Here is a 1,000,000-nt window from a genome sequence, read left to right as displayed (position 1 = left end):
GCATTTCTCATCATAAGAATGCTCCGAAGCAGGTTAGGCCGCATTGGCACTTTTGCATGAAAAGTCCAAAATCCAACCTGAAAATGTTGAAATCGCTTGAAAAATGCTTTTCTGAGCTGGAAATGCCTTTTAAACGACATATCTCATCATAAGAATGCTCCTGAAGGCATTTTAGGCCGAATTGGGCACTTTTGCATGAAAAGTCAAAATCCAACCTGAAATGTTGAAATCGCTTGAAAAAATGCTTTTCTGAGCTGGGAAATGCCTTACAACGACATATCTCATCATAAGAATGCTCTGAAGGCATTTTAGGCCGAATTGGGCACTTTTGCATGAAATAGTCAAAATCCCAACCTGAAATGCTGAAATCGCTTGAAAAATGCTTTTCTGAGCTGGAAATGCCTTTAAACGACATTTCTCATCATAAGAATGCTTCTGAAGGCATTTTAGGCCGAATTGGGCACTTTTGCAGGAAAAGTCAAAATCCAACCTGAAATGCTGAAATCGGCTTGAAAAATGCTTTTCTGAGCTGGAAATGCCTTTAAACGACATTTCTCATCATAAGAATGCTCCTGAAGGCATTTTAGGCCGAATTGGGCACTTTTGCATGAAAAGTCAAAATCCAACCTGAAATGTTGAAATCGCTTGAAAAATGCTTTTCTGAGCTGGAAATGCCTTTAAACGACATTTCTCATCATAAGAATGCTCCTGAAGGCATTTTAGGCCGAATTGGGCACTTTTGCAGAAATAGTCAAAAGCCAACCTGAAATGCTGAAATCGCTTGAAAAATGCTTTTCTGAGCTGGAAATGCCTTTAAACGACATTTCTCATCATAAGAATTCTCCTGAAGGCATTTTAGGCCGAATTGGGCACTTTTGCAGAAATAGTCAAAATCCAACCTGAAATGCTGAAATCGCTTGAAAAATGCTTTTCTGAGCTGGAAATGCCTTTAAACGACATTTCTCATCATAAGAATGCTCCTGAAGGCATTTTAGGTCGAATTGGGCACATTTGCATGAAAAGTCAAAATCCAACCTGAAATGTTGAAATCGCTTGAAAAATGCTTTTCTGAGCTGGAAATGCCTTTAAACGACATTTCTCATCATAAGAATGCTCCTGAAGGCATTTTAGGCCAAATTGGGCACTTTTGCATGAAAAGTCAAAATCCAACCTGAAATGCTGAAATCGCTTGAAAAATGCTTTTCTGAGCTGGAAATGCCTTTAAACGACATTTCTCATCATAAGAATGCTTCTGAAGGCATTTTAGGCCGAATTGGGCACTTTTGCATGAAAAGTCAAAATCCAACCTGAAATGTTGAAATCGCTTGAAAAATGCTTTTCTGAGCTGGAAATGCCTTTAAACGACATTTCTCATCATAAGAATGCTTCTGAAGGCATTTTAGGCCGAATTGGGCACTTTTGCATGAAAAGTCACAATCCAACATGAAATGCTGAAATCGCTTGAAAAATGCTTTTCTGAGCTGGAAATGCCTTTAAACGACATTTCTTATCATAAGAATGCTCCTGAAGGCATTTTAGGCCGAATTGGGCACTTTTGCATGAAAAGTCAAAATCCAACCTGAAGTGTTGAAATCGCTTGAAAAATGCTTTTCTGAGCTGGAAATGCCTTTAAACGACATTTCTCATCATAAGAATGCTCCTGAAGGCATTTTAGGCCGAATTGGGCACTTTTGCATGAAAAGTCAAAATCCAACCTGAAGTGTTGAAATCGATTGAAAAATGCTTTTCTGAGCTGGAAATGCCTTTAAACGACATTTCTCATCATAAGAATGCTCCTGAAGGCATTTTAGGCCGAATTGGGCACTTTTGCATGAAAAGTCAAAATCCAACCTGAAATGCTGAAATCGCTTGAAAAATGCTTTTCTGAGCTGGAAATACCTTTAAACGACATTTCTCATCATAAGAATGCTTCTGAAGGCATTTTAGGCCGAATTGGGCACTTTTGCATGAAAAGTCAAAATCCAACCTGAAATGTTGAAATCGCTTGAAAAATGCTTTTCTGAGCTGGAAATGCCTTTAAACGACATTTCTCATCATAAGAATGCTTCTGAAGGCATTTTAGGCCGAATTGGGCACTTTTGCATGAAAAGTCACAATCCAACCTGAAATGTTGAAATCGCTTGAAAAATGCTTTTCTGAGCTGGAAATGCCTTTAAACGACATTTCTCATCATAAGAATGCTCCTGAAGGCATTTTAGGCCGAATTGGGCACTTTTGCAGAAATAGTCAAAAGCCAACCTGAAATGCTGAAATCGCTTGAAAAATGCTTTTCTGAGCTGGAAATGCCTTTAAACGACATTTCTCATCATAAGAATGCTCCTGAAGGCATTTTAGGCCGAATTGGGCACTTTTGCATGAAAAGTCAAAATCCAACCTGAAGTGTTGAAATCGATTGAAAAATGCTTTTCTGAGCTGGAAATGCCTTTAAACGACATTTCTCATCATAAGAATGCTCCTGAAGGCATTTTAGGCCGAATTGGGCACTTTTGCAGAAATAGTCAAAAGCCAACCTGAAATGCTGAAATCGCTTGAAAAATGCTTTTCTGAGCTGGAAATGCCTTTAAACGACATTTCTCATCATAAGAATGCTCCTGAAGGCATTTTAGGCCGAATTGGGCACTTTTGCATGAAAAGTCAAAATCCAACCTGAAATGCTGAAATCGCTTGAAAAATGCTTTTCTGAGCTGGAAATGCCTTTAAACGACATTTCTCATCATAAGAATGCTTCTGAAGGCATTTTAGGCCGAATTGGGCACTTTTGCATGAAAAGTCAAAATCCAACCTGAAATGTTGAAATCGCTTGAAAAATGCTTTTCTGAGCTGGAAATGCCTTTAAACGACATTTCTCATCATAAGAATGCTTCTGAAGGCATTTTAGGCCGAATTGGGCACTTTTGCATGAAAAGTCACAATCCAACCTGAAATGTTGAAATCGCTTGAAAAATGCTTTTCTGAGCTGGAAATGCCTTTAAACGACATTTCTCATCATAAGAATGCTCCTGAAGGCATTTTAGGCAGAATTGGGCACTTTTGCAGAAATAGTCAAAAGCCAACCTGAAATGCTGAAATCGCTTGAAAAATGCTTTTCTGAGCTGGAAATGCCTTTAAACGACATTTCTCATCATAAGAATGCTCCTGAAGGCATTTTAGGCCGAATTGGGCACTTTTGCATGAAAAGTCAAAATCCAACCTGAAATGCTGAAATCGCTTGAAAAATGCTTTTCTGAGCTGGAAATGCCTTTAAACGACATTTCTCATCATAAGAATGCTCCTGAAGGCATTTTAGGCCGAATTGGGCACTTTTGCATGAAAAGTCAAAATCCAACCTGAAATGTTGAAATCGCTTGAAAAATGCTTTTCTGAGCTGGAAATACCTTTAAACGACATTTCTTATCATAAGAATGCTTCTGAAGGCATTTTAGGCCGAATTGGGCACTTTTGCATGAAAAGTCAAAATCCAACCTGAAATGTTGAAATCGCTTGAAAAATGCTTTTCTGAGCTGGAAATGCCTTTAAACGACATTTCTCATCATAAGAATGCTTCTGAAGGCATTTTAGGCCGAATTGGGCACTTTTGCATGAAAAGTCAAAATCCAACCTGAAATGTTGAAATCGCTTGAAAAATGCTTTTCTGAGCTGGAAATGCCTTTAAACGACATTTCTCATCATAAGAATGCTTCTGAAGGCATTTTAGGCCGAATTGGGCACTTTTGCATGAAAAGTCACAATCCAACATGAAATGCTGAAATCGCTTGAAAAATGCTTTTCTGAGCTGGAAATGCCTTTAAACGACATTTCTCATCATAAGAATGCTTCTGAAGGCATTTTAGGCCGAATTGGGCACTTTTGCATGAAAAGTCAAAATCCAACCTGAAATGTTGAAATCGCTTGAAAAATGCTTTTCTGAGCTGGAAATGCCTTTAAACGACATTTCTCATCATAAGAATGCTTCTGAAGGCATTTTAGGCCGAATTGGGCACTTTTGCATGAAAAGTCAAAATCCAACCTGAAATGTTGAAATCGCTTGAAAAATGCTTTTCTGAGCTGGAAATGCCTTTAAACGACATTTCTCATCATAAGAATGCTCCTGAAGGCATTTTAGGCCGAATTGGGCACTTTTGCATGAAAAGTCAAAATCCAACCTGAAATGTTGAAATCGATTGAAAAATCCTTTTCTGAGCTGGAAATGCCTTTAAACGACATTTCTCATCATAAGAATGCGTCTGAAGGCATTTTAGGCCGAATTGGGCACTTTTGCATGAAAAGTCAAAATCCAACCTGAAATGTTGAAATCGCTTGAAAAATGCTTTTCTGAGCTGGAAATGCCTTTAAACGACATTTCTCATCATAAGAATGCTCCTGAAGGCATTTTAGGCCGAATTGGGCACTTTTGCATGAAAAGTCAAAATCCAACCTGAAATGTTGAAATCGCTTGAAAAATGCTTTTCTGAGCTGGAAATGCCTTTAAACGACATTTCTCATCATAAGAATGCTTCTGAAGGCATTTTAGGCCGAATTGGGCACTTTTGCATGAAAAGTCAAAATCCAACCTGAAATGTTGAAATCGCTTGAAAAATGCTTTTCTGAGCTGGAAATGCCTTTAAACGACATTTCTCATCATAAGAATGCTCCTGAAGGCATTTTAGGCCGAATTGGGCACTTTTGCATGAAAAGTCACAATCCAACATGAAATGCTGAAATCGCTTGAAAATTCTTTTCTGAGCTGGAAATGCCTTTAAACGACATTTCTCATCATAAGAATGCTCCTGAAGGCATTCTAGGCCAAATTGGGCACTTTTGCATGAAAAGTCAAAATCCAACCTGAAATGTTGAAATAGCTTGAAAAATGCTTTTCTGAGCTGGAAATGCCTTTAAACGACATTTCTCATCATAAGAATGCTCCTGAAGGCATTTTAGGCCGAATTGGGCACTTTTGCAGAAATAGTCAAAAGCCAACCTGAAATGCTGAAATCGCTTGAAAAATGCTTTTCTAAGCTGGAAATGCCTTTAAACGACATTTCTCATCATAAGAATGCTCCTGAAGGCATTTTAGGCCGAATTGGGCACTTTTGCATGAAAAGTCAAAATCCAACCTGAAATGCTGAAATCGCTTGAAAAATGCTTTTCTGAGCTTGAAATGCCTTTAAACGACATTTCTCATCATAAGAATGCTCCTGAAGGCATTTTAGGCCGAATTGGGCACTTTTGCATGAAAAGTCAAAATCCAACCTGAAATGTTGAAATCGCTTGAAAAATGCTTTTCTGAGCTGGAAATGCCTTTAAACGACATTTCTTATCATAAGAATGCTTCTGAAGGCATTTTAGGCCGAATTGGGCACTTTTGCATGAAAAGTCAAAATCCAACCTGAAATGCTGAAATCGCTTGAAAAATGCTTTTCTGAGCTGGAAATGCCTTTTAACGACATTTCTCATCATAAGAATGCTCCTGAAGGCATTTTAGGCCGAATTGGGCACTTTTGCATGAAAAGTCAAAATCCAACCTGAAATGTTGAAATCGCTTGAAAAATGCTTTTCTGAGCTGGAAATGCCTTTAAACGACATATCTCATCATAAGAATGCTTCTGAAGGCATTTTAGGCCGAATTGGGCACTTTTGCATGAAAAGTCAAAATCCAACCTGAAATGTTGAAATCGCTTAAAAAATGCTTTTCTGAGCTGGAAATGCCTTTAAACGACATTTCTCATCATAAGAATGCTCCTGAAGGCATTTTAGGCCGAATTGGGCACTTTTGCAGAAATAGTCAAAATCCAACCTGAAATGCTGAAATCGCTTGAAAAATGCTTTTCTGAGCTGGAAATGCCTTTAAACGACATTTCTCATCATAAGAATGCTCCTGAAGGCATTTTAGGTCGAATTGGGCACATTTGCATGAAAAGTCAAAATCCAACCTGAAATGTTGAAATCGCTTGAAAAATGCTTTTCTGAGCTGGAAATGCCTTTAAACGACATTTCTCATCATAAGAATGCTCCTGAAGGCATTTTAGGCCAAATTGGGCACTTTTGCATGAAAAGTCAAAATCCAACCTGAAATGCTGAAATCGCTTGAAAAATGCTTTTCTGAGCTGGAAATGCCTTTAAACGACATTTCTCATCATAAGAATGCTTCTGAAGGCATTTTAGGCCGAATTGGGCACTTTTGCATGAAAAGTCAAAATCCAACCTGAAATGTTGAAATCGCTTGAAAAATGCTTTTCTGAGCTGGAAATGCCTTTAAACGACATTTCTCATCATAAGAATGCTTCTGAAGGCATTTTAGGCCGAATTGGGCACTTTTGCATGAAAAGTCACAATCCAACATGAAATGCTGAAATCGCTTGAAAAATGCTTTTCTGAGCTGGAAATGCCTTTAAACGACATTTCTTATCATAAGAATGCTCCTGAAGGCATTTTAGGCCGAATTGGGCACTTTTGCATGAAAAGTCAAAATCCAACCTGAAGTGTTGAAATCGCTTGAAAAATGCTTTTCTGAGCTGGAAATGCCTTTAAACGACATTTCTCATCATAAGAATGCTCCTGAAGGCATTTTAGGCCGAATTGGGCACTTTTGCAGAAATAGTCAAAAGCCAACCTGAAATGCTGAAATCGCTTGAAAAATGCTTTTCTGAGCTGGAAATGCCTTTAAACGACATTTCTCATCATAAGAATGCTCCTGAAGGCATTTTAGGCCGAATTGGGCACTTTTGCATGAAAAGTCAAAATCCAACCTGAAATGCTGAAATCGCTTGAAAAATGCTTTTCTGAGCTGGAAATACCTTTAAACGACATTTCTCATCATAAGAATGCTTCTGAAGGCATTTTAGGCCGAATTGGGCACTTTTGCATGAAAAGTCAAAATCCAACCTGAAATGTTGAAATCGCTTGAAAAATGCTTTTCTGAGCTGGAAATACCTTTAAACGACATTTCTCATCATAAGAATGCTTCTGAAGGCATTTTAGGCCGAATTGGGCACTTTTGCATGAAAAGTCACAATCCAACCTGAAATGTTGAAATCGCTTGAAAAATGCTTTTCTGAGCTGGAAATGCCTTTAAACGACATTTCTCATCATAAGAATGCTCCTGAAGGCATTTTAGGCCGAATTGGGCACTTTTGCAGAAATAGTCAAAAGCCAACCTGAAATGCTGAAATCGCTTGAAAAATGCTTTTCTGAGCTGGAAATGCCTTTAAACGACATTTCTCATCATAAGAATGCTCCTGAAGGCATTTTAGGCCGAATTGGGCACTTTTGCATGAAAAGTCAAAATCCAACCTGAAATGCTGAAATCGCTTGAAAAATGCTTTTCTGAGCTGGAAATGCCTTTAAACGACATTTCTCATCATAAGAATGCTCCTGAAGGCATTTTAGGCCGAATTGGGCACTTTTGCATGAAAAGTCAAAATCCAACCTGAAATGTTGAAATCGCTTGAAAAATGCTTTTCTGAGCTGGAAATACCTTTAAACGACATTTCTTATCATAAGAATGCTTCTGAAGGCATTTTAGGCCGAATTGGGCACTTTTGCATGAAAAGTCAAAATCCAACCTGAAATGTTGAAATCGCTTGAAAAATGCTTTTCTGAGCTGGAAATGCCTTTAAACGACATTTCTCATCATAAGAATGCTTCTGAAGGCATTTTAGGCCGAATTGGGCACTTTTGCATGAAAAGTCAAAATCCAACCTGAAATGTTGAAATCGCTTGAAAAATGCTTTTCTGAGCTGGAAATGCCTTTAAACGACATTTCTCATCATAAGAATGCTTCTGAAGGCATTTTAGGCCGAATTGGGCACTTTTGCATGAAAAGTCACAATCCAACATGAAATGCTGAAATCGCTTGAAAAATGCTTTTCTGAGCTGGAAATGCCTTTAAACGACATTTCTCATCATAAGAATGCTTCTGAAGGCATTTTAGGCCGAATTGGGCACTTTTGCATGAAAAGTCAAAATCCAACCTGAAATGTTGAAATCGCTTGAAAAATGCTTTTCTGAGCTGGAAATGCCTTTAAACGACATTTCTCATCATAAGAATGCTTCTGAAGGCATTTTAGGCCGAATTGGGCACTTTTGCATGAAAAGTCAAAATCCAACCTAAAATGTTTAAATCGCTTGAAAAATGCTTTTCTGAGCTGGAAATGCCTTTAAACGACATTTCTCATCATAAGAATGCGCCTGAAGGCATTTTAGGCCGAATTGGGCACTTTTGCATGAAAAGTCAAAATCCAACCTGAAATGTTGAAATCGCTTGAAAAATGCTTTTCTGAGCTGGAAATGCCTTTAAACGACATTTCTCATCATAAGAATGCGTCTGAAGGCATTTTAGGCCGAATTGGGCACTTTTGCATGAAAAGTCAAAATCCAACCTGAAATGTTGAAATCGCTTGAAAAATGCTTTTCTGAGCTGGAAATGCCTTTAAACGACATTTCTCATCATAAGAATGCTCCTGAAGGCATTTTAGGCCGAATTGGGCACTTTTGCATGAAAAGTCAAAATCCAACCTGAAATGTTGAAATCGCTTGAAAAATGCTTTTCTGAGCTGGAAATGCCTTTAAACGACATTTCTCATCATAAGAATGCTTCTGAAGGCATTTTAGGCCGAATTGGGCACTTTTGCATGAAAAGTCAAAATCCAACCTGAAATGTTGAAATCGCTTGAAAAATGCTTTTCTGAGCTGGAAATGCCTTTAAACGACATTTCTCATCATAAGAATGCTCCTGAAGGCATTTTAGGCCGAATTGGGCACTTTTGCATGAAAAGTCACAATCCAACATGAAATGCTGAAATCGCTTGAAAATTCTTTTCTGAGCTGGAAATGCCTTTAAACGACATTTCTCATCATAAGAATGCTCCTGAAGGCATTCTAGGCCGAATTGGGCACTTTTGCATGAAAAGTCAAAATCCAACCTGAAATGTTGAAATCGCTTGAAAAATGCTTTTCTGAGCTGGAAATGCCTTTAAACGACATTTCTCATCATAAGAATGCTCCTGAAGGCATTTTAGGCCGAATTGGGCACTTTTGCAGAAATAGTCAAAAGCCAACCTGAAATGCTGAAATCGCTTGAAAAATGCTTTTCTGAGCTGGAAATGCCTTTAAACGACATTTCTCATCATAAGAATGCTCCTGAAGGCATTTTAGGCCGAATTGGGCACTTTTGCATGAAAAGTCAAAATCCAACCTGAAATGCTGAAATCGCTTGAAAAATGCTTTTCTGAGCTGGAAATGCCTTTAAACGACATTTCTCATCATAAGAATGCTCCTGAAGGCATTTTAGGCCGAATTGGGCACTTTTGCATGAAAAGTCAAAATCCAACCTGAAATGTTGAAATCGCTTGAAAAATGCTTTTCTGAGCTGGAAATGCCTTTAAACGACATTTCTTATCATAAGAATGCTTCTGAAGGCATTTTAGGCCGAATTGGGCACTTTTGCATGAAAAGTCAAAATCCAACCTGAAATGCTGAAATCGCTTGAAAAATGCTTTTCTGAGCTGGAAATGCCTTTTAACGACATTTCTCATCATAAGAATGCTCCTGAAGGCATTTTAGGCCGAATTGGGCACTTTTGCATGAAAAGTCAAAATCCAACCTGAAATGTTGAAATCGCTTGAAAAATGCTTTTCTGAGCTGGAAATGCCTTTAAACGACATATCTCATCATAAGAATGCTTCTGAAGGCATTTTAGGCCGAATTGGGCACTTTTGCATGAAAAGTCAAAATCCAACCTGAAATGTTGAAATCGCTTAAAAAATGCTTTTCTGAGCTGGAAATGCCTTTAAACGACATTTCTCATCATAAGAATGCTCCTGAAGGCATTTTAGGCAGAATTGGGCACTTTTGCAGAAATAGTCAAAATCCAACCTGAAATGCTGAAATCCCTTGAAAAATGCTTTTCTGAGCTGGAAATGCCTTTAAACGACATTTCTCATCATAAGAATGCTTCTGAAGGCATTTTAGGCCGAATTGGGCACTTTTGCATGAAAAGTCAAAATCCAACATGAAATGCTGAAATCGCTTGAAAAATGCTTTTCTGAGCTGGAAATGCCTTTAAACGACATTTCTCATCATAAGAATGCTCCTGAAGGCATTTTAGGCCGAATTGGGCACTTTTGCATGAAAAGTCAAAATCCAACCTGAAATGTTGAAATCGCTTGAAAAATGCTTTTCTGAGCTGGAAATGCCTTTAAACGACATTTCTCATCATAAGAATGCTCCTGAAGGCATTTTAGGCCGAATTGGGCACTTTTGCAGAAATAGTCAAAAGCCAACCTGAAATGCTGAAATCGCTTGAAAAATGCTTTTCTGAGCTGGAAATGCCTTTAAACGACATTTCTCATCATAAGAATGCTCCTGAAGGCATTTTAGGCCGAATTGGGCACTTTTGCAGAAATAGTCAAAATCCAACCTGAAATGCTGAAATCGCTTGAAAAATGCTTTTCTGAGCTGGAAATGCCTTTAAACGACATTTCTCATCATAAGAATGCTCCTGAAGGCATTTTAGGTCGAATTGGGCACATTTGCATGAAAAGTCAAAATCCAACCTGAAATGTTGAAATCGCTTGAAAAATGCTTTTCTGAGCTGGAAATGCCTTTAAACGACATTTCTCATCATAAGAATGCTCCTGAAGGCATTTTAGGCCAAATTGGGCACTTTTGCATGAAAAGTCAAAATCCAACCTGAAATGCTGAAATCGCTTGAAAAATGCTTTTCTGAGCTGGAAATGCCTTTAAACGACATTTCTCATCATAAGAATGCTTCTGAAGGCATTTTAGGCCGAATTGGGCACTTTTGCATGAAAAGTCAAAATCCAACCTGAAATGTTGAAATCGCTTGAAAAATGCTTTTCTGAGCTGGAAATGCCTTTAAACGACATTTCTCATCATAAGAATGCTTCTGAAGGCATTTTAGGCCGAATTGGGCACTTTTGCATGAAAAGTCACAATCCAACATGAAATGCTGAAATCGCTTGAAAAATGCTTTTCTGAGCTGGAAATGCCTTTAAACGACATTTCTTATCATAAGAATGCTCCTGAAGGCATTTTAGGCCGAATTGGGCACTTTTGCATGAAAAGTCAAAATCCAACCTGAAGTGTTGAAATCGCTTGAAAAATGCTTTTCTGAGCTGGAAATGCCTTTAAACGACATTTCTCATCATAAGAATGCTCCTGAAGGCATTTTAGGCCGAATTGGGCACTTTTGCAGAAATAGTCAAAAGCCAACCTGAAATGCTGAAATCGCTTGAAAAATGCTTTTCTGAGCTGGAAATGCCTTTAAACGACATTTCTCATCATAAGAATGCTCCTGAAGGCATTTTAGGCCGAATTGGGCACTTTTGCATGAAAAGTCAAAATCCAACCTGAAATGCTGAAATCGCTTGAAAAATGCTTTTCTGAGCTGGAAATGCCTTTAAACGACATTTCTCATCATAAGAATGCTCCTGAAGGCATTTTAGGCCGAATTGGGCACTTTTGCATGAAAAGTCAAAATCCAACCTGAAATGTTGAAATCGCTTGAAAAATGCTTTTCTGAGCTGGAAATACCTTTAAACGACATTTCTTATCATAAGAATGCTTCTGAAGGCATTTTAGGCCGAATTGGGCACTTTTGCATGAAAAGTCAAAATCCAACCTGAAATGTTGAAATCGCTTGAAAAATGCTTTTCTGAGCTGGAAATGCCTTTAAACGACATTTCTCATCATAAGAATGCTTCTGAAGGCATTTTAGGCCGAATTGGGCACTTTTGCATGAAAAGTCAAAATCCAACCTGAAATGTTGAAATCGCTTGAAAAATGCTTTTCTGAGCTGGAAATGCCTTTAAACGACATTTCTCATCATAAGAATGCTTCTGAAGGCATTTTAGGCCGAATTGGGCACTTTTGCATGAAAAGTCACAATCCAACATGAAATGCTGAAATCGCTTGAAAAATGCTTTTCTGAGCTGGAAATGCCTTTAAACGACATTTCTCATCATAAGAATGCTTCTGAAGGCATTTTAGGCCGAATTGGGCACTTTTGCATGAAAAGTCAAAATCCAACCTGAAATGTTGAAATCGCTTGAAAAATGCTTTTCTGAGCTGGAAATGCCTTTAAACGACATTTCTCATCATAAGAATGCTCCTGAAGGCATTTTAGGCCAAATTGGGCACTTTTGCATGAAAAGTCAAAATCCAACCTGAAATGCTGAAATCGCTTGAAAAATGCTTTTCTGAGCTGGAAATGCCTTTAAACGACATTTCTCATCATAAGAATGCTTCTGAAGGCATTTTAGGCCGAATTGGGCACTTTTGCATGAAAAGTCAAAATCCAACCTGAAATGTTGAAATCGCTTGAAAAATGCTTTTCTGAGCTGGAAATGCCTTTAAACGACATTTCTCATCATAAGAATGCTTCTGAAGGCATTTTAGGCCGAATTGGGCACTTTTGCATGAAAAGTCACAATCCAACATGAAATGCTGAAATCGCTTGAAAAATGCTTTTCTGAGCTGGAAATGCCTTTAAACGACATTTCTCATCATAAGAATGCTCCTGAAGGCATTTTAGGCCGAATTGGGCACTTTTGCATGAAAAGTCAAAATCCAACCTGAAGTGTTGAAATCGCTTGAAAAATGCTTTTCTGAGCTGGAAATGCCTTTAAACGACATTTCTCATCATAAGAATGCTCCTGAAAGCATTTTAGGCCGAATTGGGCACTTTTGCAGAAATAGTCAAAAGCCAACCTGAAATGCTGAAATCGCTTGAAAAATGCTTTTCTGAGCTGGAAATGCCTTTAAACGACATTTCTCATCATAAGAATGCTCCTGAAGGCATTTTAGGCCGAATTGGGCACTTTTGCATGAAAAGTCAAAATCCAACCTGAAATGCTGAAATCGCTTGAAAAATGCTTTTCTGAGCTGGAAATGCCTTTAAACGACATTTCTCATCATAAGAATGCTCCTGAAGGCATTTTAGGTCGAATTGGGCACATTTGCATGAAAAGTCAAAATCCAACCTGAAATGTTGAAATCGCTTGAAAAATGCTTTTCTGAGCTGGAAATGCCTTTAAACGACATTTCTCATCATAAGAATGCTCCTGAAGGCATTTTAGGCCAAATGCGGCACTTTTGCATGAAAAGTCAAAATCCAACCTGAAATGCTGAAATCGCTTGAAAAATGCTTTTCTGAGCTGGAAATGCCTTTAAACGACATTTCTCATCATAAGAATGCTTCTGAAGGCATTTTAGGCCGAATTGGGCACTTTTGCATGAAAAGTCACAATCCAACATGAAATGCTGAAATCGCTTGAAAAATGCTTTTCTGAGCTGGAAATGCCTTTAAACGACATTTCTCATCATAAGAATGCTCCTGAAGGCATTTTAGGCCGAATTGGGCACTTTTGCAGAAATAGTCAAAAGCCAATCTGAAATGCTGAAATCGCTTGAAAAATGCTTTTCTGAGCTGGAAATGCCTTTAAACGACATTTCTCATCATAAGAATGCTCCTGAAGGCATTTTAGGCCGAATTGGGCACTTTTGCATGAAAAGTCAAAATCCAACCTGAAATGCTGAAATCGCTTGAAAAATGCTTTTCTGAGCTGGAAATGCCTTTAAACGACATTTCTCATCATAAGAATGCTCCTGAAGGCATTTTAGGTCGAATTGGGCACATTTGCATGAAAAGTCCAAATCCAACCTGAAATGTTGAAATCGCTTGAAAAATGCTTTTCTGAGCTGGAAATGCCTTTAAACGACATTTCTCATCATAAGAATGCTCCTGAAGGCATTTTAGGCCAAATTGGGCACTTTTGCATGAAAAGTCAAAATCCAACCTGAAATGCTGAAATCGCTTGAAAAATGCTTTTCTGAGCTGGAAATGCCTTTAAACGACATTTCTCATCATAAGAATGCTCCTGAAGGCATTTTAGGCCGAATTGGGCACTTTTGCATGAAATGCTGAAATCGCTTGAAAAATGCTTTTCTGAGCTGGAAATGCCTTTAAACGACATTTCTCATCATAAGAATGCTCCTGAAGGCATTTTAGGCCGAATTGGGCACTTTTGCAGAAATAGTCAAAATCCAACCTGAAATGCTGAAATCGCTTGAAAAATGCTTTTCTGAGCTGGAAATGCCTTTAAACGACATTTCTCATCATAAGAATGCTCCTGAAGGCATTTTAGGTCGAATTGGGCACATTTGCATGAAAAGTCAAAATCCAACCTGAAATGTTGAAATCGCTTGAAAAATGCTTTTCTGAGCTTGAAATGCCTTTAAACGACATTTCTCATCATAAGAATGCTCCTGAAGGCATTTTAGGCCAAATTGGGCACTTTTGCATGAAAAGTCAAAATCCAACCTGAAATGCTGAAATCGCTTGAAAAATGCTTTTCTGAGCTGGAAATGCCTTTAAACGACATTTCTCATCATAAGAATGCTTCTGAAGGCATTTTAGGCCGAATTGGGCACTTTTGCATGAAAAGTCAAAATCCAACCTGAAATGTTGAAATCGCTTGAAAAATGCTTTTCTGAGCTGGAAATGCCTTTAAACGACATTTCTCATCATAAGAATGCTTCTGAAGGCATTTTAGGCCGAATTGGGCACTTTTGCATGAAAAGTCACAATCCAACATGAAATGCTGAAATCGCTTGAAAAATGCTTTTCTGAGCTGGAAATGCCTTTTAAACGACATTTCTCATCATAAGAATGCTCCTGAAGGCATTTTAGGCCGAATTGGGCACTTTTGCATGAAAAGTCAAAATCCAACCTGAAGTGTTGAAATCGCTTGAAAAATGCTTTTCTGAGCTGGAAATGCCTTTAAACGACATTTCTCATCATAAGAATGCTCCTGAAGGCATTTTAGGCCGAATTGGGCACTTTTGCAGAAATAGTCAAAAGCCAACCTGAAATGCTGAAATCGCTTGAAAAATGCTTTTCTGAGCTGGAAATGCCTTTAAACGACATTTCTCATCATAAGAATGCTCCTGAAGGCATTTTAGGCCGAATTGGGCACTTTTGCATGAAAAGTCAAAATCCAACCTGAAATGCTGAAATCGCTTGAAAAATGCTTTTCTGAGCTGGAAATGCCTTTAAACGACATTTCTCATCATAAGAATGCTCCTGAAGGCATTTTAGGCCGAATTGGGCACTTTTGCATGAAAAGTCAAAATCCAACCTGAAATGTTGAAATCGCTTGAAAAATGCTTTTCTGAGCTGGAAATACCTTTAAACGACATTTCTTATCATAAGAATGCTTCTGAAGGCATTTTAGGCCGAATTGGGCACTTTTGCATGAAAAGTCAAAATCCAACCTGAAATGTTGAAATCGCTTGAAAAATGCTTTTCTGAGCTGGAAATGCCTTTAAACGACATTTCTCATCATAAGAATGCTTCTGAAGGCATTTTAGGCCGAATTGGGCACTTTTGCATGAAAAGTCAAAATCCAACCTGAAATGTTGAAATCGCTTGAAAAATGCTTTTCTGAGCTGGAAATGCCTTTAAACGACATTTCTCATCATAAGAATGCTTCTGAAGGCATTTTAGGCCGAATTGGGCACTTTTGCATGAAAAGTCAAAATCCAACCTGAAATGTTGAAATCGCTTGAAAAATGCTTTTCTGAGCTGGAAATGCCTTTAAACGACATTTCTCATCATAAGAATGCTCCTGAAGGCATTTTAGGCCAAATTGGGCACTTTTGCATGAAAAGTCAAAATCCAACCTGAAATGCTGAAATCGCTTGAAAAATGCTTTTCTGAGCTGGAAATGCCTTTAAACGACATTTCTCATCATAAGAATGCTTCTGAAGGCATTTTAGGCCGAATTGGGCACTTTTGCATGAAAAGTCAAAATCCAACCTGAAATGTTGAAATCGCTTGAAAAATGCTTTTCTGAGCTGGAAATGCCTTTAAACGACATTTCTCATCATAAGAATGCTTCTGAAGGCATTTTAGGCCGAATTGGGCACTTTTGCATGAAAAGTCACAATCCAACATGAAATGCTGAAATCGCTTGAAAAATGCTTTTCTGAGCTGGAAATGCCTTTAAACGACATTTCTCATCATAAGAATGCTCCTGAAGGCATTTTAGGCCGAATTGGGCACTTTTGCATGAAAAGTCAAAATCCAACCTGAAGTGTTGAAATCGCTTGAAAAATGCTTTTCTGAGCTGGAAATGCCTTTAAACGACATTTCTCATCATAAGAATGCTCCTGAAGGCATTTTAGGCCGAATTGGGCACTTTTGCAGAAATAGTCAAAAGCCAACCTGAAATGCTGAAATCGCTTGAAAAATGCTTTTCTGAGCTGGAAATGCCTTTAAACGACATTTCTCATCATAAGAATGCTCCTGAAGGCATTTTAGGCCGAATTGGGCACTTTTGCATGAAAAGTCAAAATCCAACCTGAAATGCTGAAATCGCTTGAAAAATGCTTTTCTGAGCTGGAAATGCCTTTAAACGACATTTCTCATCATAAGAATGCTTCTGAAGGCATTTTAGGCCGAATTGGGCACTTTTGCATGAAAAGTCAAAATCCAACCTGAAATGTTGAAATCGCTTGAAAAATGCTTTTCTGAGCTGGAAATGCCTTTAAACGACATTTCTCATCATAAGAATGGGCATTTTTCAAGCGATAAGAATGGGCATTTTTCAAGCGATAAGAATGGGCATAAGAATGGGCATTTTTCAAGCGATTTCAACACTTCAGGTTGGATTTTGACTTTTCATGCAAAAGTGCCCAATTCGGCCTAAAATGAAGGCATTTTAGGCCGAATTGGGCACTTTTGCATGAAAAGTCAAAATCCAACCTGAAATGTTGAAATCGCTTGAAAAATGCTTTTCTGAGCTGGAAATGCCTTTAAACGACATTTCTCATCATAAGAATGCTTCTGAAGGCATTTTAGGCCGAATTGGGCACTTTTGCATGAAAAGTCAAAATCCAACCTGAAATGTTGAAATCGCTTGAAAAATGCTTTTCTGAGCTGGAAATGCCTTTAAACGACATTTCTCATCATAAGAATGCTTCTGAAGGCATTTTAGGCCGAATTGGGCACTTTTGCATGAAAAGTCACAATCCAACATGAAATGCTGAAATCGCTTGAAAAATGCTTTTCTGAGCTGGAAATGCCTTTAAACGACATTTCTCATCATAAGAATGCTTCTGAAGGCATTTTAGGCCGAATTGGGCACTTTTGCATGAAAAGTCAAAATCCAACCTGAAATGTTGAAATCGCTTGAAAAATGCTTTTCTGAGCTGGAAATGCCTTTAAACGACATTTCTCATCATAAGAATGCTCCTGAAGGCATTTTAGGCCAAATTGGGCACTTTTGCATGAAAAGTCAAAATCCAACCTGAAATGCTGAAATCGCTTGAAAAATGCTTTTCTGAGCTGGAAATGCCTTTAAACGACATTTCTCATCATAAGAATGCTTCTGAAGGCATTTTAGGCCGAATTGGGCACTTTTGCATGAAAAGTCAAAATCCAACCTGAAATGTTGAAATCGCTTGAAAAATGCTTTTCTGAGCTGGAAATGCCTTTAAACGACATTTCTCATCATAAGAATGCTTCTGAAGGCATTTTAGGCCGAATTGGGCACTTTTGCATGAAAAGTCACAATCCAACATGAAATGCTGAAATCGCTTGAAAAATGCTTTTCTGAGCTGGAAATGCCTTTAAACGACATTTCTCATCATAAGAATGCTCCTGAAGGCATTTTAGGCCGAATTGGGCACTTTTGCATGAAAAGTCAAAATCCAACCTGAAGTGTTGAAATCGCTTGAAAAATGCTTTTCTGAGCTGGAAATGCCTTTAAACGACATTTCTCATCATAAGAATGCTCCTGAAGGCATTTTAGGCCGAATTGGGCACTTTTGCAGAAATAGTCAAAAGCCAACCTGAAATGCTGAAATCGCTTGAAAAATGCTTTTCTGAGCTGGAAATGCCTATGCTCCTGAAGGCATTTTAGGCCGAATTGGGCACTTTTGCATGAAAAGTCAAAATCCAACCTGAAATGCTGAAATCGCTTGAAAAATGCTTTTCTGAGCTGGAAATGCCTTTAAACGACATTTCTCATCATAAGAATGCTTCTGAAGGCATTTTAGGCCGAATTGGGCACTTTTGCATGAAAAGTCAAAATCCAACCTGAAATGTTGAAATCGCTTGAAAAATGCTTTTCTGAGCTGGAAATGCCTTTAAACGACATTTCTCATCATAAGAATGCTTCTGAAGGCATTTTAGGCCGAATTGGGCACTTTTGCATGAAAAGTCACAATCCAACCTGAAATGTTGAAATCGCTTGAAAAATGCTTTTCTGAGCTGGAAATGCCTTTAAACGACATTTCTCATCATAAGAATGCTCCTGAAGGCATTTTAGGCCGAATTGGGCACTTTTGCAGAAATAGTCAAAATCCAACCTGAAATGCTGAAATCGCTTGAAAAATGCTTTTCTGAGCTGGAAATGCCTTTAAACGACATTTCTCATCATAAGAATGCTCCTGAAGGCATTTTAGGTCGAATTGGGCACATTTGCATGAAAAGTCAAAATCCAACCTGAAATGTTGAAATCGCTTGAAAAATGCTTTTCTGAGCTGGAAATGCCTTTAAACGACATTTCTCATCATAAGAATGCTCCTGAAGGCATTTTAGGCCAAATTGGGCACTTTTGCATGAAAAGTCAAAATCCAACCTGAAATGCTGAAATCGCTTGAAAAATGCTTTTCTGAGCTGGAAATGCCTTTAAACGACATTTCTCATCATAAGAATGCTTCTGAAGGCATTTTAGGCCGAATTGGGCACTTTTGCATGAAAAGTCAAAATCCAACCTGAAATGTTGAAATCGCTTGAAAAATGCTTTTCTGAGCTGGAAATGCCTTTAAACGACATTTCTCATCATAAGAATGCTTCTGAAGGCATTTTAGGCCGAATTGGGCACTTTTGCATGAAAAGTCACAATCCAACATGAAATGCTGAAATCGCTTGAAAAATGCTTTTCTGAGCTGGAAATGCCTTTAAACGACATTTCTTATCATAAGAATGCTCCTGAAGGCATTTTAGGCCGAATTGGGCACTTTTGCATGAAAAGTCAAAATCCAACCTGAAGTGTTGAAATCGCTTGAAAAATGCTTTTCTGAGCTGGAAATGCCTTTAAACGACATTTCTCATCATAAGAATGCTCCTGAAGGCATTTTAGGCCGAATTGGGCACTTTTGCAGAAATAGTCAAAAGCCAACCTGAAATGCTGAAATCGCTTGAAAAATGCTTTTCTGAGCTGGAAATGCCTTTAAACGACATTTCTCATCATAAGAATGCTCCTGAAGGCATTTTAGGCCGAATTGGGCACTTTTGCATGAAAAGTCAAAATCCAACCTGAAATGCTGAAATCGCTTGAAAAATGCTTTTCTGAGCTGGAAATGCCTTTAAACGACATTTCTCATCATAAGAATGCTCCTGAAGGCATTTTAGGCCGAATTGGGCACTTTTGCATGAAAAGTCAAAATCCAACCTGAAATGTTGAAATCTCTTGAAAAATGCTTTTCTGAGCTGGAAATACCTTTAAACGACATTTCTTATCATAAGAATGCTTCTGAAGGCATTTTAGGCCGAATTGGGCACTTTTGCATGAAAAGTCAAAATCCAACCTGAAATGTTGAAATCGCTTGAAAAATGCTTTTCTGAGCTGGAAATGCCTTTAAACGACATTTCTCATCATAAGAATGCTTCTGAAGGCATTTTAGGTCGAATTGGGCACATTTGAATGAAAAGTCAAAATCCAACCTGAAATGTTGAAATCGCTTGAAAAATGCTTTTCTGAGCTGGAAATGCCTTTAAACGACATTTCTCATCATAAGAATGCTTCTGAAGGCATTTTAGGTCGAATTGGGCACTTTTGCATGAAAAGTCACAATCCAACCTGAAATGCTGAAATCGCTTGAAAAATGCTTTTCTGAGCTGGAAATGCCTTTAAACGACATTTCTCATCATAAGAATGCTCCTGAAGGCATTTTAGGCCGAATTGGGCACTTTTGAATGAAAAGTCAAAATCCAACCTGAAATGTTGAAATCGCTTGAAAAATGCTTTTCTGAGCTGGAAATGCCTTTAAACGACATTTCTCATCATAAGAATGCTTCTGAAGGCATTTTAGGTCGAATTGGGCACTTTTGCATGAAAAGTCACAATCCAACCTGAAATGCTGAAATCGCTTGAAAAATGCTTTTCTGAGCTGGAAATGCCTTTAAACGACATTTCTCATCATAAGAATGCTCCTGAAGGCATTTTAGGCCGAATTGGGCACTTTTGCATGAAAAGTCACAATCCAACATAAAATGCTGAAATCGCTTGAAAAATGCTTTTCTGAGCTGGAAATGCCTTTAAACGACATTTCTCATCATAAGAATGCTTCTGAAGGCATTTTAGGTCGAATTGGGCACTTTTGCATGAAAAGTCACAATCCAACCTGAAATGCTGAAATCGCTTGAAAAATGCTTTTCTGAGCTGGAAATGCCTTTAAACGACATTTCTCATCATAAGAATGCTCCTGAAGGCATTTTAGGCCGAATTGGGCACTTTTGCATGAAAAGTCAAAATCCAACCTGAAATGTTGAAATCGCTTGAAAAATGCTTTTCTGAGCTGGAAATGCCTTTAAACGACATTTCTCATCATAAGAATGCTTCTGAAGGCATTTTAGGTCGAATTGGGCACATTTGAATGAAAAGTCAAAATCCAACCTGAAATGTTGAAATCGCTTGAAAAATGCTTTTCTGAGCTGGACAAGCCTTTAAACGACATTTCTCATCATAAGAATGCTCCTGAAGGCATTTTAGGCCGAATTGGGCACTTTTGCAGAAATAGTCAAAATCCAACCTGAAATGCTAAAATCGCTTGAAAAATGCTTTTCTGAGCTGGAAATGCCTTTTAAACGACATTTCTCATCATAAGAATGCTCCTGAAGGCATTTTAGGCCGAATTGGGCACTTTTGCAGAAATAGTCAAAATCCAACCTGAAATGCTGAAATCGCTTGAAAAATTCTTTTCTGAGCTGGAAATGCCTTTAAACGACATTTCTCATCATAAGAATGCTCCTGAAGGCATTTTAGGTCGAATTGGGCACATTTGCATGAAAAGTCAAAATCCAACCTGAAATGTTGAAATCGCTTGAAAAATGCTTTTCTGAGCTGGAAATGCCTTTAAACGACATATCTCATCATAAGAATTGCTCCTGAAGGCATTTTAGGCCAAATTGGGCACTTTTGCATGAAAAGTCAAAATCCAACCTGAAATGTTGAAATCGCTTGAAAAATGCTTTTCTGAGCTGGAAATGCCTTTAAACGACATTTCTCATCATAAGAATGCTCCTGAAGGCATTTTAGGCCGAATTGGGCACTTTTGCAGAAATAGTCAAAATCCAACCTGAAATGCTGAAATCGCTTGAAAAATGCTTTTCTGAGCTGGAAATGCCTTTTTAAACGACATTTCTCATCATAAGAATGCTTCTGAAGGCATTTTAGGCCGAATTGGGCACTTTTGCATGAAAAAGTCAAAATCCAACCTGAAATGTTGAAATCGCTTGAAAAATGCTTTTCTGAGCTGGAAATGCCTTTAAAACGACATTTCTCATCATAAGAATGCTTCTGAAGGCATTTTAGGGCCGAATTGGGCACTTTTGCATGAAAAGTCACAATCCAACCTGAAATGTTTGAAATCGCTTGAAAAATGATTTTCTGAGCTGGAAATGCCTTTAAACGACATTTCTCATCATAAGAATGCTCCTGAAGGCATTTTAGGCCGAATTGGGCACTTTTGCAGAAATAGTCAAAATCCAACCTGAAATGCTGAAATCGCTTGAAAAATGCTTTTCTGAGCTGGAAATGCCTTTAAACGACATTTCTCATCATAAGAATGCTCCTGAAGGCATTTTAGGTCGAATTGGGCACATTTGCATGAAAAGTCAAAATCCAACCTGAAATGTTGAAATCGCTTGAAAAATGCTTTTCTGAGCTGGAAATGCCTTTTAAACGACATTTCTCATCATAAGAATGCTCCTGAAGGCATTTTAGGCCAAATTGGGCACTTTTGCATGAAAAGTCAAAATCCAACCTGAAATGCTGAAATCGCTTGAAAAATGCTTTTCTGAGCTGGAAATGCTTTAAACGACATTTCTCATCATAAGAATGCTCCTGAAGGCATTTTAGGCCGAATTGGGCACTTTTGCATGAAAAGTCAAAATCCAACCTGAAATGTTGAAAATCGCTTTGAAAAATGCTTTTTCTGAGCTGGAAATGCCTTTAAACGACATTTCTCATCATAAGAATGCTCCTGAAGGCATTTTAGGCAGAATTGGGCACTTTTGCATGAAAAGTCAAACTCCAACCTGAAATGCTGAAATCGCTTGAAAAATGCTTTTCTGAGCTGGAAATGCCTTTAAACGACATTTCTCATCATAAGAATGCTCCTGAAGGCATTTTAGGCCGAATTGGGCACTTTTGCATGAAAAGTCAAAATCCAACCTGAAATGTTGAAATCGCTTGAAAAATGCTTTTCTGAGCTGGAAATGCCTTTAAACGACATTTCTCATCATAAGAATGCTTCTGAAGGCATTTTAGGCCGAATTGGGCACTTTTTGCATGAAAAGTCAAAATCCAACCTGAAATGTTGAAATCGCTTGAAAAATGCTTTTCTGAGCTGGAAATGCCTTTTAAACGACATTTCTCATCATAAGAATGCTTCTGAAGGCATTTTTAGGCCGAATTGGGCACTTTTGCATGAAAAGTCACAATCCAACATGAAATGCTGAAATCGCTTGAAAAATGCTTTTCTGAGCTGGAAATGCCTTTAAACGACATTTTCTCATCATAAGAATGCTCCTGAAGGCATTTTAGGCCGAATTGGGCACTTTTGCATGAAAAGTCAAAATCCAACCTGAAATGTTGAAATCGCTTGAAAAAATGCTTTTCTAAACTTGAAATGCCTTTAAACGACATTTCTCATCATAAGAATGCTCCTGAAGGCATTTTAGGCCGAATTGGGCACTTTTGCATGAAAAGTCAAAATCAACCTGAAATGCTGAAATCGCTTGAAAAATGCTTTTCTGAGCTGGAAATGCCTTTTAACGACATTTCTCATCATAAGAATGCTCCTGAAGGCATTTTAGGCCGAATTGGGCACTTTTGCATGAAAAGTCAAAATCCAACCTGAAATGTTGAAATCGCTTGAAAAATGCTTTTCTGAGCTGGAAATGCCTTTAAACGACATATCTCATCATAAGAATGCTTCTGAAGGCATTTTAGGCCGAATTGGGCACTTTTGCATGAAAAAGTCAAAATCCAACCTGAAATGTTGAAATCGCTTAAAAAATGCTTTTCTGAGCTGGAAATGCCTTTAAACGACATTTCTCATCATAAGAATGCTCCTGAAGGCATTTTTAGGCAGAATTGGGCACTTTTGCAGAAATAGTCAAAATCCAACCTGAAATGCTGAAATCGCTTGAAAAATGCTTTTCTGAGCTGGAAATGCCTTTAAACGACATTTCTCATCATCAGAATGCTTCTGAAGGCATTTTAGGCCGAATTGGGCACTTTTGCATGAAAAGTCAAAATCCAAACCTGAAATGTTGAAATCGCTTGAAAAATGCTTTTCTGAGCTGGAAAATGCCTTTAAACGACATTTCTCATCATAAGAATGCTCCTGAAGGCATTTTAGGCCAAATTGGGCACTTTTGCATGAAAAGTCAAAATCCAACCTGAAATGCTGAAATCGCTTGAAAAATGCTTTTCTGAGCTGGAAATGCCTTTAAACGACATTTCTCATCAAAAGAATGCGCCTGAAGGCATTTTTTGGCCGAATTGGGCACTTTTGCATGAAAAGTCAAAATCCAACCTGAAATGCTGAAATCGCTTGAAAAATGCTTTTCTGAGCTGGAAATGCCTTTAAACGACATTTCTCATCATAAGAATGCTCCTGAAGGCATTTTAGGCCGAATTGGGCACTTTTGCAGAAAAAGTCACAATCCAACCTGAAATGCTGAAATCGCTTGAAAAATGCTTTTCTGAGCTGGAAATGCCTTTTAAACGACATTTCTCATCATAAGAATGCTCCTGAAGGCATTTTAGGCCGAATTGGGCACTTTTGCATGAAAAGTCAAAATCCAACCTGAAATGTTGAAATCGCTTGAAAAATGCTTTTCTGAGCTGGAAATGCCTTTAAACGACATTTCTCATCATAAGAATGCTCCTGAAGTCATTTTAGGCCGAATTGGGCACTTTTGCATGAAAAGTCAAAATCCAACCTGAAATGCTGAAATCGCTTGAAAAATGCTTTTCTGAGCTGGAAATGCCTTTAAACGACATTTCTCATAATAAGAATGCTCCTGAAGGCATTTTAGGCCGAATTGGGCACTTTTGCAGAAATAGTCACAATCCAACCTGAAATTGCTGAAATCGCTTGAAAAATGCTTTTCTGAGCTGGAAATGCCTTTAAACGACATTTCTCATCATAAGAATGCTCCTGAAGGCATTTTAGGCCGAATTGGGCACTTTTTGCATGAAAAGTCAAAATCCAACCTGAAATGTTGAAATCGCTTGAAAAATGCTTTTTTGAGCTGGAAATGCCTTTTAAACGACATTTCTCATCATAAGAATGCTTCTGAAGGCATTTTAGGCCGAATTGGGCACTTTTGCATGAAAAGTCACAATCCAACCTGAAATGTTGAAATCTGTTTGAAAAATGCTTTTCTGAGCTGGAAATGCCTTTTTAACGACATTTCTCATCATAAGAATGCTCCTGAAGGCACTTTAGGCAGAATTGGGGCACTTTTGCATGAAAAGTCACAATCAACCTGAAATGTTGAAATCACTTTGAAAAATGCTTTTCTGAGCTGGAAATGCCTTTTAAACGACATTTCTCATCATAAGAATGCCCCTGAAGGCATTTTAGGCCGAATTGGGCACTTTTGCATGAAAAGTCACAATCCAACCTGAAATGTTGAAATCTGTGTTTGAAAAATGCTTTTCTGAGCTGGAAATGCCTTTAAACGACATTTCTCTTCATAAGAATGCTCCTGAAGGCACTTTAGGCAGAATTGGGCACTTTTGCATGAAAAGTCACAATCAACCTGAAATGTTGAAATCACTTTGAAAAATGCTTTTCTGAGCTGAAAATGCCTTTAAACGACATTTCTCATCATAAGAATGCTCCTGAAGGCATTTTAGGCCGAATTGGGCACTTTTGCATGAAAAGTCACAATCAACCTGAAATGTTGAAATCACTTTGAAAAATGCTTTTCTGAGCTGAAAATGCCTTTAAACGACATTTCTCATCATAAGAATGCTCCTGAAGGCATTTTAGGCCGAATTGGGCACTTTTGCATGAAAAGTCACAATCAACCTGAAATGTTGAAATCACTTTGAAAAATGCTTTTCTGAACTGGAAATGCCTTTAAACGACATTTCTCATCATAAGAATGCTCCTGAAGGCACTTTAGGCAGAATTGGGCACTTTTGCATGAAAAGTCACAACCCAGCAAGCAATTTTGCGGCTAATAGACGTCTAGTAGCCGTCTAAACACCCCCCTGACGTCTAGGCTAAAACAAGGCTAATTTTGGGCTGTCAGTGAAAATCTAGTAGACGTCTATCATAGCCCAAGAAATAGACTAGTCATCAAATAGACGGCTATTAAACGTCTACATATATACGTCTAATAGACGGTGAATGTGGGTCTAGGCTAAAACAAGGCTAATTTTGGGCTGTCAGTGAAAATCTAGTAGACGTCTATCATAGCCCAAGAATAGACTAGCCGTTAAATAGACGGCTATTAAACGACTACACGTGTGTGTCTAATAAAGAACAAAAGAATGGCTAAAGAATTATTTTTAATCCAGTAAAAAGGTTCTCATAAACATGCAATCATGCAATTTATTACAAAAAATATTGTTAATACAATAGAAATTCAGATAAGACAAAATGAAGAAAAACTACTTTTAACAAAAAGAATAAAAACAGTAACAAAATAAAAGCATATATAACAAAATACAATTTCAAAAATGAAATAACATCTAAACATTAACAAACTATCTTCAGTTCACGTCAACTTATTAATTGTACTAATTTCTATACCCCCCCCCCCCGTGCTCCCTGGTGCCTGTTTGAAATGCCCCCCATTGCATCCTTCACTTCCAGTTCTGTTGCTGCCGGGAAGTTGTTCAACACAGCATCTGCCAAATATGATATGAAAAGAATGCATGAGACAAGTATTTCTGCTTTATTTTAAATGTGATAGTCATTCTCTTTTGAAAAAGTCATATATAAATATTGACAGGCAACAGTAATCATACCGTTCTCATTACTAACAGAAGTGCATGTTTCTCTGCGTGTGTTTAATGACATTTTTGGAACTAGCAAAAGAGTCTTAAAGGCAGGGTATCTGATTTTGATCCAGAATTTTTTTTTTTGTTATGCTGGTTGAAAGTCTCCTCAAATATTGATAGCTCTCACTATGTTAAGTTAAGTTGTCTAAATGTTTATTTTTATATATTTGTGTCATCTATAAAAGGCGTAGGACCAAAAAACGTTCAACAAATCATTGAACCCTGACCGAATGCAATAATTGGACGTGGGCATGGGCCAGTTACCGGTTTGAAGGTATACTGAGATTTTCAGAGTCAAGGTTTTTAAAAAACCACAAAAATTTTCTGTGATACCGTTTTCAATGTATGAACTGTGTTTACACAAAGTGAATTAAATCATGTAATTGAATTCATGTTTACATTTACAATTGAAAGAATATTATCATTTAAAGGCTTTATTTTTACCTGGCATAAACGTTGTTTGTTGCTTAAAAATAAAATGTATTGTGTCCAGTTGAAAAGTTGATGTTTTAATATGCAGACATTTGAAAATAACACATTTTAGTGTCACAATGGCAATACCACAACACCGTGGTATTTTTGCTTACGGTTATCATACTGCCAGAATCTCATTCCGGCCCATAATTGGGCGCATTAAATATTTGCCCCTCTTCTGTGAATGTGTTTTGCATGCCACTTCACAACCTGTTCACACTCTGTAAAAATAGGGAGAATCAAATAAACCTTCCTGCTGAATTGACACAGGAGCTACAAAACGAAAGACATTTTGAAACAACAAAAAAAAAAAAAACATCTGGATGAGCAAAGAGGAAAAACCCAAATTAACATTGGTAAGTTCACTGCTTTTCTGCAAGATGGAAACAGCTACAGGTCTGAAAGGGTCGTTGCAGTGTTTCTTTTGGAAAGGTAGGTATGCAGTGTGATTCTATTTTGATGGATTCAGATTGTATTTTAATGAAACTTGTTGCTTATGTAGTTTGTTTACGAATAAGTGTAATGATATTTATCTTTTCAAATTTCTTAACGTGCTGTATTTATTTCGGATTAAAAACAGTTGTTTATGTTGGTTATTTTGGTAATGTTATTCACTTTGTCAGTCTTACTGGTTAATGAGATAGGAGTGTGCTTCTGGTTGGTGCGTGTAGGCTAAAGTTAGTATTTTTCAAAATCAAATACCCTGCCCTTTAAGATGCCAAGCATAAAATATTCACAATACAATCTTATTGACATAAAACCTGTCAAATGTCTAAAAATAAAACATCTAAACAATATTGTATGGATAAGTAAACTGTTGTATCGGCAAAGAGTCATTTAATCTGGGGCTTTTAATATTTAGAAAATATTAAGGCAGTATCGGACTGTCGTCAATTACTCCTCACATAACCTAATGTCATATTAAAACTACTATTTTGTGAAACACCATGTAGCCTAAAACTACATACAAACACACTTACCTTTAATAACTGAGAACTGATGGTTTTTCAAATGCTTGCTTCTGCAGTGGACCACCACCATTCATGTTGAACTTTGAAATTAATGAATTTTAGTGAACTCTAAAATACAAAAGACAATGTCGTTAACAGTTGCAGACTGAAATATTTTCAGATTTTTTGTGACCACATGAAAGACTGTGTTGACAACACAATGTCTGATTAATATTGCATGTTTAGAGAATTTACCTGTCCAGCATTCTTCCGGCACGGTCTCTCAAGTTTCTCCCTCCAGTTTCGCACAGCTTTGACACCTGAATAGCACATGCCTATGTCAGTAATTGTACAGTATTGTATGCTTCAGTGTACAAATGTTTACCAACCTTAAAGGTTAATGCCCACTGACCTGCAAGTTTTCCCTCACTAACACAATAAAACTCTTTTTTCCAACAGACTGAAGGCCTGTCAGTTAAATCCATTATGGAAAATAGCTTTCCCCCACAATCTATCTCTGCATGCATAATTGTAAAGCACCACATTGCCTACATTACTGTAAGCAACACAGTAATAACTTAGCTAAGTTACTGCTGTTACTAAAAAGCAGCCTACAAATCACTCATGTAAATCTTCAGTGTAACGTTACATAGACTCATTTAACTCCACTATTTTATTACATTGCAGGTTGTACTGTTTAGGTTTTATAAAACATGGGTTACTTTACTACGTTATACTGTTAAGTTACCCGCAAGAATGTCGCGATTCCAACAACAAATAAAGTAAATCAATTTTAAACACATGTAAAATAAAATAATAAAAAAACTTACAAGACCAAACAAGTGTGGTACATACTTTCCTCGTGGCTGCTCGCTGATGTTGTTGCTTTTCAAAAAGCGGAAATCTTTCTCGTGAGATTTGGCCCCGTGTTTGTGTACTGCTGCCATCTAGCGGTTCGGAGTTGTAACTGGATTTTGTTTATCTTTGAAATACGGTCAAATAATGAATGTTATGCGTGACAGCAGATATTCAGATAAGATAAATAAAACCAAACATCTTATTTCACTGGTGTCTTTGCATGCCTGATAAAATATCATAATTCTTGCAAGTTATTTTGGCAAAAACAAAATTTTATTAAATTCAAGGTTATTTTGGGCTAAACATGGTTTGTTCGTAGTCGGTCTATTTATGAGCTAAATAGTGGTTATGTATGACGGTGCATAAAACACTTAAAGAAATTAAACATTGTAATCGCTGTTAACTTTGCTTACAATGACATACCATACATCTCACAAGTTATTTTGGCAAAAACCACATGTAATTAAATTAATGGTTATTTCTGGGCTAAACGTGGGTTATTCGTAGTCGGTCTATTTGTAAGCTAAATAGTGGCTAGTACAGACGGTGTATAAAACACTTTAAAGAAATGAAACAAAATACCTTAATCGCTTTGAACTTTGTTTACATGATTAAATATCATACATCTCACAAATCATTTTGGCAAAACAACATGTAATTAAATTAATGGTTATTTCTGGGCTAAACGTGGGTTATTCGTAGTCGGTCTATTTGTAAGCTAAATAGTGGCTAGTACAGACGGTGCATGAAACACTTTAAATAAATGAAACAAAATACATTAATTGCTTTGAACTTTGTTTACATTATTAAATATCATACATCTCACAAATAATTTTGGCAAAACAACATGTAATTAAATTCATGGTTATTTCTGGGCTAAACGTGGTTTATTCGTAGTCGGTCTATTTATGAGCTAAATTATGACTACGTACAGACGATGCATAAAACACTTTAAAGAAATGAAAAGAAATACCTTGTAATCGCTGTTAACTTTGCTTACATGATAAAATAGCATCCATCTCACAAATTATTTTGTCAAAAACCAAATGTAACCAAATTAAAGTTTAATTGGGCTAGAAGTGGGCTAGGCACAGCCCGGCTATATCGGGTCTATACTGAAACGAGACGTTGAAATGACGGCTATTGCTTGCTGGGAATCAACCTGAAATGTTGAAATCACTTTGAAAAATGCTTTTCTGAGCTGAAAATGCCTTTAAACGACATTTCTCATCATAAGAATGCTCCTGAAGGCATTTTAGGCCGAATTGGGCCATTTTGCATGAAAAGTCACAATCAACCTGAAATGTTGAAATCACTTTGAAAAATGCTTTTCTGAGCTGAAAATGCCTTTAAACGACATTTCTCATCATAAGAATGCTCCTGAAAGCATTTTTAGGCCGAATTGGGCACTTTTGCATGAAAAGTCACAATCAACCTGAAATGTTGAAATCGCTTGAAAAATGCTTTTCTGAGCTGGAAATGCCTTTAAACGACATTTCTCATCATAAGAATGCTCCTGAAGGCATTTTAGGCCGAATTGGGCACTTTTGCAGAAATAGTCAAAATCCAACCTGAAATGCTGAAATCGCTTGAAAAATGCTTTTCTGAGCTGGAAATGCCTTTAAACGACATTTCTCATCATAAGAATGCTCCTGAAGGCATTTTAGGCCGAATTGGGCACTTTTGCATGAAAAGTCAAAATCCAACCTGAAATGTTGAAATCGCTTGAAAAATGCTTTTCTGAGCTGGAAATGCCTTTAAACGACATTTCTCATCATAAGAATGCTTCTGAAGGCATTTTAGGCCGAATTGGGCACTTTTGCATGAAAAGTCAAAATCCAACCTGAAATGCTGAAATCGCTTGAAAAATGCTTTTCTGAGCTGGAAATGCCTTTAAACGACATTTCTCATCAAAAGAATGCGCCTGAAGGCATTTTTGGCCGAATTGGGCACTTTTGCATGAAAAGTCAAAATCCAACCTGAAATGCTGAAATCGCTTGAAAAATGCTTTTCTGAGCTGGAAATGCCTTTAAACGACATTTCTCATCATAAGAATGCTCCTGAAGGCATTTTAGGCCGAATTGGGCACTTTTGCAGAAAAAGTCACAATCCAACCTGAAATGCTGAAATCGCTTGAAAAATGCTTTTCTGAGCTGGAAATGCCTTTAAACGACATTTCTCATCATAAGAATGCTCCTGAAGGCATTTTAGGCCGAATTGGGCACTTTTGCATGAAAAGTCAAAATCCAACCTGAAATGTTGAAATCGCTTGAAAAATGCTTTTCTGAGCTGGAAATGCCTTTAAACGACATTTCTCATCATAAGAATGCTCCTGAAGTCATTTTAGGCCGAATTGGGCACTTTTGCATGAAAAGTCAAAATCCAACCTGAAATGCTGAAATCGCTTGAAAAATGCTTTTCTGAGCTGGAAATGCCTTTAAACGACATTTCTCATAATAAGAATGCTCCTGAAGGCATTTTAGGCCGAATTGGGCACTTTTGCAGAAATAGTCACAATCCAACCTGAAATGCTGAAATCGCTTGAAAAATGCTTTTCTGAGCTGGAAATGCCTTTAAACGACATTTCTCATCATAAGAATGCTCCTGAAGGCATTTTAGGCCGAATTGGGCACTTTTGCATGAAAAGTCAAAATCCAACCTGAAATGTTGAAATCGCTTGAAAAATGCTTTTTTGAGCTGGAAATGCCTTTAAACGACATTTCTCATCATAAGAATGCTTCTGAAGGCATTTTAGGCCGAATTGGGCACTTTTGCATGAAAAGTCACAATCCAACCTGAAATGTTGAAATCTGTTTGAAAAATGCTTTTCTGAGCTGGAAATGCCTTTAAACGACATTTCTCATCATAAGAATGCTCCTGAAGGCACTTTAGGCAGAATTGGGCACTTTTGCATGAAAAGTCACAATCAACCTGAAATGTTGAAATCACTTTGAAAAATGCTTTTCTGAGCTGGAAATGCCTTTAAACGACATTTCTCATCATAAGAATGCCCCTGAAGGCATTTTAGGCCGAATTGGGCACTTTTGCATGAAAAGTCACAATCCAACCTGAAATGTTGAAATCTGTTTGAAAAATGCTTTTCTGAGCTGGAAATGCCTTTAAACGACATTTCTCTTCATAAGAATGCTCCTGAAGGCACTTTAGGCAGAATTGGGCACTTTTGCATGAAAAGTCACAATCAACCTGAAATGTTGAAATCACTTTGAAAAATGCTTTTCTGAGCTGAAAATGCCTTTAAACGACATTTCTCATCATAAGAATGCTCCTGAAGGCATTTTAGGCCGAATTGGGCACTTTTGCATGAAAAGTCACAATCAACCTGAAATGTTGAAATCACTTTGAAAAATGCTTTTCTGAGCTGAAAATGCCTTTAAACGACATTTCTCATCATAAGAATGCTCCTGAAGGCATTTTAGGCCGAATTGGGCACTTTTGCATGAAAAGTCACAATCAACCTGAAATGTTGAAATCACTTTGAAAAATGCTTTTCTGAACTGGAAATGCCTTTAAACGACATTTCTCATCATAAGAATGCTCCTGAAGGCACTTTAGGCAGAATTGGGCACTTTTGCATGAAAAGTCACAATCAACCTGAAATGTTGAAATCACTTTGAAAAATGCTTTTCTGAGCTGAAAATGCCTTTAAACGACATTTCTCATCATAAGAATGCTCCTGAAGGCATTTTAGGCCGAATTGGGCCATTTTGCATGAAAAGTCACAATCAACCTGAAATGTTGAAATCACTTTGAAAAATGCTTTTCTGAGCTGAAAATGCCTTTAAACGACATTTCTCATCATAAGAATGCTCCTGAAAGCATTTTTAGGCCGAATTGGGCACTTTTGCATGAAAAGTCACAATCAACCTGAAATGTTGAAATCACTTTGAAAAATGCTTTTCTGAGCTGAAAATGCCTTTAAACGACATTTCTCATCATAAGAATGCTCCTGAAGGCATTTTAGGCCGAATTGGGCACTTTTGCATGAAAAGTCACAGTCCAACCTGAAATGTTGAAATCGCTTGAAAAATGCTTTTCTGAGCTGGAAATGCCTTTAAACGACATTTCTCATCATAAATATGCCCCTGAAGGCATTTTAGGCCGAATTGGGCACTTGTGCATGAAAAGTCACAATCCAACCTGAAATGTTGAAATCGCTTGAAAAATGCTTTTCTGAGCTGAAAATGCCTTTACAGTTTTTTTCAATCGCTAACAAGCGCTTACCCATACTTCAGATACTTTTTCTAAACACTTAACACAGAGTTCTACCTACAAAACACAATTGGCCAAATGGATAATTTTCTTCTCAAAAACACATTTTGTTAAATAAATACTAACTCTTCATTTCAAAATGGAACAAATCTTTCTCTGCACACAATAACTTTACCAAAACACTGGAAATCTGACTCAAAATGAAATTATTCTTTCAAAGAATAACACTTCTTTTAGCTCACAAGGTACATGCAGTCAATCAAAGTACACCAGGTTTCTAAATATTGGCTATTGTTGACATTACAAAAACTGCATAGACTTTTATGTTTCAGTTTTACAGGTATTTGCATGCAAAACATGCAATCCACCGTTTTTACGCTAAATGTCTTGGTTGGGAACTGTATGTCCACATGTACAGCAATGTTCACAATTCAAATGCAATCTAGTAAAAAGCAGTTTTCCCCTTACTCTTGACTACAGGAGGTAAAGTAGAAACACAATATAATAGAACAGAAAAAGTTTTACAGTATTGATCTTGTCATTTTTGACAAGAGGGTGGAAGACGTTGCATTCTTTAGAGGGACAATTTTTTTACATATGCATTACTGTATGACCTTATTGACATGTCAAGTGAGAAACAATCCATGTAAAATGCAATACTTACCTGTTGGTTTGTTGAAAGATGCGTATAATGTAGGCAACCTCCTAAAATTGGGCTGAACTCTTTCACCAGCCTTTCTTACTGATATCAGTGAATTTCATCACTGATTACTGTTCTTGCAGCCCTTGGAATGCCACCACCACGCATTCTTACACCTCTACATTGCGCTCTCTCTGGGCCTGCTCTTCTCCCTGACCCTTCTCCTCTCACTGTCCTGCACCTCTCACTGCACCTCTCACTGTCCTGCACCTCTCACTGCATCTCTCACTGCATCTCACACTGCTCCTGCACCTCTCACTGCAACTCTCATTGCACCTCTCACTGCATCTCTCACTGCCCTGCACCTTTCACTGCTCCTCTCACTGCTCCTGTACACCTCAACACTCCTGAACCTCTCAATGTACCTCTCACTGCTCCTGCATCTTTCACTGCACCTCTCACTGCACCTGCATCTCTCACTGCACCTCTCACTGGGCCAGCTCTTCTCCATGTGCCCCTTGCTTTTACGCTTCCTTGTCCAGACATTACAGTGTTTGTCTGTTTCTGTTTTCAAAAACATCACTCCTCAAAGTCCTTCTTTTACTGTATGAGTATCAATGTAATAGAAAAAATAACCTAAGCCAGACTGGAATCAGCTGTGGTTGGCCCAATTTACCCAACATAAAGGTTTTTATATTGTATCTAAGGTTTGGAATATTGTTTTTGCTATTGTGGGATGTTGTGTGTTAACATTTGTAAATACTACAAAAACAATCCATAATTTTGTTGGGAGGTATAGCTTGTCGGTTAAGAAAATTTAAGCATTGTGGAAATGTGTTTACTGACTGCATATTGTGTGAAAACGACATGAAATGAATGAATTGTATGGCCACAAAAGACCGATGCTGTGCTAATTGTGTTTAGAGTTTTGAAAATGTGACAACTGATTGGACAAAAGCTTTTTAGCGACTGAAAAAAACTGTAATGGAGGCAACCTCCTAAAATTGGGCTGCACTCTTTCACCAGCCTCTCTTAGTGAAATCAGTGATTTTCATCACTGACTACTGTTTTTGCAGCCATCGGAATGCCACCACCATGCATTCTTACACCTCTACACTGCCCTCTCCTTGGGCCTGCTCTTCTCCCTGACCCTCCTCCTCTCACTGCTCCTGCACCTCTCACTGCTCCTGCATCTCTCACTGCTCCTGCACCTCTCACTGCTCCTGCATCTCTCACTGCTCCTGCACCTCTCACTGCTCCTGCATCTCTCACTGCTCCTGCATCTCTCACTGCTCCTGCATCTCTCACTGCTCCTGCATCTCTCACTGCTACTCTCACTGCTCCTGCATCTCTCACTGCTCCTGCACCTCTCACTGCTCCTGCATCTCTCACTGCTCCTGCATCTCTCACTGCACCTCTCACTGCATCTCTCACTGCACCTGCATCTCTCACTGGGCCTGCTCTTCTCCATGTGCCCCTTGCTTTTATGCTTCCTCGTCCAGACATTACAGTGTTTGTCTGTTTCTGTTTTCAAAAACATCACTCCTCAAAGTCTTCCTTTTACTGTATACTGTAAGTATCAATGTAAAAGAAAAAATAACCTAAGCCAGACTGGAATCAGCTGTGGTTGGCCCAATTTACCCAATAAAGGTTTTTATTAGGGATGCACCGAATCCAGGATTCGGATTCGGATTCGAATTCGGCCGAATACTGGGCTTTTTGACGGGGTTCGGATTCGGCCGAATCCTAGATTTTTTTTCCACCGAACCGAACCCTAGGCTTGCGCTACGCTGGTCGACGTAACGCGGCCGTTGATTACACACATCGGGTGCTGACGTGGAGATGAGCTTTTTCTTTCGGTGAGCCTTAGGGGCTGGACACACCAAAACTTTTAAACACGGCTGAAATGCCTTGAGGACGCCAAATTCCAGCAGTTTTTCAGCCGAGCGCTTGGTAGCTGTGATGCTTCAGCTGTGAGCCGGTTGGTTGCTGTGGTAATCTCCCGCCCCTCCTCCACTGTATTTGGACGGCCGTGTGAAACCTGACATTGACGAGCGGAGCTTCTCACTCAAAGTTAAAGTTTTCAGCGCGGAGCTGCTTGCTTATTGTAAAAACGAGCGTGTCGCAACGCATCGCTTTCATTATGCATAGGCTTATGGTAATTGTCAAAATAGTTTTTCCAACTTGTCATCCTGGCATAATGTACAGTTAAAATTAAATAAAATGAAAAATACACTGCTGTGGACGTTGTTTACTTCATTAATGTGTTTTACTGTGTTAATGGAATAAGGATGCGAGTAGGATTCGGTATTCGGTTTCGGATTCGGCCGAATCTTAAACGGTGGATTCGGGATTCGGCCGAACCTAAAAAATCTGGATTCGGTGCATCCCTAGTTTTTATACTGTATCTATGGTTTGGAAGATTGTTTTTGCTATTTTGGGATGTTGTGTGTAAGCATTTGTAAATACTACAAAAACAATCCATAATTTTGGTGGGAGGTATAGCTTGTCTGTTAGGAAAATGTAAGCATTGTGGAAATGTGTTCACTGACTGCATATTGTGTGAAAACGACATGAAATGAATGAATTGTATGGCCACAAAAGACCGATGCTGTACTAATTGTGTTTAGAGTTTTGAAAATGTAACAACGGATTGGACAAATGCTTGTTAGCGACCGAAAAAAACTGTATTGTTCTCAGAACGTTTTTTTAACATTTGTAATAGGTTATAAAAACATTGTTTAAACGCTCTTAGAACGTTAAAAGTGTCCCGTTTTTTAGACGTTGTATGAACGTTATTGTTTAGTTATAAGAACGTTATTCAAAACGTTTTTAGAAAGGTTCAGTCTGTTGTTATATTAATGTCCTAAGAATGTTTTCCTAACATGTATAATGGGTTTTAAAAACGTTATGTTTTAAATGTTCTTAGAATGTTAAAAACTAAAATCTTTATTGTTTGGTTATGATAACGTTATTAGAACATTTTTAGAAAGTTCCAGTCTTGTTATAAAAATTTCCATAGAACTTTATTTAAAACATTTTACAATGTTCCATCCCCATTATCTTAACGTTTCCCTAATGTTTGTATTACAGTTTTTTTCAATTGTTTACACGCAATTTTGACAGTGCCGGTCTTTCCTATACGCAAATTACGCAATTTGCATAGGGCCCCGCACCACTAGGGGGCCCCCTTGATCTCAGATTTATTTAAAACCATTATACCAAAGAAAAATTATTATTATGTTTAATGAAAAAAGACGCTATAATTTAAATAATTTGCAAACTTCCGAATTTATGCGGGTTTTTAACAGAGGTGTAAAGTACTTGAGTAATTTTACTTGATTACTGTACTTAAGTATTATTTTTGGGGATTTTTACTTTACTTGAGTACAATTTAAAATCAGTACTTTTACTTTTACTTAATTACATTTTTTAAGAAAAAAAGTACTTTTTACTCCTTACAATTTTATTTACAGTCAAAAAGTACTTATTTTTTAGAGATCACTTTATTCTATTTTCCCTTACTCTTACCAAACCAATTGAATTGTGCTGACCGCCAGTTTAATTTAAATCTTATTTATTTTCCTTGGCCGAGATACAGCGTGCCACTCCCTGAAATTCATACGGTCATAGCTCAGGCACCTTAAGTCCGGGGTGTTCGCCCTTCGGGTCCCTTATCCTACCCGAGAGGGCCTTTTCAACGAGCCAACCCCCGACTCTCTAACCCTTTTCTGTGGCCGACGGTCTCCTGAATTTCAAACGTCCGTGGCTCAGGCGCTTTAAGTCCTAGGCATTCGCTCTTGGCGTCCCTTATCCTACCTAAGAGGGCCTTTCCAACGAGCCAACCCTGACGCTCTAACCCTTTCCCCGGCTGAGATACAGCAGTCATTCCCCTGATTTTCCCACGACCTTAGCTTGGATGCCTTTGGGTCGCTTATACCCAAGGGGACTTAAGGTGTCCGAGCTACAGTCGTGGAAAAAATCGGGGAAAGGACCACAGTATCTCGGCCGGGGAAAGGGCTGCAATTTTCTGGATTATCTACACTGTTTCTATGGCAATGACATCACACTGGCACAACAATCGTGTTTACATTGTACATGACGCCACAGCATGACGTAACTAAAAAGCTACAAAAATACAATCAGAGCGGTCAGACTTAAATGTATTTCTGGAAATGTGATTTGAAAAGTATTTCAAACCACCTCTGGATATAGCTTGAAACAGAAATCAGATTTAGACTGACAGTGTTTACTTTTACTCAAGTATGATTCTGGACAGATACTTTTACTTTTAATTGAGTAAAATGTACACTAAGTACTTGTACTTTCACTTGAGTAACATTTTTGAGTACTTTTTACACCTCTGGTTTTTAAAAATACTTAATGATTTCTTAAATCACTGATATGTACTCGGACAACATGCAGGCAGTTTCTCAATCCGAAGGCTGCAGCCTTCAGAGGTCACATTTGTAGGCTGCATATGCGTCATAAAAAAATTATAATGTTGACTTATTATTAATCTTAGTTAATGGTTAATTGTCATATTATGCTTATGACTTGCAAATGAAATAATGAAAAGTGATATTTTTAATACATGGTCTCTGTCTGCAGACGAAGCAAAGGTCTTAAAGTCGTATTACGACCGCTTTACAGCATATGTAGAACCCAAAGCAAACGTCATATTTGCTCGTTATAAATTTCACGAGAAAATACAGGGAGATCGCGAGCCCTTCGAGCACTTTGTGACTGACCTGCGTCTGCTTGCTAAAGACTGCAATTATGCAAATAGCGACGAGATGATCCGCGATCGCATTGTTTTTGGGATACACTCACCGAAAGTGAGAGAGAAATTTTTGAATGCAGGCTCTGAATTAACACTTGAAAAAGCGATAGATATCGCTAGATCTCACGAGTTAGCTCAAGCACAGCTGAAAACCATCTCAAATAGTATGAGTACTTCACGTGAACATGCAGTGCACTCAGTTTTTCGTAACATGCCACAAGGGGCTGTTTCAAAGCAACACAAAGCTAAACACACAAGGAAATACAGTGAGAATCTGCAACACAGAAATACAACTTCAGGACACCCAAAAGGATGCAGTTACTGTGGAAACAATTTTCATGCTAATCGATCTCAATGTCCTGCAAGAGGAAAAGTATGCAAAATATGTGGCAAACTAAATCATTTTGCAAAAGTATGTCGTTCTAACAGTGAGAAAACTGTGCATGCAATAAGCAAAGGAATCTCAGACCAGACTGAGGAGAGGGATGATGAGCTGTTTATTGACTCAGTCACACAGGGCGAACAAAGCTCAGAGACAGAACAGGCTTTTGTAAACATTAAAGTAGGCCCTAAACAACTCGAAATCAGGTTCAAACTGGACACTGGATCCGCTGCCAACGTCATTCCCATACATGAGTATGCCAAGTTGAGTACCCATTGCACTTTACAACAGACATCTCGCCTTCTGATTGGATACGGTGGAGAACGCTTGTTGGTAAAAGGCAAATGTGACCTGAAATGCAAACACAGAGACATTGAAATGATCATGACTTTTTATGTGGTTGACACAGTTGCACCTCCTGTCATAGGTCTAAAAGGCTGCATAGATTTTGGCCTAATTAAGCTTGTACTATCGGTAACACAAACGCAGATGGAAACGCCAGTTTTGAAGGAATTCTCAGATGTTTTCAAAGGAATTGGACTGTTTCCCGGCGAGTGTACCATACACTTGGACCCAGACGCAACCCCAGTAGTCCACCCACCTAGACGCATTCCTCTCGCACTACGCAGCCGTCTTAAAGATGAGCTTGATAGCATGGAACAGCAGGATGTTATCATTAAAATCACAGAGCCAACTGAATGGGTTAATTCAATGGTTGTAGCGGAAAAGCCACGCACAGGACGATTACGCGTGTGCCTAGACCCGAGGGATCTCAACAAAGCTATTAAGCGACCTCATTACCCATTACCCACTCTTGAAGACTTAACATGCAAGCTAGCTGGTGCTCGATTCTTTAGTGTTCTCGATGCCAGATCGGGCTACTGGGCTATTAAGCTCACTGAGGAGTCGTCAAAACTGACTACGTTTAACACAGTCTTTGGACGTTACCGTTTCCGACGCCTACCCTTTGGATTAATTTCAGCCCAAGACGAGTTCCAGCGAAAAATTGATGAAACATATGAGGGTCTAAATGGGGTCATGGCCATTGTTGATGATGTTCTCATTTTTGGATAGACAAAAGCAGAGCATGATGAGAACCTACTTGCAATGCTCCAGCGTTCCAGACAGAGAGGAGTCAAGCTCAACCCAGAAAAAAGCATCATCTGTGCGACAGAGGTGAGCTACTTCGGACATCTACTCACTGCTGATGGGATAAAGCCAGACCCTAAAAAAGTCGCTGCTGTAAGAGACATGGAGCCCCCAAAAGACAAAGGAGAACTCGAGACGGTGCTGGGTATGATCAATTATCTCTCTAAATTTGCACCTGGCCTTGCTGATGTCAACGCACCACTACCTCAGCTCCTGAAGGAGTCTAGTGAGTTTGTTTGGGATGCCCAACATGAAAAAGCCTTCAAGAAAATAAAAGATTTGCTCACAAGTGAACCAGGCCCAGTCTTAGCATATTTTGACCCTGTCAAAGAGCTCAGGTTACAGGTCGACGCCTCCAAGTATGGGCTTGGGGCAGTTTTGCTGCAAGATGAAAGGCCGATTGCGTATGCATCGAAGTCCCTCTCTGGGAGTGAAATCAATTATGCTCAAATTGAAAAGGAGCTTTTTGCAGTGCTATTTGGCTGTAAACGTTTCCATCAGTACATCTATGGCCGCCACATCATTATCGAGAGTGACCACAAGCCCCTGGAGTCAATCATGAGGAAACCCCTGGCATCAGTTCCTCCAAGGCTACAGAGAATGATCCTTCAGCTGCAGAAGTACAACTTCACCATCGTACATCGACCAGGCAAGGACATCCCTGTGGCTGACACGCTCTCAAGAAAGTCACTTTCTGACCAAGACATGAGCCTTACTGAAGGCATGGACATCCAAGTACACACTGTGTACAGCAGCCTTCCTGTCAGTGACTCAAAGCTGGAGGAAATAAGAGTTGAAACAGAAAAGGACCCTCAGTTTCAGAAACTACAGGAAGTCATACAAAATGGATGGCCTGAGGAAAAGAAAAAATGCCCCATGATTGTGTCAGAATTCTGGAATCACCGCGATGAGCTTTCATATCTGCATGGAATCATCTTCAAAGGTGAAAAGATTGTAATGCCCACAAGTCTTCGGTCAGACATGTTATCACGTATACATGCCAGTCACCTAGGCATTGAGAAATGTAAGCAGAGAGCCCGTGACATCATGTTTTGGCCTGGGATGGGAAAAGAAATAGAGAGCATCATTAGCAAATGTTCAATCTGCCTCACATATCGCCCTTCCAACACCAAAGAGCCCATGATCAGTCACAAAATCCCAGATAGGCCATGGCAAGTAGTGGCTACCGATTTGTTTACCTGGAACAATGAGGACTATGTGGTGACAGTTGATTACTACAGCAGATATTTTGAGCTGGACAGACTCCACAGCACAACTTCTGCTGCTGTTATACACAAGCTAAAAGCTGCCTTCGCACGACATGGGATCCCAGAGACCGTCATCTCAGACAACGGCTTTCAGTATAGTTCGGGTGAGTTTGCATTTTTTGTTAAAGCATGGGAATTCACACATACCACCACAAGCCCATACTATCCGCAAAGTAACGGATTGGCAGAGAAATCTGTGCACACTGCAAAAATGTTGTTGGAAAAGGCAAAGGCTGATAGAGGTGACCCGTACCTCAGTCTCCTGGAATATCGAAACTGCCCAGTTGATGGTTTTAAGTCCCCGGCTCAGCTGTTAATGAGTCGCCGTCTCCGATGAAATTTCAGATACACCTGAGCACACCGATGTTTTTCCCAAACCCACTGTTTACAGAACCAGATACGGACGACAGATAAAACCCAGAGATATTCTGGATTTGTGAATGTACAAGGGTGTAGGCGGATCGCTGCCCTTTCAATTGAAGAATGTATACTGTTCATTATAGTTGTATATGTAAATGCCTTCAATATGTTAGCGCTGAAAGTAATTGTTCACACTGTTATTTTGAATACATAATAATTTAATTTTTCTTCCTGTGATGTGAACAATGTTTTGTCTCATTTAGAAAAAGGGGGATGTAGTATTCTTAGGCTTTGCTAGGAGCCAATTATATGTTACTGTTTTGAGATACTGTGTTCCTATTGGTTATGTACCGTGGCCTGGAAAGGCAAAAATAAATTACAATGGTAAATTACTTATTTACAATATTAAAAACAAATTTACAAGTTTTTTTAACAAATTTACAAGTTTTTTTTTAACAAATTTACAAGTTTTTTTAACACATTTACAATGAGTGAATAAATGTACAAGTTTTCTAAACAAATTTACAATGATTGAACAAATTTACAAGTTTTTTAAACAAATTTACATGTTTTTTAACATATTTACAATGAGTGAACAAATGTACATGTTTTTTAACAAATTTACAATGAGTGAACAAATTTACACGTTTTTTTAAAAAATTTACAAGTGTTCAAACAAATTTACAATGAGCGAACAAAATTACAAGTTTTAAAACAAATTTACGTTTATTACGGAAAGGGTAGGTACAATACGCTGACGTCACGCATCTGAGCCTCCGGTGGGAGGAAACCCGGAAGTATCGCCGTGAATCACATGAGAGTTGTGAATGCGATGTTGTGTATTAGGCTGTACATAATATTAACGGAAAGAGAGTGATGATATATAACCTTTCATCGCTTCCGAAGTGACTAAAAGGGATATTGGACCTTATTTTCAGGTAAGTGAAATAGTTTTAGTTAGCTAACGCTAGCTTTCCAAGTTGCACACGTTTTGGATGGCAGTTATCAAAATAATTCACTGACTTTCTCATTAGATTACAGACAACACGAGAGGGTGCTTCAAACTTTTTGGACTGCATTGTTCGTTCGCTCCCGGGGTTACATAGACTGAAACGGGGAAGCGTGACGAGTTTGTTTACATGGTGCTGTAAACTCCAACCCAGGAGGACACTATCAGAGGAATCACAGGGATAACATGGTGTGATTTTTTTTGTCAAAACCAGAACTGACTTCCGAATCCACCTGGAACGCATTTACTTTGATGGAGATGTGGGCGGAGGCTAAACCCTCCAAATAGTATATTTAGAGAAATGGAAGTCAGTAAAAATTAAGTTGGACTCGTTTTTTAACTACTGGCTGCTTAACACATGCTTATAAACCCAGGAATAGCACACACACTTCTAACAGACATGCAATGCACACATTAGATACGTGTTAAGTAAATAACTGTACAGTTTTAGAACAACTCATTTCTACATTAAAGAAACTTAATTTCACTCATTGTTCAAAATATAGTTTTATTTATAAATGAACTTCAATGTATATTGTCTCAAGTATGAAAAAATATATATGTACATTTTTAGAACCAAACATATTTACATTAAAAGCCAGTGGGTACTAACACACTTTTTTACACAGGGCCATGTAGTTTTGATTTTTTTCCCTTAATAATAAAAACCTTCATTTAAAAAATGCATGTTGTGTTCACTTGGGTTTTATTTTTTGACTAATATTTGAATTTGTTTGATGATCTGAAACATTAAAGTGTGACAAATATGCAATAATAACATGGGAAATCTGGATGGGGGCTAACACCTTTTCACACCACTGTATATACATTTGTTCCAATGTATATTTTCTATCTACTGTACAAATTGTAACAATAAAGCAAAGTAAAAACATTTTAATGAAAAACGTTTGTTTTTGGGATTAAAGTAATTTTTCACCCAAGATATAGATGGTTTGTTTTTTCACTGGAACAGATTTGGAGAAATTAAGCATTACATTGCTTACAATGGGATCCTCTGCAGTGAATGGGTGCCGTGAGAATGAGAGTATTTAACACAAACTATGATTGTGTTTATGGTGTAGTCCAAACTGGCCGTTTGCTATAGAGGGGTTGCAAGTTTACAAACATTGCAGGGTGCGCGCGCAACCAAGGGGCAGAAAGACCGATTGGTGAGCTGATCTGCTACTGCAACAACCTTAATTATTGAAGCGTTCTTTAATGTTTGTACATAAATAAGACTTGATTTTAGTTGTATTTGTTTTTCTGTCTTTATTTTTGCAGTGTTACTGTGATACATGTATGAATTATAATTTTATAATTATAATGCTAGTAACGTAATAGTCGCATCTACTGGTATGTTAACATCAGGCACCCAGCACTGACTCTGTTGGTACTATTTTCCACGCAAAAATTCCTTGGCATTTTGACTTACAGACACCGCTACTAGCATACAACACAATGCACGTCTCTTCTTTCTGCCCCTCGGTTGCGCGCGCAACCAGTTAGTGACGTCGCCGTGCAACCCGTCTAAAGGCTTTGAAAGGGAAATTCTATTAAAGAAAATATATCGCTTGGTATAGAATTTTGAGCTTTATAATTTTACAGATATTATTTATGCTCTAACAGCAACATTACACACCAACTAAAGTTTAAAAAATGGGATCAGGATAAATGGGACCTTTAAACCTTACAGCTAAATCTGTGGCAGAGAAACAAGAAAAAATGATCCAAGACACAAATGTTGCGATAATCTTCCATAATAGGAGATGTTTCCAGGTAACCATAGTCTTGCAATGCCCCAGAACCACTGTTAGATCTGTGTATTGAGAAAGAGGAGAAAATTACATGTAAAAAAAGAAAGATCAATGAAGTCATGAGATTTATTTGTTCTAATTTTCATCAATGAATTACATGCTTAATTTTTTTTCTGCTCAGGAAACGAATGGTGGTCCTCCTCTTCTTCCTTTAGTGTTTCAATATCACAGACACTGGAAATTAACATAATCATGATTTCAGTCTTGGCAGTCTATCTATCTATCTATCTATCTATCTATCTATCTATCTATCTATCTATCTATCTATCTATCTATCTATCTATCTATCTATCTATCTATCTATCTATCTATCTATCTATCTATCTGACATAAATGACAGTTTGCTTAGGCAACATTAGAGTTTTTGTAATATGATAAAACATTACAATACTGTCACACTCAGAGAGGTTTAAATGATTAAATGAAAATATAATTTATAGTATAAATATAGGTAATTTTAACAAATCGTCTCATTAGTCACTACATAAAATCCTAATCTTTTAAAGATTATTCAGATTATATCATCGAACAAGTTAACGCACCCTTGATTCCTTTGAAGTGTCCTCCTGGGTTGAAGTTTACAGCACCATGTAAACAAACTCGTCACACTTCCTCGTTTCAGTCTATGTAACCCCGGGAGCGAACAAACAATGCAGTCCTGATTAAAAAGTTTGAAGCACCCTCTCGTGTTGTCTGTAATCTAATGAGAAAGTCAGTGAATTATTTTGATAACTGCCATCCAAAACGTGTGCAACTTGGACAGCTAACGTTAGCTAACTAAAACTATTTCACTTACCTGAAAATAAGGTCCAATATCCCTTTTAGTCACTTCGGAAGCGATGAAAGGTTATATATTATCACTCTCTTTCCGTTAATATTATGTACAGCCTAATACACAACATCGCATTCACAACTCTCATGTGATTCACGGCGATACTTCCGGGTTTCCTCCCACCGGAGGCTCAGATGCGTGACGTCAGCGTATTGTACCTACCCTTTCCGTAATAAACGTAAATTTGTTTTAAAACTTGTAATTTTGTTCGCTCATTGTAAATTTGTTTGAACACTTGTAAATTAAAAAAAAAAACGTGTAAATTTGTTCACTCATTGTAAATTTGTTAAAAAACATGTACATTTGTTCACTCATTGTAAATATGTTAAAAAACATGTAAATTTGTTTAAAAAACTTGTAAATTTGTTCAATCATTGTAAATTTGTTTAGAAAACTTGTACATTTATTCACTCATTGTAAATGTGTTAAAAAAACTTGTAAATTTGTTAAAAAAATTATAAATTTGTTTAAAAAGTTGTAAATTTGTTTTTAATCTTGTAAATAAGTAATTTACCATTGTAATTTATTTTTGCACCCCGAGGCCACCGTAGTTATGGCATATGTCAATCACTTGACGTAAGACGGTGTTTAGGAAGTCTAGTGTGTGCACTGATGCTGAAGAGTACCGGCAATATTGTATCCTGTAAGAAGTTAATAAAATCCTCATCTAGATAATATACTGTGTGTCGGATCATCAATATATAAAGAATAACGCAACAGGCAGAATAAAGGGGAAAAAACGTGAAGCAAGGGAACAAGATAAAGGATTTGCGCGAGCAGATTACATACAAAGTCAATGCAAAGAGGCATCCACACATCCTAGCATGGGGCGATGCAATTGCCGCGAAAACACGTGCTTTTCCCTTTGAACTTCAAGAACGCGCTCTCGCAGGATAATTTGACTTGAGAGAGAGAGAGAGAGATCCGTTGAGGTAGCAGCAACAAAATGAGCTCCTGATTTTTTCATTATTTTTGGCCAGATAATGTATGTTTTTTTGACTCAAACTTAAAGTACATGATTGGCTACTAAATTACGAACAAAAGAGGCAGAAGATTTTTTATGGTAAGACCTCTAATTATATTTTTGGAAGCACCTAAAGTTTATAGTAATTATACAAAGCTCAATGGCAGTTAAAACTGTTAGAGCAGAAGCATCTTTTAAAAGTGAAGAGGAGCTGGATATAATATATCCACCAGATATTAAATCTATTAAAGACAAGAAAAGGATAAAAGAGAAGATCTTAAAAGACAATCCAGAGATACTACTGTCTGACTACAATGGATCAGAAGATAAGAGAGTTCGGTGTAATCTGCTCTTCTTCACTGAAAATCCTTCAGCATGGCACACAGTCCTCTGCTCTAATATGGCCTGTGGCAGAAGAGGTGGGATCAGTAAAGGCAGACAACTCACTCTGGAAGGAGACAATGACACAAAGATGATTGTGAACCTTTATCACAACGGCACAGTTATGGTACAAGGACCAGAAGCCAGTCTTGATGAATTCCAGAAGAATTTTAGACACTATAAAACAGAGGTTCATCATCTTAAGAAAGAGAATGAACGGAAGAACTCCACAGAAGATGTGTCCTGCAAACCATCAGTTAACATCACTGATCCCAGCTCAACAACACCTCAAACATACAGACACATCAACAGTCCTGCATCTCCTAAAATAAAGGCCTTAAGAGACAACATCGCTGAACTGGAGCAGGACTACTGTCTGTTCAAAGAAGAAATAACCAACAGTCTATGCCAACTACAGCGTCAGATCAACCACCCGGGCATACAACAAATACAGCAGCTCTGCTCTACTGTCAGACAGCTGGAAGAGTCCAACGAGGAGCTGAGACGAGAACTAAAGATTGTTAAAGAGGAGCTGGTCAGGAGAGAACAACATAGCGACACACTGGAGAAACTGCTGGAGGAAACCAGAAACAAGATAAACACCAACACAACACAACATCAGCAGTGTGTCAGTACACAAACATACAACACCTCCACTCCTGACTGCGTCACATCCACAGCTCAACAACAGCAGTGTATCAGCACACAGTCACAGAGCTCCATCACTCCAGCAACACCACAGTCTCCTCAAACATCTCAGAACCTCAGGACGAAAAACAGCAGCGACATCAGACAGCATCCTCCATCAGCTACAATATCACTTAAGAGCACAAACACAGAACAAAAGAAGAAAGACAGCATTGTCATCCTCTGTGACTCCAACGGACATCATCTTAACCACAGACGTCTGTTTCCAGGAAGATCTGTGAAGAAGTTCTGGTGTCCTACAAAGTCATCGTCTCAACCCTTCTACCTCGCAAAGATGTGCCACAAAGGATCATCAATAAAATTAATGAAGATTTAGCTAATGCCTGTGCTTCAATGACCAATGTCCAGATAGCAAAACACCAGCGTATCACCCATGAGCATCTATATGACCATATCCACATTCATCAAGAGGGAATGAAACTGTTTGCAAAAACACTGAAGGAAACAACACTGACAAACCCTCAAAGAGCTCATTCTGGAGAACACGAGAAGATGATCAGTCAGACGAAGAGCTACGCCGCTGTAGTGGCAGGTAGAAATAACACAGACAACAGTGACCTCAACCAGATCAAGAACATGCTGAAAATTATATGTAATAATCTCTTAACTTAATTACCATACAATGCAATTATGATAGGAAAATAACCATTACTTTGAAATCAATTATTTTTTAATGTGTTTAACATTGTATATTTTGAGGCACTATGTTTTCTTTTTCACTTATTTATGTAATTCACTTAACTTACTTGATCTTCTTTAAAAACATGATTGATTCATAAATTCATACATTATTCTGGTAAATATACTAATGCCATCATTTAAAATAGCATGCTATAATATTCAGGGAATGTGCTCCTCTGTATTTGGGGACAAAAGTACTTACCCTGATCTTCTTAATATTGTACATAGTTCAGATATAATTATTTTAATTGAGACTTGGAGTCGTTCAAACCCTAAAAGCCACACTCCTCCAAATTATAGAGAGTTTAGTATACCATCAGTCAAACACAAGGATGTTAAACATGGAAGAGATTCAGGAGGAATCATAATCTGGTTTAAAGAGCATCTTTGGCATTACATTCAGCCTGTGAAAAAAGGAAAAACACACATTTGGATCAAACTACAAAAAGAGCTTTTGTGTTTAGATGAAGATATGTACCTGTGTGCCACATACATCCCTCCACATGAATCACCCTATCATGATGAAGACATCTTTTCAACCCTACAGTCAGAGATCCTCTACTTTCAATCTCTGGGCTCAGTTCTGTTGATGGGAGACCTGAATGCCAGAACTGGGAAGGAACCTGACCATATCACTTCAGCTGGAGATAAATATATAACAGTTTTTTACAATCACTTTGCTACTATTTTCAGAACCTTGATGTCATTTTTCACAACTCTAGATACAAAACTCAAAACGGTAATCACTTGTAACACAGGCTGTCTAGTGTTCAAAACATTGCATTGTGCATTCACATCTTTAAAGACATTTTGCACTTGCACAATCATTGTTTCAAAACACAAATTTACTGTGAAATACCATGGAAACATAACTATAGATCACCCACACACAAGCAACTGATAGTTTCACTAAGTCATTGTTTGTACAATCATTAAGTATTGTAGAACAAAATTGGTGATACAGATTTCATTATGGTACATGTAGAGCAAATACATATCTGTAAAAGTTCTGCAGTAGTAGAGAGAATACGACAGACACATTGGAATCATTGAACAAAGTTTGTAATGTATTGATGAAAACACTACAGTACAATCACAACATAGGTCACATCATTTCACAATCTGCACTCAATCATCAGTACAGTTTTTTTTTATTCGCTTTGGTACTATTTTCACAAGTATGTGGTAAAACTTCAAAACTGTTAGTACAAAACTCAAGGCAGATCATCAAATAGTCAGTTTTTTCAAACATTTAATTACATGTTCAATTGACTTAGTACAACACACAAAATTATACATTCACTTTTTCACCACACTTAATCATTGTGTCATCAAAGAAATACTTTTCATATGAAGTAACTGTCTTTCACAATGCAATGCTCACAATTCTTTTGATATGCTTCTCATCTCATTTGTGTAAATACATTTGACCAGCACTAAATCCAACTGATCTTAATGGTTAATCACTGAACCATTTGGTAAACCTATATATTTTCATTTCAGCAATATACAGTATATGGATTTTGAGAACTACAGAAATAAAATGTGTGTTTGTACAAACATATAAATTATGTGTAACCACACATGATAAAATACTCTTTATTGCTAATTGATTTTACATAGTGGTAACCAAAGTTGGTCATTACAGTAGATACAGTTTACTGTAAAAGTGGGGGTGAAACACTGGCAATTTATTTCAACATGAAGCAGGACAGACAGCAAGGAATAAGAAGATCTTGTGGACAAGGGATCCGTCAGAGAGGTGGGCATGGGCACCCACAGAGAGGTCAAAGAGGTGAACGAAAATCTACGGCCAAATGCTCAAGACAGGCTTGATCCAAATTACTGTAATGTAATTTGTGCACTAAATTTTATGTTTTCATTCAGTTACATTATAGAAAGTATAGCTATGTTACAATTATATCTGAAAAATAAAAACTACTGTATTTTGCTCAAATGACTGTAGAGGATGTCTTCATTGATCCTTCACTTGATTACACATAGGATGGATATTTTGGAAATTATAGATTATGTAAATGTTGGGTAATGTAAGTGTATTGCCTAATGTGAAACTGTGTAATATGTATTTTATAGTACTGTAGCATATTAATTTCACCACTTTTAAGGCTGATTTGAAACATGTATCTTGCATTGTTTGCTGTTGGATGAACTGATTGTTACAGTAACAAGTTGGCAGAATTGGACAAGCAATTACAAGGGCCTGCATCTATACAGTACAGTGATAATTGGTTCATGCTCCATGCTTATTGGTTACAATGAACCTCATTATCTTGAAACTTTCATGATTTTCAGTAAACATGGAAGATTCTTTGTCTGTTTCCATACAACTATTACGAATAATGCAACAGTTACTTATCATTTTGGGCAGTTGTATTGATTGATAGTTAGATCATTGTAAGAAAATGAATAGACACTTATTTAAAATGTGATGTGTGAATAGCCTTTTGAAACAGTAGTACTTTGATGTTAAGTTGTGTCATATTGAACATGTGATTTTGGTTGAATGAACAAATGATCCAAGTTTTATGTGTATTGTATCCAAGCAATTGAGAAAAGAGTTAAGAGTTTTGAAAAATGTGCATTTTGATCTTTGGTTGTGAGTTTTGTGTCTAGAGTTGTGAAAAATGACATCAAGGTTCTGAAAATAGTAGCAAAGTGATTGTAAAAAACTGTAGTTTTCATTTTAACCAACACAGTCCTCAATGATCAGACACTATTGCAGCCAGTTTCACACTGCTGTGATAAATAAAAAACACATTTGTAAAAAAATAATTTTAGGCAATAGCATGTGCTAGATTTTTGTCCAGACATTGTTATGTAAGGGATCATTTAGATTTAAAAAAATGTGACAAACCGAAAACAATCTTCATGATTAGTTTTAAATATGGGAAGAAAGTACCAAATATGCCTACTATAAACTTACCAAGCACTGCACAACACTGTTGCTGCAGACTGATTATTTCAAGTAATTATGTCAATACTTACAGTATTTCTTACCATAATCAGTAATCAACCAACAGTAATCATTGAAACAAATAACATCTATAGAGAAATAAAAAATAATGCATGAAGTACATACACTTTGCCTATGAAGAAAAACTACTGTAAAAGCAACAAGTATACTGTAACTACTCATCATCTGTCAGTCTGGCTGCATCAGGCCATAAGATTTCATCCACATCACAGGCTATGTCTTTATTGGGAAGGCACCTTTGGAAGAATCGCCTCATGTGACGAATCCACCCCTGCACAGAAGCTGCTTCTTATATATGATCACAGGCCTCCTTCATGGCCTGAATGAAGGGCACACGGTAATAGGGCCACAGGTCATATACCTTCCACGCCATGCTGAAAAAAATCTCTTTTATTGGATTCAGGAAGGGGGAGTATGGGGGAAGGTATAAAGGGCGATTTATAGTCGTGCGTAGGTGCTACGCCGTAGCTACGGCGTAGGCTATCCGTAGCCTGTGCGTAGCTCTGCGTAGCCTGACGCGCACCTCACAAAATTCCTAACAGCGCGTCGGCTCTACGCGGACCGCAAGCTCTGTGATTGGTCCACCAGAACCCCTCCCGTCAGGTAAAAAAACTGCGTCATAGGTATTTCCGGTTGAGACGGTGAAAACAAAGATGAGCCAAGTTGAGGAGTGATTTAACTCAAACTGCAACATAAGTCGCTGTTTATTTACTTCCATCATTGCTGGTCTTCTCAAATTATACACAACAAGTTGCTATTTCTTCTTCGTTTGTGGGTTAACTTGCTTAGCTTCTTCTTCTCTGACGACTTCTGCTGCTACTGTGGTTACACGCGTGATTACTGCCAACCAGCGGTTTCGCGTGTGTTTGCACGTCGACGCGGACGGCGACGCGGACGGCGACGCACAAGTATAAATGAAAACCGACGCGGAACCTACGCCGTAGCTGCTACGCCGTAGGACCTACGCACGACTATAAATCGCCCTTTAGACATCAAATTCAGGGTGCTCATGGAACCAATTATGGACCAGAGCAGCCCGATGTTCCAAATGACAATGTACCGCATCTGGTCCACTTGGTTTACAGTTTTTTACGATTGCTATGACACTTTTTTCAATACTTTTAACAAATTTTCTAAACTCTTAACGCACCAACACACCTACAACACACAACTGGCATAACAGTTAATTTTATCCTCAAAATCACACATTGTAAACTAAACTCTCACACTCTTTACAAAAACACTGTAAACATGTCTCAGAATCAACATGTTATATCAAATCACCAACACATGCTCTCTTCCAACAGAAACATTTAGTCAATCATAACACAATGTCATGAAAAACACAAACATAAGATGGAAAAACAAAAACTGCATAAGTTTATGTGTAAGTGTGTCCTTATACAATAGACAGTAGTAAATTATAGACTGAGTTTTGCACTGCAGTTTCTTTTGAAAACTTGTTTATATTTTTGTTTAGTTGGGTTTAGTAAATGCATGCATTATGTATGGGGGTAATTTGATGCCAATATTATTGAAAATGGACAGAGTAAAAGTCACAAATAGATATTACAACTTGTAAACACAAAACGCAATCTACAAATAGATTAAAAATCCACAAACACAGTCCTCGTGATCCGCAAATGTAAAACAAGATCTACGAATCGTCTTTTTGATCCACAAATATAAAACATGATTTACAAAAAGAAATCAGTGACTTGTACTTGAAAACCAGAATTTGAATGAATGTAAAGTGACTTCTTTGCAGATGAATATCATTTTCTATTTGTAGATTGTGTCACATTTGTTTTCAGAATTCTGACACTATTGTTTCGCTTTGGTGACAAAATAATGCCATAATCGTTGAAAATGAAGAGACTACAATTTGTAAACACGAAACAAATCTGCAAATAGGTTCCAAATCTGCAAACAAACTCCTCATGATCCGCAAATGTAAAACGAGATCTACAAATATATAAAAATCCACGAACAGGCTCTTCATGACATACAAATATAAAATGCGATTTACAAATAGATTTAAAATCTGCAAACCAACTCTTTATGATTCACAAATAGAAATCATCGACTTGTACTTGACAAACAGAATTTAAATGAATGCAAAGTGATTTGTCTGCGCATGAGGGTCATTATTTGTTTGTAGATTGTGTTGCATTTGTTTTCAGAATTTTGGCACAACTGTTTCGCTGTTTTCCATTAAAAAAATCTACAAATGCCCTCCTCACAATTTGCAAACAAACACAGTCTAACTTGTATTTTCCAACCATTGTAAAAAGACATTCTTACACATTCTGTGCAAAGTTCAGCATGCAAGTGTTGAATCTGTGTTTGCAAATCACAGGGCATTCACGAATCCTTCTGCACAAGTCTACAGATCTTTTTGGCACTATCTTTCCGCAGAGTTTGTCACTACGATCCACGCGTGTAGTCAGCCAATCAGGGGTATTGCTTCAAAGTAATGCCACGCCCCCTCAATAAGCTCTTTTCAAAATAAAAGCTGGGCTCACTGCCATTTACCGTTGCCGGTGTTACAGCGCTGAAAGGCGGCCAGACCGCGTTATCGATATTATATTAATGATATTAAAGCATTTATGTATAGCATGGCAAATATGTAGCATTAACGTGAACTAGAACAACCCCTCGTTTAAGTTATTATCAGTGCCTGACAATTCAGCCGAGGTCATTAAATCGTTAAAAACACTGCATGAAGCGGTTTTATCCTTAAAACATCAGTGTCTCTTCAACGAACATTTGCCGAGCGTCAGCGAGCCAGCTGGATGGAGTGGAGCTGCTAAGGTGACGCAGCTATAAAGCAAGCGGGTGCAACGATACTATTGGATGTAACTTGCCGTAATTAACAAAAACATGAGCCTTATTTGACAGCAGCACTAATTGAACTATTTGACCATATGCATTTGATATACATACCGTGACCGGAATGCACTTACAAATCGCGCTGTTATTAGAAACATTTAACTGTTTCCAGACTGAGCATGGAGACAAACAAGCACAAGCCGTTTATAGAAGCAGCTGCCTGTCAGCATGTACGGAATGAAGTCAAAACGGTCTCGGTTTTTAGACCGGCAGTCTGCCTGTGCCATTCCACCCTAATCCGGACTGCAAATTACATGTTAATATTATATCCACCATTTACAATCCTTCCTTTAAGGTCTGTTTTGCTTTTAACAGCTCAAAGCTATTACTCTCTGTAGCTTTCGAGTCCGTTGTAGGCTACAGGTAAATTTTGCAGTTGTTTTAGTTAACTTTGCAGAGCATTTTATTGTCGGAAATGGTCCTGGGCTGGGTTTTCCTATAACGATTGAATTTAGCACTCAAGAGCGCTTTCTACAAGGTAAAACGATCGCTCGCAGCTGGGTTTTAAGTGCTACTAACGAGTCGCTATCCCTTTGTCAAGTGCTGAAATGTCCCTTACTGAATGACTCGTAATTGTAGCAGAAGCTTGTTTAGGCTAATGATCTTCAGCCGATGTGCACTAATATTTTTTAAAATATTATTAATTATTTTTCAATGACTTATTAAATGTTTTAATAATTTGTGCATCATGAAATATTCTTTATTCATATTTAGTTAGGACTCGTCCCACTGCGCAATGCCTTCTGCATTTTATAATATAGTTTAGATTTTTCTTTTTATTTGTTGTTTATTATCTATGTTTATTTATTATTAAGGATTATTGCATTACCCAGGTGCGAGCGATCGTTATACGTGCATCTTTGGGAAACGCACGTAAATGAACAACGAATGTTCGTTAAGTAGCTCGTAGAAAGCGCTCTTAAGTGCTAAATTTAATCGTTATCGGGAAACCCAGCCCTGTTCGTTTGGAATGTGACTGGCACACAGCTCTAGTCAGGACTGATTAGGCTATCCATTTATCAAGTATTGATTAATTATTTTCACTTAATCCCTTTTGCATTTCACAAAAAGTAGAATAGGCAGGCATATTCTGAATTTAATCAAAATTATGACTGTGGCATTGAAGGAACCTTCCTTTAGTGATAAATAAATTAGTTATTTTGCTATTATTATCTAGCAAATATGACAGTTTTAAACAAACTAAGTAGCCTATTTATTTATTTATTGGCAAATGCAGAACAACAAGGAACATGTAGAACATAAGCGACACGCCTCTACCTTGCGATGAGAAGATTAATCATGGGGAACATAAGCTAAATGTAATTTTAAAATGTATTTAATTTAAAAACAAATTTAAACCGAAAGCTGACTGTTTATGCTTGTCAAATTTATGCTGGCTCGGTCACAAAATTTCGTCAGGCAGTATTTGATATATGTATTTGTGTTCATGGAAAACAATATAGGCTATAGAAATTCGTGCTGAGTGACAGGAAAAAGACAATCGTGATAATTGGCACAAGAAAAAAAGGGTCAATGAATACGAACAAATAAATCGAAAAAAAAAATTAAGATATTGTTGATTCTGCATTTATCCAGCCAGCATAAATTTGACAAGCATGTGCTTTCGTTTTAAAAATGACATTTAAGCCTTTAATCATATAAGGGAGAAAGGCGTGTAGCCTACCTTTGCTTTCTCCTCATTGTTCTGCATTTGCCAATGAATAAATCAGTCATATTTGTTATAAAAAAAATCAATGTATGCTACATAATAATAGAACTTGTTAATTTTTTACCAAAATAAGAAAAAGAAAGTCGGTAAAAATGTGCACCCTGCTAGACACTCAAAATCAGGGCCGGAGTGGGACTCGCTGACTATTAAAATAATATAATTAAATCCTTAGTAGCCATATCTGCTATACTGTTCTCTGCAGCCTTGAAAATTCATTGTATTTTTCTAATATATCATTTCCAATTCAGTGCAAATACAGTAGCCTAAACAATTATGATTTTGCCATAATTGTGCAGCCCTATATTTTAATATTATTTAAGTAAACTTGTTAAAAAACTACTAAAAGGGAACAAATGTGTTTTCCCCTATATTTCTATAAAAAAATGTAGGTCTTGTAAATACGTATGGGGTTGCAATAGTTTGGAACCTACTGATATACAAAACTGGCTAATATGTCCTGACTGGAGCTGTGCGCGTCTGCGAAAAAAAAAAAAACGAAATAGGCGTCAGCTCATTTAATGTCATTGTGCTTTCAGTTAACCTGTTTAGAACTAGAAGTGTGCGCCCTGCCCTCGACTTTAGGCGGTGCATTCAAGTTCATATACAGCGTGCAGACAGCGTGCCCGAGGGGAAAAAGTCCGCGGGAGAAACTCTACAGCTTTAATGTACAAAAACCTTACGACAAACGAGAAACGGTCTAACGGAAGCCTTCAGTTAAGCAGGATTAAAAAGAGGATGAGAAACGTGCAAAATATACATGTACAGTATATGCAGTTAACTACTGCTTTTAAAAAGACTTTTAAGTTATTGTTTTTGTTTCATTTTCAAAGTTTGATACATTGTGCATAATGACATACTTGGAAAAAGGGATAATTCAACAATAATTCATAATTGCATATCTTTTATTAATTTTATGAAATACATTCAACTATATTTCAATGCACATTTAGGCCCTGAACAAAAAACAACTCGCGAGGGGAGGACTAGGGATTAACCCTTAATTAACTTTAAGGAATTAACTTTAGTGTTTAGAATTCCGTTAAAAACCAAAAAAAGAATTCTGTGTGCTTTTTGTTTAAAGTGCTTGTTTTTAGGGCCCGAGCACACCGGGGTGTGAGGACCCTATTGTTCTTCAAGGAGTTATTAGGGCCCGAGCACACCAGGGTGTGAGGACCCTATTGTTTTTGCTCCGTTTATTAGGGCCCGAGCACACCAGGGTGTGAGGACCCTATTGTTTTTGCTCCGTTTATTAGGGCCCGAGCACACCAGGGTGTGAGGACCCTATTGTTTTTGCTCCGTTTATTATTATTATTAGGGCCCGAGCACACCAGGGTGTGAGGACCCTATTGTTTTTGCTCCGTTTATTATTCTTCTTCTTCTTCTTCTTCTTCTTCTTCTTCTTCTTCTTCTCCGAAATGGATCGCATTTTTGAGGGCCTAAACATACCCGAAAACTCATGAAAATTTGCACACGCGTCCGAAGTGGCGAAAATTTACATGTAGTATAGGCGTCAGAAGTGGGCGTGTAGAAATGGCTCAATAGCGCCACCTGCAAAATTTCAAGAGAACAGCCCCCCTACTACGAAAAACGTACAGACACGAAATTTGGTAGGGTCATCTATTACTCCAAGACCTACAAAAAAGTCTCTCGGAGCTAAGCTCTAAACCCCACAGGAAGTCAGCCATTTTGAATTTTCTCTGTCATTTTTTGACATTTCCAAGCGTCTTACTTTAACGAACTCCTCCTAGAGATTTAATCCGATCATCATCATATTTGGTCAGTATCATCTAAAGGCCTTTGCGATGCTAAATTGCGGAGCTTTTGACTTTTCATTGGAGGGCGTGTCCGTGGCGGCCTGGCAAAGTGTAATGTTTCGCCATGAAACAGGAAGCTGATGTAATTCAGGCATACATTGTCCGATCCGCCCCTGACTTCACACGTTTGATAAGGGTCCAGGCCTGAACACATCAACATGGCATAATTCAGTAACACTCATAGCGCCACCTAGAGGCAGCAGGAAATACCATGTTTGATGCTGTGACTTACTGCTCTTAGGTATTTAACCATATCAACATCATATTTCACCAGTGTAATCTCAAGACCTTGTGTGATGATAAAAAGCAACGACCTTGACTTTTCATTAAAGGGCGTGTCCGTGGCGGCCTGGCAAAGTATCGCTAAATGAATCGCATTTTGACAGGCTAAACAAGCTCAAAAAGTCATAAAACGTTGCACACACGTCAGAAGTGGCAAAAATGTACATGTGGCATAGGCGCCAGAAGTGGGCGTGCAGGAATGGCTCGATAGCGCCACCTGCAAAATTTCAAGAGAACAGCCCCGCCGCTACGAAAATCCTACAGATACGAAATTTGGTAGGGTCATATGTCACCCCAAGACCTACAAAAAAGTCTCTTGGAGCGAAGCTCTAAACCTCACAGGAAGTCAGCCATTTTGAATTTTTGCTGTGATTTCTGTGCAAATTTTGTCATTTCCAGGCTTCGTACTTTAACGAACTCCTCCTAGAGATTTTGTCAGATCGTCATCATATTTGGTCAATCTCATCTAAAGGCATTTGCGATGTTAAATTGCGGAGCTTTTGACTTTTCGTTGGAAGGTGTGTCCGTGGCGGCCTGACAAAGTTCAGCGTTTTCGCCATGAAACAGGAAGTTGTTATAACTAAGGCATACAATGTCCAATCTGCCCCACACTTCACATGTTTGATAAGAGTCTTGGCCTGAACACATTTCAATGCCAATATTCAGATTCAGTCCTAGCGCCACCTAGAGGTAGCAGGAAATGCCTTGTTTTACGCTGTGATTCACTGTTCTCATAGATTTAATCAGATCATTATCATATCAGGTGAGACTGATCTTAAGCCCTTTGCGATGATAAATTGCGAAGATCTTGACTTTTCGTTGAAGGGCGTGTCCGTGGCGGCCTCGCAAAGAGTGATGTTTCGCCATGAGAAAGCTGTTGTAACTTAGGCATGCAATGTCCGACCTGTCACAGACATCATACGTTTGACAAGGGTCCTGGCCTCAACACATCAATGTTACAACAATCAATCACAATCATAGCGCCATCTGCTGCACAAAGGAGGTGTGGAACTTCAAAGTTCCTTTAAATATCCGCCTATATTTACCCACTGAAATTTCAATCCCCCTGGTTCATTGCTTTACTAAGGCCATAGAGTGGTGGTGCACATGCGTGCGAGGGCCCTTCCATCACTGCTTGCAGTTTTAATTAGGGCCCGAGCACACCAGGGTGTGAGGACCCTATTGTTTTTGCTCCGTTTATTATTATTATTCTTCTTCTTCTTCTTCTTCTTCTTCTCCGAAATGGATCGCATTTTTGAGGGCCTAAACATACCCGAAAACTCATGAAAATTTGCACACGCGTCAGAAGTGGCGAAAATTTACATGTAGTATAGGCGTCAGAAGTGGGCGTGTAAAAATGGCTCGATAGCGCCACCTGCAAAATTTCAAGAGAACAGCCCCCCCACTACGAAAAACTTACAGATACGAAATTTGGTAGGATCATCTATTACTCCAAGACCTACAAAAAAGTCTCTTGGAGCTAAGCTCTAAACCCCACAGGAAGTCAGCCATTTTGAATTTTCTCTGTCATTTTTTGACATTTCCAAGCGTCGTACTTTAACGAACTCCTCCTAGAGATTTAATCCGATCATCATCATATTTGGTCAGTATCATCTAAAGGCCTTTGCGATGCTAAATTGCGGAGCTTTTGACTTTTCATTGGAGGGCGTGTCCGTGGCGGCCTGGCAAAGTGTAATGTTTCGCCATGAAACAGGAAGCTGATGTAATTCAGGCATACATTGTCCGATCTGCCCCTGACTTCACACGTTTGATAAGGGTCCAGGCCTGAACACATCAACATGGCATAATTCAGTAACAAACATAGCGCCACCTAGAGGCAGCAGGAAATACCATGTTTGAAGCTGTGACTTACTGCTCTTAGGTATTTAATCATATCAACATCATATTTCACCAGTGTAATCTCAAGACCTTGTGTGATGATAAAAAGTAACGACCTTGACTTTTCATTAAAGGGCGTGTCCGTGGCGGCCTGGCAAAGTATCGCTAAATGAATCGCATTTTGACAGGCTAAACAAGCTCAAAAAGTCATAAAACGTTGCACACACGTCAGAAGTAGCAAAAATTTACATGTGGCATAGGCGCCAGAAGTGGGCGTGCAGAAATGGCTCGATAGCGCCACCTGCAAAATTTCAAGAGAACAGCCCTGCCGCTACGAAAATCCTACAGAAACGAAATTTGGTAGGGTCATATATCACCCCAAGACCTACAAAAAAGTCTCTTGGAGCGAAGCTCTAAACCTCACAGGAAGTCAGCCATTTTGAATTTTTGCTGTGATTTCTGTGCAAATTTTGTCATTTCCAGGCTTCGTACTTTAACGAACTCCTCTTAGAGATTTTGTCAGATCGTCATCATATTTGGTCAATCTCATCTAAAGGCCTTTGCGATGCTAAATTGCGGAGCTTTTGACTTTTCGTTGGAAGGTGTGTCCGTGGCGGCCTGACAAATTTCAGCGTTTTCGCCATGAAACAGGAAGTTGTTATAACTAAGGCATACAATGTCCAATCTGCCCCACACTTCACATGTTTGATAAGAGTCTTGGCCTGAACACATTTCAATGCCAATATTCAGCTTTAGTCCTAGCGCCACCTAGAGGTAGCAGGAAATGCCTTGTTTTACGCTGTGATTCACTGTTCTCAGAGATTTAATCAAATCATTATCATATCAGGTGAGACTGATCTTAAGCCCTTTGCGATGATAAATTGCGAAGATCTTGACTTTTCGTTGAAGGGCGTGTCCGTGGCGGCCTCGCAAAGAGTGATGTTTCGCCATGAGAAAGCTGTTGTAACTCAGGCATGCAATGTCCGACCTGTCACAGACATCATACGTTTGACAAGGGTCCTGGCCTCAACACATCAATGTTACAACAATCAAATACAATCATAGCGCCACCTGCTGCACAAAGGAGGTGTGGCACTTCAAAGTTCCTTTGAATATCCGCCTATATTTACCCACTGAAATTTCAATCCCCCTGGTTCATTGCTTTACTTAGGCCATAGAGTGGCGGTGCACATGCGTGCGAGGGCCCTTCCATCACTGCTTGCAGTTTTAATTAGGGCCCGAGCACACCAGGGTGTGAGGACCCTATTGTTTTTGCTCCGTTTATTATTATTCTTCTTCTTCTTCTTCTTCTTCTTCTTCTCCGAAATGGATCGCATTTTTGAGGGCCTAAACATACCCGAAAACTCATGAAAATTTGCACACGCGTCAGAAGTGGCGAAAATTTACATGTAGTATAGGCGTCAGAAGTGGGCGTGTAAAAATGGCTCGATAGCGCCACCTGCAAAATTTCAATAGAACAGCCCCCCCACTACGAAAAACTTACAGATACGAAATTTGGTAGGATCATCTATTACTCCAAGACCTACAAAAAAGTCTCTTGGAGCTAAGCTCTAAACCCCACAGGAAGTCAGCCATTTTGAATTTTCTCTGTCATTTTTTGACATTTCCAAGCGTCGTACTTTAACGAACTCCTCCTAGAGATTTAATCCGATCATCATCATATTTGGTCAATATCATCTAAAGGCCTTTGCGATGCTAAATTGCGGAGCTTTTGACTTTTCATTGGAGGGCGTGTCCGTGGCGGCCTGGCAAAGTGTAATGTTTCGCCATGAAACAGGAAGTTGATGTAATTCAGGCATACATTGTCCGATCTGCCCCTGACTTCACACGTTTGATAAGGGTCCAGGCCTGAACACATCAACATGGCATAATTCAGTAACACTCATAGCGCCACCTAGAGGCAGCAGGAAATACCATGTTTGACGCTGTGACTTACTGCTCCTAGGTATTTAACCATATCAACATCATATTTCACCAGTGTAATCTCAAGACCTTGTGTGATGATAAAAAGTAACGACCTTGACTTTTCATTAAAGGGCGTGTCCGTGGCGGCCTGGCAAAGTATCGCTAATTGAATCACATTTTGACAGGCTAAACAACCTCAAAAAGTCATAAAACGTTGCACACACGTCAGAAGTGGCAAAGTTTACATGTGGCATAGGCGCCAGAAGTGGGCGTGCAGAAATGGCTCGATAGCGCCACCTGCAAAATTTCAAGAGAACAGCCCCGCCGCTACGAAAATCCTACAGAAACGAAATTTGGTAGGGTCATATATCACCCCAAGACCTACAAAAAAGTCTCTTGGAGTGAAGCTCTAACCCTCACAGGAAGTCAGCCATTTTGAATTTTTGCTGTGATTTCTGTGCAAATTTTGTCATTTCCAGGCTTCGTACTTTAACGAACTCCTCCTAGAGATTTTGTCAGATCGTCATCATATTTGGTCAATCTCATCTAAAGGCCTTTGCGATGTTAAATTGCGGAGCTTTTGACTTTTTGTTGGAAGGTGTGTCCGTGGCGGCCTGACAAATTTCAGCGTTTTCGCCATGAAACAGGAAGTTGTTATAACTAAGGCATACAATGTCCAATCTGCCCCACACTTCACATGTTTGATAAGAGACTTGGCCTGAACACATTTCAATGCCAATATTCAGCTTCAGTCCTAGCGCCACCTAGAGGTAGCAGGAAATGCATTGTTTTACGCTGTGATTCACTGTTCTCAGAGATTTAATCAAATCATTATCATATCAGGTGAGACTGATCTTAAGCCCTTTGCGATGATAAATTGCGAAGATCTTGACTTTTCGTTGAAGGGCGTGTCCGTGGCGGCCTCGCAAAGAGTGATGTTTCGCCATGAGAAAGCTGTTGTAACTCAGGCATGCAATGTCCGACCTGTCACAGACATCATACGTTTGACAACGGTCCTGGCCTCAACACATCAATGTTACAACAATCAAATACAATCATAGCGCCACCTGCTGCACAAAGGAGGTGTGGCACTTCAAAGTTCCTTTGAATATCCGCCTATATTTACCCACTGAAATTTCAATCCCCCTGGTTCATTGCTTTACTAAGGCCATAGAGTGGCGGTGCACATGCGTGCGAGGGCCCTTCCATCACTGCTTGCAGTTTTAATTATTATTCTTATTCTTATTCTCCGAAATGGATCGCATTTTTGAGGGGCTAAACATACTCGAAAACTCATGAAAATTTGCACACGCGTCAGAAGTGGCGAAAATTTACATGTAGTATAGGCGTCAGAAGTGGGCGTCTAAAAATGGCTCGATAGCGCCACCTGCATAATTTCAAGAGAACAGCCCCCCCACTACGATAAACATACAGATACGAAATTTGGTAGGGTCATATATTACCCAAAGACCTTCAAAAAAGTCTCTTGGGGCGAAGCTCTAAACCTCACAGGAAGTCAGCCATTTTTAATTTTTGCTGTGATTTCTGTGCAAATTTTGTCATTTCCAGGCTTCGTACTTTAACGAACTCCTCCTAGAGATTTTGTCAGATCGTCATCATATTTGGTCAATCTCATCTAAAGGCCTTTGCGATGTTAAATTGCGGAGCTTTTGACTTTTCGTTGGAAGGTGTGTCCGTGGCGGCCTGACAAAGTTCAGCGTTTTCGCCATGAAACAGGAAGTTGTTATAACTAAGGCATACAATGTCCAATCTGCCCCACACTTAACACGTTTGATAAGAGTCTTGGCCTGAACACATTTTTATGCCAATATTCAGCTTCAGTCCTAGCGCCACCTAGAGGTAGCAGGAAATGCCTTGTTTTACGCTGTGATTCACTGTTCTCAGAGATTTTATCAAATCATTATCATATCAGGTGAGACTGATCTTAAGCCCTTTGCGATGATAAATTGCGAAGATCTTGACTTTTCGTTGAAGGGCGTGTCCGTGGCGGCCTCGCAAAAAGTGATGTTTCGCCATTAGAAAGCTGTTGTAACTCAGGCATGCAATGTCCGACCTGTCACAGACATCATACGTTTGACAAGGGTCCTGGCCTCAACACATCAATGTTACAACAATCAATCACAATCATAGCGCCATCTGCTGCACAAAGGAGGTGTGGCACTTCAAAGTTCCTTTGAATATCCGCCTATATCTACCCACTGAAATTTCAATCCCCCTGGTTCATTGCTTTACTAAGGCCATAGAGTGGCGGTGCACATGCGTGCGAGGGCCCTTCCATCACTGCTTGCAGTTTTAATTAGGGCCCGAGCACACCAGGGTGTGAGGACCCTATTGTTTTTGCTCCGTTTATTAGGGCTCGAGCACCGAGGAGCAGGCCAGAATGGCCTGCACCGTAGGTGCGAAGCCCTATTGTTTTTGCTCGGATTATTATTTTTATTTTTTATTTTTTTTTTTTTTAACACTTTTGGACTTTTTGGGGGCCTTAACATACTCGAAAACTCTTGAAAATTGGCACAGACGTCAGAGTCGTCCGTCATCGCAGAAATCCAAAGGCTGGAACACGGGCGTGGCACGGGGGCTCTATAGCGCCCCCTGTAATGCAAAAAAAAACATTGATGCACAGATCGGGCAAAAATTTACGCACATGTACGAGAGTTGGTACGCATATAGATCTCATCGACCCGAACAACTTTCGCCCTCTAACATTTAAGCTCCGCCCAACAGGAAGTCGGCTATTTTGGATTGTTTAAAAAATGCATTCGTTGAACTTTTAAATACTCCTCCTAGTGGATTCATGGGATTGACACCAAACGTGGTGATCATGATGCCGAGACATTGTACTTGCTAAATTGCGAAGGGATTTTTGATATCTCGAACGGTTCTGCCATGGCGAGGCGACGAATTTATGGCGAATTCAGAGAAACAGGAAGTGTCTAATATCTAAGGCAAAAAATATCTTATTGTGAAGCCATGCGGGGTGTTTGTTCGTCTGAAGATTCCGATCGCATCGATGTGCCTATTGTGACTCCCGGGTATAGCGCCACCACCAGGCGCCAGGAAGTGCGTCACTAACAAAGCTGGATTTTTTTTGACAGTTCCATGCTATGTTCTTTTAAATACTCCTTCTAGAAAAATCATGCAATTGACACCAAAAGTGGTCAACATGAAGCCGAGAGATTGTAGATGATAAATTGCGAAGGGATTTTTGATATCTCAAACGCTGTTCCCATGGCAACGCGTAAAATTTTACTTTCATTTTAAAGGCATATTTAAGCCTTTCAGTTGACGCCGATGTTCCTTTAAATACTCCTTCTAGGATATTCATGCGATTGACACCAAAAGTGGTCAACATGATGCTGAGGCATAGTAGATGATAAATTGCGAAGGGATTTTTGATATCTCGAACGCTGTTCCCATGGCAACGTGTCAAACTTTACTTTCATTTTTAAGGCATATTTAAGCCTTTCAGTTGACGCCGATGTTCCTTTAAATACTCCTTCTAGGATATTCATGCGATTGACACCAAAAGTGGTCAACATGATGCCGAGGCATAGTAGATGATAAATTGCGAAGGGATTTTTTATATCTCGAACGCTGTTCCCATGGCAACGTGTCAAACTTTACTTTCATTTTTAAGGCATATTTAAGCCTTTCAGTTGACGCCGATGTTCCTTTAAATACTCCTTCTAGGAAATTCAATGCGATTAACACCAGAAGTGGTCAACATGATGCTGAGACATTGTAGATGATAAATTGCAAAGGGATTTTTGATATCTCGAACGTTGTTCCCATGGCAACGCCACAAACTTTCCTTTTATTTCAGGCATATTTAAAGCTCTTGGCGTGAGTAGATTAACCTTAAAGTTGGCACACACATCAGAGTTGTCGGCTGTTAAGTGTGCACAAAAATGTCAGACATAGGCGTGTCTCTTAAGTGGCTCACTAGTGCCCCCGTTTGTCTAAAATGTGGGGTTTCTTTTACCTACAGTCCCCAAATGGCTCTGTAACAACATTAAATAGCCCACTGATATTCACCCACTTGATGCGCTTGCCCACCGTGCATCGTTTTCTCGGACGCACCGTGTAGCGGTAAAAAAACGTGCGAGGGCCCGCCATTGCTGCTTGCAGCTATATTTAGGGCCCGAGCACACCAGGGTGTGAGGACCCTATTGTTTTTGCTCCGTTTATTATTATTATTATTTATTCTTCTTCTTCTCCAAAGTGAATCGCATTTTTGAGGGGCGAAACATGCTCGAAAACTCATGAAATTTTGCACACATGTCAGAAGTGGCGAAAATTTACATGTGGTATAGGCGCCAGAAGTGGGCGTGTAAAAATGGCTCGATAGCGCCACCTGCAAAATTTCAAGAGAACAGCCCCCCCGCTACGAAAAACGTACAGATACGAAATTTGGTAGGATCATCTATCACCCCAAGACCTACAAAAAAGTCTCTTGGAGCGAAGCTCTAAACCCAACAGGAAGTCCGCCATTTTGATTTTTTGCCTTGATTTTTGTGCAAATTTGGTCATTTCCAGGCTTCATACTTTAACGAACTCCTACTACAGATTTAATCCGATCATCGTCATATTTGGTCAATCTCTTGTAAAGGCCTTTGCGATGTTAAATTGCGGAGATCTTGACTTTTCGTTGGAGGGTGTGTCCGTGGTGGCCTGACAAATTTCTGCATTTTCGCCATGAAACAGGAAGTGGCTCTAACTCAGGCATACAATGTCCAATCTGCCCCACGCTTCACATGTTTGATAAGAGTCTTGGCCTGAACACATTTCAATGCCAATATTCAACTTCACTCATAGCGCCACCTAGAGGTAGGAGGAAATACCATGTTTTACGCTGTGATTTACTGCTCTTAGAGATTTAATCAAATCATCATCATATTCGGTCTGACTGATGTTAAGCCCTTTGCGATGATAAATTGCGAAGATCTTGACTTTTTGTTGAAGGGCGTGTCCGTGGCGGCCTGGCAAAGTGTGATGTTTCACCATGAAACAGGAAGCTGTTGTAATTCAGACATACATAGTCCGATCTGCCCCCAACTTCACACGTTTCATAAGGGTCCCGGCCTGAACACATCAACATGGCATAATTCAGTATCAGTCATAGCGCCACCTAGAGGCAGCAGGAAATACCACCTTTTATGCTGTGACTTACTGCTCTTAGAGATTTAACCATATCAACATCATATTTCATCAGTCTAATCTCAAGACCTTGTGTGATGATAAATAGCAACGACCTTGACTTTTCGTTAAAGGGCGTGTCCGTCGCGGCCTCGCAAAATATCGCTAAATGAATCCCATTTTTGACAGCCTAAACGAGCTCAAAAAGTCATGAAACCTTGCACACGTGTCAAAAGTGGCGAATATTTTCATGTGATATAGGCTTCAGAACTTGGGGTGTTAAAATGGCTCTATAGCGCCACCTACAAAAATTCAATAGAGCAGCCCCCCCCGCTACGTTAATCGCACAGATACGAAATGCGGTAGGATCATGTATCACCCCAAGACCTACAAAAAAGTCTCTTGGAGCAAAGCTCTAAACCCCACAGGAAGTCAGCCATTTTGAATTTTCTCTGTAATTTGAGTGCAAATCTTGCCATTTCTGGCCTTCGTATTTTAACAAACTCCTCCTATAAATTTAATCAGATAATCATCATATTTGGTGAGTGTCATCTAAAGGGCTTTGCAATGCTAAATTGCGGAGATCTTGACATTTCAATTGAGGGTGTGTATGTGGCGGCTTGCCAAATTTCTGTTTCTCAATGAAACAGGAAGTTGTTCTAACTCAGGTTTAAAATGTCCAATCTGACCCACGCTTCACAAGTTTGATAATTGTCCTGTCCTGAACACATCAACATGGCAATATTCAGTAAAAGTTATAGCGCCACCTGCTGGAAGCAGGAAATGACATGTTTTACACTGTGATTTACTGCTCATTGAAATGTATTCAGATCATCATCATATTTGGTCAGTCTGAACTTAGGGACTTCACAATGATAAATTGTGAAGATCTTGACATTTCGTTAAAGGGGCGTGTCCGTTGTGGCCTATCAAAGTTTGACTTTTCGCCATGAGAAAGCTGTTGTAACTCTGACATGCAATGTCCGACCTGTCACAGACATCATACATTTGACAAGGGTCCTGGCCTCAAAACATCAATGTTACAACAATCAATTACAATCATAGCGCCACCTGCTGCATAAAGAAGTAGTGGCACTTCAAAGTTCCTTTGAATATCCACCTATATTTATCCACGGAAATTTCAATCCCCCTGGTTTATTGCTTTACTAAGGCCATAGAGTGGCGGTGCACATGAGTGTGAGGGCCCTTCCATCACTGCTTGCAGTTTTAATTATTATTAGGGCCCGAGCACACCAGGGTGTGAGGACCCTATTGTTTTTGCTCCGTTTATTATTATTATTCTTCTTCTTCTTCTTCTTCTTCTCCGAAATGGATCGCATTTTTGAGGGCCTAAACATACCCGAAAACTCATGAAAATTTGCACACGCGTCAGAAGTGGCGAAAATTTACATGTAGTATAGGCGTCAGAAGTGGGCGTGTAGAAATGGCTCAATAGCGCCACCTGCAAAATTTCAAGAGAACAGCCCCCCTACTACGAAAAACGTACAGACACGAAATTTGGTAGGGTCATCTATTACTCCAAGACCTACAAAAAAGTCTCTTGGAGCTAAGCTCTAAACCCCACAGGAAGTCAGCCATTTTGAATTTTCTCTGTCATTTTTTGACATTTCCAAGCGTCGTACTTTAACGAACTCCTCCTAGAGATTTAATCCGATCATCATCATATTTGGTCAGTATCATCTAAAGGCCTTTGCGATGCTAAATTGCGAAGCTTTTGACTTTTCATTGGAGGGCGTGTCCGTGGCGGCCTGGCAAAGTGTAATGTTTCGCCATGAAACAGGAAGCTGATGTAATTCAGGCATACATTGTCCGATCCGCCCCTGACTTCACACGTTTGATAAGGGTCCAGGCCTGAACACATCAACATGGCATAATTCAGTAACACTCATAGCGCCACCTAGAGGCAGCAGAAATACCATGTTTGATGCTGTGACTTACTGCTCTTAGGTATTTAACCATATCAACATCATATTTCACCAGTGTAATCTCAAGACCTTGTGTGATGATAAAAAGCAACGACCTTGACTTTTCATTAAAGGGCGTGTCCGTGGCGGCCTGGCAAAGTATCGCTAAATGAATCGCATTTTGACAGGCTAAACAAGCTCAAAAAGTCATAAAACGTTGCACACACGTCAGAAGTGGCAAAAATTTACATGTGGCATAGGCGCCAGAAGTGGGCGTGCAGAAATGGCTCGATAGCGCCACCTGCTAAATTTCAAGAGAACAGCCCCGCCGCTACGAAAATCCTACAGAAACGAAATTTGGTAGGGTCATATATCACCCCAAGACCTACAAAAAAGTCTCTTGGAGCGAAGCTCTAAACCTCACAGGAAGTCAGCCATTTTGAATTTTTGCTGTGATTTCTGTGCAAATTTTGTCATTTCCAGGCTTCGTACTTTAACGAACTCCTCCTAGAGATTTTGTCAGATCGTCATCATATTTGGTCAATCTCATCTAAAGGCCTTTGCGATGTTAAATTGCGGAGCTTTTGACTTTTCGTTGGAAGGTGTGTCCGTGGCGGCCTGACAAATTTCAGCGTTTTCGCCATGAAACAGGAAGTTGTTATAACTAAGGCATACAATGTCCAAACTGCCCCACACTTCACATGTTTGATAAGAGTCTTGGCCTGAACACATTTCAATGCCAATATTCAGCTTCAGTCCTAGCGCCACCTAGAGGTAGCAGGAAATGCCTTGTTTTACGCTGTGATTCACTGTTCTCAGAGATTTAATCAAATCATTATCATATCAGGTGAGACTGATCTTAAGCCCTTTGCGATGATAAATTGCGAAGATCTTGACTTTTCGCTGAAGGGCGTGTCCGTGGCGGCCTCGCAAAGAGTGATGTTTCGCCATGAGAAAGCTGTTGTAACTCAGGCATGTAATGTCCGACCTGTCACAGACATCATACGTTTGACAAGGGTCCTGGCCTCAACACAATGTTACAACAATCAAATACAATCATAGCGCCACCTGCTGCACAAAGGAGGTGTGGCACTTCAAAGTTCCTTTGAATATCCGCCTATATTTACCCACTGAAATTTCAATCCCCCTGGTTCATTGCTATACTAAGGCCATAGAGTGGCGGTGCACATGCGTGCGAGGGCCCTTACATCACTGCTTGCAGTTTTAATTCTTCTTCTTCTTCTTCTTCTCCGAAATGGATCGCATTTTTGAGGGCCTAAACATACCCGAAAACTCATGAAAATTTGCACACGCGTCAGAAGTGGCGAAAATTTACATGTAGTATAGGCGTCAGAAGTGGGCGTGTAGAAATGGCTCAATAGCGCCACCTGCAAAATTTCAAGAGAACAGCCCCCCTACTACGAAAAACGTACAGACACGAAATTTGGTAGGGTCATCTATTACTCCAAGACCTACAAAAAAGTCTCTTGGAGCTAAGCTCTAAACCCCACAGGAAGTCAGCCATTTTGAATTTTCTCTGTCATTTTTTGACATTTCCAAGCGTCGTACTTTAACGAACTCCTCCTAGAGATTTAATCCGATCATCATCATATTTGGTCAGTATCATCTAAAGGCCTTTGCGATGCTAAATTGCGAAGCTTTTGACTTTTCATTGGAGGGCGTGTCCGTGGCGGCCTGGCAAAGTGTAATGTTTCGCCATGAAACAGGAAGCTGATGTAATTCAGGCATACATTGTCCGATCCGCCCCTGACTTCACACGTTTGATAAGGGTCCAAGCCTGAACACATCAACATGGCATAATTTAGTAACACTCATAGCGCCACCTAGAGGCAGCAGAAATACCATGTTTGATGCTGTGACTTACTGCTCTTAGGTATTTAACCATATCAACATCATATTTCACCAGTGTAATCTCAAGACCTTGTGTGATGATAAAAAGCAACGACCTTGACTTTTCATTAAAGGGCGTGTCCGTGGCGGCCTGGCAAAGTTCCGCTAAATGAATCACATTTTGACAGGCTAAACAAGCTCAAAAAGTCATAAAACGTTGCACACACGTCAGAAGTGGCAAAAATTTACATGTGGCATAGGCGCCAGAAGTGGGCGTGCAGAATTGGCTCGATAGCGCCACCTGCAAAATTTCAAGAGAACAGCCCCGCCGCTACGAAAATCCTACAGATACGAAATTTGGTAGGGTCATATGTCACCCCAAGACCTACAAAAAAGTCTCTTGGAGCGAAGCTCTAAACCTCACAGGAAGTCAGCCATTTTGAATTTTTGCTGTGATTTCTGTGCAAATTTTGTCATTTCCAGGCTTCGTACTTTAACGAACTCCTCCTAGAGATTTTGTTAGATCGTCATCATATTTGGTCAATCTCATCTAAAGGCCTTTGCGATGTTAAATTGCGGAGCTTTTGACTTTTCGTTGGAAGGTGTGTCCGTGGCGGCCTGACAAAGTTCAGCGTTTTCGCCATGAAACAGGAAGTTGTTATAACTAAGGCATACAATGTCCAATCTACCCCACACTTCACATGTTTGATAAGGGTCTTGGCCTAAACACATTTCAATGCCAATATTCAGCTTCAGTCCTAGCGCCACCTAGAGGTAGCAGGAAATGCCTTGTTTTACGCTGTGATTCACTGTTCTCAGAGATTTAATCAAATCATTATCATATCAAGTGAGACTGATCTTAAGCCCTTTGCGATGATAAATTGCGAAGATCTTGACTTTTCGTTGAAGGGCGTGTCCGTGGCGGCCTCGCAAAGAGTGATGTTTCGCCATGAGAAAGCTGTTGTAACTCAGGCATGCAATGTCCGACCTGTCACAGACATCATACATTTGACAAAGGTCCTGGCCTCAACACATCAATGTTACAACAATCAAATACAATCATAGCGCCACCTGCTGCACAAAGGAGGTGTGGCACTTCAAAGTTCCTTTGAATACCCGCCTATATTTACCCACTGAAATTTCAATCCCCCTGGTTCATTGCTTTACTAAGGCCATAGAGTGGCGGTGCACATGCGTGCGAGGGCCCTTCCATCACTGCTTGCAGTTTTAATTAGGGCCCGAGCACACCAGGGTGTGAGGACCCTATTGTTTTTGCTCCGTTTATTCTTCTTCTTCTTCTTCTTCTTCTTCTTCTTCTTCTTCTCCGAAATGGATCGCATTTTTGAGGGCCTAAACATACCCGAAAACTCATGAAAATTTGCACACGCGTCAGAAGTGGCGAAAATTTACATGTAGTATAGGCATCAGAAGTGGGCGTGTAAAAATGGCTCGATAGCGCCACCTGCAAAATTTCAAGAGAACAGCCCCCCCACTACGAAAAACTTACAGATACGAAATTTGGTAGGATCATCTATTACTCCAAGACCTACAAAAAAGTTTCTTGGAGCTAAGCTCTAAACCCCACAGGAAGTCAGCCATTTTGAATTTTCTCTGTCATTTTTTGACATTTCCAAGCGTCGTACTTTAACGAACTCCTCCTAGAGATTTAATCCGATCATCATCATATTTGGTCAGTATCATCTAAAGGCCTTTGCGATGCTAAATTGCGAAGCTTTTGACTTTTCATTGGAGGGCGTGTCCGTGGCGGCCTGGCAAAGTGTAATGTTTCGCCATGAAACAGGAAGCTGATGTAATTCAGGCATACATTGTCCGATCTGCCCCAGACTTCACACGTTTGATAAGGGTCCAGGCCTGAACACATCAACATGGCATAATTCAGTAACACTCATAGCGCCACCTAGAGGCAGCAGGAAATACCATGTTTGACGCTGTGACTTACTGCTCCTAGGTATTTAACCATATCAACATCATATTTCACCAGTGTAATCTCCAGACCTTGTGTGATGATAAAAAGCAACGACCTTGACTTTTCATTAAAGGGCGTGTCCGTGGCGGCCTGGCAAAGTATCGCTAATTGAATCGCATTTTGACAGGCTAAACAAGCTCAAAAAGTCATAAAACGTTGCACACACGTCAGAAGTGGCAAAAATTTACATGTGGCATAGGCGCCAGAAGTGGGCGTGCAGAAATGGCTCGATAGCGCCACCTGCAAAATTTCAAGAGAACAGCCCCGCCGCTACGAAAATCCTACAGATACGAAATTTGGTAGGGTCATATATCACCCAAAGACCTACAAAAAAGTCTCTTGGAGCGAAGCTCTAAACCTCACAGGAAGTCAGCCATTTTGAATTTTTGCTGTGATTTCTGTGCAAATTTTGTCATTTCCAGGCTTCGTACTTTAACGAACTCCTCCTAGAGATTTTGTCAGATCGTCATCATATTTGGTCAATCTCATCTAAACGCCTTTGCGATGTTAAATTGCGGAGCTTTTGACTTTTCGTTGGAAGGTGTGTCCGTGGCGGCCTGACAAAGTTCAGCGTTTTCGCCATGAAACCGGAAGTTGTTATAACTAAGGCATACAATGTCCAATCTGCCCCACACTTCACATGTTTGATAAGAGTCTTGGCCTGAACACATTTCAATGCTAATATTCAGCTTCAGTCCTAGCGCCACCTAGAGGTAGCAGGAAATGCCTTGTTTTACGCTGTGATTCACTGTTCTCAGAGATTTAATCAAATCATTATCATATCAGGTGAGACTGATCTTAAGCCCTTTGCGATGATAAATTGCGAAGATCTTGACTTTTCGTTGAAGGGCGTGTCCGTGGCGGCCTCGCAAAGAGTGATGTTTCGCCATGAGAAAGCTGTTGTAACTCAGGCATGCAATGTCCGACCTGTCACAGACATGATACGTTTGACAAGGGTCCTGGCCTCAACACATCAATGTTACAACAATCAATTACAATCATAGCGCCACCTGCTGCACAAAGGAGGTGTGGCACTTCAAAGTTCCTTTGAATATCCGCCTATATTTACCCACTGAAATTTCAATCCCCCTGGTTCATTGCTTTACTAAGGCCATAGAGTGGCGGTGCACATGCGTGCGAGGGCCCTTCCATCACTGCTTGCAGTTTTAATTATTATTTATTCTTCTTCTTCTCCAAAGTGAATCGCATTTTTGAGGGGCGAAACATGCTCGAAAACTCATGAAATTTTGCACACATGTCAGAAGTGGCGAAAATTTACATGTGGTATAGGCGCCAGAAGTGGGCGTGTAAAAATGGCTCGATAGCGCCACCTGCAAAATTTCAAGAGAACAGCCCCCCCCCCCGCTACGAAAAACGTACAGATACGAAATTTGGTAGGATCATCTATCACCCCAAGACCTACAAAAAAGTCTCTTGGAGCGAAGCTCTAAACCCAACAGGAAGTCCGCCATTTTGATTTTTTGCCTTGATTTTTGTGCAAATTTTGTCATTTCCAGGCTTCATACTTTAACGAACTCCTACTACAGATTTAATCCGATCATCGTCATATTTGGTCAATCTCTTGTAAAGGCCTTTGCGATGTTAAATTGCGGAGATCTTGACTTTTCGTTGGAGGGTGTGTCCGTGGCGGCCTGACAAATTTCTGCATTTTCGCCATGAAACAGGAAGTGGCTCTAACTCAGGCATACAATGTCCAATCTGCCCCACGCTTCACATGTTTGATAAGAGTCTTGGCCTGAACACATTTCAATGCCAATATTCAACTTCACTCATAGCGCCACCTAGAGGTAGGAGGAAATACCATGTTTTACGCTGTGATTTACTGCTCTTAGAGATTTAATCAAATCATCATCATATTCGGTCTGACTGATGTTAAGCCCTTTGCGATGATAAATTGCGAAGATCTTGACTTTTCGTTAAAGGGCGTGTCCGTCGCGGCCTCGCAAAATATTGCTAAATGAATCCCATTTTTGACAGCCTAAACGAGCTCAAAAAGTCATGAAACCTTGCACACGTGTCAAAAGTGGCGAATATTTTCATGTGATATAGGCTTCAAAACTTGGGGTGTTAAAATGGCTCTATAGCGCCACCTACAAAAATTCAATAGAGCAGCCCCCCCCCGCTACGTTAATCGCACAGATACGAAATGCGGTAGGATCATGTATCACCCCAAGACCTACAAAAAAGTCTCTTGGAGCAAAGCTCTAAACCCCACAGGAAGTTAGCCATTTTGAATTTTCTCTGTAATTTGAGTGCAAATTTTGCCATTTCTGGCCTTCGTATTTTAACAAACTCCTCCTATAAATTTAATCAGATAATCATCATATTTGGTGAGTGTCATCTAAAGGGCTTTGCAATGCTAAATTGCGGAGATCTTGACATTTCAATGGAGGGTGTGTATGTGGCGGCTTGCCAAATTTCTGTTTCTCAATGAAACAGGAAGTTGTTCTAACTCAGGTTTAAAATGTCCAATCTGACCCACGCTTCACAAGTTTGATAATTGTCCTGTCCTGAACACATCAACATGGCAATATTCAGTAAAAGTTATAGCGCCACCTGCTGGAAGCAGGAAATGACATGTTTTACACTGTGATTTACTGCTCATTGAAATGTATTCAGATCATCATCATATTTGGTCAGTCTGAACTTAGGGACTTCACAATGATAAATTGTGAAGATCTTGACATTTCGTTAAAGGGGCGTGTCCGTTGTGGCCTATCAAAGTTTGATTTTTCGCCATGAGAAAGCTGTTGTAACTCAGACATGCAATGTCCGACCTGTCACAGACATCATACATTTGACAAGGGTCCTGGCCTCAACACATCAATGTTACAACAATCAATTACAATCATAGCGCCACCTGCTGCATAAAGAAGTAGTGGCACTTCAAAGTTCCTTTGAATATCCGCCTATATTTATCCACGGAAATTTCAATCCCCCTGGTTTATTGCTTTACTAAGGCCATAGAGTGGCGGTGCACATGAGTGCGAGGGCCCTTCCATCACTGCTTGCAGTTTTAATTATAATTTTTTTTCTTTTTCTCCGACTTCAGCGGGACTTTAGAGGGCCTAAACATACTCGAAAACTCATGAAATTTTGCACAGATGTCAAGAGTGATGAAAATTTACATGTGGTGTATGCTTTAGAATTAGGCGTGAGAAAATGGCTCTATAGCGCCACCTACAAATTTTCAACGAAGCAGCCCTCGGACTGTGTTTGACGTACAATTACGAAATTCGGTACGCGTCTGTAGCATGACAAGACCTACAAAAAAGTCTCTTGGAGCGAAGCCGTAAACGAAACAGGAAGTCAGCTATTCTGAGTTATTTTTGTGATTTGGGCGCAGTTTTTGTCATTTCCAGGCGTCATACTTTAACTAACTCCTCCTACAGTTTTCGTCGGATCATCTTCATATTTGGTGAGTGTCATCTTAAGGCCTTTGTGATGCTAAATTGCAAAGGATTTGACTCTACGTAAAAATTTGTGTCGGTTCTGGCCCGACAAATTTGATGTTTTCCAATGAAACAGGAAGTTGCTGGAACTCATGCATACAGTGTCCGATCTGTCCCAAATTTCACATGATTGCTAAGAGTCCTGACCTGAACACATCTACATAACAATTTTCATTTATAGCCATAGCGCCACCAGCTGGCAACCTGAAGGAACATGTTTTAGCGCCACTTTCAAATATTGAATGAAGCAGCCCTTGGACTGTGTTTAACTTACATGTACGAATTTCGGTATGCTCATGTATTATTACAAGCCCTACAAAAAAGTCTCTTGGAGCAACGCCCTAAACCAAACAGGAAGTCAGCTATTTTGAATTATTTCTCAGATTTTGGCTCAGTTTTTCTCATTTCCAGCAGTCATACTTTAACTAACTCCTCCTACAGTTTTCGTCGGATCATCATCATATTTGGCGAGTGTCATCTTAAGGCCTTTGTGATGCTAAATTGCGAAGGATTTGATTCTATATTAAAATTTGTGTCTGTTTCGGCCAGCCAAAGTTTGATGTTTCGCTATGAAACAGGTTGCTGGAACTCAGGCATACAGTGTCCGATCTGTCCCAAACTTCACATGATTGCTAAGAGTCATGACCTGAACACATCTACATGTCAATAGTCACTTATGGTTATAGCGCCACCAGCTGGCAACAGGAAGTGACATGTTTACAATGATTATCCAATGTCTGATCTGTCCCAAACTTCACATGATTAATAAGAGTCCTGGACTGAACACATCTACATGTCAATAGTCACTTATGGTTATAGCGCCACCAGCTGGCAACAGGAAGTGACATGTTTACAATGATTATCCAATGTCTGATCTGTCCCAAACTTCACATGATTAATAAGAGTCCTGGAGTGAACACATCTACATGTCATTAGTCACTTATGGTTATAGCGCCACCAGCTGACAACAGGAAGTGACATGTTTACACTGATTATGCAATGTCCGATCTTTCCCTAACTTCACATGATTAATAAGAGTCCTGGACTGAACACATCTACATGTCAATAGTCACCAGTGTTGGGCAAGTTACTAAAAAATTAGTAATTAGTTACAGTTACTAATTACTTCTTTTAAAAGTAACTGAATTACTCTACCGGTTACTGTATATCAAAAGTAATTAGTTACTTAGAAAAGTAACTTTTAAGTTACTTTTATGTCTGCTTTTTAAATGTAAATATGAACAGTACTGAACAGTCAAACAGTAAAATGATATGGATGGGCTATTTTACACATAAGACTCTAATACAGGGGTTCTCAAAGTTTACATTCAAAGGTCCAAATCTGAATCTCATCATTTTCATAGGTCCGGAAAAACTGGTTATTACAAAAAATTGTCAAGCATGGTAATAACTTTATGTAAATCATTTGTTTATATAACAAATCAACACAAATAGTTTGTGAAAAACATAACAAGTGTATTTTGCATTAAAAGTAAAAACATTTTTTTAAACATAAACACAAGAAATATGCCAAAAGTAACCAGGTGCAAAATACAGAGCAACCTAATAAGAGAAATGGCACAGTTTGTTTTCCATCACATGCATAAACCATGGCAAAAAAATGTGTGGTTGGTAGGCAGAGACACTGACCAAAATTAGGGGTGTGCCTATAAATTGGCTGATGATGCTTGCTATGCATCTCAATGAATTACGCTGAAATGCCGCTACATCCAAAAGCTAGGGGGCGCTCTCGTGCAGAAACTCAATATGCGCTGCAGACGAAGAACCAGACACACGGCAGCTCCAGGAAATGTCTTAAGGATATATTTATATTGCTGTTCTTCAAACCTTTTCAGGTATTTTCATGATAATAAAGAATATGTATAAAGATTATGTTTGACGAGTGTTGCTTTTTCAAATGCATGTTATAAACGACTCAAACCAACAGTGATTTCAGATTGATAAGGACTTACTGATCAAAAGCCGTAGTACATGAAGTAGGTGTGCATAATATCTGGGTGTGATGGCTACAGCGTGACATAGGAAATTTTTAAATAACGCGTTTTATTTTCGGACCAGGAATAATCTTAAATCCAAAAAGTAAAGAAAACTAAACGAATGGTTTACAATTTTAATATGCGTTTGTAAAGTAGCAAATGCACACATTTAATCAATCACATAGAAATTAATGCACTTGTACTATGAAGTGGACGCGGGTCCGGATCAAGTTCCCGTCGGGTCCGGATCCGGACCGGAGTCCGGACTTTGAGAACCCCTGCTTTAATATATCACATACTGTAGGAGCCTATTTTGCTTTAGATTCAACCTTTGAATATTTTTGTTAGAAATTATCTTAATATTTAAACTTAGTTTATTTATGTATATCATTTAGACCATTTAGACAAATATTCTGCATGTTTACAAAAATATAAAATGTGTTAAAATTCTGTAGTGTCTCTTTAAAAATTTGGAGACAATTGTGTCAACATGTCAAATTTTCTAAAATAAATTATAATTTTTCTGATTTCATATTTATTTTAATAAGTTAGAAACGTCTCCGCTGTGTCCTGCTGACAGGCACGATGCGTGTGCAGCAGATGAGGCAAATTATGGGTCCTCCGAAGGTTAGACCGTCTCATTTCAGTTCTCTTCGCGAACTTCTGAGCGCCTTGAATGGGCAAGTGCTCACCTTTTATTGCATGCTTAGTAGGGTGCAGCACTTGAATTGGAACACAGCTTGTGAAGCTTGCCACAGGGACTGCGCTCTTTGGTCATATATTGTTTGTTTTCTGTTGGATTTAAATGATACACAGGATTAAAGGAAGATATTTATTCAGAAAACGGAGTAGGCTACGTGGATTGTTTTGTCGGACGGACACAGAGCGAGTGGATTGTTTTGTCAGATGGACACAGAGCGAGTGGATTTTTTGTTCGGATACGGAGAGACTGAAACTAAAACTAAAAGCGAGCTCACACATACTATGGAGTTTTAACACGGGTGTACACCGCAGTGTGAATATTTTAGTGGAAACAACAATCGCGGATCGTTCTCTTCCATGAAGCCGATGTAAACATCTAAGAATATATGATCATTTCTTAGATTTATTACCTTTGTGGACTACAAATGCAAGTTGATGTCATACTGTGATTGCTTGGTGAAGATAATTTACAAACATGAGACCGGATGGATTATGACTTGCGCACAATTTTTAAACAAATGTATGTTGTCCCGTTTAGATTTTTCATGTTCATTCTATATGCACTGTCAGCTATGATGAAGTGTAATGAATCATTGCGCCGCCAACTACAGTCCTGCGACGTCAGATATGTCTTGTCTATTTTTTACAAAATAGAGTAACGCGCGTAACGAACTCATTTAAATTTCAGTAATTGTAATTGCGTTACTTGATTTAAAAAAATAGTGGAGTTACAGTAACGCGTTACTCCCATCACTGATAGTCACTTATGATGCCAATAGTCAGTTACGGTCATAGCGCCACCAGCTGGTAACAGGAAGTAACATGTTTACAATGATAATGCAATGTCAGATTTGTCCCAAACTTCACATGATTGATAAGAGTCCTGGACAGAACACATCTACGTGCCAATATTTACATGTAGTCACTCATACACACACACACTCGCTCACTCACTCTCTCTCTCTCTCTCATGCTATCTTACACGATGCTACCTCGCTGTCATTTGTAATTAGCAACAGGAAATGTGGCACATTATACTACACTTTTAAATGGTTCACCTATGTTTACATGCTTAAATGCCTATTTACTACTGTTCCCTTTAATTCTTCTCATGCCACGGCGTGGTGGTGTCAGGTGTGCGAGGGCCCTTCCATCACTGTTGCAGTTTTAATTATTTAATGTATTTGTTTATTCACTGGTGGTAGGGTTGGGGGACAATGAAGGGGAGGGGGGGGGTTCGGCACATATGCTTGAACCACTACTGATTTGATGTAACGGGTGGAATAATTTTAACATGTCACCTGCAGTCCGGGTTAGGGTGGATTGCAGACTGCGGGTCTAAAAGCCAAGACTGTTTTGACTCGATTTGAGTGCCTAGCTCAATTTGAGTGTCTAGCTGGGTATGCGATTTTACCTACTTCGTTTTTCTTATTTTACACTGTAAAAAATGTTTTGTGGCTTAGTAAATTTAACTAAATAAAATTAGTCAATTATATAAAAAAATAGGTTAAAACAAAAACTATTTTTGAGTACAAATAATGCAAAAATGTGAGTAATTCTAGATTAACACATTATTTAGTTAATTCCTAAATTTTATCATGTAAAATTTGTGAGAAGGAAATTAAATAATTATAAAAAAAGAATAGGCTGTATTAACTTAAAAATATAGTGCATCATTTTTGCATCCACTTTTTAAAGTAAATTTTACATGGAATTTTTAGTAGGCCTAATTGTTTCTCCATGTAAAACTTACTTAAACATTGCAATTGCTTAAATTGCAAAGGCTTAAATTCAATGTAAAACTTACTTTAAAAAAGTGTATGTAAAAATGATGCACTGTATTTTTTTTTTTAGTAAATCCAGCGTATACTTTTTTTCATATTATTTTTATCAGTGTACTTAGTTTGTTTAAAACGGTCATATTTGTTATTAAAAATCATCAATATATGCTACATAATAATAGCAAAAGAACTTATTTATTTTTCACTAAAATAGGAAAGTTTCTTCATGCCACAGTCATAATTTTGGCTAAATGCAGAATATGCGTGCCTATTCTACTTTTTGTAAAAAGCAAAAAGGATTAAGTGAAAATAATGAATCGATACTTGATAAATGGGTGACTTGTTTGTAATATAAAGAAATGCATTACATTTTTTAAAAACAAAGCCCGCCTTTTAATCTTTCTGACTAGAGCTGTGCGCCAGGCAAATTCCAAACGAGCAGGGCCGGGTTTCCCAAAAGCATCGTAACAAGGCTAAGTAGATCGTAAAAACAATCGTATTATTCATCTTAGAATTACGGGCCGTTTCACAAAAGCTTTGTAGCTTAAGTAGCACTCGAAAATCATCGTAGATCTACGAGTGCTCTGGAGTAATCGTTAATTTATAAGTGCATCGTAAGACAGCAGTGTTACAAGGTCACCTGCAGGACAACCAGCAAATTGCACTCCTGCAATAACGATAATGTAATGTTTTAAATGTAGGCTATATTTATTTATTGGTTTTTTTTCTTTGTTTATTTGTTTAAATTACTTTAATATAATATATTTAAAATTCAAACGAGAAATAAAATTTAAATGACTAAACATAAATTAATTAAGAAGGAAAACGTATTTGGTACAATTTTGGTAAAAGTTGGTACTAGCAAATTGATAAATGGTTCCTACCAATTGCTGCTATAATTCATCTAGGCTACAGTAAAAAAATATTTTTTTGAAGGGTATGGCATCTGATTAAAGAAACCAAATAAATATTTACGGTAATGCAATAATCCTTAATAATAAATAAACAAAGATAATAAACAACAAATAAAAAGAAAAATCTAAACTATATTATAAAATGCAGAAGGCATTGTGCAGTGGGACGAGTCCTAACTAAATATGAATAAAGAATATTTCATGGTGCACAAATTATTAAAACATTTAATAAGTCATTGAAAAATAATTAATAATATTTTAAAAAATATTAGTGCACATCGGCTGAAGATCATTAGCCTAAACAAGCTTCTGCTACAATTACGAGTCATTCAGTAAGTGACATTTCAGCACTTGACAAAGGGATAGCGACTCGTTAGTAGCACTTAAAACCCAGCTGCGAGCGATCGTTTTACCTTGTAGAAAGCGCTCTTGAGTGCTAAATTCAATCGTTATAGGAAAACCCAGCCCAGGACCATTTCCGACAATAAAATGCTCCGCAAAGTTAACTAAAACAACTGCAAAATTTACCTGTAGCCTACAACGGACTCGAAAGCTACAGAGAGTAATAGCTTTGAGCTGTTAAAAGCAGAACAGACTTAAAGGAAGGATTGTAAATGGTGGATATAATATTAACATGTAATTTGCAGTCCGGATTAGGGTGGAATGGCACAGGCAGACTGCCGGTCTAAAAACCGAGACCGTTTTGACTTCATTCCGTACACGCTGACAGGCAGCTGCTTCTATAAACGGCTTGTGCTTGTTTGTCTCCATGCTCAGTCTGGAAACAGTTAAATGTTTCTAATAACAGCGCGATTTGTAAGTGCATTCCGGTCACGGTATGTATATCAAATGCATATGGTCAAATAGTTCAATTAGTGCTGCTGTCAAATAAGGCTCATGTTTTTGTTAATTACGGCAAGTTACATCCAATAGTATCGTTGCACCCGCTTGCTTTATAGCTGCGTCACCTTAGCAGCTCCACTCCATCCAGCTGGCTCGCTGACGCTCGGCAAATGTTCGTTGAAGAGACACTGATGTTTTAAGGATAAAACCACTTCATGCAGTGTTTTTAACGATTTAATGACCTCGGCTGAATTGTCAGGCACTGATAATAACTTAAACGAGGGGTTGTTCTAGTTCACATTAATGCTACATATTTGCCATGCTATACATAAATGCTTTAATATCATTAATATAATATCGATAACGCGGTCTGGCCGCCTTTCAGCGCTGTAACACCGGCAACGGTAAATGGCAGTGAGCCCAGCTTTTATTTTGAAAAGAGCTTATTGAGGGGGCGTGGCATTACTTTGAAGCAATACCCCTGATTGGCTGACTACGCGCGTGGATCGTAGTGACAAACTCTGCAGAAAGATAGTGCCAAAAAGATCTGTAGACTTGTGCAGAAGGATTCGTGAATGCCCTGTGATTTGCAAACACAGATTCAACACTTGCATGCTGAACTTTGCACAGAATGTGTAAGAATGTCATTTTACAATGGTTGGAAAATACAAGTTAGACTGTGTTTGTTTGCAAATTGTGAGGAGGGCATTTGTAGATTTTTTTAATGGAAAACAGCGAAACAGTTGTGCCAAAATTCTGAAAACAAATGCAACACAATCTACAAACAAATAATGACCCTCATGCGCAGACAAATCACTTTGCATTCATTTAAATTCTGTTTGTCAAGTACAAGTCGATGATTTCTATTTGTGAATCATAAAGAGTTGGTTTGCGGATTTTAAATCTATTTGTAAATCCATTTATATTTGTATGTCATGAAGAGCCTGTTCGTGGATTTTTATATATTTGTAGATCTCGTTTTACATTTGCGGATCATGAGGAGTTTGTTTGCAGATTTGGAACCTATTTGCAGATTTGTTTCGTGTTTACAAATTGTAGTCTCTTCATTTTCAACGATTATGGCATTATTTTGTCACCAAAGCGAAACAATAGTGTCAGAATTCTGAAAACAAATGTGACACAATCTACAAATAGAAAATGATATTCATCTGCAAAGAAGTCACTTTACATTCATTCAAATTCTGGTTTTCAAGTACAAGTCACTGATTTCTTTTTGTAAATCATGTTTTATATTTGTGGATCACAAAGACGATTCGTAGATCTTGTTTTACATTTGCGGATCACGAGGACTGTGTTTGTGGATTTTTAATCTATTTGTAGATTGCGTTTTGTGTTTACAAGTTGTTATATCTATTTGTGACTTTTACTCTGTCCATTTTCAATAATATTGGTATCAAATTACCCCCATAATTATGTTTGTTTTGCTGCAGAAATTCAAGACAAAAATGAATCATCTATCTTAGAGTATGGTTTATGAAAAAAGTAGACAGAATTGCTGCAGTAAAGACTTACAGTATTTATAACAGGACATTACTGCAAGATAACAAACATATTCAATATTACTTCCATTTACAGTAAAAAAGTAAAAAAAAAACATACAAACAGAAAAAGCCACTGAATAATAAAGTAAAAGAAAAATCTCATAATCTAATCTATTGCGTTTCTATTTGGCCACATGTTCTCATTCACATCACACATGATATCTTCTCTGGCAAGGCATCTTGGAAATAATCTTTTGCCATGTCTTATCCACCCCTGACAGTGTTCAGGTGTGATGTCTGTGAATGCACCATCTATTGCATCCAGGTGGGACTGGAGGAAAACCTTCCCCTTGTCCTGGTGGTCTTCCATTGACTTGTACAGCCATATATCTTACAGTTTTTTTCAATCGCTAACAAGCGCTTACCCATACTTCAGATACTTTTTCTAAACACTTAACACAGAGTTCCACCTACAAAACACAATTGGCCAAATGGATAATTTTCTTCTCAAAAACACATTTTGTTAAATAAATACTAACTCTTCATTTCAAAATGGAACAAATCTTTCTCTGCACACAATAACTTTACCAAAACACTGGAAATCTGACTCAAAATGAAATTCTTCTTTCAAAGAATAACACTTCTTTTCACTTCACAAGGTACATGCAAGTCAATCAAAGTACACCAGGTTTCTAAATATTGGCTATTGTTGACATTACAAAAACTGCATAGACTTTTATGTTTCAGTTTTACAGGTATTTGCATGCAAAACATGCAATCCAACGTTTTTACGCTAAATGTCTTGGTTGGGAACTGTATGTCCACATGTACAGCAATGTTCACAATTCAAAAGCAATCTAGTAAAAAGCAGTTTTCCCCTTACTCTTGACTACAGGAGGTAAAGTAGAAACACAATATAATAGAACAGAAAAAGTTTTACAGTATTGATCTTGTCATTTTTGACAAGAGGGTGGAAGACGTTGCATTCTTTAGAGGGACAATTTTTTTACATATGCATTACTGTATGACCTTATTGACATGTCAAGTGAGAAACAATCCATGTAAAATGCAATACTTACCTGTTGGTTTGTTGAAAGATGCGTATAATGTAGGCAACCTCCTAAAATTGGGCTGAACTCTTTCTCCAGCCTTTCTTACTGATATCAGTGAATTTCATCACTGATTACTGTTCTTGCAGCCCTTGGAATGCCACCACCACGCATTCTTACACCTCTACATTGCGCTCTCCTTGGGCCTGCTCTTCTCCCTGACCCTCCTCCTCTCACTGTCCTGCACCTCTCACTGCACCTCTCACTGTCCTGCACCTCTCACTGCATCTATCACTGCATCTCACACTGCTCCTGCACCTCTCACTGCAACTCTCATTGCACCTCTCACTGCATCTCTCACTGCCCTGCACCTTTCACTGCTCCTCTCACTGCTCCTGTACACCTCAACACTTCTGAACCTCTCAATGTACCTCTCACTGCTCCTGCATCTTTCACTGCACCTCTCACTGCACCTGCATCTCTCACTGCACCTCTCACTGGGCCAGCTCTTCTCCATGTGCCCCTTGCTTTTACGCTTCCTTGTCCAGACATTACAGTGTTTGTCTGTTTCTGTTTTCAAAAACATCACTCCTCAAGGTCCTTCTTTTACTGTATGAGTATCAATGTAATAGAAAAAATAACCTAAGCCAGACTGGAATCAGCTGTGGTTGGCCCAATTTACCCAACATAAAGGTTTTTATATTGTATCTAAGGTTTGGAATATTGTTTTTGCTATTGTGGGATGTTGTGTGTTAACATTTGTAAATACTACAAAAACAATCCATAATTTTGTTGGGAGGTATAGCTTGTCGGTTAAGAAAATTTAAGCATTGTGGAAATGTGTTTACTGACTGCATATTATGTGAAAACGACATGAAATGAATGAATTGTATGGCTACAAAAGACCGATGCTGTGCTAATTGTGTTTAGAGTTTTGAAAATGTGACAACTGATTGGACAAACGCTTTTTAGCGACTGAAAAAAACTGTAACAACAACAAGCATGAGGAGAGCAATCACGTGTACTAAGTAGAATTTTCATAGATCAAGCAGATCAGCAGTTATAACCATTTGAACATTGAATTTTTGCACTGCTGGTGGCGCTATTGAGTTACAGTTTTTTACGATTGCTATGACAGATTTTTCAATACTTTTAACAAGTTTTCAAAACTCTTAACACAGTTAGCACTACATCCACCTGTGTAAGCTATACTATTAACATATTTCTTGTTGGTTTAACACAAAATGCATATAATTAACACAAATTTAAAATGCTTGAACTTCTTTTACAAACAAGCTCAAACAAGACCAAAACAATAGATTTTTAAAGTCAAATTTCCAAATGCTTTCACACAGCATGTCAAAACAGATAACATCATGTGCTAAACCTCACTTATAGTCAAAGTAAACAGCTGTTTATGACTTGAAACATAAATATATCCCCTGTATTTTATTCCATTGGGATTGAAAAACAATTGATTGTACCAATGCAAATATATAAATCACAGCTGATTCCCACCTAGGAAACACACTCAGGTTATTTCAATTGCATGACTATTATACAATAGAGTAAAGGAGGGCCTCTTTAGGTCGATCTTGTGTGGAAAATCAACAATATGAGCAACACAAAAAATAAGATATATGTCTGCACAAGTCAACGGAAGACCACCAGGACAGTTTTCCTCCAGTCCCACCTGGATGCAATAGATGGTGCATTCCCAGACATTACACCTGAACACTGTCGGGGTGGATAAGACATGGCAAAAGATTATTTCCAAGATGCCTTGCCAGAGAAGATATCAGGTGTGATGTGAATGAGAACATGTGGCCAAATAGAAACGCAATAGATTAGATTATGAGATTTTCCTTTTACTTTATTTTTTCAGTGGCTTTTTCTGTTTGTATGTTTTTATTTTTACTTTTTTACTGTAAAAGGAAGCAATATTGAATATGTTTGTTATCTTGCAGTAATGTCCTGTTGTAAATACTGTAAAGTCTTTACTGCAGCAATTCTGTCTACTTTTTTTCATAAACCGTACTCTAAGATAGATTATTCATTTTTGTCTTGAATTTCTGCAACAAAACAAACATAAGGCATGCATTTACTAAACCCAACTAAACAAAAATATTTTCAAAAAAGTTTTCAATAGAAACTGTAGTGCAAAACTCAGTCTATAATCAATACAATCTACTGTTTATTGTATAAGGACAGACTTACACATAAACTTATGCAGTTTTTATTTTTCCATCTTATGTTTGTGTTTTTCATGACATTGTGTTATGATTGACTAAATGTTTCTGTTAGAAGAGAGCATGTGTTGGTGATCTGGTATATCTAGTTGAATCTGAAACATGTTTACAGTGTTTTTGTTTAGTTTACAATGTGTGATAAAGAGTTTAGTTTACAATGTGTGATTTTGAGGATAAAATTAATTGTTTTGCCAGTTGTGTGTTTTAGGTGTGTTGGTGCGTTAAGAGTTTAGAAAATTTGTTAAAAGTATTGAAAAAGGTGTCATAGCAATCGTAAAAAACTGTAGTACTAGAGACCCCATTTTTGGTCACATGACTTTTTTTTAAGACCACCACTGCAACTGTGCCAAATTTCATCATTTTCCTATGTACGGTTCATAGGGCTGCCATAGACGCCTATGGCTAAGAAGAAGAAGAAGCAGAATAATAATAATACTAACAATTCCAATAGGTGTCACAGCACCTTTGGTGCTTGACCCCTAATTCCAGTAGGTGTCTCAGCACCTTCGGTGCTTGACCCCTAAATATAGCTGCAAGCAGCAATTGCGTGGCCAAGCACCTTCAGCGCAATGAGCACCCAAAGCAAAGCAAACACCACATGACGCAGCAAATGCGCAAAGCGCAGAAAGCGTGCAATACAGAGCCCGAAGCAAAGCAAATGCAGAGCAGGACCACTGCAGTGCGGAAACGACAACAGTATAGATGGCAAAAATATAACACGTGTGGAAAACCAGACAGGTCGAGAAGAACGTTTTAAAGTGAACACAAAAGGAAATCTCAATAAGTGAAAGTAAGAGCTGGGATTCGAACCCACAACCTCAGGTTCCCAAAGCATGGCACTTACTGCATGCACCACTGAGTAAACGATAAAACCACTGAGTTGGTGTGTCCAAGCTATAGAAACGAGCTTTAGAGCTATAAACATTGATATCCAGCAAATACCAAAAGTGCCAAAAATGACAACAGAGAGCACAAATAACTGAAATACAAAACTTAAGAGAGAAAAAAAGTTAAGACAAAATATCACTTCACATGGGATTCGAACCCATGACCTCATGTTCCCAAAGCATGGCACTTACCACATACGCCACTGAGTAAACGATGAAACAATTAAACCACTGAGTTGGTGTGTCCAAGCTATAGAAACGAGCTTTAGAGCTATAAACAATGATATCCAGCAATTACCAAAAGTGCAGAAATGACAACAGAGAGCACAAATAACTGAAATTCAATGTATAGTGTGAAAATCACAAAACTTAAGAGAGAAAAAAAGTTAAGACAAAATATCACTGCACATGGGTTTCGAACCCATGACCTTAGGTTCCCAAAGCATGGCATTTACCGCATGCACCACTGAGTAAACGATTAAACCACTGAGTTGGTGTGTCCAAGCTTTAGAAACGAGCTTTAGAGCTATAAACAATGATATCCAGCAATTACCAAAAGTGCAGAAATGACAACAGAGAGCACAAATAACTGAAATACAATGTATAGTGTGAAAATCACAAAACTTAAGAGAGAAAAAAAGTTAAGACAAAATATCACTGCGCATGGGTTTCGAACCCATGACCTTAGGTTCCCAAAGCATGGCATTTACCGCATGCACCACTGAGTAAACAATTAAACCACTGAGTTGGTGTGTCCAAGCTTTAGAAACTAGCTTTAGAGCTATAAACAATGATATCCAGCAATTACCAAAAGTGCAGAAATGACAAGAGAGAACAAATAACTGAAATACAATGTATAGTATGAAAATCACAAAACTTAAGGGAGAAAAAAGTTAAGACAAAATATCACTGAACATGGGATTCGAACCCATGGCCTCAGAATCTCATGGCATGTGATTTACTAGATGCGCAACTCAGTTAACACAGCTCAAGGGGCAGCAAAAAAACAGCTTAGGTGCTGCAAGGATTTACATGTGCCAATCAACACAGATGCAGAACTGACAGTGCAGAGCAGAACTAACAGAAATACAATGTATATGAGAATCAAAAAGCTCAAGTGAGATTGAAGACAAGAAGATCATTCTGTATAGTAATGCTATACAATGTAATATACAGTCACATTAATTTACTATGACAAATAGACAACGTCACAGGCACGGTCAACTTTGGAGTGGTATTTCTAAGAAAGAGAACAGAATATCAAAAATCTGCTCCATACATTATACGAGCAGTACCTGGCATAAAATAAACAAAATTTGTAAAAGGAGTAGAGAAAAAATCATCTACCATATGCTTTACAATAACACATGAACAGAATGTTGGAAAATGACAAACGAGGTATCGTTGCAATCGGCATAAACCAGTGAATACAATTTCACAAAGAAATTAATATCAGACAAAGTATTCAGAAGTTATAATCAGTTCCATAAGAACTGTTATAGTTTCTAACCCCTAGGTGGCGCTGTACTCTGACTTCCCAGGTACCTTCAGGACATCATGTCGAAGCTCCTTACTAATTTTTGCACGGATATGTCCAATAGTTAAAAAAATATAACAAATTATGTGTAATTTCAAAATGGCGGAAAGGCGGTTCGGTCAAACCCGGCATAATACACATCGTTCCATCGGCATGAGCCAAGGAATCCGCAGACACCAAGATCATAATTTTCTGACAAACATTTCAGTAGTTATGGGCAAAAATAGCCTTTTTTTCATATCCCATGACCCATAGGTGGCGCTCTTACCAAATTAGGCATGGACCCCCAGTTCATGGTCTACATGAAGTGTACCAAATGTCATTTCGATTGATCAAAGAATGACCGAGATACAGCCTCAGAACGATTTTTGTGTCAACCTCGTTAAGTTTGCGCATTTATTACTTTTCAAGAAAGATAAAAATAAAAATTCTGTTCAGTCATTTCTATGCGGCTCACTCCAATGATCATCTGTGCCAAAATTCATAACAATTGAACCAAATTTGAAGGAGGAGTAGCGAAAAAACGAATTACTGTACATTTCAAAATGGCCGCTACTGTAATGGGTGGAGTTTTACTGTAAGGCATCAAAAACAATAAGCATGAGGAGAGCATTGGGGCAGACTCCCATTGGGGAAGAAGATGCAGAATAATAATACTGACAATTCCAATAGGTGCCTCGGCACCTTCGGTGCTTGGCCCCTAATAATACTGACAATTCCAATAGGTGCCTCAGCACCTTTGGTGCTTGGCCCCTAAAGAGGAAGAAGAAGCATACATTAATTTTTTTTAAGAAAAAGCATAAATGAATTTTTTTTTTTTTTAGTTTATTATCTCATTTTAACAGTGTTTTTGTTCTCATCTCTTATTTATTTATTTTTTGTTTCTTTTAAGTTTGCTTTCATTTTTATTGGCACAAAAATTCCATAGTATGGTCAAAGAGTATAGAAGCCCAAGAGGCGAAACTCTGTTATGTTATGGGTAACAGTCTGTAGATGGCGCTGCGGAGCTACGGCCGCCATTATGGACTGAAAGCTGCTGAAATCGTTAGCGCGCCTCACAACTCCATTCTATGTCACTGCCTCTTCTCTCACAAAAAGAAAAAAATACAACAAAACTTCTCATACACAAATGCTCACACAATAGATGGTGGTGTCTGATTAAATACTGAGATCTTATGGCTCCATTTTAAGACTGTTTATAGTTCATGTGTGCACTTGCTAGATTGCACATCTTTTTTGTACCTTTCCGCCTGTAATAGTTCACAGATTGTTTTTGTTCTTCCCATTGAAACGTTCACTGTGTGCACTTTCACTGAAGATGTTGAAAAAACTTGTTAATATTTTTGTGATATTCTATGTAAAAGATTAACTCTTAAGAAATGTTCATTTATAATTTTATTTATTTATTTATTTTTCCAAATCATATATATGGTGATGTTCACTCATTTCAAAATCAACATTTGTATAAATATCTTATTACTGTGTGTCTGCCTATATATTATTTCATGAATTTCTGTTATTCATATAACAAGGAAAATGCATAATAGAACATAAATATTGATAGATTAAAGGTTTGCAGTAATTTTATAATTGTATCTTTGCAAACCGTAAGTGTTAGGCTAATGAAGCCGATTCGGTGGGGGACATACCCTTACGAAAAAGTATTATAGGAATCTTATAGTATTTTGGGACATAGAAGTACGATAAGACTACTATAGAAATACTAAAATATTATAGTGGTATTAGAACATCACAGAAGTATGTAATGTTCTGTAATACCTCTATAATATCCAGAGCCGCTATAGTATTTCTATAGTAGTCTTATCGTACTTTTAAAGTAATATTTCGTCCCAAAATACTATTTTCCTAAGGATAATTAGGCCATGCATAACCACGTTGTTTTCGTATTTAGATATGACGACCAGAAAAAAAAATAAGTTATGCCAAGTTTTTGTTATGTTAAGTTGGTTCAGTGCCATTGACTCTCATTCCGTGTGTCTCAATTCGTTCCCTAGCTCCCGAGGTCGTGAATCAGTATATCGTGTACACAGGTTCGGGCACTGGTAAGGACCCTAGCTAGTTCACTTCACATTGGGACAATGTTCACTTATTTTTCTGTCACGTGGCTGCTTAAGCGCGTTGTAATCACAGCTGTTACTCATCAACAACCGGCAAAACCAACATCTCTCTGACTTAATTTTAAAAACAGTAAATTGTGAAAAATGCTGTCATTATTCTCTTACATATCTGTGCATAAAATTGGAGGCATATAATTACATTTTAAATGTAATAAATATATTTACAATTTTAAATAAATATTATTATTTTAAATATTGAGTAGATTGTGGTCCCTTACTGTGTAGCAATGTGTGTTTATATTTACAACTAAAACAAACGTTTGTCTTTATAAAAGTTCTGTAACATTTCATAAAGTTTATTGAGTTGGATCACGTGATGTTCGGTTGGCGAGCTTCAGAAAAGGTCATGTGATTTCCGGTTAGGGAACATAGGGACTATCGATGCTCACTGGTTTTTGCGTTGCATTGTGGGGATTTTTAGGGAACGAATGTTCCAGTGCACTGAACGGATTTTGCGATTGAGACAGCCCTTAAAATGGCCGACTCCCTGATCAGTGCCCTGACTACTGAACAAGGGAGCTGATTGAGACACACACATTATTTTTCGGCGTTTTCCTTCAGTTTTCAGGCCATAATGGCGGCCGCGCCGTCACGTCATGGGGGCAACTGTTGCTATGGAGCGTTCTATTGAGTTTCGCCTCTTGGGCTTCTATACTCTTTGGTATGGTTAAATACCCCGGAACTATTGTTTGTCACCTACGTGGTGCCGTCAGGAAGAATTTATCTTGGGACCACAACAGACATTATAAACGCTTTAATAATGTCACACATTGTCATTGTTGCACAACAAAGAGAGCGTAGTTGCTGTATTTTTCGATATAGAGAAGGCCTATGATATGATGTGGAAGGAGGGTTTGCTAATCAAGTTAAATAGGTTGGAGGTAGAAGGGAGGGTGTTTAACTGGATTAAAGATTTTTTGTTTGAAAGGAAAATTCAGGTGAAAATTGGGGTAGAGATGTCAAGTCAGTATACGATTGAAAATGGTACGCCTCAAGGTAGTGTTATAAGTCCATTGTTGTTTATCATAATGATTAATGATGTATTTGTACAGGGACAAGAAGATATTGGTAGATCTCTATTTGCTGATGATGGGGCAGTGTGGAAAAGGGGAAGGAATGTAGAATATGTTATAAGAAAGGTGCAGGGTGAGATTGATAAAGTTGCAGAGTGGGGATATGATTGGGGGTTTAGATTTTCAATAGATAAGACAAAAACAGTCTTTTTCACCAGGAAAAGAATACAAGAAGATAAGAAGTTACGGTTATATGGTAGAGAGATAGAACGGTTAAGCTCATTTAAATTTTTGGGGGTGACATTTGATTCAAGATTAACATTTGCGGAGCACATTAGGAGAGTGGAGGGAAAGTGCAAGAAGGTAGTAAACGTGATGAGATGTTTAACAGGAAGAGAATGGGGAGCTAGTTGCTCTTCTCTTAAAAGTATTTATGTGGCTTTAATAAGATCAGTATTGGACTATGGTAGTATAGTAGTGGGATCAGCGGCCAAATCCCCGATCAAGAAATTGGAGGTGGTACAGACTCAAGCACTGAGAGTATGTTGCGGAGCTTTCAAGACATCACCAGCTCCAGCCTTACAAGTAGAAATGGGTGAAATGCCGTTGGATTTAAGAAGGGTACATTTGATGGCTAATTATTGGGTTAGTCTGAACGGGCACAATGACACCCATCCCACAAAAGCAGTATTGAAGGAGTGCTGGGAGAATGATCGAAATGTAAGGGAAAACTTTGGGAGGATTGGAAATAAAATAGCTGAAGATTTAGGTATACTCAATGTGAGACTAAGTCCTACAGTAGTTTTCCCAGAATTAGCTCCATGGAAGATGATGTGGCCAGAGGTAGATTGGTTTGTTTTAGAAGAAAAAAGGAAAGCGAGGGAGGAAATTAATTTAGTGAGTGTATTTAAGAATCGAGTAGGAGAAGAATATGGTAATTTTATTCAGATCTATACAGATGGGGCAAAGGATCCTGAGACAGGAGTTACAGGATTTGGAGTAGCAATACCAGGGCAACAGATGGAAATCAGTAGAAGAACATCGGACAAGTCAGGGGTTTACACTGTAGAAATGTTGGCAATATTGGAGGCATTAAGGTGGATGGAGAAGAAGGGACCGGTAAAGGCGTTGATTTGCTCGGACTCGTCTTCAGTTTTAGGAAGCTTAAGATCGTTTCTATCAAAAAGTAGACAAGATATTCTGTATGATGTTTTGCAGCTAAGCACAAATATTGTCAGTAAGGGCAGTCAGGTCAAGTTTATGTGGGTTCCAGCTCATGTGGGTATCAGGGGTAATGAGAGGGCAAATAAACTAGCAAAAATGGCATTATTGAAAGAAACCATAGAAATGCAAATTAGCCTTAGTAAATCAGAGGTTAAGAGCATAGTATGGGAGAAAATAAATCAAATGTGGCAGGTAAGGTGGGATAGAGAGGAGAGGGGGAGACAGTTATATCAAATTCAGAATAGTGTCAAAGGAAATAGGTTGGTAGGTGGTAATCGAAGAGAGGAAATAGTGATAACAAGGTTAAGGTTGGGTCATTGGATGTTAAATAAAACTCTTAAGATGATAGGCAAACATCAAACAGGATTGTGTGAAGTATGTCGAGTGGAGGAATCAGTAGAACATGTATTATTAGACTGTCCGAGTTATATAGAACAAAGAGACAAAATGAGTAGTGACTTTAGGGAGATAGGAGAACAGGAGTTCACTTTAAAAAGTTTGCTGGGTGATAATGATAGGGCACAGTTTAGGGTATTGATGACTTTTCTGAAGGAGACAGGGCTATATAATAGGATTTGAGATAGATATAGGGGAAAGGAGGGAGGTAATGTAGGATTAGAATTGTGTTTATTAATTTTTTTTTGTGTGTGAATATAAAAAGTAGAGAGTAGACCTATTATCAGGTCCATATTCCGGAACAGAGGGGGCGGTAATGCTCCATTAAGCTGGTTGCCAACCGCCGGAAAAAAGAAAGAAGAAGAAGAAGAATTGTTGCACAACGTGTTTATTTGTAGATCATAGTCGAATAGTTTTGGTTTGAAAATGAAAGACGAGAGCGATAAGAGGCAGGTAAGTGATGTTTTATCCATGAGACGTTATGCGGAAAACTGAATTGGAGTCATGTTCAAATAAAAAGTCGTACGAACTTTAATTTTGCTGACCGGAATCATTGCTTCCATAGGATTATATATATATGCATAGGATTTAGGAAATTATTAGTAACGTAGTGCTTGCAAACACGTCCCATACAGTTCTTAGACCCGCGAATTATGGGTCAAATCGGCTTACTGAGGAGTGATGTGTTATGACTTACGATGTTCAAATAGCGGCTATTACGCTCTTTCTTTCTTTTTTGTTTTTATGAGTCTTTTGGCTGGTTACTATTAGCTATGGTCGCCAGCTGTCACGCATTTGGCGACAGATTCACGCTTTTAGGCTCCATTTCTCACGATCCATATTCTGCCCAAATGAAATGAATATCATGTCATAACAAGCCTACGAGACAGCCGTAAAATTGTTTGACGGTTTCACTTTAGACCTATTTTAGGCTGTGAATCTGAGGCGCGCTGCCTTTGGCATGTAAAAACATCACGTTCTATTAATTATAATTTTTGAATTCATGTATCGCCGGTCCCAATGCCAAATAGTTAAGTACGTTATTATTATTTATTATTATTTCCCTTTTACGTTAATCCGCGTATAATCCCAAGGCTGCTGAACACGTACAAAACTGAAACTACTGTCGTTTTGTCCTGCTTGATTTGTGATTTTTTTTTCACAGTAGGGGAGAGTGGGGTAAAGTGAGACATCGGGTAAAGTGAGACACCCCCTGTATCTAGGCAACGGAACACATTTGTGGTCCTGTGACCCATAGATATGTATATAAAGGCTAGATCATAGATATGTATATAAAGGCTAGATGGCTCAAGGCGGAGTCAGCTGTGTCGTCACTTGGCGGCCATCTTAGGTCAGTGCTGCCATAGTGCTGCTCCCTGCTGCTGTGGACGGAAGGTGAGTGACATACGCCAACTAAAATGCTCGTAACTTGCTGAATTCTTGACGGATTTACAAACGGTTTGGTTTTTTACAAACGTTATTAACGTGGCTATAATTCTGGATGCTTTAACATGTTTCATGAATTTTTTATTTATTTTTAGTATACGTATTCAGTGTCATAGGTACATCTTTGACGTTTATAACAAACCAATCCGTTTGAAAATCGGTAAAACATTAAGCAAGTTATGGTCATTTAAAAGTACCTGAATCATTAAAACTCAATGCTACGAGTGAGCGAGCGCCCTGTCCTAAGATGGCCGCCAAAATGCGGACGTTCCACTCAATTGGCCATCAGCGCGGACGAGCCATCTAGCCTTTATATACATATCTATGCTGTGACCATTATGTTTTTAAGCCCCTAAAATTTCCCCTTGGCCATGAAGGACAGGACCTCATGCTGCTGTGGTTAGCATGTTTTTTTCACAAAAATATATTTTTTGCTTGTAAAAGTAAATTTTCTTGCTGTCAACTTAATCAACTGTTGTGCCTAAGCAAATTGATTCAGGTAGAAAAACTTATATCACACATGTTTATGAACTACCAACATATAAAACCTTGTGTTGATGCTAGCTGAAGATTAGTCTGAATTTCCAAGAGAGATAGTTTTTTTCTAAATGGTGGCGGTGGGGTAAAGTGAGACAAATGCTGTGGGGTAAAGTGAGACACGAGGCACAAGTTCAGTTTAGTATAAAACATATTTTAATATAATATTACATTACATATGTTTTATTTTTAATGTTATAAACATTGCAGAAAAACCATTATGCCTAGTCAATACACCAGAAAGACATTCTGGGGAAAAAACACCCCTTGAGGAGATGGAGAGGGCAGCCGCTTAGGTCAAGGAAGGAAAGAAGTCTCTAATGCTACGTATACACACCAAACGCGAGGCATCATGGCATCATGGTACTGTGGGTTCACACCAGACACAAGTTCAACAATTTGCGCAAGTAGATTACATAAAAAGTCAATGCAAAGACGCGATCAGACACGTCCTCGCGTGTGGCGATGCGAATGACGTGAAATGGGTGGCGCGCTTGCCACGAAAACACGCGCTATTCGCCTCAAACGCGTCTTCGCCCAGTTTGAAAATATTCAACTTGAGCGAAAAATTTGCATGACACAATGTTAAATCCTGCGAGTACTCTAGAGTGAGTAACGCGATGCCCCGCATTTGGTGTGTACGTAGCATTATTCACTCTAGATTACTCACGGGATTTAGCATTGTGTCATGCAAATTTTTCCCTCGAGATAAATATTTTCAACTTGGGCGAAGACATGTTTGCGGCGAATAGCGCGTGTTTTCACGGCAAATGCTCCGCTCATATGGCGTCATTCGCATCGCCCCAGGCGAGGCTGCATCTGATCGTGCCTTTGCATTAACTTTGAATGTAATCTACTTGCACAAATCGTTGAACTCGCGTCTGGTGTGAACCCACAGTAAGAGCAGCTGCAAGGGATAGAAATATTGATAGATGGTTCTGATTGTCTTTTGCGCTGACCCCCAGACACTAGCTGGCTCTAAGGGTCCTTTGTTCTGACCCCCAGACTGCGTTCTAATCTAACTGGTTATATCTGCCATTTGAATGTTAATTAAAACATTTTGAATTGTCGAAGCCAATGGTGTAGTGGGCAGTGCTCCGACATGTGGTGCTTTCACACTTTCTGCGACCCTAGTTCGATTCACGGCTCGTGGTCATTTGCCGATCCAATACCCTTCGCTCCTCCCTGTACTTTCCTGTCCTCTCCGAAACTCACTGTGAAATAAAGGCAAAAACTGGCCAAAAAAATATAACTTTGAATTATATTATGTTGTATTTGATTTTGGTTCAGAGTTACTGTACTTTCAAGTGTTTAGAAAAATAACGTTCTTAATTGACCAATCCCCTTGATTCTGTTACTAGTCCAACATTAGTTCTGGAATGTGTGGTTGTCAAGCTAGCTGTCAGGATTTTATCTGTTACAATATGTGCTGTTATGGTAGTTTCAGAGTGGAAAAAGTAAGTGGATCAGTTTACCCCGAGCTGGTTCACTTTACCCCCTTGATTTTTCTGGTCTGTCTCAGTTTACCCCTAAGCTGGGGTAAAGTGAGACACAAGACCACTTTTTTTAAAACAATCATATTTTCACTGCTCTTTGTCCTGAATACATTCAAGTAATTTCCATAGCTAGGAAACATCCTGAATTAATGGGAAATGTGTAAATTTGACTGATATATCATTTTAGCTCGTTTAGAGGGGAGCAAATGTAAAAAATGTCTCACTTTACCCCACTCTCCCCTACAGTGTTTCACAGTAAAGCCAATGCGGCGTTTAATGCGGAAGATGACACATACACACTTTTTTTTTACAGTTAACGGCTATTTTAAAACAACACTCAAAGATCATGTCAATTTGCCTGTTTAAGAAAGAGCCTGATTTGTAAAAACGTTCACAAACAAATTTGTCAGAAACTGACGGTATTTTTTAAACTGAATTGTTTGTTTGTTGCAATGCGGTAAATCAAACTAGCAGGGACGTGCATAGACATTTTGAGGGGCAGGGGCTCAAGTGAAATAAAGGGCACTTCTCATAATTATGTATATATTTTTCTTTTCTTTTTAAACAAAAAGTATATATTAACGCAATTCTGACTTCCTTTTTAAAAAAAGTTAATTAATTTTATCTTCCTCAAACTCACGCGTTGTTTAATTTTTTAAAATATGTCTACAAAATAATCAGTTCACACAGACACCATGGTCTCCTTAGTAGTCTAGGTTTATAGAGCAGCAAAGGAAGCCAATGTGCATGTTTTGAAAACATTAAATTACACATTAATTACAAATTTGTTAAAATGCTAAAAACAAAATTACACATTAATTACAAATTTGTTAAATCGCTAAAAACAAAGTTGTGACTGCTGAGTTAGCGCTACATTCCAATAAATGCTATATCATTTGCTAGCGTTTAGCTGATTAGTTGTTAGTTGTTACTCAAAATGTATTTTTTGTCATACATACCTTCTATGTAATTGTCAAAGAACAATTTAACATATTATGACAACACATCCTATGGCACCTTTAATCTGAGGTTTCATATTTATTAGGGTTACACATGTCAGAAACAACAAATATAGATTAGGCCTATTTTATTTGTATTTTATATTTTACTTTTTTGTGATGTCAGTGAAAATTCAGACTGGGCAAGTAAAATACTGAACCATCAGATTTCTTCCCAATCTACTACAGCACTCCACTATATAACACATTATACTTATTTAACAGCCCTTACAAAAAACGCAAACAAAAAAAGCTTACTACTGCAGTTAGCAATTATTTTATTGTTTGTGCTTTATTATTTTATGAGCAGTCTGTTTAAACTACATACACTATATGGATACAAGTTTGCAACTCTTCAGGTTAATATGGGATTGCCATGGAAAACAATGTCCCTGAATCGTTATGTGTAACAACTTGTCCCATATTTTGTGCATAAAACTGTTAATATAAGAATGCTTTCTTCCTCACACACTTACAGGTAGCTGCCTGCATAATCAAGCACATGATCGCGTCTCGTTCAGGCTGAGCTTTGGCGCTTGAAGCGCGAATGATGCAGCACGAGTGTAGAAAAACCAATCATAAAGCGAAATAAGTTAGAGAGGCGGGACTAAGGAAAGGTAAAGCCAATCATATTAGCCATGTGAATTTTGGAGACGGGACTCATCTGTTAACCGTTTGTGTGCCACAAATAGCGCTATTTTTCTTTATATAAGAGTTTAAATCTCATTTAAATGATTCCTGAATAAATTCATGTTAAATTAAATAAGCAACAAGTAAAAAACACAAGAAACAGACAGACATCAGTTGTTATATGAATAAAGATCATATTATTATTATTTTTTTTTTAAAACGCACCCCAGAAAAAAGGGCACTTTCTCTCCAGGAATAAAAAGGGCAGGGGCTCAAGCCCCCTTTGATGTCTATGTGTGCACGTGCCTGCAAACTAGTCATATTGGACTTTAAATATTATTTAGGATCTGTGAAACATTTCACAGATACTATTTGCAGGGCTCTCAAGTTTTACCAAAAGTTTGAAGTGAGATTACATATCTTAGGGGAGGGGGTATTTGTGACAGCGACCCCTCGGCCCCACCAAATTCTCAAGTTTTTGCTAATAGAAATACTGAGTACAGATGTCGGACTGGTTGCATAAAGCACCTTAAGTGTAGTTTCCCCTTAAGTTCACCCTTATGTTTCCCGTAAACTAAAGGGTGTTGCAGAAAAAACCCTTACGTTTTTTTCTGTTGCGTCTCCATGGCAACAATAGTATTTTATAACAACAAACCTGGTTCGCTGTCATGAAACATCTAACGATTACCTTTACCTAAGAGAATTGTTTAACCCTAATAAGACCCTTGGGGTCAATCCGACCCCAAGCCATTTTCTTTAGTTTAAAAACATGGTTCCCTTCATCTCAGTGGAATAAGATTTTGCGACTTTTCCAGATAATCTGTCAATATTCATATAAAAAAACTGGGCTTGATTTGGTCGTTCTAAAGAGGCGTTTATTTTGTTTACTTAATTTGTCCCTTTGGGGGTAAAAATGACCAAAATTTAAATGAATGGGAAATGCAAAAAAAAAATCCTTTTTCTTTTTATTTGTCAAAAAAATCAATGCATCCAGAATAAATCTGAAAATTTCAACACAGAAAGGTTGGTGTATGTGGTTTACGGGGACACTTCCATAGACGCAATGCATTTTATACTGAACAAACTGTTATATTCTATTCCCCTTACCTACCCCAGTCCCTAAAAAACGATTGCCAGTCTTTAATCTATGATAACTACCATTTAGTATGTTTTTTGCTTTTCCGTTTATGGGGACATGTCCTTGTAAACCACACACACACACACACACACACACACACACACACACACACACACTTACATTCACATTCAGTCAAATTTCTGTGGCATTTTGTAAAAACAGACATCTCAAAATGCATCAAAAATTCTATTTAAAATAAGATTTATTTTTAATGTTCTTTCTAATGTTTATATAAACATAAATTCACAAAATGTTTCACTAAAGTACTGCTCTCTGCTGGTGATTTATTTCCTAAACTGTAATTCTTTTTATGTTTTTTTTCTAAACACCAAATGGCTGAATTACAACACATAACATCTAGATCAATATCTAAAAACAATTTAAATCAAATTTAATTAAAAAATAAATCATAATTTATGTGATTTTTCATAAAAAATTGATATTTTTCAGGCAAGCTAATGGTGTAGTTGAGGAATTGAGTGGTAAACTGGTATAAAAGTACTTCATATCTCCCAAAACACAGCATTAATGTATAGATGGGAAGTAAATAGGGGTGGCACAGTTCACAAAACCCTCGGTTCGGTTCGTATCACTGTTTTATGGTCACGGTTCTTGGTTATGTACAGTTCTTGTTATTTTTTTTCTTTTAATTTTTTTTAACACTCCAGAAATGTATTAATTATTCATAATTTAGAATACAGTATTAAAAAAGTTATCATGTAATCATGCACAAACTGAATTTGACTAAGCACATTATTGTGACCATCTCTGAGGAAAGCCATGTGAGATTTTGATACAGCAAGAGGGAAGACATTGATTATTTCAACATGCTTTTCATTTATTTGGCAAAAAAGAGAATGTGTATTGCCATCTACTAGGGGTGTATTTGTACCGGACCATTTCGGTACAGGGCTTTTGGCACGGTGCACATGTGAACTGAATGGCCGAATGCAATCTTTTGTGTGCGGAACAAAGATGGAACATAATATGATGTGTGCGTCTCCGCGTTCAGCACAAGTCTTCTGTCAAACATATAACATAACTCGGCCCGCAGAAAGATTTTTATTTACTTAGTTGTATTTTCATTTGATTATTGATGTAAACGTTTACGGGGCCGCTTACGTGATGCGGCTAAAAGCGCGGGTTAAATGCTCACTTAAAACAGTTGGGTAAAAAATAACCCAATAAATAACCCAATGGTGGGTTACTATAGCACCGACCCTTTGTTGGGTTATTTTAACCCAATATGCATTGGGTAGAAAGTTTTACCCAATTAGTTGGGTTATGAAATAACCAATTTGTTGGGTTATTTTTCCAATGCTGTTTTAACCCCATTATTATTATTATTATTATTATTATTATTATTATTATTATTATTTATTACTATTGTTTGCTTTATAAATAAATTATACAAAACTTACAAATACATTTATAATGCTTTATTTCCATTTAGTCATTTGCACCTGCACTTAAATGTATAAATACATGTATAGAAGCATAAATACATACACACACACACATACATGTATACATACATAAATAAACAAAAACACATAAGAACAGAACAAATCTACTCAATCTTATCCAACTAAAAACTGCTTAAAAGGATAGTTCACACATTTGTCATCATTTTCATCCTCTCATGTTGTTATAAACCTGTATAAAAGTCTTTATTTTGATGACCACAAAGGAAGATATTTCAAAGAATGTTTGAAATCAAACCGATCATGAGCCCCATTCACTTTCATAGTATTCTTTTTTCCTACTATGACAGTCAATGGGGCTCATGATCTGTTTGGTTTCAAACATTCCTCAAAATATCTTCCTTTGTGGTCATCAGAACAAAGAAATGTATACAGGTTTGTAACAATAGGAGAAGAAGAAAATTATGACATACATTTTATTTTTGGGGGAACTATCCCTTTAAGCAGGTGACAGTGTGTTAAGGAAACATCACATGGTACAAAATGTATTGTGTGTTACAGAAACTACCTAACAGTTAGGGGTGGGCGGAATGACCAAAAATCTATTTCACGGAACGGAATATTTCACGGTATAAATGTTTTTCAGTTTATATTGTTTTTTGATGATAAAAATGTACAGAAATACACCACTCACTATAGCTTTTCACCACAGTTTTAAAATATGAGCAATTTAAAGTTAATAATGTTAAAGTGAAAATGCCCAGAAGATAACAACAGATAAGTCTTGACTCTTGATTAGACAGAATCTCGTTTTTAACTCTTTCACCGCCAGCATTTTTTTTAAAAAGTTGCCAGCCAGCGCCAGCGTTTTTCATGATTTTCACCAAAGTTTAATGCCTTCCAGAAAATGTTCTTCTTTAAATATATAAACATACAATATACCAAATGAAAGAACAGACCCTCTGCTTTCAAACAAAAAAAACCGTTTCATCCTACCTTAAGTGGTTCTTTTGCAATCAGCTTTTGAATATGGGTAGGTTTTTGCAAAAACACCATATTTTGAGCAAAAAGCAGAGATAATTCCATTTTTATGACGGATTTTTCATAGAGATCATATTCAGAGCGATCTTTAAAACAGACACGGACATGCAGCAGCTTGCCATAGGGCAATACTTCCGGTTTTAAAAAGTTGCGGAAGGGCGCCACCTGGTGGATAATAGCGGTATTGCGGAAAGACGGAAAATCTCGTCATTGGCGGGGAAGCGTTTTCTCTTAATTGACGAGATATCTCGTCAATGGCGAGGAAAGAGTTAATTGAGTTATTTTATAGACTATTGAAGCTATAGTATGGCTTCATTGTATTTTGTATTTATGCATACATTACATTAAACATGCAATATGTAAAATGAACAGGTATAAAATATATGCAAAAACCTACAGACAGGATAAATACCTGTATATGAGAAAAGACGCTCTAGATATAAATGTGACAGGTGCTATGATGTGATGATCATAAAGTTTGTTTTAAGGTCTTGACGCCCTTTACTTTCTATAATACCTTAACATTTGCATCTCTTTCTCGTCTTTCCGATCAAATATGTTTGTATAAGCAAATGGCGCGTCAAACTACATCGCTCCAGCAGCGCACGTGTCACTGATATAAACGCGAGTTTTGTCTTAGCTTGCTTAAAGTTCAGAAAACTTTACAACTATTAGCATTATGTGCGAGAAGAACTCTTTATTTGGCGTCGCAGCTCCTTGCGCTTGCCTAGAGAGACCTCTGCACGGCACGCGAGAGACCGGCCGGCTGCTGCATGAGGAGAGAGAGAGAGCGCGCGAGAGAGCAAGACAAGAGTCTCGCTGCGTGACCCGCGGTGGATTCACTGGCACTTATTATAAAAATTACACAAATAACTCGTTCATCTTTTATAAGTGAACTATAACAAAATGTCACACTCAGTCTAACATGCTGGAGGACAGAGTTAGCCACGCCCACGGAATAGACGGAATAGAAAAATCTGTTACGTCTGACATTTTATTCCGTAGTAACAGAATATACCGTCATACCGCCCAGCCCTACTAACAGTAGTGAAAGGCATGTGTCAACTGCTGGTGTTGCTCCAGGGCCAAGCCTCCCCACGATAACAGGCTTGTGATTAGTCGAATTCATCCCATAGCAGGACATGGGGTCTTCGTCGCACCTCCTCCTCCAAATCCTGAATTATGTTTGTTTTCTGACCTTAAGACAGAATTTTCACAATGTAAATATTAGGGGTGTAACGATTAATCGTGCAAATGCGTGTTTTCTCAATGAATGAATTTGAATGAATTACGGTGAAATCCCGGCACATCCGAACGCCAGGGGGCGCTCTCATGCAGAAACTCCCTTTGTGCCACACAAGAAGTAGCATTACAAACGCTATTCCAGGAAATGTCTACACAGGAATATTTATACACTGTTCTTCAAATTGTTTCAGGTATTTTCATGATAATAAAGAATATTTTGAATGATTTTTATTTAACAAGTGTTGCTTTTTTAAATGCACGTTATAAACGACTCTACTCTACTCTAACATCCTACTGACAAAATGTCGTAATACAGGCACAAGCTGTGCATAAAACAAAGAATCGCAGCCTTGCGATTTAGAATCGATTTCAGACAGGCATTTTTAATGAGGACCGCGATTGAATCGTTACATCCCTAGTTAATATGCACACATAAACAGAATAAAAAACCAAGTGTCATAAATGATACTTACAGGTTGAAAATTACTAAATGTTTGCTTTGGCTCTTGGTACTGTAGGAAGGCTGAACCATCTTGCTGGCCATTTTGTTGGGTTTTTAAGCAACATCTCCAAGAATGTCTATATTTAAAGAAAATAATAATGTATTAAATCTCAAAGAGCTGGAGCTGAATTGCAAATTCAACCGTTACCGGGTTACCGTAAACAGTAGTAGACATGCAGGATTAAACAGAGCTTTATCAGAGATTATACTGAAGTAAGACAACAATAAAATGCCATCGAGTCATTTCTTAAGACATTTCCATTCAGAAGCACATTTATATTACAGCTCTGTGTCTATAACACAGACCGGCTAAAAAAATATTTGGAGCAAAAAACAGCCGGTTGCATCCCTTACAAAAGTTAAAAAACGGTTTTTACTACACTTTAAACCAAAAAACATTGTCTGTTACAGAAACCATGGTTAAAGCAATATGGCAATCAATACGCCATGAAACTAACGTTATACTACTAAAAGAAGAAAGGATTCATTTTCGTAAGGGGTGCTGTTTAGTATTAAAATAAAGTGCAATGTTTTTCTACGTTTATGATGACATCGGTAACAGTTAATCAATGGAACAGGTGTAACGGACAAAATTAGACAACAGCGTTTTTGTACACGTATTTGTAGAAAACATGGCTGATAGTTTACTGTGTGTTAGAGCTTAAAGACACTTTGTAGCAAAATAAAACATTACACAGAGATATATATTTTTAAAAGTACCTCTCGTCTCTGTCCGCACTCAGCAGTGGCACCGGTCGACCATTGAAATTCAAAATGCGTGACGTGAGCCCGATTTTAACCCAACTGTTTGGGTTCTTATAGAAATAACCCAATACAAGCTAGGAATAACCCAACAGAACAACCCAATATGTTTAACCCACCTGTTTGGTAAAACAAATAACCCAACGGTTTTTAGAGTGTAAATACATTTTTTAAAAGACTTTTTATTCATGCCCAAGCAATAATAGGGACAAAATTAAAATGTAAAGTTCAGTTTTAATTTTATGTTCTGTTTTTCATTTTCGTTTGAATTTTCGTGTTCATTTTTATTTTCAACTTGTATGCAAATTCAATGTTTATCAGTGGGTGGGGCTTACTTGCTTAAAAAAAGGGTAATTGGCTGAAGCAGTGTTGCCAACTCAGTGACTGTGTTGCTTGCCAACTTAGCGACTTTATTCTAGCGACTTTTAGACCCTTTTAGCCAAACTTAGCAACTGTTTGGATGAATCTTAGCTTCACATCTGTACAGATAGGCTACTGTGTCGATTGTACTGGCCAACGAGTGCCGGGTGGCACTGTCACGGTGAAATGTGCGTCTACCCTCTGTGCATGGAGCTGGGCAGTGAGCAACATTTAGACTGTATATTTTATTTTTAAACTACACTAGTCAACATTTCAAGTGGATCAAAACCTTTCCTAAAAGTCGTCTAAAATTTTAAACAATACATGTTATTGTCTTGAGACAAATTTGAAGAACTTTTTTGATCCAGTTGAAATGTTGACTAGTATATATCAATCAATATTTTTAAAGGCTAAAAATATTGCTGTTCACTGTGTGTTCCCGGCAGAAGTCAGAAAAGACATAAAACAGTGTGTTCAGTACCTCAAATTAGATAAATGGGCGGAGAGAAGGCGGTCTCCTGTGGCTGTTCGAACACATTCAACCCATAGACTGCAGTTCTATTTATTGTTTTATTTCTGCTGTCATCATAGGTAACATGAAATAAAAAAAATTCCACACACCAAACTTATACGATGCTGGCGCTAGGGCTGTGACGGTCATTATATAACCGTGAGACCGACGGTTATAGTTGAACACCGTCAATAGAACTCTATAACCGGCAAAACCGTGTTATTAAAATATTTAAAAAAACATTTTTATCATAAAGAATTTTTAAATACTATTTAAAACAATTGTTAACAGTCTGTGTTATACGCCCCACCATGTTCTCACGCAGTGAAAAATACAGAGCGGAGCAGACACTGACAACGCGCTGACATACAGGACAGACCAGGTTACTTTTCGGTTACTTTTTGAGATTAAACCTATTAAACAAAGTCTCACCTTTCAAATCAGTTAATTCCTTCTAGTTAATTTATAGCATCAAATAAACATGAATGACCATAAGAAGGAATGTTGATTTAACTGCGGAAAGGCGTCAGTACACTCCTCTTTTCAAGTTCAAATCCTCCCATGCTAATCTACTAACTGTCCTGAAAGCAGATTCACTGCTTGTCTTGCTGTTATTTTTAAATAAACGTAGAGTAAGTAGCTAATCAGTGTCTTGTTTATTCAAACCCCGGTTTACTTGGCAAGTGTGAGCACTGAACAGCGCGTACTGTATGTGGAGAGCGTTTGCCGCGCGTGGCCATTGTCGGCTGCGTTTGCAGCGCATACTGTGCAGTTTAATAACAGTATAAAAATCTCAAGTTCATATTACTTTACATGCATTTATGAGCAAAACCTCTTCAAGATGCTTTTTAACCCACATTCTGGTCCATGTAATGATAGATATAGACACAATTAAATCTGTTTCTCTGAAGATTATTAAAATAGATGAGAGAGGATTCATTTATGCTGAGCAGAGAGTGACAGCGCAGTCTTCTGTAAACAGTGTGTTTTTAAATATTTCATTGCTTTCTGTTAAATTGCTTAAAGTCATTACTGTTTAAAACACACTTTGCATCACATTCATGATTTTATGGTAAAATGACACTTTCGCGTCAATCCACAAGCATTTAAACGAGCAAAACGCCCCCCACAGACGGTTATGTTACGAACCGTCACATTTGACTCACGTCATAACCGTCATCACCAATTCTGAAACCGTCACACCCCTAGCTGGCGCATCCTCCAACTCCGGGCAGACTTCCTTCCCACTTGCCATTTCTACATGTAACATGATCTGCAGCACTCACTCTCTACACCAGTCACCTTTTCTTTTCGCTATCTGAGGTCACATATAGGGTACGAGGCTACATACATTGCACATGCCATGAACCGCCGAACCGTGCAACGCACACACGCTCCGAACCGAGACAAGCGAACTAAACAGATTTTTTTCAGATTTTTTTCATGAACCGTGCTAGAAGTAAATGAAAAAAATTATATATTATTTGTATCATTAAGAATGTATATATTTTTTGTAATCACTCTTTAAATCTCTGGGGTAATTTTTACCCCTGCCAAACTATAACGTATACAGGAAAATCGGGTCTTATGGGGGTTAAGAAAGTGTTCTTCATTGCACGGCTCGCGAGCAGCATGCGGCTCGGCAAGCTTTAACTTGTGGCTCGCATGGCAGTAAATAATACAGTGATATGATCATGCAGGCATGCGCTTTTTCTGTCTTTTCTGCTCCCGACGCTAACTTTGTTAGAAAACCATACCTATTAGATCAAGATGCACGTCGATAGGTGTGTTCAATCGCATGCAGCGCTTGCATAGAGCGATCGTCTTATGACATCAAAGTACCGTGAGATAAGACTGCTTGTTATGCTTTCGAATTGCTCTGGCGGCACAGTAATGTCACTCGCCAAACGATTTGTGTAATTAAAATACATTCAGGGGTGTGATTCTTCTGGATAAATCCGGAATTCCGGCTTTTCTGACCTGAAAATGAGGCTTTCGTGAATCATGCAAATCCAATTTTTTGTGCGTGCATGTGGGGGGGGGGGGTTGCAAGGCACCGTTATAAATAACTGCATATCACTCCGAAATAGTCTATTTATTTGTCACGATGGAACTTCATTCACCAAAGAACCTGCAGTCTGATCTCCGGCGTGTGGTGTTGGCTGCGAATAAAAAAATCATGCGTTCGCCTACAAATAGTATGAGAGAAACACATCTTTCACTCTCAACCAAACTAACAAACTAGCCAATCAGAAGTAGAATAGGGAGGGGTCTTTGAGGTGTGGCTGAGATCCAGCCACAGATGCCACGCAGCTGCGGAGAAGTCATAACAAGTTAACGTTGTCAGCAGGATGAAGAGTAAGTAAATGAAGCCTAGCCTAGGTAAGACGACTTAATTGATAAAGGACTTAAATCAGTGGCGCTGGGCATGGATAGAAGGAATAGGCAGAGACAAACAGCATTTTAGTAGTAAGAAATTAAAAGAACCAGCCAGGTGTTTGCTGCTTTGACAAAACTGTCCGTTTCAAATCAGGCTATGCCAGTAATGTAAATAACAGATTTCTTGTCGAGGTGAAATGCGGACTCGCGATATCAATATAAAGTTGCGTTTGTGTCAAAAAGTTTGCTTGCATTATATTATACTGTAATCACATACGTTAACGCACGAATATATGCTAATCAGATCCAAAGTCATCCTGACGAACACACGCATACGTTTGCTCCTCTTAAAGGGGAATTCCGCCTTGAAATGATCCTAGGGTTAATAACAAACGTGTACCGAGTTCGACCGTTCACTGGAGTTTGTTTTCATGTTAGTCTAACGTGACCAGTGTTATTGCTAAACGCAAATTAGCATGTTATGGTAGCCTTCGGGGCATCAGTGCATTAAAAACGAAATCGCTATGTCTATACTACTAATAATGCTCAAAATAACCCCACACTTACACTGTAGCACAATGAGGGTCTCTATATGTAAACCGAAGCATTGAGAACTTTGCAAGTGTACAGGCAGTTTATTAAAAATAAACACTTACCGTTCACGTCTGGATCACATATCCATGCGGGCGCCATCTTGGGAAAACTAAACTCTCGCGTGAAACGTTGTTGCCCGTTGTTGTGGAACAGGTGTTGTGCTTTCACGCGAGAGTTCAGTTTTCCCAAGATGGCGCCCGCATGGATATGTGATCCAGACGTGAACGGTAAGTGTTTATTTTTAATAACACTGGTCACGTTAGACTAACATGAAAACAAACTCCAGTGAACGGTCGAACTCGGTACACGTTTGTTATTAACCCTAGGATCATTTCAAGGCGGAATTCCCCTTTAATGGTTTGTGAATCTGGCAGTAACGCTTGAGATTACAGAATAATATAATGACAAACACACACATTCATGGATCGGGTTTGTGAAACGCGTAGCTCTTGACTGTTAGATGCTTTACCAAAAGAACTATGCAAAAGACAAATGCTCTTGACTGCCTTTCCAGAAAGTCACAACATTTGAATAAAGTAACAAATGTTGTAATCAATAATTAATCTGTATTAAATGGATTAAATGTTTTGACCAATAGCGAATCTCATTTATCAAATGTGTATGTGGCTTGTGTGCCTTATAATTATTATTATTATTACAATATGCAACCAAAGATTTTACTAAAAGGGCATACATTTGTTTAGAAGAACATAAAAATCCTCATAGATGTAGTCACTTATTTTTACTCTCAAAATGGACCACACTGATATATTTACCTTTAAATGCACAAAATGATTTTGTTCAATCTGATGCAGTGGCAAGGCTACATAATGGTCAACTGTATTTCATTTTATATATGTGTGCGTGTGTGCATGTGTGCGTATGTATGTCGCCACGTCATGGTAGGTGTGCCATATATTTTCCTGCTTTTTTGTCCTTTGCCAATCACACCTATGTACATTATTTTATTAAACTATACAATGAGTTATATCCAGTGTTATCCAGTTAACATACTGTAATTAGATGAGTGACGTACATACTTTAGTCCTTAACACGTTTCTAGTCTTCTATTAAGTTTTCTCGACATGGGCACCATTCTTTCCTCTCTCTCTCTCTCTCTCTCTCTCTCTCTCTCTCTCTCGTGTTTTCACTGCAATGGCACCGCCCAATTCGAGTTAATTGCGAGGACGCGTCTGATTGCATCTTTGCATTGACTTTGTATGTAATCTACTCGCGCAAATTGTTGAAATTGCGTTTAGTGAGTATGACCCATAATGAATGGAAACACATTATTCCCTTTGCGTCAGTGTGTGTGTATGTGTGAGAGAGAGAGAGAAAAAGAGAGCGAGAGCAGGAAAAGTAAATGCAGCTGAATGAATACACTGTGTTTTAAAGTAAAAATAAATAAATAAAGAACTAAACGCAATATGTGGAGGCCGGTGTTGAATCTGTCTAACTAGAATTAACTTATGTGTGGGAAAACACTGTATGAAATGAAAATGATCTTACGTGAGCCTGTGGCTAAAGTATAAAAGTGGAACTCTTTAACAAATGTCATAATACCATAAATTCAAATATTATAAGTCACTTACTGTCAGCAAAAATGAGCCTTGGTTTGTGCTCTCTGGAAGAGAAAAGCCCACTTGCATGTCGTTGTTCAGCTCGTCTTTTTGGTCTGTACAGCTTTCGGCGGGGGCAAAAGCTTACGTTTCTGTGCACGAAACAGCATCATGAATGCACAACAAAAGTTACCAGTGCCTTTGTAAGTGACGACAACGATGTGTTAACGATTGTTGCATCGCGTGCTGTACGAAAACGGTGCTGTACTAAAAGGTTTCTTCATTGCACGGCTCGCGAACAGCATGCGGCTCGGCAAGCTTTAATTTGTGGCTGTACTAAAAGGTACATTATAGTTCGCCTCAAAGTTTTTTATTTGTGTATTTATTTAATGTGTATTATTTCTTCCCCAAGCTCATAAAATAAATTTGGGTCGCACATAAATTAACAGGGTCGGTCGTAAACTGGAACCAAAAATTTTTTTTAATGGCTAAGCAGACATGCTATTTATGACTGGATGTAACTTTTGATACTTTGCGGTAAAGGCGGCTCTCCTATTGACCCTGACCTATCAGTGTGGATTAGATGCAGCCCCCTAAATTATTATCTTAAAGTAGTTAGTGTCATATTTAAGGGAAACACTTAAGGTGCTTTATGCAAACGGGCCGTGGCCTTGAAAAATGCACGTCTCACAGAGCAGAATGCCACAAGCACTTCCGAAATTTCCGGGACACAGGATGTACTAAAACCTGCAGATGGCAGTCATGTTTCATGTAGGCCTTGGCCATACTGACGGCAATATGTGTGCTCGACTCCATGCTGAGCATACTGTATGTTATTGAAGTAACATGACACAGATTCTTGGTGCTTTGGCAGTAATTTGATGTCATACACATGCACGCTTTTTGGCAAACATTTTGTTGGCGAAGTTTTCTAATGCCAGTTACATAAACAGTCACATATTCTTCATAAAAATCTGACTCAAACACGCATCATTAGGGCCAGAGCACCGAGGCTGTGGGTGCAAAGCCCTATTGTTTTTGTTCAGTTTCTACTTTTTTTTTTTTTCTCAAATGAATCACATTTTTGAGGGCCTTAATATGCACGAAAACTCATGAAACTTTCCACACACATCAGAAGTGACGGAAATGTACGTGTGGTATAGGCATCAGAAGTGGGCATGCAGAAATGACTCCATACCAAAATTTCAAGAGAACAGCCTTTCCGCTACGAAAATTTACAGATATGAAATTTGGTAAGATCATGTATCACCCCAAACCTACAAAAAGTCCCTTGGAACCAAGCTCTAAACCCCACAGGAAGACAGCTATTTAACATTTTCGCTGTGATTTCTGTGCAAATTTTAGCATTTCCAGGCTTCATACTTTAAAGGCAGTGCGAATTGAAGCGTTTTAGACCATAAAACATTTTTTGTTACATACCGGAAACATCTCCTCACTATCTGCTTGCTGCCTGTCCGCTGATCAAACTGTAAAAAAACGCGATCTCTGTAGACAGCCCAGGCTTCACAAATGGCAATATCAACAAGTGGCCAAACCTAGCATCACAAAACAAAACAAAGTATTCCAGCCAATAAACAACAAAAAGGATTTGGGGGTGGGGGTTGGACGCGTTCATGAAAGTGCGGAAGGGAGGGGGAGGGGTTAGCTACGCTCCGTCTGTTTGAAAACAGTTTCAAACGTCAACAATAAATAACGTCTCGCAGATTCGCTTAGAGAGCCTTTAAAGGTCACATTCTTTCTGATCCCATTTTTTTTAAACCCTAGTTAGTGTGTAATGTTGCTGTAATGACGTCACTAGAACAGTTTTTTGACTAACCTCTGCCCACAGAAATACCTAAATTGCCAGCTAAGCTAACAACAAGCTAAGCTGCTATTTAATCACCACACACTAAACAAGCTACACAATCAGAACTTGATACGTATTTCTGAAGGAGGGACTTCATAGAACAAGGAAGACATCAGCCCGTTTTGAGGACAGTGAAAACAGAGCTATACAGATAAGTAAATTATGTGAAAAATACCGTGTTTTTTTACACGTGAAACATGAACACATGTTATATTGCGCACTGTAAACCCAATCAAAGCTTCAAAAACACGGAAACGGGAGCTTTAACAAACTCCTCCCAGATATTTAATCAGATCATCATCATATTTGGTCAGTCTCATCTAAAGGCCTTTGTGGTGCTAAATTGCGGAGATCTTGACATTTCAATGGAGGGTGTGTCCGTGGGGGCCTGGCAAATTTCTTTGTTTTGCAATGAAACAGGAAGTTGTTCTAACTCATGTTTAAAATGGCCAAGCTTACCCCCGCTTCACATGTTTGATAAGTGTCCTGGCCTGAACACATTAACATGGTAATATTCAGTAAAAGTTATAGCGCCACCTGCTGGCAGCAGGAAATGCCATGTTTTACACAGTGATTTACTTCTCATTGAAATCCAAATCCACTTTATTTCTATAGCACATTTTACATACACAGTTTCCAAAGTGCTGCACAAAAGTCTAAGAACATACGAAACAATTAATACATATAAAATACAGAAGATAAAAATACCACAAAAGGACCACACAACTCAAGCGCAGTTAAAAGCTTAAGAATAAAAGTGTGTCTTTAGACGAGACTTAAAACACTCAACTGTAGAAGCAGTTCGAAATGGAGGAGCAGAGCATTCCATAGTTAAGGTCCTACGACAGGAAATGCCCTATCCCCCCAAGTTTTAAGTCTTGACTGACCTCAGGTCCGAGATCTACGTTGGGGCAAGTCCATGTATAGCTTTAAAAACAAACAATAAAATCTTAAAATCAATCCTAAAACGAACAGGAAGCCAGTGCAATGAAGCAACTATTGGAGTTATATGGGCACGCTTTTTAGTTCCTGTTAAAAGACTACTGCAGAATTTTGGACTAACTGTTAGCGTGAAAATGCGTTTTGATTTATACCAGTATGAATTGCATACAGTAGTCTAAATGAGAAGAAATAAAAGCATGTGTAACTTGTTCAAAATTGTTAAAAGACAAAAACGGTTTAACTTTGGCTAAAAGGCGAAGACGATAAAAACTAGATTTCACTACTGCATTTATTTGTTTGTTTAGTTTGAAATCACTGTCTATTTTTACCCCAAGGTTAGTTACAAGAGGATGCACAAAATCATTTAGGGAGCTCAAATCTATCATGGGGTTAGTGGGGTCAAACTGCATAATCTCTGTTTTACTATCATTTAGTTTTAAAATTTTTAGGGCCAACCATGCTTTGACATAATTTAAACATTCAAGAAGGGGTGTCAGGGTGCTGCCTTCATGCTTTCTGATTGGCATGTAAATTTGACAATAATCAGCATACAAATGATAGGAGATGCCATGTGGAAGGAGGTACAATTAAAAGAGAATAGGACCAAGAGTTGATCCCTGGGGGACCCCACAATTTAAAGGCACAGTTGATAATGTATAGTGCCCCATTTTAACAAAAAAAGCATCTCCCTGAAAGATATGACTGAAACCACTTTGGGGCAGCCCCCCTGACTCCCACACAGTTTTCCAGACGATATAAAAGAATGTAGTGGTCAACTGTGTCAAAAGCAGCAGTGAGATCTAAAAGCACTAAAATGGCTGAATCACCAGAATCTGTCATTAAAAACAAGTCATTAAAACCATTAAAAGTGCAGACGCAGTCCTATGATATACTTTAAAACCTGACTGAAAAATATCTTGGATGCCATGTAAATCCAGAAAAAAACTGTAACTGCAAAAATACACATTTTTCCAGAATTTTCTATAAAAAAGGAAGCTTTGAAATAGGACGATAATTTGAAACATTTGTGGAGTCAAGTCAATCACTGCTTTCTTACAAAAAAACAGTCACAACTCCATAAGACAGGCTACTATCTATAATTTCGTCAACACGAGAGCCAATCGTGTCCCATAGATCCTTTAAGTGTGGAGGGACAGGGTCCGTAGAGGATGTAGAGGGATTAATTTGATTGATAATTGTTAAGGAGAAAGAACCGCAGGCACTTAGGAGGCTATAGTTCTCGCCCTGGGACGTCGGTCAGAACGCATGACAGGAGGCAGTTATCAATTTGACTAATTTACTGAAAGTCTTCAACAGCACAGACATACATTAGACTTCCAATTGTACAGTGTAATAGCAGCTCAGCTTAGTATTATGTAGTTTAGTAGTTTAGAGGCATGAATGTGTGTGGCTGCAATAAACAAAACAACAGTTTACTTGTACTATAAACAACAAACAAGATTACAGGTTAACTAAAGCACGGATCCTTATAAAGGCATATAAACTTAGCATTATGTCTGTCTCAATACAAATAAACCAAGTATAACTCGTAAATACAATGCTCTTAAGTATAAAGTGTACAAACAAATAGCCAATAACCGTTTAAATAATAAAACAATGTCTGAATAGCAAGCATAGGAACTCAGCAATAGCGTTAATAATCTACTAATGCCACAGGATTATGCATGACATTATACACATTTCCTATAAATGAATTTCCTAATGAAATACTGATTTGTTCCTAGATATACACATATGTCATCAACATTAAACATAAACGGAACAATAATAAACTCACTTTTCTCAAATGGATGCACACAATTCGTAAAAAGCACCACAAACTCTGTACAGAAACTTTCCGACGATCTTTCCTGTCAGAGTGCCTCAGTTAATGAGATGCGGATTTCTCACGTGCACAATCAATGCTGGCAAGTCCGTCAAAGACAGCTAGAGGGCGCCAAAGCCATACCTTTGTAACAATAATCTTTGTAAGCGATAACAATGAAAGTGGCTGAAATTGACAAAAAATAGTGGAACATTGCATGTTTAAGGAAAAGTTTAAAGAAAGGGGCAATATATTGTCTCTAATATTCAAAAATTTACTGTTAAAAAGGCCAAAAAAATCTCGGGTAAAGATTCAATAGAAATGGAATGTGGAGGGTTCAACACAGACCCAATAGTTTTAAAAAGAACACATGGATTTTTAACATTTTTGTAAAAGAATGTATTTGTTGAACTTTAACAATTTTTTGATAGTTTCTCCAGCTGTTCTGAAAAATCTGATAGAACACCTGCAGCCCTTCCTTTTTCCACCGACGCTCTGCCCTTCTACACTCTCGCCTGGCTGCGCGCGTGACTTCACAGTGCCATGGCTTAGGCTTTGGTCTAGAGCTGATTGCTCTTATTGGAGCTACAGTGTCCAGGACCTCAGAACAGGTTGACGAAAAAACATTTGTTAATTGCTCTGTATCATAGGCAGCGGAACTGTTGTTTGCTTGCACATGAGCAGCAAAAGAGGAAGAAAAGCATAAGAAAGTGTCAGGCTTAAAAATGCGGCCATGACGCACAGGAGCAGGTGGTTTTGCTAAATCGTTTAAAACCAAATCAAACATGACAGGATAGTGATCCGAAAAAAATCATCAGACACTAATACTTTATCAATAGGCAACCCATAGGACAATACAAGATCCAATAAATGGCCATGTATTTGTGTAGATCCTGCAACATGTCCAGGGTTTCCCGCAGCACATTTCAGTTCGGGCGGCCCGCCTAAGCTTGGAAAGCCTACCGCCTTAACTAAGTCATCCAAAAAAAAATTGCTGCACAAAAGGCTGTCAAGTGCATCTCGGAGAGTAACGCGTACGCGATTCACATCGACCACACGGCCGAAATGAGAAAGACGTGTTCCGGACCGTCACTGTCTGGAGAATAACTAGCCAGATGATAAAACATCTCAGAGAGTAGCGCGGACGCGCTTCACACCGCGAGCGTGCACGCACGCCACACGGCCGAAATGAGATAAAGATGCGGTCCGTCATGTCCGTCATAGCCAGTTAATAAAACGCGTGTCCGTGAGAACTGTAAGTGGACTTATGTTTTGGGGTTCTTTAAGCCTGTTATGGTATTTGTCAATAGTTCTTGCAAATTTAAAGTAAGTTAGCTAGTGATTTTGTTGTTTGAGCAAACTGCTAGCTAGGTTTCACGTGCCTGTTGATTAGATATAATTGTTTACTTTTTACTAGCATTATTTACTTGCTACAGTAGTTACACTCCTTTAAGATAATGTAATTAATAATGGGAAATAATCAGTGTTTACAATTTATCTAATTATCTAATAATCTATCATCGTTTGCCAGACGTTCTACAACAACTGCTTCAGTTTGTGTTTATTAACCCTTTAGTTTCACCTCATCATGCAGCTATTCCCATTAGTTATGTTAAAAACATTTAATTCATTAATAATCTAGTATGTGTTCATTTTTTGTCATAGTTTCTTCAAAATTAAGTTTTATTTGAGTGTTTTAAATATATTCAGATCATCATCATATTTGGTCAGTTTGAACTTAAGGACTTCACAATGATAAATTGTGAATATCTTGAATTTTCTTTAAATATAGTTACCCACTTAAATTCATATCCCCCTGGTTCATTGTTTTACTAAGGCCATAGGGTGGCGGTACCCATGTGTGTATTATTAAATGCATATAAATAAAAATATTTAAAACTAAATAAAGAAGATTCAATTCAATTCAATTTTATTTATATAGCGCTTTTCACAAAAGTCAATTGTTTCAAAGCAGCTTTACATAAATAGAAGCAGTCATCGATTACGTCGACTATGAAAATATGTCGACATGCGTAAAATGCGTCGACGCGTAGCTGTTAACATTCATTTTGCGTAATGGCGGCTTCTGCTCCTGGCAGTGTTATCCATACATTGATTTGTTTGTGTGCGCCACAAAATCAACAATGGCCGCAACATTTAACGTTACATTTTTATTTTAATTTAAAACGGCTTCATTTATTGTTGTGCGCGCTCGGTGGTGCCTCTCTTGTGCACGCGCGCTCTCTCTGTTTCTCTGCGTGAAGCCCCTATACAGCGCCTCTCATACATGACACTGAATGAAAGAATTAAAAGTTGGCTGTGTTTTGTACTTGCATTTTCACGTAAACGTCAGATGTTACTGGCAGAGAAGACGACTGATTCGAGTTTAATATGAAAGGTTAACTTAGCAGTGTTTTCCCACACACACAGGTTCTCTATGTGCTTGTGCGCGAGCTCTCTCTCTCCTATGCCCGCGCATACCTTCTGTAGTAACTCTGTGTAATGGCGATTTTTTTTTAATTTGCGCCGAATTGTGAGTTGTCATGCCACCGGGTTGAAGGTTGCTGCTGCCAGCACTTATTCAGCCCCATTCGTTTAAAAATGTTAGCGCAAGACGCACGGGTTGCTTTTCAAAGTGCTCGCCTGTGAACACGAGTTTAGATTCAGAAGCGTCTGTATTTGAGGGCGTTTGCCGCGCATCTAGATGCGCGACTTGATACGAACGGCCACTTAAATGAAAATGAGACTAATCGTAATTTTAAAAAATCTAAGTCATAGATGCAATAATGAATGATCTATGAATAGTCATTATTATTCATGATGGCTACCAGCTCTATGGCCCTCTGCTACAAGCTCCCAGCCACCAGCTCAGACAACCAGTGTCAGTCAGATAGTCAGCGAGTTACTCTGACAGTGAACGACATTACAAAGATCAACAGGGAGTTAAATGGACTTACCGATGAAGATAATGGAGAGACTACACTGCTTTCTTCCGTCGCTATCGCCGACATTAAAACTGAGCTGCGATCTATTGCAAGTCTCATGAATGACCTGACTCGCCGTCAGATCGAGCTTAACTCCCAGCTCCTCCGTCTGGAGAATGTTAATTTATGTGAGAAGCCAGCCCTCTGTACTCCCTTTGAGGTTTGCAACATTAACACTACAGCTCGGGGACAGGTACCGGAGAAGAGAAAAATCTCCCTTCCACTCTATGATCCATCGACCAAAGATGATGGGGTATTGCAGCTGTTTAATCGGTTTGCCCCCCTTGCTGGTCAAGATTTTGAGGAAAGCCTGGAGATGGTTGCAACTCCAACATCTGAGAAAGATTTCTGTCCTAGGCCTAGGAGACCGAGGAAGCGTTCCTCCCGCTACATTAGCTCCCCGCATCGCGGTTCCCCTGTCGACGAGCCTTATATTTCCAGTGGCCCATGGAAAAAGCGACCTCGGCTGTCAGCTCTGTTGCCCTCGCCCCCGGACTTTTCCCAAACTGCTGCCGTACCACAGGGATCTCCACTAGTTGGTGAGTGTTTACAAACGGCTAGGTCAGTGTACCTGGCCGCCTGCACTGCTACAGCGCCGAGTTCCTCCAACGGCGATACAGAGCCCGGAGCTACTAATGTAAACACTAACGTTACTGCTAATGCTAATTTGCAAAAGCTCCTCTCAAGTTACTCACCGATAATCACAAGTTACGGCGGTGAAGCCCCGGAAATCCTTTGTATCGGAGATTCCATTGTTAGGTTTGTTAACCTTCCTAATGCTATAGTATACAGTTTCTCCGGCGGTAAAGTCAAAAATTGTATAGATTTCCTTCCATTATTATGTGAGCGTCATTCCTCCGTGCATACTGTGATCGTCCACGTGGGTACGTGTGACGTAATGACTAGACAATCTATGAAACTGCAACAGGAATTTGAGTGTATGACCTCTCTCGTTGAAAGCCTGGGCAAAACTTGCATTCTGTCGGGCCCTCTACCAACGTTCAGGCGTGGAAACGAACGTTTCAGCAGACTATTTAGCCTTGACCAATGGCTTAGCAATTTTTGTAGAGCAACGGGCCCTGCCTACATAAGTAACTTTGATACATTTTTTGCCAGGCCACAGCTATTCAGATTTGATGGGCTTCATCCCAACAGAAAAGGGTCTAAACAATTAAGTTTTAATTTGACGAATTTTATTGCTGACAACTTTTCATCTCGATTTGATTGACTAGTTACATGTCAAAATGTAGGTCTTTTATCCGGCTCACATTCTACTTCTCTGACATTTTGCCCCTCACTTTCAGCTACACAGTCCCTATTAAGTCCTTCAGTGTCCAAAAATAACTCCATCAGCTTACAAAACTCCTATTTAATTCCAGTTCAAATAAATAATAGATTATATGATGAAATGAATCTGCGACATAATAAAAAGAGACAATCAAACGCATTTAACTTAGTATCTATTCCCTGCAAATCACATCCTGTTGTAATAAATGCTGCTGATGATTCAACTAACACACTAAAAATAGCCTTATTGAATCTTAGATCTTTGGCTGGAAAATCTTTTTTAATTAATGATCTTATTATCCAATATAAACTTGATTTTATGTTATTAACTGAAACTTGGTTGGACTATAATAATAATGCAGCTGTTCTCATCGAATCAGCTCCCCCCAACTTCAGTTTTGTGAGTGAGAACAGACTAAATAAAAAAGGTGGTGGTGTTGCTATTTTATATAAAGACTCATTTCAATGTACAAAATTATCATTTGGAAATTTTTCTTCATTTGAATATGTAGCTCTTTTGCTAAAGTCTTCCCCTCGAGTCATACTTTTAAATATCTACAGGCCACCTAGATACTGTGCGGATTTCTATGATAACCTCTCTGAATTGCTGTCTGTGATTTGTATTGATTTTGACTGTATGATTGTCACAGGTGATTTTAACATTCATGTTGACAAACTTGAGGATAAAGAGACCAAAGAACTATATTATGTTTTTGATAACTTTGGGCTGATTCAGCATGTGACGGATCCCACTCACATTAAAGGTCACACCCTTGATCTGATTGCATCCAGAGGTTTATACACTTCCAAAGTTGAAGTGACAGATGTTGCACTATCTGATCATTTTTGTGTTTTCTTTAACGCTGCTATTTCTGTCTGTAACACTGCTCAAATCAAGACAATAAGGAAACGATACATCACTGATAGCACAAGTGAATTATTCACTGACCTTTTTTCCTCCACTCAAACCGTTTCTGGGTCCTCGATCAATGAACTTGTGAACAATTTCAATTCTAAAGTCACAACTGTTATTGACAAAATTGCGCCCATTAGGGTTAAAGTTGTCTCCAGTAAAAAAAGATCTCCATGGAGAAATGACCCACTTGTAAGATCCGGAAAACAAGAGTGTAGGATAGCTGAACGCAAATGGCGGAAAACAAATCTCCAAGCACATTATAGTGCCTATAAAGAGAGACTTCGCATTTATAATTTGGTACTTAGGAATGCAAGACGCTCTTTCTTCTCTGGCGTTATTGCTAAAAACGTTAACAATGCACGGGCTCTATTCACTACTGTCGATAGACTAACAAACCCCCCCGTAGAAGTAGCACCTGAATTACTATCCAACAACACCTGTAATGACTTTGCCTCATTCTTCAGTGAAAAAATTAAGAAAATCAGAAGTTCAGTTAGACAACCAGTTAATGCCTCTTTACCATCTATAGAGTATTCCCTACCGAATCATTATGGTAAAATCAATTTCCATTTGACAGAATTTGAAATAGTTAATAAAAATAACCTGGAGGATATTATAAAACATCTTAATACTTCCTCCTGCTGCCTTGATATCTTACCGACAGTTTTTTTTAAAGATGTCTCAAATTGTTTGATCTCAGACCTCTTGCAGATTGTAAATACATCTATTCAAGCAGGGGTTTTTCCACATGATCTAAAAACTGCAGTAATCAGGCCACTTTTAAAAAAGAACAATTTAGATAAGTCAATAATGGATAACTACAGACCCATCTCAAACCTTCCATTTTTAAGTAAAATAATTGAAAAGGTGGTTTTTAAACAACTAAACTCCTTTTTATCTCAAAACAATATTTTTGATGACTTCCAGTCAGGTTTCCGACCACACCACAGCACTGAGACAGCTCTTGTTAAGGTCTTTAACGACATCCACCTAAATACAGACAATGGCAAAACTACAGTACTAGTATTGTTAGATCTCAGTGCCGCTTTTGATACGGTCGACCACGATATACTTTTAAACCGATTGGAAAACTGGATAGGGCTTTCTGGTACAGTTTTAAAGTGGTTCGAATCGTACTTAAAAAACAGAACCTACTATGTGTCTTTAGGTAGTTTTACGTCTGAGCATTTGAATATGACATGTGGAGTTCCCCAAGGCTCCATCCTGGGACCTCTGCTGTTCAATATTTACATGCTTCCTCTAGCTAAAATTATGGAAAGCAATAACATTAGCTATCACAGTTATGCGGACGACACGCAAATCTATTTAACTGTGTCTCATGGCGATTATAGGCCAATACAGGAACTGGTCAGGTGCATTGAAGAAATTAATTATTGGATGTGTCAAAACTTTTTAAAATTAAATGGGGATAAAACTGAGGTGATTGTTTTTGGATCAAAAGAAGAACGCCTAGTCAGCACTCATTTACAAAAAACTACAATGCTAAAAACGACCGATAAAGCCAGAAATCTTGGTGTAGTTATGGATCCAGATCTGAATTTTAATAATCAAACTAAGACTGCCTATTACCACTAGGGGTGTGCATTGGCACTGCCCTCACAATTCAATTCAATTACGATTCGCCAGGTAACGATTCAATTCAATTCGATTCTACGATGCATTGCGATGCATCAGAATTCTACTGTACACAACAAGGCAAATTTTTAATAAGTCAAGTAGTAAACTCAAGTGCAACTATTCTCAACAAAAACGAAAGCTGACCAGGGCTCGCAAAATTTTAAAATCCCTGGTAGCCCTTCGGGCAGACACTCTTTAATTTTTGGTAGCCCGAAATGAATATAAGTAGCCAGAATAAAAAATAGTTTAATGTAGAATATTGATAAATCCTGGATTTCCATGTAAGCCAAATATTCCTGCCCATCCCAGCTAACAATTTGGTTCCCAAAACGTTCCCCTATTTTCCAAGGTTTTTGGTTAGCCAGGAATGTTTTCTTTAAGAAAATAAACATTCCCCTAATGTTATTTTTAGGTTATTTTAACGTTCCCCTAATGTTAGAATAATTTAATTGTTATATTACTGAAATAATATATGAATGTATTATAACACAGGTTATTTTTTATAAAAAATACCTCAACACATCACACATTGTATTTAGATAACATGGTATTTTATCAAATATATAAACAACCAGTGACTTTAACAAAATATAGAAGACATAAAGCAGATATTTATTAAAAAGGAATAAACATAATTCCCTTTATGTTCCCCTAATGTTAGACTCTGAGGTAAAACGAAATGACAAACACACATTCTATTCGCTTTAGGTAAACATATTACCACTGCTTTTTAGTCACCTATCAGCTTGTAACATCATACTCTCAATAGCCTAGACGTAAATCACTCAAACATATTTTCCTTCTCACATATTTAAGTTACTAACTGAAGAAAGAAAAAAAATACGATAAAAAAAATGTTAGTCTATGAGGTAAAAATGAAATGACGTTATTTTATTAAATGACTTGAGTTCGCGCAAGCAGGTGCTCGTGAAGAATCTAGCCGGTAGAAGCGCGTGCAGAGGGTTGCGCGCATATATCAGACGTGCACATTAGAGGATGAGTTTATTTATGCTTTCACTTCATTTCCTGACAGTTTCACTTGGTACGTGAGGATAATGACTGACAAGAGGACACCGAAATACATACACTATAATTACCTAACTAAATCTGAGACAAAGCAAAAACATTAAAATATTATTTCCTCCCCAAGATAGCCCGACAGGCAAGGGTGGAGATACATTTTGGTAATTCACAATAGAAACGAGACGTGGGGCTAGCGATTTTGCGAGCCCTGCCCGAGATGAGAATTTTACACACAGCGTAAGTCTTGTTCCCCATTAACTTCATAGAATCCGAAATGTGCCCATATGTCCACTTTCCATGGAAAAGGGTGCGTTTTTATTTACCCGTCTATCACGGTCATCTCCAGAAAATAAACAGTGACATAATCGATTATGGCATTTGCTGCATCGATGCTGAATCGTGCATGTGCGCATTGCGATGCATTGCCGAATCGATTATTGTTGACACCCCTAATTACCACCTTAAAAATATAGCAAGGTTTAAAAGCTTTATGCACCAACAGGACTTGGAAAAACTTGTTCATGCTTTTATTTTCAGTAGATTAGACTACTGTAATAGTGTTTTAACAGGCCTCCCGAAAAAATCTGTTAGACAGTTGCAGCTGGTGCAAAATGCTGCTGCTAGAGTCCTCACAGGGACCAGGAGAGTGGATCACATTACTCCAGTTTTAAGATCGTTATACTGGCTTCCTGTGTTGCAAAGAATTGATTTTAAAGTACTCCTGCTGGTTTACAAATCATTAAATGGCTTAGGGCCTAGTTATATTTCGGACCTGTTGGTAAACTACGAACCTTTTAGACCTCTTAGATCATCTGGGACAGGCCTGCTTACTGTCCCCAGAATCAGAACAAAGAAGGGGGAGGCAGCGTTTAGTTTTTATGTGCCACATATCTGGAATAAACTTCCTGACAATTGTAAGCTCGCTACTACTCTCAATTCTTTTAAATCAAGGTTGAAGACTTATCTTTTTAATGTTGCTTATTTTTAATCTATTTAATCATTGTACTGTATTGTAAATTTTATTCTTGTATTTTGTATTAGATCTGTATTGATTTTGGTTTTGTAAATTTTTTTTTTTTTTCTTCTTTTAAATGTTGCTTTTATATTTTATGTTTGCACCTTGTAAAGCACCTTGAATCGCACCACTGCCGAAACGTGCTATATAAATAAAATTGCCTTGCCTTCATCGTCTTTTGATAACAAAAACTTGTTTGGTGCAAAACTCATCAGTTTATTTAAAACGTTTCATATGAATATAATGTTTTCTTAAGTAAAACAAGTCCATTTAATATTTGTTCTTTTATGACACAAGGTATTTGGCAATGAACATGATCCAAGTACTAAAAATTAAGATAAGGATTTTTTATTTTTCCTCCTGTTCCTCTGCATACTTGATAAATCTTGCTTGTGTATTGTATATCAGGAGTTTCTAAACTTTTTCAACCCAACAGGTAATCTCAAGACCCACCATTTTTTTTTAAATAGAAATATAGGGAAAAAAACACAAACACATTTGTTCCCTTTTAGTAGCTTTTGAATATGTTTAATTGAATAATATAAAATACCTTATCATAGGGCTGCAAGATTAGAGCAAAAATCATAATTGTTTACTGTATTTGCATTGATTTGGAAATTATCTATTTAAAAAAATACAATGAATTGCAAGGATGCAGAAAACAGTTCACTATTTCACACTTATGTATAGGCTACTGAGGATTTAACTGTATTATTTTAATATAGTCAGTCATGAACTAAAGTGGGCCGGTCTAAGTCATGAAACTCCAGGGCTGAAAATGAGTCCCACTCCGGCCCTGGGTGGTTTCCCAGAGATTAGCTTAAGCCAGGACTAGACCTTAGTTTAATTAGGAAATATAATTAGTTTAAACAAGCATGCCTTACTAAAAACATTACTTGTGTGCATTTTGAGGCCAAACTAAGGGCACTGGTGTATTTTAAGATATGGCAGTGCAAGATGTTTTCAGTTTGGACAGCTCTTATATTTATTTTAGTCTAGGACTAGTCTAATCCCTGTCTGGGAAACTGCCCCTATATGTCTGACAACAGAACAGATAATATGTGAAAATAGCATTCAGTTGTGTTAAAATACAATAAAACAAACAATAACTGTCAGATCAGACAGAGAGTAGAAAACAGATTATCCAACAGATTAAATAGCTAATCAAAAAAAGAACACTGTATTAATAATAAAAAATAGTCGTTAGAGTAGTGGACTAATCAGAAAAATAATCGCTTGATTAGTCGACAGAAGAAATAGTCGTTAGTTGCAGCTCTACTCAAAAATGATGTCGAATATTAGAGCCCAAACTATATGGATTTTTGGGGTGTATGTATGTAATAGGGCTGTACAGTATGTAATAGGGCTGTCAAAATTGCTCAAAATGATGTCGAATATTAGAGCCCAACCGATATGGATTTTTGGGGGCCGATGCCGATATTAACTCGAAAAAAGCCGATTTATAATCTGATATTTTGATGTTGAAAATAAACTGGCTATTAGACCCATTTCCTATAAACGGCACTTACACATCATTCAATAGCAAAATATCTGCCTGTTCTATGTATGTAGGCTGTATAAACCATTATACAGAAGCCTTAGATAGATTACAGTCTCAATGACTAAACAATTGCACATCAAAAGTATATATTTTTTAATGATCAAAGTCAAAATTTGCATATTGCATATGCAACCAAAACAGTCGCAATTTCGAGCCCTGTGGGAGATCATTTTGTATGTATGTGCCCTGTCAAGAACAGAAAGATTTGATGTTGGCTTACTTTTTTAACATGTCTCTCCGTATGTGCCCTACTGAGGACACTTAAACGCGTGCACACACACCAGAGGGCGAATTCCAAACGGCGCTTCAGGAAGGAGATGCGGCATAAACAGTCACTTCAAATAAAATGTTACGTTGTTTTTCATTGCTCTATTGAACAAATGTATGTTAATGGACTACAGTATGAGACAGCAACTCTCTCTATAGTTCACACATGAGGAGTTCTGATCTTTGAAGGGAATTAAGTCTGACTGGAGCTGGAACGGACACATTTAACCACACGTTTGCACAGAAATCTGCTCACTTAGCCCCTTTTTGCGGTTAAATTGTTTTAAATCACTTAGAGCCTTAGAAACACGTGCAAATGATACACTTTCCCTATTTAAATTTGCATAATAATCCGCGAATCGCATGCGAGCCGAACCTCGGATCACGGATCAACTGCGTCACAGCACTATATGAACTAAATTTACAATTATTTCACATGACGAACGACAGACTCACCGTCAAAACAGTTAATCTCATGCCGCCCGGGTGTAACGCTCTGCCACTGGCTGATATCTTCTGTAGTGAATTTCTGGCGCTGTTGTCAACTGGGGAGTTGCACACCTCCCTCTGGTGGGCAAACTATGCAACACTCATACAGTGTTTCCGCTATACATTCAACCGTGGCGGCCCGCCACTCATAAAACATCCCCGCCACGCCTGCGGTTGTGGATAGAAGGGATACAGCAAACGAAATCTCGTTGGATGAGCACTGTTTTATCCTAATCCTTTAACCAAACCCAACTCTAAACACAAAATTTCACACGATTGTAGGATGTATTTGTATCTAATTTAGCCAGAACCGCTGTTTTCATCCTAATAATCCTACCTCCAAATCTAATCCGTAACTTTTCGGCATTTGCTGTATCCCTTCTAGACAAAACCCACAGCGGGAGCTCGCAAAAAAGCTACTGCGAGACTGGCTGTCTTGAAATAAATTCCTTTCTGGATTTGCGTTGTTCACTCATTTATAAATAAATCTCCTAAAATATCATAATTTCCTCCATGGGTTTAGTTTCATGCACAAATAGATTTAAATCAACAGAGGATTATTAAGCTACGTTTCTGTTTTGAGAAATAAAAATAAAATAAATAAGCCTATACGAAATATGTTGCACTTAAATAATTATTAAATTGACAAAACGAATAAAAAAGTATTTGAGTTTCTGTTCTTTTTTTGTGACGCGCTCTAAAACCAAACCAGCAGAAAGCACGTCATGTTTTTAATGATTATAAATAAGCACAAGGTTTTCTCCTTATTGTGAGTTTACAAAAATAAAAATACATCATTTGAAGTTGCGAATGTTGTTTTACTTTTATCTTTATGACTATAAATTTAGGGTAATTTAAGCTGCAAGGTCATCACGCATATGATGTTCACCGGCGCATATCTACACCAACACAGCGCAGGGCTGCGAGAAAAGACATTATTAAACTTTTGATTTAACATATTACGAGTTTTTTGGACATTTATTTGGAATCACTGTACTCAGCCATTAGTTATTTATGAAGGCGCAGCGCGCTGCTAACCGCTCAGCTGTCAGTCAATCGTCTGTGCTTTAGATCGACACTCACCAAGTTTCACATTAAATAAGATATTTGTCCAAAAACAAAAGGCTAAATACTGAATACTACTTATATGCGACTGCAAGAGATTAATAGTCGAATCTGTTTGTAAGGAAACTTACATTATTCCCGTGGAAGAGAAGAACGTTGGTAATAGAAACTTGAGGCAGACGGTGAGACTGTTTTATCTGTTTTCAGACGAAACAGCAGGGTCGGGGTACCCGCGGGTGAACCGCATAATATTTGATCTAACGGGTGTAATAGGCTATTTGCGTGTCATTTGTGTTGTAGATGCAGGTCGGGACTCAATAGACAAGATTAAATGCGGGTCTAACATCCAAGACCAAAATTCGACTCGTTTTTAAATGACTCGTGCTTATTTGTGTTTAAGATCTGTCTGAAGACCGTTAAAGGTTTATATTTAACTGCGCGATTTGCGTTGTGAACGGCTCGGGGTCACAGTCTTTATGTCAAATGGTACGGGTGTGAAATAAAATTGCTGCTGATGTCGGATAACTGGTCGGTTGTTCTGTCAATCACAGCGGTGCGGATTATCAAACAGGACTGCATGACTTTGTAACAGCTCTGTACGCTAAACACGAGGACGAACTTGCAATGCACACTACATTAAAACTACAATGAAATATCCGAACTACGTACGTAGCTGTGTAACGTTTTTTTAAGAAAATACAGTTTAGATCAAACATAGAAAAGCAATATGCTATAAATATAAGGAAAAGTAAATGACAGCGTGAAAATTATAAAAAAAATACATGTTAGTTTACTGTAGCCTATATTCTACATTAATTTTTTTTACATTTATAATCATCATGGGCGCCCCCTGCCGCCACAGCTGAAAAAAATCCTAGAGGAAACACTGCTCATAACATGAGTGAAGCATGAAACTGTTTCTCATGTTTATCGGCCGTTACAAACGCAGATGCCAATTTAACTGCAACTAGCTTATATTGGCCGATAAAATTGGCCGGCAGATATATCGGTCGGGCTCTATCGAATACCCCCCCCCAAAAAAAACTATTTGAATATCTTGTTGCACATTTTTTTCAATGATCAAAATGTGATGATTGACACGGAGATAACCATAGCAACGTTCTGCTGTCTCACGTGCTTATCACTCACAGCTTTGACCAAAATAATGCTTCCATAAATGTGCAGTAGTAAGTATTACACACAGAGTTGTGTGGGAAACCTCTGATAAAAGAGCACTTCCCCAAACCTTTTTGCCAAGCCACCATATACACAGATTAGACGAAGAATCATAAAAGACCCAAATCAGGATTTGGTTGGTTGTCATTACCTGAAGGTTTACAAAATTGTTAACCATCTGTGATCTAGATCCCCTCAGGAGGAAACACATCTATCAGGAGCAGAGGCGATTCTAGGGTCTATGGGGGCCCCAAGCAGAAAATTCCCTGTGTGCAAGAAGTGTGCAAAACTTCTATACAATGTCCTTTGCTTAACCCACTATTCTACAGTGCAACAGTTATTGCAAAAGATACATATATACAAGTGTAATCTTCATCATACCTAACATTATTAACATGTTTGGATGCATAAATTGCATAACATGTTTGGAAATAATGACAGCAGAGAACTATTTTCTACATTATACAATGATAGCAATGATTAATAACTTATTTTTACAAGAATGTTTTAAGAAACCAGTCATTTTATGACTGCTATATTAAATAATCTCAGTAAAGTTACTGCTAACTCTTATGTAAGTTAGTGTCCTAGAGTTAAATATTAGTGAACTAAATATTAATTTCATATCTGAAAATACAGAACAGTATAACACATACATCTGTTGATTTTCTCAGCAACAATGCAATTCTATAGACTTGACATAAGGTTTTCCTGAGATTTGTTTGATAATGTTTGAGACCTGACAGGGTGAGGATGTAGTTTGTCTTACCTCCCTTAAACTCATCATCTCTCCTTTCTTCTTCCCTTTCCCTGCTTTGCACAAAACATTTCTGATGTCCATCTACAGAAGCCAATAATGATCGAGTCAAAATAGGATTTGCATTGTTATTTAGAAACTTCCTTTAGTCCGGTCATGTTTTCATAAGCTAACTCACTCGCGTGGCGTCTTTTGAATGCGGTTGTGCGCGAATGAACGCAAAGACGCGCGCGTACATGAATATGTGCGTGTACGCGTCATTGCGACTGCTTCGTTGCTTTTACAAGCGTAAATTGGTAACTACATTGCATATAGATCCGTTTTTGCCGCAATTGTCTTTGTAAAGGATTGCACTAGTTAACTGCTTAAATTTAAACTTGAGATTTGAACCGGGGCACAAAAGATTTACACTTGGGCACGTGCCTGACTGGGGCTGGACCGGACACATTAAACCACATACGAGGCTGCTCACTTTAGCGCCTTTTTGCGGTTAAATTGTTTTAAATCACTTGAGTGTTAGCATTTGCAAGCCTTTGAAACACGTGCAAATGATAAACTTTTCCTACTTAAATTTGCGTATTAATCTGGCAATCGCAAGCCAAACCGTGGGTCGTGATCCGTACGGATCAACTGCGACAGCACGACTGAACGATACAACGTCACCCATTCGCTACGTTCATTTTCAAAACTGGCAAGTTATCCACCTGGGTTGGATTTTGACTGGGCTAAGCCAATGTCAATCAACATTCCATCCAATCGGAATGAAACAAACTCGGGGGCCCTCTAGTGGCTCGGGGCTCCAAGCAGTTGCCTGCCTTGCCTGTTGACAAGGTGCGCCTCTGATCAGGAGTGCAGATTATGCCTTAGGTTTTACACTTTGGTACACTTTATCTTAGAGTAATAGAAATTAAAAAATTTTCCCATTGCACATGACCTCTAAAATGATACCACACATAAATATACAATTGCCATCACAGAACAATATAGGCTACACAAGATCATGTTTTTTTTAGCAGATACCCAATTATGTGAGCCTGAAGGCTAGGAGGAAGGTTTAGGGTGAAAGAATTTGTGATTAAGAGATAAAAGGGGTCTACCCCTTTTATCTCTTAATCAAAAATTTTTTCACCCTAAACCTTCCTTCGTCTAATGCATTTGACCCTCAGGTGGGGCTGTTTACATTAATTCAAATTAATGTAAGCATATAAACATGTGTGGCAATGCAACTTCTTTACATTAGGGGGTAGAGGATTAAAGAAAATGCATCCTGGTTAAAAATTATGCAAGAGGTTTGTATCTTCTGCAGTTTGAGTTTCCATTTAAGAGAGACATGTGCCATGTCCCGTAAATGTTTTATTACGCCACCTCAATAACAACAAACAAGGCTTGATACAGTAGGTTTGTCTACCTGTTATGAACAGTGTTGGGCAAGTTACTGGAAATTTGTAATTAGTTACAGTTACTAGTTACTTCTTCTAAAAGTAATTTAATTACTCTACCAGTTACTGTATATCAAAAGTAATTAGTTACTCGGGAAAGTAACTTTTAAGTTACTTTTATGTCTGCTTTTTAAATGTAAATATGAACAGTACTGAACAGTCAAACAATAAAATGATATGGGTGGCCTATTTTACATACTGTAGGAGCCTATTCTGCTTTAGATTCAGAATGTTTTTTAGGGATGCACCGAATATTCGGCCACCGAAACTTTTCGGCCGAAAATGGCCCAAAAGAGCATTTTCGGCTTTCGGCCGAAAGACTTTTATCACCGAAACAATACGGCCGAAATGTTCTGATGACGCAAACAGAAACCGCGACCTGCACGTGCTTGTCTGAAGCAAGATGTATTTAACCGCAAAAGGCGCTAAAGTACGCACAGAGGCACATGCAGTTGTGTCCGGTCCAGACGTGATCATCACAGTGAGTACGCCCTTCAAAGATCAGAACTCTTGATGTGTAAATTTTAGAGAGAGTCGCGCAAATGTCTCATACTGTATAGTCCATTAACATACGTGTGCTGAATAAAGCAATGACAAACAACGTAACGTTTTTATGCTGCGCTGTTTGGAATTCGCCTTCGTTCTCTGTGTGCGCGCGCGTTTAAGTGCCCTCAATAGTGCACACACGAGTGAGACGCAAACAAGAAAACATCAGGGGCCCTATTTTAACGATCTGAAACGCAAGTGCGAAGCGCAACGCGCAAGTGAGTTTGTGGGCGGATCTTGGGCGCTGTTGCTATTTTCCCGGCGTGAGAAATAACTCTTGCGCCGGGCGCAAATCAATAAGGGGTTGGTCTGAAGTAGGTTCATTATTCATAGGTGTGGTTTGGGCGTAACGTCAAATAAACCAGTCAGAACGCTAGCCAACATTCCCTTTAAACGCTAGGGCGCAAGTTCCATGGCGGGTTGCTATTATTATGACGGATTTACCAGGCGCACGCCAGGAGCGGTTCACAGCCGAGGAGACCGACGTCCTTGTACGGGGGAATCCCACGCTTGCCAGCATAAATCGGGCACGCCGTGTAACGGGATGTGGATCTGCCTCAGGACTTGACGCCAGCAGAGGACATCGCTGCGTCCACCCTCACCGCTGAAAGGGTTTGGGGGCTTTGAAATCGGACCCAAGAAACGCAAGCAAGGTCCAACCCCAAAGTACTCTTACAAATCAAGTTCATATACATTAAGGTTTCTTATGAAAACATTTTAATTATTATTTACATAAAATAAACGTAATACAGCCACACAACAAAGTTACGAAAATATTTTAATCGTTATTTGCATGAGAATAAATAAAAACTATCACCACAATGCTCACCACTATGATTCCCCTTATCTCGTGTATTAATATTTTTAAGTGTAACAATTTATGATTTGCAAAAATAACTGTTGCATCTGTGTAGATTAGATAAGCAAAGTGTATGCGCGTTGTGCACGCTATACATTATGGTCAAGCATGCGCCCTTAAAATAGCATAATGAACAACGCGCAACGCGCCACTGACTTTAAACTTTTTTTTTCTGGTCAGTGGCGCAATTGTTTTTTAAAACTGCAAAATAGCATCAGGGATGGTTTGCGCCGGAACACGCCTCTTTTTTTGCGCTGAACCACCCAGGGAGCGCAAGTTCATTCCCTAGTTTGTCGACGTGCTTCTGTGACGGGAAAAACCCGCTGTGCGCCGGGGCAAAATACGAATGATACATGCGTCACGGACAAAGTCAATTGCGCTGGGTGCAAGATAGAGCCCAAAATCTTTCTGTTATTGACAGGGCACATATAAACAAAATTATCTCCAAAGTATTCTTTTTCTAATAAAAACATTTGTTTATGTCTTAAGTGTATGTATAGATTACAGTCATAAACCAGTCTCTGCTTATTTAAAGAGACAGTAACCTCAATTAACCTACTTAAGTCTAACAAAGAGACAAATAGCTCTAAAAATAATAATATATTTAATTTATACAATAAAGACAGTGTTATGACTCATTTAATTCAATTTCTGTACCTAAGGCTAATGTTAGCCCTTATTAATGTGCAGCTTTGTTCTTTTTTATAAATCTTTGTAATTTCTTTATTTGTTATTAGATTTTCCCCACCCCCTTTTTGCTGATCTGAAAAATAATCTGATCCGTGCTTCAAAAACTGTAATGTGATCTGAACCGTGAGTTTTGTGATCTGTCACACACCTCTAGTAAAGTTAGTACACAGTGATAGCCATTAATGCATTTGTACTAATAATTGGCATAATCATTTATTTCGGTTTTCGGTTTTTCGGCCTTGTTTTCCTCATTTTCGGTTTTCGGTTTCGGCCAAGAATTTTCATTTCGGTGCATCCCTAATGTTTTTGTTAGAAATTATCTTCATATGTAAGCTTAGTTTATTTATGTATATTAGGGATGAACCGAATATTTGGCCGAAAGACTTTTATCACCGAAAAAATAAGGCCGAAATAATGTGATGAAGCAAACAGAAACTGCGACCTGCACGTGCTTGTCTGAAGTAACATATCTGCGGTGTGGACTAGATTTTTCTCACTTCTAACTTTTTAAACCCGGAAGTATTGCCCTATGGAATTATGGAATTATCTCTGCTTTTTGCTCAAAATGTGGTGTTTTTGCAGAAACCTACCCATATTCAAAAGCTGATTACAAAAAAACTACTGAAGGTAGGATGAAACGTTTTTTTTGTTTGAAAGCAGAGGGTATGTTCTTTTATTTGGTATATTGTAGGGATGTAACGGTATCAAAAATTCACGTTACGGTAGTATTCCGGTAGGATGCCCACGGTACGGTAATTATTGAAACATTTACAGGAAGGAAAAAACATATGAAGACTTGGAAAAACTGCCATAAGTGTTCATTAAACAAGACTGAACATTACGATGTACAAAGTGTATCGTAGTGTAGTGTTTACAATTTTCATAAAAAGGACAAAAATAATAAGACCATGTAATAAAATAAAAAATAAAGTTTCAGTTTAGTTTGTCAACTTTAAACAACTCCCAATCAGTCAGGTTTTAAGAATTGAGTCACTCCCTCAATTGACCTAGTTTTTATTATTATTAAAGCTAATGCTTGATACTCCTATGAAAGCAACAGTTGTGATTGTAGAATCAAGAAAAGATGATGGGTTTTAAGATCAATAAGGTCAATTTCTGAAAACGAAAACAACCCAGTAAAAATGAAAATAGCAGCTTACTTATTGTAGCTGGACCTAGAGCTGAGGTCAGCTCACTCAATACAGGGGTGCATTTCCCAATCGGAAGACTGCAGCCTCCATAGGTCGCATTTGTAGGCTGCATACGTCATGAAGACCGTCTTATTTCAGAATATTAAAATTTTTCAAGTTGACTATTATTCTTATTTAATCGTATATTGTTGTAACACGCTTATGACTTGCAAATTTAATACTCCGTTAACTTAAATACACCAGGCGTGTTATGACGGATGCAGCCTGCATATGCGACCTAATGAGGCTGCTTTCTAACTGCGAAACGGCACACACTCTCCTCATTCACGGATTTACTCACACTCGTTTTTTGTATGTCTATCACATTTTGTCCTTTCTCGTTTCTTGTCACAGCGAACGCGAACTTTTTCCACACATCCGATTTAAAATCTGCGTTTCTTTTGCTTCCGCCATTGTCGCTCCACTTGAAGAGAGGCATCAGAGTGGCACGCATGGGATTATGGGAATTGTAGTTCCCGCTTCCCTCCACTCGCTGCACTTAGCCGGAAAAAAAACACGTGTTGCCCGGAAGAACAAATGTTTTACCAAATCACGTGACCACGGTTGTATCGGGGAAATTTTATACCACAATACCACAAAAAGCAGGCTAAAGCACGCCCATCAATTTAAATAGGGTGCTCGACAAAAAAAGCGTAGTAGTAATGATGCAAAGTCGGCAACACCAAAGCTCCAAAAATATCAAAAATGTTTATTAATTAAAAACAGTGCTAGGCATCAGGTAACGTTTCGAGCACGCAGGCTGATGTCTGATGAAGAGCCTGCGTGCTCGAAACGTTACCTGATGCCTAGCACTGTTTTTAATTAATAAACATTTTTGATATTTTTGGAGCTTTGGTGTTGCCGACTTTGCATCATTACTATACCACAATACCACGAAATTTATAATACCGTTACATCCCTAGTATATTGATGTTTATATATTTGAAGAAGAACATTTTCTGGAAGACATTAAACTTTTCTGAAAATCATGAAAAACGCTGGAGCTGGCTGGCAACTTTTTTTAAAAACGCTGGTGGTGAAAGAGTTAACATTTCTCAGATTTTTTGCTTTTGTGGACTACAAATGCAAGTTGATATACTGGGATTGCTTGGCAAAGATAATTACAAACTGGATGGATTATAATTTGCGCACAATTTTTAAACAAAGGTATGTTGTCCCGTTTAGACTGTTCATGTTCATTCTATATGCACTGTCAGCCATGATGAAGTTTAATGAGTCATTGCACCGCCTACCACGGTCCTGCAACGTTAGATCAGAAATGTCTTGTCTGCAAGTGTCATTTTACAAATGAGTAACAAACTCATTTACATTTCAGTAATTGTAATTGCATTACTTGATTTAAAAAAATTGTTACATGCTCGTTACTGCTAAAAAGTACTGGAATTACTCCCATCACTGGTTATGAATTTTCTGAATTGCCAATAATCAATCCAAATGTCATTACATCAGGGATGTGATTTTTCCGGATTAATCCGGAATTCCGGATTTTCCGACCTGAAAATGTGACCTACGTGAATCATGCAGATATGTAAAAAAAATAAAATAAGGGGGGAGGGGGGTCTCTCACAGCCGTCGCCATGGTAACCCGGGACGGAACCACAATCGCCGTCCCCGCGCAACAGGGCTACACCGGTGGCAGATCATTTTCCTTCCTTTCCAAGTATCAACAAGGACGTGTTTCTGACCGTTCGCAAATGGCGGATGGCGAAGTATGATTGTATTCACCAATCAGACCCGATCGTTTCTCTCCTCTCTTCTCCTCATTTGCGACGTTTGGCTGTCACTCGCGTGACGCGAAACAAAGCGGCAAACATATACACGTCGGTTTACTTGGTGAATTTGGAGCAGCAATTTTCACAGAAATGAGAGGAAAAACGAGCGCCATTGCAGAAAATCCTGGTGGCGACTGAGAGAGGGACGATGCAACAATATTGGTTCCAAAAAAAGGCAAGGAAATAAGTTACCTCATCGAGCCTGGTTTAACCTAACTGAGCATTACATTCGTGCATGAAACCTGATCCACGAACACGGAGGGGCGGGAATCGCGGGACGGAGTGGAGTCTAGAGTGATGTTTCTTCAGGCTCCGGCGTGAATATAAATTTCTCTTCTAAAGTTCGGTAAAAACACATAAATGGCTTAAAATCTTGTTTAAGAATCTGTTTTATAATGAGAATCTCTCTTTCAGCGCGCCTACGTGTGTTTGCGCCGCGTGACAGCCGATTTGAATCTGACAGAGTTCGTCACTGTACATTAAAAAATCCCACACAGACATTACAGCGTAAATGCTAGGATTAAGATTGATTTGATATATAACAGATAATCTAGGTACATTTACCCTAATAAGTTTACTCTAATAATAAACATGGTAATGTTTTAATGTTTTGCTTTAGTGTTTTAATGTCAGACAATCATTGAAATGAGGGAAAAATGAAGAGAAAGGCAGCAGATATAGCATCCTTCTTCAGAAAGAGTAGCAAGAAGCAGCCAAACAAATCTTAGTAAAATACATTAAAGTAGCCTTCAAAATTCACATGATTTTCTGGTCTCTAGTTTTTTCAGCAATGGGAGATATAAATCCTGGTTTCAAAGTAAATTTCAAAAGTTTTATTTGATTAAATAGTTTAAAAAACATGGAGGTTGAATTATGACTATAAATTGTATGTTAATCTCAATTCATTTTAATAAAAATTAAATTATTGTAGCAATTGTATGTTATACATTATTCTGATTAACACACTATAATACTTAAAAGTATTTTAAGATTGGATGATAGAGATTTTATATGCCACCCCAGAGTAACTGCTGGCCCCTGTCTGGCCACCCCTATGAAAAATCCCTGGCTCCGCCACTGATTAGCAAAACACAAAAAATAAATTATATTATAAATCTTTACCCGGACAAGTGACTTTTGTGCATGGACAAGTGAAACATAAATTTACTTGTCCGAAGGACAAGTTCCTCAAAAAGTTAATGTCAAGCCCTGATAAACATATTACAACAATTTACGATTAACTAAGAATAATAGTAAACTTCATTATTGTTAATATTGTGACTCTTGATGAGTCTTGATGACGTATGCAGCTTAGAAATGCGACCTCCGGATGGCTGCAGCCTAGGATTGAGAAACGTCCTCTGTATCATCGTTTGTTTCAAAGGTTTCGTGTTTAAAGTTTTAAGGTTGACCAGTTTGATTAAAATAAATAGCACCTGCACTTTTTTGTACAATTACTTCTATTTATTAGTGTCAACCTTCTATTGTTCATGTTTAACAGCTAACAAAGTTACTCATCTACAGGGGTCTAAAATTAGAAAAAGAGACCTTTAAGACACTTTATTATAACTAATGGTCCTGTGTAGCACATTTTATAGATATTTGTATTAAAAAAATACTCTGATAAAAATAGAAGTACTGATTTAACTTCTTTACTCAAGTAAAAGTATCAAAGTACAGGCTTGGAAATGTATTTAAAGTATAAAATTAAAAGTAGCCATGCCTTTAGTTCTTTATAAGCCATTGTCTACATTTTATTTGGATGTCGGCAAAATAGGCCTTCTTTTGACATGAACATTTGCATGTGGCACATTTAGCTGTTAAAGTTGTGTAAAAATGCAAAACAAAAACAAGTTAAAACATTTTTTTTTCATGGTTGTTGATATAGAGAGAGGTGGTGAAGGAGCGGTGGACAAGACACTTGCTTTTGATTCCCACTTTTACACATCCACCAAATAAGTTGTTATGTGTCATACTGTACAAAAAAGTTGCATGTTGCACATCTAGGTGTAAAATAAATTAAAATGTGTTTTTTTGTTCAAATAAGTTGTTATGGGTCCTACTTTACTATCCGTATAGATCCGCCACCAGTTTGATTGGCGTGTGTGTGTGTGTGTGTGGGGGGGGGGTCTCAATATATTTTCCTGCTTTTTTGTCCTTAGCCAATCACATGCCTGTTACATGAGATTAATGAATAAGAAATATTATACAAAGTCTTTATATGCGTCTTTATGCTAACTGATTAGCCAGATATGCTAACATTTACGAAGCCAGTTACTAAACCATCAATATCACTTTAAATAGTATAACACATTGTATTACCATGTAAACTCTGATTGGATGGTTGAGTGGTAATCATGTTTATGTAATGATCTGTTTAAATCAAGATATCTCCAAACAGCTTCTTACTAGTTCCTTTTGAGGTTGAAGATATCTCCAAATAAATAAGTACTAGTAGCTATTCTGTTTTTGATATCAACTAATCATTTCTGATTTCTGACAAGTATCTTTTTTAATATTACTAGTAACTAATCATAAGTAGGGCTGGGCGATATGGCCAAAAAATGTATCATGAAAAGGTTTTCCATATCAGTCGATATCGACAATTATCATGATAAATAACAAATCTTTATTCCTGTCAAATTTAAAGGCAGATTTTTGCTCCTGAATGAAAATTGTAAACACCAGACAGTTAATAATGGTTTTTAACTACTTTTATATTCAGAACATGACAAATACTAAAATCTTGTTTTAATGTTCAGATTTGGTCTTCGATTAATTGTCGATAAGAATTAAATCGATAAAACTTAACGATTGTCGAAAAAGCAAGCACATGTCTGGCGCCTGTGCAAAGCACATACACAGCTGGTGAAAAAACTAACCAAGCGCAAAAAAGTTAAACTAGCCACCATGATCACAACGATGCTCGATGCCAAACACACTTGGGCTTTTTGTCCTCATTCGAGACGAGGCTGGCTGCTAACGCAACAAAATGGCATCCGCAGAGGATCTGAGAGGGTCCGATGCCGAAAATCTAAACACAGTTAGGATACTGAAAGCAAAGACCCTCTTCAGGGAAGCCTGCAAGATTAGCATAGCAACGCTGCTAACGCTGCTTTACACAGGGAAGGCGTCCAGAAGCCGTTTTTAATAAACCGATTAAAATGAAAAACTAAAATTCTGGCAAGAAACTGTTAAATGTAAACTGTAACTGACTGTCGTTACACTCTGAACGCCCGCAACATATATCATCGATCATCATCATGACTGGCTGAGGTGCTACACGCTAAACACTGTTGTGGGTTTTCTAATGGAAGGTTGAAGTCTTCATAACATAAGCATCTTTGCTGAAAGTACCCCGCAGGTCTAAAGCTGAGGTAACGACGGGAAAAGTGCCCTTTCGTGTGCTTCTTGGATATAATTACAACAAGTGGTGTATCGACGACTCTGAAAGTGAGGTGAACAACTAGAAAAATAACACTTGATGATAATGAAACTTTTATTTTGTCATGGATGCATGCGACTGTGCGGAGTGCCCGTTATGAGGCGGAGTTTACTGTGTCTATTAGTCATTATATTTCGTTACTAGATTAAATTGATGATTTTTATCAAAACACCAACTAAATTGACTCATTTTACAATCCCACTAGCATATTATTTAGACAAAATAAAATCTTTTAATTTGCGTGAGGAAGCTGGCGTTTTTACGCACACTTTTATGTCATTGGCTATATGCCACTGCTGTAATGGCTTATTGCACTATTACTGTTAACGATTATTCGATTGATTGATCGTTAATTTAAATGATCATCGAATATGGGAAAATGCATAATTTGACATCCCTAGTTCAGATATCTGTATTAAATGTTAAATATATTTGTTATGAAATAAACATTTCTGACACAGAAAGCAGCATGCTACTGTCACTTTTAAGACCCAAGACAGACTGCTTTGAGTTTCAGTATACTGATAAACATCCAGCTCTGTATGTTCACTTAAACAAGAAGGAAAACTTAGTTCAGTGATCACGCGTGTGTTACAAGCTATACAAGCTGATAAATGGATGTCAAGAGCGTCACGTTGCTATGGCGCACAATCATGCAATCAATACTCAATACTGTATATTCACTGCTGTGGTGGATATACTGTTTTTCCTCAGTTTCCTGAATTTGTGAATGTGCTGTAAAAATACATTTAAAGCACACGTCCGCAAGGCGGATGCTGAAAGAAAGTACAGTATACTGTACCTATTTTGTCTGCTGTGTTCCGGGCTTTGACGAACCCTGTTTGCGCGTCCAACATTACATGAAAGGAAACTGTTTACGCACATTTAGATTCCGTGATTCCGTCCGCGTTATCCGCATCTAAATCGTAGGGCTCTACTAATAAATGAATAACTTGCCTCATCTTCCACTCCTTCAAGTCTAACCAAGGGCGTAGGTTTGATTCTGGCATTGGTGGGGACATAAATGAAATGGTCGCATTGCAAAAACTGTTTATCACCGATTACTTGACATAAACAACAGACAACTCAGAATGCACTTTACTCAGTGACATCTGACTCGCCACCCCCGGTGCCATCCCAAATTTAATGTACTATCATAAACAATTCGTTATGTCCTAGAGCCTAATAAACACTAACTGTATAAGTCTTTGTCAAAAAAAAAGAAAATCACATTGTAACATATGAATCCATATTTACTTTATAACATTGAAGAATATGCTATTAATATTTAATTCTTAATTTAATTTTGCCAGAAAAAATCCCAGTGTTGAAGTAGGTATGCACATCATGCTGTTTCCTGAACAACGTTTATTAATGTTTCTGTAGTTCACATTAAATCTTATTTTCATTAACAGACAGTTAATCAGTGTGAAAAAAATTGTTTAAGTTTAAAATGCAACCTTACATTATGTCTACATCTGTGCAAGTAATGACCACAGTGCAGTAATGTAAAGTATTCAGCAATCGTGACATGAATTCATGTTTTTACCATGTTGATGTTATTTTCTTTCATGGATTAGGGGCCCCCTAAATAACCTTGCCACCCCATTTATAAAAGGTTGACACAAGTTTGCAGCTCCTCAGGTTAACATGGGATTGTCGTGTATTGGTGAAAACACTGTCCTTGAATCATTACAGATGTGGCCCTTAAAAACGCGCGTTTTCTCCCGCGGCATTCGCCAAATCGTCTCGCGGAGTCACGCAGAATTCTGCAAGTGTTTTCGGGGGGGCTACTTTCCCTTTTCCCTTAATGTGTTTCGCTTCACAGAAAATCCACCAGGTGGCGCATAAAAAACTAAATTTTTATATGCGTTGTCATTGCGGTTGTTTCCAGAAGTTAATAAGGGCATTGCTGAATATTTAACATTTCTATTAAAACAGCAAAGTGACGTCAACCCCTTCTTGCCAGCATAACATCACATACATATTTTAAGATGACTATACGTGCAATGGGCATTTATACTAAGTGCAACAAAGAATTTAGTGTGAGCCTAATACACTTAACTCTATTTACAATGAATATCTTAATTATTTGTGTTGTCGAATTTTGACACCGTTTCATTGTTTGTTCATAATATTAATAATTATGTCAGTTTTTCTAAAAGTATTAATATTTTAAAGAGATTCATGTGGTATAAAAATACATGTTTTAAAGTTATAAATGTTGTAAATATATAAGTATTATTGTTCTTAATATATTAAGAACAATAATATGACACATGTATATTGCGCTAAATTGCTTTACATATGGAAAGAGGAATTCTTCTCAACCACCACCAATAAAGTTTAAAAAATATTCTTTAGAAAAACGGCGTTTAAACCCACGCAGAGCGAACAAGAAAACATGGGCCTATGCTTACATACTGTACAGTGGGCATATGATATCTTTATTTAGTTTTACATATTTAAAACTTTATAATACCTTTCTTGCGCATATAGGCAGTCAGTGTTATGATTTTTTTAATCCTTTCAGCCGTTATTCATAACAGTAAAAATATTCAGTGGCTTTGTAAATATACTACTAAAATAATGGATTAAAGTAACTTTATAAAATCTCTTAATGTCACTTATGTATTTTTTAGTTGGTCAAAACAAAATAAATGGCTAGAAATAGAACAGACATTTTAATTTAAAATGTACATATATTATAGGCGTATATTATAGGTCCTTCCAGATATCTTATCTCAGACGTTCGCAGTCAACACTTTTAAAACTTATTTATATAAAATCTAATTTATAAATAAAGAAACAAAGTTTTAAGTTAAGACAATAATAAATATGTTTATTTTTATTGAAAGAAAAACGTAGATTGTTATTATGGGTATAGTTGATGCCAATAAAGTGTGCAGTATACAAAAAATGCAAACAAATTATTTCTAAAAGTGGCAAGATTTAAAAAAAAAAATAAAGGTGGTATAAAGAAAGACATGAGAAAAGTAGAGGTATGCAAAAGAGCACAGTTTAGTTATTGTTAATTAAAGCGGTTTTATACACCTTTGTTTGAATTGACAAGCATTTTATTCGCCACTTTCAACACATTTTGTGATTGATTTACTGATTTATTACAGAAAATTGTTGTCAGAAGCAAAGCTATTGTACAAAGCATCTTTATATGTATGTTTTAAAGTTAAAAATGTTGTAAAAATATATTAGTATTCTTTTATATTAAGAATATAAAATTATTCTGCAATATAAATTATTCTCAACCACCACCAATAAAGTTTAAACATTATTCTTTAGAAAAAAAAACGCGTTTAAACCCGTATTGCGTGGAGCGAACAAGAAAACATATGCTTACATGCTCAATCGGCATATGATATCTTTTTATTTAGTTTTACAGTTTTAAAAGTGGCAAAAAAGTTCTTAAAATCTAATGAATACTGGTTTTGTATAATGTATATAACTGCAGATGCGTGCGTGGGATCCGGGCAGGTATCCTTTTCCTCCAGACCTTGACGCATGGTCGCGGGAAGGCGAGAAATATATTTTTTTTAAGTAAAAATATTTTGCACAATTGATATATTACTTATGAATATTTTAGGAAATTATTTTTGACACACGTAGATTATTACGTGTATTTTGGATTTTAATTTTTATTACTGTCTGTGCCTATCCGTGGCCTCAGTCAACCGAGCGCACTATCTTTGCCTTGCGTCTTTTGAAGACATTGGTACGCAGCACCATGACCCAGAAAAGACTCACACACCTTTCCCTGATGCATGCCCACACAGAAATACTGAACTCCCTGGACATTCGTCCCCTAGCTCATGAGAGACTTTGGAATCTCTATTATACAACCGGCGCAATGCGCGACGCGAGTTTTTTCTGCTCGAGTAAAGAGCGTGTTGATAATATGCGTATTAACGGAATGACAACGCGGGTTTGTTTATTACATACATGGATGCGCAGCAGCACAAAAACGCTTTTTAATATGAAAAATGGATTATGTAACAGATTATTATTGAGTCTCTTGGACATAAATGATGACCAATTATGAGACGTTAGAAGGCTTAAAGAGCTGCTTCATCTGTAGCTAAGTAAATAAATGCTTTGCTTTAAACAAATGCATCTACTTTTAAATGTTTTTTTTTTTTAAATGCTACCCAACGGATTTATTGTATATAATGACTCTGCACCTGTAGATATGGTGAGATGAGAAAACATTTTAAGTAATTCTTTTAAAAAAAACATTTTGCTGTCCAAGTGCTGAAATGGCTCTCCACACGTTTGTAAATTCTTTATCTTTTGTTTGTAACAAATAAAGTATTTTTACAGTACAAACCTTATATAAAGCCTATTCTAAAAATGTAATTATACACCATGTATTTCTTTATAAAAGTATACAATATCAGAACTAAACCCATCATTATTTTTGTTCAAATTATGAATTATTAATAAGTTTTAAAAAGACAGTAATAGTACTATTTAGTAAAAAAAAAGATCTATATAAAAATATACTAGGTATGTTAATGTGAGAATATTTTACATCTGTTAATCGACGTGTGATCCTAACTTAAAAACGAAAGTAAAATATGTTCGTCCGCATGGACATTGAAAATTGTGAAGTTTAATTAATATTATATGTCAGGGGTTCTCAAAGTTTACATTCAAAGGTCCAAATCTGAATCTCATCATTTTCATAGGTCCGGAAAAACTGGTTATTACAAAAAATTGTCAAGCATGGTAATAACTTTATGTAAATCATTTGTTTATATAACAAATCAACACAAATAGTTTGTGAAAAACATAACAAGTGTATTTTGCATTAAAAGTAAAAACATTTTTTTAAACATAAACACAAGAAATATGCCAAAAGTAACCAGGTGCAAAATACAGAGCAACCTAATAAGAGAAATGGCACAGTTTGTTTTCCATCACATGCATAAACCATGGCAAAAAAATGTGTGGTTGGTAGGCAGAGACACTGACCAAAATTAGGGGTGTGCCTATAAATTGGCTGATGATGCTTGCTATGCATCTCAATGAATTACGCTGAAATGCCGCTACATCCAAAAGCTAGGGGGCGCTCTCGTGCAGAAACTCAATATGCGCTGCAGACGAAGAACCAGACACACGGCAGCTCCAGGAAATGTCTTAAGGATATATTTATATTGCTGTTCTTCAAACCTTTTCAGGTATTTTCATGATAATAAAGAATATGTATAAAGATTATGTTTGACGAGTGTTGCTTTTTCAAATGCATGTTATAAACGACTCAAACCAACAGTGATTTCAGATTGATAAGGACTTACTGATCAAAAGCCGTAGTACATGAAGTAGGTGTGCATAATATCTGGGTGTGATGGCTACAGCGTGACATAGGAAATTTTTAAATAACGCGTTTTATTTTCGGACCAGGAATAATCTTAAAACCAAAAAGTAAAGAAAACTAAACGAATGGTTTACAATTTTAATATGCGTTTGTAAAGTAGCAAATGCACACATTTAATCAATCACATAGAAATTAATGCACTTGTACTATGAAGTGGACGCGGGTCCGGATCAAGTTCCCGTCGGGTCCGGATCCGGACCGGAGTCCGGACTTTGAGAACCCCTGTTATATGTTGTTATAATATTATATGTTGTATGTAAATTGTAACGAAAGTAATTCCCCCTGGTATAAGTATTTTTGCTTCTGATTAATAGCGCATATTCATCTGAGAACTGATGATGTCTGTGTGTTTCAGACCCTGGCTGTGTGCCCTGAAGTGTATATGACAATAAAGTAGTAAATCTCAATGTATTTATTTTTATTATTGTATTTTAAATAGGCCTATAGGCTCATAGGTTTTTTGGGTTAAAAAAATTCACAGCACCCCCTGTTCAAAATGACTTCCAGCGGCCCTGCCTTGACGCTTTGTGTGTTCGACTTTAAATGGTGCGGCGCTGACTGGTCGGCGTATGACATCAGAGTACCGCAAGAGCAAAGGTAAAGTCGGACCATTTGTAACATTTCGACTTGCTCTCGCGGTACTTTGATGTCTTCGTTGCTGAACTGTCTGCGCAGCGCCACATAGAAACGCCCTTTGACTCTTTAAGGCAAAGTACCAGCAACATGAGAAGTGGTGGCACGCAAAAGAAAGTGAAGGTACACAGTACGCTAAAATATAAAGTGTCTGTACTGCGAGCACTGGTTTAGTTATTTACATCGTGAGTTGCTCTTTCACCATTGTGCACCCGCGCACTCGCTCTGTAGTTTGTAGCTCGCGCTCCGGCTTCGATAAACAATGCCCGTTTCTCAATACCAAGTAGGGGAGAGTGGGGCAAAGTGAGCCAGTGGGTAAGTTGACCCACCCCCTTTATCTAGGCAACCATACAGATTTGTAGCCGTGTGACCACAAATACAGGTAGCAACCATAATTTATATTTGGCTATGTTAAAGAGAAGGACAAATAAAGAGAGTTATTATTAAAGTATGATTTTTTTAACAAAACAAAAAAAACAGTTTTTATCCTATCAAAGTAAAATTTATACATACCAGGTATAAAGGCTGTTATGTTAAAGTAGATTTATCCAGGTCTAAATATTCATACCATAAATATTGGTGATAGGCTAATGTATAAAACCATGTGAATGATTTAGCTAAAGATTAGCCTGAATTACTAAGCTAGGCAGTTTCCCAGAACGGTGGCTGTGGGGCAAAGTGAACCAGATGGGGTAAACTGAACCAGGGGTTCAACCCCACCATGAGGCACTGTAACCATTGAATATATTTCATTAAAAAAAAAATCTGTGTAGTTTCGCACAACTGATTTGTTCATTTTTAAACATTTTAGAAAACATATCATGCTAAGACATTACAATATTAATTAATTTTTATGCATTTGGCGTTTTGCAGGTCCACACTGAAAAAACAAACATATACCACTCAGAAACGTCCATTGACAATCTCCAAACAATAAGTTGCTCCTCAAAATCTGTATTTTCATCTGATACAGACTCAAACATGAGTGGATGACATCAGAGTACCGCGAGAGCGATTTAAAACCAACCTCCTCCGCTTTATTTCTCGCGGTACTCTGATGTCATCTGCTTGTCGGTTCTTGTGGCGCTGCGTAAAGTTGACCACACCTAAAAAATGTACTGCTAAACTCGACAGAAATGCTCTGTATACCAGCACCTCCTTTATTAATTGTATAGCAGGAAAAGTTCTATTTTACTTCTCAGCGTGATAAATAGCTTACAAGGTTTGGTGTGTGAGCGTGTGAACTGACAGAAATGCGTGTGTCTCATGGTGGGACTTGAGAGCCTAGGTTATATCAACTTATAAATTAAGTGGATATCAGGTAACTTAATTTGACATAAGTTATAAACATTCATTTAAAATAATATACAGCGTATGTATTAGGCCTATTTGCTTAAATTGCATTTTAACAAAGAAACTGCAAGGGTTGGAATTAAAACCCAACACGCTGGTGAAAACTGGATTAACCGGTTTTCTTTTGATTCCCTGATGATGAGGTGATCGATTAGCATTGGGGGTTGGCAAAGAATTGGCAGACCTAGGGGTGGGTGGTTTTTAATTTCTTGACTCTGTGTCACTGGTAGCTGCTAAAACAAGCAGCTAAACCATGTACAATTAATTACATTTTGGAATTAACTTCCTTCATGTCTTTTTATTTATACACTGTAAAAAATATTTTCTGAATTTTTAAGTAAAGTTAGCCTTAAATATGTTTTACAAACAATTGGTTTACAAACTCTGGGATGTTTGTGATTATCATCATTCAGAAAAGTGGTGCTTGTGTTTAGACTTGTGTTTAACGTGATTAAATCAGGAAGATTACATTAGTTTCTTTTCGGTGTAGAACAGTTTGTAATCAAAATGCAGAAATATAGTATATTTATAAACATCGCTGAAACAAAGAGTGAATTAAAATTGAAAAAGTAATAAAGTTAAAGCTGCTGATAATTTTGTTTATATTTACTAGCATTTTCTGAGTGAAAAATGTTTAGATTTTGTTAAGTAGCCTAAATCCTACTCCAATTTATTTCAGTGTAGGTTTCTCATTTTTATCAGCTTTCTTTTGCTTTTCAAAGGGCCGTCTACCTTTGCTACCGCCAGTGCTTTAATGTGGGCCGGTAGGCGCCAGTACTCAGTACCGCCACTTCCAAATATAGCTCTTGAGCGTACCACCATCTCTCCCTGCGCCCAGAACGTACTGTTAGCGTACCAGTCCAGAACGCTCATTTGCACATCTGTTTAAATCAGAGGCTTAATTTAATCCTTTGGCTGCGCTGCCGCTTTTCAAAGCGCCCTTCACAATGCAAGCTACCTAATTCGTCCCACCGAGAGCAGAGACTACATTACCCATACACCTTTGAGTTTTACAAGTTAAAAGCGCATGCGTAGCTTTTGCTGCTGTCAATAGGCTAGTTCGACTTCATGCGGCGCCCCGACAGCCGCAAGACGTCACAGTATCGCGAGAGCGAGGCGAAATATGATTTCTTGAATCATTCTCGCGGTACTCTGACGTCATCCGGCTGTCGGTTCTTGCGGCGCCTTATGAAGTCGAACAAGCATAGTGTTAACAACGTGGTTCGGAGAGGTGTGTGAAACGCGCAACCAGCTGCTCTGTTAAAATGAAAATACAATGAATACTTAATATGCCCTCCTGGTTTTAGACTCTGAGGAGTAAAAGAACAAGGTCAGAATCAGAGGACTCTCGCTGGCTGACATCCCACCAAGCCAGAATGATATCGCTGCAGGTACCCTTTTGTAGGTACGTGACAATCTCTGCTGTCGCGGCTGTCAGCTTGGTTCCCCTCGACGCAACTTCGGATTTCCTCAGACGATGTGCAGTGTAAAAACATTATTGAAAATGTATTATACGTACTTGCTAAACTACAAGTGAACGAAATTTCAATGAATTTGAACGACGCGCACAGGAGTTTTATCACCCGCAAAATGGAAAACAATGGGACAAAATAAAGTGATGACTTTCGAGTTTCAAATGGCCAATATTTTGTTATTCTTGAACCCATAGACATGGTCTTGGTGTCCAGAGAGTATCTTTGCCCGACAGCGACAATATGTTATTAAAAAATAAATTACATCATTATGGATAAATGAGTGCTTGCAGAATATATATATATATATTTGAGAATGCTTATCAGTACTTTTTTGTTTCTTAAACTTTAAAGATGAATATTCTCCTTTAGAGATGGGCAATTTTCAGCAATAGCACATTATATTCAAAATTTTGAGCTCATAAAAAAGATTTTTCGCTTATTTAAATGACTTTTTTTATGTTTTTATGCACGTTTAGTTTTGGTGCAATTTCATCAAAAGCTTGTAATTAAGAAATACACACAACATGCTTAACGTATATTTTCTATATGTTAAAAATGTTGTAAAAATTGCGTATTCTTATATAATAAAAATAACAATATGATATATTTATATTGCGCTCAAAATTATTTAAAAATGGAAAAAGGAATTCTTCTCAACTACCACCAATAAAGTTTTAAAATTCTTCTTTAGAAAAACGGCGTTTAAACCCACGTGCACCGAACAAGAAAACGTATGCTTACATACAGTCCGTGTATGATATCTTTTTTATTTAGTTTTACATATTTTTATTTATATGCATTTAATAATAGTCTACCATAAGGTCATAATGTACACACTGTTAAAAATTATTCAGTGGCTTTGTAAATATCTCTAAAATAAATGATTAAAGTAACTTAATAAAATCTCTTAATGCAGTTATGCGATTTTTTTAGTTGGAAAATAAATTACTAAAAATAGAACAGATATTTTGTGTAAAATGTACATATATTATTTGATGTATACGCCTTAATAATATAAGTATTACATTTACAGATTATTTTAGTCAATATATTTAAAAAGGTCAGAGTAATATATTTAAGTTTTTAAAACTGTAATAATTGCATATTTCAAATTATTATTATTTCTATTTGACATCAAAAATGTGTAAGTTTTACGCCTAACTTGAAGTATGATTTACTTATATTTTCACATTGATATTATTTGAGTAAATGTAGGCAAAAAATAAATTAATAATAAGTAGAAAAAATGTCAATTTTAAACAATCACATAGCCAACGGTTTTTAATTAGCAACAAAGAAACTGCGCATTTTGCCGATGACAAACACCTCAGAAACTCCTCGAATTTATGAATATTTACACTCACAATATGATTTTATTTCCTTAGTACAAAAGTATAACATATTATACAAATTCTCAGTGAAATGTATTAAACACCATTGCATACTTTTTATCGTGTTTCATACCATGTAAAGGGAAACATGATAATATAAAAAGTAGCCTACTGTTCAGTAATGCAGAAAAGCGCAACATGTTAAAGCTATTAAAACGTTCAGATGCAAAAATGAACTAAATGTAAAATTAGATAAACTAGTTAATGATATTGCGTAAATGCGCTCGGTCTCTTAAAAGGTCTTCGCAAATTATTTTGTTATAAGACTCGATTATCATACATCACGTCTCTTCTACTGTAAGTACACGGAAAAAATAAGACAAATGATGCGCGTTTGAGTCAGATTTTTATGAAGAATATGTGACTGTTTATGTAACTGGCAAAAGAAAACTTCGCCAACAAAATGTTTGCCAAAAAGCATGCATTTGTAAGACATCAAAGTCTATCGCCTATACATCGATAATCCGTGTCATGTTACTTCAATATCATACAGTATACGCTCAGCATGAAGTCGAGCACACACATTGTCGTCAGTATGGCCTACATGAAACACGCCTGCCCTCTACAGGTTTTTATATTTCCTGCGTCCCCCACCGACCCCCCTTCTGCGGGATCTCGCAGAATTTCGGAAGTCTCCGCGGCATTCTGCTCTCAGAGACGCGCATTTTTAAAGGCCACATCTGTATGTGACACAACTTTTTTTGTGCATGAAACAGTTACAGTGGGTATAATAATACTTTCTTCCTCACTTACCTGTAGCCCGAATAATCATGCGTGTCTTGTTGACTGAACTTTGGCGCGTTGTACAAAGTGAAACCATCCTATCACACGTAGCGCGTAAAGACAAGCCCACCATAAAGTGATGTGAGTTAGAGAGGCGGGACTAAAGAAATGCTAATCCAATCATATTAGCAATGTGAGTTAGAGAGGCGGGACTAAAGAAATGCAAAGCCAATCATATTAGCGATGTGAGTTATGGAGGTGGGCATTGCAGAGAACGAAAGCTGTTAACCGTTTGTGTACCACATAGAGCATTATTTTTACAGAACGGGATTGCAAAAGATTTCTAATCTCATTTAAATGATTCCTGAAAAAAATATAATAAGTAAAAAATAGAAAACACAAGAATAAGACGGACACCAGTGGTTATATATAAATACAGATTAATTGTTTGGTCAAAATTATTGCTAGGGACAATTCAGACTTCCCTGAATATTGGTAGGGACATGTCCCTAGCATCCCACCCTAAATCTACGCCCATGAGTCTAACTGACACTGTGATTGTAAACCAAGAGCGCCTGCCACATCCGGAAGTGCTTGCGCAACATTACGCACAGTGCGTAAACATTACCGATCACTTATCGAACTGACGTTATTGTTTTATCGAGGAAATTTATATAGACAAAATTACCGTTACGAATTATCGCCCAGCACTAATCATTAGATACTAGTACCTATTTATAGACACTAGTAGTTATTCATTAAGTACTAGTACTTATATATTAGACAATACTTTTACAATAGTTACTACAACCCCAAAACAGAAAAAGTTGGGACATAGTAGAAATTGTGAGTAAAAAAGGAATGGAATAATTTACAAATCTCATAAACTTATATTTTATTCACAGTAGAATATAGATAACATATCAAATGTTGAAAGTAAAATATTTTGAAATGTCATGCCAAATATTGGCTCATTTTGGATTTCATGAGAGCTACACATTCCAAAAAAAGTTGGGACAGGTAGCAATAAGAGGCCAGAAAAGTTAAATGTGCATATAAAGGAACAGCTGGAGGAGGACCAATGTTTAGGAATAGGAATGTTGTCCTATTCTTGTCTAATACAGACTTCTAGTTGCTCAACTGTCTTAGGTCTTCTTTGTCGCATCTTCCTCTTTATGATGCACCAAATCTTTTCTTTGGGTGAAAGATCTGGACTGCAGGCTGGCCATTTCAGTACTCAGATCCTTCTTCTATGCAGTCTTGATGTTGTAATTGATGCAGTATGTGATCTGGCATTGTCATGTTGGAAAATGCAAGGTCTTCCCTGAAAGAGACGACGTCTGAATGTGATCATATGTATCTAGAACTTGGATAAACCTTTCAGCATTGATGGTGCCTTTCCAGATGTGTAAGCTGACCATGCCACAACTTGGGTTGTCATTGTCCTCTTTAGTCTGGATGAAATGGCATCCCAGTTTTTCAAAAAGAACTTCAAGTTTGGATTCGTTGGACCACAGAACAGTTTTCCACTTTGCCAAAGTCCATTTTAAATGAGCCTTGCCAAGGGAAAACGCCTGTGCTTCTGGATCATGTTTAGATATGGCTTCTTTTTTGACCTACAGAGTTTTAGCTGGCAACAGCGAATGACACGGTGGATTGTGTTCACTGACGATGTGTTCTGGAAGTATTCCAGAGCCCATGTTGTGATTTCCATTACAGTAGCATTCCTGTATGTGATGCAGTGCCGTCTAAGAGCCCGAAGATCACGGGCATCAAGTATGGTTTTCCAGCCTTGACCCTTACGCACAGAGATTGTTCCAGATTCTCTGAATCTTTGAATGGTATTATGCACTGTAGATGATGATAACTTCAATCTCATTGCAATTTTTCTCTTAGAAACTCAGAAAACTATTTTTCGCTGCAGCATTGGGGGAATTGGTGATTCTCTGCCCATCTTGACCTCTTAGAGACACTGCCACTCTGAAAGGCTCTTTTTATACTCAATCATGTTGCCAATTGACCTAATAAGTTGCAAATTGGTCTTTCAACTGTTCCTTATATGTACATTTACATTTTCTGGCCTCTTATTGCTACCTGTCCCAACTTTTTTTGGAATGTGTAGCTCTCATGAAATCCAAAATGAGCCAATATTTGGCATGAGATTTCAAAATATCTTACTTTCAACATTTGATATGTTATCTATATTCTACTGTGAATAAAATATAAGTTTATGAGATTTGTAAATTGTTCCATTCCTTTTTTACTTACAATTTCTACAGTGTCCCAACTTTTTCTGTTTTGGGGTTGTAGTAAAATTTTTAATCTTACTAGTCACAATTGTTTTTTTACCTGTCATATGTAATGACAAGTCAAAATGGCCACTGTAGAGTAAAATTAAAAATCTTACTAGTAAAATAAATTATCTTACTAGTTTCTATTAAAAAAGTACTAGTATCTAATGCATAAGTACTAGTATTTATTGAATAAGTACTAGTAGCTAATAAATAAATACCAGTATCTAATAAATAAGAACTAGTATCTATTTAAGTTACTAGTATCTTACAAATAAGTACTAATATTTGTTTAATAGGCACTAGTATTTAATAAATAAGTACCAGTATCTAATGAAAAAGAACTAGTAGCTAATGAATAAATACTAGTTTTTATTAAATAAGCAATAGTATATAATGAATAAGTACTAGTATCTACTAAAGAAGCATTAGGATCTAATGTTTAGGTACTAGTGACTATTGGAATACATACTAGTCAGAATTGAATAGTTGATATCTGAATGATTGATCTTCTATGGCAAGCCTTTTTAGCATTTTTTCATTTACATTTACTGGTATCTATTTTTTAGGTACTAGTTCTTATTTTTTAGTTACTAGTATCTATTCGATTAGATACTAGTTCTTAATCATCAGATACTAGTACCTAAAAAATAAATACTAGTGCTTTTTTCGATACTAGTAACTAAAAATTAGATACTAGTGCTTATTTATTAGATACTAATACTTATTAATTAGATACAAGTACTTATTCATTATATACTAGTACTTATTTATTAGATACTAGTAACTAAAAATTAGATACTAGTGCTTATTTATTAGATACTAATACTTATTAATTAGATACAAGTACTTATTCATTAGATACTAGTACTTATTGGAATAGTGACTAGTAATTATTCAATTGTTACTAGTAACAAATTTCAAAATATTCCCATTGATTTCTATGAAGATCGGTCATTCAGATATCAACTATTCAATTCTGACTAGTATGTATTCCAATAGTCACTAGTACCTAAACATTAGATACTTAGATACTAGTACTTATTTATTATACTAGTACTTATTTAATAAATACTAGTATCTATTCATTAAATACTAGTTCTTTTTCATTAGATACTAGTAATTATTTATTAGATACTAGTGTCTATTAAACAAATATTAGTACTTATTCGTAAGATACTAGTACCTTTTAAATAGATACTAGTTCTTATTTATTAGATACTAGTATTTATTAATAAGTTACTAGTACTTATTAAATAAATACTAGTACTTATTCATTAGACACTAGTACTTTTTTATTAGAAACTAGTAAGAGAATTTTATTTTACTAGTAAAAATGGCAAAAAATCTTACTAGTCATTACATATGACAGGTACAAAAACAATTGTGACTAGTAAGATTAAAAATGTTACTAGTGCCTATTGTAAAAGACACTAGTGTCTAATATATAAGTACTAGTACTTAATGAATAACTACTAGTGTCTATAAATAGGTACTAGTATCTAATGATTAACCACCAGTGTTAAATACTTACTAGTATCTAATGATTAGTTACTAGTAATATTTATAAAGATACTTGTCACTGTTGGAATAGATACTATCAGAAATGATTAGTTGATATCAAAAACAGATTAACTACTGTACTAGTACTTATTTATTTGGAGATATCTTCAACCTCAAAAGGAACTGGTAAGAAGCTGTTTGGAGATTTCTTGATTCAAACAGATCATTACATAAACATGAGTACCCCTCAACCATCCAATCAGAGTTTACATGGTAAAACAATGTATTATACTATTTAAAGTGATATTGATGGTTTAGTAACTGGCTTTGTAAATGTGAGCATATCTGGCTAATCGGTTAGCATAAAGACGCAAATAAAGACTTTGTTTAATATTTATTGCTTTGTGTGAACAATATTATGTAAAAAAATGTCTTCATCATGGTAGAGAGTTGAATTAATCTCATGTAATGACATTTGGATTGATTATTGGCAGTTCAGAAGAACAGGTAGACAAACCTACTGTAGGGTCTGTTCTGTTCACACGACAGTTTACAGTCACAGCTCTAATACAGTATGTATGAATATTGTAAAGCAGCAGGTTAAACAATAACAATGTAAAGCAATATAATCTGCATTTTACCCTCATGTGGGGCTGTTTACATTCATTCAACCCCTTTTATCTCTTCATCAAAAATTATTTCACCCTAAGCCTTCCTCCTATCCTTCAGGCTCACATAATTGGGTATCTGCAAAAAAAAAAAAACATTTCGGCTGTGGTGGGTAAGACAGCCAATCCCACTAGCCACTTTGGCTATTTGAATATACTTTTTTTTTTTTAAGTTATGCGAAATTATAAACAATGCGAACTGATACTGGGAAACTAAAACTTCCATGAGCACTCCCTGCACCCAGCGCAATGTACTGAGACCGTCTGTTGAGACAGGGCTCAAAATTAACTTTTTTATTTGGTACCACTGGTGCTCCCAACTCTAAAGAGTTAGGAGCACCAGCAAAAATTTGGGCGCATCCATCCAAAAATTTAAAAAGCACCACAACTGCAATGTATATGTTAATAGATTTATTTTATTAAAAATAAAACGCCACCATCGGGCTTTACACATCCTATGGCCAGCATTTAAAATTTGGTCTTCTATTTTATTTATTTATTTTGCTGCATAGATTCCTAAATTAATACCCAAATGCTGTTGAAATAGTATAGCAGCATTAATAATTTAACAATAACAGGTAACATGATTAAGATTACAATAGAAAATCTAGCAAACACGTAAAACACTGATTAATAGTGACTTTACAAAAGTGACCTTAATTTAAAAGGCTAATATATATTTGTATTGATAACTGCATTACCAGGATGCTATTACTACTAAATAGGCATTGTTTTAAAACTTACAACAAAAACATACCATCAGCATTGTCGTGTTCCACATCAACATGGACCACAAGGATGTTTGTCGGATGTCTATTCACCAGCGCATGCGCACATACACTATCAAACACTCTGACAGACAGGTCGGTGTCTCCATCAATAATGAACACATTTGTCATGACACGTCTTGTGTTTTTGGCACTTTCGCTATGTTTAAGAAAGGTCTTCCGCTTAAAATGATATGATTCTGTCACCAACGCCGTTTTACAGGATTTACAGTAAACACAGTAAGTTACACCGAGGCATAGCGGAGACACTCGAAATCTTTTGAATCCGGATCGTCGTCATTAAATACAGTAATAACATTGGCTGTAATCGGCTCGTTCTCGTCATGCTTGGGGTTCGTCTTTTCACATTTTCGCGCTTCACGTACCAACGTAGCACGGCACCAAGGAATGATTGAAGTTCATATTAGCCAATCTGCGGTCTTCATCAAACGCAAGAACTTAATGGTGAAATTTGATTGGTTATGTAACGTTGGAAAGAACACTGAACCTGGGACAGCAGCACGCAGCATCACAATCTAAATCATGTCGCACCACAACAAAATGGGTAGTCGCACAAATGCTCCCAAATATATTTTAAGGTTGCACAGATTAAATTTCGGTCGCATATGCGACCAAAATAGTCGCAATTTCGAGCCCTGTGAGAGGCGCGTGCGATCAGCGGAGCATTGCGAACCAAAGCACCGCCTTAAGCTACCAGAGAGAGTGCGAGAGCTAATGGGTTTGCAAATGCACGGGACGCAGTATGAGCGCACAAACGTACACTTCGGGAAAGATAAAACATTGCATGGAAGTGATTGAAGAGATTTAAAGTGCGTGCACACTCTCTGGGCAAGAATGCACACATCCTAGTTTTGTCCGAAATCAAAGGAAACCAACCAGTGGAGAGGTTTATAAATGTTATAAAATATTAAATTATATAAAATATTAATGTTTATATTTTTGATTGATGAATTTGAATAACAGAATGGTTGATTTAAGTGTAACCTGCCTGGCAAAATAAATTGTTAATGTTTCTTAGTTTAAAAACGTGTAAAATAATTTCTATTATGTTTTAAGTGTTTAAAATAAAGATACTGGAGGGGGTGTTAGATTAAGAGTAATCTACTGAAAACACAGATGGAGTAATGTCCCCTGTTTTAGGTTGGATTGAGTATTGCCTCAACCTAAAACTTTCAAGTTATTCAAAACAGTTTTCAGTGTGTTTGGAAAATACATCTGACTTTACTTTAGGTTAGGAGAATGCCTCAACACCCAGCTGTATTACCTTAGCACCTCCAGAATTACATCTTATTCTCTATGAATGTTTTTGTTATGGTAGGCAGATGGGATTGACACAGATGTAAAAGCAACAGGTAGTTTATTAAACATACAACACGTATCCAACACAGTGATGGTAAATGGTGATATGAACTGGGTAAGATGAACAGAACAAGCAACTGCAAACACAAACACTTCTTGACAGTCACAGTATAACAAAATACACTTTCCTAAAGTAAACAATGGACGATAGAGGACAATGATGATGATGATTATGATGATGAAAAGAGTTCAGAAGAAGCCGATAAAGTTCAAGATTTTTTTCAGTGGCAAATTGTTTTTCACGCAGCTAAATATATGATATGATCTATATACCAGCTAATATATGTAATTTTAGCATGCAAAAGTCAATTTTAATAATATAAAATATATTTTTCCAACAACAAAATTGTGGCCAGCGAACATGATGAGTGGCTAACTTTTGGAAAACCACTGGCCCTGTTTACATGCAAAAAAATGTGTCAATTAGCACAAAAATTGGTAAATTTGGTTATAGCAGGCAAATTTTAATAGTTGTAAATACTGCAGTTAGTGCATTTGTTGAGACGATATTTTTATAGGTGTTTTATTTGTATTTTGTACTGTGAGTGGACTTATTGGTAGAAATGTTTATTGTACACTGTATTAACTTGTTGTCACTTTGCCGCTGTCCAGGGACTACAGATGAAAATTAGCTTGAAGCTATTTCTGGTCTGTGCAACACATTTGTTGTGCAACGTCCCTGTCAAATAAACAATAAATAAAAATAAATAAATACAAATTAATTTAATGATTTAGGTTAAGACAGTACAGTTTACATGTACCTTAAACATTGCAATCTAATTAAAATGTTTTTTACATTATATATAATACGATCTAAATGATGTCAGCTCAATCCCAAAACCAGTGTTGCCAGATTCGCTTATCAAACCAGCCCAATGAACATTAAAAACTATCCAAAAAGCATCCAAAAAGTATCTATTTAATAAGTACTAGTATCTATTGAATGAGTAATAGTATCTAATTAATAAGTACTAGTATCTAATAAATAAGCACAAGTATCTAATTTTTAGTTACTAGTATCTAATGTTTAGGCACTAGTATCTAATGATTAAGAACTAGTAGCTAATGAATAGATACTAGTATCTATTGAATAAGTACTAGTATCTAATGAATAAGCACTAGTATCTAATAAACAAGCACTAGTATCTAATGTTTAGGTACTAGTATCTAATGATTAAGAACTAGTATGTAATGGAATAGATACTAGTAACTAAAAAATAAGAACTAGTACCTAAAAATAGATACTAGTAAATGGAAATTAATTTTTTTTTTAAACTGCTTGCCATACCCCCTGTAAAACTAATCCCATCCAAATAGGGCTTATGACTTAAAGGAATAGTCTACTAATTTTCAATATTAAAATATGTACTCCCAAAAGTGCTATTACGCCATACAATATAGTTCCTCTTTTAAATCCGCTTAGAAAAGCGCTATGTTTTATTTTGTACCACCAAACTTGCTCGTATAACTACTCGTCTTAAATAGGAAAAACGTTGATGTGTTTGGTCACTTCTAACTTTATCTCTAAATGGTACCATTGAATGAATGGGGCTAAGCTAAATGCTATCATAGCGTCGCAGCGCGCTCCAGCGCTTACGTGCACACACACAGATGACAGAGGGATGATTCAACAGTTCTTAGTTAAGGTAATAACATATTTTAATATTGAAAATGAGTAGACTATTCCTTTAAATATGTAAAAAGTCAGCTTTTTATGATATGTCCCCTTTAATATCAGGTAGTGCTTGGGCGTTAATAAGATAAGGATAATTTTCTCAATATAAATTTTCACGATAATGACAGTTTGATAAGTGATCGATAACGTTTATGCACTGTGCGTAATGCTGCGCAAGCACTTCTTGATGCCGCACATTCACAAATTCAGGAAAGTTGAGGAAAATCAGCATATCCAAACTGCAGTGAATATACTGAATGAGCGTGCAACTGTCCATTCCCACAGCTATGGGACACTCTTGACCTGTATTTATCAGCCTGTATAGCTTGTTTATGTATAACACACGTATGATCACTGAACTAAGTTTTTTTTCTTGTAATGTGAACATAAACAGCTGTATGTTTATCAGTATATTAAAACTTAAAGCAGTCTACCTTGCGTCTTAAAGTGACAGTAGCCTGCTGCTTTCTGTGTCAGAAATTTTCATTTCATAACAAATATATTTACATTTAATACAGATGCCTGAAATGTAAAGCAAGATATTAGTATATGTATTTTTTCATGTTCTGAATAAAAAGTAGTTTAAAATCATAATTAACTGTCTGTTTTGTACAACTTTCATTCAGGAGCAAAAATCTGCCTTTAAATTTGATAGGAATAAAGATTTGTCAGTTATCATGATACTTATCAATATCGACTGCTATGGAAAACATTTTTGTGAAATTTTTTTTTGGCCATATCATTGATTTGATATAAATTCCTCATCCAGATCTTTTTAATACACAAGTCATTGATTGCATGTGGGAGAGTATTGCTCGAACCATTAAACCATTTTGGAAGCATTAAACATTTTACTTCTGTTTTTATTGAAAAAAAAAATCCATATAAAATTCATAATTGGCTTGTTTTATTTTTTTTTTTTTTACTTTTCTTAAAAACGAAGCCTTAAAGACTTGATCTACCATATCTTTTAGTTTTTATTAGTTAAAATGATTAGTTTTCAATAAATGGACTTCTACTCTATTAAAACAAATACTATAAATGTAACAATTTAATAGAAAAAAGAATGTTACAGTTTTTAATGCAAGGGTGCTGCCATCCTGCATTACCGCAGCCTGTGATGTCATAGGGTTGGTTTTCCAGTTTGAGTTCAATAGATACAGTGGTAAAGAGATGGATAAAAACAGGCAATGGAGGACAAAAAACAAAAACTAAAGCAAAATATAGCTGCAAGCAGCAATTACCGGGGTCAAGCCAAAAAGTGCACAAAAGAAAGTAAAGTTGAGTTCAGATGAGCAGTTTAAAGAACCTAGGAAAATAACTTGATATTAGACAACATAATATAACATTTATTAGCAAAAAAGCTTTGTTCTCATTTAGTGAAATCTCTCCCTCTCTTTTCAAGGAGCATTGACAACTAGAACCAAAGAGCCAAAGAGGGCGCACGTCACTCCTCTCTTTGTCAAGTTACACTGGCTTCCTATAGCAGCCCGCATCAAATTTAAGGCTCTGCTCCTGGCCTTTAAAACCACCACTGGGTCAGCACCCCCTTACCTTCGCTTGCTTATAGAGCCTTATGTACCCTCTCGATCACTGCGCTCTGCCACCGAGCGACGACTTGTGGTACCATCTCAAAAAGGGAAGAAAACACTAACGCGTACCTTCTCAGGAACTGTCCCACAACTGTGGAATGATCTGCCGGTCGTGACACGATCAGCTGACACTGTAGCTGTCTTTAAGACTCGGCTAAAAACCCATCTCTTCCACCATTACCTAACTTCCTAATTACAGATTTACTATCTTTATTTAGTTACCCTTTTCTTTATCTCTTTCTCTATCTACCTTCCTCTTTATCTAAAAAAAAAAAAAAAAAAACTACTAACATACCCTTGGCTATGTATATTGTGTTGGACTTGATGAGACTATTTCCAGTGCACTTATGTATTGCTGTCTTATGTTGCCATAATTGCTTCTATTGTTTACCTCACTTGTAAGTCGCTTTGGACAAAAGCGTCTGCTAAATGACTAAATGTAAATGTAAATGTAGAACACTGAAGGAAATGTGAGTGGTGCTTGCAGTGGCAATACTCAGCTCACAAAATGTTACAGTGGTGTTAATGAGTCAAAGGAGCCCCCCCATGTCTCTACAATGTTCTGATGCAGAGATATAGCTTTTGCAAAAACGGTTGATGAGGTATTCTCATTGGTTGCTAGGGAGTGAATTGGCAACCACCAATGATTATACTCCCAAGCCATGGAGTGTAATCATTGAACCTTGATGACTCATGGTTTTAGATGTTACTGTTGTAGTAGTTTTAGGCAAAAAATACCATATTCTTTCTCAAAACCAGTAGATGGCGCAATGACAAAATTGTGCATGCAACATCAGGTCATGATTGTGTTACATCTAGCTAGTTTTATGACTATACACTTTAGTTTAGTGAAGAAACCGATGTATGAACATAGAGGTTGCTTGATATCAAAGGTTTTGTTCAATTATGAGGCCAACTAGTGGTGCAAGTATAAAAAAAATTTTGTGTGGCCTCATACTCTGATCATACATCAGGGTATAAAATCTGGTGTAAAAATCCCATTTGGTTGCGGAGTTATAACCATTTATGTGAAAAAAAACACAAAATTTAAAGGTAATTTTTTGTTTTTTGCAATTTTCTGCCATTTCTGATGGAAATTTTAATACAACGCCAATAGAGTTTTTTGTTCAGAAGGTAATGTCATGTTCTTCCAGTGTTTCCCATACATAGGCTCTACTTGGGCGCTGCGCCCAGGTAAATTGCGACCCGCCCAGGTAAAAAAAATCACTTTACGAATTTCCGTATTTTCTGAACTCGACTGGATGACCCGTGTTTTGGAGAGAGAGAGAGAGAGAGAGAGCGCGCGAAAGATAGAGCGCGAGAGAGAGAGCGCGAGAGAGAGGTGGGGGTCGGGTGACCGTGAAGATGATGCACGCGTCATAAACTCATCATCCAGCGCGGCAAACTGGATCAACTGCAGCAGCACATACGGAGCAGCCAGGGAACACACTGCGACCAAAATGGTCGCATATGCTTATGTGCATGTGTGTTTATAGCATCTAAGTTGGCTTCATTTTGCGTGCAAGCACGTTGTGTCTCTCCGGTTGAGTGTCCGTTCACGTGCTCTCTGTTTCTCAATGAATTGGGCGCGACGCGAAGCAACCTCAGTGTCACATTGTATCCTTTCATGTTTCTGAACTTGAGCAGAGTTTTACCATTAGAGGTCTTTCTTCACTGAGGACGCGGGACCCGTACGGTTCCGGGTTTATATTTTAAATGGTCAGATGGGTCCGGGTCGGTCCTAGTTCATTACTTCGGGTCCCAAGTCTGATTAATATTGTGTGTAAAACCCGAGTCGATCGGAGAACGGCCGTGAGCGCTACCGCGCTAAAGCTCGAGTGCTGTTTTAGCGTGCCTCCGGTTTCTATGGCGATAGCAACTGGCTCTTGTCACGACCACGCGCCGCTTCATTTTCTTTATCCCATTTTTTAATCTTACTATTAATAGACAATATCTTTACTAAAATCTAAACAGTTAGCACAGAGATTGTAGCAAAAAGCAGTGCTAATACTGAATGAGCAAAGCTCTAGCTGACTCAGGATATAAAAAACGCAAAGCTGTAATGTAAAGTCTGTCATCGGGACAGCAAGTAGACTTTTAAATCTGAAATAATTAGTGGATTAAGCTTTTTTTAATTGGCAAAAGAGAAATAGAAAGCAGAAGCAGTAAAAGTGCCTATATAGAAGTTATTAACATTATAACATCAGTCACATTTATAATCTATAGACCTGCACTGTCTATTAATATACTGTACATAGTATTGTATATAATTGAGTTTGATAAAAGGGGTCATCAAATTGCTTCATATATCAGTGCAAAAACATAAAGTGTTTTCGTGGTGCTTTGACAAACAGTGTCAGCTTTGTTTATGGCAAAAAAAGTTTGGGGTGGTTAGATTAATGAACTATAATGTGAAATTAATATGAATGTTTTATAAATCAAAGTATTGTGTTGTGTCACACATTATTAGTTCTTTGTTACATGTATAGTAGACTATTTTTTGTCGGTGGATAATAATGATCGCCCTTTTCACCAGCTACCACCACAAGTAAATTTCAGATCTGTGGGAAACACTGTCTTCCTATGGTGTTTTTGAGTCGATCAGAATACCGCTCGCGGAGATATTCGCGCATGTTTTTTAAGTGCTATTTTGCTGTGCAGGGCTAACCGTAAGGCGAATTCTGGCATGTTTGGTATCGTTGGATTCGGTGACTACTCAGGACTCCAAGAAAACAAGTCCCGTCAAAATATGTCAATCACAGCCAAAGTTATAAGTGTATAAAACATTTGTCTTTCCACTAGGTGGCACTGCAACGAAACTGGGCATGCCCCCTCAGTTCCTAACTGGCATCACAAGTACCAAGCGTCGTGTTAATAGGCTTACGTTTGGCGAAGATACAGCCTCAAATCCGTTTTTTTAGTGCTCTACGTAGAATCTGTTGACGCAGTTTACGGAACTGGATTTACGAATCAACATTTATTCCATAACTTTTTGCCTTGAGGGTCTGTAGATGCTACATACCGATTTTCGTGGCAATCGGGCAAAAGCTCTAGGACGGATTCGCAAAAGTAGGTTTTACGAATAATTCAAAATGGTGGAAAAGTTTTCATGACGGAAAATGACCAATGAGCCAAGGAATAAAAGGAAACCAGAATTTCGTTTCTAGGACTTATGGTTCAGAAGTTATAAGCAAAAACGTAAGTGCAACTTTGGAGTGTTGGTGGCGCTAGCGGGTTTGAGATAGAAACTCCAAATTCGCTGTGAATATTATTTGGACTATCCTCTATCAGTGTGCCAAATTTCATAACTTTCCTACGTACGGTTCTATGAGCTGCCATAGACCGCAAGGGAATAGGAATAATAATAATAGGAAAACTAACAGATACAATAGGGGTCTTCGCCCATTCTGGGCTTGACCCCTAATTAACATCAAAATGGAGGACATTATTGCATTGCAGTCACAAGTTTCTATGGGGCTGTTTACACTTGGTATTAAGATGTGTTTTCATCGATCGGATCACAAGTGGATGAGAGAGACAGGTTTCGTTTACACCTGGTATTTAAATCCGTCTCTTTTGTTCACTTTCGACCGCTTCTGTCCTGAATACTATGAGGGGGTGGTCTGTGAGACGGTTGGGCGAGTCTCTCTGCTGTCATTCAAATGCGAGCGGGAGTAATTATGAGTTCATAAGGATGCAAACTAATATTCACTGCATGAAAAGAGGTGTATCCGTACTAGGAAACTCCTGTAAACACCACTGATTTTCGGATGTACCTACTAGTTCCACTGAGGGTAAACTTCTAATTCCACCAAGTTAGGAAACTCCCGTAATGATACCAATTCGGATGTATCTTGCTGATGGGATATTCCTGTGGTACATGCAGCCATTTGTTGCCATGGCAAATAATCCCATTGAAGATTTTGTCAGGGGACATTTTCACACCTGCAGAGGTACTGGGATTTCACACCTTTGCACAATTCTAGTGTCTCCATTGGTGTTTAATCTCAACACTGATTGGTTGCTTTTAAAACCCCCTCCCAAAACTCTGACAACTATTGGGACACAACTTTGAAACTTTCCAGTTGAGATCATTTGATTGGTTACACTTTGTATTAAGCCCAACCCAAGCCCTCATAGCTTAGTGACTTGATTGGTTATTTGCCTGCTATGCAGATAGACTACAAACCCCCCCACTATATATATATATATATATATATATATATATATATATATACATATATATACATATACACCCCAAAACCCTTATGTTCAATTTCAATTCAATTTTATTTATATAGCGCTTTTCACAATTGTTAATTGTTGCAAAGCAGCTTTACATGAGTAGATGTAGAGGAGAACATTGAAAATCAATACATAGTATAAGAAGTAGAATATAGCGGCTAAGGATAAAAAACCGTGTAAGCGAGCATATTAATAATGTAACGTATACAGTAAAGTGCTAAGTTAAGCCAAAGTTGGCTGACTCTCCCTGGGACTAAAAAACCCCCTAGGAGAAAACCCAATGGGAAAAAATCCTAGAAGGACAAAAAACCCTAGGGAGAAATTAATATTTATATTTATAATATATAGACACGGTAGGGATAGGAAGCGTGTAAGCGGATTAAACTGGTTCAGCCGGTGGCCGTTGGTCGCGCATCGGTTGGGCGTCACGTTGAAGGACAGCCAGTTGATTAGTGGTGCGATGACCTTCACAGCAACAGGAACTGGGTCTGTTTGTCTCATTGTCCTCAGAGTCGAGGACGAGACAGGGAGACAAAAACAGAATTCTATTAGCGTAGGGGCCGTTCGCATGTAATGCAAGTGTCATACATTATAGTGGTTTAATTCAGCTCGGTTCCAGACAGGCTAACTATTGCGGCAAGAGTAAATTACCCGTATGAGGTATGTAAAATAAAAATTATGTAAAATAAAAAACTTGAATTGAGTTTGAAATGTTTATTTAATAAAAAACTGAACAATTCACAATTGTCACAATAACAAAATAATATTATACACAAATATTAAAAGTTGAATACATAAACAATACTATTTAAACTCATAAATATACAGACAGAGAAAGCAATATTAGAGTAAAATAAAACAAAATAAAAGCAACAATAAAAATTACATTCAAAGCAGTACAATGTAATGTAGCAGTGGCGGCTCGTGACTGCTCATCCGAGGGGTGCAAATTCAAAATAAGTGTTCGGAGTGTCATGTGTGTTGCTTGTGTTTTTAAAATGTGTTTGTTGCTTCATGTAAACCATGTGCATCACGGGTTTAGTCAAAACACGTGATGCACATACACGCAGAACACATATTTTGAACCACACAAATGACTGGCTATATACATGTTGTGACAAACTTTGCATCGAGTGCTCACAAAAAAAGAAGTCACCAGCTGCCACTGTAATGTAGTAAATATCTAAATAAAATAAAGCAAGATCAATATAGTTGTTGTTCAAGAAATCAGTCCTACACTGCAAAATAATGACTTTCTTACATAGTATTTTTGTCTCGTTTTCAGTAGAAATATTATTTAAATAAAATGCTTTTTCTTGATGAACAAAATGACCTAAGAAAATAAGTCTAGTTTTAGACAAAATAAATAAATGCACACAATTTAAGTGAATTTGTGCTTAAAACAAGCTAAAATATCTGAAAAAATCTTAAGTTTTCTTTTTTCTTAAAAACTTAATTCAAGCACAATTTTCTCACCCCATTGTTAGATATTTTTGCTTGTTTAGGCACAAATTTACTTAAATTGTATATTTTTGTCTAAAAACTAGACATTTTCTTAGGTAATATTGCTCATCAAGAAAATACATCTTGATTTAAGAATTTTTAGTTTTTCTACTAAAAACAAGATAAAAATCCTAAGTTAGAAACTGATTTTTTGCAGTGTAGATACAATTGCAGAGCTCTGTCTTGGAATTATTCAAGAATTTCTCACTGTAAAACCTAAAAGTTAACTAAACTCAAACCATTTAAGAAAACCGGTTGCATTAAACCATTTAAGTTTTAAAACACATAGATTTGAGTACTGTGAACTTAAACAAATTGAGTCACATGCAGTTATGCACTTATATTTAAGTTCACACTAACTAAATATAAGTGCATTATTGCACAAGACTTAAGTTCACAGTACTCAAATGTATGTTTTTTTTTTAAACTTAATGGGTTAAGGCAACCGATTTCCTTAAATGGTTTGAGTTAAGTTAACTGTTAGGTTTTACATTGTAAAGCATATACTTGTCAGCAAAGGTAACGTTGATGCACCCTCATCTGGACAGACATCTCTTTGGAGCCCTTTGGAAATATAAAAGTACATATAAGTATTTGGCATAATACTAATACACATACACATACACACGACAAATCAAATGACATAGAATTAAAGTTGTACATTTTAGAAAGTTAACATTAACCCATTTGCGCCGGATGCTGCGCGCCGAAACATTAAATCTACTGCCGGTTACTGCATTGTGCAACTCTGAACCTCCTGCCGGCTGCTGCGTAGCGCAGCATTTTGTATTCGTCATCCTTTTCATGACACGTGCAGCATATAAGGCATTGTCATTGGTTCAAATACACATGTGGTGGGTCTAGTTTATTTTTTAAATAACATGTTATTCCCAAATTGTATTCTGATTCGCCGAAAATCGCGTCAATCATTTGGAAATACACGTGCAGTTGCTTTGGTTTTTTTAAAACGCGTGCGAGAAAATGACAACGACCGAGGAAGATTTTGACAGCGAGGGCAGCGACATTGAGTTGGATGAGAGTGAGGAGTGTGAGAGAGAGGAGGTGGTAGAACATAATGATGAAAACGGGCTAGATGATCCTTTGGATAGAGCACAGGAGTGGGATTTTTTGGACACAGACGGAGAGGACGAGGATGGGTTTTACGGGTTCCAGGTAGACTGGACAACCGAAAATTATCAGCCGCGCAAGGCAAAGCAGTTCACCCGCAAACCGGGGGTGAAACAGCCGATCCACGCGGATGCTAGCCCCATGGATGTATTTTCTCACATTTTTACTGAGGAGCTTTGGGACATGTTGGTATTGGAAACAAATCGGTACGCCGAACAAACGCGCGGTCAGACCCCTCCCAACTCAAACGGGAAATCTGTTTCCAAAACGGAGATGAAGACATTTGTCGGGCTGTGTCTCGCGTTTGGTATTTTAAAGCTGCCAGCACGCAGGGATTTCTGGAGGCAGACAAAATGGTTATATCAGACCAACGTCTCCAAGGCCATAGCAAGGGACCGCTTCGACGTGATCTGGAGGTAATGATTTGTGTTTTATTTTCTTTTTATAATGAATAACTAGCATAATACCCAGGTAAAAAGTAGTATACTTTAGTGTATTAGAAATATGATTGAAGTACATAAAATATAAAACAAGTATGCTTCTACTTGTTGTGCTTTATTTAAAGAGTATTTAATATGTACTTTTTACAAGTATACTTTTAGTGTATGCATAAAATATACTTAAACATAACTATAATTTGCGCTGCAATGCCTTTTTTTGTGTATTTCCATTAAAATGGCGATACAATGCAATTGTATTTTAGTGCACAAAAAGTTTAAAAAAAGTATTTCCATTTTAGTATATTTTTACACTGGAAGTTTGTACACTTTTTTAAAGTATATTTTTAATATAATTATTTTTCACCTGGGTCACTAGTTATACAATAATGACATAATTAATAAATAGCATAATAACTAGTAATACAATAATGACAAAATGAATAAATAGCATAATAAATTATATAATTATGGTGATGATGGTTGAAAACGATGATAATAATAAATACAATAATGTTAATATATAAATACTGGCATAATGAATAAATAGCATAATAAATTATATAATAATGGTGATGATGGTTGAAAATGATGATAATAATAAATACAATAATGTTAAAATATAAATACTGGCATAATGAATAAATAACAATAACAATATATATAAATAAACAAATAAAAACAATGATGGCAATACATTTTATGTTATAAATTAATCTTATCATTTGCATTTTCAGATACCTCCATCTCCAAGACAACATGGATCCTTCTGTGGACAAAACGGACAAGCTCTGGAAGATCCGGAAATGGCTAGACCTCCTCCTGGCTAGGTTCCAGGCGCTCTATGAGGTCAATGGCTTTGTGACTGTAGATGAGTCCATGGTGAAGTACAAGGGACGCCTGGGCTTCCGGCAGTACCTCCCCATGAAACCGGTGAAGTGGGGAATAAAGGTGTGGGTCATGGCAGAGAGCAAAACAGGCTACGTCACCAATTTTCAGGTGTACACGGGTGCCATTCAGGGTAAGGCGGAGAAAGACCTGTCTCACCGGATAGTGTCAGACCTGGTGACCCCTTATTACGGGTCCAACCTGACCGTATACATGGACAACTTTTACACCAGTGTGAAGTTGATGGAGGACCTCAAGGTCAGGGGAGTGCAAGCATGTGGAACGGTACGTGCCAACAGGAAGGACCTCCCCAAGATTAAGCAGCTTACAAAGAAGGCTGAGTTGAACAAGCATGAGTTCAATGTGGCGCAGCGGGATGACTTGACTTTCTGTGTCTGGCAAGACACCAAGGCTGTAATGGTCCTCTCCAACTACCATGACCCAACAGCTTATGGATTAGTGAGGAGAAAGGCTAACGGTCAGCGCCAGACGGAGGTTCGGGTGCCAGCATGCCTTGCTGACTATCAGCAACATATGAAAGGAGTCGATCTTCTGGACCAGATGGTGGGCTACTACCAGATAAATCATCGTTCTACGAAGTGGTGGAGGAGGCTGTTTTTTTACTTTGTTACGGTGGCGTGCTACAATGCCTTTGTGGCTGCCAAGTCTGCAGGAGGAGCAGAGTGGAAGTACAGGAGGGGTGGCTACAAGGAGTGGCTGGAGGATCTGACCCAGGAGCTGATCGTCCCTGTCACTGCAAGAAGTGCTCCTAATGTGCTCCCCACCAGCCCAATTGGAGCTACTGCTGAGCATGACCTGGTCCAGATCAACCAAAAGAGGAAGACCTGCAGGGAGTGTTCTCTGATGCACTATGGCACTGACGTGCGTGCTGGGTCAACTCTGATGGGGTGCAGGCAGTGTAAACTTCCCCTGCACAGAGAGTGCTTCATGTACCATGTCAATCGCTACAAGTAATTTGTCTGTCGGTGTTCAGAAGCCAAAGAGGAGAGATGTGAGCCATGGAGCTCAGAGACTGAGACTGTTCCAAGTTCCACCTTAGCACTTATCTACCTCTCTTATAGTTAGATGCCTTGTTGAGTGTGTTGGCATGTTTAAATGTCATTTGTTATATTTTATAAAATGAATTTATATTAATTTTTTCTTACTTATATGAATTTGAGAATGTTTTAAAAAATGTGGTGCTATGTTAGTGCCAAGGAAGCATGTTTTAATAAAAGCTGAGATTCTTACCTTTAAAATGCTTTTTATTTCATGTTTCTAAGTGCTCCAGAGGCTTAGATATTAAGTTTTTGGTAGACGTTGACAATTCTTAGTATTTTTTCTGAAAACCCTCAGGAGATAAGGGTATTTATCCTAGAATAACATAGGTTTTTATAGGCGTTTTTAGCAGGCGTTTTAGGAGTAAATGGGTTAAACCAGTGGTTCTTAACGTAATTCCTGGAGGCCCACTGCCCTGCATGTTTTGTATCTCTCTTTTATCTGACAGACGTAGTTCAGTTCATGGAGATCCCTTCTAATGAGCTGATGATTTGAATCAGGTGTGTTAAATAAGGGAGACATACAAAATGTGCAGAGCAGTGGGTCTCCAGGAATAAAGTTAAGAACCACTGCATTAAACTGTACAAAGATACAACAATATATGATCAAAGAACTTATTAATATACATCTTCTTACTTCATTTTCTGTGTTGATGTCCTCAAGAGTCTCTGTGTTGTTCTGCAGCTTCATTACAGTAGGCTACTTCAATATAGTTGTCTATCAAACACAGAATAAAAAAATAGAATCACATACATCATAACACATCTATTTACGATTTAACCTCTTTAATTTAATAATTTAATTATTAAACTTACATCATTTTGGCCAGATTGCAGTGACATCAATTTCTTCAGTGTCTGGATCAGTCTGATGTTTTAGCTTTCACTGTTACTTCATTATATTTCTCTGGCAAACACAGAATTAAAAATCAAAATCACATATCACAATACATCCGTTTACTATTTAACATGTTTGATTTTAATTTAATGTAATCATTGAATGATTAAACATACATCAGCTTTACCCAGACACCTCTTCATCGTCCACAAAGTTGACCACAGTGTACATGACCTCTGTGAACACAAACATGAATAGACTTCATATTTAAAAAGATGAAGAACAGCAAACATATAACGTTTAAATATATTATGACTCCAAGCTTCTTTACAATTAGCATCTAGGTTCTCTTAAAGTGAAGCTGGCTTTGTTACAAATCAATATAAAGCTATTAAAACAGTCTTGAAAAATAAGCAGCATCTACCAGAACTGAATGAGCTTTTAAAACAACAAAAGATCGTCAGTACCATTTAAAATAGCAGAGAGACACTTGCTAGCTGCTAACATTTCAAACACACGAGTTACTGTTGTTTTGTTTGTTTTAAGCAAATAACGTCTCATCTTGGCTTCTTTAAAGTTTTGTTTTTAAAAATTTAAACATCGAATTGATTCTTTTAACAGCCCGGTTTGAATGTTACTTCGCGTATTTTTAACCTCATGTTTACCGCTGTGTACCACGTATAACCTTAATGTTTTACTGTTTGTGGTTTAAATTCAAACAGTTCTAGTATAAAGACAAAAACGAATCATAGTTAATAACATAATATGAACAAATAGGCAACCGATCAGCGCGATGCAGACAAATGAATTAAATCAAACTTACCTTACTGTTGATGAGCAAACAAACAAATAAGAGACGGATTAGTCCAGGCAGTAACGGTTCGCGATTTTGAATTTTCCCGTCAAGCCCATAGGTTGAGCAGTCGCACCTGAAGGGTGGGGGCAGATGAGTAGGTGCAGGTGCATTCTGGGAAATGTAGTCCTTTTCTTTAATATACTTTTTATAATCCGCGTTTTCACACTATGCATTGTTCTTTATACTTGATTATTAATAAAAAATAAAAAATATTTTTATAAAGTTTATTACGTTTACAAAACATGTTTAGTTGACAAACATGTTAACAGTTATTTGGAATGATGCTCAGATTTTCTTAAATATAAAATCTTTGTGAATCAGCAGCACCTTCTTGATGAAATACAAAACTCTTTAAACATGCCTCAGGAATTATCTCTGGGTTTAGTGGATTAACTGCTCATCATTGGAAACATTGAACGTATACCTAAATGAATTCTTACTTAAATATTAGTAAATATAAACTAATGCTGAGTTAAGACATGTAACTTACTGAACTTACTTAACTACAACATGAACTCAAATTAATTTATTGTAAATGACTGCATTAACTAACAATGAAAAACATGTCATGTTGTAGTTAATGATGACTCTTCAATATATGATATGCTGTAACTCAGCATTAGTTCATGTTAAAGTAAAAATACATGTATGTCTTTTTTCACTGTGATATATGGACCCTTATTATATTATAAAGTCCCCATCTCTTTTGTTTAAATTGATTGATTGAAGACAAACATTATAATATGTGGTCTGACTTTGTGCAAGCATGCATTATCAAATGCTAAAAGTTACCTCCTCAGATAGACTAGAACATTCATTGGTGCCCGAACATTTTCCTTACAAGGGCCAAACCTGACTGAGGGCTGTGGGCCAAAAGTAAATGTTGTTGTGTTATATTAAAATTAAAGTTGCCCTGATAACCCCTAATTTATAATTTTCTAATATTTTAAAAATAAATAAGCAAACATTACTCTGTTTATGCATAACTAATGCAGTTTTATTTTCCAAGGCTTTTTGTAGAAAAAAGAAATCGTTTTGCCAATCAATTTTAAATATCCTTTTCTCTGTGTGCCACTGCCGCAACCTCTTCATTTTTAGCCTATAGTACCCGAGTTCATTAGGTTTCGTGATGCATTTTATACACCTTCAAGTATGCATGAAACATAAAAAAATTAAAGGTCTTTTGTGGGCCAACTTTGGGCACCTCTGGACTAGAAGTACAGTAGCTGACAGGTATCTGCAGATATGTTTACCCGAGTTTGTCAGTCTGTTTCACCCAACATGTTTTGCATCCACATGTGAAAGACTGTCTTTTAGATTATGGACCTGTCTATTGATATTTTTGTTTCTATTTTAAAAGATTTAATGAAATGTTGGGGTAGAATTATAATAACAATAGAAACAATGAACTTCAAATCATGAGACATCAGCAAAAATAAGCAGCTTTACATTTCACTGACTAATTTATCAACATCCTAGCTAGCAAAAATTAGTTACATGATGTCATTTGAACGGCTTCTTTTAAACGATGTATGCAGCATTGAGACATACGTGCACAATATTCTGACCTAGGGCAGTTGGAGACATGTTTTCAAAGTGTTGGAAATATATATTCTGAAATAACATTTGTTGCATTTCTCTTGAGTCAGAGACATAATTTTCACACATTAAAATGGTAATTGTGTCCATTGAATTTTAGTTATTTTGAATGATGCTTAGTTTCTTAAATAGACTAATTAAATTATATTAATAATAAACATATTTAGAAAACACAGTTTTTATGTACCACAATACTGTATGTGCTGTCTTAAAGAGACATGGTTAACCCCCCACCCCACCCCACTCAGCTCTGAAAACAAAGAAGACACCTCTACCTGTGGGTCATTAACATATAAAAAGCCGTTCACACCTCACACCCACCGCTCCTCACAACCAGCTGTAAGGATTCCTGGAAACTTCCACCAGTTCCTTTATACATCCACAAACGTAAGGTTTCTGGATGTTTCACGGGTTTACTTTGGTGTATTACCTTTCCAAGCACTCTGCCTCAAAAATCTGGCAAACCTAAAGTTTAGCAGGGATTTCCCATTCCGTATTTATCCGTATACAGCTCTTTTCATGCAGTGATTATGTCGGAGTCCACTGCTTGTTTAGCAAGTAAACATGCTGCACAGAGTTTTGTATGTGTGTATGTAAGAGCTTTCTCTGAATTTTTTGCGCAATTGATGAAATAGGATCGCGCAACTTTCACACGCTTTCAAAACGAAACTACGGAGATCAGCCGCTTTAGTTTATCAATGAAAGGCTAAAAATAGCGCTGTTCACCATATGTTCACGCCAGAAGTAAAAAAAAAGGACGTAAAACTTGTGTTTAATACCTCAGATTAGATAAATGGGCGGAGAGAAGGTGGTCGCGTGTGGCTGTTCGAACACATTCAACCACATCTGCGTTCCGCAACTCCAAATCGATCCGTTTGAAAGTGGTTTCGACTACCTCTGGATGTGGTTGAAAGTGGTCCAAAGTGGACGAGCTCAAAACGTTTTGAACACCGTTTACAGCTGGCATTAACGTTGTCCACTTGTAATCCGATCGACGAAAACGCTTGTAATGCCAAGTGTAAACAGCCTCAAAGTGTTAAAGGACAAAAGAGTGCAGTTAAATTGCCCCCCCCCCCCCCGTGAGAATGGAGCTGGCAGCCATCTTATTGCATGTTTTTCAGTGCATTTAAGATGTAAATTTTTCCATGCATTTCCAGGGAATCAAACCTTTTTTTCTATGTTCTAGCAACTGTTCTAAGAATACTTTTGTTATTGTTCTTATTTTAAAATGTTCATTCTTTTGTTTTGTTCTTGCCAGTGTTATTTATTATTTAAAATGTTTACACAGGGAATGAAATTCTTGGGAATTCTTGATATTCAGAATACTCCATGTGCTCGAGAATCTATTTTACATGGTGCAGGGGGATCAGTAGTGGCAGGATTGATCCACTTTTTGGCAACAAGTAAGTTTTAATTTACTTGCATGTTAATGACACACTAAAAATGTCTTGAAATGCACAGCAGCTTTGTTCAAAGCATTGATGAAATTTCCTCTGAAAATAAAGTTGGGCATGTTGAATGGCTCCTGCCCCTTTTAACCCTTGTGTGGTGTTCGGGTCTGTGGGACCTGTTTTGAATGTTTACTGAAAGAAAAATTATGCAATTAATTGTTGTTTCAACCTCAGATTCATTGGCCTTGGCTCATTTTCTATGAAGAACATAAAAATAAACAACTTTATAATTAATGTACACTGTACACCCCCCCTACACATTTATATTACATATGTGGTGTTCGGGTCCACTGGACTCGGGGTTAAAGCTAGGATAGGTAATGTTTGAGAGCTAGCAAAATTAGAAAATGGCACCTCTTCTAAGCTACACCCCCTCTCGTTAGCACTCCGTCCAAAGCTACGCCCCCACAAACATGAACGCGCATCCACAGTCGGAGTCAGCTGCAGGTCACAGGAAAACCGAGTATTTCAACACATTATGGGCATCAACCAAACGACTTCATGTCTCATTCACCTGTAACTCAACTGATTTACACCGACAGAGAATCTAATGTTAGCATTGGGCTAATACTAGCTACAAAAATAGCTACGTTGCCTAACGTAACATTTATCATGGAAATAACAAATCCCCCCGAAGCAAAACAAATTATTACCTGTTCAGCAGAAAGACCGCAACCTCGGCATCGCTTTTCAGGCCCTTCAGCTCCCTCAGTTGTCTCCACCGTTCAAATGCTCCACCGATGTTTACGCGAGTTTGTCCTCTGGCTTTATCCAGTACCTGTTTAGTTGCAGCCTTTTCTGCCTCAGATTTTCTTTTTCTAGGTTTTTTATTAGGGCGAGCAGTTACCAGCAAAGCTGGCAGTGGTAGTTTTGGCTGCTTTTTATCTTCCATTGTGCCGGTGCCGCAAACTCCTGCTTACTCGGTGTAGTGTTCAGGGTGACGATGACGTGATTAGTGCACGCAGGGCAGCGCGCGCAGTGGGGCTGGGCCACGAGACATGAAGGCATCTGATTGGTTCTTTACACACGCACCGAATGGCAGTGATTGGTCGGAGTTTTTACTGTCCTGCAGCTGCTACAGAGGTCTGATTGTTTTCATTCCGTTTTCTGAACACATAATGTATTGACTACTCTCAGGATAGAAGGACCATTTCACCCAGTATAATAAAAAATGTATCTGAACAGGATTACCTACGCTAGCTTTAATAAAAGTGTAAAAATTGAATGTGCTATGTAACTTCACTCTGTTTTTCTCCTACCTGGGACTCCTGTGAGTGCATGAGTGTGTTTGTATTTATGTCTGTACATATGTGATGGATGCATGTCAGAGTTTTCTCCTTCTGCTTTTGCTGTAATGCCGCAAGGATACAACATGTTATATGCCGTGCATGAACATTTGTCTGTACCTACTGTCCCAAACACTTTACCTTCTGTCTAACAGGAACCATTCTACATTTTACCATTATAAAAATCCATAGTTTTATTGTAGTAAAAGAGTAGTAATCATGGTTATTTGGTATATTGATTACCATTTCTAAAACCATGGGTTTACCACAAAACCTATGGTGTGTGTACCTGCTATTTATCACGTTGTGGGGACCAAATGTCCCATAAAGATGTGTGTGTGAGAGAGAGAGAGAGTGAATAATAGAGAAAGTTAAATATTATCCATGTATTTTCATCATTCTAAGTTGTGGCCAATAGCAACACATTGTACTTCAATGTGTGTGGACCAGATGGACACAGTATATGTGTACAAAAAGCAAGAAATGCATACACAACACAGCTACACATTAAAAATTTGCTTCTTAGGTGTTGTGTTGGCTGGCATGAACAGGTTATGTGTTTAGTGTGGATGATGTCTTATGATACGGCATCTGTCCAGTTTGGGGCCTGTGCTGTGTAAACTGACACAAATGTGTACAATTTCAAAAAGTTCAAATAATTAAATATCAACAGTGATGAAAAACTTTGTTTCATTTATACTTATTTAAGATAAATATGATTTTCCCCCCAATATCTGGATCAGAATAGAATTTTCTTCTTTTATTTCATATTACCACAAAAACGAATGGCACTTTAGTTTATAAATAGTCCTCTACCAGTGGTAAATGACCAATATTAACCATAAATTCTGTCTATATTACTTGCAATAAGGCTAAAGTTAACATCTGGAAACAATATTACATAAATTTGTATGAATGCATTGGTTTAAGATACTAATAATGCTCTGGGTCCACCAGACCCACAAACATCGTCTAAGTAACAAAAATACGAACACCACACAAGGGTTAAAATAGCCAGTAGGCTTTAGTTAAAGGCAGGGTATCTGATTTTGAATTATGTTAACTTTAGCCTACCAATTTTGCAGTACAAAGTGAATAACATTATCAATATAATGAACATAAACAAACGTTTTTAAATCTGAATTAGATTTTCGGTTGTGTAGAAGTAGTAGTTTCCTTGTAATTTTGAAAACATAAATATTGTTACGCTAATTTGTAAAGGTACACAAACTAGATAAGCAACACAATGTTTCATCCAAATATAATTCATCCAAATACCATGAACCTACCTTTCCAAAAGAAACACTGCAACCCTTTTCAGACCCTTTGCTACCTGCAGCTGTTTCCATCTTGTGGAAAAGAGTTAAAGTTAAAGTTGCATTCAAAACACGTTTACAGAGGGGGAGCAAAAATTGCATCCGTCTAATTACTGCGTTCGTTACGAGTTCAATGATTTACATTTAGTCATTTAGCAGACACTTTTGTCCAAATCGACTTACAAATGAGGGAAACATTAGAAGCAATTATAGCAACACAAGAACACTAATACATAAATGCACTGGAAATAGTCTCATCAAGTCTAACACCATATACATAGCCAAGGGTTGGTTAGTTGTGACCGGCAGATTAATCCACAGTTGTGAAACAGCTCCAGAGAAGGTACGCGACAATTGAAAATTTTTTGGTCCTACGCCTTTCACAGATGACATGTATTTATAAAAATACATTTAGACAACTTAACATGGTGATTGCTATCAGGATGTGAGAAGACTTTCTACCAGCATAACTAAAAATGTTTCTGGATCAAAACAGATACCCTGCCTTTAAAGTGCACCTATTGTACGATTCACGTTTTTACATTTCCTTTGGTGTTTAAATGTGTATAAGTACATGTTAACGATATGCAAAAGGTACATACCCCAAATTAAACGATGATGGGAGTTATGGTCTCCAACGTAAATCTCTTTTCTTGGACTACAACAAACACGGATTGTAGGCAACAGTTTACTTCCTGGGATTGATGATGTAGAGAAGACCGACATTATCATAATTCCTCCCACTTGGACTCACAGCCTGCAAGTTAACTCTTGTTAGCATTGCATTGTGCGCAAATCTTTCAAACATGTCAAAGAGCGTTACATCCAGCCATGGGCTGACGTCAGAGGTATTCAGGCCAATCACAACTGACAGATTAGCTGGCCAATCAGGGAGACAGAGCTTTTCAAATCAGTGCATTTCAGGAAGAGTGTGAAATCTGGAGCTACAAAAACGTACGATATGTGGAAAATAATGTGTTTTTAACCATAAACCACGCTAACACATTTTACTATACCAAATCCACAAAATAATGTTTTTTTATTTAAAGTTTTTTAGCTATTTTTTTAAATAAAGGTGAACACTGCATGCTTACTCGTTTTGTTATAATATACATATAGGGGCAGTTTCCCAAACAGGTTTTATTTGTATATTTTGACATTTAAGTTGTTCTTACACACATACCTTACAGAAACATCAATGGTGTGCATCTTGAGACAAAACAGCGGCATTGATACGTTTTTAAATTAAGTCCGCTCAAACATGCATTTTAGTCTGGGACCAACTACACTGTAAAAAATAATATGCCCCATCTACTCTATAAAATTGTTGCAATATCATTAATTACATTCAACAAATAAAAATTGAGATAGATTTACTCAATAAACTCCTTAATATTAACCTATTTAAAAAGTCAATATGCAATTTGCAATTAAAAAATTTATTAAAGAGCACCAATTATGCTAATAAATTGGCACGTTAGCACGTTATTGCAATATCCCATAGTACATACATGTTATTAAAACTTGAACTAATGCATTGTGAGTCTTATAAATTGCTTACATACCTCACCGATTTCCCACTGTCTGGAAAACGCTCGGTTTAGTTCCTGTCTCCGCCTCCCAAAATGTCTAGTGTAATCGGATTGGTCAGATGACTACTCAACTGTTATTGGTCAGCTGGGTTCGGCGTGTGTTTGAAAGGTTACGCCCCTGACTACGCGTGGGTTGACACAGATTCTGACTGAGAGTCACAGCCTCAGAGGCAACGTAAACAAGCGTTATATTTCTCTATAAACGATGGTGTCTGTACTGCCTTACCACTTCAAGCTCGATCCAGAGAGTTCAGAAGGCCGTTACGATATAAACGATCTCCGTCAATGAATGCGATTGGATTTAACTTTTTTAGGTGTCCTTAGCTCTGCCAGAATGCTAAACGAAGACGAAAATGTGTTGCAAAGACATCCAAAAGGTAATTATAACGTACTACATAACTATATGGAAACACCAAATGTAGCACATAGAAAGTATTTGTTGAAATGATTATAAAACGATTTCACTTGGTAATTTCTACATTATTTTACTCTAGTAAAATTTATTATAAAAGACTGCTTACATACTGTATTACTGTGCAAACTATATGGAAACACCAAATGTAGCACATATAAAGTATTTGTTGAAATGATTATAAAACGATTTCACTTGGTAATTTCTACATTATTTTACTATAGTAAACTTAATTATAAAATACTGCTTACATACTATTTTACTGTGCAAACTATATGGAAACACCAAATGTAGCACATATAAAGTATTTGTTGAAATGATTATAAAACGATTTCACTTGGTAATTTCTACATTATTTTACTATAGTAAACTTAATTATAAAATACTGCTTACATACTATTTTACTGTGCAAACTATATGGAAACACCAAATGTAGCACAAAGAAAGTATTAATTGGAATGAATGTTAGTTCTACATTATTTTACTATGGTAAACTTTATTATGAAAGACTGTGCTATGTTTTTACTTACTAGGTTTTAAGGAGAATGCAACATGTTCCAGGGCCTCTTACCTGCGTGATTCATCATCCAGGTTTTGCACAAATTGTCTAAATCCCTACACACAGAACATTTATTGTACCGACTATAAGCCTTTGAGGCGCAGGACTAGATTAAGTTTTATTACATTTTTAAACCAATAACACTAAAGTATTATTATAGTAACAAAGTACCCAAAAGAACAAAAGATGTAACTTTAAAGAAAATATAGTAGTCAGTCAAAAGTTTATTTATTACAAATATATATTTAAATGTTAAACAATATACAAATAAACATACTTTAGTAACCATATTGTGCTCTTGTTTCAAAAATTGTTCAATTCACTTCTTACAGCTATCTATTCAGATAAATGGCATATCAAAGCTTTGTCAGCTAGTGCTATCTAAGATGACACTTTAGGGTTATCATCCTGTCGTGTGTTGTTCTCCAGATATGCTTGGAGCTTCCTGATTGGAATGTTGGCTTCCGACGACCCCTGCACTGAAGATGGCATGCAATCACGTCCTCCTTTGAAGGTTTCTCAAACTGTGATGCCAGGTCCATTGGAATCGGGGTTTCCTTCAGCTTATCTTCAAATACCTCATCAAACACAAGCCTGATCACATCATCCACATAACTGTAGAAATATTGCAGTCAATAAATCTTTTGTTTTGATCATTTATTTCCCTGCTTCATACATTAAGTTTTTAATTATGAATGTATTTGAAATAAAACATTACTGCTTACGGTATGTCATTTGTGTGTTTTGGGAACATAGCCTTGTACTTTCCCTCTCCTGCTTTTGTTACGGCTTGGTGACATTGTAATGGATGGCTGCAAGGTACAACTTGTAAAAATATAAGCAAGCATAAATTTATTGTAAAAGTAAATACTACTTTATTTAACACAGTTACTAAAATACTTAAATACCTGCATAGCATTCCAATAAATGAGAAAATCAAATTTTTTTGCTGCAAATCTGAAATCTCAGTCTACGGACGGCAAAGGCAGCCACTGATGATGGTGATGGAAACATTGTGAAACGATGCTACTGTCTGGGTTCCTATGATTATGCAGAGAAAAAAAACTTTGTCATCATCAGTTATACATTTAAGACTGGTAGTGGTTTCACTAGCTAAATACATCATTTGTGTTACACACCTTTGCTCCTCATATGCCAGTCTGACTCCTTGTACTGTGTGTAATGATGTTGCATGTTTGCATACAGTGTAGAAGGATGTGTCCAGCTGTGAATCTAAGGTTGTTTTCACATATGTTGGTGCGCACCGTGGTGCGGCCTCGGAGCGCACCAAAATACATAGTATCATTTTTCAGTTAGTGCGGTCCGTGTTCACATATATATATTTTTTACTTTATTCGAAATGCCGCACCGTACACCATGTGACAACGGTCAGCGCTATCATTGGTCTCTGACAGCTCTTACCGTCTCATGACCACCCCCACGTTTCCACGACAACCAGCTTGACAGGGAGAGCGCAGCTATCAAGATGTGGAGATAAACGATGCACGTCTTTGCGAGTTTCTTTGCTTTAACGCGAAATTGCGTAGCTGTTCTATTAAAGCCTTTCTCACGGAGCCGTTTGCTAAAAGCCCGTAATGTCACTATTTGTGTGTGGAGGACAGCTATGCATTTATAAAATCATCAGCTCAAACGTGAAGGAGACAGCGAATCTCTATGCAACGGACCAGGATTGGCTTGTTTGTTGTTAACCCACAATATAACACCCGGCTCACGTCACAACGAAAGCCCAGTGGCTCAAACATGTGGAGAACTTCCTGTATTTGGTTCGGCCCGAGGTCCAGCAGTGTTCACACCACAGGTGGGTCGCCCCAGAGTTCGGCAACAGCCGCTCCGAGACCACCTGTTTAGAGCGGTCTCGGAGCGGTCGTTTAGTGCGCACCCGAGTGCGGCTGTTGTGTTCACACTGACCCAAACGCACCGTACTCGGAGCGACACGTCATTTGGGTCGACCTAAACAGTGTATATGTGAAAACACCCTAAGATATAGACAAATAAAACAAACATGTATTCAGTCAAAAAGACATATTATAACAATAGAGTACCATGACTATAAATCGTTAGACTATTCATTAAAACGTTAATGTATTACATATTACATGGCCCAACATTAGCAACACACATTACGTGTTTACTTCGTTTCAAAATCTAAGAAAGCTTCAAGTAAATACAACAGTAAAATACATATAACTTTAAACAAATCATCTGTACTTAGAGTTTCTTGAGTTTGATCATGAGAACAAATTTTACCGGTAACAGTTAAGCTGGTAACTTAGCAAGTTTGTAAACATGTCTTAACCAACATCGATAAAAAAAACGATAGTCTGCATAATTCAACATACACGTGTGTAAATATGGTACGTTGTTTATGAAATACAGTATTACAACACAAAACAGTTCGCTTGCAAGCTTAGCTCTACACGCACATTATGTTAATCTCCGGTTACCGGTTACGTAATGTACAGTAAAAGGCAAATAATAAACGTGAATACTTACAGCCTGTGATCCAGAAGTGCACAGTAATCCAACTTTCAGGAGGAGACGTCGCGCAAATCCAGCTTCGGTTCATGAGAAGCAGTTATTGTGAAAACTCCGTGAACAACTTCTGACTGGATTTTTCCGGAACCGTATTAAACATGATGTCCTCTGTGGAAGTCCATAAAGTGCTATTTTGCCCTTGCATCTAAAGAGACAGCGTCTACTCGAGAGATTTAATCGCTTAAACGATGAAACAAGAGTTTGCAAACAGAGTAAAAGCAGGGACTCCCAACCTCCGCCATTTTAGCTCTCTTCTGACTCGGCGCTCCCCACCCTCGTCTTTGAGGGCGTACCCAAGCAAAGCAGAGAGGGCTGAACTATGATAATGTTGGTCTTATCTACGTCACTAATCCCAGGAAGTAAACTGTTGCCTACAATCCGAGTGTTTTTTGTAGTCCTCGAACGTTAGAGACGATAACTCGCGTCATCGTTTTCTTTGAGGTATGTACTTTTTGAATATCGTTAGCATGTACTAATACACACTTACACACAAAATGATGTTTAAAAACGTGTATCCCATAATAGGTGCTCTTTAAATTATTATTATTTTTTTTATTATGAAAAGCATCACAGGCACAGTACAAGTGTGAGAATATTATAAAATGAAATGAAGGGGAAAAAACAAGAATTAAACACGCATAATAGATACTCGTATACAAATAAACATAAGCATAGTAACATATGCATATACATATAAACAACTAAATAAATCATAGAAAGAGAGAAAAAAAACAAAGGGTTTTATCCAGAGTTTGTCTCCTTGAAATAATCTAAAAAAGGGCTCCAAGACTTAAAGAAAAGATCGGGTTTCATTCTAACTCCAAATTTAATCTTTTCCAGTTTGAGGGCAAAAAGTAGGTCAAAAACCCAGTGACGATAGGTTGGTGGAGATGGCAGCTTCCAATTAATTAGTATAAGTCTTCTAGCCAGCAGTGTGCAAAGTGCAATATTATCGCTCTCTAAAGCTGTAAGTTTAACATTATCCGGAAGGACCCCAAATAAAGCTGTCAATGGGTTGGGATCTATTACTGTGGTAAGAATTTCTGAGATACAACTAAAAATTCTTCCCCAAAACCTTAATAATTTAGGACAGGACCAGAAAGAATGAAAAAGAGAGGCTGGCTCAGCAACACACCGAGGGCAGGTGGGGTCTAAATCAGGAAATATCTTGCCAAGTTGCACCCTAGACCAATGAATACGATGCACTACCTTAAATTGAATAAGCCTATGCCTAGAGCTAATTGAAGAAGAATGTATCCTTTTTAAGATAGTGTGCCAGGTTTCATCTTCTAACGCAATACTCAAGTCTTGTTCCCAGAGAGATTTTAATGCCCTGCTAGATGGGGTTTGATTGTCATTTATTGTACTGTAAATCTTTGATATGGAACCTCTTATACATTTATGCTGGTCTAATATACACTCCAAAATACCTCTTGGAGGGGCAGAGGGGAACTCCAAAAAATTTTTACGGGCAAAGCTCCGAACTTGAAAATACCGGAATAAATGTGAGTTGGACAAAGAAAATGTATCTTTAAGTTGGTCAAATGAGGCAAAGGTGTTATCGATAAATAGCTGATCAATTGTAACTAGACTGAGACTTCCAAATATTAAAAGCCCCATCAAAAAATGAGGGTGGAAAGGAAGCGTTACTGGTAATGGGTGCAGCTGAAGAGAGACCCTTAAGCTCTAGAGCTCTGCGGAACTGTGTCCAAATCCTCAGAGAGTGTTTAACAATTGGATTATTAATTGAGATACTATGAGTAGAGGGGATAGAAGAACAGAGCAGAGATGTCAACGTGACTGGGGAACAACAAACAGCCTCCATTTGCACCCAGTAAGGTTTACACAGTTGCAGATCATGCTGGTGCCAGTACAGAAGGCTTCTAAAGTTAGCTGCCCAGTAATACGTTTGAAAGTTAGGCAAAGCCAAACCTCCCACCTCTTTTGGCTTAACAAGGTGCTTTAGACTTATTCGCCTTGGCTTGTTATTCCAGATAAATGATGAGATAGATTTTTCCAAACATAAGAAAAATGGCTTGGGAACAAATATGGGCAGACATTGAAATAGATATAAAAACTTGGGAAGAATGTTCATTTTAATCACATTTACCCTTCCCATCAGTGAGAGAGGAAGGGGTTTCCATGATAAAAGCTTAGATTTTGTGAGATCAAATATAGGACTAAAATTAGTTTTAAACAAATCAGCATGTTTACGAGTCACTTGGACACCCAAGTATCTAAATTGGTTGTTAACAACTCTGAATTGGAAATTTGAATATGATAGACTTAATGCAGCAGAGTTTACTGGGAATAACTCGCTCTTGGAAAAATTCAATTTATATCCTGAAAAAGTACTAAATGAGTCCAATATTGAAAGGACTCGAGGGATTGAGACTAGGGGATTGGATAAAAATAAAATAAGATCATCAGCATATAAAGAAACCTTCTGCTCTAGCCCAGCACGAAAAATACCTTGCACCTCTGGGTCAGCACGTAAAGCAATTGCCAAAGGTTCAATAGCAATAGCAAATAGAAGAGGAGAGAGGGGACAGCCCTGCCTTGTGCCTCGATACAGTGAAAAAGGATCTGAAACAATATTGTTTGACCGTACAGATGCTTTGGGGGTGGCATAAAGTAGCTTTATCCAAGATATTAATTTTAAACCAAAGCCAAACCTCTCCAAAACATTTATAAGATTCAATTCAATTTTATTTATATAGCGCTTTTCACAAAAGTCAATTGTTTCAAAGCAGCTTTACATAAATAGAAGCAGTGAAAAGCACAGAAAACGACAGATAGCACAACAAAATACATGATAGCATGAGCAGTTAAATTTGCTGCGGCTATGACTCAATATTATAATTGCACGTATTACTAAAGCAACGTATAGAGGAGGAAGCTAGGTAAAGCCCAAAAAGGCTGCCTCCCCGGGGTGAAAAAACCCCCTAGGAGAAAAAAAAACCCCGGGCTTTTATCCGAGGAAAAATAAGTCCTAGGAGGGAAAAATAAGTCCTAGGAGGGAAAAACCCTTGGGAGAACGGAAATGGAGATTTAGCGGAGATTAAGCGGTTCTGCCGGTGATCGTTGGTCAGGTATCAGCTGGGCATAACGTTGAAGGACAGCCAGTAGATCAGAGGTGTGCCGGCTTTCACATCTACCGGGACTGGGTCTGTTTGTCTCGTCCTCGGGTCGAGGACGAGACAGGGAGAGAAAAACAAAATCGTATTAGCTTAGCGGCCGTTCATATGTATTGAAGTGTCACACAGTGATGTGGTTTAACTCAGCTTAGTTCCAGACAGACTAAATATTGCGGCATAATTATGTTATCCACAGTTGAGGATTTAGCAAATTGGGGGCCCAATGCGAGGGTATATATGGTAAATAAGGGTCACCTTCCGATCTTTAAGAGAAAATGAAACCTGACGACCCGTTTGACTAAGGCCTAAAGCCCCACTGTCGTCGTTAATGCAGGTTCAGTGGCAAACGGGTCTATATTGTATACCATTTACAGGACCAGGAGAAAACGCCAAAAAAAAACATCGCAACCTGACCATACGTGTTAACCCGTTTGACTAAGGCCGGAAGCCCCACTGTCGTCGTTAATGCAGGTTCAGTGGCAAACGGGTCTGTATGGCATACTATTCATAAGACTTACGATAGCGCCAAAATCGCAACCCGACCATACGTGCCAACCCGTTTGACTAAGGCTGGAGGCCCCACTGTCGTCGTTAATGCAGGTTCAGTGGCAAACGGGTCTGTATGGCATACTATTCACAAGACACACGAAAGCGCGAAAAACGCAACCCGACCATACATACCAACCCGTTTGACTAAGGCTGGAGGCCCCACTGTCGTCGTTAATGCAGGTTCAGTGGCAAACGGGTCTGTATGGCATACTATTCACAAGACACACGAAAGCACCAAAATCGCAACCCGACCATACGTGCCAAACCGTTTGACTAAGGCCGGAAGCCCCACTGTCGTCGTTAATGCAGGTTCAGTGGCAAACGGTGGCAAACTATTTAATGCAATTCATTTTAAGTGTTCATGCAGAAAAGGTTTTTATTTATTTATTTGGTTGGTCTGTGTTATGACCGTGAGTGCTTTGTTCCGTGAAAATAACTATTGCGAGTTAAGAACCTTTACTAGACAAATTATGCGAAATGCTTTGTTGAAGAGAAAAGTTTTAAGTCTAGATTTAAAATGATCGACTGTGTCTGATTCTCGGACATCGGTTGGTAAATCATTCCAGAGCTTAGGGGCTAGGTAGGAAAAGGATCTTCCACTTTTAGACACTTTTGATAGTCTAGGGATAATCAATAGGCCCGAATTTTGCGACCGTAGTGTGCGTGATGGATTGTATTCTGATAGTAATTCTCTAAGATATGAGGGTGCTAAGCCATTTAAAGCTTTGTAGGTGATTAGTGATATTTTAAATTGGATGCGATATTTAACTGGTAGCCAGTGTAAAGATGCCAGAATTGGGCTTAAGATAACCCCACTCAATGCGGTCAAATGCTTTTTCAGCATCTATGAGACCACAACTTCAGCATTGTTGGAATGAGGTGAGTACAAAACGTTAAAAAGACGCCTAATATTAAAAAAAGACTGTCTGTCACGAACAAAACCGGTTTGATCAGGTGAAATGACTTCATGTAAAGTTTTTTCGACCCGAAAGGCTAATACTTTAGCTAGTATCTTGTAATCACAATTTAAAATTGAAATGGGACGATAAGAACCGCAATCTAGGGGGGGTTTATCTTTCTTAAGAATTAGTGAAATAGTAGCTTGATAGAGGGTTGGGGGCAATTTGGAATTTTGTAGACTCTCTAAAAAAACCAAGAGCAATACAGGGCATAGTAATTTAGAAAAAGCTTTATAAAAATCAGACGGGAAACCATCGGGTTCAGGGGTCTTGCCTGTTTTTAAGGACGCAATCGCATCAGCTATTTCTTCAATTGTAATATCTTCATCTAAAGAATCACACAAACTTTTCTCTACAGTGGGGAAATCTAATTTATCTAAGAACGTTTTCATGACAGATACATCTTGAGGAGATTCCGAGGTGTACAAATTTCCATAATATTGTTTAAATTGAGAGTTTATTTCTTTATAGTCAGTGGTAATAAGTCCTGAAGGTAGCTTAAGTTGGGGTATCAAGCGTGACGTTTGCGATTTACGAATTTGATAAGCTAACAATTTACCGGTCTTATCACCAAACTCATAGACCCTATGTTGAGCTCGTAAAAACAAATTCTCAGCCTCTTCCGTCGATAACAGATCATATTTTGTCTGCAAAATCTGGCGCTCTTTATAAAGGTTGGGAGACGGTTTCAGTGAGTACTGACTGTCAATAGCTGATATAGAACTAGACAATTCATCTAGTTGCCTTTTTCGATCTCTGTTTTTAGAAGACGAGTATGAAATTATGCAACCACGCAGATAACATTTTAAGGTCTCCCAAATGGTAGAATAAGCCATACCCTGAGTACTATTAAGTTCAAGAAAAGAAGATATATGTGAAGAAATGAATTTTACAAATTCTTTATCCCTTAATAGTCCAGTGTTAAAGGACCACTGACGATGCTTTGGGGGTGCTTTTGGAAAGCTAAGTTCCAGAACAGCTGGTGCATGATCAGATATTACTATGCTTTCATATGAACAATTCTGCAGATATGGAAGAAGTTTGTTGTCTAAAAAGAAATAATCAATTCGTGGATAAGAATGGTGTACATGCGAAAAAAATGAATATTTCCTTGCGGAAGGATTTATAAAGCGAAATGGATCACGAATACCATAGCTATGTAGAAACGATTGAATTATCGCTGCACATTTTGAAAGAGGTATAGCTTTTTTCGAGGACCTATCAAGTTGTGGACACATCACACAATTAAAATCACTGCCTAGGACTAATGAATGAGAGTGAAGGTCAGGTATACATGATAAAAAGGTCGTCATAAAGGAAACATCATCATAATTTGGGGCATAAACATTAGCAAGAATTAGGGGGGTTGAAAACAATGTTCCTGTTACAATGACATATCTGCCCTTATGATCTGCAATTACTTGTGATCCGGCAAATGGCGTGGATTTATGTACCAGAATTGCACAGCCCCTAGATTTGAACTGAAAATGTGAATGATAGACTTGACCCACCCAGTCTTTTTTTTATCTAAAATGGTCTGATGAACAGAGGTGAGTTTCTTGAAGAAACACAAAACTGGCTTTCAGTTTCCTAAGATGAGTTAGAACCTTATTACGTTTGACTGGATTATTCAAACCTTTACAGTTCCAGCTGACCCATCTCACCGAACCATCTTCATTAGCCCTACCACCATCATTTAAAAAAGGAAAAAAAAGAGGAGACCAATAAAGTATTATGTAAAACCCAAATAATTATGCAAGGATCAGCAAGTCCAGAAAAGTATGAAACCATACAAAGGATCAATGGCCCAGTCGTGTGCTTATGAGATGAACAAGGAAACGCAAACATATTTACAAACTTTAAGAACCCTGGCGCAAAGACCCGCCCCCCGCCCTCACTGCCACCCTCCACCCAGCGCCCTTGACCTAAGCTAACACTCCCCCAACTGGAGCGTACGCTACCCTGAGGAAAAACCCCAATGTGCGTGCGAGTTATTGTGATTCTTACCTCGTACGCATCTCCGCAAACAAATAACAAATACAGCAAATGTATTCTGATACATATAAAATAAGACTTATAATCCTCTATATTTGTATAAAAGATAACTAATCAAAGAATAAATTCTAACATGTTAAATCACACATCTGAATAAAGTGCTTTCAATTGTCTCTGACCGAGAGAAAATGAGACATTATAGCTCCAGCACGTTTGAAGGAAGGTGTTCAACCAGGTGATAGGTGTTGTTTCACAAAAGCCAGCGCCGCGGCTGGAGTATCAAACGAATGTTCAGCGCTGTTCTTTGTAATTCTGAAACCGGTAAGGCCCTTTAGACCGTACTTAATATCTGGCATGGACCTCAGCAGACGTTTAACCTCGTACAACCCCAAAACAGAAAAAGTTGGGACACTGTAGAAATTGTGAGTAAAAAAGGAATGGAATAATTTACAAATCTCATAAACTTATATTTTATTCACAGTAGAATATAGATAACATATCAAATGTTGAAAGTAAGATATTTTGAAATGTCATGCCAAATATTGGCTCATTTTGGATTTCATGAGAGCTACACATTCCAAAAAAAGTTGGGACAGGTAGCAATAAGAGGCCAGAAAAGTTAAATGTGCATATAAAGGAACAGCTGGAGGAGGACCAATGTTTAGGAATGGGAATGTTGTCCTATTCTTGTCTAATACAGACTTCTAGTTGCTCAACTGTCTTAGGTCTTCTTTGTCGCATCTTCCTCTTTATGATGCACCAAATCTTTTCTTTGGGTGAAAGATCTGGACTGCAGGCTGGCCATTTCAGTACTCAGATCCTTCTTCTATGCAGTCTTGATGTTGTAATTGATGCACTGTGGTCTGGCATTGTCATGTTGGAAAATGCAAGGTCTTCCCTGAAAGAGACGACGTCTGAATGGGATCATATGTATCTAGAACTTTGATAAACCTTTCAGCATTGATGGTGCCTTTCCAGATGTGTAAGCTGCCCATGCCACACGCACTCATGCAACCCCAAACCATCAGAGATGCAGGCTTCTGAAAAGAGCGCTAATAACAACTTGGGTTGTCCTTGTCCTCTTTAGTCCGGATGAAATGGCATCCCAGTTTTTCAAAAAGAACTTCAAATTTTGATTCGTTGGACCACAGAACAGTTTTCCACTTTGCCAAAGTCCATTTCAAATGAGCATTGTCCAGGGAAAACGCCTGTGCTTCTGGATCATGTTTAGATATGGCTTCTTTTTTGACCTACAGAGTTTTAGCTGGCAGCAGCGAATGACACGGTGGATTGTGTTCACTGACAATGTTTTCTGGACGTATTCCTGAGCCCATGTTGTGATTTCCATTACAGTAGCATTCCTGTATGTGATGCAGTGCCATCTAAGAGCCCGAAGATCACAGGCATCCGGTATGGTTTTCCGGTCTTGACCCTTACGCACAGAGATTGTTCCAGATTCTCTGAATCTTTGGATGATATTATGCACTGTAGATGATGATAACTTCAATCTCATTGCAATTTTTCTCTGAGAAACTCAGAAAACTATTTTTCGCCGCAGCATTGGGAGAATTGGTGATTCTCTGCCCATCTTGACCTCTGAGAGACACTGCCAATCTGAGAGGCTTTTTTATACCCAATCATGTTGCCAATTGACCTAATAAGTTGCAAATTGGTCTTTCAACTGTTCCTTATTTGTACATTTAAATTTTCTGGCCTCTTATTGCTACCTGTCCCAACTTTTTTTGGAATGTGTAGCTCTCATGAAATCCAAAATGAGCCAATATTTGGCATGACATTTCAAAATATCTCACTTTCAACATTTGATACGTTATCTATATTCTACTGTGAATAAAATATAAGTTTATGAGATTTGTAAATTATTCCATTCCTTTTTTACTCACAATTTCTACAGTGTCCCAACTTTTTCTGTTTTGGGGTTGTAGTATGCAGCCCGTTTCTTAGCAATCTCAGGCGGAAAGTCCGGGAAGATGAACACAGTTTTGTCTCGGAACTTAAGCTGCCCACCACGGCTCGCCTTTCGCCAAATATCCTCCTTGACGTTGTAACGATGGAAGCAAATTACGAAGGCTCGCGGTCGGCTACCCTCCGCAGGTTTCGGTGCAAGTGTACGATGTGCGCGAGCAAGAAGTGGAGGTTCAGAAAGACCAAATATCTCCGCCAAAGCATCCGCCACGAATTTCGTAGGTTGTGGGCCTTCCAAACCTTCCGGAATTCCCACCAAACAAAGATTGGATCTGCGGGAACGACACTCTAAATCAATGCACTTAGCTTGGAGTGAGGCGACCTCTTTTTGGAGAGAGACGACCGTAGGCTCGAGAGAGTGAAGGCTTGTCGTCCATTCCGAGGTAGCTGTCTCCAGGTTAGTTAAGCGCTCATTCTGGGTTTTGAGGTCCGCTTTGAAAGATGAAATTGTGTTATGCATTTATTCTCGTATCAGAGAAATTTCACCTCGAATTTCAGCAGCGTGCGCATCAAATTTGGCATAAATTCCACTTTCGAGCCTGTTGATGGCACCCATGATCGCTGCGCCCTCAGGGGTGGAAAGTTCCACAGTTTCCAAAGGCGAGCCGCCGCCGGCAACAGACGAATCGGCCTTCTTTTGTCGTTGCGTCTTAGACATCGCTGGAACTCATACGTCTGATTTAAACACTATTGCTAGAGGTGAAGTAATCAAAAATAAACTAGATGTAAAAGAAAAAAGGATATATATAGTGCTGTATCAAAGTATAAAACAAAATTTAAAAGTTGGTTTGTGGAGCTCCCGACTTATGCTCCCTCACATGGCAGATGCTAAACCGGAAGTCCCAAAATTTATTAAAATTTAAACAAAATATTAGGTATACTAGACAAAGAACTAGCACTATACAATAAAAAAATTATGCCATATCTACTCAATAAAAGTGTGGCAACAGATTACAAGCAATATCATTAATTAAATTCAACAAATAAAAATTGAGTTAGAATTACTCCATAAACTCCTTAATAGAAACCCATTCAAAAAGGTCAACTGCAATTTGCAATTAGAAATTAATTTAAATTTAAACAAAATATTGGGTATACAGGACAAAGACCTAGCACTATACAAAAATACTATTCAATTATACTATTTTAATTTAACATCATGATTTAAAATGTATCCATTAATATTATTATTAGTAATGAGTATTATATCTGATTTCAGAATGACAGACAAAGATTAATCAATTCTTATTTTATTGCAGTCAAAAAAGCAGGAAAGCATCTAATTTTTAATGGTGTATTTGTAACAGTGTAAACTTCAAAAAGTATTTTACAGTCTTTAAAGAAAACCGTCCACATTTCCCTGAATACGAAAGGTTCCATGTTTGTGTTCTGCTACATTGATTCACACCCAGAACATCAGACAGCAGTTTAGACTTACTGTATTGTAATCAGTTTATAAACTTTGAAGAATCCAGCTCCAAGAAAAGTTTCTGAAACACCTGAAAAGATGCCTGGGATACTGGAGATTCAATGCATAGATCCAATCCAAGGAGGATAAAGCATGCCCTGGGAACACCTTTAAGGCCTCGATAACAATTCCAGCATCCCTTGTGCTGCCACTCCTAGAAGATCCATTCTTTACAATTACAGCCATCACAAGCTGCTCAAGTCCCGCCTCTTCATCATTCTCCTGCAACATTAAACAGCAATTATGTCTTAAAACCTTTATAAATTTATACAGCTTGAATACTGAAATAATCAACACATTAAACTTGTACATTAAAATGTTTTAAAGAAAACTAATAATAAATTCCCATTAGAATACAAATAATATAAAAAAATGTTTGAAAAGATATATAATCTATATAATTAGGGCAAATCTTTTCCCTACATTTTTTTCTGTAACACCATAGGATCCAGTCACATATTTATTTGTTAACCAATTTACTCACATGTGTATATACAAACACATACACTATATACACAATTTAATATATACAATATATTTATTTAATAATATTCCTCACCTTTTGTTGTGAATAAAGTTCTCCCTCAACAATGTTTCACGTTGCCTGCAGGAAATTGCAGTACAGGCCTTCATGAACACACAATTTAGTTAACAGGTCGCAAAATAAATAATAATAATAATGTTAATTTTACATTATGTAGAAAGCTTAAACATTTTAAAAAGATAATGTATACATTTAATATCTTCCTCACCTTTTGTGGAATTAAATGAATAACGTTACATTTCCCTTCAGTTTTGCTTCAAGTTTCGGTGGGCAGCAGAAAACTCCAGTAAGATGCCTTTGTCAAACAATTCAGTCAGCCACGCAGGGATTCACAATTGAACACACAATTAATTTACAGTGGAGAATAGTTTAACATTACCATTTTAATCGAATACTTTGTGTATTTAGTTAACACAAAACTAAATAAACTGAAAAAGACCGCAGTAAAGTCACACTTATCTTTAAAATACGAACCTCAGAGCGAGTGAGCGGATTAAGAGAACCCACCTATTCAGATGAACAATATGATTGGTCAGTTTTTCTGTCTCTTAAAATGAGTTTCAGCTGGACCACCAATTGCAGGCCGTTTCTGAGTCCGAAGGTTGCAGACTGCGGAGTTGACATATGCAGACTGCATACGCCATTAAGCCTGGTTTAAGTTAACCAAGTATTACATTCGCAAGTCATACGCATATTACAACAATTTACGATTAACTAAGAATAAAAGTCAACCTGTTAATATTGTGAAATAAGACAGTCTTAATGACGAATGGATCCTAGAAATGCGACCTCCTAAGGTCCTAAAGCTGAAGTTACGTCCAAACCCAGTTCATATTACAGTTTTTTTTTTCAATCGCTAACAAGCGCTTAGCCATACTTCAGATACTTTTTCTAAACACTTAACACAGACTTCCACCTACAAAACACAATTGGCCAAATGGATAATTTTCTTCTCAAAAACACATTTTGTTAAATAAATACTAACTCTTCATTTCAAAATGGAACAAATCTTTCTCTGCACACAATAACTTTACCAAAACACTGGAAATCTGACTCAAAATGAAATTATTCTTTCAAAGAATAACACTTCTTTTCACTTCACAAGGTACATGCAGTCAATCAAAGTACACCAGGTTTATAAATATTGGCTATTGTTGACATTACAAAAACTGCATAGACTTTTATGTTTCAGTTTTACAGGTATTTGCATGCAAAACATGCAATCCAACGTTTTTACGCTAAATGTCTTGGTTGGGAACTGTATGTCCACATGTACAGCAATGTTCACAATTCAAAAGCAATCTAGTAAAAAGCAGTTTTCCCCTTACTCTTGACTACAGGAGGTAAAGTAGAAACACAATATAATAGAACAGAAAAAGTTTTACAGTATTGATCTTGTCATTTTTGACAAGAGGGTGGAAGACGTTGCATTCTTTAGAGGGACAAATTTTTTACATATGCATTACTGTATGACCTTATTGACATGTCAAGTGAGAAACAATCCATGTAAAATGCAATACTTACCTGTTGGTTTGTTGAAAGATGTGTATAATGTAGGCAACCTCCTAAAATTGGGCTGCACTCTTTCACCAGCCTCTCTTACTGATATCAGTGAATTTCATCACTGATTACTGTTCTTGCAGCCCTTGGAATGCCACCACCACGCATTCTTACACCTCTACATTGCCCTCTCCTTGGGCCTGCTCTTCTCCCTGACCCTACTCCTCTCACTGTCCTGCACCTCTCACTGCACCTCTCACTGTCCTGCACCTCTCACTGCATCTCACACTGCTCCTGCACCTCTCACTGCATCTCTCACTGCCCTGCACCTCTCACTGCTCCTCTCACTGCTACTGTACACCTCACTGCTCCTGAACCTCTCACTGCTCCTGCATCTTTCACTGCACCTCTCACTGCACCTGCATCTCTCACTGCACCTCTCACTGGGCCAGCTCTTCTCCATGTGCCCCTTGCTTTTATGCTTCCTTGTCCAGACATTACAGTGTTTGTCTGTTTCTGTTTTCAAAAACATCACTCCTCAAAGTCCTTCTTTTACTGTATGAGTATCAATGTAATAGAAAAAATAACCTAAGCCGGACTAAAATTGGGCTGCACTCTTTCACCAGCCTCTCTTACTGATATCAGTGAATTTCATCACTGATTACTGTTCTTGCAGCCCTTGGAATGCCACCACCACGCATTCTTACACCTCTACATTGCCCTCTCCTTGGGCCTGCTCTTCTCACTGTCCCTCCTCCTCTCACTGTCCTGCACCTCTCACTGCACCTCTCACTGTCCTGCATCTCTCACTGCATCTCTCACTGCATCTCTCACTGCATCTCACACTGCTCCTGCACCTCTCATTGCACCTCTCACTGCATCTCTCACTGCCCTGCACCTCTCACTGCTCCTCTCACTGCTCCTGTACACCTCACTGCTCCTGAACCTCTCACTGCTCCTGCATCTTTCACTGCACCTCTCACTGCACCTGCATCTCTCACTGCACCTCTCACTGGGCCAGCTCTTCTCCATGTGCCCCTTGCTTTTACGCTTCCTTGTCCAGACATTACAGTGTTTGTCTGTTTCTGTTTTCAAAAACATCACTCCTCAAAGTCCTTCTTTTACTGTATGAGTATCAATGTAATAGAAAAAATAACCTAAGCTGGGTTGGCCCAATTTACCCAACATAAAGGTTTTTATATTGTATCTAAGGTTTGGAATATTGTTTTTGCTATTGTGGAATGTTGTGTGTTAACATTTGTAAATACTACAAAAACAATCCATAATTTTGTTGGGAGGTACCCTATAGCTTGTCTGTTAAGAAAATTTAAGCATTGTGGAAATGTGTTTATGACTGCATATTGTGTGAAAACGACATGAAATGAATAAATTGTATGGCCACAAAAGACCGATGCTGTGCTAATTGTGTTTAGAGTTTTGAAAATGTGACAACTGATTGGACAAACGCTTTTTAGCGACTGAAAAAAAACTGTAATCCTTATTGTAATTAATATTTACGAATTACAAACTAATTATACAAAGAAACACTGCGTATAGACTTATAAGGCCAAAGATTGCCCGTTAAATTTACCCAAAATGAATTTTATCCACAGTTTATAAACACTACATTGACGTCTCAGCCAGTGATGATTTTCATCAAGACTGGCCGAGGTGAGGCGCTGTTGTCCGGTGTATGAGCGCTGAGTGCCCGCTGATTATCTGGAGCTCCCATCGCCAAAAATTTGAAGGAAATGTTTAAATAGACGATATCTTTATGAACCTACTGCAGATTCTTGTTTAAAAAACATACTGTGCCACAATTCAAAGTTTTGAAAGCATTTCAGTCAAGAATGTATAAGTTATATTTCCTAAATCCGTCTGCTCAGCGCTCACAACCTACATATCAACCTGAAATGGTTTTAATTTAAAACAACTAATTTGTATTACGTTGGATTTATTCGGTATTCGCTACATGATACACCATAAGAATAGGCTAGCTAAATCCTTCAGAAAAACAAGTAGTTTTAATTCCAGTCATTTTTAAGTAATTTTAACACAACAAAATGACCAAACTACATGAAATTAATTGTATTAAATAAAGTTTACATATTCAATTTCATCAAATCTACAAGCCTACAGAATGACTTTTTACAGTGTAGGACAAGCCTTGTTCGGGAAACCACCCCATACTGTTTTATATAAAGGAGATTGTTTTGTTATTTTGTTTTTCATTAAGAATAATAAAAAACCCATCAGGAGGGGAAGAGCCAGTTGCTCAGCTTGGGACTGGCGGGCTTCCATCAGAACACACACTAAAGCAAAACATTTTTTGCTGTCACATTGGATGCATATTCATAAGCGATTTAACGCAGCTTACACAAGCACTGCATTTAAACAATTTTAAGTGAAATCACCAGGTTTGTCACATGCTGATTAACTGGTTGGAAAATTCCGTCACCGCAACATTAATATTATGCTTTTTTGTAATTTATCTGTAGCATTTCTTTCATCTACACTTTTCTTGTAATTCACAGGCCGTGTAAAGAGGTCATTTGATGTTGGTGTTGCAGGATTCATGCTTTCAACATTGGGATCATGGTATGTAATCTCAAACAGATTAATGAAACAGCATTTTACCAAGCTATGGCAACATTTCTAGTTTTCTTTACTAATAAGTCCATGCTCCATATTGTTCTTTAAAATTCAAAACCAAGAAATCAGAAAATAAATCACGACCAAAATCACTAATTAAAAGGAAAACTTATTTAAAAATATTGACAGTGGCAGCTTCATCACCACCTTGTGGCTACAATGAAACAACATGATGATTTATAGTCTTCCAATGTGTGTTGTTTCATTGTAGAAGCTGTCACTGTCAATATTTTTTGTCAATATTTTTAAATAAGTTTTCCTTTTAATTTTAGAGTAAAGTATGACCTGACAGGTTTTGAGACTTAACCATTTATTTAATTATTTCCTTTTTACAGGCTCTACTGCAGATATGATAATGCCAAGCTACGAGTTCAACAGAGGGTCATTCAGGATGGCATAAAGAATAAAGTAATTTATGAAGGGACAACTTTAGATCCCACACGTAAAACAAGAGGAGATGCATAATTTGATTGTCTCAACTGTCCATATAAATATTTATAGTCATATATTGTCTGTAAAGTGAATGCTGATTTTATTAATTCTCTGATTATATGACTGTTTTATGTAAATAGACCATTTATTTGATTGTCTTTTTGTGGGTGTATTTTGTGAGGATGAAATGTTTTTGGAACAGTACTTCAAAAGTTTTCTTTTAATATTTTTCCCACATTTTAAAATAAAAGAAAACTCATGTAACACATGTATTTAAGAAAATTATGTTTTGCCAAAAAAAAAAATGAATCAAACCAGTTAAACAGTTCTAACATTTTCAAACTATCACCCTTGCCTAGAATTCGCAAGCATTAACTCTTGGCATTTTAACAGTAAAATTATTGGGATGCGTAAATTATTTGGAAATTATTTGGAAATAACGTATCCAAAAAAGTTTCAGTGGTTCATCCACTCAAAACAGTGTGAATGGCACTTTCACATTCGCTTTGCAGCCCTCTATCGGCCAAAACCGCACTAAAGAAGTTTCCAACCGTCGGGTAGTGGTCCTGTAGTTCGAGTGAAAACTACAAAAATTTGCTTTACGGCAGACCTACAATCCAATCAGAGCTAGCTATGCTGCAGTATTTACGACAGTGGTAATGAACAATTACACTTCTTACCTGTAGGGGGAGCAAAGAGCAATAAGTCTTTAGTGTTGCTTTAAGCATATACCTTTAGATAAAAAATAAGATCATGAGAAACAAGTGAAATGTCTTAAAATTTAAACTGTAGTGAACAGTGTTGTATTCGAGACCAGCTCATTCGAGTCCGAGTCAAGACCGAGTCCAGAGAGCGTTGAGTCCGAGTCAAGGCAGAGACCAGAAGAGGTCGAGTCGGAGTCAAGACCGAGTCCACATAAAGTTGGGTCTGAGAAAAGACCTGAGGTCATAGTCTGTGCTACGGCATTTCTGATCTCACTCAATTCATGTTTTGTTAAAAATGTCAAAGTCACCCTCAGTTTAATGATTTTGAAATCTCCACTCTATAATATTAGGTCCTACAATATACACAGGTCCACTGTAACACAAACCACAGCATACCAGTTTACAAAATAAATGTATTATTTATGAAACAAAATAATTTAGTTAAATAAAGATAATTGCTCATAAGCTATACTGTGCAAAAGACTTAGGCCACCACCACCAGACTTGTTGTTTTAGAAGTTTTAATGTCCATCCATATTTATTTTTTAATCTATTTTATTAAGATACAAACAGAAAATACATTAAATATGTAAAAAAAAACTGGTGGCCTAAGGTGTGGTGTAGTGCCACTCTGTGTTTAAGCGCTGCCGTCTTATTATTTTGGTTAACAGCAGCTTATCTAATGCTTAAACGTGTGAGCGGGATGGATGCGTTTTATTGCACTGCCATGACCTCCTCAGGTCTGACCTTGCGCCAGTCTGATGCCTGAAAAAAAATCACCAATAACTGTTCACGTCAATCTTACATCAGTTTAAAGAAACCGTAATATATATTTTAAAAGGAACTTGGGTGGACTCGAGAATAAGTCTGATTCCAAATGTATTCGAGTACGAGTCGAGACCGAGTCAAAATGCTCACGAGTCCATGACAAGACCAAGACCATTAAAATATGGTCTCGAGACCGAGTCCAAGACCGAGTCCGAGTCTCGAGTACTACAACACTGGCAGTGAAGAAAAGTGTAATCAAGCTGATTGCAGTTTACAGTTGGGTATCGGGTGCTTTTCAATATGCTTCCTCATTTCCTCGCTTCTACAGCCTACGACCAGGAAACTGATCGAGCTCTGCCGTCTTGTAGGATGCTAAAGTTTTTAAATTGCACTGTGAGGAGGCACAGAACGAGGAGTCATGGCAAGGAGACACAAGTGTATCCTATGTCGCGTTTGCGATGTACTGCATTTTCAAAAAAGTTATCCTAAGATGTTTTTTCCAGAGAGACCGGCCCATGAGACACCTAATCAGCAGTCCATTGGTTCTTTTTTATTTAACATTTGGTTAGCCCAATTTGGCTTTTTTAGGGAGCATGCAGCATTGTGTGTCTGTAAGAGACGAGGAAGAAGTGTGGGGACCTGCGGTACACTGTAAACCCCAAAGTTGTCCCTACTTATTAAATCAAGTTATCACAACTTGATATTACTTAAAATAACGTTAATGGGGTCACGCGCTGTATGCTCTGCAGCGTTTATGTGTACTTTTTCTTTAAAACATTAGGCTACTTTAAGTAATAATTAGTGTTGTGCCTTTTGAAAATTGTGTTTCCATTACCTACATAACATCTTTCTCCAACTCAGCTTTGACTTCAATCCAGAGATAAAGCGTAAAAACTTAACCAGAGATGCTGTCCGCACGTAGCGTTGCCAAGTCCTCTGCCTTTTTCCGTTTTAACCAGTTGTTTTTTTCTGCATGTTAAATATAAATAAATATAAATAAGATGGGACGACTCTGCAGCCCCTTGACAGTCTGCATTTGTCTACTATACCCCATGGTAAAGTAATTGAAGGGAAAATTGTGACAATCTATGTTACCTTCCTGAAGCAATGTGCCTTCTGTTCGGATTGTTTATGCTTTACATCTGAAATACCCAAAGTCATTTGAACTTATTCAGTGCATTCTACTTTCCATGGGACAAGAAGACCTGCACCCTAAAATACAAACCTTGGCAAACCAGCTGTTTGGTTAAATTGAATTTAACAGACAGATTCACATGTTAAAGATTGTTAATATGTCTTTCTAAATGTGACCATTGAAAATACGAGCTTACTGTAGTGAGCATGGTTTCTGTTCAAATTAAAGTGATAGTTCACTGAGAAATGAAAATTCTGTCATCATTTACTGACTCTCATATTGTTACAAACCTGTATACATTTCTTTGTTATGAATAACACAAAGAAAGAGATTTTAAGGAATGATTGTAATCAAACCGTTCATGAGCCCTATTTACTTCCATAGTATTTTTTTTCTACTGTTGAAGTGAATGGGGCTCATAAACGATTTGGTTACAAACATTTCTCAAGATATCTTCCTTCATGTTCATCAAAACAATATATACAGGCTTGTAACAACATAAGAGCAAGTAAATGATGACAGAACTTTAAAGCCACACAGATCCAAAATAAAATCGAAACTGACCTGTATTGCAGTGAGTCATGTAGCTGTCCATCAATGTAAACAATGTGCAAAGTAGTTGAACCAAAAAGTGCACAATTAATAAAGTTATTGGCTTCTAAAGTAAGGAGTCGACTCTGAATCGCTGAAATGAGTAGTCATATGGATTGAATCTTCTGCCTGACTTTATTCACGTCACACTTTACAACATTTTGCGTAATAATCTCCGCCTACAGCCAGCGTTGCTTGCGGGAGAAACGAAAACTATGACCTGCCCACAGCTAGTTAGTGTGTAAACATTGTATCACGCTGTGTTTTCAGTTTGTGTTGTTTTCACTACCAAAGGATGAAGATATGAAGAATCAGGGGTTAAAATTTATTTTTAACGTTTGACAGTGAAAGATGGTTAAGTACCCACTTTATTTTGAACAACATGCGTCTCCTAACCACAACCTGTATGTCTGATTATAGCTACATACTTGCTTAAATGAGTGTAAAAATTTAAATGTCTATCGTTGTTTTTATTGCTTGGATTAATGATGAATGATATTGTTGTTTAAACTCTTAGGAGAGTCACGTTAGCAAGCGGCTAGCGCATGCTGCACTTACGGTTTTGCTATGACCCGGTTAGTCAATACATGTTGCACTATTGTTGGTCTGTGCAACTGATCTGTGGTCTGTGTGCAGACTCTGTCAGTTGACCAATCAGAGCAGAGTAGGCTACTGAAAGGTGGGGTTTAGGCAGACTGAGTCATTGAATGGCTTCACATGAATCGTTTGGGGATCTCTGAGAAATGGAGTAACTATCGCTTTAATTTAGATAAGAAATGTCTTGTTGTTTATGTGTCTTTTGAAAATGTGAGACATATGAGTTTATTTTTTGTTATTGTAGACGACAAACATGTTTGTGTTTAATTCCAACATGTACAGCATTTCTATTCTCCATACAGATTCACATTTTGGTGACTTTAATGAGTGTATCTGTTGAAAATGTGACAAACATATGAGTTATGGGGCGGTTTTCCGGTCCCAGACTAAAATGTATGTTTTAGTTACTTTAATTTCAACACCTTGTACTGACAAATTTTAACATATATCAGTGCGATTTCTTTGTCTCAAGATGCACACCAGTATAGTTTTTTGTAAGGTTTGTTTGTAAAAAGTACTTGAATGTCCTTAAATAACTAAGGCCTAGTCCTGGATTAATCTAAACCCTGTCCAGGAAACCGCCCCATAGAGGCCTAAGCACTGTTGCATGACAAACATGTCTGTTGTTCCTTATGGAGTTCTTCTGTAATTCTTATAGAATTGTTATTATATGGTTAATTTCACTTTTTTAAATGGCAAATTTCTAAAGAAATGCATTTGGTTGTTTTAATGAAAGTAATATTCTTGCATTTTATAATTGAATGAAATGTTAATATATGTTTTAATGATGTTAATATACACAAATAAAGCTGCTGAAGTGAAAAACATCTTGTTTAAATTATTTTTTTAAATGTTAACTTTTAAGAAAATAACTAAACAAATAAGAAATTTAGCTTTTAGCTAATTTAGCTGTACGCTAATGTTTAAGTTAAGGAAATGAAAGACCACATAAGGACATCTCAATCAAATTGAGTTATTTTCCCCATTACTCAAATAAACTGAGAGAATCACTTTCCTCAAATCATTTAGTCTCACTTATCGGGGTTTACAGTGTAGCAGAACTGCTTTTAAAAAATGTCATAAGATATTATGGTATACAATTATGGTGGTAAAATACAGTGTGGGCAGACTTATTTCTGTCAGGTCCATTAAGTCAAGAACATACGGACAATAAAATGATTTAGAAATGTTTATTTAGTAGATGAAGACAGATTAAATTTGGCGGTATGGCTCCGTTCAGGGAGTCCTCTGACCTTTCATGAGCACCATGAAATAGCAGAGAGTCAGAGGACAGCAGCAGCCGCATTAAGGAACGCTCACGCAGTTTAGGACTGTGAGAGCTAAATATTCCCCCGTGAACAGAGCAGGCAACATGACAAAACAAATGCCACGTTATATGAAAGGAGCTGGGGAGGTGGCGGGCATCTGAAACGAGCAGCAAGCATGTAGGAGCAAACAGAATAAGCTTTAAATAAGGTGCCTTGTTTGAGCTTGGCCATTGGCAGCGAGGGGAGTCACCCTCCTAATGAAGCTCAGCTGGAGCAGATCAGCTGACGAGAAGGCGTCTTGACTACCTGGCTTGCCAGAACTGACGCTCAATTAGGTAGTTAAACTGTAAAACCTGATAACTCAACTTAAACCGTTTGAGGAAATTGATTTCTTTACTCAAATATATTAAGTTTGCTTAAGTTCATACCACTCAAATGGTTTAAGTTCACTTAATAAATTTGATTTAGTTCACACAACTATATAGCTACTCAAATGGTTTGAGGAAACCGATTGCCTTAAATGGTTTAAGTTGATTTAACTCAAATGAATTAAGTCACATAACATCAGAAAAAAACATTAGTATAAACAATGATGACAGGAAAGGATAAAATTATTAGTTTATTGAAGAATAAACTAATTGAAAATTATTTTACAAACATTGTTTTAGACAAAAAACAAAAGTGTGCTGTTCAGTCCAAATTCACATTTAAACCCATATTAGATAACATTACTTATGAAATATATCAAGTATTCCTTTATGACTTGAATAGACTGTCCAAACAGGAATATTCAAAAACAAAATCAGTGTACACAGCAAAATCCCTGGTGTTAAATTAACACCAGCTCGGTGTTTATATGGGAACCACCAGCAGGGTGTTAAAAGTAACACCGAAGCAGTGTTAGAGTTAATTAGATACTTTAGCAATCATTTGAGTGATTATTTGATTATTGAAGACACCTGGTGATAATGAGCTGAACTACAACTACAACTTCCAGTCACTGCCTTAGATAAAATCACCTGAAAAGACATCTCTCTTATTACAAACCAGACTGACTTTTGTCTACTTTGAAATTGTTTGGTCACCATTATGGTGATCAGTGGTTCCTTTAGTTGGGTGGGTTGACTCTTGTTTCTGCGTTAGAGGTCTTTGCAACAGTGTTTATTAAACACATTATATGTTTCAAAGGATGTTAAAACAAAGTTTATGTAGTTTTTATAACAGTGATTATAGATTTATTAGTAAGTTATTAGTATTAGTATTAATAGTAAGTTATTTACATGGTCAAAAAATTCAGTGTTCATAGAAAATTAGATGTTGATCATATGTATATTATTCTCTATTGGACTTCAGTAACACAGCTTTCCTTGGAAATTTTTTTCAAATTTTATTGTTAAATACTTGCTGGAAATACTTCTTTGCCTCACATGCAGATATCATGAATCACCCCACTAATCGGAATCATGGTGACAAACATCATGAATCACCCCACTAATCGGAATCATGGTGACAAACATCATGTTGCAAAGCATGCTGGGATCCACCATAGTATAAAACTCATGACTCCCATCATGCATTGCAACATAAATTATGTCACCCTTGTTGCGATTAATGGGGTTATTCATGATATCTGCACGTGAGGAAAAAATTTTACTTTCCAGCAAGTATTTTTAACAATAAAATTTGAAAAGCTCCAAGTTAAAACCAATAGAGTAAAAAAATTTGATCAACATTTTATTTTCCATGAATACTGATTTTTTGACTGTGTAAACAATTTACTTAAATCTACAATCTCTGTTATAAAAACTTTATAAACTTTGCTTTACGACCTTTAGAACAATTAATGTGTTCAGTAAACACTGTTGCAAAGACCTCAAAAGGAAAATAAGAGTCAAACTGCCCAACTAAAGGAATCACTGATCACCATAATGGTGACCAAACAATTTCAAAGTAGACAAAAGTCCGTCTGGTTTGTAATAAGAGAGATGTCTTTTCAGGTGATTTTATCAAAGGCAGTGACTGGAAGTTGTAGATGTAGTTCTGCTCATTATCACCAGGTGTCTTCAATAATCAAATAATCACTCAAATGATTGCTAAAGTATCTAATTAACTCTAATTAACTCTTCGGTGTTACTTTTAACACCCTGCTGGTGGTACCCATATAAACACCGAGCCGGTGTTAATTTAAAGTGCCCGTATTATGAAAAACTCACTTTTTCTGGGTTTTGGGGTGTTATTTTGTGTCTCTGATGCTCCCACACGCATACAAACTTGGAAAAAAATCCATCCATGCTGTTTTGAGTGAGATACAGGTTTCTGAATGTCCTCTGCCTTGAGTCTCAGATTGCGCGAGTTAAAACTCAGCTCCGTTGTGACGTAACAAAAAGTTTCGTCACATTCAGTTTGAATTTTCCCGCCCACCACCCCACTCGCAGGTCTCCACCCACCAGGTAGCTAGAGAGCATAGAGCAGTCACTTGAATGAGACCCTCTGTGCTGTTATCATGTCTCACGGAAATAAGAGCGCTATTTGGATATTATGGATTATACTCCCACCTACTTTTAAAAACAAAGTTTTAACGCGTGGCTATTGGAACCCGGAGTAATCTTATATACACTTTGTTACGACGCAAACAGTCCTCAGATTGTCGGCGATAAGACCTTCATGCGAAATCTGATGTAAACAACAGACTATGTATCTATATTTCACGGATTATAAGCATGTGTGGACAAAAATGGTAATTGGATGTATTTTATTGGACTTTCATGGATCATTCACACATCTGAAACAGACTGGATTCGATTCGCGATCGCGTTGTTTCATCACAAAGGTAAGAAGTCACGTTATATTTTGCATGTTGTCATCTTCTGTCACAAAATACTACATTTATGATGCTAGAGCTAAAAGCTTTTTGCCAAACTAACCGAGACCGTACGCCCCGGCTTTTCTGACGAGGCGAGCCTCTAATAACTTTACGGTCCGCATAGATATATAAGTTACACGGTCCGGACCTCCCGCTAGCTTCTAGCAATTAGCACGCAGTCCACAAGCAGTATACATCCCCCGCCGGGTCTTAATTTCTGTAATTTGCGAAAATAATGCGCTTGAAAATGTTTATAACGGGAATATGTTAGTATTGTCCAGGGAAAACGAGTGTATTGTTCAGACTGCTACATCACAATTTACGCTGGAATCTTTGTGTCATGATGAGTTTGACACACCGAGACCGGGCCTTACAGCCCCGGCTTTTCTGACGATGCTAACCCCCGAGCCTCTTAAAACTTTACGGTCCGGACCTCCCGCTAGCTTCTAGCAATTAGCACGTGGCCCACAAGCAGTATACATCCCCTGCCGGGTCTTAATTTCTGTAATTTGCGAAAATAATGCGCTTGAAAATGTTTTATAATGGGAATATGTTAGCATTGTCCAGGGAAAACGAGTTTATTGTTGTGACTGCTAACGTAACATCACAATTTACTCAGGAATCATTGTGTGTCATGAGTTTCTTCTCCTGTAGTGTACTTATTAGTGATACTTTTCTGCATGATTTGTCTGTTGGCAACATAAACCGTTAATAATAATAATATATAAAATAATAACACCGTATGGTCTGTACTGCTCACGATACCACTGAGCACGCGCACGGGGACATGACGTTAGTAGTGGGGCGTGATCAAAGGAGCAGCAGCTCATAAATATGTAAGACTAGCTCAAAACGGCACAATCTGAACTGCCCTGAAACAGAGGCTACTAGAGATGGGTAACAATCTTTTCCTACAAGCTATTTCGAGCAAACAACTTTTGAAACATGCTTTATGGAACTCATACACCTATATAACTTGTGGAAAAGCAGTCATAAGATGGGCACTTTAACACCGGGGATTTTGCTGTGTACTGTTCCTTAATTCAAACGACATTTAAACATTTTAAGATATACACTTTTCCCATGAAATTTCCAAATTACACAAGGTCACATTCGTCTACGCCAAGCAGTGAGAAAACTCAGATATTATTGTTTCACTGATAAAACTGCAGCATAATGAGTAAATGAATAGCTCCACTCCAGAGATGTATAAAGTACTAGGGACCCAGACTTGAGTAAAAGTACAAGTGCTCTATCAAAAAAGTTACTTGAGTAGAAGTTGAAGTGCTCTTTAAGCTCCACACTTAAGTGGAAGTACTAAAGTATTAAACATGTTTTGTACTTAAGTATTGCGAGTAGTTTATTTATAAAAAAAGAAAGAAACTGAGGAATACTATATATATTTCATAAGTAATGTAATCTAATATGGGTTTAAATGTGAATTTGCACTGAACAGCACACTTTTGTTTTGTCTAAAACAATGTTTGTAAAATAATTGTTCAATAAACTGTAATAATTGTATCCTTTTCTGTCATCATTTTTTATACTAATGTTTTTTTTAATGTTATGTAACTTAATCTGAGAGAGATTCAAACTTGCGCAGAAAACGTTTGTGCTAAACAGTAAGAAAACACACACAAATATGAATTCATTTTCCACTTACAGAACTGTAAGTGGACTGTAAGTCGCCTACCCAGAATCCAACAGAAGTTTGTTTTTACCAAGACCATGGATCTAGCAGATGTATTAATTCAAGTACTGAAAGTAAAAGTACAAGTATTGTGTAATGTAGTTATTAAAGAAAATAGTCAAAAGTTTGAATATAATATTGTTTATATTATTTCAAATGATTAAGCTAAAGACACTCACAATTCCTTTGGTTCTAGCAGCAGTACAAGGACAGGAATTTTCAGATTAATTCTGATTCATTTAACTGATATGGCGATAGAGAATTCAGAATTAATGAAATATTAGTCGATATAATGGTAATGGGTAAAAGTACAAAGTGATTCAATGTAATTAGGTTTCTTTCTTTTGCGCACACTCGCCCTTTCTCGCGCATTCTCTCTCAGTCTTTCTCGCGCGCGCGCACAACATTTTGGCTCTCCTCCTCTCTAGTGCGCACAGACTCGGCCTCTTTTGTGCATTTTGTCTCTCTCTTCGCTTCACATTTGTCCACAACCGCAGCTCATATTTGTAAGTGAGAGGGAGGGAGGGGTCTGCCCTTCACTATCTCTGATTGGTTTAGACCACAATGTGTGTGTTTCTATGTGTATCACCTCTCTGGCAGTGATGGTGTGGGTTTGGAATGATTCGTAAAAAAAATTTAACGAGTAACGATGCAGCGCATAAAAACTTTATTGGAGTGAAAGTATTAAACTCATATGTACTGAAGTAAAAGTGGAAGTAGGAGAAAAAAATGTATACTTCAGTAGAGTACAAATACGGCCCTTTAGTACTAAAGTAGAGTAGTGAAGTAGTTCTACTTCGTTACTATACATCTCTGGTCCACTCGTAGTAACATTTCATTAGTTTTTGTTGTGTTAATGACGGTTGGTAGATGATAGTCAGTCAGCCTCCTCAATTGTAAAGATCGAAAACTGTTCTAGATGTGTTCGTACTCACCTGTGAGAAAACACAAAAATATGAATAAATGTTCTACTAACAGTACTGTGGAATACTAACAACATAATAAATAAATGTGGTACCTTTAAAAGTTTTTGCTTGTGAATAATGGTTGGTCGAGAACAGTCAGCCATTCTCCTCAATGGTAAAGATCCAAAATTATGCTGGACGCATTCATGCTAACCTGGGAGAAAACACACAAATATGTATTACTTTTCCACTTACAGAACTGTATTATACAAAAGGTTTTATGAGTGAATGTCTGTCCGTCAGTCCTTTCAAACTTGCGTGGGAAACGCTTGTGCTCAACAGTAAAAAAACGCACACAAATATGAATACATTTTCCATTGGAAAAAACTGTGGTGTACTCACAACGTAATAAATAAATGTGGTAACATTACCTTTAAAAGGTTTTATGAGTGAAGAGCTGTCTGTCAGTACTCACTGAGAGAAATTCAAACTTCTGTGGGAAACGTTTGTACTAAACAGTGAGAAAACACAAATATGAATTAATTTTCCAGTATAGAACTGTGGTGTACTCACAACATAATGAATGAATGAATTAATAAATGTGGTAACGTTAACTTAAAAAGGTTTTATGAGTGAAGGGCCTTCCATCACTACTCACTGAGAGAGATTCAAACTTGTGCAGGAAACGTTTGTGCTAAACAGTAAGAAAACACACACAAATATAGAGATCGACCGATATATCTGTTTTCACGATATTTCCCCGATATTTGAGCATTTTCCGATGATCGGATATTGGTTTGGTAATATCGGATTGTTACTCACTGAGAGAGATTCAAACTTGTGCAGGAAACGTTTGTGCTAAACAGTAAGAAAACACACACAAATATAGAGATCGACCGATATATCTGTTTTCACGATATTTCCCCGATATTTGAGCATTTTCCGATGATCGGATATTGGTTTGGTAATATCGGATTGACCGATAAACGAGAGAATTGAGAATTGCTTGCTGAACGCATCTGAGGAGAGGAGCTCACAGCAGCAGCAGCATGCACAGTAAATATGACGGCGGAGTGACGCGACTTCATTAAAAGGTCTTTGAGTATACTTACTTTGCATATGAGGCATTTATAACACATCTTATTTGTGCATTAATGCATGTTAGGTTAAATAAGTTGATATATTAAAAGCAATGTATGCAGCTTGTCTAAGAATAGAGACGAACTCACAGAGTCACGCTGATCCATAAAATCCGGTCCCAATAACGACGTAGCTTTGCATGAATAAAATAACCATGAATTAATGCTTTGTGGAATTAAAAACGCTAAATTAAATTTGTTTTTCTTTTATTTATGCTTATCATTAGCATCGTAAAATCACGTTCATATTGCTGTTCACTTAAGTTACCGGGGTTGAAGGCTGAAGCACAGCCACCACATGTAGCTAACTTTTAACAAGATTTACCCTAACTTATATTAACATTTCCCAGATAAACATTATTTAGCTAAAATATCTAAATAAATGTCTGTGGATATTACTTAATTATTTATTACCTCCGCAAGCGGTCACAGTTTGATAGAGTTAATGCGCAAGTAAATGCATCAGATAAACAGCGCTGTCAACAGCCATTTCATAAGCTATAACAACAAAATATTCATTATTCTGACATCAAATAACATTACCAGTTTAGAAATTAAATGATACATAAGCCGTTTTGTTTGTTACTTTCCTGAATGTATTATTCCAGTCAGTGATATTATTTGTAAAATCTCTTTGCTAACTATTGGTTGGATTGCTGAAGGCTACAGGTTGCTGGTCAAGACAAATATATTATATCCCAAAAAGGCACTTAATCCACCTGTTTTACTCTATAAACTATGTACTATGTTAAACTATGTAATTAACAAAGATATGGAAAATAAAAAAAGAAATATATTAAGTATATCATAATGAAAACATTTGGCTAAATTATCAACTTATTAAAAAAAAAAAATTCAAAATTGCAGCCAACTCCGCTATACTTTTCTCTCTCTCCCGCTCCGTTACCTGGCAACCTTAGCGTGAACTTTGGATCAGTCCATTTCTGACGATAGGGGTGTTCGGAATTGTCCATTTATTGGGAATATAGTCTACATTATTCATTAAATTAATATTATTCTTCACTCTTCCAGACCCCTCTATTTATGACTTTGTATGCAAAGAGAGTGATTATGATGATTATTATTATAAGGGTTTGTTCAGTTCAGTAGTGTTGTAGTAATTATGTCAAAATCAGAAGTATAACAGTAAATACAAATCGGTTCAGCATATCGGTTATCGGGCACATAAGCATCCAAATATTTGTTATCGGTATCGGTTTAAAAAAATTAGTATCGGTCGATCTCTACACAAATATGAATTAATGTTCCACTTACAGAACTGTGGTGTATTCACAACATAATAAATGAATGAATAAATGTGGTAACACTAACATTACTTCAAAAGGTCTTGAATGACCGTTTGGTTGAGAACAGACTGACAGACCGTTTGGTGAAGAATAGACCGACAGACAGTCAGTTAATGTTAGTCCCTACTGAGAGAGAAAACACATAAATATGAATGAATTTTACACTTACAGAACTGTGTCATACTCAATGCACATTAATCTGACCATTCATCATACCACCAGGTGGCACCCTTTCCACCATGGACATTCACTCTGTTTCTGCTTTTATTTCCTGTTCTCTGTGCATATAACCATGCCACTTAGTCATTCACTTTGCGAAGTATTGTCAGTTTTAACCTGCACTACCAAGCCTTGCCATTGTTTCATGTTGCCTTGTCTTTGTTATGACCTGTTTGCCTGTATATTGGATTACCCTTTTGTCTTGTTTGCTTTGCTTTATTAATAAACATCTCCATTTGGATTCTACCATTAGTCTCAACATGTTACAGAATACTTCGCCTACCCAGAATCCAACGGAAATATGTTTTTACCAAGACCATGGATCTAGCAGATGCATTAATTTCTATGCGTCAAGGTAATGGACCTATTCAAGATAACACTGCTAGGTTTTGGGGTTTGGCGTCCCAGACTGATTACCCGGAACGATGCCTTCGGGCATCGTCGGGCACAGCCTATGTCTCCTGGCGTCAAGCCTGTATCTGTTCCTTAGATGGCCGCTGCTATTGTCTATGGCTGTGTCCCAATTCAAAGGCTGCGACCTTCTAAGGACGTATTTTAAGACCGATTGTGTCACAGCAGCGCAACTTGAGGCTGGTAAGGACGTCCCAATTCAAAGGATGCTTAGAATGAAGCCTCAAAATGCATCCTCATTTCTCCGCGCTGTTAAGGATAGAACAAATGGATCCTTAACAGCCGAGGATATCCCAAGATTCGTTGCGCGCCTGCAATGGCTGCATATAACGGCTGGATATTCTAAAAATAAATAATTAAAACCTTCATAATATAAAAGTGTGTATTTATCAAAAAATTTTCTTGTCACTGTTTTAGTATTATAAGTTATGTTTTGTGTTAATATGATTATTTTTATGATGCATATATTTCTAAGGTTGAGTAATTTAATATACTGTTGAATAGTTTAATCTACATCAACGTGTCATATTTTCTAAACTAAATGAATATTTTTCTAATTTCTTATTTATTTTAATATGTCAGAAACGTTTCCGCTATGTCCTGCAGACAGGCGCGTTCAGCAGGTGACACCAATTATGGGTCGTCCGAAGGTTAGACAGTCTCATTTCAGTTCTCTTCGCGAACTTCTGAGGCTGCCACCTTGAAAGACAGAGTGCCCATCTTTAAGGTCCAATGCTTATAAGGTCGCAGCCCTTGAATTGGGACACAGCTTATGTCTGTATCTAAGATGGCCGCCACCATGCCTGTCCCTGTACCTAAGATGGCTGTGTTCCACTCCAGGGGCCTCATTTATAAAATGCTGCGTAAAAACCATCCTACATTTGATCTTACGATCATTTATCAAAAATGCGTACGTGTGATTCATAAACCGAACGTACGCGCAAAAAACGCGCGTAACCCTTTCAAATCTATAAATCGCAAATGAACTTGAACTTGTGCGCAGCCGTGCAGTTTCAGATCTCCGCCTTTAAACGATGCCTAATTAATGTCACAGACATATAAAAGAGCGCTTCTCAATGTTTAAACCAAAATTCGAGCAGCAAGATTGGCTTATATTTCCAAAAACCTGCAGCAATCAGACAAGCAAAAGTGCGTACGTCTGCTCAGACCCTGACGTGGCGCTAAGCACTTTTCCACGTCAAAGACAGCTTTTATAAATATGCACTTTGCCGTGGATTTTTGCGTACGCAAACTTTACGATCAAATCTGTGCGTACGCACGCTTTATAAATGAGGCCCCAGTTTTAGACACGCACTCGCAAACTTCTCTTAACAAATTCCCTCAGGGGAATCCCTGTCGCCATTTTGAAGTGCGTTCCACTTCGTTAAGTGGACAAGGGAAGTTTATATGGACAGACTCTCGCTCGCTTGATTTTGCCCAAGGGAGCGAGTCTACTTCATATGTACACTTCAGGCAGCTCTATATCCCACAATGCAACACAATTGTGACGTAACTTCAGCAGCTCACACTTTGCACAGTTCAAATGATGGAGGGGGCAGTCTCCTCTTTCCATGGCTAAGGGCGATCCATTTGAACCTACTTCAAGTGTTCTAGCAGTAGTGGGCACTTGTACAACGTAAGCAATGACGTTACTTCCGAGTGAACAAGACTGAGGGAAGTTAGTGAGGGAAGGTCATAAAAAAATTAACTGGAATGCAGGACTTGTCTGCTCCTGTTTTTAAGATGGCTAACGCCATACCGGCACCTGTTGTTAAGTGGTCTGTTGCCATGACTACACCTGTTCTTCAGAGAGCCTTTATCATACCTGCACCTAGCCAGGTGCACCACACCCGAGCCTGTACACAAATTGTCCGCCGCACCACAGCCACTTCACAAGATGGCTGCCTCTCTAGTTCATACCAAGACCAAACAGTTGATGTCAAGTCTGCTGGATACCCAGATGATGTCTGTACGGTCAGCTAGGATTCCAAGTCAAGTTATGTCCAGTTCTATGCTCCCTATGGCTACAGATTGTGTGTTTGTGTGTGTGAGAGCAGTACACTTGCTGTGCGTGAGGAAGAGTGAGACCCCAGTCAGACTAGTTGCTTCATTGCAGTTTGGTAGGGCAGAAACAGGGCCGTGCACAGACATTTTGAGGGGCAGTTGCCCAAACCAAAAAGGGGGCACTGGGGGAGGGCACAATTTATATGGTTTTAACAATATGATGTGTTATAGATTAGTATCAGAAAAAGAGAAGTGATAATAATGGAAAATATACTTTAACAAGAATTAAAGTGTGACAAAACTGCTTAATATTCTACATGATTTACGTGCTGAAGCTTTAAATCCATGTTACCAATTTTAAAGAGATTTTGCCGCCTTCCTTTGCAGTCTTCTTTTTTTTGTGAAAACATTGTTTTTTATTTTTTTGTCTACAAAGGGTGCCAACAACAGCAAATTTGGTGTTATTTATATTAGACAATCACTGTAATTCTAAGAATGTTTACTTGCCAAGTTGTTAGCACTTTTAGAAGACCAAGAGCAAATCATTACCCACAGAAATACAAAAACATATGAAAGCCAAGAGAGGTCATCCACATTTTTATTTTTGCTGCTTGTTTTCTCATGATCTCGAGATAACAAAAGTTGTTTTCATGTTATCCTGACATGATAATCCAAATGCCATAATGTAATTTCCTGTCCATAATATTTGTTTATTTTGAAGTGGACTGCTGATGCATTTATGAGTTGGGTTACCACGCGTAGCTCATTTTCGATAGACTTAATAAATAAATAAATAAATAAAGTTTGATGTTTGTGAATTTAGGGACCATCTCTAAAGGAACAATATACACGTTTCTATCTTCAATAGTATTTAACAGTTTATTTGAATACAAATAAAAAATCTAAAAAAGTGTGCATAGTTGACAACCACATGAACACTTTAAAGTTGGTTTTGTGACTGTTTGTTGACTTTAAGTAACTCCATTTTAATGCTGTTTAAGTAGAAACGTATATGTAGATAGTTTATAGACGGTCCCTAAATTCACAGCGCTATCAAATGGTCAATTATTGGCAAATAGGTTTCATCTTGAGCGAATCCCTGATCCAAGTAAAATCTAATTTGTTCATTCATGTTAATTTAGCTAAATATGCTTTTGCTGTCTAAAAATTATGTTCTTTTGTAAGCTTTAATCACATCACAAGAATACAACTGTTATCTCGAGATAAGGAGAAAATTAAGTCGTGATCACGAGAAAACAACCAAGCAAAAATAAATATAGTGCACGACTTCTCTCGGCTTCAAACTACCAAATTACTAATTGAGCAGCTTAACAACTGAGGTAATGTAATGAATCTACCTGTTAATACAACAAACTGTCATCTTCGCCCTTCAAAGAGTGGACACAGAATGTGAGAGATGCTGCGTAGCGGGCGGGAAATCACGAAGTGGATTACCAGAAAAGGTGGATCTTTAGACGAGCGGTAACAAGCACTTTGACCCGGGTTGGCGGTTGGTGAGAGGGGCACCTCAGCTGATTAGGGCAGAGGGGCAGTTGCTCTAGCCACCGGGCCACCCCCCTGTGCACGGCCCTGGGCAGAAATATATACATTCATTTTCAATAGAACGCTGCATTTGGCTTGCATCACTTGCATTGTGCGGTGCATTTTAGGTGAATCATCCGTTCGAAAAATCGTGTCACAGCATCATGTCCTGGTGTATACAGTGAATGCATGCTGAAATTATTGTTGCGTGGCTACATAAAACTTAAAACTTTTGTTTAGAAAGGCCGAATGCGAGAAGGATTGATTAACACTCAAGGAAACAAAAGACTAGCATAATGAGCTGCATAATGAGCTGCATAATAGCATATTGTCAACAGAGCTACCACATAAGCTTACATAACTGATGGGTAAATATCACTGATAACACTACATTCAGATAAACTATCATATACATAAACTAAATTCAGAACATCTCAGATAATCATCTGCAATGAGGCAGTATTTGTTTACAATTATAATTAGTTTGTTTTAAAGCAGACATTTCAAACTTTCTTTAGATATGTGTATCATATTTGTGTGACATGTATTCGCAGAGTTTCAATCGATTTTTGTTACATGTTTTAAGAGACAGCTGGCAGAGACAGAGATGTCTGAATGCACACCCTGTTTATTTTCTTTATTTGACAAAAACAAAGATTTGTTGTTATTGTAAATTTACAGGTGAAGGATTAAAGAAGACCCTTCACAGTTTCAAATGATGTATAACACACGTAAGTGCAGTGTTGTATAAACAGTGTTGGGAGTAACGCATTACAAAATATAATATATTACAGTAATATATTAGTTTTTGCTGTAACGCAGTAATATAACGCATTACTAATAAAATTTTGGTAATATTTTACTCGTTACAGTCTTAGTAACGAGCGCGTTACAACAATGCATTTCAAAAATAGACGTGTTATTTTAATTTTTTTATTTTTGACCAATGCGCGTGACCAGCATCCACACAGGAAAAAGCTGCGGGTAAAATAGTAATGGCTGCGTCCCAAACAGCATACTTCCATACTATATAGTAGGCGAAAAGCCCTACTTCTCGTACTCTTTGCCTACTATATAGTATGGAAGTAGGCGGTTTGGGACGCAGCGTATGTCTGTTTCCAGGTGCTGTATGCAGCATGTTCATTTTTACTTTAATTTTGTATTTGACGCGTTTCTTAAAGAGCCGAATCTGGGAAGTCCGCGGCTGTATAAGCATTGACTAAAGTGGTCGCAATCAGGTCCGGTAGCGCCGCACACGCAAAATTCTGCGAATGAGAGCACTAAGTAAAAGCAACAGAAAGAATCTATCGGTCTCCTGTGCTGCTTGAACCTCAGAAGTAAAGAGACTTTTAAAAATCTTGCCAGTAAAATCCATTTCACCACACCAGCAATGACAAGGTAAGCTAACGTTGCTATGGTTACAGTCCATATGCATAATAGATTGCTAGGCTATTCTTATGCTATCTACAGTTTTATTACAAACAGCAACCTAAACTACAACATTCAATTCAATTCAATTCAATTTTATTTATATAGCGCTTTTCACAAAAGTCAATTGTTTCAAAGCAGCTTTACATAAATAGAAGCAGTGAAAAGCACAGAAAACGACAGATAGCACAACAAAATACATGATAGCATGAGCAGTTAAATTTGCTGCGGCTATGACTCAATATTATAATTGCAAAAAGCAGTGTTCCTCTGTTTGTCTATGTTTTATATGTTAGTCTACATGTAATCCTTATATTGTACTGAAATGAGCTGTTTTCCTTGAGGCCTGATCCTCCAATAGCACTTTTTGATAACTTGTGTTGACCCAATGCATGCCAGGTTTGTGCTGTGAATCTGAATTAAAAGTGAATTAAAGAATAGAAATGAAAAGAGGCTGGGTGTCTTGCAATGTAATTAGTCTATAGTTTGCGTTATAGTGGGCTCTAGTTTTATTGTGTTTGGTATGTGTACCATAATTTACCAGACTTTTACCAGATCATTTGTCTATGTTTATGACTCTGACAGTCATTGTTACTGTTTTTTTGCCATAAGTCTTCACTGTGCCTATTCAAAGCTCGAGGGCCAACACATAACTTCTAGATTTATAAGCATCAATAAACTGCATTTTAACATTTTATAATGCCTAGTCATACTTCTGTTATTTTGATGAAAGTAACGCAAAAGTAGTGTAACTCATTACAGTTCAGAGTCAGTAATATTTTAATGTAACTAATTACTTTCAAATGACAGTAATTTGTAATATATAATGTATTACACTTTGGAAGTAACTTGCCCAACACTGTGTATAAAGTACTAGAAAGCAATACTTGAGTAAAAGTACAAGTATTGTAGTAGAAAAAGATTTTGGTAGAAGTGAAACTTATCTTTTAAAATATTACTCAAGTAAAAGTCTTAAAGTATCTGATACTGTACTTAAGTATCAAAAGTAATTTTCTGATATTTAATGTACTTAAGTATTTGAAGTAAAAGTAAAAAGTTTTTTTTTTAAAGCAAGTGGTTAGAGCTTAGATTGTGAACTTTATTGTGGCTTTCTTATAGTAAAGCATATTCAGGTCTTTTCCAGGACTTTTCAGGCACAATTCTCTTAAGTTCAAAGAGCAAACAGCAGATATTTAGAGCATATTTTTGAAAAAAGTGGAGTATCCCTTTAAGTTAGCTGCTCAACTAAGAAAAAAACACCAACTGAACAATGCAAACGTACATTCACAATGTATAACATTAGCACAACATTATCCTATAACCACTGAGTTTTGAGTTAATTAACAAAAAAGGAAATCTCAAGTTTGACAAAACGTATGATGCTTTTGAAGACGTGAATACAGTCCTTAACACTTTCCTTCTAACCTGCCACTGATTAACATAGCAGTTTTTAAAAAATATTTCTCAATCTAACATTAGCCTACCTGAGAGAATATTCGGCCGGCAGTTATGCTATAACACTACCATAAATAGTTAAGCGTGTTTCAGTTGAGAGTTCTCTGTGAATTAAATAAAATCAGCGGTGTAACAGTAACGTTGACGTTTATTAAACCATCACATTAGACAGATAATTATCTGATATGGCTTATGATAACTAATGTTGAATCACATTGACATTGTGGCTTTACTTAATAACTATTATTTTAACTTACCTTGATGTGATTCTTCAGGTTGGACGGGGAGTTTTTAAATGACAAAATGTAAGTGATTTTCGGTAGGCATAAGAGGCACTTTATTCGGTAGTAAGAATCTTTAATTCCAATGTACAAAAACATTTCTTACAAATACGGCCACGGGTGTATAACGTTAGCTTTCTCACCCTGTTCATCGTTGGGGTGGTCGATTACGATAAGTCCTCCAGTAGGTGCTTTCATTGCGGTTTCAGTTGTGCTTCCTCCTCCTTTGGCAACACTACGCTAAAATAGAGTGTGCGTGAAATAGAGTGTGTGGAGCGTGCATAATGCAATCTAGAAGCACTGATTCGCCAAAAACTCCCTTATTGAGGTCGCACACATTTCTTCTGATTTTATTTTGTAGTAACGAGTAACGAAAATGCTTAGTGGAAATGTATCGGAGTAAAAGTATACATTTTATCTAGAAAATGTAGTGGAGTAAAAGTGAAAGTTGACATAAATTTAAATAGCGAAGTAAAGTACAGATACGTGAAATTTCTACTTAAAGGAATAGTCTTCTCATTTTCAATATTAAACTATGTTATTACCTTAACTAAGAAGAGTTGATACATCCCTCTATCATCTTAGTGCGTGCACGTAAGCACTGGAGCGCGCTGCGACACTTCGATAGCATTTAGCTTAGCCCCATTCATTCAATGGTACCACTCAGAGATAAAGTTAGAAGTGACCAAACACATCAACCTTTTTTCTATTTAAGACAAGTAGTTATACGAGCAAGTTTGGTGGTACAAAATAAAACGTATTTTTACTTCATTACATTACAACACTGCGTAAGTGTATGATTAGTTTTGATGGAGTATTTTACGTTGATTCTGCTTTGATGAGAAGAAAACAAGCCAAATGTGGCGCCGGGTTTTTGGACCCCAGACCCCTGCCTAAGAACAGAGCCAGAGTTTTGAGTTCTAATGGAGTCTGGTGTCAGAGAGTCATCTCTGAGTTTCATCTCAGTCTTTCTCGATACATTTGAGTCTTCTCAGGACTCTCATCATAATAAGGATGCGAAACTAGAATTTTCAGCATACCTGTAAGCATAGCTGCCAACTCTCACGCATTCGCCGTGAGACTCACGCAATTGACCCCATTCTCACGCTCTCACGCCACACATCCATTTTCTCACGCAGGCTCGTGCCCACCATTTAGATTCCCATTGAGTTTAATAAAAGACATTAAATAATTTTATAAAAATACCTAACTGTAAATACTGTAAAACGCCTATCTCTATCTGTCGTGCCTCAAACAGCATAAAGCGCTCGTCAAAGTCAAAATGATGCGAAGGCGAATCAAATCAAAGAAGGTGGAGTTATTGTCTACAAATGCCGAAGCGCCAGCTACAAACTACAGAGAGCGAGTGCGCGGCTGCGCGATGGTGAAAGAGCAACGCACGATGTAAGTAGCTAAAGCAGTGCTCACATTATTGACACTTTTATATTTTAGCGTACCTTCACTGTCTTATGTGCCACCACTTCTCATGTTGCTGGTACTTTGCTGCAAAGAGTCAAAGAGCATTTCACTTTATGTGGCGCTGCGCAGGAAGTTCGGCAGCGAGGACATCAGAGTACCGCGAGAGCAAGTCGAAATGTTACAAAAGGGTCCGCCTTTACCTTTGCTATCGCGTGACTCTGATGTCATACGCCGATCAGTCAGCTCCGCACCAGTCGAACACACAAAGCGTCAAGGTCTGGATGAAAAGCAGAGAATTGCCCGGATTCCACGCACGCAGATACCCTCAGAAAACAGCAATTTTAATCAACCATCACTCGCGTCACGTGTGTATGTTTGCAAGCAGTACAAGCCTGCGTGATGTTTGCTGTGACAGGTTTTAATAAAAGAGAAAAAGGTCAATTTATATTTGACATCTATAAACAATAATATATACGAAATATAATTATATGGTCTTGACGTACACATTATCTCTTGCTTTAGTTTAATATAAACTACTAATTTGGTTTATTTGATTGTGACAGTCCTCTATCACCAATCACAAATCATCACTTTACGCTTCTCTTTCTCACTGGATAAACTGAATCAAAGCTGCTGTCATCTGCAGTTATACATTTTACAGAGACCAGTATTCATTAGATTTTAAGAACTTTTTTGGCACTTTTATCAGAAGGAAAGCATAAGTGTATAAAACAATAGTAAAGACTCTAATCTCAGGCATTTAAACTCAGTAAAAGCTTTTATTTCAATTTAATTTCTAAAATATGATTCGATTTGTATTGAACCATTTTAACGCAGTCTTTTCCAACTATTTAACACAGAAATAGCTAAAATCCACACTATTATCAATTGGCAAATGGTTAGGACTTATATAAAAAATTATTACCACAACCCCCCCCCCCCCCCCAAAAAAAAAATCTCACTCCAAGCTGAACTCAGAAGTTGGCAGCTCTGTGTAAGTTTGTGCCAGGCCTTGGCCTTGTCTTTCTATTTACCAAGAATAATTTCCATTAGCTTCTCGCTAATCAATCCTTTCAACCAAGATCAACTGAAGCCTCAACAAACTACATCAGGAGACTTTCTTTTAATGGGCAAGACATGCAAGTATCATACTTAGTCTTATTCACTAATGCATCATGGATCATTAAACCCTTTTAACTAAGGTGCATTCAAATTAAGTAACTGATGGTTATGGAAGAACCTATATGTGGATATATGTGCATATATGAAACCTATATGCAGCTTATATGCACATATATGCTGCATATATACAGCATATATGCACACATATAGTAATATATAAGCGCATATATGAAACCTATATGCAGCTAATATGCACATATATGCTGCACATATACAGGATATATGTGTATGCTGCATATATGCAAAATTGAGGTGCATATATGTAACTGTCACGGAAACCAGTGACACAAGTCGGCAGCACAAGTTTCGAGAAAATGAGAAACAACGTTTTTTTTTTTCAGAATTTGTGATTTTCATTTTATTGCAGAATCTGTTAGTTGAGATCACAAAGAAGCCTCTCCATGTTTGAGATAGCAGTTTTTGTATATTAAAAGCGTACATTTTGCGGTTGAAATAGGCTTGTTTTTCCGGAGATTCTAGAGTGCAGCGGGGGGCGTCAATGTCTGTGTATATTTACATACTGTATTAGCTTGTGTCGAGACGCTATGCGTCGGTTCTGACACTCACTTGTCACACAGAAGAAGGGAGCCAGTATTTACACTCGCGTGTAGTCAATAACCATTCATACGATTTTTGGTTAATGGGCAAGCAAACAAACATGGATCTTTTAATTAGCAGTTCGAGCTCCAGCAGCAGCTCGAGCTCCAGCAGCTTCATCCATAGTGATGAAGAAGTTATTCTTCTTCTGTTGAATACTCATAGGTGTCATTTACACTGGGGACGCTGGGGACATGTCCCCACCACTTTTTGAAATGGCTGATTTTAAAATTTCCTGAAAATTAGGGATGCATCGATAGGATTTTTTTAGACAACTTCTGATTTAAACAGACAACTTCTGGCCGATACCGATATTAAACACTTGTACTATACAGTTGGTCTATTACCTAGTTTATTTCTGCATCAAATTATTTTTACTGAACATGGATTGGATCTAATTAACATTCAACTGACCAACATAATAAGAGAGGCACAAATTAAGCTAAAACAAATATAAGACAGCATGCCAACCTTCAAAGGTGGTTTTAACTATTCAATATTTATTTCATTAACAACATCAACTCATTTTTACAAAATGGATTTCTTTATGCAGTTAATTAATAAAAAAAAATCGGTATCGGCCTTTCTCGTGCTATTGCCAATATGTCGATGGTTTCAAATTCATCAAAAATCGGCCGATAAATATCGGTGGCCGATACATCGGTGCATCACTATTGAAAATGTAATCTGTACAAGTAGTTTCAAACTATTATGATTTATAGAATATGTAATGAAAATGTATCTGACATAAACTGTAAAGATTCATTTTTCACACTTCACTTACTGTTTAATATGTATATTACAGTTTTTCTCAGTCACTTTGGTACATTTCTCAGATCAGAATTGAAATTCTCAAAACTACATGTTCAATTCTCACGTCATTGGGTCACTTGTGCACATCAAAAAAGCAGTTCCTCATTTCTTTGAACAAGTTGCAAATGCTTTGGTACATCCATGCAAATGATTATGTATCTCTGTTGTTTCCTACATTATCGATTGCTTATGTCATGTTGATCAAAATGTATTATAATGGGTCACTTGTGATTAGTCTCAGCCCCCACAACATTTAGGCACAAGTTCATAGCATAAGTCTTTACATGCAAAATGGTTGAACAAGTTTCATAATATGTCAAGCATATTTCTATACTTTCTATATTTCCATTAGACTTTTTTCTAAATCTGTCCTGAATTGGTAAATTGCTCCCAGGTGAAACTTGACTTTCTCTAACGAAGGTGCTTCTCATGAAGCATCAACTAGCAGGTATATATATAGCCGGAGCAACAGAATGTTACAATGTTTGAAAACAGCCAGAGAGAAGACGAAGAAGAGGAGTGAGGCTGCGTGGTGGAGGAGTTGGAAGGCAAAACCAAGGAAAGGACATATGCTCATAATCCTGATGAGATTAGAGCCACACTCGTAGACCACCCTCTCAATCATGGTCTTACAATGGCCGAGGCTGGTCGAAGGGTGCAGCCAAATGTTGGAAGAACAACTGTGTCCTCAATTATTCAGACTTTTCGTCGACATAATAGGTATGTAATCTAACAAAAGGCATTGTACACTGTACTTTCATTACTAATTTTTTTTCCCACATAGAACTGCAAGACAAGTTCACAAGGGTGGCAGAGTGCCCCTTTTCACACGTGAACAGGAGGAGGCCATTTGCACCATGGTAATAGAAAACAATGCAATAAGACTACGGGGGATAAAAAGTGCCATTATAGAGGACAACAACATCTTTCAAAACATCCAAACAGTCAGCATCTCAACCATTGATAGGGTGCTGAAAAGACACCAAATGAATATGAAGCAGCTCTACGCTGTTCCGTTTTAAAGAAATGGTGAAAGAGTGAAGGAGCTGCGTTACCAATATGTACAGGTAAAAAATGTATGAGCGTGCAAGCAACTGTACCTCAGAGTAAACAGTACAACATTGTATAGTGATATAGAGTACAGTAAGTGTGAACTTTACACATTGCATCTTCTTTTCTAGCAAATATGTGCTGTATACATTTGATGTAACTGTATCTTGGCCAAAATGAAAATGCATGTAATTCATAAAACTAATTTTGTGTCTTCTGGATATAGCGTATAATGGAACTTGAAGCAAGTGAGCCATCGCACATCTTCATCTACATGGATGAAGCTGGCTTCAACTTAACGAAACGTAGAAGGCGTGGTCGAAATATCATCGGCCACAGAGCTACAGTTGATGTACCAGGCCAATGGGGCGGGAACATAACCATGGGTTCTGCTAACACATATTTCCATTATTGGGCCATACAATACAGAGTGTCTTGTCACCTTTTTAGACACTCTCTACAGGGATCTCATCCCTGAACAAGAGAGGGATCAGATTAGAGATGACCTGCCAAAGTATGTGATCGTTTGGGACAATGTCAGTTTCCATCGTTCCAACATCATCAGGCAAGGGTTTGCTGCCCATGACAGGATGCTGATGGAGTTCCTCCCACCCTACTCTCCATTCCTTTAACCCATTGAGGAATTTTTCAGCATGGAGATGGGAAGTATACGATCGTCAACCACATACACAAATGACCCTTCTGGCTGCCATGGATGCAGCATGTGACGACATCACAGCAAATGCCTGCAGAGGCTGGATTAAGCACTCAAAAAGATTGTTTCCACGCTGTATTGCAAGAGAAGATGTTCGTTGTGATGTGGATGAGAATTTGTGGCCCAACAGACAGGATCGTCAAGAGGTGTAGGAAGATTGTAATTCCTTAATGTAATTTCTACAGCACAGCATGTACAGTTTGTCCTATGTTCATCTTTAGGTTTTTTTGTGTGCTATTCAGTGCTGTCTTTTCATTTCTGTATCTCAATGACATGTTCTATCAATAAAATACAGTACAAACATTAAGAGTGTAAATTTGAATCTTGTCCATTCTCTTGCAATTACACTCACACATACACGAAGATGTAACCTACAATTAGAGCTTAGATCGGGCCCAACAAATCAAGCCCGACCCTGCCCAAGCACATTGTGTCCAAGCCCAGCCCGGCCCGATACGTTCACTGTAATTATAAAGCCTGAGTCCAATTTAAACCTGACCATTTTTAATATGTGGGCAGTTATATATCGGGCGGCGTCAGATTTTTTTTAACGCAGGTGCTGCTGATTATTTAGGCTACAGGAGAGCTGCACAGTTTTATATATATATATATAAATACTATTAAGTGAGCAAAAAACTGGTCACTCAATATTAAATATTAAATAATTTTTATTATCATAATTAAAGTTTTAATTGTATTAAATTTAACAAGCACAACATTCAGCATTCAATCAAATATTCTTAAAGATTAATTATTATTAATAATTTTATTTCAACATAATATGTGTATGAGCAACAAGCAAGATGTGCATTTGTAAATTCGGTGACAGCGTGTGTTGCGAGTGTAATGTGACTGCGGCGCGCCAGCGCTCATGTCATTATTATATTGTCTGCTATATTGCATTTTATGTATTAAATCCAGTTGATTGGTTAATGAAAATTTTTTTTAAATTAAGATACAATTAATATTAAACGAAATTTACTTTAAAGATAAACTTCAAAACTTAAAACGAAATGTGCTTATTTAATGGCTTAAACACTAGCCTACTACAAGCTCTCTTTTTGTACAAATTGCAGAAAATTCATTTAATTCTGAATTTTGCACATGTTGAAATACATTTTTCTGTGTCTAGATGCTGGGGGGCCCTAAGCAAAGCTTTGTGAGGTCAGTGCATTCAGACCCTGATAGCACACATACATCTCTGAGACGTCTATTTGATGTCTGCGTTTACATCTGCAAGATGTCTTATTTAGATTGTTTTTCTCATCTGCAATACGTCTGTGAGATGTCTCCTAAAAGATGTCATATAAACATATTGAAGATGTCTGCAAGATGTTTTTGATTTAGAATGTATGTAAAGCAGCTCTTTTCCTTTATAAGTTGTTTTTACACACCAGATGTATTTCAGATCTCCAGATCTTTACCAGACATCTTACAGACGTACCTGTGCTATCTGGGTAAAACCCAGTCAAAGTTGCTGTTAGTTAGTTGTTAACTAACCACATAGTGTATTATCTTATAGCTGTATATTATTCCCATATGCACATTACTTTGAAACCCTGACTGATAAACTTGCTGATTATAACATGAAACATGTATTTGCTGTAAAGTTGTTTTGATTGCACTAAAAAATTAACTTGATCTAAATTAATGTAATGAATCAAATAAAATTAAATACAAATACATACTGTTAATACACAGGGGTTAAATTGGGATTTGTTATTTGGGGGGGGGGGGCTCTGTGGGGAGGGGTACTTCGAGGGGTAAATTGTTTCATACTGATGACAGCAAAGCCACTGGTGTGTTTCAATGACATTCTGGACCTCTGATAGGATTTGATAAGTTTCAGCTTTAAAGGAGCATTTCACCCGTAGAAACATTAATCTTTATTGAAAGTGTGTTGTAGTCGAAATGTAACATACATTTAGAATTTGGTGCCTATTTGACAGAGAAAAGGGGTGTTTGTAGTCTCACTCCCTCAACAAAGACATTGCACTTCTGTCATGACTGCTGGGTGATCGATGGCTGTGTGTGGGGTATGTGTGTGTGTGTTGTTTACCTGTGGTGCCGGTTCCTCGTGTGTTCACTAACTCCGCCCCCTTGTTTCGGTAATTGTTCACCGGTGGTGTCTCGTTTACCTTTTCCTTTATATTGCACGTAGTCTTGTCTTTCGTTGTGCGCTCATTTGTTTGATCACAGTCTTGCTACTCTGCCTTGTCTTGTCGGACGCTTTCTGTCTCCTCCTCTAGTTACGCCAGGTTTGGATTTCGGCATCCGGAGGCTCGTCTTCGCCTGGACCGCTCGCTTGTGGATTACTGGAACTCATTGACTTTATTTGTCTCTCGGAACAGCTGGTTCGCTTCGTTTTTAGGCGGTACACCAGCTGTCTCTGTTTCACATCGGCTTGCATCATCACCCATGAGTGGATTACACTATTTCACCATTGTGGATTAAATTGACTCTATTGACTGTTTGTCTCTCGGGACAGCTGGTTCGCTTCGTCATTAGGCGGTTACCAGTTACTTCCGGGTGGCTCTCTCTCTCTTCGGATCTGTACTGGACTATCTTGTAGCGCCGACTCACTCTCTCCTACTGTTGGGAGTGCATCATTCCCACAGTAGTGTTATCATCCAGAGTGAGTCGAGGGTGTGTGCCGTGTGTGGATCTTACCAGTGACTTTGCTCTCCTGGGGGCGTATTACAGAAACTTTCTATCTTAGGTCTTAACTTAAGATATGATGTGTTAAGTTAAGATTTTTCACAAATTCATATTACAGAAGCAAATCTTAAATTGATTTAGGATTCTCATCTTATCTCACCAAATCTTATCTCATCTCTAGTTAGGAAATCCCAAATCGCTTAATCCTGTTCGGCTATCAACTGTCATGTCTGTTACCAAGCAACCAGCAATGCGTGAGCTGCTGCTACAGTAAACAAAAGAATTGTCCTTTCAATGGGCCAGAAAAATACATTTTATTAAATTCATAGTAATCATAGTCTGAGTTTTTTGTATTAGTGTTTTAGCACATCATCTATCAGTTACCATTCAATTTAAACATTTAGCAAATGTGACTTACAAAAATTAAAAAAATTATTCTTCCTAAGTGCTAGGATACTATTGTACATTTCAACATTTGATAGAGACATGACAAGAAATAGATGCTGAGTCATGTGTGTACTGTATTCACTATAATCCCATCAAGTGTTCACGGATAAGATAACTGTTTTTTAATAATGAGGGATGACAGAAATTGAAAGATCACTCCACTAGTGAGAAACATTGTGATTATGTGAATGTGTGAAGATAAAAAACATTCAAAGAGTAATCCAAAAACAAACATTGATGTTTTTCATCCTCCACTTGGTTAAAAATGTAATGCAGCGCTATCATAATGTGATTGTTTCAGCTGGCTCTCATTAAAGTTTTAAGTTAGGACACCTGTGAGGTTACCCTAAAGTTAAGACCGTTTTTAGGATGCTTTGTCAAGTTAGGATGCTTCTGTAATACCACTTTCCTATCTGCAGTTAAGATAAGATAATGCATTTAGGAACATCATTCAGTAATAGCTTTTGTCTTAAATGAGGTCCTAACTGAAATTACCATGGTTACCAAACAGTTAAGATATGATTTTAAAGTTAGGACTTTTCTGTAATACGCCCCCAGATCTCTAATTCTTTATTTTTCTCAATAAATATTGTTAACTTGCACTTGACTCCGAAGTTTTTCCTGACAACTTCCTTCTTTCAATGATGCAAAATTATGATTTTTACATCATTGAAAGAAGGAAGTGCAACACTGAAATCTGTATTTCTCCTGTCTCAGCGGCAACTGAGAAAATTGTGCATGACCATTCAAAAACATGACTGGGGTTCTAACTATACAAAGCTTAATGCAAATGGGTGAAGTGTCCTTTTAAAGCTGTCCCAGAGGTTGACCCCAAATATTTTAAAAAGAGTGTCTGATTTTAAATATGGCAAATCTATGAGTTGATCTATGAGAACAATACACAGTACTGTATCAGCAACATGTCTTATAAATTAGCCATAGAGATTCCCTATGCTGGACAGCAGCTAAAAAAATCATATAGTTAGGTTTGATTTGTGTAATCAAAATACATCATTTTATTAAACTATACAATGAGTTATATCCAGTGTTATCCAGTTAACATACTGTAATTAAACGAGTGACATATTCGTTAATCCTTTACAAATTCCAAGTCTTCTATTAAGTTTTCTCGACGTGGGCACCATTCTTACCTCTCTCTCTCACTCTCTCTCTTCGCGTCATTTGCATCGCCCCATGCTAGGACGTGTGTGGATGCGTCTTTGCATTGACTTTGTATGTAATCTGCTCGCGCAAATCCTTTATCTTGTTCCCTCGCTTCACGTTTTTTCCCCTTTATTCTGCCCCAGACGGATAGCTTCGTTTTAAAGCAATGGTGGGCATATAATATGCTCATCGTTACCACATCATTCTTCTGCATCATGCACGCGGCCGTTTCTAAATTTGAAGGCTGCAACCACCGGATGTCGCATATGCGCGCTGCATACGTCATCAAGCCTGATTTATTTAGGTTAAATAAGCATTTCATTTGCAAGTCATAAGCATAATATAACAATTAACCATTAACTAAGAATAATAGTCAACATTATTATTGTTAATATTCTGAAATACGTTTTTATGATGCATATGCAGCCAACAAATGTGACCTCTGAAGGCTGCAGCCTTCGGATTGAGAAACTGCCTGCATGTTGTCCGAGTACATATCAGTGATTTAAGAAATCATTAAGTATTTTTAAAAACCCGCATAAATTCGGAAGTTTGCAAATTATTTAAATTATAGCGTCTTGTTTTCATTAAACATAATAATAATAATTTTTATTTAGTATAATGGTTTTAAATAATTCTGAGATCAAGGGGGCCCCCTAGTGGTGCGGGGCCCTATGCAAATTGCGTAATTTGCGTATAGGAAAGACCGGCACTGATAGTAAAACATATCTATAACATTTATCAAATTCATAATTGTGCGTGCATTAATTATTATCTTGATGAATAATACGACCAAACTGCGTTGGTTGTTTATTAAGAAACAACTGAATGGATCGTAAATAGATTGAAATTTCGAATTAAGAAACATCAAAAAATTTAATACACCGTGAACAATGATGGACACAGAAAATAATGGCCTAAGATTATAGGCCTACTACTTTAATAAAATTAAACAATGTCTAAGAGCACATAATATTTTATAATATATTTTTAAACAAAATAAATATTTGCAAAGCCTATTATAAAATGTAGGCATATAGTGCAAAAACGCTGCTCTATTCTGGTAGCCTCCTGCCTGTGTATGAGCCTGTAGATTAAGAGAAATTGATTGGGTCAAGTAAGCCATCTGCATATATGTAATAATTATATAATGCCATATTCATCCCAAAGCTATAGCTACTTACATGGTTCTACATGTTGTCATGCAAGAACAAGATTGTGTCGACAGTTTCTGGTTTCAGAGCGGTCCTCCTCTGCTCTTCCGTTCGGCCAGCTGCGCTGCACACCCGTTCGCTGCTGCTTGCTGGAACGCAGAGGACGGATCTTGCCAACCTGGCTAGCTTTGGCTACACCAATCCGTTCACTTTCCACCATTTCAGTAGGTCCCGGTCGTCATCCATGGCATGCTTCTGTGAATTGTACATAGCTACTTCATTCTCATTTGGTTCGTTATCATCGTCTTGGTTCTCCCACTCAGCAAATTCTGAGTCTCTCCTGGGCCTGGCTGCTGGTGGTGTGAAGCCAGTAATGCTCGTTGCACTGTGAGCTCAAGCCAGAGGCAGACCAGGTTTATGGTTGCATATTTGTCGCCCTCCAACTCTCTCTGGGCATTATAGAATGGCTCCAGAAAGCTCAATAGTTCAGATGCAATATTTTCTATGTGCTCAACCTCAACGCGGGTCTCCAGTTTCTCTCGTAGCTCTGCGTATATGTCTTATATGAGTGTGAGGTACACTATGCTGAATCGCGTCTCCCCCATCTGTAGCACTGTCTTTGACAATTGCGCAACCAGTCCAAATTGTTTTAGATATCTTACAAGTCTTTTCGCAGCAGATATGGTCTCTCCTATATGCGGCACGTTTTCGGACAGTGCGTGGGCATGCAGATCGTGCCGCAGGACAGTATTAATTAGGTGGTCGAGACAAAAAAGCCTCTTATATGGTTCTAGGGCTTTGATTATGTTGCTGCCTTCATCTGTTACCCACACTATTCGGTGGAGGGAGCTAGGGTCGAGGCCAAATTTGTTAACCAGCAAGCTCATGTCACAGGGTGACTTAGGGCGGAACCAAAAATGGAGAGGAGAGGTTCCGCCCGGAGCAAATTTTTTAAACACAAGTTTACTTTCTGGTTTTCCATGGCGACGAAATCAGGCTTAATTCGCTGCAGGTGTGGGAATGAGGCAGCGATCATTTATTGTGCGGGTCATATGATTACGGCAGACTTAAAAAGACGGGCTGAAGAGGCAGAAGGGAGTCGATTTCAGGCGAGTGAACTTCCGCCTTGGGCAACACAACAAAGACCAGCCTCCGAAGAGTCCGCAGGCTCCGCTGATCCAGCGACCGCTAGAAAGCGGGCGGAAAGAGTGCGGGGCTGGTCCGGGCGAAAGGATGGCGTGGTCGTGTGAAGGAAGTTGCAGTCTTTTTGGGGTTGATTATTGGAGCTGCGGTGGCCATGTGGTGTAAACAAACCGTTTCGGTGATAAAGAGGAAGGACCTGGACACAGTCACGCTGGAAACAGTAAGGAGCTTGTTTACTGGGAATAAAGCAGAAGAGGAAAATAGAGCCAGCAGCTAAGTAAGTGATAACCCTGAAGAGTTTGGTTACGAATGGATTTATGTGCATTACTGTTGTGTTTGGAGCATTGAAGAGGAATGACTTACCGCAAGAGTTGCTGATGAAGATCCGAGTGGTGTATTTGAATACGGGTGAAGAGGATCCCATCGGTCTGTAGGAGAAAGAAACAAAGGAGGTCATTATTAAACCATTGTGAGTACTCAGTGTTTGATACAGTGTGTATTGTGGAGCCGTCTTGTCCAACGTGTGTTGTGAGCTCTCAGTATTCAGGTTGACCGCCCTGCCACGGAGCAGAGTGGTGGGAGAGCCGGGGAATAACGATCCTGGAAGGAACACGGGGCGCCACAGCGACGTCTATCTGGTTGGTTTTCACTTCCAACGCCAACCGGTCCTAGGTGAAACTCGAGGAAGACGGGGTTGTGACCTTAATGTGCACATAGAATGGTGTGGGTGAGTTTGTGATTTTGCTGTGAGAATACACTTTGAATTAGTGCAGTGGCGTGCTGTGTTTGAATTGTCTGTAACCCCCCTCCCTTTGCTGAACCCGCCGTGGGAGAACGAGAGGCTGTGGAGACCGGTTAAATAACCCATTGTATATGCTGTGTGTGTAACCCTGTATTGAAGCTTCAGTTGTGACGTTTGTTCTGGTCATCCCTTGGATTCGGCCTGGCTCAGTGAAATGGTGGTGAAGGACATCGACTGCGTAGACTGCTGTGAGTAAAATCCACATTAACAAGTGTTCGTGTGTATGGAGAAATTCGTACTGTCATAGGAACGGTGGCGAAGATCAGATCTCACCTGTCACGGAGCCTATTCAAAGGTGCGCTCCTGTCCAGTTCTCTGTAGCTGAAGTGGAAGAGAGGAGAGGGCAGCGTTCGGCTCGGCGTGACAGTGTTGGATTTCCCCCTTTGCAGTACCAGAGGCATTTGGGGAAGGCGAGATCACGACGACTTACCTTCTTAAGGGTTGGAGCATAATTACCCACCGTGAAGTGCAGTCACCGTAAGTTCACTATTCATGAGCCGTATCCAATGTTGCTAGTATCTGTTGAATGACCGAGAGTAACGAAAACTTCGAAGGAAGGTTGGAGAAATGCAGTAGCTAAAGCTAACTCGCCTCTGCTTTATGTAAGGAGCTGCCCGACTAACCGGTGTGAGTTCCTGGATCTGTAACTGTAATTCCTTTGTAACACAGCTAAAAGCCTGCAGAGAGAAAGAGAACCTGAATATCATACCTGTGAGCTACGAGCCTGTGGAAGGAAAGAACCTGAATACCATACCTGTGAGGTACTTACCTGTACGTCGTCACGGTGAAAGTGAAAGTCCCAGTGTCTATTACATAATCCTCTGTGTTACAGCTATAAGTTTGCAGAAGGAGAGAACCTGAATATCATACCTGTGAAGTACTTACCGGACACCACCCTAGTAAAGCGTCAAGTGGATATACCAGCCTGTCGCCGGAAAGACCCCCAGGGTTACACAACACTGAACCCAACACTTACCCTGTTTTAATCTGCCTCCAGGAGGAAAAGGAGGGCCCTACGGGATCAAGAAGACAAGGCGTAGGAGCCTCGCCCTGCTGCCCCCCCCCTTCTTCCCGGCTCACCTGTAGAGCAGACGGAGAGGCCCTTAATTTTAACTTACCCTTGCCCCTTCCCCCATCTATTTTAAATAAATTAAATAAAGTGTCTTTTAAATTTTACTTACGCTTGTGTTTGTCTGGTCATTGGGTTGACTTTGGGACCTCCTCGGGGTGGAAACTAGGAAGGGGCGTGGCTTGTCTACATCTGTGGTCCGCCCCGACCTGTGACAGATTTTGGCGTAGTCGGCAGGATTCCACCTCGAGTTGAGTGACCAAGGTCTCCCAATGGCCGACAACGAAGCCCCTGAGGCCCATCCCGTTTTTAAAAAGAGACCCCACACCATTTTACCCGTCCCTATGAAGAGCCCGTTCTAGGGACTAGAACGGATTGGCGGGGGAAGATGTCACAGGGTGACTTAGGGCGAAACCAAAAATGGAGAGGAGAGGTTCCGCCTGGAACGAATTTTTTAAACACAAGTTTACTTCCTGGTTCTCCATGGTGACGAAATCAGGCTTAATTCGCTGCAGGTGTGGGAATGAGGCAGCGATCATTTATTGGGCGGGTCATATGATTACGGCAGACTTAAAAAGACGGGCTGAAGAAGCAGAAGGGAGTCGATTTCGGGCGAGTGAACTTCCGCCTTGGGCAACACAACAAAGACCAGCCTCCGAAGAGTCCGCAGGCCCCGCTGATCTGGCGACCGCTAGAAAGCGGGCTGATTCGGGCGAAAGGACGGCGTGGTCGTGTGAAGGAAGTTGCAGTCTTTTGTGGGGTTGATTATTGAAGCTGCGGTGGCCGTGTGGTGTAAACAAACCATTTCGGTGATAGAGAGGAAGGACCTGGGCACAGTCACGCTAGAAACAGTAAGGAGCTTGTTTACTGGGAATAAAGCAGAAGAGGAAAATAGAGCCAGCGGCTAAGTAAGTGATAACCCTGAAGAGTTTGGTTACGAATGGATTTATGTGCATTACTGTTGTGTTTGGAGCATTGAGGAGGAATGACTTACCGCAAGATTTGCTGATGAAGATCCGAGTGGTGTATTTGAATACGGGTGAAGAGGATCCCATCGGTCTGTAGGAGAAAGAAACAAAGGAGGTCATTATTAAACCATTGTGAGTACTCAGTGTTTGATACAGTGTGTATTGTGGAGCTGTCTTGTCCAACGTGTGTTGTGAGCTCTCAGTATTCAGGTTGACGGCCCTGCCACGGAGCAGAGTGGTGGGAGAGCCGGGGAATAACGATCCTGGGAGGAACACGGGGCGCCACAGCGACGTCGATCTTGCTGGTTTACACTTCCAACGCCAACCGGTCCCAGGTGAAACTCGAGGAAGACGGGGTTGTGACCTTAATGTGCACATAGAATGCTGTGGGTGAGTTTGTGCTTTTGCTGTGAGAATTCACTTTGAATTAGTGTATTGGCGTGCTGTGTTTGAATTGTCTGTAACCCCCCTCCCTTTGCTGAACCCGCCGTGGGAGAACGAGAGGCTATGGAGACCGGTTAAATAACCCATTGTATATGCTGTGTGTGTAACCCTGTATTGAAGCTTCAGTTGTGACTTCTGTTCTGGTCATCCCTTGGATTCGGCCTGGCTCAGTGAAACGGTGGTGAAGGACATCGACTGCGTAGACTGCTGTGAGTAAAATCCACTTTAACAAGTGTTTGTGTGTATGGAGAAATTCGTACTGTCATAGGAACGGTGGCGAAGATCAGATCTCACCTGTCACGGAGCCTCTTCAAAGGTGCGCCCCTGTCCAGTTCTGCAGCGTTCGGCTCAGCGTGACTGTGTTGGATTTCCCCCTTTGCAGTACCAGAGGCATTTGGGGAAGGCGAGATCACGACGACTTACCTTCTTAAGGTTTGGAGCATAATTACCCACCGTGAAGTGCAGTCACCGTAAGTTCACTATTCATGAGCCGTATCCAATGTTGCTAGTATCTGTTGAATGACCGAGAGTTACGAAAACTTCGAAGGAAGGTTGGAGAAATGCAGTAGCTAAAGCTAACTCGCCTCTGCTTTATGTAAGGAGCTGCCCGTCTAACCGGTGTGAGTTCCTGGATCTGTAACTGTAATTCCTTTGTACCACAGCTAAAAGCCTGCAGAGAGAAAGAGAACCTGAATATCATACCTGTGAGCTACGAGCCTGTGGAAGGAAAGAACCTGAATACCATACCTGTGAGGTACTTACCTTTACGTCGTCACGGTGAGAGTGAAAGTCCCAGTGTCTGTTACGTAATCATCTGTGTTACAGCTATAAGTCTGCAGAAGGAGAGAACCTGAAAATCATACCTGTGAAGTATTTACCGGACACCACCCTAGTAAAGCGTCAAGTGGATATACCAGCCTGTCGCCGGAAAGACCCCCAGGGTTACACAACACTGAACCAACACTTACCCTGTTTTAATCTGCCTCCAGGAGGAAAAGGAGGGCGCTACGGGATCAAGAAGACAAGACGTAGGAGCCTCGCCCTGCTGTCCCCCCCTTCTTCCCGGCTTACCTGGAGAGCAGACCGAGAGGCCCTTAATTTTAACTTACCCTTGCCCCTTCCCCCATCTATTTTAAATAAATTAAATAAAGTGTCTTTTTAAATTTTACTTACGCTTGTGTTTGTCTGGTCATTGGGTTGACTTTGGGACCTCCTCGAGGTGGAAACTAGGAAGGGGCGTGGCTTGTCTACATCTGTGGTCCGCCCCGACCTGTGACACTCACTTTCTTGCATCTGATATTTTTTCCTTTTTTAGCATCTTCCACGGGAAGATGCTAAAAAGTGGTGAGAGTTTTACCAACTAAATCGTAATCGTCGGTGATGTAATGGCACCTTATTGCGATGCAACTTATTTTTCTGTAATCATCAGTCCACATATCCGTGCTCATCGCTACATCTCCATTCTTTAGAGCATCTTTAAGCGTCTGTGCCAGAACGGTGCTATAGTGAGGCAGAATGGACTGGGTCGAAACACGACCATATGTAGCACCAACATTGATTTTGGGCCAATCCCAATTCTACCCCTTACCCCTTTCCCTTACTGCTTCCCCTTTGTTTCGCGCGTTCACATGAAGGGGTAGGGGTGTCTCAATTCTCTTTTGGCTGGAGGGAAGGGTAGGGGGAAGGGCCAGGTAGCCCTTCAAACAAAGATTTTTCGGGAGCACACTTCAGACGAAGGGTTATAATCAATTTCCAACATGGCCGAACGAGCGAACAGAGAGACATTTTTGACATTAAAACGTATTTTAATAACAAATAATCACTTGTTTTATGTTGCCTTTAATCTTGTGTTAATCATGTATACGGTTATGTTCTCCGAAAAAAGATTTGTAAAAATCGCTATGAAAAAGTTCGCTAATGTTATTGACTTTGTGATAGTCACATAACATAATTTTAATATTTTATTAATACCTGCGTTGATTTGACAACATAAGTCCAGTGGCAGGTAACTTGTTTTTGCAGCATGCCTTATTAATGCATTGTTTAAATGTGGTTACGTCCATAAATATGTGTACATAATATAAACAAAAGTGCATTTAGTTTTTGTGCTCATTCATCAGTACTTATGTTCTGTATCAACCAGGGATGCCTGAAGAAATACGAAGGCTCATACGTTTTTGTGCTGAAAACGAGCAGCGCTTCTTGCGATCGGAATACACTGCAAAACAACTTTGGGAGTGAGTTATCTGTTAAACGTTTATGTTGCTTGTGCCTGATCAATGTTACTGTGATGTATGTGCACTTCATTACTGTTCATTTTGGTTAAATGACCCAGCATAATAACCCAGCAGTTTTAACCCAACAACCAGAAAACTGAAACTACCCAAAAGTGTTTAAAATGTTAAAAAATAACCCAGCAAAACAACCCAACAGACTCAACCCAGCATATAGGGTTAAAAAATAACCCAGTCATTTTTAGAGTATATTATAAAAAACATTTATGATATTTATTGCAAACAAAACACATTTAATTGTCAAAATTACATATACTATAATACAACAACTACTATAAAAACAGTTTTAAAATAAGCAACTTTACATATATATTATAAAAAGAACTGTATGAAACAAATGTATAAACTGTATGAAAAGTACAACTGTATTTCTGGATGTTCACAGGGCTCACACAATGCCTGAAACTAGGGCAGCCAGTCTGTCCCTTGTTGCATTTCCAGATGTTTCATTGGGTGCCAGGTATTCGCGGGGAGGGTGGCAGTCCAAATTGTCCCTTGAAATGTCAACATCAGGTTCAAGCATGTCTCCATTATCTAAACATACATTATGCAAAAATGCACAGGATGTAATGACCTGGGGAGCATATGTAGGTTTGACTTTGAGGGCTCTGAAAAGTGTTGACCTCCATCTTGTCTTCATCATGCCAAAAGCCCTTTCAATTATGCTGTGGGCCCTTGACTGGAAGTAATTGAAGCGGCCCTGGACTTGTCCATTTACAGGCTCTTTGTATGGTGTGATCAAGCAGATTGGGGTTCTAAACAGGGATAGCTGCCATCACCCAGAATAATGTACCCTGAAGGTGGATAACGTTGGGCCCTATAAAAATAACTGTTTTTCAATATCCGTGTGTCGTGAACTGACCCCGGATAGCCAACAAAAATGTCCAGAAAACGTCCACTGGAGTCACACATTGCTTGCATGTTAATAGAGTAGAAGCCCTTTAAATAGTCAATTTGGTGCCGCTTTGGGGGTTTGATTCTTATGTGGGTGCCATCTATTGCTCCAACGACGTCTTTAAAGGCATGGGTTTCTGACAGTTGGACGAATCCTTGCCCCACTGCCTGTAGTTCTTCTGCTTGTGGGAAAGCGATGGCTTTCTTCAGGTTTTCCCATATATTCTGTGCCACTCTGTGGATAACGCGGTGGACTGTGGCTTTTGGCACATTGAAAACACTTGCGACTACCCAAAATGACAGTCCATGTGCGAGCCAGTAAACATAGATAAGAGTTTCCAACTGATGACCCCAGCCATGGTCCTGTTCTCTTTGTAAGAGCCTTTGCAAAGCATTCATTGCTGTTCTGCTCAGGCGGAAATCCTGCTTGAGCTCTAACTAGACATCAAACCACAACTGCAAGATGGGCACGTTATGGTTTACCACTGGACTACCAGCCTAGGGAAAAAAAGTTCACATCATTATTCTGAATAGTAAAAACATTTATTACATCTGGTGACATGTCCTATTACCCAAAACAAAGGTCACAGCCCTTAAGAAAACTTCCTATGGTTTTATTATATCCTAGCTTTTAACTGTTGATTAACATTACCACACAAATACCATAGTTTAACTATTGTTTAATACAGTGGTTTTCAACCTTTTTTAGGAGCGACCCTAATTTAAAAAAATAAAAATTATGCGACCCACACTCTACCCCCCCCTCTTAGTTGCATGATGCAGGGCGGGGCCGAAAGCCGTCAGAGTGAAGTGAGCCCGGTGAAACGTGCACGTGCGCATCTGTATGTACATATAACTTACCTAATGAGCAGACCCGACGCCAGACACAAATTCACGGACCGGCATTTCATTTTTTCAGGGGGCGCAAATGAGATCGACCTCACTGCAATTCATAATATCATTAATTATGATAATGGACGAAAAACGAGGAAGAACTGACATACGCAACACAACGGAGGAGTCATAAAGGTTGGACCTAACCTACTGAAGCAGTCTAAAAACACGTCGCAGGGCTCTACATCAACACTTGTCCGCTTATCAGGGACAAGTAACGTTAGATTAAAACGCAAATAACAATCACCAAAACACGATCATGATTCTGCATCCTTTAGTCTCAATGGCAACCGAAAGTGCATAATGAAATAACGCTAAGTTAAACAAATAAGCGCAGCAAACACAAAGTGAGCTAACAGTGGGTTAAACATACTGCTGTAAAAATGTGGAGTTTTTAAAAAAATGATACAGTTAAGCAGCATCACATCACAGTTAAAATTTTACAGATTTCATATGACAGTTCACTAAACAAGTAATTAATATTAGGCACTTACATTTTAGACGCAATGTTGACTGTTTTTGTTGTTTCAGCAGCGAAAATAGTTCAAAGATAACAGCAGAATCATAACGTGTCAGTCTTACTGCAAAACTCAACCGTGTCTTAACGGTGGCGCTATGCTTAGCAAACAACTAAACATTTCCGCGATCACTATCGACAAACCAATAAAATACCTTTAATATATATATATTTTTAAATCAGACCAAACACATTTTTATTTTTATTTAGGAGTTTTTATTTCCCCCTTGCATCATTTAAAAAATGGCTGTGACCCCGCAAACAATTTAATACAGTAAGCTGCGCACGCACATGGGTCATGTGACACAGAGGTGGAGTATTTTTTTATTTCGTGTATTTCAAATATATTTTTTACTGTGCTTTTATTCAATTGTGTTGTAATTATTATAGTTTTTATAATAAAATTGAATAAATTAATTTAGGAACATTTCCGCGACCCTCTGGGTTTGAAAACCACTGGTTTAATAGGAAAAAACATTTGTTTTAATGTTTAACATGGCATAACAACAATAACCTTGCAATTTTTTTAATAGATTTTTTGCATTCGTTGTAATATCATGCCAAATTCTAATGAGGTAAGCTATGCTGCAAACAATAGACATTCGTGCATGATCACGTAACATCAAAAGGTCATTCTGTCGGATAAACACATATATAAATACCAACATTGGTAACTCCAACGGGTTCATACAACACCATAAATTACAAGACCACAAGTTTTATCTGACCAGCTTTTACCATTACCGAGTTGTGCAGTTAGCTAACGTTATGTTAAATAAAACAAAACGTCTGTGCAGCCATCAACATGATGCAGTTAATCAACATGTCATGAGTTCGGTCTTACCGGCCGCCCTGTCTTTGTTTCACTATGTGTTGTGTTTTGTTTTGACAGCTCCACACGTGCGCGCCTCCCAGCTGGTGATCTCATTATCTCTGACTTTTCTCACCGGTGTCACACACCTGATCTCAATTATGCCCATTCTGGTTTGATTTAAATTTTCCTAGTTTCCTCTGTTCCTTGCAAGTTCGTCTTTGTATGTTCATGCCGCACTAGCGTTGTCTAGTTCTTGTCTAGTCGTGCCTTGTTATTTGCTAATTATAATCTGTGCTCTCTGCTGCCTTTAATATCCAGATCCATTGTTCAGCTGTATTTACCCGAGGAGTTATTTCCTGTCTTCGCCCACAGTCTGCTGGATTCCCTCATTTCCCCTCTCCCGCTTGCACTCGACTGGAGTGGCAACAGCCGAGTGTGCGAGTCTCCAGTTAAAGGGTCTCCCTGAGCACTGTCCATTTCTGAGCGCTGTCCAGCGTCTCCACCTGCTGAAGCACCATCTACATTTACCTCTCTCTCTCTCTGTGTACTCGCCAGGATTCCTATTCAAGAGGCTTTCGGTTGATTATGTGGATGTCCTACGGCTTGTGCTGTGTTTCCCACTACTGACTTTCCCGAATGATTCAGCAGTGGACTGCCGCTCTTGTGTTGTCTCATTATACATTTTGGATCTAGTGTTTTCTCCTCTTCACACCTCTTGACACACGGACATTGAGTGTTTTCTCCTCTACATACTTCAAGTGTCTTCTCCATAACTTTTGATTACATTGAGTGTTGTCTACTATACATTTATTGAATAAATACCTCTGCGCTGGGATTCCTGTGTTTGTCTTCTCTAACAGGACGAACTTGCCAAGACATGGATCCCGCGGAGGTTGACGCACTCCGATCGGCGCTCGCCCAGCAGGGGTCTTGGTTAGGCCAACATTCTGCCCGTCTCTCCTCCATGTCTCAGGAAGTCGAGGATTTATCCTCCCGTGTGGCTGACCTCTCCTCACGTGTCATCAGGTCTGTCTAGAAGCCACTCCACCTGGTCAGTTGTCCGAGACGGAACTCCATGCCACAGCCCCACCACCGTATGATGGCAATCCCACTTCCTGTCGGCGTTCCTCTCACAATGCTCCTTGGTTTTCGCCCTCCAGCCCGTCGCTATTCCTCCGAGCGCACCCGGGTTGCGTATGTGATTACACTGCTGGTACCCAACTCCCTGTCACGTTGTCCTTCGCTGGCCGTGATCATCCGTCCACTGCCCTTCTCGATTCTGGTGCGGAGGGCAACTTTATTGATGAGGCTCTGGTTCGCGCCTGGGGTGTCCCGGTTGTCCCTCTCCAGTCCCCCTTGGATGTCTGGTCCCTTAAGGGGCAGCAGATGGCGCGGATTTCACATTGCACCCCTCCTGTGAGTCTTTCTGTGTCTGGTAATCATCGTGAAGAGATTGTGTTGCACATCCTTCATGCCTCTCTATCTCCTATTATTTTGGGGCATGCATGGTTGGCGCATTGTTGATTGGCAACGTATTATCATTCTGTCTTGGTCTCAGTCATGTGTCTTGTCTTGGTTCTGCTGTTTCTGGTTCTGTTCTCTCTCATCCTCAGGTTCCGGCAGTCGATTTGACCGGGGTCCCAGCAGAGTATGCGGATATCGCTCAGGTGTTTAGTAAAGCCCAGGCCACCTCCCTTCCTTCTCATCGGCCATGAATTGAATTGAATTGAATACGATTGTGCTATCGATCTCCTCCCCGGCACTTCTTTGCCCAAGGGTAGACTTTATTCTTTATCGGGTCCTGAGAGAGAGGCTATGGACCAGTATATTAATGATGCCCTGCGTGCCGGTCTCATCCGTCCCTCCACCTCGCCCGCAGGGGCGGGGTTTTTCTTTGTTGAGAAGAAAGACGGCTCCCTGCATCCTTGTATTGATTATAGGGGTATGAATGACATTACTGTTAAGAATAGGTACCCCCTTCCTTTAATGTCTACTGCTTTTAAGCTCCTGCAGGGAGCGCAGGTCTTTACTAAGCTAGATTAACGCAATGCCTATCATCTTGTGCATGTAAGAGAGGGAGATGAGTGGAAGACAGCATTTAACACCCCTACTGGACACTTTGAGTACTGCGTTTTGCCGTTCGGCCTTTTTAACGCTCCCTCTGTCTTCCAAACTCTGGTCAATGATGTGCTGAGAGACATGATTAACAAATTTGTCTTTGTGTACATAGATGATATTCTCATCTTTTCTCTCTCTATGCAGGAACACACTCAGCATGTCCGCCGAGTCTTACGCCGGTTGTTAGAGAATAAGCTTTATGTCAAGGCGGAGAAGTGCGAATTCCATCGTAATTCAGTTTCGTTCTTGGGTTTTGTTGTTGGCGCAGGTGAGATACGTCCTGACCCAGCCAAGATTAAAGCGGTTGCCGAATGGCCAGTCCCCGAGTCCCGTAAAGATTTATTAAGGTTTCTGGTTTTCGCCAATTTTTACCGGCGATTTATCAGAAATTACGGTCAGGTTGCTCAGCCTCTTACTGCTCTCACTTCCACTAAGGAGAGGTTTGTCTGGAATTCTAGTGCTCAGGAGCCTTTGATAATTTAAAGTCCCGGTTTATCTCTGCTCCTGTTCTCTCTATTCCAGATCCTGCTGCTCTATTTATTGTGGAGGTGGATGCTTCGGATGTCGGGGTAGGTGCCGTTTTGTCTCAGCGGTCTGCTAAGGATGGCAAGGTGCATCCCTTTGCCTTTTTCTCCCATCGGTTAAACCCAGCATACAAAAATTATGACAATGGTAATCGGGAGCTGCTGGCGGTTAGACTGGCTTTTGGTGAGTGGCGTCACTGGTTAGAGGAGACCTTGGAGCCCTTCCTGGTCTGGATGGATCATAAAAATCTTGAATACATCCGTTCAGCCAGGAGGTCATCTTCTCGTCAGGCTCGTAGGGCACTTTTCTTTGACAGATTTATCTTCACCCTCTCGTACCGTCCCGGTTCTAAGAATGCTAAGCCCGATGCTCTCTCTCGTTTGTTCGAAAGTCCTGGCTCCGCTGGGGACGAAACCATCCTCCCGGAGGGGCGGGTGGTGGGTGCCCTGCGCTGGGGAATAGAACAACGGGTGAGAGGGGCCGGCCGGGAGGGGGAAGTGCCAGATGGGTGCCCAGCTGGTCGATTGTGAGTTCCGGATTCGCTTCGCTCCGAGGTCATCCGGTGGGGTCACGATTCCAAGTTTGTTTGCCATCCAGGGGTTCAGAGAACGTTGGCTACCGTGCGTCAGCGGTTCTGGTGGCCCTCTATGGGTCCCAATGTCAGACAGTTTGTGTTAGCCTGTCAGGTTTGTGCCCGTAATAAGGCCTCTCAACAAGCCCCTATTAGTCTGCTTAAACCGTTACCCATCCCCTCTCGCCCTTGGTCTCATATCGCCATTGATTTTGTGACCAATTTGCCTAGTTCTAAGGGAAACACTGTTGTTTTGACCATTGTTGACCGCTTCTCCAAGGCGGCTCACTTTGTCCCTTTGCCCAAGCTTCCCACTGCCAAGGAAACTGCCCAGGTTTTCTCTTACATGGTCTGCCCACAGACGTTGTTTCAGATAGGGGTCCTCAGTTTATTTATTGTTTTTGGGAGGAATTCTGTAGACAAATTGGCTCCACAGCCAGCTTGTCTTCGGGGTATCACCCTCAGACCAACGGGCAATGTGAACGGGCTAACCAAGATTTAGGTAGAGCTCTCCGCTGTCTGACATCGCAATATCCGAGCTCCTGGTGCCAACAGCTACCCTGGGTCCAATACGCCCATAATTCTCTCCATGTTTCTTCTCTTAATATGTCCCCTTTTGAGGCGTTCATGGGGTTTCAGCTTCCTTTATTCCCGTCCCAAGAACCTGATGCAGTGGTTCCGTCTGCGCTGGCTTTCATCTGTCGTTGCAAACGCACCTGGAGGAAAGCTAGATTTACATTACGCCAGGTTTCCAGACGAACCAAAGCCGGGGCCGACCGTCACCGTAGACTCGCGCCCGTTTTATCTGTGGGCAGAAAGTATAGCTTTCGTCCAAGGATCTGCCTCTCCGTGAGCCTTCTCGCAAGCTGGCTCCATGATTCCTTGGGCCATACAGCATAGTTAAGGTTATTAATCCTGTGACGGTCAGACTCAGATTGCCCCCAGCACTCGGTCGGTTTCACCCTGTATTCCATGTGTCCAAGCTTAAACCTGTTTATTTTTCCCACCTTAACCCTGTTCCCTCTGCCCCCACCCCTCAGCTTGTAGATGGCGCTCCCGTTTATACGGTTAAGTCCATGGGCGCGGGAAGTGGGGGTGCTGCAGGTGCTGCAGCAACCCCTGGTGGCAAAGATTTAAAACTGCGATGAAAATAAAATTATAGCTTATAAATATCTCTGATTGTTTGTTTCTGTTCCAAGACATTTTGTATGTCATGCTTGGGGTGTGTGATGAAGAGAGGGATAATTTTAGTAATTTTAAAATTATTTAATTTAATTCAGTGTTTATTAGCCAATTAGATTTGTTTTGACGACGTGATTGCGATGCAGCCCTGCGAATACGTATAAGCATAACAGACAAGCATGGACACTCACAGCCACAATGACGAATGCATTTACTAGGCTATCTGTATCTATCAGCTTCGCAATGTCTCAGAAGAGAATATTTTTCAATCACACAGCCCAAAGGTCGCTAAGTCCGAGGACTAGCGTTATTTCTCCAACTGACTCCTCATCCTGCATATCAGAAAAAGGTCATCTTTTCAAAAACTATTTAACCGACAAGCTATACCTCCCAACAAAATTATGGATTGTTTTTGTAGTATTTACAAATGTTAACACACAACATCCCACAATAGCAAAAACAATATTCCAAACCTTAGATACAATATAAAAACCTTTATGTTGGGTAAATTGGGCCAACCACAGCTGATTCCAGTCTGGCTTAGGTTATTTTTTCTATTACATTGATACTCATACAGTAAAAGAAGGACTTTGAGGAGTGATGTTTTTGAAAACAGAAACAGACAAACACTGTAATGTCTGGACAAGGAAGTGTTAAAGCAAGGGGCACATGGAGAAGAGCTGGCCCAGTGAGAGGTGCAGTGAGAGATGCAGGTGCAGTGAGAGGTGCAGTGAAAGATGCAGGAGCAGTGAGAGGTACATTGAGAGGTTCAGGAGCAGTGAGGTGTACAGGAGCAGTGAGAGGTGCAGGGCCGTGAGAGATGCAGTGAGAGGTGCAGGAGCAGTGTGAGATGCAGTGAGAGATGCAGTGAGAGGTGCAGGACAGTGAGAGGTGCAGTGAGAGGTGCAGGACAGTGAGAGGAGCAGGGTCAGGGAGAAGAGCAGGCCCAAGGAGAGCGCAATGTAGAGGTGTAAGAATGTGTGGTGGTGGCATTCCAAGGGCTGCAAGAACAGTAATCAGTGATGAAATTCACTGATATCAGTAAGAGAGGCGGATGAAAGAGTTCAGCCCAATTTTAGGAGGTTGCCTACATCAGGGGTCCCCAACCTTTTTTCACCACGGACCGGTTTCAGCTTTAAAAAAATTTCGCGGACCGGGGGGTGAGATTGTGGGGGGGGGGGGGGGGGGTCGTTGAGTTGCTGTTCAAACGTGCTGAAAATCCTCCTTTTCGAAATTTACGTTTTAAACGGAAGTAAAGTAAACCATGCATTAGGAAAATTAATAATTGCTTTATTTAGGCTATAGTATATTTTCTATAGACGTGTAAAACCATATTTTGGCGGATTGTTTTTTACTTTCATTGTTTTTACTAGTTTGCCTGCCCATTTAGTCTTAATATTTAATGGAACCTAAACGAAATTGGCTTGTGTTCTCGAAGGCAGCTCGAATCATCTTGGTCGGGCTCGAGACCCAATTCCAAGTAACGGAAGAGAAGAAAAATGCAGTGAAGGAGGAGAGATGCCAGAAGAACTGCGGCTGGGCGCAGAGGCACGGAGACTCACGTTTACCATGATTAATGATGATTGACAAGTTTAGGTTCCTTTCAAATTTACGTTAAAAGTGTAGCCGTTAAAATATTATTAGCCTAATAGTTTATTTTGATCATGGTGCTACGATCGATGGATAATTCTGAAGTTGTTTTAAAGAAGAATAAAATAATTACTTTTCAGTCATTTGCGCTGTCACACATTTGAACGTCTCCGCATATGTACATCATTGCGACGTGCCTTTGCAAATGATTCATAAAGTCATACCTCCAAAATTCTTTGATCGATTGTGTTTTAGAAATACTGTATGCTCAAACTCTAATGACAGCAATGTGATCGCTGATGCGCTGGTAGAGAGAGAGAGGCGGAGAAAAAGAGAGAGAGTGCGGCTCTGTTCAAAAGTGGAAATGATTGATATTATTTAAAGTCGGCTCTTACAGTACAAAATACCGGATTAAGCTATTAAGTGGCTATTATACACATTTTTTCGGGACGTTCTTGCGACCCGGTGGCAACTTGTCCACGACCCAGTACTGGGTCGCGACCCGTTGGTTGGGGACCTCTGGCCTACATTATACGCATCTTTCAACAAACCAACAGGTAAGTATTGCATTTTACATGGATTGTTTCTCACTTGACATGTCAATAAGGTCATACAGTAATATGTAAAAAAATTGTCCCTCTAAAGCAGAGGTCCCCAACCACCAGGTCGCGACCCAGTACTGGGTCGTGGACAAGTTGCCACCGGGTCGCAAGAACGTCCCGAAAAAATGTGTATAATAGCCACTTAATAGCTTAATCGGGTATTTTGTACTGTAAGAGCCGACTTTAAATAATATCAATCATTTCCACTTTTGAACAGAGCCGCGCTCTCTCTCTTTTTCTCCGCCTCTCTCTCTCTACCAGCGCATCAGCGATCACATTGCTGTCATTAGAGTTTGAGCATACAGTACTTCTAAAACACAATCGATCAAAGAATTTTGGAGGTATGACTTTATGAATCATTTGCAAAGGCACGTCGCAATGATGTACATATGCGGAGACGTTCAAATGTGTGACAGCGCAAATGACTGAAAAGTAATTATTTTATTCTTCTTTAAAACAACTTCAGAATTATCCATCGATCGTAGCACCATGATCAAAATAAACTATTAGGCTAATAATATTTTAACGGCTACACTTTTAACGTAAATTTGAAAGGAACCTAAACTTGTCAATCATCATTAATCATGGTAAACGTGAGTCTCCGTGCCTCTGCGCCCAGCCGCAGTTCTTCTGGCATCTCTCCTCCTTCACTGCATTTTTCTTCTCTTCCGTTACTTGGAATTGGGTCTCGAGCCCGACCAAGATGATTCGAGCTGCCTTCGAGAACAAAGGCCAAGTTCGTTTAGGTTCCATTAAATATTAAGACTAAATGGGCAGGCAAACTAGTAAAAACAATGAAAGTAAAAAACAATCCGCCAAAATATGGTTTTACACGTCTATAGAAAATATACTATAGCCTAAATAAAGCAATTATTAATTTTCCTAATGCATGGTTTACTTTACTTCCGTTTAAAACGTAAATTTCGAAGAGGAGGATTTTCAGCACGTTTGAACAGCAACTCAACGACCCCCCCCCCCCCCCCACAATCTCACCCCCCGGTCCGCGAAATTTTTTTAAAGCTGAAACCGGTCCGTGGTGAAAAAAAGGTTGGGGACCCCTGCTCTAAAGAATGCAACGTCTTCCACCCTCTTGTCAAAAATGACAAGATCAATACTGTAAAACTTTTTCTGTTCTATTATATTGTGTTTCTACTTTACCTCCTGTAGTCAAGAGTAAGGGGAAAACTGCTTTTTACTAGATTGCTTTTGAATTGTGAACATTGCTGTACATGTGGACATACAGTTCCCAACCAAGACATTTAGCGTAAAAACGTTGGATTGCATGTTTTGCATGCAAATACCTGTAAAACTGAAACATAAAAGTCTATGCCGTTTTTGTAATGTCAACAATAGCCAATATTTAGATTGACTGCATGTACCTTGTGAAGTGAAAAGAAGTGTTATTCTTTGAAAGAATAATTTCATTTTGAGTCAGATTTCCAGTGTTTTGGTAAAGTTATTGTGTGCAGAGAAAGATTTGTTCCATTTTGAAATGAAGAGTTAGTATTTATTTAACAAAATGTGTTTTTGAGAAGAAAATTATCAATTTGGCCAATTGTGTTGTACGTGGAACTTAAGTGTTTAGAAAAAGTATCTGAAGTATGGGTAAGCGCTTGTTAGCGATTGAAAAAAACTGTAATACATATGAAAAGTTCCAATCAGGATTCAGGCCCCACTATAGCACAGAGACAGCGCTGCTTAGAGGTACAAATGACCTCCTTTTAACATCTGATCGTGGTGAAATCTCAATCCCTATATTACTAGACCTTAGTGCAGCCTTTGACACAATAGATCACAGAATCTTACTCGATAGACTTGAAAACTATGTTGGCATCAGTGGTCAGGCTTTAGCCTGGTTTAGATCGTATCTAACCAATCGATATCACTTTGTTTATGTAAATGAGGAAGAGTCATATCACTCCGCCGTTAAATACGGCGTACCACAAGGGTCAGTTTTAGGGATGCTAATCCCAACTTTACATCTTGTCACATCCTAGCGAAACCCACCAGTTTGCTAAGCTAACAGACTGCATTAGTGATATTAGGGACTGGATGGCACATAATTTTCTTATGCTTAACTCCAATAAGACTGAGATACTTATTATTGAACAAAATCTCTCCAAACATAATATGTCAGATTACAAGTTGCTCATAGAAGGCGGTGGTGCCATCTCCCACGGTTAAGAACTTAGGCCTGATGTTCGACAGCAATCTATCTTTCGATAGTCATATCTCCAACGTCTGCCACACAGCATTCTTCCATCTTAGAAATATCTTAAAAATACACCAAATGCTGTCTGCATCACATGCAGAAAAGCTTATCCACACTTTTATGACCTCTAGAATGGACTATTGTAACTCGTTACTCGGGGGATGTCACGCAAATCAGGTAAACAAGTTACAGCTGGTTCAAAACGCTGCCGCATGAATGACTCCTTGATCTAAAAAGTATGACCACATAAGTCCAATTCTGGCATCTTTACACTGGCTACCAGTTAAATATTGCATACAATTTAAAATATAACTAATCACCTACAAAGCCTTAACTGGCCTAGTACCCTCGTATATTAAAGAATTTCTATCAGAATACAATCCATCAACGTACACAGCGATTACAAAATTCTGGCCACTTAATTATCCCTAGAATAACAAAAGTGTCTAAAGTGGTAGATCCTTCTCCTACTTAGCCCCTAAGCTCTGGAATGATTCACCAAATTATGTTCGAGTATCCGACACAGTCGATCAATTTAAATCTAATTCTTCTTTAACAAAGCATTCACATAAAATGTTTAGTTAATGTACTTATCCCGCAATAGTTAGGTTGTCTAGAACAAACCACTCACATAACTCATCTGGGTAATATACTTATGCCGCAATAGTTAGCATGTCTGGAACAGAGCTGACTTAAACCACAATAATGTATGAAACTTGCATTACATGTGAACGGCCCCTACGCTAATAGGATTCTGTTTCTCTCTCCCTGTCTCGTCCTTGACCCTGAGGACAATGAGACAAACAGACCCAGTTCCTGCAGCTGTGAAAGTCATCACACCACTGATCTACTGACCGTTCTTCAACGAGATGCCCAGCCGATGCCTGACCAGTGACCACCAGCAGAACCAGTTTAATTCGCTTACCCGTTCACATACATACATATATATGTATCGCTTTCAAGGGTTTTTTCCTTCCTAAGAGTTTTCCCCCTGGACTAGCCTGGAGGGTTTTTCTCCTAGAGGGTTTTTTCATCCCCTGGAGAGTCCGCCACCTTTGGCTTAACTTACTACTTTACTGTATAAGTTACATTATTACTACGCTCGCTTTTTGAATTGAATTTACAGATGCAAAGTATGTGGTGATTCTAAACAAAATACTGTTATTAATGGTGTGGAAGTTTTGGGTGCTTTCATTGTTTAGGTTTAATATAGCCTCAGGAAAAAACTGTTGTTGTGTTTGGCTGTTCAAGTGTTCAGTGCTCTGTAGCACCAGCCAGAGGGCAAAGTAAAAAAAGTGTTGGCTGGGTGTGTGGGGTTGACTGAGTAAAATCATGTCAAATATTGAAATTAATGTGAAATTAATGAAAATAACACGTTGATGCTCACTGTCAAGCCAGACAACAGGAGCCTTTCTCTGAAAGATGCTTCACAACATAATGAAAAAGCTGGCATGTCTGAGACAGTCTGAGGAAAGCCACATCTCCTTCTATTAAGTAAGGCCATCTTGCCAAATCCAGTCAAATCTACAAAAAAAGTCAAATCTCATTAAGTTCACCTTTTCAAATATAAATGCAAAGGACAGTGAGCCTTCTCGCACAAACACTGTGCAAAGTCAGGGAGGACGAGGAGCGCATTCTCTTAGTCACGCCATATTGGGCGACCACGAATTGGTTTCCAGAACTCACACTCCTCGCGACAGCCCCTCCCTGGAAAATTCCCCTGAGAAAGGACCTTCTTTCTCAAAAAGACGGCATGTTATGGCAGACTACTAGACAAATTTAGTTATTGATGAGAAGACTCCCGAGAATGCTCGATCAGTGTTGTGCTTTTATATCTCCAGCATCGCTTGGAGAAGAGGTTGTCACCATCTACTATTAAAGTAGATATCGCAGCGATATCCGCCCACCACACGCTGATAAACGGTAGATCAGTGGGTCAGCACGAACTGGTCATTAGATTTTTAAGAGGTGCACAAAGGCTAAATTCTTCGCGCCCTCCATCTATTCCTCCTTGGAACCTGTCCTTGGTGCTGAAGCCCTGCTGGACGTCCCCTTCATGCCTCTGCATTCTGTTTGTATTAAATTTCTCACAATGAAAACTTTAACATTACTCGCATTGACTTCCATTAAGAGGATAGGGGACCTCCATGTCTTGACTGCAGTTGAACACTGAGACTCAGGCCTGTCTACATGACTAAAGTTTCCAGCTCTCCTTTCAGAGATCAGGTGGTGAACTTGCAAGCGCTGCCTTTGGAGCAGGCAGACCCAGCCATGGCTTTGTTATGTCCTGTGCACTTACTGCGTAGGTATGTGGATCAAACTCAAAATTTTAGGACCTCAGAGCAGCACTTTTGTCTGTTACGGTGGTCAGCAGAAAGCTGTCACCAAGCAGAGAATGTCTCATTGATTTGTAGACACAATCGCCCTTGCTTACGAAAAGCAAATTTTAATTTGAGAGCACATTCTACTAGAAGTGTGGCATCATCTTGGGCATTGGCTCATGGTTCCTCGTTTACAGACATTTGTAGAGCTGCTGGCTGGGCGACACATTCACTAGATTTTACAGTGTTCGCATTAAGCCTGTTTCCTCTCCTGTTCTCTCCTCAAATGGTAGAAACACTTAGAGTCAGCTCCTGTGTCGGCTTGCAGCCTTCATTTTGGTGCAGCATTTTGGTGTCTGCATGCTAATTTCTTTGGAGTTTTTTAATAGTTTCTCGAAGTAGATGGGTCTGTTTTTTTCTGTTAAAACGAGGTAATATAAACAAAGTGGCATGTAAAGGGTTAAAATTTCCACAAATGTAATTTATATTTGATATGTATGTTTCAGGCAGAAGTAGTTTAAAAAGATTGAATCGTTTAAAGTGAAAAATATATTGATGAATGATATTTTAGAGCAGTTTGTGGGAAGGTGTCATTTTGTGACAAGTGTGTTTTTTTATAAAATCTGACCTTGTTCAAAAAATAACAAAGCATCAAAATGTGTTGCTACTAATCTTTGACACATCCCAGGGTCTAATAATAATCATAGTTCAAATGTTTTTGGAATATATTTAGTTTTTTTCTGTGTGAAAACATGGGTTAATGTAAACAAACTGGCATATAAAGGGTTAAAATTTCAGACATGGGGACTTGTGACTTGGTGACTTGGACTCGAGTCGACTCGAGTCGCTATTTTTGTGACTTGTGACTTGACTTGACAAAAAATAAAATACTTGAGACTCGACTCGGACTTGGAAGTTAAAGAATCGGGACTTGACTTGACTTGAGACACGATGACTTGAATGACTTGAGTGTTAATCACATCATGTTTTCAGTTTAAATATAAAATATATAAATTATTTAAAAAAATAAAGTTGACCCAGCTGGAGCGCAGGCTGAGAATGGCGTTGTCATGACTGAATCACGACACTATCATTCATGCCCTCTCGTACCTTACGCACACCACGCCCACTTAGATTAGATATCAACATGTCAGCCGGAGGGGTACGGAGGGTAATCGCTTTTGGCTTCAACAAGATTGCAAAAGACGAACAGTGCTTTGCAAGACATGCAACATTAAAATCACAAGCAGCCAGAAGGCAACTTCCAATTTTGGTCGTCATTTAAAGAGCCATTATGCCCAGTAAGTGCTTGTCAATTTGTTAATATCTGGTTAGTTGGTAGTTAGCTAATGTAATAATCAGTGTTGGGAGTAACGCATTACAAAATATAATATATTACAGTAATATATTAGTTTTTGCTGTAACGCAGTAATATAACGCATTACTAATAAAATTTTGGTAATATTTTACTCGTTACAGTCTTATGCTGCGTTCCAGGCAACCTGTAACCCGTAACTCACGACTTCAAAACCACGACTCACGACTTTGAACTGGGAGTACATCGATCTAGTACGAGTTCACGGGTGGGAAGTCACGGGTTTGACTGCCGTTCCAGAGCACTTTCACCGGTAGAAGGTTGTAAAAACACGAGTTACAGGCTGCCTGGAACCCATAAGGTCGTGAGTCGTGGTTTTGAAGTCGTAACTCACGGGTTTAAAAACCTGCCTGGAACGCACCATTAGTAACGAGCGCGTTACAACAATGCATTTCAAAAATAGACGTGTTATTTTAATTTTTTTATTTTTGACCATGCGCGTGACCAGCATCCACACTTGAAAAAGCTGCGGGTAAAATAGTAATGGCTGCGTCCCAAACAGCATACTTCCATACTATATAGTAGGCGAAAAGCCCTACTTCTCGTACTCTTTGCCTATATAGTATGGAAGTAGGCGGTTTGGGACGCAGCGTATGTCTGTTTCCAGGTGCTGTATGCAGCATGTTCATTTTTACTTTAATTTTGTATTTGACGCGAGCCGAATCTGGGAAGTCCGCGGCTGTATAAGCATTGACTAAAGTGGTCGCAATCAGGTCCGGTAGCGCCGCACACGCAAAATTCTGCGAATGAGAGCACTAAGTAAAAGCAACAGAAAGAATCTATCGGTCTCCTGTGCTGCTTGAACCTCAGAAGTAAAGAGACTTTTAAAAATCTTGCCAGTAAAATCCATTTCACCACACCAGCAATGACAAGGTAAGCTAACGTTGCTATGGTTACAGTCCATATGCATAATAGATTGCTAGGCTATTCTTATGCTATCTACAGTTTTATTACAAACAGCAACCTAAACTACAACATAACATTAATGTAGACTTAAACATGGTTATTTAAATAGTATATTTAAACATCACTGTTTAAAGTTTTTACCAGCCTTTGTATGGGAGCCTATATGCAATGTTTGGCAAAAAGCAGTGTTCCTCTGTTTGTCTATGTTTTATATGTTACTCTACATGTAATCCTTATATTGTACTGAAATGAGCTGTTTTCCTTGAGGCCTGATCCTCCAATAGCACTTTTTGATAAGTTGTGTCGACCCAATGCATGCCAGGTTTGTGCTGTGAATCTGAATTAAAAGTGAATTAAAGAATAGAAATGAAAAGAGGTTGGGAGTCTTGCAATGTAATTAGTCTATAGTTTGCATTATAGTGGGCTCTAGCTTTATTGTGTTTGGTATGTGTACCATAATTTACCAGACTTTTACCAGATCATTTGTCTATGTTTATGACTCTGACAGTCATTGTTACTGTTTTTTTGCCATAAGTCTTCACTGTGCCTATTCAAAGCTCGAGGGCCAACACATAACTTCTAGATTTATAAGCATCAATAAACTGCATTTTAACATTTTATAATGCCTAGTCATACTTCTGTTATTTTGATGAAAGTAACGCAAAAGTAGTGTAACTCATTACAGTTCAGAGTCAGTAATATTTTAATGTAACTAATTACTTTCAAATGACAGTAATTTGTAATATATAATGTATTACACTTTGGAAGTAACTTGCCCAACACTGGTAATAATAGCTAATGTAGCCCTGTGTAACGTAGCATACTGTGTTGGGGACAAATGTGGGCAAAATAATTTTGATTTATTTTTTTAAATACTTATTTTTGAATACTTCTTTTTCAAGTTTGCCACCTGAACACACACACAGAGAAAAATTACTTGATTCTACAATTTTAGGGGCGGTTCACATGTCGCGTCTTTTGTGCGCTCAAGTTCGTTATTTCAAATTTAGGCGCGCGAACGGAAGAGGTGCGACATGCTCGTTTTTTCTGGGCACATGTTTGAGAGAGAGAGAGAGAGAGAGAGAAAGAGAGAGAGAGAGAGAGAGAGAGAGAGGAGAAATGTAACAAAGTTTAATGTTGTACGTGAACTGTGTTTGAGAGAGAGGGAGGTGTTCAGAGAGGGGTCTGTTGGATGTTAAGCTGTTATTTGTTTTATTTGTTAAATAATTTATGAAGTTACAATTTTGTTTGATTCCAAGATGTATTTTACTGAACATGAGTATTTACAATGCAAATCTAAATTATTGTAATTTACTGATAGTTACTTACTGTATATCTTGTCACTTTATTAAGATCAGATTCTGCAGGTAAAATTACAATAATAAGGTGACTTGACTTGGACTTGACTTGACCTACTACAGAACTTGACTTGACTTGACTTGACTTGACATAGCCTGTGACTCGACTTGACTTGACTTGCCCAAGAAAAAAATACTTGGGACTTACTTGAGACTTGAAGGTTCAGACTTGAGACTTACTTGAGACTTGCACATGTGTGACTTGGTCCCATCTCTGTAAAATTTCCACAAATGTAATTTATATTTGATATGTATGTTTCAGGCAGAAGTAGTTTTTACAAGACTGAATCGTTTAAACTGAAAAAAAATGATGTATGATATTTTTAGAGCAGTTTTGGGGAATGTGTCCTTTTTCTCTTGAGAGTTAAAAGCATAACTCAAGTTGGCAAAATGCTTTGAAATTAAACAGCACTATAAAACATAAAAAACAAGTAAAAATCATAGTCACAATTTAAAACACGATTAAACATTGTTCAAATGATGACAATAAGGTTACTCACGTAACCCTGGTTCCCTGAAATAACGGGAACTAGCATTGCGTCAGTAGCTGATGGTATGGGGGGAACTCCTGTTTACTCCGCGATTGAAGCCTATTGGTTAACGTCTGTAAATATTACAGACAAATGGCGTTTGAGCCCGCGAAAGGGGCAGGGTTTATGCCCTTTATAAGTCTGGGTCGAATGCAGAAACTCCCCATTATTCGACTGAAGCGTGCAGTCAAATAAATCTCGCTGCGTGACGTTTTAAACACGGCCAGCTACGTGATGCTCATTCACGTTATTTCAGGGAACCATGGTGTAAGCACCATATGAACACAATAATGCGGACACTGCTCGTTAAGGGAGGCGTAAGCCAATGCGATGGCTTCGACGATCCATTTAGATAGCCTCTGCTAAGTGATGGGTATACCCATCAGCGAAGCTTACGAACAGCTGATCTGACTTTCGATATGCGGAAAAGCCGTTCGTGTAAGTTCTCAAAGCTCTGACAGGGCAGAGCCGGTTTGGTGGTTGTTTACCGTCCGTTGTGGGAAGGGCGAGCAGAGAGACCACCAGAACAGAAACAGCATAGACAAAACTTTAGGAACGTATCCCGCTCTCGGTCTGAGGACCAAATTCTAGACACGAGGGGTCAATGGAAAACGCATTTAAATAGCCCACTCATTTGACCGACGCCAACACCAAGAGGAGGGCGGTTTTAAACGAGAGAGCTCAGAAGTCTGCCTGTTCGAGAGACTCAAAGGGAGGACTGCGTAGCGCTTTCAGGACCATGGATGGATCCCATGGTGGAACAGTGCGCGGTTGTGGCGGGTTGAGTCTACGTGCGCCTCTAATGAATTTAATGACAAGATCATGCTTTCCAATAGAATGACTGGCTATAGGAGTGTGTTTCCCTGCAATCGCCGTTACGTATACTTTAAGCGTCGAGGGTGCCCGACCATCGTCTATTAAAGGAGAGAATGTGTTCCACGTCACAGTTCTTCGGGTTTAAGCTTTTCATAAAGGCACCTAGTAAACGGGGGCCCGAGCCTCTGCTACATTGTTTAGCTCTTGTCCTAAAAAGGCGTGAAGGCCGCCGTTCAGAGATAATATGTGTAGGTTCCATAACTCCGGCTGTGGATGCCATATTGTACCTCCTCAGCGGTATCGGCCACGGTGCTGATGTTGTCAGCCGCCATAGGTCGGGGAGCCACTGTTGATCAAAAGCACTGTGCATCTCTCCTCTCTGATCCTCTGAAGGATCTGTGGCAGCAAAACCACGGGGCAAAAGGCGTACAGTAGACACGCTGGCCATGCTATTGACAGGGCATCGCTGTGTTAGAGAAGATTGTCGGGCAGTGTGTGTTCTCCTCTGAAGCAAACAGATCTATTTTCACTCGGCCGAAGACGGTCTATATTTTCTCGACCATCTGAGGGTGCAAGCCTCCATTCTCCCGACGGCAGGCCGTTGCGCGCAAAAATGTTAGCACTAAGGGTGTACTCTATGATATTACAAACCGTACTGACCGATCGCGATACACCACCCACAATACGAATCGCGGAACTCTTGTGGCATTCTCCAGAACAAAAGTAAAATTGTAACAAGAAGTCGCCCTATTGTTCCTTAGCATTGCTGGTAAAATGACATGAACCCGACCCCCACAGCAAACCGAATCGGACCAAACCATAGCTCCAAAACCGTAAACTGTTCCGAACCGTGCCATTTTTGTATCGTTACACCCCTAGTCTGCACCCGTGTTGGCTATGCCCGGTACGAGAGTCACACACGTACGTTCTCTTGAGCCTATAACAGGAGATGTCTCGCCAGCATGGAGACCGTAACCCTCCTTGGTGATTTATAAATGAAACCTCAGTCGGACGGCTGCACTAAAACGTGATGATGTTGGAGTTTCGGTTGAAAATATTGTAGCGCCAGAACTACCCACATCTCAAGGTGGTTGATGTGTAGCTGAGATAACCGGCTGTTCCACGGACCGAAGGCAGGCTCGCCGTCGCAGTGCGCACCCCAGCCCACCATAGACGCATCCGTCATCACCACTTTCCTTCTGCAAACCGAGCCAAGTTCTGTGCCAGAGAGGAAAAGGTGAGGGGATGTCCAGCTCGATAGTGCTTTTACACAGCTGTGCGTGACTTTGATTGTTAAGCAGCCCAATGAACAGCATGCCCAACAGTATGAGTGGAGATGCTGCTGCCATGAGACCCAGCATTGTTTGAAATCTTTTGAGGGGGAAGCATGCGCCCACTCAGAACATTATCGCTGCGCGTCTGACCGCAAGTGCACGCTCCGGCGTCAGCCACGCTCGCGCTTTCATATAATCGCACATAATGCCTAAAAATTTAATCCGTTGTGTCGGGGTAAGCAAACTCTTTTTGAGGTTGATTTTGAACCCTAAATTCTCCAAATGCTGGAGTATGACGGATCTGTGCACAAGAATTTCCCTCTCTGATTGGGCTAAGACGAGCCAATCGTTGAGGTAATTCAATATGCAGACTCTCTTCAGGGAGGCGGCAGCGCCGCTGGGTCCTGCGTGATCCTGGGACAGGACCGTGATGCCTCGGGGGGCCGGCATGCCATGCTGGACCTTGACGGTTGACGTCAAGCCCAGGTCTTTGTTTTGAGGTTGCGCCAGCTGTACTTTGGGCGTTGTGCTGGCGGCGGTTTTGGATGGCCGACATCAGACGCAGAGGTCCATTTAGACAGGATGTGCCGCATTGCCTGTGAAGACTTCTGAGCCTCAGTGAAGCACTGGGTAAAGCCCTCTAGACACTCAATGGAAACAAGAGAGTCCAGGAGAGCCACGCAATCACCATCCTTAATCTCCGTCAGTTTAAGCCACAAGTGTCGTTCAAGCACAACGAGACTTCCCATAGCTCTGCCCACTGCCTGGGTGGCGATTTTGGTAGTGCGTAGAGCCAGGATTGGCGCTGCGTAGGTGTTTAAATGATGCTGGGTCTGGGCCCGACTCATCCATGTCACGGAGGAGCTTTGCTTGGTATACCTGCAGCACTAACATCATATGGAGGGCAGAAGCGGTGGTGTCATCAGCGGCATAAGACTTGGCCGCCAGTGAGGATGTAAGCTTCGAAGGGTGGTTTAGCTTGGATCTCCAGCTGCTGGCCGATGAAGGGCAGAGGTGGGCAGCCACAGAATCTTAGAGCGGCAGTAGTTTCGAATAGCCGCGTTCATCTGTGCTGTCAACCACTGACAACACCTGGGTGATAGAGCTCTGGGAACGAGTGGAATGCGAGGCACTCCATGAATGCGTGAGCCTGATGGACCTCCAGGAAGAACAGATCTTGTCTCTGAAAAGCCAGATGCCGGTGCCTTATGTGGTTGAGCTAGCGCGTTGGATACAGCGGTACGGAAACAATTTCAAGTTTAATAGCATAATTTAGCCTATGTACCGTGTTTTGCAGCTTCTTCAGACCCTCCTGAATGATCCAGCTTCCAATATTCATGTGTTGGGTTAATGAAGAAAAGTAAGTGACTGTTTGTTGCGTTGTGTTCATGTTTCTATGTTATAAAATTTCCATGCATTAACATGTGCTCAGCATGATGAGTGAGATTATAGCAACAGAACAATGTTTATGCTGTAAAACACTGTAGGAAATAATAGGCTAACTGATATGAGTCTTCTGATGTATAATTTATTAGTTAATTATTAGTTAGTAACATTCATAATATTGAGTTAAAAAGAGTTAATATCATGCTGAGGAGACCATGTGCGAGCTGCTGGTGTAGTAGCCTTGTCTGGCCAGAGGATGTCGCTTTTTTTTCTTTTGTAAACCATTTTAATACAGTTTCATGCATACTGGTCAGTAAGATAGGTGAAGTTTCTTATATTTCTCAAAAGGGTAATATCCCTGTTTATGTAATTGTAGATTATGTTTAAAGGGGCATATTAATGTTTATTGAGATATTTATGTGTGATGATCCTGATTTGTATTATATGTGTGGATTTTTTATTTACGTTGCATAGCAGTTTAAGTACTGTAACTGTTTAATTGGTAGTACCTAATGGTGATTTATTTGCTTTTTTATCAGACTATAATGACATGATATTGCTATTTGAATGTTCTGATGGGTACTGCTGAAACTTAATACAGTTAAGAGAAGAAATACATCTCCTCGTCTTTATTCCTGTGTCCTGACCGATACACCATCCTGTTTACTAGCTAAAAACTTTGAAGAACTAGCCCTATCAGATTACCTCAGTAACACCGCTTATACCATGGTTACAAAAAACATTGCTCTGGTGCCTATTTTAAAGACATTTGACAGGTTAGGTGCGCGGTTTACAGAAAAACATTCAACACCTGTGGAACATTTCTCAGCCAATCAGAATAAAGCATTCAACAGCCCTGTGGTTTAAATATTAATATTTAAATCTGCAGACGATTAAAGACAGCGCCTATTTGAACATTTGCTCAAAAAGATTCGGACATGAGATCCAGACGCAGGGCACCACCTGATTTCGGACACTAATTTCCCACTGGCTCTGGTGTATCCATGTTTGATTATCAAAAATGAGATCTTGTTTTGGGTTGATCAAACCCGCAGTGTTTGGTCTCATGAATCTATTACTTGTCACATTTATTCAAATGTAGTCTTTATGTTATTGTTTTGGTGTGAGGTTAAAGTTAATAAAACTTAACTATTGAGTTTCCATTTAATCTCAACCTGGTATGACCACTCGCTTTATTACTGGACTTTTTTCTTGTCAGTACTACATAAAAAGAATAATTATAAGAATAATTTAATTGTTTATTATAAACTACTATTATTATAAACACGTTCCTCGTCTAAAAGGGAGAGAGCATGGTGTAGCTATAATATACAACAAAATATTTAAAGTAAACCATAAATCCGATCAAAAATTTTATTCGTTTGAAATAATACTGTTAAATATGGAAATAACTGATCGTAACAACAAACAGCTTTTGTTCATTTTAGCTACCATATATAGGCCACCAGGCCACCACACAGATTTTCTTAAAGAAATAGCAGATTTCCTATCTGAGCTTACAGTCACTGTAGATAAAGCTCTTATCGTTGGTGATTTTAATATACATGTGGATAACCCAAAAGATGCATTAGGACGAGCGTTTATGGATGTTCTAAATTCTCTCGGTATTAGACAGAACGTGTCAGGGCCCACGCATACTCGTAATCACACATTAGACTTAATTCTGTCACTTTGACTTAATATTAATGACATCGAAATATCACCCCAGAGCGATGCAGTTTCAGACCATTGCCTTGTTTCATACACTGTACTGCTAGATAGGATCACTCAGTCTACAACATGCTACAGATTAGCCAGAACAATAATTTCCACCACTAAAGATAGCTTTATTACCACTCTTCAAGACCTTTCTCAAATGAAACATGTAGCAGATAACAGTGAAGATCTGGATATTATAATAGAAATCCTGAACAATGTCTGTTCTAGGACATTGGATGCCATTGCTCCCATTCGAAAAAAGAGAATCAAAGAAAAAACGCCAGGTCCATGGTATGACCATAATACTGCAGCCCTTAAAAAAGTAGCTAGAAAAATGGAAAGAAACTACCGAAGCACAAAGTTAGAGGTAATGGCGTTCAGCATGGAAAGAGAGTGTCCAACACTACAGACAGGCTATAAAAAATGCCAGATCTACCTATCTCAGTACGCTAATTAAAGAAAATCATAACAACCCTCGTTTCCTCTTTAGCACAGTTCCGAAACTGACTAGAAACAAAGAACAAACAGAAACCAATACCAAACTCCAACACAATAGTAATGACTTCATGAACTTCTTTACTAAAAAAATTATGGTTATTAGGGAAAACATAGAAACTACGCAAGGAGCCAACTCTTTACCCAATAGTACATTTAACACTAGATTACCATACGAACATCTTGAATCATTTAAACCTACTACAATAGAAGAGCTCTCTAAATTAGTAACGTCATCCAAATCATCGTCCTGTATATAAGACCTCGTTCCCACAAAATTACTTAAAGAGGTATCTCATGTAGTGTCAGACACAGTACTAAATATCTTTAACTCATCTTTGACTAGTTTAGAACGTATCTAACCAATCGATATCACTTTGTTTATGTAAATGAGGAAGAGTCATATCACTCCCCCGTTAAATATGGTGTACCACAGGGATCAGTTTTAGGCCCTGTCCTATTCTCGTTATATATGTTACCTCTAGGAGACATTATCAGGAAACATAACATAAGTTTTCACTGCTATGTGGATGATACCCAGCTTTACATCTCGTAACATCCTAGCAAAACCCACCAGTTTGCTAAGCTAACAGACTGCATTAGTGATATAAGGGACTGGATGGCACATAACTTTCTTATGCTAAACTCCAATAAGACTGAGATTCTTATTATTGAACCAAATTGCTCCAAACATAATATGTCAGATTACAAGTTGCTCATAGATGGCTGCACGGTGGTGCCATCTTCCACGGTTAAGAACTTAGGCGTAATGTTCGACAGAAATCTATCTTTCGATAGTCATATCTTCAACGTCTGTCGCACAGCATTCTTCCATCTTAGAAATATCTCAAAAATACACCATATGCTGTCTGCATCAGATGCAGAAAAGCTTATCCATGCTTTTATGACCTCTAGAATAGACTATTGTAACTCGTTACTCAGGGGATGCCATGCAAATCAGGTAAACAAGCTACAGCTGGTTCAAAACGCCGCCGCCGCAAGAGTGCTTACTCGATCTAAAAAGTATGACCACATTAGTCCAATTCTGGTATCTTTACACTGGCTACCATTTAAATATTGCATACAATTTAAAATATTACTAATCACCTAAAAAGCCTTAAATGGCCTAGCGCCCTCGTATATTAAAGAATTACTATCAGAATACAATCCACCACGTAAAACTGCGATCACAAAATTCTGGTCACTTAATTATCCATAGAATATCAAAATTTTCTAAAGGTGGTAGATCCTTTTCCTACTTAGCCCCTAAGCTCTGGAATGATTTACCAAATAATGTTTGAGTATCAGACACAGTCAATCAATTAAAATCTAAACTTAAGACATTCCTTTTTAACAAAGCATTCACATAAAATGTCCAGTAATAGTACTTATCCCGCAATAGTTATTTTGTCTAGAACAAAGCACTCACATACCTCATATGGGTAATATACTAGTGCCGCAATAGGTATCCCAGGTCAAAAAGACGTAGTATTTAATGTATTAAAAATATACTTAAAATACAAATAGTATGTTTATAATACATTTGTATTTCCAACATACTTATTTGAAGTGTATTAAAAATACGTTAAATTGCATTTAAACGTATTTTTTAAAGTATACTAGAAGTACACTGGTAATAAATAATTACATTACTTAATTACATTTTTAAGAAATATGCTAAACTTAAGAATATTTCTAATGTATTTATATTAAGTGTACTAGAAGTACATTGGTAATAAATATATACTTAATTACATTTTTAAGAAATATGCTATATTTTTAATGTATTTATATTAAGTGTACTAGAAGTACATTGTAATAAATATATACTTAATTACATTTTAAAGAAATATGCTAAACTTAAGAATATTATTAATGTATTTGTATTAAGTGTACTAGAAGTATGCTGGTAATAAATATATGCATAATTACACTTTTAAGAAATATGCTAAACACAAATGAACTTCTAGTGAAGTTTTAGTATATTTGGATAAAACATAATTTTTTCAAAACATGATTCATTAATTGTAATAAGCTAACATTGAACTTTGCTCAAGCATTTCAAAATTATATCATTGCGATTGCATTCAAAGATTTGCTTAAAATCTTACGTTTGCTAGTGTTTATTTTCAAACAACACACGTGACACAGGTGACTAAACCTGATTGGTTGTTGTCATAGTAACACGTCACGGTGCTATTTGAAAGCTGTTGTTCAGTTCAGTTCACGAGGTGCACGCGGTTGCTTGCATTAAACGTATAAACTGTTAAATTAGATGGCGACTCTGCATTAAACGTATTTATTTAATTAATCGGCGATAATATTTCACCAGAGGACTAAGATAAAACAACTCGATTTAAAATGTGAGCAGTTTTAGTGGATCTTACGTTGAGGGAAAAAGTATTTCGCTTTTTGTTTGGAGATGAACGAGACAACACGAGGGTAAGTGATGACAGATTTTCACATTTCTTTATTTAGTTAACTATTAAATAAGTAAAACATTACATTACATTTAACCCAGCTTCTTTATGTAACGTTATGTCTGTGTTGCGTGTGGTAATTGGAACATCTTTATTTTCTGACAAACGTTAGGCATTTTTCTTAAGCATTTCAGAAATCATTAAAACCTTTCATTTTTTTTACCACAGCGACATAAATATGACCAACCAGATCCCAAGTAGTCAGGAACAAATGAAGATATAGCGCATAGAAAGACTTATTCTTGGTGGTAAGTTTGTTGTTGCTATTTGTTTTCACGTTTAAGTTTTTCTAATGTTTCTCTTGCAACGCGTTAGTTTAAAATGAATGTTTGAGCTGTCTTACCTGAAAATACCATGGTATGACCACCATATGGTTATTATAACTCCAGTAATGTTCAATGGCTAATGTTTATATCAGTTCAATCTTGACAACCTTATTGTCTTTTTCTATATTTTTAAATGTATTTCTAATTACATATGGACACAAAAATGACATTGTAAGAAGGGATACTTTTATGAGAGATTGTAAAACTGCAGAGGCTGGGTTTGATTATATTATATTGTCTTAATATATTGTACTCGGGGTAAGTAAATCTTAAAACGAAAACAAATCATTATCATTTACCTGCCTGTTGTTTTTCAGATCAACTGCTATTGACATTTTTGAATCGGGACAAATGTGGAGTGATTCGGAAGAAAAACGTTTGCAACACATCCATTCCAGGTGGCTAATTTCTGTCCTTTTGAATTATTCTTGTAAAAACCGTTTTTTTTTATTGTAAAGCTGTAAGGGACTTGGCCTAGTCATCCTTGCATATACCATTTGGCAGGGCACCAGACTAACTTTTTTTACTAGGAGCACAGTGGCCCCCAACTGAAAATTTTAGGGGCGCAACCAGAAAATTTAGGGGCACACACGGTAAAACAACATGCTAACCAAATATTCACTGTCTACTAATTTATACTGTATTACTAATAAATACTTTAATTATAGATTCAGAAAGTACAATGTGCTGTTTCAAATTCAGTGTCATATCACAAAAAAAAGGTCAAATTTGCTGGTCCCACATGTGCTACCAGATGTAAAATTCAGTGGCACACTCTCAAATTTAGGTGGCAAAATGCCACCATTTGATAGCAGTCTGGAGCCCTGTTTGGCATCATTTCTGATTTCCTTAAATCTCCTTAAACAGAGGTGAACCTTAAGTTTGCAAGACCACAATAGACAAACAATGGAAAATGATCTAGGTTCAAATAAAACACAATTATCAATGTAAAACATATCCTGTAATACACACAGGTTGCTTTATTTCATGAGCCTGTTCTATTCCCACTTGTAGAGTGCTGTGACACATAAACTGACACGCTTGATGAGGACACAGTCAAAGCTTTAAAAGGTAAACTGAGAAGTTAACAAAACTTCCATACATGCATATCTATGCCAATTTATTTTAAACATGGATAGCCAAATGTTCATTCATTATTGTTTAATTGGTCCTGTTTCCTTTTCACAGACCGTGTGATAAAGCAGTCTTCAATTACTACGGTGTCTGAATTGCAAGAAGAAGTGACCCTCCACTTAAACATGTGACATCTAAACTGTTTTGTGTTTTAGTTCAGCTTTGTATAGGTTTATCTTAAGTTGGTTAAAGGCGGAGTGCACTATTTTTGAAAGCCAATGTTAACATTTGAAATTACCTAAACAAACATGCCTCTACCCCAATAGAATCTGGACCTTCTTTTGATAGAGCCACCACACACATACGCAACCCCGGCAAGGATGTCGGTTAGTAGACACACCCCTTACTGCTGGTTGGCTACAAGTGTGTTTTGGTAGTCGGCCCAATTTCCTTTTCCAAAGCGTTTTTCAAACATTGTGCACTCCGCCTTTAAATTGCACTTAAACATTTTTTTCCCAGTAACTTTTTATGCAGAGAATTACATTATGATTATTATATAATCATTGCTTATGAATATTTAGTGATTGCATATTCATAGTGTACTTTTCATTAATACATTTAATGTTAATGTTGTACAATTTGATAGAAGTAGCTCTGTAATTGCATTTCTCTGATATTTGTTTTATATTGTTTCTCTTTGGTCAAGAGATTATGTATGTCTCTTTGCTTGATTAATTTACTTTAGATATTTTTGTAATGTACACAACATGTATTCAAAATCTGTGTATGTGTCTTAATATTTAATGATTTTAATATAACATTTTAAATATTAAAAACAGCTTTATAATAAAATAGTAGTGTAATGCTAATACATTTCTATTAATGTAATGCTAGTATATTTCTAATATGCTGAAGTACTATTAAAGTGTTCTTAAAGCACAGTTAAGCTTTAAGGGGCGGTTTCCCGGACAGGGATTAGACTAGTCCTAGACTTAAACACTTTTAAGAGCTCTCCAAACTGAAAACAACTTGCACTGACATATCTTAAAATACATCACTGCTGTTTGTTTTACCTCAAAATGCACACAGGTAATGTTTTTAGTAAGGCATGTTTGTTAAAACTAGTTATATTTACTAATTAAACTAAGGCCTAGTCCTGGATTAAGCTAATCCTGGTCCGGGAAACCACCCCTATATGTATTCTAACTGTATTTTTAAGTGTATGAGAAGTGCATTTCAAATGAATTTTAAAGAAGTACACTTAAATTGCACTAAATACATTTGAAGTTTTTCCAATTTAACACAATTTCAATATATTAAATATAATGCAAATAGATTAAAATTGACTTTAAATATATCTTGAAATGCATTTAATATATTTGAAGTGGTTTCAATATAATACATTTAATATGCATTTAGTATAGTAGCATTTAAATATATTAAGTATGTCCCAAAAAATACTATTTAAAAACATTTCTTTTTCACCTGGGTAGCCTGTCTGGAACCAAGGGTTTTTAACCCTTTAGGCACCAGAGGTTTTTTCCTAAAACGTTTAATTTTGACATGTTACTTTCAAAAGGCTATATCTTAAACGTGATAAGAGAGAGACTTTCTTTAAATTAGAGAAATATTAAGGATGACACACTTTATGGAGGGGAATAAAATGTCCCATTAAATTTGCATATTATGACGTCATATGTGGCAGCCATCTTTAATTTTCATGAAAAGTCACATGTTTGAATGATAAAATGCAGCACTTATTTCCCCCCAAAATGTCCCTAACCTTCTGTATGCTATATTGCACAATATTGAATGCTCAGGTAAATAGTAAACAAACTGATCTGCGCGTTGATAGACTAACGTTATGCATAATAGCTCCTCTGCCCCGTGTAACACCGCCTCTGCTCCTGCTACGAGCCGCATGGCCAGATCTGCCTCGCATGCACCCCGAGTGGAGAGAATTTGCACAGCTGGGACTATTGCCTTTACTGTCGCCGTGATTGTGATGAGGTGCACGGGACGGAGCACTGGAAGTCGGCCGCTCGCCCGACAGACTCCCAGGGCCCGCTCGGGTATGGCAAGCCAGAAGGTTCATATTTACGCAATAAATGAATCGCGTTTGCATCCAAACGCCGTGTTAAACGGCGTTTAAAACAGAATTTGCGCCGCTAAATACGCCGTCGGGATTCCAAACGCCGTAAAAAACGCGCGAAAATCGGCAACAACGCCGTTATTTACGGCGTTTTATAATCCGATCCACGACGCCGTTTTGTGACGCCGTTTGTCTTGCCATATGACGCCGTAAATAACGGCGTTATCTTCTCCCAAAGACGGCGTAAAAAGCGGCGTTTGCTAGTGGTATAATGAGCCCCTCCTTTTTCTAAAAGTCCAGCCCTAGCAATGATGTCTAGATGGAAAGGCATGTGTAGTAGAATGTCGATCTAATGTGTGATGCCTCTCAGGGATCGACGAATGCTTGGACTTTCGTAATGTGAAATGTTTATTTTTCATTACGAACGTGTGTCCTTGTCCTCCATTTTCTTTATTATATTATATCCCGTGTTCTTTATTAAATCGTAAGACTTTTAAGCATCGGTTTAGGGGTATTTGTAGCTGTATTGAACGTTTCATTTAAAGTAAAGTTGTGTGGCCGAGTGGGCTGAGTGTTCCACATTAGCAGTGTTTTAATGTACTGTAGCTGGCATGAGTTCGAATCCGAGCTCCGATCATACTTTTCCTTTCTTTTGTGTTATTATGTATTATTATTACTATTATTGTTAATAGTATTATATTTTGCTGCTGACAACTGATTAAGTAAAAGGAAATGCATATTCAAATGGCTTTAGTACATGCAACAGCTGAGCTAAGCCCTTGCTGTACTGTGGCCACTGTGGATCTGTTTTTGATTGTTGTTTGCCCATACGAACACGATTGTTATTCATACTGTATAAGCCTGCGCTTGCATAGTAGCCTAGACTATTTAATTAAAAAAATGCGGACCTTATTCTTCTTTTAACCAAAGAAAGGAATGCTTATGTTCCTTTGTCAGATAGATAGATAGATAGATAGATAGATAGATAGATAGATAGATAGATAGATAGATAGATAGATAGATAGATAGATAGATAGATAGATAGATAGAAATTTTATATATAGTACTGTATACCGGTGGTGTCATCTAATATCCAATTACATAATAAAATCTTGTGTTATTTAGAGGCATGCGCTTGCATTATTTTGGAATTGTTTTTTGTCAGAATTTGTTCTAATTAGCATCACAAACATTTAAAATTAAAGCAAACAAAACAATCAAACTTTCTATGATCAAAAAGGGAGGCATATACTATAGACAAAAAATGTATGCAGTATACGAGGCAGAAGTTTGTACAGTATAAGGAGATGAGAGGCTGTATAAAGAATTTTTTGTGGTAGAGAAAATATATGTTTCCTCTAAAACAGTGAAATAATAGAGGAGTAAGAAACATAAAGCAAAACTGATGTTATGTTAACGTACACGATATTTCATCTTACATGATAGCCTAATGATGAGCCGAACTATTTACATTCTGTTCGGATTTCGGCTCTTAAGTGCTAAGTTAAATTTTATCGGGAGACACAGCCCAGACCGCCCGTCCCTACCTCCTGAAAATGCGTATAAATAGCACGAAGTGTAAAACTCGTGCAATACATACGCCAAATTCCACTTTGGCGTGCATATGATACGCAAGTCCTTCCCATTCACTTAAACGGGGCATCTTTTTTTGTCGTTTTATTTATTGGTTTTTCAAATTTTTTCTGTTTTTTAAACCATTTTCGCTTGGGTTTAGGGTTAGATTTTAGATTTGCTTAATAAGGTTATTTAATATACAGGTTTCTCCATGTTTTTGTCCATATTTAAGCCATGGTCGCTTGGAGTTGGGGTTAGAGTTGGGGTTTGGGTTAGGATGTCATTTTTATATAACAAAAAGTTGTTCTAACCCTAAACCCAAGCGAAAATGGTAAAAAATAGCAAAAAAATTGAAAAACCAATAAATAAAACGACAAAAAAAGATGCCCCGTTTAAGTGAATGGGAAGGACTTGCGTATCATATGCACGCCAAAGTGGAATTTGGCGTATGTATTGCACGAGTTTTACACTTCGTGCTATTTATACGCATTTTCAGGAGGTAGGGACGGGCGGTCTGGGCTGTGTCTCCCGATAAAATTTAACTTAGCACTTAAGAGCCGAAATCCGAACAGAATGTAAATAGTTCGGCTCATCATTAGGCTATCATGTAAGATGAAATATCGTGTACGTTAACATAACATCAGTTTTGCTTTATGTTTCTTACTCCTCTATTATTTCACTGTTTTAGAGGAAACATATATTTTCTCTACCACAAAAAATTCTTTATACAGCCTCTCATCTCCTTATACTGTACAAACTTCTGCCTCGTATACTGCATACATTTTTTGTCTATAGTATATGCCTCCCTTTTTGATCATAGAAAGTTTGATTGTTTTGTTTGCTTTAATTTTAAATGTATGTGATGCTAATTAGAACAAATTCTGACAAAAAACAATTCCAAAATAATGCAAGCGCATGCCTCTAAATAACACAAGATTTTATTATGTAATTGGATATTAGATGACACCACCGGTATACAGTACTATATATAAAATTTCTATCTATCTATCTATCTATCTATCTATCTATCTATCTATCTATCTATCTATCTATCTGACAAAGGAACATAAGCATTCCTTTCTTTGGTTAAAAGAAGAATAAGGTCCGCATTTTTTTAATTAAATAGTCTAGGCTACTATGCAAGCGCAGGCTTATACAGTATGAATAACAATCGTGTTCGTATGGGCAAACAACAATCAAAAACGGATCCACAGTGGCCACAGTACAGCAAGGGTTTAGCTCAGCTGTTGCATGTACTAAAGCCATTTGAATATGCATTTCCTTTTACTTAATCAGTTGTCAGCAGCAAAATATAATACTATTAACAATAATAGTAATAATAATACATAATAACACAAAAGAAAGGAAAAGTATGATCGGAGCTCGGATTCGAACTCATGCCAGCTACATTAAAACACTGCTAATGTGGAACACTCAGCCCACTCGGCCACACAACTTTACTTTAAATGAAACGTTCAATACAGCTACAAATACCCCTAAACCGATGCTTAAAAGTCTTACGATTTAATAAAGAACACGCTATATAATATAATAAAGAAAATGGAGGACAAGGACACACGTTCGTAATGAAAAATAAACATTTCACATTACGAAAGTCCAAGCATTCGTCGATCCCTGAGAGGCATCACACATTAGATCGACATTCTACTACACATGCCTTTCCATCTAGACATCATTGCTAGGGCTGGACTTTTAGAAAAAGGAGGGGCTCATTATACCACTAGCAAACGCCGCTTTTTACGCCGTCTTTGGGAGAAGATAACGCCGTTATTTACGGCGTCATATGGCAAGACAAACGGCGTCACAAAACGGCGTCGTGGATCGGATTATAAAACGCCGTAAATAACGGCGTTGTTGCCGATTTTCGCGCGTTTTTTACGGCGTTTGGAATCCCGACGGCGTATTTAGCGGCGCAAATTCTGTTTTAAACGCCGTTAAACACGGCGTTTGGATGCAAACGCGATTCATTTATTGCGTAAATATGAACCTTCTGGCTTGCCATACTCGGGAAGACGCAGCTCGCTCTACATTGCTTGCACGGTAAAAAGACTGGACGCGCATATTACCTCCAGCCTCATTCCCCACACCTGTAACACGCCTGCTAAACCGATGAAGGCAGATATTCCCCTTCAGAATCATTATCAGCGAATATAAGACCCAACACTTCATTAGTGATGTTACCAGTGACACCGAAGCTCCGAAGCGTGTGTCAAAAAAACGAACCGATTTTCATTGAAGCTTTGTATCGAAGCTTGATTCGTTCTGGCAAAATCACGTGACCAATGACGTCCGAAGCTTCGTTTCACACACACCTACGTGACTGCTTCGTTATCTGATTCAAAGGTTTAGAATTGTGCAATGCGCGGCGCGCCCTCATGGGTTGTATTGGAGTATTGCATTACACGGAATCGATTACTAGTGAGTTTATGAGATATATATATAGTAGTAAAAAGACTTTTCTGCACCACTTAAAACCATGATATAATTTTTAATTGGTTCACACTTTATACTTTTGAGACAAGTTCTATCCTTAATTTGTTATTTTTGTTTGGAGTACCATTCGCATGAAATGGAACATGATTTGGTCATGTATTTAATATATTGTAACATTTATTTATGAATCTATCCTTAATTTGTCAATCCATTAAGTTTTCCTTTTATAATTAAATTAATACGTTGTTTGGTTGTGGAACATGTTGTGAAACAGCACTTTCACCAGCAGAGGTCCTCATTGAGCTCTGATTTGAAAAGCTTCGAGTAATGAACCTTTTTCTGATACAATTGGGTTGAAAGCTTCACTGCTTCAAGAAAGCTTCACTTCGCCATCACTACACTTCATTGCAGGTAAGCTTTTTTGATGCCATTATATGATCATGTATTGAAAAAACTCGCTGAGGTTATCGCTCTGATAAAATGACTCACTTGCATACTAGCTATGCTGTTGTGCACTTCAATGCGCGCTTGCTCTAAAAGTTTGTATATAAGCATGATGTTTTTCTGAGTCGGGTATAAAGTATGACATGTCTGCCATCTAGTGGATGGGGCGGATGAACGAAATTTGACACCCTATGTGACAAAATCGGCAGTTACATTCAGTGACGCATCTTGTCGACAAAAGTCGACCGTGGCGCCTAGAGGGTTAAACCACAGTACTGTATGACACTTGCGTTACATGCGAACGGCCCCTACGCTAATAGAATTCTGTTTTTATCTCCCTGTCTCGTACTCGACCTCGAGGACAATGAGACAAACAGACCCAATTCCTGTTAAGGTCATCACACCAGTGATCTACTGGCTGTCCTTCAACGTGATGCCCAGCCAATGCGCGACCAACGACCACCGGCTGAACCAGTTTAATCCGCTTACCCGCTTCCTATCTCTACCGTGTTTATATATATATATATATATATATAAATATATATTAATTTCTGCCAAGGGTTTTTGTCCATCTAGGAGTTTTCCCACTGGGTTTTCTCCTAGGGTTTTTTTCGTCCCCAGGAGAGTCAGCCAACTTTGGCTTAACTTAGCACTTTATTGTGTACGTTACATTATTAATACGCTCGCTTGTACGGTTTATGCTTAGCCACTATATTCTACATCTTATATTATCTATTGATTTCTGTGTTCTCCCCTACATTTACTCATGTAAAGCTGCTTTGCAACAATTAATAATTGTGAAAAGCGCTTTATAAATAAAATTGAATTTATATTGTAACAATTTTTTTAAGTCAGTTTCTGCATGCTGCTTTTAAATTTCAGTGGCGATATCTCACAACCTGTTTTAATAGTCCCCTCACGTGAAAATAAATGATCAAGTATGTAAGAGCCAGTATCTTTACCTGCAGTTCGAAACTGTGTTTTTGCATACTTTTACTGGGAGAAGTGTAAACAGACACTCCAGATAAAGAGAAAAATATTGTTTATATTGTTTTATTCATCAAGTGTATTTCAATCATCCACACAATGTGACATTTTTGCATTAAAGCCCTTAAAGTTTACATCTTCGAAGAGATTTGGGCATAGGGATAATCATCGGATTTCACAGACTGAATCACAAGCTAGGGAACTTATCAAGACACACGGAAAGTGTTTAAAACCGTTTGAGCCCGTGGATGTGATGACCATCCACTCTGGTGGCAGCTTTTCCACTCAGCAATATCTCATGCGAGCGAATGGTTCAAATGTTTAAAGAAGCCTCCCTCACCAATTGTAAAATGACCAGTAGGTGGTGGAATGATACAAACGGTGAAGCAATACTGTGATGTTATCAGTAGAATATCTCATGGCTGGGAAGGGCTCTTAGCAAATTAGATTTGAGAACCAGAAAAAAACTGTTGTGCAAAACATTTATAATATAAGTGTTTCTAAAGTGTTGTTTATTTATTATGTAAAAGGTTTATCACCAACAAAAATTTGTAACAAACTAAATCAACAACACATTATGGTTGCACTTTTTTATTGTTTTACACTGGGAAATACATAATAAAAAGATATCAGATGATTCGTATCTATTGAAAAGGTTAAGACATCTATTCTAGGAGCAGTTCTACCTTGTCCTAACCTATGAAAAACATATTCAGGCAATACTAACGTAAAAACAATAATACTAACAATTATGCAGAAGATAAACAACATTGAATTCATCTACCTGGAAAAAAAATCTAAAATAAACACCAACCACAGGCCTTCACAGAAAAAAAAAAACATTCATCACAACACTTAGACTAAAATAATATACTGAAAAAAAAAAACAATGAATAAGCAAGTATTTTACTAAATGCTTGTTTTCATATATTTGGAAAAGGGAGTAAAAATGCTAAAAACATAATTATAGTGAGATTAAAGAAATAAATGGCAGGACAACACTTGACTTATGACCGAGACCGTGAGCGAGAGCGGGAGTAAGACTGCGAGTGTGAACGGGAGCCAGACTTGGATCTGGATCTAGATTTCCTATGCAGTTCAGCAGCCGGAGGCGACCTTTCTGCCACTCTGCCTTCACCATCACTCTCGGCTGCTTCACGACTCTTGTTCCTGGAGAGATCCCAGTTACTGCCTGATTTGGACCGAGATTTGGATCGAGATCTGGAGTGAGACTGAGAATGTGCCCTCTTGCTATTATTCTTCAAGCTTTCACCTCCTCTCCCATCTCTGCTTCTGTGAGCTCCACTGCTGCTCTCCTCCACCCTAGAGCTCCTGTCCTTTGCCTTCCTGCTGACTGACCTGCTGCGTGATCTTGAGCCTGAAGGCCTGGAAAGGATGGAGAACAATACAATAAAAATCAACAGCACATCAATATATACTAAACACAACATAAAAACATAAGGGTTTATGACGGAGCAATAATTGCCCTCTGATAGACTCTCTGAAATTCTACTCATTGTTAATATGTAACTGAGGCAGTAGAATAATGAGCCTACAAAACACAGATAAACAAAAAAGGTCATAAACTGCAAAACATGAACTAAACTTAGCAAAATCTTGCTAATAATTGCAAGGTTCTTTTGTCTTTCTAGAATTTGTATATTACATTACTAAAGTGACATTAAAGTTGGGCAAAAAAAATAAATAAATTGGCTGCACGAGGCGCAATGATAGTACAATCCCAAGCAGACATCCAAGTCTCCCGGAAGTTCCGGGAGTCTCCAGCATACAGTATTGATAGCGGCTCCCTGATGCCCATAAATAGAGTTAAAATCTCCCGAAATCTAGAGCGCGTCAGCAAGAGCATGCATGCGAGACTGTGCTCCAAACAGTGGACCGTGCGCAAATTCCCAACAAAAAAGTGATCTACTTATTTTAATAAAATTAAAAAATAATTGGGAAACACTACAATAAGGTTCTTATGTTTACATTAGTTTACTGCATTAATTAACATGAACAAATAATGAATTGCACTTATAAAGCATTTTTATCCCTGTTAATTTAAACATTTAGTAATACATTAATTAAATATTGTTAACATTAGTTAATGCACTGTGAACTAACATGGACAAACAATGGACACTTGGAGAGCTGTATTTTTATTAACTAATGTTTACAAAAAAAATACAGTTACAAAATGTACAGCTCATGGGGTCCGTGTACTTTTTCATTCATTATTCTATTTCGGAATGAAAGATGAAATTTAAAAAAGGGTGCAGCTTGGTTTTTTGTTTAAAAGAAAAAAGCAGAAATGGCTGTTTTTTGGTTTTCAAATGTATTGTTATCATTAAATAATAGTATTAGAAAAATGGACGACATTTCGGTAAGGATCAGGGTATGTTTTACTAATTTGATATCCTATCTGAAATCAAGTAAAGAGAAATTGGAAATCAGCTCGTTTTTTGTTTTGTTTTTCCGTTTATTTTTTTTTTCATTTAGTTTAACAAATAGAAAATGAGATTGCGGCTCGATTTTTCATTTGTGGTTTACAAATCAGTTCATGAGTTTTATATTTCATTTAAGCCTCTGGTCATCACTAAAACGCCCCCTCCATCTGATTGGCCAAATCGCACCCTGGGTTTCTTGTGTCAGGCAGAATAAGAGTCCATCAAGTAACTCCCCATGATATTTGATGCAGAAATATATTTTGGAACTAATAACTTATGTTGCTGTAAAGCTTTGCCTCTAATAACCAACACTTGAGAGAACAGTATACTGACACAGAGTTTGAGATTGTATACTACTTTATTTCTGTGAGGATCATTTTTGTAGTAGCTCTTTACATATCCCAGTGATAAATGCAAAAGTAAAACGTACTGAAGCCTATTACCCACTGGATGGAAAGTTATTTGACTTAAAAATTGTTGTAATATTAATATTAAATATGTTAAAATGTTGATTTTTATGTCAAGTACAAGCGTAAAATATTACAATATATCACACTTGTACCTAATAGCCTACACAACCTCGGTGTGCATGTCACAACTGAATAATAATAATAATAATAATAATAAAGTTAAAAGTCGGACTGTAAGCTTGTGTACTTTTTTACAGTCTTTTCGTTTACACGGGAAAAAAAAGGCTTCGTATGTTTGTAATATTCCTGCAGTAATTTTGGTCGCTATATAAGCAAGGCGTGTAACCAATCTAGAAATCACAAAGGGGGTTGACAATGACGTGTAGAACATTTTTCTCTAATTCCTGCAGTATGTTGTTCAGTAAGTAAAGTTCAAACAGGGTATGAGCACTAATAAACACTTTTGTGAACATATCTTAATTCTCAAAACAAGCCTATTTGCATCTTTGTGAAATTTAAATCAAATGTTTGCACATCATTTTCTATTGCATTGACTGACATGCATCTGTCTGCACCTATGCATCTTATTTAATTGTTCTGCACTTGTTAAAGGAATAAAATTATCATGAAAATGGATAAATAGATAAAACACATCTGAACATTCTAATAAAAACACAATTTATTTAATATTTTATTTATTTATTTAATATTTTTAATGCGTTTATAAGTTTTTTAACGACAGTCTCCCTTTGAAATCTTGCACTGTAAAAAAAATCATTCAGTTGCTTTGTAAACATAACAAAAATAAATTAATAATGTTTCTTAATAAAATGACTAAAAACTGAACAGATATGTTTGTGTAAAATGTATATTATTGTGGTGTCATCAAATAAAATAACAGATTATTTCTAATAGATATCCATAATATTTCTTGTACATTTTAATCAATATATTTGAGAATATCACACTTATATATTTAAGTTTTTAAAACTGTAATAATTGCGCATTTCAAATTAATATTATTTGTATTTAACATCAACTTAAAAAATTTAGTACGTTTCACTCCTAACTTTAACTATGATTTACTTGATATTTTTGGTGAAACATTTTAACTCCCATGCCAGGCGTTTTAGCGACGACCAGAGGCTTAAATGAAATATAGAACTCAAGAAATGATTTGTAAACCACAAATGAAAAATCGAGCCGTAATCTAATTTTCCATTTGTTAAACTAACTAGAAAAACGAAAAAACGAGCAGATTTCCAATTTCTCTTTAACATGATTTCAGATAGGATATCAAATTAGTAAAACATACCCTGAATCTTACAGAAATGTCGTCCGATTTTTTAATACTATTATTTGATGAAAACAATACATTTGGAAAACAAAATACAGCCATTTCTGTTTTTTCCTTTAAACAAAAAACCAAGCTGCACCCTTCTTTAAATTTCATCTTTCATTCCTAAATATAATAATGAATGAATGGAAAAGTACACGGACCTCATGGTTAGTTCATGTTATTTAATACATTATTATATTGTAATATAGAAATATTATGCTTTTATATCTTTTAGGGACCACGACATGTTAGGGAGGCTAAGCGCAGGGAAGGCTGCTCCAATACATCTCAGTTCCTCCATTCAGATAGGCAAAGTCTCACTGAGAAGGTGACTACAGATGAGGTGTATTTCACATCTTTTATTGTGGAACATAACCTGCCATTCCATGTGTGTAGGCACACAGGTAAGTTATTTATTTATTTTTTATTTATTCATTTAGCTGACGCTTTTATCCAAAGCGACTTACAATTGCTATATATGTCAGAGGTCGAACACCTCTGGAGCAACTAGGGGTTAAGTGTCTTGCTCAGTGGTGTGTCACAGTGGATTCGAACCCGGGTCTCTCACACCAAAGGCGTGTGTCTTATCCAACTGCGTCATCACCACCAAAGTCATTTAGGAAAATGTTTCCAGACTTGAGACTGCAAAAAAATTATGCCTGCTCTTCCACTAAGATGACAGCTATGATAAACTTGGCACTGGAACCTGAACGTTCAGAGGATTTGAACAAGTTAATCCAGACAGAAAAAAAGCCATACAAGTATTATGGTTGATAAAGGCAATGACATCATGTTTGAGAAGGAGTGTGCCATTTTAGTCAGGTACAACAGTGAAGCACAGGATAAGGGGACAGTTGGATTTGTCAGACATGCCAGTATGCAATGATGCCAAAGCTGCCAACATATTCTACTGCATTGCATCATCCATGCATGAAAAAGGCCTTGAATTGCGTAGGATTCAGCCGTGACAAATGCAATGTCATGATTGGTAAAAACAACTTGTTGTTAACTTGTGGACCTATTTTTAACTTGTGGACCCGTACATTCTTCCGCTTAGAGCTTGAATAATAGACACTCCAGTCCAGGTGGTGGCGCTAATCCGTTATTGCCAATTGCAAGAATAGAAACAAAGTTCCCGGCGCGGAGTAATACCGTACCTCACAGCACAACTAATACAAGTCAATGGAGTTGGCAAAAACTACGATAAAACCTGTTGGAATGCGTATTTTGCAGCGATTTTTGTGTGAGCATACCAGTGAACACCCCTGACCACTCGGTGAGTTTCACGTGTTTGTAAACGAAAGTTTAATGCATTTTAGGAAGGATTGTTCCAGTGCACCATTAAACCCATTGTAAAGGTAGGAGCTGAAACACAAACACCCATAAATTGTCGGGGCAGCCGCATTTGTCGAAATTTTAGTCAAAACCGTTCTATTTCATCATAAACAATCTGAAAACAGGGATTTAAGTGTAAAATGCCGAACTTGTCCTTTAACATCTACTACTACTTTGAGAAAAGTTCAAAAAGAAGACAGTTTCAGGACTTTTGCAATTTAGCCTAGCAGAGAGTACAAAAGCACTGTCCAACATCTTGTTTTTTTTGGGAAAAGGTTTGGACCATCTGCTCAACCAATGGCCAGCCTTTAGTTCTTATTTTGAGTCACATAGTGAGAATCAGAAGTCCTGTGACATTCAGAAGAGGTTGACAGACGGCACTATAAAACTTTAAACTTGTTTTCTCCACAATGTCACACATACATTTAATTGGGATTTTCAAAACAAGACACCAGTTCTTTTCAAGTAAAATGACAGAGTGGAAGAACTCCTCCGTGACATAGCAAGCAGATTTATTGTGGCAAGGGTATTGAGAGAACAGAAATTGCAGAGGAATAGATGTGAGCAACCCTGAAATTCAATTCAATTCAATTTTATTTATATAGCGCTTTTCACAATTGTTAATTGTTGCAAAGCAGCTTTACATGAGTAGATGTAGAGGAGAACACTGAAAATCAATACATAGTATAAGTAGAAGAATATAGCGGCTAAGGATAAAAAACCGTGTAAGCGAGCATATTAATAATGTAACGTATACTGTAAAGTGCTAAGTTAAGCCAAAGTTGGCTGACTCTCCCTGGGACTAAAAAACCCCCTAGGAGAAAACCCGGTGGGAAAAACTCCTAGAAGGACAAAAAACCTTAGGGAGAAATTAATATTTATATTTATAATATATAGACACGGTAGGGATAGGAAGCGTGTAAGCGGATTAAACTGGTTCAGCCGGTGGCTGAAATTCACTGTCCAGATGAAGAACTTTTTGTTGGGTTCTTGACAAGGAGGCATTTGCTAAGTGAGGAAGCACTCTCCACCCACAAGATGAAGCAATTCTTCAAAGATGCCAGAGCATTGTCAGGAACTTTCAAAAAGTAAAGGAAAAGTTCCCAATGAGAGACCAAATCTTGACAAATCTTTCAGTGGTCAATCCAGAGAACCAAGATGATGTGAAACCAGAGCAAATTTTGACTTTGGCAGAGAGATTTCCAAATGTGATGAAGGCAGATGCCAGAGAACAACTCCATTTAGAAATCCTGGACTATGTCTCAACTAACCTGGAAGCACTGGTGCCAAATTAAAGGACTCTACCAACGAACACATGTTGGGTTATAAATAAACCTATGCTGGGTTGTTTCGATGCAAGCTGGATTGTTTCAACTCATGTTTGGGTTAACAACAACAAGCATATGTTTATTTATAACCAAACATGTATATTTATATATGTTTATTATATTTTCCCAGCATAAATAACCCAACAGAATTTAGATTGTTGGTTGGTGTGGTATGGTATGTGTCCTGCCCTTCCTCCACTTTGATTGCAGGACTAATAAATCCTCTTATTCTCCTCTTATTTTAAACATTTCCAGATTTGGCAAGGTGTATGTACACTTTTGACCACCACAACCATGCCATCACAATGCGCACCTCGATACAGCACCTTCGGTATCAATTCGAATGCACTTTTAAAGGTAATGTGACAAATTGCAGTTAATCCGTATGAAAAGGTGTGTGACCCCGCAAAGTACAAAAGGAGTACGTAGAGAATACTTGACTTTCCGTATCAATCTCTCGCATGTACTCTCGCTGTTTCTCTTATAGTAGTTATAGAAGTTATAGTAGCGTTGCACAAAAAAGACTGAACATTCTCATAAGCAATCCACAAATAAAGCTATTGCACGCATTTTTACCCTCTCTCTTATACTACAGGTACGCATTTGGAAAGAAACACGACTAAGAGCTGCAGGTGTAAATGGTGTGTCTAGAACAGGGGTTCTCAACCTTTTACAAGCTGGGCCCCCCCAAAGCAGGTTCATTGCAGTTGGGCCCCCCCACACTGATAGATAGATAAAGGTTCGTGTGTGTGGCTATGTTGAGAGACGGATCGGGGGACAGGGTCTAATCAGCGGGACTTAGGCACAATCTTTAATAAAACCAACAAAATAATTATTTTGCAGACAAATCAGATTCTATTTTAATACATAATGATTGTAGTCTCTCGTGTAGCAGTTTAAAAAAAATACTTGGGCTGAGATTTGATCTAATCTTAAAAAAATGTGGGATTAGTCTTTAAAAAGACTGTTGGGGTTTTGTTGTAAAGGACGGGAACGGCGGCGGCCATTAGTGATTGAAGAAATGAAGCTTTTCGAAGCTTCAAATCAATTGCTTCGAAAATTGATTCAGTTTTTCGAAGCAGTTCGAAACACCACAAACGCTGGCGACCCCTGCTGGTCAAAATAGTGTAAAAGCAGATATGTCCAAACATTTTACACTTTTAACAAAATAATAGCAAGATTTGTATTAAAATGTTAAAAAAATTATTTAACTTAAGACATAGTTAAAAGTCTATTATATCTTTTTGGTTTTATTTAGGGCAAACAAATCATTAAAACTAACTACCCTTTTAATTTTGCACATTTTTGTCATTAAATCTGTCTATAAACAAAAAGTAGACAAAATGGCAGTGTTATTAGTCAGAAGGATAAATGTTTTATGAACTTTCATAATAAAACTGACCTGAGTTCACCTAAACATATTAGACACTGGTCATGTGATCAACTCCCCCAGTGGTGAACCATCGGATTTTCGAAACGTTTCGAAACAGTTATGACGTAATGAAGCCTCGTTTGCTAAAATCACGTGACTTGGGTCAGTTTGAAACAAGCTCCGAACCACTAATTCGAGTCCGTGCAGCTGTCCAAGTATACTCCCCGCGGCTACACGCGGATGGGCGCGTTCGACAATATACGCAATACAAATGATTTCTTTTTCAAATTATTAGTCTAACAGGCTTGTCAGGGCAGCACTGGTTTGGCGACATTTACAGTACATTGAGAAACTGACGCGGCCGCCTGCGAGTTTTGGACGGGAGGGGCTCACGGCACTCGCTGCTCGTCTAACTGCAGAGTGATTCGTGCTTTCGAGTCTCCAAACACCACAAAGGTCTCAAAAACACCAGTAAAAGTCGCTGGATTTGTCGCTTTTGACAAAAAAAAAGTTATGTTTGTGTTATAATCAGTGCTTGAAATGGAGGAAAAAGGTGGCAGTACTCTCTTTGCATTGTCAAATCATGACATTTTTACAGTGAAAAACAAAACTTGGAGATATTGCTGTTACAACAACAATTTATTGTTATTAATTAACAATATAAATTTAAAAATGTTTGTGTGAGCAAGGCTGGGTGCGTATTCTTTACAAAGACAACATTTTCTTTTTAGAAGTTGGTCATTAATAAACTTAATAGTCTTGAAGTTTGTTAAGATGGTGTACAACAATTGCATCTTGATGTTAAACAACCAAGAAAACAGCCCTGATCTTGTCTTCTCAGTCATATTTCGATATGCTTACAAGACAGCAAACATAGTAAATAACTTCATAAGAAGTAGGCCTACACTTTGGTTTTACAGTTCAAATCACTTACATTTTAGAAAAAATATTGACTGTTTTGGTCTATTTTAGCAGCGAAAATAGGTCTGATGAATCCAAAAAAAAAAAAATATTACCGCATAGCGTGTCTCACATCAACACTCAATAGTGGTTTGAATGATTCAGTGATTTTAACGAATCGGTTGAGTCAAAGATTCAATGACCCATTCACAAACATCCGTCTCATTCTTGATGAATCGGCCGTTTGAACGAATCGCTTGAATGAACGAATCGCTTGAATGAACAATTCGTTTAATAAAACCGCTTATCACCTGTATTTCCGCGCTCACCAGTCCAAACACATTTTAATTTTTTTCAGGAGTTATGTATATAAAAAAGGACAACTTTTGATGACAGTAGTTTAGTGATAAAAATTTAAAAAAAATTCAGATTTCATTTTTTTCCCCTCCCATCCTGTAGTCACTCGCGCAACATATAACAACATATAATATTAATTAAACTTTACAATTTTCAATGTCTGTACAGACGAACATATTTTACTTTTGTTTTTAAAGGTATTGCGGAGGATTTTCTTTTTCCGGGTGGATCATCAAGACTATTGGTCCTTCTAGTTGTCAATCAGGAGTGTTGAACAATTGCATTATTTAAAAAAGTGGAGAAGGCGGTTCTTTTCTAAACTTTGAGAAAATCCTCCGCTACACCTTTAAGTTAGCGATCACACGTCGATTAACAGTGGTAAAATATTCTCACAGTAACATACCTAGTATATTTGTATAAAGATCTATATTTATATTTTTACTAAATAGCACTATTACTGTTGTATACTTTTATAAAGGAATGAATGATGAATGAGTGGCCAGATCAACAATTTGGTACATTCTGACTAAAGAACACCACACTGGTGAGCTCAGCAACATAAAAATCCTGTATGTCTATAAAATGATGTATTTTGATTATACAAATCAATTACGACCTTACTAGTGATTGTTTAACTAACTGCTGACCAGCTTAGGGAATCTCTATGGCTAATTAATAAGACATAGCCTATTGCTGAATGTTACCTGTGCAACAAATACATATAGGGTGTCAGATAGTGTTGTTTTTGGCGCCCTGTTTTAATTTTAGTTTTAGTCTAGTCTTTGTGTCAAGCTGACATTTTAGTTTTTATTAGTTTTAGTCAGTTCATACTCTTTTTAGTCTAGTCAAGTTTTAGTCGAATAAAAGTCTTGGCATTTTAGTCTTATTTTAGTCAGAATTATCCTTGACAATTTGTGTCTAGTTTTAGTCGACGAAAACTGGTGACATTTTTAGTCTAGTTTTAGTCAATGAAAATTGTATTTTAGTCTCTTTTTAGTAATGCAATTCTATTTAACCCAGTCAATATAGTATATGTACCTAGCAGTAGTATAGACAAAACCAAAACTTTCTTTTAGCCAAACCCATTAAAAAAAGTTATCTTGTTATATTATACCTTATAGATATAGGAATACATCAATTTCAGACATGGAAGATGCTCTGATTGGAATTTACTTGATTTGAAGATATATATTTTACTTAATTTTATTTAACCTCTGAGTGAGTGACTTGACTGTAGGTAAAGAGTCTACATTAAAGTCTACATAATCAAAACAGAGTAGTCTAAGCAGAAACACACACACAGGGCCACTGCTGGTCAGATGGGTGCCATAAGCTGACTTTTACGGTGGTGCCACCTTTATTTAAAAAACAACAACAAAATCACAACTATAGTAGGCTATGTGTGAGAATAGCACTTTATTCAAATGCTATTGTAATCATTTATAATTGTATTTTGACAGAAACACAAACTACAATTATACAAATATGCAATATAGTATATCTGTATTTGTGTAGCTAATGGCACTATAATGTGACAAAGCTAATTTTACGTGTCAGTATAAATCCAAGCAATTTTGGAGAATTACTAAATATCTTTCTTGGAAGTAAATTGTTATGTTCTTAATAATACAGCTGTTTGATTGATTTAACACTCAAGCATTCAGTTAAGCAAGTTTAGTTAATTCATTTGGGGTTTCCGGTTTGTGACGTCACGCTGAACAGATCGTGCATCGTAGCTCCGTCGAGTTCATCATCTAAAAGCTTTTTTTTTTTACCATCTTATTCCTATTTATATAATATAACTTATTAGTTTTACATAGGAATACTTTACCGTGACGATTATTGAGCAGTACTACCACGTGAAACTATTTATCACTAATAAACACCCAGTGTTGTTAGCATATAGCCCGCTAGCATCCACACGGTGGAGGCTGAAGCTAGCATTTTCCGATCTAATGGCGGATTCATCTGATATATGCTTTTCTGACCTATCCTCACCTGAGCGGGAAGCTGTGGAGGAGTTGTTTCCCGGTTTTAGCAGATCCAAGGCGAGGTACAGCGCCCACTTCACCCTGCCTTCCGACGTCCACAAGCGAGCAACAAACATGCATTCCACGCGATGCAGCTTCACGGACCGTGAACGACATGAAAGCGATCGGGAAGCTGTGGAGGAACCGCTGCCCGGCCTTCGCAGATTCGGCAAGCCAAACATCACCCTGGCCCCAGACGTTCGCAGGCGACCGAGGCGTGTCTCAACCGAAGACGCCATCGCCCAGCATGAAAGCGGTAAGACTCCGCTAGTTATTGTAACATGTACTACTTGCCACATGTATAGTTTAGCTTCTGCTGTTAGCATAGAGGGGTTTACATGCACTAAGTGTATTGAAGTATTAAGGTTAACTGAGAAGGTTGCTGAACTAGAATCGCGCATCCGAACGCTAGTTGAGGATAGCAAAACCGCTAATGTTACTGTCGCAAATAATCTATCGAGCGAAAAGACTAATGGCTCGGTTCCGACATCAGATGCTAATATAAATATTACAAATACTGTATCGAGCGCGCATAGTGTTTATCAAAATACACATGGCTCGGTTCCGTCATCAGAGTCAAGTCGGCGGTCAAACTGGGTGACTGTTAGGCGGCATAGTCATAAACGGCGTCCTTCTAAGACCCATAACGTAACGACAATTTCTAACAGATTCGATCCCCTAAGGAGTATACCAGCTGAAACACCTTTTAAAAGTGCCCTGGTCATTGGAGATTCTATACTCAGGAACACTAACATTGAGGCTCCAAACACCATAGTCGACTGTATACCGGGAGCCAGAACGTCTGACATTAGATCCAAACTCAAAGTGCTGGCTAATGCTAAGCGGAAGTTTTCTAAGATTGTTATTCACGCCGGCACGAATGACACAAGGCTCCGCCAGTCGGAAATCACCAAAGATAATATTAAGGAGATGTGTGAAATTGCAAAAACAATGTCAGACAATGTAATATGCTCTGGTCCCCTCCCCGCCTACCGGGGAGATGAAACACATAGTAGATTAGTGTCTCTCAATGGATGGATGTCAAAGTGGTGCCCTCAGCATAACCTAGGGTTTATAGACAATTGGAAGCATTTCTGGGGAAGACCATCTCTCCTAACCCGAGATGGCCTTCATCCGTCATCGGAAGGAAGTGCTATACTCACTAAAAATCTGATCAATAGTCTTAATTCTGATATAGTATGACTATCCAGGGCCCAGGTCAGGAAACAGACAGATCGGCTTAACCGTCCATCTGTTAGCTGCCGTGATATGTCAAGACCACTTATATCCCAGCACTTCGAGTCAATCTTACCGAAATATCAGCACATTTCAACTGTATCTGTTCCCCGAAAAAATAAATACAGGGCACCGCTTGTTACATCTGGTACAAATCTGATTCAAATAAAATTAGAAAACAATACATTAACAGATGAATCTCGAATCTTAAAATTCGGCCTTCTTAACATTAGATCGCTTACCAATAAAGAACCTATTGTCAATGAAATAATTACAGACCAAAACTTAGATGTACTCTGTTTAACAGAAACCTGGCTTAAAGCAGACGACTACATTAGTTTAAATGAATCCACCCCACAAGACTATTATTATAAACACGAACCTCGATTAAAGGGGAGAGGGGGTGGTGTAGCTACAATATACAACACAATGTTTAAAGTAAACCAAAAATCTGAGCTAAAATTTAAATCATTTGAAGTAATGTTGTTAAATATGGAAATAACTGATCGTAACCACAAACAGCTTTCTATTGCTTTAGCGACAATCTATAGACCACCGGGCCACCATGCAGATTTCCTTAATGAAATAGCAGATTTCCTATCTGAGCTTGTAGTCACTGTAGATAAAGCTCTTATTGTTGGTGATTTTAATGTCCATGTGGACAACCCAAAAGACGCATTAGGACGTGCGTTTATAGATGTTCTAAATTCTCTCAATATTAGACAAAACGTGACCGGGCCAACACATACTCGTAAGCACACATTAGACTTAATTCTGTCACTCGGACTCAATATTAATGACGTCGAAATATCACCTCAGAGTGATGCAGTTTCTGACCATTACCTTGTGTCATACACTGTACTTCTAGATAGGATCACTCAATCTACAACATGCTACCGACTAGCCAGAACAATAATTTCCACCACTAAAGATAGCTTTATTAGCACTCTTCCAGACCTGTCCCAAATGAAACATGTAGCAGATAACTGTGACGATCTAGATATTGAAATAGAAAACCTAAATAATGTCTGTTCTAACACATTGGATGCCGTTGCTCCCATTCGAAAAAAGAGATTCAAAGAAAAACCGCCAGCTCCATGGTATGACCATCACACAGCAGCCCTTAAAAAGGCAGCTAGAAAAATGGAAAGAAATTATAGAAGCACAAAGTTAGAAGTATGGCGCGCAGCATGGAAACAGAGTGTTAAACACTACAGACAGGCTATTAAAACCGCCAGATCTACATATCTCAGTACGCTTATTAAAGAAAATCATAATAACCCTCGTTTCCTCTTTAGCACAGTTGCGAAACTGACTAGAAACAAAGAACAAACAGAAACCAATAGTAAACTTCAACACAATAGTAACGACTTCATGAACTTCTTTTCTAACAAAATTTCGGCTATTAGGGAAAACATCGTAGCTACCCAGGCAGCCACCACTCTACCCATTAGTTCACTTAACACTAGACTACCATACGAACATCTTGATTCATTTAAACCTACTACAATAGATGAGCTCTCTAAACTAGTCACATCATCCAAATCATCGTCCTGTATATTAGACCCCGTTCCCACAAAACTACTTAAAGAAGTATTCCCTGTAGTGTCAACCCCGGTTCTAAATATCTTTAACTCATCGCTAGAAATAGGATACGTTCCAACAGCTTTCAAACTAGCAGTTATTAAACCGCTGATTAAAAAACCACAGCTTGACCATGGAGAACTTAATAACTTTAGACCAATCTCAAATCTCCCTTTTCTTTCGAAAATATTAGAAAAGGTAGTGGCAAGCCAGTTACGCACATTCTTGACAAATAATAGTACATATGAAAAGCTCCAATCAGGATTCAGGCCCCACCATAGCACAGAGACAGCGTTGCTTAGAGTTACAAATGACCTCCTATTAACATCAAATCGTGGTGAAATCTCAATTCTTATATTACTAGACCTTAGTGCAGCATTTGACACAATAGACCACAGAATCCTACTCAATAGACTAGAAAACTATGTTGGTATCAGTGGTCAGGCGCTAGCCTGGTTTAGGTCATATCTAACCAATCGCTATCACTTTGTTTATGTAAATGAGGAAAAGTCATATCACTCCCTGGTTAAATACGGTGTACCGCAGGGATCAGTTTTAGGTCCTATCCTGTTCTCGTTATACATGTTACCCCTAGGAGACATTATCAGGAAACACAACATAAGTTTTCACTGCTATGCGGATGATACCCAGCTTTACATCTCCTCGCATCCCAGCGAAACACACACGTTTTCTAAGCTAAAAGACTGCATTAGCGATGTTAGTGACTGGATGGCACATAACTTTCTTAAGCTCAACTCCAATAAGACAGAGGTACTTATTATTGAACCAAATCGCTACAAACATAATATGTCAGATTACAAATTGCACATAGATGGCTGTACTGTGGTGCCATCTTCCACGGTTAGGAACTTAGGTGTGATGTTCGACAGCAACTTATCCTTTGATAGTCATATCGCCAACGTCTGCCGCACAGCATTCTTCCATCTTAGAAATATCTCAAAAATACGCCATATACTGTCTACATCTGACGCAGAGAAGCTTATTCATGCTTTTATGACCTCTAGAATAGACTATTGTAACTCGCTACTCGGGGGATGCCATTCAAATCAGGTCAACAAGCTTCAGCTAGTTCAAAACGCTTCTGCAAGGGTACTTACTCGATCTAAGAAGTATGACCACATAAGCCCAATTCTGGCATCTTTACACTGGCTACCAGTTAAATATCGCATCCAATTTAAAATATCACTAATCACCTACAAAGCTTTAAATGGCTTAGCACCCTCATATCTTAGAGAATTACTATCAGAATACAATCCATCACGCACACTACGGTCGCAAAATTCTGGCCTATTGATTATCCCTAGACTATCAAAAGTGTCTAAAAGTGGAAGATCCTTTTCCTACTTAGCCCCTAAGCTCTGGAATGATTTACCAACCGATGTCCGAGAATCAGACACAGTCGATCATTTTAAATCTAGACTTAAAACTTTTCTCTTCAACAAAGCATTCGCATAATTTGTCTAGTAAAGGTTCTTAACTCGCAATAGTTATTTTCACGGAACAAAGCACTCACGGTCATAACACAGACCAACCAAATAAATAAATAAAAACCTTTTCTACATGAACACTTAAAATGAATTGCATTAAATAGTTTGCCACCGTTTGCCACTGAACCTGCATTAACGACGACAGTGGGGCTTCCGGCCTTAGTCAAACGGTTTGGCACGTATGGTCGGGTTGCGATTTTGGTGCTTTCGTGTGTCTTGTGAATAGTATGCCATACAGACCCGTTTGCCACTGAACCTGCATTAACGACGACAGTGGGGCCTCCAGCCTTAGTCAAACGGGTTGGTATGTATGGTCGGGTTGCGTTTTTCGCGCTTTCGTGTGTCTTGTGAATAGTATGCCATACATACCCGTTTGCCACTGAACCTGCATTAACGACGACAGTGGGGCCTCCAGCCTTAGTCAAACGGGTTGGCACGTATGGTCGGGTTGCGATTTTGGCGCTATTGTAAGTCTTATGAATAGTAGGCCATACAGACCCGTTTGCCACTGAACCTGCATTAACGACGACAGTGGGGCCTCCAGCCTTAGTCAAACGGGTTGGTATGTATGGTCGGGTTGCGTTTTTCGCGCTTTCGTGTGTCTTGTGAATAGTATGCCATACAGACCCGTTTGCCACTGAACCTGCATTAACGACGACAGTGGGGCCTCCAGCCTTAGTCAAACGGGTTGGCACGTATGGTCGGGTTGCGATTTTGGCGCTATCGTAAGTCTTATGAATAGTATGCCATACATACCCGTTTGCCACTGAACCTGCATTAACGACGACAGTGGGGCCTCCAGCCTTAGTCAAACGGGTTGGTATGTATGGTCGGGTTGCGTCTTTCGCGCTTTCGTGTGTCTTGTGAATAGTATGCCATACATACCCGTTTGCCACTGAACCTGCATTAACGACGACAGTGGGGCCTCCAGCCTTAGTCAAACGGGTTGGCACGTATGGTCGGGTTGCGATTTTGGCGCTATTGTAAGTCTTATGAATAGTATGCCATACAGACCCGTTTGCCACTGAACCTGCATTAACGACGACAGTGGGGCCTCCAGCCTTAGTCAAACGGGTTGGTATGTATGGTCGGGTTACGTTTTTCGTGCTTTCGTGTGTCTTGTGAATAGTATGCCATACAGACCCGTTTGCCACTGAACCTGCATTAACGACGACAGTGGGGCCTCCAGCCTTAGTCAAACGGGTTGGCACGTATGGTCGGGTTGCGATTTTGGCGCTATCGTAAGTCTTATGAATAGTATGCCATACAGACCCGTTTGCCACTGAACCTGCATTAACGACGACAGTGGGGCTTTAGGCCTTAGTCAAACGGGTCGTCAGGTTTCATTTTCTCTTAAAGATCGGAAGGTGACCCTTATTTACCATATATACCCTCGCATTGGGCCCCCAATTTGCTAAATCCTCAACTGTGGATAACATAATTATGCCGCAATATTTAGTCTGTCTGGAACTAAGCTGAGTTAAACCACATCACTGTGTGACACTTCAATACATATGAACGGCCGCTACGCTAATACGATTTTGTTTTTCTCTCCCTGTCTCGTCCTCGACCCGAGGACGAGACAAACAGACCCAGTCCCGGCAGATGTGAAAGTCGGCACACCTCTGATCTACTGGCTGTCCTTCAACGTTATGCCCAGCTGATACCTGACCAACGATCACCGGCAGAACCGCTTAATCTCCGCTAAATCTCCATTTCCGTTCTCCCAAGGGTTTTTCCCTCCTAGGACTTATTTTTCCTCGGATAAAAGCCCGGGGTTTTTTTTTCTCCTAGGGGGTTTTTCACCCCGGGGAGGCAGCCTTTTTGGGCTTTACCTAGCTTCCTCTTCTATACGTTGCTTTAGTAATACGTGCAATTATAATATTGAGTCATAGCCGCAGCAAATTTAACTGCTCATGCTATCATGTATTCTGTTGTGCTATCTGTCGTTTTCTGTGCTTTTCACTGCTTCTATTTATGTAAAGCTGCTTTGAAACAATTGACTTTTGTGAAAAGCGCTATATAAATAAAATTGAATTGAATTGAATTGAAATAATAAATAAGGACACAGACCCTTGTTGTTAGCATATAAGTTATAAAACAACGTCTTTAGCATACATATATTTACCATGCTTCAAAACACAACGCAACACATGTCATTTAAATGATTGAAGATGCACACTGGTACATTGTACCATTTATGTAAAGCTGCTTTGAAACAATTGACTTTTGTGAAAAGCGCTATATAAATAAAACTGAATTGAATTGAATTGAATTGTTATATTATTTAAAATCACACAGATGAGTTTGTGATGCCAGCAGTCAACGCTATACACATTAACAGGCTTGTGAACCCACCTGAAAACGATGCATGCGGGTTTAATTTTGGACTTTTCGTTTCCATTTGAAGACTTGATGTGGCGGTGTATTCGTGGGCGCAGCTGGCCAACAAACATGACGTGTCGCGTGTTACTGCGCAAATGGATTGCATATGATATCAAAGCATCGCGAGAACAGACTGCTCTGCATGCTTTCTAATCGTTTCGCGGTACGTTTACGTATTTTTGCGGATCGATTTGCAGAGCGCCATTGAACACACATGATAATTTGCAGTCAGGTGGCGGGGTGCCAGGAGATGGCTAGACGAAATAACGTTATAACATTTCGTCTCGTCTCGTTTTGGTCAACGAAAATGAAGACACATTTTAGCATAGTTTTTATTTAGTAAACCACTTTAGTCTCGTTTTTATTCGTCAACAATATTGTATTATACATTTTATCATAGTTTTCGTCACATGACCAGCATTTACGTTGCGTCTCGTCTCGTTTTCGTCACGTGATAAAGGTTCGTTGACGAGGATATTTCGTCATACTTTTCGTTGACGAAAGCAACACTAGTGTCAGACTCATAGATGTGCATAATTTAAAGTTCAGGTTTTAAAGTTTGGGTCAACATGTGGCACAGCTTTAAAGCTGAAAGTTATAAAATCCTGTCAGAGGTCCAAAATGTCATTGAAACACACCAGTGGCTTTGCTGTCATCAGGATTAAACATGTTACCCCTCGAACCCTCCCTCCTAACAGAGCATCCCCACAAAACAAATCCCAATTTAACCCCCTGTACATATATACTATATATATATATATATATATATATTCACATTATTTTTTAACACATCAATAGTTATGCGCTGGCACAGAGCACATACCCTTTTTACTCCACACAGAAACAGCAATGTGTGCGGCATGGATCCTGGATCTGTTTTTTCGCTCTTCTTTATTCTTTTTTTTATGTATTATAGAAGTATCGGATCAGGACTCAGTATCCCCAGATACTCAAAATCAAATGACTCCGACTAGAGGGCAAAAAAACCTGATCGTCATCCCTAATTGCCACACTTAAAATCAACTCCACACCTTTAACATCTGTCATTCATGAGGAAATTATTTAACAAATAGACAATACCCGTCCATAAAACAGCTTTTAAACCAACTGTCCCATTACTTTTGACCCCTTTAAAAAGGGGGAGCTACATATTAAACGGCTGTAATTCCTAAATCCTTCAGCTAATTTGGATGTGAATACCATCAAAATAAAGCTGAGAGTGTGCACTGTAAGCCAATAGTCAAAATATGACTATAACTGGAAAACATTTTGGAAAACAGCTAAAACAACACAAAATGTGCCTCTGTCCCCAATATTTATGGACCTGACTGTAGCAGCCGCCCACGTAGCAACTTGAAGTTAACCAGAAACCCAGTGAACTGGAGTCGGTGCTGCGTTTACACAAACCACGTTTCAGCCGTCAAAATCGCGTCTACCGCGCCTAGTTTGCCGTTTGAACAGTTTGAATGCATTCGCGCGTGTAGAGCGAGGTAGACACGCGGAAAAAGCAAGCATTTGACGCGTGTCAGAGGCAAACTTCGCTTCTTGTGGGAGGAGCAAGTGGTAGTCTGTTTGCAAGATGACTGATGTTGATTTACATGGATTAAAGTGAAAAAAATTCTTCTGACTGAAATTTTTTTAGGCCATTTCATATTCCTTGTAAAAAGGCGAGACCAATAGCCAGGGCCGCCTTAACCTAATGTGAGGCCCTGGGGCTGAGAGGTTTTGGAGGCCCCCCATACCCTCAATTTATAGTCTCATTTTGAAAAAAAAAAAGTGTAATATCTATGTAATCTACATCACAAAATGTAGTTTTCCCTCTTTGACCCAGAAAACACCATATTATCATTAATAACATATCACTGAGCCCACTTGAGCATAAACACAAGACACTTTATTTAACAACCACACACAGCAACTTGTGGTGAAAATAAAACCAAAAGTATATATGTTTATAAGCTTTATGTTTATATAGTTTTTGGAATATACAAATTTGCAGAAAATTGCCACTCACTCACTAAATGCTCACCACAGTTGTAAAAATATAAGAAGTTAAAGTTAATTTTAAAGTGAAAATGCATTAATGTTAACAAAGATAAGTCTTTATAGACAGAATCTTGTTTTTTAATCAGTTATTTATTTTGTAGGCTATTGAAGATATAGTAGGCTATGCATTGTATTTAGTATTTATGCATACTACGCATGTAAAACGAACACGTATGAATATGCACAAAACAGACAGGGAACATACCTGTATATAAGATCTTTAGATAAGGAGATTATAAATATGAATGGTGCGATCAGGGGATGATCATTTGAGATGGTCTTGTCACGCTTTGACTTGCACATTTACCGTTGCGTCGTCTTTCTAAACCAGATGTGTGTACTGTGAGCTAACATCGCGTCATACTACATCGCTCCAGCTGCGCACGCGTCACTGATATAAACGCGAGTAAACTTAAACTTTATAACAACGAACAGCATTAATGTTCGGGAACTCCTTTTTTTATTTGGCGGCACAGTTTCTTGCGCACGGTTGGAGAGACTTCTGCATGCCAGAGACTCAGACAGCTGCACGAGCACAGAGAGAGCGAGCGCGCGCGCGAAAGAGAGAGAGAGACCTGCACCTCGCTTATTATGAAATTTCAGAAATTACTCTTTCATTTGTTGGTGGATTATTTCCCGTTTCTCTGTCACACTCAGTCTAACATGCAGGAATGCCAAGTTGACAACGCGCACTTAATTACATTACACGGAATAGAAAAATCTGTTACGTCTGATATTTTATTTCACAGTAAGTTACCACGGACCAATCAGCAGCCATGTAACGTGCAGTTAGAGTGATTGACAGAGAACCTGACAAGTTAAAAAACAACATGAACGTGAACTTGGGAGGCCCCTGAACTTGGGAGGCCCCTGGGCTTCAGCCCAGGTAAGCCCGTGCATTAAGGCGGCCTTGCCAATAGCATTCTAAGGGGAGATGTTTTTTGCCATTAATGCCATATTAAAGTCTACTGTGGCATTTATAGGGTTGCCAACTGCTATGAAATACAGCAGCAGTGCGAGTATGTTTTTTGTGAATAAACAGTGTTAACACTTAATTACAACATATGATAGCTTTATTAATAGTTTGTTAATTTACAGCTTTACTTTTAACACAGTCCTTTAATTGAAGCATTACCTTTAATATCTGTCTAAAACAAAACACTTGTGACTCCTGCACTAAGGGTTAAAAACGTTATCCCTTCATGTTAATCAACTTGTTGTGACAAACAAAACAAAAATTTATTCTGTAAAATGTAGTTTGCAGGGCATTTCAGATTAAGGTGAAACAGCTAAATAACTCCCTATATAAAAAGAAATATGAATATCACCACCTTTAATGAACCTTAATTATTTATTAATTGTAAATCTTATTAATGTTGGCATTTACTTATAAATTTTTTTAAATCAAGGTTGAAACTGTTAACATTAGTTAATGCACCATGAACTAACATCAATTACTTTAATGACATAAACATGAATTAATAAATGCTTATACACAGCAAAAACTGGAGAGTTAAAATTTCAGTGTTAAACATTTCTGAGTTGAATTCAACACCCAAAGAGTAAATTTATCATATTTAGAGTAAATTGTTGTTCAGAGTTGGAGTTAATCTACAGAGTTAATCATGCCGGTGTTAAACTAACTCCTTGGAGATGTAATTACACTCCGCCCACACATTTTAGTCTTCCAATTCCATGTGTCCTGCAGATTGAATTGTAAGTAAAACTAAATTGTTTACACTATTTTTTGTAATGCTCCTCTGTAACTTTATCTTCTCTATCACCATCTCTGTTTGAAACCTAAAAGTGCATTTTACATCTAACTTGTAAAGTTTGTTGGCTGTTTTATTTAAAGTCACCATCATTGTGATCAGTGTTTCCATTTCATTAGCTCATTTGCATTTTAATGTTCACAGCTAAAGATGGCACACTTTTGCCTGCACCTACAAAGTGGTAATTATAACAGTAAATTACATGTGGGGTATTTTGAGCTAAAACTTCACATTTGCACTCTGGGAACACCAAAGAGTTATTTTACATGTTAGAAATCTCATAATATGAGCCCTTTAACACTTTTTTGAGTCAAAGAAACTCTGGCCTAGTGTTAAAATATTAACTCTGACCTAGTGTTAAAAAATTAACTAACACTTATTTGAGTCAAAGAAACTCTGACCTCGTGTTAAAATTTTAACTCTGACCTAGTGTTAAAAAATTAACTCTCTTGAAAGTGTTCATTTAACTCTGATAAGTGTGGAGCTATATAAACTCTGAAAAAGTGTTGAAATCAACTCTGTGAGTTAATTTAACACTGGAGTTTTTGCTGTGTATACTCTATATTTTCTATAGTTTGTTCATGTTATATAATGCATTTAAAAATGTGAACAAATACAACTTTTTCATATCATATTATTCAGTACACAAACGAATAATCCAGGGTCTGTTCTGCTCACACAACAGTTTACAGTCACAGCTCTAATACAGTAACGTTATGTATGAATATAAACCCTGAACGAGCAACTCGAATTAAACTCGTGTACAATTCGCACAGGATGCCTGTAATCATAGTGACAGTTGTACACTGAATGACTGTACCTTTATCAACAAATTATTATTTTACAATAGAGGCAGAGCTGAGGTGCTATTTTATGTGCAATGTTATGCACTTAAAACAACGCATTGTGCGCAACGTGCGTATATTACACAAGAACAAAATTCAAGCTCACGTATAAACAGTCAGTGATGAAATAAGGATAATAAACAATAATCTATATATCTTAGTAAAGGTATAAATTGCTTTAGTCAAGAGCAGTGAGAGATTAATTGTTTAATTAACATTAGTGATAGATACGCAAAAAAGTTAACTTTTTTTTGCTGTTTACTTTCTCCTAAGCTCTAAATGGTCGTGTTTGAGGATACTTGCAAATACTGGATTTTTGACGAATTACCTTAAGTAAATAAAGCGGCAAAAATACTCACAAGCTCAAAGAGAAGCGAATGCGCGACTTGCTTATTCCCCTCATACAGACAGGTGGATGACATCCAAGTACTGCGAGAGCATTTCGGAAGCAGTCTCGTCTAATGAGTTCTCGGTTCGCTCTCACGGGATTTTGATGTCATCTGACTGCCTCTTGGTTCTTGTGGCGCCAAGTGAAGTTTACCCATGAGTTTAACAACTCGTTGTATCAGCCTCTGGTTAGATCAGCGTAGCGGTCAAAAACGATCACGTACGAGACAAACCAATACAGGACCCTAGGCTTCCTGTGCAAAGACACGTAAATTACCTGGCTGTTTGATTTTCTTAGCCCACGAACTGAAAGGCTTGCCAATCTTCCTCATTTCGCTAAGTCAAGTTAATCTCCATTGGTCTTATACACCTTTATCGATGTCCAAAACATCGGATCCTTCCTGCATTACAAGTATATGTCCATGCTAGCAGAAATAAAGTTTTACCTCAGCTTAACGTGAGATACAGACAGAAAACCCGGAGTGGATCAGGTGCGTATGATTACAGAACGCTTACAGTGGAGAGAGGAACGTGATTTCGCTCCACTCCAGGCTTTGATCACATTCCACTTAACAAGGTGAATACACCGCGTCTTTATGAAAAGTTAATTTAATAATTTTGCAACTGACGGAAATCCGTCGTAGACTCGCTGCAATCGACGGAAATCCGTCGCTACAATGGAGAACTTTAAGCCATGTGATTTATCGAGAGAGTAACCAGTTTGTATTGGGTAACCTACTATAGGGGGAAATTAAATGGCACGGGTCGATAAACGTCACGTGACTCAAAAGTGAAATGTGTATCGGATGCACCGATAGGATTTTTTTGGGCCGATACCGATATTAAACACTTGTATAGAATACTATACAGCTGGTCTATAAGCTAGTTCATTTCTGCATCAAATTATTTTTACTGAACATGGATTGGATCTAATTAACATTTAACTGACCAACATAATAAGAGAGGCACAAATTAAGCTAAAACTATTATAATAAGACAGCATGACAACCTTAAAAGGTGGTTTTTGCTATTCAGCATTTACAACCCCAAATCAGAAAAAGTTGGGACACTGTAGAAATTGTGAGTAAAAAAGGAATAGAATCATTTACAAATCTCATAAACTTATATTTTATTTAAAATAGAATATAGATAACATATCAAATGTTGAAAGTGAGACATTTTGAAATAGCATGCAAAATATTGGCTCATTTTGGATTTCATGAGAGCTACACATTCCAAAAAAAGTTGGGACAGGTAGCAATAAGAGGCCGGAAAATTTAAATGTACATATAAGGAACAGCTTAAGGACAAATTTGCAACTTATTAGGTCAATTGGCAACATGATTGGGTATAAAAAAGCCCGTCAGAGTGGCAGTGTCTGTCGGAAGTCAAGATGGGCAGATAATCACCAATTCCCCCAATGTTGCGGCGAAAAATTGTTTTCCGAGTTTCTCAGAGAAAAATTGCAAAGCGATTGAAGTTATCATCATCTACAGTGCATAATATCATGCAAAGATTCAGAAAATCTGGAAAAATCTCTGTGCGTAAGGGTCAAGGCTGGAAAACCATACTTAATGCCTGTGATCTTCAGGCCCTTAGACGGCACTGCATCACATACAGGAATGCTACTGTAATGGAAATCATAACATGGGCTCTGGAATACTTCCAGAAAACATTGTCAGTGAACACAATCCACCGTTGGATTGCTAAAACTCTATAGGTTTAAAAAGAAGCCATATCTAAACATGACCCAGAAGCGCAGGTGTTTTCTCTGGGCCAAGGCTCATTTAAAAATGGACTTTGGCAAAGTGGAAAACTGTTCTGTGGTCAGACGAATCAAAATTTGAAGTTCTTTTTGGAAAACTGGGACGCCATTTCATCCGGACTAAAGAGGACAAGGACATCCCAAGTTGTTATTAGCGCTCATTTTAGAAACCTGCATCTCTGATGGTATGAGGCTGCATGAGTGCGTGTGGCATGGGCAGCTTACACATCTGAAAAGGCACCATCAATCCTGAAAGGTTATCCAAGTTTTAGAGCAACATATGCTCCCATTCAGACGTTGTCTCTTTCAGGGAAGACCTTGCATTTTCCAACATGACAATGTCAGACCACATACTGCATCAATTACAATGTCATGACTGCGTAGAAGAAGGATCTAAGTACTGAAATGGCGCACAAAAACGGGTGAAATGAGAAATGGCGACACTGTCGGCAGATGGAAGAAACACGTGAAAGTGACAACACTGCCTCTCATAAATAACATGAAGACTTCACAAAGCAAGTCTTACAATTACCAGCCTTACACGAACACCCGTTTGATCGATCAGCAGTGAAACAAAAAAATAAAGAAATCGAAAATTATTCAAATGAACACATATTTGCTAAAAGAAAAGTGAAATATGTTCTGCAATAATATTGGCATGTTGTGCAATTCATCCTCATAAAGAATATAGTTCACAGAACGAAATAATGTACAAAACTGATATTCTGGCGGAGCAGATATAGATGCAATTACATAGACAGATAGATAGATAGATAATTAAGGAGATATATAGATAGATAGATAAATAAATAGATAGATGTATTAATTGTCCACTGGGGAAAGTTGTTTTCATAATAAACCATATCTTCATAATCTACCGAATTATGGTATTCATACATATGCCTTTAGTGTGTTTTATTTTTGATAAAACAATGTATAGCGTACACTCTAAAAACAAACGGTGCTATATAGCACCAAAAGTGGTTCTTTGCTCGTAATCATAGAAGAACCATTTTTAGTGCCATATAGCACCGGTGAAGCACCTGTGTAGAACCATATAGTGCTATGTAGAACCAAATGTGGTGCTATAGTGGTGCTATATGGCCCCTATATGGTTCTACACAGGTGCTTCACCAGTGCTATATGGCACTAAAAACGGTTCTTCTGTGTTTGCCATGATTTCGCAATCAATGCATATTAAATTGTGGGCGTTTCACGGACTATTTATGGACAACTATGGGCGTGTCATGAAGCCGCAAAAGCTGCGCTACATTTAGAATTGATTGTGATTTATTAAGGGAAAAATGCGTAGGATGTGCGTGCGCACGGTTTTATAAATCCGATTATTTCTGTGCGTACGCGCGTCCTATGTTTCATCCGTACGCCACTTCTGACGCAAATCCTACGCAAAGTTTTATAAATGAGGCCCCAGATCTGTCACCCACAGAAAACATTTGGCGCATCATAAAAAGGAAGATGCGACAAAGAAGACCTAAGACAGTTGAGCAACTAGAAGCCTGTTTTAGACAAGAATGGGACAACATTCTAGTGTTGTCAAAATGATCGATATTTCGATACTGAAATTTTAAAATGATTCGAATACTCGTGTCCCGCGGAATCGATACTCCGAGACAAGCTGCGAGTTGTTTTTTATGTAACTCTGCAAACACCAGCTGCGCATTCTCGCTCTCTCTCTCTTTTTCTTTTAAACGGCGCCGCACACACAGTGCACGTGAATGCATTGCTCAGCCTCCTCTCCTCATCTCGTTCGCTCTGGTTTAACAGTAGTACAAGAAAGCCAAGCAGCATTGCTATGTGGAGGTTTTTTCGGATGCGAGTCAAATAAACATGCGAACCCGAAGGACACAAGTGAAGTAAGCCAAATATGCGTTGCTACAGAACCGCGTGCTAACAGCGCTAGCAAAGCACTGAAGGACGGATACGCCGACGAGAGATTGATAATCATCCCAAAGTATTAATTCTAGACTTACCAAATTGTTGTTGATATGCGTGTTGTCACGTTTTGCCTGTAATGATCCAAGTTAATACAATCGCCTCACAGTTATCAGACTTAGGAAATTAGACAGCATTTTAGCTGACAAGAAAATACTTTTACTGTGGTAAAAAGTAAATGAACCCAGATACTGTTGTGCTTAAAGTTCACAAAAACACGTCATTTATTAACCCTCATGTCGTTCAGTGAGGTATATTTTCACATTTACACTATAATCTGTTTATCATATAAATGTTAATGTATTAACATTAACAAACAAAAAGCAATGCATTTGTTTAAGTACTTGTTTATCTTTTTTTACTATGCTAATGCTCACTAGAGAAAAACTATGATAATGCTGCTAAAATTATTCTTTTTTTTACCTTGAATGCCATTGCTCGAATTATTTTTTTTAATTTTGATATATTTTACAATTTGCTTAAATGTTTAATATATCTGCTGTTCATATGTTCATTTATTAGTGTGTTATGATTAGAATGTTGTCCCATATAAAGCACAGCAATGAGATTTGAGAGTGTTTCTTCCTTTTCAGAAAAAGTATCGGAATCGAAACCATTGACATAGTATCGGTATCGAACCAATAATTTTGGTATCGTGACAACACTACAACATTCCTATTCCTAAACATTCAAATTTTCTGGCCTCTTATTGCTACTTGTCCCAACTTTTTTTGGAATGTGTAGCTCTCATGAAATCCAAAAAGAGACAATATTTGGCATGACATTTCAAAATGTCTCACTTTCTACATTTGATATGTTATTTATATTCAATTGTGAATAAAATATAAGTTTATGAGATTTGTAAATTATTCCATTCCTTTTTTACTCACAATTTCTACAGTGTCCCAACTTTTTCTGATTTGGGGTAGTATTTAATTAACAACATTAACTCATTTTTTTTTTTACATGTAATGGATTTCTTTATGCAGTTAATTAATAAACAATTGGTATCGGCCTTTCTCGTGCTATTGCCGATATGCCGATAGTTTCAAATTCATCAAAAATCGGTCGATAAATATCGGCAGCCAATACATCAGTGCATCACTAGTATTTACAACTTACCAGGTTGCCCAATGTCCTCATTGACACTCTTCCAAGCGAGGTCCTTTTTATTCCTGTTTCTATAGAAATAAGAACTTGTGTCGTATAGCTCCAGGTGACTGCTTACGGACAATATCAAGCCTTCATACTGAATAAGTGACTCCGGGCGGGGCTGCCACCACAGCAGCAAGCAGGCTCCTGATTGGTTAACGCGGTGCGAAATTCCTCCAAAGTTAAAATTTTTCTTACATCCAAGACCATTTCGACTCGATTCTGATAGGCAGGAGTTTTTAAATGGCCCTGTGCTTATTTGTGTTTAAGATCGGTCTGAAGACCGTTAAAGGTTTCAATACGGCACGATTTGCGGTGTGACCGGGTCAGAGTCACAGTCTTTGTGTCAAACGTGCTGGGTGTGGAATAAATTGCTGCTGATGTCGGATAACTAGTTATAAATAGGCTATAAATATAAGAAAAACTAAATGACAGCATGAAAATTATAAAAAAAATACATGTTAGTTTACAGTAGCCTATATTCTACATAAAAAAATATTATGTACATTTAATTACTATGGGCGCCCACTGCCACCACAGCTGGAAAAAATTCTAGAGGGAACACTGCACAGGGCTTAAAGTGAAAAAAAATCCTGAGCCTGAACTTTCTGTGGCTCAACCAGGACTTTTACCAAGCCCGTTTTTTCTATTAAAGGTAGGGTAACACATTTTGAAAAATGCTAACGGTAGCCGCCTAGCAGTGAAATCCCGATCCCACCCTCAAGTCAAATCGCCATCCAAAGTCACGCCTCTTTCAACCACATGAACACGCACAGATCAGACGGTCACATCTCATGTCTCATTCACCCGTGAGAAAACTTTGCATTACAAAGTGAATAACACTTCCAAAATAACCAACATAAACAACTGGTTTACATCAGAATTAGTTTAAGCACATGTTCGGTTGTGTAGACGTAGTAACTATATCGTTATGCTAATCCGTAAACGAACACAAATTTCATAAGCAACACAATGTTTCAAAGTAGAATATATGAATCCATCTCAATACAAACATATCGCGTACCTACCTTACCAAAATAAACAGTGCAACGACCCTTTCAGACCCTCTGCCTCCTGCAGCTGTTTGCATCTCGTGGTAAAGCAGTAAAGTTACCGATGTTAATTTGGGTTTTTGCTCTTGCTGATCCAGGCGGTTTTTGCTGTTGTTGTTATAAAAGATGCCTTTCGTTTTGTGGCTCCTGTGTAGGTTGTCAATTCAGCAGAAAAGTTTGCTGTTCTCGTAGTTTACAGGAGGTGAGCGTACGTGAACGCGCCGATGACGTATGGTGTCTGCGTGGACTCGCTGCGCGGTGGGAATTCAAATTACGCTTACGTATGACGGACAAAAAAGGAAACGTCCGTTCGGACCGAAATCTATGATTTGTTGAAAATTTTTTGGTCCTACGCCTTTCACAGATGACATAAATTTCTACAAATACATTTAAACAACTTAACACAGTGATTGCTATCAGGATGTGAGGAGACTTTTAACCAGCATAACTAAAAATGTTTCAGGATCAAATCTGTTACCCTACCTTTAACCAATTCTATGTGCCAAAAAAACTGAAAAAACAAGCTCCAGGTTTTGGAAGTTTACTGCACCAAGTGCCTAAAGCAGGGGTCTCAAACTGGCTGTGGGCCATTTCTGAGATGGACATCTTGTTGGAGGGCCGTAGAGCTATTTTAACATAAAACCACAATATTTCTGTATATGTACTGCATTTAGGGCTGGACCAGAATATTCGAATATTCGCTCCGTGGGTTGACATTCGATTTTCAGTTTTGAGATTCGAATATTTATATAAATATTTTACAGCGTTAATGCAGAGCTTTTGCTAGGCAGGAAGTGCGCTTCACGCTCCCGCTCTATAGGTGGCGCAGAGAGACCAAAAACCATAGCCAACAGCCACCAAATGCCACCAGTGGAAGAGATCGCCTCGAACGGAAAGCACGCCTCCTACTTCGGCATTCACGCTAATAGTGTTGTAAATAACGTTCAGTTTCTTGCAAAAACTGATTGATTTGCTTCACAAGACGTCAATATGTCACTCGGAGTTATGGGGGATTACTTTTTTATTGGAGATATATATATATATATATACTAGTCAACATTTCAAGTGGATCAAAACCTTTCATAAAAGTTGTCTTAAAATATTGGACAATATGCGTTCTTGTCTTAGGACACCTTTGATAAACTTTTTTGATCCACTTCGAATGTTGACTAGTGTATATATATATATATATATATATATATATATATATATATATATATATATATATATATATATATATATATATATATATATATATATATATATATATGCTTTAGCTCTTAAAGTGTGCGGATCGGTTGACTTGCATGACGGAGCACGGGGGTTTCTGCAAAATATCTTCTTTATTGTTCTACTGATGAAAAAACATATTGGATGGTGTAAGTGTAATAATTAAACTTGATTTTGAAAGTATGCTACAGTTTTATTATAGTTTGTTGAACTTCGTTCATTTATTTTCGTTGTTTTATTTAAATAGCCTACCCTTTACGTTGTCAGTAATTACTGTGCTGCTAATTTCTAATACGGTAATGTTTGTTTGTTAGAAAAATGTTAGGCTTCCTTATTAAAAGTATTGCTCGTGTTTTGTTTCACTAATGCTGTTCTCGCAGAACGCATGACAGGTACGCCGCTTCCGGCTTGCGCTGTTCTGTAGTTTATTAATATTTAATAAAGTTTATTAATTCTAAACGTGTCACATGTCCATATTGCACGAAAAAAAGGCACTACACTCCCTTGGGTCCGCAGCAACACATCCGCCACATAATAAAACTGTAGACAGACAAACAGACAGACACACACACACACACACACACACACAGAGATTCCTGCCTTTATTAAAGAGAAAAATATGTTCAGCCCCTCCTTCCGAAGCTTCGAATATTCGATTTCATTTCTACTAGAGCTTCGAAGCTCAAAAAAATGGTATTCAGAACAGCCCTAACTGCATTTAAATTTTATTATTAAACATATAATAATACATAAAACAGTGCTTTCAATCTATTTTATACTTTATAAGAGTAAGTAAATCTTTTCTAAGCCTTATCTTAAATTAATAAATATAAAAATAATACAAACTTTTTATTATTTTTAAACTTTTCTATTAAAACCTTGCACTAAACTAACAAATTAAATTCCTGAATACATTTATGAACAATTATAGCCTATAGATTTATTTTGGACTTGAATATGTTCGATCTCTGTAAAAATTTATATTGCTGCTCCATGTGTAACTGCATAGCAAAGCAACATAATGATATATTAGATATACTTTATTATTCACTTATATTGAGTTGAGTGAGCTTCATGAGACTACTATAGGCTACTTTTATCTTTTGCACGTTTCTCCTCATCTTTCCTCTCTTCATAACCTGGGCACTTGGCTTTTTCCTCATCCGTAGTTTAATATGCGTTGCATTACATCTCCCGCTCGCAATGCTTATGAGGTGTTGCCAATAAAAGCTGTGACTTGAACTAACAAACCCCACGCAGCTTTTCTCTGAGTAACAGAGTAACCCCGAGTTACAGTACAGCTCTTCTTTGTACGAACACTTCAAGTCCCGACCAGATTAACTGATCGCATGGTGACAATGATATGATTGAAGTGAGGTACAGATGAGCAATAAAATCTGATCACGTATTCCGTTATCCTCGCTGGTCAGAGTGAGAGCTGCTCATGGTTGCGTAGCAATGGAGGACGCCCAACCTCTCACGCACATGAAAAAAAGAGTTGCATTTACTCGCGTTTAACACGCGTTTTTAGACCCGACATGTGAACAGCCCCTTAAAAGTTTACATCAATAATTAAACAAATATAAAACAAAGTAAATGAAAATCTTTCTGCTGGGCAGATTATATTATATTTTTGAAAGCAGACACAGGCCGCATAGAAGGGGAGGAATGGTCGCGGGCTGGGAGTTTGAGACCACTGGCCTAAAGCCTTACCATGTCTTGTCCTTTTTCTTCAAGCAATGTCCAGCGCCACTTGTTTTTACTTTCTTCTCCAAAGCAGATGTATTTTCTTCTGGTTTAAGAAAGTTCATTCTCCATAGCGTGCGTAGCCTACAAACTAACTGCGAACTGGTTCACTTTCTGCACTAGACCCGCCCTACTCTCTAGCAATTGGCTAAGACAACCTAATATCATGCCCCTATTGGCTGTGCCCGCTGACTCGTGAATCAAGGTGGTAGGTTGAAGGGGACCGGTTATTATTAGTTTGTTAATTCAAATGTAGCCGCTCGGTATGCGCGCTCAAAATGGAAGTGACGCGCTCGTTTTTTTCCGTGCCGAAAGTGCCGCCGAGTGTAATTTGCAAGTTTTGCCTGCACTGGAGTCCGGACCTTCCCACAAGCCGGAAATCCGTCCCCCGGCCGGAATACTTTAAGCCCTGCACTGCAAATGCTATTTTGACTTGACATTTTTTGTTTTCTTCATTTTACTTTTTAAACAAAACAGCTAGATGCAGACATTTCAGGGACTAAAAACAAATTGTGCAGAGCTGAGTAACATGTTTTAGTCTTGCGCAATATGCCCCAAAGTGAGATCACCCTATTGTCAGCCTGTAAGATCGCTGATACACAACAGTATCGGGGGGGGGGTGGTACTATGGAAGTGAATGGGGCTCACGAAGGGTTTGGGATTAAACATTCTTCAAAAAATCTTCCTTCGTGTTCATCAAGAACAAAAAAAATTTACAGGCTTGTAACAACATAAGAGTGAGTAAATGAAGACTGATTTTTAATTTTTGGATGAACTATCCTTTTAAGCAGAAAGCAGCAGCCGAAGGGGGTTGGTTTTAACCTAAAAGCGACTTTAGTGTAACATCCCATATTTTTCAATTTTCAAAAGTAATCAAATATTAACTATAAATCACTTGTCTTCTCTTCAAATAAAGTTTATACAATTGAAATCTTTAACTACTACACATTTCATGTGGGTTTCAGTTGTTTACCTTGAGCGGCTGCTGGTTCGACTATGGCTTCTGCTCTTGCGAGACCTTCGGCTCCTGGAGCGAGACCTGTGGAATGCGTTAAGGCAGATATGTTAGACATGACCTCTAGGAAATGTGGACAGCTGTTATTACAAACTTAGTTAACTGCAATTACCCAACATCAGAATTCAAATTTAAAAATATGAATAATAGCTTTTTTGTGTACCTGGAGCTGCTGCGGGAGTAGGAGCGCCGGCGCCTGGCACCAGGCCTGTCCTCGATGAGACGAATCTTTCTTCCATTGACCTCAGTGCCGTCAAGTTTTTTCAGGGCTCTTTTCATATCCGCATACTGTCTGAACTCTATAACACCCTCATTCTTGCGGCCTGTATTAGCATCTGCATAAGTCACTTCACCAGCCTGTCGCATGTAGTCCTTATATAAAGCAATGAAATATTAGTGACCCTCAAGATAGAGAAAGGGTGTAAGCATAGCAAATTACTTATAACCAGGCTTCTTAAGACTCCATAAAACTGCTTTTCATTTCAATGACATATTTTCAATTAAAACATAAGCAAAGAACCTTGGGTACTTGGGACTGCCAGGCAGAGGCAGGATGTATTGGCCAAGGCATTATCCTTCTAGAAAACATTTTATTAGATAAATATTTTGTAGTGCAATCAGCATACAGATGGCCTTTAAAGAGCACCAATTATCCGACTTACAACTGTAGGTGTTTATGGCCCTATTCGGATGGTAACTGTTTCTCATGAGGATGGCTGTAAAAATATATTTGCATGCCCCCTGCGAAATAAAACTCATGCATTCGGATGATACATTTGTGGTGGATGTGTGAATTTATTATTCGAAACACCTGAAAATGCACTGCCCGTGTGGTTAATTACAAGATAATTTAAATGAACCGGATACTTTATTATATGTATTGAATACTGTCGTGTCATTTTAAAATTTTATTTAGCACGTGTTGCTTCTAATAGACATTTTAACAGTTTTACTCGGGTGGTTGGAGAAAACGGACTATAAAATGACAATAACATCACTGACCACCCCCGGAAATTATGAAAATACCATACATCCCCATGAGAAACTATTACTGTCCGAACAGGGCTTAAGTTTTACTATCTTTTACTATCTACGTGTCATTCTTCCCGGACGCGTCCTGGCCAGGATTTCGGTGCGTCTTCCGGAAGTCGTATTTATTCAGTTAAAAACATAAGACATGCAATCGTAGTTTCAATCTTCCCTTAAAATGTAACTGTTGCTTTTCTGTAATAATAATCCTCTATGACGTATGCGGTCGATAAATTAGACTTCCGGAAGACGCATCCGAAATCCTGGCCAGGACACGTCCGGGAAGAATGGCACGTATTGTCACCCTAATATATATATTAGGTCTGAAGCTCTTTTCCCTGCTTCTTCCCCGGCTCTGCCATTTGCAACAATCACTAGCCGTGTTTAGCTCGCCTGCCTCTGTGTTGTTGCCATAAAGTGATCCTGCTTCTCGCGATATCTGAGACTTTGCGAGAATGAAGGATGCCGGGTCAGATCCAGCGAACTTGCAAGTGGGGTATTCTTCCTACAGGTGGTAGGGGCGGGCGAGAGAGTCTAAATTCGTCCGGTAATGAGTCATTTAACCATATACCGACTTACGAAGATGATTTATTAACAAAAATGCTGCCGAGTGAACGGCCCTTTACAGGCACTAATATTTTCATCATCACGGCACCGGAAATACGTCTTAAATACGTCTATAACAACGTGTTTGTCATTTAACTTAAGTAAATTAAAACAGTGGACAACATATAAGAGTTCATCATTTGTGCTCTGCATTGGGTTATGTGTGAATAATCCGAAAATAAAAACTGCATGTAATCAGGAGTGAAGATGAACGTCATGCAGTGAACAACATCCAGTCATGTAAACGTCTTAATGCGATTACGTCCTTACTCTGTTTATTGGAAATAATCACATTATTGGTGTACATGTAAACATACTCATTGATTCAGCCAGAGGTCGAGCAGCTTTCACACCACAGATGGACCGCGCCAGAGTCAGGCATGAAAACGGGTCAGGGGTGAAAAAGGTGAGAAGGGTACTCGAGGGGCGATGTGGCCTGTGATGGGGCCGCGAGGTGGGGGGGATTAATAAAATAAATTTTATGGCCTCATTAGGGGACATGCTGTAACTTGTTTATTCTTAAGGCATGTGATTGGCCAAAAAAAGAAGGATGGAACCCAACATCCCAGCAGAAACAAAAAAAAGCAAAAAAATACATTATGACCATTATTTAAATTATTTAATTTTGATTGTAAATTTCAAATGTAAACATTTGACTAGTAAGTTAACAGAAACCATGTTTAATTAAATGGGTTGATAAATCTGGAAAGCTGTAACAAGTAGCATTCCCTTACTATTTTACATCTGCAATAATTTTATTTTGCATCTGATCTGACCATCAGTCACAAGGCCATACAATTTTAAGTTGGCCTTGGAATAGGGTGGACCTAAAGGCCTACATGTAACACCCTGTTTATTTTAAGTATTTGACAAAAACAAAGATCTGTTGTTATTGTGAATGTACACATATTAAAGAAGACCCTTTACAGTTTCAAATGTGACCCGATCTGGCGAAATGAGTCGGAAGTCGCAACGTTCTATTTTAAGATATGAGCCGATAATGTGGAAAAACAATGAAATTATCAAAAAAAATATTTTTAGCTAATTTCAAAGAACAGACATTAAAACATAATCTCCCAAAGTTTCGTAGTCCAAATAATTGAGTAAAGGTGTTTAAATGACTATTAAAGTTGAAACAGTTTTACTTAATCCGCTGGAAATTGCTTTTCTCAAATACTCTCGTCACCTCCGAGCATTCCGGGGATCCCCTGAAACGTCACTATCTCTCCAAATATGGTGTTACACGTTGTTTTAGAGCCAATCAGAAATCTTCATAAACGCTGATCGTTTGTCAATGGGAAACCCCGGGGCACCTGATTGGTTCAGCCATCCTCTTGTCAGTCTCGCAGCACACTACTCTCCTATTTAACTCATTTTTGAATTGTTTACACTGTTATTGTTAACTAGCCTACACAAAGATATGATTGCATAGGCAAGCATTATTTGTTTTCTTTTTGCTTGTCTCTCTGTTTCTCTCATTTTCTCTCACACGCGCGCGCACACGCGAACACGCACGCGCACACACACACGCGCACACGCACACGCGCACACGCACACGCGCACACGCGCACACGCACACGCACACGCGAACACGCACACGCGAACACGCACACGCGAACACGCACACGCGAACACGCACACGCGAACACGCACACGCGAACACGCACACGCGAACACGCACACGCGAACACGCACACGCGAACACGCACACGCGAACACGCACACGCACACGCACACACACGCACACACACACTGGTTTCCATGTTCTATTCCCTTCCCCTAACTCAAACCCCAACCATCACAAAAACCTTTCTGTTACTTCACATTTTCAATAAACATCATTCTGTTTGATTTATAAGCTTGTTTCTTGGTTTACTGAAATAGCATTTATATTAATGTCTTTGGTCAAATTAAGCTGTAAAATAAATTGTTTATCCCTTTAAAAATGCAATGGATTTTGAAAGATATCTACAAAAAAGGGGCAAAAAACTTTAAAGGCGTTTTTCTCAGGTTTTCAGTTGGAAAAAGAAGACAGACAACCTTAATTCAAATGTCTATATCTTTAAAACCATTCAAGGTATGACTTTGACTAGGATATCATTTGAAAGCTTATTATCTCCTCTTTCCACTGATACCAAAATCTCAATTTTGAAATTTGGGTCACTGTGACTCATTTTGCTGGATCAGGTCACAAATGATGTCAAACACGTAAGTGTATGATTATTAATTAGAGATGCTCCGATCAGCATTTTTGGGGCCGATCACCGATCACCAAGATCATGATCAGCCGATCAGTGCCGATCACAGAATGGCAGTGGAATGGGAATCTTTTATCTATAATCTAGCAGAGTTTACACCATTTGTAGAAATGAAACTAACTATAAATTAGGTATATTATTGTTTTAATAGAGAATCAAATAAATAAGCACAACAAAAATTTCTTCTTGCAAAGAGAAATGTAATATGCCTTTAAAAAGGTTTATGTCTGTTAAAAGTATTTAAAATTAAACACTTCACAGTCTTTACTGTATGAATTAAATATACACGCATTTGTATGAAGTACAACAGTTTTTCACTGATGAGCAGAGAGTAATTTTATTGAGAGATGAATTAGGATACTGTAGCTTTAAGACATGGGAGCGATCATTCTCTTCACATGCACTGATGACCGGCTGCTGTGTATGCGTGCGGCGGGTGTCAGCAAACAAGAGCAGCTGTGAGGAAAATGGAAGTTTAAACCTTAAAAACTTTAAAACGAATGCAAGTAATAAACTTTCGGCATGAGGATGCAATTGTCCGCGATAGATATGTGTTGTCTACGCCAGTGGTTTTCAATCTTGTCCTAGGGGACCCACTGCCCTGCACATTTTGCATGTCTCCCTTATCTAACACACCTGATTCAGATCATCAGCTCATTAAGGGACAGATCCATGAACAGAACTGGGTGTGTCAGTTAAGGGAGACATACAAAATATGCAGAGCTGTGGGTCCCCTAGGACAAGATTGAAAACCACTGGTCTACGCTGTTTGATAGGAATGTGAAGACGCATCGCGCTGAGGACCGGAGCACGTCCTCATAGAAAATATGCATATCTCTGTAAAGGCAGAGATCCAAATCTGCACGTCACACATGAGCAACGGGTTACAAAATGCTTGCACTGTCTAAAATGGTCTCTAATTGCAGCCGCATCAGGAACGCTATGATGACAAAAGTAAACAGAAAGATCGGCTCATGAGATCGGCAAATTTAGCGAGTGCCGAGAGCGTCATTTAATGCCGTAATCGGCCGATTACGATCGGCGACCGATCGATCGGAGCATCCCTATTATTAATGATGAAGTATTTTAAGTTGATTCTGCTATGATTAGGAGAAAACAAGTTGCCGCGTTTTTGGACCCCTGGGGGTTAAAATTACTTAATTTTACAATATAGTACTGGTTAAATTGATTACATTATGGCTTTTGAGTTTGTGTTTGTATGCACACCAAAAACAGTTCACTTTAGGATCTTTGTCGCTCAAATAGTGTAAAATCACTTAAATGTTACTGTAAACAATAAACTTTCTTATATTACAGTATTCGTAGCAGTATGTTCTTATTAACAGCATTTCATGCAACATTTTGCAGTTTTACCATATTTACATTTACGTATTTACAGCAGTAGGCTACTAACATTAGACCATGTGACTTACAAGCGAGGAGTATGTCCATCATTCGTTCTAATCCATTCCAATAAAAAAATCTTGCAGGTCACTTTCCAGTGTCAGTATTAGGGGTGTAACGATACACCAATTGTACGGTTCTGATCGGTTTACGGTTTTGGAGCCACAGTTCGGTTCGGTCCGATTCGGTTCGGTTTGCTGTGGATGTAGGGTTCCTGTCATTTTACCAGCAATGCTAAGTAAGGGATAATGTAGAGGCATCCGGTAGTTATCGAGAAATAAGCCCCGACAGTGAAGGGGCTTATTTCCCCGATAACTACCGGCTGCCTCTACATTATTCCGCTTATTACACGACTACTTGCCACATAAGAAAAAAAACTGGACATGAATTTGAAACATTTTATTGGCATATTTGTTTTAAACTTAACATTTTTATCCTTCCGCGAAACTTTGCACAGATGCATAAAATGATCGTAATACCTTATTAAGATCCTCTGCTTCATACTTGTCTGTCTCCATTTTTTTCTCTTTTAGCCAGTCTTTGAGAAGTTTTAATGCCCATTCTGTATTTTTCTGTGTGTTGGCTTCGTAGCTGTCATGCTCTATTTTGTCAAGTTCAGTCTCAGTAAGCTCTCTGTGTCTTGTCATTGTTCGTTCTTCTATCCACTGTTTAAATGTTTTGTTTTTTCCGTACATGTTAAAATTAATGTCAAAATGTTGTGGTTGTCCAGTGTTTGTCACAAGATGGCGCCAAACAGTAATCTTTATTGGCGCGGAGCGATTTTAATCGTACAAGTAGTACCGGCTATGCGTTATTACTTTGGAGCGGTTATTATTTGAAAAGAACGAACCTGCAAATGTCTCAACTGACCAATCAGAATCAAGCATTCCAGAGAGCCGTGTAATAAGGAACAATAGATTAACTTAACTTAATAACAACAACAAAAATAACTTGAAGTTTTCTTTATTAACTTTGGCAAACAAACTTAAAATCAATTAAACTTTAACTTTAGTAATGCAGGACTGTAATTAGCTGTTTATCAGGTGATGATATCATTCCTTAGCTAAAATGCTGAAAATGTTACTGTTGAAGTCAATTAATGCATGAAATAAATGTACTATGAATCTGTAAATCTGAGTATAATGTGGGTTTATTATCAGTAATGAACTAATCAAGGTAATCATCACACACACGCACGCAGGCGCACACACACACAGCAGAGGTCGCGTTAGACTTTCACTTTTGAAAATTCTGCCATCACTTATTATTCGTCATTTCATGCTTTAATTATAAAAATTGTTTTTGTTTACATGTTCATTTTTAATCATGGACTTACAAAAAAGGCATTCAAGTTAAAATGTGTTTATTTGTGAAGAAGAGAACAGATAAAGACACCATGCATCACTTTACATGTTTAACATCATGAAACAGATGAATTAATGTTTTTTTTTCTCACAGTGACAGCGGAGGCGATTAAACACGCGAACTTGTGCTGAACAGGCAAAAATAAACAAATCAAATCTCTGTTGCGATTAAAATAGCAACAAACGTGTAAACCCCGTGTTTTACCCCAGACAGACGACGTCTTGTTACATTTTTACTTTTGTTCTGGAGAATGATCTCACGCTCTTCTATTTCACTTCGGTTAACCCGATCTGACACGCAAGCACACACACGCGCGAACGCAAGCACACGCACACAGTTACGACAGATTGTGTGTGATTTGTCTACGACACGAATTCCATTCCTGTACTCCACTGGAAACCCAAAATGTTCCCACCCAATAGGTGTGTGACGGTCGTTATATAACCGTGAGACCGACGGTTATAGTTGAACACCGTCATTAGAACTCTATAACCGCCAAAACCGTGTTATTAAAATATTTTTTTAAACATTTTTTATCATAAAGAATTTTTAAATACTAATTAAACACAAATGTTAACAGTCTGTGTTATACGCCCCCTCACGTTCTCATGCAGTGAAAAATACAGAGCGGAGCAGACAATGACAACGCGCCGACATACAGGACAGACCAGGTTACTTTTCGGTTACTTTTGAGATTAAACATATTAAACAAAGTCTCGCCTTTCAAATCATCTCTTCCTTCTAGTTAATTTATAGCATCAAATAAACATGAATGACCATGAGAAGGAATGTTGTTTTAACCGCGGAAAGGCGTCAGTACACTTCGCTTTTCAAGTTCAAATCCTCCCATGCTAATCTACTAACTCTCTTGAACGCACATTCACTGCTAGTTGTCTTGCTGTTAATTTTAAAGAAACGTAGAGCAAGTAGCTAATCAGTGTCTAGTTTATTCAAACGCCGGGTGAGCACTGTGCAGCGCGTCTGCGGAGAGCGTTTGCTGCGCATGGCCATTTTGCTTTTACACCGGCTGCGTTTAATAACAATCTCAAGTTCACATTACTTTCTTTTACCTGCATTTATGAGCAAAACCTCTTCAATACGCTTTTAATCCACATTGTTTTCGTGCTGTTCTGGTCCGTGTAATGACAGATATAGACACAATTACAGACATAAAAAGCCCAATGCACAAATCTGTTTCTCTGAAGATTATTAAGATAGATGATAGATAGAGGATTAATTTATGCTGGGCAGAGAGTGACAGCGCAGTCTTCTGGCAACAGTGTGTTTTTTAAATATTTCATTGCTTTCTGTTAAATTGTTCAAAGTTATTACTGTTTAAAACACACTTGGCATCACATTCATGATTTATGGTAAAATGACACTTTCCCGTCAATCCACGAGCATTTAAACGAGCAAAACGCCCTCCACCGACGGTTATGTGACGAACCGTCACATTTGACTCACGTCATAACCGTCATCACCAATTCTGAAACCGGCACACCCCTACCACCCAAGAGACTTAAATGTGTCCGGGGGATCTGCAATATCAGGCGGAGCAGCCATCCTGTGACCTGCGCTCACTCCCAAGTCACGTGACATGACATGACATGCACTTGGAAAACAGTAACTTTGGAATATACTATTTAGAACAGCATTTAAAAAGCTCGTATTAGTCGTTACTAATACTAATATAAGTTAATCAAATATATGCAAATATTTTTTTAAATAAATAGATTAGTTAGTCAGAGATAAGTGACATTAACCTCAACAATTGGCAGCAGGAGGCGTGAGAGTACCGCGACACGACACGGGAGGTTCGCGATTCGTATCGTGGGTGGTGGTGTTGTTGTTTTAATTGATTGACACCTCAGAATTCTGCAGTTATAGTTAAAAAGTGTTTTGTGTCATACACTTGACTTTCCCGAAGGCAGTCGCTCCACGCATCTTCAACAAGCATGTGAAGCATATGACAAAGTACACAGAAAAGACGGATGATATCATGGTAGCGCGAGAGCGGTTCTAAAGCAGAGTCCTTATGACTTCTCAATTCACTCTCTTGGTACTTTGATGTCACCTGATTGTCGGTTGTTGCAGCGCGGCATAAACTCAAACAAATCTAATGTCTGGGATACATGTTGGATGATGGTGAACGGAGCGTCAACATACAACGCGCGCACCCACGCACACCCCCTAATTTTTTTCTCATCGAATCTACACGATTCACGTGGGTCACATGTTTTGGCTTCAAAACGGTGAATTTCGCCGAAAGGTGAAGGATTTTCATGCCTGCAGAGTGCGGCTGTTGTATTCAAGCTGACCCAAACAAACCGTACTCAGACCAAAAGCTCATTTGGGCCGACCTAAACAGTGTCAGTGTGAAAACACCCTTAGATACACCATTAACATTACATGGTCTGTACCTTCAGATCCTGCCAACTGCAGCGACTAGAAAGATTTTCCACAATCAGCCTGTAATCTGTGCGTGTAGGTGGGCCATATCTGTCCCCTCCTCCGCGACCATACCGGTTACCTTTAAAGTTACAAATTACAAAATGTTATTTTTAAAAATCAAATTGTACCCGCTAACTTAATATTATCTTCATAAAATCATTCTTGATAAACTGAAAATATTTCAACAAGTAACATACTTACGCTGCACTTAATGATTTAATAGAGGAAAAGGAAAAAAACAGAAGAAATAAAACCAAATGCAAAAAACAGCCACCTAAAAGAGCTTAACCCACATTTCCTAAACCTTTTGGCATCCTCACCACCTGGCTTAATGTGAAAAGTGGTCCTCATTCAACCTGGCTCTCTTTAATGGTCTGCCCAGGGGCCCAGTATGGTCAAAGAGGCACACGCATGGAAAGGGGAGACACCATGGCCAGCAAAAGGGGCAGGCAGTCAGACACTTTTAATAAAACATGAAGCGTTACTTTTCTACCTTAATATAATTTCTAAAAGATTAACTTTTAAATTATAAGCAGAATTTGCATTATTAGAATCATTTCATGTTTCATATAGAAAGAAAGTCAAAATCATGAGAGTAATTCTTCAGTTAGAGGTGCGTAACATATTGCCAAAATTTACTTAACTACCATATCTTAAATCTTTTACCTATGGTATAATCTTATCACACGTCCTGAAGAAATATCCAACCGTGATCTTGATCAACCTTCAAATGGATTTGTTATATAGTGTGGGGGTGTTATTTAGAGCAAAACATCTAACATTAATCTCAACCTACATGATATAGTCTTACATGAATCTCTAGCACATGATATAAAAACAATAGTTTCTAAATTAAATAAAAGCTAACACTTAAAAGCATACAACTAGCTAACACAAATACGTAACCGTTAAATAACGTCAACGTAATATGACGACCAAACTTACGTCACACCAAACTTACGTAACTTCACATAATCTGCCTGTCGAGGTCACGTCGTGACAACGTAATGGATTAAAGGGATAGTTCACCCAAAAATGAAAAATTCTGTCATCATTTGCTCACCCTCATTTTGTTACAAACCCACATACATTTCTTTGTTCTGATGAACACAAAGGAAAACATATTGAGAAATGTTTATAACCAAACCATTTGTGGACCCCATTCACTTCCATAGTAGGAAAAAGTATACTATGTAAGTAAATAGGGTCCATGAATGGTTTGCTTACAAACATTTCTCAAAATATCTTCCTTTGTGTTCATCAGAACAAAGACATTTAAACAGGTTTGTAACAACATGAAAGTGAGTAAATGATGACAGAATTTTCATTTTTGGGTGAACTATCCCTTTAAAAGTTTTAAGTTTGGTTAGATGTGTGTTTGGGTCTCAGTTCAGAGAAACAACCGGTCCCTGTCAGACGCCGAGCTTTTTTGTTTCCCCATGTAAAAAGCAGCTCGCAAGGTGGTTAAATCTCTGTTCTATTTTGACTTATTTAAGGGAAACTTTGAGACTAAAAAAGTTTTACTTGCTAACTCAAAAAGAAAATGAAATTAATGTTTATATAACTGTAATGGTAATGAAATTACCTCCCTGGGACATAATAGTTACATTGCCAGAAAGTTATGAAATTACCAAAATAGTACGAATGTATTACGTAGCTGGAACGTACTTGGTTATCTCGCAACGTCCTCTCTAGGACGTAACAGTTACATTGCCAGCTGGTAAGTCATGAAACTACAAAAAATTACCAATAAATTACGGAACTAGGACGTTGTGTGTTAGCTGGCTATTCTGTAATATATAACACATAAGGAAAATAAATGATCCCAAATGGGCAAAAATTCCCCTAACTGAAGAATCATCCATCAAATTAAATTCTGGAGACTAAAAATGAATTTTTAGAACATTGTGAATAACTTACCTCTTCCAGATCTAGTGCCTCCATCACGCCTCTGTCCGATGGTGTGCTCCACTATCACTCTCTTCCCACAAAGCTCTTTGCCATTAAGATCATACACAGCATCATCAGCATCACGGGGATCATCAAACTCCACAAAACCATAACTAAACAAAAATACAGGATTTATTTAAACTTTATTTTAAAAAACACATAACAAACTAGTTAATTCATTAAATGAATTTACCTATTTTTGGTATTCATGTGATGCAATGTTTGCAACTTAACCATTAACTTGCACACTGCACTTCAATTTGTAAAGTACACGTAAGTTACTTGTTTAATTAACCGATTGGTTTATTTAAAAAAGCATATAAAATAAACATTTGGATAAAAAGCCGTTTACATTAAAATAAAATACATAAACCTAAATAAAAAAAAAACACTGTTGCTGTGTATGCACATAATCAATGTCATATCCTTTGAATCTTTGAACAGAACTGAATCTCGGTCACTGAAAACAATGTCTGCTTGCATGCAATAACGCTTACCCGTTGCATATAAGAAAGGATTTCATTATTTAAGATCAATGATAAAGGTTAAGTTTAATAAGACGATTACATTGCAAACGTATGTTTAATCCTATCCCTGAGCTTTAATTTAATGCATAATGAGAGCCATCTTTAAATTTGTATGCCTCAAGAAGAAACAGTTTACCGCTTTGGCTCAGTTGTGCATACAATTTCCTTATATCAGAAACACATGTACCCATTTTTGAGGTCGACTTCCAGTATCTTCCCATAACCTTTGAAAAACCTTTCCACGTCTTTCTCTTTAGCACGATAGCTCAGTTTTCCCACGTAAACTCTAGACATCTTCTCGGTGCGGTAGGTCAGCGTGGAAGAGCAGCAATAGCGTCTGTTACTTTCAAAATAAGAGTCCTCTTCTTCTTCTTCCTTCCTTTCTTTTTTGGTGGCTCGCATACTTAAACGTGACATAACCGCCATCTACTGGGTATAATTCAGAATGAAATGACAATAAATATCATTTAAATACTAGACAGTAACAATATTGTAACGAAATTTTTATTTTGCAATAAAATATTAAATAAAATAAAGTACATATTATCAAAGTTTTCATTGCCTTTTGTTTTAAAGAGAATCTTAAAACAAAACATCTTAAAACATCTTTTTTTTCCAAGAAATTTACATTTGTGAATATGAAATTTTGCTAACAGAAGCAAACATCCCAAGTCTCCCGGAAGTCCCGGGAGTCTCTCGCATATTGATAGCGGCTCCCTAATGCCCGCAAATTATGCTGCGTTTCAGCTTACGAAAATTAACCATGGTTTTATTGTGGTAAAAGTGTAGTAACCATGGTTTTTTGGTGAATTGATTACTATGAGCAAAACCATGGTTTTACTACACTAACCATGGTATAACTATGGTTTTTGAAAACCATGGTTGTCAAAACCATGGTTATTTTGTGGTTACCATGGTTTTACTACAGTAACCATGGTTTTTTGGTTTTAACTGTAGTAAAACCATGGTTAATTTTCGTAAGGGAGGTTTTTGAGCCCGTAAATCACGACTTCAAAACCAGGACTCATGACTCGGAACTGTGAGTACATTGATCTAGTTCGAGTTCACAGGTTTACAGGTTGCCTGTATCGCGTAACATTACTCCCAGTTCAGATTTATGAGTCGTGGTTTTGAAGTCGTGATTTACGGGCTCAAACCTGCCTGAAACGCAGCATTACAGTATGCGTCCCACCCATGAATTCGTACTAGAGCGATGTACTCCTAGTTCAGAGTCGTGAGTCGTGGTTTTGAAGTCGTGATTTACGGGTTCGTTGCCCGGAAGTCGCGTTAGTCGACCGCATACGTCATCAAGGTTTAATATTTTGGGTTTAATTTCAGAAAAGCAACCGTTACATTTCAAGGTAAGAATGAAACTACAATGATTGTATGTCTTAAAATAAATAAATATTAATTTTCTAATCTATTTTAACTGAAATGTTAGAACCTCGATGACGTATGCGGTCGAGCAACGCGACTTCCGGAGAACGAACCCAAAAACATGTTTGGGGCGTGTCCAGCGGAACTGGCACGAATGGCCACCCTAGTGTTAGGTCAATGATTACAATGAAAAAACACCAATCCATCAAAGACAGCATAAGCTGAAAGCTGGTTTTAGCTAGTTTAAGGTGGCAGTAGCTGGTCTAAGCTGGTCCTCCCAGCCTGGCAAAGCTGGTCAAGCTGGTGGGTCAGCTGGTCTTCCAGCATGACCAGCTATGTCTAGCTTAAAAAGTGATCAAAACACAGCTAGACCAGCTTGCTAAACAAAGAATACCAGCTAAAACCAAGCTAAGAGACTAGCTAAAACCAACTTATTCAGGTCTTAGCTGGATTTTTCAGTAGGGCATAAGCATACAACGCAACATATGTTACCCTGGACCACAAAACCAGTCTTAAGTCGCATGGGTATATTTTTAGCAATAGCCAACAATTGAGGTAAGTGGTCTCTTCAGTTAAGTTGAGGCACTTCTGCGTTTTGTTGCTCGTTGTTCCTGCCTCATCTGCTGAAGCAGAGAGACGCTTCAGTGCCTTGAGACACCTAAAGACCTGTGCCCGGTTGCATGAAACTCCTTAAGTGAGGGTTTCCCTGAGGGGGAAAAAAACCCTGAGGTAAGGGATTTATTTAAGAGCGTTGCAACAAAGGTCTTAACTGTCACCCTTACCTAAGTGTTTATACTAAGTATTTTACGGTAGTCTCTGCCAAAACACGGCAGCGGAGAAGCGGTTGCTATAGTTACAAAATCTCACAGCGTAAACAAATCAACGCACGCAGCTCAACAGACGGCGGATTTGTGTACAATTAAACATAACAGACTGTAAAGTGCCGGATATATAAAACCTGAAAGTAATTTAAACTTGAAGCACTTTATATTGACGGACGATCAAACCGCTATTCTCCTAATAAATGCGCATCACTTTTCTCTAAGGGATTATTTAGATCGTTAGAAATGCGCGTTGGTACTTCATTTTCTTAAATAACCATAAAATCAGCCATCGCGTGTGACGTTAAGGGACCTGTTATAGTCCCTTAAGTTTTTAAGGGAAAATGGGACTTAAGGACTTTGTAGCAACGCATAGCAGAACTTAAGGTAATACTTTAGCATTTAAGGGTGAATACTTATTGACAGCCTTAAGGTTCACTTAAGGGTTTTTCTTGCAACCCATTTTTTATTAAGGGCACCCTTAACCTTATATTTAAGGGATTTCTTAGCTTAAGGACTTTCATGCAACCGGGCACTGGTTGCATAAAGCACCTTCAGTTTTTCCCTTAAGTATGACACTTAAGGGGTAAATTCCCCTCCCTGCTGAAAAAACCAGCATCAAACCAGCATGGACCAGCATGGGAATTATGCTGGTGCTAATGCTGGTTTAGCTGGTGCTAATGCTGGTTTGTTGCTGGTTTAGCTGGTGCTTATGCTGGTTTGATGCTGGTTTAGCTGGTGTTCACTAGCAAACCAGCACCAAAACACAACATATGCTGGTCTTGCTGGTATGCTGGTTTTTTCAGCAGGGCTTACCTACTGTAAGAGAATAATTTAAGGATGTTGCATATAATCCCTTAAATGGTTCTCTTAGGTAAGGGTAATCGTTAAATGTTTCACGACAGTGACCCAGGTTTGTTGTTATAAAATACTATTGTTGCCATGGAGATGCAACAGAAAAAACATAAGTGTTTTTTTGCAACACCCTTAAGTTTAAGGGAAACATAAGGGTGAACTTTATACTTAAATATACATAAGGGAAAATTATACTTAAGGTGCTTTATGCAACCGGGCCCTGCCCTGGTTGCGCTCTTCAACTCAACAGTGTGGCTGTTTGTCATGTTCACAGAGAGAGAATGTATAAATTGGACAAGAAGAAACTGTGTCAAGAATGTGTTAAAGTTACTGATTGGCGCATGCATGTTTTTGGGTCATTTTAGAATCTGTAATAGTTTATTTTGTTTAAGTTACTTTTTTAGACAATATGCATTTTTTAGATTGTATTTAGATATTTTGTGTAAATAAACCTTAAATATTTCTTGGTTCTTATATTTTATAATATATTTTTAATATTTCTTTAGTTTAAGGGTGTGCACACTTATGCAACCTGGTTATTGTACAACTTTACTTGCCATTTTTTCACCACAAAAGTTTTCTTATTGTTATTTACTTTAATATATAGGTTGGAAGTACGGAATCAAGTTGGAACAGGTTCCAAAATGATTAATCTTGTTTTCATTTTTTAAATCACAAAAACCTGCAATTTTAACAGGGGTGTGTAGACTTTCTATATCCACTGTATACTGTGTGTATATACACACATAATTATTATTATGTTTTGCTTTGTTTTTATTTTGTGCAAGACATTTTTAGATGAAAATTATGTCCTTGTTTATTTTAATGTGTTCTTTCCCCTGGTGGCACAATATGTTTCCTTTTTGAATAATAAAAATACATTTCTTCATCTAACCCTGTCTTTTGTTCACCAAAGTTATACATTGTAGACTTGTGGAGGCGCAATGATTACTGTTACTGTGATTTAGCTGTCATTACTTACTTTACAAAATCATTTGGGTTAAAAATAAGCCAAATATTATGTGTGTTACACAATTTAGACCTAAACTTTAAAAAAAGAATGCTTTCCTCAAATTGCAGTCACTGTTTCTTATAAACTCTAATGTAGCAACAATAAGGACTATAATGTCACAGGTCGGGGCGGACCACAGATGTAAACAAGCCACGCCCCTTCCTAGTTTCCACCTCGAGGAGGTCCCAAAGTCAACCCAATGACCAGACAAACACAAGCGTAGGTAAAATTTAAAAGTCTCTTTATTTAATTTATTTAAAATAGGAAGGGAAAGGGGCAGGGGTAAGTTAAAATAAGGGTCTCTCCGTCTGTCCTCCAGGTGAGCCGGGTGAATGGGGGGAGGGGACAACGAGGCCAGACTCCTACTTCTGGTTTCTTTGATCTCGTGGCGCCCTCCTCTTCCTCCTGGAGGCAGATTAAAACAAAAAGGGTAAGTGTTGGTTCGCGTTAAGTATACCTGGGGGTGTTCCCGGTGGCAGGCTGATCTTAACCCTTGACGTTCCGCTCAGGTATATCATGTACGGTATTCAGATCCTCTCTCTCTCTCCCTTTCTCTGCAGGCTGGTGGCTAGTCCACTCGTGACGACATCCAGGTAAGTACTTCCCAGGTATGGTATGCAGGTTCTCTCTCCTTCTGCAGGCTTTTAGCTGTAACACAGAGGATTTCGTAGTGGACACTGAGATTCTCACTCTCACCTAGTCAACTCGTGACGACGTACGGGTAGGTACTTCACAGGTATGGTATGCAGGTTCTCTCTCCTTCTGCAGGCTTTTAGCTGTAACACAGAGGATTTCGTAGTGGACACTGAGACTTTCACTCTCACCTGGTCAACTCGTGACGACATACAGGTAGGTACTTCACAGGTATGGTATGCAGGTTCTCTCTCCTTCTGCAGGCTTTTAGCTGTAACACAGAGGATTTCGTAGTGGACACTGAGACTTTCACTCTCACCTAGTCAACTCGTGACAACATACAGGTAGGTACTTCACAGGTATGGTATGCAGGTTCTCTCTCCTTCTGCAGGCTTTTAGCTGTAACACAGAGGATTTCGTAGTGGACACTGAGACTTTCACTCTCACCTAGTCAACTCGTGACGACATACAAGTAATCACAACCAGAGTTGGGTATAACGCGTTACTGTGTAACGCATTACTGTACTCTAATTACTTTTCCTAATAACGCAGTAACGTAACGCTTTACATTTTAAATGTATGTAATTAGATTACAGTTACCAATGACAACAAAATTACGTTACTAGCGTTACAAATTAAGTGTTGAAAAATTAATTAAAATGTATTTTAAAATGACGTTTTGCCATTGCACGGCAACGTCTGTTAACGAGCATGCACGCAGCGTCATGTGCTTTACTCACTCGTCGGAGACGCAAGCAAATGGATGCTATGTGAGCCGTGGTTGATTCTTCAAGTGGAATACAGACAATACATGTCCAAAACCTTGGCATTTCAGAGTGGGCTTTGCGCGATGACATCTGGTCTGCCAGAAGCGATCGTACAGGTGTGTTTTTAAATCACTAATCTACAATAAGGTTTTATTTGTTAACATTATTTAACTATGTTTTTTTATCATGAGCTCAATCCGTGCACTGCATTACAGTTTTTCTCAGTCGCTTTGGTACATTTCTCAGATCAGAATTGAAATTCTCAAAACTGCTTGTTCAATTCTCACATCATTGTGTCACTTGTGCACATCAAAAAAGCAGTTTCTCATTTCTTTGAACAAGTTGCAAATGCTTTGGTACATCCATGCAAATGATTATGTACAATTCTCTGCTTTTTCCTACATTATCAGTTGCTTATATCATGTAGATCAAAATGTATTATAATGATTCTCTGTTGAATAGTCTCACCCCCCACAACATGTAGGCATTAGTTCATAGTATAAGTCTTTACATGCAAAATGGTTGAACATGTTGTCAAAATACAGGGTATCATCAAACATATTTCTATACATTTCCATTAGACATTTTTTCTAAATCTGTCCTGAATTGGTAAATTGCTCCCAGGTGAATCTTGACTTTCTCTAACAGACAGAAACGTCCCCAGCAAGCAAAAACCAAGACGTTGAAATGACTGCTAACTATTGACCCAATATAGTCCGGCTATGAGTAACCCACTTCTACCCTAAATAACCTTGAATTTGGTTACATGCAATTTTTGCCAAAATAACTTGAAGATATGATATTCCAACATGTAAGCAAAGTGTGTTCAATGTGTTTGCTTTCATTTCTTTTACATGTTCTTATTGTTCTAAAAGTAACGTTATATGCATCATCTATTCTTGGGCTATGGTTAGACATCTTTTAGACATCCGTCATGTTCACATTTCTACTTTTGTTTTTTTTTCTCTTTATGCTATGCAGTGCTTGCAGTGCTGTCTTTATCTTTCTTTATGGGAATGACATGGTCTTTCAACGAATTACAGTACAAACAGTAAAAGCGTAAATGTAAATTTTGTCCAGTCTCTTGCAATCAAACTCACACATAACTTATAGTAAGTGTAACTTACAATTTACAATACTTGTCGTCAAAACTTTAGCCATAGTTTACATCAGAACATCACTTCAGAGTAAACTGTTATATTGACAACATGACAAAACAATTTGACTGTCTTATCCGTACACAATGACACAATGACTTGTTATTCTGATGGCACTGACATGTTCATTGACACAGATATTTAATTTTGAGAGATGAACTAAGTATTTTGAGTAAAAGAGTGGCTTTTGCAGGTTATCCATGATGTTTTGCTATTTGTACAAATTGTTCTGAGAAATGCACTTACTGTTTTGCAAATTGTGAGTATGATTCGAGAAATGTACCAAAGCGACTGAGAAAAACTGTAAGTAATCATATGTTTATTTAAACAATTACCAAAACAACTTTTAATTGTTATATTTAACAAACTAACATGAATATTAACATTCTTTAACTTGACCAAAAAGCCCTCGCAAATGCGACGACGTGTTGTAACTCTAGTTTCTGTCTCAGCGACCGCAAATTAATGTAGATAGATAGATAGATAGATAGATAGATAGATAGATAGATAGATAGATAGATAGATAGATAGATAGATAGATAGATAGATAGATGTTAATGAATGTAGAATGTTTAATGAGAAATGTTAAACATCTGTAACTTATTATAAAAGCTACAAATATTTCTGGATTACTATATGACCAGTTTTCCTGTTTTCAAATGTTACAAGAAACATTTTCACATTAACACTGCGTTTGGGTTTATCAGTCCTTGTTTCTGACAGTTTCACTTTGTAGTTTTTTACATTTGATGTTGTCAAAGTAACTTAAAAGTAATAATTAGTAATTAGATTACTTTTTGCATGTAGTAATCAGTAATGTAATCAAATTACAATTTTAAAGTAGTAATTAGTAATTTGTAGTGGATTACTTTTTTTGAGTAACTTACCCAACACTGATCACAACATCAAATGCTGTTCGGGAATGGTGAACTTACGGTGGCTTCACTTCAAGTAGATAGTAATTATGCTCCAGACCTTGAGGTGGTACGGCGTCGTGATACAGCCTTCCCAGAAGCCTCTGGCACTGCAAAGGGGGAAATCTAGCACCGTCACCCCGAGCCGAACGCTGCCCTCTCCTCTCTTCACTTCGGCTACAGAGAACTGGACAGGGGTGCACCTTTGAAGAGGCTCCGTGACAGGTGAGATATGTTCTTCGCCACCCTTCCTACAACAGTACGAGGTTTTTCATACACACCACACTGGTTAATATTGGTATTACTCACAGCAATCTAAGAAGTCAATGTCCTTCACCACCGTTTCACCGAGTCAGGCCGGATCCAAGAAATGGCCACAACAGGTATTACACGTGAAACTTTAATACAGGGACGCATACACAGCATGTAAAAAGGGTTGCTTAACCGGCTTCCTCAGCCTCTCGTTCTCCAACGGTGAATTCAGTGAAGGGGAAAAAGGCTATCGACAATACAAACACAGCATACCACTGCACTAATTCAAAGTGTATTCTCACAGCAAAAGCACAGACTCACCCACAGCACTCTATGTGCACATTAAGATCACAGCACCGTCTTCGTTGAACTTCACCTGAGACCGGTGGGCATTGGAAGTGTAAGCCAGCAAGATAGACGTCGCTGATGCGGCCCGTGCTTCTCGCAAGATCGTCACTACTGGCTCTCCCACCACTCTGCTCCGTGGCAGGGCCGTCAGCCTAAATACTGAAAGCTCACAACACACGTTGGACACGTTAGCTCCACAATACACACTTTATCAGACACTGAGTACTCACAATGGTTTACAATGGGCTCCTTTGCTTCCTTCTCCTATAGACCAATGAGATCCTCTTCACCCGGATTCAAGTCCACCACTCTTATCTTCCTCAGCGGCTCTTACGGTGAGTAGTTCCTCCTCAATACTCCAAACACAATAGTAGTGCACATAAATCCATTCGTATCCAAAGTCTTCAAAAAAATCATACCCAGCCTTTGACTCTGTTTTCCTCTTCAGCTTCGTTTCCAGTAACAATGGCTCTTACTGTTTCCAGCGTGACTGTGCCCAGGTCCTTCCTCTTCAACACCGAAATGGTTTGTCGAACACTACACTGCTATCGCCGCTTCCACACACGAGCTCCTACCAACACTACTGCACCCAACTTTGTGTTCAAAGCTGTCTTTTATACCTCTCTTCTTTACAGCGTCCAATGCAACATGATCTCACAAAGTTCCGTGGGATAGTCACGGAATTTTTTGCTCATTTTTCCGTGGCATTCTCACGGATCTCCGCATATTTCCGTGGCCCTGCCACGGACTTTCTTTTCCGTGGCATTCTCACGGATTGGTTACTCAACTGCTTTTTCCTATTTTCAAACCATTGTCGCTTCGGTTTAGGGTTAGATTTGGTGTTTGCGTTAGTTTGTCACTTTAAGTATTGGTTTATACTATTTTTTCTGATGTATTCTTTTATATTTTCTAAACTTTAATCAATTGTTGCCTGGTGTTGGGGTTAGAGTTGGGTTTGGGTAGGGATGTCATTTTATGTAAATCTAACCCTAAACCGAAGCGACAATGGTAAGAAAATAGGACAAAACAGTTGAATTACCAATCCGTGAGAATGCCACGGAAAAGAAAGTCCGTGGCAGGGCCACGGAAATATGCGGAGATCCGTGAGAATGCCACGGAAAAATGAGCAAAAAATTCCGTGACTATGCCACGGAAATTCGTGAGATCAGGTTGGTCCAATGCCCAGCCGCTACGTTTATTATCCACACCTGTGTTCAATCCGCTTGATTTCGCCTCGCAGCATTTTCTGGAAGTTCCGGTGTTCCTACTCTCCCGTCCGGGCGGAAACGCTTCCGGGCGGAACCAATCTTCCCCATCTTTTGGTTCCGCCCCCTTGGAAATCATGACCGTGTGACAATAACACGAACCACAACAAATGTGAGTTTTAACTTTTTATTAAAAAACATAAACAACTCCCACTCATAGCTGATCCAGAGCTTCATCCGTTTCTTTATAGCCGCTATAATGTACGTGAGGAGCTGGATATCTACGTCTGATGTCCTGAACAACGAACACAGGCAGGTAAAACAAGTCGATGTCGCCTTGCAAAACCCATTCCATGAAATGACGAGGATGTAAGGAAAAACAGTAAGCACGACGTTAGCAATGCAAGCTATTTTCACATGCATGAGGCTAACATAAGTGTAAATATAACAACCATAGCTCAGCTGACGGACGTGAAAAACAAAATACTCACTTTATACCCATGCCTCCGTTTCTCCCTGCAGACTTCAAGAAGAAAATGCTATCGCTGAAATTCGCGACAGCAATATGACTCTCTTTCGGTGTCCATAGGCGCACAGCGAGAGCACGTAAACCACCAGACCGGCCCCACCTCGGCTACAGCAGCCGCGGTTGCAGCCTCTTGTTCCTCGATCATCCGTAATTGTTGCTCGTTGTATTGCGGCTCGTACAGGTACCAGGACCATCAGATTCGAGCAACAGCGAGGCGCACAGCGAGAGCACGTAAACCACCAGACCGGCCCCATCTCGGCTACAGCAGCCGCGGTGGCAGCCTCTTGTTCCTCGATCATCCGTAACTGTTGCTCGTTGTATTGCGGCTCGTACAGGTACCACGACCATCAGATTCAAGCAACAGGTCATCAAAATCCCCTTCTGCCATCCATTTTCAAAACTACACTCTGCCGTCATGGTTTGTTTACTCGGCTTTCTCCACAAGGCAAGACCCAGGCTAGCTTAGCTTAGCGAAGATTAAAGATGGCTGACTCTCGTTTTGGTTTGGGCTTTTCCGAATGGACTCGCAGTCCAACCCCTATGGGCGGGGAGAAAACATGCGGAAGTAGCTCCTAATACTGGCTGTAGTCTTTGCCTCTGGCCAAAAACTCCTCCAATGACGCAAAAATCGTCATTTTGCGTCATCGGAGGACTTTTTTGGACAACCAGAATACAGATATCTCTCCTCTCATGGGGACATGAGGGAGGGAAACACGTTCATTCAGAAATACTGCCAGGTTTCTACTGATACAAAGCTGAATGCTAAATTGGTGAAGTATTCCTTTAAAGAAGTTGGATAACATACAGGCTAGGGCACTCAGAATCTGCAGTGGAGGAATATATGTAAGAGTGCTAAAGGACAATATCTATTTCTCCCTTCATCATCCTTCATCAGTGTGTGCCAATCCACTGAACCTGAATGGCACACATACACCTGGACAGAGCATGAATGACCACAGGACTTCTTTTTAGCACCTGAATGGACATGACATCGACATATCCCACAAGGACAGAGATAACACCACGCAGCCACAACAACCACTGCTCATGGACACAATCTCAGCTGAGTCCTGCCCACAGAGCTCACCACAGTCAGACTGTGTCAGATTAGAACTGCTCCAAGATTCAGCACCCAAGGACGACTTTCTGGAAAACAGCCAGGGAAGCCAGGGAAACCAGGACAACATATCACAGCCTCCGGTCACATCAGAGCAACAGGACTCCTCCTCACTAGATGTGTCATTCCTCTCTCCAGCACCCCCGCTTTTGACCTTCTTCGGAAAAATGGAGGAACTGGTTTATGCTGGAACTAAACTATCCCACTCTATTGCTGCGAGCCCCCAGCTTTCGACCAGAAAACGGCAAGCCCCACAACCACCAAAGCCAGTGGGCCCAGTTCCCCCTCCTCGTCCTGTGAGAGCTCTTCGGTCTCAGACACGACGTCAAGACACACACCCTCCTCCATCTGCTGTAGGTGAACCTAAAACAACGGATAACGGCTCTCAGTGATGTGTGTCGAGTTTCTGCTATGAAAATACTAATACTTTCAATTGTATACATAAAAAGCAGGAACTCAGTGTGCCTATATCTTTTTCTATTTCTGTTTTAGTACATGATAGAAAGCCTAAGGCTGCATCAAACCGTTTGGCAAATCAATCTAATCTGCTGCCTGTGACATATCAAACTAAGATCTATGTTAGGGAAAAATTAGTACTGTTAAGTAAGCACTTTTAAACATCTGTTCACCTAAAAATAAATCACTTCTAGTCAGCGACTTAATAACCACAAACAACCTGGATTTTATATTTCTAAATGAAACATGGCTAGAAGAAAGCTACAGTGCAACAGTCCTTAATGAAACAGCCCCTCCTAACTTTACTTTTATGAGTGTCTGCAGAACTGCTAGGAGAGGTGGAGGTGTAGCTGCTCTTTTTAAAGATGTCTATGAATGTAAGCAAGTGTCATTTGGGAATTACCCGTCTTTTGAATATCTAGGTATTGTGTTGAAAGGTACCCCACGCATTCTACTTATTATTATTTACCGGCCCCCAAAATACTCTCCAGCATTTGTTGAGGACTTTACAGAACTGTTATCAATGATTTCCTCAGAGTTTGACTGTTTTGCTATTGCTGGAGATTTTAACATTCACATAGATAAGCCAGACAGTATTATGGCAAAAGATGTCACAGCTGTTTAAATACTTTTGATCTGACTCAACATGTACAGTCTTGTTCAAAATAATAGCAGTACAATGTGACTAACCAGAATAATCAAGGTTTTTAGTATATTTTTTATTGCTACGTGGCAAACAAGTTACCAGTAGGTTCAGTAGATTCTCAGAAAACAAACAAGACCCAGCATTCATGATATGCACGCTCTTAAGGCTGTGCAATGGGGTATTAGTTGGAAGGGGTGTGTTCAAAAAAATAGCAGTGTCTACCTTTGACTGTACAAACTCAAAACTATTTTGTACAAAAAAAATTTTTTCTGGGATTCAGCAATCCTGTGAATCACTAAAATAATATTTAGTTGTATGACCACAGTTTTTTAAAACTGCTTGACATCTGTGTGGCATGGAGTCAACCAAGTTGTGGCACCTCTCAGCTGTTATTCCACTCCATGATTCTTTAACAATTCATTCACATTTCTTGGTTTTGCTTCAGAAACAGCATTTTTGATATCACCCCACAAGTTCTCAATTGGATTAAGGTCTGGAGATTGGGCTGGCCACTCCATAACATTAATTTTGTTGGTTTGGAACCAAGACTTTGCCCGTTTACTAGTGTGTTTTGGGTCATTGTCTTGTTGAAACAACCATTTCAAGGGCATGTCCTCTTCAGCATAGGGCAACATGACCTCTTCAAGTATTTTAACATATGCAAACTGATCCGTGATCCCTGGTATGCGATAAATAGGCCCAACACCATAGTAGGAGAAACATGCCCATATCATGCTCCATGCTTCACTGTCTTCACTGTGTACTGTGGCTTGAATTCAGAGTTTGGGGGTCGTCTCACAAACTGCCTGTGGCCCTTGGACCCAAAAATAACAATTTTACTCTCATCAGTCCACAAAATGTTCCTCCATTTCTCTTTAGGCCAGTTGATGTGTTCTTTGGCAAATTGTAACCTCTTCTGCACATGCCTTTTTTTAACAGAGGGACTTTGCGGGGGATTCTTGAAAATAGATTAGCTTCACACAGACGTCTTCTAACTGTCACAGTACTTACAGGTAACTCCAGACTGTCTTTGATCATCCTGGAGGTGATCATTGGCTGAGCCTTTGCCATTCTGGTTATTCTTCTATCCATTTTGATGGTTGTCTTCCGTTTTCTTCCACGTCTCTCTGGTTTTGCTCTCCATTTTAAGGCATTGGAGATCATTTTAGCTGAACAGCCTATCATTTTTTGCACCTCTTTATAGGTTTTCCCCTCTCCAATCAACTTTTTAATCAAAGTACGCTGTTCTTCTGAACAATGTCTTGAACGACCCATTTTCCTCAGCTTTCAAATGCATGTTCAACAAGTGTTGGCTTCATCCTTAAATAGGGGCCACCTGATTCACACCTGTTTCTTCACAAAATTGATGACCTCAGTGATTAAATGCCACACTGCTATTTTTTTGAATACACCCCTTTCAACTAGTGATGGGTCGTTCGCGAACGCCGGCTCTAAGAGCTGATTCTTTGTAGCGAACGAGCAGAGCCGATTCTTCAGACGCATGCAAGGGAGCCGGCTCTTCTAAGGGAGCCGAGCCAGAAGAGCCGAATCTATGAAAAGAGCCGGACTGCCATCACTAAAATGTAGAGCCGGAGCTTGAGCCGAAAGAGCCGTACCAATGGAAAGAGCCGGACTGCCCATCACTACTTTCAACTAATTCAACTAATTGCCCAATTGCACAGCCTTAAGAGCGTGCATATCATGAATGCTGGGTCTCATTTGTTTTCTGAGAATCTACTGAACCTACTGGTAACTTGTTTGCCACGTAGCAATAAAAAAATATACTAAAAACCTTGATTATTGTGGTTAGTCACATTGTACTGCTATTATTTTGAACAAGACTGTACATGGACCCACACACAATCGTAGACACACTCTTGATTTAATTATCAGTAAGGGTGCAAACATTTATTAAGGATGTAGCACTGTCTGATCATTTCTGTATTTTTTTTGATATATTAATCTCCCCTACTATTGAAACTAAATCTGTGTCTGTCAAAAAGAGATGCTTAAATGAGAACACCAGTGTGCTATTTATGAAGGCTATATCTTTAACACCAAGCATATCTGCAGACTCTGTTGATTCTTTCCTTGATTCCTTTAATTCGAAAGTTAAGAGTGCAATCGATGATATTGCTCCTGTAAAAGTCAGGAAGAAGAATGGCAGGCAAAAATCACCTTGGAGAAACTCAAGAATATGAAGAGACAATGCAGAAAAGCTGAGCGCATGTGGCGGAAGACAAAACTTGTAGTCCATTATAATATCTATAAAGACAGCCTTCGTGCTTTCAGTGTGGAACTAGGCAAAGCTAGACAGACTTTCTTTTCAAATATTATAAACAGCAACATAAATAACACACGCACTCTTTTTGCTACTATAGAGAAGCTAATAACCCCCCCAAGTCACATTCCTAATGAAATGCTTTCAGACAGCAAATGCAGTGAGTTTGCTAATTTCTTCTCTGAGAAAATCAATAATATCAGAAAGGTGATCAGTACATCCTTGAGCTGCGCCGGGGTCAAACAAGTCAGACCACAACATCAGAAAGTAGTCATGATGTCTTATTTCGAAGCAGTTGATGGTAAAATTCTGGAAGAAACAGTACAGCATCTTAAAACATTAACCTGCGCCCTTGACACACTCCCAACATCTTTTTTCAAAAGTGTCTTTAACTGTTTAGAAGCAGATCTCTTAGAAGTGGTAAATTCATCCTTTATCTCTGGGACTTTTCCAAAGTCCTTTAAAACTGCAGTTGTTAAGCCCCTCCTGAAAAAGAGCAACCTGGATAACACTGTGTTGAGCAACTACAGACCAATCTCAAATCTTCCTTTCATAGGCAAGATCATTGAAAAAGTTGTTTTCAATCAGCTGAACAAATTCTTAATTTCTAATGGTTACTTTGACATTTTTCAATCTGGTTTCCGACCGCACCACAGTACAGAGATAGCGCTCATAAAGATAATAAATGATATTCGCCTCAATACAGACACAGGCAAACTATCAGTGCTGGTGCTTCTCGACCTCAGTGCTGCTTTTGACACTGTCGATCACAACATACTTCTTGACCGGCTGGAAAACTTGGTCAGGCTTTCTGGGATGGTCCTAAATTGGTTCAGGTCATACTTAGAAGGGAGAGGTTATTATGTAAGTATAGGTGGCCATAAATCTGAGTGGACATCCATGACATGCGGAGTCCCGCAAGGCTCAATTCTAGCGCCACTCCTGTTCAACCTGTATATGCTCCCACTGAGCCAAATAATGAGAGAGAACCAAATTGCCTATCACAGTTATGCAGATGACACTCAGATCTACTTAGCTCTATCCCCTAACGACTACAGCCCCATTGACTCCCTGTGCAAATGCCTGTCAGCTATTTTGAAATTTCACATAATTTGTTATATTTTTTGAACTATTGGACATATCCCCGCAAAAATTAGTAAGGAGCTTCGACATGATGTTCTGAAGGTACCTGGGAAGTCAGAGTACAGCGCCACGTAGGGGTTATAAACTATAACAGTTCTTATGGAACTGCTTATAACTTCTGAATACTTTGTCTGATATTAATTTCTTTGTGAAATTGTATTCACTGGTTTATGCCGATTGCAACGATACCTCGTTTATCATTTCCCAACATTCTGTTCATGTGTTATTGTAAAGCAAATGGTAGATGATTTTTTCGCTACTCCTTTTACAAATTTTGCTTATTTTATGCCAGGTGCTGCTCGTATAATGTTTGGAGCAATCCACACAGAAATGACCAAACAGATTTTTGATATTCTGTTCTCTTTCTTAGAAATACCACTCCAAAGTTGACCGTGCCTGTGACGTTGTCTATTTGTCATAGTAAATTAATGTGACTGTATATTACATTGTATAGCATTACTATACAGAATGATCTTCTTGTCTTCAATCTCACTTGAGCTTTTTGATTCTCATATAAATTGTATTTCTTTTAGTTCTGCTCTGCACTGTCAGTTCTGCATCTGTGTTGATTGCATATGTCAATCCTTGCAGCACCTAAGCTGTTTTTTTGCTGCCCCTTGAGCTGTGTTAACTGTGTTGCGCATCTAGTTAACCACATGCCATGAGATTCTGAGGTCATGGGTTCGAATCCCATGTGCAGTGATATTTTGTCTTAACTTTTTTTCTCACTTAAGTTTTGTGATTTTCATACTATACATTGTATTTCAATTATTTGTGCTCTCTGTTGTCATTTCTGCACTTTTGGTAATTGCTGGATATCAATGTTTACAGCTCTAAATCTCTATTCTATAGCTTGGACACACCAACTCAGTGGTTTATTGTTTACTCAGTGGCGCATGCGGTAAGTGCTGTGCTTTGGGAACCTCAGTTCATGGGGTCGAATCCCATGTGCAGTGGTTTTTGTCTTAACTTTTTTTCTCACTTAAGTTTTGTGATTTTCATACTATACATTGTATTTCAGTTATTTGTGCTCTCTGTTGTCATTTCTGCACTTTTGGTAATTGCTAGATATCAATGTTTACAGCTCTAAATCTCAATTCTATAGCTTGGACACACCAACTCAGTGGTTTAATCGTTTACTCAGTGGCGCATACGGTAAGCTCCGTGCTTTGGGAACCTGAGGTCATGGGTTTGAATCCCAGCTCTTACTTTCACTTATTGAGATTTCCTTTTGTGTTCTCTTTAACACGTTCTTCTCGACCTGTCTGGTTTTCCACACGTGTTATATTTTTGCCATCTTTACATTTGTTGCTCCACACTGCAGTGGTTCTGCTCTGCGTTTGCTTTGCTTCAGGTTCGGGCTCTGTATTGCGCGCTTTCTGCGCTTTGCGCATTTGCTGCGTTGTGTGGTTTTTGCTGTGCTTTGGGTGCTCATTGCGCTGAAGGTGCTTGACCCCGCAATTGCTGCTTGCAGCTATATTTTTAATTGATATTTTAAATTCATGTATCTTTGATTTTTTGTTTTCTCATTTCAATGTAAAGCACTTTGAATGACCTCTGTGTATGAAATGTGCTATACAAATAAACTTGCCTTGCCTTGCAATAAGGTCAACCCCTCTAGATGCCATTAGGGTTGAAATGGGGGAGATGCCACTAGACTTGAGAAGGGAAAAACTTGCAATGAGTTACTGGGTTAATTTGCAGGGTTGTAATACGAGTCATCACACACAAGTAATTTTAAATGATTGTTGGGAATATAAAAAGAATAATGGAAATAGTTTTGGATGGAAGAATAAACAATGGGTTAAAGAATGTGGTCTGGAAAATATGTCTATTTGTTCCAATATACCATTAAATGGGGTATCAGAATGGAATATTTCTGAACCTGATGTTGAAATGGGATTGCTGGAGGATCGGGAAAAAGCAGAAGGAAGATATACTAATAGTTATGAAATCAATGGTTTTAAGAGAGAGCATTTTTATTCTTTTATACAGATCTATACAGATGGATCTAAAGACCCAGTCGAACAAAAAGTGGGAGTAGGAGAATTCATTCCAAAATTTGAGAAAGAAATAAGTCTAAGGGCAAGTGACAAACTATCTGTATATTCAACAGAACTAGCTGCTATAATAGTAGCGTTGCAGTGGTTAGAGCAGACTAAGCCAAATAGGATGCCGACTGTGGTCTGCTCAGACTCCGCATCAGCACTTAAAAGTATATTATCGACAAAAACTGACAGAGAAGACCTGCTAGTAGAAATTTATACATTATTATATAGGCTGGACATAGAGGGTATAATTGTGTAGCTACTTTTGTTAGGTACTGGCACATATTGGGATAATAGGAAAGGAAACAGCAGATAAATTAACAAAAGAAGCGTTAGGAAAAGAACTGATAGATATTAAGATACCTTTAGGAAGAAATTAAGTCAGTAATGATTTCTAGACTAAGGATGGGTCATACAGGGTTAAATTCAACACTGGCATTAATGGGAAAGCATGGAAATGGTATGTGTGATGAATGTGGTGTTGCTGAAACAGTAGAACATGTGCTTTTTAAATGTAGCAAATATAAAGAACAACGTAGCGGTCTTTTTAGTACAACCCCAAATCAGAAAAAGTTGGGACACTGTAGAAATTGTGAGTAAAAAAGGAATGGAATAATTTACTAATCTCATAAATTTATATTTTATTTACAATAGAATATAGATAACATATCAAATGTTGAAAGTGAGATATTTTGAAATGTCATGCCAAATATTGGCTCATTTTGGATTTCATGAGAGCTACACATTCCAAAAAAAGTTAAGATAGGTAGCAATAAGAGGCCAGAAAATTTTTATGTACATATAAGGAACAGCTTAAGGACTAATTTGGGTAACACTTTATTTTACGACCCGCAAAGTACCGCGTAATTAAACCGAATTTACAGCGTACCTATTTGTAACAACAGAGTACCTCTACAGTACGTACTTGTAGTTATAAGGGAAAAATATTTTAAGTTTGGGGTAATAAGGGGGTAAGAATATATGGAAAATTATTCTCTAAGTTTTTATTTTTATTTATTTATTTTACCTTTATTTAACCAGGTGAATCGGTTGAGAACAAGTTCTCATTTGCAACCGCGACCTGGCCAAGACAGGCACAAAGTACAAGGCGACATAAAACTACACATGACATACCGACATTCAAGAACAAAATCATATAAAACATACAGATACAATTAAATGATAATGCAATAAAATAAAATAATATCAACATGTACATCGGTCCGTCAGTAAATTTGAAAGCAAAACTTTAAAAGTGCTGATCGAAACCAAGGATTCTAATTTAAGAGACTTTTGTAAATTGTTCCAATCATTGACAGCAGAAAATTTGAAAGAAAAACGGCCAAAGGAAGTACGTACTTTTGTAGGAACCAAAAAGATGTATTTACTCGAGCGCAAGTTAATTCCCGGCACTGATATGGTTATTAAAGTACTTAGATAAGATGGTGTTTTGTTAAGTATGGATTTATAAATTAACTGATACCAGTGAGTTAGGCGTCGATTATATAACGAAGGCCATCCAACTAATGAGTAAAGAGTGCAGTGGTGTGTATTATGTGGAGCTTTAGTAATAAAGCGAATAGCACTATGATAGACAACATCCAATTTCTTAAGAAAGGAGTTAGAAGCATTCCTATAGACAACGTCGCTAAAATCTAGCATTGGGATGATAGTCATTTTAACAAGGGCCTGTTTTGCAGAAAAGGTAAATGAAGATTTATTTCGAAATAGAAACCCAATCCTGGACTTGATCTTTGACTGGAGATGGTTTATGTGGGTTTTAAAGGAGACCGAGGTGTCTAACCAAACCCCTAGATATTTGTATGTATCCACGTATTCCAGCTTAGACCCACTCAAAGTAGTAATATTTATTGGGCACTTAGATATAAAATGTGTCTGATTAAAAATCATGCATTTTGTTTTACTGGAGTTTAGAGACAATTGAAGATCACGGAAAGTTAATTGAATATCATCAAAACTCTTTTGAAGTTTCGCTAAGACACTTTCCAATGTTGGACCAGATGTGTACAAAACCGTGTCATCTGCATAAAAATGAATAGAAGAGTTGCCCGCAACTCGAGCCACATCATTAATATAAACAGAAAATAAAATCGGGCCAAGAATCGAGCCCTGGGGCAAACCCTTAGATACAACAAGAGGATCAGAAAGCAGGCCTTCAGACTTAACACGTTGAAATCTATCAGTGAAATAATTAGAAAACCAGGAAAGGCAAGTACTTGAGAAACCCAGAGCCTTAAGTTTTTCAATAAGAATGTTGTGATTAACAGAATCAAACGCTTTTGCCAAGTCAATAAAAACAGCAGCACACTGATGTTTTTGGTCAAGAGCTGTAATAACATCATTTAGGACCTTTAGTGTTGCTGAGGTACACCCATGACCTGCTCTAAAACCAGACTGCATATCTGAGAGGAGATGATGTGATTCAAGATAGCACGTTATCTGTTTGTTGACTTGGCTTTCAAAAACTTTTGCCAAGCAGGGCAAAACAGAAATGGGTCGGTAACAGTTTGGGTCTGTAGTGTTCCCCCCTTTAAATAGGGGGACAACTGCAGCAGCTTTCCAGTCTTTAGGAATCTCTGACGAAACAAATGAAAGGTTAAAAATACTAGTTATAGGTGAAGCAATAATTGCAGCTGACATCTTCAAGAAGAAGGGGTCTAAATTGTCAAGTCCAGCAGATTTATATGAATTGAGATTTTGTAACTCTCTTAAAACATCTACAGCTTGAATTTCAGCAAAAGAAAACTGTGGGAGAGATGCAAATGTAGGTGCTATATAATTGGGCCTGGAAGAAGCAGCCGGCTGGAGTGCATGACCCCTCATTGTAAAATGCTTATTGAGTCCCTTTAATATAGTGGACTTATTAGTGGTGATAATGTCTCCAAGCTTTAGAGCCGTGGGCAATTGGGCGGAGTTGGTTCTTATTCTCCATTTGTTTGACTGTATCCCAAAATTTTTTAGAATTGGTACTGCAAGAGGCAAATTTATGTTTATAGAAACTGGACTTGGCTTCCCTCACTGCCTGTGTGTACTGATTTCTGGATTCCTTAAAAAGCTGCATATCGTGAGGGTTACTTGAAGTGAGTGCAGTCCGCCATAAAATATTTTTGTGCTTGCTGAGGGCAGTCAATTCCGGAGTGAACCAGGGACTGTATCTGTTTTTAGTTCTAAACTTTTTAAATGGAGCATGTTTATTCAGAACTGAAATAAAAGCATCTTTAAAAAAGAACCAGGCATCTTCCACAAATGGAATCAAATCGATGTCATTCCAAGATACCTGGGCAAGATCTGTTAAAAAAGCTTGTTCACTAAAATGCTTTAAAGAGCGTTTAATGGTAATGAGGGGAGGTCTTTTTACTGCAGACCTGTTACGAACACATGCGATTAGACAGTGGTCACTTAAATCCTGACTAAAGACTGCTGAAGTATATTTTGAAGGCATATTTGTCAGGGCTATATCAATTAAAGTGCCTTTGTTTGCAGATTTTAAATTGTATCTAGTGGGTTCATTTATTATTTGTGTAAGATTAATAGCATCCAGCTTAGATTGTATATTATTTGGAACATTTAACATGTCCAAATTTAAATCTCCTAATAATAAAAACTCAGAAGACAAGTATGGTGCAATCAATTCACATAATGTATCTATAGCAGAACTGGGGCTGAAGGAGGTCTATAACAAACAGCTACTGTAAGTGATTTATCTCTAGAAAAAATAATTTTTAAAATTAGGATCTCAAACTTTTTTGAGGCAGACTTAGATAAAACAATAGAACATTGTAAGTTGTCTCTACAGTAGAATACAACTCCACCCCCTTTTATAGGTCTGTCTTGTCGAAAGATATTGTACTTTGGTATAGAAATTTCTGAATTGTTTATGGATTTCTTAAGCCAAGATTCAGACATAGCTAAAATATCAGGATTAGCTGAGTGTATCAGTGCCGTGACTAAATCAATTTTAGGAAGAAGGCTTCTAATGTTTATATGCATAAAGCCAAAACTTTGACTATTACAAAAATCATCAAATGAAAGTGTTTGAAGCATTGAATTTTTAGCAGAGAATACAGGGCCAGGATTTAGCTGAACATCACCTGACAAAAATAAAAAGAGAAGGATGAGGGCCCGGCTAATGACTGTAAAAACTGGCCGTTTAATGCCCTTAGGGAAATAAAATAAAGAAATAGGATTATGAACATAATACAATGAATACAAAGGTTTGGGAACAGGCAATAAATTCACATTCTGAGTATAAAAAGTAGGTGAACCTAGGCATTGTGTGACGATAAGTACAATTGTATCTCTAGAGTGTCCAGTTAAATCAGATGAAGTTATAGTAAATAAAAAATTTGGCACAACAGATGCTCTTGTATCATGATGAGTGGGTAATTTACAATGAAATAATGCAATAATAAAAACCAAAAACAGTAATGAACGAGGCATGCTGATATTGTAAACAGCAAACAGTCAGTCAGTGTGATCACCTGGCTAATCGTCGCGTATACGCTTAAAGTCCCACAACAGTACCGACGCACTACAAGCGTGTTTATCCTGACACAGCACTGATGTAATGGAGCAAATATAGTCCAATAAATAATCCAAGAAGTCCCTAAAAATATAAGTAGTCCAATCACAGAAATTCCAAAGGAACAGCCGGGAACCAAAGCATTTACCTTGTTGTATTTGATATCCCGCCTGTATTCCCTAAAATACCCCACCTCAATATAATTCAGCAATTCATCATCCGCATCACTCTACAAATGTACATTCGGATAAACCAAACCAACACTGCAAAATGATTGACTTTATCTCACCTCTCAATTGAGTGCGTTGTTAGGTATTTAGTAACCTTGGGCGGTGTCCGGGCCGGGCTCAGCTGGATCCGGCTCTAGGGCGCTGGTCTATGATTTGTCCAAAAGCAAACTATCTCGTTTCAATAAATAAACTCACTCAGAGACTTATTTAAAAGAAAGTTTACGAATCGCCATAGACAGATGGCTTCGGTTTAATGAACAAAGTTTTTCAGAAAAAACAATATCAGCTACAGAAATAAAATACGAGTAGTCTTCACCACGAGGAACGGCCCAGATCTAACTGTGCCTCCCACATTTATAGTGCTCAAACCCCCCATGATGACACCAGGGGACTTTCAGCCTCTTTCCATATCTGGACACAAATCCGTTCACTTCTTCTTTTAATCATGCACAGACTTCCTTTCTTAAGCAAGTAAAACGTTCGTAACATGAAGCAACCCAAAAACATACTATCACATAAAAAGAAAAATCAACTTAATGTCAGAATCCTGCCAGATCCTTGTTTGTATTTAGATCTAGTTTAGCATGGCAGGGTTCTGACAGTACATATGTTCTATGTGGGAGATGCGTGGTTTAGTATTGGTTTATTCTGACCACGCATTTCCCGGGTCTCGTCACTTTTTCCCCGATCCCTTACTTGTGATTATTTTCCAGGTGTATGTAATTTACTTTGTCCCTATTTATTGTCCTTGTGTTTGCTGTTCTGTGCACGTTCGTCTTGTCACATTTCCTGTTGGTTTGCTGTAAGTATAGAGTGTAGTCTTAGTCATTGCCTGTTTTGAAAAGTTTAATGTTTGATTTGTTAAGTTTAGTGTTAGTTTGCGTCGTGTTTTCCCTTGTCTTGTTTTGCCCCCTCGTGGGTTTTGTTTTTCCTGTTTTTCCTCGTTGTTTAATAAATTCCTTTGTTGTTAACATCTGCATTTGGGTTTGTGTGTTGAGTGTTCTAAATCCTTGACAGAACGAACGTGCCAGAACAGAACCCAGCAGACTATGGCCGAGGATCATATTTGGTGGAATGCCCTAACCGCCGAGTCACGTTCCGGATTAGGGTTCTTTCCACCGCAAAAGGGACTTGATCTGCGGATCTATGCCCGGAAGGTCCTGGACAGAAGGGCATGCTTCTCGGATCGGATGGTTAACCGATACCTCCTGGCTGGTCTCGATAATCCTCCTCCCATCTCCGAACGAGCAGCTCTCATCTCTCTGCCGTTTTGGGAGATGGTGGACCGTCTTGATTCACAGCAACAACCCCAGGATGATGATTCGGCAGTCGGTCCGCAGCTATCGATCCCTAGGGGTTTCATCATGGGGTCAGTAAGGCTGGTGAGTTCGGTTTCCGCCCCTTCGACCCCGGGGGCCTCTCCCACATCTACCTCACCCACGCCTACTCCTGTTAACTCCTCTGCACCTTCCGCACCCCGAAGCAGAAAGAAGAAGAGGAGGAAAGAAGTGGTGGGGTCTCCACCACATTCTTCATTCGTCCAGCCACAGCCAGCGCGTCCAGAGCCGCCGACGCAGCCGCCAGCGCGTCCAGAGCCGCCGACGCAGCCGCCAGCGCGTCCAGAGCCGCCGACGCAGCCGCCAGCGCGTCCAGAGCCGCCGACGCAGCCGCCAGCGCGTCCAGAGCCGCCGACGCAGCCGCCAGCGCGTCCAGAGCCGCCGACGCAGCCGCCAGCGCGTCCAGAGCCGCCGACGCAGCCGCCAGCGCGTCCAGAGCCGCCGACGCAGCCGCCAGCGCGTCCAGAGCCGCCGACGCAGCCGCCAGCGCGTCCCCAGTCGTGTGCGCACACAGCGCAACCCCAGTCTGAGTTTGCATCGTCCTGCCATGCCTTTCCCAGGAATCACCCGAAGTTCACCCAGACTCCTTCCCCAGACTCCCACCCTGGACCACCCCCTATGAACTTTTGTGTTCCCCCACCCCCCCCTCCCTTGTTTGTTATTTTTATTATCCCATCCCAACCCATTTGTTATTATTGCTTGTCTACCTTTGTTGTTAATTGTAGTGTTTTCTTGGGTCTTGTCGGTTTGTCAATCTGTTATGTACCATGTTTAGTGTTCCCCCTTGAGGGCGTCTAGTAGCCGCTTTTTGAGGGGGGCGTACTGTCAGAATCCTGCCAGATCCTTGTTTGTATTTAGATCTAGTTTAGCATGGCAGGGTTCTGACAGTACATATGTTCTATGTGGGAGATGCGTGGTTTAGTATTGGTTTATTCTGACCACGCATTTCCCGGGTCTCGTCACTTTTTCCCCGATCCCTTACTTGTGATTATTTTCCAGGTGTATGTAATTTACTTTGTCCCTATTTATTGTCCTTGTGTTTGCTGTTCTGTGCACGTTCGTCTTGTCACATTTCCTGTTGGTTTGCTGTAAGTATAGAGTGTAGTCTTAGTCATTGCCTGTTTTGAAAAGTTTAATGTTTGATTTGTTAAGTTTAGTGTTAGTTTGCGTCGTGTTTTCCCTTGTCTTGTTTTGCCCCCTCGTGGGTTTTGTTTTTCCTGTTTTTCCTCGTTGTTTAATAAATTCCTTTGTTGTTAACGTCTGCATTTGGGTTTGTGTCTTGAGTGTTCTAAATCCTTGACACTTAATTCCTTTTAGAACAGATTTGTTACCTTTTCTCTTTAACAAGGAAAACATATACTTATATCTATGGCCACCCTATAGAATAGGTGGCCTTCATTTCTCTATATATTAACAAAGAAAGAAAAATCACAAGTTGCTCAGGCACGGTGTTGCAAAACCACCTGGTACCTCTTTCTGCATGCACGCGAGCTTTGCGTGACACAGGTTACAAAACATATCAAGAATTATACACATAGTTGGACGGCGCTGAATCCTCAAATGATTAAAGATTCAACCTCTTCCATCACATTTCTTAAATTTGCCCCTTTATCGGGTTCAGTTGCGGCCCTTTCCATTTCTCGTATTAATTTTATTAACATCTTATTCGTCCGTTCTTGGTCCTTAATTATTTCGATCATTACTGTTGTAGTTCTGATGAGCTCTTCTTTGCTTATGTGAGCATTTCTGCCGTCTTCCCTTTTGCTCCTCCTTCGTCTCTTTGCCTGTTTCCTTCTGTATACCTTGATTAATTGAATCATTGTGATTAACTTTAATTCACTGAGGCGTGTATATTGCATTTCATCTCTTTGGCCATCTGGCCCATCTGACACAACCTTTTTGACCCAACACTTGTGCTTCCACTTCCTCTTTTCCCAACTTGTGGTCGCACGCTATCTCTTGCAAAAATCGTGAAACTTTGGTTGAATAGTAGATTGCACCTAATATCTCTGGGTCATATGGCACATCTGACACAACACCCTCTCTTGCAATCATACTATCAACTCCTTCAGTTATATTTCAATTTATACTTTTACAATTTCATCAATGCACACATCAAATACATTTCACTTGTTCTTTTCCAATATGGCTTCCCGGTACTTCTTTGCTTTTAATTAGCCCCATTGAGCTTTCATTTCTATGATATTCATGAGTTGTGGCAAACTGTGGTTCGATTCATGGCTACAAAGATCTTAATGAGTCTCAGAAAAGCTAACACCTTTTCGATCTCTTCTAGGTGGAGTTTAAGCCAACCGAGAAACCGTCTGAGTGTTTTTCCGACTGGGTTGTCAGTGCCTTCCGATTCCCGCGACCATTTGTCACACATATCCGAACTCTTAATGGTTGCCATTCTCATAATATCTTGTACCTTTAGCCGTTTTTTCTTTTCTTATACTCATTGTTCCAAATTGTATTCTTGTTCCTACACAATTTCATCGTTCTTTGGAAAACAAACGTATTTTCAGTAGTGCATTGTGTTATTCGCTTTGGCTTAACACTAGCAGCTTAATTGGGTATTATTCACTCTTCCCCAACCTCTTATATTGGTCTGTTTTAGTCATATTTAATCTTTCCAAAATTATACATACATATACCTTCATCGATTTAAACATTCATGTTCTTATGACTGATTGTCCCAAAATACATACAAATAAACAAAATGAAAAACCAAAAATTTGTTCACTTCTTGATTAATTATAACAGCCTGGTTTACATTCTTTAGTTTTCTTCTTAAATCGATCCCACCTGCTCATTAATATCAAAATTGCTAATAGAACAATGTTTCCGTTGTTCATTAAAAATCCTAACACGAAAATTCCCATAGTCATAATTCCTATAACAATCCAGAGGCTTGCATATTCTTTGTATCTTGATATCATTACCCCTGTGAGACTTAGTGTCTCAATTATCATTAATGCCACTTCACACCAGTACATTATATCCTCAATCTTGAATATTTTCCATGTTACATCTATAGCAAATTTACACAAACTTGTGGAAATCAAAACCATTTTGCCTCCAGTTCCCAGTATATTGCTCCATCCATCAGACACGATCATTATACTACATACTAATATCGTTTTGCTTATTTTTCCAATAATCAATACTCTTACAATTTGAACAAATCCCAAAAACAAGTGCCAACAGAGGTTTTTTGTAAAAAGCTGAATCATCATCCAAATAATAAAAACCCCAATTTCACTGACCTGTTCGGAATTGATTATTTCAATCCCAGAACCTCCAGCATCAGCCGTGGTCGTATTAGCATCTGTATTATTGGTTTCCCCGATGGATGACATTCTACTCCTTATTACTATTTCTTTTGGACCTCTGTTGGTCTTATCCGGAACAATTGGTTTCTGTTGTTGTCTCTTTTTTTTTTTCAATTTTCTTGCTTGTTAATTCTCCCCATTAATTCTTTGTGAGCTTTTCAGTCCTAGTCGGTCTTTTTTTATCTCATATCTTTCTGGTTTAGGCACTCCTGCCTTCCATAGCTCCACCCACTCGAACACCTTTTTATCTTAAATTTTTAACAATGGTCTCTCATTGGCGTTCTGTCCCTTCCTGTTTCTATAGCGTTTACGCCCCTTTTCTTGCACATCTATTATCTTTTCTATCAGGCTCAATTCGTCTGCTGGTTCTTCTCTCTTTGAACAAATGCGCCTTCCTGCTTCTCTGCACAGAAATTTGATTGTGATAAACAATAGTACTAGTCCTAGTACCGTTAGGGCCGCATATAGAACGTACCATCCTACATTAATGAAAAAATTTACTAATCCATGCCATATGTCTTTAGTAATGAAATTTCCAACCGCTATGGCCGCTGTCTTGACATGCTTTACCCCATGCTCGAGGAACTTCACAGGTTCATTATACCATCTGGGCCCCCCTTCATTATCTCCTTTTAGTTCAATACTTGTATTACAGGTTATACTTCTCATCCATCCTAGGCCCAAATAGTAAGTTTCATCTTTTCCCATACACCAATTTACCTTCCAGTTTCTTCTTTCTATGGTGTCACTTAAATCGTCGATAGCGATCGCATCTAAGTTAGGCAATATTCCTGCTTCTCCCGCATAAGTGAAATTATACCTCACTCTACTGTTATCCCCGATACGTGCTGGTCCGTGGAATAACTTCCATTGTTGGTTCTTATCTATTATTCTCACTACTCCCCCGGGACCGTAAGTCATCTCATACCTATGTGGTAACTTACTCTCCCTGAATGTCCAGGGTAACGGGACTATTCCCTTACTCCAGTAACATAACACTGCAGACATTTGATTAATCGTCACGTAATCTTGCTCTTCCGAGCACTCTTTTATCAATTCTCCGCATTCTTTCCCGTTCAATCCGTATACTATATCTTCATGAAAAATAAACTTCGTCTGTACACTCCGTCGTTTTCTTTCTGCTGCCTTGAACTTACCCGTTTAAAACGCAGCCTCCTTTTTACACTTAATGTTTCCTCTGTTTGATTTCCTGTTAAAGGATCCGTACCATTTACAAGGTCACTGCAATCCATTTTTTCTTCATTTTTATCACATAGGTTAGTATACGAAAAATCATTATAATCATTCTTTATGTACCAATATCTCTTTTCATGCCTTTTGCCAATCTGCTCTCTCACGCATTGATCCATTTCCTTAACTTTTCCCTCATAATAGCTTCGAAATTCTGACTCTGTGTTCAAGGTCTCGTTTAATTTCATTTTGATTAGATATACATCTGCGTCCTTTTTATTTTCATCTATTTCCCAGAATCCGATTTTATGGTTAAATTTTACTCTGGGTAATTCCAGCCTTTCTCTCCATATCCATGGTATTGTTTTGTTCAACTCTAAACTTATCGAGGTAGCAAAATATCTCTCATACTCTTTATATTCCCACCCGTCGAATCCTAGATATCGATCTCTAGCGGTGGTTAATAATACAAAATCCCCTTCCGGATTTAAAATACTGCTGGACTTAATCCACTTGTCTATATTTCTACGCAAATCTCCTGCGTGTTTTTGTCTTCTTTCATACTCGCTTCTTTTATGTCTTTTAATACCATTTTTATTTTCACACCCTTCTATCTCCCACGGGTTGAACTTCTTACTTGATCTGAATATCCAACAGCCTTCTACTTCTTCGTTCACCCCTATACGGTAAGTCTTCCCTATGAAGAAATTTTCGGTCTTGTTTTTGTTAGTTCCCTTGATATAACTGTTGCTCTCATATATCTCAATTTTTTTGCTATGCCAGTGTCTGATTGATACTTTCTTTCTCAATTTCACCCTTGGCTCTTTTACCAAATAATACATCACATTATGGTTTCTATCTCTACTTGTGGTGTTAACTTTTAACCACTTCCAGAAATTTGTGGTATTGTTTTCTACTTCCGCTTTTCTCTCTTTAGCTGTAGCCCATACCGTTACATCATAACCTGACACGTTTTCTTTTTCTACGTGTATTTTTGCTAATACTATTTCTCCGGTCATTATTTCCCATTCTAGTTCATAGTTCAATCTCACAGTTGTCAATAACATCATTATTATTCCAAATAAACACCATAAACTTATACTCATCCATTTGGTGCATCGCCTCTGTTTTTTCAGCTTCTGGATTTTTGTTTTGGCTGTCTCTAGCTCTTCCGAGAGGCTTTCCATGGATGCTGATTTCCTCATGTCTGTAATCAGAGGTTAGTCTTAGGCCCTTCTACGAGCCTTGTTTTTCTTTTCAAAAACCCATGCTTTATCATTTTCATCTCAGATTTCTTATCATGTAACTGAACCTCCATTCCCCCGATCCAACTGAAATCAGGATGTGCACATTCTAACACATTCAATTTGATATGCATTATTACTTCAAAGTGTGTCTCTGGTTCCTCAGTTATCTGTTCGTCATGATAAGGCATCCCTTTTATGTACTTCTCGTCCGCTGGGGACCAGACTTTGTGTTCGCCAGCTTGGTTAGCCTTTGACACCAAAAGTTCAATGAACTTTTCTTTTCGTTCCGACTTCCGCTTCTCTTTTGTCACATTTGACCTTTGTTGATTTCCCCGGAAATCGTTATCATATCCTGGCATGTCTACCCACTAGCCTTCTTGGGCTAACTCTAATGCCAGTGAACCCCAGCTCCTTACCTGCCATTTTTTGTCTCGTTTCACATAAATCCACGCTAGACTTCCCTTATGGCTTAGCTTCGGGTTCACTTCAGGAAAGCATCTCAATATCGGCTCGTGCCACAAATTGAGGTTCCATAACATGCTTTCATACTCAGTTAACGTCAGATCGCTGTCTCGATCCTGACGGTCAATTTCTCGGACCCTGTTCTCCCTCTCTCGGAGGACTTCGTCCCTACCTTCTCTTCTGTCACTTGGAAAAATAGGTATTCTTGCGTCCAAGAATGCCTTTTTCTCATGTTCTCTCATCCCTATGTATGGATGCCTCGAGAACCCGATCAGTATTCCCTCTTGGAATAGGCCTATGGGTTTCATAACTCTTATGCTCTCCCAAACTGATCTAGATGACATTAAGGTTCTATTTTTGCTTTCACACACTGCGCACTGCCACATTTTTCCACCGTCCCATGTACAACTACATTTATCACACCCATTTCCAGACACTCTGTATGAGTCTATCCGTACTTTAGGATGATTTGATCTACAACCTCCACATATTAGAACGCCACCAATTTCAATGTGACTCTGTTCTTTCACTAGCCATTCAGCACCCATGTCTTTTTCCTCGAATGGGCTAATATTGGGCATAGCACGGGCCTCATTGCATATTATGCAATGATACGGCCGTACTAGGACCATTATAGGTGTAGTTGGGTCTCCTTTTAGGCCCATAACTCGTTCCAGTTCTGGGCCTAACCAAAGCATTGCTCTCGATCCGTGCTTACCGTGTTCCACCCTGATCAAACCCCTCTTATTACAAATGTCAATGATCTCCTGCATTGTTTACACTTTAATTAGGTCTTTGTTGCTATATATTCCGTTGTTTTCTAACTCGACGGTATTAGATCCTGTTACTGTCTTGACCGTATCTACGGTGCCTAACCCTTCGCAGAATCTCCCTACCTTCCTCCTCCTAGTGATAATCACTTCATCACCTGGTTGGAACTTCGAGTTGTCTTTTACTTCTTTTTCTCTTGGTTCCACCTTATTGCACCTGTTAAGATTTAAAAGACACTTATCAATGATCGTATCCCATTCGCCTAATCTTTCGTTCTTTTTAAACCATTCTTTCGCTTCGCGGATCGCTCTTTCTGCAATACCATTAGTTTCGGGCCTGTATGCAATACTCTTTGTCAGTATTATTTTATTTTCCTTACAGAATTCCTCAACTAATTTACCGCTTACGTTATGTGCTCCGTCTGCTCTCAGGCTCTGCATTTTTCCTTGCCATTTTATCCACTCTTTTAAACAATTAACCACATTTGTTTCTAATGCTGTGGGCATTGCCCAAATCATTTTCATGCGCGTACAATTGTCTATTGCTAATAAAAAGTAGCAATTCTTGAGTTTTGTTTGTGGACGCAGGGGGCCAGCGAAATCAATGCTTACTTCCTGCCCTTTGTACTCCTTTGGCAACTCACTCTCTGCAGCTGCCTTTGCTGTCATGAACTTCCTGCAAATTTCACATTTGATTTTCACTTCCCTGTATCTTGTCCTCCAGTTTGGTACTTTCATACCTCTTAACCTTAATTCCATCTGAATCATATTAAAACTCGGATGGTTCAGGTCATCATGCATTCTTTTGAACAATTCGGTCACTTCGGTTCGTTTTACACTGCCTATCAGCTTGTCTACCTCTCTGTTTCCTGTAGCAGCTTCATTGTTTTGTTTTGTGTGGCTGACTTGGTGATAACAATGTGTTTTCACCTTTGTTAAGAGCTCTGCAATCTTTCTCCACTGCTCGCCGTGTGCCATTGGCTTACCATGTGCTGTGTGGAAACCATTAACTTTCCACGTCTCTAACTTTTTGTTTATACCGTCTGCCACATATTCTGAATCACATGTCAAAACTATCTCTTCGTGGCCCAATTCGAGGGCTTTTTCTAAAGCTTTCTCGGCTGCCACTACTTCTGCTAACTGAGACGTTCCGGATATTTCACCACTTTGTGATGTTAGTAACTGTCCGTCTCTTTTGACTAAAAATCCCCACTTAATTTTTCCTCCCCTCTCACTCCCGTCTGTGTAATATTTGGGGAGATGTTGATGAGTATCATGGTATTTAGTCATTTTGTCTTTTTTACTTTGTTTGATCATTCTCCAATCTAACTGATTGTCCCCTAAGATCAAATTCCACTGATCCCACCTATGTGAATGAATCCTTGCCTGGTTCATTACTAGGTTTTTCTTCAATCTTGCTAACTCACCTGCCAGCGAGTAAATGATAATGGGTTGCTCTTTAGCCAGTGCTTTGAGCTGCAGGAGTCGTTTTGAGACTGCTGCTAAAACCCTCTCTGGCCCATTCTCATCATATTTACACATTGCTGGTTCCTGTGTGTGTGTTAAAAATGCAATAGGCACTTTCCCATTGTGGTTGAACAGTGTAATAGTAACTTCCTGTTCTGTCTCTTCAACCTGCACCCTTAGTGCTACATCCTCATCTCTTCTCTCCAGCTGACCACTGTTTAAGGCCATTCTAATCAGTTTTAACCTAGCGGCCTCCATCTGATCTGACCAGTTCCAATCTTTCCCTTTTGTGCCCTGATACAATACTCTGGCTTCTCGAGAATATTTGGGTATCAGCTCTCTAATGTAATTTAGAGTTCCTAACTATGACTGTAGCTGTTTGCGAGATTTTGGGGGACCTGATTTCTCTAGCTCTTCTAACTTTTTCCTTGTGTTAGTTGTCAGAGCCCTTGTGTCTCTTCCTAGCTTAAACCCCAGGAAATCAACTTCCTTCTTTCCTACTTCCATTTTCTTAAGATTCAATTCAATTCAATTCAATTCAATTTTATTTATATAGCGCTTTTCACAAAAGTCAATTGTTTCAAAGCAGCTTTACATAAATAGAAGCAGTGAAAAGCACAGAAAACGACAGATAGCACAACAGAATACATGATAGCATGAGCAGTTAAATTTGCTGCGGCTATGACTCAATATTATAATTGCACGTATTACTAAAGCAACGTATAGAAGAGGAAGCTAGGTAAAGCCCAAAAAGACTAGGTTTCAGGCCTGCCTCTGTCAACCTGCCTAACGTCATCTCCAACAGCTTCATGTGTTCTTCCTCTGTCTCAGAAGAAATCAATATATCATCAATATACACAATCACCGGAATTCCTTCCAGGATTTCAATCATCATACTTTGGAAAACGTTGCCACTGTTTCGATAACCCTGTGGTAGGCGTTCATATACATATTGTTTACCATTATAAGTAAAAGCAGTTTTCCCTTTACTCTCCTCTGCTAGAGGAACACTCCAATATCCATTGGCTAAATCAATTTTCGATAACCAATTCTTGTCTTTACCAATTTCTCCACTGGCCTCTCCACAGTTAATCGGATATCTAGTATCTGGTACTGTGACTTTGTTTAATGCTTTGTAATTGGTTACTAATCTCCAACCTCCGTCCGGTTTAGCTACGGCCTGTATTGGAGAGTTAGTAATGGCCGTTTCATTTTTCTTCAGTTCTTTTATGATTCCTTGGTCATTTAATTCCTTAATAGTTTCACATATGTCCCTTTCTGCTTTGTTATTTATCTTATACTGCCTCTGGGGGGGTGGTACTCCCCCCTGAATCACATGTTCATATTTTGCCTGTACTGTTCCGCAATCATTTTTGCTCTTAGCATATGACTCCATATATTTACACAACAATTTTTCCAGCCCCTCTTTATCCGACAATTCTGATTCTACCACAATCCTTTTAATTTCTTTTCCTTTATCAATCACTCCCAGTTTTCCAATTAGTATCAAATCTTTAGGACAAAGCAAATTGTCACTTCCCATGATTACTTCGATGTCTCCTTTTTTCCAAACATCTTTTTCTCTAGCTTTGCCTTCAAAATCTTCTACTATCACCAAGTCTATTAATTCACCATGTTTTTCTGTTTGTTTGATTACAGAGAAATCAGCCCCGGTATCGACTTGAAATGTGGTTTCATCATATGTTTTGAACAGTTTGTTGTTTGTTTCTTTTACAGATTCCATAGCTTTCTTCAGAGGAGCCGCAAATTCCTATTCATTATCGGGACGCGCCTGTTGTTTCCTAGGCCTTTTTACTTTTGTTTTAGTCACTTCTTTCTCTCCTCTGTCGTGTGTTTTTACCCTGCCTACACGAGCATCGGGTCTGTGTTTCTCTCTATTTGCAACAATCCTTGCCCTCTCTTCAGATGAAAGTTTACTCCACTTTTCAGGGCTGATGTAACTTCCTTTTTCTCTGCTATTGTCTCGTCTTTCAAACCTGGGCTTTGACTGAAATCTCTCTCTACTACTTCCTTTGCTTTGGCCCTTGAATGGTTTCCTTCCTCTATTTCTATCCTCTCTGTGCTCTGTTCGCCACGAGCGCCTGCTCTCAGGTTCATAGCGGCTGTTTGGCTTTCTCTCCCTCTCTGACTTCCTAATCGGGTTCTTAACCTGATGGGTCTTACCTTGGGATCTTTCTATTTCTGACTGAATTATCTCAGTTTTCCTGTCATACCTTATTAAGACCTTACCTAATTCCTCAGGTGTCGTCTCTGGGCCAAGAAGTAAAAATTCTTTTGCTCCCACAATAGCATTTCTTTTCACAGCTCGAAATATTAATTTGAGCAGTTTCTCCAATTCTATATCTCTATCTGCTAATGCCTGGCATGCGGTGACCGCGCCCATAGTATTCCATTTTTCTTCAAACTGCTTCTGTTCTATTTCCTCTGCATCTGTGGGTAACACTGAATCCAAATGTTCTGCCATTTTCTTACCTCCTTCCATTCCATATTCTGATAAAATATGCGTATCAATTGCTTCTGTGGATATTCCTATCCTTTCTGCGTAGCGTACTATTTCTCTAACTTTACCTTTTACTGTGGTATTTCTCAACTTGGTTTCTTGTAACATTTTTATCTCACGGTCTAGTCTCATGATATTTTCTAACGTGTTACTAGTCCCTGATGCTGTTGTTCCGGTCCCATTAAACCCGCTACCTTGGTTTACAGGGATTCTCACATCTTGCGCCGGTGTACTTAACCGTATCGCACTTAATCGTCTGCTTAATTCGCCGCTTTCCAACGGTCGGTTTCTACTCGGGGTCTCCTGGTAAATAGCCTCTGGGACCCTTTCTACAAAATGTAATTTTCTGGGTGGCCTTGCTGTTTGCACAGGAGTTGAGGCCCTTGCAGGTCTCGTCGCCACCAATCTTTCATACTCTGAGTCTGTTTCTTCTTCGCCATCTGACTCATCGTCTGAGCTTTCGCTCTCGTCGGCTGTATCAGAATAATATTCATCGTATACGGTTTTACCTACGGCTGCTTGAATTATTCTCCTTAATGCGGCCTGGTTAGTTAGGTCTTTTTGTGCGAGGATCGCTTTTTTAGCTCTTTGAGTCAATGTGGTATCAGCTAAAATTTTAATCGCGTCTCCTCCATTTAACAAACTCCACACTTGACCACATGTTATACCTGGTGCGTATTCTGCATCCCACTTATCCTCTCTGTCTAAAGCAGTTTCTTTCTTCCTACTTTTAGCATGCGTGGGTTTGTACCACCCTTTATCTAACCTAAATGCTTCATAACTCGCGCCATGTTTAAGTTTGGGAAAAGGGTTTTCTACAAACTCTTTTCTTCCTCGAGAGGTTTTTGTTCTGCTTAACACCGGCCATTCAGGATCCGGTTCATATTCTGCGGCCTCTGCTCTGAGATTACCTCTCACTCGCCTTAAGCTTGCTTCCTTATTTGATCTGCCCTCCCCAGCTGTTTCCTCTTGATTAACCAACTGCCTGATTTTGTTTAAGACTGTGGCATCTGGGTGACAGATCATCCACATTGTGGGCCAGCCTGTTCTATCAGCCTTTTTTTGGAGTGCCATTACGAGGTATTTTCCCATTTTGGTTTCTTCAAACCCAAATATCCCTCCCGATATTATTGGCATCGCTATGGACTGATATCTATTATCTCTAGCTGATTCACAAATTTTATCTATCAGTGCATCCAATATGATAATTGCTTTCAACTCTTCTTCTAATTCGGACCCTTGACCTTTCTGGTGTCCTACTGCATGAATTACTGGCTTTCCGTTTGGCCCATACCTTTTTTGCAAAACAATTTCGCCTTCATTTAGTGTATATGGCCTCTGTCGCATTAGCCTGTATGATTCATTTTGAAATTCCTGTCCTGCTCTTTCGCTAAGACTCGCAGCTACCCCCGCCCCGTGGGTGAGGTATCTATTAGCTGCATTTACAAGTGCATCGGCTTCTTCTTCATCTTCCAATAACCCTTGTTTTAGAACAACTAAATTAGCCCCTTTACCAAAATACATCCTGACTGGTACTTCTCCTCCCTGGGAGAATTCATCGTGCGGGCTACTGGGGTTATCAGGTCTCGGGGCACTTGGATCGAGAGCATTTTCATATCCCTCTCTCTGGGGAATGAATTCGGGTGCCATTGACCCCCTTTCCGATCCCTCTTCCGGATCGCTTTCGACTATAGTTGTCCAACTCTTCGTTGGTATATGGTCAAGTTCAGCCCCAACGTCATCAAACACTCTTACTCGGGGATATCCCTGTCTGCTTCCTTTATCAGAATATATGAAGGGGGGTGCCTCTGCCCCTTCCTTCACAAACAGACTCACTACTGGGGCGATCCTTTTTCTGATCTCTCCCCAGGGCATATTTTTAAACCCACATCTGCCTCTCGTGGGGGTTTGCCATTCTAGTTTTCCCCCTGTATCTTCAGGAACTAGTTCAATGGTAACCATCTGAGCCATCTTTTCTCTTAAACCGGTTTGCTATAAAAGAGAACTCACTCTTTGCCTCGAGAGTATTGAGCTTCCTCTTTGTTACAGGTCTGTACAAGCCTGCGCGCGCGTATGCTCAGATTCTCAGTCTCTAAACTGAGTCTGTGGCTGCAGTGTGTGAAGCTTCGCTCGTTCCAACTCTTTATTCTGCCTGAATTGTCTCATAAACCACTACGGCCCACGTTGGGCGCCATGTTGTATTTGATATCCCGCCTGTATTCCCTAAAATACCCCACCTCAATATAATTCAGCAATTCATCATCCGCATCACTCTACAAATGTACATTCGGATAAACCAAACCAACACTGCAAAATGATTGACTTTATCTCACCTCTCAATTGAGTGCGTTGTTAGGTATTTAGTAACCTTGGGCGGTGTCCGGGCCGGGCTCAGCTGGATCCGGCTCTAGGGCGCTGGTCTATGATTTGTCCAAAAGCAAACTATCTCGTTTCAATAAATAAACTCACTCAGAGACTTATTTAAAAGAAAGTTTACGAATCGCCATAGACAGATGGCTTCGGTTTAATGAACAAAGTTTTTCAGAACAAACAATATCAGCTACAGAAATAAAATACGAGTAGTCTTCACCACGAGGAACGGCCCAGATCTAACGGTGCCTCCCACATTTATAGTGCTCAAACCCCCCATGATGACACCAGGGGACTTTCAGCCTCTTTCCATATCTGGACACAAATCCGTTCACTTCTTCTTTTAATCATGCACAGACTTCCTTTCTTAAGCAAGTAAAATGTTCGTAACATGAAGCAACCCAAAAACATACTATCACATAAAAAGAAAAATCAACTTAATTCCTTTTAGAACAGATTTGTTACCTTTTCTCTTTAACAAGGAAAACATATACTTATATCTATGGCCACCCTATAGAATAGGTGGCCTTCATTTCTCTATATATTAACAAAGAAAGAAAAATCACAAGTTGCTCAGGCACGGTGTTGCAAAACCACCTGGTACCTCTTTCTGCATGCACGCGAGCTTTGCGTGACACAGGTTACAAAACATATCAAGAATTATACACATAGTTGGACGGCGCTGAATCCTCAAATGATTAAAGATTCAACCTCTTCCATCACATTTCTTAAATTTGCCCCTTTATCGGGTTCAGTTGCGGCCCTTTCCATTTCTCGTATTAATTTTATTAACATCTTATTCGTCCGTTCTTGGTCCTTAATTATTTCGATCATTACTGTTGTAGTTCTGATGAGCTCTTCTTTGCTTATGTGAGCATTTCTGCCGTCTTCCCTTTTGCTCCTCCTTCGTCTCTTTGCCTGTTTCCTTCTGTATACCTTGATTAATTGAATCATTGTGATTAACTTTAATTCACTGAGGCGTGTATATTGCATTTCATCTCTTTGGCCATCTGGCCCATCTGACACAACCTTTTTGACCCAACACTTGTGCTTCCACTTCCTCTTTTCCCAACTTGTGGTCGCACGCTATCTCTTGCAAAAATCGTGAAACTTTGGTTGAATAGTAGATTGCACCTAATATCTCTGGGTCATATGGCACATCTGACACAACAACCTCAGTATAACCACAGAACCGCTAAACCAGTTGCACATACTGGAACCGATGTCAACGACCGCAGCAAACACGTCCAACAGAATCCGGGAGCCCACCCACGACGAACCAGTCCATCACACTAAGGAAACCATACTGGAAATCCCAGCGCAGTCAGGGCACATCCGAGGAACGTGTTGGCGATGGACCGCAATGAAGTCTGTTTGGAAACCAGCAACAGCATACACTGGAGACAGAACTCGATCGACCCAGCGAAAAAGTAAGACGCTAACGTTGCACAATGTTAGTCCCGGAGTAATAGCAAATAATTAAAATATTACATCCAAAGTGATATACTGTTAAAAACTTTGAATATTTAAAACCGAAACAAAGAGAAATAAATAAAACAGAGACTAAACACAGGACGAACTCAATACACGCCTCACACGTTACGCCATCTTGGTATTTCATAACTACAGGGTACCTATTGTAATATTACGTGGTATGGGTACGTCTATGGGTAATATGGTCTATGTGTAATATTTTTTTTTTTCATATTTGCTACTTACCTGATGAAGTGTTTTGTATAGCCTACAGTTGATGTCTACAAGCCACGTCGGCAAATAAAATATAACACACAATAAAAATAATAGCAACTTGTACCTCTTTAATCTGTATATGTATACATGAGTTACCAGGTAACTCTTATATTTGCGGGCTGTAAATTAAAGTGGGGCTTATTCCCCGCTTGTTCTGTGTATGTACCAAGTAACTCTTATATTTGCGGGCTGTAAATTAAAGTGGGATTTATTCCCCGATTGTTCTGTGTATGTACCAGGTAACTATCATATTTGCAGGCTGTAAACTAAAGTGGTGCTTTGTTCACCTCTTGTTATAAATGTTATAAGATAAATACCATAAACATACAGAATATTGTTATTTTTATTTTAAAACAACTTATTTCAAAACATCTTTAAAACACTATAATTAAGCCAACACTTAATGTTTATTATCACATAACTTTTATTTAAAATAAAAAGTCATGACAATTTTTCATTGTTTTTCCGGCTTGGCTTCCTCTGTTGAGGTTCTTGTCCACTCGGATGATGAGTTGATGTCGTCTCACAAATGCTGTTCTGCATTACATATAAAAAACATAAATGAAAGCCTTCAGTAAATGTTTCTTCACTGTGCCTTGACAGAAACAGAGTTTTCTGAGCCAGTTACGTTAATAACTTTAGGCTAACTTATGAGCTAGCTGGCAACTTTCTTGAAAAACATTGTTTGAAATGCGTGAGTCATGTATTAACAAAACCAGTCACCTTATCCAGCATGCAGATCCTGCTAACATCACTCGCAGCCATACTCCACAGTGTAGAACGTTTTTAAAACCTCTTAAAGAAATTTCACCTCAGGATCGCGTTCCAGCAAACCTCCTGCAGACGGCCGCGCGCTCTACACCTGCGCAGTAGCCTACGCAGGTAGTCGTCTTTTGCTTTAGCGGGAGCTGATATCTGCTGTTGTTTCATTCTGGTTTGCCATTGCATAAATTATATTTGGCTAAAATACTTGTGTTTACAGTAAATAAATTGCAAGGCACCACTAAAATAAAAGTGATGTGCTGTTATATTTATTTGCCGATGTGGCTCGTAGACATTGACTGTATACAACATTCAGTAGTCAATATGAAAAATTCACAATAAAAAAAAAATAAAACATAATTTCCCCATAGACTTGACTAAGTCATACATACCACGTAATATTACAATAGGTACCCTGTTGTTATAAAATACTTAGAGTATAAATAATTTATAATTCTTCATATTCTTACCCCCTTATTACCCCAAACTTAAAATATTATTCCCTGTGGTAACAAGTACGTACTGTAGAGGTACCCTGTTGTTACAAATAGGTACGCTGTAAATTCGGTTTAATTACGCGATACTTTGCGGGTTGTAAAATAAAGTGTTACCCTAATTTGCAACTTATTTGGTCAATTGCCAACATGATTGGGTATAAAAAAGCCTGTCAGAGTGGTAGTGTCTGTCAGAAGTCAAGATGGGCAGAGAATCACCAATTCCCCCAATGCTGCGGCGAAAAATTGTTTTCTGAGTTTCTCAGAGAAAAATTGCAAAGAGTTTGAAGTTATCATCATCTACAGTGCATAATATCATCCAAAGATTCAGAGAATCTGGAACAATCTCTGTGCGTAAGGGTCAAGGCTGGAAAACCATACTTGATGCCCGTGATCTTTGGGCCCTTAGACGGCACTGCATCACATACAGGAATGCTACTGTAATAGAAATCATAACATGGACTCTGGAATACTTCCAGAAAACATTGTCGGTGAACACAATCCATTGTGTCATTCGCCGTTGCCAGCTAAAACCCTATAGGTCAAACAAGAAGCCATATCCAAACATGACCCAGAAGCGCAGGCGTTTTTTTTTTGGGCCAAGGCTCATTTAAAATGGACTTTGGCAGAGTGAAAAACTGTTCTGTGGTGAGACGAATAAAAATTTGAAGTTCTTTTTGGAAAACTGGGACGCAATTTCATCCGGACTAAAGAGGACAATGACAACCCAAGTTGTTATAAGCGCTCATTTCAGGAACCTGCATCTCTGATGGTTTAGGATTCCATGAGTGCGTGAGGCATGGGCAGCTTACACATCTGGAAAGGCACCATCAATGCTGAAAGGTTTATCCAAGTTTTAGAGCAACAAATGCCCTCATTCAGACGTTGTCTCTTTCAGGGAAGACCTTGCATTTTCCAACATGACAATGCCAGACCACAAACTGCATCAATTCCAACATCACTGCATAGAAGAAGGATCTAAGTACTGAAATGGCCAGAATGCAGTCCAGATCTTTTACCCATAGAAAACATTTGGCGCATCATAAAAAGGAAGTTGCGACAAAGAAGACCATAAGACAGTTTAGCAACTAGAAGCCTGTTTTAGACAAGAATGGGACAACATTCCTATTCCTAAACATTGGTCCTCCTCCAGCTGTTCCTTATATGTACATTTAAATTTTCCGGCCTCTTATTGCTACCTGTCCCAACTTTTTTTGGAATGTGTAGCTCTCATGAAATCCAAAATGAGCCAATATTTGGCATGACATTTCAAAATGTCTCAATTTCTACATTTGATATGTTATCTATATTCTATTGTGAATAAAATATAAGTTTATGAGATTTATAAATTATTCCATTCCTTTTTTACTCACAATTAATACAGTGTCCCAACTTTTTCTGATTTGGGGTTGTAATATAAAGAACAAGTGTTGACCTTGGACACATGGAAAACAGGGTGAATCCGACCGAGAGCAGGAGGCAATCTGAGCTTAACCGCCACAGGACTAACGACCTTAATGATACTGTATGGACCAAGGAACCGAGGAGTCAATTTGCGAGAATGCTCTCGGAGAGGCAGATCCTTGGAGGAAAGCCATACCTTCTGCCCACAAATATAATGGGGTGCAGGTCGACTGTGTCGGTCAGCCGCGGCTTTGGTTAGTCTGGCTGTCTGAATTAAAACTGTTCTAGCTCTGTTCCAAGTGCGTTTGCAGCATTGAACAAAGGCTAGAGCAGACGCAACCGCCGCATCGGGTTCTTGCGATGGGAACAAAGGTGGCTGAAAACCCATCGACACCTCGAAAGGGGACATGTTGGTAGAAGAAACAGGAAGGTAATTATGAGCGTATTCAACCCAGGGAAGCTGTTGGCACCAGGAGCTCGGAAATTGAGATGTCAGACAGCGGAGCGCTCGACCGAGATCCTGATTAGCCCGTTCGCATTGCCTGTTGGTCTGAGGGTGATAACCTGAAGATAAGCTGGCGGTAGTGCCGATCTGTCTACAGAACTCTTGCCAAAAACGGGAAATAAATTGAGGACCCCTATCAGATACCACATCTGAGGGCAGACCATGTAAGCGAAAAACGTGTTCAATCAATATCTGGGCCGTTTCTTTGGCAGAGGGCAGCTTAGGAAGGGGAATGAAATGAACCGCCTTGGAAAAACGGTCCACCACAGTCAAAACGACAGTGTTACCTTTAGAATTAGGTAAGCCGGTAACAAAATCTACGGCTAAATGTGACCAGGGGCGGGAGGGAACAGAAAGGGGTTTCAACAGACCAACGGGAGCTTGATGAGAGGTCTTATTACGAGCACACACCTGGCAGGCTAATACAAACTGTCTGACATCTGATGCCATAAAAGGCCACCAAAATCGTTGACAGACGGTAGCCAACGATCTCCGAACTCCAGGATGACAAACAAACTTGGACTCATGGCCCCACCGGACGACCTCGGAACGGAGCGCAACAGGGACCCACAACCGACCCGCCGGACACCCCTCTGGCACTTCCCCCTCTCGGCCGGCCTCCCTCACCCGCTGCTCGATTCCCCAGCGGAGGGCAGCCACCACCCGCCCCTCCGGGAGGATGGTTTCGGTCCTCTTAGTATTAGGAGAATCGAACAAGCGAGAGAGAGCATTGGGCTTCGTGTTCTTAGAACCTGGCCGGTACGAGAGAGTGAAGTTAAATCGGTCAAAAAAGAGTGCCCAATGAGCCTGTCGCGAGGTTAATCTCCTGGCTGAACGGATGTATTCTAGGTTTTTGTGGTCCGTCCAGACCAGGAAAGGTTCCGAGGCACCCTCCAACCAGTGAAGCCATTCGCCCAAAGCCAGTCTGACGGCCAGCAACTCCCGATTACCTATGTCGTAATTACGTTCAGCAGGGCTTAACCGGTGGGAGAAAAAGGCGTAAGGATGCACCTTCCCATCCTTAGAGGACCGCTGAGAGAAAACGGCGCCTACCCCGACATCTGACGCATCCATCTCAACAATTAGTATTCTTAATACTATTGGTTCACTAGATGTTCATAAGGCAAAAGAACTTGTCATACTTGGTGATTTTAATAGTAATTGGCTTGATAGTTCCTCTATTAAAGATAAGAATCTAATTAATAGTGTACATTTAACTCAACTTATTAAGGAACCCACTAGGGTAGATGGCAAGTCGTCATCTCTTTTGGACTGGATTCTGGTTACTAATCCACAACGAATAATGGCATCGGGTGTTATGTCTGACTCTATGAGTGATCAATTATTTACTGTATATGGAAAATTAAGCTTTTCAATCTTCTTCCAAAATATATTAAATTTAGGCAATGTAAAAATCTTAATGTAGATAACTTTATTCATGAAGTATCAAATATTTGCTGGGATCGCATGGCACTTATACCTACTATTGAAGATGCTTGGGATTTCTTTTACTCTGAGTTATATAAAGTGATTGATAAACATGCTCCATTTAAAACTCAAAGGGTGAAAGGAAGGACTTTGCCATGGATTCATAGTGAACTTCTTAGTCTCTATAAGAGTAGAGATAAAGCCTGGGCTAAATATCGAGTAACCAAAGATTCCGATGATTGGGAAGCCTATAGAAGTCTGCGTAATGAAAGTAAAACTAAAACAAGAAATGCTAAATCTAATTATTATAAAGATAATTTGTCACAAGATTTCAATAATACTAGGCAATTCTGGAAAAAAAATAATTTAGTATTGAACAAAAATAATAAAAATCAGATAAAACAAATTTGTGTAAATGATAATATCATAACTCAACCTGATAAGATTTCAAAAATTTTAAATCAACATTTTTTTAACACTTGTCAATACATGCCAACGCCTTACTGGAATACAAAATACCCAAATGAATTGCCTTCATTTTCATTTAAAACAATTACACCGCAAGAAATTCTACATGTTATACGTAAATTGAAAACTAATACTAGTCCGGGACCTGATGGCCTAGAGGCCAAGTTTATCAAAATGGCATCTATAGTAGTCAACATTTGAAGTGGATCAAAAACATTCATCAAATTTGTCCTAAAACAAGAACGGGTATTGGATATTGGTTTTAAGAAAACTTTTAGAAAAGGATTTGATCCACTTCAAATGTTGACTAGTGTAATATTCTCATATACCCACTAGCAGAACTTTTCAATCTTTCACTCTCCACAAAATCATTGCCTTCCATGTGGAAATGTGCATCAATAATACCAGTGTTTAAAGGAGGTGACTCAACTGATGTTAATAATTATAGACCCATTTCAATTATTTCTACAGTACAAAAAATACTGGAAAAGTTAATTTTTAATCAATTGTCTTCATATATCTCTAAATTCAATATTTTATCCTCATGTCAGTCAGGGTTTAGGCCTAATCATTCAACAACAACGACCCTATTACATTTTACAAATGACATCTTTACGGCTTTTGATAATCAAAATCTTACAGGTGCTATTTTTATTGATTTCTCCAAGGCATTCGATACAGTTGACCATTATTTATTGTTGGATAAACTTTATTCGATTGGCCTCTCTAGTGATGCACTGTTATGGTTTAATTCTTATTTTCATTTTAGACAACAATTTGTTACAGTACAGGGTAAATTTTCTGATAAGATTGTCATAGATAAAGGGGTTCCACAGGGTTCATCTCTGGGGCCCCTACTATTCTCAATATATATTAATGATCTCTCTAAAATTGTACAGAAATGCAATATTCATCTATATGCCGATGACACAGTTATTTATACCTCTGACCGTAGTATTATTAATATCCAAGAATCTCTTCAGGTTGATCTTAATCATATCCAAGATTGGCTCTTTCAACATAATCTTCTTCTGAATACGAAAAAATCTTATGGTATGCTATTTAAAAAAGGACATCCTGATTTAACTGGGAACCTTTCTATAAAATTAGCGGACGGAAGCTTTCTTCAAAACATTAATACCTTCAAATACCTTGGCTTGTGGGTTGACTCTGAGCTTAACTTTAAATCTCATATTGATTATATAATTAATAAAGTGTATGGATGTATTGGGCAACTCTACCGATCAATAAATTGTTTCACATATGAAATAAGGAAAAGAATAGCGCAGCAGCTCATACTCCCAATAATTGATTATGGAGACATTATCTATCAAAATACAACAGACAGATGCATCTCAAGGGGCTATCCTAAAATAAATAAAATAAATTAACTGAGCCGTAGGATCTGGAATAGAAAGCACAGGCGCAGTGATAAACCTGGACTTTAACATATCAAAGGCTTCCTGAGCTTCCCTGTTCCAGTAAAAATTCTCCTTAGAGGAAGTGAGTGCTGTAAGAGGTTTAGCAATCTGACCGAAATTTCTGATGAATCGCTGATAAAAATTAGCAAAACTCAGAAATCGTTGAACCTCCTTACGCGAGTCGGGGGTTGGCCACTCGGCGACCTCTTTGATCTTAGCCGGATCAGGACGAATCTCCCCTACGGCAATGACAAAACCCAGGAATGAAACCGACTTCCTATGAAACTCGCACTTCTCCGCCTTAACATACAGCTGATTCTCAAGCAAGCGGCGTAAGACCCTGCGAACATGCTGAGTGTGTGCCTGCAAAGAAGGGGAAAAGATGAGAATGTCATCCAGGTACACAAAGACAAACTTGTTTATCATGTCTCTCAACACGTTGTTAACCAGAGCCTGGAAGACAGACGGAGCGTTCGTGAGACCAAACGGCAGAACGGAATATTCGAAGTGTCCGGAAGGGGTATTAAACAGATAGTCCAAGAAAACTGTCCAAAGATCTCAGCCGCTGTGATGAAATAGAAGAAAGAAGTCTCAGTCGTGCACTGGAGATCGCGCGCCCTGCGCGGTGTGGGGAACCACCGATTCGAATCGGGGAGAGATGAGATGACAGTATAGCTGGCTGCAGGCTGGACACCAAACGATCCGTCACAGTGCTGCTGGACAGCAGGGATTACCAGTACGCTGGACAGCGAACAGCATGAAGTCCGATAGAAACAGCAGAGCGGCGGAGAGGAGCTCACCCAGTACCACAGGGCAACGGCCACACATGAGAGACAGCAGGGCAGATGACCGGCAGGGCAGAGAGAGGAGAAATAATCCACTGAAGCAGAGAGGAGCGGAGGTGCTGTAGTCCTAATGAGAGGAGATGAGAGAAAGCAGACAGAGCAGGCAGAGTGAAAAATAGCAAAAAGACAAAAAGGCAAAAAATATATATTAATCCAACAAAAACGGCGAACACGACATAACAGGACTGAAGAAACAAAACTATGATGAACTCGCAAGGAGCAACAAACACAGAGATTAAATTAAATACCAAACGAATGGGGAGGCAAATGAGAAACAGGTGAGTGTCGCAGGTGAATGAAATCAGTGATGATGATGAGATCGCCCCGGTGGTAGACGCGCACGTGAGAACTGTCAAAACACAAAACACACACACAGAACAAAACAAAGAAACAGAACAGCTGACAGACCGAAGTCATAACAAATTCTATGTCTGCTTAATGGTTCAGTTAAGTTTTTTTAAATAATATTTTAAAATGATGTAGTAACTTTTTTAGTGTGTTGTTCTGTATTTCCATGCAGTTGTTTGTTAGCTAAGATCCAGTTTTATATGGAGCTGCGGATATACAGTTGAAACCAGATTTTTACATACACTTCAGAAAAAAACACAAAATCTTTTATTTCTTTACTGTCATACATTAAATCAGAGATAATTAATAAATATTAACATATTTTTTGCATTTGTTAAATGTCAGAATCGAGCGAGTGACAATTTTTATGTATTTTTCCTATACATACACTTCCTTAGTATTTGGTAGAATTGCCCCGAAACTGTTTCACTTGGGGCAAACGTTTTGGGTATCCTTCCACAAGCTTTCTACAATAGTTTGCTGGAATTTTGGCCCACTCCTTTTGACACAACTGGTGTAACTAGGTCAGGTTTGTAGGCCTTCTTGCTCGCACTCGCCTTTTCAGTGCCGTCCACAAATTTTCTATGGGATTAAGATCAGGGCTTTGCGATGGCCACTCCAACACCTTGACTTTGTTGTCCTCAAGCCACTTTGTCATTAATTTGGAGGTATGCTTGGGGTCATTGTCCATTTGGAAGACCCATTTGCGCCCAAGCTTTAACTTCCTGGCTGATGTCTTCAGATGTTGATTCAATATATCCACATAATTCTCTTTTTTCATAATGCCATCTATATTGTGAAGTGCACCAGTCCCTTCTGCACCAAAGCAACCCCACAACATTATACTACCACCCCCATACTTCACAGTTGGGATGGAGTTCTGAGGCTATAAAGCTTCACCCTTTTTCCTCCAAATATACCGTTTATCATTATGGCCAAACAGTTCAATTTTTGTTTCGTCAGACCACAGGACATGTTAAGATTTTTTTCCCCATGTGCAGTTGCAAACTGTAGTCTGGCTTTTTTATGGTGGTTTTGAAGTAATGGCTTCCTTCTCCCAGAGTAACCTTTCAGCTCATGACGGTACAGGACTCGTTTTACTGTGGATAATGACACTGTCTTACCAGTTTCAGCCAGCATCTTCACAAGGTCTTTTGCTGTTATTCTGGGGTTGATTTGTGTCACAGGTCGGAGCGGACCCGAGATAGCTAAAGGGTCACGCCCCTTCCTAGTTTCCACCTCGAGGAGGTTCCCAAAGCCACCCCAATGACCAGACACACAAGGTAAGCGTATAATTAAAACAAACTTTATTTAAATTACTTAAAATAAGTTGGGGAGGGGAAAGGGGAATTAAAAATAAACAGCCTCTTCTGGCCTCCAAGCAGGTTGAGAGAGTGGAGAGGAGACAAGATCTCCAGGGGGTTTTTACTATCCGTGGCGCCCTCCGTGTCCTGGAGGCAGAACTTCACCAGGCGGCGATACAGAATAGATATCTGACGGTTAACTGTGGTTTAATCCTCTCTCTCTCCTACAGGTGGCAGGCTCGTGATCACCTCGCTTGGAAGGTTCGAGACTGTGTACACAAAGCACACTGGAATATGGTTGTGATCTCCTCTCTTGCTCTCTCCTACAGGTGGCTGGTAGCAGTGGACACGGTAGGTACTCCTCATGTGACTTACTCGTCGTTTTCCTCCTTTAGAGGGCTCGGGGCTGTAACACAAATCACACTTTCGCCGTTAACTGTACTTTTCTTACTTGCAGGTGGCTGGTAGCAGGGGATACGGTAGGTACTTCTCAGGTAACTGACTCGTCGTTTTCCTCCTTTAGAGGGCTCGGGCTGTAACACAAATCACACTTTCTCCGTTAACTGTGCTTTTCTTACTTGCAGGTGGCTGGTAGCAGTGGATACGGTAGGTACTTCTCAGGTAACTGACTCGTCGTTTTTCCTCCTTTAGAGGGCTCGGGGCTGTAACACAATCACACTTTCTCCGTTAACTGTGCTTTTCTTACTTGCAGGTGGCTGGTAGCAGTGGATACGGTAGGTACTTCTCAGGTAACTGACTCGTCGTTTTCCTCCTTTAGAGGGCTCGGGGCTGTAACACAAATCACACTTTCTCCATTAACTGTGCTTTTCTTACTTGCAGGTGGCTGGTAGCAGTGGATACGGTAGGTACTTCTCAGGTAACTGACTCGTCGTTTTCCTCCTTTAGAGGGCTCAGGGCTGTAACACAAATCACACTTTCTCCGTTAACTGTGCTTTTCTTACTTGCAGGTGGCTGGTAGCAGTGGATACGGTAGGTACTTCTCAGGTAACTGACTCGTCGTTTTCCTCCTTTAGAGGGCTCGGGGCTGTAACACAAATCACACTTTCTCCGTTAACTGTGTCTCTCTCTACTTACAGGTGGTGACCAAGCGAATGGGTATGGTGAGTAGTAGGTCAGCAATCCTTCTTGCCCAGATCTTAGTCGGAACAAATTAATGCCATCACTGCCGAGCCAAACGCTGCCCTCTCCTTCCCATACGTGGGATTTGCTGGACTCGGAACAGGGGCCCACCTTTGAAGAGACTCCGTGACGGGCAGTGAATAGCCGACTAAGCTTCAGCAATGTAACACTTCACTCACAGGCAGACCAACACTCTGAATTGTACTCACGTGCAAACTTTTCTTTTTGTACCCTTTTTCTCCACCCTCACCACCGTAATACACGTTGCCCGGGCCGGAGACTTCGTACTGTCTCACCGGCCTCCACACCCAGGGTATATGGACAGCGTATGATAAGCTGGCTCTTCGTTCGCCACACAGCGTCTTCTCCGTTCACATACGGCCGACTCCAAACAATGGTGGCTTCTGACAACAAGTACACAGCACTTCACTGCAATACAATCATGTGAACACACGCACTCTGTAAATCCAAACTCACCCACGACACACTTGGTGAAAAGATAAGGTCAGGCCAATAGATCTTTCGTGGGGTCGGCTAAGGAATCCACGGGGCACTGCACGAATAAGCCAGAGACTGAAAGGGTTTGCTGATGCCAGTTTCCCAATGGCGTTGCGTTCTCGGCTCTCCCACCGCTCTATTCCGTGATGGGGCCGCTCCGCCTGTTGCTAGAACTCACACATGCAACCGCTGGTTTACTTCATATGCACATAACACTTTTACACCTTTAGTACTCACAAGTGGTGAATCTTACTTCCTCTCTGCGTCTTCTTAGCTCCCCCACCGTTCGATTTCTCCTTCGTGTATCACGTGGTTCAGTAACTGTGGTAAAAGAACTCCACATACACTTCTACATGTCAAGCGAGTTAGACATCTTGCATACAATAGGGGTTTAGATCATACTCAGCCCAGCCAAGATTAATCCGTCTTGAGGTCCCAGTCACTCGTTTGTTACTCCAATCCAAATGTTCCTGATGCACAGTCCACCAAACAGCCAAACTGCACTGCCACAATACACAGCCAAACCGTACCGCCACACTCCGCCACAAAGCTGAACCAGACTGAGACAACACTGCACCAAAACTGAACTTCTCTATGGGACTCCTCGAATAAATGTCCTCCTCCTACCTATCGGCTCCTTCAGCCGTCCTCTTTCCGTTCGCGGAGCGATCCCCGGATCAACGGCGCCGTTTAAGGAGTGGACGTTTCATCCGCCCTTGGCGGAGCAGAGCGTTTCCAAGAGTAACTCTTTCCCCGAGATCAACTGCCCTCTAACCTCCGTTTTCAGGTCCTCTTTATCCTCCTTCTATGCGTCTCTCCCTCCAATCACCGATCGCTGCGTTTATTTGTTACACCTGGGTCTCGTTCGCCTGATTTTCCTTCGCGGTGTTTACCCGGAAGTCCGGTGTTCCAGTTTTGACCTCCGTGTGGGAAACCTTCCGGTCGGAACCAATCTTCGGTGTTTTTGGTTCCGCCCCCGGAGATCGTCACCGTGTGACAATTTGCACATTTCGCACCAAAAAACTTTACTCTCTTGGACTCAGAATCCGTCTTCTTCCGGAACAGTATGATGGTTGTACATTCCCATGTTTTTTATACTTGCGTATTATTGTCTGAACAGATGAACGTGGGACCTTCAGGCATCTGGAAATTGCACCTAAGGATGAGCCACACTTGTGGAGGTCCACTATTCTTTTTCTGATGTCTTGGTGGATCTCTTGATTTTCCCATGATGTCAAAGAAAGAGGCGCTGTGTTTTTTAGGTGTGTCTTTATATGCATCCACAGGTGTGCCACCAATTAACTCGAATGGAATCAATTAACCTATCAGAAGCATCTTAAGTTAAAAATGGAATCAGCTGGAGTTTTTTTTTTTTAAGTCACAATAAACTTAGTGTATGTATACTTTTGACTTTGATGAAAGTGATAAGAAAAATAAATAAAAATACTCCCTCGTTCGATTCTGACATTTAACAAATGCAAAAAAATATGTTAATATTTATTGATCTAAAACAGAAAAAGTTTACTTTGATTTAATGTATGACAGTAAAGAAATAAAAGTGTTTGTGTTTTTTTCTGAAGTGTATGTAAATATCTGGTTTCAACTGTAATTCAAATTAACAACATCCACATGTTTTACTAGGCTAATTCATAATTTGAATTAATAATAATTGTAATAGTAATTATGAAATATTATAATAATTAATTCCAAGGAACAAACTGTTGAATATTGGGAACGAATTCTAAATAAATGGCCATACTTTAGACTAAATAAGAAAACGAAGTCTCTATAATGTAGCATAAAAGATAATTCGTAGCCATGATTTTGTCCGCATGTCAGTGGCGGTTCTAGACAAATTTTACCAGGGGGGGCAAGGAGGGGCCAGTGTTTAACCAGAGGGGCACATAAAAAAACTGCAACAAATTATATTTAAAGAATATACACTTTATTTTACTTTACAGTTAAATTTTATAAAGATTTATCTTGTACAAGAGTGCAAAAGTGCAGATGCATAGAGGTAGTGCCATAATTAAAATAAAAAATACATCCAGGGTACAACAAAGGGTACAACAATGTGCCACTTCCTACTTAAGTATTTAAATTGGCATAACAATGCTGGATTTGAACAAAATATAAATACACTACAGCAACAGGATACGGCGGTTGTGCTGTCTTGAAAAACGGTCCACAAATACATCAAGATCCAGCGCCTTGGCCCTTCTAGACTCTATGCTAAGGACACCAAGATCACTGAGTCTCTCATCAGTAGTGGTGGACCCCAGGAAGGTTTTTATCAGTTTCAGTGTGGAGAAACTGCGTTCACAAGAGGCCGAGCTTACAGGAAGGGTTTACAGCAATCTTGCACAGTCTAAAGAGCTCAAAGAAAACTTCCCTGTATGGCTCAATAAAACGAACCAGCTCAACTGTACTGCATGGCTTTTTAATTTCACCACTCTGTATTTTTCTGTCCAAAACTCTCTTAAATTGATGGAGCTCATGCCCTAAATCATCAATGTCTGCATTTTACAAACGGCCAAATGAAAAAACATCACTCTCCTTTAAAAAGGTATCACTCTGGGGACTGAGAGACTGTATGCTTCTCATGAGCTCACAGTTGGTATTGGAGAAACGTCTGTTCAACTCATTGAGCATGCTGTCAATTACAGGATAGAAAAATGACGTGCGAAACATATCTTTGTCACGTTCTACCTCCCTCTGACCAACAGTGCTTAGTGTGCAGTAGCCACTGAGTCTAGAGCTCAGGATTTTCGGACGGTTTGCCACTGACGTTGTTTCAGAATCACACTGCTCACAAATTTTCAATGCTTCATCCCAACACTTGTCAAATAAAGACTCCTGTCTGTGGTCTTTCAGTGTTTGGACTAAAGCATTTACCAAGTCAACAGCTCTTGACAGATCAACAGTTTGTGACTGTAACATGTCAGACAGTAGTTTTGTCTCCCCAAACAACTTACGCAGAGTAACAAGATGCACAACAAATTCTAGGTCAATTTGAGCGAGAATACCTCGGGCCTCAACTGTTTTTTCACCATGAAGTTCTTGAGCAATCTCTTGCAGTAATCGTTTAAGGGCAGGTAGAGTGTCCATAATATTACCTAGGGCTAGAAATCGGCATGCCCAACGTGTGTCGCTTAAACGTTGCAGCTCTCTTGTTTTGCCATACATTTCTGTTTGGATAGACAGCCATTTTGGGTGCACATATGAGGCAGAGGTAAAAATATAAAGACTCTGTAACAAAGAAAAAAACTCCTCTGTTTCTGGGACACTTTTGACTACATCAACTAAAACCAAGTTGAGACAATGTGCACTACAATGGATGTAGAAGGCATATTTTGCCTGTTCTTTGATCCTTGCCTGAACCCCTGAATGCTTACCGCTCAAAACGGCAGCGCCATCATACGCTTGGCCTACGAGGTTATTTCTGTAGTTCAGGCCATAACGTTCCAGTAAGTGCACTATTTTGCCAGTAAGCCCCTGCTGCATCTAACCTCTCTGCAGATTCAAAAAGGAGAAAACTCTCCTGAATGGCCCCATTGTAATAGTACCTGAGTGTAAAAGAAATCTGTTCCTTTTTTGAAATGTCCTTTGTTTCATCTGCCATGATGCTAAAAAACTCACTGTTCTTCACCTCTTCTATGATTTCAGACCGAACCATTTCTGCTAAACAACCCAAAACCTCATTCTGGATGATCTTGCTTGTGTACTTTGCATTGTGAATGGAAGTTAATCTTCTCTTAACAAGTGGGTCATGGTTAGCAACTGTTTTAAGAATTTCCCTAAAGTTTCCTTTGTTAGTGGACTCTTCAGATTCATCATGTCCTCTCTGGGCTATATTTTGAGTAGCTGTAAGTAACAGCACTTCCCCAACTGTTTTAATGTATGCCCGATTTTCTTGTACTTGTTTAGTGTGTTCTTTGTCAAGAAGACCTGCTAGTGTTGCATCAGTTTTAACAGCTCTTTGAAAATCCCTCCATGCTATCATTGCACACTTGTGTCGTTCAGACTTTGCATGTACTGAAAACCCTGCATCTTTCATAGTTGCTTTTTTCCAGTTTCTAAAACCATGTGCTGAAACAAAAACAGTGTCTGGGGCATTTGGTGTGCTAAAATGTCTACATGCATAGCAATAGGTAGAGTCCATCATGACAGAATACTCAAGCCATGGATGAAGATTATACCAGTTTGGCTTGAAGCTCCGTCTTCTGTACCCCATCAAAGTGGTTGGGAATATATTCACATTAGGCTGTACTGGTACATCATTCTTGGACTTGCTGATATCTGTAGAAAGATGTACAGTAAACACACATTTATTTACTTATGCATGTATATACATGTACACTAGTCAACATTTGAAGTGGATCAAAACCTTTCCTAAAAGTTGCCTTAAAACCAATACCCAATATCCATTCTTGTCTTAGGACAACTTAGATGAAAGTTTTTGATCCACTTCAAATGTTGACTAGCATATTTCAAAATGTAGGCCAAGTATTTACTTAAAGGCGCTCTAAGCGAATAATGTGCGACGTCACTTCCTGTTGATGTTTGAACTGTTTTCAAACAGACAGAGCGTAGCTAACTCCTCCCCCCCCCTCCCTTCCGTGCTTTCATGAACGCGCCCAACCCCCACCCCCAAATCCTTCTTGTCATTTATTGGCTGGAATACTTTGTTTTGTTTTGTGCTGCTAGGTTTGGCCATTTGTTGATATTGCCATTTGTGAAGCCTGGGCTGTCTACAGAGATCGCGTTTTTTTACAGTTTGATCAGCGGACAGGCAGCAAGCAGATAGTGAGGAGATGTTTCCGGTATGTAACAAAAAATGTTTTATGGTCTAAAACGCTTCAATTCGCTTAGAGCACCTTTAAAAAAAATATATTAGTCTCATATTGACACAAAAAGGAATTTACAGCAGAAAGCACTATTTTAAAAAGACATAGTAGGCCAATAATGAAATAATAATTGCACTGCTTTGCAAATCTTCATCACAAACCTGATGGTGCAGTATAACCACTTGGTGCACAGATCCACATATAACCACTTTCTGTCCCTCTGGCTGTTCCTCTCTCTGTCCCTGTATGTTTTCTTCCACCTCACCCTCTTCTTCGTGCTCCTCACCCTCTTCTTTGTGCTCCTCACCCTCTTCTTTGTGCTCCTCGCCCTCTTCTTCGTGCTCCTCACTCTCTTCTTCATGCTCCTCACCCTCTTGAATTTCCCTCTCTGTGTCAGAGCCCTCTCTTTCATCAGATACCCTCTCTTCAACCTCCACTGACTCATCTGGCTGTCTCTCTTCCTGCTCCTCAACTCTCTCAATACCTTGATTTGTTTCTCTCCCTTTTTTGTTTACTGGGGTAAAAAAGGACGCTATGTCCCTTCCTCGTTTCATGATAACTATTAGAAGAAAAACAACTTAGGGGCATGCATTACATTTATTTGCCTATTATGGGAGCATGTGTGCAATATGTACACAATAAAGGACACAACATGTAATCCTATTTTGTCTTCATTTATAAATATTGTATATGTTTTAATATATAGCCATTCATGTTCAATGCATATTTTGCAGTATATTTAAAAATATATGCACTAGTTTCCCATATGTGGAAATGGATTATGTAATATACTGCATTATATTTTGAAATATATTCCCATATATTTTTGTTCTGTAAGGGCATTGTGTAGACCTAGTTGCAAGGATACTGACATTTGGATATTTGCTTCTGCTTCGATAAGTTTGCTTAGAAATACGTTTCTAAACACATCGAAACCAGACATTTACTAACTTGATTTTATTACCAATTTGAGGAACAATAATAATAATAAATTTTATTTGTATTGCACTTTACATTGAACAATCTCAAAGTGCTACAGAATATCAGTCTAAAAAAAAACATTTTTCAGTCTATAAAAAAAAAAAAAAAATCTAAAACAGACAATCTAAAAAACAATCTAAAACAGACCAAAGGAACAAGAAGCAAAAAAAATTTAAAATATATAAAAAGCAGTTTAAAGAAAGGCTTTTTTAAAAAGAAATGTTTTTAAAATTTTTTAAAAAACATCTATAGTCTGTGGAGCCCTCAGGTGGTCAGGGAGAGCGTTCCACAACCTGGGGGCAGCCGATGAGAAGGCCCTGTCACCCATGCTGCAGAGCTTAGTTCTGGGGATTTGAAGAGTGGTTGAAGTTGCTGACCGAGTACGTGAGGAGGTACGTAGGGTGAGAAGATCTTTTAAATAAAGGGGGGCATGTCCATATATACACTGGTGGGTGAGAAGGGAGACCTTATATTCAATTCTAAGTGGGATAGGGAGCCAGTGAAAAGATTTCAGAATAGGAGTGATGTGGTCATGCTTACGCACCCTCATCAGGATCCTTGGCAGCACTATTCTGTATATATTGAAGCCTCTAAGTGCTCTTGCCTGGGATCCCGATGAGGAGTGCATTGCAGTAGTCCAGCCTGGATGAAACAAAGGCATGGACGAGCTTCTCTGTATCTGCTAGTGTGAGGGTTGGACGGAGTTTTGCGATGTTCCTTAGGTGGTAGAAAGATGTCTTACAGAGGTGTTTGATATGGTTGTCAAAGGTAAGCTGTGGGTCCATTTTAACACCCAAATTGGTAACAGATGTGGAGAGGGAGATGGTTTGTCCAGAAAAAGTGATATTGGTGATGGTGGATGAGCGAAGCTGATGTGATGTGCCAACCAGGATGGCTTCCGTTTTGGAGCCATTCAGCTGAAGGAAATTGAGCTTCATCCACGCCTCTATCTCCTCCAGGCAGGTGGTCAGTGTTGTTGTTGGCAGGGGAGCAGAAGAGGTGGGGGCAATCTTAATGTAGAGCTGTGTGTCATCCGCATAAGAGTGAAATGTTATGCCATGTCTGCTAATGATATCGCCGAGGAAGAGCATGTATATTGAAAAAAGGGTGGGGCCAAGCACAGAGCCCTGAAGAACACCGCAGGTGACACTGTGGATGTCAGATTTGGCTTTGCCCATGGCGACATGCTCCGTTCTGTCGGTCAGGTAAGAAGTGAACCAGTTGTGAACTTTTCCTGAGAGTCCAATGGTGTGTTGCAGGTGGTGAAGAAGGATTTTGTGATCTACTGTGTCAAAAGCAGCTGTGAGGTCCAGGAGGATGAGTAGTGATGGGGAACCAGTATCTGCTGCCATAATGAGGTCATTGGTGACTCTGACCAGTGCTGTTTCTGTGCTATGGCCAGAACGGAAACCAGACTGAAATTTTTCATACAGATTATTGTATTTGAGGTGATCATGAATTTGTGCTGCAACAATTTTTTCCAGAACCTTTGATAGGAATGGAAGATTGGATATTGGTCTATAATTGTAGAAAATTTCTGGATCCATTGTGGGTTTTTTCAATAGAGGTCTGATGACAGCTGTTTTTAATGCAGATGGGATATGGCCGGCCTGTAGTGAGTGATTTATGATTTTGGTGATAAACGGAGAGATAGCAAAGATGTTTGCCTTCAGCAGGGTTGAAGGGAAAGGGTCCAGGGCACATGTGGATGGCTTAATTTTTTTGATAATCTCCTCTACTTCCTCCTGTGTGACATCAGAGAAGGTACAGAACGACTGGGCAATCTCTAGTGGGTCAGCTGTTGGGAGGGGCAGTACCACAGTGGAGGAAAGGTGAGAGCGGATGGTGTTAACTTTTTGCTTGAAGAATGTGATATGCATATTACACCTCTCTGCTGTAGTCTCAGAGAGGGAGGGTGAGGGGGGGTTGAGAAGGTTATTTATGGTTGAGAATAGTTGTTTGGAATCACCGGGGCTATTGTTGATGATGTTGGAATAGAACTTGGAACGTGCGTCCCTCAGAGCTTCTGCATATGCCCTCCTATGTTCCCTGTATGCCTGTTTGTGGACAGTCAATCCAGAGGCCTTGAGCCGCCGCTCAAGGACACGCCCAGCCGCCTTCATTTTTCGCAGCTCGCCCGTGTACCAGGGTGCGGTGCGTGAGAACGAGACTGACCTGGATGTTAAAGGGGCGTGGAGGTCCAGGAGATTGCTCAGGGACTGATTGTAGAAGTCCACCAAGTCAGTAATGGTGAGAAGGTCAGTAGAGCCAGAAGAGAGACGTTGAAAGTCTAGAGTCAGGGCATCTGCATTAATGTTTCTCAATTTTCTGAAATGGATCTGCCGCTTTGGTTTGGTATGGTTGGGAGGGAAAGGCAGCTCCATTGACACTACCTTGTGATCTGAAACACCAAGATCGTAAACCTGTATATTGCTAATGGGGGCAGAGTTTGAGATAACCAGATCAAGTGTGTGTCCCCTGCAGTGTGTGGGGACATCAACATGTTGTTGTAGATTGATGGAGTCTAGTAGCTGAAGAAAATCAGCAGCTAGATGACATGAGGGGGTGTCGACATGAATGTTTATATCTCCCAGGATTATGGTATTTGCAGACGTAGTGCAAAGTGTTGTGAGAAGATCAGACATTTCTGGTATGAAAGCAGAATTTGGTTTTGGAGGTCGATATATAAGGAGAACAGTCATGGGAAAGGGGGGCTTACATTTAAAAGCAAGACATTCGCAAGAAGATGTAGGAGGCAGCGAGATAGGGGACAACTCCAGGTCCTGTCGGTGAATGACAGCCAAGCCACCACCACGGCCAGTGCTGCGAGCTGCCTCTAGGTAACTGTAGCCGGGAGGACAGGCTTCATTTAAAGCAGAGTAAACCTCTGGTTGGTGCCAGGTTTCTGTCAGACACATGAAGTCAAGTCCTTTTTCCCTGATATGTTCTTCAATCAGTATAGATTTATTGTTAATGGATTGTGTATTAAAAAGTTCAAATTTGACCAGTGACTGTGGGGTAAATCTCTGTATAGAACGCAAAACATTAAAATCCACTCCGCGCTGACTTGAGTCCAGTCCGTGAATTTTATGCAGCCGGGAGTGCGTGGATCCCAAACTGGAATGCAGAGATCTCGCGATATTTCCAGCGTTTATAGCAGCCATAGCAGCGGCACTCTGATGACGCGTTAGTTGTGCGCCGAAAGACCATAGAGACGGGATATTGGTAGCAGCGCAGTTCAGCTGGTTGTGGAAGATTAGTTTTCGACCGGAGCCTCTATGACTGTAACGAGGACGGCGAACAAGTCCAAGTTCTGTAATGATGGGGATGTTTAGTCCAGGAGTGGTTGCAGGTTTAAGTCGCCAGAGTTGCGAGCTGGAGTAGCTGAACGACATACTGACCAATGAGAAAATGCTAGGGATGCTATCGTCTGTATCAGGTAAGTGTCTAGTTACCTAAGTCAAGTCTACAAAGCGAACTTAAACGTGCAATCGCTTACTATGTAAGCTCAAATTAAATTCAATTTAAAATTCACAAGCAGAGTGGAGAAGCGGCGAACAAACAACGCCAGCGTCCTCTCCGTCCTCCGTCCAGCACTTAGATGTGACGGGGTGCGTGATGGTGGAGTCAGACCCCTGAGGGATTATCACACTACTTGGCAACTGGAACAAAGTAACATGGTTATGTGCAAGAACAACAAGTCACGTATCAAATTGTTTTTGCTTACCTTCAACTCTTGCAACAGGACAAATTGTAGCTCCGTTATCCAAGAGTTGCTTCTGAGCTCTAAATTCACCGAGCAGCACCGCAGTGTTTTGATGCGCCGTTCTAATGCGCCTGTGTATAACGTTGCGTCGTCCCATTAGTTCCGCTTTTGGCGCTCGCATGTATAATCATAACAAATGTATACTTTTTTTATTTGGTCAGCACGGGGTGGCCACAGGGGTGGCCAGGGACATGTCTACAGAGGCACGGGCCAACCTAGGCCCCCGTGTAGAACCGCCACTGCCGCATGTCATCATGATCGGATTTACGGCTCCATTCAACACAAGCATTTTACCTTACCTATTCATGTGTATTTATTTATCATCGAATGGTGTGTAACTAGCTTACCTTTTGATGCATTACCATGTTTTCGTAGCACATCCTTGTGCTTTCTTGCATTGTGCTGCTTCAGATTCCAGGATGAATATTTGTTAACTTTTACAGTCTCTCCGCACTCGCTTTCAATTTCTTCTCCCTGCTCAATCTTAACTTAGATTTTTACTTTACATTTATGTATAAGGTTTGAATTCCATAACTTATTGCTAGACGTTTTTACAGATTCTCAAACTAGGAAATTATCAATGGGTTATTATCAATTATCTGGGTTCAATGAGCGGTGCTGAGCGAGCGGAATTTTTGGAAAGGCGCTCTGATGGTAATATTGCACGTGCTATGCCCTGAAACATCAGGTAAAGCGCCCAGGCTCGCATCTGAAGGAATACATATGCATACAAATTAAATGCTTTGGTAAAGTCACAGAAACGAAGTGTATTGAAGTATTAAGGTTAACTGAGAAGGTTGCTGAACTAGAATCGCGCATCCGAACGCTAGTTGAGGATAGCAAAACCGCTAATGTTACTGTTGCAAATAATCCATCGAGCGAAAAGACTAATGGCTCGGTTCCGACATCAGATACTAATGTAAATATTACAAATACTGTATCGAGCGCGCATAGTGTTTATCAAAATACACATGGCTCGGTTCCGACATCAGAGTCAAGTCGGCGGTCAAACTGGGTGACTGTCAGGCGGCATAGTCATATATGGCGTCCTTCTAAGACCCATAACGTTACGGCAATTTCTTACAGATTCGATCCCCTAAGGAGTACACCAGCTGAAACACCTTTTAAAAGTGCCCTGGTCATTGGAGATTCTATACTCAGGAACACTAACATTGAGGCACCAAACACCATAGTCGACTGTATACCAGGAGCCAGAACGTCTGACATTAGATCCAAACTTAAAGTGCTTGCTAATGCTAAGCGGAAGTTTTCTAAGATTGTTATTCACGCCGGCACAAATGACACCAGGCTCCGCCAGTCGGAAATCACCAAAGATACTATTAAGGAGATGTGTGAAATTGCAAAAACAATGTCAGACAATGTAATATGCTCTGGTCCCCTCCCCGCCTACCGGGGAGATGAAACACATAGTAGATTAGTGTCTCTCAATGGATGGATGTCAAAGTGGTGCCCTCAGCATAAAGTAGGGTTTATAGACAATTGGAAGCATTTCTGGGGAAGACCATTCCTCCTAACCCGAGATGGCCTTCATCGGTCATCGGAAGGAAGTGCTATACTCACTAGAAATCTGATCAATAGTCTTAATTCTGATATAGTCTGATTATCCAGGGCCCATGTCAGGAAACAGATGGATCGGCTTAACCGTCCATCTGTTAGCTGCCGTGATATGTCAAGACCACTTATAACCCAGCACTTCGAGTCAATCTTACCGAAATATCAGCACATTTCAACTGTATCTGTTCCCCGAACAAATAAATACAGGGCACCGCTTGTTACATCAGGTACAAATCTGATTGATATAAAATTAGAAAACAATACATTAACAGATGAATCTCGAATGTTAAAGTGCCCGTATTATGAAAAACTCACTTTTTCTGGGTTTTGGGGTGTTATTTTGTGTCTCTGATGCTCCCACACACATACAAACTTGGAAAAAAATCCATCCATGCTGTTTTGAGTGAGATACAGGTTTCTGAATGTCCTCTGCCTTGAGTCTCAGATTGCGCCAGTTAAAACTCAGCTCCGTTGTGACGTAACAAACCGTTTCGTCACATTCAGTTTGAATTTTCCCGCCCACCACCCCACTCGCAGGTCTCCACCCACCAGGTAGCTAGAGAGCATAGAGCAGTCACTTGAATGAGACCCTCTGTGCTGTTAATTATGTCTCACGGAAATAACAGCGCTATTTGGATATTATGGATTATACTCCCACCTACTTTTAAAAACAAAGTTTTAACGCGTGGTTATTGGAACCCGGAGTAATCTTATATACAGTGTGTTACGAAGCAAACAGTCCTCAGATTGTAGGCGATAAGACCTTCATGCGAAATCTGATGTAAACAACAGACTATGTATCTATATTTCACGGATTATAAGCATTTGTGGACAAAAATGGTAATTGGATGTATTTTATTGGACTTTCATGGATCATTCACACATCTGAAACAGACTGGATTCGATTTGCGATCGCGTGGTTTCATCACAAAAGGTAAGAAGTCGTGTTATATTTTGCATGTTGTCATCTTCTGTCACAAAATACTACATTTATGATGCTAGAGCTAAAAGCTTTTTGCCAAACTAACCGAGACCGTACGCCCCGGCTTTTCTGACGAGGCAAGCCTCTAATAACTTTACGGTCCGCATAGATATATACACGGTCGGTCCGGACCTCCCGCTAGCTTCTAGCAGTTAGCACGCGGTCCACAAGCAGTATACATCCCCCGCCGGGTCTTAATTTCTGTAATTTGCGAAAATAATGCGCTTGAAAATGTTTTATAATGGGAATATGTTAGCATTGTCCAGGGAAAACGAGTTTACTCACAATTTACTCTGGAATCATTGTGTGTCATGAGTTTCTTCTCCTGTAGTGTACTTATTAGTGATACTTTTCTGTATGATTTGTCTGTTGGCAACATAAACCGTTAATAATAATAATAATATATAAAATAATAACACAGTATGGTCTGTACTGCTCACGATACCACTGAGCATGCGCACGGGCACATGACGTTAGTAGTGGGGCGTGATCAAAGGAGCAGCAGCTCATAAATATGTAATGACTAGCTCAAAACGGCACAATCTGAACTGCCCTGAAACAGAGGCTACTAGAGATGGGTAACAATCTTTTCCTACAAACTATTTCGAGCAAACAACTTTTGAAACATGCTTTATGGAACTCATACACCTATATAACTTGTGGAAAAGCAGTCATAAGATGGGCACTTTAAAATTCGGCCTTCTTAACATTAGATCGCTTACCAATAAAGAACCTATTGTCAATGAAATAATTACAGACCAAAACTTAGATGCACTCTGTTTAACAGAAACCTGTCTTAAAGCAGACGACTACATTAGTTTAAATGAATCCACCCCACAAGACTATTATTATAAACACGAACCTCGATTAAAGGGGAGAGGGGGTGGTGTAGCTACAATATACAACACAATTTTTAAAGTAAACCAAAAATCTGAGCTAAAATTTAAACCATTTGAACTAATGTTGTTAAATATGGAAATAACTGATCGTAACCACAAACAGCTTTCTTTTGCCTTAGCGACAATCTATAGCCCACCGGGCCACCATGCAGATTTCCTTAAAGAAATAGCAGATTTCCTATCTGAGCTTGTAGTCACTGTCAGTGTTGTGTGTAACGCGTTACAAAGTAACGCGTTACAGTAACGTAACTACTTTTTTGAGAAAAAAGTAGTGTAACGCGTTACTACTGAAAATTTGGTAACGTAACGTAGTTCATTTGCCAATTCAGCGCAACGTTACTTTTGGTTAGATTTGACAGGGACACTGCCATTTGCGTGCTTGCGCAATAGTCACACACATGACAGAGGCTCGTATCAGTCTGCAAAGAAATCATGGCAAGCAAGAAGCAGCTGACGCTAACTTTTGAGGGATGGAGGCATCTTAATTTTAATCAATGTTTTATCAACCAATTGCCTGATTTTAATAAATAAGAAATAAATTAAAGAAAACGATTCAGCTTCATATTTATGTTTAAATGAAATATTTTTTTAAACATAAATATAAAACTAAATCGTTTTCTTTTATTTATTTCTTATTTATTAAATTCAAGCAATTGGTTGATAAAACATTGATTGAAATTAAGATACAATTAATACAAAACGAAATTCACTTTAGAGAAAGGTTTCTACGAAAACAAACTTAATTAAGTGGTCAAAATCATGTCTCCCCACTCCGTATGAAGTGAATTTCGTTTTGTATTAATTGTATCTTAGCATAGTATCTCGGAAGATCGTGCTTGGTTAAATAGCTCTGTGGCTATACTGCACTGAAGCGGCAGTTTAAAATATAAACCCAGAATTCAGCGAACGTCAAGAACAAGAAAACGGAAACAACAATCAGACAGAGACGCGGAATTTACATAATGTTACACAGACCATGTTTAAATTTCAATGTTTCTGCACAGAAATACCAACTTGTTCACTTTGTTTGGTATTAATAAGCTGCGCATTGGAGTGCTGGCCGCGGTGCTGAAGACGCGCTCGGACGGAGTACTGGTGGCAGCACAGATATTTACGTGCAACCTATTGGAAACTATTATTCGTTATTTTACATTATTACTTCCACTTAAGAAGAGTTCTGCACTTTTTATTTCAATAGTTCTCTTTATATAAATACTATTTTGTACTTAAATCTATAATTTAATTATTTTACTAACCCAACTAACTCATCTGCTTTCCGATAGGTTGCACGAAAGGGGAAAAGCTTTCTTCCCCTTGAGAAGAGTTCTGCACTTTTAAACTTAAAATAATATATCTCTTTACAAAAAATTTTTTTTCTTCTATTTAAAAGCTGTAATTTCGTTATTTTACTAACCCAACTAATGACTCCTCCACTTTCCAATAGATTGCACGTAGATATCTGTGTATATGTGCCATCACGCGTCTTCAGCACCGCGGGGAGCAGCCAGCACTCCAATGTGCAGCTTATTAATACCAGACAAAGTTGGTATTTCTATCCAGAAACATTGAAATTTTTACATGGTCCGTGTAACGTAATTTAAATCCCGCGTCTTGGCCTTATTGTTTTTTTCTTGTTCTTGACGTTCGCTGAATTCTGGGTTTATATTTTAAACTGTCGCTCCAGTGCAGTATAGCCACAAACCTATTTAACAATGAGCACTATCTCCCGAGACACTACAACATGCTACTAATAATTCATTAATAAGAGCTGTTTTCTTGTACACAATTAAATATTTTAAGTTAAATGTACAGTGTTAAAACATGTAAAAAAGACCAGATTTTAACAATGTCAAGATCAAATGCCTGAGTAACAGGGTATTGTGTGTATGTGTTCGTGTGTTCGTGTGTGTTTCCAAAATATTTTCAAAATAAAGAAAAACAAGACAAAGCTGTGCAGTTTGTTTCTGTGTAAGTTATGAACAAAATGATTGGAACACAATTGTGATTCTGGGATTCTAAAGGGCACCAGGTGAAATCTTGCCTATAGGGCAGCAAATTGGCCAGGGCTGGCCCTGCACCATCCAGTGCACTAGTGGAAAGGCTGTTCAGCCTGGTAGGTCTTGTGCTTACCCCCAGAAGAAACAGACTTTCAGATAAATTTATTTTGAGACATATGACTCATTTTGAGGTTACCATGATGTTCCTAAGGAACTTATTGATACTTTTTTATAATAAAGAGCACAAAAGAAATACCTGTTATGTCCTCCATAGTATAACTTTATTTAGGCCTACACATTTAGAAACAGATATTGGGTTCTGCCCAATGTCAGGCAACATAAAAGTAACGTAAAAGTAACGAGTAACGTAAAAAGTTACTTTCCAAAGGCGGTAACTAAGTAAAGTAATGGATTACTTTTTTAAAAAGTAACGAGTAACGAGCAAACACTACTTTTTTAAAGTAACTTCCCCAACACTGGTCACTGTAGATAAAGCTCTTATTGTTGGTGATTTTAATGTCCATGTGGATAACCCAAAAGACGCATTAGGACGTGCGTTTATAGATGTTCTAAATTCTCTCAATATTAGACAAAACGTGACAGGGCCAACGCATACTCGTAAGCACACATTAGACTTAATTCTGTCACTCTGACTCAATATTAATGACGTCGAAATATCACCTTAGAGTGATGCAGTTTCTGACCATTACCTTGTGTCATACACTGTACTTCTAGATAGGATCACTCAATCCACAACATGCTACCGACTAGCCAGAACAATAATTTCCACCACTAAAGATAGCTTTATTAGCACTCTTCCAAACCTGTCCCAAATGAAACATGTAGCAGATAACTGTGACGATCTAGATATTGTAATAGAAAAACTAAACAATGCCATTGCTCCCATTCGAAAAAAGAGATTCAAAGAAAAACCGCCAGCTCCATGGTATGACCTTCACACCGCAGCCCTTAAAAAGGCAGCTAGAAAAATGGAAAGAAATTATAGAAGCACAAAGTTAGAAGTATGGCGTGCAGCATGGAAACAGAGTGTTAACACTACAGACAGGCTATTAAAACCGCCAGATCTACTTATCTTAGCAAGCTTATAAATAAGAATCATAATAACCCTCGTTTCCTCTTTAGCACAGTTGCAAAACTGACTAGAAACAAAGAACAAACAGAAACCAATAGTAAACTTCAACACAATAGTAACAACTTCATGAACTTCTTTTCTAACAAAATTTCGGCTATTAGGGAAAACATCGTAGCTACCCACGCAGCCACCACTCTACCCATTAGTTCACTTAACACAAGACTACCATACGAACATCTTGATTCATTTAAACCTACTACAATAGATGAGCTCTCTAAACTAGTCACATCATCCAAATCATCGTCCTGTATATTAGACCCCATTCCCACAAAACTACTTAAAGAGGTATTCCCTGTAGTGTCAACCCCGGTTCTAAATATCTTTAACTCATCGCTAGAAATAGGATACGTTCCAACAGCTTTCAAACTAGCAGTTATTAAACCGCTGATTAAAAAAACACAGCTTGACCAAGGAGAACTTAATAACTTTAGACCAATCTCAAATCTCCCTTTTCTTTCGAAAATATTAGAAAAGGTAGTGGCAAGCCAGTTATGCACATTCTTGACAAATAATAGTACATATGAAAAGTTCCAATCAGGATTCAGGCCCCACCATAGCACAGAGACAGCGTTGCTTAGAGTTACAAATGACCTCCTATTAACATCTGATCGTGGTGAAATCTCAATTGTTATATTCTTAGACCTTAGTGCAGCCTTTGACACAATAGATCACACAATCTTACTCAATAGACTAGAAAACTATGTTGGTATCAGTGGTCAGGCGCTAGCCTGGTTTAGGTCATATCTAACCAATCGCTATTGTTTATGTAAATGAGGAAGAGTCATATCACTCCCTGGTTAAATACGGTGTACCGCAGGGATCAGTTTTAGGTCCTATCCTGTTCTCGTTATACATGTTACCCCTAGGAGACATTATCAGGAAACATAACATAAGTTTTTTCACTGCTATGCGGATGATACCCAGCTTTACATCTCCTCGCATCCCAGCGAAACACACACGTTTTCTAAGCTAAAAGACTGCATTAGCGATGTTAGCGACTGGATGGCACATAACTTTCTTAAGCTCAACTCCAATAAGACAGAGATACTTATTATTGAACCAAATCGCTACAAATATGTCAGATTACAAATTGCACATAGATGGCTGTACTGTGGTGCCATCTTCCACGGTTAGGAACTTAGGCGTGATGTTCGACAGCAACTGTCTACATCTGACGCAGAGAAGCTTATTCATGCTTTTATGTCCTCTAGAATATACTATTGTAACTCGCTACTCGCTACCTTTTCCTACTAAGCCCCTAAATTCTGGAATGATTTACCAACCGATGTCCGAGAATCAGACACAGTCGATCAATTTAAATCTAGACTTAAAACTTTTCTCTTCAACAAAGCATTCGCATAATTTGTCTAGTAAAGGTTCTTAACTCGCAATAGTTATTTTCACGGAACAAAGCACTCACGGTCATAACACAGACCAACCAAATAAATAAATAAAAACCTTTTCTGCATGAACACGAAATGAATTGCATTAAATAGTTTGCCACCGTTTGCCACTGAACCTGCATTAACGACGACAGTGGGGCTTCCGGCCTTAGTCAAACGGTTTGGCACGTATGGTTGGGTTGCGATTTTGGTGCTTTCGTGTGTCTTGTGAATAGTATGCCATACCGACCCGTTTGCCACTGACCCTGCATTAACGACGACAGTGGGGCCTCAAGCCTTAGTCAAACGGGTTGGCACTTATGGTCGGGTTGCGATTTTGGCGCTATCGTAAGTCTTGTGAATAGTATGCCATACAGACCCGTTTGCCACTGAACCTGCATTAACGACGACAGTGGGGCTTCCGGCCTTAGTCAAACGGTTTGGCACGTATGGTTGGGTTGCGATTTTGTTGCTTTCGTGTGTCTTGTGAATAGTATGCCATACCGACCCGTTTGCCACTGACCCTGCATTAACGACGACAGTGGGGCCTCAAGCCTTAGTCAAACGGGTTGGCACTTATGGTCGGGTTGCGATTTTGGCGCTATCGGAAGTCTTGTGAATAGTATGCCATACAGACCCGTTTGCCACTGAACCTGCATTAACGACGACAGTGGGGTCTCCAGCCTTAGTCAAACGGGTTGGTATGCATGGTCGGGTTGCGTTTTTCGCGCTTTCGTGTGTCTTGTGAATGGTATGCCATACATACCCGTTTGCCACTGAACCTGCATTAACGACAGCAGTGGGGCCTCCAGCCTTAGTCAAACGGGTTGGCACGTATGGTCAGGCTGCGATTTTGGCGCTATCGTAAGTCTTATGAATAGTATGCCATACAGACCCGTTTGCCACTAAACCTGCATTAACGACGACAGTGGGGCCTCCAGCCTTAGTCAAACGGGTTGGTATGTATGGTCGGGTTGCGTTTTTCACGCTTTCGTGTGTCTTGTGAATAGTATGCCATACATACCCGTTTGCCACTGAACCTGCATTAACGACGACAGTGGGGCTTCCGGCCTTAGTCAAACGGGTTAGCACATAATGGTCGGGTTGCGATGTTTTTGGCGTTTTCTCCTGGTCCTGTAAATGGTATACAATATAGACCCGTTTGCCACTGAACCTGCATTAACGACGACAGTGGGGCTTTAGGCCTTAGTCAAACGGGTCGTCAGGTTTCATTTTCTCTTAAAGATCGGAAAGTGACCCTTATTTACCATATATACCCTCGCATTGGGCCCCCAATTTGCTAAATCCTCAACTGTGGATAATATAATTATGCCGCAATATTTAGTCTGTCTGGAACTAAGCTGAGTTAAACCACATCACTGTGTGACACTTCAATACATATGAACGGCCGCTACGCTAATACGATTTTGTTTTTCTCTCCCTGTCTCGTCCTCGACCCGAGGACAACGAGACAAACAGACCCAGTCCCGGTAGATGTGAAAGTCGGCACACCTCTGATCTACTGGCCTTCCTTCAACGTGATGCCCAGCTGATGCCTGACCAACGATCACCGGCAGAACCGCTTAATCTCCGCTAAATCTCCTTATCCGTTCTCCCAAGGGTTTTTCCCTCCTAGGACTTATTTTTCCTCGGATAAAAGCCGGGGTTTTTTCTCCTAGGGGGTTTTTCACCCCGGGGAGGCAGCCTTTTTGGGCTTTACCTAGCTTCCTCTTCTAGACGTTGCTTTAGTAATACGTGCACTTATAATATTGAGTCATAGCCAGGGTTCTAAATTAACACCCGCCAACCCGCCAAATGCGGGTTAAAATTCATTTTGGCGGGTATTAATAAAAAGTTACTAGCCAGTTTGGCCGGTGATGCATGATGCATTGCAAGCATTATACATAAAGCTCCGTTCTCGGTCATTTATCCCTCTGGCAGTACTTCCTACATTTCCCATAAACACTGTGCCGTAATGCTACGTGATAATGTTTCATACGCCAAATGGCTGCGCGCAGTTTGCAGCGAAACCAGCGCGAGAAACTATGGAAACGAACGGAGCGTCCACCAGAAAAGGAAGAAGGAGAACGAACGGGCAGAGCAGGGAGGATAGACTAAAAGACAGCGGTGTCGCCACACCCCTTTACTGAGGCACGTGCCCCAGTGTAAATCTTTTGTGCCCAGGTGTAAATGTCAAGTTTAAATTTGAGCAGTTAACTAGTATATTCAGATCTATATGCAATGTATTTACCCAATTTACGCTTGTAAAGCGACGAAGCGTCGCACTGAGGCGTGCACGCATGTATCCATGTCCACGCGCGTCTTTGCGTTCATCCGCGCGCGCAACTGCATCCAAAGGGGACGCCACGCAAATGAGTAATTATGAAAACATGACGAGAAGTAAGTTTCTAAATAATAATGATAATCTTATTTTGACTCGATCATTATTGGCTTCTGTAGATGGACATCAGAAATGTTTTGTGCAAAGCAGGGAAAAGGAAGCAGAACGGAGAGATGATGAGTTTTAGGGAGGTAAGACAAACTACATCCTCACTCAGTCAGTTCTCAAATATTAGAGGACAAATCTCTTGTCAAGTCTATAGGATTGCATTGTTGCTGAGAAAATCAACAGATGTATGTGTTATACTGTTCTGTATTTACAGATATGAAATTAATATTTAGTTTACTAATATTTAACTCTAGGACACTACATAAACTTAATCTCCGCTAAATCTCCATTTCCGTTCTCCCAAGGGTTTTTCCCTCCTAGGACTTATTTTTCCTCGGATAAAAGCCCGGGGTTTTTTTTTTCTCCTAGGGGGTTTTTCACCCCGGGGAGGCAGCCTTTTTGGGCTTTACCTAGCTTCCTCTTCTATACGTTGCTTTAGTAATACGTGCAATTATAATATTGAGTCATAGCCGCAGCAAATTTAACTGCTCATGCTATCATGTATTCTGTTGTGCTATCTGTCGTTTTCTGTGCTTTTCACTGCTTCTATTTATGTAAAGCTGCTTTGAAACAATTGACTTTTGTGAAAAGCGCTATATAAATAAAATTGAATTGAATTGAATAAACAGTTAGCAGTAACTGTGACTGAGATTATTTAGTATAGCAGTCATAAAAAGTCTGGTTTCTTAAAATATTCTTGTAAAAATAAGTTATTAATCATTGCTATCATTGTATAATGTAGAAAATATTTCTCTGCTGTCATTATTACCAAACATTTTATGCCATTAATGCCTCCAAACATAATGTTTAATAATGTTAGGTATGATGAAGATTATACTTAAATATTTTTAAATACATATTTATCTTTCGCAGTACCTGTTGCACTGTAGAATAGTGGGTTAAGCAAAGGAAATTGTATAGAACACAGCAGGCTTTCAAAAAAAGTCAGCAAAAAATGGGGGGCCTGTGCCCCAGTTAGGCTTTATGTCTATCAACAGAGAAATGAAGAAAGCTTATGTTTCATCACAAAAATGTTGTCATGTTTTGTCAGGATTGTCGCATGCACGCGAAAGAAAAAACGAATCATTGTTGCATTCAGTGGCACTCATAATTTCTCTTTTCACCGGAAAAAATTTGGCTAGTGGAAATGCTGATTGGCTAGTAACTTTAGAAAGTTACCAGCCACTTTGGCTGGTGGTCAAAAAAGTTAATTTAGAACCCTGGTCATAGCCGCAGCAAATTTAACTGCTCATGCTATCATGTATTTTGTTGTGCTATCTGTCGTTTTTCTGTGCTTTTCACTGCTTCTATTTATGTAAAGCTGCTTTGAAACAATTGACTTTTGTGAAAAGCGCTATATAAATAAAATTGAATTGAATTGAATAGAAATTAAATATTGAAGTTCATGTTGTACAAAAAAACCACTTAAGTTTATAATTACTATGTTGTTGTTTTACAGTGGGTCATAATATCAGAGGTGGAAAACGTACTAAAATACTGTACTCAAGTAAAAGTAAAGTTACTGGTCTAAAAATCTACTCAAGTAAAAGTAAAAAGTAAATCATTTTAACTTTACTCAGAGTAAAAGTTACTTTTTTACTGCGGTGAGAGGTGGAGGATTTTAGTATAGTTCAAAAACGACAAGGGAATATAAATCTCAAACTAGTTGTTTTTAATTGTAGGAACATCTTTACAATTAAAGTGCAATAACAAAAAGTTAATAAAATAAAAAGCTTTTTTAAACTAAGAAACATTTATGGAATTATTTAATGATTTTACATGTGAGTTATGCACTTTTGAAGGTGGTCAGCAGCTTGTAAATACAATCACTATAGTAAGGTTGTAATTGATGTATTGCTGGTAACATACATTATTTTATTAAACCATATATCTAGTTTAAATGAGCATATAATGAGATGAGTGCCATGTCTATATACTTTTGACACGGTTTTTGTCTTCTAGCTTCCCTGACCTGATGTCAGACCTTTATTCTTCTCTCTCTCTCTCCAATGTCTAATGACCTGCGCATTCTCGAGGACGTTCTGAAGTTGTGTTTGACTTGACGCAAAGCTGCTAGACTGCGGAGGATAATGCGCATTGTATTAAAAACGCGTCGTGCAAATGAGCAGTAAAACCCGGTCTGCAATTTCGTACTCGAGAGCTTGAATCCTACCTTTCATAAGAATGAAACACTCGCTTTGCGTCAGTGGAAAGTGGTCGCTTAAATATGACCAGGGGTTTCTTTCATAATTTTTCAACTGAGGCGGGTCTGCATTAGCGCGGTTTCTAGATTCTTGGTCTACCAGTACGCTTCCCTTTTACAACCTTTCCATTTGATTTGTACTTGGTCCAGATTTTAGACACAGCTGATTGGGAACAACCAACATATTTTGCATCATTCCGTGAAGATTTACCTTCTTTGTTTCAAATGACATCTCTCATGTTGGAGTTATATCAATCATCTTGGTTCACCACATCACTTATGTGTGCAAGCACTCTTTTTTTTACTGCAGACTAATTAGCAGTTGTAGTTAGATACAGTCAGGGGCGGATCTACCGGGGTGGCATGGGGTGGCAGTTGCCACCCTAAATAAAAGCATTGCCACCCCATATGCCACCCCAGCGCTGGTATCCTAATATATATATAATATATACCCGAGTAGGCTCTTTTAACCAGAAAGGCAATGTAGTTTTTCCTCTGTGTGTGTTTAGGGGTGGGAGACACATATCTGACGATGATTGGTGTGTGTGTCTTAGAGGGGGTGGGACAACCACATAGCTGGTGAGGATTGGCTTAATTTCCATCATTAGCCAACCAAAGGCAGCAGAGTTCATACAATTCAATTCAATTCAATTTTATTTATATAGCGCTTTTCACAAAAGTCAATTGTTTCAAAGCAGCTTTACATAAATAGAAGCAGTGAAAAGCACAGAAAACGACAGATAGCACAACAAAATACATGAATAGCATGAGCAGTTAAATTTGCTGCGGCTATGACTCAATATTATAATTGCACGTATTACTAAAGCAACGTATAGAAGAGGAAGCTAGGTAAAGCCCAAAAAGGCTGCCTCCCCGGGGTGAAAAGCACGAACAGTCAGTCCCAGCAGAAAGTCTTTTACAGTGTAAAAAAAGTCAGCGCAGTCTTGCCAACTTGGTGACTTTTTCGCTAGATTAAGAAACTTTTTAGACCCCTTTAGCGACTTTATTAAAAAAGCGACACGGACAAATCTAGCGATCTTTTCTGGCTTGGTTGGAGTCTTTTGGAAACTGCCGTGAAAGCATGCATCGCCCCATCGGCACTCACATGCAGCCCGGTTCTCGCGCTGCAGTCGCACAAACCTGCAACAACAGAGCGATGGCAAGTACAACGATCTCAAAACAAAGGTAGCGGACGCAAGCACAAAGTATAAAAAGCACAAACGTTACTTTTCCATCGTTGCGGTGAAAGGCAAGAATGATTATGAACGTGCAACTTATGCCCATGAAGAAAGAGTCTCTTCACGTCTGTAGCAAGTAATTCTGATATAATAAAGTACCTCACATCATCACATGCTGCCAAAACATTATTGGTTTCTCTTTAGTGTCTTAAAGTGATTAAATTGAGCATCACATCAGCAAATCAGAGTACTGAATACGGACATATTTTAAAGATAAATGTTGCTTCAGGATAAAATACAAAAATGAAACTGTTGTTTAATATTGCCTGAGGTAGTTGTTGGTAGTTAAAACAACTGAACTGCAGGTTTGTGTAAGCAGTAAATATCTTTTAAGCAGTTCTTTCTAGAGTTAGCCTGTCATGTCTTGTTAGTGCAGCAATCAAAATATTCCATACGTGCATATGAAATCGCTCGTTATGATATAGTCTAATGTTTTTGTTTGTCTTCATTGAGGAGACAAAACTATTCAGTGTTGTGTATGTTTAGAAAGCTTGAAAGAACTTAATGCTGCATTTTCCATGATACTATGAAAAGAAAGGCTGATATCCATTTTTTTAACCAAAAAGAATAGAAAAATCAAATATTATGAGAGTGGAAGGTACAAATAAAACAGAAAATATGTTGTGGAAGGGAGATGAGTAGATGAAGTCAGAAACATAGAAATGGATGGTGAAGAGCTAAAAGAAGTGAAAAAACAGAAACAATCCATCATGAAGTGAGTGAAAGGATTAAAGAAGAGGCTTATGAGAGAAAGAGATGTGTGCCTTTCAAATATGTTTTACATTAATATAAACTAGTTCAACCTTGCTCATCATGGTTACAGTCAGTGTTTTAAGGTATTGGTAAGATGTATGTATTAACTTACTGTAGTATTAAGACAAAGGGTGCTACAGTAGAAATGCTAAAGGTAGCTGCTTGGGTACTTATAGGAACATTTGTTGTTGCATTTTTTTATGTTATAAAAATTTGAGGTCCAGTGTATACACCGAATATAGTATATACAGTTGTAGCGTAGCCACATATGGAGAGGGCTATATATACGCTGTGAATGTTAGCGTATTGTTATATGTCTTTATTATCTCCAGCTGTACTGTTTTTTGTCCCTTCTGTTTGTGTTTTGTCCCGTCTCTCGCTGTCGCGAGAGTTTGCACGGCGATCTCACGTCATGGGTGAGATTGCCGGTTGGCGTGCGAGACAGCGTGGTATTGGATGATAGGCGATCGCCGTTATACTCTGGAATATAGCTGTCATTGTAAGGATTATCCTTCCCTGAGGAATATATCATTTTTATGGGATTATTCACCTGGGAAGACACCTTTACACCGGTTGGACTGATCCGTTCTTGTAAATATTTTGAATTTGAGACTTTCACACACGCACGCACATACACTATTACGGTATTATTTAGAAATCGTTGTTTATCTTGTATATATTTAGTTATTGTATATCTGATTATTTTTGTATAATACACTTGGGCAAGTTAAATGGTATTGGTGTCTGTGTCTTTATATTCTGCTTTCATAGTTTACTGTCTTAAAGGTGAGCTTTATTATACGTTTGTACACTCCGTGATTTAAAAGTTTAGCGGAGCGTTACATATTGGTGGCCCGTACGGGGACGCTCTGTCTATTGTATTTTTGATTAACATTAACAGTTTAATATGGATGCAGAGATTGCAGACACCGTTATGCCCACTGATTTTGTTAATATGGATAGTGCAAATGTAAATACTGATAATGATGTTCAGCAATCAACCAGTAATGTTGCCGATGCAGATTTTACTGCAGGCCCATTTGTAACCAGACGCAACTGGTCCCTCCAGTTAATCCAACTGGTGAAATTACTTCAATGTTAAGTTCATTGTACATTTCTGATGATGATAAGTCTGAAGATGATGATAATGATGATGGTGGTGTGTTAAATATCAATGTGGTACAAGCAATGCAAACAGATATTGAACAGGTTAAGGTGGATTTATTGGCCCTTAGCACACAGGTACAGTCTTTAAATCATGACTTTAAACAGTCTATTGACAGTACAATAAACAGGGAAACTAGTTTAAGGGAGGCTGTGGACGCTAGCTTAGAGGGGTTGGCAGATTACTTCCAGAAGTCCCTGGAGAGGCTGGAAAAAGCAGTTACGGACTGTTTCCTTGGGAGAGATGCTAAGTGGGAAAGTCAAATGAAAAAACTTCGACTCACAAGTACTCCCACCCTCACCAGATTGCAAGCATTCACTCCAGCCACCTCTCATGTCACATCCATCCCTCAGATGAAAACCCCTGTTTACACCAGAGCCAACATATTTCCCCCTACACCCATTAACAATGCAGTTGGTTTCACTACAGGCACTTCTTCAGCGGCAGCAGGCCCATCATCCTTCTGTGCTCGACCTCCCATCCGCTTAGAGTTTCCCACCTTCGGTGACGCCAGTGATACAGCGGACATGCTCAATTTCATTGAACAGTGTGAGAACTTTTTGGAGATCAGGCCCCTCACCGGAGTCGAACTCGTAGGCACTCTAAGTTCTGTGCTGCATGGACCTGCTCAGAGCTGGTGGAAGGCAGAAAAAGCAAAGGTAACGGACTGGGAGTCTTTCAAAGAGGCATTTATGACTGCTTTCCTTCCAGACGACTACCTTACAGAAGTGGAAGACAAGCTACGGTCTCTGGTACAGCAGCCACACCAACGCCTGAGAGACTTCGCCTATGACTACCGTGCGCTCTGCCTGAAGTGGAAGCCTGATATCTCGGAGGAAGAGCTGGTGAGCCGCATCCTCAACAATGTCAACCCCAGGGTAGCGGGCTGCCTAAGAGGGACGGTGAACACAGTGGAACAACTGGTGAAGGTAGGGTCAATGGTGGAGAAGGACTGCCTAGGAACAAGGGAGTACTGGCAGAAAGTTGGAGGACAGAAAGAGAAAGGCAACCGAAAACAAGAACGTGGTAATGCCAAAAACCTGGCTGGTGTCTCCATAGCGCTTCCCCAGGCTGTCACATCCTTGCTTCTGATACCTGTACGAATAAATGGGAAAGAGGTGAAAGCAGTGTTGGATACAGGAAGCACTTATACTCTGTTGCAAGAAAAGGTATGGAAACAGCTAGGTGGTGAGACCTTTGTAAGCAGATCTTACTCCCCACAGCGCTTCATCATGGCAGATGGCAAGATACACCAGGCTATGGATCAGAGGAGAATCAGTTATATGTGGCATGGTAAAGAGTGCACGCTGGATACCTATATTATGAAAGATTCACACCTCGCCTTTCCGCTCATAGCTGGACTGGATTTCCTTGCCGCCACAGGAGCCATATTAGAAGTGGGACTGAACCGATACGGCCTGAGGACAGAGAGCGGGTATAACTACCATCCCTTTCTCTCTTCTGATATCCCTCTAGGATCAACCACTGCTCTTCATACTAGACCAACTGTTTCCTTAACACTATATTACGCTTTACCTCCCACATCATTAAACCCGTTGCCTCCAACCATCTCGTCAGGATGGGATACGGACAATATGGAGAAACTGCAGAGGCTTGTCACTACCTGGCCCAACACCACATCCAGTATCCTGGGAAAAACATCTATCATCCAACATAAAATCTCCTTAACAGATGAAATACCACTGAAGTCAAGAGCATACAGAGTCTCACCCTTCAAGAAGGAGATTATTGAAGCACAGGTGGACCAGATGCTCAAAGACCACATCATCGAGCCATCTTTCTCTCCCTGGTCATCTCCAGTCGTACTCGTCCCCAAGCCAGATGGCTCCTACAGGTTCTGTGTGGACTACAGGAGACTTAACAGCAAGACCATACCCGATGCATATCCAATGCCACTCATCCACAACATCCTCGAATCCATGGAAGGCGCCTCATGGTTTAGCACAGGGGTAGGCAAAGTCGGTCCTGGAGTGCCGACGTCCTGCAGAGTTTACCTCCAACTCTAATCAAGCACACCTGAACAACTAATCAAGGTCTAAAGAGTCACCTGAAAACTACAGGCAGGTGAGATTTTATCAGGGTTGGAGGTAAAATCTGCAGGACATCGGCACTCCAGGACCGACGTTGCCTACCCCTGGTTTAGCACATTGGATTTGCAGTCAGGATACTGGCAGGTGGAAATGGAGGAAGCAAGCAAGGAGAAGACGGCCTTTATTACAACAGAAGGACTATACCATTTCTTGTCCTTACCATTTGGTCCTCGGAACGCCGCTGCTACTTTCCAAAGGCTGATGGAGAGAGTCTTGGCAGAGCTAAGAGGGAAATTCTGTTTTGTCTATATCGACGACATAATCATATACTCATCATCTCTGGAGCAGCATGTACAACACTTAAATGCTATATTTCACCGTCTTACCGAGGCTAATCTCTCCCTCAACATAAAGAAGTGCCATTTCTTCAAGCGACAGCTGAAATTCTTGGGGCATATCGTCACTGAGAAAGGAGTAGAGGTGGACCAGGAGAAGACCAAAGCTGTCGCTGACTTTCCTCCACCCAATGACCTCAAAGCTCTGCAGCGGTTCCTGGGATTGGCAGGCTGGTATCCCAAGTTCATGGCACACTTCGCTGACATCATCGCTCCTTTGAACCACCTAAAAAAGAAGGGGGTGAAGTGGGAGTGGACCCCAGAATGTCAGGCAAGCATGGACGAAGTCAAAGAGGCATTATAACACCCACCTGTATTGGTGCAGCCTGACCTTAACCTGCCATTTCAGGTGCACACCGATGCCAGTGATGTAGGCTTGGGAGCTATACTCAGCCAGCAAACATCTGAGGGAGAAAAAGTGGTAGCTTTTGCGTCACGGACCTTAAGAGGAGCAGAATTAAACTACTCAACCTCTGAAAAGGAGTGTCTAGCGGTGGTCTGGGCGGTGGAAAAATGGAGGCATTACCTGGAAGGGAGGCACTTCGACATCTACACAGATCATGCAGCATTGGCCTGGGCCTTCAACTGCCCCAAAACTTCCTCACGACTGACACGGTGGACCCTGCGGCTCCAGCAGTTTGACTTCCATGTTCATCATAGGAAGGGCTATCTCAATCTGGGTCCAGATGCATTATCTAGAGCACATGAGTAGGAAAAGGTGGAAGCTGCCTGTTTAATCATAAACACTTCCAAATGTTCATCAGTCTTGCCACACAGCCTCGATGAAATAGCCCTAGCTCAAAGCACAGACAGCACTATCGCTCACCTGCAGTTGGTTCATAAAGACTGAAAAGTCCAAGACCAACAGATTTCCTTCGAGGATCACCAGGGGGTGTTGTATCGCCGGATACCTTTAAAGAACAACGGAGAAAAGTTTCAGTTGATATTACCACAATCCCTTACAGCAGATTTTCTCCATTATTACCATGACAACCCTCTGGGTGGACATCTGGGGAGGCTAAAAACTCTGCTGAGGGTGTTGGAGGTTGCGTGGTGGCCGACTGTCCGAAAGGATGTATGGCAGTATGTCAAAGAGTGTGAGGTATGTCAGAAGTACAAGCCAGACAACACCAAACCCAGTGGTTTTCTACAACACACCCAGGTCACGGAGCCAGGACACACACTGGGCATGGATTTCATGGGGCCCTTTCCGCTAAGCAAAAGACAAAATGCTTACCTTCTGGTTGTGGTGGATTACTATTCAAAATGGGTTGAATTGTACCCTCTCCGAGACAGCAAAACACAGAGAGTTGTGAAAATTCTCAGGGAAGACATATTCACCCGATGGGGGGTTCCAAAATACCTCATTTCCGACAGGGGTGCCCAATTCACCTCCAGCGTGTTGTCAGAGCTCTGCAAAACGTGGGGAACTACACAAAAACTCGCAACCAGCTATCACCCACAAACTTAACCGAAAGAATTAACAGGACATTGAAAACTATGATTGTATCATACGTTGGACAACATCATCAAGCCTGGGATCATTGGTTACCCGAGTTTCGATACGCCATCAACACTGCCCACCAAGAGACCACAGGAAAAACACCAGCAGAGCTCATGCTGGGCAGGCAGATATATGGTCCGTTGGAGCGTCTAATCCACCGCCCACCTGCTCCTGACCAAGCCTCGTATAACCTGATCGAAAGGCAAAACCTCATGGCAGAGGAAGAGTGGCCATTCATACATCCAGACAAGCAAGATACTATAATACCCGACGGAAAGATGCGCAGTTTCAGCCGGGCGATCTGGTCTGGATAAGAACTCACCCTCTTTCCTCTGCTGCTAACAAATTCTCTGCTAAGCTAGCGCCCAAGTGGGAGGGTCCAGCTAAAGTAATTAAAAAAACGGGGCCAATAAATTACACTGTTGGTTGGGGCAATCCACTTAAAACAGAAAATTATAATGTGGTTAACCTGAAACGCTGGTACGGTCATTCTCCTCAGACGCCGTTGGCTGGGGGAGGGGTCTATGTAGCGTAGCCACATATGGAGAGGGCTATTTATACGCTGTGAATGTTAGCGTATTGTTATATGTCTTTATTATCTCCAGCTGTACTGTTTTTTGTCCCTTCTGTTTGTGTTTGTCCCGTCTCTCGCTGTCGCGAGAGTTTGCACCGCGATCTCACGTCACGGGTGAGATTGCCGGTTGACTTCCGGATTGGCCATATATGGCGCCGGTTCCGGCGTGCGAGACAGCGTGGTATTGGATGATAGGCGATCGCCGTTATACTCTGGAATATAGCTGTCATTGTAAGGATTATCCTTCCCTGAGGAATATATCATTTTTATGGGATTATTCACCTGGGAAGACACCTTTACACACTCACCTTTTTTATGGATTATGCTGCCGATTGCGATCTTCACCGGTTGGACTGATCCGTTCTTGTAAATATTTTGAACTTGAGACTTTCACGCACGCACGCACGCACATACACTAACGGTATTATTTAGAAATCGTTGTTTATCTTGTTTATATTTAGTTATTGTATATATCTGATTATTTTTGTATACACTTGGGCAAGTTAAATGGTATTGGTGTCTGTGTCTTTATATTCTGCTTTCATAGTTTACTGTCTTAAAGGTGAGCATTCTTCCCCTTTATTATACGTTTGTACACTCCGTGATTTAAAAGTTTAGCGGGGCGTTACACAGTATATAATGTTCAATTCAATTCAATTCAATTCAATTTTATTTATATAGCGCTTTTCACAATTTGGTAATTGTATCAAAGCAGCTTTACATAATAGATGTAGTGAAAAGCACAGAAAATCGACAGATAGCATAACATAATACACGATAGCACAAGCAGCTAAATTTGCTGCGGCTATAAATCAACATTATAAGCAAACGTATTACTAATGTAACGTATAGAGGTTAAGCCCAAAAAGGCTGCCTCCCCGGGTTGAAAAACCCCCTAGGAGAAAAAAACCCCGGAATTTTTTTCCGGGGAAGTAAAAAAAAGTCCTAGGAGGAAAAAACCCTTGGGAGATATATATATATATACACATTGAAACGGAAGGAGATTAAGCGGAGATTAAGCGGGTTCTGCCGGTGGTCTTTGGTCAGGCATCAGCTGGACATCACGTTGAAGAACAGCCAGTAGATCAGAGGTGTGCCGACTTTCACATTTACCGGAACAGGATCTGTTTGTCTTATTGTCCTCGTGATCGAGGACGAGACAGGGAGAGAGAAACAAAATCTTATTAGCATAGGGGCCGTTCACATAAAAAGCAAGTGTCACACAGTAATGTGGATTTTAGTCAGCTCGGTTCCGGGCAGGCTAACTATTGCTGGTTAAGTGTATTACAAATAGTTGATGATTTTAGAAACAGAACTCGTTTGACTAAGGCCAGAGGCCCCACTGCCGTCGTTAATACTAACGTACAGTGGCAAGCGGTTCTGTATGACATACTATTTTTAAGGCCAGGGGAAAAGGCCAAAAATTGCAAACCGACCATATTTGGCAATTAAGACTCAATCGACAACCAATGCAAAGTTTCAGCATATTACTAAAGAGTATTAATGACATTTACCATGTTTTGGAATGTTGACGAAAAAAGGTTTTAGTTTATTCATTAATTTATTTATTTATTAGGTTGTACAAGCTAGCTATTGGGAAATAAGTGTATTACATATAGTTGATGATTTTAGAAACAGAAACAGAACTCGTTTGACTAAGACCAGAGGCCCCACTGCCGTCGTTAATACTAACGTACAGTGGCAAACGGTTCTGTATGACATACTATTTTAAGGCCATGGGAAAAAGGCCAAAATTGCAAACCGACCATATTTGGCAATTAAGACTCAATCGACAACCAATTCAAAGTTTCAGCATATTACTAAAGAGTTTTAATGACATTTACCATGCTTTGGAGTGTAGACGAAAGAAAGGTTTTAATTTATTTATTAATTTATTTATTTATTAGGTTGTACAAGCTAGCTATTGGGAGATAAGTACTATTGCTAAAACAAACTATGCGAATGCCTTGTTAAAGAGAAAAGTTTTAAGTCTAGATTTAAAGTTATCTACTGTCTCTGATTTTCGGACGTCGGTTGGTAAATCATTCCATAGCTTAGGGGCTAAGTAGGAAAAGGATCTGCCACCTTTAGACACTTTTGATATTTTAGGGATTATTAAGAGGCCAGAATTTTGTGACCGCAATGCACGTGATGGATTGTATTCTGATAATAATTCTCTAAGATATGAGGGTGCTAGGCCATTTAAGGCTTTGTAGGTGATTAGTAATATTTTAAATTGTATACGATATTTAACTGGTAGCCAGTGTAAAGATGCCAGAATTGGGCTTATGCGGTCATACTTCTTAGATCGAGTAAGAACTCTCGCAGAAGCGTTTTGAACTAGCTGAAGCTTGTTTACCTGATTTGCATGGCATCCTCCGAGTAACGAGTTACAATAGTCTATTCTAGAGGTCATAAAAGCGTGGATAAGCTTCTCTGCATCTGATGCAGACAACATATGGCGTATTTTTGAGATATTTCTAAGGTGGAAGAATGCTGTGCGGCAGACATTGGAGATATGGCTGTCGAAGGATAAATTTCTGTCGAACATCACACCTAAATTCTTAACCGTGGAGGTTGGCACCACAGTGCAGCCATCTATGGGCAACTTGTAGTCTGTCATATTATATTTGTAGCGATTCGGTTCGATAACAAGTATCTCTGTCTTATTGGAGTTTAGCATAAGAAAGTTATGTGCCATCCAGTCACTTATATCACTGATGCAGTCTGATAGCTTAGAAAAATTGTGTGTTTCGCTAGGATGTGAGGAGATGTAAAGCTGTGTGTCATCTGCGTAGCAGTGAAACTGTATGTTATGATTCCTGATGATATCTCCCAGAGGTAACATATATAACGAGAACAGGATAGGACCTAAAACTGATCCCTGCGGTACGCCGTATTTAACCAGGGAGTGATGTGACTCCTCCTCATTTACATAAACAAAGTGATAGCGATTGGTTAGATACGATCTGAACCAGGCTAGCGCTTGACCACTGATGCCAACATAGTTTTCTAGCCTATTAAGTAAGATTGTGTGATCTATTGTGTCAAAGGCTGCACTAAGGTCTAATAATATAAGGAGTGATATTTCGCCACGATCGGATGTTAGGAGAAGGTAATTTGTAACTCTAAGCAGCGCTGTCTCTGTGCTATGGTGGGGCCTGAATCCTGATTGGAACTTTTCATATGTACTATTATTTGCTAAGAATGTACGTAGCTGGTTTGCCACTACTTTTTCTAATATTTTGGAAAGAAAAGGGAGATTTGAGATTGGTCTAAAGTTATTTAGATCTCCCTGGTCAAGGTTTGGTTTTTTAATGAGCGGTCTAATAACTGCTAGTTTGAAAGCTGTTGGAACGTAGCCTTATTCTAGTGATGAGATAAATACATTTAGTACTGGGTTAGACACTACAGGGAATACCTCTTTGAGTAATTTTGTGGGAACAGGGTCCAATATACAGGATGATGATTTGGATGACGCTACTAATTTAGATAGCTCTTCTATTGTAGTAGGTTTAAATGACTCAAGATGTTCGTATGGTAAGCTAGCGTTAAATATATTACTGGGTAGAGTGGTGGCTGCTTGGGTACCTACAATGTTTTCCCTAATAATCATAATTTTCTTAGTAAAGAAGTTCATGAAGTCGTTACTATTGTGTGGGAGTTTATTAGTGGGTTCTGTTTGTTCTTTATTTCTAGTCAGTTTCGCAACTGTGCTAAAGAGGAAGCGAGGGTTATTATGATTTTCTTTAATAAGATTGCTGAGATACGTAGATCTGGCAATTTTTATAGCCTGTCTGTAGTGTTTAACACTCTCTTTCCATGCTGCACGCCATACCTCTAACTTTGTGCTTCTATAGTTTCTTTCCATTTTTCTAGCAGCCTTTTTAAGGGATGCGGTATGATGGTCGTACCATGGAGCTGGCGTTTTTTCTTTGATTCTCTTTTTTCGAATTGGAGCTACGGCATCCAATGTGTTAGAACAAATACTGTTCAGGTTTTCTATTACAATATCTAGATCTTCAGGATTATCTGCTACATGTTTCATTTGGGACAGGTCTGGAAGAGTGCTAATAAAGTTATCTTTAGTGGTTGAAATTATTGTTCTGGCTAGTCGGTAGCATTTTGTGGTTCGAGTGATCCTATCTAGAAGTACCGTGTATGAGACAAGGCAATGGTCTGAAACTGCATCGCTCTGAGGTGATATCTCGATTTCATTAATATTGAGCCAGAGTGACAGAATTAAGTCTAATGTGTGCCTACGGGTATGCGTGGGCCCTGTCACGTTTTGTCTAATATCGAGAGAATTTAGAATATCTATAAACGCTAATCCTAATGTATCTGTTGGGTTATCAACGTGTATATTAAAGTCACCAACGATAAGAGCTTTATCTACAGTGACTACGAGGTCAGACAGGAAATTTGATATTTCTTTAAGAAAATCTGCATGATGGCCCGGAGGTCTATAGATTGTAGCAAGGACAAAAGAGAGGTGTTTATGGTTACGATCAGTTATTTCCATATTTAATAGCATTATTTCAAATGAATTAAATTTTAGTTCAGATTTTTGGTTAACTTTAAAAATGTTGTTGTATATTGTAGCTACACCATCCCCTCTCCCCTTTAATCGCGGTTCATGTTTGTAATAGTAGTCTTGTGGGGTGGATTCGTTTAAACTAATGTAATCGTCTGCTTTAAGCCAGGTTTCTGTTAAAGAGAGTGCATCTAAGTTTTGGTCAGTAATTATTTCATTGACAATGGGTTCCTTATTGGTAAGCGATCTAATGTTAAGAAGGCTGAATTTTAACATTCGAGGTTCATCTGTAAACGTATTGTTTTCTAATTTTATGTTAGTAAGATTTGTACGAGACGAGGTAAACGGTGCTCTGTATTCGTTTGTTCGAGGAACGCACACAGTTGAAATGTGTTGATACTCTGGTAAGATAGACTCTAAGTTCTGCGATATATGTGATCTTGACATGTCAGAGCAGCTAACAGATGGACGGGTAGGCCGATCTATCTGTTTCCTGACCTGGGCCCTGGGTAGTCAGCAGACATGGGGACTTGTGACTTGGTGACTTGGACTCGAGTCGACTCGAGTCGCTATTTTTGTGACTTGTGACTTGACTTGACAATAAATAAAATACTTGAGACTTGACTCGGACTTGGAAGTTAAAGACTCGGGACTTGACTTGACTTGAGACACGATGACTTGAATGACTTGAGTGTTAATCACATCATGTTTTCAGTTTAAATATAAAATATATAAATTATTTTAAAAAATTAAGTCGACCCAGCTGGAGCGCAGGCTGAGAATGGTGTTGTCATGACTGAATCACGACACTATCATTCGTCATGCCCTCTCGTACCTTACGCACACCACGCCCACTTAGATCAGATATCAACATGTCAGCCGGAGGGGTACGGAGGGTCATCGCTTTTGGCTTCAACAAGATGGCAAAAGACGAACAGTGCGTTGCAGGACATGCAACATTAAAATCACAGGCAGCCAGACGGCAACCTCCAATTTTGGTCGTCATTTAAAGAGCCATTATGCCCAGTAAGTGCTTGTCAATTTGTTAATATCTGGTTAGTTGGTAGTTAGCTAATGTAATAATAGCTAATGTAGCCCTCATCATACTGTGTTGGGGACAAATGTGGGCAAAATAATTGTGATTTATTTTTTAAAATACTTATTTTTATTTTTGAATACTTATTTTTCAAGTTTGCCACCTGAACACACACACAACGAAAAATGACTTGATTCTACAATGTTAGGGGCGGTTCACATGTCGCGTCTTTTGCGCGCTCAAGTTCGTTATTTCAAATTTAGGCGCGCGAACGGAAGAGGTGCGACGTGCTCGTTTTTTTCTTGGCACATGTATAAGAGAGAGAGAGAGAGAGAGAGAGAGAGAGGGGAGAAATGTAACAAAGTTTAATGTTGTACGTGAACTGTGTTTGAGCGAGAGGGAGGTGTTCAGAGAGGGGTCTGTTAGATGTTAAGCTGTTATTTGTTTTATGGACTCAATGTGGAAAATTTCAAACACGGTTGGCAGAAGTGAAAAATTAAATAATTTATGAAGTTACAATTTTGTTTGATTCCAAGATGTATTTTACTGAACATGAGTATTTACAATGCAAATCTAAATTGTTGTATTTACTGATAGTTACTTACAGTATATCAGGTCACTTTATTAAGATCAGATTCTGCAGGTAAAATTACAATAATAAGGTGACTTGACTTGGACTTGACTTGACCTACTACAGGACTTGACTTGACTTGACATAGCCTGTGACTCGACTTGACTTGACTTGCCCAAGAAAAAAAATACTTGGGACTTACTTGAGACTTGAAGGTTCAGACTTGAGACTTACTTGAGACTTGCACATGTGTGACTTGGTCCCATCTCTGGTAGTCAGACTGTATTAGAATTAAGAGTATTGGTCAGATTTCTAGAGAGTATAGCATTTCCTTCCGATGACGGATGAAGGCCATTTCTCTTTAGCAGGTCAGGTCTCCCCCTGAAGTGCTTCCAATTGTCTATAAACACTACGTTATGCTGAGGGCACCATTTTGACATCCAGTGGTGAAGAGACACTAATCTGCTATAAGTTTCATCACCCCGGTAGGCGGGGAGGGGACCAGAGCATATTACATTATCTGACATTGTTTTTGCAATTTCACACACCTCTTTAATAGTATCTTTGGTGATCTCCGACTGGCGGAGTCTGGTGTCATTTGCGCCGGCATGAATAACAATTTTTGAAAACTTACGCTTAGCATTAGCCAGCATTTTAAGTTTGGATCTAATGTCTGACGATCTGGCTCCCGGTATACAGTCAACTATGGTGGCTGGTGCCTCAATGTTCACGTTCTTTAGTATCGAGTCTCCAATAACAAGGGCACCTTTAACAGATGTCTCAGCCGGTGTATTGCTTAGGATGTCGAATCTATTAGAAATTACTAGGGGGGACTTCGATGGGCATCGAATATGACTACGCCGCCTGATAGTCACCCAGTTAGTCGGCCGTGTTAACTCAGTTGCCGAAACCGAGCTATGTGTACTACGCGTTACCGTAGGCGCACCCGAAACAGTGTTTGAAACATTAACATTAGCGGTTTTACCGTCCTCAACGAGCGTTCGGATGTGCGCTTCTAGTTCTGCAACCTTCTCCGTTAGCCTTACTACTTCAATACATTTAACACATGTAAACCCCTCTGTGCTGACGGAAGAAGCTAAACTGTACATGTGGCAAGTAGTGCAGGTTACAATGACAAGCGGAGTCTTACCGTTTTCATGCTGTGCGATAGCGTCTCCGTTCACCCGAACGCGGTCCGTGAAGCTGCATCGAGATGGGTGCTCGCTCGTTGCATGCCTTGGTCGTCTCCGGGTGCCTGGAGCCAGGGTGATGTGTGGCAAGCTGTACCGTCTGGTGCGAATGCCGGGCAACAACTCCTCCACAGCTTCCCGCTCTGGTGAGGAAAGGTCTGAAAAACATACATCGGATGTGTCCGCCATTAGATCGAAAAGGAAGGCAGATTTACAGTAAACAAACAGTGAGCGAGTGCTAGCGGGCTATATGCTAACAATAGGTGTTTACTAGTGATAGATCGTTTTACTTATTAATACTGTTCAATAATCGTCACGGTAAAGTATTCCTAAGATAAATTTGTACGTTATATTATATAGATAGGAACGAGATAGTAAGAAAATAGGATTTAGATGATGAACTCGACGGAGCTCCAATGCACGGAGCAGCGTTTCCCCGTTTGTTTACGCTAGCGGGCTATATGCTAATACTGGTTGTTTACCAGCGATAAATCGTTTCAGTTACTGATACTGTTGAATAATCGTCACGGTAAGGTATTCCTAAGATGAACTAGTGAGTTATATTATATAGATAGGAACAAGATAGTAGAAAAATAGGATTTAGATTATGATCTCGACGGAGCTCCGACAACAGTGTGGCCACTTGTATCCACGACAACCATGCAAGGAGTCTTACTTTATTGCCACCCCTCGTAGTTCTCATGCCACCCCCTTGCCACCCCATAAATAATTTTCTAGCCCTGCTGAAAAAACCAGCATCAAACCAGCATGGACCAGCATGGGAATTATGCTGGTCTATGCTGGTTTAGCTGGTGGTCACAGCATACCAGCACCAAAACACAACATATGCTGGTATGACCAGCATGGGATGCTGGTGCTAATGCTGGTTTAGCTGGTGCTAATGCTGGTTTGTTGCTGGTTTAGCTGGTGCTAATGCTGGTGCTCATGCTGGTTTAGCTGGTGTTCACTAGCAAACCAGCACCAAAACACAACATATGCTGGTCTTGCTGGTATGCTGGTTTTTTCAGCAGGGAGATCCGCCCCTGGATACAGTACAGGTGTTTGGTTTAGAAATGCAAAGGGCATGGTGATTCCATATAATTTTCCTCAGATTTGTGTGATTCCATATTTTTTCCTCTTTTTGATCTGTTGTTATTGACTATAGTTATCTTTCTTTATTTTTTTAAGTGTTTTATACAGCCAGAAGTTTGGATTGTTGAGTGAAAATTGTTTTGTGGCATATATGTGCTTGTTTTTTCTACACTATTAAACATTTGAATGATTATCTTTTGATAGGGGTGATTCCCTACTTTTTGCCAGGGGTTGTATATGCCAATGACCTCCACAGTCACCAGATCTTAATGCAAGAGAGCATGTTGGCTGAGACTGATGGATCAATATTCACTTATTGATTGTGCAGTAGACAAATCTGTAACAGTGTCATGCTATTATATCCAGGAATATTGGAACATTGTTGAATTTTTGCCATAAAAAATTAAGGAAGGCATAAATGGGTCAAATACACATAGCCCTCACCTAAAAAAACTATGACAGGATGACATGATAAAACACGAACCGTCTGTCACAAAATTAGCCAGATAAATGCAGGTGACTTTTTGTTATGCTGGAACCTAAAAAAATTCTAATGCTCATTATCATTTAATCTGCTGGCTTCGATTCGTTTCTGTTTATGCTTTTTGTTTTTAAAACACTTATTGTAAATATTTGTATTTAACTGTATTTTATCAGTTTTGTGTTGTTTTACTGCAGTGTGCATTTTGAATGTCCAACACACCTAATTTAACAAATTAAGTAAATTAGGAAAAAGAATGAAAGACCTGCCCTGTATCTAACAGTGGTGGACGAATTACACAAATCATGTACTTGAGTAAAAGTAAAGATACCCAGGGTAAAATATTACTCAAGTTAAAGTAGAAGTACTTGCTTAAAATTTTTACTTGAGTAAAAGTACAAAAGTATCTGCCTCAAAATGTACTTAAGTACAAAAGTACTGTGATTTATTATGTCTGTATCATATTGTCGCGAAACTCAAATTATGTGAAAAAACTCTCTTGGCTCACTTATCTATTAATAGAAGGACATTAATTATTCAGACACTGATGTCTATTAAAATGATCATAAGCCTAAAACCTTAAAGCCAAACAATTCCTTTAGCAACAAATGAAATAACAGGATTTGAGAGCAGTAAGTCTCATTTCAAGATTTATTTGTTAAATAATTTAACAGTTTAAGTGTAGTAAAAACTTGAATTAAGCACAGGTTCACAGGAGTTTTCTTTTACTATCTGGAGGTTGATGGAGCCTCCTCACTTTCCAGGTTTCTTTTCCTTGATGATGTTACAGTAACATACCTTTTAATGTTGGCTACCATGCTTTCTCTGCAAAAGAAAAGATTCAGACATTAAATATCTAGAAACCAGTCTCCCTTCCTTTGGCAAATACAATGAGCCTTACAGAATATAATTTAAGAAACATTTAATGTGCTTTAGCATGTCATGTATATTGTAATACATAAATAAATCTATTAATATATTTGGAAGCAAAACTTGAAAATATTAGTTATAATATGTAGTGATCCACCTGCCTGTTTAAGCAAACTACACTGCATGGCTAGTCAAAATGTCATTTATATTTTACAACAGTGTTGATAGCGATTGATTGTCATTTCACAATAACACAGCACTGAGCTTCAAATTCAATGAATTTAAGTGAAACTGCTAACTATACGGCTAAAAAAAGCTCCAGCCTGCATAACTTACTTAAAATTCATTCATGATAACATCGTATATATTTTAACTACACAATGAAACAGTTTTCTGCAAGCTACTGTTAAGATTGCTCACTTAAAAATATAACCAGAATAAAAATGCCTTACCTCTACGCGTTTCCTTAGATTTGAAGGAGTATTCTTGTAAAAAGAAATAGCACAGTTTCGAGGCAGGCTGAGAAGACACGAAGGACTTGTTCTTCTATTCAAGGACTTAAAAAACTCGCGTAAATAAGGCCATTGTTGTTGTGGCGGGTCAAGTAATTTCCTCCGTTGTTTTTAAATGCAGTTTTATTCTCCAAACGATACGCTGGCTGATGCACTCGCGTAGCTTTCCTGAACCAGCGCGGCAACCAAAACAAGTTCAAAAGCGCATGCTGTACCCTGATTGGTGGTTTGACGCATCACGTGTGCAATTTTTTTTTTTTTTGCAGCTTTATTTTATCCAGTTAAGTTTTTTTATCCACTGATAAATAAAAAGGAACGACCGAATTTTCAAAATGTAGTGGAGTAAAAAGTAAGATATTTGACTTTAAAATGTAGTAAAGTAAAAGTAAAAGTCTCCCAAAATAAAAGTACTTGAGTAAAGTACAGATACGCGAAAAAACTACTTAAGTACAGTAACGAATTACATTTACTTCGTTACTGTCCACCACTGGTATCTAAAAATGTCCTGCTTTACAGTAAATTATATCATTCAGTATGCATCAAATGGACACTTGGATGACACCATGAGAGCTGAAGAGATGCCAAAATCAAAAAGTAAAATAATTAAGATTGAAAAACTGTGAGCTAACGAAGAGTGTTTCTCATGGCTAAATTGTAGGCTAGCTCATTTAGAAAAGAACACCAAGTAAATTATTTCTGCAGTTGTTGTTGGTACGTTGATGTGAATATGTGTAGTTCTTAACTATGTGAAGCACTTTGGTTGTTTTTAAATGTGCTATACAAATAAAGTTGAAGTTGGTACATATTAGTTAAAAGAACAGGTAATTTGTTATCACAATACGTAATTTTTGAGGCAAGGTTGAATTTGTGTATTTGAAAAAGGAGACCTCCAAACCAAGCTTTACAATTTTAGGGTAATGATATGGCATATGAATTGTGATGCTAGGTGGTGCTAGTGTTTTGTACTGTACACATAACCAACAGAATTTCAGATATAGGCCAAAAATACAGGCTGTATATTTATACTGCTCACCCTGTGGTCTGTGTGGGTCCTAACCACTGATCTATATAAATGACTGGATTGCGCATGACGTCACACTTGTGAAGCCACCGCGCCGCCATGTTGGTATACCCAAACGTTCTATTAAATCAATGGACGTTATCAGATTTTAATGATAAAACATCACTTTACTCGTCTTCGTTTTTATATGTGAAGTTACCTTATTACAACACAAACGTCCAAAGCATGTAAATAGTTATTTACTGAAAGTTGTACATTTTGCTTTTTAAACAGTTATTATACATTCATCTTTATGACAGTATCAGATCAGCAGACAGACTGCAGCATATTTAGTATTAATGACAATAAACGTGCTCATTCTGAAATCTAAATAAATAATCATACTTTGTACTGTATGTGCATGCAATAATTTGCTAGTTTTGTAATAATTTACTTACAAGTTACCTAAACTTATTTAGAGAAATAACGCTGACCGTCACAGTGTAGCTGAATGTCAAACAAAACTTTATTTATACCCGTGTCATTAACAAATGCAACAGACACACTCACCTTAACGGTTTTTTATAAATCCATTATCCTGCCCGATTAAAAGATCAACATTGCAAACTAGATAGTAAAGTTTGAAGACAAACTTTATGTTGGCTTGAGAAAGCGTAGCCTGAACGTTTAAAACGGTTTGACATAAGTTTAGTTTAGTAGGCTATCTGGCTGTTAGTATGTTTAAGTATGAAGGTAGCATGATTTACCATGAAGCTAGCATGATGTTAGCATGATTAGCATGAAGCTAGCATGATGCTAGCATGATTAGAATGAAGCTAGCTTGATGCTAGCATGATTAGCATGAAGCTAGCATGATAAGCATGAAGCTAGCATGATGCTAGCATGATTAGCATGAAGCTAGCATGATGCTAGCATGATTAGCATGAAGCTAGCATGATTAGCATTAAGCTAGTATGATGCTAACATGATGTTAGCATGATTAGCATGAAGCTAGCATGATGCTAGCATGATTAGCATGAAGCTAGCATGATGCTAGCATGATTAGCATGAAGCTAGCATGATGCTAGCATGATTAGCATGAAGCTAGCATGATGCTAGCATGATTAGCATGAAGCTAGCATGATGCTAGCATGATTAGCATGAAGCTAGCATGATGCTAGCATGATTAGCATGAAGCTAGCATGATGCTAGCATGATTAGCATGAAGCTAGCATGATTAGCATGAAGCTAGTATGATGCTAACATGATGTTAGCATGATTAGCATGAAGCTAGCATGATGCTAGCATGATTAGCATGAAGCTAGCATGATGCTAGCATGATTAGCATGAAGCTAGCATGATGCTAGCATGATTAGCATGAAGCTAGCATGATGCTAGCATGATTAGCATGAAGCTAGCATGATGCTAGCATGATTAGCATGAAGCTAGCATGATGCTAGCATGATTTGCATGAAGCTAGCATGATGCTAGCATGATTAGCATGAAGCTAGCATGATGCTAGCATGATTAGCATGAAGCTAGCATGATGCTAGCATGATTAGCATGAAGCTAGCATGATGCTAGCATGATTAGCATGAAGCTAGCATGAAGCTAGCATGATTAGCATGAAGTTAGCATGAAGCTAGCATGATGCTAGCATGATTAGCATGAAGCTAGCATGATGTTAGCATGATTAGCATGAAGCTAGCATGAAGTTAGCATGATTAGCATGAAGCTAGCATAATGTTAGCATGATTAGCATGAAGCTAGCATGAAGCTAGCATGATTAGCAAGAAGCTAGCATGAAGCTAACATTTATTGCGTTGCTAGGGTACTAAGTTTGGTTGCTAGGGAGAAAATTGGCATCCCATAATGATCACCCTTCAAGCCACAAGTTAAACGGTCCAACCCCCGTGTCTCTACAATGTTCTGATGCGGAGATATAAGGCTTTGTTTATTCCGTTGCTAGGGTACTAAGTTTGGTTGCTAGGGAGAAAATTGGCATCCCATAATGATCACACTTCAAGCCACAAGTAAAACGGTCCAACCCCCGTGTCTCTATGATGTTCTGAAGCGGAGATATAAGGCTTTGTTTATTCCGTTGCTAGGGTACTAAGTTTGGTTGCTAGGGAAAAAATTGGCATCCCATAATGATTACACTTCAAGCCACAAGAAAAACGGTCCAACCCCTGTGTCTCTACGATGTTCAGATCCAGAGATATAAGGCTTTGTTTATTATGTTGCTAGGGTCTTCATATTTTGTTGCTAGGGGCGTGGCTTAATATCTCTGGGGTGATCCTAAGAGACTGATTGGATGCTTGAGTAAAATGAGCCCACCCCCATGTCTCTAAGACACTCTAAAGTGAAGATATTCCATCTGGGACGCTTTTTTTCCCTTTTATGGGCATGTTTCCTGCCCCATTATAAGTCAATGGGAAAATTTGGGGGCCTCTTACACCCCAGGGGTACAGCTTACACCCCATTGTGAGGTATGTTCTTACACAGCCTGTCAGCCTCCTTAAATGTGGTAAGCCACAAGTTTCTACAAGTTTCTCACTCGCAGCTTTGACCCGTCAAAGTTTGTCTCAATGTTAAGTCAATGGAAATTTTGGGGTGTTTCAGCGCCCCGTTTAGGAATTCGGAAGGTCCCATCAGTTAGAAAAGATATAGCACACCTCGTCAGATCAGACCGAAAGTCTGTCCAAAGTTTGATGGCTGTAGCTTGAAAGCTCTAGGACGAGTTAGAGTTAGAAATTTTAGTCTCAGAAGAAAAAGAATAATAACTAGATAGGTACATTTCCTGAAGAAAATGTGAGTGGTGCTTGCCGTGGCAAATTTCGGGGGACAATATATGATTATACTCCAAGCCAAAAGTAAAACAATTCAACCCACATGTCTCTACGATATTCTGATGCGAAGATATAAGGCTTTGTTTATTCGGTTGCTAGGGTACTGTATTTGGTTGCTAGGGAGAAAATTGGCATCCACTAGTGATTACACTCCGAGTCACGAGTCAAACGGTCAAACCCCCGTGTCTCTACGATGTTCTGATGCGGAGATATAAGGCTTTGTTTACTCTGTTGCTAGGGTACTGTATTTGGTTGCTAGGGAAAAAATTGGCATCCACTAGTGATTACACTCCGAGATACGAGTCAAACGGTCCAACCCCCGTGTCTCTGCGATGTTCTGATGTGGAGATAAAAGGCTTTGTTTACTCTGTTGCTAGGGTACTGTATTTGGTTGCTAGGGAGAAAATTGGCATCCACTAGTGATTACACTCCGAGTCACGAGTCAAACGGTCCAAACCCCGTGTCTCTACGATGTTCTGATGCGGAGATATAAGGGTTTGTTTACTCTGTTGCTAGGGTACTGTATTTGGTTGCTAAGGAAAAAATGGCATCCACTAGTGATTACCCTCCGAGTCATGAGTCAAACGGTCCAACCCCCGTGTTTCTACGATGTTCTGATGCAGAGATATAAGGCTTTGTTTACTCTGTTGCTAGGGTACTGTATTTGGTTGCTAAGGAAAAAAATGGCATCCACTAGTGATTACACTCTCAGTCATGAGTCAAACGGTCCAACCCCCGTGTCTCTACGATGTTCTGATGCGGAGATATAAGGCTTTGTTTACTCTGTTGCTAGGGTACTGTATTTGGTTGCTAGGGGAAAAAATGGCATCCACTAGTGATTACCCTCCGAGTCACGAGTCAAACGGTCCAAACCCCGTGTCTCTACGATGTTCTGATGCGGAGATATAAGGCTTTGTGTACTCTGTTGCTAGGGTACTGTATTTGGTTGCTAGGGAAAAAAATGGCATCCACTAGTGATTACCCTCCGAGTCACGAGTCAAACGGTCCAAACCCCATGTCTCTACAATGTTCTGATGCGGAGATATAAGGCTTTGTTTACTCTGTTGCTAGGGTACTGTATTTGGTTGCTAGGGAAAAAAATTGCATCCACTAGTGATTACCCTCCGAGTCATGAGTCAAACGGTCCAACCCCCGTGTCTCTACGATGTTCTGATGCGGAGATATAAGGCTTTGTTTACTCTGTTGCTAGGGTACTGTATTTGGTTGCTAGGGAAAAAAATGGTATCCACTAGTGATTACCCTCCGAGTCATGAGTCAAACGGTCCAAACCCCATGTCTCTACGATGTTCTGATGCGGAGATATAAGGCTTTGTTTACTCTGTTGCTAGGGTACTGTATTTGGTTGCTAGGGAAAAAAATGGCATCCACTAGTGATTACCCTCCGAGTCATGAGTCAAACGGTCCAACCCCCATGTCTCTACGATGTTCTGATGTGGAGATATAAGGCTTTGTTTACTCTGTTGCTAGGGTACTGTATTTGGTTGCTAGGGGCGTGGCTTGGGAGTGGCCAATTATGTGCCCAGTGATTACACTCCGAGTCACAAGTAAAACGGTCCAACCCCCGTGTCTCTACGATGTTCTGATGCGGAGATATAAGGCTTTGTTTACTCTGTTGCTAGGGTACTGTATTTGGTTGCTAGGGGCGTGGCTTGGGAGTGGCCAATGATGTGCCCAGTGATTACACTCCGAGTCACAAGTAAAACGGTCCAAACCCCGTGTCTCTACGATGTTCTGATGCGGAGATATAAGGCTTTGTTTATTTGGTTGCTAGGGTGCTCAAATTTGGTTGCTAGGGGCGTGGCTTGGGAGTGGCCAATGATGTGCCCAATTGTTACACCCCTAGTCACAAGTAAAACGGTCCAACCCCCGTGTCTCTACGATGTTCTGATGCCGAGATATAACTGTTTGTATTTTATGTTGCTAGGGTGCTCAAAATTGGTTGCTAGGGGCGTGGCTTAGTAAGTCTGTAAGGATCCTGAGAGACTGATTGGATGCCTGAGTAAAATGAGCCCACCCCCATGTCTCTATGACACTGTGGTGCAAAGATATCCATCCAGGCATTTTATTATGGCAGTCTATGGTATAGGTTGCTAGGGTGCCCAAAATGGTTGCTATGGTAACCTTACACCCCATTGTGGGGGACGTCCTGACAGAGTCTTGCACCCTCTTCAAATGTAGTAACCCACATGTTTCTATGAAATCCTGGCTCGGACCTATGACCCGTCAAAATTTTTGCAATGGTAAGTCTATGGGATTTTGCCCCATTGACTTTTCATTGGGACACATTTGGGCACCTCTTACACCCCAGGGGTACAACTTACACCCCATTGTGATCCATGTTCTTAAAGAGCCTACCACCCTCTTCAAATGTTATAACCCACATGTTTCTACAAAATCCTCGAGCGGAGCTATGACTCGTCAAAGTTGGGCGCAATGTTAAGTCAATGGGATTTTTTGGGTGGTTTTTCGCCCCCCTTTCGGAAATCCTGCACCCGATCGCTTATAAAAGTCATAGCAGTCTTCTCCTCAATAAGCCGGTCGATTTGAGCCCTAATTTATGGGTCTACGACAAAGCGTGCGGGACGAGTTACGCGCCAAAAAAGTGTCCAGAAAAAGAAGAATAATAATAATAACTAGATAGGTACATTTCCTGAAGAAAATGTGAAGTGGTGCTTGCCGTGGCAAATTTCGGGGGACAATATATGATTATACTCCAAGCCAAAAGTAAAACAATTCAACCCACATGTCTCTACGATATTCTGATGCGAAGATATAAGGCTTTGTTTATTCGGTTGCTAGGGTACTGTATTTGGTTGCTAGGGAGAAAATTGGCATCCACTAGTGATTACACTCCGAGTCACGAGTCAAACGGTCAAACCCCCATGTCTCTACGATGTTCTGATGTGGAGATATAAGGCTTTGTTTACTCTGTTGCTAGGGTACTGTATTTGGTTGCTAGGGGCGTGGCTTGGGAGTGGCCAATGATGTGCCCAGTGATTACACTCTGAGTCACAAGTAAAACGGTCAAACCCCCGTGTCTCTACGATGTTCTGATGCGGAGATATAAGGCTTTGTTTACTCTGTTGCTAGGGTACTGTATTTGGTTGCTAGGGGCGTGGCTTGGGAGTGGCCAATTATGTGCCCAGTGATTACACTCCGAGTCACAAGTAAAACGGTCCAACCCCCGTGTCTCTACGATGTTCTGATGCGGAGAAATAAGGATTTGTTTATTCGGTTGCTAGGGTGCTCCAATTTGGTTGCTAGGGGCGTGGCTTGGGAGTGGCCAATGATGCGGCCAGTGATTACCCTCCGAGTCACGAGTAAAACGGTCCAACCCCCGTGATTCTACGATGTTCTGATGCAGAGATATAAGGCTTTGTTTATTCGGTTGCTAGGGTGCTCATATTTGGTTGCTAGGGGCGTGGCTTGGGAGTGGCCAATGATGTCGCAAGTTATTACGCTCTGAGTCACAAGTAAAATGGTCCAACCCCACTGTCTCTACGATGTTCTGATGCGGAGAAATAAGGATTTGTTTATTCGGTTGCTAGGGTGCTCCAATTTGGTTGCTAGGGGCGTGGCTTGGGAGTGGCCATTGATGCGGCCAGTGATTACCCTCCGAGTCATGAGTAAAACGGTCCAACCCCCATGATTCCACGATGTTCTGATGTCGAGATATAACTGTTTGAATTTTATGTTGCTAGGGTGCTTAAAAGTGGTTGCTAGGGGCGTGGCTTAATAGCTCTGGGACTATCCTGATAAATTGATTGGATGTCTGAGTAAAATGAGCCCACCCCCATGTCTCTACGACATTGTAAAGCGAAGATATCCCATCTGGAACTTTTTTATTCCCTTATATGGGCATGTTTCCTGCCCCATTATAAGTCAATGGGAATTTTCGGGTGCCTCTTACACCCCAGGGGTGCAGCTTACACCCCAATGTGATGTATGTTCTTACAGAGTCTATCACCCTCTTCAAATGTTGTAACCTACATGTTTCTACAAAATCCTCAAACGGAGCTATGACCCGTCAAAGTTCGGCCCAATGTTAAGTCAATGGGATTTTTCGGTTGGTTTTTCGCCCCCCTTTCGAAAATCCTGCACCCAATCGCTTATAAAAGTCATAGCACACCTCTCCTTAATTATCCGGTCGATTTGAGCCCTCTTTCATGGGACTGTGGCAAACCGTGCGGGACGAGTTACGCGCCGAAAAAGTGTGCAGACATAAGAATAAGATATAACTAGATAGGTACATTTCCTGAAGAAAATGTGAGTGGTGCTTGCCGTGGCAAATTTCGGGGGACAATATATGATTATACTCCAAGCCAAAAGTAAAACAATTCAACCCACATGTCTCTACGATATTCTGATGCGAAGATATAAGGCTTTGTTTATTCGGTTGCTAGGGTACTGTATTTGGTTGCTAGGGAGAAAATTGGCATCCACTAGTGATTACACTCCGAGTCACGAGTCAAACGGTCAAACCCCCGTGTCTCTACGATGTTCTGATGCGGAGATATAAGGCTTTGTTTACTCTGTTGCTAGGGTACTGTATTTGGTTGCTAGGGAAAAAATTGGCATCCACTAGTGATTACACTCCGAGATACGAGTCAAACGGTCCAACCCCCGTGTCTCTGCGATGTTCTGATGTGGAGATAAAAGGCTTTGTTTACTCTGTTGCTAGGGTACTGTATTTGGTTGCTAGGGAGAAAATTGGCATCCACTAGTGATTACACTCCGAGTCACGAGTCAAACGGTCCAAACCCCGTGTCTCTACGATGTTCTGATGCGGAGATATAAGGGTTTGTTTACTCTGTTGCTAGGGTACTGTATTTGGTTGCTAAGGAAAAAATGGCATCCACTAGTGATTACCCTCCGAGTCATGAGTCAAACGGTCCAACCCCCGTGTTTCTACGATGTTCTGATGCAGAGATATAAGGCTTTGTTTACTCTGTTGCTAGGGTACTGTATTTGGTTGCTAAGGAAAAAAATGGCATCCACTAGTGATTACACTCTCAGTCATGAGTCAAACGGTCCAACCCCCGTGTCTCTACGATGTTCTGATGCGGAGATATAAGGCTTTGTTTACTCTGTTGCTAGGGTACTGTATTTGGTTGCTAGGGGAAAAAATGGCATCCACTAGTGATTACCCTCCGAGTCACGAGTCAAACGGTCCAAACCCCGTGTCTCTACGATGTTCTGATGCGGAGATATAAGGCTTTGTGTACTCTGTTGCTAGGGTACTGTATTTGGTTGCTAGGGAAAAAAATGGCATCCACTAGTGATTACCCTCCGAGTCACGAGTCAAACGGTCCAAACCCCATGTCTCTACAATGTTCTGATGCGGAGATATAAGGCTTTGTTTACTCTGTTGCTAGGGTACTGTATTTGGTTGCTAGGGAAAAAAATTGCATCCACTAGTGATTACCCTCCGAGTCATGAGTCAAACGGTCCAACCCCCGTGTCTCTACGATGTTCTGATGCGGAGATATAAGGCTTTGTTTACTCTGTTGCTAGGGTACTGTATTTGGTTGCTAGGGAAAAAAATGGTATCCACTAGTGATTACCCTCCGAGTCATGAGTCAAACGGTCCAAACCCCATGTCTCTACGATGTTCTGATGCGGAGATATAAGGCTTTGTTTACTCTGTTGCTAGGGTACTGTATTTGGTTGCTAGGGAAAAAAATGGCATCCACTAGTGATTACCCTCCGAGTCATGAGTCAAACGGTCCAACCCCCATGTCTCTACGATGTTCTGATGTGGAGATATAAGGCTTTGTTTACTCTGTTGCTAGGGTACTGTATTTGGTTGCTAGGGGCGTGGCTTGGGAGTGGCCAATTATGTGCCCAGTGATTACACTCCGAGTCACAAGTAAAACGGTCCAACCCCCGTGTCTCTACGATGTTCTGATGCGGAGATATAAGGCTTTGTTTACTCTGTTGCTAGGGTACTGTATTTGGTTGCTAGGGGCGTGGCTTGGGAGTGGCCAATGATGTGCCCAGTGATTACACTCCGAGTCACAAGTAAAACGGTCCAAACCCCGTGTCTCTACGATGTTCTGATGCGGAGATATAAGGCTTTGTTTATTTGGTTGCTAGGGTGCTCAAATTTGGTTGCTAGGGGCGTGGCTTGGGAGTGGCCAATGATGTGCCCAATTGTTACACCCCTAGTCACAAGTAAAACGGTCCAACCCCCGTGTCTCTACGATGTTCTGATGCCGAGATATAACTGTTTGTATTTTATGTTGCTAGGGTGCTCAAAATTGGTTGCTAGGGGCGTGGCTTAGTAAGTCTGTAAGGATCCTGAGAGACTGATTGGATGCCTGAGTAAAATGAGCCCACCCCCATGTCTCTATGACACTGTGGTGCAAAGATATCCATCCAGGCATTTTATTATGGCAGTCTATGGTATAGGTTGCTAGGGTGCCCAAAATGGTTGCTATGGTAACCTTACACCCCATTGTGGGGGACGTCCTGACAGAGTCTTGCACCCTCTTCAAATGTAGTAACCCACATGTTTCTATGAAATCCTGGCTCGGACCTATGACCCGTCAAAATTTTTGCAATGGTAAGTCTATGGGATTTTGCCCCATTGACTTTTCATTGGGACACATTTGGGCACCTCTTACACCCCAGGGGTACAACTTACACCCCATTGTGATCCATGTTCTTAAAGAGCCTACCACCCTCTTCAAATGTTATAACCCACATGTTTCTACAAAATCCTCGAGCGGAGCTATGACTCGTCAAAGTTGGGCGCAATGTTAAGTCAATGGGATTTTTTGGGTGGTTTTTCGCCCCCCTTTCGGAAATCCTGCACCCGATCGCTTATAAAAGTCATAGCAGTCTTCTCCTCAATAAGCCGGTCGATTTGAGCCCTAATTTATGGGTCTACGACAAAGCGTGCGGGACGAGTTACGCGCCAAAAAAGTGTCCAGAAAAAGAAGAATAATAATAATAACTAGATAGGTACATTTCCTGAAGAAAATGTGAAGTGGTGCTTGCCGTGGCAAATTTCGGGGGACAATATATGATTATACTCCAAGCCAAAAGTAAAACAATTCAACCCACATGTCTCTACGATATTCTGATGCGAAGATATAAGGCTTTGTTTATTCGGTTGCTAGGGTACTGTATTTGGTTGCTAGGGAGAAAATTGGCATCCACTAGTGATTACACTCCGAGTCACGAGTCAAACGGTCAAACCCCCATGTCTCTACGATGTTCTGATGTGGAGATATAAGGCTTTGTTTACTCTGTTGCTAGGGTACTGTATTTGGTTGCTAGGGGCGTGGCTTGGGAGTGGCCAATGATGTGCCCAGTGATTACACTCTGAGTCACAAGTAAAACGGTCAAACCCCCGTGTCTCTACGATGTTCTGATGCGGAGATATAAGGCTTTGTTTACTCTGTTGCTAGGGTACTGTATTTGGTTGCTAGGGGCGTGGCTTGGGAGTGGCCAATTATGTGCCCAGTGATTACACTCCGAGTCACAAGTAAAACGGTCCAACCCCCGTGTCTCTACGATGTTCTGATGCGGAGAAATAAGGATTTGTTTATTCGGTTGCTAGGGTGCTCCAATTTGGTTGCTAGGGGCGTGGCTTGGGAGTGGCCAATGATGCGGCCAGTGATTACCCTCCGAGTCACGAGTAAAACGGTCCAACCCCCGTGATTCTACGATGTTCTGATGCAGAGATATAAGGCTTTGTTTATTCGGTTGCTAGGGTGCTCATATTTGGTTGCTAGGGGCGTGGCTTGGGAGTGGCCAATGATGTCGCAAGTTATTACGCTCTGAGTCACAAGTAAAATGGTCCAACCCCACTGTCTCTACGATGTTCTGATGCGGAGAAATAAGGATTTGTTTATTCGGTTGCTAGGGTGCTCCAATTTGGTTGCTAGGGGCGTGGCTTGGGAGTGGCCATTGATGCGGCCAGTGATTACCCTCCGAGTCATGAGTAAAACGGTCCAACCCCCATGATTCCACGATGTTCTGATGTCGAGATATAACTGTTTGAATTTTATGTTGCTAGGGTGCTTAAAAGTGGTTGCTAGGGGCGTGGCTTAATAGCTCTGGGACTATCCTGATAAATTGATTGGATGTCTGAGTAAAATGAGCCCACCCCCATGTCTCTACGACATTGTAAAGCGAAGATATCCCATCTGGAACTTTTTTATTCCCTTATATGGGCATGTTTCCTGCCCCATTATAAGTCAATGGGAATTTTCGGGTGCCTCTTACTCCCCAGGGGTGCAGCTTACACCCCAATGTGATGTATGTTCTTACAGAGTCTATCACCCTCTTCAAATGTTGTAACCTACATGTTTCTACAAAATCCTCAAACGGAGCTATGACCCGTCAAAGTTCGGCCCAATGTTAAGTCAATGGGATTTTTCGGTTGGTTTTTCGCCCCCCTTTCGAAAATCCTGCACCCAATCGCTTATAAAAGTCATAGCACACCTCTCCTTAATTATCCGGTCGATTTGAGCCCTCTTTCATGGGACTGTGGCAAACCGTGCGGGACGAGTTACGCGCCGAAAAAGTGTGCAGACATAAGAATAAGATATAATAATAATAATAAGTATGAGCAATAATAATAGTGATGCCTTGCATAAATGCAAGCACCACTAACTAGATAGGTACATTTCCTGAAGAAAATGTGAAGTGGTGCTTGCCGTGGCAAATTTCGGGGGACAATATATGATTATACTCCAAGCCAAAAGTAAAACAATTCAACCCACATGTCTCTACGATATTCTGATGCGAAGATATAAGGCTTTGTTTATTCGGTTGCTAGGGTACTGTATTTGGTTGCTAGGGAGAAAATTGGCATCCACTAGTGATTACACTCCGAGTCACGAGTCAAACGGTCAAACCCCCATGTCTCTACGATGTTCTGATGTGGAGATATAAGGCTTTGTTTACTCTGTTGCTAGGGTACTGTATTTGGTTGCTAGGGGCGTGGCTTGGGAGTGGCCAATGATGTGCCCAGTGATTACACTCTGAGTCACAAGTAAAACGGTCAAACCCCCGTGTCTCTACGATGTTCTGATGCGGAGATATAAGGCTTTGTTTACTCTGTTGCTAGGGTACTGTATTTGGTTGCTAGGGGCGTGGCTTGGGAGTGGCCAATTATGTGCCCAGTGATTACACTCCGAGTCACAAGTAAAACGGTCCAACCCCCGTGTCTCTACGATGTTCTGATGCGGAGAAATAAGGATTTGTTTATTCGGTTGCTAGGGTGCTCCAATTTGGTTGCTAGGGGCGTGGCTTGGGAGTGGCCAATGATGCGGCCAGTGATTACCCTCCGAGTCACGAGTAAAACGGTCCAACCCCCGTGATTCTACGATGTTCTGATGCAGAGATATAAGGCTTTGTTTATTCGGTTGCTAGGGTGCTCATATTTGGTTGCTAGGGGCGTGGCTTGGGAGTGGCCAATGATGTCGCAAGTTATTACGCTCTGAGTCACAAGTAAAATGGTCCAACCCCACTGTCTCTACGATGTTCTGATGCGGAGAAATAAGGATTTGTTTATTCGGTTGCTAGGGTGCTCCAATTTGGTTGCTAGGGGCGTGGCTTGGGAGTGGCCATTGATGCGGCCAGTGATTACCCTCCGAGTCATGAGTAAAACGGTCCAACCCCCATGATTCCACGATGTTCTGATGTCGAGATATAACTGTTTGAATTTTATGTTGCTAGGGTGCTTAAAAGTGGTTGCTAGGGGCGTGGCTTAATAGCTCTGGGACTATCCTGATAAATTGATTGGATGTCTGAGTAAAATGAGCCCACCCCCATGTCTCTACGACATTGTAAAGCGAAGATATCCCATCTGGAACTTTTTTATTCCCTTATATGGGCATGTTTCCTGCCCCATTATAAGTCAATGGGAATTTTCGGGTGCCTCTTACACCCCAGGGGTGCAGCTTACACCCCAATGTGATGTATGTTCTTACAGAGTCTATCACCCTCTTCAAATGTTGTAACCTACATGTTTCTACAAAATCCTCAAACGGAGCTATGACCCGTCAAAGTTCGGCCCAATGTTAAGTCAATGGGATTTTTCGGTTGGTTTTTCGCCCCCCTTTCGAAAATCCTGCACCCAATCGCTTATAAAAGTCATAGCACACCTCTCCTTAATTATCCGGTCGATTTGAGCCCTCTTTCATGGGACTGTGGCAAACCGTGCGGGACGAGTTACGCGCCGAAAAAGTGTGCAGACATAAGAATAAGATATAATAATAATAATAAGTATGAGCAATAATAATAGTGATGCCTTGCATAAATGCAAGCACCACTAATAATAATAATAAGTATGAGCAATAATAATAGTGATGCCTTGCATAAATGCAAGCACCACTAACTAGATAGGTACATTTCCTGAAGAAAATGTGAAGTGGTGCTTGCCGTGGCAAATTTCGGGGGACAATATATGATTATACTCCAAGCCAAAAGTAAAACAATTCAACCCACATGTCTCTACGATATTCTGATGCGAAGATATAAGGCTTTGTTTATTCGGTTGCTAGGGTACTGTATTTGGTTGCTAGGGAGAAAATTGGCATCCACTAGTGATTACACTCCGAGTCACGAGTCAAACGGTCAAACCCCCATGTCTCTACGATGTTCTGATGTGGAGATATAAGGCTTTGTTTACTCTGTTGCTAGGGTACTGTATTTGGTTGCTAGGGGCGTGGCTTGGGAGTGGCCAATGATGTGCCCAGTGATTACACTCTGAGTCACAAGTAAAACGGTCAAACCCCCGTGTCTCTACGATGTTCTGATGCGGAGATATAAGGCTTTGTTTACTCTGTTGCTAGGGTACTGTATTTGGTTGCTAGGGGCGTGGCTTGGGAGTGGCCAATTATGTGCCCAGTGATTACACTCCGAGTCACAAGTAAAACGGTCCAACCCCCGTGTCTCTACGATGTTCTGATGCGGAGAAATAAGGATTTGTTTATTCGGTTGCTAGGGTGCTCCAATTTGGTTGCTAGGGGCGTGGCTTGGGAGTGGCCAATGATGCGGCCAGTGATTACCCTCCGAGTCACGAGTAAAACGGTCCAACCCCCGTGATTCTACGATGTTCTGATGCAGAGATATAAGGCTTTGTTTATTCGGTTGCTAGGGTGCTCATATTTGGTTGCTAGGGGCGTGGCTTGGGAGTGGCCAATGATGTCGCAAGTTATTACGCTCTGAGTCACAAGTAAAATGGTCCAACCCCACTGTCTCTACGATGTTCTGATGCGGAGAAATAAGGATTTGTTTATTCGGTTGCTAGGGTGCTCCAATTTGGTTGCTAGGGGCGTGGCTTGGGAGTGGCCATTGATGCGGCCAGTGATTACCCTCCGAGTCATGAGTAAAACGGTCCAACCCCCATGATTCCACGATGTTCTGATGTCGAGATATAACTGTTTGAATTTTATGTTGCTAGGGTGCTTAAAAGTGGTTGCTAGGGGCGTGGCTTAATAGCTCTGGGACTATCCTGATAAATTGATTGGATGTCTGAGTAAAATGAGCCCACCCCCATGTCTCTACGACATTGTAAAGCGAAGATATCCCATCTGGAACTTTTTTATTCCCTTATATGGGCATGTTTCCTGCCCCATTATAAGTCAATGGGAATTTTCGGGTGCCTCTTACACCCCAGGGGTGCAGCTTACACCCCAATGTGATGTATGTTCTTACAGAGTCTATCACCCTCTTCAAATGTTGTAACCTACATGTTTCTACAAAATCCTCAAACGGAGCTATGACCCGTCAAAGTTCGGCCCAATGTTAAGTCAATGGGATTTTTCGGTTGGTTTTTCGCCCCCCTTTCGAAAATCCTGCACCCAATCGCTTATAAAAGTCATAGCACACCTCTCCTTAATTATCCGGTCGATTTGAGCCCTCTTTCATGGGACTGTGGCAAACCGTGCGGGACGAGTTACGCGCCGAAAAAGTGTGCAGACATAAGAATAAGATATAACTAGATAGGTACATTTCCTGAAGAAAATGTGAAGTGGTGCTTGCCGTGGCAAAATTCTCGGGACAATATATGATTATACTCCAACCCAAAAGTAAAATGGTCCAACCCCCGTGTCTCTACAATGTTCTGATGCGGAGATATAAGGCTTTGTTTATTCGTTTGCTAGGGTACTGGATTTGGTTGCTAGGGAAAAAATTGGCATCCAGTAGTGATTACACTCCGAGTCACGAGTCAAACGGTGCAGCCCCCGTGTCTCCACAATGTTCTGATTCTGAGATATAAGGCTTTGTTTATACGGTTGCTAGGGTACTGGATTTGGTTGCTAGGGAAAAAATTGGCATCCACTAGTGATTACACTCCGAGTCACGAGTCAAACGGTGCAGCCCCCGTGTCTCTACGATGTTCTGATGCGGAGATATAAGGGTTTGTTTATTCGGTTGCTAGGGAACTGTATTTGGTTGCTAGGGAGAAAATTGGCATCCACTGCTGATTACACTTCAAGTCGCGAGTCAAACGGTCCAACCCCCGTGTCTCTACGATGTTCTGATGCGGAGATATAAGGCTTTGTTTATTCGGTTGCTAGGGTACTGTATTTGGTTGCTATGGAAAAAATTGGTATCCCATAGTGATTACACTCTGAGTCACGAGTCAAACGGTCCAACCCCGGTGTCTCTATGATGTTCTGATGCTGAGATATAAGGCTTTGTTTACTCTGTTGCTAGGGTACTGTATTTGGTTGCTAGGGAAAAAATTGGCATCCCATAGTGATTACACACTGAATCACGAGTCAAACGGTCCAACCCCCGTGTCTCTACAATGGTCTGATGCGGAGATATAAGGCTTTGTTTATTCGGTTGCTAGGGTACTGTATTTGGTTGCTAGGGAAAAAATTGGCATCCCATAGTGATTACACTCTGAGTCACGAGTCAAACGGTCCAACCCCGGTGTCTCTACGATGTTCTGATGCGGAGATATAAGGCTTTGTTTACTCTGTTGCTAGGGTACTGTATTTGGTTGCTAGGGAAAAATTTGGCATCCCATAGTGATTACACACTGAGTCACGAGTCAAACGGTCCAACCCCCGTGTCTCTACGATGTTCTGATGCTGAGATATAAGGCTTTGTTTACTCTGTTGCTAGGGTACTGTATTTGGTTGCTAGGGAAAAAATTGGCATCCCATAGTGATTACACTCTGAGTCATGAGTCAAACGGTCCAACCCCTGTGTCTCTACGATGTTCTGATGCTGAGATATAAGGCTTTGTTTACTCTGTTGCTAGGGTACTGTATTTGGTTGCTAGGGGCGGGGCTTGGGAGTGGCCAATGATGTGACCAGTTGCTACACTCCGAGTCACAAGTAAAACAGTCCAACCCCCGTGTTTCTACAATGTTCTGATGCGAAGATATAAGGCTTTGTTTACTCTGTTGCTAGGGTACTGTATTTGGTTGCTAGGGGCGGGGCTTGGGAGTGGCCAATGATGTGACCAGTTGCTACACTCCGAGTCATAAGTAAAACGGTCCAACCCCCGTTTTTCTACGATGTTCTGATGCGAAGATATAAGGCTTTGTTTACTCTGTTGCTAGGGTGCTCACATTTGGTTGCTAGGGGCGTGACTTGGGAGTGGCCAATGATGTGGCCAGTGATTACCCTCCGAGTCACGAGTAAAACGATCCAACCCCCGTTATTCTACGATGTTCTGATGACTAGATAAAACTGTTTGAATTTTATGTTGCTAGGGTGCTTAAAAGTGGTTGCTAGGGGCGTGGCTTAATAGCTCTGGGACTATCCTGATAAATTGATTGGATGTCTGAGTAAAATGAGCCCACCCCCATGTCTCTACGACATTGTAAAGCGAAGATATTCCATCTGGAACTTTTTTATTCCCTTATATGGGCATGTTTCCTGCCCCATTATAAGTCAATGGGAAATTTCGGGTGCCTCTTACACCCCAGGGGTACAACTAACACCCCAATGTGATGTATGTTCTTACAGAGCCTACCACCCTCTTCAAATGTTATAACCCACATGTTTCTACCAAATCCTCGAGCGGAGCTATGACCCGTCAAAGTTCGGCCCAATGTTAAGTCAATGGGATTTTTCGGGTGGTTTTTCGCCCCCCTTTCGGAAATCCTGCACCCGATCTCTTATAAAAGTCATAGCACACCTCTCCTCAATAATCCGGTCAATTTGAGCCCTCTTTCGTGTGTCTACGACAAACCGTGTGGGACGAGTTACGCGCCGAAAAAGTGTGCAGACATAAGAATAATAAGATATAATAATAATAAGTATGAGCAATAATAATAGTGATGCCTTGCATAAATGCAAGCACCACTAATAACTAGATAGGTACATTTCCTGAAGAAAATGTGAAGTGGTGCTTGCCGTGGCAAATTTCGGGGGACAATATATGATTATACTCCAAGCCAAAAGTAAAACAATTCAACCCACATGTCTCTACGACATTCTGATGCGAAGATATAAGGCTTTGTTTATTCGGTTGCTAGGGTACTGTATTTGGTTGCTAGGGAGAAAATTGGCATCCACTAGTGATTACACTCCGAGTCACGAGTCAAACGGTCAAACCCCCGTGTCTCTACGATGTTCTGATGCGGAGATATAAGGCTTTGTTTACTCTGTAGCTAGGGTACTGCATTTGGTTGCTAGGGAAAAAATTGGCATCCACTAGTGATTACACTCCGAGATACGAGTCAAACGGTCCAACCCCTGTGTCTCTGCGATGTTCTGATGTGGAGATAAAAGGCTTTGTTTACTCTGTTGCTAGGGTAATGTATTTGGTTGCTAGGGAGAAAATTGGCATCCACTAGTGATTACACTCCGAGTCACGAGTCAAACGGCCCAAACCCCGTGTCTCTACGATGTTCTGATGCGGAGATATAAGGGTTTGTTTACTCTGTTGCTAGGGTACTGTATTTGGTTGCTAGGGAAAAAATGGCATCCACTAGTGATTACCCTCCGAGTCATGAGTCAAACGGTCCAACCCCCGTGTCTCTACGATGTTCTGATGCGGAGATATAAGGCTTTGTTTACTCTGTTGCTAGGGTACTGTATTTGGTTGCTAGGGAAAAAAATGGCATCCACTAGTGATTACCCTCCGAGTCACGAGTCAAACGGTCCAAACCCCGTGTCTCTACGATGTTCTGATGCGGAGATATAAGGCTTTGTTTACTCTGTTGCTAGGGTACTGTATTTGGTTGCTAGGGAAAAAAATGGCATCCACTAGTGATTACCCTCCGAGTCACGAGTCAAACGGTCCAACCCCCATGTCTCTACGATGTTCTGATGCGGAGATATAAGGCTTTGTTTACTCTGTTGCTAGGGTACTGTATTTGGTTGCTAGGGAAAAAAATTGCATCCACTAGTGATTACCCTCCGAGTCATGAGTCAAACGGTCCAACCCCCGTGTCTCTACGATGTTCTGATGCGGAGATATAAGGCTTTGTTTACTCTGTTGCTAGGGTACTGTATTTGGTTGCTAGGGAAAAAAATGGCATCCACTAGTGATTACCCTCCGAGTCACGAGTCAAACGGTCCAAACCCCATGTCTCTACGATGTTCTGATGCGGAGATATAAGGCTTTGTTTACTCTGTTGCTAGGGTACTGTATTTGGTTGCTAGGGGCGTGGCTTGGGAGTGGCCAATGATGTGCCCAGTGATTACACTCCGAGTCACAAGTAAAACGGTCCAACCCCCGTGTCTCTACGATGTTCTGATGCGGAGATATAAGGCTTTGTTTACTCTGTTGCTAGGGTACTGTATTTGGTTGCTAGGGGCGTGGCTTGGGAGTGGCCAATTATGTGCCCAGTGATTACACTCCGAGTCACAAGTAAAACGGTCCAACCCCCGTGTCTCTACGATGTTCTGATGTGGAGATATAAGGCTTTGTTTACTCTGTTGCTAGGGTACTGTATTTGGTTGCTAGGGGCGTGGCTTGGGAGTGGCCAATGATGTGCCCAGTGATTACACTCCGAGTCACAAGTAAAACGGTCCAAACCCCGTGTCTCTACGATGTTCTGATGCGGAGATATAAGGCTTTGTTTATTCGGTTGCTAGGGTGCTCAAATTTGGTTGCTAGGGGCGTGGCTTGGGAGTGGCCAATGATGTGCCCAATTGTTACACCCCTAGTCACAAGTAAAACGGTCCAACCCCCGTGTCTCTACGATGTTCTGATGCCGAGATATAACTGTTTGTATTTTATGTTGCTAGGGTGCTCAAAAGTGGTTGCTAGGGGCGTGGCTTAGTAAGTCTGTAAGGATCCTGAGAGACTGATTGGATGCCTGAGTAAAATGAGCCCACCCCCATGTCTCTATGACACTGTGGTGCAAAGATATCCATCCGGGCATTTTATAATGGCAGTCTATGGTATAGGTTGCTAGGGTGCCCAAAATGGTTGCTATGGTAACCTTACACCCCATTGTGGGGGACGTCCTGACAGAGTCTAGCACCCTCTTCAAATTTAGTAACCCACATGTTTCTATGAAATCCTGGCTCGGACCTATGACCCGTCAAAATTTTTGCAATGGTAAGTCTATGGGATTTTGCCCCATTGACTTTTCATTGGGGCACTTTTGGGCACCTCTTACACCCCAGGGGTACAACTTACACCCCATTGTGATCCATGTTCTTACAGAGCCTACCACCCTCTTCAAATGTTGTAACCCACATGTTTCTACAAAATCCTCGAGCGGAGCTATGACTCGTCAAAGTTGGGCGCAATGTTAAGTCAATGGGATTTTTTGGGTGGTTTTTCGCCCCCCTTTCGGAAATCCTGCACCCGATCGCTTATAAAAGTCATAGCACACCTCTCCTCAATAAGCCGGTCGATTTGAGCCCTAATTTATGGGTCTACGACAAACCGTGTGGGACGAGTTACGCGCCGAAAAAGTGTGCAGACATAAGAATAATAAGATACTAGATAGGTACATTTCCTGAAGAAAATGTGAAGTGGTGCTTGCCGTGGCAAAATTCCCGGGACAATATATGATTATACTCCAACTCAAAAGTAAAATGGTCCAACCCCCGTGTCTCTACGATGTTCTGATGCGGAGATATAAGGCTTTGTTTACTCTGTTGCTAGAGTACTGTATTTGGTTGCTAGGGAAAAAATGGCATCCCATAATGATTACACTCTGAGTCACGAGTCAAACGGTCCAACCCCCGTGTCTCTACGATGTTCTGATGCAGAGATATAAGGCTTTGTTTATTCTGTTGCTAGGGTACTGTATTTGGTTGCTAGGGAAAAATTGGCATCCCATAATGATTACACTCTGAGTCACTAGTCAAACGGTCCAACCCCCGTGTCTCTATGATGTTCTGGTGCGGAGATATAAGGCTTTGTTTACTCTGTTGCTAGGGTACTGTATTTGGTTGCTAGGGAAAAAAAATTGCATCCCATAATGATTACACTCTGAGTCACCAGTCAAACGGTCCAACCCCCATGTCTCTACGATGTTCTGGTGCGGAGATATAAGGCTTTGTTTACTCTGTTGCTAGGGTACTGTATGTGGTTGCTAGGGAAAAAATGGCATCCCATAATGATTACACTCTGAGTCACGAGTCAAACGGTCCAACCCCCGTGTCTCTACGATGTTCTGATGCGGAGATATAAGGCTTTGTTTATTCGGTTGCTAGGGTACTGTATTTGGTTGCTAGGGAAAAAATTGGCATCCCATAATGATTACACTCCGAGTCACGAGTCAAACGGTCCAACCCCCGTGTCTCTACGATGTTCTGATGCGGAGATATAAGGCTTTGTTTATTCGGTTGCTAGGGTACTGTATTTGGTTGCTAGGGAAAAAATTGGCATCCCATAATGATTACACTCTGAGTCACTAGTCAAACGGTCCAACCCCCGTGTCTCTACGATGTTCTGGTGCGGAGATATAAGGCTTTGTTTACTCTGTTGCTAGGGTACTGTATTTGGTTGCTAGGGAAAAAAATGGCATCCCATAATGATTACACTCCGAGTCACGAGTCAAACGGTCCAACCCCCGTGTCTCTACAATGTTCTGATGCGGAGATAAAAGGCTTTGTTTACTCTGTTGCTAGGGTACTGTATTTGGTTGCTAGGGAAAAAATTGGCATCCCATAATGATTACACTCCGAGTCACGAGTCAAACGGTCCAACCCCCGTGTCTCTACGATGTTCTGGTGCGGAGATATAAGGCTTTGTTTACTCTGTTGCTAGGGTACTGTATTTGGTTGCTAGGGGCGTGGCTTGGGAGTGGCCAATGATGTGCCCAATTGTTACACCCCTAGTCACAAGTAAAACGGTCCAACCCCCGTGTCTCTACGATGTTCTGATGCCGAGATATAACTGTTTGTATTTTATGTTGCTAGGGTGCTCAAAAGTGGTTGCTAGGGGCGTGGCTTAGTAAGTCTGTAAGGATCCTGAGAGACTGATTGGATGCCTGAGTAAAATGAGCCCACCCCCTTGTCTTTACGACATTGTAAAGCAAAGATATCCCATCTGGAACTTTTTTATTCCCTTATATGGGCATGTTTCCTGCCCCATTATAAGTCAATGGGAAAATTCGGGTGCCTCTTACACCCCAGGGGTACAACTTACACCCCATTGTGATCCATGTTCTTACAGAGTCTACCACCCTCTTCAAATAATGTAACCCACATGTTTTTACAAAATCCTCGCTCGTACCGATGACCCGTCAAAGTTTTTGCAATGTTAAGTCTATGGGATTTTCCCCCATTGACTTTTCATTGGGGCACTTTTGGGCGCCTCTTACACCCCAGGGGTACAACTTACACCCCAATGTGATGTATGTTCTTACAGACTCTACCACCCTCTTCAAATGTTGTAACCCACATGTTTCTACAAAATCCTCGAGCGGAGCTATGACTCGTCAAAGTTGGGCGCAATGTTAAGTCAATGGGATTTTTCGGGTGGTTTTTCGCCCCCCTTTCGGAAATCCTGCACACGATCGCTTATAAAAGTCATAGCACACCTCTCCTCAATAAGCCGGTCGATTTGAGCCATCTTTGATGGGTCTACGACAAACCGTGCGGGACGAGTTAGGTGCCGAAAAAACGTGCAGATGTAAGAATAAAATATAATAATATCCCTGAGGAATAGTAATAGTGATGCTTTGCATAAATGCAAGCACCACTAATAATAATAATAATAAGTATGAGCAATAATAATAGTGATGCCTTGCATAAATGCAAGCACCACTAATAATAATAAGTATGAGCAATAATAATAGTGATGCCTTGCATAAATGCAAGCACCACTAATAAGTATGCAAGATAGTAATAGTGATGCTTTGCATAAATGCAAGCACCACTAATAATAATAATAATAATAATAATAATAAGTTTAAGTGCAACAACAGTATGTTGGCTTTCTCAAGCCAACATAATAACACCAGAATTATCAAATAATTAACGTACACATATCCTAAAAATTAACCTTGTGTAACTGATACGCTGTAAAGGGGGTATATTTTGATCATGATTTTGAATGGTAGTCAATGACGCTCTCTGCCGGTTGGGTATACCAAGATGGCGGCTCGAACTCTGCGCTGGCTTCACCTCACGCAGTTACGTCAAGCGTTCTATGCGCAATCCAGTCATTTATATAGATCAGTGGTCCTAACACCCCAGTATAGTGAAAAAGCACCGTCCTTCGGATGAGATGTTAAACCGAGGTCCTGACTCTCTGTGGTCATTAAAAATCCCAGAATGTCTTTAGAAAAAGAGTAGGGGTGTGCCCCGGCATCCTGGCCAAACTTGCCCACTGGCCTACTAATCATCCCCTCATACTAATTGGCTATATCACTTGGTCTCCTCTCCACTAATAAGCTGGTGTGTGGTGAGCGTTCTGGTGCAATATAGCTGCCGTCGCATCATCCAGGTGGATGCTGCACATTGGTGGTGGTTGAGGAGATTCCCCCATTCATATGTAAAGCGCTTTGAGTGCGGCAGAAAAGCGCTATATAAATGTAATTAATTATTATTATTAAAATTATTATATTTTACACAAGGCTGTCCTGAGATGAATTTTAATATTTATGCCACATAAAATAACATTCCAACATTTCTGGAATTTCATTCCATACAGATACATGCATAGCAACACATTTTTGACAACGATCCGTTTAGCAAATGTTACAAGGTCTCATCCTTACCAAATGTAAACCTTAAACTTACAGTAAAAATTCTGTAAACGCATCACAGACATTTTCCGTGGTCCATGTATAAAAGCTACCTTTTGAAATACTGCTTTTAAATGTTTCATATTTTAAAAAGTATGGCATTTGACGCCAAATATTTAAAAAGAGACCAGGAATCAACAAACACATACAGGTCACCTTTTTAAGAAGACTTTTGTTCAACAAGAAAAATCATACCGAAGCATAAAGAAACATCAAGGACAAACTAGACTTTACATGTATTGATGATTATTCAGAAGAAGAAAAAAAACTTGCCAGTACTTGAGGATTTTTTTGAGACATTTGACAAAGCAAAGGTTGCTCCAACATCTAGATTATTACTTTTAGTAGATTTTTCACCATTGTTTTACTATTTATGTGGCTTCCTTCTGTTTTTCTAAATAAGACATATAAAAGACAACGTTTGTAAACTTGTTTTAATTACAAATCTGCATCACTTAGAGCTGGAACTATTAATAAATAAATAAATAAATAAGTAAATACTTAAACACACAAAGTATTAACACACAATACCCAACAAATATATAAAAAACATCTATTATGAAATGACAGATTAAACCTGCTGATTTGATTGTCCGCCTGCTGCTGTGTAAACCAACACAGAACTGTATAAATGTTGTATGTAAGTGATTATAAGGGAAAAACTACTAATTGTGAAATTTGATAATTGAATAGTTGGAGACTTTGAAGAGAACCGGTGGGCATGTTCAGTCTTTGCAAAGGATGGCCAGAAGACTCAAATAAACCGGCTGTTTAAAAAAAGGGGTTGTGTTGGGCACTGTGATAAAGGAGCTCACTATGTGTCCTTAAACAGTTGAATGTTGGAGGATGATATCCTGTTATTATACTTACAAATGTCAAGAGTTGACAAATGTAATGCGAGAGCACATCCATGTAAAGAACAAGCACACATTTTTCAAAGTGAAAACTGGATGTGGGCTCTCAAATATGTTTGCTTTTGATTTTTTTTTGTCCATACTCGGAACTGTGTGACATATGATCGCAAATCTATCTGCTCTCTTTGTCTTGGATGTGCTATTGCTCAGAGTGTTTGTGCACCCAAAGTGTGTCCCATTGCTTTATTTAAAATAGGATGACACAACGGACCAATGAAAATCCTGCTTCATACATAAAATCTCATTGGTTAAGAGTGAACTCTATCTGGAGGTCTTGTCAACCAATAAACACTGAGTCAACAATCTTTAATAATTCAACTATATAATGCCACATTAATACAATTTTGACTATGAATGGGGGAATTGGATTACTGGTAACAAAAATCTACCTATCAATTATTATCTAATATTGAAAGATTGTATGGCTCTCAAAGTGCACTTTAAATTGCACAAAACATATTTTTAAGTCCCTGTAAAGTCTGATATTAAATGTGTTCTGCGTTTGTCTCACCACAGAAACATGTGATATTATTAACCACCCAACCAAATTTGAATGACGGAAAAAAGTGGCTCAAGTGAATCATTAAGGCACCATTTTAACCCTGCCCAAATAATCCTGAACACAGAAATGGTAAACAACTGTCTAGCGATCTAACTCTGCAATTCAGTACTACATAGTTTATAGTCTTTGTGGAGTGTTTCAGCAATACATTTTCAAGGTTGACTTTACAGGGGACTTAAAAATATTGTTAATTAAAAACAGGGTTGTCATGGTTCTCAAAATCCTCGATTCGATTACATTTTCCGATACTAAGGTCACGGTTCGATTTTATTAACGATTTTTTTTTTAGCACAAAAAATGCTATGCCATGTTTAGACTAGACTTTTATGAAATATAATATCTGACCTGGAACCTGGAGATGCCCTGCCATGTAAGTCTTACTGCCAGTGGAAAAATATGGTACACACACATACCTGATAAAATAAAAACTTCCTGTCAGATGAACAACAGAAAACGTGCTTTTATTACCATCAAACGAGATTGTGAGACCCTAATAAGTCATGTTTAAATGCTGTTTTCATAACTTAAAGCTACAATGTTTCTACAATGATAGCCATGCTATCGTTCAACTGGCTGTAGCTAGCAAAGTTAGAGGAGGTTGACTTGCAACAGTCAACACGTGTTTTTTTTCGGCTTGGCTAGCCAACCACACTTGACATGGGGGCGTGGCAGCATCGACGATTCCATTTTTTTCATACGAAGATCGAGGTTGTGACCTAATTTCACTTGACATGGGGGCGTGGCAGCATCGACGATTCCATTTTTTTCATACGAATCGTGACACCCTTAATTAAAAGCCAACTGTTTAGACCGTAAGTAATAAATATCCTTTATTTAGGAATACTATTTCAAACCGGTTGCTTCTGGTATGGTTTTCACATTTAAACCAAATGCAATGTGTCATTAACAAATCTTGTCTATTTTTAAATTCATAAGGCTATTCTCTTGAACTCTTAGCACCAGACACAATTTGAGCACACCAAACATTTTGAGAGCGCCCACTTTCTGAGAGAGAGAGTATCTTTAAGTGACCGCCTTGTATTTGGGGGCACACATCTAGTTTTGTGCTATAGCTAAAATCGAGAGCTCCTAACATTTGGCACAGATGTGGAATGCCTTCAGAACTATTTCACGTGTTCTGCTGTGTGTGATGAGCAATAAAACTTCTTGTGTGTTATAAAGTTTGATAGATTGTTAAATTGGATGTCACATGGGCGGCAGTACTTTACATTACTAGTGGCCGCATTGGACTCAGTCAATACTTTCTTGAAGCTTGTCGAGTCCTCCTCGGTTTGTGGAGATTGCATCAAAGTGGTTCTTTCCTTATGGCTGATGGGTCTGTCTGTGTGAATGTCTGGTGCAAGAGAACTGTGCTTATTGTCAGTGTCTCCTGACTTGTCATTAAGTTCATTTAAGAATGACATCTTGCCCTGGTTCTCATCTGTGCTCAGATGGCTACCGTGAGGCATCGGCTGATCTTTCTCCCCCTCACTGCCTTCATTAGGACTTTGTCTTTGTTTGCTCTGTGTGACAAGCATCACTGTCGCATAATCTGTGGGTTTGTTTTTATAGTAAGGCCAGATTTGTTCATCTGGTCTCATTTTCTTAGTGCTCGAAGGCTGAAACAGGCTTTTTGGGTCATCTTTTATTGGGTTGAGGTGGTCTTCACTGTCAGATGATGCCCCTGCATTTAAATGCTCAGTTTTTGCATGTAAGGCTGGGATCTCAAAGGCAACATTCTCTGAGAGGTTTCTAGTATTACGCAGGCTTTCCATTTTGATGTTTGCACAGATTTTGTTATCAATGGTCGAATTTTGCAAAGTGGTCCCTGGGCAGAAGTTTTGTTTGTGCTTAAGATAGTCTTCAACTTTGTTAAAGCTTATCTTGCACACAGCACACTCATGATAATCCAAGAGTCCTTTGGGTGAAAGTGGAGTATTACCAAACTGTGGTATGCATTTTTTACTCAAATCTATAGGTACATCACATTCCTCCTTACATGTTTTAGGGCATTTTGAGACAAGAGCTGATTTTGTTATCGTCAGTGAGGCCTCTGGATATTTGGGTACTAGACCTTGCATCATGGTGTATCTCTGTTGGTCTCTGAAACTCTCCACTGTGCCTTTTGTCATGTATGGAGCTCCGAGAGTGGTGATTCCAAGAAGCGATGGCACACCCATAGGATGCATCTGTTCTTGTTCAGGAGTTGCCAGTTCATGTGCCTTTCTTCTTTTACGTGCACGAACCATCTTCTGATTGGCTGGTCCTTTATTGTTAGCACGCTTCACGTTAGGATCATGGCGGGTGGCACAATAATACTGCTTATGCACCATGAAGGTCTCATGTCGACTAAAGGTTATCTTGCAGGCTTCACATGTTGTCTGTTTGGGGTCTTTATCATTTTCTGTGGGTGGCATGTTTGGGCTTTGTAAATCCAACTGTGTGCCATTCAGCTTCTCCGGTGCACCAGGGGAGGTTGAAGATTTCTTAATCTGCGCTAAGAGCTCATCTGTAACTTTTCCACCTCCAGTGGGATTGAAAGGGACGGACTCACAACCTTTAACCTCAGAGGGGTGGCCAGCATTTAGCAAAACAGCCAAACTAGCTCCAAGTTTAGGACTCACAGCACCTGCTGGTTTATCCAGAAGTCCAGGAAAATCATGCAGCTTGGGTGTGTGTTCCCAGCGACTGTTGCAGTAATGCTTCTTGTGTACCAAATAATTATCAAGGTTATTGAATGAGATATTGCATTCAAAACAAGTTGCCCCTTTAGGCACAAGTGTGCTGTACATTACTGGTGGGTAAGTGTTCACTCGGTGACGTAACCTGCGATGGACCAACTCTGACATTTTTGCCAAAATCTGAGATGCCTGGGGGCCCACAGTAATATCGTTTGAAAACGGGACATGTGGCATGAAATGAGGTATGGGAAAGGCAGGAGGCAGGTGGTGTTGAATTGGTGAAGAGGCCAAACGGGGACTTGAAGGCTCTGACTTCACTCTTGAAAATGAAACACTGGCCTTGTTTTCTGAGTTGCCCTCACTCTTAAAGGATGTCTGGACACTTTCTATGGTTTCTGGCTCAGTTAATGGACCGCTGTCAGCACTTTCCTCAAGGTCTTTCATGTCTGCATTAGCTCTACCTTGTTGAGGGCTGCCTTTATGGATACTATGAGATTTATCAGCTTTGTCTTTTTTGGTGGGTGTGTTGCCTGTACTGCCATGGCCATGTAATTCCTGGTGTTTGGTAATTTCTTTAGGGGTTTGGAACGTGAAGTGGCAGTGACCACATTTCAGGCCAGTGTGGGACAGATGGGTAAGGATGTGGTGCTGGAGTACCATAAGTGTTTCAGCAGTGTAGTCACAAATTGTGCATTTCAATTGGCCTCCAGTGGAGTTCTCATCTGACTTGAAACCTTTAAAGATAATAGAAAACAAAAAGAAGGCTTAATACCACTCAGCTTTGTTATCACTCAGATCATTGAAAGTGCCTCCTGAGTTAGAGCCAAGATACATCACTCTGCCACACCAAGTGATGGTACTGTACCTATGCAGCTGATGGGAGTTCATATTTATCTCAAGACATAAGTTACACATAACATTTGCAGTTACAGACTTAAAACATGAAATGTCAACTAGCTTTAGTCTTAATAGGTGAGATAATTACTTGGGAAAAAGTCTTCTTGATCTTACTCACTATTATGTTTGGATACATGCATTTCCAGGGCATGGGAGCCTGCAAAGCTCATATTGCATTGTGGGTATGTGCAACTGCGGAGCATTTGATGGCTGATATTGGCGCTTTTCTCTGTGGCCATCTCGGGGTCCCTTAGCCGCCCACTGCAGTAATACATAAGATGTGCTTGGAGGTTCCTTTCACTTCTAAACCAGATGCCACAAGCCTTGCAGGGAAAGATGTCTTCTGCAAAGACAGAAAAGGACACAAGTGTATTCATACCAGTATAGTGAGTTTTGAAGCTTGTGAAAAGTTGAAATGCATAAACTTGTACAAAATAAGGGGATTTTCCTAATCTGCACTATACAGTTAAACCTAAAATAATAATCTAAAATAAAAATTCATGAACCTAAACTCAAAGGCATATCAGTCCTAGCTGAATGCTGGGGTGCATGAACCAAATAACCCTAGACTTCAGAGCCCGTCAAAGCAAACATATTGTGTTTCGCCTCGAACTCTCGTGAACTGTGATAAGAGAATGGACGAAGGTAAATATCTAATTCCTTCAGAAAACTGAAGGTCATCCTCGACCCTTGGTCATTTCCATATCCATGGCCCGCATGCACATCAGAGATTTTTAACCAAGCACATTAATTAGCTTATCCACTGTGTGATAATGCAGCACTCACTGTTTATGATAGCACCTTGCAGTATGGATTCCATGGCTGCTTGCTGAGGAAGAAGTTGCATGGAGTCCAGCTGTCGGGCCGGATACATCCCTTGACCACAGGGAGATTGGGCTGGTGTTTGAAGATGAGAGTGCAAATCCACCACATAAGCAGTAAGTTCATCTCCCTCTGTAATGTTTTTTGTTGTAGAGCACCATACATGTTCTCCTGCAAGAAATCAAGTGAAGCTTTAGGTAAAAGTTAGTTTAAAGCAAGTTGTTATTTTTGTTGTTTAAAAACATTGTTTTTGTTTATTAATATGATAACATTTACTTAAAGGCTCTCTAAGCGAATCTGAGAGACGTTAGTTATGGTTGACGTTTGAACTGTTTTCAAACAGACGGAGCGTAGCTAACTCCACCCCCTTCCCCTCCCTTCCGTGCTTTCATGAACGCGCCCCACCCCCAAATCCTTTTTTGTCGTTTATTGGCTGGAATACTTTGTTTTGTTTTGTGCTGCTAGGTTTGACCACTATGTTGATATTGCCGTTTGTGAAGCCTGTGCTGTCTACAGAGATCGCGTTTTTTTACAGTTTGATCAGCGGACAGGCAGCAAGCAGATAGTGAGGAGATGTTTCCGGTATGTAACAAAAAATGTTTTATGGTCTAAAACGCGTCAATTCGCTTAGAGAACCTTTAACATTAAGGGGTGGTTTCCTGGACAGGGCTTAGCTTATGCCTTAGTTTAACTAGGAAATATAACTACGTTTAACTTTTACTTGTGTGCATTTTAAGGCAAAAAGGGAACTGATGTATTTTAAGATATGTCAGTGCAAGTTGTTTTCAGTTTGGGCAGCTCTTACATTTATTTTAGTCTAGGACTAGTATAATCCCTGTCCGGGAAACTGCCTCAAACAATCTTTATCATGAATGGTGCAAAACATCTGTGAAATCTTTGTAAATTAATTAGCATGTTATTAACGCAATGTAGATCAGCAAAACTCTGCAAAACATATACTATTTTACATCTATTTACATCCTGGAATCAAACCCATGACCTTTGCATTGTAATTTTCATTGTAGCTCTACCAGTTGAGCTACAGGAACACTTCCATATAAAATGCATTTCAAGAACTTTAGTGTTGGAAAAACACATGTAACCAAATACAGTCTTTTTTCCAAAGTTTGATTTTACATTTTAATCTTTAATATGATAATAGTCAGTCAATTTTAAAGTGATAGTTCACCCAAAAATGAAAAGTCTGTCATCATTTACTCACTCTCATGTTGTTACAAACCTGTATAAATTTCTTTGTTTTAATGACCACAAAGGAAAATATTTTGAGGAATGTTTGAAATCAAACCAATCATGAGGCCCATTCACTTCCATAGTATTATTTTTCCTAACAGGGTCAGGTATAAATTTTTATTTTACTGAAGTTGTATGAAGTTAATAAAACAATAAATAAAACAATGAATCATAATCAGTCTTTTTTTTTATTTAACAGTACTGTCAATCACTTTTCTTCCATTATGCTGGTATCACTGCAAGTCTTCAAAGGCTTGTTTTCAGAAATAGCATTGGTAAGCGTCTCCTTTAATACTAAATACTTTTAAAAATCTGCAAATACAAACTTAATAACTGCACACTCTTTGAAACCACATGCAGCACTATCCTACCCACATACATTATGTGCGTAATGCTTTGAAGCTGCAACAAACAATTTAGAGACAGTACTGCAAACAACGCTGTATATTTTTTCTATTGCTAAAGAGAACGGACATCTCGGATAAAAGTATGTTATTATCAAACTGAAGGGCTGTGGATGAAACATTCCACTGGAGTCCACGGAACAAAAAAAAGAAAGAAGCGGGGAGCTTTGTGACTGAGATAACATTTATCTCACTAAATGACAGGCTTACAGTCTGAACGTCATCATCCATTGAGGGGATTAAAGTTTTAAATATAACTATTTACAAAAGTCTGCAACAAGAGATACTAGAAGGTGCATGATACACCAACACTGAATGGTAGAATTAGGACGTGCATTAATTGGAGAGTTCAACAGTACCTTTGAAAGATGTTTGACGTTCTCTGACAGGGTGAAGAAAGAGAACGTGACCTTTGATGGATTGTAATGGCTTGTAGAGCAGACCACTCTCGGTATATAACGTTTAGTGGGTCTGACATCCAGGGCCTAGGTTAGGAAACAGACAGATCGGCTTACCCGTCCATCTGTTAGCTGCCTTGACATGTCAAGAACATGTGACCTGTCACGGAAACCAGTGACACAAGTCGGCAGCACAACTTTCGAGATAATGAGAAAGTTTGTTTTTTGCAGAATCTGTTAGTTGAGATCACGAAGAGGCCTCTCTATGTTTGAGATAGCAGTTTTTGTATATTTAAAAGCGTACATTTTGCGGTTGAAATCAGCTTGTTTTTCCGGAGATTCTAGCGTGCAGCAGGGGGTGTCATTGTCTGTGTGGATAAGCGGCTTTTGTTTTTTCCCCCGCCCCCAAAGGGATCTACGTGGCTACTTAAAGGCAGGATAGGCAGGAATTATCTAAAAAACTTTTTTATAAATTTGTTTAAACTGTCTTTATATACCAGTACATAAGTAAAATGTAAGTACTCTTAAAAAGAGAGTATAAAACTCGAGGCAAACAAGGCAAAAAAGGAATAAACGAAGAAATCAGACGAGAGTAAATATCGCGTGGCTTTTCCCTGAGTCGACGATGCAGTAGCGGTATTGTCTTCCTCATCAGAGTCAACAATGCTTTCATCACGGAAACTCTTCCATGCAAACCACCGTATATGTTATGAATCTTCCACAAAATTCACCTTCATCACAGTGTAACTGATGGTAATGAAAAAAACGTGTATCAATGCAACCTGTTTTTAGCTTTGTCTTATAAATATAACTAGCTCGTTTGTTACGGAATCAAACAAAATATATTTTAAACTTTACTAGTATCGATATGCTAGCTTAATAGTGAGTACTAAAGGCCATCCTATTTGTTTATATTCAGAGTGATAACGTTAGTAGTATTATACCATGGCCTGTTTAAATACTCGATTCTAATTGGCTGGAAGGTGTGCATTAAAACCGTTTAATGCACAGGTAGTTCCAGTCAGTTTGATTACAGTTAGAAATTAATCTGCTACTATAAACATTGGTAACCATAGTAACACAGTTACACTTGCAGAGAGAGCGAGTGAGCGAGCGAGACATAACTGCGTCTCTCTTTAAAGTGTGCAGGTTTTATTTCAGCACTACTTTATTTAAAGCGGATGGAGTGCGAGCCTTAAGTTAAGAAAATTACCGTCATTTTTACCTGTCTGTTAAAAAATTATACTGTAAACATTAATTACAGCTTTAACTTGGCAAATAACCAAGGTATAAGCGGGATAATCCACGGCTAGCCATGCATTAAAGGGTTTTAATGCACTTTGCAGAGACAACCACCCTCCGCTACGCGTCCGGTGGTTCTTCGCATCCACGTCGTGCATTAAAACCCTTTAATGCATGGCTAGCTGTGGATTATCCCTTACTTATGACATGATGTTACTATATGGACCGCACTCCTTCCTTTCTGCTCGTCTCAGGTAAATGCTTCTCCCGCTGTCGCATGTTCATGTGTTTTGCAAAAAAAAAAACACACAAAAAAAGTCACACAGAGATCGTTGAATTAGTTATATAATTGGCTACATGTTTTGTCTATCAATATTTTCCATGAAGTCATTGGCTGATGGAGGAATGAGCGAGCGATTGGTTCCATCCCTAAAGGACGTCACTTTTTTGACGGCACTGTTTTGATTATCTTTTATACTACCTCCCTATTTTAAATACAAACTTTGAAGGTGGGTTCATGTGTTTACCTGAACGTGAAGTGTAATCTCATATACGCTTACATGTTACGAGCACCCTCTTTTATACGTTACATTATTACTACGCTCGCTAGTATCGTTTAATCTTAGCCGCTGTATTTTGCTGCTTATGTTTTCCATTGATATTTCTGTGTTTTCTCCTGCATCTATTAAAGTAAAGCTGCTTTGAAACAATTAAAGAATTGTAAAAAGGGCTATATAAATAAAATTGAATTGAATTGACATGAAGAATGAACTTTTTTTTTAACATTCAGCATGAAGTTAAAACAACATTTCTAAAAATAAAATAAAAAAGTAATCATATTGGAAATGATTTAAATAAGAGAAAACTTTTGTAACACTCAAAGCATGAGTATTCATGATGTATTCTCTAATTTCTGTTCACACGATTCTTAGTTTTGGTAGTATAACACAGAGCAACTCTACTGGCCAGTTATTATTTTGGCACAGCACACGTTCTACATAAAGTAGAAATAAAGAACATCCTTCATATTTAAAACCAACAAATCCAAGCAGATATTTGGGCCTCGCGATGAGTTTCTGAAAACCAGTGCTGTGTGGTAATTAAGCTTACCATCTGTCAATTCTAGAATATTGTCACTATTATGCTTTTGCCACAAGGTGGCGATCTCAGCACATTTATACTCAACTTTCGGGATTATCAATAGTATCTTGATTGTCACTGTGATAATGTGATGACTTGGTATGGCTGAACCCAATCGCAGACAAATGAATAAACTCTTGAACCTTTATTTAAACAAAACAAGAAAAACAAAACCCAGGAGGGGGCAAAACAACATAAACAGGAAAAATATACTAAGACTTGAAACACTAAACAAAGAACAAGACTAGACTGGACTGGACTGGACCAAACACTAACTATACAATGGCAAACTTGACTAGACTAAACAAAGTATTCACAGGCAAGGCAAGGTAACAATACTGGATACAAAACGAACATGCACAGGACAGCGAACACAAGGGTATTAAATAAGGAAGCAAATCAAAGGGGAACAGGTGACATGAATCAAACAATAATGGGATAATTAATGAGGAAACAAGGGGGCGGGGTCAGGAGACGAGACAGAAAGCACATGGCTTAAATAAACAAGGCCAGTGCTTTCACACAAAACATGGGCCTGTCATGATCCTGCCTCATGACTAATACTAAAACAAGGACAAGAGGGCAGAATCATGACAGATGATGCTCAGTTTAATTCTTAAATTTAATAGTCTCGTAATGCTGCATAACTCTTTCATCCAAACAGTTATAGTTCAATGTTTATGCATTCTCCTTCAAAATAATGCATTGGCAAACATAAACCAACAACTAATTATAACGTTTTTGTTACTTCTTTCAATAGATCTTAAAAATAACTAAAACAAAATGGCAAAAGTTTCTGTAAAATAATATGGTACTCATGTATAAACTATAATACATAAAATATGTATTTGGGAGGAAACTGTAAGTAACATGGTAAATTTTAGTATGCATACAGACAATGAGCGACTGAGATTTTGCAAACGCAGCAGCTTGTTTGTGTGTGAGACAGCAAGAAGTTCACTGTTACTACTCCGTTTCATAAATCACATCTCTGCCTCGCAGCAGTCCCAGAGTGCATCAGTCATACAGCTTTGTTCATACAGTTGTTCATACAGTTGTTGTTTGAGGGCCACCCTCAAAGCGCTTCTGTGTTCCTGACCAGGCTGTGTTTCACCGCCCCAGGTATCACCTCTCCACCATCTGCCCCACACACCTGGCCCTGTGATCTACAGGCCTGCGCTACATCAAACACACCGGAGGGGCATCTCATCGCTTCCTGTGAGGCACAGCCAGTCATCTGGCTGGAGCAGCGGTGTGTGAAGTTATGTGGCTCTTCGTATATTCATGAGGCTGTGAAGTCCGTGTTTATTTTCTGTACTGCACCCCACACCCCTGCCTTTTAGGTTCAAACTAAGAAGCAGCGGCAGCTTGACAGGTCTGCCAAAAAACTAACCGTCAGTTTTCCAATTTCTTAATGTGAGCTTTAAGAAATGAATCGTCTTCCTGACAGCTGGCTTACTGGTCCGGGTAAAGCCAATGCTGGCAGAATATGAGATTTTACTGGCTGGGTGAACTAAGCTCCTTATGAGTGACAGGTCAAGACCTACACTTTTTCTTTCTTTCTGTCAAGGCCAATGGATTTCGTATGCTGTCAGAATGACCTTGGGTAGGTCAACCACTGACTTCTATAGCTAGGGTAGAGTGGAGCACAAAGTAAAAATGGGTTAATTGTAACATGGCTACTTTAGATACAAAGGGCCGAGTAATCACATTTTTTATCTTATGTTTTTTTATTTTTCATTTTCTGAGTTGAGTGTGTAAGTCATCAAATCCAACCCTATATTATTTTAATCACACTGTTTTGAGACATGTCAGCAGCTCCTAGTAACTTGAATTGAAAACATTTTTAGACAGAGTCACATAGTGTTACAATTAAGCCTGAGGTATACAATGATAATTAAATGAAAACAATGTAATACTATTCATTAAAAGTTGTAATGTTTGCACTCCTGTCACTCTCTGTGTAATTGTATGATAATGGTAGGTCCCACAAACAAACTTTAAAAGTGCATTTGTAGCAGACATGTATGTTGCAGGTGCAAAAAAAATATTAAAAGTTACTTTGTGCCCTGCTCTCCCCTATTTACTCGCAAACTACAGCTGAACCTTTAAGAAATACAAAAAACAAATGTGGCTTAATATGGGATGATTTGTTTGCCTGTGCACCTTATGGAAGCCCCCTGGGAACAACAATGCCTCCCACTTAACACTGGAAACCAGACACTGTGCTGTTTATTAAACAATGGAATTTGGCTGTTTCTTCTGCAGAATGTTATCAGGTCGAGAACAATCATGCCCATGGTCGCACCCTCGCTGGCTCGCCCGGCTGCTCATTAGCCACAGCATATTTAATACAGAAGTTTCTTATCAAATGTGACACCTGCATCTGCGAATAGCACTTTCCCTGTTCATTGGCATGTATTTGGGTGAGTAGAATCCAAGGTGCTTCACAGAGATTAAGAGAGAGAGGGAGAAAGCGCGAGAGAATGAACGCTTATTTTATCATTTAGCGGGTCTGGACCGTATCCAAGCAGTTTTTGTCTTGTTGTTGTAATTAGAAAGCCTTGTGAGCGATAACAGCTGCTGCTGAATATGTATATGGATAAAAGCACATCAGTTCAGCATGAGATGAATCCTCCCCCATCATTCTTTTGCTTTCCCTCCCCCTTGCTGATTTTCATACTGCAGTGATCTTAATAAATGAGGCAAGACGTGTACCTAGAGGTTCGACTTGGTTTTTTGACCAGTTTTGAATGAAGCTTTTCTTGACAGCATCTGCATTGTACGTGAAGCATTTACATCACAACCACAGTGACACGCTGCACTTTATTTCCATAAACGAATATGTAATTAAGCTTCTTGATGGCTCCTTAATAGATGCCTAAACTGCCACTTCAGTCGCCTGGTTGACGACTTGTCATTAAACTGAGATGTACACAGCTTGACACTTCTAAGGTATGCAAAGAAGAATACGTAAGGCGTATTAAAGGTAAACATTAATGTAAACATAACAAACAAGTGTATATTTAGGTAAACGTCCAGATGAAGATAAATGTTAATAGTGGCAAAAGCAAACATAAATATAAAAAAAATATATAAAATAAATATATTCCATGCAGTCTAAAGTTTAAACATATCCACTCATTTTCCATTATTCCTGTTTTTCTTACGTGGATAATAAATTATGACCAAAAATGTTAAACACAAACACTGGGCTTTATCTCAGCAATCTTTATGCTGAGATGTACAGCATTAACAGACCAATGCTGGACACAGTTGGACTTTTTCTCGTTTACTATAAGGTCAAGCTCATATATTGTAAAAAGAATAAAGCTAAATAATGAAAGTAAATAAAGAAGTGTCAAAGCATTTAAGCAAAGCCATTTTAAAGGAACACTCCAACTTTTTGGGACTTTAGCTTATTCACCGTATCCCTCAGAGTTAGATAAGGCCACATACATACCTTTTTTTATCCCTGTGCATGCCGTAACTCTGTCTGACAAATAACAAGGTCATATGAGACACATCCATCTTTTAACCGTATACATACTGGGAACTATATTCTCAGAAGGCAAAGCACTGCTACTTGGGCGAAGTGATTTGCTCGCAGCACCCGAGAAGCCCTGTGTTGAGGAGTGGAGAGTTTGCGCAAGTGTTGCGCTATCACTCCGACCAAGTAGCAGTGCTTCGCCTTCTGAGAATATAGTCCCCAGTATGTATACGGTTAAAAGATGGATGTGTCTCATATGACCTTGTTATTTCTACACGCTGTGACTATACAAAAGTCCTTTAAAAATGTTTTGAGGCGCACTCTCTTTAAAATTGAATCAATTACTCTCCCTACATAATTTATTTTATAAAACACTGTTGATATATGTATTCTAGAGGCTTAGACCTTTCCAACAATATATAGTTTGTTGTGATATACATTAAATTTATATGGAAAATATTGACGTAAACTTAGGTGTCCCGTGAGCGGGACAGCGCCACTTATGGAGTTTTAAGATAGATTAATAAAATTAATGAATAAAAATGTCAAGCCTTTTTCACCGATAGTGTAAATGATTCCATACCCTTAAAATCCCATCTGCACTTGTTAGCGCTCACTTTGAATACAACAGGACACTGCTGAGGCTTACACTGGGGATTTCGTTCATTGATTGACATGTAATGCAAATCACTAGATCTTACTCAGCTCACAGTGAGATGGTTTAGGCCACTGGGTATGCTTAAAACTGTAGATGTTCTGACCCTACAGTATCTGACAGGCTCTATAGAGTAAACACCTGCAGCCCCTTTACAAAACAAATCTCAAACGAATATTTTTACTTTTATTTTGGCATATTCAGTATTATGACTGGGGACCCTCTTCTTTTTTCCAGGTAATGGGATGAAACGGGGAAGAGGGTGGGAGGGATGGAAGGAGGGAGAGATTGGGGAGAAAGGAGAGAGCGAGACCCCTCAAGCAAGCGCCTCAGTGGGAAGAGGATTATGTGCTTCTGCTTTACTCCCTTCTAGCAAAACTCTCGATTGGTTTCAGGAAAAACTCAATTAAACTTTGTCTCTGTCTCACTTTGTATTTAGTGAGAATCAAAAAGAAGTTCCTCTGTCATAATGCTATAACGGCTAAAAGTATTTCAAAGATTCATTTTTTTTTTTCAGAACTTCCAAAACATCCAGAAGCATCAGAATACAACTGTTGTCTTCAAAACAAAATTCTATCTTGTTTTTAACAATGGCTATGGCCATGCTGATGATCACCACACAAAACAATTTGCTCCTCCCTTATCTTGCAAAAATCAACACATTTAGGGCATTCATACTTGTAATTTAGTTCTTTTGGGCTGGATTGAATTTTATGCAACAGAAGTCTGATCATCCACAGCAACGATGCTACATGCTGAAGTGAAAATGCTCATTTTATGCGTCTTTATATGGATGTATTATTAACAGATCATGTTAGCAGAGGGGTTAATGGTATTTCATGCATTCTGACTTATTAACACAGTTTAAGAGTTGAATTCTTCATGCTAAACATAGGCAAAGTGTCAAAAAAGCAGTTGGACGTGTGACAGAGTATTAATGTGCCAAATGCACTTCACCAGGGTTCACTTTCGCCAAAGTTTTTTTCGAACATGGATACACCTTAGGTACCATGGGTAGACCTTACGTATCATATTTCTTTTATGGGCACTTCCACAAAAAAGCAGGCACACGCGTCAATCAAGACGAAAAAGAATCAGTACATCTGATCTGTCTTTTATAAATCTGATCAAACTAAAGACTCTTGGGAGATTTGAAGGATGTAATACTACTCTATAGGTACTCAAGATTAACATGAGATAAGCAGAAACAGCGTGCATTATGGGAGCTTTAATTCCTAAGCTTTGTTCCTTGTTTACCCTCTGATCATTTTGTTACACTGCTCATCCCGCTGTAAAACCAGGGTAATGTCTTCTGATATCATATGCTGTTTTTGGTTCATTGCGCTGTTTCTGGTCCATGTGCGTTTACATATCAGTTGAACCGCACCAGAGGTCGTTTAAAAGTGGACCGGGACCCACCATGTCAGTGGTCTCGGTTTTCTTGATAAGTGCCCACCAAAGTTATGGTGACAGCATTCACATTTACTCAAAAGAACTGCACCAATCGACCAATCCCACATGGAAAGAACCTATATGTGGATATATGTGCATATATGAAACCTATATGCAGCTTATATGCACATATATGCTGCATATATACAGCATATATGCGCATATATGAAACATATATGCAGCTAATATGCACATATATGCAGCACATATACAGCATATATGCACATATATAATAATATATATGCACATATATGAAACCTATATGCAGCTACTATGCCCATATATGCTGCACATATACAGCATATATGCCCATATATGCTGCACATATACAGCATATATGCCCATATATGATAATATATATGCTGCATATATGCAAAATTGAGGTGCATATATGTGCATATACAGGCCATAAATTATGTGAATTATTAAATAAAGTTATGATGTCTGCACATTTAAAACATTTACAAGATCTGTCTACGACATGTATAACAAAATGGTTTAATTTAACAGCTACTGTTCAGTGATATTTAACAGCGACAGTAGCGCAGATGGTAAAGTGAGTTGTCTAATGATCGGAAGGTTGGGTGTTCGAATCCCCTCAGTGGCATGTGGGATTGCATTTTTTTTGTAATCGGAAGGTTGGAGGTTTGAACCTTGCTCCTGCAGGTGCAGACTGTCATTGGTTGGACCTTTATTTATGTTTAATTTATTAGCAGCTACAGATTTTAATAATTTTACCAATATATAGGTTAACATATATGTGCATATATGTACATATATGTAAATATAATATAGGAAAACGGCCAATTTTATATATGTCACATATATGTAAAACTTATATCAAAACCTATATTGAAACATATATGTTTATATATGTTTTTTCCATGTGGGATCGCACCAGTTGATTCAATTAAATTTGTTTTAATTGAATCAAACATGTTAAGTATAAACATGCCCTGGTTCAAAACGCCGCCGCAAGAGTGCTTACTCGATCTAAAAAGTATGACCACATTAGTCCAATTCTGGCATCTTTACACTGGCTACCAGTTAAATATCGCATACAATTTAAAATATTACTAATCACCTACAAAGCCTAGCGCCCTTGTATATTAAAGAACTACTATCAGAATACAATCCACCACGTAAACTGCAATCACAAAATTCTGGTTACTTAATTATCCCTAGAATATCAAAAGTGTCTAAAGGTGGTAGATCCTTTTCCTACTTGGCCCCTAAGCTCTGGAATGACTTACCAAAAAATGTTCGAGCATCAGACACAGTCGAGCAATTTAAATCTAAACTTAAGACATTCTTCTTTAACTAAGCATTCAAATAGAATGTCCAGTAATGTACTTCTCCCTAGTTATTTTGTCTAGAACAAAGCACTCACATACCTCATATGGGTAATTTACTCTTGCCGCAATAGTTAGCCTGTCTGGAACCGAGCTGAATTAAACCACTATAATGTATGACACTTGCATTACATGCAAACGGCCCCTACGCTAATAGAATTCTGTTTTTGTCTCCCTGTCTCGTCCTCGACCACGAGGACAATGAGACAAACAGACCCAGTTCCTGTTGCTGTGAAGGTCATCGCACCACTGATCTGCTGGCGACCAACGATCACCGGCTGAACCAGTTTAATCCGCCTACCCGCTTCCTATCCCTACCGTGTCTATATATATATATAAATATTAATCTCTCCCTAGGTTTTTTTGTCCTTCTTTTTTCCCATTGGGTTTTCTCCTAGGGGTTTTTTTAGTCCCAGGGAGAGTCAGCCAACTTTGGCTTAACTTAGCACTTTACTGTATACATTACATTATTAATACGCTCGCTTGTACGGTTTATTCTTAGCCCCTATATTCTACTTCTTATACTATGTATTGATTTTCAGTGTTCTCCTTTACATCTACTAATGTAAAGCTGCTTTTCAACAATTAACAATTGTGAAAAGCGCTATATAAATAAACAGCTACAATTACAGTAATGCATGTACAATAGAAGTATTTGACAAAAATTCCCTCTAAAATCAGCTCTCCTGATTTTGCCAGTGGTTGTGGTTGATGTCCTTAGGGCAAAATTTGTGTTTACCCTGGGACATTTTTATCAACCAATCAGAGTTTAGAAATCTGAGTTTGTTTCAAGTTTAAGCTTTAGCTGCTTCTAGACCATTGTTTTTCACTTATGAGAGAGAGAGAGAGAGAGAGAGAGAGAGAGAGAGAGAGAGAGAGAGAGAGAGAGAGAGAGAGAGAGAGAGAGAGAGAGAGATGAAGCAAGAATGAATTATGATGAGTAGAGAGCGAAAGTCGAGGGGGGGGGGGTTGATATATCAAAAGATGAGGTCTACATCATCTAATAACCTGAATAAACCTCTTTCCTGTTGAGAAACTCTGCAGCGCTTAAGCCGTGTCCCTTCTGATCCAAACATCTACTACCATCAAACCGGGATTTATGACGCGTTGCAACCCCCTGACAATATCCAGCAGCCTCATAATCTCATATATTTTTTCTGCCCGTCCCTGACATTTCAAGTCTCGACATTCACTAAAGATAAGCCAAAACCCCTCTGACAGGATAGAGAGCACATATAAAACATGTGCTTAAAAAAATTACTGCCTCCCTCACAGGAACCCATAGGTTCGCAAGACACGATGAGCTTCTACCAGCACAACATTTTATATCAAAAAATTTAACAACCCACATTCTGTTAAAGAGAACAGGCTTACAAAACATTGTCCCCATTACTCGGATCAGCGGTGGACAAATATGTTTTCATACCATAATTTTGGTATTAAACTGGAACTTTTTGTTTCACAGAACAATTTTGTATGATTGCTCTGAAAACTTTCTTAAAAGCACTGAAGATCTGGTTGTGGTTCATGTGGGTCCAGTATGGTTTGTTAAGTAGCGAGTTGCCTAAAATTGACTGAAAATGTTAAATGTGTATACGCAGTGGCGTTCTGTTTGGGTTGTTTAGGCACAAAAACATGGGTAACACTTTACAATAAGGTTATATCTGTAAACAGAACGCCACTGCGTATACACATTTAAACCACTCGCCTAAAATTGACTGAAATAACATCAACTAATGGATAACATGAACTAACAAGGCATGCAGAACAGCAGAGACAAGGAAATCTAATTTAGCAACAAAACACAGACAAACTCTGTATGAACGGGGAATCTCCTCAACCACCACCAAATAAATCATTTATAAGACTCTTAACCACCAAATATATTGCTAACTGTATTAGGAAAGCTAACTTTACAATCTGGTTGGCTAAAATAACCCAGAGTGTTTAGTAATATCAATCCCAGCCCCTTTCAGTTTCTAAATAACTTCTCAGTTGAAAGCCCTTCAGTTCATCAGCGTTGTCTTTTAATTAAACGCAATGGCTGCGCTGCTCACTGCCGAAGAGTCGATTCCTCTGGGGTGGTGCTGCTGTTTGAATACACTGATAATAAAATTTGACATTGCTGGAGATGTTGAGCCATTCTTCCATTTCTCTGTGTTCTCAGATAAGTGCGATAAAGGCTTTTAAGGCTTTCATTTCCTCAAGAAATGGAGTAGGGATTGTTCTCTGTTCGACTTACACATGTACTGTAAGTAGATGAATCAATTAAGCCTCGCTAGATAATAAAAAGTGGAGCACTTTAGCAGAAATATCACTTTTAGGCAAGGAGAGAGAGAGAGAGAGAGAGAGAGAGAGAGAGAGAGAGAGAGAGAGAGAGAGAGAGAGAGAGAGAGAGAGAGAGAGAGAGAGAGAGCACAGGCAACAGAGTTATCTTTTTGCTCTTTAAACATTCAGCATTTGATTGTGGCACCACTGGCATTGGAAGATATTACTACATAGTTTCTTAAGGCTTTATCTTAGAAAGAGGTTAATTGAAACAGTTTTATTTTAGAATTGCTGTAAAAAATCAGGACATGGTTGGTTTTATGAAGCCCATAAACCCCACAAACCCTATGACTGTTAGTTTAAAAGCCATCTGTGACGTAATAGACTCCAAAATGCTTCAAAATAACAACACACATTTTTGTTCAATGAAAGGTTAAAGGAAAAAAATTCTCTCCCTAATATATCACCTAACACTAACTAGCGATAGCAAGCTACAAAACCTATTCTCCAACCCATCCGATTGATTTGGTAGTTTGTTTTCCCCTAAATATGACCAACAGATGCGTTACTAAATTAGCGCCTCAACCAGCACCAGAAGAAACTTAATATAATAGAGTATGAAATTGTATATATTGGGGTATAATTTTGCTATGATGACATACATTTATATATAATTTTCAATTTGAACCGCCAGGATTAATTGTATTTATGCAGTATTACACATTGCACTATTATTTAGGGTAAATAACACCCCTTTATTAATTACATGATATACACAGCATACAAAACAGTTAAAACAAACATGATGACAATCTAATGTAAATCATCTTTGGTTGTAAAATTGCATTGGATCTCGTGTATCTCGTGACATAATGCATAATGCTATAATGTTCCGGTTTATGTTTGAATGAGATCGGACAGTGCTTTGGATTCATGGATTGCAAATATAAAGTGATCCTATGGCTTTAGTTTGCAAGTTTGCAATGCGACTTGTTTGTAATACTTTTATAATGTTGTTTTTTGGTCAGTTTATGAAATAAATACATGTGACCGTTTTACTTGCGGTTTGTTTTGTTCTATATGGTTGAGAACTGGTTGGGTTTAGGGTAAGGGTGAGGTTGGATGCTCCAAAATGTATTTAAAACCATAAATATTTATAAAAACTATTTTTTTTTACATTTACAACTGTAGGCAAAAAACATTCAAACTTAACAACCACATGTGGTATAAGCTGCTTGCCACTAGAGGGCACTAATCCCTTACACGTACACTGACGTCATAATATGGTGCTTGAACAAACAAACTATTATTATTTCTCGAGGACATTCTCAAATTAAAAAGTTATTCCCAGATTAAATGTATATTTAAGGCTAATGACAAATCAACTATTGAGAACCAGCCCATCAATAGTTTTTGCCCTAAATGATGTGTAAAACTAATTGTCAGAAATAAAAAAGCTTTTGTCCAAAAACATGCAATTATTGCTTTATTGTGTTCTTATTAAAATTATATTTAAATAAATTCTTACCTTTGCTGTATACTGCACAGTTGCTCCTGCCATCCTCTGAGTTGACCCACATCACATCCTTAAGCCAACTTGGACATCCGCTGAGCACTGGTGAAACCTGCAACAGAAAAAACACACAATTCCTTTAGTCATTACAACAATTCACATAACCAGATGTTTGACTACCAGTATACATTAATGTACACTTTGCAGCTTACTTTGGTCAAGAACTAATCATTAAAAACAGGAACAGTTTGACTGACCAACTAACCAACCAACCAACCAACCAACCAACCACAGTTTGCTTCATTTATACATACTGTAGTGCTTATGGGAAGGTTTTTCAGAAACAATTGAAAATAACAAACTGCCTGAATCAAAAAAGATTCAATTTCAGTACAGCACTGTCCATAACAAATTATTAAGGAAATAAATCCCCAAAACCACAAAGATGTCCATAATGTGAGGCTGAAGAAAGCAATGGATCCCAGTGCGGATAACAGAAAAATGTATTTAAATAATAATGTGTGAAAAAGACAGTTGCACGTCTGGGCGCAAAGGCCACTCCAAGACAAACGGCTGGGGCGAGGAGCACACACACAGGCACTGGGGAGACAAGCCACACACGTTCGGGCTACGGCCAGACAAACGAACGGTGGGAGAGAGTATCTTACAACAGTAAATCCAAACACGACACAAAGATGATCCACAATTAGACCTGCAGCAGGCACCCGAAGCAGATGAGGAGGGGAATCCTGCGACGGACAGAGAGAGAGACAGCGTTAGTGGTGCTGACGGGTGAAGCTGGACAGCTCCAGAGACTGAGAGCCGTTCCGCTGGACAGCGGCAAAGCCGCACAGAGCGTCCGCCGCTGCAGATGAAAAAGGCAGTCTTTGAAGCAGGCCGATGGTGATTGCAGTCCTTTAAATAAGCCGATGATAAATAGCCCTTGGAGCCACCAACAGTTACAGAGTCTCAGAAGTAAATCCTGGGCAGCAGAGAGCACAGGTTAGGGAGGAGGGAGTAAATGAATAAACTGACTAGAACAATAAAGAGCACACGACAAGACTGGACAAGAAACCAGCAAAGCTAGTAGCTGGCGAGAACATACACAAAAGTCCATGACATTAACCAAACAAAACAGTCCAAGGGGGCTTGGGTAGTGGTGGCTGCAACTGATGCACAGAGGGCACTGCCTGCAGCTGATGCGCGGGCTCGGTTGGCGGCGCGGACTGCGCGGGCTCGGTGGGCGGCGCAGACTCGGCCAGCCCAAAAGGAAACCAAACGGCGGCCATGCCGAAGATTGGGCCGAAAGAGGCCGCCAACTCCTCAAAGGTCCGGATCTGAATTTACAGCGGCCCTCCACAGCTCAGAAAAGAACCGGTCACGGACCCCTCTGGTAAGCCACTCCGGGAAGGGACGCACCACAAAAACGGGGGCTGCAGCTGACCCCGACACCGTTGCTGGGTTCAATCGAGGCAGGTTCATTCTGTTAGGGATTGGACAGATGAACCCAATAGCGGACGATGAAGGGGTTAACAAAAGATTTTAATAATAAACAAGACAAACAAAAGCCCACGTGGGGGCATACAGCATTGACTGACACAAAACACTAGACTAGACCTGACAATAAAACTCTTGACTGGAACAAAAGCCCACGTGGGGGCATACAGCATAGACTGACACAAAACACTAGACTAGACCTGACAATAAAACTCTTGACTTGACTTGACAATAACAAGAAACCACACCGACAATACAAATATAACACAAGACTTCAAGGCAGAGTCCTGACACATAAAGAATTATGGATATCTAGTTTGCTCTTGTATAGCTCAGTTGGTAAAGAATTACATTAACCGCACAATAGGTCATGAGTACAACACAGTAATAAAAATGGATACCTTGTAATGCACTTTAAGTTGCTTTGGATAAAAGCATATGCCGAAATCATAAATGTAAATGTAGTTTACCTGCTAAAAATGAATCAAATACAACTCTGAATTTTATATCTAAAGATCTGTGGCCACTAACCTGACAAATTTAGCCAATGCAATATTTAATCTTCACCAAAATCCCCTCATAGTTTCAACATAGATGCCTTGTAAACACAACTTCCATGAGAACTCTGAAAAACCTATGTGCCATCTTCTGAAAGTTAAAATTAGCCATTTAGAAAGAAACTTGTGATTTTAGATGAACTTTAGTTGTTTTTATGCGCAACAGGCATCAAACTGTTATTAAATAAACTGAATGTACCGTATGAAGTTCAAAAAACACCACCTTGTGCTCTCAGATCATAATTCCCTAAAGCTTTATCAAAGTATAATCTGTGGGGGTGAATAGACCACACCCAATTTCCTGAATTACTGTATTGTGAAAGACCCTCTGAATGTTTTACCTGATCCAATCTCTTCCTTTAGGACAGATGGAGTACAGAATGGGGCAGCTTGGGCTTACAGACAAGAGATGTGGAATGCTGAACACTGATCTTTAGACACATTGTACCCCTCTATGACCAACATCACAGCTTCCTGAGACCCCGCATGGGGGATTTAAAGAACCGGAGTGGGTTTTAAAAGGATGGACTGAGGCTTAGATTTCATATTCTAAAGTAGACTGACAAACACTTGTTTGCTTGGTCTGCATTTGCTTAAAGCAGAAGTCCACCCTAAAACAACATTATGCTCCAACACTATATTTCATCACATATACAGTATGTAGTTGATTGTGCTGCCATCAAATGTACTAACTCAATATAAGAAATTAAAGCTTTTAACTGCTACAGTAACGACCCGCCAAATCACCGGAGGAAAAATGCACGACTACATAATTCTGAACGTTTTAAATGGGGGCGTGTCTTAAGGCAAGACGGGGCAGGACGGGGCGGAGCTGGTGGGTCTCCCGACCGAGACGTAGGAGGGATTCCAGAGCCACGAGGCAGAGCCAGAGCTAGGGAGTCCCCAGGTGACGTCTATGGGAAGGAGGAGCCCAACGAGCCGGAAGGGTGGAGTGAGAGACACAATGGGGAATGAGGAAAACCCGGAGGTAAGGGCGGGACGACGACTGACCAGGGGCAGAACCAGAGGGGTGACCGAAGCCTGATGACGTCGCTGTGGAGATGGGAGCTGAGGAGAGACCCGAAGCGAGGCCGCTGGTCCAACGGGCCAAGGCGACCTCTAGGTCTCAGGGAGCGGGGGAGGAGAACTGGAGAAACCCCCGAGACAGTGGGCAAAGAGGCACACCTCAGCTCAGATGTACCAGCGCCGGTGATGCGCTGAGGATGAGCAGAGGTGTGTCGCTGTGTCCGCTGAGGTAGCTTCGGATTGGCTGGTAAGGGAGAGCTAAAAGGGAGACCAGACGGGACCGGCAGCACTATCCAACAGCAACTAACAAGGGGTGGGCTGGACGGAACCAGCGGTGATGACAAGGGGTGGGAAAAGTCCAAAGCACAATCCGAGCGAATGTTGAAAACCCCAGGGACCGTTATTGGCTCACCCTCAGTGACAGGGAGATGGACGTCCTCCATGATATCACTAGCAGCTCCCGCGGCGAAACACCGGAAACTCACACAACCTGGTCAGGGGTTTTAGCGGCGCTGGGCTCCAAGGGTAGCTCTGGCCCTCAGGTCGTGCTGCCGGGTTCTCCACCTGCGGTGGGCAGGAGTTCCAGGTAGAGTGAGTACCGTCTGGGCTCTGGGGGTGGCGAAGGTCTGTTGGACTGTCCTCAGCAAACAGATGGTCTTCCTGCTCCAAACCGAGCTTGGGGTAAAACAAAAACCAAAACGTGACTAAAAAACGAAACTGAATTAGCGGAAAACAAAAAAGCCTAATCTGGAGACACGGAGGGGAACACTTACATGCCACAACGTTTTGGTCGATCAATCTGTCACAGTTCTCTAACATCATAAACTAACTAAAAGACAACGAGGAAACCAGAATTCAAAATGGGGGATATTTATTGATCACGTTGACGAGAATCACAGGACGACAGGTAGCAGGCACCATTGATCGACAAGAAACAGGCACAAGAGGGCATAATGTAAAGGTGAATGATAAAAAGAAACAGCTGTAACAGATGATGATGTGATTAACTAAACACAGGTGAAACTAAGGAATACAAACACAAATGAACAATGATAGAAACAAACTTAATGGAACCAAAACCCTGACACAATTAAAGTGACAGTGTATTGTTTATGGTTTAAATGGTTGTGAATTGACCGGAAAAGTGTAATTTTACAATAAAATCATGAATGTGACACCAAGTGTGTTTCAAACTGTGTGTTTCATTACTTTGAGCAATTTGAAATAAAGCAATGAAATATTTAAACACACTGTTGCCAGAAGACTGCGCTGTCATTCACTCTGCCCAGCAAATGAGTCCTCATCAATCTTAATAATCTTCAGAGAAACAGATACATCTATAAATCTAAATCTTATGCTTAAACATAAACACTGCTTCATACTGTCAATCACTGAGTGAATTTTTTCTTTTATCGTAAAACTTCAGAGAAACATATTTAATAATGTGCCATGGGCTATAATTGTGTTTTGTGTCTATATCTGTCATTATACGTACCAGAACAGCACAAAAACAACGAGGATTAAACAAATCACAGTTATATGTTTATCTTGTTACTGCTGAAACGGTCTATAGGGCGTGTTCGAAAGTTTTGCGAGACAGGCTGCGTCACCCTTTAGAGCGGGCGACCCCACATAGGTGATAGGAGAAGCAGTTGAGGGCGCGTGTGCGTTGTGCGAGTATGGGGTGTGAAAGCTGAACTTCCTTTGCTAACTAAGCAGACAGTCGTGTCAATCGTCGCGTCCCTTGTCGTGTGCTGACTTCATTGACATATGCAGTTAAGAATTATTGTAAGACTCCCGTCGTCACCCCTCCCGGCTAAAAATGAATGGGAGAAGCTGTGTGAGAAGCAACGTGACGTCTGCCGTGTCGTCTGCATCTTTTTTTTTCTTAATTTAATTAAGCCTTTATCAAAGTTTTTTTTTCTCTTTATTTGTTATTGTTCTTTGTGTTTTTAGCTATGTTTTTTAACAGTTAACTATGTAAGGGATAATGTAGAGGCAGCCGGTAGTTATCGGGAAATAAGCCCCGACAGTGTGATCAGGACCCGACGCGAAGCGGAACTTTTCCATTTTTGAAAGCTCTCACTCAAAGTGCAAAACTACATGCCAAATCTTCAAAACCATAAGCTATTTCTTAGCCTTTGACTCTTTTTTTCAAAACACTACACACAATTCTCTACCTAAAACACAAAGATCTATGGGAAGTGACTTGCTTTACTTTTCCAAACACCATCAAAATGCTACACTTATTCACCAGGTAACACACACAACTGATCACTAACCAATCACTGCTTTACTTTACAGTAGTATAGATAGGCCTATAAACAGGTCAAAAGTCAGATTACCTGTTTTGGCAATCTGCAAACCTCCTCTGCCAATTCCTGGACCGGGACCCCACACACAATTTACTGTATTCTACTGTAAAGAATATACTTTTGGTATAAATGTTTATAGTTTTGTTGTATGCTAATGTATGTAAAAACTGTAATAACTTTAACACTTCTTTGTACCTTATAAAAGAGGGGACGGCTGTACAGAACAGATCATTATTGAAACTACTTTTGGTCCTGCTTTTGAAAATTTGCAATAAATAAATTATTGTCATTATACTTGTCTGTGTGTTATGGTTATTATTTTTAACAGTACATGATTTAATAAACTGTTTCGGATAGGACTGTATTAGCAGCTTAAAATATCTTTTAAATGCTATATTGTTATTATTGTTACAAACAATTTCCTACACGTTTTTGTCTTTTACATTGCATAATATAAATAAAATACATAATATTTTTTTATATAAAAAGGGTTTTGGTTAAGGGTAAGGTTTGGGGTATGGTGATAACATTATCGTTAAATGGTTAAAGGGAATTTATATAGCAATCTTTATGGTATAAAATTTTTTTGTATTTTGTAGATTTTGTAGATGTGAAAACGTAATAATGCTAAAATTAAATCTTGCCAATATGTCTACATTGTACGCTTCAGCATCTATTTAAACATACAAAAAATATGTGTTTTGTGTTTTTGAAAGTGAAGTATTAATACTACATATTAACAATGAAACCAGGCATGCAAATGCACACGAAAGCTGGAAACAATTATTTTCTTATCACATTACAGTTTTTTTCAGTCGCTAAAAAGCGTTTGTCCAATCAGTTGTCACATTTTCAAAACTCTAAACACAATTAGCACAGCATCTGTCTTTTGTGGCCATACAATTCATTCATTTCATGTCGTTTTCACACAATATGCAGTCAGTAAACACATTTCCACAATGCTTAAATTTTCTTAACCGACAAGCTATACCTCCCAACAAAATTATGGATTGTTTTTGTAGTATTTACAAATGTTAACACACAACATCCCACAATAGCAAAAACAATATTCCAAACCTTAGATACAATATTAAAACCTTTATGTTGGGTAAATTGGGCCAACCACAGCTGATTCCAGTCCAGGGGCGATTCCAGGATTTTATAAATGGGGGGGCACAGGGGGGACCAAGAACCAGTCAGGGGGGGGCCAATCAAAAAATTCAAATGAAAATAAATACTGGTTTAGAAAATATTAAGCATGGTTCTTGTGCAATGCCACGTGCTCTAATATAGATGGTATTAATTTTTTGTATTTTGCATGGATTAAACAACAGTTCTGTTCCAGAATAGTTCACTTTAAATAAATTGTCATAATTTACTCATCCTAAAGTTATTTCACACCTGTATGAGTTTTTCTTCTGCTGAACACAAAATAAAATATTTTGAAGAATCTTAGTAGCCAGAAAGTTGATGAACCCCATTGACTGCATGTTATTTTGTTCCTACATATGAAGTCAATGGGATCCATCAACTGATTTTGGTTACAGACATTCTTAACTCTTTTCTTTTTTGTGTTCAGCAGAAGAAAGAAACTCATACAGGTTTGAAACAAGTTTATGTATATGACCATTTAAATTAAGTGAACTGTTCCTTTAAGTACATTGCGTGTAGCTGGTATTAGTTAACATTCTGACATATCAGGATTTTGTTTTTCTACTCTGTCTGATCTGACTTTCATTGTTTATTAGCCTATATTGTATTTTAACACAACTGAATGCTATTTTTTTACATATTATCTGTTCTGTTGTCAGACAACAAGAAAGAGTTTAAGCTAGTGACTAACACGACCCAATAACACCTCGTGTTTAATCCAACCAGCTGTTACTTTATACTGCTAAAATCCTAATTTAAATGTGACATTGTCTGATACAATTTACATTGAAGAGCTGATACGAGGTGATTTCGGATTACCTGTGTGTCTCATGCAAGGTTGCTCTTCTCATCTGATTGTGTTTATGAGCGCTTTTAATTTTAAATGCGAGTGATAGTTTTATTGTAGATCGCGCATAGCAATTCAGCGCAAATTCAAAAATATCAGAGAATACTGTTAAGCGTGCGCGCGCATAAAGCACCATAGGGAGGGAGAGAGAGTGCTCGTAAACAGAGAACTGGTGTGTGTGTGTGTGGGGGAAAACACTAACCTTTCGTTAAGTCATAATACTCGATCAACCGTATTCTCTGTCAGTAACATCTGTTGGCTGTTAACTTTTACATGAAAAGACAACAGAGGAACCCAGGTGGAAACACCGCCAACTTTTAACTCCCTCACTCAGTGTCAGAGAGGCACTGTCGAGGTTCCGCACGCAGCAGTGAGAAAGCGTGCACGCGCGAGAGAGAGAGAGAGAGAGAGAGGCGCTGCTGAGCGCTTGCAAAAGCACATGAAGCCGTTTTAAATAGTAAAATAAAATGTAAATGGTAATCATGGAAAATCTTTTTGATTTGTGCCAGTGTTGAGTCTGTGGCGGCTGTTGAGTCTGTGGCGGGGCGCCCTCCTTCTCGTTTTCACGAGTCTCAAATCAAACAGTTGTTGACAACTGGTCCAATTGTGCGGTGGGTGTCGTGGTGTCTTTTTCCTCCTGTTTTAAAAACGCGCAACTACTGTGCTCGCTTCGCCTTCGCGTTCGAGCGAGTCTCAAATCAAACAGTGATTGACAACTGGTCCAATGGTGTGGTGGGTGTCTGACAACTGGTCCAATGGTGTGGTTGGTGTCATGGTATCTCTTTCCTCCTGTTTTAAAAAGGCGCAACTACTCTGCTCGCTTCGTCTTCGCGTTCGCGCGAGTCTCAAATCAAACAGTGATTGACAGCTCTCTGGTCCAATGGTGCGGTGGGCATTTTCAGGTTGACAGTAAATCTAGCTGGCCCAATGAGATTGGAGGGGGGGCACCAGGGGGGGCCAATCATATTCCAAGGGGGGGCGGTGCCACCCCATGCCCCCCCTCTAGACACGCCCCTGTTCCAGTCTGGCTTAGGTTATTTTTTCTATTACATTGATACTCATACAGTAAAAGAAGGACTTTGAGGAGTGATGTTTTTGAAAACAGAAACAGACAAACACTGTAATGTCTGGACAAGGAAGCGTAAAAGCAAGGGGCACATGGAGAAGAGCTGGCCCAGTGAGAGGTGCAGTGAGAGATGCAGGTGCAGTGAGAGGTGCAGTGAAAGATGCAGGAGCAGTGAGAGGTACATTGAGAGGTTCAGGAGTGTTGAGGTGTACAGGAGCAGTGAAAGGAGCAGTGAAAGGTGCAGGGCAGTGAGAGATGCAGTGAGAGGTGCAATGAGAGTTGCAGTGAGAGGTGCAGGAGCAGTGTGAGATGCAGTGAGAGATGCAGTGAGAGGTGCAGGACAGTGAGAGGTGCAGTGAGAGGTGCAGGACAGTGAGAGGAGGAGGGTCAGGGAGAAGAGCAGGCCCAAGGAGAGCGCAATGTAGAGGTGTAAGAATGCGTGGTGGTGGCATTTCAAGGGCTGCAAGAACAGTAATCAGTGATGAAATTCACTGATATCAGTAAGAAAGGCTGGTGAAAGAGTTCAGCCCAATTTTAGGAGGTTGCCTACATTATACGCATCTTTCAACAAACCAACAGGTAAGTATTGCATTTTACATGGATTGTTTCTCACTTGACATGTCAATAAGGTCATACAGTAATGCATATGTAAAAAAATTGTCCCTCTAAAGAATGCAACGTCTTCCACCCTCTTGTCAAAAATGACAAGATCAATACTGTAAAACTTTTTCTGTTCTATTATATTGTGTTTCTACTTTACCTCCTGTAGTCAAGAGTAAGGGGAAAACTGCTTTTTACTAGATTGCTTTTGAATTGTGAACATTGCTGTACATGTGGACATACAGTTCCCAACCAAGACATTTAGCGTAAAAACGGTGGATTGCATGTTTTGCATGCAAATACCTGTAAAACTGAAACATAAAAGTCTATGCAGTTTTTGTAATGTCAACAATAGCCAATATTTAGAAACCTGGTGTACTTTGATTGACTGCATGTACCTTGTGAGCTAAAAGAAGTGTTATTCTTTGAAAGAATAATTTCATTTTGAGTCAGATTTCCAGTGTTTTGGTAAAGTTATTGTGTGCAGAGAAAGATTTGTTCCATTTTGAAATGAAGAGTTAGTATTTAACAAAATGTGTTTTTGAGAAGAAAATTATCTATTTGGCCAATTGTGTTTTGTAGGTAGAACTCTGTGTTAAGTGTTTAGAAAAAGTATCTGAAGTATGGGTAAGCGCTTGTTAGCGATTGAAAAAAAATGTAATTTGTTCATAACTTTTCAATATAAATTTGTCATTATTAAGCTTTGAGCATTTTCAGTTAAGTATTCTGTTTCACTTGTTATTGATTAAAAAAAGGCCTAGATTCAGACATGTTTAGATTGTTGGTGGACATTAAACTGATTCAATTAGCTACATTTACTTCAACTCTAAAGACAGCACTATAACCACTCAAAGGCTTTCATTTGTTTTTGTTTGCATTACACCTGGCAGCTGTGTTCTCGCTTACAGTAGGTGTAGAGTCTCACCTTCAGGAATCTTGCAGAAGGATGGAGAGAGTTTGTGTGGATCTGACTGTGTGGGAATACTTTCTACACAGCACTCCACTCTCCCGGAGTCATTTCTGTTTCTCAATGTGTCTCTCTCTACTGAATCCTCTTTACTCTTATCAGGCCAGCACAGGCCTCAATCGGCCTCTCCCGCTCTGACAGGAGCAACAACAATGGGCCTGCGATACCAGTCCGCTTCACAGAGTAAACCTGCCACAGGCACAGATTACCCATGACACACACACTCTCACTTTCTCTTATACACACTTCAAAACACACAACACCACCTTCTTAAAGGCCTCAAAATGGACATAAGCGTGCATCACACCAAATGAATTTTCAAAAATGACTGCATTGCTCTCTTGTCATTTTGTCTATCTTGTCTGTCTCTCTATTTCTCTCTCTATCTCTCTCTAGTATCTCTGTAATTAATTACCCACAATACACTATGTGGCAAATAACTATATGGTCAACACTAAATCACAATAGCTGTCTCAGTTTTATTGTAGTCTGCTAGTTGGAATGTTGGGAGCTCACGAATGCCACAACAGTGATGCGGTTACCAATGCTTTATTTGTTTCAATTGAAGAATAATGCTTAATAAGTGAATCAATGATCATTTGGTCCAAATCTCTTCTCAAATTGTGAAACTCACCATGTCATTTTCTCCTGTGGTCATCTTAATCTTCCCAGTGAAAGGTCCCCATGTGGTGCCCAGTGAAAGTGCCTGACAAGAACGAATCCTTTTCTCTCCTTCCTCATCCACCATAATCAGATCCCCTGTAGAAGCCACATAACACTTACTCAACAACCCATTTGACTTTACAACAAGTCTCTTAACATTTGCCAGCATTTAATTTTAAGAAATAAAGTAATTAGAAAATGTAATATATGTTGGTCATTAGTAATCACATGCTTTTAACCAAAGCCAGTTCGGTTGCTTTTCTAAACCTAAACCTTAACATAAGGTTAAGTATCTTTTACAAGGGCACAAAGGTAATAGATCATAGATTGGCTTTTAGAAGGTTCAAACCCACAAGCCTTTATTTATGATATATGTGAGAGACACTATCCGTTGTAATAAGATTATATGGCAAAATCCTATTGATTTAGAATGTATAGGTTTAAATATGATTCTATCACCTCAGATGTCTTTTACACATTAATTTACAGAGCACCTGCTTTAAATATCAGGTTTTATGATGAGCTTAAGAATGTATTATGTCAATGTGATTTTAAGGAGGAAGTTATTGTTATGGGTGATTTTTATTCAAATTGGGAAGACACATCTATAAGGAAGACGTTTAAGCAAGTTGTTGATGGTTTTAATTGAGTCCAACTGATCAAAGGTCCAACACAAATAACAAAAAACACTAATACTCAGATTGACCTAATATTTAGTAACAGACCAGAGAGAATTACAAAGTCATATAATATGATAAGGTTGTCAGACCATATAGTGCCTCTTTCTAGAAAATGAACAAGCAAAAGATTTACTACACATGCCAGTAATAAGGATTTCTTTGGTATTCCAAAAAATAAGCAAAACAAGTTTAAATCAGCAATTGAAAATATGATTTGGGAAGATTTGGTATCATCTAATATAAACTTAGAATTATCTAGTCAGATCTTTACAGAAAAGCTGCAATCTACAATTAGTAATTTTCCTAATATAAATCAGGACATTTTTATTTCAGGAGAAAGACTACAGGTTGTAGCAGAATGCAAATATCTAGGAGTAGTTGTAGTGGGCCGGCTACAATACTACAATATTTAGACTAAAGTCTAAACTAAATAAAATTTTAACCGGTTCACGAGTTCCGCAAATCTTTTCATGACCTGCTCTCTAGGTTTCACGTGTATTAAAGATCACTCTCCGGCGGTGCCTGAGAACGCACCGGGTGTGCGGTCATATCTGCCGTCTTAAAATAAACTTAATAAATGTAATTCTGTCTGCTATGGCAAAATAAGAGTTTATTTTAGATTAAGGGGATTCTTTAACCAAGTCTCTGATTAAGACATGTGTATTTATGCACCGATAGTGACAGAATACGCTGATGCGCACTTATATCTGACGTTAATAAACTTTTAAATGTTTTTAAGACGTCTTCATCCCATCTTAGGGGTTTATTTTTAATTAAATGCTTCTTAAAACCATGTATGAATATGTGTATATTATACAACGAGTCTTATATTGTCTGCTCTGACAAAAATAAAGTATTATTTTAGATTGTAGGTTAAGTGTCAGCGTGTATTTTTATGACAAATAGCCTACTGTTTAATATAAACGTTTGTTTTGTCAAAAGTTTCTTATAGACATTCAAGAATAAAATATTTTACATGTATCTGGTTAAACCTAAATCTGATATTATCTATTGAACTATTTTTCTGATCAGTCTCAAACTTACAGAAGCTTGCGCCGGGTGCATGTTCATATATCCCGTTAATAAACTTTTAAATGTTTTAAGACGTTTTCATCCCATCTTCAGGGGTTTGTTTTTATTAAAACCATGTGTGAATATGTGTATATTATACAACGAATCTTATATTGTCTGCTCTGACAAATACAGCTTGATATAAACGTTTGTTTTGTCAAGAGCCTTCTTTAAAGTCACGCAAGAATCAAATATTTTAGTTGTAACTGGTTAAACTTAAATCTGCTATTATCTATTTTCTGATAAGCCTCAAACTTACAGAAGCTGCACTGTGAGTGTCTGTGTGCGAGATATTTCACAGCAGGGGGCGGATTGTAAACTAGTGTCTTTTAAAACCGTGGTGGTAAGATGTAATACTGGCCACTCTGACAAAAAGTAAAAGGTTTATTTTAGATTTAGGGATTTCTTTAATCAAATCTCTGACTTGTGAAACACGTGAATGCGAGCACTACCGTTGCCAGAGAACGTACGTTGAGGCGCTCTTATATCTGGCATTAAGAACCTTTTAAACGTTTTAAGACATTTCAGCCCCTCTTCTGGTTTGAATTCATTAATGTCACCTAATAACCAAGTGTGTATTTACGATAAATGTAACACGGTACACATTGTCAAAATAAAAGGGTTCTTGAACATGGTATTCCAGTGCGTGTTTTTGTCTTGCGAGTGCTCGTCATATTTTATTGATGTAAAAAAAAAAGTTTGTTGTTTTGGGCGTTTGGTTTCTGGACGGACAGTTTTATGAGAGTCTCTCTTTCTCACCATACGTTATCACCCAGCGGCCCCCAGTGTGTCTGAACAGCGGTGGTGTTCAGAGGACCGTACTGTTTCTAAATTTTAGTGTTGCTAAAATAAATGTAATTCAGCTCCCATTGACAAAAAGTAAAAGGTTTATTTTAGATTCTAGGTAGAGCACCAGAGCCTATTTTATGGCAAACATTGCAGGATCTAAAAGGTTGTAACATCACAAATTTATTTATTGAAATATTTAGTACGTGTATATTTAAGAAATGAATTGTACCAAAAACACCAGAGGTCGACAATTCTTTAGACTAAAGTCTATTTATTTTAAACTAAATAAATGTTGAATATTTTCATAAAGAGTATTCTGTTCATGATATTAAAGATCGGGCTCCGGCGGTTACAATAGAGAACATACACGGATGCGTGCACATAACTGTGGTTTTAAGAGAAACATTTTATCTCATTTCTGTTTTTTTATTTAATGTCACCTTAAACCCAACTGGGAATATGTATTTATTACACAATAAATGTAATTATATGCGCTCTGACTATATAAATGTTTATTTTAGGTGTATCATTATGTCACCCTTACAAGGTAATGATTAAAACACATTATTGCATAGAGCAATAAGCACAAGCCCTCACATATCTATGGTTTTAAAAACAAACTTTTTAAAGTTTAAGACATTATGACCCCAGTTTCCGTTTTTTGTATCCACTGTGGATCCTTATCACCAAGTGTGTATTATACAACAAACGCAATTCTGTCCGCATTTTAGTTTAAGAACGCCTCTGATTTAAACATGTCGGGTTTGTAAAATGAAGCGCCCATGTGTGTTTCATGTGTGTTTATGCGATCTTAATTTTTTAATTAAACATTTAGGTGTGTATGAGTAAGTTTATATCTAATGTCATGAGTCGCACCGAGTCGCGCTTGTGTCTGTGTGTGCGAACCTGTCTGTTTATGAGTGTGCGTGTTTATGCGCCCGTGTCTTTGAGAGGTATGTGTGCGTGGGTGTGTGTGTGTGTGTGTGTGTGTGTGTGTGTGTGTATGTGTGTGTGTGTGTTTGCATGTGTGTGTGTGTGTGGATGTGTGTGGGTGTGGGTGTTTGCATGGGGTCTATGGTGTCTATGGTTGTTACTAAAGCCATGATGCTAAGTCTGTCCCCTCATTGACAAAAAGTAAAGGGTTTTTTTAGATTTAGGCTTCATTACACAGATACTGATTAAATCATGTTATCCCTTATTTGCGATTTAAAGAAACTTAAAAGGTTTAAGACATTTTATCTCACATTTTGGTTTTGGTTTTTAATTAATGTAGCCTTAAACCTTCTGTTATCCATTTAGGGAACAATAAAATGTTTGCAAATATTATTTATCAAAGTTGACGATGGTATAAGTCAGGTTGTCACTAACGTGACAACAAACATTTCTTTAAAGACAAAACATTTAACAAATTTGCCATGGCTTACAGAGACATACTAGTCTTTTTTGTGTGTGGTTTTGTTAAACATGATTGTGTGCTTCCATTAAACTATCTATATCAGCAACACCAGATAGGATGTCTATATAACAGTAAAATCATGTACACACATTAAATAGGTAAACCTTAACATTTATTAAAAAATAAAAATATACTATTCGAACATCCTAACCTGATATTAGGTTAGATTAGGTTTTAAGGTCAATCAGCGTCTTTAGCTTTACGACTTACAGCACAAAACCCCAGAGGATATGGGGGTGTGTGTGTGGATTGGTAGTTATCACGTGATAGGGGTCCCAAATGAGCAATGACAGGATTTTTATGAAGTGGAGCAGACCCTTGGTCTGCCTGAGGGGTTAGGTTCATCTTAGGTTTACATGTATCATTGCGTAATAAGCAAACATGAAATTATATTTTACCTATGGTTTGTTACTGATGTTCCTAGTTTCGCGTATTTTTCTGAAACAAACTTTTCTTTTCAAACTTAGGCAGTATTCATACATTAGTCTTTTTCATACATTGTAAATAGATTTCTTCACTAGTGTCAACTTATGTGTGAGCTTTTGTAAACTCATTAGACGTTCTCAGGTCTCTTTTCATACATTGTAAATAGATTTCTTCACTAGTGTCAACTTATGTGTGAGCTTTTGTAAACTCATCAGATGTTCTCAGGTGTCTTTTCATAATTTGTTCAAAGTTTTTCTTCGCTAGTGTCATCTCGTGTCTGAGATTTTGTAAATTCATCAGATTTTCTTACATGTGTATTTTCTGAAACAAACTTTTGCTTTTCAAACTTAAGCAGTCTTCATACGTTTGTCTTTTCATACGTTGTTCATAGTTTTTATTCGTTAGTGTCAACTTATGTCTTATATTTGTAAATTCATCAGATGTTCTTAGTTGTATCTGCTCAGACAATATTAGATTTTCATCATTTGTCTTGTTTTCTTTTGTAAGTGACAACATATATCTGTGATTGTTTTTATGAACACAGTTGGTTTCATTTCTGTAGTTTATGTAACACTTTGTCAAACTCTTAAAGTTAGTACTAGCTGTTTAAAACAACAATGCAAAGTGTGTTTTAGATTTACTTGCTAAATCTTTTACAGCAAAACAAACTAGGATAGCAATATGTTTGAATCTGTAAGTGGTAATACCACCATTAGCTCGATGTACATAACAAAGTCTGCAAAATAATAAAGATTGATTAGGTTTTTATTTAGTAAACCTTTTAACATAAAGTGGAGAGTCTGTTGTATGTAACAACAAAGATGCGATGAAACAACGCAAAACAAGAGAGGCTATGTTTGTTAAAACACATATAAATTAAGGCTTAGTCCACACGGACACGGGTATATTTATAACCGGAGTTTTCCCTAAAAAAAAATCCCGTCCACACATGCTCGGTTTAAATTAAATATCCATCCACACGATAAAGCAAAAGCACGCTATCAAGCGCTGTCAAGAGCATGCCACACCAGCAGGCGGGGATATAACCCAAATCGTGTTCCGCAATATAGTGAGATAACTGAGCATCTATCTGTATACATGTTAGAAGCCCTGTTAGCACAGTTATTATTAGCAAGATACGTCCGCCATTGCACAGAATCATCAACAAAGCAGTCAGCGGCGCACAATCTTGACGTCAAACACAGTGGATAACGGCGCACACTCTGATGTCGCAAGGCAAAACCCCCGGTTTTACTCTCTACACGACACCACTGTAACCGGGGTTTCTTAAAAAGCTCACCCTGGCCGGGGTTTTCTAATATGCTCGGTTTCAGTGCCCTGATACTGCGGTTTCGTGTGGACGAACGGCCGAACCGCGTGAAAAAACTCACGGTTATAAAAATACCCGTGTCCGTGTGGACTAGGCCTCAGATGCAAACATCTACAACTTGGCAATGTTTGAAATAGTTTGGACGTATAGCCTTTAAATTCGGTACCAATAGATTAAAAACATTGCCAAGTTGTAGATGTTTGCATCTTAATTTATATGTGTTTTAACAAACGTAGCCTCTCTTGTTTTGCTTTGTTTCATCGCATCTTTGTTGTTACATACAACAGGGCCCGTATGTATAAAGCCGCTCAGAGTAAAATTTTAGTCTTAAGTGTGGCAAAATTCTAAGAATGATGTCATTTTACTCTTATTCTTAGACTTAAGAATACGTTTGATTTGTAAAGCATCCTAAGTGTTAAGACTAGGTCTCAGCTCCTAAATTATTTAAGAGAGCTGGAGAGGTCTCTTAACCTAGTTAAGAGTAACAAGAGGGCAGCAGAGAGGCGGAGATCATGCACTTTACAACAAAGAATTTGTGGAATTACTTTAATTTAAATGTATTTCTATATCACTTTGACAAATTTCTTGTTGCATTGTTGCAAAGCAGAAAATGTACAATAAATACATGTTAGTAGTATATAGACAATAGACAGGAATTAATATAACATTATGAAATATAAAGAGTATAGGGTTTTTATACAATGTATATTATATTACACAATATAATATACAGTATAAGATGTATATTAGTAAAAAAAGCACATTCAAGTGCTTGCACAGTACCAATAATTTTTATGGGAGTATCAAGACAGCAATGGTATAATGTATATAAATTTGAATAAAATACACTGTAAAAGGTTAAAGTTGGATCAAATTATTGATAATGCCTAAAATGTAATGTTTTTTCAACTTAAATTTCTCAGTTTAAGTGAAATAATTAAAGTTAAAAATGTTTAAATATTAGGTGTTATCAATTGAAGTAAGTTTTTTAAGTAAAGCCGCTTTTACATTTTACAGTTTATGATAGGTACATAAAATACCATAAAATGTAAATAAAATCTACAATAAAAAATGTGAAGTACAAGATTGCAGTGACATCATTACATGTAAAGTGATAGTAGAGTATAAAACCCTGACCCAAAACATAATGTTAGCAATGTTAGCAGTGAGCAAGCCAAAGGTGAAAGTGACAAAGATGGCAAATATTACAATTGTGTTTAAGTGGAGAAATGCAACTTAACTTGATCATCTTGTTCAGGCTTGATCATCAAAGTATTTTTTATCTAAGTGTTTGCAAACTTTAGTCTTTTCTTTATAAACAGCTTGTGAGTGAAGTTAAAATAATGTGATTAATCATCTTAATTTTTTAAATAACATTATGTTTGTCTATTTCATTAACATGTTAAAAACTTAATCAAAATGGTGCAAAATGGTTATTTGTAATATTGTTAAACATTTTTTGAAGCAAATTTAAATTAAAATATCTAAATACTAATATAATTTGAATGTCTTCATGATTCATAAATGTATGGTGTCACATGCTACTGTGACTGTATAACATTGCCGGCTTTCTATTGGCTGATTCAGAGGTTAAGGGCGGCCATTTTAGGTTGAAATCATTGTAGTCCTCAGTTTGCAGCACTTAAGTCAGCACTTAAGAATGAGTCTTACACTTTACTGAAAGTTGCTTTCAGCTTCTTTATAAACGTCTTCTATTCTCAAACTGGTCCTACTCCTTACTAAGAATTTTTTGACACTTACGTCATAGCTTAAGACTATTCTTAAGAGCATTTCTGAGATGTTTTATACATACAGGCCCAAACTCTCCACTTTATGTTAAAAGGTTTACTAAATAAAAACCTAATCAATCTTTATTATTTTGCAGACTTTGTTATGTACATCGAGCTATTGGTGGTATTACCAGTTACAGATTCAAACATATTGCTATCCTAGTTTGTTATGCTGTAAAAGATTTAGCAAGTAAATCTAAAACACTGACAAAGTGTTACATAAACTACAGAAATGAAACCAACTGTGTTCATAAAAACAATCACAGATATATGTTGTCACTTACAAAAGAAAACAAGACAAATGATGAAAATCTAATATTGTCTGAGCAGATACAACTAAGAACATCTGATGAATTTACAAAATCTAAGACATAAGTTGACACTAACGAATAAAAACTATGAACAACGTATGAAAAGACAAACGTATGAAGACTGCCTAAGTTGAAAAGCAAATGTTTGTTTAAGAAAATACACAAGGAAGGGAACGGAGACGTCACGTCCCGTCGCCACAGTTTGCTGTTCCATTGCTGTTTTCAGGCCGGGCACTGTTGCTCGGCTTCTCAGCAATAATATAGCTAATTTGGTATTGTGCACCTGCGGCTTATATACGCACCTGGCGGGGCGGCGCCGGCATTATGCAAATACCTGCATGCCAAGTTCATTGGCGTTTTTATAGTTTCTCGAAGTAGATAGGTCACCCGCGGAGCGGTTCCCAATTCGTCGGTCACGACGTGACGTCTCCGTTCCCTTCCTTCAGGGAACGAGGGTTACATACGTAACCGAGACGTTTTCTTTGACTAGTCAGGTTTAGGACATAATGTTATCTGTTTTGACATGCTGTGTGAAAGCATTTGTAAATTTGACTTTAAGAATCTATTGTTTTGGTCTTGTTTGAGCTTGTTTGTAAAAGAAGTTCAAGCATTTTAAATTTGTGTTAATTATATGCATTTTGTGTTAAACCAATAAGAAATGTGTTAATAGTATAGCTTACACAGGTGGATGTAGTGCTAACTGTGTTAAGTGTTTTGAAAACTTGTTAAAAGTATTGAAAAATATGTCATAGCAATCGTAAAAAACTGTAACTTGAATTTTTTTTATTGTGTATATATATATATTTTTTATTCTTTGTATTTTATAGAGGTGTTCATAAATTTTTGTTTTATGATTGTTGTAATGTTTAACCATTTTTTCTAGTTTGGATCCGGATAACATCTGGCAAAGGGACTACCAATGAAAACTAGACCTAGGGCTAATTTGGGTAGCCTGGTGCAACCAGACTCTCGTACATTCATTTAATTTGTACAGAGAGTCTGGCCACGCTCCATTGCAAAGCGTTTCTTCCGTTAGGGAGGGTCCTCTGTTGAAATTTAAAACTATTGGATCTGCCCAGAGTCACTCTGAATCTGCCATAACCAATAGCTAACGTTTGGTCATGTCGTATGTCACTCAGTCTGGCGCAAGACCTCAACGTCTGCGTTCTTAGTCCCAGACGTTGTTCTGAAGCGAAATGAAAATTAAGCGGAAGAACATAGGAGGGCGGAGCCAGGCTATAATTTGGGTACATTTACATTTACGAATGTTAATTAATGTACACTGTCCCTTTTCTAAATAAATAAATAAATACCAGCCTAGATATTTAAGCACATCCAGTGCTCCATGAGCAGGCTAAAAGACATGTTTATACTCTACGCATCCGCACAGGCACGTTGGTGCGCATAGCAAAAATGACGTCAACGCAGAGTGGGTGGTCGTGGGCGTTGGGTGTGTGAGACCTCATTTCGCGTGAAAGTGTGCACCATAATTTGTGTAACCGCGTGCCGGCTCCACATCGGAAAAAGAACCAACTCGAGGCTATTCTGTCCGAGCAGCCAAGCCTGTGACGTATCTCTTTGATCAATCCATGCAAAACAATGCATGTACTATTTATCTGACACTCTGGAAGAACCACTGGACGAGAAATAAAATACAAACCTTATGATGTCTGTACTGTTTGTTTAGTAGAAGCACCAGGGTTGTTCCAGCGGACGACTTCTATCTATCCTCTTCTTTGCAATTGATTGCTTGCGTCGCCCCCTGGCGGATCAAAGAATAGTGCAATTGCGAGCGTGTCAGCTACAAACGCCTCGTCTGTTTGTTGAGACGCGCCCACAATCAGCGGAGGCTCGCGTTGCGGACCAAAGCACGAGTATAAACAAAGCTTAAGCCCACTCAGATATAGTGTTAGCACCCCAATTCCTACAGTAAATTAGAGATCATACACAGGGGTGAAGAGTGCTCTATCGGCCTCTTTCTCTCTCCTGGGTGACCCTGCCTGTCTAGTTCAGTGGTTTTCAATCTTGTCCTAGGGGACCCACAGCTCTGCACATTTTGTATGTCTCCCTTAACTGACACACCCAGTTCTGTTCATGGATCTCTCCCTTAATGAGCTGATGATCTGAATCAGGTGTGTTAGATAATGGAGACATGCAAAATGTGCAGAGCTGTGGGTCCCCTAGGACAAGATTGAAAACCACTGGTCTAGTTGATTAGGCCTGTGCCTCACTGCTCTGACTGGGCTTCAGATAAGCTGGATTAAGCCTCTTTCTGTATGAAGTTTTAATGTGAACAGCACAAAAACGTGTTAAATTATCCACTTTCAGGAGAAGATTTGTGAAATGGCTGAAGATAAAATGATACATAGAGAGAATCTAAAGCCATTGCTCTCAGGAGATGAGGGTTAAGCTTTTATACCCATCCTCGCTCTGGATTAACAGACATCTTTAAAACTGACAAATACAAGCAGACAAGTTATTTTTAAGCAGATATTTTTATATAACTATTTTAAGAAAAACACAGTGGCAACATTTTCATAACCTTTAAAATTGCGCAAATGTTAAAATAAATTGCGCATTGAAAATACGGCAAATGGAAAAGGTAAATTTCGCAAAAACTCTCATATATCGCAAAAAAAGTTTTATGCTCGCATACAAGTACAATATAATTACTTTCTAAATACTTATGGATTTCAGCTAGTTTCTTGCCTCGGTGACTAGCTTTTTCTTAACGTGTTCAATACTTTTTTCTGTGTCATTCAATTTTACTGCACATAACTTTATTTATCTACTTAAATGTTGTGAATTCTTTATATTTGTGGATTTCTTGAGTTAATACTGATGAAAAATTCATGTGAATTACCTCATTGGAAATATATAAACTGAAAAAAAATGCTGACGCGTTCAATAGTTATTTCCCCCCACTGTATATAATTACACTATACACTATTTTACACAAATCTACATATAAGTTAATCTACTGGTTACATTTATATTTAACCTCTGTTGTCTGGCAAATCTAATATTTTATGCTCACACAACAAAACTCAAAAACAGAGCGGTTTCACTACTGAACACCCCACCCCATACATGGCACCAAAAACCCCAACCAGACCCGGATTGGCCAGAGGGAGGGCCGTGAGGATTCCCGGTGGGCCGGTCTGTTATTTTTGGCCACGAGGGCTGGTGTTGTCATGCCACTGGGTTGAAGGTTACTGTGCCTAGGCTGCCAGCACTTATCCAGCCCCACTCACGTAATTTGCGGGTGGGAGATATTCCCACCATTATGCTCAAGTTGATCTGTGTCCCAAGTCTCTACTACTTATTGGAAGAATTTTTGCATCGTCGTTTTCTTCTGCTTGAATTGAATTGAATTGAATTGAAATTTATTTGACAGAATTTGATGAAAATGTATAAAATAACAATTAGGTGTCAAGCCCAGAATGGGCGAAGCTCATAGAACCTTACTTAAAAAGTTATGAAATTTGGCACTCTGATAGAGGACAGTCCAAATAATATCCAAAGCAAATTTGGAGTCTCTATCTCAAACCCACTAGCGCCACCAACAGTCCACACTTGCACTTACGTTTGTGCTTATAACTTCTGGCCTGAAAAATTCTTGTTTCCTCTGATTCCTTGCCTCAAGACGATTGGATTGGATTCTGACGTCATTTTCCTTCAAGAAAATGTTTCCGGCATTTTAAATTATTCATAAAACCTTCTTTTTTGAACTTTTAAAAAAAAATCTAAATCATAGATGTAACAACGAATCGTCTATTAATAGTCATTATTTATTGTCTATTGCAAGAGCAACAAAAATCTATTTAATGCAAAACTCATCAGTATTGGGAAAAAGTAAGTTTCATATAAATATTATGTTTTCTCAAGTAAAACTAAAATTTCAAAGTCCATTATCTACAGTATTTGTTCTCTTTTGACACAAGGTATGCCTAGCTTATGTTATTTGGCAATATACATGATCTTGTCATGACTGCTGGGTGATCGATGGCTGTGTGATCTGTGTGTGTGTGTTGTTTACCTGTGGTGCCGGTTCCTCGTGTGTTCACTACTCCGCCCCCTTGTTTCAGTGATTGTTCACCGGTGGTGTCTCGTTTACCTTTCCCTTTATATTGCACGTAGTCCTGTCCTTCGTTGCGCGCTCATTGTTTTATCACAGTCCTGCTGCCCTGCCTTGTCTTGTCAGTCGCTCTCTGTCTTCTCCTCTGTTACCCCAGGTTTGGTTTCGGCGTTCGGAGACGCGTCTTCACCCGGACCGCTCGCTTGTGGAGCATTGGATTATACTGACTTTGTTTGTCTCTCGATACAGCTGGTTCGCTTCGTTTCTAGGCGGTATACCAGCTGTCTCTCTCTCTCTCCGGCGGTGACCAGTGGTTTCCGGGTGGTCCTTCTACATCTGGATTACACAGTGGATTACCCGTCTGAGAACTTGGACTTCCATCTCCGCCTGTCATCCACCTTCAGGGCGGCGTGTTTCATCCCTCTGTTGCGTGTGGTGACGGTGCTGGCGTTCTCGACGGAGCGCGTGGGTGGCTCTCTCTTCCTTTGGATCTGTACTGGATTATTGTGTAGTGCCGACTCACTCTCCCCTACTGTGAGAGTGCTTCATTCTCACAGTAGTGTTTCCATCGGAGTGAGTCAACGGGTGTACACCGTGTGTGGATCTACCAGTGACTTTGCTCTCCTGTTTTCTATTTTTTCTAAATAAACTATTTAACTTGCACTTGACTCTGAGTCCGTTTCCTGACAGATGAGCGCGCCAAAAATGGAGTCAGCAAGTTTAGAGAGTCTGGAGGTGCAGACCGCCCTTCACCAGCAGGGGGCGGCCATCGACCAACATTCGTCGTTATTGTCTGCTGCTGCCAGAGATTTCAGCATCCTGTCTGAGCAACTGAAAGAGCTCAGCAATCGCTTGGACCAAGTGACTCCTCACCATGAAGCCTCAACCTCATCCGGAGGAGCCGCTTCATTTGAACGGGAGCCACACACGGCAACACCCTCCACCTACGATGGTGATCCTAACACCTGCAGATCTTTTCTTCAGCAGTGCTCTCTCGTTTTTGCTCTCCAACCCCGTCGATTTTCTTCATCCACTTCCAGAGTGGCCTATGTCCTGACGTTACTCACTGGAAGGGCGAGAGACTGGGGTATGGCCGCCTGGGGGGCTAAAGCTCCTTTTACATTTTCGTTCGAGGCTCTGGAGGAAGAAATGCTAAAGTTGTTTGACCGCTCACTCAAGGGAGACATGGCAGCGGCTGAGTTGGTGAGATTACGGCAACGTAATGACTCTGTGACTGATTTTGCCATACGATTTAAAACGCTCGCTATTTGCTGCAACTGGAATGACGCGGCATTAAGAGCACAGTTCCTCGAGGGTCTCACGCCAGGTATTCAAGACGAGATTGCACTGAGGGAGCCACCCACGTCCCTGGAAGCTGCCATCGATCTGGCTCTGAGGGTCGAGTCTCGCCATCGGCAGAGAGATCTGCGTCGCTCATTTCGCCAGCTGATGTCAGAACCAGGGGAGATCGCTTCAGAGACGCCCTCCGAGGAGCCTATGCAGCTGGGCAAGTTCCGAATTTCTGCTGGAGAGAGAAGTCGTCGGCTGTCTAATGGCCTCTGTTTATATTGTGGCAAGCCGGGGCATCTGGCGGCCACCTGTCCGGTAAAAGGCTCACGCCCGCCGATGAACCTGGGAGTCTCGGTGGGCGCATCGTCATTTAAATCTCCCGTAAGCAGCACCACACTACCTGTCATGATTAACTCTTTCTCGTCACAGGCGTTGCTGGATTCCGGTGCGGAGGCGTGTCTTTTGGATGCTGGGTTGGCCAAGTCCTGGGGTATTCCATTCATCCCTCTCTCCTCTCCTTTGTCTGCCTGGACATTGAAGGGCCAGCATATGGCTGTGATCACGCACCGCACACCCCCTGTGAGTTTGTTTGTTTCTGGCAATCATCGTGAGGAGATTGAATTTTACATCTTAGAGGATTCACAATCGCCAGTCATTTTAGGTCATGACTGGCTATCCAAACATAATCCTCACGTTGATTGGCAGAACAATGTTGTGTTATCGTGGAAGTCTTCGTGTTATGTTTCTTGTCTTGGTCCTGCTCCCTCTCTTGTCTCTTGTTCTGTCTCGCAGGTCCCGGCTATCGATCTCTCAGGGGTCCCGGCGGAGTACTCAGATCTGTATCAGGTTTTCAGTAAGTCCCGGGCTACTTCTCTGCCTCCTCATCGGTCGTATGATTGCGAGATCAAACTACTTCCCAACACTTCTCCGCCTAAGGGTCGTATATTTTCCCTAGCTAAACCAGAAAGAGAGGCTATGGATAAATACATTAATGACGCTCTTAAAGCCGGTCTCATTCGCCACTCCTCGTCTCCAGCTGGTGCTGGATTTTTCTTTGTAAAAAAGAAAGACGGGTCTCTTCGTCCGTGCATTGATTATCGAGGGCTGAATGACATTACTGTTAAGAATAAGTACCCCTTGCCTTTAATGTCATCAGCATTCGAGTTATTACAGGGAGCGCGCGTATTTACCAAGTTAGATCTGCGCAACGCTTATCACTTGGTACGTATTAGAGAGGGCGATGAGTGGAAGACAGCCTTTAATACACCTTCTGGACACTGGGAATATTCCGTTCTGCCGTTCGGTCTTTGTAACGCTCCAGCTGTCTTCCAGACCATGGTCAATGAAGTGCTGGGTGACATGATTAACAGATTTGTCTTTGTGTATCTCGATGACATTCTCATCTTTTCTCCCTCCATGCAGATACACACTCAGCACGTTCGCATGGTTTTACAACGGCTATTAGAGAATCAGCTATTCGTTAAGGCGGAGAAGTGCGAGTTCCACAAGAAGTCGGTTTTGTTTCTGGGTTTTGTCATTGCCGAGGGAGAAATTCGTCCCGATCCCGCTAAGGTTAAGACGGTTGCCGATTGGCCAGTACCCGACACTCGGAAGGAGCTTCAGCGATTTCTGGGGTTCGCCAATTTTTATCGGCGTTTCATCAGAAATTTTGGTCAGATCGCTAAGCCTCTCACCGCTCTCACTTCACCTAATGTATGTTTCCGTTGGAGTAAAGAGGCTCAGGAGGCCTTTGATGTGTTAAAATCCCGGTTCATCTATGCGCCTGTCCTCTCTATTCCCGATCCGGCTAAACAATTTATAGTGGAAGTGGATGCATCTGATGTCGGGGTAGGCGCCGTTTTATCACAGCGATCGTCTATTGATGGGAAAGTACATCCGTGTGCTTTTTTCTCTCACCGGTTAAACCCAGCAGAACGTAATTACGACATAGGGAATCGGGAGCTGTTGGCGGTTAGACTCGCTTTGGGTGAATGGCGTCACTGGTTGGAGGGAACCTCGGAGCCCTTTCTGGTCTGGACGGATCATAAGAATCTTGAATATATCCGTTCGGCCAGAAGACTAACATCTAGGCAGGCTCGTTGGGCACTCTTCTTTGATCGTTTCAACTTCACCCTCTCGTACCGGCCTGGCTCGAAAAATACCAAACCTGATGCTCTCTCCCGTCTGTTCGAAAAGTCCGATTCGGAGAGGACAGAGACCATTCTCCCGGAGGGGAGGGTGGTCGGCACCCTCGTGTGGGGAATCGAACAGCGGGTGAGAGAGGCCGGCCGGGAGGGGGAAGTTCCGGAGGGGTGTCCAGCGGGTCGCCTATGGGTTCCTGAGCGGTTGCGTTCCGATGTCATCCGGTGGGGTCACGAGTCCAAATTTGTCGGCCATCCAGGTATTTGGAGAACGTTGGCTGCCGTCCGTCAGCGTTTTTGGTGGCCTTCTATGTCCACTGACGTCAGACAGTTTGTATTAGCCTGTTCGGTTTGTGCTCGTAATAAAGCATCTAATTTACCACCCGCTGGTCTGCTTAAATCTTTGCCCGTGCCCTCCCGCCCCTGGTCTCATATAGCCCTTGATTTTGTCACCGGCTTACCGGCATCTAATGGTAACACTGTTGTTCTAACTGTGGTGGATCGTTTTTCGAAGGCGGTTCATTTCATTCCCCTGCCCAAGCTACCTTCTGCAAAAGAGATGGCTCAGGTTTTGATTAATCACGTTTTTTGGTTACATGGTATTCCGACTGACGTAGTGTCAGATAGGGGTCCTCAGTTCATCTCTCGTTTTTGGCAGGAGTTTTGTAGACAAATTGGCGCCACGGCCAGCTTGTCTTCTGGTTATCACCCGCAGACCAATGGGCAATGCGAACGGGCTAATCAGGATCTTGGTAGAACGCTCCGCTGTCTGTCGTCACAATATCCGAATTCCTGGTGCGATCAGCTCCCGTGGGTTGAGTATTCTCATAATTCTCTTCCCGTTACGTCTACCAATTTGTCCCCGTTTGAACTTTCCATCGGTTATCAACCTCCCCTGTTCCCATCACAGGAGCCCGAGGCAGCGGTTCCGTCTGCGTTAGCTTTCGTACGCAGGTGCAGACGCACCTGGAGGAGAGCTAAGACACTGTTATTATCTAATTCCAGACGAACCAAAGCTGCAGCTGATCGTCATCGGCGACCTCCACCCCGTTACGTTTGTGGTCAAAAGGTATGGCTTTCTACCAAGGATCTGTCTCTCCGTGAGCCTTCTCGTAAGCTGGCTCCGAGATTCATTGGGCCATACAGTATTTCTAAGGTCATTAATCCGGTGACGATTAAGCTTAAGTTACCCCTTTCTCTTGGTCGGGTTCACCCTGTTTTTCATGTATCCAAGGTTAAACCTGTGATGTTTGCTCGCTATAACCCCCCTGTCTCTGCCCCCAATCCCCCCGCCCCTCGTCTAGTGGATGGTCCCCCTGTCTACACTGTTAAGAGGTTACTAGACTCCCGCCGCAGGGGCAGAGGATTTCAGTATTTAGTGGATTGGGAAGGATACGGTCCTGATGAGAGGAGCTGGGTTCCGGGTCGGGATTTGCTGGATCCTGGGCTGATCGAGGACCTCCGTCGGCGACAGGGTGAGTCTCCCGGTCCGTCTGGTGCCGGTGGTGGAGGGGGGGCTACTGTCATGACTGCTGGGTGATCGATGGCTGTGTGATCTGTGTGTGTGTGTTGTTTACCTGTGGTGCCGGTTCCTCGTGTGTTCACTACTCCGCCCCCTTGTTTCAGTGATTGTTCACCGGTGGTGTCTCGTTTACCTTTCCCTTTATATTGCACGTAGTCCTGTCCTTCGTTGCGCGCTCATTGTTTTATCACAGTCCTGCTGCCCTGCCTTGTCTTGTCAGTCGCTCTCTGTCTTCTCCTCTGTTACCCCAGGTTTGGTTTCGGCGTTCGGAGACGCGTCTTCACCCGGACCGCTCGCTTGTGGAGCATTGGATTATACTGACTTTGTTTGTCTCTCGATACAGCTGGTTCGCTTCGTTTCTAGGCGGTATACCAGCTGTCTCTCTCTCTCTCCGGCGGTGACCAGTGGTTTCCGGGTGGTCCTTCTACATCTGGATTACACAGTGGATTACCCGTCTGAGAACTTGGACTTCCATCTCCGCCTGTCATCCACCTTCAGGGCGTCGTGTTTCATCCCTCTGTTGCGTGTGGTGACGGTGCTGGCGTTCTCGACGGAGCGCGTGGGTGGCTCTCTCTTCCTTTGGATCTGTACTGGATTATTGTGTAGTGCCGACTCACTCTCCCCTACTGTGAGAGTGCTTCATTCTCACAGTAGTGTTTCCATCGGAGTGAGTCAACGGGTGTACGCCGTGTGTGGATCTACCTTGCTCTCCTGTTTTCTATTTTTTCTAAATAAACTATTTAACTTGCACTTGACTCTGAGTCCGTTTCCTGACAGATCTAAGACTAAAAAATTAAGATAAGGATTTTATTTTTCCATCTGTTTCCCCTGAATACTTATTAAGTCTTGCTTGTTTATTGTAAGTCAGGGGTTTCCAAAATGTTTCAACCAAACAGGTAATCTTAAGACCCACCATTATTAAAAATAGAAATATAGGGAAAACCCAAACATATGTGTTCCCTTTCAGTGGTTTAAGAATAAGTTTAATTTAATTAACTCTAAACTGAAGTCAAAAATGATTCGGTAATTTCTTTAATCATTTTCTTTAATCATAATCATCTGGGCCCGGTTCCCAATAACGGTCACTCTAAGCGCGCTAAGAAGACTCAAAAAGATATATCTTACCAAAGTTGTTTATGTTCCTAAGTGTGTTCCCTGAAGTGTCCGTCAGGAAGCTTCTTAACACGCTGCCTCTAAGTTCGACGTAACAATGGCGCTGTCCCAAGTAAAGGTGCAATTAGTTGGGATCGATTGCTCAGGGATTGATTTTCCACTTCACATGAATGTGCATTACAGCGTTAAGAAAGACAACACGTTCTATGCAAATGGAACATTACTCAAATTATTCCAGTAACATTTATTTTAACATAGTTTAAGTTATCCGTAAAATATAGACTATTAATAAAATTATCAGTAATACGGGTAGACGAACCACCTGTCACTTGTGCCGCTTCTTGACATGGGTTTAATGACTTTAAAATATTATGTAATACACTTTTATATTAATGGTCAGGTACTTTACAATCAGAAATGATTGGCACACAGCTGCAGTTACTTCTGTTTAATGCGGTTATGATTGCCATTGGTTAATGTTTTCAATAAAATGCAACCTACCTACAATGAACTGGTAGAAAGAGTTAGATAGAGAATATGGTCTGAGAAGATCCAGCAGATCCATTTTTTAATATAGCTAGCCACGTCGGGCAAAATGTCAAAAGGGTTTAAGTGTTGCAGAATAAAAAAAATTGACAGCGGAAAGTCTGTTCCCCCTATGTTTCCCTATAGTGTAGTGTTTTTTATAGCATTTTATATGTTTATTCTTTACATTGAAAGTTTAAATGGCTACTGAGATGTATATGTGTGCATTTATGTAATGTATCTTTATTGTTCTTAATGGTAAGTCAATTATTTCTACAGTATGAATCATATTATATGTATAATATATATTTATTATGTATGCATACATAGCATTTTTACAGTTTTTCTGAATTGCTAAAACACATTTTTTGAAACCGTCAATCTTTTTCTCAAAACCTTAAACACAAATCCCAATTTCAAAATATAGTGAATACTTTACTGTAAGTACTGCAAGTAATAGTAAGTGTTCAAAATTACTGTAAGCAGCACTTGCATTTTCTAAAAAGTCAACAATACAACTGCAAATTTTGCCAATTGCATCGTCTCTAGTGTCCTTTTCTTCCTCATACTCTTCATCTGCCTCTCAGACTGTTTCCAATCCTCACAATTGGTAAAAAATACCTTTAGATAAAAGTGTGTAAAATTTAAGATAAAAGAGTTGTTGTGTTCAACTTTTGCCTGCCTGTGTTTAGCATTTATAAAACAAGTGCATTGCAGTGTGAAATTTGTGTTTTAGTGAGAAGTTTGTGTTTAGAATTTTGCAAAAAGAGTGCATGATTTGACAAATGGGTTTAGGCCACTATGAATTTGGTTCAGAGATTGGGGTTTAGTGTTTTAGCAATTCAGAAAAACTGTTTCACTAGTTCGCCTGCGCATTCAGTCTATTGAATGATGGTAAAATGAACTTTGGCTTGCTGTCCTCAGAGGGAGCTCGAACCCGAGACTCGGCTCGAGCCCCAAGTTCAGAACCTCCCCCATTGTAACACTGAGCAGAGAGAGAAAAGGGCAAGATAAAGGAGGAGAATTGGGGAGGAGGAGGGATGCTGGATGAATCGGCAATGTGAGGCGTGGAGATTAACTCGCTTAAATAGGCTCTCAAAATGATTGACAGGACTGAATGTTTTAGGCTCCTCCCGAACCTACGTTTAGAACTTCATTTCACTAGTTCGCCTGCGCATTCAGTCTATTGAATGATGATAAAATGAACTTTGGCTTGCTGTCCTCAGAGGGAGCTCGAACCCGAGACTCGGCTCGAGCCCCAAGTTCAGAACCCCCCAAAAAGAACGTATATGAATATAATATGAGGACGGAAAGCCAGGTGGATATCTGCGAGTAGTCTTTAGCGGTTAAAACTTATCTTCCCCCCAAAGATTTGTGAAATTATTTAACTATCTCCTCCTTTAAGTGATGCTGGCTTGTAACTCCTAAAAGAGAAAATGAAAAGTGCGCGACCTGGGGCTCCTGCGGGAGCATAGGAGAAAACACTACTGCAGTGTGAGCATGTTAGATTCACTGCTGCGTAATAAGGCTGTGAAAACATTTCTATTTTAACTCCTGCTGGAGTCTTTTTTTAAAGAAGCGCGCGGCTTGAAGCTCCAGCGGGAGCGAGGATAAATTACACCTGTGGTAGTGAGAGAGTATTCAAAAATTACTGCTGCGTCAGCGAGCGATTTTTTTTTACAGTGTAAGGTTGGGAGAATTTTTTTATATTTTAACTCCTGCGGGAGTTAATGAGAAGCGCGCGGCCCGAGGCTCCAACGGGAGCGAGGGTATAACTACTGCAGTAGTGAGAGCATATTTAAAACACTGCTTCGGGAGTGGGCGAATTATATAGTGTAGGGTTGGGAGAAATTGTATATATTTTTAACTCCTGCGGGAGTTCATGTGAAGCGCGCGACCCGAGGCTCCAACAGGAGCGAGGGTATAACTACTGCGGTAGTGTAAGTTATTTAAAGCACTGCTGCAGCAGTGAGCGATTTAAAGAATAATATTGTGAGAAATTTTATATTAACTCCTTCGGGGGTTAAATATAGAGCGCGTGCCCTGAAGCTCCAGGGGGAGTGAGGGTGAATATTGGCTAAAGGAGCAGGGGGAAAAAGAAAATCGTTGCTGGAGTATTGGCCAAATTGTAGCTAATAAATGATGATAAATAGAGTTATGCGAGCTGAGCTTACTATGCTGCGGTGTGGAGGAAGTTAAGCACGATGCCAATGGTTAAGGCGGAGCGCGGGGTTAGTTCGGTGACTAATAAGATTCAGGTGCGCGACGGATAGTGTGATTATTGGATAAGCAGCTGATGAGCGTGTCTAATGTGGGGTAGGTTTGATCTTAAGTAAGTTTGGAAGCGTTTGAGGACCAACGACCTAAAGATTTAATTTGGAGTTCTGGGTGGCCGTTTTTGCTGCTGAAGTTGCGGCTCCTATGCGAAAAGAGTGGCTGGAATAGTGAAACGCAGGGATGCCGGATCTAGTTAGCACTGCTTTAAGGTGTTTTTGGAACCAGTGTCTGTAAACGGGGTTGTTTTTATCATCGACGAAGAGGGGGTCTGAGGGAGAGCGGATTTGGGTACTGCGGTGAGCTAGAAATAAGGAAACTGCCTGGTAAGGTTGGAGAGGGGAGGGTATATTAAAGACGAAAATTGGATGACCGCACATTAATTGATCGGTTTTGCTGCGCTTGATGTTAAAGCATATGGTGTCGTTGTCTAAAATTTGGAGGTCGGAGAAAGTCGGTTGGATCTGGGGATCGAAATTTGAATTACAAGTATACTCTGAGCATCTAAGAAAACCGATAAAGGCGAGAATAAAAAGAGCGTTGAGGGTTCTGGCAGTGCTTTCGGAGTGGTATCCTGAACGGATAGTGTACAGGCATTTGCTTAGGACTTCGCGAGTAAGAGTTAAGCGGGAGTCGGGGCTGCTGGGTTGGGATTTTTTAAAGCCTTTAACGAGGAGACCAATTTGGGGGTTGTTGATAGCTGGACACTGCTGGCCGAAAATCAATTTATAGAAGAAATGTATTCCACTAAGGTAGACTTTAATGGTGCCGGGTTGAGACCGTCTAATATGGTGTACAGAGGTGGCAAAAAAGGAAACAGCAAGAATAGAAAAATCGGGAAAATATAGCTGGTGATGAAAATGAAAAGTTTTGAAACATTTCTAGGCAGTAAAATACGACTGATGCTAGAGAGAGGAGATGAGAGATAAAGGGGCGCCCTTGAGGCACGATTCTCATGGCAAAGTTGAGGGACCCGAGTAAGGAAAGAAGGTCACGTTTGGAAATGCGCTGCGCGGAGGTGAGGTTTTGAATTACATTAATTATTCTGGCGATTTTGTCTTGAGGCAGCGAGGCTTGACATTTGACGGAGTCGAGGGTAATTCCGAGAAAATCCAGTGAGGTAGCGGGTCCCTCTGTTTTTTCGGAGGTGACGGGAACCCCTAACTTTGAGAAAAGATTGAGAGCGATTGAAAGATGAGCGGCTGGGGGAACGGATTTTGGAAAGACTAAGAGGAAGTCGTCAAGAAGGTGAATGAGATAGGGGATGTCGTAATTGTTCGCTAGGATCCAGCACAACGCTTCCGATAGGGTGTCAAATATTTTGAGGCTACTTTTGCAACCGAAAGTCAAACAAACGGCAAAATAATATTTATCCCACCAGAGCACGCCAAAGAGATGCCAAAAATCAGGGTTAATTGGCATGACCTTGAAGGCTGAAGTGATGTTGATTTTTGCTAACCAAGCGCCGGGACCGGCAGATTTAATTAGACTGATGGCTTGATATACGTTGTGATAATGCTGTGATATGTTGTGAAAATTTGGATAGGGGAATTAAGCTTTTTACTCTAGAAACAAAGCATTCGTGGGGGGCTGAAAGATCAATAATAATGCGTTTTTTTCCGGAGAATTTCCTCGTTGCTATACCGAAGGGGTTAATGCGATAGGTAAGGAATGGGGGGGAATCGAATGGGTCGATCATAAATTTAGATTCTGGAGTCTACGGAGTCAGGATCTAAATGGGCAGATTTGCAAATTATTACAGGTGAAGGTTGAGTCGGGCATGGTTTCAAGACCGGGGTCAAAACCTTGCTGTAAACCTGAAAGAAGGAATTAGTAAATTGTTTATTGGGGTAAGATTGTAGTTCGTGTGCAAGAACAGAGATATTGATGGTGTCACGAATTCGGTTTGACCGATTGTTTTGCTTTGGGTCTTTGTGTTGTGTCTGTGTGTGTTCTTATTTTGACAGCTTTCACGTGCGCGGCTTTCACTCGGGTGCTCCTTCCTTCACTCATCGTTCTCACCTGCGCCCGCACCTGATGGTAATTATTTCTCCCTCTCGGGTTGTTATTTAATTCCCCTCTTCCTGCAGTTCTCTGCGAGTCCGTTGCTTTATGTTTATCGCCGTTCTTGTCTTGCCCTGCCCTGTTTTGTTTGTTTTCTAGTCTAGTTTATTTTTCTTGTGCATTCTGTCGTGTTTTCCCCGTGCTGCCTGGTGTGCTCTTGTTTCTTTCTCTGCTTCAGGATTACGCTCTGTGGACCCCTGCTGTGTTGGACTGTGATTGACACATCTTCAGTACTGGCGCTGTCCAGTGGTGCTTGCTGACCATACTCGCTGCTAGTTCAGAGACACTACAGACTGTTTTCTTCTATCTGCTCTCCCTGCGGTTTACAGCGGGTTTTTCTCGTAGTGTTGGAATTGTGGATTATCTTTCTATTGTAATCTACTACGACTTCTCCCTGTTTTTCTACAGAGGATTCTACACATTGGCTACGGCCAGCGATCTCTTCACCCCGTAAACGCGCAGCAAAGCTCGTCACAGTTGGAAGCTAGCGAGTGTCAGGAACCAAGCATCACAGCGCAGTACATTTTTCTGTCTTTTACAGCAGAGATTATTTCACCCTGTCACCAAGCAGCGGGGACGTGCACGACCGAGTCTCCAAAAGACTCTTTGCATTATTTTTCAACCTGTCTCCAAGCAGCGGATACATTCACGACTGAGTTCTCCAGCTAAGACTCTTTGCATATATTTCACCCTGTTCCCAAGCAGCGGATCTCCTCTCTCTCTCTGTTTTTGTGACCTTAATAAACACATTGCATTTGGATCCTTGTCTGTGCTTTATTCCCTGACAGACGGACTCGCCAGAAATGGATCCAGCAGATGTGGATACGGTACGGAATGCACTCGCACAACAAGGAGCTTGGCTGGGACAGCAGGATTCCCAGCTTTCTGCCACCTCTCGAGAAGTTGAGGGTCTCACTGCCAGGCTTACGGAGTTAACCACCCAGATGGATCGACTGCGGCTGGAGTCTCGACGCTCTAATGAATCAGAACCTCACATCACGAATCCTCCCACTTACAATGGTGACCCAGGTTCGTGTCGCTCCTTTCTCTCTCAATGTTCTCTAGTGTTTTCTCTGCAGCCACGAAGATTCACTGCCGAGGATACTCGTGTGGCTTTTGTCATCACTCTTCTTACCGGTAGAGCTAGAGAGTGGGCTACGGCAGTTTGGGACACTCAGTCTCCATGTTGTCACTCATTCGAGGACTTTAAGACTGAGATGATGAGACTCTTCGATCGGTCAGCACAGGGAGAGGCGGCCGCAGCCCGGTTGGTTCGGTTGAAACAAGGTAACCCGTGTGTGGTTGGAACGATGCAGCTCTACGGGCACAATTTTTGGAAGGATTACGAGACGAGATCCAGGATGAGATTACCGTTCACGAGATTCCTCGCACCTTGGATTCGCTGGTTGAACTTGCCCTTCGCATTGAGAGTCGTATGTTGTTTCGCAGCCAGCGCCAGTCACTTCGTCACCGGGTTTTTTCTGATGAGACCGTCACTTCTGTTTCACATTCTAACCCTGTTAATCCTGCTGTCCCCAGCGAACCCATGCAACTAGGCAGAATGCGGCTCACACCTAAAGAGAGAGAGAGGAGACTCATCAATGGACTATGTCTGTATTGCGGGAGGTCTGGACATCTGGCGAGGAACTGTCCGTTAAAAGCCAAGGCCCACCGGTAGTTCCGGGAGTTCTGGTGGGCACTGCTATGAACGAAATCTCCTCTTCTTCCTCCACGCATCTACCTGTCACAGTTTCTTTTGAGGGTACGGATTTTTTATCGAGGGCTCTCGTGGACTCGGGAGCCGAAGGTAACTTTCTGGATGAGAAGACGGCTCGAGAGTGGGGACTTCCTTTTTATGAACTCAGGGTACCTCTGGCAGTATGGACACTTAAAGGACAACAGACTGCACAGGTCACTCACTGCACCCCACCCGAAAGTCTTTTTGTTTCTGGTAATCACCGTGAAGAGATTGTGCTTTACCTTCTGCATGACTCATTATCTCCCATTATTTTGGGTCATGCATGGTTGGCACAGCACAATCCTCACGTTGATTGGCAGCGTAATGTTATTTTGAGTTGGTCCCCTTCATGTCACGTGTCCTGTCTTGGTGCAGCTGTTTCGGGCTCTTCTTCTGTCTTTCAGGTTCCAGCGGTCGATCTTACTGGAGTCCCGGCGGAGTACGCTGATCTCTCTCAGGTGTTCAGTAAAGCCCGGGCCACCTCTCTGCCTCCTCACCGGTCATACGATTGTGCTATCGATCTCCTCCCAGGCAATTCTCCGCCTAAAGGTAGACTTTATTCTCTGTCTGCTCCTGAAAGAGAGGCTATGGATAGTTACATTAATGATGCTCTTCGCGCCGGTCTCATCCGTCCCTCAACCTCTCCAGCTGGAGCAGGGTTCTTTTTTGTTAAAAAGAAAGACGGCTCCCTGCGTCCGTGCATAGATTACAGAGGGTTGAATGACATTACTGTTAAGAATAGGTATCCCCTACCTTTAATGTCTACAGCCTTTGAATTGCTGCAGGGAGTGCGTGTTTTCACCAAATTGGATTTACGCAATGCTTACCATCTTGTGCGTATTATAGAGGGAGATGAATGGAAGACACCATTTAATACTCCGTCCGGACATTTCGAATATTCCGTTTTGCCGTTCGGGCTTTGTAACGCCCCCTCTGTCTTCCAGGCTCTGGACAACGACGTGTTGAGAGACATGATTAATACATTTGTCTTTGTGTATCTCGATGATATTCTCATCTTTTCTCTCTCTTTACAGATACACACTCAACACGTTCGCAGAGTTTTACGGCGTCTGCTTGAGAATCAGTTATTTGTTAAGGCGGAGAAGTGTGATTTTCATAAGGAGTCAGTTTCGTTTTTGGGTTTTGTTATCGCCGCCGGAGAGATACGTCCTGACCCAGTTAAGATTAAGGCGGTTGCCGAGTGGCCGGTTCCCGACTCACGTAAAGCGTTGCAACGATTTCTGGGTTTCGCCAATTTTTATCGGCGATTCATCAGAGATTTCGGTCAGATTGCTAAACCGCTTACAGCTCTCACCTCCACTAAGGAGAGTTTTGTCTGGAATCACGATGCTCAGGAGGCCTTTGATAAGTTAAAGGTCCGGTTTATCTCTGCTCCTGTGCTTTCTTTTCCAGATCCTAAGGCTCAGTTTATTGTTGAGGTGGATGCATCTGATGTCGGGGTAGGCGCCATCCTCTCTCAGTGGTCCTTTAAGGACGGGAAGGTGCATCCTTGCGCCTTTTTCTCCCATAGGTTAAACCCCACTGAACGAAACTATGACATAGGTAACCGGGAGTTGTTGGCGGTCAGACTGGCTTTGGGTGAGTGGCGTCATTGGTTGGAGGGTACCTCGGAACCCTTCCTGGTCTGGACGGATCATAAGAATCTGGAATACATCCGTTCAGCCAGGAGGTATTAATTGAACACGTTTTTCGGTTACACGGTTTGCCTACTGACGTGGTATCTGATAGGGGTCCTCAATTTGTTTCCCGTTTTTGGCAAGAGTTCTGTAGACAGATCGGTGCCACTGCCAGCCTGTCTTCAGGTTATCATCTGCAGACCAACGGCCAATGTGAACGTGCTAATCAGGATCTCGGTCGAGCCCTCCGCTGTCTGACATCGCGATATCCGAATTCTACCCAACTTCCCTGGGTAGAATACGCTCATAATTCCCTGCCCGTTTCATCTTCCAATATGTCCCCGTTTGAAGCCTCGATTGGTTATCAGCCCCCTCTTTTTCCCTCTCAGGAACCCGATGCGGTGGTTCCGTCTGCTCTAGCTTTTGTTCGACGTTGCAAGCGCACTTGGAACAGAGCTAGGTCAGCCTTGTTATTGGCAGCGAGACGAACCAAGGCCGCGGCCGATCGTCACCGGCGACCTGCCCCTCGTTATATTTGCGGGCAGAAAGTATGGCTTTCCTCCAAGGATCTGCCTCTCCGGGAGCCTTCTCGTAAACTGGCTTCTCGGTTCCTTGGGCCATACACTATCACTAAGGTCATTAGTCCGGTGGCGGCTAGGCTCAGATTGCCTCCTGCTCTCGGTCGGATTCACCCGGTTTTTCATGTGTCTAAGATCACACCTGTGATTTTTTCCCACATTAACCCTGTTCCCTCTGCCCCCGCTCCTCCTGCACCCCGACTAGTGGATGGGTCTCCTGCTTACACTGTCAGGAGATTACTAGATATGCGTCGTCGGGGCAGAGGTTTTCAATATTTAGTTGACTGGGAGGGGTATGGTCCGGAGGAGAGGTGTTGGGTACCGGCCCGGGATATTCTGGACCCTGGCCTGATCGAAGACCTCCGTCGGCGACAAGGTAGACCCCTTCCTAGACCGCCTTGAGGCGGTCGTTGGGAGGGGGGTACTGTCACGAATTCGGTTTTACCGATTGTTTTGCTTTGGGTCTTTGTGTTGTGTCTGTGTGTGTTCTTATTTTGACAGCTTTCACGTGCGCGCCTTTCACTCGGGTGCTCCTTCCTTCACTCATCGTTTTCACCTGCGCCCGCACCTGATGGTAATTATTTCTCCCTCTCGGGTTGTTATTTAATTCCCCTCTTCCTGCAGTTCTCTGCGAGTCCGTTGCTTTATGTTTATCGCCGTTCTTGTCTTGCCCTGCCCTGTTTTGTTTGTTTTCTAGTCTAGTTTATTTTTCTTGTGCATTCTGTCGTGTTTTCCCTGTGCTGCCTGGTGTGCTCTTGTTTCTTTCTCTGCTTCAGGATTACGCTCTGTGGACCCCTGCTGTGTTGGACTGTGATTGACACATCTTCAGTACTGGCGCTGTCCAGTGGTGCTTGCTGACCATACTCGCTGCTAGTTCAGAGACACTACAGACTGTTTTCTTCTATCTGCTCTCCCTGCGTTTTTTCAGCGGGTTTTTCTCGTAGTGTTGGAATTGTGGATTATCTTTCTATTGTAATCTACTACGACTTCTCCCTGTTTTTCTACAGAGGATTCTACACATTGGCTACGGCCAGCGATCTCTTCACCCCGTCTACGCGCAGCGGAGCTCGTCACAGTTGGAAGCTAGCGAGTGTCAGGAACCAAGCATCACAGCGCAGTACATTTTTCTGTCTTTTACAGCAGAGATTATTTCACCCTGTCACCAAGCAGCGGGGACGTGCACGACCGAGTCTCCAAAAGACTCTTTGCATTATTTTTCACCCTGTCTCCAAGCAGCGGATACATTCACGACTGAGTTCTCCAGCTAAGACTCTTTGCATATATTTCACCCTGTTCCCAAGCAGCGGATCTCCTCTCTCTCTCTGTTTTTGTGACCTTAATAAACACATTGCATTTGGATCCTTGTCTGTGCTTTATTCCCTGACAGATGGGAGAAGATAGATATTTTTTAAGATTATATTTTTGCAGATGATTTGAACACTGGGCAAACAGGGTGGGCATACGCACCGCAGCAAAAATTACAAACATGCAAATAGTGGCATCTTTGCTTGTAACAGCGGAAATCATTAAAGTTATTGCAGACCTGGCGGCTGTTGGATGCAGAGAAACGGCTTGGATTATTTGCAGGACCTGGGCGATCGAATCTGGACTGTGGCACATATGAAGTGGATTTAGCGGAGTCAGGGGGTACCCGGGGGCTGGTGGTATTTTGTACTGACGGACAAGAGTGAGACTGGTGATCGATGATCTACAGATGGCACAAGTGATGTTGCGGCAGCCGAGAAAAACTCTATTGTATAGTTTGAAGTCCAGTGCTCCCCAGTAAGGGCACTGGTTCCAGTGGGTGATTCTCATGGCGTATTTGGCAGAAAATAATTTGTGGTAAGTGTAAAAATGAAAGCCGCCGAATGACAATGAGAACTCTGAAATTATGGAAAGGTAGTCGTTAAGTTCTTTACGCCTGTTTGGAAACACTGAGCAAATTACTTCTGTATATTTATTAAAGGCTATGACGAATTCTGTGAAGGAGAGGATACAGTTGGAGTTGGAAGGCGAGTCTTTAAGGACGACGGAGAAAGCGCCACAGTCCAGAGAGTGATGGCTGTCTTTTTTGGAAAGGGAGAGAGGAGGGACGCCAGTTCCACCTGAAAGGATTTGAGAGCGAAGTGAGTTGGAGAAGGGTGGCGGGTCCATGGCAACGGCGTGAGTGGGCATTGCTAAAGGCACTGCTGTGAGAAGAGTGTAGGAAGGAGGACGGCTTAAGAGAGGTAAAACTGGGGCAGGCGCTGTTGGCGGAGGCAGCCTCACGCCATGCGCTGTGCCCGGAAGAGAGAGATTTGTGGAGAGAGAGAAAGGGGGAGGAGCTAGAGAGTTACCCATCAGCGGGGGCAGCCTCACGCTAGGGGGCGCTCCCATGACGTTAGAGGAAAAGCCAGGTGGGAAATAAGAGGGAGGGAGAATTTGTGGGTTTTGAGCCTGATTTAGCAAAGCTGAAGAGGGAGGGAGATGGGGTTGGATAGGGAAAGCATTAGCGAAGAGAGAGGCAGAAGTGGGTGAGAGAGAGGGGTAGATTGCAGCTGGTGAGGTGTTTGGGGCGGAAGTCGCACCGGCTGGGTTAGAAGGGGAGGGGCAGAGGGCTACTGCAGTGGGAGGGGGTGCATTCGCGGCGGCAGGAGACGGCGCATGCGCGGTAGCTGGAGGGGAAGCCCTCGAGGCGCTTGACGCTGGTGAAGGCCTTGGGTTTGCGGAAACACGCTGCAGATTCTTACGAGGGCGGCCGGGATGTTGTCTGGGTAGCTACAGGTGTCTGACCGATTTGGGCACAGAGATAAAGCTCATAGAGTTGGGCTTTTGACAGCCTTCTAGAGAACTCGATGTCGGCGGACGCTTGAGCGTGCCGCAGCCCGTTCACAGTCCATTTTTCTATTGCAGGGATTGGAGATGGTCTTGGCGGAGTCACAGAAGGAGAGGTTCGAGGGTGTCTTGCTGGAGGTGGAGAGGAAAGATTTAAGCGGGTCCCTTAGGTGAATCGGCAGGAGGACGCTGAGGAGGGCGTCCTCTTTCATCGAGGCTCTGCGTGGGAACAGGGTTAGGGTTGGAAGGTCCTGGTGATGGCCCAATGACCGCTGATGATAAATCAGCATCGGAGGAAAATTCTTCGTCGGAGTTGAAGAGCAGGAGTTGGTCTTGGGAGGACATTGTTCCGGAAATGGGCGGGGCCTATGCCGGATGAATCGTCAATGTGAGGCGTGGAGATAAACTCGCTTAAATAGGCTCTCAAGATGATTGACTGGACTGAATGTTTTAGGCTCCTCCCGAACCTACGTTTAGAACTTCATAAAACAAACAGTAGAGAAAAAAAAGAAAAAGCAGGCTATATGTTTAAAGACATACCCTAATATAAAACTGTCAAATGTATGACATATTTAATACATTTTATTATAGAATACATTATATTATTGCTTTTTAGTATAACCAATTCAAATCTTTAATCTAAATTATAAATGTAACCTGGTGAAATATAAACATAGAGGGAACATATGGAATAAATTTCCCGCCTAATGTATTGAGGTCACGGATTAAAAAATAATATGCATGAATAAAATAATAATAAGCGCAAATCAGAACTTTAAACAGATTTAAAGTTATATTGCACAAAACTGAAAAACGAATGCAAAGTTATCCAAATTGCATACAAAATGACGTTTTCTTTGATTATATTTTTCATTTTTTTCTTCTCTCTAATATATTCTGCTCATATTAATTTTTTTTGTATGCTTGTGCTGTTTTTCCCTTGCTCTTATTTCCACACTCTGCGCTTGCATTTCCAAAAGTTGCAGTTAGAGTTTCATGCAAATCAGGGCAGACTTTAAGTGTCGCCATTGGTCCGCTAGTTTTAGATTGACAGCTCCTCCTCTAGCCAATCAGTCGAAGAGAGGGTGTTGACGTCACTTCGGTGCGACTCAAAGCAGGCGATCGTGCAGGTGAAGATGGATAACCGTCAGATGGGCTTTGATAATTTCAGATAACTTTTTGTATATTCACAGGTAGTGAAGTATGCATGTACAGTTTCTTTAAATATAATTATTGGCATTTATAGAGTCCGTTTTGAGAGAAAATTGAATTTTTCTACTGTTATTGAGCTTAGTTACACTTAGCGGTTAGCGCTTAGCGTATTTACCTCAAAGTTTACTTCAGTAATATTACCTTTATTTAAGTAATAATAGTACAGTTTGCATATCAATCCTGCTTCTTTATGTTTATTCATGAATTTATGCTGTTATGTGAAGTCATGAGAGCTATATTTATTGTAATACGAGACATTAAATGACGTTATATGAATACTTTTGCTTTTAATGTGCTCATTATACACTCACAGTGGCATTTTTGTGCTGGATTTAAATGCATGTTTAAATATTTGTTTTTACGTTTATATTGCAAACGTTTTGGCACAATATTACGTGGTCTTATTGCAACAGGTCCTATAAAACTGTACACTGTACACGTGCCTTCCCGTGTACAGTTTGAAACACATGTAGCCTTTCTACAACCCTGCCTGTCACCTAATAATCTTAATATATGTGGAGATAAATAAACCTTTGCACTAAATCTGGCTACTTTGATCCATTTCTGTGTTCTGGCTCTGACACACCAAGAGACATGCTGGAGATTTTAAACATCTTTAAACCAATCTCCTTATGTCCAATATTTATATATGTCCAATATTTAAAGTATATTATGTGTATCTATTTATTCACACACGTCATATGCAAGAAAGTAATGCAGTGTTTTTAAACTTATTTTCTTTGTATGCTGTCAGAATATGAATATTGGCTCAATAAAGGACTATTAATGGAAATTCACAATTCAGAGATTGTATATATTTAGTTTTATTTTGTGCAGCTTGCTGGATTGGTGCTTAAAGCATCAGTTTATAATTTATGTAAATTTAGCATACAGTTATTTTAATTTGTGTCATTTAACTCGGTTATGCAGTTCCTAGCACAGATAATAAACAAAGCCTTTTCTGTATTGTTGAGTTGTATTATTTATTATTTATTTGTATTAATACAAATAATGTAATGCCCGAGTAAACACAATGGGTCTGAAAATAAAACAAAAGCAATTGGTTTGAAAATGCTTTATTTCTTATCAATATTGGGAAATCCCCTACAGTAGTGTTAAACACAAAGCTTCCTTTTATAACATGTTATAACTACTGTACATTTATTCAAAATAAAAACCTGAAGCACCACACGGATATTCAGGCCGTTTGCTATTATGTTTTTTTTTTAGTCAAGATCGTTCAGATGTACAACTTGGCTGAAGTCTACCAATGGTAATTTCATAAATATATTTGTCCTAAAAAGCAGACAGCCATCTATGAAAGGTCTGAATGCTTATGATATCGTAATATTTTTTGTTTTATACTGTATACGTTTGCACATAACTTAACTATTATCACTTTATCATTATAGTGTACTGAGCATAGAATGTGTAAAGCCAATGTATGTAATTCATTTTAGCCTTAAACTGCAAAGACTCACTCCACTGCCTAAACCTAAACTAGCTAAAAGGATTCGTGTTAACAGACTTTCATTTACTTGGATGACACATTATCTTAAAGAACTGACAAAGAGTACTCACAACAGACATAAGTGTATTTCTGTCAAACACTAACAATATTTTGTTTAATGATATTTAATTGTCTAATATTTGCCAGCTGACGGTTATCCATCCTCTCCTGCACGACTATGCAGCCGGGAGTCGCACTGGAGTGACGTCAACTTCCTCTTCAACTGATTGGCTAAAGGAGCTGTCAATCTACAACTAGCGGACCAATGGTGACGCTTAAGTCCGCCCTGATTTGCATGAAACTCTAACGGCAACTTTTGGAAAAGCAAGCGCAGAGTGTGGAAATAAGAGCGAGAATAAAAACAGCACAAGCATACAAAACAAATAAATATGAGCAGAAAATATTAGAGAGAAGAAATAAAGGAGTAATATAAACAAAGAAAATGTCATTTTGTATGCAATTTGGATAACTTTGCATTCGTTTTTCAGTTTTGTGCAATTTAATTTTAATTCTGTTTAAAGATCAAATTTGCGCTTATTATTTTTTCATTCACGCATATTATTTTTTGAACCGTGACCTCAATACATTTGGCGGGAAATTTATTCCATAGGAACAGACTTCGATGGGGAACAAACTTCGACACAACACCGGCGCCGTCTTTGATTCATTAGTTCTGATACCAAATACAGTTTTTTACAATTGCTATGACAGATTTTTCAATACTTTTAACAAGTTTCGAAAACTCTTAACACAGTTAGCACTACATCCGCCTGTGCAAGCTATACTATTTACACATTTCTTGTTGCTTTAACACAAAATGCATATAATTAACACAAATTTAACTTCTTTTACGTATAAGATCAAACAAGACCAAAACTATAGATTTTTAATGTCAAATTTACAATTGCTTTCACACAGCATGTCAAAACAGATAACATCATGTGCTAAACCTCACTTATAGTCAAAGTAAACAGCTGTTTATATGATGAATTGAAACATAAATATATCCCCTGTATTTTATTCCATTTAGATTGAAAAACAACTTATTGTACCAATGCAAATATATAAATCACAACTGATTCCCACCTAGGAAACACACTCAGGTTCTTTCAATTGCATGACTATATGGTATACAATAGAGTTAAGGAGGGGCTCTTTAGGTCGATCTTGAAGGGTAAAGGAACAATATGAGCAACACAAAAAATAAGATATATGAGTCAACGGAAGACCATCAGAACAAGGGGAAGGTTTTCCTCCAGTCCCACCTGGATGCAATCGATGGTGCATTCACAGAGATCACACCTGAACACTGTGAGGGGTGGAAATGACATGGCAAAGGATTCTTCCCAAGATGCCTTGCCAGAGAAGATATCAGGTGTGATGTGAATGAGAACATGTGACAAAATAGAAACGCAATAGATTCGATGATGAGATTTTCTTTTTTACTTTATTTTTCAATAGTTTGTATTTTTTTTTTTACTGTAAATGGAAGTAATATTGAATATGTTTGTTATCTTGCAGTATGTCCTGTTGTAAATACTGTAAAGTCTTTACTGCAGCAATTCTGTCTACTTTTTTTATAAACCGAACTAAACAAAAATATAAACAAGTTTCCAAAAGAAACTGCAGTGCAAAACTCAGTCTACAATCAATACAATCTACTGTCTGATGTATAAGGACAGACTTACACATTAACTTATGCAGTTTTTGTTTTCCATCTTACAGTATGTTTGTGTTTTTCATGACATCGTGTTATGATTGACTAAATGTTTCTGTTGGAAGAGAACATGTGTTGGTGATTTGGTATAACTAGTTGATTCTGAGACATGTTTACAGTGTTTTTGTAAACAGTGTGAGAGTTTCGTTTACAATGTGTGATTTTGAGGATAAAATTAACTGTTTTGCCAGTTGTGTGTTGTAGGTGTGTTGGTGCGTTTAGAGTGTAGAAAATTTGTTAAAAGTATTGAAAAAAGTGTCATAGCAATCGTAAAAAACTGTAAATTCAACTGCATAAATAGTCCTGTATCCATTAAAAACATATTTTATTATAAGTCTTAAAATTTCCATAACATAAAATTAGGGGTGCTCCGATCGATCGGCCGCCGATCGTGATCGGCCGATAACGGCATTAAATGACGTGATCGGCACTCGCTAAATTTGCCGATCTCAAGAGCCGATCTTTCTGTTTACTTTTGTCATCATAGCGTTCCTGATGCGGCTGCAATTAGAGACCATTTTACACAGTGCGAGCATTTTGTAACCCGTTGCTCATGTGTGACGTGCAGATTTGGATCTCTCTCTCTGCCAGAGATATGCGTATTTTCTATGAGGACGCGCGCCAGTCCTCAGCGCGATGCGTCTTCACATCCCTATCAAACAGCGTATACAACACATATCTATCGCTGACAATTGCATCCTCATGACGAAAGTTTATTACTTGCATTAGTTTTAAAGTTATGAAGGTTTAAACTTCCATTTTCCTCACAGCTGCTCTTGTTTGCGGACACCCACCGCACGCATACACAGCAGCCTGTCATCAGTGCACGTGAAGAGAATGATCTCTCCGACGTCTTAAAGCTACAGTATCCTAATTCATCTCTCAATAAAATTACTCTCTGGTCATCAGTGAAAACTGTTGTACTTCATACGAATGTGTGTATATTTAATTCATACAGTAAAGGTTGTGAATTGTTTTATTTTAATTAATTTTAACAGACATAAACCTTTTTAAAGGCATATTACATTTCTCTTTGCAAGAAGAAATATTTGTTGTGCTTATTTATTTGATTCTCTATTAAAACAATAATATACCTAATTTACAGTTAGTTTCATTTATACAAATGGTGCAGACTCTGCTAGATTATAGATAAAAGATTCCCATTCCACTGCCATTCTGTGATCGGCACTGATCGGCGATCGGCAGATCATGATCTTGGTGATCGGTAATCGGTGATCAGCCCCAAAAATGCTGATCGGAGCATCTCTACATAAAATCATTGTCAACATACCATAGTTTGAACTGTACTGCGCTGTGCTGATTTATAAAGACTGCTGCACAGTGGCGGCGATAGTGTTTTGCGCCCAAACAACGCTAAGAGAGAGCTTACGAATGGTCCAGACCAACCTTACAAAAGTGTGACTTACAAAAGATATACTAAGCGTACGAACATTTTGGGAATCATGCCATAGAGTTAAGAGAGAGGTTAAGGAATAGGTTAAGAACTACTTAGCGATAAGAACATTTTGGGGAACCGGGCCCTGATCTGTAACAAAATTCCTTAACAAAAATGCAATTATTTCAGCTTTTTGCTGACACTCGTTTTTTTAAAAATCCATATTTAAGAGTTTACAAGAAGTGAAAAAATATAAATAGGATGAAACATTTTTTCCCTGTTTTTTGTTTTGTTTTTTGAAAGCACAGGGTCTGTTCTTTCATTTGATATATTTGTATGTTTATACATATTTTTAGAAGAACATTTTCCTGGAAGGTATGAAAATCACAAAAAAAAGGCTAGTGGGAAATGACTTAAAATACCTTATGGTAGGGCTGCACAAAATGAGATTTGCTTTATGATGTTATTTAATATATAGGTTTCTCCAAGTTTTTGTCTATTTTTAATTCATGGTCGCTTGGAGTTGGGGTTAGAATTGGGGTTTGAGTTAGGATGTCATTTTATTTAACAAAAAGTTGTTTGGAGAAGACTGGGTTGGAGGAGGAGTTTAGAAAAAAAAAGGTCTTAGTGAAATCAGTGAAAATGGAAAGTCAATGTAAAAACAGACATTATTTCAGGAAAAAAAAAACATTTTTTATAGGAATAACAGGTTTAATCGTTTGCAATAATACCAGAAATGTTTAATAAGAAAGTAAAAAAGTAATATTCATGCTGACTTTAAAATTAAAAATGAATGTATAACTTACTCCATGAGTCAAGAAAATATAATTCATGTTGCAGGCTAGAATGTCAGCAAAAGCGTTTTTCTTCTAACCTTTTTGTGTTGTTCCACTTCAGTGCATCAAATGAAGGACACTAGCAGTGAAAAATTTCATCTAAAAAATGCAGGCACACTCCAAAGCACTTCAGAACGTTGGAGTATTATAATAAACAAATGGTCATTATCAGGAAAAGGTTTTAGGGAAAAAAAATATTCTTCTACATCAATGCCAAAGTAACGAAATCAAAAGCAATGTCTGCCACAGAGGAACCAGCAGACCGGCTTTATTTCTTCACCATATTCCTACATCTCTCTCTTTCTCTCTCTTTCTCTCTCTCTCTCTCTCTCTCTCTCTCTCTCTCTTTCTCTCTCTCTCAGTTGTCTAATCTGTGAGGGACTTAAAGGGACCTTATCTCCAGGCTCTCCTGCTTCATTTCATGCTTGATTTAGTTTAATTTGTCTGATAGGGCAACAGGATTTGGAGACGGCCCATCTTTGGCATGGGTGACGAGTGAAAAAGTCTCTGATATTTCTTTGGCACATTGTCGTAGGTTTTTGACTTCTCTCTCTCACTCTATGCCATGAGTTCCTGGAGAGAGAGACGATGAGAAAATAAGAGAGAACGAGAGAAAATGAGAGAGAAAGAGAGAGAGAGAGAAATCTCAGTGCAGTCTAGCAGTCTGTTTGCTTTAAGTGTGCTTGAAGTCAGGTAGCCGGAGAAGAAAAGAATTGTGAAAGTGTGGCGTGATTGTGTGATGTATGCTCAGGTGTTGAAGGTAAAGGGCACTGAGTGAGTTCAGAGGACAATGAGACAAACAGACCCAGCTCCGGTAAATGTGAAAGTCGGCACACCTCTGATCCACGGGCTGACCTTCAACGTGATGCCCAGCTGATGCCTGACCAACGACCACCGGTAGAACCCGCTTAACCTCCGCCTAATCTCTTTAATCATTTCAATGTATATATAAATATATCTCCCAAGGGTTTTTCCCTCCTAGGACTTTTTTTACTTCCCCGGCTAAGCCTGGGGTTTTTTTCTCCTAGGGGGTTTTTCAACCCGGGGAGGCAGCCTTCTTGGGCTTAACTTAGCACCCTTTTCTTTACGTTACATTAGCAATACGCACGCTTATAATGTTGATTCATTGCCGCAGCAAATTTAGCTGCTTGTGCTATCGTGTATTATGTTGTGCTATCTGTCGATTTTCTGTGCTTTCCACTGCTTCTATTAATGTAAAGCTGCTTTGAAACAATCACCAATTGTGAAAAGCGCTATATAAATAAAATTGAATTGAATTGAATTATTAGCGCTGGATAAAAGTGGTGAATTACAGACCAAAACATTGGTCATTCTAAGATTCTCGGCACTGGCCCGTCTCTGCTTGGCTAATAAAAATCCCCCTTGTGCCAATTCCACTCACTGACCTGAGGAAAAGAATCCATCCCAACTAAGGATGTGCATGTATGTCATTTTTTTATTTCGATTAATCCATAGGTTTGAAAAACGAGTACTCGATTTACTGGGGTCGGGGCAATCAAAGGGAGGTACACGTCATGGTGAAAATAAAATATTTTTATAAAAAAACTCAAATAAAAATTAATTTTGAAGAAACTATGACAGAAAAATGTACACATACCAGGTTTTTCATGAATGAAATGTTTTTAACAGAAACTTCTAACAGGAATAGCTGTGTGATGAAGTAAAACTAAAGGATTAATAAACACAAACTGAAGAGATTTCTATATGACGCACTCTACATAATATTAAGCATTGATACAACCTAAATGATTATACAACATGCATCTATCTGCACAAAATGCAAGACTTACACTAAGTTATGTACTGGACAGAAAGTTTAACTCCCGTTGTGTATGTGCACTGTAACAGCGCGCTTTAAATAATATAATTTATAATTTATTATAGCAAGTTAAAATTGTCACTTTGTAGGTGTGAGCAAAAATGTGCCATTTTGGGTGTGTCTTTTAAAAGCAAATTATCTGATCTTTTTTTCAACCTATTTTTTCCACATGCTTTGGAGAATGCTTTACCAATATTAAATTACTGGGTTGATCTTTTCACGCTTTCTGGGTTGATAAAAGCACTGGGCACCCAATTATAGCAATTAAACATGGATACAGTCAGATTTTGATGTTATGTCCCCTTTAAAACACGTCCAATCAAAGTACAAGTTTCATAACATTAATCAATCTTTTGCTATCATTTTAGCGATTAGCTGTGTCGTTTTGTCTTCTAACCTGTTCTCAGTCAAGATGTACCATTAATGCTCGTATGGCTATCTGGTATCTCTTGACATTTGATGTTTAAATATGAGATGATATGAGGGAACTTGTGATGGCACTGTATATTTTGCACCTGACTGACTGTATTATCGTCTTACCGCATCCTTTTAAAATCATAGTGCCACAGTGATGTGAGGCTTCAGAGCATTTCGCGGACCAGTGGGGTTGCCGCGACCGGCGCGAGTGTATATGCTATTAGAATTTGCGATTTTAAATCTGTATCAGTTGATCACTAGATAAAAGTTTTTGCTTAATTAATCAATCTAACTATAAACTCTTAGTACTATTATGTATTTTAGCAGAAATTACAGTGTTGTGTTAAGCATATTGTAAATTGTTGTATATAAATAGTGAAAACATATATATTTGAGCATCAAAAACTATGTGAGGAGCTCAGATGTAAAAGCCGCTAATGCCACCTATACATCAAATATGAGATAACGTTATTAACCGAATGCTCTCTGCACTTATTAAATACATTTAAATCAGCTTAATCCCAGCCTCAGGCCATTTTGAAAAACTGGTCTGTTGGCAGAATCCATTAACAATCTTATAAAACAAATGCTCATTTACAAGAAAACATATAAGATGCACTTTTTTGCATCTAAGCTCCTTATATCTTTACCAAAAAACAATATCATCATCAGCCTAATTTTCAATCCAATGTTTATTTTACTTTATCTTTACCACTGCACCGAAGGCCTTACACAGTTTCGATTTCCTTTTCATGTTTTAGCTTAAGGCGATTTATTCTACCGGCTCCTTTTTCAGATGAAATCAAACAGTAAAGAAAAAGTCCTCTCTTTGTATCGAAGGGCAGAGGGCTTCAAGTTGACAGACTCATTTGAAACTCTTACAAACCACCACCTCCTCCCCTCCAAAAAAAAAAAAAAACAGAGAGCATTGAAATTCCCCTCGCAGCACTGCATGGGATTTGCTAAACGTCAGGGTGTGTGTGCGCATAGCTGATAAACTTAGTGATGATCCAGCAACACGTCTTTATCCTTGCGCTCCGCTTTAATTAACGCTGCTTGTTTGCTGAAAAGATGATTAATATGCCAGAGAAAATGGTTTAATTGAATACTGCAACAAGCCACACAATCAGGGAGGAACACGCTGTTTTGTTTTGTGTAGATTAGCCCTTTTATCAATGACATTATTTATATTAGTATTATTATTACGTGCTATTTTAATTCAACTGACAGCCGCAACCCCCCTCTCCTCCCCCTCCTCCAGGCATGAGATGAGGCCGGCGTATCACACATTGTGTCTGTTTTGGTAGGGGGCCAATAGGAGTGCTAAAACTTTTGTCTTATAGTCAAAGATCTCCCAGCCTGGGGAGCATTCATTTAAGTGAATGCTGTTCTATTGGCGCATGTACACTTTACAGAAAGGTTAAGTGTTTTATTCAATATAAGTCTGATAGATTGTTGGTTTTTCAAGAGCTCCTGAACCAGTCAAAAACCAGGGAAAGTATATGCTCACCATGTTCCCTTACTCGAAAAGATGTCACATTTCCTAAAGCTGATTGAGACATAGGTAGTGTATGTTAATGGTTAACAATGATGGTTTAAAATGATCAAACCAGAGACCAGAAACAAAAAAAACAGACATGGCTTTTTATGGCATTCTGCCTACCAATCATTCTGTCTTCAACAAAAGGAGGAATTTGATGTTGAAAAAAACTGATGTTAATAAATCATGATTTTTAAATGGTTTCATTTTGTATTTACTTCTCCCTTTATGACAATATTTGGCCTTTAAAAGGGTTTAAAATTTCCACATAATCACACAACAAATGTTAAACATTTTAGTGAGTCCAGTAAGATAATAAATAATCAGTTTGACTCATATCCCATGATGCTCTGTCTAAAGCCCGGGATACACTGCACGATTATTGGCTGTCCCAGATGAAAGATTGCCATCGTGAGATAATCGCCGTGATTTCTGTGATCGTGGCTCTTCATCGGTGGTCCTATGTCGTTCAATAAGAGAGGTTCAAAGATGGCTGTTTTCCCAGTCTTGCATCCGAAGATAGCCTACGATAGTTTTCTGACAGTGTCAGAAATTCGGCATGATCACCGCACAGTGTGTTTGCTGCCAAGACCTGCGTGCCGGTATTTGTTTACCACCAGCGCATGCTGGTGACGTTGCGCAACGTGTGGCGCTGCCACCGAAGCTTCCGTGTCATCATCGTACAGTCTACATTCCTGTCGTACCCGAGTTTAAACAATCCATGTCGCAAAGTGTGATAAGTTATCGATCTTACAAGAGGGCAAAAATCCTGCAGTGTATTCCGGGCTTTAATGTCATAAGTGTCTCTCTCTCTCTCTCTCTCTCTCTCTCTCTCCCTCTCCCTCTCTCTGAGTGCAGTGGTCAGCCGCTCTTGGCTCTGGTTTACATGTGCTTGTCTGTGTTTCCTCTCTCTCTCTGTGAAAAGGCTTATGGGGGCTCAATCAGTGGGACTTTGATGTTGAATGAGGCTGTAATGATTTTATATTGTTCCAGGGATTTCTCTAATCCACTACACTTTCATTAAAATCCCTTACTTCTCATCCTGTCTTCTGAGGCCACAGACGCAATCTTTCTCCTTTCGTTCATCTCTCCTACTTTTACTTTTTTCCTCCAATAGAGAAGTCAAAATTGTAGATGCAGTGATGTTGGCAGTCATTCAATACAGTTCTTAATCCATCCCGGAACAAGCACTGACAACAGATTGGGCATGTTTAAAGTGCGGTATGTGTAAAAACAAGTGTTTAATACCCAAATGCCAAAGCAACAAGCAGAACAATGCAATACCCTAGAGCAGCTACTAAGTCAGAAATTTTCAATTGAGTGGACCTCAGTGAAATAGGGTGGACCTCAATGCCTACTCTCAAATTACATAATTTTACAATATAGCAGTGGTTAAACAGATTACATTATGTTTATTTTTTGAGTCATGGAATTTTCAGATCAGCAAAAAATAAAATAAGAAGAAATCTAGAAATTATAAGCATGAAAATAGAAATTAACAAAGTTACAAACAAAGTATAACAGTTTAAGAACAAAACTATAATCAAATAAATAAAAGTGTCTTCTTCATTTTATAAATTAAATATAATTAATCTTTTTAAACCTACAAAAGAGATTTGTCTTCTTTTGTTTGATTAACATAATGACCCTCAAGAAATCTGCGTATGTACAGTATATACTGACACACACATCTGATTTCTTTCTTAACTTTTGCGTTAACTTTTGACAAAGTAACAGGCAGTTTTTATGAGAATACATGTGGTATTTTCGAGATAATTTTGTGTTCATGTGTTGTGTCATGGGATGCTGTTGTTACATGCTTTTTGAAACACGCGTCTTCGTGCGTCTCCGTGCATGCGGTATGAGTGTGTGTTCAACTAAGTATGTGTGTGCGTCTCTGCGCACGGTAAACATCTCACTTTAACATCTTCTTGCGCTCAAATTGTTTAAAATGGCTTGAATGTTAACATTTGCAAGGTTTAGAAACACATGCAAATGATTAACTTTCAATATAAAAAGTTATTTATTTCTGAATAATGCGTGTTTGCGTGATTATTATTAAAGATATTATCATAATTTATGCATGATTTTTTCAGCTTTTCCACAAAAATATTTAGTGTCTCTTCTGACTAGGTGGGCCAGTCGTCAATCTGAGTGGGACAGTGCCACCCTGACCCTTATGTAGCCTCGACACTGCCATACAGTACATTGCAACCATCAAAAGGAACAAAGCTCATTTGTATGATTCCCTAATCACTCCCACTGTAAACAACAAAGCTGATGGGGACAATTTAGGGAATACACACAGCATAGATTACACTGCATCTGGGCATCACTTGGCTTTGAATTCATTGTTTCAGTGGAGATGGTGCATCATAAAATCACAGGATGAAAAATACAGGGACCTGCAAAAGTGATGCTCCATCATGCAACCAAAAGTCACGACGCACTTTTTTGCAGGAATCATCCATTGCTAATTAATCATTAAACATCACTGTTAATACTCAAACACTTCTCAAAAATCCCCACTTGAGCACTCTCTGGTGTTTAAACAGCCTTGGTTTAAACACCTTTAAAATATAAATCACAATTATTCTGCGGAACACTGGGTTTTTATGCACTTGCTGATCAATAATTGATTTTTGTTTATTTGTGACTCTTCTAAAAAGCTAAACTTAGGTAGCCTTTCCTACAGCTGTAAGCAACTTTCTTTTAGTGATGTGTTGCTTTTTAAAGCATATGCTGCTCCCTCCATTTGACAAAATTTAATTTAATGAAAAGTGCAAAAGAAGGCAGAGGTAATAAATATATGACGATTCAGCATTCAGCATCTCTGCATATTTGTCATATACTGTATATTAGCATGACATAATGATAAGAGAGTAAGCGTGCAGATATCTCAGCATCAAGAACTGATTGCAAAGACCTGTTATGAGGTCTGAAGTTAAGCGCAATGTAGCTTCGACACAACTGACTGCCTCCCAAAATGCCATTATTAGGTTATCAGATAGATTTCATGCTTTTAAAGATAACATGGCTTATTACATGACATCATCCGACTGCACCTTTCAGGCTCATTATATTCTTGTTTTTGTGAAATTCAGCAGATTGTTAGTGGCATGCAGAGAATCTGAAATGTGTGTGTTTGTGTGTGTGTGTGTGTGGGGGGGGGGGGTGTACAACAGTGACCTTGAATCTGGATTTATTTGGAAAGATTTTTCCATTCATTTTCTTTTAAAGCATTCCAACAATTATGTTATCATATGTGAAACTTGGTTCAAAATTTAAAACATTTGCTATGTTTACAGATTGTAATAGCAAACAATGTAAATATATAATACTTACACATAAAGCCGGAACGGAACCAATTTTGTCTAAATGGAACCATGATGAACATTTAATATCCAAAAGAACCTTTCTGTTTAACCAAACAAAACTGTGCTTTTTAGCACATTTATTTTTAGAAGTATAATATATAGAGAATATACATAGAAGTGTCTGATCGATGAAGAAAGCTTTCATGTTTACTTCGGTGACAATGTGCTTGATCAAGATCGACAGTATGCAAGGTATTTTAACGTGTTTGCCATTGTTGTTATAAACTTTAGAGAAGTCAGTGAATGATGGTTGCACACAAGTCTGTTATACTGGCAACATCTCCAAGCATCTAATCATGACGTGGCACAAAGCGAAACGTGATTAGTTGCCCTATTAAAAATAAAGGTGCTTGACGTTGCCATAGAAAAAACATTTATAATAAAGAACCTTTAACATCCAAAGAACCTTTCTGTTTCACAAAAGGTTCTTTGTAGTGAATAAAGGTTCTCTGGATTATAAAAATGAATCAAAAATATAAATGGCTATGGCATCGCTGTAAAGAATGTTTTAAGCTTTTTTGGGGGGTGTTGGTATTCAAAGCTTCATTAGGAAGGTCTGGCTATGTGAGACTACAATGTGTATGTCCATCACTTCAGCAGTTTGGTGTGACTCCTGTTTCTTGACTGATTCTGGTGGATCTCACTTCAGAATTGTGGGTAGTAGTGTGGGTAATTCGGTCATTTTTTATATTAAATTGATATTAAATTGGTTTTACACTGCGTCTAAGCATAACACAACCTCTGTATTGATGATAAGTCCCGAAAATTACATCACTGTAGAGAAAAGGATGTTGTGCTCTATTTAAAACTTATCAACTTGCTAATAAATATCAATAACACATGTTGTTTACTCTTAAGTCCTGCCTGATTTAGTAAAATGGCAGAGACTAAGACATTTCTTAAAGTAGCTACACCCCTGGTGGCAAAATTTTTTATTTGTCTATATTGACACTGTATTACAAGCTCTAAGACACAGTAAGACAGGTAATACAAGGTTGGTTGGGTATCTTACTTGGACCGCCCCATTCCTCTGGTGTTAGTGTGCTGGTCGGGGCTTTCTCTTCATGTCCATCACTGTCTTGTTGTTCATCCTTTAAATTTTCGCCCCTTTCACCTGTACAAAGATAATAAAGCTTAGAGGTTTCCAACACAAACTTCACCAACTATAGGAGAATTGTTAAAACGGGCAGCGCTGACTGATCTTTGCCTCTTGCACATTTGCATGTTCTTTAAGTGCCTTATTCCTTGTAAGGAGCATAATTCCAATGTGCCATTTCTCATTTTGGATTCTTTCATGTGATTGCTGTGGGATTTTGTGTGCTCTTCTTTGGAGAGAATAGAGAATGGAGACAGTGCATGTCCCTGGATCCACCTTGATCACAGACTTGCTGCCTGTGTTAAGTAGACCTGTTCGAGTCGCGACTCACTCGGATCTTTAACCCGGATCTTTAAATTAACTCATGAGTCGCGAGTCTCTAGTGTCATTAACCTGGATCAGTTGAGTCCTACTACAATTCAATGTTAAACCATAAACAGCGCCACCACACACACAAACCTCTTTCAACATTATTGATGAGACTTCGCTCGCACTACAGATCCACTTGTAACCGGCTGATCTGCGCGAGAACTGACCCGAGATTCTCACTCAGAGCCGGAAACATTGCAAACTCAAGAGACCTGCGGATCCGTGCGAGCCGCGAATTGACCCGAGATTCTCACTCAGAGCCGGAAACATTGCAAACTCGAGAGACCTGTGGATCCGCGCGAGCCGCGAACTGACCCGAGATTCTCACTCAGAGCCGGAAACAATGCGGACTCGAGAGACATGCGAATCTGCTCTGACTCGAGAGTCTCTCAACTCGTAACCGGCTGATCCGTAACCGACTGATCCGTAACCAGCTGATCCGCCGGCTGATCCGTAACCGGCTGATCCGTAACCGGCTGATCTGCGCGAACTGTCTCTCCGACTCTGGGGGCTACATAAGCAGGACAGTTCTTTTCTATATTTTCTCTATATTATTATGCTATTGTTATTAGGCTTCTTTTTTAAATGGTCGACCATACACACCAAACCTAAAACCTATAAGCATGTTATTTCAGAAGTGAAAGGCTTTTGTTATGGATTTGCTTTTGAGGAGACTTCAGTCGCTCTATAGATCCACTAACCGGCTCCGGCTGATCCACGCGAAACAGCCGGTTAGGGGGATCTGTAGAGCGAGTCTCATGTCCATGGTCTGCGAGTCTGCAATGTTTCCGGCTCTGATAATCTCTAGTCGCGTGGATCAGCCGGTTACAAGTGGGTCTGTACTGAGTTTCCTTGGCAATTTAGCAATACTGACTCAAATGACTCAAGTGAATCACACAACCCGGATCACTTTAGTGAGTGACTCACAATAACCCGGATCCTTAAAAGGAATCGAGTTTGCCAGGCCTAGTGTTAAGCCCTGTGACAAGACTCATTGGAAATGTTTAATTACAGCATTGGGAAAGAAATTAAACTACAAGATGATTCCTTAATTAAGCTGTGATTAAGGATTTTCTGCCTTTGACTCTGACACCACGGGCAAAGTGCTATTTAACATTGTCACAAGAAAAAGGAAGTTAACTCCAAGAACTTCTTATATTCACAATACTTTTAACATGTAGGGGAGTCAGTGCAGACAGCTTATATCTTTCTCAATATTAAAACTTGGAAAAAAACTTATAATCTTAATAATAAATACAGGGGCAGGACCAAGCAAGTTAGCATTTCCCATTCACATAAACTGGATCTTTTTTATATTTATTATTTGGCAGCTCACTGATTCACAATGCAATTATGTGATCAAGTTAAAGAAATCAAGGCAAACAGTAAAAATTCAAATATTCTGAAACGTTCAAAGGATTTTTTTACCTGTTTCTTTCAAAACTTTATAAGTCAAAACACACATGAAAATAATAAAGGAAGCATCTGTATTCCTGTTCAGCGAGAACAAAAGAAAAGCGTCTCATTCCGTTCTGCCAATTTCCAACAAAAAGAGAGAAGACTTCCTGCCTTCAGGCAAAGTAGGTAGTTGACACAGTTAATTTTTGTCATCACAAACTTTTGGAAACTGAGACGGGCATTTCAAAGAGAAGATTCATCATTTACAAATAAAAAAGCATTACATTAGAATGCCGAGAGAATTTCAAATGGCTGAGGGTGATGGCGGGGTTGAGAATGATCACGTTGTGACGGTGAGGTGTGGCTGGCAGTAACGACTGTAATTGAATTTCAGTTCAAAGAGCTGATGCTATTAGCTTGAGTTTGATGGTTAAACCCTGCAGCAAACACCAGCAACTCTGTTGTTATTTATGATGACCAATAACCCTGTTAGTAACATATGCAGTGGGTGTTCTCTTAAAATGCCATACATCCCAAATCTTCTCTTTCATATTCAAATGAAGTTTTACTATAGAACCAAACATTGCTTTAAACTAAACAGACACTGGGTGAACAGCATCAGAGAGAAGCCAGAAAAAAGTAACATATAACATTTCTTTGTACACTTTATTTTATGGTGTCACTCAGTGGCAGCTGGTGACTTCTTTTTGGAGGGCGCACTATGCGATGCTCGTCAGAACATATATGTAGCCCGTCATATGTGTGGCTTGTAATTTCAAAATATGTGGCTGGCGTGTCATTTAAACTTATGTGCATTATGTTTAAGATGTCAAAATATGAGACTGCTCCAGACGCATCCAAAGGGTTCATGATAAAAGTTTGCCAGATACAGATACAAGTTTAGTGTTAGGTTAGTCTCTTCCAAGTATTTTGAAACAAAAGCATCTTTTTTATCATAAACCCTTTCGACGCGTGTGCAGCAAGCACATATTTTGACAAGAGGCATGATGCACTTATAAAATATAAGTTACATAAATTAAGCTAATTTAACTTTATTTTACAAGTTACAGCAATTCATTGCTATAGAATAAAGAAGTTTGAATAACTTGTAAATCCAAATTGATTATACTTAAAAATGTAAGTGCATTGTTTTAGAGTCTATATGGTTACAGTTAGGTTTAAGGTTAGTTACATGTAATTATGCATAATTTACTATAGTAATTACATGTAACATGTGCAACAAAAACACAAATATTTTCATGAACTTTGCTCACAAATGCCAAGTTACCAAAGTCTGAATCAAAAGTAAGAGATTTGAATATATAAAGCTATATTTACCAGCAAATTCTTCAGTTACCTGAGCTTTGCTATCCAAATAAATGAATTCAATGGAGCTAAAATCTGCAGGACATCGGCACACCAACATTGCCTACCCCTGCTCTATACAGTACTCTTAAAGAGCTATAACTCTAGATAACTGTCAACAATTGTCTCATTGCTCCAAAGGATTGTTCAATATTTTTTTATATCAATTATAATTCTCTTATCTCTATTATCTTTAGGCAATTACATTGTCTTGCAGGTATCAGTTTTACCAAACAATATATTTTAAATAGAACAGAAAGGGAATCGACCTTACCGTTCATCAAGTGATCTCTATCTTTACAGTTGATGCTCCCAGGTTCAGTGAGGAACAGTGAATCTTTCTCAACAGACCTGTCCTTTTCTATCAGTATCTCTCTCTTCTCCTCAGAGTCTGTCTCTAGACCATTTTCAAACACCCCTGAAGAAAAACAGACAAGAAAAAAGTGCTTAAGATACTGAGGTGAACTCTTGAAAGTCACAACAAGGAAAATAACCAAAGCCCTTAATTAGGAGGTATATCATTTGATTATTTAAAAAGCTAAAGATAAAGGGACTCACTTTCTTTTGAAAGAAAAGCAAGTGGTCACAATGTCAGCGTGTTCCTGGTAGGGATGGGCATAATTAATCGACGATCGATAATTGATTGTTAAGAATTTCGTCGATCACGTTAATTTGTTATCAATTAATTGAATGCATTTTTTTTTATCTAACTCCTGTTTCACAAATACTGCGTATGCAGTGCGTTTGCGTATGTGTGCGGCGAATCCGTCAAATACCCGTTGCAGTGCGCTGCTGACCGCTTATTCTGCATATAAAACGTTCATGTGATTGACACTTTCTGTGAACACTTTTCCCCATAAACAATAGAACAAAGCATCATTTTTTTTCACAAAACAATATATGTTAGATATTATTTGACAGACTAGTAAATGTGGATTAAGGATGTTTAAAATCTCTAGCCTGGTGGTCAGGATCTGAATGGATCAAATCAGCAGTTTTGCAATGCTTTATTTATCTCCACATATATCATAAATAAAAATAAGCAGAGTAACTTTGCAGGTCTACCCTTCCACATTATATATTTCCTATGTATATGATTTCCAAATAATAAACGAGAGTATTCAACGACAAAAAGCACTCATATGGAAATAAATCCTCACAATATTATTATTTCTCAAAACTTTATGACAAAAATAAGCAACTGTATGAATTCAAAGACGCACACATTATTCCGCATATATTTGAATATTATACAAAAGTATTCATATAACGGCACGTTTCATATGGCAAATAAATATCCTCACATTAACATAACAGCATAATGAAATGAATAAACAGACAATGAAACAGGATCGAAATATAAATTGTATTATTATTACCGGAAAAAAGCAATATTGCTAAAATAATCTCTGAGGTAAATGTGTCAAAAACGCTGTTACCCGCACAATAAGTCTAAATGAGCAATTAAAGTGAAAAAAGCATTATTAGGCCATGTCTCAAAACTTTATATGACAAAATATATTTAAAAGAAATTTATACTTACAGTTATTCAAAGATGCACACATTATTCCATATTACTCCAGATTATGAGCACGTTTGTCTCTGGCCTCGCTCTGTTATGTAATAGATTGACAGGTGCGCATCTCCGTCTTTCAAACATATATAATTTTGTAATTACTACCTTAGGAAAATTAGCCATGATTTTATCATTGTGAAAATGTTTTTTTTTTTTTTTGCAGATTAAAACGATTTGTATTTCCGCAATTTTACAACAAATACCATGGTTATGGTATATTGTGGAGTTGGAGACCATAGTAAATTTGTGTCTACTGTTGTTTTACAACAAATAAAAACTAAAAGACTATGTTAGTATAATTAAACAATGGTGAATGGGGCTCACAAAACGCACGCTGTTTCACACATACTCTGTATGCGGAATAAGCCAAGTTAGCGCTGAGGTACCTGTGCATCCCGGTCAGTCTCCTCGGAGCGGCTGTTTTCGGCGGCGGCTGGACTGACGGTCACCATGGGTTGCGGTCGCGTCTGACCCCAAAACATGCTTTTATTTCTCAAAAAAAATCAGTAGACTGGTGCAGAAGTTTTATGCCAGTTACTTGTTTTTCACGAGGCTTTAAGTAGCCTAATTTGTTATAGCCTAATGTTAGGAAGGCTAATATCTTGCACTTTCTTCTGGCTTGAAAAATTTTGAGTTACATTTTGACAAAACCTTTCAGATCTAAGTATTATGTGTTTTGTTTTGTTTAATTTAATATTAAACATGAATCTGTTTTTTTTTATTTATTTTGGAACTAATGAGGTCTCTGAACGCTGGCTCGCAGCTGCAGGTTCCGCTGCTTTAGAGCACCGCACATGCACGCAAATATATGTTTAAAACATAGTTTAACTGTCTGCCACAAGTTGATCTTGTAATAAAGGTCTCATCGAGGAAAAACACGCTGTATATTTGTATTCATTGCATTTTTTAAGTATAAAAGTTAAATAACAAATTTTATTATAAAAATATTAATGATTAATCGATAGTCGATCGTTAATTCTCCCGACGATCGACAAAGAAAACTTAATCGAATGCCCATCCCTAGTTCCTGAGTTTTACTTGGGCTGTTGGCATATGGCTGTTAAGGTGTGGTTGCTAGGGTTTCGCTATGTGGCTGCATTATGACTAAAGTCAAATTAGTCTGCTCCAAAAGATATTGTGGTCACTAAATAGCAGAGGCGCGGGAAGATATTTTCGGTAGGGGGTGCTGAGGTGCGGATGGCGGGGGGGTATAGAGTTATGAAATTTTAAAGTTGTTCACAAGCTTTTTATTCTGCAGACCACTCTACCCATGTATGTCTTCTTTTAAAAACTCACTCGCACCTCCCATCCATAAAGTAAAGATGAGCTGACGGCGCATACATCATTATATTGCAAGATTCTCTGCCAGGGTCGTTATTTTCTGCTACTATTCTCACGCCGGGCCGTTGATTAAGCATATTTTTCATCATTACTTTATTCATTACTTTATTAGCCATATGCCATATAATCAGAAATATTATATATAGACTAGGCCAAAGTAACAAAGGTGTCCAAAAAGTTACACAAATTACAAAATGCAACGCGAGTCATGTGCGGAGTCTCCTCTGGCACGCATCACGCACCGGGTCTTCTGTTCTGTATGGTGTAGCTTAAGTGCAACATGGAGTTTAAAGATGTTAAGAAAAAGAAAAACAGGAGAATTAACTTTGAGCAAGTTTGCAGGAAAGTCGAATGCATGGAAACAATTTATGTAGGCTATACATTCTCACTCGTGCAGCCTATACGCCTTCTTTGTTTTCCTTTGCTTAAGTTTTTACTATTTCTAAATTCTAACATGGAAACTTTATTGACATCACTCGAGTTAAGGCGATTAGTGGACCTTTTAATTTACGGGTTTTTATTTAATTCTATTTTTACACGTAAATGTAATATTTGTGTCTTAAGTTTTGTTTCAGTTTGCCATGCCTCCTGTACGGCGGTGTAAAAATAAGATATTTTTCGACTTTAAAATTCAAACATCATATCCTAAATTGTCGGAATATATTCCATATAGATTCATTTGGATTTATAGATGTTTAACATTAAAATCGATGCATGAGAATAATTTATATTCATTTTTGCAATGCCCACCACTCTTAAATGCGCATGTTCCTTATTACTGTATACATCGAGGGTTTAAAATTTAGTTCCTTTCGTGTCGTATTAATCATTTAATTCAATCTTTTTTTACTTTAAATGTTTACTTTAAATGTTCTGTAACATTTACATGTGCATTAAACACCGCGAAACAATTTGGCTATATTTTTAAATAGTTTTTGAAAAGATGACCTTTTTCTGATATGCAGGATGTGGAGTCAGTTGGAGAAATAACGCTAGTCCTCGGGACTTTTGGGCTGTGTGATTGAAAAATATTCTCTTCTGAGACATTGCGAAGCTGATACGTTGCTTTAGTAATACGTGCAATTATAATATTGAGTCATAGCCGCAGCAAATTTAACTGCTCATGCTATCATGTATTCTGTTGTGCTATCTGTCGTTTTCTGTGCTTTTCACTGCTTCTATTTATGTAAAGCTGCTTTGAAACAATTGACTTTTGTGAAAAGCGCTATATAAATAAAATTGAATTGAATTGAATTGATAGATACAGAAAGCCTAGTAAATGCATTCGTCATTGTGGCTGTGAGTGTGCATGCTTGTCTGTTATGCTTATACGTATTCGCAGGGGTGCATCGCAATCACGTCGTCAAAACAAATCTGATTGGCTAATAAACACTGAATTAAATTAAATAATTTTAAAATTACTAAAATTATCCCTCTCTTCATCACACACCCCAAGCATGACATACAAAATGTCTTGGAACAGAAACAAACAATCAGAGATATTTATAAGCTATCATTTTATTGCCATCGCAATTTTAAATCTTTGCCACCAGGGGGTGCTGCAGCACCTGCAGCACCCCCACTTCCCGCGCCCATGCTAAATAGTCACTCCTTCTACTACAGTATAGAAACCTGCTGGATTTGATTGCCCATTTCATTGTCTACTGTAAGTCTGTTTAGTAAAGAAACAGCAAAGCTCTACTAACAGCACACATTGTCTGTAGGTGAAGCAGGTTACATAGTAAGATTAGTGGTTTGTTCATATCCCAAACCCAAAATATGACCAATAGTAAAATGAATAATTGCTTGAGCAATCACTGCACAAAATGCATTTACCACTATGTCCATAATACAGCCTGTCTCTCAAATTCTATGGCTGTGTCATGCAATTTGTTTTTGTACCTTTAAGACCATAAATGAAGGCAACCACAAAGTGTTCAGGCAGACGCAGGAACTGATCCAAAGCTTAAGGTTCGTCTGCTTAAAGATAACAAAGTTTCACGCATGCAAGAGCATTGGAGGTAGACGCTGCACGCTTTCTTATTAATTTGGCTTATCAATGGGTGCAATGTTGATTTTTCATTTGCTTGCCATGCCTTTGGGTGGTACACACATGCAATCACAAAGTTCATTTTTCTCTGTTTGATTAATTTTTTCCTCTGTTAAAAAAGACATTGGCTACATTCTATCAAGAGATGCCTTTACCTTCTGGCTCTACATGTACTTTGATATTTGCATATTCATGTTTTTACATCAGTCAGGGGGCATTCAGGGAAAAGCAGCCACCTGAATAAATTGAAACAGATGCGGTTTTCACCTTTGATATTAAAAATATTGGTTTCAATGTTTGCATTTTTACAGTGTGGAAAAAACAAGGTCAGAGTTGTGCCTTATTTGATGATCGCAAAAATGAAAATGATTCAGATTTTGCTCTTTCATATTACAGGTGACTTAATGGAGTTCTGTATTAACTCTGTATTTTGTCTCAGACAAAGTTCATTAGTAGAATTTAAAATAGACACAAACTGTTGTCATACAATAAGCATACAAAGCTACAGTATTAATGTAATAATTTGATATTTTAATATTAAAAAAGAAACATTTGGAATTACTATGGTATTTTTGTCAGGAGAAACATTTGAGAAGTTATTTTCTGCTACTATTCTCACGCCGGGCCGTTGATTAAGCATATTTTTCATCATTACTTTATTCATTACTTTATTAGCCATATGCCATATAATCAGAAATATTATATATAGACTAGGCCAAAGTAACAAAGGTGTCCAAAAAGTTACACAAATTACAAAATGCAACGCGAGTCATGTGCGGAGTCTCCTCTGGCACGCATCACGCACCGGGTCTTCTGTTCTGTATGGTGTAGCTTAAGTGCAACATGGAGTTTAAAGATGTTAAGAAAAAGAAAAACAGGAGAATTAACTTTGAGCAAGTTTGCAGGAAAGTCGAATGCATGGAAACAATTTATGTAGGCTATACATTCTCACTCGTGCAGCCTATACGCCTTCTTTGTTTTCCTTTGCTTAAGTTTTTACTATTTCTAAATTCTAACATGGAAACTTTATTGACATCACTCGAGTTAAGGCGATTAGTGGACCTTTTAATTTACGGGTTTTTATTTAATTCTATTTTTACACGTAAATGTAATATTTGTGTCTTAAGTTTTGTTTCAGTTTGCCATGCCTCCTGTACGGCGGTGTAAAAATAAGATATTTTTCGACTTTAAAATTCAAACATCATATCCTAAATTGTCGGAATATATTCCATATAGATTCATTTGGATTTATAGATGTTTAACATTAAAATCGATGCATGAGAATAATTTATATTCATTTTTGCAATGCCCACCACTCTTAAATGCGCATGTTCCTTATTACTGTATACATCGAGGGTTTACAATTTAGTTCCTTTCGTGTCGTATTAATCATTTAATTCAATCTTTTTTTACTTTAAATGTTTACTTTAAATGTTATGTAACATTTACATGTGCATTAAACACCGCGAAACAATTTGGCTATATTTTTAAATAGTTTTTGAAAAGATGACCTTTTTCTGATATGCAGGATGTGGAGTCAGTTGGAGAAATAACGCTAGTCCTCGGGACTTTTGGGCTGTGTGATTGAAAAATATTCTCTTCTGAGACATTGCGAAGCTGATACGTTGCTTTAGTAATACGTGCAATTATAATATTGAGTCATAGCCGCAGCAAATTTAACTGCTCATGCTATCATGTATTCTGTTGTGCTATCTGTCGTTTTCTGTGCTTTTCACTGCTTCTATTTATGTAAAGCTGCTTTGAAACAATTGACTTTTGTGAAAAGCGCTATATAAATAAAATTGAATTGAATTGAATTGATAGATACAGAAAGCCTAGTAAATGCATTCGTCATTGTGGCTGTGAGTGTGCATGCTTGTCTGTTATGCTTATACTAGTGATGTCCCGATCAGGTTTTTTTGCCCTCGAGTCCGAGTCCGAGTCATTTGATTTTGAGTATCTGCCGATACCGAGTCCCGATCCGATACTTCTATAATACATTAAAAAAAAAGAATAAAGAAGAGCAAAAAAACAGAACCAGTCCAGGATGTTCCTTATGTCATGCCGCACGCATTGCTGTTTCTGTGTGGAGTCAAAAGAGTCTAACTCTGTGCCAGCGCATAACTACAGATATGTTAAAAAATAATGAATATATACTATATATGTTCAGGGGTTAAATTGGGGTTTGTTTTGTGGGGATGCTCTGTTAGGAGGGAGGGTTCGAGGGGTAACATGTTTAATCCTGATGACAGCAAAGCAACTGGGTGTGTTTCAATGACATTTTGTATCTCTGATAGGATTTTATAAGATTCAGTTTTAAAGCTGTGCCACATGTTGACCCAAACTTTAAAACCTGAACTTTAAATTATGCAAATCTATGAGTCTGACACCCTATATGCATTTGGTGCACATGTCATTATGCACAATTGATCAAACTTTGAATGAAGTTATAAGACTTAACCTCCTTGACTCATTCTAGGCATAAGATAGGCTACCCAAAAAGACTCAATTAACAAGAAAAACAACATACTGATTCAGTAATATATCTTATAAATTAGCCATAGAGATTCCCTAAGCTGGTCAGCTGTTAGTTAAACAATCACTATAGTTAGGTCGTAATTGATTTGTATAATCAAAATACATTATTTTATTAAACTATACAATCAGTTGTATCCAGTTATCTAGTTAACATTTTGTAATGAGATGAGTGACATGGCTATACATACTTTAATACTTTGTTTCTAGACTTCTATTAAGTTTTTTCGACATGGGCACCATTCTTACCTCTCTTTCTCTCATCTCTACAGTAATGTCAAATGATCCTGCGCGAATGCGCGTTCTTGAGGTTCTGAGTGAGACGCGGAGCTGCGTCTGAGCACATGTTGACAATAACGATCAACGCGTCGTTTAAATGAGCGGTAAAAACGCGGTTTTGTCGTCGGTTCCTTGCACGCACGAGTGTGAAGCCTATGAATGAAAGCACGTCAATAGGCTTGTTCGACTTCATGCGGCGCCGCAACACTCGACACCCTGGTGACGTCAAACTACCGCGAGAGTGGTCCGCGAAATCATACGGAGGAGTTTGCTTTTACATCTTTCTCGCGGAACTTTGACGTCATGCAGCACCACAAGAACCGGCAGCCGGATGAAGTCGAACAAGCCTATTCTCTTCAGTTCACACGCACCAGCGCAGCGCGTACACTGGCGCGGAGCAGAGCGAGAACTTAATGGATTTTAAACCCTGCATATGTATCCGAGTCCTGATCGGGAGGTAACGTCCGATCCCGATCGAGTCTGAAACCACGTGATCGGGGCCGATTTCCGATCACGTGATCGGATCGGGACATCCCTAGCTTATACGTATTCGCAGGGGTGCATCGCAATCACGTCGTCAAAACAAATCTGATTGGCTAATAAACACTGAATTAAATTAAATAATTTTAAAATTACTAAAATTATCCCTCTCTTCATCACACACCCCAAGCATGACATACAAAATGTCTTGGAACAGAAACAAACAATCAGAGATATTTATAAGCTATCATTTTATTGCCATCGCAATTTTAAATCTTTGCCACCAGGGGGTGCTGCAGCACCTGCAGCACCCCCACTTCCCGCGCCCATGCTAAATAGTCACTCCTTCTACTACAGTATAGAAACCTGCTGGATTTGATTGCCCATTTCATTGTCTACTGTAAGTCTGTTTAGTAAAGAAACAGCAAAGCTCTACTAACAGCACACATTGTCTGTAGGTGAAGCAGGTTACATAGTAAGATTAGTGGTTTGTTCATATCCCAAACCCAAAATATGACCAATAGTAAAATGAATAATTGCTTGAGCAATCACTGCACAAAATGCATTTACCACTATGTCCATAATACAGCCTGTCTCTCAAATTCTATGGCTGTGTCATGCAATTTGTTTTTGTACCTTTAAGACCATAAATGAAGGCAACCACAAAGTGTTCAGGCAGACGCAGGAACTGATCCAAAGCTTAAGGTTCGTCTGCTTAAAGATAACAAAGTTTCACGCATGCAAGAGCATTGGAGGTAGACGCTGCACGCTTTCTTATTAATTTGGCTTATCAATGGGTGCAATGTTGATTTTTCATTTGCTTGCCATGCCTTTGGGTGGTACACACATGCAATCACAAAGTTCATTTTTCTCTGTTTGATTAATTTTTTCCTCTGTTAAAAAAGACATTGGCTACATTCTATCAAGAGATGCCTTTACCTTCTGGCTCTACATGTACTTTGATATTTGCATATTCATGTTTTTACATCAGTCAGGGGGCATTCAGGGAAAAGCAGCCACCTGAATAAATTGAAACAGATGCGGTTTTCACCTTTGATATTAAAAATATTGGTTTCAATGTTTGCATTTTTACAGTGTGGAAAAAACAAGGTCAGAGTTGTGCCTTATTTGATGATCGCAAAAATGAAAATGATTCAGATTTTGCTCTTTCATATTACAGGTGACTTAATGGAGTTCTGTATTAACTCTGTATTTTGTCTCAGACAAAGTTCATTAGTAGAATTTAAAATAGACACAAACTGTTGTCATACAATAAGCATACAAAGCTACAGTATTAATGTAATAATTTGATATTTTAATATTAAAAAAGAAACATTTGGAATTACTATGGTATTTTTGTCAGGAGAAACATTTGAGAAGTATAGGAGACTTCTAAACTTGCTCCTAATTTAACTGCTTGACCGTCTTAGAGAAAACACTGAGATAAAGTATTTGACATTTGTGACCCGTCACGGAAACCAGTGACACAAGATGGCAGCACAAGTTTCGAGAAAATGAGAAACTGTGCTTAGATATGCCAAAAAGTCTATATTCATTTGAATATAGACTTTTTGGCATATCTAAGCACAGTTTAAAGGTCAAGTTCCCATTTATGAAACCCTAGTTAATGTGTAATGTTGCTATAATAGTATAAATAATACCTATAAAATGATAAAAATCAAAGTTCACTGTCAGGTGATATATTTTCTTTAACAGAATTCGCTTTCAAAGCCTACAGCGAACGGACGGTTTGGACTACAGTCCTCTACTTCTTAATTCTAACTGACGGAAATCAAGGTCAATAATCTGGCCTTTGTTAAACAAAATGGGATATGTGAAAGTGTTTGCCAACTCTAACACCACTGAAACTCGCTATAATTAAACTCTTGCTATCCTTAAAACACTCCTGCATTCTCTTAAATGCACAAAGACACGCAGAGCTGAAAACACAATGAAGAGAAATATGCAAGTATGCAGGCATGATCTGAGTGACTACTAATTTCATGCTTGGAATTGCTGCCTGCCTGTGATGTTGGAGGCGTGTGTTTGCATGGTGATAGCGGCCCGGCACAGTATCAGTTGGCGCCAGTGCACAGCCATGCTACCCCAATCGCACACCACAGCCAAAGCAGGACGCTCTTCAGTGCTCTAATTACACCTGAGCTAATTCAATCTGACAGTACTGAGACGCATGCAAATCACACTTAGTTCTTCTCCGATTCCATCCTTTCTATACTGGTTTGTTACGGTATGTAGTTTTTCCATTTGACCTAAAAGATGCATGAGTCAACCTCTGATCTTCAAATGCACTGTTTATCAAAATAGCATACTATAAAGTACTTTTAAATAGAGTTGTGGCAGTATATACTTCTATAGTATGCTACTTTCTGCATGCAACACATGGATGACTCCATTTGATAACCAGATCAGACTGTATGGAATGCTGTATCCCACAACCCAGTCAACACGTGAGATCACACGAGATCACAGTGACTTCACACCATTCTCATACCTTGATAATCACAGTGTGAGCTATATGTGAGCTCACTGTGATTTAAAAATGTTGAGCAGGTTAAAAGGAGGCAATACAACACAAGGGGGGCATCCTACTTACTATATCTCATTAGGAAAAGGTGGATACTGGAGGATCACAGTGACGTCACAGCATTCTCATACCATGATAATCACAGTGTGAGCTATATGTGAGCTCATTGTGAATTCAGAATGTTGAGTTTATGGTATGAGCTTACTGTGAGTGTACCATAACCTCACATAGTGACCATAGTATGAGCGCACAGTGGATGTGGTATGACCTCACTTAATGAGCTATTGTCACAATGTGAAATCATGATACACTCACTGTGCACTCATATCATGGTCACAATGTGAGGTCACACTACCCTAACAGTGTGCTCATATCATGGTAACAATGTGAGGCCATGGTATACTCACAGTGAGCTGATACCGTAGTCATGATGTGAGATCATGGTACACTCACAGTGAGCTGATACTGTAGTCATGATGTGAGGTCATGGTACACTCACAGTGAGTTCACACTATGGTCATAATTTTTGGGGAACGGCACACTCATTCTGTTAAAGCAGGACAGCACACATGTCTGGAAAATGTTCGCCCAAGAGTCATCCGTCTTACCTATAAATTCTAAGAAATATTATAGGAATAATCATTCACAGATTTGTTTTGTACAAGCATTGTGGCCTAGTGTTTAGAGAGTCTGACTTGTGTGTAACTCAGAGGTTGGTAGTACAGGAGCCCACAGCTAGCAGGAAGTGATTGATTGTTGGGGTGTTGCAGTGATAGTGTGCCGTGTGCCGTGTTTGTGTGTGTATGTGCATGGAGATTCTGAAAGTGCAGTTTCTAAGCTTTCCAACAATGTGTAACACATGGAAATCTGATAAGATTTGGAGAAGTTGTGGCAATTTGAAGGTAGGCACTCAAAAAATCTTAAAGGTTAGAAAATGGCAGGTAAAGATTTTGTTTTTACCTCTGCCTGCTGCTGGAAGTGACAATAGGGCTTATTTACATCTCATTGGAAGATAAGCCCTACCCCCTGTAAAGCTCCCCCTTGTGCTTTAAGGGCGCACTCACATTATCCAAACCAAACCATGCCCTAGTGCGATTGTCACCCCTCTCTACTCCCCCAGGTGCACACACTCACACTGTACTTTTTATCGATCCGAGTCCGGGCGCGCTTTCGTCATTAAGATGTGATTGTTTTGAAAAAAGCCCAATCGCGGTTTGGATATTGTGAGTGCACCCTAAAGCTTTACAGTGGGGAGCTTTACAGGGTGTATGGCTTAGGTCAAAAAGGTCAGAAAATGTGCCATCAAAGAAAAAAGTTTGCAAACAGATAATATATAAATAAATGTCTCTTAGCATCTACTGATAAAATGGTATAGGCAACTCTTATGTACACTGAATAAAAATGTAAGATAAACTCTCTTATACTGTAAATATGTTCATGTTTTTTCTAATGAAAGAGTGTATAATCCTACCACTGTAATTCCAAAATAAGGAAACAACACACAGATAGCTATTAATGTTTATTTATTAAATATTTCAAACAAGCATACAATGCTTAAAAAAACCGTCTTATAAAAAAGTAATTTGTTTTCATGTAAAAAGAACGTTTCCTAAAAATGTAGAAAATAAATAACTTTTAATAATAGTTTTTTTTGTAAACAAAACAAAAATTTGCTGTTGTTTTTATAACCGTGTGCACAAGACACTGAAGTCACGTGACTGCAGTGACGTGGCTGACGTATGACGCGGCTGACTGTTATCTGTTGCGCCTCAGTTGCTTTTTTTGTGCGCCCGAGCTTCGTTTACAGTCTGGGGAGACGCACGCTGTAAGTTTGAAAAAAAAACAACTTTGCAAACATGCCTGAGGATAACAGTTCAGCCGCGTCGCTACAGTCACATGACTTCATGCCGTTCACAACATAACCGGAAGAGAAGACATTGCTGAATAAAGTCGTACTTTTTGCTATTTTTAGACCAAAATGTATTTTCAATGCTTCAACACATTCTAACTGACCCACTGATGTCACATGGACAACTTTGATAATGTTTTTATTACCTTTCTGGACATGAAAACCGTACATAGATTTTCAATGGAGGAACAGAAAGCTCTCGGACTAAATCTAAAGTTAAAACATCTTAAACTGTGTTCCGAAGATTAACGGAGGTCTTCCGAGTTTAGAACGACGCAAGGGTGAGTCATTAATGACAATTTTCATTTTTGGGTGAACTATCCCTATTAAGTAGCCACGCTGTCCCCTTGGGGGGGCGGGGGCAATAACAAAACAAACAAAAGCTGCTTATCCAGTATGTAAATACACACAGACAATGACGCCCCCCGCTGCACCCTAGAATCTCTGGAAAAACAAGCCGATTTCAACCGCAAAATGTACGCTTTTAAATATACAAAAACTGCTATCTAAAACATGGAGAGGCTTCTTCGTGATCTCAACTAACAGATTCTGCAAAAAAAAAAATGAAAATCACCAATTTTGAAAAAAACATTATTTCCCATTATCTCGAAAGTTGTGCTGCGGACTTCTGTCACTGGTTTCCATGACGGGTCACATATATGAGCACACAGTGAGTGCGCTGTGTGATTACAATTTTAGCTCACTGTGACCCACACATTGTGACAACATTATGATTTGATTTGATTTACTTTATTGTCTGTTCAGATTCACTGGACAGAAATTCATCTTTAAACACTGGCTTCAACAAACATTCTACAACCACATTACACACCACATAATAAAAAACACATTAAAAATAACACAATACTTGATACATACATACTTATTAAAAAATACATGATTCAGTTAGATTAATACAACATTCACAATAACGGCCCTAATTGAAAGTTTGGTTTAAAACAGTCACTGCCAATGGAATAAATAATCTTTTAAAATTTTTATTTTTGGCATATGGTGCGCGTAGCCTATGCCCCGAAGGGAGGACCTCAAAGCAGTAGTGGAGGGGATGAGTAAACCGCTAATGCCTTTTTCTCCAAAAAATGAGAAAATAGTTCTTGCAATGTACTCTGTTTATGGTCGATAATCTTATTCGCTTCATTAATTACTCTTGTTAGGTTATTCTTGTGTTTCATTGTTAAATTTCCATACCATAAGACGATGTTGTAAATGCTTTTAATCATTGATCTTTATACAGTAGTTAAAATTTTCCTTTCAATGTTGAAGTTTCGCAACTTCCTAAGTAGACTTAAGCGTTGTCTAATTTTCTTATGTACAAAGTCCACATTATCCTGGAACGAAAGTTTGTCATCGATGATTTGACCTAAATATTTTAAATTTTGGACTTGCTCTATCTTTACACCTTTTATAGTAACTTGTTCGTATGGGAGAGCAGTTGTGCATTTCTTATTCTGATTCCCACTACATAATTATTTTGTCTTTCCAATGTTCAACCGTAAATGACTGTTGTCAAACCATTGTACAAGACTTTCAATACACTCAAAATAGGTGGAACAGTTCCTGTCTGTTTGGCAAGAAATTAAAACCAGATCATTTGCATATTTAATCAGTACAAGATCATCCCTGTTGCACTGAAGCTCATTAGTATATACAGAGAAGAGCAAAGGGGATAATACACATCCCTGTGGTAACCCACAATGTAAGACTATGCAGTCAGATGAGACTCCATTAACACAGACTCTTTGGAGCCTATTGCTTAAAAATTTCTCAATCCATAAAATTAACCTATACACCAAAATCTCGAAACCTTCCTTTTAAAATTTGTGGCTGTACGGTATTAAATGCTGATGTAAAATCCATAAAACATTCTGACACAAGCATCAGTTTTATCTAAATGATGCTGGGCTCTATGAAGTAAGGTCAGGGAGGCATCAATGGTACTCCGATTAGGCTTGTAAGCAAATTGTAATGGGTCAACAGAACCATTAATTTGTGCTAAATGTTCCTTGCTTAATATTCGGTCCATGCACTTGGAAAGGACTGATGTGAGGGCTATTGGCCGAAGGTCCTTAGGATCTCTTGCATAGGTGGTTTTGGGTACTGGAATAATGGTAGTATTTTTCCATGCTACATGCACAAAGCCATCGTCTAAAAAGATCTGAAACAGCATAGTACATACATACCCAAGTTGTACTGCACACTCTTTTAGAACAATACCCCTAATGCCATCTGGACCAGTAGCCTTATTTGGTTTGATTCTGCTGAGCACTTTGATAACCTCCCCTACCTCTATTCTAATACTGTAGGTTCAGATTCTATCAGAGGAACATTATGCTCAATATCTACATGATTGTCAAATCTTGAAAAAAAAAACATTTAAATTGTTTGCATAGCTATAGGGATCATTATCGACAACAGCCAATTGTGCCCGTTTCTGTTGTTTGCCCATCATTATATTTAGTCCTTTCCATGCATCTATGACATTGCAAGTTTTAAATTTATTTTCAACTTTCCCTTTATACTGTATTTGGGCCTCCTTTATCTTACATTTAATTTCTTTATTTAATTATTTTACTCTGTCTCATTCCTTTGAAAGGCCCTTCTCTTCGTATTTAAAGTTTGTTTAAGATCTTTATTAATCCAAGGTTTGTTGTTGGAAATAGTCTAATGTTTTTTGTTTGGAGCACTGCCTCTACACAAAAGTTGATATAACTGGTAATCGTGTCATTCAAGGACTCATGATCAACATTGCCACAATTAAAATCATTAAAAAACAGATTCCAATCTGTGCTTTCAGAGCAATCTCTGAGATTTTCAATCGACTCTTTAGTCCATGACTGGACCTGCTGAATGACAGGTTCAGTCCTTTTTATTATCTGTCTGTATTTTGGAAGGAGGTGGATAACATTGTGGTCTGAGCGTCCTAATGGTGGGTGCAGTCTTGGAACATATGCCCCATCCACTTTACCAAAACATTTATCCAAGGTCTTGCTCAGTCTCGACGGACAAGTTATATACTGTTCCAAATTCGCCAGAAACGCAGATAATTCACAGTTGTTAAAATCTCTCAAAAGGAACACCGGATCATCCGATGAGTTACGTAGTGCCATGTTATAAATGGCAGCAATGCCCTCGGCTGCAAATGCAAAATTTGGCCCAGGTACATAAACTAAAATAACAGTTATTTGTCCGAACTCACGGGGCAGATAGAATGGCCTGAAAGACACCAATAAAAGTTCGTAATGGATTGAGCAATAAGTTCCATGAACCATGATGTTTGTTGCCCAGCTGTTGTTGACAAACAAACACAATCCTCCTCCGATGGTTTTGAATGATTTCTGGCTATCACGGTCCAGTCGGAATAGAGTATATCCTTCGAGATTTACATCATCAATCTCCCCTGTTAGCCATGTTTCAGTGATGCAAAGCAGATTTATATTTTTATAGTCTCGATTATATTTATATATCCTGTTAACATCCAGCGGACTGAGGCACCGAGATTTGGATGCCAGGCGAAGCGACTCTCTCAAGGCTTACACACACACAAACTCTCACACACACACATATATACTGTATGCAATCACCACACAGTACCCAAATCCCTCGCCTTCGCCTCTTTGTAACCCCCAGCCGGACAGGCGGGTCTGTGACCAGCGCCCTATGGCTGCAGGACCGGATGGCTGCTTGCCTGCGCTGGGCTATCTCAAACCCCCACTCCCCCCTATCGTGTTGCAAGTGGTGTGTTGTTTATGTTGTAAGGTGTACTGACTATGTGCTTATGTTGCTGAGGTGTTTTTTTCCTTGATCCCAAACTGTACTTCTTTTGGACCATAGTCCAATACTTTGGGCAAGTCTCTCCGCTGTCATTTCATGCAAGCGGGAGTAATACTGCCGCGCATGGTATTGTCCCACATTGTCCCTCAGAAACATACCGCTTGTCCCCCCTTGGCTTATTAGCAGGTGGTCACCCTAACTACAACAAACACACAGATTGTAGACAACTGTTTGCTTCCTGGGACTGTTGACATGGACAAGACCGACATTATCATAATTCCTTCTGCTTCGGACTTCCCAGTCAACACGTGAGATTACACGAGATCACAGTGAATTCACACCCTTCATACTGTGATAATTCACTGTAGTGACGCGGCTGCCCTGTTCCTCAGACATGTTTGCTAAGTTTTTTTTTCAAACTTATAGCGTGCGTCTCCCCAGACTGTAAACGAAGCTTCGGCGCACAAAACAAAAGAAAAATAAAAGAAGCTGGGGCGGAACAAATAACAGTCAGCAGTGTCCTACGTCAGCCGCGTTACTGACTTTATGCAGTGCCGCAGTCGGATGGCGTCAAAGTACCAAGGTACAAGGTACTTTGACGTCATCTCTATGTCAGTTCTTGCAGCTCAGCATGAGTCCAAACACACATAAGTTACAGAGAGAATTCATTATATAATTGGCTAAATGTTGAGATCGCTAAGGAACAAATTAGATGAACTCCATGCCTCTACGCAATACAGGTATGAATATAGAGATAGTTGTCTGTTATGCTTCAGTGAGACTTGGCTAAGCGATGCAATGAATGATGAGAGTCTTTCCCTACCTGGCTTTGGCACACCATTAAGACTTGATAGAGACCAACAAGCCACGGGGAAATCAACTGGTGGAGGATTATGTATATATATTAACACCAAGTGGTGTAGACAACATATTATTAGACACACAATCAATTCTCCAAACATAGAACTATTATCAGTTTCTTTAAGACCTCTATATTTACCACGAGAGTTTGGGCAACTATTTGTATGTCTAGTGTATATTCCTCCTGATGCAGATTATAAAGCAGCGGCAGATGCGATATATCATCATGTACAAGAACTTGAAGCAGCGTCCCCAGATACTCCCAAACTTATTCTGGGTGATTTCAACGGCTGCTCCCTGTCATCTGTACTACCCCACTATCAACAATATGTGAAATGTCCCACGCGTGGCTCAAAAACACTTGATCTATGCTATGGCAACATAAGAAATGCTTATAAAGCAGTCAACAAACAAGCGATAGGTGGGTCAGATCATAACACTGTGTTTTTATTGCCCTCTTATTGACAAAAACTTAAAAGGGAAAAACCTAAAATCGCATCAGTGCGTGTGTGGGATAATGACAGTGTGACCGCTCTGCAGGGCTGTTTTGACTGCACGGAGTGGAGTGTTTTTGACTGTGTAGATGTTGATGACCATGCAGATGTTGTCACGTCATATATTAACTTTTGTGTTGACAATGTGATCCCGACAAAACGTGTGAAACAGTTCTCTAATTCAAAACCCTGGATTACAACTGAAATTAAAAAACTTTTAGTGGATAAAGAAAGAGCCTTCAAAGCAAATGACAGGTGTGGAGGGAAGCTAATTCAGAGGGAGATACAGATGAAAATTAAACAGGGTAAGAGACAATATAAAGATAAAGTTGAAAAACAACTTAAAGAAAATAACTCTCGTATGGCGTGGAGGGGGATTAAAACTATTATAGGTCAAAACCATCTCCACTCTGACACTCCGGTACATTCAGTCGAACAAGCAAATGCCCTGAATGAACATTTTGCGAGATGGGAGAGTGACTTGCCACCTACACCAATCAGCTTTGATGGAACAGCAAATGCATCAATCAGGGTAAGCTGTGAGGAAGTAGTGCGGATCTTCTCCCATATAAGGACGCGGAAAGCTGCTGGCCCTGACAGGCTGGAAGGCACCGTCCTAAAAAGCTGCAAAGAACAACTGAGCCCAGTGTTTAAAGGACTGTTTCAGAAATCACTTGACACACACAAAGTCCCAAAGATATGGAAAATAGCAGAAATTTTACCGCTTGCTAAGAAACCCAAACCAGTTGGATTGAATGATTTTAGACCAGTGGCACTCACTTCTGTAGCCATGAAGTGCTTTGAGCGGATTATTTTAACTCATCTCAAAATACAAACCCAAGCTCACATGGACACATTACAGTTTGCTTATAGAGAGAAAAGGGGTGTGGAAGATGCTGTTACAACTCTCCTAAATGGAATTTACAAACACCTTGAAACACCGGCTTCTTATGTACGCATCCTGTTTGCAGACTTCTCCTCAGCTTTTAATACCATCCAGTCACACATATTGATAGAGAAGCTGACAAGCATGGGGGTAAACCTCACTCTTTTAAAGTGGATTCAGGACTTTTTAACAGGCAGACAACAGTATGTGAGGGCGGGTCATGGTCAGTCAAGAACCATTGTGACAAACACAGGAGTACCACAAGGATGTGTATTATCACCATTGTTATTTATTTTATATACTAACGACTGTGTCAGTCACCATTCCAATTGTTCACTGATTAAGTTTGCAGATGATGCGACTTTAGTCGGTTTTTTAACAAATAATAATGAACTGGATTACAGGACGGAGGTCGACCAATTCCATGAATGGTGCAATCAAAATTCATTAATTTTAAACATTTCTAAAACAAAAGAAATGGTGATTGATTTTAGGAAACGGCACCATCCACTGCAACCTGTTACTATTCAAGGGACTGTCATTGAGACTGTGATGGAATATAAGTATCTGGGCACTATTATTGATTATAAACTCAACTGGTCTGCCAACACACTAGCAAGATACTCAAAAGCACAGCAGCGGCTCTATTTTTTAAGGAAATTGCGTAGTTTTAATGCAGACACAACAACTTTGACATTGTTTTATTTAACTTTTATTCAGAGTGTAGTGTCCTTTGCCATCCAGTGCTGGGGGGGAGGTCTTTCTGTCCAGAACAGGAATATGCTGGATAAGGTGACCAAAATGGGCAGAAAAATTACTGGATCCGATGTTAAAACCATCTCCAATCTTACAGACCAGTATACCCTCAATCTGGCATTGAGGATACTGGATGATCCATCCCACCCACTTTTCTTAAGAGTTCTTCTTACTCCCCTCTGGATGTAGATTTCGAATGCCATCAACAAAAACGAAACGTGCCATTACATCATTTGTACCGAGGAGCATTCAGTTACTGAACAGATCAGACAGAGGCCCAAAAAATACTTTTTTTATATACATTTTTAATTAGACATTTTTAATTAGCTATCGATTTATTGTATGCCATTATTATTGCTATTATTCTTGTCTTGTGTTGTTTATGTTTTGTTTTTTAATGTTTGCAATGTCGTTGGATGTTTGTTAATGTGGCTTCCTTGAGTGCAGAACAAATTCCCTTCGGGGCAATAAAGGTTTCAATTCAAAAATTTGTCTATCAATATTTTCCATGTAGTCATTGGCTGATGAAGAAACGAGCAAGCGATTGATTACATCCCTAAAGGACTTCACGTTTTCGACGGCGCTGTTTGGATTATCTATTATACTACCTCCCTATTTTAAATACAAACTTTGAAGGCGGGTTAATGTGTTTAACGGAACGTAAATTACCGGAGTGTAATAGCATATACCCTTACATGTTACGATGTAAATAGTCCTCAGATTGTATATTATATTGTATTACCAGACGTTCATGCGAAATCTGATGTAAACAATAGACTATACATCTATATTTCACGGATTATACGCATTTGTGGACAAAAATGGTCATTGGATAATTCACACATCTGAAACATACTGGATTCGACTTGTGATCAACACAAAGGTAAAAAGTCATGTTTATTTTTTGCATGTTGTCATTCGGACTTCTGTCATAAAATACTACATATGATGCTAGAACATCTGTATCTCAAAACGGCTTTACAGGGGGTATGGCTTAGCTAAATGAGATGTAAATGAGCCCTATTGTCTCCCCCAGCTGTAAAGAAGAGTCCCTTTCGTCTCGATTTTCTCGGTATGCGTTTTTCTGAGTTCCTATATTCAAATGGCCACAACTTCTCCAAATCTTATCAGATTTCCATGTGTTACACATCGTTGGAAAGCTTAGAAACTGCACTTTCAGAATCTGTGAATAACTCAAAATGGCCCAGATCCAACTTGTGTCACTACTTTCCATGACTGGTCACATATACTCTGCCAGATATGTACACTGAGTTCAGACGTGAGCTATCATAAACAGCTTGCATGTTGTGCAGCTGTATATTTTCAAACGTAGAGGAAAACCATGTCTTTGTATTTTGTTTTAATCATACTGTTTTAATGAAGGTGATGTGACATTTCATATAAGTCTTTGACTTTAATGTTAACATTTATTCCACTATGTAGAAATATTTTTTGTAGAAATATTATCATCATTCTTCCCAAAATTACCAAGATATGAATTTAGGTACTGCTGGGAGATAATTCGGTAACGATACTTTCCGCGATATAAGCAGTAATGACTGTTCGATAAGCGATAATGTTTACACACTATGCGTAATGCTGCGCTGGCATTGTACAGACTCCTCTTCCGGAAGCCACACCCAGTCATGGTTTAAATTCACAGTGTAAGTAAGACTTGGAGGAGTGGAGTATGAAAAATGAGTGACAGTAGCTGGGTTTCTATCCAAACATGAAGCAAATCTTTTCAATATTTGCAAAAAAAAATCAAGTTGTTTGGGCGAATGACGGTGATATCCTATAACAGTAAACAAAAGAAGCTATTTATTATTAGTGCAGCTTGTAACTGCCAAACTAAATGGTGTGCACAGAAGAAGGAATGCAGCATTTTTGATATTGTGATATTGATTTTACTAGTAATATTCTTATCTGTATTCTACCTTAATTAATCACTTGTTTGGAAAGTATTTTAAACACATTTTGAATAAAAAGTCGTTTTAAACCATAATTAAGTCTGGTTTTTACAACTTTCATTCAGGAGCAAAAATCTGCCATTAATATCATTTTGGTGATATATTTCTTTTTTGCCATGTTGGCAATAGCTGGGTTTCCATCCAAACATGAAGCAAATCTTTTCAAATTTAGCAAAAAAAAGTAGTTTGAGCAAATGACGGTGGTGTTTTAGTAACCAACAGTAATAATTAGAAAATGGAGACATGACTGCAATTTATAAATTTACTAGTAGTGCAGCCTGTAATTGCCAAACTGAATGCTGTGCACAGAAAAAGAAATGCAGACTTTATGATGCAGGCACTAGCAGCAAGAGCTTTACGATGACGTTGAGCCCCAAATATGGGAAAGACAACAACAGCAGAAACAGCTAGACGATCAGTAATGTTCCTACGTCGGAATTTATTCGACAAATGCATTTCCATCTCTTATTATTCACATTAACTCTTTTTCGCTTAAGAGCCACCATAAGAGTGACCATAAAAACCACCTTAAGCAGCATAAATATTTTTTTGTGGTTTAAGGAATTTTTATTTGAAATTTTGTGTTTCTAGCACTCGTTTCTTTTGCGATACTTCAAAATGCGCATTAAATCAGTATGAAGGAAACTAACTTAGCTATTGTTGATATTTACAAAGAGAAACATAATACTGTTGAAGCACAGTGCTGCATTTGATTCATGCATAGCCTCTGAATCCAAGATCAAACTTTCAATTCCTTGTTTTTAAAATAAAATCACATCTATTATTTTGCTGATCAGAACCAGATTGTACATCAGCTCTCAAAGCCTATTTTGGAAAAAAAGGGAACAAAAAAAACTTTCATAAAGAACTTTGTGCATCCCATTAGCCAAAATCCAAAATCCTACCCTTAAAAGAAAACACCACCTTTTTTCAATATTTACTATGTTCTTACCTCAATTTAGACAAATTTACATACCTATCTTTTTTATGCATGTTATGACTGTGTTAGTATTAAGCCTAGCCCCATTCATTCCTTAGGATCCAACCAGGGATGATTTTAAAAGCCACCAAACAATCCCATTTTTTCCTATTTAAAGACTGTCACATTACACAAGTAGGTATGGTTGCACAAAATAAAATGTGGCGATTTTTTAAGTGGTTAAAAAAATGAGAACTATATTGTATGGCAAAAGAGCACTTAGTTTGCAGCACTTTGACCCAGTAACATTTGGCACAGTAACATCATCACTCTTGAGTACTCCCTCTCTCGCACAAACATACGTCAATATTACTGTGCGAAAGAAGTGCTCTTCTGCCATACAATATAGTTCTCATATTTTATCACCACGTTTTATTTTGTGCCACCATACTTCCTTGTGTAACTTGTAACAGTTTTAAAAAATGGAAAACATGTGAGTGTTTGGTTGCTTTTAAATTCATCCACGTTTGGTTCCTAAGGAATGAATGGGGTTAGGCTAAATGCTAACACATTCACGCCGCACTGTACAAAGATTAAATACAGGCATTAGATAAAGATAGGGATGTATTAAATAGTCTAAATGGATGTAAGAAAATAGTAAAATATACAAAAACAGTGGTGTTTTTCTTTAAATGAAATGACATATATATGATAAACTGATTTGAATTGAATAAACTCTTATCATAAAACTAGTGTTTTAAAATATAGGAACAATGGCTGTTGCAAGAGCTGACAGCTGTCTATTAACTCTGTGATTTGACCTACTGTACAGTGTCCTTGTCTGACAAACGATTTTCTGACTAAAGATCTGAATTACCTGCACAAACACCTCAAACCCAATATCAGATCAGTGCCCTAGATCATTTATTACACTGATTTGTGAATTTGTTATTTTACCTAAAAAGGAAAAGGTTTATGGGCCCTATTTTAACGTTCTAAGCGTATGGTCTAAAGCAGTGGTTTTCAATCTTGTCCTAGGGGACCCACAGCTCTGCATATTTTGTATGTCTCCCTTAACTGACACACCCAGTTCTGTTCATGGATCTGTCCCTTTATGAGCTGATGATCTGAATCAGGTGTGTTAGATAAGGGAGACATGCAAAATGTGCAGGGCAGTGGGTCCCCTAGGACAAGATTGAAAACCACTGGTCTAAAGCACATGGCGCAAAGTCTAAAAGGGTGTGTCTGAATCCACTTTTGCTAATTTAACGATGGGGCAAATGGTTTGTGCGCCAAGCACACAGTCTAAAAGGGTTGTTCCTATTCTCGTAATGAGTAATGGGTGTGTTATGGGCGTAATGTGCAATTAACCAATGAGAGTCTCATCTTTCATCCCCTTTAAAAGCCTGTTGTGCCATGTCTATTCCCTAGTAACAGCTTGGGACCTTTTTTGATAGATTTTTTCTGAGAGTGTGTGGTGCTTTCACCACTCCAAATAACTGGCATATCATATTCAGTAAAATTTCTAACATAAACAAACTAAAAATAATTATTTTACTTTAACAGTATTCCAATATCCTAAAAGCACACTGTGCCCATCACAAAGGTAATTAAACAACTTAAAGGCTGCCATTTGTATTAACAGCTTTGCAGACTCAACCCCAAAGCACTTTCGGATTATTATTATTATGAGCTTTTAAGCAAAGTACGCAAAAGATGCTTCACTCACAACTTCAGCTATCACCTATTAGTGCCCCGGATTTGTGTCATTAACGATTTCCCACTGCACAGTTAAAAGCACAGAATGCCATCACATCAAGGTGCTATAGTGAAAATAAAACTTCAGAGCTCTGTAATTCTAACAAACAAATATTCCACATTCCTATGGTACCAAACAGGGAAGCCACCAAACAGTTCTGTGTTTTCCCTATTTAAAGACTGTTACATGAGGAGTTATACCAGTAAGTATGGTGCCACAGCCACCAAACAGTTCTGTGTTTTCCCTATTTAAAGACTGCTACATGAGGAGTTATACCAGTAAGTATGGTGCCACAAAATAAAAAAAAATTTGGTACCACAGGAATGAATGGGTCTAGGCTAAATGCTAACACATTAACAATGCGCTGTACAGTGCACGCATTGAAAAAAAGACAGATTTGTATTCATTCGTCTAGGTTGAGGTAATAACATAGTTTAATATGGCAAAAGGAAAGACTATTCATTTAAAAAAAAATGCTTTGCGTTGTGCCAGACTGGGACTAACCCAGCTGTTGAGTTAAACTAACCTAGAAAATGTTTGTACTTGACCCAGCAATAGGTTAAACAACACACTGTTTTAGAGTGTTGTAATAATAATTTAAACGACCAAACTAAACCAAAAAAAAGTTCATTTTCATTCTGGTAAAATATTTAACACATTTAAAAAATATATGGCCATAATATTAATTAGTTTTAATCAAACATGAAGGTTGATCATTATAAGGTGATCATCCTATGTTGATATTGTATTGACATTTATTTTATATATATATATATATATATATATATATATATATATATATATATATATATATATATATATATATATATATATATATATGTGTGTGTGTGTGTGTGTGTGTGTGTGTGTGCTCTGGCCAACCACAGACACGTCACCATACTAGATATTGAAATGGCCTAACAATTTACAACTTCGCTTTATTTTCCATTTATCTATTCCGTCAGCTGCTTAATATTTTTATCTACTGTATCTACAGGAAAAAAGTCTATAATCCTGGATTTAAATAGGCTTAAGTGGATTTTTATGATACATAATATAGTCACTGAATCAATTTAACTTACATTAAGGCATAAGGATGAAGACAGCTAAATTTATAAACTCTAAAAATGCAGGGTTACTTTCAACCCAGTGCTGGATCAAAAAGGAACATTAACCCAGAAAATGTTTATATTTGACCCAACAATTGGTTAAAACAACCCAATATAGGTTAAATTACCATCTAACAGATGTGGGTTCAACCCCTTTTTGACCCAAATAACCTGAATATAATTTTGGTGTAATAATCATAAGCATGTTGTTGAGGTAAGGAGACCGCTCTAAGCCATTGTAATTGTTGAGCTTGTAGTTGAGCTACAGGAATATTACTACACGAATGTATGGTTATTTGCTTCCCTAACTGCGCTTAGCTTGATATTGTTTTTTCTCAGACTTGTTAAGAAGCACTTAGTGATGATCAGTGTTGGGCAAGTTACTTCCAAAGTGTAATACATTATATATTACAAATTACTGTCATTTGAAAGTAATTAGTTACATTACAATATTACTGACTCTGAACTGTAATGAGTTACACTACTTTTGCGTTACTTTTGAGTTACTTTCATCAAAATAACAGAAGTATGACTAGGCATTATAAAATGTTAAAATGTAGTTTATTGATGCTTATAAATCTAGAAGTTTGAATAGGCACAGTGAAGACTTATGGCAAAAAACAGTAACAATGACTGTCAGAGTCATAAACATGGACAAATGATCTGGTAAAAGTCTGGTAAATGATGGTACACATACCAAACACAATAAATGTCAGGACTGGGCCTCGAACCCGGGTCTCTGGTGTGAAAGTCTAAAGTTCCACCACTAAGCCACAGGAGAAATAACCCAGCAGTAAGACGCTCTCTTAGGTTGATTCCAAAGAAATTTATTATAAAAAGAAAAAGGTTCCAAAAACCCTAACATCAAAGAAGTAAAACAAAAGAACTGAGGAGTATCTAATACAAAAGAAAGCAAAATTTTCCAAAAGGGAAAACAGTCTCAAAAAAAGGAAAATTTTCCAAAAGGGAAAACAGTCTCAGAGACAAACTACTTAGAACAAGAGTAAACTTACGGCAGTAACTGTCTTAGGAAAACGCAATAACCAATAACTAATTACTAAGACATCAGAGCTCAAGGGCGACATCTAGTGGTCAAAATAAAATATTACAAAGCAAAAACTCTGACAGGACCCCCCCCTCTAGGAACGACTCCTGACGTTCCCTCCAGGATGACTGGATTCACGAGCATGAAATTCTTGAATAAGATTGCGGTCTAAGATGTCTTTGGTAGGGACCCAGGAGCGCTCCTCAGGACCATAGCCTTCCCAGTCCACAAGATACTGCCGGGACCCACGTACTTGACGGACCTTCAGTATTCGGGGGACTGTGTAGGCTGGCTGGCCACCAATGATACGAGGAGGGGGAGGTTTACCTTTCACAAGAAAAGGAGAAGACAAGACAGGTTTTAACAGTGAGACATGAAAAGTGGGATTAATCTTTAAAGACTTAGGCAAGTATAAACGGTAAGTAACAGGGTTAACTTTCCTAGAAATCTTGAAGGGTCCAATGAACCTCTGGGAAAGTTTACGAGACTCCACCCGCAAGGGAATGTTCTTAGTGGAGAGCCAGACCCTTTGGCCAGGGCGCAGGGTGGGGGCAATACTGCGTTTGCGATTCGCCTGGTGCTGGTACTGCTGAGAGACCTTCAGGAGTTTGAGTCTGGCCTTTTTCCATGTCTGGCTGCAGCGCTTGACGAACTGTTGGGCAGAGGGAACAGCAGCTTCCACCTCTTGCTCAGGGAATAGTGGAGGAGTATACCCAAACTGGCACTCGAAAGGGGACATGCCTGTAGCAGAGGAGCGAAGGGTGTTGTGAGCATATTCTGCCCACATGACGAAGGAAGACCAAGAGGATGGGTTGTTAGCCGCCATACACCTTAAGGTAGTCTCGAGATCTTGGTTAAGCCTCTCCGTTTGCCCATTGGACTCTGGGTGGAACCCAGAGGATAGACTCACCGATGCCCCCAAAGACTGACAAAACGCCCGCCAGAAGCGAGAGGAAAATTGAGGTCCTCGATCAGAGACTATGTCTTGTGGAATGCCAAAGATTCGAAAAACATGGGTTATGATCAAATCAGCAGTAACTTTTGCAGTGGGTAGTTTAGGCAGGGGAATAAAACGGGCAGCCTTAGAGAATCTATCAATTATGACCAGGATAGTGGTGTTGCCCTGTGATGGTGGTAGTCCAGTGATAAAATCCATGGAAATATGAGACCAAGGTCTGCGTGGTATAGCAAGAGGGTGTAATAGTCCCTGGGGTGAACGGTGGGAGACTTTACCTTGGTTGCATGTGGGACAGGCATTAACAAATGTTTTGACATCCTCCTTGATAGTAGGCCACCAAAACCGTCTCTGGAGGAACTCAAGGGTACGGGAAGTGCCAGGATGACAAGTGAGGCGTGAGCTGTGGCCCCACTGGAGGACCTGGGAACGGACTGCTTTTGGGACAAACAGACAGTTAATAGGACCTCCTCCTGGGTCAGGTTCTCTGGCTTGGGCTTGTTTCACAGTACTTTCCAGCTCCCACCTAATAGGAGCTATTATCTTGGAATTGGGAATGATAGGTGTAATTGGGTCTTCTTGAGGAGTGTTTACATAAACACGTGACAATGCATCAGGTTTTAGGTTCTTTGTGCCAGGGCGGTAGGATAAAATGAACTGAAATCGGTTAAAGAATAAGGACCAACGCGCCTGGCGGGGGTTGAGTCGCTTGGCCTGCTGAATGTACTCCAGGTTCTTGTGGTCCGTTAGCACTTGAAATGGGTGTTTGGCCCCCTCCAGCCAATGCCTCCACTCTTAAAGTGCTAGCTTAACTGCCAGCAACTCTCAATCCCCCACATGATAGTTCCTCTCAGTTGGAGTAAGGCGGTGAGAAAGGAATGCACATGGGTGCAGCTTGTTATCCTCACCCCTTTGGGACAACACAGCTCCAACTCCTACATCTGAGGCATCCACTTCAACGATGAACGGATTATCGGGGTTCGGGAGAATAAGAATAGGGGCAGAGGTAAAACACCCTTTGACTTTGTTAAAGGCCAACTCAGCTTCAGGTCCCCAATTAAAGCCAGTTGTGTTCCCCTTGGTGAGAGCAGACAAAGGAGCTGCTATGGAACTGAAGTTCAGGATGAACTTACGATAAAAATTGGCAAAGCCAAGGAAACGTTGCACTTCCTTAACCGATGAGGGGGATGGCCAATCCACAACTGCTTTAACCTTTTGAGGGTCCATTTGTATATGACCAGGCTTGATGATGAACCCTAGAAACTGGACGTGGGTCACATGAAACTCACATTTCTCCGGCTTTACATACAGATGGTTGTCAAGAAGCCGTCTCAGGACCTTACTGACATGTTTTACATGCTCTTGGAGGGAACTTGAGAAGATGAGGATATCATCCAAGTAGACAAACACAAACTTGTTGAGCATATCCCTGAGAATGTAATTAATGAGGGCTTGAAAGACTGCAGGAGCATTAGTGAGACCGAAAGGCATGACTAAGTATTCGTAGTGTCCAGTGGGTGTGTTGAATGCGGTCTTCCACTCATCTCCTTGTCTGATGCGCACAAGATGGTAGGCATTGCGCAAATCGAGCTTAGAGAAGATGGAAGCTTCTTGAAGAATTTCAAAAGCTGTGACCATTAGTGGTAAGGGATATCGGTTACGAATAGTGATCTTATTAAGCCCCCTGTAGTCTATACATGGTCGAAGTCCACCATCCTTCTTCCCGACAAAGAAGAATCCAGCTCCAGCAGGAGAAGTGGACGGACGGATGATCCCTGCCACAAGGGATTCATTGATGTACTTGTCCATGGCAGTGCGTTCAGGAGAGGACACTGAGAAAATACGACCTCTGGGGGGATCGGTTCCCGGGAGTAGCTCAATTGCACAGTCTGAGGGGCGATGAGGAGGTAAGGACGTAGCCTTACTTTTACTAAACACTGCCTTGAGATGGTGGTATGGAGTAGGGACTTGAGAGAGATCTAGGGGTTCCTGGGACTCGAGAATAGGGTCAGGGGAGTCATGGGCCAAGCATGTAGTCTGACAGGTGAGACCCCAGCTAAGGACTGAGCCAGTGGACCAGTCAAAGTGAGGGTTATGCTGGAGGAGCCAGGGGTAACCAAGGATAACAGGAAACTCAGGAGACTGTATTAGGTGAAAGCACATACTCTCCTGGTGCTGGTTAGTTAAGAGACAAAGTTGAGAGGTGAGATGGGTTATTTCTCCAGGGGCTAATGGTCTTCCATCCAAGGCTGTCACAGTTAGCGGAGCAGGAAGGGGATTAGTGGGGATCTGGAGACTTTTAGCAAGAGAAATATCCATGAAATTCCCGGCTGCGCCGGAATCAATCAAGGCCTGGAGTACGTGTCTTTGGTCTCCCCAAGAGAGTGTGATAGGAAGCGACAACCCAGAGTTGGAAGGAAAAGTAGTGCGTGTCACTCCCGTTACAGTCCTTCCATGCCTGTGCGGGACCGGGAGTTTCCCGAGAGCTCTGGGCAGTTGGAACGAAAATGACCATACAATCCATAAATAAAGGCAAAAGCGCTCTCTCATGTGACGATCTCGTTCTGAAGGAGACAGTCGAGTCCTACCCAGCTGCATAGGTTCAGAGGAATCCTGGGGCCCTGGTAGCATTTGAACAGGTGTAGGACTGTTAGACAGGGTGGAAACAGAGGAACGGTTCAGGTTTCTCTCTCTTAAGCGATTATCCAGCCGAACTGCTTGATCGATAAGAGTCTCAAGATCACGCGCAGGTTCTCTTGTAGCCAGATCATTCTTGATCGCCTCAGATAGGCCATTCAAAAAACACACCATGAGGGACTCGTCATTCCAGCCACTCCCCACAGAAATGGTCCGAAACTGTATGGCATATTCAGTGGCACTGCAATTACCTTGTCGAAGGGTGAGAAGTTTCTTAGAGGCTTGTCGACCGCTGAGGGGGTGGTCAAAGACTCGTTTGAACTCCTCTATGAACAGAGAGTAACTTGAACAGAAGGGGGCCTGTGCCTTCCAGACTGCTGTTGCCCAGGAGAGAACCTTACCAGAAAGAAGAGTGATAACATATGCAATCTTGGCCCGATCTGAGGGGAAGGAAGATGGTTGCAGTTCAAATGTGAGGGAGCATTGAGTCAGGAACCCATCGCAAGCGCTGGGATCTCCAGAGAAACGTTGCGGGGGAGGTAGGCGAGGTTCAGACAAAGAAGAGGGCACTCGAGAATCTGGAAGAGGTACAGAGGCTGCAGTTTGAGCAGTGACTGGAGTGGAAGGCAGCCGGTCAAAAATCTGACGGATAGAAGCCATGAGATCAGACAGGACCTGTGAGTGTTTGGCCATCAGAGTCTCCTGCTGAGCTAGAGCTGTCTCGTGGCGTTGAACAGTAGATTCATGCTGAGCCACAGTGGCAAAGAGTTCCTGAGGGTTAGGCGCTTCTGGGTTCATTATATGGCTTGGTTATTCTGTCAGGACTGGGCCTCGAACCCGGGTCTCTGGTGTGAAAGTCTAAAGTTCCACCACTAAGCCACAGGAGAATGTTGAACCCAGCAGTAAGACGCTCTCTTAGGTTGATTCCAAAGAAATTTATTATAAAAAGAAAAAGGTTCCAAAAACCCTAACATCAAAGAAGTAAAACAAAAGAACTGAGGAGTATCTAATACAAAAGAAAGCAAAATTTTCCAAAAGGGAAAACAGTCTCAAAAAAAGGAAAATTTTCCAAAAGGGAAAACAGTCTCAGAGACAAACTACTTAGAACAAGAGTAAACTTACGGCAGTAACTGTCTTAGGAAAACGCAATAACCAAGCAGAGCTACAGGGAGAGAGCCATCTTAAATACACAGCACCACACAAGACACATGTGAAAACAATCTAACTAATTACTAAGACATCAGAGCTCAAGGGCGACATCTAGTGGTCAAAATAAAATATTACAAAGCAAAAACTCTGACAATAAAGCTAGAGCCCACTATAATGCAACCTATAGACTAATAACCTGGCAAGACACGCAACCTCTTTTCATTTCTATTCTTTAATTCACTTTTAATTCAGATTCACAGCACAAACCTGGCATGCACTGGGTTGACCCAACTTATCAAAACGTGCTATTGGAGGATCAGGCCTCAAGGAATACAGCTCATTTCAGAACAATATAAGGATTACATGTAGGTTAACATATAATTGCTTAATAAAACACAGACAAACAGAGGAACACTGCTTTTTGCCAAACAATGAATATAGGCTCCCATACAAAGGCTGGTAAAAACTTTAACCAGTGATGTTTAAATGTACTATTTAAATAACCATGTTTAAGTCTACATTAATGTTATGTTGTAGTTTAGGTTGCTGTTTGTAATAAAACTGTAGATAGCATAGGAATAGCCTAGCAATCTATTATGTATATGGACTGTAACCATAGCAACGTTAGCTTACCTTGTCATTGCTGGTGTGGTGAAATGGATTTTACTGGCAAGATTTCTAAAAGTCTGTTTACTTTCGAGGTTCAAGCAGCACAGGAGACCGATAGAAACTTTCTGTTGCTTTTACTTAGTGCTGTCATTCGCAGAATTTTGCGTATGCGGCGCTACCGGACCTGATTGCGACCACTTTAGTCAATGCTTATACAGCCGCGGACTTCCCAGATTCGGCTCTTTAAGAAACGCGTCAAATACAAAATTAAAGTAAGAATGACCATGCTGCATACAGCACCTGGAAACAGACATACGCTGCGTCCCAAACCGCCTACTTCCATACTATATAGTAGGCAAAGAGTACGATAAGTAGTGCTTTTCGCCTACTATATAGTATGGAAGTAAAGTTATGCTGTTTGGGACGCAGACAGATTACTATTTTACCCGCAGCTTTTTCCTGTGTGGATGCTGGTCGCGCGCATTAGTCAAAAATAAAAAAAATAAAATAACACGTCTATTTTTGAAATGCATTGTTGTAACGCGCTCGTTACTAAGACTGTAACGAGTAAAATATTACCAAAATTTTATTAGTAATGCGTTATATTACTGCGTTACTGCAAAAACTAATATATTACTCTAATATATTATATTTTGTAATGCGTTACTCCCAACACTGGTGATGATTACAAAGAGATAACTGTACATGATTCCAACCACAACACCGCTTCAACAAAGTCTTTAATGCAAACACTCTAATTGAGCTGTCGTATTGTTCACATTAAAAACCAGCCACCAGCGTGTACATCTGACAACAGCTATTGATTTAACATCATTGAACTCTTTGTGCTTAATGAAGGTGAGTGAAATAAAAGTGTTGTGCTGGACATCACTGATAGAGCAGGGCATCAATGATTAAGGCTTGTCAAATAAACATCTTGCTTATCTTGTTTTTGCCATCGATTCCGTAGCCTCTTTTAAAGCTTTGCTTCCTTAGAACTGGGTGCTTATGTGGTTTAATGGTGGCCTTTTGTACAGCTATAATGCTTTTCTATTTGTTTGTGTGGTTGTATTTTGTAGAGCACCTGCATATAGACTGATCAAAACAAGAACTATCAGACAAAAGATTTCAACCCCCCCCCCCCATAATCTTAGTTCATACTTGACTTTTTTAAACACACTACATTGATTTTTTGATTTTTATACAGTATTTATTATCTATCCATTCACTTGCACAAACTGGACTATAATTGCACTTTTTCCGATCTGTATGTTCATTTAATGTCATGCCTGGTTTTGCACATTACTTGTGTTTTTGTGTTGTGTATGAATATAAAATGTTTACACTGTAACATGTTCTTCACTGGACTATTGTATTGTTTTCACACTGTTAATTTGTGTTTGGCCTTTGTATACAGCACTGCTGTTTATAATGCCTATGTGTAAATGTTTGCAGTAGGAACACCCAAAACTGACATAAATTCCATGTATGCTCAGGCATGCTTAGCCAGTTAAGCTCTCTATTTTATTTAATTTACTAAATGAAGTGATCAGTTATAGCAGTTTTATGGAATATTCATATTAAAATACATTAAATTAGCCATTGTCCACTCATTACTTTAGATATTGTAATAGCATTTGCCAATGAATAATATATATATAATTTATATCATATACCAGGGGTGTATTCCAATTTTTTTTTTGGCATTAATAAAGTATAATTCTATTAAGGTTCCATGCAAAGGAAGCTAAATTAAGGGTTTTCAACCTAAGGCCAGTGGATTTTTAAAGAAATTTTTTTGTGAATAGTATACAGTATGAGTGTGACTTTAGTTTTGAATATTTTGAATATGAGTGTGAAATTTTAGTTTTCACAGAGCTGTGTATTTGTCTAGTTTTCTTGCTAAATAATTTGTAGTGTGTTTAGCAGGGCCGCCTTAACCTAATGTGAGGCCCTGGGGCTGAGAGGTTTTGGAGGCCCCCCATACCCTCAATTTATAGTCTCATTTTGAAAAAAAAGTATAATATCTATGTAATCTACATCACAAAATGTAGTTTTCCCTCTTTGACCCAGAAAACACCATATTATCATTAATAACATATCACTGAGCCCACTTGAGCATAAACACAAGACACTTTATTTAACAACCACACACAGCAACTTGTGGTGAAAATAAAACCAAAAGTATATATGTTTATAAGCTTTATGTTTATATAGTTTTTGGAATATACAAATTTGCAGAAAATTGCCACTCACTAACTAAATGCTCACCACAGTTGTAAAAATATAAGAAGTTAGTTTTAAAGTGAAAATGCATTAATGTTAACAAAAGATAAGTCTTTATAGACAGAATCTTGTTTTTTAATCAGTTATTTATTTTGTAGGCTATTGAAGATATAGTATGCATTATATTTAGTATGCATACGCATGTAAAACGAACACGTACTGTATGAATATGCACAAAACAGACAGGGAACATACCTGTATATAAGATCTTTAGATAAGGAGATTATAAATACGAATGGTGCGATCAGGGGATGATCATTTGAGATGGTCTTGTCACGCTTTGACTTGCACATTTACCGTTGCGTCGTCTTTCTAAACCAGATGTGTGTACTGTGAGCTAACATCGCGTCAAACTACATCGCTCCAGCTGCGCACCCGTCACTGATATAAACGCGAGTAAACTTAAACTTTATAACAACGAACAGCATTAATGTTCGGGAACTCCTTTTTTTATTTAGCGGTTTCTTGCGCACGGTTGGAGAGACTTCTGCATGCCAGAGACGCAGCTGTACGAGCACAGAGAGAGCGAGCGTGCACGCGAAAGAGAGAGAGACCTGCACCTCAGTGCTTATTATGAAATTTCAGAAATTTCTCTTTCATTTGTTGGTGGATTATTTCCCGTTTCTCTGTCACACTCAGTCTAACATGCAGGAATGCCAAGTTGACAACGCGCACTTAATTACATTACACGGAATAGAAAAATCGGTTACGTCTGATATTTTATTTCACAGTAAGTTACCACGGACCAATCAGCAGCCATGTAACGTGCAGTTAGAGTGATTGACAGACAACCTGACAAGTTAAAAAACAAAATGAATGTGAACTTGGGAGGCCCCTGAACTTGGGAGGCCCCTGGGCTTCAGCCCAGGTAAGCCCGTGCATTAAGGCGGCCTTGGTGTTTAGTTAATATTAATACAATTATCAGCACACAAGGTATAAAAAATCCAGCCCTCACACAATGGCATCATTTGTCATCCAGCCCCCAGCCTAAAATGAGTTTGACACGCCTGATATACTGTATATATACAGTATGTTATTTTTTTTGAAAAGCTATTTTTGGTTTTGGTTCAAATTAGTTTTTTTATTAGTACTGCAAAGAACACAACATGTTTTCTGAGACACCGTTTGGCAATAACAATAATAATTTCATGCCATCCTGGACTTAAACCTCTTAATAATTATATTTGGGGGTCAAGCCCAGAATGGGCGAGACCCCTATTGGGATTGTTAGTTTTCTTATTATTATTATTATTATTATTATTAGGGGTCAAGCCCCGAAGGGGCGAAGACCCCTATTGTATCCGTTAGTTTTCTTATTATTATTAGGGGTCAAGCCCCGAAGGGGCGAAGACCCCTATTGTATTTGTTAGTTTTCTTATTAGGGGTCAAGCCCAGAATGGGCGAAGACCCCTATTGTATCCGTTAGTTTTCTTTTTCTTTTTCTTTTTAAATATTATTCTTCTTCCTGTTCCATTGCGGTCTATGGCAGCCCATAGAACCGTATGTAGGAAAGTTATGAAATTTGGCACACTGACAGAGGACAGTCTAAATAATATCCATAGCAATTTTGGAGTCTCTATCTCAAACCCGCTAGCGCCACCAACAGTCCAAAGTTGCACTTACGTTTTTGATTATAACTTCTGATCCGTAAGTCCTAGAAACGAAATTCTTGTTTCCTCTGATTCCTTGGCTCAAGACGATTCGATTAGACCCTATGACGTTATTTTCCGTCATGAAAATTTTTCCGCCATTTTGAATTATTCGTAAAACCTACTTTTGCGAACTCGTCCTAGAGTTTTTACCCGATTGCCACGAAAATCGGTATGCAGCATCTAGAGACACTCAAGGCAAAAAGTTATTAAAAGAATTTCGATAAACCAATCCGTTCTCGTATAGCGCGTCAACGAATTTTACATAGAGCGCAAAAAAACAGAGTTTAGGCTGCATCTTCGCCAAACTTAGGCCTATTGACACGACACTTGGTACTTGAGATGCCAGTCAGGAATTGAGGGTGCATGCACAGTTTCGTTGCAGCGCCACCTTGTGGCCAGACGAATGTTCTATACGCCTATAACTTTGACTGCGATAAAAGTATTTTCACGGGACTTGATTTTTTGGAGTCCTGAGTAGTCGCCGAGTCCAACGATACCAAACATGCCAGGATTCGTCATACGGTTAACCCTGCGCAGCAAAATTGCACTTAAAAAACACGCGTGAATATCTCGGCGAGCGTTATTCCGATCGACTCGAAAACACCATAGGAAGAACATTGCGTTACCTTCTGAACAAAAAGTTCTATTGGCGTTATATTAAAATTTTTATCAGAAATGGCCGAAAAATGCAAAAAACGAAAAATTACCTTTAAATTTTGCATTTTTTACACATAAATGGTTATAACTTCGCAACAAAAAGAGATTTTTTCACCAGATTTGATACGCTGATGTACGACCACAGTCTGAGGCTACACAAAAAAAAGTTTATGCTTGCACCACTAGTTGGCCTTATAATTGAACAAAACCTTTGAAATCAAGCCACCCTATGGTCATACAACTGTTTCTTCACTAAACTAAAGTGTATAGTCATATAACTAGCTAGATGTAACACAGTTATGACCTGAGGTTGCATGCACAATTTTGTCATTGCGCCACCTACTGGTTTTGAGATAGAAATATGGCATTTTTTGCCTAAAACTACTACAACAACACATCTAAAATCATGAGTCATCATGGATTATTCCTTTCATGGCTTTGACTATAATCACTGGTGGTTGCCAATTCACTCCCTAGCAACCAATGAGAATACCTTATCAACCGTTTTGCAAGAGCTATAACTCTGCGTCAGAACATCGTAGAGACACGGGGGTGGGCTCTTTTGACGCATTAACAACACTGTAACATTTTGAGAGCTGAGTATTGCCACTGCAAGCACCACTCATTTTTACGTCAGTGTTCTAGTTATCAATGCTCGTCGAAAGAGAGGGAGAGATTTCAATAAATGAGAACACAGCTTTTTTGCTGATAACTGTTATATTGTTTTGTCTGAAATCAAGAGATTTTCCTAGGTACTTTAAACTGCTCATTCGAAGTCAACTTTACTTTCTGCTGTGCCCTTTTTGGCTTGACCCCGGTGATTGCTGCTTGCAGCTATATTTAGGGGTCAAGCCCCGAAGGGGCGAAGACCCCTATTGTATCCGTTAGTTTTCTTATAATTAGGGGTCAAGCCCCGAAGGGGCGAAGACCCCTATTGTATTTGTTAGTTTTCTTATTATTAGTTATTCTTCTTTTTCTTCTTCCGCCATTGCACTCTATGGCAGCCCATAGAACCGTACGTAGGAAAGTTATGAAATTTGGCACACTGATAAAGGACAGTCCAATGTGTCCCCACAGCAAATTTGGAGTCTCTATCTCCAACCCTCTAGCGCCACCAACAGTCCAAAGTTGCACTTACGTTTTTTCTTATAACTTCTGATCCGTAAGTCCTAGAAACAAAATTCTTGATTCCTCTGATTCCTTGGCTCAAGACGATTCGATTTGACCCTATGACGTCATTTTCCGTCATGGAATTTTTTAAGCCATTTTGAATTATTCGTAAAACCTACTTTTGCGAACTCGTCCTAGAGCTTTTGCCCAATTTCCACGAAAATCGGTATGTAGCATCTACAGACCCTCACGGCAAAAAGTTATGGAATTCATGTCAATTCGTCCATCCGTTTCCGTAAACCGCGTCAACGAATTTTACATAGAGCGCAAAAAAACGGATTTGAGGCTGTATCTTTGCCAAACTTAAGCCTATTGACACGATACTTGGTACTTGTGATGCGAGTCAGGAACTTAGGGTGCATGCGGAGTTTCGTCACAGCGCCACCTAGTGGTCAGACTTATGCTTTAACCGCCTATAACGTTGGCTCCGATTGACATAATTTCACGGGACTTGTTTCTTTGGAGTTCTGAATAGTTGCCGAGTCCAACGATACCAAACATGCCAGATTTCGCCTTACGGTTAGCCCTGCGCAGCAAAACAGCACTTAAAAAACATGCGCGAATATCTCCGCAAGCGTTATTCCGATCGACTCGAAAACACCATAGGAAGAACATTGCATTACCTTCTGAACAAAAAGTTCTATTGGCGTTATATTAAAATTTTCATCAGAAATGGCCGAAAATTGTAAAAAACGAAAAATTACCTTTAAAAATTTGTGTTTTTATACATAAATGGTTATAACTTCGCAACGAAAAGACATTTTTTCACCAGATTTGATACGCTGATGTATGAGCAGAGTCTGAGGCCACACAAAAAAATTGGTATGCCTAAACCACTAGGTGGCCATATAATTAAACAAAAACTTTCATATCAAGCAAGCCCTATGGTAATACAACTACTTCTTCACTAAACTAAAGTGTATAGTCATAAAACTAGCTAGATGTAACACAGTTATGAACTGAGGTTGCATGCACAACTTTGTCATTGTGCCACCTAGTGGTTTTGAGATAGAAATATGGTATTTTTGCCTAAAACTACTCCAACAGTACATCTAAAATCTTGGGTCATCATGTATTGTTCCTTTCATGGCTTGGAGATCATTGGTGCATGCCAATTAACTCCTTAGCAACCAATTAGGATACCTGATCAATCCTTTTTACAAGAGCTATATCTCTGCATCAGAACATCGTAGAGACATGGGGGTGGTCTCTTTTGACTCATTAACACCACTGTAACATTTTGTGAGCTGAGAATTGCCACTGCAAGCACCACTCACATTTTCTTTAGTGCTCTAGTTGTCAATGCTCCTCGAGAAGAGAGGGAGAGATGACACTGAATGAAAACACAGCTTTTTTGCTGATAACTGTTATATTATTTAGTCTGAAATCAAGAGATTTTCCCAGGTTCTTTAAACTGCTCATCCGAATTCAACTTTACTTTCTTCTGTGCCCTTTTTGGCTTGACCCCGGCATTGCTGCTTGCAGCTATATTTATTGTTATTCTTCTTCTTCCGCCATTGCGGTCTATGGCAGCCCATAGAACCGTACGTAGGAAAGTTATGAAATTTGGCACACTGATAAAGGACAGTCCAATGTGTCCCCACAGCAAATTTGGAGTCTCTATCTCCAACCCTCTAGCGCCACCAACAGTCCAAAGTTGCACTTACGTTTTTGCTTATAACTTCTGATCCGTAAGTCCTAGAAACAAAATTCTTGTTTCCTCTGATTCCTTGGCTCAAGACGATTCGATTTGACCCTATGACGTCATTTTCCGTCATGGAAATTTTTCCGCCATTTTGAATTATTCGTAAAACCTACTTTTGCGAACTCGTCCTAGAGCTTTTGCCCAATTTCCACGAAAATCAGTATGTAGCATCTACAGACCCTCACGGCAAAAAGTTATGGAATTCATGTCAATTCGTCCATCCGTTTCCGTAAACCGCGTCAACGAACTTTACGTAGAGCGCAAAAAAACGGATTTGAGGCTGTATCTTTGCCAAACTTAAGCCTATTGACACGATACTTGGTACTTGTGATGCGAGTCAGGAACTTAGGGTGCATGCAGAGTTTCGTCACAGCGCCACCTAGTGGTCATACTTATGCTTTAAACGCCTATAACTTTGGCTCCAATTGACGTATTTTCACGGGACTTGTTTCTTTAGAGTTCTGAATAGTTGCCGAGTCCAACGATACCAAACATGCCAGATTTCGTCTTACGGTTAGCCCTGTGCATTAAAATAGCGCTTAAAAAACACGCGCGAATAACTCCGCGAGCGTTATTCCGATCGACTCGAAAACACCATAGGAAGAACATTGCATTACCTTCTGAACAAAAAGTTCTATTGGCGTTATATTAAAATTTTCATCAGAAATGGCCGAAAATTGCAAAAAACGAAAAATTACCTTTAAAATTTGTGGTTTTTACACATAAATGGTTATAACTTCACAACGAAAAGAGATTTTTTCACCAGATTTGATACGCTGATGTATGAGCAGAGTCTGAGGCCACACAAAAAAATTGGTATGCCTGAACCACTAGGTGGCCCTATAATTGAACATAATCTTTCATATCAAGCAAGCCCTATGGTCATACAACTATTTCTTTACTGAACTAAAGTGTATAGTCATGAAACTAGCTAGATGTAACGCAGTCATGACCTGAGGTTGCATGCACGATTCTGTCATAGTGCCACCTAGTGGTTTGGAGATAGAAAATAGCTATATTTGCCTAAAACTACTGCAACAACACATCTAAAATCATAAGTCATCATGGATTCTTCATTTCATGGCTTGGACTATAATCACTGGTGGATGTGAATTTACTCTCTAGCAACCAATGAGAATACCTTATCAACCGTTTTTGAAAGAGCTTTTTCTTTGCATCAGAACATCGTAGAGACATGGGGATGGTCTCTTTTGACTGATTTAACTTGTTGTAACATGTTGTGTTTTATGCCACTGCAAACATCACTCACATGTCCTTCAGTGCTCTAATGTTCCATGATTGTCAATAACAGAAGGATGATTGCAGTAGACAATAACATAGATTATTTTTGTTGATTACTTTTGCATTTTTTTCATTTGACATCATGAGGTTTACATAGGTTCTTTAGTATTCTTATCCAAACTCAACTTTACACCCTTCTGTGCCCTTTTCGGCTTGACCCCGGTATTGCTGCTTGCAGCTATATTTAGGGGTCAAGCCCCGAAGGGGCGAAGACCCCTATTGTATTTGTTAGTTTTCTTATTAGGGGTCAAGCCCCGAAGGGGCGAAGACCCCTATTGTATTTGTTAGTTTTCTTATTATTAGGGGTCAAGCCCCGAAGGGGCGTAGAACCCTATTGTTATTGTTAGTTTTCTTATTATTATTATTATTATTATTAGGGGTTCAAGCACGAAGTGCTGAAACCCTATTGTAATTGCCAAGGTTTTTATTATTATTAGTTATTATTATTCTGCCGTAAAACGGAACGTGCAGACCAAACCGTAAGGCCTAGAGACTTGAAACTTGGCCAAATGGTAGGACCCAATTTGGGGAGAGGTTGATAGAGTATCAACTCGATTGGCCCATAGGTGGCGCTATAGCGATAACAAACGCGTTGATGGTCATAACTTTCACAAATCTTATCCAAATGTCAAGTGTCTTATATCCCTGGATTCCTTGCGTCAAGGCGAACAAAACGTATATCTCCGATTTCATTTCCGTCATGAAAATTTTTTCGCTATTTTCGATTTTGTCAAAAAAAATAAAAACGAACTCGTCCTAGGTTTTTCGTCCGATCGGAACCGTTCCAGTGCCGTAATATTCCTTGGAGTGTGAATATCAAAAGTTATCAAAAAAAAGTTTAACTTTCGACTCGCCGTCGTCAAGCCACGCCCAAATGCCCCCAATGAGCGGAGCCTCTTGATCTTAAATGGCTATAACTTAGGAAGGGAAGGAGGTATCGACACCAAATTTGGTACACTTATACAGGGGACTATTCTGAGGTCAGGTGCAAAAAATTGCGCCGCTTGACCACTAGTTGTCGCTATAACACCACCTCAACTTTGAAGGGCTGTAACTACGGAAATATGGGACCGATCAACTTGACATTTGACAGGTGTGCTCCTGGTCTGGGGTACTATCTATGTTTAAAAGGAATTTTGCGTAACTCAAAAAACATGGCCGCCATCGGCCAATCAAGAAAAAGCAGCTATTAGACAGGGTTAACGGAGGCCGATCGAAATGAAACGCGGTGGGCCTGTTTGTCTCTTGGCCATGAAGGTCTGTGCAGAGTAAGAAAAAATTCGGACTCCGGAGGGCGCTATCACGTTTTTTCAGTGTTTAAGTGATTGTGTATTATGCAGTGTTTCAGATATCAACAAGATCCTCATATCATTTAATAGAGGTACTTAAAATGAACAACTTTTCCTCAAGCAGCACTTGTCTCAGTCGAATCGTTTGTTAGATATTCATCATTTTCTTTGAAACCTACTTTTGCGAACTAGTCCTAGGTTTTTTGACCGATCTGAACCGATCCATTGCTGGAATAGTCCTTAGACACTGATTATCAATAACTATCAAAAAAAAGTTTAACTTTGCACTCATTGTCGCAACACCACGGTCAAAAGTACGAAGAGGAGGTGCCACAAATACTGCAATGGCTATCATTTATGATAGGAATGAGATATCAACACGAAACTTGGTACACATATGTATAGACCCAGGCCGAGGTCACATGCAAAAAATTGCAGAGATTGTCCATTAGGTGGCGCTATAACCTCAGAAAAAATAACGATAACTATAGCATATGTATACAACACATAAATATTTGTCTGACCTACTTTTTATTTTGCACATAACATCTGCTTTCAGATTCTTATAAGGGTCTTTTAGGATAATTACATATCTTAGAAAACATGACGACCAACAGCCAGCCAGCATTAACCATGTACGAGTCCAGCGTAATGGTGTGCCATTACAACTAAACTGATGGGCCTGTTTGTCTTATGTTCTCAAGTGTCTTTGATGATTTTTGGCTCATCATTCCGGAAATATTTGCATCTAGAACAACGGGAGTTACGTTAACTGTGCCCTAGATCAATGGTTCTCAAAATTATTCCTGGAGGCCCACTGCTCTGCACATATACGAAAGTCTTCTATTTTAAACAAATCTACTTTAATCATCAGTAGAGATTTGTATGAACTGAACTGATTGTGTCAGATGAGAGAAACATACAAAATGTGCCGAGCATTGGGTCTTGAGAAACCACTGCGGTTCACTGAGTTGAAAGTACTGCTCTAGATGTTTATGTTTATATGAAAAACTATTTTATGAATTTGCTGTACTATCTGGGCAAATATCAATATGAAACATAAAATAAAATTTTGCCGTTGTATTACTGGATTTGATGTGATGTCACATAGTGAGGTGGGCACCATTTGTAACCTGTATTCTTTATTTCATTTGTAGCTGCTGTTATGTTCCTTTTGTCCATGGGTTTGCATCTGCATGAAAATTATTATAAGATTTAATGATTTGCAGTCATTTACCTCATTAAAACTAAAAGACTTGAGGTAATCAATTCAAGCATTTTGAAATGTGACATTTTCAAAATGGGCCAGACTAAGTATATCTAACTAATTAACTAGTAATGTGAAGCTTATGACAAAATATTAACAGTTTTATTAAGATCAGACAATATATGTCTTTCCAAGACTAGGGCTGGTTGAATAAACATACAGTAGCCATTAAGTAAAGACTGTGTTTTAAGGACTAGTCTGAAGAACTAGTAGTTAGTTAGGGCTAATCAGTCTTACTATTTGGATTTAAATATAATTTAAATAATTTAAATATTTTTTCACATGATACTTAAAGCAGTTATGTTCAATCATGAAGACAAAAATGTATGACTAACTTTGAATACTAGTCTTAGAGATTCATGTTACTGACCATTGGTTTAAGTGTAGTTACAGACTAAAATTAAGGCTTAAGTTTTAGTTATCTTACTTGAAAATAGCTTACACTGGCCTACCTTTAAATATATCTGGGCCATAGTTTTGTCTTAAGATGTACACCAGTAATGTTTTTCATAAGGTTTGTTTGTAAAAAGTACCTAAATGTTTTTACATAACTAATGGCTAGTCATGCATCAATTTAAACCTGTGGGAAGCAACCCTATGAAGTTATAAAGCTTCAAATGTTGTCTTAGAATTCTTCAAATCCTAAAGGCCACTTCACACTGGTCAGACAGACTCCAACAGACGCGTCTGTTGGAGTCTGGAGTCTGTCTGACCAGTGTGAAACCCCTGTTGGAAGTTGTTGGATCAAAGTAAATGAGACTTTAGAATGTGGTTGTCTGTTGGTGTCTGTTGGTGTCTGGAGTTGGTAGTTGTCTGACCAGTGTGAACTGGCCTTAAAGGTATGAAAAAGATTGCTGTAAATATGTGGATCCTTAAAGAACAATAATAGGCCAACATTAGAAATAATAACTAATAATCACACATAAAGAGAATAAATATTTGGTTATCAGTAGCTTTAGTATTCTAATCTATTTTCCATAACATAAACACATCATGCTGTGTCTTATAAAGTTTTCAATAATTGTTTATAGAATTATTGCAATGAAATTGTAATGTTATGATACAATTGGTTATTTTAAATATAAATGTTTACTGAAAACTTACTCTAGCACAGCACGTGTGTGAACACAAGGCAAGGCAAGGCAAGTTTATTTGTATAGCACATTTCATACACAGAGGTCATTCAAAGTGCTTTACATAGAAATGAGAAAACAATATATAAAAGAGAAAAAAGAAAATGTAAAAATAATAGATACACAATAAAATCACAATAAAAAAAGATACATGAGAATTTTGAATAACAATTAAAGAAAATGAATGTGATTTTAATAAAAACAGTTTAAAATGTTAAAAAGAATAAAACAGGAGTAAAAGTGGCTTGAGTTAAAGGTGCAGTCAGTGTAAAGCAGCACAGTGCTCATTCAGTAAATGCAGAGTTAAACAGATGTGTTTTTAATCTAGATTTAAAAGTTAGTATTCTAATCTATTTTCAATTTTCTATTTACAAATAAGTGCTTAATAGCAAATCTGACTGACATTTGCTTAATGACATCATATTTGTTATTAACTCCATTTGATATAAACAACACATCTGGATCAGTTATGTATGGACATAGCCAGTTGTTAAATATAAAAAATGTACAGCTTTAGTACTATTTTTAGGCCTACTATAATATGACAGAGGCTGTCATCTGAAAAACTTGTATGTTTGCACATCATATCTATGTCAAAGAATATATATGTTCTATAAGAACAATTACTTTTGTTTAAAAAATAGTCTAAAAGATTTAAACAAGCAACCATTTAGTAAGACCTAGATCTCTATGAGTTAAAATGACTGTTTCAGATGAGAGAAACATACAAAATGTGCAGAGCATGTTTGTGTATATGTTCCTTTTGTCCATAAAGATATATACGGTTTAATAACTTGCATACCTCACTTTATTTACCTAATTAAAACAGAAAGCCTTCATGGTACTCGATTAAAGGACATGAACATGAATCTGCTAAATGAAATGATATTTGTTATTGACACAATTTAATAACACCATCCACCATTCAGATAACGTATCTGGTTTTGTTTTATGAAATAGTTTCAGTTCTTACACTCAACAACAGTAAAGCCAGTGCAGTACAACTTTCTCTACACTGTATAATACAAATACAAAAACAACTTTGCAGAAGTATAGCTATCACACAGTCATTTTGAAAACGGCTCTGACGAACGGCCCCTAAAGCTTATGACAAAGCATACAAGTATTATTGAGATCTGGCAATATACTCAAATTCCTTATTGTGGTTTTTAGGTGCAATTTTCCGTTATGTCCACTAGATGGCTGTAGAGGATCAATCACTGGCTGACATTTGCACTCACAGAAAACACAGAAGATGATTACTCTTTAACTAAGTCTACTATTAATAGAACTCTGTACACATTTAAAGGTGCAGTGTGTTATTTTTAGAAGGATCTCTTGACGAAAATGCAAAATGATATACAAAACTATATTATCAGGGGTGTATAAAGACCTTTCATAATGAACCGGTATGTGTTTATTACCTTAGAACGAGACCTTTTTATCTACATACACTGAGGGTCCCCTTACATAGAAGTCACCATTTTGTGCCGCCATTTTTCTACAGAAGCCCTTAACGGACAAATTTTTTTACTAAGTTGTCTCCGACGATGACATGTTTGTCTGGTGGCGGCTACTGTTTCAAAAGCGAGGGGTGAGCAGTGGACTAAGCCATTGGTTGCAATTCGTGACCTCACCACTAGGTGCCGCTAAAATGTACACACTGCACCTTTAACTTCATGATTTTACTGTTATAATATTAAAATCACATTTAGTGAAAGACTACCACTTCAATTGTTCTGAGTTATCAGTTTTAACACTCATGTCATTTTATGATAGCTGTGAAACGTGAACATAATTTTGGAGGCACTTACACGACATTTGCAGTAAGAATTATATATTTTTTGTTTTTTATAAAAAAAAAAAATACATACCAAATGAGTGTATAACCATGTCAATATTAAGTCTTGTTCTTTAACAGTCTTGTTTCTCCTTTCTCAGGTAAACGTGTGTGTGTACAATATACAATGCAGAATATCTATATGGCCATGTCCTTAAACGTCTTGTGATCTAAATGGCTTGAACCCCGATAATCGCTGCTAGCAGCTATATTTAGGGGTTCAAGCGCGAAGCGCTGAAACCCTATTGTAATTGTTAAGATTTTTATTATTATTATTCTGCCGTAAAACGGAACGTGCAGACCAAACCGTAAGGCCTAGAGACTTGAAACTTGGCCAAATGGTAGGACCCAATTTGGGGAGAGGTTGACAGAGTATCAACCCGATTGGCCTATAGGTGGCGCTATAACGACGGAAATCACGTTTATGCTCATAACTCCCAGAAATCTTGTCCAAATGTCAAGTGTCTTATATCACTGGAATCCTTGCGTCAAGACGAACAAAACGTATATCTCCGATTTTATTTGCGCCTAGAATTTTTTTTCGCTATTTTCGATTTTGTCGAAAAAAATAAAAACGAACTAGTCCTAGGTTTTTCGACCGATCGGAACCATTCCAGTGCTGTAATATTCCTTGGAGCGTGAATATCAAAAGTTATCAAAAAAAAGTTGAACTTTCGACTCACCGTCGTAAAGCCACGCCCAAACGCCCCCTATGGGCGGAGCCTCTAGGTCTTAAATGGCTATAACTTGGGATTAGAAAGAGGTATCGACACCAAATTTTGTGTATATATACAGGGGACTATTCTGGGCTCACGTTCAAATAATTGCGCCGCTTGACCACTAGTTGGCGTTATAACACCACCTCAACCTTTGAAGGGCTGTAGCTACAAAAGTGTGGGACCGATCAACTTGAAATTTGGCACGGTTGCTCTTGGTCTAGGGTACTATTAATGTCTAAAAGGAATTTTGCATGGCTCAAGAAACATAGCCGCCATCGGCCAATCAAGAAAAAGCAGCTATTAGACAGGGTTAACGAAGGCCGATCGAAACGAAACGCGGTGGGCCTGTTTGTCTCTTGGCCATGAAGGTCTGTGCAGAGTAAGAAAAAATTCGGCCTCCGGGGGGCGCTATCACGTTTTTTAGTGTTTAAATTATTGTGTATTATGTAGTGTTTTAGATATCCACAAGATCCTCATATCATTTAATAGAGGTACTTACAATGAACAACTTTCCCTCAAGAAGCAACTGTCTCAGTAAAATCGTTTGTTAGATATTCATCATTTTCTTTTAAACCTACTTTTGCAAACTAGTCCTAGGTTTTTTGACCAATCTGAACCAATCCAGTGCTGGAATATTCCTTAGACATTGAATATCAATAATTATCAAAAAAAAGTTGAACTTTGCACTCGTCGTCGCAACACCACGGTCAAAAGTACGAAGAGGCGGTGCCACAAATACTTAAATGGCTATCATTTATGATAGGAATGAGATATCAACACGAAACTTGGTACACATATGTATAGACCTAGACTGAGTTCACATGCAAAAAATAGCAGAGATTGTCCACTAGGTGGCGCAATAACCTAAGAACAAAGAACGATGACTATAGCATATGTATACGACACATAAATATTTGTCTCACCTACTATTTTGCACATAACATCTGCTTTCAGATTCTTATAAGGGTCTATTAGGATAATTACATATCTTAGAAAACATGCCGACCAACAGCCAGCCAGCATTAACCATGTACGAGTCCAGCGATTACAACTAAACTGATGGGCTTTTTTGTCTTATGTTCTCAAGTGTCTGTGAGGATTTTTGGCTCATCATTCCGGAAATATTTGCATCTAGAACAATGGGTGTAACGTTAACTGTCCCCTAGATCAGTGGTTTTCAAAAGTATTCCTGGAAGCCCACTGCTCTGCACATATACAAAAGTCTTCTATTTTAAACAAATCCACTTTAATCATCAGTAGAGATTTGTATGAACTGACCTGATTGTGTCAGATGAGGGAATCATAGAAAATGTGCTGAGCATTGGGTCTGGAGAAACCACTGTTTCACTTAGTTGAAAGTACTGCTCTAGATGTTTATGTTTATATGAAAAACAATTTTGTGAATTTGCTGTACTATCTGGGCAAATATCAATATGAAACATAAAATAAACTTTTGCCGTTGTATTCCTAGATTTGATATGATGTCTCACAGTGATGTGGGAACCATTTCTAACCTGTATTCGTTATTTCATTTGTAACTGCTGTTATGTTCCTTTTGTCCATGGGTTTGCATCTGCATGAAAATTATTATAAGATTCAATGATCTGCAGTCATTTACCTCATTAAAACTAAAAGACTTGAGGTTATCAATTCAAGCATTTTGAAATGTGACATTTTCAAAATGGGCCAGACTAAGTATATCTAACCAATTAACTAGTAATGTGAAGCTTATGACAAAATATTAATAGTTTTATTAAGATCAGACAATATATGTCTTTCCAAGACTAGGGCTGGTTGAATAATTAAGTTAAAACTGTGTTTTAAGGACTAGTCTGAAGAACTAGTAGTTAGTTAGGGCTAATCAGTCTTACTATTTGGATTTAAATATAATTTAAATAATTTAAATATTTTTTCACATGATACTTAAAGCAGTTATGTTCAGTCATGAAGACAAAAATGTATGACTAACTTTTAAGACTAGTCTTAGAGATTAATGTTACTGACCATTGGTTTAAGTGTAGTTACAGACAAAAATTTAGGTTTATGTTTTAGTTGTCTTACTTGAAAATAGCTTACAATGGCCTATCTTTAAATATATCAGGGCCATAGTTTTGTCTTAAGATGTACACCAGTAATGTTTTTTAAAAGGTTTGTTTGTAAAAAGTACCTAAATGTTTTTAAATAACTAATGGCTAGTCATGCATCAATTTAAACCTGTGGGAAACAACCCAATAAAGTTATAAAGCTTCAAATGTTGTCTTAGAATTCTTCAAATCCTAAAGGTATGAAAAAGATTGCTGTAAATATGTGGATCCTTAAAGAACAGGCCAACATTAGAAATAATTACTAATAATCACACATAAAGAGAATATATATTTGGTTATCAGTAGCTTTAGTATTTTAATCTATTTTCCATGACATAAACATGTCATGATGTGTCTTATAAAGTTTTTAATAATTGTTTATAGAATTATTGCAATGAAATTGTAATGTTATGATATAATTGGTTGTTTTAAATGTAAATGATTTACTGAAAACTTACTCAAGCACAGCACATGTGTGAACACAAATAAGTGCTTAATAGCAAATCTGACTGACATTTGCTTAATGACATCATATTTGTTATTAACTCCATTTGATATAAACAACACATCTGGATTTGTTATGTTTAGGCCTACTATAATATGACAGAGGCTGTCATCTGAAATACTTGTATGTTTGCACATAATATTTATGTCAAAGAATATATATGTTCTTTAAGAACAATTACGTTTGTTAATAAAAAAAATAGTCTAAAAGATTTAAACAAGCAACCATTTAGTAAGACCTACAGAATATATCTCTATGAACTAAAATGACTGTTTCAGATGAGAGAAACATACAAAATGTGCAGAGCATGTTTGTGTATATGTTCCTTTTGTCCATAAAAATATATACGGTTTAATAACTTGCATACCTCACTTTATTTACCTAATTAAAACAGAAAGCCTTCATGGTACTCGATTAAAGGACATGAACATGAATCTGCTAAATGAAATGATATTTGTTATTGACACGATTTAATAACATCATCCACCATTCAGATAAAGTATCTGGTTATGTTTATTAAATTGTTTCAGTTCTTACACTCAACAACAGTAAAGCCAGTGCAGTACAATTTTCTCTACACTGTATAAATATATATATATATCAAATACAAAAACAACTTTGCAGAAGTATAGCTATCACACAGTCATTTTGAAAACGGCTCTGACGAACGGCCCCTAAAGCTTATGACAAAGCATACAATGTATTATTGAGATCAGGCAATATACTCAAATTCCTTATTGTGGTTTTTAGGTGCAATTTTCCGTTATGTCCACTAGATGGTAGAAGAGGATCAATCACTGGCTGACATTTGCACTCACAGAAAACACAGTTAAAGAGTAATCATCATCTAAGTTTACTATTAATAGAAATCTGTTCACATTTAAAGGTGCAGTGTGTAAATTTTAGAAGGATCTCTTGACAGAAATGCAAAATGATATAAAAAACTATATTATCAGGGGTGTATAAAGACCTTTCATAATGAACCGGTATGTGTTTATTACCTTAGAACGAGACCTTTTTATCTACATACACCGAGTGTCCCCTTACATGGAAGTCACCATTTTGTGGCGCCATTTTTCTACAGAAGCCCCTAACGGACATTTTTTTACTAAGTTGTCTCCGACGATGACATGTTTGTCTGGTGGCGGCTACCGTAGCTTCTCTATGTGTTTCAAAAGCGAGAGGTGAGCAGTGGACTAAGCCATTGGTTGCAATTCGTGACCTCACCACTAGACGCCGCTAAAATGTACACACTGCACTTTTAACTTCATGATTTTACTGTTATAATATTAAAATCACATTTAGTTAAAGACTACCACTTCAATTGTTCTGAGTTATCAGTTTTAACACTCATGTCATTTTATGAAAGCTGTGAAACGTGAACATAATTTTGGAGGCACTTACACGACATTTGCAGTAAGAATTATATATTTTTAGTTTTTTATAAAAAAAAACATACCAAATGAGTGTGTAACCATGTCAATATTAAGTCTTGTTCTTTAACAGTCTTGTTTCTCCTTTCTCAGATAAACGTGTGTGTGTACAATATACAATGCAGAATATCTATATGGCCATGTCCTTAAACGTCTTGTGATCTAAATGGCTTGAACCCCGGTAATCGCTGCTAGCAGCTATATTTATTATTATTATTATTATTTTTCTTCCTCGTTCTTCCGCCGAAAGTCAATGGCAGCCCATAGAACCGTACGTAGGAAAGTTATGAAATTTGGCACACTGACAAAGGACAGTCCAATGTGTCCCCACAGCAAATTTGGAGTCTCTATCTCTAACCCTCTAGCGCCACCAACAGTCCAAAGTTGCACTTATGTTTTTGCTTATAACTTCTGATCCGTAGGTCCTAGAAACGAAATTCTTGTTTCGTCTGATTCCTTGGCTCAAGACGATTCGAATAGACCATATGACGTCATTTTCCGTCATGAAAATTTTTCCGCCATTTTGAATTATTCGTAAAACCTACTTTTGCGAACTCGTCCTAGAGCTTTTACCCGATTTCCACGAAAATTGGTATGTAGCATCTAGAGACCCTCACGGCAAAAAGTTATCAAAAGAATTTCGATAAACCAATCCGTTGTCGTATAGCGCGTCCACAAATTTTACGCAGAGCGCAAAAAAACAGATTTTAGGCTGTGTCTTCGTCAAACTTAGGCCTATTGACACGACACTTGGTACTTGTGATGCCAGTCAGGAACTGAGTGTGCATGCACAGTTTCGTCGCAGCGCCACCTAGTGGCCAGACAGATGTTTTTTACACCTATAACTTTGGCTGTGATCAACGTATTTTGACGGGACTTGATTTTTAGGAGTCCTGAATAGTCGCCGAGTCCAACGATACCAAACATGCCAGATTTCGCCTTACGGTTAGCCCTGCGCAGCAAAACAGCACTTAAAAAACATGCGCGAATATCTCCGCGAGCGTTATTCCGATCGACTCGAAAACACCATAGGAAGAACATTGCATTACCTTCTGAACAAAAAGTTCTATTGGCGTTATATTAAAATTTTCATCAGAAATGGCCGAAAATTGCAAAAAACGAAAAATTACCTTTTACAATTTGTGTTTTTGTACATAAATGGTTATAACTTCGCAACGAAAATAATTTTTTTCACCAGATTTGATACGCTGTTGTATGAGCAGAGTCTGAGGCCACACAAAAAAATTGGAATGCCTGAACCACTAGGTGGCCCTATAATTGAACAAAATCTTTCATATAAAGCAAGCCCTATGGTCATACAACTATTTCTTCACTAAACTAAAGTGTATAGTCATAAAACTAGCTAGATGTAACACAGTTATGAACTGAGGTTGTATGCACAACTTTGTCATTGCGCCACCTAGTGGTTTTGAGATAGAAATATGGTATTTTTGCCTAAAACTACTCCAACAGTACATCTAAAATCTTGGGTCATCATGTATTATTCCTTTCATGGCTTGGAGATCATTGGTGCATGCCAATTAACTCCTTAGCAACCAATTAGGATACCTTATCAATCCTTTTACAAGAGCTGCATCAGAACATCGTAGAGACATGGGGGTGGTCTCTTTTGACTCATTAACACCACTGTAACATTTTGTGAGCTGAGAATTGCCACTGCAAGCACCACTCACATTTTCTTCAGTGTTCTAGTTGTCAATGCTCCTCGAGAAGAGAGGGAGAGATGACACTGAATGAAAACACAGCTTTTTTGCTGATAACTGTTATATTATTTAGTCTGAAATCAAGAGATTTTCCCAGGTTCTTTAAACTGCTCATCCGAATTCAACTTTACTTTCTTATGTGCCCTTTTTGGCTTGACCCCGGCATTGCTGCTTGCAGCTATATTGGCAATTGTTTCTGTTAGTAAATTTTTCTTCTTCCGCCATTGCGGTCTATGGCAGCCCATAGAACCGTACGTAGGAAAGTTATGAAATTTGGCACACTGATAAAGGACAGTCCAATGTGTCCCCACAGTAAATTTGGAGTCTCTATCTCTAACCCGCTAGCGCCACCAACAGTCCAAAGTTGAACTTATGTTTTTGCTTATAACTTCTGATCCGTAAGTCCTAGAAACGAAATTCTTGTTTCCTCTGATTCCTTGGCTCAAGACGATTCGATTGGACCATATGACGTCATTTTCCGTCATGAAAATTTTTCCGCCATTTTGAATTATTCGTAAAATCTACTTTTGCGAACTCGTCCTAGAGTTTTTACCCGATTGCCACGAAAATCGGTATGTAGCATCTACAGACCCTCACGGCAAAAAGTTATCAAAAGAATTTCGATAAACCAATCCGTTGTCGTATAGCGCGTCAACAAATTTTACGTAGAGCGCAAAAAAACAGATTTTAGGCTGTATCTTCGTCAAAGTTTGGCCTATTGACACGACACTTGGTACTTGAGATGCCAATCAGGAACTGAGTGTGCATGCACAGTTTCGTCGCTGCGCCACCTAGTGGCCAGACAGATGTTTTATACGCCTATAACTTTGGCTGCGATCAACGTATTTTGACGGGACTTGATTTTTAAGAGTCCTGAGTAGATGCCGAGTCCAACGATACCAAACATGCCAGATTTCGTCTTACGGTTAGCCCTGTGCATTAAAATAGCGCTTAAAAAACACGCGCGAATAACTCCGCGAGCGTTATTCCGATCGACTCGAAAACACCATAGGAAGAACATTGCATTACCTTCTGAACAAAAAGTTCTATTGGCGTTATATTAAAATTTTCATCAGAAATGGCCGAAAATGGCAAAAAACGAAAAATTACCTTTAAAATTTGTGGTTTTTACACATAAATGGTTATAACTTCGCAACGAAAAGAGATTTTTTCACCAGATTTGATACGCTGATGTATGAGCAGAGTCTGAGGCCACACAAAAAAATTGGTATGCCTGAACCACTAGGTGGCCCTATAATTGAACAAAATATTTCATATCAAGCAAGCCCTATGGTCATACAACTATTTCTTTGCCGAACTAAAGTGTATAGTCATGAAACTAGCTAGATGTAACGCAGTCATGACCTGAGGTTGCATGCACGATTCTGTCATAGCGCCCCCTAGTGGTTTGGAGATAGAAAATAGCTATTTTTGCATAAATCTACTGCAACAGCACATCTAAAACCATGAGTCATCATGGATTATTCCTTTCATGGCTTTGACTATAATCACTGGTGGTTGCCAATTCACTCTCTAGCAACCAATGAGAATACCTTATCAACCGTTTTGCAAGAGCTATATCTCTGCGTCAGAACATCGTAGAGACACGGGGGTGGGCTCTTTTGACTCATTAACAACACTGTAACATTTTGAGAGCTGAGTATTGCCACTGCAAGCACCACTCATTTTTACGTCAGTGTTCTAGTTATCAATGCTCGTCGAAAGAGAGGGAGAGATTTCACTAAATGAGAACAAAGCTTTTTTGCTGATAACTGTTATATTGTTTTGTCTGAAATCAAGAGATTTTCTTAGGTACTTTAAACTGCTCATCCGAAGTCAACTTTACTTTCTGCTGTGCCCTTTTTGGCTTGACCCCGGTGATTGCTGCTTGCAGCTATATTTAGGGGTCAAGCCCCGAAGGGGCGTAGAACCCTATTGTTATTGTTAGTTTTCTTATTATTATTATTATTATTATTCTTCCTCTTCCGCCATTGAAGTCAATGGCAGCCCATAGAACCGTACATAGGAAAGTTATGAAATTTGGCACACATGTACAGGACAGTCTTAGAAGTTACTATAGCAAATTTGGTGTGTCTAACTCAAACTCTCTAGCGCCACCAACAGTCCAAAAGTCCACTTATGTTCATGCTCATAACTTCTGACCCGTGAGTCCTAGAAACTAAATTCTTGTTTCCTTTGAATCCTTGGCTCATGATGATTCAAATGCACACATTGATGTCATTTGTGTCATGCACATCTTTCCGCCATTTTGAATTTTTCGTAAAACCTACTTTTGCGAACTCGTCCTAGAGTTTTTACCCGATTGTCGCGAAATTTGGTATGTAGCATCTAGAGACCCTCACGGCAAAAAGTTATCAAAAGAATTTCGATAAACCAATCCGTTGTCGTATAGCGCGTTAACAAATTTTACGTAGAGCGCAAAAAAACAGATTTTAGGCTGTATCTTCGTCAAACTTAGGCCTATTGACACGACACTTGGTACTTGTGATGCCAGTCAGGAACTGAGTGTGCATGCACAGTTTCGTCGCAGCGCCACCTAGTGGCCAGACAGATGTTTTTTACACCTATAACTTTGGCTGTGATCAACGTATTTTGACGGGACTTGATTTTTAGGAGTCCTGAATAGTCGCCGAGTCCAACGATACCAAACATGCCAGATTTCGCCTTACGGTTAGCCCTGCGCAGCAAAACAGCACTTAAAAAACACGCGCGAATATCTCCGCGAGCGTAATTCTGATCGACTCGAAAACATCATAGGAAGAATATTGCATTACCTTCTGAACAAAAAGTTCTATTGGCACTATATTAAAATTTTCATCAGAAATGGCCGAAAATTGCAAAAAACGAAAAATTACCTTTAAATTTTGTGTTTTTACACATAAATGGTTATAACTTCGTAACGCAAAGAGATTTTTTCACCATATTTGATACGCTGATGTACGACCACAGTCTGAGGCTACACAAAAAAAATTGTATGGTTGCACCACTAGTTGGCCTTATAATTGAACAAAACCTTTGAAATCAAGCCACCCTATGGTCATACAACTGTTTCTTCACTAAACTAAAGTGTATAGTCATAAAACTAGCTAGATGTAACACATTTATGACCTGAGGTTGCATGCACGAATTTTATCATTGCGCCACCTACTGGTTTTAAGATAGAATAACGCATTTTTTGCCTAAAACTACTGCAACAACACATCTAAAACCATGAGTCATCATGGATTATTCCTTTCATGGCTTTGACTATAATCACTAGAGGATGTCCATTTACTCTCTAGCAACCAATGAGAATACGTTATCAACTGTTTTTGCAAGAGCTTTTTCTCTGTATCAGAACATCACAGAGACATGGGGATGGTCTCTTTTGACTCTTTTAACTTGTTGTAACATGTTGTGACCCATGTTTGCCCACTGTAAGCATCACATACATGTCCTTCAGTGCTCTAATGTTCCATGATTGTCAATAACCGAAGGACAGTTGCAGTAGACAAGAATATAGATTATTTTTGTTGATTACCTTTGCATTTTTTCATCTGAAATCATTAGGTTTACCTAGGTTCTTCAGTCTGCTTATCCAAACTCAACTTTACACCCTTCTGTGCCCTTTTCGGCTTGACCCCGGTATTGCTGCTTGCAGCTATATTTATTAGGGGTCAAGCCCCGAAGGGGCGAAGACCCCTATTGTATCCGTTAGTTTTCTTATAATTATTGTTATTCTTCTTCTTCCGCCATTGCGGTCTATGGCAGCCCATAGAACCGTACGTAGGAAAGTTATGAAATTTGGCACACTGATAAAGGACAGTCCAATGTGTCCCCACAGCAAATTTGGAGTCTCTATCTCCAACCCTCTAGCGCCACCAACAGTCCAAAGTTGCACTTACGTTTTTGCTTATAACTTCTGATCCGTAAGACCTAGAAACAAAATTCTTGTTTCCTCTGATTCCTTGGCTCAAGACGATTCGATTTGACCCTATGACGTCATTTTCCGTCATGGAAATTTTTCCGCCATTTTGAATTATTCGTAAAACCTACTTTTGCGAACTCGTCCTAGAGCTTTTGCCCAATTTCCACGAAAATCGGTATGTAGCATCTACAGACCCTCACGGCAAAAAGTTATGGAATTCATGTCAATTCGTCCATCCGTTTCCGTAAACCGCGTCAACGAATTTTACATAGAGCGCAAAAAAACGGATTTGAGGCTGTATCTTTGCCAAACTTAAGCCTATTGACACGATACTTGGTACTTGTGATGCGAGTCAGGAACTTAGGGTGCATGCAGAGTTTCGTCACAGCGCCACCTAGTGGTCAGACTTATGCTTTAAACGCCTATAACGTTGGCTCCGATTGACGTATTTTCACGGGACTTGTTTCTTTGGAGTTCTGAATAGTTGTCGAGTCCAACGATACCAAACATGCCAGAATTGGCCTTACGGTTAACCCTGCGCGGCAAAATAGCACTTAAAAAACATGCGCGAATATCTCCGCGAGCGTTATTCCGATCGACTCGAAAATGCCATAGGAAGAACATTGCATTACCTTCTGAACAAAAAACTCTATTGGCGTTATATTAAAATTTTCATCAGAAATGGCCGAAAATTGCAAAAAACGAAAAATTACCTTTACATTTGGTGTTTTTTACACATAAATGGTTATAACTTCGTAACGAAAAGAGATTTTTTCACCAGATTTGATACGCTGATGTATGAGCAGAGTCTGAGGCCACACAAAAAAATTGGTATGCCTGAACCACTAGGTGGCCCTATAATTGAACAAAATCTTTCATATCAAGCAAGCCCTATGGTCATACAACTATTTCTTTGCTGAACTAAAGTGTATAGTCATGAAACTAGCTAGATGTAAGGCAGATATGACCCGAGGTTGCATGCACGATTCTGTCATAGCGCGACCTAGTGGTTTGGAGATAGAAAATAGCTATATTTGCCTAAAACTACTGCAACAACACATCTAAAACCATGAGTCATCATGGATTCTTCATTTCATATGGCTTGGTCTATAATTATTGGTGGATGTGAATTTACTCTCTAGCAACCAATGAGAATACCTTATCAACCGTTTTTGAAAGAGCTTTTTCTCTGCATCAGAACATCGTAGAGACATGGGGATGGTCTCTTTTGACTGATTTAACTTGTTGTAACATGTTGTGACCCATGTTATGCCACTGCAAACATCACTCACATATCCTTCTGTGCTCTAATGTTCCATGACTATCAATAACAGAAGGACGATTGCAGTGGATTAGAACATAGATTATTTTTGTTGATTACTTTTGCGTTTTTTCATCTGAAATCATTAGGTTTACCTAGGTTCTTTGGTCTGCTTATCCAAACTCAACTTTACACCCTTCTGTGCCCTTTTCGGCTTGACCCCGGTATCGCTGCTTGCAGCTATATAGGCAATTGTTTCTGTTAGTAAATTTTTCTTCTTCCGCCATTGCGGTCTATGGCAGCCCAGAGAACCGTACGTAGGAAAGTTATGAAATTTGGCACACTGATAAAGGACAGTCCAATGTGTCCCCACAGCAAATTTGGAGTCTCTATCTCTAACCCTCTAGCGCCACCAACAGTCCAAAGTTGCACTTATGTTTTTGCTTATAACTTCTGATCCGTAGGTCCTAGAAACGAAATTCTTGTTTCCTCTGATTCCTTGGCTCAAGACGATTCGACTGGACCCTATGACGTCATTTTCCGTCATGAAAATGTTTCCGCCATTTTGAATTATTCGTGAAACCTACTTTTTCGAACTCATCCTAGAGCTTTTTCCCGATTGCCGCGAAAATCGGTATGTAGCATCTAGAGACCCTCACGGCAAAAAGTTATCAAAAGAATTTCGATAAACCAATCCGTTGTCGTATAGCGCATCAACAAGTTTTACGTAGAGCGCAAAAAACTGATTTTAGGCTGTATCTTCGTCAAACTTAGGCCTATTGACACGACACTTGGTACTTGTGATGCCAGTCAGGAACTGAGTGTGCATGCACAGTTTCGTCGCAGCGCCACCTAGTGGCCAGACAGATGTTTTTACACCTATAACTTTGGCTTTGATCAACGTATTTTGACGGGACTTGATTTTTAGGAGTCCTGAATAGTCGCCGAGTCCAACGATACCAAACATGCCAGATTTCGCCTTACGGTTAGCCCTGCGCAGCAAAACTGCACTTAAAAAACATGCGCAAATATCTCCGCGAGCGTTATTCCGATCGACTCGAAAACACCATAGGAAGAACATTGCATTACCTTCTGAACAAAAAGTTCTATTGGCGTTATATTAAAATTTTCATCAGAAATGGCCGAAAATTGCAAAAAACGAAAAATTACCTTTTACAATTTGTGTTTTTATACATAAATGGTTATCACTTCGCAACGAAAAGACATTTTTTCACCAGATTTGATACGCTGATGTATGAGCAGCGTCTGAGGCCACACAAAAAAATTGGTATGCCTGAACCACTAGGTGGCCCTATAATTGAACAAAATCTTTCATATCAAGCAAACCCTATGGTCATACAACTATTTCTTCACTAAACTAAAGTGTATAGTCATAAAACTAGCTAGATGTAACACAGTTATGAACTGAGGTTGCATGCACAACTTTGTCATTGCGCCACCTAGTGGTTTTGAGATAGAAATATGGTATTTTTGCCTAAAACTACTCCAACAGTACATCTAAAATCTTGGGTCATCATGTATTATTCCTTTCATGGCTTGGAGATCATTGGTGCATGCCAATTAATTCCTTAGCAACCAATAAGGATACCTTATCAATCCTTTTTACAAGAGCTATATCTCTGCATCAGAACATCGTAGAGACATGGGGGTGGTCTCTTTTGACTCATTAACACCACTGTAACATTTTGTGAGCTGAGAATTGCCACTGCAAGCACCACTCACATTTTCTTCAGTGTTCTAGTTGTCAATGCTCCTCGAGAAGAGAGGGAGAGATTACACTGAATGAAAACAAAGCTTTTTGCTGATAACTGTTATATTACTTAGTCTGAAATCAAGAGATTTTCTTAGGTTCTTTAAACTGATCATCCGAATTCAACTTTACTTTCTTCTGTGCCCTTTTTGGCTTGACCCCGGCATTGCTGCTTGCAGCTATATTTAGGGGTCAAGCCCCGAAGGGGCGAAGACCCCTATTGTATTTGTTAGTTTTCTTATTATTATTATTATTCTTCTTCTTCTTCTTCTTCCGCCATTGCGGTCTATGGCAGCCCATAGAACCGTACGTAGGAAAGTTATGAAATTTTGCACACTGATAAAGGACAGTCCAATGTGTCTCCACAGCAAATTTGGAGTCTCTAACTCCAACCCTCTAGCGCCACCAACAGTCTAAAGTTGCACTTACGTTTTTGTTTATAACTTCTGACCCGTACGTCCTAGAAATGAAATTCTTGTTTCATCTGATTCCTTGGCTCAAGACGATTCGATTGGACCCTATGCCGTCATTTTCCATCATGAAAATTTTTCCGCCATTTTGAATTATTCGTAAAACCTACTTTTGCGAACTCGTCCTAGAGCTTTTGCCCGATTTCCACGAAAATCGGTATGTAGCATCTACAGACCCTCACGGCAAAAAGTTATGGAATTCATGTCGATTCGCCAATCTGTTTGCGTAAACCGCGTCAACAAATTTTACGTAGAGTGCAAAAAAACGGATTTGAGGCTGTATCTTCGCCAAACTTAAGCCTATTGAAACGACACTTGGTACTTGTGATGCCAGTCAGGAACTGAGAGTGCATGCCCAGTTTCGTCGCAGCGCCACCTAGTGGTAAGACGAATGTTTTACACACCTATAACTTTGGCTGTGATCGACGTATTTTCATGGGACTTGTTTCCTTGGAGTCCTGAATAGTCGCCGAGTCCAACGATACCAAACATGCCAGAATTGGCCTTACGGTTAACCCTGCGCGGCAAAATAGCACTTAAAAAACACGCGCGAATATCTCCGCGAGCGTAATTCTGATCGACTCGAAAACATCATAGGAAGAATATTGCATTACCTTCTGAACAAAAAGTTCTATTGGCATTGTATTAAGATTTTCATCAGAAATGGCTGAAAATTGCAAAAAACGAAAAATTACCTTTAAATTTTGTGTTTTTACACATAAATGGCTATAACTTCGTAACGCAAAGAGATTTTTTCACCATATTTGATACGCTGATGTACGACCACAGTCTGAGGCTACACAAAAAAAATTGTATGGTTGCACCACTAGTTGGCCTTATAATTTAACAAAACCTTTGAAATCAAGGCACCCTATGGTCATACAACTGTTTCTTCACTAATCTAAAGTGTATAGTCATAAAACTAGCTAGATGTAACACAGTTATGACCTGAGGTTGCATGCACAATTTTGTCATTGCGCCCCCTACTGGTTTTGAGATAGAATAACGCATTTTTTGCCTAAAACTACTGCAACAACACATCTAAAACCATGAGTCATCATGGATTATTCCTTTCATGGCTTTGACTATAATCACTAGTGGATGTCCATTTACTCTCTAGCAACCAATGAGAATACGTTATCAACTGTTTTTGCAAGAGCTTTTTCTCTGCATCAGAACATCGCAGAGACATGGGGGTGGGCTCTTTTGACTCATTAACACCACTGTAACATGTTGTGAGCTGAGTATTGCCACTAGAAGCACCACTCATTTTTACGTCAGTGTTCTAGTTATCAATGCTCGACGAAAGAGAGGGAGAGATGACACTGAATGAAAACACAGCTTTTTAGCTGATAACTGTTATATTATTTAGTCTGAAATCAAGAGATTTTCCCAGGTTCTTTAAACTGCTCATCCGAATTCAACTTTACTTTCTTATGTGCCCTTTTTGGCTTGACCCCGGCATTGCTGCTTGCAGCTATATTTAGGGGTCAAGCCCCGAAGGGGCGAAGACCCCTATTGTATTTGTTAGTTTTCTTATTATTATTATTATTATTATTATTCTTCTTCTTCTTCTTCTTCCGCCATTGCGGTCTATGGCAGCCCATAGAACCGTACGTAGGAAAGTTATGAAATTTGGCACACTGATAAAGGACAGTCCAATGTGTCCCCACAGCAAATTTGGAGTCTCTAACTCCAACCCTCTAGCGCCACCAACAGTCTAAAGTTGCACTTACGTTTTTGTTTATAACTTCTGACCCGTACGTCCTAGAAACGAAATTCTTGTTTCCTCTGATTCCTTGGCTCAAGACGATTCGACTGGACCCTATGACGTCATTTTCCGTCATGAAAATTTTTCCGCCATTTTGAATTATTCGTAAAACCTACTTTTGCGAACTCGTCCTAGAGCTTTTGCCCGATTTCCACGAAAATCGGTATGTAGCATCTACAGACCCTCACGGCAAAAAGTTATGGAATTCATGTCGATTCGCCAATCTGTTTGCGTAAACCGCGTCAACAAATTTTACGTAGAGTGCAAAAAAACGGATTTGAGGCTGTATCTTCGCCAAACTTAAGCCTATTGAAACGACACTTGGTACTTGTGATGCCAGTCAGGAACTGAGAGCGCATGCCCAGTTTCGTCGCAGCGCCACCTAGTGGTAAGACGAATGTTTTACACACCTATAACTTTGGCTGTGATCGACGTATTTTCATGGGACTTGTTTCCTTGGAGTCCTGAATAGTTGCCGAGTCCAACGATACCAAACATGCCAGAATTGGCCTTACGGTTAACCCTGCGCGGCAAAATAGCACTTAAAAAACACGCGCGAATATCTCCGCGAGCGTAATTCTGATCGACTCGAAAACATCATAGGAAGAATATTGCATTACCTTCTGAACAAAAAGTTCTATTGGCATTGTATTAAAATTTTCATCAGAAATGGCTGAAAATTGCAAAAAACGAAAAATTACCTTTAAATTTTGTGTTTTTACACATAAATGGCTATAACTTCGTAACGCAAAGAGATTTTTTTACCATATTTGATTCCCTGATGTATGAGCATATTTTGAGGCCACACAAAAAAAATTGTATGCTTGCACCACTAGGTGGCCCTATAATTGAACAAAACCTTTGATATCAAGCCAGCCCTATGGTCATACAACTGTTTCTTCACTAAACTAAAGTGTATAGTCATAAAACTAGCTAGATGTAACACAGTTATGACCTGAGGTTGCATGCACAATTTTATCATTGCGCCACCTACTGGTTTTGAGATAGAATAACGCATTTTTTGCCTAAAACTACTGCAACAACACTTCTAAAACCATGAGTCATCATGGATTATTCCTTTCATGGCTTTGACTATAATCACTGATGGTTGCCAATTCACTCCCTAGCAACCAATGAGAATACCTTATCAACCGTTTTTGCAAAAGCTATATCTCTGCATCGGAACACCGTAGAGACACGGGGGTGGGCTCTTTTCACTAATTAAACTTGGTTTAACTAGGTTCTTCAGTCTGCTTATCCAATCTCAATTTTACATCCTTTTGGGCCCTTTTCGGCTTGACCCCGGTATTGCTGCTTGCAGCTATATTTATTATTATTCTTCTTCTTCCGCCATTGCGGTCTATGGCAGCCCATAGAACCGTACGTAGGAAAGTTATGAAATTTGGCACACTGATAAAGGACAGTCCAATGTGTCCCCACAGCAAATTTGGAGTCTCTAACTCCAACCCTCTAGCGCCACCAACAGTCTAAAGTTGCACTTACGTTTTTGTTTATAACTTCTGACCCGTACGTCCTAGAAACGAAATTCTTGTTTCCTCTGATTCCTTGGCTCAAGACGATTCGACTGGACCCTATGACGTTATTTTCCGTCATGAAAATTTTTCCGCCATTTTGAATTATTCGTAAAACCTACTTTTGCGAACTCGTCCTAGAGCTTTTGCCCGATTTCCACGAAAATCGGTATGTAGCATCTACAGACCCTCACGGCAAAAAGTTATGGAATTCATGTCGATTCGCCAATCTGTTTGCGTAAACCGCGTCAACAAATTTTACGTAGAGTGCAAAAAAACGGATTTGAGGCTGTATCTTCGCCAAACTTAAGCCTATTGAAACGACACTTGGTACTTGTGATGCCAGTCAGGAACTGAGAGCGCATGCCCAGTTTCGTCGCAGCGCCACCTAGTGGTAAGACGAATGTTTTACACACCTATAACTTTGGCTGTGATCGACGTATTTTCATGGGACTTGTTTCCTTGGAGTCCTGAATAGTTGCCGAGTCCAACGATACCAAACATGCCAGAATTGGCCTTACGGTTAACCCTGCGCGGCAAAATAGCACTTAAAAAACACGCGCGAATATCTCCGCGAGCGTAATTCTGATCGACTCGAAAACATCATAGGAAGAATATTGCATTACCTTCTGAACAAAAAGTTCTATTGGCATTGTATTAAAATTTTCATCAGAAATGGCTGAAAATTGCAAAAAACGAAAAATTACCTTTAAATTTTGTGTTTTTTACACATAAATGGTTATAACTTCGCAACGAAAAGAGATTTTTTTACCATATTTGATACGCTGATGTACGACCACAGTCTGAGGCTACACAAAAAAAATTGTATGGTTGCACCACTAGTTGGCCTTATAATTTAACAAAACCTTTGAAATCAAGCCACCCTATGGTCATACAACTGTTTCTTCACTAAACTAAAGTGTATAGTCATAAAACTAGCTAGATGTAACACAGTTATGACCTGAGGTTGCATGCACAATTTTGTCATTGCGCCACCTACTGGTTTTGAGATAGAATAACGCATTTTTTGCCTAAAACTACTGCAACAACACATCTAAAACCATGAGTCATCATGGATTATTCCTTTCATGGCTTTGACTATAATCACTAGAGGATGTCCATTTACTCTCTAGCAACCAATGAGAATACGTTATCAACTGTTTTTGCAAGAGCTTTTTCTCTGTATCAGAACATCACAGAGACATGGGGATGGTCTCTTTTGACTCTTTTAACTTGTTGTAACATGTTGTGACCCATGTTTGCCCACTGTAAGCATCACATACATGTCCTTCAGTGCTCTAATGTTCCATGATTGTCAATAACCGAAGGACAGTTGCAGTAGACAAGAATATAGATTATTTTTGTTGATTACCTTTGGATTTTTTCATCTGAAATCATTAGGTTTACCTAGGTTCTTCAGTCTGCTTATCCAAATGCAACTTTACATCCTTCTGTGCCCTTTTCGGCTTGACCCCGGTATTGCTGCTTGCAGCTATATTTATTATTAGTTATTCTTCTTCCGCCATTGCGGTCTATGGCAGCCCATAGAACCGTACGTAGGAAAGTTATGAAATTTGGCACACTGATAAAGGACACTCCAATGTGTCCCCACAGCAAATTTGGAGTCTCTATGTCAAACCCGCTAGCGCCACCAACAGTCCAAAATTGCACTTATGTTTTTGCTTATAACTTCTGATCCGTAAGTCCTAGAAACAAAATTCTTGCTTCCTCTGATTCCTTGGCTCAAGACGATTCGATTACACTCTATGACGTCATTTTCCGTCATGAAAATTTTCCCGCCATTTTGAATTATTCAAAAAACCTACTTTGTCGAACTCGTCCTAGAGCTTTTGTCCGATTGCCACGAAAATTGGTATGTATCATCTTGAGACACTCATGGCAAAAAGTTATCAAAAGAATTTCGATACAGCAATCCGTTGTCAAATACCACCTTAACGAATTTTACGTAGAGCGCAAAAAAACAGATTTTAGGCTGTATCTTCGTCAATCTTAGGCCTATTGACACGACACTTGGTACTTAAGATGCCAGTCAGGAACTGAGGGTGCATGCACAGTTTCGTCGCAGCGCCACCTACTGGCCAGACGAATGTTTTATACACCTATAACTTTGGCTCTGATAAACGTATTTTGACGGGACTTGATTTTTAGGAGTCCTGGGTAGTCGCCGAGTCCAACGATACCAAACATGCCAGATTTCGCCTTACGGTTAGCCCTGCGCAGCAAAACAGCACTTAAAAAACAAGCGCGAATATCTTCGCGAGCGTTATTCTGATCGACTCGAAAACACCATAGGAAGAATATTGCATTACCTTCTGAACAAAAAGTTCTATTGGCGTTATATTAAAATTTTCATCAGAAATGGCCGAAAATTGCAAAAAACGAGAAATTACCTTTGAATTTTGTGTTTTTTACACATAAATGGTTATAACTTCGCAACGAAAAGAGATTTTTTCACCAGATTTGATACGCTGATGTACGAGCAGAGTCTGAGGTCACACAAAAACATTGGTATGCCTTCACCACTAGTTGGCCTTATAATTGGACAAAACCTTTCATATCAAGCAAGCCCTATGTTCATACAACTATTTCTTTGCTGAACTAAAGTGTATAGTCAGAAAACTAGCTAAATGTAACGCAGTCATGCCCTGAGGTTGCATGCACAATTTTGTCATAGCGCCACCTAGTGGCTTGGAGATAGAAAATAGCAATTTTTGCCTAAAACTACTGCAACAACACATCTAAAATCATAAGTCTTCATGGATTCTTCATTTCATGGCTTGGACTATTATCGCTGGTGGATGTGAATCTACTCTCTAGCAACCAATGAGATTACCTAATCAACTGTTTTTGAAAGAGCTTTTTCTCTGCATCAGAACATCGTAGAGACATGGGGATGGTCTCTTTTGACTGATTTAACTTGTTGTAACATGTTGTGACCCATGTTATGCCACTGCATACATCACTCACATGTCCTTCCGTGCTCTAATGTTCCATGATTGTCAATAACAGAAGGACGATTGCATTAGACAAGAACATAGATTATTTTTGTTGATTACTTTAGCGTTTTTTTCATTTGAAATCATGAGGTTTACCTAGGTTCTGTAGTATTCTTATCCAAACTCAACTTTACACCCTTCTGTGCCCTTTTCGGCTTGACCCCGGCATTGCTGCTTGCAGCTATATTGGCAATTGTTTCTGTTAGTAAATTTTTCTTCTTCCGCCATTGCGGTCTATGGCAGCCCATAGAACCGTACGTAGGAAAGTTATGAAATTTGGCACACTGATAAAGGACAGTCCAATGTGTCCCCACAGCAAATTTGGAGTCTCTATCTCCAACCCTCTAGCGCCACCAACAGTCCAAAGTTGCACTTACGTTTTTGCTTATAACTTCTGATCCATAAGCCCTAGAAACAAAATTCTTGCTTCCTATGATTCCTTGGCTCAAGACGATTCGATTGGACCATATGACGTCATTTTCCGTCATGAAAATTTTTCCGCCATTTTGAATTATTCGAAAAACCTACTTTTTCGAACTCGTCCTAGAGCTTTTGTCCGATTGCCACGAAAATTGGTATGTATGATCTTGAGACACTCATGGCAAAAAGTTATCAAAAGAATTTCGATACAGCAATCCTTTGTTGTATACCGCCTTAATGAATTTTACGTAGAGCGCAAAAAACAGATTTTAGGCTGTATCTTCGTCAAACTTAGGCCTATTGACACGACACTTGGTACTTGTGATGCCAGTCAGGAACTGAGGGTGCATGCACAGTTTTTTTGCAGCGCCACCTAGTGGCCAGACAAATGATTTATACACCTATAATTTTGGCTGCGATCAACGTATTTTGACGGGACTTGATTTTTAGGAGTCCTGAGTAGTCGCCGAGTCCAATGATACCAAACATGCCAGATTTCGCCTTACGGTTAGCCTTGCGCAGCAAAACAGCACTTAAAAAACACGCGCGAATATCTCCACGAGCATTATTCCGATCGACTCGAAAACACCATAGGAAGAACATTGCATTACCTTCTGAACAAAAAGTTCTATTAGGGTTATATTAAAATTTTCATCAGAAATGGCCGAAAATTGCAAAAAACGAAAAATTACCTTTTGATTTTGTGTTTTTTACACATAAATGGTTATAACTTCGCAACGGAAAGAGATTTTTTCACCAGATTTGATACGCTGATGTATGAGCACATTCTGAGGCCACACACAAAAAATTGGATGCTTTCACCACTAGATGGCCTTATAATTGAACAAAACCTTTGATAACAAGCCAGCCCTATGGTCATACAACTGTTACTTAACTAAACTAAAGTGTATATCATAAAACTAGCTAGATGTAACACAATTATGACCTGATGTTGCATGCACAATTTTGTCATTGCGCCACCTAGTGGTTTTGAGATAGAAATATGGTATTTTTGCCTAAAACTACTCCAACAGTACATCTAAAATCTTGGGTCATCATGTATTATTCCTTTCATGGCTTTCATTGGTGCATGCCAATTAATTCCTTAGCAACCAATAAGGATACCTTATCAATCCTTTTTACAAGAGCTATATCTCTGCATCAGAACATCGTAGAGACATGGGGGTGGTCTCTTTTGACTCATTAACACCACTGTAACATTTTGTGAGCTGAGAATTGCCACTGCAAGCACCACTCACATTTTCTTCAGTGTTCTAGTTGTCAATGCTCCTCGAGAAGAGAGGGAGAGATTACACTGAATGAAAACAAAGCTTTTTGCTGATAACTGTTATATTACTTAGTCTGAAATCAAGAGATTTTCTTAGGTTCTTTAAACTGATCATCCGAATTCAACTTTACTTTCTTCTGTGCCCTTTTTGGCTTGACCCCGGCATTGCTGCTTGCAGCTATATTTAGGGGTCAAGCCCCGAAGGGGCGAAGACCCCTATTGTATTTGTTAGTTTTCTTATTATTATTATTATTATTATTATTCTGCTTCTTCTTCTTCTTCTTCTTCTTCTTCTTCCGCCATTGCGGTCTATGGCAGCCCATAGAACCGTACGTAGGAAAGTTATGAAATTTGGCACACTGATAAAGGACAGTCCAATGTGTCCCCACAGCAAATTTGGAGTCTCTATCTCCAACCCTCTAGCGCCACCAACAGTCCAAAGTTGCACTTATGTTTTTGCTTATAACTTCTGATCCGTAAGTCCTAGAAACAAAATTCTTGTTTCCTCTGATTCCTTGGCTCAAGACGATTCGACTGGACCCTATGACGTCATTTTCCGTCATGAAACTTTTCCCGCCAATTTGAATTATTCAAAAAACCTACTTTTTCGAACTCGTCCTAGAGCTTTTGTCCGATTGCCACGAAAATTGGTATGTATCATCTAGAGACACTCATGGCAAAAAGTTATCAAAAGAATTTTGATACACCAATCAGTTGTCGTATACCGCCTTGACAAATGTTACGTAAAGCGCAAAAAAACAGATTTTAGGCTGTATCTTCGTCAAACTTAGGCCTATTGAAACGACACTTGGTACTTGTGATGCCAGTCAGGAACTGAGTGTGCATGCACAGTTTTGTCGCAGCGCCACCTAGTGGCCAGACAGATGATTTTTACACCTATAACTTTGGCTGTGATCAACGTATTTTGACAGGACTTGATTTTTAGGAGTCCTGAATAGTCGCCGAGTCCAACGATACCAAACATGCCAGATTTCGCCTTACGGTTAGCCCTGCGCAGCAAAACAGCACTTAAAAAACATGCGCGAATATCTCCGCGAGCGTTATTCCGATCGACTCGAAAACACCATAGGAAGAACATTGCATTACCTTCTGAACAAAAAGTTCTATTGGCGTTATATTAAAATTTTCATCAGAAATAGCCGAAAATTGCAAAAAACGAAAAATTACCTTTTACAATTTGTGTTTTTATACATAAATGGTTATAACTTCGCAACGAAAAGACATTTTTTCACCAGATTTGATACGCTGATGTATGAGCAGAGTCTGAGGCCACACAAAAAAATTAGTATGCCTGAACCACTAGGTGGCCCTATAATTGAACAAAATCTTTCATATCAAGCAAGCCCTATGGTCATACAACTATTTCTTCACTAAACTAAAGTGTATAGTCATAAAACTAGCAAGATGTAACACAGTTATGAACCGAGGTTGCATGCACAACTTTGTCATTGCGCCACCTAGTGGTTTTGAGATAGAAATGTGGTATTTTTGCCTAAAACTACTCCAACAGTACATCTAAAATCTTGGGTCATCATGTATTATTCCTTTTATGGCTTGGAGATCATTGGTGCATGCCAATTAACTCCTTAGCAACCAATTAGGATACCTTATCAATCCTTTTTACAAGAGCTATATCTCTGCTTCAGAACATCGTAGAGACATGGGGGTGGTCTCTTTTGACTCATTAACACCACTGTAACATTTTGTGAGCTGAGAATTGCCACTGAAAGCACCACTCACATTTTCTTCAGTGTTCTAGTTGTCAATGCTCCTCGAGAAGAGAGGGAGAGATGACACTGAATGAAAACACAGCTTTTTTGCTGATAACTGTTATATTATTTAGTCTGAAATCAAGAGATTTTCCCAGGTTCTTTACACTGCTCATCCGAATTCAACTTTACTTTCTTATGTGCCCTTTTTGGCTTGACCCCGGCATTGCTGCTTGCAGCTATATTTAGGGGTCAAGCCCCGAAGGGGCGAAGACCCCTATTGTATCCGTTAGTTTTCTTTTTATTATTATTATTATTATTCTTCTTCCGCCATTGCGGTCTATGGCAGCCCATAGAACCGTACGTAGGAAAGTTATGAAATTTGGCACACTGATAAAGGACAGTCCAATGTGTCCCCACAGCAAATTTGGAGTCTCTATCTCTAACCCGCTAGCGCCACCAACAGTCCAAAGTTGAACTTATGTTTTTGCTTATAACTTCTGAACCTTAGGTCCTAGAAACGAAATTCTTGTTTCCTCTGATTCCTTGGCTCAAGACGATTCGATTGGACCATATGACGTCATTTTCCGTCATGAAAATGTTTCCGCCATTTTGAATTATTCGTAAAACCTACTTTTGCGAACTCGTCCTAGAGTTTTTACCCGATTGCCGCGAAAATTGGTATGTAGCATCTAGAGACCCTCACGGCAAAAAGTTATCAAAAGAATTTCGATAAACCAATCCGTTGTTGTATAGCGCGTCAACAAATTTTACGTAGAGCGCGAAAAAACAGATTTTAGGCTGTATCTTCGTCAAACTTAGGCCTATTGACATGACACTTGATACTTGTGATGCCAGTCAGGAACTGAGTGTGCATGCACAGTTTCGTCGCAGCGCCACCTAGTGGCCAGACAGATGTTTCTTACACCTATAACTTTGGCTGTGATTAACGTATTTTTACGGGACTTGATTTTTAGGAGTTCTGAATAGTCGCCGAGTCCAACAATACCAAACATGCCAGATTTCGCCTTACGGTTAGCCCTGTGCATTAAAATAGCGCTTAAAAAACACGCGCGAATAACTCCGCGAGCGTTATTCCGATCGACTCGAAAACACCATAGGAAGAATATTGCATTACCTTCTGAACAAAAAGTTCTATTGGCGTTATATTAAAATTTTCATCAGAAATGGCCGAAAAATGCAAAAAACGAAAAATTACCTTTAAATTTTGCATTTTTTACACATAAATGGTTATAACTTCGCAACGAAAAGAGATTTTTTCACCAGATTTGATACGCTGATGTATGAGCAGAGTCTGAGGCCACACAAAAAAATTGGTATGCCTGAACCACTAGGTGGCCCTATAATTGAACAAAATATTTCATATCAAGCAAGTCCTATGGTCATACAACTATTTCTTTGCCGAACTAAAGTGTATAGTCATGAAACTAGCTAGATGTAACGCAGTCATGAGGTTGCATTCACGATTCTGTCATAGCGCCCCCTAGTGGTTTGGAGATAGAAAATAGCTATTTTTGCCTAAATCTACTGCAACAGCACATCTAAAACCATGAGTCATCATGGATTATTCCTTTCATGGCTTTGACTACAATCACTGGTGGTTGCCAATTCACTCCCTAGCAACCAATGAGAATACCTTATCAACCGTTTTGCAAGAGCTATAACTCTGCGTCAGAACATCGTAGAGACACGGGGGTGGGCTCTTTTGACTCATTAACAACACTGTAACATTTTGAGAGCTGAGTATTGCCACTGCAAGCACCACTCATTTTTACGTAAGTGTTCTAGTTATCAATGCTCGTCGAAAGAGAGGGAGAGATTTCACTAAATGAGAACACAGCTTTTTTGCTGATAACTGTTATATTGTTTTGTCTGAAATCAAGAGATTTTCTTAGGTACTTTAAACTGCTCATCCGAAGTCAACTTTACTTTCTGCTGTGCCCTTTTCGGCTTGACCCCGGTATTGCTGCTTGCAGCTATATTGGCAATTGTTTCTGTTAGTAAATTTTTCTTCTTCCGCCATTGCGGTCTATGGCAGCCCATAGAACCGTACGTAGGAAAGTTATGAAATTTGGCACACTGATAGAGGACAGTCCAAATAATATCCACAGCAAATTTGGAGTCTCTATCTCAAGCCCACTAGCGCCACCAACAGTCCAAAGTTGCACTTACGTTTTGTCTTATAACTTCTGAACCGTAAGTCCCAGAAATGAAATTCTTGTTTCCTCTGATTCCTTGGCTCAATACGATTCGATAGGACCCTATGACGTCATTTTCCGTCTGAAAATTTTTCCGCCATTTTGAATTATTCGTTAAACCTACTTTTGCGAACTCGTCCTAGAGTTTTTGCCCGTTTGCCTCAAAAATCGGTATGCAGCATCTAGAGACACTCAAGGCAAAAAGTTATTAAAAGAATTTCGATAAACCAATCCGTTGTCGTATAGTGCGTCAACGAATTTTAGGTAGAGTGCACAATAACAGATTTTAGGCTGTATCTTCGCCAAACTTAGGCCTATTGACACGACACTTGGTACTTGAGATGCCAGTCAGGAACTGAGGGTGCATGCACAGTTTCGTTGCAGCGCCACCTAGTGGCCAGACGAATGTTCTATACGCCTATAACTTTGGCTGTGATCAACGTATTTTGACGGGACTTGATTTTTAGGAGTCCTGAATAGTCGCCGAATCCAACGATACCAAACATGCCAGATTTCGCCTTACGGTTAGCCCTGCGCAGCAAAACAGCACTTAAAAAACATGCGCGAATATCTCCGCGAGCGTTATTCCGATCGACTCGAAAACACCATAGGAAGAACATTGCATTACCTTCTGAACAAAAAGTTCTATTGGCGTTATATTAAAATTTTCATCAGAAATGGCCGAAAATTGCAAAAAACGAAAAATTACCTTTTACAATTTGTGTTTTTATACATAAATGGTTATAACTTCGCAACGAAAAGAAATTTTTCACCAGATTTGATACGCTGATGTATGAGCAGAGTCTGAGGCCACACAAAAAAATTGGTATGCCTGAACCACTAGGTGGCCCTATAATTGAACATCTTATGAACATAAATCTTTCATATCACGCAAGCCCTATGGTCATACAACTATTTCTTCACTAAACTAAAGTGGATAGTCATAAAACTAGCTAGATGTAACACAGTTATGAACTGAGGTTGCATGCACAACTTTGTCATTGCGCCACCTAGTGGTTTTGAGATAGAAATATGGTATTTTTGTCTAAAACTACTCCAACAGTACATCTAAAATCTTGGGTCATCATGTATTATTCCTTTCATGGCTTGGAGATCATTGGTGCATGCCAATTAACTCCTTAGCAACCAATTAGGATACCTTATCAATCCTTTTTAAAAGAGCTATATCTCTGCATCAGAACATCGTAGAGACATGGGGGTGGTCTCTTTTGACTCATTAACACCACTGTAACATTTTGTGAGCTGAGAATTGCCACTGCAAGCACCACTCACATTTTCTTCAGTGTTCTAGTTGTCAATGCTCCTCAAGAAGAGAGGGAGAGATGACACTGAATGACAACACAGCTTTTTTGCTGATAACTGTTATATTATTTAGTCTGAAATCAAGAGATTTTCCCAGGTTCTTTAAACTGCTCATCCGAATTCAACTTTACTTTCTTATGTGCCCTTTTTGGCTTGACCCCGGCATTGCTGCTTGCAGCTATATTGGCAATTGTTTCTGTTAGTAAATTTTTCTTCTTCCGCCATTGCGGTCTATGGCAGCCCATAGAACCGTACGTAGGAAAGTTATGAAATTTGGCACACTGATAGAGGACAGTCCAATGTGTCCCCACAGCAAATTTGGAATCTCTATCTCTAACCTGCTAGCGCCACCAACAGTCCAAAGTTGCACTTATGTTTTTGCTTATAACTTCTGATCCGTAGTCCCTAGAAACAAAATTCTTGCTTCCTATAATTCCTTGGCTCAAGACGATTCGATCGGACCCTATGACGTCATTTTCCGTCATGAAAATTTTTCCGCCATTTTGAATTATTCGTAAAACCTACTTTTTCGAACTCGTCCTAGAGCTTTTGTCCGATTGCCACGAAAATTGGTATGTATCATCTAGAGACACTCAGGGCAAAAAGTTATTAAAAGAATTTCGATACAGCAATCCGTTGTCGTATACCGCCTTAACGAATTTTATGTATAGCGCATAAAAACTGATTTTAGGCTGTATCTTTGTCAAATTTAGGCCTATTGACACGACACTTGGTACTTGAGATGCCAGTCAGGAATTGAGGGTGCATGCACAGTTTCGTTGCAGCGCCACCTAGTGGCCAGACGAATGTTCTATACGCCTATAACTTTGACTGCGATAAAAGTATTTTCACGGGACTTGATTCTTTGGAGTCCTGAGTAGTCGCCGAGTCCAGCGATACCAAACATGCTAGGATTCGTCATACGGTTAACCCTGCGCAGCAAAATAGCACTTAAAAAACACGCGCAAATATCTCGGCGAGCGTTATTCCGATCGACTCGAAAACACCATAGGAAGAACATTGCGTTACCTTCTGAACAAAAAGTTCTATTGGCGTTATATTAAATTTTTTATCAGAAATGGCCGAAAAATGCAAAAAAACAAAAGTTACCTTTAAATTTTGCTTTTTTACACATAAATGGTTATAACTTCGCAACGAAAAGAGATTTTTTCACCAGATTTGATACGCTGATGTACGACCACAGTCTGAGGCTACACAAAAAAAATTTATGCTTGCACCACTAGTTGGCCTTATAATTGAAAAAAACCTTTGAAATCAAGCCACCCTATGGTCATACAACTGTTTCTTCACTAAACTGAAGTGTATAGTCATAAAACTAGCTAGATGTAACACAGTTATGACCTGAGGTTGCATGCCCAATTTTGTCATTGCGCCACCTACTGGTTTTGAGATAGAAATATGGCATTTTTTGCCTAAATCTACTGCAACAACACATCTAAAACCATGAGTCATCATGGATTATTCCTTTCATGGCTTTGACTATAATCACTGGTGGTTGCCAATTCACTCCCTAGCAACCAATGAGAATACCTTATCAACCGTTTTTGCAAGAGCTATATCTCTGCGTCAGAACATCGTAGAGACACGGGGGTGGGCTCTTTTGACTCATTAACACCACTGTAACATTTTGTGAGCTGAGTATTGCCACTGCAAGCACCACTCATTTTTACGTCAGTGTTCTAGTTATCAATGCTCGTCGAAAGAGAGGTAGAGATTTCACTAAATGAGAACAGCTTTTTTGCTGATAACTGTTATATTGTTTTGTCTGAAATCAAGAGATTTTCCTAGGTACTTTAAACTGCTCATCCGAAGTCAACTTTACTTTCTGCTGTGCCCTTTTTGGCTTGACCCCGGTGATTGCTGCTTGCAGCTATATTTATTATTATTCTGCTTCTTCTTCCGCCATTGCGGTCTATGGCAGCCCATAGAACCGTACGTAGGAAAGTTATGAAATTTGGAACACTGATAAAGGACAGTCCAATGTGTCCCCACAGCAAATTTGGAGTCTCTAACTCCAACCCTCTAGCGCCACCAACAGTCCAAAGTTGCACTTACGTTTTTGCTTATAACTTTTGATCCGTAAGTCTTAGAAACGAAATTCTTGTATCCTCTGATTCCTTGGCTCAAGCCGATTCGATTTGACCCTATGACGTCATTTTCCGTCATGAAAATTTTTCCGCCATTTTGAGTTATTCGTAAAACCTACTTTTGCGAACTCGTCCTAGAGCTTTTGCCCGATTTCCACGAAAATCGGTATGTAGCATCTACAGACCCTCACGGCAAAAAGTTATGGAATTCATGTCAATTCGTCCATCCGTTTCCGTAAACCGCGTCAACGAATTTTAAGTAGAGCACAAAAAAACGGATTTGAGGCTGTATCTTCGCCAAACTTAAGCCTATTGACACGATACTTGGTACTTGTGATGCCAGTCAGGAACTAAGGGTGCATGCAGAGTTTCGTCACAGCGCCACCTAGTGGTCAGACTTATGCTTTAAACGCCTATAACTTTGGCTCCGATTGACGTATTTTCACGGGACTTGTTTCTTTGGAGTTCTGAATAGTTGCCGAGTCCAACGATACCAAACATGCCAGATTTCGCCTTACGGTTAACCCTGCGCAGCAAAAGAGCACTTAAAAAACACGCGCGAATATCTCGGCGAGCGTTATTCCGATCGACTCGAAAACACCATAGGAAGAATATTGCGTTACCTTCTGAACAAAAAGTTCTATTGGCGTTATATTAAAATTTTTATCAGAAATGGCCGAAAAATGCAAAAAACGAAAAATTACCTTGAAATTTTGTATTTTTACACATAAATGGTTATAACTTCGCAACGAAAAGAGATTTTTTCACCAGATTTGATACACTGATGTATGAGCAGAGTCCGAGGCCACAAAAAAAAAATGGTATACCTGCACCAGTAGGTGGCCCTATAATTGAACAAAACCTTTGAAATCAAGCCACCCTATGGTCATACAACTGTTTCTTCACTAAACTAAAGTGTATAGTCATAAAACTAGCTAGATGTAACACAGTTATGACCTGAGATTACATGCACAACTTTGTCATTGCGCCACCTAATGGTTTTGAGATAGAAATATAGTATTTTTGCCTAAAACTACTCCAACAGTACATCTAAAATCTTGGGTCATCATGTATTATTCCTTTCATGGCTTGGAGATCATTGGTGCATGCCAATTAACTCCTTAGCAACCAATTAGGATACCTTATAAACCCTTTTTACAAGAGCTATATCTCTGCATCAGAACATCGTAGAGACATGGGGGTGGTCTCTTTTGACTCATTAACACCACTGTAACATTTTGTGAGCTGAGAATTGCCACTACAAGCACCACTCACATTTTCTTCAGTGTTCTAGTTGTCAATGCTCCTCGAGAGGAGAGGAAGAGATTACACTGAATGAAAACACAGCTTTTTTGCTGATAACTGTTATATTATTTAGTCTGAAATCAAGAGATTTTCCTAGGTTCTTTAAACTGCTCATTTGAATTCAACTTTACTTTCTTCTGTGCCCTTTTTGGCTTGACCCCGGCATTGCTGCTTGCAGCTATATTTAGGGGTCAAGCCCCGAAGGGGCGAAGACCCCTATTGTATTTGTTAGTTTTCTTATTATTAGGGGTCAAGCCCAGAATGGGCGAAGACCCCTATTGTATCCGTTAGTTTTCTTTTTATAATAATTATTATTATTCCTCCGCCATTGCGGTCTATGGCAGCCCATAGAACCGTACGTAGGAAAGTTATGAAATTTGGCACACTGATAAAGGACACTCCAATGTGTCCCCATAGCAAATTTGGAGTCTCTATGTCTAACCCGCTAGCGCCACCAACAGTCCAAAGTTGCACTTATGTTCTTGCTTATAACTTCTGATCCGTAAGTCCTAGAAACAAAATTCTTGCTTCCTCTGATTCCTTGGCTCAAGACAATTCGATTGGACCCTATGACGTCATTTTCCGTCATGAAAATTTTTCCGCCATTTTGAATTATTCGTAAAACCTACTTTTGCGAACTCGTCCTAGAGTTTTTACCCGATTGCCGCAAAAATTGGTATGTAGCATCTACAGACCCTCACGGCAAAAAGTTATGGAATTCATGTCGATTCGCCAATCTGTTTGCGTAAACCGCGTCAACAAATTTTACGTAGAGTGCAAAAAAACGGATTTGAGGCTGTATCTTCGCCAAACTTAAGCCTATTGAAACGAAACTTGGTACTTGTGATGCCAGTCAGGAACTGAGGGTGCATGCCCAGTTTCGTCGCAGCGCCACCTAGTGGTAAGACGAATGTTTTACACACCTATAACTTTGGCTGTGATCGACGTATTTTCATGGGACTTGTTTCCTTGGAGTCCTGAATAGTTGCCGAGTCCAACGATACCAAACATGCCAGAATTGGCCTTACGGTTAACCCTGCGCGGCAAAATAGCACTTAAAAAACACGCGCGAATATCTCCGCGAGCGTAATTCTGATCGACTCGAAAACATCATAGGAAGAATATTGCATTACCTTCTGAACAAAAAGTTCTATTGGCACTATATTAAAATTTTCATCAGAAATGGCTGAAAATTGCAAAAAACGAAAAATTACCTTTAAATTTTGTGTTTTTACACATAAATGGTTATAACTTCGTAACGCAAAGAGATTTTTTCACCATATTTGATACGCTGATGTACGACCACAGTCTGAGGCTACACAAAAAAAATTGTATGGTTGCACCACTAGTTGGCCTTATAATTTAACAAAACCTTTGAAATCAAGCCACCCTATGGTCATACAACTGTTTCTTCACTAAACTAAAGTGTATAGTCATAAAACTAGCTAGATGTAACACATTTATGACCTGAGGTTGCATGCACGAATTTTGTCATTGCGCCACCTACTGGTTTTGAGATAGAATATGGCATTTTTTGCCTAAAACTACTGCAACAACACATCTAAAACCATGAGTCATCATGGATTATTCCTTTCATGGCTTTGACTATAATCACTAGTGGATGTCCATTTACTCTCTAGCAACCAATGAGAATACGTTATCAACTGTTTTTGCAAGAGCTTTTTCTCTGCATCAGAACATCGCAGAGACATGGGGGTGGGCTCTTTTGACTCATTAACACCACTGTAACATTTTGTGAGCTGAGTATTGCCACTAGAAGCACCACTCATTTTTACGTCAGTGTTCTAGTTATCAATGCTCGACGAAAGAGAGGGAGAGATGACACTGAATGAAAACACAGCTTTTTAGCTGATAACTGTTATATTATTTAGTCTGAAATCAAGAGATTTTCCCAGGTTCTTTAAACTGCTCATCCGAATTCAACTTTACTTTCTGCTGTGCCCTTTTTGGCTTGACCCCGGTGATTGCTGCTTGCAGCTATATTTATTATTATTATAATAATTATTCTGCTTCTTCTTCTTCTTCTTCTTCCGCCATTGCGGTCTATGGCAGCCCATAGAACCGTACTTAGGAAAGTTATGAAATTTGGCACACTGATAAAGGAGAGTCCAATGTGTCCCCACAGCAAATTTGGAGTCTCTATCTCTAACCCGCTAGCGCCACCAACAGTCCAAAGTTGCACTTACGTTTTTGCTTATAACTTCTGATCCGTAAGTCCTAGAAATGAAATTCTTGTTTCCTCTGATTCCTTGGCTCAAGACGATTCGACTGGACCCTATGACGTCATTTTTCGTCATGAAAATTTTTCCGCCATTTTGAATTATTCGTAAAACCTACTTTTGCGAACTCGTCCTAGAGCTTTTGCCCGATTTCCACGAAAATCGGTATGTAGCATCTACAGACCCTCACGGCAAAAAGTTATGGAATTCATATCGATTCGCCAATCTGTTTGCATAAACCGCGTCAACATATTTTACGTAGAGTGCAAAAAAACGGATTTGAGGCTGTATCTTCGCCAAACTTAAGCCTATTGAAACGACACTTGGTACTTGTGATGCCAGTCAAGAACTGAGAGCGCATGCCCAGTTTCGTCGCAGCGCCACCTAGTGGTAAGACGAATGTTTTACACACCTATAACTTTGGCTGTGATCGACGTATTTTCATGGGACTTGTTTCCTTGGAGTCCTGAATAGTTGCCGAGTCCAACGATACCAAACATGCCAGAATTGGCCTTACGGTTAACCCTGCGCGGCAAAATAGCACTTAAAAAACATGCGCGAATATCTCCGCGAGCGTAATTCTGATCGACTCGAAAACATCATAGGAAGAATATTGCATTACCTTCTGAACAAAAAGTTATATTTGCATTGTATTAAAATTTTCATCAGAAATGGCTGAAAATTGCAAAAAACGAAAAATTACCTTTAAATTTTGTGTTTTTACACATAAATGGCTATAACTTCGTAACGCAAAGAGATTTTTTCACCATATTTGATACGCTGATGTACGACCACAGTCTGAGGCTACACAAAAAAAATTGTATGGTTGCACCACTAGTTGGCCTTATAATTTAACAAAACCTTTGAAATCAAGCCACCCTATGGTCATACAACTGTTTCTTCACTAATCTAAAGTGTATAGTCATAAAACTAGCTAGATGTAACACAGTTATGACCTGAGGTTGCATGCACAATTTTGTCATTGCGCCACCTACTGGTTTTGAGATAGAATAACGCATTTTTTGCCTAAAACTATTGCAACAACACATCTAAAACCATGAGTCATCATGGATTATTCCTTTCATGGCTTTGACTATAATCACTAGTGGATGTCCATTTACTCTCTAGCAACCAATGAGAATACGTTATCAACTGTTTTTGCAAGAGCTTTTTCTCTGCATCAGAACATCGCAGAGACATGGGGGTGGGCTCTTTTGACTCATTAACACCACTGTAACATGTTGTGAGTTGAGTATTGCCACTAGAAGCACCACTCATTTTTACGTCAGTGTTCTAGTTATCAATGCTCGACGAAAGAGAGGGAGAGATGACACTGAATGAAAACACAGCTTTTTAGCTGATAACTGTTATATTATTTAGTCTGAAATCAAGAGATTTTCCCAGGTTCTTTAAACTGCTCATCCGAATTCAACTTTACTTTCTTATGTGCCCTTTTTGGCTTGACCCCGGCATTGCTGCTTGCAGCTATATTTATTATTATTCTGCTTCTTCTTCCGCCATTGCGGTCTATGGCAGCCCATAGAACCGTACGTAGGAAAGTTATGAAATTTGGCACACTGATAGAGGACAGTCCAATGTGTCCCCATAGCAAATTTGGAGTCTCTATCTCTAACCCGCTAGCGCCACCAACAGTCCAAAGTTGCACTTATGTTTTTGCTTATAACTTCTGATTCGTAAGTCCTAGAAACAAAATTCTTGCTTCCTATGATTCCTTGGCTCAAGACGATTCGATTGGACCCTATGACGTCATTTTCCGTCATGAAAATTTTTCCGCCATTTTGAATTATTCGTAAAACCTACTTTTGCGAACTCGTCCTAGAGCTTTTGTCCGATTTCCACGAAAATCGGTATGTAGCATCTACAGACCCTCACGGCAAAAAGTTATGGAATTCATGTCAATTCGTCAATCCGTTTTCGTAAACCGCGTCAACAAATTTTACGTAAAGCGCAAAAAAACGGATTTGAGGCTGTATCTTCGGCAAACTTAAGCCTATTGACACGATACTTGGTACTTGTGATGCCAGTCAGGAACTACGAGTGCACGCAGAGTTTCGTCACAGCGCCACCTAGTGGTCAGACTTATGCTTTACACGCCTATAACTTTGGCTCCGATTGACGTATTTTCACGGGACTTATTTCTTTGGAGTTCTGAATAGTTGCCGAGTCCAACGATACCAAACATGTCAGAATTGGCCTTACGGTTAACCCTGCGCGGCAAAACAGCACTTAAAAAACATGCGCGAATATCTCCGCGAGCGTTATTCCGATCGACTCGAAAACATCATAGGAAGAATATTGCATTACCTTCTGAACAAAAAACTCTATTGGCGTTATATTAAAATTTTCATCAGAAATGGCCGAAAATTGCAAAAAACGAAAAATTACCTTTACATTTTGTGTTTTTTACACATAAATGGTTATAACTTCGTAACGAAAAGAGATTTTTTCACCAGATTTGATACGCTGATGTATGAGCAGAGTCTGAGGCCACACAAAAAAATTGGTATGCCTGAACCACTAGGTGGCCCTATAATTGAACAAAATATTTCATATCAAGCAAGCCCTATGGTCATACAACTATTTCTTTGCTGAACTAAAGTGTATAGTCATGAAACTAGCTAGATGTAACGCAGATATGACCCGAGGTTGCATGCACGATTCTGTCATAGATAGAAAATAGCTATATTTGCCTAACACTACTGCAACAACACATCTAAAACCATGAGTCATCATGGATTCTTCATTTCATATGGATTGGTCTATAATCACTGGTGGATGTGAATTTACTCTCTAGCAACCAATGAGAATACCTTATGAACAGTTTTGAAAGAGCTTTTTCTCTGCATCAGAACATCGTAGAGACATGGGGATGGTCTCTTTTGACTGATTTAACTTGTTGTAACATGTTGTGACCCATGTTATGCCACTGCAAACATCACTCACATATCCTTCTGTGCTCTAATGTTCCATGACTGTCAATAACAGAAGGATTATTGCAGTGGATTAGAATATAGATTATTTTTGTTGATTGGCGTTATATTAAAATTTTCATCAGAAATGGCCGAAAATTGCAAAAAACTAAAAATTACCTTTACATTTTGTGTTTTTTACACATAAATGGTTATAACTTCGCAACGAAAAGAGATTTTTTCACCAGATTTAATACGCTGATGTATGAGCAGAGTCTGACGCCACACAAAAAAATTGGTATGCCTGAACCACTAGGTGGCCCTATAATTGAACAAAATATTTCATATCAAGCAAGCCCTATGGTCATACAACTATTTCTTTGCTGAACTAAAGTGTATAGTCATGAAACTAGCTAGATGTAACGCAGATATGACCCGAGGTTGCATGCACGATTCTGTCATTGCGCCACCTAGTGGTTTTGAGATAGAAATATGGTATTTTTGCCTAAAACTACTCCAACAGTACATCTAAAATCTTGGGTCATCATGTATTATTCCTCTCATGGCTTGGAGATCATTGGTGCATGCCAATTAACTCCTTAGCAACCAATTAGGATACCTTATCAACCGTTTTTGCAAGAGCTATATCTCTGCGTCAGAACATCGTAGAGACATGGGGGTGGTCTCTTTTGACTCATTAACACCACTGTAACATTTTGTGAGCTGAGTATTGCCACTGCAAGCACCACTCACATTTTCTTCAGTGTTCTAGTTGTCAATGCTCCTCGAGAATAGAGGGAGAGATTACACTGAATGAAAACACAGCTTTTTGCTGATAACTGTTATATTACTTAGTCTGAAATCAAGAGATTTTCTTAGGTTCTTTAAACTGCTCATCCGAATTCAACTTTACTTTCTTCTGTGCCCTTTTTGGCTTGACCCCGGCATCGCTGCTTGCAGCTATATTTATTAGGGGTCAAGCCCCGAAGGGGCGAAGACCCCTATTGTATTTGTTAGTTTTCTTATTATTAGTTATTCTGGTTCTTCTTCCGCCATTGCGGTCTATGGCAGCCCATAGAACCGTACGTAGGAAAGTTATGAAATTTGGCACACTGATAAAGGACAGTCCCATGTGTCCCCACAGCAAATTTGGAGTCTCTATCTCTAACCCTCTAGCGCCACCAACAGTCCAAAGTTGCACTTATGTTTTTGCTTATAACTTCTGATCCGTAGGTCCTAGAAACGAAATTCTTGTTTCTTCTGATTCCTTGGCTCAAGACGATTCGATTTGACCCTATGACGTCATTTTCCGTCATAAAAATTTTTCCGCAATTTTGAATTATTCGTAAAACCTACTTTTGCGAACTCGTCCTAGAGCTTTTGCCCGATTTCCACGAAAATTGGTATGTAGCATCTACAGACCCTCACGGCAAAAAGTTATGGAATTCATGTCAATTCGTCCATCCGTTTCCGTAAACCACATCAACAAATTTTACGTAGAGCGCAAAAAAACAGATTTTAGGCTGTATCTTCGTCAAACTTTGGCCTATTGACACGACACTTGGTACTTGTGATGCCAGTCAGGAACTGAGTGTGCATGCACAGTTTTGTCGCAGCGCCACCTAGTGGCCAGACAGATGTTTTTTACACCTATAACTTTGGCTGCGATCTACGTATTTTGACGGGACTTGATTTTTAGGAGTCCTGAATAGTCGCCGAGTCCAACGATACCAAACATGCCAGATTTCGCCTTACGGTTAGCCCTGCGCAGCAAAACAGCACTTAAAAAACACGCGCGAATATCTCCGCGAGCGTTATTCCGATCGACTCGAAAACACCATAGGAAGAACATTGCATTACCTTCTGAACAAAAAGTTCTATTGGCGTTATATTAAAATTTTCATCAGAAATGGCCGAAAATTGCAAAAAACAAAAAATTACCTTTAGATTTTGTGGTTTTTACACTTAAATGGTTATAACTTCGCAACGAAAAGAGATTTTTTCACCAGATTTGATACGCTGATGTATGAGCAGAGTCTGAGGCCACACAAAAAAATTGGTATGCCTGAACCACTAGGTGGCCCTATAATTGAACAAAATATTTCATATCAAGCAAGTCCTATGGTCATACAACTATTTCTTTGCCGAACTAAAGTGTATAGTCATGAAACTAGCTAGATGTAACGCAGTCATGACCTGAGGTTGCATGCACGATTCTGTCATAGCGCCACCTAGTGGTTTGGAGATAGAAAATAGCTTTTTTTGCTTAAAACTACTGCAACAGCACATCTAAAACGATGAGTCATCATGGATTCTTCATTTCATGGCTTGGTCTATAATCACTGGTGGATGTGAATTTACTCTCTAGCAACCAATGAGAAAACCTTATGAACTGTTTTTGAAAGAGCTTTTTCTCTGCATCAAAACATTGTAGAGACATGGGGATGGTCTAGGGCTGGGCGATTCGTCCCCATAAAAAAATCTGAGATTTTTTTATAAAAAACTCGATTTACGATTCGAATCGATTTTTTTTCCCCGACCCCATTTAAAACAAAATAATTGCAAACTGTATATATTTTTAAAATATATATTTATTATATTTAATTAAAATGCATCAACAAAAAATTGGGAAGGAATGAAGATTGGCGAATGCAAAATGTATGTCAGTGTTTCCCACAGATCTGAAATTTACTTGTGGTGGTAGCTGGTGAAAAGGGCAATCATTATAATCCACCGACAAAGATGGTCTACTATACATGTGACACAGAACTAATAATGTGTGACACAACACAATACTTTGAATTATTGAACATTAATATTAATTTCACATTATAGTTCATTAATCTAACCACCCCAAACTTTCTTTGTCATGAACAAAGCTGACACTGTTTGTCAAAGCACCACGAAAACACTTTCTGTTTTTGCACTGGTATATGAAGCTATTTGACGACCCCTTTTATCAAACTCAATATATACAATACTATGTACAGTATATTAAAAGACAGTGCAGGTCTATAGATTATAAATGTGACTGATGTTATAATGGTAATAATTTCTAGAGATAGGCACTTTTACTGCTTCTGCTTTCTATTTCTCTTTTGCCGATTAAAAAAGCTTAATCCACTCATTATTTCAGATTTAAAAGTTTACTTGCTGTCCTGATGACAGACTTTACATTACAGCTTAGCGTTTTTTTATATCCTGAGTCAGCTTTAGCTTTGCTCGTTCAGTGCAATGGGCTTGACATTAGCACTGCTTTTTGCTACAATCTCTGTGCAAACTTTTTAGATTTTAGAAAAGATATGGTCTATTAATAGTATAGATTAGATTATAAAAAAATGGATTAAAGAAAATGCAGCACGTGGGCGCAACAAGAGCCAGTTGTCATCACCATAGAAACCGGAGGCACGCTGAAACTTCACTCGAGCTTTAGGTAGCGCTCACGGCAGTTCTCCGGTCGAATCGGGTTTTACACACAATATTAATCATACTTGGGACTCAAAGTAATAAACTAGGACCGACCCGGACCAGACTGACCATTTCTAATATAAACCCGGAACCGTACGGGTCCTCTCAGGGAAGAAAGACCTCTAATGGTAAAACTCTGCTCAAGTTCAGAAACATAAAGGATACAATGTGACACTGAGCTTGCTTCGCGTCGCACCCAATTCATTGAGAAACGAAGAGCACGTGAACGGACACTCAACGGAAGAGACACAACGTGCTTGCACGCAAAATGAAGCCAACTTGGATGCTATAAACACATATGCACATATGCACATTTTGGTCGCAGTGTAGTTCCCTGGCTGCTCAGTTACCTCAGTATGTGCTGCAGTTGATCCAGTTTGCCGCGCTGGATGATGAGTTTATGATGCGCTGGATAATGACGCGTGCATCTTCACGGGCTCTCTCAACAAAACACGGGTCATCCAGTCGAGATCAGAAAATACGGAAATTCGTAAAGTGATTTTTTTTCCTGGGCGGGTCCATTTTACCTGGGCGGAATGCCCAGTAGAGCCTATGTTTGGGAAACACTGTATGTACTGCTCTATACTGCAGAGGGGGAGAAAAAAAATTTAAAAAAATCGATTTTTTTAAAATATGAATCGATTTGACCTGCCAACTCGATTTTAAAATCAAATCGATTTTTTTCCCAGCCCTAGGATGGTCTCTTTTGACTGATTCAACATGTTGTAACATGTTGTGACCCATATTATGCCACTGCAAACATCACTCACATGTCCTTCTGTGCTCTAATGTTCCATGATTGTCAATAACATAGATTATTTTTGTTGATTACTTTTGCGTTTTTTTTTTATCTGAAATCATGAGGTTTACATAGGTTCTTTAGTATCCTTATCCAAACTCAACTTTACACCCTTCTGTGCCCTATTCGGCTTGACCCCGGTATTGCTGCTTGCAGCTGGGTGATTCTCACGAAACCATTGAAACACCACGGCACTAATGATTTTAGATATAAAATGTGTAATATAGTAACATTAAAAAGCCTCAGAATTAACACAATACTGTGTTCTACCTTGCACAATGTGTGATTTCAACATAAGAATTTATAATTTGTCAATTTTATCTCATTTTCTGCTGAAATTCTCATTACCGCAATGCGTCCGGCTGTGTTTGAACATGCGTTATGCTGTAATTTAAACATATTAAAACAAAAATATTTAGAAAAAAAGTAAATGGATGTTTTGCTAGACTACTTTAGATGACAGAAAAATAATTTACTGAATATTCATGTATAATAATAATGAAGAAAAATTAGGAAATTGATATGTCCATGCCTGGTGTTCTCATCCTCCGCAACACTTTTTGAGAACAGTTTAAGCACACATACAGAATTTTAATAAAGTTTGATTTTGAGTGACCAAGCAGATAGACCAGTTACTTCAAGATGGCTACCAGGTAAGATCATCTCTTTATATCTTTCCAGTTAAATTTGAAATATTCTCTTGTCAGAATGCTTACACGACATTTTGATTATCATTACCGAAACAGGTAGTTTTCTACATTTCGAAAATTGTTTGATTTACAATTTTTTATGAAAATGTTCTTTATTAAAGTCTAATTATATGCACTGAATAAAAAATGAGCAAAGCCTACGTGGCTTCTCTATTTTTAGCAAAACATACTGGGGTACCTCATCCTCCGCAACACCATTCTCATATACCGCAACCATTTAATAGCAGTTGCGGTAAAGAGAACTTCTGTTTCGGAAATGAGAATTTAAGCATATTGTTTATTACATTTAAATATCTCTTATGAATTTAAGATTAATTTAAAATGTTATAACTGTTGATATTTTGCTTTATGATGCTTCATTGTAGACAGTCAGGAAGTGAGAAAAAAGCTTTAGCAAAGGCCAGTTTGACAAAGTTCAGGGAGAAACTTTACAACAACCCAGAATGGCTCGAGGAGCACAGAAGGAAGGAGAGAGAGAGGTTAGGTTTGGAGATATTACTAGCAGGTGTAATTAGCAAAAAACACACTACAGTGTTAGGAAATGTACATGACACACACACACAACACAACGCAACAAGTCTATACTATATGATGATGTGTACATACATTTTTTTCTCCCATGTTGTGAGACATGCTAATTTAATGTTATGCTTTCTTTCCACTTTCAGGTATCAAAAACAACCTAGCGATGGCACGCCATGCATCTAGGCGCTGCAACATCAGTTGGATCACAAGATCCACAAAGTTGGATCCCATGCTTGCCAGCATCTCAGCTACCTGCGACTGCACAATGCGCGCTGTCTGCAGCATCAGATTGCTGCCTGGGGGCGAGGGACAAAGGGAGACTAAAGGCGGCACCTCCTTTCTGCCCAGTGCGGGAGTCACAGACACCAGAGAGGATGGCCTAAAAGCGCCCGGCGCTGTGACAGAAAGCGGGTTGCTGCGCAATTCATTAGGACTGTGCGTTAACCCTTTCCGCCTCTGCTGTCTTCGCAGCATGTGGGTCGTGTTCGAGAGTGGGGGGGGGGGGGTGTTGTAGACGCTTATGTGAGGACGGGCCCTGGGGCGAGCAACACAAAACCAACTGAGGAGAAAAATGCTGTTTTTGAGCGGCTTCGCTCCGGACGGCAGTCCCCCAGGACCCAGTTTCTTGCATCATATACTGGAGGATTTGTGCGAGGGACTCTTGTGATGCACCACCGGTTCTGGTCCATGAGACACAGGGTGGTGAGGTAGGAAGTGGCTCATAGACTTAGAGCTCTTCACCGCTTCCGAGAAATGCTCCGTGATTGTGCCCAACGTGTCACCAAACAGGCCGGATGGAGAAACAGGCGTGACTGTGCATGACCACCATGAGTGGTCTTCGTGGCCCTTAGCAAGAAATCTGTAGCCATTCTCAGATCCCTGAAGGTATTTAGATCCATGCTGCCCTCATCTAGAGCCTTAAGCACCTGCGCCTAAAAGATCTGTAGGACCGCCATAGTGTGCAATGCAGACAGAGCCTCTCTCGGCGCGGGTATGCTTTTTCGGACAGGTGTGCTGTCATGAGGCTTCACTACCCTCAAAGCTGTGCCACACCATCCAAGGGAGTGGACAAGGGGCAGAGGTGAGCAGCCACAGCGTCCTTGATGGGGGGAATACACAGGTAGCCTACCTAAGAAAAAAATGGGGGGAGGGGTAGCCCACGCTTTGGTGACTTTCCTCCGAGCATCAGCGGGGCGGCCTGAGTGAAGAAAACAAAAGTCAAGCTTGCTTCTCTGGGGTTCTTGTGGGGTGCTCCACTCAATCTCCAAGTCCTGCACGGCTTTGAAGAGAATGCGCACCAGTTCCTTGTAGAAGGATGGCTGTGTGTCTGATGCACCACGTGGAGCCTGGTCCCAGTCTCCATCCAACACTGTCAGAGACATCTCATCTTCCGCCGCCGGAAACCCAAAGGAAACAGACCTGGCGGCTCCCGGTTCAGGACACAGGCTCTCGGCGACAAACTGAACCGGTTGAGCGAGGGGAGGACGACCACCAGCGGCTCTTTGCCGGCAGTGGGACACTGCAGTAAGAAACCTCCAAGGGCAATGTTGAGCCGGGTCCTGAGCACCTTCATCGGGAGATCCTCACAATAAGGGACAACCTGAGCCAACAATTGCCGCCTTTGGGTGGAGAAGCCCCAAGCAGAGCACACAGAGCTCGTGTGAATTGGGTGGGTCGATCAGACCTCCGCACCACAAGCAGATTTGCGACATCCCGGAACACAGAGAGGGCTGCTTACATTTCAACCTGAATTCAATTTTGCTGCCTATGAAGTCTGTCCTAAAGCATTTCTCGGAGCTGCCATTATGCAGCCAAAGTCATTGTCTCATAAAGCAGCGAGGGAACAAGTCAGCTGTCTAAACTTTCGGATACAGCCTCTCTCTCTCTCTCTCTCTCTCTCTCTCTCTCTCTCTCTCTCTCTCTCTCTCTCTCATCGAAACAGATACAAAATGGTAAAAGGTCAGAAGACCAAATCATATCCAGCAAGGAAATATTTTTCATCTTATTTACACAAATGTTTTGTGATATCCAGCTGACATTAGCTGCCCATTTCTCAATCCGATGGCTGCAGCCTTCAGAGCTCGCATTTGTAGGCAGCATATGTCATCAAGACCATCTTATTTCAGTATGTTAAATGCATAAATGGGGACTTAAATATGACACAAAGGAATATTAATATAAGCCTTCCTGTTCTCATGTTTTTTCTTTAATATTTTTTCCAAAGACTACACAATAAAACAGTTTTGAACTTGAACGCATGATGCTGTAAATATTATCAGACTTTCCACTTTAAAATTTGTTTTTAACTAAATCTCAGGCTAGTATACGTATTCTCATTACCGAAATAATTAACCTCATTTCCGAAACCTATGTATCATTACCGCAACAGATGCTTATTAAATGTTAATTTCATTAATAGAAGCATAATACTTTGATTTTAAATGCATGTGCAGAATCTCCAAATTATGTTCTTTCAGGTTTGTCATGTCATTTTGAAAATGTGTCAGGTTTCTTCGAAATATAAAAAAAAAATAGTTGTAAATTGTGGAAGGTGTTGCGGTATATGAGCTAAATAAAACAAAATAAAAAAAACGTTAAATTTAAAATAAATATTATTTCAGAATTTCAATTTACAGTGCATGACTATTAATAATCAATTTTTAAAAATGTGAAAATATATTAGCTTTTCTAACAGTGTTGATGTTTTCTGACTGTTGCGGTAATGAGATTTTTTAGGACTTATTTTTGAAATTATGTTACAAAAAGTGTTAAATGATAAGTAAAAGTTTTTAAATTAATGTTCCCATATACTTCAGACTTTGTTTCTAATGTCTGGTGGAAAAAAAAGTAAATTTAAGCAATTTTTACATTTTCATGCTTGACATTTTTACAACCAAGTTTTCGTGAGAATCACCCAGCTATATTTCTGCTTCTTCTTCTTCTTCTTCTTCTTCTTCCGCCATTGCGGTCTATGGCAGCCCATAGAACCGTACGTAGGAAAGTTATGAAATTTGGCACACTGATAAAGGACAGTCCAATGTGTCCCCACAGCAAATTTGGAGTCTCTATCTCTAACACGCTAGCGCCACCAACAGTCCAAATTTGAACTTATGTTTTTGCTTATAACTTCTGATCCGTAAGTCCTAGAAACGAAATTCTTGTTACCTCTGATTCCTTGGCTCAAGACGATTCGATTGGACCCTATGACGTCATTTTCCGTCATGAAAATTTTTCCGCCATTTTGAATTATTCGTAAAACCTACTTTTGCGAACTCGTTCTAGCGTTTTTACCCGATTGCCGCGAAAATTGGTATGTAGCATCTAGAGACCCTCACGGCAAAAAGTTATTAAAAGAATTTTGATAAACCAATCCGTTGTCGTATAGCGTGTCAACAAATTTTACGTAGAGCGCAAAAAAACTTAGGCCTATTGACACGACACTTGGTTCTTGTGATGCCAGTCATGAACTGAGTGTGCATGCACAGTTTCGTCGCAGCGCCACCTAGTGGCCAGACAGATGATTTATACACCTATAACTTTGGCTGCGATCAACGTAATTTGACGGGACTTGATCTTTGGGAGTTCTGAGTAGTCGCCGAGTCCAACGATACCAAACATGCCAGATTTCGCCTTACGGTTAGCCCTGCGCAGCAAAACAGCACTTAAAAAACATGCGCGAATATCTCCGCGAGCGTTATTCCGATCGACTCGAAAACACCATAGGAAGAACACTGCATTACCTTCTGAACAAAAAGTTCTATTGGCGTTATATTAAAATTTTCATCAGAAATGGCCGAAAATTGCAAAAAACAAAAAATTACCTTTAGATTTTGTGTTTTTTACACATAAATGGTTATAACTTCGCAACGAAAAGAGATTTTTTCACCAGATTTGATAGGCTGATGTATGAGCAGAGTCTGAGGCCACACAAAAAAATTGGTATGCCTGAACCACTAGGTGGCCCTATAATTGAACAAAATATTTCATATCAAGCAAGCCCTATGGTCATACAACTATTTCTTTGCCGAACTAAAGTGTATAGTCATGAAACTAGCTAAATGTAATGCAGTCATGACCTGAGGTTGCATGCACGATTCTTTCATAGCGCCACCTAGTGGTTTGGAGATAGAAAATAGCTTTTTTGCCTAAAACTACTGCAACAGCACATCTAAAACCATGAGTCATCATGGATTCTTCATTTCATGGCTTGGTCTATAATCACTAGTGGATGTGAATTAACTCTCTAGCATCCAATGAGAAAACCTTATGAACTGTTTTTGAAAGAGCTTTTTCTCTGCATCAGAACATCGTAGAGACATGGGGATGGTCTCTTTTGACTGATTCAACGTGTTGTAACATGTTGTGACCCATATTATGCCACTGCAAACATCACTCACATGTCCTTCTGTGCTCTAATGTTCCATGATTGTCAATAACAGAAGGACGATTGCAGGAGACAAGAACATAGATTAGTTTTGTTGATTACTTTTGCGTTTTTTTCTTTTGAAATCATGAGGTTTACCTAGGTTCTTTAGTATTCTTATCCAAACCCAATTTTACACCCTTCTGTGCCCTTTTCGGCTTGACCCCGGTATTGCTGCTTGCAGCTATATTTAGGGGTCAAGCCCCGAAGGGGCGAAGACCCCTATTGTATTTGTTAGTTTTCTTATTATTATTATTATTATTCTTCTTCTTCTTCTTCCGCCATTGCGGTCTATGGCAGCCCATAGAACCGTACGTAGGAAAGTTATGAAATTTGGCACACTGATAAAGGACAGTCCAATGTGTCCCCACAGCAAATTTGGAGTCTCTAACTCCAACCCTCTAGCGCCACCAACAGTCTAAAGTTGCACTTACGTTTTTGTTTATAACTTCTGACCCGTACGTCCTAGAAACGAAATTCTTGTTTCCTCTGATTCCTTGGCTCAAGACGATCCGACTGGACCCTATGACGTCATTTTCCGTCATGAAAATTTTTCCGCCATTTTGAATTATTCGTAAAACCTACTTTTGCGAACTCGTCCTAGAGCTTTTGCCCGATTTCCACGAAAATCGGTATGTAGCATCTACAGACCCTCACGGCAAAAAGTTATGGAATTCATGTCGATTCGCCAATCTGTTTGCGTAAACCGCGTCAACAAATTTTACGTAGAGTGCAAAAAAACGGATTTGAGGCTGTATCTTCGCCAAACTTAAGCCTATTGAAACGACACTTGGTATTTGTGATGCCAGTCAGGAACTGAGAGCGCATGCCCAGTTTCGTCGCAGCGCCACCTAGTGGTAAGACGAATGTTTTACACACCTATAACTTTGGCTGTGATCGACGTATTTTCATGGGACTTGTTTCCTTGGAGTCCTGAATAGTTGCCGAGTCCAACGATACCAAACATGCCAGAATTGGCCTTACGGTTAACCCTGCGCGGCAAAATAGCACTTAAAAAACACGCGCGAATATCTCCGCGAGCGTAATTCTGATCGACTCGAAAACATCATAGGAAGAATATTGCATTACCTTCTGAACAAAAAGTTCCATTGGCATTGTATTAAAATTTTCATCAGAAATGGCTGAAAATTGCAAAAAACGAAAAATTACCTTTAAATTTTGTGTTTTTACACATAAATGGCTATAACTTCGTAACGCAAAGAGATTTTTTTACCATATTTGATACCCTGATGTATGAGCATATTTTGAGGCCACACAAAAAATATTGTATGCTTGCACCACTAGGTGGCCCTATAATTGAACAAAACCTTTGATATCAAGCCAGCCCTATGGTCATACAACTGTTTCTTCACTAAACTAAAGTGTATAGTCATAAAACTAGCTAGATGTAACACAGTTATGACCTGAGGTTGCATGCACAATTTTGTCATTGCGCCACCTACTGGTTTTGAGATAGAATAACGCATTTTTTGCCTAAAACTACTGCAACAACACTTCTAAAACCATGAGTCATCATGGATTATTCCTTTCATGGCTTTGACTATAATCACTGATGGTTGCCAATTCACTCCCTAGCAACCAATGAGAATACCTTATCAACCGTTTTTGCAAAAGCTATATCTCTGCATCGGAACACCGTAGAGACACGGGGGTGGGCTCTTTTCACTAATTAAACTTTTAACGTTTAACTAGGTTCTTCAGTCTGCTTATCCAATCTCAATTTTACATCCTTTTGGGCCCTTTTCGGCTTGACCCCGGTATTGCTGCTTGCAGCTATATTTAGGGGTCAAGCCCAGAATGGGCGAAGACCCCTATTGTATCCGTTAGTTTTCTTTTTATTATAATAATTATTATTATTATTAGTTATTCTTCTTCCGCCATTGCGGTCTATGGCAGCCCATAGAACCGTACGTAGGAAAGTTATGAAATTTGGCACACTGATAAAGGACACTCCAATGTGTCCCCACAGCAAATTTGGAGTCTCTATGTCAAACCCGCTAGCGCCACCAACAGTCCAAAATTGCACTTATGTTTTTGCTTATAACTTCTGATCCGTAAGTCCTAGAAACAAAATTCTTGCTTCCTCTGATTCCTTGGCTCAAGACGATTCGATTACACTCTATGACGTCATTTTCCGTCATGAAAATTTTCCCGCCATTTTGAATTATTTGAAAAACCTACTTTTTCGAACTCGTCCTAGAGCTTTTGTCCGATTGCCACGAAAATTGGTATGTATCATCTTGAGACAATCATGGCAAAAAGTTATCAAAAGAATTTCGATAAAGCAATCTGTTGTCAAATACCACCTTAACGAATTTTACGTAGAGCGCAAAAAAACAGATTTTAGGCTTTATCTTCGTCAAACTTAGGCCTATTGACACGACACTTGGTACTTGAGATGCCAGTCAGGATCTGAGGGTGCATGCACAGTTTCGTCGCAGCGCCACCTACTGGCCAGACGAATGTTTTATACGCCTATAACTTTGGCTGTGATGAACGTATTTTGACGGGACTTGATTTTTAGGAGTCCTGGGTAGTCGCCGAGTCCAACGATACCAAACATGCCAGATTTCGCCTTACGGTTAGCCCTGCGCAGCAAAACAGCACTTAAAAAACAAGCGCGAATATCTTCGCGAGCGTTATTCTGATCGACTCGAAAACACCATAGGAAGAATATTGCATTACCTTCTGAACAAAAAGTTCTATTGGCGTTATATTAAAATTTTCATCAGAAATGGCCGAAAATTGCAAAAAACGAGAAATTACCTTTGAATTTTGTGTTTTTTACACATAAATGGTTATAACTTCGCAACGAAAAGAGATTTTTTCACCAGATTTGATACGCTGATGTACGAGCAGAGTCTGAGGTCACACAAAAACATTGGTATGCCTTCACCACTAGTTGGCCTTATAATTGGACAAAACCTTTCATATCAAGCAAGCCCTATGGTCATACAACTATTTCTTTGCTGAACTAAAGTGTATAGTCAGAAAACTAGCTAAATGTAACGCAGTCATGCCCTGAGGTTGCATGCACAATTTTGTCATAGCGCCACCCAGTGGCTTGGAGATAGAAAATAGCAATTTTTGCCTAAAACTACTGCAACAACACATCTAAAATCATAAGTCATCATGGATTCTTCATTTCATGGCTTGGACTATTATCGCTGGTGGATGTGAATCTACTCTCTAGCAACCAATGAGATTACCTAATCAACTGTTTTTGAAAGAGCTTTTTCTCTGCATCAGAACATCATAGAGACATGGGGATGGTCTCTTTTGACTGATTTAACTTGTTGTAACATGTTGTGACCCATGTTATGCCACTGCATACATCACTCACGTGTCCTTCCGTGCTCTAATGTTCCATGATTGTCAATAACAGAAGGACGATTGCATTAGACAAGAACATAGATTATTTTTGTTGATTACTTTTGCGTTTTTTTCATTTGAAATCATGAGGTTTACCTATGTTCTTTAGTATTCTTATCCAATCTCAACTTTACACCCTTCTGTGCCCTTTTCGGCTTGACCCCGGCATTGCTGCTTGCAGCTATATTGGCAATTGTTTCTGTTAGTAAATTTTTCTTCTTCCGCCATTGCGGTCTATGGCAGCCCATAGAACCGTACGTAGGAAAGTTATGAAATTTGGCACACTGATAAAGGACAGTCCAATGTGTCCCCACAGCAAATTTGGAGTCTCTATCTCAAACCCGCTAGCGCCACCAACAGTCCAAAGTTGCACTTACGTTTTTGCTTATAACTTTTGATCCGTAAGTTCTAGAAACGAAATTCTTGTTTCCTCTGATTCCTTGGCTCAAGACGATTCGATTGGACCCTATGACGTCTTTTTCCGTCATGAAAATTTTTCCGCCATTTTGAATTATTCGTAAAACCTACTTTTTCGAACTCGTCCTAGAGTTTTTACCCGATTGCCGCGAAAATTGGTATGTAGCATCTAGAGACACTCACGGCCAAAAGTTATCAAAAGAATGTCGATAAACCAATCCGTTGTCGTATAGCGCGTCAACAAATTTTACGTAGAGCGCAAAAAAACAGATTTTAGGCTGTATCTTCGTCAAACTTAGGCCTATTGACACGACACTTGGTACTTGTGATGCCAGTCAGGAACTGAGTGTGCATTCACAGTTTCGTCGCAGTGCCACCTAGTGGCCAGACAGATGATTTTTACACCTATAACTTTGGCTGTGATCAACGTATTTTGACGGGACTTGATTTTTAGGAGTCCTGAATAGTCGCCGAGTCCAACGATACCAAACATGCCAGATTTCGCCTTACGGTTAGCCCTGCGCAGCAAAACAGCACTTAAAAAACACGCGCGAATTTCTCCGCGAGCGTAATTCTGATCGACTCGAAAACACCATAGGAAGAACATTGCATTACCTTCTGAACAAAAAGTTCTATTGGCACTATATTAAAATTTTCATCAGAAATGGCCGAAAATTGCAAAAAACGAAAAATTACCTTTAAATTTTGTGTTTTTACACATAATTGGTTATAACTTCGTAACGCAAAGAGATTTTTTCACCATATTTGATACGCTGATGTACGACCACAGTCTGAGGCTACACAAAAAAAAAATTGTATGGTTGCACCACTAGTTGGCCTTATAATTGAACAAAACCTTTGAAATCAAGCCACCCTATGGTCATACAACTGTTTCTTCACTAAACTAAAGTGAAGTGTATAGTCATAAAACTAGCTAGATGTAACACATTTATGACCTGAGGTTGCATGCACGAATTTTGTCATTGCGCCACCTACTGGTTTTGAGATAGAATATGGCATTTTTTGCCTAAAACTACTGCAACAACACATCTAAAACCATGAGTCATCATGGATTATTCCTTTCATGGCTTTGACTATAATCACTAGAGGATGTCCATTTACTCTCTAGCAACCAATGAGAATACGTTATCAACTGTTTTTGCAAGAGCTTTTTCTCTGTATCAGAACATCACAGAGACATGGGGATGGTCTCTTTTGACTCTTTTAACTTGTTGTAACATGTTGTGACCCATGTTTGCCCACTGTAAGCATCACATACATGTCCTTCAGTGCTCTAATGTTCCATGATTGTCAAAAACCGAAGGACAGTTGCAGTAGACAAGAATATAGATTATTTTTGTTGATTACCTTTGGATTTTTTCATCTGAAATCATTAGGTTTACCTAGGTTCTTCAGTCTGCTTATCCAAACGCAACTTTACATCCTTCTGTGCCCTTTTCGGCTTGACCCCGGTATTGCTGCTTGCAGCTATATTTATTATTCTTCTTCTTCTTCTTCTTCTTCCGCCATTGCGGTCTATGGCAGCCCATAGAACCGTACGTAGGAAAGTTATGAAATTTGGCACACTGATAAAGGACAGTCCAATGTGTCCCCACAGCAAATTTGGAGTCTCTAACTCCAACCCTCTAGCGCCACCAACAGTCTAAAGTTGCACTTACGTTTTTGTTTATAACTTCTGACCCGTACGTCCTAGAAACGAAATTCTTGTTTCCTCTGATTCCTTGGCTCAAGACGATTCGACTGGACCCTATGACGTCATTTTCCGTCATGAAAATTTTTCCGCCATTTTGAATTATTCGTAAAACCTACTTTTGCGAACTCGTCCTAGAGCTTTTGCCCGATTTCCACGAAAATCGGTATGTAGCATCTACAGACCCTCACGGCAAAAAGTTATGGAATTCATGTCGATTCGCCAATCTGTTTGCGTAAACCGCGTCAACAAATTTTACGTAGAGTGCAAAAAAACGGAATTGAGGCTGTATCTTCGCCAAACTTAAGCCTATTGAAACGACACTTGGTACTTGTGATGCCAGTCAGGAACTGAGAGCGCATGCCCAGTTTCGTCGCAGCGCCACCTAGTGGTAAGACGAATGTTTTACACACCTATAACTTTGGCTGTGATCGACGTATTTTCATGGGACTTGTTTCCTTGGAGTCCTGAATTGTTGCCGAGTCCAACGATACCAAACATGCCAGAATTGGCCTTACGGTTAACCCTGCGCGGCAAAATAGCACTTAAAAAACACGCGCGAATATCTCCGCGAGCGTAATTCTGATCGACTCGAAAACATCATAGGAAGAATATTGCATTACCTTCTGAACAAAAAGTTCTATTGGCATTGTATTAAAATTTTCATCAGAAATGGCTGAAAATTGCAAAAAACGAAAAATTACCTTTAAATTTTGTGTTTTTACACATAAATGGCTATAACTTCGTAACGCAAAGAGATTTTTTTACCATATTTGATACCCTGATGTATGAGCATATTTTGAGGCCACACAAAAAAAATTGTATGCTTGCACCACTAGGTGGCCCTATAATTGAACAAAACCTTTGATATCAAGCCAGCCCTATGGTCATACAACTGTTTCTTCACTAAACTAAAGTGTATAGTCATAAAACTAGCTAGATGTAACACAGTTATGACCTGAGGTTGCATGCACAATTTTGTCATTGCGCCACCTACTGGTTTTGAGATAGAATAACGCATTTTTTGCCTAAAACTACTGCAACAACACTTCTAAAACCATGAGTCATCATGGATTATTCCTTTCATGGCTTTGACTATAATCACTGATGGTTGCCAATTCACTCCCTAGCAACCAATGAGAATACCTTATCAACCGTTTTTGCAAAAGCTATATCTCTGCATCGGAACACCGTAGAGACACGGGGGTGGGCTCTTTTCACTAATTAAACTTGGTTTAACTAGGTTCTTCAGTCTGCTTATCCAATCTCAATTATACATCCTTTTGGGCCCTTTTCGGCTTGACCCCGGTATTGCTGCTTGCAGCTATATTTAGGGGTCAAGCCCCGAAGGGGCGAAGACCCCTATTGTATTTGTTAGTTTTCTTATTATTATTATTCTTCTTCTTCTTCTTCTTCTTCCGCCATTGCGGTCTATGGCAGCCCATAGAACCGTACGTAGGAAAGTTATGAAATTTGGCACACTGATAAAGGACAGTCCAATGTGTCTCCACAGCAAATTTGGAGTCTCTAACTCCAACCCTCTAGCGCCACCAACAGTCTAAAGTTGCACTTACGTTTTTGTTTATAACTTCTGACCCGTACGTCCTAGAAATGAAATTCTTGTTTCCTCTGATTCCTTGGCTCAAGACGATTCGACTGGACCCTATGACGTCATTTTCCGTCATGAAAATTTTTCCGCCATTTTGAATTATTCGTAAAACCTACTTTTGCGAACTCGTCCTAGAGCTTTTGCCCGATTTCCACGAAAATCGGTATGTAGCATCTACAGACCCTCACGGCAAAAAGTTATGGAATTCATGTCGATTCGCCAATCTGTTTGCGTAAACCGCGTTAACAAATTTTACGTAGAGTGCAAAAAAACGGATTTGAGGCTGTATCGTCGCCAAACTTAAGCCTATTGAAACGACACTTGGTACTTGTGATGCCAGTCAGGAACTGAGAGTGCATGCCCAGTTTCGTCGCAGCGCCACCTAGTGGTAAGACGAATGTTTTACACACCTATAACTTTGGCTGTGATCGACGTATTTTCATGGGACTTGTTTCCTTGGAGTCCTGAATAGTTGCCGAGTCCAACGATACCAAACATGCCAGAATTGGCCTTACGGTTAACCCTGCGCGGCAAAATAGCCCTTAAAAAACACGCGCGAATATCTCCGCGAGCGTAATTCTGATCGACTCGAAAACATCATAGGAAGAATATTGCATTACCTTCTGAACAAAAAGTTCTATTGGCATTGTATTAAAATTTTCATCAGAAATGGCTGAAAATTGCAAAAAACGAAAAATTACCTTTAAATTTTGTGTTTTTACACATAAATGGCTATAACTTCGTAACGCAAAGAGATTTTTTCACCATATTTGATACGCTGATGTACGACCACAGTCTGAGGCTACACAAAAAAAATTGTATGGTTGCACCACTAGTTGGCCTTATAATTTAACAAAACCTTTGAAATCAAGCCACCCTATGGTCATTCAACTGTTTCTTCACTAATCTAAAGTGTATAGTCATAAAACTAGCTAGATGTAACACAGTTATGACCTGAGGTTGCATGCACAATTTTGTCATTGCGCCACCTACTGGTTTTGAGATAGAATAACGCATTTTTTGCCTAAAACTACTGCAACAACACATCTAAAACCATGAGTCATCATGGATTATTCCTTTCATGGCTTTGACTATAATCACTAGTGGATGTCCATTTACTCTCTAGCAACCAATGAGAATACGTTATCAACTGTTTTTGCAAGAGCTTTTTCTCTGCATCAGAACATCGCAGAGACATGGGGGTGGGCTCTTTTGACTCATTAACACCACTGTAACATTTTGTGAGCTGAGTATTGCCACTAGAAGCACCACTCATTTTTACGTCAGTGTTCTGGTTATCAATGCTCGACGAAAGAGAGGGAGAGATGACACTGAATGAAAACACAGCTTTTTAGCTGATAACTGTTATATTATTTAGTCTGAAATCAAGAGATTTTCCCAGGTTCTTTAAACTGCTCATCCGAATTCAACTTTACTTTCTTATGTGCCCTTTTTGGCTTGACCCCGGCATTGCTGCTTGCAGCTATATTGGCAATTGTTTCTGTTAGTACATTTTTCTTCTTCCGCCATTGCGGTCTATGGCAGCCCATAGAACCGTACGTAGGAAAGTTATGAAATTTGGCACACTGATAGAGGACAGTCCAAATAATATCCACAGCAAATTTAGAGTCTCTATCTCAAGCCCACTAGCGCCACCAACAGTCCAAAGTTGCACTTACGTTTTGTCTTATAACTTCTGAACCGTAAGTCCCAGAAATGAAATTCTTGTTTCCTCTGATTCCTTGGCTCAAGACGATTCGATAGGACCCTATGACGTCATTTTCCGTCATGAAAATTTTTCCGCCATTTTGAATTATTCGTTAAACCTACTTTTGCGAACTCGTCCTAGAGTTTTTGCCCGTTTGCCTCAAAAATCGGTATGCAGCATCTAGAGACACTCAAGGCAAAAAGTTATTAAAAGAATTTCGATTAACCAATCCGTTGTCGTATAGCGCGTCAACGAATTTTAGGTAGAGCGCACAATAACAGATTTTAGGCTGTATCTTCGCCAAACTTAGGCCTATTGACACGACACTTGGTACTTGAGATGCCAGTCAGGAACTGAGGGTGCATGCACAGTTTCGTTGCAGCGCCACCTAGTAGCCAGACGAATGTTCTATACGCCTATAACTTTGGCTGCGATAAAAGTATTTTCACGTGACTTGAACTTTTGGAGTCCTGAGTAGTGGTCGAGTCCAACGATACCAAACATGCCAGGTTTCGTCATACGGTTAGCCCTGTGCAGCAAAATAGCACTTAAAAAACACGTGCGAATATCTCTGCGAGCGTTATTCCGATCGACTCGAAAACACCATAGGAAGAACATTGCATTACCTTCTGAACAAAAAGTTCTATTGGCGTTATATTAAAATTTTCATCAGAAATGGCCGAAAAATGCAAAAAACGAAAAATTACCTTTAAATTTTGCATTTTTTACACATAAATGGTTATAACTTCGCAACAAAAAGAGATTTTTTCACCAGATTTGAAACGCTGATGTACGACCACAGTCTGAGGCTACACAAAAAAAATTTATGCTTGCACCACTAGTTGGCCTTATAATTGAACAAAACATTTGAAATCAAGCCACCCTATGGTAATACAACTGTTTCTTCACTAAACTAAAGTGTATAGTCATAAAACTAGCTAGATGTAACACAGTTATGACCTGAGGTTGCATGCACAATTTTGTCATTGCGCCACCTACTGGTTTTGAGATTGAAATATGGAATTTTTTGCCTAAAACTACTGCAACAACACATCTAAAACCATGAGTCATCATGGATTATTCCTTTCATGGCTTTGACTATAATCACTTGTGGTTGCCAATTCACTCCCTAGCAACCAATGAGAATAGCTTATCAACCGTTTTTGCAAGAGCTATATCTCTGCGTCAGAACATTGTAGAGACATGGGGGTGGGCTCTTTTGACTCATTAACACCACTGTAACATTTTGTGAGCTGAGTATTGCCACTGCAAGCACCACTCATTTTTACTTCAGTGTTCTAGTTATCAATCCTCGTTGAAAGAGAGGGAGAATTGTCACTAAATGAGAACACAGCTTTTTTGCTGATAACTGTTATATTGTTTTGTCTGAAATCAAGAGATTTTCCTAGGTTTTTTAAACTGCTCATCCGAAGTCAACTTTACTTTCTGCTGTGCCTTTTTGGCTTGACCCCGGTGATTGCTGCTTGCAGCTATATTTATTATTATTCTTCTTCTTCTTCTTCTTCCGCCATTGCGGTCTATGGCAGCCCATAGAACCGTACGTAGGAAAGTTATGAAATTTGGCACACTGATAAAGGACAGTCCAATGTGTCCCCACAGCAAATTTGGAGTCTCTAACTCCAACCCTCTAGCGCCACCAACAGTCTAAAGTTGCACTTACGTTTTTGTTTATAACTTCTGACCCGTACGTCCTAGAAACGAAATTCTTGTTTCCTCTGATTCCTTGGCTCAAGACGATTCGACTGGACCCTATGACGTCATTTTCCGTCATGAAAATTTTTCCGCCATTTTGAATTATTCGTAAAACCTACTTTTGCGAACTCGTCCTAGAGCTTTTGCCCGATTTCCACGAAAATCGGTATGTAGCATCTACAGACCCTCACGGCAAAAAGTTATGGAATTCATGTCGATTCGCCAATCTGTTTGCGTAAACCGCGTCAACAAATTTTACGTAGAGTGCAAAAAAACGATTTGAGGCTGTATCTTCGCCAAACTTAAGCCTATTGAAACGACACTTGGTACTTGTGATGCCAGTCAGGAACTGAGAGCGCATGCCCAGTTTCGTCGCAGCGCCACCTAGTGGTAAGACGAATGTTTTACACACCTATAACTTTGGCTGTGATCGACGTATTTTCATGGGACTTGTTTCCTTGGAGTCCTGAATAGTTGCCGAGTCCAACGATACCAAACCTGCCAGAATTGGCCTTACGGTTAACCCTGCGCGGCAAAATAGCACTTAAAAAACACGCGCGAATATCTCCGCGAGCGTAATTTTGATCGACTCGAAAACATCATAGGAAGAATATTGCATTACCTTCTGAACAAAAAGTTCTATTGGCATTGTATTAAAATTTTCATCAGAAATGGCTGAAAATTGCAAAAAACGAAAAATTACCTTTAAATTTTGTGTTTTTACACATAAATGGCTATAACTTCGTAACGCAAAGAGATTTTTTCACCATATTTGATACCCTGATGTACGAGCATATTTTGAGGCCACACAAAAAAAATTGTATGCTTGCACCACTAGGTGGCCCTATAATTGAACAAAACCTTTGATATCAAGCCAGCCCTATGGTCATACAACTGTTTCTTCACTAATCTAAAGTGTATAGTCATAAAACTAGCTAGATGTAACACAGTTATGACCTGAGGTTGCATGCACAATTTTGTCATTGCGCCACCTAGTGGTTTTGAGATAGAAATATGGTATTTTTGCCTAAAACTACTCCAACAGTACATCTAAAATCTTGGGTCATCATGTATTATTCCTTTCATGGGTTGGAGATCATTGGTGCATGCCAATTAACTCCTTAGCAACCAATTAGGATACCTTATCAACCGTTTTTGCAAGAGCTATATCTCTGCGTCAGAACATTGTAGAGACATGGGGGTGGTCTCTTTTGACTCATTAACACCACTGTAACATTTTGTGAGCTGAGTATTGCCACTGCAAGCACCACTCACATTTTCTTCAGTGTTCTAGTTGTCAATGCTCCTCGAGAAGAGAGGGAGAGATTACACTGAATGAAAACACAGTTTTTTTGCTGATAACTGTTATATTATTTAGTCTGAAATCAATACATTTTCCTAGGTTCTTTAAACTGCTCATCCGAATTCAACTTTACTTTCTTCTGTGCCCTTTTTGGCTTGACCCCGGCATTGCTGCTTGCAGCTATATTTATTCTTCTTCTTCTTCCGCCATTGCAGTCTATGGCAGCCCATAGAACCGTACGTAGGAAAGTTATGAAATTTGGCACACTGATAAAGGACAGTCCAATGTGTCCCCACAGCAAATTTGGAGTCTGTATCTCCAACCCTCTAGCGCCACCAACAGTCCAAAGATGCACTTACGTTTTTGCTTATAACTTCTGATCCGTAAGTCCTAGAAACAAATTTCTTGTTTCCTCTGATTCCTTGGCTCAAGACGATTCGATTTGACCCTATGACGTCATTTTCAGTCATGGAAATTTTTCCGCCATTTTGAATTATTCGTAAAACCTACTTTTGCGAACTCGTCCTAGAGCTTTTGCCCAATTTCCACGAAAATCGGTATGTAGCATCTACAGACCCTCACGGCAAAAAGTTATGGAATTCATGTCAATTCGTCCATCCGTTTCCGTAAACCGCGCAACGAATTTTACGTAGAGCACAAAAAAACGGATTTGAGGCTGTATCTTTGCCAAACTTAAGCCTATTGACACGATACTTGGTACTTGTGATGCGAGTCAGGAACTTAGGGTGCATGCAGAGTTTCGTCACAGCGCCACCTAGTGGTCAGACTTATGCTTTAAACGCCTATAACTTTGGCTCCGATTGACATATTTTCACGGGACTTGTTTATTTGGAGTTTGGAATAGTTGCCGAGTCCAACGATACCAAACATGCCAGAATTCGTCTTACGGTTAACCCTGCGCGGCAAAATAGCACTTAAAAAACACACTCGAAAATCTCCGCGAGCGTTATTCCGATCGACTCGAAAATGCCATAGGAAGACCATTGCATTACCTTCTGAACAAAAAACTCTGTTGGCGTTATATTAAAATTTTCATCAGAAATGGCCGAAAATTGCAAAAAACGAAAAATTACCTTTACATTTTGTGTTTTTTACACATAAATGGTTATAACTTCGCAACGAAAATAGATTTTTTCACCATATTTGATACCCTGATGTATGAGCATATTCTGAGGCCACACAAAAACAATTGTATGCTTGCACCACTAGATGGCCTTATAATTGAACAAAACCTTTGATATCAAGCCAGCCCTATGGTCATACAACTGTTTCTTCACTAAACTAAAGTGTATAGTCATAAAACTAGCTAGATGTAACACAATAATGACCTGATGTTGCATGCACAATGTTGTCATTGCGCCACCTACTGGTTTTGAGATAGAATATGGTATTTTTGCCTAAAACTACTACAACAACACATCTAAAACCATGAGTCATCATGGATTATTCATTTCATGGCTTTGACTATAATCACTGATGGTTGCCAATTCACTCCCTAGCAACCAATGAGAATACCTTATCAACCGTTTTTGCAAAAGCTATATCTCTGCATCGCAACACGTAGAGACACAGGGGTGGGCTCTTTTGACTAATTAAACTTGGTTTAACTAGGTTCTTCAGTCTGCTTATCCAATCTCAATTTTACATCCTTTTTGGGCCCTTTTCGGCTTGACCGGTATTGCTGCTTGCAGCTATATTTATCTATTATTCTTCTTCTTCCGCTATTGCGTCTATGGCAGCCCATAGAACCGTACGTAGGAAAGTTATGAAATTTGGCACACTCAAAGAGGACATTCCAAATAGTCAAGACACCAAATTTGGAGTGTCTATGTCAAACCCAATAGCGCCACCAACAGTCCAAATTTTCATTTACATTTTTGGTTATAACTGCTGACCCGTACGTCATAGAAACGCAATTCTTGTTTCTTCTGATTCCTTGGCTCATGCCGTTTCGATTGCACCATATGACGTCATTTCGGTTATGCTATTTATTTTGATATTTTGAATTGTTTGTAAAACCTACTTTTTCGAACTCGTCCTAGAGCTTTTGTCCAATTTGCGTAAAGAATGGGTGTGTAGCATCTAGAGACACTCATTGTCGATTCGCCAATCCGTTTCCGTATACCGCGTCAACGAATTTTACGTAGATTGCGTAAAAACGGATTTGAGGCTGTATCTTTGCCAAAGTTAAACGTATTCACACGACACTTGGTTGTTTTGATGGCAGTCATGACCTGAGGGTTCGTGCCCAGTTTCGTCACAGCGCCACCTAGTGTTCACGAGATTTGAAAAATCGCTATTTTTGCTTATAACTACTGCAAACTTGAGTCTAAAATTATACAAGTGCTATTGTTAGATTCCTTGAGGCATGCCGAGTCAAACGATACCAAATGGTTTTCAGTCGGCCATTTTGGGGGTCGGCCATTTTGATTTTTAACTTTTTTTGTTGGAAAGTTATGAATTTTGGCACACTCAAAGAGGACATTCCAAATAGTCCCCACACCAAATTTGGAGTGTCTTTGTCAAACCCTATAGCGCCACCAACAGTCCAAATTTTCACTCGCATTTTTGGTTATAACTGCTGACCCATACGTCATAGAAACGCAATTCTTGTTTCATCTGATTCCTTAGCTCATGCCAATTCGATTTCACCATATGACGTCATTTCGGTTATGCTTATTATTTTGATATTTTGAATTGTTTGTAAAACCTACTTTTTCGAACTCGTCCTAGAGCTTTTGTCCAATTTGCGTAAAGAATGGGTGTTTAGCATCTAGAGACACTCATGGCAAAAAGTTATGGAATTCGTGTCTATTCGCCGATCCGTTTCCGTATACCGCGTCATAACATTTTACGTAGAGCGCGAACACAAACGGATTTGAGGCTGTATCTTTGCCAAAGTAGTTTTGATGGCAGTCATGACATGAGGGTGCGTGCACAGTTTCGTCACAGTGCCACATAGTGTTCACGAGATTTGAAAAATTGCTATTTTTGCTTATATCTAATGCTAGCTTGATATTAAAATTATGGATTTGTGGCTATATCTTCGCAAAAGTTTTGCACATTAATGTGTGCATTGCCAGTGGTTCAGTGGTTAGTGTAGGTTGTCTACAAATCGGAAGGTTGGTGGTTCAAACCCCAACTCCACGGTGTCCATGAGTGAGACATCTAACCCCAACTGTTATATGTCATGAACTGAGGGTGCATGGAACGGTTTGTCACAAGGCCACCTAGTGGTCACGAGATTTGAAAAGTGACTGTTTTTATTTTTATACTGCAAAATTGAGTCTAAAATCATGAAATTGCTATTGTTAGATTCCTTGAGGCATGCCGAGTCAAACGATACCAAAATGTTTTCGGATGGCCATTTTCAATTACAAAGCATACCAACTTTTTCAAACTCCTCCTACAGCGTTCATTTGATTGGCTTGGATTTGGTACACACAATCTAGACTCTAGACAAAAAGTCATAAAAAGATTTTGATAGACCAATCAGTTATTGTATAGCGCATCAACAAATATTATGGCAAGCACGCCGGAATGAATGGATTTGAGGCTATATCTTTGCAAAAGTTTTGCATATTAATGTGCGTTTTCCAGTGGTTCAGTGGTTAGTGTAGGTTGTCTACAAATCGGAAGGTTGGTGGTTCAAACCCCAGCTCCACCTGACCAAGTGTTGAGGTATCATTGAGAACCCCAACTGCTCCTGATGAGCTGGATGGCTCTCGCATGGCTGACAGTGTATGAATAGGTGAATGGTTCACAACTTGTAAATGTCATGTACTGAGGGTGCATGAAATGTTTTGTCACAGAGCCACCTATTTCATCAGCATTTTTTTGAAAGGCCTTGTAAACGTTTCAGTGCCCCCTAGTGGTTAAGAGTTTTGAGGCTTTATCTCCAGATCGCTTTATTGTGTGTACACCATATTTGGTGGGTGTCATCACAATTATGACCTGAGGCACCATCAATTGTTTTGGTGCAGTGCCCCCAGTGGTCAAGTCATTTGAGGCTATATCTCAACATTGCTTAATCATATGTATATAAAATTTGGTGGGTGTCATCACAATCATGACCCGCGGCACCATCTATTGTTTCGGTGCAGCACCACCAAGATAAAGAAGATTAGAAAAATTGCAATTTTTGCCTTAATCTACTGAAAACTTAGATTTAAAATCAAGACAGTCATTATTGATACTTCATTCTGTGCCCTTTTTGGCTTGACCCCGGCATCGCTGCTTTGCAGCTATATTTATATAATGATATCAATAATTGATTTTTAGTCATTGTCCCAGTGAACGGATTTCCTATACAGAGTGTTTGTCTTATGTATCACTCCACACTCTTTTTCTTCTCACATAATAAACAAATTTCAAGTCAAATCTATATTTTACTTCCATTTGGCAGCTGGGTTTATTTGGCGATAAGGATCAGCTAACTGTACATTATTCCTAAAATATTACTTATCACTCTCACAAAGCTATTCGGGAATTGTTGGAGCAGAACTATCGGCTTAACAAAGACAAACAGTAGCAGCATTCCTGAACTCGTCTGTCTCAGTGAGACAGGCGGCTGGCATCCCATCTCTCCTCCTCCTTTTGCAGTCTAGTGAGCCACAGCACTTCATAGCTCATTAGGGCTGAACAGATGCTCCTGAAAAAGTTGGCAAGCAATAAGCCCTCTCTTCATATTGCACTGATCTATGAGAGATGGACCGCGACTGAGCGATGCCTCATGCTTGACAGTTGGCAGAAGAAGTTAATCAAAACAGATTAAATAAGAATAAAGGAGAGGCAACAAATCTGACATACCCTGATAGCAGTGGTGTCAAAAGTATTCATATTCATTACTCAAGTAGAAGTATAGATACTAGGGTTTAAAAAGACTTTTGTAGAAGTTGAAGTATCAACTCAAGCTTTTTACTCAAGTAAAAGTGAAAAAGTACTGGTTTCAAAACTACTTAAAGTATAAAAGTAAAAGTAATGTAAGGAAAAAATTTCATTCAGAAAAAAGCCTAGGCCGCGCCACAGGGGCCTTTTGTGCACTACCCTATCTCCTCTAAAACATGTTTCTAAAGGATATAATAACTATTGTGTTATATTAAAAATGTTAATGTTAAAAAAATTGGGATGCACTAGGGCCAGGGGTAGGCAACATCAGTCCTGGAGTGCCGATGTCCTACAGATTTTAGCTCCAACCCATATAAAACCTTGGCTACCTGTAGTTTCAGGTGACTTTTTAGACCTTTATTAGTTTGTTCAGGTCTGCTTGTTTAGACCTGGAGCTAAACATTGCAGGACATCAACACTCCATGTTGCCTACCCCTGCACTAGGCTATCTGTTTCAACCACATACGGTATATGCCCATTAAAAATGAACGCATTTTAATACAATGCAAACAAATACATTAAAGCAGTGGTTCTCAAACTGGGGGCCGCGAGATGGTGCCAGGGGCCCCAGTTTTACAATATTTTATGAAATACATTACTTTACTATAAATTCTGTGTAATTAAACCTCAAAAAATAAGGCTACTAAACAAAAGCAATACATTGTATAATTTAATATGTTTTGTTTAATTCAAATTGTAAGTTTTAGAATGTTTATGTCATACATTTTCTTTGGGGGGTCGTGAAGGAATCCACTGTACACAAGGGAGGCGAAAAAAAAAGGTTTGATAACCACTGCATTAAAGAACCAAATATGTGTACTACTGAGCATTAACATGTGTTCCATAGAGAGGAAGATATGATGACTAGTTGCCTATAAATATTGTAATGGTGCAAAAAGTCAAACTTCAGAGCAGGGCCGCTGCTGGCAAAACTTCTACAGTGGTGCCCTCTTTAGTTAAAAAACATCAAAATCTCACACAACTATAGCATGTGTGAGAATAGAAATATGATATTATTGTTATCATTTAAAATTGTATTTTGACACAAACTACAATTATACAAATATGCAATTATATATTATAGCCTATATTCCTGTATCTGTACTTGTGTTAGCTAATGGACTTTAGTATACTTTACTTTAGTCAGTATAAATCCAAGCAATTAAGGATAATTACTAAATGTCTTTCTTGTAAGTAAAGTAAAAGTCAGGTTTAAGGAAACAGCTGATGTCTATTAACAAAAGCAAAAGTTGGTATGTATGGTTATGTGTTTGATTGATTTAACACTCAAGCATTCAGCTAAGTAGGTTTTGTTAATGCAAATAAAATTTAGGGCAGTTATAAGCATATACAAAACAACAGATGTCTTTAGCATAGATATCTTTGCCATGCTTCAAAACGCAACGCAGCACAATGTCATTTAAGTTGAACAACTGAAGTTACCTGATATAAATTGGTATTGTTACACTATTTAAATCACACAGATGAGTTGGTGTCAGCAGACAGCTATATATTTACACAGGCTTGTGAATGTGAACTGACCTGAAAGTGATGCGCGAGTTTTATTTCGTACTTTTCCATTTGAAGACAGAAAGCCGCGTTCTGTTACTGTACAAACGGATGGCGGATGATATCAAAGCATCGCGAGAGGAAACTGCTCCGCATGCTTTCTAATCGCTCTCGCGGTTCTTTTATGTTTCTCTGTGCAGCGCTAGAGAAACAAACTTTTGATCATCTGCAGTCAGCTGGGGGCGGGGATTGCGCACAAACCAATAGAGAGTCGGAATGGTGTATGTTTATACTTCTCATCCAACCACAATCGCATTTATCTGGATGATGCAATTTATCAAGATAGGTTTTTTTAACGATGACAAGCCGTAATGTAAAAAAAGCAAACAAGCCGAAATAATAGAAGTAACGAGGCGATTTTTAAAATGTAAGGAGTAGAAAGTACAGATAATTGCGTGAAAATGTAAGGAGTAGAAGTAAAAAGTCGTCTGAAAAATAATTACTCCAGTAAAGTATAGATACCCAAAATAGCTACTTAAGTAAGGTAACGAAGTATTTGTACTTCGTTACTTGACACCTCTGCCTGATAGGGTATAATAATAAAATAAACTATCATATTCTGACAGCGCAAAGTTAGCAGCGGCAGCCACAACTGACAGGCACCAAATAAATAATTGAAGATCATAAATGACGAGAGAGAAAAAAAGTCGCTTTGACAAAGCAAGGGCGGTTAAGACTTCATTCTATGTCATCTAGTTTAATTTTGAAAGCTAAAGTACAAAAACATTTAGGCCACATTTAAAAAGGAATTTCTTTACATTAAAAAACAAAATATCAAACCAAATGACATCTGCAAACAATTGATGCTACAGCTTTGTCATTTAAGTCATTTATATCGGATGTAGTGAACCTGCTGTTCCTCACTTTAAATATGTCACTAACATTAGACATGCAGAAAGTGCTACAGTACTTTTCTTTATTTTGAACTGTCTTTCTGATGTTTTATTAATGAAGCCTAATCTTAATATTTTATTTGTAAAAGGTTTGCTTTGCGTATGTATGTTCTCGTATTCTTTTTTACAAAAATCTATAAATCTAATGCAACCAGACCATTTTACATCTGCTGAATATAAATAACATTATTCAATGTGTGTCATAAATAGTCCAGCGAGCAACATGTATAAACTACTGAAATACGTACTGAGATACAAAAGATAACAATATACAAACATAGCCTGTGTTTTCAAATAACACTATAATTTAGACTTGCACTAACTGTTCTGGCCTTTTAATCTGCTGTCAATAATTTGGCAAACCCGCAGAAGCAAACCTTTGCCAAATCTGAGCACATGTAGACTGCGTTTGGCCACAACGGGGTGATAACAGGTGGGGATGAACAGCTGGTCCCAATCTGCAATGATAGCAATGATGATGTCTCTCCCATCAAAACACCTTGACCGTCCTATCAGCTTTTACCATCCACCTCTTATTACAATACAAACACATTAGTTGAGGGGGAGGGTTGGGAAAAGAAGAGAAGATGACCCTGAATGCCCTTATTATCTCCCCATAAGGAGAGACAGAGATCTTCAAATAGGGCTAAAATAGTAAGAAAAGAGAAATTACATAATTTATCACAATATTATCGGAATATCCAGGCCGGCTAATAAAGAGAGACTGACTATTCCTTGTCTTATCATCCGAAGAAGAGGATGGGGGAGGGATTATCAGGCTCGAGCAGACTGCTGGGCTGGAATTCTAATGGTAATAATGGGGTCTCTGATGGTATATCTTTCCCAGCTTATCAGCCCCATTATCTGCCCTTATCGTCACAGTCATCGGGGCAAATTAATGGAGCTCTTTCAGTACTCTGGCTTTATCTGCCTCGCAGAGGGCACCCCAGAGAATGGAATAGGCAAAATATGAAAATCCAGCTTGAATTGCCAGGGTTCAGATAAAAGGGCAAAATGTGTTCAATTGGGAACAAAATGTGAAAAAATGAGGAACATCTCTACCCATAACAACCTCTTTGTCCTTTGCAATGAGCAGGTGGCTGGGAAAGCTTTCTCTTTCTCTCTCTTACAGGTGCAGTGCTCTTCAGCCTACAGTCATAACTTTAAAGTCAATTTCAAGAACTTTCTGCTGTGCAACCTCTCTACTGTTTCTAATTACTCAAGAAAATTGGGGCAACTGTCTGCAAATTGAGGTATTACAACAAACGCAGATGTTGAAAAGCACAACACAGATATGATGGGAACTGATAGGGCAGGAGTGCTAAGTAAACAATTTTAGCACTAAAAGATTCCCAGTGCAGCACGCTGATAAGGAAGATTAGGAAAGTGAACTTATAGGAAACATTTATTTTGGCAAAATAGGAATGTCATATTACAAGCTTCATTTTTTTCAGGTAAACTTCTCAACAGTTGCTTAATTTGCAATTTTTTATTCAAAGGGTAGAAAGTTGCTTTTAAGTTACTTAAAAATGGCAGAATATTATTTCAAGTGTTACATTTTACATGCTGTGTCATTTCTAATTAAAAGTTAAATGTCGCAACTTATGGTGAGCTAATTGGTATCACCTTTCAAAGATCTTGACAGCAATTGTGTCATTTAAGAAAAGAAAATTCAAAAATAATTATTTTTTATTGAAATAATAATTACTGTACTGTGATATTACAATGGACGCGTCACACAAGACAACATCGTTTTGATCAACATTAATCGACTGAAAGTTAATAAGCTAATTAATATAAAGACATCAGACATTTCTTAATGCAACTAAGCTGTATTAAACCTACTATAAACAACCTGTCTGACTGACATTAAGATAAAGTACAAATAAAACGATCTTTATAAAATAATAAAGAGAACTCACGTTTAAATTGCTTGGGATTGCTCTGTTTCCTGCGGGACATTCCTGCTCCTCGCGATGAACTCGAGATTATAAAATAACGCTGCAATTCATCCAAATACAGACAGACTCTGCAAGACTCAACTGTGTTTCAGATCTCAGTCAGGCTTTATCAGATTCGTCCTGTACGGGGGTTAAGTTGTGCTATGATCCGCACTCGCACTGACAGCGCGGAAGAGCGCGTGCTGTGGTTTTGTTGCAGGGGGAGGTTTGAGCCCACAGGACTGCCGTAGCGCTACTCTATGTCAAGCGCATTCATTCAAGTATTCATATCAATGAACATCAAGTTATTTTTTTCATGGATGATTTTTTATTCTTTCGTCTGTTTTTATCTGTTCAGTCTTAGCTGAAATTATTTTGTATATGAAGCTTTTATTTGTGAGTTTTACACAATGTTATTCAGTTAAAAGTTAGCCATTCATTTTTAATTACAAATTTGCTGGTTCGTGTATTTTAACAACTTAATAATAACAGTAAATTACAAATGTAAAAGTCTAAGGTATTCAAAACATAGACTGGGCTCTCAATAGAAAGCTTTAGGCTACTACCATTCTGAGTTTTTAAAGTATGCAGAGTGCTAAATGTAGATTTTTTTATTTCAATATTTTCATTATGCACCTGCATGGAAATCCTTGATTATAAAATGCACCTTAAATTTCCAATGTGACAAAAAAATAATATCAGCATCAATCTTTATTTTGAATCATTATTTCATAATCATTGTTATTTATATAATCATTATTATCAGACTGACAAAAGTATTTGGAAATGTTTTTAAAATGACCTTAGAAAATTAATGAATGCTGAATTAAACATAAAATGCATTGAGGTCATAGCAAGTGTTGAATTCATTTATCATTGCTTAATGCATTCTGTTTATTCACTCTAAGAAAGGATGTGTCAATTTTTAAAACATTGTTTTGTGTGATCCCATTTAACACATAATGTTTTATTTTTACACATGTGTCATTTCATATTGATTCCATCTTTAACACAAGATGTGTTAAAACAACACAAAGTGTGTTGTTCCAAAAAATAACATAGAGATGTGTTAAATGTGTTGTCCTTAACTAGACACAATATGTGTTATTTTAACACATTTGTTTTAAGAGTGTTACACTAATTTGTTTTTAAGTAAGGGCAGTGCAGTTTGCAGTAAGTAATATGCTAGTATTTTATTATAAATCTTATGATCTGCCTACCTATATGTGTTTTTTTCACCATATGTGTGTCTGGTTTTGGCCCATTCTGGTTTGAAACATGGCAAATATGCTGAGATGACTTAGGACCTCTGTCTATGAAGGCCAAAATATATCTAGTAGATAAATCTAGATTCTTTGAGACATCAAGTGTTTATAAAAAATTGAAATAAAGTGGGGAAAGCTAAAGAAACGTTAAAAAGGGTTCTTTTGCAGCGATTCCCCAGAATAATTTTTTGGTTCTCCAAAAATCCTTTGCTTTCATACTTCTCCACATTATAAAATGCTGAGATTTGACACAAAAGGAATCATGTCTCATGGCTCAACTGCAAGGATTCTCTCTCTCTCTCTCTCTCTCTCTCTCTCTCTCTCTCTCTCTCTCTCTCTCTCTCTCTCTGAGATATCAATAGAGAATTCCCATTCCATTGACATGCGGGAGCGAGCGTGATAAGGGCGGGGGCGCGCCAGAGATGGATTAATTATGGGCAAGCAGAAGACGGTCTTATCATCACTTAGCACAGGAGCCAGGCTCACACGATCACAGAGCCTGGATAAGACTGGAACAATGAAATGCTAACTTACAACCCATCGCCATTTATTTATAATTAAAAACTAACATGCAATTATGCCCATATCTTGTTCAAGTGAGAATGCAATGTAAATAACTGAGCTGTAAAAAGGAGGCAAGACACTCTTTATAAAAACAGGACTTGATGACCTCTATGGAACAGAAAACAAAGAACAGGAGAAACTTATACTTCTTACAATGAATCAGGACTATTTTAGCTCTTTAAAATGAATACTGAATGTATATCGAATTCCAGGGCTGGACTGGGACAAAAATTTGGCCCTGGCATTTTGGCCCAAGCCGGCCCACACTACATACACTGCAAAAAATGATTTCAAGAAAAAAATGTTCTTAGTATTGTTGTCTTGTTTTCAGTAAAAAATCTAAAAATTAAGATGATTGATCTTGATGAACAAAATGACCCAAGACCAAAAATATCAAATTTTGTTTTTGATTTTGTGCATAAAAGAAGCAAAAAAATCTGCCAATGGGGTAAGCAAAAAAATCTTGAAATTTTTTTCTTAAACACTAAATGCAAGAAAAATTTGCCCCATTGGCAGATTTGTTTTATGCACAAAATCACTTAAATGTAAAATTTTTAGTCTAAAAACTAGACTTATTTTCTTGGGTCATTTTTCTCATCAAGACAAAGCATCTTATTTTAAGAATTTTGAGATATTTTTACTGAAAACAAGACTAAAATACTAAGAATTCTTTTTCTTGAAAATCATTTTTTGCATTACAAATACCACCCATCTTTGCACGCCTTTAAATATTTATAGCAATAGCAATTTCAATTTCATAAAAGAGTGAGAGTTGACACAACAAACACTTCTAGAATGTGTTATTTATTAATGCAATAAAATAGAGATTTTTAACATCAACTGTCAAGTGTGTTGTTATATACAATAAACATATCTTTTTCTGTAAGCAGATCTCCTGGATTGTTTGATTTAGCTTGAAGAGAAATGATACGTTTTGAAAAAAAAAATTTACGAATCAGATACACTCGTAGTGACAGAGCAAAGTGTGCAATTATTTTATTGCAGCTTTATCAACATAATTTTGTGTTTTTGACTCAGTTTTATCAAGATGTATCTATCTAAACTTGTGTTTTGAAAGCAGCTCTGCTTACCACAGTCACTACACACACTTCTCCCTCGTCTCTCTCCCTCTCCTCACTGACACTTTGCGTGCTGGTGCTGCCAGTACGTGCCACCGCCGCCACCATCATCAGCAGCAGCGACACGAGTTGAATGTTCTGCTGCCGCAGAAAACAATTGCGTTTTTTTTAACACATTTTGGTGATTGGGCCAGCTTAATGTCACAAAAAAAACAAATGGGCTGCTGCATTAAATGTGAGTGGGCCTGTCTATCTATGAAAAAAAAAAGGACGATGACTGGGCTGGTCAGTCATTGGGCCAGCTTAATGTCGTTTAAAAAAAGAACCAATGGGCTGCTGCTTAAATGTCAGTGGGCCGCGGTCTGTCTAGAAAAAAAAACGCTAAAACTCGGCTGCTCAGACAAAAATAGTATGAGATGTATCGGCCCAAAAAGTACGCCGGCCGACCGGGAAACTGCCCGGTGTGCCAGATGGCCAGTCCGCCCCTGTCGAATTCTGTTTTTACAGAATAAAGAGATTTTGAAGAGTATGCTTTTTTGTTCTTTACTGAATTAAAAATAATAAATAAATAATAAATAGGGCCACTGGTCTTTATTACATGATGCATTATTACCTTGTTTAAACAATGTAAACATTCTTTTTTTTTACAGTTTTAGAGACCAGTTACTCAGACAAAATATAAAAATCCATGTCATTTTATTAGATTAAGACATATGTGTTACAGCTCAATGTCAGTAGATTTTTTGTATAACAATTTTCAACTAAACAAAGTGTCAGCTGGATAACAACATTGAATGTATCCCTCAAACTATATTAACTGGTACAGAAATCATCCACTGTTTGGGTTTACAACAAATGTGCCTTCTTTTTTATTCCTAAAAGCAGTTTTTTTTCAATTTTTCAGAAATCTTGTTTTTTGGTTGTGCATTCCAATTAATATCAATTCAACTGCAGTTGGTTTGTTTTGATTTAAATCTTCCTAACTTAATACAGCTAAGTAGCACCATAAAACAAAATAATAACATGATAACATAATAATAAACATGTTTTGAAACTCTTAAATTGTTTTTACTTCTTGTTACTTTTGATTATTGATGCATATTGAATAACAAAGAGAAACGTGTTTACATTTTGCTTCTAATATAACATTTAATTATTATTTAAATAAATATTTTATATTTTAATATTTATATTATATAAGTACCTTAAGAGTACCTCAAAGATACATGCCTGTAATTAAATCTTAAAATATTAGGACCATTTTAAAGGATACTGTCCTAGTGACAGCATCTGTACCTTTTATTTGACAGTGTATAAAGAGGTCACAAAGTGGCTTTTCTTGGATGCATCTTCAGAAATTGTTCTGACCATCTCTGAGAAGCACCACAATTAAGACCAATTTCAACCGTTTCTTTATCGGAAACTACTTGGACCTTTACTTCTATCACCTTCACATTTCTGAAGAGCATTTTAAAGATATCAGATAGAATTATAGTGTGAAATGGGGTTCAGTGAGGTCTGCGTAATGGCTTTGCATGTGTTTTCGCCTCTGGCATGAGATACATTTGAAGTTCATTTTTAGTTCATTTGATAACATAAATTGGCAAAACATCATCCTTCGAACCATTTCCCCACCTGTGTGCTATCACTAAAAAGAAGAGAAATCTATAACTGGTCAATCTTTAACTTGCTAAAATGACTCAACCCCTGCTAGAGTGCTTTTACTCCTCCGGAAAACAAGAAACTTACAAGATTATATGTATGGTAAGGCAAACAAATTTAGTTTTATGTATTTTTTCCTATTGCTCAAGCATTGTCTGTGAGGGATATTTGGTAGACAATGTTATCCCTTCCTTTAAATTGTAGGCATATTATGTGAACATATGGGTCTTTGGTGATACGTGGAGAATGGCAAAAGCCGCTTCCTACAACCTCTGATGTTTACTTGTGGGGTCTTACCACATTTACTCAGTGCAGGGAGTGTATGGAAACTCTAAAGACTTGATTCAATTAAACAGGAAACAAATGCGCTGTTAGAACATAGAGGTTGGGAGGCCACCGCGGTGGAAACATGGAGGATGGGACACGAAGAGCAAGAAACGAGGAAGTTCAAATCACCACCGGCGACTGACGGGTTATTTTAACTGATGTGACGTAAAAGTTGTCTTAATAAACAAATAAAATTGTCATTACACGGTTTGTCTTGACATAGATGTGCAGCCGGTTACATGTGTGCAGGTGTGTGTTTGCTGGATTAATAATTTTATTTAAAAGCTGCAGGCGAGAAAAAAGTTAACAGCGATGGTGGCCCAGGTTTTGCAAAACCTCAACGAGCCATGAAATTACTGCATGCCCCCTGAAAACGGCTGCTGATGGAAAGGAAAGGACCAAGTACTTGTGGCCCAAACTGATGGCATTCACATGTATATACCATATGAACACAGACACACATGTACTCCTGCACCCCACTGTGACTGCATATCACATCGCTGATACAAACTAGTTTTCACTGTGTTCTTTCTGTGAGGGTGCAAAAATGCATTTACAATTTACAATGCAATTTACAAACAGTGTAACAAAAAGTGTTACATTTAGAAGTTGCAGATTTTATCCAGTTACTTTTTCATTATATGGTAAAGCATTCAACTTTTATACCACCATAACATGCAAAAATGCATTTACAATTTACAATGAAATTTACAAACAGTGTAACAAAAAGTGTTACATTTAGAAGTTGCAGATTTTATCCAGTTACTTTTTCATTATATGGTAAAGCATTCAACTTTTATACCACCATAACAGACCAAAAAAGAAAAGCTACAAATCAATATAGATGTGCAGTTTTCTTCTACACTCTTAAAAAATAAAGATGCCACGGTTTCTTCAAGGCATTACAATAGAAGAAGCCTTTCTGGTTCCCCCAAGAACTTTTTGGTCAACATTTCTTATTTTTTTTTTTTAAGGGGACATTTCACAATACTTTTTTAAGATGTTAAAAAAATCTTTGGAGTCTACAGAGAACAAATATGAAGTTTTAGCTCAAAATACCCCACAGATCATTTATTATTGCATGTTAAAATTGCCACTTTGTTAGCCTGGGTGCCAGCTGATCTTAGCCCCGCCCACAACATTTTGAGAAATGAGAAGATCGGTCTGGGGTTTCACCGTTGAGGAGCTACTATGCGAGTCCCAAAGCTGGCCGACGAATCAAAATGTGAGTGCGGGCTTTATACGGTGATGTACAGATGATCAACAGTAACGTATCAACCACGTCACCAAAGAGCGCGTGTGTTGAATCTGTTTACAACGAAATGGCTAACGCGGTAGAAATCAGATGTGTGGATTCTGACATTAAGTCTGTTCTAAAAGATATCGACAGAGCATTGATTTTAAAAGAAGAACAGAGAAACGCGAGCAAGGCATTTGTTGATGTTTTTGCCGTCCTTCCTACGGGATTCGGCAAAAGTTGTCGCATTTATGAAGGATCAAGTTAAAGAAGCAACTGAAATGGGTATCACGGCGATGCAACTCGGTGTGCACGACGAGATGGATATAATTAGCGGTCGTTGCCAGCTTCTTTTCGGAAGCCCGGAATCGTGGAGGGACATGCTAGGCTCGGATATTTTTCAAGCAAACGTAATGGGTATCATCGTGGATGAAGTTCAACTAATGTACAAATGGTAAGAGATAGTCTTACTGTATGACTTAATGTGATATAAATAAAATGTTGTAAACATAGTAGGTGTTGATGTACGTTCGCTAACTCAGACTTGTAGTGTGTGTCATTGTAACGAAATAACTAGCAGTTCGGTCAAGCTGCAAATACGTCATTTCAACATACGTCTCACACCCCGTTGCTCTGATTGGTCGTAGGTCTATCCAATTGAGTGCAGAGGCATTTTTCGGTTGAGACACGCCTCATAATTATAGCTCAATAGAGCGGTATCAGACTCAAATTCTGACTAAAATTGAGTATGACAACGTCAGGCTACCACTTTGTAGGAGTGAGCAAAAATTTGCCGTTTTTGGGTGTGTCCTCTAAAAAGCAAGTTAGCTAATTAAAAGCAAACTCTAACCGCCATAATAGTGGTTTGTAAAATTTAAACTCAATTCTTCTGTGAATTATCTCTGCACTAAATGGCAGTGCTGGATAGTTGCAGATTAAAGGGTGGTATTATTATAATAAGATTCCCTATTGACATCACAAGGGGAGCCAAATTTCAATTACCTTTTTTATTACATGCTAGCAGAGAATAGGATACAAAAACTAAGTTACTGGGTTGTTCTTTCTAACATTTCCTAGGTTAATAGAAGCACTGGGGACCCAATTGTGGCATTTTAACATGGAAAAAGACATATTTTCATGATATGTACCCTTTAAGAATATAGTTTTTACATTTTAACGAAACTCGAATGTTAAAGGAATACTTTTTCATAAAAATCATGATAATTTACTCACCCCCATGTCATCTAAAATGTAGTCGAGAAGAAATTAAGTTTTTGGAGAAAAACATTCCATTATGTTTTTCGATATTGTGGACTTCATTGGACCTCAACAGTTTACAGTATAAAAGCAGTTTAAAACTGCCGTTTTAATACAGCTTCAAAGGGCTCTAAATGTTCCCAATCTTAGCCTTAGGGTCTTATCTAGCAAACAATCTTAATTTTCGCCAAAAAAAAGTAAGTTTAAACCACAAACCACAACTTCTCCTTATGTATAATGTAATCGCATCGAAAGGTCATGTGTTACATGAAAAGCACTCTTGCAGACCATTATAAACAATAAACTGACATAAAGACATTGATTAGTATCCTTCCACATAAAACAGCGTCAGAACGGTCCTCAGGAAATTGTGGTGAAAAAGAAATTTTAAAACGAAAATGATAATTTGTTAGTAAAAGGAATAATTTGGCCAAAAATGTAAATTACCCCATGATTTACTTGCGTTGAAGTACATGTCCATTCTTCTCATACGAACACATATTCGGATATTTTTGAAAATATCCTAGCTCTTCTGTCCTATCCTTCACAAAAGTAATCCACACGGCTCCAGGTGATAAATAAAGGCATTTTAAGGTTAATCGATGCAATTTTGTAAAAAAAAATATACAGGACAGAGATTCAGCGTAGTGTACGAACTTTCATATGCGGAGGACAGAGATACAGAACAGGGAGCAAACACTACACCAGGGGTTCTCAAAGTCCGGACTCCGGTCCGGATCCGGACCCGACGGCAACTTGATCCGGACCCGCGTCCACTTCATATTACAAGTGCATTAATAATTTCTATGTGGTTGATTAAATGTGTGCATTTGCTAATTCACAATTGCATATTAAACTTGTAAACCATTCGTTTAGTTTTTTCTTCTTTTTAGATTTAAGAGTATTCCTGGTCCGAAAATAAAACGAGTTATTTAAAAATTTCCTGTGTGACGCTGTAGCCATCACACCCAGATATTATGTACAGCTACTTCATGTACTACGGCTTTTGATCAGTCCTTACCAATCACTGTTGGTTTGAGTCGTTTAAAACATGCATTTAAAAAAGCAACACTCGTCAAACATAATCTTATACATATTCTTTATTATCATGAAAATACCTGAAAAGGTTTGAAAAACAGCAATATAAATATATCCTTAAGACATTTCCTGAATCTCCGTGTGTCTGGTTCTTCGTCTGCAGCACATATTAAGTTTCTGCCCAAGAGCGCCCCCTGGCTTTTGGATGTAGCGGCATTTCACCTTTATTCATTGAGAAGCATGCATCATCAGCCAATTTATAGGTGCACCCCTAATTTTGGTCAGTGTCTCTGCCTACCAACCACACTTTTTTGCCATGGTTTATGCATCTGATGGAGAACAAACTGTGCCATTTCTCTTATTAGGTTGCTCTGTATTTTGCACCTGGTTACTTTTGGCATATTTCTTGTGTTTATTTAAAAAAAATTTTTTACTTTAAATGCAAAATACACTTATGTTTTTCCCAAACTATTTGTGTTGATTTGTTATATAAACAAATGATTTACATAAAGTTTTTCCGGACCTATGAAAATTATGGGAATTCAGATTTGGACCTTTGAATGTAAACTTTGAGAACCCCTGCACTACACTGATACTCTCTCCTAATTGCGTAGCAGTCTAAGATGGCACCGTTATCGGAAGCTAATTATTTTTGTACATGGGGGTGAGTAAATTATCAGATTCTATATGACATTGTGTAGCACCTTTATGTTTAAGAGTGACAAGAAAAATAATATATCTATAGAAAATAAAAAACACAAATGTAATCTCTATATCCATATTGTTTCTAATAGGAACACCAGAACAAAAGACTTATGAGATTTCAATATGTCCCTGAATACTTATTCATCACAATTTAAAACCAAACTCAAAATCCTGAAGTGAATTCTTGCTTTGAGGATCATCTCCCACCACTTAATTGTCAACAAACGTGTAAAGAATGTATACCTGGTGTTTGTAAATAGTGAATGCTTATAAGCAGCCTGTTAACCAATCTACCTCAGGAGAAAGTGACACGCCTTGAAGGGAACACAGTATAACATGAGTTTGCTAAATACCCTTATTTACCTCGCTTTTATATTGCCTAGACTACTATCTGTTGTGATTTAAGAAAGCGTGCTTGCTTGGTTAGTTAATTTCCGTTTGATATTAAGTAGGCTATTAAGTATTATAGTTTGGCCCTGTTTGTGTTTGTTAGCGTGTTCTGTTTTCCTCTGTTAGCAAGTGCTTTGTTGGTTTACTTGTGTGCTGTAGCCAAAAAGTTTGTTTTTATTGCACTTTATTAGTTTTGCGCCTAGTGACTAGATTGCAGTTTCAATACGTGTACCAGTGACGTCATTCACTCTTTCTTTTCTCTCAAACAGCCTAGCCCACCTTTTGTCCTGTATTTTATAGTGACCGTTGGCAACCTTATATATATGCCTGAGGAGACTTCAATATGGCATTAATTGCAAACAAATGCATCTCAAAATGCACAGATTGATGATTAAAAATATGGAATTTTCAATTTTCAGGGGTAATATCCTTCTCACCATTTTCACCCCTGACCCATTTTCATGCCTGAATAAAGTATGTTGGTGAATGTTTTGCAGTGTAGTAAATTTATGACATATTTCTGTTCAAGTCATTAACAGATGTGTCAGGTTTACGAAATGTGTCCCCCCAATGTTAAACTCATTCCTACGCCCCTCCAAACAGATATTGTTTAGAAATAGTGAAAACTTGTATCTTGTTATAAGCACCTTTTGTACTATTGTCCCCTATGACACATCACTTTTATTGTTTTTCAATCTTAGTTTTTTTATATTAAAATCTGACTTTTTTCATGTTTAAGTACTATAATTGGGTCCCCAGTATTTCTATCAACTTAGAAAATGTGAAAAGAACAACCCAGTAACTTAGTTTTGGTAAACCATTCTCTGCAGGCATGTTAAAAAATAGGTTATTGAAATTTGGCTCCCCTTGTGATGTCAGAAGGGGATAATACCACCCCATAATTTGCACTATCCAACCATTGCACTGCCATTTAGTGCAGAAATCAACTAATTTGCATTTAAAAGAACACACCCACAAACCGCACATTTTTGTCAACCACAAATGTTAGCAAAAGAATGCGTTTGCATATTTTATCATGGATGAAATAGATGCAACTGAAATACCAATAAATGCATTTACATGAATATGTTTATAAGGAGAATCAAGGAAGGTGAACTGTTCATTACTGGTAAAGGCTACTTTGTAAATGTTGGGATGTATAAATCAAGTCTAGTGGTAATCCAAATTTTTTTCTGTTATGTAAAATATAAAAATCTCACAGTACATATTCAGCACCAATACAAAAGGTTAAAGAAATTCATAAAAAATACAAATGTCATAAATCAATAACAAGTTGAAAAAATATATAAAAACTACTACAGGAAGTGGAGTTTTAAGAATTAAAAAGTCATCAGCTGACATTCCAGGGCCAGTGAGCATTAAGCTGTGGCATCAGCAAGACTTTTTCCATCGTGCTTTTCGTCAACGCAGTCCGTGGAGAGCAACTGCGCTCGCGTGCAGAATCTAATGAGCACATCTCGCCATCATGAGAGTGTTTTGGCACACGTCAGTGTAACGTGGTTCCCCTGTGTCCCTGTGTTCATTTGTGTTTTGATTTATACTCATGTCTCTGTGTACCTGTGTTTACTTGTGTGCATGTATACCCTTGTTCCTAGATGTATCTCCCTGTGTTAATTAGTGTCTCCGCCCCCTTGTTTGTAACCATGGTTATTCATTGTGTTCATGCCTCTCCCCTTGTGTGTTGTCCTGGTTACTCATTGTTCCTGCTTTGTCATTGGTTATTGTCATGCATATATACTCTGCCTGTTCAGTCCTTGTTTGTGGTTTGTTAAATTATGTCGCTTGTCCCTTGTGTTTCCCTGGATTATGTTTTTGTCATTTTTACACTTTCTTATTTGGAATAAACTGCACTTGGATCCGCTCCCCGCTTCATCGTGTCTTACATGGTTCTCAGCCGTGACAGAACAAACCACCATTAAGGATCCAGCAGCAATTCCTCACTCCCCTGTGTGTTTTCCCTCGTGGTTCCCAAGATTTCCCTGTGTTTGGTCCGACCCCGCTCACAAGATGACTTCCGCCGTGTCTGAGCCGGTGCACAAGTCACCAGGTTATCCGGTTCATCCTGAAAAAGCCTGGGTCGGCCGCTTGATCTCCAGTGTGTTGGATTACCCGCTGATCACTGTCCGAGCGACCAGAATCCCTGGTCCGCTCGTTCTCTTGAGTGAATCTTCGCCGAGTGAATCCCAGAGTGAATCCCAGAGTGAGTCCCCGAGTGAGTCCTCGAGTTTGTCATCGACTGCGTCCTCGAGTGAATCTACCGAGTCCTCTGAGCCGAGTGAATCTACCGAGTCCTCTGAGCCGAGTGAATCTCCCGAGTCCTCTGAGCCGAGTGAATCTCCCGAGTCCTCTGAGCCGAGTGAATCTCCCGAGTCCTCTGAGCCGAGTGAATCTCCCGAGTCCTCTGAGCCGAGTGAATCTCCCGAGTCCTCTGAGCCGAGTGAATCTTCTGAGTCCTCTGAGCCGAGTGAATCTTCTGAGTCCTCTGAGCCGAGTGAGTCACCTGAGCCGAGTGATTCCCCTAAGTCCTCTGAGCCGAGTGAGTCACCTGAGCCGAGTGAGTCATCTGAGTCACCTGAGCCGAGTGAGTCTTCTGAGTTACCTGAGCCGAGTGAGTCTTCTGAGCCACACTGGTCAGCTAGTGTGGTCACCCCGAAGCTCCAGAGACTTATTGTCACCAAAACTATGGCCAGTTTCAAACTATCTGCCTGTTCCAAGATGGCTGTCCCCAAGTTTCCTGCTCTGCCGGCTCCGCCCTGGCTTCCTGCTCTGCCGGCTCCGCCCTGGCTCCAGCCTCCGCCCGCGGCTCCGCCCTGGCTCCAGCCTCCGCCCGCGGCTCCGCCTTGGTCCCTGCCTCCGCCCGCGGCTCCGCTTTGGTCCCTTGCCTCAGCCCGCGGCTCCGCCTTGGCCCTTGCCCCTGGGATTTCATGGCCCTGGCCCACCATCCCTCCCCCGGGTCCACCTCCATGCCACCGCCCACCTAGACTGTTGGACTTTGGGGTTTTCTGGGGGGCGTCTGTAAGCCGCCCCTTTGAGGGGGGGCTATGTAACGTGGTTCCCCTGTGTCCCTGTGTTCATTTGTGTTTTGATTTGTACTCATGTCTCTGTGTACCTGTGTTTACTTGTGTGCATGTATACCCTTGTTCCTAGTTGTATCTCCCTGTGTTAATTAGTGTCTCCGCCCCCTTGTTTGTAACCATGGTTATTCATTGTGTTCATGCCTCTCCCCTTGTGTGTTGTCCTGGTTACTCATTGTTCCTGCTTTGTCATTGGTTATTGTCATGCATATATACTCTGCCTGTTCAGTCCTTGTTTGTGGTTTGTTAAATGATGTCGCTTGTCCCTTGTGTTTCCCTGGATTATGTTTTTGTCATTTTTACACTTTCTTATTTGGAATAAACTGCACTTGGATCCGCTCCCCGCTTCATCGTGTCTTACCTGGTTCTCAGCCGTGACAGACAGCTTGACATCAGAGTAAGTCGGACGTAACTCGGAAACTTTTCTAACCGGCATGCATCTCACGGTAAACCAACTAAGATTGTAACAATTTATTGAAGATTTAGAGTAAAGCCATTTCTGAGTTAATCCTTGTAAATCCTAAATTAGGAGCTGGATTTCACAGGTAAGGTCACATATACACTATAAACTCCCTAGATCTAAACAAAGTCCCTAGATCAGGGCTATTCAAATCTTACAGATTTGCAGAGTTTAGCTCCAACCCCGATCAAACACACCTGAGCAAGCTAATCAAGGTCTTCATGATCACTAGACAATCACAGGTGGGTAAGTTTGATTAGGGTTGGAGCTACACTCAGTAGTGCTCAGCCCTCCAGAGTAAGATTTGAAAAGCCCTGCACTAGATAGTTCCCTTTTACTCTGATACTTAAAAACCACCTTGTATATAAATAAACATTTGCTGTAAGCATTCCAAATTAGACAGACACAATGCAATGACATATTTAGACTGAAATGTTTATGCTAATTAAGATTTAACTTACCATAAAAGCACTAAAACATCCACCTGTCATTGTGAAACATCAATGTAAAGTGCTTTTGATAACTGTTGTATTTTGCAGGCTGTTAATGGGAATGAATGAATGGTGTATATATTACTCTAGAAGTGTTATTAATGATCTCTGTTCAGGGGGCTATTTCATAAAACTCGCTTGGAAAAGTGAGGATTAAAGTTACAAACCTGACTTGAACTAACCTAACAAATGGGGCGAGGCTAAAGCGGTTTCAAAAAAGGTAAATGAAGTTTACGCAATCCAACTAATTTGATCCAGATTTCCCTTGTCAAGTTAATTGTGCATGCACTCGATTCTTGAGCAGCCCTAGAGGTCGAGCATAGATCAAATCGATCAAAGTTAAAGAAAAAGCGGTAATCTGTGATTTAAATGTATGAAGAATTTACTACTGACTGAAAATTATAATACTGCTGCAATAAACAAACCCATAAAATAGCTGGAAAGTCCTTATGGATTAAATCATTTCATGCAGCAACTAATTTAAAATCTATTGTCATATTTTAAAATGATAAAATGAATTTACAGTATACAAGGAATGATTGTGTAAAATCATATGTTACACATATTCTTGACCAATCATTATTACATGACATGTTACTCAAAATATTTTTGATGGCAAATTATGTGTGCGTTATAGAGCCACAAGTCATCATGTTAAACCCTGAGAGTATGAGAGATTTTAAACCACTGTTTTATTATCACACTGTTAAAAAATTAGCTGTAGTTATGCAGATGTTTGCCAGTAACTTATGTAGATTTTTACAGAATAAAACTATAAAAAGTAACAGCCTCATGCAAAACATTTTGGGAACCAGAAATCCTTATCAACTTTTTTCTGTTGTTTCCTTCATATTTTGGTTCCCAGAATGCTTTGCATGAGGCTGTTACTTTTTATAGTTTCTAAAAAATATATTCTATAAATAAAAAGGCTTGTTAATGTTTAATGTTCATTTAACTTTTAACAAATGTTGCCAGTAAATAACATACATTTAAATCTACAGTAAGTTACTTGCAAACAGCTGACAGTAATACTGTCATTTCTACAGAATTTTTTAACAGTGTAGTGTTAGGTGTTGATAGATAAACAGAGTTACTGAATGATTTCAGGGTGAGGATCAGTTCAAGAAAGCCTGAGGTATTAGCACATTTACTTGTGTGGTGAACAATTATTGTCTGCAGGACACTAACAATCTTCTCTGGGCTCACAGGCAAAAAAAAAAAGAATTTTAACTCATTACAACAAAATGCCAAGAGCACACCATCACATAATTATATTGTGTTCCTTCAGACATGCAGACACCATATATAATTTTTTAAAATTCAAGAAAAAATAACAACTAAAGAAAGATACAACTACTGTAGTAGATCTTTAAAATAATGTGCATTTTTATGAACACCAAGCATAAGAAAATTCAATGACTGTACTTGACTTGTGTGTGTTGTATATTTAAATTAAATCTCTTTTCTGTATGACAGACAATCTGAATTAAAAAAAAAATATATATATATATATATATATATATATATATATATATATATATATATATATATTTCATCAATAGGCCTACATTGCAATTGATTGTAGATTTAGATACATCTTAAATTTAGATTCAAATTTTACTGCTGTGACTATTAACCTTATTTTGTGGTAGTTAAGATTTTCATTTATATTCAACATTTGATAGGCCTATTACATACCATATTATGAAACACATGTCTATATTTTATAAATTTTTTAGTGTAACAGAATTTATCAAATTTAATATATAAGTTGATTTTCTTTAATTGTTCGATTAATAGTGGTTAATAAAGTCAAATAAAATGTCAAAGAGTCAGCTGTAATATCATTGCATTTACAGTTCAGTCTTAGTGGAAGTCTAGTTAAAGGAACAGTATGTAGGATTGTGGCCAAAACTGGTATTGCAATCACAAAACTTGTGGCTAAAACTGGTACTGCAATCACCCAACTGGTGGCCAATACACAAAATGACAACATAAACATCAGTTGAGGGCTGCAACTCCAATTTTTAAATGACAATATCCAGGCCGGATCACTGTTGTCAGTGATATAAGTATTTGAAATGAAAATGATTTCTTAATGTATAGTGACATATCAGGGCCATTTTATGATTAATTGATATAAATTTCTTACATACTGTTCCTTTAAGCAACAACTGAGGCTTAGCCTGACAGTTAGCCTGCCCCGGACCAGGCTAGTTTCCAAGCATAAGTTTCCATAGTAACCGGGGTAGAACTAGTTCAAGTTTGTTTTATGAAACGAAATCCACCGGCAATAAGCCAGACTTAACAAAATAAGCCTGGCTTATTTTGAAATCTAGTTTTATGAAATAGCCCTCAGGTCAAATCCAGAGGGGTTTCAGTGTGTGGCTGCAAATGAGAGCTTAATTAATTTAGGCCCTTCTTTAAGAAAGGATATTAATTTTTAACACTCATTAATGTGAACTCATTAATATGTATCCCCATGGGCCTGGAATGCTAATCACACACATACACAAACACGCACGCACACACAACCTGACAGAGTCTCTGTGAGTGGATGCCCTTGTGCGTGCACAGTGACATTTGGTAATTAATCATAAAGAGAACAACACCTCTACTTATAACTCTTGTGGAGAATAATTTGTACCTCCAAGAAAAATATTCAACAGTTCCGGTTCCCAAATCAGACTGGGGTGCGTTTCCCAAAAACGTCGTTAGCCAACTACTGTCGTAAGTATCGTCGTTCACCTGTCGTTAGAAGCATTGTTCCTTGTTATTATAATATGTAGACTTAAGTTGATCATGCTTTGGAACAAAATAAGCAAAAAACATTTTTATACCCTAAGTTTATGAGATTTGTAAATTATTCCATTACTTTTTTACTCACAATTTCTACAGTGTCCCAACTTTTTCTGATCTGGGGTTGTACTAGAAGCTTGATTAAACATTCATTTTGGAGAATGCTGTCAGTTTCACCAATCAAAGCCTTTATAGCCATTACATTTAATTCCAGATGAATTTGCATTTGATATAAACCTACCCATCAAGATGTAATTGATAGTTGTAACACATCTGTTAAGCGGAAGAATACACAGTGGATCCCACTGCGGATAACAGAAAGCTTTATTGAAACAATAATGAGTGTAAACAGACAGTAGCACGTCTGGGCGCAAAGGCCACTCCGAGGCAGACGGCTGGAGGCGGGGAGCACATACAGACACTGGGGAGAAGAGCCACACACGTTCGGGCTCCGGCCAGACAAACGAACGGTGGGAGAGAGAATCTTACAACATGAGCAATTATCCACAAATGACACAACAAGGAAGTCCGCAGTCAGCCCGGCAGCGAGCACCTGAAGCAGCCGAGGAGGGGAATCCTGCGGCGAGCAGAGAGAGTGAGAACGTTAGAGGTGCTGACGGGAGAAACTGGACAGCTCCAGAGGCGAAAGACCGCCCAGCTGGACAGCGGCAAAGCCGCGATGAGCGTCCGCCGCTGCAGAAGGAAATGGCAGTCTTTAAAGCATGGGGGTTAACAGTCCTTAATACAGACAGTCGACAAACAGTTCTTGAAGCTGCCAGCAATCTCAGAGTTTCCGATGTAAATCCTGGGCAGCAGAGAGCACAGATAAAGGGTGGGAAACAATTAATGAACAGACAGGAATTATCAAAAGCACACAACAAGACAGGACTAGAAACTAGCGTAGCTAGTAGCTGGCGAGAACATACACAGACAAACTTGCAACGAGACACTGAAAACACAGGGAATATATACTAAACCGATGAGGGGATAACAAGCTACAGGTGAGGATGACACAATGAGGAAATCACAAAGAGCAGGAGCACCTATGAGGGAAGCACACGTGAACCTGTGAAACAAACACAAATCAACACAGGACAAAAAGCACTAACAAGACAAAACCATAAATATATTTATAAATATAAACATATATATAAATATATATACACATGAAAACAGTACACTAGACTAAACAAGACATAAAAACAAAGACTAGAGAATGCAAGGGAGCGGGGATAAATGACGACACGAAATGACAAGAGGAAACAAGGGAGCCGGGAAAAGTCACAAGACACGGGAAAAACGTGGTCTAATATGACAACACTAAAACCACGTTCTCCCACACAAAACATTGTACTGTCAGAACCCTGCCACACTAGACTAGATATAATTACCCAACAGGACTCCGGCAGGATCCTAACACATCAGACTGGGTGTTGGAGGGCCTGGTTAATGCAAGGACATAAAGTGACATCAGCCTAAGTGCAAAAACATTTTAGAAGCAGATATTTTGTTTGAGAAGGTCAAGACCTCTGATGCTGTGTTAATTTCATGTCATTCATAAAATGTATGTTATCAAACATCTAATACTTTTTATTGCAAAACCATTGGATTTGTGCCTCAAGCTCTTTAGACAACTTTGTGATAATACACTCAAAAAGCGATAAACCCAATTGCTGGGTTAAATTGACCTAGAACTTTTTTTTAAACTTAAATCCATCAATTAGGTTAAAAACAACCCAGCATCAGTGTTGAAGGTAACGCGTTACAAGTAACGTGCATTACGTAATAATATTACTTTTCTAAAATAAAGTAACATTACTTTATAAATGTACACATTAATATTTGAGTGGATTTTGCAAGTTATTTTTAAGTTTAATTAATTTGATTAAAAAATAATGTACTGAATTAAACTGAACATAGTCACATAGGATTAAGTACTCTATGTATGTGCACCTGAGCGGGAATGGCAGGCATGAGCTTGACATTATTGCGATGGGAAATTTGCATTATTTTGAAATCGTGGAAGAAAAGGAGAAGGGTGTTGTCATCAACTGTAGATTATGTTTAGGTGAAAAACTCTTGTCAACTGCAACACCACTTCAAATTAAAAAAAAACATCTGCATGCAAAGCATAGTACTACAGAGTTGGATGAGAGAGTGCCGGATGATACCTGCACCCTGCCTCGAGCAAAACAACAAAACCTTGATTTCAGTTCAAAAGGTAAAGCGATTAGTTCGACTGAGCTCAACAACTTGGTTGCCGTTTTTATTGTTGAGAAGATGCAGCCACTGTCCACTGTAAAGGCACCTACATTTCATAATATCATCAGCAAAATTTGAAAGAGATCAAACCTTAGCAAAGTAAGAAATTGTGACTTAAAAGTAAAGTAAGTATTAGTTTCCATAAAAAGTAATTAAGTAACGCAATTAGTTACTTTTTGGGGAGGTACTTAACATTGTAATGCATTACTTTTAAAAGAAACTTTACCCAAGACTGCCCAGCATTAGGGGCTAAACTAATCCAGCATAGGTTCATTTGTAAGCCAGCGATTGGGTTTGTCCCTTATTGACCCAACCATGGTTTGAAAATAACCCAGCATTTTAGGGTATATTTAAACCAAGAAAGTCAAGTTTTTTTGCTTTGGCCCAGACTTTTTTGTTTGTTTTTGGTGTGGTTCGCTTTCACACTGTGCTTTTTGCGAGCAAAATCAAATTTGTAAACAAAAACACATGTGCTTAGGTCATCCATGCACTGGACAGAAATTGTCATGTGGTGAAAAGCAGGAAGTGCAAAAATAGGCTGATTATGGACGTCTTCGTAGTGCAGTTTTTATCCTTTAAAATTTTTTATTTTTCTCCCTGATTTAGTGTTATCCGCACTGCTTTCCAAATTTTTTCCAAGACTGTTGCTAACAAGTGTGTGTAACGTTGTGACAAGCACCCACTGAAAAAAAAAGAAAACTAAGCAGCGGAACTAAAAATGGCGGAAATAATTCCGCCCGGACAATTTTCACTGAAACACCTGGCCAGTTCCGGTAACTCCGGGCAACCGAAATTAGGCGATACTGGCGTCAGGTGTGCTTATTTAGCGTGGCGACTGGCGATTGGGCAGTTCAGAGAAGAGAAGGAGTATAAATAGAGCATCAGGAAAACAGCAAGCGCTGTGGGTGAGACGGAAGTGTTTGGTGTGTTGGAGAGGCGGATTAACGTGGACGCTCCACCAAGTCGAAGTGGAGGATTTGGGCTGAAGAAAGACAAAGTTAAGTTGTTTAATTCATTCCTTTGGAAGCCTTTGAGCTAAAGTGATTATTTACTTCGAAAGAATCGTGTTGTTGAAGGCAGTGTTAATTTCGTTGACTAAATATTTTCGTCATTATTTTCGTCACGAATATATTTTTGCGGACGAAAACTAAACGAAAACTAAAAAAGAAGTCACTGATGGAGACTAAAACTATGACTAAATTGATTGACATTATTGTCAACGAATAAAGGACGAGACGAAAATAGACTGTGACGAAAATCCAATCAGCAGACGGGAGAGATGTGCGGAATGAACAAAAGAACCAATCGGCAAGACGTAACAGGTTAGACTGCATGAGAAGAGAACCAATCACAGCCTGACTTACTGAGACGTGAGCGAAGGCATTCAATCCCGGGCGGGAAGACGGCATTCGAACGAAGAGACGAGATGTTTAGAAGAGCTACAAAATGTCCACAGCCGGGAGAAAAAGAAGGGAAGACTTGTGGGCACACTTCACTTTTGACGACGAACAAAACAAAACAAAGTGTAAAGCATGTGGAGCGGTCATACGTGGCAAGAACACAACCAATTTGAAAAGACATTTACAGACAAGCCACCCGGACATTTTCTCAAAGGTAAATTCACAGCGATGTGCTTTTGTTTATTGAGCTAAACAAAATTGACTTTACAAATTGTTGTAGCATTAAATATTACGAACTGAAAAGTCCTGTAAAATAGCCCCTTCTTCAAGTTAGATGAGAGCACAATACGAATACGTAAAATTATGCTACATACATTTGATTAATGCTAATGTTTAGTATATTTCGTAATATTCTACTTGCTGACAATATCACAAATATTTCTATATTAGTCATGTGAAACGTGACTGTTCACATCCTATCATTATACCCCTTAAGAAAATTAACCATGGTTTTATTGTGGTAAAAGTGTAGTAACCATGTTTTTTTGGTCTATTGATTACTATCAGCAAAACCATGGTTTTACTACACTACCTATGGTTTAACGATGGTTTTTGAAAACCATGATTGTCAAAACCATGGTTATTTTGTAGTTACTATGGTTTTACTACAGTAACCATGGTTTTCTTTGTTTTAACTGTAGTAAAACCATGGTTAATTTTCGTAAGGGACATACTAATGTAGCAATGTTGTGGTATTTAAACATACAATATTGTTAGACAAGGGAATACCTTATAAAATCTTGTTACATTTTTTTATCCACCTAGTTGCCAACGTATTAAATATTTAATTTTTTCACTCTTTTATTTGTGTTTAGTGCTTTAATATTTACTGCTTGCGCAAATAAAGTGATTGCAAGGAATAAATAATATAAACCTATTTAAACTATTTTCCTTTTTAATTTCACAGCTACAGAAGTCTCCTGATGAAGGCGGTGCACCAAGCGCAAAAAAGGCAAAAATATCCCATCAAAACATTGCAGAAGCACTGTTAGGTACTACAAAGTACAAAAGCAATGCCAGAGAACAGCAAGTAAAAGAGGAGGCTATAGCAAAATGGATTGGGCGTTCAGGGTTACCACTCACTACAGTAGAAGATGAGGACTTTATTCTCATGATAGAAACATTTGATAAAAAGCTGACAGTTCCAAAGAAAACAAAGATAAGCAATCTGATTGAAAAACACTATGAGGAAGAAATTACAAAGTTTAAGAAACGACTGTGTGGTGCTCGTAATGTGTCAATTGGAATTGACCTATGGACTAAAAAGGGACTGTCTGCATCATTCCTTGGCATAAGTTGCTGCTTTTTTTGTGTTGATAAAAACAGTCCAGAACACATCCTGCTCGCTCTTGAACAAGTTGCCCATCCACACACTGCCCAGTCCATTAAGGCCTGCGTGGATAAGTGCATGCAGGAATGGGGCATTTCAAATGACAAAATTGTGACTGTAATAACGGACAATGGTAGCAATATGGTAGCAGCATTTAAACACAGTACTCAAGAAGAAAAAGAAGAGGCTAGCTCAGATGATCAAGAGGAGTCCCCCCGAGGTGAAAGTGATTCAGAGGAGGAGATTGAAGACCATCGGTAAGCCACTTTTATTCATAATTTAATTTGAAAGTAAGTTAATGTATTACCTCATTTACCTGATATGTATTTACTTTTCTTTTCGGTAGCTATCAAAACGTGGAGATGGATATGGAACGGATGCCATGTGTGGTTCACACGCTGCAGCTTGTGGTCCACATGCTAAACAAGGAGGCAAGTGTGAAGCGAATCCTTGACAAAGCACGATCAATTGTGAAGCTTTTTCGCAAGTCATCTGTTGCAACACAGAAGATTTTGGATAAGTGTGGCCTAATTGTTGTGAATGATTGTCCCACGCGATGGTCAAGTACATATTACATGATTGCACGACTACTCAAAGTTAAAGATCCTCTTTGTGAAATAGCGAATGAGATGGGGTGGGACAACTTACTCTCTAGTGAGTGGCAGAAGCTCACCTCATTGCATGAACTCATATTGCCTTTTGCCGAACACTTACAGACTCTTCAGAGTGACACGATGTCTATGTCACTGATCGTCCCTGCCCTCTTAGACTTGCATAGCAACCTTACTGATTTTGAAGAAAACACAAATCATCGTGATTTTGCCACTCTAGCACGAAAAATGAAAGTCAATTTGAACCAGCGCTTTGCCTGGGTATTGGATCCATCAGATGAAAAGTTCTCTCCACTTGTTGCAGCTGCTTTCTTTCTCAATCCTACTGTGTGTGATACTCTCCTTGATGTCACTGATGACAGTGTTCATGAACTTTTCAAGCAGGCAGAGAGGTATGTGGTCCAGTGCACTCAGAGTCAAGAGACTCACCCTGGTGATGATGATGTGGAGGAACTGAATGGACCAGAGCCTGACCTAGGACCACCACCCTTCTCCTCAAAGCAGCCAGTCTTCAGATTTCTGTGCAAATGCCGTGCAAAGCCTAAACCAAAGCCCTCCACATGTAGCATTAGGCAGCAACTAAGCAAATACAAAGAGGAGCTCTCACAGCCTATTACTTGTGATTCAGGAATCCAGTTTTGGCTTGGGAAATGTGACACATTTTATCACAGCTTGAAACCATTAGCATTAGATCTGTTAGCAATGCCGGCTTCACAAGCTTTTGCTGAGAGAGTTTTTAGTGTCACAGGTGTCTAACCAGGGGAAAGCGTAACAGAGCAAAAGTCACTTTAGCACGAAGTGCTTTCTTGAAAATGAATAGAGGTAAATAAGTGTAAGGCTACATTGTAAGTATTCTGTGGTTGAATTGCCAGCATTGTGGTAGCAAGAAGAAAATGTTGTTCAGTGCACTTTAGATTCAAATTAAAGATGTTTGCACTTATTGTTCAGCTCAGCTGTAAGCTTTAAGGTCCTGGACCTAACTTTATTTTTTTTATTAATGGTGAACTGGCAGCTAGTTATTGTTTACATTACCATGACAGTGTTTGTTGCTGCATAAAAGCTTTTGAATTTAAATAAACACACAGTTGTGTTGAAATAAAGACACGGATGTGTTGAAATAGTAAAATTTGTGTTTTATTTGTGTTTTATATATTTTGGTTAAGTTTGTTTCCTATACCAGCGGACACAATAAATCTAATAAATCTGTTACTGATTTTAGTCCTATTTTAGTCGGCTAAAATACCAAGCAATTTTTGTCGACTAAAATACCAAGCAATTTTAGTCGGCTAAAATAAGACTAAAATTTAAACAAATCAGATGACTAAAACTTGACTAAAACTAAAAATAATTATAGTCAAAAGACTAAGACTAAAACTAAATTAAAATTTCTTGTCAAAATTAACACTGGTTGAAGGACACGGGAAAGCGGATCAAAGGGGATCAAACAGAAGAATTGTGTATAACCGCCTCGGATGCACCAGACATCTGGATAAGAGAGGGAAGGATTAAGTGACGAACAAAACTGTGAGTTACATTGGAAGTTGTCTTGTGTTGTCTTACACCATTGCTTATACTGTACCCCAGTGTATCTTCTGTGTATCCGAGCAGTGTGAGCGGCCCCACCCGAGTTGAGGATCGGTGGGTGAGCCGGAACCGGTCGAGAAGAGTAAGGAGTGTGTTTCACGGTCGTGGTCTCGACGTCCTCCTCTGGTCATCCTCCGCACCGACCCCTTTAACTACCCAGGCTCATTCTCCGGTCGAACGTTGTGATTCTGACCCTAATTCACCGTGAGTGTTTAGTGCAGTGGGTGAGTCTTGTTGACGTGTGTACACCTGAAGAATTGTAGTGTAGTGCTGTGCCAAATGTTGTCAGCAATCACTCCCTAGGTCGAAGTGAAGGCCCTGAGTTAGAAAAAGTGAACAGGTGGCTTTGGGCGACTGTTGTCCATATACACACACACACACACACACACACACACACACACACACATATATATATATATATATATATATATATTCAAGGGGAGATACAACACAAGGGGAGATACAACACCTCTTGGCCTCAGACGGAAAGGCAGGTGTATGGGTTATATATACCCCATACACCTGCCTTTCCGTCTGAGGCCAAGAGGTGTTGTATCTCCCCTTGAATGTCCATTGAATCATCATACTGTAAACAGAAGTCTGTGTGTTCTCTGCTGTCAATTTGTAGGTCTAAAGCCAAGGGCTCTGTGTCATCGTGGGACTGTTCCACTACATGTTGGAAGTCAACGTCAAAGTGTTCCTTCGAAGCCTGTCCTAGTAAGGAAGGCTAGAAATTCAATGTCTGCCTATACGCCCTCTCCAGCCATCCAAGCCCCGCTGAGTTAAAGCCTGACGTCTGCCTACCCAAGGGTCTGTGAGTTGCATCTATTTCAGCTAAAAGCTCTGTATACCCACCTGTACGCCCAAAGCCAAGAGCCCAGTGTACCTCCCTGTATACTGTGGGATTTTTATGTTGTTTTATTAATCAGTATGTCATGTTATAATTCATATGTGCCATTATGCTTTCTGTGCTGAGTACAAGAAAGTTGTCTGTGTGGTTTCGGTTGGGGGAGAAACAGCATATGCTGAGGAATGTACGTCTGGAAATTGTTAAGATAAGAGAGAGGCCTGAGGGAGAAAAGCAAACAGGCAACCATGTTATTAACTAATGCTTTAATATTCACAGGATAAAATATGCAATGTATTTCTTACTTAATCAGTATTAATCATTGAATAATTGATGTAATAAATATAAGATGTTGTCTTTGATAAATGTGTATTAACCAATGAAATGAAGGTTGCATATAGAATAACTTAATGGGGGCATGGCAGCTCAACCTTGAAGAACAGAATCTCCTGTGCTTGTTCTTTGTGTGTGTGTGATATGCAACCCCCACAGGAATGTGGTGATGCAATCTGATAAGGAGAATAGCCAGCTAGGGGAGGAGGATTCTGAAGAAAGAACGGCGATAAATACTCATGTTTTTGTTCTGAGCTGGGAGTTTTTCGAATCCTGCTGTAGGATTTGAGACACTCCAGCATGCTGTAACTTTTTCATATCTGATCAATAAATATTCGATTTAGATATTTGTGTCTTTCTCCATTTTTTTAGCAGAAAGACAGAAGCAAAGCTTTGAAAGAAAAAACAACAAATTAGAGAAAAAGAGTAGAAACCAAGTTATTAAAGGTGGAAATAAAGATAAAAAATAAAAAAGGACAGAAAATTTTTTAAAAGGTGAATGAAATAGATAAATTATACAAAGATAAATTATTACAAAATGAAGAGAAGTCTTCATCTGATGATGGAAGGTGGTCACAAAATAAATTTTATTTTAAATCAAAAGGCAATATTTTGCATGGGTCAAGCTGAAACCTTGTGGGCTGATCATTCCCATCCTTTGACATTCAAGAAAGTGAATAAAAGCTGGCGATGAAAAGACAATGGCAAAAACTGTGTGTGACATCAAAGTGTTGGAGTTGCAAAGGGAGAAGTAACTCATAAACTGGACTGTGGACACATCCTATATGAATGGGACTATATGAAGCAGTGAAGGGGGCACTGCACAATGTTCAGAAAAAAAGACTGAGTGGAGTCCAGAAAGACTCACAAAGACATTAATGTTCTTGGAGGCAAGAGAAACTGGACAATACTTCACTGGACACTGAACTTTTTCATCTTCATACGAGCCTTTGAGTGAAAAAGGGGAAAGAGTAAACAGCCGTTCAATGTTTAGTAAAGACCTTGTTACTATAGGGACACAGACAATCTTTATGAGAAAATCAGCTAGACAAATTTAAAAGCTGATCAAGAACTTTGTTGTTAGGTGTGACTACCTGTTTTGAAATCAAATCAGACTCCTATTAATCTGACAGGAAGAAATGCATGATTGAATTTGGTATCTACAGAGGAAGTCAGAACTCCAATGATGGTATTAAGCTAAAAAGCAAATATAAATGGCATAGAACAGCTATGGCAGAAAGGAAATAAAAATAGAAAAAAAATAGAAAAATAAAAAAGAGAACACCATAGAACACTATAAAAGGTAAACAAGAAAAGCTGTGAGAATAGAAAAATAACTGATTATTGTAACAAACTTTGTATTTAAGGAAATTGCCAGCCCAGACATCATATATGTGCATGAAGGTGTTCAAATGGCAGATCTAATCACTGAGGGTGAGCCACATGATTGCATACCATTGACTGAAAAAGCAAACAAATTGAGAGATGGTTTGTTCGCGGTACCACTGACAACTGCCCCACCGGTAATCTCAATGTTTACAGATGGTTGTTGTTTCAGAGCAGCAGATGGCACATTGATGGCAGGTTTTGCAGTTGTTGAACAGGTTGAAAATTATTTTGTGACTAGAGTGAGTGGTAAATTGGAGGGTAAGCAGTCAGCACTGAGAGCTGAAATGATAGCTGTTATCAAAGCCTTGCACTACGCTGGTGAAGAGAGGGTGATTATTCATAGTGACTCTGCATATGTGATTGGTGCAGTATATATGGAACTGCCATATGGCAGATAGGTGGGTTTGAAACCAGGAACGGCCGTCCTATAACACATGCTAGCGAAGCCTGACGCATACTACAGGCTGTGAAGGTACCTAATGAAGTGGCTGTTGTCAACTGCCTAATAAACCACTTATATCCCCAACCATGGTTTCCCAAGACAAAGTTAGATCTGACTAAATTGACAAACAAGCACTGGAATTGAAATATAGTGTCGGGGCTGCTTGTCACCCCAATGCTAGAGTAAAGCTGAAATACTGAACCTGACTTTGACATTAAAACTTGACTTGCCAAAATCTGTGCACAGACAAAAATAACATGGCTTGACGAATTACCAATTGCATTAATGTCTATTCGCTCTTCTGTTAACAGGATTTCTGGTTTCACACCCTTTGAATTACTTACAGGTCGACAGTTTCCAGGCCCACGGAACGCCTTGGTGTAGAATCCAATCCTGCCACTAACTAATGCTGTTTATTTCTACAAACTAACTGCTATGATTAAACATTTTTACTGCCAGGCTACCACACAACGAAATATGTTTTTCCATCGTTTTACTTCTTTCACTATACTCCTACCTTTTATCAAGTATTAAGTTTAAGAGTGTTTTTTGAATTTAGCCAATAGGCATAAGTGTATTTTTCCACAGAGATGAAGCTGTGTGGGAATTGGAAGGTTCTGTGGGCCCTAGGGGTTATAACTGCAATTATAATTACCATGATATTTGGCATAAACAATGGAGGTAATCTGAAAAATGACAAAAGGTCAAAGACAACACCACAAGATCAGTGCTTAAAGAGATATGGGGGAATTGAATTGAATTACACAAAAAATTCAACGATATCATACACCTTTGATTTATGCAGTGTGATAGATTGTGGAGGGCAATAGTAACCTCTATAGTAGTGTCCATTGGTGTATTTGTGGCTATCCTGGTCACTTGTGGATGTTGTTGTATCCCCTGTCTCAGATCCCTGTGTAATAGGCTGATAGTGTCTGCAATAGAGAAAAAAGAAAATCCACCCCCATACAGCATGCCGCTATTAGGCCTACAGAACCTGGAGGATGATGAGGAGGAACATGTGTGACCTCTTTCAGAGGTCAAGAGAGGGAATTGTGGGATTTTTATGTTGTTTGATTAATCAGTATGTCATGTTATAATTCATATGTGCCATTATGCTTTCTGTGCTGAGTACAAGAAAGTTGTCTGTGTGGTTTCGGTTGGGGGAGAAACAGCATATGCTGAGGAATGTACGTCTGGAAATTGTTAAGATAAGAGAGAGGCCTGAGGGAGAAAAGCAAACAGGCAACCATGTTATTAACTAATGCTTTAATATTCACAGGATAAAATATGCAATGTATTTCTTACTTAATCAGTATTTATCATTGAATAATTGATGTAATAAATATAAGATGTTGTCTTTGATAAATGTGTATTAACCAATGAAATGAAGGTTGCATATAGAATAACTTAATGGGGGCATGGCAGCTCAACCTTGAAGAACAGAATCTCCTGTGCTTGTTCTTTGTGTGTGTGTGATATGCAACCCCCACAGGAATGTGGTGATGGAATCTGATAAGGAGAATAGCCAGCTGGGGGAGGAGGATTCTGAAGAAAGAACGGCGATAAATACTCATGTTTTTGTTCTGAGCTGGGAGTTTTTCGAATCCTGCTGTAGGATTTGAGACACTCCAGCATGCTGTAACTTTTTCATATCTGATCAATAAATATTCGATTTAGATATTTGTGTCTTTCTCCATTGATGAACACGCTTTGGACGCCTTAAAGTCCAACAATACTCACCTGTATGCCAAAAGCCAGGAGCCCAGTGTACCTTCCTGTATACTCACCTGTACGCCCAAAGTCAAGAGCCCAGTGTACCTCCCTGTATACTCACCTGTACGCCCAAAGTCCAGGCCCGCACTTGAAAACCTTCTAGACGCCGTGCTGTAAGCCTAGTGTACTTCTCTACACGCCGAAGGTGGTCCGTTAAGGTATTTACCTATCCATTCCCCAGTGTACTTGCCTGTCTCTGATTTTACGCCCAGGAAGAGAGGTTGGAGCGTCCACCTGGAGTCCATCTGAAAGACGCAAAGAGCGCAAGTTGAGAATATCCCCCTGTAATTCACGAGTGGATGAAAAAGAAAAGGACAGGCTAAGAGGACTTACCTGTGATCCCCGTGTGAGTCAGAAGCGACTCAGAGCCATTCAAGCCCCCACACTTACCTTTTAAGAATCTCTCCCCCTTTTCCCCTTTTCCTTTAGTATTTAATAAAAATTGTCATATTTTATCCAGTTTTCTCGTCTGTTTGGTCATTGGGGCATTTTGGGACCTCCTCGGGGTGGAAACTGAGGGAGGGGCGTGACTCACGTTAGAAGTGATCCGCTCCGACCTGTGACACAGTGTCTATGCAACTGACTATGGGAGCCCGTTTACCCCCAAAAGGCGTAGTGTTTTGTTGGTTCCATTTTCACACCTTAAAAAAACATACTATGCAGCGTTTGTTTGGCACTGAAAAAGCGTTTGTTTTCTCACAAATTTCTTGAGAAATTTTGAGCTCTGGTGAACTTTGACATGAGACAGATTCAGGCTTAATAAATGTTCCCAGTGTTTAATTGGCTCCCACTGGGACAGCAAACAGAATTATTAATTGAACAACTTCATAATTATCATCCGTCATATACTGTGTTCCTGTCTGTGAATACATCCTCTCCTAAAGCTGCTAACCCTATAGCATTTCATGCATCAAAGCTGCGATCAGGCAAAGGGGTGGTGGTTACAGGGGAAGAGTTCACAGCTCATGTCAAAATCCTCTGCTCACACCTGATCATTAAAGGTTTGACCGTGGCATGCAGGGACATGCACGGGGGTTGCTCAGGTTGCCCAGGCAACTGCACATATGCCCTTCTTGACTTGTGTTTAACTTCTGAGGTGGGAAAAAAGCAAAAGTCTAAATAATGTACACTTGTAAGTGTCTGCATTTGAGCAAGACAATGAAATTTCGCAACAAATAAAAAGACCTTCTTTAGAAGTTTTAAAAAGTCCTCTTGTCGCCTGCAGCTCTTCTGAAGGTAAAATGCATACACTGTAAAAAATTTGCTCTAATTATGCAGCTGGTTGCCAGCAACCTACTGTAGAAAATGTTCATGTTCATTTAACTTTGAACAAACTGTTGCCAGTAAATAACATAAATGTAAAATCTACAGTAAGTTACTGGCAGCTAGTTGCCAGTAATGCCCAGTAATGCATTAATTTCTACAGAAAGTTTTTACAGTGTAGTTCATTCTGGTGTTAGATATGTCAGTGACATTGTTTTCTTTTGCTGTTATTTGGTTATGTACTGGTCTTTATGATTTGCGTAAGTTATCCAGTCTTGCACTTTAGTGTCATGATAAGTAATGGTTTTACTACATTCGTCACGACAGTGGCTAGAGAGGTCCAATAGGGCTGGTGTTTCCTCAAAGGTTAGGCTTTAGGGGTGAAGTAGCCGACCCGCGTCCGTCCTCGTAGCGGACACGTCCTCTTCCCTTCCTCCAAGAGGCTGGTGAAGATCTAGACCGTGGGGGTGGACAGCTCAGATCACACAGCCACCATGGGGTATACACACACAACAATTAGTTTTCATATAACACTCGCAACGTCCCTTTCGACAGTATGTGATTATCTGTAACGCTGGGCACAGTACGTCACTTGACGACACAATCCACGTTCGTTGGGCCGAAATTTTAGCGGCCAGTGATAGAGGTTGGGGGACCACCGTTGCGTTCGCCTCCACAGGGCCTTCTGTACCTGGGGGTAAGTGCAGACAACAAGAGACACAGCACGACACTGCAAAGCTTCAGGTGCACACACGTCACAGACAGACTCACCCACGGCACAACACACACTTCTGTGAATTGAAGAAGGTCCACACTATTTGCCCAGTCGAGACTCGCCCCAGCTGGAGACTTCGATACACTGCCCCAACAATGTCCTTCCCGGGTCGTAGGAGTCCCGCAAATAACGCCGGCTAATTCGACTTCGGCTCGCCCGCCCACCTCAGTATGAACGGCGGGGCCGTGTAAACAACAGATGGTTATTCCACAATCAATGATGTAAAGACTTCGGTACTCACTGTGCCCGTGTTAATACTCTCTCCCTTTGTCTTTCCTTCTTTCGCAGGTCCTCACCACATGCAGAGCTACAGCGGGAGCTTTACCCAAGCGTGTTATTCAGGTAATCCTTTGGTGTGACACACACCCAACCGGCAAGTATTAATTCTTCCACATATGATTTCTCTCACCTCTGTGCCATTCGTCGTCGTCCTCTTTCTCCGTGCTTTACACGTTTTCACAAGAGCTTCGACCTGTTTTCACTCCACTTCCGGGTTTTGACTCACCGCTCGCTCATCGCAATTGTTCCCCCAAATCGTGTTCCTCTTCCTGCATCTCCACACTCTTTATATACTCCTCCTCACCCTCCGATTCATCCAATCAGCGATCGCTGCGTCATTTCCCACACCTGTTGCGGGTTTCAGTGATTTGGGGCTTCCCCCGGGGATACCCGGAAGTGCCGGTGTTTGTCGACTTCCGTCCGGGCAGAACCTCTACTCTCATTTTTGGTTCCGCCCAAAGTCACTCCGTGACATTTTAATCAAAATAGTTAAAGGGATAGTTCAGCCAAAAATTATATTAAACCCATGATTTACTCACCTCCAAGCTATCCGAGATGCATATGTCCATCTTTTTTTAGACAAACATTTTTTTAGTTATTTTAGAAAATGTCTTTTATCTTAAATGTATATCTGTTTTTTTTTTGGGGGGGGGTTCAGCTCAGAGCATCTGCCCCTCAAAATTCGTGTGCACGTCCCTGGTGGCATGCCACTATTATGATTTGGAAATGTTGAAGAAGGTGTGTTACTTAGGCTTGAACCAAAGTCAGTGTCTCAGAGATGGCAATTAATTTAAACATTAATTACACCTCTGTCAGAGATCCTTGTGGCATAACAATAGATAAAGGCTGTTAGCATGTGACAAGAAAATAGCTTTCAAAGTGTCATCTCTGTATTTGAGATCATCTTGAAGTTACAGTTACATTTACATTATTTGGTGAACATAATTTTCACATAATGCAAATTTTCAATAAGCATTTCCTGTTTGCTTTTAACATTCAATTCAATTGAATTTTATCCATATGCTGCTTTTCACTAGCCTAGAAATCTAGACGCACCCTAGCGGCCGCAAAATATATTTGCTGCCAGGGTTTAGTCTAGGCACTCACAATACACTTAACCGGTCCAAAAACCAAAATTTGGTCAGGCCAATCACATCGTGTGTAGCGTCTGTGGGGCGGGCTTAACATGATGACGACAGAGCTGCAACGGTTCCTACTTGAAAACAGAGAATGGCTGCTGCTGCTGGCGAACAGCTATCTTTTGAAGCGGCTTTGGCCGCGACTCTGGAGGACTTAGACTTATGTTTTTCTTTGAGAGAAGAGCAAATAAACCCTACTGAAGTCCTTTTTAAGCAAGAAAGATGTGTTTGGAGTTTTGCCGACTGGTTACGGTAACTACGTCACCTTCTTCGTTGCTCTGATCCGTCATAGCGCTATCCTATTGCGTGCAGAGGCATTTTGAGGGACAACCTTATATCCCGCCCCTTGCATTGAGCCATTTGTGTGAAGAGTTGCCAGACCTTACATCTTGATGTAGGTCTGGCTAACCAGGCTAGCTTTTCACAATTTGTGTTTCAAAAGCAGATTTACATTAATAGACATTAATACATTATTTACCATATATACCCTCGCATTGGGCCCCCAATTTGCTAAATCCTCAACTGCGGATAACATAATTATGCCGCAATATTTAGTCTGTCTGGAACTAAGCTGAGTTAAACCACATCACTGTGTGACACTTCAATACATATGAACGGCCGCTACGCTAATACGATTTTGTTTTTCTCTCCCTGTCTCGTCCTCGACCCGAGGACGAGACAAACAGACCCAGTCCCGGTAGATGTGAAAGTCGGCACACCTCTGATCTACTGGCTGTCCTTCAACGTTACGCCCAGCTGATACCTGACCAACGATCACCGGCAGAACCGCTTAATCTCCGCTAAATCTCCATTTCCGTTCTCCCAAGGGTTTTTCCCTCCTAGGACTTATTTTTCCTCGGATAAAAGCCCGGGGTTTTTTTTCTCCTAGGGGGTTTTTCACCCCGGGGAGGCAGCCTTTTTGGGCTTTATCTAGCTTCCTCTTCTATACGTTGCTTTAGTAATACGTGCAATTATAATATTGAGTCATAGCCGCAGCAAATTTAACTGCTCATGCTATCATGTATTTTGTTGTGCTATCTGTCGTTTTCTGTGCTTTTCACTGCTTCTATTTATGTAAAGCTGCTTTGAAACAATTGACTTTTGTGAAAAGCGCTATATAAATAAAATTGAATTGAAAATTGAATAGAAGCAGGGGGAAACACAGAAAAACCTACAGACAATATAAGTATCAAAATACAGCGGCTAATAATAAACTTTACAAGCGAGCGTATAAGTAATGTATCATATACAAGAGGGTGCTAAGTTAAGCCAATGTCGGCTGACTCCCTGGTGTTGAAAAAACCTCCTGACTTTATTTTTGCCTAGGAGGAACAAAAAGTCCTAGGAGGGAAAAAAACCTTGGGAGATATATATATCGACTGTGTGTATATATATAAGTTATGTAAACGGATAAGGAAATTGAACGGGTTTCGTCGATGGTCGTTGGTCATGCATCGGCTGAACATCACGTTGAAGGACGGCCAGTAGATCAGTGGTGTGTTGACCTCTGCGGCAGCTGAGAATCTGCAGAAACATTCATCTTTATTGAAAGTGGGTCATATTTGTAGTCAAAATGAAACATACATTTAGAATTTTGTGTCTTTTTGACTGAGAAAAGACAGAACGTGACTTTAGGGAGCATTTGTATGAAAAACTACAACTCCCACAATGCACAGCTCTACAAGCCCCTACCACTAATCCAGAACAGCTGTATGCTATTGTGTAAATACATGCCACGTTAGTATAAAAAAGAAAATAGAAACACTCATTTTATAGTCAGCCGTCCGTTTATCGCTGCAGGCTTTGGCTGTCCAGTGGCGGTTCTAGGGAGGGGTCAGCGGGGGCCAGTGCCCCTGTGACAACAAGCTTGGACCCCCTTATGGCCCCCCTAAATGTGTGGTGTGAAATTATTTTTACAAATTTTTTTGCGATTGTTGTTTTTTACATCCATAATTAGACAGTGGCATAAACATGGTATTTGGCCTGTTAATGCCTTTAGTGCAGAAAATGATATGACAAGAAAAAGGTCTAAATGTAACTGGCCCCTCTAACAGTACAACTGGCCCCAGATTGGCCCCCCGAGTGAAATAGTCTAGATCCGCCACTGTGGCTGTCGCTTCCAGTTTAGGATTCTAAAATATGCATCCAGGATGCCACTGTCCATATACGGTACAAAGCTTGGGTGGTTGGTTCCCCACACAAATGAATTGTGTCGTGGGAGCAGGCTTCAGTCACTTTTTTTTTTTTTGAGAGTGCTTGGCCAAACATGTAAATAATCCCAATAACGCACAATATGTTTACTCTGCAGATGCGAATGCTCGGCGCTTGTGCTCGTGAGCCGAAACGCGTCTGTGAAACAAACACGCCAAAACGCAAGTAGTATTACCTCTCTCCACACCATTCACCACACAAACGTCCATATCCTGATCTGATGCAGAAATTTTGTACAGAAAGCACACAGCGAGAGTACAGGCACTACTAGTCCGTCCAAGCTCGCACCACTCCGGGCTCCTCTACGCAGCCAAGGCTGCTGCGTCATCCCAGGGCTCTTCTACGCAGCAGAGGCCAAGGCTGCAGCCTCATCCCCGGGCTTCTCTGCTTTCTGTTCCTCCATCTGCCTCAGCTCTTTGCTGTATTGTGGCTCATAAAGGTAGAATAGAAACACCCGATTCTCTCAACAGCTCTTTGAAATCCACTTTCTGCCATTTCAACCTCAAAACTACCTTCCGTCATTGTTATTCAAACATTCCACAGAGCAAGAGCTGTTGGACTTGTTTTGTGTGTCCAGGGTCACATGTTCTTACTGTAGGCATTAGTAAATGTTGTTTTTTTAAATAAATGAAAATGATTGTAATGTAATAGAAGTTATTAAATAAGCTGAAGTTCTACATTTTCACCATAATTTATTAGACATTCTTCCCCTCATCATGTGTAAATAAAAAGGCTCAAGGCAGGAGAGGATGTGCAGATTTTTTACCAAGCATTTAAAGACACCTATAAAATGGGAACTTTAATTTGATTACACACACGCACGCGCACACACACACACACACACACACACACACACACACACACACGCGCGCACACACACACACCCACCCACACACACACATACACTCACCGGCCACTTTATTAGGTACACCTTAAAATCGGTATGGACCCTCTTTTGCCTTCAGAACTGCCTTAATCCTTAAAGGAGCATTTCACCCGTAGAAACATTAATCTTTATTGAAAGTGCGTCATATTTGTAGTCAAAATGTAACATACATTTCGAATTTGGTGCCTATTTAACCGAGAAAAGGGGTGTTTGTAGTCTCACCCCCTCAACAAAGATATAGCACTTCCTTCTTTCAATGATGCAAAATGATGATTTTTACATCATTGAAAGAAGGAAGTGCAACACTGAAATCTGTATTTCTCCTGTCTCAGTGGCAACTGAGGAAATGATGCATGACCATTCAAAAACATGACTGGGGTTCTAACTATACAAAGATTAATGCAAATGGGTGAAGTGTCCCTTTAATGGCATTGATTCAACAAGGTACTGGAAACATTCCTCAGAGATTTGGGTCTATATTGACATGATAACATCACGCAGTTGCTGCAGATTTGTCGGCTGCACATCCAGGGCACGAAGCTCCCGTTCCACCACATCCCAAAGATGCTTTATTGGGTTGAGATCTGGTGACTGTGGAGGCCATTTGAGTACAGTGAACTCATTGTCATGTTCAAGAAACCAGTCTAAGATGATTTGCACTTTATGACATGGTGCATTATCCTGCTTGAAGTAGCCATCAGAGGATGGGTACACTGTGGTCATAAAGGGATGAACATGGTAAGAAACAATACACGATGCTCAATTGGTACTAATGGGCCCAAAGTGTACCAAGAAAATATCCCCCACACCATTACACCACCATCACCAGCCTGAACCGTTGATACAAGGCAGGATGGATCCATGCTTTCATGTTGTTGACGCCAAATTCTGACTCTACCATCTGAATGTCGCAGCAGAAATCGAGACTCATCAGACCAGGCAACGTTTTTCCAATCTTCTATTGTCCAATTTTGGTGAGCCTGTGTGGAAAGTGCAGGATGGTGAAGTCGGTGGTGAATGTGAAGATGGTCAATGGATGAAAACCAGAAACAGACCGGAACATTCACACGAAGACAACAACACAAAACGTTAATCCACACACATGAACAAAAGACGGTAATCCAACTTGTACGGCTGCAAACATGAATGAGGATCTGACAACAGACAGAGAGATGGGTGAGTATATATAGCGGAGTGGAGATGAGGATCAGTTGGAGCGAGACAATCAACACACAGGTGGCAGCAATGATCCTGACGAGCACATGGAGACTGACGTGAGTACAAACACAAAACTAGGGCTGGACCAGAAAATTCGAATATTCGAATATTCGTTCTGTGGGTTGACATTCGATTTTCAGTTTTGAGATTCGAATATATTTATAAATATTTTTACAGCGTTAATGCAGAGCTTTTGCCAAGCAGGAAGTGCGCTTCACACTCCCGCTCTGTAGGTGGCACAGAGAGACCAACATCCATAGCCAACAGCCACCAAACGCCACCAGTGGAAGAGAGAGCCTCAAACGGAAAGCACGCTTCCTGCTTTCCCGCTAATAGTGCTGTAAATAACTTTCAGTTTCATGCAAAAACTGATTGATTTGCTTCACAAGACGTCAATATGTCACACGGAGTTATGGGGGATTACTTTTGTATTGAATATATATGCTTTAGCTCTTAAAGTGTGCGGATCGGTTGACTTGCATGACAGAGCTCTGGGGTTTCTGCAAAATATCATCTTTATTGTTCTGCTGGTGAAAAAAACATATTGGATGGTGTAAGTGTTAGTAAATAAATTTGATTTTGAAAGTATGCTACAGTTTTATTACAGTTTGTTGAACTTCGTTCATTTATTTTCGTTGTTTTATTTAAATAGCCTACCCTTTAAGTTGTCAGTAATTACTGTGCTGCTAATTTCTGATACGGGAATGTTTGTTTGTTAGAAAAATGTTAGGCTTCCTTATTAAAAGTATTGCTCTTGTGTTTTGTTTCAGTAATGTTGTTCTCGCATGACGTCTGATAGGCACGCCGCTTCTGGCTTGCGCTGTTCTGTAGTATTTTTTAAAGTTTATTAATTCTAAATGTGTCACATGTCCATATTGCACGAAAAAAAGGCACTACACTCCCTTGGGTTCGCAGCAACACATCCGCCATATAATAAAACTGTAGACAGACAGACACACACATACACACACAGAGATTCTTGCCTTTATTAATTCTTTCCCCGCCATTGACGAGATATCTCGCCAATTAAGAGAAAACGCTTCCCCGCCAATGACGAGATTTTCCGTCTTTCCGCAATACCGCTATTATCCAACCGCAACTTTTTAAAACCGGAAGTGTTGCCCTATGGCAAGCTGCTGCATGTCCGTGTCTGTTTTAAAGATCGCTCTGAATGTGATCTCTATGAAAAGTCCGTCACAAAAATGGAATTATCTTTGCTTTTTGCTCAACATATGGTGTTTCTGCAAAAACCTACCCATATTCAAAAGCTGATTGCAAAAGAACCACTAAAGGTAGGATGAAACGGTTTTTTTGTTTGAAAGCAGAGGGTCTGTTCTTTCATTTGGTATATTGTATGTTTATATATTTAAAGAAGAACATTTTCTGGAAAGAAGAACATTTTCTGGAAGGCATTAAACTTTGGTGAAATCATGAAAAACGCTGGCGGTGGCTGGCAACTTTTTTTAAAAACGCTGGCGGTGAAAGAGTTAAAGAGAAAAATATGTTCAGCCCCTCCTTCCGAAGCTTTGAATATTCAATTTTATTTCTACTGGAGCTTCGAAGCTCAAAAAATGGAATTCGGAACAGCCCTACACAAAACATGACACAGAGGGAACAATGGATTTCCTACCGTGACAGTACCCCCTCCCCTAGGATGTCCCTTGACGATCCCTGCTACCTGTTGATTGTAATCATCAATAAGGCGGTGATCTGATATGTCCCGAGCAGGAACCCAACTTCTCTCCTCCAGACCATAACCTTCCCAGTCCACCAAGTACTGAAATCTGCGTCCCCTCCGTCTAGAGTCCAGAGTGATAAGCACGTAGATGACACTGGTAATGAATTGTGTGCGTACTCCACCATAGAGAGATGTTGGCTCCAGGACAAGGGATTCTTAGAGACCAAACATCGTAACACCCTCTCCACATCTTTGTTGGCTTGCTCAGTTTGACCGTTGCTCTTGGGATGAAACCTGGAAGAAAGACTAAACGTCACCCCTAGCAATTTACAAAATTCTCGCCAAAATTTGGACACGAATTGGGGACCCCTGTCGGAGACCACGTCTGTTGGGAGGCCATGTAAACGGAAGACGTGGTCTACGACAGTTACCGTTGTTTCCTTGGCTGATGGTAATTTGGGCAAGGGAATGAAATGAGTCGCCTTCGAGAATCGGTCCACTACGGTTAAAATCACTGTATTACCCTGGGAGGGTGGGAGGGCGGTAATGAAATCTAGCGCGATGTGGGACCAGGATCTCGAAGGGACTGGCAGCGGTAGAAGTAACCCATCAGGGGGGCGATTGGAGGTCTTACCAAAAGCACAAACAGAGCAAGCCAAAACAAAATCGTGGATGTCACGAGCCATCCTCGGCCACTAGAATCGTTGCTTAACTAGAAATTTCGTGGACTCACCCCTGGATGACAAGCCACACTGGAACAATGACCCCACTGAATAACCTCGGACCGTAACTCCTCCGGTACATATAAGCGATTCGGTGGGCAACGGGCCGGGGGCGTTACCCCTTCTAAGGCTGTCAAAACCTTCGATTCGACCTCCCATCTGAGCGCAGAGACAAATAGGGTCTCAGGCAAAATTCGCTCGGGAGTGGCAGTACGACCGGAACGCTCAAGAAGGCGAGACAAAGCATCGGGTTTACTGTTTTTAGAACCCGACGGTAGGATAGAGTAAAATCGAAACGACCGAAAAAAAGAGCCCACCGAGCCTGCCTGTAGTTGAGTCTTTTGGCAGTTCTAATGTATTCAAGGTTCTTATGATCAGTCCAAACGATAACAGGTACACCCAGCCGTTCTAACCAGTGACGCCATTATTCCAATGCAAGTTTGACTGCCAACAACTCTCTATTACCAATGTCATAGTTAACTTCCGCAGGAGAAAGATGATGGGAATAAAACGCGCAAGGATGGACCTTTCCGTCTGAGGATGCTCGCTGCGAAAGAACTGCTCCTACCCCCACCTCTGACGCGTCGACCTCCACTATGAACTGACGTGATCGATCAGGGGTTACAAGAATCAGAGCTGAAATGAAGCAGCTCTTGATTTTGGCAAACGCAGCCTCTGCTGCGTCTGACCACCTGAACGTAGTTCTAGGGGAGGTCAAGGCGGTCAAAGGCGCGGCTAGTTGGCTGATATTGCGGATGAAACGAAGGTAAAAATTGGCGAACCGCAGAAATCTCTGTAGGGCCTTGCGAGACTCTGGTGATGGCCAATCTACCACAGCCTTAATCTTGTCAGGATCCATGCGAGCACCCTCAGTTGAAACGATATGTCCTAGGAAGGAGACAGACTGTGCATGAAAAACGCATTTCTCCGCCTTGACAAACAATCCATTCTCTAGCAACCGCAGAAGCACTCGTCGTACGTGTTGCAAGTGTTCCTGGAGAGATGAAGAAAAAATCAATATGTCATCCAGGTAAGCATATATGAATAGATCTACCATGTCTCGCAACACGTCATTAACGAGTGCTTGGAAGACCGCGGGCGAGTTCGTTAGCCCGAAGGGCATCACACAGTACTCAAAATGGCCTCTAGGGGTGTTAAAAGCAGTCTTCCACTCATCCCCCTCCCTGATGCGGACCAAATGAAAAGCATTATGCAAGTCCAATTTAGTGAAGACAAACCTCTCGAAAGCTGAAGACATAAGCGGCAAAGGATAAGTATTCTTTACCGTTATGTTGTTCAACCCCCTGTAGTCAATACAAGGTCGCAGAGATGTCCAACGGAACATCGATGGCATAATCAGATACGGACCTGTCCTCTTGACGCAGGTCCGTGAGAAGTCTGGCCGCCTCCTTCCCGGCGACGGAGCGATCGAAGACACGTTTCATCTCTTCAGAGAGGGTGTGGAACGAAGCACAGCAGATGTCCTGGTTCTCCCACACCGCCGTCCCCCAGAGGGCAGCCTTCCCAGTCAGTAGTGACAGCATGAAGGCTACCTTAATTTCCTCTGTGGTGAAAGTACGGGGCTGGAGAGCGAAATGAAGAGAACAATGTCACAAAAAGGAGCGACAAAAGTTTGGCTCACCCGCATACTACTCTGGAATCGTGAGGCGTGGCTTGGACTGGGAATTCCCCCCGGAAAAGATCGGCGTGTGGGTGGCGTGGAAGGCGCACCGGGTGGTGGTTGTTGTTGTGCCTGAAGAGCGAGCTTGGACATCTTCGTCACCATTGCTTGGAAAGCTCGACCCATCTCATCTATCGCCTTGTCCTGACGATCCATACGACTAATGGCTCTCTGAAGAAATTCTTCCAGATGAGATGGGGAGCGATCGCCTGCTGCTTCCATGATGGTCAGATCCTTCTGTAACGACTCGTAAAGAGGAGGTAGCAAATGCAGGCAATCAGAGAATGTTTATTTACAAAAAGTAAATACACAATATAAACTAGAATGAGCAGCTGAGTCCAGAGTGTTGCAACGGTGACTGAAGGACTACGGTGGTGTGGAAAGTGTAGGATGGTGAAGTCGGTGGTGAATGTGAAGATGGTCATTAGATAAAAACCAGGAACAGACCGGAACATTCACACGAAGACGACAACACAAAACGCTAATCCACACACAGGAACAAAAGACGGTAATCCAACTTGTATGGCTGCAAACATGAATATGGATCTGACACCAGACAGAGAGATGGTTGAGTATTTATAGCTGAGTGGAGATGAGGATCAGCTGGAGCGAGACAATCAACACACAGGTGGCAGCAATGATCCTGACGAGCACATGGAGACTGACGTGAGTACAAACACAAACACAAAACATGACACGGAGGAAACAATGGATTTCCTACCGTGACACAACCATGCCACTTTTAAAGGCACTTAAATCAATGAAGTTTTCCCCCTTCCAACCACAGCTTCTCTTCACATCATGCTGTGATATTTCTCCATCTGCTTCCTCTTCATTCATCAACAGCAGGTCTTCTCTATGACAAAGTCACCTCTCTGCATGCCACATACCTGAAGATTTCTGCCATTTGATTTTCCTTCAGTATTCGCTAGACCACTTTTACTGGGGCACGTGCCCCGGTGTAAATCTCAAGTTTACATTTTAGCAGTTAACTAGTGTATTTCTTTACAAAGATAATCGCACCAAAACAGATCTATATGCAATGTAGTTACCCAATTCATATCTGTTTTATGTGTGCAGCGGCTTACAAGCTTACAGGCTACGCCACACGATTGAGTTGGTTTATGAAAACATGACGAGACTAAAGTAAGTTTCTAAATAATAATGATAATCTTATTTCACCCGATCACGCATGTGATGGACATCAGAAATGTTTTGTGCAAAGCAGGGAAAGGGAAGCAAAAATGAGAGATGAAGAGTTTAAGGGAGGTAAGACAAATTACATCTTCACCCTGTCAGGTCTCAAACATTAGAGAAAAAATCTCATGAAAACCTCTGTCAATAGTCTATAGAATTGCATTGTTCACAGGCAGAAAATGTGTTATTAATTTCATATCTGAAAATACAAAACAGTATATTAAGTTCACTAGCTCTAGGACATCACGTAAAGTTAGCAGTAACTAAGAAAGATGTTTTTCATACTGTAGCAGTCATAAAATAAAAAATATTCTTAAAAATAAGTTATTAATCATTGTTATGTAAAATGTAAATGTGCATATAAATATTTTCTCTGCTGTAATTATTTCTAAACATTTTATGCCTCAACATGTTAATAATATTAAGGATATGAAGATGATACAAAAATGTTTTTAAATACATGTTTGTCTTTCCCAGTACTTGTTGCAATGTTGGAATAGTGGGTTAAGCAAAGGAAAGGATTGTATCTTTAACAATGCAGGCTTTAAAGAAAAAAGCCAAAAAAAAAAAAAAAAAAAAGGGGGGGACGTGCCCCAGTAGAGCTTTATGTCTAGCAACGCCCCTGATTGACAGTTCCATTGTAAGTCCATTATTCTTTGTACATTTTTTTTTTTTAATTGGAAAGGATGAAAACTAAAAACTACATTTTTAGTTTTCTTAAAAAAAGTAGTGGTGCATGGGCGTGTAAATATTGCCACCATAAAGCTTAATAATTCCATAAACAGGTCTTTGCCGCAATGTGGGTTGTCACCAGAATGAGAAAAGCACACCCAAAGTCTCTGTGGTATTCTAGTGCCTAGATGGTTCAGGTTCTGTGTGCCCATTTTGTCTGCCATATAAGAAAACAGTGGTTGATTATAAATAAAAAATCCAAAAAATAAGAACCCAGGTAAAAAAGAAATATATTTAAATAGTATTTTTTGGGACATACTTAATATATTTAAAAGCTACTATACTAAATGCATATTAAATGTATTATATTGAACCCACTTCAAATATATTAAATGCATTTCAAGATATATTTAAAGTCAATTTTAATCTATTTGCATTATATTTAATATATTGAAATTGTGTTAAATTGGAACAACTTATATTATATATATATATATATATATATATATATATATATATATATATATATATATATATATATATATATATATATATATATATATATTTAGTGCAATTTAAGTGTACTTCTTTAAAATTCATTTGAAATGCACTTCTCATACACTTAAAAATACAGTTAGAATACATTTAAAGCTTAATTTAACTGTGCTTTAAGAACACTTTAATAGTACTTCAGCATATTAGAAATATTCTAGCATTACATTAATAGAAATGTATTAGCATCAGGGCTGGACTGGTAATCTGGCATACCGGGCAAATGCCCGTTGGGCTGACGCACTTGGGGGCCGGTGGATAGCCTATATGATTTTTTTAATTGGCCAACGACCGGCCCATAAAGCAGGGACAGCGGCACATTGGTTAATTTTCCATACTGACACTGGGCTGGCCCAATCATCTCTTAACAGGCTCCACCCCTCCCTCTCTGTTTCTTGTGTCAGATGCACAAGAAACAGAGGAGGAGCATCATACACACGACGCATCAAAATCTCACACTATTTCTGTCGACCAGCCCATAAACACTCGTACATCGCGCAACGCGGCCCGTTGCTTTCTTTCTTTGTTTGTTTCTGTTTTCACGTAATTCATTAATGGCGCTAAAAGGCGCGGTGGCAATGTACTGCATTTTACCAAAAAGGTTAGCGTAAGATTTTTTCTGAAAGACCGGCCCAGGAGACACCTAATCAACAGCCCATTGGTTCTTTTTTATTTGACATTTGGCTAACCCAATCACAACTTTTCGGGCTGTTTTATGAAGCACGCAGCGTCAGTGTGCATGAGAAGCGAATTGACGTGCGGTAAGCAGAACTGCTTTCGTTAGATATCCTCTTGATAAAAACGCAGTCAAAAACACAAGTGGTAGACCAATGGCTGTTTGCAAAATGACAGTGATTACATTGCAATAAAATACAGTGTGGGCAGAATTATTAGGTAGCTACATCAAACTTTTGATCACAGTTTTTATCAAACATATTTACTAATTCTAAAGCAAATTAATCTTAATAACTACCAGTAATTATGTAAATAAAGCATTTATAAGTCTTACATTATTGTTAATGATGGCTGGCTGGAGAAAAAGGCACCTTATATTCAGGTAGGCACATTTTCTTTTACATTTAAAATGGATTAAAAAAAGGTTTAACACACACACACTGGAAATTCATTATTTGATGTCCATAAGAAAGATGCCATGCATGGAAATTGCAAAATTGAGGTTTGACCATTAGACAAGAAATCCTGATTCGGGCAGCAAGGTCATAAAATAGGATGAAAAGAAAAATATACACAAAAACGAATGTTAGTTGTTAAAATTACTGTTGTTTGGAATTGGTAAAAGGTGCTCAAAAGTGATCAAATATTCTGCACACACTGTAATGGGACTCGTGGCTCTGCCGTGAGACTGTGACTTCATTGTAACATTTATAAGGTCTCAGTGTTATCATAAGGTGTTCAGAATGGTTAGTTTAAACATTGCACCCTCACTGGCTAAGATTTTTTAAACTTGCAAAGCCTTTTACAGCGCTTACATTTTTGTAATGTCACATGTCAGCTCTTATACTTTTCTACTTAATCATTATATGGAGTTAGTAGTCAAGATTGCACAAAGATTTGTGATCCTATGTAGTGGGCCGGTGTGGGCCAAAATGCCAGGGCCAATTTTTTGTCCCAGTCCAGCCCTGATTAGCATTACACTACTATTTTATTATAAAGCTGTTTTTAATATTTAAAATGTCATATTAAAATCATTAAATATTAAGACACATACACAGATTTTGAATACAGAACAATTTAATATACTTCATATTGTGTTGTGTACATTACAAAAATATCTAAAAAAGTAAATTAATCAAGCACAGAGACATACATAATCTCTTGACCAAAGAGAAACAATATAAAACAAATATCAGAGAAATGCAATTACAGAGCTACTTCTATCAAATTGTACAACATCAACATAAAATGTATTAATGAAAAGTATACTATGAATATGCAATCACTAAATATTCATAAGCAATGATTATATAATAATCATAATGTAATTCTCTGCATAAAAAGTTACTGAAAATTTTTTTTTAAGTGCAATTTAAAGACGGAGTGCACAATGTTTGAAAAACGCTTTGGAAAAGGAAATTGGTCCGACTACCAAAACAAACTTGTAGCCAACCAGCAGTAAGGGGTGTGTCTACTAACCAACATCCTTGCCGGGGTTGCGTATGTGTGTGGTGGCTCTATCAAAAGAAGGTCCCGATTCTATTGGGGTAGAGGCATGTTTGTTTAGGTAATTTCAAATGTTAACATTGGCTTTCAAAAATAGTGCACTCCGCCTTTAACCAACTTAAGATAAACCTATAAAAAGCTGAACTAAAACACAAAACAGTTTAGATGTCACATGTTTAAGTGGAGGGTCACTTCTTGCAATTCAGACCCGTAGTAATTGAAGACTGCTTTATCACACGGTCTGTGAAAAGGAAACAGAATATACCAATTAACCAATAATGAATGAACATTTGGCTATCCATGTTTAAAATAAATTGGCATAGATATGCATGTATGGAAGTTTTGTTAACTTCTCAGTTTACCTTTTAAAGCTTTGACTGTGTCCTCATCAAGCGTGTCAGTTTTATCTGTCAGAGCACTCTACAAGTGGGAATGAAGATAGGATTAGAACAGGCTCATGAAATAAAGCAACCTGTGTGTATTACAGGATATGTTTTACATTGATAATTGTGTTTTATTTGAGCCTAGATCATTTTCAATTGTTTGTCTATTGTGGTCTTGCAAACTTAAGGTTCACCTCTGTTTAAGGAGATTTAAGGAAATCAGAAATGATGCCAAACAGGGCTCCAGACTGCTATCAAATGGTGGCATTTTGCCACCTGAATTTTACATCCGGTCGCACATGTGCGACCAGCAAATTTGACCTTTTTTTGTGATATGACACTGAATTTGAAACAGCACATTGTACTTTCTGAATCTATAATAATAAAGTATTTATTAGTAATACAGTATAAATTAGTAGACATGTGAATATTTGGTTAGCATGTTGTTTTACCGTGTGTGCCCCAAAAATTTCTGGTTGTGCCCCTAAAATTTTCATTTGGGGGCCACTGTGCTCCTAGTAAAAAAAGTTAGTCTGGTGCTCTGCCAAATGGTATATGCAAGGATGACCCTTACAGCTTTACAATAAAAAAAACGGTTTTTACAAGAATAATTCAAAAGGACAGAAATTAGCCACTTGGAATGGATGTGTTGCAAACGTTTTTCTTCCGAATCACTCCACATTTGTCCCGATTCAAAAATGTCTATAGCAGTTGATCTGAAAAACAACAGGCAGATAAATGATGATTAATGATTTGTTTTCGTTTTAAGATTTACTTACCCCGAGTACAATATATTTAAGACAATATAATATAATCAAACCCAGCCTCAGCAGTTTTACAATCTCTCATAAAAGTATCCCTTCTTACAATGTCATTTTTGTGTCCATATGTAATTAGAAATACAGGTTACACTTTATTTTGATAGTCCACTTTAGACATTTTACCAACTATAAATAACTTTGCAACTACATGCCAATTACCTTTCAATAATTTGCAACTATACGTCAACTAACTGTCATTAGAGTATTAGTAGACTGTAAGGGTTGGGGTTAGGGAAGAGGTTTGGGTTAGTGGAATAAGTTGACATGCACCTGAAAAGATACTTATAGACAGTTGAATGTCTGTTGAGATATCATCACAATAAAGTGTTAGTAGATATTAAGCAGACAGTCTACTAATTCTCTAAAGATTGGTAGTTGATATGTAGTTGCAAAGTTACTTATAATTAGTAAAATGTCTAAAGTGGACTATCGAAATAAAGTGTTACCGAAATACATTTAAAAATATACAAAAAGACAATAAGGTTGTCAAGATTGAACTGATATAAACATTAGCCATTGAACATTACTGGAGTTATAATAACCATATGGTCATATCATGGTATTTTCAGGTAAGACAGCTCAAACATTCATTTTAAACTAACGTTAGCGTTGCAAGAGAAACATTAGAAGAACTTAAACGTGAAAACAAATAGCAACAACAAACTTACCACCAAGAATAAGTCTTTCTATGCGCTATATCTTCATTTGTTCCTGTCTACTTGGGATCTGGTTGGTCATATTTATGTCGCTGTGCTAAAAAAATGAAAGGTTTTAATGATTTCTGAACGTTAGTCAGAAAATAAAGATGTTCCAATTACCACACGCAACACAGACATAACGTCACATAAAGAAGCTGGGTTAAATGTAATGTAATGTTTTACTTATTTAATAGTTAACTAAATAAAGAAATGTGAAAATCTGTCATCACTTACCCTCGTGTTGTCTCGTTCATCTCCAAACAAAAAGCAAAATACTTTTTCCCTCAACGTCAGATCCACTAAAACTGCTCACATTTTAAATCAAGTTGTTTTATCTTAGTCCTCTGGTGAAATATGATCGCCGATAATTTAAACAAATACGTTTAATGCAGAGTCGCCATCTAATTTAACAGTTTATACGTTTAATGCAAGCAACCGCATGCACCTCGTGAACTGAACTGAACAATAGCTTTCAAATAGCACCGTGACGTGTTACTATGACAACAACCAATCAGGTTTAGTCACGTGTGTCACGTGTGTTGTTTGAAAATAAACACTAGCAAACGTAAGATTTTAAGCAAATCTTTGAATGCAATCGGAATGATATAATGTTGAAATGCTTGAGGAAAGTTCAATGTTAGCTTACAATTAATGACTCATGTTTTGAAAAAAGTATGTTTTATCCAAATATACTAAAACTTCACTAGAAGTACATTTGTGTTTAGCATATTTCTTAAAAGTGTAATTATGCATATATTTATTACCAGCATACTTCTAGTACACTTAATACAAATACATTAAAAATATTCTTAAGTTTAGCATATTTCTTTAAAATGTAATTAAGTATATATTTATTACCAATGTACTTCTAGTACACTTAATATAAATACATTAAAAATATTCTTAAGTTTAGCATATTTCTTAAAAATGTAATTAAGTATATATTTATTACCAATGTACTTCTAGTACACTTAATATAAATACATTAAAAATATTCTTAAGTTTAGCATATTTCTTAAAAATGTAAATAAGTATATATTTATTACCAGTGTACTTCTAGTATACTTTTAAAAAATATGTTTAAATGCAATTTAACATATTTTTAATAAACTTCAAATAAGTATGTTGGAAATACAAATGTATTATAAACATACTATTTGTATTTTAAGTATATTTTTAATACATTAAATACTACGGGCCCTATCTTGCAGCCAGCGCAATTGACTTTGTCAATGACGCATGTATCATTCGTATTTTGCACCGGCGCACAGCTATTTTGCAGTTTCGAAAAACAATTGCGCCACTGACCAGAAAAAAAAAGTTTAAAGTCAGTGGCGCGTTGCGCTTTGTTCATTATGCTATTTTAAGGGCGCATGCTTGACCATAATGTATAGCGTGCACAACGCGCATACACTTTGCTTATCTAATCTACACAGATGCAACAGTTATTTTTGCAAATCATAAATGGTTACAATAAAAAATATTAACACATGAGATAAGGGGAATCATAGTGGTGAGCATTGTGGTGATAGTTTTTATTTATTTTGTGGCTGCGTTAAAAACTTCTCATGCAAATAACGATTAAAATATTTTCATAAGTTTGTTGTGTGGCTGTATTACGTTTATTTTATGTAAATAATAATTAAAATGTTTTCATAAGAAACCTTAATGTATATGAACTTGATTTGTCAGAGTACTTTGGGGTTGGACCTTGCTTGCATTTCTTGGGTCCGATTTCAAAGCCCCCAAACCCTTTCAGCGGTGAGGGTGGATGCAGCGATGTCCTCTGCTGGCGTCAGGTCCTGAGGCAGATCCACCTCCCGTTACACAGCGTGCCCGATTTATGCTGGCAAGCTTGGGATTCCCCCGTCTCCTGACATCATTGTACTTGGCGCAACGATGGGGATGCCAGCTGATGAGACTGTGGCTATTTCCTCTCACGCCTGTTTAACGTACGCTGATTTGGGCGGATTTCTCCTATCCCGATACAAAATAACTTCTCTGTCTTTGACTGCTCTTACAAGAACGTCGGTCTCCTCGGCTGTGAACCGCTCCTGGCGTGCGCCTGGTAAATCCGTCATAATAATAGCAACCCGCCATGGAACTTGCGCCCTTGCGTTTAAAGCAACACTATGTAGTTTTTTTACCTTTAAATAATGTCTCTAAAATCATTTCAGTGATAGAACAACTTTTAACTAGACAAATTGTACTGTTGCTGCAACCTGAGCAGCCTCCTAGCTGCTACAAGCACACTCTGAAAGTTGCGGTGGAGGGTAGAGCACACAGCCCCGCCCCTCCCCCTGCCTGCAGAAGAGTGTCTGATACCAGGCACTGTTGCGCTTTTCAACCACATGGGGGAGCTGTAAGTCATTTTTACGTGGAAACTACATAGTGTTGCTTTAAAGGGAATGTTGGATAGCGTTATGATTGGTTTATTTGACGTTACGCCCAAACCACACCTATGAATAATGAACCTACTTCAGACCAACCCCTTATTGATTTGCGCCCGACGCAAGAGTTATTTCTCACGCCGGGAAAATAGCAACAGCGCCCAAGACCCGCCCACAAACTCACTTGCGCTTTGCGCTTCGTACTTGCGTTTCAGATCGTTAAAATAGGGCCCTACTTCTTTTTGACCTGGGAATGATTGCTTAGAAAAGTAATAGCACATGTACAGTACTGAGGTATGCTTTGATCAACTATGACTATGATTAGTAATATTGAAGTTTGCCTTAAAAAGCACCACTAATAAAAGTAAGCTCTTTAACAAACTCCCTGATGCTGATGAAGAGATTGCTGAAGAATGTCATCAGACTAAGTAAGGGTTCATTAATAGCAGGCGAGTGATGCGTTTCTTCCTTATCAAGTTAAGCCTGGCAAGAGGAGTGATAAGAGACTAATGCAAATACATTGATAAAAACTGAGCGCAAATATTTATGATGTACCTTCAGAATGGCGCCTACGTGAGACAAAAACAAGAGTTCCCTTTGTGTGGTCTGGAAAGGTGACCAGAAGAGATGTTTAGTGAATGCGCTTTTTCTCAAACCAAATTTGTGTATGTGTGTTTCTGTGTTAAGCTATTTGTTTAGAGAGGGTAATTAGTTACTGTAATTACAGTGAAGTCACTGCTTTAATTGTTTTTGAAAGTGACTGTACAGCTGTCAGAAAAGATTGCTAGACCCTTTACGGGATTTGGGCTGGAAAATGTTCGCTTTAACACCAAAGATGGCTTTTTGTTGCATCGACTAAACAACTTTTTCCAAGAAAATATGTTTGTGAGAGTATCAGCTAATTTTGACTAATTAGCAAATGCAATGTTTGCTCTTGGATTAGAAACACAAAACTTAAATTAAATGAGTTAAATGAATTTCTGGTGGGTTGAATGTAAATGCAATGAGTTGAAAGTGTTTTGTGCATTCAGTTTTCGTGTGCCAAGTCACGAGTGAGTCAGTGGCTCGCTGCTCTTGTGCAACAGTACTGTTACAACAGACAACATAACATCTTTTAACCTTTACAATGCTACTATTGATTTGTTTTGTTCTTATCGGGACTGAGATCAGAGCTCAAGCTGGTTTTGATGCTGGGCGATTGGTTTAGTTGAACGATTGCAAGAAGGCAGCGAAATCCACCATATAAGCCTAGCTGCTAAAAGTAAGTTATAGCTCAGTTGCGGTAAAATACACCTATTGTAGCAAACCCGGATTGTTTAGGACCTTATCGTACATATTTCCTACAAAACGTAACCATACAATACAGCAAAGGTGATTCAAACAAACCCTATGACCATCTCATGGGATGATTATTCCGAGAGACAAAATTGGGAACGTGCATTTTAATTGAATCCCTTTTGCAAATAACGACTGACCATTATTAATCATTTGGTATCGCATAAAACTATTTTACGCTTCCCTCGGTGGTGAGCAGAGTGAAAGGCCTTTCCAGGTCCAGATAAGTGTTAATAAATTACCCATGTTTCTCCGTTAATGGCTGTCAGCCTGCCTTGGCGAGATATCATTGTGTGTCATGAATATTTTGATGTTGTGATTAGATCAAAACGCAACGAATTCCTAAACAGCTCAACGTGGGCACCGCTGATCAGAAATGGCAATTTCACCCAAACAGATTACAATGCTTGCATATCTGCAGATAGGGAATAATTAGAATGACACTGGGCCTGAATTCTGTGGTAATAGTTGCGCTACTTTCGTCTATCCCTGTGATCTGGAGACTTCAGGAAAATGCAAGAGTTTCTTGTGATTCGAGTCATACCTTGGCAGCCGAGAAAATGACTGTTCTAATACATACGCAGCTTGTTTTACTAAAGATGGAAAAGAAAAAAAAACACTTAAAAAAAAACAAATTTCTCATCCCTGTGAGACATTGATGAGATACTTCCAGTCATTTTTGTACTGTAGTTTCATTGCTCGTTTTCATTATTTGTTAAAGATTATCATTGTGCAGCGTGCGCACACCCCATTTGATGTTTTAACTGACAAGCACAACAAAGAAAGAAGTAAGCTGGGTATTTGAAAAGCATTTCACCATTCACCTTCTTATTTCCAAACATCCTGGCACAGACCAAAAGAAGCATGTTCGATGTTCCCATAGTAATAAAATAATTAAAGGTAATCATTTATAAGGCTACATGCTCTTTTCCTAGAAAGCAATGATGTTAAAAAAAGCTTTTGCTAAAATCCCTTGTTTCTTAGTACAATTTCGAATTGGCAAGATCTTAATATTAAGAAATACAAATATAAAAATTTCTGTACAAAATCTATTTCTTACCAAATAGTTAAAGATACAAGCTTTTCAATGTTTTGTATATCTCTATAATACAATAGCAATAATGCATTATTTGTATTATTGGGTAATGAATTCTAATTAAGTCTCTTTGATGTTTGTTTTCTAATCTACTCATGTACTTTTTGGAGAAATATTCAAGACAAAGTTGAACATAGCCGAGAACTGTGAAAGAGCAGAGTTAACACACCAACTTTAATAGATTAAGTAGATGTGTTTTTTAATCGATTTAACTTTGTAAAGTAACTTATTTTTAATTTTTAATTAGCTTGCCCATATGCCAGATATATTTGTTTACTTTAATCCATATGGCACTTTCTTTATGAAGAAATCTGTGAGTTGCTCCTGTGCAGTCTATGATGGGCTGATCCAGTCAGAACAACAGAAGACAACACCAAACTTCTAAGTGTGCATGTGTGGAAAGAAAGCAGAAATCAGTGCAGATGGTTGTCAGAAGTGATGAATCTTTTTAAAAGAGATGCAGCGTTGCTCAAGATTGGCACTACTGTATCAGACCACAATGCAATGCAGTGCCTGCCATACTGCTGAAAATGAGCAAGGAGAAGTTGGCAAACATCTGGTAAAACGAATCCCAAATGGCATCCTGTGAGATTCTGCACTTGTCAGTCATCAGCCTTAATGGTGCTCTCAGGGTTGACAAGCTTTCATCAGAAAAGACGATGTTTATCGCTTCAGCAATCTGATGCAAGGCAGCTGTGCACTGTTCACAGCATGCTGGGCCATTTCAGCAGGTGACACTGAGATATTAATTTGCACAAATTAAGTTGATTTAGACAATTAAGACTTGATTAAAGGCGGAGTCCACGATGTTTGAAAACCGCGTTGGAAAAGGAGACGGGCCGACTACCAAAACACACTTATAGCCAATCAAATCAAATCAAATGCCAGGTTGCGTATGTGTGGGGCGGGTCTATCAACAGAAGGTCCAGATTCTATTGGGGTAGGGGCGTGTTTGTTTGGGTGATTTCAAATATCAAGACATTGTCTTTCAAACATCGTGGACTCCGCCTTTAATACTAGCTGTGGCAAATATATACAGTGGTGTGAAAAAGTATTGGCCCCCTTCCTGATTTTTGTAATGCTTTTCACACTTTTATGTTTCAGGTCATCAAACACATTTAGATATTAATTATAGATCATACAAGTAAACACAATAAACAGGTTTTTATTATGAGGAGAAAAGACAATGATTTCCCCCCATTAAAACATAACTTAACCGTGGTTTATCACACCTGAGTTCAGTCCTGAGTTCAGTTTCTCTACCCACACCCAGGCCTGATTATTGCCACTCCTGTTCACAATCAAGAAAAAGAACATCAAAACTAATAGTAAAATATGGTGGTGGAGTAAAATATGGTGGTGGTAGTGTGATGGTCTGGGGCTGTTTTGCTGCTACAAGACCTGGAAGACTTGCTGTGATAAATGGAACCATGAATTCTGCTGTCTACCAAAAATGCTGAAGGAGAACGTCCGGCCAGCTGTTCGTGACCTCAAGCTGAAGCGAACTTGGGTTCTGCAGCAGGACAATGATCCAAAACAGTGTTTTCCTTAGTTTACATCTTTGGGGGGGGGGGGGGGTTGGTTGGTACGTTGGGTGTTTTATATATATATACACCCAATTTATATATTACATTGTGTTGAATTTGATTAATATTTAAATCAGGTAACACTTTATTTCGATAGTCCACTTTAGACATTTAACTAATTATAAGTAACTTTGCAACTACTTATCAACTACCAGTCTTTAGAGAATTAGTTGAATGTCTGCTTAATATCTACTAACACTTTATTGTGATGATATCTCAACAGACATTCAAATGTCTATAAGTATCTTTGCAGGTGCATGTCAACTTATTCCACTAACCCAAACCTCTTCCCTAACCCCAACCCGTACAGTCTACTAATACACTAATGACAGTTAGTTGACGTATAGTTGCAAAATATTGAAAGTTAGTTGACATGTAGTTGCAAAGTTATTTATAGTTAGTAGAATGTCTAAAGTGGACTATCAAAATAAAGTGTAACCTTAAATCATAATCTGAAACATTAAAGTGTTGACAAACATGCAAAAATCAGGAAGGGGCCAACACTTTTTCACACTAGTGTAGACGGTATAAAAATATTGCTGAAAAAAATTATACAAAAAATGCTGTATTTCAACAAAAACAGTATGTACTGTACAATTATGCATCCTGCACTGTATTAAAAAAATGAATGACTTGAAATACATAATGTATTAACAGCACTCAGAGTCCACACTCAGAGACTCAATGTCCAACATTAATTTATTCATGCTGCAATGCATTCTGGGAGATATAGATGAGTTTTGTACTATGCTGATACCCAGTGTAGTGGGACAGGTGATTGACAGCTGTGCTCACCTTTCGAAGAGTAGCTCTCCATTTAAAGGCCGATTGGTTGAAGATTGGTATGTTGTGCCTGGCGTAAGATAAGCGGATTCTCCCGCTCATTCCCGGACGTGATTATTGTTGTGGTTTAACGTTACCTCTTCGTGCTGATTTAGCGCCGTTAAGTAGCTAGCTGTGCAGACATGTTGTCATTATTAAAGGTGCTGCTGGTGTCTGGTCTGTTTTCCACCACTTCGATAAAAACATGCTCTGTATGAGTTTTGTTTTGTTGATGCATTTTGCACAACAACTGCATTATCCTATGAAATTAATGTAATTTTAAATCCATAAAGTATATAAAGAACGAAAATTACATAAGCTATAGCCACGTGATTGATTTTAATGTTCAATAATGATTTAAAAAAATTTTTTAGAAAAAATTATTAGAAGAACGCATTATTGCATCAAATTTTACCTCATATGTGAACGTGTGATTCCGCACCCCCGTGAACTCTGGTGAACTTTGGCGTTGTACCAAGAAGATGAATCTAGAAATCTCTACTAAAATAACGTTATGAGACGGTCATATTTTAAACCATACACAGTCTAGATTTAAAGTTATCTACTGTCTCTGATTTTCGGACGTCGGTTGGTAAATCATTCCATAGCTTAGGGGCTAAGTAGGAAAAGGATCTGCCACCTTTAGACACTTTTGATATTTTAGGGATAATTAAGAGGCCAGAATTTTGTGACCGCAATGCACGTGATGGATTGTATTCTGATAATAATTCTCTAAGTAATGAGGGTGCTAGGCCATTTAAGGCTTTGTAGGTGATTAGTAATATTTTAAATTGTATACGATATTTAACTGGTAGCCAGTGTAAAGATGCCAGAATTGGGCTTATGCGGTCATACTTCTTAGATCGAGTAAGAACTCTTGCAGAAGCGTTTTGAACTAGCTGAAGCTTCTTTACCTGATTTGCATGGCATCCTCCGAGTAACGAGTTACAATAGTCTATTCTAGAGGTCATAAAAGCGTGGATAAGCTTCTCTGCATCTGATGCAGACAACATATGGCGTATTTTTGAGATATTTCTAAGGTGGAAGAACGCTGTGCGGCAGACATTGGAGATATGGCTGTCGAAGGATAAATTTCTGTCGAACATCACACCTAAATTCTTAACCGTGGAGGTTGGCACCACAGTGCAGCCATCTATGGGCAACTTGTAGTCTGTCATATTATATTTGTAGCGATTCGGTTCGATAACAAGTATCTCTGTCTTATTGGAGTTTAGCATAAGAAAGTTATGTGCCATCCAGTCACTTATATCGCTGATGCAGTCTGATAGCTTAGAAAAATTGTGTGTTTCGCTAGGATGTGAGGAGATGTGTGTCATCTGCGTAGCAGTGAAACTGTATGTTATGATTCCTGATAATATCTCCCAGAGGTAACATATATAACGAGAACAGGATAGGACCTAAAACTGATCCCTGCGGTACGCCGTATTTAACCAGGGAGTGATGTGACTCCTCCTCATTTACATAAACAAATTGATAGCGATTGGTTAGATACGATCTGAACCAGGCTAGCGCCTGACCACTGATGCCAACATAGTTTTCTAGCCTATTAAGTAAGATTGTGTGATCTATTGTGTCAAAGGCTGCACTAAGTTCTAATAATATAAGGAGTGATATTTCGCCACGATCGGATGTTAGGAGAAGGTCATTTGTAACTCTAAGCAGCGCTGTCTCTGTGCTATGGTGTGGCCTGAATCCTGATTGGAACTTTTCATACGTACTATTATTTGCTAAGAATGTACGTAGCTGGCTTGCCACTACTTTTTCTAATATTTTGGAAAGAAAAGGGAGATTTGAGATTGGTCTAAAGTTATTTAGATCTCCCTGGTCAAGGTTTGGTTTTTTAATGAGCGGTCTAATAACTGCTAGTTTGAAAGCTGTTGGAACGTAGCCTAATTCTAGTGATGAGTTAAATACATTTAGTACTGGGTTAGACACTATAGGGAATACCTCTTTGAGTAATTTTGTGGGAACAGGGTCCCACAAAATAGTCTATTCTAGAGGTCATAAAAGCGTGGATAAGCTTCTCTGCATCTGATGCAGACAACATATGGCGTATTTTTGAGATATTTCAAAGGTGGAAGAACGCTGTGCGGCAGACATTGGAGATATGGCTGTCGAAGGATAAATTTCTGTCGAACATCACACCTAAATTCTTAACCGTGGAGGTTGGCACCACAGTGCAGCCATCTATGGGCAACTTGTAGTCTGTCATATTATATTTGTAGCGATTCGGTTCGATAACAAGTATCTCTGTCTTATTGGAGTTTAGCATAAGAAAGTTATGTGCCATCCAGTCACTTATATCGCTGATGCAGTCTGATAGCTTAGAAAAATTGTGTGTTCGCTACTGCTTCGCTACTGTTCGGACGCTTTTACTTGCGCTCTGTGCTTTGCGCTTTTGCTTTTTCGCTTTTATCTTTTGATTCAACTACCAGCAGTTCAGCACAGTGCTCAAACTAAACAATTGGGCACTCACACTAAAACTACAAATTCCTGGAACTATATTGATATTTGGAACATTCAACAACTTGGGGAATTTGTCAAAGCGGTCTACCAGTCTGCTATTGCCGGCAGCTGACAATCCTAAAACAGGACAACACAGCTGCCCACACTCAAACAGAAGAAAAGAAGAAAGAATGCCTTCTTCTGGATCTAAATCCACCTGCTGCTCAAATTGCCACAGACTTTTACAAAAGATTGCAGTTCTCGAAACAAAGTTACTTGTGGCGCTGCCGACCCTGCCAGAACATACAGCGGAGCTTCATCGTGGTCCTTCTCAACATAAAGCTGGTGAGTCCTGTGAACCTAATGCTTTTAAACAGGTCATAGTGAGCTCAGAGAAACCTAAAGAAATTGAGGACACAAACCGATGGCATAAACAGGGTGCGAGACCCAAAAGTGCTCAAGACATTAGACTGTCACGAGTGTCACAAATTGCTGCATTAGCATCATCTACCCCAGATATGGGTACAACTCGAGTAGCCAATATTGGTATTCTACCACCCCTTGTACGGCTTGAAAATAGATTTGAAGCACTAATGAGTTTGGGTGAAGAATCCCCAAATGTTAATGGACACAGATCACGTCAGCCAGTAGCTTACAGAGCTAACAGACGCTCAACATCATATAGGCAGCGGCGCTCCGCTCAGACAGCAGCCGAGCCAAACACGCTGATAGTGGGTGACTCTATTATCAGAAACTTTGAAAGCAAGGCTACCCGTACGTACTGTTTTCCTCGGGCAACGGTTTCTGATGTTAACAAGGAACTTTGCAACATTCTGATGAAACATAAGTCTGTCAGTCGGATTGTCATACATGTGGGAAAGAATGATATACGAAAAGAGCAGTCTGAGCTCCTTAAGGGGGATTTCAATGAACTTTTTGAAACACTTACAAGACTGAAAGTTCAATTTTTCATCAGTGGACCTCTTCCAGCCCGAGGAACAAATATGTTTTCTCGTCTACTAAGCTTAAATTCATGGCTGCAAAAAACCTGCACCATGAGAGGACTGAATTACATTGACAACTTCAATATCTTCTGGAGTCAAAGGCAACTTTTTAACACAGATGGTATCCACCCAAACAAACTAGGTGCTAGGTTGCTTAAAGACAATATCTTTTTCTCCATGCATCATCCATCAGCTTAGTGTGCCAGTCCACTACTGAACAGCGGAAATGACCACAGGATTTTACACCAGCACCTGGATGGACATTCAGATGACAAGGATAAAACTCTGCAGTCACAACTACTGTTCACAGACACAGCTCAGGCTGAGCCCTGCCCACAGACCTCGCTACAGCTGGATTGTGAATCAACACCCAAGGACGTTTCTGTTGATAATGACCAGAGGAATGATAACACTCCCTCCCAGCCTTCAGGAACACCAGAATCACAGCTGATGTCGTCACACTCTCTCTCCCTCTCTCCAACATCACCACTTCTGGGCTTTTCAGAGAAAATGGAGAAACTGGTATCTGCTGGAACAAAGCTCTCCCACTCTATTGCTGCGAGTCCCCAAATATCAACCAAGAAACGGCAGGCTCCTCAACCACAAAAGCCTTCGGGCCCAGCCCGCCCTCCCCCTCCATCTCAGAGAGCACTCCGACCTCTGCCTCAACGTCAGGGATCACACCAGCCCTCATCTGCAAACAGCACTGGTAACTGATGTGTGTTGGGTTCCCGCTACGTCAGCAGTAACAATCATAAATATTTTAAGAACAAGCGGGCGCCCAATGTCCCTTTAGCTTTCCCTATCTCTGTCCTGACATGTGATAGAAAGATGAAGGCCGTCTCCAGCCGCACAGCAATTCTATCTAATCTACTGCCTATTATATGTCATTCTGAGATTGATACAGTTCCAAAACCAGTTACTGTTAAGTTAGCACTTCTGAACATCCGTTCACTAAAGAACAAATCCTTTTTAGTTAATGATCTTATCACCACTAACAACCTGGACTTTATGTTTCTAAATGAAACTTGGTTAGATGACAGCTGCAGTGCTACAGTCCTCAATGAATCAGCCCCACCCAACTTTACCTTTATAAGTGTATGTAGAGCTGTTAGAAGGGGTGGAGGAATAGCTGCTTTATTCAAAGATGCCTTTCAATGCAAGCAAGTGTTACTTGGTGATTACCAGTCTTTTGAATATTTGTGTATTGCTCTAAAAGGTACACCACGCATTCTGTTTACAATTATTTATAGACCTCCCAAATACACCTCAGCATTTGTTGATGAATTCACACAACTTTTGTCAACAATTTCCTCTGAATTTGATTATTTTGTTATTGCTGGAGATTTCAATATTCATATAGACAATTCAGAAAACAATACTGCGATTGAACTGTTAAATGTTTTAAACACTTTTGATCTGACCCAGCACGTGCAAGGTCCTACACACAATCGGGGACACACTCTTGATCTGCTCATTAGCAAGGGTCTAAACATTTCATCCACTGTAATCAAGGATGAAGCGCTATCTGACCATTTCTGTGTTTACTTTGATTTATTGATCTGTCCTGCCACTGATGCTAGATCTGTCTATATCAAAAAAAGGTTCATAAATGAGAACACCAGTGAGGTATTTATGAATGCTATGTCAATGTTGCCAAACATATCCGCAGACTCTGTTGATGTTCTCCTTGAAAACTTTAACATAAAAGTTAAAGATGCTATTGATGATATAGCTCCAGTAAAGGTCAGGATGATCACTGGCAGACGTAAAGCACCCTGGAGAAACACAACAGCAGTACAGCACATGAAAAGAACATGCAGAAAAGCTGAACGTATGTGGCGGAAAACAAAACTTGATGTACATTATAGCATCTATAAGGACAGTCTTCATGCTTTCAATGTAGAACTAGGCACAGCTAGACAGACCTTCTTCTCCAATATTATAAATAACAACATAAACCACACTCGCACTCTTTTTGCTACTGTAGAGAGACTAACAAACCCCCCAAATCAAGATCCTAGTGAAATGCTCTCTGACAACAAATGCAATGAGTTTGCTAAGTTTTTCTCTGAGAAGATCAGTAATATCAGAATGGCAATCAATACGACCTCAAATTGTACTGTGGTCAGTCAGATATCATTGCAACAACCTCAGAAATTAGCCATTCTCTCAGAATTTGATATAATTGATATAAAAACCTTGGAAGAAACAGTACAACATCTTAAAGCATCAACTTGCAGCCTTGACACCCTCCCCACATCTTTTCTCAAAAAGGTGCTTAACTGCTTAGAAACTGACCTCTTAAAAATAGTAAACACCTCTCTGATCACAGGCACTTTTCCAGAGTCATTAAAAACAGCAGTTGTTAAGCCTCTCCTAAAAAAGAGTAACCTAGACAAAACCATACTTAGCAACTACAGACCTATCTCAAATCTTCCGTTTATAAGCGAGATCGTTTTCAATCAGCTGAACAAATTCTTAAACTCAAATGGCTATCTGGACAACTTTCAATCTGGTTTTCGTCAGCATCACAGCACAGAGACAGTGCTCATAAAGATAATAAATGATACTCGCTTAAACTCTGATTCAGGTAAAATATCAGTGCTGGTGCTACTAGATCTTAGTGCTGCCTTTGACACAGTAGATCACACCATACTCTTACATAGACTGGAAAACTGGGTAGGGCTCTCTGGGATGGTTCTCAAATGGTTTAAAACACACCTACAAGGAAGAGGTTACTATGTGAACATAGGTAAGGGAATCTAGTGGGTTCGTGGGATTTTCGCCTATTCTAATAAATTGCCATTTGGCAACTTAGAGGGGCGAATGGATCGTAACCTCCAAATGGACGCCCGATCGCCATATAACCAAATGACGGTCTGGCACTTTTCCCCTTACCCCCTGGTAATGGCCCAATTTCACCACTAATGACGAAACGGACACCACATGGGGCGCCCTCGTGCTGGGGCGGACCACCTGGACTCCCGTCGAGCCATTATCTTGCCCGCTTGGCATCAAACTCAATGTGGATTTCCTCCTCATGTCCCGTCAACTTGTTAATGTGCCCACTGACCCATTAGGGGGTCTTCGTCGTGCCCGCGGAGCAAGTATTCTGCCCACTTGCCATTTAATATTACTCAGTAGTCTTCCTCACCTCCCATTAAACAACTATTATGCCCCCTGACCACTTACAGGTCTTCATCATGCCCACAGAGCAATTATTCTGCCCACTAGCCATTTATCCTTACTAAGTGGTCTTCCTCGCCTCCCATTAAACAACTATTATGCCCCCTGACCACTTACAGGTCTTCATCATGCAAACAGAGCAATTATTCTGCCCACTTGCCATTTATGCTTACTCAGTGGTCTTCCTCGCCTCCCATAGAAGCATTATCATGCCCACTTACCCACTATCCCTCACCAATGCCCCTCCCCCGCATCCACGAACAACGTATTATGCCCCCTGACCGACGGCGCGCCGAAATGCCAATTTGGCGGGCACGCTCGTGCTATGACCGCGGGGCCTGTACAAAAATAACATTGATTTAATGGGAAACTGTTCGATCTCCCGTACGCGCCGGCAACGTGCCCCGGGTTCGGGACTTTGCTTTTCGTGACGTCCTCAGGCTCCTGTTTCATCGCCCCGGAGCACGGGCCCGCGGGTCTGTCTGGGGCCAAGTTTGGCGGGACGCGACACGGGAGCCGAACGCCTTTGGCTGGTCGTTCAGGGGGTCGAAAGACACCCGTGCGTCCGTTTCGGTGCCCGGGAAGCCTTCTGGAGCAGCGCAAGACAATCGCATTCCTTGATGACCACGGGGCCTGTACAAAAATAACATTGATTTAATGGGAAAGTGTTCGATCTCCCGTACGCCCCGGGAACGTGTCTCGGGTTCGGGACTTTGCTTTTCGCGATGTGCCGAGGCTCGTATTTCGTCGCCCCAGAGCACGGGCCCGTGGGTCATTCCGGGGCCAAGTTTGGCAGGACGCGATACGGGAGCCGAACGCCTTTGGCTGGTCGTTCCGGGGGTCGATGGATACCCGTGTGTCCGTTTTGGTGCCCGGGAAGCCTTTCGGGAACAGCGCAACAAAATCGTATTAGTTGCATGTACTAAATTGCGATCGGGCAGAATAGCGGCGTAACCGACACGGTGAGGAAAAGTCCGATGGGCCCGAGCTTTCAGTATGTCGCACGGCTAGCGAGGCACTGTCGGTGCGCGACGTTCCGCAGTCCCACGTGATTCGGAACCGCATGTCGCTCCGTTTCGGAACCTCACCGATACGGTCTAGAGGCGCAAGTGCACCAGAGGGTTTGAAGAGGTTTTTTGCCTCAGATGTCGCAAGATCCCCTTTTCGGCACCCGGTGTCAATATGTCGCCCGGGACGTGCCGAGTCGTGCGGTTTGGGGCCTGCGGAACCTTTTCGGAAGAAGCCCACGTTCAATTTACGGCAATTCTTTTCCGTAGCGGCTACGCTGACGTGTCCCGATCGTTACGAATTTTGAGTATGTTTGTCGTCAATAGTCCCTGACGCGCCCCATGCGACGGCGTTATCCTGCGACATTGTTTACGCACCGCTATGGCCAAAAAGATTGGCAAAGACCGCGAAGGCACACTGGGATAAATCAGAGCCGGGCGATCTCCCGCGCAGGCGAGAAAGGCCGCTCGACTCCGAAACTCCGCCCTCCCGTTACGTGGCCCGCCACTGTCTATGTGTTGAAATTGCGTCGCCGCAGAGTTTTCCTGAGCCGAGTTGCCAACCCTAGCCCTAACCCTAGCTTTAAGCCCACGTCCAATTTATCTCTTTGTCCTTTTTGTGGCCTACCCATTTTGAAAAATGCATTGGTTTAATGGGGAAATGGGACAGCTCCCGTACGGGCCCACTTCGTGATAGCTGTATGAAATCGCATGAGCGGGAACGTCAGGGACCTGCGATGCGGCCCCCAAAACCGCTCTGCTCCAAAGTGCAATTTAAGATGGAAATCTGATTTTTGTTGAAAATGCAATAATGGCAGAGTCCATGCATGACAAGAATGAGGAGTTTTTTGGGGGAGGCTCTAAAAGCAGCGCAGCGACGCATGCACTTGCGCGTCAAGGGTATGAATCGGGGGACCCGGGGGCATGACAGTGTTCATTTTTGGGGTCCCGGGGACTTTCCAATAGGGCTGTCAAATTTTAATTCGAATTTCGAATATTCGTCGAATGTAAAAAAAATATGCATATTCGAACTTAAAACTTTGCATTCGAATTTTACCTGTGTCAGGAAGCTCACGCAACGTGATGATGACGTAACTGACGCGGATTGTTATACAGAGCGGCTCAGCCAACTATGCGGATCAAGCCAGCGTTATTCATTTGAAAAATAGCAAGAAAAGACAGTGGGTATTACGAGTCGGACAGAATACATATTAAAAGGGCTGTGTGATGCTTCTTTGGTTTTTGGAGCATCAACTGGAATTCAACCGCAAAGTGAAACTAGCTGAGATGACAGAATTAGTGTCGTCTGCTTCTAAATGCAGTTTTAAAGTTTAAAATAACTGATCAACGCGAAAGTGCCATAATTCAGCTGCTTGTTTAGCAACATTAAAACCATATGTGCATCTACAGAGTCCACACCACATATGAGAGAGTTGCAATGTAACGCCGCGTTGGCTTTATTTAATAACTGACTGGAAACTTGACTTTCACCTGGACATTTGATATGCAAGTTTTTCATCAACATTATCTGCGTGAAATATAAACATGATGATCATCTGCCAACTCGACTGTTTCGGCACGTCCTCTATTAATTACGGAGAGTCTGCTTTATTAACGGCTTCACTCTGCGCGTAAGTTAAACATTTCTGTTCTGTACTTTATTACTCGCATATATTTCTACATATTTTCAACCAAGGAACACACAAACTATAATACAAGTTGTTGTGAATAGTGTTTAAGCTTGACAAAATTTAAGTGACTAATGATCTTTCCCACTTATTTTGGCTTAAATAAAGATTAATTCGTTTTCATACTTTATTAAAAACACGTAAATTTATCTACTTATATATTATATAAAATGCCCTATATTAATATGCATTGTCTATGTATGGCATTCGTTTTGTACATTTACAGGTGCACAAATATACTGGTTAATTTTGATTTCATTAAGACACCGTTGTGTTCTGTATTGACTGAGGCTCTGTACATTTTTTTAAAAAATTTAATTAATGTATGGTACATAAAATAATTTGTAAATTTTGCATTTTGCACTTCCAGATTTCTATGTGCACTTTTGTTCCTTTGCATATGAATTTATGAAATTATGTTTAATTTATTAGTGTTTATAACATTCGTTTTAACAAAAAATATGCTGTGCATGATTTGTTTATATCATTGGTGCTTTGTGCTGCGCCCTCTTGTGGGCTTTTAGGAGTATTTTCTCCAAGATAAAGTAGGTCTTTATAATTCGAATGTAATTCGAATTTTATTATTTTTCAAGGACGAATTTCGAATGTACTTGTTCAGCCATTTTGACAGCCCTACTTTCTAAGGCCACGCGAGGAAATGCCCATTTGCAGTTTATGTCCATTATTCTTTTTTGTGGCCTACTCCAATGGCACTCAATTCACTTCAATGGCATTTTATTCCGATTGCGCGTGGGCGGTGCCCCGTGCGGCTCAAGGGGGTTCTGTCAGGCTGAGCTCGACGTATGAGTACCGCCCTCCCGTTACGTGGCCCGCCACTGTCTACGTGTTGAAATTGCATCGCCGCAGAGTTTTCCCGAGCCGAGTTGCCGACCCTAGCCCTAACCCTAGCTTTAAGCCCACGTCCAATTCGGAAAACACCAACTCGGCCAAGGAACGTCGTAGAGACGTGCGGTTGGTGTCATTTGAAAGCTCCCTCGGCCCCCTTCAAAACGCCCCCACCCCCAGGTCTCTAGGACCTCCCCTTCCGGAGATATAACAAATGAGCTTATATATTCAAATGCCCGTAGCTCCGCCCCCGAATGGGACACGTCCTTGACCTTGGGCTTGTTGGAAAGGTCTGATTCGGGCCTTTCCAACGAACCCAAGTTCAAGTCTCTCCGACCTTCCTCAGCCAATTAAAAGAGCCCTAAACTTTAGCCTATTTCACTCAATTCACTTCAATGGCATTTTATTCCGATTGCGTGTGGGCGGTGCCCCGTGCGGCTCAAGGGGGTTCTGTCAGGCTGAGCTCGACGTATGAGTACCGCCTCTGTCCCGACATGCAAAGGACATAGTTTGGGGTGTACTGCAATTAATTGCACGTACTAAATTGCGATCGGGCAGAATAGCGGCGTAACCGACGCGGTGAGGAAAAGTCTGATGGGCCCGAGCTTTCAGTATGTTGCACGGCTAGCGAGGCACTGTCGGTGCGCGACGTTCCGTAGTCCCACGTGATTCGGAACCGCATGTCGCTCCGTTTCGGAACCTCACCGATACGGTCTAGAGGCGCAGGTGCACCAGAAGGTTTGAAGAGGTTTTTTGCCTCAGATGTCGCAAGATCCCCTTTTCGGCACCCGGTGTCAATATGTCGCTCGGTGGCCCGGGACGTGCCGAGTCGTGCGATTTGGGGCCTGCGGAACCTTTTCGGAAGAAGCCCACGTTCAATTTACGGCAATTATTTTCCGTAGCGGCTACGCTGACGTGTCCCGATCGTTACGAATTTTGAGTATGTTTGTCGTCAATAGTCCCTGACGCGCCCCATGCGACGGCGTTATCCTGCGACATTGTTTACGCACCGCTATGGCCAAAAAGATTGGCAAAGACTGCGAAGGCACACTGGGATAAATCAGAGTCGGGCGAACTCCCGCGCAGGCTAGAAAGGCCGCTCGACTCCGAAACTCCGCCCTCCCGTTACGTGGCCCGCCACTGTCTACGTGTTGAAATTGCGTCGCCGCAGAGTTTTCCCGAGCCGAGTTGCCAACCCTAGCCCTAACCCTAGCTTTAAGCCCACGTCCAATTTATCTCTTTGTCCTTTTTGTGGCCTACCCATTTTGAAAAATGCATTGGTTTAATGGGGAAATGGGACAGCTCCCGTACGGGCCTGCTTCGTGATAGCCGTATGAAATCGCATGAGCGAGAACGTCAGGGGCCTGCGATGCGGCCCCCAAAACCGCTCTGCTCCAAAGTGAAATGCAATTTAAGATGGAAATCTGATTTTTGTTGAAAATGCAATATTGGCAGAGTCCATGCATGACAAGAATGAGGAGTTTTTTAGGGGGGGCTCTAAAACCAGAGCAGCGACGCATGCACTTGCGCATCAAGGGTATGAATCAGGGGACCCGGGGGCATGACAGTGTTCATTTTTGGGGTCCCGGGGACTTTCTAAGGCCACGCGGGGAAATGCCCATTTGCAGTTTATGCCCATTATTCTTTTTTGTGGCCTACTCCAATGGCACTCAATTCACTTCAATGGCATTTTATTCCGATTGCGCGTGGGCGGTGCCCCGTGTGGCTCAAGGGGGTTCTGTCAGGTTGAGCTCGACGTATGAGTACCGCCTCTGTCCCGACATGCAAAGGACATAGTTTGGGGTGTGTTTATTGCAATTAATTGCACGTACTAAATTGCGATCGGGCAGAATAGCCGCGTAACCGACGCGTTGAGGAAAAGTCCGATGGGGCTGAGCTTTCAGTATGTCGCACGGCTAGCGAGGCACTGTCGGTGCGCGACGTTCCGCAGTCCCACGTGATTCGGAACCGCATGTCGCTCCGTTTCAGAACCTCACCGATACGGTCTAGAGGCGCAGGTGCACCAGAAGGTTTGAAGAGGTTTTTTGCCTCAGATGTCGCAAGATCCCCTTTTCGGCACCCGGTGTCAATATGTCGCTCGGTGGCCCGGGACGTGCCGAGTCGTGCGATTTGGGGCCTACGGAACCTTTTCGGAAGAAGCCCACGTTCAATTTACGGCAATTCTTTTCCGTAGCGGCTACGCTGACGTGTCCCGATCGTTACGAATTTTGAGTATGTTTGTCGTCAATAGTCCCTGACGCGCCCCATGCGACGGCGTTATCCTGCGACATTGTTTACGCACCGCTATGGCCAAAAAGATTGGCAAAGACCGCGAAGGCACACTGTGATAAATCAGAGTCGGGCGTTCTCCCGCGCAGGCTAGAAAGGCCGCTCGACTCCGAAACTCCGCCCTCCCGTTACGTGGCCCGCCACTGTCTACGTGTTGAAATTGCGTCGCCGCAGAGTTTTCCTGAGCCGAGTTGCCAACCCTAGCCCTAACCCTAGCTTTAAGCCCACGTCCAATTCGGAAAACAACAACTCGGCCAAGGAACGTCGTAGAGACGTGCGGTTGGTGTCATTTGAAAGCTCCCTCGGCCCCCTTCAAAACGCCCCCACCCCCAGGTTTCTAGGACCTCCCCTTCCGGAGATATAACAAATGAGCTTATATATTCAAATGCCCGTAGCTCCGCCCCCGAAAGGGACACGTCCTTGACCTTGGGCTTGTTGGAAAGGTCTGATTCGAACCTTTCCAACGAACCCAAGTGCAAGTCTCTCCGACCTTCCTCGGCCAAGCAAAAGAGCCCTAAACTTTAGCCTATTTCACGTGTTTTACAAAAAACACTAAGTCCAAGCCAAGGTCTGTGTGCACACTGTGACCTTTAACCTCCATGAGCTAAAGTGAACAAAGCATTATTAAAGTGTGTCATATGTGCATAATGTGTATACAAGGCCTGCGTGCACACTGCCTGTCATATGTGCATACAGGGCCTATGTGCATGCATTATTAATGTGTGTGATATGTGTATAATGTGCATGCAGGGCCTGTGTTCACACTGTGGGTCATTTGTGCTTAATGTGCAGACAGGGCCTATGAGCACACTGTGACCTTTAATAATGCTTTAATCCCTTTAGGTCATAGAGGTTAAAGTGCATTGTAACAATGTGCTTGTGTGTTTTGCAGGTTTCATTCAAATGTAACAGTCTTAGATGTTGAAGCATGTGTGTTTGCAGTCTTTTAAACCATCTGATGTAGGCCTTGCATCCATGTGAGATGAATTTGACCTTTGGCCTTTGCATTGTAACTATGTGCTTGTGTGTTTTGCATGTTTCATTCACATTTAACACTCTCAGATGTTGAAGCATGTGTGTTTGCAGTCTTTTAAAACATCTGATGTAGGCCTTGCATCCATGTGAGCTGAATTTGACCTTTGGCCTTTGCATTGTAACACTGTGCTTGTGTGTTTTGCAGGTTTCATTCAAATGTAACAGTCTTAGATGTTGAAGCATGTGTGTTTGCAGTCTTTTAAACCATCTGATGTAGGCCTTGCATCCATGTGAGATGAATTTGACCTTTGGCCTTTGCATTGTAACTATGTGCTTGTGTGTTTTGCATGTTTCATTCACATTTAACACTCTCAGATGTTGAAGCATGTGTGTTTGCAGTCTTTTAAACCATCTGATGTAGGCCTTGCATCCATGTGAGCTGATTATGACCTTTGGCCTTTGCATTGTAACAATGTGCTTGTGTGTTTGGCAGGTTTCATTCAAATGTAACAGTCTTAGATGTTGAAGCATGTGTGTTTGCAATCTTTTAAACCATCTGATGTAGGCCTTGCATCCATGTGAGCTGAATTTGACCTTTGGCCTTTGCATTGTAACAATGTGCTTGTGTGCTTGGCAGGTTTCATTCACATTTAACACTCTCAGATGTTGAAGCATGTGTGTTTGCAGTCTTTTAAACCATCTGATCTAGGCCTTGCATCCATGTGAGATGAATTTGACCTTTGGCCTTTGCATTGTAGCTATGTGCTTGTGTGTTTTGCAGGTTTGATTCAAATGTAACAGTCTTAGATGTTGAAGCATGTGTGTTTGCAGTCTTTTAAACCATCTGATGTAGGCCTTGCATCCATGTAAGCTGAATTTGACCTTTGGCCTTTGCATTGTAGCTATGTGCTTGTGTGTTTTGCAGGTTTGATACAAATGTAACAGTCTTAGATGTTGAAGCATGTGTGTTTGCAGTCTTTTTAACCATCTGATGTAGGCCTTGCATCCATGTGAGCTGAATTTGACCTTTGGCCTTTGCATTGTAACTATGTGCTTGTGTGTTTTACATGTTTCATTCACATTTAACACTCTCAGATGTTGAAGCATGTGTGTTTGCAGTCTTTTAAACCATCTGATGTAGGCCTTGCATCCATGTGAGCTTACTTTGACCTTTGGCCTTTCCATTGTAACAATGTGCTTGAGTGTTTTGCAGGTTTCATTCAAATGTAACAGTCTTAGATGTTGAAGCATGTGTGTTTGCAGTCTTTTTAACCATCTGATGTAGGCTTTGCATCTATGTGAGCTGAATTTGACCTTTGGCCTTTGCATTGTAACAATGTGCTTGAGTGTTTTGCAGGTTTCATTCAAATGTAACAGTCTTAGATGTTGAAGCATGTGTGTTTGCAGTCTTTTTAACCATCTGATGTAGGCTTTGCATCTATGTGAGCTGAATTTGACCTTTGGCCTTTGCATTGTAACTATGTGCTTGTGTGTTTGGCAGGTTTCATTCAAATGTAACAGTCTTAGATGTTGAAGCATGTGTGTTTGCAGTCTTTTTAACCATCTGATGTAGGCCTTGCATCCATGTGAGCTGAATTTGACCTTTGGCCTTTGCATTGTAACAATGTGCTTGTGTGTTTGGCAGGTTTCATTCACATTTAACACTCTCAGATGTTGAAGCATGTGTGTTTGCAGTCTTTTAAACCATATGATGTAGGCCTTGCATCCATGTGAGCTAAATTTGACCTTTGGCCTTTGCATTGTAACTATGTGCTTGTGTGTTTTACATGTTTCATTCACATTTAACACTCTCAGATGTTGAAGCATGTGTGTTTGCAGTCTTTTAAACCATCTGATGTAGGCCTTGCATCCATGTGAGCTGAATTTGACCTTTGGCCTTTGCATTGTAACTATGTGCTTGTGTGTTTTACATGTTTCATTCACATTTAACACTCTCAGATGTTGAAGCATGTGTGTTTGCAGTCTTTTAAACCATCTGATGTAGGCCTTGCATCCATGTGAGCTGAATTTGACCTTTGGCCTTTGCATTGTAACTATGTGCTTGTGTGTTTTACATGTTTCATTCACATTTAACACTCTCAGATGTTGAAGCATGTGTGTTTGCAGTCTTTTAAACCATCTGATGTAGGCCTTGCATCCATGTGAGCTTACTTTGACCTTTGGCCTTTGCATTGTAACAATGTGCTTGAGTGTTTTGCAGGTTTCATTCAAATGTAACAGTCTTAGATGTTGAAGCATGTGTGTTTGCAGTCTTTTTAACCATCTGATGTAGGCCTTGCATCCATGTGAGCTGAATTTGACCTTTGGCCTTTGCATTGTAACTATGTGCTTGTGTGTTTGGCAGGTTTCATTCAAATGTAACAGTCTTAGATGTTGAAGCATGTGTGTTTGCAGTCTTTTTAACCATCTGATGTAGGCCTTGCATCCATGTGAGCTGAATTTGACCTTTGGCCTTTGCATTGTAACAATGTGCTTGTGTGTTTGGCAGGTTTCATTCACATTTAACACTCTCAGATGTTGAAGCATGTGTGTTTGCAGTCTTTTAAACCATCTGATGTAGGCCTTGCATCCATGTGAGCTGAATTTGACCTTTGGCCTTTGCATTGTAACAATGTGCTTGTGTGTTTGGCAGGTTTCATTCACATTTAACACTCTCAGATGTTGAAGCATGTGTGTTTGCAGTCTTTTAAACCATCTGATGTAGGCCTTGCATCCATGTGAGCTGAATTTGACCTTTGGCCTTTGCATTGTAACTATGTGCTTGTGTGTTTTACATGTTTCATTCACATTTAACACTCTCAGATGTTGAAGCATGTGTGTTTGCAGTCTTTTAAACCATCTGATGTAGGCCTTGCATCCATGTGAGCTGAATTTGACCTTTGGCCTTTGCATTGTAACTATGTGCTTGTGTGTTTTACATGTTTCATTCACATTTAACACTCTCAGATGTTGAAGCATGTGTGTTTGCAGTCTTTTAAACCATCTGGTGTAGGCCTTGCATCCATGTGAGCTGAATTTGACCTTTGGCCTTTGCATTGTAACAATGTGCTTGAGTGTTTTGCAGGTTTCATTCAAATGTAACAGTCTTAGATGTTGAAGCATGTGGGTTTGCAGTCTTTTAAACCATCTGATGTAGGCCTTGCATCCATGTGAGCTGAATTTAACCTTTGGCCTTTGCATTGTAGCTATGTGCTTGTGTTTCTTACAGGTTTCATTCACATTTAACACTCTCAGATGTTGAAGCATGTGTGTTTGCAGTCTTTTAAACCATCTGATGTAGGCCTTGCATCCATGTGAGATGAATTTGACCTTTGGCCTTTGCATTGTAACTATGTGCTTGTGTGTTTTGCATGTTTCATTCACATTTAACACTCTCAGATGTTGAAGCATGTGGGTTTGCAATCTTTTAAACCATCTGATGTAGGCCTTGCATCCATGTGAGCTGAATTTGACCTTTGGCCTTTGCATTGTAACAATGTGCTTGAGTGTTTTGCAGGTTTCATTCACATTTAACACTCTCAGATGTTGAAGCATGTGGGTTTGCAGTCTTTTAAACCATCTGATGTAGGCCTTGCATCCATGTGAGCTGAATTTAACCTTTGGCCTTTGCATTGTAGCTATGTGCTTGTGTGTTTTAGAGGTTTCATTCACATTTAACACTCTCAGATGTTGAAGCATGTGTGTTTGCAGTCTTTTAAACCATCTGATGTAGGCCTTGCATCCATGTGAAATGAATTTGACCTTTGGCCTTTGCATTTTAACTATGTGCTTGTGTGTTTTGCATGTTTCATTCACATTTAACACTCTCAGATGTTGAAGCATTTGTGTTTGCAGTCTTATAAACCATCTGATGTAGGCCTTGCATCCATGTGAGCTGAATTTGACCTTTGGCCTTTGCATTGTAGCTATGTGCTTGTGTGTTTTGCAGGTTTCATTCAAATGTAACAGTCTCAGATGTTAAAGCATGTGTGTTTGCAGTCTTTTAAACCATCTGATGTAGGCCTTGCATCCATGTGAGCTGAATTTGACCTTTGGCCTTTGCATTGTAACAATGTGCTTGTGTGTTTGGCAGGTTTCATTCAAATGTAACAGTCTTAAATGTTGAAGCATGTGTGTTTGCAGTCTTTTAAACCATCTGATGTAGGCCTTGCACCCATGTGAGCTTACTTTGACCTTTGGCCTTTGCATTGTAACTATGTGCTTGTGTGTTTGGCAGGTTTCATTCAAATGAAACAGTCTTAGATGTTGAAGCATGTGTGTTTGCAGTTTTTTAAACCATCTGATGTAGGCCTTGCATCCATGTGAGCTTACTTTGACCTTTGGCCTATGCCCTCTATGTCATTTGGCCCCCAGGGGCCCTCAGAGGCATAAATGGCAGATGGACAGTTTAATGTGCTAGTGGGCAGAAAAGTGGGCTAATGGTCAATACATAAATTGGAAGTGGGTGAAATAAACTCTCAGTGGACAACATAACTTGGGGCCCCGAGGGGCCCTCAGAGCCATAAATGGCAGATGGGCAGTTTAATGTGCTAGTGGGCAGAAAAGTGGGCTAATGGTCAATACATAAGTTGGCAGTGGGCAAAATAAACTGTCAGTGGGCAACATAACTTGGGGCCCCAAGGGGGCCAAGCCCAGGGCCAAAAGTTTTTTTCCTCAATTGCAGACAAAGTAATTGGGCAGCCAGTGGGCCTGGAATACTTTGGCACTTGGGGCCCCTAGAGCTTGGGGCCCTCTAGGTCATTTGGCCCCCAGGGGCCCTCAGAGCCATAAATGGCAGATGGGCAGTTTAATGTGCTAATGGGCAAAATAGTGGGCAAATGGTCAATGCATAAGTTGGCTGTAGGTGAAATATACTGTCAGTGGGCAACAAAACTTGGGGCCCCCAAGGGCCCTCAGAGGCATAAATGGCAGATGGGCAGTTTAATGTGCTAATGGGCAAAATAGTGGGCAAATGGTCAATGCCTAAATTGGAAGTGGGTGAAATAAACTCTCTGTGGACAACATAACTTGGGGCCCCAAGGGGGCCAAGCCCAGAGGCCAGAAGTTCTTTTCCTTAATGGCAAACAATACTTTGGCACTTGGGGCCCCCAGAGCCTGGACCCTCTGGGTCATTTGGCCCCCAGGGGCCCATAGAGGCATAAATGGCAGATGGGAAGTTTAATGTGCTAATGGGCAAAATAGTGGGCAAATGGTCAATGCATAAGTTGGCTGTGGGTGAAATATACTGTCAGTGGGCAACAAAACTTGGGGCCCCCAAGGGCCCTCAGAGGCATAAATGGCAGATGGGCAGTTTAATGTGCTAATGGGCAAAATAGTGGGCAAATGGTCAATGCATAAATTGGTAGTGGGTGAAATAAACTCTCAGTGGACAACATAACTTGGGGCCCCAAGGGGCCCTCAGAGCCATAAATGGCAGATGGGCAGTTGAATGCGCTAGTGGGCAGAAAAGTGGGCTAATGGTCAATACATAAGTTGGCAGTGGGCAAAATAAACTGTCAGTGGGCAACATAACTTGGGGCCCCAAGGGGGCCAAGCCCAGGGGCCAAAAGTTTTTTCCTCAATTGCAGACAAAGTAATTGGGCAGCCAGTGGGCTTGGAATACTTTGGCACTTGGGGCCCCCAGAGCTTGGGGCCCTCTAGGTAATTTGGCCCCCAGGGGCCCTCAGAGCCATAAATGGCAGATGGGCAGTTCAATGTGCTAATGGGCAAAATAGTGGGCAAATGGTCAATGCATAAGTTGGCTGTAGGTGAAATATACTGTCAGTGGGCAACAAAACTTGGGGCCCCCAGGGGCCCTCAGAGGCATAAATGGCAGATGGGCAGTTTAATGTGCTAATGGGCAAAATAGTGGGCAAATGGTCAATGCATAAATTGGAAGTGGGTGAAATAAACTGTCAGTGGGCAACATTACTTGGGGCCCCAAGGGGGCCAAGCCCAGAGGCCAAAAGTTGTTTTTCTTAATGGCACGCAATACTTTGGCACTTGGGGCCCCCAGAGCCTGGGGCCCTCTGGGTCATTTGGCCCCCAGGGGCCCATAGAGGCATAAGTGGCAGATGGGCAGTTTAATGTGCTAATGGGCAAAATAGTGGGCAAATGGTCAATGCATAAATTGGAAGTGGGTGAAATAAACTCTCAGTGGGCAACATTACTTGGGGCCCCAAGGGGGCCAAGCCCAGAGGCCAGAAGTTCTTTTCCTCAATGGCAGACAATACTTTGGCACTTGGGGCCCCCAGAGCCTGGACCCTCTGGGTCATTTGGCCCCCAGGGGCCCATAGAGGCATAAATGGCAGATGGGCAGTTTAATGTGCTAAAGGGCAAAATAGTGGGCAAATGGTCAATGCATAAATTGGAAGTGGGTGAAATAAACTCTCAGTGGACAACATAACTTGGGGCCCCAAGGGGGCCAAGCCCAGAGGCCAGAAGTTCTTTTCCTCAATGGCAGACAATACTTTGGCACTTGGGGCCCCCAGAGCCTGGACCCTCTGGGTCATTTGGCCCCCAGGGGCCCATAGAGGCATAAATGGCAGATGGGCAGTTTAATGTGCTAATGGGCAAAATAGTGGGCTAATGGTCAATACATAAGTTGGCAGTGGGCAAAATAAACTGTCAGTGGGCAACATAACTTGGGGCCCCAAGGGGGCCAAGCCCAGGGGCCAAAAGTTGTTATCCTCAATTGCAGACAAAGTAATTGGGCAGCCAGTGGGCCTGGAATACTTTGACACTTGGGGCACCCAGAGCTTGGGGCCTCTAGGTCATTTGGCCCCCAGGGGCTCTCAGAGCCATAAATGGCAGATGGGCAGTTTAATGTGCTAATGGGCAAAATAGTGGGCAAATGGTCAATGCATAAGTTGGCTGTGGGTGAAATATACTGTCAGTGGGCAACAAAACTCGGGCCCCCAGGGGCCCTCAGAGGCATAAATGGCAGATGGGCAGTTTAATGTGCTAATGGGCAAAATAGTGGGCAAATGGTCAATGCATAAGTTGGCTGTGGGTAAAATAAACTGTCAGTGGGCAACATAACTTGGGGCCCCCAGGGGCCCTCAGAGCCATAAATGGCAGATGGGCAGTTTAATGTGCTAGTGGGCAGAAAAGTGGGCTAATGGTCAATACATAAGTTGGCAGTGGGCAAAATAAACTGTCAGTGGGCAACATAACTTGGGGCCCCCAGGGGCCCTCAAAGCCATAAATGGCAGATGGGCAGTTTAATGTGCTAGTGGGCAGAAAAGTGGGCTAATGGTCAACACATAAGTTGGCAGTGGGCAAAATAAACTGTAAGTGGGCAACATAACTTGGGGCCCCCAAGGGGGCCAAGCCCAGGGGCCAAAAGTTGTTTTCCTCAATTGCAGACAAAGAAATTGGGCAGCCAGTGGGCCTGGAATACGTTGGCACTTGGGGCCCCCAGAGCTTGGGGCCCTCTAGGTCATTTGGCCCCCAGGGGCCCTCAGAGCCATATATGGCAGATGGGCAGTTTAATGTGCTAATGGGCAAAATAGTGGGCAAATGGTCAATGCATAAGTTGGCTGTGGGTGAAATATACTGTCAGTGGGCAACAAAACTCGGGCCCCCAGGGGCCCTCAGAGGCATAAATGGCAGATGGGCAGTTTAATGTGCTAATGGGCAAAATAGTGGGCAAATGGTCAATGCATAAGTTGGCTGTGGGTAAAATAAACTGTCAGTGGGCAACATAACTTGGGGCCCCCAGGGGCCCTCAGAGCCATAAATGGCAGATGGGCAGTTTAATGTGCTAGTGGGCAGAAAAGTGGGCTAATGGTCAATACATAAGTTGGCAGTGGGCAAAATAAACTGTCAGTGGGCAACATAACTTGGGGCCCCAAGGGGGCCAAGCCCAGGGGCCAAAAGTTGTTTTCCTCAATTGCAGACAAAGTAATTGGGCAGCCAGTGGGCCTGGAATACTTTGGCACTTGGGGCCCCCAGAGCTTGGGGCCCTCTAGGTCATTTGGCCCCCAGGGGCCCTCAGAGCCATAAATGGCAGATGGGCAGTTTAATGTGCTAATGGGCAAAATAGTGGGCAAATGGTCAATGCATAAGTTGGCTGTGGATGAAATATACTGTCAGTGGGCAACAAAACTTGGGGCCCCCAGGGGCCCTCAGAGGCATAAATGGCAGATGGGCAGTTTAATGTGCTAATGGGCAAAATAGTGGGCAAATGGTCAATGCATAAGTTGGCTGTGGGTAAAATAAACTGTCAGTGGGCAACATAACTTGGGGCCCCAAGGGGGCCAAGCTCAGATGCCAAAAGTTGTTTTCCTCAATGGCAGACAATACTTTGGCACTTTGGGCCCCCAGAGCCTGGAGCCCTCTGGGTCATTTGGCCCCCAGGGGCCCATAGAGGCATAAATGGCAGATGGGCAGTTTAATGTGCTAATGGGCAAAATAGTGGGCAAATGGTCAATGCATAAATTGGCTGTGGGTGAAATAAACTGTCAGCGGGCAACATAACTTGGGGCCCCCAGGGGGACAAAATAATGAGTTAGGGGGAAGAATAATTGTTTGGTGGGCAGAGGGGGGTGGGGTCTTTTGGCCCTCGGGGGCCCGGGGCCCTCAAGCCATGTTGTGACAAAATAATGAGTTAGGGGGCAGAATAATGGTTTGGTGGGCAGAGGGGGGTGGGGTCTTTTGGCCCCTGGGGGCCCGGGGCCCTCAGGCCATGTTTTGACAAAATAATGAGTTAGGGGGAAGAATAATGGTTTGGTGGGCGGGGGGGGGGTGGGGACTTTTGGCCCCTGGGGGCCCGGGGCCCACAGGCCATGTTGTGACAAAATAATGGGTTAGGGGGATGAAAAGAGGGTGATGGGGCCCCCAGGGTCCTGGGGCCTTTGGTGCATTTAGTGACAAAATAGCAAGTTAGGGGGCAGAATAGTTGCTCTGCGGGCAGGGAGGGTGTGGCCATTCGCCCCAGAGGGCGTGGACAATTTTTGGATTTAGTGGGTCAGGGGGCAAAATAGTTGGTCTCTGGGCTGTGGGGGGGTGGTTTGTCACGTCCCAGGGTGACGCCCAGCATTTACATGATCTAAATGGGGTGTGGGATATTTCGGCGTACTCTGGCAATTTACTCGAATGGGATTCTGGCCCATTCAAATAAACTGGGACTGGACAGTGGGTGCACCACCTGGTGGATCCCCCCTGAACTGCAAGCTCAGGCCTCAAATAAAGTGTTACAAAAACGCCGCCCCCCGCGGCCCCCCGGGGCCCGAGAGGCTCGGCGCGACCTTTCCCCCTCGCGGGGAGGGCCCACCGACGCGCCCGCGCCGCCGTCGGACCCCCGAAAAATTTTGGGGGCCCGGCGCGCACCGTCCACGAACCGACGTCCGATTCCCCATTACCTAACTGGAATGTAGATGCGAGTGGCCTAACGGCGAGTAACCATAAATCTGAGTGGACATCCATGACATGTGGAGTCCCACAGGGTTCAATTCTTGCACCGCTTCTGTTTAATTTGTATATGCTCCCACTTGGTCAAATAATGAAAAAGAACCAAATTGCTTACCACAGCTATGCAGATGACACCCAGATATACTTAGCCCTGTCACCCAATGACTACAGCCCCATTGACTCTCTATGTAAATGCATTGATGAAATTAACCGTTGGATGCGTCAAAACTTCCTCCAGTTAAACAAAGACAAAACCGAAGTCATTGTATTTGGAAATAAAGATGAAACTCTCAAAGTTAACACATACCTTGACTCTAGGGGTCTAAAGACACAAAATAAAGTCAGAAATCTTGGTGTAATTTTAGAGTCTGACCTTAATTTCAGTAGTCACGTGAAAGCGATAAGCAAATCAGCTTACTACCATCTCAGAAATATTGCCAGAATTAGATGTTTTGTCTCAAGACAAGACATACTTGTTCATGCTTTCATCACCAGCAGGGTGGATTACTGCAATGGACTCCTTACTGGGATCCCCAAAAAGACCATTAGACAGCTGCAGCTCATACAGAACGCTGCTGCCAGAATTCTGACCAGAACCAAAAAATCTGAGCACATCACTCATACAGAACGCTGCTGCCAGAATTCTGACCAGAACCAAAAAATCTGAGCACATCACTCCAGTCCTCAGGTCCTTACACTGGCTTCCTGTTACATTTAGAATAGACTTTAAAGTATTGTTACTCGTTTATAAATCACTTCATGGCTTAGGACCCAAATACATGACAGATATGCTAACTGAATATAAACCTAACAGATTACTCAGATCATTAGGATCCGGTCAGTTAGAAATACCAAGGGTTCACTCAAAACAAGGTGCGTCAGCATTTAGCTTTTATGCCACCTCTAGCTGGAATCAACTTTCAGAAGAGATCAGATGTGCTTCAACAGTAAACACTTTTAAATCTAGATTAAAAACACATCTGTTTAACTGTGCATTTACTGAATGAGCACTGTGCTGTTTCACACTGACTGCACCTTTAACTCAAGTCACTTTTACTCCTGTTTTATTCTTTTTAACATTTTAAACTGTTTTATTAAAATCACATTTATTTTCTTTAATTGTTATTTTAAATTCTCATGTATCTTTGTCTTTATTGTGATCTTATCGTGTAAATCTTATTTTCACATTTTCTTTTTCTTTTTTATATATTGTTTTCCCATTTCTGTGTAAAGCACTTTGAATGACCTCTGTGTATGAAATGTGCTATACAAATAAACTTGCCTTGCCAATATACAGGATGATGATTTGGATGACGATACTAATTTAGATAGCTCTTCTATTGTAGTAGGTTTAAATGACTCAAGATGTTCGTATGGTAAGCTAGTGTTAAATAGATTACTGGATAGAGTGGTGGCTGCTTGGGTACCTACAATGTTTTCCCTAATAATCATAATTTTCTTAGTAAAGAAGTTCATGAAGTCGTTACTATTGTGTGGGAGTTTATTAGTGGGTTCTGTTTGTTCTTTATTTCTAGTCAGTTTCGCAACTGTGCTAAAGAGGAAGCGAGGGTTATTATGATTTTCTTTAATTAGATTGCTGAGATACGTAGATCTGGCAATTTTTATAGCCTGTCTGTAGTGTTTAACACTCTCTTTCCATGCTGCACGCCATACCTCTAACTTTGAGCTTCTATAGTTTCTTTCCATTTTTCTAGCAGCCTTTTTAAGGGCTGTGGTATGATGGTCGTACCATGGAGCTGGCGTTTTTTCTTTGATTCTCTTTTTTCGAATTGGAGCTACGGCATCCAATGTGTTAGAACAAATACTGTTCAGGGGCCGTATTCACAAAGCATTTTATCTTACCACTAAGAGTACTCCTAAATCGCACTAAAAGATTTTAGCTAGGAGTTTTCTCTTAAAAGTTATTCACAACGCCTTTCAGACCTACTTTTAGTAAGGAAAAATGATAACTCCTAAACTAAGAGTGAGTCTTCGTTGCTACGGATGACGTCAATTCTCATGCACGAGCTGCCTCGCAATGACCACGGTGATTGGTTGTTAGATGACAGGGCTGTCATGCGTAACATAACACAGACGCATCAAATCATGGAATTACAACATCGAAATATGTCTGTGTCCTACACAAAATAATAATAGTAATGCCATCGAAATGCATATATTAAAGAAAAGTCGTGAATGAAATTAAATTAAATCAAGGTAGCCTAATAAGTTACCCAAATGAAAACCGCCAATTGCCTAATAATAAAAAACGATATTACATTAACACTTGCTTGATTAATTGACATCCTATTAGCCTAAATAGACTACTTAAAGCAAGGAAATGTTGCCCATATTGAAGAATCCCAATGTAATAAATAAATGACGGTGGATTATGAACTCGCCAAAATGGAAAAGAAACCCAACTGGATGCAGGATCAGTTACTGCTGTGCTGCTGTTCCAGTTGGTGCTGGAAAAAAGAAACGTAATAAAAGGGAAATTCGGCACTGATATATCAAGCAAAACTAAGCGTGAGACATGCGAGACAATGATGCGCGGGTCAATGTACAAAACAACCGGCACCCGACCAACGTTTTCAACTAACCCGCCCGCAAGTCGGACCGCAAAAAATCCGCGGGTGACCTCAGGCATCCGCTCATTTCGGATCAACCCGCGCATTACTGATGGGAGAGGATTTGTTGCAGATCAATGCAGCATTCCCGCTTGTGTCGCGGACCCCGGACGACTGCGAGAGGCGGTGGTATGCATTACAATCGCAGTAGAGGGTTGAGATTGCAGCCTTTAAACAGACTAGCATGGCAACAGGTATGCCTATAATATTAAATATTTAATTTCATTATTGTTTCATGTAATTCTAAAAAACTTCCTGCTTGCCATGAATGTAATGAATTATGAAACAAATGTTATAAACAATATGCTTACATTAAAGTGTGCTTTTAAGTATGTGCAATGCTTTTGAGTTGGTGAAACTGTCCATGTTAAGGAGGATCAGCACCTAAGACATTTTAAGATCCTTTGTGAATAGGTCTTAGTGAGTTAGGAGTCCTCTCGACTTCTTTTAAGCTGTCCCAGACTTAGGTGCTACTTTTAGGGCTAAAATGCTTTGTGAATTACTCTTAGTGAAAAAAATTAGGAGTCCTAAATTTAGGAGTGACACGCCCAGTAATTTTAGCAGTTGCTCCTAAATTCGCCAGTTAGGAGCTACTTTTAGCCTTAAAATTCTTTGTGAATACGGCCCCAGGTTTCTATTACAATATCTAGATCTTCAGGATTATCTGCGTCTAATAAAATAAGAAATCAGAAAGTTTAGGAGCTGAGCACGCTCACGCCACTCTTGAGGGAGCGGTGTGACGTGTGTTCATTATGATAACTTACCTTTCAAAATGCTCCGTTGTTCCTCCTCTGGGTGTGGAAGCCTGCACTGCAGTCACTTCCCCTCATTGAGAGGGACGTGATCTCGTGTAATCTTCCCCCGAGGGGGTTGATGTATTCGAGTACAGGGTGGTGAAGACTCATAGCTATCCTCCCTCCGCAATGTAATGATTTAATCAAGCTCAGTATACGAGCTGCATGTGTCGAAGTTTAATCCGAATGGCCGGAAGAGCGTCCGCACGATAAGCTGGCAGAGCCCTTCCAAAATGCTTAAACTCAGCCACACACCACTCGGGCTGTGTGTCGTTGTTTTGATGAGTCAAGACAATGATCGTGTTTCTCGCGGCTTAAGTCCTGCGTCCACTGAGGTGGTGTAACGTTAGTGTACTTTGACCGTGAAAGCTCTGCCTCGGGAGGGTTTGGAAGCACGCATTGCGGTCACTTCCAACCCGAACGGGAGCTCTATGCAATGTTTTACCTCTGAGGAGATATATGTTGTAAACACAGCCCTTCTCTTCACCGACCGGTTCAGATCCGCGTCCGCTAAGGCGGTATGTCGGTTTCTCCCGCCCCGATCGGTAGCCCGTGCTTTACTGTTTGACTGTGTCAGATGATGTTCGCGTGTCTTGCGGTTCGAGGCCCGCCTCGACCGGTCTATTAAATGAGAAGTTTATCGAGGTTGTTTCTCATAACTGCTAGTTTTAATATGTATGAACCAGCATATATATATATATAAAATATATATAAAATATATAAATAAATATATATATATAAAAAAAAAGAAACTATATCATCCAGCAAATTAGATGAGAGTTTTCTTACAAAATGAGTGCAATCTCAACACCAGAGGCTTTCTTTCTTTCCTGATCTCCATTATTATGCAAGTCATGGAAAAGACCATCTGACTATGTTTACACAAGCACTTCGGCTAGCTTTTAAACATAATAGGCTATATTTAGAGGATGTTTTTATGTTGCCATGAGTGGCTTCATCCCTAAAGCCTCCAACATTGTCAAATATATGTATAAAGCCCTATCAGGGTATGCCCTCCTGGGGAGTGTGGGTTGTATCCGCCCTTTATGGGTCCCCACACTTCTCAGTACCCTCCTGTATTAACTGTGAACACTCTGCCTCTTGTAGTACAGAGCACAGTAAATCAGGTTCCCTTGGTAAAAAATATAATAGCATGGAAAAACATTCCAAACATATCTCAATGGGTGTTATGCACAGAAAATTAGGCTATGCCTAATTTTAGAGCAGGAATTGGAGTTCCTTTTATTCAAAGGCTACACGAAACTGTCACAAAATTATGGTTCATGATGTTGACAGTCACTCACATTTATCTCAAATCAGATCCGAGGACTGGTTTTTGTTAATGAATTTTTCCTGCTCACAGAATCTCAGGTTTGCCTTTGGGGCATGGCATACCAATATCAGCCTTCCCTTCGGCCTAGATCTATCCCTTCACACATTTACAAAATGTGTAAATGCTGCCCTGGCGTCATTGCATCTTTAGGGCATTTGCATACTATTTATATTGATGATTGGCTAATATTAGCACAGTCAGCACAGATGGCAGCACAGCATCGAGATGTTGTGTTTGCACATCTAGATACCTAGCGTTGAGACTGAACACCAAGAAAAGTATGTTAGTCCCAACACAGGTGATCACATTTTGGGGATATTATGGAACTCTACGATGATGCAGGCACAGATGTCTCCTGCTCGTGTCATGTCCATTTTTCACATAAGTGAATGAGTTGAAGCTAGGTCAATCGCACACCAAGTGATGGTTTTAAAATCAGGGTTTTTCCTCGAGGGGCATCCCTTTTTGCCTGTTCAGGGTTACGCGCACATGTCTTCGTACTCTAGAATATGTAAAGATTTCGGGTTTCTGTCTCAAAGCCCGAGGTGAGGTGTGGTCTGTCGCTGCATGACATTAATGACAGATGCATCTCTCTTAAGCTGCGGATCAGCTATGGAAGGCCAATAGGACAAAAATGTCCAATCAGCTAAAACGCCAGGAAAAGTGTGCTTCTCCAGTACAGAGGACCTCTTTTCTGGGTGTAGTATGGATTTCTATGATAGCAGGCACTGTTGTCCCCTGCTTGTATAGAATCCATCCTTTAACCATGGGGTTCCTTTAGGGGCAACCTGTTTCTCATGATCAAGGTCACACGCAGATGCTTTGTGCCTTAGTATTATGGAAGAAACAATGGTTCCTTTCGGCCAGTGTTGGCCGTTTTATCATGTTCAGGGTTACGCGCGTATGTCTTCGTGCCCTAAGAATATGGAAAAATGCTGGGTTTCTGTCTAAGGCCCGGAGTGAGGTGCAGACTGTTGTCGCATGACATTAAAGAGCACCAATTATGCTAATAAATTGGCACGTTAGCACGTTATTGCAATATCCCATAGTACATACATGTTATTAAAACTTGAACTAATGCATTGTGAGTCTTATAAATTGCTTACATACCTCACCGATTTCCCACTGTCTGGAAAACGCTCGGTTTAGTTCCTGTCTCCGCCTCCCAAAATGTCTAGTGTAATCGGATTGGTCAGATGACTACTCAACTGTTATTGGTCAGCTGGGTTCGGCATGTGTTTGAAAGGTTACGCCCCTGACTACGCGTGGGTTGACACAGATTCTGACTGAGAGTCACAGCCTCAGAGGCAACGTAAACAAGCGTTATATTTCTCTATAAACGATGGTGTCTGTACTGCCTTACCACTTCGAGCTCGATCCAGAGAGTTCAGAAGGCCATTACGATATAAACGATCTCCGTCAATGAATGCGATTGGATTTAACTTTTTTAGGTGTCCTTAGCTCTGCCAGAATGCTAAACGAAGACGAAAATGTGTTGCAAAGACATCCAAAAGGTAATTATAACGTACTACATAACTATATGGAAACACCAAATGTAGCACATAGAAAGTATTTGTTGAAATGATTATAAAACGATTTCACTTGGTAATTTCTACATTATTTTACTATAGTAAACTTAATTATAAAATACTGCTTACATACTATTTTACTGTGCAAACTATATGGAAACACCAAATGTAGCACAAATAAAGTATTAATTGAAATGAATGTTAGTTCTACATTATTTTACTATGGTAAACTTTATTATGAAAGACTGTGCTATTGTCACTGACAGAAGACTACGGAGGCAGAGATATAAAATATAACAGAGTTTATTGAATGATGTATGGAACATGCAAAGTTGAAATGGATGATGTTGATCCTCAGAAGGTAATAACAGACACACAGACACACTGGGGAAGAAGTAATCCACACGACGATGATGATGGTGATGATGATGAGAAGTTCTGAAAAGACAGAAATTAGTAAGTCTGGTAATCACATGAACAGTAGTACTTGTGACGAGACCGGACGATGACTGTGTGATTGTGAGTGGTATTTAAAGGGAAGGCTTGATGAGAGGTGACAGGTGCAGCTGATTAGTATTCAGGAGATTGTGATCGGTGTTGATGAGGAGTGTATGTGGAAGGACCTGGCAAATCCGTGACAGTACCCCCCCCTGAGGGTCCGCTCCTGAGGACCCTTGAGCTCTAGGACGCCGAGGAGGACGGCCTCTGGGTCTGGGAGCTGGTTTGTCTGGATGAGCTTGATGGTAATCACTGAGGAGTTCTGGGTCCAGAATGTCATCACGAGGAACCCAGGATCTCTCTTCTGGTCCATATCCCTCCCAGTCCACCAGGTATTCCAGCCGCCCACCTCGCCGTCTGGAGTCCAGGAGCTGCCTGACGGTGTAGATGGTCTCATCTTCATCAAGAGGGGGGGCTTCTTCACCAAGTCCTGTGGGAGGAACAGAAGTGACAGGTGAGTGAAATGGTTTCAATTGAGAAACATGGAAAACAGGGTGAATCCGGTAGTGTGCAGGGAGACGGAGTTGAAAGGCTACCGGATTGACCTCCTTGATGATGGTAAATGGACCAATGTACCTGGGACTCAGCTTTTTGCAGGGTAGTTTGAGACGGATATTTTGAGTAGACAACCAAACCTTATCTCCAACTTGAAAGTTCGGAGTTGGAGCCCTTCTGGTATCTGCCTGCTGTTGATGACGACGGATAGCGGATTGAAGGTGATGGTGAGCTGAGTCCCAGACCCTCTCGCTCTCTTGGAACCAGTGCTGCACTGATGGTACGTCGCAGGGTTCTTCAGTCCAAGGAAACATGGGTGGCTGGTAACCGAGTACGCACTGGAAAAGCGTGAGACCTGTAGCCTGCTGATGTAGAGAATTCTGTGCGTACTCGGCCCAGGGTAGAAACTGGCTCCAAGAGTTCTGGTGGTTATGGCAGAAGGTTCGGAGGAAACGGCTAACTTCCTGGATCTTGCGTTCCGTTTGACCATTTGTTTGAGGGTGATACCCTGAAGAGAGACTTACAGTCACATCTAATAGTTTAAAGAATTCTTTCCAGACTCTAGATATAAACTGGGGACCTCTGTCCGAGACGATGTCTTCTGGGAGGCCAAAATATCTGAAGACGTGCTGGAAAAGGATTTCTGCAGACGCCATTGCTGTAGGTAGACCTTTTAGAGGGATTAATCGCAGCATCTTTGAAAAGCGATCTACCACAACAAAGATACAGGTGTTACCTTTGGATGGAGGAAGATTGGTGGCGAAATCCACTCCTAGATGTGACCATGGACGATGAGGGACAGGAAGAGGACGTAATTTACCATGGGGTAAATGCCTTGGGGTCTTAGCCATGGCGCACTCCTTACATCCTTTCACGAACCTTCTGATATCTTCTGCCATATTAGACCACCAGAAGCGATGTTTAAGCAGGGAGAGGGTTTGTTGAGCACCCGGATGACCAGTACCAGCGGAGGTATGAGCTTTTGTGATGATAGATGTTCGATGATGCAAGGGTACATACTTCATTCCTGGGGGACAGCCCGGCGGAACATTTGTGGTTTCGGGGATCTCGTCTTCCTGACTCCAGTCAATTGGACACACGAAGATTTTCTCAGGGAGAATAGTCTCTGGAGGTGAGAGATCTTCATCTGCAACGAACATCCTTGACAATGCATCTGCTTTACAATTCTTAGTACCTGGACGCTAGGAGATGACAAAATGGAAACGAGTGAAGAAAAGAGCCCACCTTGCTTGTCTTGGATTCAATCTTTTTGCCTCACGTAGATACTGAAGATTCTTGTGGTCTGTTAACACGGTGAAAGGATGACGCGCACCTTCTAGCCAGTGGCGCCACTCTTCAAGAGCCAGCTTGATGGCCAACAATTCCCGATCTCCGATGTCGTAATTCTTCTCCGCCGGGCTGAACTTGTGGGAGTAGTACGCACAAGGACGAACGTCAGATGTTTTCCCCTGCTGCTGAGATAAAACGGCTCCGACCCCTGTTGATGATGCATCCACTTCTACAATGAAAGGTTTATTAGGGTTTGGATGAACAAGAATGGGTGCTTCACAAAAGGTTTTCTTCAGCAGCTGGAAAGCTTTGGCAGTATCATCATTCCAAGGCAAAACTTTGGGTTTACCTTTTAAGGCAGATGTCAAGGGAGTAACAATTTGGCTGAAGTTTTTAATGAATCGACGGTAAAAGTTTGCAAAGCCTAGAAATCTTTGTAATTCCTTTACCGTCTTGGGTTGGGGCCATGTTTTGATTGCTGCTACCTTTCCTTCGTCCATACTCACTCCGTTAGATGAGACATCATATCCCAGGAATTGTATCTGTGACTGATGGAATTCACATTTCTCCGCTTTGACGAAGAGTGAGTGTTGGCGAAGTCTTTGTAGTACCTCCTTGACATGTTGTACATGAATCTTGGGATCACTGGAATAAATCAGAATGTCATCAATATAGACAATCACAAACCGATGAAGAAGATCTCTGAAAATTGTATGCATGAAGTCTTGGAATACGGAAGGAGCATTTACTAGACCATATGGCATCACTAAATATTCCCAGTGACCAGTAGGGGTCACAAAAGCGGTCTTCCATTCATCACCAGCTCGAATTCTGACCAGATTATATGCACTTCTGAGATCGAGTTTGGTGAAGATGGTTGCCCCACGGAGCTGTTCTAATGCAGTAGGAACAAGAGGAAGAGGGTAGCGAAACTTCCGAGTGATGTTATTAAGACCACGGTAATCAATACAGGGTCGGAGACCGCCGTCCTACTTGGTTACGAAGAAAAAGGGAGAAGCAGCAGGGGAGTTAGACGGTTGTATGTACCCTTGTTCTAACGCCTCCGCGATGTATTTTTCCATGGCTTCTTGTTCAGGTATGGATAATGAATAAATTTTACCTTTAGGTACTGGTTCACCCGGGAGGAGGTCAATCGCACAGTCCCATGGCCGGTGAGGTGGTAATTTAGAAGCTCTCTTGGGACAAAAGACATCCTCAAATCCTTTGTACTCTGGAGGAATAGATACCGAAACATTCTTGTTAGGGCTTTCAATGGATGTGCTGCATACCTGAAGTTTTTCACGATGATGAGGAGGTTTTGGAAGGTTTGGAAAACATCTTGGAAAGCAATGATCACTCCAACGTTTAATTTCTCCTGTGTCCCAAGAGAGCTCCGGATGGTGTTCCATCAACCATGGTCTTCCAAGAATCACATCCGCGGTGGAATTCTCCAGGACCAGAAATTTAATTCTCTCCTGATGTAAGATTCCCACTGTCAGAGTGATTTCCCCAGATCGTTGACGGATATCAGAGCGGTTAAGAGGTTTTCCGGTGATTGACTGTACCTTTAATTTTTGCTCGATGGATTCTTTCTTGTGGTACTGTCTGCATAACTGAGAAGAGATGAAGTTCCCGGCCGACCCTGAATCAAGGAGTGCAGATACTATAATAGAGACATTACGGTAGGATAATTTCACTTGCGTAGTAAGAGGAGTGTAAATGTGCTTTTCTGGTTGGACAGTACTCACCAATGCTCTTGGTGGACGGATGGGACATTCGGAGATGAGATGTCCTTTACTGGCACAGTATAAGCACAAACCTTCTTTGATACGTCGTTGTCTCTCTGACAGTGGGATACGAGTGGAATCCAACTGCATAGGTTCTGGTCCTGGAGGGGACGGTTCTGGTGAGCGGTAGAGTGCAAATTGAGAGGGATTACATGCCAGCATGCGGTTTTCAGTTCGGATTGCTCTTTGAATGAAACTTTCGAGCCCAATGTTGTCATCAAAAGTGGCTAACTGTAGTCGAAGATTGGCTTTTAAACCATTACGATAGGTAGTGATGAGTGCTCGTTCATCCCAACCACTAGCAGCCGCTAGTGTGCGAAAACGCAAAGAAAACTCTGCTGCCGATTCATTACCTTGTTTCATATTATACAGTTCATCACAGATGGAATTGTCACCTACTGGAAATCCGAAAACTTCCCGAAAATGTGCACTAAAGGCTCGGTAGGATTGGAGAACGGATCCGTTTTGCTCTCTGATGGAGACTGCCCAATGCAACGCTTTTCCGGTAAGTAGAGACATGATGAAAGCGATCTTACTGCTGTCTGTGGGAAAACGGTTAGGTTGCATCTCAAAGATAAGCTCACATTGCAAAATAAATCCTTTGCACTCACTCGCTTCACCAGAATATGGATTTGGATGGGCCATGGGAACTGTGTTAACGGTAGCCTGAGGAGTAGCAGTGGTCTGGTGTGTCTGTTGCAATTCGTTGCGTATGGTGTCCACAAGGCTCTGGAAAGCGTCCTGTTGAGACATGGTGTTAGTTTTGTATGGTCCGGTCTTCTGTCACTGACAGAAGACTACGGAGGCAGAGATATAAAATATAACAGAGTTTATTGAATGATGTATGGAACATGCAAAGTTGAAATGGATGATGTTGATCCTCAGAAGGTAATAACAGACACACAGACACACTGGGGAAGAAGTAATCCACACGACGATGATGATGGTGATGATGATGAGAAGTTCTGAAAAGACACAGAAATTAGTAAGTCTGGTAATCACATGAACAGTAGTACTTGTGACGAGACCGGACGATGACTGTGTGATTGTGAGTGGTATTTAAAGGGAAGGCTTGATGAGAGGTGACAGGTGCAGCTGATTAGTATTCAGGAGATTGTGATCGGTGTTGATGAGGAGTGTATGTGGAAGGACCTGGCAAATCCGTGACAGCTATGTTTTTACTTACTAGGTTTTAAGGAGAATGCAACATGTTCCAGGGCCTCTTACCTGTGTGATTCATCATCCAGGTTTTGCACAAATTGTCTAAATCCCTACACACAGAACATTTATTGTACCGACTATAAGCCTTTGAGGCGAAGGATTAGATTAAGTTTTATAAAATTTTTAAACCAATAACACTAAAGTATTATTATAGTAACAAAGTACCCAAAAGAACAAAAGATGTAACTTTAAAGAAAATATAGTAGTCAGTTTATTTATTACAAATATATGTTTAAATGTTAAACAATATACAAATAAACATACTTTAGTAACCATATTGTGCTATTCTTTCAAAAATTGTTCAATTCACTTCTTACAGCTATCTATTGAGATAAATGGCATATCAAAGCTTTGTCAGCTGGTGCTATCTAAGATGACACTTTAGGGTTATCATCCTGTCGTGTGTTGTTCTCCAGATATGCTTGGAGCTTCCTGATTGGAATGTTGGCTTCCGACGACCCCTGCACTGAAGATGGCATGCAATCACGTCCTCCTTTGAAGGTTTCTCAAACTGTGATGCCAGGTCCATTGGAATCGGGGTTTCCTTCAGCTTATCTTCAAATACCTCATCAAACACAAGCCTGATCACATCATCCACATAACTGTAGAAATATTGCAGTCAATAAATCTTTTGTTTTGATCATTTATTTCCCTGCTTCATACATTAAGTTTTTAATTATGAATGTATTTGAAATAAAACATTACTGCTTACGGTATGTCATTTGTGTGTTTTGGGAACATAGCCTTGTACTTTCCCTCTCCTGCTTTTGTTACGGCTTGGTGACATTGTAATGGATGGCTGCAAGGTACAACCTGTAAAAATATAAGCAAGCATAAATTTATTTTAAAAGTAAATACTACTTTATTTAACACAGTTACTAAAATACTTAAATACCTGCATAGCATTCCAATAAATGAGAAAATCAAATTTTTTTGCTGCAAATCTGAAATCTCAGGCTACGAACGGCAAAGGCATCCACTGATGATGGTGATGGAAACATTGTGAAACGATGCTACTGTCTGGGTTCCTATGATTATGCAGAGAAAAAAAACTTTGTCATCATCAGTTATACATTTAAGACTGGTAGTGGTTTCACTAGCTAAATACATCATTTGTGTTACACACCTTTGCTCCTCATATGCCAGTCTGACTCCTTGTACTGTGTGTAATGATGTTGCATGTTTGCATACAGTGTAGAAGGATGTGTCCAGCTGCGAATCTAGGATATAGACAAATAAAACAAACATGTATTCAGTAGGGCCGGGACTCGATTAAAAAAATTAATCTAATTAATTAGAGGCTTTGTAATTAATTAATCTAAATTAATCGCATTTTAATCACATATAAATATTTGACCTGAGAACATTAAGAAGTAATTTTTTTACATGGATTTTTAGTATACACTCTTAGAAATGATGTGTTAATTTTATACACATCATTGTGCGGTAAGCTTTTAACACATTATGTGTAATTTTAAGACATTATGTGTCATTTTGTGTTGATTTTGTGTTCAAGTATAAAACATGTTGTGTTAAAAGTAACACAAAATGTGTTGTTTCAATAATAACACAGAGATGGGTGGATTCCAGGATGACGCAGTTTGTTGTCCCAGAATCAACACTAATGTGTTGTTTTGACTGTCTGTGTTCCGGTACCTATTTGCGCGGATCCCCCACCTCACGTATAAAAACAACAAAACATAATATACTATATAGCCTATATTAAAATTAAAATATAAAAAATATATTATGCACATTTTTAAGTTGCACATCGTTTATAGTTTTCTTAAGTGGGATTCAGATGTGAAAAGCGCTGCATAATGTACGCGCTTTTAGTCTTACCATTGAAACTTAACAAAATTAAAAAATAAGAGGTGATATATAGCTTTAGCCTACATAAATGCTTGTTTCTTTAATGTTGCAAGATCCTCTTCAGGTTTTCTTGCTGTTATGTTTATAATAGTTCATTGTTCAGAGTTCATATTGATGATCTTATAGTCCATTTAAAAATGTTCTTACAAACTGACTCTATTCGTCAGAAAAACACCATTTAACTTTTTTCCTTTACCTGCCGTCGCTATTCTCTGTGCGTGTCTTCCGTCAAAGTAGCCTATTAAAATTAATATGAAGTTGATTTTTGAAAGTCTTAAGCACACCGCAAATCAAACGTGCTGCTATATGCTCTAAATGCGCGTGTAAATGTAATTTCTGGGGACTGCCAAGCTGATTTTTAAGTGATATAGGCTACTCATTGCATGTTTTGGCATTCGGTAGCATATGCATCAATGAGATGCACGGTGTTGCTTTTAATGTTCTTTTTAATTTATATTCACAAAACCTAACAACAAAACATTGTTTATAATTAGTAGACAAATTATTTGAAACGAAATTCATTTTAAAGTAGCAAACAAAACTTAAATTAAACTCGCAATAAGCTAATTAAATTGAAACAAAACAACATTACAACAATATTTAAACCCAGCAATACTCAAACATTAACATATAACAGACATTAGGATACATGTTAAAATAATCTGTAGTTTGTTGGTAGATGTTTATTGGGCAAAACCTCCGTTGCAAACCTCCATTTACCAGAATAAATAATTTTTACTTTGAAACTGATGCGTTGTCCCGTTAAAATCAGCTGTTCGTTTAGGTTCCGTCTACTTTTATTTAAACTGCAGCACAACTCCGGAGTTCTCGAACTAAAACAGGGTCTGCAGCATTTACGAATGACTCCGTTAATAAGTGCGATTAAAATGCGTTAAAATGTTTAACGCGTTATTTTTTGTGTAATTAATTAATCTTAATTAACGCGTTAAAGTCCCGGCCCTAGTATTCAGTCAAAAAGACATATTATAACAATAGAGTACCATGACTATAAATCGTTAGACTATTCATTAAAACGTTAATGTATTACATATTACATGGCCCAACATTAGCAACACACATTACGTGTTTACTTCGTTTCAAAATCTAAGAAAGCTTCAAGTAAATACAACAGTAAAATACATATAACTTTAAACAAATCATCTGTACTTAGAGTTTCTTGAGTTTGATCATGAGAACAAATTTTACCGGTAACAGTTAAGCTGGTAACTTAGCAAGTTTGTAAACATGTCTTAACCAACATCGATAAAAAAAAACGATAGTCTGCATAATTCAACATACACGTGTGTAAATATGGTACGTTGTTTATGAAATACAGTATTACAACACAAAACAGTTCGCTTGCAAGCTTAGCTCTACACGCACATTATGTTAATCTCCGGTTACCGGTTACGTAATGTACAGTAAAAGGCAAATAATAAACGTGAATACTTACAGCCTGTGATCCAGAAGTGCACAGCAATCCAACTTTCAGGAGGAGACGTCGCGCAAATCCAGCTTCGGTTCATGAGAAGCAGTTATTGTGAAAACTCCGTGAACAACTTCTGACTGGATTTTTCCGGAACCGTATTAAACATGATGTCCTCTGTGGAAGTCCATAAAGTGCCATTTTGCCCTTGCATCTAAAGAGACAGCGTCTACTCGAGAAATTTAATCGCTTACACGATGAAACAAGAGTTTGCAAACAGAGTAAAAGCAGGGACTCCCAACCTCCGCCATTTTAGCTCTCTTCTGACTCGGCGCTCCCCACCCTCGTCTTTGAGGGCGTACCCAAGCAAAGCAGAGAGGGCTGAACTATGATAATGTTGGTCTTATCTACGTCACTAATCCCAGGAAGTAAACTGTTGCCTACAATCCGAGTGTTTTTTGTAGTCCTCGAACGTTAGAGACGATAACTCGCGTCATCGTTTTCTTTGAGGTATGTACTTTTTGAATATCGTTAGCATGTACTAATACACACTTACACACAAAATGATGTTTAAAAACGTGTATCCCATAATAGGTGCTCTTTAATGACAGATGCATTTCTGTTAAGCTGAGGATCGGCTATGGAAAGCCAAAAGGACAAAAATATCCAATCAGCTAAACGGCAGGAAAATTGTGCTTCTCCAGTACAGAGGACCTCTTTTCTGGGCGTAGTATGGATTTCAACGACTGCAGGCACGGTTGTCTCCTGCTCGTATAGAATCCATCCTTTAACCATGGGGTTCCCTGAGGGGCAACCCGTTTTTGCATAATCAAGGTCACACGCGAATGCTTTGTGCCTTAGTATTATGGCAGAAACTATGGTTCCTTTCTCAAAAAAGGCCAGTGTTGGCTTTTTCACATGTTCAGGGTTACGCGCATATGTCTTCGTGCCCTAAGAATATGGAAATTTTTTTGGGTATTTGTTTACAGGCCCCCAGTTAGGTGCGGTCTGTCGTCGCAAAACATTAATGACAGACGCATCCCTTTCTAGCTGTGATCAGTTATGGAAAGCCAAAAGGGACAAAAATGTCCCATCAAATAAACGCCAGGAAAAGTATGTTTCTCCAGCACAGAGGACCTCTTTTCTGGCCGTGGTATGGATTTCAATGACTGCAGGCACGGTTGTCTCCTGCTCGTAAAGAAACCATCCTTTTAACCATGGGGTTCCCTGAGGGGCAACCCGTTTCTCATGATCAAGGTCACACGCAGATGCTTTGTGCCTTAGTATTATGGAAGAAACCATGGTTCCTTTCCCATGAAGGCCAATATCGGGGGCTCAAGGTCGTCACATCAGGCTTACGACGGATGCATCCCTCTAAGGCCGGGAAGTGGCTATGGAAGACCATAAGGTCAAAATCTATGTAAGTCCACAAGGAGCAGACGTTCTGCTGCGGCAGGCGTTGAGCTTGGGGAATGAAGACTCCACCCACATGTGGGGGAGCAAATTTGGCTCAGGTTCGGCCAAGCGAAAGCTGACCTGTTTGCAATTCAGGAGAATTCACATTGTACTTTTTGGTTTTCTCTTTTTCACCCAGTCCCACTCGGACTGGTTGCCATGACACAGGAAGGGTCTGAGGGCCTCCTGTGTGTTTTTCCCCAATTGCTCAGCTCCCGGGAGTTCTGGAGAGGGTCCGGCAGCACAGGCGCAGCTGTTGCTCATAGCCCCGTGTTGGCTGACCCGAGTGTGGTTTTCGAACCTGGTCTCCCTCCTAGACGGCTCCCCATTTCAGGGGCCGATCTGGAGGGATCGGTAGTCTCAGGCAAGGGGCACTGTGTTTTACCCCTGCCTAGAGTTTTTGGGTCTGGCCTCTGAGGAGGACAAACTCATAGAAATGGGTCTCTCAACTGAGGTTGTGCAGACTATTTTATTTCCAGAGCTCCCTCCACCAGGAAATTGTACACATTTGAAGAAAGACTTTAATTACGTGGTGCCAAGAGCACTTATATGACCCAGTTATCTGCCCCTTGGTACAGTTCTGGAGTTTTTATAAGAGCAGTTTGCAGCAGGGCTGCCTCCTTTGACCATTAAGGCTTATGTGGCAGTTATATCTGTCTTTCATACCTTAGTGGTCGGTCCCTCATTAAGTAGAGACCATCTATTCATGCGTTTCCTGTTTGGCACTTGGAGGCTGAGGCCTGCGAGTCATTTTAGGATCCCTGCGTGGGATCTGTCTCTGGTCCTGGAGGACTTATCAGGGGCACCATTTGAGCCATTGATATAATTTCAGAAAGTTTCTTACTCTGGAAACTATATTTCTCCTAGCTATTACCTCCCTTAAGAGGGTAGGAGATTTAGAGGCTCTCTCAGTTTCGCCAACCTGTCTCGAGTTCGCTCCAGGCATGGTAAAGGTTTTTCTATACCCTAGATCGGGCTACGTTCCGAAGGTTTTGAGCAACATACCATGCCCCATAGTCTTGCAGTTGTTCTGCCCTCCACCATTTAAGGACGCGAGCCAAAGAAAACTTAATTTACTCTGTCCAGTACGAGCACTGGACATGTATGTGCTCAGAACAGCGGAGTTCAGGAAAGCAGAGCAGTTATTTTTGTGCTTTGGTTCGGCCCGGAAAGGTTTCCTGGCCACAAAGGCAAACTTTCAGTAAATGGATAGTCGAGGCTATCTCTTTTGCTTATGAAGCCTCTGTACGGCCCTCTTCTTTAACCGTCAGAGCGCATTCAACTAGAGGTATGGCAGCATCTAAAGCCCTGTGGGCAGGTGCCTCTGTCCAGGATGTCTGTGATGCGGCAGGCTGGTCTTCACCGCTCACTTTTGTACAGTTTTATGAGTTGGATCTCACTCCTACTCCTGGATATTTGGTGCTTAGGTCTTAGTTGTGCTTTTTACACACAGACAGGCACTCGTAGTCTGGCGGATTGGGTATAGCGTTCCCATAGCGTCTCTATGGCGACGCAGCGCGAGTTCCCTCGAAAGGGAACGTCTCGGGTTACGTATGTAACCCTTGTTCCCTGAGAAGGGAACGAGACGCTGCGTCTCCTTTGCCATACTTCCTGCGTACCTGTAAGCCGTCTTCGGCAATATTTCAGATAATGTGGGCGTGGTTGTACGTCGCCTTTTATGCTTTCCGGCTCCTGCGTCACCCTGCCGGTGACGTCACGCCCCACCATTGGTTGGATTTGATATACACATTCAGACGCACTCACACCTGAAGGCGTTCCCATAGCGTCTCTATGGCGACGCAGCGTCTCGTTCCCTTCTCAGGGAACAAGGGTTACATACGTAACCCGAGACGTTTTTGCAATGCCACCCAGCGCACAGCATCTCTCATCTCATGCTTTATCTCTAGATAAATGTACAAAGTTGAGTTGGAGAAAGGTGTTTATAAGAGGTTTTCAGATATAGGCAATGAAAACACAATTTTCAAAAGGCACAATGCTATTTTATTGCTTTATGTAATGTTATAAAAGACATGAATGCTGTAGAATGTACAGCGAGTGACCCCATTACCTTAGTAATATGTTGCCATTGCCTTGCTATTGCATGTTTCTGTGACAAGAATTATATGAGATGTAAAACTGAAATAAATATAAGATGTAAACTTAAACACAATTTGCATCTGATTTACCTCAATTGTATTGATTAAGGTGTTTACATGAAGGCTTTTCAATACGATTTAGCCATCAATACTTTAATATTTGCATGCATGTAAACGAACCTAGTGAACAGTGCATCATGAGACTAGACATCTTCAAATCACATTCACTCTGCTTCTTTTGCTATAACAAATGCACTTTATAAACACACAGATCTAGAAGTGTCAAAAGTATTTACAATCATTCCTCAGGTAGAAGTATAGATTCTAGAGTTTAAAAAGACTTCTGTAAAAGTTAAAAGTATCAACTCAAGCTTTTCTCATACGGAAATGTAATATATGACATATATGTCCCTTTATCAAAATGGATCTTGGCATATGTGTGTAAGGGGTTGCTTTAAAGAAAGCGAGTGAGAGATGAATCCATCTGCTGAAGGTTTATTAATGGTAAAATCCCAAAAGGGCCAGCAAACACAAAGTTAGAGGTATGGCGTTCAGCATGGAAAGAGAGTGTTCAACACTACAGACAGGCTATTAAAACCGCCAGATCTACCTATCTCAGTACGCTTATTAAAGAAAATCATAACAACCCTCGTTTCATCTTTAGCACAGTTGCGAAACTGACTAGAAACAAAGAACAAACAGAAACCAATAGTAAACTCCAACACAATAGTAACGACTTCATGAACTTCTTTACTAACAAAATTATGTTTATTAGGGAAAACATAGAAACTACGCAAGGAGCCACCACTCTTCCCAATAGTACATTTACCACTAGATTATCATACGAACATCTTGAGTCATTTAAACCTACTACAATAGAAGAGCTCTCTAAATTAGTAACGTCATCTAAATCATCGTCCTGTATATTAAACCCCGTTCCCACAAAATTACTAAAAGAGGTATTTCATGTAGTGTACGACACGGTACTAAATATCTTTAACTCATCGATAGAATTAGGATATGTTCCAACAGCTTTCAAACTAGCAGTTATTAGACCGCTCATTAAAAAACCAAACCTTGACCAGGGAGATCTTAATAACTTTAGACCAATCTCAAATCTACCTTTTCTTTCTAAAATTTTAGAAAAAGTAGTGGCAAGCCAGCTACGCACATTCATAGCGAATAATAACACATATGAAAAGTTCCAATCAGGATTCAGGCCCCACCATAGCACAGAAACAGCGCTGCTTAGAGTTACAAATGACCTCCTATTAACATCCGACCGTGGTGAAATCTCAATCCTTATATTACTAGAGCTTGGTGCAGCCTTTGACACAATAGATCACAGAATCCTACTCAATAGACTAGAAAACTATGTTGGCATCAGTGGTCAGGCGTTAGCCTGGTTTAGATTGTATCTAACCAATCAATATCACTTTGTTTATGTAAATGAGGAAGAGTCCTATCACTCCCCCGTTAAATACGGGGTACCTCAGGGATCAGTTCTAGGCCCTATCCTATTCTCGTTATATATGTTACCTCTAGGAGACATTATCAGGAAACATAACATAAGTTTTCACTGCTATGCGGATGATACCCAGCTTTACATCTCGTCACATCCTAGCGAAACCCACCAGTTTGCTAAGCTAACAGACTGCATTAGTTATATTAGGGACTGGATGGGACATAACTTTCTTATGCTAAACTCCAATAAGACTGAGATACTTATTATTGAACCAAATCGCTCCAAACATAATATGTCAGATTACAAGTTGCCCATAGATGGCTGCACGGTGGTGCCATCTTCCACGGTTAAGAATTTAGGCGTAATGTTTGACAGCAATCTATCTTTCGATAGTCATATCTCCAACGTCTGCCGCACAGCATTCTTCCATCTTAGAAATATCTTAAAAATACGCCATATGCTGTCTTCATCAGATGCAGAAAAGCTTATCCATGCTTTTATGACCTCTAGAATAGACTACTGTAACTCGTTACTCGGGGGATGCAATGCAAATCAGGTAAACAAGCTACAGCTGGCTCAAAACGCCGCCGCAAGAGTGCTTACTCAATCTAAAAAGTATGACCACATTAGTCCAATTCTGGCATCTTTACACTGGCTACCAGTTAAATATCGCATACAATTAAAAATATTACTAATCACCTACAAAGCCTTAAATGGCCTAGCGCCCTCATATATTAAAGAACTACTATCAGAATCAACATGATCTCACAAAGTTCCGTGGGATAGTCACGGAATTTTGTGCTCATTTTTCCGTGGCATTCTCACGGATCTCCGCATTTTTCCGTGGCCCTGCTACGGACTGTCTTTTTCCGTGGCATTCTCACGGATTGGTTACTCAACTGCTTTTTCCTATTTTCAAACCATTTTCGCTTCGGTTTAGGGTTAGATTTGGTGTTTGCATTAGTATGTCACTTTAACTATTGGTTTATATAATTTTTTCTGATTTATTCTTTTATATTTTCTAAACTTTAAACAATTGTCGCCTGGCGTTGGGGTTAGAGTTGGGTTTGGGTAGGGATGTCATTTCATGTAAATCTAACCCTAAACCGAAGCGAAAATGGTAAGAAAATAGGACAAAACAGTTGAGAAACCAATCCGTGAGAATGCCACGAAAAAAGACAGTCCGTAGCAGGGCCACGGAAAAATGCGGAGATCCGTGAGAATGCCACGGAAAAATGAGCACAAAATTCCGTGACTATGCCACGGAAATTCGTGAGATCAGGTTGATCAGAATACAATCCACCACGTAAACTGCGATCACAAAATTCTGGTTACTTAATTATCCCTAGAATATCAAAAGTGTCTAAAGGTGGTAGATCCTTTTCCTACTTGGCCCCTAAGCTCTGGAATGATTTACCAAATAATGTTCGAGTATCAGACACAGTCGAGCAATTTAAATCTAAACTTAAGACATTCTTCTTTAACAAAGCATTCACATAGAATGTCTAGTAAAAGTACTTTTCCTGCTGTAGTTATTTTGTCTAGAACAAAGCACTCACATACCTCATATGGGTAATTTACTCTTGCCGCAATAGTTAGCCTGTCTGGAACCGAGCTGAATTAAACCACTATAATGTATGACACTTGCATTACATGCGAACGGCCCCTACGCTAATAGAATTCTGTTTTTGTCTCCCTGTCTCGTCCTCGACCCCGAGGACAATGAGACAAACAGACCCAGTTCCTGTTGCTGTGAAGGTCATCGCACCACTGATCTACTCTAGGAGACTCTTGGATGCACGACCACCGGCTGAACCAGTTTAATCCGCTTACCCGCTTCCTATCCCTACCGTGTCTATATATATATAAATATTAATTTCTCCCTAGGGTTTTTTGTCCCTCTAGGATTTTTTCCCATTGGGTTTTCTCTTAGGGGTTTTTTTAGTCCCAGGGAGAGTCAGCCAACTTTGGCTTAACTAGCACTTTACTGTATACGTTACATTATTAATACGCTCGCTTACACGGTTTATCCTTAGCCGCTATATTCTACTTCTTATACTATGTATTGATTTTCAGTGTTCTCCTCTACATCTACTCATGTAAAGCTGCTTTGCAACAATTAACAATTGTGAAAAGTGCTATATAAATAAAATTGAATTGAATTGAATTCAAACATATCCAATAGGGCAATCCACAAAACGTAATCCAGTAAACAAGCAATAGTTCAGGGCAGGCGGCAAAACAGGCAAAATCCACAAAACAGGCAAATATGTCAGGGCATGCAGAATACAATCACAGAATCCAAAACCAGGCATGGGCAGGGGCGGACTGGCCATCGGGAATTAAGTAAGTTTTTTTTAGGATGCGCTACTGTACCGGCCTAACCGGCCGCTCAGCTACAGCGAAACGCTGTCTGTGTGTTTGTGTGTGTGTTTCAGGCCGGGCCAAACCAATACTTCCAATCTTGAGGGGGAATAAGAGTGGCCTCTCCCAACTTGGACTGATCCTCGTTTTTCCTGACATCCAATTGGCTCAAAGGCGCCGATCAAAAGAGTTTACTTTTGGTCAAGTTTGGTTTTGTGTGTGAATTTAATATAGACAGATGGTAAAAATTGCGAAAACAAGAAAAGAAGAGAAAGAAATGGGTGGGGCTGAAAAAATTAACATGTTGGCACAAGAGGCAGCTAAATGAGCCAAATTAACAGACCTTTTTCGCAGTCAAAAGGGTGCTTTGACAGGAGATGCAGATGAGGAAGGACCAGCAGCATGGACAGGACAGGTGCACGATTAGTGATGCATTTATTATACACTGAAATCATTTATATTTGCATTTAAATATAGGCATATATAAGGGATAATGTAAAGTAAGGCGGTTGTTATAGCGAATACAAGCCCGACAGGCTGATCAGGACCCCACGCAAAGCTTAAAACAGCCTGACGGGGTGTATGGATACATGGATAGCAGCTGATGTCACTCACTTGTCTTCTGCCATTTTGAGGACCTGAAGTGGTCGCAAAAGAACTAGAAGCTATGCCTTCAATATGTTGTGAGCATCAAAATCGCTATTTTAACAACACTAAGAAGGCTCAACACAACATGATATTTTGCTCGAAGTATTGCCTGTGTCTCTACATGTGAACTTGAGCATTGAGAACATTGTTTGTGAACACAGAGTTAACTAAAAAGAAGGTTTTGAACAACTGACTTTGGATGATTTGGCTTCCGCTCGCCGCCTTCTTCCCAGTCAAGATGTATCGATCTCCAATTGCGACGTAAGGAGGGATTTATGGCAGTCGAGATGCGACATGTTGTCTTTCGTAGCCCTTTACTGTATCCGTAAGAATCATAGACAGTAAAAGATAAGAAATTCGTAAATCGTAGCAAGGTAGCCAATGCTTGTCAATAACCTACTGGTACTCGGTAGGTCCTCAAGATGGCGGCATGACGTAAAAGGTCACATGACTGAAATCCATCTATAAGAACCGCCTCGCTTTACATTATCCCGCTTATTACATTGCTACCTACCAAATAAATCAATAATTTGAAACAAAATATGTATTTAAAAGACAACTAGTGCAGTGCTGAAAAGGGGCTTAGCTACATAATGTCTAGACCCTTTTACAGCCCACTTGATCAAATAGCCTGCGCGTGCATTTTGGCAACAGAAGTGGTGTTGTTCCCAAGTGGTTCTAACGTGTTAGCAACTCAGAAAGTTTATCAAAACGGTTTCCCAGCATCAAAATGTCTGGTTGTTGCGTTTGGCTGCACTAATAATATCCATCTGGTCACTTTATATTTGGCTATCTGCTAACGTCTTCTTTCCACTCCACTATAGTACACGGATCTGGTAGCTGTGTTGAAAAAAGTTGATAAAGTCAACTTTTTAAAATACATTTCTCTGTCTGTGTTGCTTTACTGCAGATTCTTGCCATACTTCCATTGCCAACATGCGCATGCAAAGGTTGCCACGTAATCATTGTGTACAAACAGTAAAATGGTCTAAGGAATCCCTGTATGTCTGTATATTAGCTGTTAAGGTCAATGATGGAGAGGGACAGGTTGATGATGATCCCTGCAGTCATATTGATGAGGAGGAGGAGCAGGAGGAAGGAAAGCAGAGCAATAAGAGGAGGAGAATGGAACCAATACAAAAACAGTGATAGGTACAGGGGCAGTGTGCAGGGCTGGGTAGGCAATCATATTACCCTGCTGGAAAAACCAGCATAGACCAGCATAATTCCCATTCTCAATTTCAGCAGGGTAGGCATATCAATCAATCAAAGCTTTATTAGAAAAATACAGCACAATATTACATATTTACATATAGGATAAAATGCAATAGTTCCACATACTAGATAATAACCTGACTGAAGCACAGATTGAATTAAAAAAGGAATTATTCTTAGTCATATTTATTACTTATGTTCTTCTCATGCATATGTAGCTGTACAATCAGTAAGCAGAGCAGGATCCAGCAGAGGGGAAGCTGAGCCAGGGAGAGTTGTGAGTACACACACACACTCACACACAATATCTCTATTTTATGGGACTGTATTGTAATTTTTGAGGATCTGAGTGGGTATGTGTGAGTATTTGTAACAATTGTATCACAGGGGATTCAGGGTCTTGATGAACATAGGGAACAAAAGAGCAGAAGGCAGACCACACGCACCACAGGACCATGGCAAATTCAGGAAGCAGAAAGTTACTGAAACATACCTCCGTGGCAGTCGGTTTAGGCATGTTGGCCATCTTGATGGCAGGTGCAGGGTGAACAACCCCTTAAACAGCCCTCATTAGTGCAGGCGTGGTGGTGACGATGGCTCTCTGAAATACAGGTGCAGGAATGGTGGTAGCTCTCTCAAAAACAGGTGCAGAAACAGGCATGATGGCAGCCATTTTGGGAACAGGCATGGTGGCGGCCATTTTAGGGACGGACATGGTGGCGGCCATTTTAGGAACAGGCATGGACAGAACAGACATGACATGGCTAGGTGGGTTGTGAATATTCCCTGGTTTGTTATCCACAACACCCACAATGAAGGGTGAGCCACACAGCAACAAAGCAAAGTCAATATACCTTTCCAGAGACCAGACAGACATATCGTGTGGCATACATAAGCGTAAATGTTCGTCCAGAGCATTATAAAAAATGAGTTCCAACGTGTCATCATCATAGTGTACTTGATCAATTAACTCCAGGAAGTCCTTAACATGTTCTTCAATGGGTCTATGGTTCTGTCGTAGTCCAAGCAGAGCAAACAAAGGTCTCATGATGCTGGTGGGAAATTACAATCCTTTGCTGGATTCCGGTTTATGGCTGATTATTCTGTAAGGGGTTGCTTTAAAGAAAGCGAGTGAGAGATGAATCCATGTGCTGAAGGTTTATTAATGGTAAAATCCCAAAAGGGCCAGCAAACATATTCAATAGGGCAATCCGCTATGTCAAGCCAGGTGTAGCTAGCTAGGATAAGTGCACGTTCACGGAATTCTTAAATAGACCACGGGGTTGATCACAGAATCACTGATGCAAAAATGTATAAAACTCATAAAAATTCATCATGAAACTGCAAACACTTGCAAAAAAGGTGTGCATTATCTTAAAAAAGCTATTTATTTCCTTCCTATAACAATTTATAATCATTGAATTATTATAAGATTTATGTACAGGATTTGACCATATGAAAGGAAAATATTAGGATAATGCCATATCCTAAGAAGCAAACATGCTGGTGTATCTGTAATACCAAGAAGCCCTCAATATGGGATCCTTCAGTGCATAAAAGTGGATTCAACCCCACCCTCAAACTAAAGCTTTCAAAATTACTACATTTACAGTGACCTTCACATAGTTTTCAAACAGTTTTATTCATCGACATGCCATAATACACTAAATAGTATATTCTTTGTTGGTGAATAGCCATCATGTTCAAACAAGGCTGGTTTGGAATGGAATATTGGGAAGTAAGATGGTAGGTCCCTTGAGGGGGCCAAAATGACATCTGGAAGATATGTACTGTAGAGTACCTAAAAGATGGGAAAAAGGAATCATGTCTTCTGAAATTAATTTACTTTCATGCAGGACAGTACACTATAGCATGCTGCAAAAAAAGCAACACTGACTATTTTAATATGGGCATGAAATAAGAAATAAATTATGGTACAGTATGAATACTATCCTCTGACCTAAGTCTCAGGAGTCTATGAAGCATCATTATATGAATGATCTGTGAGGTGGACAGCACTATAATTCATATTCAAACATTAACTCTGGGATGCATCTTCAAGTGAAATAAAGACAGAAACTATAGACTTACAAGTTTAATAAATGGGAGAGTTAAAGTCTTGTCAAAAATATGCTCATATATTATTATGTAACTTGTGTTAAATAAATTATTTGATTTTCAATTTTTTTTTCATTATCTGTCCATGCAGCACATTTGACAGATATCTGTTTCGTGGCTGAGAGAAGAATACTGTCAAAACTATATTCAATTCTGAACAATTCCTTTCACCCACTACATAGGGTGCTGGCTAACCATTGAAGTACATTTAGTCAGAGACTGATCACTGCTTAGTGTTCTACTGAGTGTTTTACAAGACCCTTTATACCTGTGGCCATTAGACTGTATAACTCATCTTTGTAAGTGCTGGGACAATTCACTATTGAAGTGAATTACCCTTTTTTAAGTGTTTATTTTTTATTTTATTTCTTATCTATTAATTTTTAAATCATTTATGGGCATATAATTATGTTTTTATTTCTTTTCTTTTTTTCATTTCTTTCTTTTCTATAATTGTAACATGAAAGCAATGTCCCCCCGGGATTAATAAAGTTCTTTGAATTGAATTAATCACTAGGATTAATTTTAGCCTGGTTGTTAGGAGCAGGCTAGCTGCAAAGAGTTAATCTCCAAAGTAACTTCATCTAGATTAATTTAGCCTCCCTTCATGCAACCGAGTCAGCCAGGATAACTGGAAAATCCCAGTTTACAGTTTTTTACGATTGGTTAAGCACAATTTTGAAAACAGGGCCCGGGTTGTCAAAACACTACACACAATTAACACAACCCTTCACCAAAGTAGCACAACATTTCAGATCATTTGCAAAATGGAACACTTTTGTCAAAACTATACACAACTTTATAAAAACAATATTTTGTTACCATAAGAAACACACACATTTCACAAGAATTCATTTTTTTAACCAGTTACACACTACTGCTGCTGCTAACCTAAAACACTTTTAGCAAGTCTAATTCTTATTGATAAGAGTACTACAAATGTAGTACAAAGAGAAAGTGCAACTAAATATAACTGATTTCTCTTCATACCCAAATCAGTCAAACATGGAGAATCACAACAAAACATGTCCCAGTTGTCATGCCACTACAGTAGTGTGCATAACACTATTAGCTCAGCAAACAACAGAAAAAAATATAAAATACTGTATCCAGTACAGGTTACAAGTACAGTAAATAACAACAACAACAACAAACATAAAAAATTATCTGAAAAAAACTGACAATATTGTAAAGAAAATACTACGGTCATCCCTGCTGGAAAAACCAGCATACCAGCAAATTGTGTTTTGGTGTTGGTATGGTGGTGATCACCAGCTAAACCAGCACCAAACCAGCATGGACCAGCATGGGAATGTTGCTGGTCTATGCTGTTTTTTCAGCAGGGTTACTATACATTCTCTCTTCGCCTAACTGGATCTGGCCAGAGAATTTCATCAACATCACAAGCAATATCCTCATTAGCAAGACAACGCAGGAAGAACCGTCTTGAATGTTGAATCCATCATTGCACAGCTACAGTGTCGATTTGGTCACAGGCGTCCTCCATGGCCTGAATGAAGGGTATCTGAGCCTGGAGATCGTAAACCTTCCACCGCCATGCAGAGAAACACTCTTTGATATGGTTTTGAAACAGAGAGTATGGTGGAAGGTATAGTACTGTCAACTGTGGATGGTGTTGAAACCAGTTCTGGACCAAAGCAGAGCGGTGGAATGACACATTGTCCCAGATGACAGTGTATTGTATCTGGTGCATTTCATACCTGCTGTGACAATGTGGTGCAATCGGTCCAAAAATGAGAAAATGTGAAGTGTGTTCTAAGGGCCCATTTTGGCATGATGGAGGAGAACCGCATGCTGTGAAATACTTTCACTTTGCCCTGGGACATTGATTATAGCCCGGTGGCCAATGATATTTCTGCCTCTCCTTGCTTTTGTGATTTTGAACCCTGTCTCATCAATACATATGAATTCATGCAGGACCTGCTGCATTTTTATAGTGCTTAAACCTGATTGGTGTGTGTACAATTTAGCAACAGTGTGTTTGTGCACCTGATGGCTGTGTTTAACAGATTGGCTCATAAGTGTGGTCATTTAACAGTCAGTGCTTTGGAATTGCAAAGAAGTGACATCCTGATAGACTTCTGTGTCTAATGTATACAAGTGTGTTTAGTGTTTTGCAAATCACTGTGTGTAATGTTTTGAAAATAGTGTGAAGCTGACAATGTGCTTAAAGTTGTGCAAATCCAGCCTTGTGTTTTGCTCCTTGAGTGTTAGGTTTTGCTAATTGTGGGAAAATTTTAATTATAGTGTGTAAGCAATCGTAAAAAACTGTAATCCCTTATCTTGCTTTTGTGCAAAACCCCTCAGGTGAACAGGAAGTGGTATATATACAAAACAGACAGGAAGTGTCAGGGCCGCCTTAACCTAATGTGAGGCCCTGGGGCTGAAAGGTTTTGGAGGCCCCCCATCCCCTAAATTTATAGTTTGATTTTTTTAAGTGTAATATCTAAGTAATCTACATCACAAAATGCATTAGTTTCTTTTGAGACATACAACAGTGAGTTTTCCCTCTTTGACCCAGAAAACACCATAATATATTGTTATTAACATATCACTGAGCCCACTTGAGCATAAACACAAGACACTTTATTTAACACCCACACACACAGCAACTTGTGGTGATAATAAAACCAAAATGTGGGAAAGTATATATGTTTATAAGCTTGATGTTTTTATTGTTTTTGGAATATACAAATTTGCAGAAAATTGTGACTCACTAACTAAATGCTCACAAATAGTTTTAAAAATATAATAAGTTAAAGTTAGTTTTAAAGTGAAAATGCACTAATGATAACAAAAGATAAGTCTTTATAGACAGAATTTTGTTTTTTAATCAGTTATTTATTTTGTAGGGTATTGAAGATATAGTATGCATTGTATTTAGTATTTATGCATACATAAGCATGTAAAACGAACAAATATGAATATGCACAAACCAGACAGGGAACATACCTGTATATAAGATCTTTAGATAATGAGATTATAAATATATGAATGGTGCTATCAGGAGTAGCATCTGCCTGCACAAGCGGAGGCTGCAATTTCGGGACCGCAGTCATAGGACCGCAGTTATAGGACCCTAGGTTTTTAGTGACAACTCCACCTAGCGAACTAGAGTACCAACAAAGATGGATGACAAGCAGAGTGTGAGTATCAAGTGTGAATCAATTTTTATTTGAACATTAAATACAATCGTGATGCATTTCATTGGAAAGTTAACATAGCCGATTAACATAGTGATTGTGATTTGCTAAATAGTCTTGCATATCCATCATACGTAATATGGCAAGGCACGTTTATTTGTGTAGCACATTTCATACACAGAGGTCATTCAACGTGCCTTTTATATAATAATGCTGTAAATAACTTGTTAGCACATTCGTTTAATTAAACTGTTGCATAAAAGCTTGTGTTGACTTAGTGACAGTAACGTTACAAGAAAACTGTATTACGCTGGTTGTAAAAACTTGTTAGTTAGTTACTCGTTTTTTTTTTTATTAGTTAAAATAATATAAATATGTTTTAACTGTCACATGATCACAGTCAGCCTTTTTGACGTTACCACACAATACATGTTATGAGTATGTCTCTTCATGTAGATGTGGTTTTAATGTTGATTGAGATATGTGACATTTTTATAGTCAGACAAAACAGTAGGCCATCATAATAATTGACTGTTAAAATACCATGTGTTAGATTGTGTCATGTACTGTGTACTGTACTGTGTACCACTTTTTAACAGCATTTTTGTTAATCAGTGATTATGTTCTTTATGTACTATTTCAGTGAAGTGGAGGAATTTAATCGAATCATAGACAAACAATTGAAAAAAAGAGGGGAGAGCATCCAGTTGCTGCTGCATACATCACAATGTGTGCTTTAAATATTTAATATTTATATTTATCTATCTCTCTCTATTATTATTTTTTATCTGCTCAGATGTGCTTTATTGACATGAATGTTTCAAGAACCTTTGATCCTGTAATGAACACTATGCAATACTAATATATAACATTACTTGGTATGAAGATTGATATAATTTTGTACCGTATATAATGTGTGTGCTCTGTGGTGACTAAGATCTTTAAAGTTTGAAATCAAAAATTAAAGAGTTGTTGAACATGTTCAACTAAATGTTCCTAGTTTCATTCATTTCTTTATCTTTCTCTCACTTAGGAGTCAGTGAAGACGTTGTCCATGCAGTTCTTATGTTGTTCACATCATTAACAAATTTGGGTAACACTTTACAATAAGGTTAATTAGTACACATTAGTTAACTACATTAATTGCATGGACTAATAATAAACTGCACTTATACAGCATTTATTAATATTTGTTAATGTTAATTTCAACAATTAGTAATACTTGATAGTTGGTTAATGAATTGTGAACTAACATGAAAAAACAATTAAACGCTTTATTTAGCTTAATTAAAGATTAAGGTGAATAAATACTGTAACAAATGTTTTGCTTATGGTTTGTTCATGTTAGTTAATACATTAACTAATGTTAACTAATGAACCTTATTGTAAAGTGTTACACTATTTTTTTGTGTGTGTTAAAATTCAACTGTTGCAATATATAATTTTATAAATACAAAAATTTTAAATCTACCCCCAGAGTCATCCTTGTGTATTCCCTCTGTACTTGAATATGTGATTGACTAAAAAGGCTAAAGTACACGATTCCTTGTTTATTTTACTCGATGAGTTATTAAATAATGCAACGTAGAGCCAATAATTACTTAACATTCCTAAAAATCAGATTTAATTTAAATAAAGAAAGCAGTATTTGGGTGTAATAAACCTTTAAAAACATCTAAAACTTTAAAAGTAGTTTAAATTGGGTGAAAATATGCATTTGTGGCACTTTTTTCGAGTAGCATCTGCCTGCACCACCAGAGGCTACAGTTTCGCTAGATGGCGCTGTTAAAAAAAACAAGGGTCCTAAAACTGCGGTCCTGAAACTGCAGCCTCCGCTTGTGCAGTCAGATAATGTTGGCTATCAGGGGATGTTCATGTGAGATGGTCTTGTCGCTCTTTACTTTAGACTTGCACCTTTACCGTTGCGTCTCCTTCTCGTCTTTCTAAACCAACAGATGCGTGTACTGTGAGCTATCTTCGCGTCAAACTACATCGCTCCAGCTGCGCACGCGTCACTGATATAAACGCGAGTAGACTTAAACTTTATAACAACCAACAGCATTATGTGCGGGAACTCCTTTCTTTATTTGGCGGCACAGTTTCTTGCGCACGTTTAGAGAGACTTCTGCTTGCCAGAGACTCAGCTGCACAAGCACAGAGAGAGCGAGCGCGCGCGCGAAAGAGAGAGAGAGAGAGACCTGCACCTCACTAGTGCTTATTATGAAATTTCTGAAATTTCTCTTTCATTTGATGGTGTATTATTTCCCGTGTCTCGTTCACACTCAATCTAACATGCAGGAATGCCAAGTTGACAACGCGCACTTAATTACATTATGCGGAATAGAAAAATCTGTTACGTCAGATATTTTATTTCATGGTAAGTTACCACGGACCAATCAGCAGCCATGTAACGTGCAATTAGAGTGATTGACAGAAAACCTGACAATTTACAAAACAATATGACCTTTTCAGCTCATCATGAACGCGAACATGGGAGGCCCCTGAACTTAGGAGGCCCCTGGGCTTCAGCCCAGGTAAGCCCGTGCATTAAGGCGGTCTTGGGAAGTGTGAAGTGAATGAATATCAAAATAAAAGCAGGAACAGAACAAAGTATCAAAAGAAAAGTTCAAAACACAAAACACAATCAGAACACATAACAAAACATTACAATATGCTACATATATATGCAATATATTGATATAACATATAGATCCTCTGGATATATGAATATATAGGCTTAAAACATATATGAAATACTCATATTAAAATGTATATAAATACATATATTAATATCACATATATAGAGACTCTTGATATATGAAGATATATGTTTTAAACCTATATTGAATACTAGTATTAAAATGTATTTAAATACATATATTTAAAATATGTATATGTATGAATTCATATGGGTTTGTATTTTACAACCATATAAGATGGATTTTTACATGGTACTGTATGCTCCAACCATACAGTATGGTATCAATATGTTTTATGTCTAGATGTCTAAACCCGTACCAAAATTAATCATGGTTTTACTACAGTTACAAAAAAAAAAACATCGTTACTGAAGTAAAACCATGGTAACCACAAAATAAACATGGTTTTGACAACCATGGTTTTCACAAACCATAGTTAAACCATGGTTACTGTAGTAAAACCATGGTTTTGCTAATAGTAATCAATACACCAAAAAACATGATTTCTACACTTGTACTACAATAAAACCATGATTCATTTTCATAAGGTAAACAACAAATAAGTCTGTAAATATATTGTTAACCATGGTAAATTTTCGTAAGGGTAGGTCATGTGTCTGAAACCCTGCTCCTACACCTGTCTGTAATTATCAAGCAACTTAATACGCTGCTTCAGCTGTGTTTAATTAGGGTCATAACATATACCCCTGCCTAGTTTCACACTGCATGCATTTGGCACCACAGTTCTGGGTTAATCCCATACAATCTAAAAAAATAAAACATTGAATCAACAAAAAAAGTGTGTTAACCGTTTCCACTAGAATTTTTGACTTTAGACTGCTTGCAGAATTACATTAATTCAAAGTGATGTTTTGAGTTTGGTGAATTACCTTTTAGGCCACAATAAAACGCATTTCTAAGAACAATTAACTTAATTATTTTCAATATGAATGCAAGTAATTAAGTTGATCCAACATAATATTTTAAGTTAGATGAAGAAGTTTTTTGCCCATAATAAAACACATTTCTAAGTCACATGAACTTAATTATGGTTGATCTCTACAAGAGTTAAGATGAGCCCTGTCCTATAATAAAGACATTTTTCTGTGTTTCCCAGTAGGCAATTTTTTAATATAAACAGACACCAGTAATGATCTGGGGTGCGTTCTCCGATAACGTTATCTCTTAGCGCGATACGAAGACTCAAAAGGTACACCTTAACTACAGGTATACCTTTCCTACGTGTGTTCTCCGAACTATACCTTAGGATGTTGCTTAAGGTAAACCTTCTTAAGTTCGACCTTAGCGGGTGCTGTCCATGGTGGAGGTGCTGAATAGGTTGATATCGATTGCTCGACAATCAATTATTCACTTTATGTAATATGTTTCGCTGCGAGATAGCGGTGTTCTTTATTAAAGAAACATTTTAGAAATAGTTCAAGTTAAATTTATTAGGAATATCTGTTAAGAATATTTCAAATTGCAGACAACTAAATTCAACCTTCTATATTTTATATCAAACCCGTGCAAAACCCGCAACTTTATTTCCAAACGTATCATGTTTAAACTGCTCCAATTCATCCGCTATGCCTTCACTTATAAGGATAATTTATATTAGGGGTTCCCAATAAGTGCGTTGCACATGGGAATAAAGTGGGTCGTGCAAGTAATTGGTTGTGCATTACACTTAAAATATATAAAAACAAACTGCTGTTGTTCATTAGTTCACGCGTTTATTGAGCTTGGACACTGGATGCGCAAGCAGCGTCGTTACAATGCGGATAAAGCTTAATGGACGCATTTCTGGAGCCTGTCTGTCTACCTCAAATATAATATATATATATATATATATATATATATATATATATATATATATATATATATATTATATATATATATATTATATATATATATATTATATATATATAATAAATAAATATATATTATGATTACTTTAGATTTTAGCTTTGATTAGTTTTAATGTGGAAATTGTGTTGACCTTAGGAGACTATAAGCAAGTGCGCAGTTTGTTTTGAATGTTTATAAAGAATATGGCATGCAGTTCTTCAAAGTTATAAAACATTAAAAAACTTCGATGCAAAGTCGAATTAACATTAACAATCCTTATTAGTTTTTTATTTTTTCCCGATTTATTTATGCAGCTAAAATACTTGTTGGTAGACTAAGATTTAACGGATATGAAATGCACGAGCAAATGAAATCGTAGGACTCGCTGTATAGCTGCCAGTATCACCAACTCCATCACCCAAAATATATTTTTTAAATAGTTTCTTAATCCTGTAGCATTTAATAGTTCGCAGCTGATGATGTCCCTTTGGAAAACATAATTAAAAATCTAACAACCATCAATGTAATGATGTCTAATTATGTAAATGTTTTATTCTCTAAATATAAAAATATTTGCCTAATTAAACACGGAGTGTTTTTTTTTTTTTTACAAATATTTAGTTATATAGACTGCAATGTAAGCTTTTATGAAAGTGATGGCCCCTAGTGGAGTCATGTGGGATAAGGTATAGCTAAGAGCGCTCCAGACCAACCTTACGAACGTATGACTTACAGAAGTGATACGTAACTAAGAACGTTTCGGAAAACACGTATTAGCGATAAGGTACAGCTTAAGGTACAACTTAAGAACGACGTAGCGTTAAGGTAGTTTCGGAGAACGCAGCCCAGGGCCCGGTTCCCCAAAACGTTCTTATCGCTAAGTAGTTCTTAACCTATTCCTTAACCTCTCTCTTAACTCTATGGCATGATTCCCAAAACGTTCGTACGATAAGTATATCTTCTGTAAGTCACACTTTCGTAAGGTTGGTCTGGACCATTCGTAAGCTCTCTCTTAGCGTTGTTTTAGCGCAAAACGCTATCGCCGCATTCTTTAGAAATCAGCGCTGCGCAGTACAAGTCAAACTATGGTATGCTGACAATGAATATATGTTATGGAGATTTTAAAACTTATAATAAAATATGTTTGCAATGGATACAGGGCTATTTATTTGATATCAGAACAAATGAATCAAAGACGGCGCCGTTGTCTGTTCCCTCTATGTTTATAGCGTTTTCATCACGTTACATTTATAATTTATTTAGAAAGATTTGAATTGGTTATACTAAAAAGCAATAATATCATGTATTCTATTATACAATTTTTTAAATATTTCATATTTGACCGTTTTATGTCTTTTAACATATGACTGTCTTTTTCTTTTTTTCTCTCTCTCTCTGTTTGTTTTAAAACTGTTATGTTTCCATACATAATGAATATATATTATACAATATGATTCATACTGTAAAAATAATTTTACTTACAATCAAGAACAATCAAGATACATTACATAAATGCACACACACATACACATCTCAGTAGCCATTAAAACTTTCAATGTATATAAAGAATAGAATAAACGTATAATGTGATAAAAACGCTATAAAAAACACTACACTAAAGGGAAACAAAGGGTTTAGTCCATGACATTTTTTTAAATCGGCAACCCTTTTGACATTTTGCCTGACGTGGCTAAATTAAAAAAATTCGCCTCCCAAGACAACTCATTATGGAGCTGCTGGATCTTCTCAGACCATAATTCTGTATCTAACTCTCTCTCTCTCTCTCTCTCTCTCTCTCTCTCTCTGTTAATTGTAGATAGATTGCTTTTTATTGAAAACATTAAACAATGGCCAGCAATACCGCATTAAACAGAAGTAACTGCAGCTGCTTGCCAATCAATTCTGATTGTAAAGTACCTTACCATTAGTATAAAAGTGTATAAAATAATTTTTAAAAGTCATTAAACCCATGTCAAGAAGCGGCACAACGGTATATGGAGGGTGGATGATTAACGAGGGATACCCGGTTCGTCTACACGTATTACTGACAATTTGATAATTTAATTTATAGTTTATATTTTACGGATAACTTAAACTATGTTAAAATAAATGTTACTGGAATAATTTGAGTAATGTTCCATTTGTATAGAGCGTGTTGTCTTTCTTAACGCCGTAATGCACCTTCGCGTGAAGTGGAAAATCGATCCCTGAGAGATCGATCGCAAATAATTCAGCACCTTCACTTGGGACAGCGACATTGTTACGTCGAACTTAGAGGCAGCGGGTTAAGAAGCTTCCTAAGAGACACTTCGGGGAACACACTTAGGAACACAAACAACTTTGGTAAGATATATCTTTTTGAGTCTTCTTAACGCGCTAAGAGTGAACGTTATCGAGGAACCGGGCCCTGATTTTTTACCAATGAAATTCAGGCTTACCATGTGCTGCGTCTGCTCTTCTGTCATGACCTCGAGAAAAATTAAGCCAAGCTCAGCAGGAATCCACCAGAAATTAGGTGTAGCAAGAAGCAGCTAAAATCAAATGATTACAACCCAAACAGCAAGACGACAACAAACACATTCTGAAAGGTTGCTAGGCTTGTTTATAGGTATTCATACAATAACAGAAACAAAAGAACACCTGTGTGAGATGTGAGGAGCTCCCTCACACAAGGGCAATCAAGTCCGCTCTAGAAAATACCATACTTGAGGTTCATTACTTTAGAGCTGCCTTTTTGTCCATCAAGCTCAAGGCAGAGCTTCTGGAATGCCTCGAAGGTAAATTTCAACTGCTTGGGATAGCTAAGGTTAAGAGCATAGATTACCCCAATCAGCAAAGCACAGGATCTGGCGACATCTATCCCCTGCAGGATCTTGGTTCCCTCGACTACGATGGTTGCACTCCGATCACCAATGATGGCAATCTTCATCACTTGCATCGCAATGTCTGCGTCGAGCTCCTCCACGTCCTTGCAGAAGAAATGAAAAGATGTTAGGATGTATAAAATACATGGCTCAAACTCTTTAGGGTGATGTAAGGGAATGCAGGGTGATCATGTACTTCAACGCCTAGCCCACAGGAGGCTAGTGCACAGGATTAAAACGCCATATCTCCACGTGGGAAGGCTACAGAGACATGCAGTTCAAACAAAAGTAAAAATGAAAAGCATACTTGAATACTTACGTGGTACTGTTTGAAAAGGTCCTCCTCCTTCTCTCCAAGATAGACTATGAGGCAGCGAATGGCAATTTCTCTATGCTTTTCAACTGTGTTGTTCTGATTCATGGAAAAAAAAGGATCTGGGGCCTATTGCACAAAACTAGGATAAGGGATTAAGCCGGGATATCTTGGTGATCCTGGCTCAATTGATCCGTGATCCGGTTGCACTAAAGCTGGATAGGGGGCAGGAGGATATGTTATGGTATAAATTACCATGGAGATCTATTCTGTGGAGCTAGCCTGCTCCAGACCAGGCTAAATTCCAGGATCTATTTAATCTCATCCCTTATGTCAGTCAGCAGTCACCACAAATGGAAACCAATAGTTATTTCACTGCCCAATATACATTGTTATCACATATAACTAGACCCACTGTCAATTTTAATAATTTTGGATAAATTGATTGATTTTTAGATGATGTTGCTATCATTTGACAATTTACAGTTTCCTAAAGACTATAATGCTATATATAAAATGATAGAACATTAGGGCCATAGAGGAAAAAAACAGACAGAGATATAAAATACACATTCCATATAAATATAAAAGCACAAAGTGTAACATTATGTTTCTTTATTGAATAAAAGACAAAACAAAGCAGGTAAACCATCAGCCTCTTTTCGAAACAGAAGTCACACAGTGACTCTTAAAGATGGAAAGCACAGAATCAAAGCATATTATACAACCAAAGGATAAATACACATTCAAAGGTCTGTATATAACACACCCTGCATGTCTGCACACTGAAATAAATGCAGGACAAATCCATACACATTAACTGAACAGACAATTTCAGACAACTGAAAACAAGACAATTAATGGATGCAGTAGCCTCCCTGCAAGCTTGTATTACAAACAGTATACACACAATATACAGCACAAACACAAAAAAAATTGAAAGCACACATACTAACTAAAATAATTCAACACATATTGGTCCCTCAGCAGCCGACCACTGTTGTCATCAGGGAAGATTTCCGGATTGTCCCAGTCCATGGCTGGCGGCACTCTGGGGGCCCTCTCCTTTCTCAGGCAGGCCACATTGTGGAGGACACCACAAGCCACAGTATTGTCACATGCCCTCACAGGGCTGACCCTTAATTTGTGAAGGCAGTGAGTGCGTTTTGCCTTCAGGAGGCCAAATGTCATTTCAACTCTGGCCCTGGTCCTGGCATGGGCATAGTTGTATGCCTGCTGTGCTTCCTTGGGGTCTGTGAAAGGTGTCAGGAAAAAAGGCTGGCAGCCATACCCCCTGTCTCCCAGCAATACACCAGAAAATTCACCTGTCAACACAAAATAAACACAGGGATATTCTTGACACAACCATGATGTAAAAAGTGGTTATTAATAGGGGTTGTGTGGCTCACCTTGTGATAGGCGCTGGTAGATTTCAGAGGTCTGAAAGATTCTGGAGTCATGGATTGAGCCAGGCCATTTTGCCAGTGTTCAATGGAAAAGATCAAAAAGTTATGTTCACCAGAACATTAATGCTGTGAAAAGATTTCATATTTACAAAATCTGCCTCATGGGCACCTGAGGGGGCTTTTATCCTTATTTGTGTGCAGTCCAGTGCACCAATGACACTGGGTCCTGTAAAAGAAATGAGATTTTGTGATGGCTCCAAATGATGACTCCTCACCATTGTAGACTGAATGTACTTTCACAAGTTTGACATGATACCTTATGCCTTCTGGAATCCAGAGAGATGGTCTCCTCATCATCATCGCCGTTATGTGCTGATGAAATGGGGCCTTCACCCCATTACATTTTATCTGATTCATATTGAAGCTAGAAGACAAGACATGCCAGGCCTACAGTATGCCTTTGATGGAGTACTCACTGGATCAGCATCGTCTGGTGCTCGTGCTGGTGGCTTTAACAGTAACACAGTGCTGCCAGACACTCCAAGGCAATAGGAAAACCAAAGTCAGACAGTCCAAATAGATTCAATATGAATGTGATTGTGTCCCATGTAGCGATGGAAGAACATACCTTGTATGAAGCGGGTGGCATCTTGGGAGGGACCTATGCTCGTATCTTTTCCCCCAGGGATCCCCTCCAACAGGCCTGCCTTTATTTAGCTCCATAGTTGGCCTCTGCTGGGGTGAGGTCAGCTTTTGGTGACCCACCACTCGTGCCTTGTCTCTGGGTATTCTTTTTTACTGCTAAAACAGTACAGACAATGTGTAAGCCGGCACCTTCTGGGTAAAATCTATGCTTGCGCATTATTAAGTATTAGTCAGGGCCGTTACCATTCTGCAGAATGTTCTTTGTATGTGATTTTGACCTGCTGCCATGTCCATTTTGGCCAGGTCATGTTTAATATACATCACACACACACCACACACAAAAAGAGAGACTTGCTTTATCATACAAATGAACATTCAATGTAGTCACACTCCAATTAATGACTTACATTGTATTTTTTCTTGTTTTCAGTTAAAATATAAAAAATTCTTAAATTAAGATGCATTTTCTTGATGAGCACAATGACCTAGTAAAATAAGCAAAAAAAATCAGCCAATGGAATAAGAAAAATTGTTTTGAATTAAGTGTTTATGAAAAAGTATATTTCAAGAAAACTTTTAATACATCTTAATTTAAGAATTTTTTTGATATTTTTACTGAAAACAAGACAAAATCACAAAGAAAGTCTTTTTTTTTGCAGTGCAATGAGCAAGTGACCTTGGGTCCTTTGAAAGGCGCTTTATAAATTAAATTGATTATTATTAATAGCTCATCTATTTATTCAATTCAATTTTATTTATAAAGCGCTTTTCTCAATTGTTTCATTGTTTCAATTTAAAGCAGCTTTACATTAATAAAAGCAGTTAAAAAGAAAAAGAAAAAAAAAACGGTGGAAAACATAAGAAGCAGAGTACATGGTAATAATTTAAGGCTTTCATAATCATTTATTGAAGCCTTATCCAGTGTGATGGAGTTACTTTACACAATTTCACTCATATTTGCAGTCCATTTCAATAAAAAAAATTAACTGTTTCATAATCAGAGTACAATTGTGTTTTTGGAGATGTGAATAAAATTTTTTAATTGTAATTGTGATGTTTCAGCGGAATGGTGAGTGTGTAATTGTGCACTACTTATGCATTCAGGCGGTCTGCAATACTTTGCCACGTTTTTTTCTTTGCTTTATCACTGTGGCGGTAGGGCTGGGACGGTTACCGCATTACCGCAATACCGCGGTCACGTGATGCCTACCGCGGGTCTGAGATTGTCACCGCCATCACCGCAAAAAAATAAAAAATAAAATAAAAATAAAAAACGCTTTGTGTCCAATTCAATGGATTCATTGATTCTTATGACATGGATTAAATCATAATTATAAAATACAGGCGCATAAGCAGGACCTCAGTTTTAATTGCACGTGCTTAACACAACTCTCTCGTACTTGCGCAGCCGATGTAGCGGGTAGATAGATAGGCTAATATTCCATCGAAACATGGCAGAGAGGGCTAACTTGGTGGCAAAGCCAAATGTCACGTCGCCAATATGGGCACATTTTGGCTTTGAACCGGACGAAAAAGGACTTCCAACTAATTTGGATGAGCCCATTTGTAAAATATGCCACAAAAAGATACCTGTGTCACGCTCAAATACTTCCAACCTGAGGACGCATCTTAGAATCCATCATCTGGCAACATTTGCTGCCCTTGGCACCACTACAAGTACTTCATCTGAAGATCGACCTACAACCTCAGGCCAGGGACGACAGCTGAGGATCGCAGACTCGTTTGCTAAAGGGACTAAGTACCAACGCGACAGCCATCAGTGGCGAATCCTGACGGATAGCGTGACCCGCCTTCTGGTGGAGGAAAAGTTGCCATTTAATTTAGTCGAGAAGCCAGCCTTTAAGGCGATGCTACAAGCCTTCGACAAACAGTATGTCCCCCCTGACAGAAAATACTTTTCAAAAAAGGCAGTACCAGAAAAGTATTTGAAAATGAAGGACAGTTTGACTCGTTAGTTAAAAGACGCTGACCATTTTTCTCTTACAACTGATATGTGGTCAAGCGTTAATATGATGCCCTATATGAGCGTGACAATTCACTACCTAAACACCAACTGGGAGCTGAAGTCAAGGTGTTTGGAAACCTCCTTCATGCCAGAAAGTCACACAAGTGATAACCTGTCCGAGGCTCTGCGATCCACTCTTGAAGAATGGTCTCTGGATGAGACGAAGTTGGCTTGCGTCACAAGTGATAACGGAGCCAACATTGTGGCTGCGGTGAGGAAACTTGGATGGGGATGGCTACCATGCTTCGGCCACAACCTCCATTTAGCCGTCACCAACTCCATGAAAGCAGAAAAAGAACGTACCGCCCGGGCCATGGGTTTGTGTCGAACGCTGGTGACCGCTTTCTCCCATAGCTGGCAAAAAAAACAACGGCTTCAGAAAGAACAAATTGAGCTGGACCTGCCTCAGCACTCCTTAATACTGGTAAGTTTTAACTCTCTTCCAACTCGGGGAAAGATTGACAAAAAATAAGCTGGGCCTGCGAGATTTCATTCAATTTAATCAATAAATAATATATTGTAGGCAATTAAATATTTAAGTAAGCTATGTGATTATGAAATTACAATTTCATTAAATGGCTATCCAAAAAGATATCCACCTGTCAGGCTTACAATCAAAGTAGTGTTCGTCGACACTTAAATGAATAGCCTTCGTTAAATAGCCTTGAACAACTGAGACAAAAGCGCAAACGAAATATATAAATTGATATGTAGTGTATATTAATATGTATATTATTATGTTAGCGACACTTTGTTAAATTAAATAGCCTTCGTTAAATAGCACCATGGAGACAAACGCGCACACGAAGTAGCCTTTATATGTCAATATATATATATATATATATATATATATATATATATATATATATATATATATATATATATATATATATATATATATATATATAAATTAATATAAGTATGTAAAACTATGTAATAAATATAACATATATATATATACATAATAATTATATATAATTTTTATAAATAATAATTATATATATCAATCACGGTAGTGTGAGTATTTGTTAAATTAGCGTTAAATAGCCTTGAACCACAGAGACAAAAGCGCACACCACACAAAATATTTAAATTAATATAAATATGTAAATGTTATAAATATAAAAAATAAATATAAATTATTTTCATATTATATATTACATATTAAAGTAGGATAATATACAATCACGTTAGTGTGAACAGCAAGTGACAACACTTTGTTAAATTAAATAGCCTTGAGCCTTCGTTAAATAGTCTTCATTAACCTCTGAGATAAAAGCGCACATGAGATGTAAATTGTAAAGTAAATTAATAATATAGCCTTAATATGTAAAAATATGTATATAGCCTATAGCCCATATAATATATAATTTATATAGTATTTATATTATTATAAGTAATATGCAATTATATACATTTAAATCGTGTTATTATATTAAAGCATAGTCTATTCTAAATGTGTTTTAATTTATTCACAGGATTGCCCCACCAGGTGGGGAACGAAGCAAAAAATGATAGCCCGCATTCTTGAACAAGGTCCTGCCATTCGGAGGGTTTTGGATGACCGCCGCACTCAACACCTACTTCCGACGTGGCAGGACATAGAAGTCATGGAATCGGTGAATGCAGCCCTGAAAAGTGTTGCCGATTTCACGGATGCACTGTCTTCTGAGCGAGCAGTGACTGCATCCTCTTTGAAACCAGTGCTGCAGCTAGTCACCGAGGATCTGCTGCTCCCCGCTGAGAAGGACACCCAATTGACGCGCAACTTAAAAGAAAAAATGTCTGCCGTTTTATTGGAAAAATACAGTGCACCCTCTACTCAACAGCTATTGGCAAAAGCCGCGTTTGTCGACCCTAGGTATAAAGACATTGACATTGCTGACGAGGTGAAGGATGAGCTCATGGAAGAGATGATGGATGTGCCCGAAGAGCAGCGTGATGACGGTGATGGGGAGAGAGCAAGTGCACCAAACCCTCCCAAAAAACCGAATCTGGCGGACTTACTTGGGAAAAGAAAAGAAAAAACATCTACTCCAACCCCCAAGAGAATTCGTGTAGACACAGAGATCAGAAGGTATTTGCAGGAGGAAGCCCTGGATTCCCACGCAGACCCTCTTGTCTGGTGGCGGGACAATCATGTCCGATTCCCTCTGCTTTCAAAAGTAGCCCGAAGATATATGACCATTTGCGCTACAAGCATTCCCTCAGAACGTGTGTTTAGTGCTGCAGGTAACGTTGTTACGTCTTTCAGGGCCTCCCTTAAACCTGATAAAGTGAACATGTTAGTTTTTCTAGCAAAAAATATGAAGGCTGGAATGTAAACCGTATAGCATATATTTCGTTATACCAGCACTTTTTTTCAAACATCTTTACATTGTTTCTGTTCTAAATGTTCATGTTCTAAATGTAAAATAATAAATGTGTTCCTTATGTTCAATTACCTTATGGTGTGTGCGCGAATTTCGTTAGTTTAAGTGATTGTTTGATGACGACTGTAATCTGAAAGGAAAAAATAAAGGAAATAAATAAACAAGAACAAAAATATATATTATTGATCAATACCTATAAAAATGTGTTTGTTTGTCTTTGTTTATGATGTGATGTGTGTCGTGATCTTACATCATTCCATTTCTGTTCTAATTGTTCCTGTTCTAAATGTCAAAAAAGAAATGTAAAATAAACATGTTCAATTGCCTGCCTGTGATGTGTGCGTTGGTGTGCGCGGCTTTGCGCTAGGGTGGTGGGGGGGTTGCGGGAGTTGGTTTGGGGGTTTAAAGCGGTTTACCGCCTAACCACGGGAATTTCTTGCTTTTCAACCGCGGTAAGAAAAAATCTTTACCGTCCCAGCCCTATGTGGCGGTGTTGCCTTTCTTCTAAATTATGTCTTTTACCTCCTCGTATGGATTTGTGCCTCTGACGGGGAAAAGAACGCCGCTAGTTGCCATGGTGAATCGGTGAATCTGTGATCGGTGGCGGGGTCTATTTGAGTGATCCGTGAGCGTGCACCTATCCAGGATTCGTTTCACCTGGCTTGATGAATCCGTGTTTGATCATTCTGGTTTGGTCTTTGTGCAACCAATTAAGCCTGGACGCACTTGTTTTGGCTTCATTGAGCTCAGCTCAGTCATTTATCCTGGATGTCTTAATTCTACTTTTGTGCAACAGGCCCCTGGTGTTAAAAAAACCTGGATGCAAGTGTAACCCAAATCATGACAATAATAATAATAAAAAAAAGTGTTAGTTAGGGACCGAGTCGCATGGCAAGAGGGTGAGGACTCCAGCCCTTGCCTGGAGGCAAGTACCCTATTGTTATTGTAGTTTCTTTTTGTATTTTTTAAAAAAATTTCAAGCTTTTTAAAATGTACATTATTCCTGCATACTTTTAGCTACAGACTCCATTCAAACGTCAAAATGTAGCTTAAGTATCTTCTATCGATGTTTTATAAGTTTTCATCTGCACACCCACATATGCACCCTTTTGCTCTCCCATTCAATCCTGAATCTGCCTGCAAATGTGAGAATTCTGCAATTGACCTTGTTCATAGCAGTCATTTTGACAATTGACATGAAACTATGAGACAGAAACATTTAAATAAAGGTATATTCATAATAAAGTTAGTTGTTATACCTCAAGAAGCATATCCTTAATGTGCCTTATCTTCAGGCCTGCAGCTCCTCCTTTTGATTGGGTCAAGGCCATCAATTTCGGGGTGCATTGGTCAAGCTTGGCCAGAAAGGTTGATTCAAGGCTAACTGTTGTAATCCTCTTGAATTCTTCATTTATCTACAAGACACACCAGTATGGATATTTTAATGCAAAAAAATTATTCATCATGAATTCACAATCTGTATTTTAAATAAACAACACAAATGGAATTACTGACTTCTTATGATTTATGTAATCACCATTTATATTTTTAGCATTTTTAGCATTCAATCACATTTATATTTTTAGCATCATTTTAACATAGTAATATTTGTCTAGTTTAAACTTGCATGTAACATTCATCTTTTAATATATTATTTACATTTCAAAACATTTAAGTGAACTGTATAACATTAATCTTTTAATATATTTGCCTTTCAAAACATTTACATGAACTGTGTTAACATTACTGTCCTTTCTAATACAACGTAAAGCATAAATTTTCTTAATAATAACCGGTGTAATTTTCACTTAAAATCAAACATTAAATTGAAATGTATGGTTACACTTACCATGGTAACGTTAGACGACAGAACGTGTGATTATCCCGGTAACGTTAGTTAGTACATTGTACAAGATTTGTGTCAACACAGAAAACATTTCATTACTGAACCTAACATTGTGTCAATTCTCAATTGATTTTTTTAAGGTATCATACATTTTGATTAGTATGCTTAAGGGATAGAAAGACAGTTTGCAGACTGCGAGTGAGCCGTAATGTCTCTCTCTCTCTCGCTCTCTCTCTCTCTCTCTCGCTCTCTCTCTGTCGGAGTGCATGCTGGGAGTGTGAACGGAGAGCGGTGTGGGTGAGTGCGTTTGTAGCTGTATGCTAAAAACTTTTTTCTATCTTCTATCTTTTTGTATTTGTGTGTTTGTGTTTTATGTGTTGAAGTGTTTCGGCTGTTTGGTTTTTAGACGTGTTTTTGCGTCTGCGACCAGCATTGCGCTGGGAGCACGACGACTTAAAACACGATGAGTTTTGAAAACTTAACCCGTCGCCATGGGGTGAAAGTGGAGTCTAAAGTCAGTGTAGAACAGTGTTGTTTAGGGGTGGGAGAGATAGTGGGACATGATAATATTGTGTCGGCATCGCGAATGAACAGTGCAATTGTTATTTTTTTTAAATCAATTGAAAAAGCAAATGATGCTGTGCAAAGCGGCGTAGTGTTGAATGGTTCACTCGTGTCTGTTATGCCTTTGAGTAGCCCGTCTAAAAGGGTTATACTGTCTAATATACCTCCCTTTATCAGAGACGAAGTACTAGTGCGAGAGCTATCTCGCTATGGTAAATTGGTATCCCCTATTAGGAAAATCCCTCTCGGGTGCAAGTCTCCGCTGGTGAAACACCTAATTTCGTTTAGAAGACAGGTTTTCATGGTGTTGAATAACGGAATTGATGACATCGATCTGGTTTTAAAATTTAAAATTGATGGTTTCGATTACACAGTTTTTGCAACATCTGACACTACAATTAAATGTTTTAGTTGTGGAAAAATCGGACATCTTGTTCGTGATTGTCCCAAAAAAGCGGCTAGTGCAAACTCTGAGCAGGTGTCAGCTGATGCTCCGGTTGAGATCGCGTCTGTAGTGGAAGCCGCTGAACCTGAGCCGATTGTGCTGGTAGCTGCTGAGATTGAAACTGAAATAACAGAGACTGTACTAAGTCTAATGACATTGGTTTGATGTCTGATGAACAGGCTGAATCTTCTGAAAATGTTTGCATGGTAGATGCTGATGAAATTGGTGTTGAAGACAATGATGTTGAATTTGAGAATGAAGCAGAAGTTGTCTTTAAAGTCCCAGTTAAAAGAAAGAAAAAAAGCTGTAGAAAGGCTAATAAACAAGTCAAGAAGGATGAGGGTGCTAATGAGAATGTGGAATCAGATAGCGATAGAGATTCATCTGATTCAAATATGTCCCAGTGCTCAAATTTGTCTGCTAGTTCTCAAAATGAAAACTTGATTTGTTTATATAGAGTTGAAGACATCAGCAAGTTTCTACAAGAAACTAAAGGAATGAAAGGGGTGCAAGTTGAAGATTTCTTTCCTGATTGCAAACAATTTGTTAATGATGTGAGGTATCTTATGAAGGAGGGAGCTTTTCAAGATGTAGAAGTTTATCGTTTAAGAAAACTTGTGAACAAACTTAAGAAACAAATGAGTAAAGATGATGAAGTTGTCAACTCCTAAGATTTTGCCAAAGATAAATCTTTTGGCTATTTTTCTCCTTTTTTTTTGTTCTGGTCTCTAAAATAAATATGACAAATTTTAAGATCGTAACTTTAAACATAAATGGTGCCAGAAATGGTCATAAAAGAATGATGTTATATGAGTTCATTAGGCAAAAGCAAACTGATATTGTGTTTCTACAGGAAACACATAGTGATTTAAAAAATGAGACCGATTGGAGAAAAGAATGGGATGGAAGAGTTGTCTTAAGTCATAAATCCCCTATAAGTGGAGGCGTTGCAGTTTTGTTTTCTAAACATTTTTTACCTATATCCTGTGAAGTGGATGAAATAATTGCAGGTCGGTTTTTAAAGATTAAAGTAAAGTTTGAAAAAAACACTATGGTGCTTATGAATTTATATGCACCTACTAAAGGATTTGAAAGAGTTATTTTCTTTAGAAAGGTTGATGCTGTTTTGAAAGCTTTAAATCCAGAAGAGTTGTTATTTATAGGTGGAGATTTTAATTGTACTGTTAATGATAAGCTAGATAGAAATCATCTAGAACCACATGCTGCTTCTCAGAAAACATTAGTACAGTTGATTGAAACTCACGATTTATGTGATATATGGAGAAGTGTGAATCAAGATGTCAGACAGTACACTTGGGCTCATAGTACTGAGCATTCTATCTCTATGGCACGTCTTGACAGAATTTATAGTGTTCAGCATCAACGTAATGCTTTTAAATTCTGTAAAATCATTCCAGCAGGGTTTTCTGATCACAGTTTAGTTTTGTGCAGTGTTTTTATTAAGCATGTTAAGTGTAAGAGTGCATACTGGACTTTTAACAATTCATTGTTAAGTGATGAGAAGTTTATAGATAATTTTAAATTTTTTGGGGAAACTTTTAAGCAACAAAAGCATTTTTATGGATCCTTGCAGCAATGGTGGGATTGTGGAAAAGTTCTTTTAAAAGATTTTTGTCAAAAGTACACTCTTAATGTTACTCGGGATATAGCACAGTCAATGAAGATTTTAGAGATGGAAATTGCTGCCTTACAAGAGGTTATAACATCTACAAAAAATAAAAAGTATATTAATGAATTAAGAAATAAAAAAACAATGTTAATAGACCTGTTAGGAGTTAGAGCCCAAGGAGCTTTAGTTCGCTCACGTTTTCAAACCGTTACTCAAATGGATGCTCCTTCTAAATTCTTTTTTAATTTGGAAATGAAAAAAGGTCAAAGTAAAATAATTTTCTCTTTACGGTCAGCCGCAGGACAAGAATTTACTGAGCCTGCTGATATACGTAGCTGTGCTGTAGATTTTTATTCTGACCTTTATAAATCTGAACTGATGGAATGGGGTGCAGATGCTGATGATTTTCTTAAAGGACTGCCTAAGGTGGATGAGGAGTCCAACGATGAACTACAACAGGCATTGTCATTGCAAGAGCTTTATACTGCCATGATGAGCATGGAGAATGGCAAATCTCCAGGAATTGACGGGTTGACAGTGGAGTTCTATAAAACTCTATGGCCTGTCATAGGAGTAGATTTGTTGGCAGTCTTGAATGACAGCCTGGAAAGAGGTCAACTGCCAATGAGCTGCAGAAGAGCAGTTATTACGTTGTTACCTAAAAAAGGTGATCTTCAGTATATCAGCAATTGGCGCCCTATTTCACTGTTATGTTCCGAATATAAAATTATGTCCAAAACACTGGCTATAAGACTTAGTAAAGTTTTAAGCCAATTAATTAATTCTGATCAGTCTTATTGCATTCCTAATAGGTCTATTTTCGACAATATTGCTTTAATTCGAGATGTTTTAGATGCTTCAAAACTCTTGGGAATTAAAACTGGATTAATTTCTCTTGATCAAGAGAAAGCTTTCGATAGAGTTGAACATCTGTTTTTATGGAATACTTTAGAGGCTTTTGGTTTTAATCCCTTTTTTATATCAATGATTAAAGCTATGTACAGTGACATTGAGAGTGTTCTTAAAATTAATGGTGGTTTGAGTGCTCCGTTTAAAGTCCAGAGAGGAGTTCGGCAGGGATGTGCCATGTCTGGCATGCTTTATTCCCTAACCATTGAACCCTTATTCCAAAAGTTAAGAGATAATTTAAAAGGTTTGGTTTTCCCTGATTGTAATAAGTCTATACATCTTTCTGCTTATGCTGATGATGTTATTGTTTTTGTAAATGGAAGAGATGATGTGAATAAGTTGGGAAAAATTGTTAAAGTTTTTGAACTTATTTCCTCTGCTAAAGTCAACTGGGGGAAAAGCGAAGCGATATTGGTGGGAAACTGGAGTGGAGATCTTCCCGGTTTACCTGGAGGATTGATTTGGAAAAGAGGAGGCTTAAAATATCTAGGTGTTTACCTGGGGAATGAAAGCTTTATTAGGAAAAACTGGGAAGGAATGTTTGATAAAATTAAAGGTCTATTAAAAAAATGGAAATGGTTACTTCCTCAGATGTCTTACACAGGACGTATTCTTGTCATTAATAATCTTGTGGCATCTTCTTTGTGGCATAAATTTGCTTGTTTGGACCCTCCAAATGGACTTCTTGTAAATATTCAAAGAGAACTGGTGAACTTTTTTTGGGACAATTATCACTGGACTACTCAAAGCATTCTGTTTTTACCCATTGTAGAAGGGGGTCAAGGATTAGTAAATCTCGCATGTAGAAAAGCCACTTACCGTCTCCAATATATACAAAAACTTTTAATGGGACCGTACTCACTTGTGTGGAGGCCATTGGCTTTAAACATTTTGAGAAAAGTGGGTGATATGAAGATGGACTTAACTTTGTTTCTAATGGATCATAAAAGACTGATTTTTTCTGGAATTCCTACTTTTTATCAAAGCTTGTTTAAGGTGTGGGGTTTTTTTAAACATCGGTGGTTGGAATCAGCCACATCTCTTTATTGGTTGTTGGAAGAACCACTTATTTTTAGAGCTCGTTTTGATGTTTCTGGAGAAGACCTTCCTGGTCTAACAGATTTGTTATGTAGTAAAAAGATTTTTAAGTTAAAAGACATCATAACTGAATCCGGATATGATTTTCAGAGACCTGAAAAAGTAGCAACTTTTTTAGGGATTAGATCAACACGATATGCAAAAAAGTTTTTAGATAAATTGACTTTGGTTTTAACTGATGAAGAGAAGGAACTTTTAGAAGAGTTCGGTAAAGGAGCTTTAATCCCTAGTAATAGAAATCTTTTTCCAGATATTGAGATTTCTCCTGTTATAGATGAGTCTTATGTTACTAGTCCTTTGTTAAAATCAGAAATAAATGAATATATAGATTTTTGTGAAGTAGAAGGGAAAAGATTGTATAAATGTATTGTAAAAGTTATTCACCAGCATATTTTAAGTACCAAAACAGACACAGTATGGAGAGAAAAATTAAGAATTGATTCTGAAACTAAGCCGGTTTGGAGAGCAATGTACAAACCACCATTAATTTAAAAACTTGGTGATTTACAATGGCGAATTTAATATGGAGCTATTGCTGTAAATTCTTTTGTATCTATTTTAAATCCCAGTGTAAGTGATAAATGTCCCTTCTGTATGGAACGTGAGACTATTTTTCATTGTTTTATGGACTGTGATCGACTTAACCCTCTTTTTGAATTGTTAAATATTTTTATTGATTTTTTAATATTTGTTTTACAAAACAAGATTTTATTCTTGGTTTTTTTATAGTCCGAAACAAAAGTTAAAATGTCAAATTATTAATTTTCTAGTGGGACAAGCAAAATATGCTGTCTATATTACTAGAAGGAACAAGATAGAAGATAAATCAGGACAAAATGTTGTGCCAGTTTTTAAAAATATGGTCAAGTCAAGAATACTTATTGATTTTTATTTTTATAAATTAATGGGTAAGTTAACTGCTTTTGAAATTCAGTGGTGTTGTAATGTTCTTTGTTCAGTTGTTAATGAAGAACTGTTTTTTGTAAGAGAGTTGATGTAATTTTTTATTTACTATTTATGTACTTTATTTATTTATTTTATTTTATTTTTTGTTATTGTTTTTTGTTAAGTGTGTAGTTATTTAATTAATTGAAGAAAGAATGTTGTAATAAATGATTGTAAAAATAAAAAAAAAAATCTCTCGCTCTCTCTCTCTCTCTCTCTCTCTCTCTCTCTCTCTCTCTCTCTCTTACTTGTTCAAACACGCGGGCTCCTGCCAGAATTGGTGCAGCACAGTCATCTTATCACTCCCCGATCAAATAAGGCTTTCCATTTATCACTCCTCATGTCGATTCTGTGAAGAATCCGTAGACTAGAAGAATCCAACACGAGACAACAATATAACGTTAGCACAACCAAACTGTTACATGATTGGCTGTTGCGTCACTCCCTATGATGCACCAGAGAGCAAGTGCCTTTGTTCATGAAACTAAACTTGGTTTGCAACCTCTGCGCTGCGTCCCAAACCGCATACTTCCATACTATATAGTAGGCGAAAAGCACTACTTCTCGTACTCTTTGCCTACTATATAGTATGAAAGTAGGCGGTTTGCGACGCAGCGCTGGTTTCTTCCGATGAAGGAAAAAATATATATCCAACGCATTTTTTAATTGATATTGATTAGCTAATTGTATCTCTAAACATATCGTTATTGTTTTATTGCCCAGCCTATAATCCGTGTTTTTAACTAATTATTTATCACACTAACTGTCTTAACATAAATATGAGCTTATAAACCCTTATTAATGAAATATAGTTCCTCAAATACATTCTCAGACAACAAGAGCATGCTGTCAGAGTGTTTCTGTTGAAAAAATGGAATTCATAGGGCCTTGAACGACCATTAGCTACTGCAGGCTAACGTTAACTTTCAGCAAACAGACTGTACTATCAACACTGCTCAAATTTCAGTATTAGGTTATAGTGCATGTTATCACTAACAGAATCCTGACTGCAAATATGTGCAATTTAGCATAAAATTACTTACCATTCACCACATTACACTTCAATGAGTTTCAGCTGTGGCACCACAATCGTATCCTTGAACAAGTGCATGGAAACTGTGGGCCGGCCATTCACACGTCATCAAATAGTATTTTACATTAACAGAACTTAAAATTAAATTATTTTTTGATTAACTGAATGTCATCCTAGCTGGATAAAATAACAATCACAAGTAAAAAGTATAACAGTATCTCTGAACTTGATTTTTTATTTCACAGCAATGTATATATTTAAGTAATGACAAAAGTTCGTCTGAATTACTTTTTAGAGTGTAAAAACAGGGCTTACCGTGCTTCCGAGCAGTGTTTCATAATTCTGGGTTAACTTCAGGGATAACCCTGCTTCTAAATTACAAGTGTAATTGTCAGGAACAGGAGACGAACCCAGGTGCAGACAGTTTAACAAATACTTTTATTTAAACAGACACAAGAAAACAAAAACCCACGAGGGGGCAAAACACACTATGCAAACAAACTTGACTAAACTTGACACTAAACAGACTATAAACTTGACACAAAATACACTAGACCTAGACTAGACTGTGACTTGACAAAAGCATGAGTCACATAACAGAACTGGTACAAAACGAACGAGCACAGGACAGCAAACACAAGGGCATTAAATTAAGGGAAAAAATCAAGAGGGGAACTGGTGACATGATTCAAACAATGGTGGGATAATTAACGAGGAAACAAGGGGGCGGGGTCAGAAGACGAGACAGAAAGCACATGGCTAGGAGAAAACAAAGCCAGTGCTCTCACACAAAACATTGGGCTGCCATGATCCTGTCACTATGACTAGAAAACTGTAACCTGAAGACAGGATCATGACAGGACCCTCCCCTTAAGGGACGCCACCTGTCACACTAGACACGAGACAAGACATACTGAGAAACAGAGAAAAACCAATAAAACATAATACACAAACACAATGGCAAACAACAACTTGCAATGACAGGGTTAGAATGACATAACAAAAACATCATTAAAGGGAGGGGGGTGGGGCGAGGAGTCCGGGCAGGCTTGGGGGTCTTGGTAGGTGGGGTAGGTCCAGAGGGGGCAGACTGAGGAAAGGCTGAGGTGGGGAGGACTGGAGACACAATGGGAAACAAGGCAGGGTCTTTGGACAATAAAGGGGGAGACACAGGAACCAAGACAGGGGGTGCTGTGACCGGCAGCGGGGACGAGACGGGGAACATGACACGGGGAGCTGCGTCCGGCTGCACGGAGGGCAGCGGCGGCTGGGCTGGCTGCGCGGAGGGCAGCGGCGGCTGGGCTGGCTGCGCGGGTGAGACAGGGACCGTGACAGAGGAGGCTGCGGATGGCAGCGGAGACGGGACAGGGACAGTGACTGGAGGTGCAGCGGGCGACTGCGGAGACGGCTGAGGCTGCATCGGACCAGAGACCTGGGAGATGGCAGCAGGCTGCAGAGCGGAGGAACCCTTCTTCCTCTTCTTCTTCTTGGGGCGCGGTGCAGAGAACGGGGCAGGTGGGATGAGCGCCGTGGTGGGAGTGGCAAGATCCGTGGAGGACCCCTCGGACGCCGACTCCCACGAGATCCTCCTCTCGCGCTTCCCTCGAAGGTCAATAGGCTGGACAGAGCTTATGGGACCTGACGTGGTGGGTGCTGGGCTCTCCTGGACCACCATTCCGACAACGCGGCCCTCTGGAATAGACGGTAGGGATCTGGCCTTGGGTTGGAACGACCCCCTCTCACCCTGGGGCTGTTGCTGTTGAGCGACACGGCTAACCATCTCCCAATAGAGTAAGGAGACCAGGCTCTCCTGCTCTGGAACCGGTGGAGGATCATTGAGACCAGCCACAAAGTATTCACTGGCCAGGAAATCGGGATAGTTTCCCTTGCTGCTCTCTACGGCCAGGGCGTAGTCTTGCAGGGAGAGACCTCTCTGGGGAGGAAACGGGCTCTTGCCCGCAAGGGTCTGAGAGGTGATGGACTTCCACCATTCGGGATCCTGTGTCCGATGCATAATGACTGTCTGCTGGGTTCAATAGTTGCTCGTTCGTTCTGTCAGGAACAGGAGACGAACCCAGGTGCAGACAGTTTAACAAATACTTTTATTTTAACAGACACAAGAAAACAAAAACCCACGAGGGGGCAAAACACACTATGCAAACAAACACTAACAGACTTGACTAAACTTGACACTAAACAGACTATAAACTTGAAACAAAATACACTAGACCTAGACTAGACTAGACTGTGACTTGACAAAAGCATGAGTCACATAACAGAACTGGTACAAAACGAACGAGCACAGGACAGCAAACACAGGGGCATTAAATAAGGGAAAAAATCAAGAGGGGAACAGGTGACATGATTCAAACAATGGTGGGATAATTAACGAGGAAACAAGGGGGCGGGGTCAGAAGACGAGACAGAAAGCACATGGCTAGGAGAAAACAAAGCCAGTGCTCTCACACAAAACATTGGGCTGCCATGATCCTGTCACTATGACTAGAAAACTGTAACCTGAAGACAGGATCATGACAGTTATGCTCCTTAACCTAGGGTTAAAAGTGGGGTTTAGAGAGAACCATGGTTTTGCTAGGTATAGTGTTTTGAGGCTGCGAGGGCCGGTCTGATAATAGTTATACATTGCGAGTTATATAGCAACCCTGTCTGGCGGCTGATGTGCGGCCGCTTCCCGCTGGTCAAACTGTGCAGCCTCTTTGCTCAACACAGTAAAAAAGAGCTCAACCTGTTCGGCAGATCCAACCATGTCTAGGATTTTTAAAATATAGGGGGAACAGTGAACAGCCCCTCCCCAAATGGCATAGCCTGTTGGCCTTTGATGTAAAAAGCCGCCGAATGCCTGTTTATTACAGTACATATGGGGTTGGTCGGATCCATCAGGCAGATAGACTAGTAGTAAGTGTGGATTAAGGATGTTTCAAATTTCTAGCCTGGTGGTCAGGACATGAATGGATCAAGTCAGCATATTTGCAAAGGTTTATCTTCATATGGCTATGTCATAAATAAAAATTAGAAGGGTAACTTTGCAGTATCACATTATATTTTTCCTACTATGTGATTTCCATATTATTGACGACGAGAGTATTCAACTGCATGGCAAATATACTCAACATTATACAACATTATTATTTCTCAAAACTTTGACAAAAATTATTTTCAAAGGAACTGTATTCTTACAGTTATTCAAAGATGTACACATTATTCTGCATATGACGGCAATGACCGTCTCTTCTGGCAAAAAATAATATTCCCAAATAACTTAACATAACAGCATAATGAAATGAATAAAAAGACAAGGAATCAGGATTGGCATGTTTATTGTATTATTATTCCTGGAAAAACAGCAATATTACTGAAATACACTCTGAGGTAAATGCACCAAACACGTTAAAATAAATAAGCAATAACATTATTAATAAAAAAATATTATTATCTCTCAAAACTTTATATGACAAAAATTATGTTGAAAAGAAAAATTCTTACAGTTATTCAAAGATGCACACATTATTCCATATTTAATGATGATTTATAATGATTTAATGATTTTATTATTATTATGAAAATGTTTTTTTTTTTTTGGAAGATTGATTACGATTTGAATTACCCTAGTTTTACTACAAATACTAGACCTTTTTTTTACCATGTAGGGCCGGTGATATACGAAATTTCCTGGTAGATTTTTTGGTCCCACTCCGCCCCTGTTTGTCTGTGATGCATTTTTGCTCAGCTATTTATATTACTGTAAACCATATTACTTTCTTTACTGCATACTACTGTCTCCACTGCATGTCTATACAATATAATATCAACTTTCCTTTGCAGTTTCTTCAATAAAAACTTCCTCTCTTCTCATTTGTGCACGTTTTATCTTTATGATATTTGTGAAATGGCATGGCACTCCTTGTGGTAGCCAGTGTTAGCTGGTTTGACAAACTGGTTTGTAGGTTCCTGGCTTTGTAACTTGTATGCCTGTACTGCCTCATCTGCTATAATGCTTTCTCTGCACTCAAGGTCTTTGCATAGAAACACAGAATTAATGAATTTCTCCCAACTTGTGTCTGTGGGTCCACTACCCTCAAATACATTGAATTTAAATCAATTAAATTCATTTTTGTATTTATATTGTGTTTTCAACAATTGGTAATTTTCAAATCAGCTTTACAGTAATAGAAGAAGGGTAGCAAAATACAGCAGCTACGAATAAACTTTACAAGTGAGCGTATTAATAATCTAACGTAAAGAAGAGGGTGCTAAGTTAAGACTCCCCGCGGTTGAAAACCCCCTAAGAGAAATACCTACCTGACTTTTTTAAGTCTAGAAGGGATAAAGTCCTAGGAGGGAAAAAAAACCCTTGGTAGATATATATATATATATATATATATATATATATATATATATATATATATATATATATATATATATATATATATATTTATATGGGGTGTAAACGGTATGTAAACGGATAAGGAGATTAAATGGGTTCTGACGGTGGTCGTTGGTCATGCATCGGCTGGGCATCATATTGAAGGATGGCCAGTAGATCAGTGGTGTGTTGACCTCCACGGCAGCCGGGATTGGGGCTGTTTGTCTCAATGTCCTCAGGTTCGAGGATAAGACAGGGAGAGAGAAAGAAAATCCTATTAGCGTAGGGGCCGTTCGCATGTAATGCAAGTGTCACACAGTGTCGTGATTTAATATCTGCTCGGTTCCAGACAGACTAACTATTGTGGCATATGTGTATTACCCAGGCAAGTTATGTGAATGCTTTCTTCCTTACAGGCCAACTATTGAGAGATAAGTACATTTACTAGACAAATTATGTCAATGCTTTGTTACAGAGAAATGCCTTAGATTTAAAGTTTAGATTTAAAGTGATCGACTGTGTCTGATTCTCGGACATCAGTTGGCAAATCATTCCCGAGCTTAGGGGCTAACTAGGAAAAGGTTCTACCACCTTTAGACACCTTGATACTCTAGGGATAGTTAAGAGACCAGAATTTTGCGACTGAATTGTATGTGATTGTAACATCCATACCACCACGCCACCAGAGGGAGCCCCTTACCGGAGTTCTGACATGGCACCGCCCTCTGCTTCTCTCATCATTTCCTGTTTGCTCCTAGACCCTAGCCGTTTCTCAAAACCAAGTACGCCGAACTCGGACTTGTATCCTTCGTAGTTCGAACTTGCAAGTTCAGACTCGGAAGAACGAACTCCAGATGCGAAATGCATTCTGGGAAACTTCGCTGTCATAAGTCCACACAAGTCTCCTCTGATGCATCCTCGATAAAATGGGCGGATCAAGAACACATCCGGGGATTTTATGTGAACTTGGGCTTGATGCGAACTTTGAATTGGAACAGTACTTGGGCCGCGACTGGTTTCACAAGTCCGCAAGATTAATTATACAAATTATTAAGATTTTAACTGATTTAGCAGAATAATAATAACAATTATTAATGTATTTGTCCAGCAAATACTCATAATTGTATATTAAGAAGTTAATTCCGTGGCCTTTAGAAAATAACATTCTTACTGCTATAATGTATTCTTAAGCATGTAGCTTTAAGATCTTAAAGGCAGATTAAGTGACATTGATTTCATGAGCATTGAACACAGAAACAATTTAATTGTGAAATGCAAAACCGGTTTATTAAACTATGTTACACTACAAAAAACACACGATACTAACTACACATATAAACAAACAAACAAGAAACATATATGAAAGAGAAAGAATGGAAAATTAAGAGAGAGGGAGAGAGAGTAAAAGAAGGGCAATATGGCTATAGACATAACTTCTGCACAAAACATCAGAACTCTAACCCCGGATTTCCACCGACTGCGGAACGGCTGCGGATCCGCTGCGGAACGGCGGCGGAGTCAATTGGTTTCCATTCAAGTCAATGTGTGTATTTCCACTGACTGCGCTCCGAATCCGTCACAGCTCCGGCCATCCGCAGCCCTCCGGCACAAATACACGAGAACTCTTGTTTTTTTTATTAAATATTTGCAATACAAACATTACAAACACACACAAATAAAGTCATTAATACAGAAACAAGAAATAATAGACAAGAACAGAGCCTGGGGGAGTTTCAAATAAATACATTAAAGATAGAGAATGAATAAATGTTTTAGCAGCCTTCTTATTTTTGAATTTTGGATGGATTTGATGTACTGCTCTGTCTACACGAGATCTCGTGTTGTGATCTGGGCTGGTTTGTAAAAACAACATAATTCAACGGCATAATGGGCAGAGACAGAACTAGGTATCGTGCGATTCATCACGTGAATTTGCGAGACCTCATGGGTCCTCGTCACTTCAGGACGCAGCCGCTCTGCAACAAATACGGATCTGGTGGGTATTGGTGGACGGCGGAGTGCGGAGCCGTAACGCAGCGGAGCTGATCTGCACCTGCTCCGCAGTCGGCGGAAATCCGGGGTAAGAATCACCTTAATTAAAAGGGGCAATAACTTTTTACACCGAATGAACAAGCGATACTTGCGTTGGCTTTTGTGATGCGCATGTGCACGTCCAGCTGTGGGTGCGTGGAAGAGAGTTCCTGAGTTTGTGGTCACGTGACGGAGTCCTGAGGTTTCCGTAGGAGTTGCTCCTTTTTGGGTTAATCCGTCGGTCTGGTTAATCCGTGGTGATTAATTTGTCCAGTTTTTCGAAGTTTGTCCAAGTGTCAGGGTGCCCGAAAAACTATCCGAGAGAGGGACAGGTCTCACAGCGAGCCCGGCTGGGCGCCGCAGCCTCACTGTTGAGCAGCCGTGTGGCGTCGTGCTGTACGCGACTGAGCTGTGACAATTGATGAATTGAGGTGCAGGCCTCTTAACCTGAGCTTAGACCAACCCCTTTGAAGTTCAGATGACCAATCCGAAAGGGTGTTGATCGAGCGGGAAGACAAGTCTTTGTTCTCCCAAGATTTAATCTGCATGGTTTGTTAAATGCAGAGATGTTTCAATAATAACTTGGATTAATCTTAAATGAGTTTGATATCAGTTAGAATAAGATGATGCACATCATTGATCAGGAAAGGAAAAGGGCATTATTTAGAGTGTAAACAAGATATTACTTAAACACATATCAAATAGTAATCTCATAAATGTGAATTATGAGACATGCTAAGATAAACAAAACATCCCTATAGTGTTACAAGAAAGTGGTTCATTACAGATACAAACATGCAATACAATGATATATAATATAAACAATTTAAACCAATTTATTTTGGTCTTAGCTGTGATCTTAGACAGACACATTTTTGTGTCATGGCTGCTTCGTCTCTGGCCACGGTTTGAAGTTTGCTTTGAGGTGTTAATTTGCTTAGATTGGCGCAATAAAGACAGCCAGAGAGAGTCGATAGGTCTGGAAATGTGTGTTATCAGGAGATTAGGATCTTCTGATGAAAGCGTCCGAGCAGACCTGGTGACAAAACTCAATCTAGGGTCACACCATGAAACCGTTAACGACCCAGACTGAAGAGACCTCCAGTTGACGTCCAGCCAGATGTTACAACTGTAAGTAAAAGCTGAAGAGTGTATTTTCTGTATAGCTCCCCAGCTATCAGAGAAAAGTTCTAAAACGTTCCCAAAGGTCCCAATATTGTTAAGCCAACTGTCAGGGTCCTGTCAGAATGTTTCTTGTTTTATATGTCTAGTTTAGATTGACAGGGTTCTGACAGTATCATGTTCTGTGTGGGAACACGTTGTCATGGTGTGTTGGTGTCAGGCCACGTGTTTTCCTTGTCTTGTCTCTTTTACCCCGCTCTCATTCTCGTTGGTTTGATTGTTTGTTCTCATTCTCGTTGGTTTGATTGTTTGTTCTCTTGCACCTGTTCCCTTATTGATTTACTCCCTTATTTAAAGCCCTTGTGTTTCTTGTCCTGTGCTCGCTTGTTTTGTTATTGCTGTTTAAGTCTAGTGTTTTATCCAGTCTGAAGTCTTGTGTGCGTGTGCGTGTGTCTTGATTGTGTGAATGTTCAAGGAATGTTACATTTTATTTTCAGACAATGTCACATTTAAATGTTCTCACAATGTTTAAAACACATGTTTAGTATATTTTAAAAATGTTTATATGCAATATTTTTAAAGAACATTAAGAAATAATGTTTTATAACAGTTTTTAATTAAAGGTCAAAGAAAATCATTGTGTTTAATTATAAAATTTAAATTTTTGGATTAACTAAACCTGTAATCAGTGTTGTATGTATGTTTATAATTTGTATTATTTTAAATGTATTACTTCAAATGATTTAAAATGTGTATGTTTTAAATCTAATTTCACACAACTTCTTAAAGTATTTGTATTGTTTTAAATAAAGGCTTCGATATTTGAAATTGTCTCTTTGAATTAAATGTTAGCAGTATCTGTAGGTTAAAATTAAAATTAATTTTATCTAAAAATTATAGCTAACTTAAATATAGTAAAAATGAATGTATAAAAAAATAGTAGTATAGTATACAGTAGTATACTGTAAACCTGGAGTTTTTACGGTAGCCCACTGTATCACACATTTACAGTAGCATTTAGATACTGTTATAATAATAATAATACATTTTATTTGTAAAGCACTTTACATGTTTAGTCAAACTTCTCAAAGTGCTACAGTTATAAAACTGTAAAATGGAAATACAGTTTAGTACTGTAAATCTTATTTACAGTAGCCTACTGGCAACATTGTTGCCAGTAGGTTACTGTAAAAATCCTTGAAAATGTCTAACAGTGTTGTTTGCTGTATTTTGAGAAATTTCTAAGATGGAAGAATGCTGTATGGCAGACGTTGGAGATATGACTATCGAAGGATAAATGCAACACATGCATGCAACACTTCATGTTTTGACATTTCTAGTAAACATGAAAAAGCAGGAAAAAGAACTGTCTGGCTCATTTTTTATTACATTGTGTTTCCAAGTAATAACAGGGATCAAATGTGTGAAATCAGAATGGTATATCATTACTAAACATAATGATCTATTAATACCCTGCTGAAAAAAACAGCATACCAGCAAGACCAGCATATGTTGTGTTTTGGTGCTGGTGAACACCAGCTAAACCAGCATCAGCACCAGCTAAACCAGCACCCAACCAGCATTCGCACCAGCTAAACCGGCATCAAACCAACATTAGCACAAGCATCCCGTGCTGGTCATACCAGCAAGACCAGCATTTTTGTGTTTTGGTGCTGGTATGTTGGTGACCACCAGCTAAACCAGCATAGACCAGCATAATTCTCATGCTGGTCCATGCTGGTTTGATGCTGCTTTTTCAGCAGGATAGTAACACCTGGTCTTAGCATATAGCCTGCTAGCATCACCAAATGGTGCTGGCTAACGTTAGCATTTGTTTACACTGTCTATGTAAATCGGCCTTCATTGCTGATCCAATGGAGGATTTATCCAATGTAGGTTTTTCTGTGTTCGGGTAAAAAGAAACTCCACCGCCTGGCATGAAAGCGGTAAGACTACGCTTGTTATTGTAACCTGCATCTCATGCCACATGTATAGTTCAGCTTCTTCTGTCAGCAAAGAGGGTTTTACATGCCCTAAGTGTAATGATGTAGGAAGGCTGACGAAGAAGGTTGCAGAAGTATAAGTAGACATCCGAATGCTACAGTGTTACAGAAACTGTTTCAAATGCACCTAGTGTTACGGGCAACCCTTATGCAACAAACATATATTTCTCAATATATTACATGACAATATATTTAATGTGTCTCCATATATTGTGAAATTTACAAAGTAATATATATCATGATATATTATATAAAAATATATTATATATATGTAAGTGATATATTGCAATATATTATACAATACTGCAATTATTGCCGTTTTCATATATTGATTAAATACATCTCATTATACTATTTAATATATCCCATAATATATTGGAAATATATGAAGTAATATATTGATGCATATATTCTAAATGCATGTAATATATTGAAGTATATATTGGCAATATATGTAGTAATATGTTGATAAATATACTCTTAATGCATGTAATATATTGCAGTATATATTGGCAATATATGGAGTAATATGTTGATAAATATACTCTTAATGCATGTAATATATTGCAGTATATATTGGCAATATATGGAGTAATATGTTGATAAATATACTCTTAATGCATGTAATATATTGCAGTATATATTGGCAATATATGGAGTAATATGTTGATAAATATACTCTTAATGCATGTAATATATTGCAGTATATATTGGCAATATATGGAGTAATATGTTGATAAATATACTCTTAATGCATGTAATATATTGCAGTATATATTGGCAATATATGGAGTAATATGTTGATAAATATACTCTTAATGCATGTAATATATTGCAGTATATATTGGCAATATATGGAGTAATATGTTGATAAATATAATCTTAATGCATGTAATATATTGCAGTATATATTGGCAATATATGGAGTAATATGTTGATAAATATACTCTTAATGCATGTAATATATTGCAGTATATATTGGCAATATATGGAGTAATATGTTGATAAATATACTCTTAATGCATGTAATATATTGCAGTATATATTGGCAATATATGGAGTAATATGTTGATAAATATACTCTTAATGCATGTAATATATTGCAGTATATATTGGCAATATATGGAGTAATATGTTGATAAATATAATCTTAATGTATGTAATATATTGCAGTATATATTGGCAATATATGGAGTAATATGTTGATAAATATAATCTTAATGTATGTAATATATTGCAGTATATATTGGCAATATATGGAGTAATATGTTGATAAATATACTCTTTATCTATGTAATATATTGCAGTATATATTGGCAATATATGGAGTAATATGTTGATGCATATATTCTTTATGTATGCAATATATTGCAGTATATTGTAAAATACATGAGTAATATGTTGATACATATATTCTATATATATGTAATTTATTGCAGTATATTGATAAATATAAATAATTGTCGCTTTTAATATATTGCACGTGAATATAATATATGTGTTTATATATCTCAAAATATGCAATATTATATTTACAAATATCCACCATATTGTATTCCGATTGATATGCAAAAATGTATTAACAATATATGTACAGATATAGTGTCACATGTATGTTTACTATATTGTAGAATATATTTTAAATAATATGTAAAATTATATAGAAATATATACATAAAAATATGTACACACATTTATACCACATATTAACACAGACTAATGGATAATCTATAAAAAGCCACCTTTATTTTCTTTTAATCAGGCACACATACTAAAACTAATTTGAGGTAGAGAGCTAAACAGACCTATTACAACCACAAGAGATTTTGCACATGGTCAGACAATGTGGTTTGCTTTACATTACATAAATGTCTTGCATTACATTAACATAAATTACATTTTAAAAGAGTGACATAAAACAGAAAATATACAAAATATAAATGAAAGCAATTTAAATTACAAAGGTCTATTTATTTCAAACTTTCAGCAGTGCCGTTATACAGTTAAAAATACAATATAAACAAAATGCACAGACAATAATAGATATAAACAAACTTTCAAGGAGCTTTGGCAATGTGAAAAAGCAAAGACATAAATTACCAAAAGAACAGGCCTTTATCCTGGCTAGGAGTCCATCTTGGCTCTTCACTGGTTTAAATTACTTATATACCCATGCTTTTGCACTTCACCTGGTGTCTTAGCTCGCATATTCTACTGTTGATGGATTTTCTAACATCAGCTTCGGCCGTGGAAACTGGTTTAAAACAGCATCTGTGGAACAAAACAACAACGATTACTCTCTCCCTTCTCACTCCTTCCCCTCTGGTTCACAAAAATCTCTCCTGGAAGAGATGCAATCAAAACTGGAAAGCACCACCTCTGAAAACTATGTACCTTGTAAAGCTTGAAGTTTTTCCTGGGTTGAGAGCATGCCAACGATCAGTCTCCTTCTCAAGTTTTACTGGTGGTTAGCAAACAACTTTTAGGCGCATTACCGCCACCTACTGATTAGGAGTATGAGTTAGGACTATAGGTCAGGACCAGAGATGTATAAAGTACTAGGGACCCAGACTTGAGTAAAAGTACAAGTGCTCTATCAAAAAAGTGACTTGAGTAGAAGTTGAAGTGCTCTTTAAGCACAGCACTTAAGTGGAAGTACTAAAGTATTAAACATGTTTTGTACTTAAGTATTGCAAGTAGTTTATTTTAAAATATACTACTCAAGTACTGAAAGTAAAAGTACAAGTATTGTTTAATGTAGTTATTAAAGAAAACAGTCAAAAGTTTGAATATAATATTGTTTATATTATTTCAAATGTTTTAGCTAAAGGACACTCACAATTCCTTTGGCTGTAGCAGGAGTACAAAGACAGGACTGTTCAGATAATTTAGATTAATTTAACCAAATAATTAAATATTAGTCGATATAATGGTAATAGGTACAGTAAAGGTACAAGGTGTTTCAATGAACTTAAGTTTCCTTCTTTCACGCACACTCGCCCTTTCTCACGCATTCTCTCTCTCTCTGTCTTTCTCGCGCACTTTGGTTCTCTATTTGCTTCACTTTGTCCACAACCCCGGCTCATATTTGGGAGTGAGAGGGAGGGAGGGGTCCGCCCTTCACTATCTCCGATTGGTTTAGAACACGATCTGTGTGTGTTTCTAATGTGTATCACCGCTCTGGCAGTGATAATGTGGGTTTGGAATGATTCGTAACATTTGAGTGTAACGAGTAACTATGCAGCACATAAAAAATGTATCGGAGTAAAAGTATTAAACTCATCGAAAATATGTACTGAAGTAAAAGTGGAAGTAGGAGAAAAAATATATACTTCAGTAGAGTACAGATACTGTCTTTTAGTACTTAAGTACAGTAGTGAAGTAGTTCTACTTCGTTACTATACATCTCTGGTCAGGACCTATCAGCCTCATTGTTGCTAGTCACAGGTATGTGTCCTTGTCCTCTCCTCGCGCCTGAATCTCAGCTTCCTACTCAAGCATTATGCTCCATCGCCTTTGGCACGCATTCTGGTTGAAGCAGTCGGTGCTGAGTAGAGTACTGACAAATGTAGAAAATGAAAGAAAGGTCTCTGCTGTTTCAATAAAACTGTTATTTGTGTAATGCAGATTTTTGTCTTTAATATTTTCTTTAGGCTATATGCCATGCATATTCATGAATATGCTGTAGTTGTTTATTTGGAAAGAAAAAAAAATTGTTAAATCATATATACATACATACATACATACATACATACATACATACATACATACATACATACATACATACATAGCACATCCATATATTCATGGGCATTGCTAGATATAAAGCTCTACTGGGGCACAGGCCCCCCATTTTTTGCTGACTTTTTTGAAAGCCTTCTGTGTGCAAGAAGTGTGCAACACTTCTATACAATGTCCTTTGCTCAACCCACTATTCTACAGTTCAACAGTTACTGCAAAAGATACATATATACAAGTATAATCTTCGTTATACCTAACATTATTACACATTTCTTGAAACTATGCCTCATATTCTCAAAACAGTAAAGACAATTCCATAAAGTCTCACACAATACTCCAAACATCATATTTTCAGGTCAAAATGAAGCTCTACACTCAAAACCATTCACTCTTACTGAAATACCAAACTTTTCCCTCAGACAACACACACAAGCTTTCAAAAACACACACACTACAATATAGTATTACACACTTGTGCAATCAATTCAAAACAATATATCCAAAACTGGTAAGTTGCTTGTGGTTCTCCCCCTCAAAAACCTTTTCACATGACCAAAAAGACACAATCAATGTATGCATTTTTATTCATTCATGTGCTATACACAGCACAACTGTAAATTGTAATATTTCGCCTCAACATCCCGTCTTAGTTCTGGGTCAGGCCAGAGAATCTCATCCACATCACAGGCTATATTGGTCCTAGCCAAACAGCAAGGGTAAAATCCTCTTGCCTGATCCACCCCTTGCATTCATCTGCTGATATGTCTATCTGTATGGAAGGCAATTTGATGCATTTCTTTATTCCAGTAGCATAGTCCAACAGTGTATGCACACTAAAGTTACTGTATAGAGCAGTCTTACTGTAAGTACACCTATCTGTTTTCCTCCCTGAAGGCTCTGAAGATGGAGGCATAAGTAAAGCGACTCAAATTAGGCTTTACTCGTTGCTCAGCCTCCCTCATAGTCATACCATGGACCAGGACATGGTCAACTAGAGTGGCTTGTATTTCACCTTGAAATTGCTTGTCACCTTGCCCTTCATCTCCTTCCTCCTCTTTCACCACGTCCTCCTCCTCTTCCTCCTCCTCCACTATGTCCTCTTCCTCCTCCTTCACCACGTCCTCCTCCTTTCCCTCCTCCTCTCCCTCCTCCTATTCCTCTCCCTCCTCCTCCTCGACCTATTTCTTCATCATGTCCCCTCCCTCCTCCTTTACCATGTCCTCTTCCTCCTCCTTCACCACGTCCTCCTTCTTTCCCTACTCTTCTGCCTCTTCCTCTCCCTCCTCCTCTTCCTACTCCTCCTCGACCTATTTCTTCATCATGTCCTCTCCCTCCTCCTTTACCATGTCCTCTTTCTCCTCCTTCACCATGTCCTTCTTCTTTCCCTCCTCCTCTTCCTCCTCCTCTTCCTCAACCTATTCCTTCATTTCTCTGTGGATCCATTGTTTCAAAGCTCAATGAACAGATTCAGGCCCTTTTATGTATCTATTGAAGGATCTGATTGCTGTGTGTTCAATTTTGACTTTTAGTGTTTCCAGCTTGGTAATTGTTTGCTAAGCTGTGCTGACTTGAGTGAACAGTATTGAATGCTAGTGCTTTCCATATGACCAGATGGTGTAAGCGCTGAGAAATGTAAGGATTTGTGTGTAGAGTTTTGAAGTAACAGTTCACCAAAACTGACTCATGTGTTAACCAAGGTGAAAAAGTAGTACACTTCCATAGTGTATTTTAAGTGCTTTATTTTCGCACACTAATTTTGTACTTAAGAAGTACTAAAGACAAATGTTTAGTATATTAAGATGTTCTTAAGATCATCTTAGTGTACTTCACTGTGCTATTTTGAGACACCATAAATATGAACTAAAATGTGCTAAAAATGTATTTAAAAAATGTATTTATGTACCACTTGTAGTAAACTTGAACCCATCTTTGTATAAAAGTTGTGTTCAAGATTAATACAAGTGTTAACTAAATAAGTTTTTTTATACAGAGATAGTATGTTAAAAGTGCATGTTAGTTCATATTCATGGTGCCTCAAAATAGCACAGTGAAGTACAATTAGATAATCTTAAGAACATCTTACATCTGTCTCAGCAACAATTCAATTCTACAGACTTGACAAGGTTTTCCTGAGATTTTTCCTCTAATGTTTCAGACCTGATCGGGTGAGGATGTAGTTTGTCTTACCTCCTTAAAACTCATCATCTCTCTTGTCTGCTTCGCTTTCCCTGCTTTGCACAAAACATGTTCATCTAAAGAAGCCAATAATGATCGAGTCAAAATAAGATTATTATTATTATTTAGAAACTTACTTTAGTCTGGTCATGTTTTCATAAGCTAAGTCACTCGCGTGGCATCACCTTTTGAATGCGGTTGTGTGCAATGCGGATGAGCGCAAGACGTGCGCGGACATGGATACGTGCGTGCACGAGTCAATGCGACTGCTTCGTTACAAGCGTAAATTGGGTAACTACATTGCATATAGATCCGTTTTTGCCGCGATTATCTTTGTAAAGGAATACACTATTTAACTGCTAAAATTTAAACTTGAGATTTACACCGGGGCACAAAAGATTTACACTGGGGCATGTGTCCTGGTTAAAGGGGTCTAGCGATGCCCCTGCATATATTGCAGTATATTAAATCATATAAAGACAAACTATTACATGGAAAAACATAGTGCCCTTTTTGGTCTTGGTTACAATATATTTTGTATCAATATATACATGTATGGTCTATTCATATACTGCAATATAATGGAAAATATACATATTAAATCCTATATATGGGAATATACTGCCTAATATATTACATGATATTTTCTATGCATATATTACAATATATTGGGAAATATAAATATTAAATCCGATATATGGTAATATATTGCCTAATATATTACATGATATTTTCCAATATACTGCAGTATATGTTTGTTGCATAAGGGAATGCACATGGCTCGGTTCCGAAATCAGAGTTAAGACCACTGAGTTACTGAGTGACTGTCAGGCGGCATAGTCGTAAACAGGCTGGACTGGTAATCTGGCATACCAGGCAAATGCATGGTAGGCCGACGCACTTAGGGGGCCGGGCGATATAATATGATTTTTTCGAAACACGGCCCATTGCTTTCTTTGTTTCTGTTTTTACGTAATTAATTAATGGCGCTTAAAGACACAGTAGCAATCTACTATATTTTCCAAAAAAGTAAACAACCGGCCCAGGAGGCACCCAATCAGCAGCCCATTGGTTCTTTTTATTCGACATTTGTCTAGCCCAATCACAACATTTCAGGCTTTTTATCAAGCATGCAGCGTCAGTGTGCGTCTGTCAAAATAAGAGACGACTTAGAACTGCTTTTAATACACTTAATGTCCATAAGAAAGATGCCATGCATGGAAATTGCAAAATTGAGGTGTGACCATTTGAAAAGAAATCCTGATTCGAGCAGCAAGGTCATAAAAGAAAAGAAAAAGATATATACAAAAATGAATGTTAGTTATTAAATTACTGTGATTTGGAATTGGTAAAAGGTGTTCAGAAAAAAAGTGATCAAAATATTTTGCAAACACGGTAATGGCATCATCAGCTCTGCCGCGAGACTGTGACTTCATTGTAACATTTCTCAGGTCTCAGTGTTATCATAAGGTGGTAAGAATGATTAGTTTAACATTGTACACACTCATTGGCTAAGACAATTACAGATTTTTAAAACCTGCAAACCTTTACAGCGCTTACATTTTTGTAATGTCACGTGTCAGCTCTTATACTTTTCTACTTAATCATTATATGGAGTTGGAAGTTAAGATTGTACAAAGATTTGGGATTCTATGTGGTGGGCCAGCTGGGCCAAAACGCCAGGGCCAATTTTTTTGTCCCAGTCAAGCCCTGGTCGTAAACAGCACCCTCCACACTCTCCTCTGATTATTTCTAACAGATTCTTCCCCTTCAGCAGTACACCAGCTGAGACGCCTGTTACAAGTACCCTGGTTATAGGTGATTCTATTTTCAGGAACGTGGAAATAGAGGCACCAGCCACCATAGGTGAATGTATACTGGGAGCCAGAGTGTCTGACATTAGGTCCAAAACAGTGCTGGCTAATGCTAAGCATAAGTTTTCTAAGATCGTTATTCACGTCAGTTCTAATGACACCAGACTCCGCCAGTCGGAGGTCATGAAAGATAGTGTTAAGGCAGCTATGCACATTCTTAGTGAATAATAGTATGTATGAAAAGTTCCAATCAGGAGTCAGGCCCCACCAGAGCACAGAGACAGCACTGCTTAGAGTTACAAATGACCTAATTGATATACCAAACAATGTTCAAGAATCATACACAGTCAGGGCTGGAGTGGGGCCACTTTTCAAACCGTGAGTTTCAGGCCCAAGACCGGCCCACTTTTTCCATGGTGCCAAATAAGCACTACACAGTCAGGGCTGGAGTGGGGCCACTTTTCAGACCGTGAGTTTCAGGCCCAAGACCGGCCCACTTTTTCCATGGTGCCAAATAAGCACTTTTGCCAAATTGGATAAATGAAGCAACAGTTCAGCACTTACTTGTGTAGTTTTTATTAATACCATGGTTCAACAAATAATGTAAAGGTTAAATATTAATTAAATAATAATATACTAACTAATAAAATAATACTCACTACTAAAATAATTAGTAATTAAAATAAAATAAAATGATAATAAAAAGTAATTTTACTCCATAAACAGATCAAGCTTGAGTTTTGTTATCAATATTAAACTGCATAATATAGTCTATGAATCGCCATGCCTTGGGTGATACACAAAAGCCTAATATTTTGAATAAATTTTATATTTTGCTTGTAAATAGGTAGACAACGGTATTAGCCGAATATTTAAGTTGCTAATGCTAATCATTAAAAGGCATATCTCTCTTTACCTGTCGACACTTGTGTTTGTCCTCTTGAAAATAAATCGGTAAGCTTGGCACATTTGGCAGCATCCTCCTCTAATGTCTTTCTTTTCTTCAACCTGGCTTTTACAGCCCCTCCTGGCCTCTTCCTCCCTCCCACCCATCCTTCCTGAAACGCATACCGTTATGGTAGGGCCGGCCCAGCCTACCTGAGAAAAGTTTTGGAAAAGACGCGCTATGGACCGAACCAACTCTATGGGAGGGGAACTCACTCACATGCTACAACCCATGCAGAGGCTGGGCGCTGCCATGTCAGAATGCGGAACGTGTGTAGTGTTATTTAAGAGAAGATAAACTCACGTGACAAATGTAAAAAACCAAAACCTTGACCGGGCCAAAAGTAAAGCGGCCCACCGGGAATTCTCCCGGGCCTGGACACAGTCGATCACTTTAAATCACTTTAAACCAGCAGCCATATCACCCTGTAGCTCAAGACAGCTTGCAACTGAAGCTATAATTATTTTAATAATTTTTATTATTATTATTAAATCTAAACTAAAGACATATTTCTTTAAAAAAGCATTCAAATAATTTGTCTAGTAAATATACCCATCTCTGAAGTTGGTGCTCAGTTATTTCCATGCTGCACACCTGTTTTTTATCCTTCGGCATGATTGTGGTGTGATTTATAATATGTTGTCATGGGCTCTTTAAGAGAGGCATCGGGGAGGAGTTTAAGGGAAACAGTTAAGGAAGTGATGTGTAAAAAATGTACAAAGAAAAATAAAAGGTTAGCAACTGTGTTATCACGAGGTGGGCTTGCTCTCTGTTATTTACGAACACGACATGGTGTCAGAAGTGTTGTGATAGTGGAGTAACGTAAGAAGCGTAAATAGCGGTGTTGGATACGAGTGCGAGCAGCATGAGCGAGGACGAAGCGGGTCCCGCGGTAGCGGCGCAACAAAAAATCCAGCCGAGTGCGAATGTGCCTCCGAGCGCCACCTTCACGATTCAGCCTCTGGAACCGTTTAATTTCGCAAAACCTCAAGAGTGGGAAAAGTGGATATGGCGGTTTGAAAGATTTCGACAGGCCAGTAATCTACATGTCAGCTCACAGGCGAATCAGGTGAACACATTAATATACTGCATGGGAGATGAGGCAGATGATGTGTTAAGAGGACAGCCTCTATCCGAAGCGCAACGGCAGGAATACGAAACTGTTAAAGAGACATTCAACATATTTTTTGTGCCCAAAAAGAACGTAATCTACGAACGAGCTAGATTCAACCAAAGAGTGCAGCAGCCTGATGAATCGGTTGATAACTTTATAACAGCCCTGTATGCTCTTGCAGAAAACTGTAATTATGGTGCCCTTCATGATGAACTGCTCAGGGATAGACTTGTAGTTGGTCTAAGAGACAGTACGTTATCAGAGCGGATGCAGCTGGACAGAGACCTTGAGAAAGCAATCAATATGGCACGACAGTCAGAAATTATAAAAAAACAGCAGACTGATTTGAGAGGTGAGTCAAAAGGCGGAGTTGAAATTGATGCAGTGGCTGCAAAAATGAATAAAATGACTGCAAACAAGAGACCATTTAAATTCAAAAACTCTAGTTTTCCCAAACAAATGTCAACTTCATTTATGCACAAAGATGGCAAAAGGCCCTGTCAAAGATGTGGTAAAGCACAGAGTCATGGAAAATGGCAATGCCCAGCCAAAGACGTTTTATGCCACACGTGCGGAAAAAAAGGGCACTACAGCAAAGTGTGTAAAACTGCCAAAACAGTGCATGCTATCGATCCAGAGGAGTGCAGTGCGTCATCTGAGCCCTGGTTTTTAGGCACAGTAGATACAGGTCAGGATGCTTGGGCTGTGGAGCTGTCCATTAGAGACTGTAAGATAAAATTTAAAATCGACACAGGTGCTGATGTTACAGTTATTCCAGAGTCTACATTCAGAGAAATAACTAAAGGGGCGTTTAAACTGGAAAATGCAGACAAACCATTACTGGGGCCAGGTGGCAGTCCACTGTCGGTAATCGGAATGTCCCACGAGTCACTCAGCAGGGGTGAGCTAACAGTGCAAGAAAATGTGTATGTAGTTAAGGATCTGTACACAGCACTTCTAGGACGGCCAGCAATTGTAAAGCTTAACCTTATAGCACGGCTCGACAGTGTGGATTCTGACATGCTCAAAAAAATGTACCCAAAGTTGTGTCATGGCCTAGGTATGGTACGCCAGCCCTCCACCATTAAGCTTAAACCAGATGTGACTCCATTCTCCCTAACAACCCCTAGGAGAGTTCCACTTCCTTTGCTGGGAAAAGTTAAAGAGGAGTTAGAGCGCATGGAGCAGCTTGGAGTCATAACAAAGGTTGAGGACCCGACTGACTGGTGCTCAGGCATGGTACCAGTGCCTAAGAAGAATGGAGCAGTACGTATCTGCGTTGACCTCACCAAATTGAATGAGGCAGTTTGTAGGGAAAAGTATATACTGCCTTCTGTGGAGCAATCTCTCGGACTGCTTGGTGGTGCTAAAGTTTTTAGCATATTGGACGCAAACATGGGGTTCTGGCAGATTCCACTGTCGGATCAATCTGCCAAATATACAACATTCATAACCCCATTTGGAAGATTTTTCTTCAACAGATTGCTGTTTGGCATTGCGTCAGCACCAGAGCATTTCCAGAGACGTATGTCAATGGTCATTGAAGGATTGTCGGGTGTTATTTGCCATATGGATGATGTGCTCATCTGGGGGGAGTCACAGGCTCAGCACGACGAGAGACTACACACAGTGTTAGCCAGTATAGAAAAAGCTGGCATTACGCTGAATTTGGAGAAGTGTGAGTTGGGCAGACAATAGGTCAAGTTTTTGGGTCATATAATTTCAGAGAGCGGGGTGAGACCTGATCCAGACAAGACTAAAGCGGTGCAAGAGATGACAGAGCCATCCAACATCAGTGAAGTTCGCAGCTTCCTGGGTATGGTAAACCAACTAGGTAAATTCATACCATGTCTATGGAGACATAATACCATATAATGGAGACATAATGAGGGGCAGGTGATCACAGTTAACAATCAGACACAAGGATAACAAGGGAGCGTACACAAAGTGACAGGACACGGGAAACACGTGAACTAATAAAACAATACTGAGACCACGTGATCCCACACAAAACATGGGTCTATCATGATCCTGCCTCAAGACTAGACCAGATCAATGACAGGAGGGCAGAATCATGACAGGACGCCCCCCCTAAGGAGCGGCTTCCAGACGCTCCTCAGGGGCACACTAGACACGAGACATGACAGACTGACCGATTGACAGACACCACGAAAACATGACAAATAAGATCAACGGCAGACAAGAATACAATACATACGGGTTAGGATGACATAATAAAAATAACAAACAAGGGAGGGGGGGGCGGGGGAACAAAAAAGTTCACATGAGGAAGTCCAGGGAAAGTGGAAAGCGGGGGAACAAAAAAGTTCATAGGAGGTGGTCCAGGGCAAAGCTTGGGGTGGGGAGTCCAGACCGGCTTGACAAGGGGCCTGAAACGGACAGGCTTGATGGGGACAGGGCAAGGAGGGATAGTTCCAGGTGGGTCAGACAGAGGTGGGGTAGGGGGCGTTGCAGCTGGCTGTGGCAAAGACTGCGCTGGTTGCACAGACAGCTGTGGCAAATGCTGCTTGGGTTGTGCAGTCGTCTGAAGGGGCTGCGCGGGCTGCGCTGAGGGCAGCGGCGGCTGGGCTGGCTGCGCTGAGGGCAGCGGCGGCTGGGCTGGCTGCGCTGAGGGCAGCGGCGGCTGGGCTGGCTGCGCTGAGGGCAGCGGCGGCTGGGCTGGCTGCGCTGAGGGCAGCGGCGGCTGGGCTGGCTGCGCTGAGGGCAGCGGCGGCTGGGCTGGCTGCGCTGAGGGCAGCGGCGGCTGGGCTGGCTGCGCTGAGGGCAGCGGCGGCTGGGCTGGCTGCGCTGAGGGCAGCGGCGGCTGGGCTGGCTGCGCTGAGGGCAGCGGCGGATGGGCTGGCTGCGCTGAGGGCAGCGGCGGCTGGGCTGGCTGCGCTGAGGGCAGCGGCGGCTGCGCCGGCTGAGTATCAGAGGCCAGGGAGGCTGCAGGTGGTTGAAGAGCCAAGGAACCCTTTTTCCTCTTCTTCTTCTTCGGGCGCGGCGCAGAGAGTGTAATTGAAGGAGGCGGTGTGGTGGGCATGACAGGCTCAGTAGAGGAGCCCTCGGAGGGCGACTCCCAGGAGAGCCTCCGCTCGCGCTTTCCTCTAAGACCCTCTGGCTGTGCTGAGCTGCCGAGGATCGGGGCGGAGAGAGCCGGGTCCTCCTGCATCGCCACTCCAATAATCAAACCCTCAGGAATGGGAGGCAGTGGGCTGGACAAAGACCTAGGAGGTGGGGTACCACTATGGTCCTGTTGCTGCTGTTGTTGGGTGAGGTGGTCAACGAGGTTCCAGTAGGGCAACTGTAGCAAACTCTGTCGTTCGTGGAGAGGAGGAGGGTCGTTCAGACCAGCCACCAAATAGGCACTGGCCAGAAACTCGGTGTAACACCCCCTACTACGCTCCACTGCCAGGGCGTAGTCCATGAGAGGAAGCTCTCGTTGGGGTGGAAATGGCGCTCTACCTGAGAGCGTCTGGGTGGAGATGGATCTCCACCACTCCGGGTCTGAGGCGCATAGCATGGCTGAAGGGGCTGTCTGCTGGGTTCAGTTTTGCTGTTATCGTCCTGTCAGGAATGGCTAGACAGATGAACCCAGGCGCAGACACGGATAGAACACTGAACAGTTTATTGGACAAAACAAGAAAACAAAAACCCACGAGGGGGTAAAACAAGACAATATACACAGGACTGGATGAACACTAAACTGGACTATATGACATTAAACTAGACTTGACTGACTAAACACTAACAACAAACAATAAACTTGGCTTACTCAGTATTGAAACAAACAGCAAACGGATCAGGATTACACAGAACGATAACAGGCAGAACAAAGGGATACAAGACATTATATAATGGAGACATAATGAGGGGCAGGTGATCACAGTTAACAATCAGACACAAGGATAACAAGGGAGCGTACACAAAGTGACAAGACATGGGAAACACGTGAACTAATAAAACAATACTGAGACCACGTGATCCCACACAAAACATGGGTCTATCATGATCCTGCCTCAAGACTAGACCAGATCAATGACAGGAGGGCAGAATCATGACACTCATGGGGAGAAGGCTACGCACACCTCTTCCACAGCACCACTCGCTTCTGATTCCGAGCCTTCCGGAATACACCACGGTAACTTCTAAAGAAAGAACTAAGAAACTAAGAGAGAAGTAAGGGACTAAGAGAGAAGCAAGCTGCTAGGTACAACATGCGTCATCGTGCACGACAACTCAGTCATCTTTCCTCAGGACAGAGAGTTTGGATCACTAATAGTAAGACTGAAGGTACTGTGGTAGCTTCACATTCAGCTCCTCGTTCTTACTTAGTGGAAAGCCCTCAAGGCACAATCAGAAGGAACAGACGCCATCTTGTTCCTATGCCAAATGATGAATCAAGTGCTGAAAGTGTTTTAAACACTAGTGATCAATCAAAGGAGGTGGAGGACGCTGTGGATTCATCAACAACTCAAGTAGTTCAGACACCTGGAACATACAGAACAAGGTCTGGTAGACCTGTGATACAGCCAAAGAGACTAGACCTGTAATATACTGTGGGTCTTCACATACTGTGTGTTGAGATAAAGAAGACAAAAGGTCAATGGCGTAAACACAAGTTCATTTATTGGAAATAGGTTAAGGGGTATGTTCAAAATAGTAATGGAGCTTATTGATAGTCATGTTATTGGCTTACTGTTCTAAATGTTCTTGAAAGGGGAGATGTGGTGTGATTTATAATATGTTGTAGTGGGCTCTTTAAGAGAGGCATCGGGGAGGGGTTTAAGGGAAACAGTTAAGGAAGTGATGTGTAACAAAATGTACAAGGAAAAATAAAAGGTTAGCAACTGTGTTATCACGAGGTGGGCTTGCTCTCTGTTATTTACGAACACGACAGCGATGAGCTTGAAAGGTCATGTAAACACTGTGTTGTCTGTACTTCCATCTGGTATCACTGATGGTGGGATCAAGACCTATGACTGGCACATTGAAAAAATAAATCATGAAAGTCCTGGCTTATTAGCCATCCTAGCCAATAGGCTTTGGGAATTCTGATGTCTGTAGCTGTGCAGTTGTTAAACAGGATGTATACAGCACAAGATGTCACTTCAACAAGGGGTTTGTTTTTTTAATTAAAGACCAAGCTCCATGCATTTAGTTAGAAGGCTGGAGGAAACCCCATGTGTGGTTAAGGGTTTGACCTCAGGGCTGAAACAATTCTGGTAACGGACTGATTCCTTGACTGAATTTGAATGATTTGTTTAAAGTTGAGTGCTTTGTATTCTATTTAGGGAACTGCCTCCTAAAATGTGTATAAATGCAATGTAGGGCTACTGTAAACCAGACTTGTCCAGCTCATCTAAACCAGCTCATTTTGTAAGCATAACAGTTGTTTTTAGAAGGAGTCACATTCGTCCTTGGTGATGTTGCTGAGTAAGAACTTGAACTTCAGCTTAAGCATCTGGCAGGTGGCTTTCACAAGCTTAAAACTTGGAAGTACGTTCCTTCAGATCTGCCTTGGTTCTTACCAGGAGAGTTTCGGCCGGCTGGAGCTGTCCCAACAGCTCCTCTCTGGCTGTCTTTTCCTGCGGCTTTCTGTGCTCGGTTTCTGTGTGGAGTTGTGACACGGCCTTGTAAAGCTGTCCCACCTCGTTCTGTAGCCTCTTGCTCTCCGCCTTAGTCAGCTGCTGCTGATCCTTTGATTCCTGTGTCAGCTGATCTAGACGATTCTGTACGTCCTCCTGATTCCTTCGGGCCTCACTAAATTGTCGATGTGTTATAACCTGTAGGTCGTTCGGACATTTAGTTAATCAATCTTATTACTAATAATTTTCTAATGGTTTGTGCAGATTTGGTCTTTCAGCAAACCTAAATAATTAAAATTAGTTAATTATAATGATTAATATAAAAAAAACAAGTTTAAATGAGAAAGGCAAATGAGAAAGGCAAATTAATAAAAATAAAAATGAATGAATCATTTATTAATTATGAGGTGGAACCCACAGACAAGCATGCAGCCAAGAGTGCTGGGCCCTCAGGCCTCCTCACCTCAACAGTCACGCGTCTAACACAGCCGGGCCGCACTCAAAAGTGTAACCCAGCAGCTGTGCTTCAACTGGCACAGTTAGCGATTAGAGTGCCCGGTGCAAGGTGCAAAGGAGGGAGCTAACTATGGAGAAAAGCTTTGATTTTTCTATCAAGTGTTAGTTTACAGAAATACAAAGGGCTTATGGACATGCACCAGTTAAATTGTAAACAAATCTCTGAGAATGGAACTTATGGGGATGGATTCTAGTTTTTCTAGAATTTATAGAAATCAATAAATTTAAATTCAAAACAAATCAAACCGAATTCAATTTAAATTCAATTAAACACAATCTTTACAATAGAAAAGAATATGTTAAGCACTAAGGATAAAGAGATAAAAGCACAAATAGAATAAAATAAAAAACAAAAATTTAACAAAGCAGTAATAAATCAATAAAGCCATAGCAATAATAATAATTAATTTCAGTTAAGCCCACAACACTTAATATGTAGGAGACAGAGATGCTCACAAGTCTCTGAGCTCGAGTCCAAGTTAAGTCTCAAGTCTTTGAGCTCGAGTCCAAGTCAAGTCTCAAGTCTTTGAGCTTGAGTCCAAGTCAAGTCTCAAGGCTTTGAGCTAGAGTCCAAGTTAAGTCTCAAGGCTTTGAGCTCGAGTCCAAGTTAAGTCTCAAGTCTTTGAGCTCGAGTCCAATTCAAGTCTCAAGTCTTTGAGCTCGAGTCCAAGTCAAGTCTGAAGTCTCCGGGCTAGTCCAAGTCAATTCTATTCAATTGTATTCAATTTTATTTATATAGCGCTTGTCACAATTGGTAATTGTTTCAAAGCAGCTTTACATTAATAGAAGCAAAGAAAGCACAGAAAATCGACAGATAACACAACATAATACACGATAGCACAGCAGCTAAATTTGCTGCTGCTATGAATCAACATTATAAGCGAGCGTATTACTAGTATAACGTATAGAAGAGGGTGCTAAGTTAAGCCCAAGAAGGCTGCCTCCCCGGGTTGAAAAACCCCCTAGGAGAAAAAAAAGAGACTTTTAGCCGGGGAAGTAAAAAAAGTCCTAGGAGGGAAAAACCCTTGGGATATATATATATATATATATATATATATATATATATATATATATATATATATACATTGAAACGGATAAAGAGATTAAGCGGAGATTAAGAGGGGGGTTCTGCCGGTGGTCGTTGGTCAGGCATCAGCTGGGCATCACGTTGAAGGACAGCCAGTAGATATGAGGTGTGCCGACTTTCACATTTACCAGAACTGGGTCTGTTTGTCTCATTGTCCTCGGGGTCGAGGACGAGACACGGAGAGAGAAACAAAATCCTATTAGCGTAGGGGCCATATATATGTATAATTGCTGTCCATCGTATTCGATGATGACGCTTGCTCCAGGGATGGGGGTAGAAATGGGAGGGGGATTCAGCAACCATGCCGCTGGTGCCACTTCTCGTGGGCGTAGAGTCCGATCCTTGAGCCGCACACTCGACCGTAAATGGAGCAGGTGTAACCAGATACCAGGGGGGTGCCAGCCGCCCGTTGGTGTCTCTTGATTCGTCTCTTGGATCGTTGGTCTTGGTTGATTTGATGGATTTGAGAAATCGCAGTGGCACAGGTGCCCTGCCAAGCTGTTCTGTCGAGTGCCAAAGATTCAAGATGCGCGAGGGATATGTTTGCTTGCTTTAGGAGATCCCTAGTATAGTCCTTAAAGCGCCACTTTTGCCCTCCAGGGGAGCGCTTCGCACCCATTAGTTGGCTATAGAGGACTTGGCGAGGCAAGCGGTGTTCAGGCATGCGTATGGTGTGCCCTATCCACCGCAGATGTTTTTTGGCCACAGCTGCTTCCATACAGATTGAGTCAGTATTGCTGAGGATGACTGAATGGGGGATTCGATCTTGTCATGACAAACTAAGGATCTTCTGTAGGCAGCGGATATGAAACGCCTCTGGGTTAATGATGTGCTGACGATATGGGGTCCATGACTCTGCTCCATAAAGCAGAGTGGAGAGACATACCGCATTGTAGACAGCAACCTTGGTACTAACCTTAAGGTTACGGTTTTCAAAAACCTTGCTGCGTAGGCGTCCAAAAGAGGATGAGGCTTTATTTATCCGAGTGTGTATTTCTATGTCAAGGGAGCTGCATGATGACAAAGTGGAACCGAGGTAGGTAAAGTGATCCACTGATTTAAGTGAAACACCATTTATGTAGAAACTGGGGGGTGTAGGGACAGGGATGGTGAGGTAGAACATGACCTCGGTTTTTTGGGTGTTAACCTGTAGGCCAAAAGATTGGTACAGACTGGATATTGTGTTAAGAGCGTGCTGCATAGACTCTGCATAGGGCTGTGGGCTAAGACTGCACAATCATCAGCATACTGAAGCTCACAGATCTGGCGGATTGTTGTCTTTGTGTGGGCTTGTAGCCGTCGGATGTTGAAAAGGCTACCATCAAGTCGGTATTCCACATGGACACCATCTTCATTACTCATGACACGGTGGAAGAGGCAGGGGATGCCGGAGAGAAGGATGTTAAAGAGCATTGGAGCCAAGACACAGCCTTTCTTCACCCCAACATTAACCCCGAAAGACTGACTGAAGTTCTCCCATGAGCACTCTGGCTTGCATCCCATCGTGCAACTGCTGTAGGATGCTGAGAAACTTGGGTGGTACCCCAATTTTGGAGAGGTGTTTCTAGAGTAACTTACGATTGATGTTGTCAAAGGCTTTGCTGAGGTCGATGAAGGCTACATAAAGGTCTTTGTGATATTCTCGGCTCTTCTCCAGCAGCTGCCTCAAGACAAAAACCATGTCTATGGTCTATGGACCTGGCCTTCCGGAAGCCACACTGTGATTCCGGAAGCACAGCTTCCGAGATGTACTTAACCAGTCTGCTGAGCATAATCTTAGCCAGTACTTTCCCTGCGATGGAGAGGAGAGATATCCCACAGCTGTTGCCACAGACTGCTATGTCTCCTTTCTGCTTTTAAATGACAACAATATTAGCATCCTTCCAGTCCTGTGGGAGTGTCCCATGTTCCCAGATGTTTTGAACTAGGAGAAGCAGTCGACGCGTGAGGATATATCCTCCATGTTTGAAAACCTCTGCAGGGATTCCATCAGGTCCAGCGCTTTTGTTGTTCTTCAGCCCTAAAAATAGCTTGAAGGAGTTCTGAGTAAAGTGGTGGAGTGTCCAGGTGCATGATTGGTGGAAAGTCTGGCAGATTATCCAGTATATGTAGGTAGACAGGGTTGGTATGGTTGAAGAGGCTCTCAACGTGAGTTACCCATCGAGCAAGAATCTTGCGGCGGTCCTTGAAGAGTGTAAAACCGTCAGCTGATCGATTTGGGGCCATAGTCCGCTTACTGGGGCCATACAATGTTTTTATGGCATCGTAAAAGCCTTGAGGGTTGTTGCAGTCAGCCAGCTTCTGGATTTCTTCTGCCTTTTGCACCCACCAGGTGTTCTTCATAGACCGGAGTGCTCGCTGGGTTTCTGCTCTTGAAGCAGTGAAGTTGGATATGTGGGTGGGGGATCCAGTGTAGGACAGGAGAGCTTTATGGGCTTCATGCTTGGTTTGTAGAAATGACTTTATTTCCGCTGAGTTACAGTCAAACCAGTCCTGGTGATATTTCCTTGATTGGCCAAGCACTTCTGAGGCAGGGTTGTAAATAGCCTGGCGCAACACCGGCCAGTCGGCTGATTCCTGCGGAATCATGTTGAGGTTTTCAGCAAGGAGTCGCCGGAGGTTGTCTTTGGTGGTAAGGCTGTTCAGGGCTGTGCAGTTTAGTTTCTTGTTGGGATCTTTTTTTAGACATATATGTTTACACATGTAAACATACACAAATGTCACAGGTCGGAGCGGAGCACAGGCTTTGTGAGTCACGCCCCTACCTAGGTTCCACCTCGAGGAGGTCCCAAGAGCACCCCAATGACCAGACACACGAGAGTGATAAGTAAAATTTAAGACAACTTTATTAAATTAATTAAAATCAATATGGGGAAGGGGAAGGGTAATCTAAAAGACTCTCTCTCTCTCTCTCTCCTCTAGGAGAAGACAGGGGGTCCAGAGAGTAGGGGACGGGCCAGCCAACAAAGGTCAAGGTCAAGGTTTTTTATTTATATAGCACCTTTACACAACACGAATGTTGACCAAAGTGCTTCACAAGCAAAACAACAGTGCAAAAAATTTAAAAAGCTATGTAAATAAGATAAAAACAGAACAAATCACAATCATATATACATTGTAACACCACAGCTTATAGCGTATAAAAATAACCCACAATATAAAACCTGTCTATGAGTAGGCCTGAGAAAAAAGGTAAGTTTTAATTGATGCTTTGAAAGCATTTAATGTGGGAGTGGCTCTGATTGTAAATGGAAGTGCGTTCCAAAGTTTTGGGGCGTAAACTGAAAAAGATCTATCTCCTCTTGTTTTCAGGCGCGATTTCTGAACATTTAAAAGTAGCTGAAATGAAGATCGAAGTGATCTCTGAGGCGAATAAAAACATAAAAGTTCCGATATATAAATAGGGGCGAGTCCATGTAGAGCTTTGAACACATAAATAAGAACTTTAAAATCAATTCTTTGTTTCACAGGAAGCCAATGAAGAGAGGCCTGAATTTGTGAAATGTGTTCTCGCTTTTTAGTTCCCGTCAAAAAGCGAGCAGCAGCATTTTGGACAATTTGGAGACGTGATAGAGATGACTGACTAATTCCAGCGTACAGGGCATTACAATAGTCAAGCCTTGAAGATATAAATGCGTGAATAACAATCTCCAGGTCCTTAAAGCAAAGGATTTGCTTTAATTTTTTGAGCCGCTTTAGCTGGAAAAAACTAGCTCTGACCACAGAGTTTATTTGTTTGTCAAACTTCATATCAGAATCAAAGATGACCCCTAGATTTTTAACATATGAATGATGTTTTAACTGGAGATGACTCAAGGTTTTACTATGATTTTCAATCTGTAGCTTAGAGCCAAACAAGATAACCTCTGTCTTGTTTTCATTTAACTGCAGAAAATTTTCATCCATCCATCCTTTTATGTCCTTTAAACATGCTAACAGAGAACAAAGGTAAGTACTTGCAGGGAAAGGACAGGACGGAGCTCCTTCGTCTCTGTGCACACCTCCTGCGTTGTTGTTGTTCTCGTGGCGCCCTTCTCTTCTCCTGAAGGCAGATCAGAAACACACAATGAGTACGTGGGAAGACAAAAAGCAACTACCTGGGCCTAGCAAAGGCGTATTTCCTCAGATCCAGCCCGGTGGGACGCCCAACGATCCCTCAACTCCAGTGGGCTCCCGAGCACGGGCAGCACGCTGTGCAGAGCTTCTAGGAAGGTAAGTAAGAGGCAGAGGTAGGTTAGTTTTGAGCTCGTTTTCACAAAGAGGTCGTGGATGAGCTTACTGACTCTTTACTCGAGCTTCCAGGACTCACGAGGTAAGTACAGTTTGGACTCGATGTACAGGCAAGTGACAGTGGTCGCCACGGGCCTTCAACGCTGGACCTGCGGGGTTCACAAGGTGAGTATTGCTTTAACTCCACGTGCAGGTAAGTATCAACACCAGTCACAAGCTCTTTACTCTGGGCTTACGAGGTTCACAAGGTGAGTGTAGCTTTAGCTCAATGTGCAGGTAAGTATCAATGACAATCACAGGCTCTTTACTCTGGGCTTACGAGTTTCACAAGGTGAGTGTAGCTTTAGCTCGACATGCAGGTAAGTATCTATAGCAGTCACAGGTTCTTTACTCTGGGCTTACGAGGTTCACAAGGTGAGTGTAGCTTTAGCTCGACATGCAGGTAAGTATCTATAGCAGTCACAGGTTCTTTACTCTGGGCTTACGAGGTTCATGAGGTGAGGGTAGCTTTAGCTCAACGTGCAGGTAGGTATCAATAGTCAATCACAGGCCCTTTACTCTGGGCTTACGAGTTTCACAGGGTGAGGGTAGCTTTAGCTCGACATGCAGGTAAGTATCTATAGCAGTCACAGGTTCTTCACTCTGGCCTACGAGTTTCACAAGGTGAGTGTAGCTTTAGCTCGACATGCAGGTAAGTATCTATAGCAGTCACAGGCTCTTTACTCTGGGCTTACGAGGTTCACAGGGTGAGGGTAGCTTTAGCTCGACATGCAGGTAAGTATCAATAGTGAGAAACAATACGTCACCTCTAGGCCCCGTTACACAGGCAAAGGAGGGGGTGTATTACCGCCGTCCGGTGGTGGCTTGATGGGCCAAGGAATGGCAGATGGACCCGTTATGGCCGGGTTTGGGTGGAGCAGCTGTCCCACGTTCGTCCTCTTGGACGAACACGTCCTCTTCCCTTTCTGCTGTGGAATAGGTAAAGATCTAGACAGTGGGGTGGACGGCTCAGCTCACACCGCCACACACAGGGTACACACAGCAATCAGATCCTCATATAATACTCCCAATGTCCCCTCCGACAATATGGTTTCCCCACAATGTTTCCACAGTACCTCACTTATAGCGGGTTATAGCGGGCAGTAATAAAGTTAGTGACCACCGCTGCAGCAGCTCACGCTTGTTTCCACAGAAACCTTCTGGACCTGGGGTTGAGTACAGACGACAAGAGACACGGCACAACACTGCAAGGCTTCAGGTGCACACACTTCACAGACAGATTCACCCACTACACGACACACACTTCAGTGATTTGAATAGGGTCCGTACTCTTCACCTGGCCGAGATCCCTGAAGGAGACTTGAGTTCACTGCCCCAAACAATGACCTACCCAGTCATGGTAGTCCCGCAGATAACACCAGCTCGACTTCGGCTCGCCCGCCCACTTCAACATACACGGCGGGGCCGTTAAACATCAGAGAATTACTCCACACTAGTACTGGTGTCCGTCGTCAAAGATGACAATTTACTGTACTCACTGTGCCCGTGTTATTAACCTTTTCTCCTCTCCTCTCTCTCTTCTCAGGTACTCACCAAACACCCAATGATACGGTGAAAGCTTCGCCCAGGTATGTTCCTCGACCAGACCTTCGATGCAACACACACACAAATGGTAAGTATATTTCCCTCCGATGTTGGTTTTCTCGACCCTGTTAGGATCGTTGTTGTCCTATTCCTTCATTCGCTTAGCGAACACACAAGAGCCTTAGCCTGTTCTACTCCACTTCCGTGTTCCAGCTCACCTCTTTGCTCGTAGCGTTTCTTCCCCAAATCAACGTCACTTCCTGCATCTCCAACACTCCTTTTATGCTCCCTCCAATCATCTGACTCACCCAATCAGTGATCGCTGCGTTGTTTTACACACCTGGCGCAGATTTCCTTGATTTGTGGTTGCCCGGGGATACCCAGAAGTGACGGTGTTTGCAGAATTCGGTCCAGGCGGAACCTCTTCTCTCACTTTTGGTTCTGCCCTAGAAGTCACTCCGTGACACAAACATACATATACTGCACATATGGAAATGAGTAAGGAGAGATTAAACGGGTTCTGCCGGTGGTCGTTGGTCAGGCATCAGCTGGACATCACGTTGAAGGAAGGCTACTAAATCAGGGATGGTCCGACCTTCACATTTACCGGAACTGGGTCTGTTTGTCTCAGTGTCCCCGGATCGAGGACGAGACAGGGAGAGAAAAACAAAATCCTATTAGCGTAGGGGCCGTTCACATGTAATGCAAGTGTCACACAGTGATGTGGTTTAAGTCAGCTCAGTTCCAAAGAGGGTAACTATTGAGGATTTTAGCAAATTTGTGGGCCCAGGGCGAGTCTATGTATGGGGCCCCCATCTGATCTTTAGAACGGAAACAGAAACTCGTTTGACTAAGGCCAGAAAGTAGCTACGATGTTTTCCCTAATAATCGTAATTTTCTTAGTAAAGAAGTTCATGAAGTCGTTACTATTGTGATGGAGTTTACTATTGGATTCTGTTTGTTCTTTGTTTCTAGTCAGTTTCGCAACTGTGCTAAAGAGGAAGCGAGGGTTATTATGATTTTCTTTAATAAGATTGCTGAGATACGTAGATCTGGCCATTTTTATAGCCTGTCTATAGTGTTGAACACTCTCTTTCCATGCAGCACGCCATACCTCTAACTTTGTGCTTCTATAATTTATTTCCACTTTTCTAGCTACCTTTTTAAGTGCTGCAGTGTGATGGTCAACCATGGAGCTGGCGGTTTTTCTTTGATTCTCTTTTTTCGAATGGGCGCAACGGCATCCAATGTGTTAGAACAGACATTCTTCAGGTTTTCTATTACAATGTCTAGATCGTCATGGTTATCTGCAACATGTTTCATTTGGGACAGGTCTGGTAGAGTACTAATAAAGCTATCTTTAGTGGTGGAAATTATTGTTCTGGCTAATCTGTAGCATTTTGTGGATCGAGTGATCCTATCTAGAAGTACAGTATATGACACAAGGCAATGGTCAGAATCTGCATCGCTCTGAGGTGATATTTCGATGTCATTAATATTGAGCCCGAGTTACAAAATTAAGTCTAGTGTGTGCTTACAAGTATGCGTGGGCCCTGTCACATTTTGTCTAATATTGAGAGAATTCAGAACATCCATAAACGCACGTCCTAATGCATATTTTGGGTTATCCACATGGATATTAAAATCACCAACGATAAGAGCTTTATCTACAGTGACTACAAGCTCAGACAGGAAATCTGCTATTTCTTTAAGGAAATCTGTGTGGTGGCCCGGAGGTCTATTGTAGCTAAAGCAAAAGAAAGCTGTTTGTTGTTACGATCAGTTATTTCCATATTTAACATTATTTCAAATGATTTAAATTTTAGTTCAGATTTATGGTTTACTTTAAAAATGTTGTTGTATATTGTAGCTACACCACCCCCTCTCCCCTTTAATCGAGGTTCGTGTTTATAATTCAATTCAATTCAATAATAGTAGTCTTGTGGGGTGGATTTGTTTAAACCAGGAGTGGGGAACCCTGGGTTCTGGAGGGCCATTGTCCTGCACAGTTTAGTTCCAACCCTAATCAAACACACCTGAATTTCATTTTTAAGTTATTCTGAAGACTTAAGTTAGATTTTTCAGGTGTGTTTAATTAGGGTTGGAACTAAACTCTGCAGGACAGTGGCCCTCCAGGAACAGGGTTCCCCACCCCTGGTTTAAACTGATGTAATCGTCTGCTTTAAGCCAGGTTTCTGTTAAACAGAGTGCATCTAAGTTTTAGTCAGTAATTATTTCATTAACAATAGGTTCTTTATTGGTAAGCGATCTAATGTTAAGAATGCCGAATTTTAACATTCGAGGTTCATCTGTTAATGTATTGTTTCCTAATTTTATGTTAATAAGATTTGTACGAGACGAGGTAAACAGTGCTCTGTATTTGTTTGTTCGGGGAACAGATACAGTTGAAATGTGTTGATATTCTGGTAAGATAGACTCTAAGTGCTGGGATATAAGTGATCTTGGCATATCACGGCTAGGGTTACCAACTTTCTGAAATGGAAATAAGGAACGGGGGGGGGGGGGGGGGGGGTTGGGTTGCCTGGGTCCGGTGACATTCCCCCACAGAAGATAATTTTGAAAAAAAAATAACCCCTGAAATGAAGACTTCTGGTGAAAATAGTGGAAACTAATTAATAAATTTAGATAAATATATTTTATACAACTTCTTAGGCCTAAATATTTAATGAATAGCAAAGTATGCCTAATAAGTATACAACACTGAACCACATAGATGTGAAATATTGTAAGGTTTTGTCTTGTGTTTATCTTGTATTCTGTGTATTTTTGTATTTTGGACTTTTATTTTGACATCCTGTTCTGTTCTGGCTTTTATTTTGATATACATCCTGCCATGTTTCACTTCACACTTCCTGTTTGTTCTTGTATATAAGTCACATCCTGTTCACCTGCTCCTGGCTGATTATTACATCGCCATACTGTTTGTATATCTGCCTGTATTCTGTTTATCTGTACTTGTTACCTGTATCTGTTCCTGTCTTGACCTGTGCCTGTTTATCTGGATTCTGATTGCTTTGCTGCCTGCCCTGAACCTTAGCCTGTTATTTGGATTCTGATTGTGGATTACCCTGTTTGGATTTGTTTGCTGGCCCTTTATGGGATTTTACAATAAACACCTTTTGCACATGGATTCACCTCTTCTATGCTTTCTTTAAAGCACCACGTTACAAATATAAAGGCTATCATGATCATTTTGCCAACAATGAACCATGGTTTTAATTTAAGTTTATAATTTGCCCTCTTCCTTGAGCCATATAAATCCATAATTATTTAATAAGAAACCCATCAGAAATGATTGACACATGTGAGACGGGAGGGAGCTGAACACAGCAACAGAGGGAGAGCACTGGAGAGATATATATGTGGATTGTTAGGCTAAATCTGTACTATCTCTTTTAATATAATCACTTTCTTATCAACTATATTTGAGTTTTAAAAATCCACATAATTACATACCATATGAGCCTCTGGAGACGACTGACGGACAAGGAACCTTAACATTGCTCCCTGTGCCCGCAGCCTCTCGCTCCTCTTGTGATTATCTCCTCATGCGTGCTGCTTTATATCACACACTCCGCCGTGACAAACAGAATAAACGCGACGGCATATGGTACAATTGGCCTTGTATTCATTGTCCTTCACGCATTCCAGCCACGGGTAGTCATTTTCCCATTCAATTTTATATTTTTGTGCTCGTTTCTTTTTCGCCGGCTGCTCGGATGCAGTCATTTTTACATTTCCCGCTGTTGTCACTTGTCGTCATCGTTGCTATGATACGTGACATCACAATGACTGAAACGACCAATGGGCATTCCCTGATGGGGCTGCAAGATGTTAAAAACGCTACGCAGATCATAGACAAACATAGGGAGAAATTACCGCACAGTCAGGGTTTTCTTATACAAATGACGCGGTCTTCGTTCATGGCTGACATATTATAAGCTATGTGTCTGTCATGTATTTGCACTGAATTAATTTTCATAAAATACGGAACAAACTGCGTTCCGTATCAGTTCAATACGGAACAAGAATTTTATGTGTCAAATACGGGATGATTCCGTATTATACGGAACGGTTGGCAACCCTAATCACGGCAGCTAACATATGGATGGTTGAGCCGATCTGTCTGTTTCCTGACCTGGGCCCTGGATAGTCAGACTGTATTAGAAGTAAGACTATTGGTCAGATTTCTAGAGAGTATAGGATTTCCTTCCTGAGACGGATGGAGGCCATCTCTCTTTAGCAGGTCAGGTCTTCCCCAGAAATGCTTCCAAGTGTCTATAAACCCTACGTTATGCTGAGGGCACCATTTTGACATCCAGTCATGAAGAGACACTAATCTACTATAAGTTTCATCCCCCCGGTAGGCGGGGAAGGGACCAGAGCATATTACATTGTCTGACATTGTATTTGCAATTTCACACATCTCTTTAATAGTATCTTTGGTGATCTCCGACTGGCGGAGTCTTGTGTCATTCATGCCGGCAAGAATAACAATTTAAGAAAACTTACGCTTAGCATTAGCCAGCACTTTAAGTTTGGATCTAATGTCTGACGATCTGGCTCCCGGTGTACAGTCAACTATGGTGGCTGGTGCCTCAATGTTCGCGTTCCTGAGTATAGAATCTCCAATAACCAAGGCACTTTTAACAGACGTCTCAGCCGGTGTATTGCTTAGAATATCGAATCTGTTAGAAATTACCAGGGGGGTCTGGGGTTGGCACCGGATATGACTGTGCCGCCTGACAGTGCCGCCTGACAGTCACCCAGTTAGTCGGCAAGTCTCATTGTAACAAATGAAACTCTGATAACAAATAAAGAAATTACAAACATTTATAAAAAAGAACAAAGTTGCACATTAAGTAAGGTCTAAAATTAGCATTAGGTACAGAAATTGAATTAAATGAATAATAACACTGTCTGTTTTGTACAAATTAAATATTATTATTTTTAGAGCAACAGAAGTGATTTTCTGTTTTTCCTGGGTTGTTTGGTTAACATTGATGACACAGATTTAAGTAGGTTAATTGAGGTCACTGTCTCTTTAAGAACAAATAAGCACAGACTGGTTTCAGACATAAACAAAAGTTTTTATTTAAAAAAAGAATACTGTGAGATCATTTTGTGTGTATGTGCTCTGTCATGAACAGAAAGATTTTATGTTGGATTTTTGAAACACTTCTCATGTGCACTACTGAGGGCACTTAAACGCATGCTCACACACAAGCGGAGGGTGATTTCCAAACAGCGCTTCAGGAAGAAGAAGCAGCATAAACAGTTGCATCACATAAACGTTACGTGGTTTTTCATTGCTCTATTCAGCAAATGTATGTTAATGGACTACAGTATGACACAAAGTAGTAGACCTGTTCGAGTCGCGACTCACTCGGATCTTTAACCTGGATCTTTAAATTAACTCATGAGTCGCGAGTCTCTAGTGTCATTAACCCGGATCAGTTGAGTCCTACTACAATTCAATGTAAATCCATAAACAGCGCCACCACACACACAAACCTCTTTCAACATTATTGATGAGACTTCGCTCGCACTACAGATCCACTCGTAACCGGCTGATCTGCGCGAGAACTGACCCGAGATTCTCACTCAGAGCCGGAAACATTGCAAACTCAAGAGACCTGCGGATCCGTGCGAGCCGCGAATTGACCCGAGATTCTCACTCAGAGCCGGAAACATTGCAAACTCAAGAGACCTGTGGATCCGCGCGAGCCGCGAAATGACCCGAGATTCTCACTCAGAGCCGGAAACAATGCGGACTCGAGAGACATGCGAATCTGCTCTGACTCGAGAGTCTCTCAACTCGTAACCGGCTGATCCGTAACCAGCTGATCCGCCGGCTGATCCGTAACCGGCTGATCTGCGCGAACTGTCTCTCCGACTCTGGGGGCTACATAAGCAGGACAGTTCTTTTTTATATTTTCTCTATATTATTATGCTATTGTTATTAGGCTTCTTTTTTAAATGGTCGACCATACACACCAAACCTAAAACCTATAAGCATGTTATTTCAGAAGTGAAAGGCTTTTGTTATGGATTTGCTTTTGAGGAGACTTCAGTCGCTCTATAGATCCACTAACCGGCTCCGGCTGATCCACGCGAATCAGCCGGTTAGTGGGATCTGTAGAGCGAGTCTCATGTCCATGGTCTGCGAGTCTGCAATGTTTCCGGCTCTGAGAATCTCGAGTCGCGTGGATCAGCCGGTTACAAGTGGGTCTGTACTGAGTTTCCTTGGCAATTTAGCAATACTGACTCAAATGACTCAAGTGAATCACACAACCCGGATCACTTTAGTGAGTGACTCACAATAACCCGGATCCTTAAAAGGAATCGAGTTTGCCAGGCCTACAAAGTAGTGCAACTCTGGACCTAACTGGAGCTGGACCGGACACATTTAACCGAGCATGTGTGTACATAAATCTGCTCACTTAAGTGCCTTTTTGTGGTTAAATTGTTTAACCATTTAAACATTTGCAAGCCTTAGAAACACGTTAATGATAAACTTACCCTATTTAAATTGCATATTAATCCGTGAATCGCATGCGAGGTGAACCGCGGGTCTGTCACAGCTTCCGATGAATGGCACAGCCAGTGGCTGGTGCTGTTGACATGTATGTGCGCTAATGTGTGGCCGACTGGCTACGCGCGCGGAGCAGATACGTCACTTGTTATATCGTGGGCAGGTTGTAGGCAGAGGTGTAAAGTACTTGAGTAAATGTACTTCGTTACTGTACTTAAGTATTTTTTGGGCTACTTTGTACTTGTACTGAGTATCAAAAATATAGGCAACTTTTACTCTCTACTCAATTACATTTTTGATTGGGTATTTGTACTCTTTACTCCACTACATTTGAAATGACACTTAACGTTACTCGCTACATTGTTTATTCGTCAAATTAAAACTTTAATTAATTAATTAATTTAATTTATTTAAAAGGGACAATACATATTAAGAAACATAATAGCTTTTCAGCCATATGAATATGCCAGAATTAGCCCCCAGGCTATTTTACATCTGTAGTCCCTTACCAGGTCACCAACAGTGCTTAATGAGACAAAACAAAACATTTAACTATGAATTTACATAAGTCAGACATCACAATAATGAACGAGACGAAAGTGTCAGAGGGTGATGATGGATAGAATCTGTGGTCGCGAGGTTACACGCGCACACACAACTGAGGGACTTCATTTGGCGCTGCGCAGAGTAATCGTATGAAATCAAAGTACTGCGAGAGCGAATCAAATGCATAAGGAGAAGTCTGGTCTCGCGGTACTTTGATGTCAAATGCTGAATGGCTTGCGTTGAGCCACCGTAGCGGGACATCTGCGTGCTGCGTATGTCATAAACTGTAGAGAAAAGTTCGCGTCTGGTCTGAGAGAAGAGATAAAGAGCAAACATATGGATGCATATCACATTTGCTTCAGTCAAGGGAACCTTTGTTAAACATGTGATGCTACAATCAAAACAAAAGTGATGCGCGATTGCAGGAGGGTCATCCCGCAACTCAAAGGCAAGCACAAATGTTTATATAATCTGATGCTACTTTGTCAGCTAACCTGAGCTGGTACATAACTTGATATAACTTACTATCAGTGATGGGAATAACGGCGTTATAAGTAATTGGCGTTAGTAACTGCGTTATTTTTTTTAGTAACGAGTAATCAAATAAATTACTGTTTCCCCCGTTATAACGCCGTTATCGTTACTGAGATTAAAATTCGGCGCGTTACTAAAATTGATCTTACTGTAGTGATTTTCAGTCGCGTATGCTCACTCTCTCAGCCAAACACTGTTTTTCTCTTGTGTGTGTTGTGAGAAACATAACGAATGATGATTGGCTTAATTTCCATCAGTAGCCAACCAGAGGCAGAGTTCACAAAAAGGCCCGCCCACACGCGCAGTCCAAGTCAGAGGAGCGAGCAGCAGTGTTAAAAAATCTGAGCAACTTGGTCACTTTGTCGCTAGATTTAGCAACTTTCTATCACTTTAGCGACTTTATAGGACAAATCTAGCTATCTTTCCTGGCGTGGTTGGAGACTTTTGTAGACTGACATGAAAATACGCGTCGTTTTGTCTTCTCAACGAGCGGCGGTGCTGCTGCTGTCTGTGCCCCATCTCAAAGCACTGACATGCAGCCCGGTCATCGCGCATCAATCACTCCGAAAACACCGGCGACAGGGCGATGGCAAGTACAACAAGCTCAAAGGTAGCGGTCGCAAACACGAAGTATAAAGCACTACTTTTCCATTGTTGAGGTGAAAGGCAAGAATGTTTGTGTAATGTGCAACTTATGCCCATGAAGAAAAAGTCTCTCCACGTCTGTGGCAAGTAATTCTGATCTAATAAAGCGCCTCACATCGTCACATGCTGCCACAAAATTAGTGATTTCTCTTTAGTATCCATTTTATTAATTTAACATATTTAATTTTTGTAAGGGGCATTCAAGTTATTTGAAATATTATTTTTTTTTAAGTAACGCAGTAATTACTTTTCCTGGTAATAAATTACTTTTATAATAATGTAACGGAGTTACTAACTCAGTTACTATTTGTGAGAAGTAATTAGTAACTATAACTAATTACTTTTTAAAAGTAACGTTCCCAACACTGCTTACTATATAAGCCAAAATAAACCAGCGAGGTCCTGAACTGATTGCCCGAGTAACTTAAGTACATTATAAGATTGATAATAAGTGTACAATTTCACTGTCTTCACATTTAATCAAGTATGCTGTAATGTATTTACTGTAAAGAGGGATGCATGACGGAAGAAATGTAGTGCACTTAATGTGAGATAGTGGTGTTACGTACTACATGTGTTTACAATTAATCTTTCAAATGAACAACTTCACGTTTTTAATATGCATTATCATATTTCTGTTAGTGTAATTTTAATTTACTGGAATTTTTTAAATATTAAAATTATATATTTTTTAGGATAGGCCTATATAAGAATATTTGGTAACACTTTACAATAAGGTTCATTAGTTAACAGTAGTTAATGTATTAACCAAAATGAACAAACCATAAGCAATACATTTGTTACATTATTTATTCATCTTTGTTAATGTTAGTTAATAAATATTTAAGCTTTAATTGTTTGTTCATGTTAGTTCAGAGTGCATTAACTAATGTTAACAAGATTTTAATAAAGTATTAGTAATTGTTGAAATTAACATTAACAAAGATGAATAAATGCTGTATAAGTGCAGTTCATTATTAGTTCATGTTAACTAATGTAGCTAACTAATGTTAACTAATGAACCTTATTGTAAAGGGTTACCATATATTTATATCACAAAGTTAGGCTATATATTTTTCAGCATGGCACATTCAAGTACACAATGACACTAGACTAAAATTAAATGGGTTTAAATTAAATGTAATGTAGATTTCTAGACTAAAATCTCATGGCATTTAGTTGAATAAAATTAGACTAAAACTAAATCAATTCAGATGACAAAAATATGACTAAAACTAAATTTAATTTTAGTCAAAAGACTATGACTATGTTTTATTTGTGTTTGTTCTGCCAGGTCAAAATTTTGAGGTGTTTGATTTCTTTTCTATATTAGGTAATAAAACTGTCGGGAATGGTGGTGGATGAACCCAAGTGCAGACAGCTCTCAACTCAAAAGACTTTTATTAATAAACAAAAACTCCCTCGAGGGGGTAAACAAGACAAGAATTAAATAAAAGACATGGCAAAAACAAGACAAGAATTAAATAAAAGACATGGCAAAAACAAGACAAGACTCCTGACGGTGTCACACAAATACATGCAATGATACCCCAAAGACAAGAGACACAATGGCATAAAAATAGGGGAACTAATTAGGGGACAATAACAAACAGGTGAGGAAACTAATCATACATAAGGAAACAGGAGGGTAAGGTTAAGACAGGAGAGCACGTGCCACACATAACACTTAGGTCACGTGTCTTTCCAGACAAACACAGAACACTATATATGAGGGTGTCAGGATCCTGGTACTAGAAACAAGACTAAACACATATAATGACATTCAGGATCCTGACAAAAACATCATAAACAAACTTTCTTAGTTTTCACTGCCCAGACCTACAATGTCTCTTTGTGTTGAGGACTAGTACATCTTTGAGCCAACATTCAGTACGAGTAAAAATACTTGAGTACTTTTAAATTGGGTTACTTTAATACTTTTACTCAAGTCGTATTTAAATTGGTGACTTGTATCTTGTAGTGGAGTAATTTTTACAGTAAGGAATTTGTACTTTTACTCAAGTATGACTTTCAGCTACTCTTTACACCTCTGGTTGTAGGTAACGGAGAGAGGGGAATAACAGTGAGCTCATCAGACGTTTCCTAAAAAATAAACATTGTTCACGAGTCCCGCAGCTCGAGTCCGAGTCGAGTCTGAAGTCTTTGAGGACAAGTCTCAAGTCGAGTCTGAAGTCACTGTGTGTGCGACTTAAGTCGCACTCGAGTCCGAGTCTCAAACTCGAGTCCCCATCTCTGGTAGGAGATCAAACTAGCAAAGTAGCAGAATTGCCTAGTTTTCAAAGTGAGATCAAAAATCTAAATAAGCAAAATGAAAATGGACTAAAGTCCACAACCATAAACAACCATAAAGATGCATGAAAAGACCAAACAAGATTTGCCCACCAGCAAAAAGGGAAGACAGGTGCAAAGTGATAGAGAGAAAGAAGTGTTAGACACTTCAGTATCTGTCCGCTCCCTAGATGTTTCTCAATGTTAAAGGATACTTCCTTGGCAGGAATAGTCCTTACAATCACTTCCTTCCGAGACTAGGCGAAGCTCCTCTTAAGCATTCGGAGAACACGTAGATGGAACAGGCTAGCAAGTGCACATCATTGCGTCAATGAAAGGTGTGCTTTCGGCGCTGCACGCATAGGATTGTGAGTTATTTCAGCGTGCGAAAAGCATGAAGGATACACATATGCATCCTTTCCTGTATATAGGATATTTCTCGAACGAAGGACTCAGTCCTTGGCTGAAATTCTGAGGATCCTCGACATTGGAACTTGGACATTCTGGCTTCCGAGGATCCTTCCTTGACTTGAGAAATGGCTCCTGTTTGGCATATCTTAACTGGACGCGCAATGAATAAAAGTCCAACAAGCTTTCTTTTTCATTTTAACATTAGGGGGCCTATTTTAACGATCTGAAACGCAAGTGCGAAGCGCAACGCGCAAGTGAGTTTGTGGGCGGATCTTGGGCGCTGTTGCTATTTTCCCGGCGGGAGAAATAACTCTTGCGCCGGGCGCAAATCAATAAGGGGTTGGTCTGAAGTAGGTTCATTATTCATAGGTGTGGTTTGGGCGTAACGTCAAATAAACCAATCCGAACGCTATCCAACATTCCCTTTAAATGCAAGGGCGCAAGTTCCATGGCGGGTTGCTATTATTATGACGGATTTACCAGGCGTATGCCAGGAGCGGTTCACAGCCGAGGAGACCGAAGTTCTTGTAAGAGCAGTCAAAGACAGAAAAGTTGTTTTGTATGGGGATAGGAGAAACCCGCCCAAATCAGCTTAGGTTAAACAGGCGTGAGAGGAAATAGCCACAGTCTCATCAGCTGGCATCAGAGTATGTGAGCGGAGTGGAAAGAATTTGCGCTCCTCGCTCAAAGCATTTCATAATTACTCCGCTCAAGCTCCGCTCCGCGTATACAATTTTCCGCTCCTCGCTCGCTCCCCGCGCCGTCCTTACTTATGTATCGCTCCGTTTTCGCTCTACGGCAAATTTTTATTCTTTAAAAAAAAACGAATATGCAGTACTAATAGAAGAACATCATATATTTATTGGAATTTGAAACACTAGCTAATATTAGCCCAAATTATCATTAGCTCAATTTTAAACAAAGCACAACAAAAAATGTGTTGAAATTAAATAAATTAAATGAAAAACCTCAAATAAAATAAATTATCAAACGAAAAACATTACATTAAATAAAAGAAATTAATCACAAACTAAAATATTAATTTAAACAAATAGCCAAACGAAAAAATATAGGGCTACTGCCTTAAGCCAACTTCTATAGGCTATTAATTATAGAACTATTCTGAACAAATGAATAAATTAAAAACCTCATATAAAATAAATTATCAAACGAAAAACATTACATTAAATAAAAGAAATAAATCACAAACTAAAATATTAATTTAGACAAAAAGCCAAATGAAAAAATATAGGGCTACTGCCTTAAGCCAACTTCTATAGGCTATTAATTATAGAACTATTCTGAACAAATGAAAAAATTAAAAACCTCATATAAAATAAATTATCAAACGAAAAACATTACATTAAATAAAAGAAATAAATCACAAACTAAAATATTAATTTAGACAAATAGCCAAACGAAAAAATATAGGCAGTCTACTGCCTTCACTTTTAGCCAACTTATATTAATACTATTCTGAACAAATTAATAAATTAAAAACTACTAGAACTATTCTGAACAGAACAAATGCTATAGCTGGTTAAACATATATTTTTTAAAACTATATCTCCAATGCTGCATTCACTTTAAGAAAAACAAGCTTTTGCAGAGTGGCAGGTGCCAAGCACATGCGATTATTGCTGGACATCAAACCAGCAATAGAAAACACCCTTTCCACGCTTGCTGAGCCACTGGGAACGCTGAGTATGCGTCTTGCAATTTGGGAAAGTTGTGGCAGTACAGTAGAGTTTTCCTTCCAGAAGCAAAGGACGTCCACTTCGGTGTTCAATCTTGGCATTTCAAGGTATTGCTCGACTTCTCCTTTTACGTCTAGTGTTGTTGTAGAAGAGGAATGTCTCACAGTTGCGTATGACTGGAACATTGACTTGACTTTTTTTGCGCTCGATGGCACAGGGTTTGGGACCTCCGGGTCAGACTCCAGGACCGTCACAGGGTCCGTGACAAGGGAAGGGGATGTTAGTTTTTTATTCACACTGCAGATAAGTTCTGTTTGACGAACTAACAACTCCCAGATTTCAATCTGTTTGCCTTGAACCTACAGGAACAATAAAATTAGCTATGATTATTTGCCATTTTGAATAATAATAATAATAATTAATATAATAATTATTATTATTATAGAGTTATATAGAGTACATACAGGATATGAAAACTCTATATAACTCTATAATTACTATACTATGTACTGTATTATTTTTGTTGATTAGTATATACTGTTTTCTTTTAATAAAACCATGATTTTATTTCTGAATGCTTTGTGTAATGAATTACTTTTTCATCTCTTGCAATCCACTCGTTCTTGAAGCGTGGATCTAATAATGCAGCCAATATAACGTGGGTGTCATCATAAAACCTTTCATAACGAGTCGAAAAGTTTTTAGCTAGAGTTTCTGCGAATGCGGCTATTTCCAGTGGAGTGTCACTGGAAACACCAGACATCATTCTGTGTATTTCCGCAACTGCCGGTAAGATCATGCCCAGGTTTCCCAGTTCTTTTTGTAAACTATCGGTCAGTTCAGCAAATGGTGTGAGTACTCTCACTAAGCCTTGAAGAATGAGGACATCATTGCATGTGATTTTCCCATCATCTGTGATCGATGTCAGCCTGTTTTGCCACAGCGTGTCCTTCTCGAACATTTTCAGCACCGACTCGATCATCCGTAACTGACTGTTCCATCTGGTTGCGCATGCAGTTGTGGGACGAACACCTAATTGGTCGATTTCCTCTGTGTTCAGTGTGCTTTTTCTGACTGTTTTGACTACTTTACCAACCTTGTTGATTATTGAATTAATGGGACCGTGCTTCGCGATTGCGTCTTTAATTGCCAGTTGGAGTAAGTGGATCGGACATCTCAGGTGAAGATTTGATTTTGTGATTTAGTGCTCTACCATCATGTTCAATTGGATGGCCAGCTGGTCTGCATGAAGCTGCAGGAGTGCAACATCTGGAGCATCACTCTCTGTCTCCACGTCCCCGACATCTTGGGGTAGCTGATCGCCGAATTCGCTGAAACCAGGCAGATTGAAGGCTTTTACCATATTGCTGGCGCTATCAGTTACTACTCTGATCACACCACGTTGGACATTCCAGCGTCTCAGGACCTCCTCATATTTTTCATAAATGTGCTTTGCTGTGTGGTGTCCCTGAATGTGCTCACAACTAAGCAGAACAGTGTGACCTTTAAAGTTTTCATCTATGAAACTGCCCACGATTCCCAGAAAACTGTGACCCCGTTGGCTCGTCCAAATATCAAGGGCTACTGAGAGTCCATTGCAGTTCTGTAGTAGATTCTGCAATTTATTCTCCAACTCGAGTAAAGCGTGTGGCATGAGTGTGTCACGGACTGTGCTGTAGCAAGGTGGGGTGTAGCCAGGCTGTGCAATGTTCGCAAAATAGCGCATCCCTTCTCTTTCTCCTTTGGTGAGTGGCTCATAGTCCATGTAGACCATTTTAAAGAAAGCCTGATCTAGTTCACTTTTCCTCTCCTGTGAAATATTTTTTTTTGCTGTTCTTTGTTGAAAGAAGCCTTTAAATGTACTGCTCTGATTTTCTTTACACGTTTGCTGTAATCTTTCCTCTGCAAATAAATGTAAATTGCACATATTATGGCGCTAAAATTAAATATTAAGTATAATTAAATGCCGCAAAATATTTACAAATTTATTAATTTTGCGTTGGTGGTTTAGGTTGTTCAAATTGTATTGATACTGACCTTCAGTTTTTTTTTTCTCAAGTGTGTGCGAAAAACTTGATCGTGTTTCCTCGACACGTGCCTTTTAAGATTCCATAAGGAATCTTTGGATGTTGTAATTACCTCCCCGCACTCACGATCTCCTTTGTTATCAGGACCTTTTACAATACATTTGTATTTTTTCCCCTTCTTCGTGGTAGTATTTTAGAAACTCCATCTTTCTGTCTGTGCTTATTACAACTAATAAACTGGTCCAATATAGGCCTAATGGAGTTGCACATGCGGAAATCGCGAGGGGGTCAGTAAAATATAATTAAAAACATGGGTATAATAAATAACATTATATATATATATATATATATATATATACACTTATATAAATATTTGTGAAAGTACTAGTAAGACGACAATACAAATGCAAACGAATGCAAAATATATTAAGAAACATTTTATGTCCCCCTCCGTTTTCTCACAGTGGTTTGGTCTGACGACTTGTGACTCGTAATTGAGCGATAGTGGAGCGTTTTCGGAGCGAGAGAAAATCACAACGCTCCAACATTCAAAGAATCCGCTCCTCGCTCCTGGCAAAATCACGCCACTCCACTCCTCGCTCCGCTCCCACTCCGCACCGCTCACATACTCTGGCTGGCATCCCCATCGTTGCGTCCAAAAAAGCGCTACAATGATGTCAGGAGACGGGGGAATCCCAAGCGTGCCAGCATAAATCGGGCACGCCGTGTAACGGGAGGTGGATCTGCCTCTACACAGATCTGCATCCACCCTCACCGCTGAAAGGGTTTGGGGGCTTTGAAATCGGACCCAAGAAACGCAAGCAAGGTCCAACCCCAAAGTACTCTTACAAATCAAGTTCATATACATTAATGTTTCTTATGAAAACATTTTAATTATTATTTACATAAATTAAACGTAATACAGCCACACAACAAACTTATGAAAATATTTTAATCGTTATTTGCATGAGAATTTTTTAACGCAGCCACACAATAAATAAAAACTATCACCACAATGTTCGCCACAATGATTTCCCTTATCTCATGTGTTAATATTTTTTATTGTAACAATGTATGATTTGCAAAAATAACTGTTGCATCTGTGTAGATTAGATGCAAAGTGTATGCGCGTTGTGCACGCTATACATTATGGTCAAGCACGCACCCTTAAAATAGCATAATGAACAACGCGCAACGCGCCACTGACTTTAAACTTTTTTTTCTGGTCAGTGGCGCAATTGTTTTTTGAAACTGCAAAATAGCATCAGGGATGGTTTGCGCCGGAATACGCCTCTTTTTTTGCGCTGAACCGCCCAGGGAGCGCAAGTTCATTCCCTAGTTTGCCGACGTGCATCTGTGGAGGGAAAAACCAGCTGTGCAGCCCGGTGCAAAATACGAATGATACATGCGTCACTGACAAAGTCAATTGCGCTGGGTGCAAGATAGGGCCCTAGTACTTGATCTCCTTCAAATTTAACAAGTCTGATCCATAGTGCTTGCAAGTTTAAATGTATTTGCATGAATAGAAGGGAAAACACAAATTGGTCAGCTACTCCATTATGGGAACCCAGTGTGAATAAATATATATTAAAGTTGCCAAAGAATGCATTGAAATAATATTTTAAATTGTTGCTAGATATTTGCATAGGAGGTCTGTAACTTTATTACATGTCATTTTACAACCCTAGGATTTGTCCTTTTAATGAAATGGTCTTTTTTGCCCTATTTGGAAGGGTCATGAATAATAATGTTGAGCTCTGCTCTGATTGCTCTGCTCTGCTGCTGATTGTCAGTAGCTCACATAAGTAAACATTTTAACAACTTTGTACTTAATTTAATGTGTACTTTAATGTTGGGGCATTTTCTCGACTGTGACATCACAGTTTTCCAGCAGTGTTTTGCATGCATCAGGTAAAAATGATGAAACAAAGGTGTTTGAGGCTTACGATGTGTCATTACCATGTATAGAGCTCTTATTATTCATCTATGCCTAGGTATATACAGTTTTTTATTCTATGGCACCTTTAAGGCCTTATGAGATGATGGTGGACATTCGCACGATTACTCCTTCGCTAGGATTTTTAGTCTTTTACTTAGGCGGCATCAGACGGTAATACAGTACGTATCAAAGGGATTTCTTCATCTTTTTAAGATACATTAAAGCAGGAGTGTCCAATACATCGATCGGGATCGACCAGTCGATCAAAAAGGCAATGCTGGTAGATCGCACATAAGTTAACTGCTGCTCCATGCGCGAAATTGGCATTATGGTCTTAGAGTAATTGTGAAATTGTGAAATGTAATTGTTTTTTTGAGTTGCTGCGCCTTTTTTCTCAAATGTGTTTTTATAAATCTTATGCCAGGCTGCTGCAGCCCAGTCGTCTTTAACTTCCAAAATTCACCAGGATGCGCATTCTTGCATTTGCACAGGAGCTGATCCTGATGTGTGTGTGTGTGTGTGTGTGTGTGTGTGTGTGTGTGTGTGTGTGTGTGTGTGTGTGTGTGGGTTGGTCTATGTGGTTTACGAGGACATGAATAGTGTATAATAACATGTTTATTATGCTATAAAGGTGGTTTACGGGGACACAGAGAGTGTCCTCATAAACGGAAAAGCTAAAAAACATACTAAATGATAGTTTTTCATAGATTAAAGACTGGCAACAGGTTTTTGTGACATTGGGGTTAGGGATTGGGGTAGGTAAGGGGAATAGAATATAACAGTTTGGACAGTATAAAATGCATTGCGTCTATGGAGATGTCCCCGTAAACCACATACACCAACATGTGTGTGTGTGTGTGTGTGTGTGTGTGTGTGAGTGCGTGCGTGCGTGCGTGCGTGCGTGCGTGAGTGAGCAAACGAGAGAGAGATAGGCAGCGTAGCGCTGATTTGTATGCTTCTGACACTGTTGTCATTTTCTAGTTTGTTTCACTAAACCGCATCTCCGCTATTTTAAAGAGTACTCGACATCTACTCAAGGACTTCTTTAAAACTCCTCAAAAAGAATAGAGTAATGGTGACAGCCCTAAATTCAATGTAAAGATAAATGCAGTATACAGTAGTCCTACAAGCATTTAAAGTGATATAAAAGTAATTAACTGTGTTTTTTAGCAGGTAGATCTTGTCGGCTTTATCATTTTAAAAGTAGATCACCACACAAAAAAGTCTGTACACATCTGCCTTAAAGACTGCAGTTAATTTTTAATCATAACAGGGGCACAATTCCTGTTGCGGCTGAAATGGCACAGGTAATACATTTTCCTTTACACAAACAAGTATTGGCTCAGTTGTAACTGTTCCGTTCATTCATTCTTTAAACGCAAAACACATGTGTGACTTGTTACTCACTTGGTTGGCTCAGAAACAAGTTTTTTTACAGTGTAGGTTTAAAGGTGAAAACAAAAATATGCAAAAATCATACAGACTTGCATTGAGGTATGGAAATAAGCCATGTCTTGTCAATGGGTTGTTGGACAATTGTGGGATTTTTATGTTGTTTTTTTAATCAGTATGTCATGTTATAATTGATATGTGCCATTATGCTTTCTGTGCTGAGATATGTGAGTAAATGTCTGTGTGTAAAGTGGAAAGGCTGTTCCAGTTGGGGGTAGGAACAAAGCCCTGAAGAGAAAACACGCAGAACAGATGGTTTCAATGAACAAGTTGTTTGCTTTATAACTATGTTATATTTAGAGAAAATTAATATTAGTATGTTTAACTAATGAATGCATTTAACCAATTCATGAACAATGGAGTACTGTTGTGTTGTTGAATAATTATGTTTTACATATTTACTGCCTACATTTCATGCTGATTGCTAAAAGTGTTAAAGTTACAAAGATGTCCAAATAAGGACTGTGGAAATTGATTTTGTTCCATTTTTATATTTCTTTAATTGATCATTTTATTCTATAAACATTGTGTGTTTCATATATGCACTGAGCTATTATGTAGAAATGAGGTGTTTATGTTTGAGAGTGGAGAGTTACCAGTTTTTGTGTGTGTGCTGTAAGGAGGATTAGCGAGGAATTTACGCCTAGTATAGATCAAGATAAGAGAGAGGCCTGAGGGGGAAAGCAAACAGGCAACTATTTCATTAACTAATGCTTTAATGTTCACAGGATAAAATGTGCAATGTATTTCTTACTTAATCAGTATTAATCATTGAATAATTGATGTAATAAATATAAGATGTTGTCTTTGATAAATTTGTATTAACCAATGAAATGAAGGTTGCATATAGAATAACCTAATGGGGGCAGGGCAGCTCAACTTTGAAGAACAGAATCTCCTGTGTGTCTGTGTGTGTGTGTGTGTGTTTTCTTTCCTAACAGATGGTTTTTAATAATGATTAAAGTGTTTGCTTAGAAGTAGTATTGCAGTAAAAGATTTAATATGTGTTTATCTATCTAAAGAAGTTATTGTGTGCCTTATTCATATAACCAATTTTACAAATAATTAAATGATGTCATGATATTGAAATATGTTTTACATAATAATCACTTTCATCTTACAGCTTATGTTTTTTATAAATGAATGTTTTATTAATTATTTGTTTTTAAGAAAGCATTATAACATGCTATTCAAAGTGGAGGAGTACTGGAGAGGAACTGCAGGGCTCCCAGGGATGAGAGGAGAACAGATTGTTTTTTTCTTTGTCTATGTGTGTCCATCTTTGCCTACAGGCTGAAATTGGGTGTGGTAAGGGAGTCAGATTCACGAGGAAGAGCAGCCTTTGTGGGTGGAGATTTTCTGAAGAAAGATCGACGTCACATATTTTATAAATAAGCATGTTACTTCCTGAGCTGGTTGTTCGCTACTTGAGAGGACCCAGCGCTGTTAAACTTTTTCATATCTGATCAATAAATATTTGAACTTAGATATTTGTATCTTTTGCCTTTCCTCTAAATTATGAACACGCAATGGACGCCTTAAAGTCCAACAATTGGTGACCGCCGACGTTTTGTGGAGGGAAAGGAGAGAGTGAGAGGAAGGAGGGTTTCACATTGAAGAAACCAGAGTAAGGGAGGGCTCCATTTCAACACAAAAGACCGGTCTTCTAAAATAAAGGTAAGCAGAAACCTGTTGTATCGAATTCTGCTATTTGGATGTACCAAATTAATTGTGTTGATAAGGAGCTCCGAACTGAAATTAATTATTTAAACAATAAGAATTGATCAGAGTGAAAAACTTTTTGAAATCTTTGAATTTTTTTGTTAAATAAAAGGTTGAGGATTCCTTTAACGCATTAGGCGTTATAAAATACCAACTCGGGTTGAAGCCCGTAGGGGGTTGAGAAACCAATGGGTGGAGGGTCCAGGAACCATCTAATTGAGTACAGTATTAAATTTAAGGGTTATATATTGTAATTTATGGTTGGAGGCCATTAGTGCATTAGGCGCTATAAAGTACCAATTTGGGTGAAAGGCCCGTTAGGTGAAATTCCTACGAATACTGTTAATGGCGGTGTAAGTTAACAGAATTAAATATAAGGTTGAGGATTCCTTTAATACATTAGGTGTTATAAAATACCGACTCGGTTGTAGCCGTAGGGGGTGTACAGCAGCCCGTGAGGTGTAAGGCCTACGAATACTGGAAAAGAAAATTGATGTCTTACTGTTATTGTTGTGGTTTTGTCTGAGAAATTGTATTGTAATAGTATTTGTACCGTGTATTGAACGTTGATATATATTATGGCTGAATTTCAGAAAGAGTGTGATGACTATGTGTGTTCACCGGTGTATGTGCCATGGCTAAAAATAATTCAATTAATGATGGCCCAAACTGATCCTAAAGATGTTAAGAAAAGACAGAAAGAGGTTGCATTAGTTAGGGGAAGTTGACAGTGGTGCAGCTGCAAAGCCAAAGGAAGTTAAACAAGGAAACAGTCAGCCAGACTCAAGTGTGACACCTACGGCTCCTCCTCCAGCTCCACCCCCAGTGAAATCGATCTACCCCTCCTTGCACACACCTCCTCCTTATGAGAAAGCCAAAGCCCCAATGAAACAGCCTGTTTTTCAAATCAATAGCGGTGAATTGAATGTAGATGTAGATTTTATTTGTGTGAAAATGTAGTGTGTCTGTGATATATTGAGTCTGTTAAAACCATAAATGGGATTAAGCAAAATCTAGCAGAAAGACAGAGGCGAAGCTTTGAAAGAAAAACAACAAATTACAGAAAAGAGTAGAGACCAAGTTATTAAATGTGGAAATGAAGATGAACAATTGAAAAAGGACAGAAAATTGTTAAAAGGTGAATGACTGTAACGGGGCGCTTTAAAGAAAGCGAGTGAGATATGAATCCATGTGCAAAAGGTGTTTATTGTAAAATCCCCATAAGGGCCAGCAAACAAATCCAGTAAGGGTAATCCAACAATCTTAATCCAAATAACAGGCTCAGGTTTAGGGCAGGCAGAGTCACAATCAAAATCCAGAAAACAGGCACAGGTCAAAAAACAGGCAGATACAGATACAGATTAACAGAAACAGGCAGATAAACAGACTTGGTATTGGCGATGTAATAATCAGCCAGGAGCAGGTGAACAGGATGTGACTTATATACAAGAACAAACAGGAAGTGTGAAGTGAAACATGGCAGGATGTATATCAAAATAAAAGCCAGAACAGAACAGGATGTCAAAATAAAAGTCCAAAATACAAAAATAAACAGAACACAAGAAAAACACAGAACAAAACCATTACAGAACCCCCCCTCTAAAGGGCGACTCCCGGAGCCCAACATACAAATAACAGAGTCCAAATAGAGGGTGGGCGGGCGGGCCAGGACCTCTTGGCAAGGCAGGGCAGTTCATAAGAGGTCCTGGGTCATGAGGCCAGGATGGTCCAGGGTCGTGGGGCCAGCGTGGGCCCGGATCATGGGGCAGGCGTGGGCCCGGGTCATGGGGCAGGCGTGGGCCCGGGTCATGGGGCAGGCGTGGGCCCGGGTCATGGGGCAGGCGTGGGCCCGGGTCATGGGGCAGGCGTGGGCCCGGGTCATGGGGCAGGCGTGGGCCCGGGTCATGGGGCAGGCGTGGGCCCGGGTCATGGGGCAGGCGTGGGCCCGGGTCATGGGGCAGGCGTGGGCCCGGGTCATGGGGCAGGCGTGGGCCCGGGTCATGGGGCAGGCGTGGGCCCGGGTCATGGGGCAGGCGTGGGCCCGGGTCATGGGGCAGGCGTGGGCCCGGGTCATGGGGCAGGCGTGGGCCCGGGTCATGGGGCAGGCGTGGGCCCGGGTCATGGGGCAGGCTGGGACCTGGGTCATGGGGCAGGCTGGGACCTGGGTCATGGGGCAGGCTGGGACCTGGGTCATGGGGCAGGCTGGGACCTGGGTCATGGGGCAGGCTGGGACCTGGGTCATGGGGCAGGCTGGGACCTGGGTCATGGGGTAGGAATAGACCCAGATCACAAGGAAAGGGAGGATCAGAGTACACTTCGGCCTCCGCCTCGGTGTCCTCTGCCTCCCTCCTGTGTCCGGGTACTACCCCCCCCCCAAAAAAAAACTTGGAAGAGCTTCCACAGACCAGGGTGACGATATTCCAGATGGTGGAGCCGACGAATCAGACGAGCCAGGTGAGCCAAGTGAATCAGATGAACCACATAAACCGGGTGAGTCAGACGGGACATGTGAATCAGGCAGGACAGCTGAATCAGATGAGTCAGACGGAACAGGTGAATCAGGTGGGTCAGACGAATCTGATGAATCAGGTGGGTCAGACGAATCATGTGAATCAGGTGAGGCAGATGAATCAGATGGGACAGGTGAATCAGGTAAGCCAGATGAACCAGACGGGACAGACGAATCAGAGGAGTCGTGCAGATCAGAGGAGTCGTGCAGATCAGAGGAGTCGTGCAGATCAGAGGAGTCGTGCAGATCAGAGGAGTCGTGCAGATCAGAGGAGTCGTGCAGATCAGAGGAGTCGTGCAGATCAGAGGAGTCGGGCAGCTCAGAGGAGTCGGGCAGCTCAGAGGAGTCGGGCAGCTCAGAGGAGTCGGGCAGCTCAGAGGAGTCGGGCAGCTCAGAGGAGTCGGGCAGCTCAGAGGAGTCGGGCAGCTCAGATGAGTCGGGCAGCTCAGATGAGTCGGGCAGCTCAGATGAGTCGGGCAGCTCAGATGAGTCGGATGAATCGGATGAGTCGGATGAATCAGGCAGATCAAATGAGTCCAGGGGTTCAGGTTCAGGGTCTTGAGGAACATGGGAAATACCAGAGCAGAAGGCAGACAAAACGCACCACAGGGCTATGGCAAATTCAGTAAGTTCAGAGTCAATGAGACATACCTCTGTGGTAGTCGGTTCAGGCAAGACGGCCATCTTGACGGCAGGTGCAGGGTGAACGACAGCCCTCATAAGTGCAGGTGTGGTGGTGACGATGGCCCTCTGAAGCTCAGGTGCAGGAATGGTTGTTGCTCGCACGTAAACCGGTGCAGGTGCAGAGACAGGCAGGATGGCGGCCGTTTTAGGGACAGGCAGGATGGCAGCCATTTTGTGATCAGTCATGGTGGCGGCCATTTTAGGAACAGGCATGGTGGCGGCCATTTTAGGAACAGACAAAGATTTATTAGAATCAGACAGAACAGGCATGATATGGGTTGGCGTGTTGTGAATAGCCTCTGGTTTGTTATCCACAACACCCACAGTGAAGGGAGAGCCACACAAACACAGAGCATGGTCAATGTACTGTTCTAAAGTCCAGTGTGGTGTATGGAGTGGCATAGTACGGGCAATGTCTCGATCTAATGCACAATAAAATATGTCCTTTAGAAATGAATCCTGGAAGTTTACCTGACATGATAGTTCACAGAAATCCTCAACAAATTCCTCAATGGAGCGGTGGTTCTGGCGGAGACAAACAAGTTGATCTGCTGGAGTCATGGTGCTGGTGGGAAGTTACAAACCTTTGCTGGATTCCGGGTCAGGGGCTGATTATTCTGTAACGGGGCGCTTTAAAGAAAGCGAGTGAGATATGAATCCATGTGCAAAAGGTGTTTATTGTAAAATCCCCATAAGGGCCAGCAAACAAATCCAGTAAGGGTAATCCAACAATCTTAATCCAAATAACAGGCTCAGGTTCAGGGCAGGCAGAGTCACAATCAAAATCCAGAAAACAGGCACAGGTCAAAAAACAGGCAGATACAGATACAGATTAACAGAAACAGGCAGATTAACAGAAACAGGCAGATTAACAGACTTGGTATTGGCGATGTAATAATCAGCCAGGAGCAGGTGAACAGGATGTGACTTATATACAAGAACAAACAGGAAGTGTGAAGTGAAACATGGCAGGATGTATATCAAAATAAAAGCCAGAACAGAACAGGATGTCAAAATAAAAGTCCAAAATACAAAAATAAACAGAACACAAGAAAAACACAGAACAAAACCATTACAATGACACAGATAAATTGTATAAAGGACAAAAAGATTTAACAAAATGAAGAGGAGTCTTCATCTGATGGTGGAAGGTGGTCACAAGATAAATTTTATTTTAAATTGAAAGGCAATATTTTGCAATGAGTTAAGTTAAACCTTGAAAGGCTGAAAGCTCTCATCCTTTGACATTCAAGAAAGTGACTAAAAAGCTGGCAAGAAACAGACAATGAAAAACTGTGTGTGACATCAAAGTGTTGGAGTTGCAAAGAGAGGAGTAACTCATAAACTGGACTGAAAGCACATTCTATTTGAATGGGACTATACTTGAACTCAAGCGGTGAAGGGGGCACTGCATATGGTCAGAGACATTTACAAGGATGAAACACCAAAAAGACTGAGTGGAATCCAGAAAGACTAACAAAGATAATAATGTTCTTGGAGGCAAGAGAAACTGGACAATATTTCACTGGACACTGAACTTTTTCATCTTCATACGGGCCTTTGAGTGAAAAAGGGGAAAGAGTAAACAGCCGTTCAATGTTTAGTAAAGACCTTGTTACTATAGGGACACAGACAATCTTTATGAGAAAATCAGCTAGACACATTTAAAGGCTGATCAAGAACTTTGTTGTTAGGTGTGACTACCTGTTCTGAAATCAAATCAGACTCCTATTAATCTGACAGGAAGAAATGCATAATTGAATTTGGTATCTACAGAGGAAGTCAGAATTCCACTGATGGTACTGAGCTAAAAAGCAAATATATATGGCATAGAACAGCTATGGCAGAAAGGAAATTAAAATAGATAAAAGAAATAAATTGAAAAAGAAAAAAGAACACCATAGAACACTATAAAAGGTAAACAAGAAAAGCTGTGACAATAGAAAAATAACTGATTATTGTAACAAACTTTGTATTTAAGGAAATTGCCAGCCCAGACATCATATATGTGCATGAAGGTGTTCACATGGCAGATCTAATCACTGAGGGTGAGCCAAATGATTGGATACCATTGACTGATATAAAAATTATTATTATTGTAATTAATTATAATTGTTATACCATTGACTGAAAAAGCAAATAAATTGAGAGATGGTTTGTTCGCGGTACCACTGACAACTACCCCACCGTTAATCACACTGTTTACAGATGGTTGTTGTTTCAGAGCAGCAGATGACAAATTGAAGGCAGGCTTTGCTGTGGTTGAGCAAGTTGTGGGTGATTTTGTAACACGACTGAGTGGTAGATTGAAAGGTAAACGGTCAGCACAGAGAGCTGAAATGACAGCTGTTATCAAAGCCTTGCACTACACTGGTGAAGAGAGGGTGATTGTTTATAGTGAATCTGCATATGTGATTGGTGCAGTATATATGGAACTGCCATATGGCAGATAGGTGGGTTTGAAACCAGGAAAGGCCGGCCTATAGTAAATGCTAGCAAAGCCTGACACATACTACAGGCTGTGAAGGTACCTAATGACGTGGCTGTTGTCAACTGCCTAATAAACCACTTATATCCCCAACCATGGTTTCCCAAGACAAAGTTAGATCTGACAAAATTGACAAACACGCACTGGAATTGACATATAGTTTCGGGGCTGCTTATCACCCCAATTTTAGAGCAAAGATGAAATAATGAACCTGACTTTGACATTAAAACTTGACTTGACAAACTATGTGCACAGACAAAAATAACATGGCTTGACGCATTACCAATTGCATTAATGTCTATTCGCTCTTCTGTTAACAGGATTTCTGGTTTCACACCCTTTGAATTGCTTACAGGTCGACAGTTTCCAGGTCCAAGGCATGACGTGGTGCAGGATCCCATCCTGCCTCTAACACATGACGTTTCATCTGACAAACTAACTGCTATGATTGAACATTTTTCCTGACAGGCTACCACACAACGAAATTGTGAGAACGACCCAGCTGTTAAAAATGATGATTGGGTTTCTAACAGACACAGGTGTGGACCTGAGGACTCAGGTCCAAGAGAGGGAAAGTGTTGAAAGTGAAAGTGAATCAGCTGGAATACAGAGAGGACAAACAGGAAGTGGTAACACATCAGTGGTAACACTCACACAACACCAACAACAAAGTCAACAAACACTCTGTAAAATTGTGCATAAAAAGGTGACATTTTTTCTAGCCCAGCAACAGAACCCCTAGCACACTGTGTGAGTGCAGATTGTGCATATGGAGCAGGTATAGCCGTACAATTCAAAGCGAAGTACGGTACACAAAAGGTTGTAAGACAGAACAAACACACAGGTGAATGTGCAGTTACCCACGAGGAAGACTGCAGATTGATTTTTCATTTAATAACAAAACAAAATTGTACTGATTTACCAACATATGAGAATTTTACCCACAGCCTCAGACGTATGAGAGAGTGGTGTGAGAAAGAAAACATAACAAGTGTATCCACTCCCGGCTGGGGTGTGGCTAAGATAAATTGGATTTCCACAAAGTGCTGGAAATCCTGACAGAAGTGTTTAGAGACCTGAATATCACAATTACCATATATTCATTATAACCTGGGTAACTACATACCATATTGACCTTTGAATTTTGATCTTTGAATTTCTTAAGTTTCTTATACAATTCTACAGTATTAATTTCATATTTAATTTTTCTTTTCCTTTTTGAATTTACGATTGTTATTTGAGTATTAGCCAATAGGCATAAGTGTATTTTTTCCACAGAGATGAAGCTATATGCAAATTGGAAGGTTCTGTGGGCCGTAGGAGTTATAACTGCAATTATAGTCACCATAATATTTGGCATAAACAATGGAGATCCCTGTGTAACAGACTGATAGTGTCTGCAATAGAGAAAAAAGAAAATCCACCCAAATACAGCATGCCGCTATTAGGCCTACAGAACCTGGATGAGGAGGAAGAAGAACATGTGTGACCTCTTTCAGAGGTCAAGAGAGGGAATTGTGGGATTTTTATGTTGTTTTATTAATCAGTATGTCATGTTATAATTGATATGTGCCATTATGCTTTCTGTGCTGAGATATGTGAGTAAATGTCTGTGTGTAAAGTGGAAAGGCTGTTCCAGTTGGGGGTAGGAACAAAGCCCTGAAGAGAAAACACGCAGAACAGATGGTTTCAATAAACAAGTTGTTTGCTTTATAACTATGTTATATTTAGAGAAAGTGAAAATTAGTATGTTTAACTAATGAATGCATTTAACCAATTCATGAACAATGGAGTACTGTTGTGTTGTTGAATAATTATGTTTTACATATTTACTGCCTACATTTCATGCTGATTGCTAAAAGTGTTAAAGTTACAAAGATGTCCAAATAAGGACTGTGGAAATTGATTTTGTTCCATTTTTATATTTCTTTAATTGATCATTTTATTCTATAAACATTGTGTGTTTCATATATGCACTGAGCTATTATGTAGAAATGAGGTGTTTATGTTTGAGAGTGAAGAGTTACCAGTTTTTGTGTGTGTGCTGTAAGGAGGATTAGCGAGGAATTTACGCCTGGTATAGATCAAGATAAGAGAGAGGCCTGAGGGGGAAAGCAAACAGGCAACTATTTCATTAACTAATGCTTTAATGTTCACAGGATAAAATGTGCAATGTATTTCTTACTTAATCAGTATTAATCATTGAATAATTGATGTAATAAATATAAGATGTTGTCTTTGATAAATTTGTATTAACCAATGAAATGAAGGTTGCATATAGAATAACCTAATGGGGGCAGGGCAGCTCAACTTTGAAGAACAGAATCTCCTGTGTGTCTGTGTGTGTGTGTGTGTGTGTGTGTGTGTGTGTGTGTTTTCTTTCCTAACAGATGGTTTTTAATAATGATTAAAGTGTTTGCTTAGAAGTAGTATTGCAGTAAAAGATTTAATATGTGTTTATCTATCTAAAGAAGTTAATGTGTGCCTTATTCATATAACCAATTTTACAAATAATGAAATGATGTCATGATATTGAAATATGTTTTACATAATAATCACTTTCATCTTACAGCTTATGTTTTTTATAAATGAATGTTTTATTAATGATTTGTTTTTAAGAAAGCATTATAACATGCTATTCAAAGTGGAGGAGTACTGGAGAGGAACTGCAGGGCTCCCAGGGATGAGAGGAGAACAGATTGTTTTTTTCTTTGTCTATGTGTGTCCATCTTTGCCTACAGGCTGAAATTGGGTGTGGTAAGGGAGTCAGATTCACGAGGAAGAGCAGCCTTTGTGGGTGGAGATTTTCTGAAGAAAGATCGACGTCACATATTTTATAAATAAGCATGTTACTTCCTGAGCTGGTTGTTCGCTACTTGAGAGGACCCAGCGCTGTTAAACTTTTTCATATCTGATCAATAAATATTTGAACTTAGATATTTGTATCTTTTGCCTTTCCTCTAAATTATGAACACGCAATGGACGCCTTAAAGTCCAACACTATCAAGGGGACTTGGGGGTTGGCTGTTTTACCCATACGCTTTTCTGGCTCAAACTACATTCAGTCAACTCAGATTTTTCATTTGACACGATACATTGGCTGAGCAGTTTAATATGTTCTGTGAACATACATTTTTCCCCCCCAATACCTTAAGTTTTAATTACCACAATGCATATTTTTGTTTGGGGAGAATTATTTGAAAGCAATATGTTGAGTCAATACTTAACTTTCAGTTCCCACAATTTTTTTAAATATACATTTTTTACAGTGTAAGCTTTGTCGTCTGGGCCAATGCATGTCATAAGATCTTATTATTGATGTCCTAAGGAGCAAACAAAACAGAATAGCTCTATTAAATTACAAGTAATCTGTCTTTTTTATATTTTTATTTTCATGAATAACTAGAGATGGGGCCTGTAGTAGCAGTTTTTTGCTGTAATGCACAAACAAGTATTTTTGAATCCTTTATTTTAATAGAAAGTGTGCATATGAGGCATATAAGTAAAATGTTTCAGAACTCTATTGTTTGTTTTCTCTATTAAGATCAGTAGTACTATTAAAGGTGAGGTGAATCAAAAACTCAATTTTAACTTGATAATTTGTTATATAAGAGGTCATCATACTTAAATGAACATCCTGCAAGTTTCAGAACTGAAAATGTCCGTGCTACTGAAATATAACCGTTTTTGGCACCAAGCCAGCTAAACACTCCAGTGTGGAATTCGGAAATCTATGACGTCAAAGTAGAATTGAAGTACCTCCCCATAGCCAAATACAATGACCACTTTTGTAGCCCCGCCCACAGCTTCGCGTGACACACGTGTGTCTCAATCAGTAAACATGTCTTTAAAGATTGCCAAATGTAACCAAAATGACTTTTAAATACATTTTTTCTGATAGACTTTTATTTTGACGCGGTGATCTGTTATGATAGAGTAACCATGGTAACGAAGACTAGGGTTGTGGAAGAACCGCGTGGGAACAACACAGAAGCTGAATACTTTAATTCAGAGGCTCGGAAAATAACATTAGGAATGTGTGAAAAAAGGTTGTTTTTGAAGAGTTCCAGCTCGCGTGGGGAGTGTTTGATTACCTTGTGTATTGTGCGGATTCACTTGTAAAGAAGCAAGTCGATGCTGGATTTGCAGAGAGACTGTGATTAAAAGCACCACTAATATTGGATCTGACGAAAATGACACAGCAAGTAAGACATTTTACTTTATTTAAGTTACTGCGTTTCACTATTGCTTTGTTAGAAGAGATCGCTTGATATGTCCTGTTGTAACATTCGTGTCTAAACACGTATGTTTGACTGTTTTAATTTACTAAAAACATTAAATTAATAAAGGTACAACACTTAACAATACGATTGTAATTTAATGGTAGAAATATCACAAGCACAACAAGCACAATAGAAATATACAAAGTTATTGATAAAAGCTTATCAGCCGCAGTTTATAATCTGATGCACGCTTACTGTGTTGTATACGGTACTTTAGTCACGTTTTGTTTCTACTTTACTATACGTATTGTCATTTATGTGTATCATCTTTAGCACCCAGAATCTTTTGTGGCTCAAACATATATGTGTTCGGCTGCTATTTTCACACATTAATGTTTTTATAACATTTCCCTACATGTAATGATGGGGAATGAAGCCGTCCAATCATAGCAGTGGGTGTTTACGTCCAGGTCTTCAATGCGGCCCGCCCCTTCAAACGAAGCTTTTCTCCAGAGAGCCACTAATCCATGTTACAAAATAGCCTATTACTTATTGTTTTTGATGTTTTTAAATGTAAAAACCACGCGAACATCATAGTAGACCTCAGACAACAGTATAAAACAATAATATCAACAAATTCTCCGCCCCTTTAAAGCTCTAGTGCACTTAGTGGTAGGGAAAAGAGCTTAAAACACAGCCCTTGAAAAGAGACTGTTGACTCCATAAAATGTCACCCATCATATCTCAGTGCTCAGATGAAGGGTCTTCAGACGGTGGTTAAAACTAACCCTGGCATACAATAAGAAGCAAAAAAAAAAGAGTAGGAGGTGAGTTGAAATACTTAAACATAAACATCAGAGAATGACACTGAACTTCAACTGAAACTTCTATCCAATCATATTAAGGTTTTTGCAGTGCATTATCATCATCTCTCCCATCTTCTCTTACTCATAAAACTGGCAATAAAAGTAAAAGATGCTTGAACATCCAAAACACAGTGCTCATAGATTATAATATATATATATATATATATATATATAATCATTCTAAAAAATATGGTTGCCATAGTGTTGCTAAGGTGTTACTGTATGAATTGTCATTAGCCCAATACTATGTGGTTGCTATGGTGTTTTGGGTGGATGCAAGGTGGTTATTAACTTAGGTAAAACAGCCAACCCCCAAGTCCCCTTGATAGTCCAACAACCCATTGACAAGACATGGCTTATTTCCGTACCTCAATGCAAGTCTGTATGATTTTTGCATATTTTTGTTTTCACCTTTAAACCTACACTGTAAAAAAACTTGTTTCTGAGCCAACCAAGTGAGTAACAAGTCACACATGTGTTTTGCGTTTAAAGAATGAATGAACGGAACAGTTACAACTGAGCCAATACTTGTTTGTGTAAAGGAAAATGTATTACCTGTGCCATTTCAGCCGCAACAGGAATTGTGCCCCTGTTATGATTAAAAATTAACTGCAGTCTTTAAGGCAGATGTGTACAGACTTTTTTGTGTGGTGATCTACTTTTAAAATGATAAAGCCGACAAGATCTACCTGCTAAAAAACACAGTTAATTACTTTTATATCACTTTAAATGCTTGTAGGACTACTGTGTACTGCATTTATCTTTACATTGAATTTAGGGCTGTCACCATTACTCTATTCTTTTTGAGGAGTTTTAAAGAAGTCCTTGAGTAGATGTCGAGTACTCTTTAAAATAGCGGAGATGCGGTTTAGTGAAACAAACTAGAAAATGACAACAGTGTCAGAAGCATACAAATCAGCGCTACGCTGCCTATCTCTCTCTCGTTTGCTCACTCACTCACGCACGCACGCACGCACTCACACACACACACACACACACACACACACACACACACACACACACACACACACACACACACACACACACACACACACACACACACACACACACACGCATTCTGGTTTCCATGTTTTGTGGGGACATTCCATAGACGTAATGCATTTTATACCATACAAACTGTATATTCGATTCCCCTTACCTGCCCCATTCCCTAACCCCAACCATCACAAAAACCTTTCTTGTACCTTAGATTTTCAATAAACATCATCTTGTTTGATTTATAAGCTTGTTTCCTCATGGGGACATCAAAATGTCCCCACAAGGTCACAAAAACACTGGTATTCCTATCTTTGTGGGGACAATTGGTCCCCACAACGTGATAATTACCAGGTACACACACACACACACACACACACACACACACACATCAGGATCAGCTCCTGTGCAAATGCAAGAATGCGCATCCAGGTGAATTTTGGAAGTTAAAGACGACTGGGCTGCAGCAGCCTGGCATAAGATTTATAAAAACTAGGGCCGGGACTTTAACGCGTTAATTAAGATTAATTAATTACACAAAAAATAACGCGTTAAACATTTTAACGCATTTTAATCGCACTTATTAACGGAGTCATTCGTAAATGCTGCAGACCCTGTTTTAGTTCGAGAACTCCGGAGTTGTGCTGCAGTTTAAATAAAAGTAGACGGAACCTAAACGAACAGCTGATTTTAACGGGACAACGCATCAGTTTCAAAGTAAAAATTATTTATTCTGGTAAATGGAGGTTTGCAACGGAGGTTTTGCCCAATAAACATCTACCAACAAACTACAGATTATTTTAACATGTATCCTAATGTCTGTTATATGTTAATGTTTGAGTATTGCTGGGTTTAAATATTGTTGTAATGTTGTTTTGTTTCAATTTAATTAGCTTATTGCAAGTTTAATTTAAGTTTTGTTTGCTACTTTAAAATGAATTTCGTTTCAAATAATTTGTCTACTAATTATAAACAATGTTTTGTTGTTAGGTTTTGTGAATATAAATTAAAAAGAACATTAAAAGCAACACCGTGCATCTCATTGATGCATATGCTACCGAATGCCAAAACATGCAATGAGTAGCCTATATCACTTAAAAATCAGCTTGGCAGTCCCCAGAAATTACATTTACACGCGCATTTAGAGCATATAGCAGCACGTTTGATTTGCGGTGTGCTTAAGACTTTCAAAAATCAACTTCATATTAATTTTAATAGGCTACTTTGACGGAGGACACGCACAGAGAATAGCGACGGCAGGTAAAGGAAAAAAGTTAAATGGTGTTTTTCTGACGAATAGAGTCAGTTTGTAAGAACATTTTTAAATGGACTATAAGATCATCAATATGAACTCTGAACAATGAACTATTATAAACATAACAGCAAGAAAACCTGAAGAGGATCTTGCAACATTAAAGAAACAAGCATTTATGTAGGCTAAAGCTATATATCACCTCTTATTTTTTAATTTTGTTAAGTTTCAATGGTAAGACTAAAAGCGCGTACATTACGCAGCGCTTTTCACATCTGAATCCCACTTAAGAAAACTATAAACGATGTGCAACTTAAAAATGTGCATAATATATTTTTTATATTTTAATTTTAATATAGGCTATATAGTATATTATGTTTTGTTGTTTTTATACGTGAGGTGGGGGATCCGCGCAAATAGGTACCGGAACACAGACAGTCAAAACAACACATTAGTGTTGATTCTGGGACAACAAACTGCGTCATCCTGGAATCCACCCATCTCTGTGTTATTATTGAAACAACACATTTTGTGTTACTTTTAACACAACATGTTTTATACTTGAACACAAAATCAACACAAAATGACACATAATGTCTTAAAATTACACATAATGTGTTAAAAGCTTACCGCACAATGATGTGTATAAAATTAACACATCATTTCTAAGAGTGTATACTAAAAATCCATGTAAAAAAATTACTTCTTAATGTTCTCAGGTCAAATATTTATATGTGATTAAAATGCGATTAATTTAGATTAATTAATTACAAAGCCTCTAATTAATTAGATTAATTTTTTTAATCGAGTCCCGGCCCTAATAAAAACACATTTGAGAAAAAAGGCGCAGCAACTCAAAAAAACAATTACATTTCATAATTTCACAATTACTCTAAGACCATAATGCCAATTTCGCGCGTGGAGCAGCAGTTAACTTATGTGCGATCTACCAGCATTGCCTTTTTGATCGACTGGTCGATCCCGATCGATGTATTGGACACTCCTGCTTTAATGTATCTTAAAAAGATGAAGAAATCCCTTTGATACGTACTGTATTACCGTCTGATGCCGCCTAAGTAAAAGACTAAAAATCCTTTTATTAAAGCGAAGGAGTAATCGTGCGAATGTCCACCATCATCTCATAAGGCCTTAAAGGTGCCATAGAATAAAAAACTGTATATACCTAGGCATAGATGAATAATAAGAGCTCTATACATGGTAATGACACATCGTAAGCCTCAAACACCTTTGTTTCATCATTTTTACCTGATGCATGCAAAACACTGCTGGAAAACAAGCAAATCTCAACATAACACAAACTGTGATGTCACAGTCGAGAAAATGCCCCAACATTAAAGTACACATTAAATTAAGTACAAAGTTGTTAAAATGTTTACTTATGTGAGCTACTGACAATCAGCAGCAGAGCAGAGCAATCAGAGCAGAGCTCAACATTATTATTCATGACCCTTCCAAATAGGGCAAAAAAGACCATTTCATTAAAAGGACAAATCCTAGGGTTGTAAAATGACATGTAATAAAGTTACAGACCTCCTATGCAAATATCTAGCAACAATTTAACATATTATTTCAATGCATTCTTTGGCAACTTTAATATATATTTATTCACACTGGGTTCCCATAATGGAGTAGCTGACCAATTTGTGTTTTCCCTTCTATTCATGCAAATACATTTAAACTTGCAAGCACTATGGATCAGACTTGTTAAATTTGAAGGAGATCAAGTACTAGGGCCCTATCTTGCACCCAGCGCAATTGACTTTGTCAGTGACGCATGTATCATTCGTATTTTGCACCGGGCTGCACAGCTGGTTTTTCCCTCCACAGATGCACGTCGGCAAACTAGGGAATGAACTTGCGCTCCCTGGGCGGTTCAGCGCAAAAAAAGAGGCGTATTCAGGCGCAAACCATCCCTGATGCTATTTTGCAGTTTCAAAAAACAATTGCGCCACTGACCAGAAAAAAAAAGTTTAAAGTCAGTGGCGCGTTGCGCGTTGTTCATTATGCTATTTTAAGGGTGCGTGCTTGACCATAATGTATAGCGTGCACAACGCGCATACACTTTGCATCTAATCTACACAGATGCAACAGTTATTTTTGCAAATCATACATTGTTACAATAAAAAATATTAACACATGAGATAAGGGAAATCATTGTGGCGAACATTGTGGTGATAGTTTTTATTTATTGTGTGGCTGCGTTAAAAAATTCTCATGCAAATAACGATTAAAATATTTTCATAAGTTTGTTGTGTGGCTGTATTACGTTTAATTTATGTAAATAATAATTAAAATGTTTTCATAAGAAACATTAATGTATATGAACTTGATTTGTAAGAGTACTTTGGGGTTGGACCTTGCTTGCGTTTCTTGGGTCCGATTTCAAAGCCCCCAAACCCTTTCAGCGGTGAGGGTGGATGCAGATCTGTGTAGAGGCAGATCCACCTCCCGTTACACGGCGTGCCCGATTTATGCTGGCACGCTTGGGATTCCCCCGTCTCCTGACATCATTGTAGCGCTTTTTTGGACGCAACGATGGGGATGCCAGCCAGAGTATGTGAGCGGTGCGGAGTGGGAGCGGAGCGAGGAGTGGAGTGGCGTGATTTTGCCAGGAGCGAGGAGCGGATTCTTTGAATGTTGGAGCGTTGTGATTTTCTCTCGCTCCGAAAACGCTCCACTATCGCTCAATTACGAGTCACAAGTCGTCAGACCAAACCACTGTGAGAAAACGGAGGGGGACATAAAATGTTTCTTAATATATTTTGCATTCGTTTGCATTTGTATTGTCGTCTTACTAGTACTTTCACAAATATTTATATAAGTATATATATATATATAATGTTATTTATTATACCCATGTTTTTAATTATATTTTACTGACCCCCTCGCGATTTCTGCAGGTGCAACTCCATTAGGCCTATATTGGACCAGTTTATTAGTTGTAATAAGCACAGACAGAAAGATGGAGTTTCTAAAATACTACCACGAAGAAGGGGAAAAAATACAAATGTATTGTAAAAGGTCCTGATAACAAAGGAGATCGTGAGTGCGGGGAGGTAATTACAACATCCAAAGATTCCTTATGGAATCTTAAAAGGCACGTGTCGAGGAAACACGATCAAGTTTTTCGCTCACACTTGAGAAAAAAAAAACTGAAGGTCAGTATCAATACAATTTGAACAACCTAAACCACCAACGCAAAATTAATAAATTTGTAAATATTTTGCGGCATTTAATTATACTTAATATTTAATTTTAGCGCCATAATATGTGCAATTTACATTTATTTGCAGAGGAAAGATTACAGCAAACGTGTAAAGAAAATCAGAGCAGTACATTTAAAGGCTTCTTTCAACAAAGAACAGCAAAAAAAAATATTTCACAGGAGAGGAAAAGTGGACTAGATCAGGCTTTCTTTAAAATGGTCTACATGGACTATGAGCCACTCACCAAAGGAGAAAGAGAAGGGATGCGCTATTTTGCGAACATTGCACAGCCTGGCTACACCCCACCTTGCTACAGCACAGTCCGTGACACACTCATGCCACACGCTTTACTCAAGTTGGAGAATAAATTGCAGAATCTACTACAGAACTGCAATGGACTCTCAGTAGCCCTTGATATTTGGACGAGCCAACGGGGTCACAGTTTTCTGGGAATCGTGGGCAGTTTCATAGATGAAAACTTTAAAGGTCACACTGTTCTGCTTAGTTGTGAGCACATTCAGGGACACCACACAGCAAAGCACATTTATGAAAAATATGAGGAGGTCCTGAGACGCTGGAATGTCCAACGTGGTGTGATCAGAGTAGTAACTGATAGCGCCAGCAATATGGTAAAAGCCTTCAATCTGCCTGGTTTCAGCGAATTCGGCGATCAGCTACCCCAAGATGTCGGGGACGCGGAGACAGAGAGTGATGCTCCAGATGTTGCACTCCTGCAGCTTCATGCAGACCAGCTGGCCATCCAATTGAACATGATGGTAGAGCACTACGTCACAAAATCAAATCTTCACCTGAGATGTCCGATCCACTTACTCCAACTGGCAATTAAAGACGCAATCGTGAAGCACGGTCCCATTAATTCAATAATCAACAAGGTTGGTAAAGTAGTCAAAACAGTCAGAAAAAGCACACTGAACACAGAGGAAATCGACCAATTAGGTGTTCGTCCCACAACTGCATGCGCAACCAGATGGAACAGTCAGTTACGGATGATCGAGTCGGTGCTGAAAATGTTCGAGAAGGACACGCTGTGGCAAAACAGGCTGACATCGATCACAGATGATGGGAAAATCACATGCAATGATGTCCTCATTCTTCAAGGCTTAGTGAGAGTACTCACACCATTTGCTGAACTGACCGATAGTTTACAAAAAGAACTGGGAAACCTGGGCATGATCTTACCGGCAGTTGCGGAAATACACAGAATGATGTCTGGTGTTTCCAGTGACACTCCACTGGAAATAGCCGCATTCGCAGAAACTCTAGCTAAAAACTTTTCGACTCGTTATGAAAGGTTTTATGATGACACCCACGTTATATTGGCTGCATTATTAGATCCACGCTTCAAGAACGAGTGGATTGCAAGAGATGAAAAAGTAATTCATTACACAAAGCATTCAGAAATAAAATCATGGTTTTATTAAAAGAAAACAGTATATACTAATCAACAAAAATAATACAGTACATAGTATAGTAATTATAGAGTTATATAGAGTTTTCATATCCTGTATGTACTCTATATAACTCTATAATAATAATAATTATTATATTAATTATTATTATTATTATTATTATTCAAAATGGTAAATAATCATAGCTAATTTTATTGTTCCTGTAGGTTCTACGAAATCTCGAAAAAGCTAACAGTTTTCACACAAATATGTTATATAAAAAATACAAATATAATATACTCACTGTGAAAGTTGTAGTGACCTTGCCATTTTCTCACTAAATGAAGCGTTAGCTCGGTGCTTTACACTGCAGTGTAAAGCACCGAGCTAACGCTTCATTTAGTGAGAAAATGGCAAGGTCACTACAACTTTCACAGTGAGTATATCATATTTGTATTTTTTATATAACATATTTGTGTGAAAACTGTTAGCTTTTTCGAGATTTAGGTGCGTTTTTTTTTTATTAAGAGGCTGCGCCGCGCGCACACACGTGCACACATAGACATGAAAGGCTGCTTGCAACCTGCACCTTTCTAGAGAGAAATCGCCGTGTTTTTTAAATAATTTAATATATTACGAGTGTAGGGGCATCTGTATTTGGACTGGACTTCACGAAACGGGCGCATTGCTAAGATGTATTCGACTGCATATAGCACTGCGCAGACAAATCAACCTATGACATCAAAGTTCCGCGAGAGCCATTCAAAAGCTTATATCTCGCGTTACATTGATCTCATGTGCCAATCGATCTGCGCCGCGCATGCTGCCGTCGTCATCTTGCATCAGGAAATCCATGAGGGGTAGATATGAAAGGACGCGCTCTCTCTCAGCTGTTGTTGTAAAGCTGCTGTTTATACTCAACGGCGCGAGTCTCAAATAAGTGCATGAACACCGCCAAAACGGACGAAATGTTTAAATAATCAGCGCGTTGACTGATCTGTAAGTAATCGAATATAAAACCAACATGAAGTAGCGCTTAACATTAGTATAGGTTTGCTTGAACAATTCGCCCATCCCTTAGAAAATCAACCATAGTTTTACTATTGTTTGTGTTGGATAACCATATAACCACACATTTACCCTAGTCTCACTGAAGGATTTTTTCAGTGAAACTATAGTAATGAAAAATGTCCAATACCAAAATAACTGTACTTCTATATTAAAACTGTTTCTTTTTTCATAATGTTGAACATCAATATAACTAATAGCAACAGTTTTTCTATGTTCAGAAGTGTAAACTTTGAGGACATTCTATATTGATCTGGTTTTATTTATAACATTGGCTTCATTTGGTACATGTACACTCAGTGATGCTTTTTTTACTTCTTACAGCTTTGGAGATTTAATCACGTGACATGAAAATGTGAATTCGTGAAACACTGAGCAGTTGCTGATCCATGTCAAGATTAATTTCCATTGAGCAGGTTGTGCTGGAAAATTTGTGAGACTTGATGCCTTTAATTTGTACAACCCCAAAACAGAAAAAGTTGGGACACTGTAGAAATTGTGAGTAAAAAAGGAATGGAATAATTTACAAATCTCATAAGCTTATATTTTATTCACAGTAGAATATAGATAACATATCAAATGTTGAAAGTAAGATATTTTGAAATGTCATGCCAAATATTGGCACATTTTGGATCTCATGAGAGCTACACATTCCAAAAAAAGTTGGGACAGGTAGCAATAAGAGGCCAGAAAATTTTAATGTACATATAAGGAACAGTTGAAAGACCAATTTGCAACTTATCAGGTCAATTGGCAACATGATTGGGTATAAAAAGAGCCTCTCAGAATGGCAGTGTCTCTCAGAGGTCAAGATGGGCAGAGAATCACCAATTCCCCCAATGCTGCAGCGAAAAATAGTTTTCTGAGCTTCTCAGAGAAAAAATGCAATGAGATTGAAGTTATCATCATCTACAGTGCATAATATCATTCAAAGATTCAGAGAATCTGGAACAATCTCTGTGCGTAAGGGTCAAGACCGGAAAACCATACCGGATGCCTGTGATCTTCGGGCTCTTAGATGGCACTGCATCACATACAGGAATGCTACTGTAATGGAAATCACAACATGAGCTCTGGAATACTTCCAGAACACATTGTCAGTGAACACAATCCACCGTGTCATTCGCTGTTGCCAGCTAAAACTCTGTAGGTCAAAAAAGAAGCCATATCTAAACATGATCCAGAAGCACAGGCGTTTTCCCTGGGCAAGGCTCATTTAAAATGGACTTTGGCAAAGTGGAAAATTGTTCTGTGGTCCAACGAATCAAAATTTGAAGTTCTTTTTGAAAAACTGGGATGCCATTTCATCCGGACTAAAGAGGACAATGACAACCCAAGTTGTTATTAGCGCTCTTTTCAGAAGCCTGCATCTCTGATGGTTTGGGGTTGCATGAGTGCGTGTGGCATGGTCAGCTTACACATCTGGAAAGGCACCATCAATGCTGAAAGGTTTATCCAAGTTCTAGATACATATGATCCCATTCAGACGTCGTCTCTTTCAGGGAAGACCTTGCATTTTCCAACATGACAATGCCAGACCACATAGTGCATCAATTACAACATCAAGACTGCATAGAAGACGGATCTGAGTACTGAAATGGCCAGCCTGCAGTCCAGATCTTTCACCCAAAGAAAAGATTTGGTGCATAATAAAGCGAAAGATGCGACAAAGAAGACCTAAGACAGTTGAGCAACTAGAAGTCTGTATTAGACAAGAATAGGACAACATTCCCATTCCTAAACATTGGTCCTCCTCCAGCTGTTCCTTTATATGCACATTTAACTTTTCTGGCCTCTTATTGCTACCTGTCCCAACTTTTTTTGGAATGTGTAGCTCTCATGAAATCCAAAATGAGCCAATATTTGGCATGACATTTCAAAATATCTTACTTTCAACATTTGATATGTTATCTATATTCTACTGTGAATAAAATATAAGTTTATGAGATTTGTAAATTATTCCATTCCTTTTTTACTCACAATTTCTACAGTGTCCCAACTTTTTCTGTTTTGGGGTTGTAGAATGTTTTAGGTGTTTAATGTTTAAACTGTTATGAGGCATTGTTTAAATGTTTAAAGGAGTTTCATAAGCTCTTTCTTAGTGTGAGAATGTTAAATTCAAGTGAACTTGTGATTTTTCAGTCGCTAAAAAGCGTTTGTCCAATCAGTTGTCACATTTTCAAAATCTAAACACAATTAGCACAGCATCGGTCTTTTGTGGCCATACAATTCATTCATTTCATGTCGTTTTCACACAATATGCAGTCAGTAAACACATTTCCACAATGCTTAAATTTTCTTAACCGACAAGCTATACCTCCCAACAAAATTATGGATTGTTTTTGTAGTATTTACAAATGTTAACACACAAAATCCCACAATAGCAAAAACAATATTCCAAACCTTAGATACAATATAAAAACCTTTATGTTGGGTAAATTGGGCCAACCACAGCTGATTCCAGTCTGGCTTAGGTTATTTTTTCTATTACATTGATACTCATACAGTAAAAGAAGGACTTTGAGGAGTGATGTTTTTGAAAACAGAAACAGACAAACACTGTAATGTCTGGACAAGGAAGCGTAAAAGCAAGGGGCACATGGAGAAGAGCTGGCCCAGTGAGAGGTGCAGTGAGAGATGCAGGTGCAGTGAGAGGTGCAGTGAAAGATGCAGGAGCAGTGAGAGGTACATTGAGAGGTTCAGGAGCAGTGAGGTGTACAGGAGCAGTGAGAGGAGCAGTGAGAGGTGCAGGGCAGTGAGAGATGCAGTGAGAGGTGCAATGAGAGGTGCAGGAGCAGTGAGAGATGCAGTGAGAGGTGCAGGACAGTGAGCGGTGCAGTGAGAGGTGCAGGACAGTGAGAGGAGGAGGGTCAGGGAGAAGAGCAGGCCCAAGGAGAGCGCAATGTAGAGGTGTAAGAATGCGTGGTGATGGCATTCCAAGGGCTGCAAGAACAGTAATCAGTGATGAAATTCACTGATATCAGTAAGAGAGGCTTGTGAAAGAGTTCAGCCCAATTTTAGGAGGTTGCCTACATTATACGCATCTTTCAACAAACCAACAGGTAAGTATTGCATTTTACATGGATTGTTTCTCACTTGACATGTCAATAAGGTCATACAGTAATGCATATGTAAAAAAATTGTCCCTCTAAAGAATGCAACGTCTTCCACCCTCTTGTCAAAAATGACAAGATCAATACTGTAAAACTTTTTCTGTTCTATTATATTGTGTTTCTACTTTACCTCCTGTAGTCAAGAGTAAGGGGAAAACTGCTTTTTACTAGATTGCTTTTGAATTGTGAAGATTGCTGTACATGTGGACATACAGTTCCCACCCAAGACATTTAGCGTAAAAACGTTGGATTGCATGTTTTGCATGCAAATACCTGTAAAACTGAAACATAAAAGTCTATGCAGTTTTTGTAATGTCAACAATAGCCAATATTTAGAAACTTGGTGTACTTTGATTGACTGCATGAACCTTGTGAAGTGAAAAGAAGTGTTATTCTTTGAAAGAATAATTTCATTTTGAGTCAGATTTCCAGTGTTTTGGTAAAGTTATTGTGTGCAGAGAAAGATTTGTTCCATTTTGAAATGAAGAGTTAGTATTTATTTAACAAAATGTGTTTTTGAGAAGAAAATTATCCATTTGGCCAATTGTGTTTTGTAGGTGGAACTCTGTGTTACAGTTTTTTACAATCACTTTGCTACTATCAGAACCTTGATGTCATTTTTCACAACTCTAGACACAAAACTCACAACCAAAGATCAAAATGCACGTTTTTCAAAACTCTTAACTCTTTTCTCAATTGCTTGGATACAATACACATAAAACTTGGATGATTTGTTCATTCAACCAAAATCACATGTTCAATATGACACAACTTAACATCAAAGGACTACTGTTTCAAAAGGCTATTCACACATCACATTTCAAATAAGTGTCTATTCATTTTCTTACAATGATCTAACTATCAATCAATACAACTGCCCAAAATGATAAGTAACTGTTGCATTATTCGTAATAGTTGTATGGAAACAGACAAAGAATCTTCCATGTTTACTGAAAATCATGAAAGTTTCAAGATAATGAGGTTCATTGTAACCAATAAGCATGGAGCATGAACCAATTATCACTGTACTGTATAGATGCAGGCCCTTGTAATTGCTTGTCCAATTCTGCCAACTTGTTACTGATGATTGAGTGCAGATTGTGAAATGATGTGACCTATGTTGTGATTGTACTGTAGTGTTTTCATCAATACATTACAAACTTTATTCAATGATTCCAATGTGTCTGTCGTATTCTCTCTACTACTGCAGAACTTTTACAGATATGTATTTGCTCTACATGTACCATAATGAAATCTGTATCACCAATTTTGTTCTACAATACTTAATGATTGTACAAACAATGACTTAGTGAAACTATCAGTTGCTTGTGTGTGGGTGATCTATAGTTATGTTTCCATGGTATTTTACAGTAAATTTGTGTTTTGAAACAATGATTGTGCAAGTGCAAGATGTCTTTAAAGATGTGAATGCACAATGCAATGTTTTGAACACTAGACAGCCTGTGTTACAAGTGATTACCGTTTTGAGTTTTGTATCTAGAGTTGTGAAAAATGACATCAAGGTTCTGAAAATAGTAGCAAAGTGATTGTAAAAAACTGTAGTGAAACTATCAGTTGCTTGTGTGTGGGTGATCTATAGTTATGTTTCCATGGTATTTCACAGTAAATTTGTGTTTTGAAACAATGATTGTGCAAGTGCAAGATGTCTTTAAAGATGTGAATGCACAATGCAATGTTTTGAACACTAGACAGCCTGTGTTACAAGTGATTACCGTTTTGAGTTTTGTATCTAGAGTTGTGAAAAATGACATCAAGGTTCTGAAAATAGTAGCAAAGTGATTGTAAAAACTGTAAGTGTTTAGAAAAAGTATCTGAAGTATGGGTAAGCGCTTGTTAGCGATTAAAAAAAACCTGTAACATTGGGTGAGGAACCCTCCCCACTTTTATATTGGTGTTTTTGGAGATATTTGTAAAATATATTTTCTAAACTTTTTATTAAAAATAATTATTTTCTTATGTCTACTGTGCAATTGTATGCAGACAATTTCTGTATGTTTACAATTTTAAGGTATTACAAATAAATAAAAAATTAATAAAATATTACAAAATAGTGTGAGTGTTTCTTTTTCTATTAGGACAACGGGGAATAAACAATTCAGCATGGTTCCTTAATATAATTTTACCAATATACATTTTCAGATTGGGTAAATTAAATAAAGAATGCTACCACAATTTTAAAAAGTTAATTGGGCAAAAAACATGATCGTTGGCACAATTGATAAAATTCAATTCACAGAAAATCTATTGGCCCAAGTGAAAAATGTCAATGTTACCAGTAACTAGAAAATTTTGAGTTAGGGAGGCAAACATTTTTTACAGTGAAAAAGATCACAGCAGTTCAGATGTGATTCTTGGCAGATGTTGTGATAATGTTCATTACGTCTTCATTAATACAATCTAAGCGAGCATGAGCTTAGTGACATTTAAAGCAAGTTAACTGCCTAGATGTGCTTGAAAAACATTTTAACATTATCAATGCTTGAAAGCAATAGGTGCAAAAATCATGTCTCCTTTGTAAAGCTGTGATGTGCATAATATGTTGTTAAGATTGTGTTTATCACACATCTTTGGTTTAAGTAAAGTGGCTGGATGTTGTTACAGCATTATTAGTCAACAAAATTGTCACTAAAGTTGAAGCCTAGATGTAGTGCGATGATGATACTGACACACTACAACAATGCTGCCATCTAGTGAGCAAATATTGATAGGAACAAATACTATTTTTTTTACATTTTTAAAACCCAAATGGAATATATTTTGTTCTTAATGTTATAAATATAATATAAACAAACTGTATAATTTATGGTTGAGTGATATAGCTAAAAAGTATTTATGTGTGTAGAAATATACTATAGTAGATGCTATACTGTGGTCAAAGGTTTAGGGTAACTCACTTATTCTTTAATAATATTTTTTCACATTTTAGAATAGCAGTAAACAAAATTATGAAATAAGACATAATGGAATTATGCTGTGAATAAATATAATACAAAATAAATAAAACTGCACATTTTTTGCATATCTACTCTTAGCTTAGAATTGAAATAAAACCTACTCCTGGGATTTTATCAACCAAAAAAAAAAACCAAAAAAAAAAAACATGGATTTTATCAACCAGTTTCTTAAAGTCCTGACATAAGATGCTTTTTTGAAAGTAGTGAAGGAGTTCCCATCTACATTCTGGGCTCTTATTGGCTGATTATTTAGTCAATTCCCTGTTTAAAAAATAAATAAATAAATAAAATTATAGTTTTCTAAAATGATTTTTTGAGTTTTGTAATCTAATACATTTCTAATAAAATAAATAGTATGTAAAATATATAGCATAACAAACTTTTGCTTTATTCTAATGTATAGACTTTAAGTTGTCCTTTATAACATTGAAGAAACATTTGGACCTGTTTAAAACAATGAAAAGAAAATTTCTCTATGGTTATATAAAAGAGTGTTTGGAATTTCAAACACTATTAATTTAGAAGCTCAAATGCAAAAACCTCTAAACACCACCTCCATCAAAAATAAGATAATGATATTAACTGAATGCTCTTATATTTAAAGGGGCCATGTCACAAGACTTTAAGCTGTAAAATAAATCTTTGGTGTCCCCAGAGTACACATGTGAAGTTCTAGCTCAAAATAACATATAGATAATTTATTATAACAAGTTAAAATTGACACTTTGTAGGTGTAAGCCAGTGTTCTTCACTCCCAACCCTGGAGAGCCGGTGCGCTGCAGAGTTTAGCTCCAACCTTAATCAAACACACCTGCAAGCTAATCAATGTCTTCATGATCACTAGAAAATCACAGGTAGGTGTGTTTGATTAATGTTGGAGCTAAACTCTGCAGGGCACCGGCTCTGCAGGGGCCTCATGTATAAAACTGTGCGTAGGATCCTTACTAAAACTCTACGTACGCACAAAAGCCAAAAATGGCATACACCAAAAATTATGAAGACTTGTAAAACAAAGCAATGTTCCCTTTATAAATCACATATCACCTGCAAGTGTGCATACATGAATCATCCTAATATCCCACCCTGCAAGCCCATTCTCCCATCAATTTGTTTTTTTATAAATCACAACCTTTGCGTGGGAACTGGCGTACGCACATTTCCAGACCCGTTTTGTGCGTACGCACGCTTCATAAATAAGGCCCCAGGATTGGGAGTGAAGAACACTGGTGTAAGCAAAATGATCGTAATGATCGTGATTTTTTTGCAATTGAAACTCAGTTGCTGTGAATTATTTTCTCTCTTTCTCTCTTCACTAAATGGCAGTGCCGTGGTTGGATAGTGCAGATTAAGGCACTGACATCATAAGGAGAGCCAAATTTCAATTACTTAATTTTTTCCGTGCTTGCAGAGAATGGTTTACCAAAACTACCGGTAAGTTACTGGGTTGATCTTTGTGACATTTTCACATTGATAGAAGCACTGGTAACCCAATTATAGCACTTAAACATGGAAAAAGTCTACACCTTTAAAAGTGTAATGTGTATTTTAAGAGGCACCTAGCGGTGAGATTGCAAATTGCAATAAACCTCACAAATACAGTCATGGCCAAAAATGTTGGCACCCTTGGTAAATATTAGCAAAGAAAGCTATATAAAAAATAATCTACAATGTGTTCTCTTTTAATCTTTAATAAATAAAAAAAAATCACACACATATTGTCACGAAACGTAAGACAGAACCCAAGTGCAGACACAGATGACAAAAACAGGGATTTATTGAAACACAAAAACACAAATTAACAACCCACGAGGGGGCAAAATAACATAAACAGGATGACAGAATATGAAGGTACACTAAAATCCGTGTATCATTCGTTCAATCGATTTTTCAAATTAAAAACAAAAATGATAAAACGAATAACAGCTTGTTTTTCGATTTTTTGATTGTGCATTCAGATCAAAATACAAAATATGAATAACGGGATTAGGAAAATTTTTAATTTTGATTTTTAATTTTATACCTTAGCAGACATATGCCAATGAAATCATTTTAAACAGACCAAGTAGGCCTACTATTGTGGTAACAGATTGCAGACATTCCAATGTGCACGTAATATTGTTAATAATATTGTTTAATATGTTCAATGACTAATTGCACGTTTTAATAATTTATGCCATGTGAAATCATCTTTTCCATATTTAGTTAGGACTCATTGTGCATTGCCTTTTGAAGTTTATATTATTACTTTTTATTGATTTCATTGCTATATTAATATCTAATAAACAATTTTAAACAGAACAAGTACTATTGTGGTAACAGATTACAGACATTTTAATAAGGACGTGAATAGCAGTGTGTAACATCTCATTCGCTTACAGTCCGAATTTTGAATTTTATTTCTTTTTTATTATTATTTATTCAGGACACCAGACACACACACCTAAGGTTTAAAATAGAGGTCTGCGCGACATTTTTTTTTTTTCGTCCCGCACCTACTTAAAATTCTGTGTTTCACCGCGTAGAATGCTTTTTTCCAACCTTTTTTTCCCTACGACGTCTGTCATTAGTTTTTAGCAAAATATGAATAAAGGGAAAACGTAGGCTTGTGTCTAGTGCTGTGTAAAAAATAACTTTTAACTGAACTAACAATTTAACAGACATTTAGCCTATAAACAATGTTCACGTTTTAGCGTATCGCATTAAAAAACCGACAACGATGACTGAATGCGCTCTCTTTTAAGGTGCACTAGTGGAATCATCGGGATGCAAAGACATTGCCAGGTTTACAGGGCATATTTAAAAAAAACATTCATGGTAAATGCTAAATGTAACAGAGAAACATAGCCTACATTAAATAGGGCAAAGCGTATCACTCAAAATTCTAAGCAACGAAAACCATATTAGTCTATTTTCTGCCAAACTATTTCAAACATTCTTGCAGGTGTACATGTGATCAGAATCAGGCCCGGATTGGCCATCGGGAGAACCGGGAGAATTCCCGGTGGGCCGGTCTGTTTTTTGGAGGCACGAGGGCCGGTGTCATCATGCCACCAGGTTGAAGTTTGCTGTCCCTATGCTGACAGCACTCACAGCAGCCTCATTCGCATAATAACATTACATAGAAAGAAATAAGATATTAAAATAGCAATGATAGCAAAAATAAGTAATATTATAAACTTAAAAAGGCAATTCACAATGGAATGAGTGCTAACTAAATATGGAAAAGAGGATTTCACGTGGCATAAATTATGTAAACGTGCAATTCGTCATTGAACAATATTAAACAATATTATTACTTGCACATTGAGTGAAGATCATTAGGCTAAACTTTTAACAAGCGTGTGCTACAATTAAGAGTCATTCTATAGGCTAGGTGACATTTCAGCTCTTCTAAATCTTACAGTAAGTGCATTTTTGTGAAATGCACGTGAAAGAATAACTAACGTTCATTACGTAGCTCGTAGAAATTGCTCTTAAGTGCTAAGTTCAATTTTATCGGGAAACCCAGCCCAGACCGTCCGTTCCGTCACGGAAGACAGAGTTCCGACCTCTGCCGTATTTATACACTTAAATTTAATCCCGCCCCACAAGAATCCTTATAGGCATTTTACAAGATATGCTGCAAACAGTGAAATCGCAATGCAACCACATTTTTTTTCATGTAGTGGAAGAGTTTTGTGCAGCATTTATTTTTTAAGGCAATATTTTTTTAGCACCGTGCCATATCCGAATAAATAATGATAGCAGACAAAAGTAGGCCTGAATAAGCGAATAAGACTTACAGGAGAGCATGATTGCTCTGTTATTATGCACAACCTTATTAAAATGGCTGTAATCTGTTACCACAATAGTAGGCTACTATCTGTTTAAAATGATTTCATTGGCATATGTCTGCTAAGGTATAAAATTAAAAATTAAAATTTGTCCTAATCCCGTTATTCATATTTTGTATTTTGATCTGAATTGATCAAAAAATCGAAAAACAAGTCGTTATTCGTTTTATCATTTTTGTTTTTAAATTGAAAAATCGATTGAACGAATGATACACGGATTCACTAAGCTTGGTAACACTGAACCAGTGGCGAAGCTACGGGTGGGCCTGGGCGGCTTTGAGTTGTGGCCCACCCAATCAGAAGGCCATTTTTCAGACAAATGTGTAAATAATTTAACAAAAAATAAATAATAGTACGTCTTATCACACTATAATTTCATATATGTAATAAAATTATAAATATAATTAAAATATAAAATATAAGTGCAAGTTTGCATGTTCAGGCAGTTTCGCAGTTTTCTTTTACCCTATAGGTGTTTTCTTTGTGTAAGTGTAAACCTTATGTCAGTGACTTTGTAATTCAGTTTGTTTCGTTTCTATAGGTTATGTAACATTTGTCAAATTCTTTATCGCTTAAGTTATTGTGCAGTAAGCACTAGATAGTTAACTTTTTAATTACTTCAGAAAATAATAAAGTACATCTCAGATCCCCTGACAGTTAGTACATCATACATGTTGGTAATCTCTTGAAATCGAAAACCATCGATCTCCCAGCAGTCATGACAGTAGCCCCCCCTCCACGACCGGCACGAAGCGGACCGGAGATTCACCCTGTCGCTGACGGAGGTCCTCGATCAGCCCAGGATCCAGTAAATCCCGAGCCGGAACCCAGCACCTCTCATCCGGACCGTATCCTTCCCAATCCACTAGATACTGAAATCCTCTGCCCCTGCGGCGAAAATCTAGTAACCTATTAACTGTATAGACAGGGGGACCATCCACTAGACGAGGGGCGGGGGGATTAGGGGCAGAGACGGGAGGGTTATTGCGAGCAAATATCACAGGTTTAACCTTGGATACATGAAAAACAGGGTGAACCCGACCAAGAGAAAGAGGTAACTTAAGCTTTACCGTCACCGGGTTAATGACCTTAGAGATGCTGTATGGCCCAATGAATCACGGAGCCAGCTTACGAGAAGGCTCACGGAGAGACAGATCCTTGGTAGAAAGCCATACCCTTTGACCACAAACGTAATGGGGTGGAGGTCTCCGATGACGGTCAAAAACGAGAGATGAACTGAGGACCCCTATCTGACACTACATCAGTCGGAATACCGTGTAACCGAAAGACGTGATTGATCAAAACCTGAGCCATCTCCTTGGCAGAAGGAAGCTTGGGTAGGGGAATAAAATGAACCGCCTTAGAAAAGCAATCCACCACAGTTAGAATAACAGTGTTACCATTAGATGCCGGTAAGCCGGTGACAAAATCAAGAGCTATATGAGACCAGGGGCGGGAGGGCACGGGCAAAGATTTAAGCAGACCAGCGGGAGGTAAATTAGATGCTTTATTACGAGCACAAACCGAACAGGCTAATACAAACTGTCTGACGTCCGTGGTCATAGAAGACCACCAAAAACGCTGACAGACGGCAGCCAACATTCTCCGAATACCTGGATGGCCGACAAATTTGGACTCGTGACCCCACCGGATGACATCGGAACGTAACCGCTCAGGAACCCATAGGCGACCCGCCTGACACCCCTCCGGAACTTCCCCCTCCCAGCCGGCCTCTCTCACCAGCTGTTCGATTCCCCATATGAGGGCACCGACCACTCTCCCCTCCGGGAGAATGGTCTCAGTCCGCTCGGAATCAGACTTTTCGAAAAGATGGGAGAGAGCGTCAGGTTTTGTATTCTTCGAGCCAGGCCGGTACGAGAGGGTGAAGTTAAAACGATCAAAGAAAAGTTCCCAACGAGCCTGCCTAGATGTTAGTCTTCTGGCCGAACGGATATATTCAAGGTTCTTGTGATCCGTCCAGACCAGAAAGGGCTCCGAGGTTCCCTCCAACCAGTGACGCCACTCCCCCAAAGCGAGTCTAACCGCCAACAGCTCCTGATTACCTATGTCGTAATTTCGTTCTGCTGGGTTTAACCGGTGAGAGAAAAAAGCACAAGGATGCACTTTCCCATCGACAGACGATCGCTGAGATAAAACGGCGCCTACCCCGACATCAGACGCATTCACTTCCACTATAAACTGTTTAGCCAGAACGGGAATAGAGAGGACAGGTGCAGAGATGAACCGGGACTTTAAAGAGCACCTATTATGGGATACACGTTTTTAAACATCCTTTTGTGTGTAAGTGTGTATTAGTACATGCTAACGATATTCAAAAAGTACATACCTCAAAGAAAACGATGACGCGAGTTATCGTCTCTAACGTTTGAGGACTACAAAAAACACTCGAATTGTAGGCAACAGTTTACTTCCTGGGATTAGTGACGTAGATAAGACCAACATTATCATAGTTCAGCCCTCTCTGCTTTGCTTGGGTACGCCCTCAAAGACGGGGGTGGGGAGCGCCGAGTCAGAAGAGAGCTAAAATGGCGGAGGTTGTGAGTCCCTGCTTTGACTCTGTTTGCAAACTCTTGTTTCATCGTTTAAGTGATTAAATCTCTCGAGTAGACGCTGTCTCTTTAGATGCGAGGGCAGAATAGCACTTTATGGACTTCCACAGAGGACATCATGTTTATTACGGTTCCGGAAAAATCCAGTCAGAAGTTGTTCACGGAGTTTTCACAATAACTGCTTCTCATGAACCGAAGCTGGACGTCTCCTCCTGAAAGTTGGATTACTGTGCACTTCTGGATCACAGGCTGTAAGTATTCACGTTTATTATTTGCCTTTTACTGTACATTACGTAACCGGTAACCGGAGATAAACATAATGTGCGTGTAGAGCTAAGCTTGCAAGCTAATTGTTTTGTGTTGTAATACTGTATTTCATAAACAACGTACCATATTTACACACGTGTATGTTGAATTATGCAGACTATCGTTTTTTTATCGATGTTGGTTTAGACATGTTTACAAACTTGCTAAGTTGCTAAGCTAAATACAAATACAAATACCAGCTAAACTGTTACCGGTAAAATTTGTTCTCATGATCAAACTCAAGAAACTCTAAGTACAGATGATTTGTTTAAAGTTATATGTATTTTACTGTTGTATTTACTTGAAGCTTTCTTAGATTTTGAAACGAAGTAAACACGTAATGTGTGTTGCTAATGTTGGGCCATGTAATATGTAATACATTTATGTTTTAATGAATAGTCTAACGATTTATAGTCGTTGTACTCTATTGTTATAATATGTCTTTTTGACTGAATACATGTTTGTTTTATTTGTCTATATCCTAGATTCGCAGCTGGACACATCCTTCTACACTGTATGCAAACATGCAACATCATTACACACAGTACATGGAGTCAGACTGGCATATGAGGAGCAAAGGTGTGTAACACATATGATGTATTTAGCTAGTGAAACCACTACCAGTCTTAGATGTATAACTGATGATGACAAAGTTTTTTTTCTCTGCATAATAACAGGAACCCAGGCAGTAGCATCGTTTCTCAATGTTTCCATCACCATCATCAGTGGGTGCCTTTGCCGTCCGTAGCCTGAGATTTCAGATTTGCAGCAAAAAGAATTTGATTTTCTCATTTATTGGAATGCTGTGCAGGTATTTAAGTATTTTAGTAACTGTGTTAAATAAAGTAGTATTTACTTTTACAATAAATTAATTGCTTGTTTATATTTTTACAGGTTGTACCTTGCAACCATCCATTACAATGTCACCACAAGTGACATACCGTAAGCAGTAATGTTTTATTTCAAATACATTCATAATTAAAAACTTAATGTATGAAGCAGGGAAATAAATGATCAAAACAAAAGATTTATTGACTGCAATATTTCTACAGTTATGTGGAGGATGTGATCAGGCTTGTGTTTGATGAGGTATTTGAAGATAAGCTGAAGGAAACCCCGATTCCAATGGACCTGGCATCACAGTTTGAGAGACCTTCAAAGGAGGACGTGATTGCATGCCATCTTCAGTGCAGGGGTCGTCGAAAGCCAAAATTGTGACCGATCTGATCAGGAAGCTCCAAGCATATCTGGAGAACAACACACGACAGGATGATAACCTTATAGTGTCGTCTTAAATAGCACCAGCTGACAAAGCTTTGATATGCCATTTATCTGAATAAATAGCTGTAAGAAATGAATTGAACAATTTTTGAAACAAGAGCACAATATGGTTACTAAAGTATGTTTATTTGTATATTGTTTAACATTTAGATATATATTTGTAATAAATAAAAAAAACTTTTGACTGACTATTATATTTTCTTTAAAGTTACATCTTTTGTTCTTTTGGGTACTTTGTTACTATAATGATACTTAAGTGTTATTGGTTTAAACATGTAATAAAACTTACTCTAGTCCTGCACCTCAAAGGCTTATAGTCAGTACAATAAATGTTGTGTGTAGGGATTTAGACAATTTGTGCAAAACCTGGATGATGAATCACGCAGGTAAGAGGCCCTGGAACCTGTTGCATTCTCCTTAAAACCTAATAAGTAAAAACATAGCACTTATAAGTAAGCAGTCTTTCATAATAAAGTTTACCATAGTGAAATAATGTAGAACATTCATTTCAATTAATACTTTCTTTGTGCTACATTTGGTGTTTCCATATAGTTTGCACAGTGATATAGTATGTAAGCAGTCTTTAATAATAAAGTTTACTATAGTAAAATAATGTTAACAAATTAAATAGTTTATAATCATTTCAACAAATACTTCCTATGTGCTACATTTGGTGTTTCCATATAGTTTGCACAGTAATATAGTATGTAAGCAGTCTTTTATAATAAAGTTTACTATAGCAAAATAAAGTTAATAAGTGAAATAGTTTTATAATCATTTCAAAAAATACTATCTATGTGCTACATTTGGTGTTTCCATATAGTTTGCAAAGTAATGTAGTACGTTATAATTACCTTTTGGATGTCTTTGCAACACATTTTCGTCTTCGGTTAGCATTCTGGCAGAGCTAAGGACACCTAAAAAAGTTAAATCCAATCGCGTTCATTGACGGAGATCGTTTATATCGTAACGGCCTTCTGAACTCTCTGGATCGAGCTCGAAGTGGTAAGGCAGTACAGACACCATCGTTTATAGAGAAATATAACGCTTGTTTACGTTGCCTGTGACTCTCAGACGGAACCGGAAAACCCACGCGTAGTCAGGGGCGTAACCTTTCAAACACACGCCGAACCCAGTTGACCAATAACAGTTGAGTAGTCATCTGACCAATCCGAATACACTAGACATTTTGGGAGGCGGAGACAGCAACTAAATCCGAGCGTTTTCCAGACATGCAGAAATCGGTGAGGTATGTAAGCAATTTATAAGACTCACAGTGCATTAGTTCAAGTTTTAATAACATGTATGTACTATGGGATATTACAATAACGTGCTAACGTGCTAATTTATTAGCATAATTGGTGCTCTTTAAAACATCAAAGGCCTCCTGAGCCTCCCTATCCCAATGGAAACACACGTTAGGTAAAGTGAGAGCGGTAAGAGGTTTAGCGATCTGACTAAAATTTCTGATGAAACGCCGATAAAAATTGGCGAATCCCAGAAAACGCTGAAGCTCTTTCCGAGTGTCGGGTACTGGCCAATCTGCAACCGTCTTAACTTTAGCAGGATCGGGATGAATCTCTCCCTCGGCAATAACAAAACCCAGAAACGAAACCGACTGCTTGTGGAACTCGCACTTCTCCGCCTTAACGAAAAGTTAATTCTCCTATAGCAAAACCATGCGAACATGCTGGGTGTGTATCTGCATGGAGGGAGAAAAGATGAGAATGTCATCGAGATACACAAACACAAATCTATTAATCATGTCACCCAGCACTTCATTGACCATGGTCTGGAAGACAGCCGGAGCGTTACAAAGCCCGAACGGCAGAACGGAATATTCCCAGTGTCCTGAAGATGTATTAAAGGCTGTCTTCCACTCATCGCCCTCCTTAATACGTACCAAGTGATAAGCGTTGCGCAGATCTAACTTGGTAAACACGTGCGCTCCCTGTAACAACTCGAATGCTGATGACATTAATGGCAAGGGTTACTTATTCTTAACAGTAATGTCATTCAGCCCTCTATAATCAATGCACGGACGAAGAGACCCGTCTTTCTTTTTAACAAAGAAAAAACCAGCCCCGGCTGGAGACAAGGAGCGGCGAATGAGACCGGCTTTTAGAGCTTCATTAATGTATTTATCCATAGCCTCTCTTTCTGGTTTAGATAGGGAAAAAATATGACCCTTAGGCGGAGAAGTGTTGGGAAGGAGTTTGATCTCACAATCATACGACCGGTGAGGAGGCAGAGAAGTGGCCCGGGCTTTACTGAATACCTGATGCAGATCCGAGTAATCCGCCGGGACCCCTGAGAGATCGACAGCCGGAACCTGCGAAACAGAACAAGAGACAGGAGAGGGAGCAGGACCAAGACATGAAACATAACACGAAGACTTCCATGACAACACAACATTGTTCTGCCAATCAACGTGAGGATTATGTTTGGATAACCAGTCATGCCCTAAAATGACCGGCGATTGTGAATTAGGGGTGTCCTCGACTAAGGATTTACATATTCGAATCAGAATTGTCGAATCTTTCCATAGTCGACCGATAGTCGAATCATCTATGTTTGTGTGCATGGGTTGGCAGGGGGCCAGACCAGGTACAAATTGGTTACTTTTATTTTCTTTCACAAGCAGCACACATAAACAACTTTCTGATAAAGTGACCAAAACTGTCTTTCAAGTAATAAACGAAGACAAAACTGACGATGTATTTATATATATTTTTTTAAGGTAAAATGTAAGGCAACATTTGTTTAATTATTCCTCATAACATTTTAAAGCCACGATCTACAGAACATCACACAAAAATACATTTTGATAACTACACCTAAAAAAATAACAAAGGTGATCCTGCCTTGGAAACTCCGGCTACAATTAAGTGTTTTTATTTAATTTGGAGACAGCGCGTGAAAGCAGTCATGACAAAAAAAACCCGACAAATGAGAAATGACAAATAATTTGTGATTGTGACTGTAAATGATATTAAAAACTAATCTTTATATACAATTCATTAAACGTTAATTTATAACAAGAAAAACACTGAAATTAATGATTTTATAGACACTACGCGTTATTATTTAGCACAGAAATACCTGCTTGCTTGCTTTGACTTTGATCATCTCTGTATTAACTTTAGATACAGAAAGACCGGATGATATTATTTATTTCCGGAATCTCTTTGCTATCATTTGAAAGTGAACACCGACCAACCATAATATTAAATCACAAGACATTTGTGTCAGGCAGAAATAGGTTCGGTGCAGATACTAGTTTCCATTTCATCACCCAAATTAAAAAAAACGGCTTACCTGTTTTGTAGTTTAACTTTTGACAAGATATAACCACTCTTAAATACATTTTAAAAACTTATACTCGTCGAAAAACATCAGTTTTTTAATGTTTAGTTTGATGAACTCCTAAATATGAGACGCAGAGCACCTAGCCCGTTCGGCTAAATTACATGCGCAAGCATGGCCAGCACGCAATAGCGCAACATCGATACAACGAAAAGCTATCCAAAATTTACATACTTAAATTAGATCAGAATTTACATTAATAATAAATACAATTTTTTTCATAAAATAAGGTCAGAAGTAACAAAGTGCAGAACAAATATGCAAAATGCCTCAAGTGCACGGAAACAAAACACAAGCCAAATAGTTAAATCAGATAACCAAAGTGATTTATAAATAAAATAAAATATAGAAATTATTAAAAGAACGAAAGGCATAATATAATTTGCCAGCTTTGTCTTTTAAATGTAGAAACAAAGAGGCAATGGTTTATTAACATAGAAACCTCTTATGGACGTCTAGCCCGGTCGGGTTGTTGGATTTATTAACGCATTTTAAAAATATTTATTGAAGGCTGCTACTTCACATATTATTTGCAGCATTATCATAATATGCTGTATATTAATATATTGTGAGAAAGCTGTTATATGTGAAATCATATAATATGTGCACCCATATACGGCCAAAATTGAATGATCCTCATTTCATAACACATCTGCGACGATTCGACTGTGAGATTGGTAGTCGAATCAGGCTTCTCCTATCGATGCATCGAATCTTCGACTATTCGGGGTCACCCCTATTGTGAATCATCTAAAAGTTAGAATTCAATCTACTCAAGATGATTGCCAGAAACAAACAAACTCACAGGGGGTGTGCGGTGCGTGATCACAGCCATATGCTGACCCTTCAAAGTCCAAGCAGACAAAGGAGAAGAAAGAGGGATAAAAGGAATACCCCAGGACTTGGCCAACCCAGCATCTAAAAGACATGCCTCTGCACCAGAGTCTAACAACGCCTGTGAATGAAAAGAATTGATTATGACAGGGAGTGTGGTACTGCTTACGGGAGATTTAAATGACGATGCGCCCACCGAGACTCCCAAGTTCATCGGCGGGCGGAACCTTTTACCGGACACGTAGCCGCCATGTGCCCCGGCTTGCCACAATACAGACAGAGTCCATTAGACAGACCACGATTTCTCTCACCAGCAGAGATACGAAATTTTCCCAGGTGCATGGTTTCCTCGGGGGGAATATCCGAAGCAGACTCCCCTGGTTCAGACAACAGATGACGAAAAGAGCGGCGCAGATCTCTCTGTCGATGACGAGACTCAACCCTCAAGGCCAGGTCGATGGCAGCCTCCAGTGACGTGGGTGGCTCCCTGAGTGCAATCTCGTCTTGAACCGCCGGTATGGGGGCAGGGCAGCTCAACCTTGAAGAAACAGAGTCTCCTGTGTGTGTGTGTGTGTGTGTGTGTGTGTGTGTGTGTGTGTGTGGGTTGGTCTATGTGGTTTACGAGGACATGAATAGTGTATAATAACATGTTTATTATGCTATAAAGGTGGTTTACGGGGACATAGAGAGTGTCCTCATAAACGGAAAAGCTAAAAAAACATACTAAATGGTAGTTTTTCATAGATTAAAGACTGGCAACAGGTTTTTGTGACATTGGGGTTAGGGATTGGGGTAGGTAAGGGGAATAGAATATAACAGTTTGGACAGTATAAAATGCATTGCGTCTATGGAGATGTCCCCGTAAACCACATACACCAACATGTGTGTGTGTGTGTGTGTGTGTGTGTGTGTGTGTGTGTGTGTGTGTGTGTGTGTGTGTGTGTGTGTGTGTGTGTGTGTGTGTGTGTGTGTGTGTGTTTTCTTTCCTAACAGATGGTTTTTAATAATGATTAAAGTGTTTGCTTAGAAGTAGTATTGCAGTAAAAGATTTAATATGTGTTTATCTATCTAAAGAAGTTAATGGCCCTCATTTATCATTCTTGCGTAGAAACGGGCGTATATGTTGGCGTAAGATTATGCTTACACTCCTCTCACCGCCTGATTTATGAAACTGTGCGTACCGTTGATATTCAGGTGTACGCAATATCTGCCCTTCATAAATGCCGCGGCCGAAAACGAGCGTCATTAGAATAACAAGCCCATATAAATTCAAGTCTCCGCCTCCCCCACGCCCTTATTTTACGCCATTGACACACGAAAGACGGCAAAGAAGAGAATCCGGGGAAGTGAAAAGAAACAAAATTGTTTTATTTGGCAGTTTAAAGAGTGGGATTAAAGACACATTAATAATTGGATGACAATTTGTAATATTCTTATTATTATTTTTATTATTATTGATATTTAGAAGAATAATTATTTATTATTATTATTATTATTTACTGTTGCCTACATCTAAATTCTATGTCTGCTTAATGGTTCAGTTAATTTTTTTTTATATAATATTTTAAAATGATGTAGTAACTTTTGTAGTGTGTTGTTCTGTATTTACATACAGTTGTTTGTTAGCTGTATCTTAGATCCAGTTTGATACGGAGCTCCGGATATAATTCAAATTAACAATTTGTTTCCACGACATCCACATGTTTTAGCTAAGCTAATTCATAATTTGAAGTAATAATAATTGTAATAGTAATTACGAAATATTCTAAATATTATAATAATTAATTCCAAGGAACAAACTGTTGAATATTGGGAACAAATTCTAAATTTATGGCCATACTTTAGACTAAATAAGAAAAAGAAGTGTCCATAGCATAAAAAATTATTCGTGGCCATAATTTTGTCCGCATGTCATCATGATCGGATTTACGGCTGCATTCAACACAAGCATTTTTACCTCATCTGTATTTATTTATCATCGAATGGTATGTAACTAGCTTACCTTTTATTGCATTACCATGTTTTCGTAGCACATCCTTGTGCTTTCTTGCAATGTGCCGCTTCAGATTCCAGGAAGAATATTTGCTAACTCTTTGCAGTCTCTCCGCAGTCCCTTTCAATTTTTTCTTCCTGCTCAATCTTAACTTTGATTTTTACTTTACATTTATGTATAAGGCTTGAATTCCATAACTTATTGCTAGACGTTTTTACAGATTCTCGAACTAGCAAATTATCAAAGGGCGTTCTGGGTTCAACGAGCGGTGCTGAGGGAGCGGAATTTTCGGAAAGGCGCTTTGATGGTAATATTACCGCACCGCTCAACGCTCCGCTCCCACTAAGCTCCGTTCACATGCTCGCTCTGAAACATCAGGTAAAGCGCACAGGCTCTCAACTGAAGGAATACATATGCATACAAATCAAATGCTTCGGTAAAGTCATTAAACATTGAACATTGTTGCATAAAAATAAACACTGAAGTTTATAATTACTATGCTTTTTACAGTGGGTCATAAAATATCATATATTTTAGTTTGTCAGTACGTTTTGTGGTGTTAGGAAGTTTTTGCGCATTTCTGCACTAACTCAAAATGTGCGTACACCACCTCCTGAGCTGGCGTAGGATTTGAGCGTGCCGTACGCCAACGTCCATATTGATAAATCTCAAAGTCACCGTGGTTTTGGGTGTACGCAAGGTGTACGCTGGAAATTTGGTGTACGCACTTTTGATAAATGAGGGCCATTGTGTGCCTTATTCATATAACCAATTTTACAAATAATGAAATGATGTCATGATATTGAAATATGTTTTTACATAATAATCACTTTCATCTTACAGCTTATGTTTTTTATAAATGAATGTTTTATTAATGATTTGTTTTTAAGAAAGCATTATAACATGCTATGTCAAGTGGAGGAGTACTAGAGAAGAACTGCAGGGCTCCCAGGGATGAGAGGAGAACAGATTGTTTTTTTCTTTGTCTATGTGTGTCCATCTTTGCCTACAGGCTGAAATTGGGTGTGGTAAGGGAGTCAGATTCACGAGGAAGAGCAGCCTTTGTGGGTGGAGATTTTCTGAAGAAAGATCGACGTCACATATTTTATAAATAAGCATGTTACTTCCTGAGCTGGTTGTTCGCTACTTGAGAGGACCCAGCGCTGTTAAACTTTTTCAATCTGATCAATAAATATTTGAACTTAGATATTTGTATCTTGTGCCTTTCCTCTAAATTATGAACATGCAATGGACGCCTTAAAGTCCAACAGAGTGCAAAGACGAGAGAGCACTGTTGCAAAAAGGATCGGCAGGAGTTGGGATTGCCGTCGTAGGTAGGAGGTGTTTCCGTGTGTGGCTCCCGCTCAGTCGTAGTGCCTCCTCCAGATGTAGATGGAAGTTCACTGAGTGGAGCAACTCGGTCCAACCGTTTACTCAGCTCCTTAAGTTGTTCAAACAGTAGGTTGAAATCTCTGGCCGCAGCATTCAATAATGATGAGTGTTGTTCAATGACCGCCCCCTGCTGGTGAAGGGCGGTCTGCACCTCCAAACTCTCCGAACTCGCTGACTCCATAGGTGGCGCGCTCATCTATCACACTAATAGTTCGGAGTCAAATGCAAGTTAACAATGTTTATTTAGAAAAGGAGAAATGGAGAGCAAAGTCAAATAGTTCAGAACCACACACGGCAATCACCCTCGACTCACTCTGGATGGAATCACTACTGCCGGTATGAAGCACACCCGACAGTAGGAGAGAGTGAGTCCGCACTACAGAATAGTCCAGTTTAGATCTTGAAGAGAGAGAGAGCTACCCACGCTCACTGTTGAAAACACCAGCACAATCACCACACGAGACAGAGGGTATGAAACACACACCACTGAAGGTGGGTGAAAGGCGGAGATGGAAGATGTTAATCCAAAGTTCTCAGACTGGATATAATCCACTGCGGATGCAGATGTAGCTGACGCAACCCGGAAGTAACTGGTGTACCGCCTAAATACGAAGCAAACCAGCTGTTCCGAGAAACAATCAGAGTCAATAGAGTTCATATAATCCACAATGGTGAAATTAGTATAATCCACTCACGGGTGATAGCCGATGAAAACCGGAGACAACTGGTGTACCGCCTAAATACAAAGCGAACCAGCTGATCCAATAGAGTTCCAGTATAATCCACAAGCGAGTATATCCTGGCGAAGACGAGCCTCCGAATGCCGTAAACCAAACCTGGGGTAACTGGAGAGAAAAACAAGAAACGTCCGACAAGACAAGGCAGCGTAGCTAGGCTGTGACCAAACAAATGAGCGCGCAACGAGAGACAGGACGACGTGCAATATAAAGGGATAGGTAAACGAGACAGCACTGATGAACAATTACCGAAACGAGCGGGCGGAGTTAGTGAACACATGAGGAACCGTCACCACAGGTAAACAAACACACACATATTCCACACACAACCATCGATCACCCAGCAGTCATGACCTACATAACCCCAAAGTTAACTCTGTTTTGGAACCAAAAGCAGAGGTTATCTGCTTACTTACTCCTAAACTTACCCGGGTAAGTGACATAATTTGCTTTCTGGAATACACCCCTGCTCTCATGCAAAACAAACAGTATTTTCATTTGCGGAACTGGACTGAGTTCTGCGGCCATATGAAACGGAAAAGAGTTTTTTGGCAGCAGGAACATAAGATGGCTTTGGTTCACACAGGGATTAAAACATGCTATATGTCTACAGTAATATACCACCGGACCTTAAAGGGATAGTTCACCCAAAAAGTAAAATTCTGTCATCATTTACTCACTCTCAAGGTGTCATGATTTCGGTCTTACCGGCCGCCTTGTCTTTGTTTCCTTATGTGTTGTGTTTTGTTTTGACAACTCCACACGTGCGCGCCTCCCACCTGGTGATCTCATTATCGCTGACTCTTCTCACTGGCGTCACACACCTGATTCATATTTTTGCCCATTCCGGTTTGATTTAAATTCCCCTCGGTTCCTTAGTTCTTTGCAAGTTCATCTTAGTATGTTCATGCCGCGCTAGCTCTGTCTAGTTCATGTCTAGTCGTGTCTTGTATTTTTCTAATTATAGTCTGTGCTCTCTGCTGCCTTTATTCATCCATATCCCCTGTTCATCTGAATTCTTCCCTGAGGATTTGTTACCTGCCATCGCCCACTATCTGCTGGATTTACTCGTTTCACTGCTCTCTCGCTCGCTCGGCTGGAGTGGCAATGGCCGAGTTTGAGCTTCTCCTGTTAAAGGGTCTCACAGAGCGCTGTCCTACATCTGAGCACTGTCCAGCGTCTCCACCAGCTGAAGGCGTCATCCACATTTATCTCTATCTCTCTGTTTCGCCAGGATTCCTTCTCAGAGACTTTCGGATGTGTTAGTGGATGTCCTACGGCCCGTGCTGTGTTTCCCACTATTCCCGAAGGCATACCGCTGTGGACTGCCGCTCTAGTGTTGTCTCTTATATTTCTCATAAGGATTACGGATCTAGTGTTTCTCTTCTTCACACCATTTACACAAGGACATCAAGTGTTTTCTCTTCTTGGCACCATTTACACAAGGATATCAAGTGTTATTCTCCTATACATCTCTGACTCTTAATAAACACCTCTGCATTGGGATTTCTGTGTTCTGTCGTCCCTAACACAAGGTATTATAAACCCACATAAATTTCTTTGTTCTAATGAACACGAAGGAAGATATTTTAAGAAATGTTCATAACCAAACCTTTCGTGGACCCAATTTACTTCCATAGTATTCTTTTTTCCTACTATGGAAGTGAATGGGGTCCACGAACAGTTTGGTTATGAAAATTTTTCAAAATATCTTCCTTCGTGTTCATTGGAACCAAGCAAGCCGCACAAGCCCTGAAAAGTGAAGCCAAAACATCTTGATCGCCCCCCAGTGACTGGTCCCAGTATAGGTCAGAAACCCCGCCTCCCCATGATATTCAATGGGACTTACAACCAACTAAAAAATTTTATTACACTTAAATGATCTTTTTTCCAAAGCTGGTTTCTGTCATTTACTGTAGCTTTTATCACGCTGATGTAATGCAAATGTTTTTTTTGAAATAAGTTTGTTTTAAGTTAGTTATTTAATTATATAAAAACGGTGGTGTCACGTCATGATTGACAGCTGTGATATCGTGTGATTCGCGCATTCTGCGAGGGCGGGGTCTTGATTTAGCGGCTTTACTTCCTGCTCACTACTGCCCATGACTGGTCCCGAAATCGCTACTGCGCAGACTCAAGACCCAAGATGTCAGCACCATATCGGGACGCTGGCAGCTTCACTTTTCACTAATGGAAGAGAGCGAACAGGCGTCGTCCATCTTTTTTTACAGTCTATGATTGGAACAAAGAAACTTATGCGGGTTTACAATAACATGAGAATGAGTGACGGAATTTTCATTTTTGGTTGAACTATCCCTTTAATTGTTTTGAATCTAATTTTGTACAGAGGACCTGGACATATTGCATTGCCTCATGGATTATGTCAAATACCAACAGATAGAAAAGTCAAAACCTGACTTGCTCTGCTAGAAATCTTATAATGGGTCGTGATTCAATCTTTCTTCAAGACATTGGTTCAAAACAAACATCAAAATCAACAAAAAACAAATGGGTCATTAAGCACAAAATCAAAGTTCTGCCACAGCCATCACAGTTCCCTCACAATACAGTTCATCATGTAAGGTCTTTATACACCACTAATAATATAGTTAAAAATTTGAAATGAAAACAAAGAACCAAAAATGGTTTGAAAACAATGATTCGGGCTACTAAAACATTACCTAAAAGAAATTATTTTTCACATTTTCTAGGTTGATAGAAGCACTGGGAGCCCAATTGTAGCACTTAAACATGAAAAAAGTCAGATTTTCATGCCATGGCCCCTTTAAATCTTCTTTGATAATGACAATCAGAAGTAACTTTAGCAGCATTTGGACATTGAGACCAGAATATCATGAGCCATCTGTTTAACAGATTTAACCCCTGTTACTAGGCACTAGGCATGCATAATGAAACGACATCTGTCACTCACTGAGACAGCATTAGGATGTTTGTATAGAGACAGATGTTAGTTTTTCAACCCCTCATGTCTAAGCCAAACAATAACTGGGGAACTTGAATGTATTGACCTCTCTCAGCATAGAGACCCTGTGCTCAAATCCTTTGTTAAAAAGAACAGGTATATAAAACACAGAATTTGTCATTTAAATTATAATCTGGGTCTTTCCACATACCGGTCATACCGGAATTTTAGAGTCCAGTAAGACATTATGAAAAAATATTTTGTATCATAAACTCCTAAATTAATACAATATGTGTGCATAATTGTTTTTTAAACTTTGACCACAAACCATACAATTGTTAGTCTACACAAAAAAGGGGTAGACAATTATGATGGGCATCGGAATTTGGCTCACTATAATACATTAGGCATTCTGACTCCTAAATAAAGTACTGCCACGACAGTGCAGTGGTAGTCTTGAAGGGTAATATGTCAATAATTACCAAATGCATGTACCTACATGGTACTCTAAAGTTATATAATAATAATAAGTTTATTTGAACATGTAATAAAAATACAAAAATATACATATATATATATATATATATATATATATATATATATATATAATAAAGTATGTATACTGTGTATACATACATACAAAACAAAAAAATAAAATAACAGATAAATAAGGACATGTACTTCTCAGCACTTTCAACCAAAATTATTATAAATAATAAATAATAATAATAAAAAAAAATATATATATATATATATATATATATATATATATATATATATATATATATATATATATATATATTCCCATGTTCAAAAGGAGTAGGAAGAAGTTCATAAACAAACTTTTCAAATCCCACCCCCTTTCTCTATTTTTATCAATTAGATAAATACACAATGATCCCACACGATTCTTATTTACATAAAAGTGCACCTCATATCTACCTACCTACAACTCACCCATACATACATAGACCACAGACAGATGCAAACATGCATACATACCTACAACACTATTTTCATTTCTTTCAATATACCATACTATAACCTCAAGTCCTTTTCATAGCCATTCAATACATTATTTTTAAATAATCTCTTGAATTTACTAATTGTTGTACATGATTTCATCTCGTCACTGCAACTATTCCATACATTAACTCCTTTAGTTGTAACACAGTGATATTTGGCATTTGTTCTAATATGTTTCTTTTGAAAAACTGACTCTCCTCTTAAGTTATGCTTGCTATCTCTCATTTGAAACAGCCCTTGGATACTGTTCGATAACTGATGATTTTTTACTTTGTACATAATTTGTGCAGTTTTAAACTCAACCATATCTCTAAATTTTAGTGCTTTTAATTTAATAAAAAATTGATTAGTTGATGCTCTATAAGTGGTTTTATTTACAAGTCTTAAGGCTCTTTTTTGAAGAATAAAAATAGGTTCAGTGTTCGTTTTGTAAATGTTCCCCCACACTTCCAAACAGTAAGTAACGTATGGCATTATGAAGGAACAGTATAATGTATACAATGAGCGTTGATTTAATAGGTAATTGGTTTTATACAGTATGGCAATTAATTTGGATATTTTAGTTTTAATATATTGAATATGTGGCTTCCAACAAAGCTTATCATCTATTATTACTCCCAAAAATGTATATTCTTTTACTTTTTCTATTTCAATATCATTTATCATAAGTTTTTTGTGCAAAGGTATTTTCCGATTACCAAAAATTATAAATTTAGTTTTACTTAAATTCAATGTTAATTTATTTGCATCAAACCAACTTTTCAACTTTGTTAATTCATTTTCTAAAGTATCCAAGAGTTGTTCCAAATTTTCCCCGGAACAGATGAAATTTGTGTCATCAGCAAATAAAATGGTTTTCAATTTTGTTGACACTTCCCATACATTATTTATATACAAAATAAACAGCAATGGTCCCAGCACTGACCCCTGGGGGACCCCACAAGTAATTTTCTTTATCTCTGATTTCTGGTTTTGCAGTTCAACATATTGTTGTCTATTATGTAAATAACTTTTTAACCAAGAAAGTGCAGTCCCCCTAATACCATAATTGTACAATTTCATAGTCAATAAATTATGGTCTACTGTGTCAAATGCCTTTTTAAGATCCAAGAATAATAATTTTTTTTTCTATTGCTGTTGATATTTCTTCCACAAATTGAATAAGTGCATGTGCAGTTGTCCTGTTAGCCCTGAACCCATATTGCTGATCACACAGTATATTATGTTTAGTAATGAATTTTTCAAGCCTTGTAGAGAATAATTTCTCTAATATTTTTGAGAATTGGGAGAGCAGTGAAACAGGTCTGTAATTTGAAAGTGTATGTCTATCACCAGCCTTATATAATGGTATCACCTTTGCCAACTTCATTTTATCTGGAAAGACTCCAGTTATCAGAGATTGATTACATAAATAAGTTAGAGGTTTGACAACACATTCAATGATACTTTTGACCATACACATGTCAAAACCATTCCAGTCAGTAGACTTTTTACTCATAAATGCTTTAACAATGTCAATAATTTCCTTTTCATCAATTCCCATAATAAACATAGATTCTTTTATATTAACATTCTTGCTTATCACATCAGTAATTTTTTCAGTTTCTGCAAATTCCTCAGCTAAACCTGGACCAACTCCAACAAAAAAATCATTAAATTCATTTGCAGCCAAGGAGAGATCCATAATCTCTGTTCTATTTTTAGTAATGAAATAGTAAGTGTCTCCTGATTTGTCTTTCTTTTTCTTAATAATTTCATTTAAAACCATCCAGGTGTTCCTTGCATTACTTCTGTTATCCTCTAATAATTTACTATAATAATTCTTTTTATTGCTTCTCATAATTCTGATGAGTTTATTTTTATATATCTTATATTTCTGTTCTGCTTCTTTTGTTCTCTTCCTTAAAAACTCTTTGTGTAACGCATTTTTCTTCTTACATGCATTTAGTATTCCATTAGTTAACCATGGTTTTTCATCAACTATCTGTTTTACTTCTTTCTTTACAAGAGGGCAGTTTTTTTCATAAAGTAATGTTATAACAGACAGAAATGAATCATAGGCTTCATTCACATTTTCTACATACACTTTACCCCAGTCTTGTTTCATTAAATCCTCTTTAAATTTATTGATATTTTCTTGAGTTCTATGTCTGATCATTGTATATTTTTTGCAGTCTTTCCTGGTCTTAAAGCTCACGTAACACACGCTGTTTCTGCATTTCTGATATTAATCTGGAGTACCTATGGAGTAGTATGACATCCTTTATATCTCTGAAGAGTCTTTAGTTTAATCAGATTTATAAAAGAAAGATTAGCTTTACCGAATCTTTCCGATAACGTACGAAAAAATGAAGAAGGAGGAGTTATAACACGGGAGGAGCGAGTACGAATCATGCAACACTATACAACACTGTTTTAACTTATGATTCACTACATGTTCGTGTCATTTATATAATATACACGCGCCTATTTCCAACATAAGACAGAAGTCTTACTTACCACGTGTAACTCGTCATGAAAATCCAACGCATCAAACACATACGCAAAACTCCGCTGCTAATCCGGATAATAAACTATATCCATTGTTTCCATAAGGCTGGATGTCTTCTCCTTACATCCAAAAACACACTTCTTGTTGTGCCATTGTTGACTTTTGAAATTAAACAAAGCTGAGTGGCGTGATAAGCTGTTAGCAAGCTCTAGCGTCTCCCGCTGACTGACGGCTGGGCGGGGTTTTCCGGGGGAAGTTTTCCGGCGGAAGCCCATATAAAGAAGTGATACGTATCGAAAACCCCTGAAACGTCAGTTAGAACCGTAATCGAAAAAAATTAGCCGAAACTTGTACGAACCCTGGCGAAGTGCATTCGGCACAGAAATACTCTGAAACACGCCCAACTGCATTTTTGACACTTTGCCTACGTTTAGCATGAGGAAACAACTCTATAACTGTGTTAATAAGTCAGAATGCTTGAAATACCATTAAACCCCCCCTTTAATACGGCTATATATGTTTACAAAGACTGGCAGATGATCACTAATGTCATTTATTATTAGTCCACTTTCAACTTTACAATCGATAACATTAGTAAATATATTATCAATTAGTGTAGCACTATTTGTTGTAATTCTGGTTGGTCGTATAATTGAGGGATATAAACTAAGGCTGTGCATCAAATTAATAAACTCTGTAGTTTTAGTATGTTCTTGTGGGTTAAGTAAGTCAATATTAAAGTCTCCACAAATAATAACCTTTTTTTTGTTAATGCTATCACTGAATATTTATGTAATTTTTTCATTAAATATATCAATATTTGATCCTGGTTTCCTATAAATACAACTAATTAGAATATTTTTAGATTTTCCCATTTCAATTTGTACTGTAATGCATTCCATGATTGTATCTACAACAAAAGACATTTTGCTAACTATTTTACAATGATACGTAACTCTTGTCTATATACAATGCAACCCCCCCACCCTTTAATTGTTTCCTATTGATGAAATACAGTTCGTATCCCTCGATCTCAGCCAAATCCTGATGTTCTGTAGTGAGCCAAGTCTCTGTTATGGCAATTGCTGTGAATTTTTTTTCTACATCTTTCAGCCACTGTTTAATTTTTGAAAGATTTGCTATAAGACTCCTGCTATTAAAATGTATTATTGATATCGTGCCATCCATTTTAATCTTTATTCTGAACTGCTCAATTGTATAATATTCACAGTTGCTGTGAGTTCCACTGTAAAAGTTATTATCTGGATCAATGTCATTTTCTATATCTTGTGGTTTATGTTCGGTATATTTGTAGGTTTCCAAGTTCAATTGGTCATATGTATCACATGAATTTCTGACCAAGTTTGTCATGCTCATTATGCTTTAATAATTTCAGTTCAGTAGGACTGTGTATTCAGTTACCTTATGCATGCCTGTCAGGGCCGCCTTAACCCAATGTGAGGCCCTGGGGCTGAGATGTTTTGGAGGCCCCCCATACCCTCAATTTATAGTCTCATTTAAAAAAAAAAATAAGTGTAATATCTAGGTAATCTACATCACAAAATGCATTAGTTTCTTTCAATACATACAACAGTGAGTTTTCCCTCTTTGACCCAGAAAACACCATAATATCATTATTAACATATCACTGAGCCCACTTGAGCATAAACACAAGACACTTTATTTAACAACCACACACAGCAACTTGTGGTGAAAATAAAACCAAAATGTGTGAGAGTATATATGTTTATAAGCTTTATAGTTTTTGGAATATACAAATTTGCAGAAAATTGCCACTCACTAACTAAATGCTCACCACAGTTTAAGAATATAAGAAGTTAAAGTTAGTTTTAAAGTGAAAATGCATTAATGTTAACAAAAGATACGTCTTTATAGACAGAATCTTGTTTTTCAATCAGTTATTTATTTTGTAGGCTATTGAAGATATAGTATGCATTGTATTTAGTATTTATGCATACGCATGTAAAACGAACACGTATGAATATGCACAAAACAGACAGGGAACATACCTGTATATAAGATCTTTAGATAAGGAGATTATAAATATGAATGGTGCGATCAGGGGATGATTATTTGAGATGGTCTTGTCGCGCTTTGACTTGCACATTTACCGTTGCGTCGTCTTTCTAAACCAACAGATGTGTACTGTGAGCTAACATCGCGTCAAACTACATCGCTCCGGCTGCGCACGCGTCACTGATATAAACGCGAGTAAACTTAAACTTTATAACAACGAACATCATAAATATGTTCGGGAACTCCTTTCTTTATTTGGCGGCACAGTATCTTGCGCACAGTTGGAGAGACTCCTGCATGCCAGAGACTCAGACAGCTGCACGAGCACAGAGACAGCGAGCGCGCGCGCGAAAGAGAGAGAGAGACCTGCAGTGCTTATTATGAAATTTCAGAAATTACTCTTTCATTTGTTGGTGGATTATTTCCTGTTTCTCTGTCACACTCAGTCTAACATGCAGGAATGCCAAGTTGACAACGCGCACTTAATTACATTACGCGGAATAGAAAAATCTGTTACGTCTGATATTTTATTTCACAGTAAGTTACCACGGACCAATCAGCAGCCATGTAACGTGCAGTTAGAGTGATTGACAGATAACCTGACAAGTTACAAAACAATATAAACGTGAACTTGGGAGGCCCCTGAACTTGGGAGGCCCCTGGGCTTCAGCCCAGGTAAGCCCGTGCATTAAGGCGGCCTTGATGCCTGTGTTGCTCTTGATTCTTACCTTCATCATCATATTTATCCAGCTCGGTGATATCCCTGATAAGAAGCACTTTCGCTTCCTCAGGTGTCGACCCGTGTAATTTGATGTAGATTTTACAATTTCTTGACCATGTTGCCTGGATCTTGTTTTGTTTTCGGAGTAAGCGTGCTTTCCTTGCAATTTCCGCATTTTTCTTAGCAAGATGTTCGTTGATGTAAACTTCTGTCCCTTTTAATTTCCTTCCCTGTTTGAGGAGTGCCAGCTTTTTCTTTCTGTTCGTGAACCGGATATGAGTATAATAGATCAGTGGTTCTCAAATTTTTTCAGCATGAGGCCCCCCTTGCATACAGTGCATCTTTTCGTGGCCCCCCAAAGAATATTTATGACATAAAACACTGTAAAACTTCAAATTTTAATTAAACACAACATATTAAATTGTTTAATGTAGTGCTAATGGTAAGTAGCCTTATTTGTCTGAGATTTAATTACACAGAATTTATGCTAAAATTTAGGGCTGGACCAGAAAATTCGAATATTCGTTTCGTGGGTTGACATTCGATTTTCAGTTTTGAGATTCGAATATATTTATAAATATTTTTACAGCGTTAATGCAGAGCTTTTGCCAAGCAGGAAGTGCGCTTCACGCTCCCGCTCTGTAGGTGGCGCAGAGAGACCAACATCCATAGCCAACAGCCACCAAACGCCACCAGTGGAAGACAGAGCCTCAAACGGAAAGCGCGCTTCCTGCTTTGGCATTCACGCTAAAAGTGTTGTAAACTTTCAGTTTCATGCAAAAACTGATTGATTTGCTTCACAAGACGTCAATATGTCACACGGAGTTATGGGGGATTACTTTTGTATTGGATATATATGCTTTAGCTCTTAAAGTGTGCGGATCGGTTGACTTGCATGACGGAGCTCTGGGGTTTCTGCAAAATATCATCTTTATTGTTCTGCTGATGAAAAAACATATTGGATGGTGTAAGTGTTAGTAAATAAACTTGATTTTGAAAGTATGCTACAGTTTTATTACAGTTTGTTGAACTTCGTTCATTTATTTTCGTTGTTTTATTTAAATAGCCTACCCTTTACGTTGTCAGTAATTACTGTGCTGCTAATTTCTGATACGGGAATGTTTGTTTGTTAGAAAAATGTTAGGCTTCCTTATTAAAAGTATTGCTCTTGTGTTTTGTTTCACTAATGTTGTTCTTGCATGACGCCTGATAGGCATGCCGCTTCTGGCTTGCGCTGTTCTGTAGTATTTTTAAAGTTTATTAATTCTAAACGTGTCAAATGTCCATATTGCACGAAATAAAGGCACTACACTCGGGTCCGCAGCAACACATCCGCCATATAATAAAACTGTAGACAGACAGACACACACTCACACACACACACACACACACACACACACACACAGAGATTCCTGCCTTTATTAAAGAGAAAAATATGTTCAGCCCCTCCTTCCGAAGCTTTGAATATTCGATTTTATTTCTACTGGAGCTTCGAAGCTCAAAAAATGGTATTCGGAACAGCCCTACTAAAATTCTTTATTTTATTAAAAAACGGGCCCCCCTGGCATCATCTCAGGGGCCCCCATGGGGCCACGGCCCCCAGTTTGAGAACCATTGTAATAGATTATTAGATGAGAGCGAAAGCAAGAGAGAGAGAGAAAGAAAGAGAGAGACTCTTTAACTGCCAGAGAAACAATAACAGGACAACCACACAACCAACCCAGCAGAGTCCTCAAAAACGCACCAGTCAGACCTCACAGCGCTCTCAAAAACCACAACCACCAAAAACTGCCATTCTAATAGACTCGAATGGCAAATTTTTACACCATCAGAAGCTCTTCCCCAAACATGCGGTTGGCAAATTTTGGTGCCCCACAACCAACAGCGCACTCCAGCTCCTCCACCAATCCACTCTGCACAACCCACAGAACATTTTCATACACACCGGAACAAATGATCTGTACAACCAGAGAGAGAAAGTCGCTGACAGTGTTGTAAGAGTGGCTGAGAAGGCTCGCAGGATATTCCCACAAGCCAACATCACCATCTCCACATTACTTCACAGGAAGGACTATCCAGCTGGCCTGATCAACAGCATAAACCAGAAGATCACCTCTGCATGCTCCAGCCTCAAGGCAATCAAAGTTGCACACCATCCTAGCCTTACTACAGAGGACTTATACGATCACGTGCACCTAAGCCAAGAGAGTGTACGAATCTTTGCCAAAAACCTAAAAGATGCAGCTCTTGGTAGAAAGACACAACCCTCTTCCTCACAACATCATCGCCCAAGACACAACAGCCATGACAGTAACCAGCATACGACCTCAACAAGGCATCTACAAACAAAAATCTATCCCATCAGAGCAGAGCAAACAACATCAAAACAGACTGAAGGCCAACCAAGTACTTCTCCACTCAGCCTCAGTCAATCTTCAAATACGGACACTTCTACCTATCAGTCAGAAGCTACCAACAGAGCAACACAGCCCATCTCACCATCTCAGCAGTCCACATATGCTGAAATTACAAAGGGCAAACAACACACTGGCTCCTCAGACATCACAGAAGTGAGAAATCTCCTACACCTCATCTGTAAAATGCTAGCATAAGGCAACTGGACTACCAAAACACCTATCTCTACCTCACAATGGCATCCTTTACAATAAGCTCTTGGAATATTCAAGGCCTCTACTCCTCAACCTTAGGGGCCAAAACTCTAAAAACAGAGTTCCTAAAAAATATTAATAATCAGGACATCATTATTCTACAAGAAACATGGTGCAGATCAGACACTGACACTCGCTGCCCTTCGGGATACATAGAAATTATATTGTCATCACTTAAGAACTGCAACGTGAAACTCTGGCGGCATTATCATTTGGTACAAAGAGACTTTCAAAAATGACTTATTTGTACAGAAAAAGGATTCAACACACATCTGGCTTAAACTCAAAAGAGGCATCATAGACTGCGAAAAAGACCTTTATATCTGTGCAGCCTACATACCTCCATCAGAATCACCATACTACAAGGACAATCTCTTTGATCAGCTTCAGATGGAAACCAGCAATTTTCAGGCTGAAGGAAACGTACTGTTATGTGGAGACTTTAATGCCCAAACAGGCTAAGAACCGGACATTATAGACACTCATGGGAATAATCATATACTGAAAACAAACATGCTTCTCATTCCCACCACTACAACACGAAACAACCCTGACAGTACAGTTAACAAAAATGGTAGGGAGTTGGTGTGTCTCTGTCGAGGTTTGGGCTTATATATGCTTAATGGTAGGATCCGAGGTGACTCTTTAGGTCGATTCACATACTGCTCATCTCTTGGGGCTAGTGTTGTTGACTATGCCATTACAGACCTAGACCCCTCCTTATTACGAGCATTTACAGTCAGACCACAGTCTACCTTATCAGACCACTGTCAAATAAACGTGTTTATAAAGAGAACACAACAAACTCATAGAAGCGAACAAAAGCCCTGCAATTTGACCAATTTGAACCCAACATTTAAATGGTCCCCAAACTCTGAAACCGAATTTATTAGCGCAGTCAGCTCCAAAGACATTTCCAACTTAATTAACAAATTTAAAACAACACAGTTTATGACTAGTAAAATCGAGGTAAATGCTGCAGTACAACAAATAAATCATATTTATGAAAGATGCGCAATCAAAGCAAACCTACTCCGTACAAACAAAAAAAACTAAAGTAAAATCTGGAGATGAAATCTGGTTCGATAATGAATGTAAAAGTAAAAGACAAACTCTCCAACCAAAAACACAGAGATCCACACAAACCAGAAATAAGACAAAACTATTGCGAAGCACTTAGGGATTACAAAAATACAATTCACTACAAAAAACAACAACACCTCAATTATACTCTCAAAGAAATCCAAGACTCAATTCATAATAATCAATTCTGGGAAAAATGGAATAGTCTAAACAAAAAACAAAACCAGGACATACCCATACAAAATGGAGAATTATGAAAAGACTATTTTAAAAACCTATTCAGGGAAATCTTCTCAGATAGTCTTACACCTGATCAAAAAAATGTACAAACTAAACTAAAACAATTGGAATCCATCATTTAAAACAACCAAAACCCCTTAGAAAATCCGATTAGCTTAGAAGAACTAAAAGAAGCACTAAAGAAATTAAAACCCAGAAAGGCATGTGGTTTAGACAACATCAGAACAGAAATGTTGAAACACAGTCCTGCAACAATGCAAGAGGCACTTTTAATTTTTTTTAATTTAATCCTACAAACTGGACACTTTCCTGAAACCTGGAGTACAGGTTTAATACACCCGCTATACATGTATAAAAGCGGAGACAAATTTGACCCCAATAACTACAGAGGCATTTGTGTAAATAGTAATCCAGGGAAGACTTTCTGTTGTATCTTAAATGCTCGGATTCAGGCCTTCCTTACCAATCACAACGTCTTAAGTAAAAGTCAGATTGGATTTTTACCAAACCACCGCACCACCGACCACATTTATACACTAACGACGCTAGTCAATCAACACGTTAATCATAAAAACAAAGGCAAAGTTTATGCATGTTTCGTTTACTTTAAAAAAGCATTCAACTCGATATGGCACGACGGCTTATATTATAAAACTCTACAATCAGGCATAGGAGGAAAAGTATATGACATCATTAAATCAATGTACTCAGAAAACAGGTGCAGGGTTAAAGTCGGCGACAAAAGAACAGAATTTTTCAGTCAAGGGCGTGGGCTGAGACAGGGCTGTAACTTGAGTCCAACTCTGTTTAACTTATATATTAATGAGTTAGCAGTGTTACTGGAACAATCCAGCACACCTGGTCTCATCCTAAACAACTCAGAGATTAAAGCTCTTCTGTATGCAGATGATCTGGTGCTATTGTCAGACTTCACAAGGTTTACAGCAACACCTGGACCTGCTGGAGAAATACTGTCAAAACTGGGCCCTGACGGTCAATCTGAAAAAAAAAAACTAAAATTATGATTTTCCAGAAAAAAGCAAGACTACAGGATAACACATACAGATTCACTCTGGGAAACACTGCACTAGAACACGCCTTACACTACGACTATCTCGGGTTAAAAATCAGCGCATCAGGCGGTTTTTGGTCTCGCGGTAAATGCACTTAAAGAGAAAGCTAGACGAGCATTCTATGCCATCAAAGACAAATTTAAACAAACAGACATTCCTGCTACAATTTGGTGTAAAATATTTGATAGTGTAATAATGCCCATAGCTCTATATGGTTGTGAGCTTTGGGGTCCACAATGCCTAACAGATTACTCCAAATGGGACAAACATCCAATGAAATCCCTGCAAGCTGAATTCTGTAGAAATATTTTAAGAGTTCAGAGAAGAACACCTACTAATGCATGCAGGGCTGAATTAGGCAGATATCCCCTAATAATACACATCCAAAAACGCTCCCTTAAATTCTGGTCACACTTAAACTCAAGTCCCCCGAACACACTTCAATATAAGCCCTTAAAACCCAAGAGAAGAGACCTAAAACCAGTCAACTGGCTCTAAAACTCCAGACCAGCACTAATGAACGCAAACAAACCACAATAAACCAAATCATTAAAGAAAGTCAAACTTTATATTTGGATCATTGGGATAATGAAAGTAAAAACCAAAGTAAACTAGAATGTTATCGGGCATAACAGAATATCTCTCCACAGTTAGAGATGTAAAGCAGAGACGAGTCCTCACTAAATACAGACTCAGTGACCACAGTCTGGCAATAGAGAAAGGCCGACATAGACAAACATGGCTCCCAAAAGAAGATCGAATCTGTGCCCATTGTGACAGTGGTGAGATCGAAACAGAGACACACTTTCTCCTTTACTGTGGTCAGGGCCGCCTTAACCTAATGTGAGGCCCTGGGGCTGAGAGGTTTTGGAGGCCCCCCATACCCTCAATTTATAGTCTCATTTTGAAAAAAAAAGTGTAATATCTATGTAATCTACATCACAAAATGTAGTTTTCCCTCTTTGACCCAGAAAACACCATATTATCATTAATAACATATCACTGAGCCCACTTGAGCATAAACACAAGACACTTTATTTAACAACCACACACAGCAACTTGTGGTGAAAATAAAACCAAAAGTATATATGTTTATAAGCTTTATGTTTATATAGTTTTTGGAATATACAAATTTGCAGAAAATTGCCACTCACTAATTAAATGCTCACCACAGTTGTAAAAATATAAGAAGTTAAAGTTAGTTTTAAAGTGAAAATGCATTAATGTTAACAAAAGATAAGTCTTATAGACAGAATCTTGTTTTTTAATCAGTTATTTATTTTGTAGGCTATTGAAGATATAGTATGCATTGTATTTAGTATTTATGCATACTACGCATGTAAAACGAACACGTATGAATATGCACAAAACAGACAGGGAACATACCTGTATATAAGATCTTTATATAAGGAGAATATAAATATGAATGGTGCGATCAGGGGATGATCATTTGAGATGGTCTTGTCACGCTTTGACTTGCACATTTACCGTTGCGTCGTCTTTCTTAACCAGATGTGTGTACTGTGAGCTAACATCGCGTCAAACTACATCGCTCCAGCTGCGCACTGATATAAACGCGAGTAAACTTAAACTTTAGAACAACGAACAGCATTAATGTTCGGGAACCCCTTTTTTATTTGGCGGCACAGTTTCTTGCGCACGGTTGGAGAGACTTCTGCATGCCAGAGACGCAGCTGTACGAGCACAGAGAGAGTGAGCGCGCGCGCGAAAGAGAGAGAGAGACCTGCACCTCAGTGCTTATTATGAAATTTCGGAAATCACTCTTTCATTTGTTGGTGGATTATTTCCCGTTTCTCTGTCACACTCACTCTTACATGCAGGAATGCCAAGTTGACAACGCGCACTTAATTACATTACACGGAATAGAAAAATCTGTTACGTCTGATATTTTATTTCACAGTAAGTTACCACGGACCAATCAGCAGCCATGTAACGTGCAGTTAGAGTGATTGACAGACAACCTGACAAGTTAAAAAACAAAATGAACGTGAACTTGGGAGGCCCCTGAATTTGGGAGGCCCCTGGGCTTCAGCCCAGGTAAGCCCGTGCATTAAGGCGGCCTTGACTGTGGTAAATATAAAGAGCTTAGAGAAAAACACTTTGACAAAATCTCAAAACTCATACCAGATTTTTATAGCTCTTCAGATTCAGATCAAATGAAGATGTTACTGGGGGAAGACAGACACCCATCAGCTGCTGCTAAATTCATTTATCAGTTACACACCATCAGAAATAATCTACAGCCCTGATCTTGTACAGTAGGCTACTTTTATTTTACCTCTCATGTGCCTCCATAAATGTACATTTGTATACTTCATATGTTTATATTTCAAAGTCTACTTTATATTGTAAATATCCTCTGATTCTATTTTATTAGCTTAATTGCACCTTAATGTTTGTTAATATTGTGTTATTGTATGTTTCTTGTTTTATGTATAATGCTTTGGCAATATTGTAAGTGACACAATCATGCCAATAAAGTTCTTTAAAATTGAAAATGAAATTGAGAGAGAGAGAGAGAGAGAGAGAGAGAGAGAGAGAGAGAGAGAGAGAGAGACTTGGGGGAAGGGGCGGTTTGTGATGGTGAATAATACCCCGGCTGTAACAACACACCACCGATCAGAGAGGCCAACATTTATCTTATGTTTGTGGATGGACGTTAAAGGCAGGACTGCATTAGTTTGTGCTTAATTCAAGAAACCAGAAATGTAACTTAACCTTAGCGATAAACGCAGTGCTTATATCGATGAGATAAAATGTAGTTTATCATGCTATAGATCTGCGTGACTATATTTGTCTGGATTAGGGCTCTTTAAAATCAGATAATTAACGTTTTTACGTCGGATTATTAAGATATTAGTGCTGATTTTGTTGTTATATATTTAAGGATACTATTTGCGTTGTTTTTAATGAGCTCGCGAGCTAACAACAAGAATGCTATCACAACCGGCTAACGTTAGTTAAACACCGGTGCCTTTAGTCGTTTTATTTAAACTACATAAGCGATGGACATCACAAAGGATTTACCCTTATTAGTAATGCATTAAGTCGGAAGCTAGCCTTGTAGATATATCAAATTATCAATGGGTTTGATATCATAGTGAGATGTGTAGCTTGACATTAGGAGTTAGCCTGTTAGCATTAGCAGTTCCTTTGTTATGAACGCACTGGTTTGGTTGTGACTGCTTTTGAATTGTATTAAGGGAAATTTTAGTTTACATTCGTTTATATTGATTATTTTAATGTTTTCATCTAAATCTTTAACGACCCTTATTTCGTTACAACCTCAATTTAAATAACATTGTGTTTTAGTTAGGTACAGACGAAAGGAAATGTTGGACGGTTAGCATGTTTTAATATAACGTTACGTTTATGTAAACACACAAGTACAGTGTATCAATAACGATACAGAGCTACACAGTGGCAAATTTTATCGATATATATCGCTATTATGGCATACACAGCAAGCTTAAAGAATATCAGTTTGATATCGGCACATCTAATCTTCATTTTCATAGGTAAGAGTCTGTTTTTTTGTTTCATAACATTTGTGTTATGTTATATTGTGTCACAACTGTTGGTTATGACTGTGATTATTGTATCCCAAATGTTAATACTTTTTAACACGAACTTCATTGGATGTATGTAATTTAATGGGCAGTGTTGGGAAGGATACTTTCAAAATATATTTCGTTACAGAATACCCGTTACAGAGTGTCCAAAAATGTAATCTGTAATGTATTCCGTTATGTAACTCAATCTGAGTAACGTATTCTGAATACTTGGATTACTTTGAATTGCATTTTATAAATGCAGGAATGCGGTAGAGTCTAGATTCTCTGCTGGAGGAGAGAATCTATTGTTCTTACATTAAGAACAATAAAGATACATAAATAAACAAATACACCTCAGTAGCCATTAAAACGTTAAATATATATCAATAATAAATGCAAAACATGATAAAAACGCTATAAAAAACTACACTGAAGGGAAACCGGGGGAACAGACTTCCAACACAACACCGGGTCTAGCCCTTGATCAAGCATTTGTGTTTTTTTTTCATTATTTTGTTAGCCTAATTAGCCAATTTTCATTTAGACATTTCAAGCTTTTTATAATAATTATATGTCTAATGTCTGTGAGGCAAAGGCTGAGTTTTGGTTCATTTATGAGACGCTCCAGTTCACGTTCAATGCAAGTGATCGCGCAGGCACCTCCATGTCATGATTATATTGTGTACTACATTTGCATCTTATTAATTAAATCCAGACTTTTTGTTGATTAGAAAATATCAAAAATAAGATACCATTTATACAAAACGAAAATCTTTTTAAAAGAAAGTCTTTCTACAAAACAAATCTTAATGAAGTTGTCAAAATCCTTTGATCCACTGCATGTCTCCCGACATATTGCACATCTTATGATGACAATGTTTACTTGTCATTATCAACATTGATTAAATAAAACAACTGTCTAGAAATAAATTAAATATAAAAATAAAATGTTATGGCTACAACACGTAGGCTATAGTATGGAAAATGTAACATCGGAGCTGGATTTGAGCAAATGTCAAGCCATAATCATTAATATTATATATATATATATATATATATATATATATATTTTTTTTTTTTTCAGCTTTTTAACATTAAGATAATTCTAAACTAGGGATGTTCATATTGACCGGTTAACGTTTAACCGTTAACCGAAGGTAAGAATTTATGACCGATTAACATTATCAGTTAAAAGAAAAAAAAAATTTGTTAACGCACGGTGCGTGCTATCTTTAATTTGTCAATGTCCTGTAAAAGACACAAATTATTGCTCATCTGATTGTCTGATAAAGTAATCATTTGTTTGATGAACAATCATTTGTGTGTGTGTTTGAGTATGGTTTGGAAGCTGAACAGAGACGTGCACTTGTGCGCGCAAGATGACGCAGTAGCCGTTTCTCAATATCAAGGATACTTCCTTGGCAGGACTAGTCCTTACAAGTCACTTCCTTCAGAGGCTAGCCGAGGCTTCTTTTAAGCATTCGGAGAACACGTTAAATGGAACAGGCTAACAAGTGCACGTCATTGCGTGCTTGAAAGGTGTGCTTTCGGTGCTGCATGTAGGGCTGCAGCTATCGATTCTTTTTGTAATCGATTAATCTAGCACTGAATCGATCGATTAATCGAGTAATCGGATAATTTTTTTGTGTGGTTTTTAAACAACCAAAACAAATAATGCATAACGAAAATGACTTGGCTGTAAAATGTTCAAGCATTTGGCTTTTATTTCTAAAAAACAGAGGTATTTGGCTCCAAGAAATAAGCCTATTTATTTCAATTTTTTACCCATTTAGTGTTTATAAGTGCCAGTGCCAACAATTAAACACTTTAATTTATAAATATGCACAACTGGTTTCATGCTGTAATCTAGCCCTGACATCAAAGTAAATATCTGGTTTATGTACATTTCTACACCTGCAGCATTTACCATTAGGCTTTTAACATATAATATATCATTTCTGGGATGAGCCTATTTGCTATGGTAACAACCTGTGTGTATGCGCGCACTTGCACTTGTGTTTGTGTGTGTGCACGCGTTCTGTGCGTGAGGAAGAGTGACACCCCAGTCAGACGTTCAGTTGCTTCATTGCATTTTGGTACTGCAGAAATACATACATTACTTTTCAATAGAACGCTGCATTTGGTTTGCATCACTTGCATTGCGGTGCATTTTAGGTTAAGAATCCGTTCGAAAAATCACAACATCACGTCCCGCTGTATACAGTGAATGCATGTTGAAATTATTGTTGCGTGGCTACATAAAAGTTTAAGCATATGTGATGCATTGCGCGATCGGTCTGACTCGCGTGAGAGAGAATAACTTCCTTATGCTAAACTCCAATAAGACAGAGATTATTATTATTGAACAGAATATGTCAGATTACAAGTTGCCCATATATGATTGCACTGTGGTGCCGTTTTTTGGTACACACACCTGTAGTGCATGCGTGTGTGTGAAGGGGGTTCTTTTTTAATCTATACTGTCCTGCAATTGAACGTGAATATGTTTAATACTTAAAAACATCAAAGCTAAACATCATATCTAGTCAAACCGCATAATGACATCGCTACAAATACAGTATGGGATTAAAATCAACGGAAGCTACGTTACCTTGTTTCATCGACGCTTGGTGAAACAGCAGTGGATGTTTTCGGTTCAGATGCTGAATGTAATGATAATGTAATGATCCCAAACTTTAGACAGTCTCTCTCTCTGCCGTTTATGGACATATTCGCTCCGCCATCGCGCCAACTAAATTCAAAATGTACCACGCGCTATGATGTGCTTCCTGAACATTGAACAACGGTCCGTGTGAATCAGATCTCGGCTCGTGTAAGGCGCGTCATAGGAATTTAACGAGGCTTCGAGGCAGAATTTTTGCCTCGAGGAATTTTTTGAATCGAGTAAATCGAGTTACTCGATGAATCGTTTCAGCCCTAGCTGCATGCATAGGATTGTGGGTGATTTCAGCGCGTGAGAGCGCGAAGGATACAAATATGCATCCTTTCCTGTATATGGGATATTTCTCGAAAGAAGGACTCAGTCCTTGGCTGAAATTTCGAGGATCCTCGACATTGGAACAGTCCTTCGACGGACGTCGATGACGTAGCATCCTCGAAATTCTAGCTTCCGAGGATCCTTCCTTGACATTGAGAAACGGCTAGTCTGTCTCCGTCTCGCGCACAACCGTACAGACCTTCGCTGATGGCCTCTGACCCTGATCTTAAATATCTCTCTTTTTGCACAAATGGAGAAAGACGACGCAAAAGCAAAACTTTTTGAAATCATCCTGCTTTAGAAATGGCCACTGTGGTAGATGAGACAATCTGCCCTTTTTGGATATTAATCATCTGGACTGATCGCGTGCTCTTTGATAAGGTAATGTTGCGTGAATATCTGATAATGTATAAATCCTGGATCTGTTGTTGATCTGTCGCTGCTGTTTGCACGTTCAAATAAAATAAACGTTTTGTTTATACCAGTCCACAGACAACCGCCAACTGTATTTTTACTCAATGACAATTTAATTCAAAAATCTAAAGTTAATGGTTAATGTTCGGTTAAAAAGCTGCGGTTGTCGGTCGGGAAAATTAACTAGTATGAACATCCCTATTCTAAACAGATTTCTGTAGTTTAGGGCTTGGACAACGCGTCGACGTAATCGACGACGTCGACGCAAAAAATACGTCGACGCAAAATATGCGCGTCGATTCGTCAGACCCAAAAAGGCGGCGCAGTAGTATCAACGCGAGTGGCTTCAGTCCACGCCGGTTTCACACAGCAAGGGTGAGCAGAGCCTGCGGGCCGCGCGGCGCGTGTTTTTTTCAGCGCCCATGTTAACAAGCATGCACCCCGCAGCATGAGCAGCGCGAGCTCGCGGCTCGAAACGGATATAAACGGAGGTCGGAGCCAGCCGCAAATACTTGGGTGGCTCTGTAGCAACAGTGCTGCAATCGTTTCTGCGTGGTTCTGCTGCGCTGCTCACGCTCAATTAAAGTGAAAGTGCTTTGCTTATGGTTTAAATGCTTGTGGATTTACGCGAAAAAGTGTCATTTTACCATAAAATCATGAATGTGATGCCTAGTGTGTTTTAAACAGTCATTTGAGCAATTTAACAGAAAGCAATGAAATATGTCACTGTTGCCAGAAGACTGCGCTTTCATTCACTCTCTGTCCAGCAGTAAATGAGTCCTCATCTATCTTAATAAACTTAAGAGAAAGAGATTTAATAATATATGTGCTTCTTAAGTCTATAATAAGTCTATCTTAAGTCTATCTTAAGTTTATATCTGTCATTAAATGGACTAGAACAGCACGAAAACAATGTGGATTAAACAAATCTAGTTATAAAAATTACACAGACCATCAAAAGGCACATTGAAGAGGTTTTGCTCATAAATGCATGTAAAATAAAGTAATTTGAACTTGAGATTTTTATACGGTTACTTAACTGCACAGTATGCACTGCATTATTTTGAAATTTTAAGAGCAATAAAGATATATTGAAATGTTTACATTCAGATATGTAAATCAACATGTATAACTTGCTATTAGTTAATTAATGGGGAGATAATCGAGAATCGAATCGAAGTCGAATCGGACTGACAAAATGAATCGTTAGATTAATCGATGCATCGAAAAATAATCGCTAGATTAATCGTTAAAAAAATAATCGTTTATCCCAGCCCTACTGTAGTTCAAACAACTCAGAACTGTAGCTGAGAAAGTCAGTAATAATGGCCCACATATTAAAACATAGTCGGGTTATAATTATTATAATAATTATGCTACACTTAATGTGTTGGGCTGGGCTCCGACATAACGTAGGCTACACAGGCTTTTTTTTGGGTAATTCCCTAATTTATTTAGAAAGTGACTAAATTAGGGCTGTCAAAAGATTAATCGCGATTAATCGCATCCAACATAAAAGTTTGTGTTTACATAGCATATGTGTGTGTACTGTGTATAAATATTATGTATATATAAATACACACACATTCATGTATATATTTAAGAAATATTTGCATTTAAATACTGTATATACATTTCTATAATTTATATTATATATAAATATAAATATTTTATATATAAATATAACAATTTTTTCTTAAATATATACATGATTGGGTGTGTTTTTATATATAAATAATAATTATACACAGTACACACACACATGTTATGTAAACACAAACTTTTATTTTGGATGCGATTAATCGCGATTAATCTTTTGACAGCCCTAGAATAAATGTGTGGAACAGAGAAGTATCATCATGTAATCCATTGATTTCAACAATGTAACTGTATTCTAAATACCAACTATTTAAATTGTAACTGTAACGGAATACAGTTACTCATAATATGTATTTTGAATACGTAATTGCGGGTACATGTATTGCGTTTATCTCCAAAACTGTTAATGGGAGGGCTACTATTGGACAATAGTCTGTTGGTATTTTTTTCATACTGTACACATTGTGGTCTTTCGGATGTTTAAAATTGAATTTAATTTCTTTAATAGATGTAGTAAATTTGACCTTTTTTTCCAAAAGTGCACAATAAAATGTGTCACTGAATTTGAAAAAACACATTGTACTTTCTGCATCTATCATTAAAGTATTTATTAGTAATACAGTGGAAATTAGTAGAAATGTGAATATTTGGTTAGCATGTTGATTTACGGTGTGTGCCCCTAAATTTTCTGGTTGCGCACCTAAAATTTTCAGTTGGGGGCCACTGTGCTCCTAGTGAAAAAAGTTAGTCTGGAGCCCTGTAATCAATGTCTTCATGATCACTAGAAAATCACAGGTAGGTGTGTTTGATTAAGGTTGGAGCTAAACTCTGCAGGGCACCGGCTCTCCAGGGTTGGATGTGAAAAACACTTGTTTGAAGCATTCTAACCTTCTAACTTTCCCTACAACATGAAATTATATTAGCGTTAGATTGTATGGTGTTGAGCAAAACCATTATTGACACACAGGGTGCTGGTTTAAAAGGAAAATGTTAAGTTAAAATAACTAGTTGTTAAATGCATTCCGGCTAAGGATTGTGTTTGAAGTATTCTACAGGACAGACCCATCTGTTCAACAAATCTGTTGCAAGTGATAGTTACAATAGGTCTATTGATATTAAGCCTCATTTGTATCCATCAGTTGTTGAACATTTGTTCTGCAGCAGGGTTTGCATGCCAGTGTTTGCATGTGGGCTGTTGTCCCATAATGTAGTCAGCTGCCGAAACATTAGACAAAAGTGAGGGAAAACCCAGTTACTGCAACGTGCTTGAACAACATGAGCTCTTCAGGGCTTATCTCGCAGGCTGTTTTTCAGCTGTTTGATGACATTCGATATTTCTTTATTTTCTTTGAATTGAAGTTGTATTTTACTCCAGCCAGAGAAACAATATTTTGTATCAAACAAGAGCCCTTTCACACAGAGATTCCGGACAATACACAGATTATGGTAGGGGTGCACTGATATATCGGCCGATGGTCTGCTTCCCAATGAATTACAGTGAAATGCTGCTACATCCAAAAGCCAGAGGGCGCTCTTGTGCAGAAACTCAACATGCGCTGCAAACGAAGAACCAAACACACGCATCTGTGACACGTAGCATTGCTGTTCTTCAAACCTTTTCATGTATTTTTCATGATAATAAAAAATATATATAATGATTATGTTTGACGAGTGTTGCTTTTTCAAAGCATGTTATAAACGACTCAAACCAACAGTGATTTCAGATCGATAAGGACTTACTGATCAAAAGCCGTAGTACATGAAATAGCTGTGAATAATATCGGCTGTGCGATTCAGAATAGTTGTTGGCAACGTATTTTTAGTGCATATCGGCGTTTATCGGTGCACCCCTAGATAATGGGTTCCGGGGGTTAATCACAGGACCATTTGATTTTGGTTCATTTGTTCACGCTGCCAGCGATTTTCGGAAGTCTCTGAGTGCCCACAATCTGTGAGTGCCCATGTAACATTAGGGTGTAAAATGTAATGTAATTGTGCACTTGGTGGAGATTCTGGAGAATCTTAAGTTCGCTTATGATCTACGATTTCTTTCTTAAAGAAGCCACGCTTGTGATTTTTTTTTTCTGATTTGATATAAAATTAGTGCATGACATAGCAGCCATATCACCCTGTAGCCCAAGACAGCTTGCCCACTGAAGCTAAGCAGGGCTGAGCCTGGTCAGTACTTGGATGGGAGACCACTTGGGAAAAACCAGGTTGCTGCTGGTAGTGGTGTTAGTGAGACCAGCAGGGGGTGCTCACCCTGTGGTCTGTGTGGGTCCTAACACCCCAGTATAGTGATGGGGACACTATTAGGGATGGCGAAAATGAAAAAATTTCTTGACCGGCCACCGAGCCTCATTAGCCGGTTGAAACCGGTTAACCGATAGGCCTATTAGTTTAAAATATGCTATGCTATTTAAAATAACAGCCATTTCTAGGTATGTGACAAAATGACGTAATACGCACGAGCGCTTTGTTCCCACGGCTGTGTTCCCAGCAGGTATTCAGTGCCAGACACGTTGGTGACTTAGGAAATCTGTCATATCTTTGCTTTGTGAATACCTCTAAAGCCCATATGACATAAATTACTTCCTCACGTTGATTCTCACGTTCGAATTTCCAAGACAGCTGTCGTAAGAAGAAAGTTATAAGCGAAGCAAAATTTCTCTCGTGTTTGACATTGAAATCCTCTATGAAGGCGAGTATTTTTTGTTTCAAACCAAATACTTTTGATAGAATATACATTTAACTTGAATTAGGTGAAGTTTGGGATTGATTGTAACATTCGCATGTGCTTTTTTAAGATCTGCAAAGTGACGTTGTTGTCAAAAGCAGAATCGCCCATTCAATCATATTGGCTTCCAAAACTTCTCCGTTTTCATCAATCCGTGCAGTATTTTTCAAAGTAATCATACAGAACGAAGGATTAGACTCTCTAGATTACATTATTGGGATAATTTTGTCAAACATATAAATAAATACATGCATGCAACATGCATGCATTTATTGATTTATGAATGATAAATAACATAATCATCAATTAATGTATTAATAATATCTGACCATTTAAATTGCTCGCCAGCATTATTAGTCAATTAAGAAATATTAAAGAAACAATTAAATGTTTCTTTAATATATAAAAATACAGCAATTTTATTTGAGAGGGCTTTGATTTCATATGGAAAGATATGCGTGGATTGATGCTCTGGGTTTCATTAATTAGTGGTTAATCAAAAATAATAACATTTTTATATATCTTTTAAAAAGATGTCATCTTAATCTTGTTGGGCTTTTAATTACCTACAATGTGGTGTTTGAATTATGCAAATAGACCAAGAAATTAGGAAGTTATGATATTTTAAAGTGTTTGGTCAAGCGGAAGAGGTCACAGTTTTTCATAGTTTTAATTGGGTACAAAATGCCCCCTAATTTTCGAGATAAAAAATTCCATAACTTTCTTAATAATTATCCGATTTTAATAATTTAAAAACCATGTTAAAGTTCTTTTTATTATCTATCATATGGTTATAATTATATATTAATTTTCTAGTATTTATATTTTTTTGTCACATACCTACCATTTCGAGCCGCGCCTGTATAAAGGCGTTTGTGAAGCTCATTTGAAAATTGCCGTGGCTCATTTAAGAAAATGACAGCTCAGAAGAGACTGCGCTTTAGTTTGGGGTAGTAATAATAAAGACATAGGATGATCATCATCACCTTTTCTGTTACCACTGAAATATAGATGTAATGTACCACAAAAACAATCACCCACAAAGCAGGGGCTGGAGGGCTACGGCGTTCTAAACAGTATACAAAATGTCAAAAATATATGTAGATCGAAGGTGCTCTTTGGGAAATAAGCTAAATTTCAAAAACAACAAAAGGAAACCAAGGCACTCTTCTAAATTATAAAACCGCTTTAATAAAGGTGCTAGTTCATAATAGAACTTAAAAATACCACCAACATGTTTCGGCCTACATCCAGGCCTTCATCAGGGCACGACAGATAGATGTAATGTATTTCCAAATCTAAACCCATCTTATGCGGAATGTTGCCTAATACACTGCAACACGATAAAACCAATGGATTAAACGGGCACCTTCAGAATGTGTAAAAGACGCACCGGCCAAAGCAGGTCTCGCACTGTGTTTGTTCTAGAACAAATGCAGCAAAGATATTTAATGCTTGTATGAGGCATATAGGCCTACGCTGAGTTTTATTTATTTATAATGAGGTGTGTTCTAATTAACAATGCAATGCAAGTGAACACGCCGTGTTGGCGCCTTCATGCACGGACCGGTAATTATATACTCTGCTATATTTGCTTTTTATTTATTAAATACATGCATTTGGTTGATGAAACATTTATTAAAATTAAGATACAATTTATACAAAACGAAATTCACTTTAAAGAAATGCTTTCTACAAAGCAAAACTTAATAAAGTGGTAAAAATCATGGCTGAGGATTTACAGAAACAAAACTTACTCTGCACTTTACTGTTAGCCTAAAAGACATAAATGTTAATAATTTGGAACACAACCAGGAGAGACTTTAATTTTAATTATTTTATTGCTGTATTTTATTTACTGTTCGAATAAAGGAATTTATCAAAAAATAGCCTATAGCATTTACTTTTCGCAAACCATGCGAGCATGCGAAACCAAACGCAGTGACCTCGAGCCAAATGTTTTTTTTATTGGTTTATAAAGTACAAACAGACCAGTTATGAAAAACTGAGTGTGAGGGATTTGTTCACTTCACACAAAATGATCTTGGAAAGAAAGAGATGACTAACTGTAGTAGGGTTTAGTCCACTGTCTATAATAGCCTAATTTACAGATCCCTTTTTTTAACCGACAACCGACAACTTTGACCGGTTAACGTTGATACGGTCACAGTGTTTCCCACAGATCTGAAATTTACTTGTGGTGGTAGCTGGTGAAAAGGGCAATCATTATTATCCACCGACAAAAAATGGTCTACTATACATGTAACAAAGAACTAATAATGTGTGACACAACACAATACTTTGATTTATAAAACATTCATATTAATTTCACATTATAGTTCATTAATCTAACCACCCCAAACTTTTTTTGCCATAAACAAAGCTGACACTGTTTGTCAAAGCACCACGAAAACACTTTATGTTTTTGCACTGATATATGAAGCAATTTGATGACCCCTTTTATCAAACTCAATTATATACAATACTATGTATACTATAGCCTATATAGACAGTGCAGGTCTATAGATTATAAATGTGACTGATGTTATAATGTTAATAACTTCTATAAGATAGGCACTTTTACTGCTTCTGCTTTCTATTTCTCTTTTGCGGATTAAAAAAAGCTTAATCCACTAATTATTTCAGATTTAAAAGTCTACTTGCTGTCCCAATGACAGACTTTACATTACAGCTTTGCGTTTTTTATATCCTGAGTCAGCTAGAGCTTTGCTCATTCAGTATTAGCACTGCTTTTTGCTACAATCTCTGTGCAAACTGTTTAGATTTTAGTAAAGATATTGTCTATTAATAGTAAGATTATTAAAAAATGGGATAAAGAAAATGAAGCGGCGCGTGGTCGTGACAAGAGCCAGTTGCTATCGCCATAGAAACCGGAGGCACGCTAAAACAGCACTCGAGCTTTAGCGCGGTAGCGCTCACGGCCGTTCTCCGATCGACTCGGGTTTTACACACAATATTAATCAGACTTGGGACCCGAAGTAATGAACTAGGACCGACTCGGACCCATCTGACCATTTAAAATATAAACCCGGAACCGTACGGGTCCCGCGTCCTCAGTGAAGAAAGACCTCTAATGGTAAAACTCTGCTCAAGTTCAGAAACATGAAAGGATACAATGTGACACTGAGGTTGCTTCGCGTCGCGCCCAATTCATTGAGAAACAGAGAGCACGTGAACGGACACTCAACCGGAGAGACACAACGTGCTTGCACGCAAAATGAAGCCAACTTAGATGCTATAAACACATATGCACATAAGCATATGCGACCGTTTTGGTCGCAGTGTGTTCCCTGGCTGCTCCGTATGTGCTGCTGCAGTTGATCCAGTTTGCCGCGCTGGATGATGAGTTTATGACGCGTGCATCATCTTCACGGTCACCCGACCCCCACCTCTCTCTCGCGCGCTCTCTCTCTTTCTCTTTCTCTTTCGCGCTCGCGCTCTCTCTCTCTCTCTCTCTCTCTCTCTCTCTCTCTCTCTCTCTCTCTCTCTCTCTCTCTCTCTCTCTCTCTCTCTCTCTCTCTCTCTCTCTCTCTCTCTCTCTCTCTCTCTCTCTCTCTCTCTCTCTCTCTCTCTCTCTCTCTCTCTCTCTCCAAAACACGGGTCATCCAGTCGAGTTCAGAAAATACGGAAATTCGTAAAGTGATTTTTTTTTACCTGGGCGGGTCGCAATTTACCTGGGCGCAGCGCCCAAGTAGAGCCTATGTATGGGAAACACTGACGGTCAACCATCGGTCAAACGGTCATCGGTTAACATCCCTAGACACTATACTGTCAAAAAAGCACCGTCCTTCGGATGAGACGTTAAACCGAGGTCCTGACTCTCTGTGGTCATTAAAAAAATCCCAGGATGTCCTTCGAAAAAAGAGTAGGGGTGTGCCCCGGCATCCTGGCCAAACTTGCCCATTGTCCTACTAATCATCCCTCATACTAATTGGCTATATCACTCAGTCTCCTCTCCACTAATAAGCTGGTGTGTGGTGAGCGTTCTGGCGCAATATGGCTGCCGTCGCATCATCCAGGTGGATGCTGCACATTGGTGGTGGTTGAGGAGATTCCCCCGTTCATATGTAAAGCGCTTTGAGTACTGAGAAAAGCGCTATATAAATGTAAGGAATTATTATTATTATTATTATACTGCTCAATTAAGCTGGTGACTGATCTCAGCGGATAGAGAAGAGCTTTGTGATCTTTGCTTTATTCCAGAAGGCACAGAATTCACACAGAAGGCACTCTTGGCAATTTTATGGGATCAGCGTGTTGTGTGAAGAGGTTATACATACCAGATTTAAAATGTTTAATGGAGGAAGTTAAAATCATAAATCAAGCAATGTTTTCTGTACATCTTCACAAAATGAATACTTTCATAGTAATTACAGAAATGTATTATTATTATTCCCATGAAACCTGCAACTGATCAGTTAGAACAAGTCTGTGCATTAGCCAAGGGTTAATCCAGGTGTTTTGACACTAATGGCTTGATCTCAAGCCTCTGTTCTTTCAGACATCACATTTGCGTAATTGCATAATGATAAAAGTTTGTTTCCATAACTCTTCAAATCAATATTAAATTAGATTGATTTGGCTTATGGTAATATGATACATAGCAATGATTAGGAAATAAAAAGTAGATTAATTTGATACTAGACAAGACATGGGTTTAAGATCACGTTGAATAATAATTTCATACCTAAGATATGAACCATGTTCCAGTGAACAAAATCTAACTAAAGTGTTAACACACAGTTACATCATATATACACCATCATGCAGTAAAGGGATATAAAATATATATACATTTAAACAGCTCATTGTGATCTTTAAACGTGGTTTCATCAGAGACCTATAGTCTGTGCCCCCTGCTGTGTCTCTGGCGATTGTCGTTCGATCGGCTCTCAGGTTTCTCTGGTGGAATTCCTTTGAACCTCCTTTGACGACTGCATTTGTTTTAATTGTCGCCTATTTTACAACCTTGATAGGTGATAGAGATCTCGACAATTGTCACAAAGGAGACAGGGTTATCTAATTATCACAATTTTAGGGCTTTTACGATCCAGACGCCAAATGGCCTCGATCTGACTCCGAGCCATCTGTTACATTTTTAACAATTATTCGGCCTTTTCCATTAGTTAAAACATCAAGGGGTGGACGGTATGACCAAAAATCTATTTCACGGAATGAGTAATTTTATTTCACGGTAGCAGTATATTTCACGGTATACATGTTTTCAGTTTGCATTGTTTTTGGGATATAAAAATTTTTGCAGACATCTGCCACTCACTATAGCTTTTAACTTAATGCATGGATTAAAGTTTTCCGTCGCTAGACGAATTTCACTTTTCATAAAGACGACGTGTATTAAGTGGGATGTAATCAAAGCCTGGAGTGGAGCCAAATCACATTCCTTTCTCCACTGTAAGCATTCTGTAATCACTACGCACCGCATCCACTACGGGTTTTCTGGCTGTATCACGTTAAGCTGAGGTTAACCTTTATTTCAGCTAGTATGGACAAACTGATAATGCAGGAAGGCTCCGGTGTTTGGAGATCGATAAAGGTGTAAGAGACCAATGGAGATTGACTTGGCTTAGCGAAATGATGAAGATTGGCAAGCCTTTCAGTTCGTGGGTTAAAAAAAACATCCAGGTAACTTGCGTGTCTTTGCACAGTATGACTAGTGGTCCTGTATTTTGGGGGTAAATGATTTCTCCCGTAAAGTTACGTGATCACCCGCGTCCCGTTTTTGACTGCTATGTTGATCTATCCAGTGGCTGATGCAACGAGTTTGTTAAACTCGTAGGTAAACTTCATCTGGTGCCACAAGAACCAAGAGACCAATTTCGTGTTTGCAAACAGAGATGACGTTTTTTGTGGGCGGAGCCAAACTGGTTGCAGAAAGTGACTGCTCCGCAGTAGGGTTGTGAAGTGTTTTAGCATTAAACCGTGATTTTTATGGATCCGGTGTTCTGTCGAAGTCTGATTCCTTTATGTTTCCCTTTAGTGCAATGTTTCTTATAGCGTTTTAATCACATTATGTTTATTTTTTTAGATAGATCAAAAGTTTAAATGGCTTGGCTACTGATATGCATGTATGTAATGTATATGTATTGTTCTTTTTTTGCTAAATCAAATATTTTTACAGTCTGAATCGCTAAAGTACATGTAAAAGCAATATTATCATGTATTATATATAATAGCGTTTATTAAATATTTCATATTTTACAGTTTTTATTATTTCTTCCTTAATAAATTATAATTGTAACATGATAAAAACGCTATAAGAAACACATGGAGGGAACAGACTTCGACAGAACACCGGACATCTTCTCTACTTATTTTCTATTCTAATTATTAAAAGATTTCCAGATGATTTCCTCGCTCCATTCTGTCCGTTTAAGGGCTTATTGTAATCATAAACACCTACGTTTATCTTCAAATGATGTATTTGACGATGGTATTCTATAAAAATGAAAGCCATCTTTTTTGGCATTCTTATTCTGACACTTAACAGCACAACCGGACATTTTCCAGTGAGTTATCTTGCTCTTTTCACTCGTGTCTAATTCATTTCCACCTTTTTCTGCAACCGCATTGCGCGCGCAGCTTGCAGTGACGTAACTGTGACGTCTACTCTAAATTGGTCTAGAGGCAGATGACATCCAAATCCTGTGAGAGCGATTTGAGGAATCATAAGAGGAGACTGCTTTGGAAATGCTCTCGCGGCACTTTGATGTCATCCACCTGTCGGTTCTTGCAGTTGCATTTGCGTGTGGTCACCAAAACGTCACATTTGTACATAAATTTAAGCACCGCAGTTTAAAAACAAGTGATTTTAAGCCATTTAAACAACAGTGCTAAATGCGCTGTTTCTGTGTCAGAGTATGCAAGTTGCGCATTTGCTTCTCATTGAGCTTGTGAGTATTTTTGCCACTTTATTGGCCTTAAATACAAATATGTGTCAAAAATCCCGTCTTTGCAAGTATCCTCAATGTTAACAGTTTCAACTTTGATTTCAAAAAATTATTAGTAAATGCTTAAATTAATACATTAACAATTAATAAAAGATTCATTAAATGAATCGCCTTAATCTGAAATGCCCTGCAAACTACAGCTACCTATATATGCCGCAGGAGATTTCAATATGGAATTAATGGCAAAAAATCTCCCCTTAAAATGCTATTGTCTCGCCTACATAGAGTGTTAGTTAAAGGAATATGACTTGGCCTGAAAAAAAATTCAGTCAGAAGAATTTTTTTCACTTTAATCCATGCTTAATGCTCACCACAGTTTTAAAATATGCTGCTTGTGCTTATGGGGGTGCTGTTGTCCTTGATTATTTTTTTTAAAGCTTTTTGACCCCAAGATTTAACTGATTTCTGAAGTTCTCCATCTGTGATCATTGGAGAGTCTTTGTCCACTTAAATTATTCTCATTGCTGAGCATTAAGAGGATATAGACACATATTCTCTTTCAGGCTGATTTGCAACATACCCAGTCAAAAACATGTTCATTATTTCCCTGATTGGGGAAAAGATGTTTCTGGTTTAACTTTTTCCTTAAAGTTACTTCCTTTTTTGTGTAGCTCAACAATCTTTTGCTGCAAATCAGAACTGTAGTCTTTGGTTTTATCCACTGTGATGAATAATTAAGGGGACTTGGGGTTTATGTTACTTAATATTTATTTTTTTGTAAAACAGGAAGCCATGACTAGACATCATCTTTCTAGTCACCAAGAAAATGTTATTATACTTAAAATTTCTAACCAACTCTGAACCAGCAAAAGCACTTGCTCTGGATATTTTAACCTTTATATTCACACATAATACGTTTTAAAAATAGTTTAAAGTTCGTTTGCGTTTCACGTAACACTGTGGGCTAGCCGCCATCTTCCGTGATGTTAAATGGCGCGTCTGGTCGAGGTTGATCGGTCTGCCTCAAGTTGAGAGGTCGAATGTCCAACTTCGTTTGCCGTTCCAGACGTTTACACATGGGTTTGACGTCAATAATATCCAACCTCTGAGTTGTCTGGAACGCAGCATTAACATCGTAATGTTAAGTATGTTTCATATAGACCAATGTCGTGTTTGCAAACAGAGATGACGTTTTTTGTGGGCGGAGCCAAACTGGTTGCAGAAAGTGACTGCTCCGCAGTAGGGTTGTGAAGTGTTTAGCATTAAACCGTGATTTTTATGGATCCGGTGTTCTGTCGAAGTCTGATTCCCCTATGTTTCCCTTTAGTGCAATGTTTCTTATAGCGTTTTAATCACGTTACGTTTATTTTTTAGATAGATAAAAAGTTTAAATGGCTTGGCTACTGATATGCATGTATGTAATGTATATGTATTGTTCTTTTTTGCAAAATCACTTATTTTTACAGTCTGAATCGCTAAAAGTACATATAAAAGCAATACTATCATGTATTATATATAATAGCGTTTATTAAATATTTCATAATTTTCCTGTTTTCTATTATTTCTTCCTTAATAAATTATAATTGTAACGTGATAAAAACGCTATAGAAACACATGGAGGGAACCAACTTCGACAGAACACCGGACATCTTCTCTACTTATTTTCTATTCTAATTATTAAAAGATTTCCAGATGATTTCCTCGCTCCATTCTGTCCGTTTAAGGGCTTATTGTAATCATAAACACCTACGTTTATCTTCAAATGATGTCTTCGACGAAGGTATTCTATAAAAATGAAAGCCATCTTTTTTGGCGTTCTTATTCTGACACTTAACAGCACAACAGGACATTTTCTAGTGAGTTATCTTGCTCTTTTCACTCGTGTCTAATTCATTTCCACTGTTTTTCTGCAACCGCATTGCGCGCGCATCTTGCAGTGACGTAACTGTGACGTCTACTCTAAATTGGTCTATTGCTTAGTCCATCTGATGTATATGCAGCTCAGTATATGCTACTAACTGCTTGCGTAATAATAGAACATTTCTGAGTATTAAAAATAAAATATGGTCACAGTTTAGATTACTGATATAGTTTAAGAAGTAGGCTTGCCGCGATAGACGGTGAAACGGTGATAACCGGTGCTTTAGCCTCTCACCGGTTATATCACTTGCCCACCGCGACACCGTCTTTCACCGTCGTTTTGATATTTTCGTGTAATTAAATCATTTAGTTTTGTTAGAGAGAGCAAACACTTACAACTGAATGTGTTTGTTGTCTGAATTCAGCGGAGCTGAACGCACGTCGCGTCACAGAGCAGCAGGTGTCAGATTTCATTTATTTCTGTCAGAGTTTGCAAGGTGAGCTGACTGACCAGATTATGACAGAAGCTGCGTGCTTACTCGTTTTTATTATAATATACATATATGATGTTTAATATAAGCGAGGTCGTTTTGTTGTGTTTTTCATCAAGAAAAATATTAAACCCATCATTCAAGCAGCGCTTTTATGTAGAAGTAGCCGGTTGCTCTGCTTGGGACTGGCGGGTTCTTTGAGAATTACCTGCGCACATTGACTCAAGCACTTAATTAAACCAGCTGTTGCACTCGAATTGCACGCAAATTCACTTTCATAGTGAAAGTAAAATGTGCACGTCTGCATGCGCATTTATAAGCCCCTCCCACTCGGTGACACCGGGATCACCGAGTTTGTGATGCGCTGATTAACCGGTGGGAAAATTACGTCACCGCGGCAACCCTATTAAGAAGTTGACCAGGGGGCGTATTACAGAAACTTTCTATCTTAGGTCTTAACTTAAGATATGATGTGTTAAGTTAAGATTTTTCACAAATTCATATTACAGAAGCAAATCTTAAATTGATTTAGGATTATCATCTTATTTCAACAAATCTTATCTCATCTCTAGTTAGGAAATCCCAAATCGCTTAATCATGTTTGGCTATCAACTGTCATGTCTGTTACCAAGCAACCAGCAATGCGTGAGCTGCTGCTACAGTAAACAAAAGAATTGTCCTTTTTATTTCAATGGGCCAGAAAAATACATTTTATTAAATTCATAGTAATTATAGTCTGTGTTTTTTGTATTAGTGTTTTAGCACATCATCTATCAGTTACCATTCAATTTAAACATTAAGCAAATGTGACTTACACAAATTAAAAAAAATTATTCTTCCTTAGTGCTAGGATACTATTGTACATTTCAACATTTGATAGAGACATGACAAGAAATAGATGCTGAGTCAAGTATGTACTGTATTCACTATAATCCCATCATCGGATAAGATAACTGTTTTTTAATAATGAGGGATGACAGAAATTGAAAGACCGCTCCAGTAGTGAGAAACATTGTGATTATGTGAATGTGTGAAGGTAAAAAAACATTCAAAGAGTAATCCAAAAACAAACATTGATGTTTTTCATCCTCCACTTTGTTAAAAATGTAATGTCATTCTCCCGCAGCTCTATCATAATGTGATTGTTTCAGCTGGCTATCATTAAAGTTTTAAGTTAGGACACCTGTGAGGTTACCCTAAAGTTAAGACCGTTTTTAGGATGTTTTGTCAAGTTAGGATGCTTCTGTAATACCACTTTCCTATCTGCAGTTAAGATAAGATAATGCATTTAGGAACATCATTCTGTAATAGCTTTTGTCTTAAATGAGGTCCTAACTGAAATTACCATGGTTACCAAACAGTTAAGATAAGATTTTAAAGTTAGGACTTTTCTGTAATACGCCCCCTGGTTTTCATTTTTTTGGGTTTTTTTGGGACTGTAGACTGTATATTACGGTGTATAAGAAATCATGAATCTAGCTTAAAGTTTTGTAATTCTATGGCATTGTCTATATACTGATGAATTTGTTTATAAATGAGTTTATCAAGCTTATACATTCCTTCATGAATATTAAAAAAAAATTAAAAGCAAGTGTATTTGAACAAAGTTATGCTTAAAATGTTACAGGGTTGGTCTGTTAAAGTGGTTTGATAATAACTTCATAATTTTAAGGACTGTTGATGAAAATTTTAGCCTTGCAGTCGTTAAGCATGTTTGAATCACTGGACACGAGTGGTTTTAGCTTTTTGCATCTTGAAAGGTTGTTGTTGGCACATTGTTTTCAGTACTTCAATCTCTTCTGCATCAAATTAAAAGTATCTTTTTGTTGTTTTAATAGGAAATGCAGTTTCTTCTCAACACAATGAGAATGTATATGTGTCAGGGATGTCAAACGGTAAGTTTCAACTTAATTTATTTAAAGGGTACATATCATGAAAATCTGAATTTTTCCATGTTTAAGTGCTATAATTGGGGTCCCCAATGGTCCTATCAACCTAGAAAATTTGAAAAAGATCAACTCAGTAAGCAAGTGGAAAAAATTGCTCATTGAAATTTGATTTCCCCTTGTGATGTCAGAAGGATAATACTGCCTCTTAATCTACACTATCCAACAACGGCACTGCCATTTAGTGCAGAGATCAACTTATTTGCATCTAAAAGGACACATCAAAAATTTAAAATGTTTTGCTCACACCTACAAAGTGGCAATTTTAACATGCTATAATAAATTATCCATATTGTGTTTTGAGCTATTTTGAACTTCACATGACATATGTATGGGGGACATCTTAACATTTATCTGATGCTGGTAAATGTTAAAGGGGTCATATGACATTGCTAAAAACTTTAGGTAGGCGTGAATGAGCCTTCACTTTTAGAAAGAATATAGTTTTGGCTTTGAGACTTTAACTACACAACATGCTACTAACGAATAACTGTACTTTGGTTATTAAATTACGAGGAGCAAACTTTAGCGTAGCTTGCGGACCTCTAGTTAACTCTTCAAGTGCAAGAAATGAAATTACAGTAATTCATGTTATTTTGGAATCTTAATTCGGCTATTTGTTTCTTTATGGTATTCATACTACCGACTTTACCCTTTTAGAAGAAGGATAAATAGTCTGCAGTGCTCATACTGCCATTCTTCTCCGCACGAGATTGTGTACATCAGAGCATGTGGGCGTATGACAAGCTGCTTAATCCTTACCATTATATTTTTGTGCTTTCCACCAGCCTGTGGAGATGTGGCTGAGCAGATCAGGGCATCCAGTGGTGTAATAACCAGTCCTGGCTGGCCCTTTGAGTACCCATCTCATATTAACTGCAGCTGGAATATCAGGGCCAACCCTGGAGAGATCATCACAATCAGGTAAACATCTTATTTAAAAAACTACCAGTCCACTGACAGGATCAGGAATGGAAATTATTCCCCATCAGTCCTAGTGTAGTATTCATGATTTGCCTAAATTTAGGTTTATCATTTATCATAGGTTTGATCATTTGATAGTACCCTAAAACTCCTAACCCCCCTCCTGTTTGAGTAGCGGCCTTACTCAGGCCCTCTTTACATTAGAGCATTTGCGGTTTAAAACGGCATTTTAAAATGAAAATGATCCTCGTTTATACTGGCATTTTAAAAAGAATCTTCATCCACACTATCCACGACCATAATCACATGAAACATGACCAATCACGTAATTGGGCATGCGCATAAAAGTATAAAATAACTTATTACTCTAATAATTGCTTACCTTTAGCATTTATGCAGCCTAGAGCTGTGCGAAATTTGACAAAAATTCATACCTGGATCCTTTGCCAGCAACTACAACAGACACTATTTTTGAACCTATAAAATGTGTTGGGGAAAGTCTTATATTATTCTAGTTCCCCACTACAACATATTAATATGATTAATAGGTTAATGTTGATGTTATAAATCAAACAGAAAGGTCTTTATGATTTAAAAAGGAAGCATTCAAGTGAACAGTACCAAACAGTAGCAAACTTGAAGCAAAAATAAATTTCAGCAAATGCAAACTTCAGTCAAACATAATAAGAGGTGAAGTATAGCTTTAGCCTACAGTAATGCATATTGCTTTAATGTAGGGAGTTCCTCTTCAGCCATTTCACGCTGTTATATTTATAATAGTTAATTGTTCGCAGTTCATATTTATGATCTTATAGTCCATTTGAAAATTTTTGTACGAACTGACTCTATTCTTTAGAAAAACACCAAATAACTTATCTTCCCTTACCTGTCGCTGTTCAGTGCGTTTGTGTGTTCCCTCACACGTGTTCTCCGACAAAAAGCGTGGCCGGCTGAAGTATTAAAAATTAATATGACGTTAAATTTAAAAAAAAAAGTGTGCGAGGTCCGTGCACGTCCTCCGCTAGCAACAACACAGAAATAGCAAAAAGCGCAATTGGCTAAACGAGCATTAAATATTAATGACGTTGATTTTATTGTTTTTATTAATTTATATTCACAAAACTTATCAACAAAACATCGATAAAAATTAAGACACAAATTATATGAAACGAAATTCATTTCAAAGTAACAAACAAAACTTAAATTAAACTCCCAAATAATGTCTGACCCATTACAATTCCACCGTTCATATTGGCCTTTATAATGCCCTATATGGCGTCTTTCGTAATAAGCTAACTAAATTTGAAACAAAACATAAACAACATTACAACAATATTCAAACCCAACAATACTCAAACATAAATATAAAACAGACATTATCTATAAGGATACATGTTAAAACAATCTGATATAGCATTTATAATAGCTGGTTGGTAAATGTTTACTATTTTTGGCAAAACCTCCGTTGCAAACCTCCATTTACATTAATAAAAATAATTTTTACTTTGAAAATGATGCGTTGTCACGTTAACATCAGCTGTTTGTTTACATAAGACTCCGTCTACGTTCACTTACACTGCAGTGCAACGTCTGAGTTCTCAAACTAAAACAGGGTCTATGAGGGTCGAAAACAGTGGTGTAGTGTAAATGAAAGGCATAAACGTAGCAAAAGTAACGCGTTTTAAAGGATAAACGCATTAATGTAAACATAGCCTCACTGTAATTTTCTTTAGTGGTAGAGTCAAATTGTTTTTTAATTAACATTGTTTTATTGAATCAACTACATAACTGCTCTTCTTTAAGCAGTGAAAACATTCAGCAGAAGATTTGTAGTTTGTATCATTGCTTTACGACAAAGATATTTTTAACCAGTGCAGCCAATGTCTATTTTTTATGAAAGGGTTTGGGTTGCATTTTGGCTTTGCAGTTAAATGATTGGTGTTAGAAAATTTGGAGAGAGTTGTTTCCACATAAAAAAAAAAAAAAACTAATTTAAATGGTTGTTTATTTATGTATTTATATTCTTCATCTGTTCTGCTGCTGAACTGCTTGTATATTTGTTTACATTCTTTTTCGGTAACCATGGTGTCCATTTTGTGGTAAAAACGTCAACTCACTGTGGTTTAAGTCTGTCAATGGGAACCATGCTATATAAAGCTTGTGGGTCCAATTTTTTATAGACATGCATCCCTCTTTCTTATTAAGTCTATAGTTCGGATCCAGCAACATGTTACTGAAGCCGGGAACACCCCAAGATAATCGGGCTGAATTTGGTTTTTTTTCCTTATGACAGTCCTAGGTTAAATCCTGATCGTCTTTCTGGTTGAAACGATTATCTTATCAGATTTTCCTGTGGTGCGCAGTGTGTTAGGAGCATCTGAATCTGCTCGGAAGCACTTTGGGCCCACTACCACTGCATATCGTAAATATTCAACATGTTGAATATATTTAAGATCAGAAATCTTGTTGTGTGGGGAAAACCCAGAGGACAAACACACACGCTGTAGATTGTCACGTGAAATGAAACAATACCCAATCAGAAAGCGAGCTGATGAAAGATGAAAAATAACAACTACATGGAGCAGTAGGCACAGTCCAAAGAGAGATGAACATCAGAGATGTACGAAAACAGTCCATTGTATTAATGCCATTTCTTTAATGCCAATCTCAGTAAGATTTCCTGTGTTCTCAGCTAAGACTCACGTTGTTTATGAAGTTAATCTGATGGTTGCGTGGTGTGCTGTTATGACCACATAGTGCCACTCCACACACTATAGGAACAAACGTTTTAAATCAACGATTTCTTTTTCATCATGTTTGTGGTCTTTCACATTTTGAAAATCTGATAAGATCTTAAAAAAATCTTTTGGTGTGGCCGTAGCTTTATTTGATGTTTGATTGGATATATCTAAAAGTGAAATCTTGCTATTTGAGGTAAACGTAAGATTATACAAGATGCCAGTCCTGTATCATATTTTATTAACTCAATACATGAATGTCATGAGTCGTTTCAGATTAGCTTGACAATTTTAGGGATGCTGTTGGGCAAAGCCAAACCTGAAAGATCTTTGTACTTTTAGTTTTCAGGATTTTGAGATTCAGAGCTCACACCGATGTGGTTTGGATTGGATCTCTATTGGAACCTACAAGAATCTGGATGGGTACCGGGCATGTGGCTCATCAATTCCAGCCCCATACATCTCCTCCCAGGATCACGTGTGGATCAAGTTCCACTCTGATGACAGCATGACTGGAAAAGGCTTCAGGCTTTCTTACATAACAGGTAGACCTGCTATTTATATCTTATAATAGATATAGTTGCATCAGAGATGATGCAGTTACAGAGCTGTCTAACGTTGTCTGCTGTTGACGTATGCAATTTATATAGGCTCTCACATACAGGCTGTTTTTTTTAAAACCATATTAGGTTACTGGAAAATCATCTGCTTTTTAAGAACTAACACAAATGACTTTGTTCTTGAATTTCTTTTTGTTGCTATGAGAAGCATGACTATTACTATGCTTTATATGAAATCCCACCTATTATTTCCAAACTTCACCTTCATAACCTTCTGTCACAGCCTTCTAAGATCATCTGATGCATCTCTTTAACATTACGGCAGACTTGAGTTTAGTCCCAGCTTGGGAACTCTTTCTCAAATCCTGAGTTGTAAACCATTTTGCTTACTCGTCCCAAACTTATACTTTGAACATGAGTAATACAGTACATATTGCAGCTTGTCCAAGAGAGGTGGGCTTCGGTGATGTTTTGCCTGGTTGATGATTAAACCAAAACAAAAGGGCCGTTTCTACCTGGTATTAAGGTATTGACGTTTTTGGTCAATTGGATCACAAGTGGATGAGAGGGACACTTTTAACCGTTTTTGTCCTGATTACTGAGGGAATGGTCTGTGGGCGAGTCTGTCCGCTTTTGTTTAAAATGCTTTCAAAATGAAACAAATGGAAGAGGTGGAGAGCAGACACTTCAGTTTTATCAATGAAAGGCTAAAGATTGCACTGAACACTGTGGGTTTGCTCTAGAAGTCATGTCTGATGGAAAAACATTGTGCTCAGTACATTACATTAGATAAATAGGTGGAGAATAGGCACTCTTATGTGGCTGCTCGAACACATTGGACCGCATGCAATACACACCCCAAAAACAATCCGATCTAATGTATTTTTGACTACCTCTGAATGTGATCGAAAGTGGATGAGGTCAAAATGTTTTACACCCTGTTTACACCTTTATTTAGCGTCATCCATTTTTGATCTAATCGACCAAATTGCATCTTTATACCAGTTGTAAAACATAAGACTTGTTTTAAATATAGCCTGCTTTTCACTAATAATTCGTAAATATTGGTCATTTTAATTTGTAGGGAAATCGGAGGAAGCCAGCTGCAAGCCAGACCAATTCCACTGTGCCAACAGCAAGTGTATCCCAGAATCGTGGAAGTGCAACACTATGGACGAATGTGGAGATAATTCGGACGAGGAGCTGTGCGTGCAGCCTAACCCCTCTGCATTCTTCTCTTTCCAACCATGCGCCTTCAACCAGTTTCCCTGCCTCTCGCGCTATACCCGTGTTTACACCTGCCTGCCAGAGTCCCTCAAGTGTGACGGCAGCATTGACTGTCAGGACCTGGGCGATGAGATTGACTGTGACGTGCCCACATGCGGTGAATGGCTGCGCAACTTCTACGGCACTTTCAGTTCGCCCAACTATCCCGACTTCTATCCACCTGGCAGTAACTGCACCTGGCTGATCGACACCGGCGACCATCGAAAGGTTGTTCTGCGTTTTATGGACTTTAAACTGGATGGCACGGGCTACGGCGACTACGTTAAAGTCTACGATGGGCTTGAGGAGAACCCCAGGCGCCTGTTACGTGTTTTGACAGCCTTCGACTCTCGAGCCCCCGTAGCGGTCGTGTCGTCTTCGGGACAGCTCCGGGTCCATTTTTACGCAGACAAAATTAATGCGGCTCGAGGCTTTAATGTGACTTATCAAGTAGATGGCTTCTGTCTACCATGGGAGATTCCTTGTGGTGGTAACTGGGGCTGCTACACCGAGCAGCAGCGTTGCGATGGCTACTGGCACTGCCCCAACGGGCGGGATGAGCTCAACTGCAGCAACTGCCAGGAGGACGAGTTCCCGTGTTCTCGAAATGGCGCCTGCTACCCACGATCAGACCGCTGCAACTATCAGAACCGCTGCCCAAACGGCTCGGACGAGAAGAACTGCTTTTTCTGCCAGCCAGGAAACTTCCACTGCAAAAACAATCGTTGTGTTTTCGAAAGCTGGGTATGTGATGCTCAAGATGACTGTGGGGACGGAAGCGACGAGGAGAGCTGCCCGGTGATCGTACCCACGCGAGTCATAACTGCTGCTGTTATCGGGAGTCTAATCTGTGGCCTGCTGCTGGTCATCGCTCTGGGCTGCACATGCAAACTTTACTCACTCAGGATGTTTGAGCGAAGGTTAGCTTTTAAAGTTACTCATTATGAATCGCATTATAAGGTTCACTTTATTAAAAAAGGCCTTCTGCAATTTAGCTAAAAAATTATCTTTACCGATGTTATAAGTATATCCGTCTTCTGACTAAAAATACTTTTCATTTGGAATTTTTTTATGTGATGCATGAAAACTTTGAAGAGTTCAGATTTGCTTCTGTTATGATTCCCATGGCAGCAAGATAAAATATGGGTTTGTACCTGTAGGTCATTTGAGACCCAACTCTCGAGGGTAGAAGCTGAGTTACTGAGAAGAGAAGCTCCGCCTTCATATGGGCAGCTCATCGCTCAAGGCCTGATCCCACCAGTGGAAGATTTTCCTGTTTGCTCTGGAAATCAGGTAAAAAAAATATGTGGAATAAGTTGTTGTTGAATAACAAAAGTTGTTAATTGAGCCTCAGTGGGATTGATAAATTCACACGGGTGCAAAAGCATGGCAGCTCGTAAAAATATATATTCTCTATATTTAAATTGTAAATATTATATGTTCACTTATTAATGTCTGCAGACATTTTAGTTTCCTGTAGGTTCAAAATGAACATCAAGAATCATAACGATTTGATTTGATAAACTTTTTGTATAGTATGAATTTGATTTCATGTTTTTCTTTCATGTCTTTGCACATAAAAGATCTGTAAAGTTGCAAAAATTTAAGTTTCAAATCTGAAGCGATGTTTTTTTTAAAGTGAAGCCTCATTCACGCCCACCTAAAATGGCTCGTTTAACACGTCCATGCAGTTATACGTCATACTGAGATAGAGGGTATTACTTTCGAACACACTGTAGTAATGTTGCTGCCGCCATGTAGTGGAGATGCTGTGTTTTACCTGCAAAAGGCAAGTGACTTTGTTTGGCCTTCCGATTGAGTAAACATTAAGAAACCAGGGGTTAGGTTTTATTTACCACACTTTTTCAGAACAGTACACCTCAAATGTTCGATTGTGTACTCCACATTTGATGAAAGGACTACTTTCTAAACACAGGGGAGTACAAGAATGGATGTACACAAAGGCTTCGTCTAAAAAGTGGAGCAATTCCAACTACACTCTGGTTCTGCTGACTGACATCCTGTAATTAGCCAATGTTTTTATATTAATAAATTTCCTACTGATAATTCAAACTCAAGTTTTGAGCAGTGACATGCCCGTGTTTTCATATTTAATGAATTTCCTACTGACGATTCAAACGAGTTTTGTGCAGTGCAGAGTAGCGCTCGTTTGTTGTTTCTACGTGGTTTTGTTTAAAGCTGGGCGTACACGGTGCGAATTCTGACGGTCGGAACGTCGTGAGCTCTCGCACACGACACGAGTGAGTTTATACGAAAATAATTCGGACGCAGTCACACACGACAAGATTTTACTGTACGACTTGACGAATTCTGACGTAAGCATTTTCACACCTGTGAGGATGAAGTAGGCTACCTTTCGTTGTGGCAGAATGTACAAAAAATAAAACAAAAAGAATAGGGTAAAGATATTGGCTTAGTATATAAAACAGCCTGGAATTTCTGTTCTTTTGTATTTCTATTTATGCATTCCGAAATTGCAATATAGGTCTAGTTCTGTGGCGGTGAAGGAATTTCTCTGGCAGTGATTGTTCGTGCTAGCGCATATGCGGTTTTACCGTCTTAATATATCATGTTTTTAGTGCCAAGTAAATATCTATATTGCTATTATTAATGTTACATACATTGTTGCTTTTTTATAAATATGACCGTTCAAAAAACACATTCAGTGGGCCTATTTATTTATTTGTAAATGCAGAATGAGGAGCAATGATGTAAAACGCAAGCTAACGTTACGTCTTTCTCTTTATAATTAAATTATTAAGACAACACATCTATAGCCAAATATTAATTTGTAAAACGAAAATAATTTAATTTAATATAAAGGACATTGTCTAGGCTTGTTATGTGCAAATGTTCGGTCAATGCGGTGTCTTGAAGTAAAAGTGAGACCGCAGCATTTATGCTCCTGTAACTGCACAAAATAAATGCCATACAGAAGGCATTGCATATTAATATAGTGCATTTTCACAGTAGGCCTATATGTAAATTAATACATAGCAATACAAATATAGTATGAAAACAAATTAATCATTATTTAAATAAAGTTTCAGAGATAGCCTACATTTTTAGTCATTTAAATGTTCTCATCATTTCAAAACAAGCTAAGGCTACCATATAACTTACACTGGGCTATATCATTTGTTCCTTTAGTCGAAAATATGTAAAAGAATATATATGTGGGTAAAAATACCGAACAAGCTCAGTTGTTAAAGCAGAAGCTCCATAATAAGATGGGAAACATTGTCTCCGCATATGATCATCATGTTTATGTACTCTCTCTCAATAAATGCATATCTTAGCCTATTAAACACGGACATTCCGTTGCTTTTTTCTAACGCGACAGCCCTTTTAATATCCAATCATTTATGAAACTACAGCAACTTTGGCACAGCTTGGATTACACAAAAATTGCGACATTCTTTGTACATCCTGTACTATTTAAACCAGTGGTCTCTGCACGGAGTCTAATAATTTTTAAATGTATTTATTACATAATTTAGTTGGCTTATTTTATGTTTACATTGTAAATAATGATAAAACATATTAACAAGTAAAGAAAAATCAACAAGTAAAACAAAAAAGTTTTAATATCAGCCTCGTTTAATGCATTGTGGTAGCACTTATCAGAACAGCGGTATAGCCTAAAACAACTACACTCTCTCCTGTTTCCACACACATCCAAAGCTGTGACCCAACATCACAAAAACACGTATGACAGGTTTTTTTTCAGGCAAATAAGCTGATCAAGAGGTCGTCACTGAAAGGACCTGTACATCATGATGTCCGGTCACCTGAGTGTGTATGTGCGCGAAACATAGCCAGCTATAGAGTAGTCATCAATATTTGAGGTAGCAGTGCTACATTTGTCTTTCTTCTTCTGCGTATTGTACATTCTGATTGGTCAACTTCAAGTGCTTTGCCAGACCGTCTCGTACACCCGCACCAACACTACGAATTTATACCGACAGCTCCCGAACTTTTTTGACATGTTTAAAAATTATCGGGAGGTCGTAAGGTGCTCGTAACCTGCTCGGCTCGTAATTCCTCTCACACGGTGCGAGCTGCGACCATACGAGCATAAACGATTTGCTCCCGAGGAAAAAAATCGCATGCGAGCCCCTACGACAGCAAAAATCGCACCGTGTACGCCCGCCTTAAGTAATCTAAATAGTAGTTTACCAATCTGTTATGCTCTGCTCACATCGCACTGGTAAAGTTGATCGATAAGGTTAGTCATCTGCGTTTTCTGGTTCAGATTCAGCCTCATATTGATAAGGTAGTAAATACGATAGTATCTCCTGGCTCTCACTATTGCTTTGGGATCTCATCTTTCAAAGGAACGTCACATTTCCGTTTACGTAATTAGGCCAATCACAACGCACTGGATAGCTGGCCAAATGGTTCACACTCGTTCACACAACACTTTCTCACAATGATAAGCTTCGTACAAAATTACCTGTAACAGATGGGCGGGACTTAGAGGTGCTACAAAAATGTACAGTATGTGCTTTTTTAACCATAAACCACGCAAACACATTGTATAACACCAAATACACAAAGTAATGTGCGTTTACGTCACAAAATATGGGCCCTTTAAAGGAGCATTTCACCCGTAGGAACATTAATCTTTATTGAAAGTGTGTCATATTTGTAGCCGAAATGTAACATACATTTAGAATTTGGTGCCTTTTTGACCGAGAAAATGGGTGTTTGTAGTCTCACCCCCTTAACAACAATATTGGACTTCCTTCTTTCAATGATGCAAAATGATGATTTTTACATCATTGAAAGAAGGAACTGCAACACTGAAATCTGTATTTCTCCTGTCTCAGCGGCAACTGAGGAAATGATGCACGACCATTAAAAACATGACTGCGGTTCTTACTATACAAAGCTTAATGCAAATGGGTGACGTGTCCCTTTAAGGATTTGTGCAGAAGATGGATAATTGCATCATCCATAGGGATGCACCGAATATTCGGCCACCGAAAATTTAGGCCGAAATGTTGTGATGACGCAAACCGAAACCGCGACCTGCACGTGCTTGTCTCAATAGTGCACACACGAGTGGGACGCAAACAAGCGAATGTAAAATCTTTCTGTTATTGACAGGGCACATATAAACAAAATTATCTACAAAGTATTCTTTTTCTAATAAAAACATTTGTTTATGTCTTAAGTGTATGTATAGATTACAGTCATAAACCAGTCTCTGCTTATTTAAAGAGACAGTAACCTCAATTAACCTACTTAAGTCTAACAAAGAGACAAATAGCTCTAAAAATAATAATATATTTAATTTATACAATAAAGACAGTGTTATGACTCATTTAATTCGATTTCTGTACCTAATGCTAATGTTAGCCCTTATTAATGTGCAGCTTTGTTCCTTTTTTTATAAATGTTTGTAATTTCTTTATTTGTTATTAGATTTTCCCCACCCCCTTTTTGCAGATCTGAAAAATAATCCGATCCGTGCCTCAAAAACTGTAATGTGATCTGAACCGTGAGTTTTGTGATCTGTCACACACCCCTAGTAAAGTTAGTACACAGTGATAGCCATAAATGCATTTGTACTAATAATTGGCATAATAATTTATTTCGGTGTTTCAGTTTTGGTTTTTCGTCCTTGGTTTCCTCATTTTCGGTTTCGGCCAAGAATTTTCATTTCGGTGCATCCCTAATCATCCACCCCTATTCCCGTTTTATAAGCAAATTGTAAGTTCATTTCAGCTTCCCTTAATACGGACTTTAAATTGTCTAATAACAGTGTCTCAAAGACCTTCATCAACTGTGCTGTCAAAGCAATTGGTCAATAATGTGAAACTCTGTGGGGGGTTTTTACCTTGGGAACAGGTACTATACATGATGTCATACCACAGGTACCCTTTGTAAGAGTAAACTCAAGTTAAAATATATTGAGTCACCCTACAAATCTGGACGGCACAGACCTTAAGGACTCTAGAACTAATGCCATCAGGACCAGAAGATTTTCTGTAGTGATATAGTCATATTTTATTGAGCTGGTAAACTAATTTCTTAACTTCCTCTACATTCAGGCATCTGTTTTGGAAAATCTAAGATTGGCAGTTCGTTCTCAACTGGGATTTACCTCAATCCGACTGCCCACAACGGGACGCCACGGCAACATCTGGAGACGCCTGTTCAATATCACACATTCACGGCGGTCTGGTTCTCTAGCATTGGTTTCTGCAGACACTGAAGAGGCACCCGCCAGCAGCGCACCAGCCCGTGCGTCTGAGAGACTCAGCTCTCATCGTGGGCTCCTGCCCTTGGACTCAGATGACTTGGACACCGAGAGCGAGCACCACAACCGCAGGGATGTTGCTGGGGCTGTAGGAGGCCTGATGGCTTCCCTGCCACAGAAAACTCCCCCTGCAACAGCCGTGGAAGCCATTGTCTCTGTCTCTGCCGGCTCTGCTCCACTAGTTAGCAGGGAAAACAGCTTCTCTGAAGGCATTTCGGAAAGTTCTGTTAGTAGACCTTTATGCGCCCCAGCCTTGGTCTCTTCCGGAAGAAGTCCGTTCAGCTCCGCTTTAAGCCGAGTCACACGCAGTCTGCGCTGGATACGCTTTTCCCTGGGTCGCTCTGGAGACGGAGGGTTAAGCAGTGTAGGTCAGAATCACAGTCCGCTACGGCAGCTGGAGCAGGGAAGTGCTGGCTGCGCCGGCTTGATGGACGAGGAGGAAGACGATGTTGAACTCCTCATACCCGTCTCGGACACGGGCTCCCTGGATGGAGATGAGAGCTCCAGGCCCCTGCTGGAGCCAGGTCTGGAGCAAGGCTTTGGGCCCCACCTGACCCCTGCTGCCGTCTCTCTCAGGGGCCGGTTGGCGGGTAGAGATGGGACCTGTGAACACTGTGGAATGGTCCACACAGCACGGATTCCTGATGCTTGTCTGGAGGCAACAATGAAAACAGAAAGTAGTGATGATGAGTCACTTCTGCTCTGTTAAGACACTCGGTACATGACCCCGAAAACGCCCCTGCTCACAGCTTTGCCATTTCTTTTATCGTCCTCTAGTGGAGCAGAGACTTGAATCTCTTCAGACATGTTGTCTTCTACAACAAAGAGCTGCAGGAACAGGTACTTTTAAAGACCGGTCTGTTACCATTAACTGGAGTACAAGATCTCCCCAATCCCACACTCCCTTCCACTGTGCAATATTAGTATTTGTTAAGATGTTTACCAGGTCAAAGTCTATTTTTCTGAAAAGTCCAATTAAAATCACACAGAGAGTGAACCAGTCTGCATTTTTAATCTGGAATAGCGGCTCGAATAAAGGCATTTGTCCTGTGCAATGTGAAACAACGAAAAGCCTGAATGCATCCAAGCTACATGAGAGATTTGTTACCTAACCTTTAAGTTATTTTTACTTTGATGTCAGACATTTTAGTTTCATTAAAGAAATGGTTTACGCAAAAAAAACTCTTAATTGTGTCATTTCCCATGCTCACGCTGTTTTGATTTTTTTTCTTTTGTGAATTACAAAGACATATTTAGTATGCTATCCTGCCAGCTCTCTTTCATACAAAGAAAGTTAATGAGGTTTGGGGCTCCAAAACAGGGAAAATACTCTAAAAGTAATGTTTACATTTTGTGTGCTAAATAGTCTTCTGAATAGCATTGTGTGTGGAACAAACCAAAACAATTGGTGGGAAGTTTCCTTCGTGGTAGATCTTATTTACATTGGCCTATAACTGTTATTTGTTTTGAGATTAGGTTTTAACAAAGTATATTTGCCTGTGAGCAAATCTAAAGTATTCAAGAGCTGTGGGGAGGCAAAGGAATTTTATGGATTTTTTTGCAATGTTAAGTCATAAGGACTTTTTTTTTCGTAAAATGTTTTGTACTTTTTGAATCAGAACTCGTTACTGTTCAATTTTGGTATGAAAAAGAGCTGCTTGGACAAATTTCACGAATGTTATGCAGGTTTGATGTGATAATACAGGATGATGTAAGGGTGAGTGATGACACAGTTTTAGTTTCTGCATGAGCCTTATCTTAACCTGCTAGCAAAAAATGTGACATAAAATAATATAATTAAAATGGTACGTTGGAGCAACGGTAGATATGTTACATGCGACTACAGGCAAGTGACATTTATTTATAAGAGTATAATCTAAGAGGGAGCTACTATTTTTAAAGGAAACTGCATTGTATAAAAGCCACTTTAGTTTGTTGTATTTATTTTGTTACCATTAACCCTTTGGTAACCCTAAAATTTTGGTACTGAGATTTTTTTGTGCGAGTGTGTATATTTATTATTGGTATTCATTTCAATAGTGTTTACTTGAAAAGCATGTCCAGCTGATTTATGCATATTTTTTCCATTTCATAATGCGGTGATCAAAATTATAATTACACACATACATAAATACACACACACGCACTCACACACAAACGAACCAAGATAAAAAGACAACTGTTTACTGCACTATGACAATAAAATGTTCATCCAACATGTTTGTGTCTGATATTTTTGTTAAATTTGGGAAATTGTAGGATGTGCAAAAGCAAAACACTTTCAAACTTAGAATAAACAAATATATAATTAAGTATTATTTTATATTTTTTGTGTTTTACTGTTTTAGGGATGGATGAATTATTGCAAAATGGTGTGTGCAGAAAAAAACACAAGATGTGCTGGTACCAAATTCAGTATCTCAGAAAATTTAAATATTGTGAAAAGGTCCCATTTTGAAGACACCTGGTGCCACACTCTGATCAGCTAATTAACTCAAAACACATGCAAAGGCCTTTAAATGGTCTCTCAGTCTACTTCTGTAGGCTACACATTCATGGGGAAGACTGCCAGTTGTCCAAAAGATAATCATTGACACCTTGCACAAGGAGGGAAAGACACAAAAGATCATTGCAAAATAGGCTGGTTGTTCACAATGCTCTATGTCCAAGCACATTAATAGAGAGGCGAAGGAAGGGAAAAGATATGGTAGAAAAAAAGTGTACAAGCAATAGGGATAACCACACCCTGGAGAGGATTGTGAAACAAAACCCATTTAAAAATATGGGGGGGATTCACAAAGAGTGGACTGCAGCTGGAGTCAGTGCTTCAAGAACCACTACTCACAGACATATGCAAGACATGGGTTTCAGCTGTTACATTCCTTCTGTCCAGCCACTCTAGAACAACAGACAGCATCAGAAGCGTCTCATCTTCTCGACTGCTGCTGAGTGGTCCAAAGTTATGTTCTCTGATGAAAGTACATTTTCCATTTCCTTTGAATATCAGGGTCCCAGAGTCTGTTGTTGGTCCACTGTGTTTTCTAAGGTCCAAGGTCAATGCAGCCGTATACCAGGAAGTTTAAGAGCACTTAATGATTACTGCCATGACCAGGTACGGACTGGGGCTAAAAAACAGCCCTGGACTTTTTCCCCAAATAGGCCCATCATCCGGCCATTCGCCCCTAGCCATGCGCAACAGACACAAGGATGTCCTGATACTATGCCACAATTGTCAGGGTGTGGTGATGGATAGAACCCAAGCGCAGACAGCTCATACTAGAAGACGTTTATTGTAACATAAAAACCCTCGAGGGGGCAAACAATGACAGAACTAGAAAATAATAAAGACACGACAGATCACACAAGACAGTATCATAGATACACAATGAACCGGCACAGGACAGCAAACACAAGGGCATTAAATAGGGAAACCTAAACTAGGGAACAATGACAAACAGGTGAAGGGAATCATGAATAATTAACAAGGAAACGAGGGGGCAGGGTCAAGACTTAAGACAAGAGAGCATGCGGTACACAAAACATAAACACAGACCACATGACTCTCCACACAAACACGTATACGGGGGTGTCAGGATCCCGGCACCAGAAACAAGACAAAATACAAAATACACTTAATAACATTCGGGATCCTGACACTACCCTTCCCTTAAGGGATGCCACATGGCATCCCAACACAATACAAAACATTAAACAATAAACAAAGTCCAACGGCCAGAAGGCCGACAGTGCCCAATGTCCGGACCCCCGAAAACAGAAGGCGGGACAGACGGTCTCCGCCCAGGAAGTGGGCCCGGAACCCAGCACCGCTCGGCCCGCCGACCTCAAACAGGACACAGGACATGCCGTACAGGAACGCTCGCGGGGCTCACTGACCAGTGAGCATCCCGGAGCTTGCTGGCCGATCCTCTGTCGCGGGGCTCGCTGAACAGAGCTCCGTCGCGGCGACAGTCCGACGTACAAACACTCCCACGGGATCCGCCGACCAGGAACTTCCTGCGAATCACACCATCCCGGCACTTATCCGCGGGGCTCACCGACCAGCCCACTCCCGTGGGGCTCGTTGATCCGGATCTGTCCCGCGGAGCTCCCCGAACAGGAACACTCCCGCGAAGCTCGTCGACCAGTAGCCCTACCAAAGACGCCACCTATCAGGAACACACCCGCGGGGCTCACTGCACGGCCACACGAACACAACTCCACATACAACGGCAGGACTGGACAGACATCAGAACAAGGCAGGACTGGACGGACAACAGCAGACTCGAAGACATCAGGTAAAAACAAAACAAAAGAGCTGTCTGCTGGGTTCCAGAATGGCCGGTTCATTCTGTCAGGGTGTGGTGATGGATAGAACCCAAGCGCAGACAGCTCATACTAGAAGACGTTTATTGTAACATAAAAACCCTCGAGGGGGCAAACAATGACAGAACTAGAAAATAATCAAGACACGACAGATCACACAAGACAGTATCATAGATACACAATGAACCGGCACAGGACAGCAAACACAATGGCATTAAATAGGGAAACCTAAACTAGGGAACAATGACAAACAGGTGAAGGGAATCATGAATAATTAACAAGGAAACGAGGGGGCAGGGTCAAGACTTAAGACAGGAGAGCATGCGGTACACAAAACATAAACACAGACCACATGACTCTCCACACAAACACGTATACGGGGGTGTCAGGATCCCGGCACCAGAAACAAGACAAAATACAAAATACACTTAATAACATTCGGGATCCTGACAACAATACTGTCAGACTATAAGACAAGGATATTTAATATTTTGTCCATGTCATATTAAACTTTGATGTATAATAAGGCTGTGAAATAATGAAAATAGCTAGGCCTATTAATTTTGTCTGTACAGCTTTCACAAACAACCACCAGGTCTTTGCCAATTCCACAATACTAAACACAAATATGAAAGACAAGGAAAAACTGCACTCTGATGGAAGACAGACAGAAAGTGCAAGCTAGGATTTTTTGGTTAAACTAATATTTGGTCAATTATTTAGCCCCCTTTCTTATTAGCACGTTTAGAGTGGTTGCAATGCATGTCTGATAATTACCCGTTTAATTCAATACCTTAGTCTTCATTGTAGCAGAAAATGTGAGCTCACTACAACCTCTCATATATAATAAAATCAATGAAAGAAATGAAAACCAATGCAATACGATGAATGTCCACCCACAGAATGTTTTTAAACGGGGTTGGATAAATATTTTTTGCTTTGATGTGTGTGATTTTGGTTAGATGACAGTTGTAGGTTACAGTTTGACAAGAGTTTACAGTTTGACAAAAGCAAAATGTTTTGTTTTATTGCGACTGTATACAAATATAAGCAAACACTTTGTGGTTTGAATTATGTCCCATATGAACAAAATGACGGAGTATGTATTGTTTTTATGTTTCCACTGTTCAATCGCGCCCGCGCCTCTCTCTCACACACACACACATCACGTCTTTCTCTAACACTAGCGCATTACGTTAATTTTTACGCAGGTTTTATTTATTTTTATATCGTGTATATTATATTATAATGTCACGTGTCCTGCTACTACTGGCACTTAGCTCTTGCTGATGTGAAGTTAACTCGGTCTGTCCCTCATCATGACCAGGCTGTGGATGCTCAGGCTCGCAAACATAGACGCTCGCGAATTCCGGGAATCCGTGGACCAATCACGGCTAGTAGGCCGACTCTTCTTCCTTTTTTTTACACGTAGCAGCATATAAGTGATCGTATTAGTGCCTCTGCTGTTGGCTGTTCATATTGCGTTGTTAGACTTTTTTGCCATCTTTTCCAGAACGCACAGATTGCCAATCCGTCCCTGGCCATGACCAACTTTATGTAGATTTCATTTTCCAACAGGACTTGGCACCTGGTTTAAGGACCATGGTATCCCTGTTCTTAATTGGCCAGAAAACTTGCCTGACCATAGCCCCATAGAAAATCTATTTGGGTATTGTGAAGAGGAAGATGCGATATGCCAGACCCAACAATGCAGAAGAGCTGAAGACCACTATCAGAGCAACCTGTGCTCTCATAACACCTGAGCAGTGCCACAGACTGATCAACTTCATGTCACACTGCATTGCTGCAGTAATTCAGGCAAAAGGAGCCCCAATGAAGTATTGAGTGCTATACATGCTCATACTTTTTAAGTTTATACTTTTCAGTTGTCCAAGATTTCTAAAAAATCCTGTCTTTGGATTGGTCTTAAGTAATATTCAAATTTTCTTAGATTCTGAATTTGAGATTTTCCTAGTTGTTCCTTAGATATAATCATCAACATTAATAAACAGAAATAAACATTTGAAATATATTAGTCTGTGTGTAATGAATGAATATAATATACAAGTTTAACTTTTTGAATCAAATTAGTGAAATATATGTCATGGCTGACACCGCTGTTGGTGTATGAATGAGAGAGTGAATGGGTAAATGTGAGGCAAATTGTAAAGCGCTCTGGATGGCCATAGGTCTGTTAAAAAGTGCCATATAAAATGCAGCCCATTTACCATAACATAAATGAAAAATTAAATTTATTTATACAGTCTTGTTCAAAATAATAGTAGTACAATGTGACTAACCAGAATAATCAAGGTTTTTAGTATATTTTTTATTGCTACGTGGCAAACAAGTTACCAGTAGGTTCAGTAGATTCTCAGAAAACAAACAAGACCCAGCATTCATGATATGCACGCTCTTAAGGCTGTGCAATTGGGCAATTAGTTGAAAGGGGTGTGTTCAAAAAAATAGCAGTGTCTACCTTTGACTGTACAAACTCAAAACTATTTTGTACAAAAAAACTTTTTCTGGGATTTAGCAATCCTGTGAATCACTAAACTAATATTTAGTTGTATGACCACAGTTTTTTTAAACTGCTTGACATCTGTGTGGCATGGAGTCAACCAACTTGTAGCACCTCTCAGCTGTTATTCCACTCCATGATTCTTTAACAATTCATTCACATTTTTTGGTTTTGCTTCAGAAACAGCATTTTTGAAATCACCCCACAAGTTCTCAATTGGATTAAGGTCTGGAGATTGGGCTGGCCACTCCATAACATTAATTTTGTTGGTTTGGAACCAAGACTTTGCCCGTTTACTAGTGTGTTTTGGGTCATTGTCTTGTTGAAACAACCATTTCAAGGGCATGTCCTCTTCAGCATAGGGCAACATGACCTCTTCAAGTATTTTAACATATGCAAACTGATCCATGATCCCTGGTATGCGATAAATAGGCCCAACACCATAGTAGGAGAAACATGCCCATATCATGATGCTTGCACCTCCATGCTTCACTGTCTTCACTGTGTACTGTGGCTTGAATTCAGAGTTTGGGGGTCGTCTCACAAACTGCCTGTGGCCCTTGGACCCAAAAAGAACAATTTTACTCTCATCAGTCCACAAAATGTTCCTCCATTTCTCTTTCAATTCAATTTTATTTATATAGCGCTTTTCACAATTTGTGATTGTTTCAAAGCAGCTTTACAATAATAGAAGCAGTGGAAAGCATAGAAAAACGACAGATAGCACAACATAATACACGATAGCAGCTAAATTTGCTGCGGCTATGAATCAACATTATAAGCGTGCGTATTGCTAATGTAACGTAAAGAAGAGGGTGCTAAGTTAAGCCCAAGAAGGCTGCCTCCCCGGGTTGAAAAACCCCCTATGAGGAAAAAAACCCCAGACTCAGCAGGGGAAGTAAAAAAAGTCTTAGGAGGTAAAAACCCTTGGGAGATATATTTATATATACATTGAAACGATTAAGGAGATTAGGCGGAGGTAAAGCGGGTTCTGCTGGTGGTCGTTGGTCATGCATCAGCTGGGCATCACGTTGACGGTCTGCCGGTGAGTCAGAGGTGTGCTGACTTTCACATTTACCGGAACTGGGTCTGTTTGTCTCAAGTGTCCTCGGAGACAAGGACGAGACATGAAGAAAGAAAAACAAAACCCAATTAGCGTAGGGGCCATTCATATGTATACACATGTACATATACACAAACATACATACATATATATATATATATATATATATACTTATATACATATACATACATACATACACATACATACACACACACATACATATACGTATTGAAGATACGTCATCCCAGTGACAGACTCTGCACAGTTCGGTTTAGGGAGAACGAGAAAAATGCACGGGACGGCGAATGTTTTAGAAAATGGATGCAGTGACGCCCTTTTAAGGACTGAAGTCCCGCCCCCGACTAGTGGGCTTAACACCACAAATCTATACCCACCGAGCTTTATTAAAATCCGGACGAGCAAGGGAGTAAAGGGGAAACGGGGACGTGACTGCGCCAGTCATCTCCCTGATGCCTGTCTAGGCTTCACAGTACTCCCCTACTCGACTCAGAAACCTCAGGTGGAGGGCCGAACAAGTGATAACATAATGCCATACATAATTTTCAATCACTCCTCTGCGCTTGGCAATTAATGGCCCGATTCGGGGTTTTATTGGTCTAGTGTTGAAGTTTTGGCCTTGTATTGTGGTTTGTATGTGCACAAAGTAGCGTTTCTTTTCCTTATATGTAGCCTTTTCTATTTTATACGTGAAATTTGTTTTTGAAAGTTTATGCCTCGGCCCATGGTTTGCTGCACATATGTAAACAAGTAAGGAGAGATTAAACATTTTCTTAAGTTTATTAATAGCATTTACCATGCTTTGAAATGTTGACGAAAATGAGGATTTAGTTTATTTATTTATCAGGTTGTACAAACTATCTATTGTGAGATGAGTACCATTACTAAAACACATTATGTGAATGCCTTGTTAAAGAGAAAAGTTTTAAGTCTAGATTTAAAGGTATCTATTGTGTCTGATTCTCGGACAACGGTTGGTAAATCATTCCAGAGCTTAGGGGCTAAGTAGGAAAAGGATCTTCCACCTTTAGACACTTTTGATATTTTAGGGATAACTAAGAGACCAGAGTTTTGCGAACGCAGTGCACGTGATGGATTGTATTCTGATAGTAATTCTCTAAGATATGAGGGTGCTAGGCCATTTAAGGCTTTGTAGGTGGTAAGTGATATTTTAAATTGTATGCGATAATTAACTGGTAGCCAGTGTAAAGATGCTAGAATTGGACTTATGTGGTCATACTTCTTAGATCTAGTAAGCACTCTTGCAGAAGCGTTTTGCACTAGCTGCAGCTTGTTTACCTGATTTGCATGGCATCCCCCAAGTAGCGAGTTACAATAGTCTATTCTAGAGGTCATAAAAGCATGGATAAGCTTCTCTGCGTCAGATGTAGACAGTATATGGCGGATTTTTGAGATATTTCTAAGATGGAAGAATGCTGTGCGGCAGACGTTGCCGATATGACTATCGAAGGATAAATTGCTGTCGAACATCACACCTAAGTTCCTAACCGAGGAAGATGGTACCACAGTGCAGCCATCTATGTGCAACTTGTAATCTGACATATTATGTTTGTAGCAATTCGGTTCAATAATAAGCATCTCTGTCTTATTGGAGTTGAGCTTAAGAAAGTTATGTGCCATCCAGTCACTAACATCGCTAATGCAGTCTGTTAGCTTAGAAAACGTGTGGGTTTCGCTGGGATGTGAGGAGATGTAAAGCTGGGTATCATCCGCATAGCAGTGAAAACTTATGTTATGTTTCCTGATAATGTCTCCTAGAGGTAACATATATAATGAGAACAGGATAGGACCTAAAACTGATCCCTGCGGTACACCATATTTAACCAGGGAGTGATATGACTGTTCCTCATTTACATAAACAAAGTGATAGCGATTGGTTAGATACGACCTAAACCAGGCTAACGCCTGACCACTGATACCAACATAGTTTTCTAGTGTATTGAGTAAGATTGTGTGGTCTATTGTGTCAAAGGCTGCGCTAAGGTCTAGTAATATAAGGATTGAGATTTCACCACGATCGGATGTTAACAGGAGGTCATTTGTAACTCTAAGCAGCGATGTCTCTGTGCTATGGTGGGACCTGAATCCTGATTGGAACTTTTCATATGTACTATTATTTGTCAAGAATGTGCGTAACTGGCTTGCCACTACTTTTTCTAATATTTTCGAAAGAAAAGGGAGATTTGAGATTGGTCTAAAGTTATTAAGCTCTCCCTGATCAAGCTGTGGTTTTTTAATCAGCGGTTTAATAACTGCTAGCTTGAAAGCTGTTGGAACGTATCCTATTTTTAACGATGAGTTAAAGATATTTAGAACCGGGGTTGACACTACAGGGAATACCTCTTTAAGTAGTTTTGTGGGAACGGGGTCTAATATACAGGACGATGATTTGGATGATGTGACTAGTTTAGAGAGCTCATCTATTGTAGTAGGTTTAAATGAATCAAAATGTTCATATGGTAATCTAGTGTTTAGTGAACTAATGGGTAGAGTGATGGCTGCTTGGGTAGTTACGATGTTTTCCCTAATAGCCGTGATTTTGTTAGAAAAGAAGTTCATGAAGTCGTTACTATTGTGTTGAAGTTTACTATTGGTTTCTGTTTGTTCTTTGTTTCTTGTCAGTTTTGCAACTGTGCTAAAGAGGGAACGAGGGTTGTTATGATTTTCTTTAATAAGCGTACTGAGATAGGTAGATCTGGCCATTTTTATAGCCTGTCTGTAGTGTTTAACACTCTCTTTCCATGCTACACGCCATACCTCTAATTTTGTGCTTCTATAATTTCTTTCCATTTTTCTAGCTGCCTTTTTAAGTGCTGCTGTGTGATGATCATACCATGGAGCTGGCGGTTTTTCTTTGATTTTCTTTTTTCGAATGGGAGCAACGGCATCCAGTGTGTTAGAACAGACATTGTTCAGGTTTTCTATTACAGTATCTAGATCATCACAGTTATCTGCTACATGTTTCATTTGGGACAGGTCTGGAAGAGTGCTGATAAAGCTATCTTTAGTGGTGGAAATTATAGTTCTGGCTAGTCGGTAGCATGTTGTGGATTGAGTGATCCTATCTAGAAGTACAGTGTATGACACAAGGTAATGGTCAGAAACTGCATCACTCTGAGGTGATATTTCGATGTCATTAATATTGAGTCCAAGTGACAGAATTAAGTCTAATGTGTGCTTACGAGTATGCGTGGGCCCTGACACGTTTTGTTTGATACCGAGAGAATTTAGAACATCCATAAATGCATGTCCTAATGCATCTTTTGAGTTATCCACATGAATATTAAAATCACCAACGATAAGAGCTTTATCTACAGTGACTACAAGCTCAGACAGGAAATTTGCTATTTCTTTAAGGAAATCTGCATGGTGGCCCGGAGGTCTATAGATTGTAGCTAAGACAAAAGAAAGCTGTTTGTTGTTACGATCAGTTATTTCCATATTTAATAACATTAGTTCAAATGAGTTAAATTTTAGTTCAGATTTCTGGTTAACTTTAAAAATGTTGTTGTATATTGTAGCTACACCACCCCCTCTCCCCTTTAATCGAGGTTCGTGTTTATAATAATAGTCTTGTGGGGTGGATTCGTTTAAACTAGTGTAGTCATCTGCTTTAAGCCAGGTTTAGGCCAGTTGATGTGTTCTTTGGCAAATTGTAACCTCTTCTGCACATGCCTTTTTTTTAACAGAGGGACTTTGCGGGGGATTCTTGAAAATAGATTAGCTTCACACAGACGTCTTCTAACTGTCACAGTACTTACAGGTAACTCCAGACTGTCTTTGATCATCCTGGAGGTGATCATTGGCTGAGCCTTTGCCATTCTGGTTATTCTTCTATCCATTTTGATGGTTGTCTTCCGTTTTCTTCCACGTCTCTCTGGTTTTGCTCTCCATTTTAAGGCATTGGAGATCATTTTAGCTGAACAGCCTATCATTTTTTGCACCTCTTTATAGGTTTTCCCCTCTCCAATCAACTTTTTAATCAAAGTACGCTGTTCTTCTGAACAATGTCTTGAACAACCCATTTTCCTCAGCTTTCAAATGCATGTACAACAAGTGTTGGCTTCATCCTTAAATAGGGGCCAACTGATTCACACCTGTTTCTTCACAAAATTGATTTCTCAGTGATTGAATGCCACACTGCAATTTTTTTGAACACACCCCTTTCAACTAATTCAACTACTTGCCCAATTGCACAGCCTTAAGAGCGTGCATATCATGAATGCTGGGTCTCATTTGTTTTCTGAGAATCTACTGAACCTACTGGTAACTTGTTTGCCACGTAGCAATAAAAAAATATACTAAAAACCTTGATTATTCTGGTTAGTCACATTGTACTGCTATTATTTTGAACAAGACTGTATAGCGTTTTACACAATTGTTAATTGTTGCAAAGCAGCTTTACATGAGTAGATGTAGGGGAGAACACAGAAAATCAATAGATAATATAAGAAGTAGTATATAGCGGCTGAGGTTAAACCGTACAAGCGAGCATATTAATAGTGTAACGTATACAGTAAAGTGCTAAGTTAAGTCAAAGTTGGCTGACTCTCCGGGGACGAAAAAACCTCCTAGGAGAAAACCCGGTGGGAAAAACTCCTAGAAGGACAAAAACACTTGGGAGAAATTAATATATATTTATATATATAAACACGGTAGGGGTAGGAAGCGGGTAAGCGGATTAAACTGGTTCAGCCGGTGGTCGTTGGTCGCGTATCGACTGGGCATCACGTTGAAGGACAGCCAGTAGATCAGTGGTGTGATGACCTTCACAGCAACAGGAACTGGGTCTGTTTGTCTCATTGTCCTCGGGGTCGAGGATGAGACAGGGAGACATAAACAGAATTCTATTAGTGTAGTGTAATTCTATTGCGGCAATAGTGTATTACCCATATGAGGTATGTGAGTGCTTTGTTCTAGACAAAATAACTATTGCGGGATAAGTTCATTTACTGGACATTTTGTGTGAATGCTTTGTTAAAGAAGAATGTCTTTAGTTTATATTTAAATTGATCGAGTGTGTCTGATACTCGAACATTATTTGGTAGATAATTCCAGAGCTTAGGGGCTAAGTAGGAAAAGGATCTACCACCTTTAGACACTTTTGCTATTCTAGGGATAATTAAGTGACCAGAATTTTGTGATCGCAGTTTACGTGGTGGATTGTATTCTGATAGTAATTCTTTAATATACGAGGGCGCTAGGCCATTTAAGGCTTTGTAGGTGATTAGTAATATTTTAAATTGTATGCGATATTTAACTGGTAGCCAGTGTAAAGATTCCAGAATTAAGCTAATGTGGTCATACTTTTTAGATCGAGTAAGCACTCTTGCGGCGGCGTTTTGAACTAGCTGAAGCTTGTTTACCTGATTTGCATGGCATCCCCGGAGTAACGAGTTACAAAGTCTATTCTAGAGGTCATAAAAGCATGGATAAGCTTTTCTGCATCTGATGAAGACAGCATATGGCATATTTTTGAGATATTTCTAAGATGGAAGAATGCTGTGCGGCAGACGTTGGAGATAAGACTATCGAAAGATAGATTGCTGTCGAACATGACGCCTAAATTCTTAACCATGGAAAATGGCACCACCGTGCAGCCATCTATGGGCAACTTGTAATCTGACATATTATGTTTGGAGCGATTTGGTTCAATAATAAGTATCTCAGTCTTATTGGAGTTTAGCATAAGAAAGTTATGTGCCATCCAGACCCTAAAATCACTAATGCAGTCTGTTAGCTTAGCAAACTGGTGGGTTTAGCTAGGATGTGACGAGATGTAAGACAATATCAAAAGTAAGACTATTGGTCAGATTTCTAGAGAGAATAGCACTTCTCTCTTTAGCAGTCAGGTCTTCCCCAGAAATGCTTCCAATTGTCTATAAACCCTATGTTATGCTGAGGGCACCACTTTGACATCCAGCCATGAAGAGACACTAATCTACTGTAAGTTTCATCCCCCCGGTAGGCGGGGAGGGGACCAGAGCAAATTACATTGTCTGACATTGTTTTTGCAATTTCACACACCTCTTTAATAGTATCTTTGGTGATCTCTGACTGGCGGAGTCTGGTGTCATTCGTGCCGGCGTGAATAACAATCTTAGAAAACTTACGTTTAGCATTAGCCAGCACTTTAAGTTTGGATATAATGTCAGACGCTCTGGCTCCCTGTATACAATCGACTATGGTGGCTGGTGCCTCAATGTTAACGTTCCTGAGTATAGAATCTCCAATAACCAGGGCACTTTTAACAGACGTCTCAGCCGGTGTATTGCTGAGTGGAGAAAATCAGTTTGCCATGTGTATTACGCTTAACACTAGGCGCACCCGAAACAGTGTTTGTAACATTAACATTAGCGGCCTTACTGTGCTCAACTAGCGTTCCGTTCGGATGCGCGCTTCTAGTTCTGCAACCTTCTCCGTCAGCCTTACTACTTCAATACACTTAGCACATGTAAAACCCTCTATGCTGACAGATGAAGCTAAACTGTAAATGTGGCAAGTAGTGCAGGTTACAATAACAAGCAGAGTCTTACCGTTTTCATGCTGGGCGATGGCATCTCCGTTCCGAACGTGGTCCGTGAAGCTGCATCGCGACGGGTGCTCGCTCGCAGCACGCCTCGGTCGCCTGCGAACGTCTGTGGTCAGGGTGATGTGAGGCACGCTGAATCTGAGTCTCTCTCTCAGCGTCTCTGTGTAAACACGACTCAGAAACAGTGGACGCATGTATCATCACAACAAGAAGTACAAATTTTTGCTATTTGACACAGGCACATGTAACGCTAGTATGGTTAATGAGGATTAACCATACTAGCGAGCATAGTAATAATGTAACATTCACAATGAGAAATGTCAGGGGAGCTCGACAGAGAGCTCGTTACTATCCACCCTGAAGCTGAGATCATTCACCAGCATGACAAAACAGTGCCTCACACGCTCCTTATGATCTGGTCTCTGATCTCGAGAGATTATTAGAAAACTTCAGACGCTGTGGAAAACCTACCCACTTTTTAAGAACAATGATACTGGACCCACTCACTTTTTCTCTAATTTAGCGCATTTGTCTGTTCACTTGTCAAAGGCCGTCGGTCAAATCCATTCCCCTAGAAAAAAGCCCTAATAAATTAAACTCTGTTCTGCGTTTTTAGCTACAGCCTTGACTTTTAGGAAGCTCCTTCCTCAAATCCATTCCACTTGGCTGATTTAGAGTTCATATAAATAAAACTCTATTCCGTGTTTTCACTGTTTTCGCCTGCTGCGCTTCTGCAACACAACAAGGTGAACACACCTTTTAGGCCATAAAAGCAGTGTTTTAATTAAAAGTTTTTTTTATGCATTTGGCCTGAAATATGTAATTATTTAATATTATGTATTAATTATACTTTTAATGCTAGACTGTTATTTACCTTATATATTTATTTGATTTATACATTTTATTAAAATTAATAACCAATAAAAACAAAAATTTCAGTTTAATGAATGTCAGTTTTCAGCATGAATATTCATCTATATAACATCACGAAAGACGTGCAATCAGAAAAATCAATTCAGATTCAGTATATCAAATTACTTTTATTTTCTTTAAATTTTATTTCACTTTCAAGCAAAACATTCAAAAACTGCTAATGCAGGCAAAAGGTATCCAACTGCAGTCTGCAGCGCCCACAATTCAGACCACACGATTCAGACCTTCCGTCTCAGGCCATCCGCAGCAGACGTACATGCGCAAATCCGTGAAATTATAAAAACATAACAGACAACAGGATGAGTTGCTTATAATTTTTCTGTTATTATGTCATAAACAATCACTATTGTGCATATTAAGTGAACTGTTTATAGTAGCAACTAAGTACTGATTGTTTGAACATCTTTTACATTAAAATTGTAAGTCTTTTACGGTGGTTCTGAACAGCAAGTAATGAAAAAATACATATCTTGTTATTTCAAGATAGTAATTCGTTATAATGGAATATTTATTCATATAACAATTCATATAACATATACTTATTCATCATAACGAACTACTAATCATCATAACGAAATACTAATACATTTGAATGAAATACTAATCCGTTATAACAAATTAAGTATCAAATTATTTCGTGATTGCATCTCATTATGTAAAGCTAACACTGATTCTACTTTGGGTAGAAAAGATGAATAAAAATGCCACCTAAATGTAAGGTAAGTGTACAAACATGACCCTTTACAATGAAACTAGATATATAATGACTGTCATGATTAAAAAGAAATGTCAAAACATACATTATGAACAGCGCTGCATATGTCTTTTGGTGGTTTGTGGATATGGTTTAATTGTGTGTTTCCACGCGCATGAAACGAGGACTGTGTTTGGCCAAAACCACAAAGACAAATGCCCGACTGCATTTCGAGACACCAAGGATATTTAAGGACAAGACATCATTTAATGTTTTCAATAAATTTTGTTTATATAGCGCTTTTCACAATTGTTTAATTGTTTCAAAGCAACTTTACATTAATAGATGCAGGAAAAAACATAAGCAGCAGAATACAGCGGTGAGGATTAACCATACTAGCGAGCATAGTAATAATGTAACGTATATAAGAGGGTGCTAAGTTAAGTTAATGTCAGCAGACTCCCCAGGGGTTGAAAAAACCTAGAAGAAAAACCCTGGTGGTCATTGGTCTGACATCGGCTGGGCATCACGTTGAAGGACGGTTAGACCTCCAGGGCAGCCGGAACTGGGTCTGTTAGTCCCATTGTCATCGGGAATGAGGATGAGACAGGGAAAGAGAAACAAAATTCTATTAGCATAAGGGGCGTTCGCATGTAATGCAAGAGTTACACAGTATTGTGGTTTAAGATAGACAGGCTAACTATTGTGGCATAAAATATATTACCCAGATGAGTTCTGTAAATGTTTTTTCAAGACACGCTAACTACTGCGGTATAAGTAAATATATTAGACAAATTATGTGAATGGTTTGTTAAACAGAAATGTCTTTAGTTTAGACTTAAAGGGACACCATGAAACTTTTTGGCCACTAGGGGGTGCTAGACACGTATTTTTCACTTCTAGCGCCCCTAGAGCCCACAAGCGCCGCAGCACTGTCGCAAAGGAAAGGAACTGGCCAACCTTAAAACTAAACTAAAAACTAAACATTTAAAATGCTAAACGATCAGCATTTTGAGACAACAGGGAGAAACGCAGTCATGTTACAACTTTCTGATGAGGAACTCGTCGTGGCAGAAGCCATTTCTCAATCTGAAGGTTGCAGCCTCCGGATGTCGTATTTCTAAGCTGTATACGTCATCAAGACTCTCTTATTTCACAATATTAACAATTACAAAGTTGACTATTATACATAGTTAATCGTAAATTGTTGCAGTATGCTTATGACTTGCGAATGTAATGCTCAGTTTACCTTAATAACCCAGGCTTGATGACGTGTGCAGCCTGCATATTTGACCTCCGGAGGCTGCAGCCTTCCAATTCAGAAACGACCAGACGTATTTCCTTGCCTTTTTCCAAACAAATATTGTTGCATCCTCTCTCTCTCCCTCGCCACCAGGATTTTCCGCAATGGCGCTCGTTATTCCTCTTTTTTTGTGTGAAAATCGCTCCAAATCCAAGTAAACCCATGCGTTTAGGTCTGCCGCTTTGTAATACGTCACGCGAGTGACAGCGGAACGCAGCAAATGAGGAAGAGAGAAGAGAGAAACGCTCGGATCTGATTGGTGAATGAGTAGGGTTTGGTTTTACACTGTGAGCAAGTTTGACTGCTGTAGCATCTTGGATTGTAATGTAAATACCATAGACACAGTAAAAGAAAGGTAAATACGTGAACACAGCATCTGAATACAGGGAACTATATGCAATATAATCGCCGTAATTTATAAAGAACATCGCATTTATGTATGAATCAACAGTTTATATAAAAAATTGCCTTAAAGGGGAATCGAACCCGGGTCGCCCGTGTCATAGGTCCGTGACACTAAAGACTGTGCCACAGAGTCACATAATAGAAACTGCTCTCTACACTCCTTAAGTAGCCTCCAGCAAAATTCACGTTAAAAACAAATTGTGTGGAGGAAGTGACGTATGCCGTAAAGCAGTCGAATTTTGTAGTTTTTTTTGTGCTCTGGTTACTACCAGAAACCCTAAGTTTTAAAATACGAGTAAAAGTGATACAGACCCCGTCAGGCTATGGTAGACATGTCATTCAACCTATTTAAAGTCGATGTACTATCACAAGGGTCTTGAAAATTTATTATGAAGGTTGAAAAATTACATGGTGTCACTTTAAATTGATGGACTGTGTCTGATTCTCGGACATCGGTTGGTAAATCATTCCAGAGCTTAGGGGCTAAGTAAAAGGATCTTCCACCTTCAGACACTTTTGATATTCTAGGGATAATTAAGTAACCAGAATTTTGCGACCACAGTGTACGTGACATATTGTATTCTGAAAGTAATTATCTAAGATACGAGGGTGCTAGCCATTCAAGGTTTTAAAGGTGATTAGCAATATTTTAAAATGTATGGGATATTTAACTGGTAACCAGTGGAAAACATCGTAGCTACGCAAGCAGCCACCACTCAACCCATTAGCTCATTTAACACTAGATTACCATACAAACATCTTGATTCATTTAAACCTACTACATTAGATGAGCTCTCTAAATTAGTAACATCATCCAAATCATCGTCCTTTGTATTAGACCCCGTTCCCACAAAATTACTTAAAGAGGTATTCCCTGTAGTGTCAGCCCCGGTACTAAATATCTTTAACTCATCGCTAGAATTAGGATACATTCCAACAGCTTTCAAACTAGCAGTTATTAAACCGCTGATAAAAAAACCACACCTTGATCAGGGAGAGCTTAATAACTTTAGACCAATCTCTAAACTCCCTTTTCTTAGTGGCAAGCCAGCTACGCACATTCTTAACAAATAATAGTACATATGAAAAGTTCCAATCAGGATTCAGGCCCACCATAGCACAGAGACAGCGCTGCTTAGAGTTACAAATAACTTCCTATTAAAATCCGATCGTGTGAAATCTCAATCCTTATATTACTAGACCTTAGTGCAGCCTTTGACACAATAGATCACACAATCTTACTCAATAGACTAGAAAACTATGTTGGTATTAGTGGTCAGGCGTTAGCCTGGTTTAGGTCATATCTAATCAATCGCTATCACTTTGTTTATGCAAATGAGGAAGAGTCATATGACTCTCTGGTTAAATACGGTGTACCGCAGGGATCAGTTTTAGGTCCTACCCTGTTCTCTTCTGCAAGGGTGGTTACTCGATCTAAGAAGTATGACCACATAAGCCCAATTCTATTCAATTCAATTCAATTTTATTTATATAGCGCTTTTCACAAAAGTCAATTGTTTCAAAGCAGCTTTACATAAATAGAAGCAGTGAAAAGCACAGAAAAACGACAGATAGCACAACAAAATACATGATAGCATGAGCAGTTTAATTTGCTGCGGCTATGACTCAATATTATAAGTGCACGTATTACTAAAGCAACGTCTAGAAGAGGAAGCTAGGTAAAGCCCAAAAAGGCTGCCTCCCCGGGGTGAAAAACCCCCTAGGAGAAAAAATTCTGGCATCTTTACACTAGCCGTGTTTGCACTATCGGGATTCAAGCGGGCGTGCCAGTGCCTGCCGAGGCCTGTGGCGTTTGCATTGTCACTTCCGGGGCATGATCGTGCTTCACTGGTGCTTCGTTGGGGCTTAAGGCCCGGCTTTTCTGGCCCGCCGAATTCCTTGGGCCAGAGCGGGCTTCTCAGGGCTAGGGGAGTGGTAAAGGTCAAAGGCGGAGTTTATCTGAGTCTCTGGCAAGATGCGCATCCATCTGTCTGCAGATTTAAAACTTTAAAAATAATCGGGATCACCAGTAATTTACTGTTTAATGGAAGATGCCTGCTATGTTTGTACTTCGGACTGAAGAAAATGATCTGCATATGTAAAAAACAAAGACGCGTTACAACGCCGAACTCGCCATGCTAAGGATCCGGCGCACACCGCTACCGGTTCGGGAGAAGTTTATAAAGTTTCGGGCACAGAACAAAGTGTTTAAAGTGCAACAGTGCTGAGAAATTAAGGATGTGTGTTGGATCATCATTTCATTGTCCATGTATTAAACAAGCGATCACTCAAGTCACGATGGTATCTACAGTCGGTGAGTAAACATGCTAACGTTTGCATACAAAACACTTAAAATACAATACAAATGCATAAGTGTCTTACATGGGTGTTTATTGTGTTTTTTGTGTTATATTGTCATCTCGGTTGAATTTTTTTAGTCAGCCCTTAGAAAAAGTAACCATGGTTTTATTATATTAGTCTTTCTGGCATTTTGGAGATTAATTTGACTCTTAAATGAATGTAGCAAACTTTATATGTCGGTATACTGTATGTGAATTTAGAAACCCTTTATACAAAACATCACATGTGCTGCTTTCTTTTGTGTCCGTTTTACAGAAAAATGCCAACGTAAAGCTTTCAGTTTGTCATCCAGGAGTTTTTATTTAGTATATGAGAGATGACACAGCAACAAATGCAAGAGCAGGAGATGAAACGAAGATGATGATGATGAGACGACAGGAGCCATGGATCTGAAATCCGTCCGGAGGAGATGTCATTAAATACACCTGTTTGTGCACTGATATAAACTTCATATGTAAATAAAGTACCGTGCTATTATTACTACGGCTGCTTGTCAGTTTATTGAAAATGATTGCTTAAGGATCACATCTGAAACACAGAAATGGTAAGATGCAACAAAATGGTAAATATAACCATCATTAACTTAACCACTGTAACATAGCTTTTTAAATACTTGTGTATATCTAGAGTTGATTCTTAACGAGTACATTTTCTAATGATTTGTCAAACGTTTTTATTTTTGAGAGGCAAGTAAAATGATTTTCAGTCCTATTCAGTTATTCGAGGCAGTTCTTTATAGACAAAAGTATTTATTAATTGACACATTATTGAAATAGCTATTAGACAGTTACCTTGTGTTTCATGTGATGCTCAACTATTAACGTTTTCATGATTAAAGATATCACACCTCTTATAATGTGTAAGCCCTGCTGAAAAAACCAGCATACCAGCAAGAGGTTTGCAAGTGAACACCAGCTAAACCAGCATCAGCACCAGCATTAGCACCAGCTAAACCAGCACCAAACCAGCATTAGCACCAGCTGAACCAGCATTAGCACCAGCATCCCATGCTGGTCATACCAGCATATGTTGTGTTTTGGTGCTGGTATGCTGTGACCACCAGCATAGACCAGCATAATTCCCATGCTGGTTTTTTCAGCAGGGATTATGTTTACATCGCCATAGAACTATAATAACAAACTTAACGTTACATATTTAGACACACGTGCATACCTGTATTTTAAAATAAGATTATTTTACATAAATGTAAAACTAGGACTCGTTATATTCTTTAAAATATTGTGTATATAGTATAATGGCACATTAGGTAGATGAACGCTTTATTTGTAATTATCCTACTTCATAAAGTTAACTATTGCTTATTGATCTGATATTGTCTCGTCGTGAGATCGCTCGTGTGCAGCCAACACCCAGCAAGCAATTTTGCGGCTAATAGACGTCTAGTAGCCATCTAAACACCCCCCTGACGTCTAGGCTAAAACAAGGCTAATTTTGGGCTGTCAGTGAAAATCTAGTAGACGTCTATCATAGCCCAAGAATAGACTAGTCATCAAATAGATGGCTATTAAACGTCTACATATATACGTCTAATAGACGGTGAATGTGGGTCTAGGCTAAAACAAGGCTAATTTTGGACTGTCAGTGAAAATCTAGTAGACGTCTATCATAGCCCAAGAATAGACTAGCCGTTAAATAGACGGCTATTAAACGACTACACGTGTGTGTCTAATAAACAACAAAAGAATGGCTAAAGAATTCTTTTTAATCCATTAAAAAAGGTTCTCATAAACATGCAATCATGCAATTTATTACAAAAAATATTGTTAATACAATAGAAATTCAGATAAGACAAAATTAAGAAAAACTACTTAACAAAAAGAATAAAAACAGTAACAAAATAAAAGCATATATAACAAAATACAACTTTAAAAATGAAATAACATCTAAACATTAACAAACTATCTTCAGTTCACGTCCACTTATTAATTGTACTAATTTCTATACCCCCCCCCCAGTGCTCCCTGGTGCCTGTTTGAAATGCCCCCATTGCAGTGTTGGGAACGTTACTTAAAAAAAGTAATTAGTTATAGTTACTCACTACTTGTTCCAAAAAGTAACTGAGTTAGTAACTGAATTACTCTATAATAAAAGTAACTCGTTACCAGGGAAAGTAACTATTTGCGTTACGGTTAAAAAAAAGTTGCTATATGTAAAAGAATTTGTATTTTTTTAGCAGTTTTCACATGTCAGTTGAAATGAGTAGAACAGACAGGTGTTCATACATAACTTTCCATATTTATTGCACGTCAACAGACAGCAAGAGTTTTATCCTACACTTCAAGTATTATCTTTGTAAGAAAAGTAAACAGTTACACCATATAAAGTGCATTTAACTTCAGCAAACTAAATTAAATAAAACTCTCTCAAACTGAGACAACTGGTCAAAGTAAACAACCTGTACTTCCAAGTGTTTTGTTCACAAAAAGTTAACTTTTAAACAACAAAAAGTGTGTTTGCTCTGTAGTCGTATTCTTAATTAAATAAATCAAACTCGCAATGTCAGACAACTGGGGCCGGATTCACGAAAATATTCTTAAGTGAAAAAATAAGAAGGTTCTTAAGATAAAATATAAGAAGTTCGTAAGAATATTCCTAAGTGATATTCTCGAACATTTCTTAAGAAGTTCTCAAATATTTACTTAAGAACTTCTTAATTTTTTCTTAAGAAAATTTATTAAGATAAAAATTACTGGTGTAACTGGTGTGGCAACAACAAACTTAGTAACAATTATATTATTTCTGTATTTTATCTTTTTTAAAGTATCACTCACCTCTCGTTCTCTATTTAAACGCCGTTAGGTGAGTTCGTTTAAGCTAACGACATTAACCGTCATAGCAAAACTTCCATACTATAAAGTGGCTCGGCTAGTCGATCATCTGAGATGGAGGAGAGAAAAAGAAATAAAAACTTTAGTAAACAAGAACTCGAGGTTCTTATAGAAGAAATTAGCTCAAGAAAGAAGGTTCTCCTTGGGAGAATCGATAATTTCACAACGGCGCAAAGTAAGCGTCTTGCTTGGGAACGGGTGGCGGATGCTGTTTCAGCTGTGGAAAACTCCGTTAGGGATGTGGACGGGGTGAAAAAGAAGTGGGCAGATTTAAAGTCGGCAGTAAAAAAAAAAGGAGCCGAAAGAGCAAGGGAGCAGAGAAAAACAGGAGGTGGATTACCATCTGTAAATCTGGATCCATGGGAGGAGAAAATATTGTCCATTATCGGTGAAACAGCTGTAACTGAAATCGATTCCGGCGTGGATACAAATGAAGGTAATATTATCAAACATTTATTTCATAGTTCTTTATAGACCATGTATATGGGTAAGCGAGGCACAAACTAACGCAGTGTTATTTGTAACATGGACCATTTACATTGTTACACACTGTGAACCAAGCAAGCAGCGCTTTTAGTTTTTCTCCTCATTTCTATAAGACGATCTCCTGTGAATATGTGGAAAGTATTTGTGTGTTTTTGGTTAAGATACTGGATAAAGAGGCGCATAAAAGTATATTTCTTCATCAAATCGATTTCTGACTTGGGTGTCTAATTAAATCCAACCTTATATAGGCTACACTTCGGTCATTTGCGATGTAATTGTATAAGAACATCTGTTACAGAGGTTAACCATGGTTTTATTATAGTAAACGTGTAGTGAAAAAAAATGGTATATAAAATCTATAGTATTTACTACTAATACTATAGTTTACTAAACTTAATTGAGCAAAACCTTTTTTGCTTTTGTAAGAAATATATATATTATTATTCTTTGAGGTGTCAAAGAAAAAAATACCTCAGTTTAATGTAAACTCCTACATATTGCCAGCAAACAAAAACAGTATGTGTTTTTCCATTATACAGTGAGCGTGACTTTGGAGCTCCTCCCGATTGACCCACCCTGCACAATGGATTCTAGTTTGGACAGAGAAGTTGAAGAGGTAATTGTGCATAATAATTTTTTTTAAGTGATTTTTTTTCATTGGGTTTTAATAAAATCTGTTTTTGTTTCCTGTAAGGGTACCCTGGAGCCTGCAGAGTTCAGTTTGTCACAGGTCATGTTTGATGACAACCCTCCCCTGTACCAAACTCCAAAACCAAAGAGGTTGCGCACAGAGGAGATGGTTGATATCCAGAGACAACTGTTAAATGAAGTGACTGCACTCCGTAAATGTCAGGAGGAGTTGCTTCAGGTGGAGAAAGAAAGGCTGGCCATTGAACGAGAAAAACTAAAATTAAAATTTTTTGAATTGTAATTATTTATTTGTTTTTAAATATTAATATATTTAGACGGTAATATACATATTGGTAACAGAATTATAATAATTGAGCAATAGTAATGTACTTATTTTATTGTAATTTAACTTGACTGACATTTTAATAAATATGAATTTGTAAACAATTGCAGTAACACTTTGTTTTAGGTAAATCGTGTAGCTATTAGATTATTGCGTGCTTGCAATCCTGAGTTGCTAGGAGGGTTTGCAGCATCTCTCTGAGGTTCTTCAGGCTCCTCAGGTGCATCTGGAATGTTGGGGAGTGGCACATGATTCATTTGACATATATTATGCAGCACACAGACTGCTGCAATAATATGGCATGCCCTCTCAGGTGTGTACAAGAGCACTCCTCCAGAGTGGTCAATACATCGGAATCTAGATTTTAAAACACCAATGCATCTTTCCACAACCCCTCTAGTTTTCCTTTGTGCCCTGTTGTATCTCTCATGTGCTTCAGATGCTGGATGAAGAATTGGAGTCATCAGCCAGGGTCTTAAGGGGTAGCCACTGTCCCCTGTAAAACAAAGATGTAGAATAATTCTGTAAACTGAGCACAGACATAATAACACATTCAAATCCAAACTAAAATGAATGTAATTCATCATTCTTTTTTTAATTATGTTCTCTTTTGAAAGATTTGTTTCACAGACAATGCTTAACTAGTCCAAGACTAAGGCATGTTTGAGCTGTTTCAACTAAATAACTTACACTGACAGATCTTAAAATCCCAGTCCCATTGATTTGTCTCAAGATACACACCAGTAATGTCTTTTTTTAAGGAATGATTATTAAAAATGCTAAAACATCTTAGCTTAGCCTTGTCAGTGAAACCAAGCCTTAATATAAGATAAATGAAACCCAAAAATGCTGGAAATTTAAAGTTGAATCAGTTTAAGGTTCAAAAAATTTAAGGTTGATATCTGAAAAAAAAATTTTTACCTAATAGCCAACCATCTGACATTTGGCCTTCACTAAATTGTTGTCCCAGTGCTGAATTGGTGAGTATAAAAGAATCATCAACACAAACATCCAATAAGCCAAGTGTGCTAGTTTAAATTAGTAAAATATTGGAGTGGTACAGTATTTATGATAACACTTTAAAAGGTTCCATTACAAAAAAATATTTTTATTACACTTGGTTAATGTTATATAATTGCTCATTTTTTGTTTAAGTTATTGAAACCTTTTAGAAGTGTTACTGTATTTATTATTTATTATGTTATCTGTTATTTTTTATAATATTTACTGTTTGAAACATCCCAAAAATTAATTAAATCTTACCCTGTGGGGATCTACGTCAAGATGTCTGTTATCTTAACCTTAAGAAGGTATTTATGATAATTTTTAAGAACATTTCTTTCAAGAATTTGAATTCTTCTTAAGTTTTGTCTTAGGAAAGATCTTAAGTAAAAAACTAAGAACATTCTTAAAGCAACACTATGTAGTTTTTTTACCTTTAAATAATTTCTCTAAAATTATTTCAGTGATAGAACAACTTTTAACTGGACAAATTGTACTGTTGCTGCAACCTGAGCAGCCTCCTAGCTGCTACAAGCACACTCTGAAAGTGGTGGTGGAGGGTAGGAAACACAGCCCGTCCCCTCCCCCTGCCTGCAAAAGAGTGTCTGATACCAGGCACTGTTACGCTTTTCAACCACATGGGGGAGCTGTAAGTCATTTTTACATGGAAACTACATAGTGTTGCTTTAAGAAGAACTTTTGAGAATACAAAATATTCTTAACTTTTTTCTTAAGCTTGAATTTAAGATAAAAATGGCAGTTAAGAAGATTTTTCTTCTTAAGAATGTTTTGTTAATCCGGCCCCTGGTCTGGTAGACATTCTGTACTTCAGGTATTTTCTTCAAAAGTAAACAGTTAAATAATATAAAGTGTGTTTGCAATAACTGTAGCAAATTAAATAAATCAAACTGAGATAAATAGTCTGGAAGACATAGGCTGCTGTATTTCGTTTTCTTCATTAAAAAGTAAACAGTTTAACAATATGATTCATTAAATAAGAGTTGCTTACAACGGATGTCGACAAAGTCTTCGCTCCCGGACATAATGTACACATTACATGCACGTTCTTGCTTTGACCACAATGAATTTGAAGTAGTGCTTATCTCCACCTTGAAAATGCCAACTTTCCATCGGATTGCTCCTCCTGACTCGCCATCTCTTCTGCTGCCGCGAATCTCTGTTTAGCTGTTGCGTGTGTGTGGGTAAATTCCAAATGCCGTTTGTGCGCCCTTGAAGGGCACTTCGCGAAGGGGATGTAAAATCCAAATAAACAGAAAAAGACGCTGTATTTTATCACCAAGTGTATTTTAATTAGCCACACTATCAGACAACATTGCGCAACTTTATCTAGAGTTTATACATCAAGAGATTTGATCTTCAAAGGGAATAGGGCATAGTGATCATCACTTTCGATTGGAATTCGCCCTGTGTGTGTGTGTGTGTGTCGCCGCAGGCGCGTGCGCTGGCATGTGTATAACAACACTGGCTCTGATTGGCTACCATGAAACACATTACTCTGCCTTAGCCAATCATAATCGCTTATCTCGTTATTAACCTACCTCCTCACTAGCTGTGTGAGCCAGGGTTGCGTTTGAATCACACAGGTTAAGTCAGTGCATAGTAACGCACCGCATTTAACGTCCGGTAACGTTAATGGCGTTGTAACGGCGGGAAAAGTAATTAATTAGATTAGCCCGTTACTGAAAAATGAACGTCGTTACGTAACGCCGTTCTTTTAAACGGCGTTATTCCAAACACTGCCCCATTGCATCCTTCACTTCCAGGTCTGTTGCTGCTGGGAAGTTGTTCAACACAGCATCTGCCAAATATGAAAAGAATGCATGAGACAAGTATTTCTGCTTTATGTTAAATGTGATAGTCATTCTCTTTTGAAGAAGTCATATATAAATATTGACAGGCAACAGTAATCATACCGTTCTCATTACTACAAACAGAAGTGCATGTTTCTCTGCGTGTGTTTAATTACATTTTTGGAACTAGCAAAAGCGGCTTAAAGGCAGGGTATCTGATTTTGATCCAGAATTTTTTTTTAGTTATGCTGGTTGAAAGTCTCCTCAAATATTGATAGCTCTCACTATGTTAAGTTGTCTAAATGTGTATTTTTATATATTTGTGTCACCTGTAAAAGGCGTAGGACCAAAAACCGTTCAACAAATCATTGAACCCTGACCGAATGCAATAATTGGATGTGGGCATGCCAGTTACCGGTTTGAAGGTATACCGAGATTTTCAGAGTCAAGGTTTAAAAAAAACACAAAAATTTTCTGTGATACCATTTTCAATGTATGAACTGTTTTTACACAAAGTGAATTAAATCATGTAATTGAATTCATGTTTACATTTACAATTGAAAGAATATTATCATTTAAAGGCTTTATTTTTACCTGGCATAAACGTTGTTTGTTGCTTAAAAATAAAATGTATTGTGTCCAGTTGAAAAGTGGATGTTTTAATATGCAGACATTTGAAAATAACACATTTTAGTGTCACAATGGCAATACCGCAACACCGTGGTATTTTTGCTTACAGTTATCATACTGCCAGAATCTCATTCCGGCCCATAATTGGACACATAAAATTTTTGCCCCTCTTCTGTGAACGTGTTTTGCATGCCACTTCACAACCTGTTCACACTCTATAAAAATAGGGAGAATCAAATAAACCTTCCTGCTGAATTGACACAGGAGCTACAAAACGAAAGACATTTTGAAACAACAAAAAAAACATCTGGATGAGCAAAGAGCAAAGAGCAAAAACCCAAATTAACATTGGTAAGTTCACAACTTTTCTGCAAGATGGAAACAGCTACAGGTCTGAAAGGGTCGTTGCAGTGTTTCTTTTGGAAAGGTAGGTATGCAGTGTGATTCTATTTTAACGGATTCAGATTGTATTTTAATGAAACTTGTTGCTTATGTAGTTTGTGTTCCTTTCAGTGGTGGACAGTAACGAAGTAAATGTAATTCGTTACTGTACTTAAGTAGTTTTTTCGCGTATCTGTACTTTACTCAAGTACTTTTATTTTGGGAGACTTTTACTTTACTACATTTTAAAGTCAAATATCCTACTTTTTACTCCACTACATTTTAAAAAATCGGTCGTTCCTTTTTATTTTTGGTTGCCGCGCTGTTTTACGTAAGCTACGCGGCCAGCCAATGCATCGTTTGGAAAATGAAACTGCATTCAAAAACAACGGAGGAGATAACTGACCCGTCACAACAACAATGGCCTTATTAACGCGAGTTTTTTTAAAGTCCTTGAATAAAAGAACGAGTCATTCGTGTCTTCTCTGCCTGCCTTGAAACTGTGCTATTTTGTTTTAAAATAATACTCTTTCAAATCTAAGGAAACGCGTAGAGGTAAGCCATTTTTATTCTGGTTATATTTTTAAATGAGCAATCTTAACAGTAGCTTGCAGAAAACTGTTAATTGTGTTGCTAAAATATATACGACGTTATCATGAATGAACTTTAAGCTATGCAGGCTGAAGCTATTTTTAGCCGTATAAGTTAGTTAACTGTTTCACTTAAGTTCATTGTTTTCGAAGCTCAGTGCTCTGTTATTTTGAAATGACAATTAATCACTATCAACACTGTTGTAAAATATAAATGACATTTTGACTAGCCATGCAGTGTATGATGCTTAAACAGGCAGGTGGATTGGAGTGCTCCCTATTAACTGAGATTGTTATTAATATTTTCAAAAGTTTTGCTTCCAAAATATATAAATACATTTAATTATGTATTACAATATACATATGACATGCTAAACCACATGAAACATTTCTGAAAATATATTCTGTAAGGCTTGTTTTATTTGTCAAAGAGAGGGAGACTGATTTCTAGATAACGTTATGTATATGTTTTGAAAACTATTGTGAACCTGTGCTTAAGTCAAGTTTTTATTACACTTAAACTGATAAATTATTTAACAAATAAATCTTGAAATGAGACTTACTGCTCTCAAATCCTATTATTTCATTTGATGCTAAAGGAAATTTTTTGTTTTTAAGGTTTTAGGCTTATGATAATTTTAATAGACATCAGTGTCTGATTTATTAATGTCCTTTTATTAATTGATTGGTTAGCCAAGAGAGTTATTTCACATAATTTGAGTTTTGTGACAAAAATGATACGGCCATAATAAATCACAGTACTTTTGTACTTAAGTACATTTTGAGGCAGATACTTTTGTACTTTTAGTCAAGTAAAAATTTTAAGCAAGTACTTTTACTTGAGTAATATTTTGCCCTGGGTATCTTTACTTTTACTCAAGTACACGATTTGTGTAATTCGTCCACCACTGGTTCCTTTACGAATTAGTGTAATGATATTTATCTTTTCAAATTTCTAAACATGCTGTATTTATTTCGGATTAAAAACAGTTGTTTATGTTGGTTATTTTGGTAATGTTATTCACTTTGTCAGTCTTACTGGTTAATGAGATAGTAGTGTGCTTCTGGTTGGTGCGTGTAGGCTAAAGTTAGTAATTTTCAAAATCAAATACCCTGCCCTTTAAGATGCCAAGCATAAAATATTCACAATACAATCTTATTGACATAAAACCTGTCAAATGTCTAAAAATAAAACATCTAAACAATATTGTATGGATGAGTAAACTGTTGTATCGGCAAAGAGTCATTTAATCTGGGGCTTTTAATATTTAGAAAATATTAAGGCAGTACCGGACTGTCGTCAATTACTCCTCATATAGCCTAATGTCATATTAAAAGTATTATTTTGTGAAACACCATTCAGCCTAAAACTACATACAAACACACTTACCTTTAATAACTGAGAACTGATGTTTTTTCAAATGCTTGCTTCTGCAGTGGACCACCAGCATTCATGTTGAACTTTGAAATTAATGAATTTTAGTGAACTCTAAAATACAAAAGACAATGTCGTTAACAGTTGCAGACTGAAATATTTTCTGATTTTTTGTGACCACATGAAAGACTGTGTTGACACCACAATGTCTGATTTATATTGCATGTTTAGAGAATTTACCTGTCCAGCATTCTTCCGGCACGGTCTCTCAAGTTTCTCCCTCCAGTTTCGCACAGCTTTGACACCTGAATAGCACATGCCTATGTCAGTAATTGTACAGTATTGTATGCTTCAGTGTACAAGTGTTTACCAACCTTAAAGGTTAATGCCCAGTGACCTGCAAGTTTTCCCTCACTAACACAATAAAACTCTTTTTTTCCAACAGACTGAAGGCCTGTAAGTTAAATTCATATGGAGGAATAGCTTTCCCCCACAATCTATCTCTGCATGCATAATTGTAAAGCACAACACTGCCTACATTACTGTAAGCAACACAGTAATAACTTAGCTAAGTTACTGTTGTTACTAAAAAGCAGCCTACAAATCACTCATGTTGATCTTCAGTGTAACGTTACATAGACTCATTTACCTCCACTATTTTATTACATTGCAGGTTGTACTGTTTAGGTTTTATAAAACATGGGTTACTTACTACGTTATACTGTTAAGTTACCCGCAAGAATGTCGCGATTCCAACAACAAATTAGGGCTGTCAAAATGGCTGAACAAGTACATTCGAAATTCGTCCTTGAAAAATAATAAAATTCGAATTATATTCGAATTATAAAGACCTACTTTATCTTGGAGAAAATACTCCTAAAAGCCCACAAGAGGGCGCAGCACAAAGCACCAATGATATAAACAAATCATGCACAGCATATTTTTTGTTAAAACGAATGTTATAAACACTAATAAATTAAACATAATTTCATAAATTCATATGCAAAGGAACAAAAGTGCACATAGAAATCTGGAAGTGCAAAATGCAAAATTTACAAATTATTTTATGTACCATACATTAATTAAATTTTTTAAAAAAATGTACAGAGCCTCAGTCAATACAGAACACAACGGTGTCTTAATGAAATCAAAATTAACCAGTATATTTGTGCACCTGTAAATGTACAAAACGAATGCCATACATAGACAATGCATATTAATATAGGGCATTTTATATAATATATAAGTAGATAAATTTACGTGTTTTTAATAAAGTATGAAAACGAATTAATCTTTATTTAAGCCAAAATAAGTGGGAAAGATCATTAGTCACTTAAATTTTGTCAAGCTTAAACACTATTCACAACAACTTGTATTATAGTTTGTGTGTTCCTTGGTTGAAAATATGTAGAAATATATGCGAATAATAAAGTACAGAACAGAAATGTTTAACTTACGCGCAGAGTGAAGCCGTTAATAAAGCAGACTCTCCGTAATTAATAGAGGACGTGCCGAAACAGTCGAGTTGGCAGATGATCATCATGTTTATATTTCACGCAGATAATGTTGATGAAAAACTTGCATATCAAATGTCCAGGTGAAAGTCAAGTTTCCAGTCAGTTATTAAATAAAGCCAACGCGGCGTTACATTGCAACTCTCTCATATGTGGTGTGGACTCTGTAGATGCACATATGGTTTTAATGTTGCTAAACAAGCAGCTGAATTATGGCACTTTCGCGTTGATCAGTTATTTTAAACTTTAAAACTGCATTTAGAAGCAGACGACACTAATTCTGTCATCTCAGCTAGTTTCACTTTGCGGTTGAATTCCAGTTGATGCTCCAAAAACCAAAGAAGCATCACACAGCCCTTTTAATATGTATTCTGTCCGACTCGTAATACCCACTGTCTTTTCTTGCTATTTTTCAAATGAATAACGCTGGCTTGATCCGCATAGTTGGCTGAGCCGCTCTGTATAACAATCCGCGTCAGTTACGTCATCATCACGTTGCGTGAGCTTCCTGACACAGGTAAAATTCGAATGCAAAGTTTTACGTTCGAATATGCATATTTTTTTTACATTCGACGAATATTCGAAATTCGAATTAAAATTTGACAGCCCTACAACAAATAAAGTAAATCAATTTTAAACACATGTAAAATAAAATAATAAAAACACTTACAAAACCAAACGAGTGTGGTACATGCTTTCCTCATGGCTGCTCTTCTTCTTCTTCTTCGTCGGTTTTATTGGCGGTTGGCAAACCAGCATAAAGGTGCATTACCGCCACCTACTAGACTGGAGTGTGAGCAGCAGATTAAATAAGAATAAAAAAAAAAAAAAAAAATAATAATAATAATAATAATAATAATAATAAAACCTATTATAGTCTGTCAATTAATGCAGTAGTTTTTAGGAATGTAATTACATATTCTAGACTTTTATAAGTTGATTTCCCCAATAAGTACTCTATTGTCATGTTTTGTTGTCCAACTTGATTTTCCAACCTCCTTCTAGCCTCCTCATATTTCTTACAGTGTATCAGAATGTGTTCTACAGTCTCTTGAGCTTTACAATAGTCACAGAATCCATTAGGATGCTTCCCTATTCTGTGCAATGACTGATTTAATCCAGTATGTCCAATTCTTAGTCTTGTAATTGCCATCTGTTCTTTTGGATTCCTGCTGTGTCTCATAATAACACCTACTTGTTTTTGTATTTTGTAAAAGTGTCGCCCTGTGTCTGATATGTCCCAAAACTCCTGCCATAGATTTAGTGTGTGACCTTTTATAATGGTTTTCATTTCTGCTTTACTCAGTGCTACTTGTACATCAACTCTTTCATGCTTTATTGAGCTTTTTGCCAATCCATCAACAATTTCATTTCCCTCCACCCCTACATGGGCGGGAACCCACAGAAATAAAACCTCTAGCCTCCTGTCATGGAGTGTAAGAAGCACCTGCAATATTTGGTAGATAATGTCCTGCCTGCACGATGCGTTTCCGGGTTGTAAACTTGATAAGGCAGCCAAACTGTCCGAGGCTATGACCACATTTTTATTCTGACTGTTTCCTTCCAACCATTGTAATGCCCATAATATACCCAACAATTCTACAGTATACACTGATAAATTATCTGTTGCTCTCTTTACAATTCTTACTTCATGGTTGGGAATGTAAATTGCAGCCCCAGTGCGGCCTGACTCTGGCTCCTTCGATCCATCCGTATATATAAGTAATTTATTGCGATAATTGTTCAAATATTCTTGAACAATTATCCATGGTGGTATTATTCCAGAATTCTCTTTTAACATTTGTTGTAAGCTTATATCTACTAGTGGTTGTATGAATCTCCAAGGTGGTATTAATGATATTGACACAGTGGGGGTTACTTGTATTTGATTAATGTTTGCCCTTTGTGCATTTGTATTCACTACCCATCCAAAACTATTGAAATTTGTTCTAGTATATTCTGAGCATTCTTGTAAGATGGATTTTACGGGATGTGTTTTCCTATGTCCTTGTAAATTTACATAATATGTCAGCATTAGTTTGATTCTCCTGATGCGCAGTGGCATTTCTCCTGTCTCAGCCTGTAATGCAGATATTGGTGACGTTTTAAATGCTCTAGCACAGATCCGGAGTGCCTGTGCTTGTTCCACATCAAGCTTCTTAAGATGTGATTCTGCTGCTGACATATATGCTAGGCATCCATAATCAAGAGTTGCTCTCAACAGAGCTTGATAAATGTTTATAAGTGATGCCCTGCTTGCTCCCCAATCTTGTCCTGATAAACACCTCAAGACATTATTAATCCTTTTACATTTACTCTTGACTTTATCTATGTGCTGACCCCAAGTCATCTTCTCATCAAATAGTATTCCTAAGAATCTCACTACATTAACCTGTTCAAGATCTTGTCCATATAGTGTGAGTGGGACTGTTTTGTGTCGTCTAGAGAAACATATAACTTGTGTTTTTGAGATTGAGAGCTTAAAACCCCATTCATTTGTCCAACGTTCTACCGTTCCTATTGCATTTTGCATTTTATGCCTCAGATATGTTAGATTTCGGCCTTTAACCCAGAGTGCCCCATCATCTGCATATAGCGATCTTCCTATATTTCCCTCTACCTGACTGAAGATATCGTTAATCATAATGTTAAACAATATTGGGCTACATACACTCCCTTGTGGGGTACCATTTTCCACTGTATATTTTTTTGAATATTCCATACCCACTTTCACTTCAATTGTTCTTTTGCTCAAGAAGTCTAGAACCCAATTATACACTTTGCCCTTTATTCCTAATTTACTGAGCTTAATAAGCAGACCATCCCTCCATAGCATATCATAGGCCTTCTCCACATCAAAGAAAACAGCAATTACACTTTCTTTATTAGTCTGAGCTTTCCTAACTTCTGATTCTAACCGTAATATAGAATCCATTGTTCCTCTTCCCTTACGAAACCCAGACTGATATTGTGAGAAAAGATTTTTACTTTCTATATAGTATTCTAATCTATCTGTGACCATTCTCTCCATAGTTTTCCCTAATTGTGATGTCAATGCTATAGGTCTGTAACTAGATGGATCTGAAGAATTTTTCCCAGGTTTAAGTATTGGAACTCTCATGGCTGCTCGCTGATGTTGTTGCTTTTTAAACAGCGGAAATCTTTCTCGTGAGATTTGGCCCCGTGTTTGTGTACTGCTGCCATCTAGAGGTTCGGAGTTGTAACTGGATTTTGTTTATCTTTGAAATACGGTCAAATAATGAATGTTATACGTGACAGCAGATATTCAGATAAGATAAATAAAACCAAACATCTTAAATTCACTGGTGTCTTTGCATGCCTGATGAAATATCATACATTTTACAAGTTATTTTGACAAAAACAAAATTTTATTAAATTCAAGGTTATTTTGGGCTAAACATGGTTTGTTCGTAGTCGGTCTATTTATGAGCTAAATAGTGGCTATATGTACGACGGTGCATAAAACACTTTAAAGAAATTAAACAAACCTTGTAATCGCTGTTAACTTTGCTTACAATGAAATACCATACATCTCACAAGTTATTTTGGCAAAAACCACATGTAATTAAATTAATGGTTATTTAGGGCTAAACGTGGGTTATTCATAGTCGGTCTATTTGTAAGCTAAATAGTGGCTAAGTACAGACGGTGCATAAAACACTTTAAAGAAATGAAACAAAATACCTTAATTGCTTTGAACTTTGTTTACATGATTAAATATCATACATCTCACAAATCATTTTGGCAAAACAACATGTAATTAAATTAATGGTTATTTCTGGGCTAAACGTGGGTTATTCGTAGTCGGTCTATTTGTAAGCTAAATAGTGGCTAAGTACAGACGATGCAAAAAACACTTTAAAGAAATGAAACAAAATACCTTAATTGCTTTGAACTTTGTTAACATTATTAAATATCATACATCTCATAAATCATTTTGGCAAAACAACATGTAATTAAATTCATGGTTATTTCTGGGCTAAACATGGTTTATTCGTAGTCGGTCTATTTATGAGCTAAATTATGACTCCGTACAGACGATGCATAAAACACTTTAAAGAAATGAAAAGAAATACCTTGTAATCGCTGTTAACTTTGCTTACATGATAAAATAGCATCCATCTCACAAATTATTTTGTCAAAAACCACATGTAACCAAATTAAAGTTTAATTGGGCTAGAAGTGGGCTAGGCACAGCCCGGCTATATCGGGTCTATACTGAAACGAGACGTTGAAATGACGGCTATTGCTTGCTGGGCATAAACTTCAAGAGTAACACCGAGGATGGAGCGAACATCTCTATCTTCTCATCTTGGCTTTCCCGTGCAAACAGCCGCCTCAGTTATGTTCTTTATGTTTGTTGTATGATGATGTGATCTCACTCCCGTCTCCTGTCAGATTGAAGTGACTTCCTCACGGTAAAACAGGCGGAGTTGTGTGACGTTACATCCAGGTAGGCGTATTAAGGGCGGGGTTTTCTGAAGCGCTGCGGCGCTATTGGCTTGACAATGCAAACGCGTTGTGATTTTGGCTACACAGCTGGAGGTCTGAGGCTATTGGCTCCGTGAGGCCCGTTTGAAGTCCTGGCTCGCACAGGCCCGATAGTGCAAAAGCGGCTACTGGCTGCCAGTTAAATCTCGCATACAATTTAGGATATCACTAATCACCTACAAAGCCTTAAATGGCATAGCAGAATACAATCCATCACGCACACTATGGTCGCAAAATTCTGGTCACTTGATTATCCCTAGAATATCAAAAGTGTCTAAAGGTGGAAGATCCTTTTCCTACTTAGCCCCTAAGCTCTGGAATGTTTATGTTTATTTATTTATATAGCACTGTTAATACAACTTACGTTGCCCAAAGTGCTTTACAAATCACTGGTTAAACACAAAGCAGTTGGAACAGGAAACAAAAGACAAGATTAAACACATCCAACTCACCTACAAGAAACATACAATAACCCATTTAAAAATGCTCTCCATTGGAATTTAAAAGATGTTGTTTTAACACAAACTTAAAAATATGCAATGATTTGGCAGATCTAATAGCATAGGGGAGGTCGTTCCATAATTTAGGGCCTGCTCGCGAGAAAGCTCTATCACCTCGATGTAGGGGTGTAGAATTTCTGCTACAGAAAGTTGTACTGGCAGCCAGTTTAAAGAAATTAGTAAGGGAGCTGTCATGGAGTGACTAAATGCAGCGGAACCTAAAATGGCGGAAATAGTTCCACCCGGACCACTGTCCATGAAACACGCAGCCAGTTCCAGTAACTCTGGGCAACCAAAATCAGGGATTATTGGGAACAGGTATGCAAATGAACGTGGCGATTGGGCAATTCAATGAAGAGGAGGCATATAAATAAGGCACCTGGAGAACAGCAAAAGGGCAAAGTTTTTTCCAGCAAACGCTGTAGGTGAGACGGAGCGATCGGTGTGTTGGAGAGACGTATTTGGTGTGGATATTGAAGACTGGGCGAAGTCAAAACAGAGGATTGGGCGAAGAAAACACAGAGTTAAGTATTTAAAGTATTCCTTTGGAAGTAATTGGTGGACATGTACTATTTACCTTGAAGAGATTGTGTACATTGAGAAGGCACCGGAAACGCATTGAGAGGAGGAAGGAACAGAAAAGTTGTTGTACTATCGACCTTGTATACACCAGACCTCTGGAAGAGAGAGGGGAGAATTAAGTGTCAATGAAACCGTGAGTACGTTGAATTGTCGTCTTGCCAGTAACACCCTTGCTAAAATTGTGTTCCCTGTGTGTTCGATCAGTGTGTAAGTGGCCCCACCTGTGAAGAGGATTGGTGGGTGAGCCGGAACTAGCTGAGAAGAGGAAGGAGTGTGTTTAAAGGTCGTGGTCTTGACGTTTCCATCTGGTCATCCTCTGCATCAACCCCTTTCAATTATTCAGGACTATTTCCCGGCCCAACGTGGTGATCTGACCCTAATTCACTGTGTGAGGAGAGCAGTGGGTGAGTCTTTTTGACGTGTGTACACCTGAAGAATTGTAGTGTTGTGCAAATGTTGTCAGTGATCACTCCCTAGGCCGAAGAGTAAAGCCCTGTATTAGAGGAAATGAACTAGTGTCGGTGGACGACTGTGATATATATATACACCTGACTGGGACTCATAATCCCTTCCCCCACCTGGTGGTGGCGTGGCAACCTTATGAAGAAATTGCTGTGAATATTGTGTGGAGTATCGAAGGAGGAAAGCTTGAATTGGCTGCTGCGTGGAAAAAGCATATATGCTGTTTCTGTGTATGATTATACGTCTGTTGAGTGCTTTCAGATGCCCGCCCCTGTCTAGATCTCTTGTCCCGTTGTTTGGAAGAGAGGAGAGGGAAGCGATTGGCCCACTCAAGCAGTACATCACCTGGTGTGGCACTCTACCTCAACCTACCCACCTTTGTGATACCATCTATGGCCGTGCTAGGCCCGACGTGCAGCAGCCTCGGCCTGTACCTCCATCTGCCCTTCTTGTTCGAAGCCAAGAGGTGTTGTATCTCTCCCTACATGTTCACTGAAGTAGTATATTATTAAGGGATTCTGTGTGTTTGTCTGCTGCCAGTCTGCAGGTCTGAGCCAAGGGCTCTGTGTCATCGTGGGATTGTTCCACACCGTGTTGGAAGTCAACGTCAAAGTGTTTCCATAGAAGTCTGTCCTAGTGAGGAAGGCTTGAAGTTCGCTGTGTGCACATACGTCCTCTCCAGCCACTTAAGCTTCGAAGAGCTAAAGCCTGACGTCCACCTACTTACGGGTCTGTGAGTTGCATCCATTTCCAGCTAAAAGCATTGTATACTCACCTGTACGCCCAAGCCAAAAGCCCAGTGTACCTCCCTGTATACTCACCTGTACGCCCAAGCCAAGAGCCCAACATACCTACCTGTATACTCACCTGTATGCCCAAAGCCAAGAGCCCAGTGTACCTCCCTGTATACTCATCTGTACGCCCAAGCCAAGAGCCCCCTGTATACCCATCTGTACGCCCAAAGCCAAGAGCCCAGTGTACCTCCCTGTATACTCACCTGTACGCCCAAAGCCAAGAGCCCAGTGTACCTCCCTGTATACTCATCTGTACGCCCAAGCCAAGAGCCCAGTGTACCCCCCTGTATACTCACCTGTACGCCCAAAGCCAAGAGCCCAGTGTACCCACCTGTATACTCACCTGTACGCCCAAAGCCAAGAGCCCAGTGTACCTCCCTGTATACTAACCTGTACGCCCAAGCCAAGATCCCAGTGTATCTACCTGTATACTTATCTGTACGCCCAAGCCAAGAGCCCAGTGGACCCCCCTGTATACTCACCTGTACGCCCAAAGCCAAGAGCCCAGTGTACCTCCCTGTATACTCACCTGTACGCCCAAGCCAAGATCCCAGTGTATCTACCTGTATACTCATCTGTACGCCCAAAGCCAAGAGCCCAGTGTACCTACCTGTATACTCACCTGTACGCCCAAAGCCAAGAGCCCAGTGTACCTCCCTGTATACTTGCCTGTACGCCCAAAGCCAAGAGCCCAGCGTACCTTCTTGTATACTTACCTGTATGCCCAAGGTCTTAGCCCAGTGTACTTAGTTGTATACCTACCTGTACGTCCACAGTACCAAGCCCAGTCTACCCCCATATACTTACCTGTGTACCTTCTAGATGCTTCCAGCTCTAAGCCCAGGGACGCACTTGCATATCTTCTGGACGCCCAAATTTTCCAGCACAGTGTACTTACCTGATCACCATTTTGGACGCCCAAAGCTCCCAGTTCAGCATACATACCTGACTACCTTCTGGACGCCCAAGTTTTGAGCCAACGTGCCTCTACAAGTCAAGGCCGCCAGCTTCAGGTACCCATCCATCCACTTACTAGTGTACTTACCTATTTTCATTCTTTGCGTCCAGGAAGGGAGGTTGAAAGGCTCTACCTGCAGTTCGCCTGGGAGATACAAAAAGGGAAGAAGCTGAGAATTTTCACTTGTGATCACGTGTGGATAACAAAGAAGAGGAAGTCGGAAGACCTAACTGTAAATTCCTGTGAGAGTCAGAAGCGACTCGGAACCAAAGTTCTCCAGGCCCAGAGAGCTTATTTTAGAGATCCCTTTCCCTTCCCCATCTACCATTTTAAATGATTTAATAAAAATTGTTTTAACTTACTTGCTCTCGTCTGTCTGGTCATTGGGGTGTTTCTGGGACCTTGAGGTGGAAACTGAGGGAGAGGCAAGACTCACGATATTGGTGGTCCGCTCCGACCTGTGACAGAGTCACAGAATTATATTTCTTTGCTGACTTAATCATTTTAGCAGCAGCATTTTGGATTTTCTGTAAACGCATAAGTGCTCGGGCATCAACTCCGTAATAAAGGGAATAACAGTAGTCCATTCTTGAAAAAACAATGGACGTAATTTCTCTCTCAAAATCTGAGCTTGATAGGAATGGTTTAGTCTTAGCTAGCAGACGTAGATTAAAAAACAAGATCTCACCACAGTGTTAATTTGTCTGTCTAGCTTTAAATCACTATCCAGAACAAATCCCAAGTTTTTACATTAAATTTAACAAAACTGGTCAAGGAAGTTGCATTCAAGCACTGCAATACCTCATACATTTTAGGGCCAAACACAATAACATCGGTTTTATTTTCATTAAGCTTTAAAAAATTTGCAGCCATCCAATCCTTAACATCGTATAAGCATGCTAATAAAGTGTCAATTGAGTTTGAATTTAACTCACTCACAGGTAAATAAATCTGAGTATCATCAGTGTAGCAATGAAATGACACTTTATATTTGTGAAAAATAGCCCCAAAAGGTAGCATATAAAGCGAGAAAAGGATTGGAGAAAGAATTGAGCCTTGTGGAACTCCCCAAGGAAGGTGTGATCTTGAAGAATTACAACTCTCAATATTGACAGAAAAAACCGTCCGTGAGATACGATTCAAACCATTTGAGAACATTGCCTTTTAGGCCAACCCAGTGTTCTAGACGGTTAATCAAAATCTCATGGTCCACCATATCAAACGCTGCACTAAGGTCAAGCAAAATTAAAATGACATTACTGCCATAATCCAGTGAGACAAATATGTCATTTAACACTTTAACCAGCACTGTCTCAGTGCTGTGGCAGGACTTAAAAGCAGACTGAAATGGCTCACTAATTGAATTTACAGTTATATATGTTTGAAGCTGCTTAAATACCCCTTTTTCTAAAACCTTAGCTAAAAAAGGTAGATTTGAGATCTGTCTAAAATTATTTGGATCCTCTATTGCCAAATTAGGCCTCTTTAATAATGGCAGAACTGTAGCATGCTTAAAAACTGCTGGGCAGGTGCCCTGGCTAAGACATTTATTAGTTAGATTCAACACCGTAGTCCCTACACTTGTAAAAATCTGCTATAAAAGGTGAGGTGACAAAACATCCCTTTAGAAGACGATAGCTTAAGTTGTGCAACAATATCTGCCAAAGCTGGAAGGCTAATGAGATAAAATTCTCTCCATTCCTGTCACGACCTGGTCTCTCCATTTCTTGTCTTATCCGAGTTTGAGAGATTAGGTTGTGACAGTACATGTCTGCCCTGAGAGAGTTGTGTGACATGCCCTTCCGCAGTCCACGTTTCTCTCAGGGTTCGTGTGTTGTTTCCCGCTCCCTTATGTTTGATTAGCTTCAGGTGTTGGTTGTTTAGAAATCCCTATTTAATATCCTTCTGTCCTGTCCTCCGTGCGTTGGTATTATTCTCTGTTCCTTTCCCAGTTCCTAGTGTTTATTCCTGTTCCAGATCTTGTGTAAGTTTATGTAGTTTAGTGTTTTCAGTGTTGATGTTAGTCAGTGTAGTTCTTGTATCAGTCATTGTAATGTTTTACCCCCTCGTGGGTGTTTTTGTTCCGTATGTTCATGTTTATTAAAGTATTGTTTATATGAAGTCTGCGTTCGGGTTTTCCTCGTCTTCCCCGTGTTCCAGTAGTGACAGAATACCAACGCCAAACTAAAACCCAGCGGACTATGGACCTCAATCCAAACATTGACTATGCGGCTTTTAGAGGCACGAGACTGGTACGACACGGGGGAAGCAACGCGTGGAGAGGTGCCACGGCCAGAGGGGCTTTCCATGAAGGAAGGATCCCTCGTTCAGCTCCTCGTCCAGAGTCGGCGGCGCATCCAGAGTCGCCGGCGCGTCCAGAGTCGCCGGCCTCCAGAGTCCTATGGACGTGGAGGAATCCGCATTTTCCGGCGGATCGGAACCGTCTTGTCCGGTTCAGTCTCGCAACTGTGCTACAGAGGAAACAAGGGTTGTTATGATTTTCTTTAACCTGTTAGCCAGCACTTCTATTTTTGAGCATTTTCTGAAAAACGACAACTCCAAACTAAAATGTCTGCAGCTCTTAAACCCTATGGTCTATATTCATAATTCTGGTCTTGTTTGAAACTAGACACTTGACATATTGTTGCCTAATAGTCATAACAACTCAGAGTAGTAAAGAAACAGAGTAAAACAAGGTAAAATATACATTAAATGACTTCCGTTTTTCTTTAAATAACATTCACTTAGCAAAAAAGGTATGAAATGGTCATCTGAGACACCTGGGGACACCATATAGGTAAACTGAATGTCTGACCATGCTGTGATTCAAATTTGAGAATGATACTCTAAAAAATGTTGTTTCTGTGAGCTTTTATTTTAAAAAAAAGTCCAGGCGTCCTTTCAGAAAAAGTGCACTTGGAAACTCCAAATATACACATGATAACAAAATGACATGATTATCAAAAGAGAATGAGTCAGGACTACATACTACATGATGTATATCAATTCAGAACTTCTCTGCCCACCAAAGCACATAGAAAAAACTATTTCAGAAAAAAACATTTGCACATTATAACAAAATACTTGCTATTTTGAATGTGGTCGCTCAGGAATGCACTCCAGATTCCAGTCCCCCTCTGTGTCAGCTGAAGACCTGTTGCATCACATCACAACACAACACAACACACACACACAAAGCACGAGAGGATTTTAGTTTGAGTCAAAAGTTAGAGACATACAACTATTTGTATGAGAAACTATGATGTAATATCCATGAACATAATACACACACACACACACACACACACACACACACACACACACACACACACACACATTACATGAATATATTTATAATTACAAATGTCTTATGTTTGCCAAATAACCTATATTTCTCAGCTGGTAATACTCATATTTTCCACCACATATCTTATTTTCTAGTTTTTAGTTTGTATATTCTGTGCATTTGATTCATATAGCTATAAAAATGATTCATTTATATAACATGTCATAGAAAATGAAACCATGTAAAACTCGTATTTTAGTCATCTCCTCTGTTACTTTATAATCAAAACAGCTAACAAGAAACAAGAAATGTAACGTAAAATAACTAATGAACAAAAGAATCCACTTACTTTATCCAAGCGAGCGCAGCTGAGCTCATAGTCCGGTCCATCGCTCGTCGACAACACGTTTTTTTTGCTCCGCGATCATGCTCTTTATCAACTTCTCCAAAACACTCTCAACACAAGTCCTCTGCAGTCGACAATCCACAATGGAGATGTTATATCTAACCTTTGAGAGGTTTCTCAGCGGCTCCGGAGAGCCTAGCCGGCTGCTATGCTACCCAAACAAACAAACGCGCAAGGAGGGGGCGTGGGCATTCCTTAGCGGACGCGCGGATGTAAACAAAGGAGGATATTGCTGGATTTATCACTATTTTTCGTTGTTTTGGATTAAAACGTGGGATGCTTTTTGAAGAGTGGACCCTTACGTTGCAATGTACGTTGAAGTTTTTGGGAATTGTCAGAAATGATCAGAACCATATGGCAAGATATGTGAGTACCCACACCCATTTTTATATGCGTTCCGTCTGCATTTCATTTAACCCTTTCCACACCAGTGTATTGATTGCAAAAATAAGCTCAGAACATGAATTTTGAGTGTTTAAACTTTCAAATAATGCAAAGTTTATGATTGTTGATTGAATATTTGATGTTAAACAAAGTACAAAAAAACGTAAAAACGTCCCCTAGGGACCGCCGCCGGGCCGGTGCGTACTGAGATAGGTAGATCTGGCGGTTTTAATAGCCTGTCTTTAGTGTTGAACACTCTCTTTCCAAGCTGAACGCCATACCTCTAACTTTGTGTTTCGGTCTTACTGTCCTCAACTAGCGTTCGGATGCGCGCTTCTAGTTCTGCAACCTTCTCCATCAGCCTTACTACTTCAATACACTTAGCACATGTAAAACCCTCTATGCTGACGGAAGAAGCTAAACTGTACATGTGGCAAGTAGTGCAGGTTACAATGACAAGCGGAGTCTTACCGTTTTCATGCTGGGCGATGGCGTCTCCGTTCACCCGAACGCGGTCCGTGAAGCTGCATCGAGACAGGTGCTGGCTCGCAGCACGCCTCGGCCGCCTACGAGCGTCTGTGGTCAGGCTGATATGAGGCAGCCTGACTCTGCGAAGGCCGGGCAGCACCTCCTTCACAGCTTCGCGATCTGGTGTGGACAGGTCAGAAAAGCATACATCGTATGAATCCGCCATTAGATCGCCAACGAAGGCAGGTTTAAGTAAACAGATGGTAAGAAATGCTAGCTTTAGCGGGCACCGACTGGTGATGCTAGCGGGCTATATGCTAACACTGGGTGTCACTAGTGATAAAATAGTTTCGCTTAGTAATACAATTCAGTAATCGTCAAGGTAAAGTACTCCTAAGATAAACTAATAAGTTATATTATATAGATAGGAATAAGATAGTGAAAAAATAGGATTTAGCTGATAAGCTCAACGGGGCTTCGGGCTTGCGACTCCTCTCCTCGTCTCTCTCTCAGCTTTATAATCTTTGTATAAAGCAGAAAATTCAGCATCAGTTGAGGAATTGATTTTTCCTCCCATTCTTATGAAAACATACATTGAATAGCACTGGTTTGTGGTCCGAAAACACTACCTCATGCATAATATCCTGAATGTGCAAGTTACAAGATAAAACAAGATCCAATGTATGGCCCAGCTTATGATTGGCCCTTTGACCCACTGTATCAGATCAAAGGAGTCAATCTTACAAACTCTCTAGAAACCACATCCTGCCCACAGCACAGATGTACATTAAAATCACCAATAATTAAAAAACTATCGTATTGTGTAATCAACTTACTCACAAAATCATAAAATTCAGTCATAAAATCCTTATTTGGCTTTGGAGGACGACACACAAGAGCCACTAGCACAGGATTAGTCAACATTGTCTGAAACGTTTGTAGCTCAAAGCTATTATATATTTCATTAAGGGTCGTCCGACATCCAATATCCATCCAATATAGGTTTTCGATGAACAAGGAGCGGTACAGGTGCATGGGAATGTTCACCAACAGGTAAGGAGGGATCCCCGATCCCTTAAAATCGGCTTTAAAAGCAGCAACCACAGTCGCTTGGATCATTAACAGTTGAGTCCGGTCATAAATAACTAATGAAGATGCATATAGACTAAAACAGGTATTAATAACAAAAGTAAAACCAAGACAGACAAGGCAGGTAGACGGCATGCCATGAACACCGGCGCCATCTTGGCCAAGTGGAATGATTTACCAACCGATGTCCGAGAATCAGACACAGTCGATAACTTTACATCTAGACTTAAAACTTTTCTCTTCAACAAAGCATTCACATAATTTGTCTAGTAAAGGTACTTAACTCGCAATAGTTATTTTCATTATCAGCATGAACACTTCAAAATGAATTGCGGAAAATAGTTTGCCACCGTTTGCCACTGAACCTGTTTTAACAACGACAGTGGGGCCTCTGGCCTTAGTCAAACGGGTTGGCACGTATGGTCGGGTTGCAATTTTGGCGCTTTCTTGTGGTCTTGTGAATAGTATGCCATACAGACCCGTTTGCCACTGAACCTGCATTAATGACGACAGTGGGGCTTTTGGCCTTAGTCAAACGGGTCGGCATGTTTCATTTTCTTTTAAAGATCGGATGTGGACCCATAGTTACCATAGATACCTTCGCATTGGGCCCCCAATTTGCTAAATCCTCAACTGTGAGTAACATACTTATGCCGCAATAGTTAGCCTGTCTGGAACCAAGCTGATTTAAACCACATCACTGTGGGGCTGTTTACACTTGGTATTAAGATGTGTTTTCATCGATCGGATCACAAGTGGACGATAGAGACACATCACGTTTACACCTGGTATTTAAATCTCTTTTCTCCACTTTCCACCGATTTTGTCCTGAATACTTTGAGGGGGTGGTCTGTGAGACGGTGGGCGAGTCTCTCTGCTGTCATTCAAAAGTGAGCGGGAGTAATTATGAGTTTATATGGACGCGAACTTATATTATGTCGGAGTCCACTGCTGTAAACATGCTGCACAGTGTTTTGTACATATATATGTTAGAGCTTTCTCTGAATTTTCAGCGCAAATGATGAAATAGGATCGCGCAACTTTCACACGCTTTCAAAACTAAACTACGGAGATCAGCCGCTTTAGTTTTATCAATGAAAGGCTAAAAATAGAGCTGTTCACCGTGTGTTCATGCCAGAAGTAAAAAAAGACATAAAACTTGTGTTTAGTACCTCAGATTAGACGAATGGGCGGAGAGAAGCCGGTCGCGTGTGGCTGTTCGAACACATTTTGTGTGTTTACACTACAAAAGCAATCCGATCTGAATGTGGTTGAAAGTGGTCGAAAGTGGACGCGTTCCAAAATTTTTGAACACTGTTTACACCTGGCATTAACGTTGTTGACTGGTGATCCGATCGACGAAAATGCATGTTAATGCCAAGTCCAAACAGCCTCTGTGTGACACTTGCATTTCATGTGAACGGCCCCTGCGCTAATAGGATGTTGTTTCTCTCTCCCTGTCTCGTCCTCGACCCCAAGGACAATGAGAAAAACAGACCCAGTTCCGGTAAATGTGAAAGTCGGCACACCTCTGATCTACTGGCCGTCCTTCAACGTGATGCCCAGCTGATGCCTGACCAACGACCACTGGCAGAACCCGCTTAATCTCCGCTTAATCTCCTTATCCGTTTACATGTATATATATATATATATATATATATATATATATATATATATATATATATATATATATATATATATATATATATATCTCCCAAGGGTTTTTCCCTCCTATGACTTTTCCCTCAGTTCCTGCTGCTGTGAAGGTCATTGCACCACTGATCTACTGGCTGTCCTTCAACGTGATGCCCAGCTGATGCCTGACCAACGACCACTGGCAGAACCCGCTTAATCTCCGCTTAATCTCCTTATCCGTTTACATGTGTATATATATATATATATATATATATATATATATATATATATATATATATATATATATACAGTCTTGTTCAAAATAATAGCAGTACAATGTGACTAACCAGAATAATAAAGGTTTTTAGTATATTTTTTTATTGCTACGTGGCAAACAAGTTACCAGTAGGTTCAGTAGATTCTCAGAAAACAAATGAGACCCAGCATTCATGATATGCATGCTCTTAAGGCTGTGCAATTTGGCAATTAGTTGAAAGGGGTGTGTTCAAAAAAATAGCAGTGTGGCATTCAAACACTGAGGTCATCAATTTTGTGAAGAAACAGGTGTGAATCAGGTGGCCCCTATTTAAGGATGAAGCCAACACTTGTTGAACATGCATTTGAAAGCTGAGGAAAATGGGTCGTTCAAGACATTGTTCAGAAGAACAGCGTACTTTGATTAAAAAGTTGAATATAGGGGAAAACCTATAAAGAGGTGCAAAAAATAAATGATAGGCTGTTCAGCTAAAATGATCTCCAATGCCTTAAAATGGAGAGCAAAACCAGAGAGACGTGGAAGAAAACGGAAGACAACCATCAAAATGGATAGAAGAATAACCAGAATGGCAAAGGCTCAGCCAATGATCACCTCCAGGATGATCAAAGACAGTCTGGAGTTACCTGTAAGTACTGTGACAGTTAGAAGACGTCTGTGTGAAGCTAATCTATTTTCAAGAATCCCCGCAAAGTCCCTCTGTTAAAAAAAAGGCATGTGCAGAAGAGGTTACAATTTGCCAAAGAACACATCAACTGGCCTAAAGAGAAATGGAGGAACATTTTGTGGACTGATGAGAGTAAAATTGTTCTTTTTGGGTCCAAGGGCCACAGGCAGTTTGTGAGACGACCCCCAAACCCTGAATTCAAGCCACAGTACACAGTTCGCTTCTAGGCGACCTGAAGAGGAACGCAAAGCCCCAGTCTGTACTTTACTTACCTCTGTGTGAATACCTTATCTGTGTGGTGTAACTTACCTCTGCTCTTAGCACGACCCGAAGAGGAACGCAAAGCCCCAGTTGGTAACTCACTTACCTCTGTGTGAATACATTACCTGTGTGGTGTAATTTATCTCTGCTCCTAGCACGACCCGAAGAGGAACGTAAAGCCCCAGTCTGTAACTCACTTACCTTTGTGTGAATACATTACCTGTGTGGTGTAACTTATCTCTGCTTCCAGCACGACCCGAAGAGGAACGCAAAGCCCCAGTCTGTACTTTACTTACCTCTGTGTGAATACCTTACCTGGGTGGTGTATCTTACCTTTGCTCCTAGCACGACCCGAAGAGGAACGTAAAGCCCCAGTCTGTAACTCACTTACCTTTGTGTGAATACATTACCTGTGTGGTGTAACTTATCTCTGCTTCTAGCATGACCCGAAGAGGAACGCAAAGCCACAGTCTGTAACTCACTTACCTCTGTGTGAATACATTACCTGTGTGGTGTAACTTATCTCTGCTTCTAGGCGACCTGAAGAGGAACGCAAAGCCCCAGTCTGTACTTTACTTACCTCTGTGTGAATACCTTATCTGTGTGGTGTAACTTACCTCTGCTCTTAGCACGACCCGAAGAGGAACGCAAAGCCCCAGTTGGTAACTCACTTACCTCTGTGTGAATACATTACCTGTGTGGTGTAATTTATCTCTGCTTCTAGCACGACCCGAAGAGTGGATGCCTGTGTGAAGGCTACCTGTGTCCTGCACAACTTTATAAGGAGGTCCAGGAAAACCACCAGGACGCCCATACCATCGGCTGGAGATGAAGAAGCTGTTGGTCTACAGGAGATCACCCGAGCGGGCAGCAACAATGCCACACGAGAGGCCATCCGTGTCCGGGAGACATTAACAACATATTTTTCCACAGAGGGAGCTGTCCCCTGGCAACCAGGGGACAGCCATAGCATTAAACGGCTCTTTTCAGAGCCACCCAATTACTCAAAAAAAGGGTTTTTCCATAAATATAATAGAATATATATATTTATTTAAAAATTTCATACAAATGTGAGCTAGGGATTTTCAGTATACCACCAGGACCACAATTAACGGGTTTAACTTTTTATAAGTTTATTCAATTTCTGATTTTTAAATAAAACTCTCTTTTTTAGTTATTTTCTTTTTCACTGTATGTGCACCGATTTACATTTGTTTCAAATAAATCACACAAAAACAAAAGGTTCAAAAACAAAAAAAGGAAAACACAGAAATATCACTCAAAGAGTAATAATTTTGAGAATACACTTCACTTTCAACTCTCGTAGTTCACGATGTGAAATTTGCACAAAATCTATGACCTCAATTTGTCAGTACACAAAAACTATGACCCAATTTGCAAAAAAACAAATAAAACAAAATATAAAGACTACCGGGCCAAAAAATGCACATATACTTCAGAACAATAAGCCTTAATACCCCAAATACGGCAGTGGAAATACTATACACTAAATAGACAAAATAACATGAGTACATAATATTACCCACTAAATGCAACTAGAAAGTAAGAAAAGTATATCACTTACAGTATGATGAGCTTCCAGAAAATCATCCACACTCACTTCACAAAAGTTGCAATTCCTATCATGTTCTAAACTGTGCAAACAGTTACATTTCAAATCACATGAACTAATTAACGAGATTTAATGCATAACATTTGGTATAACATCCTAAATTAGTGGCTTACACCGCATGGTGTGATTTAAAATGGACATAACCATTGCACAAACTGAAATGAAACAACCAATTTAAATGAAACTATAAAATACACATCTCCCTTAAGTATTTTATAAAATGTTATCATGAAATATCACATTTACCTTAGGATTGTGTTCTAAAACATTGCAACTTTCCTGAGAGTGCATCTCTCTCGCTCTGCTTGCTGAGCACGTATCAAAATGTTTATTTACAAGTGCACATGTGCACTTCCTCGTCTGCACCACACACACATACACACACACGACTACTGCCCCCTATCACCAGCTTTATGAATTACAGGTGTATACATGCAAAATTTAAATTTTTAATACCATTTTCCACTTGGTTACATCCTCCCCTGCAATTAAGTCAGCGTCCGCGATGACTCACTTACCCATAAGTTTAGGCATTCATAGCACCCTGTAAGGCCTTCTCAAACAAAGCAGTGCCAATACTGGCCAGCACCTAAGACATCATCTCTGTACTGACACTTACAGCATGGCACGCAGACCTGGGGGTATGAAAAGGATTTGTATGAACACCAGCAGTTGTTCGCTTACTTCTACGCACAGCAGGAACTGGTACCGCTCTCTTTGCTGCATCACACATATCCCCAACATCTAACTTCTGTGACGGTGCATGCTCATCTGTGGCCTCTGGAGTCAGAACTACAATATCAGGTTCAACAGAGTTTCTACCAGCTTCTATGGAGATTTGAATCTGGCCACCTTCAGAGCTGACACTTTCAGACTCCGAAAGAACTAGTGCCTCTGAGTCCATTATATTGTCTGTGCCCAATCTCACACAGGGTTGCAAAACCTCCTCTACAACCACAAAACCTGGTTCAGAAACCTCGTTATGATCCACACGGCCCGGCTGCGTATCCGTCTGCGTATCTGGCTCAAGTCTTATAGGCACAGCACCTGGACGCAACTCCGACCGATGGACCCTTTTGACTGGCCCTCCCTCCAGTGGCTCAACAGTGTAAGTTGTGCCCACTATTTCTACTACTTGGTACACGACCGGGCTCCAGGCATCTTGAATTTTGTTCCTGCCTGGAGGCCGTTGACGCAGATACACCAACTCACCCACACTGACCTGGGGACCAAACATCTTTTCATTCAAACGAGTCACTCTCTCTCGAGCCTTCTCCTCTGAATACTCCCTTGCCTTCTCATGGGCAAATCTCAGTCTCTCTTGATGAACAGACAACCAGTCTTGCTTCCCCTCAATGACCTCCTCACTACCCAACAATGCATCAATTTGCAGATATGGCTGTACCCCAAAAAGTAGGTAGTAAGGGGAAAACCCTGTAGTAGAGTGCGGAGTAACGTTATAAGCATGGACTAACTCCGGCAAGTACAGCGTACGTCCGTAACAGATTATGGAGTGTGCGGTTGTACCGTTCACATTGAGCATTTCCTTGTGGCCGATACGGGGTCGTGCGGGTCTTCTTCACCCCATAAAGCCTGCACAGCTCTGCGATTACCTCACTCTCAAATGTTCTACCCTGATCGGAGTGCAACCTCTCAGGAACACCGTACTTCATGAACCACTCTCTTAACAAGATTTTTGCTGTGGTATCGGCCTTTTGGTCTTTTGTAGGAAATGTTTGTGTGAACTTTGTGAAAACATCGGTTACAACCAAAACATTTTCACGCCTGTCGGAAGCTGGCTCTAGAAGCGTAAAGTCTACTGCAATCACTTCCAATGGTCTGGAAGCCAGAAATGCTCTCATTGGGGCACAGACTTTGGGCTGAGGCATCTTGGTCAGAATACAACGCTGGCACTTCTTTACCCATTCCTCCACATCCTCATGCATACCTGACCAAAAACACCTCTGTTTCAACAAACCCAGTGTCCGTTCAATGCCCTGGTGCCCTAAATCATCATGCACACTCTGCAACACTCGTTCCTTCAAACAACTTGGCAACAACAGCTGCCAACAGCCTTTTTCATTCGGGTTGTCTACAACTCGATATAGCAACCCATTCCTCTCTCTTATGAGGCTCCACTGCTTCAGGAGACACCTCACTGGCTTGGACAAAGACTTTCTTTCCAGATGAACCGGCCTCTTTTCCTTGTCCCAAAACTCTCTGAATTCCTGTTTAACCGGGTCATTCTTCTGAAAATCGGCTAACTGCTCTTTAGTGTAACCAGGAAGAGTATGAGTGTTCCCTTGGAGACTGGTGACAGCCTCTTCACCGGCCTCTAACGCACGGATCTGCCTTAACCTGCCACACTCTAGCCCTTTCAAAGCGAGCTCGGTGTCCAAGGCTGTCCCTGACTAATTACACTACAGATTGCTACACCCTGATCCCAATCAGCATCAGGATCAGGGCCAGGCTCCCCTGCAAACTCCTGTCTGGACAAAGCATCAGCTGAAGCGTTATTCCTTCCTGGGCTATACTTTACCTCAAAGTTAAACACAGAGAGCTTTGACACCCATCTCTGCTCGATCGCTCCTAACTTAGCAGTCTGCAAGTGACATAACGGATTATTGTCCGTTATCACCTCGAACCACGACCCAAGTAGGTAGCCACGAAATTTTTTGACCACAGCCCACTTAAGGGCCAGTAGCTGGAGCTTCATGCTGCTGTAATTGCGATCGTTCCGCTCAGCATTGCGTAACCTTCTACTCGCATATGCAAGGACTCTTTTTTTGTCACCTTGCTTCTGATAAAGAATGGCTCCAAAGCCATTCTGACTGGCATCAGTTTCAAGAATGAAAGGACTGGTGAAGTCTGCAAAACCAAGCACAGGTGCTGTTGTCAGTTTCTCCTTCAAATTATTAAATGCCTGCTCACACTCATTAGACCACTGAGGACTAAAGTAGCGACTGCCCTTTGCATACCTGCCCTCACGCAAGCAAGCATTCACCAAGTCATGTAAGGGTCCAGCTATTTTCGAGAAGCCTTCGATAAACTTTCGATATTAGCTGCAAAACCCGAGAAACGATCTTAGCTCTTTTACAGTTTCTGGAGTCTTCCAGTTACTGACTGCAGCAACCTTGTCTGGGTCAGGAGAAATCCCCTGCGCTGACACCTGGTGACCAAGGAAACGTAGAGAGTCTTGGAGGAAACGGCACTTTGTCAACTTGACCTTTAAACCGGTTTCCAACAACCGCTTCAGTACCACCTCTAACCTCTCTAGGTGTTTCTCAAATGTCTGTGAAAACAACAAGATGTCGTCCAAGTACACGATCAACACCTGAAAAATTAGATCGCTCATAACTGCCTGCATAAGCTGTTGAAAAGTTGAAGGCCCATTGCAGATCCCAAACGGCATCCTTCGGTATTCAAATAAACCAAAGGGCGTGGTAAATGCCGTCTTAGCCCTATCCCTGTCACTCACAGCAATCTGATGGTACCCTGACGCCAAGTCCACAGTTGAGAAAAACTGAGCTCCCCTGAGGGCATCGAAGCTCTCGTCAATTCTGGGTAATGGAAATGCGTCACGCCTTGTCTTGGCGTTGAGCTTCCGGTAATCTACGCATAACCTTAGCGAACCATCAGTTTTGCGCACCAGCACCACAGGAGAGGCGTAAGCACTCATGCTCTCTTGAATAACACCATTTTTCAACAGTCTAGTAATGTGCTCTCGAACCTCCTGATACTGATTTGGTGGAATTCGACGGTAAGGCTGATTTACTGGCACGTCATCAGTCAGATGTATCTCATGCTGAACCTTATCTATATAACCCAACTCATCATCCTCCATGGCAAATACACTTGAATACTTGCTCAGCACAGCTTTCAAGCGAACCTGTTGTTCAGGCGTGCCACCCAGGTCAACATGATCCAAGAATGACTGAGCTGGGGGCTTCAAATCCTTATCTACACCTATAGTTACCTGTTCTGTGTCTGCAGAGATTCGTTGGAACCTCACTTCACAGGACGAACCTACACTGTAACTATCTACCGGTGACAACATACCCAACCGGGCTCTAGGTTGAAGCCAAAGATCTTCCTGAGACAGGTTAAGTATTCTCACTGGACACACTGGTACTTCTGCTGGGACCAGGGTAGGTACTACGACCAATCCATCTGGTAAGGGTGTATTTGCTGATTCTACTAACCATGCCGAACCATCCTTTTTACAGGACTCTTTGCTCTTAATTAGGACTGTAGTTGCTGACCAAGCAGGCACATGTGTAGGAGTCTTACCCACGACCCGAGCAAACGATACTCGTTCAACTACATCAACTGACTGTGCTTGCTGAAAGGCCACCCTCAAGTTGAAATCAAGGCTACCCCCCAACGTGGTATCGAATTCAGCATGAACAATTTGTCGGCACTTACTAATGATATTCATTCCAATAAGCACAGGCACGGAGGCTGGACAAGGATTTTCTTTGATGATCAAAAACCCACACTCGGGCAGGACCATTCCCATAACCTCCACATCCAGCTCCATGTAACCCAAATAGGGGATCTCTAAACCATTGGCTGCAGTGATCTTCAGCCAGTTTGAGGTAGCCAACACATCACTCTCATCCCCAAATGAATGCTCATGAAAGAACCCCTAAGTAGTAGTGCTGACCTGACTTCCAGTGTCTAATAGGCATGACACTGGCACACCCTTGATCATCAAATCCACCATAGGGCATTTCCCCACCGCCCGTTCAAGAAACCTGTCCTTACAAGTTCCCTTGGGCGTCGGACCAGAAATTTTCCCTATTGCAGCCCGACTCTGCGCGACAGAGGGGTCTTGTTTTTCTTGCCCTTCAGTAGTTCTGGTAGCACTATTTGGTCTCCCACCCCGTCTCCCGGTGCAACGCCTAGCAATATGCCCAACCCCATTGCATCTGAAACAGATAGGTTCACCCTCCTCAGTAAACCTGGGAGGAGACTTTGTCTGAGGTACAACATTCTGAGAAATGACTGCCTTAGTGAGCTTCAAAATAGTCTGATCTTGCTCAATTATTCTCTTCTCTTGTCGGGTAATCACCTGCAAAATATCATTTAACACAGCAGAGGTTTGATTCGCAGTTGCAACAGAATCACTGTCTTTTTCCTGCAACACTTCTGAATGAACGGGTCGACTTGTTGCTACTCTGGTTGGTCTGCTCTCTTCCATGGACCAAAGAATAGCCTCATTTCGAATCTCAAGCAGGGTCAAACGGGGCCTTTCTCTGATTTGTTTACGCAGTTCCCGCCTCAAAGCAGTATCTCGCACAGCCTCCACAAATTGATCACGCAAAACTACCTGTTCGTTGGCCAAGCCATCTGGCAACTGCTTTGCGGCAGAGCTTAAAGGCGAGACAGAGCATGAGAAAAACTGCGAAGATCTTCACTGTCCAGTTGTTTGCGGTTATAAAACATTTGCAATAACTGAGTCCCACTACGTCGCTCCCCAAATGCCTCTTGCAGAAAAGTAAACAAATCCTCAACCCGTCTAGACTGGTTTCCCACGCATAAGCGCACCTCTTCTAGTGCGGGCCCCCTCAAAAGTGAGATAACAAAATCAAATTGTTCTTTCTGTGTCTGGTTTCTAGCACGTAAAACCCTTTCCGCCTCCTCAATGAACTCTTCCACAGAGCGGCCATCTTTGTTATACTCCCCGCTAAAAGGCTGAACCTGACGTTCGCGAGGAACATAAATGTAAGAACGAGTTGGGTTGCCCTCCCCGGCGGCTCTATTGGCCAAAGTATTATCTCTCCAATCTGTTAGTTCTTGAATTTGACTTCTAAGTTGCTCTATGACATTACCCCCAACAGCCCCATCGGCAGGGTTTTTATCAGGATCTGACATTTTTTACATCAGTAGTACAAATAGCATTAACTCACAATTAGTTAAGTTCAGTTCAGAATAATTGTCCTTAGGGCAAAACCCATCCAACCTTTTTAATCCTCTTCAGTACCTTCAACTCACCCTCGCATTGACTCACAGTTCCTGGGTGTGGAGGGGAAATCCTGAAAGCTAATATGTCGACAGAAGGAAGTACTTCAATAAGGACCAGTCTCTTTCGCAGCGTTCACGCCTGTCCCACAGGCTCAGTCCCACGATGACCACCTCGAATAAGATCCTCCACACTGCGGACGTCCTCCACCTCTGCAAAAGTATTCACCACTGCTGTATTTGTCTACCCCCACTATGTCGCTTGTCACAAATGAATCAGATTGAATAAACTACCCCACTCCTGGTACCAAAATGTGTGAGGTAATGAAGATGGGCAATATAAATAGACCTGTGAAACGCAAAGAGAGCGGTTGATTTCGGGGAAGCAGTTGATTTCTGGGGTGAGCTCCGCTCCACCAAGGGCGGATTAAAACACCCACTCCTCTGAAGGCGCCGATGATCTGGGGATCGCTAAAGCGAACGGAAAGAGTGCGGCCGAAAGAGCCGAAAGGAAGGAGTGGAGGTTGTTTATGCAAGGAGCACCACGGAAGAGGCGTTGGTTGTTGTTGTTTGGTTGCAGTCGGTGGTGGTTCGGCCGTATATGGTGGTGAAGTGGATATTGTGCTGCTGTGGCATGAAAAAAACCGAGGACTAAACGAGACGCTGGTTGGAAACGAAGGAAGAGGATAATAAGTTGGCTGAGTATATTGGAAGTTCTTTGACATTGTGAGAGTATTGACATGCATATCTTCAGAGAGGTAGTCGGATAAATATGATTGGATTACGTGCAGCGTGAAGGAAACCAGCCTGTGAGGATATCATGGAGACAAAGAGAGGAAGTGTGCTAACTTACCGTGAGTACAAGGAATATACAGCTTGGATGTGTTTATTGAGAGTGCATTGTTAATGTGTGTGTGAGCCCCCAGCGAACTAGGATAGTGGCCCTATCACGGAGCAGAGTGGTGGGTGAGCCGGCAGCGTAGCATTACAAGGAAGGAAGATCATCGCAACAGCTACTTTCAACCATCAGCTTTCCACCACTACAACGCCCCACAGGTTCTCAGCCCGGCTCCGGGAAGATCAGGGCCTGACCTTACTTTTTGTCACTTAAAGTGTGTCGTGGGTGAGTCTTGACTTTGCTGAGTGTGTGTGTACACTTGATGCCGTGCAGTGCAGTGCTGTGTCTCTGTTGTCAGGAGCCATTATAGAGAGTCGGCCGTGAGAGAAGACACAGTGCGGTGGGTGAAGTGCTTGTAAATTATATACTGTGCAGCGATACAGTGTGGAGACGGGTGTGGCGTAAAGAGCCCCTGTTGTGGAGACTGTGAAGACGGTGGTGGATTGATCAGAAGATCCAGATCTTTGTGTGAGTAGTAATTTAGAGTGCTAATGCATATGTGAGGAGAAAGTGCATTGTTGTGGAAGTCCAGTGTGTAGTAACCTGTCTGTCACGGAGCCTCTTCAGAGGTGCGCCCCTGTCCAGATCTCTGGAGCTACATGTACGGAGAGGAGAGGGCAGCGTTAGGCTCGACGGTGACAGTATTGAATCCCCCGGTCGTAACAGAGGCCTTGGAGGTAAAGACCACGAGTGAACATCTTACCACGGGACGTCTGTGAGTAAATCTACGCACTGCGCACACATTCGGTCACCAAAAAGCCACATATAGGGAGACCACGAGTCAGTTACCAGTTACCTGAGAAAAACCTACCGTATCCACTGCTACCAGCCACCTGTAAGAGAGGAAAGCCACAGTGAGTTGTGAAAGTGTTGATTCTGTGTTTCAGCCACAAGCCTTCTAAAGAAGGAGACCACGAGTCAGTTACCTGAGAAATACCTACCGTATCCACTGCTACCAGCCACCTGTAAGAGAGAAAAGCCACAGTGAGTTGTGAAAGTGTTGATTCTGTGTTTCAGCTACGAGCCTTCTAAAGAAGGAGACCACGAGTCAGTTACCTGAGAAATATCTACCGTATCCACTGCTACCAGCCACCTGTAAAGAGAAAAGCCACAGTGAGTTGTGAAAGTTTATTCTTGTGAATGATTGCGCTTGCGTACTGTATGGACACTGAGAGACACCGTACTAGTGGAAGTGCGCATGCGCATGAGTCCGGTTGGCGCTGTTTTATATTCCCCTGCCGAGTTGAAGGGTTTAGTTTCGGTTTGTTGCCGGTGGCTGTGTAAGCTGTAATATACACTACTGATGTTTATATAATAAATACGGCTGGTTTGCATTGAACATGGACTCCTCACTCATTTCTACAATCTTGATTGTAATTTGTGTTGTTATTGCTTTGTGTAATTTTATGTTGTGAATAATTTTAAAGAGGACCCCAGGAAGATTAGCTGCCATTAAATGGGCCACTAATGGGGTACCTAATAAAACAATAAAAAAAGATTTCTGAGTTAAGAGTAGGGGTTTAGTGTTAGAAAAATGTAAAAACAAATTGGGCCTTCATGTGGGCCCGTGCCCTTTTTGAAACTGACTCTCACCACGTCATTTTTTTCTCAAAATGGTGATGATATATGACAACTACACTCTAAGATCTTTCCAATGATATATAGTTTGTCAAAATTGTTTAGGTTTTGAATAGGGTATTAGTGCTATATATATGTAAAAACAAATTGGGTCCACCTGTGGACCTGTGACATTTTAGAAACTGATTCTCACTAAACTCTAAAAAAATCTGTAAAAAAAATGGACAAAGTACTGTATAAATATAAAGGAATTTTACGTATTTATGTTTTACAGGCGTTTTTCCCTGTTTTTTTTAAAATAACATGTTGCATTATGGGTGCAAAAACGTCTCAGGTTACGTATGTAACCCTGGTTCCCTGAGAAGGGAACGAGACGCTGCGTCGCCATAGCAACGCTTTGGGGAACGCCTCGGCGTGACTAATCTGAAGCACGTGTAAAACATAATCAATAATTTGATGATTGGATACTGACCGTGATGCCGTGCGAACCAGGGGTATAAGGAGGCATCCCACACAAACACACTCGCTTCCAAGTGCCGAAGCAAGTGCCTGCAGGGATGCAGGGAGTATGGCATGGAGACGCAGCGTCTTGTTCCCTTCTCAGGGAACCAGGGTTACATACGTAACCTGAGACGTTCCCTTTCGAGGAACTCGAGCTGCGTCGCCATAGCAACGCTTTGGGGAACGAGATGCCCACGCTTCCATACTACCAAATGCCTGTAGCGTGTATAACTGAACACAGTCAAGGCAAAGAACCTGGGACCCTAAAGAGGGGTCTAGGTCTAAATTATAAATCTGACGAAGGTGAGCGGTGAAAATCAACCGGCCGCATCACATACGTCCTGGAGCGAAACGCCTGACCCTAAGGCCTTAGGGGCAGCCATACCCCGAGTAGAGTGGGCACTCACAGCGACGGGTGAGTGTATACCCTGATGTTCATAATCCAGTGAGATAGCATCCACTATCCATCTGCTCAAAGTCTGCTTGGTCACCGGTAAACCTTTTCTGGGTGAACCAAAGCACACAAATACCTGCTTGGACTCCTCCACTGAGCCCTGTAAACATATGTATCCAGTGCTCACACAGGACACACCAAATTTAGCTTTTCCTGGTCCGCACTCCTGAATGGGGGAGGACAAAGGGCACATTGTTCAGCACCTTGGGAACATAACCTGGCCTTGGGTGTAGAAAAGCCTTAGCCATCCCAGGTGTAAAGTCAAGACATGTCGGGGATACCGACAGGGCCTGAAGGTCCCCCACTCGCTTTAAAGAAGTAATAGAGCCACTTATGGGTGTCTACCCACTGATGAGCCTTCCACATGAGTATGGTAGGCAGAAACTGCTGCCGTTAAACCTTAATGGTGGAAGGAGTAAACTCATCAGAGAACGCCTCTGCGGAAACCTCAGAACTACGTCGACAGGGCAGTAAACTGGGTCTGTCAGATGAGCTGAACACCAAGAGGTGAAAATTTCCCACTTAAGGGAATAAAGTTTCCCCGTGGAAGGACAAACACAACCAGGGGGGAAAGGCATACAGACGTAGCCTCGGCCACGCCTGTACCATGGAAAACCACAGTGGGTAAAGTGTGGTGTCCTGGGATGCAAACAGATCTACCTCTGTGCGTCCAAACCTTTTCCAGATGTGGTTCACCACATCTAGATGAAGTCTCCACTCCTATCGGAGATGTCTGTTGTCTCTAAGGGGCATCTGCCACATTCAGGTGGCGTGGTATGTAGACTGCCCTCAGAGAGTCCAGAAGTGTATGGTAGGCAGAAACTGCTGCCACCTATACCTTAAAGGTGGAGTAATGATATGGTCTCCACAACCTCAGTTGGTAGCATGACATTCTTCCAAAGGAGTATGGTAGGCAGAGACTGCTGCCACCTAAACCTTAGGGTGGAAGGAGTTAACCCAGCAGAGAATTGCTCCTGCAGAAACCTCAGTACCACGTCAAGGGGCAGTTGACTGGGTCTGTCAGTTGAGCTGAGCACCGAAAGGTGAAATTTCTCTACTTTAGGGCATAAGCTTCCTCTTTGAGGGAGCTCTGAAGTAATCATCTGGTTCCTACAACCTCATTCGGGAGCATGAGGTCCTTCCAAAGGAGCATGGTAGGCAGAGACTGCTGCCACCTAGACCTTAAGGGTGGAAGGAGTTAAGCCAGCAGAGGATTGCTGCTGCAGAAACCTCAGTACCACATAAACAGGGCAGTTGACTGGGTTTGTAAGAGGAGTTAAACACCAATAGGTGAAATATTCTCCACTTAAGGGCATAAAGCTCTCTTGAGGGTTGTCCAGATGAGATATGAGGTCCTTCTAGAAGGAGTATGGTAGAGGCAGAAACTGCTGCCATCTAAGCCTTAAGAGTGGAAGGAATTAAGCCAGCAGATAATTGCTCCAGCAGAAACCTCAGTACCACATAAACAGGGCAGTTGACTGGGTCTGTCAGGTGAGCTGAACACCATGAGGTTAAGTTTCTCCACATGGGGCCTAAGCTCCTGATGGAGCTCTGGAGTAATCATATGGTCTCCACAACCTCAGTTGGGAGCATGAAATCCTTCCAAAGGAGTATGGTAGGCAGAAACTGCTGCCACCTAAGCCTTAAGAGTAGAAGGAAGTAAGCCAGCAGAGAATTGCTCCTGCAGAAACCTCAGTACCACATAAACAGGGCAGTTGACTGGGTCTGTCAGGTGAGCTGAACACCATGAGGTGAAGTTTCTCCACTTAGTGCCTAAGCTCCTGGGGGAGCTCTGGAGTAATCATATGTTCTCCACAACCTCAGTTGGGAACATGACATCCTTCCAAAGGAGTATGGTAGGCAGAGACTGCTGCCACCTAAACCTTAAGAGTGGAAGGAGTTAAACCAGCAGGGAATTGCTCCTACAGAAACCTCAGCACCACATAAACAGGGCAGTTAACTGGGTTTGTCAGGAGTAAAGTATGGTCTCCACAACCTCAGTTGGGAGACCTGAGCCTACGAGCCTGGCCCCCTCAGAGGCCAAACTGACAGGCCATACCTCTGGCAAGCTTCCTCCAGAACTTCTGTGGCAGAGAGATTGGGGAAAAGAGAAAGCCACATTGAGCAGTGTGTGCGGTCCTGAGACGCAAACAGATCCACCTCTGCGCGTCCAAATCCTCTCCAAATGGGGTTCACCACATTTGGCCGGAGTCTCAACTCCCTAGCAATGGGTGTTGCCATACAGGGCATCTGCCATATTCAAGTGGCCTGGGATCTAAATTGTCGTCAACGAGCACAGTTTGTCCAGAGACCACAATGCCATTATCCCAAAATCAATAATGTAGTGATTTTGGACCTCTCGGCCTTCCATACTGTACTCCAACCTGTGGGGAGTGCGTTCTGGTGTCAGTGTCACACACCAGTAGCACGCACCCAAAAACAGGCCTTAGGATGGAAACCAAGGTTTTCTCCACACCACCAGAGCACGCAGGCAACGATGCGTGACTTTGATAGCAGATCTCCTTAATAATTTATTAATCAACCACTGATGTGATGTCTTTCTGGACAGGCACATGATGGCTCATCAGGTCTGGAAGGAAATGGGAGTCCAACCCATACCACCATATTTCCAAGGCAATTTCAGTGCCATATCCGATGATGCGATTTTGATCCTTTTGGCTTTCCATAATCGCAACAGCCTGTGAGGGATGCGTCTGTTGTCAGCGCCACACATCGACAACGCGCACCCAACACAGGACCTTGGGACAGAAGCCATGGCTTTCTTCCTGTTACCAGAGCACGCAAACAACGGTGCGCGACTTTGATCATGCGAGACGGGTTTCCCCTCGGGAACCCCCCCCCCCATGTTGAATGGAGACATAAGCTCTAATGTAAGGAATCAGTCCTCAGATCTGATTGCATCACAATCGGTTTCAGTAACAGCATAAAACAGAGCCGCATCACTGAACGATTCTCCTACTTTTGGAACATTAAAGTAAAGGCTGTAAGCTGTCATTTCTCATGTGGAGGTTCTACAGCCTCCTGCACAAGAATGTAGCCATGCTCCACTACTGGAGCCAGCTGTATGCAGGTGAAGGTTAATGGGGGCTGCCTGTCGTACTACGCACCAAAGGGAAGCAGGCACCATAAATGAGGTGTGAGCTGCTTTGCTTCAATAAGAAAGTGAGTGCCACGAACGAAGACGTCACCCGCCTCAGCAGATGAGGATCTCGAATCGTAACACACAAAATCATTATCTGAATTATGGCGCACCAGCGGCCGATCAGGAGAATAAATGCTGTGCACAGCTGTACAAGCAACACACAGCATAGACACAAAATCACTGTTTGACTCATCAAACAATGACAAACAGCTCATGCAGGCTCAGCCAGGCTGTGACAGGCAGATATACATACATAGCCTACACATACAGGTGTAAAAACGTAGGTATATATATAATACCTTCATACTGTAAAAAGAGGAGGCTTCACGTGGAAACTGCACGTTTAGCCTTAAACAGTAGGCGGATTATGAAGATGATCCATCTCTCCGGAGAAAGACAGCTGAAAATATATGGCTCTCACGCAGGGCGCCTTCCCGATCCGGCGAGTGAGAGAGAGAGAGGGACTTCACGTGCAGGCGGAGATACCGCCGCCTGCGCGAAATCATATGGCGACTCCCACGAGTGCAACCGCCGCTGAGAAGCGGGATCGCAGCCGCGAACCCAAGCTTCCTAGAGAGCGAGAGACAGATGTCACGGGTGTAGGCGAGGGATACCGCCGCCTGCACGCATGAGTGCAGTCACCGCTCTGCCTCGACAGAAGCGGGACCGGATCCGTGAGGGCGCGAGCCTGAGATATCCTTCTCTAAGCGCGAAGCTGGAGCGCAACACGTGCACGGGAATGCTCACAGTGCACACAGCCAGTTTCCTCAAAAGCCAACTGTGCGTGCTGCGCTCGAAGACACATATACATGTGTATCCTTGTCTGTGATATCGCGCTGACAGGGAGATACACATACTTGAACTTCTTAAACACACTTCAGATTTATGCAAACATACACGTAGTCACTTGCTGAGGCACTAAAAGCGAGTGTGTTTGTGTGGGATGCCTCCTTATACCCCTGGTCCGCACGGCATCACGGTCAGTATCCAATCATCAAATTATTGATTATGTTTTACACGTGCTTCAGATTAGTCACGCCGAGGCGTTCCCCAAAGCGTTGCTATGTCGACGCAGCTCGAGTTCCTCGAAAGGGAACCCCTGCTGCAATCTTTCACTTTTGCCTCTCTATCACCATCTCTGTTTGAAACCTAAAATTACAACTTGCTTGCAGAGTTATTTTCTAACATGGATGATGTTAAACTTCTAAACAACTGCTGTCAGAACAAGATACAAGTGTTCAATTATTCCAGCATCCACACATGTATTTAGTAGACAAATCTTCTTTCTGACATGACGTGTAAGTCAAATGGATATTTACCACAACATTTATCACATTAAATCTACAGTTTGTGTTTGTTTTAGATTCTTTTGAAGTCACCACTATGGTGATTAGTGCATAGGTGTCATTTACACTGGGGACGCTGGGGACATGTCCCCACCACTTTTTGATATGGCTGATTTTGTCCCCACCACTTTTTGAAAGCATTTGGTTAAAATGTTCTGAAAAATCAAACAATACCTGTGCGACTTACACTGCAAAAATGACTTTCTAACTTAGTATTTTTGTCTTGTTTTCAGTAATATTGATCCGGTTTGTGACGTCACGCGTCACGCTGAACAGATCGTGCATCGTAGCTCCGTCGAGTTCATCATCTAAAAGCTTTTTTTTTACCATCTTATTCCTATTTATATAATATAACTTATTAGTTTTACATAGGAATACTTTACCGTGACGATTATTGAGCAGTACTACCACGTGAAACTATTTATCACTAATAAACACCCAGTGTTGTTAGCATATAGCCCGCTAGCATCCACACGGTGGAGGCTGAAGCTAGCATTTTCCGATCTAATGGCGGATTCATCTGATATATGCTTTTCTGACCTATCCTCACCTGAGCGGGAAGCTGTGGAGGAGTTGTTTCCCGGTTTTAGCAGATCCAAGGCGAGGTACAGCGCCCACTTCAGCCTGCCTTCCGACGTCCACAAGCGAGCAACAAACATGCATTCCACGCGATGCAGCTTCACGGACCGTGAACGACATGAAAGCGATCTGGAAGCTGTGGAGGAACCGCTGCCCGGCCTTCGTAGATTCGGCAAGCCAAACATCACCCTGGCCCCAGACGTTCGCAGGCGACCGAGGCATGTCACAACCGAACACCCCACGCGATGCAGCTCCGGGGACCGCGTTCGGGTAAACGAAGACGCCATCGCCCAGCATGAAAGCGGTAAGACTCCGCTTGTTATTGTAACATGTACTACTTGCCACATGTATAGTTTAGCTTCTGCTGTTAGCATAGAGGGGTTTACATGCACTAAGTGTATTGAAGTATTAAGGTTAACTGAGAAAGTTGCTGAACTAGAATCGCACATCCGCACGCTAGTTGAGGATAGCAAAACCGCTAATGTTACTGTCGCAAATAATCTATCGAGCGAAAAGACTAATGGCTCGGTTCCGACATCAGATGCTAATATAAATATTACAAATACTGTATCGAGCGCGCATAGTGTTTATCAAAATACACATGGCTCGGTTCCGTCATCAGAGTCAAGTCGGCGGTCAAACTGGGTGACTGTTAGGCGGCATAGTCATATAAGGCGTCCTTCTAAGACCCATAACGTAACGACAATTTCTAACAGATTCGATCCCCTAAGGAGTATACCAGCTGAAACACCTTTTAAAAGTGCCCTGGTCATTGGAGATTCTATACTCAGGAACACTAACATTGAGGCACCAAACACCATAGTCGACTGTATACCGGGAGCCAGAACGTCTGACATTAGATCCAAACTTAAAGTGCTGGCTAATGCTAAGCGGAAGTTTTCTAAGATTGTTATTCACGCCGGCACGAATGACACTAGGCTCCGCCAGTCGGAAATCACCAAAGATAATATTAAGGAGATGTGTGAAATTGCAAAAACAATGTCAGACAATGTAATATGCTCTGGTCCCCTCCCCGCCTACCGGGGAGATGAAACACATAGTAGATTAGTGTCTCTCAATGGATGGATGTCAAAGTGGTGCCCTCAGCATAACGTAGGGTTTATAGACAATTGGAAGCATTTCTGGGGAAGACCATTTCTCCTAACCCGAGATGGCCTTCATCCGTCATCGGAAGGAAGTGCTATACTCACTAAAAATCTGATCAATAGTCTTAATTCTGATATAGTATGACTATCCAGGGCCCAGGTCAGGAAACAGACGGATCGGCTTAACCGTCCATCTGTTAGCTGCCGTGATATGTCAAGACCACTTATATCCCAGCACTTCGAGTCAATCTTACCGAAATATCAGCACATTTCAACTGTATCTGTTCCCCGAACAAATAAATACAGGGCACCGCTTGTTACATCTAGTACAAATCTGATTCAAATAAAATTAGAAAACAATACATTAACAGATGAATCTCGAATCTTAAAATTCGGCCTTCTTAACATTAGATCGCTTACCAATAAAGAACCTATTGTCAATGAAATAATTACAGACCAAAACTTAGATGTACTCTGTTTAACAGAAACCTGGCTTAAAGCAGACGACTACATTAGTTTAAATGAATCCACCCCACAAGACTATTATTATAAACACGAACCTCGATTAAAGGGGAGAGGGGGTGGTGTAGCTACAATATACAACACAATGTTTAAAGTAAACCAAAAATCTGAGCTAAAATTTAAATCATTTGAAGTAATGTTGTTAAATATGGAAATAACTGATCGTAACCACAAACAGCTTTCTTTTGCTTTAGCGACAATCTATAGACCACCGGGCCACCATGCAGATTTCCTTAATGAAATAGCAGATTTCCTATCTGAGCTTGTAGTCACTGTAGATAAAGCTCTTATTGTTGGTGATTTTAATGTCCATGTGGACAACCCAAAAGACGCATTAGGACGTGCGTTTATAGATGTTCTAAATTCTCTCAATATTAGACAAAACGTGACAGGGCCAACGCATACTCGTAATCACACATTAGACTTAATTCTGTCACTCGGACTCAATATTAATGACGTCGAAATATCACCTCAGAGTGATGCAGTTTCTGACCATTACCTTGTGTCATACACTGTACTTCTAGATAGGATCACTCAATCTACAACATGCTACCGACTAGCCAGAACAATAATTTCCACCACTAAAGATAGCTTTATTAGCACTCTTCCAGACCTGTCCCAAATGAAACATGTAGCAGATAACTGTGACGATCTAGATATTGAAATAGAAAACCTAAACAATGTCTGTTCTAACACATTGGATGCCGTTGCTCCCATTCGAAAAAAGAGATTCAAAGAAAAACCGCCAGCTCCATGGTATGACCATCACACAGCAGCTCTTAAAAAGGCAGCTAGAAAAATGGAAAGAAATTATAGAAGCACAAAGTTAGAAGTATGGCGCGCAGCATGGAAACAGAGTGTTAAACACTACAGACAGGCTATTAAAACCGCCAGATCTACATATCTTAGCAAGCTTATAAATGAGAATCATAATAACCCTCGTTTCCTCTTTAGCACAGTTGCGAAACTGACTAGAAACAAAGAACAAACAGAAACCAATAGTAAACTTCAACACAATAGTAACGACTTCATGAACTTCTTTTCTAACAAAATTTCGGCTATTAGGGAAAACATCGTAGCTACCCAGGCAGCCACCACTCTACCCATTAGTTCACTTAACACTAGACTACCATACGAACATCTTGATTCATTTAAACCTACTACAATAGATGAGCTCTCTAAACTAGTCACATCATCCAAATCATCGTCCTGTATATTAGACCCCGTTCCCACAAAACTACTTAAAGAAGTATTCCCTGTAGTGTCAACCCCGGTTCTAAATATCTTTAACTCATCGCTAGAAATAGGATACGTTCCAACAGCTTTCAAACTAGCAGTTATTAAACCGCTGATTAAAAAACCACAGCTTGACCAAGGAGAACTTAATAACTTTAGACCAATCTCAAATCTCCCTTTTCTTTCGAAAATATTAGAAAAGGTAGTGGCAAGCCAGTTACGCACATTCTTGACAAATAATAGTACATATGAAAAGTTCCAATCAGGATTCAGGCCCCACCATAGCACAGAGACAGCGTTGCTTAGAGTTACAAATGACCTCCTATTAACATCCGATCGTGGTGAAATCTCAATTCTTATATTACTAGACCTTAGTGCAGCATTTGACACAATAGACCACAGAATCCTACTCAATAGACTAGAAAACTATGTTGGTATCAGTGGTCAGGCGCTAGCCTGGTTTAGGTCATATCTAACCAATCGCTATCACTTTGTTTATGTAAATGAGGAAGAGTCATATCACTCCCTGGTTAAATACGGTGTACCGCAGGGATCAGTTTTAGGTCCTATCCTGTTCTCGTTATACATGTTACCCCTAGGAGACATTATCAGGAAACATAACATAAGTTTTCACTGCTATGCGGATGATACCCAGCTTTACATCTCCTCGCATCCCAGCGAAACACACACGTTTTCTAAACTAAAAGACTGCATTAGCGATGTTAGTGACTGGATGGCACATAACTTTCTTAAGCTCAACTCCAATAATTTAATTAGTTACATTTATATAGCGCTTTTCCAGTGCTCAAAGCGCTTTACATATGAATGGGGGAATCTCCTCAGCCACCACCAATGTGCAGCATCCACCTGGATGATGCGACGGCAGCCATATTGCGCCAGAACGCTCACCACACACCAGCTTATTAGTGGAGAGGAGACCGAGTGATATAGACAATTAGTATGAGGGGATGATTAGTAGGCCAATGGGCAAGTTTGGCCAGGATGCCGGGGCACACCCCTACTCTTTTTCGAAGGACATCCTGGGATTTTTAATGACCACAGAGAGTCAGGACCTCGGTTTAACGTCTCATCCGAAGGACGGTGCTTTTTTTTGACAGTATAGTGTCCCCGTCACTATACTGGGGCATTAGGACCCACATAGACCACAGGGTGAGCACCCCCTGCTGGTCTCACTAACACCTCTACCAGCAGCAACCTGGTTTTCCCAGGTGGTCTCCCATCCAAGTACTAACCAGGCTCAGCCCTGCTTAGCTACAGTGGGCAAGCTGTCTTGGGCTACAGGGTGATATGGCTGCTGGCAATAAGACAGAGGTACTTATTATTGAACCAAATCGCTACAAACATAATGGGCTCTATTTTAACGATCTGAAACGCAAGTGCGAAGCGCAACGCGCAAGTGAGTTTGTGGGCGGATCTTGGGCGCTGTTGCTATCTTCCCGGCGTGAGAAATAACTCTTGCGCCGGGCGCAAATCAATAAGGGGTTGGTCTGAAGTAGGTTCATTATTCATAGGTGTGGTTTGGGCGTAACGTCAAATAAACCAATCAGAACGCTAGCCAACATTCCCTTTAAACGCAAGGGCGCAAGTTCCATGGCGGGTTGCTATTATTATGACGGATTTACCAGGCGCACGCCAGGAGCGGTTTACAGCTGAGGAGACCGACGTTCTTGTACGGGGGAATCCCACGCTTGCCAGCATAAATCGGGCACGCCGTGTAACGGGAGGTGGATCTGCCTCAGGACTTGACGCCAGCAGAGGACATCGCTGCGTCCACCCTCACCGCTGAAAGGGTTTGGGGGCTTTGAAATCGGACCCAAGAAACGCAAGCAAGGTCCAACCCCAAAGTACTTTTACAAATCAAGTTCATATACATTAAGGTTTCTTATGAAAACATTTAAATTATTATTTACATAAAATAAACGTAATACAGCCACACAACAAAGGTATGAAAATATTTTAATCGTTATTTGCATGAGAATAAATAAAAACTATCACCACAATGCTCACCACTATGATTCCCCTTATCTCGTGTATTAATATTTTTAAGTGTAACAATTTATGATTTGCAAAAATAACTGTTGCATCTGTGTAGATTAGATAAGCAAAGTGTATGCGCGTTGTGCACGCTATACATTATGGTCAAGCATGCGCCCTTAAAATAGCATAATGAACCACGCGCAACGCGCCACTGACTTTAGACTAGTTTTTTTTTGTTAGTAGCGCAATTGTTTTTTGAAACTGCAAAATAGCATAAGAGATGGTTTGCGCCGCAACACGCCTCCTTTTTGCGCTGAACCGCCCAGGGAGCGCAAGTTCATTCCCTAGTTTGCTGACGTGCATCTGTGGAGGGAAAAACCCCGCTGTGCGCCGGCGCAAAATACGAATGATACATGCGTCACTGACAAAGTCAATTGCGCTGGGTGCAAGATAGGGCCCAATATGTCAGATTACAAATTGCACATAGATGGCTGTACTGTGGTGCCATCTTCCACGGTTAGGAACTTAGGTGTGATGTTCGACAGCAACTTATCCTTTGATAGTCATATCGCCAACGTCTGCCGCACAGCATTCTTCCATCTTAGAAATATCTCAAAAATACGCCATATACTGTCTACATCTGACGCAGAGAAGCTTATTCATGCTTTTATGACCTCTAGAATAGACTATTGTAACTCGCTACTCGGGGGATGCCATTCAAATCAGGTCAACAAGCTTCAGCTAGTTCAAAACGCTTCTGCAAGGGTACTTACTCGATCTAAGAAGTATGACCACATAAGCCCAATTCTGGCATCTTTACACTGGCTACCAGTTAAATATCGCATCCAATTTAAAATATCACTAATCACCTACAAAGCTTTAAATGGCTTAGCACCCTCATATCTTAGAGAATTACTATCAGAATACAATCCATCACGCACACTACGGTCGCAAAATTCTGGCCTATTGATTATCCCTAGACTATCAAAAGTGTCTAAAAGTGGAAGATCCTTTTCCTACTTAGCCCCTAAGCTCTGGAATGATTTACCAACCGATGTCCGAGAATCAGACACAGTCGATCATTTTAAATCTAGACTTAAAACTTTTCTCTTCAACAAAGCATTCGCATAATTTGTCTAGTAAAGGTTCTTAACTCGCAATAGTTATTTTCACGGAACAAAGCACTCACGGTCATAACACAGACCAACCAAATAAATAAATAAAACCTTTTCTACATGAACACTTAAAATGAATTGCATTAAATAGTTTGCCACCGTTTGCCACTGAACCTGCATTAACGACGACAGTGGGGCTTCCGGCCTTAGTCAAACGGTTTGGCACGTATGGTCGGGTTGCGATTTTGGTGCTTTCGTGTGTCTTGTGAATAGTATGCCATACAGACCCGTTTGCCACTGAACCTGCATTAACGACGACAGTGGGGCCTCCAGCCTTAGTCAAACGGGTTGGTATGTATGGTCGGGTTGCGTTTTTCGTGCTTTCGTGTGTCTTGTGAATAGTATGCCATACATACCCGTTTGCCACTGAACCTGCATTAACGACGACAGTGGGGCCTCCAGCCTTAGTCAAACGGGTTGGCACGTATGGTCGGGTTGCGATTTTGGCGCTATCGTAAGTCTTATGAATAGTATGCAATACAGACCCGTTTGCCACTGAACCTGCATTAACGACGACAGTGGGGCCTCCAGCCTTAGTCAAACGGGTTGGTATGTATGGTCGGGTTGCGTTTTTCGCGCATTCGTGTGTCTTGTGAATAGTATGCCATACATACCCGTTTGCCACTGAACCTGCATTAACGACGACAGTGGGGCCTCCAGCCTTAGTCAAACGGGTTGGCACGTATGGTCGGGTTGCGATTTTGGCGCTATCGTAAGTCTTATGAATAGTATGCCATACAGACCCGTTTGCCACTGAACCTGCATTAACGACGACAGTGGGGCCTCCAGCCTTAGTCAAACGGGTTGGTATGTATGGTCGGGTTGCGTTTTTCGCGCTTTCGTGTGTCTTGTGAATAGTATGCCATACAGACCCGTTTGCCACTGAACCTGCATTAACGACGACAGTGGGGCCTCCAGCCTTAGTCAAACGGGTTGGTATGTATGGTCGGGTTGCGTTTTTCGCGCTTTCGTGTGTCTTGTGAATAGTATGCCATACAGACCCGTTTGCCACTGAACCTGCATTAACGACGACAGTGGGGCCTCAAGCCTTAGTCAAACGGGTTAGCACGTATGGTCGGGTTGCGATGTTTTTGGCGTTTTCTCCTGGTCCTGTAAATGGTATACAATATAGACCCGTTTGCCACTGAACCTGCATTAACGACGACAGTGGGGCTTTAGGCCTTAGTCAAACGGGTCGTCAGGTTTCATTTTCTCTTAAAGATCGGAAGGTGACCCTTATTTACCATATATACCCTCGCATTGGGCCCCCAATTTGCTAAATCCTCAACTGTGGATAACATAATTATGCCGCAATATTTAGTCTGTCTGGAACTAAGCTGAGTTAAACCACATCACTGTGTGACACTTCAATACATATGAACGGCCGCTACGCTAATACGATTTTGTTTTTCTTTCCCTGTCTCGTCCTCGACCCGAGGACGAGACAAACAGACCCAGTCCCGGTAGATGTGAAAGTCGGCACACCTCTGATCTACTGGCTGTCCTTCAACGTTATGCCCAGCTGATACCTGACCAACGATCACCGGCAGAACCGCCTAATCTCCGCTAAATCTCCATTTCCGTTCTCCCAAGGGTTTTTCCCTCCTAGGACTTATTTTTCCTCGGATAAAAGCCCGGGGTTTTTTTTTCTCCTAGGGGGTTTTTCACCCCGGGGAGGCAGCCTTTTTGGGCTTTACCTAGCTTCCTCTTCTATACGTTGCTTTAGTAATACGTGCAATTATAATATTGAGTCATAGCCGCAGCAAATTTAACTGCTCATGCTATCATGTATTCTGTTGTGCTATCTGTCGTTTTCTGTGCTTTTCACTGCTTCTATTTATGTAAAGCTGCTTTGAAACAATTGACTTTTGTGAAAAGCGCTATATAAATAAAATTGAATTGAATTGAATTGAATTAATATTATATAAAAATTCTTAAATCAAGATGCTTTTTCTTGAAGAAAATAAGTCTAGTTTTTAGACAAAAATATAATTTAAGTGAATTTTTGATTAAAACAAGCAAAAATATCTGTCAATTGGCTAAGAAAAAAATCTAAAAATAAGATTTCTTTTTTCTTAAACACTTAATTTAAGCAAACATTTCTCACCCCATTGGCAGAAATTCTTAGTATTTTTGTCTTGTTTTCAGTAAAAATATCTAAAAATTCTTAAATTAAGATGCTTTTTCTTGATGAGCAAAAATCTAGTTTTTAGACCAAAAATACCAAATGTAAGTGATTTTGTGCCTAAAACAAGCAAAAAAAAACCGCCAATGGGGTAAGCATTTTTTTCTTGAAATTTTCTTGAGTTTAGTGTTTAAGAAAAATTTTTAAGATTTTTTAGCTTACCCCATTGGCAATTATTTTTTTTTGCCTGTTTTAGGCTCAAAATCACTTACATTTGGTATTTTTGGTCTAAAAACTAGACTTATTTTCTTAGGTAATTTTGCTCATCAAGAAAAAGCATCTTAATTTAAGAATTTTTAGATATTTTTACTGAAAACAAGACAAAAATACTAAGAATTTTTTTTCTTGAAAATCATTTTTTGTAGTGTACAACTGGTTTTGTGGTCCAGGGTCACATATGTTGCGTTGTGTGCTTATAGTGTGTTTTCTTTTACATATCTAATGAATTTCATTAAAATCACTGACTTAACATGCTGCTGTTTTCTACAGTATGGTGCTTTGGCACTGTTCGGTTGAGCTGTAGGGACTGTTACATGTGCAGTCGACATTGCTGAAGGTTTTATGCTGAGTATTTTTGTGTTGTTGACCGGCCTATGCCCATCTTTGATGCGCCATTATTCAATATTATTCCGGTCCTGCTGTAATTTTTTTCATCTGATCTTTTGTCCCCACCACTTTTCAACACAAACTGACGCCCCTGGATTAGTGTTCCCTTTAGTTAGGCATTTGTCCCTTGACCTTCACAGAACTAAATCTGCTCTTTTAGTATTGCAACAGTGTTTCTTGCTTTTAGCAATTACAACTCGTTTGTTGCTTGAGGAAGGAGATATGTCTATGATGTCATCTAAGCTTGGTTGTTTTTACGTTTTACGCCTAACATTTAAATATGAAATATTAAAATAAGAATAAAGAACTGAAATGTATAGGAGTGACACACTATGCTGATCTAATAAGACACTGTATTGAAAAAGATTCCTGCAAATGTGTCAGTTGTGGCTTTGCTTCAGAGAGACATCAACACTTTGGATACAAATCTCAACAATGGTGACAGTAAATGGTGAGAGTTTTCTACAATCCTGGTACCCATCATGCATTGCAGCATGAAGCTTTGTTGTTGATTGTCACCATTGTTGTGTATCATAGGAAGATTGAAGTGTCCCTAAAGGCTACGGACAATGTTCTGTAAATCTATGGACAATGTTCTGTAAATCTACAGAATCTTCAGTTTTTGTATAAACGGAAATGTTGTTAACATTACGGAAAAAGTACTGGTAATTATCTGCCAGGACATTATCCGTTTTTTATGGATAATTTTTTTAGAGTGTACCTAATTTCCACACTCATAATTTCCCAAAATGGTGATAAAATATGAAAACTACACTCTCAGGGCTTTCCAATGATATATAGTTTGGCAAGATTTTTTGGGTTTAGATAGGGTATTCGTGTTACAAATATATAATAACAAAATGGCTCTCACTATGTCATTTCTTTCCCAAAATCCTGATGATAAATTGAATCTACAGGACAGTGACATTTAGCAGGATATAAAGGTTTTGAGGCACACTCTCTTTGTAAATGAATCAATTACTCTCCCTATATAATTTATTTTATAAAACACTTTTGAAATGTCTATTCTAGAGGCTTAGACCTTTCCAGCAATATATAGTTTGTAGTGTTAGATAAACATTTACATCAACAATATTGAAGTAAACTTAGTGTCCCGTATACGGGACGGCAACGCTTAACTGGTATAACCCATATGGTGTTTGTTTGAAAGAATTAAGTCATATGCAACTACGAGGATGACTAAAAGGGGAGTAAAATGGGCTACTTCAATTCCCAGGTAACACACATACTGATCAAAAGTCAAATGCACTGTATGTGTCGCTCTGGATAGAAGCATCTGCCACTAATAAAACAGCCAATAGCATTTAGTTTATCCCACAGCCTGAAATCTGGGCTGCCTTCAGTCCAGACAAAACATTGCACAAGTTTTTTTTATAAACCGAAATGGTAATGACACAAGAGTTCCAACTATGGCAGCTGAAAAGCCCATTCTTTGTGTTCTTTTTGAAGAGTTTTGGGAGCCTGATGGAATGGGTATAAATATGTGTTTAATACAAAAAAAAAAAATGTGCAATGTTACAGTCACTGCACTTGTCGTCAAGAATTAAAGAGAACATCCTAACTTAAACCCACTGTGCAAGCTGTCTCTTTAGTAATGCACGGTTTATTTAAGAGTTGTTGCTGACAGACACACCCACCAAACAAGAGAAAATGTATCTCAAAACCAGTGTTGGGTGTAACTAGTTACAAAGTAACTAGTTACTGTAATAAAATTACTTTTTTCAGTAACTAGTAGTGTAAGGCATTACCCGTCTGAAAATGGTAATATTATTACAGTTTTCCCGAGCTAGTTACTTAAGTTACATTCGCCAGTAGCACCTTCATCACACAAGGCACAAAACACAGAGAACAAAAGGGAAGGGGAGGAGGGCGTGAATGGAACAGTGATTGGTCTAAGTTTGGCACGAGGTATCATTTACCATCACCGATTGGTCGACACCCGGTAGCCAGCAGCACAGAGCGGCAGCAGCACAAAGACAGATCGGGTAAATGGAAGCGTCAACAACGGCAAGCTCTTTTTCAGAGGAAGGTTCCCAGCAACAGAAAGCTAGTTTCGACGGGTGGAGATTCAGTCATATTTTATTATGTTCAACGGAAGGAAAATAACTTGACGGTGAAGTGCACACTCTTTAATGTTTCTCCGAACACTGTGCCCCACGTCCTGTAGCGGGTAAGGAAGCCAGCATTTTCTTGGCCGTGGCTTGCCCAAATAAAAATTCTTGTCCAGAAAAAAATGTAACTAGTAATATAACTAGTAATATAACTAGTTACTTTCTCCAGGGAGTAATAAAGTAAAGTAAGGCATTACTATTTTTGAGAGTAATATGTAATACGTAATATATTACTTTTTTGAGTAACTAGCCCCAACACTGCTCAAAACTGTTGCACACCATTTCCAGGTAACATTGAACGTGCCCCAATGTTAAACTACAGGGCAGAATGACATGGCCTTTCTATGTGTAGTTTGCATGTTTTCCTAGTGTCAGCTTGGGTTTACTCCGGGTACTCCGGTTTCATACCACAGGCCAAAAATATGCAAGTTAGGCAAACTGGAGCTGCCAGATTGTTCCTCCCCCAACCTGTGTCTGGATTAACTTGTCTGAATAAAACTTGTGTGTGAATCAAACAGTTCTCGCCTTGAATATAGTCATAGATGCTCGAATGGTTTAAAGAAATAAAGAAAGAAAGAAAAATCTGGTCGGGTTGCGATTTTGGCGCTATCGTAAGTCTTATGAATAGTATGCCATACAGACCCGTTTGCCACTGAACCTGCATTAACGACGACAGTGGGGCCTCCAGCCTTAGTCAAACGGGTTGGTATGTATGGTCGGGTTGCGTTTTTCGCGCTTTCGTGTGTCTTGTGAATAGTATGCCATACAGACCCGTTTGCCACTGAACCTGCATTAACGACGACAGTGGGGCTTCCGGCCTTAGTCAAACGGGTTAGCGCGTATGGTCGGGTTGCGATTTTGGCGCTATCGTAAGTCTTATGAATAGTATGCCATACAGACCCGTTTGCCACTGAACCTGCATTAACGACGACAGTGGGGCCTCCAGCCTTAGTCAAACGGGTTGGCATGTATGGTCGGGTTGCGATTTTGGCACTATCGTAAGTCTTATGAATAGTATGCCATACAGACCCGTTTGCCACTGAACCTGCATTAACGACGACAGTGGGGCTTTAGGCCTTAGTCAAACGGGTCGTCAGGTTTCATTTTCTCTTAAAGATCGGAAGGTGACCCTTATTTACCATATATACCCTCGCATTGGGCCCCCAATTTGCTAAATCCTCAACTGTGGATAACATAATTATGCCGCAATATTTAGTCTGTCTGGAACTAAGCTGAGTTAAACCACATCACTGTGTGACACTTCAATACATATGAACGGCCGCTACGCTAATACGATTTTGTTTTTCTCTCCCTGTCTCGTCCTCGACCCGAGGGATGCCTGACCAACGATCACCGGCAGAACCGCTTAATCTCCGCTAAATCTCCATTTCCGTTCTCCCAAGGGTTTTTCCCTCCTAGGACTTATTTTTCCTCGGATAAAAGCCCGGGGTTTTTTTTTCTCCTAGGGGGTTTTTCACCCCGGGGAGGCAGCCTTTTTGGGCTTTACCTAGTTCCCTTTCAGTCGGTCACTACGACGTCACGTCGTGACCGACGAATTGGGAACTCGCTTAGAGAGACCAATCTGCTTCGTACTCTACTAAAACGCCAATGAACTTGGCATTGAGATATTTGCATAATGCTGGCGCCGCCCCGCCAGGTGCGTATATAAGCCACAGGTGCAAATATGGAAATTAGCTTTTTTCGCTTCGAAAGCCGGCATTATCTGCTACTGAGAAGCTACTCTCTGCTCTTCTGGGAACGGTTGCTGAAGTTGATTGACAAGCAGTACTGACACAGCGGACGCTCGCAGTATTCCACTGCTCTGCATCTTTTTTGTTTTGAGTTTAGTGTGTGCGTTGCCTCTCCCTGTGCGCATCATCAGCTGAGCACCTAAGAGTGATTTCCCTAAAGAGTGATACGTGAGAGCTCTGTGTCTTTTTAAAGACAGCCACTCTCTCGTATATTCGGAGATCAGCGTCCTTTTCAGGATAGCTTTTCCTCCGTGCGATCTTGGATGCGAGAAGTACAGGGATTCCAGTGACGGTCACGAGCGCTGTCTTCGTGCTATGGCGAGCACTCCGAGGCTGCGTTCGTGGAGAGCTTTTGCTCTCTCTCTGTGAGAGCATAACCCTCTTGGATTGCGGAGACGACTGTCGTTTCTACGGGAACGGCGTCCGCGCCTTTGCAGTGCTGAACGCCGCCATGGTGCGGCTGTCAAGCGCTCGCAGGACGCTCTTCGCATCACTACGCTGAGTAGGACGGAGGATGCGTCCTTCACCTACCGGCCTTCTCATCCTCAGCCGGTTGAGGCTCCGGTGGAGACTGCAGAGTCGTGTTCTGCGATTTCTGCCGAATCCACTGGACCTCCTTCTGGTCCCGTCACTTCTACAGCATCAGAGGGGTGCCCATTTTTTTTCCCTCCGAGGCGGAGTCTTCCCGGAGATGGCGGCCGTGCCCGCTCGAGCGGCGGAAACGGTAGAGTTGGAGGGGTTAATCCCTCTCCGCCCGAACCGTCCCGCCCACATGATTGGTACTTCGGAGCTGCCCGGGCCTCTACGGTCCTCACCTCCTGTGCCTGCCTTTCCCGACGGCACGAAGAGCTGACGTGATTTGCGGCCGTCTCGGCCGTTCAGCTTCACCCCTCATCTCCCTCACTAACGGAGCCGCTAAGGGGGGGATCCCTTCAGTTGAGCGGGGGGTTGCGATGCAGCTGCGTTCCTGGAGGGACCTCCCAACCCTTCCCTCCCGTGTTTGTATAGACAGTCGTCCGGTTACGGGCGCTGCCCATCAGGCATGCGGAGACGCGGCTTCAGCCCTGCACGCATTAACGTACTGCAGGTTCACCAAACGAGGCTTTAGAGATATACGAGGGAAGCCGCGACCTTCAGTCGTGCGATGTCCACCACAGTGTTCAAGATCGCCACCCTTGGCTATGTCTGACTTATATGACGGAACAACTTCATGAATGCTCCTGTCTCACAGACCGGCCTCTTCGGCGAGCCCGGGGAGTCGTACAGCTCCGCTGCGCAGACTGAGGCGATCTCCTAGGTCGTGCCCCGGCGGATGAGAGCTGCCCTGGTCCACCAACGCCGGCTCCTCAGTCTGCCTCTCGCCGTCCGCGTCCTGCGGCGGCCACCTCCGTTCCCCTCCTCGGACCCCATCTCGGCAGCGCAGGGGAACCGGTCGTCAGCAGCTCGCCCCGCCCGCTTAGCCGCTTCCCGTGAAAATCTGGAGTTTAAGTGGCCAGAGACGGGCGACCCGGAGTGGCAGAGGATCACTCTTCAGGAGACAGTGATTCGCTCCTTCCCCCGGTAGAGGGTCGGGTGGAAAATCCTTGGTTTGCATATGTTCCACCGGCTGTCCAGCCGGTACCCACTTAACCACACATAAGAGTGCATTCCTCTTTCCTCTCCAGGTCTCCGGAGGATCGAGAGAGCCGTGAGCGTACACCTGCTCACCCTACCTCTCCTCTATCGCCAGCGGGTGTCCTGAGGAGTCCGAGCTCTCCACTGAGCAGACCGGACCACCAGCACCCTCATCGGAGTCTGCGCTCTCCGCAGAGGAGACCAGACGACCGTCACCCTCAGCGGGCTCAGGTCAGTGTCTCACACACACATACTGTAGATGTTTATGCTGTCACAGCAGACGCACCGGCAGTATCACCTGTCTCGCTTCGCTGCCCCACCGCGGGTACTTCGGTAGTGTCGTTAATTCTCCTCGTACGGTCCCGGGATGCTTCGCTTCAGTTCCCAGCCCGTCTCGTTGGGTTTTACGCACTATCCGCCTCGGTTACGTAATACAATTACCGGCACTCCCCCAAATTCTCGGGCATTCGTTTCACTATTGTGAAGCGTCCGATGCACATGTACTGCATGCAAAAGTCGATGTCCTGCTGGCGAAGGACGTTTCGAGCCGGTCCCTCTTACCGAGAATGATGATAGGGTTTTTCCAGCCTTTATCTCATAGTACCCAAAAATACGCGGTGGGTTACGACCGATTTATTTACGCACCGGCTCTACAAATCTGATCCTTTAGGATGATACGCCGAGGCTCGTATTTCAATATTCAGATCGGGTTGCAGCATAGACCTGTAGACGTGTACTTCATGTGTCCATCTCCCCTCGCCTTAGACCGTTTTTCGCTCTGCGTTCATGGAGTGGACATACTAATACTAAGTACACCATTCGAGCTGTCTCTCTCTCCCCGTGTCTCCATGTGCTAGTCACGGCATTTAAATCTCCGAGAGAGAGAGCGTTGTTCGCATTCTGCTTATATTTACGTCAACTATAATGGCTCGTTCTTGGCAAACGTGCGCGAACACAGAGATTTAATGCTTCAGCATCTCGCTCGTTTAAGTCATCAGGTCAGCTGGGAAAAGAGCAACTTTGCCCCGTGCAGAGGATCCTTTTCTCAGTATGGAAATAGACTCGATCGATTTATTGGCGTGTTTTACAAGAGCGCGCAACCAGTCAGTTCTGACTTGCCTCGGTTTAATTCGAGGAAGTACGCGGTCCCTCTGAAACAATTTCAGAAGCTCCTGGACATATGGCAGCAGCTGCGGCGTGACATCTGCTCGAGCTGCTTCATATGAGACCGCTTCAGCATTGGTTCTACGATCGAGTCTCGAGGAGAGCGTGGCGCAATGGCATACACCGTGTACCATTACACCTGCGTGTCATTTCTATTTTACCCCGTGGTCAGACCCAGCATTTCTGATAGCAATATATGCCTCTGAGTCGGGTCTCCTGGCATTCTGTAGCATGCGATGCCCCCAGCACGGGATGAGCAGCCACGTATGACGGGCTTGCAGTCTCAGGGGTGTGCATAGCACCCCAACTGCCGCGAGCGGTGCGCTGTATATCTGGGACTTGTACGCTCCGCTATGGAGATGCGAGGGAAGGATGTATTAGCCGACACCGACAACATTGCGACTGTTGCGTTATTTACCGTTAAGGCGGTTTTTGCGCTCTCGTCACCTGTCGCATCTCGCTCGTCATCTCCTCCTTTGGAGTCAGAAGCATCTGAGGTCCCTTCGTGCCATTCACTTTCCGGGGACGCTCAAATACAGCGGCGGACGCGCTTTCCCGAGCTGCGCGCCCCGGAGAATGGCGACTCCACCCCCAGACGGTCCGGCTAATTTGGAATAAGTTCGGTCGTGCGCAGATAGATCTATTTGCGTCACCGGACGATACCCACTGTCGCCTGTTTTATTAACTAACCGAGGACAGCCTCGGCGTGGATGTGCTGACACACTGCTGGCCGCGGGGGATGCACAAATACGCATTCACTCCAGTGAGCTTAATCGCACAGACACTGTGCAAAGTCAGGCAGGACGAGGAGAGCCTTTTATTAGTCGCCCCGTACTGGACGACCAGGAATTGGTTTTCAGAGTTAATGCTCCTCGCGACAGCCCCTCCCTGGCGAATTCCCCTGAGGAAGGACTTTCTTTCTCAAGGAAGGGGCACATTTTGGCACCCGCGCCCCGACCTGTGCGATTTCCATGTATGGTCGTTGAGCGCGCGCAAGGTTTAGGTGATTTATCGCAAGCGGTATCTAACACCATCGACGCGGTACGAGCACCGTCCACAAGACGGGCTTACGCGCTTAAATGAAACCCTTTTTCGTCACCTGGTGCTCTTCGCAACGCGAGGACCCCAGAGAATGCTTAACATTGTGCTTTTATATATCTTCAACACAGGTTAGATGGTAGGCTGTCACCCTCCACCATTAAAGTTGATATCGCCGCTATTTCTGCTCATCACTCGCTTATTAACGGCAGATCAGTTGGCAGCATGATTTGGTTATTAGATTTTAAGAGGCGCTCGCAGGCTAAACCCCTCGCGCCCTCCCTCTATTCCTCCTGAGACCTGTCCATGGTGCTGAAGCCCTACTACAGGTTCCGCGTTCGAGCCTTTGCAGTCTGCGAGTCTGAAGTTTTTGTCAATGAAAACTCTGACCCTGCTAGCATTGGTCTCCGTAAGAGAGTAAGGAATTTACATGCATTCTCTGTTGACGATTCGTGCCTTCAGTTTGGTCCTGCTGTCTCACTGAGACCCAGACCAGGCTACGTGCCCAAAGTTCCCACCACTCCCTTCAGAGATAAGGTGGTGAGCTTGCAAGCGCTGCTCCCCGGAGGAGGGCAGACCCAACCATGGCTTTATTATGCCCTGTACGAGCGTTACGCAGCTACGTGGATCGCACACAAAGCCTCAGGACCTCAGACCAGCTCTTGTTTGTTATGGTGGCCAGCAGAGAGGGAAAGCTGTCACTAAGCAGAGGATGTCTCATTGGATAGTTGATACTATCGCCCTTGCTTATAATCTGCAGGGCATTCCTTGTCCATTTAATTTGAGAGCTCACTCTACTAGAAGTGTAGCCTCATTTTGGGCATTCGCTCGTGGTTCCTCGCTAACAGACATCTGCAGAGCTGCTGGTTGGGCGACACCTAATACGTTCATTAGATTTTACAGTGTTCGTGTCGAGCCTGTCTCCTCTCGTGTTCTTTCCTCGTTAGGGGAAGCTTGCAGCCTCCGACTGCTGCTCCAAACTGAGCTCAGTATGGAAGGCCTTCGAGACAAAAACGCGTAATAAATTGTTTTGCCTTCCTCCGCTGCCTTGGCAGCCTGATGTTGCGGAGCATCCGCTGCCAGCCTCTCACTAGCTGCATCCTCGCGAACCTGTGTTTGGCTCGGGCATCCACATTGCGTCCCACCGGGTTCCTTTGTGAGTATTTTTCCGTGGGGTTAATCCTACTAGCCCACGTTTCCCTCAGCAGAGAACTGCTTTGCTTACACAGCCACGGCTGTCATTTATACCTCAACTACGGTTGACTTTCGCCCACCAATAGCCCTTAACGGGGCGGTGGCTTCCGCAGCGTCCCTATACCGCTCAGATAGGGCGCTTCCCAGTCGCTGGCACTACTGTGGGGTTAAAGGAACATCTAGTGCCCGGCCTTCTGCCTTAAAACCTAATTCTCCTTATCCTTAAGTGGAACCGGAGGGCTTTACGCAGACACTGGAAGAGGTCAGCCCTCAGTGGCGTTTTGGTAGGGATTCCCAATTCGTCGGTCACGACGTGACGTCGTAGTGACCGACTGAAAGGGAACGTCTCGGTTACGTATGTAACCCTCGTTCCCTGAAGGAGGGAACGGAGACGTCACGTCCCGTCGCCACAGGGCTGCTCCCTGCTGTTTATTGGCCGGTCACACTTTCCGGCTTTCTCAGCGAAAAAGAAGCTAATTTCCATATTTGCACCTGTGGCTTATATACGCACCTGGCGGGGCGGCGCCAGCATTATGCAAATATCTCAATGCCAAGTTCATTGGCGTTTTAGTAGAGTACGAAGCAGATTGGTCTCTCTAAGCGAGTTCCCAATTCGTCGGTCACGACGTGACGTCTCCGTTCCCTCCTTCAGGGAACGAGGGTTACATACGTAACCGAGACGCTTCCTCTTCTATACGTTGCTTTAGTAATACGTGCAATTATAATATTGAGTCATAGCCGCAGCAAATTTTACTGCTCATGCTATCATGTATTTTGTTGTGCTATCTGTCGTTTTCTGTGCTTTTCACTGCTTCTATTTATGTAAAGCTGCTTTGAAACAATTGACTTTTGTGAAAAGCGCTATATAAATAAAATTGAATTGAATTGAAAAAATCATTGTTCATTATTGGCAAAAGTAAGATATTATATGTTTTAAAGGGATAGTTTAACTCTAACATTATTTACTCATGTGGTTTTTAAACCTCTATGTACTTTATTTTTCTGTTGAACACAAAAAATACATTTTAATAGTACCGTCAACTATGTGATTATTTATCAAAATATCTTATTTTGTGTTCAACAGAACAAAGAAACTCCTACAGGATTAAAACAACACGAGGATAGGTAAATGATAAAAGAGTTTTCATTTTTGGGTCAACTATCCCTTTAAATACTATTCCAATTTTCTTTACATTTTCCAAAGCGACACATAAAATAATATACATTTTATCAGTATGTGTGTTTCCTGGGAATTGAATTACCCCATAATTGAACCCATATTTTACTCACCCTTATAGTTGTATATGACTTTCTTCTTTTAAATAAACACCATTGGAGTTATATTAAATAATTGTCAGGCCCTTTTCAGATTTATAATGGCATTGAATAGTGCCATATTCTTAAAGCTACAAAAAACACTCCCACCTCCTTAACTGGGATAAATGTACCAGCTGAGAGTGAGGCAATGGTGTGGAGGAGGGATGCGGCAAAACTGTTACTGGACAGGGGTGAGAGATGCCGATATATAGAGACCTCTTTGCGCTGACTGGTTTGATTATGGATTACGTGACCATGCTCCTTTTTAATGTAGTTAAATAAACTTTGTTAAATGTCTTCTGAGGTAAAGCAATGGGCTTTTGAAAGGAAATATTTATATTATAAACTCTAGAAATTAAAGCCGTAATGTTTTATGAGGTATGCTGCAATGTCTGCCTGAAATGATAATGAATTTAACAAAACGAAATGAATCGTCTTTTGTTTGTAACATATCCGTGATGCGAAATGCAGAGATGATCTCAGTCCCATATTAAATAATAGAGCGCAGTAGATCATAGATATCCTTAACCCTTGTGCATCCTTGAGGACATTTTTGTCCTTTTCAGTTTTGTTTTTTTGATAACTTTGCCTGCGTTAATGCTAACTGCATAAAATTTGCCATAGGTGTGCATTTGTATTGGAATTTTAATATTTCACCTTCATTTCCTTTAAAAAATCGATTTTCTACTAGGTACACAAAATACTTCCTCTCAGGACCTTTTGGACAAAAATTTCCCCATTGAAACCCATTAAAACTGCAATTTTTAATCCCGGTGCCATTCAACTATAAAATGATGCAATCTTTGTTAACAGGCTTTCATTCTGTTGGCAAGGCTTCAAAATTTAAATTTGTACTATTTTTTTCCAGATGGTGCCATTTTTTTAGGTTTGGCATATAAAGCAAATTATCGCTTTATTGTTGTTTTCTGCTTATGCATATTATAGAGCCTATTAGATATATTACGAAGCTATAATTGTGTGGGTGTGTTGGTATAGATGTCAGAGTGTGGTTTGTATGTGTGTACTGAAAATTTTATGTGTATGTGTGTGTGTACCTGGTAATTATCACGTTGTGGTGACCAATTGTCCCCACAAAGATAGGAGTACCAGTATTTTTGTGACCTTGTGGGGACATTTTGAGGTCCCCATGAGAAAACAAGCTTATAAATCAAACAGAATGATGTTTCTTGAAAATGTGAAGTAGTAGAAGGGTTTCTGTGATGGTTGGGGTTAGAGAATGGGGTAGGTAAGGGGAATAGAATATACAGTTTGTATGGTATAAAATGCATTATGTCTATGAAATGTCCCCACAAAACATGGAAACCAGAATGTGCGTGTGTGTGTGCGTGTGTGTGAGCGTGTGTGAGAGCATGTGTGTGTGCATGTGTGAACAGTTTAAATTAAAAAAAATATATTGTACTGGATATCACAAGACTAAAACCGCTGCAAAGGAGGTGTCGTTTTTGTTCATAAAGAACAACAGTGGCATTGTGTAAACAAACCAGCATTTGAAGGGTTAAAATTCTGAAAATTAATGAATGTTTGGTCATTGTGATTAGAGCTGATGCTGGTTAAAAAAAATGGCATCAGTGAAAGTGGAAAAAAATATTAATCTATAATATTTTTATGACACTTTTTTGACATGGACATTTTTGTCCTTTATGGACCTATATATTAGATATATTACGAAGCTATAATTGTGTGGGTGTGTTGGTATGGATGTCAGAGTGTGGTTTGTATGTGTGTACTGAAAATTTTATGTGTATGTGTGTGTGTACCTGGTAATTATCACGTTGTGGTGACCAATTGTCCCCACAAAGATAGGAGTACCAGTATTTTTGTGACCTTGTGGGGACATTTTGAGGTCCCCATGAGAAAACAAGCTTATAAATCAAACAGAATGATGTTTCTTGAAAATGTGAAGTAGTAGAAGGGTTTCTGTGATGGTTGGGGTTAGAGAATGGGGTAGGTAAGGGGAATAGAATATACAGTTTGTATGGTATAAAATGCATTATGTCTATGAAATGTCCCCACAAAACATGGAAACCAGAATGTGCGTGTGTGTGTGCGTGTGTGTGAGCGTGTGTGAGAGCATGTGTGTGTGCATGTGTGAACAGTTTAAATTAAAAAAAATATATTGTACTGGATATCACAAGACTAAAACCGCTGCAAAGGAGGTGTCGTTTTTGTTCATAAAGAACAACAGTGGCATTGTGTAAACAAACCAGCATTTGAAGGGTTAAAATTCTGAAAATTAATGAATGTTTGGTCATTGTGATTAGAGCTGATGCTGGTTAAAAAAAATGGCATCAGTGAAAGTGGAAAAAAATATTAATCTATAATATTTTTATGACACTTTTTTGACATGGACATTTTTGTCCTTTATGGACCTGAGAGATAACTTTTTTGTTTAATCTGATACTGCATAAAAATATGAATGCATAAAATTAATGTTGTTGTTAATCATTGACATATCCAAGGCTGTAATACTCAAAGAAAAAAAAATCTGCTTAGCATTTAGTAAATTGAAAATAATTAAAAATGTTCTTTTTTTTCATAAAAAAAACAGCAGTGGCATTGTGTAAACAAACCAGCATTTAAAGGGTTAAAATTCTGAAAATGAATGAATGTTTGGTCATTGTGATTAGAGCTGATGCTGGTTAAAAAAATGGCATCAGTGAAAGTGGAAAAAAATATAAATCTATAATATTTTTATGACACTTTTTGGACACGGACATTTTTGTCCCCTGTGAACCTATGTGTAACTTTTTAAAATTGATGCACAAGGGTTAAATCTAACATATTCATACTGAAAGCTAATCTAAACGATTTCAATCACTGCAATGGAACAATTTGTTCCATGTTTCCACAAGATGTCGCCATACTCAAGTAAGAAAAAATGCATGTTTGTGGTTGATTTAAATATTTTTGCCAATGCGCTCAAGAGGTGTCACCATTTTCATATTTTGTTACTTCAAAACCTTGTTGTATACTCAGAACGTACTCAGAACCGCAAACGGAGCGGAGCTATAAAAGCCTGTTGAGTGTAGGCTATAATACCATCAGATTATGTGGAAAGCGAAGTCGGGCCACTACTGTGCCTCAGATAAAAGAGACGACGAAGGAGGCGCCCTACCCAACACTTTAACAAGAGGGGAAAACAAGAAATTTGAACAGTGGTGAACGAGCAGACGGTGACCGCTGGTTATGGAGAGAAATTCCTCATTTCTGCCCTTAGAATGTCCGTTCGTTTAACCCATCACTGTATTCTTTTGGAGAGGAAGAGCTGACATGGGAGGCACGCCGCACTTCTCACGCGTCTGGATTGATGGTGAACTGCGAAACTTCACAGTGGATGAAAAACATCTCGGCGTTGACGTGATACACTGTAACAAAGGCAAGTAAAACACATTCCTGTCATTGTCTTCTGAGGAGCGTGGTAGCTACAATTTGGTTTATGTAACAAGTATACAGCACAAAAATCATCACAGATTTTATCTATTGACTTGACCTTATTAAAGGTCGATCGGTATTTATTGTCACTATTTAACGTTACGTTTTAACGAAAATTTATAGTCTGCGAACGAGAATAGAGCTTTGAAGTCATTTTTTTGAATGGATTAATTATGAGAATAAGTTTTGATTTCTTTGGTAATATTTGCATAGGATGGACACTGGACAGATGTTTTATGAGGTATGCTGTAATGTCTGCCTGAAATGATAATGAATTTAATAAAACGAAAATAATCGTCTTTTGTTTGTAAAACTATATGCGAGATGCGAAATGCAAATATGATCTTAGTCCCATATTAAAGAAAATTAATGACGCTTTTATGTGTTTTGTAATGTTAACAAAAGCTTAATATAATTTTCAAGATGTCCTGCAGTGTAAGTCAGAATTGATGAATGAATGTAGGCAAAAGAGTTTTTGAAACATTTTAATGCGGTACGAGGTGTGTTCGTGTTCATGCATCACCACACTGCAAATATTAAAGATTAACACGAACAGTCTCACTCTACCGGAAGGGGACTCCATAGTTTTAGGAGATTGTCTCTCGGTGTCAGTGAATAAAATAATGGTTTGATCTTGAACACCGTGATCGGGCACAATTCGAATTTGAAGATCGATCTCCAGCTCTGTTTATAGACTGCTTTATATACGGTAATTAATTTTCATCCATTTGGAAACCAGAGTGAACAGCCATTAAAAGTAAAGCTGAACCTGGTAATGGAAAAAGAGGTCTGGATTTCATCAGTTCGATCTTTTGCTGAATCAGTCCAAACATTTTCGGCACTATACATTGCTTTTGTATGTGGATCTTGTTTTGAAGTTGTATCATTTGACTGTATCATTGCTGTTAAATTTATGGGATATGTGGGTTAGTTTAAACAGCCAGAAAGTCTTTAATAACAAAATGGCCACAACCTCAGTGTTTACCTTTAGCCACATTACTTTGCAGAAATACTGGCTTCTTGCTTACAAACTACAAGGATGGTAAATTACATTTTCAGAGTTGTTGAAAAAATCCTGCCAACAGAGCATTTGTTCCAGAATGAGTAGGCCACGTAAATTCAAATCTAGCAACTGTTGTTCGTTTTTCCACACTTTCCTCCTCAAGTGGTGTAGATGTTTTTAGATAACTTTGTTGAGGTACAACACATCTTACTTTTAAGAATGGGTATATTTATAATGTAGCGGTATGTGATGTAATTGTAGCATATGGTTTATGTGTGATGACATCTAAACTAGAGATTTTCCGATCAGCATTTTTGGGGCCGATCACCGATTACCGATCACCAGGATCATGATCTGCCGATCGCCGATCAGTGCCGATCACAAAATGGCAGTGGAATGGGAATCTTTTATCTATAATCTAGCAGAGTTTGCACCATTTGTAGAAATGAAATTAACTATAAATTAGGTATATTATTGTTTTAATAAGAGAATCAAATAAATAAGCACAACAAATATTTCTTCTTGCAAAGAGAAATGTAATATGCCTTTAACAGAGGTGGAAAGTAACGAATTACATTTACTCACGTTACTGTAACTGAGTAGTTTTTTTGTGTACTTTTACTTTTTGAGTAGTTTTTAAAATCTGTACTTTTACTTTTACTTAAGTATGTTTTGTTTAAAGTATTGTACTTCGCTACATTTTAAATCATATCCGTTACTGAGTAAAAAAATATTTAAAAAAGCAAGGTGATAAAGACGCGCAACGGATGATTGATGGGCGGGGGAACGCGCAAAAAGAACCATGGAGGCGGACGAGACAGGCGCGCGCTAATGCAGACTCGTCTCAGTCAAATCTTATGAAAGAAACACCTGGTCATATTTAAGGGACCACTTTTCACTGACGCGAGGCGAGTGTTTCTTTCATATGAAAGGTAGGATTCATGCTCTTGAGTACGAAACGACCGGGTTTTTACCATTCATTTGCACGACGCGTTTTTAATACCATGCGCATTATCTTCCGAGGTCTAACAGCTTCGCGTCAAGTCAAGCACAACTTCAGAACGTCTTTGAGAATGCGCAGGACATTGGAGAGAGAGAGAGAGAGAGAGAGAGAGAGAGAAAGAATAAAGGTCTGACATCAGGTACCCAGGTCAGGGAAGCTAGAAGACAATAAACGTGTCAAAAGTATATAGCACTCATCTAATTATATGCTCATTTAAACTATAGTTTAATAAAATAATGTATGTTACCAGCAATACATCAATTACAAACTTACTATAGTGATTGTATTTACCAGCTGCTGACCACCTTCAAAAGTGCATAACTCAAATGTAAATTCATTAAACAATTCCATAAATGTTTCTTAGTTTAAAAAAGCTTTTAATTTAATTAACTTTTTTTATTATTCTACTTTAATTGTAAAGATGTTCCTACAATTAAAAACAACTAGTTTGAGATTTATATTCCCTTGTCGTTTTTGAACTATACTAGAATCCTCCACCTCTCCCCGCTTTAAAAAAAAAGTAACTTTTACTCTGAGTAAAGTTAAAATGATTTACTTTTTACTTTTACTTGAGTAGATTTTTAGACCAGTAACTTTACTTTTACTTAAGTAAAATATTATAAAAGTAACTTTACTTTTACTTGAGTACAATATTTTATTACTTTTTCCACCTCTGGCCTTTAAAAAGGTTTATGTCTGTTAAAAGTAATTAAAATAAATCACTTCACAGTCTTTACTGTATTAATTAAATATACACGCATTCGTATGAAGTACAACAGTTCTTCACTGATGAGCAGAGAGTAATTTTATTGAGAGATGAATCGGAGCATCACTAATCTAAACAGCTGTGAACATGTCGTTCAATAGCAGTATTTTATTGAAGTGTTTTATGTGTAGATACACATTTCACATCTCTTTCGCTTAAGTTATCTTGCAATTTTTCATCTAACGTTTTCATGGATTTAATGTAGCGTTACTTTGAACCAGATTGGTCTGGATAGGATGCTGCTGCACAGCCTCTAATTCTGATAGAGTTTAGTGAATTTTGTTTACACATGTGGTGTTGCTTTGGATGGCCGTCACTCGTTTTCCCTAAGATGTTCAAGACCATGTGACTTTTTATGATCATCTTAGCATTTATAAGCAAACAAAAACACTGCAACTGTTCTCATAAATGATTTAAAACAACACTGTAAATTAAATATTAATAAAATAACAGACAGCGTGCTTAAAAGAAAAAAAGCTCCAGGGATCACTAGCATTAATTTGTAGTTCAATATACATATAAACAGATTAGTTTGGGGGTTCAGAAACAAGCATTACTGGTTGTAAATACGTTTACATAACCCTCTTGACAACTCTGACCACGCTGACCCTTTTACCTATGCTTTTTCAGACTCCCAGTGGAGTGGGGTGTGCACTGGACCAGCCTAGGGCAATGAGGAGTCAAAAGTCCAGCGATAGGAAATCACCTTCCCGTCAGCGCCTGCCACGTTTTAGTCTTCATTCCAGGAGGAAGAAGGAAGGTGTTATACAGGGAAAGCTACGTATTCGCTCCATGCCTGGTGCCTTTCTGGTGCTTGGGGTAGTGGTTGTTATTGTTGGCACTGCACTTGCCGTGGCAGGCTACTGGCCATACCGTGCACACCGCGCAACACTGGACAATGTAGAGGAAGGGTCCTCCGGCACTTCAGGATGGGGATTAGGGTCCAAGGGCCTTTTATCTGCAGCAAGTCTGGTTCACAGTGAAAGGATGAAATTACTGGGTCCTGTCATTATGGGAGTGGGACTCTTTATACTTATTTGTGCCAACACGGTCCTCTATGAGAATCGTGATAGGGAAACTCGAATGCTTCTGGCTCAGATGAGGAGTGTAATCTGCTCGGTTTCTGCAGCTGTTCCTTCAGCAGACCTCTTACAGGTGAACTCTCTTGCCAGGCACTACCAATGGGTCAGCAGTTTACCTGCAGCCCACCTGAACATTCTCTGCTTGCAGGAATTGTCCAGCTCAGAGCCGCTCCTCCAAGTGAAGAGCATAGAAGAGGAGGAGAGCGTACAGCAGCGGGAAACCATGCACACTGAGGTCCTTCATCATCAGGACTCTTCGTCCACCTCCTCCATCAATTCATCCAAATCCTGCAACATTAGCAAAGTAATTTTTTGTGATGAGGAGCAAGGGACCACCCCTGGGCTTGATTTGCGGCTAGAAAGTCACTTTGGACTCAGCAACTGTGTTACCATGTCCTCCATGTCGATACTAGGTAGGGAGGACTGTGAAAGCTTCTCCATCCAGAACAGAAGGTCCTACAGCATGAGCCACAGGACTAGACCACAAATACTTCCCAGTAATGTGATGCATACAGAGGACAAGCCAATGATCTCTATGGGTCACCACAGTCTGCTTCCAAGACAATCCAGCTCGGAGGTGTGCGTGAGTATGGTTGGGTTTGACCTTCAACCTATGGAAGAACAGAGGCACCGCAGCTGGCCTCGGCTAGATCTTAGAAATGTCAGGAGATACCTAAAGCTTGAGAACAAGGAAGACTCTGTGGACAAATTACTGGACCAGCTTGAGCAACAATGCTTACAGCTGGACAAAAGCTATGGCTCGGGTCCTTTCCAGTGAGGCAAGGGTAAACGATTTCTTCAGGGTTAATGGACTGGTAAATATCATGGTCATACAGATGAGCCTTACTAAAAGGTGATGAACACCTGGAATAACCAAAACCAGAAATGGGCACAAGTTTCTGGTGGATGTTTTAGCACAGCTTCGGCAAACCCTTTAAGCTGACCGATCTCCAAGAACAAACCAGTTCTCTCACTTGACTAGTTTTTCCTTAACTGGTGTGTTTTGAGATCTGTGGAGTATGGAAAATCACCTGAAAGGTAATTAACTTGGTCCATGCTGCTCTTAATGGCATGGAAATCTGAATACACCTCAAGGCATTAGCTGGGGTGGAGGTCTTTTTAAGACATGGTAACATGCTAAACAGCTTAAACTGCATGAATTCTATATCCTGTGAAAATGGGCAACAGGTGAAATCAGTTTGTTATTGTTTCTAAAGCACTACTTGTTTTCCACGACACAGTAAGCAGTATTTTTGAAGCATCACAAATAGAGTATACGAGGTAAAATACATCATCGATAAGTAAATTCAAAGCAAGACTTCTGAAGTTAAGTTAGCCAGAAGCATGATCCCAGTGTTGATAATTACTAGAGGTTTACTTTGAATTATAATTAGATTTGTGCAAATGGAGAATTCTGGTAATTTGACCAAAATAAATCGATTCTTCCATTTAATTTATTTGGTTCTTCCTTAGCACAGAGCATCTCTATCCACACATTCTGTTCCATCTCTGCCTTATGGCAATAAAACAGAAGAATTAATGATGAAGGCACAGTGTTGTGTGCTTCATTTATGAAGGTGTTTAGTTTTTGCATGCACTAATGCGGGTACATACTGTAATTGCTTACCCTTTAACAAGCGGAGCTGAACCCAGCTCCTCCTCTTTGCAGTGAGAATGTGTAAATTCAATCTGTTTTCAAAACTGTTTAAGGAAGTCAACTTTGTCTATTTTGTCTGTGTAGCCTGTTTTGTACACAGTGTTGTATGCCATGTGTTAATGTACTGAGCAATATCCACAATCTGACTGACCGATCAGTTATTGTGTCAGACCCTTTACATATTTGAACTGAATTTACATGCCTGTGTTGCAAATAAAAGTCAAATCAAAACTTTTGGAATGTATTTGCCATCAATGCACTGCTTTAAAGGCAGTCCTACTAGTATTAGGCTAGTAACAAAACAAAAAAAACGTAATATACAGCATTACTTATTAGTAGTTATTTTTTCCAAAATAAATATTTTTACTTATTACTCCCACTAACAGTATTAACACTACTTGTTACATTATTACACTATTCCATTACACCTCAAAAAATTGGTATCCACGAAATCCATTAAAGTTACAGATAAATAAAGAGTAAAACTAGCTTTAATTTTCCTGTATTTTAATAATGCAGTAACATACTACAATCTGCAACAGGGCTCAAGCTGGTGGAACCAACCAAACATGTTGGTGATGTTGTGACAAAAAATAACTAGACATTTTTTTGGATGGTAACTGTAATGTTATTTAAAAAAATGTAATTAGTTACACTACTGGTTACCAGGAAAAGTTATATTATTACAGTAACTAGTTACTAATTGCTGCCCAACACTGCCCATATGTATATTTACCTCAAATTTAGCTTTTAGTTTTTACTGTACCTTTTTCTGGAATTAATTTCACTTAAACTGCTAACATACAGGCTTTGTTTAAGAAATGAGAAAATCTCTCATTCTGAATAAGAAACCTTGTCCTGGTAACTTCTATCAAAGAACCACTGGCAGGTAATTGTCAGATATTTTTGGCATTTCGAGAAATCTATTTTATTCCTGATATGCAATCAGTCCAGACTTTGGGATTGCTAAAAAGAAAAACTGCATTTTAACCTTTGGGAAAAGGTTAAGGCTCTAATGCTACATTTTATTAGTCAACCCAATGCTATTCTAAACCTTAATAGATTGCTACTGTAACACTCTACAGTGTGTTTTTATCCATTAACATTAGTGTAATATAAATCGTAAGCTAAATATTATTACAGCATTATTTATTTTAGCAGTTGTTTATTGTTAGTGTTTCATTGACTGTGCAACTAATGTTAACAGATAAAACATTTTATTTTACATATTATTTAGTAAAGATTGTCAACAGTACACTTACTGTTCAGAGGAACCCCTTTTGTTTCAGGTGGAGGGATACCGATAGAACAGACCTAAGCAATGCTGTTTGAGGGGATGCGCACTCTCACTTGGTGTCCTCTATATTTTTGGTTGCTATGAAGTTTGTTTAAAATTAGTAAATTAAATATTTATATTTAAATTTCAACTGATTCTTCAAAGTCTAACCATAACATTTGCATAAAGAAATGCAATTGCTATTTTAAAATATTGTCTTTTTTGCTATTGAATTATTAAATTGCCTTTTTTATTTCTACAGTGATGTATCACTATCGCATATTACTATTAGCTATTGATATTACTATTAACTAGTTTCTATCTTGTTTCATAAAGTTTTAACACTTACAATCTTAGATTGGGATTTCTGCACCTCAGCCTTGCAATACTAAAGTCATTGGTTTAATTTCTGGAAAACATCCACTGTGTCTGGAACCACCAGTATATAAATGCTTATATTTTTTACTCTAATGCAAGTTTTTTCATTAAAAATTATATTATTAGATTATTGTATTAAAACCATGTCCTCCCGACAAGATTTAAGATTTTCTCTAAAGAGCATCCATCTTCAATAGAAGCAAGAAGTTGAGACCTTTTGTACAAAGAAAATTAAATGAGCAATGTTATACAAACAGGGTTACATTTGATTTATTCCTTATAAATTCATATAATCATATCATTGATCATATATCAATAATTATTTCTTATTTATTTTATATCAAAATATTGTTCCCAGGAATCATTTTCCTTTATCAAAGTGTTCTCCAGGGGCGTCTCTAGACCCCTTTAACTTAGGAATGTGCCTCTTTGTAAATCTCAAGTTTAAAGTTTACATGATTTACTTTATTTTGTAGTGTATTCATTTAGACTGATTATCACAGCCAAAACTGATCTATATGCAATATAGTAACCCAATTCATGCTTGTAAAAGCAAAACAATCACATTTGAACCGAAACATCATCTGTGTGACACAATCACATTTTATTGCTGTTTGTGTTTCCTTTCTGCAGCGCACAGCAGCTCAAAGAAGTCCAGGAGACGGTATGCGATTGAGTTAGCTTATGAAAATATGACGAAACTAATGTATGTTTCTCAACAATATCAATAATCTGATTTTGACTCGATCATCACTACTTGGCTACTATAGATGGACATCAGAATGTTGTGTTTTCTTTTGATATGAAGAAAATGTTCTATATGCTTGCAAATTGTTTGCCATTTATGCCTTAATGTTAATAATGTTCACGTTAAGTATGTTGAAGATACATCAATATATTTAAATACACTTACCGGTACTAGTTGCAGTGAAGAAATAGGTCCATAATTTGTATAGTGCATTGCGGTGCACACTTCTTGCCCGCAGAAAGCTTGTGATATAAAAAGTAATGGGCGGCTGGTACCCCAGTAGAGCTTAATGTGCAACATGCTTTATATCCATTGTCTACACAATTAATAAAATTCAAACATTAACAAAAACATGACAAAATTTCATTTTTGTGCATTTGGTTAGTTATAGAGTAATAAGAGAAGTTGAACTAAGGTTAACAGGAAGACGAGAAAGGGTGCTGAAGAAATGTTTCTGTTGTAATTATCCTAAGCAGTGTTTTTGTCAGAAGCCTACCCCCCCCATCAGATTTTAGATTTTATGACTCCTTCCGGGCAGGTATGCAGTCTCTCATGATCTCTTCTCATTTAATTGGTCATTTATAAGATGGCTCCTGCAAATCTAACAGCTTGTAAAGCTTGCAGGCACAGTAACAGTAGGCACAGCACAGGATTAAGATACAAAATATGTTGTTTTAAACAACCTTAATGTTTCATATAACTATTAATTTTATTTATCTTTTATTGTTTTAATTCAATTTGGCCTTATTTGTAAATAAGTCTTATTGTGTCCATATTCCAAATAAAAAGCTAAAATACTGAAATAAGGGAAAGGGGCCTTTTAATATAGTAAGGTTTTTAAAGTAGGGTTAAATTCACTAGTTTGTTCACAAATATGCATGAAGTAGCTGTATGTAGTACTGGATGTAGTCGCTCATTTTGAGAGTTGTTGAGAATCTGGCAAAGAATTTTGCTGTACAGATACATTATCTACATTATCTTTAGGCATATGATTATTATACACCATCAGCATCTGCAGTGCATTAAAAAAGTTAAGCAAAAGTTTGTACAGTTTTAGTCTGCCTGTTGGTACCTTCTTTAACAGAATCCATTAAAAACACCACCTCTCTCTGCTAAACACCGCCAGATGTGATCCACACGAGTCTGAGAAAACATTTTCAAACCGATCTGTGAAAATAAACATTGTGGATCATAATATGACCTGTTTACCTTACACAGTGAACTGCAGGCCATGTTATTTTTAAGTGGATAAGAGTTTTATAAGATATATCATGTGACCCTGAGCTTAGATTGAATGCATGCTGTTGGAGGTTAATATGTGTGTGTGTTAGTGAGGAGGTTGTTTAAATGGCCTGGGTGTAATTGTTTTTTACTGCTGCATGTCCCAGAGGCAGTCTCATTGGCTTGTGTGCAAGAAGTCAATGGGTTCCAGGTGGGAATCGACATAGCTTACAAAAGATAACGTCACAGAAAGAAAGGAAAAAAGAAATCCATCTGTCATTGTCTGAAAACGCTGTGTTTTTCTAATCTTTTTCTTCTTAGGTATGTTAAAAATGCCTTTAATAAAGAGACAAATGAGCCTTGTAAAAACTCAACACCTTCAGGACAATTTGTAACAAGGCTACTTTTCATTTTCTTTAAAGAGACAAAAGTTTAAAAATGTGTACTTGTGTACTTAAAGATCATGTATGTATCATATTTATGTTTTTGCGAAAATTCTTTTTTATGCAGTGTGTTATGTGGTTGTAAGTGAATGTAAACAGTCTGCAAAGGCAGAAAGTAAACCGTAACTCAAGATCGCTGGAAGAGGCGTCCAGAAGTCGAATCCCTTTTTCGTGAAGTTGATACAATGCAATGCATTCTACGTAGTCTCTACTACATTATGTGTATTACATCACGCTGTGCTATCTCTCTGCATGGTAAAAGGGAATTTGGTTAATTTTCACCTGCAAAGGAGGACTTCTGAACAATCAGTTTTTCCATTGCATAGTACCCCACGGTTTGGTTTAAGTCAGCTTATTTTTGTGAGCTTTTCCCATGTGTGCAGTACGTAGTACCGATACTTTTTAAGTACCACCTTGGTCGGGGTTCCAAGCAAACCGAGCTGATACCAAAATGTGACGCGAAAACACTGTAGATCACTGATTGGTCTGAGAGAATCTTCACTACCAGTGTCATCACTATAATGTAAAAGATTAGCTTTACCTTAGTGCTAGCTTGCGCTGTCTCTAGCAAACATGATGTCATCTGTGCTCTGCTATAAGTTCCCAAACTCCCTTTCAGCGATGAAAAACATCCACAGGTTGAGAATCAGGAACACCATATGTTTTTCCAGACTTGCACTTTGTTCCTGCACATTCACGACGCACACGTTCTCATATATGCTTAAATGCAACTTAAATGAGGCTCAGTGGAGCTCTTCGACTGACGCCACAGGGTGTTGTATGGAAACTACAGAGGTAGTTTTAATTTTGTGGCGGACTGAGAAATAAATGAATGTATGGGAATGTACAACAACGCTCTCACTTGTATGATGTCATGGCAGTAGGCAGCGCAAATATAACTATAATCCCTCCGACTGCGAAGTGATACTAAACTCGATGGAAAAGCTAACGAAGCCAAAGTGAGGTGAGCTGACCCAAACCAAACCATGGGGTACTATGAGATGGATAAGATAACCGGGGCTAACTCAGCCTCAAGCTTAGCGGCTAACTCAGGTTTATAGTTATGCTAATCTGTAATCGACCCGCTATTGACTAGAAATGTGTTGCTTAGTATAGAATATCTAGCATGCATATTACTTTAGATAGATAAAAAGATAAAGAAATACGTTGGTTTACAAACTGCAGTGCTTTATCAGTACTTTGTGTCTGTTTGGCTAACGCATATAACATTATTGTCTGCGTGTTAGATACCTTTGGAGGGGCAGGTGCTCAAAGTACAAAAAGGGCACATTCCTCCCTGACATGCACGCACACAATTAAAACAATTAATATAACAAAACAGAATAGAAAAGACAATTTTAGGTCTAATACTTTTCTTATTTTCCTTGCAAATAGAGTGAGACAGAAACATTTATATAGACAGAGTTTTATATCTATATATTTATGCATTTGGCAGATAATTTTATCAAAAGGGGCTTACGCTGCATTACAATGTATACATTTTGTGTGTGTGTGTGTCAACAGTATGCAGTTTTGATATTATATGATATTATATATTGCATTGTGACATTAAGATATTATTAGGTCGCAGGCTTGGTTTTTTTTTTGTCGTCATATTTAAAATATAATTCTACTCTAATCCTGTTCTGAATGTATTATTTTTAAATTATTTGAATAATAATAATAATAATAAATTAGATAATTATAAAATCAGTATGAGTTTGTTTACCAGTGATGTTAAAAAATGTATTTTTTTGGCACTCTTTGTTTCTTTTTATTTAATAAAAACTGTTATGATAGTAATTTGAAGTATGAACAGGTTTTAGTCAAAAAACAAAGACCTGACCCATCAAAGCCTGTTTATCTGTTCTCCCCCAAACAAAAGTAAGTAAACATGTATTGTATGCATCACTGTGTGAGTAGCGTCACACAAAGGAGGGGTTTGGCAAGATCAATCTTTGAACGATTAATTTGAGAGTCGTTGGGAAATAAGGAAAAATTAAATGCATATTACAAAAAAATCAGAAGTGTTTTTTGACCTTGCATGCATGTAAACATGTGCTTTTTAGAGTCACCAACAACAGGTTAACCTTTCTAATAGCATAATACAGACACTTAAATGGGTCAAAAATGATGGTACTACTGTTTTAAAGTATTGACTTATGGTTACTGAGTCATATACAATATTCAGGAGGTTTGTGCTGTTTAAAATCAGTTTCTCTATGAAGGCTCCATATAATCATAAAGCTTCTTCTAGAGTTCATCTGTAAAACTATGCAAATCTGACTTGGGGCTGTCAGACGGCAGTAAGAGAGACAGAATGGCAAACATTAAGTGAACGTGAAAGTATTTCAAGCAACCGACGACCTTGATGTTCTTTACAGAGAGTTTCACAGGTCTGTTGATGTTCCTTATTTAAAGGTCCCATATTTCAAGGCTTTTTAGGGTTGAACAATCTCTATATATTTTTGCAGCTCCCCTTTCAGGAGCTCTGCTAAAAACAGGTCGTTTTGGCCTGTAATAAGTAATATTCATGAGCCTCTCTTCTGATAGGCCTGTTATTTTGTGAGTAAAATACACAGTTGAAATAATGTTACTAAATGTTAAAGAGATTTTAACCTTACCATGTTTAACTCAATAAACAAACAGACACCAACAGGGCTGGTGTCTGTTACTTAACACTCTGGGGTCGACGGCGGCGCGGGCGCCACAAACTCTTTATTTTTCAATCACTCTGCAAAGAGACTTAAATTACTCTGCTGATTTTTGACATACAGATATGATTTATACATCATTTAAAACGTTAAAGTTTCTCGTTTTTTTCTGTCCTCTCCCAATAAAAACAGAATGTTGTGCTTTTCGCAAAATTAAGAAAATAAACATGATGCGCGTTTTGTTCTCTCTCCATAAGTGAAGTCCTTTCAGAAACACGTCAGAAAAATTAACTCTAACTTAACGAATACTTGTCGTAGAAACAAAAGATAAATGTCTACATAATGCTTGGAATGTCTCCTTTTAAATGATGTAAGTGAGATTGAAAACAGATATTGTCATTCGGTGTAAACTGTATGAAAAGGAGAAGTACCACCGTATTTCTCCAGTTACCTCATTATCTGTAATGAGATCAGATCGCCACACCCCCGCGCCATTGAAGTGAATGAGCAGAAACATCCATATGCATGACTCGTGCCTCTTGCAGTCAATTGATATGCATTCCACAATACAGTCACTCCATTCCTTGTTGTTCCATCCGATTGCACCAAACATGACATCTAAATCCTTATTAACTTGCGTATGTGTGTCAGTATCTCCAGACGTGAGTGTTTTCTTTGTCTTCCGTCAAACAGTTGACGCGAAGGGAACGCACATACACAAACACGCGAGTCAGGAAACTCGACGCGCTTTTTGGTATTCTTATAAAATAGGAGATTGCAAACAGAACAATCCTTATTTAGTTGCGTCTAAGCGCATATCTCCGCACAGCAAGTTTTTAAACACAGGATCACTCGCGTATGCACACGTTCACTGCATTCATGATCAACACGTGAGGTAATGGCGGCGGCTGTAAACAAACATTGATAAGTTTACCACGCGTGTCCCTTGTTGTGTTTCTACTATAATGATTACAAAAACACAAATAAGAGTCCAGACAACGATAGGCAGTTGTTCTTTTGAGCTTTTTACTGCACAAAAGTAAACCTCTCGCTGGCCAACCAAACACTAACCCTGTGTTGAAGTGTGTTCACTTTACGATGGCCAAACAGTACCTTTACCATGATTAGGCTACTATGGTTTTTAAAAGGTAACTTATACTTGTGAAATTAATAGAAAATATTTCAATAGAAATATATATATACGTATAAATATATATAATGTGTGTGTGTGTGTGTTTGTGTGTGTATTTACATTATATTGAAAAGTAAACCTTATCATGGTTTTACTACAGAGAAAGTTATTCCTGTTGAACATCCACACAAGGCTCATTATGTGGGTCATTATTCAACTCTTTTGTCTCTCAGCTGTCAATCACTGATTATTCAGGAGCTTTCCCGCCTCCACGCACACAGCCTTTCCCAAGCAAAAGTGTCTTAGAAATTGTAAATAAATATCTTGCTTTATGTGAATGAGTAGGGCATATGATTTTCACATCATTTTGAAGAAAAAACTCTAGACTACTAGATCCTGTTTGGAAAGTCTTGGGAAAACATGTTTAGAATGAGTTTTGTGGAGTTATATCAGTGACTTAAAAATTTTGCTTCTTCAAAAACCACGCATAAACATTTTTCTCTCAAAAATACAAACATGTACATACATGTTGATTATATGATATTGTAGCCCAGTTTGTGATGAAACACAGTGTTATGAGACTTTTGCCATTAATATGTTTTTAAGCAACTGAAAAAAGCACAAATGTCAGTGCATGTCAAAACTTCCCCAGGGCCCTAAAAAACCCTTAGACCCCAGAGGGTTCAGAAAACAAACAACATCTGATTTCCAACAGATTTCTATCAAAACTGGTGGCTACCAAAGACTTTAACGTTACAAAACAACACGTAAACATCTAGTAAGCAACACGTTAGCATCACGTTAGCATTGCATAATTTGAGTTTTCTCTGGCTCTATAATGTAACTCGAAAGTAATGCTGCATTCCAGGCAACCTGTAACCCGTGAATCACGACTTCAAAACCATGACTCAAGACTCTGAACTGGGAGTACATCGATCTAGTTCACGGGTGGGAAGTCACGAGTTTGACTGCCTTTTCAGTGCACTTTCACAGGTAGAAGGTTGTAAAAACACGGGTTACAGGCTGCCTGGAACGCATACTCCCAGTTCAGAGTCGTAAGTCGTGGTTTTGAAGTCGTAATTCACGGGCTCAAAAACTTGCCTGGAAAGCAGCATAAGGACTGCATGATACATCACATGCGATTGTCTTGTGCACCTCCTCAGTAAAGCCTGTTTATTGATTAGTAGTAAATCATCATCAGCTGCTTTCAGAAGTGGCTGCCGGTTCTGAAAGCAGGTGATGCCGCTTTACTACTAATCAACGAGATGCGCGTGACAATCGTGTGCAAGTTATTGTGCAGCCCTACTTAAAATGTGTTTGAGGTCGGATCCAACAAAGTAAGGACTGCAACATCTTTGATGAGTAGATTCTTGGAGAAACCAGCATTGAACTGCCACACTGCAGCAGTCACATGTGAAATGTTTAGAACAGATGGCTAAAGTCAAACTAATTGTTGAGGAATTTCTGAATAAATGAACATTAGCCATTGTTCTCGCATATTAATGTTTTTCAGAAGCCTGTACAATGGATTTAGTTTCCTGACATCCATCAATTGAACAGCATTATCTCACATTGTGTGATATTCCTTAGAAGTTTGTTTGGCAAAAAGGGGGTGGGGCGGTGGACAGTGCTCGGGGTGGAGACTGAAGGCGGTGACTGACTGTGTTTTGGGGATATAGCAACTTTACGGAAGTACAAACAAACTATTAGGCCCCTAGACCTCAGTTATCATGAAAAAAGCAACAAAATTTCACATTTGACAATATGGAACCTTTAATATTTCCCTATTACCAGGCAAATAAAGACAATTTTAATACCCAGTATAAACATAATTTTAACCCGGCAGCTTTTTAATTGATAAAACATCAATGATTGAGATCAAACAATGTTATCACATACAATCACATCTGTGACCCTGTGTGAAATCTAGGCTAACGTTTTAAAATCTTATGAAGTTTTATTTCACTCATTGATTACACATTGATTACAATCTTTGACATGACCTTACTCAGTCAATATTTACAAAATCTTCTTTACATTATGTAGGATGAGTTTATGTAAAAAGCAATCAATCACAAAAAAATGACTAAAGCTGAGTTTTCAGAGACTGTGTTATTATCGGACTTCTCTAAGATTATACCACTCTTCCCTTAATTATGAAAGTAAAAGTGACAAGCTTGTCAAGTATGCAACACACTCAAAATGTGACCTCTGCATTTAACCCATCCTAGTGAGTAGTGAACACACACACACACACACACACACACACACACACACACACACAGAGCAGTGGGCAGCTATCCCAGCACCCATGGAGCAATTGACCTATGGCTAAGCCACACCCCCTCCACTCACTCGGACAAACAATCAACATTCGGTAACAGGCGCTATGGCAGCTGTCACAGGAGGAGACATTTCACAGGAGGCAATTGATGATTTTTGGAAACAGAAAGACTGCATATCATCCCGAAGTCACCCAAACGGAATTAACTATGAATTGGGTTATATTAATAATTTTATTGTTGAGAAGGTCGATGAAAAGCTTCAGCTCCAGGAAAAAATTTATAGGTCACAGTGTAAACGCGATAAATCGCATCTCGTTGCCATCATGATCAAATTAAATATGTACAGGTTTAAGTTGCATACGTTTCCAGGACAGGCCTTTTTACCATCTTTACCAAGAGTACCTATCCGTTACTTTGGTGCTACAGCATTTTCATGAATCATTCAGCACAATACTGCTATTACAAATAGCATGTGTTATCTCAGTTATTTACAGATACGTTAATGAAGCTAAGTGACATGATGACGGTTGAGATGTGGCTTGGGAAAGGGTAAAAAATACACAACGTCGCCCAGCATCTCGGGATACCAAGTGTCGGAGTTGCATGCACACTGTTTGACCATTTTAATCTTAACATGACAACATGACAAGACATATAAAAACGACTGAAAACTAACTGCAATGCATTTCAATGGACGTGAAAGCAGAGAATGTCCAAGTGTATTGGGTAAGCTAGAGCACTGTGATTGGCTCATCACGTTTGGGGACATGGCTTAGCCATAGGTCAATTGGTGTAAGGTGCCTTGCTCAAGAGCACCACAGTTGCAACCCGCCGGCCTTGAGCCTCAAACCAGCAACTCAGTTGCAACTGCCCCAAGTAACTGCCCTATAAAGTGACTTATATGTCAGTAGTCACTTTATAGTTATATTGTTTACTGAGCCTAAAGGTTATGCACACAGAAACTAGACCTTGAAGTTCATTGGCAAATGCTGTAAACATTTCCAGTCAGGAATGAGGTCTATAAGCGGACTGTGCTGGAAGATAAACCTCTTTATAATGTACTTTGAGCTGAGAATTATTACACGCTGAGCCTTGAGCATTAAGTTCCTTTTAAATAAACATAAAAAGACCTTTGAATGTCCTTTTACTGTATCCAGAGGGAAGAAATGCTGACATACCGTACTAAAAATGACACTTTTAACACCCTGTTTAACATGTTCTCCTTGTTAATTATACATTTTAGAACAAGTCTCCTATGGATATATAATTACTTCCTAGAATAAGATGCTGTTATATCTTATTAATATTGCACATGCTGTAAATGGCCCATCACATCTTAACAGACTTAGCATTGCTTTGCTTATGTGTGACCTCATCTGAGAAAGCTGAGCGGATTGAATTAGGTCTAAACAAAGACTTTGACAACCAATAGATCCTTCCAAACATATTCAATTCAATGTTGTTTATATATTGCTTTTAACAATTGTTCATAGTATTAATGCAACTTCACATGAAAGCAAAGATCAACAAAGCATGGCAGTTTTTAAATATAGTTTGGGACATGGGCATTCTTCCAAAGGGACATCATGTGTCCCGACTCCTCATAAAACATTTTCATGAACTAGGCGGATAATGAATAGTTCGGCATCTTTCCTTTCATCGAGTGTTGTAGACTCTGATCTTTCTTTTCGATCCTTTATATTCCTTGCCCAACACTTCACGCCCATGGTTTGGGATAAGAAAGCCTACAGGCATGCTGCGGTCAAGGTGTTGAAAAACCCAGTGGGAGAAAAATCTCATTTGGAGAAAAAAAACCCTTGTGAGAGAACCATGCTTACCCGGGAGGGCCGGTTCTCATCTGACATACTACACCTACAATCTGTTCCAATCTGGAAAAGGAGGAATGAGACACAGTGTCACTGATTGCAACTAAAACGCATATTGCTGTTATACTCTAAATAAAAAATGCTAGGTTATTTTTTCTACCAAAACGCTGGGTTGAGCCTTTTGAGTCATTAAACTGGGTTATTTTCTCAGTCTTGGAAAGTTTTTAGTTTTGTGTAACCCATTCATTAAGTTAATATTTTGGTCGTTTTCAATGACAGTTAAAGGTAGGGTAACACATTTTGAAAAATGCTAACGGTAGCCGCCTAGCAATGAAATCCCGATCCCACCCTCAAGTCAAATCGCCATCCAAAGTCACGCCTCTTTCATAACACATGAACACGCACAGATCAGACGGTCACGTCTCATGTCTCATTCAGCAGTAAGAAAACTTTGCAGTACAAAGTGAATAACACCTCCAAAATAACCAACATAAACAACTGGTTTACATCAGAATTAGTTTAAGCACACGTTCGGTTGTGTAGACGTAGTAACTATATCGTTATGCTAATCCGTAAACGAACACAAATTTCAAAAGCAACACAATGCTTCATCAAAGTAGAATATCTGAATCCATCTCAAAACAAACATATCACGTACCTACCCTACCAAAATAAACAGTGCAACGACCCTTTCAGACCCTTTGCCTCCTGCAGCTGTTTTCATCTCGTGGTAAAGCAGTAAATTTACCGTTGTTAATTTGAGTTTTTGCTCTTGCTGATCCAGGCAGTTTTTGCTGTTGTTGTTATAAAAGATGCCTTTAGTTTTGTGGCTCCTGTGTAAGTTGTCAATTCAGCAGAAAAGTTTGCCATTCTCACTGTTTACAGACAGGAGATGAGCGCACGTGAACGCGCCGATGACGTATTGTGTCTGCGTGGACTCGCTGCGCGGTGGGCATTCAAATTACGCTTACGTATGAGGGACAAAAAAGGAAACGTCCGTTCAGACCGAAATCTATGATTTGTTGAAAAATTTTTGGTCCTACGCCTTTCACAGATGACATAAATTTCTACAAATACATTTAAACAACTTAAAGGCGGAGTCCATGATGTTTGAAAGCCAGTGTTGATATTTGAAATCGCCTAAACAAACACGCCCCTACCCCAATAGAATCTGGACCTTCTGTTGATAGACCCGCCCCACACATACGCAACCCGGCATTTGATTTGATTTGATTGGCTATAAGTGTGTTTTGGTAGTCGGCCCGTCTCCTTTTCCAAACCGTTTTTCAAACATCGTGGACTCCGCCTTTAACACAGTGATTGCTATCAGGATGTGAGGAGACTTTTAACCAGCATAACTAAAAATATTTCAGGATCAAATCTGTTACCCTACCTTTAATGGAATGTACCCCTCCATGACGCATGAACCAAAATGCTGGGTCAAATTAACTCAATGTGTGGTTCTGTTTAAATTCACTTTAGGTGTGAAGAGGCTGCGATTTTACACCGACATATGTGTATTGATAAACAAGGTTCATCAATATGTTTATCCATGAAACCATTACTGTTTACCAGAAAAAGCAAATATGTGCGACAACAGTCCAGTTTACATGATGTGAAATGCTATTACACTGTAAACAATTTAACATTAAATCAACAAATAGCCAGCAAGCTTCAGTATTTTATTCCACTGTAAAATTACTGTAAAACCTGACTACAGTAGTTCACAGCATACTGTATAATAACTTACAATATATTTATAGTGTAAAATTAATAAAAAAACAGTATATTTATATTACAGTATGTATATTACAATATAACTTACAGTATAGTTATACTGTAAAATGAATACTGTAAAGTTACTATGCAGTATAATTGATTACGATAGTTTTTATATTCAAATATATATATATATGCATACACAACATATAACTAACTACAATCTGTTACATGCTTAAATAATTAAATATAAAGGCTTGTATGCAAAAATATTTCACACAGTTACATAACTGAGTATTAGATGTCACGTAAATTACGAGAACACTCAGAAGTCCATTTAAAAACTTTTATTACAATAAAATTCATTAAACGTTAAAACACTCTCCAAACTTGGCAGTACCAATGCAGATCCCAGGTTTTTGCTTCCTGTAGAGAACAAAACACAAAAATTTAGTTGCACTACAGCTTGACAGACATCACTGTAATAAACAGCTTTCATTTAATTTACAGTATATGGAACCACAATGCATTCATCCAGGAGATGGCCCAAACGTAATACTTTTAAATGAGAATGAAACTATGTGAGGGTGCTTACATTTTTGGGTGTACTATCCCTTTAAACTAAATTCCAAGATCCTGATCTCCTTGATCCATGTTACAAAGCTAAAACCACTCTAATTTTATGAATTTTACTGCGTTCTTCAATAGCTGAAAATGACCTCTTTATTAACCGAAAGAGCGATACTCATCAGGACGCTGCAATGTTGAACTCTACATACACACAAAAAGAAATTAAAAAAATATTAAATTACAAACATTTATAAAAAAATTCAGTTGCACATTAAGTAATGTCTAAAAAAGAGCATTAGGTACAGAACTTGAATCAAATAAATAATAATCCTGTCTTTGTTGTATAAATTAAATACAATTATTATATTTTAGAGCTACAGAAGTGATTTCTCTTTGTCTTGGGTTGTTTGATTAACATTAATGACACATACTTAAGTAGGTTAATTGAGGTTACTGTCTCTTTAAGACCAAATAAGCACGGACTGGTTTCTGAGAATACGGTGGAGATAATTTTGTTTTTTATGTGCCCTGTCAAGAAACGCTTGCTTTTGGGGGGCGCTAGTGCGCATGAGTAGGATGTAGACGTGTTTGGCTTGTGCTCCTCACCGCAACTTTTGCAAATTCACCGAAAACCATAATAAAGCTGTCCAAAAGTTGACACTTTTTGCTCGTTCGCCTATCTCATCTGCTGAACTTTGCTAATCTGGAAATGTCGCGGCAAAGAAACCCTCCTGGGAGGTCCAAGACTATGGATGGATACATCAGCGGTGCTAATGCTAGCGGGGCTAGTGCTAATGACAGTCGCCCCAACGAGCCTTCCGCTAAACCTCCAGCTGTCACGTCAGATATCACGTCCATCGACAAAACCCACATGTACGTGATATGCAAGGAAATATGTAAAGAAATGTCAGAGACGATTCTGGAGAGGCTTGATGAGCGTTTTGATGCATTCGACACCAAGTTTCAGTCTGTACTCTCCGTGCAAACTGACCTGCAAAACCGCATGGTTAGTCAAGAGCAAATGACCAGTGCGCTCGAAGAGCGTGTGGAAATGCTTGAAACTAAATGTGAAGATTTAGCAAAGCACGCCAGTCAGCTTCAAACCAAATTACTAGATTTAGAAGCACGGTCCCGCAGACACAACATCAAAATCGTTGGTATAAAAGAGGATGCAGAAGAAGGAAAACCAACTGACTTTGTTTCCAAACTTATCCCTGAACTGCTAGGTAAGCAGCACTTTCCACATCCAGTGAAAGTTGATCGTGCGCATCGCTCTTT

General features: G+C 39.4%; 5 protein-coding genes, 8 long non-coding RNA genes and 1 pseudogene across 15 annotated transcripts; 5 read left to right on the top strand and 9 right to left on the bottom strand.

Moving 5' to 3' along the window:
• Positions 1–25,491: 25,491 nt before the first annotated feature.
• Positions 25,492–29,656, bottom strand: LOC135779897 (uncharacterized). Its single transcript, XR_010544900.2, has 4 exons — positions 28,594–29,656; positions 28,019–28,083; positions 27,794–27,892; positions 25,492–26,186 (listed from the first exon to the last, which is right to left on the bottom strand). It is a non-coding gene; the product is annotated as an uncharacterized lncRNA (long non-coding RNA).
• Positions 29,657–44,058: 14,402 nt separating this feature from the next.
• LOC135780048 (uncharacterized) lies at positions 44,059–45,282 on the bottom strand. Its single transcript, XR_010544931.2, has 4 exons — positions 45,053–45,282; positions 44,799–44,956; positions 44,354–44,430; positions 44,059–44,258 (listed from the first exon to the last, which is right to left on the bottom strand). It is a non-coding gene; the product is annotated as an uncharacterized lncRNA (long non-coding RNA).
• A 46,715-nt stretch (positions 45,283–91,997) lies between these two features.
• On the top strand, positions 91,998–200,043 carry cox20 (cytochrome c oxidase assembly factor COX20). 3 transcript variants are annotated; one of them, XM_073812657.1, is made up of 5 exons: positions 91,998–92,079; positions 94,309–94,377; positions 174,004–174,118; positions 196,557–196,620; positions 197,010–200,041. In XM_073812657.1, exons 2-5 carry the CDS (start codon positions 94,351–94,353, stop codon positions 197,137–197,139), a joined length of 336 nt encoding a protein of 111 aa, XP_073668758.1. In that variant the 5' UTR covers positions 91,998–92,079; positions 94,309–94,350; the 3' UTR covers positions 197,140–200,041. The 3 variants fall into 3 exon arrangements, with proteins under 3 accessions (XP_073668758.1, XP_065146867.1, XP_065146868.1); XM_065290795.2 differs by lacking the exon at positions 91,998–92,079 and having other exon boundaries at positions 94,239–94,377; XM_065290796.2 differs by lacking the exon at positions 91,998–92,079 and having other exon boundaries at positions 94,302–94,373; positions 197,010–200,043.
• On the bottom strand, positions 165,205–171,138 carry LOC135779899 (uncharacterized). The gene is made up of 5 exons (XR_010544902.2): positions 171,084–171,138; positions 170,437–170,496; positions 170,239–170,329; positions 170,060–170,140; positions 165,205–166,475 (listed from the first exon to the last, which is right to left on the bottom strand). It is a non-coding gene; the product is annotated as an uncharacterized lncRNA (long non-coding RNA).
• LOC135779900 (uncharacterized) lies at positions 178,154–180,055 on the top strand. The gene is made up of 2 exons (XR_012335497.1): positions 178,154–179,363; positions 179,761–180,055. It is a non-coding gene; the product is annotated as an uncharacterized lncRNA (long non-coding RNA).
• Positions 200,044–261,834: 61,791 nt separating the features above from the next.
• Positions 261,835–263,818, top strand: LOC135780049 (uncharacterized). Its single transcript, XR_010544932.2, has 4 exons — positions 261,835–262,159; positions 262,555–262,635; positions 263,252–263,308; positions 263,426–263,818. It is a non-coding gene; the product is annotated as an uncharacterized lncRNA (long non-coding RNA).
• Positions 263,819–271,438: 7,620 nt separating this feature from the next.
• Positions 271,439–316,063, bottom strand: srsf4 (serine and arginine rich splicing factor 4). The gene is made up of 6 exons (XM_065290797.1): positions 315,835–316,063; positions 315,091–315,233; positions 313,140–313,249; positions 304,221–304,429; positions 304,016–304,081; positions 271,439–272,249 (listed from the first exon to the last, which is right to left on the bottom strand). Exons 1-6 carry the CDS (start codon positions 316,047–316,049, stop codon positions 271,871–271,873), a joined length of 1,122 nt encoding a protein of 373 aa, XP_065146869.1. The 5' UTR covers positions 316,050–316,063; the 3' UTR covers positions 271,439–271,870.
• An 89,429-nt stretch (positions 316,064–405,492) lies between these two features.
• LOC135780050 (uncharacterized) lies at positions 405,493–900,396 on the bottom strand. The gene is made up of 2 exons (XR_010544933.2): positions 899,643–900,396; positions 405,493–405,738 (listed from the first exon to the last, which is right to left on the bottom strand). It is a non-coding gene; the product is annotated as an uncharacterized lncRNA (long non-coding RNA).
• zfpm2b (zinc finger protein, FOG family member 2b) lies at positions 428,825–621,672 on the bottom strand. Its single transcript, XM_065268174.2, has 8 exons — positions 621,499–621,672; positions 508,967–509,110; positions 505,477–505,578; positions 460,964–461,088; positions 450,318–450,414; positions 435,102–435,308; positions 434,434–434,658; positions 428,825–434,152 (listed from the first exon to the last, which is right to left on the bottom strand). The coding sequence occupies exons 1-8, from the start codon at positions 621,536–621,538 to the stop codon at positions 431,862–431,864; spliced, it is 3,231 nt and encodes a 1,076-aa protein (XP_065124246.2). The 5' UTR covers positions 621,539–621,672; the 3' UTR covers positions 428,825–431,861.
• LOC135779903 (uncharacterized) lies at positions 710,219–711,212 on the bottom strand. The gene is made up of 4 exons (XR_010544904.2): positions 711,086–711,212; positions 710,855–710,987; positions 710,672–710,772; positions 710,219–710,561 (listed from the first exon to the last, which is right to left on the bottom strand). It is a non-coding gene; the product is annotated as an uncharacterized lncRNA (long non-coding RNA).
• On the top strand, positions 860,542–894,505 carry lrp12 (low density lipoprotein receptor-related protein 12). Its single transcript, XM_065290800.1, has 7 exons — positions 860,542–861,502; positions 880,405–880,461; positions 881,301–881,436; positions 884,517–884,719; positions 885,819–886,920; positions 887,161–887,293; positions 892,081–894,505. The coding sequence occupies exons 1-7, from the start codon at positions 861,436–861,438 to the stop codon at positions 892,996–892,998; spliced, it is 2,616 nt and encodes an 871-aa protein (XP_065146872.1). The 5' UTR covers positions 860,542–861,435; the 3' UTR covers positions 892,999–894,505.
• An 18,401-nt stretch (positions 900,397–918,797) lies between the features above and the next one.
• Positions 918,798–922,965, bottom strand: LOC135780051 (uncharacterized). Its single transcript, XR_010544934.2, has 3 exons — positions 922,801–922,965; positions 922,576–922,674; positions 918,798–919,592 (listed from the first exon to the last, which is right to left on the bottom strand). It is a non-coding gene; the product is annotated as an uncharacterized lncRNA (long non-coding RNA).
• A 37,570-nt stretch (positions 922,966–960,535) lies between these two features.
• LOC135780104 (5S ribosomal RNA) lies at positions 960,536–960,652 on the bottom strand (annotated as a pseudogene).
• A 17,802-nt stretch (positions 960,653–978,454) lies between these two features.
• tmem200b (transmembrane protein 200B) lies at positions 978,455–984,704 on the top strand. The gene is made up of 2 exons (XM_065290802.2): positions 978,455–978,903; positions 982,362–984,704. The coding sequence occupies exon 2, from the start codon at positions 982,404–982,406 to the stop codon at positions 983,589–983,591; it is 1,188 nt and encodes a 395-aa protein (XP_065146874.1). The 5' UTR covers positions 978,455–978,903; positions 982,362–982,403; the 3' UTR covers positions 983,592–984,704.
• The last annotated feature ends 15,296 nt before the right edge of the window (positions 984,705–1,000,000 follow it).

The sequence above is a fragment of the Paramisgurnus dabryanus genome, chromosome 19 (genome assembly GCF_030506205.2).
Source record: "Paramisgurnus dabryanus chromosome 19, PD_genome_1.1, whole genome shotgun sequence".
In the NCBI taxonomy this organism is placed as follows: domain Eukaryota; kingdom Metazoa; phylum Chordata; class Actinopteri; order Cypriniformes; family Cobitidae; genus Paramisgurnus; species Paramisgurnus dabryanus.
This window is presented reverse-complemented; position numbering and strand designations above follow the sequence as displayed.

What these genes read in the sequence shown, in the direction of transcription:
- cox20 (XM_073812657.1), top strand. Translation starts at nt 94,351, where the DNA reads ATGAAAGACGAGAGCGATAAGAGGCAG. An exon ending in ACGAGAGCGATAAGAGGCAG is followed by an intron (nt 94,378 to 174,003) that starts GTAAGTGATGTT and finishes ATGTTTACACAG; the next exon opens with GGAATGAAATTCTTGGGAAT. An exon ending in CTTTCAACATTGGGATCATG is followed by an intron (nt 196,621 to 197,009) that starts GTATGTAATCTC and finishes TCCTTTTTACAG; the next exon opens with GCTCTACTGCAGATATGATA.
- zfpm2b (XM_065268174.2), bottom strand. Translation starts at nt 621,538, where the DNA reads ATGTCCCGCAGGAAACAGAGCAATCCCAAGCAATTTAAAC. An exon ending in CAATCCCAAGCAATTTAAAC is followed by an intron (nt 509,111 to 621,498) that starts GTGAGTTCTCTT and finishes GTTTTTCTTCAG; the next exon opens with GGGTGTTTGAAAATGGTCTA. An exon ending in TAGAGATCACTTGATGAACG is followed by an intron (nt 505,579 to 508,966) that starts GTAAGGTCGATT and finishes ATCTTTGTACAG; the next exon opens with GTGAAAGGGGCGAAAATTTA.
- srsf4 (XM_065290797.1), bottom strand. Translation starts at nt 316,049, where the DNA reads ATGCGAGCCACCAAAAAAGAAAGGAAGGAAGAAGAAGAAGAGGACTCT. An exon ending in GAAGTCGACCTCAAAAATGG is followed by an intron (nt 315,234 to 315,834) that starts GTACATGTGTTT and finishes ATTTTTGTTTAG; the next exon opens with TTATGGTTTTGTGGAGTTTG. An exon ending in AGGCACTAGATCTGGAAGAG is followed by an intron (nt 313,250 to 315,090) that starts GTAAGTTATTCA and finishes GTAACTTTAAAG; the next exon opens with GTAACCGGTATGGTCGCGGA.
- lrp12 (XM_065290800.1), top strand. Translation starts at nt 861,436, where the DNA reads ATGGCATACACAGCAAGCTTAAAGAATATCAGTTTGATATCGGCACAT. An exon ending in TGTGTCAGGGATGTCAAACG is followed by an intron (nt 880,462 to 881,300) that starts GTAAGTTTCAAC and finishes GCTTTCCACCAG; the next exon opens with CCTGTGGAGATGTGGCTGAG. An exon ending in CAGGCTTTCTTACATAACAG is followed by an intron (nt 884,720 to 885,818) that starts GTAGACCTGCTA and finishes TTTAATTTGTAG; the next exon opens with GGAAATCGGAGGAAGCCAGC.
- tmem200b (XM_065290802.2), top strand. Translation starts at nt 982,404, where the DNA reads ATGAGGAGTCAAAAGTCCAGCGATAGGAAATCACCTTCCCGTCAGCGC.